Source organism: Hypanus sabinus, chromosome 6 (genome assembly GCF_030144855.1).
Source record: "Hypanus sabinus isolate sHypSab1 chromosome 6, sHypSab1.hap1, whole genome shotgun sequence".
Classification (NCBI taxonomy): domain Eukaryota; kingdom Metazoa; phylum Chordata; class Chondrichthyes; order Myliobatiformes; family Dasyatidae; genus Hypanus; species Hypanus sabinus.
Window position 1 is genome coordinate 14,403,588 of NC_082711.1, and position 1,103,845 is coordinate 15,507,432.

Below are 1,103,845 nucleotides of genomic sequence, written 5' to 3' on the forward strand. Positions count from 1 at the left end.
CCCCCCTCTCCCCCCCTCTCTCTCCTCTCTCCCTCCCCCTCTCCCCCCTCTCTCCCCCCTCTCTCTCCTCTCTCTCTCTCTCCTCTCTCTCTCCTCTCTCCCTCCCCCTCTCCCCCTTCCCACCCCCAATGAGGGAGAAAAAAGAGTCTCTATTTCTCCTGCAACACCTCACTCAGGGGCACCAGTCTAGAATCATCCCATCTCCAGAGCCACAAAAATCCAGCACACTAGATTTCCAAGCTGCATCCTTGGGATATCAAAAAGCAATCCATCGTGAGACCCTGAGAGCAGGTCCCATTCCCACAAAGAACTGAAGTCAAAGTGTAACTCCAGGTCAGGGTCTTCAAAATAACCTTGAAATGGGAAAAAAAGAGGTATCAAAGATGGAAATAGAGCTGTTTCCGAAGATGCAATCAAAGGAGTCACCGTTTAGCGCCATCATCACTTTGCTCTGCCCCTCATTATGTGCCGAGTCATGGGCAATCATGGTCTTCTATCTGTCTTTACTCAGCCCGTGGGAAGACCCCCTGTATGCTACTGTTCTTGTTCTTTTCATTATCCATGACCAGAATTGTTCTGGGCAAATTCTTCTACAGAACTGGTTTGCCATTGCCTTCTTCTGGGCAGTTTCTTTACAAGACATTATCAATACTCTTCAGAGATTGTCTGCCTGGCGTCAGTGGTCTCATAACCTGGACCTGTGATCTGCACTGGCTCCCGTGGCTTCACGTGGCCCTGAACAGGAAGGGTGGGGATAAGCAGGTGCTACACCTCGCCCAAGGGTGACCTGCAGGCTCGCGGAGGGAAGGAGCACCTTACACTTCCTTTGGTAGAGACATGTATCCACCCCGACACCCACTGATCTATCTAGGTCTTTTAATATTCAATAGGTTTTAATGAGATTTCACCCCGCCCAGCCCCACGTTCATGTAAACTCAAGCGACTGCAAGCCCAGATCCATCACACATTCCTCTTACAGTAACCTTTTCAGTCCTGGAAACATTCTCATGAATTTCCTCTTCAATGGGGGGGGGGGGGGGGATGTGTGTACGTACACTTGCAAATAACTATTTAAGTTCCACTGTAACGGCCTCCTACTTGTGCCTCCAGACTGGCTGCAAAGCTGTGATGGTCCTTTCCCACTACTGCATCATGGCAAACTACTTCTGGCTGCTGGTGGAGGGCCTGTACTTGCACACCCTGCTGGTCATTACCTTCTCGGAGAGGAGGTACTTCCGCTGGTACATGCTCCTCGGCTGGGGTAGGTATGGACGTCTGTAGACGCTGTAATCCAGTGTCGCTGGATTACACTGGGTCTCCTTTGCATTTTATTTAAAGGCACAGCTCAGTATCTGGCCCATGCTGGCCAGTTACACCCATGTGATTAAGTACCCTACTAACGTGTACACCTTTGGAATGTTGCAGGAAACCGGAGCACCCGGAGATAACCCACACAGTCATGGGGAGAACATGCCATCGCCTTACAGCAATGCAATTGAACCCAAGTCACTGATGCCGAACTAGTGTTTCGCTGTACGCTACGTTTCTCTGCCGCCTTTGTGGATTGTAATTGTCATCAGGATGGCACAGTAGCATGGCGATCAGTATAACACTGTTACTGTGCCATCGGTCACCGACCCAGGTTCAATCCCCGCCGCTGTCTGTAAGGAATTCGTAATTCTCCCAGTGACCGCGTGGATTTCCTCCGGGTCCTCCAGTTTCCTCCCACAGTCCGAAGGCATATGGGTTACTGTTAGTAAGTTGTGGGCATGCTTGCAGACTGCCCTCAGTATAACACTGTGACTCTGGTTATTGAGGCAAATGGTACATTTCATTGTACGTTTCAATGTACATGTGACAAATAAAGCTCATCTAAATTAATCATAAATCTTAATGGGTTTACTGTTACTTTATGTACGAAGATACAGCACTGTGCAAAAATCTCAGACGCATATATAGAGCTGGGGTGCCTAAGACTTTCACACAGTACTGTAGTAATGTTATGTATTGCACTGTACTGTCTCTACAGAAAGAAACAAATTTCATGACGTACGTGAGTGATGATAAACCTGATTCTGATATGGGTCTCTATTGTGGACTGAGAGTGGGAAGGGAGCAGGGAGAGGGAGATCATGCTTGGGGGAAAGGGGAAGGGAATGGGGTGGGAGTGGGAAGCTCCAGAGAGACATTCTGTAACAATCAATAAACCAATTGTTTGGAATCAAATGACCTTGCCTAATGTCTCAGGGCTGGGTGTGCCTGTACCCACACTACTCCCCTGCCTCTGGCACCTCTGCCACTCCTCCCACGGCACTCCACTCTCACCATTCCCAACATCCTTTGCTGCTGCCAGACTTACGAACTCACTCTCCACTCCACATTGACAAATACAGGACAGACTATATACATCCTAGCTGTATATATGTGCCTCAAACTCTTTCACAGTACCGTACGTACTTTGGAAACTTGTACATGCTTTCCAGACAAATTATTCTGTGCATAGTTACGTTGAGGTAGTACAAAAGGAAAAAAATCTGACAGAGTAGAGTTTGGTGAGTGTGGATGCGGGAAGAGTGTGGGACAGATGCAGGGGAAGAGTGCCAGGGCGGGGTGGGGTGTAGTGTGTTTGCAGACACACCCAATGCCTGATACAGCAGCCAAGGTACGTTTGATTCCAAACAATTGGTTTATTGATCGTTACAGAATGTCTCTCTGGTGCTTCCCACTCCCTCCCCTCTCCCCTTCCCCTTTTCCCAACCATGATTCCCCTCTCCCTGCCCCCTTCCCACTCTCAGTCCACAATAGAGACCCATATCAGAGTCAGGTTTATCGTCACTCACACATCATGAAATTTGTTGTTTTGTTTATTTTGCGGCAGCAATACAGTCCAGTTTTGGCAACACTTGGATACTGCCCTTTTGCTGGGCACGTGAGAAGAGAAGGGGTAAGAGGAGGGTGGGGAGAAATTACCAGTATTAGAAATTACCGGACCACCTTCACCTCTCACCTCCCAGCTTCTCACTTCATCACCCCTCCCCACCCACCTACCTTCCTCCTCACCTGGACTCACCTGCTTGTAGTCCTTCCCCTCCCCTACCTTATTCTGGATTCTATTCCAGTCCTGAAGAGTCTGAGCCCAAAACAGCGACTGTTCCCCTTCATAGACGCTGCCTGATCGGCTGAGTTCCTCCAGCATTTTGTGTGCTTGTCATACATTCAGTGGCCAACTTATTAGATACCTCCTAAATCTGAATTGGTGTACTGTTACATTATGTACCAAGATACAACACTGTGCAAAAGTCTCAATAAGGTGACCACCGAGTCTATGTTTTCGGGCTTTTGCTGCTGTAGCCCATCTGGTTCAAAGTTGTGCGTTCAGCACACCACTGTTTTAACGCGTGGTTATTTGAGTTACCTGTCAGCTTGAACCAGTCTGGCCGTTCTCCCCTGACCTCTCACGTTAACAAGGCATTTTCACCCACAGAACTGCTGCTCACTGGATGATTTTTTTTTACACACCATTCTCTGTAAGCTCTGCACACCATTGTGCATGAAAGTCCTAGGAGTTTCTGAGATACTCAGACCACCCCATCTGGCACCAACAATCATTCCACAGTCAAAATCACTTAGATCACCTTTCTTCCCCGTCCTGATGTCTGAACCTCTTGACCATGTCTACATGCTTTTGACTTGCTGCCACGTGATTGGCTGATCAGATATTTGCATTAATGAGCAGGTGTACCTAGTAAAGTGGCCACTGAGTATTTATTCCTGTGATCTAAGGATTGCCAGCATTTATTACCCATCCTTAATTGTACTAGAGGCTGGTGGTGAGAGGCTTCCCTGAACCGCTGCAGTCCCTCTAATAAAAATGTCCCGGCAGTGTGGTTAGAGAAGGAGAACTGCGTTTGAGAGCTTGCTGTCCAGGAAGTTCAGCCTCTTGGCATTTCAAAACAAAGTAGTAAATTGGATTCAACATCAGCTTTACAGAAGAAGTCAGACAGTGGTGGGAGACAGGTGCCTCTCTGACTGGAGGCCTGTGACAAATGACGCTCTGCAGAGATCATTGCTGGGTCCTTGTTGTTTGTCATCTATTACAATGATCTGGATGATAATGTGGTTATCTAGACCAGTAAATTTTCAGGTAACACCAAGAATGGGGATATAGTGAACAGCGAGGAAGACTATTGAAGCTTGCAAATGGATTTGGATCAGCTGGGAAAATGGCGGATGGAATTTAATGCAGACAAGTGTGATGTGGTGCCCTTTGGGAGGACAAACCAGGATAGGAGCAGTAGGGCACTGAGGAGTTATAGAGCAGAGGGATCTGGTAATGCATTAATTCCTTCAAAGCAGTATCACAGGGAGATAGGGTCATAAAGAGGTCAAAATTGGCCCTCATAAACCAAAATACTGGAGATGGGATGCTATGTAGAAGTTGTATAGGACATTGATGAGATCTAATTTGGAGTTTTATGTGTGGTTTTGGGCACCTACTTACAGGAAACAAATGAATGAGATTGAAAGAGTGCAGACAAAATTTACAATGATGTTGCCAGAACGTGAGGACCTGAGTTGTAGGGAAAGGTTGAACAGATTAGGACTTTATTCCCTAGAGCATAAGAGATTTGATAGAGGTATATAAAATTATGAGGGGTGTAGGTAGGGTAAATGAAGCACACGTTTTCCACTGAGGTTGGGTGTGACTAGAACTGGAGGTCATGGATTAAGGGTGAGAAGTGAAATATTTCAGGGGAACTTGAGGAGGAACATCTTCACTCGGAGGACGGTGAGAGTGTGGAACGAGCTGCCAGTGGAAGCGATGGATATGGGTTCAATTCCAACATTTAAGGAAAGTTTGGATAAGTACATGGATGAGAGTGGTATGAAGGACTATGGTCCAGCTGTGGGTCATTGGGACTATGCAGAATAACAGTTCAGCAGAGACTAGATGGGCCAAAGGTCTGTTTCTGTGCTGTAGTGTCCTGTGACACTCTATACATTTAGGAGATGCTGCTGGAGTAGACTGGGTAACTATGCAGTGTATTTTGTAGATGGGGTGTGTAACAACAGCGTATGCTGTTGTGGGGTGGAGGAAGGGTGGGGGTGCAGTGGAATGTATATTTTGGGTATAGATTGGGAATTGTATATGGTGACTGCTTTATCCTGAGTGATATTTACTGTATTCGTTGGCAGGGTTACCATTGCTGTTTGTCATCGCTTGGTCCCTCAGTAAATACTACCTTGGAGATGATGGGTAAGTTTGCGTTACCCAACAGCCCTGAGTGTGGGTGTAGAATATCTGACTGATAGTGTCACAGCCTGGTACGGAAGCACCAATGCCCAGGAGTGGAAAAGCCTACAGAAAGAGATGGATACAGCCCGGTCCATCAGAGGCAAAGCCCACCCCACCACTGAGCACACTTGCAAGGAGCGCTGCCACTCATCATCAAGGACCCCACCATCTAGGCCAGGCTCTCGTCTCACTGCTGCCATCGGGCAGGAGGTACGGAAGCCTTGGGTCCCACAGCACCAGGTTCAGGAACACTTATTACCCCTCAACCCCCAGGCTCCTAAACTGGTCTACATAACTTCACTTACCCACAACTCTGATCTGATTCCACAACCTACAGACTCACTTTCAAGGACTCTTTACGACTTGCTTTCAGGATTATTGTTATTTTTTTTATTTGCACACAGGTGGTTTGCCAGTCTTTGTATAGTTTTTCGTTAACGAGCATGGTAGTGTAGCGGTTAGCGTGACGCTATTGTAGTTTGTGCGACACTATTGTGGTTAACGTGACACTATTACAGTTCAGGCATCAGATCTCGAAGATCAATTCCTGGCATCATCTGTAAAGAGACTCTGTATGTCCTCCCTGTGGAATGTGTGAGCTTTCTCCGGCTCCTCCGGGTTCCCCCCACAGTCCAAAGACGTACCAGGTCGGTTAATTGGTGATTGTAATTTGGTTATGGTTAAATCAGGGTTATCCAGGAGTGCTGGGCAGTGCGGCTCGAAAAGCTGGAACAGCCCATTGCGCGCTGTATCTCCAAGTAAATCATCTATAAATAAAATTCTACTGCATGTTTTCCTGTAAATGCCTGCAAGAAAATAAATCTTAAGCTAGTGTATGCTAACATATAGAAATGTACAAAAGCCCCAAGGCACATGTAAAAAAAACCTGTAAAGCGAAGGTGCTTTCAAAAGTAATGAAATGTTTCTAAATATCAAAAAGTTAACTATAAGGAGCAGTAAGCAGTAAAAAAGTAAATAAAGTCCGTATTTGGTGAGACCACCCCTTGCCGTTAAAACTGCATCAGTTCTCTTAGGTACATGGTCATGCAGTTTCAAAAGAAAATCGGCTGGTGGATTGTTCCAAGCATTGTGAAGAACTTGCCACAGTTCTTCTGCAGACTCTGGCTGTCTTGCTTGCTTCTGTCTCTCCAGGTAATCCCAGACAGCCTTGATGATACTGAGATCAGGGCTCTATGGCGGCTATCCCATCTGAAACCATATAAAAAATCTAGGGTGCTTAAGACTTATGCACGGTACTTTGATAAGTTTACTTTGAACTCTGAGGGAGGGTGAGGGAATGTGGGACTGCCTCCAGGCTGAACAAGAAGGAATGATGAGTCTGAGAGGAAGTTCTCAAGGATTATGAACACCTGCAAGGACCCCCCCCCCCACACTTCCTTTCCATAAACCTATCCAAGTGCCTTTTAAATGTCTTAACTGTTCCTGCCTCGACCACTTCCTCTGACTGTTCATTCCATGTCCTGACCACTCGGTGTGAAAAAGCAACACCTAAGGTTCTTCCTCAATCTTTCCCCTCTCACCTATCCCCTCTGGTTTCGGCCTCTCCTATCCTGGTAGAGTAGAGCTAATAGGACTTGATGTTTCAGTCCCTATGATAAGTCAGCACTCTCGATGTTGCCAGTGGGCTTGGGGTGGTGACGAGGAGGGTAGTTACCTCATCAGGGTCATCAGGTGGGCACCCTCCTTTGACGTTTTGTTGATAAGCCCACGACGTCTCCAGAGAGCGCAACAGTGCTCTCTGGCGTCCCAGATACACCCCCCTCAGTTCCATATCCTCCTGTCTTTATCTTGCAGTCCAGTTGTTGTCTCTCCTTTTAATCCAAATCCAATTACTGCTTTCTTCTGCTGCATTTGACAAGGACTTGATTGCTTGTTGGAGTAAATAACCCCTCACCCCCACCTTCTTCAATAGACTTGTCGTAGATATAGCCATGAATCCGCTGCATCCCACTGCATCCCACAGGGAAAATCTTGGTCATCCAGCCATTCTGAGCAGCTTCAGTTGCCAGTTCAGAGTACTTGGTCTTTTTCCTCTCATAAGCTTCTTCAACACCATCTTCCCATGGTACTGTCAATTCCACCACATATGCCAGCTTGGCTGTTGTGGACCACAGGACATGTCCGGCTGGAGTGTTGTAGCCGCAATGTCTGGAGGGAAACACAAGCTTTTTTTCCAAGTCCACGTCCAGTTTCCAATCCTGAGCAACCTGCAGAATGCTTACCTCTTTTGATGTTGTATGGTGCTCTGGAGTTTGGCCCGCTGGTACAAATCGTGTAATGTGAGCATTTCTTGTCGATGTTTGTGGGAGAACATTTGTGATGATTCGCCTCTGGTCCAAAATTGATGCCAGCTTCTGAGAACTTGGTTATGATGCCAAGTATACCACCCCGGCTGAGGCTCATGGTGCATCCTGTTAAAATGTGCCTTAATGATCCAGGTGCTTGACAAAGAGAGCAAGTGGTGTCTTCTCTCCACCACTGGTTCAGGTTCTGGGGTGTGGGGGGGAAGGTCATAAGTGGCTCTGATGACAAAACTTAGCCGAGATTCCTCCATCTCCCAGATGTCACGCCAGCTGAGTTTTCTCTTTCCCAGGCTCTTCCAATTAGTCCATTGGCCCTGCTTGTCCATTGAAACAGCTCTGGTGTGTCACTCTGCCTCCTCCTGTCTCCTCATCTCCTCCACCACAAGCTGTCTCTTCTGCACTGATGTTGCCTTGTGCCATTGAGGAGCCTTTGGGATGAGCTCGAGACTGGCTCTCCCATGTTGGACTTGGCCAACCACATCCCTGAAGTGAAGAGCAGACCTAGCACTCTGAATGGCTTCAGATGGGGTCCACTTCTTCCCCATTGTCACATGGGGGGGGCCGCTGTTCAAATAACAGTAACTTCAGATTCAGTGAGGGTAATGACCAACCTTGCTTTGGTGCATTTGTATTCTTCCACAAGGCTTGTAATTGGTAATTCCAATTTGCCGTTCCCGTACAGTCCAACAAGACTTAAGCATCGTAGAAGTCCAAGCCACTGTTTCACATGTGTGCTGATCACTCTTTCCAGCTTTTCCACCTTGTTGATGGGGATTTCATACATTGTTAAAGGCCACACGAGTCTTGGGAGTATGCCGAACTGGAAGCACCACAGCTTGAGTTTTCCTGACAGCAAGGTCTTGTTGATGAGAGCTATGTACGTGATGGTATCCTTTTCGAGTTGTTTAAACTGCTCTGTGTCCTTGAGCTTAGCATCATACCATCGACCCAAGCTCTTCACTGGCGTTTCTGAAACAGCTGGGACAGGTGTTCCATGACCTTTGACAATGGAGATGCTTCTGCACTTGCTGGGCTTGATCTTCATCCTCGCCCATGTGATGTTTTGATGAAGCTTTTTCAGAAGTCTCTTGGTGCAGAGGACAGTTGTCATCAGTATTGTTATATCGTCCATATAGGCTCATATCAGTGGTAACCGCTGACCAAACTGTAGCCGTTTTCCTCCCACAACCCATTTTGAGGCTCTGATAATGAGCTCCATTGCCATAGTGAAGTCCAATGGGGAGATGGTGCACCCCGCCATGATGCCTACTTCCAGTGGTTGCCGAGCTGTGGTGAAGTCTGATGTTGTGAGACAAACTTGCAGATCCTGGAAGTAGTGTTTTACCAGATTTGTTATTGTTGCAGGCACCTGAAAGAATTCAAAAGTAATCCACAGTAGGGAATGAGGAACCGATCCATCGGCGTTGGCCAGGTCGAGGAACAAGACATGCAGATCCTTTCCTTCTTTCTTAGCTGTCTGGATCTGATGCCATATGACACTGATATGGTCTTTTTCAATCTTTTTATTATTGTTATTAATATCAACAAAATACAATTGATACATAGATAATGGGATTACAAACATACACATTTCAACTGCACATGAAAGAATACATAAGCAATGATTACAGTATAAATGAGTATTCCCAAATCATGAGTGATACAATATATAAATAAACAAGGCAAATCTAGGTATATCATAATAAGTAATTTAAAAAAAAACAGAAAAAAGAAAAAAAATATATATGCAAAAAAAACTAATCTAATAATCTAATAGCTAATAAGGAGAAAAAAAAGGAAAAAAGAAAAAAAAGAAAAACTGAAAAAAGAAAAAAAAAGGCTGTTTATAATGTCTCACAAAAATACAGACTCATCAGTGTCGTCAACTCCGATCCTCTCAACATATATAAAATCGAAACTGGAAAATCAAATAGGCTTGAAACAGGGTCATATTACATCATATGAAAATATTGAATAAATGGTCTCCATATCTTTTCAAATTTAATAGAAGTATCAAATACACCACTTCTAATTTTTTCTAAATTTAAACATCACATAGTTTGAGAAAACCAATGAAATACAGTGGGAGGATTAATTTCCTTCCAGTTCAACAAAATAGATCTTCTAGCCATTAGTGTAAGAAACGCAATCATTCGACAGGCGGAAGAAGATAAATGAAGTGAGTCCATCATTGGTAAACCAAAAATTGCAGTATTAGGATGTGGTTGTAAATCAATGTTCAATACCGCAGAAATAATATCAAAAATATCTTTCCAATATTTTTTCAAAAGCGGACACGACCAAAACATATGAGTTAAAGACGCTATTTCAGATTGACATCTATCACAAATAGGATTTATATAGGAATAAAAATGAGGCCATTTATCCTTGGACATATGGGCTCTATGTACGACCTTAAACTGTATTAGTGAATGTTTGGCACATATAGATGATGTATTAACTAATTGAAGAATTCTATCCCAATTCTCAATAGGAATAATAAGGTTAAGCTCTCTTTCCCAATCATTTGTTGTCTTATAAAGGGGCTCTGAACGTATCTTCATAATTATATTATAAAGTTTTGATATAAGCCCTTTTTGAAAGGGGTTTAATTCAAATAAACTCTCCAAAATACCTGAAGACACAAAATTTGGAAAAGTAGGAAGTACAGTATTTAAAAAATTCCTAATCTGTAAGTATCTAAAAAAATAAAATCTTGGCAAATTATATTTGTTAGATAATTGCTCAAAAGACATAAAACAATTATCCAAAAATAAATCAGAAAATCGTAGTAATCCCTTAGTCTTCCAAGCCAAATAAGCTTGGTCTATAATTGAAGGGTGGAAAAAACAATTGGATACAATAGGAATATTTAAAACAAACTGAGTCAACCCAAAAAATTTCCAAAATTGAAACCATATACGTAAAATATGTTTAACTATTGGGTTGACAATTCGTTTTGGCAATTTAGAAAGAGCAAAAGGGAGAGAAGTCCCCAAAGTAAAACCCAGTGTAAAACCTGGTACCGATTTAATTTCCAGGCTCACCCAATGAGGGCTAAAAGATCCATCCCAATCTTTCAACCAACATATCAAATATCTAATATTAACTGCCCAATAATAAAATCTGAAATTAGGCAATGCTAGTCCACCTTCCTTCTTTGCCTTCTGTAAGTATATTTTACCTAACCTGGGATTTTTATTCTGCCATATATATGAGGAAATTTTTGAATCAACATTAGTAAAAAAAGATTTCGGAATAAAAATTGGTACCGCTTGAAATATATATAAAAACTTAGGTAAAATAACCATCTTGATAGCATTAATCCTACCTATCAGAGATAAAGATAATGGTGACCACTTACTAAACAAGCATTTAATCTGATCAATTAAGGGTACAAAATCAACCTTAAATAAGTCTTTATGGTTTTTTGTAATTTTAATCCTTAAGTAAATAAAAGAGTCATTAACTAATTTAAAAGGTAAATTTCCATAGATTGGGACCTGTCTATTTAAAGGAAACAATTCACTCTTATTAAGATTTAATTTATACCCAGAAAAGTCACTAAATTGAGCCAACAATGATAAAACTACAGGAATAGATTTCTCAGGATTAGAAATAAATAATAATAAATCATCTGCATACAAAGATAACTTATGAGTATCTGTCCCACGATTAATACCAAGAATATCCTGTGATTCTCTGATAGCAATTGCCAAGGGTTCTAAAGCAATATCAAATAATAGTGGGCTAAGAGGACAGCCTTGTCTAGTGCCCCGAAATAAATGAAAAAAGGGAGATCTTTGATTATTAGTAAACACCGAGGCTACTGGAGTATGATAAATCAGTTTAATCCAGGAAATAAATGTCGGACTAAAATTAAACTTTTCCAACACATTAAATAAGTAATGCCATTCAACTCTGTCAAATGCTTTCTCCGCATCTAATGAAATAACACATTCTGAAATATTATGTGAAGGAGTATACACAATATTCAATAACCTCCTAACATTAAAAAAAGAATAACGGTTTTTAATAAAACCGGTTTGATCTTCTGAAATAATTTGGGGTAATACCTTCTCCAACCTGGATGCAAGTAACTTGGAAAAAATCTTGGAATCTACATTCAATAAGGTATTGGTCTATAGGATGTGCAATCAGTAGGGTCTTTATCTTTCTTCAATATTAAAGAAATGGAAGCTCTATAAAAAGATTGTGGCAAATTGCCCAATCTAATTGCTTCTTCAAAAACCTTATATAACCAAGGAGAGAGAGTAGCGGAAAAACATTTTAAAAATTCTGCTGTATACCCATCCGGACCAGGTGCTTTCCTTGAATTCATGGAGGAAATAACCCCTTTGATTTCTGCATCAGTCATAGGAGTTTCCAATAATGAAAGATCATCTGGTGATAATTTTGGGACACTGATATGTTCAAGGCATCCCAAGAAGCCTGCTATGCCAGTCTTTTGGATTGATGTGTCAATGAAATGGTTTTGTTTCAGATGCTTTGTAAGTCTTTGCACCAACACACTGAAAAAGATCTTGCCTTCTATGTTCAGAAGGTTTATTTCATGAAACTGTTCGATGGTGGACAAATTCTTTTCTTTTGGGAACAGACTCTTCTCCAGGCTTTGGGGATCACTTGCTTTTCCCACGCAACCCTGGTTTCTCCAGAGAAATTTCGGAACATCCGGGGTGTTCTTATAGACACAATACAGAACACTGATAGGGCCTGGCGCTGATGCCGATCCTGCCTTCTTCACTGCCTCTTTCACCTCACTCAGCTTGGGAGGGCTGATGTTAAATTGATGTTGTGAGGGTGAGATTGGTGGAATGTCAGCTGGGACAAGTATCAGTTCATCTCTTAGCTCATCAGTGTGGATGGTTCTGAGATGTCTTTCAACTTCTTTTGATACTTTCAAGGATCCACTTTTCTCTTTTGTGAAAATGCCTTTCACATATTTAAAGGGGTCTTTGTAGAAGTCTGTTCTTGCTCTTTCCTTTTTGCGATGTTTCCTTAAATTCTCTGATCTGTGCAGCTTCGAGAGCCTCTGCTTTAGGTCCTCTTGAAGGAGGTTGATACCCTCCCTTTCTTCTGCTGTTGCTTTTTTTCCAGGACTTCCTCAGGCCTCTTCTTTCTTTAACAAGTTGTTGGATTTCCTAGAGGCGACGGGATTTGGGGGGAGGAGGCATATCTTCCCTGCTGACTTGTTCCTTCACTCCAAATTTCTCCTTTCCGTAGCTGTAGATCAGGTTGCCCATCTTCTCCAACTTCGTTTCTGCTGATCCCTTGATGCCACTTAAGATCAGGCTCACAACTGCGTTGATGGTTTCCCACCCCTTGCTGTTAGACTTTGGCCATTTCACCAATGACTTATGTCCTTGCATGTTCTCCACTTTACGATGTAGCTGGCTGTGTCTTAGACTGCTGCTTGTGCCTGAAACTTCTTCCACATCCCGTAGAGCTCTGATACCCTGCGGACTATTGGTTTTTTCCTTCCGCTGAATTTCATCCGACTGATTTGACCTTCCTCTTAACAGAATCTGGTCAATGCGGGGCCCTGAGTTGGAGATTTTCAACCATTTCTTCCGTCCTTGATGAACTTTAAGACCACGAATTGATGTTACTTTAGTCCAGCCACACCCACAGGTCTGAAGAACATGTCCAGCTGCTGGTTTCTCAAGAGTATTGCCACTTCCTTGATTCATTGTGTCCATGCCAAGGTTCGTTACCGGGAGGTCAGTCAGAGAGTCTTCTTTCTCCCCCGCTCTCACAGACTCTGGGGGTATACTACTCTTTAAACTTTAAACCAAGTGAGGGTGGCTCTTGTGCCCTGACAAGGTGACAGAGCCTGTTGTTATGGGTAGCTAGCCCATAACAGCCCCATCTCTCCAGCTGTCATACAGTCTTTCCTTTGTTGTCAGCTGCACTTTCACAGCAGTCACTGGTTTTCTCCCAGAAGATCAATAGAGCTAATAGGACTTGATGTTTCAATCCCTGAGACAAGTCAGCACTCTCCATGTTGCCAGTGGGCTTGGGGTGGTGACGAGGAGGGTAGGAGCTTCATTAGGGTCATCAGGTGGGCACCCTCCTTCTTTGATGTTTCATTGATAAGCCTACGACGTCTCCAGAGGGCTCAACATTTCTACCTGGCGTCCCAGATACACCCCCCCCCCCCCAGTTCCATACCCTCCTGTCTTCATCTTGCAGCCCAGTTGTTGTCTTTCCTTTTAATCCAAATTTAATTACTGGATTAAATTTAATCCAGTAAATTACTGCTTCCTTCTGCTTGTTGGAGTAAATAACCCCTCATCCCCATCTTCTTCAATAGACTGGTCAAAGATGTAGCCACGAATCCCCTGCATCCCACTCCTACAGGGAAAATCTTGGTCTTCCAGCCGTTCTGGGCAGCTTCAGTTGCCGGTTCAGAGTATTTGGTCTTTTCCCCATGGTACTTTCCCCATTGACTACTCATCTTATCTACCTTCCTCAATATTTTATGAACCTCTGTAAGTCACACATTGGCCTTCCTCTGCTCCAGGGAGGACAAGCCCCAGCCCATCCAGTCTCTCCTTGTAGCTCGAGCCTCATGACTCCTGTAACATCCCTGTAAATCAAGGCTACAGACCCCGTAAAAGGGGTGATGATAGAAGGGTGGTGAGGAGCCAAAAGGCCTGCTTCTGCGCTGAACTCAGACTCTCTGACTGCGATAGCATTAAAAATCCATGAGACAAGAATGACACAACACTCTCCTATTGGCCTCCGTAGCCGGAGAAGGGGATTCCAGCCTGGGAGTTGCTCCCAATCCTTGGCGGAGGGTGAAAATGGAGAAGGGACTTGGAATCATAGAGCATGGAAGCAGGCCCATCAGCCCACATGCCAACCATGATGTCCCATCTGCCTGTGTTTGGCCAATATCCTTCATTTTTTATGCCAGGGGCCAATACCATTAAATAAGGGGTCTGTGGACCCCAGGTTGGGAACCCCTGTTCTAAGCCTTTCCTATCCATGAAACTGGCCAAGTACCCCTTAAATGCTTGGCCATGAGGTAATGTTGCAGCTCTGTAAAAGCCTGGTGAAATCGTTATCTCGTTTTGGATGCCGTTGAGGGTGCCCTGACGGAGAACAACCATGACGATCAGGTCTCTGGCACTGAGCCTGGTTCCGTGGGGGGTGCAGAAGCGAAAGGGGAAGATGAGGAATGCAGTAGCCATAGGGGATTCCATAGTGAGGGGAACAGACATGAGGTTCTGTCAGCCTGATAGAGATGCCCGCATGGTATGTTGCCTCCCAGGTGCCAGAGTACAGGTTGTCTCGGATCGGGTGCAGAGTACTCTGAAGGGAGAGGATGAACAGCCAGAAGTCCTGGTACACATTGATACCAACAACATAAGTAGAAAAAGGGAGGAGGTCCTTAAGAGAGAATTCAGGGAGCTGGGTAGGAAGCTGAAAAGCAGGACCTCCAGGGTAGTAATCTCAGGATTGCTGCCCGTGCCAAGTGCTAACGAGTGCAAGAATAACATGATCAGGCGTAGTAACACATGGCTGAGAGACTGGTGCAGGAGGCACGGCTTTGGGTCCCTGGATCATTGGGGCTTCTTCCGGGGGAGGTACAATCTCTGCAAAAAAGGACGGGTTACACCTGAACCCAAAGGGGTCCAGTATCCTAGCAGACAGGTTTAATAGAGCCGTTAGGGAGGATTTAAACTAATTTGGCAGGGGGATGGGAACCAGAGTGATAGGGCTGAGGAGGGGGAAACTTGGAAGTCGTTTATTACTTTATTACTTTATTGTCACCAAACAATTGATACTAGAGCCTACAATCATTACAGCGATATTTGATTCTGCGCTTCGTGCTCCCTGGAGTACAAGTTGATAGTAAATATAATAAAAGTTTAAATTATAAATCATAAATAGAAAAGAGAAAGTAAGGTAGTGCAAAAAAACCGAGAGTCAGGTCCGGATATTTGGAAGGTACGGCCCAGATCCCGATCAAGATCTGTTCAGCAGTCTTATCACAGTTGGAAAGAAGCTGTTCCCAAATCTGGCCGTACAAATCTTCAAGCTCCTGAACCTTCTCCTGGAGGGAAGAGGGACAAAAAGTGTGTTGGCTGGGTGGGTCTTCTCCTTGAGTATCCTGGCAGCACTGCTCCGACAGCGTGCGGTGTAAAGTGAGTCTGAGGATGGAAGATTAGTTTGTGTGATGTGCTGGGCTGTGTTCATAATCTTCTGCAGCTTCTTCCGGTCTTGGACAGGACAACTTTCATACCAGGTTGTGATGCACCCTGGAAGAATGCTTTCTACGGTGCACCTATAAAAATTAGTGAGGGTTTCAGAGGACAGGCCAAATTTCTTCAGCTTTCTCAGGAAGTAAAGGCGCTGGTGGGCCTTCTTGGCAGTGGACTCTGCTTGGTTAGACCAAGTCAGGTCATTTGTGATATTCACCCCGAGGAACTTAAAGCTTTTGACCAGTTCCACCTGCGCACCACCGATGTAGATGGGGTTGTGCGGTCCGCTACTCCTTCTGAAGTCAACAACCAGTTCCTTCGTCTTGCTGACGTTGCGGGATAGGTTATTGTCTTCGCACCATGCCACCAGGTTCTTAATTTCCTCTCTGTACTCAGACTCATCATTACCTGAGATACGGCCGACAATTGTGATGTCATCAGCAAACTTATATATAGAGTTCGATGGAAACTTGGCTACACAGTCATGGGTGTACAGTGAGTACAGCAGGGGGCTGAGTACACAGCCTTGTAGGGCACCGGGGCTCAGAGTGATTGTAGAGGAGAGCTTGTCCCCTATTAGTCCTTGTGCAAGATACCCTAAAGGTTAACCTCCAGGTTGAGTCAGTGGTGAAGAAGTTGAATGCAATATTAGCATTCATTTCTAGAGGTATAGAATATAAGACCAGGGATGTGATGTTGAGGCTCTATAAGACACTCGTGTGACCACACTTGGAGTACTGTGTGTAGTTTTGGGCTCCTTATTTTAGAAAGGATATACTGACATTAGAGAGGTTTCAGAGAAGATTCACGAGAATAATTCCAGGAATGAAAGGATTACTATATGAGGAACATCTGGCATCTCTTAGGCTGTATTCCCTGGAGTTCAGGAGAATGAGGGGGGATCTCGTAGAAACATTCCAAATGTTAAAAGGCCCAAACAGATCAGATATGGCAAAGTTATTTTGCATGATAGGAATCTAGGATAAGAGGGCACGACTTCAGGATAGAAGGACATCCATTTAGAACCGAGATGTGGAGAAATTACTTTAGTCAGAGGGTGGTAAATCTGTGGAATTTGTTGCCACGAGCGGCTATGGGGGCCAAGTCATTGGGTGTACTTAAGGCAGAGATAGATAGGTTCGTGATTAGCCAAATCAAAGGGTATGGGGAGAAGACAGGGGAGTGGGGATGACTGGGAGAATTGGATCAGCCCATGATTGAATGACAGGGCAGACTCGATGGGTCAAATGGCCTACTTCTGCTCCTATATGTTATGGTCTATACGTCAAGTGTTGTGCTCATTTCTGGTCACCTCATTTTAGGAAGGGTGGGGAAACTTTAAGAGAGGGTGCAGAGGAGATTTAGCAGGATGCTGTCTGGATTAGAGAATGTGTCTTCTGAGGGTGGATTGTGTGAACTCGGGCCTTTCTCTCGGAGCCAAAGAGGATGAGAGGTGGCTTGAAAGAGGTGTACCAGTTAAGAGGCATAGATCAAGTGGACAGCCACAGACTTTCCCCAGCTCATGAATGGCTAATGTGGTGGGGAGGGGCATAAGTTTGAGGTGATTAGAGGAAAGTATAAAGTTCAAGGTTCGAATTAAATGTAATTATCAAAATAGATAGGTCACCATGAGGTTCATTTTCTTGTGGGCATACTCAATAAATCTATGGAATAATAACGATATCAGAATCAACGAAAGACTACCCAAATAAAGTGTTCAACCAGAGTGCAGAAACAACAAACTGTGCAAATACAAGAAATATTAAAATGAATAAATAGACAATAAATATTGAGAACATTGCTTTTTTTCTTATTACTAAATATAGAGGGGATGTCAAGGTTAAGTTCTTTACACAGCGACTGATGGGTGTGTGGAGCACCCTGCTGGGTTGGTGGTAGAGACAGACACATCAGGGATATTCAAGAAACTCTTGGAGTCATAGAACACTATAGTACAGAAACAGACCCTTCAGCCCATCGAGTGTGTGCCTAACCATTAATCTGCCTAGTCCCAGACCATAGCCCTCTATAACTGCCCCATTCATGTATCTATACAAACTTCTCTTAAAAGTTGAAATCGACTCTGCATCCACCACTTGTGCTGACAGCTCATTCTGCACTCACCTCCCTCTCGGTGAGGAAATACCTAATGGGCACAAGGATGATAGATAAATGGAGGGAAGGGTTAGATTGACTTTAGAGTAAGTTAAAAGGCCCAAGAGCCTGTACCATAGAGACCCATGAGTGTACCCAGTAAATTGGTGCCTGGGGCTCTCTCTGTTCGTGGGCCGTCCTGATTCCAAATGGTCTCTGTTCTCTTTGCTCAGGTGCTGGCAACTCATTGACACATCCCTGTGGTGGATCATACGGGCCCCGGTTCTCGTGATTATCTTGGTAAGGACGCAAGGGTCATTGTGGCTGGGTGGCATGGTGGTGGGGGGTGGGTGGTGAAGGGTATTAAATCCGGGTGTCTGGGGTGGAATCTGCCAATTCTGCACAGCTACAGGGATGGCCTACCGAGCACAAAGTGAACTCCCTGCGATGGGGTGGGCACAGCAAGCGGGCAGGAGGGTGGCACCTCGCGGGTAGTGTGGCGAAACGCAACATTTAAAAGATTAACTTTATTTGTCACACGCACATTGAAACAAACAAAGTCCGACTGTGTGCTGGGGGCAGCCCACAAGTGTCGCCACTCTTTGAACGCCAACGTAGCATGCGCAGACTTACTAACTCTAATCTGAGTACCTTTGGAATGTGGGAGGGAACCGGTGCCCCTGGAGGAAACGCACACTGTCATGGGGGGGAGCATGGAAACCCCTTGCAGGGAGTGGTGGAATTGAACCCAGGTCTCTGGTCTTATGATATCTTTATGTTATATTACCCTGTTGTGGTGGGGTGGAGGTACGTCTCTACCAAAGGAGGTGTAAGGCACTCCTTCCCTCCGCTAGCCTGTAGGTCACCCTTGGGCGAGGTGTAGCACCTGCCTAGACTCAGGTCTATCAGGGTCACATGAAGCCATGGGAGCAGGTTGTATGAGCAACTGGGCAGATCACAAGTCCTGGTTATGCGACCATTGACGCCAGGCAGACAATCTCTGAAGAGTATTGATAACGCATGGGGTCGCCCGTCTGGTAAAGACAGCCCAGAAGAAGACAATGGCAAACCACGTCTGTAGAAAAACTTGCCAAGAACAATGATGATGATGGAAAGACCATATCACCCACATCATAAGACGAGGAACATAATGAACAAGCAACTGAACTGTGCTGTACTGATCACATTGGTAGGAGTCGAAGAACAGAGTGAACAGGGCGAGGTTCTTATTCCTTAGTGATGGGCACCCGGGGTAGCGGGGGAAGCGGGTACAATTGTGCTGTTTACGAACCTTTGAAGAGCGATGCACGACTAGGAAATGAACCCGAGTTTAATTTGGCATCGTTTCCAGCACAGACCTGGCAAACTAATTGTGGTAAATTGTCACAAAGCAAAACATTATAAACAGAGTGGAGAGCTGGAGATGTTTTCCCAGGTGGCAACAGCTAACACAGAGGGCAGCTCTTTAAGCTGAGTTGAGGAAAGTTAAGGGAGTATGTCAGACACAGAGGTTGGTAAGAGCCTGGAATGGTAGCAGACACAGATACATCAGGGACATTTAAGAGATTGTTAGGATGTGAGGAAAATGGAGGGAATATGTGTGATGTAGGAGGGAAATGTAGGGTTGATCTAAAAGTAGGGAACAGATTGGCACGACATTGTGGGCCGAAAGGCCTGTATTGTGCTGTACTGCTCTATATCATGAAAAGGCATACCGCAGATGCTGAAAGTCTGAAATTAAAACAAAATGAGGAGAGTACTTAGCAGGTCGAGCAGCATTGAGAAACTGTGAAAGTTTCAAGTTGATGTTCCATCAGAACTCTGAACTGGCACGTTATTTCCCACCCTCTTTCCCTCTTTCCCCTCCCCTCTTCCCCCACCCTCTCTTCTCCTTCCCTCTCTTCCCCCCTCCCCCCCCCCCCCCCCCCCAGCTAGGGATTATAGTTAAGAGCTCAGCTAATAAGACACCATTCCTGGGTCCCCAGTTTTAACATGCTTTCCCCTCTGTAGATCAACTTTGTTCTCTTCGTGTGCATTATCCGCGTACTGATGCAGAAGTTGTATTCCCCTGACATCGGACTGCGTGAATCCAACCAGCAGTACTGGTGAGTATTCCTCTGGACAGCTTTAAACTACTCGCAGTCCCCTCTACTGAGCTGCCGATATAAAGCTGGGGGCGGGGGTGGGGGGGGGGTGCGAGATGTCAATAACATCTCCTTTGTCCTGTTGACACTGAGGAAGAGGGCATTTGCATGGCACCAGGCCTCGAGCTCTTCCATCTCCCCTCTTGTTGTTGTTGGTGATAAGCCCCACCATTGTCAATGAGTGTAGTCACCAATAGCACGGTCAGTCACTTCAGACCAAGGTTCCTCGTATCATTTAAGCCTTTCCCCGAGATTGATGAGGGACTTTCCCGCGCTCCAATGGCCGCACGTTTATACTGGCACAGACTCGTGACTCGCCTGACCCTGGCTGAAGCCGCTGGCTCACTGTGTGAATTGTCTTTCAACAGGAGGCTGGCAAAGTCGACTCTTCTCCTGATACCCCTGTTCGGAATCAATTATGTCGTGTTTGCATTCTTCCCTGATAGCTTCAGACCAGACTTAAAGGTGATCTTTGATCTTGCCCTCGGATCCTTTCAGGTAAGGCTCACACCGCGTTATCCACTTCCCATTCACACCTGAACGCCAAACAGATCCCACCCACCGTAGATCACCTCCTTCGCTGGAACACTTGTCTTCCTCTGACAACCTATTCAGCCCTGAAAGCCTCTGGGAACTCCATACTGGTCCAACTTTAGCCTCATGTTCATCCCCCTCCCATTTCCTTCTTTGCACTGTTGATGAGGCAGTAGAACTATAAGATACAGGAGAAGAGCTAGGAACAAATAGACCATTCAACCCAACTATTCTCTCCCCGTAATTTTTGACACCATTACTAATCAAGAACCTATCAGCCTGTTTTAAATATACTCAATGACTTGGCCTCCACAGCCATCCGTGGCAATGCTTTCCACAGATTCACCTCCCCCGGCTAAAGAAATTCCTCCTAATCTCTGTTCTAAATGGACATTCTTCTATTGTGAGGCTGAGCGCTCTGGACAAACACTCTCCCACTGTTGGAAACATTTGGGAGGAAACTGGACCACCCAGAATAACCCCACGTGGTCACAGGGAGAACATGCAAATTCCAAACAGACAGCACCCGAGACTCATTTTTAATTGAGAACCCGGGCTTCTGGATGTGTGAGATAGCAGCAGTACCCCCTGTTCCACTGAGCTGTTGTCCATTCATCTAAAGGCAGGTGCACAAACAGTATGAGAAAATGGTGGGAATATCCAGCTGGCCAGGCAGCATCCATGGAGCATAAATGTTTCTGGCTGAATCTGTAAGCTAATCCCATAAATCAGTGTACAATTAACCCAACAGTTGTTTGTGCATCATGTTTTTTTCAGGAGCAACTTCTTGTCTAGGTAGCCTCCAACCCGAGTGCATGAACATCAATTTCTCCATCTTCCAGTGTTTTTCCCCCTTCCCCTTTCCTCTTCTTCAGTTCCCCTCTCTGGTTCTCCTCTTAACTCCTCTCTTCTCACCTATCACCTCCATTACATGCCCCTCCTTCTTCCCTTTTTCCCATGGTCCACTCTCCTCTCCTATCAGATTCATTTTTCTTCAGCTCTTTCACCTATCACCTCCAAGCCTCTTACTTCATTCCCCACCCCCCACCCACCCACCTGGCTTCACCTATCACCTTCTAGCCTGCCCTCCTTCGCCTCACCCTTCCCCCACCTTCTTATTCTGATGTCTTTTCCCTTCCTCTCCAGTCTGGATGAAGGGTCTCGGCCTGAAACTCCTCAACTGTTTACTCATCTCCATAGGTGCTGCCTGGCCTGCTGAGTTCCTCCAGCATTTAGTGTGTATGTGTTACTCTCTGGATTGCAGAATCTCTTGTGTTCTTGAATCTTGTTGACCTGGAATTTGAACTATGGATGTGGAGACACTCTCCTCATTCGTTACTGGGTTCATGTGATTAATTCTTTGCACAGCAATGCTTATTTTGTTCAGACAGTGACAGATTACTCTCATCTTGTTCTCCATAGGGTTTTATTGTGGCTATCCTGTACTGTTTCCTGAATGGTGAGGTAAGATGAGACCGTCCTACATAGGTCAAATGAGCACACAAACTACATCTCATTACCTCTGTGGCGAACTTCTGACATCTATTAAGAGACTGGCACACAGACGAAACAAAAATGGAGAGCTATGTAGGAGAAAATGGTGACAAGGTGGAGATACGTCTCTACCAAAGGTGGTGTAAGGTTCTCCTTCCCTCCGCTAGCCTGCAGGTCGCCCTTGGGCAAGGTGTAGCACCTGCTTCCCGATCAGGGCCGTGTGAATCCATGGGAGAAGGTGGTGGATGGTCGTGTGAGCAGCCAGTGCAAATCACAAGTCCTGGTTATGTGACCACTGACGCCAGGCAGACAATCTCTGAAGAGTATTGATAATGGCTGGGGTCACTCATCTTATAAAGACACTGCCCAAAAGAAGGCAATGGCAAACCACTTCTGTAGAAAACTTTGCCAAGAACAATCATGGTGATAGATAAGACCGTGATCACCCACGTCATACGACGCGGCACATAATGATGATGTCATATGGCACGGCACATATGATGAGGTCATACGACTCGGCTGGTAATGCTGACGATGATGCGGTAGGACAGAAGGCTCAGCATGATCTTGGAGTAGGCTGAAAAGGCCTCTACAACATTGTGGGCCAAAAGGCCTGCACTAGACTGTTCTATTGTCTGTCCCTGAGGTAGGACTCCTGAAACCATGACTTTCCAGCAGTGAAGATGGCAGTGAGTGGAGAGACAGAAGATGAGAGATGGGTGTGTGGTATGCACTCCTAGTGGTGGTGGAGAGGCAGATACATTAGGGATATTTAAAAGACCCTTAGATAGGCATATGGATGAAAGAAAAATGGAGGCTCTGTGGGAGGGAAAGGTTAGATTGATCCTGAGTAGGTTAAAGAGTCAGCACAACAATGTGGGCTGAAGGGCCTGTACTGTGCTATACTGTTCTGTGTTCTCTCTCAGTCTCCTTTTCAAGCCAGGAGGGGCCATAAAAAGTCCTTGTCAAGTAGGATTTGGATTTTCTTGGCAAGAAATTCCCAAAGCGTTCTATATATACGTCAAGAACAAAAAGATAATTAGAGAGAGGGTGGGACTGCTGAGGGATAAAATGGAGAACATTTGCTTGGATGCAGAGGGTATGGGTGAGGTCTTTAATGAGTACTTTACATCAGTATTTACCAAGGAGAAGGATAGGGAGATCAGTGCCGAGCATATTAATATGCTAAAGCATTTCAAGGTAAAGGAGGAGGTAGTGTTGGGTCTCTTAAAGAGCATTAAGGTGGATAAGTCCCCGGGCATTGATGGGATAAACTCCAGGTTATTGAGAGAGGCAAGAGAGGAGATTGCTTATTACTTATCTATTATTATTTTATCAATATTATTTATTTACTTATTTATTTTGTATGTGGACAGTTTGTCATCTTTTGCGCATTAGTTGCTTGTCAGTCTTTGTGTAGTTTCTCATTGTTTCTTCGTTCTACTGTGAATGCCGGCAGGAAAGGAATCTCACGGTGACATGATAATAATTCTACTTTGACCTTTTTCCAGTAGTCTGACTAAAACGGCAGCAGAATGTGATTCAGCAAACTTTTAAGGAGAAAAATTGGAAGTGTTAATGGGAATTCAGCGAGCGAATGGGATTAATCGGATCACACTCTTCAAGAGCTGGGGGAGGAAAAACTCACCAAATGGGCAACACACACACAATGCTGGAGGAACTCAACAGATCCAGCAGCACCTGTGGAAATGAATAAACAGTCAGCATTTTGGGCCAAGATCCTTTTATCAAGACAATCTTATAACACAGGAGGCTCAACAAATGGTCTCCTGTGTTATAAGGTTGATTCAAGGTCAAGTCTATTGTCACCTGCACAAATACACGTATGTGCAGGTTTAAGGAAACCCTTGCAGCAGCATCACAGGCACATAGCATCAGAGATGAAACATTCAGAAGAAAAATAGAATTTGTACAAGATAAAACATGAGAATAAAGCCATAGCCCATTGGTCACAGTGTTGCTACACTGAGTAAGGAGTAGGGTCATGCCAGCTGGTTCAAGAACCCCACCATCCAGGCCATGCTCTCTTCTCACTACTACCATCGGACCGAGAGTACAGGAGCCTCAGGTCCCACACCACCAGCTTCAGCAACAGTTATTACTCCTCAACTATCAGACTCCTGAACCAGAGGGATAACTTCATTCACCTCTGCACTGAACTGATTACACAACTTACAGACTCACTTTCAAGGACTCCACAACTCCTGTTCTCAAATTCATTTATTACTTATTTATTTATTGTTATTAAATGATACTACTGATGATGGGGAGGGAAATGTCAGGATTATACACTGGAGCTGAGTCATATCTGCTTTCTGCAGTCACTGGCCCTCCCCTCTAAGTCCACATCAGCTGCCGCTTAACAGCTGGTCTGGACAACCCTGGGTTATTTGTCTTCAGAGCAAAACTCCCTTGTGCAAATGCCTGTTCCCAGTCTGAAACCTTCACTTCCCTGTGTACAATGTTTGTAGTCAACACTTAAAAGTGGAACTGGTTTTGAGGTGGCTTCCCTCTGTCAACAGTGACTCAGCCTGCCAAAAACCACAGTCACTGGATAAAGCGACAGACACACTAACCCCAGACACTTCAATAGAGCCCCTCATGTATTCCTACTAAAGCAGCGCCCACAGAATGCTGGAGGAGCTCAGCAGGTCAGGCAGCCTCTATGGAAATGAATAAACAGTTGACGTTTCAGGCCATGACCCTTCATCAGGGCTGAAAAGGAAGGGAGAAGATGCCAGGATAAAAGGTGGGGGGAGGGGACGGAGGCTAGCTGGAAGGTGATAGGTGAAGCCAGGTGGGTGGGAAAGGTCAAGGGCTGGAGAGGAAGAAATCGTATAGGAGAGTGGGCCATAGAAGAAAGGGAAGGAGGAGAGGAGCCGGGGGGAGGTGATAGGCTGGGGAATAGAAGAGGGGTGGGGAGGGAATTTTTAAATGGAAGGAGAAATCAATACACTGTATATGAAAATGTCAATAACTCTGCACCCTTGGCACGTGGGGACCAGGCTGACAGATTTTCCAATCTACGGGATGATTATCCCAACACATATAATCCATTTTCTTTTAGATATTCAACAGATCACCAACACCCAACAGTTGTATTATCACTGATTTATACAGTGTGAAATTTGTTGTTTTGCAGCAGCAGAACTGTGCAATGGCATAAAATTACTATAAATTCCAAACCTAATATATAATCCAAAAGAAAGGAATGCCATGGTAGTGTTCATAGATCATTCAGAAAGCTGATGGTGGAGGGGAAGAAGCTATCTGTGAATTGTTGAGAGTGTGTTTTCAGGCTCCAAATCTCCTCCCCAGAGGTAGTAATGAGAAGAGGTGAGGGTCCTCAGTCCCTCTGAGGCACTCCCTCTCGAAGAAGTATTTAAGGGTGAGGAGTCTGGTGGTAGTGATGGAGTTGGCTGCAGCCTCTTGCTTCCCATGCATTGGAGCCTCCATACCCGACAGTGATGTAACCATCAGAATGTTCTCCACTGTACATCTGTGGAAATTTGGTAGAGATATATATATATATAGTTCCTAAGACTTTTGCACAGTACTATTTATGTCAACGTAGAGAAGACAGCAAGTTTGTAAATCTGGCAGGAGCAAAGGATTTTGGGAATGATGAGAGTGGAGTGCCACAGAAGGGGTATGGGACTGGTGGCAGAGAAGGAGTGCTGGGGTGGGGGGAATGGCGTGGGTGCAGACAGACCCAGCCCGGAGACACCAGAAGAGGTCATCTGATTCCAAACAATTGCTTTATTGATCATCACAGAATGTCTCTCTGGCACTTCCCGCTCCCTCTTCCCTTCCCCTTCCCACTCTCAGTCCACAATAGAGACCCACATCAGAATCAGGTTTATCATCACTCACATATGTCATGAAATTTGTTTATTTGTTTACAGTGCAATACATAAAATTACTATAGCACTGCGCAAAAAGCTCTATATGTGTGCGCAGTACTGTATGAACAAGTGCTTTGAGACCAGATGGGGATGGTCATGAAGAAGGGTCTCGGTCCAGAAGATCGCCTGTTTATTACCCTCCATTGATGCTGCCTGACCTGTCAGCTCCTCCGCCATTTTGAGTATATCTGGAGAAATGGTATGCTGGCTACCGCAGGGCTGCAAGCGTCTTCAACTGGAGAGAACGGGGATTTCTGCCACACCCTCAACAACCAGTGATGGGGGGGGGGGGGGGACCCAAGCGGACTCCTTTCCTCACTCACGGGGTCAGTGAGGCGGCTCTTCCCGTGCCTGCTTGCTCTCCCCTCACCACAGCTCCTGTGATCCTCTCCCCACACAATGTTGTTTCATTTCCAACTTGTGGACATCCAGAAACTAGGGTTCAAATCCCAGCATAGCAGTTGTGGAACTTAAATTGTCAGTAGTCTGGATTTATTTTAAATAAGATTAACAATTAGTCAGACTGAGTAATGGTGATAACTACCACACTGAGGACATGGTAAAGGGACAAGCAAGTAAGAAAAGATTGGCCCAAGGACGAATAAAAGATCAGTCAAAGGAGCTGTAGATTAATCATCCAAAATTAACAAAGCGCAAAGCAGAAAATGTGATAACTTGCAGGTAAAAGGAAGTAACTACACTCAGTAGCCACTTTATTGGGTACACCTGCTCCTTAGTGCAAATATGTAATCAGCCAATCATTTTGCAGCAACTCAAAGCATAAAAGCATGCAGGCATGGTCAAGAGGTTCAGTTGTTGTTCAGACCAAACATCAGAATGGGGAAGAAATGTGTTCTAAGTGACTTTAACCATGGAATGATTGTTGGTGTCAGACAGAGTGGTTTAAGTATCTCAGAAACCGCTCGTCTCCTGGGATTTACATGCAAACAGTCTCTAGAATTTACGGAGAATTGCACAAGAAATAAAACACATCCAGTGAGCAGCTGTTCTGCGGGCAAAAATGCCTTGTTAATGAAAGGGGTCAGAGGAGAGAGGCCAATAGACAGTAGGTGCAGGAGTAGGCCATGCAGCCCTTCTAGCCAGCACTGCCATTTACTGTGATCATGGCTGATCGTACATAATCAGTACCCTGTTCCTGCCCTCTCCCCATATCCCTTGACCCCGCTATCTATAAGAGCTCTATCTAACTCTCTCTTGAATGCATCCAGAGACCTGGCCTCCACTGCCTTCTGGGGCAGAGCATTCCACATATCCACCACTCTCTGGGTGAAAAAGTTTTTCTGCATCTCTGTTCTAAATGGCCTACCCCTTATTCTTAAACTGTGGCCTCTAGTTTTGGACTCATCCATCAGCGGGAATATGCCTCCTGCCTCCAGTGTGTCCAATCCCTTAATAATCTTATATGTTTCAATCAGATCCCCTTCATCCTTCTAAATTCCAGTGTATACAAGCCCAGTCGCTCCAATCTTTCAACATATGACAGTCCCGCCATTCCAGGAATTAACCTTGTGAACCTACGCTGCACTTCCTCAATAGCAATAATGTCCTTCCTCAAATTTGGAGACCAAAACTGCACACGTTACTCCAGATGGGGTCTCACCGGAGCCCTGTACAGCTGCAGAAGGACCTCTTTACTCCTATACTCAATTCCTCTTGTTATAAAAGCCAGCATGCCATTAGCTTTCTTCACTGCCTGCTGTACCTGCTTGCTTGCTTTCATTGACTGATGTACAAGAACACCTAGATCTCATTGTACTTCCCCTTTTCCTAACTTGACTCCATTTAGATAATAATCTGCCTTCCTGTTCTTGCCACCAAAGTGGATAACCTCACATTTATCCACATTAAACTGCATCTACCATACATTTGCCCACTCACCCAACCTGTCCAAGTCACCCTGCATTCTCATAACATCCTCCTGACATTTCACACTGCCACCCAGCTTTGTGTCATCAGCAAATTTGCTAATGTTACTTTTAATCCCTTCATCTAAATCATTAATGTATATTGTAAACAGCTGCGGTCCCAGCACTGAACCTTGCGGTACCCCACTGGTCACAGCCTGCCATTCCGAAAGGGACCCGTTAATCACTACTCTTTGTTTCCTGTCAGCCAGCCAATTTTCAATCCATGTCAGTACTCTGCCCCCAATACCATTGTGCCCTAATTTTGCCCACTAATTTCCTATGTGGGACTTGATAAAAAGCTTTCTGCAAGTCCAGGTACACTATATCCACTGGCTTTCCCTTGTCCATTTTCATAGTTACATCCTCAAAAAACTCCAGAAGATTAGTCAAGCATTATTTTCCCTTCATAAATCCATGCTGACTCGGACTGATCCCTTCTACTGCTATCCAAATGTGTCGTAATTTCCTCTTTTATAATTGACTCCAGCATCTTTCCCACCACTGACATCAGGCTAACCAGTCTATAATTCCGTTTTCTCTCTCCCTCCTTTCTTGAAAGTGGGACAACATTAGCCACCCTCCAATCAGCTGGAACTGTTCCTGAATCTATAGAACATTGGAATTCACATACCTAAAGAAGCTTTTACTATCCTCCTTTATATTCTTGGCTAGTTTACCTTCGTACCTCATTTTTTATTGGCGTATTGCCTTTTTTGTTATCTTCTCTTGCTCTTTAAAAGCTTCCCAGTCCTCTGGTTTCCCGCTCATCTTTGCTATGTTATACTTCTCTTTTATTTTTATACTGCCCTTTACTTCCCTCGTCAGCCACGGCCGCCCCTTACTCCCCTTAGGATCTTTCTTCCTCTTTGGAATGAACCGATCCTGCACCTTCTGCATTATTCCCAGAAATACCTGCCATTTTTGTTCCATTGTCTTCCCTGCTAGAGTATTGTTCCATTGAACTTTGGCCAGCTCCTCCCTCATAGCTCCATAGTTCCCTTTGTTCAACTGTAATAATGACACATCTGATTTTCCCTTCTCCTTCTCAAATTGTAGGTTAAAACATATCATATTATGGTCACTACCTCCTAATGGTTCCTTTACCTCGAGGTCCCTGATCAAATCCAGTTCATTGCACAATACTAAATCTAGAATTGCCTTCTCCCTGGTAGGCTCCAGTACAAGCTGTTCTAAGAATCCATCTCGGAGGCACTCCACAAACTCCCTTTCTTGGGGTCCAGTACCATTCTGATACTCCCAGTCTACCTGCAAGTTGAAATCCCCCATGACAACTGTATCATTACCTTTGCGACATGCCAATTTTAACTCTTCATTCAACTTACACCCTACATCCACACTGCTGTTTGGGGGCCTGTAGATAACTCCCATTAGGGTCTTTCTACCCTTAAAATTTCTCAGTTCTATCCATACTGACTCTACATCCCCAGATTCTATGTCCCCCCCTCGCAAGGGACTGAATATCATTCCTCACCAACAGAGCCACCCCACCCCCTCTGCCAGTCAGTCTGTCCTTTCGATAAGATGTATATCCTTGAATATTCATTTCCCAGGCCCTGTCTGCTTGAAGCCATGTCTCAGTTATTCCCACAACATCGTACTTGCCAATTTCCAACTGAGCCTCAAGCTCATCTACTTTATTCCTTATACTTCGTGCATTCATATATAATACTTTTAATTCGTTACTCCCCTCTCCTTTTATATCAATTCCTATTTCACTTGGCCATACTGTATGATCTCTTCTTGAGCTTTCTAAATTGATTCTGTTGTCCTTTTTAACTTTTCTTATTTTCACTTTCCCTTTAACTCCATCCTTGTATTTCCAGTTCATCCCCTCCCCCCCACCACTTAGTTAAAACACATCCGTGTTGCAGTGGCAAACCTGTCTGCCAGAATGCTGGTCCCCCGCCTATTAAGGTGCAACCCATCCCTTTTGTACAATTCATCCCTACCCCAAAACAGATCCCAGTGGTCCAAGAATGTAAATCCTGCTTCCTGCACCAGTTCCTCAGCCACACATTCAGATCCATTATCTCCCTGTTCCTGCCCTCTCTGGAAGCAAACCAGAGATAACCACCCTGGAAGTCCTGCTTTTCAGCCTTCTTCCGAGTTCTCTGAAGTCCTGCTGCAGAATGTCCTTCCTCTTCTTCCCGAAGTCATTTGTGCCAACATGCACTACGACTTCCGGCTGTTCACCTTCACCCTTGAGGATTCCCTGCAATCGATCTGTGATGTCCTGGATCCTAGTACCAGGGAGGCAACACACCATCCTTAAATCTCACCTGTTGCCGCAGAAACCCCTTTCTGTACCTCTTACTATGGAGTCCCCTACTACCTACTCTTCCTGATGTCTGACTCCTCGGCTCTGCTTCTGCACCAATTTTCGGCTCGCAGACCTGTCCGCCTCACAGACTGGCAGTATCTTCTGTTCTGACAGCTTCCAAGAGGGTGAACCTGTTTACGAGAGGTACATCCCCTGGGGTCTCCTGTACTTCAAGCATCCTTTCCTTCCTCATCGTCGCCCCCTTTCTCTCTTCCGGTATCCTCGGTGTAATGACCTCACTGTAGGTCCTGTCCAGAAAACCCTCGTTTTCGTGGATAAACCTGAGGTCATCCAGTTCTTTCCTCAGTGCTGCAACATGCTCCTTCAGAAGCTGAATCTGGACACACTTTCCAGACACACTGAATCAGCTTAGCGGTCATGTCTTCACCCTCTCCAATTGTGCCTGGCGTAGTCTCCTCGCCGAAGACTCTCGAACCAAAGAGTAGCACTTTTCACACCAGGCACTTCCCGACAGGCCACTCTGCTAGAGCTCTCCCTCTTTTTATTTGCTTGAGCTTTGCAAGCTGCAAGGTCACTGTGGTGAACTACATATACCTGTCTGGACAAGCCCCCCCCCCCCCGACTGCTCCTGTGGCTCCTCCCACACTGTCTCCCTGTGGTGAACTACATATACCCGTCTGGACATGCCCCTCCCCCCCGACTGCTCCTGTGGCTCCTCCCACAGACCCCTGTATAAAGGCGATTGGAGGCACTGCTCCTCCCTCAGTCTCCAGGATGTTGTGTGATGGTCTCTTGCTGCTAACAGTGCTCTCTCTTCCAGCTAATAAAAGCCTATCTCTCGCCTCACCTCCAAGAGTTATTGATGGTGCAACAGTCACCTGACCTCGATTGCCCAATCAGCTGTTTTCTGCTGAGTATGAGCTATTCAAGTCTTGATTGCTAATCAATTCTTGACTGCACTATGCAACTGCCAAAACTGACAGAATCTCTCGAGCCAAAGGCTCGCACTTTTCACACCAGGCACTTCCCTCGACCAGGCTACTTCCTGACAGACTGGTTCAAGCTGACAGGAAGGTGACAGTAACTCAGATAACCACACATTACAACAGTGTTGTGCAGAAGAACATCTCTGAATGCACAACGCGTCGAACCTTGAAGTGGATGGGCTACAGCAGCAAAGACCGCAAAAATACGCTCAGTGGCCACTTTATTAGATACAGGAATTACGTAATAAAGCAGCCACTGAGTGTGTAGCCCGTGGTTTGGGAACGGTTGGTAGTGTCTGACATGGGTTGATATTTGTATAGGAATCCGCCCAGACAACCAGAGTAGATATTACCTGCTGAGAAGGTGGGTTCCAAAGGGGATTTTGCCCAAAAAAATGACCATGGACAAGGCAATGTAACTATGGTGCCTGGTCATCAATGGTCTCGCCTGACACAATGACAATGGAGATTAGCCCGTTGGTCAGGGTCGACTGTGCATCGTGGCAGCCAGTTGATACGCAAGACAGGGCAGTACAGTATGGAGACCAAGCTGTTGCCCAAGAACCAGGCTCCCCCTCTTCATATGGCTGATGAATCCAAAGGAACATATATATACTGTATTTAATAGTTAAATAAGTAGTGCAAAGATAGAAATTAAAAAGTAGTGAGGTAGTGTTCAGGGTTCAATGTCCACTCAGAAAGTGGATGGCAGAAGGGAAGAAGCTGTTCCTGAATCGCTGAGTGTGTGCCTTCAGGCTTCTGTACCTCCTCCTGAGGGTAACAATGAGGTCAGCACGCCCTGGGTGGTGGGGGACATTAAACATCCTCTCCATTCTATCGAGGCCTTTCATCATTCGATAGGTTTCAATGAGGTCACCCTTCATTCTTCTGAATTCCAGTGAATACAGGCCCAAAGCCATCAAACACTCTTCATGTGACAAGCTGTTCAATCCTGGAATCATTTTTGTGAACCTCCTTTGAACCCTCTCTAGTGTCAGCACATCCTTTCTAAGATAAGGGGCCCAATCCTGTTCACATTACTCCAAGTGAGGCCTCACCAGTGCTTTATAAAGCCTCAGCATCACATCCTTGCTTTTATATTCTAGTCCTCTTGAAATGAATGTTGACATTGCATTTGCCTTCCTCACCACAGACTCAACCTGCAAATTAATCTTTTTGGAATCTTGCACAAGGACACCCAGGTCTCTTTGCACCTCAGTTTTTTGTATTTTCTCTCCATTTCAAAAATAGTCAACACTTTCATTTCTTCTGCCAAAGTGCATGACCATACACTTCCCAATAATGTAGCCTCTCCACTTATCTTCATATCCTCAGCAAACTTTACAACAAAGCCATTGATTCTATCATCCAGATCACTGACATACAGTATAACACAAAAAGAATCGGCCCCAACGCAGACCCCTGTGGAACACCACTAGTCACCGGCAGCAAGCCAGAAAAGGCCCTCTTTATTCCCACTCCAGAAATTCCAAAAATAGGCATGCCAGAAATACCCCCTCCTGGAATCCAGCACCAACCTGATTTTCCCAACCTATCCCCCCCCCCCCCCGACTATTGTAACATTGCCCGTTTGGCGTGCTTTTTCCATCTCCCGTTGTAACTTGTAAGCCACATCCTTCCTACATCCTTACTGTTTGGGGGTCTGTATACAACTCCCATCAGAGTTTCTTTACCCTTGCAGTTCCTTAGTTCTATCCACAATGATTCAACAGCTTCCAACCCTCTTTCGAATGATTTGATTTCATTTGTTACCAACAGAGCTACACCACCCCATCTGCCTTCCTGCCTATCCATTTGATTCAGTGTGTATCCTTGGACATTAAGTCCCCAGTTATAATCTTGCAGTGATGCCTACAACATCATACCTGCCGATCTGTGACTCTGCTACTTGTTCATCTACCTTATTCCGTATACTATACGCGTTCAAATATAACACCCTCAGTCCTGTATTCACCCTTTTCGAATTTGTCGCACCATGCTCAACCTTTTGATTCCTGACTTTGTCTGAGGTCTCACCAACATCTGTCTCTACAACCTCTCATCTAACTGTTCTGGCACTCTGGTTCCCATCCCCCTGCAATTCTAATTTAAACCCCACCATGCAGCAGACCTTTCCACTAGGGTAGCCCCCCTCCAGTTCAGGTGCAAACTGTCCCTTCTGTACAGGTCCCACCTTCTCTGGAAGAGAGCCCAATGATCCACAAATCTTATTCTCTCCCTCCTACACCAACCCCTTAGCCACACATTAAACTGTATAATCTTCCTAGTTCTGGCCTCACTGGCATGTGGCACAGATAGCCATCCTGAGATCACAGCCCTGGAGGTCCTGCTCTTTAACTTAGCACCTAGCTTCCTGAACTCCCCATGCAGAACCTCATCACTCATCCTCCCCATGTCATTGGTACCTTCATGGACCACAACTTGGAGCTGTTTACCCTTCCATTTAAGAAAGTTGAGTTCTTCATCTGAGGTATCCCAGACCCTGGCACCCAGGATACAACATCCCATCCAGGAATCTCATTCTCACCCATAGAACCTCCTATCCATTCGCCTAACGAATCCCCTAACACCACAACGTGCCACTTCTCCCCCTCCCCTTCTGAGGCACAGAGGTAGACTCAGTGCCAGACAGCCGACCACTGTGACTTTCCTCTGTTAGGTCAACCCCACCCCCCAACAGTATCCAATGTGATACACCTGTTGTTGAGGGGGATGGCCACAGGGATACTCTGCACTGGCTCCTTAACCCCTTTCCCCTTCCCGACAGTCGCCCAGTTGGTCCTGCATCATGGGTGTAACTACCTCTCTATATGTCCTAATTTGTTATTTATTATTTGTTTCTTTTGTATTTGCACAGTTTGCCTTTTCCACACTGGTTGTTTATTGGTTTGTGTGTGCAGTTTTTCATTAATTCCGTTGTAGTTCTTTGTTCTCCTGTGAATGCCTGCAAGAAAATGAATCTCAGAGTTATAAGTGATGATGTGGACACAGTTAGATAATAATTTCACTTTGAACTTTGTGGAATAAGCAGGCAGTGTTGGGGACGAGACCCTTCATTGGCACCTTTCAGTGTCTGCAGAACCTCTCACATCTGAGTGAAGAGGTTTCCAATGTGTTTGTTGCTGCTGCATAAAGATTATTTTCCTGACCTTTTGACTGGATAGAGGCTCTTTGAAGTGACGGAGGATGAGAGGCGACTTGATGGGGATGTATAAGATTCTGAAGGTTTATTACTATGTTTCGTTCATTATGTGCTTTGTTGAGGGACATGGTGGTCATGGTCTTTCCATGACCATGATTGTTCTTGGCAAATTTTTCTACATAAGTGGTTTGCCATTGCCTTATTCTAGGCAGTGTCTTTACAAGACGGGTGACCCCAGCCATTATCAATACTCTTCACAGATTGTCTGCCTGGCGTCAGTGGTCACATAACCAGGACTTGTGATATGCACTGGCTGCTCATACGACCGTCCACCACCTGCTCCCATGGCTTCACGTGACCCTGATCACAGGGCTAAGCAGGGGCTACACCTTGCCAAAGAGTGACTTGCAGGCAAATGGAGGGAACTTAAACTTGATAGGGATAGACAGAGTGGACAGCCTGTACCTTTTGCTCAGAATACCAGGAGCCAACACCACAGGACATCTGTTTAAATGGGGTGGAGTACATTATAGGGACAAAGTCAGTGGTAGTTTTTTAACACAGAGAGTGGTGGGTGGGTGGAATACCCTACCAGGTTAGTGGATGAGGCTGATGCATTAGTGACATTAAGGGACTCTCAGATAGGCACGTGGATGAAAAAATGGAGGGTTGGGTAAAGGGTGAGACTGATCATGAAATAGGTTTATATAAATCAGTACAACATTATGGGCTGACGGGCGGATAATTTTCTATGTTCTAATATAATCAGCTGACTAGCTTTCTGATGTTCCTTGTGGAAGATCTATTGAAAAGATGGCCAGGATGTCAAACACCACTTCTTTGGTCAAGAAAGCATAGCAGTGTCTCCACTTCTGAGGAGATTGAGACAAGAGATGGCCCCCCCACCCCTAAAAACTCACTATGTTTTTGCAGGAGCACCATCGAGAGTATCCTGGCCAGCTGTATCACCGTCTGGTACGGGAATCGCAAGGCGGCTGACCACAAGTCACTACAAAGGATTGCGAGACCTGCTGAGATGACAATCAGGGTCTCTCTTCCGCCCATCTGAGATATTTATCAGGAGTGCCATGCGCACAGAGCCCTTAGCATTGTCAATGATCCCAACCATCTCTTTGACGCCCTACCATCAGGCAGGAACAAGAACTGTTCTTGTTCATTAGAACTATTAGAATGGGAAACAGCTTCTTCCCCCAGGCCGTGAGACTACTGAACTCCCTGCCACCACCCAGCTCTCATCACTGATAAAGCACCAGCAGTGGCACTTCTTAACGACTGTTTACTTTTTTAATTTGTGTCATAAATGCACCTTATTGTTTGTTAATTTACTAGTGGTAATATTACATTGTGTATTGTGTGTGAGTTACACATACTGTGCTGTGCACTTTGATCCAAAGGCACGTTGCTCGGAGCGCGGTTTGTGTACGATTGATTGACAACGAACGTGGGGCGGGGCTACAGTCAGGATTGTTCACTGTCACCTTGTTTTCCTGTACGTGCATAGGTTCAGTCCGAGCTGAAGAGGAGGTGGAGACGATGGCACGTTGATAGGTGTGTGGGTGGAGAATTGACGTACCAGCACCCTTCCACAGGCAGTAATGGGACCAGCTGCACCACCCAGATCTCCACGTTAACCGGGTCCAGCCCCGAGACCCAAGGGTCCACCGTTCATGCTAAGTTTTCCATTTCCTAGACTGAGGCACCTTGAGACCTCATCTAGTCCTCAAACGCCACATGTCCTGAGAAGGAGCAAAACAATACACAAACCATATGCCACTAAATTGCTTTGAACCCAGTTTTCCAGGCAAGATACGGACAATGGGAATCGATCAAAACTGTATTTCTGGCTGCTGCCGTGGTAACCTTCAAAGGGGTCAAGTTCGGGCAAGAAGATCGCGGCCATCTACCACACAGTTAAGCTATTAATGGCTGGACTTGACTCGATCATTGAAACCAGATGCGAAGTCGTGGGCTTGATCTGTAACGTTCTTCGTGTCAATCTGTCTGTTTTTCTGGGTATTGGTAACTGCCCCACTCAAACATTAGATCTGATGTTGGGCTAAGAAATTTTTTTTTAATGCAGACACTGGAAATCAGAACAATGAACAGAAAATGCCAGAATAACTCACTGGTCAAGCGGCATCTGTGAAGAGAGAAAATTAGAGCTGAAAGTTCTTCAAAGAGAAATTCTGTTTCCACAGATGCTGCCTGACCTACCAAGTGATTCCAGTATTTCCTGTTCTTATTTTTGGCCTGATAAAAGGGGCTGAGAGGACAAATGGATCAGTCAGGATGAAACGATGGGCCAAATGGCCCAACTCTTTTCCAATATCTGATGGTCTAATTTATTCTTTTTTCTCCTTAGCACTGCCACTGCTTCACAGCTCTGGAATCCCAGGTTCAATCACGACCTTGGGTGTTGTTGGTGTGGAGTCTGCATGCTCTCCCTGTGACTATATTTGTGTGCTCCCACCCCCTCCCTCACCACCCCAAGGTCTCCTACTATATTCCAAATGCAAGAGATTCTGCAAATGCTGGAAATCTTGAGCAAAACACACAAGATGCTGGAGGAACTCAGCAGGTCAGGCAGCATCTATGGAAAGGAATAAATAGCCAATGTTTTGGGCTGAGACCCTTCATCAGGACTGGAGAGGAAAGGGGAAGAAGCCAGAATAAGAAGGTGGGGAGAGGGGGAAGGAGTACAAGCTGGCAGGTGATCGGTGAGACCAGGTGAGGGGGAAGGTTGGTGGGTAGGGGAAGTGGGAGATTAATAGGTGGAAAAGTGCTGAAGAAGAAGGAATCTGATAGGAGAGGAGAGTGGATCATAGGGACAAGGGGATGCAGATGGTAACCAGAGGGAGGTGATGGGCAGGTGAAGTGAAGAGAAAGTGTTATAGGGGATCCAGAATGGGGAAAGGAAAAAAGAGAGGGTGGGGGTAGAAATTACCGGAAATTTGTGAAAATTATGTTCGTGCTGTCAGGTTGGAGGCTACCAAATAGAATACAAAGTGTTGCTCCTCCAACCTGAGTGTGACCTCATTGTGGCAGCAGAGGAAGCCGTGGACCAACATGTCGGAATGGGGATGGGAAGTAGAATTAAAATGGACGGCCACTAGAAAATCCTGCAGGTCGCAGACAGGGCAAATGAGCTTAAACACAAGTTATGGGATGGTCGGCCTTAGCAGCAGAGAGGAGGAACCTGAGCAGATTAAAAATTCATTGGCAGGCAGGAGCAAGGATAATTGCCGAGCGCACCGGGCAACATAGCGGGAGGGGTGTAGAGGGCTATGGCGCAGGAGGCAGAATAATTGATTGGCACAGACTAGATGGAACGAAGGGCCTGCTTCTGTGACTCTATGATTTTAGTAGCAGGTCAGCAGCACTGAGGGTGGAGGGGTGGTGATGGGAGGCTCGACATTTGGGGGAGTAGACAGGAGGTCCTGATAGGGTAGGATGGTGCCAGAGTCGAGGATATTTCCAAGTAGTTCTCCAGGGGGAGGGCGAGCAGTCAGAGGTCACTGTGCACGTCATAGGTAAAGGTACGAGGTCTTGTGGAGTGAAGATCTCTTTGGACCAAAGGAGGATGAGAGATGACTTGGTAGAGGTGTGCAAGATGATTGAGTGGACAGTCAGAGACTTTTCCTAGGGCTAACACAAGGGGCACAACTTTAAAGTGTAAAGGAGAACACAATGATTGTTACTCCAGATCTGATGCAGATTAAAAAAAACATAAGAATCTTAAAAAACACAATAAAAAGTACAATAAATATAATAAAAGCAGTTCTATAAAACACAATGAACAGATACAAGTGACATAAAGAGATACTGGGTCTTGTGGATGTAGTGGTGGAGGGGAGGGTTAGTGGGTGGAGGTGTTGATCAGCCTTACTGCTGGGGGAAAGTAACCATTTTTCAGTCTGGAGTGGATGCTACGTAGCATCCTCCCTGATGGGAGTGGGACAAACAGTCCACGAGCAGGGTGGGTGGGATCCTTTGTGATACTGCTGGAGCTAACATTTTTACATGAGATTTGAGCTGCCTAGCCTCTTGCTTCTGACAGACTAAATGCTGGTACCAACGACACCATTTGTTTATTCGCTGCCTGCGGCTATCAATCTTTGTGAAACTATTTCCTATAGTGTGTCTACAGATCAATGTAAAAGTTGTTACTGCAAATTGACCTCATTATCATAACCAAATACAGTTGGCATGTTCAGTACTTTACCACAAATGTATTTTTCACATGTTGCCATGGATACAAACTGTAAAGTTTAATGCGCAACCCTTTTTATAAAGTGTGCCCATTCACGTGGCTGGAGTGAGGGGTGAGATGTGAGTTAGTGTAGTGGATACCACCAGTGCGTATCCAGAACTGGGCACAGATTTGCACATTGGCGACAAGGTAGCGTATTCACTTTATACCATTAGCGGTCGCTGTTTGGGGTTCGATTCCCAACGCTGCCTGAATGAGTTTATCCGTTCTGTTCATGAACTGCGTGGATTTCCTCAGGGTTCGCTGGAGATTCGAGTTCATGTTAGTAATTTGTGGGCATACTATGTTGGTAGCAGTTGGGGTCCACCCCAGCACAATCCTCGCTGACTGGATTTGACACAAACGACACATTTCACTGAATGTTTCAATGTACCTGTGACAAATAAAGCCAATCAAATCTCTTTATGATACTGTTGCTATGACACCGATTTAGTTGAAAGCTGAACACTACAGGGTATAGAGTCATAGATCAGTGCAACACTGAAACAGGCCCTTTGGTCCATCTATTCAATGCTGACATCCTGCACCCAACCCTCCCATCCATGTACCTAGGCGCAGGGATGTTACTAGATGCTGTGAGTAAGTGGGCGTGGTGTTGTCCATTTAGTACAGAAAGCAGGGAGGCTGTCCCACAACATTCTTCAAATGGGGTTATATGAGTGGAGCTCAGAAACGAGAAATCGCAAGATAATAGGGACAGGAGAAGGCCACTCAGCCCCTCAGACTCGGCCTGCTATTCAACACGATCATAGCTGATCCACGTTAATCCTTCGATCGTCCAACAACATAGACAAGGCTTTAGAGCACCACATACACAGATCAGGGTTCGATTCTCACCGATGACTGTAAGGCATTTGTACATTCTCTCTGTGACTGTGTGGTTTTCCTCCAGCTGCTCCAGTTTCCTCCCACCGTCCAAAGACGTACTGGTTGGCAGGGTAACTGGCCATTGTTAATTATCCTGTGATGAGGCTAGGATTAAACCGGGGGATTGCTGGGTGACGCGACTCAAAGGGCCAGAAGGACATGTTCGGCACTGCATCTCAAAATTTCTCATGACCACTTGGGTTTCCTCCTGGTGCTCTGGTTGTTACTCACTTTCCAAAGATGTACAGGTTAGGGTAGGTGAGTTGTGAGCACACCCTGTTGGCACCAGAAGCACAGTGACACCTGTGGCCTGCCCCAGCACATCCCCGGCCTGTGTTGGAGATTAACGCATTTCAATGTTTCAATGCACATGTGACAAATAAAACTAATGTTTTATCTTCATAACAATCGAACCACCTCCTCTTTAAACACTTCCAATGATCTAAACCTCATTAGAAGTGTTTGTAGTTATAAATCAGATTCATGAGTTTCCAGAAACAAAATTCTATGCACCTCAGTTTTAAATTATTGAGCCCCTTCTAAGACCATAAGATATAGGAGCAGAAATAGGCCGTTTGGGCAGTGAGTCTGCTCCACCATTTCATTATGGCTGATTGGTTTTCCCTCTTCGCCCTAATCTCCTACCTTCTCCCCATATCCCTTCATGCCCTGACCAATCAAGGATCTATCAACCTCTGCCTTAAGTAGATATAAAAGAGCTTTGACCAGCAACAATCCAGACATTGGAAATTTTGAGTGGAGGGGATTCAATCAGGTCCACTGCCCGAGGATAAAAAGCAGCAGCGGGTCAGTACAGTAAAAAGAGGTTTGACCAGCAACTTCAGCATTTCGGATTGATTAGCAAGAGCAAATTAAAGGAAAGCAAGGGCACGCATATTGGCCATCGTTTGTGTGGACAGAGTCAGGGAGGTGATCTTCAGGCTTTAGCTCTTCGAGGCTTCACAGAGAAGAGAGGCTTCACTCAGAGAAAGCAAAGGAAAGAAAAGCTCAAGTGTTTTCCTTCTCTTCTTTATATCTTCTTCACTAGGTAGAGATGCCAGGCAGGATAGCACAGTGCTCCTCTTGCAGGATGTGGGCAGGCAGGGAGACCCCCAGTGTCTCTGACCACTACAACTGCGAGAAGTGCATCCAGCTGCAGCTTCTATCAAACCGTGTTAAGGAAGGAGTTGGAGCTGGAACTGGATGAACACCGGATCATTCGGGAGGCTGAAGGGGTGATAGATAGGACATATAGAGAGGTAGCTACATCCAAGGTGCAGGACACAGGAGAATGGGTGACAGTCGGGAAGGGGAAAGGGGTTAAGGAGCCAGTGCAGAGTATCCCTGTGGCCATCCCCCTCAACAACAGGTGTATCACTTTGGATACTGTCGTGGGGGGGATGACCTAACAGAGGAGTGTCGCAGTGGTCAGATCTCTGGCATTGAGTCTGCCTCTGTGACTCAGAAAGGAAAAGGGGAGAAGAGGCATGTTATGGTGATAGGGGATTTGTAAGTTAGGGGAACGGACAGGAGTTTTTGTGGGAAAGAATGAGATCCCCGGATGGTATGCTACACGAGTTCCAGGGTTCGGGATACCTCGGATCGAGTCCTCAGCATTCTGAAGTGGGAGGGTGAACAGTCTGAGTCGTGGTCTATGCAGGTACCAATGACATGGGTAGGATGTGTGACGGAAGGTGGGACCTGTACAGACTGGATCTGAACTGGAGGAGGACTAATATCCTAGCAGAGAGGTTCATTATTGCTGCATGGTGGGGTTTAAACTAAAGTTGCAGGGGGATGGGAACCAGAGTGCCAGAACAGTTAGTGGAGAGATTGTGCAGGCAGATAAGACCATAAAACATAGGAAAAGAATTAGGCCATCTTGTCCATTGAGTGCTCTGCCATTCAATCATAGATGTTCCTTTTTTCTGACTCCTCCTCAATCCCAGTTCCCAGCCTTCACCCGTAACATTTGATGCCATGTCCAATCTCTACCTTAAATACACCCAATGACCTGGCCTCCACAGCTGCATGTGGCAACAAATTCCACAAATTCACCACCCTTTGGCTGAAGAAATATATCTGTATCTCTGTTTTGAAAAGACATCCCTCTATCCTGAGGCTGTGCCCTCTTGTCCTAGGCTCTCCCACCGTGGGAAACATCCTTCCCACATCTACTCTATCTAGGCGTTCCAACATTCAAAAGGGTTTCAATGAGATCACCCCTCATCCTTCTGAATTCCAGCGAGTACAGACCCAGAGCCATCATAATCCTTTCATTACTGGAATTATCCTTGTGAACCTCCTCTGGACCCTCTCCAATGCCAGCACATCTTTTCTAAGATGAGGGGCCCAAAACTGTTCACAATACTCAAGGTGAGGCCTCACCAGTGCCTTATAAAGCCTCAACATCACATCCTGCTCTTGTATTCTAGACCTCTTGAAATGAATGCTAACATTGCATTTGCCTTCCTCACCACTGACTCAACCTGCAAGTTGACCTTTAGGGGGTTCTGCACAAGAACTCCCAAGTCACTCTGCATCTCAGATTCCTGGATTTTCTCCCAATTTTGAAAGTAGTCTGCACATTTCTTTCTACTACCAAAGTGCATGACCATGCATTTTCCAACATTGTGTTTCATTTGCCACTTGCTTGCCCATTCTCCTAATCTGTCTAAGTCCTTCTGCATCCTACCCATTTCCTCAACCAATCTTTGTATCATCTGCAAATTTGGCAACAAAGCAATTTATTCGATCATCTAAAACATTTATATACAGCATAAAAAAAGTGATCCCAACACCAGAACACCACTAGTCACTGGCAGCCAACCAGAAAAGGCTCCTTTTATTCCCACATGCTGCCTCCTACCAATCAGCCAATGCTCTAACCATATTAATAACTTTCTTGTCATACCATGGGCTCTTAACTTGGTAAACAGCCTCATGTGTGCCACCTTGTCAAAGGCCTTCTGAAAGCCCAAATATACAACATCCACTGCATCCCCTTTATCTATCCTACTTGTAATCTCCTCAAAGAATTCCAACAGGTTCGTCAGGCAGGATTTTCCCTGAAGGAAACCATGCTGACTTTGTTCTATCTTGTCCTGTGTCACCAAGTACTCCATCACCTCGTCCTTAACAATTGACTCCAATATCTTCCCAACCAATGAGGTTGGGCTAACCGGTCTATAATTTCCTTTCTGCTACCTTCCTCCTTTCTTAAAGAGTGGAGTAATGTTAGCAGTTTTTCAGTCCTCTGGCACATTGCCAGAGTCCAATGATTTTTGAAAGATCATTTCTAATGCCACCACAATCTCTAACTTGACCTCTTTCAGAACCCTAGGGTGCAGTTCATCTGGTCCAGGTGACTTATGTACCTTCAGGTCTTTCAGCTTTTTGAGCACCTTCTCTCATGTAACAGTAACTGCACCCACTTCTCTTCCTTCACACACTACAATATCAGGCATACTGCTAGTGTCTTTCACAGTGAAGACTGACACAAAATACTCATTTAGTTTAGTAGCCATCTCCTTGTCCCCATTATTATTTCTCCTGCCTCATTTTCTAGCAGTCCTATATCCACTTTCATTTCTTTTTTATTTTTAACATACTTAAAAAATCTTTTACTATCCACTTTGATATTATTTGCTAGCTTGCTTTCATTTTTCATCTTTTCCCTTCTAATAATGTTCTAATTGCTCTCTGTAAGTTTTTAAAAACTTCCCAATCCTCTATCTTCCCACTAATTTTTGCTTTGTTGTATGCCCTTTCTTTTGCTTTTACAATAGCTTTGACTTCCCCTGTCAGCCATGGTTGTACTATTTTACCATTTGAGTGTTCCTTTTTGAAATACACGTCCTACACCTTCCTCGTTTTTCCCAGAAACACACACCACTACTGCTCTGCTGTCATCCCTGCCAGCCTCTCCTTTCAATTTACTTTGGCCATCTCCTCTCTCATACCACTGTAATTTCCCTTACTCCACTGAAATACTGCTATATCAGACTTTACTTTCTCCCTATCAAATTTCAAGATGAACAAAATCATATTGTGATCACTGGTTCCTAAGGGTTCTTTTACCTTAAGCTCACTAATCGCCTCTGGATCATTACATAACACCCAATCCAGTATAGTGGATCCCCTAGTGGGCTCAATGACAAACTGCTCTAAAAAGCTATCTCAACTTGCAAATTAACCTTTAGGGAATCCTGCACAAGGACTCCCAAGTCCCTTTGCATTTCAGATTTTTGAATGTTCTCCCCATTTATTAAATAGTCTACCACTTTATTTCTTCTACCAAATTGCATGACTATACACTTCCCGATACAGTATACCAACTGCCCATTCTCCTTTCTGTAGCCTCTCTATTTCATCAAAACTACCTGCCCCTCCAACTGTCTTCATATCATCTACAAACTTTGCAAAAAAGCCATCAATTCTGCCATCCAAGTCATTGACATATAACGTAAAAAGACATCGCAACACAGACCCTTGTGGAATGCCATTAGTCACCAGCAGCCAACCAGAAAAGACTCCCTTTATTCCTACACTTTGCCTCCTGCTAATCAGCCAATGCACTATCCATGCCAGTATCTTTCGTGTAAACCCATGGGCTCTTAGCTTATTAAGCACCTTCATGTTTGGCACCTTGTCAAAGGCCTTCTGAAAATCCAAGTACACAACATCCACCAATTCTCCTTTGTCTGTCCTACTTGTTACTTCTTTAAAGAATTCCAACAGATCTGACAGGCAAGATCTTCCCTTGTGGAAATTATGCTGACTACGGCCTATTTTATCATGTGCCTCCAAGTACCCTGAGACCTCATCCTTAATAATCAACTTCAACATCTTCCCAGCCACTGAGGTCAGGCTAACTGGCCTGTAGTTTTCTTTCTTCTACCTCTCGCTCTTCTTGAAGAGTGGAGTGACAATTGTAAATTTCCAGTCTTCCAGAACCATTCCAGAATCTAGTGATTCTTGAAAGATCATTACTAATGCCTCCACAATCTCTTCAGCCACTTCTTTCAGATTCCTGAGGTGTACACCATCTAGCCCAAGTGACTTCATGCCTCCGAGACCTGGAATTTCCACCATACTGCTAGTGTCTTCCACAGTGAAAGCTGATGCAAAATACTTTTCTAGTTCATCTGCCATTTCGTTGTCCCCCATTACTTTCTCTCAGGCATCATTCTCCAGCAGTCCGATACCCACTCTCATTTCTTTTTTACACGTTATGTATCTGAAGAAACTTTTGGTATCCTCTTTAATATTATTGGTCAGCTTACTTTCGTATTCCATCTTTACATTCTTCATGACTTTCTCAGTTGCCTTCTGTTAGTTTTTTTAGATCTTCCCAATCCCCTAATTTCCCACTAATTTTTACTCTATTATATGCTCTCAATTGGCTTTTATGTTGGCTTTGACTTCTGTTGTTAGCCACAGTTGTGTCATTTTGCCTTTAGAATACTTCTTCCTCTTTGGGATGTATATAACCTGTGCGTTCCGAATTGCTTCCAGAAATTCCAGCCATTGCTGCTCCGACATCATCCCTGCCAGTGTTCTTTTCCAATCAATTCTGGCCAACTCCTCTCTCATGCCTCTGTAATTCCCTCTGATCCACTGTAATACCAAAATACCTGAATTTAGCTTCTCCTGATCATAGTCATACAGTAACACTGCTCAGAAACAGGCCTTTCGGCCCATCTGTTCCATACTAACTAACCTTAGTGCCCACCTAAATAGTTGCATTTGCCCACATTTGGCTTAAATCCCTCTAAACCACCCTATCCACATTCTTATGCAATTCTTTTGAATATTGTTATTGTACCTGCTTCAACCACTTCCTCTGGCAGCTTATTCCATATACACATCTCCATATGAATAAATCCCCCCTCCAGTCTCTTTTACACCTCTCCCCTCTCACCTTAAACCATGCCCTCTAGATTTTAAGCTACCCTTCCCTCAGGAGCTACGTATGATCTCTGGCATTTGTCATGAAATTTGCTGTGTTGTGGCAGCAGTACAGTGCAATACATGAAAATTATTTTAAATAACAATAATATATATTTTTAAATAATTAATTCCAAAAAGGGAGCAGAATAGTGAAGTGATGTTCATGGAATGTTCAGAAATCTGATGGCAAAAGTGAAGAAACTGTTCTTAAAATACTGAATGTTGGCCTTCAGGCTCCTGTGCCACCTCCCTGATGGTAGTAATGAGGATTGTAGAGTCATACAGAACAGAAATGGACCCCTGGGGTCCTTGCCTACCTGATACCCATCTGCACTAATCCCACTTCTGTTCAATAGGACCATTCCTCACTTGGTATTTTCCAATCTCAGATAAATCCAGTGCTTGTATCATTGGGTTGCAAAGTAGCTTTTTAAAGATTTCTAGAGATGAGCTTTATTTGTCACCTGTGAATTGAAAGAATTCAGTGAAACGTGTCCCTTGTGTCATCGGCCAATGCAGTCTGAGGATGTGCTGAGGGCAACCAAACTTCTGGTGCCAACATAGCATGCCCACAACTTACTAACACTAACCCTTACATCTCTGGAGTGTGGAGGGGAACTGGAGCACTCAGAGGAAACCCACGCGGTCACGGGGTGATTCTACAAGCATCAGGAATTGAACCCTGATCATTGGGGGAAGCTATGAGATCAGGGTTCAATTCCCACCACAGTCTGTAAGGAGTTTGTATGTTCTTCCCCTGACCGCGTGGATTTTCTCTGACTGCTTCCACTTCCGAAACAAACGATTATACTTCGAAAGTAATTGTCCTTTACTTGGTGTGCGTTCCTCGAATCGTTATCTCGTCTGTGTAAGCAAAATGGTTCCGTCCACCCTGCTGTGCAAAGGGAAGCTATGTTCTTCAAAGACCTTTCTTGCGTGGTCAAGGTGCAGGGTTTGTGTAAATGTGTGGCTGGTGCTCTGATTCTGATTTCTCACACTCCGCCAGTCCTTCAGAAGAGAATTGAAAAATAAGGAGCCAACTGAAGAGTGAGCTAACTGTCAGTCATTCGTTATTTTGTCCCTGCACAATAGCCATGATAACAATCCACTTACTTTCTACAGCTAGAAATAAGTAACACCGTCCCCTACCATTGTGTCTCATCTGAAAGCCTGACAACTCCTTTCCATGTCTTATTCCTCAGATAAAATCCTTGCCTTGAGAGCTTGCCTATCAGTACATAGAACATTATAGCCACTACAGGCCCTATGATGCATGATTTTGTGCTGACCTCTTAATCTACTCCAACATCAAATGCTATCAACCCCCAGCTTCTCACTTCATGCTCCCCCCACCCACCTTCCCCCTCACCTAGCTTCACCTATCACCTATCAGTTTGTACTCCTTCCCCCCTTCAAGGGGAGTTTAAGACCAGTCAGAGACACTGCCTCAGAATTGAGGGATGTCCATTTAGAATGGAGATGAGGAGCAGTTTCTTTAGCTAGGGAGTGGTGAGTCTGTGGAATTCATTGCCACAGGCCGATGTGGAGACCAAGTTATTGGGTATATTTAAGACAGAAGTTAAAAGATTCTTGTTTTGTCAGGGCATGAAGGGACACAGGGAGAAGGCAGGAGATTGGGGCTGAGGAAGAAACGGATCAGCCATGATGAAACAGCAGAGCAGATTCAATGGGCCAAGTGGCCTGATTCTGCTCCTATACTTAGTGGTCTTATGGTGTCCACCCATCTTCTTATTTCAGCTTCTTTCCACCCCCCCCCCCGCCGCCTCACCTTCCAGTCCTAATGAAGGCTCTCAACCCAAACCATCGAGTGTTCTTCCCTTTCCATAGATATTGCCTGACCTGCTCAGTTTCTCCAGCATTTCCTGCGATTCAGGAACAGTTATTATCCTACAGCCATCGGGCTGCTGAACCAACAAGGATAACTTCACTCACCACAGCTCTGCACTGATTTCACAAACTTTTGTCCAGTTTAAGACCATAAAACATAGAGGCAGAATTAGGCCATTCAGCCCATTCCATCATGGCTGATCCCAGATCCCACACTTGACCCCGTACACCTGCCTTCTCACCATATCCTTTGATACTCTGACCGATCAGGAAACAATCAACTTCCACCTTAAATATATGCCTGGACTTGGCCTCCACCACAGTCTGTGGCAGAACATTCCACAGATTTACTACTCTCTGGCTAAAAAAATTCATCCTTACCCCGTTCTAAAATGTCACCCCTTAACTTTGAGGCTGTGCCCTCTTGTTCTGGATACCCCCACCATAGGAAACATCCTCTCCACACCCAACCTATCTAGACCTTTCAACATTCAGTAGGTTTCAATGAAATCCTCCCACATTCTTCTAAATTCCAGTGAATACAGGCCCCAAACTGCCAAACACTCCTCATATGTTAACCCCTTCATTCTCGGAATTATCTTTGTGAACCTCCTCTGGACTCTCTCTAATGACAGCACATCCTTTCTGAGATATGGGACCCAAAACGTTTGACAATACTCCAAATTCAACCTGACTTGTGTCTTATAAAGGCTCAGCATTATCTCCTTGCTTTTATATTCTATTCCCCTTGAAATAAATGCCAACATTGCATTTACCTTCTTTACCACAGATTCAACCTATAAATTAACCTTCTGGGAGTCTTGTACAAGGACTCCCAAGTCCCTCTGCACCTCTGATGTTTGAACCGTCTCCCCATTTAGATAATAGTCCATACTATTGTTCCTTTTTGAGTCCTCACTGATTGTGTGGAGTTTGTACATTCTCCCTGTGACTTGTGTGCCCCACTTCCTTCCCACATTCCCAAAGCTTTCCTGACTGGTGGGTTGATTGGACACTGAACTGATGTTCGTGCCATTGAGTTGGAGGCTACTCAGACGGAAAATGAGGTGGCGCACCTCCAACCTGAGAGTGGCCTCATCATGGCAGTAGAGGAGCTCATGGGCCAATATGTCGGAACGAGAATGGGAAGTCGAACTAAAAGTGGCCCACTGGGATATCATCCTGCTCAACAAAGCAGTCCCCCAGTTTCACTAATGTGCAGAGCAGGAAGATGGATGGTTCCGTGCTGGTTGTCACAGAGGGCCTAAGGTCTGTTCCCAATTTGTACGTCCCCAGGAATCTCTGAGATTGCTGTAAACACAGGAGATTCCACAGATGCTGGAAATCCAGAATAATAGAGAGGAACTCAGCAGGTCAGGAAGCAGCTATGGAGGGAATAAACGGTCAACATTTCTAGCCGAGACCCTTCATCAGAACACCCTGATGAAAGGTCTTGGCCTGAAAAGTTGACTGTTTATTCAAGATTGTTGGCCTGGTTTCAGGGAATTCAATTGTCTGGGTCAAAAGAATGTTAAAAGAACGTTTCAAGGGAGCGGTAAATTTTAAACTAATGTGCGGAAAGAACGTTTCAGGAGACGACTGGTCAATTCTGTGGTATGGCTCCTTGGGGAGGTGAGAAAATCAGTTAGCATTGATTTATTTATTGTAAATTAGATCATTTCAGAGAATAACATTGTACGGAGTGTATGAGTAACTGAGGCAATGTGGCCGGCTCATCGTGCTCTGGAGGGATTAATGTATTGGGACATGTGGGAGAGGAAAATTGGTTTTTGATCGGTAGCACAAAACAGAACCATGAATGTCAGTAGATAAGACAAAGGTCCTATTGGTAATATTCAGGACAAAAGGTAACCAGGGAGAAGTTAGGTCTCCTTAAGGGTCTGAGGGATCAAAATGTACAATCACAGGTGTACGAATTATGAGTGATTTATTTAAAAAAAACACTGTGCCCCAGGAGCCCAGTCAAAGCTGATCTACTTGAGCATGAATTTGTTACAACTACTGTTTTTCGTCAGCCCTGATGAAGGGCCTTAGCCCAAAATGTCAACTGAACTCTGTTCCAAAGATGCTACCTGGCCTGCTGAGCTCCTCCAGCATTTTTTGTGTGTTGCTTTGGATTTCCAGCATCAGCTAATTTTCTCTTATTTGTGACTGGACAGCTTTTACATCCTCAGTTGATGAGATTACCAATAAAATTACACTTTGATAACATAATGGTGGCTACAGGAAGACTTTATTTGGTAACAGACAAGGTCGTGATTACAAAATAAAATTCACTGGTCCAACAGTAAATCCAGTCTTCTTCTACAACAATGGCTGCATGCTTTAACACAATTACTGAAGTTCCTGACACTTGGCTGCTGCGTTCCGCATCTCTACTTCTAGCACAAACACAAGGAAATCTGCAGATGCTGGAAATCCAAGCAACACACACAAAATGCTGGTGGAACGCAGTTAGTCCTGACGAAGGGTCTCGGCCCGAAACATCAACTGTACTTCTTCGTATAGATGCTGCCTGGCCTGCTGTGTTCCACCAGCATTTTGTGTGTGTTGCTCTCTACTTCTAGGCTTTGTTTGAAGATCCCTATTGCCACACCAGCACAATCCACATCCCTATTAACCAGTTATTAGCCCTCACTGTTCTTTCCTCTACAACAGGTCTCTTCTGTGGAAGGTGTGACCTGTACAGGAGGGATAGGTTACATGTGAACCCAAAGGGGACCAATAGATAATAGGTGCAGCAGTAGGCCATTCGGCCCTTCGAGCCAGCACCGCCATTCAATGTGATCATGGCTGATCATTCACAATCAGTACCCCGTTCCTGCCGTCTCCCCATATCCCTTGACTCCGCTATCTAACTCTTTCTTGAAAGCATCCAGAGAATTGGCCTCCTCTGCCTTCTGAGGCAGAGCATTCCATAGATCCACAACTCTCTGGGTGAAAAAGTTTTTCCTCAACTCCGTTCTAAATAGCCTACCCCTTATTCTTAAACTGTGGCCTCTGGTTCTGGACTCCCCCAACATCGGGAACATGTTTCCTGCCTCTAGCATGTCCAATCCCTTAATAATATTGTATGTTTCAATCAGATCCCCTCTCATCCTTCTAAATTCCAGTGTATACAAGCCCAGTCGCTCCAATCTTTCAACATAATATCCTTGTGGTCAGGTTTGTTAGAGCCATCAAGGAGAGGTTAAACTAATTTGACAGGGGGATGGGAACCAGCGTGAGAGGGCTGAAGATGGGGCTGTTGGTTTTCATACAGAGGCAGTGTGTAGTGAGACTGAGAAAAAGGCCAGGTAGACAATAAGGCAGAATTGCAGCCGGTGGCATGAGCTGCAGTGTAAAAAGTGATCAAAATTAAAAAGGGTGATGGATACAGGACTGTAGGTGTTATATTTGAATGCATGCAGTGTACAGAATCAAGTAGAAAGTCTTGTCTCACAGTTAAGATTGGCAGGTATCACTGAGTTGTGGCTGAAAGAAAATCATAGTTGAGAGCTTAACATCCAAGAATACACATTGTATCAAAAGTTCAGGCAGGCGGGCAGAGGGGGTGGCGTGTCTCTGTTGGTAAATACTGAAATCAAATCCTTAAAAAGTGGTGACATAGGACCAGAAGATATAGAATCCTTGTGGGCAGGGTTTAGAACTGCAAGGGTAAAAAGACCCTGAAGGGAGATACATACAGACCTCTGAACAGTAGCCAGGCTACAAATTACAACAAAAGTTAGAAAAGCTATATCAAAAGGGCAATTTTACAATAGTCAGTGGGATTTCGATATGCAAGTAGACTGGGAAAATTGGGTTGGCGCTGGATCCCAAGAGAGAGAATTTGCTGAATGCCTACAAGATGGCTTTTTAGAGCAGATTGTCGTTGAACCCACTAGGGGATCAACTATTCTGGATTGAGTGTTTTGTAATGAACCAGATTTGATAGGGAGCTTGAGGTAAAGGAACAATTAGGAAATAGTGATCATAATATGATAGAATTCACCCTGCAATTTGAGGGTGAGAAGCTAAAGTAGAGTAAAGGGAATTACAGAGGCAGGAGTGAGAAACTGGTCAAAGTTGATCGGAAGGGAACACTAGCAGGGATGATGGCAGAGCAGCAATGGCTGGAGTTTCTGGGAGCAATTCAAAAGTCTCAGGATAGATACATCTCATAGAAGAAGTAATATTCTAAAGGCAGATTGGTGCAACCGTGGCTGACCAGGAAAATCAAAGGCAACATCAAAGCAAAAGAGAGCATACAATAGAGCAAAAATTAGTGGGAAGTTAGAGGATTAGGAAACTCTTAAAAACCAACAGAAAGCAACTTTAAAAAGGTCATGGGGGGGGGGAGAGATGCTTGCAAACAATATCAAAGAGGATACCAAAAGTTTTTCAGATTTATAAAGAGTAAAAGAGAGGCTGGAAAGTGATGCTTTAGAGGTAGTAAGGGGAGACAAAGAAATGGTGGATGTGGAAGACACAAGAAGTATGCCAGAAGTTCGACAATATTGGAGGACAAAAGTGAAGGCAGTTGCTATTACTAGGGAGAAGATGCTTGGGTCTAAAGGTAGCTGAAGAGATTGTAGAGGCATTAGTCATGATCTTTCAAGAATCATTAGATTCTGGAATGGTTCTGGAGGACGGGCAAATTGCAAATGTCACTCCACCATTATGTCCTGGTTAAGCTTAGAGAAAGTAAGAAGTCAGACAATGGATACATCCTTTAAATTTGAGGAAACTTGGCAACCCTTTATTCATTATTTTCAAAGGCTCTGACTTGTGGCCCTTCCAGTTACCTTTTTGGCAGTTTTGGATTTGATCAGAAAGTTTTTCCTTTTTTCCTGCTTTTACACTCAAGATGAGCTGCCCAGTTTATTTTCTCTTCTTTTTTTTTTGTTTTTTTTTTGTGTTCTGGGGTTTTTTTCTATGTACGTTTCAATTATAAAAAATTCTTTATCTTTTTTCCTTCTTCTTATGGATAAGAGGAGAATTAAATATCAAGGGAGGTAGACAGAAGAAATGAAATTATAGATCAGTTAGCTGGATTTCAGTGGAAAAACACACAAAATGCTGGAGGAATTCAGCAGGTCAGAGAGCATCTATGGAAAAGAGTTAACAGTCAACACTTCAGGCCAAGAGCCTTCATCTGAACTTCCCATGTTTGTGAGCCTGATTTCAATGTTTGGGAAGATGTTGGAGTCGATTGTTAAGGTTATGTTTTCAGGTACTTGGAGGCACGTGATAAAATAGGCCAAAATCAGCATGGTTTCCTTAAGGAAAAGTTTTGCCTGACAAGTCTGTTAGAATTATTTGAGGAACTAACAAGCAGGATAGACAAAGGAGAATCAGTGGATGCTGTGTACTTGGATCTTCAGAAGGTCTTGACAAGATAAGAGCCCATGGTATTACAGGAAAGATACTAGCATGGATAGAGGATTGACTGATTGGTAAGACGCAAAGTGTGGGAATAAAGGGAGTATTTTCTGATTGGCTGCCGGTGACTGGTGGTGTGCCGTAGGGATCGGTGTTGGGATTGGGACCACTTTTTTTATGTTGAATGTGAATGATTTGGATGATGGGATTGGTGGCTCTGTGGCCAGGTTTGCAAACATTATGAAGATAGGTGGAGGGGCAGGTAGTGTTGAGGGAGCAGGAGGTCTGCAGAAGGACTTGGACAGATTAGGAGAATGGGCAAAGAAGTGGCAGATGGAATACAGTGTCGGGAAGTGTATGGTCATGCACTTTGTTAGAAGGAATAAAAGTGTAAACTAATTTTTAAACAGGGAAAAAAGATCAAAAATCTGAGATGGAAAGCAAATTAGGAGTCCTTGTGCAGGATTCCCAGAAGGTTCATTTGCAGGTTGGGTCAGTGGTGAGGAAGGCAAATGTGATGTTAGCATTCATTTCGAGAGGACTAGAACATGAAAGGAAGGATGTAATGCTGAGGCTTTATAAAGCATTGGTGAGGCCTCACTTGGAGTATTGGGAGCAGGTTTGGGGCCCCTTATCTTAGGAAGGATGTGCTGGCACTGGGCAGGATTCAGAAAAGGCTCACAAGAATGATTCCAGGAATGAAAGGCTTATTGTATAAGGAGCAATGATAGCTCTGGGTCTTCACCCATTGGAATTTAGAAGACTGGGGGGATCTCATTGAAATCTTTGTATGTTGAAAGGGCTAAGTAGAGTGGATGTGGAAAGGATGTTTCCTATGGTGGGGGAGACTAGGACCAAAGGGCACAGCCTCAAAATAACAGGATATCTTTTAGAACAGAAATGAGGAGGCATTTCTTTAGCCAGAAGGTGGAATTCGTTGCCACAGGCAGCTGTGGAGGCCACCTCTTTGGGTATATGTATGGCAGAGATTGAAAGGCTCTTGATCAGTCATGGCGGAAAAGGTTACAGGGAGGAGGCAGAAGAATGGGGTTGAGAGGAAAATGGATCCGCCATTTTTTCCCTCTTCCCATAACCTTTGATGCCCTTACTAAGAACCTATTAACCTCTGCTTTAAATATACCCAATGACTTGGCCTCTGCAGCTGTTTGTGACAATGAATTCCACAGTTTCACCACCATCTGGCTAAAGACTAGACTCCTCCACTATAGGAAACATCATCTCAACATCCATTCTATCTCAGCCTTTCAATAGTTTCAATTGGTTTCAATGAAGACCTCATCTTTCTTCTAAACCCAAATCCAATGAGTACAGGCTCAGAGTCATCAAACGCTCCTCTTACCCTCCTGAAAACTTCCCAGAAAAGGAAAAGACATGCTTGAATGTGCCTCTTACAAACCAAACTCTTTATTAAATGTGGATTCTAAAATTCTTTTTAAGATTTTGGCTAATAGGCTTGAAAATATTTTACCTAAGGTTACTTCTAAAGACCAAACTGAATTTATTAAGAATAGATACTCATATTTTAATATTCAGACATTATTGAACATTATTCATTCCTCTCCATCTAAAGAATCTATATGTATTGTTTCTCTTAACGCAGTGAAAGCCTTTGATAGGGTAGAATGGCCCAATTTATTTCAGGTTTTAGAAAGATTTAATTTTGGTCCTGGTTTTATTTCCTGGATTAAGCTGATTTATCAAGCCCCTTTGGCGGTAGTTATAACTAATAATCAAAAATCTTCTTATTTTAGGTTATATAGAGTTACCCAACAGGGTTGCCCTCTTAGTCTGTTGTTATTCAACCTGCCTCTAGAACCTCTTGCAATTGCTCTTCGGGACTCCAATAAGGTTCTTGGTATTAAGAGAGGAGACAAAGAGCACAAGGTTTCATTGTATGCAGATGAATTGTTAGTTTATATTTCAGATCCTAAGAAATCTATTCCTGCTTTGCACAATTTGTACAAAAGTGAGTTATTTCCTATTAACATTGATTTTGATCAATATGACCAAATTCCTTTTAGCACTGCTAAAAATAACTTTACTTATCTTGGTATTAAAATTACTAAAAATGTTAAAGACTTGTATAAATATAACTTCCTTCCATTAATTGAGTACACACAACAAATAATTTTTAAATGGTCTCCTATGACATTATCATTAATTGGCCGTATTAATGTTATTAAAATGATTGTGTAACCGAAGTTTTTTTATGTATTCCAAGCAATCCTTTGTTCCTAAACTGTTTTTTGATAGATTAGACTCTAAAATTTTATCTTTTATTTGGAATAATAAAAATCCTAGAGTGAGTAAATCTTTATTGCAGAAATTAAAAAAAATGGTGGTATGGTCTTGCCAAACTTTAGAATGTATTACTGGGCAATTAATATTCATTATATTTCTTTTTGGATTTATTTTTCGGATATACATGACTGTACTTTATGGGTAGATTTGGAGAAAAACTCGGTGAAGGGGTACTCTTTGGCCTCTTTACTGGAAGTTTCTCTTCCTTTTTTGCTTTCTAAGATTGATAGTCGAGACCTTAATCCTATTATTAAACATACATTAAGAATTTGGTTTCAGTTCCGAAGATCCTTTGATTTTAATAATTTGATTCTTTCTAGTAAAATTCATCTTAACTATTTTTTAAACCTTCAATTTTCAATCAGACCTTTTCAATTTAGAAATCCAAAGGAATAGTAATTTTTTCAGATTTGTTCATGGGCAACTGTTTAATGCCTTTTACTCAGTTAGTGAATAAATACGATTTATCTAATGTATGGTTTTTTAGATATTTACAAGTTAGGAATTTTCTACGTAGTTTGCTTCCAGATTTTCCCTTGGCTTATTCACCTAATATTATTGATACTCTTTTTCAGGTCAAAACATTTCAAAAAGGACTGATAGCTATAATTTATAAATGGCTATTGAATTTCCGTACATTAGCTAATGATAAAATTAAATCTGCATGGGAATTGGAGTTTCATTAGTCTCTTTCAGATAATCAATGGGATAAAAATTTTTATTTGGTAAATACTTCTATTTGTGCCCATCACTTCTTGATACAGTTCAAGGTAGTGCATTGGGCACATATGTCAAAGGACAAATTAGCCTGTATTTTTTCCAATATCAATCCTATTTGTGACAGATGTAATACTGAAGTGGCTACTTTAACACATATGTTTTGGTCTTATATCAAGTTAGATAATTTTTGGAAAGAAGACTTTAAAACTTTATCTAAAGTCTTGAATTTGGCATTACAACCGAATCTATTTACAGCAATTTTTGGGATTATTCCTTCAGAAGCAGGAGTTATTCCTGTTTCTGCTCAACAGATGATAGCTTTTACAACTTTATTGGCTAGAAGAGGCATTTTGCTTAAATGGAAGGACTCTAATCCACCTACTGTTTTTTTTTTGGCTTTCCTCTATCATGTCCTGTTTAAGTTCAGAGAAAATAAAAAGTCGGACATTGGATACATCCTTTAAATTTGAGGAAACTTGGCAACCCTTTATTCATTACTTTCAAAGGCTTATGTTTTTGGAAGTTTTGGATTTGATCAGAAAGTTTTTCCTGTTTTCCTGCTTTTACTCTCAAGATGAGCTGCCCAGTTTTTTTCTCCTCTTTTTTTTTGACTTTTTTTGTGTTTTGGGGGTTTTTTTCGATGTACATTTCAATTATAAAAATTTCTTTATCTTTTTCCTTCTTTTTATGGATAAGAGGAGAATCAATGATCTCTTTTTATTATATACTAGATTAATTCTATGTATGATTGTGATAATTTGTATTTTTCCTTCTATTTGAATTGTTATTGATATAGATTTTTGAGACAATTCTCTTGCTTATATATATATATATGTGTGTGGCTGTGTGTGTGTGTGTATACTTTTTTAAAAATTAACCAATTAAAAAGTTGATAAAGAAATTAAAAAACGCTCCTCTTACATTTACCCTTTCATTCCTGTGATCACTCTCATGAACTTCCTCTGGACCACCTCCAACATCAGCACATCCTTCCTTAGATAAGGGACTGAAGACTGTTCACAGTACTCCATGCAGTCTGGCCAATGCTTTTTAAAGCCTCAGCATTATACCCTTGCTTTTATATTCCAGGTGAATTATTCTCTTGGGCCTGGCCAAGTGTATCCTAAAACATTGTGAGAAGCTCAGGAAGGAAATGTAGGAGTACTGATTGAGATATTTGTATCTTTCTTAGCAAGGTGATGTACCAGAGGACTGGAAGCTGCCTAGTGTGGTGCCTGTATATAAGAAGGGCTGCAAGAACAAGCCGGGGAGCCACTGAACCTAACATCAGTGGTGGGAAACTTACAGGAGAGGATTCTGAGAGCCAGGATTCAGATACACGTATCACATGTACATCAATACATACAGTGAAATGTGACGATTGCGTTAACAAGCAAACACACCCCCTCTAACCCCAGGACAGGCCACTTCCAGCCCTTCAGTCCTTGGCCTTGGATTCTCAGTCTTGCAAACATCAGGTCTTCGACATTGGACTTCATCCCAGGACTTACTATTCATAAGACCATAAGATATAGGAGCAGAATTAGGCCATTTGACCCATCAAGTTTGCTCTGCCGTTTCACCATGGCTGATCCAATTTTACCCTCAGCCCCAATCTCCTGCATTCTCTCTGTATCCCTCCATACTTGGACCAATCAAGAATTTATCAGTCTCTGCCTTAAATATGCATAGCCTCCACAGCTGCCTGTGGCAATGAATTCCAGTTTCACCATTCACTGGCTAAAAAATTTCCTCATCTCTGATCTAAAAGGACACCCCTCTATTCTAAGGCTGTGTCCTCTGGTCTTAGACTCTCCCAACATGGGAAGCATCCTTTCCACATCCACTCTATCAAGGCCTTTCACCATTCGATGAGGTCACCCCTCATTCTTCTGAATTCTACTGAATACAGACCCAGAGCCATCAAACACTCTTCATATGATGAGCCATTTAATCCTGAAATCATTTTCGTGAACTTCCTTTGAACCCTCTCTAGTTTCAGCTCATCCTCTCTAAGACAAGGGGCCCAAAACTGTTCTCAATACTCCAAGTGAGGCCTCACCAAGTCAGACTTTATGAAGTCTCAACATTACATACTTGCTTTTATATTCTAGTCCTCTTGACTTCCTCACCACAGATTCAACCTGCAAATTAACGTTTAAGGAATCCTACATACAAACTCCGAAGTTCCTTTGCACCTCAGTTTTTTTGTGTTTTCTCTCCATTTAGAAAATAGTCAACACTTTCATTTCTGCTACTGAAGTGCGCAACCATACATTTCCCAACACGGATTCCACCTGCCACTTTTTGACCATTCTCCTAATCTAAGTCCTTCTGTAGCCTCTCGACTTCCTCAAAACTATCTTCCCCTTTGCCTATCTTCATGTCGGCTGCAAACTTTGCAACAAAGCCAACAATTCCATCATCCAAATCATTGACATATAACACAAAAAGAATCAGTTCCCAAGAACACCAGAAAAGGCTCCATTTAATCCCACTCTTTGCCTCCTGCCAATAAGCTTTATCAATGCTAGAATCTTTCCTGTAATACCATGGATTTGTAGCTTGTTAAGCAGCCTCATGTGTGCACCTTCTCACCTTCTGAAAATCCAAGAACACATCAACCAACACACTCTTGCCTATCTTGCTTGTTATTTCTTCTAAGGATTCCAACAGCAAGATCTTCCCTTGAGGAAACCATGCTGACTACAGCCTATTTTATCATGTGCCTACAAGTTCCCTGAGACCTCATCCTTAAGAATTGATTTCAACATCTTCCCAGCCACTGAGGACAGGCTAAATGGCCTGTAGTTTCCTTTCTTCTACCTCTCGCTCTTCTTGAAGAGTGGAGTGACAATTGTAATTTTCCAGTCTTCTGGAACCATTCCAGAATCTAGTGATTCTTGAAAGATCATTACTAATGCTTCCACAATCTCTTCAGCCACCTCTTTCAGATCCCTGGGATATCCAGGTAACTTATCTACCTTCAGACCTTTCAGTTTCCCAAAAACCTTCTCTCTAGGTATGGTAACTTCTCACACTTCATGCTCCCAGGGACTTTGAACTTCCACCATACTGCTAGTGTCTTCCACAGTGAAGACTGATGCAAAATACTTATTCAGTTTGCTCACAATTTCATCACCCCCCCCCCATTACTACCTCTCCAGCATCTCTTTCAGGTGATCCACTGTCCACTCACGCCTCTTTTTTACAGTTTATGTACCTGAAGAAACTTCTGGTATCCTCTTTCATTGGATTGACCTTCAGTCCACAACTTCCAGACTCAGCAACTTGGGTTTTTGATCTTCCTATCTCTATCTCCGGGCTCGACGTGCTCGGCAGTTTGACCTTCAGCTTTGCCACTCATCTCGGTATCAACCCCAATCATGAGTTTCATCTTCAGGCCTTGACTTCCAGACTCTGACTACATGGCACCTGCCCTTGTGACTCCCACCCCGTCTACAGTATCTGTATTCGTAAAGGAAAGGACTGAATAGTGATAGCGTGGTTCTACAGGTGGGAAACCAAGCCTCATGAGTTTCATCGTGCTTTTAAAGAAGTGACCAAGAGGATCAATAAAGGCAAGGTGGTAGATGTTGTCTACACAGACCTTAGCAAGGTCTTTGACATGGTGGAATGCTCCATAAGTTTAGACACATGGTATCCTGTGTGAGCTAGCCAACTGGAGACAAAATTGACTTGGTGGAAGGAGGTTGCAGTGAGAAATTACTTTTCAGATTGAGAGATGCTCTCTTCTCACTATTACCATCGGGTAGAAGCTACAAGAGCCTCAGATGCAGGAGCATCATTAGGCTCCTGAACTGGTGTGGATAACTTTACTAACCTCAAATCTGAACTGATTCCACAACCTACAGACTCACTTTCAAAGACTCTGCAACACAAGTGCTCAGTATTTATTTACTATTTATTTATTATTTTCACAATTTGTCCTCTTTTGCACGTTGATTATTTGCCAGTCTTTGTTATGTCTATTATAATTCCTTATTTTCCTGTAAATGCCTGCAAGAAAATGAATCTCAAGGTAGTATTTGGTGACATATACATACTTCGATAATGAATTTACTTTGAACGTTGAACCAGTGGTGTGCCACAGAGGTTGGTACTAGAGGAAATTTTTGACAGCCAATCAACCCACCATCTCCAGTCCTTTGGGATGTTGGGAGGAAACCGGAGAACCTGGACAATCCCAAGAAGTGATGGATGGTAGTGATAACAAACATCACACAAGGTCAGTATGATGCTCTCCTCAGGGGCTGTCTAGATGGATTCCCTTAGTGGAGAACGCTTGGTTTAAAGTGCACGGGCAGCTACCACGGACCTTGAGAGATCGGGGTCAGGCTCCAGTGGCACGGAATGCAAGATCACTGGGGACCCTTCACTGCTGCAGCCTTCCTCTGCCTTCACTGCCATTGTGATGCGTCATCATCTTCCACCAGATCCACTGCTGAGATCTTGGTTGGATTGCTCTTTGTCTGGATCCACTCTGTTGACCTTACTACCAGGACCTAAGGTCCAGACAACATTGCCCTCGAGATCTCAGGCAGCAGTGATAAGGGACTCCATAGTTAAGGAGTCAGACAGGTGATTCTGGGGATGCAGGAAAGAATCACCGATGGTAGTTTGCCTCCCAGATGCCTGGGTCTGGGATGTTTCTGATCGTATCCACTATATCCTGAAGTGGGAAGGATAACAGCCAGAGGTCGTGGTACATATTGGTACCAACGACATAGGCAGGAAAAGGGAAGAGGTCCTGAAAACAGACTACAGGGAGTTAGGAAGGAAGTTGAGAAAACAGGACCTTAAAAGTAGTAATCTTGGGATTACTGCCTGTGCTTCGCGACAGTGAGTATAGGAATAGAATGAGGTGGAGGATAAATGCTTGGCTAAGGGATTGGGGCAGGGGGCAGGGATTCAGATTTCTGGATCATTGGGACCTCTTTTGGGGCAGGTGTGACCTGTACAAAAAGGATGGATTGCACTTGAATCCCAGGGGGACCAATATTCTGGCGGGGAGAGGCTAAGGCTACTGGGGAGAGTTTAAACTAAAAGTGTTGGGTGGGAATGAAACTGAAGAGACTGGGGAAGAAGAGGTTGGCTCACAAACAGGAAAGCTTGGAGACAGTGCAAGAGGGAGGATAAGCAGGTGATAGAGAAGGGATGCATTCAGACTGAAGGCTTGAGATGTATCTATTTTAATGCAAGGAGTATTACGAACGAAGCGGATGAGCTTAGAGTGTGGATCAGTACTTGGAGTTATGATGATGTGGCTATTACAGAGACTTGGATGGCTCAGGGGCAAGAATGGTTACTTGGAGTGTCAGGCTTTAGATGTTTCAGAAAGGACAGGGAGGGAGGCAAAAGAGGTGGGGGCGTGGCACTGTTGATCAGAGATAGTGTCACGGCTGCAGAAAAGGAGGAAGACATGGAGGGATTGTCTACAGAGTCTCTGTGGGTGGAAGTTAGGAACAGGAAAGGGGTCAATAAATCTACTGGGTGTTTTTATAGACTACCCAGTAGTAACAGGGATATTGAGGAGCAGATAGGGAGAAAGATTCTGGAAAGGTGTAATAATAACAGGACTGTTGTGGCGCGAGATTTTAACTTCCCAAATATTGATTGGCATGTCCCTAGAGCGAGGGGTTTAGATGGGGTGGAGTTTGTTAGGTGTGTTCAGGAAGGTTTCTTGACACAATATATAGATAAGCCTGCAAGAGGAGAGGCTGTACTTGATCTGGTATTAGGAAATGAACCTGGTCAGGTGTCAGGTCTCTCAATGCGAGAACATTTTGGAGATAGTGATCACAATTCTACCTCCTTTACCATAGCATTGGAGAGGGAGAGGAACAGACAAGTTAGGAAAGCATTTAATTGGAGTAAGGGGAAATATTAAGTTATCAGACAGGAACTTGGAAGCATTAATGGGGAATAGGTGTTCTCAGGGAAATGTATGGCAGAAATGTGGCAAATGTTCAGGAGATATTTACATGGAGTTCTGCATAGGCATGTTCCAATGAGACAGGGAAAAGGATGGTAGGGTACAGGAACTGTGGTGTACAAAGGCTGTTGTAAATCTAGTCAAGAAGAAAAGAAAAGCTTACGAAAGCTTCAAAAAACTCGGTAAAGACAGAGGCCTTGGTGAACAGGATTAAGGAAAACCCCAAGGCATTCTACAAGTATGTGACGAGCAAGTGGATAAGACGTGAGAGAATAGGACTAGACAGTGGAAAAGTGTACATGGAACCAGAAGAGATAGCAGACGTACTTAATGAATACTTTGCTTCAATATTCACTACGGAAAAGGATCTTGGCGATAGTAGGGATGACTTACAGTGGACTGAAAAGCTTGAGCATGCAGATATTAAGGAAGAGGATGTGTTGGAGCTTTTGGAAAGCATCAATTTGGATAAGTCACCAGAACCAGACGAGATGTACCCCAGGCTACTGTAGGAAGAGAGGGAGGAGATTGCGGAGCCTCTGGCGATGATCTTTGCATCATCAATGGGGACAGGAGAGGTTCTGGAGGATTGGAGGGTTGTGGGTGTTGTTCCTTTATTCAAGAAAGGGAGTGGGGATAGCCCAGGAAATTATAGACCAGTGAGTCTTACTTCAGTGGTTGGTAAGTTAATGGAGAAGATCCTGAGAGGCAAGATTTATGAACACTTGGAAAGGTATAATATGATTGGGAATAGTCAACATGACTTTGTCAAAGGCATGCCGTGCCTTATGAGCCTGAATGAATTTTTTGAGGATGTGACTAAACACATTGATGAAGGTAGAGCAGTAGATGTAGTGTATATGGATTTCAGCAGGGCATTTGATAAGGTACCCCATGCAAGGTTTATTGAGAATATAAGGAGGCATGGGATCCAAGGGGACATTGCTTTGTGGATCCAGAACTGACTTGCCCACAGAAGGCAAAGAGTGGTTGTAGACAGGTCATATTCTGCATGGAGGTTGATGACCAATGATGTGCCTCAGGGATCTGTTCTGGGACCCTTCTCTTCATGATTTTCATAAATGATCTGGATGAGGAAGTGGAGGGATGGGTTAGTAAATTTGCTGATGACACTAACGTTGGAGGTGTTGTCGATAGTGTGGAGGGTTATCAGAGGTTACAGCAGGACATTGACAGGATGCAAAACTGGGCTGAGAAGTGGCAGATGGAGTTCAACCCAGATAAGTGTGAGGTGGTTCATTTTGGTAGGTCAAATATGATGGCAGAATATAGTATTAATGGTAAGACTCTTGGCAGTGTGAAGGATCAGAGGGATCTTGGGGTCTGAGTCCATAGGACACTCAAAGCAGCTGTGCAGGTTGACTCTTTGGTTAAGAAGGCATACGGTGCATTGGCCTTCATCAATTGTGGGACTAAGTTTAAGAGCCAAGAGGTAATGTCACAGCTATAGAGGACCCTGGTCAGACCCCACTTGGAGTACTGTGCTCAGTTCTGGTCGCCTCACTACAGGAAGAATATGGAAACCATAGCAAGGGTGCAAAGATTTACAAGGATGTTGCCTGGATTGGGGAGCTGTGATGGCATCCGTTTGTCTCGCGAGACCATGGATCTGTGCCTGGAAAGTCTTGCTTCAGTCTGTGTTGGTAGAGCAGTGTCTGTTGTGGCTGTAGAGGCCCACACAGGAGTGACAGTCTCAGCTGCAGCGACTGCATTTGAAGGCGCTGTCCTCCGGTGTTGTCTTGCTGCTGCTTTTTCGGCAAGTGCGCTTTTCTTCAGCAGCAAGCCTCAGCCTCTCTTCTCCTCTTTTTAGCCCTCTGCGTAGTTCCAACCTCCAGCGAGAGTGATGTCTTGCAATGTCCTCCCACCTCTCGACGTTCATGTTCAGTGACTTCATGGCTCTCTTGCAGACATCTTTGAAACGAAGACCCTTGTGCTCTCTTGCTGGAGGCCAGTTCCCCGTACAGCAGGTCTTTCAGGATCCTCCTGTCTGACATGCGGTGTACGTGGCCCAGTAGAGCCTCCAGTAGAGCCTCCAGGTCTCGCTGCTGTATAGCAGTGTGCTGAGGACACAGGCCCTGTAGACTACAATCTTGGTGTGCGTCATCAGCTTTGTATTCTCCCAGACCCTCTGTCAGCCTGGCAAATGTTGAGGCTGCTCGTCCAATCTGTCTGTTGATCTCGGGGTCTAGGGAGACTGTCCGTGATGGTGGAGCCAAGGTATGTAAACTCGTGAACTACTTCCAGCTCGTGGTTGTGAGCCGGGGAGCGTGCCTTATGAAAATAGGATGAGTGAACCCGGCCTTTCCTCCTTGGAGCAATGGAGGATGAGAGGTGACCTGACAGAGGTGTACAATTCTCGTCTGAGATCACATTTTCTGGATAGAGTCAGAGTCACAGAGGACAGAGACAGGCCTTTGAGCCCACCACTCCCATGCCAATCTTTTTGACCATCCACTCTGATCCTAAATTTGCCCTCTTTAAGGCCATACGCTTCTATGTCTTGCCTATTATGTGCCATCTAAAATGCCTCATAAATGTACCAATGATATCTTGCTCCACCACCTTTTTTGGCAATGCTTTCCAGATATCAACCACTCCCTATGTAAAGAAACCTCACTCTCTAATCCCCTTTAAAACTCCTTCCTCTCACCTTAAATCTATGCCCTCTTGTTTTTAATATCATTATCAAGGGAAAAAGATTTCACTAAAAAAAAGTACTGAACTACACTTGATACATGGAGCACAGAAAAATAGAGGGCTATGGGTAACCCTAGGTAGGTCTAAGGTAAGGACATGTTCGGCACAGCATTGTGGGTCGAGGGCCTGTATTGTGCTGTAGGTTTTCTATGGTTCAAAGATTGAAGGTACACTTATTATTGAGGTATGTGTACAGAATACAACGCTGAGAATCACCCTCCTTCATTCTAAAGAGAAAAGCCCTAGTTTTGCCTGCTTAACCTATCCACATAAAACATGCTCCCTAGTCCAGGCAGCATCCTGAAAACCTCTTCTGCATCCTCTCTAAACCTTCCACATCCATCCAATAATGAGGTGACCAGAACTGAACACAATAGTCCGAGTATCATCTAGCCAGCGGGAGACAGTGTGGAGATGTATCTCTACCAAAGGAGGTATAAGGTGCTCCTTCCTTTCACTAGCCTGCAGCTCACCCTTGGGTGTAGCACCTGCTTAGACTCCCGCCCGATCAGGGTAACGTGAAGCCATGGGAGATGATCGTATGAGCAGCTGATGCAGATCACAAGTCCTGGTTATACAACCACTGATGCCAGGCAGACAATCTCTGAAGATTATTGATATTGGCTGGGGTCACCCATCTTGTAGAGACACAGGTCAGAAGAAGGCAATGGCAAACCACTTCTGTAGAAAAATTTGCCCAGAGCAATCATGGTCATGGGACTATGATTGCATACATCATATGACATGGCACATAATGACAAGTATGATGATGGTGGTCTAACCAGGATGCTATAGAGCTGCAACATTACCTCATCCTTGCCATCCAAAACCATGCCCTCTTCTCACTACTACCATTAGCAAGGAGGTACAGGAGTCATCACAATTCAGAATGGTCCATGATTCCATGAACCCTACCTCATTATTTTGCTCTCTTTTTTCATTGAAGTACTGCCACAAAACAACAGGTCAGTGGTAATAAACTTGATTTTGGTTCTGAAATAGTAACATTATCTCGATGGTCTCTATATAATTATATATAACCAGCGGGAGACAGTGTGGAGATGCATCTCTACCAAAGGAGGTACAAGTACTGTACAGCATTTGGATTGGAGCACCACCTGGTGGTTGGAACCTGCCAAGACACTTTATGTTCTCAGCCATTGGTTTTACATCCTTTGTTCAGTCGTCAACATCCATCAATAAAACAAGACCCCAAACAAACCCCGACTCTAAATGCCAGCACCTACGTATGTAAAACACTAAGTTAGGGATAACTAATAATCTGCTTCAAAGTAGAACCTATTGTAAAGCTGCCAGGACAGTGAAATGGCACACTGTAATATGATAATTACATAGGCAGGAAAAGAACTTTGCATTATAAGCACGTCACTAACTCTCAACATCACCTCAGCACAGTGCAGTTATTTTCTTTTATAACATATTACACTACTGCACATTGCCTGTGTCGATCTTTAAACCTTCTCCAAGTTCAATCTAATCCATCCTTCCTACATAACCTTCCCTTTTTCACTCATCCATGCGCTTATCGAAGAGTTTTGTAAATGTCCCTAATGTACAGAATTTGCCTCTACCTCCACTCTTGGCAATGCATTCCACACACACTCACCACTCCCTGGGTGAGAAAGCATCCCCCCTAGACTTTCCTACAATCACCTTAAAATTATGCCCCTAACATTTGCCATTTCTACCTTGGCAAAAAAAGTTTCTTGCTGTCCACATCACAGGAACAGAATTAGGCTATTCAGCCCATCAAGTCTGCTCTGCCATACAATTTTGACTGATTTATTGTCCCTCTCAATCCTATTCTCCTGCCTTCTCCCCATAACCCTGGTAGTAGGCAGCCGTCGATCCCAGGGGATCATGAGTTTGTGCCTCTGGTGGACTGCGTCCTCTCCAGGGCACAAGCCTGGGTGGGAAGATTTGAAGAAACTGGCTGCTGTCTATGCAGCGGGTACCCCCTCTCCATGTCACTGACGTAGTCCAGGCGAAGGGCAAGCGCCGATACAGCTTGGCCACCAGTGTCATCGCAGAGGTCGCCAGAGTGAAGTTGTAAACAGCATCAAATTGCCTTTGGGACCCCGGCTCCGGATTTCTTCCTCGGGGTTGACTCCCGAAGCCTTTCCCATGGGTGGGTATGTCCACAAGGCAGTGGAGGTTTAAAATCAGAGTTTTCCTTCTCCTTGGTGGGCTGCTGTCCAAGGCTGGCAAGCCCCACCTGGCCAAAGCAACCGGTTTTGAAGCGTCTTTGCCTCTTTTGTCAGTAGAAACAATTTCACCAGGCCTAGTAGCTAAGCCACACATGAAGGCCAGGAGTTGGACGGTTGTCAGAGGCTGTTAGAATTGCATGCCATTTGGAGCACATTATAAAGCTCCCACTATCACCATGGCTACAACAACCTTAGGAACCCTGTAACTTGAATGCTCTGACTAATTAAGAAGCTATCAACTTCCATTTAAAATATGCCCAATGACTTGACCTCCATAGCCATCTGTGGCGAAGAATTCCACAGATTCACCACCCTCTGGCAAAAGGAATTCCTCCTCATCTCTGTTCTAAATCGATGCCTCTTATCATCTTGTACACCTCGTACAGGTCACCCCTCACCCTCCTTTAAATGCAATCACCGTTGTTCTCAGATATAAATTAGTAACCACTGTTCAAGTTGCAGGGAGCACATTGTAGGAAAGGCACAATAAAACTGTCTACAGTTCTCAGCCGGTGAGGTCCATAGAGAGAGAAACAGAATCAATGACCCTTCATGGAAGCAACTTCCTAATCTGTGTCTTTCCCCACAGCTGCTGCCTGACCTTCTGATCATTTTCTCCAGGCATTCTGGATTCCAAAAGACGCACGGTTAGGCTCAGTAGGTTGTAGGCATGCTACGTTGGTGCCAAAAGCAAGGCAACACTTACGGGCTGCCTCCAGCACATCCTCGGACCGTGTTGGTTGTTGACACAAATAACACATTTCACAGTACGTTTGGATGTTACAATCTGTATGTGACAAATAAAGCTGATTTTTATCTCTCTTTATAATAACACAATGCCCTTGATACATAAGGCAATAACAAAAGTATTACCAATTTACGCTGCTGGGGATTCATGCAGTCAACCTTTGTTCCTATTTCTTGTGTTCTTATCACGTTCGCCCTGTGGTCGCATGGGTTACCTCTGGGTGCTGTTTCCACCCAATTTCCAAAGATGTACAGGTGTCATGAACTCTTCAGACCAGAGTGAGGCGCCAGAGAGCAACAGGCATTTAAACACCATTGATTTATTTTAACTAGAACTTCTTACAGCTTTAGCTAAGTTTCCTTGTGTTTTTTGAGTGCGTGTTCCTTGTTCATCCCGTTTATAGTTTATTGAGATTTGATTTTAATATGCATGAGGTTCCCGTGGTTATCTGCACTACTTAAGTTCATCTCGACTAGCGTTCATCGAGCCTTGAATTTGGTTCCAAGTAAACTAACATTCTGTGTACTTTAGCCCTCTCAAATAAAATGCAATCTAAGTTATTTGTTATTTCTCTGTTATGCTCTTCGAATAAATCCTCATCGTTACTTTTTACCCTCAAGTCTCGAGTTTACTCCATGCCTAAGTCCGTTTGTCTGAAGATCTCATTACAACGGGATAGGGTTAGTAACTTCTGGGCATGTTATGTCGGTGCCAGTAGCATGGCCACACTTGTGGGCAGCCCCCACGGTATCTAGGACTGTGTTGGTCATAGTCACTAATGATGCATTTTACTCTAAGGTCAGTGGCCACTTTATTAGGGACACCAGTACACCTGCTCATCAATGCAAATACCTAATCAGCCAATCATGTGGCAGCAACTCAATGTATAAAAGCATGCAGACATGGTCAAGAGGTTCAGTTGTTGCTCAGACCAAACATCAGAATGGGGTAGAAATGTGATCTGAGTGACTTTGACCATGGAATGATTGCTGGTGCCAGTTTGAGCATCTCGGAAACTGCTGATCTCCTGACATTTTCACGTGCTATAGTCTCCAGAGTTTACAGGGAATGGTGTGAGAAACAAAAATAACATCCAGTGAGCAGCAGTTCTGTGGGTGAAAACACCTTGTTAATGAGAGATATCAGAGGAGAACGGCCAGGCTTGTTCATGCTGACAGGAAGGCGACTAACTCAAGTAAACATGTGTTACAACACTGGGGTGCAGAAGCCCATCTCTGAACACACAACAGATCGAACTTTGAAGTGGATGGGTTGTAACAGCAGAAGACCATATTCAGTGGCCACTGAGTGTATGTTTCGACGTATATGTAATAAACGCTAAAATCTAAAGATCAGTTCAAGCTAATTTTGATCCATCAATCTCTTGGTGACTCGGTCTCACAGCAGAGTGTAATTCCCAATCCAGAGACCCAAGGACAAAATGTAGGCCAGTAATCCGAAGGAGTGTTGAAAGAATGAAGCACAGTCATCTTTCAAATGTGAAGCTGCCTGCTCAGTCATGCTGACATAAAAGGTCTTGAAGCCAGTCTCCTTACACGGTAGGTGAGGATCTCTGACAGTTATATAAGTGATTGGGTCATCCTAGAGTGAGGGTGGTAGTGCAATCTCCAACTTGCTAAGTGCTGGCTGCAGCATGTGTCACTGAACCAGAGGTCCAGATGCTGAGGGCCCTTGGCTGGTGCCGAGTCTGCGAATCGCTTCAGGTCCACTGGGGAGGTCTATGTGCAGCGTTTGCACACCTGAGTCCATGTCAGCTGATGCCCGAGACCTGTCCTAGGGTTAAAGGATTGAGTACGTGTGCAGGTCGGAGCTAGGAACGGAACTCGTTTTTTGCTCTTGCTGTTCTGCCGAGCATTGTGGGTTTGGTAAGTCAGTGCTGGGACGTGTGGCAACACTTGCGGGCTGCCCTCAGCACAGCCTCGGATGTGTTGGCTGTTAATGCAAACAACACATTTCACTGCATGCTTTGATGTACGTGTGATAAATAAACTTGAATCCCGAATCGAAAAAGAGCACATTAAAGCCGAGTGACTTCCTACCATAGCAGGTCAACGTGACTGGAAACCAGCTGCTGCGATAAAAGTAAACAGAGTTTTAAAATTTATTTTATTTTGAGATACAATGCGCTAACAGACCCTTCTGGCCCATCGAGTTCACACCACCCGGTTACACCCATAAGAACATTAACCTACTCACCTGTACATCTTTGGAATTGGGGGAGGAAATCTGGGCACCCGGAGGAAACCCATGAAGACACGGGAGAGCGTACTAACTCTTTACACATAATGGCAGAATTAAACCCAGGTCACTGCCGGCCTGAGAGCTTTGTGCTAACCACAGAACAGAAACCAGCCCCATGACTAACTGCCTGTACCCACCATAAATCAGCCTTTTACACACATCCTACTCTGATCCCATTTATTTTTCCATATTCCTAAACTCTACCACCCACTACATAATAGGGGCAAATTTTCAGTGATCAATTAACGTACCAACCTGGACCTCTTTGGGATGTGGGAGGAAACTAGAGCATCAGGGAGGAACCCACATGTCACAGGGAGAACGTGACAACTCCACACAAACAGCACCAGAGGTCAGGAACTTACTGGTATCATTAGAATTCTACAACAGCTGCCTCACCTTCGAACATAGAGCAGGCCCTCGGGCCAGTGGTATTGTGCCAAATTAATTAAATGCCCCAACTAAACCGACTACAAAAAGCAAGGAAGTGATGTTGAGGCTCTATAAGGCATGGTGAGTCTCGCTTGGAGTATCGTGAGAGTTTTGGACCCTTTATGTAAGCAAGGATTGAAGAGGGTTCAAAGGGTTCACGAAAATGATTCCAGGAATGAAGGGTTTGAAGGCTCTGGGTCTGTACTCACTAGAATTCGGAAAAATGAGGGGGAAATCTTATTAAAACCTATCAAATGTTGAAAGGAAAATGTGGAGAGGACATTTCCTATGGTGTGAGAATCTAAGATCAGAGGACACAGCCTCAGAATAGAGAGACATCCATTTAGAATGGAAATGAAGAGGAAGTTCTTTAGAGTCTTAGAAAAGTACAGCATAGAAACAGGCTCTTTGACCCACCTAGTTCATACTGAAACCATTTAAATTGCTTACTCCCAACAACCATAGCCCTCCATACCCCTATCATCCATATACCTATCCAAACTTCTCTTAAACTTTGAAATTGAGCTAGCACGCGCCACTAATAGCTCATTCCTCACATCCACAGCCCTCTAAGTTGTTATGAATGCACCACAGCTCCGAGGGGCCGAAGGGGCGGGGGAGCCCCCTCCTTTGTGAGAATCGCAAGAGCATTATTGGGTTGGCTCAGAGGACCCAGGAAATGAGAGAGACCTGGCCATTGTCTCCTGGAGACCACGTTTGTGGATTGGGGACTATGCTACGTGCAAGCCCTCGGGCAAAGTGGGCTGGTTGAGAGAGAGATTGCATCATCCCAACCTGATTGACATCTGAGACCCCGTGAGGAAGTATAAAAGAGGGTCTGGGGGAACAACCCCTTCAGATGCACCAGAAGAAACGCTAACGATCCCGTAGTAGCGGGGAGCCATTTGAAGGAAGCCACGTGCGTTCGGTTCCCTCGCCTGGGAGCCGGTGGCGGGTACCACAGAAACGATGTTCTTGAACTAACAATGGGGAACCAACTTTCTCGATTCAATGGTTTTGCTTTCATAAAAGACCCGGGCAAGTTTCTTTTCTCACAAGTCTCTCTCTCTCCAACAAGTGAAAACCCAGCGGTCCCCAAAGGCTGAAGCCTGCAGGAACGGAGTGACTTTTATATTTCCATCGGACAATATATTATCCCCTAGACAAACGATCGAGCTATTTCTTATTGATGATTATTATTATACCCGCACTTTTAGATTGAGTATTGATGACGTATGTTATCTGAACGTCTGTATTAATCTTATTTTTGTGCCCCTTTATAAATAAAGACTTTTAAAAATAGTACCATCAGACTTCAACGGACCTCTCTATCTTTGCTGGTAAGTAATCCAGTTACGGGAGTTCGTAACAAAGTGAAAGGTTTCCTTCCGCTCATGTTCCCCTCAAAAGTCGCAGAGCCATAGACCCGATCACTGTGACTTTCCTCTGTTAGGTCACTCTCCCCTCCCGCCACGCTCCTAACATGATCCAAAGTGATATGTCTGTTGTTGGGGGGGGGGGGGGGGATGGCCATAGGGGTGTTCTCAACTGGCTCCTTAACTCTTTCCCCCTTCCTGTCACCCACTTTCCTGTGTCCTGCATTTTGGATGTAACTACCTCTCTATATGTCCTGTCACTTCCTCAGCCTCCCAAATGATCCGGAGTTCATCCATTTCCAGCTCCAACTCCTTAACATGAATTGTTAGAAGCTGCAGCTGGATGCACTTTTCACAGTTGTAGTGGTTCTTCCTGCCTGCCCACATCCTGCAAGAGGAACGTTCATCTATCGTACCTGGCATCTCCACTGAACTAGCTGAGCAGATATAAAGAAGGGAAGGAAAATTAAAACCTAAACCATATAACCATATAACAATCACAGCATGGAAACAGGCCATCTCGGCCCTCCTAGTCCATGCCGAACTCTTAATCTCACCTAGTCCCAACTACCCGCACTCAGCCCATAACCCTCCACTCCTTTCCTGTCCATATACCTATCCAATTTTACCTTAAATGACACAACTGAACTGGCCTCCACTAGTTCTACAGGAAGCTCATTCCACACAGCTATCACTCTCTGAGTAAAGAAATACCCCCTCGTGTTTCCCTTAAACTTTTGCCCCCTAACTCTCAAATCATGTCCTCTCGTTTGAATCTCCCCTACTCTCAATGGAAACAGCCTATTCACGTCAACTCTATCTATTCCTCTCAAAATTTTAAATACCTCGATCAAATCCCCCCTCAACCTTCTACGCTCCAATGAATAGAGACCTAACTTGTTCAACCTTTCTCTGTAACTTAAGTGCTGAAACCCAGGTAACATCCTAGTAAATCGTCTCTGCACTCTCTCTAATTTATTGATATCTTTCCTATAATTCGGGGATCAGAACTGTACACAATATTCTAAATTTGGCCTTACCAATGCCTTGTACAATTTCAACATTACATCCCAACTTCTGTACTCAATGCTCTGATTTATAAAGGCCAGCGTTCCAAAAGCCTTCTTCACCACCCTATCTACATGAGACTCCACCTTCAGGGAACTATGAACTGTTATTCCTAGATCTCTCTGTTCCACTGCATTCCTCAATGCCCTACCATATACCCTGTATGTTCTATTTGGATTATTCCAGCCAAAATGTAGAACCTCACACTTCTCAGCATTGAACTCCATCTGCCAATGTTCAGCCCATTCTTCTAACCGGCATAAATCTCCCTGCAAGCTTTGAAAACCCACCTCATTATCCACAACACCACCTACCTTAGTATCATCGGCATACTTACTAATCCAATTTACCACCCCATCATCCAGATCATTTATATATATTACAAACAACATTGGGCCCAAAACAGATCCCTGAGGCACCCCGCTAGTCACCGGCCTCCATCCCGATAAACAATTATCCACCACTACTCTCTGGCATCTCCCATCTAGCCACTGTTGAATCCATTTTATTACTCCAGCATTAATACCTAATGACTGAACCTTCTTAACTAACCTTCCATGTGGAACTTTGTCAAAGGCCTTGCTGAAGTCCATATAGACTACATCCACTACCTTACCCTCGTCAACATTCCTCGTAACTTCTTCAAAAAATTCAATAAGGTTTGTCAAACATGACCTTCCATGACCCTTGAGCTTTGCTTTCCTCTGCTTTCACTGACTGAGACCTTGAAGAACTAAAGCCTCAAGATCACCACTCTGACTCTCTCCACGCAGACGATAGCTGCTGCTCTTGTCCCTGCCTTCCTTTAATTTGCTCTTGCTAATCGAACCCCAAATGCCAACTGGTCACTGGTCAAAGGTCTTTTTCGCTGTTATGACCCACTGTGGGCTTTTCTACTTCGGCTGTGGATCTGAAATCCCCTCCTCTCAAAACTTCTGATGTCCGCATTGGTCGCTGGTCAAAGCACCTTTTGTCTTTGTCTTATATAATTTCAACATAACATCCCATCTCCTGAACTCAATGCTTTGATTTTTGAAGGCCAATGTGTCAAAGGATTTTATGACCCTATCCTGTGATGACATTTTCAATGATTTATGGGTCTGTGTTGCTAGATCCCTTTGTTCCGCTGCACTCTGCAGTGCCTCACCGTTCACTGTGTAAGACTTACCCTGGATGGTCGTACTGAAGTGCAGCACCTTGCACTTGTCTCCATTAAATTGCATCTGCCATTCTTCAGCCTACTTTTCCAGCTGATCCAGGTCTTGCTGCAAGCCATGATAGTCTTCCCCACTGTCCACTACACCTTGGTGTCATCTGCAAATTTAGCCAGAGAGTTGAGAATCTGTGGAACTCATCACCACAGGTCATTGGGTATATTTAAAGCAGAGGCTGATAGATTCTTGATTAGTCAGGGCGGGAAGGGATACGGGGAGAAGGCAGGAGATTGTGGCTGAGAGGGAAATGTATCAGCCATAATTAAATGGTGGGGCAGACTCGATGGGCCAAATAGCCTAATTCTTATGGTCGTGTGGTCTAAACGAATCCTTTCTGCCTACACAATGTCCAAATCCCTCAATTTCTCAGCACATTCATGTGCCGATCTAAGGGCCTCTTAAATTGTCTCTATCAAAAAGAGGATTTAGTGCTTTCCTGGCGTATATGACAAATAAATTTTTCTCGGGCTTCCTGTACCTAGCTGGAAGCCCAAGAAGAGTTTAATCGTCCCTATCATATCTGCCTCCACTACCATTCCTAGCAGCACATTCCAGGCACTACCACTCTCTGTGTAAAAAAGCATAGCGCACACATCTCCTTTGCTCACCTCAATTTAAACTCTCTGGTGTTGACTTTTCAATACTGGGGAGAGATAACAGCTGTCTATCTATGACTCTTGTACTGTGAAAAAAACAGTATCAGGACACTTCAATTAATTTATACATATTTATATATTTTTATCTTTTAAAGAACTCAGAATTCTCTTTTAAATAAATCTTAGTCAATTTCATGTATTTGTGAATGTTAGAATCTCCTTCACTCTGAGGGTGGCCTCATCATGGCACCTGAGGAGGCCATAGACCGACATGTCAGAACAGGAATAGGAACTGGAATTAAAGTATTTGGCCACTAGGAAGATGGAATGGAAGTGTTCAAAGCAGTCACCCAATTTATGACAGGTTTCACTAATGTAGAGGTCGCAGTGGGAACGTCAGATACAATAGAGAACTCCAGCAGATTCACCTGAAAGGACTGCTTGGGGCGCTGAATGGAGGAAGGAGATGAATGGGTAGGTGCAGCAATAAGTGTTAAGAGGGAGATTAGTGGGGAGGGATGAATAGACAAGGGAATCACAGAGGGAGCGATCCTGGGGGTAGTGGAGATGGGGAGGGGAGAGTGAAGATGTGTTTGGTGGTAGGATCCCTTTGGAGATGGTGGAAGTTGCAGAGAATGATGTGTTGAGTGTAGAGGCTCATGGATGTAGGTAAGGACAAGAGGAAATCTATCACTATCATGGCAGCGGGAAGATGGGGTGAGCACGATGTCTGGGAAAATTAAATAAATAGTGCAGCAAGAGAGGGAAAAAATATGAAGTAGTGTTTATGGGTTCATTGTCCATTCAGAAATCTGATGGCGGAAAGGAAGCTGTACCTGAAATGCCGAATGAGTCTTCAGGCTCCTGTACCTCCTTGATGCTAGCAATGAGAAGAGGGGTGATTGGGATTCTTAATGATGGATGCCGCCCTTTTTAAGGTATCGCCTTTTGAAGATGCCCTGGATGCTGGGAAGCTGTGATCAGAAAGAACCAACATGCTTGTAGGTAGCTGGTCCATGAACCTCCTCACATCACTTTCTGCTTGTCTACACTTTCCATACATTGTGATTTTCTCTTTAGACTTCAAACGAGATGGTGGCTGACGGTGCAGGTTTTAAAGAAAATAAATTTACACAACAGATTTTTTTATTTCATTAATAATGTATTGAGAAATTTAGTTTGACATGCAAAACGATGAGACGTGAGAAATGGAGCATATAAAACATTGGACTTCTTGGTTATTATATAACAGTGCAAAGAGTATTAAAATGTTTGTTTCTAAATATTTAAATATTTCTAAATATATGGGCTTTCATCAGACCAATCTGGCAAGACATGATGGCCTTGATCTGTGATGTACCTCTAAATGGCATATAAATACATTAACATTTAAAAATACCAAATGTAAAATAGAATCTTCCAAGAACTTCTAGCCAATGTTGGAGGCTTTCAGATATTTCAGACCCCACTCCACCTTGTTATTCAATTGTAAAGCAAACTCATACAACTTTGCCTTATTTTCCTTATGAACACTGTGAGACTACTACTTCAGTGTATTAATGTAGAGTTTTTGTTTCTTTTTCTTTTTTGTTGGGGAGGGATTGATGCCATTTCTTTGAACAACTTCCGTGTTTTTTCTGTATTTGATGGCTATCTGGAGAAGACAAATCTCAGAGTCACATTCTGCATACATACTTTGATAATAAAATGAACGTTTTTTAATTCATCCTTCAGGATCTGGGCAAGTCAAATAACTTATGTTAATTTGTAATAGAGTAATACAGCACGGAAACAGGGCCTTCGGCCCATTTGCTGCATACTGAGATGTCCCATTCAAGCTAGTACCATTTGCCAGCATTTGGCCCATAACCTTCTTATCCACAACTTTTAAAAGTTGTTATTGTGCCTGTGTTGTGCTGCTGTTGCAGAAATCTAACTTTCATGGTCTTTACATCCTGGGTATGTAAAAACCAGCAAATAAGTTTTCCTATGATAATACACTAGATCTTGAATTCTATTTCCCTCTATAGGTGCTGCTTGACCTACCGAGTCTTTTTTTACTACAGATGTGATAAACAGTTGTAATTGTTGACAATATCTGAATGTCCATCCCCAACTGCTCTCGATCTGAATGAGTTGCTAAGCGATTTCAGAGAGCATGTAGAAGTGGATGCGGAGTCATACACAGACCAGTCTGGATAAGGATGGCAAACACGCTTTCATTAAGGACATTATTAAACTTATTTGATAAATAAATTACAGGTTATTAAATTAATTTAAATTCCTCAGCTGCTATGGAGATTTAAGCCCATGCCAATCTTTTTGACCATCCACTCTGATCCTAAATTTGTCCTCTTTAAGGCCATACGCTTCTATGTCTTGCCTATTATGTGCCATCTAAAATGCCTCATAAATGTACCAATGATATCTAATTCCACCACCACTTTTGGCAATGCTTTCCAGATATCAACCACTCCCTATGTAAAGAAACTTCACTCTCCAATCCCCTTTAAAACTCCTTCCTCTCACCTTAAATCTATGCCCTCTTGTTTTTAAATAGCATTATCCGTGTTGTAGGTTTTCTATGCTCTACACTATCGATGCTTCTCATATTCTTAAATACTATATTCTTCTATATTGTTAAATAATGATACAACACAGTATGTCTCAATGGGAAGATAAGTTTCCATAAGACCATAGCATATAGGAGCAGAATTACGCCATTCAGAATCAGAGTCAAAAATCAGGTTTCAAATCACTGACATATCGTCCATCTGCTCTGCAATTCGATAATGGCTGATTTATTTTTTGCCCCCACTCTCCTGCCTTCTCCCTGTAACCTTTGACACCCTGACTAATCAAGAACCGATCAACCTCCACATTAAATATACCCAATAACGTGTCCTCCACAGCCGTCTGTGGCAAAGAATCATAGATTCACTATTTCCTATTATATTGTATTATTTCACCCAAAAAGTTGATTCTCTGCCTACACAGATACTGCCTGAACTGTTGAGCTCCCCCCTCCCCCAGTTTGTTTTATGTTCCAGACATGATAGTTCAATATAAAGCGATAAGCCAAGCCATCTGCAGATTTAATGTGAAAGCCTTTCCAGGGAGCTGGCTCTCCAAATTCAGAATCCAAGTCATGCTCCATAAATTATAGAGCAAGGAACCAGGCCCTTCAGCTTATCTAGTCCATGCCAAACTGTAATTCTGCCAAGTCTCATCGATCCACGCCTGGTCTATATCCCTCCACACCCCAAAAAACCAGGCACTTATTCAAACTTCTCTTAAATATTGCAATCAAACACACATCCATCACTTCCACTGGCATGAGCCTTTGAGTGAAGAAGTTCCCCTCAAGTTCCCCTTCAATTTTGCTCTCTTCGTTCTTAACCTATGATCTCTAGTTTTAGTCTCACCCAACCTCAGAGGAAAAAGCCTGTTTGTAATTACCTTATCTATACCCCTCATGATTTTGTACACCTTTTTGGACCTGCCACAATTCATACATCCTCTCTAAATCCTACCTCAATCATTTATCTTTAATTCAGATCAGCTCTAGTCCTATAAATAGCAACTACAAGTCCACCTGTTCAGCATTTCCTCATAGACAGTCTGCTTAATCCAGATGTCTCAACGTTCTAGTCTGGTTGACAAACCAGCATCAGGAAACTCCTTCCTTGCCAAACCAGTAAAGTGAGAAGAAATTATGCAGAGAGGCTGAGCAAGCTGAGACTTTTTCATGGGAGAATCTTAAAAAGGTGTATAAAATTATCTGTGGCATAGATAGGGTGAATGCCTACAGTCTGATTCCCAGGGTTCAGGAATCAAGAACTAGAGGGCATAAGTTTTAGGTGACAGGGAGCAATTTAAGAGGAACTTGAGGGGCAATGTTTTTTACCCAGAGAATGCCAGAGGAATTAATTGAGACAGGAACATTAACAACATTTAAAAGTAGCTTGGAGAGGAAAGGTTTAGAGCAGGATTTTCCATCCTGGGGTCCACAGACCCCTTTGTTAATGGTAGGAGACAATGGCATAAAAAAGTTTGGGAACCCTGCTTCATAGGGATACAGGCCAAACACAGAACTAACTTAGATGGGAATCTTGGTTGGCAAGGACCAAGTGGAAAGAAAGGCCTGTTTCTCTACTGTATGACTCTATGAATCTAAATGTCAATTGAATGGTTTCATTTTGTCAAGTTCCACCAGGCCCAGTCAGATCTTGTATATGCCACCTTAGAGAAAAGAGCAGATTATGAAGACAGAAGCTGCCCATTGGTACTAGTCTGGGAACACCCGATCCCTCTGAGGCCTGTTTCATAGCTGGATGGAACATCAGGGGGAGTGTGATTTGCCCAGAGAAGAAATGGGTGTCACTCAACCAAAGAATCAAACATAACACGAAGCACCATACAGTCTCTGTGATCACCAGTGGTCACAGCCACCTCAGGAACAACTTTATCACATAGGATTCAAGGCACAAGTACTTTGGAAATCAGCCATGATCAAATGGTGGAGCAAACTTGATGGATCTAACATTCTAATTTTGCTCCAATGCTTTGTGGTCTTATGGAAGATAGTGATAGCCTCATTTTAAGGAGTCGAATGTTTTTGGAGAGGGGAAGCGGGTGGGAGGGGTGCTGGAAGTGTGTGTCAAATTGATGGGAAATATAAAAGCAATTCAGAACAGACAGATCAGTAAGGTAACTCCCTACCTAGCTGAGAAATTCCTAAGATGGGAAGTTGGAACCAACCTCCACTAGTCACACTGAGGTGCACAGTACATACAATACACACTGCAGGATGCCTCCCCAGCTTACGACAAATATTAAGTAAACCTTTCAAATTCTTAGTTTATAATAGATACATGAACCAATCACAAAAACCAGTTTTGCATCAAAATGCATGTACCTACCGCTATCTAAAATTAGCACACATCAGAGACAATAGTGCACTTACACTAATTTGTTAGCTGAGACTTCACATTTGAAATAGAATAAATACAATGAATAAAAGAACTCATTTAAAAACAGTAATAGTGCATGCATAATCTGTAAAAGAACGAACTCAAATGCTCTTTGCATTCAAGTTGGAGGAAGCAAGAAGACTGATCTGACTTCAAAGTGCTCTGGACGTATTCCTTCATTGCCTAGAAGACTCACCCTGGAAAACACCTATATCTACAGCACACAAACAGCCGTTGTCCAGCTTCTCAAGAGCAGCCAGAAAGGGGCAGTAAACCGTGGCCCGGCCAATTATGCCCGGATGAATATAAATATTTTCTATTCCAATGCTATCATTCCTGAACTCTGATTTCCCAATTTATCTCATCATGGCCCCTGTACTTTATCTGTCCAATGCACTTTGTTTTCTCTGGAACAGCAATGTTATATTCTGCATTGTTTGTTTTTTATATATGGTGGGATCTATCTGGATAGCATGCAAACAAAAGCTGTAACACACATAAAATGTTGGAGAAACTCAGCAGGTCAGGCAGCATCTATAGAGAGGAATAAGCAGATGACATTCCAGGCCGAGACCCCTCATCAAGACTGAAAAGGAAGAGGGAAGAATGAGAAGTGGAGGGGAGGGGGGAATAAGTACAAGCTGGTAGATGATAGGTGAGACCAACTGAGGGGGCAGATAGGTGGGTGATGAAGTGAGAAACTGGGGGGTAATAGGTGGACGTGTGCTAATACTACTTTGTGATTGTATGTGCTATCATAACTACATGCATTGTGTGTGACTGTATGTACTGTGTTGTGCATGTTGGCCCCAGAGAAAAGATTAATGGTGCTGTATACATGTGAATGACAACTAAACTTGAAGAGTTAAAAGGGCAGAAGGAGGAATATGATAGGAGAGGAAAGTGGACAATGGAGAAAGGAAAGGAGAAGGGGCACCCAGAGGAAGGTTTCACTGTACCTCAGTACATGTGACAATAATAAACCAATACCAATTCATCATATCTTTTACCTCCCAAGGACTTCCAGCTCCCTTCAGATCACCAAGCTACCTGGTGAATGAAACCAGCTGGGCCACAGTTTCAAGTGTAACGTATGCCATATTGTGTCACATGACCTGCAACCAACTGGATGAAGCAGTGGACAGCACCTTTTTAGGACTCAGTGCCTTCTGGATGCAACCAATTACGAGTCACACTGGAACTCCATCATCCTGGCAGAATGGAAGGGTCTTGGCCTGAAACGTCAGCTCTTTATTCCTCTCCATAGATGCTGCCGGACCAGCAGAGTTCCTCCATCATTCTGTGAGTGTTACTCAGGATTTCCAGCATCTGTGGAATCTCTTGTGTTTCAAAGAAAGAGTTGATTGAGTAATTTTGATATCTTTGTGGAGATTGGGGGGCTTCTGAGCAAACAGTTCGGCTTCAAACCATCCTTAGTATATCAATACGTCACAATTTAACTGAAAGTGAATCCCCTGGACCCTGGGAAATGGCCTCTGCCCCAGAGAATAAAATTACTGCAACATGATTAATGATGCTGAATTCTAAAGACTTATTTCTAATCCATCTGGTTAATCAATCTTATTTTGTTTTAAAATAAAGGATTATTATTCGAAACGTATATATTAAGACATGGGAACCAACTAGTCTCATTCCCTTTTAATCCTTGTGACAATATTTATCATTAATAGAAGTGATGTGTAACCTGAAGACCTCAGGCTAAACATCAGTTAATATTTTAGGAACAGCTCCCTCCCCTCCACTCTCATATTTCTGAATAGACCATGAACCCATGAACACTGCCTCACTTTTTCAGCTACTTTTGTATTTCTTACTGTAACATAGCATTTTTTTATGTATTGTGCTGCACTGCTGCTGTAAAACAATAAATTCCACAACATATGTTAGTGATATCAAACCTGATTCTGAGCTTCCACCTTTGAGCAGAGGGACTATAGGACAATCTAATTAAAGCAACAAATTCCCTCCTTCCAGACTCAACCCACCTTTAACTACAGGAGATTCCTCTCTTTCTCCAGGTGTGTGTGAACATATCACCCTAAAATTTAAATCATCCTTATCAGAGTCCTTTTGCACTTCTGAAATCGAGTGAGTCAAAGACATCCAAGGTATGCACAGATACTGTGGAGTGGATTGAAAGTACCCGGGCTTTTTCTAATCAAAAGCCTTAAAGATCATGAAGGATATGATGGCCATCCCCTCCTGTTACTAGCCAACATTAACACTGGATATCACAGCTTCCTATCCAAAATGTAAACAACACACAAAATGCTTGAAGAACTCAGCAGGTCAGGCAGCATCTATGGGACAGTTGACGTTTCACACCAAGACCTTTTATTCAGACTCCTATTCATAGATGCTGCCTGGCCTGCTGAGTTCGTCCAGCATTTTGTGTGTGTTCCAGCATCTGCAGATTTTCTCGTTTGCCATTTTTTTTTTTACTTTCTCTTGCTTGTCTCTCACTCATTAGTGTCACTATCCCAGTGATCAAACTGTGGAGTTCCTGAAGAGATTTTCAATCAGAAATTGTGCCTCTGCAGGGAAAAGTACCCTTGTTATTTTGCAATTCCACCTGCCCACTGAGTGGCAGCAGTGCAACACAAACTCAGGTACACAACTACAGCTTGCTAAATGAAGCAACACAACTTACAACAGGCAGAATGTACAATTTCAAATAAGAATAGAGTATATAATGTTTCCCTGGTCTAAACATCTCCCGCCAGTTAAACATGAAGACTACACTTGGTCACAGCTCTCCCACTGCAAACCATGAGGTATCGATCCTGTTATTCCCCTGGATTTATCATTGCATACCAAATTTTGGACTTATGAAAATCTTCTTGCAACAAACTTCCATTTGTCTTTCGCTGGACTTGCCATTTTGAGAAGGGGACCAACGTTTCTGGTTCCTTGGGCTTCATTTTGTCCGGGCAGTAACTGTGGCAATGACAATGGCGTCGACATTATCAAACATACTGAAGGCACATTTGAGGGAGCTCGATCACGGAACTTTCCCACCATCGGAGACAATCAACAGGTCAGACTCCACAGTCAGCTAGTCTCTTGGTGAGCTTCCTGGACAAGATCCGATACGTGGATAGACAAGCCACTCCTACGTGGAATAGGATCTGCCACAAGTTCCTCAGCCCAAATAAATAAAAGTTGCATATACAAATAAGAGTCAGTGCTCCAAGTGCCTTGATCATCCTGGCCGACACATAGAACAGGTACAGGTAACACTGAAAAAGGAATAGATTCAACCATTAAAATGTAAGCTTGGCTTACATACACATCCACATTCCGTTCATAAAGCAAAATAAAGCTACATAAAGCAAAAACTTCAAATGATGACTACTATAAACATAACAAAATAAAAACAAAAAAGAAAATACAAGAGATTCTGCAGATGCTGGAAATCCAATGTAACACACACAAAATGCTGTAGGAGGAATAAAGAAGCAATGTTACAGGCCAAGACCCTTGATTGGCACTGGAAAGAAAGGGCAAAATCCCTTTATCTCTCTTTAGTCCTCTCTATTATTCACTCCATATTTGCTGAGCTCTTCCAGCAATGTGTGTGTTAATAACAAAAAGATGCTGAAGAATTTAGTGGGTCTGGCGGGATCTGTGGGAAGTGAGGGAGCTTCTCGCTCCACAGATGCTGCCTGACCTACTGAATGCTTCCAGATTTTTGTGTTTCTATTTCAAGTTGCCAGCATTAGTGGGGTTTTTCCCCCCAAACACAAAATGAAATCCATTTAACACCTATTTCACACTCAGTTTAATCCTGGAAACAAGGCAGTCCAAACAGTTGTGCCATTCAATTCAATTGTACCATTCGAAGGCTGGCACAGTAGTGTAGGGTTTAGCATGACACTTTACAGAGCCAGTGATTGCGATCAGAGTTCAATCAGTATCACTGTCTGCAAGGAGTTTTGACGTCCTCCCCAAGACCATGTGAATTTTCTCTGGGCACTCTGGTTTCCTCCCTCATACTCCTCAGGGTTAGTAAACTGAGAGCATGCTGGGTTGGTGCCAGAAGCATGGTAACACTTGCGGGCTGCCCTCAGCACAATCCTATCTCCCTCAACTGTCCCACAACTTGGTTAGTTTAATCGGGTTTGTTGGGACAGCGTGGCTCAAAGGGCCGGAAGGCTTGCTCCGTGCTGTATCTATCTGTCTATCAACTAACCAAAACATAAATAAAACAGCACAGAAATTCAAATTGGCTCTGACTGTGAGATTGGAGAGATTACACTTATTTTTCACATGCACATCAAAACATACAGTGAAATGCATCATTTGCATCAAATCCAATCAGCAAGGATTATAGTGGCGGCAGCCTGCAATTGTCACCAAGCTTCGGGTATCAACATAGCATTCCCAGAACTTACTAATCCTAACCCATACATCTTTGGAATGTGCGTACAAAACTCCTCAGACAGTGACAGGAAATGAACCCTGATCTTACAGTTAATGCTGTAAAGCATTCTGCTGAACACTCAGACGGTGACAGGAACTGAACCCTGATCTTACAGTTAATGCTGTACAGCATTCTGCTGAACACTCAGACGGTGACAGGAAATGAACCCTGATCTTACAGTTAATGCTGTACAGCATTCTGCTGAACACTCAGACGGTGACAGGAACTGAACCCTGATCTTACAGTTAATGCTGTACAGCATTCTGCTGAACACTCAGACGGTGACAGGAACTGAACCCTGATCTTACAGTTAATGCTGTACAGCATTCTGCTGAACACTATGTCACTGTGCTGTCCTTCCTTCCTCCCCTTAAATTAAAAACTCATATAGATAATAAGGATGAGGCCTTCATTTCTGTGTAAATCATCTCGGGATATTTGGAAAGGTAGATTTATGGAAGAGGATGAGTTTACTAAACATCGATTAAATACTGCTCATCTAATGCAGCAAGAGCTGTATGGTACTCCCAATAAAGTAGTTTTTTGGCACAAATAACTTCTCAAGATCAGTTAAGCTGGATTGCTTTCATCTGTGGCTGTGGGAGATGAGGAACTGCAGCTTGCTGTTTCTTACAAGAATGTGGCCCACGACAGGATCCCCATGCACCAGGCCATGCCACTCGGGGAACTGTGCTAATACTAGCTTGTGACTGTATATATCATAACCATATGTGCTAAATGCTGCGTGTGAAGGGCGGCTAAGTGAAGATACATCTCTACCCAAGAGGTCACCCTTGGGCAAGGTGTAGCACTTGCTTAGCCCCTCCCACCAATCATGGAAGCCATGGAAGCAGTTTGTATGAGCAGCTGGTGCATATCACAAGTCCTGGTTATTCAACCACTGACGCCAGGCAGGCAATCTCTGAAGAGTATTGATAATGGTTGGGGTCACCTGCCTTGTAAAGACACTGCCCAGAAGAAGGCAAAGGGAAACAACTTCTGTAGAAAATTTGCCAAGAGCAATCATGGTCATGGAAAGGCCCTGATCGCTCACATCATATGAACGGCACATAATGATGATGTCATACAACACGGCACAAAATGATGATGATATTGCTGTGTGCGACTGTATGTCTTGTGTTTTGCACCTTGGCCCAGGAGGAACACTGTTTTGTTTAGCTGTGAGCATGTGTATGGTTTCATGACAATTAAACTTGAACCTGAATAATTTCAGATACCTGGTAACTCAAGAAAAATACATTGCCCCCCCTAGGAAAAATGTTCAGTTATGTATTTGCCGTGGTATTATATGGAGCAGCGACACTCAAAGAATGAACAGTTGGGCAGGAGAGTTGCATTACTTGTACTGAGTAAGTTACATTTTTAATCAGAGGAAGGATTAACCGTTCCTCTCTGTGCAGATGCTGCTGATCTGCTGTGTCCTTCGGCATTTCCTGTTTTTATTGCAAGTTTCCAGCATCTGCAGGGTTTAGCTCTCAAATCTGACATGTAAGAGACAAAAGGGAACAGAGATAATTCTGAGGGTTACAAGGAGTGGGAGGCAGCTTCTGTCATATATAACTCCCTATATAGAAAAAATGATCTGTTTCAATGCAATTCTGTGCAAATCAGGAGAGCCTTCAGAGAAAATGAAGCCCAGTCCAGAACCTTGCAGTGGCACAGGTACAGCACAGTAGCTCGGAGGTTAGTTAACGCTATTAAAGTGCCTGCAACCTGGGTTCAATTCCTGCCGCTGTCTGTAAGGAGTTTGTATGTGTTCCTCATGACCACATGGATCTCCTCCACATTCCATAGACATGCAGGTTAGTAGGTTAATTGGCCACATGGGTACAACTGAGCAGCATGGGCTCATTGGACCAATATGTCTTGTTACTGTGCTATATCTTGAAATGAATAAAATTGTGGACAGAATAAAGAGGCTGCTTCTGTGCTGTAATATTTTTCAATTGCAGGGAAAGTCAAAATAAGATGCAGTCAGATAATAATTAGGGCAAATAAGCCAGTTACACTGCAGGTGACATGAATAAACTACAACAATTTTAAAAACTCAGATTTAAATTTTAGAAATAGAGCTGCATCCCAGCTGTGGTCCTGTTCATAAAGTATTGACAGAGCAAAAACTGTCCACACTGATGTCAGCTGCACATGAACCTACTCCAATCTTCTTTCCCCAATCCCTTCTATTCCTTTCCTCCCCACATGAACGTCTCCTTAAATCTACCTCCCGTAGCAGTGAATTCAACATTCTCACCATAAAAGCATTTTCTTTGAATTCCCTGCCGGATGTGCAAGAATTTAGAAAGATGAAGGATATATATGCCTTTTTTTCCAAGAGGAGTATAAAGATAATGATGATCTCCTCTGGTAAGACCACCAGATTAAGAGCACTGTATACAGATCCGATCTCCTAACCAAAGGAAGGATCACCAGATGGATTCCTAGGGCTGGGGGATGGGTGTTGGTGGTTTATTCCACAAAGATATTATGAAGACTGGGTCGATACTCTCTAGAGATTAGAACAATGAGCAGTGATTTCAGTCTTAGAGCTTCATTAGGGTGACATTTCCCCTTGCTCAATGAACTAAAACCACAGGTCACAGTCTTGGTCATTTAGGACAGAGATGAGAAGAAATTTCTTCACCCAGAAAGTAGTGAATCTTCAGAATTTTCTTCCGAAGAGGGCTTGGAAGCTCAGTCACTGATGATTAAAGATTATTTTATGGGTTCAAGTGTTAGTAGGGTAGGGCAGAGGCAAAGGATTAGCCATAACCTTACTAAATGATTAAGCAAGCATGAGACACCAAATACTGCCTCTGCTCCTCATGATCTTACTTTTCATTTATGGTTCAGTTTGTTTTTGCCCACAGATGGAGCTATTTCCTTTCTTCCATCATATTAAACCTTTTCGTACTCATCTGGATCTATGAAGTTACTTTTCAATTATCTCTCTTCAAGAAGTCTTCACAAATCTTTCAATTATTTGTACCAATATCCCAAATCACCTATATCCAACCACGTGGAAGGAGAATTTGGCTGTTTTGCCACTCCAGACTGCGGTGCCGTGCTTTAACATCCATAAGATCATAAGCCATAGGAGCAGAATTTAATGCATTCGGCTCATTGAGTCAGCTCTGCCATTCCATCATGACTGATCTATAACGCCTCTCAACCCCATTCAAATATAACATCTTCAGTCCTGTATTCATCACCCTTTTCCATTTTGTCCTAGTGTTGCACTTCAGCACATTCTACTGACTGCAATTTTACCCTAATATCTACAAACAAGCTGGATGGACTCAGCAGGTCAGGCAGCATCCGTTGAAATGAGCAGTCAACGTTTCGGGCCGAGACCCTTCGTCAGGCATTCCACAGCATCTGTAGTATACTTTGTGTTTACCCTAATATGTGTCTGCCCTTCCTCACTACACACAGAATCCACTTGTATACCAACTGCCCATCCTCGGCATCATCACTCCGGTTCCCATCCCCCTCCCAAATTGCCATTACATGCATCCAATCACTAACCAGTCACAGTACTCCTAATCATATAACTGCAAAGATTCACCACCCTTTAAGTGTGAAGAAATTTCTCCTTATTTCTATCCCTTATTCTGAGACCATGACCCCAAGTTCCAAAGGGAATATCCATCCCATAACTACTCTTCTGAGCTAAGAATTTTGTAGTATATGCTTCAATGAAGCCATTACTCATTTTTCTACATGCTAGACAATCGAGCAAAGAAAAAGAAGCTGGAGGAACTCAGCAAGTCAGACAGCATCCATGGAGGGAAATGGACAACCAGCACTTCACCTGGGCTGAAAGAGATGGGGAATATAACCAGTATAAAAAAAGGTGAAGGGGTGAAGCAAGAGCTACTCCATACACGTCCTCCATTTCCCTATCAACCTTCCTCCTCAGGTGGACCCCAGTGAGAAGGAGTGATGTGCAGATGGGGGTGGAGGGAAGTACAGAAATAGCGACGGAAGCTGGGAGGTGGTGATAAAGAGCTGAAGATGATGGTCTCTGATAAGAAAGGAAAGTGGAGCACAGAATCAAATGAGGGATATGGGGAGGGCAGAACTAATTATTGGGGTCCGGTGGGCATGCTGGGGAGGAACCAGTTGAAGGAGTGTCTAGGTGATGGAGTGGGTGGAGGAGGAAATACGAGCAGGTTGATGCAGGCTAAGGTGAGTGTAAGGAAAACTAAGTGGCCCAAGCCTACTCAATCTCCTCTGCCATCTCAGGAACCAGTCTGTTAACATTTCCCTTCATTCCTTTATTGCACGTAGATGTTTAAGGTACATAACTTAAAGGTGTTTGGAGGAAAGTATGGGGAGCATATCTGAGGTAGATTTTTTTTAAACAGAGTGTGTTGGGTGGTAGAGGCAGGCACATTATGAACTGTTAAGAGACTCTTAGATAGGCACATGGACAAGAAATAAATGGAGGGTCATGTGGAAGGGAAGGGTTAGATTGACCTTAGTGTAGATTAAAGGGTTGGTCATGGGTCAAACGGCCTATACCCTGTTGTACTGTTCTACATCATTTCACTGAGAGACCAGAACTGTACACAATGCAACAGCTTTGGTCCTTTCTCTGTAATTGTTGAAAGACAACTTTACCTTTGCACTCAGTTCCTCTTAACAATAAAGATTAACATACCATTTGTCCTCCTAACTACAGTACCTGCACCTGTATGCAAACTTCCAGTGACTTAATAGCTTAACAGGAATGTAAGGTAAATTAACTTACCTGAAGTACACAGGTAATGAAAGCTACAAAAAATGCAACAACTGATCCCTTTTCTTCATTTCCATCCTAGTGAAAAACAGAGAGATAATAAACAAAAAATTTTTCCACTGAATTACATATCAAGAAATACAGTATTCAACAAATGGATAGCCCTTGCCCTAGACCTTCTCATTTCCATTTTTTGCCATGTACTATTGTGACAAGAATCACCATAAACCAAATAATCCGTTATTATTTTGATACACTCAGATATCTGGGTGGAAGGATGATGAATGAGATTTAACACGGACAAGGGTAATGCACGGTCCCTACAAACCAAATATTAAATGAAGAAGGCAACTCTTAAAGCTTTTAAAATAGCCAACAATGAAATTGAAATGCATTTCAGTCTGATATTAATTGGTAAAACATTCAATGCATGTAGAGCACAATCAAGAAATCAAACTTGAGTGTTGAATTCTATAGGCAGAAATCCATTAGGCCATAAGCCACAAGAGCAGAATTAGGTCATTCGGCCCATTGAGCCTGCTTCACCATTCCATCATAGGTGATTTATTATCCCTCTCAACCCTCTTCTCCTGCTTTCACTCTGTAACCTTTGATGCCCTAATCAGGGACCTATCAAACTCTACTTTCAATATACCCAATGACTTGGCCTCCACAGCCATTTGTGGTAATGAATTCCACAGATTCACCACTCCCTGGCTGAGGAAATTCTTTCTCATCTCTGTTCTAAAGGGACTTCTTTCTATTCTGAGGCTCTGCCCTCTGGCCCTGGAGCCCCCCATAAAAGGCAACTTCCTTCACATGTCCACTCGATCTCAGCTTTTCAATGAAAGGCAAATCAGAAGTTAAATATCAGAATCACAATTGCATTTATTGTCACTGGCATCAGTCATGGAATTTGTTGTTTTGTGGCAGCACTACAGTGCAAGCATAAGCAGTTATTTATTTATTTGTTTGTTTGTTTACTGAGATACAGAGTGGCATAGGCCCTTCCAGCCCTTTGAGGCCTGCTGCCCAGCAATCCCACTGACTTAATCCGCGCCTAATCACAGGACAATTTACAGTGACTGATTAACCTACCAACCAGTACACCCTTGGACTGTGGGAGGAAACCGGAGGCCCCAGCGAAAAACCATATGGCCACAGGGAGAACGTACAAACTCCTGACAGGTATTACAAGTTACAATATAAAGATAAATAAATAGGCTAGAATACTGAGGTGCGAGTCAGCTGGAGACGCTCATGGAGTGAGTACCGTTTTGGATTCGCTCCATAACTTTTACTTTTTTTAACCTTTGATCACCCTTATTCAGCTTATTTTTACCTATACCGAAAGTTTCTTTATTCTTTTTTTTTTGGATTTACTGCCAAGCGTTTGTTGTGAACTTTTGATGATATGCAAACAGAAATGTCTCTCAGGTCTAAGGGACGGGATCCCGGACGTAATCCGAACGGTAACGGAAAAAAGCAGGCTCCGACACAACAAACACCATTAACTTTTGAATTGTTTATGGAGGTTTTGGATCAAAAATTTGCTGAACTACAACAATTTTTTAAAGAAGATATAAAGGCTTTTCAAGAGTACATGGTTAAGACGGATTTAGTAATTAAACAGCAACAAGCTCTTATTGCGTCTCTGCAAGAAGAAGCTCGGAAGCGAGATTTGACTATTGGAAAACTGCAACAGGATTTAATTTCGACCATTAAGCTGATGGAAGCCCTTAAAGCCAAGAGTGACGATTTTGAGAATCGGTCCAGAAGACAGAACGTACGTATACTTGGTCTTCCAGACGGCATAGAAAAAGATGACCCTTCGAAATATTTTGCTCAACTTTTAAAAGAAGCGTTTCCGACAATTTTCCCGAATAACCCCCCTTTATTTGATCGGGCACATAGAATTCGGCGTTGATCACCGAGTTTCCTTCCGCCTGATCGAAGATTTTAGTTCAGATCTTTTAAAAAGAAGGCTTCTTTTTAAACCGTTGATGGCTGAATGTTATGAGAAAAATCTGAAACCTGCGCTTCTATACCCTGCGAAGCTTCGAATTTCTCCGTCGAATGCTCCACGACAAGTTTTCCTTTCAACTTCAGAAGCGAGAAAATATCTGGAGGAGAACTTCCCTACTGCTACAGACACCAGTCTTTAATAAATGAATGATTCTGATCGTATAAGATGGTTCTCGATCTCTTAAACCAGAATTATAATCTGGTTATTGGTGTAGGTTCATCCTACACTTTATACTCAAGTTAAAGTGTGTTTGCGTCATGTTAATTGTTTTGCCTTATACACTTTAATCATTTAACTACATACTTGTCTATTAACTTTGTTCCTTCGAAGTTATATTTTTAATTCTTTGAAGGTAAATTTTTCCTTGATTAAGATGGTGGTTTTTTGGAAAAGATTTTTGGTTTTGCTTAAGATGGCATTATGTTTATATTTTTCGTGTTTCTTCCAGACAATGCATCGCTTATCTCAGTTTAAATATTTTTTGTTTTGTCTGGGCCAGAGCCCGAGTTATAATTGTTTTTTAGTGATTATATTTTTATTCTTTTTACAACTAACTATACTTAGAAATATGGTTTTTATTATAGCGATTTTATTTTTAAAGTTGGGGTGATTCTTTTATATATATCCTTTTTATATGGAGTGTTCTTCAGCTGACATGGGGGTAGGATTAGTCTTACTTTTTCTCTTTTTAAGTCATATTTTGGCTTTTTCTCTTTTTCTCGGGGGGTGGGGGGATGGTCTGTTTTCTAATTCTATTTTTTTTGTACCAGTTTGTGTTAGTTTTTTTATTCGGGCTGTTTTTGAACTTCAAATATGTCTGTGTTGTCGTCACTTCCGGGTCTTCTCACTACTTTTGTTCCTCTTCCAGGTGCATGAGTTTATAAGTTGGTTAACCCTTTCTATACCAAAGGGTTGATTATAGAATTATGGCTCAGACCATTAATTTTGTGTCTTGGAATACTAATGGTTTAAATCATCCAATTAAACGAAAGAAGATTTTCAGTATTCCAAAGACTTAATGCTCATATCATTTTTGTACAAGAAACTCATGTGAGGAGGGAGGACAAATTTTGTTTTTTTAGATTTTGGCGGGGTCAACAGTATCATGCAAATTCGAATGCTAAAGTAAAAGGAGTTTCAGTTTTTATTGACTCCTCTATTTCATTTGTTCAACATGATATTTTTTCGGATCCGAATGGCAGATTTTTGTTAATTACAGGTTTACTTTGTAATAAAAAAGTTGCTTTGGTTAATGTTTATGCTCCAAATGTGGATTGTCCTGACTTTTTTAAGTCTTTATTTACTTCTTTACCCAATCTAAATGAATATAAGTTAATAATGGGTGGTGACTTTAATTGTTGTTTAAATCCTCTGATGGATAAATCTTTATCTATTCAGACTTTACCTAATAAGTCGGCCACTTGTATTAACTCTTTTTTGACTGACAATGGAGTTTTTGATATTTGGAGATTCTGGTATCCTAATGACAAAGAGTTTTCTTTTTTCTCACATGTTTATCACTCTTATTCAAGAATTGATTATTTTTTTGTAGACTCGTTTTATTCCATTGGTAATCGGTTGTAACTATGATATTATAGCTATCTCTGATCATGCTCCGTTATTACTTTCTATGAAATTTACGGATACAGCTTTTAATGCTAGACAATGGCGATTTGACTCTACCTTGTTGCAAGACTCTGACTTTATAAAATTTATGGAGGAGCAGATCGACTTCTTCTTCTCAACTAATTCTACAGATGATATTTCCTGCGGAACACTTTGGGACACTTTTAAAGCTTATATACGTGGACAGATTATTTCTTATTCTGTTGGTTTGAGGAAACGTATCAAGATGGAAACTCTTTTATTGGTTGATAAAATTAAAGAAATTGATAAGAAATATTCGATTGCTCCTAGTAAGGAGCTTTACAAACAAAGGGTTGAACTTCAAATGGAACATAGTTTATTACTTACATCCTCGATTGAAAATCAATTAATGAAAACTAAATCTGATTTTTATATACATAGTGATAAATCTGGTAAACTGTTAGCTAGTCAATTGAAGAATGCTCTGGTTAAACGTCAAATCACTAAGATTGGTCAGCAGAATGGGAATCTGACAGTTAATCATGATGAGATAAATAAGGCATTTCAAGATTTCTATACCTCCCTGTATCAATCTGAATTTCCTCAAGATTATAATACCATGTCTGATTTTCTTGGGAAATTAAATTTTCCAAGGTTATCATCTGATGATCTTTTGATATTGGATACTCCTATTACGGATGTAGAAATTAAAGGGGCTATTTCCTCAATGAATTCTGGGAAAGCACCAGGTCCAGATGGTTATACAGTTGAATTTTTTAAATTTTTTTCCGCTACTCTTTCCCCTTGGTTAGGTAAGGTTTTTGAGGAGGCCATTAGATTAGGGAATTTGCCACAATCTTTTTATAGAGCTTCCATTTCACTAATATTGAAGAAAGATAAAGACCCTACTAATTGTGCTTCTTATAGACCTATATCTTTATTGAATGTAGACTCCAAGATTTTTTCTAAGTTACTGGCATCTAGATTGGAGAAGGTAATACCCAAAATTATTTCAGATGATCAAACTGGCTTTATTAAAAATCGTTATTCTTTTTTTAACATTAGGAGATTGTTGAATATTGTTTATACTCCCTCACATGATACTTCAGAATGCGTGATTTCATTAGATGCGGAGAAAGCATTTGACAGAGTTGAATGGCCTTACTTATTTAATGTGTCGGAGAAGTTTAATTTTAGTCCGATATTTATATCATGGATTAAATTGATTTATCATACTCCAGTAGCCTCAGTGGTTACCAATAATCAAAGATCTCCCTTTTTTCGCCTATTTCGGGGCACTAGACAGGGATGTCCTCTTAGTCCATTACTATTTAACATTGCCTTAGAACCTTTGGCAATTGCCATCAGACAATCACAGGATATTTTGGGTATTAATCGTGGGACAGATATTCATAAGTTATCTTTGTATGCAGATGATTTATTACTATTCATTTCTAACCCGGAGAAATCCATTCCAGCAGTTTTATCATTATTGGCTCAATTTAGTGAGTTTTCTGGGTATAAGTTAAATCTTAATAAAAGTGAATTGTTTCCATTAAATAAACGGGTCCCAATTTATGGAAATTTACCCTTTAAATTAGTTAATGACTCTTTTACTTATTTAGGGATCAAAATCACAAAGAACCATAAAGATTTATTTGGATTTAATTTTTTACCCTTAATTGATCAGATTAAAGGTTTGTTTACTAAGTGGTCACCTTTGTCTCTATCCCTAATAGGTAGGATTAATGCTATTAAGATGGTTATTTTACCTAAGTTTTTATATATTTTTCAAGCGATACCAATTTTTATCCCGAAATCTTTTTTTACTAATGTTGACTCTAAAATTTCTTCATATATATGGCAGAATAAAAATCCCAGGTTAGGTAAAACATATTTACAGAAGACAAAAAAGGAAGGCGGGTTAGCATTACCTAATTTCAGATTTTACTATTGGGCAGTTAATATTAGATATTTGTTATGCTGGTTGAAAGATGGGGGTGGATCTTTTGGCCCTTGTTGGGTGAGTTTAGAAACTAAATCGGTATCAGCTTATGCTTTGGGTTCTATTTTAGGGACTTCTCTCCCTTTTGCTCTTTCTAAATTGCCGAAACGAATTGACAACCCGATAGTTAAACATACATTGCGTATATGGTTTCAATTTCGGAGATTTTTTGGGTTGACTCAATTCGTTTTAAATAGTCCTATTGTATCTAATTGTTTTTTTCACCCTTCCATTATAGATCAAGCTTATTCAGCTTGGAAAACTAAGGGATTACTAAGATTTTCTGATTTATTTTTAGATAATTGTTTCATGTCTTTTGAACAATTATCCAACAAATATAACTTGCCGAGATTTCATTTTTTTAGATATTTACAGATTAGACATTTTTTAAGTTCTGTACTCTCTACGTTTCCAAATTTTGTGCCTTCAGATACTTTGGAGAGTTTATTTGAATTAGACCCTTTTCAAAAAGGGCTTATTTCAAAACTTTATAATATAATTATGAAGATACGTTTAGAGCCTCTTTATAAGACTAAACAGGATTGGGAAAGAGAGCTTAGTTTTAGTATTTCTAGTGAGAATTGGGATAGAATTCTTCAATTAGTTAATACATCATCGTTTTGTGCCAAACATTCACTAATACAATTTAAGGTTGTACATAGGGCCCATACGTCCAAGGATAAATTAGCTCATTTTTACTCTCATATAAGTCCTATTTGTGATAGATGTCATTCTGAAATTGCGTCTTTAACTCACATGTTTTGGTCGTGTTCATTTTTGGAGAAATATTGGAAAGATATTTTTGATATTATTTCTGCGGTTTTGAATATTGATTTACAACCTCATCCTATTACCGCAATTTTTGGTTTACCAATGTTAGATTCACAGCATTTATCTTCTTCAGCCCGTCCAATGATTGCATTTCTAACTCTGATGGCTAGAAGATTTATATTGTTGAATTGGAAAGAAATTGATCCTCCCACTGTATTTAATTGGTTCTCTCAAACTATGTTATGTTTAAATTTAGAAAAAATTAGAAGTGGTACTTTTGAGACTTCTATTAAATTTGAAAAGTTATGGAGACCATTTATTCAACATTTTCATATGATGTAATATGACCCTGTGCCAAGTACATTTGATTTCCCAGCTTTTAGCTTATGTATTTTGAGAGGACCGGAAGTGACGGCATTGATGAATACTTATTTTTGTGAGATATTATAAACAGCCCACTTTTTTTTTCCTTCTCTTTTGTTTTTTTTCTTTTATATTACTTATTAGTTATAGTTATTAGATTAGATTAGTTAGTTTTGCATTATATAAATTTTTTTTTCTTTTTTCTTTTTTTTTATATTATACATTATGAAATATTTAGATTTACTATGTCCATATATATATCTTATGGCTTATGTCTTGGTAAACTCATTTATATTGTAACTATTATGTATGTTTTTTTTCATATGTAATGGAATGTGTATGTTGGTAATTTCTTTATCAATATATCATCTGTATTCTGTCCATATTACTAATATTAATAAAAAGATTTAGAAAGAAAGACAGAATACTGAGGTGCATGGGTTCAGGGACCGTTCAGAAATCTGATGGCAGAGAAGAAGCTATTCCTAAAACTTTTGAGTGTCGGTCTTCAGGCTGCTATACCTCCTAACTGATGGTAGTAACAAGAAGAGGGAATGTCCTAGGTGGTGGAGGGTCCTTAGTGATGGATGTACTTAATATATTGATTGAAGCGGCATGGTAAAATACGAAACCCTATAAAAATGAGCTGGGAAATTGATCCTAATATAACACTTAATATTATAAACTTGTGCTTCCAAAGTGATTGCATAAATATTCATCTCCTTCACGTCAGTATTTATAGATGCACTTTTGGCAGCAATTACAGTCTTGAGTCTGTGTGGATAGGCCTCCATCAGCTTTGCACATCTGGACACCACAATTTTTCCCCATTCTTTACAAAACTGCTCAAGCTCTGTCAGATTGCATGGGGATTATGAGTGAACAGCCCTTTTCAAATCCAGCCACAAATTCTTAATTGGATTGAGGTCTGGACCCTGATTTGGCCACTCCCAGACATTAACTTCGTTGTTTTTAAGCCATTCCTGCATAGCTTTGGCTTCATGCTTGGCATCATTGTCCTGCTAGAAAACAATACTTTTCCCAAGTCACAGTTCTCTTGCAGACTGCATCAGATTTTCCTCCAGGATTTCCCTGTACTCTGCTGCATCCATTTTACCCTCTACCTTCACAAGCCTCCCAAAATCTGCTGCAGTGAAGTATCCCCACAGTATAATGCAGCGACCATCATGCTTCGTGGTAGGAATGGTGTGTTTTTGATTATGTGCGGTGTTTGGCTTACACCAAACATACTGTATAGTCTAAAGGCCAAAAAGCTCAATCTTGGTTTCATCAGACCATAAAAACTTCTTCCAGCTGACTTCAGTCTCTCACATGCCTTCTGGCAAACTTTAGCCAAGATTTCATGTGAGTTTTATTCAACAGCGGCTTTCTCTTTGCCACTCTCTCACAAAGCTGCGACTTGTGAAGCACCTGGGCTTGTTGATAGGTGAGAAGTTGTTGATTGTGCAGTCTCTCCCATCTCAGCCACTGCAGCTTGTAACTTCTCCAGAGTTGTCATAGGTCTCTTGGTGGCTTCCCTCACCATTCCCCTTCTTGCAGTCACTCAGTTTTTAAGGACGGCTGCTCTAGGCTGATCTACAGCTGTGCCATATTCTTTCCATTTCTTGAGTATTTAACTGTACTCCAAGGGATATTTAGTGACTTCGAAATTTTCTTGTATCCATCTCCTGATTTGTGCTTTTCAATAATCTTTTTGTGGAGTTACTTGGAATTTTTTTGTTTTCATGGTGTAGTTTTTGCCAGGATACTGACTCATCAGTGGTTGGACCTTCCAGACACAGGGGTATTTTTACTGCAATCACTTAAAACATCTTGACAGCACACAAGTCTCCAAAAACAGATCTCCATTTAACTAATTATGTGATTTCTCTCACCAATTGGCTGTGCCAGTGATAATTTGGTGTGTCATATTAAGGGGGGGAGGGGTGAATACTTATGCAATCAATTATTTTGTGTTTTTAATTTGTAATAAATTTAGATCACTTAGTAGAGATCTGTTTTCACTTTGACGTGGAAGAGTCTTTTTCTGTTGTGTGTGTCAAAAAGGCCAAATTAAATCTACTGTGATTCAATGTTGTAAAACAATAGAATATTAAATTTTCCAGGGGGGGGGTAACACTTTTTATATGCACTGTATATTAAAATAAACACCAAATTATGTGACCATCACATAATTTCTGGGAGAAAAGGTTGTCACAAATGACCTGAACACAAGAGGTTCTGCAGATGCCAGAAATCACTCTCAGGTTGGAGGAGCAATGCCTCATTATTTCATCTGATTAGACTCTATCCTTAACAGCATGAACAGCAATTTCTCTTAACTTCCTGTAATTTCTACTCCTCCCCTTCTCCATTCCCCATTCTGGCTCCCACTTACCCTTTGTCTTCTCCTCACCTGTTGATCACCTCCCTCTGGTGTTCCCTCCTTCTTCCCTTTCTCCTCTCCTATCAGATTCCTTCTTCTTCAGCCCTTAATCTTTTCCACCAATCACCTCGCAGCTTCTCACTTCATCTCCCTTTCCCCCCTGCCAGCTACCTTCCTGCCTCACCTGGTTTCACCTATCACCTTCCAGCTTACAGCCTTCCCTTCCTCACACTTTATTCCGACTTCTTCACTCTTCTTTTCCAGTTCTGATGAAAGGTCTTCACCTGAAACATCAACTCTTTATTCTTCTCCATACTGTAGATGCTGCCTGACCTGTTGAATTCCTCCAGCATTTTGTTTGTGTAATTCACAAATGACCTGGTGAGCTTTAGTAACTCCTTTAGGCGGTGGGGGAAATGGGATGAAGTAAGCAAAACAGAAAGCAACCAGCTGCTTCAGGTTTTATGTAAGTAGCTACATTGCATTTACCTGGAAGTTGTGTTCGATGAGGTGAACTCCACGGATTAAATTGAGAGCTCCACATACAATATTAAGGAAAACCGACAGGATCCCAACTGCACTCACAGGCTCCAGTCTGTAGCTGGGTGCTGAGGGTAAATAAATCAAGATTTTATCAGAAACAATTTGCTGTAATGAATCAGAATCAGGTTTATTATCACTGACATGTCATGAAATTTGTTGTTTTGCAGAGCAGTAGTGTAATAGGCCAGCTGGTGGCATAGTGGCGTCAACTCTGGACTTTGGGGCGAGAGGTCCCAAGTTCGAATCCAGCCAGCTCCCGTTAAGAAAAAACTCAGCCGGCAGAAGGCAATGGCAAACCACTGCTGTAACTTGCCTAGTACGCAATTTCCCAATACATCAGAGTGGCGTGGAAGGAAATCATCTGCTACCCAAAAATAATTCCAGATGCGACCTACCTTCTACAGTGTAATACATTAAAAATCATTATAAGTTACAATAAGAAATATTAAAAAATACTTAAGAAGTGTAAACAGAGAGAAAAACAGTGAGACTTCATGGTCCATTCAGGTATCTGATGGAGGTGAGGAAGAAGCTGTTCCTAAAACGTCAAGTGTCTCTTTTCAGGCTCTTGTACCTCTTCCCTGATGGCAGTAATGAGAAGAGGGCATATTCTGGGTGGTGAGGTTCCTTCATTATGGATGCCACCTTCTTGATGCATCAACTTTGGAAGATGTTCTCGATAGTAGGGAGGCTGGTTGAGTTTACAATCCTCTGCAGCTTTTTCTGAACCTGTGCGTTGATGCCTCCATACCACAGTGATGCAACCAGTCAGAATGCCCTCCACGGTGCTCGCCACAGAATGCTCTCTGTAAGTGCTGTGCTTACTCAACGATTCAACAGTGTAACTGGCACACTTTAAAGGTAGTTTATATCTGTCCAAGGCAGAAAGCATGTTTATGTGTTGAGGTGCAGATTTATTCCTTGTCAAACCCTTCCAAACCTTCCCAATCATTTAATTTTTCTCTTGTTCTGACAGCTCCACCAACGTTCTGTCAACCAATATATTGTATATGTCAGGCCCCAGTCTAGGGTGCCAGGCATTTTTTTAATGCACCCCAAATCCACTCAGGCAGGGTTTGCATCCATTGATAACGAAGAGAGACAAGTATAATATCAAACAATCCTCATAATTGCCTGCAAAATTATGAGGAACTAGATAGGATAAATGTGAGAATGCTTTTTTCACTGAGGTTGGCTAAGACTACAAACAGGTTAAGGGCGAAAGGAGGAATTTTAAGTGGAACATGAGGGAGAACTTCACTCAGAGAGTGGTGGGAGTGTGGAACGAGCTGCCAGCAGAAGTGGCAGAAATGGGTTCAATTTCAACATGGATGGGAAGGGCATGGAGGGCCAGGGTTCAGGTATGGTTTAGGCAGATTAATAGTTTGACACAGACTAGGTAGGCCAAAGGGCCTGCTTCTGCACTATAGTGTTCTACAACTATAAACTACTGCTCAACCTGCTGAGTTTCTTCAGTAAATTGTTTATTGGTCCTAGGTTCCAGCATCTGCATCTCATTTCGACCATAACTGGCGCAGTTTAATGGTCTGTCCAAGGCAGAAGTTGAGTTTATTTATTCCTTCTCAAGTCCCTCCAACCTGCCCAACCAGTTAACTTTTCTCTTGTTCTGACAGTCCTATTTTTTGTCAACCGATATATATATATATATGCCAAGCCCCGATCGAGTGTGCCACTTATTTTACTATGCAAAACCGAATCCTATCCATTCACATCTGTCGGTAACAGAGACAAGTTATTAGTAGCAAACAATCTACAATCTTCTGGAGATACTCAGCATCTGTGGGGAGAGAGAAAATGTCAACATTTCAGGGCAAAACCCTGCCTCAGGACAATGCTTTTCACCCCATGGAATCTGCCAGCCTGCAGAGTTCCTCCACCTGTTTGGTGCTACAGATTCCAGCATCTGCCACTTCTTTTGACTTCAATAGTGTGCCTAACATAGAAACATTGACACAGAATCACTTGGTTGGGAATTTGCTCTGACTTCTTCCCTGTATTTCCATAGACATCTTGCAACATACATACTCCTGTAGAAAATAACCCACTTTCTTAGTCCTGTGATTTGACAGCACACTAAGGGTAAGCCGAGGGAACACGAAATCAATCCTCAGAGAAGGATCAGAAGCGGAGAGAGTGTGCGCTTTCAAGTTCCTTGGTGTCGAGATCTCTGAGGATCTAATCCCAACATATCAAAGCAGCTATGAAAGGCGGCAAGACAATAAGAGTTTGAGGAGATTTGCTATGTCACCAAAACCACTCACAAATGTCTATAGATGTACCGTGGAGCATATTCTAACAGGCTGCGTCACTGTTTGGTATGGGAGGGGGGGGTGCTACTGCATAGGATCAAAAGAAGTTACGGGAAGTTGTCAAATTAGTCAGCTCCATCTTGGGAACTAGCCTCTGTAGTATAAGAACATAAGAGATAGGAGCAGGAGTCAGCCATCTCGCCCATCGAACCTGCCCCGCCAGTCAATAAGATCATGGCTGATCTGTCCATAAACTCAGTTCCATCTACCTGCCTTTTCTCCATTACCCTTAATTCCTTAACTATGTAAAAATCTATCTAACAATTTCTTAAATATATTTAGTGATGAAGTCTCAACTGCTTCCCTGGGCAGAGAATTCCACAGATTCACCACTCTCTGGAAAAAACAGTTTCCCCTCATCTCCGTCCTAAATCTTCTCCCCTGAATCTTGAGGCAACGTCTGCTAGTTCTAGTCTCACCTACCAATGAAAACAACTTTCCTTCTTCTATCTTAACTATCCCTTTCAAAATTTTGTATGTTTCTATAAGATCCCCTCTCATTCTTCTGAATTCCAGAGAATATAGTCCCAGGCGACTCAATCTCTCCTCATAGGTTAACCCCTTCATCCCCGGAATCAACCTGGTGAACCTCCTCAGCACTGCCTCTAAAGCCAGTATATCCTTCCTCAAGACATCTTCAAGGAGCGGTGCCTTGAAAAGATGATGTCCACTATTAAGGACCTCCATCACCCAGGACATGCCTTCTTCTCATTATTACCGTCAGCAAGGAGGTACAGAATCTTGAAGGCACACACTCAAGTGATTCAGAAACAGCTTCTTCCCCTCTGCCATCCGATTCCTAAATGGTCATTGAACACATGAACACTACCTCAGCTTTAGATTTACACTGCCGGTTTTAATATTATTTCTGTTTTTGTATTATCTTTAACTATTGAATATATATACTTACTGTAATTGATTTACTTAATCATTTCCTCTATATTAACATGTACTGCTGCTGCCAAGTTAACCAATTTCGCAACATATGCTGGCGATATTAATCCTGATTGACTCTGAACTCAGCAGGTCAACAGCATCTGTGGAGGGGCAGCTGACGTTACAGCTTGAAACTCTGCACAAGGTCTGCCAGTATGAAAGATCCTACCCATTGTAAGCTGCTATTTCAATGCACTGACAGAACAAATAAAGTTATCAATACTCTACAGTGTTGTGCACAGGAATTAAAAACAAAGGCTGCTCTACATGCTCAAAGAACTGAGTTGTCCACTGCTACTCCACAATAAGTGGGGGGGAAGGGGGGTGTATATCGGATGCAAATTCTTTACAGAGAGAGTGGTGGTTGTGTGGAATATCCTGCCAGGGGTGTTGGTAAAGGGAGATACATTAGGATAAAGGAACTCTTCTATGTAGGCCAGTCTTTCAAGTTATCCAGGTCTCCTTTCCTTCCCAGGGATGAGGTGTTTGGAGCCTCTGCTAGTGTTTCTGTAGCATTGGATTTTTATAGGATGGGGTTGCTAGCCCCATGCCCAAACCTTCTCTTTTCACACCCGGGCTTGGGACCATCCATGGCAGGATTAACGGAGTCTTGCAATCACTATAAAAACATCCAAGACATTCACTTGCACTGCGCACCTTTTTGGTAGAACAGTACTCAACAAGTCCATGCGACAACACAACAACTGTACTCAATAAGTTTAACTGCATAGTTATCGAGCAACATATTGATGGGATAGTCCTGCAGTAACTGATGTTCTTAGTATCCAGCAGTGACCTGCAATCGTAAGAAAAACAACAGGACAAACAAATACACAAAGTGGCTGCTGTGTCCGAGCCGTTGAGGCATTATCAAACAGAAACACATTCTTGGAACTTGAATGTTCTCCCAACTTGTTTTCAGAATTTTTGCAGAACATTGGTAGAATCCTAATCAAAAGTTTACGTAGGAAGGAAAGGTTAGAGTGATCTTAGAGTAGGTTAAAAGGTCAGCACAACATCATGGGTGAAAGGGCCTGTACTGTACTGTATTGCTCTATGTGTAATAGTTTTAATATATTCTGGAGAAGCAGCAAGAATGGAATCAAAGAATGTGGATGCCTTGGTTTCTAAACAGTACATTCCAAAGCTGAGAAGCAGATGGAGCAGAGGAGTTTCTCTGCAGTACACCCCAAGGAACTGGGAGATGCAAGACTGAGGTGTTATGTCACCACCACTGCTTGGAAGTTTTATCACAGAATGACACAATCACAAAGTGAGAAAAGCAAATGTTCATTGTTGTTCTCATTTCCTTTAAGTACCACACGTGAGGCTGGCTGAAAATGTATCTATGAAAAAAAGACACTGGTAAGGAGTTACATTCCTCAACATACCTCAAAATAGTAACCAACCAAAACATCAAGATGCAAAAGGGCCGCCAAGTGTGGTGGGTACGTGGAACAAGCTGCCACAGCAATTGGTAGAGGCAGATACAATTACAAATTCAAGAGACATTTTAGCAATTTGTCAGCCATAGTCGTAGAGCTGACCTAGGCACATTTGCCTGCATCTGACTGACATCCCTCAAAACCTTTTCTACCCAATCTAAAAATCTTTTGATTGTGCCTCCTTCACTACTTCCTCTGGCAACTCATTCTATAAACCCACCATGCTGTACGAATTTATTTTCTTTTAGATCCTTTCAATCTTATCCCTCTCAACTTAAATCGAAGCCTATTGTTTTATATTCCCATACACTGGAAAAAAATCTATGGCAATTAATCTTATCTATGCTCCTTGTGATTTTATAAACTTTTGTAAGATGACCTCTCTGTGAAAAAGCTCCAATCTATCAAGTCTCTCCATATAATTCATATCCTCCAGTCCAGTTAACATGGATACTTAGAACAGTATAGCACAGTACAGGCCCTTCAGTCCAAGATGCTGATTAAATGTACTCCACGATCAATCTAAACTTTCCCTCAAACACAGCTCTCCATTTTTCTTTCATTCGTTGCCTAAGAGTCTTTTAAATGCCCCAATGCATCTGCCTCCATCACTACTGTTGGCAGTGTGTTCCAGGCATCTATCACTCTCCGTGTAAACAAAAAATTTTACCTCTGATATTCCCTTTAATCTTCCCTCCACTCACTTTAAGAATATGTCCTCCGGCATTGCCACCCTGGGGTAAAAAGCACTGGTTGCCCACACTACCTGTGCTACCCATCTGATAAACTTCTATGAAGAGGCCTCACATCTTCCTTTGCTCCAGAGAGAAAAGCCGTAGCTTGCCCAACCTTATTCTCCTGGTAAATCTCTTCTGCACACTTTCTAAAGCTTCCACATCTTTATAATGAAGTGATAGAAAAGAACACAAAACTCCAAGTGTGGTCCAACCAGAGTTTTATAGAACTGCAGCATTACCTCGTTCTTGAAGTGAATCCCTTGATGAGTGAAGACCAGTACACCATATGTTTTCTTAACCACCCTACCAACTTGTGCCATAACTTTGAAGTATCTATGAAATGAGACCCCAAAGATCCCTCTGTCCCTCTACACTGGTAAGAATCCTGTCATTAACTCTGTATTTTGCCTTCAAGTTCGATCTTCCAAAGCGTATCACTTCAGACTTTTCTGGATTGAACTCCATCTGCCATTCCTCAATCCAGCTCTGCATCCTGTCTTTATGCCATTGTAACATATGATAACCCCCTACTCTACGCACAATTCCACCAAGCATTGAGTCATCTGCAAACTTACTAGCCCACCTTCCTGATTTAAATCATTTATAAAAATCACAGAAGCCCCAGAACAGATCCAGCAAAACATCACTATTAATTCACTGGTCTCCAGGCAGAACATGCTCCATCTACCTCCACCCTCTGCCTCCTGTAGACAAGCCAATTCCACATCTATGAGGGCAAGTTTCCAGGGATCCCATGCCTCCTGACTTTCTGGATGGACTTATCATAGGAAACCTTATTGAATGCCTTACTAAAATCCATATACACCACATCTACTGCTCTACCATCAACATTTGTTTTAGTATCTCCTTGAAAAACTCAATCAGAATTGTGTGGCACAATCAGCACCTCTCAAAGCCATGTTAACTAACCTTAGTAAGACTATGCTTCTCAAAATGCTTGTAAGTCCTAAAAAATACATGGATAGGAAAGGTTTAGACTCTAAGCTTTAGAGGGATATTGACCAAACACAGGCAAACTGGATTAGCATTGATAGGCATCTGGGTGAGTGTGAACAAGTTGGGCCAAAGGTCCTGTTTCTATGCTTCTCACATCATACTCCATCCGCACTGTATGCTGTATGGAGACGTCAACATCTTGGAATGCTGAGTGCGTAATATATTTAATGCTGAACCAATATGCCCCTCACCTAAGACTTCAATACATTCATGGAAAAGTCAAATTAGACTCATGGAATTTTAATCTTGGGAATGGGCCTATATGCAAATTCTGTACTGGGAGTCTGCATGGAACAACTGGATCAAATGGCCTTCATCTGTGTTATAAACACAACAGACTCAGCAGATGCTGGGAATCCAGGGTCACACACACAAAATGCTGGAGGGACTCAGCAGGCCAGGCAGCACCTACAAAGAGGAATAAACAGTAAACTTTTCGGGCCGAGACCCTGCTAGAGCAATCAGCAAGCATTAATGACAAGATCTCAATCATAGCATTTTAATTAAATGAATATCAGACATTTCATACAGCGGTGCCTGATCTCAGCTTACCAGATCCAGAACATAAATGCAGGTTTCCATTAAGAATCCCATTGGTAACCACAATATCATCCAGATTCACCTGTCGGGGTGGCGTCACCTTCAGCTCCCTCTGGATATTTGTCACACTGATCTTTAAAGATGGGCGGTTTGAATAGTTATAATGCCATTTTATCTTCTGTATCACACTGTCTGCAATTGAACAAAATGTACTTAAGTTTAAACCCATCAAATAACATAATAAGGAATAAGAATAAATGGCTAAATAGAATACCTGTCTACATGCATAGTACACTCAGTGGTCACTTTATTAGGTACATCTGTACACCTGTTCATTAACGCAAATATATAATGAGCCAATCATGTGGCAGCCACTTAATGCATAAAAGCATGTGGACATAGTCAAGAGGTCCAATTGTTCAGACCAAACATCAGAATTGGGAAGAAATGTGATCTAAGTGACTTTGACCGTGGAATGATTGCTGGTGCCAGACAGGGTGGTTTGAGTACCTCAGAAACTGCTGCTCTCCTGGGATTTTCACACAGGACAGTCTTTACAGTTTACAGAGAATGGTGCAAAGAAAACCAAAACATATCCAGTGAGCAGCAGTTCTGTGGGGAAAACATCTTGTTAATAAGAGGGAGGAGAATGGCCAGACTGGTTCAAGCTGACAAGAAGGTGACAGTAAATCAAATGACCATGCATCACCAGAATGGCAGTTCAAATAAGGGTAATTTCCCACATTTCTTTGGGAAAGAAGGAGGCTATTCAACTCATCAAATATATGCAGGCTCAAGGAGAAATCCCATCACTGTCATTCTCTTATTTCCTTACAATTATTCTCTCTCAAAAGCCAATTAACTTTCCCCAATTCTCCTACTACCATAGTGGTCAATTATAGTAGCCAATTAACTTAATAACTAGTACACAGGGTCAAAGTGTTACAGTCACTAGCATGGAAACCAACCCTTCGCTCAAACTGGGACACGCAGACCAAGATTACCAATTTAGCTAGTTCAACATACCTGTGTTTGGCCCATATCCCTGTAAACTTTTCCTATCCATTTATTCATCCAGACATCTTTTAAATGCCATTATTGGACTGGCTTTCACAAACAAGGGAAAATCTGCAGATGCTGGAAATCCGAGCAACACACACAAAATGCTGGAGGAACTCAGCAGGCCAGACAGCATATATGTAAAAGAGTACAGTCAACGTTTTGGGCCAAGACCCTTCAGCAGAACTGCAGAAAAAAGGCTTAGGAGTGGATTTAAAAGGTGGGGGGGGGGGAAGGGAGAGAGAAACACAAGGTGATAGGTGAAACCTGAAGGGGGAAAGATGAAGTAAAGAGCTAGAAAGTAAATTGGTGAATGAGATACAGGGCTGGAAAAGGGGGAATCTGATGGAAGAGGACAGAAGGCCATGAAAGAAAGAAAGTGGGGAGGAGCACCAGAGGGAGGCGACTGGTGGGCAAGGAGATAAGGTGAGAGAGGAAAAAGGGGATGGGAAATGGTGAAGAGGAGGGGGGCACTAAATCACTTCCCTCTCACCTTAACCCTATGCTCTCTGCTCCCTGATCTGGAGACTCTTAACAATAAAAGATTACAGTGTCCAACAAAAGGAGCACAGTTGCGTGGCAGTTAGCATAGCGCTACTACAGCACCTGCGACATGGGTTCAATTCTGTCGCTGCCTGTAAGGAGTTTGTATGTTTTCCCCATCCTTCTGTGAATTTCCTCCAGCAGCTCCAGTTTCCTCCCACACTCTAAAAGAGGTATGATTAGAAGGTTAATTGGTTACATGGGTGTAACTGGGTGGCATGGACTTATTTGGCCTTAGTATTGCGTTGGTGCATGGCCTAGTGGATGAGGCATCGGTCTAGTGATCTGAAGGCCACGAGCCTCTGCTGAGGCAGCGTGTTGTGTCCTTGAGCAATGCACTGAACAACACATTGCTCTGCGACGACACCGGTGCCAAGCTGCATGGGTCCTAGTGCCCTTCCCTTGGACAACATCAGTGGTGTGGAGAGGGGAAGGTTTGCAGCTTGGGCAACTGCCGGTCTCCCATACAACCCTGCCCAGGCCTGCGCCCTGGAAACCTTCTGAGGCGCAAATCCATGGTCTCACAAGACTAACGGATGCCTATTATTGTAAGGGAAAGAAAGAAAGTGAAGGAAAAGAACTAAGAATAGACAAAAAAGCAACAGCATTGTGGTTGTTTTATACCAAAACTAGTTCACTAGAGAGATAAAACACCTTCCAGTGATAAGGAGTACTCTATGAAATAGTCAGGCTCAAGTGGCATGACACCTGCTGCAGAAAAACTAAGAAGCTTCTAGAAAATACAGAATCAGCTATACTCCAATTACTAAAACTTCACTGAACAATTACGAAAATACAGGTGACTATATATTAACTTACGGGTGTTTATAATAAATTACAAGCAAGTATTAAAAAAAGTTAAAACTATAGGAAAAATAAAAGTTTTATGCTCTCTCACTCACTCCTCCTGGAGGGAAGGTTCCTGCATTCTAAAGGTCTCTCTCATTGATGATGTCAGAGGATGGTGCCGAACTTCTGGGTCTTGGGCAAAGTTTAATCAATTGGACTCTGTAATTCACAGTATGATGTTTTTCTGGTTTCTGGTCACTCCTTTGTTTGTTGCTATTCAGAGCACTTTTGATCAGGGCAGCCTGCAGATAACGAACTGAGCTGAACTGAACATGCCTAGACTTTCGATTTTGTGATATATGTTCTGTGTTTTACGCTCGTTGCTGTTTGCACGATTTTTTATTTGCGCCTGGGGATGGGGGTTGATGTTTTTCTTTCAACGGGCTCCACGCCCATCTGTGAAAAGACAAATCTCAATGCTGGATACTGCATACCTATTTTGATAATAAATGCACTTTGAATGTTAATCTATCAGCAGAAACACAGACAGCACCAGAGATCAGAACAGAACCCAGGATACAGAGCAATAAAGCAGTGGCACTATTTAGTATGACACTGTGCCATCCATTTTTAATAACTATCTACAACTTCAAATCAGAACAGTTTCAATTGATATGTACACTATCCTAATCAGTGCACTGTTAGGTAAGTCCAGCAAGATTATGTGAAATCAGAGACATACTATGTACTAACTGCATTGAAAATACTACCATTCGTTGGTATTGTGAAAGTCTACTTCAAGCAGTTACAGTATCACAACTTTCAGTCAATAAAAATGGAGAAAGGAAATGAAAAGGAATGAAGAGTCGATGCTTTGGGCCGAGACTGGGTCCTCGGGTGGAGCAAGGCCAGATGGGAAACAGCTTTATCCACCCCCCAGACCGTGAGACTACTGAATCCCCTGCCACCAACCCAGGTCTCACTGTGTACAAAGCACCAGTAACGTTGTACTGTTTACTTTTTAACTTGTGTCGTAAATGCGCCTTTACTATTTGTCAATTTATTTGTGGTAATAATACTTTATGTGTTATACGTACTGTGTTGTGCACCTTGGTCCAGAGGAACTTTGTTTGGATAGCAGTATGTGTGCATATGGTTGAAATGACAATAAACTTGAATTTGAAATGTCAACTCTTTATTCCTTTCCATAGATGCTACCTGATTTGCTGAGTTCTTCCAGCTTTTTCTGTGTTACTCTGGATTTCCAGCATCTGCAGAAACTCTTCTATTTAAAAGGTAACAGCAGTCATTTTAAAGGAGTTTTAATGGAACCAAAATAGGCTGATGGAAGTTAAAGCAGAGACCATTGTCAATAAACTTACCAAATTCAAGAAAAGCGTAGGGCCGTGATACTAGCTGGATTTTAGCAACCTCTACGGAAGAAGTAAACTCCATTCCAAGTTCCTCGAGGAAACAAAATGCCATTGTAGTGGGATAGTAGCTACAGCAGATGGTCATGTAGGCGACACCCTGTGAAGAAGTAAAGCTGGGAGAAAAGCCATTAAATGTAGACTGTATATGGCCAATATCCAGTAGAAACGTGTGAAATGTTGTCATGTAGCAAATAACATACTGTCACGTCTGAAAAACTTACAATTGAATCATCATCTAGTATGGGGGGGATCAGGGGGAGGGAGGGTGCACTGCACAGGATCAAAATAACCTGCAGAAAGTTGTGAACTCAGTCAGTCCCATCATGAGCACTTGCCTCTCGCCTCTCCAGATCCAGGACATCTTCAAGAAACAATACCTCAAAAAGGCGGCATACATCATTAAGGACCCCCATCACCTAAGACATGTCCTCTTCTCATTGCTGCCATCAGGGAGGAGTTACAGGAGCCTGAAGGCGCACACTCAATGATACAGGAGCAGGTTTCTCCCCTCTGACATCATGTTTCTGAATTGACAATGAACCCATGAACACTATCTCACTACTTCTTTTTCCTCCCTCTTTATGCAGTACTTATTTAACTTTTTAAACACACAGTATATATATTTCTTATTGTAATTTATAGTTTTATTACTATGCATTACAATGTACTGTTGCCAAATAGCAACAAATTTCACAACGTATGTTAGTGATATTAAACCTGATTTAGATTCTGATGAATGACCTAATGACTATTCAGATACCACATCCTTTTTATCTTGGTCAAACCAATTCCAAAGAGAGGGGATAAGCTCTCCCATTTCCCCATATACTTATGAACTACAGGGCAGTATATGGTGACATATATGAACTTTGACAATAAATTTACTTTGAACTAGAATTTAATTAGAGATTTTTGCTGCTATGAACCAGGCCGATTGAGAAATATACAAATAGAGTCACCTCCTCAACTCCAGACTCCACATAATTTTGGAATAGCTAACAGTGATTAGCGTAACACTTTCACAGCACCAGCAACTCTGTGTGTAAAGAGTTTTTACATTCTTCCCGTAACTGCATAAGATTCTCCCGGATGCTCTGGTTTTCTCCCACATTCCAAAGGTGCATGGGTTAGTAGGTAAGTTGGTCACATTGGTGTATTTCGGCAGCACGGGCATCTCCAATAATAATTTAAAAATCTCAAAATATAGCCCATGGACTGTTACTCAGTCTGTTAGTTATTTGATTTGTTCGCCTGGATTTCATAGATAATGTAAAACACACCTAGACAGAGTAGTAAAGAAGTGGTATGGCATGCTTGCCTTTATTGGTCAGGACACTGAGTGTAAAAGTCAGCAAGTCCTGGTACAGCTGTGTAGAATCTTGGTTAGGCCACATCTGGAGTATGATGGGCAGTTCTGGTTGCTCTGCTACAAGAAGCAAGTGGAGGCTTTGGAAAGGGTGCAGAAGAGGTTCACCAGGATGCTGCCTGATTTAGAGAGTATAAACTACATGGACAGGTTGGACAAACTTAGAGTGTAAAGGAGAGAGGAGACCTGATACAGGTTATTAAATTATTGAAGTAGATTGGATAGACAGAGTCTTTTCCCAGGGTAGAAAGTCATATACGTATAGTAGCAGAGAAATCTACAAAAACAAGATTGAGGCCCCAAAAGCAGGACCAATGGGTTACTTTAAAAGAGAAGTTAATACTGATCAAAATACATGAAAAAAATGTTTGAGGAAAAGAAAATACAATCCACTTATTGTTACAAAGCTGAAAACCTAACGTTAAAACTAACGTGCATTAATGACCAAACCCAGCTTCCATGCACCCCCCCCCCCCCAACTCACAGAGCCCTCTGGCTCCCACCCGAACCCAACAAAACACACATATTGCTCACCGAATCACACCTTTACACCTCTGGCTCTATGAAACCATGTCACAATGTGGTATGGAGCAGTATCTACAATGACACTCATCTCTGACTGGCTTAGTCCTACTATGTTTGACACTGCAAATCAATACTTGAGATCAAGACCCATGAAATCACAATTGTTGTCTTCAAGATGCTCTGTTTTCACAGAAACTGAAAGCAATTTAGTTTCTGTGTAATTTGTCAGTGATTTTGCAGCTGGACATGAAGGCTGGTGGTGGTGTAGACAGTGCAGAAGGACATTGACAGGATGCAGAGCTGGGCTGAGAAGTGGCAGATGGATTTCAATCTGAAACAGCATAAAGAGATTCACTTTGGAAGGTCAAATTTGAAGGCAGAATACAGGGGTAATGGCAGGATTCTTAACAGTGTGGAGGAACAGAGGAATCTTAAGAGTCCACATCTATTGATCCCTCAAAGTTACAGTGAAATTAGATATGGTGGTTAAGAAGGAGTATGGAATGTTGGCCTTTATTGGTCAGTTAATGGTTAAATCACACTTGAAGTATTGTGTTTAGTTCTGGTTGCTCCATTTAGGAAGGGTGTAGAAGCTTTCAGAGATTTACCAGGATGTTGAGTGGATTAGAGAACATACCTTATGAGGGCAGTTGAGTGAGATAGGGTTTTTCTCTTTGAGCAGAGGAGGAAAAGAGGTCACTTCATAAAAGAACTCCAGATGATGATAAGGGGCATAGATAGAGTTGATAGCCAGAGGGTAGAAATGGGTAATATGAGAGGACATAATTTTAAGGTGATTGAAGGAAAGTGCTGGGGAATGTTAAAGATAGGTTCTTTTATACATAGAGAATGATATGTGTATAGAACATCCTGCTAGGGGTGGAGATAGAGGCAGAGACATTAAGGCAAATGGATGATAGAAAAAAGGAGGGCTATGTGGCAGGGAAGAGTTAGGTTGACCTGAGTAGGTTAAAAAGTTGGCACAACATCATGCACCAAAGGGCCTGTACTGTTCTATGTTCATTTGCCTCCAAGTCTCACTGTAACAAGCACACTGCCTGTTTGCAGTGGCAGACTCACTGTATATGTAGCTGGTTGTTCTTCACAGTTCCACGGCCTGGAAATTGCCCAAGCATTTTGGACACCATCTTCAGATGCGTTTTACATTCTTGCAGATCTCTACTATATTCAAAGTCTGTGGAAGCAGAGAGCGGCAACCCATCCTTCACCCGGACAACATAGGCAAATAGGATCATAGACATTGTGTGACCTGGCATTCATGAAGGCTGCTGCTGAAAACAAAAGCAGAAAGTAACTTCAGTGAATTGCTCCAAAACTGGAAAAGCTCATTGACCAGACAGCATCCACACAGAGTGTTCATAGTTAAGTTCACTGTTCCAAGTAAATTTATAATCAAAGTACATACATGTCATCATTTTCTTGTGGACGTTCAGTAGGTACAAAGAAACACAACAGAACCAATGAAAAACTACAAAGACAAACAAGCGTGCAAAAAGACTTCACAAATACAAAAGTGAAACATAAATAGATAAATAAATAGTATTGAGAACACAAGATGAAGAGTTCTAGAAAGTGAGTCCATAGGTTATGGAATCAGTTCAGTGTTGAGCTGAGTGAAATTATCCACACTGGTTCAGGAGCCTGATGGTTGAAGAGTGATAACGGATTCTGGTGGTGTGGGATCCAAGGCTCCGTACCTCCATCCTGATGGCAGCAGCAAAAAGAGATCAAGGTCTGGATGTTGGGGGTCCTTGATGATGGATGCTGCTTTTATGGGGCAGCACTCCTTGCAGATGTGCTCAGTGGTGTCCTGTGATGGACAGGACTTTATCCACCACTTTGTGTAGGCTTTTCTAGACATGTGCATTGGTGTTTCTATATCAGGCTGTGATGCAACCAGTCAGGATAATTTCCACCATGTGTCCATAGAAGTCTATCGAAGTTTTAGATGACATGCCAATCTGTGCAAACTTCTAAGAAAGTAGAGGCACTACTGTGCCTTCTTTGCAATGGCAATTATGTGCTGGTTCTAGGACAGATCCTCTGAAATGATAACGTCAAGGAATAGCATAGAAAAAGAGAAAGAAGGGAAAGATCAAAGAAGAACAGTGGAATGCTAGAGTAATTAAATGACAAAAGATGATAACGGTGCATTGTAAACAGGGCAAATAAAAAATAATGCATGGATTATAGCAACTGCAAAGTTTGGGGTAGTATAGTAGAGTAGCAGTTAACATAACACTATTACAGTGCCAGCAATCTGGGTTCAATTCCGCCACTGTCTGTAAGGAGTACATACATTCATCCCGTAACCACGTGGGCTTCTGGTGTTCTGGTTCCCTCTCACATTTCAAAGACATGCAGGTTAATTGGTCAAATGAGTGTTATGGGGCAGCACAGGTTGGTCAGGCTAGAAGGCAATAGCAGAATAGTCATTGGATCACAAAGTCCTGCAGCACAAGAGCAGGCTCTTCAGCCAATCCAGTCCATGTCTGGCTGATATTCTGCTTAATCCCATCCCACCCATGCAGAAGCCCAGCAGCTTTTTCACAGGGCAGCAATAGTAGAGGACATCTATTTAAAGTGAGTGCAGGGATATCAGAGGTAGGATTTTTTTGTTTACTAGAGGGTGGTAACTGCCTGGAACACACTACCAGGAGTGTTGGTGGAGGCTGACACCATCAGGACATTTAAGACTCTTAGATACAAGGGTAATAGAAAATGGAGGGTTATAGGTTGTGTAGGAGGGTAGCGTTAAGATTGATCATGGAGTATGTTTCGCACAACGTATTGAGCATATGATGCTGTACTGTGTTCTATGAAATTGTACTGAAACCCATCCATAATCTTCATAGCCAAACATTTGGAGAATTTTCCAGACTGAAACATTACAAATTTTATACCTTTGTTGAAAAAAGGAATAACTAATTTAAACTTACTGATGGGGAAGATGATCAAGAAGTCGTAATCGGAGGAAGAATTAGCAGTGATGGTCAAGTGTAAATTGATTAGAGAAAGCCAGCAGAGTTGTTAAATACAAGGTGATTTTTTTTTAAATGAGGTCCATGATGGAAATGCAACTGACATTATAGATATACTTTCAAAAGGCATTTGTTATGAAGCCACGGAATATAAAGGTCTACAATACCATCACTAGAAATAGATTTCTGGACATTAAGGAGATTAAAATGGACTATGGAAATGGTGCAATAATATAAAGCTGAGTTAGAAGATCAGCCACAATCGTAATGATTGGTCAAGAGGACTCAAAGGACGTTAAGGTAGCCTATTCTCTGTTCTAATTCTATGTCTTAAGACCATAGGGCACAGAAGCAGAATAACACCATTAGGCCAATCAAGTCTATTCCACCACTCAATCATGGCTGATTTATTTTTCCTTTTAAACCAATTCTCTTGCCTTTTTTCTGTAACCTTTGATGCCCTTACTAATTAAGTACCTATCAACCTCCACTTTAAATATACTCAATAACTTAGCCTCCACAGTCATCTGTAGCAAAGAATTCAAAGATTTGCCATCCTCTGGCTAAAGAAATTCCTCCTCATCTCTCTTCTAAAGGAAAGCCTTCCTATTCTAAGGCTGTGCCCTCTGGTCCTAGACCATACTGGAAAAGTTCTCTCAACCTCCACTCTTTGCAGGCCTTACAATATTTGGTAAGTTAACTACTTGTGTGGGAAAAGAGCAAAGGATTCATAGCATGGGTTTTTTTTTTAAAGGATAATGATTTGCCATAACTAGAGTACTGTAACCAGATCTGACGGCTTAGATGTTTTAAACTGGGTGTGGAGTAGTTTTACTAAAATTGTTTCAGAGATAATGTGTTTCGGTTACATGGATGGACTGGAGTTGTATTGTTCTCCTTGAAAAAGGGGTGGCAAGCTTAAAATCACGAGGAGTACAGTCTAAACAGATACATGGAAAATGTAGAAGGTTAAGGGCCAGGAGACACAGAATGAGGTAACTGGCCAAAGAACCGAAGTGGTGCGAGTTAAGTGGGCGGTTTGAGTTGAGAGTGCTCTGCTAAGCACAGGAGCGAGAAAACGTATCAGAAAGGATGATATTTACAGAGCTTTGGTGTTCGAGCCGGGAACTGGAACACACAGCCAGTATGAATTCAGTGAAGTAAATGGTGGGGTTCATCCAACACTTTGAGAGCACATCGATATTCTGTGTCTCTGAGATGGAGTGTGTGCAGTGCCCTAGAACAGAAAACCTGCAGGAGGATAAATTTATCCACTAAGTAGACAGCAATGGCAAAACAAACATATAAATAAATCAAAGTGACACAAAGCAACTGCTTCATCAACTGCAACATAACATGGTAAAATATCCCAAGGTAATTTTTCCAGTTAATTTGCCTTCTGTCAATGCTTATTGTTACACATCCCTGCGGTGACCTACATGTACAAAGAGGAATAAACACTCAACATTTCAGGACGTGACCCTTCATCGGGACTGAAAAGGGAGCGGGAAGAAGCCAGAGTAAATGGTGGCTGTTTATTCTCCTCTATAGATGCTGCCTGACCTGCTGAGTTCCTCCAGCATTTTGTGGCTACATGGCAACACTTCACCCTATCAAATTTAATGACTGGACTCTGTCCATCCAGACAGATTGTGTCTGCGCTTTACCACTGACACTTGGATAAATTAGTTACAATTAGTTAGTAACACACACAAAATGCTGGAGGATCTCAGCAGGTCAGGCAGCATCTACTGAAATGAATAAACAGTCGATGATTTGGGCCAAGCCAGAATAAAAAGGTAGGGGGAGGGGAAGGAGGAAGCCAAGTGAGTAAGAAAGATAAAGGGCTGGAGAGGAAGGAATCTATTATGAGAGTGGACTACAGAAGAAAAAGAGGAGGGGATCTAGGAGGAGGTGAAAAGAGATCAAAGGTCAGAATGGGGAACAGAAGAAGTGGGGAGGGGGAGCGAAAATGTTCATTTTCACTTTTTTTACTGGAAGGGGAAATCAATATTCATGCCATCAGGTTAGAGGCCACCCAGACAGAATATAAGGTGTTGCTCCTCCACCCTTTAGTTAGTTAGTATTAGTTAACAGTTGTTACTGATTTTAACAACCTTAGAAAACAGTTTACCTGATTTTGGGTGCAAGGAAATAATGAATTTTTTTTTTAAACTGCATCTGCTAGAAATCTGAAAGAAAACCAAAAAATGCTGGGAAAAAACTCAGGAAATCAGGCGGCCTCTGTAGAAAGAGAAACTCAACATTTTGCATCTAAGATCTTACACCACAACTGGAAAAAAGAAAACTATTAGTTTTCAGTAGGAAAGAAGTCTAGAACAGAGGAAAAGTCTGTGATAGGATGAGTTGAGATAGATCTATTGAACCATCTCGACTCATCTGATCAGAGACATTCCCTCTAATCTAGACATCCCTGCTCCACCTTCATTCCTACAGCCAGCAACAGTTGGCCTTTTTTTGCCAACCATGGGGACAACCATCAAATTTGTATCTGCCTGGCATCTGAAGAGCCACAGAAGTGAAAAAGCAAATAGACATAACATGATTACAGGTGGTCGCTTCAGCACTGCCTACTACACACTAAGCCAACTAAAATCTGCTTGGGAATCCAATTAACAAAAGACAGAACCATTATGGCATATTAAATACTCGGTGAATTTGGCCATTCACAATTAAAGGCAGTCATCAAGAGTTCAGCTTCAGATAAAAACGTACAGCATTTTTGCCACTTTTGTAACAACAAAAATATAACAAGATCAATATCTGCACCTTTAAGTGGGAAGTACTTAATACAATTGTAAAACCTAATTAAGTCAAGCAAATTGGTCTTTTCCAAGATCACATAGAAACATAGAAAACCTACAGCACAATACAGGCCCTTTGGCCCACAAAGCTGTGCCGAACATGTCCTTACCTTAGAAATTACTAGGGTTACCCATAGCCCTCTATTTTTCTGAGCTCCATGTACCTGTCCAGGAGTTTCTTAAAAGACCCTATTGTATCTACCTCTGTTAACTTAAAGATGTTTTGCAACCAATTTGCTTTCGCTCCTTTTAACAAAATGTTTCCTCCTTAAACAGTGAGAACTGACATCTTTGCCAGAAATAGGTTAGCCACCAATTTCCATTACAATCCTACTGACTCACAGTGTTATGTTGACTAAACTTCCACTCTCCCATGCTTCCAAGGATTCTGTTCTTTGCCATTTGATAAGACCATCACTGATCTTATAACTCAAGTGCCATATTCCTGCACTAATCCTACATCCCTTAATATCCTTCATATACAGTCTTGGAAAGACTACAGAAAGTAGCAGATACAGCCCAGTCCATCACAGGTAGAGCCCTCCCCAATATTGAGCAGTGCTGTCGCAGGAAAGCAGCATCCATTATCAAGAACCCCCACCATCCAGGCCATACTTTCTTCTCCCTGCTGTCACTGGGAAGGTACAGGAGCCTTAGATCCCACACTACCAGGTTCAGGGACAGTTATTACCCTTCAAACATTAGACTCACGAACCAGCATGGATAACTTCACTCACCTCAACTCTGAACTGATTCACACATCAACCGTTTACTCTTTTCCATAGATGCTGCCTGGCCTACTGAATTCCTCCTGCATTTTGTATGTGTTGTCACAACCAATGGACTCACTTTCAAACACTCGACAACTCATATTCATAATATTATTTATTTATTTTTCCTTTTGTATTTGAACAATTTGTTGTCTTTTGCACGTTGGTTGTCCGATTTTGTAGTTTTTCACTGATTCTATTGTGTATCCTTTTATCTACTGTGAATGCCCACATGAAAATGAATCTCAGCATTGTATATGGTGACATATATGTATTTTGATAATACAATTACTTTGATTTTTTTGAGCTTTGAATATACTCAATAATTGAGTCAGAGAAACATAGTTACTCAGCATCGAAACAGATCCTTCTGCCAATGTCATTAATTTCAACCAAGATATTTATCTAATCTCCCATTTTCTAGCACTTTGTCACTAAGTTCCAAAGATTCACTACACTCTTAGTGAAGAAATTTCTTCTCATCTTAGCCCTGAATGACAACCCCCTCATTGAGACTATGAATCCTTGTTCTATTCAATCCAGTGAGGGAAAACATTCTCCCCCATCTACCTTATCAAGCTCCAGAAGAGTTTTAAATCTTTCTAGAACATCACCTCTCGTGTTCCCAGACTTAAGATCAGGGTTCCCAATGTTTTTTATGCCATGAAATAACACCATTAAACAAGGAGTCCAAGGGCCCCAGGTTGGAAACTCCTGCATTTAAAATGGTAAGGAGCTAAGCTGCTTAATTCCTCATAGGTCAGTGTCCTCAAGCACACCCTCTGGAGAACTCTGGACTGCCAGCTCATTCTGAACTGATGAGTGAGTCAGATGTTGGAACATTAGTATTGCCAAACACTCAGATGCTGGGTTATCATTCGTAAGACAGTATGTGCCTCACCCATTCCCTACCAGGCTTTTCAGCATCTACCTGACAGCCAGCAATGCCTCTCAGTTTAGTATTATCACAAAACATGGATATACTGTTTGATAGATGATACCTCAAACTACTAATAATCAAAAGCCTTCTTTATGTCTAAGTAGATATCAACTGCTTTCTATGTTCTAACACCTGCAATGTCAAATTAGTCAGTTATAATCTTTCCTTTCATACTGATTCAGCACAATCCTGCTATCGTTTTTTGAAATGCCCTGCTATCAATTTCTCAGCACTGGACTCAACACTTTCCTACTACAAGTAACAGATTAACTGTCTACAGTACTCCGATTTCTCTTCCACCTCCTTTCTTAAATAACGTCAATTTTCTTCTGATCTGTTGTAGTTCCAGAATCCATGGAATTTTAGAAGATGGCATCTTATGATCTAAAACCCTGAGTGCGCATAATCAAGTCCAAGGAATTAATCAATTTTCAATTACATTAATTTCTCTAATACCCATATTTGTTTCATGAAGCTTATTTTATTCAGCTCCCCATTCATTCAAGACAGGAAATCAAGAACAAGAGGACACAGGTTTTAAGGTGAGAGAAGATTTAATTAAGAGGAGAACTTCACGGGTTTCTTTTCTTTTAAAAGAAATGGTGGTACATATGTGGAATGAGCTTCCACAGGTACAATTACAATTTCTAAAAAACAGTTGGACAGATAGAGAGAGAAAATGTTTAGAAGGTTACTGCCCAAATACAGGCAAATGGGATTAACTCAGATAGGCATCTTGGTCAACAAGAACAGTTAGGCTGAAGGACATTTTTCCATGCTATATGACAGAACAATCTCCAAAAGGTCCTGTGTGCCTTCTCCCATAATGTCAGAAAGAGATTTAATTTCTTCACCATTTTGTTCTGTGGCAATGCATTTTATTCAGTTTTTACTGAGATACAGTGTGGAACAGGCTTTCGAGCCATGCCGCCCAGCAAATCCTAATTTAATCCTAGCCTAATCACTGGACAATTTAAAATGACCAATTAACCTACCCAGAGGAAACCCATGCGTCACGGGTCACTGGTACTGTATAGCATTGTACCATACAACAAGTGTAACTTTCCAGTGCCATCTGCAAAAGACCCATATCGAACTCCAGTAATGTTTTCCTTTGTGCATTGTTCTACTAATGCTTATAGTTTTCTTTATATTTCTTATTAGATTACTCTCATATTTTGTTTCTCTTTTCTTATCAATTTCTTAGACTTCCTTTGCTGAAATCTGCTATTTTTCAACTCAAAATTCAAAGTAAATTTATTATCAAAGTACTTATATGTCACCAAGTGACTACTAAGAAAAGAGGTTAAAGATAGAATAAGACTTTTGTTTTGGAAAGGGAGTAGGTCTGAGGAGACCATTTCAACGAAGGCACAACAGCACCTCTACTTTCTTTGAAGCTTACGCAGAAGTTTATGCATGCCATCTAAAACCTTGTCAAACCTCTATAGAGGCACAGTGAAGAATAGTCTGCCTGGTTGCATCACGGCCTGGTATGGAAACCCCAATGCCCAAGAACGGAAAAGCCTACGAAAAGTGGTGAACACAGCTCAAGTCATCACAGGAAAAGCCTTCCCCACCATTTAGCACATCTACAAGGAGCGCTGTCGCAAGAAAGCAGCACCCACCATCTGGGTTGTGCTGTTCCTCGCTGCTGCCATCAGGAAGTACAGGAGCCTCAGGATACACATCAGAGTGTTGGGTTGTGTGTGGCTCTTGTTCTTTCTAAACAATCAGGTTTTCTAAAACTCAGGCTCCACATACCTTCTCAGGTGGTTCAATGTAAGAATAGCTTCTTCCCCTTTGTTCATCACATTTCTGAATGGGACCATGAACACTAACTCATTATCCCCCTTTTTCACATATTTACTTACATCCTTGAAAGGAAAATCCTACAAAAAGTAGTGGGAATGGCCCAGTCCATCAAGGGTAAAGCCCTTTCCACCATGGAGCAGATCCACATAGAGCTTTTGTGAGAAAAGGTCATCCATCATCATGGACACCCACCACCTAAGCTATACTCTTCTCATTGCTGTCCTATGGAAGGTGGTAAAGGAAACTCGGGACTCACAACACCAGGTCACCAACCTTCAACAATCAGGTTCCTGAACAGAGCAGATAAAAGTCACTTAACTTCATTCACCCCCAACACTGAATTGTTCCCATACCTATGGACTCTTTCAGGGACTCTTGATTCAATGTTCCCAATATTTATTACTATTATTATTTTGTTTCCTTGCACTTACTGTGAATGTCTACAAGAAAATGAATCTCAGGGCTGTATATAGTGACATACGTACTTCGATAATAAATATACTTTGAAGTTTATGCAGCTTTTTATGACTTGCACTGTACAGCTGCCACAAAACAAACTTCATAACCTTTCTCAGTGATAATAAATCTGCGCAGTCATGACTCCTGAATAAAATAGCTCGGAATTTCTGACTTCGCACTGTAACCCTTCTGTCCACTGTAATAAGGACAGTCAACAGACTGCAGTTGCTGGAATCTGGAGCAACATGGGATGAACAGCCTGAAATGTCAGCCTGCCGAACGTGCTTTGAACATTGTTTGCTGCTCCACGGGAAACAAACTTGTCTAACGCTTGTCCTAGGATCAACATCATGCCCACAGGCCACGCTCTCATTCCATGCACGCAGCTCGGCTGTGCAAAGAACTCCGGGACATAACCTCTTCACGTTATTACCATCGGGGAAGAGGTACGGGAGCCAAAAGACTCACACTCAACAAATTAGGAAGTTTCTTTCCCTTTGCCGTCAGATTTCTGAACACTACCTCACTATATTGTGAGTGGAAACTTGACTGAAACTCTCAAGATGTTTAGGCATCTTGGTGAGGTGAAAGAAGAGAGAATGGAATCGTATTTCGTTCAGACTCCCCCTTGAGATTTCTGAACCCACAAACCCGTTCGTTCGCTATTTTGACGCAGAACAACAGATTTCACGACATATGTCAATGACAATAAACCTTGTCTCGACGGGACGGACGGACAGTCGCTGTACCTCGGGATTATCCTCAGGTGGTTCTACGGCCGTGAGGAGACAACAACGTCTGCCCCTTGAAGCCGGTGATTTTCCCAAACGCCAACCCGCCACGTAACGCTATTAAATCACATTCGGCAGGCTGACACGCCGGACCACAACCATTTTCGCTGTTATCCGCTGTGATTTTATTCCCGAGAACTCACCTGTCGCCTCTTATCGACGCTTCATTGTCGCCGCGCATGCGCCCAGGAAGAGGGCGGGCCGGGACTGAAAGCTGCGCATGCGCCAGGGACTGCAGCGCATGCTGGAGTTTGTAGTCCATCAACCAAACCAGTCTCATTCCGGCCGCCGTATCTTGCCTTCCGTCAGCAGCATCAAAAACATCAGTCGAGTCATAATAAAATCCTTCTTTTTATTTCATAACACTGCCGCTGATGGTGCTCCTCTTGACATTATCATTCTTCCACCGATTCCGAGGCTGCTCCGCCCTCAAACTTCTCTCTCGCGAGCTCTCCGGGACGAGTTCTCGAGACAAAGCAGCGCGAGATCTGGGCCGCGTGGGTTTCCGGTGGGTGGCGGAGCGCGGGAAATTCAAATTTGCGGAGCATTAACTGGTGGAGACTTCGAAAAGGGAAGCGGTCCCGCCTAACATCAATGGTCACAAGCAAGAGAAAACCTGCAGATGCTGGAAATCCAAGCAACACACACAAAATGCTGGAGAACACAGCAGACCGGGCAGCATCTGGGGAAAAGAATTCTAATGAAGGCTCTTGGCCAGAATCATTGACTGTTCACTCTTTTCCATTGATGCTACCTGGCCTGCTGAGTTCCTCCAGCGATTTGTGCAATGTCTACAGAGAGGGTGGAGAGTTTCGAGTTCATCACCTGCCTATCCTGGTCCAACCACAGCTAAGAAAGCTCAACAACACTTCTACTTCCTCGGGAGGCTAAAGAAATCCGGCATGTCCCCGTCGACCCTTACCAATGTTTATTGATGAGCATTCTGTCTGGATCAGCGCAGCATGGTGTGGCACAGGACTGCGGGAATCTGCAGAGTTGTGTACACAGCTCAAAATGGTGGATGGAGCTGATATGCCCGACCGCAAAAAAACTACAAGTTCAGAGAGTTGTGGACTTCACAGAAACCAGCTTCCTCTCCATTTTATTAGCTTTATTTATCAGACAAACATCAAAACGTACAGTGAAATGCATCTTTTGCATCAATGACTATTCTGAATATGTGTTGGGTTATGGACTCTGTCCACACTTTCTGCTGCCTCAGTAAACTGCCAACATAGTTTGTTTTGACATTTTTTTAAAAACTAAATTCCTAAACTGTGGAATTCAATACCTAAAACTATAAGGAATGCAGATTTGATTGACAATTTTAAATGCCAGCTCAAAACCTATTTAACCAACATCTTTTTGTCTTTTATTTTTATTTTTATTCTATTTTTATGTTTGCAGTTTTATCCTATTGTAAAGTACCCTGAATTACAGCATCAGTATGAAAAGCACTCCATAAATAGTTATTATCCACGGAGTGAAGTTAAGATGGCGCTAAATGGCGACTCCTTTGCTTGTATCTTCGGAAACATCTCTATTTTCATCTTTAATATCTTTATTTTTCTCTTTCAGGATTCTTCTGGAGTTACACGCCCACTTCAGTTCTTGGCGGGAATGAGACCCGTTCTCAGGGTTTCAGGACTGGCCGATGTTTGGCACGCCAAGGGTTCGGCCTGAGAGCCTGGCTCAGATTTGGAAGCCTAAGAGCTTGGGGCTCTGGAGACGGGCAGATCGAGGGTCAGTGTCATGGCTGGAAACCCATGAGCTGTCAGGGGAGTCTGAAAGATCTATTGCTGTGTGCCCGGGATCTTAGCGATTTTTGAGAATAGAGCTCAGAGGAAGCAATGTAACGGACTTTTAACATCGTAAACCAGTAAGTGTTTGTTATGTCTCCCCACTTGCTGAGAAAAGGGAGAAGGAGCTCCCTTATTGGGAGAGAGAGAGCCTATGTTGAATGCCAGGTGTAACACCAAGTCTTTGGGGTAACTGCAAGTCTGTATATGTGCTTTTGTTTTGCTCACGCTTGAGTGCTCGGTGGGAGTGCCGATGGTTGCTTTTTTTGCTAGTGAGGGGAGGGGGGGGTTTGTTGCTCGCTGCCGCTTCCACACAGGAGGGAGGGGAGCTGCGGGGTTACTTTGGGGTTCTTATGTTTAACTGTCATTCATCCTTTGGGGCACTTCTCTGTTTTTGTAGATGTTTGTGAAGAGAAAGCATTTCAGGTATATTTCAGGTAAAATGTATATTGCATACATTTTTCTGACATTAAATTGGACCTTTGAACCTTATCATTATTATTAGCAATATGAAAGACCGCACCCATCCCTGACAGTCCTGTTTCACCCCTCTACCATCAGGCAGAAGATACCAAAGTCTGAAGGGATGTATCACTGGATTCAAGGACAGCTTCTACTCTGCTGTTATAAGAACTTTGAACAGTTCCCTAGTGCGGTAAGATGGATTCTTGATCTCACAACCCAGCTCTTTATAGCCTTCCACCTTATTGTCTGCCCGCACTGCACCTTCTCTGCACTTTATTCTGCATTCTGTTACTGCTTTTTCCTCGTGCTACTTTGATGTACCGATGTGATGAAATGATCTATATGGATGGTCCATAAAAGATCTTCACTGTCAGTAGGTGTAACAATTTACCAGCCCTCTTCTCCTCTCCCCCTTCTGCAATTGCCTATGAAGAGGCAGAAAATGCTGGAAAATCTTATAATGTTTTATTCCTTATGTTTCATGCCAATGGCCTTTCAGGGGAAATAATTAGTCTTGAAAATAAACTGCATCCAAAACAGAAAACGTTAGAAGTACTCTGCAGGCAGTGGGCGGACACTCCCCATCAATGACCTTTCATAGGCCTGGTGGCATGGTTTCGTAGTGGTTTGTCCAATTGCTCTACAGCGCTGGCAGTCACTGATCAGGACTCAGTTCCCGTGGCTGTCTGTGAGGAGTTCTCCCTGTAACTGCATGGGCTCCTATAGTCCAAAGGCGTGTGGGTTAGGGTTGTAAACTTTAGTCAAGCTATTTGGCGCTGAAGCATGGTGATACTCTTGGGCTGCCCCCAACACAGTCCTCGGACTGTAGTGGTTGTTGTCACAAGCTGTGCATTTCACTGTGCTTCAATGTTTCACTGTACGTGAGACAAATAAAGCTAATCTTTTTTAAAAAACATCACTATTCTCAAATACATTCTAAAATGCTTTCAGGGTAAGTAACCTTGTGTAGTTGCAGATATAGTATGGGCAATGGGTAAATCACTGTGCACTAATCAATGATTCCTCTCATCCTTTTAACGATTTCTGGCCTCCTACCATCAGACAGGATGTACTGCAGCATCATGTATGAAGTGTCAGTAGCGTTAATCTGTTGACTTTTTAACTTGTATTCTATATGCACCTTTTTGCTTGTTGATTTATTGGTGGTAATACTTTATGTGTTCTGTGTGTGAGTTGTATGTACTGTGTTTTGCACCTTGGTCCGGGGAACATTGTTACATCTGGCGGTATACATGACGATAAACTGAGCTTGAACTTGAACACTGTGACTGAAGCATTTTGATATTACTGGCACCTGCTGTCAAATTCCAAAGCTCATACTTTGCCTTTTCAGGAACTAATTCCTCAGTGTCGTGTTACAGTTTCTGTCTCAATAGTGGCGTGTGGTAAAAGAAACCAGGCTGTAACAATGTGAATACTTAATTTAAATCTCAGTTCATGTTTCCTAATTACTAGCCCTAACATGTATACAATACTACTCTTGACTTTAGGACATTCCTAAGGACTTTACCACCAATGGAGAAATTTTCAAGTGTGGTCACATTTGTAATCTAACAATAGAAAACAAAGACATTCTCCGTCTAGTCACTCGCACCTGTTCTGCTATTTGATAAGATCATGGGTGATTTTTATTTCTGCCGAAACCCTGCAGTAACTGAATCATTGGGCGGGTTGCTCATTAATTATGTTATGGTTACTATTCTATAGATTTGTTTAGTATACCCACAAGAAAATCAAACTCAGGGTTGTATAGGGTGACATATATGTACTTAGATAATAAAATTTACTTTGAAGGACTATAGGGAGCTTGATGAAATGGCTGATAGACTATGCTCTAAGAATGAAGAGCTCTTTCACATGGTCCTTAAGCCCGAAGGTGGTTGCTGTCCATGCAGCAATTACTGCTGCCTTAACAAGGCCACCATGGACATTATTTACTTGGATTTCTAGAAGGCGCTCGATAAGGTGCCGCATAAAAGATTTATCCATAAGATAAGGATGAACAGAGTTGGGGGTGATGTATTAGCATGGATAGAGGATTAGTTAACCAATAGAAAGCATGGGAGTTACTCTGGTTGGTAATCAGTGGTGAGCGGGGTTGCTGCTGGGCTTGCAACTGTTCATGATATACATTAACAATTTGGAACAAGATCGAGTGTAGTGTGTCTAATGACAGTAAGTTGGGTGGAAAAGCAAATTGTGCAGAAGGTACAGAGAGTCTGTGGAGAGATAGGTTAAGTGACTGGGCAAGGGTCTAGCAGATGGAATACAATGTTGATAAATGTGAGGTCATCCAATTTGGAAGGAAAAATGGAACAGCAGATTATTTTTTACTGGTAAAAAAATCCCAGCATGCTGCTGTGCAGAGGGACTTGGGAATGCTTGTGCATGAATCACAAAAGGTTGGTTTGCAGGTGCAGCAGGCTATCAAGAAGGCAAAAAAGATTGTTGGTCTTCATTGCTAGAGGGATTGAATTTAAGAGCAGGGAGAAACATCATAGCATTCTTGTTTGGTTGAACCCCAAATCATACCAACCCTAGATGTATATTGCTTGTGAAAGGTGGCCTCCTCACCACTGAGTCACGTGGATGTTAGCAGAGGTGGCTATCGGGCCAAGTTTGCATATGAGCCCAGTGAGGGGGTTACATTTGTGGATGACCATCATCCAGGGAGCTCGGATGCTGTATGACTGCTATTCCAGAGTTGATTAAGCAGTTTGTGTATTTAAGCTTGTGTTTAAACTACTGTTGGGGAAAGTGATTAAGGTACTTCATTATGGACAACACAAGGATTAAGGTTTGGTGTGATTCAAAGAGATTATCCACAAATAATGCTTGTGTTCTGAGCAGGGTAGATATCCAAAGCCCTGATGATCTGCTAATTAGAGTGATGTTCTGTGAAAGTATTGGGGGAACGTTACATTGGTTAAATGACAGTTTGATCAATCAGCAGGTAAGGATACAGTGCTGTAACTGAAGTAGCATTGCCTGGTATGATCAGGGCACCTGGACAGGCAGAGCCATGGGCAGTCTATATTTTTAGAGAAGGTAGGGGCATGTAGCTGAGGGTGAAGACTTTAAAGACAAGTTGTTCTCGTTTCTGCAAAGTGTGGAGAAGGAGTTGTCTGATGTGAAAGGTCCTTCAGCAGGTGATGAAAATTCTGAGCTGGTTTTGGCAATTACCGTATATCACTGGTACATAAATGCCAAAGTGTACAGGCGGAGAGCCAAAGTTATCGTAGGCTGAGAATGTTCTCTGGAGTCGAGCCCACTCCTGATGGGGAGGAAGAATTTGAGACTTGGGAGGAGCAGATATCTCGGTTGCTGAATGAGTGGCAGTGCTCAGATAATATGACAAGACAGCATCTGGTAGAGAGTCTAAGAGGTCTGGCTGCTGAGGTCTCTGAAGACAGAAAACCCCTTGGTCATGTCCATGGGCTGCATACAAGGGTTAGAAAATGTTCTTGGAATGATGGACAGCCCAGCAGAGCATATGATGAGCTTCAGGCACACATTCCAGGAGAAAGTGGAAAAACTTTCTGCTTACATTTTCAGGCTAGAGAGACAGCTGCATTGCTTGTGCCATAAAAGGGCCATTCAACTGGCTGAGATAAATTGATCGAGGATGGAGTAAGTGATGAAGGGCGCGTGGTTATGTGACGTGACTGCTTTAAACATCCGTATACCTCATAAGACACGTCCTCTTCCCTCATTTGTTGAGCTGATCAGACAAGTAAGAAAATACGATGGAGGTGAGGACAAAGTCCTCAATTGTAATCTCTGCTGCTAAAGCAACCCCTGATGCCACATAAGTGGGGGGTTTGCAAGATGTGGTGATAAACCCACAAGCTGAGGTACCTCGGTTGACGTCGGCTACTGCTGCCACCAGGTGTGACCAGGCTGATAGGAAACAAGATGCATACTAAGCAGAGGGCTGCTGCTAACAGGGGTCTCTCGATGAGAGAAACAACCGGTATTTTCTGTTAGAACTACGGTGAGGATGGATATTTCGAATGGAGTGTGAAGGACAGGAAAAGAACTGTCAGAAAGTACCTCAACGGTAATTAAACAGAAAAGGAAGTTGAAAAACTTCGGAGTGACCCAGTCAGGGAACGGTAAGGCATCTTAGAGAGAACAGATTCCAATCAATGTAGCAAGGCTCAAGGAAAATACTAAAGTGAAAATCCCTATTCCTAAAGGCTTAGTGGGGCCAAGCTCAAGTGTATCCATACGGATTGAGAATATTTATGCTAGAGTTCTCAGGTTACTCAACAGATCCTTTTACAACCTGTATTTGACGCACTTACCATTGATGCCATTTAGTGCCCTAGTAATTTGGGTCCTTAGTACTGATGATTACCCATATGATGGTTACCTGTCATTGGGGTTTTTGGAAACAGATGTTGGAGTAGCTGAGACCCTTGATACATTAGTGTTGGTCTGTTCAGATCCGGTTGAAAAAGGTGAATCTACCGTTGTTGTAGAAACAAATACTCCTGTTGTGAAGAGGTTCATGGGAGCATGCAAGGGGAGAGTTTTTTGAAAAGCTTGTCCATTCACTTGGTGTTCAGAGATGTTTTTGAGAAGATACAAGTACCTCCTAAGCATACTGATGACCATAAACAAAGAACTGTGTGGTACACCCAACCCAAACCCATCGTGTTACATCCTGGGGAAGTAGCTAGAGTGGCGGGGATCCCCAAGTTCCCCAGAATGCCTGATGCCATGTCCCTCCTTGTGGAAGCTCCAGAGGATCACCAAGAAGAGTCAGATTTACAGAGGCATGAGGGAGCAGGTGGCCAGAATTGATTAGAAAAGAACACTGGCAGGGATGATGACAGAGCAGCAATGGCTGGAATTTCTGGAAGCAATTCAGAGGGCACGGGATGGATTCATCCCAAAAAGGAAAAAGTATTCTAAAGACAAGATGACACAACCATGGCTAACAAGAGGAGCCAAAGAGAGAGCATAAAATAGAGCAAAAATTAGTGGGATGTTAGAGGATTGGGAAGCTTTTAAATACCAGCAGAAGGCAACTAAAAAGTCATTAAAATGGTAAAGAGGGAATATGAAAGTAAGCTAGCCAATAATATTAAAGAAGATACCAAGAGTTTCTTTAGATGCATAAAGTGGATAATGAACTGCTGAAAAACGATGCTGGAGAGGTAGTAATGGGGGACAATGAAATGGCGAACGAACTGAATAAATATTTTCCATCAGTGTTCACTGTGGAAGACACTAGTAGTATGGTGGAAGTTCCAAGTGTCAGGGATCATGAAGTGTGTGAAGTTACCATTACTAGGGAGAAGGTTCTTGGGAATCCAAAAGGTCTGAAGATAGATAAGTCACCTGGACCAGATGGTGCACACCCCAGAGTTCTGAAAGAGGTGGCTGAAGAGATTGTGGAGGCATTAGTAATGATCTTTCAAGAATCACTACATTCTGGAATGGTTCCAGAAGACTGGAAAATTGCAAATGACACTCCACTTTTCGAGAAGGGAGAGAGGCAGAAGAAAGGAAATTATAGGCCATTTAGTCTGACCTCAGTGGTTGGGAAGATATTGGAGTCGATTACTAAGGATGAGGTCTCAGGGTACTTGGAGGCACATGATAAAATAGGCCGTAGTCAGCATGATTTCCTCAAGGGAAAATCTTGCCTGTCAGATCTGCTGGAATCCTCTGGAAAAAAAAACAAGCAGGATAGACAAAGGAGATTCAGTTGATGTTGAGTACTTGGATTTACTGACATTTGACAAGGTGCCACACATGAGGCTACTTAACAAGCTACAATCCTATGGTATTACAGGAAATATTCTAGAATGGATAAACCAGTGGCTAATTGGCAGGAGGCAAAGAGTGGAAATAAAGGGAGCCTTTTCTGGTTGGCTACTAGTGGTTAGTGGTGTCCATAGGGGTCTGAGTTGGAATTGATTCTTTTTATTTTTATGTCAAAGATTTGGATGATGGAATTGAAAGCTTGGTTGCAACATTTGCGATCATATGAAGATAGATGGAGGTGCAGGTAGTTTTGAGGAAATAGAGAGGCTACAGAAGGACTTAGACAGAATAGGAATATGGGAAAAAAGTGACAGGTGGAATGCAGTGTCAGGAAGTGTATGGTCATGCATTTTGGCAGAAGAAATGAAAGGGCTGACTATTTTCGAAATGGACAGCAAGTACAAAACTGAGGCGCAAAGGGATTTGGGAGTTCTTGTGTAAGATTCCCTAAAGGTTGATTTGAAGGTTGAGTCTGTGTGAGGAAGGCAAATGCAATGATAACATTTCATTTCAAGAGGACTAGAATATGAAAGCAAGGATGTAATCTTGAGACTTTATAAAGCACTCATGAGACCTCACTTGGAGTATTGTATGCAGTTTTGGGCCCCTTATGTTAGAGAGGATGTGCTGAAACTGGAGAGGGTTTGAAAGAGGTTCAGAAAAATTATTCCAGGATTAAATAGTGAAAAGAGTTTGACGGCTCTGGGCCTGTATTCACTGGAATTCAGAAGAATGATCGATGACCTAATTGAAACCTCTCAAATGTTGTAGAGAGGATGTTTCCTATGACTGAGGTGTCTAAGACCAGAGAACACATCCTCAGAATAGAGGGGCCTCCTTTTAGAATGGAAATGAGGAATTTCTTTAGCCACTGTTTGGTGAATCTGTGGAATTCATTGCCACAGGCAGCTGTGGAGGCCGAGGTTTTGTGTATATTTAAGGCAGAGGTTGATAGATTCTTGATTGGTCAGGGCATAAAGGGATATGGGGAGAAGACAGGAGATCGGGAATGAAAGGCAAAATGGATCAGGCGTGATGAAATAGCAGAGCAGACTTGATTGGCCAAATTGCCCAATTCTGCTACGATATCTATGGTCTTAGCTGCTGGGATGCTGATGAGAACTGAACTGCAGAAGCCTTTAGCTATGCATATAAACAGGATGACAATGATTGTCAGGAACACCTCAGAGAGAGAGGTTACCCTCAGATGTTGGATGCCAATGGCATATCTTTTCCCGATGAAGGAAATATCTAGTTTTCCAGTGAGAAAACTGGGAGAGAGACAGTCTCCTGGATTGGGAAATTTAACAGCAAAGTCATTCAACTTTGGTGACTCCCCAGTGCCCGAGGGATGGAAAAAGAGACTAACAGAGAAGATGTTGAAGTTCAAAGATGTCTTTTCTACTGACGGGTTTGATGTGGGTTGCTCCAAGAGTACTCGCCACACTATCCGAATGACAGAGAAAAGTCTCAACAGTGGAGTGTGTGTTAACTACTGGACATTGAACCGATGTACAGTCCCCAACCAGTATACTGTTCCATGGATTAAGGATGCTCTGACCTGCCTGAGTGGAGCAAAATGGTTCAATATGTTGGACCTAAAGAGAAGGTATTATCACATGAGTAAAGCTGACAAAGAGAAGACAGCATTCATATGTTCACTTGGATTCTTTCACTTTGAAAAAATGCCCCAGGGCATATCAGGAGCATGAGCCACTTTTCATCGTGTCATGGAGAAGACTGTTGGGAACAATGAACTTGCTTGAGGTACTGATCTATTCGGATGATCTCACAGTGTTCTGGTCTACACTGAAGGAGCATGAGACAAGACTACCGAAGGTGCTATACTTCCTGAAAGCTGAAGGGTTAAAACTATCACTGGAAAAGTGCCAGTTTGTAAGATATCATTCAACTACATTGGGCACATAGTCTCACAAGATGGAGTAACTACGATCCATCCAAGATAGAGGCAGTGACTACATGGCCAAGGCCCAAGAATGTAAGTGCCCTACACTCATTCCTTGTAATGGGTACTACTGGAGATTTGTGAAGGACTACTCTAAAGTAAACCACCCTTTGAATCAGCTTCAATATGGTTACCCTCCCTTTGAGAAGAAAGGGAGGAGAATGAAAGGAGAAGATGGCAAAGTTTATCTTAGCCCTTCAGAACCTTTTGGGGAAAGATGGGATCCAAAATGTGGGAAGGTCCTTCAGCTACTGAAAGAGTTACTGACAAAAGCACTTGTGTTGGCCTTTGCAAGCCCCAAATTGCTAAATGTACTGCATACCAACACCAGCCATGAAGGTTTAGATGCTTCTATATCAGGACGGGGGCAAAGGGTGGTTGCTTTCGTCAGCCGCAGACTGTCACCCTCTGAATGAAACTACTACCCTATGCACAATTGGAGTTTCTGGCATTGAAATGGACGTGGTGGATAAATTTAGTGACTATGATATGGTGCCAAGTTTGAGGTGAGGACCGACAACAATCCGCTGACTTATATCCTGACCTCAGTGAAGATGGATGCCACAGGTCAACATTAGTTGCCGGCATCATCTGCTTATGATTTCAGCCTGAAATATTGGCCAGAAAGCCAGAACATTGATATAGATGCGGTGTCCCAATGTTCGCATGAGGTGCTGGCAACGGACGGAGAGGGTGAGAGCGTTCCTGCCTCTGGAGCTAAAGCAACTTGCCAGTTTTCTATCACGGGGAAATCAAGGCAATGGCATGTTAGAATGGTGGATCATTTGGGAGTTTGTTGTTGTGCCCTTCCACAAACTCATTGCAAATGCTGGATACGAAGCAGTTTCCTGCCTTCAGTCCTGCAGAATTTGCAGCAGTCCAGCCAGGTGATCCTTGTATAGATTCCATTTGGTCATCTGTACCAAAGGGGATATGTTTGAAAAGACAAAACACCCTATTCAGGGTGTACTCAGAGGAAGATGCTGCCTTCGAGACTTGCTTCATTATCTCATTTACAGCAATGCTGCGATTGTCTTAGTTATCACTGCCCACTACACCAGATATGCTCAAGCTTTCCCCACAAAGGATCAGAGAGCATCCACAGTTCCCAAAGTCTTATGGGAGGAGTATTTTGTTCATTCTGTCTCCCAAGAAGAATACACAGTGATCAGGGAAGGGACTTTGAGAGTCGGCTCATACATGAGTTACTGAACATACTGGGAGTTGAGAAGTCAAGGACCACACCATAACAACCTCAGAGTGTCCCCATCCTGAAAGGGTCAAACAGAAATTTTTAGACATACTTGGAACCCTAAATATCTGCAAAAAGAACAAGTGGAGCCAGCAGATTGGGCATTTGGTACACCTGCTACAGCAGTACACAGAATGAAGCTACCAGATACCATACTATTTGATGTTTGGGTGAGAGGTGCAATTGCCTGTAGATCTCTGTTTTGGAGCTGCCAGTGAAGACTTGCCACAGAAGACATATCTCAAGTATGTGTCTGACATGAGTAAAGAGCTGCAATAGGCTTATGAGCTAATACTGATTTCTGCAACCAAGCAAAAATCAAGGAGATGAGAGGAGATAAGGTCGAAAGGTTAGGTTCTCTCAACTGATGCCTAGAGAAATTTGGGGCTACTAGGGCTGACTGCTGGGTGATTACCTCTTACGTAGTGGAGGGCCAGATGCCAAATGTGCCAGTTTTCTGGGTGAAGCCAGAAGATGGGAATGGCCCTGTCAAAATTCTCCATCGGAATCACCTTTTACCCCTAGGTACGTGTTGACCCAGAGCCTGACGTGGAACCTACACCTAGTGGGAGAATTCTGCGCAGAAGGAGAACAGCAAGGCAGTCAGCGGGAAGACCTGAAAAGGACCCAACCACTGAATGCTGTACGGACTCAGAGGATGAGCAAATAGGGTGTGGTATACATTACCTTATGCAAACTCGCCAAGAATTGATGACAAGGTTCCTGAGTCTCCCAACCCTGACTCAGATGTAGTGGGGAGGACTACCAGTGGTCAGGCAAATGTGATGCCAGACAGTGAGGGCAAACTGGGCTGCAGTGTAATTGGAGATGAAGCTGAGCTCAGTCAGGTGACAGGGGACCTGAGTTGCCGGAAGGCACGTGTGATAGATGGGGAGGCATCCCAGGGTAAACAGGAACAGTCACAAGAATTGCCTGTGGCTGAAGAAGCTGAAGGTGAGATAGGAAGGTCTCAGCAAGTCAGGAAACCCCCAGATAGGCTGGCATATGATGCACCGGGGAAACAGAGTGTTGCATCTATGTGAATAATGAGATATATTACTGTCATTTACAAGTAGATTGGGAGACCTAAAATCATGAAATTCATTTGAATACTGTGTTATAAATAATGGTGGGTAGTATTTACACAGCATTCACTCAAATCAAGGTTTCTTTAATCATAACATCATAATGTTCCTGCTTGGTTGAACCCCAAATCATACTGATCCTAGATGTATATTGTTTGTGAAAGGTGGCCTCTTCACCACTGAGTCACATGGTTGTTAGCAGAGGTAGTTATCAAGCCAAGTTTGCATACAAGTGAGGTGAGGGGGTTGACACAAATAAAGCTAATTTTTATCCTTAGGAGTTTGCAGAGATTCAGCATGACATACTTCCATAGATGTCTAGTGGAGAGTGTATTGATTTGTTGTATCATGGTCTGGTATGGAAACACCAATACCCGTGAATATTAAACCCTATAAAAATAATGGGTACAGACTAGTCCATCGCGGATAAAGCTCTCTGAACCAATGAGCACAGCTACATGAAATGCTGTTGCAGGAAAGAGGTACCCATCATCAGGGCCCCCCACCACTCCAAGACATGCTCTCTTCTCACTGCTGCCATCAGGAATAAAGTACAGGAGCCTCAGGACCCACACCACCAGGTTTCAGGAACAGTGACTACCCGTCAACCATCAGGCTCTTGGACTAAGGGAGATACTGTAGCTTTACTTACCCCATCATTGAAATGTTCCCACAACATATGGACTCTATTTCAAGGACTTTTCATCTCATGCTCTTGATATTTATTGTTTATTCTTATTATTTCTTCTTTTTGTGTTTGCACAGTTTGTTGTTTCTGCTCTCTGGTTGAACACCGAGTTGGGTGTTCTTTCATTGATTCTGTTATGGTTATTATCCTATAGATTTGAGTAAGCCTGCCAGAAAATGAATCTCAGTATTGTATATGGTGACAACAAATAAAATTTACCTGATGATGTAAGAAACTGGAGGATTATAAATGGAAGATCAAGATCCTCCTTTAATGTTTCATAACCTTCTACAGTAGTTTAGTTTAGTGTCATCTGCAAACTTACAACCAATGCCTTGCACATTCACAACCTAATTATTTATACACTGTAAGTTACAAACGACAAAAGTCCCAGCAATGACCACTGTGGCACGCTGGCCTCTTTTCTGAGAAACTGACCACAGCCCACTAACCCTAACCTATCCTTCTCTGGAACGTGGGAGGAAACCCATGCGGTCACAGGGAGAACACAGAAACTCCTTACAGGCAGCGGTAGGAACAAAATTTGATTTTCATTTTATTTTTTTATGGGATGTGGGTGTTGCCAGCTAAGCCAGCATTTATTGCCCATTCCTAGTGTTATTTCTGTGAGTTGCGTGACTGCAATCCTTGGTTCTGTGAACATTTGTAGATATTCCTAATAGAAAGAGGTTCATTTGCTCTATTTCTCAAACATTAAAATCACACATTTAGTTCTTCTTGAGTTGGTGACCATGAAAGTTGCAGAGTTGCTGATGAATTTTGTCTAATTAAAACCAAACAGCTTACCAGAAAGTAACTTCAGGCAATTTCTATGAAGGTTTTTCCTGGGCCCTACATATTGATGCAGTTACAAAGAAGACATGCCAGTGGTTATTCTTCATTAGGAATAATTAATTAGGAGATTTGGTATGTCATCAAAGACTCTAGTAAGTGTCTACAGATATATTGTGGAAAGCATTCTGACTGGCTAGAGGCTCGAATGTGCAGGTTGGAAAGAAGCTGCAGAGTTGTAGACTCAGCCAGCTCCATCTTGGGAATTGGCCTCTCCACTGACAGATTACAATACAGGCAAATAAATAATCAAACTGGCTAATGGAATCATTATTATTATTTATTCAGAGATACAACGCAGTAACAGGTCATTCTGGTCAAACAAATCCACGCTGCCCAATTACATGCATGTGACCACTTGGAAGAAACTCACTTGGTCACAGTGAGAACGTACAAAACGGCGGGAATTGAGCTCCGATCTCACAGCCAGAATTGTAAAGCATTACGCTAACCACTACGTGACTGTACTGCCCCATATTGTTTCAGATCACAATACTTACAGAAAACTGTCTAACTGAACAAACCAACCAAGTGGTCTAACTGATTGAGTCCCATCTGCCTGCATTTGATCTATATCCCTCTAAACCAGGGGTTCCCAACCTGGGGGTCCACGGATCCCTTGGTTAATGCTAGGGGTCTATGGCATTAAAAAAGAAGGTTGGGAACCTCAACTCTAAACCTTTCCTATCTTTTACAAGAAGACCATAGGACATAGGGGTCGAATTTAGCCATTAGGCATAGCTTGTCTGCTTCACCAGTCCACAATGGCTGTTTCATTAACTCTCAGCCTTATTCTCCTGCCTTCTCCCCATAACCTTTGATGCCTAACTAATCAAGAACCTATCAACCTCCACTTTAAATATACCCAATGACTTAGCCTCTACAGCTGTCTGTGGCAATGAATTCCACAGATTCACCACTCTGGTTAAAGAAATTCCTCCTCATCTCTGTTCAAAAGTAACGTCCTGTATTCTAAGTTTGTGCTCTCTCTGGTCCTAGACTCCACTATTGGAAACATCCTCTACATGTCCAGTCTACCTAGGCCTTTCAATATTCAGTAGCTTTTAATGAGATCCCCCATCATTCTTCTAAACTCCAGTGAGTACAGGTCCAGAGCCAACATATGCTTGTTTGATGGAATCGAGAAATTATCTCTTAAATTGAGATATGATCTCTGTAGAGCTGCTAGGGATGCCGTGAGACAGTACCAGTACGAAATCAGGTCCTGGACTAACCATTAGTTGTGGCAGGGCTCACATGATGTAACATCTACAAGGCAAAGTCAAGCACATTGACCACAATGTATCCCTTCCTGATGAGCTTAACTCATTCTATGCACATATTGAACAGAAGAGGATTGTAATGCCACCAACTAACCCCCCCCCCCCCCCCAACCACCTCCAATGCACCTGGAAACACAGTCACCATTACAGGTATAAGATCGGTCTTCCAGAAAGTGAACCTGTGGAAAGCATTGGATGGAGTCCCCGGTCTTGTCCTTAGATCCTGCACTAATCAGCTGTTGGGGGTATTTGCAGACATTTTTAACCTCTTCTTCTGTCTGAGGTTCCTGCCAGCTTTAGAAGGACCACGATCATCCTGTTGCCTAAGAAAATCAAAGTAAACCTGCCTTAATGACTTCTGCCTGGCAGGTCTGACATCCACCATCATGAAGGGCTTTGAGATGCTGGTCTCAATCCCTCTGGTCTGGCCTCCCAGAAAAATTCAACCCACTGCAATTCACTTCCTGCCAAAATAGGTCTACGGCAGATGTCATCTCTCTGGTTCTCCACCCTTCTCTGGATCACCTAAACATTAAAAACACCAATTATAACTTATATAATGACAGCAAATTGTACTTCAATACTATAATTCCAAACAATCTCATTTCCAAGACCTGCAGGTCAGGCAGCATCTATGGAAATGAACAAACGGTCAACATTTTGGGCCGAGACCCTTCCTCAGGACTGGAAAGGAAAGAGGAAGATGCCGGAATAAAAAAGTGGGAAGAGGGGAAGAAGAACAGCTAGATAGGTGAAGCCAGATGGGTAGAAAAAGAAAAGGGATACAGAGGAAGAAACCTTATAAGAGAGAAGCCCTTGAAGACAGGAATGGCTGAATTTATTTTGGGGAACAAGGAAATGGCAGATGAGTTGAACAAGTACTTTAAATTTGTCTTCACTAGGGAAGACACAGACAATCTCCCAGATGTAATAGTGACCAGAGGACCTAGGGAAATGGAGGAACTGAAGGAAATTCACATTAGTTAGAAAATGGTGTTTGCCTTCATAACAAGGGGAGTTGAGTATAGGAGCAAAGAGGTCCTTCTGCGGTTGTACAGGGCCCTGGTAAGACCACACCTAGAGTATTCTGTTCAGTTTTGTTTGAGGAAGGACATTCTTGCTACTGAGAGAGTGCAGCATAGGTTCACGAGGTTAATTCCCGGGATAGCAAGACTGTCATATGTTGAAAGATTGGAGTGACCGGGCTTGTATATACTGGAATTTAGAAGGATAAGAGGGGATCTGATTGAAACATATGTTACGCACCCCATAACTGGGTCACTTACCAGCAAAGATAGAGAGGTCTGTTGAAGTCTGATGGTACTATTTTTAAAAGTATTTATTGATAAAGGGGCACAAAAATAAGATTAATGCAAACATACAGATAATATACGTCATCAATACTAGATCTAAAAGCACGGGTATAATAATAATCAATAAGAAATAGCTCTATCATTGTCTAGGGGATAATGTATTGTCTGATGGAAATATAAAAGTCACTGTTAGTTCGTTCAAGCTGCAGCGTTTTGGGTTTAAGAGAGAGACGGGTTAAACTTGCCCAGGTCTTTTATGATGCCAATCCTTTGAGTCGGGGGGGAGTTGGTTTCCCCGTTGTTAGCTAAAAGCCGTTTTCCGTGGAACAAGCCACCAGTTCCAGGCAACGGAACTGAACGCACGTGGCCTCCTTCCAAGGGCTTCGCTTCCGCTATTACGGGATCACTAGCATTTCTTCTGGTGCATCTGAGGGGCTGTTCCCACAGACCCTCTTTTATCCTGACTCGCAGGGTCGTAGATGTCAATCAGGTTGGGGTGATGCAATCCGTCCCTCAACCAGCCCACTTTGCCTGAGGGCTTCCACGTAGCACAGTATTGCAATACACAAGTTCGTCTTCCAGAGACAATGGCCATGTCCCGTAGCTTTATATCGCCGGGGGAACGAGACATTCCGCATGTCTCTCTCTCATTTCCTGGGTTTCCTGACCCAACTCAATAGTGATCTTGCGATTCTCACAAAGGAGGGGGCTGCAGGCATAACACATATAAGATTATTAAAGGATTGGACGTGCTAGAGGCAGGAAAAATGTTCCCAAAGTTGGGGGAATTCAGAACCAGAGGCCACAGTTTAAGAATAAGGGGTAGGCCATTTAGAACGGAGTTCAGTAAAAACTTTTTCAGCCAGAAAGTTGTGGATCTGTGGAATGCTCTGCCTCAGAAGGCAGTGGAGGCAAATTCTCTGGATGCTTTCAAGAAAGAGTTAGACAGAGCCCTTAAAGATAGCGGAGTCCCTTGACTGGGGAGTGGGCAGGAACAGGGTACTGATTGTGGATGATCAGCCATGATTACAGTGAATGGCGGTGCTGGCCCGAAGGGTCGAATGGCCTACTCCAGGTCATGCTCTTTTCTCCCTGCTGATATCAGGAAGAACATACAGAAGCCTCAGGTCTCACACCATCAGGTTCAGGAACAGTTACTACCCCTCAACCATCAGGCCTTTGAACCCGAGGGGATAACTTCATTCAACTTCACTTGACCCATGATTGAAAGGTTGCCACAACCAATGGATTCACTTTCAAGGACTCTTCATCTCACGTTCTCGATTTTTAGTGCTTATTTATTTATTATTATTGTTTCTACTCTTTATTTTTGCAGTTTGTTGTCTGCACTCTGGTTGAATGCCCTAATTGGGCAGTCTTTCATTGATTCTGTTATAGTTATTATTCTATAGATCTATTGAGTATGACCGCAAGAAAATGAATCTGGTGACATAGATGTTATTTGATAATAAATTTATTTTGAACTTTTGAGCAGCCTTTGAAACTTGTCACGGGCAAAATGGGCATGCAGCTGTTTTCACTCCTGACACCTGGTGGCAGTAGTGAGCACAGCACTGCGGAGCTGCCAGCTGCATCATCTCATTTTGAAATCAGCCTTTAAAAAGTTCAAAGTAAAATTATTATAAAAAGTACATATATACTGTATCACCATATAAATTCATATGAAATTTGTTTTCTTGCAGGCATTCACAGTAGGACAGAAATGCAATAGAATCAATGAAAAACTACACATAAACTCTGACAAACAACCAATGTGCAAAAGGAGGCAAACAGTGCAAATAAAAAAAAAGTAATACTAAGAACATGAGTTCTCATTGTCAGGAGTACAGGGTCAGAGGTGGAGAAACAGTGGGTCCTTGCTGTAATTCTCTGAACAAAATACAGTAACCGGTGAAAATCCTACAAAAACTGATGGATACGGCCCAGCCCATCACAGGTAAAGTCCTCCCCACCGTTGAGCGCATCTACATGGAAGTGTTTCAGGAAAGCAGCATCCATTATCAGGGACCCCTACTACCCAGGCCATGCTGTCTTCTCACTGCTGCCATTTGGCAGGAGGTACAGGAGCCTTAGAGCCCACACCACCAGCTTCAGGAATAGTTATCACTCTTTAAACATCAGACTCCTGAACCAGCGTGGATAACTTCACTCAAACTGAATTGATTCCACAACCTGTGCACTCAGTTTCAAGGACTCCATAGCCCATGTTCTCAATATTATTTATTACTTACTGTTTTTTTTTGTATTTATCCAGTTTGTCTCCTTTAGCACAAAGATATTTTATGTCAACAAACCTCCAGGGCTCTGACACTGGACACCGCCCAATCACTCGTTCCACCTCTTTGCTGTCTGCCTGTAAGCAAGTACCTGCTATTTATTATTTGTGGAGATCTGCCCACTTGCCTGAAGTACATGAGAGTCTTGAATAAACACAAGAAACTCAATCTCTCTTTTAAATTGAATCTGCAATCAGTCATGTTATTGCACATAAATAATGTAAGCTAATTTGCAATGCAAAAGAAAAATTAAGCAGCCCATCTATTGATTAGATGCCAGCGTGTTGTTTTCATTTTGAATAAATGAAGCTGGCAAGATTTGCTTGCGAGATAGGATCTCTGGAGTTGCTTGATCACACAGTCAGTGTTAGTTTAATCTTCTCACAGTGGGAAATGACAAAGTGCCAATTATAAATCTCGCCTGATTGTTGTTTCAATTGAAGACATGGGAAGGGGGTACAGGAAGCCGTGTACAATGGGCAAGTGGGCCATTTCTATCAATTAGTGTTGCCCCACTGGGATTAGAGCTAGGTATCAGTGCTTTCCAGACCAGGCAGTGTCAGGATTTGTGCTGTTAACCCTTTCATAGAGAGCTCCAACACAGAATCAGACTCCTTGGCCTACCTCACCATGCCATCCACCAACCACTCATTTAAACTAATCCTACATCAGACTCATGTTTATGAAAGCCAGCGTCCCCTCATCGACTCTGTCTACCTCGGTAAAACAGCCAGTGTTATCAGACACCCAACCCTTCTCACCCTGGACATTTTCTCTCTTCCCCTACCCATAAGGCCCTCCAAGAGGACCACAACCTTGTCGTTGGGTTTGGAGGCTTGTGTGCCTAAATGACCCACAGAGATCTGTTGGCTGGGGTCAGGGTTTTATGCTTTTTCTCTTGGTAGGGTCACCCATGCCAGATAGGTCAAAGGGTAAAGGCCAGACTAAGAGTGGTCCACTGATCCTCCAGGTTCAGGGGTTCAGCTTGGGGCTGACAACCCTGATGGGTCAAACAAAATTATTACAGAAACAGCAATGAAGAGTTATTCTGCATCTGAGTGTGACAGTATTCCTGAGTCTCCATCCAGGACTTGTGCGACTGACGGTAGTGAAAACTGAGTGGAAGCTACCAACACAATGAAAGAAGCCCAGAACACCACCAGAGATGGAGGACCTCCATTGCTGCCCCAAACGCCAGTGGAATAATGGACATAACAGTAAGGCAAAGGGTAGAAGATATAAAAGCATGAAAGCACATACCACCAGGCTCAAGGACAGCTTGTATCCCAGTGCTATCAGACTCTCTCATGGAGAGTTCCCTTGTATGATAAGATGGATCTCATTATGATCTTGAATCTTATCGTCTCCCTGCCCTGCACATCTCTGTAACACTTCATTCTGCATTCTATTGTTGTTTTTCATTGTTTAGGTAGATGGGATTGTGCAGAAGATTAAGCCAACATGGGCTAGGTGGGTCAAAGGGTATCTTCCATGTTCTAGTATTCTGTGACTCGATGACTCTACAACCCCAATGCACTGATGTGATGGAATGATCTGTAGAAATGGAATATGAAACAAGTTTGACACCTGCAGACCAGTCAGCATCTGTAGAGAGAGAAACATAAGCTGAGCTAATACTACAAGAATGTTTATGGACCCTGCTCTAACCCTGACTACGTGCAAAAGCGGATTACTTCGGGAAAATCCAGAGAAGTAGAGAGTTAATCAGCTTGGATACAGGCCATTCAGCCCTGCTGTTCCATGCTGATCAAGATGCCCTCCTAAGTTAATCTCATTTGCCCATGTTTGGCCCATATCCCTCTAAACCCTCTTTAATACAATGGACCCTGACTACTAACCGAGGGGGCTGTGGTCCCCAGGTTGGGAACCCCTGCTCTAAACATTTCCTGTCCATATAACACAGAAAATGGTGGAGGAACTTAGCAGGTCAGGCAGCATCCATGCAGAGGAAGAAACAGTCGATGTTTTGAGTGGAGACTCTTCCTCAGATGGAGAGTCTCAGCCCAAATCATTGACTACCTAATCCTCTCCATAGATGCTGCCTGACCATTTTCTGTGTGTTACTCTGGATTTCCAGCACCTGCAGAATCTCCGGTGTTCTGTCCTATCCGTATACCTTTAAAATCTTTTATGAGGGGGCACCACTTTAAAGTGGCTGGTGCAAAGTATAGGGGGGAAGCCAGAGGTTTTTTTTCACACATAGAGAGTGGTGAGTGTGTGGAACGCACTGCTGGGGTGGTGCTAGAGGCAGATATATTAGAGACTGTTAGACAGGCACATGTAAGAAAGAAAAACGGAGGGTTAGATTGATCTTGGAGCAGCAAACCATTGCAGACTGAAGAGCCTGTATATACTGAGCTGTAATGTTACATGTTCTATGTCCTTAAACATTGTTATTGTAGCTGCCTCAAACATTTTCTCTGGCAGCTCATTCCACATACCGATCAGCCTCTGTGTGAAGTAGTTGCCCCTCGTGTCCCGCTTAAATCTATCCCCGCTCACCTCAAACCTTGGCCCTCTAACTTTTGTTCCCCTTTTCCTGGGGGCAGCAATCTGTGCACACTCACCCACCTCTACCCCTCATGACTTCATACATCTCTGTAAGGACACAACTCAGTCTCAGTCACGCTTCAGTCGATAAAGTTGTTGTGAATTTAATATTTCAGTAATATTTGAGTGATATTGTAAATGTATTGTTGGATTTAGCATTTTTGTTGTTAATGTACTGTAATTCATTAAGGTTATATGTAATGATATGTGAATTGCATACAGCATGATGCTACCATGTGATGCGTGCGCACCTCACTTTACAGAAAAACTAAGTTAGACTCGCATTTTGTTTTTCCTTTTAATTAATTTTATGTTTTGGAGTTACAAAACATAACAAAAGTCCTCGCCTACCCAACTTCTTCCGGTAACTAGGCCCACCCACCCCCCCGCCCCCACACCCAAGACCCAGAACACTCTCGTAAATCTTCTTTACACTTTTTTCAGAGGGGAAAGGTGCTGTAAGGAAAGAGTTAAGTGTGATTCCTCCTTGGTAAATGCTAAAATAAAAATGAAGTCTGTAAGACAAAATGGTGTGAGTTTGGAGAGGGATTGTTTTGGAAAGTCCTAGAGAATCAGTCCCCAGCAGATTTTTGAGTAAATTAAGGGATTACAAAACTACAGTGGACAAAGGTGAAAAGGTATTTGTCAGGATAATGTGATGATGATGCAGGTCCCAGTACAAAACGCATGGGAAATTACCAGTGTAAGGGATATTGAAGGGTATGAAAATGGGCACCTTCTTGGTGCAAGGGGCAAGTCTTGTCCTAGGTTGTGACTTGAACTAAGACTGAGAACAGAACGTCTAGGAGAGACAGAGTATGTTGAATCAGAGTTAGACTTGGAGAAAGAGAGGGCAGGCTTCATGGAAGCATCCTGCTGATCAGCTCATTCAGAGAATGATAACTATTATTCTGATTTCTGTACTACAACTACTTGCTGCTCTTGAGATTTGTCTTTACTTTTATACTGCACTTGTCCTAGTTTTAATCAAGAGTTTTTGTGGCCTTGAACATGTGTGTTGTCTCCTTTTGCTTATGAATACGTATGCAAATACCCTGAGCTGAACCAGGAAAGAACACATGACAAATTTTAAAATAATTTTTTATTACAGGTGCCAAGAACGAAGTGGGGCCCTGTACTATTGTCACAAGACAATGGGAGGTTATGCATGAGCAGCCAAGTGCAGCACTCACACCTGTTTCCCACAGGTCAGGGTGACACATTATGCCTGACAAAGGCAGTCAACTTTCAGATTTACAATTGTCCAGCAAACTTGGAAACCATTTCATCTGCAACACACACAAAATGCTGGAGACTCGCGGGACTCGTGAAGGGTCTCGGCCCAAAATGTCAACTGTACTCTTTTCCATAGATGCTGCCTGACCTGCTGAGTTCCTCCACCATTTTTGTGAGTCTTGTTTGGATTTCCAGCATCCGCAGATTTTCTCTTGTTTGTGATTGAATTATTTCATCAGATCAGTTACTGCAGGTCAGTAAACAATTAGAATAGACCAGGGGAAAATGTCAATACATCCACCCAGACTATGAGGGTGTATTTTGGATGGGTGGGGAAGATATGGTGCTCATTCAATCCCATTATGGTCATCTCATTATAGGAAGGAAGTGGCCGCTTCAGAGAGAGTGCAGGGATTTACCAGGACATTGCCTGGATTAGAGAACATCTCCAATGAAGATAGGTTGAGTGATCAAAGTCTTTTCCCTGGTACAAAAAGGGATGAGAGGCAACTTGACAGATGTGTATAAGATTATGAGAGGCATAGATAGAATGGACAGTCAGCAATTTTTTCCCCGGGCAGCAATGGCCAATATCAGGGGACAAGACTTTTCTATGCAGAGAGTGGTGGGGAGTGCCTGGAATGTGGTTGTGGAGTCAAGTATGGTGGAGGTGTTTAAGAGGCTCGCAGATAGGTCATGAATGTGCAGGGAATGGGGAAACATGGGCACTGTGCAGGCAACAGGGATTAATTAGGCATTTAATTACTAGCTTACAAACAGGAGAAAATCTGCAGATGCTGGAAATCCTAACACACACACACAATGTTGGAGGAACAGCATCTATGGAAAAGAGTGAACAGTTGACATTTCAGGCTGAGGCCCTTCATCAGGACTGTTGAATGTTTTCCATTGACGTTGCCTGGCCTGCTGACGTTGCGTGTTCCCTGATTGCTAGCTTAGATAGTTTGACACTAAATTGTGGGCCAAAAGGCCTGTTACTGTGCTGTACTGTTCTATGTTCTATGTTATAATTACTCAACATCCTAGCCTGGACATCTGATATGAAGCTGGTCCCACATTGCCACCATATTTCACATTCCCAACACGATGGGTATAAATATATAGATCGCACGTTACAGTTACCTGTCTCACTGTACCTTCCGACAGACGCATCCTGTATTGATTCTGCCCAGCAGCGGTATTTGCTGTAAACAAAGACATACGTTATGAGGAAGATGTGTCAGCTGTATTGGCAGGATGGTGGGATGAATAGCACTGAACGTCAAGTTGTCAAGACTCAGCTCTGCCCTGTAATTTATGCCTGCAGAGATGCCAGCACTCTGCAGAAACGCTGGCGTCAACCTGGCCAAGAACGAGTGATGAATACAGGGCTCCTGCGCCTTAGTTCTCAGCTCATGTTTAAACTAATCATAGATCAGAGTATTGTGTACAGGAGCTGGAATGTTATGTTGACATGACTATTGTTAGCAGAATTTCAAATGGTTTTGAGGGAGCATCCAAGAGTGAAATATATCAGCTGGTTTAGTCGCAACAACAACCTTGCACTCAACATCAGGGTGTCTGAATGGACAAGGAACCCACAAACACTTCCTCAATATTTTCCCTCACATTTTGCACAGCTTATTTAATTTTTTAAACTTGACTCAGATTCTGAAGTTGAATAAAATGTTTGTGAGGGCAAATTTTGCAGTAATTGTGTGCAGCTTTGGTCACCAACCAACAGGAAGGATATCAATAAGATCAATAAGCTTTGGAAGAACAAATTATTCATTAAAGCTGAGAAGTGTGAGTTCCATGTCCCTTCAGTCAGCTTCTTGAGGTACATCATCGAGAAGATCCAGGCAGTGACAGAATGGCCAAGACCCAGGACAAGCAACTCCAGCAATTTCTGGGGTTTGCGAACTTCTATCGCCAGTTCATCAGGGATTATAGTCGGATGGCGACGCCCCTTACCCAACTCACCTCACCTACAACCCCTTTTCATTGGGACCCCAAAGCTGATTCATAATTTTCAGAGCTGAAGAGGCATTTCACCTCCGCTCCCATCCTGGTCCAACCTTTTTTCCCTCTTTTCAATTCATTGTAGAGGTCGACGCTTCTGACTCTGGGGTGGGAGCGGTCCTCTCCCAACATTAAGGCCCTGATCAGAAACTTCATCCCTATGCCTTCTTTTCTCACTGGCTGTCCCCCACCAAACGAAATTACAACGTAGGGAACTGGGAGTTACTGGCGGTCAAATTTGCTTTGGAGGAGTGGAGGCACTGGCTGGAGGGAGTGGAACATCCGTTTATCATCTGGACTGATCACAAGAACCTTGAATATATCCAAACCACCAAATGCCTGAATTTCTGCCAAACCCATTGAGCATTACTTTACTTTATTGTCACCAAACAATTGATACTAGAGCGTACAATCATCACAGCGATATTTGATTCTGCGCTTTGTGCTCCCTGAAGTAAATATAATAAAAAATTTAAATTATAAATCATAATTAGAAAATAGAAAAGGGGAAGTTAGGTAGTTCAATAAAAACACAAAATGCTGGCAGAACTCAGCAGGCCTGACAGCATCTATGTGAAGAGGTAGTGACAGCGTTTCGGGCCGAAACCCTTCATCAGGAGTGAAGTAACGTGGGATGGTCAAGGGGGGATAAGAAGTGAGGGGAGGGATAAAGTAGAGAGCTGGGAAGTGATAGGCTAGAGGGAAATGGGCTGGGGGAAGGTGGAGAATTATGGGAAATAAAAGAGAAAGAAAGGTAGGGCTGGGGGGAGATTATAGTGAGGGGGGAAAAAAGAGAGAGAAAGAGAACCAGACTAAAATAATAGATAGGGATGGGGTAGGCAGGGGTATCAACGGAGGTCTGTGAGTTGGATGTTCATGCTGGCAGGTAGGAGGCTACCTAGGTGGGAGATAAGGTATTGCTCCCAGGATTGATCGGACACTGTCCCTTCTGAAGAGGCACTTCTGGTGGCCCTCCATGGACGCTGATACCTGTTCCTTTGTCTCTGCCTCTTCTGTTTGTGCCCATGGAAAAGCCTCCCACTGACCACCTGCTTGATTGCTTCATCCTCTGCCTGTCCCTAGCCACCCTTGGTCTCACATAGCTCTGGATTTTGTTACGGTAAAACCCCCTTCACATGAGAACACTGGTGTACTCACTGTGGTGGACCGCTTCTCCAAAGCCATGCACTTCGTTGCCCTTCCCAAACACCCTACAGCTCGTGAAACAGCCGACCTCTCATCCATCACGTCTTCTGCCTTCACAGGATTCCTTTGGACATTATTTCTGACCAGGGTCCCCAATTTGTCTCTCAGGTCTGGAGATCTTTTTGTCAAGTTCTTGGTGCCTCAGTAAGTCTGTTGCCTGGCTTTCATACGCAGATGAACGGTCAAACAGAATGGGCTAACTAGAATTTAGAAGCAGCACTGCGCTGCATAACAGCCAACAACCCGTCTGCCTGGAGCACCCATCTCACTTGGGTAAAGTACGCCCACAACTGGTCAGCACCGCCACCAGAATGTCTCCCTTTGAATGCTCCCTCAGTTACCAACCCCCTCTGTTCTCCGCTCACGAAGATGACATTGCTGTGCCTTCTGTTCAGGCCCATCTCCGCTGGTGCCACAAGATCTGGGAAGACATGCGTGGTCCTGATCAGCTCAGCCAACCACAACCGGAGGATTGGCGATCGCCATCAGATTCCTGCACCTGATTATTGACCCGAGCAGAAAGTTTGGCTCTCTTTGAAAGACATTCCCCTCAAGAACAAGCCCAAGAAACTCACCCCTCGCTTTCTGGGATCTTTCACGATTGAGAATATTATCAACCCCACTGCAGTCCGACTCAAACTGCCTAGATCTATGCACATCCATCCTACATTCCACGTTTCCCAATTGAAACTGATATCTGTCAGCCATTTGTGGTCTATTCCCATGTGATAACTTCATTTCCCAAATGCTTAGAACCATTAGTTCTAAGTTCAGCTCCAGTTTTAAGTTATTCCATGAAAACCCCATCTCCGTGTCAAGACTCCATATCAGAGCTCAGTGTCAAGATTCCTCCTGTTTGCTGTTCAATGTTCACATCTACGCCAGCATCCCCAACTCAATCTCCGTGCCTGTGTCCGGCACTTGGGTTCTCCTCAGTCACTCCGTGCAACACTCATTTGCTCAGTATATGTTTGCCAGTTATCCATTGTGGAATCGAACACATCTATCTTTCCAATGTAGACTGCAATTTCTGTTCTTTTTTTAAATTAATCATTATTATCATTCAGTACTGATAGAACCAGGTTCAGGAGGGGAATGAATCTAAGTGATACATGACACCCAGGAGACAGACAGGAGCACAGGGAATGGGAGCTACCTGAAGATGGAGAATTCAATGTTCATGCCGTTAGGTTGTAGACTACACAGGCAGAATATATGGAGCTGTTGTTCTGCAAAAAGCTGGATTTCCTGGTGGTCAACCATTTTAATTCCAATCCCCATTCCAACATGTCAGTCCACGGACTCTTCTTCTGCCATGATGAGGCCACTCTCAGGTTGGAGATGCAACACCTGATATTCCATCTGGGGAGCCTCCAACCTAATGGCATGAACATTAATTTCTCCAACTTACAGTAATTTCCCTTCCCCTTTCATCTTCTTCATTTCCCCACCCTTACCTCCTCTCCGTACCTGTTTTTCACCTCTCCCTAGTGTTCCTCTTTCCTTTTCTCCCTTGGTCCCTTCTCCTCACCTATCAGATTCCTTCTCAGCCCTTTTCCTCATCTACCTACCACCTCCCAGCTTCTTATTTCATCTCCCCTCTCCCACCTACCTGGCTTCACCTATCACCTAGTTTGTCCTCCTTCCCCTCCACCCACCACCTTATTCTGACTTCGTCCCCACTTCCTTTCCAGTCCTAAAGAAGAGCCTCTGCCCAAGGTGTCGACTGTTTTCCATAGATGCTGCCTGACCTGCTGCGTTCTTCCAGCATTTTGTGTGTGTTGCTGTTCTGGTTTGCATTTTTGCCTCATATTGGCAGTGGAGAAGGCTGAGGACAGACAGGTCGGTAAAAGAGTCCTGAATCTCTTAGAGAAGGTATTTCTCCTCACCTCTGTGTAAAATGGGTGATATCTTAGACAGATGGGACTTGTCAGGCGTGGTTGGCAGCTCATCTGGAAAAGGAAATCTCTGATCTCAAACCTCCGCTGCCTTGCGGCTATACCCACTCAGGGGAAGACTTCTGGGGCAAACCCCAAGGGGGAAAATCCTGAGGTGAAGTCCCTAAGGCAATCCTACACTGAATTCAATGCTGACTAGAAGCTCCTGTATTGGTCTCTTCCATTCCTTTGAACTATCAGATATGTGGAGAGCAGAAGTTTGCTACGTGGGCAACAGCTTGTTCTCCATATCGTACTGGCCAGGCTTGCCTAGCTAGACAGCTCAGATGCAACATCCATGACCAACCCTGACCAGCGGAGACCTCACTCAGTCGGGCAGCATGGTGGCACAACTAGCAGGCCCAAGTTTTCATACTGATTTCGGGTGCTGTCAGTTTGCACGTCCTCCCCATGACCACATGAAAGTCATTGGGTGCGTCTGTGCGAGCTTGCGTGTTCCTCCCATAACCACATGAGGCTCTTCGGGTGCAGTCTGTACAGAGTTTGGTTTGTGTGTTCTCCCCATGGCCACGGTCCATCTCCTATCAGATGCCTGCTTTGAAGTTCAGAGTACATTTATGATTAAAGTATGTACACCATATACAACATTGAGATTCATCTTGCAGGCAGCCACAAAACAAAGAAACACAATAGTATTCTGAAAAAAACCCACACACCAAAGACAGTCGTATGTTAAATGTGCAAACAAAAGAGAGCAAATCAGGCAAAATAAAGCAAAAAGACAATCCAGAGTCCCTGCAAGTAAGTTCACAACTTTCACAACTACGTAGCCAGTTCAGTGCTGCAGCCAGTCCAGGAGCCCAATGGTAATTCTTCTCTAAGATTCTGTGAATGCAAAAAGGAAACACGGATGATAGGTGCCAGGGTCCACGATGTTTCTGAACATGCCCACAATACCCTGAAAACAGAGGGTGAGCAGCCAGAAGTCGTGGTAGATATTGGTACCAATGACATAGGCAGAAAAAGAGAGGAGGTCCTGAAATCAGAATACAAGGAGTTATGAAGGAAGCTGAGAACCAGGACCTTAAGCGTGGTAATCTCAGGATTGCTGCCTGTGCCACGTGACAGTAATAGAATGAGGTGGCTGAAGAATTGGAGCAGTGGTCAGGGATTCAGATTTCTGGATCATTGGGACCTCTTGTGAGCCAGGTGTGACCTGTACAAAAGGGACGGGTTGCACTTGAATCCCAGGGGGACCAATATTCTTGCAGGCAGGTTTGCCAGAGCTGTTGAGGATGGTTTAAACTAATATGGTGGAGGATGGGAACCAGGATGATAGAGCTGAGGATGAACCAACAGGTTTACAAGTAGATGATGGGTGTAACATGAAGGTAAGGAAGGATAAGCCATTGATTGGGCACAAATGCAGACAGAGCAAAGAGTTACGTTGTACCACAGAGGCAAAGTTCAAAAGGGCAAAAAAAGCAGGACCGAAGCCGCTGTATTTAAATGCTCAAAGCATTTGGAATAAGGTGGACAAACTCGTGGCCAAATTAGATTGGTCAGGATGAGATTATTGGCATCAGTGAGTCGTGGCTGGAGACACGGCCATAGTTTGGAGCTTAATATCAAATGACATACTTTGTATCGAAAGGGCAGGCAGGAAGGCATAGGCGGTAGTGAGGCTCTGTTGGTAAGAGATGGAATTACGTCTTTAGAAAGAAGTGACAGAGTCAGAGAATGTTGAATCCTTGTGAGTGGAATTAGGAAACTGCAAAAGTAAAAAAAAAACATGGGAATCATACAGAATAAGGCAAACGAACTTGCAACACAGTTGCAGATTGGCAGGTATGATGTTGTAGGCATCTGTGACTCTTGGCTGAAAGAAGATTCTGGCTAGGAGCCTAAGGTCCAATGATACACATTGTGTCAAAAGGTCAGGCAGGAAGGCAGAGGGGTGTCATTGAGCTGTTAGTAAAAGATGAAATCAAAGATTTAGAAAGAGGTGACATAGCGTTGGAAGGTGTTGAATCATTGTGGATAGGACTAAGGAACTGCAAGGTTAAAAAGATCCTGGTGGGTGTTGTACAGACCCCCACACAGTTGTAAGGATGTGGCTTACAAATTACAACGGGAGATAGAAAATGCATGCCAAAAGGGCAATGTTACAATAGTTGTGGGGAACTTCAACATGCATGTAGATTGGGAAAATCAGGTTGGTGCTGGATTCCAGGAGGGGGAGTTTCTGGAGTGCGTGCAAGATGGCTTTATAGAGCAGGTCATCGTTCAGGGGATCAGCGATTCTGGATTGGGTGTTGTGCAATGAACCAGAATTGATTAGAGAGCTTAAGGTAAAAGAACCCTGAGGAGAAAATGATCATAATCTGATTGAATTCAGCCTGAAATTTGGGAAGGAGAAGCTAAGGTCAAATGCATCAATGTTACGATGGAGTAAAGGGAATTATGGACACATGAGAGAGGAGCTGGCTAGAATTGATTGGAAAAGAACACTGGCAAGGATGCTGTCAGAACCATAATGGCTGTAATTTCTGGAAGCAATTTGGAAGGTACAGGATATATACATCCCAAAGAAGTATTCAAATAAAAAATGACTAATGAGATTTCAAAGCCAACATAAAAGCCAAAGAGAGGACGTATAATAGAGAAAAAATTAGTTGGAAGTTAGAGGATTGGGAAGCTTTTAAGAACCAACTGAAGGCAACTAAAAAGCTATTATGAAGGTAAAGATGGAATACAAAAGTAAGCTGGCCAAAAATGTTAAGGAAGATACCAAATGTTTCTTCAGATACATAAAGTGTAAAAGTGTTGGCCAGAAAGAATGACAATCTACAAGTCAGTGAATTGAAATGAATCAAAGACAGTGAAAGCAGACAGACTAATTGTTTTTGCTGCATGCTTGGGGATGGAGGCTGCCATTTTGTGAAGACACTCAATTCTCCATTTTGTGAGCTTGACATGCTGGGCTTGATCAATGTTTTAAAGAAGAGACAATGATAATTCAGGTAATCTGATGGACTGGAGATAATTTCCAAATAAGAAGTTATTTATGAGATGTTCTTTGGTTGGCTATAACATGCAGGTTTGTGAATGTTGGGATTGATGCCTGCCTGAAGTGATTCAAGCTCATTGCTGATTGAGAACAAAGAGCCATAAATTATCAACTGTCCCTTGATGGGAAGAGGGCAATAAATGGATGCTGGCTTGGAGCAGAGCCAATAACAAGGTGTTAAAGGTCAGACACATGGCCTGTGGCCAACGACACTGGAATGCGATATTTGAATTGTTAAGGAATGAACATAAAAGTGGACACTTCATGTGTGCTGCTGTCGGTAACTTCAAAGAATTACCACCATTGATACAAGTGTGAGCAACCCTGTGTGAAACACGTAGCGAGTGAATCAGGAACGCTTGGCCCGCGTAAACTCCTTTGCCAGGGTAATACTTTTGCTATTCTTTGACTATTCAGGAGAGTCAGTGTGGTAAACTATGTATACCTGTCTGGACAAGCCCCTCTGCTGACTGCTCCTGTGGCTCCTCCCACAGACCCCTGTATAAAGGCGATTGGGGCACTGCTCCTCCCTCAGTCTCCGAGATGTCCCTTTTGCTGCTAATAAAAGCCTATCGTTCACTTCCTGTCTCCGAGAGTTATTGATGGTGCATCAGTCAGGGATACTTGGGTGTGTACACAAGGTATTTAGTGTATGAATTCGCATACTTGTTTAAACAATAAAAGTAAATACAGATCTCTCTGTGCCTCACTAATCATCATTATAAGTAGTAGTTTTTTTACAACAAAGAGAGGCAAGAGTGGATAATGGACTACTGGAAAGCAATGCTGGAGAGGTAGTAATGGTGGGTGAACTAAATAAGTATTTTGTGTCAGTCTTCACTGTGGAAGACACTGTCAGTATGGTGGAGGTTCCAGGTGTCTGGAGTCATGAAGTTTGTGAAGTTACCATAGAGAAGGTGCTTGGGAAAATGAAAGGTCTGAAGGTAGATAAGTCACCTGGACCAGACAGTGTACACCTGAGGGCTCTGAAAAAGGTGGATGAAGAGATTGTGAAGGCATTTGTAATGATCTTTCAAAAATCACTAGATTCTGGAATAGATCTGGAAGACTGGAAAATTGCAAATGTCACTCCACTCTTCAAGAAAGGAGAGAGGCAGAAGAAAGGAAACTATAGGCCAGTTAGTCTGACCTCAGTGGTTAAGAAGATGTGGGAGTCGCTTATTAAGGATTACGTCTTGGGGTACTTGGAGGCACATGATAAAATAGGCTATAGTCTGCATGGTTTCCTCAAGGAAAAATCTTGCTTGACAAATCTGTTGGAGTTCTTTGAAGAAAACAACCAGGAGATTTAGATGATGTTGTGTACTTGGATTTTCAGAAGGCCTTTGACAAGGTGCCACTCATGAGGCTGATTAACAAATTACGAGCCCATGGTATTACAGGAAAGATTCTAGTATGGATAAAGCAGTGGCTGATTGGTAGGAGGGAAAGAGTGGGAATAAAGGGAGCCCTTTCAGTTGCCTGCCAGTGACTAATGGTGTTCCATGGGGGTCTGTGCTGGGATCGATTCTTTTTACATTATATGTCAAGGATTTGGATGATAGAATTGATGGTTTTGTTATAAAGTTTGTAGACGATATAAAGATAGGTGCAGGCACAGGTAGTTTTGAAGTAGTTGAAAGGCTACAGAAGGACTTAGACAGATTAGGATAATGGGCAAGGAAATGGTAGATGGAATATAGTGTCATGCACTTCGCAAGAAAAAACAAAAAAACTGACTATTAAGTGCAGAGAAAATACAAAAAAAAAACTGAGGTGCAAAGGGTCTTGGGAGTCCTTGTGTAGGATTCCCTAAAGATTAATTTGCAGGTTGAGTCTGTGGTGAGGAAGGCAAATGCAATGTTAACATTCATTTCAAGAGGGCTAGAATATAAAAGCAAAGATATAATGTTGAGACTTTATAAAGCACTGGTGAGGCCTCACTTGTAAACTGTTTTGGGTCCCTTATCTTCGAAAGGATGCGCTGAAACCGGAGAGGGTTCAAAAGGGGTTCATGAAATACTGGGCCTGTATACACTAGCATTCAGAAGAATGAGGGGTGAAACATCGAAACCTATCGAATGGTGAAAGGTATTGATAGAGTGGATCCTATGGTGGGAGAGTCTATGAATAGAGGAGGAATTTCTTTTTGCCAGAGAGTGGTGAATCTGTAGAATCCTTTGCCACAGGCAGCTGTGGAAGCCAAATCTTTAGGTATATTTAAGGCAGAGATTGATAGATTCTTTTTTTTAATAAATTTTTTTATTGAATTTTCAAATGGTTACAGAAGGAAAAAAATTATCAACCCTTCCCCCCTCCCCCCTAACATATCCCTGTAGAAAGAGAAAAAAAAAGAATGCCTGGATATCGGAAGATCCCCACATGCTCCACGGAGTTCATAATAGCTTTAGTATATATATTTATTTATTTCCCCAAATAACCAATAATTTTATCTTCGGAGCACCTATATATTTAATCCTATCTTTTGTAATAAGGGCGCCAAATTTTCAGAAATATTTCATATTTATCTCTTAAATTATAAGTAATTTTTTCAAATGGAATGCAGCTTAAAGCTATATCTATTTTCATTTTCTTAATGTATGTTAAAATTCTTTTTCTTTTCTCCGGTCCATTAAGCCCATTACATTAAAACTTTAAAAATTCAGTGAATTAGTCATTATTTTTAACAGGGTTAATCCAGTCTATAGTAATACCTAACTTTTCAACTTTCATAGTACCTTGGGGAATCTTTTTAAAATTCTCCGTGTTGCTATGTGTCTCCCCCCCCCCCCCCCCCGATTGTCCAGGCAAAGAAAGAAAGATTACAGAAAAGTAGATTATAAAGAGAAAAAGAAACAAAATACCCCCCGACTAATGTTGTGAATAAAAAAAAACACAACATTACCCCCCTCTGTTGTGCGGGTCATGGCAATCGCCATGATTACACACGTGAATCCCATAGCAATGGATCCGAAGTTCCCCCAGCTCCCCCGTAACATAAAAATGTATAAGAGAAGAAAAAATAATATCATTATTCTCAATTAATATTTCTCAAATTTTTACCTTTCTCCTCCTGTATCATATAATTAAGAATATATTTAAATATTCTTCTGTCCTTAACATCCATCAACTCCATTCACTGTCCCTGTCTTCATCTTTAATCTGTTTCACTTTTAAATCTTTGGCCGTGGTTAGCGAATATTTGGGAGTTCTTGTGCAAATTCTTCCGCATCCCAATAATCAGTAAAAGATCTTCTTTTTCTGTCATCCAAAAAATTTATCAGGGTTGCCGAGTAGCGCAATATAAATTTATAACCCTTTTCCCATAAAACTTTTTTCGCTGGGTTAAATTCCAAAAGGTCATAATTTATATCAGGATAGAAAAGAACTGTTTTCCCTTCTATCATCAATGGCCCGTTTCTCTTTCTGGTACGTTGGGCAGCCGCCTTCAAGATCCTTTCTTTATCTTGATGTCTTAAGCATTTTATCAAGATTGATCGTGGGTTTTGATCAACTTGAGGTCTTGGTCTTAAGGCTTCGTGAGCCCTTTCAATTTCAATTAACTGGGTTCCTTCTTCCACTTCCAAAATTTCCGAAATCCATTTTTGAAAAAAAATTATTGGATCCTCTCCCTCTATACCTTCTTTAAGTCCAACAATCTTAATATTATTTCATCTGCTAAAATTTTCAAGTACATCCACTTTTTCCAACAACCATTTTCTTTCTGATGTCCAGGCAGAAATATTATCTTCCATTTTATTCACTCTATCAATGGTGTCTCCCGTTGTTTCTTCCAAGTTTTTAATTTTCTTGTCCACTTTGTCCTGTCTTTTCATCATTTTATCAAACATAATCTTCATATTTTTAATATCTTTTTATTACTTTTAATGCTTTTAATTCATGCATTATCTGCACCAAAGATTTTTTTTATCTCCAATATCACCTCCAACCTCTTCCTGTTGCTCTTCTTTGTTTGTCTCTTCATCTTCATCTGATTTATCCAGAGAATCTGATTCCACCTCATATTCACATTCACTTTCAGTTCCGATCGTAGCTGGGATTTGTAGTTTGGGTTGCTCATGTTTGCGCGTGCCCCTTCCTTCACGCATACGAAATTCCTGTTGCTCTTTTTTTTGGAAACGGTTGATGTTGCCGCAGTTTCCTGTTCTGTATCGCCGGAGGTAAAATGCACTTGAGCCCGAGGCTTTTTCATGGTGGCCGGCCTTGATTCTTTTCCAACTTGTGTTGTCTTCAAAGTAGTAGTTTTCTTCTGCTTCTGTTTAGGAGATATATCTTAGAACAATACTGAGTAGTTAATAAGTAATTTTTAAGAAGTATTTACTAACTTTTCTTCACTTAAACATTATTTTACTGTTTTTTTACAGGAGAGCTGGATTTCCACATCTCAATCCTATGTCATCACGTGATGTCCCCCCAGATTGATAGATTCTTGATTAGTCAGGGCATGAAGGGATATGGGGAGAAGGCAAAGGATCAGGGCTAAAAAGAAAATTGGATCAGCCATGATGAAATAGCATGATGGACCAAATGGCCTAATTCAGCTCCTATATCTTGTGGTCTTATGGTCACTATGTACCTCATTATGATCTTGCACTTTCTATCATTTACCTACACTGCACTCTCTCTGCAGCTTTATTTTACATTGTTATTGTTTCACCTTGTTCTACCTCAATGCACTGTGTAATTATCTGATCTGTTTAAACAGTATCTCAGTATATTTGACAATAATAAACCAATTCCAGTTTCAATGGACATTCCTTTTGTTCTAATTGTATTTCTTCTAATAAAATTTTGATTTAAGTTTGTTTCTCTTGTTAATATTTAAAATCTGATGCCCTGTGCCTGTGAGGCTGCCGCAAGTAAGTTTTTTCATTGTATCTGTGCAGACATAGACTTGTGTAGGTGACAATAAACTTGACTTTGACTTTCACTATCTACGTACTGTTTGAAAAGTCTCTCTTCGGGGCACTTATAAATTCTGTCCACTTGAAGCCTTTCACTGTAAAGCTATTCCATGAGCTTGTGTGTTCCGGGAGGATGTGTGGCATCCGTTAGTCTCGCAAGACCATGGATCTGCGCCTGGAATGGTATCCAGGGTGCAAGCCTGGGCAAGGTTGTATGGAAGACCGGCAGTTACCCAAGCTGCAAGTCTCCTCTCTGCACACCACCGATGTTGTCCAAGGGAAGGGCAAGGGCCAATACAGCTCGGCACCAGTGTGGTCACAGGAGTTGCCAGAACGAGGTTGAAGGCAACGTCGGACTGCCTTAGGGACTCCAGCTCCAGATTTGTCCTCAGGGTTTACTCCTGAAGCCTTTCCCATGAGTGGGTATGGCCGCAAGGCAGCGGAGGTTTGAAATCAGAGTTTCCCCTCTCTTAGATGGACTGCCTTCCCGGGCTAACGAGCTCCACCTACCCGAAAGCACTGGATGGAGGTTGGCAGGTAGTGATTAGCAGGCGCTTCTCTGGTCCATGTTCAACATAACAACGACAGACGCCAGCGTCTGATGACCGAGGATAAGAATGACCTTATGTAGCATTCTTCGGAGTGGCACAGTTGTCTTAGTCTATTACTGAAAGTGTTCCTCTGTCCAGCCAAGGTGACATGCAGTGGGTGAGAAACATCATCTAGAATTGCCTGGATTTTCCAGAGGGTCATTTGTTCTACCACAGCCTCCAGTGTGCCCAGTTTGATTCCTGCAACAGAGCCAGCCTTTCTAATCAGTTCATTGAGCCTGTGGCCATCACCCGTGTTGATGCCATTGGCCCAGCACACCACCGCATAGAAGATTGTACTGGCAGCAACAGACTGGTGAAACATGTGAAGGAGCAGCCTGCGTACTCTAAAGGACCTCAATTTCAATAGCTTTCAGTAGATACATTTAATGTCAGAGAAATGTGTACAGTATACATTCTGAGATGCTTTTTCTTTGCAAACATCCACGAAAACAGAGGAGTGCCCCAAATATTGAATAACAGTTAAACATTAGAACCCAACGCCCACCCCAGCTCCTCTCCCGTGCACAAGCAGCTGCAAGGCAACGACCCCCCCACCCCCACCAGCACAAAAGCAGCAGCGCCCTCCACCAAGCATTCAAACGTGCAGAAAAGCATCAGTAAAGACACAGACTTGTAGCACCCCCAAAGACTACTCGTTCACCCGGTAATTCGACATACCACAGGCTCTCTCTCTCCCCAATAAGGGGAAAAGGTGTCCCCGTTTCACAGCAAGAAGAGTGATACAACAAACAACTCAATGATTTACAATATTAGAAGTCTGTTGCATTGCTTTTTCCGAGCTCTGCGCCCAGAGAGTTGGCCCCAGAAAGGGGCAGATCTCTGGGCACACAACACCTGGCATCTAACCCGCTGCTCCTGATGTTCGGTGTTCTCCCATGATGCCTCAGTCAGGGGCACCGGTCTAGAATCAGCCGGTCTCCAGAGCCAGGAAAATCTGGAACCCTGAGAGTGCGCTCGCTTTCCAGGCCGCGTCCTTGGGATATCAAAAAGCGGCCGGTCGTGAGGCCTTGAAAGCAGGTACCATTCCTGCAAAGAATCAAAGTCAGCATGTAACTCCAGGTCAGGGTCTTCAAAAGAACGCTGAAAAGGGAAAAAAGAGACATCAAAGATAGAAATAGAGCCGTTTCTGAAGATGCAATCAAAGGAGTCACTGTTTAGTGCCATTGTGACTTTGTTCTGCTATTTCCTCAGGAAGTAGAGACATCTCTGGCCATCTTGTACACAGCCTCTGTGTTGATGCTCCACTCAAGTCTGTTGTCCTGGTGAACCCCCAGGTACCTGTAGGTCATCATCACATCCACGTCCTCACCAGCAATAGTAACAGGGAGCAGTGCAGGCATAATCTTCCTAAAGTCCATCATCATCTCCTTTGTCTTACTGATGTTGAGCTGCAGATGATTCAGCTTGCACCATTTGACAAAGTCCTCCATGAGAGCCCTGTGTTCATCCTCCTGTCCTCCCTTTACACACTCAACTATTGCTGAGTCATCAGAGAATTTCTGCAGATGACATGATGCAATGTTGTATCTAAAGTCCAAGGTATACAGGGTAAACAGAAATGGAGCAATACAGTCCCTTGTGGGGCCCCAGTGTTGCTTATAGCCATGTCTGGCACACAGTTCTGAAGCTGCACCAACTGTGATCTGCCAGTCAAGTATACTATACTTCATTCTGAGTTTGAAGAGATTTGGTATGTCAACAAATGCACTCAAAAACTTCTATAGATGTACCATACAGAGCATTCTGACAGGCTGCATCACTGTCTGGTATGGGGGGGGGGGGTGGGGAGAGGCTACTGCACAGGACCGAAAGAAGCTGCAGAGGGTTGTAAATTTAGTCAGCTCCATCTTGGGTACTTGATGCATCATCAATAACTCACTCTGAGACGTAAAGGTGAGATATCGGCTTTTATTGACTGGAAGAAGGAACAAGCAGTGGTTGACCACCGTACTACATCCTGGAGACAGAGAGGCCGGGCTCAGACCTCAATCACCTTTATACAGGGGTCTGTGGGAGGAGCCACAGGAGCAGTCAGCAGGGGGCGTGTCCAGACAGGTATATGTAGTTCACCACAGTACTAGCCTACAAAGTACCCAGGACATTTTCAAGGAGTGGTGTCTCAGAAAGGCAGCGTCCATTATTAAGGACCTTCAGCACCCAGGGCATTCCCTTTTCTCACTGTTACCATCAAGTAGGAGGTACAGACACCTGAAGACGCACAGTCAGTGATTCAGGAACAGCTTCTTCCCCTGTGCCATCCGATTCCTAAATGGACATTGAACCCTTGAACACAACTTCACTTTTTTAATATATATTATTTCTGTTTTTTGCACTATTTTTAATCTATCCAATAAACGTATACTGTATAAAGTATAGTGAATAAGATTTACTTATTTATTTTTTCTCTCTTCTATATTATGTATTACATTGAACTGCTGCTGCTAAGTTAACAAATTTCACATCACATGCCGATGATAATAAACCTGATTCTGATTGTGATTCTGAAGTAGACCATTATCCGGGATACAATGGAAATGCCATCCTGCATTGAACGAAGCTTTCCCCCAGCAATGAAGGCTGTATGGTATTGAAGGCACTTGAGAAATCAAAAAACATGATCCTCACAGTGCTGTTGAAATCCTCACAATAGCTCTACTTTATTAGGAGTTTGGGGAGATTTGGTATGTCACCAAAGACCCTTGCAAACTTCCACAGATGTACCATGGAGAGCATTCTCATTGGTTGCCTCATCACCTGGTATGGAGGCTCCAATGTGCAGGATCACAGAGGCTTTGTAGATTCAGCCAACTCCCTCATGAGCACAACGCCCCTCCCCCCCACCCACCACCGCTGAGGACATCTTCAAGAGGCAGTACCTGTCAAAAAGACAGGTCAAAAGGCATGGCAGACATGCTCTCTTCTCAATATTATCATCAAGGAGGAGGTACAGGAGCCTGAATATCCACACAATGCTTTAGGAACAGCATATCTCCCTCTGCTGTCAGATTTGTGAACAGTCCATTAACACTACCTCACTTCTTGCACAGCTTATTTTTATATACGTATTGTACCTTATTGCACTGTCCATGAACCCATGAATACTATCTTATTATACCACTTCGCATAATTTATTAACTCTTGTAACATTCTTTTATGTAATGCACTGTACCACTGCTGCTAATCAACACAGATCACATATCTCAGTGATAATAAACCTGACTCTGATTCTAAATCTTATCGTGATACAAACCATTTGTAGTTGAAGTACTTTGACAACCCTACTCCCCACCTAAGCAGCTAACATTAGCATGGACAATCTACTCCACATGTCACAGAAGGTAGGGAAAGCCCGAGGAATAAACCGCACCGGGATATAAGAAGATTAATTCTCTTCAGGAGACTGCAGCCTGTGTCTGAATTAACAAGGTACAAAACAGATGGTTGCTTGAGTTCAGACTTTATTTTTAGATTCTAAGCATTCCGTCATCTTTTCTGTCCCCTTCCAGATTTCACTTTATTTTTCTGTCTTAGTTTCTGCTTGATATTTGGATATCATCTTATTTATCCTCTGTACCGGAAAATCATTTATAACTGGAGTTAATTAGCATCTCTGCCGCAGCTTCTTTTATGTTAGTGCACGAGCTTCCTCATTATCATTGTCAAGGTGAACATAAATTACGAAACTCAGGCACAAGTTTTCATGATTATTTTTGTCAAGCTGGGAATAAAAATAATCAGAACATGAAGGTAGGTTGAGCAAGCTAGAGTTTTTCTCTTTGGAATGAAGGAGGGTGAGGTGTACAGGATGGCAAGAGATATTAGCAGCATGGATAGCCAGAGATATTTTTTTTCCTAAGGCAGAAATGGCTAATAATGATGGATATATTTTAAGGTGATTGGAGCAAAGTACAGGTAGTTTTTCTGAAATAAGTTTGTTACACAGAGAGTGATGGGTGAGTGGAACACCCTGTCAGAGCTCTTGGCAGAGGCAGATACATTAGGGGCAATTAAGAGACTCTTAGATAGGCACATGGATAATGGAAGAATAGAGTGCTATGTGAGAGGGAAGGGTCAGACTGTTCTTAGAGTAGGTTAAAGGTCAGCACAACATCATGGGCTGAAGGGCCTGTACTGAGCTGAAATGTTCTATGATCTAAGTTCTACATCTTATGTACCCACATAGATTAGCCCATAAGACATAGAAGCAGAATTAGGCCATGCAGCCCATCGAGTTTGCTCTGCCGATCCATCATGGCTGATCCCAGATCCCACTCAACCCCGTACACCTGCCTTCCCGCCATATCCTTTGATTGCCTGACCAATCAAGAAACCATGGTAGAGTAAAATCCATGACTAAACTAACTTTGGAGTCCTGATAGAGCTTTTCGTCCTGGAAAGTTGAATGATTAAGGCAGGGGTTCCCTACCTATTTTATGCATGGACTGCTACCATTAATTTAGGGGTCCTTGGAACCCCTGGTTTGAGGTGATAGGTGAAGCCTGGTGGGTGAGGGAGGGGGTGCAGGATGTAAGAAGCTAGGTGGAAAAGGAAGAGAGCTAGAGAAGAAGGAATCTGATAGGAGAGGAGAATGGATCACTGGAGAAGTGGAATGAGGAGGGGCACCAGGGTGAGGTGATAGGCATATGAAGAGAAGGGATAAGGGGCCAGAGTGGGAAACTGAAGAAGAGAGAAAGTGTTGGGGGGGGTGTAAGGATAAATGGCAGATGAGTTTAATCTGGATAAGTCCGATGTGATGCAGTTTGGGAGGTCAAATGCACAAGGGAAGCATATAGTAGAGGGTAGCACTTTTTAGGGGTACCAATGTACAGAAGGATCTTGGGCTGTCCGTAACTCGCTGAAAGTGGGAACACAGTGAAGATGGTGGTGAAGAAAGTATACTGACTGCATGCCCCCTTTCATCAGTCAGGGCACAGAACATGAGAGTTGGCAAATCATGGTGTAACTGTATTAAACCTTGATTAGATCGCATTTGGAGTATTGAATCAGGAGCAGAGTCAGGTTTATTATCATTGACATATGTCATGAAATGTGAACACGAGGAAATCTGCAGATGCTGGAAACTCAAGCAACACACACAAAATGCTGGCGGAACACAGCAGGCTAGGCAGCATCTATAGGAAGAAGTACAGTCGACATTTCAGGGTCTCGGCCGGAAACGTCAACAGTGCTTCCTACAGATGCTGCCTGGCCTGCTGCGTTCCACTAGTACTTTGTGTGTATCATGAAGTGTATTGGTTTGCAGCAGCAGTACAGTGCAATACATAAAAATTACCATAAATTAGGATTCCGTATGCATGGATTCAACCAACTGCGGATCAGGAAAATCTGGAAGTTCTCTCTCCAGCACTCGTTGCTTGAGCATGTACAGACTATTTTTTCGTGTCATTATTCCCTAAACAATACAGTATAACAACTATTTACATTGTATTAGGTATTATAAGTAATCTAGAAATGACTTATAAGTCCCCAGATTATGAATGAGTTCCATTCCTGAGTCCGTCTTTAAGTTGGATTTGAAGTCGGAACAGGTACATCCAGTATTATTTAGTGTCAGTTAGTCAAATGTTTTTCTTAGTACAGTATATCGTACATATATTTTACCTTTCTATGCATATAAAACACTTAAGAAACATACATATTTCAATAATTAAACCACTGCGTTGCTTAGTAATAGTTGTAGCTTTCATCGGGGCAGGACCTTTCATATGCTCCATTAAAATTGTTCTGATCGTTGACCGACTGTAGCCTAACGCTTTTCCAATGACCGATGGCGTTTCACCTCTTTCCGATCGACTTATTACTTCCACCTTCTTTTCGATTGCAATTGTGATTATATTCATGAACAGAAACACGGCGGATTCAGAGCTGCGTTGCCAGGTCCTAATGTCCACCGCATGATGACACATTAAATAAAGTCCGGGGTTCCACTGGGTCCTTAAGACCACCACACTGATACATATTAAATAAAGGACTTAAGCATCCGTGAATTTTGGTATCCACGGGGGTCCCAGAACCAATCCCCCGCGGATAAGGAGGGCCGACTGTAGTGCAAAGTAGAGCACCGAATGAGGTGGGGATTGCATGCCGTTCTGGTCACTGCATTCTAGAGAGGTTGTGAAGTCTTCAGGGAGGGTGCACTCAATGCTGCCTGGATTGAAATGTATTACCACCAGGGGGAGGTTAGAAAAACCTGGCTTGTTTTCTCTAAAGTGTTGGATGCCAAGAGGAAGACGCAGAAAAGGGGGATAAAATTACGAGAGTTGTGTGTGGGGTAGATAGTCAGAGAGTTCTTCAAAGGATAGAAATATCAAACTCTAGTCAGTATTGGTTTAAGGTGGGGGTGGTGGAATTTAAAGGAGATTCGCAGAGCAAGTTATTTTTTACACTGTGAGAGCTGGGTGCCAGAGGAGCTGACAGTGCATTTCAGATATCAACTCCCTCTTCCGTGTTAAGAAAAACCTACCCCTCAGATCTCCCTTAAAACTCTTTTCTCTCAGGCCTCGGCCTTCTTTACTGCTGGGAAAACAAGTACAGCCTATCCAACCTCTCACCATAACAGTTTCAATCATAAACAGCTATTGTCTTTCAAAAACTATTCAAGAATAAACACAGAATATAGAACGCTACAGCGCAGTACAGTGACTTCACCCCACGAGTTTGTGCCGACCTTTTAACGTACTCTAAGATCAATCAAATGCTTCCCTCCAACACAGCCCTCTATTTTACTTTCATCCATGTGACTAAGAGTCTCTTAAATGCCCTGAAAATATCTGCCTTTACCACCACCCTTGGCAGGGTGTTCCACTCACCCACCACTCACTTTATAAAAATCTAACCTTGACCATCCCCCCCTTTACTCTCCTCCAATCACCTTAAAATTGGGCCCCACCCCCACCCCCAGCTATTAGCCATCTCTGCACTGGAAAAAAGTCTTTGGCTATCCACTTTAACTATGCCTCTTATTATGTTATACACCTTTATCAAATCACCTCTTATCTTCCTTCACTCCAAGGAGAAAATCTCTAGCATGTTCAGCCTTTCCTCATGAGACATGCTCTCTAATCCAGCTTGTATCCTAGTAATTCTGCTCTGCACCCTCTCTAAAGCTTCTACAACCCTCCTATAATGAGGTGGCCAGAACTGAACACAAGATCCCAAATGTGGTGTAGCTGAGCTTTATAGAGCTGTAAAGACGGTTATTAAAGTGACTGTTAATTAATTCTGTGCAAAGTCTGCAAAGTGAGTTATATCTGCTCAAGCTTTTTATTGGGTGCATATGTAGAATAAAGATGAAATATGAAAGTAATCTAGCCAATGGTATCAAACAAGATACAAAAGGTTATTTTCCGATGTATAAAGAGTAAAGGAAAGACGAGAGTGGATATTGGAAGACTGGAAAATGACACTGGAGGTGTAGTAATGGGGGAACACAGAAATGGTGGACGAGCTTAATAAGTAATTTGTGTCAGTCTTCACTATGCCAGACTTTCAAGTGTGTCATGTGGGCAGAAGTGAGTGAAGTTGCTATTGCTAAGGAGAAGGTGTTTGGGAAACCAAAAGGTCTGAAGGTAGACAAGTCTCCTGGACCAGATGGTGTACACGCCAGGGTTCTGAAAGAGGAGGCTGAAGAGATTGTGGAGGCATTACTAATGATCTTTCAAGAACTAATAGATTCTGAAATGATTCCGGAGGGCTGGAAAATTGCAAATGTCACCCCACTCTTCAAGAAAGGAGAGAGGCAGAAGAAAGGAAACTATAGGCCGGTTAGTCTGACCTCAGTGTTGGGAAGATGTTGGAGTCCATTACTAAGTGATAAGGTTTTGGGGTACTTGGAGGCACATGATAAAATAGGCCACAGTCAGCATGATTTTCTTAAGGGGAAAATTTGCCTGTACGCAGCATAAGAAATAAAATGGACGATCTTGAAATTCAGCTACAGGTTGGCAAGTATGACGTTGTGGCCATCTCTGAAACTTTGCTAAAGGATGGCTGCCATTGGGAGCTGAACGTCCAAGGATATATGGTGTATCAAAAAGATAGTTAGTAGGCAGAGGGGGTGGTGTGGCTCTGTGTATAAGAAATAATATGAAATCATTAGAAAGGGATGACATAGGTTCGGAAGGTGCAGAGTCTCTATGGGTTGAGTTAAGAAATGGCAAGTGTAAAAGGACCCTAATGGCAGTTGTATACAGGCCTCCAAACAGCAGCCGGGATGTGGATTACAAATTACAGCAGAAGATAGAAAAGGCATGTTAGAAGGGCAATGTCATGATAATCGTTGAGAATTTTAATATGAAAGTGGACTGGGAAAACCAGGTCAAGAGAGAGAACTTGTAGAATGTCTAAGGGATAGCTTTTTAGAACAGCTTGTTGTTGAGTCCACTGTGGGATCACCTGTGCTGGATTGGGTGTTATGCAATGATCCGAAGGTGATAAGAGAGCTTAAGGTTAAGGAACCCTTAGGGAACAATGATCACAATATGATCCAGTTCACTTTGAAACTTGAGAAGGAGAAACTAAATTCCAATGTGTCGGTATTTCAGTGGAATAAAGGAAATTGCAATGGCATGAAAGGGGAACTGGTGAAAGTTGACTGGAAAGAGACACTAGCAGGAAGGACAGTAGAGCAGCAATGGCTAGAGTTTCTGTGAAAAATGAAGGAAGTGCTAGACAGATATGTTCCAAATAAGAAGAAATTTTTGAATGGAAGAAGGACACTACCGTGGCAGACAAGTGAAGTCAGAGCCAAAGTAAAAGCAAAAGAGAGGGCATACAAGGACGCCAAAGCTAGTGGGAAGATAGAGGATTGGGAAGCTTTTAAAAGGGTACAGAGAAGATTCACAAGAATGATTCCAGGAATGAAATGGTTACTATATGAGAAATGTCTGGTAGTTGTATTTGCTGGAGTTCAGGATAATGAGGAAGAATCCCATAGAAACAATCTGAATGTTAAAAGGCCTGAAAAGATGAGATACGGCTCAGTTATTTCCCATGGTAGGGGAGTCTAGGACAAGTGCGCATGACTTCAGGATTGAAGGACATCCATTTAGAATAGAGATATGGAGAAATTACTTTAGTCAGAGGGTGGTAAATCTGTGGAATTTGTTGCCACGAGTTGCTGTGGAGGTCAAGTCATTGGGTGTATTTAAGGCAGAGACAGCTAGGTTCTTGATTAGCCAGGACATCAAAGGATATGGGAGTGGGGATGACTGGAAGAATTGGATCAGCTCATGATTGAATGGCAGAGCAGACTCGATGGGCTGAATGGCCTGCTTCTGCTCCTATATCTTATGCTCTTATGGTCTAAACCTGTTGAAATTCTTTGAGTAAGTAACAAGCAGAATAGATAAAGGACAGTCAGTGGATGTAGTGTACTTGGATTTTCAGAAGCGTTTGACAAGGTGCCACACTTGAGACTGCTTAGCAAGTATGAGCCCATGGTATTAGAGAAAAGATACTAATATGGATTGAAGATTGGATAACTGGCAGGAGGCAAAGAGTGGGAATATAAGGAGCTTTTTCTGGTTGGCTGCTAGTGACCAGTAGTGTTCTGCAGTAGTGTTGGTGTTGGGACCATTTCTCTTCACGTTATATGTCAATGATTTGGTTGAAGCAATTGATGGCTTTGTGGCCAATTTACGGATGATATGAAGATAGGTGGAGGAGCAATAAGTTTTGAGGAAGTAGAGAGGCCACAGCAGAACTTAGATGGGTTGGGAGAAGGGGCAGATGGAATACAGTGTAGGGCAGTGCATGGCCATGCACTTCGGTAGAAGGAATAAAGGTGCAGAATATTTTCTAAATGGGGAGAAATTTCAAAAATCTGAGGTACAAATGAACTTGGGAGCCCTCATGCAGGATTCCCTAATAGTTAACTTGCAGGTTGAGTAAGAAAGGCAAATTCAATGTTAGCATTCACTTCAAGAAGATCAGAGTATAAAAGCATAGATGTAATGTTGTGGTTTAATAAGGCTTTGGTCAGACCATATTTGGAGTATTTTGAGCAGTTTTAAGCCTCTTATCTAAGAAAAGATATGCAGGCATTGGAGAGGGCCCAGAGGAGTTTCACAAGAGCGATCCCAGGAATGAAAGGGTTATCATATGAAGAGTATTTGATGGCTATGTGACTGTACTGACTGGAGTTGAGAAGAATGGGGGTGGTGGGGGGAGGAATCTCATTGAAACCTATCAAATATTGAAAGGACTACATAGAGTGGAAGTTTAGAGGATGTTGCCTATAGTGGGGAGTCTCAGAATTAGGGACATCCATTTAGAACACAGATGAGCAAAAATTTCTTTATCCACAGGGAGTGAATCTGTGGAATTCATTACCACTGATGGCTGAGGAGACCAGCTCATAGGGCATATTTAAGGTGGAGGTTGATAGGTTCTTGATTAATCAGGGTGTCAAAGGTTACGGGGAGAAAGCAGGAGAATGAGGTAGAGAGGGATTTTAAAAAATCAGCCATGATGGACTGGTGGAACTGACCCAATGGGCCAAATGGCCTAATTCTGCTCCTCTGTCTTATGATCTTACATATTACCGTGCAAAGACCTCTTCCCTTCAGTCACCACCTCCTTCACATTCCTTCTCAGTTGCTGATGTCATAGGCGGTTCAACACAAGCATGTTCAGCTGTTGGGTAAAGTATTGCTCATGTATCGCGAGGGATGTATAGCTCGAGGGAATACTGCAGTATTGGGTGAGAAATTAAACTGAAATCCCAAATATCCCAATAGTGGTAAGAGATCCTGACAAAAATACAACCGGCATTAAAGCAACCTACCCCTACTGGTGGTGTTTCTTTTTTGTATTTACCCAGATTATCAACTTTTCACATTGATTGTCTGCCATTCTTTGTTTGTGTGCCGATTTTCATTGATTCTATTGCATTTCTTTGTTCTACTGTGAATGCCTGCAAGAAAATGATATTCAGGCTTGGAAATGGTTACATTGGAAATTGTACACACTTTGATAATAAATTTACTTTGAACTTTTGATCTTTGGTGTTGTGAACAATTCCCATCCCAGAATCAACATCACTAAGATCTGGATGTAATTAAATTTCCCTTGTGATGACTTTGGAAAATGGGTGGTCGTGCACCCTAATTTGCTCTCTACTCTCCAGCTTCCTCTCCCTCATCCCCTCACTTCTTCCTTGTTCCTCCCCTTCCTCCTATGTCCCATCTCATCTATGCCCATTCCTAATCTTCTACCTCTTCTTTTGTCCTTCTCTTTTTCCCACCCCTACCTTCTCACCTGTCCCTTCCCCCTCACTCCTCCCCCAGCTCCCTCTTCTCTTTCCTCATTCCCCCTTGCATTACCCTCTCCATAGTTTCTTCAATCTGTACTCGCTGGAGTTAAGAGGAATTGGGGGTGGGGTGGGGGGGGGGGGAGAGGGGAGGTCTCATTGAAACCAATTGAATATTGAAAAGGCTTAGATAGAGTGGACATACAGAGGGTGTTTCCTATAGTGAGTGCCTAGGACCATTTGAGGCATGGTCATGTGGATGAGGGATTGATCGTGTGGATAGTCAGAGGCTTTTTCCCCATGGCTGAAATGGTTGCATCAAGAGGACACAGGTTTAAGGTGCTGGGGAGTAGGTACAGAGGAGATGTCAGGAGTAAGTTTTTTTACGCAGAGAGTGGTGAGCGCGTGGAATGGGATGCTGGCAATGGTGGTGGAGGCGGATGCGATAAGGTCTTTAAGAGGCTTTTAGATAGATAGATACATGAAGCTTAGTAAAACAGAGGGCTATAGGTAAGCCTAGAAATTTCTGAGGTAGGGACATGTTCAGCACAACTTTGTGGGCCAAAGGGCCTGTATTGTGCTGTAGGTTTTCTATGTTTCTAAGGACCAGAGGGCACGGCATCAGAATAGAGGGGCATCCCTTTAGAACAGAGATGAGGAGGAATTTCTTTAACCAGAGGATAGTGAATCTGTGGAAAGCATTGTCACCAACACCTGTGGAGGCCAAGTTATTGGGTATATTTAAAGCAGAGGTTGATAGGTTCTTGATTAGTAGGGTTGTCAAGGGTTATGGGGAGAAGGCAAGAGAATGGGGATAAGGATTCAGCTGTAATGAAATGGACTAATTCTGCTCCTGTATCTATTAATCATCATCCATATATGCTTTCTCTAACCTCTACTCCTTTTCTCAGAACTAATCCCAATCCTGCCCCTTTTAGTGTAATCTCTCTCTCTCTCTCTCTCTGTCTTGTTTTACGGCAGTTGGCACCCAGTTTAATGGTGTATTACCGCCACCTTCTGCTCCAGATTGTGTGATAGACTCACATTCTAAATCCCTTCACCCAATCGCACACACACACATACCCTAACCTACACTTTATCCTCCCATCTTTGGCCATCCTAGTACCCTATTCCTGTTTATCCATCACATCCTATAAAAAAACCCTGTACCCCTTAAGAAAGCTAAGAATTCCCTAACCTGTGTTCTCTCACCCATGCCAAGCAACCCCTTTAATGTGAATTCCTGCACCCCCAATTCCCTTAGATTAATTCTCATCATCTCACTCTGTACCCCATACTTCCTGCAACTCAGAACTACATGTTCCACTGACTCCTCTTCCTGACATTTCTCACACAATCCTGTCTGGTGTTTCCCTATCAATTTCAATGTTTGGTTTGGTGCACAGTGCCCCAGCCTTAACCTAGTCCACACAATTTCCTCTCTTCTGTATCTACTACCTACCCTAGTACCTGCAACACTTTTTTTGTATTTGATATAAATGTCTCCCTTTCCCCTCCCTGTCCCTTCTTTCTCGCCACATTTGGTTAATTTTTTCCCAGATTACACACTTAACCTCTGCTTTACTGATACTAATGTGCATTTCTATATTTTCTTTCTTTAATGCCCTCTTTGCCAACTCATCCACCCTTTCATTCCCCTTCACCCCTACATGAGCTGGAACCCGTAGAAATTTAACCTGACCTCCCTGATTTGCATCTCTTGTGACTGACTGAAGGACTTCATGAAGTACATCTTGCCGGCTGTTTGAGTGGGAAGACATGAAACTTGCCAGTACTGAAGATCATTCTGAGCATATCAACGCTTTGACTAATCTAGCTTTCTCCACCCAACGCAACGCAACCAACACTGCCATCATCTCCACCGCTAACTTATCAGATGTTCTTCTGCTGATTGCAATTGCTTTTGCTGGTATAGCCACCCCAAACCTTGTCACTCCTGTTTCAGGTTCCTTAGCACCATCTGTATAGACCTGAGTATAATCACTATACTTTTCCATCACATGACAGTTAAATGCACTTACCAAATCAGTTTTATATTTTCCTTTCCTTTTTACCTCTAACAAATGCCAGTCTACGTCAGGCCATACCAGCTTCCATGGAGCTACAACCGGATAAACTACTGAAGGACTTATCCTTAGATCAAACACGCCACATGATCCAGCAATATCATTCCCTACCCGACTAAAGTTTTCCCTCTGAAACCTCCCATTTTCCCAGGACTCCTGCAACACTCCTTTAGTAGGGTGAGAATCATTTTGTCCCTGCAAATTAGCCCAGTAGTTTGCCACCAATTGCATCGTTCGGTGTAATACTGCCCTCCGACGTTTTATGTTGGCTGAGGAGGCGGAGCCGAGCCGGAGGTGCCCTTTAAAGGGAGGGGGGCGGGCTGTCCCAGGATGCTCGGCGCGGTGGAGGGTGACAGCGCCATTTGTGGGGCTCCGAGGTGAGCAGTGTCTCTAACTTTCCCCCCGCATCCTCGCCCCTTCTCCCCGATGGCTCGGCGGCCCCCTACCACAGGGACTCAGTGGCCGACAGCTGTGGGCAATGGCTGGCTGGTCGGTGGCGGGCTGAGCGGGGGGTTTTGCCGCCGCGGTCCCCCCACCCCCCCCCCCCGTGAGGGGAGCGCGGCGCCGAGGCCCCGTCAATCGGCTCCTCCTGCACCTCACACTACCCCCGCCTCCCTCGACCACTCCTCCTTCCCTCCCCATGCTCCCCAGGTCGGTAACCCACCCCAGCCCCTTTTCCTTCCCCCAACCTGGCACCGTCTGCATCCCCAACTGCTCCACTGCCCTCCCCCAACCCAGCCTCCTCTATCATGCACCTCCACTGTTTTCCTGGCCTGAGTAGATTTCCAGGCGTAAGTTTTGAAGTCTGATTGTGTTAATTTGGATTTGTTTATTGTGCTGTCTTCCGTAGAATCGTCCACCTATAAAGTTTATTATATATGAATTAACTTAACTCTAATTTGGTGTGCAGTTTAATTTACACAATATTATACCTTATTCAAGTGCTTCTGGAAAACATCAGCTGAAGTGCTTTTTAATATGGTTGCTTTATCAGGTGTTTTTGACAGGCATTACTTTTAAGTAATTGGTTCAGTTTTTATAGCAGAATTTTACTTGGCTTGGATAAGAATTCACCTGGCCTTTTATGGATCATGGTGTTTATTGCTGAGGCTTCAGTTGCAGGATTCCTGTAATGGATTGGTTGCAACTCAAATCACACTTTATAAGGAATATTTTGAGGCTAGTGGACTTTGGTGTAGGTATAAATCTATTTTTGTATTAAAAAAACCGGTCATATACTGATGGTAATTTTTATGGTCTGCTACATGTTTGTGGCCACCGGATATTTGATAAGAAAAATTGGTACTTCAGAGGCTCTAGTGTGGGGGAAATTAAAGAGTTTTTCCATTAGAATGGAGTTTGAGTATCAGAAAATATGACTCAGGAACCCAATCCTAAAGTCCCAATACTTTGTCCATAGTTCAAGTAATTCTCCTGTCATTGTCACATATACCAATGTTCAGTGGAAGAACTTACTTTTGCATACCATCCATTCAGTTTGTGCTTCCATCTAATAAAAGATGTGCTGGCATTGGAGAGAGTCCAGAGAAAGTTGAGTTATCCCGGGAATGAAATGGTCTGAGATGGCCCTGGGCCTGTATTCAATGGTGTTTAGAAGAATGAGATTTCTTTGAAAGATCAGGGGTTCACAACCTTTTTTTTAATGCCATAGAGCCTTACCCTTAACCTGAGGGTATAGGAAACCAATAGAGTAGACTGAAGAGGATATTTCTGATAGTGGGATAGTCTAGGACCTGGGGGCATGGCCTCAAAATAGTGGGATGTCCCTTTAAAACAGAGGTGACAGGGGATTTCTTTAGCCGGAGGGTGGTGAATCTATGAAATTCATTGCCGCAGATGGCTGTGGGGACCAAGCCATTAGCATTAAAAGCAGATGTTGACAGGTTCTTGATTAGTCAGGGCATCAAAGGTTAGAGGGAGAAGGCAGGAGAATGGGTTTGAGGGATAATAAATCTGCTACGATGGAATGGTGGGGTAGACTTAATGGACAGAATGGCCTGAATCTGCTGCTATGTTTTATGGTCTTATTTCATTGCATTAAGACAAATGGGTGAATCAGTGCTCTGAGATGGTGAGGAGGAAGCATCATTACAGGGTAATGAAACAGACAATATACAAAGACAGCTGGAGCAAGGGGGAAGGTGCAGATTGTAAAAAGAAAATCAAAAGCTGAATGGACATAACTGGAATAAGTTATGGATATTGTGAAGTGATCAAGGGTGAGAATGATGATCTGTCTGTACTGTATGGGGTAAAAGTAGTAGGAGTGGAAAGTATTTTTGCTCAGAAGATCCACATACAGGTATTGTGCTGTTCAACCTTTGCTGTATTCACTGCCTCTTTAGTGTGTGTCCTGTTTACAAATCCACTTTTTACTATAATGGCTAGCGTGTCATATCTCAGTCATGGCAATACCAATATTGTTTCGCCCCATCTATCCAATTTAAAAATAAGTAAATAAATAAATTCTGTTAGTGGAATATTTTTCAGCAATCCAGTTATTTTCCTAAACTGCAAGTGTAGTGGGTTTGGATGGAGCTGAGAAATAGCATATGGGAAAGACCTTAGTCCTGACAAAGAGTCTTGTCCCGAAACGTCGACTGCTTCTTCCTATAGATGCTGCCTGGCCTGCTGCGTTCCACCAGCATTTTGTGTGTGTTAGTGGCTTAAACAGGCATGTTTAGTCTAGTTACAGGTAACAAGAGTATTTGAGTACATACTGGGCAATCCAAATTAGCAATAATATGGAGGATAAATCGTTTTCTAACAGGAGGTTGTTGACCACAAATGAAAGCCGTGACTTCTGTTGTTTGTAATGCATTTCAATAAGTTAAATGAAAATGCACTGTTCTGCTGCTGCCAAACAATAATTTCACGTCAGATGTCAGTGACAGTAAACCTGACTCTGAAGCTGTGGATAGTGAGGAGGTTTGTTAGTCAGCAGAATTTAGACCAGATGAAAATGTGAACAGAGAAATAGCAGACAAGAATCAGTCAGGACCTTTAAGAGACTTGAGGAAGAGGGGAAATCGGGGCTTCCTGAAATCGGCAATACAGTGAATAAGCTGGTGAAGCAGGCATACAACATGCTTGCTTTCATTGATCATGCCATTAAGTGTAAAAGTTGGAAAGTCATGATGGCAGCTACGTAAAACTTTGGTTAGGCCACACTTGGAGTATTGTGTGGTTCTGGTCACCATGCTATAGGACAGATCTGGAGGGAATGATTTGCCTTAATGTTGTACAGATCACTCTGAGGTTAGACTAAAAGCATTTGAATTGTGACTTTATAGAAAAATGGTCTTTCACAGGTGGCAAGTATTGGAGGCCATTGTTTTAAGGTGGGTGGGAGTTTTGTTTTTGGTGATAGTTGCCTGGAATACTAGGGGAGGTGATGGAAGCAAAAATAGGAATGCTTTAAGTGGCATTCGGACAGGCGCATGAGCAAGCAAAGGATGGAGGGTACACGCCACACAGGTGGATGGGATTAGATTAGCATCATGTTCTGTGCGGACTTGGTGGGTCAAAGGGCCTGTTTCAGTGAATTTAGATCAGTGGGATAAGGAAACGGGTTGTATTGTGTAATGCTGAAGGGTCAGTAAACTTCCATATACAGGGCCTTCGGGGAAGGGGGCTTTTATGTAATTTTGTAGAAGGATCAAAAGTGAATTAATTCACTGAAGTCCAACTCTTGAACCTAAACAAAGGAAAATATGAAGGTATCAGGCAGAGCGTCTGTACGTATCAGGTAGAAGTTGCTCTGGTAGAATACATGGTTTACAGCAAACAAACCTGAGGATGCTGGAAATCCTCAGCAGATCGTGCTACATGTTTAAGGAAAGAATAAAAAGGTTAACATCAAGTTCAAGATTTCTAGCATCATTTTTTAAAACTGTCTGGTCCAATCTTTTCCCCACTGACTGTCAAGAAGTCAAAGGCCTTGTACCAATTCAAAAAGTAACTAGGTCTTGGATATCCCAGATGAATTTCTGATACAAGAGGTAGCTTTAGTCACAAATTCAAAGCCTCTTCTCCCACATCTGGAAGAGAACATAACTAGAGGCTGTAGAGATATGGTCATAATGATCATCTTGAGGAAGGAGATATTAAATATAACTGTAGAGAGTTGCTGTTGTTTGTCACAGGGAGAATTGGGGTCCTTCTTAACTGCCTGCTCCCCAAGTTGCAGTGTAGATATCATCCATCTAAGGGCAAATTTAACTTCATGTCAGCTCCAAAAGCAGCACCAACTATGATGTATTTTTCAATCTCTCAATCCTTTTCTGATCATTTGAGGGACATACTTCTCAAACTTCATTTTCTGCAGATAGCTGTCTCTCATTTGCTTCATAAAGCTGTGCTCTGATGAGCAGATCTACAACATCCTATCTCGAGCAACATAAACAAAATGCTCTGGAAGCATGTCATTACAACTAAGCATCTTCAGCCCTTAAATGTTCCCAGTTGGGCTGAGTACTATCATTATTGTCTTGATATCTGGAGAATACAGTAAAATAGGCTTGCATTTAAAATTCATACAAATCAGCAACCCCCCAAAAATATGGGCACTTTCCACCTTTTGAGCTGCCCCAACAATGGCAGATATCTGGTGAAATTCACCTTCACTTTTGATGCATTTGCAAAGGCTTTGGCCATCTGAAATAAAAATCAAGACCACTAACCTCAGAAGTTCATCTTTTTCTGGGCCATGATGATCTCTTGAGTACTTCAAAGATATTGACGATCTGCAGTGAACATGTACTTTGGGGAGTGTTGTGCAGTTTCACCAGACTGATTTGTGGAATTAGGAGGTAGGATATGTGAGAGAAGTGAGTGATTAAATCGTCTAAAGAGGCAGTTGTGTCTTTAGCCTAATCATAATTTTATACACTTCAATGGCTTGAATTTCTCAATGCTTCACTTTACACTTTTCGGAGTTAAATTCTGTCTGCCATTACCTTTTCTCCTTTCTAGTTGATCTGAATTCTGTTGTAGTCATATCCATTGACACCATTCTTAGTGTCATTTGTAAATTTACTGTTTCCCATCTATGATTGGTAGTCTGATGGTCATAGCTGCAGGGGGGTCTGGACCAAGCTCAATCTATACAAAATAAGCAGCACTCTTTTTCCACCTTTGCAGTCTGGCTAAATTGAAAGCTGTGGGATGTAAATTTAATAAAGCAAATCCAACGTTACCTCAAGAGTATGCTAAATTTGAAAAATAATCTGCTAGAGTTGGTGGTGGAGTAGAAACAGCATACCTCCTTCCTCCATCCCTCCAGCTTTGTATCTTTTGTCCAAAGCCATAAATCTATCTCTGTCTCTTGTAACTAATTAATCGAAATAGTTGTTGTTTCTTTCACCTAAACCCTTCTATGATATTGCACACAGCTTTAATATATCAGAACAAGACCGGCTTCCATTACACTGCAGAGCTTGTGTTCTTAGAATCGTTCTGGTAAATTTCTGTACATTCAGAGTTCAAGTTCTTGCCTAAAATATGATGACTGAATTGGATGCAATATTCTGGCCTTGACCTAACCAGAGCAGTTTAAAAAATTTTGTATAAATTTCCCTCCTTTTCAGCTTCTAAATGGAGTATAGAATCCCCTATGTTTTGCTATGAGTTAGTAAGTCCTGCCTCCTTCAAAGATTTGTGTACTGCACACCCTAGGCTCCTTGGCTTCTGCACGTTCATTAAATTTCTGTCATTAACTGTCAAAATACATCAGTTCACACCTCCCTGTGTTTAAATTATTTGCCTATTCAGCTGCTCTATTTGATTGGTTTCAACCACATTGTTTGGCAAATTTCTGAAATTTCATTCTTTATATCCCAATCTTTGAGTCAAAAATAAAGAACTGATATTTGGCATGGAATCTTTAGGAATATCTCCCAAGATGGCGTTCCCAACATTTTATTGCCATGGAACCCCTGCTATTAACCAAGGGGTTCATGGACCCCAGGTTGGGATCCCCCCTCTAGAACAATAGTGTAGTCACAATTATTTGTTACAACTGTTTTCTGTTTTTACGCCTTTTTCAACCAAGCTTAACAACAATCTTTTATGACCATTGTTTTGATGTCTTTTGTGGCACATTGTCAAAAGTTTGTGATAAAATCCATATAGATACCATCCACTTTTTTCCTTTCATTAATCTGTTACTTTACTAGGTCAATTCATTAGGTTGATCAAATGTTATCTGCTCTTTTGCAAATTCTTACTGGCTGTTTTAATTAACCAATTATTTCTAGTGCCTTGCCCTCCACTGATGTAATGCTGGCCAGCCTGTGATTACCTGGAATGTTTGTACCTTGGACAAGGGTGTCCTGTTTAACAACTCCAGCAGTCTTTCTCTCCCTCCTTTCCATACCTAAGAAGATTGAAAGGCACTTGTGCTGTCTTTAGCCAAACTTCCCTTAACCTGAGATGTTGGCCATTCACAACCAGTGACATAACCCCTCTAAACATGCCCACTCTTTCCAATATATCTTGCCTATCAATTTTCACCCTATCTATTACCTCTGTGGTCAATTGGGTTCTGCTGATCTTGTATCAACTTCCTTGTTCTCAGTAAGCATCAATAGATAGTACACCCAAGAATTCTAGACCTACATTTTTGTAAACAGATCACATTGTTAACAAGAGAATCGTGACTGGCACTTCATTGCTAAAAGAGGCTTCCAATGCATTGACTCATTGACTGCTATCTTTGGCAAAATGTTAAGCTAAATATCTAATTCACTGAGCAAGTATAGATGATGCTGCTTAGAGTGCATGTTGTTCTTGGGGGTTGTGGCCAATGTTTATCACTTAATCTGTGTATGTCACCAGGAAAATGATCCAGGCAGATCACATTGATTTTTGCTGCCTGTAGGGAGCTTGACTGTCATGTTGCTCTCATGAGAAAAGTGCATTCTTTCAGAGTAATTGATACTCTTATGAACATAGAACAATACAGCACATTACAGGCCCTTTGGCCCACAGTGTTGTGCTGACCCTAACACCCTGCCTCCCATATACCCCCCCACCTTAAATTCCTCCATATACCTGTCTAGTAGTCTCTTAAACTTCACTAGTGTATCTGCCTCCACCACTGACTCAGGCAGTGCATTCCACGCACCAACCACTCTCTGAGTGAAAAATCTTCCTCTAATATCCCCCTTGAACTTCCCTCCCCTTACCATAAAGCCATGTCCTGTTGTACGGAGCAGTGGTGCCCTGGGGAAGAGGCGCTGGCTGTCCACTCCGTCTGTTCCTCAGTTCTGGGATATTGTGAACCAGGGTGTGCTATATCGATGTGCTCTCCTCACTACTCCTATCAGGCAGGAGGTACTGCGGCCTTGGGAGACACATCAAGTTCAGGAACAGTTATTACCCTACAACCATTAGGCTCCTGAAACAGTATGAATAACTTCTTTCACCACAACTCTGAACTGATTCCACAACCTACAGACACTTTCGAGCACTCTACATCTTGTTCTCAGTATTATGTATTTAGTATGTTGGTCAGTCATTGTGTGTATAGTTTTTCATTAATTCTATTGTAATTTATTTTGTAAATGCCTGCAAGAAAATGAATCCCAGAGTAATATATGGTGATGTATACATTGATAAGTTTACTTTGACTTTTTAATGTAGTATGTGACTAGTAATGTAAAGGAAGCCAGCAGTTTACAGAAGTGGTCTGTTTTGGACTTGATTCTGTGGTCCTAGCCTGCATGTTTTGTATGTTGCATGGTATGTATTTTGTATGTATTTCTCATATGTATGTATTACTTGATAGCTTGTTTAGGCATGGGCACCTAAAGTTAGGCCATATCCTTGCATGTCCTTCTGCTTGAGAATGTTTGGAGGACCTTATAATTTTTTCCTGTCTCAAAGCCTGCTTTGATAAAAATCTCACGCAAATGACAAATGTTTTGGAGCAAAGTTAACCAGAGATGGGGTCATAAAGGCAGTATTCTGTTACTTCCTGTATAGCTATTTTTATTCATATGAGCTGCCGTTATCTCGAAGTACATGGTTTTGCAGAGGATGAAATGCTGATGAAATCAAAGATTTTTTTCATAAATTCCTGCAAGGTGTTTAGCCCATTTATGTCAGTGTTTTACATAGCAAACTGTTCTTATTATGTTTGCTATAATCGCAGCTACCACAGGAAGTAACAGCAAAAGCATACTCAAGATTTGCTGATTTTGTTCTCATATCCATGCTGGCGGCATGTGCCACAGAATCCTAGAAGTCTGCTTTCTTCCCCCCTTTCTCTAGTGAGATTGGCATACAATAGTTTCGGAGGTGTTGACATTGGTTTTGGAACTTGGGCCATTGCCCTGCATATGGGGGAAAAAAGTCACAGACCTTCTTGGGTGGATCCAGGTACTTGCATTTATTGTTGTGCTTTCCTGGGAGAGGCACAATTAAAATTCTTGGCTTATTTGGATTGGAAGAATAATAAATTTCTATTCTGTAAGGTCGTCAGCATTCCAGAAGCTTATCATTGTGAGGAATGCATCCACTACTTTGGAGCAAATTTGCTCTTTCCATACATTGGCATCTTTCAAATCTTCAAAGCACTTCTAATGTAGGCTGTAATTTTATACTCTGGCCTTGATCTCATTACCCTGTGAACCTTATTCTATGATTCATGTGAGAGGACCAGAACTGAACATGGTATCTGGAATGATGTCTAAGACAACAGACATAGGAGCAGACTTAGGACATTAGACTAGGAATAACTGTGCATAGTTCCCTGAAAGTGGAGTCTCATGTAGATAGGGTGGTGAAGAGGGCTTTTGGAACGCTGGCCTTTATAAATCAAAGCATTGAGTACAGAAGTTGGGATGTAATGCTAAAGTTGTACAAGGCATTGGTAAGGCCAAATTTGGAATATTGTGTGCAGTTCTGGTCACCGAATTATAGGAAAGATATCAATAAATTAGAGAGAGTGCAGAGACGATTTACTAGGATGTTACCTGGATTTCAGCAATTAAGTTACAGAGAAAGGTTGAACAAGTTAGGTCTCTATTCATTGGAGCGTAGAAGGTTGAGGGGGGATTTGATCGAGGTATTTAAAATTTTGAGAGGGATAGATAGAGTTGACGTGAACAGGCTGTTTCCATTGAGACTAGGGGAGATTCAAACTAGAGGACATGATTTGAGAGTTAGGGGGCAGAAGTTTAAGGGAAACACGAGGGGGTATTTCTTTACTCAGAGAGTGATAGCTATGTGGAATGAGCTTCCTGTAGAAGTAGTGGAGGCCAGTTCAGTTGTGTCATTTAAGGTAAAATTGGATAGGTATATGGACAGGAAAGGAGTGGAGGGTTATGGGCTGAGTGCGGGTAGGTGGGACTAGGTGAGATTAAGGGTTCGGCACGGACTAGGAGGGCCAAGATGGCCTGTTTCCGTGCTGTGATTGTTATATGGTTATTGTTTAACTACAGTGTTGTGCATGAATATTGTTTTAATTTGCTGACTTGGAATCCATTTGTTCAAGTTTATTATTGTTATGGCAAAATTGTTATTGCAACCTCCTCCAAAGAGGGAATCTGTTGTGGAACCATAGAACACTACATCACAAAGAGGCCCTTCGACCCATCTAGTCCATGCTGAAAACTGTTAGTCTACCTAGCCCTATTTGCCCACACTTGGGCCATAGCCTGCATATCCTTCCCATTTATGTACTTATCCAAACATTTTTTAGATCTTGTAATTGAACCTGTATACACCACTGCTACTAGCGACTCATGCCACACTCGCAGCACTGAATGAAGAAGTTCCTCCTCAGTTTTCCCCTTAAATTTTCATCTTTCACCTTGATCTATGACCTCTAGTTCTAGCCTATCCAGATAACCTAAAGTTCTTTATCCTTGGGCTGAGTCCAGTAAATCTTTTCTGCATTTCTCTAATGTCTTAAACCTTTTAAAAACTTGTAGTCACTTTACCTTCTCTTCGAGTCCATTATCTTCAGCTTTCACATTCTTCTGTTACTTTCAACTAGAGTTCTGAGAATGTTGGGTTAGAAGAGAATGTTGCTTAGAAGTCTGTACTCTATTTTATTGTTTTACCTCCACTGGAATGTAAGGCTTGAAACTTGTTTAACATTGCATCCACCCTTGACATTTTGTTTATTATCCTTTTCAGAGTTCATTTTGCTTCCAAATGTATAATTTGTCAAATTTACTGACAATGCTGCAGAAGTGGGGCTCATGACCAATAACAGCAACCACCCCTCCATACCCCAACTACCATTACTTTATCATTTTCTAGTCAGTTACCTTAAGGTCTGTGCCTGGTATTACTTTATGGACATACAATCAATGTATATAAGCTATCATGTGTATTTGTGTTATGTTTGTTGGTATTATGTGTTAAGACTGTAGGATATAGAAGTAGAATTGGGCCATTTGGGTCTTTGAATTGGGTCTGCCATTTTATCATTGCTGAGCCAGTTTTCCTCTTAGCCCCAGTCTCTTGCCTTCTGCCTGTATCCCTTCATGCCCTGCCCAATCAAGAATCTGTCAATCTCGGCCATAAATATACATAAAGACTTGCCTCCACAGCTGCTTGTGGCAAAGAATCCATAGATTCACTTTTCTCTGGCTAAGGAAATTCCTTCTCCATTCTAAAAGGGCACCCCTCTATTCTGAGGTTATGTTCTCTAATTTTGGATTCTCCCACTCCATCAAGGCCTTTCGCCATTCAATAGGTTTCAATGAGGTCACGCCACGTTTTTCTGAATTCCAGTAAATACAAGCCTGGAGCCACCAAAAGTGCTCTTCATATGATAAGCCATTCAATCCTGGAATCATTTTCATGAATCTCCTTTAACCCTTCTCCAGTTTCAGCTCATCCTTTCTAAGATAAGGGGTCCAGAACTGCTTATGATACTCCAAGTGAGGCCTCACCAGTGCTTTATAAAACCTCAACATTATATCCTTGCTTTTATATTCTAGTCCTCTTGATTCTGCCTTCCTTACCACATACTTGATCTGCAAATTAACCTTTAGGGAATCCTGCACAAGGACTTTTAAGTCCCTTTGTGCCTCAGTTTACTTTTGTATTTTCTCTCTTAGAAAATAGTCAACCCTTTCATTTCTTCTAGAAAAGTGTATGATCATACACTTCCTGACTCTGTATTCCATCTGCCACTTATTTGCCCATTTTCCTAATCTGTTCTTTTCTAACATCTCTACTTCCTCAAAACTACCTGCCCCTCCATCGATATTCATATCAAATGCAAACTTTGCAACAGCCATCAACTTCATCATCCAAATCATTGACATATAGGGTAAAAAGAATTTATCCCAACATGAACCCCTGTCGAATCCACTAGTCACTGGCAGCCAATCAGAAAAGCTCCTGTTATTCCCACCCTGTCTCCAGCCAGTCAGACACTGCTTTATCCATGCCAGAATCTTCCCTGTAATACCATGGGCTTGTAGCTTGTTAAGCATCTGGTTCAGGTGAAGAACCTTCTTCCTAGTAATAGTAACTTGACAAACTTCATGCCCCCTGACACCTGGAACTTCTGCCATACTGCTAGTGTCTTCCACAGTGAAGACTGATGCAAAATTCTTAAATCAGTTTGTGCACCATTTTGTTGTCCCCCATTACTACCTCTCCAGCATAATTTTCCTGCAGTCTGATATCTACTCCCACCTCTTTTACACTTAAGTATCTGAAGAAGCTTTTGGTATTCTCTTTTAGTGGCTAGCTTATTTTCATATTCTATCTTTACCTTTATCTTATTGTGCATTGGATCTGGTGTAACAATTATTTTGTTCTCCTTTTATACTTGTATACTGGAAATGACAAAACAACTGTGAATCTTGGAAATTATCAATGAATTGGACTTTATAATGTTTAAGTGAGGTTTTAACACTGAAGTACCATTACACACTTTCCTGTCCAGTTCAGTGGGGGGGGGGGGCGGAATTTACTTTTCTTTTCATCACCTAACCAACAATTTTAATCCTTGCTGCTGCTGCCAGTTTTGTTCCTTGGGGTTTGATCTTAATTCTAAACTAATTATGTACTACATCAAATATCCCTTTGAAAGCCCCTATAATCTTTATCAAATCTGTTTTTACATTGAGTTAATTGAACAAAATATTTTCCTTTGATAGATACATGCTTGCCTTCTCCACAAATTCAGTTATCTGTCAAATTTTGCCCATTATTGAAATTTTTAAAAGTTTCCAAACAACTGAAGTTAACCATCTTAAAAACCATAAAATGCTGGAAACAGTAGACCATGTTCTGATAAGGGTTTGTGGGAAGCGGTTAGCTGAAGCACTATAATTTCTTTTCAGCAAACTACCTGACTTGAGTGTATCCTGTTAAAGTTTATTGTCATATGCAACCAAGTGGAAGTGTTCCTCTGGACAGACCATGGTGCATTCATATGACTTGTCATGCACAGCACATTAAACAATGGATTACCATTAATAAATTAATAAAATATAATTCAAAATGCATGCACTGTACAATACAAGTGAACAATATGCTATCCTAGTGACAAAATCTCGCTGATGGCAAGGTATTCATTAGTTTCACAGCCTGAGGGAAGAAGCTGTTACCCAGTCTGGCCGTTCTGCTCCTGTACCTCTTTCCTGTGGTAGTGGGCAAGGGATTGTTGTTTGGGTGGTAGGGATCCTCAGTAATGCTTCAGCCACTGCATCTATAATGCTCCCAGTAAATGTCACAATTAGGGGAGAGGGAGACTCCGATCCCTTTGGGGTTTTGCTGTCATTCAATCCAGTATTTTTATCTTATATTCCCAGCATCTACTATTTTTATTAACAAATGTAGATAATCATATTAAAATGGAGATTAAAATGAAGTGTGTGATTTCAGTTTAAACTGGAGTTGTAAACTTTGGCCAAATTCAAATAATTTTTTTCACTCTCTAAACATGGCACCATTGCCTGTGAAATGCTTTGGATAGTCTGAAAGTTGTGAAAGCCTCTTTTCATAAGCGCATTCCTGTTCCACCCAATGTTTTTGACTTGTATGTGTTAATTGAAGCATGCTTTCTTTCCCAAAGGCATTAAAAAAATACCCCATGCCTGCCACACCATGAGCCTCCACATCCAGCACATCATTCTCGACAACTTCTGCAAGCTTCAATGGGATCTTGCCACAAAATGCATTTATGTCTTCTCCCCACCCCACTTTCTGCAGGATCACTCTCTCTGTAATTCTCTTGTTTATTCATCCCTCCAATAATTGTCTCCTTGCACTTGTCCCTGCAAGTAGAACAAGTCCTACACCTGCCCATTCACCTCATTCAGGGCTCCAAGCAGTCTTTCCTGGTGAAGTAACACTTAACATGCAAATCTGTTGAGTTTGTTTACAATATCTGGTGTTGTGATGCAGCCTCCTCTACATCAATGAGACCTGATATAGATTGGAGGACCACTTTGAGTACCTTTGCTCCATCTGCAACATGCAGGATATCCTGGTAGCCATTCCCATTCCAATCCACAACGAGGCCACTCTCTAGAATGGAGGAGCAACACCTCACTGTCAAGGTAGCTTCCAACCTGATGGCATGAACATCAATTTCTGCAATCTCTAGAGATTTTCTTCTTTCTCCCCCCCCCCCACCCCTCCATTCCCCACTCTGGTTCCCCTCTTCTCACCTGCCTATCACCTCTCTCTGGTGCCCTTCCTCCTTTTTTCACTTCTGGTCCACCTGACCCCCCCACCCACCTGCCTTTACTTATTACACTTAGTTGTACCCCCTTCTCCTTCACCTTATTCTGGCTTCCTGTCCAGTCCTGATGAAGAGTCTCTATCCAAAATGTCAACTATTCTTTCCATAGATGCTGCCTGACTTGCTGAGTTCCTCTGTCATTTTATGTTAGTCTAGATTTCCGCTATCTGCAGAGTTTTTTAATTTGGAGACACATTTGAACTGTTGACAGTTGAACTGTTTGTGTTCTTTACTGTAAACTACTTTTTTCAAAGCTTAATTCGTATTGTTAGTCTATCTCGATGCTGGCTGAGCTTGTGTCCCTGGGAATCTGGATTTTGGATCCAAAATTGGCCTTTACATTAACTCCCATAGCAAATATAAAATAAACGGCAATGTCTCGAGTTGCTAATGTTTTAAATATTCAGCTTATTTGGCACCAGCAGCCCAGGTTCATTTCCTGCCACTGTCTGTAGAGTTTGTATGTTGTCTTCTTGACTTTGCCTTTCTACAGTACTACAGTTTCCTCCATGTTCCCAAGTTAGAGGGTTAATTGATCACTTGGGTGTATTTGGATGGTGTGTGCTTGTTGGGCCAAAAGGACTTGTTACTATGTATTTGGATAGCATGGCCTCACTGGGCAGCAAGGCCAGTTACTGTGCTGTATCTCTAAATAAAATGAGCAAACAATGTGTGAAAGAGCTGGAAGGTCCTGAATGGGTCAGGTGCTCATTGGTGTGCATTGCAGACTTGATGATTACAACTTGAGAAGTTGCACAAAGAGGCTAAAATGTTGATTATGCATGAAGGAGTTAGAAGTTTTGCCTATTTGGGAAATGTAGCCAGTTAGTAGGCCAAATGCAAAGAGTTGAACTGCCAGAAGACATCAAGAAGTATCTAAGGTAGGAAGTGTTTACAAAACTGTTTTGTAATCTTCCGAATGCAAGATGCAGTCATGAGGTATGACAGGGCAACTCTTGTTCATTAAACTTTGGAATCCTGAATTTCGTAATTGGCTATAATGACTTTCCCCATCGATTATAGGGGTAAATTTAAGCATTTTGTATTGATCTCATTTAGTACTTTTTTTGGACTGGGATTAGGTAATTCGTAGTTTGTTTTGCTCAAATAGAAATAGTTGGCTGAAAAGGCTGATTTGTTTATGTACTAGGTACTCAACATTGCACGCCTTCATAGTTGTTTTGAGTTCCACCAGCAGTGTTAATTGTCTCTGGATCACCTAGCTTATCTGATCTGAAATGTGGGCTGTTTTCTCTGCACAACTACTATTTGACCTGTATTTCCATGGATTTTATGTTGGCATTTCCTCATGGCTTTAGTTCATGAGGAATAATTGTATTCCCCAACCAACATCTGTACATTAAAACTTTGATAACTGAGACCTTTGACTTTGGTACCAAACTGTAGTTTTTGCAGACTCCTGTACATTGCCCAACACATGTTTAATCAGCGTGTTAGAAGTTGTGCAGCAGTGCGGTAAATTATCTTGTGAACTGGCATGTGGGAAATAGGGTTTAGATCCTGTGGATTGGTATCCAGATCCCTATGAACAGTTTTCATAATGGATTAAATTTTACCATACAGCAAATTGATTTTATGTTAGTGGGAATGTGTTCAGCAATTAATCTGAAAGGGACACCAATAAAATGCTACACTGGTATTGCAGTTGAACATCATCTGTATTAATAGTTGTTTTGAGTTCCCTGTTCACCTACCTAGTTTCCTGCAATGGGATTTGAAATTTTAATCTTAAATGAGGTGTCTAGAGGGCATTTAGAGATGGAAACAGGGAGGAGCTGAGGACAATACAGAGGGACCTGAAAGCCAAGAACAGGGAGGCTGAAGACAGGTATAGGAGGAAGCTTGAGTGGAAGCTCCAGCAGAACAACAAGAGAGAGGTCTGGAGTGGGATGAGGACCATCACTGGGTTCTGGCAAACCAGCAACAGAGGAGCTGAAGGGAGTGTGGACAGGGCCAATGAACTTAACCTGTTCTTCAATAGATTTGACACTGTGGCCCCTGCCCATCACCCACATGATTCATCTGTTGTCGGCCCCCAACCAACACATACTTCATTCTCCCCTCCTACCCCTCCTCACAGCCCCCCACCCTGCTCTCGTGACTACGCCCCTCCTACACCTGAAACCACCACGGTGGGTTTCACAGCTGAACAGGTGAGAAGACAGCTGAAACATCTCCACCCAAGCAAGGCTGCAGGCCTGGATGGTGTCAGCCCCAGGGTGCTCAAAGCCTGTGCCCCTCAGCTATGTGGAGTACTGCACCATGTCTTCAACCTGAGCCTGAGTCTCCAGAAGGTTCCTGTGATGTGGAAGACTTCCTGCCTCGTCCCTGTACTGAAGCCCTAGTGGCTCCAATGACTACGGACCGGTGGCATTGACCTCTCACATCATGAAGACCTTGGAGAGACTTGTTCTAGAGCAGCTCTGGCCTATGGTTAGGCCACACTTAAACCCCCTCCAGTTCACCTACTAGCCCCAACTAGGAGTTGAGGATGCTATCGTCTGCCTGCTGAACCGTGTCTAAGCCCACCCGGACAAGCCGGCGAGCACTGAGAGGGTCATGTTTTTTGACTTCTCCAGTGCGTTCAACACCATCTGCCCTGCTCTGCTGGGTGAGAAGCTGACCGTGTGGTAAGTGGATGCTTCCCTGGTGTCATGGATTATTGATTACCTGACTGGCTGACCTCAGTACGTGTGCTTGCAACACTGTGTGTCAGACAGTGGTCAGCAGCACTGGGGCTCCACAGGGGACTGTCCTGTCTCCCTTTCTTGTCACCATCTACACCTTGGACTTCAACTACAATACAGAGTCTTGCCATCTTCAGAAGTTTTCTGATGACTCTGCCACAGTTGGATGCATCAGCAAGGGAGATGAGGCTGAGCACAGGGCTATGGTAGGAAACTTTGTCACATGGTGTGAGCAGAATCATCTGCAGCTTAATGTGAAAAAGACTAAGGAGCTGGTGGTGGACCTGAGGAGGGCTAAGGCACCGGTGACCCCTGTTTCCATTCAAGGGGTCAGTGTGGACATAAAGGAGAATTACAAATACCTGGGGATATGAATGGACAATAAACTGGACTGGTCAAAGGCTGTCTACGTGAAGCGTCAGAGCCGTCTCTATTTCCTGAGGAGACTGAGGTCGATGCTGAGGATGTTCTACGAGGCTGTGGTGGCCAGTGCTATCATGTTTGCTGTTGTGTGCTGGGGCAGCAGGCTGAGGGTAGCAGACACCAACAGAATCAACAAACTGGTTCGTAAGGCCAGTGATGTTATGGGGGTGGAATTGGACTCTCTGACGGTGGTGTCTGAAAAGAGGATGCTGTCCAAGTTGCGTGCCATCTTGGACAATGACTCCCATCCACTCCATAATGTACTGGTTAGGCACAGGAGTACATTCAGCCAGAGACTCATTCCATCGAGATGTAACACTGAGCGTCATAGGAAGTCATTCTTGCCTGTAGCCATCAAACTTTACAACTCCTCCCTCAGAGTGTCAGCCAATAGGCTGGTCTTAGACTTATTTCCACTTGGCATGATTAACTTATTATTATTTAATTATTTATGGTTTTATATTGCTATATTTCTTCACTATTCTTGGTTGGTGCAGCCGTAACGAAACCCAATTTCCCTCGGGATCAATAAAGTATGTCTGTCTGCCTAACCATAACTGAAGTTCCACAAGAGGAAGGCACTGTGTTGTAGTGATTTGTGTTAGTACAAACAACTGGACCACCTTGAGAAACCCGCGCTACTGCCTGCAAGGAGTTTGTACGCATCCCCTTGACTGTGTTTCCTTTGGGTGTTCGTCTCCTCCACATTCCAAAGATGCACAGGTTACCAGATAAATTGGTCACATGGGTGTAGGGCTTCATGGGTTTATTAGACTGTAAGGGTTTGTTACTGGCTCTACCTCTAAAGTACTTTTGTTGTCCATCAAAAAATTCCCAATTTTTGGTTCTGCTGGTGAGTCTGTATGTGAGAGTGCAGAGTCTGTATGTTCCTGTCAGGGCTAAAGGCAAAATGAATAAGAATAAGGAACCTTAGTTCTCGAGGGATATTGGAACTCTGATAAAGAAGAAGAGAGAGATGTATAACATGTACAGGCAACAGGGAGGAAATAAGATGCTTGAGGAGTATAAAAAGAGTAAGAAAATAATTAAGGAAGAAATCAGGAGGGCTAAAAGAAGACATGAGGTTGCTTTGGCAGTCAGGGTGAAGGATAATCCTAAGAGCTTCTACAGGTATGTTAAGAGCAAAAGGATAGTAAGGGATAAAATTGGTCCTCTTGCAGATCAGCGTGGTCGGCTATTTATGGAACCAAAAGAAATGGGAGAGATATTAAATGGGTTTTTTTGCATCTGTATTTACTAAGGAAACTGGAATGGAGTCTGTGGAAACAAGGCAAACAAGTAGGGAGGTCATGGAACTTATACAGATTAAAGAGGAGGAGGTGTTTGCTATCTTGAGGCAAATCAGAGTAGATAAATCCCCAGGACCTGACAGGGTATTCCCTCAGACCTTAAGTGAGACTAGTGTTGAAATTGTAGGGCCCTGGCAGAAATATTTAAAATGTCGATATTGTTTAAAAAAGGCTCAAAAAGTAAGCTGGGAAATTACAGGTCGGTAAGTTTGACATCGGTAGTAGGTAAATTATTGGAAGAAATACTAAGAGATAGGATCTACAAGTATTTGGATAGACAGGGACTTATTAGGAAAAAGTCAATATGGCTTTGTGCGTTGTAGGTCATGTTTAACCAATCTATTAGAGTTTTTCGAGGAAGTTAACAGGAAAGTGGATGAAGGGAAGGCAGTGGATGTTGTATACAAGGACTTCAGTAAGGCCATTGACAAGGTCCCGCATGGGAGGTTAGTTAGGAAGATTCGGTCGTTAGGTATACATGGAGAGGTAGTAGATTGGATTAGACATTGGCTCAATGGAAGAAACCAGAGAGTGGTAGTGGAGGATTGCTACTCTGAGTGAAGGCCTGTGACTAGTGGTGTGCCACAGGGATCAGTGCTGGGTCCATTGTTATTTGTCATCTATATCAATGATCTGGATGGTAATGTGGCAAATTGGATCAGTAAATTTGCTGATGATACAAAGATTGGAGGTGTAGTGGACAGTGAGGAAGGTTTTCAAAGCTTGCAAAGGGATTTGGACCAGTTGGAGGAATGGGCTGAAAAATGGCAGATGGAATTTAATGCAGACAAGTGTGAGGTATTGCACTTCGGAAGGTCAAACTAAGGTAGAACATACAAGGTAAATGGTAGGACACTGAAGTGCAGTAGGACAGAGGGATCTGGGAGTACAGATACATAATTCCTTAAAAGTGGCATCACAAGAAGATAGGGTTGTAAAGAGAGCTTTTGGTACATTGGTCTTTATAAATCAAAGTATTGAGTATAAGTTGGAATATAATGGTGAGGTTGTATAAGACATTGGTGAGACCGAATTTGGAGTATTGTGTGCAGTTTTGGTCACCTAATTACAGGAAGGATATTAATAAGGTGGAAAGAGTGCAGAGAAGGTTCACAAGGATGTTGCCAGGACTTGAGAAACTGAGTTACAGAGAAAGGTTGAATAGGTTAGGACTTTATTCCCTGGAGCATAGGAGAATGCAGGGTGATTTGATAGAGGTGTATAAAATTATGATGGGTATAGATAGAGTGAATACAAGCAAGCTTTTTCCACTGAGGCCAGGGGAGAAAAAAAAAGTGGTCATGGGTTTAGGGTGAAGGGGGAAAAGTTTAAAGGGAACATTGGGGTGGGGCTTCTTCACGCAGAGTGGTGGGAGTGTGGAATGAGCTGCCAGATGAAGTGGTGAATGCGGGCTCACTTTTGACATATGAAAAACTTGGACATTTATGGATGAGAGGTGTATGGAGGGATATGGCCCAGGTGCAGGTCAGTGGGACTAGGCAGAAAAATGGTTCGGCATAGCCAAGAAGGGCTAAAAGGCCTGTTTCTGTGATGTATGTTCTATGGTGGATTCTGGCTCCATCTACAGTTCTTCAGCCACATGTTTGCGGTTAGGTAGAGCAGTGACAGTTGTGCTCAGGGCCGTATCTATTACCTTTCTTAGGATTTTCCACTCAAAGGCATTGATATTCCCATATCAGGCTGTAATGCAGTCAGTCAACGCACTATCCACCTATCTATAGAAATTTGCCAAGAGTTTTGACTTGCTGAATTGCACTGGACTCTTGAGGAAGTAGAGGTGCTGTTGTGCTTTCTTGATAATATTAATATGATGCATCCAGGACAGGTCCTCTGAGATGGTGATACCCAGGAATTTAAAGTTGCTGACCCTGTCCCCCTCTGATCATCCAATCAGTAATCTGATTGATTACTGGCTCATGGACCTCTGGTTTCCCTCTTCTGAAGTCTACTATCAGTTCCTTGGTCTTATTGATATTAAATGAAAAGTTGTTATTACAGCACATTTCAATCTCCCATTTGTATGTTGGTTTATCACCACCTTTGATACAGTCCACAACTGTGGTATCATCAGCAAACTTATATATGAAAAAGGAATTTGGAGAGGGGAAAAGCATCAACTTTTCAGGTCAATGACTTTTCACCAAAATGAAATGTCAATTATTCCTCTATTGTGCACTCCTTGACCTAATGGAAATTTCTGGTATTTTCTGTTATTACCTCTCTGGTTTGAAGCCAGTAATGATCTGAGAATCACAGGATAAACATCAATGTGATTTGAAGAAACTGACTGTGCAAGCTGAGATGTAACACAATGGAGGGTGGTATTTATTCCCTTCCATAGATGTTGCTTGACTTGCTGTGTTCCTCCATTTTGTGTACAGTATCTGTGTCAAAATTTCCAGCATCTGTAGGATCTTGTTTAAGGTATAACAGTACTTCATTGAGTTTTACTTTTGTTCGAGGTCCTATATACCTGATGTATATTACTGACAATCTTTGTGTGAGAGATTGAACACATGCTTTTTGTATTTGATCTCTTAGCACCACAGCTGTCGTGTGTGTCCTCTACAAAATGCAAAAAGACTTCTATAACTCATCCCAAACCAACATCCAAGAAGACTGATAGTTGAAGTTGCATGGGAACACACCACTGATGGATTCCAAACCCCAGCTCCCTCCTGTTATGCACCACTGCAGTCTGTAAACCACTGTTTCATTGTCAATGTTAGAATTCCTGAATTCGCTCTTCAATGTACTGCATATTTTCAGAAAGACAGCAGTGATTCATTCATAATAGCTGCTGCCTTCACTTTTTCAGTTGTGTAAGGATCAGCAATAAATGCTGTCCTTGTTAGCTGCCCCATCATAGAGACAGTAGGTTGAAGGAACCCATTTCTGTGCTCTAAGTCTGCATCAGCCACCCATTTTTTTTAAACAATAATCCTACGTTCATACCCCAGAAGCTGGTGAGGGAAACTGTCCTCACTCAGTCTCAACACTTCCCTCTGCTGACAGTGGCCTTACTGATAAAATATTTAGTATCCAGTTGCAGTGTCTCTAGTCCCATTGCTCTGAACATTGGTGCTTCCCAAGGTTGTGTGCTCAGCCTGCCTGCTGTTCAAACCATGTCAAGTTTGGGATGGCATAACAGTGGTTGGTCTCAGTAAGAATGATGATGAGATGGAGTACAGAGAGGAAGTTGAGTAGCTGGTGAACTGGTGTGAAAAGAACAACCTCAGCCTGAAAGTAGAGGAGATCAAGGAAGTCATTATGGAGGTCAGGAAGGTGCAGATAAACCACCCCCCTCTGTGAATGCATGGTTCCTCCATAGAGTTAATTGTACAAAGTTCCTGGAAGTTCCCATCATGGGTGACCTCACCTGGTCCTTTTAACACCACTGCTCTCAGCAAGAAGGCACTGCAATGCCTCCACTTCCCAAGAAGATTGAAGCAAGCAAGGCTCAAAGGCCCCCCCCCCCCCCCAAATCTGATCTTAACTGCATTTTCACAGGAGAACCATTGAGAGCATCGTCCAAGGTTGCATCCCCATGTAGTATAGGAGCAGCCGATCATCAGACCCAAAGTATCTACAAAGGATTGAAAATGGTTGAGGGGATCATGGGGGTCTTCCTGACACTCATTGGGGACATTTATCAGGAGCACTGCATACACAGGGCCCTTAGTATTCTGAAGGACACTACTCTTTCATCCAGCATCCTCTTTGACGTTCTACCATCAGGCAAGAAACTGCGATTCTTCCTTCAGGTCTTAGGCTTCTGAACTCCCTACCACATCACAGTCAAAGTGTCACTGTTTAATATGTTTTGTACTTTATAATAATTTGTGCACTTTAGCTTATGCATGCTTCATTTGTAGGTTTTTATTCTTGCCTTCATAAATTATCATGTGTGATATGTTATGGGAACACAGGACACAAGCAGAATCGGGCTGTTGAGCTCCCTGAGTCTGCACTGCCATTCCATGACTGATACCAGATCCTACTCAACCCCATACAACACAAAATCTGGAGGAACTTAGCAGGCCAGGCAACATCAGCAAAGAGTACAGTTGACACTTCAGGCTGAGACCCTTCATTAACCCCATACACCTGCCTTCTTGACCTGTCCTTTGATGCCGTGATCAATCAGAAGCTATCAACTTCTGCCTTAAATATACAAATGGACTTGGCCTCCACCAAAGTCTGTGGTAGAGCATTCTCTAGATTTACTACTCTCTGGCTTAAAAAAAAATTCCTCCTTACCTTGTTCTCAAAGCTCACTCCTCAGTTTTGAGACTGTGCTCTCTAGTTCTGGATACACCCACTATAGGAAACCATCCTCTTCACATCCACCCGATCTAGTCCGTTCATCATTTGGTAGGTTTCAATGAGATACCCCCACCCCTGCATTCTTCTAAATTCCAGTGAGTACAGGTCCAAAACTGCCAAGAGCTCCTGATATGTTAGCCCTTTCATTCTCCAAATCATCCTTGTGAACCTCTTATGGACGCTCTCTCTAATAACAACACATCCCTTCTGAGACATTGGGGCTCAAAACTGTTGATAATACTCCAGGTGGCCCGAATAGTGTTGTAGCGGTGTGCTACAAACAGCGCTAAAATTACGACACGGAGTCGGTAACTGCAGTCGAAGGAAAAACTTTATTCGAAAACTTCAGCCTCACTTTTAAGCCTCTGTCAACCGGCCCCCCATGGCGAAGAGGCTCCAAAGCTCTGTGCTCGCAAACCCCCGTAGGCTATCTAATTGTGAGTCGGTTCGCATACGCTAGGAAATGAGCCGCCACATAACCCCCCCCCAGAACCGGCGATACACCCCCCAATGTCCACAGCCTGGGCCAGAACCTGCTTGGGAGGTCGGCCTCTGCGCCGAGGCGCCGGAAACTCGGCCGGTTGCGCCAGGTCCACATGGGCCGGCTTGAGGCGGTCCACCGTGAAAACCTCCTCCTTCCCCCCAACGTCCAGCACGAACGTGGACCCGTTGTTCCGGAGCACCGTAAACGGCCCCTCGTATGGCCGCTGCAGCGGTGGCCGATGCCCGCCCCTTCGTACAAACACAAACTTACAGTTCCGTAGGTCTTTGGGTACGCAGGTCGGGTGCCGCCCATGCTGTGAAGTGGGTATGGGGGCCAGGTTACCGAGCTTCTTGCGAAGTCTGCCCAGGACTGCAGCGGGTTCTTCCTCTTGCCCTCTCGGGGCTGGTAGGAACTCCCCGGGGACGGCCAGGGGCGCGCCGTATACCAACTCGGCCGACGAGGCGTGCAGGTCGTCCTTGGGCGCTGTGCGGATGCCGAGAAGGACCCAGGGAAGCTCGTCCGCCCAGTTGGCTCCTCGCAGGCGGGCCATGAGGGCCGACTTCAGGTGACGGTGGAAACGCTCCACTAGCCCGTTCGACTGTGGGTGGTAGGCAGTGGTGTGGTGCAGCTGAGTCCCCAAAAGGCTGGCCATAGCTGACCACAGGCTGGAGGTGAACTGGGCGCCTCTGTCGGAGGTAATGTGGGCTGGTACACCAAAGCGGGATATCCAGGTGGCGATCAGGGCTCGGGCGCAAGATTCGGAGGTGGTGTCGGTGAGCGGGACCGCCTCTGGCCATCTTGTGAACCGGTCCACGATAGTCAGGAGGTAACGCGCTCCGCGCGACACTGGCAGGGGGCCCACGATATCCACATGAATGTGGTCGAAACGCCGGTGGGCGGGATGGAACTGCTGCGGTGGGGCTTTGGTGTGCCGCTGAACCTTGGCCGTCTGGCAGTGCATGCACGTCCTGGCCCATTCACTGACCTGTTTGCGGAGTCCGTGCCAAACGAACCTGCTGGAAACCATCCGGACAGTTGTCCGGATGGAGGGATGCGCCAAGTTATGAATGGAGTCGAAAACACGTCGCCGCCAGGCTGCGGGGACGACCGGACGGGGCTGGTTGGTGGCGACGTCACAGAGTAGGGTCCTCTCACCTGGGCCCACGGGGAAGTCCTGGAGCTGCAAACCAGAGACTGCAGTCCTGTAACTCGGAATCTCCTCATCTACCTGCTGTGCCTCTGCCAGTGCCTCAAAGTCTACCCCTTGGGAAAGGGCATGAACGGTAGGGCGAGAGAGCGCATCCGCCACGACATTGTCCTTACCCGAGACGTGCCGGACATCCGTTGTGTATTCAGAGATGTAGGACAGGTGGCGTTGCTGGCGGGATGACCAGGGGTCGGATGCTTTCGTAAACGCAAAGGTAAGCGGTTTGTGGTCCGTGAACGCGGTGAAGGGCCGACCTTCTAGGAAGTACCTGAAATGCCGGATTGCCAGGTAGAGCGCCAACAGTTCCCGGTCAAAAGCACTGTACTTGAGCTCGGGTGGCCGCAGGTGTTTGCTGAAAAACGCCAGGGGTTGCCAGCGACCTGCGATGAGCTGCTCCAGCACCCCACCGACTGCCGTGTTTGATGCGTCCACTGTGAGGGCGGTAGGGGTGTCCATTCTGGGATGTACTAGCATTGCGGCGTCAGCCAAAGCTTCCTTCGTTTGAACGAAAGCGGCGGCGGACTCCTCGTCCCAGGTAATGTCCTTGCTCGGACCCGACATCAGGGCGAACAGGGGGCGCATGATCCGGGCAGCTGAAGGGAGGAAGCGGCGGTAGAAATTGACCATACCTACGAATTCCTGAAGGCCTTTGACCGTGGTGGGTCGGGGGAAGTGGCGGACCGCAGCTACCTTAGCGGGCAGAGGGGTTGCCCCGTCTTTAGTAATCCTGTGGCCCAGGAAGTCAATGGTATCAAGTCCGAACTGGCATTTGGCAGGGTTAATTGTAAGACCGTACTCACTCAGTCGGGCGCAGAGTTGACGGAGGTGGGACAGATGCTCCTGACGACTGCCGCTGGCTATGAGGATGTCATCCAAATAGATGAACGCGAAGTCCAGGTCCCGTCCCACCGCGTCCATTAACCGCTGGAACGTCTGTGCGGCATTCTTCAGGCCGAACGGCATGCGGAGGAACTCGAAGAGGCCAAACGGGGTGATGAGAGCCGTCTTGGGGACGTCGTCAGGATGCATCGGGATTTGATGGTACCCTCGGACAAGGTCGACCTTGGAGAAGATACGGGCGCCGTGCAGGTTTGCCGCAAAGTCCTGAATGTGCGGCACAGGGTAGCGGTCCGGTGTGGTAGCCTCGTTCAGCCTGCGGTAGTCGCCGCACGGTCTCCAGCCCCCCGTCGCTTTGGGCACCATGTGCAGGGGGGAAGCCCAGGGGCTGTCGGACCGCCGGATGATCCCCAATTCCTCCATTCTCTGGAACTCCTCCTTCGCCAGTCGGAGCTTGTCCAGGGGAAGCCGCCGAGCACGGGCATGGAGGGGTGGTCCCTGTGTCGGGATGTGGTGCTGTACGCCGTGCCTGGGCATGGCTGCTGTGAACTGCGGTGCCAGAACCGATGGGAACTCCGCCAGGACCCTGGTGAAGTCGTTGTCGGACAGCGTGATGGAGCCGAGGTGAGGGGCTGGCAACTGGGCCGCGCCCAGGGAGAACGTCTGAAAGGTCTCGGCGTGTACCAGTCTCTTCCTGGGCAGGTCAACCAGCAGGCTGTGAGCTCGCAAAAAATCCGCACCCAGAAGCGGTTGGGCTACGGCGGCCAGTGTGAAGTCCCACGTGAACTGGCTGGGGCCGAACTGTAGCTGCACCTGACGGGTGCCATAGGTCCTTACTGTGCTGCCATTCACGGCCCTCGGGGGGGACCCGGTGCCCTGCTGCGAGTGTCGTAACTTGTCGGAGGTAAAACGCTGACCTCAGCCCCAGTATCGACCAAAAAGCGGCGTCCCGACCTGCTATCCCACACATACAGGAGGCTATCCCGATGGCCAGCCGCCGTAGCCATCAGCGGCGGCTGGCCCTGGCGTTTCCCGGGAACTTGCAGGGCGGGCGGCAACGGCGGGCTTCTGCGCCCCACCGCTGGTGGTAGAAGCACCAGTGGTCATTGGGCCGGGGGTTAGTGGGCTCTGCGGCCGGGCCTGGACTGGATTGCTGCCGGGAGCGTGGCTGGGAGATCTGTGCGATGGACGCCCCGCTCACCTTTTTGGCGTTCCACAGCAAGTCCGCCCGGGCTGCCACCTTCCGGGGGTCACTGAAATCCGCGTCGGACAGCAGCAGGCGTATGTCCTCGGGCAGCTGCTCCAGGAATGCCTGCTCAAACATGAGGCCTGTGTGTCCCTCGGCCAGAGACAACATCTCGTTCATTAAAGCCGATGGAGGTCTGTCGCCCAAGCCATCCAGGTGCAGTAAACGGGCAGCCCGCTCGCGCCGTGAGAGTCCGAAAGTCCTGAGGAGCAGGGCTTTGAATTCCGTGTACTTGCCATCTGCCGGGGGCGACTGTACGAACTCCGCGACCTGGGCAGCTGTGTCCTGGTCGAGGGAGCCCACCACGTAGTAGTAGCGGGTGTCTTCTGAGGTGATCCGGCGAACGTGGAATTGGGCTTCGGCTTGCTGGAACCATAGGTCCGGGCGCTGTGTCCAGAAACCCGGCAGTTTCAACGAAACCGCATGAACAGAGGCGGCGTTGGTCATTTCTGGTCCAAAAATCGTTTGGACCGTCGGGGTCACCAATTGTAGCGGTGTGCTACAAACAGCGCTAAAATTACGACACGGAGTCGGTAACTGCAGTCGAAGGAAAAACTTTATTCGAAAACTTCAGCCTCACTTTTAAGCCTCTGTCAACCGGCCCCCCATGGCGAAGAGGCTCCAAAGCTCTGTGCTCGCAAACCCCCGTAGGCTATCTAATTGTGAGTCGGTTCGCATACGCTAGGAAATGAGCCGCCACAGTGTATTATAAAGCTTCAGCACTACTCCTTGTTTTTATTTCCTATTCCCTTTGAAATAAATGCCAACATTGCCTTTGTCTTCTTTATCACAGACTCAATCTGTAAATTAACCTTCTGGGAGTCTTGTACAAGGGTGTACCCTGTGCACCCCTGTATGAATTTTCTCCCCATTTAGATGATAGTCTGCACTATTGTTCCTTTGCAAAAATGTATTATCATACATTTCCCAACACTGTATCCATCTGCCCCTGTTTTTGCTGGTTCTTCCAATGTGTCCGAAGTCCTGCTGCAATTGCATTGCTTCCTCAGCACTACCTACCCCTCCAACTATCTTCAAATCATCCCCAAACTTTGCCACAAAGCCATCAATTCCATTATCCAAATTGCTGACAAACAATGTGAAAAGTAGCAGTTCCAATACTGACCCCGAGGAACACCACTAGTCACTGGCAGCCAATGAGGAAAGGCCACTTTTATTTCTACCCGCTGCCTCCTACCTGTCAGGCATTCTTCTATCCATGCCAGAACCTTTTCAGTAATGCCACAGGATTTTTATCTTGTTAAACAGCCTCATGTGTGGCACCTTTATTTTAAAAACAAGTATTGCCTTCTGAAAATCCAAGTAAAGGATGTCCACTGGCTGTCCTTTGTCCATCCTTCACCGAAGAACAGTTTTGTCACGCAAGATTTCCCTTTACAGAAACCATGCTGGCTTCGACTTTGACTTTTTTAAAGCTGCCTTTTGTTGGATTTTAAGCTTCCCAATCTAACTTCCCACTCATTTTGCTGCCTTGTATGTATGCCTTTCCTCTGCTTTTATGCAGTCCTTAACTTTCCTTGTCAGCCACAGTTGCCTAGCCCTGATATTTGAGAAAACTTATGTGGGGACATATCTATCCTGTGCCTTGTGAACTATTTCCAAAAACTTCAACCATCTCTGCTCTGACATCATCTCTGCCAGTATCCTCCTCCAGTCCACCTGGGTAAGCTCCTCTTTCATGCCTCTGTAATTCTCTGATACATGTGACTTGTGCTTCTCCCTGTCAAATTGTTGTATGAATTCAGTCATGTTGTGATCACTGCCTCCTAAGATTTCCTTTGCGTTAAGCTTCCTATTAAGATCTGGGTTATTACACAACACCTAATCTAAGAGCTTTTCCTGTCATAGGCTCAAGCACAAGCTGCTCTAAGAAGCTATCACGTAGGCATTCAATAAATCCCCTCTTGTGATCCAACACCAAACTGGATTTTTTTCAGTCCCCTTGCATATTGAAGTCTCCCATTACAATTGTGACATTACCCTTATTGCATGCCTTTTCCAGCTCCCTTTGCAATCTCAACCCCATATCTTGGCTACCCTTTGGAAGCCTATGTGATTCCCATAATGGTTTTTTCACCCTTGCATTTTCATAACTCCACCCACAAAGATTAACATCCACTGAGCCTATATCACCTCTTTCGAAAAATGTAATTCCATCTCTTAAAAAAAGAACCACACCACCACCTATGCCTTCCTGCCTGTCCTGTCCTTTGATGTTAAGCTCCCAGCTAAGGCCTTCTTCCAGCCATGATTCACTGATGCCCACAACGTCATACTGACCAATCTCTAATTGTGCCATGAGTTTGTCCACCTTATTCTGAATATTACATGCATTTAAATACAGCATCTTCAGTCCTGCATTTTTCACCCTTTTGAATTTTGCCTCTGAGGTACAACTTAACTCATTGTTCTGTCTGCGTTTATACTCAGTCACAGGCTTGTCCTTCCTTGCATCTGTATTACATTTATTTGTAAACCTGCTGATTTATCCTCAGTTCTTTCTTATTGGTAGAGGAACTCAGCAGGCCAGGCAGCATCTATGGGGTGGGTAGGGAGTACAGTCGACATTTTGGCCCATAACATTGACTGTACTTTTCCCCATAGATGCTGCCTGATCTGCTGAGTTCCTCCAGCATTTTGTGTGTTGCTTGGATTTCCAGCATCTGCAGATTTTTCTTGTCTATCATATTGGTTCCCATCCTCTTGCTATATTATTTTAAACCACTCTCAATAGCTCTAGTAAACCTGCCCGAAAGGATATTGGTCCCCCTCAGATTCAAGTGCAACCTGTCCCTTTTGTACAGGTCACACCTGCTCCAGAAGAGGTCCCAATTATCCAAAAATATGAATCCCTGCTCCAGTTCTTCAGCTACACATTTATCTGCCACCTTATTCTATTCCTATCCTCACTGTTGCATTGCATAGACCTGAATCCCAAGATTACCTCCCTTGAGGTCCTGCTTCTTGGCTTCCTTTCTAACTCTCTGTATTCTTTTTTCAGGACCTCCTTCCTTTTTCTACCTACGTTGTTGGTACCAATATGTATCACGACTTCTGGTTGCTCACCTTCCCTTTTCAGGATATCGTGGACGCGTTCAGAAACATGGCAGACCGTGGCACCTGGGAGGCAAACTACCATCTGTGTTTCTTTTCGCGTCCACAGAATCGCCTAATTATAGAGTTCCCTATTATGTTTACACCCTGGTTCAGGGAAACATTGTCTTCATTCTATATGCATTATATGGTTAGATAATAGTTAAATGATAATAAACTTGCTCATCCTTCGTCTACATACACAACTTGCAATTAACCTACTAACATGCGCACTTCAATTTAGCATTTGCTCAGCGTTGACTTTATGCAATAACATTTTCATCAAATGGTGTATATTCAATGAACAGTGATCTCGGCTGCTTCTACTATTCAGGAAGTATGGTGACGTGGTGGTTAATGCAGCACCTTACAGCACTGGCTGTAACATTGGGAATCAATTTTATTAGTCAGATACATTTACAGTGTGTTGGTCAGGGTGTGGCATGCAAATGAAAATGGCATTCAATAATTATGAAGTATATAAGTTGGAAGTTGAAGTTCAGGTATGAAATGCTTAATTACATAAATACTAGCATGTATTTGCAATATAAACAGCATTATAAAATGGTGTACAGTGACAGAAGTAATAGATGGGGAGGGTGAGGAGGCTAATGGGAATAGTTGATCAGATTAACTACTGAGGGGGAAAGAAACATTTCAGATAACATGAAGTTTTTGTTTTAATACCCCTATAGCACTTTACAGAAGGAAGTTTTGGATACTCTTTCCAGTCCACTTTGACTTGGACGTAAGTCCTGCAGTATGGTAGACTGCAGCCAATGATAGTTCAGTTTAGATTTTGTAAATTGTAAGAAGATGCTACGCTACACCAGACTATAATGGCCAATGTCATCATGGAGGGCATCCTCACAGTGAAGAATTGCATCAGTATCTTCCAGTGAAGGTAGAATTTTACTAACTGCCACAAGTGCCATCCTATGCCGAACCTAAGCTTGAATCAGATTCCCGATGCTACCTGTAAGAAATTCATGTTCTCCCCGTAACCATATGGATTTCCTCCAGCTGCTCCCAGTTTTCTCCTACATTCCAAAGATTTGGGGTTAGTGAGTTGTGGGCACACTAGTTGGTACTAGAAGCACGGCAACTCTTGCAGGCTGCCCAGCACAATTCTTGCTGATTTAATTTGATTAGAACGACTCAATCTTAATTACTTATTAGGTGAATACAATGGATTTGTTAATTGGGGCATCTCTTAAAGAACAAAATCTAATAATGAAAATAGTCGAGATTCCCTTGGTTTATTTGGGTCATGATGTCACTTAATTGGGGCAGGAAACTGTTGCCAGACAGGTTTTAACTAGCGTTAGCCACTCGCATTTGTATGTCTATTAGACACTACACTATGCTTGGAGCAAACAGTGTGTTTGTGTTCAAAAAGCAGTGATATTTGTCACTGATGGGGTTGGCGCAGAACAAACAGTAAGACAATTCCAAACTCTTTTGCACGCTGCAGTTATAAGCATTCAGGCATGGAGATGCCAGAAATGGCTGGTAGTGAAAGTGAAACCATAAACAGTTTGAAGGTATCAACAATCATCTTGAATGTTACAATAAAAAGATTTGGAAGATGTAATTTCCAAAAGCAACGTATGAAGGTAGTCCATTATCTGGACTAGGTCTACTGATTTGGTTCAGATAGTCAAAAGAACGTGACATGGATGAATTTCTCTGTCCGAGTACTAGAAACCTATTCTGCAGTAGTATTGGTGGTATTCTAATTTCTTTTCATTTAAATACATATTTTGTTCAATGACATTTTTTTATATCTTTTTAACTGTATCCATTAAAATTCAGCTTTTCGGGGTAGCCACTTAACTGGGCCAGAATGTTCCAGATGTGTTCCAATTAACTGGAGTCCATTGCATCCAGGACTGTCGACTGAGGCAATTGAGCGTGCCTCCAGATGGCTATGGATCCAGAGGTGTGACCAGTCTGCTGGAGCACAAGCAGAGTCTGAACAACTCTGGCTGGGTCCCCTGGGTGAGGGTGTCTGGTGTTAAAATACTCAACCCCCAATGAACCCAAGTTGCATAACTGATGTTGTGTCCCAGCACATCCTAGAATGTATCTTAGTATTAATTGTAAAATCTGAAAAATGTCCCCAAATAGATGCCATTGGGCTTAAATGACATGTTTCAAATGTTTATAGCACTGGAATTTCCAAAATTGGAGAAAACATTGGTCGTCTTCAGTTTGTGTACTGATGGAATGCTGGTCTGCTCTGTCCTTTAGATTTGATATTAAACCAAGGTCTCATCAGCTGACTGAATTGGCATCATCTGAAGAGGAAGAAGTTCTAATGTACTGTTCATCAGGCAAGACAAGGTTAATAGTCACATTTAATTTGCTGTGGCAAATGTGTGCATGAAAAATGGTGTATTCAACAACACTGGGGAATATTGAAGTTTCCAGTTTACTCTTTGTAAAAGTACTATTTTGAAGATGAAAACTTGAGACATTTGTTGAAGATGCAATTATAAAATGATTGCCTTTGCCTTGTATAGAAATGAATAATTTTGTGGATTTGCTTTTCTTTTATAAAGAATGAAATTAACTCTTCCTATCCTTATTAAATTAGTATCTGCTCATGGCTAATAAATTTTCTACGTAAGGAAACTTCCAGTAATTCTTTGCCTTGCCTTTCCTGGTCATAAATATTGTTCTGCCCATACGTTAACAAATTCTAGGATAGAAGAATGAGTTTTAAAATGCTGTGATATTGGGAAATGCTTATGTTCAAAGGAACTCTGTTCTTGTCCCATATCACTTAAAACTCATCTACAGATGTATCACAAAGGTGTATCACAAAATTAGAAAGGCAAATTGTAAGCTCAATCACAGGGAATTGTAGTACGAGTCAAAATTCCTTACTAAGTTATAGTATCACATAAGCCCATGTCTTGAATGTGCAATTTTGGTCTTAATGTATTTAATTAAAATTGTGATTGCTGTCCGTGTGCATGGGTGAGTGGGAGGGAGGAACAGCATGTTTTGCTGTGTTATTGGTGTTCTTCTGTCTTGTTCTGTGAACATGGCAGGTAACCTGTCTTGGTGCCAGAATCTGTGGCAACACTTGTGCTGCCCCCATCTCACCTTGGGTGTGTTGGTTGTTAACACAGATGGTGCATTTCACTATGTTTTAATGTACATATGATAGATAAATAAATGAATGAGTAAAATAAATATTCATCAGACTGGTTCCTGGATTGTCTGGATTTGTTTTCCTTGATGTGGATGAGAGGTCTCAGTAAAAAAAAAAATGAGGGGCTTGGGTTGTAGGAAACTTCTTCTAAAGAGGTATCTACAACTAGAAGGCATAGGTTTAGGGTAAGGGAATAGAGGTGTAGGAGTCTGAGGAAAAACTTAGCATCCTAAATGAGGCTGGGATCTGGAACATAATGATGGAGGGGGAGGGGTACGATTTGCTGAAATAATCAACACTGGATTTTGATGAGCCCTTGAATGGCTAAGACCATAGAAGACTACAGCACAGAAAACAGGCCATTTGGCCCTTCTAGTCTGTGCCGAAACTTTATTCCGCTAGTCCCATTGACCTGCACCCAGTCCATAACCCTCCAGACTTCTCCCATCCATATTACTATTCAATTTATTCTTAAAACTTAAGAGTGAGCCCGCATTTACCACATCAGATGGCAGCTCATTCCACACTCCCACCACTCTGAGTGAAGAAGTTCCCCCTAAACCTTTTCCCTTTCACCCTACAGCCATGTCCTCTCATAGTTATCTCTCCTAATCTAAGTGGAAAGAGACTAGTCACATTTACTCTGTCTATACCCCTCATAATTTTGTAAACCTGTCAAATTCCTCCTCATTCTTCTACGCTCCAAGGAATGAAGTCCTAACCTGTTCAATCTTACCCTGTAACTCAACACCTGAAGACCTGGCAACATCCTAGTAAATCTTCTCTGCACTCTTTCAATCTTACTGATATCTTTCCTATAGTTAGGTGACCAGAACTGCACACAATACTCCAAATTTGGCTTCACCAAATTCTTATACAACCTCACCATAACATCCCAATTCCTATACTCAATACTTTGATTTATGAATGCCAGGATGCTAAAAGCCTTCTTTACAACCCTATCTACCTGTGACAACACTTTCAGGGAATTATGTATGTGAACTCTCATCCCTTTGTTCCTCTGCACTCCTCAGTGCCCTACCATTTACTGTGTATGTCCTACCTTGATTTGTCCTTCCAAAATGCAACACCTCACACTTGTCTGCATTAAATTCCATCTGCCATTTTCTGGTCCATTTTTCCAGTTGGTCCAGATCCCTCTGCAAGCTTTGAAGACCTTCCTCGCTGTCCACAACGCCTCCAATCTTCGTATCATCAGCAAACTTGCTGATCCAATTTACCACATTATCATCTAGATCATTGATATAGATAACAAACAACAATGGGTCCCAGCACAGATCCCTGAGGCACACCACTAGTTACACGCCTTAGTTTGAGAAGCAATCATCCACTACCACTCTGTCTTCTCCCCCACAGCCAATTTTGAATCCAGTTTACAACCTCTCCATGGATACCTAGTGTCTGAACCTTCTGAACTAACCTCCAATGTGGGACCTTGTCAAAGGCCTTACTAAAGTCCATGTATACAATATCCACAGCCTTTCCATCTACTTTCTTAGTAACCTCCTCAAAACTACAAGATTTGTTAAACATGATCTACCACGCATAGTCATGCTGACTATCCTTAATCTGCCCTTGCCTGTCCAAATACTTGTATATCTGATCTCTCAGAACACCTTCCATTAATCTACCTACTACTGATGTCAGGCTCACTGGCCTGTAATTATCTGGTTTACTTTTGGAGCCTTTTTTTAAGCAATGGAACAACATGAGCTACCCTCCAATCCTCTGGCACTGCACCTGTGGCTAAGGACATTTTAAATATTTCTGCCAGGGCCCCTGCAATTTTCTACACTAGTCTCTGTCAAGGTCCGAGGAAACATCATGTCAGGCCTGGGGGATTTATCTACCTTTATTTGCTGTAAGGCAGCAAGCACCTCCTCCTCTTTAGTCTCTATGTTCCATGACACTACTGCTTGTTTCCCTTCCTTCCATATACACTATGCCAGTTTCCTGAGTAAATACTGATGCAAAAAAAACTGTTTAAAATCTCCCCCATCTTGTGAGACTTCACACATAGATGATGTCAAAGGATTTGGACCAAGAGCATAGCATTAGCATAACACTATTGTATCGTCAGTGACCCGCATTCAATTCCCTTTGCTCTTTGGAAGGATTTGGTACATGCTCTCTGTGACAACATGGGCTTCTTCTGGTTTTCTCCCACATTCCAAAGACCTGTGAGTTGGGTTAATTGGTCATGTAGGTGTAATTGGTTGGCATGGGCTAATTGTGCTAGAAGGGCCTGATACCATGCTTGTATTAAATAAATGGGATGGACATATGGGCCAAAGAACCTGTTTCTTGTGGGTCTGACTGTATGCTGGTTCTGTCATACAGAGACTTGGGTAAGTCAAGCCTCTATTAAATGGCATTTAAAAGAATGAAAGGCAAACTCATTGAAATGACATTTGTACAAAGCTCAACAGGGTAGATACAAGGAAGATTGTTACCCTGGATTAGGAGGGTACAAGTAAGGGGTAGTTTCAAAATGTTAGGCCACTTAAGATGGAAATGAGGTTCGAAATTTAGAGGCTGATGTCTCTATAGAATTTATTTAAAGATGGTGTTCAAAACAGATCATTAGATGGAAGATGAAAATGGCATTTGAGGTTGAAATAGGCAGTAATCATGTTGACTAGTAAACATGGCTCCAGACTGAATGACGTACTATTTTTTTCCCCATTCACTGTGCTTTTATGAAGCAAATTCCTCTACGCCACCAATGTAGCTAGGAGCTACTGTTGCTTTCGTGAATTTAGTGGTGGGCAGGAGTCTTTCAGAGGTAAATTTGACTTTTCTAGCAGTGTTTACATAGAAGTTTGCTGTAGAATCCGTAATTATTACTGTGAATGTAGCACATTGACTTAATATGGTAATAAAAAATTTGGAGTCTATTTCATTTGCTTCTCAGCATGCACACAAACCAGCAAACTCTCCTGGGTGCCTCTTGCTATCTGCATTCTACCTTGAGACTCATGTTACTTCTACCTCATTTGTACAGTTTTAAAAATGTGTGCTCTGGCTTGATATACCTTTTGCATCATATGCATTAATATTGCCATATTGGTTACTGAGAAGGTAAATACTATTTTGTACTCAAGTAAATGCAGATGTACACGTGTTCACTTCTTTAACCTTTGCACTCAGTGGGCACTTGCACATCTGCATTTACTTGAGTATAAGTTAGTATTTATCTTCTCAGTAACCAATATGGCAATATTAATGCTGTGAGTTGCTGCCACTTGTTTCAGCCAATCATGTGGCAGCAACTCAATGCATAAAAGCATGCACTCGGTTCAGTTGTTCAGACCAAATAACAGAATGGAGAAGAAAAAATTTAAGTGACTTTAACTGTGGAATGATTGTCAGTGCCAGATGGGCTGCTTCGAGTATCTCAACCTCCTGGTTTGAGATTTTCACACACGGCAGTCTCGAGAACAGGGGTTCCCAACCTTTTTTATGCCATAGACCCCTACTATTAACAGAGGTTAGGAACCCCTGCTCTAAAGTTTACGGAGAATGCCTTGATAAACAAAATTCTAATGAGAAGCAGTTCTGTGGGTGAAAACTCCACTTGTTAATGAGAGCAATACTCACAATGCTGGAGCATCTATGGAAAAGATGGTCTCAGCCTGAAATGGCCATTGTTTTCTTTTCCATAGATGCTCCCTGACCTGCTGTGAGGGTGTGGCATTTGCAGATTTGTGTTTCCTAATGAGATCAGAGGAGAATGGTCTGACTGGTTTAAGCTGACAGGTGACAGTGACTCAAGTAACCCTGCTTAAGTTAAATGCAGAGGAGCACCTCTGAATGCAGACCTTGGAAGTTGATTGGCTATAGCAGCAGAAGACTATGTTGGTTTCCACTACACTCCAATACCTACTAAAGTGACCTAATGCATTTTCCCTCTACCCACTCCTTGTGGCTAGGAATACTGTTCTAAAATGCAGTGGAAATGACGGTGACAAATCTAGTGTGGTATTTCGGAGACATGATTTTACACTTGTTTACTAGTATGCTGTTGGCATTGCTGTTACATTCTTTTGGCACTTTGTTACAGTTCATAGATATTTTCCCTATCTGGGTGACAAACATTCACCCATGCAGCGTCATTGCCTCTTTGAATTCATTAACATCTAAAGGAATATTCAGTTTACACTTGAACTTTAAATGTGGGATGCTGTATTTTCAGTTTCTATGTGCATCGTTTCTTCCTTACCCTTGCTCTCACTTTCCCCAGTCTTGTCTGTGCCTTTATCCTTTCAAGAGATTTTGACCACTGCTGAGGACTTTAGCCTTGGTCTTTGGTATTACATCGCATAGTAGTTTTTCTAGTTTTTTTAAATAAGATATTCTGATCAGAGTAGCAGTGTCCTTGGTAGCTTTTTATTTCTGGCCCTCAATTCCCTATCACATAGTGACTGTTACTAAAGAAATCTAGGAACTCAACTTTGCTTCGCCACCCTGTTATCAGGTTATCATTAACATCTATTCAGGATACCAAAAAACCTATGGCAATCTATCCTACCAGTAATTGTCTTGTGTTGTGCGTACTGAGAAGAGCTCTTAAAGAGTCTAGTTCAATTGTCTTGACCTGAAACGTTGACTGTCCATTTCCCGCATTGATGCTGCCAATTTACTGTTTATTCAGCTCCTTGTTGCTCTAGATTTCCAGCAACTGCATTCTTTAGACTCTGGAAATCTTAGTTTGTTTACTTTCATCAATTTGAAATCTTGCTGAACTATCAAAAGTTCTTGGTTGGAACACAACTCTAAACACTATTTTGGGATGCCAAGTATCTTGGGCTAAAAGATTTTGCAAGATGATTTTATACTTCAGTTGTGTTATGCTGATTGGAGGGAGGGTGGGAAAGAAAGTATGTTTAAAATATATATATTATATACAACCTTGAGATTTATTTCCTTACAGGCAGCCACAAAACATGGAAACACAACAGAACCCATTTTAAAAAATGCCTACAAACAACCAATGTACAGAGAAAAAAATGTGCAAACAATAAAACTAAGCAAAGAGTATACAGAACTGAAGTTCACAAAAGTAAGCCAGCAGCCAATTCAGGAGCCTGTTAGTTGCAGGCCACAGCCTCATTTCAGGACAGAGATAAGTAAACCTGATGGCACAGTGAGCTGGACACCAGCCTGCCTCTTGCCCGTAGCAAATAATAAGTATTGAAGATAAGAAAGATTGAAGAATTGTGAAAGAGAAACTAATCTGACCTAACCTGGGTTCATAGCCAGAGGTCACTAGTGTACATCCTGTCTCCTAACCAACTGCAAAACCCATACTGGTTTATAGAAGTGATTGAGTAGGCTGGGTCTCTTCACTGGGTCAACAAAGGCTGAAAAGCATAGGTGTCCAGAGTCTTTCCCATGGTAGGGGGTGTCTTAAGGTAGAGGCCATAGGATTAAGGTGAGATAGAGCAAATAATTTTCGTAGAGTAGTTGGTATTTAAAATAAACTGCCAAAAGAGGTGGGAAGCAAGATCAGTCAATGCTTTCTACAGCTACTTGAATATGCTGGTATATGGGATTGGTATTGAGGGGAATAATGTAAACTTAAACAGTGACCTGAAGGATCTGTAACTGTTCCACATGACTAGGATTCTATAACATTGATCACCACAGGGCATGTGGTATCCCATTGATTACTTCCTGATCTGGTTGTAAGTTCAGAATTGGGTTTATTATCACCAGCATGTGTCACGAAATTTGAAAACTTAATAGCAGCAGTTCAATGCAATACATAATAGAGAAGGAAAAAATAAAATAATAAGTAAATCAATTACAGTATACATTGAAAAGATTAAAAATTGTGCAAAAAACAAATAATTTTAAAGTGAGGTAGTGTCTAGGGTTCAATGTCCATTTAGGAATCGGAAGGCAGAATTTAGCAGTTCAATCAATACATAATATAGAAGAAAAAAATAATAAGTAAATCTTATTCAGTATACTTTTACAGTATGCATATATTGAATAGATTGAAAGTCTTGTAAAAATCAGAAATGTTATACATTTAAAAAAAAAAGTGAGGTAGTGTTCACGGTTTCAACGCCAATTTAGGAATCAGGTGGCAGAGGGGAAGAAGCTGTTCCTAAATTGCTGAGTGCCTTCAGGCTTCTGGACCTCCTTCCTGATAGTAACAGTGAGAAAAGGGCATGTCCTGGGTGCTGGGGGTCCTTAATAATTGACACTACCTTTCTGAGACACCACTCCATGAAGATGTCCTGGGTATTTGTTGGCTCCACCTTGGGTACTAGCCAACTAAATTTTCAACTCTCTGCAGCTTTTGGTCCTGTTCTTCCCCTCTTCTTCCCCCCACCCATACTAGATAGTGATGCAGCTTGTCAGAATGGTCTCCACAGTACATCTCCACAGTACTAGCCAACTAAATTTTCAACTCTCTGCAGCTTTTGGTCCTGTTCTTCCCCTCTTCTTCCCCCCACCCATACTAGATAGTGATGCAGCTTGTCAGAATGGTCTCCACAGTACATCTATAGAACTTTTTGAGTGTATCCATAGAGTCCAGACTCTATGCATACTATGCTTCCTGAGCATGTGGTGGAGATTTACCAGGATGCTCCTTGGAAAGGACGATTTCAGTTAAATCCTGTGATTGGTTAGGTTGGACTTGTCTTTCGTGGAGTGAACAAGGTAGAGAAGGTGGCCTATCCTGGGGCTGTAGTGCTGTGTGTGATGCTGGTGTTCTGCTGAACATTGTGGACTTGCTATGCTTGAATGTGTGGTAGTACTTGTGAGCTGCCCCCCAGCAATTGCTTAAGTTTGTATCTTTATTTATGTAGTGATACAGCATGAATAAGCCCTTTGGGGCCCTTCAAGCCAAGCTGCTCTGCAACCCTGATCCAACCCCAAGGTTGTATTAATGCAAACAACGCATTTTATTTTTGATTGATATGGTAAATAATGAATATGAACCTCAATCAAAAAGTTGCCATGGACTTGATGAGATGACGGATCTATTTTTGTGCTGTACAACTGACACTTTCTTACTGCTCAATGCAAACCAGATTTCTGTGACCTGACAAAATTTCCCTCTTTCTTCATCTAAAGCTGTAATTAACATTCCACAATCCTTTTTATATGATGAGGTTATGGGTGTCAAGCCCAGTACAGCCTGAGGTGATGAGGGAAAAAAACTAATGGAGCTATTTTATTCCCAAAAAAAGCACTGGTCATGTTGCCTAAGCAACATCTGCCAAGCTGTTAGAAGCAGCTGCTGCTGACTAGAGTTGCAGTCCTAGAGAGATGCACTGGGAAACAAGCACTTTTGGCCACTGATTCCAAGCCAACCGACTGCCTATTTACCTTAAACCTATGATTAATCACTTGTTTTTTACCCCCATCTTCTGAACTCCTCCCCCACCTCTCTTCACTGCCCTCAAGATTGGAATTGAATCTGAATCTCTGGTCGCTGTGCTGCCTGTGCCTAAAAGCAAGATACACTTGGTGGAAATCTGAAATAGAATGGAGAGAGGGAGGGGGAGAATATGCTGGAGGAACACAGCCAGTCAGTCAGTATTCATGGAAAGCCTTCTTTATCAGAGGGTAGTGAGAGCTTGGTATAAGCTGCCACAGAAAGTGGTTGGGGTGAGTACAATTCCAACATTTAAGAGACATTTGAGCAGATATGAGGGGAGGGTCTTTGAGGGTTATGGGGCGAACGTGAGCAGTTAGGCTGAGTTCAGCATGGACCAGTTGGGCCAAAGGGCCTGTTACTGCGCTTAGTATGTCTTGGTCCACAGATTCTGCCTTGTCCAGGTTTCAAGGATGTACTAATTTAGTGATTCCTATGTAACATCAGCTTATGGAAGTTTTCAATATTTTGTAGAAAAGAAATGGGGTATTAATTTGGGACCAAGATCTGGTATGCATAACTTTAAGATTGTTCATGCAGATTCTCTGCAAACATTAACAGACCATGTACCTTTTGAGGTCTGATTGGTGAGGTGGAAGTGTAGAAGATAATAAGATTAAATTAGTCAGATGTTGCAAAGAATGTGTTCAGCAAAACAAGCTGAACACATATTTTGGCTTTATCATTTTTTTATGGTCAGTGCCATACCTTAGTGTCCCATTGCACCTGTTTATTTATTACATAGCTGTTAAAATTCATTTGCAATTGTGGCAGGATTTTTTCTGTTTTTTTAATATAGTTCCTTTGTTCATCTTTCTAATCATTCCAGTAGCCTTGGGTAAATATTGGTTTTTACTCTTAAGTGAACTGCTTGACTTGCTCTGGATAAGATAGGACTATAAGTCTGGCATATTGTTTCTGGTGTAGTATATCTTTCAGATAACTCTGTACTGCTCTAATTAAAACCGCAATATATTTAATTTGCTTTTTTATATGGTGTACAGTAGTATCATAAACACTGGTTTCATTTGAAAATTTACAAGAAATGTGAAGAATATAACTCAGTGATTCAAATACTAAGTTGTTGGAATTTCTGAATAATCTGAAACTGGATTATTTGAATGTTTTACTGCTGGAGTTATGTGGGAAGATTTAAATCTAATATTGTCATTGACAGTTTAGAATGTTGAGAAGAGTTTGGCTTAAAACCATGAAAGATTTTGTCAGAAAAAGCAAAGGTTTTGCATTTGAACTTGCCAGCGGGCTAGTAATCAGAGGACATTATATTTAAGTTATTTGAAAGAACCTGAAGAGAATGAGAAGTTAAAGATTAGCTCTAGTCGTCACATCTGCAGTACTGTGATACAGTCTTAGGCACACATAGCTAGGGTGCCTAAGACTGTTGCATAATATTGTAGTAATTTTGTGTATTGCATTGAACTGCTGCAGCACAAAAAATTCATGACATGTGCAGGTGATGAACCTGATTCTGATGTGGGTCTCTATTGTGGACTGAGTGGGAAGGGGGCAAGGCGAGGGGAATTGTGGTTGGGGAAAGGAAGGAGTGGGAAGCACGAGAAAGACATACTCTAATGACCAATATTCCATTTATTTTGGACCAAATGCCGTCTGGTGTCTCACGGCTGGGTGTGTCTGCACTCGCGCCACCCTACCCCCTTGCCCCAGTATTCCTCTGTCCCACACCTCTCCCGTGGCGCTCCACCCTCACCATTCCCAACACTGTTTGCACCCATCAGATTTACAAACTCTCCAGTCCACGTTGACAAATACAGTTATGTGCTTAAGACTTTTGCACGGTAATGTACATCGGAATCTATAATGAAATCCTTCATTTGTGTCAATGAAGTCTGAGGTGTGCAGCCTGCAAGTGCATCAAGTTCCTGATACCAGCATAGCATGCTCACAACTCACATGCAAGTCTTTTGGAATATGGGGAGAAAACTGGAGCACCCAGAGAAATTTTATGCACTCATTGGGGGAGCATTAAAATCTCTGTACCCAGGCAGTGGCGGGAATTGAACCTCTATTGCTGGCGCTGCACAGCGTTGCGCTGACTGCTGCATGTAATGTAATGTAAGAGTCTTGCAGATTCTTAAGGCAATAGGAAGATGCCTGGTATCTGTGACTGGTGAGCTTCATATCAGTGGTAGGGGAGATGCTAGAAAAAGCAGAGGCAGATTAGCGATCAGTGGAAAGACGGGGAATAACTAGACTGGTAACATGGCTTTGTCAAGGGCAGATCTTGTCTGAGTAATTTGGGTTCTTTGCACACCTAACTGTGTTCATGAGGATAGGGTAGTCGATGTAATTTTTTACATGGATTTTAGTGAGGCTTGTTCAAAAGATTGGGGCCCAAGGGATCCAGGGCAACTGGCAAACTGGGTCCAGATTGGCTTGGGGTGGTTTTTGCAGCTGATTGCTTGTTGCTAATAGTAGCCAATAAGGATGAATGCTAAAACCCTTGCTGTTCATGATATGAGAATGTCCTGGGTGTGAGGGGCAACTTTAAGGATTATATGAAGATCGGCAGAGTTGACAGCAAAGAATAAGTAGCAGTAGGCTGCCTAGCAAAATCAGTGTTGGTAAAATGAGCTTAAAAAATGGCAGATAGGGTGTTATCCAGTCAAAAGTGGTGATGCATTTTATGAACATCAATGAGATGAGGGCCTAGGAGTACGAAGGACAGATCAGTCACGTTCATGGATCTACGGAGTACCAGTCCATAGATCTGAGGGCAACAATGCAGCAGACAACATGGCTGAGAAGGGATATTGGTCTTCATTAGTCGGGGCATTTAATATAGAGGTAGAGGCTGTACTCCAACCTTAAAGCTTGAGTGGACCTGAAAATTCACTGTTCCTCTTTCCACAGGTGCTGCCTGAACTGATGTGTTTCTAGCATTTTGTCTTTTATTTTGGACCTGAAGCTTGTGTAGTTTTTTTTTGTCAATGTGGCTGTTCAAGCATGACTTTTAGCAATAACTCAGTCTACTTTAATTTTTGATTCCATTGTTATTGTAAATTGGTATTGAGTACAGGAGTTAGGATGTTATTTGTACAAGATGTTAGTGAGACTTAATTTGGAGTATTGTGTGCAGTAAAGATATCAATAACAGGACAAGAGATTCTGTGACTGAAAGAAGCCAGGATGGTTTGCTTGCCTTTCAGTACTGGGGTCCAGGGTGTCAGGGCTGCAAATGATTCTCAAGAGGGAGTGTGAATGTGATTGGGTAAATGTTAAATAGGTTTGTTGTTGGGTGGTGCTGCTCGTTGGGCTGGAAGAGCCCGTTCTGTGATGCATCTCTAAAATAAATATTGTTATATCAGTCTAAGCATAACTTACCTGTTACTTGGGTAGATTTAATTTAGAAATATTTGTATATGCAGAATATAATTTGGCATTCTGCATATTTATTCCATACAAAGCAGCAGCTTGCAAAAAGGCTTACAAAGCAGGAGAGTGCATTGATTTCCATAAACAACTTTTTTACTTTAGCTGTGCTTCATTCCAAGGCAGTACATTTATCACCAACTTTGGATAAATGCATTTGTCAACTGCGTGCATCTCCATTCCAAAGAAATGCAATTAAGCTATTTGAATATGTGTGTGAAAGCATAGTTCTTTCAAACACAGTATGCATTGTCCCAGGTGCTCTTATCCAAATGATTTAAATCAGTAGTAGAGAAGGGAAATAAAAAGTAAGAGAATTGATCCTTTTTCTGTCCCCACCTAATCACTTGTATGTTTCAAATTGAAACGTGGCTGAGATATTGTTTCAATTACTCCTAAACACGTTTGGAGATTTTTTTCATTCATATCTATACTTTTGTTATCTTGCATTTTGTGATATTTAGACAATTTTGACATTTTCTTTTTGATCACTTTATATTGCTCGGAGCTGACGGCATTGGACTTGATATTTGAATAGGTCATTGCCATAGCAACGAGTGCCATTGCACGGGAATATGCAGCAGGTAGCCTCTGGGAGCTGAAAGTGCTCCTGAAGATAATGAATTATTAAGCTAATGCACTGCTGTACTTGTTGGTCAGTTTGGGATTGGCTCTAGTAGCACTCTTAATAGCAAGATCCTGTGCTTGAAACAATTTTATATTTGTCTATTTGTCTTTTGTGTCAGTTTTTGAAACTTGACAGTAATATGCTTGAAATTGAAGTGACAAATAATTGCAAGAAAATTGTTGTATTTTTAGAAGCACATAGGTGCAATCATCTTTGGCTATGTTTCTAATATTGGGTGACACCTCTTCCATCTTCCTGCTCAGTTTTCTTAGGTTGAGACAGGGTAGAATATACTCAGTAACATGGGAGTTTTTCAAGCACTGTGCCATGTTCATATGCTACTAACTTAAATGTTGGTAATTGGTTTACTATTCAATTTATTTTTTTTTTAAATCAGCCCAGAAATAACTTGGTTTTGAGGTATGGGCAAATAACATACTATACTAAAAATTGTAAACAAGTCTTAAAATTTGCAGTTGCACATACAAGCTGTTTTTTGGCAACATTAGTTTTCAATCGTTCCCTGGTATATATTTTCAATATTTATGTGAGGCGCTCTTGAAACTTGTGTAATTGAGGGGGTGGGGAACCTGCTTCTAAGATTCTGCCAAGGCTTCTGTTAAACTATGATTTGCCACTAGATGAAATTTCCAAGTTTATATTTTCTGGATGTTGCTTTCCTGCTTGGCAAAGTTTTTGTTATAAGTGATTGAAATAGGAATACTGGTGATGAATGTTTCCAGATCCCGGAATCTTATCTGTGGCAACCTGCATCTCTCAAAACGATGAAAATGTGAAATATAAACAAGATGCTAGAGACACTCAGCAAAAACCATGCTCTGTTAAATTGGGCAGAAAACCACTTAAACAAATTGGATCTGAAATTTTTTTCTTTCCTCTTAGTTCCAATAAAGTGTCTTTGATCTTAAACACTCTGTGGTCTGTTTCATGGATGCCGCCTGAACTGCATATTTCCAGCAATTTGTTTTTATTGCCTTTTATTAGATGAATGTGTGCCATGGTCATCCATGTCATTAGATGTGGCATTCATAGCTTCAGTTGCCACATGCAGAAGGTGTTGGCAGCCGGTTTCTCCTGTCACATCTCTGCAGAAAGTGCAGTTTTGTGCTTGTTCGATGGGGAAATGGGCAAAAGGCAAATTAAAAAAAAAACTGGATAAACATTTCAGTTCCTCCAGAAGTTCGTTGCTCTGGATTTCCAGTATCTGCAGAATCTCTTGTGTTTATAGTTTGCTGCTGTACTACAGATCCTCTTCAAGATGTGTGTTGAGTATCTAATATTTCAGTAATGTTTTGAGTAATATTGTAAATATTGCTTGATTAAGCGTTTTGTTAATTTAAATAATTTGTATATAAAAGTACGTGACTGGGATACGTCATCCCACTATGACATAAGTGTGTGCTTCTCTTTAAGTAATGAAGCGAAATGTTTTCAGTCTCCCTGTGTTTCTTTCAATTAGTTTTATATTATATTGGAGTTATAAAACTTAACAGTGGTGACAAAGCTTTAAATGAACTTGATGACCACCTAACTGTTGAAGTGTAGCAAGAGGTTTAAAATAAAACCCAGCAAGTTTTTTTTAAAGGCAGAAAAAGGACAAATTCATGGGTTTATAAACAGTGTGTACTGGGTGACAATAACAAATGTGAAAAAAAATTGTAGACGTGGCTAGGTATATTGGAAAGATGGATGTATTTGATTGCACAAGAGATAACTGGGTGTTGTATACTGAGTGAATTGAGCAGTATTTTAAAGGAAGTAGTCAATGAAATTGTGCTCAGTGCTAGTTTTGCTCAGTGTAATTGGTAGAAGTGTTTTTTAACTGTTTGTTCATAGGACCAGAAGTTTCATATTTCACAAATTTGTGGAGTTTTATGATGGATAAGAGTTAATCAGCTTTGTTGTCATGGATTCAAAGTACATTAATGTCACCATACGCAGCCCTGAGGTTCATTTTCTTGCAGGCCTACTTAATAATCCAATAATCATAATAGAATCAATGAAAGACTACACCAATCGGGCGGACAAAGAGTGTGCAAAAAAACTGCAAATATAAAAAGGTAAAAAGAAATAATAACATGAAACGAAACATCTTTGAGAGTGAAGCATAGGTTGTGGGAACAGTTCAGTGATGGAGCAAGTAAAGTTGATCTTGGGACACAGAAATCTTACTTTTTCCCATAAATTTGTATATCTTCTATGAAAGGAAGAAATGTGTATTGATGTTTCTATTCAACTTATTCCTAAGACTGTACTTTGTACTGAAAAGGAAGTCAATACTTTGGGAAACTCTTGTCATACTGCAGTTGCTGGCAATCCAAAGTAACACAAAATGTTGGAGGAACTCAGCAGCTCATGCAGCATCTATAGAAAGGAATAAAGAGCTGAGATTTTCGCCTGAAAAATTGCTAATCTATTCCTTTCTGTAGAAGTTGCCTGACCTGAGTTCCTCCAGCATTTTGCAATTGCTACTCTACACTTGACCTCTAGTCTCTCCCCACACCAACCTTCTTTGTTACAGTTTTCATCACTGAATTAGAGTTCCCATGGCTTGAAGGAAGCTGTGTTGGCTTTATTTGAATGGAAATTAACAGCTGCCCATGCTGTCCTGGATTAGGCATAGCTCTAGTGTTTTTAATTTTTAATTGACAAAGTGCATCCTGCCAGTACTGCTCATATGTTATTCGTGGAAAAGAGCTGCTGTTTGGCAGATTTTCAGCTGGATGCTCTGTGTAACTATATAACCTAGACACAAATATTAATGCAGCTATACAGAAGGCAAAATAGTGGCTATACTTCATTAGGAGTCTGAGGAGATTTGGTTTGTCAACTAAAACCCTCAAATTTCTACAGATACACCATGGAGAGAATTCCGAGAGGCTGCATCACCATCTGTGTGGTGGGGGGTGGGGGAGGGCTACTGCACAGGATTGAATTAGTTACAGAAACTTGTAAAACTAATCAGCTGCATCGTGCAGACCAGCCTCCTTAGTATCCAAGACACTGTCAAGGAGTGGTGCCTTTTAGAAGGTGACATCCTTCATTGAGGACCTCCACCACCCAGGACATGTCCTGTTATTGTTATTGTGGGATAAGAGATGCAGAAGCCTGAGGCAGTTCAGGAACAGCTTCTTTTCTGCCATCCGATTCCTAAATGGACATTGAGCCCATGATCACTACCTCACTACTATTCTATTTCCTTTTTTTTTGCACTACTTATTTTATCTTAACTATTTAATAGACATTTATACTTTAATTCAGCTTTTTGTCTATATTTATCTTGTACTCCTGATGTAAAGTTAATTTCATGATATATGCCAGTGATATAACACTGATTCTGATTTTGATAACTAAATACAGTCAAAACTTTAAAAATGGCAATATTATTGCAATCAAATATTTAAGAATTATTGCTTTCAATATGGAGAATTTTGAAACACTGCAAAGCCTTCAAATTGAAAACTAGCTATTTTGGAAGTATTCATTAAGAAGATCTTGAATCCTCATTCTAGGTAACCTCCAACCTGATGGCATGGACATCAATTTCTCCGTGTTTTTTCCTCCTCTCTTTCTATTTCCCATTCTGGCCTCTTCTCACCTGCCTTTCACCTCTCCTCCCCTCCCCAGTGCCCCTCCTAGCCATTCTCCTATGGTCTATTCTCAGATTCCTTCTCCAGTCCTTGAACTTTCCCACTCACCTGGCTTCACCTGGCTTGTCCTCCTTCGCCCTCCCTGACCTTTTTCATTTCAGCATCTCCCTCTTTACTTTCAGTCCTAAAGAAGAGTCTCTGCCCAAAACATCGACTGTTTATTCATTTCTATATATACTGCCTGACCTGCCGAATTCCTCCAACAGTTTATGTGTGGTGTTCTGATTTTCCAGCATCTGCAGAAACTCATGTCTATAGAGCTGTCTGTTTGGGGGTTGGGGGGGGGGGGATGGAAAAAGTTATTGAAATTCCAAAGATATTGAAGGAATATGGCAATCATGTTTTATTCATGTTTCTCTTGATAATTCTGCACTGGGCACTTTAAAAGTGCTGATTAAAGGACTGAATTGCTGATGTGCTGTAGAACAGCTTTATATCATTGCTTTGGGACAGGTGAGCAAATGCTTTGCAGCTTTTCAACAGGGAAAATAAAATCCATGGTTGCGATTTGGATGTTTGTTTTGCTTTTGATCTATTTTTCCTATGGGCAATTTTGTAGTGTACAGACACCACAAAAAGTTACCATTTTCATGTTCTTAGACTTTTATTTAGAGCTGACCATGTTATTTAAATGAAACAAGCAAGCAGTTCCATATTATAACACCTGGTTAATGCAGCCAGAATGAAAATCCCACTTGCTCCTTCAGATCCATCTCCCATCTTGTGGCCTCAGATGCAAAAGAAAATTGTAGCTTACTTTCTGCACATTGGAATGATCCCAGTGTAATTTGATATTGTATTTCTAAAATGGCAAGCTTTATAAGCCAATATAGAATGACAAATTGTTACCTGCCCGATTTGCCACTGACACAGCAATCAGTTCTCACTGCCTCATTGTTCTGGAGGAATGGACTTCAGTTTGTAAGACTGAGCTACTTAATCAGGTATAGATTTTTTGTAAGTCAACATTTGTAAATTTGTGGTTTAGTTTGATAAATTTTTTAACTCATTTCTTTGAAGAAAGTTGTTCATGTATCCTGGTTTAATTTTGAGTAGATGACACACACTGAAAATGCATAGAACTAAAATTTGGTAGATATTAAACCTCCACTACAATCAAATCACAGTTCAATCTACATTGGATAATATCTCTTAGTTTTATTCTGTTGTTTCAGGGTATATTGATACCTTAAAGGTGAAAATTAGAACATTTGAGAGGTCACAGTGACCACTATAGACCTGCTCAGTAATTAATGTCTGAAGTATGCTCAACAAATTAGAACAAAGAACAGTACGGCATAGGAACAGGGCCTTCAGCCAACAATGTTGTGCCGAACCAGATAAATTAGTAATCAAGTGGCCAACTAAACTAATCCCTTCAGCCTATACATTGTCCATGTCCTTCCATTTTCCTGGCATTCATGTCCCTTTCGAAACATCTCTTAAAAATCCCAAATGTAGCTGCCTCTATCACCACCCCATGCAGTGTATTCCAGGTAACCATTACTGTTTATTTTTTTAAAAAGCCTCTAAAATCTTTTAAAATTACTCCCTCACCTTAAATTAATTTAACCTTAAATTCAAACCCTGTGGTATTAGACATTTCAACCCTGGGGATGAAAAGATACTGTCCCTCTACACTGAGGTCCTCTGTTGGTTGGGGTTGACCATGGATATTGCATTCTAGCTGTCTGTGATATGTACTATATGGAGATAAAGCTGTTGCCTGTGCAGCAGGCTCCTCCCACCCCATGCAGCTCAGTCCAACTGAAAAGCAGGGACTGTAACAGTTCGCCACTAGTGGTATCGCAGGAGTTGCCGATAAGTGCTGAACTCAACATGGGACTCCAGCTCTGGATTTTTCCTTGGGATTTACTCCTGAAGCCTTTCCCATGAGTGGGTATTAGCCTCAAGGCAGCAGAGGTTTGAGATCAGATTTTCTTTCAGATGAGCTACCAACCACGGCTGATGAGCTCAGCCCTATCTGCCCAAAGTGATTGGTTTTAAGATGCCAATATCCCACCTTTGCCTTTCTGTCAGTAGAAATGGTTCCACCGGGCTTAGTAGCTAAGCCATATACGAAGGGCAGGAGTTGGTCTTGATTGTCAGAGGCTGTTTGAAATGCATTTCATTGGGAGCATTTAATAGCTAATGGGAGCTTATCTTCACTACTTTCCCCAGCTATGACAACTTTAAGGAATCTTTCTCTTCTATACCTCTCATAATCTTATAAGCCTCTGTCAGATCTCTGCTGCTCTGGAGAAAACAACCTAGGTTTGTCCAACCTCTTATTATAGCACATGCCCTCTAATCCTGGTAACATCCCGGTAAACCTCCTATGCACCCTCTCCAAAGCCTCTTCATCCTTCCTATAGTGAGGTGAACAAACTATATTTGCAAATTCCAGTTGCGGCTTAACTGGAGTTTTATAAAACTGTAACATAACTTCCTTATTTTTTAACTCAATGTGTCAATTAAAAGGCAACCAACTTGGGCATTCAACCAGTGTGGAAAACGATGACAAACTGTGAAAATATAAAAAGATAAAAATAAATAAGCAATAAACATTGAAAACATGAGATGAAGCGTCTTTGAAAGTGAGTCCATTGGTTGTGGGAACATTTCAGTGATGGAGTAAGTGAATTTGAGTGAAGTTATCCCCTTTGATTCAAAAGCCTGATGGTTGAGGGGTAATAACTGTTCCTGAACCTGCTGGTGTGTTCAGAGATTCCTTTCTTCCTAATGGCAGCAGTGAGGGTAGAATTTGTCCTGGGTGGTGGGGGTCCATGCTTTCCTGTAGATATGCTTAATGGTGGGGAGAGCCTATGATGAACTGGGCCATATCCCCCTTTTTTTTAAGGATTTTCCATTCAAGGGCATTGGTGTTTCTATACCAGACTGTGAAGCAGTTGGTCAATATACAGTATATTCCTCTACACATCTATGGGAGTTTGTCAAAGTTTTAGTTGTCTTGCTGAACCTTTGCAAACTCCTGAGGAAGATGAGGTACTGCTGTGTTTTCATAATTGCGCAAGCATACTGGACCAAAGACAGATCCTCTGAAATGATAACAGAGAAACTTAAAGTTGCTGACCCTCTCCGCTTCTGATCCTCCAAGGACTGAACCTCTAGTTTCTTTCTCGTCAGTAATCAGCTCCTTGCAGAGAGCAGCAAAGGTCCCAGATCCCTGCGAAACACCACTAATCCTCGACCGCCAGCTACAATAAGCCCCTCAACCATTATCCTCTTTTTTTCTGGGCAAACCAGTTCTGAATCCAAAAGGCCCATTCACCATTGATTCTATCCATCTTCTGGATGTGCTTTCCATGAGGGACCTTGTGAAATACCTTACTAAAATCCATGTAGACCGCATTCACAGCTCTCTTCATCAATCACCCTCGTCACCTTGTCAAAAAACTCAATTGGTCAGTAAGGCATATTGGTACCCTTGCCACTGATCTCCCTATTCTCCATGTACTTCTCCTTGGTAAATATTTATGTGAAGTACTCACTAAGGACCCCAACCGCATCCTCTGCATCCAAACAAATGTTCTCCCTTTTATCCTGGAGTGGTCCCACCCTCTCTTGCTCTTAATTATGTATAGAATGCCTTGGGATTCTGTGCTTGCCAAGGAATTTCTTTGGCCCCTCCTGGCTTTCCTAATTCCCTGTCCTGAAGAAGGGTCCCAGCCCGAAACATTGACTACACTCTTTTCCATAGATGTTGCCTGGCCTACTGAATTCCTCCAACATTTTGTGTGTTGTTTGGTTTTCCAGTATCTGCAGATTTTCTCTTGTTTCTCATTCCCTTTAGTTCCTTTCTGGTTTCTTTTATAATCCTCAAGGGCTCTGTATGATTCTAGCTTCCTAAGGTTTACATACTTTTAATTTCTTCTTGACTGAATTCATTGTCTCTCATGGCATCCAAGGTTCTTGTACTTCACCATCTTTGTTTTCTCTTTCTGATTGGAACATACTTGTCCTGTACTATACAGTTTGTCTTCATACGCCCTCCACTTGCCCACAAACAGCTATTTAACTCTTCCTAGTTCCTGTCTAATGCAATCTGTAATTTCCCCTGCTCCAATTTAATATTCTTCCACAATGTCCATACTAAAACAAAATATTAAGGAGTTGTGGCCACTATTCCCTAACTGTACAACCACTGAAAGGTCAGTCACCTGACTAGGCTCATTACCTAATACCAGATCCACACCAGCTGACCCCCTCCCTCCAGCCTCTTGTTTGACTGTCTGCACAATAGAAACCCTCCTGGATGCACCTAGCAAGCAGATTTAAACTACTTGTGCTAAGGAGATCCCAGTTTATATTAGAGAAGTTGAAGTAGCCCATGACAACAAACTTAGTTTTTACTTGTCTCCTTAATATGCCTGAATATCTGTTCCTTTTGCACTCTAGAAAGTGGCAGTGGGGTTAAGCTTAATTATTTGAACTTGGAAGTTAAAGTTGAGAGGAGAATTGCATAATTTTTATTGGTAAAATATATTCTATCTTAACCAACTTATAATAGCACCTCAGTATCTTTACTGTGTTTGGGTAAAAGTCTGTCATATTACTATAGCAAATAAATGAGTTCCTGGACTCACCCTGTCTCTCCTGACCATCAAAATTAGACCCTTTTTTTTCCAGCACTTTGGCTATGTTGTGACATTTCAGGAACTGATCTAAATGCTACAATATTGTGGGAACGCCTGTCTCTAACACACACTCAGATTGAGTGTTCCAGATTTCAACCCTCTGCATGAAAGCTCCCTTAAATCTCTTGCCCCTTGCCTTTTAAAATCTATGCACCCTGTTTACACACTCCTCTATGAACTATAATTTCTTACTATACTGTGCCCATTTTTACATTGCTGTTGGGTCACCTTCAATTCTCCTCTGCATCAAGCATGACAAAGCCAGTCTCTCCTTGCAGCTGGTTAGTTCCACCCTGGGAAACATCTCATTGAATCTACTTCATTGCAGTTGAATTGTTCCTCTTGTATGACGACCACAGTATTTCAACTGGATAGAGTGAATAATTTGTTTTTTTTTTCTCCCAGGTGTACAATGACAAAGTATTTCTGGTCTCAGTGATAACTCAGATTGTCATAAAAGTAAGTCGGCTTTAGTAGCCATAAAGGAAAGAAAAGTCTTGTATGCTCTGATTTAAAACTCCACATCCAACAATCTGCCCAGTTCAGAAACAAATTAGGGATGGACAATTAGTGGTAGCATTTTCTATTGTGTCTAGTGAATAAAAATACCAAAGTGAGCAAGACCTGAACTGTTTTAATAAATGTGACCAAAACATTAAAATCACATGCTTAAAATCTGAATTGGAAATGCACATCACCCAATTTCCCTCAGGATCAATAAAGTATGTCTGTCTGTCTGTTAGTACTGACAGGCAGTCAGTTCATATTCTTCAAAGCAAGTGGGTTATCTGCTGAAGTTTGACTTGGTACCAAGTCATTATTCTTTTGGATAGTTAATTGCATTGGAAATGCAAGTAGATTATACTCAAACAGGTAGAATTTTTGAAGGAATAGTCTGGTTTGCACAGTAGTGTGCTAGACTAGTTGTCAGTCTTCAGTTGCTGGATAACGCTTTTCACTCAAAGTGTCAAATGAGTCACTGCTAGCAGCTCCACACTTCTCTCAGCATCTAAATCCAACATGTATCGAGTGCTGTGGTTAAAGAATGGTGCAAAGCTCAGCTAAGATCAATACCAGAAAAATGAGGGATAAGGGTGTTAATTGTTGGGGATGTGAAGAGAAACTGTGGGTGTTATGGAACAATGTTACGATAACCAAGAACATTACTTCCTTTCAACTGTTTCTTTCTTGAACTAAACTGCACAACCCTAATCACTACTTCAGTATTGTAATACTGATTTTTAAATAGACTCTTGTATTAATTGTGTTCTTTGTATATTTTGTATAATTTTTCAGTGTTGTCTAATGCTATATACCTGTGATGCTGCTTCAGATTTTCATTGTACCTGTGCATAAATTAACTTATGCATATGGGAATAAATTAACTTTGATTTCTACCCTATTTATGTTAGCTGCTAATCTCACCTTGTCTATTTTTGCCTCTTAATTTCCACATCCCCTCTGAATTTTGTTATCAGATTCTTGCTGGTACTTGCAACCTTGCATAAGCAGCTTTTCTCCTTAATTGCCCCCTTCTATTTTCATTGTCTGGCAAACTCTGGTCTTTTTAGTTCTTTGCCTCTTTCAGCATCTGCTTCAACTTACCTGAGCCATCTTTCTGTAAGAGAGTCCGTTGTCCCCTTTTGTGTTAATTTTCTGTGCCAATAGATTGAGATTGACAGACTGAGTCTTGACTCTTTGAAAAAGAAATGTATCTAACAGTGCCTCCTTCCTCACTGGTTCAAAAATGTACTACTTTAGAAAATTATCTTGGGCACATTTTAGAAACACTTCATCTCTTTGCCCTTAATACAATAACTCTGTTTATATAGGAATAATTAATGTCCCACATTTAACTACCCCATATTTTTGAACTTCATGGTTATTCCTCCCAGTGATGACCAGAACTATAACATTCCCTCTACTGTAGGGAATCACAGCCTTTTTACACTATAGGCCAATACCATTAAGCAAGGGGTCGGCAGCCTCAAGTGAAAGTACTTGTACAAAGATGTGTCACATAGCTCCACTCACCTCAACTGCAGGTCCAAAAATACTGAATAGATGTGAAGAAAGATGGAAGCATAGAAGACGTATTGAAGACCAACAGATTTTTGTAGGGGATTCACACAAAAGCAGTAAGAAAGATTTTTATTGCCCACATTAGGGGTATTTAAAATGTTCTTAAGTAAGCACATGGATGATAGAAAAATGGAGGGCGATGAAGGGTTTGATTGATCTTGGAGTAGGTTAAAAGGTTGGCACAGTATCATGGGCTGAAGGACCTGTACTGTTCCATGTTCTATATTGCATCTAGTTGGTTGTTATACATGTTATTTCCTGACAGCATCACAATAAACAGAATTCATTTGGAAATTTTATACAATACACGGCACTTTTATCTTTATGCTGCAGATTAGGAATGCTGAAATGAATATATTTATCCTTGAGGGGGACGTTGTAAAGGTTCTAACATTACCAATGGCTTGTTTTGGCTAGTGTGTATTTTTCCTCTGAAATTTCCCGAACAGTGATGCCTCTAATTGTGTAATTACTGGAATTTCCACTTTGTCACCAACTGTGTATCATTCAACTGAGTCTTTTAATGTATTACCACATAGGCTATTTGACTATGAAAATCAATCTTGTTGTTTTTGCATACTGATCAGGAAAGAAACTATGCTGTAATTTGCTGAAATGGTATCTAGGCCAGAGTTTACATTCAGCAACAAATGAGTAGCTCAGGATGATTCTTATTCTGAGAAGCTGACAGGGAAACATTAATGGGTGTTAAAATTGAGTTCTGTCTGAGAACTGTGATAAGTGGTTTCAGCAGTATTGTAGCAAGAGAATTGGATAGCTCTACCAAAGAATGAAGCAAATGGAAATCATGTGGGCATTCTGGACTGGTGCACCAACCAACCGTTTACTATTCTTGCAACTGTGCCACTGACATGTCATGCAATAAACAAATGCTTTTCAATTCAGTTAAGTTATTGAAAATAAAATTTTCAAATTTTCTGAAATATTCCATATTTGCATTACTAGTTATTCCAACTGTTTCCATACTGTCTGTGTATTAAGAGGAAAAAGAAAACTTACTCGTTTTGCAACTGATTTGGAATATACAGTGGCATGCAGAAGTTTGGGTACCCCGGTCAAAATTTCTGTTACTGTGAATAGCTAAGCTAGTAAAAGATGACCTGATTTCCAAAAGACATAAAGTTAAAGATGACACACTTTAATATTTTAAACAAGATTACTTTTTTATTTCCATCTTTTACAGTCAAAATAACAAAAAAGGAAAAGGGCTGGAAGCAAAAGTTTGGGCACCTGCATGGTCAGTACTTAGTAACACCCCATTTGGCAAGTATCACAGCTTACTGTAAGTGCCGCCTTTAGCCAGCTGAGAATCTTTCAATTCTTGTTTGGGGGATTTTTACCCATTCTTCCTTGCAAAAGGCTTCTAGTTCCGTGAGATTTTGGGGCCGTCTTGCATACACTGCTCTTTTGAGGTCTATCCACAGATTTTCGATGATGTTTAGGTCGGGGGGGTCTGTGAGGGCCATGGCAAAACCTTCAGCTTGCGCCTCTTGAGGTAGTCCATTGTGGATTTTGAGGTGTGTTTAGGATCATTATTCTGTTGTAGAAGCCATCCTCTTTTCATCTTCAACTTTTTTACAGATGGTGTAATGTTTGCTTCCAGAATTTGCTGGTAATTAATTGAATTCATTCTTCTCTCTACCAGTGAACTGTTCCCCATGCCACTGGCTACAACACAAGACCAAAGCATGATTGATCCACCTCCGTGCTTAACAGTTGGAGAGGTGTTATTTTCATGAAATTCTGCACCCTTTTTTCTCCAAGCATACCTTTGCTCACTGGGGCCTCAAAGTTCTATTTTAACTTCATCAGTCCACAGTACTTGTTTCCAAAATGCATCAGGCTTGTTTAGGTGTTCTTTGCAAACTTCTGACGCTGAATTTTGTGGTGAGGTTGCAGGAAAGGTTTTCTTCTGATGACTGTTCCATGAAGGTCATATTTCTGCAGGTGTCGCTGCACAGTAGAACAGTGCACCACTACTCCAGAGTCTGCTAAATCTTCCTGAAGGTCTTTTGCAGTCAAACTGGGGTTTTGATTTGCCTTTCTAGCAATCCTACAAACAGTTCTCTCAGAAAGTTTTCTTGGTCTTCCAGACCTCAACTTGACCTCCACTGTTCCTGTTAACTGTCATTTCTTAACATTACGAACTGAGGAAACGGCTACCTGAAAATGTTTTGCTATCTTCTAATAGCCTTCTCCTGCTTTGTGGGCATCATTTATTTTAATTTTCAGGATGCTAGGCAACTGTTTAGAGGAGTCCATGGCTGCTGATTGTTGGGACAAGGTTTGAGGAGTAAGGGTATTTATAAAACTTTGAAATTTGCATCAGCTGGCCTTTCCTAATGATGACTGTGAACAAGACATAGCCCTAACAAGCTAATTAAGGTCTGAGACCTTGGTAAAAGTTATCTGAGAGCTCAGATCTCTTGGGGTACCCAAACTTTTGCATGGTGCTTCTTTCCTTTCGCTCTAAAATTGTACAAAACAAAAATAATACACTAATCTTGCTTACAATGTTGAAAAGAATGTTTCACCTTTAACATTATGACTTTTGGAGATCAGTTCATCTTCTACTCACTTAACTACTCACAGAAACAGAAATTTTGACCGGGGGTGCTAAAACTTTTGCATGCCACTGTATGCGTAAGTCATAGGAGCACAATTTAGAATATTTAGTCTGTGCTGCTGTTCAATCATGGCTGATTTATTGCCACTTCTCAATCTGTTCTCTTGCCTTTTCTGTGTAACTTTTCACACCCTGACTAATCAAGAACCAATCAACCTCCTCTTTAAGTATACTTAATGGCTTGGCCTCCATAACCATCTGTGGCAATGTATTTCACAGATTCACCACTATAGTTGAAGTTTTTGATTTCTGGTGATAGAGATGAGTCGAGATTAGTTTAAGAGTTACTTTTAGCCCCTCCTGTATTGCTATCCATCTCTCAGATTAATAAGCACAGTGCTGACCCTGACTTGATTTTTAAAATAGCCCTGATCTGTGCAGCTCAGTTACTTATAAGCCTGACAAATGCTGAGACACATGAAACATATGGCAAACATGAATCCTATAAAGACCTGAGATATGGGAGCAAAATTAGTCCATTCGCCCCATTGAGTCTACTCTGTCATTTCATGGCTGATCCATTTTCCCCCTCAGCCCCAATCTCCGTGTATTTTCAGGTTCTGCAATCAAGAATTCTTTGACCTGTGCCTTAAATATACATAAAGACTTGGCCTCTGGTTAAAAAAAAATACCTCCCAGTCTCCATTCTAAAAGGACTTCCCTCAATTCTGAGTTTGTGTCCTCTGGTCTTAGGCTCTCCCATCTTGGGAAAACATCCTCTCTACATCCACTCTATCAAGGCCTTTCACCATTCAATAGGTTTCAATGAGGTCAACCCTCATTTTTTGAATTCCAGTGAATACAGGCCCAGAGCTATCAGGCATTCTTCATATGACAGGCTAAAAAGTTTTCAGAAATGTGGAAAATCTCTACTTTCCATGCTGTCGTAGCTGTATTTGGTTCAGTGTGAACTCTCATCTGTTCTGAACAGAACTATATTTGCCCAACTCTGATTTAATTTATCATGAAATTGGTATAATAAAAATAACGTCTAACGAAGGCAAGTTAGTGTTGGTGCTTTATATGTAGCATCTCATTCACATGTGCCTTTTATTTTTAGCCTCTTTTCCATCTTGAATTTGTGTCTACAGGTACCTGATCTAAACTTCAAAATATCTGTTTAATGGAGCTAGAAAGAGAATTTTGTACTGATTTTCTCAAAATTACACTGTACTGTGACCACAAAACAGTGATATTGATTGATTACCTAATCCAGAGGTCGGCAACCTTTACCACTGAAAGAGCCATTTGGACCTGTTTCCCACAGAAAAGAAAACACTGGGAGCCACAAAACCAGGTTGACATTTAAAATGAAATAACACTGCATACAACGTTTTTTTTTGCCTTTATGCTATGTATAAACAAACTATAATGTGTTGCATTTATGAAATCGATGAACTCCTGCAAAGAAAACGAAATTACATTTCTACATGCAACAAAAACATTTTGATCTCCGAAAAAAAGACGTTGGGTTGAAGGTTACTTTTAAGTAAAATACTCAATGTCTATTTGAGTCCTTCTTGTATTTATGAAAAATGCCGAACTTAAATTGTCCACCAGCAGCAAACCAAAAATAACGCCAGCCAGCTGTCAACCTGAAAAATAAAAGGACTATTTCACTGAACAATGAAAAACATTAGATATACGTAAAATAATAGGCAATTAAAATATTTATCATACTTGGTTAATGGAATTTCTGCTCCTGGACCTCAGCGCACTGCGTCTGCACATCAGGGCTGTATGACGTCACCTTCATCTTTACACAGGATCGCAAGCTGTCATCTGTGAGGCGTGCTCGATGTTTGTTTTTAATAAAGTTCATGTTGGAGAACACCTGCTCACATACATATGTGGATCCAAAGATCGACAGGACTCCAAGCGCATACTTTTTGATGTTTACATGAATGTCGGGGATTGCATTCCATGTTTCGAACACAAGTTTGTCCGGTTTGGGGAGGTTTTCAATATCACTCCATTTGTGATTCTGAGCAAGAGCGGCCTTCTGACGGGCAACATCTTCAAGGTCTGCTGTCAAGCGTCTAAACTTTGTCGGCTATGTCGGCCAGTTCCATCTCAAGATCAGGTTGACTCGCAACTGCCAATGCAGTCATATTCAGTAGGGATGGATCGAAGCTTAGTGGAGTGACCGGGAAGGATAATGTGTTTTTTTCCTCTCTGAACTCACAGAAGCGTTTCCCAAACGATGTTTTCATTGCGATGATTGCAGAATGTAAATACTCCGAATTTATCATGTCGTGAGCTTGTTGCAACTCTCTCAAATTGGGGAAGTGAGACAATGTGCCTTTCTGTAAATCTCTGGCAAGCACTGTCAACTTGCGCTCGAATGCCAAAACATCCTCCAACATGTGCAGGGCTGTGCGTCCTTTCCCCTGAAGAGCTGTGTTCAGCGTGTTCAGGTGCGCTGTCATGTCTACCATGAAGTGTAGCTTTTACAGGCACTCTGGCTGTTCCAGCTCAGGAAAGTTGAGCCCTTTGCTGCCCAGGAAAGTTTTCACTTCTTCCAGACAGGTGACAAAGCGTTTCAGCACCTCCCCTCTGGACAGCCACCGGACTTTGCTGTGCAGCAGGAGATCAGAATATGCGCTTTCCAGCTTGTCCAGTTACAAACGGAATTGACGGTGATTTAAACTTTTTGCCATTATTTTATTGACAATCTGAATGACAACATCCATTATTTCTGTGCATTCCGGAGGAAATGTTTGGGCGCACAGTGCCTCTTGGTGCAAGATGCAGTGAAAAGTCAGCAGCTTTCTGTCCAGCGACTTCTGCAGTAAAGCCACAAATCCCTTGTGCGCTCCTGTCATACTAGGTGCCCCATCAGTAGCTACTGACACCAGGTGGGTGGCCTTTATTCCTTTGGCTCTTAAACAATGCAAGACAGCCTCACAGATGTCCTCCCCCCGTGTTTGGCCTTTTAGAGGTATCAACTCAATCATTTCTTCCTGTGGCCCGGCAGAGTTTACATACCGGCAGAACAGCGCTATTTGTTCAATATCACCTTTGTCTTTAGGCTCGTCACAGGCACTCGAGTAGGCCACAGCTGAATTGATGTCTTTAATTTGCTGTCTTGTGATGTCTTCTGCCATTTTTATGGTTCTGTCTTTGACAGTCTTTGCAGAGAGGGGAATATCCCTGATGTTCTGCATAATTTCACTCTTGATTTTAAAGTCTGTGAATAGATGTTCTGAAATCTTAATGAAAGATTATTTTATATATTCACCATCTGTAAACTGCTTCCCGTGCCTGACTATTTCCTGAGCGGCAACAAAACTAGTATATGTAGTTGATTTTCCAGACTTCATCCACTTCTTGAAATGATTTTTGCTCAGATCAACCTTACGCATCAGTTCCGAAACGGCTTTTTTTCTCTCATCTCCATCCGGATATTTTTGAGCAAAGGCTGCGTGTTTATTCTGGAAATGTCTTGCGATTTTTGACTATTTGTTGTTTGGTAGTTTCTCATTGCATATTAAACCAGTCTCGTCAGCAGTGAAAGCAAATGAATCTGCACACGTATCATTAAACGTTCTGTTTTCTTCAGTCACTTTTCTTTTTTTTAGAATTCTCCATAGTTAGCCAACCTTGGATCGAAAAGTTAAAGAAATTGCGCACTGGCGGGTGTCAGGTATTGGCAGTGGTGACGTATATTAATAGCAACAAAAAAACACATTTTATTTAGATTGTACAAGATTACCATAATCTTCAGATTTAGAATTACATTTCAAAAATTAACAAACTAACATAAAATACATTTTAATTAAATAATCATCATTTATTTTCCAAAGCCACAGGGAGCCGCAGCACAGAGATGAAAGAGACACATGCGGCTCCAGAGCCGTGGGTTGCCGACCCCTGACCTAATCAGTTGTATTTTCTTTCTGTCATGCCTGGAAAATCTAAACTGTAGAATATTAAAGCTGCCAGTCCAGCTTTTTAGTCAGTCATGTTTCCATGAATGCAATAATATCATAATTCATGTTGAGTAACGCCATCCTGACCTGTTAAGTCTAGCCAGAAAATGTCAAAACAAAGCTAATCTCCTCAGGTTTTCAGCTGCTTGTCTTTACTGTAGTCATGACTCTGAGATTCACAATTAAAACTGCCTTTCCCGAATGTTTTTCCTTTCTCTGAAATGCGCTTATTCTTGTACAAAGCAAAAGTGATTTTATTTTACAGCAACCCCCAGTTTAACCCTAGCCTAATCATGGGAGAGTTCACAATGTCCAATTAACCTATTAACCAGAACACCTTTGGACTGTGGGAGAAACCCAGAGGAAACGCATGCATTCCAAGAGGAGGATGTACAAATTCCTCACAGAGGACATCCCAAGCTGTAATATCAGAGTGCTAACCGCTACACTATTGTGGTACTTTTATGTCTTCCACTATTTGGGTATCTGCATTATGTACTGCTTGTGAAATACTCTGTAATTAATACACTAATTTTCCATATATCTCCTAAACTTTTTTTTGGAGTTGGTGTTCCAGTTTTGCTGCACTGCTTTCTTGTTGCCAGCTTCAGCACTACAGCCTCCCTCAAACACACCCTTCCTCTGACTTTGACTTTGCCTTCTGGCATCTAGTCTCAATTGTACTGTTGACGTGACTCAGGTTTCCCAGGAGTTGTGCCAGAATTTCAACACTTCCCTTTTTGCCATAAAATATAGGAGCAGAATTAGGCCATTTGGTCCATTGAGTCTGCTCCACCATTTCATTTTGGCTGATCCATTTTCCTCTCAGCCCAGTCTCCTGCCTTCTCCCCATATCCCTTCATGCTCTAACCATCCAGAATCTATCAACCTCTGTCTTAGATATACTAGTGCTGCCTGTGGCAATTAATTCCACAGATTCACCACTCTCTGGCTGAAGAGATTCCTTCTCATCTCCATTCTAAAAGAATGCCCCTCAATTCTGAGGCCATGTACTCTGGTCTTAGACTCTTCCATGGGGAAACATTCTCTCCATATCCACTCTAAGGCCTTTCACTATTTGGCTTCAATGAGGTCATCCCTCGTACTCTAGCATTCTAGTGAATGCAGGCCCAGAGCTATCAAGTGCTCTTCATATGACTGAATCCTAGAGTCATTTTCGTGAACCTCCTTTGAACCCTCTCCAGTTTCAGCACATCCTTTCCAGGTTAAGGGGCTCAAAACTGCTCTCAATACTTCAAGAGAGGCCTCACCATGCTTTATAAGGTATTAGCATTACATCATTGCTTTTATTTTCAGTCCTCTTGAAATGATTGCTAAAATCACATTTGCCTTCCTCACTGAAGACTCAATTGACAAATTAACCTTTAGGGAGTCCTGCACAAGAACTCCCCAAGTCCTTTTGTGCCTGACATTATTTTTATATTTTCTCTCCATTTTGAAAATAATCAACTCTTTCATTTCTTTTAGCAAAGTACATGACCATATACTTCCCAACACTGTATTCCATCTTCCATTTATTTGCCCATTCTCCTAATCTGCCCAAGTCTTTCTGTATCGTCTACAAACTTTGCAACAGAGCCATCAACTCTGTCATCCACATCATTGACATATAACATAAAAAGAATCAGTCCCAACACAGACTCCTGTGGAAATATCACTAGTCACTAGCAGCCAACCAGGAAAGGTTCCCTTTATTACTGCTCTTCCAATCAACCACTGCTGTAATCATGCTAGAATCTTTCCTGCAGTGCTGTGGGCTGATAGCTTCTTAGGTAGCCTCATAACAGTCAGGTCACTCGTCTGGCATGTAACCCAGTACTACCTGTCGCATGGTCGACTAAACTGGCTCCCCCACCAGGCTTGCTTGGTGAGGAGGGTGGCTAGGCACCCTACAGGATAAAAAACAAGACCTGTCAAGCATGTGCCGTGAAGGGCGGAAAGGGCATCCCTTGCATCGAAACTTGGTCTGGCCGTTCACTGCAACAGAACTTCCCCCAGTTGTCTTGGACCCCACCATGCTGCTGGATCCGGGAGGGGATATTGAGAGGGTGGGTCTGGACCGGTGCAACCCCCTAACTCACCTAAATCCATTCACGCACACTCTGTTCCTTTCTGAGGAGTGGGGTATCACATATTAAACCCCACTAACTGACTGAAAGAAACCATCATCATCCTATGGGATGGATAGCCAGAAGAAGTAGCCTCATGTAAGGCACCTTGTCAAATGCTTTCTGGAAATCCAAGTACACAGCATCAACTGAATCTCCCTTGTTTATCTTGCTTGTTACTACTTCAAAGAATTCCAACAGATTTGACAGGCAAGGTTTTCCCATGCTGACTACAGCCTATTTTATCATGTGCCTTAAAGTACTCTGAGACCTCATCCTTAATGATTGACTCCAACAACTTTCCAACCATTGAGGTCAGACTAACTGGATCAGAGTTTACTTTCTTCCGTCTCTCTCCTTTCTTGAAGAGTGGAGTATCATTTGCAAATTTCCTGTCGTCTTAAATCATTCCAGAATCTAGTGACTCTTGAAAGATCATTACTAATGCCTCCACAATCTCTTCAGCCACCTCTTACAGTGCCCTGGAGTGTATGCATCTGGTCCAGGTGACTTATCTACCTTCAGATTTTTCAGTTTCCCAAGAACCTTCTCTCTAGTTATGGTAACTTCATACACTTTATGACTCCTGGAACTTCTGCCATACTGCTAATGTCTCCCACAGTGAAGACTGATGCAAAATACTTGTTCAATTCATCTGCCATTTCCTTGTTACCATTGCTACCTCTCCAGCATTGCTTTCCAACGGTCCGATATCCATTCTTGCCTCACTTTTACACTTTATGTATCTGAAGAAGCTTTAGGTATCTTCTTTCATATTACTTGCTAGCTTACCTTTGTATTCTGTCTTTTCCTCCTGTAAGACTCTTGTGGTTGCTTTCTGTTGGTCTTTAAAAGCTTACCAATCCTCTAATTTGCCACTAATTTTTGCTCTTGTATATGCCTTGTCTTTGGCTTTTATGTTGCTTTGACTTCTCTCTTATCCACAGTTGTCATCTTTCCTTTAGAATACTACTTCTCCTTTGGGATGTATATATCTTGTGCCTTCCAAAATATTTACAGAAATTCCAGCCATTGCTCTGCTGTCATCCCTGCCAGTATTCTTTGTATACAATTCTGGCCTTTCTCATGCCTCTGTAATTCCCTTTACTCCCTTGTAGTACTGATACATCTGATTTTTAGCTTCTCAAATTTCAGGGTGAATTTGATCATATTATGATCACTTGCACCTCTGGGTTCTTTTACCTTTAGCCAGGGGTAGGCAACCTTAAGCACAAATTATTTTCTACCATGTGTCATTCATTAATTTGAGGCAATACATAACTAGATGTATTTAAGTGGATAATTTCCATATTTCAAGTTTTTTATGGCATTTATCTGGCCCACCGTCCGCTCATTGATACGCAATATGTCCCACAGAGACAAAAAGGTTGCCGACCCCTGCCTTAAGCATTCTATTTAATTTCAGTTCATTGAACAACACCAAATCTGAAATAGTTCATCCCCTAGTGGGCTCAACCAAATGCTGCTCTAAAAAGCCATCTTGTAGGCATTCCAGAAATTTCCTCTGGGGGGGGGGGGGGAAGGTTGGTGCTGGATTCCAAACATGCCTGCATATTGAAACCCACCATGACTATTGTAACACTGCCCTTTGACATGCATTTACTATCATCCATTTTAGTCTGTAGACTGCATCTTTACTACAGTTTGGGGGTCTCTATATAACTCCCATCAGGGTCCTTTTATCCTTGTAGTTCTTGAGCTATATCCACAATGATTCAACATCTTCTGACTCTGTCACTTCTTTCTAATAATTTGATTAATTTTTTTTACAACAGAGCAGAGCAAACCCACTCCCTTTGCCTTCCTGCCTATCCTTTCAATATAATATGTATCCTTGGACATTAAGCTCCCTGGACATTAATCTTCTTTCAACTATGATTCAGTGGTGCTTACATCATCATGCTAACCTGTAACTGTGCTACAAGTTTATCTACCTTATTCTGTATACTGCACCATTCAAATATAATGCTTTCAGTCCTATACCCTTTTTGATTTTGTCCACCTTGTACTTTGCAGTCAACAGGACAAGTTGCAACTTTGCCCTATCATCAGCGTCTTCTTGCCAGGAGTCTCACTACACATTGCTTCCATTTGTAAACCAACTATCTCATCATTAGTACTATTAACAGATGCAAAATACTGGAGGAACTCAGCATGTCAGGCAGCATCAATGGAAAGAGTAAACTGTTGACGTTTCGGTCTAAGACCCTTCTTCAGGACTGAAGAAAAAAGATGAAAAGTCAGAGTGAGAAGGTGGGGGGAGAGTGGAAGAAGTAGTACAAGGTGGTAGGTGATAGGTGAAGTGAAAGAGCAAGGAAGTTGATTGGTGATGGAGATAAATGGCCAGAGAAGGGGAAATCTGACGGGACAGGACAAAAGGCCATGGAAGAAAGCGAAGGGGTTGAGCACCAGAGGGTGGTGGTGGGCAGGTAAGGAGATAAGGTGAGAGGGGGAAATGGGCATGGGGAATGGTGAAGGGGGGTGCTATCAGAAGTTCAAGAAATCAGTATTCATACTATCAGGTTGGAGGCTTTCCAGATGGCATACAAGGTGTTGCTCCTCCAACCCGAGTGTGGCCTAATCGTGGCAGGAGAATTAAAATGGGTGGCCACTGGGAGATCCTGCTTTTTCTGGCAGATAGAGTGTAGGTGCTTGGTGAAGTGGTCTCCCAATCTGCGTTGTCTCACCAGTATACAGGAGGCCACACTGGGTGCACCAGATACAGTAGATGACCCCGCCTGGAAGGACTATTAGGGGCCTGAATGGTAGTGAGGGAAGAGGTGTACAGGCAGGCATGGGACTTGTTCCATTTCCAAGGGTAAGTACCAGGAGGGAGACCAGTGGGGAGGGACGTGTGGACAATGGAGTTGTGTAGGGAGTGATCCCTGCAGAAAGTGGGGAGTGAGGGAAAATGTGCTCAGTAGTTAGATTTCACTGGAGATAGCAGAAGATGTGGAGAATTATGTGTTGGATGCGGAGGCTGTTTTGAGTGGTAGGTGAGGACATGAGGAACCCTATGGCTGGTGGGGTGGCTGGTGAATCAGCAAAATGGATGCTCAATGTTGATGGTGCAGGAAGGGAAGCTCCTTTCTTTGAAGGAGGAGTTCTGGAATGAAAAGCCTCATCCTGAGAGCAGATGTGGCAGAGGCAGTGGAATTGAGAGAAAGGGACCGTGAAAGTTGAGAGAAAGGGACATTTTTGCACGTAACATGATGGGAAGAGGTATTGTCCAGGTAGCTATGAGGGTCAGTGAGTTTATAAAAGATATCAGTAGAAAGTTGTCTCCAGAGGTGAAGACAGGGATTGAGGGAGGTGTCGGATATGGACCGTGGAAATTGGAGGCAAAGTTGAAGTGGATGAGCTTAGCATGGATCAAGAAATCAGCACCAATGTAGCGTAGGAAAAGTTGGTGAGTATATAGGCTTGGAACGTAAACTGTTCCATGTAGCTGACAAAAAGGTAGGCATAGCTGGGACCCACGTGAGTGCCCACAGCGGCACCTTTTGTTTGAAGCACTATCACTTCAGTCCCCATCCCCATGCCAAATTAGTTTAAACTCTCCCAAACATCTTTAGCCAACCTGCCATGACATCCCAATGATTCATACATCTAAACCCATGTCCCTGTACCAGTTCTTCAGCCACACATTCATCTGCCAAAACATTCTAGTCTTGCCCTCGCGGGCACATGACACAGGCAGTAATCCAGAGAAGCCTTTAGACCTATTTCACAGTTAAAGGCATATTTGAAACTATTATTGTGGTGAAATACATCTGACCGGTGCCTTCCTCTAAAGTTTTAGAATTCTGTTTTTGATTTGTATCTTCCTTAAGAAAATTCCTATAAAACCACTGGCTTCACTTCAATGCTTGGATGATGAGTGATGGTGGAGGGAGTTCTACCATCAGTCTTTGCTGTTATTATTAATTGCCTGTTACACTGGTGTTTAGGGTAGCAGTCAAGGTCCTGCATCTCTCTGTCCTTGGCCATGTGGAAGGAATCTTCATTGCTGTTACCATAAAACTTTTGTTTGACCAGTCAGCATTGTTGGCCCTGAGCTGAACTCCTGAACTTGTAGGACTGGTGGACCACTCTTAGTCTGGCCTCTACCCTTTGACCAGTTTGGCATGGGTGACCCTACCAAGAGCTGAAGCATAAAGCCCTCACTCCAGCCAACATAGCTCTGTGGGTCATTGAGGCAGGCAGGTCTCCAAACCGTATAACAATTACAACACAGAAACAGGCCATCTCAGCTCTTCTAGTCTGTGCTGATGCTTACACTCACCTAGTCCCACTGGCCCGCACTCAGCCCATAACCCTCCATTCCTTTCCTGTCCATATACTTATCCAATTTTACTTTAAATGACAATACTAAACCTGCCTGTACCACTTCTACTGGAGGCTCATTCCACACAGCTACCACTCTCTGAGTAAAGAAATTCCCCCTAGTGTTACCCTTAAACTTTTGCCCCCCCCCAAACTCTCAAATCATGACCCTACGACAAGGTTGTGGTCCTCTTGGAGGATCAGTCTTCACTAGCTGGACCATATTTCTTGTGATCCATTTCATTTTAAAACTGGTTTCAAAACCTGTTTTGTTAGGAATTGGGAGCTGTCTGATTTTTTTTCTTCTTCAAGCAAATTCAGGTATTTTCATTCTTGTGTTTTTAGTGTGACAAAAAGCAAAGGGGCATTGTAACCTCTAGCGCAAGGCCATAAAAGACTTGGTTGCATGCTGAAGTCTAGTTTAAAACTTCAATGGGATGGAATAACATTGGAATTTTCCATAATTTTGTTATATTACAAAGAGAGGCTCAATGGCAGGAGCAATTTACAAGATCCTTATAAGGATAAAAGGCTAATAACAAAACTGAACATACCTTTCCACGTGCAGGTGTGTTTCCTCCAGGTGCTCTGGTTTTTTCCCCCACAGTACAAAGTCTAACCAGGTAGGTTAATTGGTTATTGTAAATTGTCCTGTGATTAGGTTAGGGTTAATTGGAATTGCGGAGTTGCTGGATGGTGTGGCTCGAAGGGCTGGTAGGGCCTACTCTGTGCTGTATTACTAAATAAATAAATAGAAAGCATGTGACATAAAAGCAGGATCTCCCAGTGGCCACACTTTTTAATTCTGCATCCCATTCCCATTCTGATATGTCTATCCATAGCCGCCTCTGCTGTCAAGATGAAGCCACACTCAGGTTGAAGGAACAACACCTTGTATACCGGCTGGGTAGCCTCCAACCTGATGGCATGAACAATGACTTCTCTAACTTCTATTAATACCCCTCCTCCCCTTCTTACCCCATCCCTGATATATTTAGTTCCCCCCCTTTTTTTTCTCTCTCTGCCCATCACTCTGCCTGTTCTCCAGCTCCCTCTGGTGCTCCCCTCCTCCTTTCTCCCTAGGCCTCCTGTCCCATGATCCTTTCCCTTCTCCAGCTCTGTATCCCTTTTGCCAATCACCATTCCAGCTCTTAGCTTCATCCATTCCCCTCCTGTTTTCTCCTATCATTTTGGATTTCCCCCTCCCCCTCCCCCTCCTACTTTCAAATTTCTTACTATCTTTCCTTTCAGTTAGTCCTGACAAAGGGTCTCGGCCCGAAACGTAGACTGTACTTCTCCCTATAGATGCTGCCTGGCCAGCATTTTGTGTGTGTTGTTAAGTGACATGCTTGACATTATTAGTTGACACATTGAGTTCATAAATAAGGAAGTTTTCTCGCAGCTTTATACAGCTCTAATTATGCTGCATCTGAAGTATTGTATACAGTTCTGGTTGTCCCGCTGTTGGAAGGATATTCAGCTTTGGAGAGGGTGCAGAAGAGGTTTACCAGGATGCTGCCTGAATTAAAGAATATGTGCAATAACAAGAGGGTGCACAATGTTGGCTTGTTTTCAATGAAGTGGCAGAGGCTGAGGGGAGATCTGATAGGTTTATAAGATAATGAGTGGCATAGATAGACAGACAAATCTTTTTCCAAAGGTTGAAATTTCTAGTACCAGAAAGCATGCATTTAAGGTGAGAGGAGGTAATTTCAAAGGAAATGAGGGGCAAGATTTTTTTTACATGGTGTGTGTCTGGAATGTGCTGCTTGGAGTGGACTTTAAAACTTTAAAGAGGACTTTAAGCGGTTCAGATGGGCACACGAATGTGAGGAAAATGGAAAGATATGGGCATTGTGTAGACAAAGTAGATTAGTTTATTTGTTAATTGATTACTAATTTAATTGGTTTGGCACAACATTGTGGGCTGTGGGCCTGTTTCTGTATTGTACTGTTCCGTGTTCCCGCTGTTTAATCTCTTATAACATTCCTTTCCCACACTCAGCAAGATGTCTGATTTCCACTTTTCTTTTAAATTGTCATTACAGACAGGGTTTGTAAATCTCTGGAAACTTGACACTGTTGCTCAAAATTAACTATATTTTGAAATAATGCCTGTTCCTATCTTTTCACATCTGCATGTCCCTGGAAACCCTTTTTTTGCCATTATTCTTATCTTGAACTTGGCTGATGAAGTGGCAGTTTTTAAAACTTTGTACCACTTCATCACGAAATGCATGGCATCAGCGTAAAAATTGCCAGATATTGCAACATTTTAATGAAACAGACAACCAGGATGTCATATCTGATGTCATTTCACAGAAATGAGCATTGCTTATCAAGCCTGGATGTAGTTCTGGTGTAACCTTGAGTGGCAGAATTCTGTTCCAGTAATAGCCAAGGTAACATGTAGAAGAGGAGAGAAAGAGGCAGTTGTTATCATCTGTTTAACTGCCCAGTTTTGTATGCCAGTTTAACATACATGTACCTTTTCTAATACTTTCCTAAGAACATCAATAATTTAAAACTTTCTAAGTAAGGGGAACTTTATAGTCAGGGGTAGTAGTGGGGAAAAACTCCCACTATTAAATGTTCCCAATGGTGTGTGCCTCAAATAGCCTCTGACAACTAAGTCTGACTCCTAATTTCACATGTGGCTTAGCCATTAAGCTCGATGGAACAGTTTTTACTGACAGGTGAAGGGGCAAAGGTGGGATACTGTTGCCTTAAAACCAGTTGCTTCAAGCAGATGAGGATCATCATCCATGGTTGGCAGCTCATCTAGGAGAAGGAATACTCTGATCTCAAACCTCTACTGCCTTGTGGCTGTACCCACTCACGGGGAAAGCTTCGCGAGTAAACCCGGGGGTGGAATCTAGACCTGGTGTCCCTGAGGCAGTCCAACGCTGACTGGAAGCTCTTGCAATGCTGCTGGTACCAAGCTGTATCAGTCTCTGCTGTTCCTTTTGGGTTCATCAGATATGTGGAGAGGGGGAGCTTCCTACACAAGCAACAGCTTGCTCTCCATATTGTACTGTCCAGGCTTTGCATATATAGACAGCTACTTCATAGCATCCATGGTCGGCCTTGACCAATGTTGAGCCTCAGAAAAGTAGGGTAGCTGATTTGGGATTTTTAAAAAAAATTTTCATTCTGACATCAAAAACTAGAGGAAATGAGTAAAACAGCTTAATTTAAGAAAAGTTGTTTGATAAAGAAAATTGCTGTTAATTTAATTGAAGATGCACACTTTATAGAACATACAGCATAGTACAGGCTCTTTGGCCAAGGATATGGTGTTGTCCTTTTAACATGCTCTGATAACAATCTAACGCTATTATCCCATGTTTCTGTTTCCTGTAATGACAGCCTTCCATTTTTGTTTTTGCGTACAAAGTTTTTTCAGGCATATTTTTGTCTGTTATCAAACACTGACAGTTTATGTGGTCACAAAAGCAGGGTTAATTTTAAACTGTAAAATATCAGCATTTATGTGTACCTCCATCCTCTCCGATGTTAAATGCTAAGATGGATGTTTCAGAGTATAGTGATGTGACAGTTAATACCAGAAGAAATGGCCTTTAGCCCAACAGGATCTCACTGACCACTTTTGCTAAAACCACATTGATCCCATTTTACTTTACTCATGTTTCTATCACCCTGAGACTTTTACCACTCTCCTACCCACCAGGGTCAATTTACAGCAGCTAATTAACTTGCAGCGTGCACATTTCTGGGATTTGGGAGGTAACTGTGGCATCTGAGGTTAACCCACTTGCCTGTAGTGAGAATATGCAAGTAAGTGCCATAAAGACAGTACTAGAGATCAGAATCAAACCTGGTTCCCTGGAGCTTTAGGCAACAGTTGTACAGAGTCCTAATGCAGGGTCAGGACCCGAAATGCTGACTGTTGGTTCTTTTCCATAGATGCTGCCTGGCCTGCTGAGTTCCTCCCATATTTTGTGTTGCTTTGGATTTCCGTTGCCTGCAGATTTTCTAGTGTTTATATTTGCTGAAAGTGATGTATAGTGCAGAAAAAGCTCTTTAACATGCACGTCAATAATGTGACGACATGCCTTCTCCAAGAGGCTTTGAATAACCTTCCTGATTTAACCTGATTTTGTACTTTTTTAATACTATAAACAGCCCATTATTTAATTTTTTTTCCTTTTCTTTTTTATCTCCTTTTTTTTCTCTTTATTAGTGTTAGGTTGTTAGATTAGTTTTTCTTAGGGTTATATTTTTTTCTTTATGTATGATATATCTAGTTTTGTTCTGTTTATATGATATTTGTATCATTCATGATTTGGGAAGACGTAACTATATTGTAATTATTGCTTGTGTATCCTTTCATGTTCAGTGTAACTTTGTAAGTTTGTAATCCCACTATCTATGTATTAATCTTATCATGTTGATATTAATAATAATAATAATAATAATAATAAAGAGATTGAAAAAGAAAAAGAATAACCTACCAGTCAATTTTCTTAAAATTGCACAACAGTGTATCAAAGAGAATTGATGTAGTTTTAAAGGCAAAGGGTAGTCACGCCAAATATTGATTTGGTTTAGTTTTTTAATTGTTTACTTATTATAGAATTTTTTTGATACTTAGAAGCTTTTCATTATTTTTGATGCATCTTTTTACATGTGCCCATGACTTTTGCACCAGACTGTATAATGGCATTACATCCCTCTTCTTCAGGAATTTTTTATCCAATTGTTTCTGCAAAATGTGATTTCTATCAGTACTCATTAGAATATTTTTTCTATTTGTCAAGCAAATTGAGTTCCTTTTTGGAGTGGAGATCTGTGGCTGCTGAAGATGTAACTGCGACAGTCCTCAGCAGGCCACCTGACTGGGTGTCTGGCAGAGTAATATAATCACGAGTGGTTCAGATTCCTCTGCAGTTGGTTTCAAGTGTCCTGGAGGTACATCTTCTCCAGATCAGAGCAAAGTAAATCTCATTAGTACTTTGTCCTGGTTAGTTCTGTGGAGTTCATTTGAGAAATTCCAGTATTATCATTGTGCACATTAGCAGTTTATCTGGGTTCAGATGTCTTGTTCTGTTTTTCCTTTTATGGGTTAGATCCAGTTAAATGACTCATTAAGCCAATTCAGAGAATCACTTTCATTGCTGTGGGGTCTGAAATCAATGGAAACATGGCAGAGTTGTCAAAGAGCATCCAGGGTTTTGAATATCAAATTAGTTTGTGTTCAATTACCAATGTCAGTTTTTATTCCAGGTTATTTAGTTTGTGATACAATTCACACTTAGGCCAACAATTTAATTTTATTTAGAGATTCAGCATGGTACAGGTCCTTCTAGCTCAATGAGCTGGTGTCACCTATTTACATCCATGTGACAAACTGCTAGCCCGTACATTTTTGGAATGTGGGAGGAAACCAGAGCACCCAGAGGAAACTTGTGCATTCGTGGGAGAATGTGCAAACTGCTCATGTTGGTTTGTGGGAACAGTTTGGTGATGGGCCAAATGAAGTTATCCCCTATTTGTTCAATAGCCTGATGGTTGAGGGGTAATAACTGTTCCAGGACCCAGGCGATGTGAGTCTTGAGGCTTCTATACCTTCCTAACGGCAGCCGCGAGAAAAGAGCATGATCAAGGTGCTGAGGTCCCTGATGATGGGTGCTGCTTTCCTGCAACAGCACTCTGCGCAAACGTGCTCAATGATGGGTAGAGTATTATCCATGATCTGCTACCTTTTTGTATGAGTTTTTCCATTCAAGGGCATTAGTGTCTCCATACCAGGCAGCGATGCAGCCAATCAATATATTCTCCACCACACATCTACAAAAGTTGTCAAAGTTTTAGATGTCATGCTGAATCTTTGCAAACTACTGAGGAAGTAGAGGTGCATCCCTCTATCATGATATTGATCTGGATTTGATATCCTCCTGAACATCATGAATACAAATTTATGATGGCTCTTAACCCTTTAATTTCTAGGTTTTAGAGGAATCTTTACTTGAGAAATCATACATTCAATTGCTAATTAGTGTAAGATTTCCATAATGGCATGTTTGACACTCTAGTGTAGTGTATATTGGGGCTTCCTGTCAGAATTAAAAATTCCGATTTCCCAAACATAGGAGATTCTGCAGATGCTGGAAATCCAGAGCAACACACATAAAATGCTGGAGAAACTCTCCATCTCGGGCAGCATCTAAGAAAATGAACAAATAGTTGATGTTTTGGGCAGAGGCCCTTCTTCAGGACTGATTTCCTTCATCAGTATGCATTTCCCAATGAAATTTAAACAAGATCCAAACCCCTGCTGCTTTATTCTGGAGATGGGTTTTATGAAGTTTTAAAGCTTTCAAAGCCAAAATAGTTCAATAATGAAATGCACTAGCTGCAATGGAACATGGAACTTGAACCAAATTGTGGTATCTGATTAAGGACTGTCTAGTCCTTTTGATCTGTGTAGATTTCAATCTAGCATCACAATTTGGGATTACATTCTTCAGCAGGGTTAAAACCCTTAATATTGCCATGGGTGCCTTTCATAGCATTGTTCTGTTCTGTTCAGATCTCCCTATTGCTAACTTTTGTGTTTATTGAGGTGTTGAGAAAAGCCAGGTTGTTGATGGGTGAACTGTTCCAGCATTTGGACAGGCAGCTATACGCATAAGGAAACATGACTGTATATCCTGTTCTTAACAGGATCTCAATGTTGATATTGTTTGTTTGTACACTCAGGGCATATTTTTAGATTCATTAATCACATGTACCTCAAAATATACAGTGAAATGCTTTGTTTGTGTTAACAACTAACAGAACCCAAGGATGGCAGTTCGCAAGTGTTTTATTTATTTATTGAGAAAAGGCCAGAACAGATCTTTCTGGCTTTTTGAGCCATCCTGTCCAGCAAACCCAATTTAGCCCTGTCCTCATCACTGGACAATTTACAATGACCAATTAGCTTACCAACCAATACATCTTTGGACTGTGGGAGGAACCCAGAACATCCAGAAGACGGTCACAGGGAGAAAATAACATCTTCAGACAGTGGTGGGAATTGAACCCATGTTGCTGGTACTGTAAAGCATTGCACTAACTTCTATGATACCATGCAGCCCCAAACATTCGCACGTTCCAGCAGCGACCTCATACTTAACCCACCCACATGCAGACACACAAGCAGTGCTCTAACTCCAGAACAGACTATCTCCCTCCCTCCTACACAGACAGACAGACACTACCACCCCCTCTAGTCTAGGGTACTTCTGATTACAATTCATTTAATGCTAAAGAAATGTAAGCTGAGTGTACCCACAATTTAACATCAGTTGAGAGCTTCAAGATCTTAATGAGCATCAACAATAGCCTGTCTGGGTTCAACCACGCAGATACCATGGTCAAGAAAGCTTATCAATACCACTACTTCTTCGGGAGGGAGGGGATATGTACACCAGAGGGCATATGTACAAAGTTAAGGGAGGGAAGTTTAGGGGAGACATCAGGGGCAAGTTTTTTTACACAGAGGGTTGCGGGTGCCTGGAATGACTTACCAGGGATGAAGGTGGAGGCTAAAACATTAGGGGTATTTAAGAGCCTCTTGGACAGGCATGTGGATGAAAGGAAAATAGAGGTTACGGGATAGTGTGGGTTCAGTACTTTTTTAAGGAATATACAGGTCGGCATAACATCGAGGGCCGAAGGGCCTGTACTGTGCTGTAGTATTTCATGGCTGTTTGCAAGGATATGAAACTAAAGGTTCTATATAGTATGGATACTTTGATCATAAATGAACTACCTTGACACTCACCAATTTTGGAGAGGCACCATAATGCATCCTGTCCAGATGCATTACAGCGTGGTATGGGAACTGGTATGGCTCAGTGACAGACACTGAACTTGCTGCTGCCTCTGTAAAGCAGCCAGATCTCACCAGCACTGGACATTCTCTCATCTTAGCCCCATCCCCATTGCACAGAAGATACAAAAGCCTGAAAATACAGGCTCACAGAGAGCTTCTATCTATCCTGCTGTTTTAACCTCACAATCTACCTAGTTATGGCCTTGCAGCTACATTTATTGTCTGCCTATATTGCACTTTCTGTAGCTGTAACACTTTATTCTGCATCTGTTATTGTTTTCCCTTGTACTGACTCAGTGCACTGATATGATCTGTGTGGATGGCATGTAAAACAAAGCTTTTTATTGTCTTGATACATGTGACAATTTACTTTCCTTTTAGTAGCAGTGACCCACTTGTCCTGTATAATACCTCTCTTTAATGTAGCTTTGAAGTGTGAGGTCAATAAGGACCAGTCAAATGTCAGGTTGTTTAGAGGCTGCATTCATATCTTCAAGCATTTTACAATTAATAGAGTGCTTTTGATATGTAGATTTGTGATGCAGAGACAGATTAAGGTGTAATTATTAGCTGTGTAATGTTAGATTAAGACTCTATGATGTTATTTAAAGAGCACGCACAAAGTCTGGGAGGAAGTCAGCAGCATTCTCCAGATGGAGGAAAGGATCACATGTGTCTCCCTGCCCCTATTTGTGAGATTTACAGGGAGTGTTATATGCAAATGAGCCCAAATTACCCAAATGAGCCCTACCACCCATTTCACAATTTCACATTGTAAAGGAGCCCTACCACCCATTTCACAATTTCACATTGTAGAGGAGCCCTACCACCCATTTCACAATTTCACATTGTAGAGGAGCCCTACCACCCATTTCACAATTTCACATTGTAGAGGAGCCCTACCACCCATTTCACAATTTCACATTGTAGAGGAGCCCTACCACCCATTGTGGGTCACAATTTCTTTGACCCACTAAGCAACAATAGGACCAGGGCTACCAGACTGGGTAACAACTTCTTCCCGCAGGCTGTGAGACTAATGAAGATTCTACCACCAGCAAAGTCCCGTCACTAGGGCAGTGAGCTGTGTACTGTTTACCTCTGCTGCACATTTCACATGTAATTGGAATTATACTTTATTAATTTATTTGATTTACCTGCTGTGTGTGATATGTATTGCGGGTGCACCAAGATCCGGAGGAACGCTTGGTTTTTTGTGTGTGTGTGTGTCTCTCTCTCTATGGATTTCAGCAAGGCTTTTGATAAGGTACCTAAGCAAGGCTCATTAAGAAGGTAAGGAGGCATGGGGACCTTGCTTTGTGGATCCAGAATTGGCTTGCTCACAGAAAGCAAAGAGTGGTTGTAGACGGGTCATATTCTGCATGGAGGCCGGTGACCAGTAGTGTGCCTCAGGGATCTGTTCTGGGACCCCTTTGTGAATTTTATAAATGACCTGGTTGAGGAAGTGGAGGGATGGGTTAGTAAATTTGCTGATGACACAAAGGTTGGGGGTGTTTGTGGATAGTGGGGAGGACTGTCAGAGGTTACAGCTGAACATTGATAGGATGCAAAACTGGGTTGAGAAGTGGCAGATGGAGTTCAACCCAAGATAAGTATGAGGTGGTTCATTTTTGGTAAGTCAGATATGATGGCGGAAAATAGTATTAATGGTAAGACTTTTGGCAGTGTGGAGTATCAAAGGGATCTTGGGGTCTGAGTCCATTGAACACTCAAGGCTGCTGTGCAGTTTGACATTGTGGTTAAGAAAGCGTACCTGATAGAGCTGTATAAGATGATGAGAGGCATTGATCGTGTGGATAGTCAGAGGCTTTTTCTGAGGGCTGAAATGGCTGACACCAGAGGGCACAGTTTTAAGGTGCTTGGAAGTAGGTACAGAGGAGATGTCAAGGGTCAGTTTTTTTAATGCAGAGTGTATGGAATGGGCTGCTGGCAACGGTGGTGGAGGCAGATATGATAGGGTCTTACGAGACTCCTAGATAGGTACGTAGAGCTGAGAAAATTAGAGGGCTATGGGTAACACTAGGTAATTTCTCAAGTGCGTACATGTTCCGCACAGCTTTGTGGGCTGAAGGGCCTATATTGTGCTATAGGTTTTTCTATGTTTTTATAAGCAATAAACTTAACCATATAACAATTACAACACGGAAACAGGCCATCTTGGCCCTTCTCGTTCGTGCCCACTGACCCACACTCAGCCCATAACCCTCCATTCCTTTCCTGTCCATATACCTATACAATTTTACTTTAAATGACAATACTGAACCTGCCTCTACCACTTCTACTGGAAGCTCCTTCCACACAGCTACCACTCTCTGAGTAAAGAAATCCCCCCTCGTGTTACCCTTAAACTTTTTCCCCTTAACCCTCAACTCATGTCCTCTTGCTTGAATCTCCCCTACTCTCAATGGAAAAAGCCTATCCACGTCAACTCTATCTATCCCCCTCATAATTTTAAATACCTCTATCAAGTCCCCCTCAAACCAATACGCTCCAAAGAATAAAGACCTAACTTGTTCAATCTTACCCTGTAACTTAGGTGCTAAAACCCAGGTAACATTCTAGTAAATCTTCTCTGTACTTTCTCTATTTTGTTGACATCTTTCCTATAATTCAGTGACCAGAACTGTACACAATAGTACAAACTTGAAGGTGATTGTGTATGTGTTGGTCTCAATTTGCAGCATCTTATCTGTTGTTTGAATCCATTAGTGTGCATGTAGTTTAGATGTTTTACTTCATATGGAGAACGGAATGTTTCCTTGCAGTATTTAGCTAGGTTGTGTATATTTGTAAGCACTCTCAGGATGGAAGAGCAACACCTCATATTCTGTCTAAGTAGCCTCCAACCTGAACAGAGATTTTCTCCAAGTTCAGGTAATTATTTTTACTCTCCCCTTTCCCTCTTACTGCTTACTACTCTCACCTCTTACCACTTCTCCTCACCTGCTTATCATCTCCCCTGGAGCCACTCCTTTCTTCCATGGTCCACGGTCCTCTCCAATCAGATTATTTCTTCTCTAGCCCTTTACTGCTTCCATTTATCACCTCCCAGCTTACTTCTCCCACCATCCACCTGGATTCATCTATCACCTTCTAGCTTGTCTTCCTTCCCCTCCCTCACCTTATTCTGGCATCTTTCCCCCTTCCACTCCAGTCCTGATGAAGGGTCAACTGTTCATTCATTTCAAAGGCTGCTGCTTGGCTTGCTGAGTTCCTCTAGCATAATGGTCACCAACCTTTTTAAGTCCAAGATCCCCTACCTCGGCCTTAGTGAAAGGCAAGATTGACCCCAGATCAATTAGTTACACGCATGCACGCCAGGGCAGAAAAGACCGGAAGTAAAACCCCACAACCTGGAAGTAGAACTTTTTTTGCACCGCGCCTGGTTTAATATTGGCAGTGTCCTTGTGGACTGGCCGACGGGGGGGGTGGTAGTGTTAAACACGACGTCAATACAGTGATTCTCAAAGCAGATTCCTTATGTCCAGTCTGTTCCGCAATTTAGTTTTCGCAGCTCACGGCACTTGCTTCTGTCGCGCACTGCTCACATTTTTTCCGCTGAGAAAAACTCAACGGGTTTGTCCTTAAGTGCAGTGTGCTTGGACTCGGCACCGAAACAGTTTTGAGTGCTTCATTGCCTCATTGGACAGCCTCTGGGCCTGAACTCCAATCTCCCGCCCAGCCGCCTTGGCCAGGTGCGGTTGGTCATAGGTCAGGTGAGAGGACAAGGTCAGGACCGGAGGTCCCCGTGCCGGGGCCACGGCAGTCGCAGTCTCGGAGAGAGCGACCGACCGAGCGAGGAGTGCGACAGGACGCCTGCCCACCCCCCTCTTAGGATATATCGGCCAACAAAAGTTTGTTTCAGTAGATGGCAGCAAGGTAGCTGCCCTGATACTTAGGAAACACTAAGCCCGAATTAGGTTGTCTGTGATATTTTAGCGCCGGGTTCCCCACGAACATTCGATGTGGTAAACAGATTTAGAGGCAGTGCTCCAGGCCAGTAGCAACGGCGCTTCCCGCCAGCTGCGCGAGGATGTCACTGCATTTAGGCGACTGATGACCTCGTGTGGGTTCAAGTTCAACAGTGAGCATGACAGGGAATGAGGAAAGGTGCAGCTGATTCATATCGTTTCCTCACAGCCCAGTGGTTGGGGACCACTGAAGTACACTGCGCAGTGCGGGGGAGCTACACGCATGCGCACTATGGAGAAAGAACGGAACTAAAATCCCGCAACCCGGAAACAATCTCTCCACACTATCTGTGTATTTATTTTTCTTTTTTGGGGGAGATCTACTGGGAAAGTCTCAAAGATCGACTAGTCGATCGCGACCGATGGGTTGGCAACCACTCCTCTAACAATTTGTGTGTGTTGTGCATATTTTACTTGAATAGTGAGGGTGAAAGTTGGGGGGGGGGTGCAGGTAGTGAGTCTTGCTGCAAAGGGAACTGAGTAAAGCCAGTAACTAGGTCTTGGGGAGAGAAGTTCCTCTTGGATTGTCTGAAACTATGAAAGGTATTATATTTATGCAAGGTTTTGTTTTTTCTGTGTGCCACAGTTTTCTGTGGGGAAACATAGCTCAACATTGTAGATCCTCTGAACGTGAATTAATGCAACTTGTATTTATTTGTTCTGCAGAGCCGATGTTGTGTTTGAGCCAGTAACGAGCATGTACAAACTGCTACTGGTCATTCTGACCTTGATCAACATGTCATTGCTTCATAGAGCCACAAAGGATTACTTTTTCATGACTTTTTCATAAACAGCCAACATTTTGTTGCAGTCCCGATGATGTGTCTCGGCTCAACATTAACTGTTTATTCTTTTCCATAGATGCTGCCTGGCTTGCTGAGTTCCTCCAGCATTTTGTGTTCTGCCTGGGAACATTCTTTTCCAATGCCCCTGTAAACTATTTTCCTTTAACTGCTGAAAATAACAAACCGACTGTGATGTCCACCACGTTTTATGCATGGTAAATCCAGATCCTGAATACTTCCCTGCATTTTATTAAAGTTTCTTTGTATCCCCCTCGATTCTTTTGGCTGAGATTTTAGATTGTATCCCTTGTTATACGAATCATCTGTTAATGGGGTATATGTTTTCTTTAAGGACATTGCAGTCTTATGCACCTCTTATCAAATCTAATTATTGCTACAAGGAAAACGATATTCCTTTAATCTTGTAGAAGAATTTCCAATTGAAGATCCCCCCTGACCTGCAGCATTTCTGAATTGTGGTGATTGTAGTTGTATGTATTGTAGACTAACCCATGTTTTAATTGGAGTTTTCCCTTGGTTAAATCTTGGCTTTGTAAAACAGTTTGCTTGATTTTATTTTTGACCCCAGGGAACATGGATCATTGTGTAGGAAATAAGAAAGGAAAATTCCTATAGGTGTGAGGCCAGACTGAAGCTGACAAAATATACCACGCAGGAATTGCATCTTAGTTTTTAAATTACAAGCATCTCTTCTCTGGCTGTTGTTCTAGACTTTCTCTGGACTACTGTGCTACTTAAGCTTGCTCTTCACTCTCCACACCTGTGCTGTAAGGGTTTATGCAAAAATATTTAAAGTCAGTATTTACATGGCTTTTTTGAAAGAAGTTGGAGACATATGTTCATGTGGAAATCTACAGCAATCCTGCACAGCGATCAAAGGTTTCAAAGATACATTTAATGTCAGAAATGTAAATTCTTTTTCTTCCCAAACATCCATGAAAACAGAGGAGTGCCCCAAAGAAAGAATGACAGTTAAATGTTAGAACACCAAAGTCCCCCCATCTACCCCTTCCCATGCAGAAGCAGCAGCAAAGCAATGATCCTCTCCACCTCGGGCAGTCAGGATGTAGCTATAAGTCTAATGAACGGTCCCTTAATACCATAAAATGGACTCTTGATGTCAACCTCATGGCTTTGCACCTTATTGTCTGCCTAGTCTGCACTTTCTCTGTAACTAATATTCTGCTTTCTGTTACTGTGTTCCCTTGTACAACCTCAGTGCACTGATCAGTAACCTCACTACTTGTGACAATAGTAAACCAACTTACCAAAGTGGGCAAGTTGACATTTGCATCCAGATCCAGAAATGCCTACGTTCTTGTGCACAGTTGTGGTCTCCATGGGAAAGGATATAATCGGTTTTCTTAATTTGAAGTGGATCTTTGTTTTGAACCTGTTCCACCATTTAATAAGTTTGGTGGATCAAAGGGTGTGGACTTTCATTGATTCTACTGTGCTTCTTGTTTCTACTGTGAATGCCTGCAACAAAATGAATCTTGGGTTGAATATGGTGACGTATGTATTCAATTAATAAATTTACTTTGAACTTTGAAATTGGCCAGAGTATCTTTGAGGACAACTTCCATGTATTGGGAATGGCTTCTGAGACACCAATATGATGAGGAACTCACCAGGGAGCAGGCTATTTTAGATTTGACATGCAAGTACAGGATGCCATTAGGAAGAATAGTGAATTGTTCGACATCTTTGCAAGGGGTATGGAGTACAAATTTTGGAAGTTTTGCAGAGTGCTAGTTTAAGAAGTACTCTGTACAGTTTTGGTCTCTAGCTTTAGAAAGATGAACTTGTATTTACAGTAAAGAGAATGTTTATTCAGATTCAGTTTATTGTCATTTAGAAGCCACAAATGCAATACAGTTAAAAAATGAGACAACGTTCCTCCAGAATGATATCACAAAAGCACATGACAAAACAGACGACACCAGAAAATCCACATAACGTTTGGCAATCCCCAGTCCAGAGTCCGGAGAGGCTGCTGCGTATTAATATCGCGCTGCCGTCTTAGCACATTCCCTGGAAAGCAGCTCCAAATCCACCAGACAAAGAAGACCAAAAACTAAAGCTACAAGACCTGCACAAAACCACATAGTTACAACATATAGTTACAACAGTGCAAACAATAGCATAATTGATTAAAAAAAACAGACCACGGGCACAGTAAAAATAGTCCAAAGATGTTAAAGGAATATAAATTCAAAAGAAATCACCACAGTTTCCACAAGTCCCCAGGGTCCCGACAGACTCCCAATCCCACGCCGACGGCAGAAGGGAATACCCCTGCTATGGACTTCCACGGCCCCACCCGACTCAGCCTCACAGACACAGCAAACAATGAAAGCTCCGTCGAATCCAGCCTCGCAGATGCAGCACACACCAAAAGCGACCTGACCACAGCGGGCTCCGAGTCCGTCGAACCTCCGAGCTGACGACCATCCCCTCCGGCACAGCTTCTCCGAGCACCGTCCTCTGCCAAGTGTATTAAGACGGCCCCACCAACGGCCATTGGCAACGCGACCTCGAGGACTGGGGGCCTGTTCTTCTCAGCAGAGACCTGGACCTCACAGCAGCAGCAGCAACGAAGAAGGTCTTCCTGGAGATGTTCTCAATGTTCCGCCGTGCTCCCACATCCATTTTCAGTCGATTATGATTGCACACGGCACCCCACTTCACAAATAACAGATAATCAGCTACGGAGTTAATTGGGTTAATTCCAGGGATAACAGGGTTGATATAAACCATAATGCATAGAGAATAGGCATTTCAGTCCATCGAGTCTGCTCTGCCATTCCATCATGCCTGATTTGTTATCCTTCTCAACCCCATTCCCCATTCTCCCGACTTCTCCCCATAACCTTTGATGGCCTTACTTTCCAGGAACATATCAACCTCCATTTTAAATACACCCAATGACACAGTAAATTCCACAGATTCACCACTCTGGCTAGAGAAATTTCTCATTTGTTCTAAAGGGACGGCCTTTTATTGAGGCTATACCTGTAGTTCTGGACTCTCCAACTAGCTAGCCCATTCAATATTTGATAGATTTCAATAAATAAGATGACAATAAATCTTAAACTCCTAATGAGTAAAACTGTCAATGTGACTACTTCGTGATTGTATCAGTGTGTTGAGCCCAGGATAGGTTCTCCTCCTCATTCTTTCTACCACTAACCCCTCAATGAAGACTGGTGTGTGTTCTTCCAACCTACCATTCCTGAAGTGCAGAATAAGTTGCTTGGTCTTGTTGTTGATGTTGCGATATCACTCAGCCAGCCAATCTACCTCACTCTTGCACATCACCTCCTTGCCATCTGAGATTTTGCAATGATAGTGGCAAAATAGAGGTGTCCAAGACCAGACGACATGGGTTTAAGGCACTGAGTGGAGTCATAGACCAATACTTGGGCCTTCAGCCCAAAGAATACAAGCCACCCAATTGCCCACCCAGCTAGTCCCAATTTCCAGCATTTGGCCCAAATCCCTCTTAAGTCAGAGATCCCAATCTTCTATGTCATGGATCCTTACCATTAACCGAAAGGTCTGTAGACTTCAGATTGGGACCCCCTGCTCTAATCCTGTCCCTCCTATCTATCAAAGTACTCCTTAAATAATAATATTGTACTTGTCTCAACTTACTCCTTATTCCATATGCTCACCACCCTCTGTGTGATGATTCCCCTCAAGTCCCTTTCAAATCTATCTCCTCTCATCCTTATACCCACTAGTTTTAGTCTCCCCTCCCCCCTGCCTTGAGGAAAAGAATGTTCACATCCACCTTATCTAGGACTCGTAATTTTAAACATTTCTACAAGGTTGTCCCTCATGTTCCAAGAAATCTTATCTGCACTCTTCCCAATTTAACCACATCTTTCCTTTAACAGGGTGACAAACTGTACACAGTACTCCAAGTGCTGACTTACCAAGAACTGCAATACCATGTCCCGATTCATACTGTGCTCCCAGATCCCTCTGTTCCATTAAACTCTCTCATGCCCCTCTCTTCATGGTTTAAGTACTATATGTGGCATGGTAAATTGTAGTGCTAGCAGCCTGGTTTTAATTCTGCTTCTATAAGAAATTTTTATGTTCTCCCCTGACCGTGTGGGTTTCTTCCAGGTGCTCTGGTTTCCTCCCATATTCCATATTCCAAGTTTAGAAGGTTAATTGGTCACATGAGTATGATTAGTGGTGCAAGATTGTTGGGCTTTGAGGGCCTTTTAGCGTGCAAAATCTCTAAGCAAATAAGTAATAGGCTGATTGACACTCCTCAGTCCATTTACCTAATGATTTAAAAAAAAGAGGATTAGAACTAGTGTCTGAGGACTCCTTCATTCTAAATCCTATTAGCTTACTTGTATTTGCACAATTTGTTCCACATTGGGTGTTTGATCTTTTTTCCAATGGGTTCTTTTGGGTTTCTTTGTTTTGTGGCTGCCTATAAGATGTCAAATCTTAAGATTGTATAATGTATGCGTACTTTGAATACATGTAAATTGATCTTGAACTTTGAAGTGACTGAAGTAAGAATTTTGGTTGCAATCTGGAACCCTGTGCTTAAGAAAATGGTGGAAGTAGGTAACTTTCAGGTCACCGAATTATAGGAAAGATATCAATAAATTAGAGAGAGTGCAGAGACGATTTACTAGGATGTTACCTGGGTTTCAGCAATTAAGTTAGAGAAAGGTGGAACAAGTTAGGTCTCTATTCATTGGAGCGTAGAAGGTTGAGGGGGGATTTGATCGAGGTATTTAAAATTTTGAGAGGGATAGATAGAGTTGACGTGAACAGGCTGTTTCCATTGAGTGTAGGGGAATTTCAAACTAGAGGACATGATTTGAGAGTTAGGGGGCAGAAGTTTAAGGGAAACATGAGGGGGTATTTCTTTACTCAAAGAGTGATAGCTGTGTGGAATGAGCTTCCTGTAGAAGTAGTAGAGGCCAGTTCAGTTGTGTCATTTAAGGTAAAATTATGGACAGGAAAGGAGTGGAGGGTTATGGGCTGAGTGCGGGTAGGTGGGACTAGGTGAGATTAAGGGTTCGGCACGGACTAGGAGGGCCAAGATGGCCTGTTTCCGTGCTGTGATTGTTATATGGTTATATGGTTATATTTATGAAATATCTGGATGGCACATTGCTCATGTTGTTCTGTTGTTTAAAAAGGGTTCTAAGAGTAAATCTAGTAATTATAGGCCTGTCAGTTTGACATCTGTGGTGGGTAAATTAATGGAAAGTATTCTTAGAGATGGTATATATAATTATCTGGATAGACAGGGTCTGATTAGGAACAGTCAGCATGGATTTGTGCATGGAAGGTCATGTTTTACAAATCTTATTTAATTTTTTGAAGAGTTTATGAGGAAAGTTGACGAGGGTAAAGCAATGGATGTTGTCTATATGGACAAGGTTCCACACGGAAGGTTAGTTAGGAAGGTTCAATCGTTGAGAATTAATATTGAAGTAGTAAAATGGATTCAACAGTGGCTGGATGGGAGATGCCAGAGAGTAGTGGTGGATAACTGTTTTGTTAGGTTGGAGGCTGGTGACCAGTGGTGTGCCTCAGGGATCTGTACTGGGTCCAATGTAGTTTGTCATTTACATTAATGATCTAGATGATGGGGTGGTAAATTGGATTAGTAAGTATGCAGATGATACTAAGGTAGGTGGTGTTGTGGATAATGAAGTAGGTTTTCAAAGCTTGCAGAGAGATTTAGGCCAGTTAGCAGAGTGGGCTGAATGATGGCAGATGGAGTTTAATGCTGATAAGTGTGAGGTGTTACATTTTGGTAGGAATAATCCAAATAGGACATACATGGTAAATGGTAGGGCATTGAAGAATGCAGTAGAACAGAGTGATCTAGGAATAATGGTGCATAGTTCCCTGAAGGTGGAATCTCATGTGGATAGGGTGGTGAAGAAAGCTTTTGGTATGCTGGCCTTTATAAATCAGAGCATTGAGTATAGGAGTTGGGATGTAATGTTAAAACTTAACAAGGCATTGGTAAGGCTGAATTTGAAGTATTGTGTACAGTTCTGGTCACCGAATTGTAGGAAAGATGTCAACAAAATAGAGAGAGTACAGAGAAGATTTATTAGAATGTTACCTGGGTTTCAGCACCTAAGTTACAGGGAAAGGTTGAACAAGTTAGGTCTTTACTCTTTGGAGCGTGGAAGGTTGAGGGGAGACTTGATAGAGGTATTTAAAATTAAGAGGGGGATAGATAGAGTTGACGTGGATAGGCTTTTTCCATTGAGAGTAGGGGAGATTCAAGCAAGAGGACATGAGTTGAGAGCTGGGGGGCAAAAGTTTACAGGTAACATGAGGGGGAATTCCTTTACTCAGAGAGTGATAGCTGTGTGGAACGAGCTTCCAGTAGAAGTGGTAGAGGCAGGTTCAGTATTGTCATTTAAAGTAAAATTGGATAGGTATATGGACAGGAAAGGAATGGAGGGTTATGTGCTGAGTGCGGGTCAGTGGGACTAGGTGAAGGTAAGCGTCCGGCACAGACTAGAAGGGTCGAGATGGCTTGTTTCTGTGCTGTAATTGTTATATGGGATTTTAATTGTCAAGGTATGAAAGGTTATGAATCAAGTGCTGTTAAATGGGATTTGTACACATTGGGGACTTGATAGCTGGCATGGCAGTGTTGAGCTGAAGATCCTGTTTCTGTGCTGTATGACATGAGGATAATCATTTTGAAAGCACTCCCTGGAGTGGAGAGGACGTCCCTATGGTGGGGAAATCTAGGACCAGAGGACACAGCCTCAGAATGTCCGTTTTACAACAGAGATGAAGTATTTCTTTAGCCCGAGAGTGGTGAATCTGTGGAATTTATTGCCACCAACGACTGTAATTGGGTGTATTAAAGCAGAGGTTCATAGATTCTTGATTAGTAAGGGTGTCAAAGGTTACGGGAAGAAGGTAGGAGAATGGGGTTCAGAGAAATAATTCAGTCATGATGGAATGGCAGAGCAGACGATAGGCTGAATGGCCTAATCTGCTCCTGTGTCTTGTAGTCTAATGGAACTGAGATCTTTTTTAAAAATTGAGTGTGATGTTGCGGGAAGGGGTCTGGATCTTTATACACAGCTCAGGTTTCTTTCCTACTTGATGAATGGTAAAATCAGTTGGAATTTGATTTTTGCCTAGCACTATCAACTCTGGGTGACGTGGCAAGATCCTCCTGTGCTTATCAAATCCCTTGTGGAATATGGAGTTCCATCCAATGCATGAGAAATGAAAGCTGGGATTACTGCAGGTGTTGCAATGTGATTACATTTTGTTTTAATGATATTTGCAGTAGATGATCGCCACTGAGTAAAGCTACTGGTGAACCCCAGCTGCATTTCAGGAGTAAGCTATACTATGTTCAAGGATGTAGCTATTTTGGTGACTTTCATGGGAATAAGAGATGTGCTAAGCATCTCAATTAATTGCATACTGCTGCAGTTTTGGTGGTGTGATTTAATGAAAAAGAAATGTTGAACAACGTCTCATAATTTCCTAAGTTCAAGGTCAAAATGAATTCCTTTCCCTTTCATCAGCTATAGTTTGGTGACCGCTGTTTGAACTGTTTTAACTAGGAAATCACTCACCTTCGGTTCAACTTGGAGCTGCTAAAAGGTTAAGTGCTGTGAAACATCCTTTCGTTCTAAAAGGACTGAGGTTGGATTTCAGATTCTCTACAGGGGTTGAATTACTTTCTTACCTTTTTTCTGTCAACTGAAAGTCATCTTGATGGGTTCAGACTCCCCCACATCCCTCCCCATGTATGAAACAGAGCACAAATGTATTGACTCAGTCTATAATAGTCTTTGTCAATCAGTAATAAAATTTTTAAAATGTATTTTTTTTAATGTTCTATAACCAAATGTAGAATTTGCTACAAAATGTGATTTTTTTAAAGTAGTGAGAGATATAGTTGTAAAGAAACAGGAAAGTTAACGAAGTCAAAATTCAAACTAAGTTTATTATCAAAGTACTATAAGTCACCATATATAACCCCAAGATTCATTTTCTTGCAGGCATTTGCAGGAAAATAAAGAAATACAATACAAACAACAGCTCACACAAAATGCTGGTGGAACACAGCAGGCCAGGCAGCATCAGTCCTGATGAAGGGTCTCGGTCCGAAACGTCAACAGTGCTTCTCCCTATAGATGCTGCCTGGCCTGCAGCATCAAACCTGTTGTTGTTTGAATTTCCAGCATCTGCAGATTTCCTCGTGTTTGCTCTTGAAATACAACACAATTTGAAATCTGAGTAAATATATATATTTACTGACAAACAACCCAATGTGCAAAAGATTTTTTTCCAGCTCCTGGGTCAACACGGAAAGGTAAATATCTGTAGTGTTGTAACTACTTAACTATCTATGGTTAATATACTTTTCTACCAGAGAAGTAATTTAGATGATCTCTTCCTTGTCAATAAGTTGAGTTTGTATAATGTCATTTCCAGTGCATAAGTGTAAAGGTGTATGAAATAATTGTTACTACTCATCCGATGTAACACCAAAACACCACAGTAAGTTAAAGAACACAATAAAACCACAATAAATATTAACATATAAAATAGCTTACACGAGGAAATCTGCAGATGCTGGAATTATAACTTTACTCAACTTCACTTGCCCCATTATTGAACTGCTCCCACTACCTATGGATTCACTTTCAAGGACTCTTCATTTCATGCCATTGATATTTGTTGCTGATTTATTTATTATTATTATTTCTTTTTGTATTTGCACCAGTGGTTGAACACCCAAGTTAGTGCGGTCTTTCATTGATTCTTTTGTGGTTATTATTCTATTATGGTTGAGTATGCCTACAAGAAAATGAATCTGCGGTTTGTATATGGTGACATGTTATCAAAGTCCACATAAATTTATTTGTACTTTGAACTTTAGCTTCGAAGTGCTGTCTGTTCTAATGCCTTTGATAACAAAAGGGGAAATGTTAAATGGAGATGCACGGAATAAGATTTTTTGACACAAAGTGGTTGGTCCATAGAATGGCTGCTGGAGGTTGTGGTGGAAGCCAGTACGATAATGGTGTTGAAGAGATTGCTAGATTATCACATGAATATGGAGGAAGTAGAGGGATATGGCTCTTGTGTAGGCAGAAAGGAATTAGTTAAATCTGGCACGTTTGGTGCAGAGACCAGGGGCTGCAGGGTCTATTCCCATGCTGTATTGTCCTGTGTTCTGTGTTAACCACCAGCCTACACTAGTAGTTATTTACAGTAGTTGATTAACCTTTCTTTAGAATGTGAGGTGAAACTGGAGCACTTGGAGGGCACAAGTTACACAGATAACACCAGAGGTCAAAAGTCAAATTTGGGTTGCCGAAGTCTTGAGGCAACAGCTCTAACTGCCTCACCACTACAAATGAAATTGCTTTAAAACTTGGAGTTTGTGGCACTGTTCACAGCTCAGCACATCAGACACTAGCCCTCCCCTCTATGGACTCTGTCTACACCTTTCACTGCCTCAGTAAAGCAGCCAATATAATCAAAGACCCTGCCAATTCCAGACATTCGCTCTTCTCGCCTCTGCCATTGGGCAAAATATACAAAAGCCTGAAAGCATATTGCACCAGGCTTAAAGATTGCATCTGCCCTGCTACTGAAGACTATTGAATGGCTCCCTAGTATGACAAAAAGGACTCTTGACCTCACACTCTACCTTTTTTATTCTGTCTACGTTATTTTCTTGCACCTGCAGTACACTTTCTTTGTAGTTTTACTCTTTATTCTGCATATTTATTGCTTTACCTCATTCTAGCTCAATGCACTATATAATGATCTGTATGAACAGTGTGCAAGACAAACCTTTCAGTGTATCTTGAAACATAATAAACCAATTTCATTAGGAGCACACAGCAGCAGTTTGAAAGTACATGCTATGCCAGTCCTGAAATACATGGAATTGCAGATGGTAAAATTGAAATGAACTCTCAGTGTGGCTAATCATGTAACATTTTGTTTTAAAAAAACTAAATGCCACTTTTAATCTGCTCCTTTGTAAATGTGCTACTCATTGGTTCCAGCAAATCTTACAAATCAAAGCGATTTTTAATTTGTTGCTGCTTGAGTAGCCAATTGTGTCCGAATTGTTGAATTGGGACACACGCTCAAGGGGAGGATCTTCAACTTGCTATATGACTGGTCACCAGCCCTTAACAATTCCTATAAATATACCAATTGCTCTGAAACCATTCACTTTACAAAGAGTGCAAAAAGGATCAACCCTGGTTCCAGAGTAGGCATTGAAGAAGAGGACAATGATTAAAGTCAGAGACCACCAAGAACTGTGGGGCAGATGAAGACTGACGAAAGCCCGCTGTGATGTCTGAATCAAATGTGTATATTATTGTAAGGCACAATGCTGTTGGACTGATTAAGTGCTACCATCCCAGTCATTGGGGACTTTGCTTATAAAGGGTTCTCTACATTTATTTTAAGCCAAGTAAGTTCTGTTTTTTTTTCTGTTTTGGAGGGGCATGCGATCTCATGGCATGCTCTCTTTAAAATGATACTTCAGCTGGATGTGTAGATTAAAGTTATGTACTAAAGCCAATTTTTTTCCTTTGAGAAAGGCTTTGTCTTTATATTTGCTTTGCCATTATTGACATTGCATTATATGAGCCAAATCATAATAAATCTGCAGAAAACTTCAGTGTTCTGGTGGTATTCTGATCAGAGCCAAGTTGTAAGTGAATTGTACCTGTCTATTGCTCCTAAAATGGATGGTTTACCGGCACAAAATAATGTGGCTCCCTGATAGCAAATCATCTTTAAAATACCTAAATTCATACTTGGAAATCATGCTGTGGGTCCTGTGAATACCTGTGAATACACACTTTGCATTATTAAGATATGCAGGGTTCCAAGGGAAACTAAGCAAGGTAGTTGAATGGGAGTACACATACTGACCTGGTTAACTCTGCACATTACGGTAAGCATTGGAGGCATGTGGTCTTGTTTAATTTATTCCTGTTTTGAGACTCAGCATAGTATTGAAGGGAAGTACATAGTTTAGGAAGCGGCCTTATGCGCTCTGGCACTTTATTAGCTGTATTGTACACTTGCCTGTTAATGCAAGTACCTAATCAGCCAATCATGTGGCAGCAACTCAATGCATAAAAGCATGCAGATATGGTCTTGAAATTCAGTTGTTCAGACAAACATCAGAATGGGGAACAAATATGATCTAAGTGACTTTGACCGTGGAATGATTGCCACTTTGAGTATCTCAAACTATTGATCTCCTGGGATTTTTGTTCATCACGGTCTCTATAGTTTACAAAGTTTGGTATAAAAAACACAAAAATGTTGTCTTAATGAGCGATATCAGAGGAGAATGGCTAAAATGGTACAAGATGACAGGAAGGTGACAGTAACTCAAATAATCACACGTTGCAACGGTGGTGTGCAGAACACCTCTGAATGCACAACGCATTGAATCTTGAAATGAATGGGTGATAGCAGCAGACCACAAACATACTCTGTGGCCATGTTATTAGGACCAAGAGGTGCCTAATAAAGTAGCCTCTGAATGGATTTGAGCTGATTAGGCCATTCAGCCCATCAAATCTGCACCACCATTTGATTGTGGTTGATTTATTATCCTTATCAACCCCATTCTGCAGCCTTCTCCCCATAACCTTTGACATCCTTACTAATCAAGAACCTATTAACCTTTAGATATACTCAATCTCTTCGTCTCCACAGCCACAGATTCACCACCCTCTGACTGAAGTAATTCTTCCTCATCTCTGTTCTAAAGGGATTTGTTTCCCTTCTGAGGCTGTGCTCCTGATCCTCGACTCCCCCAGTATTGAAAAAGATTTTGTTTCATACAGTAAAGTTTAGGAAAGTTTGGGAGTTAATGTGGTTAATATTTTCATTTGCACTAATAGTTTAGCATTGTCATGTTAGTTTTTCTGATTCTTTCTTTCTTGTGTACATGTTTAGTAATAGCAAATGTAATCCAACTATTTTAGAAATGACTGTGAAAGAAAATGGGGAGTTACAGGCCTGTTGGCCTGATTTCAATAGTTTACAAAATGCTGGAATTTATAAAACAGCTAAAGCGACTGAGTGCAGTCAGCGGAAATTTGAAAGGCAAATTATGTTTGTTTAAGCCTTTAGAGTTCTTGCAGGTGACTAGTAGAATACATGAGGAACTAGTCAGTGTGGTGTATTTAATTTTAAGAGGCTTCTAGTAAGGTCCCACGCAGGAGATTGGTCATTGTCATTAGATCACATAAAATTAGACTATTGCAAGTAATGTATTGGAATGAATTGAGAATTGGTTATTGCATAGAAAACAGAGTGGGAATGAACAGGTCTTTTTTTTACCAAATTGACAGGTTGATACTAGTGGGGGTAATGCAGAGGATGGGTGCAAGGACCCCAACTATTCACAAGCTAGATCAGCAATTTGTTTGCGGGGACCAAGGATCCCATTTCCAAGTTTATTAATGATATTAAAATAGGCAGGAATTGTAAGGTAGATGTAAAGAGAGATGGACTATCTGAGCAAGTAGGCAGGATCATTGCAGTTGTTCAATAATGTGGGAAAAAATAGAGCATCGTGGTGGGTATAAATGAAAAGCATAATGATAAGCTGCTGCTGATGTTCTGAGAGATCTCTATACAATATGTATATCTCTAAAAACAACTGCAGATACAGCATGCAGGTATATTGTGAAACAGTTTAATTACAGGAGTAGAAAAATCTTTCAGCATTATATATGATACAGTTGATACAGGTATTATAGTTTTGGTATAATTATTGGCTCGTCCTTCCTCACATTCATGTTACATCCATCATCTGCTTATAAACCTGCTGGCTCATCCTCAGGTCTATCATACTAATTCCCATCCCTCTGCAATTTTAGTTTAAACCACTTCCAACAGCTCTAGTAAATCTACCCCCAAGATTATTGGTCCCCCTCGGATTCAAGTGCAACCTGTCCTTTTTGTAAAGGTCCCACCTGCCCCAGGAGAGGTCCCAATTAAGAGCAAAAGACTGGAGAGGCTGATTTTTGCTGTTTCAGAGAAGTTGAACTGTGAAAATAATTTTTTTTAAATGTAATCAAGTAGGTTGGAACTTCTCCCACAAGAGCATGGTAAGGTCTTGTGGCATTTTTTTTTAAAAAGAGTGGGAACTCCTGAACTAGAGGGTCAAAAATTGAAAGGTACAGAATTTAAATGTTTGGCAAATCCACACCATGTGGTTAGATTTTAAACTAGATTTGCAAGGGGATGGGAACCAGAGTGCCAGAACAGATAGTGGAGTGGTTGTGGAGAAAGATGTTAAGCCTACATACAAAGTAGGAATAGATAGGTGGAACAAACATTGTGAACTGCATATATTTCAATGCAACGAGTATTGTAGCAATGGCTGATGAGCTTAGGGCATGGATCAGCACATGGAATTATGACAGCATTACTATTAGTGACACTTGGTTGCAGGACATGGTTGCTCAGTGTACCAGGTTTCTGTTGTTTTATACATGATAATCGAGTAGGAGGGATGGCATTACTAGTTAGGAAAAATGTCACAGCTGTACTCAGGACAGACTGGAGAGCTTGCTTAGTGAGGCTTTATGTGTAGATCTGTGGAATAAGAGAAGTACGATCACGTTAATAGGATTAAATTATAGACCACTCGACAATCCACAGGACTTAGAAGAGCAAGTCTGTAGAAAGATCAGCCTGTTGCAAGAAACAAGGTTGTGATAGTAGATGATTTTAACTTTCCACAGATTGACTGGGACTCCCATACTGTAAAATGGCTGGATGGGAAAGAGTTTGTTAAATGTTCTGGAAAGTTTTCTTAATCGGTACATAGAAGTTTCAACTGGAGTGATACTAGTTCTTCTATTAGGGCAAGAGGCAGGGCAGGTGATAGAAGTTTGTGTGGGGGAACATTTTGCATCTAGTGATCATAATGTCATTAGTCTCAAGATAATAATAATGGAGCAGGATAGGTATGGTTTTAAACTGGAGAAATACCATCAAAATTGGCCTAAGAAAGAACCTGGCAATTGTGGATTGGGACAGGGTGTCCTCTGGCAAAGGTGGGCAGTAAGTGGGAGGCATTTAAAAGTGAAATTTTTCAAGTACAGAGTTTTTGCACCTTTGGTTACTCAGGAGATGGGCACAGAGTCTAGAGATGTGAGGCAATGCAGCATCGAGGTCATGGACCCTATACAGATTAGAGGAGGAAGTACTTGCTGTTTTGAGGCAAATTGGGTGGATAAGTTTCCAGGACCTGACAGTGTGTTCCCTCAGACCCTGTGGGAGAATAGTGCAGAACTTGTAAAGGCCCTAGCAGAGATATTTAAAACATCCCTAGCCACAGGTGAGGTTCCAGATGAATAGTGGGTAGGTAATGTTGTTCGGTTGTTTAAGAAAGGCTCTAAGAATATAAGTAAGCCAGGAAATTGTAGGCTGGTGTGCCTGACATCAGTTCAGGGAAGTTATTAGAAGGTGTTCTAAGGGATTGAATGCATAAGTATTTTGATAGATGGGGACTGATTAAGGATAGTCAGCATGGCTTTGTGCATGGTAGGTCATGTCTAACCAACCTTAGAGTTTTTGAGGAAGGTACTAGGAAAGTGGATGAAGGCAAGGCATTGGGTTCTACATGGACTTTAGGAAGGTCTTTGACAAGGTTCTGCATAGGAGGCATTCAAGATGAGGTAGTAAATTCGATTAGATTTTGGCTCCATGGAAGGAGTCAGAGTGGTTGCAAATGGTTGCTTTTACTATAGGCCTATAACAGGTGGTGTGCTGCAGGAATCGGTGCTGTGTCCATTGTTTGTCATCTGTATCTACAATCTGAATGATCTGGATCAGCAGATTTACAGATGACACCAAGATTGGAGGTAGTGGACAGCGTGGAAGACTATCAAAGCTTGTAGCAGTAGGCACTGAGGAATTCAGTGAAACAGAACAATTTGGGAATACAAAGTAGTGCCCATCATTTCCTCTTACAATTTAAAGTAGTTCATAGGGCTCACATGTCTAAAGATAAGCTATCTCATTTTTATTCGGATATATCTCCTTGGAGGTATTTACTTTATTTTGGAGACACCTGATTTGCATATTTTGGCTTTTACTTCTCTTATAGCTAGGAGGGTGCTCTTGCTTAAATGGAAGGATGCTGTTCCGCCTACTCATGCTCAATGTTATGTCATGCTTAAGTTTAAAGAAGATCCGATATTCAGTTTTTGAATCGAGCCAAGAATTTTATACATTGTGGGGACCATTTTTGAGTTATTTTCAAAACCTTTGATTTGTTGTAAAAGTACAGATGGTGGATAATAATATATTTTATTATATGGTAAGAGTTTTTTCTCTTTTTTTCTTGCTTTTCCTAACAGCTCTGACTATGGTAGTGGGTTTAGATTTTTTTCTGTGTAACAAAATTATTATATTTCAATATTACAATTTAATTTTTATGAATGCAGGATTTTGTGATTGTAACTGTATTTTTAATACAATGTATTTGGTACCATTTTATTTTTTTCTTTTAATTTATCATAAATATCTTGTACTCAGTATTCCTCTATGCAGAAACTAATAAAAATATTGAAAATATATATTGGGAATACAAAGTAGAATCACTGGTAGATAGGCTTGTAAAGAAAGCTTTCGGTATATTGGCCTTCATAAATCAATGTACTGAGTACAGGAGTTGGGATGATATATTGAAGTTATATGGGAAGCAGGGTTTAAGGATTAACACAACATTGTGGGCCGAAGGGCCTGTACTGTGCTGTATTGTTCTATGTTCTAAGTTGTATAAAATGTTGGAGAGGCCTAATTTGGAGTATTGTGTGCAGTTTTGCTCACTTGCCTTCAGAAAGGAAGTAAATAAGATTGAAAGCGTGCAGAGAAAATTTACAAGGATGTTGTCAGGGGTTGAGGACCTGAGTTGTAGGAAAAGGTTGACTAGGGTAGGGCACTATTCCCTAGGATACAGAAGATTGAGTTGAGATTTGCTAGGAATACAAAATTAAGGGGTATAGATAGGGTAAATATAAACAGGCTTTTCCCTATAGGCATCTATAGGGAGAAGCACTGTTGATGTTTCGGGCGGAGACCCTTCGTCAGGATGCTGCCTGGCCTGTTGTGTTCCACCAGCATTTTGTGTGTGTTGTTTGAATTTCCAGCATCTGCAGATTTCCTCATGTTTGCTTTTTCCACTGAGGCTGGATGAGACTGGAACTAAAGGCCATGGGTTAAGGGTGTTACATTATGACCTAGGAGGCCATTTCAACCCACCATGTCTTTGCTGGCTCTAAGCAATCCCATTCTCTGACTAATCATCCTCTCAAGCTATTTTCACATTTCCACTCAACATGCCCTTTCCAAATGCCTCCATTCACCCAAACACGAGCCAATTTGCAGTGGAAAAGGAACTAATTAACCCACTCATCTGTTGAGAACTGGGAGGAAGCTGACTGGTTCCTGGAGAACAGGCTGATTCACATTGACAGTACTGAAGTTCAGAATTGAGCCTGGGTCACAGCCACTGTGTCAGTTTGTTGCCCAAAACCCCGTTTGGTTTCTTTATTTATTGATTTGATAACTGTAACTGAAATCTGGTGAGAATCTATTTTGGGGCTCTTGATTTGACTGCTCCACCTTGGCAGTTTAGTCTGAAATTGACAGTACTGAGCTTTGCTCCCTAAATCTGCATACTTTATCTCTTTTAATCCTACCACTTTGATAAAACTTTTAGTCATCGCTCTAATAGCTCCTTTTTAGCACCTTAATTGAATAACTCTACAAGCCCAAGAGAATGTGTCCATGTCTATAATATTATCCCATTTTCTGTTACTTGACAGATTAGAAGCACAAGAGATTTGTGGATGTCAGAGCAGAAAATAAATCTCATTGCTTACTATCAGACTTGAATCATAAACTACTACTTGAAAGAGCTGCAGAGAAAATATTTTCTCCTCATTTTCAGATACTGGTCTACTCTTGCATGATGTATGCCTGATAGCTGTTGAATGTAAAACTAGACGACTGGCATCTCTGTATGATCTGTTATATCAATCAGTTTTCATTGAGTGCAGTGCAGCAATGAAGGCGCACACTCAACCAACATGTTAGGAACAGCTTCCCATCCACCATCAGATTCTGAATGGACAATGCATTCTATCTCTATTTTTTTTTGCCCTGTTTTACACTACTACTTTAAAATATGTGTATTTGTGTTTGTTTTTCATTTTGTAATTTTTGTGTATTAAACTTGCTTTTGCAAAGCAAATTTCATGACATATGTCAATGATAATAAACCTGATTCTGAGCATCTTAGTTCAATAGTCCACAGTACTTATGCTTAAAGATTAGCTTTATTTGTCACATGTAAAATACATCATTTGCCTCAAAACGAATTAGCAAGGATTTTGCTGGGTAGCCTGAAAGTGTTCCCATGCTTCTAGTGTTAGCATAACAAGCTCACAGCTCACAGTTTGTCTTTGGAATGTGGGAGGAAAGCAAATTCTGGTGGAAACCCATGCGGCCATGGTGAGAACATACAAACTCCTTGTAGACAGCAGCGGGAACCAAACCCTGATCAATGAGCACGAGTACTGTAAATTGATTGCATTAACTACTATGCTACCGTACTGCCCTTGTTGACGTAAACAATGTATTTCACTATGTTTTGGCGTGCATGTGATAAATCAGGATCTGACTTGGGTAGGTCAGAAGGAGAAAGGATTGGATGAGGTTGCCTGGAATTGTAGAAATCAATACTGATGCTTTGAGTTATATACTACACATGTGGAATAAGAAGTCCTGTTGTACTTTCAGATGAATAAATGGAATCCCAAGGCATTATTTTGAAGTGCAGAGAAATTGTCCCTTGTGATTGGAGCAATATTTAACTACTCTCAGATGATAGTTAAGGATCAGGGATCAATTTTATTTGCCATATGCATTTATATGTATTAGAAATTTGCTTTGCTGTTTGTCAAAGCTGGTGCTCAAATTTGCTGCCAGAGTCCTAGATGAGAAAAGTTGCTACACTTTCAAAGTGCTTTATTTTCTGTAAAAACAGTTTGGGGTGTTTTGAAAGTTATGAAAGACCCAGTTATCAATGTACCTAATAGATGTAGTGTAGAGGTTCTGATGTAATCATATTTCCATTTCTGTCTCATTTAGCCTTTCATCTTGGCTGCATAATTTCACTTTTGTTTATAGGCTTTCCAGCTACATTTAAGATTTTTTTTCATTTATATATAAAGGTATTTTTCTTTTATTATGTTGCATCTTATTTTTTAGTTGTGCTTAAATATTCATTGTATTATTGTGCTTCCTTCTAGATTTAGTTCTTTCATTTAATGTCCCTTAGCTCAGTAGCACAGTCTGCTTTAATACAGAACTGTCATTACTCTGCAGCGTCTGTTTAGTGGGCTGGAGGGGCGCTATTCGAAACAGATGAGTGTGCATATATAAATTTAAATCCTCTTGCACTCTCTTGCAGAGTTGAATCCTTGCCCTCCTTCCTTTGAGTAGTTCATTCACGTGCTGTCAGGCATGAGCATAAGGATGTGCTGCCTTTGCTTGCATCAGAATTGGTGCAGCAAAAAGCCGGGGGTGATGAAGGTGGAGTGTGGGGAAAGGGAAAGAGAGAATACATGATTGTCGGACTTCAGGAGGAAGCCTCTTTCTATAGCAAAGCAGCTTCGAATTTCAGCTGGGATCAATACAGCAATCTTGCCAACAGCATGCTCCTCTTTGTTCTAATCTAGGTGTGCACAGAGTGTATGCTGTGATGGGGGTAAAGAACCGCCCGCAGTGTTACTTCGATGTGGAAATAAACAGGGCTCCAGGTAAGATATTTCCCACTTTCTTCCCAGCAAGCATTTTTATGTTGATAAATTTTGCCATTTTTATAGGTTGTTTATTAAAGTGATCATTGCAGTGCTTCCTGCTGTGATTCAGCTGTGTTTTAAACAGCTTCAAAAATAGGAAACATTGGTCGAGCGAGTACAAACTGAAAACTGCACGTATGCTGCCGGGGGGTGGTCTCAAGCTCCTTAGCCTCAAGGATGAGTGAATAGGTGAAACTCTGTTTAGCTTCTATTAAATGATTCACATTAACATTGACAGCAATGATTTAAATACTCTTATTCTTTTTTACACTTGCTGTGTGGACCCTTAACATTACTAAGCTACAGTGTGGAGCTAGATCCTAGTTTTAACATGTGACAACTCAAGAGTTCAAGTTCAAGTTTAATTGTTATACAGCCATACGCATGAATACACCAAACAAAACAGAATCTGTTTGGGCGAAGGTGCAAAACAGTACTAACAGTCAGGCACACCACAGGGCACATGTCACATTTAATTACAATAACAGAAAAAATATAGCCCACGTTCTTGAAGTGTATGGCTTGTAGATTGATGGTACATGGGATGTTGTTCTGGAGCCAAGTTTCTACAAGAACAAGTGCACAGCAGTTCCTCATTTGCACTAGTGTAGCTGCAGACAAATGCAACCCAACTCATCTTCCTTTGGCTATTGCATCTCACACAAATTTGCAACTTAGAGGAAAGGGTCAAATTAGATTAATATTCACACTAGAGGTTCTGCAGATGCTGGAGGTCCAAAGTAACTCACAAAATGCCGGAGGAACTCAGCATCTATAGGGAGGAATAAAGAGACAAAAGTTCCAGAGTGGGACCTGTCATTAGTCTGACATTACTAACCTTTTACATTTTTAAAGTACAGCTATTTTAGTTTAAGTTAGTTTGGGTGAGTCAGAAGATGTCAGGGTCAATATAAGCAGGCAGGAGCAGAATAATGGATGTGATGTGATGCATAGTTTGAAGTGTGGGTATTTTAATGCTATGAGTATTATGGGTAAAGGTGATTAAATTGGAGCATGGATCAGTACATTAATCTGTGATGTGGTCATTACAGAGACTTGGTTGAGAAAGGGACAGGGTTAGATGCTTAATGTCCCAGGGTTTTGATCTTTTAGAAAAGATAGAGGGGTAAAAGAGTTGGGGGAGATGCACTCAGAGGGAACTTAATGGAATCCACTAAGTCTATGTGGGTACATCTCAAAAATGGAAAGGGTGCAATCAATTTAAGGTTGTACTCCCCAATAGCCACCAGGACATTGAAGAACCAATATGCTGGCAGATTAAGAAAAGGTGTAAAAATAATAGGGTTGTTATCATGGGGGCTTCAGTTTTCTTAACATAGACTGGGACCTTCTGGTTGCAAGAGGTTTAGATTGAGCAGAATTTGCTGGGTGCACCCAGGAGGGTTTCTTAAGTCAATATGTCAATAGTCCAAGAAGAGGTGGGCCTGTAGTGGACCTGGTGTTGGGCAATGAGCCTGGTCAGGTGACTGACCTTTCAGTGGGTGAGCAGTTGGGAACACTGAGCAAAACTCCTTTATTTTTAAAATAGCGATAGATAAGGATAAGTATAGACCTTGTGGAAGAGTATTAAATTGGAGCAGGGCAAATTACAGATTGTATTAGGCTGGAACTAGCTAAAGTTAATTGGGAGCAGCTGTTTATGGACACACGAAGGGTGTTTGAAGACCAACTGCATGGAGTACAGGACAGATATGTTCCAGTCAGAAGGAAAAAACAGAGATGAGAAGGTAAGTGGACCTTGAATGTCGTGAGAGGTGATGAATTTAGTCCAAAAATGGAAAAGTGTATAAAACTTGGGAAGCTAGAATCAAACAGAACCCTTGAGGATTATAAACAAACCAGAAAAGAATTGAAGGAGAGAATTGGGTAAGCCAGGAAGGGCCAGGAAATGTCCTTGGCGAGTAGGATTAAAGAGAATTCCAAGGTATTCTATACATGTATCAAGAGCAAGGGGTTAATTGAGAGAGGATAGGATAGGACCACTTAAGGGTAAAGAAGGAAACACTTGCTTGGATGTAAAGGGTATGGGTGAGGTCTTTAATGAGTACTTACATCAGTATTTACCAAGGAGAAGGATGGTGGAGGATAGGGAGATCAGTGCCGAGTATATTAATATGCTAAAGCATTTCAAGGTAAAGGAGGGGGTAGAGTTGGGTCTCTTAAAGAGCATTAAGGTGGATAAATCGCCAGGCATTGATGGGATAAACCCCAGGTTATTGAGAGAGGCAAGAGAGGAGATTGCTGGGGCCTTGGCCTCATCACAAGGTGGATGGGATTCATGGTAAATTGTCTGTTTTTATTTAGAATTGGCTTGCCCATAGAAACAGGGGGCAGTGGTTGAAGGGACTTACTCTAGTGGGAGGTCTGGTGTTCTGCAGGAATCTGTGCTGGGATCTCTACTGTTTGTGATGTTTATAAATGACCTGGGTGAAAATGTAAATGGTGGGATAGTAAGTTTGATGATATTGTGGGAAGTCTGATGACTGACAAGCAATACAACAAGATAATGGACCAATTGCAGATATGTGTGGGGAATTGACAAATTGAGTTTAACCCATCTAAATGTGAAGTGTTGCATCTCGTAAGTAAAATGTAAAGAGATAGTATGCTGTTAAAGGCAAGGCCCTTAACAGTGTTGATGAGCAGAGGGATCTTAGGGGAGTTCGGATCAGGTTCATAGCTTCCTGAAAGTGGCTACACAGGTTGATAGGATGGGCAGGAAGGTATATGGCATGCTTGCCTTTCTTAGTTGAGGCATTGAGTTCAAAAGTCAGAAAATTATGTTGCAGTTTTATAAAACTCAGGCTGCATCAGGAGTATTGCATACTGTTCTGGTCACCCCATTTATAGGGAGGATGTTGAGGCTTTGGAGAAAAGGATAACCAGTTTATTGCCTGGATGAGGGCATGGGCTATAACAAGAGGTTGGACAAACTTTGGTTGGTTTCTCCAGATCAGCGGAGGCTGAGGGTTGGTCTGATAGAGGTTTATAAGATTATGAGAGGTTTTATATTAATTCTTACTGGCAAATTAAGGTTTTTCATTGATTCTATTTTGTTTGTATTTATTCTGAATGCTCGCAAGAGTATGAATCTCAGTGTAGTATTAAGTGTTGATGAGCAGAGGGATCTTGGAGTTCCAAGTTCATAGCTCCCTGCAAGTGACTTCGTAGGTTGGTGATATGTACTTGATTAATAAATTAACTGAGCTACTTCAATTTTAAGATAAATAATGAAACTCACCAATCGACTTGATTATAAGACATAGGAGCAGAATTATTAGGCCTTTTGAATCTGCTCCACCATTCCATCATGGCTGATTTCAAATCCCACTCAACCCCATATTCCTGCCTTCTCGCCATATCATTTGATACCCTGACTAATCAGGAAACTATCAACTTCCACTTTAAATATACCCGTGGACTTGGCCTCCACCACAGATTCACCACTCTCTGGCTAAAAAAGATACCTCCTTACCTCTGTTCTAAAAGGTCACCCCTCAGCTTTAAGGCTGTGCCCTCTAGTTCTGGATACCCCCACCATAGGAAACATCCTTTCCACGTCCACCTTATCTAGTTCTTTCAATATTCAGAAGGTTTCAGTGAGATCCCTCCTCCTACATTCATCTGAATTCCAGTGAGTACAGGCCCAAAGCTACCAAATGCTCCAACACTTTCCCACCCACTGAGGTTAGGCTAGCTGGCTTATTTCCTATCTTGTGCCTTCCTCTCTTAAAGTGTGGAGTGACATTTGCAATTCTTCAGTCTTCCTGGACCATGCTGGAATCAAGTAATTCTTGAAAGATCATGACCAATGCATTCATTATCTCTTTAGCAACCTCTCTCAGGACTCTGGGATGTTGTCCATCTGATCCAGGTGACTTATTCACTTTATGACCTTTGAGTTTGCCTTGCATATTTTCCTTTGTAATAGCAATGGCACTCACTCCTGCTCCCTGACACTCACAGATCTCTGGCACACTGCTAAAGTGTTCATCTGTCATTTCTTTGTCCCCCATTACTACCTCATCAGCATCATTTTCCAGTGGTCCAATATCAACTCTCACCTCCCTTTTACTCTTTATATAACTGGAAAAAACTTCTAGTATCCATTGGCTAGCTTGCCCCCATATTTCATCTTTTCCCTTGTAGCTTTTTTAGTTGCCTTTTGTTGGATTTTAAACACATCCCAATTATCCAACTTCCCACTCACTTTTTCTACCTTGTATGTCCTTTCCTTGGCTTTAAAGCAGTCCTTAACTTCCCTTGTCAACCATCGTCTCTTACCCTTGCCATTTGAGAACAATTTCTTCAGTGGAGCACATCTATCCTGCACCTTGTGAACTATTCCCAGAAACTTCAACCACCCTCCACCTCTGCTCTGCTGTCATCCTCGCCAGTATCCTCCTCCTGGGCATGCTTCTGTTTCATGCCTCTGTAATTCTTTCTTCCATTGCAATACTGATTCATTCCCTTCCTTCCATTGCAATACTGATTCATTCCCTTTATTCCATTGCAATACTGATTCATTCCCTTTATTCCATTGCAATACTGATTCATTCCCTTCCTTCCATTGCAATACTGATTCATTCCCTTTATTCCATTGCAATACTGATTCATTCCCTTTATTCCATTGCAATACTGATTCATTCCCTTCCTTCCATTGCAATACTGATTCATTCCCTTTATTCCATTGCAATACCGATTCATTCCCTTCATTCCATTGTGAATACTGATTCATTCTCTTTATTCCATTGCAATACTGATTCATTCCCTTTATTCCATTGTGAATACTGGTTCATTCCCTTTATTCCATTGCAATACTGATTCATTCCCTTCCTTCCATTGCAATACTGATTCATTCTCTTTATTCCATTGCAATACTGATTCATTCCCTTCCTTCCATTGCAATACTGATTCATTCCCTTCCTTCCATTGCAATACTGATTCATTCCCTTTCTTCCATTATAAATACTGATTCATTCCCTTTCTTCCATTGCAATACTGATTCATTCCCTTTCTTCCATTGTGAATACTGATTCATTCCCTTTATTCCATTGCAATACTGATTCATTCCCTTTCTTCCATTGCGAATACTGATTCATTCCCTTTATTCCATTGCGAATACTGATTCATTCCCTTTACTCCATTGCAATACTGATTATTTCCCTTTCTTCCATTGCGAATACCTGCCAGATTTTGCACTCTTTTGCCACTTGCTAACTCAACACCCTTTCAACAAAGTTAGAAATATAGCTCATTCTTTCTAAGCGAACTTAAATAGGCTTGGGGCAAGGCAAACCTGTCTCACTGACACATCCCCGTTTTCCAATGAGAGTCATTTTGCAGTCAGCAGAACTTCTCCCCTCACTGCTTGTCTTGCTGCACCACATCCCAAGCCATGCTACTGAGGCTAGGCTATGGAATTATACAGCCCTTCATGTTTGTGCCAGTCTTCAGAGTTAATCAGTTATCCAGTTAGTCTCTTGTTCCCATTAATGTTTTTCTTCTTGCAAGCATAATATTCAGTCAAGAGCTTAAGTTTCAAATGATTTGCTGAATTGTATTCATTGGCTTTATCCTGATGATTAGTTTGTTGATATGAAAGAAGAAATTGTTCACTAGTTCTCTACGGGTTGCTCTCTTAATGTAACAAAACAATAGGCTTGCAGCTCTTTTTAAAATGTTCAGTGAGGAAGAAGAAATATGGATTTATTTAAACAGTGGGCCTCGATGAAATCCTTTATATGGCTCACTAGGGCAACATCACTGAATTACTGCAGGCAAGGCTGTCACTGGGCCAACTCCTAGCAAACACTACACTTTAAACCTCAAGGGGGGGCTATATAGTTCTCAGCCTTTGAACAAGAACCACACCCTAGATTCTTCTTTCAACGACCTATAACTTGCACATCCTTCTGCTGCCTCTTCCTGTTAATCGATTGAATGACCATAAGACATAGGAACAGAATTAGACCACTTGGCCCATTGAGTCTGCTCTGCCACCATTCCATCATGGCTGATTTATTATCCCTCCAACCCATTCTCCTGCCTTCTTTCTGTTTGATGTTGATTCTAATCAAGAACCTATCAGCCACCGCTTTAAAGACACCCAATGACTTGGCTTTCACAGCCATCTGTGGCAATGAATTCCATAGATTCGCCACCCTCTCTGGCTAAAGAAATTCTTTCTCATCACTGTTCTAAAGAAATGTCCTTCTATTCTGAGGTTGTGCCTTCTGGCCCTAGGGTCCCCCACTATAGGAAACATCGCCTCCACATCCACTTTATCTAGGCCTTAAAATATGTAAGAGGTTTAATGAAGTTTCCCCCTCTCCCTTTCTTCTAAACTCAGATGAGTGTAGTTAAACGCTCCCCATATGAACACTTTCATTCCTAGGATTATTCTAATGATCTTCCTCTGGACTCTCTCCAATGCTTACTTTCTTAGATAAGGGGCCCAAAACTGCCCACAATAGTCTCAAGTGCAGTCTGACCAATGTTTTATAAAGCCTGAGCAATATACCCTTGAATGGTTATGGTAGAGATGTGGTCAAGATTGAGTAGTTTCAGGGTAATAAAATTTATAAATTTTATAAAAGCGCTTTAAACTTTACCATAGATTTCTGAGCACCAGATCAATGGCATTCAGGTCTGTTGACCAAGCCATCGACCCTGTGATTTCAGTCTATGGGGCTAACGTGAGAGTATCCTTCAGGAGGGAAAACCCACAGGAAGCATCTGTTCCAGATGAGGTACCTGGCTGAGTACTAAAGATTTGTGCTGATCAACTGGCTGGAGTGTTCACCAATATCTTTAACCTCTTGCTTCAGCGGTGACAAGCAGGCTTCAGTTATACCGGTAATTAAGAAGAACTTGGTAACCTGCCTCAATGATTACTGTAAAGTAGCACCTGCATCCCCTGTGAAGAATTACTTTGAGAGCATTCAGTACTATCATTCCCTCAAAATTAATCAATATGCTTCAAGTCCTAAGCTTCAATACCTCCTTGTGCAGCTGGGGCTTTGATTTCCTTACTTGTAGATCTCAGTCTTGCTGAGTGGTGCCTGAACAACAACCTTCATTCAATTCCTCAGTGTTATCATTTCAGAGAATCTGTTCTGGGTCCTGCAAGTAGGTGCTATAATGAAAAAAACACAATTGCACCTCTATTTTCTTAGAAGTTTAAGTTTAGCATGCCATCTAAAATTTTGGCAAACTTCTATAGATGTGTGATGGGGAGTATATTGGCTGGTTTTTTCAAGGCCTGATATGGAAATACCAATGCCCTTGTACGGAAAAGTCTACAAAAAATTGTGGATATGGACAAGTTCTTCATGGGCAAGACCTTTCCCACTATTGAGCAAATCTACATGGAGCATGGTTACAGGAAAGCTGCATCATCAAGGACCCACGCCATCCAGGCCATGCTCTCTTCTCGCTGCCACCATCAGGAAGCTTCAGGGACCAGACCACCAGATACGGGAACAGTTATTACCCCTTAATCATTAGGCTGTTGAACCAGAGGGGATATCTTCATCACTGAAATGTTCCCAGTGAACTGGATTTGCTTTCAAGGTCTCTTCACCTCAAGTTCTCTACTTATTATTATTCTTTATTATTTCTTTTTTTCCTCTTTTTGTATTTACACAGTTTGTCTTTTTCACATTGGTTGTTGACTGTCCTGTTGGGTGTGGTCTTTCACTGATAGTATTGTTTCTTGTATTTACTGTGAAAGCCCACAAGAAAATGAATCCCGGGGTTGTATCTGGTGACATATATGTACTTTGATAATAACTTTACTTTGAACTTTGAATATATATTACATGAAATAAGAGGCTTTAGTACTTTTGGTTGTAATTCTTAATTTATCGTGCCTTTTTTTTTACTCAGTCGTCTTCCTCAGTATTTCCATGTCATGTATGGAATTACATAATTCAGAGTTCCAAAGAATTAAGTCAACTTTAATCACCTCTATGATCCCTTTGAAAAGATACTTTGACTACTGAGTAAGGGCAAAAATTAAGGAATTAATTTGAGACTGAAATAGTTGATCAATATCATTAGCGGTATTCCAGGCATTAAATCCTGGAGATCTGAAATTGTGTGCATGTTTGGCTCCCTCATGCTGCCAGATTCAATAATTACTTCCCACCGTTTTTCTAACCAACACTTGGAGTTTGGAAAAGAAATGGGAAGTTGTTTATTCTGTTATTTCCTCATAAGGAAAACACTTTGAAATTTGTAATTTAACAGATATCTTTTATCTGTTGGCATGGGCTGTGAATCAAAAACAAATCAAGGTAGATTGATTGGAGGCTTGGAGAAAATTGTCAGTGTTGGGTGAGATTCAATGGACTGTGTGGGTTTTTTCAGTCTCTGTAAACTGTAATGTTGTAAATTGAGTTTTAGTCAGGAAGAGCAATTTACCTTAAATGAAAGTCATTACAGCAATTGGGATTGTACAAGGTTTATAAATTAGAACCGGTTACACAAGTACATATGACATAGGAGCAGAATTAAGCCCATTGAGTGTGTTATGTCATTCAATCATGGCTGGTCTATTTTTAAACCCCACCCCCTTGGTTTCCTTCAATAAACCCTTAACCACCTTACCAATCAAGAACCTGTCAATCTCTGCCTTAGTATGCCAATGACTTGGCTGCACAGCACTCTGGCAGTGAACTCCACAGATTCACTACCCAATGGCTGAAGTAATCTATGTAAATATGGACCCAAGGACATCAAATGCTTGTAAGTTCTTTCATTCCTGTGATCATTCTAGTAAAGCTTCTTCTCTGGACCCTTTGCAGGGTTAACATATCTTTTTTTGGGTACAGAATACAATTGCTCATAATATTCCAAGTGCAGTCTGACATTTACCTTTATAAAGCTTCAGCAGTACATACTTGTTATTATATTATAGTCCTCTTGACCCAAATGCTAAAATTGCATTTTCCACCTTTACTCAGCCCACAAGTTAACCTTTAAAGAATGCTGAACTAAGAACCCCAAGTCCATGCACCTCTGAACTTCTGAATGTTCTCCCCATACATTAAAAAAATAATCCTACCAAAAGTGCAAAACCTGAAACTTCTGTATGTTGTATTTTACCTGCCATTTCTTGGTCCACTCTCCCAGCCTGTTCATATCCTTCTGCAGACTCCCTGCCACTACCTATTCTTCCACTTTTCTTGGAATGTTGATTGGTGTGGACCAGTTGGGCTGATCGACCTGATGAGGATTTCCTTCATTCATTTCAGATTGTGTTATGTTTTGCCTTTAGCTGTAGTGAAATTATTTTGAAGGCCTTAGTCCTCCTATTGATGTTTATAATTTTTGTGTTCCTGATTCTTGTAATGAAGTGAAGCCAAAGTACAAGTTAGTTTTGAGAGATTTTAATTTACAACAATGATGAGATTTATCGGGGAAGATTGAACTGAAGCTAAAAGTGTTGACTGTGATGTGGAGAAGCTCACAGGCTTTGTCACCACCATCTCCATTCATTGTCTTTAAGATGACATGACTCCAAAGTCTGGTCTGGCTGGACCATTTGCTATAGCATCTCGCATAAGCAGAGTGAAATGAACAGAATAATAATGTGATTGGGCAGCTTACAACCTAGCATGCTTACGCATAAATTACTCTGTATAGATTTTGTAATGAATTCTTGATTATGTCCAATGACTAGATGTCATGGTGGTTTAGGGGTTAGCATAACACTGTACAGCATTGAAACCTGCATTCAATTCCTGCTGCTCTCTAAGTAATTTGTACATTTTCCCTATGACCATGTGGGTTTCCTCCCACAACCCAAAGACATATGGGTTAGGTTTAGTTCATTGTGGGCATGCTATGTTGGTGCCGCAGATTTGATGATTCTTGGGGGCTGCCCCATCAGACGATTTTGGTCATTGGCGCAGATGATGTATTTCATTGTATGTTTCAATGTACATGCGACAAAAAAGCTAATCTTTTTCTTTAAATTTTGTAAGGTGTTGGGAAGTTGGGTGGAGTTGCTAGTGTAATTATTTCAATGGCTATGGGGGTCTAAAATTTGGTAAATTGATTTATTATTGTAACATACACAGAGGTAAGGTGAAAAACAATTTCACATACCATCCATACAGATCATTTTATCATATCAGTACATCAAGGTATTACCGGGGAAAAACAGTAATAGAATGTAGAATGTTGTCATATGAGAATACTCACTATATTAACTAAGAGGGCATAATGTCCAATATCAACTAATATCTATAAAAAATTGGTTTGTTTCTTTATAAACTAACACAAGGTGGTGTTTGGAAAAAGCATAGCTATTCTCTTGACAAGTATCTATCAGCCAGCATTTGCTGACATGTTTTCCTACTTAGCAATGCCTATTACATTTTATCAAGAATAATGGTTGCAAAGTGCTCTGGAGATGTTTCTAGGCTGTCAAAGTCTGTAAAAAGAATTTTACTTTAATTTTTTAATGCAACTTGTCTAAATCCTCATTCTCTGAGGATGACTAGAAAACCATGATCTGATTGTGGTTTGTAGAAATCAATAAAATAAATCCTTTATTAAGCAGCTGTGGATTGAAATTATCCTTTGAGATATAGGGACTTACCTTAGACAGTTCAGAAGTTCAAAGTATGTATACAATACACTATTCAACCTTGACTGCTTGCTTCTTCATTGTTTACCATGTTTTATAGAAAGCGTTATTAATAAAGTATTTGTTTCTATTTCTTGCTTTGAAAACTGGCAAAGTTGTCACTCATCTTCATCATGTCCTATTATGTTGTGTGGTGCAACACCCTTGTTGAATGGGACAGATTTAATATAGATAATAGCATCTCAAAACTGGTCAGTGAGGTACACAGGCACCTAAACAACAGCAACAACATACACCAGCACAACTCATAACCTTGTGACATGGCATATCACTTGCTTCACCATTGTCACTAATCATCAGCTGTGGTTCAGTGAGGGGTGTGGTTCAGTCAACTTCAGCTCTGCATTTAACATGATCATCTCTCAGACTGGTGGATAAACTGTCACAACACCCCTTTCTGTAACTGGATCTTGGACCTTTTGATGGAAAGACCCCAATCAGTCCAAGTTGGCAGCAGCATCTCAACCTTCATGAAGTCGAGCACTGGTGCCCCCCAGGCCTGTATGCTCAGTCTGCTGCTGTTCACACTGCTGATTCATGACAGCACTGCCAGATCCAGCTCAAAGCACATCATCAAGTTTGCTGATGATACAACAGTGGCTGGCCTCATTAGCAACCATGATGAGTTGGCATACAGAGAGGAAGGAGAGAGGCTTGTCAAATAGTGACAGAATAACTTGCTTCTCAACATGGACGAGACAAAAGAAATTATTGTAGACTTCGGAGAAGGCACAGATTGACCATTCTCCATTGCGCATCAATGGCTCTGATGTGGAGAGAGCGAAGAGCACAAAGTTTCTAGGTGCATACATAACAAGAGGACAATCTGACCTGGACCTAAAACACCACCTCCTTAGTCAGCGTCTGCAGTTTCTGAGGAGATAGAGGCGTGCAAGGCTCTCTGCCCTTATTCTAACAATTTTCTTCAGGAGCACCATTGAAAGTGCCCTGTCTGCCTGCATCATTGTGTGTACGGAAGCTACAAGACCCTACAGAGAATAGTGTAAAAAAAATGCCAAGAGGATCACCGAATCTCTCCCCTATTTGCAACATTTACTGGTAGAGTTATAGACGAAGGGCCCAAAGCATTGTTGAGGATCCCTACCACTATCCCACAATCTTTTGAACCCTCTACCATCAGGACTAAGGCTGCCAGGTTGGGTAACAGCTTCTTCCAGGCGGTGAGATTAATGAACTTCAACTTGAGTACAGAAGGATATGTTGTGCACAGCACCAAGCATATCTAAATGTGAGCTAACAGTCTACTGAATAGTATCCAGTCAGCAGAAGGTAGCAATCTCACAGTTAATTGATCACATCAAAGTTCTGCAGCCCTACTACCTCTATTGTGAATGGTGGACAATTGAACAGCTAAGGGGATGAGGAGACTCTAAGACCATCCTATCTTCAATGCAACAAAGCCCAGCATATGAGCACTGAAGGCATATGAAAAGTGAAGATTTGCAGCTATATTAAGCTAGAACTGCTGAGGAGATTAGAAATTTCAGCTTACTAAGAAGGTCTCTAATTTTCAGAGAGTTTTATTCACAAAATTCAGACAATGTTTGGAAGCACTGGATATAGCAAAAGGTGTGGGACCAAACGTCATCCTGTCTGTAGAACTTAAGGTCAGCTGTGCCTGTAGCCCATCTGCAATAGTACAATTACAACAATAATTTGTGGGAAATTGCCTTGGGGTTTTCTTCTTCCAGATTCAGCTCAAGTCCAATTGAGTTAATCATGGTTTATATCAGACCTGAAATGTTGACAATTTTTCTTCTTACTGATGTTACTTTACTTGGCTTTACCAGCATTTCTTTTTCTATATTCTGCTCATTTCCACCTGTTGGTCTCCTGCAGTCCTCAAAATTGTGCTGCACAGTTTTGTCAATGGTCACTAATAATCTGCTCATCAGTGCCCAGTCTGTGGGTTTGACAGGATGGCTTGGCTTCAGGTCTCATCCTGGCCTGGTTTAAACACGAGCTGACTTTAGGAAATAAGATGACAGTGAGTGCCCTCAATGTAAACCATAAGATATAGGAGCAGAGTTAAGCTATTTGGTCTATCAAGTCTGCTTTGTCATTTCATCATGGCTGATCCAATTTTCCTCTAAGTCCCAATCTCCTGCCTTCTCCCCATATAACCATATAACAATTACAGCACGGAAACAGGCCATCTCAGCCCTTCTAGTCCGTGCCGAACGTTTACTCTCACCTAGTCCCACCGACCTGCACTCAGCCCATAACCCTCCATTCCTTTCCTGTCCATATACCTATCCAATTTTACTTTAAATGACAATACCAAACCTGCCTCTACCACTTCTACTCGAAGCTCGTTCCACTCTCTGAGTAAAGAAATCCCCCCCTCGTGTTACCCTTAAACTTTTGCCCCCTAACTCTCAACTCATGTCCTCTTGTTAGAATCTCCCCTACTCTCAATGGAAAAAGCCTATCCATGTCAACTCTATCTATCCCCCTCTTAATTTTAAATACCTCTATCAAGTCCCCCCTCAACCTTCTACGCTCCAAAGAATAAAGACCTAACTTGTTCAACCTTTTGCTGTAACTTAGGTGCTGAAACCCAGGTAACATTCTAGTAAATCTCCTCTGTACTCTCTCTATTTTGTTGACATCTTTCCTATAATTCGGCCTTACCAATGCCTTGTACAATTTTAACATTATATCCCAATTCCTATACTCAGTGTTCTGATTTATAAAGGCCAGCATACCAAAAGCTTTCTTCACCACCCTATCCACATGAGATTCCACTTTCGGGGAGCTATGCACCATTATTCCAAGATCACTCTGTTCTACTGCAGTCTTCAATGCCCTACCATTTACCATGTATGTCCTATTTGGATTATTCCTACCAAAATGTAGCACCTCACACTTACCAGCATTAAACTCCATCTGCCATCATTCAGCCCACTCTTCTAACTGGCCTAAATCTCTCTGCAAGCTTTGAAAACCTACTTCATTATCCACTACGCCACCTACCTTAGTATCATCTACATACTTACTAATCCAATTTACCACCCCATCATCCAGAACATTAATATATATGACAAAATACGTCCCTTAGTAACTTGACCAGTCCAGAATCTATCAATCTCTGCCTTAAACATACATAAAGACTTGGCCTCCACAGCTGCCTGTGGCAAAGAGTTCCACAGATTCACCACTATCTCGCTAAAGAAATTCCTCCTCATCTCCATTCTAAAAGGACATCCCTCTATTCTGAGGCTGTGACCTCTGGTCATAGACTCCTCCACTATAGGAAACATCCTGTCCACATTCATACTATCAAGACCTTTCGATATTGGCTAGGTTTCGGTGAGTTCACTCCTGATTGTTCTGAATTCAAGTGAATACAGGCCCAGGGACATCAAATGCTCTTCATCTGATAAGCCATTCAATCCTGGAATATCCTTTGAATATTCTTCATGAATATCCTTTGAACCCTCTCCAGTTTCAGCACATCATTTCTAAGGTAAAGAGCCCAAAACTGCTCAATACAATAGTGAGGCCTCACCAGTGCTTTATAAAGTATCAACATTGTCATGCTTTTATATTCTAGTTCTCTTGAAATGTATGTTAACATCTCATTTACCTTCCTCACCACAGACCTGCAAATTAACTTTTAGGGAATCCAACACAAGTCCCTTTACCCCTCAGTTTTTCGTATTTTCTCTCCATTTTAAAAAAAAGTCAACCCTTTCATTTCTTCTAGCAAAGTGCTTGACCATACACGTCCCAATACTGTATTCCATCTGCCATTTCTTTGCCCATTCTCCTAATCTAAGTTCTTCTGTAGCCTTTATTTTCTCAGAACTACCTGCACCTCCACCTATCCTATCTTCATATCGTCAGCAAACTTTGCAACAAAGCCATCAATTCCATCATCCAAATCACTGACATATAACATAAAAGGAATCAGTCCCAACACAGACCCCTGTGGAACACCACTAGTCACTGGCAGGCAACCCAAAAAGGCTCCCTTTGTTCCCACTCTTTTGCCTCCTGCCAGTCAGCTACTGCTCTATCCATACTAGAAGCTTTCCTGTAATACCATGAGCTCATAACTTGTTAAGCAGCCTCGTGTGTGGCACCTTGTCAAAGGCCTTTTAAAAACACTGGGGTCCAGTCATTGGACTCTGCCATGGTTCGAGAGGACAGGAAAATTGCAAAAGTCACTCCATTCTTTAAGAAAGGAGGGCAGCAGCAGAAAGGAAATTATAGGAAGTTAGCCTGATCTCAGTGGTTGGGAAGATGTTGGAGTCAATTGTTAAGATGAGGTTATGGAGTACTTGATGACACAGGTCAAGATAGGACAAAGTCAGCATGGTTTCCTTAACTTGCCTGACGAACCTGTTGGAATTTGAGTAGATTACAAGAAGGATGGATAAGGGGATGCAGTGGATGTTGTATATTTGGATTTTCAGAAGCCCTTGACAAAGTGTCGCACATGAGGCTGCTTACCAAGTTAAGAACCATGGTATTACAGGAAAGTGTACTGGCATAGTTGGAGTATTGGCTGATTGGTAGGAGGCAATCAGTGGGAATAAAAGCAAACACGAGGAAATCTGCAGATGCTGGAAATTCAAACAACAACACACACAAAATGCTGGTAGAACACAGCAGGCTAGGCAGCATCTATAGGGAGAACGTTTTGGGCCGAGACCCTTCGTCAGGGCTAACCGAAAGGAAAGATAGTAAGAGATTTGAAAGTAGAGGGGGGGAGGGGGAAATGCGAAATGATAGGAGTAGACCGGAGGGGGTGAGATGAAGCCAAGAGCTGGAAAGGTGATTGGCAAAAGTGATACAGAGCTGGAGAAGGGAAAGGATCATGGGACGGGAGGCCTCAGGAGAAAGAAAGGGGTTGAGGAGCACCAGAGGGAGATGGAGAACAGGCAAACAACTAAATATGTCAGGGATGGAGTAAGAAGGGGAGGAGGGGCATTAACGGAAGTTAGAGAAGTCAATGCTCATGCCATCAAGTTGGAGGCTACCCAGCCGGTATATAAGGTGTTGTTCCTCCAACCTGAGCTTGGATTCATTTTGACAGTAGAGGAGGCCAATGGATAGACATATCAGAATGGGACATGGAATTAAAATGTGTGGCCACTCCATGTCCCATTCCCATTCTGATATGTCTATCCATGACCTCCTCTATTGTCAAAATGAATCCAAACTCAGGTTGGAGGAACAACACCTTATATACCGGCTGGGTAGCCTCCAACCTGATGGCATTAATATTGACTTCTCTAACTTCTGTTAATGCCCCTCCTCCCCTTCTTACCCCATCCCTGACATAATTAGTTGTTTGCCTGTTCTCCATCTCCCTCTGGTACTCCCCCCCCCTCCCCCTTTCTTTCTCCTCCCGTCCCATGATCCTTTCCCTTCTCCAGCTCTGTATCACTTTTGCCAATCACCTTTCCAGCTCTTGGCTTCATCCCACCCCCTCCAGTCTACTCCTATCAGTTCACATTTTCCCCCTCACCCCTCTACTTTCAAATCTCTTTCTATCTTTCCTTTTGGTTAGTCCTGAAGAAGGGTCCCAGCCCGAAACATCGACATTGCTTCTCCCTATAGATGCTGCCTAGCCTGCTGTGTTCTACCAGCATTTTGTGTGTGTAGTGGGAATAAAAGTATCCTTTTCTGGTTGGCTGCCAGTGACTAGTGGTGTTCCACAGTGGCTGCTGTTTCGACCACTTCTTTTTACGCTGTATATCAGTTATTTAAATGATGGAATAGATGGCTTTGTTGCCAGATATGCAGATGATACGAATGTTGGTGGAGGGGCAGGTAGTGTTGAGGAAACAGGAAGGCTGCAGAAGGACTTTGACAGATTCAGAAAATGGGCAAGGAAGTGGTAAATGAAATATAATGTTGAAAAATACATGGTCTTACACTTTGATAGAAGAAGTAAATGTGCAGACTATTTTCTAAACAGGGTGAAAATCCAAAAATCTGAGGTGCAAAGGGAGTCCTTGTGCAGAACATCTTAAAGGTTAACTTGCAGGTAGAGTCGGTGATGAGGAAGGCAAATGCGATGTTTGCATTCCTTTCAAGAGGTCTAGAATGTAAGAAAGAGCAGGGATATGATGGTAAGTCATTATAAGGCACTGGTGAAGCCTCACCTTGAGTATTGTGAATAGTTTTGGGCTCCTCATCTCAGAAAAGAAGTCCTGCCATTGGAGAGGGTCCAGAGGAGGTTCACAAGGATGATACGAGGAGCGTTTGATGGCTCTGGGCTTGTACTTGCTGGAATTTAGAAGGATGCTGGAGGGGATCTCATTGAAACCTGTCGTATGTTGAAAAGCCTAGGCAGGGTAAATATGGAAAGAATGTTTCCCATGGTGGAGAATCTAAGACAAGGACACAGCCTCAGGATACGGGCATACACTTAAAACAGAGATGTGGAGAAATTTCTTTAGCCAGAGGGTGGTGAGTTTGTGGAATTTGTTACCACAGGCAGCTGTGGATGCCAGGTCGTTGATTGTTTAAGGCGGAGATTGATAGGTTCCTGATTGGCCACAGCATCAAAGGTTGCGGGGAGAAAGCCAGGGAGTGGGGTAAGGAGGGGAAAGGGAAGATCAGCCACGATTGAATGGCAGGATAGACTCAATGGGCCAAATAGCCTATTTCTGCTCCTATGTCTTATGGTCTTATTATGGTCATTCTACTTTCCTCCCACATTCCACAGAAATACCACTAGGTTAAATGGTTCACTGTTGAGTGGTAGGAAGTAAGAGAGAAGCACGGAAGCACAGGGAAGTAAGGAGATGGATTGTTCTGCTGGGTGCTGCTATGAGCCAAAAAGTTCTCCTATGACAATTTAAGTAAGAAAATAAAGCTACTGTGTAAGCATTGCTTTGCTGCTCTAGCTCTGAACCAGCTTGTAATTCATGGCATTGATCAGTTATATTGATCCAATTCCCCTGGATAAAATGCTGACCATTCCATTCTCGGTTCCTATTCTTTGGACCTGCCATATTGTAAACAGTTTCTTCTCTTGTGGTTTGATCGTGTCATCCATCTCCTGCAAGACAGGTTTTCGTTCTATCTAACCTTACAACTGCCATCACTCGCCACCGCTGTTTTCAAACTCCCTGGTATATTGACTTTGCATAAATCAGTGTCCATCTTTTCTGTAAATCCATCTTTCAGTTCCTCCAATTGACTTTTCATTCCTGTCAGTCCTGAAGTACGTAGTACTGGAGGAAGTAATAGAGGTAGTAATGGAGGAAGTAATATCTGCCAAAGTAAATGATATGGGGAAGTCTCTTGTGAGATCATTGGGTTTCATAAACTCGAGAGATTTTTAAATTTATTTTTAAATTAAAAAAAGATATTTTGAGATACAGTGCAAAAGGTCCTGCCAGCCCAATAAGCCATGCTGGCCAGCAACCTATCTATTTAACCCTAGCCCAAACACAGGACAATTAACCTACTAACTGGTATATCTTTGGACTATGGGACGAAACACACACAGTCATGGGGAGAGCGTACAAACTCCTAAGCTATAATAGTATTGCGCGAACCACTATACTGAGGAACTCAGCAGATCAGGCAGCATCTGTGGAGAGGAGTCCTGATGGAGGGTCCTGGCCCAAAACATAAACTCTTTTATGTCTCTCCATAGATGTTGTCTGACCTGCTGAGATCATCCAGTGTTTTGTGCGGGTTGTATTTCATTCTGGTGGAGAGTGGTGCACTGTATTTCATCAGGAAACAAATTCCTAAGTCAAGAGCTCATGCCCTCAGTTCAGGTACCCTGCCGTTCAGCGTAGGCAATCATGTCTCTTCATCCATCACGGTCCCTGACCCTCCGAATTGTAGTTGTTGCCTCCCCTGTTTCTAACCATGATGTTAATCCATTTATCATTCTCATTCTCTGTCTGCCTCTGCTTTTTTCTTTCCATTTTTCCAGTTGTAACTAAATGTTCTAATGTCTCTCTTTGCATTATGTGTCCAAAGAATTTTCATTGCTGTTTTCTGATTTTTTAAAATAATGTACGTTTTTTGCGTTCTCTGTAGAATTTCTTCATTGGCTATCCTGTCTGTATATGATAGCATAGCATTCTTCTGAGGAACCACATCTCTGCTGCATTGATTCATTTTTCCATTGCATTTGTGATGGTCCTTGACTCGCAGCCACACATCAGTATAGGAAGAAGGTAGCAGCTGAGAGTTCTTAAGGCGGATGTCAATTGCTATTTTCTTGTTTGTTAGAATGTTTCTCATTTCTGTAAATGCTGCTCTTGCCATTGCTATTCTTGCTTTCATGTCTGTTTCGCATTTGCCATCAGATGTTACCCATGATCCAAGGTACTTGAAGTTGTGAACTTGTTTCAGGATTTCATTTCCCAATACGATCCTACAGTTACATATCAGGTTTCTTTAATATTACCATTGCTTCAGTTTTTTTTCATGCCCTCAAGTAAAGCAAAAACTTTAAATGAGGTGTTTGTAAATAGAGGAATACTTACATGGTGTATTCAAAGCCAGTTCAGGTTCAATAAACAGCAAATTGTGTTTGATGAATTTGATCAAGTTCTTTGAAACAGCAAGATTGATGTGGGCAATGAGGGTGATGTGTCTAAAATATATGATGAAATATCACATACTGAACTTGTTAATAAAATCAATGCCAATAAGATTTAGAAGCAATGGTAACATAGCTGTGAAATTTGCTAAGAAGTAGAAGAAAAACCTTGATGGAAAATTTGTTTTCCAAATTGTTTTGACACATTGTAGGGTTCTCTAAGGATCTGTACTGGAGCCATTGTCCCCGTTACACATTAATGACCTGCTGTTGGGGTCTTCGAAGTTTGCCAAAGATTCAAAACTTAGCAATATAGTAAACAACAAAGAGCACTGTCATAGAGGGCTTCCTGGGTGCATCCAATCCCTTCAACCCACTACTGCATAAATTCAGTTATTGAGACCCCTACCATCCAGAGTCATGTTACTGCAAGATACTGTTGTGGGTTGACCTCCCAGGGTTATGCCACGGAGACTGAGTTACTGGCATTGAGCATAGATCTGTGGTGCAGAAGGGGGAGAAGAGGGGAGCAGTGGTAATAAGAGAGTCAATAGTCAGAGGAACAGATAGGAGATTCCGTAGATGGGAACGGGACACCCAAATAGTATGTTACCTCCCAGGTGCCAGTGTCAGGGACGTCTTGGATTGCATCCACAGTAATTTGGTGAGGGAGGGAGCCAGATGTCTTGGTAAATATTGGTACCAATGACTTAGGAAGGAAAAGCAAAGAGGCCCTGAAAAGAGAATTTAGAGAGCTAGCTTCTTGATTGGACACAGTATCAAAGGTTACAGAGTAGAAGGCCAGGGAGTGAAGCTGAGGAGAGGGTGGGGGGAAAGGATCAGCATGATCGAATGGTAGAGCAGACTCGATGGGCCATTTGGCCTAATTCTGCTCCTGTGTCTTATGGTCATGCTCTGCACTTGCTGCTGCAATCAAGAAGGAGGTACAGGAACTTTAGGACCCATACCATCAGGTTCAGGAAGTTTTTACTTCCTCAACCACCAGGTTCTTGAACCAGAGGAGATAACTTCACTCAGCCACTCACTTCAACACTGAACTGTTCCCACAATCTATGGGCTCCCTTTCAAGGACTCGTCATGCCATGTTCATGATATTTATTGCTTATTTATTCTTATTCTTTTTGTATATGCACAGTTTGCCGTCTTTTACACTTTGATTGTTCGGTTGTGGCTTTTCATTGATTCTATTGTGGTTCTGTGTATTTACTGTGAATTGCCCTCAAGAAAATGAACCTCGGGGATGTATATGATGACATATATGTACTTTGATAATAAATTTACTTTGTACTTTGCTTCTTGGGCTACTACTTTGGAATGGTCTTTCTTTCTGGAGAGGGTGAGTGAACTAAATCAAACAGCAAAAGCAGACAGGGCCTGTATAATACAGCAAATCTGAGATGTATTTGTATGAATGCAAAAGAAATGTAATGGGCAAAGCAGATAAATTTAGAACCTAGATCAGTATATGGAGCTACAGTACTGCAGCCATTAGAGAAACTTGGCTGAGAGCAGGGCAGAACTGACAAGTTTTCCTGGACATACATGTTTTCCATACGAAAGTGGGGGATGTCTAAGATGCGGGGTAGTTGTATTACTGGTGAGGGAGAATGTTGCAGCTGCACTAGGAGAGAGCATCTCGGAGGGATCATCCGCCATGGAGATATGGGTAGAATTCCGGAATGTGAATGGTGCAGTCGCTAGAGGAGCAGAGAAGCTGACAGATCGTGGAAGGTTGTCAGAACTTACTGTACTGATAACTTAAACTCCCCAATTTATTTAAACTTATTTTAACCTCCCCAATATTGACTGTGACTCTTCTAGCACCAGAACTGAGAAGGGTCAGAATGTAGGGTCCAGTGAGGGATGGTGTGCAGAAGACCTTGTATTAGGGAATGAAACTGGCTAGATAATCGGGTGGGGGCGGGGGTGGATAAAAGTAATTGCATCGTTATTAGGCAGGAGCTGGAGAAAGTAAATTGGAAATGGTTATTTGGGGATAAATACATAGGAAAGAGAAGGAATGAGGGATAATCCTGGAAACTATAGACCGGAGGGTCTCATCTCAGTGGTAGGGAAGACACTGAAGAGAATTCTTAGGGACTGGATTTATGAGTATTTTTAAAGAGTCAGCATTGCTTTGTGCAGGGCAAAAATTGAGTTTTTTGACAAAGTGAGGAGCATGATTGATGAAGGTAGAACTGTGGATGTCTACATGGATTTTATTTTGACAAGGCCCCTCATGGGATACTCATCCAGGAGATGCACGGGATCAATGGTGATTTCGCTGATTGCCCATGGAAAACAGTAGTGGTCGAAGGGACTTATTCTATGATTAGTGGTGTTCTGCAGGGATCTATACTAGGACTTCTGCTATTTGTGATGTATAAAAATAACTTTGATATAGGTCAGTTGCAGATATGGGTGTGAAATGGCAGATGGCAAATCTCATCTTAGACATTGAGAGCAAAGACTGCCTACTCACAAAAAAATTCAAGAACAATCCCTGGCATATGTGGCTGGGCATCAAGGGCATTACTGACTATGCAAGGAAAAATAATGTTGACTGTACCAGATACCACCTCTCTCCCGATGCTCTAAACAACTTCTATGCACACTTCGAGGCATGAAACACAATGACAGCCATGAAAGCTACCTCCCCATCCCCCCAGGTGAGCAGCCACTGTCTGTAACAGCAGCACAGACACGAGGCCTCTTCAGAGAGTCAACCCCCTTAAGACAGCTGTGCTAAAAAATGTTCCAGGCTGAACACTCAGGCATTGTGCACAACAGCTCACTGACATCTTCACAGACATCTTTAGCACTTCAGTCATCTAGGCTACTGTCCCCTCACACTTCCAGTCAGCCACCATCATTTCTGTTCAAAAGAACTGTACACCTTCAGAACTATAGGACTATGGCCCAACGGCACTGGCGCCAATCATCATGAAGTGCTTTGAATGGCTGAATATGGAACATATCAAAAACGTTTTTCCTGCCACATCGGACACTCTCCAAGATACTTACCTACAGAACTGCTCTATGACTGATGACATAGCATCTGTCATGCACCAGGCCCAGATATACCTAGAAAATAAGGGCAGTTATGTCAGGATGCTGTTTCTGGATTTCAGTTGAGCATTCAACACTATTGCTCCCGAGACCTTGGTGAGCAAGCTCCTATTGCTATTCCTTCGTCTAAATACACCAGTGTGCAACTGGGTGTTGGACTTTCAAAGGAGCAGATGTCCGATAGTCGGGATGCACAACCACTCCTCCCTCTGCATCCTCCTCAACATGAGTGCCCCCTAGGGCTGTGTGCTGAACCCATTGCTGTATACACTGGTCACTGTCCTCCATGTGACTGCATGGTCAGACACCCAAGCAAGCAGTTTGCCAATAACATGACATTGTGGGGCTCATCACTGCCAGTAATGAGATGGCCAACAGAGAGGAGGTGGAAGAGCTCAAGGCCTGGTGTCAGGCAAATAACCGCTTAATGTCAGCAAAATAAAGGAGATAGTTACCGCTTTCACCATTCATATCCCCCTTACACTGGCAACACAGCGCTATAAATTGCAGCCAGTTTGAAACTCCTGGGAGTGCACATCACACACAACATCCTACATAGACAGGAAAGCTCACCAATGCCTCTACTTTCTGAGGAGGCTGAAGAGAGCTGGACTTTACACATCCAGACTTGTGTCATTCTGCAGGTGCGCAGTAGAGAGCATCCTAGTGAGCTGCATCAACTGCTTAGTACTGAAACTGTACTGTGTTGGACAGGGAGGCCTTACAGTGGATAGTCAAACTGCCCAGTGCTTCACCGGTACCAAACTACCTGCCATCAAGGATGTATAAACAGAAAGGTGCTTGAAAAGGGCCAGTATAATTGTAAAGGATCCCACCCACCCTGCTTATGGATTGTTTGCCTCACTGCTATCGGGGAGGAGGTTTCATAGCATCCACATCAGGACTACCAGACTTAAGAGCAGTTACTTTCCCCAACCAGTAAGACTGATCAACACCTCCACCCACCATCTCCACCACTACTTTATTATTTCCAGTCAGTCACTTTATGTACAGACTTGTGTTGTTTTTGGGCATACAATCAATCTATGTATATAAACCAACTTATGTATTTATATTTATTGTGTGGTTTTTAGTATTGTTTTCTTTCTCTTCTGTGTTACTTTTGCGCTGCATCAGATCCAGAGTAACAATTATTTTCTTTTCCTTACACTTGTGTACAGAAAATGACATTAAGCAATTTTGGATTAAATGTTAAGTGTTACACCTTGGTAGGTCGAATGTAAAGACAAGTAACAGTGTTAATGAGCAGTTACAAGATTATGAGAGACATAAAGCAGGCAGACAGTATATTTGGGGTCCAAATTCATAGCTCCCTGAAAGTGGCAACATGGATTGATGCGATAGTTAAGAAGGCATATGACATGCTTGCCTTTAGTAGACAAGGCATTGAGTTCTAAAGTCAGGAAGTTATGTTGCAGCTTTATAAAACTCTAGGCCACATTTGGCATATTGCAAACAGTACTGGTCACTCCATTATAGGAAGGAAGTTGAGGCTTTGGAGAGGGTTTACTTCTCAAGTCTTCCCCATGAGTGGGTATAGCTGCAAGGCAGCGGAGATTTGAGATCAGAGTTTTCCTTCTAGATGAGCTGACAACCATGGCTGACGAGCTCCATCTTCCTGAAGCGACTGGTTTTAAGGAGCCAGTAACCCACCTTTGTTCCTTCTCCTGTCAGTAGAAACAGTTCCGCCGGTTTTAGTACCTAAGCCACACGTGAAGGCCAGGAGCTGGACTTGGTTGTCAGAGACTACTTGAGGTGCACTCCACTGGGAGCATTTAATAGGTAGTGGGAGCTTGTCCCCATTAGCAGCCCACAGCTATAACAACCTTTAGGAACTTTTAATACAGCAGAAGGTATTTGAAGTATGAGAGCTCAAAAGCATTTCTAAAAATAGGTCAAGTTTGACCTTATGTCATATTACAATGATCAATAAAACGCGATCTTCAAGAGGTTGGTGTAAATGAACTGCATCTGTGTGTCTTAAAATTCATTAATAACTTGTGTATCACACTTCACAGCCAGTTATTTTTTATATTGAATTATGTTAAATTTCAAAAGGTGTTTAAACTTTTAAGTGTTTTCTCTCTACCACCCCACTCCCTGCCCCACATTTCTTTAAAGGAAGATGCTGGTACCTAGGAAAGGCAGATAAGTTAGAAGACTGCAGCAGATTATTATGGGTGGTGTATATAGTTGTAGTGCAGAAGGTGAAAACACTCAATGCTAATAATATCCCTGCAGACAGCAGTTTGAAATCCTGTGTTCTTTTGTACACCAGTCCCGTTGTTAGCTTCTAATGGGGAAGCAAGGCACTGAAAATTGTGCTTTGTTGAAGTGGGATGTGATGATTGAATGTAGCTGGAGAGAATAGTACAGTCACCTCTGCCACAGGTAATGGAAGCTCAGACTTTTCCAACTCATTGATGTATTGTTCAGTTGGTTTACAACTGGAGGAGAAGGAGTATTTACTTTTGTCTTCTCTTTTTCCTTTTGGCACATGTCCTTCTCTAGGGCAAGAAAGAAGCCAGAATTCTGCCTGCAGTTCTCCTCTCTATCAATAGCTTGTATAGTGAGGTAGTTTGAACAACTGTCTCTCTTACTCTGCATTGACCTTAAGTAGGATTGGCGAGAGAAAACTCATTTGTGTGAGATGCTGATTCCTGCTGTGTCATTTGCCCTTTGATACCTCACCCAGTGTTCCTGAAGCAGAATATCACCCAAATTTAAAGATGGTGTTTAGTATTTAAATAGAAACATTCCAAATCCTTTGGGTTTTTTTGCAACTTCTACTGACTTGCTTCAGCTTTTCCCTGCCCTTTTGGTATAGCAGTTGCAATCAAGAGTTGGTGAGCCTAGGACCAGAGGGCACAGCATCAGAGTGGAAGGATGTTCATTTAGAACAAAGATGAGGAGGAATTTCTTTAACCAAAGAGTAATGAATTTGTGGAATTCATGCTGCAGACAGCTGTGGAGGCCAAGTTATTGAGTATATGTAAAGCAGAGGTCATTAGATGTATTTAAGACAGAGGTCGATAGGTTCTTAATTAGTCAGGGTGTCAAAAGTTACAAAGAGAAGGCACCAAAATGTGGTTGAAAGGGATAATAAATCAGCCATGATGGAATTGTGAAGCAGACTTGATGGGCCAAATGGTCCAATTTTGCTCCTATGGTCTTACAACAACACCTTGTCAATACTGTTCGATTCTTTAATCCTTATGGTAAAGAAACTTGGTATGGTTCCGATTAGAGGAATGAATTTGGTGCACAAGTGGTCCCTGTGCACTGTTTAATTTTATGTGCAGTTCATGGGAATAGGAAAGAAGAATATAGGCTATACAAATCTGAAGAACTTTGATTTATTTGTTTTCATTAGTTATGGATTGAATTTTTAATGTCAATTACGCTTGAATATTTGACTTTTGATTTAATTTACAGCAACTAAAGGGTGCAGCTAATGTAAAGGAAAAGCTCCCATTAGTTGTGGGTGCCATTGCTTGTGAAGTTTGGTGCCAGATTTAGAAATTACCAGGGCCTGTCAGGACTTTCTGCAGCGCTTGAAATCATTTTTATTAGGCACTGGGCAATGGCCAATGAAAAAGAAGTGAGGAGTAAGCAGAGTGACCATTATTTGAGCGGGCCAGTGTTAGATTGGGCAACTGAGCCTGATGGAATTCTTTCAAGTGATAAAGCAAGTTAAAGGTAGAGCAGTGAATGTGGTTTGTATGAATTTTAGTAAGGCATTGAAAATAGTAGGCTTATTGAGTAAGTTGGGAGGCATGGGATCTAGGGAAACTTGGTTGAATGGATTCAGAATTAGCTTGGCAACTTAAGGCAGAGGGACAGTATTCTGCCTGGAGGTCAGTGACCAATGATATTCTACAAGGATCTGTTTCTGCTCTTTGTGACTTATAAATGACTTCCACTAAGACTTCCATTCTATCTAATCTTTCTTTTTTGGCTGATCAGTAATAGCTGTGAAGCTGGAAGAATTATGACCATCCCATGAATCGCACTGATATTGATAGTGCTTCCCTTTTATTCTACTGTGTAGTTCAAATTTTATTCACTGCGTGTTCTCCTGACTTATCCAAGATGCTCTGAGCAGATGATGCACCATCATCAGAATTCAAAACAATCAAATTATGGTGATCTTTGCAACTTTACTAGAATTTAATTGACAAACAATTGCCAAGAAATGAATGGAATGAAATGTTTACCTTATATATAAGGTGTTTTTTATATAATGTAAAAGCAAGCACCTATGGCACATGTGGAATTACAGATTGCTAGTTACTGCAGGCTTTAATCTCCTGTAATGAATTTCTGTGTCGCAGTGCTGACTAATCACATTGGATATGCAATTAAATATTTTAATGAACAAAATGGTAAAGGATCAATTTATCTTGCCTTGGAAATTGGCTGACTGGACATGTACTCTCTATATGATTTAGCCATTCATGTATAATTTTGCCAATTTAACTGTAGAACAAAAGACTATTTTTAGAGCCGTATGTAGTGCCAGCAACTATTTCATTAGCAGTTTGAGGATATTTAGCGTGTCACTAAAGACTCTACAGATGTAACATGGAGAACATTCAAACTGGTTGCATCACCGTTTGTGAAAGAGGTCCAGTGCACAGGATTGGAAAAAGCTGCAGAGTGTTGTAGACTCAGCCGGCTCCATCATGGACACAACCCTCCCCACCATCGAGGACGTCTTCAAAATGCGATATGTCCAAAAGGCCATATCCATGATTAAAGACCACAGCTACCCAGAACATGCCCTCATCTCAGTACTGCCATCAGGGAATTTAAAACTCTATGTTTTAAAATGGATTTATGGCTAAATTTGCTGATGATACAAAGTTAGGTGGAGGAGCGGGTAGCGTTGAAGAAACAGAGAGCCTGCAGAGAGACTTAGTTTAGGGGAATGGGCAAAGAAGTGGCAAATGAAATAAAATGTTGGAGAAGTATATGTTCATGCACTTTGGTGGAAGAAATAAATGGGCAGACTATTATTTAGATGGGGAGGGAATTCAAAATGCAGAGATGCAGAGAGACTTGGTAGTCCTTGTGCAAGATATCCTAAAGATTAACCTCCAGGTTGATTTGGTTGTGAAGAAGGCAAATGCAATGTTGGCATTCATTTCTAGAGGTATAGAATATCAGAGCAGGGATGTGATGTTGCGGCTCTAAGGCACATGTGAGCCCACACTTGGAGTATTGTGTGCAGCTTTGGGCTCCTTATTTTAGAAAGGATATACTGACATTGGAGAGGGTTCAGCAAAGGTTCGTGAGAATGATTCCAGGAATGAAAGGGTTACCGTATGAGGAGTGTCTGGCAGCTTTGGGTTATATTTCCTGGAGTTCAGAAGAATGATGGGGGATATCATAGAAACATTCTGAATGTTAAAAGGCCTGAACAGATTAGATATGGCAAAGTTATTTCTCATGGTAGGGGATTCTAGGACAAGAGGGCATGACATTAGGATTGAAGAAAGTCCATTTAGAACTGAGATGCAGAGAAATTACTTTAGTCAGAGGGTGATAATCTGTGGAATTTGTTGTCATGAGTGGTTGTGGAGGCCAAGTCATTGGGTGTATTTAAGGCAGAGATAGATAGGTTCTGGATTAGTCAGGGCATCAAAGGGTATGGGGTGAAAGCAGGGGAGTGGGAATGACTGGAAGAATTGGATCAGCCCATGATTGAATGGCGGAGCACACTTGATGGGCCGAATGGCCTACTTCTGCTCCTATATATTATGGTTTTAGGAATAGTTTCTTCCTCTCCACCTGACCGGTCAGTATACCCGTGAACACGACCACCTCACTATTGCTCTCTTTTTGCACTACTTATTTAATTCTTAAATATATATTTCTTATTGTAATTCTTAGTATATTTTATGTGTTGCACTGTACTGCTGCTGCAAAACAACAAATTTCATGACATATGTCAGTGATAATAAACCTGATTCTGGGTGAAAGTGTCTTGTGCATCAACCAGTTTTCACCTCTAACTTGTGCTGCAGCTTCCTGCTTCTCTGTGCACCTATTCCATCCATTGCACATTACTCCTTTTCTGCTGAACAGAGCAGCCCCAGTTCTGAATACTGCAAACACTTCAGATTTATTATCACTAGTATACTGCAGTGTGCAAAAGTCTTAGGCAGATTCACATAGGTAGGGTGCCTAATATTTTGTGCAGCACTCTAGTAATTTTATCTATTGCTCTGTACTGCTGCTTAAAAAAAAAATCATGACATGTGAGTGATGATAAACCTAATTCTGATATGGGTCTCTATTGTAGACTGAGAGTGGGAAGGGGGCAGATATATATATCTGTATGTGTGTGTATATGTATAGAGAGAGAGAGAGAGATACACCTAAGACCTTTGCACAGTACTGTACATGTGAAGTTTGAGGTTTTGCAGCAGTACAATGCAAAGGAATAAAAACCTACCCATGCAAAATTGTATTTTGTGTAGGTTTGTATTGTTTTAAATTGTGCATCTCTGCTGTTACAGTAATTGAGAAGATGCAAAGGAGGTGACAGGTTTTGATTGAGCTAAAGCTATGGAAGTAGTGTCCTCTGGAAGAAATGTTGCCACCATTATGTTAATTTGACAAAACAAGATACCTGAAAGGATTGTTCTCATTTATTGCCCTGTTGTCTATCACCCTGCTAACCACAGATCAGCTTGGGCTACATGGTTTTTTTCCCTCAAAAACCCACGAGTTGGCATTTATAAACACAAGATTTTGCAGATACTGACCTGATGAGTTCCTCCAGCATTTTGTGTGAGTTGACATTTCTTTTTGTCTTGTTTCAGTGGGCCGCATCGTGTTTGAATTATTTTCGGATGTCTGCCCCAAGACCTGTAAGAATTTCCACTTTCTCTGCACAGGTATGTTATGAAGTTACATTTAGACAACAATTGGCGTTTAGAAGCTGTCAGTCCTGAAAGTAAGGTGTTCAGAAAACAATCACACAGGAACTACAAAAACAACAATTTTCAAATAAAATTTTAAAAAAGTCTGCAGACAGTTTTGTTGAAATAATGTTGTGTTTTTTCCCTTTAAAAGTAATATCAACTAATGTATGTTTTCAACTTTTTCTCTTTTTGATTATGAATTTGGTCCACTTTTGTACCATTGGTGAGGCTTGGGGAAGGGAAGGGTTGTTTGTCTGTGGGATTTCAGCTGGGAGCAGGAATCTGTATCCTCTAGTTTAACGAGCTTCGCTAGCCAGCATCATTGATAGTCACTGTGGCTCGATGGGAAGTATGCTTTGCTTACTGGGATTTGGTGTGTCTGCTATCATTTTACTTTGTCTGCCCCTCAGTAATTGCTGCCCTACTATAGATTAGGACTTAGAAAATGGCATCATTAGGTAGAGAGAACTAATGGTTCACTCCTCATCCTCTATGATGCTGTTGGCTTTCTGCTGTAACAGGTGTTTGAAGGAAGTTTTAATTTTTTAAATTAAGTTGTGTACATTGAAGCAATGCATTTTAGCAACATTCTTGCAGTTGTGTGGGAAGTCGCCAATACCCAGATCACAGTGAAGATAACAGTCTTACCTTCTTTCCCTAATTGTTTTGACAATTTTTATATTCATTGTTCCATTTGAGGTTCAAGTTTAATTGTTATGCAAGTGTTTTGCTGGGTACTGTACTGGAAGCATCCCTGTTACTGTAGACTCAGAAGCTATGTTGATTTGTTGGGTTGTCCCTTTACTAACAAGAGGGGGCATAGTTTTAAGGTGGTTGGAGAAATGTAAGGGGGCTATGTCAGAGGTAGGTTTTTTAAGAGTGATGTGCTCATGGAACGTGCTGCCAGGCATGGTGGGAGAGGCAGATAATGGTGGGAGGGACAATTAAGAGACTCTTGGATAGGCACATAGATAAAAGAAAAATGAAGGCTATGTGGGAGGGAAGGGTTATGTTGATTTTGGAATCGGTTAAAAGGTTGGCACAACATCATGGCCATCATGGGTCCGTCCATACTGTGCTATTATGTTCTTCTGCCATTCTCAATTTTGGACAACAAATTTTATCATTGGGTCAGGAAAGCTGCATGTGATTACAATGAGTGGGAACCTCTCTGCAAATGTTTTTCAAAAGATTGAACACATCTTTCTTAACATCAGTGTGTTCCAGCATATTAGCTTGTTCTATGCTGACCTCACATTCATCTAGTTCCCTCTCACTGTTGAATATTGAAGTATTCATTAAGGACTTCCCCTACCACCTCTGACTCTAGGCGCGTTTCCTCTTTTATGTCTGATCAGTCCTACCCTCCCGTTCATGTTTTGTGGAATGACTTGGGATTTTCCTTAATCCTACTTGCCAATGCTTTTTTGGGTACCCTTCTAGCTCTCCTAACTCCTTACTGGTTCATTTTAACATGCATTCTGTGTGAATAGCTTCTTTGGAGTTGAGAATAATGAGGGGATGATCTTATTGAAGACTTTTAGATGTTTGTGGTAGATGTCAGTGTTTCTACAGATGGGCAAATCTCATTCAAGGGGACATGGCTACAAGATTAAGAGATGATCGTTTCCGACTGGTATGAGCTTCTCACAAAGAATGATAGATCTGTATTGTTCTCTACCCCTGAGGATTGTGGGGGCTAGATTATTGGTGGTATTTCAAGAGGAAGTGGATAACGGTTTTTGAAGGATGAGGGAATTGAGAAGAGGAGGTTAGGACTGTGGCAGATAACCTGTGAATCATATCGAGTTATGGGGCAGGTTTAAGGAGCTAGTGATACACTTCTATCTTCTTGTGCTATATTCTTATGCATGGCATCTCCTCCCACCTTAAAGATCATTAGTGAGGACTGCATCTTGAGTCATGGGACGGAATGGAGACAAAACTGAAGGGCAGAAGGGAAGGGATACCATGCAAATTGTCCATCGTGATTGTCACATGGGAGAATGGTGCAGGGCACAAGTGGCCAAAGCTGAAGGGGAGAATAGTTGGCAGTGCTTACAGTGTTAAGAACACTTTGGAAGTAAGGATTTCGAAGAAATCATAAACTCAAGAGATTTTGGACCAACACACACGAAGCAAGTCAGGTGGCATCTGTGGAGGGGAATAAACCATGGATGTCTCAGGCTGGAACCCTTTATCAGGACAGACATGCTGCCATTACTCCTGATAAAGGTCTCGGCCTGAAACATTGATTGTTTATTCCTCTCTGTAGATGCTGCCTGACTTGCTGAGTTACTTCAACATTTAGTGTGTGTTGCTTTTGAAGAAATTGTTTGGCTGTGTGATGGTGGTGGGTGTTAGCAATAGTATGTTTTGATATTGATCATTTCTCTTTGAGTTTTATTATAATTAACTGTTAATGCTTGCATTGAAGAGCAACTATTTTCTTCTTCTCCTTTTCTCAGCCTCTGTAAGTCACTGGTTTTCAAACTGGGATCCCCCGACTCTGGTATGTCTGTTGGATGAGGGCATCAGAATTCTGTCTATCTGGACCCAAGAACTCCATTTTTTAATTTAATAGTATATAATTTCTGCAGTAGTAAACAGTGCTATAACGTATTTTTTTAAAAAAAAATAATTCCTGCAGTCATATTGCACATTCTTCTATTGTGTAGCTAACAGTATCTTCTGGAAGCTGAGAGAAGGGATCCCCTGAGTATGTCAGTACTTGCAGGTAAGTGCCCCCAGAAGTTTGAGAAAACTCTGAGAATATGATCGTACTTGCAAGAGGGTCTCAGGAGACTGGCAATATTTGCAGGAAATCCTGTTTCTTTTTACATTTTCAGGGATTTCACCAGACCACAAAAGCATTTGAAAACTAGTGTGATCAGGTGTCCTTCCCTATAGCATGTTTGTATGTGCTAAGATTATTTTATCTCTTACAGGTGAAAAAGGATTAGGAAAAAAAACTCGAAAGCAACTTTGTTATAAGGGCTCCACTTTCCATCGTATTGTGAAAGAGTTTATGATCCAAGGTGGTGACTTCAGTGAAGGTGGGAAAGATGTATTTGTCTAGTTGATGTAGTGTCGAGATAATTAACTAATGTAGCCTGTTGTTATAATTTCATCCAAGAGGTTTTGCAATTTATTTTAGTTGTTTATGACTGAAATACTTGGTATCTAAAGTTGGTATACTTCTCCCACAGACTTGTTTTTAATTGTCACTTGGCCTTGATCTGGAGTCATAGAACACCACAGCACAGAAACAGTCCCTTTGGGCCATCTGGTTGGTGCTGAATGATTAATCTGCCTAGTCCCTTGACCTGCACACAGACCATAGCCTCCCATACCTTTCCTATACAAATTTCTTGTAAATGTTGAAATCGAACTTGCATTCATTACTTTTGCTAGCAGCTCATTGCACACTCCCACCAGCCTCTGAGTGAAGTCTTCCCTCAGGTGCCCCTTAAACATTTCATCTTTCACCCGTAACCCATGACTTCTACTTCTCGTCTCACCCAACCTCAGTTGAAAAAACCTGTTTGCATTTACCCTATCTATACCCCTCATAATTTTGCATACCTCTATCAAATCTCACATCAATTTTCTACACTGTAGGAAACTAAGCTTCCTAAATATGTAATTGACCTGCTCTGTTCCCATGCAGAAAATTCCTTGAAGGATAAATCCAATTAATCTTGCTTTGCTCAACTTCTGTGACTGTCTTTATTTTTTTTTCAAGCCTTTTGAAAATTATATTAAAGATGTTGGAAGTTGGTTCAAGTGATGGGGTAAAGAACATTTATCTTGCATTCTAAAATAAACTGATGTAGTGGGGTTTTGACCCAAAACATTAAAAATTCCTGACAAAATTAAAAATTAAAAAATAATTAAAATATTTAAAATTCCTTCATCAATCCTGACGAAGGGTCTCGGCCCGAACCGTCAACAGTGTTTCTCCTTATAGATGCTGCCTGGCCTGCTGTGTTCCACCAGCATTTTGTGTGTGTTGTTTGAATTTCCAGCATCTGCAGATTTCCTCGTTTGCTCATTAAAAATTCCTCCCCCCCCTTCCCCACGGATGCTGCCCCTCCCACTAAGTTCCTCCAGCAAATTGTTTATAACTCCAGATTTCAGTGTTTGCAGTCTTGTGCGTCTTTAAAAAAAAAACTGTTCCCTCATTAAACTTCTGCCTCTTTTGCAACTTAAAGAGTATTTTCTGTTCACTGGACCTTTTTTGTTTTTCCTTATACACACCTCTCCTTAACCCAGGCATGGGCAAACTACGGCCCGTGGGCCATATGCGGCCCGTTAAGCTTTTTAATCCGGCCCGCAGAACTTGATGAAATTATATTAATAAACCTTGTTAACGTTTTTTCCCCGCAATTCTGGCGTTTTCCCAATAGATGACGCACTCTATATACATTGACCTTTGTTGAGGTGCAGCGTATTACTCCACATTTGCGCTTTACTTTGTGACCTTGTGGTGACCCATTTCCTGGGTCACAATCCGAAACGGCTCACAATTGGCCAGCGTTCCGGCTAAGGGAGATAGCCTGCAGGGATTTGCGAGCACAGAGCTCCGCATACTGGCGCGCTCTGACTGTTCTGTCATTGTGCGGGTCGTTGTTGAGTTTTGGCACAGGGGACAATTGAATAAGAAGGAGCAGGACAAGTAGACCTGCATCTCCTACCGTTTTTGAAATAAAGACAGTCAGGAGGAGAGTGATGATGATAATATCTTGAAGGATAACAGAATTTTCAGTGCTTTAAAATAATAACTGTTACTATTAAAAAGCTGTATTTTATTCAATTAATTTTCAGTGTTTTAAGTCATTTCAATAAATAGCTAAATACCATGGGACTTCAAAGACAGATATTTTGTTGTAATGCATTTGTTCATTTTCAATTGAAATTAAAGCACATGTTTTCTACATATCCCATGATATTTTATTTTCTCTTATGAGGTGTATTACCAAAACACTCCATCCATCTGCTTCTGGTCCGGCCCCCCTGTCAAATTTTAGAACCCTTTGTGGCCCTCAAGTCAAAAAGTTTGCCTACCCCTGCTTTAACCCTTTGATTTTGAACAATAACATACATTCTCCAGTTAACTTCCGGAGTGCTAGAAGGACAATCTCAACTTCTCCGGTGTCTTCACATAATTGATAACCCTTGGTTATGGTAGCATTTTTTTTAATCTTCATTCATTAAAGATTAGCTTTATTTTGAATGTACATTGAAACATGCAGTGAAATACATGGCTGACACCTCATCTGATTTCTAAAAGTTTAGGATAGCATTGTTCTGTTTTTATTTCCATATCCTTCAACAGAGTTAGAGAAACTATATGCTTTGTTAAAAGACTTTTGGCTTTAATCTTTTATTTTGTTTATGTATATACAACAACAATTCATTGAGGGATATGAATAAAAGCACAGAAGTGCTATCCTTGCTTTACAAATCATTCTATTTTGTGGTCTACTATAGTTTCATTTTGTTCTTGAGTACAAGGCCTTAAATCTTGTCACAGCGAATGGCGATATTTTTGAACAAGGTTTATTTTTCTACTAACCTGGAACATTGACAAGGGGTGGAGGTTTGAAGATGAATGTCTTTTTGTTTCATCTTCTTTTATTTGGCTTTATTTGAATGTTTTCTCTCTGTTGAGATGAAGTGGAAGATATATTTTCTACTGGCAATAAGAATTGAATATTCCTTTAGAAAAGAAACTGGGGTCTAGCACTCCTTGAAAGTATATCTATAGTTTTGTTCATTGGATGTCTCTTCAATTGTCTTCAGTCCTACTGGAGTTGGAAGAAACAACACCTGGACGGTTTCTTATATCTAAATAACAAAATAGTGAAAATATCTAAATAACACGAGGGAGTACTGAAAGTGAAGATCTTTCACTAAACAGCAGTCAAGTGGTGAACATATAAGATACAAAGGGCATTGGCTACAAAATCAACTTCTGCCTGGATATGTCTGTTTTCTTAATAGTATGGAAACATTTGATGTAATGCCTAGTGTTACTTATGTGCCTGTGGTTCTTAGGTAATGGACGAGGAGGAGAATCTATTTATGGCGGATACTTCGAAGGTAGAGACATCTTTTTTTTTTGAATTTCATTACAAAGCCCAAATTAATCTCTCAGTTTACTAAATAAGAGTCCTTCTAGCAATAAGTGATTAGCATTGCTTTTAACTCCCTCATCTGTTGCATGTAGCTAGTGCTTGAAATGTTGCATGCACAAATAGATGCATGAATTTGGGCTAATTGTTTCTTAGCGTGTTCACTATTATCTACAAAAAAAAAAGTGAATTAAAAGGTAAATTTTTTATGCAGTAAGCTCGCAACTTGCAGCATGGAGGTTAGGCAATTTATTCATGAGAAAACCTATCATCCTGCCTAAAACTTTCAACATATTCTTTTATTTATAGAGAATGTGATCTTTTGCAAAATGAAAAGGTAAGAAAAAACAGCTAAGTAACACAATTAAAACACACTTCCTTGCACCCTCCCCAGCAAGTACCATTATTGGCAGTGAGTCGGTGGAATATATGGTCCAGTTTTCTTTATTGCTTGCAAACTTTAAACAAGACACAGACACACCTACCCAGACATGCACAAAGACACCCAGAGCATTTAGTGTTGTAGCTTTAGTACTGGTAATGTAAAATGACTTGAACTTTGTGTTCCTCCTTGACATATTACTTTAGTGTAAAGCTGTGGTAAGGCCTAAAGCTAGGCTGCTACTCTGTTGTTGGTGCAGTTGGCAAATAGACTACAGTTCCTCTGTGGTGTCTGAAAGCTGACCAACTATTCCTTTCTTGAACAGATGAGAATTTTGTGCTCAAACATGACAGGGAGTTCCTGTTGTCAATGGCAAACAGAGGAAGAGATACCAATGGCTCTCAGTTCTTCATGTGAGTATGACTCCTTGTTATCTTACCTGTTTCATATAGTGAAGTGCCATTCATTAGAAAGATGATTATCCACAGACATCAATGCCTGCAGATGTTGAGCGGTTTGCATTTTTATTACATCGAATCCTTTCATTTGGACAGAGTAAAGTTTTCCAGTTTTGCATTCCATTCATTTGCCATAGAGCTATAGAGCATCATAGCACAGAAACTGGCCCTTCAGCCCATCTGGTCCATGCTGAACCATTATTCTGGCTAGTCCCATGGAATATTAGATTCATGGAGCATTAAGAACTTTTCTGCCCTTATCACTCTGCAGTTCTGCAAAACAAGAAGCTAGCAAGTAGTCTCCCTTTCTTTACTCAGCCTAGATCTTTAGGAATTATCCAGTTAACCACATTCTGCCCTCCCGCCCTCCCACCAACTAGGTGTAACCATTTTTGAGTGGTGGAAGGGGAAAATTCATGATGAAGGGATTCCCTATTTAACTACAACTGTGTATTTTTGTCCCATCATAACTTGGAAGAGTAGGATTGTGTTACGTACCCCATAACTGGGTCACTTACCAGCAAAGATAGAGAGGTCCGTTGAAGTCTGATGGTACTATTTTTAACAGTATTTATTGATAAAAATACACAAAAATAATATCAATGCAAACATACACATAATATACATTGTCAATACTAAATCTAAAAGCGCGGGTATAATAATAATCAATAAGAAATAGCTCTATCGTTGTCTAGGGGATAATGTATTGTCCGATGGAAATATAAAAGTCACTTTAGTTCATTCAAGCTGCAGCTTTTGGTTGGAGAGAGACGGATTAAAACTTGCCCATTCCTTTTATGATGTCGATCCTTCGAGTCGTTGGGGCTGATTTCTCCTTTAGCTAAGCCGCCTTCCGTGGTAGGGCCTCAATCCCAGGGCAATGGAAAAGGACACACGTGGGCCCTCCACCGGCTATCGCTATTAAACGCTGTCACGGAACTTCTAGCGTTTCTCCTGGTGCGTGTGTCAAGGGCCATTCCCCAGACCCTCTTTTATCCTGACTCACAGGGTCTCAGATGTCAATCAGGGTGGAATGATGCCATCCCCCAACCAGCCCACATTGCCTGAGGGCTTCCATGAAGTACAGTATTCAATACACAATTCCGTCTCCAAGAGATAATGACCTGTTCCGTGGCTTTGAATCGCTGGGGCCAGGACATTCCAAACGTCTCTCTCTCATTTCCTGGGTCTCCTGCCCTGACTTAATAGCAATCTTGCGATTCTCAAAAAGGAGGGGGGGGGGGCGCAGGCATAACAATTGTAACATTGAATCCTACAAGTTCTGTATACAAGAAAATAGCATTTATGTTGGTATTAAAACAGTGTGCTGCAAAGAATTTTAGGCATTTGTCTGATAAGCAAGCCCAATAGCACAGGAAATTGCTGAAGAGTTACTTACCATTACCCCTATTGGGGTATAGGCCACCAACAATAGCTCATCAAAGTTCTCTGTCCTGGGCCAGTTTCCACATTGTGTCCAGTTGCAGCAGATTTTCTTGGAGTATCCTTCCTCTTCCAGGGATGAGGTCTTCGGAGCTTCTTCTGGCATTTCTGGAGCACTGGATTTTAAAGGATGGGATTGCTAGTCCCATATCATGCCCTCCTCTTCACAGCCAGGCTTGGGATCATCCATGGCAGAGTTGCTGAAGAATTAACTGTAGACTTACCACAGGCAATTCTCAAGGATTAAAAAAAAATACCCAGACCTTTTTCATTATCTTTGTCTCCCTTTAACATTTCATTTCTCTTTATTTACATGATGTGCCTGTGCAGTACCATGTCTCAGCACTTACAACTTCTCTAATGAGCTGTGACAATATGATCACTCCATTGAGTGAATGAGCACATTCAGTGAATGCACTTGAAGCATTCCTTAAAGATGCACTGCCTGCTCTCCCATTGTTCAGAAGTTTAAGCTCCTGAGAGGGGAGCCTGTTTGCTTATCTAATGATCCTCGGAATCAGTTTTACTGTATTATCATGAGGTAGTGTTCATGGGTTCATTGCCCATTCAGAAATTTGAAGGCAGAGGGGAAGGAGCTGTTCTTAAAATGTTGGGTGTATGTCATCAGGCTGATGGTAGTAATGAGAAGAAGGAATGTCCTGGGTGTCAGAAGTCTGTAATGATGGATGGCGCCTTTTTGAGGCACCGTCTTTTGAAGATGTCCTCAGTGGTGGGGAAGTACTGTCCGTGTGATGGAACTTGCTGAGTTTGCAACCCTCTACAGCTTTTTCCAGTCTTGTATAGTGGCCCCTCATACCAGACGGTGATGCAACTAGTTAGGATGCTCTCCGCAGTACAGCTGTAAAAATTTTCCAGAGTCTTTGGTTACGTACCAAATCACCTCAAACTCACAATGAAATGTAGCCGCTGGCAAGCCTTTTTCGTAATTGCATCGTATGTTGGGTCCAGGATGGATTTTCAGAGATGAACAGCCAGGAATTTAAAACAGTTCACCCTTTCCACTGCTGACCCCTCAATGAGGACTAGTGTGTGTTCCCTTGTCTTCCCCTTCCTGGTCAATAATCAGTCCTTTAATAAGTTACAGTTTCAGTCCCAATCCTGTACTTCACTGCATGAGTTTCGGCTACTTGTTTTTTGTTTTTTGCAGTATATTTTTGTCAGTCCTACCTGACTAAGATCAGCAACGTGCAATGATTAAGTGCCCTTAATGTTGTAAAGCATTAATGTTCTTAACAAGATGCCTATCATTAAAAGTCTGACAGTAGATGATAACAAAGTAGAACATAAGGGAGCCTCTTTATAAAAATAAAGAGGCTGGAGAAAATCCTTGAAAGTAAAGTTTTGGTGGTGATATGGGTACCATCGCTATAACAATGGAAAAGGGGGTGAGGAACAATTTCTTAGACACAAGAGATTCTGTAAATATTGGAAATCTTGAGCAATAAGCATACACAAAATATTGGAGGGATTCAGCAAGTCAGATAGCATCTGTAGAAGAGAGTAAACAGTCAAATGTTTGGGTCAAGGCTCTTCATTAGGAGTCATGAAGCTGTGATGAAGGGAGTTGCCCCAAAACGTTGACTGGTTATTCCCCTCCTTAGAGGCTGTCTTCACTTGCTGAGTTCTTAGACAGTGGTACAACTGGGAAAGATTGCACAGGGGAGGGAATAAAAGAACTTGAACAAGGACATAGCATATTAAATGATGCAATTACAGACCAGAACCAAAGGGATCTGTGTACAGCTTTTTGATGCAGATAATTACAAGTTTTTTTCCAGTGGCAAGGCATCGCATGGAATGATACTGGGCTCAATTTTGTGTTGAGTTTTAAGCTTCCTATTCTAAGCTAATAGTTCCATGCCAGAAGTAGCTTGTTAATCTCAGAGGTTCACATTCTGTTTTTGTAAGCCATCCCTTGTTTTTCTTGCAACTTTGTTCATTCATCTAAAAATAACGTGCTTTAATAGGAATTATCGTATATTCCGGAGTATAAGCCAACACCCCCCCCCCCCCCCTTTTCAATGTTAAAAAAGTGACTTTTTCATGTTACCTTTGTATAAACCAACCCCTTTTGTAGAGGTTTTTTGATTTAACCAGAAAAGATCACAAGATCTCACATGCCGGTATTCAGCTTTGCCGGATCCAGACCCTTGAAATTTTGAGAACCAGTACCTGCTAAGAAAACAGGCCTACACATTGCAGAGCATTATAGGGGAATTCTTAATAAATAAATCAGGGAGATAAAGTTTGGATTAGGTTTCCAATGGAAAAGAATCCTCTGATATATAACCCCCGTGAAACCATTTAGAGCCCATTGCAATCTCGTTAAAACATAACACAGGGTGGCGGGATCAGCAAGTGTACTCAGTATTGAGCTTGTGACCACCATGTACAAAAGATTAAAACAAATGCGATGTGATGCTGGCTTCAAGCTGAAGGTTGTTGATTTTGCTAAAGGAACAAATAATTCTGCAGCTGCTAAGAAGTTTAGTGTAAACAAGAGAGAGTGAGAGAGTGGAGAAGGGCAGAGGAGACGCTGGGGGAAATGCCAAAGACAAAATGTGCAAACCGCGGGAAAACATGCCAGTGGCCAGAACTGGAAGAAAAAGTTTTAGAGTGGGTGAATCACCAGCGATCGTCTGGATACATTGTTACCAGAGAAATGATTTGAGTTCAAGCGTTGAAATGGGACGAAAAACACAGTGAGGTCAGCGAAAATTTCAAAGCTACGCGAAGTTGGTGCACCTGATTTATGATTAGACATGGTCTTGTGTTGAGACAAAAAACAAAGATTGCTCAGAGAATTCCGGCAGGGTGTTGTTTACGTTCAAGAATGCTGCTGGATGGACGAAGCAGGTTACTTGAAGTGGGTTAAAGAGGTGTGACGTCGACGTCCCGAAAGTGTCAGGAATGAAAAGTTGCTACTTGTCTGGGACAGGTTCAAAGCGCACTTGTCAGGTGAGACAAAAGCAGCACTGAAAGCTGAAAATATGGACAGTGCAGTCATCCCCGGTGGTTTGACGTCCATGCTCCAGTCACAAGATGTGAGTTTAAACAAACCAAAGAATTCATGCGTCGACAGTGGAACCAATTTGACTCAAAGACAGTCAATAAATACGACCTGTCTTCCATGTATTCATTTTTCCAAAGTTGGCACCCTCTGTATAAGCCGACCCCTAATTTTAGGACCAAAATTTAGAGCCAGATTCTCGGCTCATACACCGGAATTTACGGTAGCTAATTGTGTTTCTTGTGACTTTAGAGATAAATTTCCAGTTTGTAATTTTTTTTAGGAATCCTGAGCATCAGGCATAGTCAATCATTAAATATATTCAAAACTGTGCTGCAAAAGTAGATCTGATAGGAAATCGGGGATGTGAGTGTGCTACAGGGAACTGGAGTTATTTAACCTATTAAATCAAGTTGAGTTTATTGTCATGTTGCACATGTACTATGGAAAGGTGCAAAGAAAGCTCATTTGCAGCAGCATCACAGGGAGATATCATCATGTAAGCAACATTCACAAGATCATAAGCATAGTTTTTTCAAGAGAGCACAATTGGAACAAAAAAAGATATTTTTAGTGCAGTGATAAGTGTTGCTAAACTGTAGTAATTGGGGTTTGGGCCAGTCATCCAACTCAGCTTCTGATGTGTCCTTATAAAGCCAATATCCGTTTAGCAATATGTTTGTTGAATAAGAAACACAGTATTGTGATCACATCCCATCCATTCCTGTAATTCTATACATCCAGTTTTGCTTTGAAAAGAGCCGATGGAGTAGAGCTAATTACAGGTAATTTCAGTTTAACTTCAGCATCCCAGTGTTGTAGGTCATGGGAAACCACTAGCTCAACCTATCCTGCATAGTTTTTATTTGGTGTGGTGATTAGCTGGATGCCTTACCATCATGGTAGGCTCTTGCTAATAATATGCAGATAATAATTAGTTTACTCATACAACAACCTATATGGAGATACTGACTTAATAGGTTTAAACTGTGAATTTTTAATTTCGTTATCCTATGTTCTGTGCTTTTTTATCAACCTCTTAGATTTATATTTGTCACCTTTGTGCAATTGGACCCACCGACTTACTAATATTTCCCTTATTTTCACTGTTTGGAAATCTTGATGTATCTTGGGACTGACTTAATCTCCTCATGGAAATTTAAGATATTTTTCCTAATTTTAGGTCAGTTTTACTGTGTGTGTCAGCTAAATCTAGATGTAATTAAATTTTATCAACCAATGATTTAGAACTTGCAATGCATGTTCTGAAGGTCCTTTCAGGACATTTATATTGATAAATGATATCAATATGATGTCAGCTCCATTTATATTGCTGTCCTAAGCACTGTCCACTTCAATAGTTGCAACAAAGCTATTAATTTTTCAGAATTACTTAATAAATGATGCTGCAGATGTTTCTGCTTCAATTAGAATTACAATGCATTATTTAATTACAGTTCATCAAACCTTAAAGTTTTGAATTGCTCACAAAATGAACAAGAAAATAATTTATGTTCACTCTTTGAAGGGTGATTTTGAACGTTGTAGCAGTGCTGTTCCTCAGAAAACTGGGCCCTCTGAAATTAGCAAGGAAAGAACTTTGGTCTGTCAGGTTAACTATGTGATCATGACTCCAGCCATTCATAAACATCTTGGAAAAGGAAAAGAAGTGAAAAAGCATTGCGGTTATTAAGGGTGTAAATAACATTCTCAGGTGATGATGACATGAACAAAATGTAATATATCCTTCAGTCAGAATCGAGGGATAATCTCATTTGTGGCCAGAACCTTGCACAAAGAAAAATGGTTATTTTGTTGGAAGTGCTTCAGCCTTGGATGTTACTGCAGGACTTGCTCAGGGAAGAGTACTCAGTCTGCCATTTTCATCTGCCACATTAATTCTTTCCTTTCTCTAAGCTCAGAATCTGAGCTTTCCCTTGATTGCTTGTTGTTCAATTCCATTTGCCCCTCCTCAGACAATGCCCGCTTGCAGCATGGCCAAGGGTCATAACACAAATAGTTCCTTTGACTCACCATATCTATAACAGCCATCAAGTATTTTTTTCTATATATCCTATTTACCGGCACTTGGTCTGTAACCTTCCGTGCCTTGACAATTCAACTAGTTGTTTAGATATTTAATATGGCTCACTGTCTGTCTCCAGCAGTCACACACTGTATGTCTGATCATTTTCAGCCCTTGTCAGTGAGGCAAACCTGACTATGATATAAGTCTAAGGGCACTGCATCTACCTGCTGATCCAACTTCTCTATGGCCCTAATTGTATAGGGCCTTGTGAGTTCTGTTGTTTACATTATTTCAATTCTTGTAGGAACATTATTGTTTGGCCCCCACACTTCTAGCACCTGAAAACTCTGCAACTGTAAGATGGTCTGTTGCTCTGTTGAGCAGACTAGGAAGAGGAATTGGTGTGGAGTTAGGTAGAATTTATAAGCTCAAAGTCAATTGTCTTGTCATATGCACAAGTGCCATGAAAAACTTACAGGCACAACACCAAAACTGCTGTCAACTGGTCTATACCAGTGTTTGTGTTCTTTAAACATCCTCCCTCCCTTTAACATAATCCTTTGTATCTGTCTACAATGTGTACTACTTGATATTCTTGTGATTTTCACCTGAAAAGCTTGCTCTGCTTTGCCCCATTTGACACAGATATCCTTAGCAATTTGCAGTTTACCAGTGAAAATAATCATAAAAATGAGAAAAGATATTTTTTCTCCAGTGAGATGAGTTTGATGCATGCCCACCATCTCCATTATCAGTGTTTGGCTCTATCCATTCTTTGTTGGGTTTGAACAATATCACTTTTAACATCTTTCTTGTTCAAATGAGATGAATGGCACCCCACTATACTTTATTTCACGTCTGTTCTGCCAAGGTAGGTTCTTTTGTCATTTGCTTTTGAACTCATTTACATTTTCCTTATTTTACTTGTTATAGAAGTTATATAGGCCCAGGTATTGATTAGTTTTCATTAAGGCAAATAAATTTCATTTTTCAGACTTAAATAAAAACAGAAGCTAATCTCCAAGGGCTCTAAAATTTCCATATCCTGTTGCCTGTAGTCGATGGGATCTGCTTTTGAGTTAATAATGGTAGAGATGTATTACTTTATAATGCCAGAGGCCTCAGTTCTACAAAGAAAAGAAATATTATCAAATTATTAGTGTGCATTATTTAAATCTATTAGTCATATATAATCTTATGTTGCAAGGGGGGAATGAACTGGGTTTTCAAAAAGGTATTGCAAGTAATTTGGTCTCAAGCAAGCGTATTTAGTTGTGAAGTTACATAACTTGTTTAGTTCAAGTTTTATCCCTGAATGAATTAGTATGGATTTATATTCTGGAAGTTGCACACTGTGAGCTGAATACCATTCACAAATACTATCAACATTGACCTATAGTTGATTAACTTAAAAGAGTGAACTATTAAAAGTTGTTTCTCTCTTTCCCCCGCCCCCAATTCACTTACCACAGAACAGAGTACTGTATACTAGATTTAACCTGTCACATTTATTGACGTGCCCAGAGTTGTACAATCAGTGGGGGTTAGTTTATCGAAAAGGTACTGATAAGAATAAAGAATTAGAAGCATGGACTTGGACAGCAGGATTCTCCTGTATCTTACCTGCGAAGGATATCTCCCCTTTGTACCCTCCCAATTCCCTTCCTGAGTGCTATCCTACATCCCTTGTACTCCACAAAGGACTTGCTTGATCCTAACTGCCTATACATGAACGTATCTCCTGTCAGTCAGGGGTCCCTAATCCTTGCTCTTCGCTCTTACAGAAATACGCTACCCTGAAAATTCCTATGTAATTTTTTTTTTAACTCCCACTTGTCACATGTCTCCCTACCTATTAACAGCCTCTCCAGATCAACTTTAGCAAGTTCGTATGCCATCATAATTAGTCCTGCTCCAATTTTGGACTTTATCTTATGGACCACTCCTGTCTTGTTCTATGACCATTTTAAAAGTAGGAGAATCATGGTCACTGTTCCCAAAGTGCTCCTCCATTGACACTTCAGTCACTTGCCCAGCCTCATTTCCTAAATGAAGGTAGAGTGTTGCATGAGAAAGCTTTCTTGGACATAGCTTTCCATCTAGTTCTTTAGTACTACCAGTCTTGCCCCCCTCCTACATTCTTATTCTGGTTTCTTCCTCTTTCCCTTGCAGTCCTGATGAAGGGTCCTCAGCTGCTGCCTGAGTTTCTTTAGTATTGTGTGTGTGTTTCATTCCCAGTCAATGTTAGGGAAGTTGCAGTGCCTATATTTTAAAAGAAAGTATTCAAACCCCATGGAAGTTTTCATGTTTTATTGTTTTACAACATTGAATCACAGTGGATTTAATTTGGCTTTTTTGACACTGATCAACAGAAAAGGACAGCCTGACTTGCTGAGTTCCTCCAGCATTTTGTGTGTTGCTTGACAGCAACATTATAGGCATATTTGAGCCACCTTTCACGAGGCAACTCCCTTTTTTTCATTTAGATTCACGTGACATCAATAAAAGATGCTTAACCCATTTGAATTTCCAAAAGATCATAAAATATATGTGCAGAATTGGGCCATTTAGACCATCAAGTCTGCTCAGCATTCGGTCATGGCTGATTTATTATCCCACTCAATCCCATTCTCCTGTCTTTTCCTCATAACCTTTGATACCCTGACTAATCAAGAACCTATCGATCTCTGATTTAAATATACCAATGACTTGGCCTCCACAGCCAGCTGTAGCAGTGAATTCCACAGACTTGCCACTCTCCAGCCAAAAAAAAATTTCCACCTCATCTCTGGTCTAAATGGACGTACCTATATTCAGAGGCTGTGCCCTCTGGTCATAGACTTCCCTGCTATTGGAAACATCTTCCCCACATCCAGTATTCATTAGGTTTCAATGAGGTCCCATCTCTTCCCCCTCCCTCATTCTTCTAAACTTCAGCGAGTACAGACCCAGAGCCATTAAATGTTCCTCATATGTTAATACTTTAATTTCTGTGATCATTCTCGTGAACCTTCTCTGGACTTCTTCCAAAGCCAGCAAATCCTTTCTTCCATAAGGGACCCAAAACTGTTCACAATACTCCAAGTGAAGTCTGTCCAATGCCTTATAAAGCCTCAGCATTACATCCTTGCTTTTATTTTTCATCCCAGAACATTGAGTTATACCTGCTATTCACAGTAGACAATGAGGTCAAAGCTCAACATTTGTTTCACAGCACATTTCTAAACCAGTTTAAAAGTTTGGATGGGTAAGAATCCTATACAAGACAGTGCAAAAGAATTTGAGAGTTTGTTTACAAGTCTTGAATGAAATACAAGCTTTAATAAAGCTTTTAAAAATAAAACTTTAATAATGTAGAAAGATAATATATTTTTAACATATAGCTGCTTTTCATTACTAGTATACAATGAAATATTTGAATGCTCAGCTTGACTCTTGGATAGTCTAAGTAGATAGGTTGGAAGGATGGGCAAATAACTCAGATAAGTGCAGTCTGAAGCCTATCAGACAGACAGACATATTATTGATCCCGAGGGAAATTGGGTTTCGTTACAGTCTCACCAACCAAGAATAGTGTAGAAATATAGCAATATAAAACCATAAATAATTAAATAATAATAAGTAAATAATGCCAAGTGGAAATTAGTCCAGGACCAGCTTATTGGCTCAGGGTGTCTGACACTCCAAGGGAGGAACATTGAATATCCAAACATTGAGAAGGATTAAAAGAGTGATACAGCAAAAAGTGTTGAAAAAATAATGAATCCTAAACAGATCTGTTAGAATTAGATTACAGTGGAAGTACAGGTTAAGTACCCTTTATCCAAAAACATCCAAAATCCAAAAATATTTTGAGTTGTTGACCTGACGCTACAAATGGAAAATTCCACAAGGCTCTGGGAAGGTTCCCAGGCAATGTGCAGGTCTCTGCAAACCGTAGACAGTTCTGAAAAGTGACCTTTGCATATGTTATGAACAGAAGTTAATTATAACTATAAAAACACTATAAAGTGAAAATGAAGATCTCCATCATGCATTGAAATAATGGATTCATCAGCGCTGGAATGAACATATGCTACTTAATGATATGCTGGTCATGAAACAAGCAAAGATCTATCAGAACGGACTGAAAATTAAAGGAATAGTGAATATTCAGCAGGCTTGTTGCTGAAATTTAAGAAAAGGCTCAGCATTAAATTTTTAAAGTTCTGCTGATCACAAAGTAGAAGAGAAATTCAATAAGTTTGCTAAGGTTGTCGCTGATAAAAATCTAACAGCAGAACAAGTCTACAGTGTTGATTGTTTTATACCTTACCTTAAAAGTAAAACACAAATACTATAATCTTTTAATCAAAACAATGCATCATAGGTGTAGACTGAGAGCCTGCCATTATATTAATGGTATGTAATAATTTTTCCTGCTAAGTACACGTCTGGTGAATAAGTGTAAGACAAAGACTGCTTACCGATAGCACATAAATTCAGAGTTGGAAATGATGGTGATCCCAAGCTATCTCATTAGGTATTCCAAAATCCGAAACATTTCCAGCCTCAAACATTTTGGATAAGGGGTACTCAACCTGTATAAATTTTAAATAAGTGAAGGGAAACCATCATGGAAATGGTTCTAATCTCAGTAGCAGTAAAAGACTTTTCAGCATTACAAGACCTTGGATCAATAACATTTATATAGTTGAGGCAGTGGAGTTATTGGTTAAGATTAGGCAAGTTGTAATGACAGTAGCTGTTTTATGTTGCACTTTTCAATAGTTCTGAAGCTGAATTTATTTAAGAAGCCAGTCACGATAACACTGAATAGCTGATTAATTATAAATAAAATGTTTCTTCAGCAGCAGGAATTGAAAGAATTCATTCACTTGCTCTTAACCTTATCCTCCATGAACATCGAAGCATTGATACTCTCACAGCAGTACCAGGTAGATTTGTCTGCTGAAGAAGACCTATCATTAAGGTCCCCCCCTCCCCCTGTTTTAAACACTAATCACAGAAATTACTGAACTTGAGTATCCATCAGCTTACATCTGGGAGCTATAGTTGAAATATATTACTGAGTCTGAACGACCTGTTTTCTCAATGTGATCATTCAAGTGTCTTTCCTTGTATCCCTGGGAGAAGTCTAGCTTGTCCCTACCATTTCACTTCATCGCTAATTATTTCAAAGTGGTTGAAGATGATAAAAATTGTCTTGTTTCTCTGAGACATTTTGTTAAACCTTTGCATCGCTCTCTTTAATGTAAAGAGTTTGGGTTGCATGCAGTTGAAAGCCCTTTTGTCTTTCTCAGCTGAAATTTCTCCAAGCTTAAATAAGTGGAATTGGAAATGGAGGAAATTGTTCTAAATTAAGACTCAAGTGTATTGCACCCTGAAAAATTACTGAGCTGTGCAGTGTAAATAGACCATAGCTAACTTGTGCTACATGTTTTTTGGTCTTTCTCCCCAGATTGGTCTTTAATCTTCCTTCCATTTTCTAAGTTTTCTTTTGTGATACTCTACGTATTGATGTTATTCTAAGCACCTGTTTCCTTAAGTTTGGCACAAGCCCTAACAATAAACATTGGCTGCCTACTTCAGAATGAAAGTTGTTGCAGCCATCATCTCAGATGTATTAGTAAGAGCTACCAGTTTGTTATTTGCATTAATTTCATTTGGGACTTTCCGTAGTGCTGAATATAGAAGTTAGTAACGTGTCACATGCATCATATATTGTTAGAAACTAGTACAATAAAGAGTAGAATAATCAAACCCAAGTCTAATGTCTTGAGATGCTGTTCGTTTCACCACCCCTATTTCAGCTATCATTTTTACACCATCTCCAAAAAACGATTTCTAGTAATACTCTAGCCAAATATAATTCATCCAACAATAGCAGTTGTGAGCAAAAATCAGACCTAGAATTCCAATCTGTGTAATGCAGGTACTCTGCTGAACTATCTAATGTCAATGGTGGGTACACTTTTATAAGCAAAAATCCAAGTTGAGTTAAACCTGCAGTAATGAAACTGAAGTAGAACATCAAATTCAGAGTGGTTTTTGAAGGAAAGTTAATCAATCTTCAATCTATTGATTAAACTAATGGAGGAAATTAGGAATAGAGCTGTAGTTGTGTTTAGAGCAATGACAAAGTAGCATATAAGTGAACACCAATAATATTTAAAGATCACCAGATTGCCTGGTTTGGAGTGGATAAAGAAATTGTTTACTGTGCTAGATTGTAGGCTGCGGAAAGACCTGATAGGCATATATAATATTAGGAGAAATGTACATAAGATAGATAGTTGGAGTCCTTTTCTCTAGGTGTAAGTCAACAATAGAGTGTATAGGTTTAAGTTTAAAGAAGTAAATTTCAAAGGAGTTTATGAGTTGGTACAGTTGTGTTTGGAATATTGTGTCCATTTTGGTCTCCTTGCTATAGAAATGATGCTATTAAGCTGGAAAGATTCTACACCAAAATTGGGTGTGTAGTAGACAGTGAGGAAGGCTATCATAGCTTGCAGAGGGATCTGCATCAGCTGGAAAAATGGGCTGGAAAATGGCAGATGGAATTTAATGCAGACAACTGCAAGGTTGTGCACTTTGTTAGGACCAACTAAGTTACACAGGTAAGGCACAGAGGAGTGCTGTAGAATAAAGTAATCTAGGAATATAGGTACATAATTTGATGAAAGTGGCGTTATAAGTAGCTTTTGGCACATTAGCCTTCATTAAATCAATGTATTGTGTACAGGAGATGAAATGTTATGTTGAAGTTGCATAAGACATTGGTGAGGCCTAATTTGGAGTATTGTGTGCAGCTTTGGTCACCTACCTACAGGAAAGATGTTAGCAAGATTGAAAGAGCTCAGAGAAAATATACAAGGATATTCCGGGTATGGAGGACCTAAGTTATGAGGAAATATTGAATAGGTTAGGACTGTATTCTATAGAGCATAAAAGATTGAGAGGAGATTTGATAGAGATATACAAAACTGTGGGGTATAGATAGGGCAAATTCAAGGAGGCATTTTCCACTGAGGTTGGATGGGACTACACCTGGGGGTCATGGGTTAAGGGTGAATGGTGAAATGTTTAAGGGAAACTTCTTCACTCACTGTCATGAGAGTGTGGAATGAGCTGCCAGCACAAGTGGTCTGATACAAACTTGATTTCAACGTTCAAGGGAAGTTTGGATAGGTACATGAATAGTAGGGATATGAAGGACTGTGGTCCAGGTGCAGGTCATTGGGACTAGGCAGTTTAAATGGTTCAGCATGCTAGATTGGCCTAAAGACATGTTTCTTTGCTGTACTCTGACTCTAAGGGTGCAGAAATAAAAATTACAAGGATACTGCCAGTACTCAAGAGTATTGAGTTCCAGAAAGTTTTTGACTAGGCTAGGGCTTTGTTCATTGAAGTGCAGGAGAATAAGTAGTGATCATGAGGGACATGGGGTGAATGCACACATCTCTTTCCAAGGGTTGCAGATTCAAGAACTAAAGGGCATGGGTTTAAAGGGGAGAGGTTTATAAAACCTGAGGAGCAACTTTTCCATTCAAAGGGAGGTCCATAAATACAGTGAACTGTCAGAGGATGTGGTTGGGGCAGGTAAATCAACATTTGAAGATATTTGGGCAGGTGCATGGGTAGGAAAGATTTAGAGGAATACGGATGAAATGTAGGCAAATGGGACTAGCTTGACTGGACATTTGGTCAGCACCACCCTTTTCCTCCATCTTTTAATACTGGCTATATCCCCTCTTTTCAGTCCAGAAGAATTCTCTATCTGAAACATCGACTGTCTATTTCCATCCATAGGTAGTTCCTGACCTCCTGAATCCCTCCTAATGCTCCAAATTCCTTCATCAGCAGTCTTGTAGCCTCATCGTTGTATCTTTTTGCCATAAATTTCAAGTTACACTAATATCTACTATACAGCACTCCGACAAATGCTCTATAAACAGCCTCTTTTAAACCCCTTTTAAGCTTCAGTACTTTGTCAAATTATGAGCACCACAATTAGCTAATGATAGAAAGATCTTGGAGTAGATGCAGAAGGCACTTGCAGGAATGGCTGTAGAGTGAGGGAGATCAATTGTGCAGTGAGATTACAGAACCTATGTTTGTAATTCCTATAGTAAAGTTAAGACATTGGATAAAAAGTTTTGACAAAGGAAATGAATAAAGTTTTTTTGTCTATAATGGGGAATGGAGTATTGACCAGTTTTGAGAGAAATCTGAGGAGTGTTATTATGAACAATTATTTTCTGAGTATGCAGATTCAATTGTAAGATTTAAGAGTTAGATATTTACAGGAAAGGAAGACCCATTGCAATGCTGTATTTCCAGAGTGAATGGGTAAATAATTAGATAACAATAATGAAAAGCCACATAGCCACAAAGGGCTGAATGGACTTCATCTGTATGCTTCATCCAATGCTGCTATCTCAGAATCAGATTAAAACACCGGCATATGTCATGAAATTTGTTTTGCAGCAGCAGCACAATGCAATACACAATTTTTAAAAACTCATGTTAAAATAAATATATAAAAAAATAAATAAGCTGTGTAAAAAGAGAGAAAAACAAACAAGGTGTTGTACATGGATTCATTGTCCATTCATATATCCGATGATGGAAGGATGATGGTAGCATTGAGAAGAGGGCATGTTTTGGGTGATGGGGGTCCTTAATGATGGATGCCACCTTTGTTTTTTGAACTGTTGCTTTTTGAAGATGTCCTCCTTGCTGGGGAGGCTAGTGCCTATGATGGAGCTGGCTCGGAAATCTTTAAGTTTTGGCAAATGTACGAGGCCCTGTGATTGTAAGATTACAGTGACTTGCTGGCGGCTTAGAAACCAATTGGACAGATAATTTAAATGCTTTATCGTACAGAACAAATCAACAGGGACATATGTTCTGTGGTGGTCCCCATTGATTTCCCTGCACCAATGAGATATCACAGGCAAAAAATGGAAAAATGTCAGTGTTTAGCTTATCGTAGATCTGAGTATAATTCTAAACTGTTGGGAAACTTATTAACGGCTGCAAATTCATAACTATCATCCTGACAGGTTTGCTAAAGATCACTTGCTATTGTGATTAATGCTTTTTATCTGTCATGGATATGGGGATTCTTATTCCTGCATTGTTATATTCTTCATGCAGTTTTATTTGTTGGATGTCAAAAATCGAAAGTATTTTGGTGAAGGGGTACAATCATTCAATTCATTGTGCCTATGTTTATGTTGCAGGCACAACTGTACTTTGCACCAGGAATCTTAATTTGCCTTCAGCCTCGCAAAAAAACAATAGTTCATAGCTAAAAGGAGTATTGTTAGACAAAGATACTAAACTCTATATAAACTGACACTGACCTCGGAAGTAATGAACTTATTATCCTGTGATTTCTGTGACACACATGTACAATAATATACAATAACATAATATGTCCATCCCCTCATTAATCTTCATTAGAATTCCCTGAGATAGTGACTTGCAGTGGTTAGGTCCCATGCAGCAGCTGAAGTTAATGGAACACTAGAAGTATTGTGATATGCACCAAACTAGACATTACTTAATTCTGGTTTACTGCACTGGTTTTTATACCATTGGGCATGCAGGCTCTCTAAGTGGAGGATCTGATCTACTTAAATTTGTTTATTGTAAGCTTTTGTTCTGAAGCAGCTACAAGTTATTACAGATACATTTTGTAAGATGCTACTGGGTTGTCACAGTATGATATCCATGACAAATCCCATTATTTTCATCTTCCGTAAAGAGCTTGGTTTTCTTTCCTCAAGTTACAGTGACTTTAATAAGATTGTTTCTGGGTTAGTGTATCCTAGTTCTCTCAAAACTTTGTTTTATTCTTGAAAAACAAATCCCCATCCTTGTGAAATAATATGAATTGCTGATTGTAACTCACCGTGACAGAGTTCAAAATACTTATCTTTTTCCATCCTTTCAAAGCTTGATTACTTTTGATTAAATTAACTATAAGGTATGCACACAGTGGCCACTTTGTTAGGTACACTTGTACACCTGCTTGTTAATTCAAATATCTAATCAGCCATCATGTGGCAGCAACTCAATCATAAAAGCACGAAGTCGTATTCAAGAGGTTCCGTTGTTGTTCAGACCAAGCATCAGAATGGGGAAGAAACATGATTTAAGTAACTTCAACCGTGGAATTATTGTTGGTGCCAGATGGGATGGTTTGAGTATCTCAAACTACTGATCTCCTGGGATTTTCACACACAACAGTCCCTGGAGTTTACAGCAGCAGTTCTGTGGGCAAAAATGCCTTGTTAATAAGAGAGGTCAGAGGAGAATAGCCAGACTGGTTCAAGCTGACAGGAAGGCAACAGTAGCTCAAGTAATAACACATTAATTACAGTAGAATGCACAACGCGTCGAACCTTCAAGTGAATGGCTACAGCAGCCCAAGACCATAAACCTTATTAGGAACAGGAAATACCTAATAAAGTGACCACCGAGTACATTTTATGTCATTATTGTATTAAAAGATGTTTATGCTCCTTTCCCACTTTTCCAGAGAGGGACATCATGTATCAATATAGAACTTTAACTTCAGTAGTGAGGGGAAGTTTAAGCATTAGTTTAATCTCCCAAGCCCTACTGTATCAATGTTATTACTTGGAACTACTTTGCCTATGATATTTGCAATTTGAGTTAGAATTGTAGTTGTACCAAGCCACCAATGTAGTCATTTGATAGAGAGTGAAAAGTAGAAGAATAATGCCACTGCTATGGGTATAAACTAGTGAAAGCTTCTTTTGGTTAGATTAATGAGGGCATTTAGAGAGAGAGAGAGAGAGAGAGAGATCCATGGAGAAAGGAACATGAAAGCTATAAAAAGGGAACAATGAATGAGCACACAAGCAAAGGAATGGGTAATCTGCCAAATACAGAACAATAGGGAATGCCCAGCTAGTCAGGCCATGCCAATAGAGAAACTTGCTAATTTAGTGGATAGCTACATTAGAAGGTATGGTACTAAGCCACTCACACAGGAGTGACCTATGGATCAGTATTGACAGCATTAAAGACAAGAAATGGACCGGGGAAAAGGAAATGATCTTGTGTTTACTTCTTATGACATTGTCAATGCATTTACATGACTATCACCAAAAGTTACTGGAAGTTGATCCTGGTCTACTTAACATGGTCAAGGTGCTACCCAGTTGTACATCTGAGGAAATGACCACTTAAGTGACTTGGTGGACTATGTGCATGGAGATGCCTCTTAGCATGAGCCATCATTCAGTCATACATAGAGCAATACAGCATGGATTCAGGCCCCTCAGCCCAACTAGTCCATAATGACCACAGTTTTCAGTCCAAATTTCCTCTGTCCCATATCCTTCCAAGCCCCACCCCTCCATGTACCAATCTTGGTTCTTCTTAAATGATATCATTATACCTACCACAGTCACTTTCTCTTGCAGCTCATTCCATGTATTCATCACCCTCTGGGAAAAAATTGCTTCTTGGGTCACTTTTCCCTCTCGCACTAAATCTTTGCCCCATTAATATGGACTCTCCTACCCTGGCAGGGGAGTCCAAAACTAGGATTTCCCAGAAGAATAAAAGTTAGAAAACTGTGTGCACAGTCACTGACTTAAGGGTTTAAAAATTGTTCCAACATCAATCCATTTAATTTCTTGCTTAATATGCTAATCAGTTGTCGCTGAACAATATAACTTGATCCTAACTTGGAGCTGAAAACCACCCATTACCTAAGGTCCTTTGCAGCTCAATAGTTAAAACTGATGAGTTTCAGCTTCTGCTGAGATGGGGTTAACTGCTCCCCTAACAGTTCATCATTAAGAACATTGATCAAATAGAGAGGAAGAAGTTACCCATGTTGACTTTGTGCCTCTGTGAATTGGCAGTACACTGCCAAGAATGGTTTTTGCAGTTCCCAAGATGCTTCCCATAATGGCCTGCCTTCAGACTGATTGTCTTTGTTGCCACCGCATTCCATCATGCATCTGCATTGAGTATCAGTAAGGAGGATCCTGTAAGTGGATTGAGCGATCATAAAATATTCAATTCCTTCAACTAATGCCAATCTCCAAAGGACCTACCGAGAAGAGATAAAAGAAATATTGTTTGATTGCCCTTTGCAAAGATCTTATTTATTATCTTCAATTCCAATATTATCTAAAGTAACAAGTAGCTACCTTGATTCAAAATATTGCATAACTTTCTAGATTGTATTTTTGAAGATTTTGTCTTGGGACTTGTGCAAATAATTCATTGTACTTGGCCAAAATAGACCCAAAATCTTCTGCTTTAGTTGTGATCCTAACATGTTCAGGATCCAAATCCTCTTAACTGTATTGGGTATAAAAGAACTAGGATAAAGAAAAGCCCAGTTAGTCCATCAATGTTGATTATTCCTTATACACCACAACAATGAGTGCCTTGAATATTTTTGTCATCAGTATTGTTGGCTAATTATTAAAGACTTATTTTAGAGGCTGCATTATTATCTCCATTTATACCTGTGATTCCCCTTGTGCTTGAACTTTTGATCATGGTGATTGTATTTCTGGAAACTAAGTTTGTTATCTGGAAGACCCAAGGACAAACTTCCTATGTCAGTAGCTTACAGTGGATATACAAGAGAAAATCTGCAGACGCTGGAAATTAAGCAACACAAACAAAATGCTGAGGGAACTCGGCAGGCTAGGCAGCATCTGTAGAAAAGAATAGAGTCAAATTTTCATCGGGACTGGAGGGAAAAAAGATGAGTAGGAGTTAGAAGGTGGGGGAGGGAAAGAAGAAACACAAGGTGATGGGTGAAACTGGGGAGGGGGGAGAGTAAAGAGCTGAGAAGTAGATTGGTGAAAGAGATACAGGGTTGGAGAAGGGGGAATCTGATAGGAAAGGAGAGATGGCCATGAAAGAAAGAAAAGGGGTTGAGCACCAGAAGGAGGTGATGGGCAGGTAAGGCGAAGTTGTGAGAGAAGGGAAAGGAGGTGGTATATCGGTGGGACCCAAGGTAGATTGGGAGACTGCTTCGCCAAGCACTTGTGCTCAGTCTGCCAGAAAAAGCAGGTCACCCATTTTTTTTAATCACAAATTTTTATTGTAACACCAACAAATTACATTCAATACAAGCAGTTGCCGATTACATTTTGACTGTTTAACCCAGCTACCCCCCACCCTCATCCCCACCCCCCTCTCCACTACACTCTCTCCCCCCCACCCCTCTCCCCTCCACCAACCAACTGAATAGTAGTGCATACACAGACAGAGCATTCCTATTTTATCAGAAGGTCTTTTAAGTTAGATATCAAATTTGTCCACATTAAGATTGTGTTTGGTCGTGCATCATTTACTCTCGCTGATGATAACTCCAGGTAAGAAATGTCCAAGAAGCCCTGAAGCCAGTGAGTACTTGAAATATCAGGAGGAGGTTTCCAACGCTGGACTACAATCTTCTTAGCTGCAGTCAGGCCTGCCAGCCAAATTTTGTGTGTTTTTTCCATAAGGGAAAGGTGGGAGTCATCATTGAGAAGATGTACAATAGGGTCCATTGGTAATTATACCCCCCTTAGTTCTGTAAGAGTACTGATAACCTTCCCCCACAAACCAAAAACCCCTGGACATTCCCATACAACATGTATAAAAGAGCCAATGGTTCCGTGGAGGCAGAATGAGCAATATGGGTCAGGAACCAGTCCCATTTGATATCTAATTCTCTGTGTTAGATATGCTCTATGACAAAATTTCATGTGTATATACCGATGATTTGTGTTTTTCGAAGCACCGGCAGCATTATCCCAAATCGCATCCCAGTCTAAGTCTTGTCCCAATTCAGATATGTCCCTATCCCTGGCTGTCATTCCTGATGTGGGCATATATTCCAGAGGCCACCCATTTTAATTGCACTTCCCATTCCCATTCTGTCATTTCAGTCCATGGCCACTTCTACTGTTGCAATGAAGGCCGTGTTCAGGTTGGAGAAGCTGGGTAGCCTCCACCCTGATGGCATGAACGTTGATTTCTCGAACTTCTGGTAATGCCCCCCCCACCCCCGCCTTCACCACTCCTCTTTCCCATTTCCCCAACTCTCCTTATCTGACCTGCCCATCACCTCCCTTTGGTGCTCCTCCCCATTTCTTTCTACCATGGCCTTCTGTCCTCTCCTTCTCCCTTCTCCAGCCCTGTGTCTCTTTCACCAATCTACTTCCCAGCTCTTAACTTCACCCCTTCACCCCCTCCCTCACCAGTTTCACCTATCACCTTGTGTTTCTTCCTCTCCTTCCCCTACCTTCTAACTCCTACTCCTCATCTTTTTTCCCTCCAGTCCTGATGAAGGGTCTCGGCCTGAAACATCGTCTGTACTTTTTTCCATAGATGCTGCCTGGCCTGCTGAGTTCCTCCAGCATTTTGAGTTGATAAACTGAACGAGGTTTCTATCTTTATTACTGAAAACTTCTCTCCATTTGATTTTAAGACGAGCCATTAACACGTCTTTTGATGATCAGCCACTATATTAATGAAGCATGGAATCTAATCACATGATTTCTGATCAAGAAGTCTTTTCAGCACATTTTAATTCAGTCATCCAGTAAGATCAATTAATTCTATGCTTTAAATACAAAAAGAATTTCTCCTCAGAACAAACCTGAGACACTAACTTGCAGCCATAGATTAAGGCAATCTTTTACTCTATTGGAGAGTAAATATCTAAAATATCTAAATATATATTTTTAAAAGATTATCTTTATTTGTCACATGCACCACAATGTACAATTAAATGCAACATTTGTGTCAACAGCCAACGTAGTTCAAGGATGTGCTGGGATCAGCCAGCAAGTGCTGCCATGCTACTGGCACCAATATAGCAAGGCCACAATTTACTAACCCTAACCCCTGTGTCTTTGAAATGTGGGAGATCACTGGAGCACCCAGAGGAACCCCATGCAGCTATGAGGGTAACATACAAGCTCCTTACAGTCAGTAGTGAGAACTGAAGCCCATTCACTAGCTATTATTCCTCCCATGTTGTCAGCTGTCTTCATTCTAAGTCAAGGAAGGATATAAGGATTTTGTTACTCTTCTCACCTCAGTCGAAGTTGAACTTTCATATCACTATTGCAGTGCCTTTCTTCATTTGCATCATCTATTGCTGAGCCTCTGAATCTTTTCATAGAGACTAGCTTTATTAAAAATCATGATTTTCACTGTAATTTTGAAGCCAAGTATGGATGATGTTAAATTCTTGCTCTGATAATTTTGTTTAAAACTGAGAACACTATGTATGTCACTTGGATTCTAAGCTCCCTATGGGAATGAACCTTAATTATGGTTATTGTTCGTTTTTGGGCCACATGTCATAATGAATTTGAACAATTACAGTAAGTATACTTTGCTACTTTTGTTCATTGGCTGCAGAAATATCTCAACCCCCAACAATAATCATGTTTTCTTTGGTAAAGTGAATTAAATTAAATGTGAAGATTTAAGTGTGTTAGTAAATTCTGTGTGTAATGTCAAATTAAAAGATGTTGAATTGTAAGGATCAGTTATTTTACTCATTCTGTTGCGTTCAAAAAGATGCTGTGCATCTGGCAATTCCTTTTGGCAATTTAATGTGTTATCAACCTTCATGTGTAATGCAGTTGTAATCAGATGTTTCTGTTGCAAGGAGTGGACAGATTATTCACCAATCTTGCACATGACTGCTTTTTCCTTTTCTGATTGGTGTTTAGTGGGGCATATCTGTAGTTCCATTTTCACCAGTGCCAGCAGCCTTATGTGATGGTCCTGGGTTTGAAACACTTGGAAACATTGGCAGTGGAAGGCTTGAAGAAGGCCCAAACCTGCTTGATAATCAGAATGTGGTGCTTCTGTTGTGTGGGGGGGAAAGAAAAGTGATTGACAGAAAATTAGTTTGTAACAGAAAGAGAGTTAAGTTTATTTAAAAATTGAGTTTTGTGTAGAAGTTGAATAAAGAGAAATTAAGAAAAATTTTAGAGCCCTCTGCCTGCAAGCTTCAAGTACGTTTAATGCAATCTGTTTTTGTGCATCGCATCTGTTTGATTAAGAAAACTATCCTATAGTGTTGTGTTGACTTTTGATGTGATTTTAATAATATATGTGAAAAAAACTTGGATTTTTTTGTCTGGAATGTATTACAATTTTTCTCTTGCCATTTTTGTGTAAAATTTACAGAATCAGTGTTACATCCTGCGCTGCAAAGGTAATGTGCCATTACTATAAGGCTGTCCTTACTTGCTCAATATGTTAATTTCTTTTGAACAAAAAAAATGTCATTATATCATTGTGGAGGGGAGGGGTACTATGTCTCATTTTATAGAAATCAGTTTTCCAGTCATGTTTGGATTTGGGTATATTGTTTTTCTGCTCATGGCCAATTACCATAGAGCTAATTATTTATATATGAAAATCTGATACGAAACAGAAAATGATATAAGCAATTGCAAAGTCTGGACAGGGGTTGGTTGATTTAAGGTTCCAGGTTGGCAAATCTTTATCTGAAATAATAAGATCAGAAGACATGGGAGCAGAATTAGACCATTTGGCGTATCAAGTCTGCTCTGCCTTTCCATCTTGGCTGATGACCATTTATTTATGATGGAATGATGAAGCAGACTCAATGGGCCAAATGGCCTAATTCTACTGGTATTGTCTTATAATCTGTCACCTGAAAAATTAACCCAATCTACCTTTATTCAAAGAAACTGCCTGAACCATTTTCTGTTTTTAAAAGAGCTCCTGCTAACACTGTTTCGTGTGTACAGAGTACAGATACTGTTATCATTAAATTGCCATTGTAGAAGAGGAGAGGCAAGTTTGCTAACTTAAATAAGCTTCTCCTTGTTCATCAACTGAGAAAGCCATTTTAAAAATCTGTGTCCTTGGCTTTAGAAGAGCCCAATCAGTCTGTGCTCTCATTTGGTTGTTGCTGGTGCAAGATTGGCACAGCGTAAAACCGCCCCTTGTCATTGAAATGCTCTATCAAGCCTGCAGTGGCTTTACCAAGTATCTGATCTCTGAAGTCCTATAATGCCAATGTAAAGCTAAAAATTGTCTAATTTTTGTACTTAACTCTAAGCCAGTTGGTTACAGTGTGATTACATCAGTAAAGAGTATATTCTTTTCAGTTTTAAAGATCAATTAAAAAACCTTTTTTATTCCAAAATTAATCCAATTTCTGATCAAGGTGATCAGGTTGATTCAAGGTTTGATAGGATAACTGAAAAGTAGTAGCCTTCAAATTCTACAGGGGCTTTCAGCAGACACTTCTTCACCAAAAGGATAGTGGATATCTAGAATCCATCTCCTGAAAAATTGAGATCCCACAGAACAGATGAAAATTTCAGATCTATAAAAAAAAAATGGATTTTTCATACAAGGCTATTAAATCTTACGGAATTATGGCATTTGGAATGAATTAACCAGCAGGTTAGCCAGTGGATGTACAGGCCAGAAAGGGCTGAATGGCCTCTTCTTGTTCTATTGTTCCTAAATGTTTCTATGATTCCTGTAATCAAGCTTTCAACTTTTCAGATACATGTGACGTCGGTACAGACAATTTAATCCAAGAACATACCAAAACAGCAGTTCTGGGTTTTGTCTTACACTGGAACACAAGTTCACCAAGGTTCACAAGGATTTTCTGAGAATTCTTGATCCCAGGGCTTTGGCCTATACTCTTTTGGCCTATAAGATGGTGGGCAAGTCTTTCTTGAAGAAAAGATGTGTGTGTTGAAATTTGGTCGCACAATTCCAATTCTAAGTCCATGAATTTTTGGCTATAATCTTTGCTGTAACAGTGGCTCTGTTGCAAACTTAATCAAAATTGGTTCATTAGACCAGCTAATCAAAACTTAGCACTGTCCTGTAGATTTTGCCAAATGCCAACCTTAACTATTTGACGTTTTCATGAAGTAATATCTCTAAAAATGAGATGAACCTAGGGAGATGGCACCTTTAAAATCTTCACTTTATACATTCCTTAGGGAAAATTCTTGTGGAAATAATATATTGGGATAGACAAACAATCTCATTGTAAGTTTATGTGAAATATTTTTGGTTGCCTTTGGATTAGAATGTCTGTAACCTGCTTTCTAAAGTGACAAATTATATTTTGGAATTCATTGGGATAACTGGTGACTAGTTAGATAATCTGAAATACGTCTATGCTCGTTAACTGCTAAGACTGTGGAAATAAAATTCTGTTTTTAATCTGGTGGAAATTTTGGGAAAGAAGTTCTGATTTTTGAGGTGAGAAAATAGGTATGAAGGTGCATTTCCAACTGCTCCCCTAATCCTGTACTAAACACAAGCTGTGCTTTCCTTTATAATGTGTTGATGTGCATTACTAAAATCTCCTGAGTCATTGTCGCTTATTGTGAATTAAAAGTTTTTAGAATGCCCTTCATGCAGCTGCAACCTCCTGAAGGTATCTCAGTTTCCAGATTTCTTTCAAATACTGAGTATCTGGATGTTCCTCTGATTGCGGGTCAATCAATGTCACTTATCTGTAGTGTTAACACTACACTCGGAGAAGCTAAGTGCTCTGGTCCTGCAGCTGCTTTCAGCTGTATATCTTTTCAATGCAAACTTTCAGTTGTGCATTCCCCAAAAGTACTTAATTTGGTTTAATTAAGGAATGATGGTGAAATATAAAACAAAAGATAATGACTCTTAATCAAAAAATCCCATCTATTTCAGCATTGTAGCAATTATTACTGAGCTTGGTGATCAACCAAGACTAATGAGAGTTACAGTACTGTCAAAAGGTCCTTTGCATTAACTCTTTGTAAAATGTGGTATATTTTCGTAATCTTGCAGGCAGAGTTAGTCTGTGGGTTGAATTATTAAATTAGTGCAGTCAAGCCTGCATTGGGATGAATGTAGAACATAACACAGAAGGGAAAGTGATCTTTTAAGTATAAGATTTTTAGCAGCACACTTGATTCTGAATTACTGTAAGATATCTGCCTACTATCTAGCTTAGTATTTTTAAAAGTAACTTTTCGTGGAAATAGGTGCAGCAGTTTCACTTCCATTATGGTACTGAGATCAAAATATAAAGTGATAGCTATGGTTCACAGTAAAGGGAAAATCATAGTAAAATCATTTGCAGTTTTGCAATAATAACCTTTTCAAGACTTTAGGTATAATAATAGTGATGGAGGATTTTATTTATATGCCTTGTCATTTGCAGTTAAGTCAGTGCATATTATCTAATGGCGGGACCATTCAAAAGAACAATAGTTTCTATCAAACAAAAGGCAGTTTAAAGTAAACTGTTCAGTCAGAGTTGACATAGTTAAGACCAGCAGTAACATCAACTCAGCTTCACTTACATGGATTTATGCATTCTGCCTTAAAAGTAACAACACTAAATAACTCAGAGATGTGCATAATTGTCCATTTTTCATAAAAATTGACTTTGAAGAGTGCTTCAGAGGCAATTCTGGAGAAATAGTTTGAAGCCTGATGCAAAGATGAAAATTCCACAATTATTTATTATTAGATCATTAATATTTTACCATTAAAAGAGTGGACCATCATGATTCATTGATTTTTCTTTGATCACTGTAGTTTCTGAACCACATGATGTTAAAGGCTTCAAAGAGAGATTCTTGCCCAATTTATGTAGCATACTGGATGGAGATCACGCTTGAATTCTTGGATCAAACACCCTCAAAGTTTAGAGGAACCCTTTAGAAGTGGAGCATGCGGCTTTAATATGCCATTGCCAACACTGGGACCTAGAGCACTGTTTTAATAAACCCAGCAGTCCAGCGTGGGGCTCAATCATAAAGCCAGCGCATGAACAGTGGTTTGATTGTTTATTAATTGAATGACCTTTTAAGGGGCAATTGCTTGTACTAATTATATTTTCTTTTCCTTTCATATTTTAAAATATTCATCAAATCTGACATAAAAATGATCTCTACCTCTGTGCCGAATTCGTGACATCCTTCCTATTCTTTTTCAAATCATCCTTTCAAACTATGGATTCCTTCAAATGGAACAGAACTACAAAGCCAGCACCACATCTGGATGGGTATGTCATAAGATTTTTGAATCATCTGTATCTATTACTCTGAAGCCAGAAGGTTCCCACTTTTAACCCAAAGTTCAAGCTAAACTGTTAAAATTGTTCCAAAGTATTCTTAAATCTTAGGAGGTGATTTGCAATTTCATCCTTTCTTACAACGCACGTTGTGAGTTCATAAAATTATCATGTTGTGGTAGAAACGTGTGTTGCATTATAACTTGAAGTTCTTGTCAGAAATAATGATTATATTGAGTGCTTCATGAGTATTTTTGTATTGGATTGCATTTTGTTTTCAGGAAGGGAGAAATACAAAAAGAATGCCAGTGAAGAAAGAAATTCACGGCAGAGATTCTTGTGCTTTGATTCAGTTTCATCCTTGTGCAGTTCTTTCATAAAATATCAGTCAGTCTGTTCAAATAAGAACCAGTAAATGTACTATGTTTTTTAAATTTCAATAGGTGTTGGGACAAGATGCCACACAAATGATTATTTGTAAGATAAAAGCTCATGGTGAGAGAGGTGATATACTTGTATGGATGGAAGATTAGTTTACCAATGAGAAGCAGCAAATAGAGATAAAGAAGTTTTTTTTTGTTTCGTGACCAGTGGAAAATAACAGGATCAGTGCTGGAGCCACAGATATTTACGTGATTTAGAGGGGCAGCCAAATTTATGGGTGATACAAAAGAGGAAAGGCCAGCTGTGAAGAGTATACTCTTCATGAAGAGAATTTGATAAGTTCAGTCAATGATGGAGGTGAATACAGCACAGAAACTTAAGCCAACTTCATTGGTGCTGATCAAGATACCCATCTGAGCTAATCCTATTTGCCTGAATATGACCCATACCCCTCCAATGTACCTGCCTGAGTATCTTTTAGTATTTTATTTCAAGTATAATGGGAAAACTTACCAGTGCAATAGTTCACTTTAGGAAGAAGAATAATAAAATAAATGTATTATTTAACAGGAGGACTGCAGAAAGCTGCAACACAGAGGTCCTTGCACGTGAAGCACAGGGCACTGCCATACAGGTGCAGCAGCTAATCAGGAAAGCTAATGAAATGCTGGTTTGTGTTTAAAGGGGTTGAAGTATTTGTAAAAAGAAATCTTACCACATCTGCAGAAGACACTAGGAACGCTAGATCTGTGTGCGTTTTTGGTCCCTTTATTTAACGAAGTATATATTACCATTTCAGAGAGGGTTTACTGGAATGGTCTCACTGGATTTTGATGTTCTTGATCCAAGATTCTTTCCATAGACAAGAAAGCGACATAAAACTTGTTGCTTCATGGTCATTTTATTAAGTGCTAGTAGAATAAGGAGAATTGCATAGAAGCATCAAAAAACTCTTCACATTTCAGGCCCTTTGGCCTACAATGCTGTGCCAAACAAGTACTTACTTTAGAAATACCTAGGGTTACCCATAGCCCTCTATTTTGCTAAACTCCATGTACCTATCCAGGAGGCTCTTAAAAGATCCTGTTGTATCTGCCTCCACCACCATTGCCGGCAGCACAATCCACACACTCGCCACTCTCTGTGTAAAGAAAACATGCCCCTGACATCTCCAATGTACATACTTCCAAGCACCTTAAAACTGTGCCCTCTCGTGGCAGCCATTTCAACCCTGGGAAAAAGCATCTGACTATCCACACCATCAATGTCTCATCATCTTATACACCTCTATCAGGTCACCTCTCATCCATCGCTCCAGGGAGAAAAAGCAGAGTTCACTCAACCTGTTTTCATAAGGCATTCTCCCCAATCTAGGCAACATCCTTGTAAATCTCCTCTGCACCCTTTTTATAGTTTCCACATTTCTTTCTGTATGAGGTGACCAGAACTGAGCACAGTACTCCAAGTGGGGCCTAACCAGGGTCCTTTATAGCTGTAACATTACCTCTCTGCTCTTAAACTCAGTCCCAAGATTGATGAAGGCCAATGCACTGTATGCCTTCTTAACGATACAGTTAACCTGCGCAGCAGCTTTGAGTGTCCTGTGGACTCAGACCCCAAGACCCCTCTGATCCTCCACACTGCCAAGAGTCTTACCATTAATACTATATTCTACCATCATATTTGACCTACCAAAATTAACCACCTCACACTTATCTGGGTTGAACTCCATCTGCCAATTCTCAGTCCAGTTCTGCATCCTGTCAATGTCCCGCTGTAACCTCTGACAGCCCTCCACATTATCCACAACACCCCCAACCTTTGTGTCATCAGCAAACTTACTAACCCATCGCTCCACTTCCTCATCCAGGTCATTTATAAAAATCACAAAGAGTAAAGGTCTCAGAGCAGATCCCTGAGGCACACCACTGGTCACCGACCTCCATGCAGAATATGACCCATCTACAACCACTCTTTGCCTTCTGTTGGCAAGCCAGTTCTGGATCCACAAAGCAATGTCCCCTTGGATCCCATACCTCCTTACTTTCTCAATAAGCCTTGCATGGAGTACCTTATCAAATGCCTTGCTGAAATCCACATACACTACATCTACTGCTCTACCTTCAGCAATGTGTTTAGTGACATCCTCAAAAAATTCAATCAGGCTCAGAAGGTACGACCAGCCCTAGACAAAGCCATGCTGACTATTCCTCTCCAACTGTTCATAAATACTGCCTCTCAGCATCTTCTCCATCAACTTACCAACCACTGAAGTAAGACTCACTGGTCTATAATTTACTGGGCTATCTCTACTCCCTTTCTTGAATAAGGGAACATCTGCAACCCTCCAGTCCTCTGGAACCTCTCCCATCCCCATTGATGATGCAAAGATCATTGCCAGAAGCTCAGCGATCTCCTCCCTCACCTCCCACAGTAGCCCGGGGTATATCTCATCTGGTCCCGGAAACTTATCCAACTTGATGCTTCCCAAAAGCTCCAGCACGTCCTCTTTCTTAATGTCTATATACTCAAACTTTTCAAACTGCTGTAAGTCATCCCTGCAATCACCAAGATCCTTTTCTATAGTGAATACTGAAGCAAAGTATTCATTAAGTACCTCTGCTCTCTCCTCCGGTTCCATACACTTTTCCACTGCCACACTTAATTGGTCCTATTCTGTCATGTCTTATCCTCTTGCTCTTCACATACTTGTAGAATGCCTTGAGGTTTTCTTTAATCCTTCTTGCCAAGGCCTTCTCATGGCCCCTTCTGTCTCCTAATTCCAGTCTTAAGCTCCTTTCTGCTAGCATTATCATCTTCTAGATCTCTGTCATTACCTAGTTTTTTGAACCTTTCGTAAGCTTTTCTTTTCTTCTTGACTAGATTTACAATAGCCTTTGTACACCACGGTTCCTGTACCTTACCATCCTTTCCCTGTCTCATTGGAACGTACCTATAAAGAACACCACGCAAATATCCCCTGAACGTTTGGCACATTTCTGACGTATATTTTCTTGAAAACATCTGTTCCCAATTTATGCTTCCAATTTCCTGCCTGATAGCTTCATGTTTCCCCTTACTCCAATCAAACACTTTCCTAACTTGTCTGTTCCTATCCCTCTCCAATGCTGTGGTAAAAGAGATAGAATTGTGATCACTATCTCCAAAATGCTCTCACTCTGAGAGATCTGACACCTGACCAGGTTCATTTCTCAATACCAGATCAAGTACAGCCTCTCCTCTTGTAGGCTTATCTACATACTGTGTCAGGAAACCTTCCTGAACACACCAAACAAACTCCACCCCATCTAAACCCCTCGCTCTAGGGAGATGCCAATCAGTAGTTGGGAAGTTAAAACCTCCCATCACAACAACCCTTTTATTATTACACCTTTCCAGAATCTATCTCCCTGTCTGTTCCTCGATGTCCCTGTTACTGTTGGGTGCTCTATTAAAAAAAAACACCCAGTAAATTTATTGACCCCTTCTTGTTCCTAACTTCTACCCACAGAAATTCAGTAGACAATCCCTCCATGACTTCCTCCTTTTCTGCAGCCGTGACACTATCTCTGATCAGCTGTGCCGCACCCCCACTTCTTTTGCCTCTACTCCTGTCCCTGAGCCATTCAAGTCTCTGTAATGGCCACATCATAGCTCCAAGTACTGATCCATGCTCTAAGCTCATCCACTTTGTTCATGATGCTTCTTGCATTAAAATAGACACATCTCAAACCATCAGTCTGAGTGTATCCCTTCTCTATTACCTGCCTATCCTCCCTATCACAGTGTCTCAAAGCTTTCTCTATATGTGAGCCAATCACCCCTTCCTCTGTCTCTTCAGGTAGGTTCCCACACCCCAGCAATTCTAGTTTAAACTCTCCCCAGTAGCCTTAGCAAACCTCCCTGCCTGGATATTGGTCCCCCTTGGATTCAAGTGCAACCCGTCCTTTTTGCACAGGTCACGCCTGCCCCAAAAGAGGTCCCAGTGATCGAGAAATCTGAATCTTTGTCCCCTGCTCCAATCCATCAGCCACGCATGTATCCTCCACCTCACTCTATTCCTATACCCACTGTTGCGCGGTACAGGCAGTAATCCTGAGATTACTACCTTTATGGTCCTGCTTCTCAACTTCCTTTCTAACTCTCTGTACTCTTCTTTCAGGACCTCCTCCCTTTTCCTACCTATGTCATTGGTACCAATGTGTACCATGACATCTGGCTGTTCACCTTTCCACTTCAGGATATCGTGGTTGCGATCAGAAACATCCTGGACCCTGGCACCTGCGAGGCAAATTACCATCTGTGCTTCTTTCCTGCATCCACAGAATCACCTGTCTGACCCCCTAACTATAGAGTCCCCTATGCTGCCATCCTCTTCTTTTCCCTACCCTTCTGAGTCATAGGGCCAGACTCTTGTGCCAGAGGCACGGCCACTGTTGCTTCCCTCAGGTAGGCCGTCCCCTCCAACAGTACTCAAACAGGAGTACTTATTGTTAAGGGGCAGCCACAGGGGTGCTCTTTCGTATCTGACTCTTCCCCTTCCCTCTCCTGACTGTTACCCTCTTATCTGTCTCCCAAGGCCTCAGTGTGACTACTTGCCTATAGCTCCTCTCTATCACCCCCTCACTTTCCCTGACCAGACGAAGGTCATTGAGCTGCATCTCCAGTTCCCTAACTTGGTCCCTAAGGAGCTGCAGCTCGATGCACCTGGCGCAGATATGGCCATCCGGGAGGCTGGGAGTCTCCCAGACTTCCCACATCTGACAACCAGTACAGGACACCAGCCTTACAGACATATTTCCTGTTTCTATTCCTCACAGGTAACTTACCTCACCTCGACCCATTATCACTGAAGCCCAAATAAGCCAAAGCCTTACCACTCTGCCTCCGATCACTCCTTTGATGACCGCTCCACTAGGCAGTGTCTCCCTTTTATGCCTGAACCTTCCCTGCTATCTATCTCACGATTGGTGCTCCGGTTATAGCTGCTGATAGATCATGTACAATGCAAACAGACAGTAACAGAAGTCTAGTAGGGGACGGGGTAATAAATGAAAACTAAAGAGAATAAAGCTGGCAGACTTATTGTACGATGTAACTCACATTCTGTTGCTCCCTGACTTATGGAAGTGAATGCTGGACCATTTCCCCAGTAATGGAAAAAGAGACTAGAGGCAGCTGAATTATGGTTCTACAGGAGAATGTTAAGAATATCATGGACCACACACACATCAAATGAAGAAGTTCTCAGAAGAGCCTAGGCAGTTAGATCACTCATACCAACAATAAGAGAAAGACAACTCAGATTCCTAGGACATATCATGCTGAAAGATGAACTCATACTCTCTGGAAAGATCGAGGGGAGCAAACCAAGGATGGCTACACATCGAGGAAATGGAAGTCATCCAAAGAACAAAAGATAGGTCTGTATGGAAAACCATGGTCTGCATCGGATATGGTACCTAGACAGACAGATATGTATATAGGTAGCTACATAAAATACGAGCAGGCAATTACTTGTTAAACTGCACAATAAAATAACAAATACAATCTAATTCCACAGTCCTAGGGGAGATTTGGGAGGATATTCCTAGGACTCGAGGGACTGAACTACAGAGAAAGGTTGGGACTTTTTCATAGGAGTTTAGGACACAGAGTTGATCTGATAGAGGTATATAGACTTATTGAGGGTCATAGGGTCAATGTGCACAGTCTTTTTGGTAAGGTTTTGAAATCAGTAACTAGAAGGCATGGTTTTAAGATGAGAGGAGAGATGCATAGGAATCTGAAAGGCAATAAGGGGGCCCCAACTACAACTGAGATGCGGAGTAATTTTTCTTCGCAAATAGTTGTGTCTCTGAAATTCCTTACCTCATAGCACTGGAACACTTAAATCCTTGAATATATTTTTAATCATTAAGGGTGTTATGGACATAAGGGGGTAAAGGATGGAGTCAAGGAAAGATAGATTGGAGGGGCAGAGAGTCGATACTACTGCTGTCAAACAGCTCTAGCAACCCAGATTTAAAGCTAACCTCCAGTGAAGTTGTGTTTTCTCAGGACACTCCAGTTTTAATTATACAGATTGGTAGGTGTAAATTATCCCTTACGGTGGGTGAGTGGCAGAAGAATCAGATTGCAGTTTATCAGCAAATGAGAGCGAATAGGTTACAGGAACTAAGTGAAAGAATGGAATTGTACTGAGAGCCAGCATGGGGCCCTATGACCTCCTCCTTTGTCATCAGAAAACATGAATAATATGCAAATATTATAATGTAATATATGTAATAATTAATGTAAGATAGCTGTGTGGAATGAGCTTCCTGTAGAAGTAGTAGAGGCCAGTTCAGTTGTGTCATTTAAGGTAAAATTGGATAGGTATATGGACAGGAAAGGAGTGGAGGGTTATGGGCTGAGTGCGGGTAGGTGGGACTAGGTGAGATTAAGAGTTCGGCACGGACTAGGAGGGCCGAGATGGCCTGTTTCCGTGCTGTGATTGTTATATGTTATATGGTTACATGGTAAAGTTTTAGTGAATTAGTCATCTCAGCCCTTTCATTTGAATCTGCTTTTCCCAACTCATTCGATGGCATCCTCCATTGCACTGAAGATAAAAACTGAGTCAATGGAACAAGAAAGGAAGATGCTCTCGTGAGTGACAGTGTAGACAGTGTCTCCATGTTGATGGCCACAACACTAAGATGTAGTTTTGCATTTGGTGTGAATTGTATAGACATTGCTTGGAGTATTTGTCATTGCCTGCACCGACGGCTATGAAAACCACAAGACACTGGAGCAGAATTAGCCCATTTGGCCCATTGTGTCTGCCCCACCATTCGATTAAGGCTGATTTATTATCCCTTGCAACCCTATTCTCCTGCCTTCTTCTGTAACCTTTGATGCCCTTATTAATCAAGAACCTATAATTAGGCAAGAAAATAATGTTGAGAGCAAAGGTCACAGTCAACATGGTTTCTTTAAGGGGAAATCTTGCCTGACAAATCTGTTAGAATTATTTGAGGAAATAATTGGGAGGACAAAGAGAACAAGTGGATGTTGTTTACTTGGATTTTCAGAAGCCCTTTGACTCGGTGGTCAGAAGTCATTTGATAAGGTGCTAAACAAGATAAGAGCCCATGGTTATTACAGGAGAGATACAAGATTGACTGACTGGCAGGGGTATAGAAATTGTCTCAGAAAACTGATCGCCTTAATGGCACTGTGCAGCACTTCAAAACACACAGTTAATGAAAACAGAGTCAAACTGATTGGCAGCTTGAATGAATTGCCACCACATAGAGATGTGATGGTTCAGAGCTGCTTGAAAGCCTTTGTCTTCCCTGTCTTTTTGATCTTCATTGAGAGAGCTGCTGTACTTGATCAATAAATTGCACTATCTATGATAAATAGAGGGAGCCGTAAGGCATCATAGATCATCAGTTATATGAATAGCACATGGTTAAGACATGATATCCTTCAAGAAAATAAAAACCCTCCTGTTGGATTGCATGCTCATGATGCTGTCTTGTTTGTACACTCACTTCAGGCTAACTATTTTTCAAAGCAGATCCTGGATGTAATCAACCAGTCAATCAACTACATTTAACAGAGAGACAAAAGAAAAATGGTCCATCCTGCTCAGCTGTATTCTTTAATGCTGCATCTTCTGTAACAGTGAATTCACATTTGAAAACCTACATTGGCCTATTATTTTCTGTGTTCACTCATGCCTTTAACCAACATCTTTCCAAGGGCCACTTTGTGGTGTGTTCGGTTAGAGATTTCAAGGTGTTCATATAATGTAATGACTTATTAGATGGGGATTGTTCAAAAGTAATTCCTTTCAGAGAAGCTGTGTTCCATATCCAGACAGCTGATGAATAAATACCAGAAAGCAATTGACTTTATTTAACACAGACTCTTGAACTTAGTTGTTGGGAAAATGTCTTATCGCTGTGCGGAAATCACAACACACATTCTGTTACTTTGGTTTTTTAGTGTGCATGTTGTTTTCGGCCAAGTGATAACTGGTTTTGATGCCATCAAAGAAATAGAAAACCTGAAGACAGATGCTGCCAGCCGCCCATATGCAGATGTACGGATCATCGACTGTGGAGAGTTCGTCCCAAAGTCTGCAAGTCACGGTGATTTTCTTTTGTTGAGCCCTGTGTGTGTGTGTAATAATATTTACTTTTTTTTAGAGTGCCTTGGTCAAAGTAGCTGTCGATCTTTTTCAAAAGCACAAGTGATTCTGCAGATGCTGGAAATCCAGAGTAACACACACAAAATGCTGGAGGAATGCTGGGTGCCACGGTAGCATGGGGGTTAGTGTGATGCTATTACAGCTTGGGTGTCAGAGTTCAGCACCATCTGTAAGGATGAGCGTTCTCCCTGTGAATATGTGGGTTTCCTCTGAGTGCTCCAGTTCCTTCCCGCACTCCAAAGATATTAGCCAGTAGGTAAATTGGTCATTTTACATTGTCCTGTGAGTAGGCTGGGGTTAAATAGGTGCATTGCTGAACCAGTCCTGTCAAGATCTCTAACTAAATAAAACTAAATAAATTCAGTAGGCAGCATCCACAGAGTGGAATGAAGAGTTGACATTTCGGGCAAAGACAGTCATTCAGTCCAGTTGCAGACTTTCTCCAGCATTTTGTGTGTGTAACCCAGACTTACTCAGTCCATTTTATGTGCTTATAGTTGAAGGTTGTTTGAATAAAGTGTCTTGCTTGGGGGGTTGGAAATTGACTTCTACCACCTGTACAGTATCCTTTCATGTCACGTTTGGTTATAGGCACAGGGGCTTTTCCCTTGACAGTCATTGATCATTATGCTTGTGCTGAATACTGTTGAGGGCAGAGTTGTACAAGATGTACACAGGCCTTTCAGCCCAACTCATCTATGCTACCCAGTGGGTTAGTCCCATCTGCTGTGTTTGCCTCATAGCCCTTAAACCTTTCCTATCCATGTAGTTAACTAGATGGCTTTTAAATGTTGCTGATATGCCCACCTCATCCACTGTTTCATTCTAAATTTCTCATTCTAAATATAAATCACTCTTTGCATGAAGGAACCGTCCATAACTCTTAGATCTTGTGCCTTTGATCTTAAACCTGTGCCCTCTTGTTTTTCACACCCTCTTATTTATTACATGTACATCAAAGCGTACAGTGAAATTAACAACGAATACACCTAATGATATGCTGGGGGCACCTCTCAAATATGGTCACACATTCTGGCGCCAACATAGCATGCCCACAATGTTCAGTAGAACAACTCAAGTAACAGCAGCAAAACAACCCCTTTTCCCACTTACCCACACACACAGACAGGCTCCAACTGCAGGGCAGGCCACCTCCTGGCCTGGTTTCACAGAGTCACAAAGATTGGGCCTCTGACCTCCAGGTAAGCTGACCTAGGGGCTTTGACCATCAGGCCTCTACCTCTGGATTCGCCAACTTTAGTCTTCAACCTTCATGCTTCTCTCTCCAGGTTCACAGACCTCTGGATTTCATCTTTCAGCTTTGCCGTCTAAACATTGCTGACCTCTGGACTATCATCCTGCACATGCCTTACCGAGGAGCAGTCGGCCAATTGTCTTGACCTTCCTCTACTATTCAGTAAAATCATGGCTGATCCATTCTTCTTCTTGGCGTCACTTTCCCAATCTCCCAATCCCCGTGAATTCCTTGCAGTTGAATGTCTGTTCATCTTCACTTCCGAGCTCTCAAGGGTAGAGAATTATGGTCAAAAGCTTCTAAGTAAAGAAACTCCTTTTTGACCAGAAGTTTGTGACCCCTTATTCTGGAATATGTCCTCTAATTCTAGATCATTTTACCAGGGGAAATATTGTCTCAGCATCAACCCTCTCAATCCTCCTCAGAACTTTCATCATTTTTAGCCAAACATTGATGTGGATTGTTAGTGAATGCCACATTTTTCAAGCTGGTTGGTGGGGGTGGGGTCCTTGATGATGAATGCTGCTATCCTATGACAGTATGCCATATAGATGTGCTCAATGATGATGGGGGGGTGGGGGGGAGCTTTCCAGTGATAGATTATCCATCTATTTGTAGCATTTTCCTGTTCAAGGGCATTGGTGTTTCCGTATCAGGCTGTGTATCAGTCAGTATCCTCCCACTACACATCTATAGACATTTGACAAAATTTTAGATATCATTTTCAGTCTTGCAGTAAAGATATAAGGGCTTTTGAGTGCAATTTTGACTTGTGCCTCCAATATTTCATCTGCTGGATTGTGCCACCTGAAAATGGGTGAAGAACCACATGCAACAAATCTAGAGCATTGCACTTGAAAGTTTATTTTCTCTATTCTGTTCTCCCCACATTGCTTTTATTATGGTGTGGACCTTGACAACGTTGGATAGCTTATTTAATATGAGGCAATCCTGTTGCTATTTAACTATTCACCAATCAGCAGACATAATTGGCAAAATTTGAGTACCTGCAGATTGAATCATTGCCATTTTTGTTTGCAAACCTTAATGTTAAGGGCCTAAAGAATTCAGTTCCTTTTGTTGCTAACAGCTAGCTTAATAACCATGCAAGTGGATTTCCAGGTGCATAGAAAATTCCAGATCAAGTTTAGATGAAGTTGATTTGTATGGAGTTTCTTTTTAATGTCAGCATGATCCATGTTTATAGCGGTGTATTTACATGGAACTTTTCACTTTGTCTCGTGTGTCATTCAGTGACTGAACGCAAGAAAAAAGTCGCCATCTCCTACTCCTCACACGAATCCACAAGCAGCTCGGATTCTTCAACGTCTTCCAAGTTCTCGGACTCAGACACAGAAACGGAGGAAGAGCGGGACAGGAAACGGAAACGGAAGAGGAAGATGAAAACCAAGCACTCAAAAAGACGAAGAGAATCCAAAAGCAAAAAGAGAAAACTATCATCCAGCCAGAAGAGGTGCAGTACCTTGTTTTTACTGTGGGGATGATGGAGAGGTATTTTATACTCAATTGTAATGACTCCAAAACCCAGGACATGTCTTCTTCTCGCTGACACCATCAAAGAGGTGACACAGGAGCCTGAAGGTACACACTCAGCAGACCAGCTTCTTCCCTTCTGCCATCAGATTATTGTACCAACAATGAACCAGCCCATGACTGCTACCTGGCTATTCCTGCTCTCTTTTTGTACTTACTTGATTTAATTTATATATACAGTATTGTACAAAAGTCTTAAGCACATATATATAGCTGGGGTGCCTAAGACTTGCACAGTACTGTTTGTAAATCTGGTGGGAGCAAAGGATGGTGTGAATGGTGAGGGTGGAGCACCATGGGATGGGTGTGAGACAGGTGGCAGAGAAGGAATGCCAAGAGTGGGGGGTGGCAGTTGTGTGCAGATGCACACAGCCCTTAGACAGCAGGCAAGGTCATTTGATTTCAAACAATTAATTTATTGATCATTGTCTCTCTGGTGCTTCCCACTCCCTCCCTTCTACCTTCTCCTTTTCCCCAACCATAATTCCCCTTGCCCTACTCCCTTCCCACTCAGTCTACAATAGAGACCCATATCAGAATCAGGTTTATCATCACTCACATGGCATGAAATTTGCTTTCTTTGCTGCAGCAGTACAATGCAATACATAAAATTACTACAGTACTATGCAGCAATTCAGATCGACTGATTTACTATACACCATTGAGATAGATCTATAGAGTCTCTCAAAAGCAGAGGTGTAAGTTTATTACCTCATGATCAGCTCTTCTTGGTGCACAGCTATATCAGTGCTGTCCCAATTCTGCTCACCAGACCTGGAGTATCTAGCAGTAAATGCTACCTACCACAAGAGATTTCCTGGATCATTCTGGTAGCAGTATACATTCCACCTCAGGCCAATGTCAGTCAGGCTTTAGATATCCTGAGCAATGGGATCAACATGCACGAAACAGTGCACCCTAACACCTTCACTATTGTTTCAGGGATCTTAACCAGGCCAATCTGGAAAAAAATCACTTTTTTTGTCTCCATCCTTTTTTGAACAGTGGTGTGACATGCACCATCTTCCAATCTGTTGGGACCTGCCCAGAGTCCAGGGAATTTTGGTAAATTATCACCAAAGCCTGTACAATAACTTCTGCCATTTCTTTCAGTACCCTGGGATGCATTCCATCAGCACCACAAGTTTGCTCAGCACTACCTCTTTAGTGATAGCTATTGTTTCAAGTTCCTCACCTCCCATTGCATCCATAACATCTCTCTTTGGAATGTTAGATATGTCCTTCACCATGGATCGACACAAGATTCGTCATTCAAAGCCTCGGCTATTTCCTCATTACCCAATATCAATTCCCCCTTCTCGACCTCCAAGGGACCTACATTCACTTCAGCAACCCTTTTCTGCTTTATATAATTATTTTAAAAATTATTATCCATTTTTATATTTTGTGCTAGTTTATTTTCATAATCTAGCTTCCCTTTCTTTATTGCTCGCTTAGAGGTACTTTGTTGCTTTTTAAAGTTTTCCCATTCTTCCAGTTTTCCACTACTCTCGGCAACTTTGTATGCACAAGCTTTTAGTTTGATGCCTTCTTTTATTTCCTTAGTTATTCAAGGCTGGCTCTATCCACCCTTACGATCCTTGCTTTTAACTGGAATATACTTTTGTTGAGAGTCTTCCACTATTCCGCAACTGCCCCACCATATATAACCATATAACAATTACAGCATGGAAACAGGCCATCTCGGCCCTTCTAGTCCATGCCAAATGCTTACTCTCACCTAATCCCACTGACCCGCACTCAGCCCATAACCCTCCATTCCTTTCCTGTCCATATACCTATCCAATTTTGCTTTAAATGACAATACTGAACCTGCCTCTACCACTTCTACTGGAAGCTCCTTCCACACAGCTACCACTCTCTGAGTAAAGAAATTCTCCCCTCATGTTACCCTTAAACTTTTGCCCCCTAAGTCTCAACTCATGTCCTCTTATTTGAATCTCCCCTACTCTCAATGGGAAAAGCCTATCCACGTCAACTCTATCTATTCCCCTCTTAATTTTAAATACCTCTATCAAGGCCCCCCCCTCAACCTTTTACGCTTCAAAGAATAAAGACCTAACTTGTTCAGCCTTTCCCTGTAACATAGGTGCTGAAACCCAGGTAACATTCTAGTAAATCGTCTCTGTACTCTCTCTATTTTGTTTACATATTTTCTTTAATTCAGTGACCAGATCTGTACACAATACTCCAAATTCGGCCTTACCAGTGATTTGTACAACTTTAACATTACATCCCAACTCCTATACTCAATGCTCTGATTTATAAAGGCCAACATACCAAAAGCTTTCTTCACCACCCTATCCACATGAGATTACACCTTCAGGGAACTATGCACCTAGATCACTCTATTCTATTACATTATTAGATCACTCTGTTCTATTACATTCTTTAATGCCCTACCATTTACCATGTATGTCCTATTTGGATTATTCCTACCAAAATGTAGCACCTCACACTTATCAGCATTAAACTCCATCTGCCATCTTTCAGCCCACTCTTCTAACTGGCCTAAATCTCTCTGCAAACTTTGAAAACCTAGTTCATTATCCACAATGCCACCTACCTTAGTATCATCTGCATACTTACTAATCCAATTTACCACCCCATCATCCAGATCATTAATGTAAATGACAAACAACTTTGGACCCAGTACAGATCTCTGAGGCACACCACTAGTCACCGGCCTCCAACCTGACAAACAGTTATCCACCACTACTCTCTGGCATCTCCCATCCAGCCACTGTTGAATCCATTTTACTACTTCAATATTAATACCTAATGAATGAACCTTCCTAACTAACCTTCTGTGCGGAACCTTGTCAAAGGCCTTACTGAAGTCCATATAGACAACATTCACTGCTTTACCCTCGTCAACTTTCCTCGTAACCACTTCAAAAAGTTCAATAAGATTTGTCAAACATGACCTTCCACGCACAAATCCATTGTTGACTGTTCCTAATCAGACCCTGTCTATCTAGATAATTATATATACCATCTCTAAGAATACTTTCCATTAATTTACCCACCACTGACGTCAAAACTGACAGGCCTATAATTGATAGGTTTACTCTTAGAACCCTTTTTAAGCAATGGAACCACATGAGCAATACACCAATCCTCCAGCACCATCCCAGTTTCTAATGACATTTGAAATATTTCTGTCAGAGTCCCTGCTATTTCTACATTAACCTTTCTCAAGATCCTAGGGAATATCCTGTCAGGACCCAGAGATATATCTACTTTTATATTCCTTAAAAGAGCCAGTACTTCCTCCTCTTTAATTCTCCTTAGTCCTCCTCTTTAATTCTCCTTAGTGAATACCGAAGAAAAGAAATTGTTCAAAATCTCCCCCATTTCTTTCAGCTCACACATAGCTGTCCACTCTGATTCTCTAAAGGACCAATTTTATCCCTCACTATCCTTTTGCTATTAATATAACTGTAGAAACCCTTCGGATTTATTATCACCTTACTTGCCAAAGCAACCTTGTATCTTCTTTTAGCTTTTCTAATTTCTTTCTTAAGATTCTTCTTACATTCTTTATATTCCTTGTTTACTCCATGCTGCCTATATTTATTGTAGATATTTCTCTTTTTCCTAACCAAGTTTCCAATATCCCTTGAAAACCATGGCTCTTTCAAACTTTTAACCTTTCCTTTCAGCCTAACAGGAACATAAAGATTCTGTACCCTCAAAATTTCACCTTTAAATGACCGCCATTTCTCTATTACATCCTTCCCATAAAACAAATTGTCCCAATCCACTCCTTCTAAATCCTTTCACATCGCCTCAAAGTTAGCCTTTCTCCAATCAAAAATCTCAACCCTGGGTCCAGTCAATAGACAATAGACAGTAGGTGCAGGAGTAGGCCATTTGGCCCCTCTAGCCAGCACCGCTATTTACTGTGATCATGGCTGATCATACACAATCAGTACCCCGTTCTTGCCCTCTCCCCATATCCCTTGACCCCGCTATTTATAAGAGCTCTATCTAACTCTCTCTTGAATGCATCCAGAGACTTGGCCTCCACTGCCTTCTGGGGCAGAGCATTCCACACAGTCTCCCTAATTATTATTGAAACTAATGGCATTGTGATCACTGGACCCAAAGTGCTCCCCAACACATACCTCTGTCACCTGACCTATTTCATTCCCTAACAGAAGATCCAACACTGCCCCTTCTCTAGTTGGTACATCTATGTATTGCTGTAAAAAAAACTATCCCGCACACATTTTACAAACTCCAAACCATCCATCCCTTTTACAGTATGTGCTTCCCAGTCTATGTGTGGAAAATTAAAATCTCCCACAATCACAACCCTGTACTTACTACAAATATCTGTTATCTCCTTGCAAGTTTGCTCTTCCAATTCTCACTCCCCATTAGGTGGTCTATAGTACACCCCTATAAGTGTTACTACACCTTTCTCATTCCTCAATTCCACCCAAAAATATCCCTAGACAAGCCCTGTAATCCATCCTGCCAGAGCACCGCTGTAATATTTTCTCTGGCTAGCAACACAACACCTCCCTCTCTTGTCCCTCCGATTCTATCACACCTGAAGTAACGAAATCCAGGAATATTTAGTTGCCAATCACACCCCTCCTGCAACTATGTCTCACTAATAACTACAACATCATATTTCCAGGTATCAATCCATGCTCTAAGCTCATCCATCTTTCTTGCAATGCTCCTAGCATTAAAATAAATGCATTTAAGAAATTCTCCACCTCTTCCTCTCTGCCTCATATGGCCTGTGTTTTCAGTCTACTCTAACCAAATCCTCCCTCATCCCATTGTAATCTCCATTGTTTAGGCATAATACTCTGGTTTTAGATCAAACTATTGCACCCTCCACTTGTGTGAGAAACTCAGTCACACTGTGATCACTCTTTCAGAGAGGATCCCTAACTATTCCGGGGGGGGGGGGGGGCGGGGGAGAGGAATCCTTGCTTTGCCGCTGCTTACACGTGGGAGGGGGGAGCTGGAGGGGGCTTTGGGGTTCTAACATTTAACAGTCCTTCATTCTTTGGGGCGCTCCTCTGTTTTCGTGTATGGTTGTGAAGTAAAAGAAATTAAGGATTTATATTGTATACATTTCTGACATTCAGTGTACCTTTGAAACTACAATGTCACTAATGTTACCTGCCTCATTGCACTGGACCAGATCTAAGATAGCACGTTCCCTTGTAGGTTCAGTAACATGCTGTTCAAGAAAGCATATATATATTACCATTACAGCCCTGAGATTCATCTTCTTGTGGGCATACTCAGCAAATCTATAAAATAAGAACTATAACAGATCAATGAAAGATCAACCAGAGTGCAGAAAATGACAAACTCTGCAAATATAAATAAATAGGGAGAACATGAGTTCTTGAAATCAAGAGTTCATAAAGTGAAATCATTGGTTATGGGAACATCTCAATGGATGGCAAGTGAGTGTAGTTATCCCCTTTTGTTCAAGAGCCTGATGATTGCGGGGTAGTAACTGTTCTTAAGCCAGTGGTGAAATCCTGAGGCACTTGTAGCTTCTACCTGATGGCAGCAACAAGAAAGGAGCATGGCCTGGGTGGTGAGGATCTCTGATGTTGGTTGCTGCTGTCCTACGACAGTGTTTCATCTAGATGTGCTCAGTGGTTGGGAGGGCTTTACCCAATATGTACTGGACCAAATCCACTACCTTTGGTAGAATTTTTCACTCAAAGGCTTTGGTATTTCCATACTGGGCCATGATGCAGCCAGTCAATACAATCTCCACTACACAACTGTAGAGAAGAGATTGTCAAAGTTCTAGATGTCAAACCAAATTGCGGCAGACTCTTAAGAAAGTAGAGGCGCTACAGTGCTTTCTTCACAATTGCATTTATGTGCTGGGTCCAGGACAGATCCTCTGAAATGGTAACATCTAGTAATTTTGTGCATGAATTTAAAAAAGCTTTTAATTGGCAGAGAAAGAATTAAGAAAATACTTATAGTATTTCTAATCCTATGTCTCCACGTATTCTTATTATTAACTATCTTTGGACTTACAAGTAGCTATTAGGATTGCAGGGCGCCCATTCAGAACAGAGATGCGAAAAAAAATTTTTAGCCAGAGGGTGGTGAATCTGTGGAATTTGTTGCCACGGGTGGCAGTGGAGGCCAAGTCATTGGGTGTATTTAAGGCAGAGATTGATAGGTATCTGAGTAGTCAGGGCATCAAAGGTTACGGTGAGAAGGCGGGGGAATGGGACTAAAGGGGAGATTGGATAAGCTCATGATGAAATGGCAGAGCTTATGGTCTATTCCATCTGTAGAATCTTTCCAGCACCACTTGTGCCTGGCAGGTGACAGGCTGGACATCAAGTGGCATTGTGGTCTGACTGGCAAACAGACTGTCCTCTTTAATTCTTAGTAAAGATTGCAATGTGGTCATTAGGGGCTGCAGCACTGACTGTTATGCCTTTTCAAACCCATTAAGTGGAGCGGCTGCCGTTAGTAACTACAGCTGCTCTGATGAGATCCTCAGTACAGAGATGAGGATTGAGCCTGGGTCTATGTGCTTTGTCTTTGTTTTGCATTTTAAAATAAAGTCAAATTTAATCTTATTTTATGGCTCCCTGTCTTCTTGTATCCCCTCCCATCTTTAATGTTGGTCCCAGTTTTGTTTTCCCTATAATTCTCCAAGTTGCCTGCTATGCAGGCTCGAGGGCTGAAAATGGTCGATCAGAGATGAAACCACAACCCTATGCATTCATGCACATACTTGGAAGTGTTCTTAGTAAAATATAAAAGCTCCCAGTAACATGCTACTTTCAGTAGGAAGATTGGCCATCTAGTCTACTGCTGGTTGTGGGATCTTTGTGATTTCATTGTTAAAGCAATTTCCCTGAAGTGCTTAAGGTGCCCTAAGAGAACCTCTATAAAACACATGTGCTTCCACTTGGTATACTGTGAGAAGCCTGTGTTAATGTTGTAGGATTCTGAGCAGCTTTGTGGAATTATTCTGCTAAGAATTGGAATGATTGGACCTGTTCCACCAAAGAGAATAGCAGCTGAGCGCATGACAGAAGTGGTGAGCTAAAAGGAGAAATTGCAGAAAGTGGAGCTATAATGTTAAACTTAGAAGTATGACATGTTGTTCTAGTGGGAGGAGAACAAAATAAGTTTATTTAAAACTGAGGTGCTTTGAAATTCCTTCTCACAGAAGTTGGTGAATCTTTAGAATTCTCCACTCCTGGAGATGGGTGAATATTTGAAACTTTGAGGGTATTGGGGAATGGAATAGAAGAGGATAGCTAAGAATATAGCTAAATATGTCCTACCATTCAATATAACTCTGTTATGGACAGTCCCAAGCCTGGCTGAGAAAAAGAGGGTTGGTAACCCAGTCCTGTAAAAACCCACTGCTACAGAAATGCCAACAGAAGCTCCAAGGACCTCATCCATGGGAGAGGAGGGATCATCACCTAAGAAGACATATGATAGGCCAAAGCCAGCATTGTTTCCTGAAAGGAAGATCCTGCCTGACAAACCTACTGCAATTCTTTAAGGAGATTACAAGCAGGGAAGACAAAGGAGGTGCAATAGACGTGGTATACTTGGATTTTCAGAAGGCCTTTGACAAGGTGCCACACATGAGGCTGCTTAGCAAGATAAGAGCCCATGGAACTACAGAGAAGTTACTAGCATGGGTGGAGCATTGGCTGGTCAGCAGAAAACAGAGAGTGGGAATAAAGGGATCCTATTCTGGCTGGCTACTGGTTACCAGTGGAATTCCACAGAGGTCGGTGTTGGGACCGCTGCTTTTTACAATGTATGCCAATGATTTGGACTACAGTATTAAGGGATTTATGGCTAAATTTGCTGATGATACAAAGATAGGCGGAGGAGCAGGTAGTGTTGATGAAACAGAGAGCCTGTAGAGAGACTTAGATAGTTTAGGGGAATGGGCAAAGAAGTGGCAAATGAAATAAAATGTTGGAGAAGTATATGTTCATGCACTTTGGTAGAAGAAATAAATGGGCAGACTATTATTTAGATGGGGAGAGAATTCAAAATGCAGAGATGCAAAGAGACTTGGGAGTCCTTTGCAAGATACCCTAAAGATTAACCTCCAGGTTGAGTCGGTTGTGAAGAAGGCAAATGCAATGTTGGAATTCATTTCTAGAGGAATAGAATATAAGAGCAGGGATGTGATGTTGAGGCTCTATAAGACACTCGTGAGACCACGCTTGGAGGATTGTGTGCAGTTTTGGGCTCCTTATTTTAGAAAGGATATACTGACATTGGAGAGGGTTCAGAGAAGATTCACGAGAATAATTCCAGGAATGAGAGGGTTACCGTATGAGGAACATCTGGCAGCTCTTGGGTTGTATTCCCTGGAGTTCAGGAGAATGAAGAGGGATCTCATAGAAACATTCCAAATGTTAAAAGGTCTGAACAGATTAGATATGGCACAGTTATTTGCTATGGTGGGGGTTTCTAGGGCAAGAGGCCATGACTTCAGGATTGAAGGATGTCCTTTTAGAACTGAGATGCAGAGAAATTACTTTAGTCAGAGTGTGGTAAATCTATGGAATTTGTTGCCACAAGTGGCTGTGGAGGCCAAGTCACTGGATGTATTTAGGGCAGAGATAGGTAGGTTCTTGATTAACCAGGGCATCAAAGGGTATGGGGTGAAAGCAGGGGAGTGGGGATGACTGGATGAAGTGGATCAGCCCACGATTGAATGCAGAGCAGACTTGATGGGCCGAATGGCCTACTTCTGCTCCTTTGTCTTATGGTCTAAGTCATGTGATGAAAGCTACTAGTCCGTGAAAGCCACAGGTCCAATCAACCTTCTATCATCCAGCCTGTCAGCCTGGCCCAGAACAGAGGACTCTAGCGATCTGCTGTTAGTGGCCTGTGCCACTGTAGGGGTGACAGACTTAACTAACTAACTAACCATTCAATATGAGCATGAGTTGAGGGGCTCAGTGGTCTGTTTCTTGTGCTCTTGAGAAGGGACTAGGAGTCATCGCTATTGTAATTGATATCTTTCTTCATTCCATTGCTGCATGATCTTAATGGAAAAGTATCTTCCTATCCCCAGTGGATTTTCTATTCACCGTTTTTTTAAAAAAGATGCATTTTGAAATGTATACGTTTGGTGCTTTGGGAAATCGTAACTTGAATGAATGCCCCACTTCGACAACTGCTGATTGCGTTGTCAGTGGTTTCAAGAGATATTTAAGCAAACGTGTACGCACACATTGGTCAATCCACTGCTTGATGAGCTTTACTTTTTGTCCTTCTGCAGCCATAATGGTGTGGGGGAAGAAGATGAGAAAGACAAAGATTTGAATCCAAAGCGACAGAAGCTATCTGTGAGGCCAGAGGAGATTCCCCCAGTACCAGAGAACAGATTTTTGCTCAGGCGGGATGTGCCAAAACCAGATACTGAACCGTGAGTAAGCTGCAGTCATTCTGCTTTTCATTGCTGGTGCTTTTTTTTAATTAATTTTTAACAAGTAAAACAGTCAAAGAGATATTTAAATATATGAAATTCACTTTTGATGTATTAAAGAGAATAAATGTAATATCTAGAATTTTGTTTTTGTGGTATTTTGGTTAATCAGTGTTTATTACATCACATTCAAAATGTCACCAGCTAATATGCTTTGTAACTTATAACATTTAATTTTTGAGCTTTATTTATGAGTAATTTGTCTGCAGATTTTACCCTAACTTTCATAAGTTATTGTGTGTTATATGTGCTTTATGTTCTGGTGCAGAGAAACATCTGATTTGACAGTATACACCTATATACTTAAATGACAATAAATTTGACTTGGCTTTATTTTAATTTTTTTGACTGCTAACCCATGAGTCTGAGGGGGTGGGGGAGAGATCAATAAATAATTAGTCAATCAATTAATAATTAGTCTCAGATTTTGTCTATAAGCTATGTCCAAAAAGAATACCCATTATTCCTTTTTAATTTCATTGTGATTTGTTTTGATTTCCCACTTACTTTTCCTTCCCCCTTCCATAGGCAAAGCTGTTGAGTTCTTTTCCTTGGTTATGTTGATATTTTTCTTTTAAAGTACTTGTGATGAGTGATTTTTTCACCAATTTATTTGACAATTCAAATGGATGCAAAGGTCTTCTGATACTTTTCAAGGAAGAACAATAATTTCTCTAAGTGGCTTAACCAAGATTGCTCATTACAGATTCTTTTCCCTGCCTTCACTAATCCCAAAACAAATCTTTTAGTGTTTCTGGGCAATAGGTCCAATCCCATCAGTTGTCCCTGAACTATAGGTGACTTCCCCCATGTGGTGCTTCACTGGAAACCCTGGATCCAGCAGTTGAGCAGAAGGGCTATGTCACTGAAAATTTTTCAACAGCTGTTAAGGTTCCATCCATGTCATAGCTAACCATGTGAAGGAAGCTGATGAAAGTTGGGAGTTCAGAATCAGGTTTATTATCAGACACTCAATGGTCACTTTATTAGGTACACCTGTACACCTTGTTAATGCAAATATCTAATCAGCCAATCGTGGCAGCGACTCCATGGATAAAAACATGCAGACTTGATCAAGCAGTTCAATTGCCGTTCAGACCAAGCATCCAAATGGGGGTGAAATCTGATCCAAGTGACTTCGACAATGGAACGATTGTTGGTGCAAGACGGGGTGTTTTGAATATCTCAGAAACTACTGATCTCCTGGGATTTTGACACACATCATTCCTTGGAGTTTACAGAGAATGGTGCAAAACAACAAAAAAATCCAGTGAGTGGCAGTTCTGCGACCGAAAATGTCTTGTCACAGAGAGAGGTCAGAGGAGAATGGCCAGATTAGTTCAAGGTGACAGTAACTCAAATAACCATGTGTTATGACAGCAATGTGTAGAAGAGCATCTCTGAATGCACAGCATGTTGAACCTTGAAGTGGATCTGCTCTAGCAACAGAAGACCACATTGGATTCCACTCCTGTAATAAAGTGGCCTCTTTATGTCATGAAATTTGTTTTGCAGTAGCAGTACTATGCAATACATTAAAAGTTACAAAGTATTACAATAAGCAATATATAAAAAATAAATAGTGCAAGAAGAGTTCAAAGTAGTGAGCAAACATGAGGAAATCTGCAGATGCTGGAAATTCAAGCAACACACACAAAATGCTGGTGGAACACAACAGGCCAGGCAGCATCCATAGGGAGAAGCACTGTCAACGTTTCGGGCCGAGACCCTTCGTCAGGACTAACTGAAAAGAAAGATAGTAAGAGCTCTTACTGTCTTTCAGTTAGTCTTGAATCTACTGCTTCATTCATTCTACCAAAGTGCATGACCATACTCTTCCCACACAATATTCGACCTGCCACTTTTTTGCCCTTTCTCCCATTAAGCCCTTCTGCAAGGACCCCCATTACCCAGTTCATGGCTTGTTCTCATTCTACCATCAGGAAGGACGTACAGAAGCGTGAAGGCACACACTCAATGATTCAGGAAGAGCTTCTTCCCCTCTGCCATACAATTTCTGAATGGACATTGAACTCATGGACACTACCTCGCTACTTTATTTCTATTTTTGCACTACTCATTTAACTATTTAATATATATACTTAATGCGATTCACAATTTTTTTTTCTCTCTATCATTATATATTGCATTGTGCTGCTATCACAAAATCAGAAAATTTCACAACATGTCGATGATAGTAAATCTGATTCTGACTCCCTGCTTTGTCAATACTATCTGCCCCTCCACCTATCTCCATATCATCTGTAAACTTGACCACAAAGCCATCAATTCCATCATCCAAGAAAACAGCATTCATTGTCTATTTGTCCTTTGTCTATCCTGCCTGTTATATCCTCAATGAATTTCAACAGATTTATCAGGCAAGATTCCCCTTTATAGGATGCCACAGATAGATGGGTGGGAATGAGATGACCAATTAAAGTGGCAGACTGTGGAATGTACAGGGTCATTCCTGCAAGCTGCAGGTAGCCCTGGATTGCAGTGAAAGGGTAGGTGTTGTATCTTTTGTAATAACCTAAGGAATTTGAGACATGAGGCTTGAGCCTGAGGTGTAGAGTTGTATTTTCTGACTCAGCTAGTTGGGTTTGCTTACAGCTTATCCCCTGGGCAAACCTGGCATCACCCTATCAGAGATTCCTTTGCCCTATTCATCCCACTGCTGGCCTACCTGCTTATTTTGACTTGAAACACTAACTCTGTTTCATGATGGCCGAATGCCGCTTGATGGTCTGAATGCTCCCAGAATTTTTCTTCTAACCCCCATTTATTTCAATGGGACTATTGAACCTGGCCGTTTAACCCAGTGCAGCTCAGCTCAGCTCAGTGAGCAGACATCCCGCCTATAGGCTGGAAAAGCCTGTGGAAGTTCACTCTGCCCCATGAGGAGGCTTCAAATGCTCGCATTCTAGAGCAAAATACAAAATGCTGGAGGAACTCGGCAGGTTAGGCAGCACCTGTGGAGGGGTATAGGCAGATGGTATTTGGGTCCACCCTGCTTCAAGACTGGAAAGAAAGAGGACTGATACCCAGTATAAAAAGGTGGGTGTGGGGAGAGGTGGATCTGGGTCAGAGGGGGGTGACAAAGGTCTGAAGGGGATGGAATCTGATCAAAGAGGAGAGAAAACCATGGAAAAAAGGGAAGGAAGTGAGGAGGGGAATAGGTGGAGAGAAGGTGTGGGTGATGAGAAGATCAAGAGGGCAGGGGAGGGTAAAGTGAAGGGATGATGGGTCTGATGGGATGACGCAGACCATATATGGAGCTTATGTAGGCTGCGAGAACTGTTGCTTGAATTTCCAGCATCTGCAGATTTCTTTGTATTTGCCTCAAATCAAATCTTTTTGTTTTTTGTAAAGACAGGATTAAATATATAGATGCTTTTAAGATGAAACAATTGGTTACTAGGGGAAAGAAATAAATATACATATTAAAATTATTACGAACTCCATGGAGCATGTGGAGATCTTCCAACCACCAGGCATTCTTTCTTTCTTTCTTTCTTTCTTTCTTTCTTTCTTTTTTTTCTAAGGGGTAGTTAGGGGGGAGGGGTTAAGGGGAGGGGGTATGGGTTATATACATTGTTTTTTCATACTTTGTAATCATTTAAAAATGCAATAAAAAATTATTTAAAAAAAAAAAAAAATCTTTTTGTTTTGCCCAAAGCATTTTGCACTGGGGAGCTATGTATTTAAGGTTGAAAAACGACATAGTTAACAGATTTGATATTTGTGAATGGTTTTCCTTTAGTTTGGATTATTTCAGATTTTATTTATGTTTCCTTACAGAAAACTTCAGGAACCACCCTCAACAATTAGTGAACAGAAACCAGTGGTGTCGAAATCAGGCCGTAAAATTAAAGGCAGAGGAACAATGGTATGTATTTACTTTAATCTCTCTATCTTGCTGTTATCAGATTTGTGTGATAAGAACTCTTGCCCACACAGTTTACTTCATTATAAACTTGCACTTTATCATTTATCTGCACCTGCATTGCAATTTCTCTGTAGCTTTCACACTTTATTCTGTATTGTTACTGTTTTATCTTATTTTACCTCATTGCACTGTATAATTTGATCTGTATTAACAGAATACAAGACACGCTTTTCACTGTATCTTGATACTTGACAATAAACCAATTCCAATTCTCACAAACTTTTCCCAGGTTAGGGAATCGAGAATGAGAGGACACAAGTTTAAGGTGAGAGAGAGAGAGAGAGTGGTCATTAGGAAGTGATTGAGACAGGTATGCTAGCATCATTTAAAAGCACTTGGACAGGTACATAGATTGGTTCACAACCTTCTTCGTGCCAGGGATCAATGCCATTAACCAAGGGGTGCGTGGACCCCAGGTTGGAGAGTTAAACGAGTAGATGGAACTAGCTTGGATCAGAATCTTGTTTGGCCAGGACCACCATAGGAAACATCCTCTCCACATCCACCTTATCTAGTCCTTTCAACATTTGGTAGGTTTCCGTGAGATTCCCTTGTACCCGCCCCCCTTGTATTCTTCTAAATTCCAGTGAGTACAGGCCCAAAGCTGCCAAATGCTCTTCATAAGTTAAGCCCTTCATTCCCAGAATCATCCCCATGAACCTCCTCTGGACTCTCCAATGACAACACATCCTTTCTGAGATATGGGGCCCAGAGTTGTTGACAATACTCCAAGTGCAGCCTGACTAGTGTCTGATAAAGCCTCAGCATTATCTCTTTGCTTTTATATTCTATTCTCCTTGAAATAAATGCCAACATTGCATTTGCCGCCTTTATCACAGACTTAACCTGTAAATTAATCTTCTGGGAGTCTTGCACAAGGACTCCTAAGCCTCTCTGCACCTCTGATGTTTGAAACTTCTCCCCATTTAGATAATAGTCCACACTATTGTTCCTTTTACCAAAATGCATTTTCATACATTTCCCAACACTCTATTCCATCTGCCACTTCTTTGCCCATTTTTCCAATTTGTCTAAGCTCTACTGCAATCGTATTGCTTCCTCAGAACTACCTATCTCTCCACCTATCTTCGTATCATCCACAAAGCCATCAATTCCACTATCTAAATCATTGACAAACAATGTGTAAAGTAATAGTCCCAATAATGACCCCTGAGTAACACTACTAGTCATTGGCAGCCAATTGGAAAAAAGCCTCCTTTATTCTCTCACTGATTTCCTTTTACAGAAATCATGCTGACTTTGACTTGTTCTATCATTAGTCTCCACGTACCTCGAAACCTCATCCTTTAATAGACACTTAACACTTTCCCAACCTCTGAGGTTAGGCTAACTAGCCTATAAATTCCTTTCTTTTACCCTCTTTCCTTCTTAAAGAGTGGAGTGACATTTCCCATTTTCCATTCCTCCGGGACTATGCCAGGATCAATTAATTCTTGAAAGATCAGGAACAATGCACCTGTTGTCTCTTCAGCAACCTCTCTCAGGACTCTGGGATGTAGTCCATCTGGTCCAAGTGACTTCTCCACCTTAACACCTTTGATTTTTGCCTAGTGCTTTTTCCTTTGTGATAGCAATGGCACTCACTCCTGCTCCCTGACACTCATTGATCTCTGACAAACTCCTAGTGTCTTCCACAGTGAAGACTGATGCTCAGTATCCATTAAGTTCATCTGCTTTTTATTTGTCCCCCATTACTACCTCACCAGCATCACTTTCCAGTGGTCCTAAATCAACTCTCTACTCTTTATATAACTGAAAAAAAGTTTTTGGTATCCTGCTTTATATTATTGGCTAGTTTGCTCTCATATTTTATCTTTTCTTATAACTATTTTAGTTGCCTTTTGTTGGCTTTTAAAACGTTCCTAACCATCCAACTTTCCACTCACTTTTGCTGCCTTGTATGTGCTTTTCTTGGCTTTTATGCAGTCCTTAACTTCCTTTGTCAGCCACAGTTGCCTACCCTTGCCACTTGAGAACAACTTCTTCTGTCAGACATATCTATCCTGCACCTTGTGAACTATTCCCAGAAATTTCAACCATCTGCCTCTGTTTTGCCATCATCCCTGCCAGTATTCTCCTCTGATCCACCTGGGCAAACTCCTCTCTCATGTCTCTGTAATTCTCTTTATTCCATTGCAATACTGATACATGCGCCTCAACTAGCCTCTGACTGCCAAGTCCAACTCCTGACCTTCTGTGTCTTAGCCTCTAAGCCCGGCAGAACTGTTTCTTCTGACAGAAGAAGGGGCAAAGGCGGGTCCTGGCACCTTAAAACTAGTGCTTCAGGCAGATGGAGTTTGACAGCCTGGGAAGGAAGTCCATCTAAGAGAGGGAAAACTCTGATTTCAAACCTCTGCTGCCTTGCGACCATACTGACTCATGGGAAAGGCTTAGGGAGTAAACCCTGAGGACAAATCTGGAGCTGGAGTCCCTAAGACAGTCCAATGTTGCCTTCAACCTCATTCTGGCAACTCCTGCGACGACACTGGTGCCAAGCTGTATCGGTCCTTGCCCTTCCCTTGGCCAACATAGTGCCGTGGAGAGGGAAGACTCACTGCATGGGCAACTGCCCAGGCCTGCGTCCTGGAGAGGGCACAGATCCATGGTCACACAAGACTAACGGATGCCACACTGATACATTTGAGTTATGTTTCTCCCTCTTAAGCTACAGTGTGAATTCAATCATATTGTGATCACTGCCTCCTGAGCATCCCTTTACATTAAGCTCCCTAATAAGATCTGGGTTAGTACACAACACCCAATCTAAGATGGCCTTTCCCCAAATAGACTCAAGCACTAGCTGCTTGAGCCTGTTATCCTCCATGCACTTCTATCTTCCAAAGAGAAAAGCCCAAATTTTGTTTTCTTAAAAAGGTTGTCCCCTAATTTATTTATTTCAAAAATGTTTTAATATTGAAAAATAATTTAGCAGACTCAAATGTTTATTTTTTGTTTTGATTTTAATACCTGTTGATGGCACTGTGTGACTGTATGAGATGTGTAGCACCTGAACCATCAATGACATGTACTGCAGGTCCTCTAAAGGACAACTGACTGGCCTTGAGAATGAAACAATTAAGACCTTTACCTTGAGTGACAAAACAGAGATCAGCCTTTGCAGAAGACCAAACACGAGGAAATCTGCAGATGCTGGAAATTCAAGCAACACACACAAAATGCTGGTGGAACGCAGCAGGCCAGGCGGCATCTATAGGGAGAAGCACTGTCGACGTTTCGGGCCCAGACCCTTCGTCAGGACTCTGACTCTGTTTCAGAAGACACTGTTTTAGGAAGTTGAAGAGAATGCTTTCAAGCACTGATCTTGACCGACTACCTCTGCAACCCCATGAGGTTGACCCATTATTAAGATTCTTCACCCTCAATAACACTTGATTTTCATGGCTAATATTGTGTAGATTTGTAGCATTTTATTTTGTTTAGCTATGCAGTTTTATTCTGTTCATCTGCAACATTCCTTCCTGGCTTGATTTTATGCAGTATAACTACCTGTAGCATTCTCACTGGTATGGAGGGGCTACTGCACAGAATCCAAAAAAGCTGCAGAGGGTTGCAAACTCAGCCAGCTCCATCATGGGCACTCGCCTGACCACCATCGAGGACATCTTCATAAGGCGATGCCTCAAAAAAGTGGCATCCATCATTAAGGACACTTCCCCCCCCCCAAATCACCCAGGACATGCCCTCTTCTCATACTACCATCAGGGAGGAGGTACAGGAGCCTGAAGATGCACAATCAACATTTTAGGAACAGCTTCTTCCCATCGGCCATCACATTTCTGAATGGTCCGTGAACACTACTCGCCATATTGCACTCTTGCTTTATTTTTACATTTGTTATTGTAATTTTTAGTATTTTTTTTCTTGCACTTGTGCTGCTGTTAGGAAGGAACAAATTTCATAACACGTCAGTGATAATAAACCTGATTTTGATTCTGAATAGTAAGAGAATCTTGCATTGAAGTACCATTATATACATCGTAAGGAGCTTTGATGATCACAATTTAAGTTCAGATGTGAATGACATACATGTGGTTGTGTCACCAAGGGGCTGGTGGAATAATGCACCATTAGCATCCTGGGGACACACTGGTGTTGAGTTGATCTTCCGGCTATACTGGCTATAGCAGGCTTAGCTTTCATACACAAGAACACAAGATATAGGAGCAGGAGTAGGCTATCTGCCCATCGAGCCTGCCCTGCCATTCAATAAGATCATGGCTGATCTGTCCATAAACTCAGCTCCATCTACCTGCCTTTTCCCAATAACCCTTAATTCTCTTCTATGTAAAAACCTATCTAACTGTTTCTTAAATATATTTAGTGAAGAAGCCTCAACTGCTTCTCTGGGCAGAGAATTCCACAGATTTGCCACTCTCTGGGAAAAACAGTTTCTCCTCATCTCCGTCCTAAATCTTCTCCCCTAAATTTTGAGGCAACGTCCCCTAGTTCTAGTCTCACCTACCAATGGAAACAACTTTCCTACTTCTATCTTATCTATCCCTTTCAAAATTTTATATGTTTCTATAAGATCCCCTCTCATTATTCTGAACTCCAGAGAGTTTAGTCCCAGGTGAGTCGATCTCTCCTCATAGGTTAACCCCTTCATCCCTGGAATCAACCCGGTGAACCTCCTCTGCACTGCCTCCAAAGCCAGTATATCCTTCCTCAAGTATGGAGACCAGAACTGGACACAATACTCCAGATGCAGCCTCACCAGTACCCTGTATAGTTGCAGCATGACCTGCTCTCAAATTCAGTCCCCCTAGCAGTGAAGACCAACATTCCATTTGCGGCCTTATTAACCTTTGCACCTACAAGCCAACTTTTTGCAATTCGCGCACAAGCACTCCCAAGTCCCTCTGCACAACAGCATGCTCCAATCTTCCACCATTTAAATAATTATCTGCTCTTATTCCTTCCAAAGTGGATGATCTCACATTTACCAACGTTATATTCCATCTGCTGGACCTTGGCTCACTCACTTAACCTATCTATATCCCTCTGCAGACTCTCCACATCCTCTGTACAATCCAGTCAGTTTAGTGTCAAGAGCAAATTTTGCTATGCTGCACTCAGTCCCCTCTTCCAAATCATCAGTGTAAATGGTAAACAACTGCGGGCCCAGCACGGACCCCTGCTGCACCCCACTTACCACAGACTGCCAACTAGAGACACAACCATTTATACCAACTCTCTGCCTTCTATCAGTTAACCAATCCACTATCCATGCCAATACACTTCCTCTGACTCCATGCATCCGTATCTTATTTAAAGTCTCTTGTACGGCACCTTATCGAACGCCTTCTGGAAACCCAAGTATACAACATTCATGATGGCAGCATGTTATTGGTGAAGAGATCTTGAGATGCAGGGTCTAACAGCAAAGATTTTACAGTCCACCTACATTAATTGTATATTAGTATTTATATTATTGGGCTCTTCGTGTATATTAGACAAAGGTAAAAGCAACAATTTCTCCCACAATTGAGTAAAAGTCTACCAGCACTTAGGTGGGTGCTCATAGATAAATTATATTTATATTTGTATGTCTTGGTACATATTGAGTTCTCTGTAGAAATCAGATTATTAGTTACATAAAATTTCTGTTAAATTAAGTTCATGGTAAAAACGAGAAAATCTGCAGATGCTGGAAATCCAAAGCAACACACACAAAATGCTGGAGGAACTCAGCAGATCAGGCAGTAGCTGTGGAAAAGAGTAAACAGTCAACATTACGAGCTGAGACTGTTCATTAGGGTCTTGGCCTGAAATAATCGACTGTTTACTCCTTTCTGTAGTGGCTGCCTGGCCTGCTGAGTTCCTTTGCAAAGATAAGTTAACATAAATAGTGTTGCTGCAAAAAAAAATTAATTTGCATGACTCTTATACCTTGTGTGTGTCTGCCTATGACTACAAACTTGAAAAGGTTTGGGGAATATGAAGCAAGAGGTTCTGCTCTTCCACAGCACAGACTCAGTTTGTGCTGTGGGATATAGGAAGCATAATGCAAAAAGGAGAAAGCTTCAAAATGTAATGTGTAGAATTGTTCTTCCAGGCTACAAAAGATGGAGAAACTGTATTTCACATTTTTCTTGTATCTTTTGTCCTCTTTCTCGGTCAGCGTTATCATACTCCTTCAAAGTCTAGATCACATTCAGAATCTGAACTGGACGAAGAAACCAGTGAAACGCCACCTCACTGGAAAGAAGAAATGCAGCGCGTTAGAACGTACAGAGCCACCAGCTTAGAGAAGTGGACTAAAGGAGACAAGTATGTGCTCTATAAAATAAAGCAAAAGTGTTTTGTTTAAGCATAATCCAATATGTCAAGTGCACCCAAAGCAGCTATGTCGGAAATACTCAGGTCAGGTACCATCTGTGGTGACAGAAATATTAGAGCTTTTCCCTTCTGCAGATGCTGACTGATCTGAAGTGTATTTTATCATTATCTATTTTTAATTCAGATTTATAACATCTGTATTTTATTTTTGTAAGCTAAGTGCATTTTTCAAGGACTTGTAGCATTAACAAAACAGTGCTAATATTTCAGGCAATCTATCACTTGATTGTTGCATATTTTGTGAATTGGTTAGGACTTTATTCCCTAGAGTGTAAGAGAATGAGGGGAGATTTGATAGAGGTTTTCAAAATTATGAGGGGTATAGATAAAGTAAATGCAAGCAGGCTTTTTTATTGGATGTTGGACAAGACTACAACTAGGGGTCATGAATTAAGAGTGAAAGGGGAAATGTTTGAGGGGAACATGAGGGGGGAATTCACTCAGGGTGGTGAGAGTGTGGAACGAGATGCCGGCACAAGTGTTGGATGCAGATCCGATTGCAATATTTGAGAGATTTGGATTAGATGGCTATGGCTATGGTCCAGGTGCAGATTAAAAGAACCAGGCAGATTAATGGTTCAGCATTGACTAGATGGGCTGAAGGACATGTTTCTGTGCTGTGGTGTTTTGACGGTATTTTAGAGAATGTATTACCTGACTCTTTTATATTTTGTTGATTTTCAGTTTTGCTGCATGTTTTGAATATGTTAAATTTTGTGCATTTACTTTAACTTCATTATATCTATTAACTGAAGAGAAGCCAGGAAATAGGAAGGGAGTAACATAATTTGGAATTGGAAGGGAAAGTGGAGTTAATTTATTGACGATCACACCAGGCTCAAGACCATATGATCTTCCTGTAATTACTAATTGTGTTCCTAAATAGGATTATACTAACTTGCAGAGGTCACAAATTGGTGTTGTGGATAGGGAGAAAGGTTATCTAAAGACACATCGAGATGTACCCATAGAACATATAGCTCAGGATCAGGTTTTTTGGCCAACGATGTTGTGCTGAACAAATTAAACTAGTAATTAAATGCCCAAACTAATCCTTCTGCCTACACAATATTCATATTCCTCTGTCTCTGCATATTCACATGCCTACTTAAGAACCTAATTGCCTGTCGTATTTGCCTCCATTACCACCCCGCCATCGCGTTGCAAGCACCCACCACTCAGTGTGTGTATTTAAAGAAACTTGCCCCGCACATCTCCTTCTAACTTATCCCCTCTCACCTTAAATGTGTGCCCTCTAGTATTAGATATATTGACCTGGGGAATAAAGGTACAGGCTGGCTACTCTTATCACTGCCTCTCATGATCTTATTAACCTCTATCAGATCTCCCCTCAGCCTCTGGCATTGGAAAGTTGGTCTTATAATTGGCAAATAGAGCTTAATCCAGACAATTTAAGTTGATAGGATGGTGAAGAAAACATATGTATGGTGTAAGTTGGGATGTTATGTTGCAACATTATAAAGGAATGATTAGGCTGTATTTGAAGTATTATTTGCAATTCTGATCACCACACTGTAGTAAGGATGTGATTACACAGGAGAGTGTGTGGAGGAGATTCATCAGGATGTTTTCTAGTTTGTAGGACATAAGTTATGAGAGGGAATTGCATGGGCTTGTTTTCTCTAGAGCATGGGTTCTCAACATGGGGTCAGCAGACCCCTTGAAAGGATTGGACCATGGCATAAAAAAGATTGGGAACCCCTGCTCCAGAGTGAAGAGGGCTGAGGGGTGACCTGTTGGAAGTATAGAAGATTATCAGCAGTAAATTCTTTTTTCCCATTACTGGTGTTAAAAACCAAAGGAGATAGTACAGACAGATACAGTCTGGATGCTTAAGAGGCATTTAAATAAGCACTTAAAAAGGCAATGTATAGAAGGATACAGACCTACTACAAGTGGGATTAGTGTAGACAGACATGTTTGGTCAAAGGACCAGCTTTTATACTGTTGACCTCTAAATTTGTGACTGTGTAGCTTTTCCATTTGACTGAATTTATCTTATTTGCAATTTCAAAATAAAATTCCCTTAAAACAAAAATAATGACAGCTACAATTGCAAGACAGAAGTGAAGCAATATTGGAAACACTCAACTCCTTTTGACTATTTATTGTCAAGTAAATACATTCTGTAATAAAGTGAGATGGAATACCATCTTTCTTTAACTTGATGTTCACTTCATATTACCTCTTCAAGCATAAGTTGAGCTTTATCTCTTCTGATCTGTAGATTGAAGTCAGAATCACGGCGGTGGAGTGACAGATCTGCTTCCCCATGGTCTCGATCATGGTCGCATGATGGATATTATTCAGATGACCGCAGGAGGAGGAAGTCTAGCCGCTATAAGAGACCTAAAAAGGAACGGCGGAAAATCAAAGCTAAGAAGAAGTCCAAGAAGCAAAAGCATTCCAGAAAGCAGAAAGGCCACAAGTATAAAGCAAAGGAGACCTCTGTACCTTCAGAATCTGTTCGCTCATCAAGCTTCAAGACGAAGTCTTCACTTGAGCAGGAAAAGAAATCTCCATTAACAGCTTCATCAAGGCACTCTTCAGAAAGAGTATGGTCTGGATCCTCTAGTCACCTATCTTCTTCAGCTAGTACAGCATCTCGGTCCTATTCTAGATCAAAATCAGAGTCTAGGTCCCGGTCTAGATCAAGATCCCATTCCAGGACTGGAACTAGGTCCAGAACCAGATCGAGAACCAGAACGCGGTCAAGATCTAGAACCAGTTCCCTGTCCAGATCCCGGTCGAGAACCAGATCCAGTTCAAGCTCTGCATCGTCCAGAAGTAGATCCACATCCAAGTCAAGTTCCAAATCCAAGCACAAACAGAGGAGTTCCAGAAAGCATTTTGAAAACTTAAACCAGAAGAAACTTGATACGCCAAGGGTAGGTTCAAAGGAAAATGAAAAAATTATAACACATGCTGCTACTGTTGAAGCTGTTCCTGCTGTTCCATTAAGTGAGAGTCCTCCACCTTCAAGGTGGCGACCAGGGCAAAAGCCTTGGAAACCTTCTTATGTTCGGATCCAGGAAGCCCAGGCAAAACTCAGTGAAACCACACCTACATTGAGCAGTAGAGATTCCAAGTGTTCCAGAGAAGATGAGCTCTCTCCATCTCTACGGAAACAGCATCGGAGTTCAGAAACTAGAAGGCATTACAACTCTGACCACGAGAGTGATCGAAGTTCAACCTCAGGCTATCAGAAGAGCTCGAGGAGTAGAGGGTTTAGCTCCAGATCACGAACCCGTTCCTCTGGGTCAAGGAGTCGGTCCAGTTCTAGGTCACGGTCCGTAACCAAATCCCCTTACCGAGAATCCTCATATTCCAAATCATCTAGTCGTTCATATGAGTCTGAAGAAGGTTGTGTGGCTAGCAGTGAAGAGAAATATGGAAAAGTTAAAAAGAAAAATTTGGTTTCTAATAAGCAAGATAAAGAGCAGCAGGCAAGCTGTGCAACCAGCCACATAAGCAGGGAGCGCAGCACTGGGAAGAAATATGAAAGTGTTGAGTGCAGTGTGTCATCTTCACAATCTTCCAGTGAGATTGATTCAGATGAATACGAGAGAGGAAAGGGAAAATCAGAATCTAAAAGACTGGCTGCGTCTAACTCCAAGACAGAACTTCCCAAAAAAAATCGAAGCAGCAAGAAATCAGAGGGAAAAGATGAGCATCCCAGCAAAGGTTCTGCCAAGGACCACTTAAACATGAAGGCGAGCACAGCAAATGATCAGGTACAGAAGCCAAGGAAGAATTCTGAGAGGAGCAAGTCCTCAGAGAGGAAATCTGCCGCTGGCTCTCACAGCAAAGCTGAGAAAAGTACAAAGAAAGTGCACAAGAGAGCAAGATTGAAATCTGAAACGCAGTCTGAAACCGAACAGAGTAGGGGGAGTAAAGTGCAATCTCGGTCAACCTCGGAAGAGGGCGAAGTGGTTGAGAAATCTGACGTCGGGGAGACAGAAGGGAAGACAACCACAGGGGGACTGAACTCGAGGTCTAAGATTTGCAGTGCCAAGTCATCCGCATCGTCAGGCTCCGAGGCAGGTGGCAATCAGCCAGCGGGCAGGAAGGCCTCCGCCTCCAGCAGCTCTTCGGGATCAGCCAGCGAGAGCGAGAAGAGGCGGAAGAAGAAAGTCAAACACAAACTTAAAAATAAGAAAAGGTCTAAATCCAAAAGCGCCAAGTTCAAGAAGAAAAGTGAGAAGAAGAAGATCAAAAAGGTACAGAAGGCAAAAGAAAAATTCCACTGGCAGCCTCCTCTGGAGTTCGGTGAAGAGGAAGAGGAGGAGGCAAAAACGGATGGGCCTGGCGCATTTGATGGGAAACCTAAAGTCAACCCACCCAAACACCAAACACCACCCAAAGTGGGAAGCCATGACACTGAACCCAGTGTCATAAATTGCACTGCCTCAGCGAAAGTCATCCACCCTGTCAAACAGAATGCAGAACCCCAGGAATCCTCCCCTGTAACCTCAAGTCACCAGAAAGAAGTAGAATCGCAGCCAAAGCAGAAGGGTGACCCATTGAAAACCGAAGCTGCAGTAGCAAAAGCACCAAGCGCAGCAGAAAAAGCCAAGGACCCGCTTCAGAGTGTCAGGAGTTCCACACCAGAGAAGTGCATTTCCATCTCCCTGGCACCAAAAGGCGGTGAGGAAGCATCGCTGTCTGGGGCTGGTGATTGCAAAGGAGCAAAGGGATCTGGAGTCAAACCAGAAAGCAGTGTGCCGGCAGAGAAAAGTGAGCTGAATAAGACTGAGAAGAATGATACTGAGCCTGCCCAGCCAGCTGACATCAATGAGAATACAACAGAAAGTAGCACAAGGACTGAGAATGAATTAACTGATAGTAATAAATGGAAGCCCTTAAAAGTATTACCAAATGTACCAGCTGCCTGCTCCGTAGTTAACACAGAGGTTAAAGTAGAAACTACAGAACCCGATAATAAACCTCAAGGACTGAAAATAGAAATCAAAAGTAAAAATAAAGTCAAACCGGGTTCCCTCTTTGATGAAGTTCGGCGGACAGCGCGCTTGAACCAAAGGCAAAGGAATCAAGAAAGCTCAAGTGAGGAGGACTCGCTGTCAAGGGACAGCAACAGCAGATCTCGTAGTCGAAGTACTTCACGTGGTCACTACAGATCCAGCTCAAGGGACAGGACGCATTCCCGCACAAGGTCTCGCTCAAGCAGTAGGTCAAGGAGTCATTCAAGAAGTTACAGTTCTTCTTACAGGTAGGTGTATTCCATATTAACTTTGAATTATGTTCTAATGTAAGATTTATGGTTTCTAACCTACTGTAAACAAAATCAGTTCTTTTTCAATCATAATGTCTTCTGGTCATCTTTAAGTTTCATTAAATATGTAGAATATTTTAGAAACACTTGACAAACAAGTCTATGGAGGAGAATAAATAGTTGAGATTTCACTCCAAGACTCTTCATAGAAATGGGAAATAAAGGTGGAAGAAGCCAGAAGATGGTGGGGAAGGAAGAGTTGGCAAGTGATGTATTCCATCTTCATCCCCCTGCCTTATCTTGGTTTCTATCTCCTTCCTTTCCAGTCCCAGTGAAGGGTCTTTGCTTGAAACATTGACTCTTTATTCCCCTACATTGATGCTGCCTGACTTGCTGAGTACCTCCAGCATTTTGTGTGGGTTGCTCTGGATTTCCAGCATCTGCAGATTCTCTTATGTCTGCAAAGAAGTCTCTTTGTGCTAGCAATCTTCTTTACAATTTGGAAGAAAGTTTCATTAGATAATTTCAGAAGTCTCTTCATTTATTGCAGGGAGGTACAACTGCCTCACTGTTAATGATAACTCCAACTTTTGGTGACCCAGACTACTAGACTTTACTGTCAGGGGGAGCTATTCTTGTGCGACCTGAAATGAGAATTGTTCTGAAATTTTTTCACTTGTTGGTCTCCTCTGTTTTTTCCATACATTTCTAATATAAGAACTGAAAACATTAGAATGTCACCAACATTTCCAAGACACAGAATAATAGTTCACCACAGAATAGATGGGCTGAAGGGCCTGTTTCTGTGCTACAGTGCTCTATGACTCCGTGATTGAATATCTTTAAATCTGTTGTGGGGTGAAAACGTTTCCTGTGTTCCTCCTATCAGTGCAGCTCAGTTGTCACTTGTGACCATTGCAAATTGCACCTAGCATGTAGGGGAGTGGTAGAACCTGGAGAGAGTTGGTGGGGAAAATAGATTAAAGAAAGAATTAAAGGAGTAATGCAATTGCTCTATGAGCCCCCATTGACTTGATGAGCCAAATAGCCATCTCCCATGTCATAAGGAATTATGGAATTACTTGGAAAGCACCTTACTCCATCCTTAGTGCATCATCAGTAAGGACCCCTCTCACCAGGACATGCCCTCTTCTCATTGTTACTATAAGGGAGGAGATACAGAAGCCTGAAGACACACACTCAGCAATTCAGGAATAGCTTCTTCCCCACTGCCATCACATTTCTGAATGGATATTAAACCCACTACTCTTCTTCTCTTTTTGCACTATGTATTTAATTTATCATTTTTAATATATATTTACTGTAATTTACTGTTTTTATTATGTATTACACTGTACTGCTGCTGCATAACAACAAATTTTGTCTCATCGCAAAGCATAGCTATTTTGCTGTCACATGCACTTATAACTGGAATGTTGAAATATCTAAAATGATAACCCATGATCAATTAATCTGTGCACTAAATTTTGCAATTCATTCTAGGTCACGAAGCTACAGCAGAAGTAGAAGCAGACGAAGGCACAGCAGAGATCACTCGAGCCATAGCAGTTCCTACAGAAGCTACCCAAGCCATAGGTAACCTAATTTCAAATGGTATTTATACATGGTCGTATTCTTTAGTGCTCACAGTGGCATTCCTAATCAGTTCAAAACAACATGCTTTTCTGTTAAAGAGTTGTTACAGGTGCAGAAAATAAGTTATTTTAGGACATGCTTATTTTCAATGTACACTCACTCAGTGGTCACTTCATTAGATACAGGAGTGTACCTAATCAAGTAGCCATAAAGTGAAACCCAGTCTGGTCTTCTGTACACCGTGTTTGTAACGCGAGGTTATTTCAGTAACTGTCACTTTCCGGTCAGCTTGAACCAGTCTGGTCATTCTCCTCTGACTGCTCTCATTAACAAGGCGTTTTCACCCACAAAACTACCACACACTGATGTTTGTTTTTATTTTTCGCACCATTCTCTGTAAACTCTAGAGACTGTTGTGCGCAAAGATCCCAAGAGAACAGCAGTTTCCGAGATGCTCTAACCACCCTGTCTGGCACCAACAATCATTCCCTGGTCAAAGTCACTCAGATCACATTTCTTCCCCATTCTGATGTTTGGTCTGAACAACAACTGAACCTCTACCATGTCTGCATGTTTTAATGCGTTGAGTTGCTGCCACATGATTTACTGATTAAATATTTGCATTAGCGAGCAGGTGTACCTAGTAAAGTGGCCATTGAGAGTAAGTTTGTGAAACTTAGTCAGACTGGAATTGGAATACTGGGTCCTTTTTCTGATTAAAGGCATCACCAATGAGAAGAGGCTTTTCTTTGTTGTGCAGAGGACAGATAAGACTTTAAACAGATAAACTGCATTCAGTGTACTTCTATTTATTAGTGGGATGTGGATTTATCCGGGTAGTCAGAATTTATTGACCATCCCCATTTCCAGAGGTTAGTCTGTAAGAGTGCCTTTGCAGCCTTAATGTAATGCCTGAGAAAATTGAGTTCTTAATTGTCCAGAGAAGCACGAAACAGGAAAGCAATTAAGTACTGGTGAACAAGTTGATTACTTTTGTGTGACCACACTCGAGGGGCTGCAGGTACAAGTGAAAGTTTGAGATATAAGGGCTGTTTTTTCCCTTTCACAAAAAAATTACATTAAGGATACAACTTATAACCATATAACAATTACAACATGGAAACAGGCCATCCCGGCCCTTCTAGTCCGTGCCAACGCTTACACACACCTAGTCCCACTGGCCCGCACTCAGCCCATAACTCTTCATTCCTTTCCTATCCATATACCTATCCAATTTTACTTTAAATGACAATACCGAACCTGACTCTACCACTTGATTGAGTCCAGAGCTGTAAAGGATTATGTCAAGGAAAATAAAGGTTGTTTCAGTAGGTGGGAGTATGATAATGAGAGGGTGTGGCAACCCACTTTCTGCACAGGTGAACCGGCTCACAAATAGCCAGCGCGCGGGGGGAGATTTTGGTAATGCACCTCCGACGTCATTTCTGCCCGGAGAGGGTGGGCACTAGGGATTCAAATGCCAGCACTGCAAAGTTTGAATAAACTAGACTTGAAATGACTTACCAACTACGTGTCATTATTTCAGCGCTGTGTGTAGCACATCGCTACATTGGTGACCCCGACGGTCCAAACGGGATTTGGACCAAAGATGACCGACTCTTCATCTGTTCACGCAGTTTTGCTAAAACTGCCGACTTTCTGGACGCTGCGACCACGTGTGTGGTTTAACCAAGCAGAAGCCCAGTTCCAGATTCGGCAGATAGCCTCTGATTCCACGCGTTACTACCACATGGTGGGTGCCCTTGACCAGCAAACGGCCGCCCAGGTTGCAGATTTCATACGGTCGCCCCCGGAAGAAGGCAAATATAAAGCATTCAAAGCGCTGCTCATTGGGACCTTTGGCCTCTCACGGCGTGAGCAGGGTGCCCGCCTGCTTCACCTGGACAGCTTGGGAGACAGGCTGCCATCAGCATTGATGAGCGAGATGCTGACGGACACAAGCCCTGCCTCATGTTCGAGCAAGCATTCCTGGAGCAACTGCCCGAGGACATACATCTGCTGTTGGCCAATGCAGATTTCAGCGACCCCCCCGGAAGGTGGCAGCCCAGGCAGACGTGCTGTGGAAAGCCAAGAGGGAGAGCGTAGCGTCCGTCGATCAGATTGCCAGGCCACGCGCCCAACAGCAGACCAGACCAGGCCCAGCAGGGGGGTGCACACAACACAGAGGCAGGAATGAGGAGGCCAGTTAACAGTGGTGTTTCTACCACCAGTGGTGGGGCACAAAGGCCCGCCGTTGTCGCCCGCCCTGCAAGGGCCAGGGCCAGGGCCAGCTGCCGCTAATGACTATGGTGGCAGGCCACCAGGACAGCCTCTTGTATGTCTGGGACAAACAGTTGGTACGCCGCTTCTTGGTCGACACCAGAACGGAGATCAGCGCCTTGCCCCCGACGGGGTACGACACCCGCAACAGGAAGCCAGGGCCCACCCTGAGGGCCACAAACAGCAGCACGATACGGACCTACGACACCTGCACAGTGCAGCTGCAGTTCGGCACCAGCTGGTTCATGTGGGACTTCACACTGGCCGCCGTGGCCCAACCACTCCTGGGGGTGGACTTCTTGCAAGCTCACAGCCTGCTGGTCGACTGGCAAGGGAAAAGACTGGTACGTGCCAAGACTTTCCAGACATTCTCCCTTGGTGAAGCCAAGTTGCCGGCCCTACATCTGGACTCCATCACGCTGTTGGACAACGAATTCACCAGAATCCTGGCAGACTTCCCATTGATTCTGGCACCGCAGTACACGGCAGCCATGCCCAGACACGGGGTACAGCACCACATTCAGACCCAGGAACCACCTCTCCACGCCCGTGCATGAAGGCTCCCCCCGGAAAAGCTCCGCCTGGCGAAGGAGGAGTTCAAGAGGATGGAGGAATTGGGGATCGTACGGAGGCCTGACAGCCCATGGGCCTCCCCCCTGCACATGGTGCCCAAAGCAGCCAGGGGTTGGAGACCATGCTGCGACTACCACAGACTGAACGAGGCTACCGCTCCAGACCGCTACCCTGTGCCGCACTTACAGGACTTTGCAGCAAACCTGCACGGGGCAAGAATCTTTTCCAAAGTAGACTTCGTCCGGGGATACCATCAAATCCCGGTGCACCCTGAAGACATCCCCAAAACAGCACTCATCACCCCCTTTGGCCTGTTCGAGTTCCTCCGAATGCTGTTCGGCCTGAAGAATGCCGCACAGACGTTCCAGCGGCTAATGGACGTGGTGGGATGCGACCTGGACTTTGCGTCCATCTATTTGGACGACATCCTTATAGCCAGCAGTTGTCGTCAGGAGCATCTGTCCCACCTCCGCCAGCTCTACTCCCGCCAGAGTGATTTCGGCCTCACGATCAACCCGGCCAAATGCCAGTTCGGTCTCGATACCATTGACTTCCTGGACCACAGGATTACCAAAGAAGGGGCAACACCTCTGCCCGCCAAGGTAGACGCGATCCGCCACTTTGCCCGGCCCAACACGGTCAAAGGCCTGCAGGAGTTTGTTGGTATGGTGAGCTTCTACCACTGTTTCCTCTCCTCAGCAGCCCGTATCATGCACCCTTTGTACACCCTGATGTCGGGTAAAGGCAAGGACATTACTTGAGATGAGGAGGCCACGGCCACTTTCGTTAAACCCAAGGAAGCCTTGGCAGATGCCACGATGCTGGTGCACCCCAGAATGGACGTTCCAACCGCCCTCACGGTGGACACATCCAACACAACAGTTGGTGGGGTGCTGGAGCAGCTCATCGAGGGGTGCTGGCAACCCCTGGCGTTCTTCAGCAAGCACCTATGACCACCCGAACTAAAGTACAGTGCTTTCGACTGGGAGCTGTTGGCACTGTATCTGGCAATCCGGCATTCCAGGTACTTCTTAGAAGGCAGGCCGTTCGCCGCGTTCACAGACCACAAACCGTTGACCTTCGCGTTCACGAAGGTGTCCGATCCCTGGTCGGCTCGCCAGCAGCGACATCTGTCCTACATCTCCGAGTACACGACGGACATCCAGCATGTCTTGGGGAAGAACAACGTTGTGGCGGACGCACTCTCCAGACCAGCTGTCCAGGCCCTGTCCCTGGGGGTGGACTGTGCAGCACTGGCGGAGGCACAGCAGGCAGCCCAGCTACAGGACCGCAGTCTCGGGTTTGCAGCTGCAAGACTTTCTCATAGGCCCAGGTGATAGGACCCTCCTGTGCAACGATGCTATCGGCCAACCTCGCCCCATCGTCCCGGCAGCCTGGAAGCGGCGGGTTTTCGACTCCATACATGGTTTGGCGCACCCATCTATCAGGACAACCGTCCGGCTGGTCTCCAGCAAGTTTGCGTGGCACGGACTTCGCAAGCAGGTCAGTGAATAGGCCAGAACATGCACGCAGTGCCAAACAGCCACGGTGCAGCGGCACACTAAAGCCCCACCGCAGCAGTTCGAACCCGCCCACCGGAAGTTCGACCACATTCATGTGGATATCGTGGGCCCCCTACCAGTCCCTAGGAGCGCAGTACCTCCTAACTGGTAGATCGATTCACGAGATGGCCAGAGGCGTTCCCGCTCACCGACACATCTGCTGATTCCTGCACCCAAGCACTGATCGCAACCTTGGTAGCACACTTTGGGGTACCGGCCCACATTACCTCCGACAGAGGCGCCCAGTTCACCTCCAGCCTGTGGTCGGCTGTGGCCAGCCTGTTGGGAATGCAGCTGCACCACACAACTGCCTGCCATCCACAATCGAACGGACTGGTGGAACGCTTCCACCGTCACTTGAAGTTGGCTCTCGTGGCCCGCCTGAGAGGACCTAACTGGGTGGACGAGCTTCCCTGGGTCCTGCTTGGAATTCGTACAGTGCCCAAAGAGAATTTGCACACCTCGTCGGCCGAGTTGGCCATCCCGGGAGAGTTCATACCAACCCCAAGGGGGCGAGAGGAAGAACCCACAGCAGTCCTGGACAGGCTACGCGAAAGGCTCGGCAACCTGGCCCCCATACCAACTTCACAGCACAGACGGACCCCGACCCATGTACCCAAAGACCTGCAAAGCTGTAAGTTTGTGTTTGTACGAAGGGGCGGACACCGGGCACAGCTACAGCGGCCGTACGAGGGGCCGTTCAAGGTGATCATCAACAACGGGTCCACGTACATTCTGGACATTGGGGGGGAAAGAGGAGGTTTACATGGTAGACCGACTCAAACCAGCCAATGTGGACTTGGCGCAGCCAGTCGAGGTTCAGGCACCGCGACGCAGAGGCAGACCTCTCTAACAGAGGCTGATCCAGACTGTGGACATTGGGGGGGTGTATCGCCGATTCTGGGGGGGGGGGGTTATGTGGCGACCCACTTTCTGCGCAGGCGAACCGGCTCACAAATACCCAGCGCGCGGGGGGAGACTTTGGTAATGCACCTCCAACGTCATTTCCGCCCGGAGAGGGCGGGCGCTAGGGATTTAAATGCCTGCACCGCGAAATTTGAATAAACTAGTCTCGAAACAACTTACCGACTGCATGTCATTATTTCAGCGCTGTGTGTAGCACATCGCTACAAGGACATAAATTTCAAATAATCACCAAAAGAGCTGACAGTAATTTTAGGGATACTTCTTCACTCAGAGGGTGACAATATCCATCAATTACTGTGGCTCTCACAGAGCTCTATTGTAGATTCTGTGTGGAGCAAACTCAGTGCTGAGGTTTTCCTGTCATGAATTATGAAGTCCACCAGAAAAGCTGAGTTCTGTAGACGTTTGGCACTTGTTATACCACCTACTCTTGGCCATGCCACATCAGAAATGTGGATCCCGGACCAGCCTCTACAGCCACCGATAGACAAGCCCTTTGGAGAACATACTTTCTTTTTTTCTTTTTCAATTTTTTTATTGATTTTCATATATACATATAAAAAAAATAACATAATAATGAGTAAATTATGAATACAATAGACTTGAAGTCACGTTGATAATAAGATAACAATATCCTATTAAACATCAACAGAAAAAAATACCTTAATCAATCAAGTCCATATGATTATATATGAAAAAAAACAAAAATAACCATTAAAAGAAGAAAAAATTTGAAAATATGTGAAAAAAGTATATATTAAGAAAAATAAAACACTAAACTAAACTAACATGGGCAATAATAATAGCTTACAAGTATATGATAGTGTCAAAAAACTCCAGAACTCCATACCTGAACATGAATAAGCAGAAAGAAGGTCTGGAAAAGGCCAAATTAATTCATATGAAAATGTCGAATAAACGGTCTCCAAGTTTCTTCAAATTTAATTGATGAGTCAAAAATAGTGCTTCTAATTTTTTCCAGGCTCAGATAAGAAATAGTCTGAGAAAACCACTGAAACGTGGTAGGTGGATTTACTTCTTTCCAGTTTTGTAATATAGACCTTCTGGCCATTAATGTTACAAAAGCAATCATTCGTCTGATTGAAGGGGAAAACTGATTACCATCTTCATTTGGTATGCCAAAAATTGCAGTAATAAAATGAGGTTGTAAATCTATATTCCAAATTGAGGAAATGGTAGTAAATATGTCCTTCCAATAGTTATGTAAAGTGGGACATGACCAAAACATATGGGTCAATGAGGCCACTTCTGAAAGACATCTGTCACATTGAGGGTTAATATGAGAATAGAATCGAGCAAGTTTATCTTTAGACATATGAGCTCTATGTACAATTTTAAATTGTATTAAAGCATGTTTAGCACATATAGAAGAGGAATTAACCATTTGCAAAATTTTTTCCCATTTATCTGTTGATATATTATATCGAAGTTCTTTTTCCCATTCTTGTTTAATTCTAACTGATATTTCTGGTTGTATCTTCATAATCATATTATAAATAAAAGCTACTAATCCCTTCTGACAAGGGTTTAAGGTAAACATCAAATCTGTAAAATCCACTAAAGTTGAATTAGGAAAAGATGGTAAAACTTTATGTAAGAAATTTCTAATTTGTAAATATCTGAAAAAATTAGATTTAGGTAATTCAAATTTGTTGGAAAGTTGGTCAAATGACATCAAAGTATCTTCAAAGAAAAGATCACGAAAACATTTTATACCTTTCCTTTTCCATATGTTAAAAGCTTGATCTGTCCAAGAGGATTTGAAAAAGAAATTAAGTAAGATGGGGCTATCAAGAACAAAGTTTTTCAAAGTAAAAAACTTACGAAATTGAAACCAAATTTGTAATGTATGTTTAATAACAGGATTAGATATTTGTTTATTAAATTTAACTAAATCAGCAGGAAGACAAGAACCAAGAACAGAGAATAGAGAATATTCCTTTACCTCATTACATTCCAAATTTACCCACTGTGGGCACAATGGTGAATCCAAATCTAGTTTCCAATACATTAAATTACGAATATTATTTGCCCAATAATAAAATCTAAAGTTAGGTAAAGCTAAACCACCATCTTTTTTAGATTTTTGTAATTGCCTTTTACTTAACCTAGGGTTTTTATTTTGCCACACAAATGAGGAAATTTTTGAATCAATGTTATCAAAAAAAGATTTAGAAATAAAAATTGGTAAGGCTTGAAATAAGTATAAAAATTTCGGTAAAATCATCATTTTAATAGCATTAATCCGACCAATTAATGATAAAAATAATGGAGACCATCTTGTAGTAAGTTGATGAATTTGATGAAGCATAGGTAAAAAATTCAGTCTAAATAAATCTTTATATTTCTTGGTAATTTTTATACCTAAATAGGTAAAGTTATCAGTAACAACTTTAAATGGTATCCTATCACTCAATAAAGTTTGTGCACTTAAAGGAAATAATTCACTCTTATCTAAGTTTAGTTTATAACCAGAAAAAATACCAAATTGAACCAACAAGGATAAAATAGCGGGAATAGACCTATCAGGGTCAGAAATACATAACAGCAAGTCATCAGCTTAAAGTGATAATTTGTATAACTTCTCATTACGGGTAATACCAAAAATATTAGGAGATTCACGAATAGCAATAGCTAAAGGTTCTAATGCAATATTAAATAATAAAGGACTTAAGGGACAGCCTTGTCTCGTACCATGAGATAATTGAAAAAAAGAGGATCTATAGTTATTTGTAAGAACAGAAGCAACAGGTTTATAATATATTAATTTAATCCATGATATAAAGTTAGGACTAAAATTAAAATTTCTCAATGTATTAAATAAATATATCCATTCAACTCTATCAAAAGCTTTTTCAGCATCTAATGAGATAACACATTCTGGGATTATGGGTGGTGAAGTATGAATTATATTAATCAATTTTCTAACATTAAAAAAGGAATACCGATTCACCCTTTGGAGAACATACTGAGCTCGAATGATCACACTACATTGGTATAAGTCCTTGAATTCTGAATTTGTGCACTGTTTATACATCGGCTGAAGACCAGGAACTCTGAAACCCAGACTACACATGTAGACAATAGACAATAGGTGCAGAAGTAGACCATTCGGCCCCTCGAGTCTGCACCACCATTCTGAGATCATGGCTGATCATTCACTATCAATACCCAGTCCCTGCCTTGTCCCCATATCCCTTGATCCCCCTATCCATCAGATATCTATCTAGCTCCTTCTTGAAAGCATCCAGAGAATTGGCCTCCACTGTCTTCCGAGGCAGTGCATTCCACACCTCCACAACTCTCTGGGAGAAGAAGTTTTTCCTCAACTCTGTTTTAAATAACTGACCTCTTATTCTCAATCCATGCCCTCTGGTACTGGACTCTCCCAACATCTGGAACATATTTCCTGCCTCAATCCTATCAAATCCTTTAATTATCTTAAACGTTTCAATCAGATCCCCTCTCAATCTCCTCAATTCCAGTGTGTACAAGCCCAATCTCTCCAATCTCTCTGCGTAAGACAGCCCTGCCATCCCAGGAATCAACCTAGTGAATCTACGCTGCACTTCCTCAATTGCCAGAATGTCCTTCCTTAAACCCGGAGACCAAAACTGTACGCAATATTCCAGGTGTGGTCTCACCAGAGCCCTGTACAAATGCAAAAGGACATCCTTGCTCTTGTACTCAATTCCCCTTGTAATAAAGGCCAACATTCCATTTGCCCTCTTCACTGCCTGTTGCACTTGCTCATTCACCTTCATTGACTGATGAACTAGGACTCCTAGGTCTCTTTGCATTTCTCCCTTACCTAACTCTACACCATTCAGACAATACTCTGCCCTCTTGTTCCTGCTTCCAAAGTGGATAACTTCACATTTAACAAGCAGGACTGCAGATACTGAAATTAAATACCAGTGTTTGTTTATTTTTTATTTTTTTAGAGATACATCACATAATCATATATATCATTCTACAATCATTAAGCCGTTCGATTGTGGTAAAGATCCAGCTACGGTAAAACGCTAATAATCCACTTTCTGGCCATAAATCCAGATAGTTCAGTAGTTAGATGAACAGGCAATATTGTTTCTTACCCACCCAAGCCCTGGTTCACGCACGCCGTATCAGTTTGTCTAGTTCAGTATCGTACTGTGCCTCATCTAACAAAGGTAAAATGAGAGTGTTAAAATTATCTCCCCTCACCTTAAACGCATGCTCTCTGGTGTTAAACATTTAAATCCTGGGACAAAGATACTGTTTGATTACTCAAATCTTCCCTCCAACCTCCGCCGCTCCAGAGAAAACAGTCTCTCCAAAGCATCGACCAGAACTGTATACAATACTCCAGAGTTTTATAAAGCTGCAACATAACTTCCTGACCTTTGATCTCAATGCCTCAACTAATGTAGACAAACATACAATACGTTGTCTTACCCATCCTATCAAGCAGTGTAGCCACCTTTAGGGCGTTACGTACTTGGATCCCAAAGATCACTCTGCTCATCAACACTGTAAAGGGTCTTGTCATTAACAGTGTTCTGTCTCTTTATGTTTGACCTATCAAGGTGTAACACTTCACATTTGGCCGGTTTAAACACCATCTGTTATTTCTCCGCTCATATCTGCAACTTATCTATCCTGTTGTATTCTTTGTCGGTCATCTAATCTATCCACAACATTACCAATCTTTGTGTCATCTACAAACTTACTAACCCACCCATCTACATTTTCATCCAGGTCATTTATATACAGCAGAGATCCCAGTACAGATCCCTGTGGACCACTAATCACCAGCTAGAATAAGTCCCTTTAACCATTTCCTTCTGTCTTCTATAGACAAGCCAGTTCTGAATTACCATTGATCCCATGCATCTTAGTCTACTGAATAAGCCTCCCATGAGGGACCCAGGCTTCTCCACATCATGTTCCTTTGTGCAGCAAAGGTGTTGGCTCTGCTGAGTCTGAGGATTAAATGACAAAATAGTGTCAACACTTTCAGTTTGTTTAGAACAATATGGCTTATCTTCCAGATTTGTAGAAAATTGTTAGTGAGATTGGAGATAGGGGGGTGCAGCATAATGGTAAGTGTGTCGCTGTAAGAACAGGGTTCGATTCCTGTGCAGGTTGACTCTGTGGTTAAGAAGGCATATGATGCATCAGCCTTTCATCAACCATGGGATTGAGTTTAAGAACTGGGAGGTAATGTTACAGTTATTTTGGACCCTGGTCAGGCCCCACTGGGAGTTGTTATGAACCCCGTAACTGGGTCACTTACCAGCAAAGATAAGAGAGGTCCGTTGAAGTCTGATGATACTATTTTTAACAGTATTTATTAGTAAAAATACACAAAAATAATATCAATGCAAATATGCAGATAATATACGTCGTCAATACTAAATCTAAAAGTGCGGGTATAATAATCAATAAGAAATACGCTCTATCGTTGTCTAGGGGATAATGTATTGTCCGATGGAAATATAAAGTTCACTCAGTTCATGCAGGCTGCAGCCTTTGGGGACCGCTGGGTTTGCAATGGTTGGAGAGAGAGAGAGTTTTGGGAGAAAAACTTGCCAGCTTTTCCTTTTATGATTTCGATCCGTTGGAGTCTCGTTGGTGTGGCCGTTCACTTGTGGCCTCTCCTTTAGCTAAAGCCGTTCTTCCGTGATGAGCCCGCCAATCCCAGGCAAGGGAAGGACACACATGAGCCCCCACCGGCTGTCGCTATTAAACGCTGTCACGGGATTTCTAGCGTTTCTCCTGGTGCGTCTAAAGGGGTTGTTCCCCAGACCCTCTTTTATCCTTACTCACGGGGTCTCAGATGTCAATCAGGTTGGGATGATGCAATCCCTCAACCAGCCCACTCTGGTCATCCCCTGAGGGGTTTCAATGAATAGTACAGTACTCAATACACAATTCCGTCTCCAAGAGACAATAGCCGTTATCAATGGTTCTGTTTTCGCTGAGGCCAGGACACATTCCAAACCTTGTGGATTCTGCGTGTCTCTCTCTCTCATTTCCTGGGTCCCAGACCCGAATTAATAGCGATCTTGCGATTCTCAAAAAGGAGGGGGCGACTTTGTACCCTTCGGCCCCTCAGAGTTGCAGCACATTCGTAACAGAGTACTGTGCTTAATTCTGGTCACCTCACTGCAGGAGGGATGTGGAAGCCATAGAAAGGATGCAGAGGAGATTTACAAGGATGTTGCCTGGATTGGGGAGCATGCCTTATGAGAATAGGTTGATTGAACTCGGCCTTTTCTCCTCGGAGCAACAGAGGATGAGAGGTGACCTGATAGAGGTGTATAAGATGATGAGAAGCATTGATCATGTGAATAGTCAGAGACTTTCTCCCAGGGCTGAAATGGCTATCACAAGAGGGCAGTTTTAAGGTGCTTGGAAGTAGGTACAGACGAGATGTCGGGTAAGTTTTTACACGGAGAGTGGTGAGTGCGTGGAATGGGCCACCAGCAATGGTGATGGAGGCAGATTCGATAGGGTCTTTTAAGAGACTCCTGGATAGGTACATGAAGCTTAGAAAAATAGAGGGCTATGGGTAACCCTTGGTCATTTCTAAGTAAGTGCATGTTCGGCACAGCATTGTGGGCCGAAAGACCTGTATTGTGCTGCAGGTTTTCTATGTTATATGACTAAATATCTTTGTATTTTCTGCTGCTGAGAAAAGGAATGAGGGATTGATGTTAAACTGAGCTCTGCTCTGTCTTTATTGCTCCAGTAACCAGAGAGTGACTCACCCAAGTTACTACTGACTGGTTTGCTGCCAAGATCTTCTGCCCAAGGGACAGGCCTCTAGAGCTGCAATAATTGAACTAATTGAATGAATAGCACTTGTAAGAGAGGCATAACAATAATTTGTTTTTACTAATCAGCTAATGTCTACAAAATTCTGTAAAATTATATGTAGAAATTAAACCTTGTAAATACTCAGCAGTTCAAGCAGCATCCATGGAGAGGGAAGCACTTAACACTTCAAGTTGATGGCATTATAGAAGATCATGTTTTGACATTGTATTTTTTGGTCTACATTACATAAAAGCACAACTTAACCTTTTTGCCTCCACTTTTTTATGTCAGTCTTTATCTCCATAATCATTAGGCCTGAGAGTATTAACATCTTCAACACCACTTGCAATCCCAAGGAATCTCAGCCCTCATTCCCATGATTTGATAGAGATATGTAGATCATCAATCAAACCTTGATGGCTTAAAAGGGTCATTGAATGAGCCTTGAATCAGAAACAAGAGAAAATCTGCAGATGCTGAAAATCCAAGCAACACACACAAAATGCTGGAGGAACTCAGCAGGCCAGGCAGCATCTATGAAAAAGAGTATAGTCAGTGTTTCAGGCCAAGCGACTCCTGAATCGTCCTGTTGAATCGGTTTGCTCCAATTATTCAGGCCAGAGTTGCTGTCGTAGAACATGGGATACAGAACATAAAACAGTATGGCATAGTTCTTTAGCCCATGATATTGTAGTGACCTTTTAACCTACTTCAAGATCAGTCTAACTCTTCACTCCCTTAAAGCCCTCCACTCTTTTAGCGTTTATGTGCCGATCTAAGTCTCTTAAATATCCCTAATGCAGGAGTGTTCCATGTAGTTACTACTCTCTGTATTTAAAAAAAACCTCTGCAATCCCCGCCCCCCTGGCCGATACTTTGCTCTAATCACCTTAAAATTATGCCCCTCACATTAGCCATTTCTGCCCTGGAAAACCACTGAATGACCCCTGCATCTTGTGAACAGAATCTGTTGCAACCCTGATGCACTGTGCAATCTAATAATTATTGTTAGTCTCCATGTCCGAACATAGCTAGAACAGGATGAAGTTGGAAATCTTGAGATATTTAATACTTCTGGCAAAGAGTCTGGTACAGACAAACCACAAACATTTGTCTTTGGTAGATAACCTTGTTATGTTCACAGCCCCCTCCTTTGTGAGAATCGCAAGAGCACTAGTTGAGGGGGGTCAGTAGACCCAGGAAATGGGAGAGAGAGACGTGCCGAATACCTCATTACACCGCGATGCAAAATAATGCGACATTGACCATTGTCTCCTGGAGACCACGTTTGTGGATTGGGGACTATGCTACGTGCAAGCCCTCGGGCAAAGTGGGCTGGTTGAGAGAGGGATTGCATCATCCCAACCTGATTGACATCGGAGACCCCGTGAGGAAGTATAAAAGAGGGTCTGGAGGAACAACCCCTTTAGACACACCCAGAAGAAACACTAACCATTCCGTGGTAGCGGGAAGCCATTTGAAGGAAGCCATGTGCGTTCGATTCCGTGGCTGGAACCATGGAAAACCGCTTTTAGCTAACAATGGGGAAGCCCGCACCCCTGATTCAACGGATTTGCTTCATAAAAGACCCAGGCAAGTTTCTTTTCTCACAAATCTCTCTCTCTCTGCAACAAGTGAAAACCCAGCGGTCCCCAAAGGCTGAATCCTGCAGGCTTCTGAGTGACTTTTATATTTCCATCAGACAATATATTATCCCCTAGACCAGGGATGGGCAAACTTTTTGACTTGTGGGCCACAAAGGGTTCTAAAATTTGACAGGGGGGCCGGACCAGGAGCAGATGGACGGAGTGTTTTGGTAATACACCTCATAAGAGAAAATAAAATATCATGGGATATGTAGCAAACATGTGCTTTAATTTCAATTGAAAATGAACAAATGCATTACAACAAAATATCTGTCTTTGAAGTCCCATGGTATTTAGCTATTTATTGAAATGCCTTTTAAAACACTGAAAATTAAATGAATAAAATACAGCTTTTTTTAATGATGATAATATCTTGAAGGATAACAGAATTTTCAGTGCTTTAAAATAATAACTATCATCATCACTCTCCTCCTGACTGTCTTTATTTCAAAAACGGTAGGAGATGCAGGTCTACTTGTCCTGCTACTTCTTATTCAATTGTCCCCTGTGCCAAAACTCAACAACGACCAGCACAAAGACAGAACAGTGAAAGCGCGCCAGTATGCGGAGCGCTTTATTTGATCTGGAGCGCATTTTTTATTTTGAGAACGTACGTGTACCTGGGCACTACTCATGTCCATCACTTAACATAATGACATGTAACATGTAAGGCTTATTGAAAAAAATATTTTCAAATGCATTTTTTACATAACACAACGAAGAAACTTATTTTTAATTTCAGTGGTAACAGTGTTGTTGGTCTCCCTTTTTAGCCAGCGCATCAAACTCTGGATTTAGTTTTGTTGTGGCGATTCTCAGGGTGGATCTGAGGTGTTGGTCAGTTAACTTGGATCTTTGGCTGGCTTTGTTGATGTTCATGACGCTGAACGCCTGTTCACGTAAATAGGTCGAGCTGAACAAAGAGTAAAGCGCAAATGTGGAGTGATACGCTGCACCTCAACAAAGGTCAATGTACATAGAGTGCGTCATCTATTGGGAAAATGCCAGAATTGCGGGGAAAAAACGTTAACAAGGTTTATTAATATAATTTCATCAAGTTCTGCAGGCCGGATTAAAAAGCTTAACGGGCCGCATATGGCCCGCAGGCCGTAGTTTTCCCATGCCTGCCCTAGACAAACGATCGAGCTGTTTCTCATTGATGGTTATTATTAGACCCGCACTTTTAGATTGAGTAGTGACGATGTATATTATCTGAATGTTTGTATTAATCTTATTTTTGTGCCCCTTAATAAATAAAGACTTTTACAAATAGTACCATCAGACTTCAACGGACCTCTCTATCTTTTCTGGTAAGTGATCCAGTTGCGGGATTTCGTAACAACCTAAAGCAAGCAAATATATTTATTTAGCAGAAACATTCATTTCAGCTTGCAAGAACCTGATTTCTCATACAATTGCACCTAAATACCAAGGTGACAACAGCCATGTTCTATACCATGTTTTAGAAGCTGCAGGCTGCTGCCAGTGGTCGCTGGTACAGTCATCGCAGGCAGGCACTGAGAATGCAAGCAGTTGTCCGTGGGTGGAAGGAGTTACCTCGAGCTATTCTCCTTGCCTTCCTACCCACTAAATGTTTCTGTAGAGCAACGTCAGTTACTGTTAATAGCGCCTCCACACCTCCCAGGACGGTGCCTCAGATTATAACCCTGCTCCTTACTGGTTACCAGCTGGCTACTGGAGAAAGGGAGGGGAAGGTATACAAAACATAGCCTTGACCTGGATATAGGTATGTAACAGATGGTGTAGAGTGGAAGCAGGTTTTGGGATTGTGTATTTTGTACCTGCTCACTTGCACTTGTTTCTGTTTCTCCAACAGTAGAACATACAGTCACAGCCGTTCTAGGAGCCTTTCCTCCAGCCGTCACCGGAGATCTCGGTACGTATCCAGCGGAGGCTACTGCTGTAGGCTCAAGTATTGATTGTTGGCATCTTCTCCTCATCTCAGGATGGCTTACAGTCCCAGAACATCCCAGGCCCCACACAGTTAATACTAGCACTGTAGGGCAGCTTTGTGAAAGGGGAATTGGAATTGGTTTATTATTGTCACACGTACCAAGATGCAATGAAAAGCTCGTCTTGCATACTGTTCACACCATTATGATGGTGCTGGAAACATGGTGACACTTGTGGGCTGCCCAGCACAATCCCCACTGATTTGATATGATGCAAACAACACAGTTCACTGAATGTTTAGATGTTTTCGATATACTGTACATGTGGCAAATAAAGCTGATCTTTAGATCTTTACAGAGTGCGTTGAGATAGCACAACATAAAACAATAGCAATGAAGAATAGTGCAGGTAGATAATAAAGTTGCAAGTTCATAACAAGGTAAATTTTGAGGTTGAAATTCTATGCCTTTGACCACTTGCAGGGAAATGGACTTAGGCTTGCCTCCAGTATAAATAGAACATAGAAATCTACAGCACATTACAGGCCTTTCAGCCCACGATGTTGTTCCGACCATATAACCTACTTAGAAACTGCTTAGAATTTCCCTAGTGCATAGCCTTCTATTTTCTAAGCTCCCTGTACCAAATGTTTTGATTTATGAGCTGGGTAATGGTCATCCATGCTCCAGTGTCCTCCCATGCAATAAATAATTTTGTTTTTCAAGTCAATAGGTTCCCAGGAAGTAGTGGAGAAATTTACCTCATGGTGTCAAAGTACCTTGAGTAGTTTTTTCTCATTAGGGTTTGTATAGTTTTAGTGGCAGCTCTCAGAGAAAGCCTCTGGGATGTAATGGACCAGCCAACACACAGTGCTGGAGGAACTCAGCAGATCAGAGAGCAAAATAAACAGTTGGTATGAGAGCCTTCATCAGATATTGGGTCTTGATGTGAGAGTTTTAGCCAAGATGCTGTTTATTTCTTCCATAGATGCTGTGTGGTCTACTGAGTTCTTCCAGCATGTTGTGTGTTATCTCTTGGTCATCAGCCAGAGGATGTGGAGCAGAACATTCTGCTCACAGACCATGATGCCAAGGGAGGATGTCTAAGGCTGCTCACCTACCTACCCCCCACCCCATCATCTCTCTGTTTCCCTTTGCCGGATCTATTGAGTGCTTCTTCCAGATTTGTTGGTGCAAGCAGCCTCTGTGTTCCCTGCAGTGAAACTCACCACAGCTCACTCTGTGTAATTTGATTCACCATGGCTCTCGATGCAGTAGAAATTATTCCATTAGGTTCTTTGATAAGTGCTAGAGTGCATTAACTGGATGCTCGAGTTCCACTGAAGTGCTTGACAGTATCTTCCGAAACTGTCTTCCATGAAGTGCTGTCACAATACACTTACAAAGGAAATGCTTTGTGGTAATTGCTGTGATTTTTTTCCCCCTCTTGATTCCAGGTCAGATTCATATGATAGTTACGATAGTAGGAGCAGGAGTCGGAGTCGAAGCCGCAGTTACCACAAATCTCGAAGGTCCAGGTAAGAGAGTATTCCCACTGTCTGCATTAACCTGCCACCTCTCCCAAAACAACAGCCTTTTCATTCCTTCCTACATCATCATCAACATTATCTGCTGTGTCGTGAGACGTAGGCGATCATGGTCTTCAGACCATGATTGTTCTTGGCAAGTTTTTCTGCAGAAGCAGTTTGCCATCGCCACTTTCTGGGCAATGTCTTTACTCTTGTTGGGTGACCCCCCACCCCCCTCCCCCCCAGCCATTATCAACACTCCTCAGAGATTGCCTGGCAGCAGTGGTCACATAACCAGGATTTGTGATATGAACCAGCTGCTCATACAACCATCGATCACCCTGACCAGGGGCTAAGCAAGTGCTCCACCTTGCCCAAGGGTGACCTACAGGCTCTTGGAGGGAAGGAGTGCCTTACATTTCCCTTGGTAGAGATGTGTCTTCACCCTGGCAGCCCCTCCTCCCTTATAACTCTCCATTTTTCTTTCATTCCTGTATCTTTCTAAGAGTCTCTTAATGTCTCTAATATATCTGTCTCTACCACCATCCTTGACAGAGCATTCCACACACCCACTACTATGTGTGTAAAACAAAAACTGACCTCTGACATCCCCCCCCCCCATACTTTCCTCCACCTCTGCCCATGAACACCTACCTCTCCAAGAGACACTAAGGACCATTGCAGTTTCCAGAGTGCAGTGATTGCAGACCTTCCTCTTATCAAAAGCCTTTAACATAACAATGTGCCCAAAGACCCTCCACAGAGACACAGTTTGATAAGGCTGTAGGGGCAGGTCTTCACACAGGAGAGTGATAGTGAAAGGAATCCTGGCTGCTCAAAGCACAGCCATTGACAATTTTAACCAAATTAACCATGGTAAGTCAGTCAGCACATGAGGGATAAGGAGCTGAGCATGAATAGTCACAGACAGCACTGCTTTGGATAAGTTCAAGCTTACAGTGGATAGAATGAGGGAAGTTGATCAGCAGCAAAGTGCAGTGATTGGGTTTAGAAATAGCAAAAGCACAAATGAAGATTTTAGTAGATAGGTGAAACATGGAATAAGTTGGAAGTGGGTGGTTTCAGTAAAGATTGGGATTTGTTATCCAAAGTTTGTCTCAGGATTCCTTGGACAACCAAGGCTGCAAGCACTCTGGTTCCAGTCAGGCAGATACTGATGAGTGAGGAGAGGGAGTTGTGTACAATGACATTGACTGGGACTTTTCCTAGATATCTTCTGATGTGGATAATTTATAATTAAGCACAAGAAGAGAAGTCAGGGGCTTTGGAAAGAGCAGAGGAACCAGCCATCTCTGGAGCAGCAGTTCTATATTGGACTAATCCAGGCACCATGAGTACTGATCCCACCAGGATAAAATGAAGCTTGACACCTGGTCAAATATCTTTTCAGAATCTAAATATACTACCTCTACAGATATCCTCTCTCCTGTTACATCCTCAAAGAATTTGAGAAAATTTGTTGTGATTTACCTTTACTAAAAACTAGGTTTAATTGCATACAGTCTTCTCTTAATGATTACCTCCTTCCTCTTTGAGGTATGTCTTTCCTCTTTGGTTTATGTCTTATCTCTGTGTTTGCCCAGTCCATGTTCAATAACTCCTCCCACATACTTCTATAAGTGTCTATATTTAATTTGAAGACACTGGTTATGGGCCTATGTTCATCCTCAAACTCCTTTTGGAATTGTGCTTACTTACACCTGAGTTCTTCCAACACAAGATCTCTTATTAATCATTGCTCATTACGTAAAAGCAAATCTCAAATAACCCGTACAGGGGTAGACTCTGCAATGCACTGCTCTGAAATACAAACAACACATTCCATGAATTCTTTTACTGTACCCTTACTAGTCTAATCAAGATGCAGATTAAAATCGCCCATGATACTTGCAGTTCCCGTCAAACAGGCTCTTGTTATAAAGATAAGGAGTAGCTTTATTTGTCGCAGTACATGGAAACTCATTGAAATGTGTCGTTCGAATTAACGGCCAACACAGTCTGTGGATGTGCTGGGGCAGCCCGCAAGTGTTACCATGCTTCTGGTGCCAACATAGAGTGCCCACAAGTTGCTGACTTTAACTTGTATGTCGTTGGACTGTGGGAGAAAACTGGAGCACCTGAGGGAATCCCACGCAGTCATGGGGGAGAACGTACAAACTCCTTATAGACAGCAGTGGGGAAGAGTTACCCTAACTGCTACACATTTATCCCCATTTATGCTCTGATCTACTGAGTTCACATTTTGGTGGTCTACAGTCTACTTCCACACGTCTTCCTTTCCCCTGCTATTCATGATTTCAGCCCAAACCAATTCCACATCACCATCTAATTACGAGCAGAAATTCTGCAGATGCTGGAAATTCAAGTAACACGCACAAAATGCTCAAGAAACTCAGCAGGCCAGGCAGCATCTGTGGAAAAGAGTACAATCGATGTTTTGGGCAGAGACCTTTAAAAAGGTTACTATCCACTGCCTTCATATCCCAACTCTGCTCTGGTATAGTGCATCATTAACACCGCCAGCCCACTTCTTTTTCCCTCAGCCTGTTCGGGAAAGGTGAAATATTGGACACCCAGTCTTGCAGCCATATTTCTGTAGTAGCTGTTGAGTCATACTCAAATGTTGCTTTCCACTCATCTGTCTTGTTGCAAATGCTGTGTGCACACAAATAAAGAATGTTAAGCTTTGATTTTTTTTAATTTGTAGCCCTGGATTTGCTCTGTTATGCATATTATCTTTTACATCCTCTGTCTTGGCCTGTTGCACCGTGACCGTCGGTCTTCTCCTCACTCTGTTGGGCCACTGCTCTTGATTTATTAAAACCTGCTGTTTGCGCAGCCCTCCGCCATCACAGTTAGTTTAAGTTGCCCTCTGCAACCTTAATTGATGATTCACTAGGACACTGGTCCCAGCATGATTCAAATGCTCTCTCCTTCCCTAATATCAGTCCCAGTGTCCTATGAAACAGAATACATTTCTCGGCCTCAGTAGGATTTGAGACGTGCATTTACCTCTCTAATCCTATTTATCCTTTAACAATTTGCACGTGGCTCAAGTAAGAATCTGGAGATTATCACCCTTGTGATTCTACTTTTCACTTTTGGCCAGAGCTCCCCACAATCCGTCAGCAGAACTTCCTTCCTTGTCATAGCTATGTTGTTAGTGCCATGATCACCTTCCCTTTCCAAGTTCCTCTCCAGTCCAGAAGAAATGCCCTTGGCACGTAAGCATGTACCACCAGGCACAAACACGGCTTCCATCTTACTGGTATCAGACTATTGAATGGGTCTCTTGTACGGATAAGATGAATTCTTGACTTCATAATGACTTTGTCATTGTCTTGCATCTTATTGGCTGATAGCACTGCACATTCTCTGTAACTGTCACACTATATTCTGTTACTGGTTTTCCTTTGTATTACGCTAATGCACTGATGGGATGAAATGATGTGTTTGGATGGCATGCAAAACAGATTTTCACTGTACCTCAGTACATGTGACAATAATAAACCAATTAGCTAAAGCACCAAGCAGGCATGTCATTTGGAACTCTGTTTGCTTCAGTCTATTCCCCTAGTGTTGGCGTTCCATCTACATTCCTTCTTCTTTGACTTTAATGTCTGCCTGTGCCGCAAACTGTTTGCAAATCCTCTTTGCAGTCCCCACCCTCATCCAGACGGAGCAAGAACCTGCACCTGTTAGCTGAGGGTAAGGGCTAAGGCTCCTCTGGGCCCCCCTACTTGCCTCTTCTGCCTTCACATCATAATGTCTCTGACCATTCACTGGTTTAAAGGCAGTCAGTATCAGATGCATGAAGGACCATGTGGAGTCTGGATAAGTCTCCGTCTCCCAGACTTGTGATAATGTTTGTAGCTCTACTGCAGCTCATCAGGTCTGAGGCTCAGGTCCCACACCACCGGGTTCAGGAGCAGTTACTATTCTTCACCCATCAGGCTCCTGAACCAGCACAGATAACTTCACTCAACCTCCACACTCCATTAATTCCACACCTATGGAGTCAGTTTCATGGACTCTACAACTCACGTTCTCAACATTGCTTATTTACTTTCTTTGCACTGTTTGTCTTTTGCACATTGGTTGTTTGTCACTCTTAACGTATAGTTTTTCACAAATTCCATTGTACTTTATTTTCCTGTGAATATCTGCATGAAAATAAATCTCAAGGAAGTATATGGTGACAAATATGTACTTTGATATTAAATTTACTGTGACTTGCACTTGAGCTAAAGTTTCTTGGGCATCTTTTCATACATTTTTACTGGAGCACTATGAATGAGTTGGCTGACAAGTACCCATTGGAAAAGGTCTTATAAGACCATCAAGCCTCCCCAGTTCAGGTATTAAACCTTGCTCATCATCAGCTTAAGATAATGCAGTATCATAAGACATAGGAACAGAATTGGGCCATTCAGCCCATTGAGTCTGATCCATCATTCCATCATAGCTGATTTATTATCCCCCTAAACCACATTTTCTTGCCTTGTCCCCGAAATCTTTGACGTCCTGACTAACCAACAACCTGTCAACCTCCATTTTAAATACACCCAATGACTTAACCTCTACAGCCATCTGTAGCAATAAATTCCACAGATCCAATATCTCTGTCTAAAGACATTCCTCCTCATCTCTGTTCCAAAGGGACATCCTTCTGTTCTGAGACTGTGTCCTCTGGTCCGAGACTCCCCCGCTGTAGGAAATATCCTCTCCACATCCACTCTATCTAGACCTTCCATTATTTGATAGGTTTAAATGTGATCTCCCTTTATTCTTCTAAACTCCAGGGAGTACAGGCCCAGAGCTGTCAAACACTTCTCATATGTTAACCCGTAACCTGGGATCATTCTCATGGACCTCCATTCGTCCTTCTCCAAAGTTGGCACATCCTTTCTTCAATAAAGGGGCCCAAGCGTCATCTAACCAACGCCTTAATAAAGTCAAAAGACATGGGAGCGAAATAAGGCTATTTTGGCCGATTCAGTCTGCTCTGGCATTTCATCATGGCTGATCTATTTTCCTTCTCAACCCCATTCTCCTGCCTTCTCCCAGTAACCTTTCACACCTTGACTGCATACATCCAATGACCTGGCCTCCATAGCCATATGTGGCAACAATTTCTAAAGGATTTCAGCATCCTCTGGCTAAAGAAATTCCTCTTCATCTCTGTTCTAAAGGGACATCCCTCTATTGTCAGAAGATGTAAGCCTCAGCATTACATCCTTTTGTATTCTAGTCCTCTCGAAATGAAGGCTAACATTAGTATGGCAGTAACTCATCATGTGAAAGGTTCTCGCTTCCTTGGTCGCACTGAGAAGTTGGTCTGAACAAGGATTAATGATGTCCTTTCTTTCCCCCCACCCAAACGGCAACACTTTCTCTCGGGCAGAAGCCGGGACAGAAGCTACAGATCATACCGCTCGTATAGCAGGAGCGACCGGAGTTACTCCCACCACCGGAGCCACAGCGAGAGCAGCAGGTACAGCTGACGGACAGACCTCCAGCCCTCGTCCTCCTGGAACACTTCCCTCCTTCTCTCCCTGCACAGATCCGGAACTATTTATTGGCGACAGATTCATTCGCTTTTCTTTAAACTTTGGGAGAAACTGCAGTGAATTAGAAATTCATGGTTAATGCTGCAGTGAGTGGGTGGGAGGAAGAGGGGAGGCTCTTTTGATCTTCGGGTTTTTTTTTGCAAATTGTATTGAATTAAACTCTTTGCAGCTCTTGCTGAGAGGAACTGTAATTTGTACCTGCAGTTTTGTATGTAAGCAATAGTATTTACACTTATGTACTGTACTTAACTGCATAATTCTGTCACAGTTTAAAGGGAAAAATAGTAAATTTTCATAATTCTACCTGGTCTCCCTCCATTTTTAAAAAGGTAGATTATCAAAAAAAAAATTAAAAGGTATATTTTGAAATGGTTTAAACAAATTTGTATGGAATTATTATTGTAGGCTGATGAATTATAGAATTGTTTGCAACATACAATGCGAAATCACAAAAACAAGGATCAACAGTGGGCCTCTCTCTTCAAGCCTGCCCTCACATTTGGTATGATTATGGCTGATCTGTGTTGGTTTCAGCTCCTCTTCTGCACCATAACCTTTTCTTTGCAAACACGAGATTTAGCGGAGATGTGTAGAAATTTCTTTCAGTGGGGGAGTGAATCTTTAAATCCACTGTCCTGAAAGTGGTCATTAGAGTTATTGAAGGTGAAGGTAGACAAATATTTGAAAGAACAACAAAGTAAAGGTCAAAGGTGAGGCCACGCTCAGGTTCCAGGAGGAACACCGCATGTTCTGTCTGCTCAGTCTCCAACCTGACAGCATGGTGTTGATCTCTCAAACTCCAGTCATTTCTCCCTGCTCTCCTTTCTTTTTCCACTCCCAATTCTGGTTCCATTCTCACTCCCCCTCACCTGCCCATCACCTCCCTACAATGGCCCTTCTCTTTCTCCGATGGTCCACTCTCCTCTCCAATCAGATTTCTTATTCCGCTCTTTACATCTTCCACCCCTCATCTTCCAGTTTTTCACATTGACTTACCTTCCCCCTCACCCACTTTCACGTATCACCTGCCGGCTTGTGCTCCTTCCATTCCCTCCAACATCTCATACTGGCTTCCACCTCCTTCCTTTACAGTCCTGACGAAGGGTCTCAGTCCGAAATGTCAACTGTGCTTCTTCCTACAGATGCTGCCTGGCCTGCTGCGTTCCACCAGCATTTTGTGTGTGTTGTTTGAATTTCCAGCATCTGCAGATTTCCTCTTGTTTGCATTTTTATAATAAATAAATAATTACAGTTTCAATTACTATAATCACCTACTAAACTTTATCATTTTGAATACAGTGGGGTGCATTTATAGAGTTACATATTTACAATGTTAGCACATCCCAACCAGCAGAACCCCTTTGAATACTCAACACTGATGTCTGTGCCAAATGCCTGAGTAAAGCACAATGTTTTACAGCACCAGCAACCCGGGTTCAGTTCCTGCTGCAGATAGTCAAGGAGTTTGTACATTCTGCCTGTGACCACGTGGATCTCCGAGAAACAGAGATGCAGCTTCAGCAATGTGCTAATAGGAAGATTCATCTATTGTCTTCCCCATATAGTTTCAATGGGATGGAATCAGAATGTCCACACCAATGACCACAAACTATCAGTTGCAGGTTTTATTTCCTGAAAACTGATTATTCCATAAAGTCATAACTGCAGAATGATGTCTAACAAGCTACAAAGAACATGCTGGAGAAACTCAGCAAGTCAAGCAGCATCTGTCAGAACAAAGGAATTAGCAACATTTTGGATCAAAACCCTGCATTGGACTGAGTGGAGAGGGGAGATAGACAATATTGAATGGGCAGGATGTAGGGACAGAGGTGAGATTAGGGCCTGAAGTGTTGGGTACGAGGCAGGGTGAGGGATAATGGGCAGGTGGAACCAGACACAGGAGAGAGAGGCGGGTAGATGAGAGATTAAGGCAGACAAAAAGAAAGCGGATGGAGCCAATGGGGGAGGAACATATCAGTTATCTGGAGAGGCCAGCAGATGGAGAAGATAGGAAGAAATTGAGGTTTCTAAGACCAGAGGTTTAGAGGAGATCTGAGGAAATTCTGTACTGTTTGACTTCGATTCTGTGACTTAGTCCTCAGCATATACGTTTATTATCCATGCTCTCATAACCAGGGATCCAGTGACAGCTCTTACTACACAAATCACCCCATCATACCCGGCATCCCCACAGACAGTCCTGAGCCCACTCCATTTCACTGCTTGTCCATGTTACATTCAAAGGTTCACCCTTTCTCAACATCACTGATGCACGATACTGCTCATCCAGCAGTTGGGTCACCAAAGCATTTTCTAGTGGCTGCCATCTTCAGACTTGGCTGTATCTTCTCCCTGGCACTGTCCATGTCTGAGTCAAACCTAGTGACGAATTTCATCCCAACATGTTGGCTCCATCACCAACATTGGCCCCATATAGATCTGTAAAATTGCTTCCTCTTCTCCTCAGTCACTGAAACTCCTCCCCAAGACTTGCTATCCCCAAAAAGCAAAATGCCACACCTGCCCATTCACCTCTATTCAGGGTCTGAAACAGTCCTTCCAGGTGAGGTAATACTTCGCCTGCAAGTGTGTTGACGTCGGCTACTGTATCCAGTGCTCCTGGTGTGGCTTCCTCTACATTGGTGAGGCTTGAAGTAGATTAGGGGATCAATTCACCGAGTGTTTTTGTTCCATCTGCTGCAACAGGTGAGATTTCCCAATAACTACTCTCCACAATTCTACTTTCCATTCCCATTCTGACATGTCAGTCCACAGCCTTCTCTTCTACCATGATGAAACCACTCTCGGGTTGGAGGAGCAACACCACATATTCCATATAGGTAGCCTCCAATCTGAGGGCATAACTATCGATTTCTCTAATATCCAGTAATTTCTGCCCCCTCCCCTTCTCTCCTTTTCAATTCCCTATTTTGACTCCCCTCTTCTTTTCTTACCTGCCCATCACCTCCCCTGGTGCCCCGCTCCATCCCCTTCTCCAATAATCCACCCTTCTATCAGATTCCTTCTCATTCAACTCTTTACCAATCTCTTACAGTATTGTGCAAAAGTCTCAGGCACATGTATAAAGCCAGGGTACCTTTGTCAACATGGAAGGGAGAGCAAGTTTGCAAATCTGACAGGAACAAAGGGTGTTGGGAACAGTGAGAGTGGATCGCCATGGGAGGGGTGTGGGACAGATGGCAGAGGAGGAGTGCCAGGGGCAGTGGGGCTGGCGGTGCAGGTACACCCAGCCCTGAGACAAGGTCATTTGATTCTAAACAATTGTTTTTTTGATCATTACAGAATGTCTCTTTGGTGCTTCCTGCTCCCTCCCCTCTCCCCCTTTTCCCAACCATAGGGCGGATGGTAGAAAAGCTAAGAAAGCATGTGAGACTGTCAGGAAGGGCAGGCAGATGGCAGGACAAAATTGCAGCCATTAGAGATGCAGGATCAAAAAAGGCAGCAAGTACACTATTCAAAGTGTTGTCTCTCAAAGCATGGGGTGTCAGAAATAAGGTGAACGATCTTGTTGCTCCATTACAGATTGCGTGGTATCACTGAATCGTGGCTGAAGGATGGTTGTAATTCGGAGCTAAATGTCCAATGTTCCACGTTGTATCAGAGGGATAGGAAGACAGGCAGAGGGGGTGGGCTGGCTCTGCTGAAGAATGGCATCAAATCAGTAGAAAGATGTGACATAAGATTGAAAGATGTTGAATCCTTGTGGGTTGAATTAAGAAACTGCAAGGGTAAGAGGACCCTGATGGCAGTTATATTCAGGGCTCCAAACAGTAGCTGGGACTCGGACCACAGATTACAACAGGAAATAGTCATGGGAGATTTCAACATGCAGATTGACTGGGAAAATCAAGTTGGAAATAGATGTCTCTTGAGTGAGTTTGTTGAATGCCTATGAAATGGCTTTTCAGAGCAGTTTGTTGTTGAGCCTATGAGGAGATCAGCTATACTGGATTGGGTGTCATGTTATGAACCAGAGGTGATGAAGGAACTTAAGGTAAAGAAACCCGTAAGATCCAGTGATACAAAATGATTGAGTTCAACTTGAAATTTGATAGGGAGAAAGCAAGTCAGTGGAGTAAAGGAAATTGCAGTGGTATGAGAGGAGTTGGCAGGGATGACAGCAGAGCGGCAATAGCATGAGTTTCTGGGGAAAATGAGGAAGGTGCATGTTTTCCAAAAATGAAAAATAGATGTATTCCAAAAACAAAGAAATACACAAATGGAAAAATAGTACAATTGTTGAAACACCTATGGGTACAAAAATCACCTGGACCAGATGAACTGCACCTAGGGTTCTGAAAGAGGTAGCGGTAGAGATTGTGGAGGCATTAGTAATGACCTTTCAAAAATCATTGGACTCTAGCATAGTGCCAGAGGACTGGAAAACTGCAAATGTCACTCCACTCTTTAAGAAAGGAGGAAGGCAGCAGAAAGGAAATTATAGACCAGTTAGCCTAACCTCAGTGGTTGGGAAAATGTTGGAGTCAGTTGTTAAGGAAGAGATTATGGAGTACTTTGTGATACAGGACAAGATAGGACTTAGTCAGCATGGTTTCCTTAAGGAAAACTCTTGCCTGACAAACCTGTTGGAATTCTTTGAGGAAATTACACATAAGATAGATAAGGGGGGCATAGTGGATGTTGTATATTTGGACTTAAAGAAGGTCTTTGACAAGGTGCCACACATGAAGCTGGTTACCAAGTTAAGAGCCCATGGTATTACAAGAAAGTTACTGTCAGGGTTAGAGCATTGGCTGTTTGGTAGGAGGCAGCAAGTAGGAATAAAAGGATCCTTTTCTGGTTGAATGCCAGTGACTAGTGGTGGTCTGCAGGGGTTGGTGTTGGGACCGCTTTTTATGCTGTATATCAATAATTTAGATGGAATTGATGGCCTCAGAAGGACTGACAGATTAAATTGAATTGAATTGAATTTATTACTTGCATCCTTCATATACAGGAGGATTAAAAATCTTCACATTGCATTTCCATCTAAATGTGCAATAATTTATAATAAATAGTATATACAACAATATAACATAGAAATACAGTTGTATCAGCATAAATTAGTCAGTCTGATGGCCTGGTGGAAGAAGCTGTCCTGGAGCCTGTTGGTCATGGCTTTTATGTTGTGGTACTGCTTCCTGGATGTGGAGCAGTTTGTGGTTGGAGTGACTTGGGTCCCCAGTGATCCTTCGGGCCTTTTTTACTCAGCTGTCTTTGTAAATGTCCTGAATAGTGAGAAGTTCATATTGACAGATGTGCTGGACTGTCCGCACCATTCTCTGCAGAGTCCTGCAATTGAGTGAAGTACAGTTCCCATACCAGCCAGTGATGCAGCCAGTTAAGATGCTCTCAATTGTGCCCCTGTAGAAAGTTCTTAGGATTTAGGAGCCCATACCAAACTTCCTCAACCATTTGAGGTGAAAGAGGCGCTGTTGTGGCTTTTTCACCACACAGCCGGTATGTACAGACCACGTGAGTACCTCAGTGATGTTTATGCCTAGAAACTTAAAAGCTGTTCATCCTCTCAACCCCAGATCCATTGATGTCAATAGGGATAAGCCTGCTTCCATTCCTCCTGTAATCCACAACCAGCTCCTTTGTTTTTGCGACACTGAGGGACTGTTGTTTTCTTGACAGCACTGTGTCAAGGTGATGACTTCTCTGTAGGCTGCCTCATTATTATTTGAGATAAGGCCAATCAGTGGAGTGTCATCAGCAAATTTAATTAGCAGTCTGGAGCTGTGGGTGGCGACACAGTCATGGGTTTACAGAGAATAAAGGAGGGGGCTTAGGACGCAGCCCTGAGGGGCACCTGTGTTGAGGGTCAGAGGGATAGAGGGGAGGGAGCCCACTCTCACCACCTGCCAGCAATCTGACAGGAAGGCCAGGATCCAGCTACGCAAGGCAGGGTGAAGATGAGGAGAACGGGCAAGAGAGTGGCAAATGAAATACAATGTTAGAAAATGCATGGTCATGCACTTTGGGAGAAGAAATAAATGTGCAGACTATTTTCTAAACAGGGATGAAATCAAAAAATCTGAGATGTAAAGTGACTTGGGAGTTCTTGTACAGAACATCCTAAAGGTTAACTTGCAGTTAGAGTCAGTGGTGATGAAGGCAAATGCAATGTTAGCATTCATTTCAGAAGGTCCAGGATACAAGAGCAGGGATATGATGCTGCTGAGGCTTTAATAAGGCAGTGGTGAGGTCTCACCTTGAGTATTGTGAACAGTTTTGTCTCCTCATCTTAGAAAAGATGTGCTGGCTTTGAAGGGGGTTCAGAGGAGGTTCACAAGGATGATACCAGGAATGAAAGGGTTACCGTACGAGGAGCATTTGATTGTTTTGGGTCTGTACTCACTGGAACTTAGAAGGATGAGGGGGGATCTCATTGAAACCTTTCGAATGTTAAAAGGCCTAGACAGAATAGATGTGAAAGGATGTTTCCATAGTGAGGAAGAGGGCACAACCTCACAATAGAGGGTGTCCACTTAAAACAGAAATGCAGAGAAATTTCTTTAGCCAGAGGGTGGTGAATTTGTGGAATTTATTACCACAGGCAGCTGTGGAGGCTGGTTGTTGGGTGTATTTAAGGCAGAGCTTGATAGGTTCTTGATTAGACACAGTGTCAAAGGTTATGGGGAAAAGGCTGGGGAATGGGACTGGAGAGGGGATAAAAGGATCAGCCATGATGGAATAGCAGAGCAGACTCAATGACATATCCCTCTGCTCATTAGACGACCTACCAAGATGCCACTTAAGTGTTGCTACTGTTCCTGCCTCCACCACCTCCTCTGACAGCTCATTGCAGGTCCCAGCTATTCCCTTTGTGGAAAATAAACTCTTGAGTCTATCCTGGTTCAGATCACATATCTTGTATTTCCACTATCCTGCACTCTTAGAAGTGATTCGGCCAGCACAGTCCTAGCTGATTTGATATGACTCAAATGACCCATTTCACTGTATGTTTCAACATACAAGTGACAAATAAAGCTCATTTTTACTCCCATTACAAATGACAAGTGGGTTCCCTGGGACAGTTGGTTGCAATACCAGCTTTGTTGATTTATTTAATTAATTAACTTCTCTCTGTTTTACAAAAGGATTCTAAGTGTATGGGCTTTGGGAGTTAGCAAACAGAAGTCCCTCTGACAGATGTTTCATGCATTAAAAGATTGTTAGAGCTGCCATTGGACACTAATTCAAGCTCCCTCCTGCCTGCAACACTTAACCCTACCTCCAATCACAAACAATGGTGCTCTCTGGGCGAGAGATTGGCATTGGAGAGGGTCCAGTGGAGGTTTACAAAAATAACTTGGGGAATGGAAGTTCAGATTCACTCCCAAGGATGTGCTCTGGGACAGCCTGCAAGCATCACCACTTGTTCTGGTTCCAACACATTCACAAAACAACACAAACAATAACAGGCAGCAAAATAAGCCCCTTTCCTCCTCTCACACATAACTGGACCCCCATGCCCAGGACAGGCTGTCTTTGAGGCCTCCAGTCCTTGTCTCACTCTGGCCTCCATCTTTGGACTTTGCCCTTGGAGTCACTAATCACAGGTTTGACCTTCGGGCCTAGACTTACAGACTTGCAAGGTCCTCCAACCCCCATGACTCCTTCAGGCCTCTACCTTAGGGTTCACTGTGTGTTGGACTTCAACCTTCAACTTTGCCCACCAGGCTTCATGCTAAGAGTTCTTTTTGTAATCAGTAAGTTTGGATACAGTCTTATGGGACTCAAGATCCCAGGAACTGCAAGACATAAATCATCCACGTAAAGAGATTAACAAAAAAGGAGTGTTTAATGGCTCTGGGCATTTACTCACTGGAGTTTAGAGGAATGATGGGGGGAAAATGTCATTAACACCTATTTAATATAAGCAGTGTGGTTAGTGTTATACTTTACAGCGCAAGCAATCGGAGGGTCAGGGCTCAATTCCCGCCACTGTATCGTACTGTGACCGTGTGGGTTTCCACTGGGTGCTCCAGTTTCCTGCCACATTCCAAAGCTGAACAGGTTAGGGTTAGTAAGGTTGTGGGCATGCTATGTTGATGCCGGCAGCACATTGAACACCAAGCACCAACACTCAGAGCTGTAATAGCATCATACTAGCCGTTACACTGCGGCACTGGATCAAGACAATCTTTACGGGCAGCCCGGGGTTACAAACGTCTGAATTATGGATCCCCTACATATAAATAAGTTCCCATAACATTTTTAAATTCTTAAGTCTGACATACATACACGTGTTTGCTCATACAAACAGCAGAACTAGTTTCCTCTCTCTCCACTTTAAGTTGCTCTCTCTTATCAGTCTTGTGTGCTTTTAATCCTATTCACTACAACACTGTGGAGGTATGGCTACCATATTGAGTGATATTTCCGGCTTGTGCATAGAATCAACATACTAAGGCCAAATATAAAAACGGAACCCATTTGTAATCCAGGGACATTGTGTAATACCTATTGAATTGAATTGACTTTATTATTTACATCCTTCATATACATGAGTAAAAATCTTTACATCTCCACCTAAATGTGCAATTTATAGTAATTTGTAATAAATAGTATCTACAACAGGATAGTTAATATAGCATAGAAATACAATTGTGTCGGCGTGGATTAATCAGTCTGATGGCCTGGTGGAAGAAGCTGTCCCGGAGCCTGTTGGTCCTGACTTTTATGCTGCGGTACCGTTTGCCAGATGGTAGCAGCTGGAATAGATTCTGGTTGGGGTGACTCGGGTCCCCAATGATCCTTCAGGCCCTTTTTTACACACCTGTCTCTGTAAATGTCCTGAATAGTGGGAAGTTCACATCTACAGTTGTGCTGGGCTGTCGGCACCATTCTCTGCAGAGTCCTTCGATTGAGGGAAGTACAGTTCCCACACCAGGCGGTGATGCAGACAGTTAGGATGCTCTCAATTGTGCCCCTGTAAAAAAGTTCTTAGGATTTGGGGGCCCATACCAAACTTCCTCAACTGCTTGAGGTGAAAGAGGCGCTGTTGTGCCTTTTTCACCACACAGCTGGTGTGTACAGACCTCGTGAGATCCTCGGTGATGTGGATGATGAGGAACTTAAAGCTGTTTCCCCTCTCAACCCCAGACCCATTGATGTCAATAGGGGTGAGCCCGTCTCCATTCCTCCTGTAATCCACAACCAGCTCCTTTGTTTCTGCGACGTTGAGGGAGAGGTTGTTTTCTTGACACCTCTGTATCAAAATGCTGACTTCTTCTCTGTAGGCTGCCTCATTATTATTTGAGATAAGGCCAATCAATGTACTATCATCAGTAAATTTAGTTTGCAGATTGGAGCTGTGGGTGGCGACACAGTCATGGGTATACAGCGAGTAAAGGAGGGGGCTTAGGACAGAGCCCCGAGGGGCAGAGGTGAGGGAGCCCACTCTTACCACCTGCTGACGATCTGACAGGAAATTCAGGATCGAGCTGCACAAGGCTAAGGCCTCTGAGCTTCTTGTCGAGCCTGGAGGGAATTATGGTGTTGAATGCTGAACTGTCGTCCAAGAACAGCATTTTCTCATAGGTATCCTTCTTCTCCAGATAAGTAAGGACAGTGTGTAGAGCTATGGTTATTATGTCATCTGTGTTGGTAGGCGAATTGTAGGGCATAAGGTGTGGGTGGTAGCAAGCTACAGATGTAGTCCTTGACCAGCCTCTCAAAGCATTTTCCTGCTTAAAAGTTCTTCTGCTATGAAAAAGCAGTGTGCCCTGCTGGTAGAATGTTTTGGTTTCAACTAAGAAGCCCAACTGTTCAGCCAATCGGGATTGTGGGGAAGGGTTTTCTGAAGGACCGTAGTCTGGTTCAGGGATTTTTGGCAGGAGCGGAGGAGTGAGACAAAAGGGAAGATGCCGCAGATTGCTGTTGGAATGAGAGGCTCTGTTGCACAAGGTGCTTTGTGAAGAGGAATGGCTCCAAGGAGGAAGGGCCAATACTCCTGAGGGAGAGGCGGTTTGTTCGAGTTGCACTTCAAGAAAAGTTGGGTATGTGGTGTGTGCTTTCACTCAGTGTGGGTCCAGTGCATGAGTAAGTAATAACTCCTGTATGAGCTCCAATGCCATGTGTACATTGGACTGGTTTACTGTAATGGACCCTTTTCTTTTTCCTATTAACTGTTTGATAAAGCTGAAAATTGTACATATACTTTCTTCATAATTTTTTGTGGAGTACAATGTGTTATTTCTGGCCAACCACCAATTCTGTATTCACTTAAATCGAGGTTTCTTCAATCAGAACATCACGACATTCCTGTTTGATTGAACCCCAAATCGTACCAACCCTAGACTCACATTGTTTATGAAAGATGGCCTTCTCACTGCGGAGACTCATGGCTGTTAGCAGAGCTAGATAACAAGCCAAGTTTGCATAGGAGCCCGGTGAGAGGGTGACATCTAAAAGAGGCAGTGCTGGGAGTTCAAGGTCGATTCCAAAATATTTTCCTGTATCGACCAACAGAGGGCACTCCTAACCTGAATTTGAACATAGGTCCAGCAACCAACCAGTTGTGATTGCAGAGAATGAGAGAAAACCTCAGAGAGAGAGAGGGGTCAGTTGAACGTTTGGTTCTGTTCCCCATTGACGTTGATGCTCATGAGCAGATGGTTGTGTTGGATTTCCTAGACACCTGACTGGGATTTGAGTGCCCACTCTCTGAGTCACCTCTCCACAGCCAACCCACCCCAGTTACAAATGCCTTTTGCTAGCTGGAGCCATAGAGTCACAGAACACTAAACACAGAAGCAGGCTCTTTGGTCCATCTAATCCATGCTGAACTATTATTCTGTCTAGTCCCATCAACCCACACCTGGACCATAGCCCTCCATATCTTTCCCATCTACCACCACTTCCACTGGCAGCTCATTCCACACTCTCTCTGCCCTCTGAATAGAAAAGTGCACCTTCATGCTCCTCTTAAACAGTTCACCTTTCACCCTTAACCCATGACCTATGATTCTAGTCTCACCCAACCTCAGAGGAAAAAGCCCGCTTGTGTTTGCCCTATCTATACCCCTCATCATTCTGCACCCCTCCATCAAATCTCCCCTCATTCTCCTCTGCTCCAGGTGAATAAAGTCCTAACGACTCAATCTTTCCCTGTAACTCAAGTCCCAGGAACATCCGTGTGAATTTCTCTGTGTTACTGCTCTTCCTCTCTGCGCATTACATCTTCTGGGCCACGTGGATCCACCTCCAAACCCTCCACCCTCCAAGATCTCTCCACTTAAATCATTCTATTGTTGCATACAAGAGAGGCTGTCCACCTTTTCTGTCTCTGCTGACTCACAGAGCAATTTGATCCAATGCTAATTTTCCTTGTGACCCATTCTTCCTACGTTCCACCACCACTGCAGCCTATGCAGTTTCAGATTCCTTCATTCCACTGCTGGTGGGTGAGGTAGTAGCCTGCGTCCGAAATTCTGGAATCCCTCTCCGAACCTATCAGAACAGGAGTGATGTTACTGGAGAAGTAGTCCAGAAGCTGTCTAAAACTTCAGAGACTTTAAAAGTCCCAGTGGACTGGAAACGTGCTCAGTTGCATCTCATGGGTGTGGGCTAAGGCCGCTGTTCTACCCTCTCTATACCCATGACTGTGTGGCTAGGCACTGCTCAAATGTTATTTATAAATTCACTGATGACACAGCTCTTGTTGGCAGAATTTCAGGTGGCAGTGAGGAGCCGGTAGAATACAGAGGAGTGAGATAGATCAACTGCTTGAGTGGTGTCACAACCACAACCTTGTACTCTGCGTCAATAAGAACATGACTTAATTGTGGACTTCAGGATGGGAATGATGTGGGAACACACCCCAGTCCTCATCGAGTGGAAAGGGTGAGCAGTTTTGAGTTCCTGGGTGTCAACATCTCAGTGGATCTATCCTGGGCCAATAAATAGATGGAATTACGAAGAGGGCACGACAGTAGCTACATTGCATTACAAGTATGAAGTGACTTAGTATATCACCAGATTTCTACAGATGTATCCTGGAGAGCATTCTAACTGGTTGCATCAACGTCTAGTATGAAGGCACAATGCACAGGATCAGAAAAAGCTGCAGAGCCCAGCCACCCATCATGGGAACCAGCATTGAGGACATCTCCAAAAGGCAATGCTTTAAGAAGACTGCACCCGTTACTAAGGGCTCTCACCACCCAGGACATGCCCTGTTCTTGTTGCTACCATCTTGTAAGATCCTGAAGTCACACGCTCAATGCTTTAGGAACAGCTTCTCTCCTCAGCCATCAGATTTCTGAACAGTGCATGAACCCACAAGCACCACCTCCCTAGTTTGCTCCCTTTTCGCACAATTTATATGTTTTTATACATTCTCATTTTAATTTATTGTACACTTTATGTATTGCATGGTGCTGATACTGCAAAACAACAAATTTCACAATGTCAACACGAGGAAATCTGCAGGTGCTGGAAATTCAAGCAACACACACAAAGTGCTAGTGGAACTCAGCAGGCCAGGCAGCATCTATAGGGAGAAGCACTGTCGACGTTTCAGGCCGAGACCTTTTGTCAGGACCCTTCACAATGTGTCAGTATTAATGGATCTAATTCTACAATACCGATTGATTACTTCTGTCGTATAATCTGTAGGCAAAGTGCTGTTCTTGCTTCTGAAACTAGAGGGCTTACTGTCAAACAACACCTCCTTCATTGATGTCCCAAGGGCAGGAAGATCTGTCATCCTTAGCTCAATCTAAGTGTGAGCCCAGAGCCACGAGTCTCTTCCTGAACAGAGCAGGAAGGCATTCAGTCCATAAACCATAAAATATAGGAGCAGAATTAGGCCTTGGCCCATTGTCCGCTCCACCGTTTCGTCATGGCTGGTCCAATTTTCCTCTCAGCCCCTGCCTTCTGCCTTCTCCCTGTATCCCTTCAATCCCTGACCAAACAAGAATCTATCAACCCCTGCCTTAAATATACATAAAGACCTGGCCTCCACAGCTGTGTGTGGCAAAGAATTCCACAGGTTCACCACTCTCTGGCTAGAGAAATTCCACCTCATCTCCATTCTAAAAGGACACCCCTCTTTTCTGAGGCTGTGTCCTCTGGCCTTAGGCTCTCCCACCATAGGAAACATTCTCTCCATATCCACTCTATCAAGGCCTTTCACCATTCGGTAGGTTTCTAGTGAATACAGGCCCAGAGTGATCAGACGCTCTTCATATGACAAGCCATTCAATCCCGGAATCATTTTCGTGAACCATCTTAGAACCCTCTCCAGTTTCGACACATCCTTTCTGGGATAAGGGGCCCAAACCTGCTCATAATACTCCAAGTGAGGCCTCACCAGTCACAGAACATAGGATAATTCAGAACAGGAACAGGCACTTCAGTTCCCCATTTCTCTGCCAAACACGATACCAGATTAAACTTAATCCTCCTTTCTGCACATGGTCCCTTTCCCTTCATTCCCTGCATACTCATGTGTCTAACTAAGCCTTTTAAACACCACTATAGTATCTTCCTCCATCACCAACCCCCAGCAGTCCATTTCATTGCTTGCTGTATATAAAAGAGTAATTGCCCTGTAAATCTCTTATAAAAGTCCCCCCCTCTCATGTTAAGCATGTGACCTCTAGTATTTGACGTTTCTACTCTGTGAGAAATGCTCTGACTGCGTACTCCATCTACAACTCTCAGGTTTCCTCTCAGTCTCTGCCACTAGAGGTTGCCACTTTGTCCAACCTCTCCTTAAAGCTCATACCGTCTAATCAAGGCAGCATCCTGGCGAACCTACTGTAGATACCAGATACTGGAAATCTCAAGCAACACACAAATTGCTGGAGGAACTCAGGCGGCAAGTCCTGGTGCATGGGTCTTCACCTGAAATGTTGACTTTTCCCCCTCCATGAATGCTGCTTGACTTGCTAAATTCCTTCAGCATTTTGTGCGTGTTATCTTGGTGAACCTCTTCTGCACTCTTCCAAAGCCTCAGCATAGGCACCACAGCAGTGTAGTGGTTAACACCACAGTTTTCAGCACCATCGATCACCAATTGGGGTTCAGTTCCCTCTGCTGTCCATAAAGAGTTAGTACATTTTCCTGTCACAGGGTTGGGTTTCCCACAGGTGCTCTAGTTTCCTCCCACATACCAAAGGCATACAAGTTAGTAAGGGTTAGGAAGTTGTATGCATGCTACATTAGCACCAGAAGCATGGCAGCTCTTGCGGGCTGCCCCCAGCACATCCACAGACTGTGTTAGTTATTGGTATGGATGACATTTCACTGTATGTTTCAATGTACACTTGACAAATTAAGTTTCTCTTTATATTCTTTCTGTAATGGGGCTGACCAGAATTAACACAATACTCCAAGTGTAACTAACTGAAGTTCTGTACAGCTACAACAGGACTTCCTGGTACTCCTGCTCAATGTCCCAACAGCAGCTCTACCCAATGTACCACTGTGCCGACCGTCGTCAGCGTGGGGACTTTATGGAACTGGTTGTGCTTGTGATGTGGTCAAATTCACTGGGAAAGAGCTGGATGATGTCTGGTCACTTTAATCACTGACTTGTGTCATGAAATTTATTGTTTTTGAGCAGCAGTACAGTACATAATAATTGCTATAAGTTACAGTAAAAAATATTAAAAATAAATAGTGGAAAAAGAGTAAACCAGTGAAGTAGTGTTCATCGGTTCATGGACCGTTCAGATATCTGGTGGCAGAGGGGAAGAAGCTGTTCCTAAAATGATGAATGTGTGTCTTCAGGCTCCTGTACTAATGGTAGTCATGAGAAGAGAGCATATCCTGGATGGAGAGCACCCTTAATGATGGATGTCACCTTCTTGAAGGAGGCGTCTCCTTTTGAGGATGTCTTCAATGCTGGGGAGGCTGGAGCCCATGAAGAAGCTGATGAATTTCAGAACCTTTTGGAGCTTTTTCCGATCCTGTGCGTTGGAGCCTCCATACCAGACGGTGATGCAACCCGTCAGAAAACTCTCCACGGTACATCTGTAGGAATTTGCTAGAGTCTTTGGTGACAGACTAAATCTCCTCAACTTCCTAATGAAATATAGCTGGTGTTGGGCCTTCTTCATAATTGCATCAATATGTTGGGCCCAGGATAGATCTTCAGAGATGTTGACAGCCAGGAACTTGAAACTGCTCACCCTTTCCACTGCCAATCCCTCAATGAGGACTGGTGTGCTTTCTCTCCATCTACCCTGCCCGCAGTCCACAAAGGGCACTCAGTCTAACTTACTCATGCTGTCCCATGTGCTTATCTGCACTATTCCCATTTCCCTACTTTTGGCCTATATCCCTCAAAATCTTCCCACATCCCTGTTGAAATGTTTTATAGACTTCTTAATTGAGCCCACATCCACAGCTTCCCCAGCAGCTCATACCATATACTGACTACCCGCTAATGAATGACTTGCCCCTTATATCCCCTTTACATCTTTCCCCCTCCCCCTAAATCGGTGTATTGGAGGGAAATGAGGATTCCTCTGTTGTGTATTTCACAGAGACATGGCTCACTCCAGACGTGGCAGATACATTGGCTAAGATCTGAAGGCTTCTCGGTACACCGGATGTACCAGACTGCTGCTTCGGGCGGGGGGTGGTGTCCGTGTTTCATGATAAACTCTTTGGTGCTCTTGTCGCACTCTTGCTCTCCCGATGCCCATCGGTCATCTTACTAAGAGAGTTCTCCTACGTGATCTTGACCGCAGTTTACATACCACCAAAGGCTGCTGTTTAGCAGGCACGAGGTTGAGTGCAGCAATCAGCAAACAAGAAGCAGTCTACCCCAACATCTTTTAAATCATTGCTGGGGACTTCAATCAGGCTTATTTGACAAAATCTCTGCCCAATTAATCTTCATCATATCACCTGCAGCACCAGGGGTCCCAACACACTCAACCACTGTTGCACTACGATTAGGAATGCCTACTGTTTCATGCCTAGACTGCATTTTTGAAAATCTGATAACTTGGCTGTCCTCCTACCTGCATACAGGCAGAGGCTGCAGAGATAAGGATAACAAAGTGGGTGGTCATGGGAGTTGGAGGAGCTTCACGTCAGTGGACTGGGCCATGTTCAAGGACCCATCAGAGGATCTAATCAAATACACCATGGTTGCCATGCACTCTACAAATATAGTCATAGACCCAAAATCATTCAGTCTTCCCTAACCAGAAACCATGTATGAACCATGAGGTCCAGATCAGTGGTGTTCAACTCTGGCAGCCAAGTTAAATACCAGAGGTCGAGGTACGATCTCCGGAAAGCCACTTCCAGTGTGAGGTGGCAATTCTGGGCCAAACTCAACAGGTGTGGCAGCGATTGAATGCTGTAAACTCCTACACAGTGAAATCAAGTGACAATGCCTCACTCCCAGATGAGTTCAATATCTTTTATGCTCACTTTGACTGTCAAAATATGTATGTTTTTTCACAAATTCCCACAGCCCCCTACGACACTCTCATTCCAGTCCCCAAGGCTAACTTGAGGGCATCCCTCAGGAGGGTGAACTCAAAATAAGCATCCAGACTAGACAGGGGTTACCTGACAGAGTATTAAAGACCTGTGCTGATCAGCTGGCTGGAGTGTTCAGCGATTCACTCTCACCTCTCACTTCAGCAGTCTGAGGTACCCACTGCGATGAAGTGCTTTGAGAGGTTGTTGATGAAACATATCAACTCCCATCTGAAAAGTGATTTGGATCTGCTCCAATTCAATTGTTGTCAGAAAAGGTCAACAGAAGATGCAATTTCATTGGCTCTTCACTCAGTCCTGCAATATCTGGCCAAGGATACTCTTTATTGACTAAAGCCTGACATTCAATACTATCATCCCCTCAAAACTAATCAATAAGCTTCAAAACCTTGGCTTTAAAACCTCCTTGAGCAAACTGCATTCTAAATTTCCTCACTTGCAGACCCCAGTCAGTTCAGATTGGCAAGAATATCTCCTCCACAGTCTTATTTAGCACAGGTGCACCACAAGACTGGGCTTAGCCCCCTGTTCTACTCTCTTTATACTTATGATTGTGAGGCTAAGCACATCTCCAATGCCATATTCATTTGCTGGTATGTGTGTGGGTGTATGAGTGTCACATTTATTGGCTCTAACGTGTTTCTTATATTTACTGTGAATGCCCACAAGTAAATGAATCTCAGGGTTGTATCTGGTAACATATATGTACTTTGATAATAAATTTACTTTGAACTTAGAATTTTTGAAAATTCAAAACATTGAAATGTGTCATTTGTGTCCAGGACCAACACAGTCCAAAAGGATGTGCTGGGGTCAGCCCGGAAATATTGCCATGCTTCCAGCATGCCCACAACTCACTCACCCTTTGCTGGAGGAAACCGGAGCACCTGGATGAAACCCATGTGGTTATGGGGAGAACGTCCAAACTCCTTACAGACAGCAGTGGGAATTGAACCCATTCACTAGCATTGTAAAATGTTATGCTAACTGCTAGGCTACCGAGCAGTCCCCTTTCTCCCTTCCTACAACTGAGCAACCAGAGAGACATGCAGCCTACCCAACGATTTGTGGAGTTGCAGCACGATGTCCCAGCACCTGTACTCAATGCCTGAGTGTTCCACACAGGAGGAGCACCAAATGGGTATGAACTGTACTCATGGTGGGCACTTCAATGTCCACCAACAAGTGAGAACCACCAATGGCCAAGCTAGTCAACGTTTGAAGGATGAAGTGTCCAAACTAGGTCTACTGCAGCCGGTTGGAACACCAGCCTTGTTCACTGCATCCTCACCAACCTCATGCACCTCTCCATGATTGTGTTACTCTCACAATATTCTTTGAACTGTTCAGATCTTAATTGAGGTCCATTATCTGATTTGTGACACAGGCAGCCCATGTCTACGGTAAATGTTCTCCAGACTGTCTCTGTAATTGTAGAGGTCAAAATCAAAATGACAATAAAAGTTGACTTGACTTGACTTCATATTCATAAACTCAACTGTAGTAATCAACTACTTGTAGAATGGAATGATTTGTTGGTAAAGGTCCAAGCAAATCAACAGCTACCTCCTGCTGAGGACCATCTGGTAATGGTGTCAGTTTTGGTGGTTCTGGAGGGTCAGGTCTAGATACAGTTTGGCCTCCATGACAAGTTTGACAGTATTTCTCAGCTGCTTTATCCGTACCCAGCCAGCAAACCTTGGCGTTTTGTACCAAACTAAGTGTCCTTCATGAGCTGGGGTGTGCAAGGCTTTAGGTAACACAATCAGTGTCCCTTTGAGGATAAGACGGCACGCAGCTCATTTGCAATGGGTACATATGTTTTACAGAGAAAAAACAGAGAAATTGAGCCTCTTGGCAGAAGGCTTCTGAGGTACAGAGAATGAAGATTGTTGGGAAAAGAATCGGAAGTGAGAAGATTGAAGGGATGTTGATAGGGAGTGGAACTCACTGAAGTTGGTCCGGTTGCATTAACAACTGGTATGGCGACACCAATGCGCAGGATCGAAAGAGTTACTTATTCGCAGAGCAAGAACGGCGGAGAGGCATGGTTAGACCTGTTGAGTCACGTTAGTAACGGTGCACATCACAACTGGGAGACTCAAAGCGAGCCCGCCCAAATGAAAACATGCGCACTCGCAGGTCCGCGCCCTGGAGGCCCAATCGATTCACCGTGCAATGGGTCGGCCTGCATATGCACTTGCCACATGCTCGCAATTGCTGCAATGCGATTCTGAAGAAGATTGCAAGGAGTGGTGAACTCATCATGGGTACAGATTGTTCCCCACTATGGAGGACACTGGTATCCCAGGCTGGCAAACAAGACCTTCAGTATAAGAGCAGAACCAGACCCTTCTGCCCATCAAGTCTGCTCTGCTATTCCATCAAGGCTGCTTTATTCTCCCTCTCAACATAATTCTCCCCCTCAACATAATTCTCCCCGTAACCTTTGATTCCCTTACTAATCAAGAATCTAGCAACCTCTGCTATAAATACTTCCATTGTGGCAATGAATTCCACAGAATCATCACCCTCTGGCTAAAGAAATTACTCATTTCTGTTCTGAAGAGAGGTCTTTCGATTCTGTAGTGCTAGACTCCCCAACTATACAAAACATCCTCTCTATATCCAATATACCGTAAGCTAGGTTTCAAAAAGATGCCCCCGCCCTCATTCTTAATTAAGACCCCACACCATCTGGGGCTAGTCTTCTACTCGATAGCGCCGTTGGTCAGGAGCCCAAGGACCCGCTGCTCAAGGTCCATTAACACCTTCGTATTCTCTTGAATCAGTCTGTCAAAACCTAATTCTACCTCAGATTATATTTTCTTCAACTTGCACTAATATCATTATCGAAAACAAGAGAAAATCTGCAGATGCTGGAAATCCAGGCAACACACGCAAAGCGCTGGAGGAACTGAGCAGCGTCTGTGGAAAAGAGTACAGTGGATGCTTCAGGCTGAGACCCTTCATCAGGTCCGGAGGAAAAACAGATGACGAGTCAGAATTAGAAGGTGGAGAGAGGGGACAAAGAACCACAAGGTGATAGGTGAAACCGGGAAGGGGTGAAGTAAAGATTTGGGAAGTTGATTGGTGAAAGAGATACAGGTCTGGAGAAGGGGGAATCTGACAGGAGAGGACAGAAGGCCATAGAAGAAAGAAAAGTGAGAGGAGCACCAGCGAGAGGTGATGGGCAGGTAAGGAGATAAGGTGAGAGAGGGAAAGGGGAATAGGAAATGGTGAAAGGGGGCACATTAACAGAAGTTCGAGAAGTTGATGTTCAGGCCATCAAGTTGGAGGCTACCCAGATGGAATATAAGGTACTGCCTCATCATGACAGTAGAGGAGGCCGTGGACTGACATATGGGAATGGGAAGTGGGAGATCCTGCTTGTCCTGGTGGACAGAGTGTAGGTGCTCGGCGAAGCAGTCTCCCAGTTTACGTCAGGTCTCACGGGTATACAGGAGGCACACCGGGAGCACCGGACACAGCATATGACCCCAGCAGACTCACAGGCGAAGTGACTGGAAGGACTGTTTGGGGCCCTGAATGGTAGGGAGGGAGGAGGTGTAGGGGCAGGTGTAGCATTTGTTCTGCTTGTAAGGATGTGTCAGGAGGGAGATCAGTGGGGGAGGGACGAATGGACAGGGGAGTCGCATAGGGAGCGATGGCTGCGGAAAACATAAGGTGGGGGAGGGAAAGGTGTGCTTGGCAGTGGGATCCAGTTGGAGATGATGGAAGTTATAGAGAATTATGTGCTGGATGCAGAGGCTAGTGGTGTGGTAGGTGAGTGGAACCCTATCCCTGGTGGGGTGGCGGGAAGATGGGGTGAGGGCAGACGTGTGCAAAATGGAAAAGACAGGGTTGATGGTGGAGGAAGGGAAGCCCCTTTTATTGAAGAAGGACCTCCTTCATCCTGGAATGAAAAGCCTCATTCTGAGAGCAGATGTGGCAGAAACGGAGGAATTGAGAGAAGGGGATGGCATTTTTACAAGTAACTGGGTGGGAAGAGGTATAGTCTAGGTAGCTGTGAGAGTCAGTCAGTTTGTAATAGACATCAGTAAATAAGCTGTCTCTAGAGATGGAGATTGAGAAAGGGGAGGGAGGTGTCGGAAATCGATCAGGTAAACTTGAGGGCAGGGTGGAAATTGGAGGCAACATTGATGAAGTCGTCAAGTTCTGCACAAATGCAGGAAGCAGCACCAAAGCAGTTGTCAATGTAATGTAGGAAAAGTGCGGGACGGTCACCATTGTAGGCTTGGAACATTAACTGCTCCAGGTAGCTGGCAAAATGGCAGGCATAGCTGGGACCCATCCAAGTGCCCATGGCTACACTGTTTGTTTGAAGGAAGTTGGAGGAGCCAAAGGAGAAATTATTTAGAGTGAGGACAAGTTCCACCAGGCAGAGGAGAGTGGGGCTGGAGGGGAATTGGTTAGGTCTGGTATCCAGAAAGAAATGGAGCTTTGAGTCCTTACTACTGGGAGATGGGGGTGTTTAGGGACGGGACATCCATGGTGAAAATAAGATGCTCACGGCCAGGGAACTTGAAATTATTGAAAAGATCCGGAGAGTGTGATGTGTCATGGATGTAGGTAGGAAGGGACTGAACTGGGGGGATAAAACTGAGTCAAGGTATGCAGATATGAGTTCAGTGGGGCAGGAACAAGTTCTACTCCACGTGATTAGTGGTATATACCTCAACACAATTGAGATATATAACTATTTTACTTTTGAGAATAGAGATAATTTGAATCTAAAAGCAATAATGGACAAATTTGATGCATTTTGCATACTGAAGTGCAATGTGACGTATGAAAGGTAAAAATTCTTTACCTGTCAGCAGAGAGCTGGTCAAACGATTGATCAATTTGTTACCAATTCGAGAAACTGCAGTAAAACATGTGAGTTTGCAGAGCTGACAGATTCTCTGATTAAAGACAGAATTGTTTGCCGCATTCTGGATGACACTCTAAGAGAACGACTCTTAAGAGAACCAGACATAAATGTGGAAAAAGCTTTGATTCTCTGCAAAGCTTCAGAAGCTGTGACGTCGCAGGCTAAAGAGCTTTTTATTGAGAGCTACATAGACACTGTGGAAAAGCGCAAACCTGTTAGAAAAAACAATGAAGCAACAACGAAACCAACAGAGAGCAAGACGACATCTGAAAGAAAAAAAGTTTGTGATCGTTGTGGGTGGGAGCACTGACTTAAAAAGAGTCCGGTGTATGTAAAACTGTGCAATTCCTGTGGTAAGAGTAATCATTTTTCATGCTGTTGCAGAAGTAGAAACACAATAAAATATGTAAATGTAGTGCTTGAAAATGAAGGTGAGGAGTTTTATATAGATGTGCTTTGTGAAAACAAAGGAAGTAAGAATGACTGGACTATGCCATTGCAAGTGAACCAAAACAATATTCTGTTTAAACTGGATACTGGAGCACAAGTATACGTTCTTGCAGAATCTGAGTTTAATGCATTAAAGCCAAGACCAAAGTTACGTCAGACAAATATAAAAGTGACTGGGTATTCAGGTGCAGACATTCCAGTTAAAGGAACATGTGTGGCAAAAGTATCACACAAAACCTATTGAGCACACGCTTTCATTTCTAGTCGTGCCAAAGAATGTACAGTCAATACTGGGTTTATTTGCCTATGAGAGACTGAATTTGGTGAAAAGAGTCTTAGTCCTGGACAGTGACACAGTCAGAATACAGTGACTTGATAAAAGAGAGAGAGAGGACAGAATTTGGTTCCAATGTGGCAAAAGTAAAAAGTCATAAAGAAAAATCCCAGACCCATCCCTTTGTTACCAGCATTTGACAAAGCATTGCCACCAACACCAGACTTGCCGGTACAGTACAATACTGATCTGAAGCCAAAGAGTGACAAGAATCAGGATCCACTTGAAGAAGTGAAAACACAAGTGAAGGAATTGAGAAGTTTATTGAAACGATGAAGTCTCAGCATAAAAAAGAGATTACACAGTTAATGAATGAATTGTGATTTCTTTGCAAAGACCTCAAGAAAGAGCCAACTTCAGAGTTTCAGTTAACTGATGCAGACCAGACAAAACACGAAAATAACAACGAGACACAAGAACTGTGTGAACCACTTAGAAGGTCTGCTCATGTTCATAAACCCCCAGAGAGACGGATAGAGACGTTAAATTATGCACTTTTTTTGATTAATGTTGCTAATTGTTTTTCTTTTTAAGGAAAGGAAGATGTGGTGATATCACGTGTCACGTGTAAGAACGTGATTGGACAGAGTTTGGGGCATGCGCAGAGATGACAGAATGATCGAGAAGCTTGTATGTTAGAAACATGGTTGCTGTTTGCTGTTAAATAAAAGTTCTAGTTATGTTCTTCCAGAATGTGTTTCTTTATGAGTAACCCACCACGGTATGTATAAAGAACACAACACCCATTAATCTCTAGTTTTAGTCTCACTCAACCTCAGTGGAAAAAGTCTTTACATTTACCCTACCATACCCCTCATAATTGTGTATATCTCTAGGAGGCTTGCCCTCATTCTCCTACACTCCAGGGTTATATATAGATAGATACTTTATTGATCCGAAAGGAAATTACAGTGTCACAGTAGCATCACAAGTGCATAGATATACAAATATTAGAAGAGAAGTAAGAAAGAATAAAAAATAAATGATCTCGAACAGTCTGACAGGAGGGGCTCATCACTTCCCTGGCTATAGGTTGTCTCATTATAGAACCTAATGGCCGAGGATAGGAATGACTTTATATAGTGCTCTTTCAAACATCGCATTTGTTAGTCAATTACTAAAAGTGCTCCTCTGTTCGGCCAAGGTGGCATGCAAAGGGTGAGAAACATTGTCCAGAATTGCCAGGATTTTCTGTAGGGTCCTTTGTTCTACCACGGCCTCCAGTGTGTCCAGTTTGACTCCTACAACAGAGCCAGCCTTTCAAAGCAGTTTATTGTGCCTGTTGACATTGCCCGCGTTGATGCCACTGCCCCAGCACACCACCGCATAAAATATTGTATGAGCAACAACAGACTGGTAGAACAGGTGAAGGAGAGGCCTGCGTACTCCAAAGGACCTCAGTCTCCTCAGGAAGTAGAGGCGACTCTGGCCCTTCTTGTACACAGACTCTGAGTCTGTCGTCCAGGTGCACCCCCAGGTACTTGTAGATCCTCACCACATCCACGTCCTCACCATCAATAGTACCAGGGAGCAGTGCAGCCTTAGTCTTCCTAAAGTCCATCACCATCTCTTTTGTCTTACTGATGTTGAGCTGCAGATATTTATCTTGCACCATTTGACAAAGTCCCCCACCAGGGCCCCGTATTCATCCTCCCATCCTCCCTTTACACACCCAACTACTACTGAGTCATCAGAGAATTTCTGCAGATGGCATGACTCATTGTTGTATCTAAACTCCGAGATATACAGGGTAAACAGGCAGGGAGCCAATACAGTCCCCTGTGGGGCCCCAGTGCTGCTTATAGCCATGTGTGACACACAGCTCTGAAGCTGCACAAACTGTGATCTGCCAGTACGGTAGTCCATTATCCAGGATACAATGGACGTGCCAACCTGCACGGAATGGAGCTTTTCCCCCGGCAATGGGTGTTGTATTGAAGGCACTTAAGAAATCAAAAAACATGATCCTTTCCTTTTTCAATATTTTTATTAATTTCTACATAGAAGAATACGGAGTTCAAGAAAATACATATTATAAAACAAAAGAAAGATCTAATACCAAATACATTATATTTGAATCACATTACTGAACCCCTTACCCTATATTCATGTAGATTAGATTAATTTGTATGTTGAGATATGAATAATTTATATATCTATACCCACTACCAAAGCCAAAGCTGTTTGGTAAAGAAAAAAAGGGGGAAAAAAACTATCAGATGGTGAAATATGCTATTAACCAGCATCTGTACTTTAATGGGAAATCAAAGGTTTTGAAAATAATTCAAAAACAGTCCCCACAGATTTTGAAAATCTTGGTTAGATTCAGAAATTGAACAGTGAATCTTCTCTAAATTTAAGCATGCCATAACATCCGGCAACCACTGAGCGTGATGAGGCAGAGCAGCATCCTTCCATTGAAGCAGGAGTGCCCTCCTCGCCATAAGAGAGATTAAAGGCGGAATGTGCAAGTCGGATGTCTTCAGAATGATATCTTCCCCTCCAACAAGCATAATCCTCACTGTGCTGCCTCCTGCTTATCCAAATGGGAGTAGGCTCTGTTCAGCAGGTAGATGACCACATTGTTGGCTCCAATGTGCTCCTGGTAGGCAAACTGCAGGAGATTGAGGGCTGATCTGACCAGGGGTCGGAGGTGAGCCTCTCTAGGGTTTTCATGATGTGTGAGGTCAGGAGTCCTAATCTACTCAACCTTTTCCGATAACTCTGGTCTTCAAGTCCTGGTAACATCCCTGTAATTTTTCTCTTCACTCTTGTGGTGAACTACATCTACCTGTCTGGACACGCCCCCCCCCCCCCCCCCCGCTGACTGCTCCTGTGGCTCCTCCCACAGACCCCGGTATAAAGGCGATTGGAGGCACAGCCCCTCCCTCAGTCTCCAGGATGTTGTGTGATGGTCTCTTGCTGCTTGTTCTTTCTTCCAGCCAATAAAAGCCTATATCTTGCTCTACGTCTCCGAGAGTTATTGATGGTGCATCAACTCTTCAATCTTATCGGTATCTTCTTTAGATAAGTGACTAGAACTGTACATAATACTTCAAATTTAGCTTTACCAAAACTTTATACAATTTTGATACCATGCCCATTGCTCCTGGTGTGGCCTCCTGTATATCAGTGAGACTTGGCGTAGATTGGGAGACTGTTTCGCCCGGCACCTATGCTCCATCGCCAGAAGCAGGATCTCCCAGGAGCCACCCATTTTAATTCCACTTCCCATTCCCATTCCGATATGTCCATCCATTGCATCTTCTGCTATCGTGTTGAGGCCACACGCGGGTTGGAGGAACAACACGTTATATTCTGTCTGGGTAGCCTCCAACCTGATGGCGTGAAAATCGATTCCTCGAACTTCTGGTAAAACCCTCTTCACCAGTCCCCATCCCCTTTTTCCTTCTCTCACCTTATCTCCTCGTCTGCCCATCACCTCTCTCCAATGCTCTTCCCCCCTTTTCTTTCTCCTATGGCCATCTAACCCCACCTATCAGACTCCCCCTTTCCCAGTCCTGTATCTCTTTCACCAATCAACTTCCCGGCTCCTGTGCTTACTTCATCCCTCCCCCTCCCAGTTTCACCTAGCACCTGTGTTGCTCTCTCCCCTTCCCCACTTTTTAAATCCACTCCTCAGCTTTTTTCTCTAGTCCTGATGAAGGGTCTCGGCCCGAAACGTCGACTGTACTCTTTTCCAAAGACGCTGCCTGACCTGCTGAGTTCCTCCGGCATTTTGTGTGTGTCGCTCGGATTTCCAGTATCTACAGATTCTCTCTTGTTTCTACAATTTCAACATAACATCCCAACTCCTGTACTCAACTTCCTGATTTATGAAGGCAGGGTGCTCCAAAAGTTTTCTTTTTGACCCTATCTACCCGGGATTTCACTTTCAAGGAACTCTGGACCCGTTCTCCAGCTCCTCCTGCTCCACCACACTCCTCTGCTGAAGGGACTCGACGGGTCAAGCAGAGTCTGTGGACAGTCAACTTCATCTGGACAAAAGAAAACGCGACTCTTTATAAAAAATAAGGGTCTAACCCTTATTCGACTACCCTTCTGGATGGGGGTCGGCTGACCATTTACACGTGTACACTGATAAATCGAGGTGACTATTATTTTCCATTAGTCTTTTTTATATTATTAAAATCCACGTCAGAAAAGAACGCTGGTGGCCCGTTGTCTCTAAAAGCAATTACAACATAAAACACCGCCCACTTAGGGTTTGACATCTCGCTTTAAGAGCGAGGTCCCGCCCTGGACTCTTCAATTAGCAATGCGGAAGTGCTACGGTTCCAAGCGTAAAAGGCTTTGCTACTTGGGAAAAGTACTTAAACGAAACTGTTTTTTTAAAATAGTTTGACGTTACTTTCACTTCAAAAGTCGACGATATCACTGGTGACTTTGTCACGGGTGGAAAGCGCCCGGCAGTTCAGAACAGCTCGCTTTAACTCCACACCTATATCCATATTTGGTAAGTTTTAATAAGTGTCCCTCCCCAAGCCTCTTTCTCTCTGCAAAAGTTGAAGTTGACCGATTGGTTAACACTTCAAAAACAAAGCAAAAAAAGATAGTTACTGCCAAATAACTGCAGTTATACCCAGAGGAATGGTTCACGAACTCGCTTGTTTAAAAGAAAGATGTTATAAATATATATGGTATTTAGTCATAAAGGTTAGCGGCGCCTGTTATGTCTCCCTCCAGCGCCTCTCGGCTTAATATAGTAGAGTTATTGCGACATGTTTCAGAGCAGATGACTTGGTTTCTCTTTATCGGTGCATTCTCCCCTCGGGCCCTGAAGAGGTCAGGTTGGTTAAAGCGTTTAACTTGTTGCGTTCCACCAGCATTTTGTGCGTGTAATTTGTGGTGGTGTCGGGTTGAAACCTCTCGATCCTAACACGCGCACCGAAGCAGCGCCACTTCCTGAGATAACGGCGTGTCGTTGGGGAAAAGCTGGGAGCGGTTCTGCCCCCCCTGGCTCAGGCGAGAGAGAATCGGGGCAATTGAACCGGATTAGCCTGTTGATAAACTGGCGGCGTGGCGCGGAATGCGAGCGGCACAGGCCGGCCTGACCTGGCTTTCCAGTCGAGCGGGTCGCTTGGCGGCGATTGCAACCTGGCTTTAATTAATAACACTTGGACGTTCCTTAACCGTTCAGGAAGTGAAGCCGCAAAAACTGATTAGGTTATTATAGTCGGACGTACAGTGAAAGACTTCCATGCCACGTGCAATACCCTTTATTTACTCTCTGTTGCATTAATATAACTCAATTGGTATTTTACTGTAATTTATAGTTTTTAGTACGCATTGCAATGTACAGCTGCCGCCAGAACAATATATTTCACCACGTGCCAGTGATATGCACAGGTCACTTAATCATATCGGTAGAGGGGGAAAGCAATATCAGAATGCAGTGTCACAGGCGCAGAGAAGGTGCAGTGCAGGAAAACTAAGGTGCAAGGGCTTGGGCCTCAGGAGCACAAGAGGATTTGCAGCTAACGGAAACCCAGAGAGAGAGAGAGAGACACACACACAGTGCTGGAGTAACTCAGGATGTCAGGCAGCATCTATCATTGCCCTTCATCTACCTGCTGAGCTCCTGCATTGTTTCTGAGGTCAAGAGTCTATTCAATTGTACCAGGGCATGATACAACAGTCACGTAGTGCCAGGATAGAAGATTATTGAGCCTGGTGGTAAGTGCTTTTGGGCTTTATCCTCTACCCGATGAGAGAGGGGAGAAGAGAAAATGTCTGGCGTAGATGGGGTTTTTGATTAAAGCAGAGAATATCGGAAATACTCAGCATCTGTGGAGAGAGAATGTGTTGAGTCTAAGACCCCTAGTCAGAAATAGGGTAGAGAGGTGTCATAAACACAGGAAATCCTGCAGATGCTGGCTGGAAAACTTGGAACAGCACAGTGTTAGGCACTACGTTGTAACGGTTAGGACAACGCTTTACAGAACCAGCGACAGGTTCAATTCCCACCTGCAGCCGTAAGGAATTTGTATGTTCTCCCGTTGAGCGTGTGGGTTTTCTCCCACTGTCCAAACATCTACCAACCTGGTGGGTTATTTGGTGTTGTAAATTGCCCGGTGATTAGGCTGGGGTTAGATCGGGGCTGGTTCCACACTCCTCTCAAAAACACACACGACACGCTGGAGGAATTCAGCAGGTCAGGCAGCGTCTATAGAGATGAATGCAGATGCTTTGGGATGAGGAGAGAGTGGGGGAGGAATACGTAGAACGAAGGAAATTTCTGTGATTTAATCTACACAAACCTCACGTACATTCTATGAATTCACTTCCACTTAAAACAGCGAGTTCGATGTGTTCCACACCTTAGCAGTACATTCCATATTCCACCACCCTCGGTGAAAAACATTCGTCATCTCTCTCACTCCTCCTCTCCTAAACCACTGGGTTACTGTGAAATGAGTTACTCGGCTAGATAGTCACTAATCCCCCATGCTGATGGCAAATCAGCCAACACTAGATGTTGAAGAGGTTTGTAACAAAGAAAGACCAAGTTTACCCTGACAGACCTTCCAGGGTAGAGCAAAGCTTCCATTTTCAAATCCCCCCCCACATACTGGGTGAGCTAGAACTTCTCTTTGGGGCGATGGAGAATGAGGGGTGACTTGATGGAGGTGTACAAGATGATAGGAGGCATTAATTGGGTGGCTAGCTGGAGGTTCCTTCCCAGGGTGGAAATGGGTAATCTGAGGGGATATCATTTTAGGGTGATCGGAGGAAAGTTTAGAGGGGATGTCAGGAGTATTTTTTTAACACAGACAATGGTGGGTGCATGGAATGGCCTGTCGGGTGGTGGCACAGGAAGGGCATTTAAGAGGCTCTTAGATAGGCCCATGAATGAAGGAAGAATGGAGGGCTATGTGGGAGGGAAGGTTGATCTTGGAGTAGGTTACACGGTCGGCACAACATCATGGGCTGAAGGGCCTGTATTGTGCTGTACTGTTCTATGTTTTATAGGAGACCCTCTCGAAGTTACTCTGAATTTAGCTGCTCTGGAGGTTCTGTTTTCTGCTGCCAAGGACCCAGAATTCTGGAATTACCTCTGCCTTGATCTTTTCGTGAGGACCCCTCAACAGTTACCTCTTGAACTGAAGATGTAACCCAGCACAGGACCTCTGTGTGATGATGCTATGGGAGTTCCGAGCTGCTCTTTGCAGGGCAATGTAAACAAAAGGAGGGTCTTTATAAATGAAGATGAGGGCCTTGACCTGAACCATTGACTGTTTATTCTCCCCCACAGATGCCATCTAACCTGTTGAATTCCTTTAGCATTTTGTGTGTGTTCAGCATCTTTCTATCTCTACTGTGTATTGATGCATAGCTGGAAAAGTTAATCTCAATCCCATCACTTTCAACATAGAAGATAGAACAGTACAGCTTAGTGCAGCCTAAAGTTCCTTCGGATTTTTTTTACAGCTGTGTGGACCAACCATTGCTTTAAGTAGGGTTTTTTTATATCACCTGAAAACTATGGCGATTTAATAAAACATTATATAAAAGAAAATTCCAGCTTTGCGGCAACAAAGGTATGTGCATGGGAGCATTTCAGTTATTGTGCGGCTGTGCACTCATGCAGTTTAGAAGGAGCAGTGGTTTGCAGTCTCCTAGAACATGACAACATAGTACAGGCCCTTTGGCCCACAATGGCATGCTGACTCTTTAATCTACTCAATCTAATTCTTCCCTCCCACATAGCCCTCCATTTTTCTTTCTTTTGCTAGCCAACAAATCTCACTGAGAGCAAAATTGAGGAGGCCTATAGAGTGTAAAGTGGCTCAAAGGAAGAGGGGCGAAATTTGACCTTGACCTCGGTTTGCCGTCTGTGTGTAGTTTCCCCATTCGCTCTGTAACTGTGTTGGCCTACACCATATGCTCTGATCTCCCTTCACACTCAATAGGCACGAGGGTTAGCAGGTCAATTGGCTACCGCAAGTTACCCCTAGTTTGTAGATGAGGGGGTAGAATCTGTGGGGGGGGGGTGGTTGATGGGATGTGTGGAAAATAAAATGGGATTAATATTATGATTATCATTGACTCAATGGGATAAAAGGATATTTTTTGTCCTGTGTGACTGAACGCAGGACATTAAAGCACAGTACAGGCCATTTGGTCCACAATTTTATGCCAACCCTTTACACTAGTTCAAGATCAATCTAATCCTTCCCTCCATTTTCCTATAATCTATGTTCTAACCTAAGAGGTTTTGGTATATCCCTAATGTGTCTGCCTCTAACACCCCAGTCTGCTTCCAAATTATTTAATTTCTCCATAACCTTGCTTATCCTTTTTTTTCAAATATTGCACAGAAACAGGCCCTTCAGCCCACTGGACCCATGCCGACCCGAACTAGCCTCAATTACCTGCACTTGGCTCATATCCCTCTAAATCTTTCCCATCGATGTATGAGTCTAAATAATTTTTTAAATCAGAATCAGAATCTGGTTTAATACCACTGGTAAATGTTGTGAAATTTGTGGTGGCAGTGCATTTTGATGCATACAAAAAATATAAATTACAATAGGATGTATGTATACGTGTGTAGAAGAGGGTGGTGGGGCGACCTTAATTGTACCTGCCCCCACCACCTTGGCGGCTTGTTCCATGTACACAGTGTGTTGGTGAGGCAATGCTCCTCGGGTCCCTTTAAATCTTTTCTCCTCTCACTTTCCGCCTCCAGTCGAATCTGCCCCCAGCTTGCCATCTCAGAGCTTAAGCTCTCACAGTGTGCAGAACAGTATTTTTTTTCCCTCTTGCCTCTGGACAAGCACCAGCTTGCCAGCTCTTACTGGACAGAAAGGCAAAGCTCTCAGTGGCGTGCTTGAGAAAATAGAAGGATTGTGGTTTGTGCCGTGCCTTCCCACATCTGCGGATTGCCTGGAGACAGGCTGCTTGGATTTCTGAGTCCCACAAACAGCCAGTTGAGTAAATTAACCAATTTGAGCTTCCTGTGTGGTGGTGCTGTTGTTCATTGGAACAGAACTAGGCCGCTCAGCCCATTGAGTCTGAGGGCTTTGAAGCTTCTGTTGGTGTTTCTGTAGCCCCGCGTTTTTATGAGATGGGGTTTCCAGCAACTAAGTTTAGCCTTCCTCCTTTCACAGCCATGGCAGATTAATTACCCCTCTCAAACCCATTCTCCTGCCTCCTTCCCGTACCCTTTGACACACTTGCTACAATCAAGGACCTTTCACCCTTCACTTTAAATATGATTTGGCCTCCACAGCGTCTGAATTCCACAGACGAAAGAGAACGATCACAGAGCTTGGTTTGCGATGCTGCCGGTCAGCGACTGGGTTATTGTTCTGATGGCCCTCTCTCCCGATGTTGGGGTGAATGAATGCGAGAGGGTTAATCCTCAGTCCTGAAAAGATCTGTAATTTTCCAATTTTAATTTCAAGCAGTCTGAGGGTTAGAAAGTACAAGAGATTCTGCAGATGCTGGAAATCTTAAAGCAACACACAAAATGTTGGAGGAGTTCGTCAAATCAGGCAGCGTCTGTGGAGGGGAATAAAGATTCAGCTTTTCTGGCCTAGGCCCTTCATCAGGACTGGAAAGGAAGGGGGCAGGAGAAAGCCCTGGCTTATAAATCTTCCCAAAATTTCCCAAGAGTCTTTGAAAAAAACTTGTGAATCAAGTTAAGTTTTCCCTAACTTCGTAGCAGTACCTAACAGTTAAATTGATTTATTATTGCCACATGTACAGTAAAAGATTTTGTTTTGCACACCATCCATACAGACCATTTCATCACTTCAGTGCATTGAAGTAGCACATGGAACGACAAGAGAATGCAGAATAAGGTGATACGGGTTACAGAGAAACTACAGAGCAGGCAGACAATAAAGTTCAAAGCCATAACAAGGTAGATTGTGAGGTCATTTTATATTTAAAAGAACATTATTAGTAATTTTTAGAGTCATAGAACTTGGGTTTTAAAAAGTTAGAAAGATTATGTACCACAAGACAGAATAGGTAGGCCTTTCATCACCTTTCATCATGGCTGATTTATCCAGACATCCCACCTCTCCCAAAAGTTCCGGAGTCTCCCGCATATTGATCGCGGCTCTCTGACGCCCGCAAGTTATATATAATATCCTGGAAGTTGATTTTTGTTTTTTAGAGAGAGGGAGAGGGAGCATCCTGATAGGTCTACTTAGCACAAAGAGAGACCAATCAGTTTTCTCTGTGGGCGGGCTTTACAGTCGACCTCAAAAATAATGACACTGTTGCTCGCTGCACTGTTTGCAACGTTGACTTTTCTATTGCCCGTGGTGGGTTAAAATGTAGAAGACATGTTGAGGTGAGTTTAACAGGTGTCATTCATTCATTAGCATAGCTAACGTTATTTACACTGGCTGGCTAGGTGCTAAGGAGCTACTCTATTGATGCCCAACGTGATGAGGCCAAACTCCCCTTAGACTTGCTTAAAGTTGTAATAGAATTTTTAAAAAAACGACTCCATGATAATAAAAGTACATATTTTAATGTCACATTTTCTGCATATACCCAACTTGGTTTACAGATTAGATAAAATCACTATACAAAGTATTTCATACACCCTTGGAGGTCGACCGGGGTGGGGGGGTGGGGATGGTGGGATATGGGGTTGTGGGGGATGGGGGTGCTACCTCCCTGAAATGGGTTTTTGCAGGGTGGGATGTCTGTTTATTTTCCCACTTAACTTCATCCTCCTGTCTTCTCCCCATCACTTTTGACACTATCAACCTCCACTATAAATCTACCCGATGACTTGGCCTCCAGAGTAGTGAATTCCACAGATTCACCACCCTCTGGCTAAGGAAATTCCTCCTCATCTCTCTTCTCAAGGGATGGCCCTCTATTCTGTGCCTTCTGGTCTTAGACTCCCCCACTATAGGAAACATCCTGTCCATGTCCACTCTATCTTGGCCTTTCAATATCTGACAGGTTTCAATGAAATCATTCCCCCCCCCCACTGCCCCCATTCATCTAAACCCTTATGTGTTAACCCTTTCATTCCCCTTTAAATCTCCCTACACCCCACCTCCCTTTAAACCTACAGTTGAATCTGCCTCCAGCTTTCCAGATTGCCCCTTCATCGAAAAGGAAACAGTGCAGCACAGGAATAGGCCCCTCGTCCCATAACGAGCATGCTGCTCGTGCTCTCCCAAAAGATTCCCATAGCTCTTTTATAAAGAACAACAGGCACATCCACCATTATTGATCAGGTAAATGGGTTATCTCATCAGAATTGGGTTTTGCGAGAGCTTGCTGTGAGCAATCAGCTGATCAAAATAATATCGCTAACATATTGGAAGTACTTCACTGCCAGAAAAATCTGAAACACAAGATTCTGCAGTTGCTGGAAATCCAGAGAAACACACCGAAAATGCTGGAGGAACTCAGCAGGTCAGGCAGCATCCGTGGGTAGGAATAAACCGTCCACATTTCAGTCTGAGACCCTTTGACGGGACTGGGAAGGAAGCCAGGGTAAAAAGTTGGGCGGGGGAGTTGCAGGGCCGGTCGGTGAAGGGGAAGATCAGTGGGTGGGGGAGTGAAAATGAAGAAGGAAGCTGGGAAGTGATAGGTTGAAGGAGTAAAGGGCTGAAGAAGCAGCAATCTCATAGGAGAGGAGAGTGGACCATGAGAGAATAGGCAGTACAGCAGTTAGCACAATGCTTTATAGTGCTGGTGATGGCTGATTGGGGTTCAATTTCTGCTACTATCTGTAAGGAGTTTGAACATTCTCCTGTGTCTGTATGGGCTCCTCTCTCACGTTCTAAAGAGTTGAGAGTTAGTAAACTGCAGGCATGCTGTGCTGGTGCCAGACGCATGTTAACACTTGTGGGCTGCCCCCGGCGCCTCTTTGGACTTTGTTGGTTGTTGGCACAAAACGATGCATTTCACTGTACATCCTGATGTTCACGTGACAAAATAAATCTCTATTTAGTCTAACAAATTCTAACTAAGATTGAAAATTAACTAAGATGTAACCTAATCTGCAGCTGATTAACATATCAGAGCAATTATTGTGGCTTTGGCTGACAGCATTTCCTATTTTCAGAAACTTGGGTGTAAGAGCAGTTCTCGGAAACCCTGTCTGACCCAGGAGTGTCTCTATTTATAAACAACAGGTCAACTCTGGGGAGGACGATCAAGGGTAATTTCAGTGTAGGTTTTCTGTGGCCTGGTCCCAAGAGTGCTGGACCATAGACTTTAAACCTGTACTAGATAGTTTTTTTTAAAAAAAACAAAAACAGTCAGTGTACTTCATTTCCTCTATTACATTGTACTCTGCATTCTTCTATTGTGTTTCATTTTGTGCGACCTGAATGGATTGGAATAATCTGTGTGGAATGGTTTACAGACTAAAGCTTTTTGCTGTATTTCAGCACATGTGATGTTTATAAATGAATTATCTGTGGAGAGATTAAAATTGATTTAACGTTAGAGGTTCATCATCATTATGTTCCATGTCATATAACGTGTGCGATTATATGGTCTTTCCATGAACGTGATTGCTCTTACCAAATTTTTCTACAGAAGTGGTTTGTCATTGCCGCCTTTTGGGCCGTGTCTTTACAAGACGGGTGACCCCAGTCATCATCAATACTCTTCAGAGATTGTCTGCCTGGCGTCAGTGGTCACATAACCAGGACTTGTGATATGCACCGGTTGCTCATACGACCATCCACCACCTGCTCCCATGGCTTCACGTGACCCTGACCAGGGGGCTAAATAGGTGCTACACCTCGCCCAAGGGTGACCTGCAGACTAGTGGAGGGACTGAGTACCCCACACCTCCTTTGGTAGGGACATATCTCCACCCCGACATCTGTCCTTTAATCTGAGCACTCAATTTCTGACATAAACTAAAAAGGCTTGTTATCTGAAATTGTTGAACTTGATGAATCCTGAAACGTACTAAGATGGAAGACAAGATGTTGGACTACATTGGACTGGTACAGGTAGACAAGAATAAGTGGTTTAGAATCAGGTTTATTATCACTGAGGTATGTCAGGAGATATGTTTTACGACAGCAATATCATGTGAGACCTAAAAAAATTACTACAAGTTACAATAAATCGTCATTAAGCGCCGTGTCGAATGGCATCATCATTATGTGCTGTGTTGCATGACATGGGCAATCATCTACAGAAGTGGTTTGCCATTGCCTTCTTCTGGGCAGTGTCTTTACGAGACGGGTGACCCCAGCCATTATCAATACTCTTTAGAGATTGTCTGCCTGGTGTCAGTGGAGTTACCATCAGTAGGAGAGTCTGGGATCTGAGGGCACAGTCTCAGTCTCAGATTAAAGGCACATGCTTTTAAAATTGAGATGCTGAGGAACCCTGGGTTCCCAGTTGCCCAAGTCTCCTAATTTTGTGTGTTGCCCAACAGTATAACTTTTTTTTTGGGGACTTTCATTCCCAGGATCATTCACAAGAATTATCCTGGGAATGAAAGGGTTAACACCTGTTGGCTCTGGGCTTGAACTCACTGGAGTTTAGAGGAATAAACAGTTGGGGGGGGGGTGTGTAGGAATCTTGATGAAACCTTTGGAATATTGAACGCCCTAGATAGACTGGATGTGGAGAGGATGTTTCCTGTAGTGGGGAGGTCTAAGACCAGAGAGCACAGCCTTAAAATACAAGGACATTCATTTAGCTCAGATGAGGAAGGATTTCTTTAGCCAGAGGATGGTGAATCTATGAAATTCATTGCTACTGATAGCTGTGGAGGCCAAGTCATTGGGTATGTTTACGGTGGAGTTTGAGTGGATCTTAACTGGTAAGAGGTAGTATGCATGGGGTGGTTTAAAGGTTGGGGGAAGAAGTTGTAAGAATAGGGCTGAAAACTGGAAAAACTTCAGCCATGATTGAATGGTGAAGCAGGCTCAAAGAACCTAATAGCCTGATTCTTCTCCGATATTTTATGATCACGTGAAGCCCTGAAAATTCTTCCAGATAATTATCCATCTCCCTATCTAATGCCACAACTGAATACATCACCATTACCCTTGGTAACATATTCAGTCCTGAACCACTCTGCATTGTAAATAGAGTCATAATTATTGAAAAGTACAGCACTGCAACAGGTCTTTTCCATGCCTTGTCTTGGACAATGTCTCCCATCCACTCCATAATGTACTGGTTAGGCACAGGAGTACATTCAGCCAGAGACTCATTCCACCGAGATGTAACACTGAGCGTCATAGGAAGTCATTGCTGCCTGTGGCCATCAAACTTTACAACTCATCCCTCGGAGTGTCAGACACCCTGAGCCAATAGGCTGGTCCTGGACTTATTTCCACTTGGCATGATTAACTTGTTATTTAATTATTTATGGCTTTATATTGCTATATTTCTACACTATTCTTGGTCGGTGCGACTGTAACAAAACCCAATTTCCCCCGGGATCAATAAAGTATGTCTGTCTGTCACCCATTGACCTGCACCAGGACCATAGCCCTCCATACCCCTACCAACTATGTTCCTATCCAGTTTGCTCTTAAACGTTGAAAATGAGCTTGCACACACCACTGGTGCTGCAGCTTGTTCCATACTCTTACGACCCTCTGAGTGAAGAAGTTTTCCCTTGTGTTCCCCTTAAACTTTCACCTTTCACCCTTTACCCATGATCTGTATTTGTAGTACCAACCAACTTCATTGGAAAAAGCCTGCTTACGTTTACCCGATCATAATTTTGTATACCTCTATCAAATCTCCTCTCAATCTTCTATGTTCTGAAGAATAGTCGTAACTTATTCAATCTTTCCTTATAACTCAGGTCCTCCAGATCCAGCAACAGCTTTGTAAATTTTCTCTGCACTCTTTCAACCTTGTTTACATCTTTCCTGTAGGTAGGTGACCAAAACTGCACACAATATTCCAAATCAGGTCTCGACAATGTCTTGTACAACTTCAACATAACATCCCATTTCCTGTACTCAGTACATTGGTCTATGAAGGCCAATGTGCCAAAAGCTTTCTTTACAACCCTATCTACCTGTGATGCCACTTTCAACAAATTACATACCCATGTTCCCAAATCCCTTTGTTCTACCACACTCCTCGGTGCTGCAGTTCTCTGTGTAAGACCTACCCCGGTTGGTCCTACCGAAGTACAACACCTTGCACTTGTTGCATTAAATTCCATTTGCTATTTTCCAGCTGATGCAGATCCCACTGCAAGCTCTGATAATCTTTTTCACTGTCCACTACACCCCCGATCTTAGTGTCATCTGCAAATTTGCTGATCCGGTTAATCACATTGTCACCTATAATCAATGATCTGGATGATAAACAACAATGGGCCCAGCACTGATCCCTGAGACACTCCACTAGTCACAGGCCTCCAGTCAGAGAGGCAACCATCTACTACCACTCTCCGGCTTCTCCCACAGAGCCAATGTCTAACCCAATTTACTACCTCATCCTGAATGTCAAGTGACTGAACCTTCTTGACCAACATCCCATGATGGACCTTGTTAAATGCCTTACTAAAGTCCACGTAGACAACATCCATTGCCTTGCCTTCATCCACTTCCTGGTAACTTCCTCAAAAAAACTGTAGAAGACTGGTTAGACATGTTCTACCATGTACAAAGCCATGATGACTATCCCTAATCAGGCCATGTCTATCCAAATACTTGTATATCTGATCCCTTCAAATACCTTCCACTAACTTTCCCGTTACTGATGTTAGACTCACCAGCCTATAAATTCCTAGCACCTTAGCCATCCCTGTAATCCGCCAGTACCTCACTCGGCACGATTTATATATCTCTGCTAGGGCCCCTGAAACTTCTGTACTTGCTTCCCACAGGGTTCAAGGGAACACTATATCAAGCCCTGGGGATTTATCCAGCCTACTTGCCTCAGGGTAGCAAGCACCTCCTCCTCTGTAATCTGCACAGGGTCCATGACCTCGCTGCTGCTTTGCCTCACTTCTGTAGACTCTGTGTACGTCTGCTGAGCAAATACAGATGTAAACCCCCCCCCCCCCATCTCTTGGCTCCATGCATAGATTACCATTTAGATCTCCCAGAGGACTAATTTTGTCCCTTGCAATCCTTTTGTTCTTAACATATCTGTAGAATCCCTTCAGAATCTTCTTGACCTTGTTGTAGGGCAACTTCATGCCTTCTCTTAGCCCTCTTGATACCTTTGTAAGTGTTCTCCTGCATCTCTTGTACTCCATAAGCACCCTATTTCCACATGCCTATACCTGCTATGCATGTCTTTTTTTCTTAACCAGGGCCTCAACGTCCAACAACCAAGGTTCTGTACACCTGTTACCTTTACCTTTTATTCTGACAGGCGGATACAAGCTTTATGCTCTCAAAATTTCACTTTTGAAAGCCTCTTACCAAGTTCACTTTGGCCAAAAAACTTCCTGTCCCAAGCCACTCTTATCAGATCCGTTCCGATGCCATCAAAATTGGTCTGTCTCCAGTTTGGAATCTCAACCTGCGGACCAGACCAATCTTTTTGCATATTCACTTTGAAACTGATGGCATTGTGATCACTGGATGTGAAGTGTTCCCCAGCATAAACTTCTGTCATCTGTCCTCTCATTCCCTAACAGCAGATCAAGTATCAACATCCCTTGTTGGGATGTCTATGTATTGATAAATAAAAACACATTTTCTGGACTCTGTCTCTCTATTTTCTTGGCTTCTGCTTGTTAGGCTGAACATCTCATTTCTGGGATCTGAAGTAACTTGTGTTTGCACCAACTGTTCTTGCTATTCTTGATCGTGTCTTTGAATATCATGGTGGTAGGACTCAGTAGGGGTCAGTAGCCTGGTTAGCCACCACTCTGGGCAAATGGAGGAGATGGAGGACTGCTCTGGTTCCTGCTGATAGTAAATGATTCACTGAGTTTCATCCTTGAAACCAGAAAAAAAATCCTTTCAGAAGATGAAGCAGTGAAGCTCCAAATACTGTTGTCAAGTTGAGGTGTTGAAACTGTTTATAAACTTGCAGATTAACGGGGTGGGGGAGCAGGGGTGAGGGGAAGCCGGGCGTTCTATAGGCCAAAGAGTGTGCGCTTTTGTGTTTGTGTGCATATTTGTATCGCATGTTTTTGCGTGTTTGCATTTTAGTGTGTGTATGTACACACTTGCACAAAACAGGAGTTTACTAAAAGCATTCAACTTGCTCAGTAAAAGTTATGCACAAATCTCGTGTCTGAGTGTGTCTCTGTACGTGTCAGATACGCCCACACAAGTTTCAGGCTCCCTTAAATGTTAACCACAGATTTAACTGCAAACCAGACCGTTGCGATGCACAGATTTGCCAGGTCCTTAGCAAAGATCATTGACCCATGTGTATATTTATTGAAGTTTTATTTCCATGAACTGTTCTGCAGCCCTATCAGTGTGTCCTACATCTTGTTAGAACTCTTGCTTGCCCCTTCATGAAAAGCTTGGACTCCCCTTTGGGAACGGTGGGGGGGGGGTGGTGAAGTGGGGTTGGTGCTTAGAAACAAAGAAAATAGGTGCAGGAGTAGGCCATTCAGTCCTTCGAGCCTGCACCGCCATTCAGTATGATCATGGCTGATCATCCAACTCAGAACCCTGTACCTGCTTTCTCTCCATACCCCCTGATCCCTTTAGCCACAAGGGCCATATCTAACTTCCTCTTAAATATAGCCAATGAACCGGCCTCAACTGTTTCCTGTGGCAGAGAATTCCACAGATTCACCACTCTCTGTGTGAGAAGTTTTTCCTCATCTCGGTCCTAAAAGGTTTCCCCTTTATCCTTAAACTGTGACCCCTCGTTCTGGACTTACCCAACATCAGAAACAATCTTCCTGCATTTAGCCTGTCCAATCCCTTTAGAATTTTATACGTTTCAATAAGATCCCCCCTCAGTCTTCTAAATTCCAGTGAGTATAAGCCTAGTTGATCCAATCTTTCTTCATATGAAAGTCCTGCCATCCCAGGAATCAATCTGGTGAACCTTCTTTGTACTCCTTCTATGGCAAGAATGTCTTTCCTCAGATTAGGGGACCAAAACTGCACACAATACTCTAGGTGCGGTCTCATCCAGGCCTTGTACAACTGCAGTAGAATCTCCCTGCTCCTGTACTCAAGTCCTTTTGTTATGAATGCCAACATACCATTTGCCTTCTTCACCGCCTGCTGTACCTGCATGCCCACTTTCAATGACTGGTGTACAATGACACCCAGGTCTCGTTGCACCTCCCCTTTTCCTAATCGGCCACCATTCAGATAATAATCTGTTTTCCTGTTCTTGCAACCAAAGTGGATAACCTCACATTTATCCACATTAAATTGCATCTGCCATGAATTTGCCTACTCACCTAACCTATCCAAGTCACCCTGCATCCTCTTAGCATCCTCCTCACAGCTAACACCGCCGCCCAGCTTCGTGTCATCTGCAAACTTGGAGATGCTGCATTTAATTCCCTCGTCTAAATCATTAATATATATTGTAAACAACTGGGGTCCCAGTACTGAGCCTTGTGGTACCCCACTAGTCACTGCCTGCCATTCTGAAAAGGTCCCGTTTACTCCCACTCTTTGCTTCCTGTCTGCCAACCAATTCTCTATCCACATCAATACCATACCCCCAATACCGTGTGCTTTAAGTTTGCACACTAATCTCCTTTGTGGGATCTTGTCAAAAGCCTTTTGAAAATCTAAATATACCACATCCACTGGCTCTCCCCATCCACTCTACTAGTTACATCTTCAAAAAATTCTATAAGATTCGTCAGACATGATTTTCCTTTCACAAATACATGCTGACTTTGTCTGATGATTTCACCTCTTTCCAAATGTGCTGTTATCACATCTTTGATAACCGACTCTAGCATTTTCCCCATCACCGATGTCAGACTAACCGGTCTATAATTCCCTGGTTTCTCTCTCCCTCCTTTTTTTAAAAAGTGGGGTTACATTAGCCACCCTCCAATCCTCAGGAACTAATCCAGAATCTAAGGAATTTTGAAAAATTATCACTAATGCATCCACTATTTCTTGGGCTACTTCCTTAAGCACTCTGGGATGCAGACCATCTGGCCCTGGGGATTTATCTGCCTTTAATCCCTTCAGTTTACCTAACATCACTTCCCTACTAACATGTATTTCCCTCAGTTCCTCCATCTTACTAGACCCTCGGTCCCTTACTATTTCCGGAAGATTATTTATGTCCTCCTTAGTGAAGACAGAACCAAAGTAGTTATTCAATTGGTCTGCCATGTCTTTGTTCCCTATGATCAATTCACCTGTTTCTGACTGTAAAGGACCTACATTTGTCTTGACCAGTCTTGTTCTTTTCACATATCTATAAAAGCATTTATAGTCAGTTTTTATGTTCCCTGCCAGCTTTCTCTCATAATCTTTTTTCCCTTTCCTAATTAAGCCCTTTGTCCTCCTCTGCTGGTCTCTGAATTTCTCCCAGTCCTCAGGTGTGCCGCTTTTTTTTGCTAATTTATATGTTTCTTCTTTGGACTTGATACTATTCCTAATTTCCCTTGTCAGCCACGGGTGCACTACCTTCCCTGGTTTATTCTTTTGCCAAACTGGGATGAACAATTGTTGTAGTTCATCCATGGCATCTTTAAATGCTCGCCATTGCATATCCACTGTCAACCCTTTAAGTATCACTTGCCAGTCTATCTTAGCTAATTCACGTCTCATACCTTCAAAGTTACCCTTCTTTAAGTTCAGAACCTTTGTTTCTGAATTAACTATGTCACTCTCCATCTTAATGAAGAATTTCACCATATTATGGTCACTCTTACCCAAGGGGCCTCACATAACAAGATTGCTAACTAACCCTTCCTCATTGCTCAGTACCCAGTCTAGAATGGCCTGCTCTCTAGTTGGTTCCTCAACATATTGGTTCAGAAAACCATCCCGCATACATTCCAAGAAATCCTCTTCCTCAGCATCCTTATCAATTTGGTTCACCCAATCTATATGTAGCTTGAAGTCACCTATTATAACTACTGTTCCTTTTTTGCACACATTTCTAATTTCTTGTTTAATGCCATCCCCAACCTCACTACTACTGTTAGGTGGCCTGTACACAACTCCCTCCAGCGTTTTCTGCCCCTTAATGTTATGCAGTTCTACCCATATCGATTCCACATCCTCCAGGCTAATGTCCTTCCTTTCTATTGCGTTAATCTCCTCTCTAACCAGCAAAGCTACCTCACCTCCTTTTCTTTCCTGTCTATCCTCCTGAATATTGAATATCCCTGGATGTTGAGCGCCCATCCTTGGTCACCCTGGAGCCATGTCTCTGTGATCCCAACGATATCATATTCATTAATAACGTATCTGCACATTCAATTCATTCACCTTGTTACGAATGCTCCTCACATTGATACACAAAGCCTTCAGGCTTGTTTTTACAACACTCTTAGCCCTTATACAATTATGTTGAAAAGTGGCTCTTTTTGCTTTTTGCCCTGGATTTCCCTGCCTGCCACTTTTACTTTTCACCTTACTACTTTTTGCTTCTACCCTCATTTTACGCCCCTCTGTCTCTCTGCACTTGTTCCCATCCCCCTGCCACATTAGTTTAAAGCCTCCTTTAAACTGTTTAAGCTTTTCTTCATTGCTGCTGTTTCACCTATTTATATGACTGACTGATTTATTATAATAGAGCCAGTAACATGATACTGTCTTGCATGTCAACCTGTCAATCTTCAGGCCATTCCACCTGGGACTTGTGCTAATATTATATTGAGATTCTATGCTGCGTGTTACGTTGTGCCTTGGCGCCAGAGGAATGATGTCTTGTTTGGCTGTATACAAGTGTGTATGGTTGAACAATACTCCAGAGAGAGTGCTGACTGCTGGAGGACAGTTGCCCAGAGAGCACCAATGTGTCAATTCTGAGATGAGTTTTAAATTCGTGTCCCTGTTTAAAAAAAAATTTTTTAAAAACTTAAAAAATTCTCTGGGAATTCCCTTCTCTTCATTATTTTTAGCCATTAACCATAATGGGTCTGGTTATAGGATGTTGCAGCCACCAATTTAAACATAGAACATAGAATAGTACAGCACATTACAGGCCCTTCGGCCCACAATGTTGTGCCGACCCTCAAACCCTGCCTCCCATATAACCCCCCACCTTAAATTCCTCCATATACCTGTCTAGTAGTCTCTTAAACTTCACAAGTGTATTTGCCTCCACCACTGACTCAGGCAGTGCATTTCATGCACCAACCACTCTCTGAGTGAAAAACCTTCCTCTAATATCCTCCTTGAACTTCCCTCCCCTTACCTTAAAGCCATGTCCTCTTGTACTGAGCAGTGGTGCCCTGGGGAAGAGGCGCTGGCTGTCCACTGTGTCTATTCCTCTTAATATCTTGTACACCTCTATCATGTCTCTTCTCATCCTCCTTCTCTCCAAAGAGTAAAGCCCTAGCTCCCTTAATCTCTGATCATAATCCATACTCTCTAAACCAGGCAGCATCCTGGTAAATCTCCTCTGTACCCTTTCCAATGCTTCCACATCCTTCCTATAGTGAGGCGACCAGAACTGGACACAGTACTCCAAGTGTGGCCTAACTAGAGTTTTATCGAGCTGCATCATTACATCGCATCTCTTAAACTCTATCCCTCGACTTATAAAAGCTAACACCTCATAAGCTTTCTTAACTACCCTATCTACCTGTGAGGCAACTTTCAGGGATCTATGGACATGTACCCCCAGATCCCTCTGCTCCTTCACACTACCAAGTATCCTGCCATTTACTTTGTACTCTGCCTTGGAGTTTGTCCTTCCAAAGTGTACCACCTCACATTTCTCTGGGTTGAACTCCATCTGCCACTTCTCAGCCCACTTCTGCATCCTATCAATGTCTCTCTGCAACCTTCGACAATCCTCTACACTATCCACAACACCACCAACCTTGTGTCGTCTGCAAACTTGCCAACCCACCTTTCTACCCCCACGTCCAGGTTGTTAATAAAAATCACAAAAAGTAAAGGTCCCGGAACACTAGTCACAACCCTCCAATCTGAATGTACTTTACTCCCTCCACCATGACCCTCTGCCTTCTGCAGGCAAGTCAATTCTGAATCCACCTGGCCAAACTTCCCTGGATCCCGTGCCTTCTGACTTTCTGAATAAGCCTATCGTGTGGAACCTTGTCAAACGCCTTACTAAAATCCATGTAGATCACATCCACTGCACTACCCTCATCTATATGCCTGGTCACCACCTCAAAGGCTTGTTAGACACGATCTGCCCTTCACAAAGCCATGCTGACTGTCCCTGATCAGACCATGATTCTCTAAATGCCCATAGATCCAATCTCTAAGAATCTTTTCCAACAGCTTTCCCACCACAGACATAAGGCTCACTGGTCTATAATTACCTTGTATAATTATATATATATGGTCTTTACCTTGTATGGTCTATAATTACATTATATTTAATGTGATGTAAGATCAGTTCTTTGTGTCAACCAGTTGTCAACATAGAATATTACTGCATATGAACAGGCTGTTTTACCAGGATGTCTGCACTGAACATGATGCTGAATGAAACTAAATCTCTTCTATCCACACATGACCCCAATCCCTCCACTCCCTGTATATTCATGTCAAAAAAGCACTTAATTCTCCACCTCCACTAATTATTCCCCTCTTTCTCTTTCCATTTCCCATTCTGGCTCCCCTCTTACCCCTTCTCCTCACCTGCCTATCTCTCCTCCTCCCCTTTCTCCCATGGTCCACCCTCCTCTCCTATCAGATTCCTCCTCCTTCAGTCCTTTAACTTTTCCACCCATCATGTCCCAGCTTCTTACTTCATCCCTCTTGCGCTACCCACCCATCTTCCCCCTCACCCCCTCTATCACCTGCCAGTTATTACTCCTTTCTCCCCCCCCCCCGCACCACCACCTTATTCTGGCTTCTGCCCCGTTCCTTTCCAGATCCGGTCTAAAAGCGTCTCTGTCCAAAACATCAACTGTTTATTCCTCTCCTTGGAAGCAGCCTGACCCATGGAGCTCTGCCAGCATTTTGTGTGTATTACTTTGAAGTACAACTATGTTTAATACTTCCATCACACCCCTGGCAGTCCATTTCCAGACACCCATCACTCACTATATTGGCAAAAAAAAAGACTCCTCTGCATATGCCCTTTAAACTTCCCTCTCTCACTTTACGGCAGGAGACTGGGGCTGAGAGGGAAGTGGATTGGCTGTGATGGGACAGCAGAGCAGACTTGGACCAAGTGGCCTAACGCTGCTCCTATATCGTATGGTGTTAAGTGCATGCCCTCCTACCCTGGGGGGGGGGGGAAGATTCTGACTGTCTCTGTATGCCTCTCCTAATTTTATAAACTTTGATGAGGTGTGCCCTCAGCCTCTGCAACTCCAGGGAAAAACAACCCAGGTTTGTCCAACCTCTCCTTATAGCTTATGCCCTCTGATCCAGGTAAGCCTCTTTTGCAGCCTCCCCAGGGTCTGTGCATCCTTCCTGTGATGGGGTAGGTAGGGAACCACGCAGGTCCAGGACTGCTTCTACTGCTAATGACAACGTCAGGCTCGGGTTGGAGGAGCGTCACCTCCTGTTCTCTCATGGTAGCCTCAAATCTACACAGGCACGAACATCATTTTCCCCCATTTCCCATTCAGTTTCCCCAGTACAAATCCGATGAAATCTTTGGACAGGAAAGGAATGGAGAGTTATGGGCTGAGTGCAGGTCGGTGGGACTAGGTGAGAGTAAGCGTTCGGCACGGACTAGGAGGGCCGTGATGGCCTGTTTCTGTGCTGTAATTGTTATATGGTTGTATGGTTATATGGTTAACCTTATAATCTACCTTACTATGATTGTGCATCTTACCAGCACTGCACTTTCTCTGTGGCTTCATTCTGCATTCTGTTATTGTTTTATCTTGCACTACCTCACTGTACTACATAGAAACATAGAATACCTACGGCACAATACAGGCCCTTCGGCCCACAAGGTTGTGCCGAACATGTCCCTACCTCAGAAATTACTAGGCTTACCTATAGCCCTCTATTTTACTAAGCTCCATGTACCTATCTAAAAGCCTCTTAAAAGACCCTATTGTATCTGCTTCCTTCACTGATGCTGGCAGCCCATTCCACGCACCACCACTCTGAGTTTAAAAAAAACTTACCCCTGACATCTCTGTACCTAATCCCCAGTACTGTGTAAGACCTGTATGAACAACAGTAGGCAAAACCAGCTTTTCACAATATCAACACCAAATATTGGCCCCAACAGATAATGAATTGTTTTAGCATATCTACTAGCCTGAACATTATTTTATTTAAAGAAAAAGAAACGTTGTTTTTGTTCCTTTTTGTCTTTGCCTGTTTTTCTGTTTCCATGTCTCTCACTGTGTACGTGTGTGTGGGTGTCTGACTTTATCCCTTTCCCTCCCTCTGTGTGTGCCGCTTCAGTGTCGTGTGTCATTATCACTTCTTCTCTGCCCTAGTGTTTCTGTTTGAATGACCGTCCCTGAGTGTGTGTGTGTGTGTGCCTCTGACTGTCCATCTCTTTCTGACTACCCTAGTAGACCGACCGCTCTGTCTGATTGCGTCCAACTCCCTCTCTCTGTATGTTTGTGCCACTCGGAGTCTGTGTCTCTCTGTCACTGTGGGTGACTGCGCCAGCCCCCTCCTCTCTCTGACCCTGCCTTCACCCGCGCTGCGTGGAACAACACACCCGCCAGCCAAACTTCCCAAGTTTGGGGGGAGCGAGCAAACTGACCGCATTGAAAATCCTGGCATCCCCCCTCATCTGATCGGGAAGGTCCAATCAGCTACTTAGTGTAGCGGGGCTCCGCCAGTGCGCCTGTGTGTGTGTGTGTGTGTGGCCCCCACCTCCCTCCCCAGCTTCCCCTCCCCCTACCCCTCCCGCATGGTGACGGAGCCGCCGGCCGGGGAGTGGGGACTGGGGGTTGCCGACTGCCCCCGGCACATGGACAGCTCCGGGCGCTGCAGCCGCGGGAGGAGCCTGGCCTCAAGATGGTACGTGTCTCGGTCGGTGGGGCTGCCCCGGGCCGGGGCGGGGGCGGCGGCGGCGGCGGCCCGGCCCGGCCCGGCCCGGCCCGGGGACCTGCCTTTGCATGTGGGCTGGGTGCGGAGGGAATCTGCAGCGCTGCGGTCTGCGAGCTGATGGCTGCAGAGTCGGTGCGGGGGCCGAGTCAGGCAGCTGGCTATTGAGTTGCACCCCCTCCCCTTCCCTCCCTCCGTCCCTCCCCTCAAGAAGGGAGGAGGTGAAGCCTGATCCCACTCCCCTCCCGATATACAGAAAACAATGGGAGGCAGCTGGTAACAAAGAGTTAAATTCCTCAGGATGGGAATGCCGGGGGGGGGGGGTAACTGCGGGGATCGAGGCTGCGCACCAGCACCGCTTTCCCGAGGCTTCCGCACGGCCGGAGAAGCGGGAGGCCACGGGGAACCATCCCGTCCCCTTCCCCAGACCCGGGGCCGCGACCTTTCCCACAGCAGCCCCGGCGGGGATCTTGCTTTCTCTCTCCCTCGCTCTTCCCATTTCTCAGAGTCTTCCCTACTTTTCTCGTAAGTCCCGGCCTTTCTCATCGCCTGCCCCTCTGTCCTACCCCCTCCACTGCCCCTCTGTGGCCATCTCTTCCCCCCCTCGCCTGCCCCTCTGTGGTCATCTCTTCCCCCCCCCTTGCCTGCCCCTCTGTGGCCATCTCTTCCCCCCCCCTCGCCTGCCCCTCTGTGGCCATCTCTTCCCCCCCCCTCGCCTGCCCCTCTGTGGCCATCTCTTCCCCCCCCCCTCGCCTGCCCCTCTGTGGCCATCTCACTTCCCTCACCTGCCCCTCTGTGGCCATCGCCCCCCCCCACTCAGCTGCCCCTCTGTGTGGCTGCTCCCCCCCATGCCTTTCCGCCCCCCCACACCCGCCTCTCTGTGGCCATCTCATTCCCTTCACCTGCCCCTCTGTGGCCATCGCCCCCCCCACTCAGCTGCCCCTCTGTGTGGCTGCTCCCCCCCATGCCTTTCCGCCCCCCCACACCCACCTTTCTGTAGTCATCACACACCCCCACACGCCTGTCCCTCTGTGGCTTTTCCCCCACACGCCCGCACCTCTGTGGCCACCCCCCCCCCAGACGCCCGCCTACCCCTCTATGGCCGGCTCTCCCCTGCCCACCTGTCCCTCTACCCTCCACTCTATCTCTGTCACATCATTCCCTCACATACTGAACATGAAAGTTTTCAAAGGACTCAGACTTTGCGTTGGCTTCTCATTGAACCACTTCCACCTCCCTGCCCCCGCTGTTTGATTTTTATCAGGTGGTGTTCGTTCCCTTACTTGTTTTACTGAAAATGTTATTTTGCAAAAGTGGGGATTGTTGATGAGTGGAGGGGATTACCACCCAGCGTTCTCATTCTTAAACATTTCAGTTTGAAGTTTGCAACTCGTTGTTTGTGGTGACTTTGACTCCTCTGGTGACACGGGATGTGGTCCATTGTGGTGTACATGAAGGTTCTGAAAGGAGCTGAGAAGAGATGTATAGTGACGGGGCGTAAGCCCAGAGCCAGTATCTGGTATCTAATGTATCCCTGAAGTTGTATATGCAGGGGTAAAGAACTTGTCCTTCATTAGCCTTGGAGTGCCCCAGAAAGTCAAATATTTTTAAAGTGGTGCAGTTGATTTTTTGCACAGGAGATCCTGCAGCCAGCAGTGTAATGATGAATAGACGTGGCATTGTTTGTGGGGTGACGGTTTGGGCAGGATGGCAGGAGAAAGTTCCCTGTTCTGTGTACTTCTGCATAATCATATAAGGGCACCGAGTTAGCGTGGAGGCTAGGGCAACGCTGTTTGCAACTTGGGATGTCAAAGGTCACAGTTCAACTCTGTAAAGGAGTTTTGTGTGTCTTTCCCATGAATATGTGGATTTCTGGGTGCTCTGGTCTTCGTTTGGAAGGTTGATTGGTCGTTGTAAATTGTCCTGTCATTAGGCTAGTGTTAAATCAGGGGTTGCTGGGCGATGTGCCTCGGTGGGCCAGAAGTGCCTGTTTCATTCTGTATCATGAAATAAAATAAAAATAAGCCCTGTGCTCCTGGTGGGGGTGTTAATTCACAGACTTCTGATTCTTGGGCAAGGGGCCTACCCGCCAGATCATTGTTATCTGTCTAATAAGAGCTCTTTCCCACTCCCTAAAGTACTCTTTTCTTCGGCTGTCCATTGATTTCGATGTTGACTGGGCTGAGAATTTAGTCTCTGCAGGCACATTTATGGGCCACAAGACCAGCATTGGATTGGCGCTGTCTCCCACATCAGTTGCATTTGTGATTTGACTGGTCTATCACCGAAAGTCTGCGTTCATGACCTGCTTCATATTTCTTCTGCCTTTTCTTCTCGATAGCTGGGATTGACTTCTTGACAATGCAGCGCCAACTTCTGTCCAAAGCATCTTCCTCCCAGGTGTTGACATTCATGACAGTGTTCTTCATATGGAGCTTGAGCACATCTTTGTAGTGCAGCTTCTGACCACTGTGCTTCCTCTTTCCTTTTGGTAGCTCTACCTTTAGCCAAGAGTAGAGCTGTTCTAGCTGCTGGTAATTGTCTGTGAAGAGTATTGATAATGGCTGGGGTCACCTGCCTTGTAAAGACACTGTGCAGAAGGAGTCAATGGCAAACCACTGCCATAGAAATTTTGCAAGAACAATCATTGGCAAAGACCATGTTTGCCCATGTCATGACACGGCACATAATGAACGAGCAGTAAAACTATAAATTACAATGAGAAATATATATATTTTTAAAAATTAAGTAGTGCAAAAAGCAATAAAGGTAGGTAGTGTTCATGGGTTGATGGAATTGATGGCTCTGTGTCAAGTTTGCAGACAACACGAAGATAGATTGAGGAAGCAGAGAGACTGCAGAAGACCTTAGATGGATTAGGAGTACGGGCAAAGAGTTGGTAGATGGAATACGGTGATGGGATGTGTATAGTAGAAGGAATAAAAGCATGGACTACTTCCTAAATGGGGAGAAGATTCAAAAAATCAGAGGTGCAAAGCGAGTCGTCGAGTAGCATTTCTGAAGGGTTAATTTGCCTGTTGACTCAATGGTGAGCTAAGTGAACGCAATGTTAGCATTCATTTCAGAAAGTCTAGAATGTAAAAGCAAGGATGTAAAGCTGAGCCTGTATAAGGCACTGGTGAGGCCTCACTTGGAGTACTGGGAGCAGTTTTGTGCTCTTTATTTAAGAAAGGATGTGCTGACATAGGAGGGGAGGGTTGAGAGAAGGATCACAAGAATGGAAGCCTTGTCTTGTGAGCAGTGTCTGAAGGCACTGGGCCTGTATTCAGTGGAATTTAGAAGGATGATGGGAGATCTCATTGAAACCTTTCAAATGTTGAAAGGTTTAAATAAAGTAGTAGTAGAGTTGAAGAGGATGTTTCCTTTGGCGAGGGAATCTAGGACCAAAGTGCACAGCCTTAAAATAAAGGGATGTCCATTTAGAACAGAGATGAGGAAGGATTTCTTTAGCCAGTGGATTGTTAATCTGGAATTTGTTGCCACGGGCGGTTGTGAAGGCTTGGTCACTGGGTGCATTTAAGGTGGAGGTTGATCAGTTCTTGATTAGTCAGGGCCTGGAAGGTTATGGGGAAAAGGCAGGAGATTGGAGTTGAGAAGGAGATGGATCAGCCAGAAGGCTTCTATGACTCATGGTCTGACTGATTTATTGTCCCTTCAGAAATCTGATTGCGGAAGGGAAGACGTGGGTCTGTGTCTTCAGGCTCCTTTACCACCACCTAGATGGTAGCAATGAGAAGGTGAAGGGGATCCTAAATGATGGATGCTGCCTTTTTGAGGCATCGCCTTCTGAAGGTGTTCTCGATGCCCATGATGGAGCTGGCTGGAGCTTGCAGCCCAGTCCTGTGCAGTGCCCCCTCCACACAAGAACAGGTAGAGAGTAGAGGGATGTTGACCACAGGAAGACAGATGGGATTAGTTAAACTGGGCCTATCGGTCAGTACAAGCGTGATGGGTTGAAGTGCGTACTGTTCCGTGCTCTGAGCTTTTGCGGCTTCCTGGGGCTAGCAGTTAGTGCAGGACTTATGACTTTCTTTCCTGAAACACAAGGATTGGGAGTGGTGTGGATACAGTGACTGCATTTGCTTACCTCTCTGTTTCTGTACACCTGTCACAGTTTCCCACCCGTGTGGGTCTGCTCACAACTGCCAGTGTACATTATGGGCTGAATGGCAGCAAGAAATGGTGTAAATGGCCAGCCTGACTCTTGGATGCCTGACATGAAGACCTTGTTCAGGTTCACCTTTGAGTCCTGGAGAAGTTCTCTGCCTGAAATGTCAGCTGTTCATTCATTTCTTCAGATGCTGTCTGACCTTCTGAATTCCTCCAGCTTTTTATGTGTGTTGCTCTGGATTTCCAGCTTGTGCAGAATATCATATTCACCTTTATATTTTTGTCATTAGCAGGCACAGCCACTTTTTGCATGTGCTATTAAGTGTGTGTGAAATGAGGCCCATTTTGAAGAGACTTGCTCTGTCTGAGAGACGAGGCTCAAGAAACATGTGCATTCATTGGCCACTTGATCAGGTACCTCCTGTAAGTGGTGACTGAGTGTGTGTCTGTGGTCTTCTGCTGCTGTGGCCCATCCAGGGTTTGACACATGCGTTCAGAGGTGCGTTCAATGGTGGTAATGCGTGGTTATTTGAGTTACTGTTGCCTTCCTGTCAGCTTGAACCAGTCTGGCCATTCTCTGACTTCTCATTAGCAAGATGTTTTTGCCCACAGAACTACTGCTTACTGGATGACTTTTTTTTTTACTATTTTCACACCACTCTGTAAGCTCTTAGAGATCTGTTGTACGTGAAAATCCCAGGAGAGCAGCAGTTTCTGAGATACTCAAACCACCCTGTCTGGCACCAACAATGATCCCGCAGTCAAAGATCACATTTCCTCCCCATTCAGACGTTTGGTCTTGAGCATGTCTGCATGACAGTGACTTGCTGCTGCCACATGGCTGGCTGATTAAGGAGCAGGCGTAAAGGTGTGTACCTAATAAAGTGGTCACTGAGTGTATGTGAGGGATACAGCGGTTCTTCCCCTTCCTCACAGTCTCAGTCCCCTGGGTTCAATCCTGCCCTCAGTTGCTACCTGTGTGGAATTTGCGTGTTCTCACTGTGGCTATTGGTAAATTGATTTATTAGTGTCACATGTACAGGAATGCCCTGCGTGCTGTTCATACAGATCAGTTTGTGTTACCTGGAGTGTAGGAGAATGGTGGCGGGGGGGTGGGGGGAGAGAAAGATTTCATAGTGGTACAGTGGTGCTAGAAAGTTTGTGAACCCTGTAGAACTTTCTCTACTTCTGCATAAATATAACCTAAAACATGATCAGATCTTCACGTAAATCCTAAAACAAGATATTGAACCCAATTAAATAAATAACACAAAAACATTATACTTGTTCATTTATTTATTGAGAAAAACAGTCCAATATTACATGTATTTGTTGGAAAAAGGTATGTGAACCTCTGAGGCAATGCCTTCTCCAAAAGCTATATGGAGTCAGGTGTTACAAACAATGAGATGAGATTGGAGGTGCCCTGCCCTATAAAAAAGAGTCAGGTTACTGACAGAGCCTGTTCTCCTCAAGAAAGGTCTGTTTATGTGCACCATGTCTTGATCGAAACAACTTTCAGAGGACGTTAGAAGAAGAATTGTATACATGCATGAAGTTGGAAAAGGCAAAATAAGCGTTTCTAAAGACCTAAGTGTCCACAGTAGAAGAATTGCTTCCCAGTAGAGGAAATTCAGAACTGTTGCTACTCTCCCTGGGAGTGGGCACCCTGCGAAGATCACAGCAAGAGCACAACATGCAATGCTGAGGGGGGGGGGGAAGCACTCAAGGGTAACAGCAAACATCCCAGAGTTGAAGCAGTTTTGTAAAGAACGATGGCTTAAAATTCCTTCAAGCTGATGTGCAGGACTGATCTGCAGTTACCAGAACCGTTTGGCTGTAGTTATTGCTGGACATGGAGGTCTCACTGGTTACTGAAAGCAAAGGTTCACATTTTTCCAACAAATAGATTGTAATATAGGATAATTTTTCTTAACAAAGTAATGAATTAAGTGTAAAGTCTCTTTGTGTTATTTATTTGGGTTCTCTTTATGTAGTTTTAGGACTTGCGTGAAGATCTGATTACATTTTAGGTTACATTTATGCAGAAATAGAGAAATTCTACAGGGTTCACAAACTTTCTAGCACCACTGTATACAAAATTATGAGGGGTACAGAGATAGGATAAATGCAAGCAGGCCTTTTCCATTGAGTTTTGGGGACACTAGAACTAGAGAGGCCATGGGTTAAGGGTGAAGAGTGAAATGTTTGAGCGGATCCTCAGTGGGAACTTCTTTATCAGAGGGTGGTGTGCACGTGGAGTAAGCTGCTAGTGGGAGAGGTAGATGTGGATTTGATTTCGAACTTGGATAAGTACACGGATAGGAGGGGTGTGGAGGTCTGTGGTCCAGATGCACGTTGATGGGACTAGGCAGATTAATAGTTCAGCATGGACTAGATGGATTGAAGGGTCTGTTTTTGTGCTGCAGAATAAGGTGTTACAGTAAAAGAGAGAGTGCAGATGCAAGGTTGTAATGAGATGCATTAGGAGGTTAAGAATCCATTTTTAACAAATTGTGTGGGTTTCCTCAAATGCTCCTCTTCCCTCCCCTTTCGTGCCAAAGATGAGGGTTGATAAGTTAATTGGTGATGGTGTATGAGAGGATCTGGAGCAACCGGAGGAAACTCCACACTGATGGACACTGAATAGCTCCCCTCCCAGTGAAGGTGAGCAGCAGAGCCTTGGGCCGAGGGGAGGGTGTTAGGACCAGAGGGCATAGCCGTAGAATAAAAGGATGTCCCTTTAGAACAGATGAGGATTTTTTTTTTAGCCAAAGAGTGATGAATCTGTGGATTCATAGTGTATATTTAAAGTGGAGGTTAAAGTGAGGGCGTCAAAGGTTGTGGGGAGGAGACAGAATGGGGTTGAGAGACTTGATGATCTGAATGGCCTGATTTTGCTGATGTGTCTTATGGCCGAGTTTGGTAGAGACACATACGATGGTGGTGTTTAAGAGGCTATTAGACGGACGCATGGAATACAGGGAATGGAGGGATGTGGATCACGTGCAGGCAGAAGAGAATTAACTTACTTTGGCATCACTTACAGCACAGACATAGTGACTGAAAGTTCTGTTCCTGTGCTGTACTAGAACATAGGACAGTTCAGTCCACAAACAGGACCTTTTGACCACAGCGTTGTGTTGACCTAATAAATCTAATAATGCCAAATTAAATAAATCCCCTCACCTGCACTTGGTCCATTTCCTTCCATTCTCTTCTTTTTCATCTGCATATCTATCCCTCCATCTCCTTTATCACGTGTGGACCAGTGTTATCAAATGTGGTACAATTTTAGACCATTTCTTTAGAATACCGTTTACATTGTAAATACAAGCTGGTCTTTATACACATTTTATTTTGCATCGGTATTTTGGCCTCTAATTTTATATTCTATATAAAACATATTACAGCACAGGTCAGGCCATTCAACTCACAATGTTCTGCAGAACCAGGTTAAAGCACTCAGCCCTCCTACCTACCTAATCTCCATATCCCTCCATCTTTCTTGCATCCATGTGCCAATCCAAATGTCTCAAAAGTATTTGAATCTACCACCATACCAGACAGCGCATTCCAGATATCCACCACTCTGGGTAAAAAAAAAAAGCACTTGCCCCTCACATCCCCCTTGAACCTAACCTCTCTCAACTTCAATGCATGCCTTCTGGTATTGGAGATTTCTACCCTGGGGGAAACAGAATACTCCCTGTCTACTCTACCTCTGCCTCCAATAGTCTTGTAAACCTGCATCAGATCTCTTTCCCCCAGCCTCCCATTCCAGAGAAAACAAGCCAAGTTTGTCCTCAACCTCTCGTTATAGAACCTGCTTGTAATCCAGGGAGCATCCAGGTAAACCTCTTCTGTAGCCTCTCCACAATTTCCCATTACCGTAGGGGGAAAAAATATCAGCTTGCTGGTTACTTTATCTTAACTTGACTACTTCTAGGTAACTAGGAAGTAGGTGATCTGAAGTGGAAAAAAGGCCTTTGAAATGAGCTATTTATGCTGTTATTTATGTTTAAATCCTGTAGAGATTTGAATTTCTCCTGTGTTTGTTGTGTTTCTGGCAAAAAAAAAGTAGGCCTGCCTTTACTGGGAGCTGGCTTCACAGCTTTCCCCAATGGAGTAGGTGTGAAGGTGGTGCAGACTCCTGGTGGAATCTGATCAGATTTAGCACATGTCTTTGAGCTCTGTCATGACCCTTTTGCCCCCCCCCCCCCACCATATGGCTCCTGCCCCCATCCATCATCGAGCTGCAAGCCCGACTTTCAGATAATGTGGTGGGGATGTGAGGGGGCACTGAGGCATTTGCAGGGTGATCCTCCATTGCCATGGTCATGCAGCAGTTAGCCCAACGCTATTACAGATTGAGGTGTTCAGAGTTCAATCCTGATGTTGTTTGTAAGGCATTTGAATGTTTTCCCCGTGACCGTGTGGGTTTCCTCCCACAGTCCAAAGAGGTACCGATTAGTCGGGTAACTGGTCATTATAAAATTGCCCTGTGATTAAACCGTAAGATATAGGAGCAGAATTAGTCCATTTGGCCCATCGAGTCTGCTCCGCCATTCCATCATGGTGATCCATTTTCCCCCTCGTTTCCTGCCCTCTCCCTGTCAGCATTCACACACTAATGAATCAACAATCTATCAACTTATGCCTTAAATATACCCTGATGATTTGGCCTCCACAGCTACCTGTGGCAGCGAATCCCACAGATTCACCATTCTCTGGCTAAAGAAATTCTTCATCTCCATTCCAAGAGGATGCCCCTCAATTCTGAGGCTGTGTCCTCTGGTCTTAGACACTCCAATCATAGGAAGCATCCTCTCCACATCCACTTTCAATTAGGTCACTCTGCATTCTTCTGAATTTTAGTGAATACAGGCCCAGAGCCATCAAATGTTCTTCATATGGAATAATTTTTGTGAACCTCCTTTGAACCCTCTCCAGTGTTGGCATGTCAGCATTGGGCTAGTTTTACAGTCAATAGGTCAGTCTCTGGATGGTGTGACTCACTGAGCCAGAATCACGTCTTCCATGCTGCATCTCTAAATAAAACAAAGTTTAAAAAAAAAATATATAGTTGCAGAATGTTGGTGCTGAAGTTATCCTCCTTGTGCATTGACCAGCTCCCAGCAGAGAAGACGCCTCCAGTGTAATCGGAAGCTCCACCTCTCCCGGTTGCAGGTTGACAGCTGATGAATGGATAGGCATGGATGCTGGGTTGTCCCAGGTCAATGGGTCCTGGGATCAGATGTCCATACAAGCAGGAGACACCAGGGCCAGTCATTCTATGTGCCCAGTGGTCAAGTCTGAAGCTCCCTGTCATCATCTGGTCAGAGGGTCAAGACTGATCGAAACCCAAAGGCCCACTGGAAGTTCAAGCGCAATGACTAGCTCGGAGTCCGGAGGTCTGACCTAGATGTGTGTGTGGGAGGGAGGAAGGGGGCTTGTTTTGCAGTTGTCGGGTTCTGTGTTGTTCTGCCGATCGTTGTGGGCGTGTTATATTAGCACTGAAATGTGTGGTGACACTAGCGGGCTGCCCCCAGCACATCTTTGGTTGTGATGGTTGTTAATGCAAATGATGCACTTCACTGCATGTTTTCATGAGCGCGTGATAAATCTGAAACTGCTGTTTCTTTATATATGTACCTGTCCAAATGCCTTTGAAATGCTGCCTCCATTTCCTTCCTTAGTTCGTTCTAGATATCCACCTCAGTCTGATGGGTACTTGCTTAGTCAGGGCACCAAAGGTCGAATGAGTAATGATAGGAGAATGGGGTTGAGAGGGAAAATAAATCAGTCATGATTGAATGGTGGAGCAGACTTGATGGGCTGAATGGCCTAATTTCCTGCTATGTCTTGAAGTCTAATGGGACACTGGTGAGAGTGGAGAATCCTTCAGTAAGATTCCTGATTCAGTCTATAGGCTGCAGTTGATGAGTGAGGGTGGTAGTCTGATTGGGGCTGGGGAAGTTGGGGTGACCACTCCTTCCTATAACATAGTGACCAGGTCATAATGTCGCGGGAGAGGCCTCTGTTCCGATTGCAAATGCCTGTGACTTACCGTCAAATACCTTGGAAGATGTGTGTCCATTTCTTGTTGACAACAGAGACTGCAGCCGCAGGAATCTGGAGCAACACACACAAAGTGCTGGGGACCAGGCAGTACCTGTGGAGGAAATGGACAGTGTATATTTTCGGGCGAGACCCTTTGGCTCTTCGTAACTTCCAGCTATCAGCTTCTGATACTGTTCGCACACTCCCTATCAACGACCCATTCAGCCAGACACCCCCGTCACAAGCCAGCTCTTGTTCAACACTCCCCCCCCCGCCCCCTAACCCTTTATTCTTGATTTTATTTAGAGATTCAGCAGATTAACACGAACCCACTCTGCCCAATTAGTACTGCGTGACCAATTAACCTACTAACCCATTCATCTTTGGACGGTGGGAGGAAATTGGAGCAGCCAGAGGAAGCCCACGCAGTCACGGGGAGAATGTGTAAGCTCCTTACGGGCAGTGGTGGGAATGAAACCCGGGTCGCTGATACTGTAAAGTGTTGTGCTAACCACTACACTTCTGTGCCCCCCCCCACCCACCTCGCTATCTCCCTTTTACCAATCAGTCAAATTAAGGGTCTTGATTTATTTCTTCTTGTGTTTTTCTGTTGTCCTCCTCTCCCTTTCTCCCCCTCCGCTGGTACTTTGACCTGGTTCTTCGAGGAGTTTGCCCGTGGCAGCGAAGGCCGATGCACAGATTGCACTGAGCTGCAGCCACAGGCCCAGTTTGCTGCTGCGCTCGCACCAGGTGCAGTCAGCATTTCCTGCGTTTACAATAGTGAATCAGACGTTCGGGGCTGGATTGTGTTATGACGGCTGGTGTTGGGCTCTGGGATTCAGTTGGCTCAGCTCAGCTGCATTGAAACCAAAAAGAGGGACTTTTAAACTCCAAAAATGGAATAGTTCTGACGGGCGGCCAATTTATACAGCCTTCTGAAACCTGGAGAGATCCGGTCTAGACTGTATCTCTCGTTCTCCCTCTGTGCCTCTCCCCTTGAGTAACGTGGATGCGGAGTGTCAGAGCCTCGGAGGAGCCTGTGTCCGCCCCTCGGCCTCTCTCCAAAAAGTTGCAGGTTCCTCATCTCTGGCACTGGCCCAGTGCATTGTTCAGGAGTATTGCAGAGTATTTATAACAGGTTATTCAGAATCTGTTCCCATCTCCTGGAAGCAGAGACGAAAACCCTGGGGAGGAGAAACATCGGGGAGGAGGTGCAGGAGCCTGAAGACGTACACTCAACGATTTAGGAAAGGCTTCTTCCCCTCCGCCATCGGATTTCTGCTCAGCCCACCTTTCTTTATGCACCACTTGAGCATATTTCTTATTGTAACTGGTAGTAACTTTTTGATGTATTGCACTGTTCTGCCACAGAACAACAAACTTTACGATACACGTCGGTGATAATAAACCTGATTCCGAATTCCATTTGATATTGTTTCCTTCTGCTTCTCTCTCTCTCCCTCTCCCTCATTCACCCTGAGTTCCTCCTTCATCTTCCTACCCCCCTGTGCCCTTTGCCTCAATGGAGGAGGCCTGACCCTCGGGAGTCTATGCATCTGTGTCCAGGAGCGTTGAAGTCGTGGGAGATGGCGGGCATTTCCTTTAACTGGCTGACCTGAGCACAGGTTCTACAGCAGGGCCTGTAAAGAGTTTGTATGTATGTTTTTCCTGTGTCTACGTGGGTTTCCTCCGGGTGCTCTAGTTTCCTCTCACAGTCCAGAGACATGGTGGTTAATTGGTTGTTGTGACTGTCCAGTGAATAGACTCGGGTGGGTGGGTTGCTGGGCAGTATGGGTCAAAGGGCCAGCTCCACACTGTTATCTCTAAGTCAAAATTAAAAATAAAGTGGTCACATGAGTGTAATTGGGTGGGGATTCATTGGGCCTGTTAATGTGCTGTATCTCAAAATAAGAATTAAAAATAAAATGACTGCTGGCAAGCACTAACTTCTGGCTGGTTGCTAGCAAAAGCAAGTTGTGGCAGGTGACCATGGTTCCTGAGCTGGGAGAGTGTGAGTGGAGGGAATGTCTGGAGCTTCTCCTGTCCCCTGTGGCACAGCTACTGAAGATGCCGCCTTGAGCCGTCAGAGAGCCAGGCTCGATTCTGACTTTGGCTTCCATCAGGTTTACCTGTTCTACCCGTGACCATGTGCGTTACCCCCCACACTCCTGCATGCTCTGGTTCTCACTGCATCTCAGATCATTCCTTGGTGGTGGGTTATCTGCCCACTGTAAATTCTGCTGCCCCTGGTATGTTGGTGAGTGTTGGAATTGATGGAACTTAATAGGAATCTGAGGAGAATAAATAAAAAAAACCACAAATGGGATGAACTTATTTGTATTTCAAAAGATATGGTTAAGTCAGTCATTTTGCGTTGATAAACAATACAGTTTGAGGATTGCTGGAGAGAGTCTGCAAGTGTCACCGTACTTCTGGCAGCAGTACAGCATGTCCAGAACTTACTAACCCTAATTCGTATGTCTTACAAATGTTGGAGGAAACCAGAGCACCCAGAGGAAACCCGTGCCATCTCTGGGAGAATGTACAAACTCCATACAGACATCAGTGGGAATTCAACCCTAATCTTACAACAGGTGCTATAAAGCATTGTGCTAATTGCCACAGTGCAGTGCTGTCCCTTTGCTATGAACTAGCACTAGAAATGGTTGGTTGACAAGGACTCTGTAGGCTGAATCTCTCTGTGGTTGCCAGCTAGTAGTGTGGTGGCATCCGCAACAGACTTCAAGGCAAGTGGTCTCTGGTTCAAATCTGGCCGGCTCCTTGCACACTTTCCGTCCCTGCTGGGTTGAACATCAAGCTAGCAACTTGGCCTCATTTTTAAAAAAGCGCTAAAGAAATGGCAAAGTTGGCACCTGATGCCCCACAAAACACAGAGGGACAACAATCTTTCTATGATTCCGAAATAGATTGGTTTTATTTGTCAAGTGTACATCAAAACATGCATCATTTGCTTCTGGTGCCAACGTAGCATGCCCACAATTCACTAACCCCTGACCCTGACTGTGTGTTAATAGTAACTGGTGCACCCGGAGGAACCCCACGTGGTCACTGGAAGAATGCAGAAGCTCCTTACAGACAGCAGTGGGAATCGAACCCCCGTCTTACAGCCAGTGCTGTAAAATTTTGTGTTAACCACCACGCTGAGGCTTTTCTTGAGTTAGATTTGCCTGTGAGATTGCTGCGATGTTTTGGTCTTTTTGGTTAAAGATGTTTCTTCATCGTTGTGGCCCTTTCTTCATGGAATACTGTAGTGAGGTAGGAGGACATTCAGCCCCTTTTATCTGCCTCCCCGGATTCTTCTGTGATCTGTGTGGAAGTTCCTTCTCAGGGTGGCAAATCCCTGGAACTGCCTTCCCCATGAAGGTGAGGATCTTTGGGAATATTCAAAGAGCAGGTGGATGCTTTTTTTTTGTGAAACTTTAGGGAGTTGAGGCCAATGAGGAAGAGGTACAGAAGAGGAGATGAGGTCAGGGGCAGTTGACCATGATCTTATTGAATGGTGAGGCAGGCTTGAGGGGCTGAATGGCCTGCTCCTGTTTTGTCTTGATTTTTCTCTCTGCTCCGGTAATTATTCTTCTGAAGCTCTCATTAAGTTGTTGTAATGTGTCCTCTTTACCTGAATCTTTTAAACCCCCTCCTCCCCCACCCCCCCATCCCTTTGAGACCCAGGTTACATCGAGTAAAACAGGGCCTTTGGCCCAGCCCATCCATGCTGATGTAGTTGATCCCATTTTGCCCATTTTCCTCTAAAGCTTTAATGTACCTGTCCAATTGCCTTTTTAAAAACTTATTCTATCTGCCTCTGACACTTCCTTGAGTAGCTCATTCCATAAACTCACTACCCTCTGCTACTGACGTCCCCTTTTCCTCTCAACCCTCTGGGTTTAGATTCCACCCCCCCCCCCCCCAGACACAGTACATCCCTGGTTGGGGGCCATTGGTTCGTTGAGATGGGGATTGTTCGGTTACTTAGGCTGCTCTTATTTATTGCCATTTAATTGTTATTAGAGAAAAAAACCTGATGTTTATTTAAAAAGGAAACTTGCCAAAAGTCTGCTGGTTTGCTTGTGGTATACATTAGATTCTGTTCTGAGGCATCATTGTGTCCCTGTGTCAAGGTGACCTCAATGTAATTAACGTCACTGGATCTTGTCTGACCCTTCTCTGCTGCAGTGGGGACTTGTTCATTAGTCTCCAACCATTCCTCCTTGTGTTTGTACCTCACACTCATAACAAGGAGCTCGGCAATGGGAAAGGTAAGTTGAGCCCTGCAGCGGATTAAGAATTGGTTATCGGTTGACAGGACACGGGAGAGAAAGTGAATAAGCTCTGCGGTTGGCAGACTGACTGGGTGGATGGTGTGTTGGCAGACGTTACTGAATCTTGACGTACAAAAAGGCTGGATGAACTCAGCAGGTCGGGCAGCATCCGTTGAAAGGAGCAGTCAATGTTTCGGGCCGAGACCCTTCGTCAGGACTCAAGAAGGAGGGGGCAGGGGCCCTATAAAGAAGGTTGAGAGAGGGTGGAATGTGCCAGGTGAAAAACCAAATTAGTAGAAAGATCAAGGGGTGGGGGAGGGGAAGCAGGAAGGGGATAGGCAGGAGAGGTGAAGAAGGAATCTAAGGGGAAAGCACTATGGGTAGAAGAAGAAGGCAGAGTCATGAGAGGTGATAGGCAGCTAGAAGAGGAGACAGAGTAGAGGTGGGATGGGGAAAGGAGAGGGAGGGAATTACCGGAAGTTGGAGAATTCAATGTTCATACCAAGGGGCTGGAGACTACCCAGATGGTATATGAGATGTTGTTCCTTCAACCGCAGTTTGGCCTCCTCATGGCAGTAGAGGAGGCCATGTATGGACACATCTGAATGGGAATGTGAAGCAGAGTTGAAGTGGGTGGCAACCGGGAGATCCTGTCTGTTGTGGCGGACGGAGCGGAGGTGCTCGACGAAGCGGTCCCCCAATCTGCATTGGGTCTCACCGACCAGATGCAATAGATGACCCAACAGACTCACAAGTGAAGTGTTGCCTCACCTGGAAGGACTGTTTGGGGCCCTGAATGGTGGTAAGAGGGGAGGTGCAGGGACAGGTATAGCACTTACACTTGCAGGGATAAGTGCCAGGTGGGAGATCTGTGGGGAGAGACGTGTGGACCAGGCAGTCGCGGAGGGAACAATCCCTGCGAAAAGCAGAGAGGGGTAGAGAGGGAAAGATGTCCTCAGTGGTGGGGTCCTGTTGAAGGTGGCGGAAGTTGCAGAGGATAATATGCTGGATCCGGAGGCTGGTGGGGTAGTAGGTGACAGGAAGATGAGGTAAGGGCCAGTGCGGGAAATGGAGGAGATGCGGGTGAGGACATCATTGATGATGGCAGAAGGGAAACCACGATTCTTAAAGAAAGAGGTCATTTGGGATGTCCTGGAACCGAAAGCCTCATCCTTGCAGCAGATGTGGCGGAGACGGAGGAACTGGGAATAGGGAATAGAATTTTTGCATTTGACAGGGTGGTAAGAGGTATAATCAAGGTAGTTATGGGAGTCAGTGGGTTTATAGAAGATGTCAGTGGACAGTCTATCTCCAGAGATGGAGACCGATTGAGTCTTGAGTTGGTGTGTAGTGCAGCATTTCGAGAAGCCATAGAGGGTGCAGTAAGTGGCAGGCACTGAGGAATGTTGATCAGTGACATTGAGTTTCAAGTCAATGGTCTGTGATGGTGGTTAACGTGGTGAGGTAGGCATATAGTGTGCTTGCCTAATAACTTAGGGCATAGAATATAAAGGTTGGGTCCTTATGTTGCAACTTTACAAAAGACTGGATCTCAGAATCAGGTTTCTTGTCACATCATGAAATCTTGTTGTTTTGGGGCAGCTGTATAGTGCAAGACAAGTAGTTCAAATATGATGGCAGAATATAGCATTAATAGTAAGACTTAGCAGTGTGGAGGATCAGAGGGATCTTGGGGTCCGAGTCCATAGGACACTCAAAGCTACTACGCAGGTTGACTCTGTGGTTAAGAAGGCATGCGGTGCATTGGCCTTCGTCAATCGTGGGATTGAGTTCAAGAGCTGAGAGGTAATGTTGCAGCCATATAGGACCCTGGTCAGACTCCACTTGGAGTCCTGTGTTTAGTTCTGGTCACCTCACTACAGGAAGGATGTGGAAACCGTAGAAAGGGTGCAGAGGAGATTTACAAGGATGTTTGGGGAGCATGCCTTATGAGAATAGGTTGAGTGAACTCGGCCTTTTCTCCTTGGAGCGACGGAGGATGAGAGGTGACCTGATAGAGGTGTATAAGATGATGAGAGGCATTGATCATGTCGATAGAGGCTTTTTCTCAGGGCTGAAATGGCTAGCACGAGAGGGCATAGTTTTAAGGTGCTTGGAAGTAAGTACAGAGGAGATGTCAGGGCTAAGATTTTGAGTGTGTGGAATGGGCTACCGGTGGAGGCGGAAACGATAGGGTCTTTTAAAAGACTTTTGGATGGCTACGTGGAGCTCAGAAAAATAGAGGGATATGGGTAGGCCTAGGTAGTTCTAAACTAGGGACATGTTCAGTACAGCTTTGTGGGCCAAAGGGCTTGTATTGTGCTGTGGGTTTTCTATGTTCTAAAACATGAAAATTGCCCCAGTTACAGAAGTATGGCGCAAAAGAGGAGTGGCTGAAGATTGTTCAGAAATCAGGTAGTGGAGGGGAAAGAATTGTTCCTACAGTATTGTGAGCCTTAAAGCTGCTGTAACACCTTACTTGGATGTCAGGTGGAGATAAGTCTCTCCCAAAGGAGGTGCAAGGTGCTCCTTCCTTCCGCTAGCCTGCAGGTCACCCTTGGGCAAAGTGTAGCACCTGCTTCTCCTCTCCCTTCCTGATCAGGGTCACGTGAAGCCACGGGAGCAGGTGGTGGATGGTCGTATGAGTAGCTGGTACAGATCACAAGTCCTGGTTATGTGACCGCTGACGCCAGGCAGACAGTCTCTGAAGAGTATTGATAGTGTCTGGGGTCACCTGTCTTGTAAAGTCACTGCCCAGAAGGCAAAGGCAGACCACTTCTGTAGGAAAATTTGCCAAGGGCAATCATGGTTATAGAAGGACCTTGGCTGCTCACATTGTATGACCCGGCACATGATGAACTACCTCTCCGATGGTTGTAATGTGAAAAGCGCCTTCGTGAAGCATTGCCTTTTGAAGATGGTCACTTGGGTCACCACTCTGGTGGTTTGGAGAGGGTGCAGAGGAGATTCACCAGGAAGTTGCCTGGACTGGAGGACTGTAGTTTAGGGGGAGATGGCAAAACTAGTTACAACCATAACATTTATCGGTAGAAGGATGCGGGCCTAATACAGGCATACAGGAGTATTGGCGTAGACAGGCGTTGACAGAGAAGAGCAAAAAGACTTGTCATGAATGTGATGTGTGGAAGGGACCGTTTCCTTTCTGTGTTACTCTGACTGCACCTTCTCAGTGAAAGTCCTGCGTTTCTGAAGAGGGCTTTAGAAAAGACTTGTACGACTGCTGGAGAGTGTGGAGCAGGATTTTGCATTGCAGTTGAGTTTATTGTCGCTGTATGATGTGAAATTTTGTTGTTTCAGCAGTAAAGTGCTCTCAGATACAGCACTTTAAACTGCTTTTAATGATGCTGTTTACAGGCTGGTTGTTACGCACACTTAATTCATATCCATTCTTCTTGCGTTCCATGTCACTGGACCCTGGCACCCAGTCTGTTAATGACAGAGCGGTGGCTGCCCGTGCATCAGCCTCCCCACATTAAACAAAGTCACACACAGACATTCTCCATTAAGGGAATCCGCAGCCTCTTAAGAGAACATCATATTTGACCTGTGATCTCTCTACTACTGAATTGATAATATTCTTTATAATTATTGAATTGACCTCCTCTTTCCTTTTCTCCCATGGTCCACTCTCCTCTCCTTATCATATTCCTCCTTCTCCAGCCCTTTTCCACCTCCCACCTCCCAGCTGTTAACTTCATCCCCTCCCTCCCTCCCTCACCTCACTTCACCCCTCACCTACCAGCGTGTACTCCTCCTTTCCCCCACCTTATTCTGGCTTCTTCCCCCTTCCTTTCCCGTCCTGATGAAGGGTCTCAGCCTGAGTCGTTGACTCTTTGTTCCTCTCAATGGATGTTGCCTGATCTGTTGAATCTCTGTGTTTACAATTGTTGAATATTGTCTTTATGTTGCAGTTTGGGGCAACACACCACAGCAAATTCCTAATATACGTAAATCTATATTACCAAGCAACCAAGAGAAAGTCTGCAGATGGTGGAAATTCAAGCAGAACACACAAAATGTCGAGGAACCCAGCAGGGGTCAGGCTGTATCTATAGAAAAGAGTACAGTCGACATTTTTGGTAAAGACCCTTCATCGGGACTGGAGGGGAAAACAAGATGAGTCAGAGTAAGAAGGTGGGGGAGGGGAGGAAGAAACACAAGGTGATAGGTGAAACTGGGAGGGGGGAAGTTGACTGGTGAAAGAGATACAGGGATGGAGAAGGGGGGAGCCTGATAGGAGAGGACAGAAGGCCATGGAAGAAAGAGAAGGGGAAGGAACACCAGAGGGAGGTGATGGGTAGGTCAGGAGATGAAGTGAGAGAGCGCAAAGAGAATGATGAGGGTCCTCATGATTAACAGAAGTTTGAGGGATTGATGTTCATGCCACCAGGTTGGCAGCTACCCAGTGGATTATAAGGGTTTGCTCTTCCAAACTGAGTGTGGCCACATCATGAGTAGAGGAGGCCATGGACTCGCATGTCAGAATGGGAAGTGGAATTAAAATGACTGGCATTGGGAGATCCTATTTTCTTCTGGTGGATAGTGTAGGTGCTCGGCAAAGCGGTCTCTCAATCTACATGAGGCCATACCAGGTTCACCCAATACAGGAGATGACCACAACAGACTTGCAAATGAAGTGTTGCTCACCTGGAAGGACTGTTTGGGGCCCTGATTGATAGTGAGGGAGGAAGTGTAGGGGCAGCTGCAGCATTTGTCCTGCTTGCAAGGATAAGTTCCAGGAGGGAGATCAGTGGGGAGGGACAAATGGACAAGGGAGTTGCATGGGGAACTCTGTAGAAAGCAGAAAGTGGGGGGGGAGGGGGGGGTGGCGATCCCATTGGAGATAGCAGAATTTACTGAACGTTATGTGTTGAACACGGAGACTGGTGGGATGGCAGAAGGATGGGATGAGGGCAGACGTGTGAAGTGGAAGAGATGCTGTTGAGGGTTGCGTTGATGGTGGAGGAAGGGAAGCCCCTTGCTTTGAAGAAGGAGAAAATGTCCTTCGTTCTGAAATGAAAAGCTTCATCCTGAGAGCAGATGCAGTGGAGACAAAGGAATTGACAAGTAACTGGGTGGGAGGAGGTATAGTCCAGGTAGCTGTGAGAGTCAGTTGGTTTACTATAGACATCAGTAAATAAGCTGCCTCCAGAGATAGAGACAGAGAGATGGAGAAAAGGGAGGGAGGTGTCGGAAATCGATCAGGTAAATTTGAGGACAGGGTGGAAATTGGAGGCAACATTGATGAAGTCAGCAAGTTCTGCATGGGTGCAGGAAGCAGTGCCAAAGCTGTTGTTAATGTAGTATAGGAAAAGTTGGGGAGTGACACCCATGTAGGCTTGGAACATAGACTGTTCCACATAGTCAACAAAAAGGCAGACATAGCTGGGACCCATGTGAATGCCCATGTTTACACCTTTTGTCTGAAGGAAGTGGGAGGAGCCAAAGGAGAAATTATTGAGAGTGAGGACAAGTTCAGCTAGGTGGAGGAGAGTGGTGGTGGAGGAAACGGATTGGGTCTGGTGTCCAGAAAGAAATGGAGAGCTTTGAGGCTTGCCTGGTGGGGGATGAAGATGTATAAAATTCTAAAGGGATTGGACAGGCTAGATGCAAGAAGATTGATAGATATGGCCCTTGTGGCTAAAGGGATCAGGGGGTATGGAGAGAAAGCAGGTACAGGGTTCTGAGTTGGATGATCAGCCATGATCATACTGAATGGTGGTGCAGGCTTGAAGGGCCGAATGGCCTACTCCTGCACCTATTTTCTATGTTTCTGTGTATAGGGACTGGACATCCATAGTGAAAATATGATGATGGGGGCCAAAATCCAGTAATCATAAGAAAATCATTGTAAGACCCTACCAAGAGGACATTTAACCAGAGTGCAAAAAGAAAACAAATTGTGCAAATACAAACAGAAATAGTAATAATAAATAAATAAACAATAAATATTGAGAACATGAAGTGAAAAGTCCTTGAAAGTGAGCCAGTAGGCTGTGGGAACAGTTCAGTGTTGGGTCAAATGAATTTGAGTGAAATTATCCCCTCTGGTTCAGGAGCCTGATGGTTGAGGGGTAGTAACTGTTCCTGAACCTGGTGGTATGGGTCCTGAGGCTCCCGAATCTTCTTCCCAATGGCAGCAACAAGAAGAGAGCATAAGATGTTTGGGCGAGGGGGGGGGGGGTCCCTGATGATGGATGTTGCTTTCCTGCAACAGTGTAGATGTGTTAAGTGGTGGGGAGAGCTTTACCCATGATGGACCGGGCCGTATCCACTACTTTTTGTAGGATTTTCCTTTCAAGGCCATTGGTGTTTCCATACCAGGCTGTGATGCAGCCAGTCAGTATATTGCCCACTACATACCTATTGAAGTTTGTCAAATATTTAGATTTTATGCTGAATGTTTGCAAATTCCTGAAGAAGTTTTAAAAAAAAGTAATGAGGTGGTGTTCATGGACTGTTCAGACTTCTTGTTTAAGTTGAGCAGATATTCAGTAGGTAGGTTTCAATAGGTACATTTAATGGCAGAGAAATGTATGCAATATACATCCTGAAATTCTTTTCCTTCACAACTATTCAAGAAAACAGAGGAGTGCCCTAAAGAATGAATGACAGTTCAATGTTAGAACCCCAAGGCCCCCTCCAACTCCCCCCACCCAATCACATGCAGCAGCAAAGCACCAATCTACCCTCCCCCCACCAGCAAAAATTAATTGGCTTCCCCACCAAGCACTCAAGCCTGCAGCAAACTATCAATAAAGACCCAGATGTACAGTACCCTAAAGACTACACATTTACCTGGCAATTTGACATCTCTCTCTCTCTCTCTCTCTCTCTCTCTCTCTCTCTCATCGAAAAAAGAGGCTTTCATGCTGACGAGTGGGTGTCTGTCTGAATTAATCTCATCTTCCTCCACTTGGTCTGCAGCCTTTTCTGCCTGTGTGATTCAAGTTCTCACCCAGATCTTTTTGAAATGCTGTCAGTGACTCTGCTTCCGCCGCTTTCTCCGGCGGGGTGTTCTAGGTACTCTCAGCTCTCTGGGTAAAAAATCCACTCCAAATCTCTTGGCCCTTTACCCTGAATCTCTGTCTTCTAGCTTTCTCTATCACAGACAAATATTTCTAGCAGTCTATTTTATTTGTACCCTCATAATTGTATATACCCTGATGTCTCCCGTCTTCACCTGATTTGGATTTAAGTTTTCAGCATTTGTCACACGTACGCCGAGCATACAGTGAAATGGGTCGTATGCGTTAACGCCCCCACACACTCAAGGATGTGCTGGGGCGGTCTGCAAGTGTCGCCCACAGCGCTCAGCAGAGCCACACAGAACGGAACAGACCAAACAACATAGGTGCAACAAAATTGTTCCTGTGTTTGGGGAGGTGGGGGCGTGGGTGGAAGCACCATGTCATGTTTGCACTGGAGTAATTGGTAATAGATTGAAGATTGTTTAATGTCATTTCCAGTACACAAGTGTAAAGGAGAACAAAATAATTGTTACTCCGGATCAGACACAGTGCAAAAAAAAAGCACAAAATTTAAAGAACACAATAATAAAATTAAATTAAAAATATAAATACATAAGGTAGTTCATATACATAAAGTGACTGACAGGAAATAATAAAGTAGTGGTGGGTGGAGGTGTTGATCAGCCTCACTGCTTGGGGAAAGTAACTGTTTTTGAGTCTGATGGTCCTGGTGTGGATGCTGCGTAGCCTCCTCCCTGATGGGAGTGGGACAACAGTCCTTGAGGGTGAGTGGGACCCTTCATGATGTTTTTGGCCCTTCCTACAATAGTTCATTATCATTGCACGTGTGGAGACAGAGTGAAACACCGAAGACTTTCACCACTGTAGCTAGGTTGAGGTTCAGAGGTTTTTTCCTGAGCCCCACTTCAGAGAGAGGGCATTGTATATTCCCCACTAACCAGAAGCTATTTTGTCATATGAACCCACCCTCTTCTCCCCCCACCCCCCCATTTGAGAACCTGAGCGTTAAATTATCCAGAGGGGCGTTGAAGGTAAAAATAAGAATTTGTTTTGTTGTTTATCAAGGTGAACCAGAAGGTTCAAACGAGCAGGGTAACTTTAAAAGATAATTACGTTAATGATGAGAATTTTTGTTTTATAAGTTGGTTGAAGCTAGATTTGAAAAGCAAAAGTAGAGATATAGATTTTAAGACATAGGAACAGAATTCGGCCATTTGGCCCATTGAGTCAGCTCCACCATTCCATCATGGCTGATTTATTGTCCCTCTCAACCTTATTCTCCTGCCTTCTGCCCGTAACCTTTAATGATCTTACGAATCAAGAACCTATCAACCTCCACTTTAACCTATCAACCTCCCAGTGACCTGATCTCCACAGCTGTCCAAGGCAGTGAATTTCACAGATTTACAGCCCTCTGGCTAAAGAAATTCCTCCTAATCTCTGTTCTGAAGGGATGCCTTATTCTGAGGCTGTGTCCTCTGGCTTTACTATAGGAAACATTTTATCCACTCTATCTGGGCCTTTCAATATTCGATAGGTTTCAATGAGATTCCCCTTTCATTCCTAGGGTTATTTTCTTGCATCTCCTCTGGACTCTCTCCAATGCCAGTACATCCCTTCTCAGATAAGGGGCCCAAAACTGCTCTCAATACTCCCAAGTGTGGTCTGACCAATGCCTTGTACAGCCTCAGCATTGCTTTTGAATACTGTTCCTATCGAAATGGATGCTAACATTGCATTTGCCTTCCTTACCACGGACTCTCTAACCTTTAGGGATCCTGCACAAGGACTTCCAAGTCCCTTTGCTCCTCTGATTTCTGTACGTTCTTCCCACTTAAAAAGTAATCTACACTTTTTAATCCTTCTACCAAAGTGCATGACCGTGCTGGATCTTTTATGACATGCACTTACCTACACCATATTCCATCTGCCACAACTTTGCCCATTCTCCTTCCTATTTTATCATGTTTTTTTTTATTATGCTTTTGGGGACAATGAATGAAGTGAACGTGACCAAGCCTGGCATGGCAGGTTTAGTGGTGAACCTGTTGGTTCCACGTCGTGTCCCTTCCCTTCAGTCTTGTTGCAGGGTCTCAGACTGAAGAGTCTTGGGTCTTGGGCAAGGTTTAATTGATGCAGTTTGTGTTCTTTGTTTCTGATTATTCCTGTTTGCTGTTTTGTACAATTTTTGATTGGGGAGCACTGGCTCTGTGGCCTGCGGTAGAAGAATGACGCAGCACTAAACTGAACATTCCTAGACTGTCTCAAGTACTCTGTGGTTGATGTTTTATATTCTGTTTTTGCTCGCTTTTTTGCTGTTTGCTCAATTTGTTCTTTTTTTTTGCATTGGGTCTTTGATGTTTTCTTTGAACTGGCTCCACGGTGTTTCTTTGTTTCGTGGCTGTCTGTGGAAAGATGAATCTCAGGGTTTGCCTACTGCATATGTACTTTGATAATAAATGTACTTTGAATCTTCAGCTGAAAAGTCGACCGTTTATTCCGCTCCATAGGTGATGCCTGACTTGTTGAGTTTCTCCAGCATTTTGTGTGTGTTACTCAAGTTTCACCCCGCCTCGTTGTCTTTATTTTAGTACTGTGCTGGACTTTCCAGCTCTCCTTCCCATCTATAAAGATGTGTGCTCCACACGTGTGTGAGGGTCTCATGGTTTCTAGTCAGCCACCCATGCATTTGACTTCCCTTTGGTTTCCAGCTGAACTGGCAATAGTGCAGGCACCGACTCTGCAGGTTTTGTATTTGTGCAACAAAGGTGTTATTAATGAGGTAGTGAAAAGACATGCCCTTTGGGCTTACTAAAATAGAACAGAAACATTAACCTTTCTTAGCTTGTAAAACACAGGGCCTTGCTTTCCTACATAATCTCCCACAATCTCAGGACATCCTGTTATGCTTTATGGCCACTGATATTTTTTTTCTTCGTTTGAAGTGTGATTTAATTAATCTCTCCAATATCTCCAAAGTCATCCACATGAGCAATGATCTTCTTTAAACCCACTCTCACTACATTGACCACCCCAATTTCTATCCACTGTCTTGCATTACAAGTAGATACCCCTCCTTTCTTTTAGACTTGCCCCTACCCCAGTCACATGAGCTTGTACACTTCCATGTCATCCGTTTCCTCTACCCACATCTGTTTATTCCAATGATCTTCAACCCAGCTTCCTACTATGTTTTCCCCCTTACTCCCTCCTCAAACCGCATCCCGTCCATGTTTTTGCTGAATGTGGCAGACCGCCTTTGACACTACCTGCCGTTCCTGTCTCAGCTGAAACATTCGCTTGTGACCTTGGCTCCCTCCAGACTTAATAATTCCAACAGTCCCACAGTTGAACTCTGAACCGGAACACATCCCCGGAATGCTGCAACTTGTTTGGACGCCATCTCCAAGCTGCCTCACCTGTATGGATGGAATGCAAAACAAAGTTCTTTTGATGTGTCTTACTGCATGTGGTAATGATAAACCGATTCCAGTTCCAGTGTGACATTAAATTCTTTTGCCCTTCTGCAGTTTTCTCTCTCTCTCCCCCTCTATCTTCAGATCATGAAGTTTACCACACTTGGACTATTGTGCTCAGTTCTGGTTCCATCCTCATTGGAAGGCTGTGGAAGCTTTGGAGAGGATATAGAGGAGGTTTATGAGGATGCTGCCTGGATTAGAAAGGATAGATTGACAGAGCTAGGGAGCTTTCTCTTGGAGCTTTTCTCTAAGAGCTTTTCTCTTGGGAGCGAAGGGCAATGAGAGATGATGTAATAGAGCCAAGATAAAAGGTGTAGATGATAAATGCCCTTTCCCAAGGCACCAATGGCTAATATGAGAGGGCATCCTTTCAAGGTTGAAAATGTAGGTGGGGGGAGGGTGGAGTTCAGAGGTTTTTTTTTACAGAGTGAGTGTGTGGATGATGGTAGAAGCAGATGCATTAGGGGCATTTAAGAAACTCAGACAGGGACATGGATGATGGAAAACTGGAGGACTAGTAGGATGGAATGATTGAATTGATCTCGGAATAGGTTAAAAGGTTGGCACAGCGCGATGGGCTGAAGGGCCTGTGCTGTTCTATGTGTATCTTCTGTTTGGTTTCTTGGCATCTGTACTTGATACATGTTTCTTGAAGCCTTGATTACCTGCGGTCCAACATGCAGACAAAGTAGTGTGGTTTTTCTACCTTCCGCTGGCTTCCATTCAGAAAAGTATCGTAGAATACCCTGGAGCTGCTCTCTAGGGAAGGAAGAGAGAAACTTCTGATTTTGCTCTGATGGTAATTGAGCAGATTTATGAATGGACATTGTGGGGCTCAAGTGGTCCCCTCAGTTGACCTTTTCCATGAATCAATGGCTCTGGATTAGTGCACAAGGTATTATTAATGAGGCAGTGAGGCAGAACACCCGTGGGGCTTACTGAAATAGAAGAGACCTTTCCAAGCTTTTTTCAAAAAGAGAGTCCAGGTATAACCTATGGAAGGCCATCTTAAGAGCGGAAAAGCAGTTCGGATTGAAATTAGAGATGGAATCAGATGCACATCAGCTCTGGCAGGGCTTGCAGGCCATTACTTCCAATAAGGCAAAACCTAACATCAGGAATGGCCGTGATGCCTCACTCCCAGATGAGCTCAACACCTTCTATGCACACTTTGAAAAGGAAAATCAAACTACGCCTGTGCAAATTCCTGTACTATTCAGGCAGCCTGTGATATCTGTCTCAGAGGCTGACGACAGAACATCTTTCAAGGGGGTGAAGCTGATCCTGATTCTCCGTTGCTTTCCTACTGAGCCTTTCACAACCTCAGGTCAGCTCTATGATGCTTTACAGCCAGGGCAGAAAATAGTCACCTTGTCTGTCTTCATTGCTGACCACCTTGAAGCCGACCTCTGACCTATCTCTGGTCTGGCTACTCAGTTATCAATTTCATTAAGTGCCTTGATGCGAAATCTTATCTCACAAAGTAGCTCTGGAGATTTAACCGCTTAATTTAATCGCAGCATGTTGAAGCAGCTGCATCTTCACCTACTTCAAGATCAATCTAACCCAGGGATTCCCAACCCGGGGTCCACAGACTCATCAGTGAATGGTTGGGGTCCATGCATAAAAATGTTGGGAACCCCTGACCTAACCCTTTCTTTCCACATAACCCTCCATTTTTCTTTCATCCATGTGTCTACCCAATGTATCTGCCTTTACCAGCACCCCTGGCGCCACCACTGTACTTTCCTCCAGTCAACTTAAAATTATGCTCTCTGCGTTGCCGCCTTGGGAAAAAGATGCTGGCTATTGACTTTCTATGTTTCATCATCTTGTACACTTGTATCAAGTCACCGCTTGCTCAAGCTTTCCTCAAGACGCGCTCTCCAATCTAGGCAGCATCCTGGTAAGTTTCCTCTGCACCCTTTTCTAAAGCTTCCACCCCCTTTTAAAGAGGGGACAAGAAATGAACATCGTACTCCAAGTATGGATTAACCAGAGTTTTATAGAGCTGCAACATTACCGCACTGCTCTGGAACTCAATTCCACCCCCCCCCCCCCCCAATAATGAAGGCCAACTTGCCATGGGCCCTATCAATTTGCACAGCAATTTTGAGAGAACTATGGAAATTCAAAATAAATGTATTATCAAAGTACATGTATGTGATCATGTACTACTCTGAGATTCATTTTCTTGCTGACATTTATGGTAGAACAATCAATGGAAAAACACGAAGTGGACAAACAACCAATATGCAAAAGCAGACAAACTGTGCAAATACAAGAAAACTAATAATAGTAGATAAAAAGTGGACTTAAAGATTCACGTACATTTTTTTAAACTGGCTTCATCTTTTGATCAGATAGTTATTGTTTTGACCATAACCTCAATTCCACTTATCCTGGTTATTCACAGGAACATTTCAACATCTTGCCTGTAAGGAATCTATCTTATTCTGTCATTTGACAAATAAACAATTCAAAGATCCAGCTCTGAAAGTCTAAATCAAAATGCTTCACACGTGGGATATTTGAAATCTGCAGAGTATTTCCATACTGAGCGTATCTGGGCTGTGGATGAACCGCAGCAAAGTGTTTGCTCTGGCCACGCATCAAAGTCCATGTGGCACGGTTGTCCTTTTGGTTCCGACCCGTTCTATTTCCTTCCTTTGCCGCTGCAGATTCAAGTTGAGTTGTGCTAGTCAGACACCAGGAAGCAATTAGCAACTACAAAAGCAAGCAGCTGCAGACTTGCTGAGCCAGGGCGACAGGCACTTATGAGGGCTGCAGCTCAAAGCCTGGGTGAGATATATTTCCCAGCCCAGTTCCCTTACAGTCTCCTGTACGAGTGACGTTCCCCTCTGGGGGTGTTTCACTGAGTGGTTTTACATGGAATGGGGCCTTGCCACAGCTGATAGAGCTCCAGCAACCCGGGATTAATCCTTCTCCCCCCCCCCCCCCCCCCCGAGATGCCTTTGCAAAGTTTGTCTGTGATAATGTAGGTGTCCAGTTTCTTCCCAGCTCCCAACAGTGTGTGGATCGGAAAGTTAATTCGCCACTGCAGATTCAGGTCAAGTTGTGGTCATTAACGATCACAATCAGGTTTAATATCACTGGTGTATGTTGTGAAATTTGTTAACTTTGTGGCAGCAGTACAAAGCTGATAGGAAATCTGTGAGTTATAGTAAATATATAATGCCTATAAAAAGTATTCACCCCTTGGAAGTTTTCATGTTTTATTGTTTTACAACTTTGAACCACAGTGGATGTAATTAGGCTTTTTTGACACTGATCAACAGAAAAAGACTCTTTTGTGTCAAAGTGAAAACAGATCTCTACAATATAGAGAGTAAACACAAAATAACTGATTGCATAAGTATTCACCCCCTTTAATATGACACACCAAATCACCCTGGTGCAGCTAATTGGCTTTGGAAGCCACATAATTAGTTAAGTGGAGATCACCTGTGTGCAGTCAGGTGTTTCAGTTGATTGTGGTAACGATACACCTGTGTCTGGAAGGTCCAACTGCCGGTGAGTCAGTGTCCCGGCAAAAACTACACCATGAAGACAAATCCAAGAACACTCCAAGCAACTCCGCAAAAAGGTTATTGAAAAACACAAGTCAGGAGATGGATACAAGAAAATTTCCAAGTCACTGAATATCCCTTGGAGTATCATTCATCAAGAAATGGAGAGAATGAGGCACAGATGTAAATCTGCCCAGAGCAGCCGTCTACAAAAACTGACTGATCGTGCAAGAAGGGTATAAATGAGGGAGGACACCAAGAGACCTGTGACAACTCCGGATGAGCTACAAGCTTCAGTGGCTGAGATGGGAGAGACTGCACATACAACAACTGTTGCCCGGGTGCTTCACCAGTCGCAGCTTCATGGGAGAGTGGCAAAGAGAAAGCCACAGTTGTTATAAAAAAAACACATGAAATGTTGGGTAGAGTTTGTCAGAAGGCATGTGAAAGACTCTGAAGTCAGCTGGAAGAAGATTCTATTGACTGATGAAACCAAAATTGAGCTTTTTGGCCATTAGATTAAATGCTCTGAAAGCTGATGCAGCCTGCAAGAGAACTATGACTTGAGAGAAGTTTTGTTTTCCAACAAGACCATGACCCTAAGCATAAAGCCAAAGCTACACAGGAATGGCTTAGCAACAACAAAGTTAAAGTCCTGGAGTGGCCCAGAGTCCAGACCTCAATTCAATTGAGAATTTGTGGCTTGACTTGAAAAGGGCTGTTCACTCACGATCCCCATGCAATCTGATAGAGCTTGAGCAGTTTTGTAAAGAAGAGTGGGGAAAAATTGCAGTGTCCAGATGTGCAAAGCTGATTGTTGCCAAATGTGCATCTACTAAATTACTGTCTTGGAGGGGGTGAATACTTATGCAATCAATTATTTTGTGTTCTATATTTGTAATTAATTTACATCACTTTATAGAGATCTGTTTTCACTTTGACACAAGTCTCTTTCTGTTGATCAGTGCCAAAAAAAAAGCTAAATTAAATCCACTGTGATTCACTATTGTAAAACAATAAAACATGAAAACTTCCAGGGGAGTGAATACTTATTCTATGTACTGTACACTTACATTTAGGAATTTGCTGTGATGTGTTGGTGCAACATGCTGTGCGTCACATGCATAAGGACGGTGAGCTACATGAGCAGCAAAAATAATTTATAGGTACAGGCAACGCACAGAACATAAAATGTACACAGCAGTGAAGAGAAAGAGCCATAGAACACAACAGCACAGAAACAGGCTGGAAACTGCAAAGCAACACACATAAACTGCTGGAGGAACTCGGCATCAATGGAAAAGAATAAATAGCTGATGTTTCAGGCCAAGACCCTTCTTCAGGTTCTGACGCTGCCTGACCTGCTAAGTTCCCCTAGTGTTTTGTGTGTGTTGCTGTATATGCTGCCTTGTCCCATCGATCCACACCTGGACCGTTGCCCTCCAGGCCCCTTCCCATCCATGTGCTTATCCAAACTTCTCTTAAATGTTGAAATCAAACCCGAGTCCACCACTTCCACTGGCAGCTGGTATCACATTCTCTCCACCCTGTGGGTGAAGAAATTTCCCCTCATGTTCCCTTTAAACATTTCAGCTTCACTCTTAACCCATCACCTCTCGCTGTAGTCTCACCCAACTTTAGTGGAAAAAGCCTGCTTTGTTATCTATACCCCTCATGATTTTATTTACCTCCATCAAATCTCCCCTCATTCTCCTACACTCCAGGGAATAAAATCCTAACCCATTCAACTTCTCCCTACAACTCAAGCCCTGGGTCTCAGAATCAGGTTTATTATCACTGACATATGTTGTGAACTTTGTTGCAGCAATACAGTGCAACTAATGCCCTTCACCTGGACAACATCGGTGGCGTGAAGAGGGGAGACTTGCAGCGTGGGCAACAGCCGGTCTTCCATATGACCTTGCCCAGGCCTGCGCCCTGGAAACTTTCCAAGGCACAAATCTGTGGTCTATCGAGACTAATGGAGGCCTACGCTACACACACGGTGCAACACAAAAAATTCGCCACAAGTTAGAATAAGAAATATAAAATAAATAGTGCAAAATAGTTTTATTCTCTGAGAGGAGAGTAAAGAATTGATTTGACTTTATTTCTTACATCCTTCATATTAATGAGTAAAAATCTTTACGTTATGTCTTTGTCTAAATGTGCAATTTATATTAATTTGTAATAAGTGATTGATGGATGGGAATTGTAGGGAGCCTTTACCAGTGTGTAAGGTATAGATTGCTGGTGCTTTGGTAATTCTGGTACTTGTCTAGATGCTGCTTAAATACTGTGAGAGTAACTCCTCCCCCCCCCCCCCCCCATTGCAACCACACATTAACCCACAAACAGCCCTAGACCCTGAATCAGGGGGAGGCCTGTTGCTCATGTTAGATTTTGGCTACTTCTGTCCATCCGTAATCCAGGATGCCCACCATCCAGACCTTGCTCTCTTGCTGCTGCCATCGGGAAGGAGGTACAGGAGCTTGGGTCCCACACCACCAGGTTCAGGAATAGTTATTGCCTTTCGACCATCAGGCTTCTGAACCAGCATGGATAACTTCACTCCCCTTGACTCTGAGCGGATTCTAAAACCTATGGACTCACTTTCAAGGACTTAAAAATCATGTCCTTGATACTAATTATTGTCGTCTTCTGCACATTGTCTTTGTGTGTAGCCTCTCATTGATTGTATTGTATTTCTTTGTACCTACTGTGAATGCCTGCAAGGAAATGAATCTCAGGATAGTATGTGGTGAGAGATGTACTTACTTTCAACTTGCCCTCTCTCATGCCTCTCCTCATTACTGCCATCCATCCAACAGGAGATACAGGAACCTGAAGACACGTATTCAGTGTTTTAGGTAAATCTCCACCATCAGATTTCTGAATGGTCCATGAATACTACCTCACTATTTTGCTCTTTTTTTGTACTACTTATCTATTTTTTCTATTTTTATTGTAATTTAATTATTTTTCTGCAAAACCAATTCACAACATTTCCTAAACCAGTGATGTGTATACAGGGCAAACACGAGGAAATCTGCAGATGCTGGAAATTCAAGCATAGCACACAAAAGGCTGGTGGAACACAGCAGGCCAGGCAGCATCTATAGGGAGAGGCACTGTTGACGTTTTAGGACCTGACGAAGGGTCTCGGCCTGGAACGTCAACTGTACTTCCTATAGATGCTGCCTGGCCTGCTGCGTTCCACCAGCATTTTGTGTGTGTTACTTGTATACAGGGCTGTGGTATCTCTAACTATTTGGCAAAAATTGGCTTCAGTTATTTATTATTTCAAAGTTTCGAAGTATATATGCAGTATTTGTCTTCCCACAGGCAGCCACGAAACAACATGGAACAAGTTCAAAGAAATGTCAAGTAACCAACGAACAAAAAAACCCACGCAATTTCCAAAAGACAAAGGAATAACACAGAATATTAAACATCAAACCGCAGAGTCCTTGAAGCAGTCTAGGATATTCATTGCAGTTCATTTCAGTTCAATTTAGCATTGACTACAGGCCATAGAGGCAGTCTGTCAAAGTGCCCTGATCAAAATCTCAAAAAATAGCAATAAAAAAAGTTTGTAATCGGAAACACACATAATATGAATGGACAGAGTCCTCTAAAAATAAGTTCATTCTTCGAACTGCACTGCATAGACCTTGCACAAGACCCAAGATTGCTGCACTTTCCTCTGCTGGCAGTGAGCGAGTGAGAGGCAGACTGGTCAAACGTTGGCAGATGATGCTGAATGCCTGCTCACCTTCCCCTCTTGTCCTCACTGATTTCAACCTTTAACTGGTGAGCTCAGCGATTAATGAAGCCAACCATGGGTTTGGGCTCCACTGTTGGGCCACGTACTCTGTTCTCAACCACACTGAGTTTCCTTGGAGACAGCAAAAGCTCAACTGGCCCAAAAACACATTGCCAAAATGTAGATGACAGCCTCCAGTCACACACAGATCTGTAGGAGAAGTACATTTAAAAGAAGAAGGAAAAGAAGTAGTAATTTTGTGAATTGTCTGCTAGGCATGATATCAGCATAGGTTGCTAGTGTCATCTTATTTTGAATTTATTTATTCATTTAGAGACACAGTGTGGAACAGGCCGCACTGCTCAGCAACCCAGCCTAATCACAGGACAATTTGCGATGAGCAGATAACCTACTAACTGGTAGTTCTTTGGACTGCGGGACGAAACCCAGGTGCTTACGGGGAGAATGTACAAAATTTTTAGATGGTGTTGGGATTGAACTCTGAACTCCGAAACGCCCCAGGCTGTAATAGTGCTGCGTGAACCCGAATGCTACTGTGGCCCTTCTGTGGTAGCATAGTGGACAAGTTATTGGACCAGCAGCCATTTGACGTTAACGTACAAGTTCAAATCCCACCATGCCTTCTGGAGAATTTACATTTTGCTCATCAAATAAATAGATCTTGGAATTTTTTGAATACTATTTTCCATAACAGCATCAATGAAATTACTGAATTGTGATTTAAAAATGCTGTGGCTTTACTAATGCCCGTCAGAAGAGGTAATGGGCCTGTATGTGACTTCAAACCATTTAACGTGGTTAACTCTAAGTTGCTTTCTTTATTCTGAGGCAATTAGGGATGGGAAGTAAATGCTGGCATTGCCAATGACCGTTAGATGTAGGAGCAGATTAGGCCATTCGGTCCATTTGAGACTGCCCCGCCATTCAATCATGGCTGATCTTTTATCCCTCTCTATGTAATCTTTGACACTCTAAGTAATTAAGAACCTATCAACCTCTGCTTTAAGTATACCCAATGACTTGGCAGCTGTCTGTGGCAATGAATTCCACAGATTCAGCACCCTCTGACTAAAGGAGTTCATCCTTATCTCAGTTCTAAAGGGGCATCTTTGTTTTCTGAGACTGTACCCTCTGGTCACGAAACTACTTCTGAACTGGCTCTGTGGCGTGTAGTCAACAGGGGAAGCAGCGCTAAATTGAACCCAACATTCCTCGGCTGTTTCAAGGACTCTGCAGTATGTGCTATTTGCAAATTTTTTCCCCATTTGCGATGTTTGTTCTTTGTTTTGTGTGTTGGATATTTTCTTTGAACGGGTTCCATGGTGTTTCTTTGTGGCTGCCTGCCAGCAGACAAATCAGGATTGTATACATTGATAAAATATGTACTTTTGAATCTTTGGGTCTAGACTTCCCCGTTATAGGAAGCATCCTGTCCACGTCCACTCTATCTTGGTCTTTCAATATTCAATAGGTTTGGATCCCTTGCGCCCCTATTCTTCTGAGCTCTAGTGAGTGAGTACAGGCCCAGAGCTATACAATGCTTATTATATATTAACCCTACTCCACCTCCAGATCTAAACCAAATCATGATTTATTTATTTTTCACTCTCACGGAAATGGGTAATCCACTCTCTCTGTCGACCTTTGATAAAATTCTGGGTAGTGTAAATATTGGTTTCTGTAGTTTTCAAATTTCTCTTAAAAAAATAATTGGTGCCGCACAAATCATGTGCAGTGAAAATCTTGTCTTGTCGTCTATACATTTCGTTCACACAAAATGCTGGAGGAACTCAGCAGGCCAGACAGCATCTACAGAAAGGAGTATGCAGTCAATGTTCTGGGCAGCCCTTCATTGGGACTGGGGAAAGAAGATGAGAGGTTAGAGCAAGAAGGTGGGGGGGGAGAGAGGGAAAGAAGTACAAGGCAGTAGGTGATTGGTGAGTGGGTGGGGTGAAGTACAGATAGAGGGATGGAGAGGAGGAGTCTGAAAGCAGAGGACAGAAGGCTACAGAAGAAAGGGAAGAGCGTTCAACACCAGAGGAAGGTGATGGGTGGGTAAGGAGGTAAGGTGAGAGAAGGAAATGGGAATGGTGAAGGAGAAGTTGGGGGGTGGGTCAATAACCAGAAGTTTGAGAAACCGATGTTCTTGCCGTCAGGTTTGGAGGCTACCCAGATGGAATATAATGTGTTGCTCTTCCAGTCTGAGTTGTGGGCTCATCGCAGCAGTAGAGGAGGCTGTAGGACCATGACCATGTGGGAATGGAAAGTTGAATTAAAATGGGTGGCCACTGGGAGATCCTGCTTTTTCTGGCAGACAGAGTGTAGGTGTTTGGCGAATCAACCTCCTTTCTTTTGCCTGGTCCTTTTGAAGGGCCTTGGCCCGAAATATCGACTGCTTACTCTTTTCCATAGATACTGCCTGACCTGCTGAGTTCCTCTAGCATTTTGTGTGTATTACTTTGATTTTCAGCATCTGCAGATTTTCTCTTGTTATCTGTACATATCAGTTCATTGCAGTGGTGCGTTGAGGTAGTACAAGGTAAAGCTGTGAAAGTGTGCAGAATAAAGTGTTATAGTGCAGGCCAGGCAGTCAAGTAAAATGCAAGGTCACAGCAAGGTAGATTGTGAGGCTAAGAACTCACCTTACTGTACTAGGGAAATGTCCAAATCAGGTTCAGATTTATTTATCACACATACGTGGTAACATACAGTGAAATGCGTCGTTTGCATTAACAATCAGTGTACCTGAGTACGTGATGGCGGCCCGGCAGTGTCGCCCCACATTCCAACGCCAACATAGCATGCCGACAGTGCTTGGCAGAGCGAACACAGAACACAACAAGCAACAATACAACAAAAGCACAGCAAGCCCTCTTCCTCCCTTCTCCCTGCCCACAAATATGGACAGGCCGCCAGTCTCCAGGCTTCGGTCATTGGGCCTCACCTTCCACACTTCCGTTCGATCTTCAGTATCGACCTCCAGATTTGCCGATGCTGGGGCTCTTAACTGTGTTAAATCAATAGTCTTATAGCAGCAGAGTAGAGGCCTAGTCTGTGTGTCCAGACCCTGTAAAAGAATGTTTGTGACAGTTTTTTTTTCGCAGCATGTTTCATCTGCAATCCTTTTACTCATAGACTTTCTTCCATATTGAGAAGAGGTTTATCCTCTGTGCTTGGCCCAAGAGAGATTTTTGCTGTATGGAATTTGGTTTCATGCCTCACTCAGAATTCCCCTTACATGGTCAAAGTTTACTGAGACTTCTGCATGAGCTTTGGGACTGCTCCCTGTTGGAGATGTCCGGATGTGGTTTTTGACTCTGGACGGTATAGTGGTGGATATATTTGTGTGTTGTTTTGGAAGCTCTTTACAGCCATTTATACCTGAGGCGGTGTGGTAGCGTAACGTTTTATAGCACCACTGATAGGAAGATTGGGGTTCAATTCCCGCCACTGTCTAAGGAGCTTTTTATACGTTGTCCCCATACCTGCGTGGGCTTCCTCCAGCTGCTCCGGTTTCCATCCATGTTTCAAAGACCTGCGGAAAGGTTTGTAAGTTGTGGGCATGCTAAGTTAGCGCCGGAAATGCGCCAATACTTGGAGGCTGTCCCCAGTACGTCTGGCTGTGCTGGACGTTGATATGAATAATGCATTTTGCTGTATGTTTTGATGAATGTGTGACCAGTAAAGCTAATCTTTAATCTGTAATTGTCTGCTGAATTAACTGAGGAAATTCTGGTGACTGCAATTGGCCACACGAGTAGATATGGTAGTAAAGAAGACCAGAGTCAGGAAGTCATGTTGCAGTGGTATTAAACTTCGGTTAGGCTGCACTCCTGGTGGCTCCTCTACAGGCTGGAATGATTTAGTATTGGAAAGGATGCAAAAGGGGTTTACAGGATGTTGCCTGCATTAGAGGGTGCAGACTATATATAAGTGAAGTTTGGTCAAACTTGGTTTGGAGCATCGCAGGTTGAAGAAAGACCTGAAAGACACTTGAATATAAAAATAATTTGAGAGGCTTAGGTAGTGTAGGCCAGCAGAGTCTTCCCTCCAGGAAACAAATGTAAAATATTAGACACGCATTTAAGGTGAGGGGGAGAGAATTTAAATATATAGAATACAGCATAGGGATTGTATGGTCAGCATGGACTATTTTCTATATGGGGAGTAGATTCAGAAATTGGAGGTTAAAGGGACTTGGGAGTCCTAGTGCAGGATTCGCTATACAGGTGGTCCCCGAGTTAAGAATGCCCGACTTATGAACAACTCGTACTTATGAACTGAGGATGGAGAACGCCATCTGCCATTTTAAGTCGTTGCTGTTAACACTGTAACTTTGTATTTGGCTTAAATTTTTCTTTGCAAGATTCACCCTGAACCCCCCCCCCCCCCCATTTTTCCGGTCGGCTGGTGGTGCAGTGAGATCAAAGCCGAGCTCAAGAACGGAGGTTTCTGAGTTCGATCCAGTGACAGACCACTTCCGAGCACACTCTCCATCTGTGCCGGGTTGATGTCGAACTAGCAACTCGACCTCATTAAAAAAAACACTGCCACCTCCAGTTTAAATTCCCACACAGAATATTGTGGAGGATCAAGTACCCAAACCTTGCACAGCCCCCACTTGTCCCATTTAACCTGTCTCAGTGTGATGGACTGGGAAACCCAGGGAATTCAGTGCAGCGGTCCTTAGGACCTGGCAGAGCTCGGCAGCCAGCGGACCTCAGGACCTGTCGCCCGCACTGTTTCTGTTCTGTTGACGGGAAGTGATCACGATTGAAAATAAAGTGGAAATAATAAAGCGTTTGGAAAGAGGTGAAACGTCATCGGTCATTGGAAAAGCGTTAGGCTACAGTTGGTCAACGATCGGAACAATTTTAAAGGATAATGCATAAAGTGAGAATAATTGAGCCTGCCCCGATGAAAGCTACAATTATTACTAAGCAACACTGATTTAATCATTAGAATACATATGTTTCTTAAGTGTTTTATATGCATAGAAAGGTAAAATATATATTATATACTAAGACAAACATTTGACTGACGCTAAATAATACCAGATGTACTTGTTCCGATTTATGTACAAATCCGACTTAAAGACTGACTCAGGAATGGAACTCGTTCATTACTTGGGGACTGCCTGTAGATTAATTTATAGGTTGAATTGATAGGAAGGAAGGTAAATGCAATATTAGCATTCATTGTGCAAGGATTAGAATATAAAAGCAAGGATGTCAAGCTGAGGCTTTATAAAGCATTGGTTTGACTGTATTGTGAGCAGTTTTGGGCCTCATATCTAAGGGATGATGTGCTGGCATTGGAGAGGGTCCAGACAAGAATCTTCCTGGGAATGAAGGGGTTAACATACAAGAAATTATGTAGATGCTGGAAATGCAAGCAACACACACAAGATTTTTGGAGGAACTCAGCAGGCCAGGCTGTGGAAAAGAGTGAACAGTTGACGTTGTGGGCCAAGACTCCGATGAAGGATCTCGGCCTGAAACATCAACTGTTAACTCTTTTCCTTAGTGGTTAATATATGAGGGGTGTTTGATGGTCTTGGGTCTGTACTTGCTGGAGTTTAGAAGTATGGGTGGGGGGGGGGAATCTCATTGGATGAATATTGAAAGGCCTAGATAGAGTAGACGTGGAGAGGATGTATCCAGTAGTGGGAGAGTCTAGGATCAGAGGGCACAGCCTCAGAGTAGAAGGACACTCATTTAAAACAGAAATGACGAGGAATTTCTGTAGCCAGGGAGTAGTGAATCTGTGGAATTTATTGAAGAAGGTGTCCGCTTCAAGTCGCTCACCTCTGATAACTCAGTAGCCTCTCTGGGGTTTTAACATCATCCTTCTCTTGGGGGGGGGGGGGAGACTAGGTGCTTTCATCCCGTCCATGCCCCTCATGGTCTTGTATAACTCCGTGTCCCACATTCCAGAGGATCAGCATGACCTTTACTGAGCATCTTAGGGAGAAAATTAGACAATAGAGTTAGCAAGGAGAGGGTAGTATGTTGGTTGTTGTTGAAAGAGGGATTGTAAGAGTCGCACAGAGAGAAATGTGATAAACCTGATTTTGACTTGACCTTGACATTGGTGCTTAGATGTGTACAAGTGTTGAGTGTGGTAAATGTAAATTAGGGACACAGTGAACGAACAAACAGGAAGGAAGACTCCTTATTGGGTAGGCCCTGCCTAACAGTCATTTCTCAAAGGAAATGAGTACACTCCCCACCCCATGTTAGGAGAGCCAGGCTGTTGTGCGCCTCCTGCATCTCCACTTTACGCCTTGCCGTATTTCTTGTACCGTGGTGCGGTGAGCAAGTCACTGGGGTATGATGCCAATGTGTGAATGAAGTGACCTGCGTTAGGTCATTTCTTCAGCTCCCATTTAGGACTGAATCAAAATCGGGTTTGTTATCACTGAACTATACTGGTGGTGTTGTGGCAGTGGTACAGTAAGATACTTAAAAATTACTATCAATTACATTAAGTGTATGTGCAAAAATAGTGTAAAGAGAGAGTAAAATAGTGGGGTGGTGTTTGTGAGCTGCTCAGAAATCTAATGGCAGTGAGAGGAAGAAGCTTTCCCTAGAACACTGTGCACTTCCAGGCTCCTGTACCTCCTCCCTGATGGTAATAATGAGAAGAGGGCATGTCCTTGATGATGAGGGCTATTCATAATGCCTTCATGAGGCATCGCCTTTTGAAGATGTTCGTGATGGTGGGGAGGCTAGTGTCCATGGTGCAGCTGGTTGAGTCTACGACTCTGCAGCTTTTTCTGATCCTGTGCATGGGTGCCTCTGTATCAGGTGATGATACAACCAATTAGAATGCTCCCCATGTTATATTTGTAGAGTCTCCAGTAGCATACCAACTCTCTGGAATCTCCTAATGAAGTATAGCCGCTGCCACGCTTTCTTTGCAATTGTATCATTATGTTGGGCCCAGGATAGATCTTCAGAGATGTTGACACCCAGGAACTTGAAATTGCTCACCCTTTCCACTGCTGATCCCTTGATTAAGACTGGTGTGTGTTCCCTCGACTTCCCTTTCCTGATGTCCAGAATCAGTTCTTTGGTCTTACTGACATTAAGTGTAAGGTTGTTGCTGCGACACCACTTCTCTACCTCATTCCTGTATCCCTCATCATTGCCATCTAAAATTCTGCCAAGAAAATAGTATATAATCGACAAATTTATAGATAGAGGGTGTTTGAGCTGTATCTAGCCGTAGAGTTGTGGGTGTAGAGAGCGAGAGAGAGGAGTAAGCACACATCCTTGAGGTGCGCCAGTGCTGGTTGTCAGCGAGAGGGAAATGTTATAACCAACCCACACTAACTGAGGATTCCCAATAAGGAAGTCGAGGATCCGGTTGCAGAGGGAGGTGCAGAGGCCCAGGTCTTGAAGCTTGCTGATACTTTGGCAATGCAGCATTGATTTCTGGCAGACTTAAGTTCTGAGCTGAATGTGCTGTCTAGCAATTCAATAACCTTCAGGGCAAATCAAATCCTGGTGCTTCATTCCTTCTGGAATGCAACTATTCTACAGTGCCCATGTTAGTGACTGGTGTGTCCTGGAAGAATACTGCACTGTTCCCTTAATAGGCAACATTTTCTTTCTGTTTGAGTTTCTGGTGGAATTTTTCTAGTGATTTCACAAACAGAAACACGATAATGGCTGAATAAGTAACTTTCTGAAATCAGCACACACAAAACGCTGGAGGAACACAGCAGGTCAGGCAGCATCTACGGCAATAAATAAACAGTCGACATTTTGGGCTGAGAACTTTGCTGTTTACATATCTGTTGTGTGGGAGGAGAGAAAATGACAGAATCAACAAGACTCAGCGGGGTTTGGTGGAGTTGTGGAGCAGATTTGTGGGTTAGCTGGCCTAATTCCACTCATCTTATGCTCCAGTTATAAGTCCTCAACAAGTCCTTTAGCCCAACCTGTCCCTGCTGAGCATGGTGCCCACCACAAGTTGGGACATTTTAACCCACCAGACAAAAGCAGAGACATGACTTTAGTATAGTGCTTGTTAAGATGCTGAGAGAGGAAAGGTGTGTGGAGGGGATTCAAGAGCATGGGGCTTGGTAGCAGAAAGCTGAAAGGCACACTTGCAAACATTTGGAGGGGTAATGAGTGTGGAGATTGAGTGATTAAATTGGGGAATGGGGAGGAGATGCAGAAGTGGGGAACGGAAGACTCCAGTGAGGTGTTAGGCTGAAAGAGGTGGCTGAGTTAAAGGGAAGGGTGGGTGGTGGTGGGAGGGTAGGTAGGTGGAGGGCACCATAGAAACAAAGGGGAGAATTTTAAAATGGAGCGACGAGCTAACTCCAAATCAGTGCATGTCCTGGGTCTTGGTGGAAGATGGGAAGTCCCTTTAAAATTTATTTATTTTTATTTATTGAGACACAATGTGGAGTAGGCCCTTACGGCCCTTCAAGCCACACTACCCAGCACTCCCTCCAATTTAAGCCTAACATAATCACAGGACAATTTACAGTGACCAATTAACCTACCAACCGGTATGCCTTTGGAATGTAGGAGGAAACCAGAGCACCTGAGGGAAACTCACGCGGTCACAGTGAGAAACTCCTTACAGACATTGGTGGGAAGTGAACCCCGGTCTCTGAAACTGTAAAGCGTTGTGCTGCTTAATAATCTCTTAGAAGCATAGTCATAGCATTATACAATGTGAACACATTATACAACTTTTTATTCGCTCAGTTTGCCTTCTTTTGCACATTGGTTGTTTGTCAGTCTTTGTGAGTAATTTTGAATTGATTTGATCATATTTCTTTGTTCTACTGTGAATGCTTGCAAGAAAATGACTCTCAAGCTGTGTATGGTGACATACACTCAGTGGCCATTTTGTTAGATACACCTGTCCACCTTGTTAATGCAGGTATCTCATTAGCCAATCATGTGGCAGCAGAATGTAGTCATGGTCAAGAGGTTCAGTTGTTCAGATCAAACATCAGAATGGGGAAGAAATGTGATTTAAGTGACTTTGACTGTGGAATGGTTGTTGGTGCCAGACAGGATGGTTTATCTCAGAAGCTGCTGATCTCTTGGGATTATTGTGTACAACAGGCTCTGGAGTTTACAGAGAATGGTGTGAAAAACAAACCAAAAAAAATCCTGTGCACTGCAGTTCTGTGGGTGAAAACATTTTAATGAGAGAGGTCAGAGGAGAATTGCCAGACTGGTTCAAGCTGACAGGAAGGCGACAGTAACTCTAATAACCACGTGTTACAACAGTGGTGTGCAGAAGAACATGTCTGAATGCACAATATGTCAAATTTTGAAGTGGATGGGTTACAGCAGCAGCAGACCATGAACTCAGTGGCCATTTTATTAGTTACAGGAGGTACTTTGATAATAAGTTTACTTTAAACTTTGAAAATTGTTCAAATTAAATTTATTATCAAAGTACATAGTTGTCAACATAAACAACCCTGAGATTCGTTTTCTTGCGTGCACATTCAGTAAATGCAAGATAGAATCAATGGAAGACCACACCCAACAGAGCAAACTATACAAATACAAAGGAGAAAATATAATAATAGAGAATAAAAATAAATAACCAATGAATATTGTGAACATGAGATGAAGAGTTCTTCAAAGTGAGTCCTTTGATTGTAGGAACATTTCAGTAATGGGGCAAATAAAGTTGAGTGAAGTTATCCCCTCTGGTTCAAGAACCTGATGGTTGAGGGGTAGTAACTGTTCCTGAACCTGGTGGGGTGAGATTCCTGCTCCTCTGTCCTGATGGCAGCAGCAAGAAGAGATCTTGTCCTGGGTGGTGGGGGGTCCCTGATGATGGATGCTGCTTTCGGTCTTTTGGCATGAGCTGTCCTTGCTGACCAAGGTGTGTTCCTGAGCCAGTCCTGTTTGCCTGCCTGCGCTTGCCACATATCCCTCTCTGTATTTTAAATCTTTTATTTCTGGTTGGGCTGAATTGTTCTCGATCTTGGCAATTTACTTGCAAACATTTCGTCACCATACAAGGAGACATGGTCAGTGTGCTGTTGACTATGGTGCGTCCTCCGAAAGCTTGGTATATTTACACTTGTCAGTCAGCTGATTGGACGTCACTACAGAAACTTGTTTGTGATGTGCAGAGGAAATCTTGTCGCTAATTAGTTGTGTGGCATACTTTGTGCGCGATGGGCTAGAATTTTGCACGCATTGCCTTGTAAACAGGATCGAGATCATGGACAGATTGATCCTATTTATGAGACAATGCGGGCAAAATTCCTCCAGACCCCAATGCACGAAGTTCACCACACAGCCAATGAGCGACAAGGTTTCCTCCCCATGTCACAATTGAGTTTCTGAAATGGTGACCGGTCAGCTGATTGATAAGTACATAAAAACTAAGCACTCGGAGGACAGACCACAACCAAGGGCACACTGACGATGTCTCTTCGCGTGGTGATGAAGCATTTGCAAGTCAATTGCCGAGAGAACCTTGGGGTGGCACAGCTTGTAGCTCCAGTGTCGTGGCTTTGATCCTGAACACAGGCACTATCAGTGTGAGGTTAATACTCCCCGTGACCCTGCAGGTTTCCTTGGGATAGTCCTGTTTCTTTCCACCGCCCCTGAGTTGGTCAGGTAATCTCAGGTAATTGGTAAGTGGTGGAAATGCAAAGGAGATAAGTGTGATTTGCGTAACGGGGTGGTTGATAGCTGCTGTGGGTTGACAGGCTTCTTTCCATACTGTGGATCTGTGTGACGTTTACACATTTAAATGGTGTGCTCTCTGCTACCTTCGGTTTAAGCATTTAATCCCAGTATCTGGAAGATGGGGGAGGAGGTATTGGCTCCTACATGTTGCCAGGTAGTTGCTGGATGGTGGCTAAGCTGCTTGTGCCAGCAGTTAGTTGGGTTTGGCACATTATTTGGCTGAAATGGAGTATATTTACTCCAGGGCGTTTAGATTTAGGATCAGTGCTAGGCCATTTGGCCCATTGAGTCTGCACCTCTGTTCAATCATGTAACTTTAAACCCCACTTACCGATCAAGATCCTATCAATCTCTCCCTTTTAGTACACCCAGAGACTTGGTCTTCCCAGTCCTTTTGGCAACACATTCTACAGATTCATCCCCTCCTCTCAGATTTAAGGGGGCATCCCTTTACCAGGCAATGCATTCCATAGGAGCCGGATTAGGCCATTTGGTCCTTTAAGTCTGCACTGCCATTAAATCATGGCTGATTCATTTTCCTTCTCAACCCTGCTCTCCTGCCTTCTTCCCTAAACACTTGTCACTCATACTAGTTCAGAATTCAGTATCTTCTGCTTTAAAATCCAGTGACCTGGCCTCCATAGCTGCCTGTAGCAATGAATTCCACAGATTCACTATCCTTGGTCTAAAGAAATTTCTCTTCATCTCTGTTCTAAGTGGATATTTCCTTACTCTGAGGCTGTGCCCTCTGGTCCTAGACCCCCTACCCCCCCCCCCCCATGGAGAAAAAATCCTCTCCACTTCCACTCTATTTGGGCCTTTCAGCATTTGATAGGTTTCAAAGAGATTACACCCCCCCCCCCCCCCGCCTCATTCTTCAAAACTCCAACGGGTACAGACCCAGAGCCATCAAATGTTCCTCATATGTTAACTCTTTCATTCCTGGGATCATTCTTGTGAACCTCCCGTGGACTGACTCTGGTGCCTGCTCACAATACTCCAATAGTCACCCGGCCAGTGTCTTGTAAAGCTTCAGCATTCCCGGAAAATATTACATGAGAAAACATGTAAAGTGGCTAGCAGCAAGTTCTAACAACTGGGTCTGTGCAACCAGGATACAGTATTCAATGAGCTTTAAAACTTCTATTCACATCAAGTTCACCAAAAATGTCTTTCCAACAGCAGGTTTGTACATTCTCCCCATGACTGTGTTCATAGTACATGCACGTCACGGTATACTACCTTGAGATTCATTTTCTCGAGGGACGTTCACAGAACAAAGAAATACGATAGTATCAATGAAAAACTGCAACTAATGTACAAAAGAAAAAAAACTGTGCAAACAGAACAAAATAATCAATCAATCAATCAATTGTGAGCTGTAGTCCTTGAAAGTGAATCTATAGGTTGTGGGAACAGTACACTGTCGGGGTGAGTGAAGTTGTCTGCACTGGTTCAGAAGGCTGATTGGTGAAGGGTGTTAACTGTTCCCCACCTGGTGCTGTGGAATTTTATGCTCCTGTACCTTCTTCCTGATGTTAGCAGCAAGAAAGCTGCCTGGGTGGTGGGACGCCTTGATGACTGTCATGCCGTCTATATGATGGCATTTATGTGCTGGACTCAGGACAGGTCCTCTGATATAATAACACCAAGGAATTTAAAGTTATTGACCCTCTCCACCTCTGATCTGTTAATAAGGACTGATGTATAGACTAGTGGCTTCTTCTTCAATAAGCTCTGGTTTTGCTGATGTTCAGTGGGAAGTTTTTGTGGTGGCACCATTCAACCAGATTTTCAATCCAACTCCTATATGCTGATTCATCACCACCTTGTGTTCAGCCAATGACAGTGGTGTCAACAGCAAACAAATATGGCTTTGGAGCTGTACTTAACCACAGAGTCTGGTATAAAGCGAGTAGAGCAGGGGGCTAAGTACATAACCATGTGATGCTTCTGTGGGATGGAGATGTTATTGCCAATCCGATCTGACTTGAGTCCACAAGTGAAGAAATCGAGCATCTTGTTGCACATGGTGGTATTGAAGCTTAGGTCTTGGAGCTTAGTGATTAGTTTTCAGAGGATGATAGTGTTGAATACCGAGTTGTGTTGATGTATGCATCTTTGCTGTCCAGATAGAAACATAGAAAACCAACAGTACAATACAGGTCCTTTGGCCCACAAAGTTGTGCCAACAAATTTCCCTACCTTAGAAATTACTAGGCTTACCCAAAGCCCTCTATTTTTCTAAGCTTCATGTACCTATCCAAAAGTCTCTTAAAAGACCCTAAAAAAAATGTTCCAGGGTTGGGTGAATGAGCACCACCTGTGGATGAGAGGGGATCTGATTGAGACATATAAGATTATTAAGGGATTGGACACGCTGGAGGCAGGAAGCATGTTCCCACAGATGGGTGAGTCCAGAACTAGAGGCCACAGTTTAAGAATAAGGGGTAGGCCATTTAGAACAGAGATGCCGAAAAACTTTTTTACTCAGAGAGTGGTGGATATGTGGAATGCTCTGCCCCAGAAGGCAGAGGAGGCCAGGTCTCTGGATGCTTTCAAGAGAGAGTTAGATAGAGCTGTTATAGATAGTGGGGTCAAGGGATATGGGGAGAGGGCAGGAATGGGGTACTGATTGTGTATGATCAGCCATGATCACAGTGAATGGCGGTGCTGGCTAGAAGGGCCGAATGGTCTACTCCTGCACCTATTGTCTACTGTCTATTGTCTATTGGACTTGTTGTCATGGTCGGCAAATTGGAGTACATCCAAATGACTCCTCAGGCAGGAGTTAATGTGTTTCATGCCCAATCTCTCAAAACACTTCATCATAGTGGATTTCCAACAGGTGCTCTGGTTTCCTCTCATATTCCAAAGACGTATGGGTTAGGGTTAGCAAACTGTGGCCCTGCTACGTTGTGGGTGCCAAAATTGTGTCAGTACTTGGGGGCTGCCCCCAGAACATATTTGGATTGTGTTGGTCGTTAACACAAATAACATGTTTCACTGTATGTTTCAATGTACATGTGACAAATACAGCTCACCTTTCAGCAATATTGAGTTGCAGTGACACTCTTGGCTATCCTCCATTCACCACTATGGGATGGGGGTGGGGGAAACCAGTGACCACTGCCTCTGCTCCCCACCCCCCCCCCATCCCTTTCCCAGTGTAATTGGATGGTTGGTTGTCACACACACTGCACCCCTCCTGTTGACTCCCTCCTATTTGATGAAGTGGGTGTCATACCTCTCCTGTTGTAATTGGCTGCAGCGAGGCGGGCGGGGGGGACGTCTCTTCTGTTGTTATTGGATGGGAGATGTCTTTTCTGGCTATCTCCCCCTCCTGTGGCGATTGAGTGGGGGTGTCCCTTCTACTTTTGTGACTGGGTGGGGCTGTTTTCCCACCCCCCCTCACCATAGTGATTGGGTAGGGTTGTTGGAGGTTCCCCCCCCCCCAATTATGAATGGCTTGGGTGGAGGTGTTATTCTATCCTCCCCCCGTTGTTATTGGGTGGGGTGTCGTTCCCCACCTCCCCCCCCCCCCCACAACCCCCCCCCACAACCCCCCCCCACCGTCGGCTCCGCGGTGGACCCGCCCCCTCGGGCACTGATTGACAGCTCCGGGGACTGCTAATGGTTAAACGGGGCTCAGCCGGTCCGAGCGGGCTGGGTGAGCCGAGCCGAGGCCGAGGCCAGGCGCCGCTCCGCTCGCCAGAGCCGAGTGATGTGGGTAAGGCGGCGGCGAAAATGAAAAGAGGGCTGTGTGGCAGCGGGCGCGTTAAGTTAACCCCTTCCCGGGCCCGACGCCCTCCACCACCGGGCCAGCTAGCTGCTAGGCCGCTGGCGGAGGTCTGCGTGGCCCCCGGAGAGTCCGAGAGGCGGTGGCGGCCGCCGCCGGCTTCCTGGCTCGACTGGTGCCGCCCGCCTGCGGGCTGTTCCCGGGAAGGGAGGACGGGGCGGACCGGGCCTAGCCCTGGGATAAGGTGTGTGTGTGTGTCGGGAGATTCCTCCCCACAGTCCCGCTCCCTACAGCTGGGGAGCAGACTTGTTGCAAACCTTTCCTTTTCCTCTCCACTTTCATAAAAAGTACGTTATCCACAAATCCTTTCCATTCTAGCAAGATTTCTGATGTGCAAAAAAAAATCAGTCTCCACGTGTATTCCTATGCAAAATGTTATCAAGACATTATACGCTTATCAATATATTGTTGCAGAAGTAAAAGATCAGTTGCTTATTTGTATTATCTAGAGATATCGTTATGTAATATATACTGTTATTATGTAATCAATTCCTTGGAGGGGGGTGGGGGGTTGGTATTCTTATATAATACATTTCCTAAGGGACTTGCTATTAATTGGCAGATTTGTTAAATTTTGCGTAATGAAGTATTTGTTTCACTTATTTTGAAGACAGTGAAGTTTTAGTATTTTCCACAATGGAGGTTATTTTGCTGATGCAAATCGTGCAATTTTTTTTTGGGGGGGGGATAAAGTTTTCGTCAATTTGTTAGTTTTATACTGTGTTTGCCCTGTAGACCCTTATTAATATTTTTCCCAACCCGAGACTGCTTGAAATTTTGTTTTGGAGGTTATTCTTGCGGTGAACATTAATTTTAAAATTCTGCGTAAATTTATTAAATTTGTCAATACAAACTTCACGGTTGCAAAAGAATTTTGCAGTCATATTAGGTGGTTAGTTTGTATGTATGTTGTTTTTGTGCACTTCAGAATTAGCGTGTCTGGAAATAGGCACTTATCACAGAATCTGGAGTTTTGCAATTTTAATGTGGAAAGTGCGTTGGTATTACATGTCGGTGGGAATCGGTATTAGTAATGTATCAATATTAAAAACAAACCTCAAAATGGTGGAAAAAGTATGTCAGGTTAATAGATACCTTGGGTAGGAGTGGTGCTGTTGCTGAGGTTTGATCAGAATCAGTTTTTTTTTAAAAAGCACACTCCCCAGCTCAATAGGTACATTTAGGGTCAGAAAAATGTATACAGTATACATCCTGAAGTTCTTTTTCTTTACAAACATCCACAGAAACAGAGGAGTTCCCCAAAGAATGAATGACTGATGGTTAAATGTTAGAACCCCAATGCACACTCCCCAGCTCCCCCCTGCCATACACAAGCAGCAAGGCAATGACCCCACCCCCACCAGCAAAAATGAGATGAAATTTGTTGTTAATCAGCAGTGGTACTGTGCAAAGAAAAGAGGTACTATAGATTGCAAAATAAACTAATAGTGCCCAAGAAAGCAACAGTGGAGGAGTTCATGGACCATTCGGAGATCTGAGGACAGAGGCGAAGAAGCTGTTTCAGAATCATTGAGTTGGGGAAAGGTTTCTAGCTCACCCTCTGTCTTGCCCCTTTTTTTGAATATTGTTTCTACAGATAGTTGGTGGTCACCATTCTGGAAAGTGAGAGTTAATTGTTCAATGCTAAAACTTTGCAACATTTTCTGAAAATAGGAGGTCTGCACAGCAGTTGTCTCAGATTGAAGCATTGCCTGTTGATGTATCACTGGTGAGCTTTCATATTGGTGCGTTCATTTCCTTTAATCTGGAATGCAACCTCTGTCTGTCACTCTCCATTTAATTTTATGATCCTTTACTGATCTACTGGGGCGGCATGTGGCTACGTGGGCTTAGTTGCTGTGCTGTTGGAAGGACATGACTGACATCCAGTTGTCCTAACAATTATGGCTGTAAAGAAGGGTGATGTGCAGGGAAGATGGACAAATGAGGAGACCTTTGAATTGAATTAGGTTTATTATCATTGACATGTACAACATTACAACACAGATGCTGTGCCAACCTTTTAACCTATTTTAAGATCAATCTAACCTTTCATCCTACATAACCCGCCCCCACAATTTCTATCATCCATGTGATTGTATGAGTTTCTTGTTGTTTCTTTCCTGTCGCCTTGTGGCACATCGGGTGGCAGCCTTGCCATTTCTTTAGCATTTTATCTGTTCTTATGAGGCCGAGTTGCTAGCTCAACGCTCAACCCAGCATAGATGGAAAGCTTGCAAGGAGCCGGCTGGATTCCAACCTGGGACCGCTCCCCTGAAAGTCCGGTGTGGACGCTATTACACCAACATTCAGCCAGTCTGAGTCTCTTAAATGTGTCTACCGCCACCTCTGACACACTCACCCACCACTCTCTGTGTTTAAAAAAATAACTTAACCTCTGACTCTCTTCCAACCACCTTAAAATTATGTCTCCTCCTATTAGCCATTTCTGGCTGAAAGTCACTGGCTTTAAACTCAATCTTTGCCTCTTATGTGGTCATGAAATTTGTTGTTTTGAGGCAACATTGCAGGGCAATATATAATCTTTAAAAAATTACTATAACAAACAATAAGATTTAAAAAAAATCAGAATCTGGTTTAATATAATTGGCATATGCTGTGAAATTTGTTATAAGAACATAAGAAATAGGAGCAGGAGTAGGCCATCCAGCCCATCGAGCCTGCCCCGCCATTCAATAAGATCATGGCTGATCTGTCTGTAAACTCAGCTCCGTCTACCTGCTTATATGTGGAAGCAGTACAATGCAATACATTATAAAAACTGTAAATTACAGTACAAAGTATATTTTGGAAAGTTAAATAAGTAGTAGAAAAAGAATAAGTCGTACAAAAGAAAGTGTTCATGGGTTCAATGTCTTCAGAAATCAGATGGCTGAGGAGGAACAGGCTGCTCCTGAATTGTTGAGTGTGTGTCTTCAGGATCCTGTACCTCCTTCCTAATGGTACTAATGTGAAGAGGGCATGTATTGCAAAAAGCAAAGCAGTGAGATAGTGTTCATGGAAATCTGATGGTAAAAGGGAAGAAGCTGTTCCTGAAACGTTGAGTGTGTATCAGGCCTCCGTACCTCCTCCCTGATAGTAATGCGATGAGGGCATGTCCTGGGTAGTGAATGTTTTAAATGATGGATATCACCACTTTGAGGCATCACCTCTTGAAGATGTCCTGGACGTTGGGGAGGACAGTGCTCACGACAAAGCTAGCAGAGTTCAGTCCTCACCAACTTTCTCGATCCTGTGCAGTGCCCCTCTATACAAGATGGTGATGCGACCAGTCAGAATGGTCTCCATGGTACATCTGTGGAAATTTGAGTGTGAGTTCTTTGATGTACCAAATCTCCTCAAACTCCTATTGGAAATACAGCTTCTGCCGTGCCTTTTTTGTAATAGCCTCATATTTTGGGCCAGGAAACATCTTTGGTGATTTGATACCCAGGAACTTGAAGCTGCTCACCCTCTAAATCTATTAAACACCAGTCATTTGCCTCATAATGATGTGAGGTTTCATTTGCTTTACTCACACTTTGGATATATTTTGTTCATTTTGCTTACCTTGGACTTGAGTGTTTTAATCGATGCACATTTCCTTTTGCTACCTCTTGTGGATTATTGATTTTGCTCCTGTCCTGAAATTTAAGATCATACTCTTTACTATATTCCCCTGGTGTTGGAATTGGCTTCTCTTTAGCTTTTCTAATCCTTTCACCATTTCATGGGATAATCCAGCCCTTAAAGGGCAGAGAGATGTGCGCAGCCTGCCCTCAAGTTGATCGTTTGTGGTTTGGAACCTGGCAGGTGAATCAGTAAGCCACTCAGCGCCGAATAGGCTCTTTGAGCTGCCCCAGATTTAATCCAAGCATAATTTACAATGCCAAATTAATCCACCAACTGGTACATCGACCGGTCTGGGAGAAGAAACTGGAGGAAACCCTCACAGTCATGGGAAGAGGCATGGGGAAATCCACGTACCCACACAGACAGCAACAGGAGTTAACTTGACTTGCTGGTACTGAGAAGTGTTTTGCTAAGCACTGCAATACAGTGATTTCTGTGACCAGTAAGGATGCAGGCAGTTTTTTTTCTTACTGAGGTTATGTAGACTAGAACTAGACATCACAGGTTAAGACCATAAGACATAGGAGCAGAATTAGGTCATTTGGCCCATCGAGTCTGCTCCACCATTTCACTATGGTTGATCCAATTTTCCTGTCATCCCTAATCTCCGACCTTCTCCCCATATCTCTTCATGCCCTGACCAATCAAGGATCTGTCAACCTCTGCCTTAAATATACATATAGACTTGGCCTCCACAGCTACCTGTGGCAAAGAATTCCAGATTCACCACTCTGGCTGAAGATGAGCCTTTTGGTTAAGGATGAAAAGTGAAATATTTACGGAGAATCTGAGGGGAAACATCATGTTTAGATACGGCCACACTCAAAGCAGTTACTTGTACACTGTATTTTATAGAATTGCTTTTAGAGTTACCTGTGATGGAATAGTGGATCAGATTCGATGGGCCGAATTGCCTAATTCTGCTTGTATATCTTATGGTCTTATTTTGGTTCAGCCTTGATTATTACTGTTAATTTGCTGGATAAAAGTTCCCATCTTGTCACCATTGATTTCATTATTTGCAAACAGCCTGGGCCACTCCTTTTGGCACTGCTCCAGATTTTTTAAAACACACAGTGCTTGCCTGTTACACTTTTATTTTTAGGAATTCAGGCCCCCTGTTAATGGAAAAATAGCATAGGTTTCCAACTATTGAATGCACGCCCTCCCTCTCTCTCATGAGAGAGAAATGATTTTCAACAGCTGAGTTACTTTGAGACTCGATCCTGTTTGTTTTTTCTGCTGTTGCTGTTCTGTAATTGAGTAGTTAAGGTAATGCTTTTTTCCTGAGATTATCATTGCTTATTAACCCAATATACTGAGACAGATGAATACTGTTCCCCACAGAAGCTTGTAAACTTGTTGAGAGATGAGCTCTGACTGTCAGTGAATAAACTGAAGTTGTAAAACTATTAACAAATGCTGGATGTCTCGTAACTGGAGTAGTTACGAGACAGTGTATTACTGTGGTGTGTGTGTGCGTGTGTGCGCAATACATTGCATATTGCTGAAACGTGGCTTAAAGATGAGGTAGACCGTCAGGTCAGTATTAGTTTAAAGGGTTTTGAGACCAGAGGACAGGATGCATTCATATTATTTACAATAACCATTATAGTTTGTAAGGGATGATGTGTGAGAAAGATCAACATTGTCAGGGGGACTGTGTGTGATGGAGCTTATTACATTGTCTGTTGCTTTTTGTAAGAACATGCTAATAGTTTGGAAATAGGGGCTATTAGGGTGTCACGGTATAGTGGCATTCAGTGTAACACTATTGGACCATAAGGCACAGGAGCAGAATTGGCCCATCTGGCCCATTGAATCTGAGACACCATTTGATCACAGCTGATTAATTTTTCCTCTCAGCTCCATTCTCCTCCCTGTAACATTTGACAACGTAATTAATCAAGAATCCATCAACCTTCGCTTTAAATACTACTACTGCGCCAGCGGCCCAAGTTCAAATCTGCTGCTGACTGTAAGAAGTTTGTACATTCCCCCTGTGACAGCATGTTTCCTCCCACATTCCTCCCACATTCCAAAGATGTATGGTTTGCAGATTAATTGGTCACATTTAGTTCAGTGGTGCAGGCTCTTTGGCCCAGAATAACCTGTTACCGTGTCGTATGTCTAAATAAAATACATAAATAAGGTTAGTTGACTGGTGGAAATAATGGTGAAAAGCAATGTGTAGAATGTATAGCACAGGAGCAGGCCTTTCTGCCTATCATGCATGATGTACCATTAAACTAATCCTGCTTGCCTGCACATGAGCCATATCCCTCCACTTCCATGTGTTTCTGTCATGGGGATCTTCAAGTGTGCGTCCAAAGTTCAACGAAGGGAGCTGGACAGGCAGCTAAGGTGGTTAAGATGGTGCATGGGATGCTTGTGTCTGTTCAGCTGTGGTGAAGCGAGGAATCACCCCAGAACTAGGTGGCCAGTGCTCTGTAGTGTGCACAGTTCTGATCATCTTATAATAAACGACTTAATAGCATTCCAGAATTGTCAGGGCTGGTGAATTGTAGCTATGAGAAGGTGGGGACTGCATTGAGGTGGTACTCTTTGGCTCTGAGAAAGGGTTTAATTGAGCCTAGATGGGCAAGATGAATCAATTACACGAGAGGATGTTATGGATGTTGCTGGCAAAGCCAGCATTCTTTTACTTAATTGCCATTGAAATTGGTGATGAGCTGCTGCCTCTGTAGAGAAGTGGTGAAGGTACTCCCACTACAACGTTGGGTAGCTAGTTCTATAATTACACTATGCAGTGCTGATTATATTTACAAATCAGGATGGAGACTTGGAATGGAGCCTGCAGATTATGGAAAGAAAGAAACAGCCAATGTTTCAGGCCAAGACTAAAGAAGGGTCTCAGCCGGAAACATCAACAGTTTATTCATTTCCATAGATGCTGAGTTCCTGCAGCATTTTGAGTGTTGCATGGTGCTATACAGGCCCTTTGGCCCATGATGTTATGTTGACCTATTAACCAACACCAAGATCCTGTGCACGTGCTGTGCTTATCCTTGGTGTTAGAGGTTATATAGACTTGAGGTGCTGTCAGAGTACCTTTAGCAAGTAATTATGGTAGTTTGTAGACAGTACACACTCTAGTTACTGTGAGCCATTGCTTTAGAGAATGAATGCAACGAGTGCTGGATGGGTTGCCAGTATCAGTATCAGCTCTGGTATTACCGGCATTTGTCATGAAATTTGTTACTTTGCGGCAGCAATATATTCCAATACATAACAACTATATATTACAACAAGTATATATACACACATAAAATATATGTATATGTACATATGTGGAATTCTTTACCACAGGCAGCTGTGGAGGCCAGTTCTTTATGTATGTTTAAGGCAGAGGTTGATAGATTCTTGATTGGTCAGGGAATGAAGGAATACAGGGAGAAGGCAGGAGATTGAGGGTGAGAGGAAAATTGGATCAGCCATGATGAAATGGTGGACCAGTTGCGACAGGCCAAATGGCCTAATTCATCTCCTATATCTTATGGTAAATACATAAGAAGTGCAAAAAGAGAGAGGAAATGTTCATGGATTTATTGCCTATTCAGAAATCTGATGACGGAGGGGAAGAAGCAGTTCCTGAAATGTTGAGTGAGAGTCTTTAGGCTCTTGCACATCCATCTTGACGGTAGCAGTGGGAAAAAGGCATTTCCTGGATGATGGGGGTCCTTGGTGACATACCAATTCTCCTCAAACTCCTAATGAAATATCGTTGTTGCCATGCCTTCTTTGTAATTGCATCAGTATGTTGGGCTCAGGATGGATCCTCAGAGATGTTGATACCCAGAAACTTGAAACTGTTCACACTTTCCATTGCTGATCCTTCTATGAGCACTGATGTGCATTCCTTTAACTTCTCCTTTCTGAAGTCCACAATCAGTTCCTTGGTCTTATTGACATTGAGTGCAAGGTTGTTGCTGTGACACCACTCACCCAGCTGACCTATCTTGCTCCTGTATGCCTCCTAATCACCATCATTGCTGTGTTGTCAGCAAATTTATAGATGACATTTAAGCTGTGCCTAGCCACACAGTTGTGGGTGTCGAGAGAGTAAAGCAGTGGGCTTAGCAAATGATTATCAGTGAGGAGGAGATGTATTTTCTGATCTGCACAGACTGTGGTCTCCTGCTGAGGAAGTCAAGGATCCATTTGCAGAAGGAGGTGCAGAGGCCCAGGTTTTAGAGCTTTTTAATTAGAACTGAGAGTAAGATTGTGTTGAACATGGAGCTGTAGTTGGTTAATAGCAGCTTGACAAGGTATTCTATTGAGCAGGTGATCCAAGGCCAGGTGGAGAGCCAGTGAGATTGCATCTGCTTTAGCCCTATTGTGGCAATTGTGGTCCTTTCTTAGGCAGGAGTTGATTCTGGCCATGATCAACCTCTCAAAGCACTTCATCACAGTAGATGTGAGTGCCACTGGGCGATAGTTGTAGAGGCAGCTCACCCTGCTCTTCTTGGGCACCATTGGTATGATTGTTGCCCTTTTGATGCAGGTTGGAATTGCCGAACGCAGCAGTGAGGGATTCAAGTGTCCTTGAACACAACCGCCAGTTGATTGGCACAGATTTTCAGAGCCCCACCAGGTACACCATCAGGGTCTGACAACTTGCGAAGGTTCATCTCTTGAAAGATGTTCTAACCTCAACCTTTGAGACAGAGATCACAGGGTTACTGGATGCTGCAGGGATCTGTGTAGATGTACTTTTATTCTCCCTGCTAAAGTTTGCATAATAGGCATTGAGCTCAACTGGGAGTGAGGCATCACTGCTATTCATGATGTTAGGTTTTGCTTTGTTAGGAGGCAATGGCCTGCAAACCCAACCAGAGCTGATGTGCATTTGATTCTGTCTCTAACCTCAAATGGAATTTTTTTTTGCTTTGTAGAGGACTCTGGCTCCCATCTTAACCCTTCTCTTCTCCCCACTTGCCCATCACCTCCTCCTCGTACCATTCAAGCAGGTTTCTTTGTTTTGGATGGTATCGAGCTTCTAGAGAGTTGTTGGAGCTACACCAGGCAAGTTAGAGTCAATTTCCTTGCACCAAGATGTGTACCTTAGTGGCTTGTGGAGGCTTGAGGTGGATTGTATGAATCATCTTTCAGACAAACTGTTGATCAAATCCTTTTGTTTTTAGGGGCATGGAATAGGAGATTATGGAGACCAATCACTTGTTAAAGAAAACAACCTGGTTTCACTTTTGAGAATCCCTCTCATTCTCTACCCTTTGATTCTTGGAGTCCTGGGGCATTGGAGAGGGGGGCGGGGTGGTATTTTTCCAAAAGTTTGTGGAATTTGGAATAGATAGTTGACATGGAGAGGATGTTTCCAATAGTGGGGGACCAGAGGGCACAGTCTCACAATAGAAGGATGTCCATTTAGAATGGATGGGGAATTTCTTTAACTAAAGTGTGGTGAATGTGTGGAATTCATTGCTACAGACAGCTGTGGAGGCCAAGTCATTGGGTATATTTAAAGCGGAGGTTGATTGGTCCTTGATTAGTCAAAGCTTATAGGGAAAAGACAGGAGAATGCAGTTGAGAGGGATAATAAGTCATCTATAATGGAATGACAGAGCAGAGTCAATGGGCTGAATGGCTTAATTCTAGTCCTTTGTCTGATGGGATCTATATATACAAATTTGGGTGAAGAGGAAAAAATGGGGAAGTAAGTTGTGAAGAAGATGCAGAGTGACAGTAAGAGGATAAGCTGGGTTATCTGTGCAGGCAACAAACTGGCTGAATTGAGAAAATGCAGGTTTTATCCACTTTAGTGAGAGCAATACTAAAACAAATATGCTTAACCAGAGAGAGACCACATTGCAGATGTATCTGGGTGACCTGATAAATGAAATGGAGTTGACATGTGGGCACGGCAATTAGTTAGTCAAATTGAGTGTTGGTCTTTATTCCAAACAGCGTGGAGTTCATAAGTAGGGAAGGGATGTTACAGCTGTATGGATTATTGTCGAGACCACAGTTGAAGTGATGGGTATGTTTTTGATCTCCTTATTTAAATTGGAAATATACTCACAGTTCAAAGTAAGTTCAGTAGATGCTGGTGTGACCTCCTGTACATCGGTGAAACTCAAGATAGATTGGGTGATAGCTTCACTAAGCATCTTTGCTCCATCCACAATAAAGGGCGGGATTTCCCAGTGGCCACCCACTTTAATTCTACTTCTCATTTCTATTCTGACATGTCAGTCCATGGCCGCCTCCAATGTCATGATGAGTCCACTCTCAAGTTGGAGGAGCAACATCTGATATTCTGTCTGGGTAGCCTCCAACCTGAAGCCATAAACAATCAATTCCCCCCCCCCCCCCCCCCGCCCTTATCTCTTTTCCATTACCCATTCTGGCTTTTATACCTTCTCTTCTTTTTATGTGCCCATCATTTTCCTCCTGTGCCCCTCTCCTTCCCATTCTCCCATGGTTCACTCTCCTTTCAGATTGCTTCTTCAGGACTTTACCTCGTCCACCTATCTCCTCTCAGCTTCTCACTTTTCCCCCCTCTCTTCCGCCCCCCCCCCCCCACCTAGTTTCACCTTTACAGCTTGTCCTTTCCTTCCTCCTACATTCATATTCTGGCTTCTTCCCTCTTTCTTTCCAGTCCCGACGAAGGGTCTCAGCCAGAAACATCGACTTTTTGTTCCTCCAGCAATTTATGTGTGGTGCTCTGGACTTCCAGCATCTACAATACCTCATGTATTTAAGTTCAACAGATTTTGTGCAGGAACTCTGGGTCAGGCAGCATTAGGGGGAAATACACATCCAGCATTTCAGGCAAAGACTCTTCATCTGAAGAGGTGAAAGGACAGAAGGAGGTGTCCAAGAGGAGGAAGATTTGATGTGGAACAAGGAATTATTGGTGGGGAATTCTTCCCAATGAAATGGGCATGGAGGCAATGGAAGAAGAGTTCTGTGTAATGACATGCATGGAACTTGTTGAGATGCTGGTGAAGTCCATTCCAGGTGAAGGGTCCTGACCTGTAATGTCAATGGTCTACTTCTTTCCTGACCTGCTGAGTTCCTCCAGCTTTTTGTGTCTTGCTGTAAATTCCAGCATCTGCAGTCTCTTGTATCTTCACAGAATTTCCTTGTGAAGAAATGTTTAACCTGATGGAACTGAAGGAGAAGTGGTATTATTGATGGGTACAGGTTCACACAGAACTTGATAGGATCAGAGTGGAATGAATGTTTCCATTGGTACTGGAAGTCTCCAAGAAGTTGGCAGATTTTCCTAGTAAGTGGTTGTCCATTTGGAAAGTTGAATTTTTTTTTTTATCAAAGTTTTTTTGTTGACAAAGAAAAGCAGAATATATGTTATAATACAACCAACCATTTTATACCAGTTACAAAAAGATCCCCCCCCCCGAGTAAACAAGAACAAATAGAACCAGCCAGACCAGTCAAAAATAGATACAAAGATTGATTGTGCATATAAAGATAGAGCACCTTACACATCCTAATAATTTTTGCAGCATCCACATTTTTGACATAACTTAAAGGTTGCCAAGTGGTGTTAAATCTCGCAGACTGCCCCCTGACCGATTAATGGATCTTCTCAAATTTTATAAAGTACATATGATCGAAAGTCCATATGTTGGAGGGGCCAAGTGGCTAAGGCGTTGGTCTAGTGATCTGAAGGGTCGCTAGTTCGAGCCTCAGCTGAGGCAGCATGTTGTGTCCTTGAGCAAGGCACTTAACCACATATTGCTCTGTGATGACACTGGTGCCAAGCTGTATTGGCCTAGTGCCCTTCCCTTGGACAACATCGGTGGCATGGAGAGGGGAGACTTGTAGCATTGGCAACTACCGGTCTTCCATACAACCTTGTCCAGGCCTCAGTCAACATCGAAATCGATGGACAGCTAAAGAAATTGGAGGGGAGGAGTCTATTCATTTGCACAAGATGAACCCTCTGGCAAGAAGTGAACAAAAAGCAATGAGGTCGGTTTGGAATTTGCTAAAGTTTTGAAGATATTCCAAAAAGCGCTATTGACCAAGATGGTGTAACTAATTGTCCAAAAACTTTTGAAAAAGTTTCAAAAATTAAACCCCAGAAATTTACTAATTTTGGACATGACCAAAACATATGGCAGAGTGTGGCTGGGGATTGTTTACATCTGTCACACATTGGGTCAAGATCTTTATTAACCTTAGTCAATCTAACTTTAGACCAATGACAACAGTGTGCAATTTTAAACTGAACAACAACATGTCTAAGACACACAAAGGATGAATAAATTCTATGAATTTTTTTGCCATATGTCATCTGGAATTTGTTCCTCAATATCCTCTTCCCATTTATGTTTTAATAAATCCAAATTCTCCTGAGCTGATACGTTATTTGTTAAGCAGGGGTACCATGAGCAATCCTAATCTAATGGAAGAACGTACATTGGAGCATGGAGGAACATCTGGAATCTCCAGAAAGGCCCTCTTCATTGCTGCTGTGAGGTCTGGGTCTCTGCTGAGAAGAACAGGCCCCCAGTCCTCGGGGTCGCATTGCTGGTGGCCATTGGCGGGAGCTTCTTAATACGCTTGGCAGAGGATGGTGCTCGGAGAAGCTATGCTGGAGGGGATAGTTGGAGGTTCGACAGATTCGGAGTCCGCTGCGGTCAGGTCGCTTTCAGTGTGTGCTGTGTCTGCGAGGCTGGGTTCGACGGAGCTTTCATTGTGTGCTGCGTCTGCGTGGCTGAGTCGGGCGGTGCAGTGGAAGTCCAGAGCGGGGGTATTCCCTTCTGCCACTGGCGTGAAATGACGAGTCTATCGGGACCCTGAGGACTTGTGGAAACTGTGTGGTGGTTTCTTTCGAACTTACAGTCTTTTAACATCTTTGGACTATTTTTACCGTGCCCATGGTCTGTTTTTTTTAATCAAATTATGGTATTGTTTGCACTGTTGTAACTATATGTTGTAACTATGTGGTTTTGTGCAGGTCTTGTTTTGTCTGGTGGCTTTGGAGCTCCTTTCTGGGGAATGCGCTAAGATGGTAGCACAGTATTAATACACAGCAACCTCTCCAGACTCTGGATTGGGGATTGCAAAACATTAAGTGAATTTTCTCGTGTAGTCTATTTTGTCATGTGCTTTGTTGATATCATTCTGGAGGAACGTTTCATTTTTTAACTGCATTGCATTTGTGGTTTTTAAATGACAATAAACTGAATCTGAATTAAGTTTTGCTTACAGATTGTTTCACATCAATTTTACACTTAGGACTGAATCTAAGAGTGGTGAAAGGGGGCAGTAGGGAAAGCACTCAAGATGAGAGGCCATAAAGCTTCTGAGTTGTAAATATCTATAGATGTATGTCCTAGGGATATCAAATTTTATAACTAGCTGTTCAAAAGAGACAAAATTGCTGTCAATGTAGAGATTATACAATGAAGTGATACCATGTTTAGACCAAATAGCAAACGCTACATCCATTATTTGGGGTGAACATGTAATTTTTTGCTACTTGTGCAATGAGTGAGAGGTTATTAAGTGCAAAATGACGTCTAAATTGGAACCAAATTTTAATGGAGTACATCGTAACTGGATTCAGTTTGAAACTAGATACAGGTTGTGACAGTGATAGTTTAGCATATATTACCGACAAAGAGGTAAATTGTAAGGGTGACTTCTCCATAATCACCCAGCTAGGAGCAGCAATATCTCCTCTTGTCCAATATAAAATTGCTCTTATATTAGCTGACCAGTAGTAATATAGAAAATTTGGAAATGCCAAACCCTCCCCATCTTACGAGACCACTGCAGTGTTTTTTCCTTTATTCCAAATAAAACTTGAAAATTTGACTATTTAGGTTATTGAAGAAAGTCTTTGTTAGAAAAATTGGGAGGCTTTGGAACACGTATAAGAATCTGGGCAGGACAGTCATTTTAATTGTATTAATCCTTCTGCTAAGGGAAAGAAATAAAGAATTCCAACATTGAAATTCCTGTTTAAGATTGGAAGGGAGATGTTGATAGTTGACTTTATAAAGGTCCAGACTTCAAGAGTTTAAATTTCGTATAGCTGATTCTAAAGGAGGTCATGGATAAAGAAATGTCCAGACATGTGGTCCCAATTGGCATTAGTTCACTCTTTTGAAAGTTAACTTTATAACCAGATATTTGACTGAATTTAGTGAGCAAAATTGATAGATTTGGGAGACTTTGAGTTGGATCTGTGATGTACTATAGCATATCATCCACGTACAGTGACACTTTATGTTCAAAAGCTCCCCTGGATGCCTTTGATACTAACTGATGTTCTCAGGGCTTTGGCAGGTGGCTCAGTTGTCACTGCAAAAAGGAGTGGAGATAAAGGGCATCCGTGTCTTAAGCCAGGTTGCAGTTCAAAAAACGGCGATATACAGTTATTAGTACGCACTGCTTGCAGTGGGGACGAGTAAAGAACTTCAATCCATGAGATGAATGTAGAACCAAAACCAAATTTTTGGAGAGTATAGAAAAGAAAGTTCCATTTCACCTGGTCAAATGCCTTTTTGGCATCAAGTTACTAGATGCAGAGGAATCATAATAGTATATTTGGAAGATGTCTTATATTTTAAAAAAGAGTACCGATTTATTATAAAACCTCTTTGATCAGGTGAGATAATTGATGGTAGAATCTTCTGCATTCAGTGTGCCAGGACTTTTGCAAGGATTTTGGTATCCATATTTAAAAGAGAGACTGGTCGGTATGAACTACATTCAAGGGGGTCTTTACCCTTTTCCAAAATTAACGAAATAACTGCTTGACGCATTGTAGGAGGTAGGGAGTGGGATAAAAAAGACTCTTCAAAAACAGATGATAGTAATGGGGAAAGTTGAGGGAAAACTTTCCACTGGGCCTGGGGATTTTCCATTCTGCATACTCCTAATTGCTGAGTCTATCTCCAGAGTCGTGATTGTCTTCTCCAGATCAGCAACTGTATGTGGATCAATATATGGGATGTTTAGCTTTTTAAGGAAATCATCCAGATCCGATGGGGTGGTGGATGAATCTGAGGAGTACAGTGATTGGTAAAAGCTATGGGAGCATGAGTTACTTTCTACATTATCTGCTTGTTTTATACCCTGTGCATCCTGTATCTCAGGTATGCCATGACTAGCCGTCTTCTGACACAGTTGATGGGCTAGCAACCTCCCTACTTTTTCTCCATGTTCCTAAAACTCACATTGCAACTTGGAGATAAGATATTCAGCTTCTTGAGCTGTTAATGGGTTGTATTCGGTCTGAAGTAATAAACGCTGTTTGAGCAAAGCCGATGAGGGCGCTTGGCTATGCAAGAGGTATAATTCCAGTATCTGATCTGTCAGTTGTTTAATACGTTCAGTCTTTATTTTTCCCCGATGCGCGCAGAATGAAATTATTTGGCCTCTTAAATATGCCTTTAGCACTTCCCACACAATTGATGGAGACATTCCTGGTGTTTGATTAATTCTCAGAAAAGATTCTATTTTGGAATAAATATACTTCACAAAACATTCATCTGAAAGGAGAGTAGAATTTGGCCTCCAAGGATGGTAACTTGGTTGTGTAGTAGGGATACTTTAATATTAAAGTCAGTGGAGTATGATCAGATATAACTATGGCTTCATAATCACACTCTGTTACAGAAGAGAGAAGGCTGGTGTCCATAAAAAAAAAATGTATACGCGAATAGGAACCATGTACTGAGGAGAAGAAAGAGTAACTCCGAGAGGTAGGGTTATGAAACCACCATACATCAGCCACTCCGTATGTTTTAAGAAAATATCTGATAGACTGTGCTGACCTAGAGATGGGGACATTCCTCACAGCACTGCGGTCCAAAATTGGAGAGAGGACACAATTAAAATTGCCTCCGAGGATGAGCTTATGTGTGACCATGTTTGGCAACTTGGAGAAGAAATCACTTTTAAAAAAAAAAATATGGTTATCCCAATTCGGTGCATAAACATTGTCAAGAGTAACGGGCAGCCCATATAACTGTCCAGTTACAATTAAAAACTATCCTGCTGGATCAGATTCAACACTCATTGCCACGAACTGTGTATTTTTACTAATTATTATAGCTGCTCCTCTGGCCTTGGAATTAAAATTAGAGTGAAATACTTGACCAACCCGTCCCCCTGTCATTGAGCTTTAACATCTCAACGACAGTGACCACAAAGAAAACATAGTTCCACAACAAAAGACTTAAGATAATCATAATACTTTTCCTGGGCCCTGCAGAAAACTTATCGATTCTGCAACTGTTTAACAATAGCCCACTGGAGTCCCACCTGTGAAAAATTCATTACTGGTCAGTGATCATGTTCTGTGTTTTGCTGCTGTGATGATATGCTCTGTTACGTTGTAGAGTGAGAGTGAACTAGGACTTTTCTCTTTGGAGAAGAGTTGGAGGAGAAATGACTTGATATTAGTGCATTAGAATCAGTATTAATATCACTGGCACATGTCATGAAATTTGTTATTTTGTGGCAGCATTTCATGGCAATGCGTAATAAAGACAATAAATTACATAAGAAATTAATTACTTAAGAAAAAATTAAGTCAACAAAAAAGAGAGGAAAACAACAGCGCTCCATGTTGACGTGCTCAATGGTGGGGAGTGCTTTACCCGTGATGGACTTAACTATTTTTTTTGTAAACTTTTCCATTTAAGGCATTGCTATTTCTATACCAAGCTATGATGCAACTTGTCAATATACTCTCCACAGCACATGCATAGAAGTTTGTCAGAGTTTAAGATGTCATGTTGAATCTTTGCAAACTTCTATGGCAGTAAAGGTGCTGCCATGCTTAACATAATGGAATTTGAAGTTGCTGACTCTCTCCACCTCTGAATCTCCAATGAAGACTGGGTCATGGACTCCTGTTTCCTCCCTCTGAAGTCAGCTTCTTGGCCTTGGTGAGAGGTGGTTGTGGCACCTTAGCCAGATTTTCAGTCGCCTTCCTGTCTGTTGATTTGTCACCACCTTTGATTTGGCCAACAGCAGTGGTACATCTGTAGAAATTTGAGAGTGTCATTATTTACATACCAAGTCATCTGAAATTCCTAATGAAGTATAGCTGCTGTCATGCCTTCTTTGTAATTGCATCAGTATGTTAGGCCAGGATAGATCTTCAGTGATGTTGTAGAAGATGATGTGGGACATAGATTTAGTGGACAGCTAAAGATTTTTTTACCCAGCATGAAAATGACCAATATGAGGGGTCTTAACTTTAAGGTGTTTGTAGGTAATGAGAGGGGTATGGATGTCAGAGATAGAATTTTTACTCAGAGTGGTAGGTCTATAGAATGCCTTGCCAGAGGTACTGGTAGAAGCAAATGCATTATTTACATTTTAGAGAAATAGATGAAAGAATGGAAGACTTTGATGGGAAGGGTTAGATTGATACTGGAGTAAGTTAAAAGGTCGGCATAACATTGTGGGCTGAATGGTCTGCTGAACTGTTATATGTTTCTCTGCTGTAAGTTCAGTTTGGCCCAGTAAGCCAATATCAGTCTTATTCTCCATGTGAATCTCTGCCATCCTACTTCAATATGTTCTTCTGTTGCATTCTTCCTTGTACTTGTCTAGCAGAACTTGCTCTTGCACTTTAGTGTTATGATTGAGTATATATTCTCACATCTCTCTAGTTGCGCTTGAAGCCACAACCTGTGATTCAGAGGTGACAGTTTTGTGACAGAACTACTGCTGAGACTATTTTCTTTCTGCAGACTATTTCACTGTTATATTTTCCTTCTTCTGAACTTTTCCCTTAAGCAATTGTAACCCTTGGTATAAGAAAGTATAATGGATGATTGTAAGTGGGTGGATTCACAGGTAGTAATTGTGCTGTGAAACAACTTGTTCAGTCCTTTATAAATTTATCTTGCTGTATAACATTCATGCAGTCCCTCTCAAAAGATATTTACTAATGGCTGAAAAATACAGTTTATCTCAAGTAGAAAGTAACCTTTAAGGACCTGACATACAAATGGACTTTTGGTTTGTTGCTTTGTTCAGTGGTTTTGGCAAAAGTTTGGAAATGCAAATGCTGTTGGTGTTAGGTAAATTAAGTGTGGAGTAAGAGAGCAAATTATAATTTCCTTTTTCTTTCCACTTTGTCCCTTGCTACCATATGAGCATGTAGTGAGAAAGATCAGCAAGGTGCTGTGGTGCTTTCTAATTTTGCCTCGAAGATACGGGTCAGCTATAATTTACAGCAGTCATTTCTTACTGAATTCACTCTAATGTCTTGTTTTCTCTCTCAGTTCCATCCACCGGACCTTCTCTACCTGAAATCCCTGCAAATAAACTATTACCTGCCCACCAACATTGAAAGTTTTAAAGATTAGCTTTACTTGTCACATGTACATTGAAGCATACAGTGAAATGTAGCATTTGTGTTAGCAACAAACAGAATCTGAAGATTGGGCTGGGGATAGCCCACAAGTATTACTATGCTTATGGGGACAACATAGCACACCCACAACTTTTTTTTTACTTCCTCTCCATGCCTTGTGGCGCATTCAGGGGCAACCTTACTGCTTCTTCAGCATTTTTGACTTTTTGTACTAGGCCGAGTTGTTAGCTCAATGCTCAACCCACTTGAGAGGGAAAACAAGGAGATGGCTGGATTCGAACCTGGGACCACTTGCCTCAAGGTCCAGTGCCGATGCCACCACACCACTGGCCAGCTATACCCAGAACTTACTTACCCCTGATTGTACCTGTATGTCTTTGGAATGTGGGAGGAAACCCAGGTGGTCACAGGGAGAATATGTATCTCCTTCCAGAAGGTGGCAGGAATTGAACCCTCATCGGCGATTGCTCATGCTGCAAAGAGTTGCGCTAACCACTACACAACTGTGCTGCACAAACGGCATTGGGGCCATTTAAGTAGCTATTGTAGAGCAATCCAATAAATTGATTCTTGAATGTTTTAAAGTTCTCTACCTGGGGATCTGTCACATGGAGAAATTGTGGCTGTGGAGCCAGTGGAAAAGCTTGTGGTTTTAAAATGTGATCTGACCTCCTTCAGTTCTGTTGTGAATGGGTTCTGCTGTGCTGGCAATTGACAGCTAGCCAGCAGTAACGCTGTTGAAATTCTGACTTCACTTTCAAAGAACTAATTGATGACCCCAGTTAAACGGTACATCCTCCGAACAAGCTGCATACTGCTGTTGGTTAACATCCAGTTTCATCCTGGTATAATGGATCTCTGGTAGCACATCCAAAAATGCAAATTTAAAGAAAGCTAAGAACATTTCTCTTTATCTAGAGTGTATTCAATTGGTTTAACTTCATATCAGAGAATGTATACAGCATACAACCTGAAACAGAAAAAACCTCAATGACAGAAATGTTAAAACTCTGAAGCCCGCCCACCCTCCCGTCCCAAGCACAAGCAGCAGCAAAAACATCATGAGTTTTTCAGAAATAGGAACTTAAACAAATTCCTGAACACGAGATTCTGTGGGTGCTGGAAATTCAGAGTTAACATATGCAAAATGCTGGAAGAACTCAGCAGGTCAGGTAGCATCTGTGGAAATGAATAAACAGTCGACATTTTGGGTCAAGACCCTTTATCAGGACTGGAAAGGAAGGGGGAAGAATCCAGAATAAAACAATGGTGGGGGAGGAGTGCAAGCTGGTGAAATGTGAGGGGTAAGGTGACATGTATGTGTAATGGGGGGGGGGTGGAGGAATGAAGTAAGATGCTTGGGAGGTGATAGGTGGAAGCGGTGAAGGGGCTCAGCCTGAAGAATTGACTTATTTCCTTTCCAAAGATACTGCCTGACCTGAGTCCCCCAGCATTTCATGTGCATTGACTTAAACAACTTTCTCTTAGAAAGCTTTAACTGATCCCTATCCCTGCGTTGTCCTTGTTTTAATAAATCCCATTTAGTGAGTTCAGTCCTTCCTTTTCTGTGTCAGTTAATAAGGTCTGCAAGTTGGGAAAAAAAATATTTCATGTTGATGGTTTTGTTCTGATAGGTTCACAGGAAACTTGGGTATATTTTGCCAATGGAAGTATCAGAATCTCATGTTCTGATATCTGTGGTAGTATAATAACACTTTAACATGAGGTGTGAAATAGCTATTGGATTCTGTTGTGACTGGCGTGAGGTCACCATGTCAAAAGAAACTACTGCTGCAAATTGAACCCTGCTTTGGTGTATTCATCAGAACTTGTTGGGGTTTGAAATTTATGAGAATCCAAACCATGGATTTTTCTCCTCAAATCCATGGTGAAAAAGTCTTTAATTATAAATTTTTACATTTCTTGGGATAAAGAAATCATTCAAAAAAAAGGTAAAATTTGTTTGTTTCTGTGAAGTGAACTTTGTTCAGAGATGCAGCATGGTAACAATGACCCAGTGCCATCCAAGTAACATACTAACCCATACATCTTTGGCATGTGGGAGGAAACCGGAGCACCCAGAAGAAACCCAAGTGGTCACAGGAAGAAATTGCAAACTCCTCCAATCCACTCAAAGTAACAATAACAGTCCTTCGGGTGAGGCAACTCTTCACCTGTGAGTCTGTTGGGGCCATCTGCTGCTCCGGGTGTGACTTCCCTTATATTGGTGAGACCCCGCATAGATTGGGAGATCTTCGCTGAGTACCTACGCTCTGTCCGCCAGAAAATGTGGAATCTCCCGGTGACCAGCCACTTTCATAGAACATTACAGCACAGAAACAGGCCTTTTGGCCCTTCTTGGCTGTGCCGAACCATTTTTCTGCCTAGTCCCACTGACCTGTACCTGACCCGTATCCCTCCATACACCTCTCATCCATGTACCTGTCCAAGCTTTTCTTAAATGTTAAAAGTGAGCCTGCATTTACCACTTCATCTGGCAGCTCATTTCACACTCCCACCACTCTGTGTGAAGAAGCCCCCCCCCCCCGCCCATGTTCCCTTTAAACTTTTCCCCCTTCACCCTTAACCCATGTCCTCTGGTTTTTTTTTCTCCCCTGGCCTCAGTAGAAAAAGCCTGCTTGCATTCACTCTATCTATACCCATCATAATTTTATATCCCTATATCAAGTCTCCCCTCATTCTTCTACACTCCAGGGAATACAGGCCTAACCTATTCAACCTTTCTCTGTAACTCAGTTCTCAATACCATTTACCTTGTATGTTCTACCTTAATTTTTCCTTCCAAAATGCAATACCTCACTTGTCTGTATTAAACTCCATCTGCCTATTTTTCCAGCTGGTCCAGATCCTTCTGCAAGCTCTGAAAACCTTCCTCACTGTCCACTACACCTCCAATCTTTGTATCATCAGCAAATTTGCTGATCCAGTTTGCCACATTACCATCCAGATCATTGATATAGATGACAAATAACGATGGACCCAGCAGTGATCTCTGTGGCACACCACTAGTCACAGGTATCCACTCAGAGTAGCAATCCTCCACTACCAACCACTCTCTGGCTTCTCCCTTTGATGCAATGTCCAATCCAATTTACTACCTCACCACGTATACCTAGCGACTGAATCTTCTTGACTAACCTCCTATGTGGGATCTTGTCAAAGGCCTTACTGAAGTCGATGTAGACAACATCCTCTGCCTTCCCTTCATTCACTTTCCTTGTAACCTTGAAAAACTAATAGATTTGTTAAATATGACCTCGCACGCACAAAGCCGTGTTGACTCTCCCTAATAAGTCCCTGTCTATCTAAATGCTTGTAGATCCTATCTCTTAGTACTCCTTCCAATAGTTTACCTACAACCAACGTCAAATTTACTGTTCTATAATTTCCTGGATTACTTTTAGAGCCTTTTTTAAACAACAGAACAACATGAACTATCCTGCAATCCTCTGGCACCTCACCCGTAGATACCGACATTTTAAATATATCTGCTAGGGCCCCTGCAATTTCAACACTAGTCTCTTTCAAAGTCCGAGGGAATACCTTGTCAGATCAATAGACAATAGGTGCAGAAGTAGACCATTCGGCCTTTCGAGCCTGCACCGCCATTTTGAGATTATGGCTGATCAATACTATCAATACCCGGTTCCTGTCTTGTCCCCATATCCCTTGATTCCCCTATCCATAAGATACCTATCTAGCTCCTTCTTGAAAGCATCCAGAGAATTGGCCTCCACTACCTTCTGAGGCAGTGCATTCCACACCCCCACAACTCTCTGGGAGAAGAAGTTTTTCCTTAACTCTGTCCTAAATGACCTACCTCTTATTCTCAAACCATGCCCTCTGGTACTGGATTCTCCCAGCATCTGGAACATATTTCCTGCCTCTATCTTGTCCAATCCCTTAAATAATCTTATATGTTTCAATCAGATCCCCTCTCAATCTCCTTAATTCCAGTGTGTACAAGCCCAGTCTCTGTAACCTCTCTGTGTAAGACAGTCCAGACATCCCAGGAATTAACCTCGTGAATCTACGCTGCACTTCCTCTACAGCCAGGATGCCCTTCCTTAACCGTGGAGACCAAAACTGTACACAATACTCCAGGTGTGGTCTCACCAGGGCTCTGTACAAATGCAAGAGGATTTCCTTTGTAATAAAGATCAACATTTCATTAGCCTTCTTCACTGCCTGCTGCACTTGCTCATTCACCTTCAGTGACTGATGAACAAGGACTCCTAGATCTCTTTGTATTTCTCCCTTACCTAACTCTACTCCGTTCAGATAATAATCTGCCTTCCTGTTCTTACTCCCAAAGTGGATAACCTCACACTTATTCACATTAAATGTAATCTGCCAAGTATCTGCCCACTCACCCAACCTATCCAAGTCACCCTGAATTCTCCTAACATCCTCATCACATGTCACACTGCCACCCAGCTTAGAATCATCAGCAAATTTGCTGATGTTATTTTCAGTGCCTTCATCCAAATCGTCGACGTAAATTGTAAACAGCTGTGGTCCCAATACCGAGCCCTGTGGCACCCCACTAGTCACTACCTGCCATTCTGAGAAACACCCATTCACCGCTACCCTTTGCTTTCTATCTGCCAACCAGTTTTCTATCCATGTCAATGTCTTCCCCCCCCCCCCCCCCCCGATGCCCAGAGCTTTGATTTTACCCACCAGTCTCCTATGTGGGACCTTATCAAATGCCTTCTGAAAATCGAGGTCCTGGGGATTTATCTACTCTGACTTGCCTCAAGATACCAAGCACCTCCTCTTCAATCTGTATAGGTTCCATGACTTCACTATTTGTTTGCCTTATTTCCATTGACTCCATGTCAGTTTCCTTAGTAAATACAGACGCAAAAACAACATTTAAGATCTCCCCCATTTCTTTTGGTTCCATACATAGCCGACCACTCTGATCTTCAAGAGGACCAATTTTATCCCTTACTATCCTTTTGCTCTTAATATACCTGTAGAAGCTCTTTGAGTTATCCCTCACCTTGACTTCCAAAGCTACCTCAAGTCTTCTTTTGGCCCTCCTGATTTCTTTCTTAGTTTTTTTTGCACTTTCTATACTCCTCAAGTAACTTTTTTGCTCCCTGTTTTCTATATATGTTATACATCTTCTCGATCAGAGTTCCAATATCCCTCGAGAACTAAGGTTCCTTATTCTTAATTCATTTTGCCTTTAATCCTGACAGGAACATACAAACTCTGCTCTCAAATTTCTCCTTTGAAGGCCTCCCACTTACCAGCGACATCCTACTTCTCATTCCCAGTCCAACATGTCAGTCTAAGGCTTCCTCTACTGCCACAATGATGCCATACTAAGGCTGGAGGAGCAACACCATCTAGGTAACCTTCTGCCAGATTTCTTTAACATCCAGTAATTGCCTCCACCCCCCCCCCCCCCCAACTCATCTGCTTATCTGACCATCACCTCTGTCCCTTTCTCCCATGGTCTTCTGCCCTCTCCTATCAGATTCGCCCTCCTTCTGCCCTTTCTGTCTTTCACTAATTAACTTCCGAGCACTTCACTTCACCACTCCCCCCACCTTGCTCTGACTCCTCACCTGTTTTTCTCCAGTCATGATGAAGGGTGTCTGTCTGAAACATACTGTTTTCTCTTTTCTATAGATACTGCCTGACCCCTGCTGAGTTCATCCAGCATTTTGTGTGTGTTGCTTTGGATTTCCAGTATCTGAAGATTTTCTTGTCTATGTACAAACCCCTTGCACACAGAGGCAGAATTGAACAAAGGTGGCTGGCATTATAATAGCATTACACTAACCACTATGTGACCATGCTGCCCCATGTTAATTCTGAATTTCTTCTAACGTGTCAGCAAGTGAACAGAGTTAACTGAAGTGTTAAGATAATAAAATGGCAATGGCCTCAAAGGAATGCTTGACTGACGGGTCTTTTTTCATGCTGATTCTGTGACTTGAATGGACAGTGCAGTGGAAATATAAATGCATTGTTTACAGTGGTTTACAAATCCAGAGTGTGCGGAGATGGATTTAAATAAGAAATTTAGAGGAGAGAGCTGTAGAAATGGGATTTCAAATGGACAGATATGCAAGTTTCTTCAGAGGCAAAATGGGTGGGTGAATGGTTTTTCTGCATCATTGGGATCTCTTCTGGGGAATGAATGACCTGTGCAAAAAGGGATGGATTCCACCTGAACCCTAGGCCGGTTTGCTAGAGCTGTTGGTGAGCATTTACATTTAGGTTGGCACAGGGATGGGAACCAGAATGATGGGGCAGTTAGTAGAGAAGTAGATGCAGTGTGTAGTGAGACTGAGGAAGGATAGGCAGGTGATAGGGAACAATTATAGTGATTGGAATGAGTTGAAGTGTAACCTGGGGGCAAAATCAAAACAGGTGATGAATACATGGCTGTAGGTGTTACATTTGAACGCGCACTATGTATGGAATAAGGTAGATGATCTTGTAGCACAGTTAGAGATTGGCAAGTATGATGTGGCTGAAAGAAGATCATAGTTGGGAGCTTAACATTAAAGGATGCACCATCTATCAAAAGGATAGGCAGGGGGATGTGGTGGCTTTGTTGGTTTTTTTAAAAAATGGAATCAAATCCTGTAAAAGAGGTCACATAGAATTGGAAGATGTAGAATTCTGCATGTAGAATTAAGAAACTGCTGAGGTAAAAAAGATCCTGATTGGAGTTATATATCGGCTTTCAAGTAGTATCTAGGATGTGGGATGCAAATTATAACAGGAGACAGAAAAAGGATATAAAAGGGCAATGTTAGGATAGTGATGGGGGATTTTGATATGCAGGTAGGCTGGGAAAATCAATTTCGTGCTGAATCCAAAGAGAGGGATTTCTGAGATAGCCTTTCAGATCAGCTTGTGTCTAAGCCCGCTAGGGGAAAGGTAATTCTGGACTGGGTGTTGTGTTATGAACTAGACTTGATTAGGGCGCTTAGGGTAAAGGCACCTTAGGAGACAGTGATCATTATATGATAGAATTCACTCACCAGTTTGAGAAGGAAATGGTAGTGTCAGTTGTATCAGATGTATAGTGCAGTAAAGGGAATTACAGAGGCGTGAGAGAGGAGCTGGCTAGAGTTGATTGGAAGGAGATACAAGCAGGGATGATGGCAGAACAACAACGGCTGGAGTTTCTGGAGACAATTTGGAAGGTGCAGGACAGATACATCTCAAAGAAGTAGTAGTAGTCTAAAGGGAGAATGAGGCTGACAATGGAAGCCAAAGCCAGCATGAAAGGAAAACAGTGTAATATAGCAAAAATTGGTGAGAATTTAGAGCTTTTAAAAACCAACAAAAGATAACTAAAAAAGCCATAAGGAGAGAAGAGATGAAATACGAAGGTAAATAATAGAGGGTGCCAAAGGTTTTTTCAAATATATAATGAGTAAAAGAGGTGAGAGTGGATATCGGACTGCTGGAGAGGTAGTTTACAAGGACGAAGAAATGGTAGATGAACTTAAGCATTTTGCATCAGTTTTCACTGTGGAAGACACTAGAAGAATGCCAGAAATGCAAGGGTGTTGGCAGAAGTGAAGATACAGTGGTGCTAGAAAGTTTGTGAACAAGAACCGGATGACATGTCTCCCAGGCTGCTGTTGCTGATCCTCTGGCAATGATCTTTGCATGCATCAATGTGGACAGGAGAGGTTCCAGCGGATTGGAGGGTTGCAGATGTTGTTCCTTTATTCAAGAAAGGGAGTAAAGATAGCCAGGAAATTATGAACCAGCTACTCTTACTTCAGTGGTTGGTAAGTTGATGGAGAAGATCCTGAGAGGCAGGATCTGTGAACATTTGGAGAGGCTTAATATGATTCAAAATAGTTAGCATGGCTTTGTCAAAGGCAAGTCGTGCCTTACGAGCCTGATTAAATTTTTTGAGGATGTGACTAAACACATTGATGAAGGTAGAGCAGTAGATGCAGTTGATGTAGTGTATATGGATTTTAGCAAGGCATTTGATAAGGTACTCCATGGAAGGCTTATTGAGAAAGTAAGAAAGCATTGGATCCAAGGGAACCTTGCTTTGTGGATCCAGAACTGGCTTGCACACAGAAGGTAAAGAGTGGTTGTGGACAGCTCATGGAGGTCAGTGACCAATGGTGTGCCTCAGGGATCTGTTCTGGGACCCCTTCTCTTCGTGTTTTTATTAATGCTCTGGATGAGGAAGTACAGGGATGGGTTAGTAAATTTGCTGGTGACACAAAGGTTGGGGATGTTGTGGATAGTGTGGAGGGCTGTCAGAGGTTACAACAGGACATTGATAGGATGCGAAACTGGGCTGAGAAGTAGCAGATGGAGTTCAACCTAGATAAGTGTGAGGTGGTTCATTTTGGAAGGTCAAATATGATGGCAGAATGTAGTATTAATGGTAAGACTCTTGGCAGTGTGGAGGATCAGAGTGATCTTGGGGTCGGAGTCTATAGAACATTCAAAGCTGCTGCGCAGGTTGACTCTGTGGTTAAGAAGGCATACAGTGTATTGGCCTTCATCAACCGTGGGATTGAGCTTAAGAGCCGAGAGGTAATGTTGCAGCTTTATAGGATCCTGGTCACACCCCACTTGGAGTACTGCGCTCAGTTCTGGTCGCCTCACTACAGGAAGGATGTGGAAACCATAGAAACAGTGCAGAGATTTACAAGATTTACATTTACCTTGTTTGGGTAGCATGCCTTATGAGAATAGATTGAGTGAACTTGGCCTTTTCTCCTTGGAGCGACAGAGGATGAGAGGTGACCTGATAGAGGTGTATACAATGATGAGAGGCATTGATTGTGTGGATAGTCAGAGACTTTTCCCCAGGGCTGAAATGGCTAACACGAAGGCACAATTTTAAGGTGCATGGAAGTAGGTACAGAGGAGAGGTCAGGGGCAAGTTTTTTACACAGAGGATTGTGAGTGCGTGGAATGGGCTGCCGGTGACAATGGTGGAAGAGGATATGATAAGAGGGTTTTAAGAAACTCTTGGATAGATATATGGAGCTTAGAGAAACAGAGGGCTACAGGTAACCCTGGGTAATTTTTAAAGTAAGTACATATTTGGCACAGCATCATAGGCCAAAGGGCCTGTATTGTGCTGCAGGTTTTCTGTGTTTCTAACCTTGTAGAAGTTTCATTATTTCAGCATAAATATGATCTAAAATGTGATCAGATTTTAATGCAAGTCCTAAAACTAAATAAAGAGAAACCATTTAAATAAATAATGCAAAAAAAAGTACTTCACTTATTTATTGAGAAAAATTATCCAATATTGCAATGTATTTATTGGAAAAATTGTGAACCTTTGCTTTCAGTATACAGCAATAATTTCAACCAAATGTTTCCAATAACTTAATCAGTCCTGCACATTGCTTTGGAGGAATTTTAGGCCATTCCTCCTTACAAAACTGCTTCAGCTCTGGGGTGTTGGTGGGCTTCCTTGCATGAACTGCTTGCTTCAGGTTCTTACACAATATTTCGATAGGATTAAGGTCAGGACCTTGACTTGGCCATTCCAAAACATGAATGTTTTTCTTTTTAAACCATTCTGTTGATTTACTTTTGTCTTTCAAATCATTGTCTTGTTGTATTATCCAACTTCTATTAAGCTTCAGATGACGGACTGCTACCCTGACATTTACCTTTAAAATGTCTTGATACAATTTTGAATTCAGTGTTCCCTCAACGAATGCAAGTTGTCCAGGCCCTGAGACTGCAAAGCAGCACCAAGCCTTGATGCACCTTTCACCATGCTTCACCGTTGGGGTGAGGCTTTTGTACTGGTGTGTGTGCTTTTTCCTGCAAGCATTTCTGCCAAGAAGTTCAACTTTAGTCTCACCTGTCCCAGGAACATCAGCCCAGAAGCATTGTAGAACATCTAGGTGGTCTTTTGCAAACTTGAGACGTACTGCAATGTTTTTTTTTGGAGAGCAGTGGTTACTTCCATGGTGTCCTTCCATGAATACCAACACCATTCTTCGGTGTTTTTCTCATATTGGGCACATGAACAGAGAGCTTAGTAAGTGCTGGAGATTTCTGCAGGCCATTTGCTGTTACTCTTGGGTTCTTTTTCACCTCCCCTCAGCATTGCACATTGTACTCTAGGTGTGATCTTTGCAGGACGTCCACTCCTAGGGAGAGTAGCAACAGTACTGAGTTTCCTCAATTTGCAGACAATTTCTCTTACAATGGACTAATGAACACTCATGTCTTTAAGAATGCTATCATAGCCTTCTCTGGCTTCAAGTATCTCTACAGTCCTCTGAAAGTTGTTATGGTTGAGGAATGGTACATGTATGGTGCTCTAGAGAAGAGCAATCTATGTCAGTAACCTGACTTGGCCTGTCTTTTTTTTTATATAGGGCAGGGCAGCCCACACCTCCAATCTCATCTCATTGATTGGAACACCCAACTCCGAATAGCTTTTGTAGAAGGCATTACCCCAGAGGTTCACATACTTTTTCCAACAAATACATGTAATATTACATCATTTTTCTCAATAGATAAATTAACAAGTATGTTTTTTGTCTTACTTAGTTGGGTTCTCTTTATCTAGTTTTAGGATTTATGTGAAAATCTGATCACATTTTAGGTCATATTTATGCAGAAATAGAGAAAATGCTGCAGGGTTCACAAACTTTCTAGCACCACAACAAGTCACCTGGATCAGATGGACTTCGTTCCAGGGTTCTAGAAGAGGTAGCTGAAGTGATTATGGTGGCATTAGTAATGATCTATCAAGAATCAATAGATTTTGGAATAATTCCGGAGGACTCGAAAGCTCCAAGTCACTTCACTCTTAAAGAAGGGTGGGAGGCGGAAGAAAGGAAATTATAGACCAACTAGCCTGATTCAGTGATTGGGTAGATGTTGGGTCCATTATTAAGGATGAGGTTTTGGGGTTCTTGGAGGCACATGATAAAGTAGGCCATAGTCCATAAGACATAGGAGCAGAATTGCATTTTTCAGCCCATCGAGTCTGCACCACCATTCCCTTGTGGCTGATCCTGGATCCCACTCAGCTCCATATACCTGCCTTCTTGCCATATTCTTTGATGCCCTGACTGATCAGGAAATGATTAGCTTCTGCCTTAAATATACCCACAGACTTGGCCTCCATTGCAGTCTGTGGCAGAGCATTCCACAGGTTCACTGCTCTGGCTTAAAAAAAAATCCTCCTCATCTCTGTTCTAAAAGATTGCTGCTCAATTTTGAGTCTGTGCTCACTAATTCTGGATACCTGCACCACAGGAAACATCCTCTCCACATCCACCCTATCTAGTCCTTTCAACATTCAGTAGGTCTAAATTCCAGTGAGTACAGGCCCTAATGAGAAGATTTTATTTAAGTTTATTTGTTCACATTGTGTGAATATGATGGACAATTATTATGTACATCAAACTGCCACTATGACAGTGCAAGAATGAAACCTAAGCAACGTAAATAAGCTGAACCCCAAAAAATACAGCTGACAATATCCACCTAAACCTTCCTCTAATGGCCTTAAACCGAAAGGGCATAATTTAAAAGTAATTGGAGGAAAGAGGGGGGGGGGGGGAATGACACAGGTAGATGTTTCTCACACACAGTGGTGGGTGCATGGATGCCCTGCCAGATGTATTGGAGATATTTAAGAGACTCTTATATGGGCACATGGATGAAAAAAAAAATGGAGGGTTATTTGAGAGGGAAGGGTTAGATCTTAGAGTAGGTTAAAGGGTCAGCACATCATTGTGGGCCGATAAGCTCGTTCTGTGCTGTATTGTTCTATGAAGATGAAGGTTTGGGTTTAATTAAATATTGATATTGTATTTCTATTGCAGGGGTTCTCCATCTGAGGCCCACGGACTCCTTGCTTAATGGTCCTGGTCCATGGCATAAAGGCTGGGAGCCCCTGTTCTAGTGTCTTCACAGTGACCTGGTTAGGAGTGTGGTCTGTCCATTCCCAGCAGGATTCTGTGTCACTATTTGAAGCTCATATCTGACCAAGCAAAGTTAGACATAGATCGATTTTTATTTTCCCCTTGAGTTGATTAGCCTGAATTTATTAATAATGTCTATTGCATTAAGGCATCTGAGGCTTTCAAGAATATGGAAGCCAAAGTGGATGGGGTTAAAAAAGGAATTAATGTCTCTTTCCATCTATTTTAACCACAATAATAAAGCTATGTTGAAGTAAATCTATTTTACGTACCTTGATATGTCATCATATACTATCTTAAGATTTTATTTCTGCAGGTGTTTACAGGAAAAATAAAGAAATATAATAGAATTTATGAAAAACTACACACTGACAAACAACCAATATGCAAAAGAAGATAGTCATGCAAATAATTAAAAAGCAAATACATAATACTGAGAACATGAACAAGAGAAAATCTGTAGATGCTGGAAATCAAGGTAACACACAAAATGCTAGAGGAACTCAGTGGGCCAGGCAGCATCGATGGAAAACTGTTCACTCTTTTCTGAGAACATGAGTTGTAGACTCATTGAAAATGAGTCACAGGTTGTGGAATCAGGCCATTGTGGAGTGGAGTGGAGTTATCCACACTGGTTCGTGAGCCTGATACTTGAATTGCTCCTGAACCTGGTGGTGTGGGACCTAAGGCTCCTGTACCTCCTGCCGGATGTCTACATTACTGAAAAATATTCCCATTTTGGAATTCACATACAAAATGACGGAGGAAGTCAGCAGGTCGGGCAGAGTCTATGGAAAGGAATAATGAGTCGAGACCCTTCATCAAGGTCTGAAACAATAACTCTTTATTCATTTCCATAGATGCTGCCTGACTTGCTGTGTTTCTCTAGCACCTTGTGTGTGTTACTCCGGGTTTCCAACATCTGCAGAACCTCTCATGTTCCAGTTCGGAATTAAATTGATAGTAATGCTACTTTATCAGATAATGAAATTTTTGCTCACAAAGCTGTTTACCTCCAAGACTGAACAATAATGATCTTGGTCACATTTCCTGCAATGAGACTTGGTAGGGGTGTGGGGTGATGAAGTACTCTGATGCTTATTCAGTTCACGTTATTTCTGGGCGAATGTATAGTAAAACGTTCATTCCTTTGCATGCTCCTTGGAAGGTGAACCTAAGCTAAGGGTTTCAGGTTCTATAATAATGGGCATCTGCCCCTGATTAATAGGCAGTTAGCTGAATCATGTGGTACAGTATAATTTAGCTTAATATCAGATTGTTTGAAAGAATTTTAATTTGTGGATGGTGCCTCTTCATTCGAGTCACATAGTTAATTAGCATTGCAGCTGGCAGAGGAGGATCTGCAACCCTATTCTCACCATTTCATTGCCAAATAATCTGCAGTCGATTGGAGAGGAATTGAAAGATCTCAGTTATAATGGTTTGAGTTCAAGGAGCTTTCCATTATTTCTAGTTGCTACGTACTTCAGTCTGCTCATAATTTAGCATGGAAGCACCGTGGAATGAAAATGATATTTGGAAAGCGCACTCAATTGCAGGTTAACGGTAACTGATTTCAAGGTGACGCATTTTGATCTGTGAAATTTAGTGTGGAGGACTTGGCTTGTGTTACTGGCTCTTGTGACTGTCCATTCAGGGTTGTTTAAAATTTAGTTCTGTACTTATGCAGAATGTTCTATTCATTGGTATTTTATTGATTTTGCAATGTCTCATGCTGCATTAATATATGATGCAGATGTCACAGCATTTTTTAAGTGCATAATCTCAATGAAGGACCCTTTGTGCCAAGTTGGTTCAAATATAGAATCGTAGGTAGCAATGAATTAGAGTTATATGTAATCATTGTCTGTTCTTGTGTCCTCTTTGATCCCTCCTAATGTGAGATTGCATTGTCTTCAAACTGAAACCTTGTCTGAAATGGTGTGTAAGCTGAGTTGGTAGAGGTATCTTCCTCTTGGCTGTTTCCCAGTATTGTAAAGGGCAGAGGTTCTCATTTGTCCATACATCAGCTCTGAATTCCAATCACTTTAAAGAATGGTATCAACTTTTTATTCAGATTGAGAATTTATTTATCACATGTACGTCGAATGAATTGTGTCATTTGCGTCAACAATCAGCACCATTAGGGATATGTTGGGGACAGCCTATAAGTGTCATCACACATTCTGGTGCCAGTGTTAGCATGCCCACAATGTTCAGCAGAACACAATAAACAACAAAACAACCACAGTAAAATAATAGGCCTCTGGGATGTTTATCTTCTTTAAGTTATCTGAACTAGAGCTTGCTGCTTGATTCAAATCTTCAGTAGCCCAGTTGAATTTGGTTTGGATTGGGTGTGTGGGCACGGTGTTGGGGAGAGGGAAGCATGGGAATAAGTGATCTGGTTAAAGCGGGCAGGCTCAGTTTGGTACCATGTCCTGCCACCAATCAGACATGGTGAAGTAATGATAGGTAACTTGTGGCGCAGCTATTTTCAGTCAGGTGCCAGGAGAGATGCTGCTGGGATCTAAAGAAGTGTGGCTCATTAGTCCTGAGGCACAGGCTTCGACTGAAGAAGGAAAAGAGGCACACACATCTACAAAGAGTGTGGCCACAGGAAAGCATCATCCGTCATTAAGGACCCCCACCATTCAGGCCATGCTCTCTTCTTGCTGCTGCCAGCAGGACGGTGGTACAAGAGTCCTCGATCCCACACCACCAAGTTCAAGATCAGTTATTACCCTTCAACCATCGGGTTCCTGAACCAGCGTGGATAACTTCACTCACCTCAACACTGAACTGATCATTGAACACAACCCATGGACTTGCTTTCAAGGACTTTACAACTCATGTTCCTAGTGTTTATTTATTATTATTGTGTGTTTCTTTTTGTATTTGCACAGTTTGTCACTCTTTGTGTGTAGCTTTTCATTGATTCTATGTTACTACTTTGTTTTACTGTGAATGCCTACATGAAAATGATCTCAGTAGTTTATGGTGACTTATATGACATGCTGATAAGAAATTTACTTTGAAGAGAGGATCATCCTTGGACAGAAGAAATTTTAAAACTTGAATGTTTATAGGAGCCACACAGTGCTGAGTCAAATGGGCCCATGCTGTGTTCCAGGGACAGAGTTCTGGATAACAGCATGTGTTGGATTACATTTGCAGTGATGGTCTGCTATGGGGAGAGAATATCCTCAATTCTTGGATTTATGTCAGATTTGGATTGACTGTAAAAATCAAAAAGCTGCAAATGTTGGAAATCTAAAAGAAACAGAAAATGCTGAAGGTGTGGCCTGACCTGCTGAGTATTTCCAGTATGTTTTTATTTTGGATTGATTGTGGTTGGGTTTCAAATTAATTCTCAAGTAGCTCTCGGCTCTGAACTGAATGTAAGAGTGATATGTGTCCTTACTTGCCTTTGGAAAGAAAATAGTGTTATTTTTTAATGTGAGGTGGGGCAATGTAGAGGGTTTCTAAAAGATCTCTAAATTAGAAAATCCACAAATTTTAAAATTCTGGCTTCTTTCCCCTTCCTTTCCAGTCCTGTCCAAAACGTCAATTTATCTATTTCCCTAAATGCTGCCTGACCACCTGATTTCCTCTAGCATTTTGTATTTTTTGCTCTGGATTTCTAGCAAATGCAGAACCTTCTGTGATTAGATTTAAATTCTGTTTTGAATTTTGAAGTGGGGTGGGGGGCAGATGGGAGAAGAGTCAGAATTTTTTTAAAAATGTTTTAGCAAAGATCGAGCATAATGAAATTCAAATCGCAAATGGAATTGGACAGTTTCACTGGTATTTTGTGGAATTACTGGTTTGTAATTGTGCAAAATATTTTTAAGACAAATGTCATGAGTTGAACATTGAAATCAAGGTTAAACCCAGATGAATCCACACCCATGTTAATATACATTACTGTAGATTGGAGAGAAAAATACTGGTTTTGCAGAATGCAGTCTGTGGTTGGAGATGACCTTTACTTTACAAACCACAACCGCCTTCTTAGATTTCTTTTTAAAAAAAGATCAGTTACTGTTTTTTTTTGTCTTCATTTGCAGACTGACCTAGAAAATGTGTCTTAAATGTTTACTCTAGCCACCCACACCTTTTTTAACCCAGAACAGGTTTGCTGCTTGCTTGCAGGAGAATTCCAGAGATGGCAGAACTTAAAAAAAATATATTTTTAAAAAATGCGCCTCTGTGACTGAAGCAATTCTGGGTAGATTTCTTTTGAGAGTCACCTGAAAATACAAATCTTCAAAGATTTTGAAAGATAGCACTAGATTGTGACCTGGTTGATGCTGTGTTTTCTTATTTTTTCAGTCCCGTGATCATTCTAAAACTAATCCCTACAAGTTCTGTTTCAAAACTCCTTGAACAGCATTTTACTGCCTTATTAAAAACCAGTATCTGCATTAGATTTCATAGGTTTTTTTGGAAATGATCTGATTTAATGAAATATATATTTCTTATTATAATTTAGTGTATTTTGTATATTGTACTACTGCTGCCGCAAAACAAGGGCCTTCACGACCTACTGTATGTCAGTAACAATAAACCCAATTCTGACTGGAAAAATTTTGTCAGTCCTATTACAGTTGAAGATTGCAATTCCAAATGTGTGGGGGAGGCTGAACGTTGTGTGGTTTTGTATGTATGTGCATCTGATGGATTAGGTAACGTTCTTAGAAGTATTGTGTGCAGTTTCGGGCTACTTATCAAAGTAAGCATATGATGGGATTGGGGGGAGTCCAGAAGACGTTCACAAAAATGATCCCTGGAATGAAATGGTTAATGTATGAGGAGATTTCGATGCTTCTGGGCAGTACTCACTGGAGTTTAGAAGAATGGGGGGGGATCTCATTGAAATGTACCGAATATTGAAAGGCCTGGAGACTGGACATGGAGACTCTCGTATAACCATATAACAATATAACAATCACAGCACGGAATCAGGCCATCTCGGCCCTCCTAGTCAGTGCCGAACTCTTAATCTCACCTAGTCCCACCTACCTGCACTCAGCCCATAACCCTCCACTCCTTTCCTGTTCATATACCTATCTAATTTTACCTTAAATGACACAACTGAACTGGCCTCTACTACTTCTACAGGAAGCTCATTCCACACAGCTATCACTCTCTGAGTAAAGAAATACTCCCTCGTGTTTCCCTTAAACTTCTGCCCCCTAACTCTCAAATCATGTCCTCTCGTTTGAATCTCCCCTACTCTCAATGGAAACAGCCTATTCACGTCAACTCTATCTATCCCTCTCAAAATTTTAAATAACCTCGATGAAATCCCCCCTCAACCTTCTACACTCCAATGAATAGAGACCTAACTTGTTTAACCTTTCTCTGTAACTTAAGTGCTGAAACCCAGGTAACATCCTAGTAAATCGTCTCTGCACTCTCTCTAATTTATTGATATCTTTCCTATAATTCGGTGACCAGAACTGCACACAATATTCCAAATTTGGCCTTACCAATGCCTTGTACAATTTTAACATTACGTCCCAACTTCTGTACTCAATGCTTTGATTTATAAAGGCCAGCATTCCAAAAGCCGCCTTCACCACCCTATCTACATGAGACTCTACCTTCAGGGAACTATGCACTGTTATTCCTAGATCTCTCTGTTCCTCTGCATTCCTCAATGCCCTACGATTTACCCTGTATGTTCTATTTGGATTATTCCTGCCAAAATGTAGAACCTCACACTTCTCAGCATTAAACTCCATCTGCCAACGTTCAGCCCATTCCTCTAACCGGCATAAATCTCCCTGCAAGCTTTGAAAATCCACCTCATTATCCATATAGTAGGAGAGTCTACAACCAGAGAGCACAGTCTTAGAATAGAAGGACATCCATTTGGAACAGAGATGAGGAAGAATTTCCTTAGCCCAAGGGTGGTGATTCTGTGGAAATCATTGTCACAGATGGCTGTGGTGGCCAAGTCATTCAGTATATTTAAAGCAGAGGTTGATAGTTTCTTGATTAGTCAGGGTGTCAAAGGTTACGGGCAGAGAATAGGGTTGAGGAGGATAATAAATCAGCCATGATGGAATGGTAAAGCAGGTTCGATGGGCTTGGATGGTCTAATTCTGCTCCCATGTCTTATTGAAATACATATATGTTACCATATGCTATCTTGAGATTAATATTCTTGTGCGCACTTATGGAAAAATAAAGGAATGTGTGAGATGTGTTAAAGTTTGCATCCATCCAGTACATTGCAGGTGTAGTGAAGTGGGTGAATGTTTAGTCCTGTGGAAAAATGCTCAGTGCTTAATTAGCTTGTTTATTCTCTTGGATTTGAGTTCAGTCTGCAGAGGACATTTTGAGCTTTATGTATAATTACTATGAGGCAACAGTCTTCATTGGTCTGTCAGGAATAGCAAGAACTTCTAATTTGATAAGGAGCATAGCCAAATATTTGCATGTGCTCTTTGTATTCTGGTACCAGCATATTATTTAAGTCATTTGATCACATTTGAGCAATTCCTGAGTGATAATGTCTGCTTTCTTTTTGGTTACCCAGTGAATGGAATTGGTTCAATAATCTTAACCGGGCCATGATGAGGTTGCATATCTGTGTAGCTGAATGAGCATTCACAGATTTGCAGACAAGATCAAAGAACACAATTTTTGAATTTCATTTTATTGTTTCTGGAACTAGCTAAAATACCTTTATTTAATCACCAAGTTCAAGAATAGTTATTACCCTACATTCATCAAGCTGTGGAACCAGTGTGGATAACTTCACTCACTTTAATGCTGAACTGACTCCACAACCTATAGACTCACTTTCAAAGAGACTTTGCAGCTCCTGTTAGAGTCACCATATGTACAGATATACAGGCACTCTTGTGCCTAGTGAAACTTTATGGGCATACAATCAGTCTGTACGTATGTGTGTGCATTCATATATGTGTGTTTTCTTATGTATTTATATTTATTGTGTTTTTTTTAATCAAAATGTTCTTTATCTTATTTTGCTTTTTTTTGTACTGCATCGGTTCCAGAGTAACAACGATTTTGTTCTGCTTTACATTTATGTAGTGGAAATGACATTAAACAATTTTGAATGTTCTCAGTATTATTTATTTAGTTTTAATTATTTACAAGATTTGTGTTTTGCATATTGGTTGCTTGTCAGTCTTGATATATTTCATAAGTTATTTTTCTCTAAATGCCCACAAGAAAATGAATCTCAGGGTTGTATATGGTGACATATACTTCCTTGACAATAAATTGCTTTGACTTTTGGAACCTATTAAAGTCAACTCACAGGATTGAGGTGAGATTTGGTAGAGGTATACCAAATCATGAGGGGTATAGATAGGGTAAATGCAGGCAGTTGTTTTCTTTCTAACTGGGGTTGGGCGAGACTACAACCAAAGGTCATGGGTTAAGGGGAACACGAGGGGGGAACTTCACTCAGAGGCTAGTGAGAGTGTGGATTGAGCTGCCAACACAAGGGGTTGATTTCAATATTAAGTGAAATTTGGATAGGTACATGGATAGGACGAGGTGCAAATCGATGGGATTAGATGGGCCAAAGGTTCTGTATCTGTGCTGTAGTGTTCTATGACTAAGAGATTCTGCACATGTTGGAAATCCAGAGCAATAAACACACAAAATGTCAGTGGAACTCAGCAGGTCAGGCAGCATCTATGGAGAGGAATAAATTTTGAGCTGAGACTCTTCATCAGTACTGGGAAAGAAGGGTGAATCTTTAATCACATCTTACCAAATAGACAAAAAAAAACATATCACCAAGTCTGGGTTACTTTTTACTGAACTCTTAATAGAGTGTGTGGTGTCACTCGCTAGCACAACATAAATGTTCCCTCTTTTGATAGCTGCATGGACCAGCCGGGGCTGGAAATCTTTACATGGCCTGAAAACTGTGTAATACGCGTACTATGAATATTTAGAATGGAATTGAAAAGCATACTTTTGATTTTACTTAACAATTGAAGGGTATAATGAAATACAATAAACCAAAAAAAACCTTTAATGTTTCTGAAGCTTTTTCTCATCTGACTTTATTCCAGCTGCGTGACTGCAAAGGCTATATACACAGGAGCAAGTTACTGTGCAGCCAGATACCTGCACAGCTGAGAGGGAACAGTGTACCCAATCCTGATTGTTTAAACTGCGCGTTTGCTGGGCATTTACTATTATAAAAGGCCTTGTGAGATTGCAATATTATGTGTAGTTTTGATCTCCTTGCCTAAGGAGCGCTTGCAATTTGAGGGACTGCAGTGATAATTCACTGGACTGATTCAGGGATTGGAAGGACTGTTGCATGGGCAGAGAAAGAGTTGACTAGTCTGTAGTTTAGAAGAATAAGGGGAAATCTCATTGAGATGAACAAAACTGTGATAAAGTAGAACTTACACGTGCAGGGAAGGTGTTTTCCATGGCTGAGGGTTCTATAGTCTGTTACAGTGACCAGTAAAAACACCTATGACTGAAATTAGGAAGTGTTCTAGTAGACTTGTGGAAATTCTGTGCCACAGAAGGAGGTGGAGACCAAATTGATAAATACATTTAAGAGGAAAAGACATTTGAGGTGTTAGTAAAGATTGGGGTTATGGTATTGAAGTATTGAGATGGAAGATCAGTCATGTCTTAAATAATGGAGTAGATTCTAGGGCAGTGGTCTGCTCCAACCAAGTGTGGAAGCTTCTTGAGAATCAACCTCATTGCTTTGGGTGTGGATCTGCATATAACTGTGGATTAAGATGGTGGCTTCCCTTACGTCAAGTTTGAAATTGGTATTTCTGTTGCTGAGAGCCTTTTCAAACTACTGAATTTTAATGAATGAATGAACAAACTAGTGAGCGAGCTAACAATTTAAATTCGCCAGCTGTTATGGCAGGATTAGACTGTGTCTCTCCAGATCAGTAGTTTAAGAGATTGCTGGTCCTGTGACATGATCATCGAACCATACAACCTTAATTCATGGTTCTCAGTTGGAAAGCAACAGGACCCAACTTCTCAAGCATCAATAGTTGATGCAGTACAATCTATCTTTGGATTGAGAAGTAGATGGAACCCCCATCAGACAGTCTGACTATTAAACTGAACAAAAATGTCATAGTATCAGACATTTAATCAGATCAACCATTCTAGTTAGCTACCCCATCCCCCTCAATCTTCTACCTCTGTCACTGCACTGTAAACACATTAAACTACTTTTTATATAATGTTGTTTACAGTGTAAATACATGCTGCTACTTATGCACATTTTATTCCATATCTGTACTTTAACCAGCAACTTTTTTAATATAGTTCTTCATAGTTTAAGGTTGTTTATTTTTCCATGCTGCATCCTGACCAACATACCACAGCAAATTCCTAATATGTGTAAATGTACAATATTTGGTGAATAAAGTTGCTTTGAACCCTTGAATCAAGCCGTTAATAAGTATCTTGTGGTCACTATTGGTAATGAAACACTTTCATCAGTTCTGACCAACATCCTTACCTCAGCTAATACCATCAGGGAAAAGTCTAGTCATTTATCTAGTTTTTTCAAATTTCTATTTAATTAACTGCCCCATTTGATACTTGTAACCATGTCACGTGTAGAGGTATGGGGAGATTACATAGAGGCTAGTATAGATTCACCAATTATCGGACTGGATGGTGAGGCAGACTTGTGGGGCCTGGTGCCCACTACCTGCTCGTAAACACAAGAGATTCTGCAGACATTGGAAGTCTTCAGCAACATACACAAAATGCTGGAGGAACTTAGCAGGCCAGGCAGCATCTTTGGAGGGAAATAAATAATGAAGCGTCAGTCTGAGACCCTTCCCTCCCACCTCATCTCACCTATCAGCTGCTAGGTTGTACTCCTTCCCCTCCTGTCTATCTTATTCTGGCTTTAGCCCCGTTCCTTTCCAGTCCTGATGAAGGGTCTTGGCCTGAAACGTTGACTGTTAGTTTCCCAACATTGATGCCGCCTGACCTGCTGAGCTCCTCCAGCACTTTGTGTGTGTTGTCCTATTCCTGCTGTCTTCTTGTGTTCTAGAGCTGCTGACTTTCAAGTCCAGCCCCGAAGAGCAATCCTGACCTGGGGTATTGTCTGTGTGACGTTTACACTTGTCCCTGTGAACAACGGGTTTCCTCTGGGTGCTTCGGTTTCCTCCAAAAGGTAGGTGTATGTCTGTGATGACCACTGTAAGTTGCTGTCTAGCAAGTAGCTAAGTGTTAGAATCTTGGGTGAATTGATGGGATTGTGGGCAAAATAAAACAGGATCAGTGTAAGTAGATGGTTGATGTAGGTGGAAGGCCTTCCTTGCGTCTGGTCTCTATGACTCTGTTGAAAGGAAGTGATCTGTTCTCATATGCCTCATGTCATGAGATAATGTTCAAATATAAGTTTTCCGTTTATGTGCCTGGAGGGAATCTGCTCTGCATTAGCTAGAACACATTTAGAGCGTTATGACAACACACACAAAATGCTGGTGAAACACAGCAGGCCAGGCAGCATCTATAAGGAGATGCACTGTCAGGACGAAGGGTTTCAGCCCGAAACGTCAACAGTGCTTCTCCTTATAGATGGTGCCTGGCCTGCTGTGTTCGACCAGCATTTTGTGTGTATTGTTTGAATTTCCAGCATCTGCAGATTTCCTCATGTTTGCTCAGAGCATTGTGAGCAGCCTTTGGGCTCCTTGCCTAAGAAAGGATGTGCTGGCATTTGAGAGGGGATTTATGAGAAAGATCCTGCAAATGAAAGGGTTAATGTATGAGGAGCGTTTGATGGCTTTGGGTCTATACTCACTGGAGTTTAGAAAAATGGGAGGGGGGTCTCATTGAAGCCCATTTTTTTTATTGAAGGGCTCGATAGAGTGGATGTGGAGATGGTGTTTCCTGCAGTGAGTGCGTCTAAGACCAGAGGGCAAAGCCTCAGAATAGAAGGATGTCACTTTAGATCAGAAATTATAAGGTATTTCTTTAGGCAGAAGGTGGTGAATCTGCGGAATTTGAGGAGGCCAAGTCATTGGGTAGATGTAAAGAGGAGGTTCATGTATTCTTGATAATTAAGGCCTCAAAGATGAAGGCAAGAGAAAGCTTGTGAGGGATAATAAATCAGTCATGATGGAATGGCGGAGCAGAATCTTTGGGCAGAATGGCCAATTCGGTTCCTATGTCTTATGATTTTATGTTCTAAACAGTTGATAACACAACCGTCAATTTGTGAAGCATGATAGTTTGCTGAATTAATGAGAATAATTTAGATATAATTTTGCATCAAATGCCTTTCAAGTTTACCCTTGACCATTGATAGGCCTGGTTCTGTAAGATAGATAGGGGTAAGAGGAAGAATGTACACAACAAATGGTCTGTTCCTGCACTGTAATCCTTTCATGAGAAGAGTTTCTTTCTCGCGTTGTTGTCAGCTGATGAGATTTGAGGCAAACTAAAACTGGTACTGACAGGGGAGGCAATGGGACTAAATCGCTTCCTGTGCCAGAAACTCAAATTCAAATATTGTTATCCATGCCCCTGGAAAAAGATTTGATCAGTTCCCTGCCGGAAAGGAAAAACAGTCCACCGTCAAATCTAGACCACATATTCAAATTCTGGAAGGAGGCTGAACACTAAACATGTGTTCATGTAAGGGTGTCATCTATACTTTGGTCTTCATTGCTTTAGTTGTTTGGGGAGCTTAGAAATTAACTGCACCATTGATATTTATTTGACAATTTTTGATTTTGGCAGTGAAATTGCTGACTCATTTTTATTCTTTAAAATACCAGGCTTGTTAGCTCGATTCAGCTCAACTACCATTGGGGATTATTCATGTTATCGTTGTAGAGATGACACCTTTACACAAATACCTGTTTAGTGTCCACTCCAGAATTTCCCACTGTTCCCTGAGCAGTGTATTCCTGATCGTAATCACTTCTTTTTAAAGAAAAATGTCAATTTTGAGAATCACTTTAATTCTATGCCTTTTTATTTGATTCATGGAAGTACTGTGGTATGATATTTACACAGATATTTGTTGGGGTTTGGGAGAGATAGTGGACAGGGAGAGGATGTTTCCAAAAGTGGAGAGACTAGTATCAGAGGGAACAACCTCAGAATAGAAGGGCATCCCTTTAGAACAGAGATGAGGAGGAATCTCTTTAGCTAGGGAGTGGTGAATCTGTGGAATTCATTGCCACAGACAGCTGTGGAGTCCAAGTCATGGGTATATTTAAAGTGGAGGTTGTTAGGTTCTTGATTAGTCTGGGCATCAAAAATTGCAAGAAGAAGGCAGGAGAATGGGAATTGAGAGGGAAAATAAATCAGCCATGATCGAATGTGGAGCTGACTGGATAGGCCGAATGTCCTAATTCTGGCCCCTGGGCATCCCACTTGTCACAGACCTCCAGTTGGAAAATCCACTTTCAACCATCACCCTCTGCTTCCTATCATTGAGCCAGTTCTGAATCCACTCCATTAGCTCCGCTGAATCCCATGCAACCAGAACAGCCTGCCATGCAGGACTTTGTAAAAGCCCTTAAAGTCCATATAGGCAATATCCATTGCCCCTTAGTTACCTTTTCAAAAAAAACTCAAAAAGATTTGCAAGACATGACCCCCACCCCACAGTGACTATTTCTGATCATGCCTTCACTATCCAAGTTCCTCTGAATTCCCTCCAGTAATTTTCTTACGAGTGAAGTCAGGTTCACTGGATTGTAGTTCGCTTGCATGCCCTCTCTGCAAAATTAGTCACCTTCTAGTCTTTGGGAACTTTGCCAGTGGCTAACAAAGCAACTAGGCTCTCTACGATTTCTTCATTGACCTCCCATGAGATCCAGAGTTGCACTTCAGAATCAGAATAATATCACCGCCATATGTCGTGAAATTTGTACAATTTTAATACATGATAATAAAGAAAAAACTGAGTTACAGTAGGTGTGAGTGTATATGTATAGTTGAGTAGTTGATTAAATAGTTGAGTAGTGCAGAAACAGAAATTTAAGAAAACGTAGTGAGGCAGTGTTCCTGGGTTCAATGTCCATTCAGAAATCAGATGGCAGAGGGGAAAAAGGTGTTCCTGAATCACTAAGTGTGTGCCTTCAGGCTTCTGTACCTCCTTAATGATAGACACTGCTTTCCTGAGGCACAGCTCCTTTTCCCACCTTAATGCTCTTGAAGATTGCAAATGCTTCCTTCCTTGAAATGTGCAAATGTTCTCAGATCTCTGCTTATCATCATCATTAATTTGGCATCCTTGATTTCCTCAGTATACACAGAGGAGAAACAGATATCAAAAATCTCATCCATCTCCCTTGCCTCCATGCATAGGCAGCCCTGATGGTCTGTAAGAGGAATTTGTCACCCTTTAATGTTAATATAACTGAAGAATCTCTTGGAAATATCTTTAATCCTGCTTGTCAAATCCATCTAATGCCCTCTTTTTGCTCTCCTGATTTCCCTCTTAAGCCTCATCTTAAACTACTTGTATTTGTCAGGAGATTAATCTGTACATGGCTGCCTGAATGTGTTATACGTTTCCTTCCTTTTCTTTACCAGGCCTCAGTATTTCTCATCAGCCAAGTTAACATGTTCTTGCTAAGACCATAAAGTGTGTCTACCCTTTAGTGATAAAGATTAGCTTTATTAGTCACATGTACATCGAAACATAAAGTGTAATACGTTGTTTGCGTCAAATCAAATATGCGAAGGTTGTGTTGGCAGTTTGCAAGTGTTGCCACACTTCCAACACAGCATGCCCACAACTCACTAACCATAATCTAACACGAGAGGGCACAGTTTTAAGGTGCTTGGAAGTAGGTAAAGAGGAGATGTCAGGGATAAGATTTTTACACAGAGTGGTGAGTGCATGGAATGAGCTGCCAGTGATGGTGGTGGAGGCAGGTACAATAGGGTCTTTTAAGAGACTCTGGGGTAGGTGCATGGAGCTTAGAAAAATAGAGGGCTATGGGTAACTCTAGGTAACTTCTAAAGTAAGTACATGTTTAGCATAGCATTGTGGACCAAAAGTATTGTGCTGTAGGTTTTCTGTGTTCTGTGTTTAACTTGTACACCTTAAGAATGTGAGAGGAAACTGGAGCACTCAGAGGAAACCCATGTAGTCATGGGGACAACGTGCAAACTCTTTACTGACAGCAGCAGGAATTGAAGCCCAGTCTTACAGCTGGAGCTTTAATAGCATTAACGCTAATTGTTGTGTGACTATGCTGCCACTCGTCATCCCTAACTTCACCCTAATGTTTTTGTGCTTTGAAACCAGAATCAGGTTTAATATCACTGATGTATGTTCTGAATTTTTTTTGTTTTGTGGCAGCAGTATAGTGCAATACATAAATACTATTAAATACAGTAAGAAGAAATATAAATAAATACAGGTTAACCACAACAAATCCAAAAGATTGGGACCTGTGCAGTGCCAGATTAGTGATATTGCCGAATCACAGGTGGTTAGGTTAGGATCAAATAAACCCTTTTAATCCACTTGATCACTTCACCCTTGTATAATAAAGAAAATAGAAATTATAAATGAAAAGCAATTTTTTCACGATTCCTGTACTGGTCTACAAGAGTCAGCTGCATTCAGTAGCCACTTTAAAAAATGGGGAGCCATAATTAGCCTCAGGAACGTTACATGCCATTGTCCAGGAGTCGAATTAATGTTCATTAGGTGTTAGGTAGATAATGTAAACATTTCTCTTTACCAAGAGTTCTGCTTTTGGATGCACAGAGCAATCCAGCAGTATCTTACAATGTTTGTCCAGACCAACAGAGTCACAGTGAACTCTCGTTTCTGGAACAAACTAATATTCAAACCATTCTAATGTAATGTCAATTGTAATCCATCCTTTCTTTGTTGGCATGGTAAATCACTGAAAACTGCTTTATACCTTTGAAAGCTCTGGGGCATAAACTTTTGCCGATGACTAACGACTGACACCCGTTAGTTACACCTCCAGCGTTAAAGCAGCCCAACACAGTGACGTGATCTTTTGAAATAATTTTGCTTTTTCCTTCAGCGTCTCTTCAGACAGTTCTACACCTTCGCTGATGTGGAGTGTAAACCCCTTTGAGAACTTCATCTTGTTGTGAATATCTTCCACCTTAGTCCTGACGAAGGGTCTTGGCCCGAAACGTCGACAGTGCTTCTCCCTATAGATGCTGCCTGGCCTGCTGCGTTCCACCAGCATTTTGCGTGTGTGTGTTGTTTGAATTTCCAGCATCTGCAGATTTCCTCGTGTTTGATCTTCCACCTTTCATTGTTTTCCTTATGCACATCTGTTCTGTTGATTCACTGTCAGCAAAGAACTAGAGTAAATTTTCTTTTTGTTTCTTAACTAAGGAAGAGCCAATGTTAATCAAGTTGCATATGCTTTTCATAGACACACCACTCAAGTTTTTTCAGAACTTCCACCTTGTATAGATAATATATGGTGTGTGTTGTTTTACACCACGAGAAGCACTTCCTTTATTTCATGAAGATATGACTGGGGCTAGATAAGCACAGATTATAAAAATAAATGCAGAATTTCACAGAGGAACGACTTGCCTCTTTTAAAGACCATGCTAATGGGTGATTCTGCTGATGGTGACAGGTTGGTGTGGCGATTTGGGGAAATTTGAAGTAAGACGAAAATTATTTCCGTATCAGCGGTGGGACAGGATTACTGATTGCCGGTTTCAAGGTGGTCAGTCGGTACTGCAAAAGAGAGGGAAAGTAGTAAGGTATTGCTCATTGTCCATTCAGCAATCTAATGGTGGAAGAGAAGAAGCTGTTCCTAAAACATTGAGTGTGTGTTTACAGGGCCCTGTGCCGCCTCTCTGATGGTAGTAATAGTAAGGGAGTATGTCCTGCGTGATAAGGATCCTCAATGATGGATGCCCGCTTTTTTGAGGTGTCTCCTTTTGAAGATGTCTTCGATGCTCGGGAGACTAGTGCCCATGGTCATAGTATTTCGGTTTATTTCTGAAAAAAACTTTTGTGACCTACGAACAAATCTCCATGTACGGAAGGAGCCAAAAATGCCGAGCTGGTCTCTTTTCAAATAAATGTGTCCTGTGTCCTTTCTTGCTTTGCCTCAGGCTCTCTCCTAGAGATTGACATTTACACTTTTCCAGAGAACAGGATCTTTAAGTGAGAGCAATCTGTGTTTGTACTGAGGGAAGGTAACCTTGCCACCAGTTATTGACAACAAACAGAAAACCACTGCAGCCCTCTGCAGTGGAGAATATGTAGGCAGCAGTCAAGGTTATCCAGTAGATTTGCTGATCATGCAGTTTGAAAAGATGCCAGATAGTAAGTAGTCTTCACCGTACAGCATAAAGTATCACATGCCTCTCTCAGAGAACGTAAGATTAGTGTTAATTAAAAAAACTGTGACCAGAGTTGTTAATTTTAATACTGTAAAGAAAACCCTTTAAAGTATTCTCCGTTTCCAGTGATCACTTTAAACTTTATTTCTCCAGTTAACCTGTGTATTCTTTTTAATACCAATAAAACAGTAATCTCATGAAAATTTAAATGAGCCTCAAAAGAGAATAAAATTACATAAGACACTTCAAAACAAGATATTTTGATCTTAACATTGAACATTGCAGCACAGTGTAGGCCTTTCGGCTCACGATGTTGTCAACCTTTTAACCTTATCTAAGGTCAGTGTAACCCTTCCCTCCTACATAGCCCATGTGCCTGTCCAAGAGCTTCTTACACACACCTAATGTATCTGCCTCCACCACCACCCCTAATGTATCTGCCTCCACCACCACCCCTGGCAGGATGTTCCACACACCCACCACTCTATGTAAAGAACTTATTTATGATATTACCTTCCCCCCCCCCCCCAATACTTTCCTCTAATCATCTTAAAATTGTGCTTCCTCATATTAGATATTGCCACCCTGGGGAGAGAGTCTCTGGCTTTTAACTTGATCTATGCCTCATCAATCTGTACACCTCTATCATGTCACCACTTGTCCTCCTTCGCTCCCAAGAGAAATGCTTCAGCTTGCTCAATCTATCCTCATTAACCATGCACTGTAATCCAAGCAGCATCCTGGTAAATTTCCTCTGCATCCTCCCTAAAGCAAATTTTGAAATTTTAAATCTTTATTTTCCATTTCTCCTGATCATTTTGCCCTGACCTAATTCTGCCCTGAAGTTCCATGGATGTTGAAAGAGTATTCTGTTAAAGGGTGCTTTGAGGGTATTAAAAAACTAGAAAAACCTGTTCATTTAAAAGCATATCATTTTAGTCAGTGTTGTAAAGGATAGAAAAAGCCCTTCAGTCAGGACGTCCATGCTGACCGAGATATACATTCATATTCAAGTTAATTCTATTTCCCAGCACTTGGTGCATATCCCTCTGACCCAGGGATTCGCAGTCTTTTTTATACCATGGACCCCTACCATTAATCGATGGGTCCATGGACCCCAAGTTGGGAACACCTGGTCTAAACTCTTGCCATCCATGCAGTCCACCTACTGTTTAAGGGTCGTTAATGTACGAGGGGTGATTGATAAGTTTGTGGCCTAAGGTAGAAGGAGTCCATTTTATAAAACCTAGCACATTTATTTTTCAACATAGTCCCCACCTACATTTATACACTTAGTCCAGTAGTCGTGGAGCATACAGATCTTGGACCTCCAGAAAGTGTCCACAGCAGGTGTGATTGATGTTCATGGGCTAAGGTAGAAGATGAGTTATACAGCTCTCGTTACATGCACATGCAGTTCAACTCTGTGATTATGCAGAAAGTTGTTAATAACTCATCAGGGTGATTGATAAGTTCATGGCCTAAGGTAGAAGATGTTGTTATCTTCAAACTTTGCATAATCACTCAAAGTTGAACTGAATGTGTATGTACTGAGAGCTGTAACTCATCTTCTACTGTAGGCCATGAACTTATCAATCACCCCTGCTGTGGGCACTCTCTGGAGGTCCAAGATCTGTATGCTCCATGACCGCTGGACTAAGTGTGTAAATGTAGGAGGGGACTATGTTGAAAAATAAATGTGCCGCGGTTTCTGAAATTATCCCCCTTCTACCTTAGGCCATGAACTTATCAATCACCCCTCATATCTGCCTCACCACTTCCTCTGGTAGCTGGTTCCATGCAGTGTCTTGTAAAAGTATTCGGCCCCCAACTCTTTGTACATGTAAATTAGTATTACAACCAGGGGTTTTGATCAACTTAACTGAGAATTTTTGTTTGTGAATCGCACGCTTTTTTCACAGTAAAGCCTAAAAACAGGGAAGATTGTAAAGCATGAAAAACAAAGAAATTCAAGAATTGAAATGTCAGCAGTTTAAAAGTATTCATCACTACTTTGCTCAGATGAACCACCTCTTTTTGCAGCTATTGCTGCCAGTAGTCTTTTTGGATAAATCTCTGAGTGTTACATAACTTGATGGAGCAAGATTGATGGCCACTGAAGGGCATCAATTTTCTTCATTTGAAGCTACTCAGAGGTTGCACTGGCAGTGTGCTTTGATCATTGTCTTGCTGAAAGATGAACTTTCTCCCTAATTTGAGCTTTCTGGGAGGGGCTGGCAGGTTTTTATCCATGATCTCTGTATTTGGCAGCATTCATTTCCCATCAGGCCTGACCAGATTTCCAGTCCCTGCTGCTGAAAGCCATTCCTATTGCATGATCCAGCATACTTTACAGTAGGAATGGTGTCACCTGGCTGATGCACAGTATTAGATTTATGCCGCACATACCAATTAGTGTTGGGGCCAGAAAGTTCCGTTGTAGAGTCATCGTTACCACAAGAACTTCTTCCACATCCTTACAGAATCTTCTAGGTGATGCTGTGCAAAATCTTTATGGGCAAAGGTGTGTTTTTTTAAACCAGAACTGCTCCCTTTGCCATTCTTCCATGAGTGTCTTTATTATGCCAAGGCCTTAGAGATTGTTTAGCCGTGAACTTCATCTCCAGTTGCAGACATTGATTTCTGCAACTTGCTCAGAGTGACTGTTGGCGTCACAGTAGTCTCTCTGACAAGTGCTATTCTTTTCTGGTGACTAAGTTTGGAGGGCTGGCCGACCTAGGCAATGTGGTTGTGGTTCTCGTCTGTTTGCCCTGTGTTGCTTGAATCCAAACTAGTGAACTGGTGTTTGCAGTTGGACTTAACTAACATGATACAGCTTAGCAGGGGTTCCCAACCATTTTTATGTCATGAACCAGTACCATTAAGCAAGGGGTCTGTGGAGCCCAGGTTGGGAACTCCTGCAGCATAGGAACAAAAGTGCAGATTTTTGAGATTGATTTTTAAACTAAGATTTCTAATGGCGAATATAAAAACATCTTTAGCATTCATCCAAATTTTGAGAAGTATAAAAATACTGTCTTCCTTTAAAATGGTTGATACTTTTCTGGAGAAATATAATTAGTTTAATAGCTAGCTTAATGTTAAAAGGAGTGCCTCTGGGAGAAAAATAATAACCGATAGGGTTAAGAGACCAAACTTCCTTCCCATTCTAGTTGGCAGATTTGCTGTCATCTGAAAGTAATTTAATGGCTAGATTAACTTCTTTGCTCACTTGGGTATTTTATGGCTGTTTCAGTATTTTTTTTGTTCTGTATTGCTTTTGCGAAGTTGGAATCCACACCTGGTTTGCACTTGCGATTGTTTTTAAAAAAAAGTCTCGGCAAATAATGTGCCGTAGGAGGTTTGGAAGTGTGGAATGTATGTCATGCTGTATGTGACGTGTCGCTGAACATTCACTGAAGCATCAGCAGTTTCCTATAAGTAATTATTTCAGAGCATTTGCCGAATGCTTCCTTGAAGAATGCCCTTAAAAGCACAAAATCTGAGGTTGAAATTGAAATCTAGCCCTTAACTCATCCTTAATGGTTTTATTTCTCTGTAGCAATCTCCTCCCCCCCCCCAAAAAAAAACAATACACAGTAGCATTCCATAACACTGGCCTGATAAATATTGTTCTTTTTTCTAAGTGTCAGCAAGCTCTCCAACTGAGGAAGACTATTGTAACCAAGTTTGAACTTTTCACCTAGTATCCATAGTACATTCCTGACGGGGTTTGCTGAATTTGAATCAAGAAACAGAAACATTTGCAGTTCCGACCTTTGAGCCAATGAAATGTTTGTGAATTGTAGCCTGAAGAGAGGAAATTGGCTGCCAATAAGGCAATACAATGGTGTGATGATTACCAATTAATATCTGAAGTGATGGACACTGGAATTGTCATTCACCAAGACGGAGTGAGAAAGCTTAGTTTTACAAGCGTTCCCTGCAGTACAGAGGGAAAGCAATAACAATATAGAGCAGGGCAGGCAAGGTAGTGTTCCAGTTAACATAATGCTTTACAGCGATCTCGATCGGGATTCAATTCCTGCCAGAATCTGTAAGGAGTTTGTGTGTTCACCCTGTGACCATGTGGCTTTCCTCTGGTGGCTCCACTTTCCTCCCACATTCCAAAGACGCTCGGGTTAGTATATAAAGCACAGAACATAGAAATCTACAGCACATCTTCAGCCCGCAGTGTTGTGCCGACCATGTAACCTACTCTGGAAACAGCTTAGAATTTCCCTGCCTCATAGCCCTCTATCTTTCTAAACTCCGTGTACCTATCTGAGAGTCTCTTAAAAGACCTATAGTTTCTGCCTCTGCCACTGTTGCTGGCAGTGCATAGTAAAGGTTACTAAGTTGTGGGCTTGCTATATCAACGCCAGATACATAGCAACACTTGCGGGCTGTGTTGGTTGTTGATGCAAACAGTGTATTTCACTGTATGTTTCAACGTATATGTGACAAATAAAGCTAATCTTTATAGTGCTGCAGTTACAGCGAAAATGCTTTGCAGGTAGGCAGTAAAGTGCAAGAGCCACAATATGACTAAGAAGTCTATCTTTGACATATAGAGACATTAGTGGGGGATGATCTTAAAGATGCACCTAAATAGGATATGAAGCTTGAGTTTGGTATTTCTGTCACAGCACTACGCCCACCCGTGCAAAAATACAAATTATAGGCGGGAGCAGGCAAGCAAAACCCTCAGCATGCTGCCATCTGACAAGGTCACGTCTGTGCTGACTGCAAGCCCAGCTTGGCATTCCTAGCCGCCTTTTTTTCCTTCATGTGTGCGTGTGTGTGTCACAGAATGATCCACCGCTGCTTGACAAATGTTCCAAGACTGTTTCATCTCCTTGAAAGAGTTCTGAAGTTTCATGACCCTGGAGAAGAGTCTTCAGTGGGTGACTACTTATTTTTAAACAGAAATGTCTAATTTTAGATTCTCCCACAAGAGAGAACATCCTCTTCACATCCCCTCTGTTTCAAGATCTTGATAGCATGTTTCAGTGTATCTGCCTAGCACATCACCTGCACCAGCTTACCCACCATCAAGGACATGTATACAGGAAGGTGCAGAAAAGGATCTCACCCACCCTGTTCATAGACTGTTCCTCCCACTCCCATCAGAGATGAGGTTGCATAGCATCCACGCCAGGACCACAGACTCAAAAACAGTTAGTTCCAAGCAATAAGGCTGATCAACACCTCCACCCACTAACCCACCCCTCCACACCTCCAACCACCACCACTTCATAATTTCCTGTCAGGCACCTTCTGCACAGACACTCCTGTGCCTAACATCACTTTATGGATGTACAGTCAAACTATATTTATTTATAACAAAACACACAAAATGCTGGAGGAACTCAGCAGATCAGACAGCATCTATGGAAATGAATAAACTGTCAACATTTTGGGCCGAGATCCTTCTTCAGGACTGAGAAAGAAGGGGGAAGATGCCAGAACAAAAATATTAAAACACTATATTTATTGTGGGTTTTTTTGAGCTACATCAGATCCAGAATGACAATTTATTTCATTCTCATTTTCACTTGTGTACTGGAATTGATATTCAACAACCTTGAATCTTAAATAAACCTGAATCTGAACTTGTTAGAACCTTTCCCATTCACTTAACCTGTACTCTTTATCAGTTTGTAGGTACATTATGTCCTCTTCATAGCTGTCTTTCCTGACGTATGTGTCATCGGAATTTCTGATAAAGTTCATTCCCTGAGTACTGCACTGCACAGCACACATCACTGGTCTCCACGTTTCTAGACTGGGACTCGGAATGTCGATCAGTATAGCTATGGGCCCTTTGGCCCAATGTCTGTACCGAGCATGATGCTAATCCTTTCTACTTGCACACGATCCTCCTCCCTATATTTCTTGCATATCATGTGCCAGTTGCCTCAGCTTCCATCACTGTCCTTGGCAACCCATTCCACTCTGTGTAAAATAAAAAAACTTGCTGGTACATCTCTGTTAAACTTCCCCCTTTTTCCTTTTAAATTATGCATTGTAGTATCTTGACATTTCTACTCTGGGGTGGGGGAAGATCCTGACTGTCTATTTAGAGTCATAGAATACTACACCACAATGGTCTGTGCTGAACTGTTACACTGCTTAGACCAATTGACCAGCACCCATACCATAGCAACCCCCATACTCATACCATATATGTACCTATACAGATTTCTCTTAAATGTTGAAATTGAGTTCACATCCACCACTTCTGCTGGCAGTTTGTTGAATACACTCACCGCCCTCTCAGTAAAGAAGTACCCTCTCATATTCTACGTGAGCATTTCTCCTTTCACCCTTAACTATGATCTCTAATTATAATTGCACTCAACTTCAATGGAAAAGCCTATTTGCATGTACCCTATCTGTAGCAATTTGTGCTATCTAAAGTGGATATGGAGAGGGCGGATGTTTCCACTGATGGGGGAGTCTAGGACCAGAGGGCACAACCTCAGAATAGAGGGTTGTTCATTTAGAAGGGAGATGAGGGGGAACTTTTTTATTTTAGCTAGATGGCAGTGAATCTGTGGAATTCATTGCCGCAGAACTGTCGAGGCCAGGTTATTGGGTAAATTTAAGTTTAAGGTTGAAAAGGTTATGGGGAGAAAGCAGGAAAATGGATTTGAGAGGGAAATCAGCCATGATCAAATGGGGGAAGAAGACGTGATGAGGCAAATGACCTATCTCTTATACCTTTCATAATTTTTTATACCTCTTATCAAATTTCCCTCATTCTTCTCTGCTCTAATTCTTATAAACTTCTGTCCAGTCTCCCCTCAGCCTCTAGTGCTCTTGAGAAAACAATCCAAGTTTGTCCATCCTCCATCCTAGTAAATCTTTTCGTCAAAATGTCTCATTTCTATATACATTATATGGTTACATACGAACTATACATGTATGTAGTTAAATGATAATAAACTTGATTTGATTTGACTTCTAAATCCTCTCCAAAGCCCCCACATTCTTCCTGTCATGGTGCAACCAGAACCGCGCACAAAACTCTGCCCATAATTCTTATTGATCCAGTCCTATTAAATCCTTAGACCTTCACTGTCTGTAGCCCACACTTTTTTTCTGACGTGTTCTACAAACTCTGCCAATACTGAACTTGGACAGAAATAAAAGTCAAATTTTATTTTTTCCTCTTGAGAACCATTAATTTAAAGTTGGATTTTACAATCTGGGATCAAGGCAATTTTGTTTTTTTGTTTTTTGAAGCCTTAATTGTAGTTACTTCACTACCATGAGCTATCAGCAAGTTTGTTGTCTGTTTTTCTATCTTCTCCAATCTAACTGGAGGAGATGGAACACTCAACCAAGAACAAATTCTTGGGGTATTTAATTCCACCACTGTCTGTAAGGAGTTTGCATGTTCTTCCCGTGACCATGTGGGTTTTCTCTGGGTGTTCCCATTTCCCAAAGATGTACAGTTAGTAGGTGATTTGGTCACATGGGTGTAATTGGACAGGATAAGCTTGTTGGACCAGAAGGGCCTATTAGTGTGCTTTATCTCTAAACCTGAAAGTACTGTATCTCTGACTGCACACCGCATGCACCCTGAACCCCTGGTTCACTTGAGGGATGAGTGAGCCGGATACCTAGCCATCAGGCCTGCTAGATTACTGGAGTTCAGTTATACACTGGTAATCCAGCAAGCTGTACTGTGGATATGAAGCGTCTACTTTAAATTACCTTGTTGCTGCTGGGCAATTTATATTCATTGAATTAAATAAACCTGGAGTACTTAAACCTCTTCGATACCAGGAAGACTAAGTTGTTACCAATCAGTCATCTGTTTTGTTGTTGTCTTTGGGGGAGTTAAATTTATAGCCCTTATCTGGATTATATTTGACACCCAGCCTACATATGGTTGACTTTCACCTGTTCTCTGAAATAGTTATAAATATCAAGGGAAGTTATCAATAGGCATTAAATGCTACTGCAACCACATGCTGTGAATGAAGAAAGTGACACCTTTACCAAGATTTTAGTGACCTTCCCAGTGTTGAATTGCAGCAGAGACTGCAGGATTAGGGAGCATATGTGATCATCCTAAGTGACTGTCTCTACAGAATGTGACAGTTACATGTTGGGTAATGACAAAAGGAATTATACTGGAGTGTGCCCAGCTATGTTGTCAGTGATAAAGTATACCAAAACACAAAGAAGGCAAAAAAATGAATTAAAAACAATATGTAGAAATATTTCACAACACACACAAAATGCTGGTGGAACACAGCAGGCCAGGCAGCATCTATAAGGAGAAGCACTGTTGATGTTTCGGGCTGAGTCTCTTCGTCAGGACTCAAATTATTTCACAAACTAGGATAGCATCCAGGAAAAAAAGTGGTCTGGATTATTGATCTGATGAGAAGTGGAAGATGTTAGAGATAAAATTGTGCCTTTGAGTAACTGGAAATAGAGTGATGGAGGCATTGAAAAGTACAGCACAAAAACAGGCCCTTCAGCCCATCTAGTCCATGCTGAGCCATTTAATCTCCCTAATTCCAACAGGCCAGTAAATAAGTAGATAGAATTTCATTACTACAACTCTGTGGGATGTCAAAGTTCAAAGTAAGTTTATTATCAAAGTATATATATGTTATTGTATATTACCTTAAGATCATTTTCTTGCAGGCATTCACAGTAGAATAAAGAAATACAATAGAATCAATGAAAAACTACAAAGACTGACAAACAACCTGTATGCAAAAGAAGAAAAACTGCAAATAAAAATAATAATCATAAATAATGCTAAGAACATGAGCTGTTGAGTCCTTGAAAGTGAGTTTGTAGGTTGTGGAGTCATTTCAGTGTTGATGGTGAGTGAAGTTATCCACGCTGGTTCAGGAGCCTGATGGTTGAAGAGTAATAACTGTTCTTGAACCTGGTGGTGTGGGCCCAAGGCTCCTGTGCACCTCTTCAGTGGCAGCAGAGAGGTCTGGATAGAGTCCTTGCTGGTGGTAATGAATTTGTTGTTGCTCATCTTTGATCCTGAGGGATCTGCTAACTTGCTTTGGACTTGCTGACTTTGCCACAGGTGGGGCAGTTGATACTTAAAGGGGAGGGCACATTTCTTAACATTGTCTCCAGTGCAAAAATTGACCTGACCCACTTAACACTCAGCACTACAGTTACCAAACATTCAAATTTTAAAGCAATTTCATCATCATATCATCATCAATTCATATCATGTGACATATATATCCGAGATTCATTTTCTTGCAACAAGACAGACATAGAATAATAACCATAACAGAATCAAAGAAAGACAGCTCCAACTTAGGCGTTCAACCAATGTGCAAAAAAAATCAAACTGTGCAAATACAAAAAGAAAGAAATAATAAGTAAGTAAATAAGTAAGCAATAAACATTGAGAAAATGAGATGAAGGGTCCTTGAAAGTGAGGTAATAGGTTGTGAGAACAGTTCAATGATGGGGCAAGTGAAGTTATCCTCACTGGTTCAAAAGCCTAATGGTTGAGTGGTAGTAACTGTTCCTGAACCTGGTGGTGTGAGTCCTCTGGCTCTTGTACCACCTTCCTGATGGTAGGAGGGAGAAGAGAGCATATCCTGGGTGGTGGGGGGGGGGGTCCCTGATGATGGATACTACTTTCCTGCGATAGCCCTCCATGTAGATGTGCTCAATGGTGGGGAGGGCTTTACCTGAGATGGACTGGGCCAAATCTACTTTTTGTAGCATTTTCCATTCAAGGGCATTGGTGTCTCCATACCAGCTTGTGATGTAGCCAGTCAGTGTACTCTCTACTGTACATCTCTAGAAGTTTATAAAAGTTTTAGACGTCATCCTGAATCTCCGCAAACTCCGAAGGAAGTAGAGGCCCTGTTGTGCTTTTTTCATAATTGCAATTGTGTGCTGGGTTCAGGACTGGTCCTCTGAAATAATAACACCAAGCATTTTGGGCATAATCTGACTTTGCTTGTGGGCTTGAGCTTTTCTTGCTGAAGTAGAAAACCAAAGGATCATTTTCTGTTTATAGACCAGAGCACTACAATAATTATCTTTAGAGGTGGCATGGTGGCATAATGCTTTACAGAGCTAGCAGTTTGGCTTTGATTCTCACTGCTGTCAGTGAGGAATTTGAACATTCTCCCTGTGACTGCGTGGGTTTGCTTTGGGTGCACCAGTTTCTTTCCACATTCTAGATGTACAGGTTAGCATTAGTAATTTGCTGGTATGCTATGTTGTTACCGGAAGCATGGCAACACTTGTGGGCTGCCCCAGTGCATCCTTGGTCATTAACGCAAAGGATACATTGCACTACGTGCTTCAATAAATAAAGCTTATCTATTAACTGGATTTTAGCTCCCAATTCTTGCAAATTGAGTATGTTGTGGTATTGTGATCCTATTTGCCTATCCATCTTCAGATTTATGTATCTTTTTCTCTCTTGTTCTCTTTTCTCTTCCTCTCTTGTTCTTTTTCTTCCCTTTTCTTCTCTCTTTTTCACCAGAATGGATGCCTAGCCCTTATTTCCATCCACAGTTGCCCCAGATCTGAAGAGGCCAGTTAAAAATCTGCAATTGCACCCAAGCCTGGCTGGATAAAATTGACAGGAGCCAGATTAGATTTAATGACGGGTTGGTGTTTTCATGGATACCGTTACTGAGACTAACTTTTTAATTTTAGTTCCAGGTTTATATATTTGCTTGAATTTAAATTGCCAAGCTGGCACTAATTTTATCAAAAGCTCTTGGTAAGGTAAAACACAAGATTAAAAAAATCGTTGGTTATAAATTTTGATTTTGGTTTCGGAAGGATTGTATTTAATTTCTGACTTCACAATAAAATGGCTGTTGATCCATGCTATTGTTATTTTCCTCCTCTGTGTCAGTATAGAGTGTCATACAGCACAGAACCAGTCCTTTTGTTCCACTAAGTCTACGCCAACTCAGATACCCTCAGATTCTGCTACTCGTCTATGCTCTTGGGGCAAAGTATAGAGGCCAGTTAACCTACTCGTACACTCATCTTTTTGGCATGTGGTTGTTAACTGGAACATCCGCAGGAAACTCATGTGGTTGCAGGAAGAATGTGCCAACTCCTCGTAGAAGGCTGAGGTCACAGTTGATGTACAGCTGCACCACTGTGAATTTTTCCATTCCTGTCTTTACTCCTGTCCAGAGAGCAAACGAATGCCATTTAGTAAAGGGTTGTGGCGAGGCACTGCCATCCTTTGTTGCTCAAGGATTAACATTATTAGAAAATTGCTGTGGTGTGTTAGTCAGGGCGCAACATGCAACAAAAAACAGCATTTAACAATTATAAAGAATAAACAATTATGTAAAAAAAAAATGAACAGTGTATTCCATCTGGGTGCCCTCCGACCTGATGGCATGAATATCGATTTCCAGTGAACAAACTTTTCCCCGCTCCCCTTCCTCTATCCCCCACTCTGACCTTTCACTTTTTCTCACCTTCCTGTCACTTTCCCCTGGATCCCCTCCTCCTTCCCTTTCTTCTATGGTCCACTCTTGTCTCCTATCAGATTCTTCCTTCTCCAGCCCTTGACCTTTCCCACCCACCTGGCCTCACCCATCACTTTCCAGCTAGCCTCTTTCCTCAACCCCCAGCACTTTTTTAATCTGGCATCTTCTTTCTCAGTCCTGAAGTTTCTCAGTCTTGGGTCAAAACGTTGACTGTTTACTCTTTTCCATAGATGCTGCCTGACTTGGTGAGTTCCTCCAGGATTTTGTGTGTGTTAATTTAGATTTTAGCATCTGCAGATTTTCTCGTGTTTATAAAAAAGAATTAAGTTAGAGATTAAAGATTGGATTGAAGTAAAATGTGTGTCAATACCATCATGAATTTACAATATAAATCTTGTGATCTTGCCAAACCCACGGGCAGGGAATGTTGGCTGAGCAGCAGTTGGTATTTTTTTTGGTGCGCCGGCAAGGATGAGAGTTACCCAGTGAGTTGAGGAGCTGTGCTGGGTGTCCATTCTGATTAGAGGCAAGGTCAGTTCACAAAAACCAGCCTTCCTTCTATGGACTCTGTCTGCACTTCCTGCTGCCTCTGTAAAGCAGAGTCAAAGTCTCCATCCACGATGGACATTCTCTCTTCTCTGCCCTCCTATCGGGTAGTAGGTAAGATCCTGAAAGCATGTATCGCCAAGCTCAAGGACAACCTCTACCCCTCTGTTATAAGACTATTAAACAGTTTGCTAATACACTAAAATAGACTCTTGACCTCACAAACTACTTTGTGCTGACCTTATTGACTACCTGTGCTGCACTTTCTCTGTTACTGGGACACTTTATTCGGTCTTCTGATATTGTTTTACCTTGTACTCAATGTACTGTTGCAACGACTTGATCTGTATAACAGTATGAGCTTTTTACTTTATCTTGGTACATGTTACAGTAATAAACTCAATTCCAATTTCAAACAGACTTACCATGCACTGAAAGATCTCACAAACAACCTGGCCATGCCCCTGGTACTTTATTTGTCTACCTGCATTCCACTTTCTCTGTAACTGTAGCACATTCTGCTTTCTGTTACTGTTCTACCTTTTACTACCTCTGTGTACTGTTGTAAATTAATTTGCATAAATGGTATGCAAGGCAGATCTGCACTGCACCTTGCTGCAGTAGAATGGGGAAGGCACAGCCTTACTGCAGAGCATGCTTTAAACTGGCTTGTGTATTTAAACATCTGTCACCTATTTGAACAAAACTTTCAAAGAGATGTTCAGAAGGCTTGATTTCTGGCCTGTGACGAATAACCTGTTGAGAATGGGCAGTAATTACAGTGATATAATTGGTGTCCTGGCAGGGAAGGAGTGGAAGCTCACCAAGGTCCCAAATCCATCCTCTGTGAAACACCGAAGTAGAAGTTCAAGTCAAAACTGCTTTCTTTTGGTTGAGATGTTTTGCTGAACCCTTGTCATTGTCATTCAAAATGCTGTAGCCGCGTTCAAAGGGGGAAATGTCTGGCTGCTTCTGTATTGGATAACATTTATCGCTCCTTGCCTGTTCCAAAAATAGATTATCTGGCTCTTTACTGCTTTGCTGTTTGTGATCCCTTGATGTGCACAAATGACCTGGTAAATGTATCTTAGAGAAAGTAATTGTCTCTGAAGTACTTTGGGACATACTGTAAGGTACGAAAGGTGCTATGTAATTTGAGATTCTTTCATGGTTTACTCCATGTGACCGAAAGATACAGCAGCAGAATTTGACCCATCGAGTTTGCTATTCTATCATGACTGATCTATTACTTCTCTCAACCCCATTCTTCTGTTTTCTCCCTGTAACTTTTGACACCTTTACTAATCAAGAACCTATCGATCTCTTTTAAACATACCAGATGATTTGGCCTCCACATCTGTCTCCGGTAATGAGTTCCACAGATTCACTACCCTCGCGTTGGTATCAGTGGTACCATTATTCATTAGTGAGACTGTTGGTGCAAGAGCTAAGTTGTCTGGGTTGCTGCGTGAACCAGGCCCTCATGCTGCGGGGTTGCCTGTTGTAGCTGCCCAGAGGAAGAGGCGCTGGAGGCAGTGTGGGAAAGAGCTGGAGATGTGCTGGGTAGGGGGCTGGCCCCTGAAGTGCTCGCTCGGTGGAAAATGTGCTGGGTTGTATTTGGCTGCAGTAGTTTGTGATGAGGACTGCTGCACACTTGTTCTTGCAGAAATTCCATGACAGCATCCATGGGCCATCAATTTACAGGCCATGACATTCGGGGACTTGGGCTGTATTATTAGTTTGTGGCTAATTGTCTTTCTGCTATATGGGTTGTGACTGTTGGTACTGAGTTTCACACTTTGGCTCCAGTGGAACACTGTTTTGTTTGGCTGTATTCATGTGACTGGTTGAATGACAATTGAACTTGAATTGTAGTCACTGCTAGAAGTCAACTGGTGAGGGTTAGTTGTACAGGTTCTACTTTGTACCTGGTTGCCTAGCTTGAAATAATAAATGTCTATACTCTATGAAGGAGGTGGGGAGGCCTCTTAGGTTAAGGTATTGGTGGCTTTGGACCTGACCAGGAGGAGGAAACAAGTCTATGGGGGAGGTGGTCCATATTCTGGTCCCTCTAACACAAGAATATCAGCAGATGCTGGAAATTGAAAGCAACACACACAAAATGCTGGAGGAACACAGCAGGCCAGGCAGCATCTATGGAAAAGAGCAAGTAGTCAACATTTTGTGCTGAGACTCTTCAACAGGATGAAGGGTTCTGTCCCAAAATAGCGACTGCATACTCTTTTCCATAGATGCTGCCTGGCCTGCTGAGTTCCGTCCAGCATTTTGTGTGTTGTATTCTGGTTCCTCTTGCCTTTTCCGTGACCTGCAAAAACTGCCTTGTGATTTCAGTAAGCTAACTCTTCTTAAAATTTTAAACCATTATTAACAAACTGACTGGCTTTTTTTGGATGTTGCAAATCTTGAAAACATGATGGTAATTGAGTGTGTGTAATTACTGCCCAATGTCTGTAACTATTTCATAAAAATTGAACCATGCTAAGCACGCTTGAACTCTTTCCTGCCGCAATATCTGTACCTACACACTGTTTTAAAAATCAATGAAGATTGTTCTTGTATATCTTCAAAACTGGGTTTGTAAATGATTAAAAATCTTGTCTGACTCTATACTGCCTTCCTGCTTTTGCCACGTGTGTTTATTGTTGGTGACATTCTACCTTACCCATGGCTGAGAAACAATGATGACATTATGCCTATGCATTAAAATGTTGTGTGAACCCATTGCCTCAGATTGCTCCTTTTATTTGCCCTCCTTTCCCCTTTCTTGTCCTATCTGGTCATAGGGGAGTTTATAATTGGAGGTTATAATCATAAGCTCTTTTCGGGGCTTCTAGCCGTGTACAGTTATTGATTTCAACTGGTGTTTCGATGACAAACTCTGCCATCTTCTCGGAATGTCTAGTCCGGTGGTATATATGCCCCCGTCATCTGTCCCTCCTGATTAGTTAGTCTTCATCCAATCAGCTTTCAGCTATCCCACCATGCTTACAATCGAATTGCAGTTTGTACTTGGAGTGAGACTTTGTCTTCGTTAAAATTCTTTTTCTGTAGTTTTAGTTTAATGGCTTCCTTCAACAGGTGGTTCCAATACCCAAAAGGCATAACTGAAGGTTATTCCTTTAATGGGAGGGGGTGTTAAAATTTAAAGGGGATCTGAGGGGCAACTTTTTCCACAGAAGAGGACAGTGGTTTTGTGATGTGAGCTGCCAGAGGAAGTGGTGGAGGCATTTGGATGTGTGCTTGTGTAGGAAGGTAGATTAAAGATTAGTTCTATTTGTCACAATGTACAACAAAACACTGAAACATATAGTGAAAAAAAAGAGATTCTGCAGATGCTGGAAATGCAGAGTAACACACACAAAATGCTGGAGGAACTCAAAAGGTCAGGCAGCATCTATGCAAAGGAATAAAGATGATATTTCAGGCCAAGACATCTTCATTAGGACTGTCTAAAGGTTCTTGGCCTAAAATGTTGACACTTTATTCCTATCCATAGATGCTGACTGACCTGCTGAGTTCCTCCAGCATCTTGTGTGTGCTATTCCAGAACGTATTGAAATGCATTGCTTGTGTTAGGGATGTGCTGGAGACAGCCTGGAAGTGTCTCCAAGATTCCTGTGCTAACAGAGCATGCCTGCGTGCATCTTTGGAGCGTGGGAGGAAACTGGAACACTCGGAGGAAACTCGTGTGGTCATGGGGAGCATGTACAATCTCCTGAGAGACAGTGGTGGGAGTTGTACCCTGATCTTATTGCTGGCGTGCTTTAAAGCATTGCGGTAACTGCTACACTGTCGTGACACATTAGATCCATATTTCGATGTATATGAGCCAAATGTAGACAAATAAAATTAGCAGTAAGGGGTGAACTGTTCAAGTTCAAGTTTGTCATTCAACCACAATGAATTCCCATGAATACAGGCAAATGAAACAGCATTACTCCGGAGTCAAGGTGCAAAACACTTCTAACAGTCATTCATAGCACAAGGCACATATAAGATATCAGTAAAGTACAAAAGTAGTCCAAATCCCGAGTCCATGAATGTAGTAGCAGTCTGCAGGTGAACACAATATGGCTTGTCTTCTCTGAGCGAATGCTGGTGGGCCAGGTGGTAGTTGCAGCACTGACTCAAACATCTCTCTCCTGGGTGCTGTAAGCAGGTGAAACTGTGGCATGGGACTTGGTCCTCCCTACACCCAACCGTCTGCCAATGAATCAGTGAACTGGACTTGCAGCATTCCACATTAACAATGCCCATTGTGGTCTGTGATCACAGGAAAGGTGACTACTTACCTTTGGACTCCACACAGACTCCTCTGATGCCTCTCTGACACAGGCAGCAGTGCGACCTGCAGCAAGTCCAGCTCCTTCAGTTTCTCCGCCAACAAGCAACACGCTGACGGGGTAGGCCTACAGTACTTTAAGTTTCAAATGTCCAGCAGGGTCTTGCAATCATAAAAAATTAATTTGCAAAATACAGTAACACTTTTGAATGGCCCCGTAAAAGCTGCTGTGATTGAGCATGTCAGCATCCTACTAGAAGGACCATAAGTCAGGCAGCAGCTTCTCTATTTGCTGTCTGAGTTGCCCTGCTCTTCCATGGGCTGTATTGTTTCCAGTAAATAATCAAATGACCCAAGGGTTTGAATTTTGTTTGCCCAAGTAGTTCAGGCTGGTCTCAGAATCAGAACTACTATCACTGACTTAGATCATGTGAGATTTCAAACAAGAGAAAATCTGCGGATGCTGAAAATCCAAGCAATACACACAAAATGCTGGAGGAACTTGGCAAGCCAGGCAGCATCTATGGAAAAGGGTACAGTTGATGTTTTGTGCTGAAACCCTTCACCTGTCCTGCTGAAGGGTTTTGCCCGAGATGTCGACTGTACTCTTTTCCTTAGATGCTGCTGAGTTCCTCCAACATTTTGTGTCGTGTGAGACTTGTTTTATGGCAGCAGTACAGTGCAAAGACATAAAATTGCCATACCTAACTAAAGTAAACAATGCTGTCATAAAAAGAAATGATGAGACTTTTCTTGAACCATTCAGAAATCTGATGGTGGATGGGAAGAAGCTATTCTTGAATTGTTGAGTGTGTGTCTCCAGGCTTCTGTTTCACCTATCCGAAGGTGGCAATGAGAAGAGGGCATATCCTGCAAGGTGAGGGTCCTTATTGATGGATGCTGCATTCTTGTGGGTATCCTCTTGTGGGGAGGGTTGTCCTAGTGATGGAGCTGGCTGAGTTCTGCAACCTTCTGCAGCTACAGTACTTGCAACCCTGTGCATTGGACCCTCCACACCAGGCTAGGGTGCTTTTAATTACTGCAAACAATCTTGGTCGTTAAAAAGTTATTCTTCAGTGAAATTCAATTAAGTTTTTTATTCATTTCTCAGCAAGTTTTAAAATGTAAATTTTGATTGTGGTCTCCCTGTACATTGAAACATGATTGAGTGGAGCAAACTCAATGGACTGAATGGCCTAGTTCTGCTCCTATGTCTTGTGCATGTCCTGTTTTGACACTGCTTGAAACATCTTCACAAACACAGTTTACACAGAGCCCAAATTCCATGAGGAGGAAAGTGTGCCATAGCCATCTCCTGACTTCATTAAATCTCCAGGCAGGTACAAGTGTAATGAGCAAACACTATTCATCTCTGGTTCAAAATGTAGGCCATAAGGACTGTGGTTTTGTTTATTGCAACTCTAAATGAGCTCCTAGAAGAGGTCAGGCCAAAGAGGTGGGCTTGGTTAACTTGCTGTAGCTGTTAGTATTTTAATTTATTAGTTTTAGTTTTTAAAACTGGATACACTTCATTAAGCAGCAGAATGCATAAAATAACTGATGCTGTGTTACTGAATTTTGACAAATGTTTGAAGCTCAGTTTACTGCCAGTGACTTCCTAAATCCAGCAAATTGGATTGGCTTCTCTAGATTGTATTGATGATATTTGAAGTGCAAAACCTAAGTGGGGGTGGGGGGAGTGTCTTTAGCTGACTTTCATAAACAGGAGATTCTGCAGATGCTAGAAGTCAAGAGTAAAGCATATAAGATGCTGGAGGAACTCAGCAGGTCAGGCAGCATCTATAGAAGTTAATAAATGGTCCTGAAGAAGGGTCTCAGCCTAAATCATCAGCTATTTATTCTTTTTTATTGATGCTGTCTGACCTGCTGAACTCCTCCAGCATTTTGTACGTGTGAGCTGACTTTCTTCAGTTACAAGGCTGAGGTAAGAGAAATAGGCGATGGGGAAAATATTTGCATATTGTGGTCTAAGTAGTAGCTATCTGTGGTTTGCAAAGTAAATATTAGTAGTGTTCCACTGGGGTTTCAGCTGGCAGTTTCAAAAGATCCCACTTAGTGAAATCTTTCTATTGCCTTCATTTCCCCTTTTACATCTTTTCATGTGCCAGCTTTGAATCGGTTTTTCCGAAAGTACCAAATTTGATAATGATGTTATAATTAAGATTTAAAGTATTGTGTGCAAAAAAACCTAAATTGGATAACAAAACAAGCGATGCTGTATTTCTGACTAGTTATCTTAGCCCTCGCTCCCCATCCAGTACACCATCAAATAAGGCTTTGTGTGTTTTTTTGAAATGAGCGCAGCAGTGTCTTTTGAAATTTGCAGACTGATTAAAATCTGAATGCTTTGGATGATGATTTTCATGCAGTTAGTAGGTTTGAAGATGACACCAAAATTTATGGTGTATTGGGTGGTGAAGGTTATCTAATGGTCACAGAACTCTAGTTGTGGGAAGAATCAGCCCTCTATCATCATCCTCTATCTTCTGTTACCAGGCCAATGTTCTATTTGGTTAGCTTGTGTGTGCTTGATTCTATGTGATCTCACGTCCCGGAACAGCCTACCCTACAGTATCTTGCTAAAGTCCAAATAGACCACTATACCACACTACCTTCTATCTTTTTGGTCCCCAAGTAAAAAAAAAACTATCAAATTTGTAAGCCACGATTTTCCTTCCTCAAAACCATGCTGACTCTTCCCAATCAATCTTTGCTTTTCTAAATGTATGTAGAACCCTATCTCTCAGAATCTCCTTTAATAACCTGCTGGCCACTGGACATTAGGGTGACGAGCCTGTAGTTTCCAGCCTTCCTTAAATGTGTGGGTAGATAAGAGGTGGTCTGTTCCTTTGCTGCTTTGTCTTAAATATACTTGACCTTCACAGTGGCCTGTGGCAACAAATTCCACAGATTCACCATTCTCTGACTAAAGAAACTCCTTGTCTCTGTTCTGAAGTTGTGCCCTTTGGTCTTAAACTCTCCCACCACAGGAGACATCCACTTCACATCCACTCTATCAAGGTTTTTCACCATTTGATAGGTTTCAATGAAGTTTCCCCTCATTGTTCTGAATTCTAATTAATACAACCCCAGATACATCAATTGCACTTCCAGGGCACTAAGAGCTTCAAAAACAAGTAAGACAGCTTTAAAATCAACTCTTTTAAAAAAAATACAGTAAGCCAATGCAGAAAAGTTAGGAGGGGACCGATATGCTCCCTCATCCCGACTTCAGTTAAAAGTCCAGCAATCAGCTTAGATCGGAATGTCTTTTTCAAGGTTCATGTTGGGCAAACAAACAACATTGTTTACCAAGTGTGGCTACTGAGTTGCAACTGGGGCCTTAATGTTGGGGATATTCTCCTGGATGAGAACACATTGTGATTCAGTGACCCTTCAGTGAATGTGAAGGACTTTGCAGAGGCACTTGAGTGGTATTGTCCTAATGCCGTGAAGCCTGCTGTTGATTTTGATCACAAGTGACTGGTCAGTCAGTAGTGAAGGCAGCACAGTAGCCTAGCAGTTACCATAACACTTTACAGCACTGGTGACCAGAAGAGCAGGGTTCAGTTCCTGCTGCTGTCTGTGAGGAGATTTATACATTCTTCCCATGATCCTGTGGGTTTCCTCCGGGTGCCCCAGTTTCCTCCCACATTCCAAAGACATACGGGTAAGTTGTGCGCATGATGTTTCCGTGGCAGAGGCAGCAACACTTATGAGCTTCCCCCAGCACATCCTCGGACTGTGTTGGCCTTTGACGCAAAATAAATCATTTCACTGTATGTGTACATGTGAAAAGTAAAGCTAATCATCTTTAATCTCTCTTTTTGTGTCAAGGTCTGAGGTTTTAACCTTCAAGTTTGCTTTTTCACTATTGATCAAAGGCAGTCCCATCACATGGCAGTGGCAAAATTTATCTTCAGTATCTACTGTCATCAAGAGGTGGCCGCTAACTTATGGGAAGTGGTACAAGTTTTCCAGAGACCTAACGTGAACATTTATTGTTGGATGGTTGCATGGTGTAGTCGGGGTTGATTAATAGAGGACCTTTTTCTGACAAGTCAAGCCCATTTTCTCAAATGCTTTATTGAAAGTGATAACTACAGCTTGTTGCTCAGCCTCTGAGTGGGTTCAATTGCTACTATTGTCTGCAAATCATAAACACGAGATTCTGCAGATGCTGGAAATGTTGTGCAGTGCACAGTTTTGTGTGTATTGTCTGCAAACTGCAGCTTTACAATGAGATTGGGTAATCTTCGTGTAGTTGCTTAAGGTTGATTAGCTTCCCATTAAGACTATAAGTCAGAGGTGCACGATCAAGTCTATCAAGTCTGCTCCACCATTCGATCATGGCTGATTTATTTTCCCTCTCAAACCCATTCTCCCTGTAGCTTTTAATGCCCTTACCAATCAAGAACTTAGCAACTTCAGCTTAAAGTATACCCAATGACTTGGTCTCCACAGCCATCTGTGGCAGTAAGTTTCACAGGTTCACCATCATCTGGCTAAATTCCTCCTCATCTCTATTCTATAGGGAGAGTTCTGAAGGTTAGCTGCACGAGAGCTAAGATGCAAAGAAGTAGCTAGAGAGATGTTGGGGCAACGATGCAAAGTTGCTTGACACCTGCCTTCATTGAGAATGATTCTGTCATCGTTCTGTGAATTAGCATTGGGGCTTGTATGGCCATGTGGAGTTAACAGTCAGATGGAAATGAACTTGGGCAGCCATGTTTGAGGAGAATTTTCGACAGACTGTTCTGATTGAAGGTATTGGTTTTGCTCAAGTAGAAGGTAGATGTGTACCCTAATGGTACTGCTCCCAGTGTGTCTTTTTTGGAGTTGTGTGGTAATGATTATCTTTGTGCCTTGATCATTGCTGCTGCCATTGGGAAGAGGGTGCAGGAGCTTTGGGGGGGGGGAGGGGTCACACCATTAGGTTCAGAAATAGTTATTGCCCCTTAACCATCAGCCTCTTGAACCAAAAGGGAAATTGTCACTCAACTTCACTTCAGCATTGAAATGTTTCCACAACCTATGGACTCACTTTCGGTAACTCATCATCTCATGCTTTTGATGTTTGTTACTTGTTTATTATCATTTCTTCTTTTTGTATTTGCACAGTTTGTTGTCTTTTGTGCAATGGTTGAATGCCCAACTTGGTGTGGTCTTTCATTGTTCTGTTATGGTTATTATTCTATTATGGATTTATTGATTATGCCTGAACATAAATGATACATGGGCTGTATATGGTGATAAACAGTTGCAAGAAAAAGTTTGTGAATCCTTTGCAATTATCCAGTTTTCTGCATTAATTACACATAATGTGGTCTGATCTTCACCTAAATCACAATAGACAAACACAATTTGCCTAAAATAATAACACAAAAAAATTGTACTTCTCATGTCTTTATTGAACTCATTGTTTAATTGTTCACAGTCTAGGCTGGAAAAAGTATGTGAACCCTTGTATTTAAAAACTGGTAGAACTTCCTTTAGCAGCAGTAACCTCCACCAAACGTTTCCTGTAGCTGCTGATCAGACTTGCACAACAGCAAAGATGAATTTTAGACCATTCCTCCATACAAAACTTTCGGTTCATCAATATTTCTGAGATACCTTGCATGAACAGCCCTCTTCAGGTCATACCACAGAATTTCTTCCAGGTTAAGGTCAGGACTTTGATTTGGCCATTCCAAAACATAAATTTTTTTCTGTTTAAACCATCTGTTGTTAATTTACTCTTGTCTTTTAGATCATTGTCTTGTGCATCATCCTACTTCTATTAAGTTTCAGATGATGGACTGCTATCCTGACATTCTCCTGTACAATGTCTTGAAGCAATTTTCAATTCATTGTTCCCCCAACAATTGCAAGCTGTCCAAGCAAAGCAACCACAAACCATGATGTTTCTTAAACTGTGAGGTTTCTTTTACCATGCTTCACAGTTAAGATGAGGTTTTGGTGTTGGTGTGCAGTGCCCTTTTTCCTCTAAACATGGCAATGTGCATTTCTGCCAAAAAGTTCAACTTTTGTCTCATCTGTCCACAGAAAATTGCCCAAGAAGCATTGTGGAACATCCAGATGGTCTTTTGCAAGCTTGAGACTTGCAGCAATGTTTTTCTTTGGAGAGCGGTGGTTTCCTTCATGGTGTCCTTCCATGAATACCATTCTAGTTCAGTGTTTTTCCTAGAGTTGACACATGAACAGAGACCTTCTGCAGGTCTTTTGCTGTTACTCTTGGGTTCTTTTTCACCTCTTTCAGCATTGCACCTTGTGCTCTTGGTGTAATCTCCTAGGGAAAGTAGCAAACAGTACTGAATTTCCTCTGTTTGTAGACAATTTCTCTTCCTGTGGGCTGGTGAATACTCAGGGCTTTAGAAATGCTTTTGTAGCCTTTTCCAACTTCATGCATCTCCACAATTTTTCTTCTAAGGTCCTCAGAAAGTTGTTTTGGTTGCGGCATGGTCTTCATAAACAATCTTTTTTGAGAAGAATAGGCTCTGACTTTGTGTCTTTTTTATTTGGCAGGGCATCTCTACAGCCACACCTCCAATTTCATCTTATTCATTGGAACACCTGACTCCAAATAGCTTTTGTAGAAAGCATTACCACATTACCCCAGAGGTTCATGTATGTTTTTCAACCTGGACTGTGATAGATTAAAAGGTGTACTCAGTATTGACAAGAAGTACAGTTGTTTGTGTGTTATTAGTTTCAGTAGATTATGAGCGAATAATGCAGAAAACCAAGTAATTGCAAACGGCTAACAAAAATATTCAGCTGCTGCTGTAAGGAACCCAAACTTGTGGGCATATTTACAGTGCCTATAAAAAGTATTTGTCCCCCTTGAAGTTTTCATGATTTATTGTTTTACAACATTGAATCACAGTGGATTTAATTTGGCATTTTTTGACACTGATCAACAGAAAAAGACTTTAGTTTCAGTGTTTAATTACATATATAAAGCAGAAAATAATTGATTGCATAACTGTTCACCCCCTTTAATATGAAACACCAAATCATCACTGGTGCTGCCATTTGGTTTTAGAAGTCACATAATTAGCTAAATGGAAATCACTGTGTGCAGTCAAGTGTTTCAATTGATTCTAGTAAAAATACATCTGTATCTGGAAGGTCTAGCTGCTGGTGAGTCAGTATCCCGGCAAAAACTACACCATGAAGACAAAAGAACACTCCAAGCAACTCCACAAAAAGCACAAGACAGGAGATGGATACAAGAAAATTTCCAAGTCACTGAATATCCCTTGGAGTAAAGTTAAGTCAGAAGGAATATAGCACAGCTGTGAATCTGACTAGAGCAGGCCATCCTCAAAAACTGAGTGACCGTGTAAGAAGGGGACAAGTGAGGGAGCCACCAAGAGACCTGTGACAACTCTGGAGGAGTTACAAACTTCAGTGGCTGAGATGGGAGAGACTGCACAATCAACAACTGTTCCCCAGGTTGCTTCATCAGTCACAGCTTTATGGGAGAGTGGCAAAGAGAAAACCACTGTTGGAAAAAACTCACATGAAATTTCAGCTAGAGTTTGCTAGAAGCATGTGGGAAGCCCTGAAGTCAGCTAGAAGAAGGTTGTATGGTCTGATGAAAACAAACTTGAGCTTTTTGGCCATCAGACTAAATGTTATGTTTGGTGTAAGCCGAACTCTGCACATCATCAAAAACATACCATCCCTACTGTGAAGCATGGTGGTGGTTGCATCATGATGTGAAGATGCTTCACTGCCGCAGGCCCTGGAAGGCTTGTGAAGGTAGAGGGTAAAATGAATGCAGCAAAATACAGGAAATCCTGGAGGAAAACTTGATGCAGTCTGCGAGAGAACTGCAACTTGGAAGAAGATTTGTTTCCAGCAAGACAATAACCCCAAGCATAAAGCCAAAGTTATCCAGGAATGGCTTTAAACCAACTAAGTTAATGTCCTGGTGTAGCCAAGGACATTGTCCAGACCTCAATCCAATTGAGAATTTGTAGCTGGACTTGAAAAGGGCTGTTCACTCATGATCCCCATGCAGTCTGACAGAGCTTGAGCAGATTTGTAAAGAAGAATAGGGGGAAAAAAATTGCAATGTCCACATGTGCAAATGTATGTGGCACATGACCAAGTGGTGAAGGCATTGGACTAGCAATCTGAAGGTCGTGAGTTCAAGCCTCAGCTGAGGCAGAGGGTTGTGTCTTTGAGTAAGGCACTTAGCCACACACTGCTCCAATCCACCCAGCTGAAAATGGGTACCATAGAACATAGAACACTACAGCACAGTAAGGCCCTTCAGCCCTCCATGTTGTGCCAACCCATATAATCCTTAAAAAAAAGTACTAAACTCACACTACCCCATAACCCTCCATTTTACTTTCATCCATGTGCCTGTTCAAGAGTCTCTTAACTACCCCTAATGTTTTAGTCACCACCATCCCTGCCAAGTCATTCCAGGCACTCACAACCCTCTGTGTTAAAAAAATTACCCTGATGTCTCCCCTGAACCTCCCTTAATTTTGTACATATGCCCTCTGGTGTTTGCTGTTGGTGCCCTGGGAAACAGGTACTGACTATCCACCCTATCTATGCCTCTCATACTGGCAAAATGCTGGGGGTTAACCTTGCGATAGACTGGCATCCTATCTGGGGGGAATCTTATACTCTCAGTCGCTTCACGCCACAGAAACCAGCATAAGCACCGGCCTGATGAGCCTATAAGGCTTGCTACAGACTTTAACTTAACATGTGCAAAGCTGATAGAGGCCTGTCCACACAAAATTCAAGTCTCTTAATTGCTGCCTAAGGTGCATCTAGTAAATACTGACTTGAAGGGGGGGGGGGGTGTAATTAAGCAACAGTTATTTTGTGTTTAATAATTGTAATAATTTTAGACTAATTTGTAGAAATTTGTTTTCACTTTGACATGAAAGAGTCTTTTCTGTTGATCAGTGTCAAGAAAAAGCCAAATTAAATCCACTGTGATTCAATGTTGTAAAACAATAAAACTTGAGCACTTCCAAGGGGTTAAATACTTTTTATTGGCACTGTAAGTAATGGGAGGCTGTGGTAACAGTGGGAGTAGAATTTTGCCTCGGGTGAAGTAGTTCACTCGTGTAGGAAAAGGGAGGACTACATTCACTTGGATGACCCTGGAAGCCTGTTTGCTGCTAGCTGGTTCCTGTTCTCTTTGCTTACAATGCAGAAATCTGGTAGACACTAAGGAAGCTACAAAAGAAATTTTATCAAAACATCTTAGTGGATAATACAAAACTGTTCCTCCTGAAATGGGCTGAAGTAGAGAGGGAAAACAACAGATGATGCAGAGCAATAGCCACAAAAGCAGAGAAAGATGAGGAGCAGAAATTACCAGAAGTTAGAGTTAGAGGGATTGATGTTCAGGCCGTCGAGTAAAATGCTACTCAGATGGAATGTGAGGTAACACACTCAAAATGCTGGAGGAACTCAGCAGGCCAGGCAGCCTCTGTGGAAAAGAGTAAACTAGTTGACATTTTGGGTCGAAACCTTTCTTCAAGACTATGCGGTGTTGCTTCTCCAACCCAAGAGAGGCCTTTTTTGATGCAAAAGTGTTAATACTCAAACTACAGATTAATTGTAGAACCAGAGTTTAAAATTTTCTATTTTGACAGATTGTGTGTCAATGCATGGTTGTGCATCTAATATTGACTGGGCTTTTTTAATGTGTGGCGATAGACTGATTGCAATGAATTAGTATGCATGTATTCCAGTTCCTGCTGTCAAAGTACACTCTGGTTAAAACAATTTGTGTAAATGGATGTTGAATTGTAATAGCAATGCACCTTTTGTTATGTATATTGGTTAGCTAATTAGCTGCATTTAGAGCAAGTTATACGATGGACTAGTAGTGCTTTTCATTTTGTGTATTGCACTCTGGTGCAGGTCACTTATTTCTGAAATGTGTTGGAGGTTCGTAAGATCATTTTGATAACTAATGGCCATTTGTTGTCATTGACATAACAATACTTTTACCCCCAGCTCCATTAGCTTGTCCCCGGCATTCAATATATCCTAATAATGATGAATACCATTGAGTACAGGTAGCATCACGTTTAGTGTGCTGAAAATAGGTTAGTGGCAATTGGCGGATGTGGGTGGTTGCCACAATTACAGAGTCATAGTTGCAGAAGCTTCTGCAGATGCTGGAAATGCAGAACAACACCCTCAGCAGGTCGGGTAGCATCTATGGAGAGGAATGAACATTCGATGTTTCGGCCCAAGACACTCCTCAAGGCTGAAAGGTTCAAGTTCAAGGCTCAAAGAAACCAGAATAAGATGGGGGGGGGGGAGGGGATGGAGTACCAGCTAGAAGGTGGTAAGTGAAGAGCACGTAGCCAAAGAGTCAGAAAGCAGCAGAGACAACAGAAGGGGGAGCATTGAGAGAGGACCTCGAGTCAGGGAGAAGATTTAAACTTCAGTGTAAGCATACCTGGAAGAGTACAGAGTTATAATGTTAGCACGGAAAGTGGCCCTTTGTCTATGACAACCAAGACAGTTAGTCCCATTTGCCTGTGTTTAGCCCATTTCTGCCTCTACATCTTAGGGATTTTTACAAACCTTTCCTAACCATGTGCCTGTCTAAATATCTTTTTAAACTTTGCAATTGTATCCTTCTCTACAGCTTTCCTTTTGCTTATTGGTATATGTTGACAAACATGGAGAGGTGGAGACTTGATAGAGGTGAATATAATAATAAGATACAACGATAGAGTTCACAGCCAGTGCCTTTTTCTCAAGGCAGAAATAGCTAATACGAGAGATCATAATTTTAAGTGATTGGAAGAATGTATCGGGGGATGTCCAAGGTAAGGTTTATTTTTACACAGAGTGGTGGGTACATGGAATGTGCTGCTGGGTTGGGGGGGAGTGGGAGGTGGTTGCTAGAGACAGATACATCAGGGACATTTAAGAGACAGAGGAAAGAAAAAATGGAGGGCTATGTGGGAGGGAAGGGTTTGATTGATCTCAGAGCAGGTTAAAATGTTGGCATTGTGGGCTGAAGGGTCTGTAGTGTGCCCTAGAATCTGTGTTCTCAGGTTTTGTTTGTGGACCATTCAGAAATCTGATGGTGGAGTGAAAGAAGCTGCTCCTGAAAGTTGGGTGAGGGATGAAGAGGGTGAAGGAAGTTGGATAGTAAAAGGAATTGGAGCCAGCATTGGAATGTATGAGAGGTCGGAGTCAGAGGAGTATTCACTGTGGAGCAGTAGCACAGGGCATGTTGGGGGTTTGGGAACTCAGATGGTTGAGATCTAAATGAGAAATTGAAATTGACGCTGTTTCTGGACCAGGAATTAGTCGGAGAACAAGAGCAATAAATGGCCGAAGTTGACCCAGAGCACAGTTAATGGCATTTTAGATGGACAAATGTTTACAAAATTTGCTGAATGGGTGCTCAAGCTGGCAATACTTGGGAAGTGGTAAGGATGAATGCAAGTTTTGGATCGTGTGACTTGAATGGAAGTTGCACTGTTGAATTTACTGGAGAACCAGTTTCTGTCTGTGGTAAATTCAACAGTGAAATTTCAGTTAAGCTACTGAACAAGTACAAGAGGAGAGAACCAGTTTTTCCCTCTCCCTCCTCTAACTTGTTCAGTTGCTCTTTCATATTTATACAATCCCTTGTATGCTTTAAAGCTAATTACATACATGAGAAACAAGGTCACTTGTAATGTTGTGAGATGTTTCTGCTAATTTGCCCACAAGAAAGTCATGTTGATGGATACAACTGCTGGCAATGTAATTTGACGCTGAGTGATAATGTACAGAATCTCATTTGCTTTCCTCTTTAAAGGGACCGTTGGATTGTTTAGTTGCAAATGAGAAATAAGATGTGCAATAGTATTAAAGTCTTAATCAAAAGACTCCCTTGATAAAGCTACATGCTCTTGCTACCACCTTTGCACTGGTTAGATTGGCACAGTTTGCATTTTTTTGGGGTGAGATTTGAAACCACATTTTTCAGACTGAGCCAAGGTGCTAACTTCGTACTTGATATTTGGTTCTTCCTGTCTGTTATCATTCAGTATTTTCTTAAAAAGCAAACTTCTAAATTCATTCTGTCTTTCTTGAATTGTATAGTCTTTCTGTGGTATGTAACCAACCTCTCAATTTCAAAGGGATATGAATTTATGATATATGTAATGTATAGCTATACATGAAAATTTTTTAAAAGCACAGTGGATTGCAGTTAATTGGGACACATCAGGACCAGTACCTTCATCCAGTATCCACAATGAACAAAATCACTGGACATTTAGTGTAAATAGTGGAGTGCCTTCATACAGTGCTATCCGCGATAGCATTCTTCAAATTCTTCTTTGCTGTTTGTTTCATTTTCTCTCCCAGCTGTTCCTGGCATCTCCAAGCCTGATCGCTCAAAGTCATTATGAGAAAAAGCTTGGAATGGTCTCCTTCACCGTTCCTCCATTCCAGTTTTCCCCCCTCACCATATCTCCTCACCTACATATCACCTCTCCCTAGTGCCTCTCCCTCTTTCCTTTCTTCTATGGTCTTCTATCCTGTCATATCAGATTCCCTTTCCTCCAGCTCTTTATCTCTTTCACCAATCTCTTTGCTTCGTCCCTTTCCCTCTCCCGGTTTCACCTATCATCTGATACCTTGTACTACTTCTCCCACTCCTCCCACCTTGTTACCCTAACTTCTCCCCTTCCTTTCGAGGACTGATGAAGGGTCTTGACTCGAAATGTTGACATTTATCCTTTTCCATAGATGCTGCCTGGTCTGCTGGGTTCCTCCAGGATTTTGTGTGTTGCCTTGGAATGGTTGTACTGCTTATTTTTTACCAACTATCAGTGACAAAAATCACCACTTTCTGAACACAAGCACAAGCAACTGATGCAATTTAAGAACTTCACTTCAAGCCCGTTGTATTGTCTAACAGCCACACAAGTGCATGCATTTGATACTAGTTTGGCACAGTCTGCTCCCCACTTAAAGCAGCATAGTGTTCCACATAAATGAAGGGAATCCCAGCAATGTTCTCAATTAGTTCTTGTTCTTTAAGAGTTGTTCCAAATGAACTGGAATCCACTGTATTTAATATTTCACAAATAATTGTTGTTTTTATTTTAGGAAAGCATTATGCATGTAAGAGGTTTTGGATATTATCATTTTGCATATTTGCGTCAAGTCATAACAGTTTGGTATGGCAACTGCCCTGTTTGAATGCAGAAGCTGTGGTCATTGACAGGATGCAGAGCTGGCCAAAGCCACAGATAATGGTGAATCTTTGGAATTCTCAATCTAAGATGGGACGCCTAGTCTCGCTAATTATCTTTTAAATGGTGATCTCTCCATTTGGACATCGACAGAACTGAAAAGTATGAGCTTAGTGCAGGAAAGTGACAGGTAAAGCATCAGCATTGATCTTCTTGAAAGGAAAAGCACGCAGAGCTACTTTCTTGCTTACAAAAAATGGATGTGCAAAAAATCTGGAGCTCCCTGGAAATGTGATAAATTTACACAACCATTAGGTCAAATATTTTGTCCAGATTTGGCTAGTTACCTTTAGGAAGGGTGTTGAAGAAGCTTGTAATAATGTGTATGATTGACTTTAGTTGATGGGAAGACCATAAGCAGAATTAGACCATTCAGCCCATTTAGTCTGCTTGCCATTTCATCATGGCTTACAGATCCCACTCAGCCCCATATACATGGCTTCTTGCAATATCCTTTGATGCCCTGACCAATCAGGAAATAATCAACTTCTGATTTAAGTATACACACAGACTTAGTTGGCCTCCACCGCAGACTGTGGCAGAGCATTCCATAGATTTACTATTCTTTGGCAAAAAAAATTTCTCCTTGCCTCTATTCTAAAAGTAGGAAACATCCTCTCCACATTCGACATTTGGTATATTTCAATGAGATTCCCCCCCCCCCCCCACATTTTTCTAAATTCCAGTGGGTTTAGGCCCAAAGCTGCCAAATGTTCCTCATATATTAATCCCTTCATTCCCGGAATTATCGTTGTGAACCTCCTATGGACTCTCTCCAATGACAACACATCCTTTCTGAGATATGACAATAGACAATAGGTGCAGAATGCAGAAGTAGACCATTCGGCCCCTCGAGTCTGCACCGCCATTCTGAGATCATGGCTGATCATTCACTATCAATACCCAGTCCCTGCCTTGTCCCCATATCCCTTGATTCCCCTATCCATCAGATAAAAGCTGTTGACAATACTTCAAGTGTGGTCTATAAAGGCTCAGCATTATCTCCTTGCTTTTATATTCTATTCCCCTTGAAATAAATGCTGACATTGCATTTGTCAAATTAACCTCCTGGGAGTCTTGCTCGAAGACTTCCAAGTCCCTCTGCACCTCTGATGTTTGAACCTTCTCCCCATTTAGATAATAGTCCACACTATTGTTCTTTTTGCAAAAATGCATTATCATACATTTCCTAACACTGTATTCCAGCTGCCACTTTTTTGCCCATTCTTTCCATTTGTCTTTAGTCCTGCTTCAATTGCATTGCTTCCTCAGCACTATTTGTCTCTCTACCTATCTTCATAACATCTGCAAGCTTGGTCACAAAGCCATCAATTCCATTATCTAAATCATTGATAAACAACGTGAAAAGCGGTGGTCCCAATACTGACACCTGAGGAATACCACTAGTCACCAGAAAAGGCCCCTTTTATTCCCACTCACTGTCTCCTGCCTGTCAGCCATTCTGTTATCCATGCTAGTATCTTTTCTGTAACACCATAAGATCCTGTGGCACCTTATCAAATGCCTTCTGAAAATCCAAGTAAATGACATCCACTGCCCCTCCTTTGTCCACCCTGCTTGTCACTTCCTCAAAGGACTCTTAACAGGCAAGATTTCCCTCAACAGAAACCGTGCTGACTTCAACTTATTTTATCATTAGTCTCCAAGTACCTCAAAACCTCATCCTTAATGACAGACTCCAACACTTCCCCAACCACTGAGGTTAGGCTAACTGGCCTATAATTTCCTTTCTTTTGTCTTCTTCTCTTGTTAAAGAGTGGAGTGACATTTGCAGTCTTCCAGGTCCTATGGGACCATGCCAGAATCAAGTGATTCTTGAAAGATCATGACCGATGCATCTATTATTTCTTCACGATCTCTTTCAGGACTCTGGGATATAATCCATCTGGCCCAGGTGACTTATCTACCTTAAGACCTTTGAGTTTGCCAAGCACTTTTTCCACTGTGCAATGACACTCACTCCTGCTCCTGACACTTACTGACCTCGGGCACATTGATAGTGTCTTCCACAGTGATGACAGAAGAGCTCAAGGTCATCTGCCATTTCTTTGACTCCATTACTACCTCACCAGCATCATTTTCCAATGGCCCAATATCAACTCTCACCTCTCTTTTATTCTTTATATAACTGAAAAAAACTTTTGGTATCCTGCTTTATATTATTGGCTAGTTTACCCTCATATTTCATCTTTTCCCTTCTCATATCTTTTTTTAGTTGCTTTTTGTTGGATTTTAAAAGCATCCCAATCATCTAACTTCCCACTCAGTTTTGCTACATTATATGCCCTTTCCTTGGCTTTTATGCAGTCCTTAATTTTCTTCTTCAGCCATGGTTGCCTACCCTTGCCATTTGAGAGCTCTGTGAGACATATCTATCCTGTGAACTATTCCCAGAAACTTCAGCCATCTCTCCTCTGCTATCATCCCCGCCAGTATCCTCCTCCAATCCACCTGGGCAAGCTCTTCTCTCATGCTTCTGTAATTCCCTTTGTTCCATTGTGATACTGATACATGTGACTTATGCTTCTCCCTCTCAAATTGCGGAATGAATTTGTTAATATTTTGATCATTGTCTCCTAAGGGTTCCTTTACATTAAGCTCCCTAATAAGATTTGGGTTATTACTCAATACCCAGTCTTAAGAGAGCCTTTCCCCAAGTAGACTCAATCACAAGCTGCTCTAAAATGCCATCTCATAGGCATTCAGCAAATTCTCTCTCTTGCCATCCGCCTCTGCATATTGAAGTCTCCTATTACAATTGTGATGTTACCCTTATTATGTGCTTTTTCCAGCTCCTTTTGCAATTACAATCCCACATCTTGGCTACTATTTGGAGGCCTATATATGATTTCCAGATAAAATGGACCAATTTCCATTTGGAAAAAGATGTGCTTCTCTTCTGCTCAAAATGAGCTGTAAAGTAGTGGGATAAAAGCTACGATTTTTGTGGAATGCAAGTTTTAGCAAGAAAGTTTAGAGGTGTGCGAATAGTTCTGTGAATAGGATTCCTCTTGCAGGATAATTGTCTTAACCAGAGAAGTTAATATTTGCAAAATGAAGTGTTATATGAAGTGTTATGTGGGGATGACAAAGCCATGATCTAAGGGAATAGCTCTTGGGATAACTTCACAGTGGAGAGGTCAGAGTAAACCCCTGTGTATACGGGCGAATGGTAGCATAATGGTTAGCAGAATTGCTTTATAGTGCCAGTGATCATGGTACAATTCCTGCAGCTGTCTATAAGGAATTCGTACAGACAGACAGACAAACAGACATACTTTATTGATCCCGAGGGAAATTGGGTTTTGTTACAGTCACACCAACCAAGAATAGTATAGAAATATAGCAATATAAAGCCATAAATAATTAAATAATAATAGGTAAATTATGCCAAGTGGAAATAAGTCCAGGACCAACCCATTGGCTCAAGGTGTCTGACACTCCGAGGGAGGAGTTGTAAAGTTTGATGGCCACAGGCAGGAATGACTTCCTATGACACTCAGTGTTGCATCTCGGTGGAATGAGTCTCTTGGCTGAATGTACTCCTGTGCTTAACCAGTACATTACGAAGTGGATGGGAGACATTGTCCGAGATGGCATGCAACTTGGACAGCATCCTCTTTTCAGACACCACAGACAGAGAGTCCAGTTCCACCCCCACAACATCACTGGCCTTACAGATGAGTTTGTTGATTCTGTTGGTGTCTGCTACCCTCAGCCTGCTGCCCCAGCACACAACAGCAAACATGATAGCACTGGCCACCACAGACTCGTAGCACATCCTCAGCATCGTCCAGCAGATGTTAAAGGACCTCAGTCTCCTCAGGAAGTAGAGACAGCTCTGACCCTTCTTGTAGACAGTGTCAGTGTTCTTTGACCAGTCCAGTTTATTGTCAGTTCGTATCCCCAGGTATTTGTAATCCTCCACTATGTCCACACTGACCCCTTGGATGGAAACAGGGGTCACCGGTGCCTTAGCCCTCCTCAGGTCCACCACCAGCTTCTTAGTCTTTTTCACATTAAGCTGCAGATGATTCTGCTCGCGCCATGTGACAAAATTTCCCACCGTAGCCCTGTACTCAGCCTCATCTCCCTTGCTGATGCATCCAACTATGGCAGAGTCATCAGAAAACTTCTGAAGATGGCAAGACTCTGTGTTGTAGTTGAAGTCCGAGGTGTAGATGGTGACAAGAAAGGGAGACAGGACAGTCCCCTGTGGAGCCCCAGTGCTGCTGACCACTCTGTCTGACACACAGTGTTGCAAGCGCACGTACTGTGGTCTGCCAGTCAGGTAATCAATAATCCATGACACTAGGGCAGCATCCACCTGCATCACTGTCAGCTTCCCACCCAGCAGAGCAGGGCGGATGGTGTTGAACATGCTGGAGAAGTCAAAAAACATGACCCTCACAGTGCTCGCTGGCTTGTCCAGGTGGGTGTAGACACTGTTCAGCAGGTAGACGATGGCTTCCTCAACTCCTAGTCGGGGCTGATAGACGAACTGGAGGGGGTCTAAGTGTGGCCTAATCGTAGGCCAGAGTTGCTCTAGAACAAGTCTCTCCAGGGTCTTCATGATGTGAGAGGTCAATGCCACTGGTCTGTAGTCATTGGAGCCACTGGGGCGTGGCATCTTCAGTACAGGAACGAGACAGGAAGTCTTCCACAGCACAGGAACCCTCTGGAGACTCAGGCTCAGGTTGAAGACATGGTGAAGTACTCCACATAGCTGGGGGGCACAAGCTTTGAGCACCCTGGGGCTGACACCATCCGAGCCTGCAGCCTTGCTTGGGTGGAGATGTTTCAGCTGTCTTCTCACCTGTTCAGCTGTGAAGCCCACCGTGGTGGTTTCAGGTGTGGGAGGGGAGTAGTCACGAGAGCAGGGTGGGGGGGGCTGTGAGGAGGGGTAGGAGGGGAGAGTGGAGTATGTGTTGGTTGGGGGCCGACAACAGATGAATCATGTGGGGGATGGGCAGGGGCCACAGTGTCGAATCTGCTGAAGAACAGGTTAGGTTCGTTGGCCCTGTCCACACAGGCCTTGTACGTTCTCCGTGTGGCCATGTGGGTTTCCTCCAGGTGCTTCAGTTTCCTCCTGTATTCCAAAGACATACAGGTTAGGGTTAGTAAGCTTTGTTGGTGCCAGAAACATGGCAACACTTGCATCACATCCTCAGACTGTGGTCATTGATGCAAATGACAAATGTTACTGCATGGTCTGATGTACAAGAGACAAATAAAACTAATCTTTGATCTTTTTGCTAAAAAGAGGATGCGATCAAGAAGTTGTATTAATCAGGAAAGAAAGGTTAAAGGGAAAATGTATCTTTTACCAATGTTACATAATTACACATAAATGGCAATTTGAATCTTTGAGCATCATACCAGATGACATGGGTTTAAGTTTAATCCTATTCCATGGTAGAGATTTTAATACCATCTTCCCCCATGTATTCTTTGTAGCTGCATAAAGGAAGATGTTTAGAAAGGACGTTTGCTGAGAGAATGGAGATTATTTGAGATATGTATGGATTCCCTTAGGGTTATAAGTCTTTGGAACTCTTTCTGAATGGCTAGACACATGTTTTTGTTAAGCCAGAGGTAAATGGATATTTAATGCTTAAGGGGTGAAGGATACAGAGTGAGAGTTGAGGTTACTATTGAGTGAGCTGTGATCTTATTAAATATCAGGACAGGAAGAATCTGCCTGATTATCAATGAATGTACCTTTGGAATTTTGTCAGCTTATCTCTGTTAGATCGAAACTATGCACATACCTACTATGTTGAAGGAAAGAACTAAATTAGGTTGAATGAGTTTTATTCCTAATTTAGTTATGCAGAATGGCTTTCTAAAAAGTGTTTGCAATGGCTTGGCTCAAACAACAAACTTGAAATTATTTTCAACCTAGAAAATGGCACATGGCCATGGAGCACAGTAATCAGTTGTAAATGCTGTCAATTGTGTTCTGGATGTAGAATAAAATTAATTTGTTGAGCTGAGAATAAATAGGATCAGAAGACATGAAACCAGAATTCTGCCATTTGGCCCATTGAGAGTGTTCCGTTGTGCCATCTCCCCAGAAGCTATGATACCCTGACTGCTCAAGAACCTGTCAACCTCTGCCCTAGATACATCCCATGACTTGGCCTCCAAAGCCATCTGTGGCTATAAATTCCACAGATTCACCATCCTCTGGCTAAAGAAATTTCTCCTCATCTCTATTCTAAGTGGACTTCTCTCTCCTCTGAGACTTGGATCCTCTGGTCATGCGCTCCACATCATCTCTATCTAGGCCTTTCATTATTTGATAGGTTTAAATGAGATCCCCTCTCTCATTCTTCTGAACTCCAGCGAGTACAGGCCCAGAGCCCTCAAATGCTCCTCAATAATGAAAACTTACATTCTCTGAATCATTCTTGTGAACCTCCTCTGGATCCTCTCCAATGCCAGCATATTTTTTCTTAGATAAGAAGCCCAAAACTGTTCACAGTACTCCAAGTGTAGTACAAAAGCACAATGCACCAGTGCCTTATAAAGCCTCAGTATTACATCCCTGCTTTTATATTGCAGTCCCTTTGAAATGCATGCTAAATTTATGTTTGACTTTTTTTTTAACTATTATCTCAGCTTGCAAGTTAACCTTTAGGGAATTCTGCACGAGATCTCTTTTCACCTCTGAATTTTGAATCTTCTCCCAGTTTAGAAGGATAGTAGTTATTTCCCTAATGCTTGTGGTCAAATATGTTAATTGCTTTTATGGAGGTGTTGAAGCATTCACAGCTCTGAAATGTAGGTTTATTCTGGATTCTCAGACCGAGCCTGTGATGAGATTTCACACCAGAAGCAAAAATGAGAATGTGATGAAATATCTTGGTTCAGCTCTGAGACACATGTTCCAAGGGCTGATTTTTGCCTGCTGTCATCTTCATCTGCTAGACTGGCCAACATACAGTACCAGGGGTAACGTCTTGAGTTTAGTTATTTCTTATTAATTCCCTATTTCATGAAAAATGTTCTTTGCAAGTTGTCAGTTTTTCTATGTCCGTTTCCAGTGTGAATCATAAATTCTGATTGTTGTCTCTCCGTGGTTGTCATTTAATCAGTTATAATCTCTAAGTGAATGGCACCAGATCATTCGTTGCTGCCAGATACTGGCTACAGAAGTTGGTTTATTTCCCCTCACTGTGGAATATCCTGATGCTTGCATTCTGCTTTATTTATCACACTCCTGCATCCCGAAAAGTTTTCCTCGCTTGGATCTTGATAAAGGCTGCATTTCTTCAAGGGCCTGTGACTTCAAGTACCAATTAGCAGTGTTACGTAGCAGTCAGTGTAGCACTTTATACAACCAGCTGTAAGATCGGGGTTCAATACCCGCCACTGTCTATAGGGAGTCTGTATGTTTTCCTTGTGACTACATGGGTTTCCTCCAGGTACTCCCGTTTTGTCCCACATTCCAAAGACATACAAGTTAGGGTTAGTAGTCCAGATGAAGGGTTTCAGCCTGAAACATCGACTGTTTACTCTTTTCCATAGATTCTACCTAGCCTGCTGAGCTCCTCCAGCATTTTCTGTGTGTTGCTGGGATGCAATGTTGGTGCCAGAAATTTGAGGGCTGCCCTCAGCAGATTCTCAACACATATAATGTATTTCACTATTGTTCGACGTACCCCAAAGCTGTGTCCTTAGTGCCCTGCTCTACTCACTTTACACTTAATGACTGTGTAGCTATGCAAGGTTCCAATGCTATATTTAAATTTGCTGACGACACCACTGTTGTAGGCCAAATCAAAGGTGGTAACAATTCAGCGTATAGAAGGGAGATTAAAAATCTGGCTGAGTAGTGCCACACCCACAACAACAACCTCTCACTCAATGTCAGCAAGACCAAGGGGCTGATTATTGACTTTAGGAGAAGGAAACTGGAAGTCCATGAGCCAGTCCTCTTCGGGGATCAGAGGTGGAGAAGGTCAGCAACTTTAAATTCCTTGGTGTTATACTTTCAGAGGATCTGCACTGGGCCCAGCACGAAAGTGCAATTACAAAGAAAGCATGACAATACCTCTACTTCCTTGGGAGTTTGTAAAGATTTGGCATGACGACTGAAACTGTGACTAATTTCTATAGATGTGTGGCAGAGAGGTATTGACTGGTTGCAACACAGCCTGGTATGGAAACAACTATGCCCTTGAATGGAAAACCTACAAAAAGTAATGGATGTGACCTCATCCATCATGGGTAAAGCCCTCTCCACCATTGAGCACATCTACATGGAGCATTGTTGCAGGAAAGCAGTATCCATCATCAGGGCCCTCCACTACCCAGGTTATTCTCTCTTTTTGTTTCTGCTGAAGGGACTGGAGTCTCAGGACCTGCACAGCCAGGTTCAGGAACAGTTATCACCCCTTAATCATCACCCTCCTGAACCAGTGGAGATAACTTCACTTGCCCCATCACCAAAATGTACCCTTAATCTATGGACACTCTTTCAAGGTCTTTATTTCATGTTATAGATATTTATTGTTTATTAATTTTTTATTATTATTTCTTTTAAAAAAAAATTTGTGTTTGCACAATTTGTTGTCTTTTGCACGCTGGTTGTCCACTCTGTTGAGTGCAGTCTTTCATTGATTCTATTATGGTTATTGGATATATTGAGTATGCTGGCAAGAAAATGACTCTTTAGGGCCATATATGTACTGTACTGTACTTAATAAATTTACTTCAAACTTCACATATCACAGATAAAGCTAATCTTCCTTGTGTGTGTGGATAAGTTTTCTTTGTGGCAGCACCGATGGCAATCCTCTGAGAAAAGTCAAGTTTATTTTCTTTGCTCAAGTTATTTCTACATGCAGTCAGGTACAATAAAAAAAAGCTTACTTGCAGCAGATAAATGGCTTGAATTATTCAAGTAGGGACACAGTTGGATCAGAAAGAACAACAAAGTCCATGGTAGTGCAAAGTGGTCATCATATTGCTCTACTGAGATAGCGATCTGGATTGTGCTGGTTGGTTCACGAACTGAGTGTGTGAAGGGAAATAGTGGTTCTTGTACCTGGTGTTGTGGGATTTCATGTTTCTGTACTGCATATGTTGAAGGACTGAATGGTAGTTATTATATGAGTAAAAAAGAACATGAAAAGTAGCTTTCACCATCCTTTTTGATATCTCCCACACCAGAGCACTGAAAATATCTTGGTTCACCCCATAGTTACGCACACAAAATGCTGGAGGAACTCAACATATCGGGCAGCATCTATGGAGAGGAATAAAGAACTGACGTTTTAGCCCAAAAACCCTTCTTCATGAAAAGTCTCGGCCTGAAGATGCTGCCCAACCTGCTGAGTTCCTCCAGCATTTTGTATATGTGTTGTTCTAGATTTCCATCAACTGTGGAATAGCTTATGTTTTTGGTCCTCCCTATTTTTCTTGCTAATTGCCTTAATTCCCTCGTGGTTATCACTACTCTGCCACTGACATGCATTTAATAATTTATAAAAATGATTCATTTGTTCGAAGAGCTCTATTCAGTCTTACTTTTCTCTGTTCCAAACACAGCATCTCTACTGCCTTTGTGATATCCCTCAACTCCCCCCCCCCCCCCAACCTCCATCCCCTCTGTTTCTAATCTGAACACATAACCTTCTCCTTGCATCACTGGTAGATATCCTATACAAATTCTCCTTAGTGGTCTCCGTAAGCATTGATGCCCAAAATACCTTTCACCTTGCTTAGAAACTTGCAACTGATCAGTTCTTTCCATCCCACTTACTAATTTTGAAATGCATATCGAAGTTCAAAGTAAATTCACTTTCTTGCAGGCATTCACAGTAGATAAAACAGAATCAATGAAAAGCTACACACAAAGGCAAAGAACCAATGTGCAAAAGAAGACAAAATGTGCAAATACACCAAAACCAAATAATAATAATAATAATAATAATAATAAATAATATTGAAAATATGAGTTTTAGAGTCATATAGTTTCAATATTTATATTTGAACTGCATTTCACCAAAAGTTGATTATCATTCTAGGTGGTCTTGTTTCTGACAATTTCTTTCCTAAAACTGATTACCTCGTGTGCGGGTAGAAGAATTTGTGTTTCCTACTCTCTCAATTATAGAAGTTCTTGAAACAGTTAATTTTGTCATCAAATGACTTCTGTTATGATATTAGCCTTCAGTCATGCAATGATGAGAAAAGGATCAAAGAATAGTAATCAACCCCTCCCTCTATTTGATTGGTGTCCCATTCTCACTCTCTAGTGTACAGTTGCTGCAATTACAAACTGTGTTGGCACCTCCACCAGAAAAGGTGGTATAGTGGGTGAAAGATTTTTACTCTTCATGTATGTGAAGGATGTAAGAAAGAAAGTCAATTCAATTCAATGCTGCAGCATCCTCTCCAGATGGAGTACTTGTACCAAAAAGACTGTTGTGGTTGAAGAAAGACTTGCCCCATCAATTTCTCAAGGGAATTTGGAGGATAGGCAATAAATGCTGGCCTTTTAGCATTAGCCAGACCTGAAAAGTGAATAAATTATTTTTAAAAAACAATCAAGGCTTGGTCCTAAATAATTACAGGTAAATCTACAAAACAAAATGCAATAAATTCAGAGCCTCTGAAATAGAAGACATCAGAGGTGTGCTTCAAGTCAGGCAGCAACCGTAGAAGCAGATGTTTCAGTTCTGATTTTTAAACAAGTTATTGATCTGGAATATTAACTCCATTTCTCTGTCCACAGATATTGCCTGCCATTTCCTTTTTGTACTGGCAGGTTATATTGCAAAGATTGTTCAATGTATATACACTAATTGGAGTTATAAACACACAACTGCTATTGGATGTTTAGTAATTGAAAACACAAAGATTACTATAGTAGGAGCAAACTTTGAACCAACTGTCTACCTGGCTGCTCTGGCTAAGTTGGAAACTCCAGGTGGACCTGAGAAAAATATCTGACAGGCCAGATGTAGCCCAAGAGCTATTGATCTAATTATGATTTCTGTTAGTAATAATTAGCAAGATTGTCAGTAATCATTCCACACTGGATAAGGTGGTAAAGAAGGGGTATGATAATGCTTGCCTTCATTGGTAGCAATGTTGGCCTTCATTGCTAGAGGGACTGAATTCAAGAGTCAGGAAGGTCATGCTGAAACTATACAGGCTACTGGTGAGGCCAAACCTGGAGTACTGTGTGCAGTTCTGGTCTCCATACTTGAGAAAGGATATATTGGCTTTGGAGGCAGTGCAGAGGAGGTTCACCAGGTTGATTCCAGGGATGAAGGTGTTAACCTATGAGGAGAGATTGACTCACCTGGGACTAAACTGTCTGGAGTTCAGAAGAATGAAAGGGGATTTTATAGAAACATACAAAATTTTGAAAGGGATAGATAAGATAGAAGTAGGAAAGTTGTTTCCATTGGTAGGTAAGACTAGAACTAGCGGACATTGCCTCAAGATTCAGTGGAGAAGATTTAGGACGGAGATGAGGAGAAACTTTTTCCCAGAGAGTGGTGAATCTGTGGAATTCTCTGCCCAGGGAAGCAGTTGAGGCTTCTTCACTAAATATATTTAAGAAACAGATAGGCTTTTACATAGTAAGGGAATTAAGGGTTAAGGGGAAAAGATGGGTAGATGGAGCTGAGTTTATGGACATCAGCCATGATCTTATTGAAGGGCGGGGCAGGCTCAATGGGCCGGATGGCCTACTGCTGCTCCTAATTCTTAAGTTCTTATGTTGAGTATGTAGGCTAAAGCTGTAGCTGTATAAAACTTCAGTCAAACCACACTTGGAATATTGCACACAGCTTTGGTCACCCCATTAAAGGGAGGATGTGAGACTGGAAAGGGTGCGAACTAAGTTTACCAGGCTGCTATCTTGTGTTGGTGCTGTGCTTTGCACCTTGGCCCCAGAGAAACCCTTCTGTTTGGCTGTATTCATGGGTGTTCATGTATAGTTACATGACAATTAAACTTGAACTTAATTTGGAAAGGTTGGATAAACTTGGATTGATTTCCCTAGATTTCTGGAGACTTAGAAGAGTTTTATAAAACTATGAGAGCCATAGATAGGGCAGAGAGTCAGAATCTTTAAGCACAAGATTTGCAGATGCTAGAAATCCTGAGCGCAACACAACGTTTTGGAGGATAATAAACAGTTCACATTTTGGGCCAAGAGCCTTTGTCAGGATTCAGCAATTTTTTTCTCAGGGTACAAATGTCAAACACCAGAGGACACAGTTTTGAAGTTAGGAATGTACGTTTAGAGTTGAAGTGAGGGGCAAGTTTTTCCCCAGAGAGTGGTAGGGGCCTGGAATGAGTTACTGGGGGTACTAGGGAAATAGGCAGTTTAGCACAGTTTGAGGATGTGCTCGATACGTGAATGTAAAGGGAATGGAGAGATGTGTATAATACAGAGGAAGAGCACACTTAGTGTAAATCAGCACAACATTGTGGGCTGGATGGCCTGTGCTGTACTAATGTCCTAATAATTTTCTCATTATACCATCAGTAACAACATGTTTTGATCTCCTGGCACTTGATTGCAGGACGTATAAAAGTTCATTCTGCAGTTTAATATGTCATCTCTGTATCCTAACGCAGTAATAATTTCTTTTTCTGTTAGAGAGAATGCAGGCATAAAATGGGAAAAAGGTGAGATTCTTATATTTGGGTGCTTGTGTGTTATTAGCTCATAGCTTTTATTAATGCAAATACTAACCTGAGACCTGATTTCTAATGAGTTTTGTGATATCAGATATTTTACACAATTCTTAGTATACTTTGCTTGTGAAAGTTGATACCATAAGATCACAAATGTAAAGCTTTGTGTCTTTGCCTTGTTAGTAACGTTTCTCAGTGTTGTACATTCTGGCTAATACTGTGGCATTGTCAGAGCTGACATTTTTCATTTCAGTGTTAAATCCAGGTTTTGTCTGCTCCCTCAGGTGGCCATTCAAAATACTGCTGTGTGATTATTTATTTATTTATTTATGTATGAGAGCTCTGGTTAGTGATTATCTTTTGGCCCACCACAATATATATTAAAAAATAGGGAGGGTGGTCTGGTCACTGTCACATTGTATTTGAAAATTTGCTCTGTTCATATTTGTTATTGTATTCCACAAATTATGGCAGTGCCATCGGGCAGAAGGTACAAGAGTCCTGGGCCCCATGCTGCCAGGTTCAGGAGCAGTTGGTGCCCTGCAGCCATCAGACTCTAGTCATCTCAGCACTGAGTGAGCTCTCCAGCTGTGTATTCACTTTTGGGGACTCCACAGCTCATGGCCTCTGTATTATTTGTATGATTTGTCCTCTTGCACATTCAGTATTTGTCAGTCTTTTGTATGTTTATTTGTGATTTCTGTTGTGTTTTGTTGTCCCGAGGATGTCTGCAAAAGAATTACTCTTGGGGTTGGATATGGATAAACAATAATAAGTAAATTATTCCAACTGGAAATAAGTCCAGGACCAGCCTATTGGCTCAGGGTGTCTGACACTCTGAGGGAGGAGTTGTAAAGTTTGATGGCCACAGGCAGGAATGACTTACTATGACGCTCTGTCTTGCATCTCAGTGGAATGAGTCTCTGGCTGAACGTACTCCTGTGCTTAATCAGTACATTATGAAGTGGATGGGAGACATTGTCCAAGATGGCATGCAACTTGGACAGCATCCTCTTTTCAGACACCACCGTCAGAGAGTCCAGTTCCACCCCCACAACATCACTGACCTTAAGAATGAGTTTGTTGATTCTGTTGGTGTCTGCTTCCCTCATTCTGCTGCCCCAGCGCACAACAGCAAACATGATAGCACTGGCCACCATAGACTCGTAGAACATATCCTCAGCATCGTCCGGCAGATGTTAAAGGACCTCAGTCCCCTCAGGAAGTAGAGACAGCTCTGACCCTTCTTGTAGACAGCGTCAGTGTTCTTTGACCAGTCCAGTTTATTGTCAATTCGTATCCCCAGGTCTTTGAAATCCCCCACCATGACCACACTGACCCCTTGGATGGAAACAGTGGTCACTGGTGCCTCAGCCCTCCTCAGGTCCACCACCAGTTCTTCCAGTGTTACTGAAGCAGGAGTTTTGGACATGTGTTTACTATTGATTTTTTGATTCCTCTTGAAATATTTTGGACACCTTTAAACAAATCAATGGATCGGACAACTTATTTTTCAAGTATTAATTTTGATTGGTTATTCTTGAAATTAGGCTTGTAGATTTTGTACTCTGACCAATACCATGCTTCCAGGTTTCTTCAATATTAACGTCACAGATTTCTAAAAAGAAACAGGATCATGTGATGATTGAGGCAGTCCTCGGTGCAGGGATCAGGTAGTATAGGGCAAATGGCCACATTCAGTAATTGGTTCGTCCTTGTGCTCCTCCAGCCCATTGTCGACTACCGGCAAAATCCAACCTTATCACCCACCATGCTGACCCTGTGCAGTCCTGCAGCATCCATCAAGTTGGCCCCTTCCCTATGTGGCTTCTCCAGTTTGCCAGCAGTTTGAAAAAAAGACAATGTCCTTGCAGGACTGACTCAAAGGGCTGTCCAGTGATCTTTCAGAGCTGATGTCAGTGAGGATACAGATAGGTGTCTGCTCAGTTACTGAACCTTACGAAATACAAGCAGTGTGGTGGAGCCACAGAGGAGACTGTAAGACATAAGAACAGAATTAGCCTATTCAGCCCATCAAGTCAGCTCTGCCATTCCATCATGGTTAATTATCATAAACACAAAGTACACTGCAGATGTTGGGGTCAAAGCAACATGTACAACAAGCTGGAGGAACTCAGCAGGTCGGGCAGCATCCGTGGAAACAAACAGTCATCAGTCCTTGGATGCTGCCCAACCTGCTGAATTCCTCCAGCTTGTTGTACATGATGGTTAATTATTATCCCTCTCAAGCCCATTCTCTTGTCTTCTCCCTGTAACCTTTGATGCCCTTACTAATCACTAAACTTTCAACCTCCCCTTTAAATATACTCAGTGACTTGACCACCACAGCTGTCTGTGGCACTGAATTCCACGGAGTCACCACCCTTTGGTTAAATAAATTCCTCCTCACCTCTGTTCTAAGGGGATGTCTTTGTATTCTGAGGCTATGCTCTTTGTTCCTTTTTCTCGCACTATAGGAAACATCCTCTTCACGTCGACTCTATCTAGACCTTTTAATATTTAGTAGGTTTCAATGAGGTTTCCCCCTCCCCGTTCTTCCAAACTCCAATGGGTACAGATCCCAAGCCAGAGAACTGGACACCAATAAGTGTTGGCAGAATGGATGTGGCAGGGTTTAAGGAGAGGAAAGCAAGAAGAGAAAATCAAGGTCCAGGAGATTTCCCTGAGGACAATGCAGAAATTGCAAAAGATATTTCTTCTGATGATATAGGCGCATTAAGTTTGGCTTTAAAATCAGATGAAAGTGAAGGAATATTCAGATTATTTAAAAATTGATCAACAGAGATATTGTCATTCAAAGATTCAGAGGAATAAAGCCGAGAATAAAAATTTTTAAATGCGTCATTAATTTCTAAATGATCCGATGTAAAGTCTCAGTTCTCCTTCCGGATCTTTGTAATATGTTGTTTGGCTTTGGAACGCCTCAGCTGATTGGCTAGGAATTTACGAGGCTTACCCCCATGAATGTAAAAGCGACTCTTGCTTTCGAGAAGTTGGCGTTCGACAGGTTGAGTAGACAGAAGATTAAATTTAGTTTGGAGTTCTACACGCTTCTTGTATAGTTCAGGGTTCTTAGTTTGAGCATATAGTTGATCCAATTCTTTAATCTGGTTAATGAGGTCTAATCGATCTGCACAGGATCTTCTGTTGAGATTTGTTGTGTAAGAGATTATTTGACTCCTCAGATATGCTTTCATGGCATCCCAGACAATCTGGGATGACACTTCAGGTGATGTATTGGTGTTAAAATAAAAGGTTATCTGATCCTTAATAAATTTTAGAAAATCATCATCTGATAATAAAGTTGAATCAAACTGCCAGTGTTTATTCCTCTGAGGGAGACCAGGAAAATTTAAAGAGAGAGTAATTGGGGCATGGTCAGAAATCAGTATACTCTGATAATCATAAGAGTAGGCAAATGGAATAAGTTGGTTATCGAGTAAGAAATAGTCAATTCTAGTGAAGGTATGGTGAACATGTGAAAAAAAAGAATAATCTCTCTCCGTAGGATGAAGGAAACACCATATATCAGAGATACCAAAATTAGAGAGAAACGATTGGATAGCTAAGGCAAGAAGAGAAAATCAAAGTCTTTACTTTAAACCATCCAGCTGTTAGGCAATATGGATATACACTCAGTGTCCACTTTAGTATTTACTCTAGTACTTAATAAAGTGGACACTGAGTGTATGTTCGTGATCTGCTGCTGCTGTAACCCATCCACTTCAAGGTTCGATGTGCTGTCACGCGTGGTTATTTGAGTTACTGTTGCCTTCCTGTCAGCTGAAATTAGTCTGGCCATTCTCCTCTGACCTCTCTCATTAACAAGGCATTTTCACCCACAAAACTGTCTCTCTCTGGATTTTTTTTTTTGTTCCTCCCCACCATCCTCTGTAAACTCTAGAGACTTGTGCGTGAAACTGGCAGGAGGTCAGTTTCTGAGATGCTCAAACCACCCCTGTCTGGCACCAACAATCATTCCATGGGTGAAAGTCACTTAGATCAGATTTCTTCCCCATTCTGATGTTTGGTCTGAACAACAGCTGAACCTCTTGACCATGTCTGCATGCTTTTATGCACTGAGTTGCTGCCACATGATTGACTGATTAGATATTTGCACTGATGAGTAGATATGCAGGTCGCCACTGAGTGCACATTCAGAATAATTCTGCGTGATATCTAAAATAGTTCTTGGGTTTGGAAAGAAGTGCTCACATTTAATGTTGCTTTTAGCTGCCTGGATTTATGGGTTGAAAAGAAACCCTTTTCCCAGTGCACTTGGTGTTGTCCGTATGCAACGTTTTGACCTGATTTTTGTTTTCCTTTCTCTTCCAGCTGATAGTTGAAAAGACCACTGACTACCCTTCCACTGAGTATTCTCTGGTGGAGGATGTTGCCCTCCACTTCACTTGTTTGATGGACAGATTGAACGAGCAGCGCCTATTTCAGCCGGACCTGTGTGACGTAGACATTGTGTTGGTGCGGCAGAAGAACACATTCCCTGCTCACAAGGGGGTCCTTGCGGCCTACAGCCAGTTCTTTCATTCCCTCTTCACGCAAAATAAGCAGCTGCAACGCGTCGAACTTTCACTGGAGGCACTGACGTCGCAAGGGTTCCAGCAGATCCTTAACTTCATCTACACTTCAAAGCTGCTGGTAAATGCCTGCAATGTGCAGGATGTGCTGAATGCGGCTGCAGTTCTACAGATGAACGATATTGCCACTTCCTGTCAAGAGTTAATAGACAGCCGATCCTTAAATTTGACAACAGTGGTGAGCGACATGTCGAAACAGGAAAGCCACAGCAATCCTCTCGGCTCGCAGTTTTACCGTGAGATCAAACAGGAGGTGGATTCGCATCCCAAGATCTACGCCCGTGAGGGTAACAACCCGTACTCGGTACGTGTGGAGGACAATACAGGGAAGCAGCACTCACCTCTGCAGCAGAAGCAGCAATATTACAAGGAGGAGAATGATAGCCAAGCAGTGTGTAAGATCGAAGGTGACACGGAGATGGACGATGACTCTGATAGCCGGAGCTCCTACAATAGGGAGCAGATCATCGTTGAGGTTAACCTCAACAACCAGACTCTGAATGTTTCTAAAGGTGCCGAAGGAATGTCTTCACCTTCAGAGGCCACTGCTGTTTTAGGAAGGTGTCCCGAAGAGGAGGAGGATGAAGAGGAGGAAGAGGATGATGAAGAGGACGATGATGAAGATGAGGATGACGATGAAGACGATGCGGATGAAGAGGAGGATGAAGAAGAAGTCAGTGAGGAAGATGATGAGGATGTAGAAGAGAGTGAAGAAGATGTAAATGAAGATGATAATTCTGAAACTCCAGAAGTTAAGACTGAAAGTGGCCAAGCTCCGAGAAGAGCAGCAAGAGCTTCGACTGCCTCTAAAGAGGCGACTCCAGCAGCTTCCAGTAGGTCACGGCGACGGGCCAAACCAGAAGCGACCACTCGAGGTAGGAAGCGAAAGAAGGATTCCGATAGCTCAAATCAGAAGGTGAAAATTGAGGAGAAGCAGAACTTCCCCTGCAAAAAGTGCCCCCGGGTCTTCAATAACCGTTGGTATCTAGAAAAACACATGAATGTCACACACAGCCGCATGCAGATCTGTGACAAGTGTGGCAAGAGATTTGTACTGGAGAGTGAGCTATCACTACATCACCAGACTGACTGTGAGAAAAGTATTCAGGTATGTCACTCGTTCTCGTTGTTTGCAATCTAAATAATGCCTCATCATCCAGGTTGAGAGTTAACTCGTCCATTTATTTTCAGTTTAGTCTGAGACCGATATAGTACTAGATTTGGCAATCTGGTCTCTGATGTGCTGTAGGATATTTAGCAATATATCACATTAAGGAATTGGCAGCTAATGAATATGCACTGTTTTTCTTTTTGGCTGCTGTACAGATTCTGTGCTATTGTGTCTTGCCAAAGTGGTAACGCTTCAACTATTTTGTTCAAGTTGTGTTTGCTCGTGGTATCTAAACACTACAACATTTGTCTTTATTTGTATTTATGCACTTTGGTGAAAATCCAGTGACAGCAGTAATCTTTGAATATGATATCACCTGAGATAAGACATTGGTAGATCAACTTGACCATTCAACAATTATTTTGGCGTTAAAGAAAGGACAAGGTGTGGTCCATTTTTGAAGTTTTTACTGCAAGAGTGAGAATTTATAATCATTGGATAAATTTAAAACAGATTGATAGGTTATTGATTAGCAAGGGTGTCAAAGGTCATGGGGAGAAGGCAGGAGAATGGAGTTGAGAGCGGTTATAAATCAGCCATGATTGAATGACAGAGCATACTCAATGGGCTGAACGGCCTGATTCTGCTCCTCTGTCTTGCGGTCTTATGTTGGAGCTTGGTTAACCATTGTACATAGTGGAACGGTAATGATGGCTGGTGTGTGTGAAGGATAGTTTGAGAAATAGACCACTGTCTCACAGTATGTTATATTATTCAAAATAGACATCAGATCTGTATGTGAAATCTTATTTCCTGCCTTAGGTCTATATCCACTGATAAATACAGTGGTGCTAGAAAGTTTGTGAACACTGTACAATTTTCTCTATTTTTGCATTATTTGAGCTAAATTGTGATCAGATCTTCACATAAGTCCTGAAACTAGATAGATAACCCAGTTAAATAAATAACACAAAAAATTATAAGATACAACACTAAAAAGAAGACCGCCATATCCAGCGGGCAGCAGAGTGATAGGGCTTTGGCTCAACAGGCTTAGGTGGAAACAGGATGAGGCAAGGTAGGTTTAACGGTGTTATTTGCGGAAAGGAGGTAGTATATGTGTGAGACCAGATTTCTGTGCTTGGTGTCAGATGTGGGGGGTGGGGGGTCCTGGAGTCTCCCAGCCTCCCGGACGGCCATACCTGCACCCGGTGCGTTGAGCTACAGCTCCTCAGGGACCGAGTTAGTGAACTGAAGATGCAGCTTGATGATCTTTGCCTGATCAGGGAGAGCGAGGAAGTGATAGAAAGGAGTTATAGGCAGGTGGTCACATCAGGGCCACGGGAGACAGACAAATGGGTCACAGTCAGGAGGGGAAATGAGGAAAGTCTACCCCTGTGGCTGTACCCCTTGACAATAAGTGCTCCTGTTTGAGTACTGTTGGGGGAGGGGGGAACAGCCTACCTGGGGGAAGCGGCAGTGGCCGTGCCTCTGGCACAGAGTCTGGCCCTGTGGCTCAGAAGGGTAGGGAAAGGAAGAGGAAGGCAGTAGTGATAGGGGACTCTATGGTTAAGGGGTCAGACAGTGGACTCTGTGGATGCAGGATAGAAACTCAGATGGTAGTTTGCCTCCCAGGTGCCAGGGTTCAGGATGTTTCGGATTGTGTCCAAGATATCCTGCGGTGGGAGGGAGAACAGCCAGAGGTCATGGTACATATTGGTACCAATGACATAGGTAGGAAAAGGGAAGAGGTCCTAAAAAAAAAGCCTACAGTGAGTTAGGAAGGAAGTTGAGAAGCAGGACCACAAAGATAGTAATCTCGGGATTACCGCATGTGCCACGCGACAGTGAGAATAGGAATAGAATGAGGTGGAGGATAAATACATGGCTGAGGGATTGGAGCAGGGGACAGGGATTCAGATTCCTGGATCATTGGGACCTCTTTTGGGGCAGGTGTGACCTGTACAAAAAGGACAGGTTGCACTTGAATCCCAGGGGGACCAATATCCTGGCGGGGAGGTTTGCTGAGAGTTTAAACTAGGGGAGATTGCTGGGGAGAGTTTAAACTAGAATTGTTGGGGGGGTAGGAACAGAACTTAAGAGACTGGGGAATAGGAGGTTGGCTCACAAATAGAGAAAGCTTGTAGACAGAGCAAGAGGGAGTGTTGTGAACAAAGCAGATGAGCTTAGAGCATGGATCAGTACTTGGAGATATGATGTGGTGGCCATTACAGAGATTTGGATGGCTCAGGGACAGGAATGGTTACTTCAAGTACTGGGTTTCAGATGTTTCAGAAAGGACAGGGAGGGAGGCAAAAGAGGTGGGGGCATGGTACTGTTGATTGGAGATAGTGTCACAGTTGCAGAAAAGGTGGACGCCATGGAGGGATTGTCTACGGCATCTCTGTGGGTGGAAAATAGGAACAGGAAGGGGTCAATAACTTTACTGGGTGTTTTTTATAGGCCTCCCAATAGTAACAGGGATATGGAGGAGCAGATAGGGAAACAGAACCTAGAAAGGTGTAATAATAACAGAGTTGTCATAGGAGATTTTAATTTCCCAAATATCGATTGGCATCTCCCTAGAGCAAGGGGTTTAGATGGGATAGAGTTTGTTCAGTGTGTTCAGGAAGGTTTCTTGACACAATATGTAGATAAGCCTACAAGAGGAGAGGCTGTACTTGATTTGGTATTAGGAAATGAACCTGGTCAGGTGTCAGCTATCTCAGTGGGAGAGCTTTTTGGAGATAGTGATCATAAATCTGTCTACAATAGCATTGGAGAGAGAGATAGGAACAGACAAGTTAGAAAAGTGTTTAATTGGAGTAAGGGGAGTTATGAGGCTATCAGGCAGGATATCGGAGGCTTAAATTGGAAACAGATGTTCTCAGGGAAAAGTACGGAAGAAGTATGGCAAATATTCAGGGGTTATTTATGTGGGAGTTCTGTATAGGTACTTTCCAATGAGACGGAAGTTATGTTAGGGTACGGGTATCGTGGTGTACAAAGGCTGTAATAAATCTAGTCAAGAAGAAAAGAAAAGCTTACAAAAAGTTCAGAGAGCTAGGCAATGTTAGAGATCTAGAAGCTTATAAGGTTAATAGAAAGGAGTTTAAGAAGGAAATTAGGATAGCCAGAAGGGGCCATGAGAAGGCCTTGGCGGGCAGGATTAAGGAAAACCCTAAGGCATTCTACAAGTATGTGAAGAGCAAGAGGATAATACCTGAAAGAATAGGACCTATCAAGTGTGACAGTGGGAAAGTGTGTATGGAACCGGAGGAAATAGCAGAGGTACTTAGTGAATACTTTACTTCAGTATTCACTATGGAAAAGGATCTTAGTGATTGTAGTGATGACTTTCAGCAGACTGAAAAGCTTGAACATGTAGATATTAAGGAAGAATGATGTACTGTAGCTTTTGGAAAGCATCAAGTTGGATAAGTTGCCGGGACCAGATGAGATGCACCCCAGGCTACTGCAGGAGGTGAGGGAGGAGATTGCTGACCCCCTGGCAATGATCTTTGCATCATCGGTGGGGATGGGAGAGGTTCTGGAGGATTGAAGGGTTGCGAATGTTGTTCCTTTATTCAAGAAAGGGAGTAGAGATAGCCCAAGAAATTATAGACCAGTGAGTCTTACTTCAGTGGTTGGTAAGTTGATGGAGAAGATCCTGAGAGGCAGGATTTATGAACACTTGGAGAGGTATAATATGATTCAGAATAGTCAGCACGGCTTTGTCAAGGGCAGGTTGTGCCTTACGAGCCTGATTGAATTTTTTGAGGATGCAACTAAACACATTGATGAAGGAAGAGCATATGTATATGGATTTCAGCAAGGTATTTGATAAGGTGCCCTATTCAAGGCTTATTGAGAAAGTAAAGAGGCATTGGATCCAAGGGGGCATTGCGTTGTGGATCCAGAACTGCCTTGTCCACAGAAGGCAAAGGTTGTAGATAGGTCATATTCTGCATGGAGATCGGTCACCAGTGGAGTGCCTCAGAGATCTGTTCTGGGACCCTTATTCTTCGTGATGTTTATAAATGACCTGGATGAGGAAATGGAGGGATAGGTTAGTCAGTTTGCTGATGACACAAAGGTTGGAGGTGTTGTGGATAGTGTGGAGGTCTGTCAGAGGTTACAGCGGGACATTGACAGGATGCAAAACTGGGCTGAGAAGTGGCAGATGGAGTTCAACCTAGATAAGTGTGAAGTGGTTGATTTTGGTAGGTCAAATATGATGGCAGAATATAGTGTTAATGGTAAGACTCTTGGCAGTGTGGAGGATCAGAGGGATCTTGGGGTCCGAGTCCATAGGATGCTCAAAGCAGCTGCGCAGGTTCACTCTGTGGTTAAGAAGGTGTACGGTGTATTGGCCTTCATCAGTCGTGGGATTGAGTTTAAGAGCTGAGATGTAATGTTGCAGCTATATAGGAACCTGGTCAGATCCCACTTGGAGTACTGTGCTCAGTTCTGGTTGCCTCACTACAGGAAGGATGTGGAAACTATAGAAAGGTTACAGAGGAGATTTACAAGGATGTTGTCTGGATTGGGGAGCATGCCTTTTGAGAATAGGTTGAGTGAACTGATTTACAACGATGTGAACTTGGCTTTTTCTCCTTGGAGTGACAGAGGATAGGAGGTGACCTGATAGAGGTGTATAAGATTATGAGAGGCATTGATTGTGTGGATAGTCAGAGGCTTTTCCCAGGGCTGAAATGGCTAACATGAAAGAGCACAGTTTTAAGGTGCTGGGGAGTAGGTACAGAGGAGATGTCAGGGGTAAGTTTTTTATGCAGAGAGTAGTGAGTGCATGGAATGGGCTGCTGGCGACGGTGGTGGAGGCAGAAACGATAGGGTCTTTTAAGAGACTCTTGGATAGGTAATGGAGTTTAGAAAAATAGAGGGCTATGGGTAACCCTAGGTAATTTCTAAAGTAAGTACATGTTTGGCACATCTTTGTGGACTGAAGGGTGTGTATCATGCTGTAGGTTTTCTCTGTTTCTATGATACTGGACCTCAGTGGGTTCATGTGTAACCCGTCCCTTTTCTACAGGTCGTACCTTCCCCAGAAGAGATTGCAATGATCCATAAATCTGAATCGTTGTTCCCTCCACCAGGTCTTCAGCCATGAATTCTCCTGCCAAGTCACACCATTCTTACCCTCACTGCTGTGTGGCACAGGCAGTAATCCCGAGATTACTATCGTGGCGGTCCTGCTTTTCAGCTTTCTACCTAACTCACTAAAATCTCTCTATGTCTACCTGTGCCATTGGTGCCAATATGTACCAAGACTTCTGGCTGCTCACAGACTCCCTTGAGAATGCCACGGTCTTGATCTGAGACATCCCTGATCCTGGCACCTGGGAAGCAACGTAACATCTGGGTGTTTATATTCTTAGCACAGAATCTCATTTCTGTTCCTCTGACTATGCAGTTCTTTTCTCCTCTCTGCTCTTCTCAGCCACAGCACCAGACTCAGTGTCAGAGACCGGCCACTATGCCCCCCCCCCCCCCCCCCCACACCCGGCTCCCAACAGTTTCTGAAGTTGTATACTTATGGAGGGGACAGCTGAATGGCCACAGGTATACTCTGCACTGGCTGTGCATTTCCCCACATTCCCCCAGCAGTCTCCCAGTTACCTGTCTCCTGCAATCTCAAGGTAACTACCTCCCTGTAGCTCCCGTCTATTACCTCCTCATTCTCCCGTATGAGTTGAAGGCCTTCTAGCTGCAGCTCCAGTTCCTTAATACGTAGGTGGAGGGGCAGGTAATGTTGAGGAAGCGGGGAGGCTGTAGAAGGACTTAGATTAGGAAAATGGCAAAGAAGCAGCAGATGGAATACAGTGTTGGAATGTGTATGCTACTGCATTTTGATAGAAGAATAAAAGCATGGGCTACTTTCTAAATGGGAAGAAAATTCAAAAATCCAAGTTGCAAGGGGACTTGGGAAACCTCGTGCAGTTTACAGGTTGGGTTGGTGTGAGGAAGGCAAGTGCAACATTGGCTTTCATTTCAAGGGGACTAGACCATAAAAGCAAGGATGCCATTGCTAAGGCTTTATAAGGTACTGGTGAGGCCTCACTTAGAGTATTATGAGCCATTATTTAAGAAAGAATGAACTAACGTTGGAGAGGTTTCAGAGGAGGTTCTCAAGAATGATTCTGGAAATGAAAGGCTTATCATATGAGGAGCGAACAATGGCTGCGGGTTTTTAATCGCTGGAATTTAGAAGGCCAAGATAGAATGGATGTGCAGACAATATTTCTTGTGGTGGGAGAGTCTAGGGTCGGAGGACACAGCCTCAGAATAGAAGGACGTCCATTGAGAACGGAGATCAGGATAAATTTCCTTAGACAGAGGGTGGTGAATTCATTGCCAGAGGTGGCTGTGGAAGCCAAGTCATTAGATGTACTTGTGGCAGAGGTTAATATGTTCTTGATTAGTCAGGGTGTGAAAGGTTATTGGGAAAAGGCAGGAGGAGAGGGAAATGGATCAGCCCTGATGAAATGGCAGAGCAGACTCTATGAGCTAATTGGCATTATTCTGCTCCTATGTCTGAAGGAAAGGAAGTGGGGCAGAATAAGGTTGTGGGGGAAGCGAAAAGAGTACAAGCTATCGGGTTATAGGTGTGGGGAAGATGAGTCAGGTAAAGGGTATGAAGTGAGAACATGAGCACAGGCTAAACCTGTCATCCTGTGTAGATTCAGCAGAGCCCTCAGTAGAAACCTGCAGATTCTGGAAATCCTGCACCAAAATTAGAATGTTGGAAGTACTCAGAATGTCAGGCAGTGCATTCCACACACCCACCACTCTATGGAAAAACCTACCCTGACATCTGCTCGGTACCTAATTCCAAGCACCTTAAAACTATGCCCCCTTGTGTTAGCTATTTCAGCCCTGGGGAAAATGCCTCTGGCTATCCACACGAAAAATGCTCTTCATCATCTTATACACCTCTCATCAATTCATCTCTCATCCTCCTTTGCTCCAAGGAGAAAAGGCCAAGTTCGCTCAACCTATTCTCATAAAGCATGCTCCCCAATCCAGGCAACATCCTTGTAAATCTCCTCAGCACTCTCTCTGTAGTATCCACATCCTCCCTGTAGTGAGGTGACCAAAACTGAACACAGTACTCCAAGTGGGGTCTGACCAAGGTCTTGTATACTCACGGTTCTTGAATTCTGTCCTACAGTTGATGAATGCCAACCCACCATAAGCCTTCTTAACAACACTGTCAACCTGCACAGCAGCTTTGAGTGTCCTATGGGCACAGACCCAAGTGATTATTGACGAGAAGGAAGCTGGAAGGCCATGAGCCAGTCCCCATCACAGGATTAGAGGTGGAGAGGCTGAGCAACTTTAAATTCATTGGTGTTATCATTTTGGAGGACCTGCCCTAGGCCCAATACGTACTCTTAAGTGCAATTATGAAGAAAGCATGGCAGCGCCTCTACTTCCTTAGAAATTTGCAAAGATTCGGCATGACATCTAAAACTTTGACAAACTTCCATAGATGTGCGGGGGAGACTATATTGACTGGTTGCATCATGGCTTAGTATGGAAACATCAATGCCTTGAACAGAAAATCCTACAAAAAGTTGTGGATACAGCTCAGTCCATTGCAAGTAATGCCCTCCCCACCATTTAACACATCTACATAGTGAGCTGTGGCAGGAAAGTTGAATCCATCATCAAGGCCTCCCGCCATCCAGACCATGCTCTCTTCTCGCTGCCGCCATAAGGAAGAAGATAAAGGAGCCTCAGGACCCACACCACCCAGGTTCAGGAACAGTTATTACCCCTCAATCATCAGGCTCTTGAACCTGTGGGAATAATTTCACTCAACTGTTCCCATAACCTACGGAGTTACTTTCAAGGTCTCTCCGACTCATATAATCAATATTTATTGTTTATTATTATTTTTCTTTTGTGTTTGCAGTTTGTTGTCCTTTGTACATTGGTTGTATGTCCATCTTGTTGGGTGCAATCTTTCATTGATTTTATTGTGTTTCTTGGATTTACTGGGTATGCGTGCAAGAAAATGAGTATCAGTGTTGCATATGGTGGCATATACATATTTTGCTAATAAATTTATTTTGAACTTTGAGACTGTAGGTATTGGATTCTGGAGCACAAGACTAGCTGTTGGAGGAACTCAGTGGGTTAGCAGCATCAGTACAAGCAAAGGGGAAGGTCAGTGTTTAAGGCCATGGTCTTGCATCAGACCTGATGCTAGATTCCTCCAGTTTTTTTTCCAATTCTGACCCTGGTGCTTTCTGTGTGGAGTTTACATGTTCCCCCTGTTGCTGTGTGTTTTAAAGTTTAAGCCTATCACCCCTACTGGGGCATAGGACACTGCCGTTCGCCATACTCTTCTGTCCTGGGCCAGTCTTTCAAGTTGTTCCCAGGTGTAGCCCATCTTCGAAGATCATTCCTCTCCCAGGGATGAGGTCTTTGGAGCTTATGTTGGTCTTTCCATAGCTCAAGGTGTTTACGAGATGTGGTTGCTAATGTCGTGCCCAGCCCTCCCCCTCTAGCAGCCAGGATTGGGACTGCCCGTAGTGGCGTCTGTGACTGTGTGTGTGACTATATTCAAGGTCCTCCAGTTTCTTTTCACATTCCACAGATGGTTGTTGATAGCTTAATTGGTTATTGTAAATGATCCCTGGTATTAATGGGTGGCAAAATGAAGATTGAATTGGTGGATGTGTCATCCAGAACAGGACGCAGAAAAATCAGAGGCATGGTGGGACTGGGAACCACTATAGACTCTGGCCTAAATGGCTGCTTCCTACAACATAAGAAAATGTGGGAAGAAAATGAGATTTATTCCCTGAATATTGTTATTGTTGTCTGTCTCATCAGTGGATCGAGTACAAATGTCGGTCTTTTTAGTTTAATCAGAGGAAATGAGTGTTTCTGCTATCCTTTCTTCCTTCCAGTTAGATTTCTCTCCAGCCAAACCCTCTCACCCATCTTCATCCACCCCACATATCTGACTTTATCAAATGGGAACCCACAAGATGATCATGGGATAAACAGAAAACTCTAAAATATATATTCAACAAAGCTATTGGAAATTATAGAATTATATACATAATGACAGCATCCACTCTGTGTGCACATTTTTAGGTACATCTGTACACCCGTTCATTAATGCAAATATCTAACCAGCCAATCATGTGACAGCAATTCAGTGCATAAAAGCATGCAGATATGGTCAAGAGGTTCAGTTGTTGTTCAGAACAAAGACTAGAATGGGGAAGAAAAGTGATTTAAGTGACTTTGACTGTGGACTGATTGCTGGTGCCAGATGGAGTGGTTTGAGTATCCCAGAAACTACAGATCTCCTGGGATTTTCATGTATGACAGGCGCTAGAGCAGGGTTTCTCAATCCTTTTTTTTATGCCATGGTCTCCTATCCTTAACTGAAGGGTCCGTGAACCCCAGGTTGAGAACCCCTGCTCCAGAGTTTACAGGGAATGTTGCAAAAAAACAAAAGAACATCCAGCGAGTGGCATTTCTGTGGGCAAAAATGCCTTATTAATGAGAGAGATCAGAGAAGAATGGCCAGACTGGTTCAAGCTGATCAGAAGGGGTCAGTAACTCAAATAACCACACATTACAACAGTGCTGTGCAGAAAAGCATCTCTGACTGCACAACACATCGAACCTTAAAGTGGAGGGGCTACAGAAGGAGAAGGCCACTCTGGGTTCCGTTCTTGCACCTAATAAAGTGGCCACTGAATGTATATTTCTGTGGTTCTTTTGTAACAAAGTGAAACATTCTACGATACACAGAACCCTCATGGATATAAAATTTCATGTGAAGCTATCAGATTATATTGGGGCAGATCTCTAAAACCTTGGACAACTAGAGTAATTGCAGGGAATGTATTGAAGGAGGAGAGATTTTATAGTGGTTAGCATAATGCTATTACAGTGCCAGTGACCCTGATTCAATTCTGCCACTGTCTGTAAGGAGATTGTACATTCTCTCCACGACTATGTTGTGTTCTCCCCTTGGTGCTCTCATTTCCTCCAACATTCCAAAGACGTACATATGATTGAATTAATTGATATTGTGGCTGTAATTGGACCAGAAAGGCCCATTAACCATGTTGTATCTCTAAATAAAATAACGATTAAGAACTTGGGCATTTACATGATGCGTAGCTGCCAGTGATGGAAAGATTATAGAGGACAATCAAGTCCAAATTAGCAAAGTCTTGAGAAGTTAGAAGACAAAAGGGGCTTGTGGAGCTGAGGGATTTACAGGTGAGGATAAAAAATTGAAAACTGAGGCTGCAGTTATCTTTGAACCAGCAAGTCATAAACAAAGGAGATTCTGCAGCTGCTGGAAATCCAGAATTCAGCAAGTTAAGTATGAGTCCTGATGAAGGATCTCAGCTCAAAATGTTGACTGTTCCTCTGCATAGATGCTGCCTGACCTGCTGATGTTCCTCTAGCACTTTGTGTGTTGCATCTGGTAAGTTTGTGTTGGTCAATAGATACCAGTATAGTAAGCGGCTGTGAAAATAGTTACAAATTATATCATGGGCCGCATTGTTTATGATTGCGTTTATGGGGTTAGAACCAAGGAGGTAGATCAGAAACAAAAGGCTTTGTTGAGGGTATCCCCAGAATGTGCCGAGGCAGAAGAATATGGAGATAGTAGCAGAATGGTGAGGGTATAAAATCTGAGATGCTAAATCTGTGTTTCCTGCTACTGTTCCTATTCTTATCTTTGCAACCCAAGGGATTTGGTTAGTGCAGGAAAGAAGTGCTGAGACTAAATATCAGTCACTATAGTCTTGAATGGCGGAACAGGCACAAGAAGCCAAAATGGCCTGTTCCTTGTGTTCCCCATGCTTATCTTTAGTCTCAAACCCACGTTGCAGACTCTTTCAGTTTTGCATGTTGCCAAGAGGAGAAGTAGAATCAATGTGCAGGTGGTTAAAGGTGTTTGTACCAGTGTTCAAACAGGAATGGTCTTCTTCCCCTTCCTTGTCACTGCTGAAGAAAGAAGGGTCTCATACCAAAATGTTGATAGTTATTCCACTCCTTAGCAGCTGTCTGACCTGCTGAGTTCCTCCAGCACTTTGTGTGTGTTCCTCAGAAAGGATGTGGAGCTTTTGGAAAGAATAAAGGAAAGGTTCTGTATGATGTTGCCTGGATTAGAGGGATTGGACAAACTTGAGCTGCTTTTACTGGGACATCAGAGCCTGATAGAAACTTGTAAAATGTATAGAAGGCATTGAAAGGGTAGACAGTCAGAATCTTATTTTGCAGATGTTGGAAATACAGAGCAACATGCACAAGATGCTAGAGGATTTCAGCCTGTCAGGCAGCATCCATGGAAATGTCCTGAAGAAAGGTCTTGGCCTAAAACGTCAACTGTTTATTAATTTCCATAGATGCTGCCTAGCTGCTGAGTTCCTTAAGCATTTTTTGTCTGTTGAAATGTCATTTAAAGTGAGAGGGAGAAAGTTTAAAGAGCTGCACAGGACAAGGTTTTTTTTTACTGAGTGTGGCAGGTGTCTGGAACAGGTTGCCAGGGATTGTGGTGAAAGTGAATATGATGATGGTGTTTAAGCGATTGTTGGATAGACACATGAGTATGCAGGGAATGAGGGATCCGGATCATGTACAGGCAGAAGAGACTTAGTTTAATTCTGTATTGTGTTCAATGCTGATATCATGGTCTGGAGAGCCTATTCTTATGCTGTACTGCTCTGTGTTCGAAACATATTGTCTTTTATCTTCTAGAGGAAACTACTTATCCAGTAGATGACATTAGATAGACATTTTAGCAACAGAAAGAGCTGTGCATTGACAGAAATGGTGTCAGGTAGACAGAGTCATAGAGGAAGCTTTTGGCACATTGGCCTTCATAAATCAGAGCACTTGAGTACAAGATTATTGAGATGTTATGTTGAAATTGTACAAGACATTAATGAGGCCAAATTTGGAGTATTGTGTGCAGTTGTGGTCTCTATGACTCAGTGCTAGGTGTCTTCACTGAGCTTCTAAACAACTTTGCCAAGGACGCTGCACATGATTTCAGATTTCAGCAAGGCATTTGATAAGGTACCCCATGCAAGGCTTATTGAGAAAGTAAGGAGGCATGGTGATATTGCTTTGTGAATCCAGAACTGGCTTGCCCACAGAAGGCAAAGAGTGGTTGTCATATTCTGCATGGAGGTCGGTCACCAGTGGGGTGCCTCAGGGATCTGTTCTGGGACTCTTACTCTTCGTGATTTTTATGAATGACCTGGATGATGAAGTGGAGGGATCGGTTAGGAAGTTTGCTGATGACACAAAGGTTGGAGGTGTTGTGGATAGTGTGGAGGGCTGTCAGAGGTTACAGCAGGACATTGATAGGATGCAAAACTGGGCTGAGAAGTGGCAGATGGAGCTCACCCCAGATAGATGTGAAGTGGTTCATTTTGGTCGGTCAAATATGATGGCAGAATATAATATCAATGGTAAGACTCTTGGCAGTGCAGAGGATCAGAGGGATCTTGGAGTCCGAGACCATAGGATGCTTGAAGGTCTATGCGTAGGTTGACTCTGTGGTTAAGAAGGCATACAGTATATTGGCCTTCATTTATCATGGAATTGAATTTAGGAGCTAGGAGGTAATGTTACAGCTATACTGTGCTGAGTACTGGTCGCCTCACTGCAGGAAGGATGTGGAAGCCATAGAAAGGGTGCAGAGATTTACAAGGATGTTGCCTGGATTGGGGAACATGCCTTATGAAAACACGTTGAGTGAACTTGGCCTTTTCTCCTTGGAGTGAAGGAGGATGAGAGGTGACCTGATAGAGATGTATAAGATGATGAGAGGCATTGATCGTGTGGATAGTCAGAGGCTTTTTCCCAGGGCTGAAATGGTTGCACAAGAGGACACAGGTTTAAGGTGTTGGGGAGTAAGTACAGAGGAGATGTCAGGGGTAAGTTTTTTACTCAGAGAATGATGAGTACGTGGAATGGGCTGCTAGCAACAGTGGTGGAGGTGGATACGATAGGGTCTTTTAAGAGACTTTTGGATAGGTACATGGAACTTAGAAAAATAGAGGGCTATGGGTAAGCCTAGTCATTTCTAAGGTAGGAACATATTAGGCACAACTTTGTGGGCCGAAGGGCCTGTATTGTGCTGTAGGTTTTCTATGTTTCTATATGAAATTCATCTGGAAAAAATTACTAACACTGATCAAATTATAAATTTGCACTGAAAAATTTATAATTTGGCTGAGAGAATGTTGAAGTTGGCACTTTTATAATTCACAGAATGGGGTTGGGGAAAAAAATCAGCCTTGATTGAATGGTAGAGCAAACTAGATGGGCCAAAGGGGTGCAGAAGAAGTTTACCAGGATGCTGCCTGCATTAGAGAGCATGTCTTTGGATAGGTTGTATGAACTGGGGCTTTTCATTTTGAAGTGAACAAGGATGGGATATGTATAAGATTATAAGAGACAATGATTGAGAAGACTCTTTCCAAGGGTGGAAATAGTTAATACTAAGTGGATAATTTTAAGGTGATTGTAGGAAAGTGCAGAGATGTCAGAGAGAGGTTTTTGCACGGGCCGAGGTGGGTGAGTGGAATACACTGCTAGAGGTGGTGGTAGAGGCAGATAGACTAAGAATGTTTAATAATTCTTTTAGATAGGCATATAGGTGATAGAAAAATGGGAGGTTCTGTAGGAGGGAAAGGTTAGATTGACCGCGGAGTAGATTAAAAGTTCAGCACAACATCATGGACGGAAGGGCCGATACCGCGTTGTACAGTGGCCTCCTATCTGTTATCTGCTATCTTTGCAATATATCTGATGCATTGTGTGATGGTTAGAAATGAGGAAGATTTTGATGAGTGCTGCTGATGTTTAGACATCGTGGTTTCCCTTTACTCTTTCCCTTCTGTATGATCTGCAGAATTTTGGGGAGAAAACCTGTAATTTGGTCCATGTACCTTCCGGAGGTTCTCAGTGAATGGTCTATCTGCTGGAATACTCTGACACATAGAATAGTACAGGTGCAGGCCCTTCAACCCTCAGTGTTATGTTCCTATCAGTTCAAGGATACATTCTGAATTGTCGGATCTGTGTAATAAACCACCTTTAATCAGCCAGAAATGAAGGTTTATTTCAAAATAAACTTATGGACACATTTTGTTTAGGATTGTTCAAGGTCTCTGCTACACTATGTCCTGGGACCAGTCCAAATTGGCAGCTTGTTGAAGGCTAGAGCTAAGAATATTGCTGTTTATATTATTCATTTTAGAATATAAACATCTTGATGTAGTACATAATTATGTCATCTTGCTGTGCTTTCAAAGAAGCATTAATTTTTCCTTAATTTCATAGGATACTCTTGTTACTCACCATGACATATATACCTTGGTTTACCACACTTAAGAGAAAAAAGGAATTGAAAGTTTTTATGTTCTATGGATTTTGGATGTGGAGATAAGAATTGTACTCATTGTGGTTTCATTGGACATTTGAGGCCTATCTACAGTGAATGATAGACACATGCTCATTTTATGTCCTCACATTATTGACCTTCACTCACTTTCCCCTGGGTTCGGTCTTTTATTTCACTCAGTTGGCAAGAACCTAGGGGGATAAAGTACAGAGGTCAACAAATTAACTATAGCATTTTTGAGCCAATGAGTCATAGAGTATTACAGCACAGAAACAGGCTCTGCAGCCCATCTAGTACATACCAAACTATTAATTTGCCTAGTCCCATCGGACTGTAGCCCCCCAGATTTCTTCCATCCATGTACCTATGCATATTTATCTTAAATGTTGAAAACAAATCCACATTCACCACTTCCGCTGGCAGCTCATTCCACACTCACATTACCCTCTGAGTGAAGAAGTTCCCCCTAAACATTTGTCCTTTCACTCTTTACCCATGACCTCTAATTGTAGTCTCCTCCAACCACAGCGCAAGAAGCTTGCTTGCATTTCGCCTCTCTATGACACTCATCGGGTCCCTGCAATGTTTTTATTATGTACTATTCTAATAGCTTTTCAAACATTGAATAGATTCCTAAGTTTCAGTATTCAGATTGCAGTTTTGTACTGCTTGTCCCCAGAGGTTGTGACATTGAAGTGGGATTGTCAAGCTAGAACATTGAAACCAAGTTGTTATTTGGATTTTTTGCTGAAGTGTAATGAAGGACAGCCCTGTTAAGCACTTAACAAGTTTCTTTGTTCTTTTCCTTCTCACTTTTACTCTATCTTTGTTTTAAGAAAATAACATCATCCTTGTGAAAATCAAAAAAAAAATCTCCAGTGCAGGGAATCTAAACCAAAAGCAGAAAATGATGGAAACACTCAACATGTCAGGCAGCATCGGTGGGGCGAGAAACAGACTCAGGGTTTCTGGTGGGGAGAGGGATTGTCTCTGGTAGGGTAAAACTGGGTTAATCCTGGGGATAAACTGCAAAGAAGGTTAATGTGGTTGGTGTGTGAATGGAAGCAGTTAAGGAGTGAAAATAAAGGCAGAATTACACCCATGGGTGGTGCAAGCTCATTGGGCCAGAAGGCCCTATTACTGTGCTGCATCTCTAAATAAAATAAATTAGTGAAATGAATATGGACATTGCAAACTACAGAGTAGGAGGACAAATCCAACGTGTCAGGGTAAAATGTCCTTCAGTCTCTGTTGGGAGGGGGGGCAGATGGAGAAAGGAAAGTCTGGTGGGGGGAGGGGGAAGCAAGCTGAGCTAATATTACAGATAGGTGACCAGTACTGATCAAAAAATCATGTTAGCTGAAGTTGTAAAATTCACTATTGACTCCAGATAGTAAATGAGTTGATGTGCCTCAAGTTTGAATTGGGCCTCGTTGTGACAGTTCGGAATGGGAATTGGATGGGGAATTAAAGTGGCTCTTTAAGAAGTAACTTTAAGAAGAACTCAGCGGGTCACATAGCTTCTGTGGGAAGAATGGAATTAAACACTCGTACAGGGTTTTGACATGAAAGCTCAACAATTTTTCTCATCCCACAGATGCTGCTTGGTTCATTAAGTTCTCCCAGCAGATTAGTGCTCCAAATTCAAGCATCTCAGATCCAGGTTTATTATCACTGACATGTCATAAAATGTGTTGGCTGCAGTATGTTTAAAAAAAAAGTTACTGAAAGTCACAGTAAGAAATATTTTAAAAGTGTACCCAAAGAAGACAGCAAAAAATGAGGTAGTGTTAACAATTTCACGATCCATTTGGAAATCTGATGACGGAGAGTAAGGAGCTATGCCTAGAACATTGAGTGTGCGTATTCACACTCCTGAACTTCCTCGATGGTAGCAATGAGAAGAGGGTATGTCCCAAATGGTGAAGGTCCTTAATGATGCTTTCTTGAGGCAGTCAGTGCAGATTGGAAATAAGATCTCTGGCAATCACCACAGGATGTGTGCTTAGCCTGCCGTTCAACTCTACACTCATGGCTGTCTGGCTAGGTGCAGCTCATACACCATCTATAAGTTCGCCAAGTGGCAAAACTGATCTGCAGTCTCTTGTGTCTCTTCTGGCTATCAGAGAAGCTTACGCTTCTCTTGTCTCCTCAATTCTGATGAAGGGTTTCCAACCTAAAACTTTGACTCTTTCTCTTCCCACTGATGTGACCTGAATTTCTGAGTACTTGCAGTATTTTCTGCTTTTACTTCACCTTCATCCTTGCAAAATATACAGTGAAAGTCGATAGGGTTATTAAGAAGGCATATGATATGTTGGCCACCTGAGTCAGGGGATCGAAGTCCAGAGCCGTGAGGCAATGCTGCAACTCTATAAAACTAGCTAGACTGTACTTGGAGTATTGTGTTCAGTTTTGGTTGCCTCATTATAAGAAGGATGTTAAAACTTTAGAGAGGGTACAGGGGAGATTAACCAGGAAGTTGCCCAGACTAAAGAGGATGTCTTGTGAGGATAGGTTGAGCAAGCTAAAGCTTTTCTTCTTGGAGTGAATGACAATGAAAGGTGACTTGATAGAGGTAAACAAGATGATAAAAGGCATAGTTTGAATAGACAGCCAAAGACTTTTCCCAGGGTGAAAATGACTAATACAAGGGGTCTTAACTGTAAGGTGAAAGGAGGAAGGTGTAGTGAGGGCTGTCAGAATTGGGTTTATTTACAGAGTGGTGAGTTCATGGAATGCCCTGCTGAGGGTGGTAGTTGAAGCAGATATACAAGAGGCATTTAAGAAGCTTTCTTCATAAACAAGAGAAAATCTGCTGATGCTGGACATCCAAGCAACACACACAAAATGCTGGAGGAACTCAGCAGGCCAGGCAGCGTCTATGGAAAAATGTAGAGTTGATGTTTTGGGTAGAGACCCTTTGTCAGGACTGGAGAAAAGAGGATGAGTCAGAGTAAGAAGGTGAGGGAAGGAAGAGCCATAGGGTGATAGGTGAAACTGGGAGGTGGAGGAGATGAAGTAAATAGCTGGGAAGTTGATTGGTGAAAGAGATACAGGGATGGAGAAGGGGGAATCTAATAGGAGAGGACAGAAGGCCATGGAAGAAAGGGAAGGGGAGGAGCACCAGAGGGAGGCGATGGGCAGGAAAGGAGATAAGGTGAGAGAGGGAATGGAGAATGGTGAAGGAGGTGGGGGCATTACTGGAAGTTCGAGAAATTGATGTTCATGCCATTAGGTTGGAGGTTACCCAGACAGAATATAAGGTGTTGCTCCTTCATGGCCTCTTCTGCTGTTGCAATAGGGTCACACTCAGGTTGGAGGAGTAACAGCTTATATTCCATCTGGGTAGCCTCCAACCTGATGGCATGAACATTGATTTCTCAAACTTCCAGTAATACCCCCACCCCCCCTCCACCAACCCCATTCCCATTTCCCTCTCCCACTTTCTCTCATTACCTTTCATCACCCTAAACCTTGATTGTACTCTTTTTCATAGATTCTGCCTGGCCTGCTGAGTTCCTCCAGCACTCTGTGTGTTGCTTGCAAATTCTTAGATAGGTACATGGATGATAGAAAAATGGAAAGCCATGTATGAGAGTAAATTAAAAGGTCAGCACAACATTATGGGCTGAAGGGCCTGTACAGTGCTCTATGTTCTATATGAATCTTGCTTTTCTCTGCTTTTGTTTGTAGTTCTGTCTTTTTTTTCTACTCTTCAAAAGTTGCCTCATTGACCTATTCAACCACCGGCCAGGGTCCTCTCGTAGACACATTTTGCCAGGGTCCTGGATTCCCTTTGTTCTCAAATCTGGTGCACAGATGGAGGGTGCCATGTTCATTTCTGCGTGGTACTTTTGCTCTTCAGCCAACCAATTTGGTGTCATGTACGATGGCCTCATATTTTAGCAGTTTTGAACTCCTCTACTCTGATTAATTTTGAGCCTGCTTTTTGTAACCAAACAAAGTTCTGGTTGTCTCTGCCAGATTCAAGTTCTGCCTTGCGCTATGAGTATGGCCCGTGGCTCAGTAACTTCAAAACACTTTATTTTTGCAACCCAACTTCCTTAATGACTTCCTCTCTGAAGACGCAGAGTTCCTTTTGAAAGCGGGCCTGCGAGGGGTCATGTGCATGCTGACATCTGAAACAAGAGTAGGGACTTTTAGTCAAAGCACTTGGGAGCTTTCTGAAAATCTTCATAGGCATCTGCTAATGGTTAAGAGGCCGTGCAATCTAACCAATCAATCCTGGTAATTCGCACTGCTTGGAAATTGTGCTTTCGGAGTACTGGCTAATCAGGTGCAGTCTCTAGATGGAATGGAGTAAATTAGGTGAGAAATCTGTGTTTTTGCACTTCTGTAAAGCTCTTTTGTTTGGTGATCAACGATAGATCCGCTTTCTCTCTACCATCTCAGCTGGTGAATCAGCAACAGATTTATTATTACTGACCTGAAACATGTTGCTTTGCAGCAGCAGTACAGTGCAAAAGACATAAAATTGCTATGAATTTCAAAATAAATAGTGCTTAAAGAATAACAAGGGAATGTGCATAGGTTGACGGACCATTCATTAATCTGTTAGCGGAGGGGGGAGGAACTGTTTCTGAATCATTTTGGTTCTGGGTCTCCTAGGGGGTTGTCTATTAGTTGCTCCCCAGGTGGCTGTGGAGGCCGATCCAGGATCCGCTTATTCTGGTGTGGTGCGGACATGATTAAGTGGTGACTGGTTAGTTGTTGCAAACAAGAGAAAATCTGCAGATGCTGCAAATCTGAGCAACACACACAAAATGCTGGAGGAACTCAGCAGGCCAGGCAGCATCTATGGAAAAAAGTAATGGTGGGTATTTGTTTTGGTTGTTCATTCTCCTTTTGCAGCTGTTTCAGGCTCCTGTACTACCTTCCTGATGATAACAACAAGAATCCTGTCATTGTTTGTTGTTCATTCAAGTAAAACAAGTCTTTATTTTAAAATCAGTCATCAGTGTAGGCTTTTCCAGCCATCTTTGCTATAATAAGATTGATCTTGGGCAGAGAAGGTTGAAGGGATTTTGTTTCCACTGAGGGATAGGCTGATGGTGAGTGGCACACATTTAAGATAATTGGCAAAAGAAACAGAAGATTAGAGCCTCCTGTGTGCAATTGGCTATGATTTGAGAAAAACAGATTCAGTAACTTCCAAGTGCGATTTGATTATGTGCCTTTAAAGAAAACCATTAGCAAAAGCAGGAATGAATGGGGAGTGAATGGATCAAATTGGACATTTCTTTCAGTGACACTGGCAAAGGCACAATGTGCTTGATAGTCTCCTGTATTTTAAAATCCTTCATCCAAAAAGGGGGGCCGGGATGGTAGTGTGGGGGGGGGGGTGGTGTGGGAAGTTCAAGCATGAACTCTTATTATCTACGTTGTCTGCCTCAATTGGCAACGCATTATGTTCCTTTTGTGCTCCTCTCTAAAATCTAGGGACAAAGTTAAATTGTTTTACCTTAAATACAGTTTATTTTCTTTACTTTTTTATTTAGGGATGTAGCACAGACCAGGCACTTCTGGCCCAACGAGCCACATGGACCAGCAGCCCACCTAGCCTAATCACAGGACAATTTACGATGTCCAATTATTAATGTTATTACACTTTCTTTCTTCCCACCTACAAGACTGCCTATAGTCTGTCAGCATTGAAGCCTACCAGGTTGTTGTTGGTACATTACTTGTGGGTTTTAAACACTGTTCTGTCAAAGTTTTGGGCAGAGTTTGTGCCTTATGGTTGCTTACAATATGTTGACTAAAATCTTGCCTTATAAGATGGCCCCATCAGCCCTAGAACCAACCTAGAGAACATTCTTAATACTGCCCCCAATGGATACCAAAATTGTACGTAGTGTCCTGATTTGTAAAGGCATTAATAGTTATGGGGACAAGGCAGGAGAATGGGGTTGAGAGGGAAAACAAAAAAGACTCAATAGGCTGAATGGCCTAATTCTGCTCCCATGCTTTATGTTCTTATGAAACCTGCTTGGCACTTGAATGAATTGTAGCCACTGTTAAAAATCACACAAACCAATCTTCCATCCTTGGACTCACTTTACACCACACGCTGTCGGAGCAGTGCTGCCGGGATAATCAAGGACACGACCCACCCAGTCAACACACTTTTTGTCCATCTTCCCTCCGGGAGAAGGTTCAGGAGCTTGAAGATTCGTACGGCCAGATTTGGGAACAGCTTCTTTCCAACTGATAAGACTGCTGAATGGATCCTGACCCAGATCTGGGCCGTACCTTCCAAATATCCAGACCTGACTTGCACTACCTTAACTTTCCCTTTTCTATTTTCTAATTATGATTAATAATTTAAATTTTTATTATATTTACTTAGATTTGTACTTCAGGGAGTGCGAAGCGCAGAATCAAATATCGCTGTGGTGATTGTACGCTCTAGTATCAATTGTTTGGTGACAATAAAGTAAAGAAAAATTTGTGGTAACAATGCCAAAGAGTAAAATAAACTCTGGTGTTGTTGAAAGATTGGGTTGTACTGTATCAGATTGGAGTGCACGTGCCACATCCATACACGATTGATCTTGTAGTGAATCGATTGGGCCTCTTATGTGTGAGAGGCACTCTCTCCTGGGCACAAGCTTTCAAGTGCACACATTTTCACCTTGGCGGGGCAAGTTTATTGCTCTCACTATAAATTGCCCAGCGTTTACTGTTACTAACATGGCTCAGTAAAAGCACTTAATCGTACTACTCCATCGTTGTTCTTGCCACACGGATACATAACAGACCTGGATAAAGTGAATGTGGAGAGTAAGTTTTCTATAGTAAGGGAATCTAGGACCAGAGGGAACAGCCACAGAGTAGAAGGATGCCACTTTAGAACACAGGTGAGGAGGAATTTCTTTAGTCAGAGGGTGGTGAATCTGTGGAATTCATTGCCACGGATGGTTGTGGAGGCCAAGTCATATTTAAAGCGGAGTTTGATAGTCAGAATGTCAAAGATTATGGGGGAAAAGGCCAAAGAATGGGTTTGAGAGGGATAAGAAATCAGCCATGATGGAATGGCAGAACAGACTCAATGGGCCAGATGGCCTAGTTCTGCTCCTATTATGGTCTAACTGTTGACCAGGAACGTGAACCTGGAAATGCTATCTGATTGTTTTTTTTTGCTCTACTTATTTTTGTAATTTACAGTAATCTGTCTTTGCACTGTACTGCTGCCACAAAACAAATAAATTCATGAGAAGTCAACAAATTGGATTCTGATTCTGACACTGAGAAAGCTCCCTTGTTAATTGAAATAATGCCTTGCAATCTTTTGTGCCTAATTTAGATAATGGCTGGCCCTAGTTCGAAGTCTAATCTGTGACATGGCATTGCTAATTCTTGCTAAGGAGTCCCTTGTGATTGAGGATGACATGCTTCTCCTCCAGTTTGGTGGTTTCCCAGGTGCCTGATGAGGCCATTGTAGGGACCACAGGTGAGTTAGGAGATGTCGACTGTCAGATCGATAGATGGTAGTTTGGGAGGGGGTGCTTGCCTCCCACATATAATGCTGCAGCTGTACGCTATCCGTCTTCTTGCTGCCAATCCCAAATGCTTCTCCACTTTGAGAGGTTGGGCAGCAATGGACTCTCCACACCACTGATGTTGTCCAAGGGAAGGGCACTAGGACCCACGCAGCTTGGCTGCCGGTGACGTCGCAGAGCAATGTGTTGTTGAGTGCCTTGCTCAAGGACACAAACACGCTGCCTCAGCTGAGGCTCGAACCAGTGACCTTCAGGTTACTAGTCTGATGCCTTGCCCACTAGGCCACACGCCAACTGAGATATGCAAGACATAGAAACTTAAGATTTTGAGGGATCATAATAGAGTGGTTGGTTTGCAAATGCCTCTGAAGGTTGGGGAGTCAGGAGCTAATGAGCATGTTAATAGGATAAGGAATTAGCCACAAAAATTAGTGGATACATCCCAGACCATCATGGTAAAGCCCTCCCCACCATTGAGCACATCTACATGGAGCATTGTCAAAGGAAAGCAGCATCCATCATCAAGAGCCCCCACCACCCAGGTCATGCTCTTCTTTTCACTGCTGCCATCAGAAAAGAGGTACAGGAGCCTCAGAACCCACACCACCTGGTTCAGGAACAGTTATTACCCCTCAACCATGAGGCCCTTAAACCAAAGAGGATAATATCACTCGACTTCTTGCCCCGTCACTGAACTGTTCCTACAACTAATGATGGACTCACTTTCAAGGACTCCTCATGTTCTCTATTTACTGCTTGCTTGCTTATCTATCTATCTATTTATTTATTATTCTTTTTGTATTTGCAGTTTGTTGTCTTTTGCATGTTGGTTGAACACCCAAGCTGGTGTGGTCTTTCTTTGATTCTGTTATGGATTTATTGAGCATACTCGCAAGAAAATGAATCTCGGGGTTGTATATGGTGACATTTACTTTGAACTTTGAACTCTGCAATTTCTTGCAGTCATGTGCAGCAGAGCAGTTGCTATAACAAGCCATTATGTATGCAAATCGAATGCTTTCTTTGATGCATCAGGGGAAAAAAATTGATAACAAGTTGATGGGGACATGCCAAGTTTCTTTAATCTCCTAAATTGGGTAGGGTGTTGGAGTTGAAATCCAAAATTAGATTGCTCATGATCTTATCAAATGGTAGAAAAACTGTGAGTGAGTATAATGTGCTCTGCATCTTGTGTTCTTGTAATTAACAACCTATGATCTTCAAATGCTCTTTGGAAGAAGCTTTTATTTTGATCTGCTGTTGCTGCCTTTGAACACTGAGTAGAAGATTGTTGGTGGTTGCCACCCTCCTCATTTTTCTCTGTTGCTAGCAGTGACCATCTTGCATAGACTGGTGTGGAAGAAAGCACTATCTGCTTTTGATCTGCAGTCATAATCTCAGCCACCAAACAGCAAAGCTTGCTACTTTAACTGCTATTGTTTGAATGGGTACTCACAAAATGCTGGAAGAACTCAGCAGGTCAGGCAGTATCTATGGTGGGGAATGAACAATCTATGTTTCAGGTCAAGCCCTGTCATTAGGAGAGAGAACATGTCATGTGGCTCCCCCTGTATGTCCAGGTAAACTTTGTAAGAGAAAGGTTGACCTAATAATTTGACTTAAGAAATGTTATCTGTTTATTATTGATTTTGAGATAATAACCCTTCTGGCCCAATAAGCCTGTTCTGCCCAGTTGCATTCATGTGACCAATCAATGTACTTCCTTGGACTGTGGGAGGAAACCAGAGCACCCAGAGGAAACCCATGCTGTCACAAGAAAACATCCAGTGGGGGGAATTTTAGATTAACTTCCTGTTAATATTGAGCAACTTGGTACAAAAAGTCTAAACAGCATGGAAAATTGCATTTTATGTAGGTGTTTTAGATGAACCAGGTTCCAACCCTGTGCCCCACTTTTTCCCCGACTCTTATCATTTGCCAGCCTGTCATTATTGAAAGTTTCAAGGTGGTTAATGTCATTTCCAGTACACTAGTGTAAAGGATAATGAAATAATTGTATCTCTGGATCTAACACAGCATTAAAAACACAATTAATACATAAGATAGCATATATACATTGTTTGTCCATAAAGTGATGCTAGGCACAGGAGTGTCTATACATAAGGTGACTGACAGGAAATGATGAAGTAGTGGGGGTGTGGAGGGGTGAGTTAGTGGTTGGAGGTGTTGATCAGCCTTACTGCTGGGGGAAAGTAACTATTTTTCAGTCTGGTGGTCCTGGTGTGGATGATGCGTAGCCTCCTTTCCGATGGGAGTGGGACAAACAGTCCACTCGCAGGGTGGAGATTCGTCATGATGTTACTGGCCCCTATTCTGCCGATATGTGTTGAGCAGTTTTGATTACCCGTGGTAGAAATTCCTGTCAACTGCAGTGAAGTTTCTGTACCATGAAGTGATGCAGCTTTGCCCCATCCATGCAACATCCAGTGAGTGATCTCTTTCAAAATTTCACGGAAAACCAAATTTAATTCTTCCCTTAGCTTTGTCTGCTCAAAAATTTCATTCTTTTCCATATTTTTAATTGTTGGTACCTTTCTGACAGACGTACCCCAGTACAATCTTTTAGCATCCGTTTTGTAAGCGTGTCTGAAAAAAAAAACACATAAGCTATGCTTAATCTTGCCTCGTGGCTTATTTTGCAGCAGCCTGCATGGTGAAATCTTGTTGAAGAGAAAATAAGTTTTGTTTTAAAAAATATGAGGACATTTATTGTGCAGTTGGAACACAATGCACAGCAAGCATTTAGTAAAACACATGGCTATGAAGTTAATAAAAGTACACTAACAAATGTTGTAGCAGTTACTGAATATGAAACCATCACCCTTCCAAGGCAGTTATTCGTTTTGTGGGGGGGGGTTTGTTAGGAATTGAGAGATCTTGGCATCAAACTGATGTAATTAAGCCAAGGGCTTGCAATCTGGATATAATTGTTCCATAGCTAGGAAAAATTACACACTTGGTATGGTAACGCTTTTTAAGAATGTGTGCTGAATGCTTCGAAGATTTACAAGATGACTAGGGGCACAGAAATTCAATTACTGATTTTAGAATTTTTTTTACTGAATTTTAATTGATTCAGTTAATGTTTTGAAACATAGGTGAGCATCATTGAAACACACTGAGTTGTACTTGAAAGGTAACAAAATTCTGTACTCATTAAAATCCCATTGTCTGTGGTATGCACAAGCTGCCATTTCTCTGCCAAAATACCCAAATTCAGCCTCAATGGTGGATGTGTAAATTTCATTGCTTTAAAGAAAATGACCTTTCTTCATCATTTTGGTACTGTGAGCCTGTTGGTTATGTTGCAAGTAAGGCAATTTTGAGGTGAATTGAGGCAAGGTATAGGATTTGTACCATAGAAATAGAATTAATGATGCCCAATGATTCTGTTCCACCATTCCATCTTTGCTGATTTTTTCTATCCCTCTCAACCCCATTCTCTTGTTTTCTGCCGGTAACCTTGACGCCCTGACTAATCAAGAATCTATTAATCTCTGCTTTAAATATACCCAATGATTTCGCCTCCATGGCTATCTGGAGCAATGAATTGCACAGATTCACCACCCTCTGGCTAAAGAAATTCCTCCTCATCTCTGTCCTAAAGGGATATGAGGCTGTGTTTTCTGGTCCTAGACTTCCCCAGTATAGGAAACATCCTCTTGACATCCACTCTGTGCCTTTCAGTATTCAATAGGTTTCAGTGAGATTCTCCTCATTCTTCTAAGCTTCATCAATTGCAAGCTTAGAACCATCAAATCCTCCTTATATCTTAACTCTTTTATTCCCAGAATCATTCTCATTAGCCTCCTCTGGAGGACCCTCTCCAATGCCAGCACGTCATTTCTTAGATAAGGGGCAGTACTCAAACTAATGGCTCACATCTAAGCATGCAGGAGAATTTCATCTGTTACTGAGATGAATTTTGATCCCAGATTTCAAGACGTGAAATGGCAGTGCCATTTGCTCTTATTTTTGGTTTAATTTGGAGAGGAAAGTGATGCTTTAATGATTTTTACTGATTGGTGAAAGGAGACTGACATAAAAACACAAGCTGCTAGAGGAATGAAGCACGTGTCTGTTTGCCACCCTCGGATACTGCCTGACATGCTGCTCTTTTTGCTCCAGCTTCCGGCATCTGTGCTCTCTGCATGTTTTGTTTTGATTTCAGATTTCCAGCATTTGTTTTTTCCTGTTTTTGGATGTGTATTTGAACTTTGTAAAGCTCTTTCAAAAGGCATAAAGAGCATTTAATTGGATTGTAAAGATAAATCCATTTGGATTAAAGGAACAATGACTATGTAGGTGTCCAGGGTAACACACACACAAAATGCTGGAGGAACTCAGCAGGTCAGGCAGCATCTATGGAATTAATAACCAGTCAATGTTTCGGGCCAAGACACCTTCATCAGGATTGGAAAGGAAGGGGGAAGGGAACCAGAATGAAAAGGTGTGGGGGGTGAACGGGAAGGAGGACAAGCTAGAAGGTGATAGACAAAGCCAGATGGATGGTGGGGGGGGGGGGGGGGATGAAATACAAAGCTGGGAAATGATAGGCAGGAAAGGTAAAGGCTGGAGAAGGATAGGAGAGGAGAGCGGACTATGGCTGAAAGGGACGGAGGGACACCGGGGCAGGTGAGGAGGAGAGGCCAGAGTGGGTAATTGGAAAAGAGGGAAGGGGGAGTGGGGAAAAACATCACTGTAAGTTAGAGAAATTAATGTTCATGCCATCAGGTTGCTTTTGGGGAATGAAGCAGCAGTGCTTGACAAAGCAATCCCCAAATATGGTTGCCCAAAGACTAGGAGGCCTTTACAAGTTGAAGAGAAATGGTTAGCGCTGAGAGTTAAAACCATGGTTTAATTTTGACAAGTCATTACATTCAAAGTCTGAAATTATGTGAAATCTGGATATACGGTACAGTGGCTTCACACTTAGAGGGGGAAACAATGTACTTGAACTGGCGTAGGAACAAGGCATTTAGGAATAATAAACAGAGGCAACAGGAACCAGTAGTAAATTTTAAAGACAGTTAGACAATAGAGATTTAGAAGTATTTTATGCACGTGTAACACATGGGGTAGGAAGCCTTTACCTTTAAAAAAACATGTGATCTTTTTATTTTAAAAGATATACAGAAAGTTCTCCAAAACTCTTTAGAAATTATTTCCTTACCCTTATCCAGAGTGTTGTTTGTTCTGTGTGCCACACTTTAATGAGGCTTTTGGGCACTCAGAATACGTGCAGAAGCAATTTATTCTCAATGGGACTAGTTTTTAAAACATTGCTTAAACAAGAAATGAGAGAGTTAAAGTTGATTTTAAGGAAGAACTTGATCTGGGATTTTGGCAGCTAAAGCCACTACAGCTAATGGAAAAAGTAATTAGTATTTGCTGTAGGTGAGGAAATAGAGTCACAGAGTTGTAAAGCGCAGGAAAAGGCTCATCGGCCCATTCATGTTCATGCAGACCAAGATGTATATTTAAGCCAATCCCATTTCCCAGCACTTGACCCATACCTGTCTAAACTCTTGTCATTCATATAGCTGTCCACGTGCTTACATGTGTCCACATACCTGCCTCAACTATTTCTTCTAGCTGCTGATTTCATACATTTACCACTCGCTGTGTAAGGGGGAGAAAGTTTCCCCTTGTGCTCTTATTAAACCTTTCAGCTCTAACCTTAAACAATGTCCCCATACTCAATCCTGGAAGAAAGGTTTTCAGCCTGTCTATGGCCCTCACGATTTTATATTCCTCAGGGATCACCCCTCAGTCTCTTGTGCTCCAGGAAGGTCCAAACTCTCCCTATAATAGTCTACTGAGTCCTGGTAACATCCGTGCAAAATCTTATTTAAACTCCTTCCAGTTTAATCACATCGTCACTATGACAGGGTGAGCAAAATTGGCCACAATATTCCAAGTGCAGCCTCACCATCGTCTTGTATAATTACAACCTAACTTCCCAACTTCAATATTTAATGCCCTAATTGAAGACCACCTTCCCTTCTCTGTTTACCTGGGAGTCCACGTTAAGGGAACTGTGAACTTGTATTCCAGGGTCCCTCTGACTCACAACAGTGCCCAGAGCTGTTGCATTCAATGTAAAAATCTAGTTGATCTGTCCTTCTCAAATGTAACACTTACTTACTTATCCAAATTAAGTTCCATTTGGCATTCCTCAGCCCACCTACTCAGCTGATCACGATCCTGCTGTAATTCTTGATACCCCTCTTCGCTGTCTACGACACCATCAATTTTAGTGTTATCTGCAAACTTACTAACTATTCCTTTTATGTTCATGTTTATATAGATGGCAAATAATAGTGGGCCCCACTGCCAACCCCTGGGGCACACTAGTCACAGATCACCAATCTGAGAAACTTCCTTCTACTATCACCGTCTGTTTCATACTATGCAGCAGTTTTGTATCCAAATGATTGGAGAAGTACAAAAATCTGAAAGAGTTGTAATCCTGAGAGGACTTGCAGAGTCAAGGGCACCAAGGTTGAAAATTAGGTTGAGAAATGCAGGGAGAAACATCAATGGCCCTTTTTAGATCTCTTAATTTTTTTTTTAAACTTGAGTCTGTGTGTCTGGAAGGGGTATGAAGCATTCTTCACATTTTTGGTTGAAAATCAATCATCTTGCATCTGGCACATGATGACATGATCTTAATCAGTGAGTTTACTACAGAGCCAAGATCAGTGTTGATTTGTGTCATATAGGTAGTGTTATTTTAACAACAGTTTGCAAATCTCCAGAATAAATGGGAAGTGCTTCAATTCCAGACCCAAGGGCACTCCAGCCTTTCAGCAAAGGGTGAAAGGCAACTTGATAGAGGCATAGATAGACTGAACAGTCAGTGCCTTTTCCCCAGGGTGGAAATGGCCAATACGAATGGGTAAACTTTTAAGATGAGAGGAGGAAATTTTAGGAGAGATGTCAGAAGTAGTCTTTATTACACACAGAGCGGTCAGTGCCTGGTATGTGTTGCCAGGGCTGGTGGTAGAGACAGATACATTAGGGACATTTAAGAGACTTAGATAAATACAAAGATGATAGAAAAACAGAGGGCTATGTGGGACGGAAGTGTTAGATTGATTTTGTTGTAGGTTGGAAGGGTATCACAGTATCTTGGGCCGAAGAGCCTGTGCTGTGCAGGATGGAAGGCAGTTGGAGGGTTATGGGCTATGTGGAGGGAAAACTTAGATCAATCATGAGTGTTGTGGGCTGAAGGGACCGTACAGTGCTGTACTGTTCTCCATTCTATGTTCATCATATGGGTAACAGTGGAATGAATACATGTTCACTTTTAGAGGCTGAGTTATAAATGAGTGATGACATATCAACTGAAACATTTAAGAGATAGGCCTTGCATTTTTATAAAACCTATATCAAAAATCAAACTTTTCAACTATGAAAGTCCATTGTAAAATCCTGAAAATTATGGAACCACCTCCCATATCTTTTAGCAAAAGCAAAGATCACTGATGACGTTCACTCCCAGTTTCAGTGTTTCAACATGGCAATTCATTGTCTGAGAAGGGAAGTGTTTGAAGATAAAGATTTCAAACCTGATCAATAGTTATGTCTTTGAGGTCCTGCTAACCTTTATTTGAAGCAGTTGACCAGGTCATGTTGTTTGCGTTCTTTAGATCATGACTCTGCTCTGAGCATTGTCATGCAACTGATTACCAGAAGACAAAGGAAACGATTCAAGGACATTTTCAAATCCTTCTTGAAGAATGGTGACATCCCCGGTGTCTTTTGGGAATCCCTGACCAATAGCTGCTCAATGACAAATGCACCTCCAGGGCAACATTGAGAGCCCTAAATCGATTCATAGGAACTCACGTTAGCCGAGGGTAGATGTCAGAAGGAGCACACATCTGCACCAGATTACCTGTCGTGTTCGCCATCAACCATCTGCCCCACCAGTACCAGAGTCTACAGGTCGCACATTGACCTCAGAAATGTACCGGAAGCAAGGCATCCTGTCCCTAAGAGGCGCTCTAAGTGAATGAAAGAAATGTGGGAATAAACAAAATGCAATAATTGTCCAAACGCAAAAAGATTAGAGTATCTAAGCAGTGAAGGTGAGAATTTTTAAATGCTTCTGTGTCCTTGCTTGGGACCCAGTATGAATCTGTCAGATCAGTAATCTAGCACAAGATCATAATACATATTAGGCCATTCTGCCCATCATATCTGCTCAACCATTCCATCATGGCCGATTTATTTTCCCTCTCAACCCCATTCTCCTGCCTTCTCTCCATAACCTTTGAGACCCTTTTTAATTAAGAATCTATCAACGTCTGCTTTAAATATGCCCAGTAGCATGTCCTCCAAAGGTCCAATTTAATGTCAGAGAAATGTATACAATATACATCCTGAAATGCTTTTTCTTCACAAACTTCTACGAAAACAGAGAAGTGCCCCAAAAAATGAACGACAGTTAAACGTGAAAACCCTAATGTCCCTCCCCAGTCCCCCCTCCCACGTATAAGTTGCAGCAAGCCACAATACCCCCCCCACCAGTAAAAAAAAGTGTATCTGTACCATCACTGAATCCAAGCGTGTGCTAAGCAACAGCAAAGACACAGACCAAAGTTACCCCCATTTCATCTGATATTCGACAAACCACAAGTTCTCTCTCTCCCTACTAAGGGAGAGGGAGTTGTCCCTCTTTTTCACAGCGTGTGGGAGACATAACAACCCATTGGTTTACGATGTTAAAAGTCCATCTCGTTGCTTTTTTCGAGCTCTGTGTCCAAAGATCGCAAAGACCTCGTGTCTTTAGGCCCACAGTGAAAGATTTTCCGGCTTCCCCGACAACACACGAGTCTCCTGCTGTGACACCGACCCTCAATTTGCCCGTCTCCAGAGCCCTGAGATCTTAGGCTTCCAAACACGAGTGAGACTCTCTGGCCAAACCCTTGGCATGTTGAATAATGGCCAGTCATGGAACCCCAAGAATGAGTCCCATTCCCACAAAAAACCGAAGGCAGTATGTAACTACAGGTCAGGGTCTTAAAAAGGGAAAAATGAAGACATTAAAGGTGGAAATAGAGCTATTTCTGAAGATGCAAGCAAAGGAGTCGCCATTATCCTTGCTAAGCTCCACAGGCCAAAGGTACATATCTGGAATGAAAGGTAATACTCTAACTTGCCTGGATCAATGCAGTCCAACAATTCTTGAGGCAGCACCGTAATGTAGTGGTTAGTGTAACACTACTACAGTGCCACTGTAAGATCAGAGTTCAATTCCTACCATTATCTGCAAGGAGCCTGCACATTCCCACCATGGCCGGCAAGATTTAACTTGACACCTCATAATTTGGCCATAATAGTTGCAAAGACCAGTATTACGAACTTTTCATTGTAGCTTTGTAATCCATCCTCAAAAGGAGACATTTAAGTTTCTTTGAATTTCCAGTCCAAGGTTTTTATTAAAGTCAAAAGTTTGTATTTTCTTACTTAAATATTGTATCCATTTTAATTCCAAGGCAGATGATCTCTTCAGTTTCAGAAAGTTAAACTAATTGCCTCTTTTTTCCATTCTTTTGGGAAAAAAAAGAAAAATTGTCTTTTCCATTTTCCATTCTGTTTACCTTCTCACACCTTAACCTCCTCTCTCGCCTTCATAGCCTGTGCATCACTTCCTTCTAGTTCTCTACTTCCTTTCCTTTATTCCATGGTCCACTCTTCTCTCCTATAGATTCCTCCTTCTTCTCCTCTTCCACTTAGCCCTTGCTGCTTTCTTTACCTCCCCCAATAGCACTCACCCTCTTCCCCCCCCCCCCCCACTTTTGATGGAATAGTGTTGGGAATTGTGTAATCATTCACTTTGGTAGAAGAAATAAAAGGGTAGACTATTTTATAAATGTAAAGGAAATTTTAAATATCTGATACGCAAATTGTGCAGGATTCCCTAAAAGTTAACTTGCAGGTTGAGTCTGTAAGGCAAATGCAATATTGGCATTCATTTCAAGAGGACTAGAATATAAAAAGCAAGGATGTAATGTTGAGGCTTCATAAAGTACTGGTGAGGCCTCAGAGTACTGTGAGCAGCTCTAGGCCACTTATAGAAAGGATGTGCTGACTCTGGAGAGGGTTCAAAGGAGTTTCATGACAATTATTCCAGGATTCAATGGCTTGTCATATGAAGAGTGTTCGATGGCTCTGGTCCTGTATTCACTAGAATTCAGAAGAATGAGGGGTGACTTAATTGAAGCCTATTGAATCATGAAAAATCTTGATAGAGTGGTCCTAGAGTCTCCAACCACAGGAGACATCCTCTCCACATCCAGAGAAACATCCTTAGAGTGGTGTCCTTTTAGAATGGAGATGAGGAGGAAATTCTTTAGCCAGAGAGTGGTGAATCTGTTGAATTAGTCATCACAGGCAGCTGTGAAGGCCAAGTCTTTATGTACATTTAAGGCAGAGGTTGATAGTCATGGAATGAAGGGATACAGGGAGAGGGCAGGAGATTGGGGCTGATGGGGGAAATGGATCAGCCATAATGAAATGGCAGAGCAGACACTCGGCCAAATGGATTAATTCTGCTCCCATATCATATGGTCTTAATCTAGTTTCTGCCCCCTTCCTTTCCAGTGCTGATGAAGGGTCTCGGCCCGAAATGTCGACTGTTTATTCCCCTCCAGAGGTGCTGTCTGTTTGCCTTAAAAATTCCAGCATCTGCAGAATCTCTTGTGTATCAAGCTACTTGTCAATTTTTCCTAAAAGCGAAGTATAACAAAAGCTATAAATCTGAAATGCAGTGTGCAATGAATTGGGCAGCATCTGTGCAAAGTTAACATTTATGTAACTGATGTATCTTTGGAACCTCTGTCTTTGTGTCCTTGGCAAACCTGGATATGTGCTTTTTTAAACCATCATCCAAAACATTAGTGAGCACCGTGCAGTAGTTCAGGCCCCAACCTACTTCCTTTTGCGATGGTATGTGTCCTATCTTCCTCATTAAAATACCTCAAATGGCAATGAAGACTGGTTATTGTTAGACCATAAGACATAAGAGGAGCACTTGGCCATTCAGCCTAAATGTCTTTGTTAAAATACTTTGGCATTGCAGACAAGTATCGCCAGTGATGGCTGGTGAAAGGAAGCTATCCAATAAAGAGTTCACTCTTTTACTGGAAGTAAAGGACGACTGTCCAATCTACACTTGATGTGGCAATGGCTAACATGGTACCTTTCTCCACAAGTACTTCTAATGTGCTGTTGGCAGGAAGCAACCACTAACTTTATTGGGATAATTTAGTATATTTTAACACGCGTATAACATACTGTGCAAATTTTCATCTTGTGCAGTTTACATTTGGCTGAATGTTTTATGCTGTTTTGCACTATTCCTGCTGCTTCATTAAATACATTTGCTTCAGAAGGTTAGAAGTTTAAATGGCTTGATCCAGTTTTCTCATTCAGACATGGGCAACCCATGTTTCCCTTGCAACATTCACCTTACAAAGCCAGGTTAGCATCTAGAGTTGGCACGTGAAAGGTGACACTCCTTTGTAGAGAAAATAAACTCTCAACTGGCCTTCAAAAACAGTATTTCAGAGGCTTTGTGGCAGCAGTCCTTCAGAATTGAGTAAGGACGTTTTGGACAATTGTCTGTGGAGGCAGGCTGGTTGTTTGAAACAATTGTAGTTCAATACACTTTTATTTTCCAGAGATTGTTCTGCAGAAATTTGTGAACTGAGACTTGGATTGATAGTCTGAAAGAAACAATACTTCACTCTTTTGTCTCAGTTTCTTAAATTATTCTATGTTGCCTTTATATTTTTATTTCTTCTGTAACAGGAGGCTGCACAGTTTGCTTGAAAGCACCTCTGCTTTCATGTAATCAAAAATATGTAGCAGCATGTCTCAAGACTCCGTTCTTGAATGTGTTTAATTTTAAAACTATGATAGGCTGAGCTTTGCAAGATAACTTTTCGTCCAACTGTGGAGATCAGCATTGACTTGTATGGGCCGAAAGGGCCTTTTTCCATGCTTCACAACTCTGACTGTTCTGTCTTCTGCACTTTTCTTTACAACATATAAAAATAAAGGAGAGGGGGAAATGTGAGCATTTACAACAATGGGATTATAATCACTAATTGCTTTTTTTAAAATTATAGCTTTAAGTGATTGTATGATGAGTGCATTTATATCTTTTAACAGCACACTGACTGGCAACTCATGCAACACTGCTCGTGCCAAGCTGTAGCGGTCTTTGCCATGCTTTTGGATTCATCAGCTGCATGGAAAGGGGGAGCCTACTGTCTTGGCAACAACTTTATCTCCTTATCATGCTGCCCTGGCTTGCATATATGTAGGCAGCTAGGATATACTATTTATGGTTGACCCTGACCAATGGAACCTTCAGAACAGGACATTGTAAGGCCTTTTGATCCAGCTGGTCAGACCTGTATTTATACTCCATATAAGCATCTTTATCTTAACCCATCAGTTTATCTTTGTTTCTGCTGCCCTCTCTTAAATGCAGAGTAAATTCATTTATTGATGTCATGTGTACTCAGGTACAGTGAAAGCTTTTTCTGGCCCACCATCCACTTATATTAACATCTTTTTCCATGTGGTGCCAAGTCCCAAATTCTGCTTATGCTCTTGAGTAGAATTCTTTTTCTGAACTTACAGGATTTATTAATGACAGATTCTCCCTCATTCTAGTGTGGTTATTTAAGACGCCAAATAAGGAAGAACACTCATAGTTGTTTAATTTAGCAATGTTGGCAATCCAGAGATGGTCTCTCTTTTTAAATAAAAACTTGATCCTTATCCATTACCCTGCACTATTACTAACTTCTGTAAATTTTGAGAGTAATGTCTATAGTTGTATTCTTCCAAAATACAAATGATTTTAAAATAATTTTCAAGATGCATTGCTTGTGAGAAAGTCATCCAGTACCAGTGAATTATAAAGTTTGGACCAAATTTATAAAAAGGGCCATCAGGGTAGCTGAGCATGCCCATAGAAAGATTGAGAAGTTGGTGAAGTGATCTGTTAAAACAGTGTTTCTGTTTTAGAGATAGTTCTGTGCAGTCTGGTTCAAAGTTTATATTCAATACAAATGGGTGGATTCCGTGTTCCAGTGGCTTCGTGGCTTCTCTTTGTACTGTTGAACTGAGCCGACAACTCACTTTCAAGGACTGTACAACTCATGTTCTCAGGTTAGGGAAGAAGGCAGGAGAATGGAGTTGAGAGGGATAATAAGTCAACCATAATGAAATGGTGGAACAATATCAGTAGACTGGTCTAATTCAGGGTCTTTTAATTTATTTATAAAGTAGACTCCAGTTAATTAGAAATGTACACAAGTACATTTTGGTCCAGTTAAGTGGCTGACCCAATTAGCTGAAATTTCATGGAAATACTTAAAAAGAGCAAACTACTGTTTAAGCAATAAATTATACATTTAATTGAAATACAGAACAAATTAGAACACTACCAATACTACTACACTACTATAAAACTACTAACTATGTAATGAATACCCTGCCACCACTGAGGTCTTGTCACTAGGATAGCGAGCAGTTTACAGTAATGTTCACCTGTGCTGTGCTTTATCATATGCATTTTCAATTATATTTTACTGATTTTTAATGTACTATTTTTGGTTTTTGTGCTGTGTGCGATGTATGTTGTGTGGATGCACAGTGGTCCAGAAGAACATTGTTTTGTTTGATTTGTATAGATCTACAGTTAGATGTCAATAAACTTGAACTAGAACTATTAGATCCCAATAATTATCAACAGAAGAATTAATCCAGTGTTTGCTGCCATACACTGACTGTAAATGAACAAAATCAGTGCAGACACCTACTGCAGGTAATGGACTGCCTTCATACAGTGCTATCGATGATTGCATTGTCTATATCTTCATTATAACATTCAAAATGATTGTCGATACCTTAATTCTTCATAGTTCCTAACTTGTTCAAGTGACAAAATCATTTCATTTTCACTCCAGGCTATTTCTAGCATCTCCACGTCTGAATGCTTGAAAATGCAGACAGCAAAACAATTCTGGTCTCACTGCTGGTTTCTTGCCAACTAATAATGACAGATATTGTTGCTTTTTTAACACAAGCACACACAACTCATGCTATTTAAAAACAGTTTGCCCTAACAGCCACACAGGTGCATGAATCTAACGCTGATTAGAAACTCTTCAGTAACAGTCTCCTGTCCCAATTAAAAGGCATAGTGACCCAAATAACAAGGACATCATAGATATTTTCTCAATTAGTTTTTGTTCTTTCAAGAGTTTCCTAAATAAGCAACTATCCCAATTAACTGATGACTCAATTAACAGGAATACACTGTATATATTTTTTATTTGCACAATTTGTTTTCTTCTGTACATTGTTTGGCAGCCTCTATTTATAATTTTCACAAGTTCTGTTATATTTATTTATTTTTCTGTAAATGCCTGCAAGAAAATGAATCTGAAGATAGTATATAGTGACATGTATGTACTTTGATTAAAAAAACTTACTTTGGTGTATCTTGGTCTTCATCAGAGTGAGTTACCACACATTTCAATGAGTTGAATATTGATTATTGTCAAGAGTCATTAGGAAAAATAAAGCCACTTGTGAGTAAAAACATAACCATTGCAAGAGGAAAGCTGTGGGGCTATGCGGCAAGATCAGTTTTGGACTGTCCTGGCACAGCTCAAATGGTTACAAGCCCAATAACCAATTTGTACGCCCAGTTGGTGTAGTCTTTCTTTTATTCTATTATGGTTATTAGATTTAGCAAGTATGCCCACAAGAAAATGAACCTTAGGGTTGTATATGGTGATGTATATGTACTTTGAACTTTGAAATTAATAGGGCTGAAATAGTTTTGCCCTGTCTATATGGTATTGCAACCACTCAGTCAGGTATTAAACATTGCCATTTAAATAGGAAATATTACCCTTGCCGAATCTGACACGACTAGGGATTAAACGTTGTTGTTTCCTTTCCACCTGAAAACCTACTGTATATCTCACTGGTGTTCTGTACAGCTCCCTGCTTTGGTTGTTTTGCCCAGAGCTGGTGAGACTAAGGCCCCCTACTGTACTGTGTAAATCTAGATTCAAGATTGTTTATTGTCATTCTTCAGTACACAATTATAAAGGAGTTACTCTGGATCCAATGCAGCTTTAAAAAATATTACTAAATATAAAGAACACAATTTAAAAGAAAAACAAAATAAATATAAATATGAAAGCAATCCTGGAAAACACAATGTACAGGTAACTTGTATACATCGGCTGATTGTGCGTACATGAAGGGGCATTAGGTGATGTGTACAGCACTGTGCAAAAGTCTCAGGCACATATATACAGCTAGGATGCCCAAGAAGTTTGCACAGTACTGTAGTAATCTTAAGTATTGCACCGTACTGCGGCTTCAAAAAGGAAAACAAATTTCATGACATGTGAGTGATGACAAACCTGATTCTGATATGGGTCTCTATTGTGGACAGAGTGGGAAGGGAGCAGGGAGAGAGGTATCATGGTTGGGAAAAGAGGAAGGGAGTGGGGTGGGAGTGGGAAGCACCAGAAAGACATTCTGTAATGATCAATAAATCAATTGTTTGGAATCAAATGACCTTGCCTAGTATCTCAGGGCTGATTGTGTCTACCACCCACATTACTCTCCTTCTCTGCCACCTGTCCCACACCCCTCCCACGGCACTCCACCCTCATCATTCCCAACATCCTTTGCTTCTGCCAGACTTACGAACTTGCTCCCCACTCCATGTTGACCAATAACAGTACTGTGCAAAAGGCTTGGGTACCCTAGCTATACAATACCCAAGACTTCTGCATAGTTGGACTGTGCAATCAAGTCAATCAAGATTTGAATAGCTCAGACTCAGCAGAAAGCAGCTGATTGGGCAATCGAGCAGTTTGAAAAGCTCAAACAAACAAATAGAGGGTTACCTCAAGCGGAGCGGCCTGTGAGTGAGTGGGCCAGTGAAGGAGTGGAGACTTGAGGCTTTGACTTGAGAGATTCTGGCAGTTTTGGCAGTTGGACTGTGCAATCAAGTCAATCAAGATTTGAATAGCTCAGCAGAAAGCCGTTGATTAGACAATCAAGATTTGAATAGCTCAGACTCAGCAGAAAGCAGCTGATTGGGCAATCGAGGTCAGGTGACCAAGCAGTTTGAAAACCTCAAACAAATAAATAGAGGGTTACCTCAAGTGGAGCGGCCTGTGGAAAGCGGCTAGTGAGTGAGTGGGCCAGTGAAGGAGTGGAGATTTGAGGCTTTGACTCGAGAGGCTTCAGCAAGCAGAGGCTGAGGACGAGCTTCACTCCAAGTGAGGTAAAGCCGGGTAAGTTCCTTTCAAAGGAGAAAGTTTCAAAAGTTGAGGCAAGTATCGGGTAGGTCATGGCAGCTGAGATCGGCCCCGTGGTTTGTTCATCCTGCAGCATGTGGGAAATCAGGGATACTTCCAGTGTCCCTGACAACTACGTGTGCAGGAAGTGTGTCCAACTGCAGCTTCTGGCAGACAGCATTGAGTGTCTGGAGCTGCAATTAGATTCAAACTGGAGCATCCGCAATGCTGAGAAAGTCGTGAATAGCACGTTCAGTGAGTCGGCCACACCGCAGATAAAGCCAACACAGGCAGAAAGGGGTGGCCACTAGACAGCGTAGCAGTAGGCAAGTAGTGCAGGAGTCATCCCTGAGGTCATCTCCCTCCTAAACAGATATACTGTTTTGGATACTGTTGGGGGAGATGTCTCATCAGGGGAAGGTAGCAGCAGCCGAGTTCATTGCACCATGGGTGGCTCTGCGGCACAGGAGGGAAGGAAAAGGAGTGGGAGAGCTATAGTGATAGGGGATTCGATTGTAAGGGGAATAGATAGGTGTTTCTGCAGCCGCAAACGAGACTCGAGGATGGTATGTTGCCTGCCAGGTGCAAGGGTCAAGGATGTCTCTGAGCGACTGCAGGACATTCTGGAATGGGAGGGTGAACAGCCAGTGGTCGTGGTGCACATAGGTACCAACGATATAGGTAAAAAACGGGATGAGGTCCTAGAGGGTGAATTTAGGGAGTTAGGAGATAAACTAAAAAATAGGACCACAAAGATAATAATCTCTGGATTAGTACCAGTGCCACGTGCTAGTCAGTAGAAATAGGAGGATATTTCAGATGAATACGTGGCTTGAAAAATGGTGCAAGGGGGAGGGATTCAAATTTCTGGGGCATTGGAACCAGTTCTGGGGGAAGTGGGACTGGTATAAACAGGACGGTCTGCACCCGGGCTGGACTGGAACCAATGTCCTAGGGGAAGCGTTTGCTACTGCTGTTCAGGAGGCTTTAAACTAATGTGGCAGGGGGATGGGAACAAGTGCAGAGAGACAGAGGGGTGTAAAATGAGGGTAGAAGCAAAAAGTAGTAAGGTGAAAAGTAAAAGTGGCAGGCAGGCAAATCCAGGGCAAAAAGCAAAAAGAGCCACTTTTCAACATAATTGTATAAGGGGTAAGAGTGTTGTAAAAACAAGCCTGAAGGCTTCGTGTGTCAATGCGAGGAGCATTCATAACAAGGTGGATGAATTGAATGTGCAGATAGTTATTAATGAATATGATATAGTTGGGATCACAGAGACATGGCTCCAGGGTGACCAAGGATGGGAGCTCAACATCCAGGGATATTCAATATTCAGGAGGGATAGACAGGAAAGAAAAGGTGGGGTAGCATTGCTGGTTAGAGAGGAGATTAACACAATAGAAAGGAAGGACATTAGCCTGGAGGATATGGAATCGATATGGGTAGAGCTGCGTAACACTAAGGAGCAGAAAACGCTGGTGGGAGTTGTGTACAGGCCACCTAACAGTAGTAGTGAGGTTGGGGATGGCATTAAACAAGAAATTAGAAATGTGTGCAATAAAGGAACAGTAGTTATAATGGGTGACTTCAATCTACATATAGATTGGGTGAACCAAATTGGTAAGGTTATATATATATATATATATATATATATATATATATATTGGTAATATATAAATCATATATATTAATGATTTAGACGAGGGAATTAAATGCAGCATCTCCAATTTTGCAGATGACACGAAGCTGGGCGGCGGTGTTAGCTGTGAGGAGGATGCTAAAAGGATGCAGGGTGACTTGGATAGGTTAGGTGAGTGGGCAAATTCACGGCAGATGCAATTTAATGTGGATAAATGTGAGGTGATCCACTTTGGTTGCAAGAACAGGAAAACAGATTATTATCTGAACGGTGGCCGATTAGGAAAAGGGGAGATGCAACGAGACCTGGGTGTCATTGTACACCAGTCATTGAAGGTGGGCATGCAGGTACAGCAGGCAGTGAAAAAGGCAAATGGTATATTGGCAATCGTAGCAAAAGGATTTGAGTACAGGAGCAGGGAGGTTCTACTGCAGTTGTACAAGGCCTTGGTCCCCTAATCTGAGGAAAGACATTCTTGCCATAGAGGGAGGGCAGAGAAGATTCATCAGATTGATTCCTGGGATGGCAGGACTTTCATATGAAGAAAGACTGAATTGGCTAGGCTTATACTCACTGGAATTTAGAAGATTGAGGTGGGATCTTATTGAAACGTATAAAATTCTAAAGGGATTGGACAGGCTAGATGCAGGAAAATTGTTTCTGATGTTGGGGAAGTCCAGAAAGAGGGGTCACAGTTTAAGGATAAAGGGGACGCCTTTTAGGACTGAGATGAGGAAAAACTTCTTCATACAGAGAGTGGTGAATATGTGGAATTCTCTGCCACAGGAAACAGTTGAGGCCGGTTCATTGGCTATATTTAAAAGGAAGTTAGATATGGCCCTTGTAGCTAAAGGGATCGGGGGTATGAAGAGAAAGCAGGTACGGGGTTTTGAGTTGGATGATCAGCTGATCATACTGAATGGCGGTGCAGGCTCGAAGGGCTGAATGGCCTACTCCTGCACCTATTTTCTGTGTTTCTACTGTATGCAGTGGGGGTGGTGTGAGTTAATGCTTGGTGGTGCTGATCAGTTTGATGGCTTGAGGTTAGTAACTCTTTAAGTTGTGGTACATCTAGGGCTTTTTTGTGTTAACGTGCTCTTGTATTTGAATTTTAATAGAGTCATATAGATGTACCATGCAGAAACAGGTCATTTGGCCCTTCTAGTCAATGTCTTAGACAACTTCAACATGACAACCATCTCCTGTATTCAGTACTTTGATTTATGAAGGCCATTGTTCCAAAAGCTTTCTGTGATACCACTTTCAATGAAGCATAGTCCTGTATTCCCAGATACATTTGTTCCATCGCACTCCTCAATGACCTACCATTCACTACCTAAGACCTACCCTGTTTGATTCTACGGAAATACAAAACTTCACACTTGCCAGCATTAAATTCCCATTTTTCCAGCTGATGGCAGATCCCTCTGCAAGCCTCGATAGTCTTCCTGGTCTTCCAAAGGACCGATTTTGTCCCTTGCAATTCTTTTGTTGGTAACATTCCAGTAGAGCCCCTTAGAATTCTCCTTCACCTTGTCTGCTAGAGTAGCCTTATGCCTTCTTTTAGCCCTCCTAATTTCTTAAGTGTTTTCTTGCATTTCTTATGCTCCATAAGGACCCCATGTTCCTACTTGCCTATACCTGCTATGCACCTCTTTTTTCTCTCTCTAAACCAAGGCCTGGTTCCCTACAAAACCAGTGGCCACACATTTTATTTTCACGTCCCATTCCCATTCTGTTATGTCTATCCATGGCCTCCTCTACTGTCAAGATGAAGCCACACTCAGGTTGGAGGAACAACACCTTATATACCGGCTGGGTAGCCTACAACCTGATGGCATGAACATTGACTTCTCTAACTTCCATTAATGCCCCTCCTCCCCTTCTTACCCCATCCCTGATATACTTGGTTCTTTTTTCCTCTCTCTGCCCATCAATCTGCCTGTTCTCCATCTCCTTCTGGTGCTCCCCTCCCTCTTTCTTTCTCCCGAGGCCTCCCGTCCCATGATTCTTTCCCTTCTCTAGCTCTGTATCCCTTTTGCCAATCCCCTGTCTAGCTCTCAGCTTCACCCCACCCCCTCCGGTCTTCTCCTATCATTTCGCATTTTCCCCTTCCTCTCCTACTTTGAAATCTCTTACTATCTTTCCTTTCAGTTAGTCCTGACGAAGGGTCTTGGCCCGAAATGTCGACAGTGCTTCTCCCTATAGGTGCTGCCTGGCCTGCTGCGTTCCACCAGCATTTTTTGTGTGTTGCTTGAATTTCCAGTATCTGCAGATTTCCTCGTGTTCCCTATACTTGTTTATTTTTATCTTTTATTCTGACAGGCTCCTGAAAAGCTCTTGGGTTCTTCCTTAATAGGATGCATTGCGAACTGATCTTATGAAATGAACCTATTTGTGCCTATGCTCTTATGAAATGAACCTATTTGTGCCTAAGTTATGGTTTCTGATCATAAGCATTAGCTAGTGAAGTCAGTAATCCTGTAATCATTTGCATTAATCAGGAAACCTCAGTTAATCAGCAAGTAAATCATGGCACCAACTGGAAACCATACATTTGGGTTATTCTCCAATTCTCTTGCAACCCAGCATTCCTCTCAAAGAGTAGTTCTGTATTCTTAAAACTCTCTCACTAGTTTCTTCGGTCAGAACTAAGGTTTGATGTTTCTACCCATGTGAACACTTGAGAAGCAAAATCACTCCAATGATTACAGATGATGAGGCATAGATTGAGTGGACTGCCAGAGACTTTTTCCCAGGCAGAAATGGCTAATACTAGGAGGCATAATTTTAAGGTGATTGGAGGAAAGTGTTGTGGGGGTGGATGTCAGAAGTAGGTTTTCTTTTACACAGAGGAATGGTGAATGCTCAAATCACCCTGGTGGTAGAGGCAGATACATTTAGGACATCTGAGAAATTCTTAGATAGGCACCATGAACGATAGAAAAATGGGGGAATATATCGGAGGGAAGGGTTATATTGATCTTAGAGTAGATTAAAAGGTTGACACAGCATCATGGGCCAAGGAGCCTGTACTGTAGTGTTCTATGTTCTATTTCAGGGAAAGGAATGCAATGTAAATCTTGAATGGCTGTCAGAGTCCTTGCACAGGGATAAAGGTAAAGAGTAAAGCCAGTTGTAATGGCACTTTAATCAACACAAGTTAATTTTAACTGTGGGATTTTGACTTTGATATATAGATTGTTGACAATGTTTCTGATTGAGAATTAGTGAAATATAACAAAATTATGAGTATTAAAATTTTTTTGTATAACCAAAGACAAAGCAACTACATTTTGTTATCTATTCTTTAATTCTGTTAACTATATAGAGCACTGAAGGACTGCTCACATGATTTACTTGTGGCTAAATGCTACATTAATTGCAAACATTAAATGTGTACGTATATAAACCCAACACTCCACCTAAGGAGCGTATGTGGTACTGCACCTGGAAGACTGGTAGAAACATTGAAAATAGGTGCAGGAGTAGGCCATTCGGCCCTTCGAGCCTGCACCGCCATTCAGTATGATCATGGCTGATCATCCAACTCAGAACCCTGTACCTGCTTTCTCTCCATACAGCCAATCCCTTTAGCCACAAGGGCCATATCTGACTTCCTCTTAAATATAGCCAATGAACCAGCCTCAACTGTTTTCTGTTGCAGAGAATTCCACAGATTCACCACTCTCTGTGTGAAGAAGTTTTTCCTCATCTCAGTCCTAAAAGGCTTCCCCTTTATCCTTAAACTGTGACCCCTCGTTCTGAACTTCCCCAACATCGGAAACAATCTTCCTGCATCTAGCCTGTCCAATCCCTTTAGAATTTTAGAGGGCGAGGTAAGACAAGGTAGTTTTAGGTAAGACGAGGGTTGGTGCGAACACAGCAGTTCAGTGGTCAAGAACAGGGCAAGTGTTACAAGACTTTAATATTTTAATTGCTCTGCAGAAAAAGATGGCTTATGTAATTTCTGATCCTCAGTACTTGGGGTGGAGGAATTTGAATTCTTATCCTGGGTTGTTCCTCTGTTGTTACAGCTCTACCAAACTTCAAAATAAGTTAGTTATCAAAGTACATATATGTCACCGTAAATGTCCCTGAGATATGTTTTCTTGCGCGAATACACAGCAAATCCAAGAAAAAAAATAGAATCAATGAAATACCACACCCAGCAGGACGGACAACTAAGCAGTGTGGAAAAGACAATAAACTCTGCAGAAACAAAATAAAAACATAATAAGCAATAAATATCAAGAATGTGAGATGAAGGATCCTCGACAGTGAGTCCATATGTTGTAGGGTCAGTTCAGCGATGGAACAAGTGAAGTTACCCCCACTGGCTCAAGAGCCTGATGGTTGAGATGCTGCTTTCCTAAAACAGCACTTTGTGTGCTTAGTGGTGGGGAGAGCTTTACCCATCATGGACTGGGCCATATCCTCAAACAAAGAAGGTATTTGGAGTCAGTACATTGAAGGTGCAAGGATTGTTCTCTTGGGTGGGGGAGACATCCTCTGAGAAGACCTTGAGTAGGACATGTATTTAGTGGATTGAGAGGCACATTTATCAATGCCTACAAAGTATTAACCCCCACTTGGAAAAGTAGAGTCAATGTTTCAGGCTGAACCATCAACTGTACTTTTTTCCCCATAGGTGCTGCCTGACCTGCTGAGTTTCTCCAGCATTTTGTGTTTGTTGTTCGGATTTCCAGCATCTGCAGACTTTCTGTTGTTTGTATCGCCCCCTGCCCAGAAGTTTTACAACATTGAATCACAGTGGGTTTAATTTGGCTTTTTTGACACCGATCAACAGAAAAGACTCTTTCGTGTCAAATTGAAAACAGATTTCTGCAAATCAGTCTAAATTTATTTCAGTTATTAAACACAAAATAATTAAATGCATAATTACTCACCCTTTCAAGTCAGTATTTAGTAGGTACAACTTTGGCAGCAGTTACAGCACATCAGGGTACTGCAATTTTTTTTCCCATTCTCCTTTACAAAACTGCTCAAGCTTTGTCAGACTGCATGGGGATCGTGAGTGAGCAGCCCTTTTCAAGTCCAGTCACAAATTCTCAATTGGATTGAGGTCTGGACTCCGACTTGGCCACTCCAGGACATTAAATGTGTTGTTTTTAAGCCAATCCTATATAGCTTTGGGTTTATGCTTGGAGTGATTGTCTTGCTGAAAAATAATTCTTCTCCCAAGTCACAGTTTTCTTGCATCAGGTATTGCTCCAGGATTTCCCTGTATTTTGCTGCATTCATTTCACCCTCTACCTTCACAAGCCTTCCAGGCCCCCACAGCATGATGCAGCCACCACCATGCTTCATGGTAGGGATGGTGTGTTTTTGATATATGGCATTTAGCTTACACCAAACATAGTGTTTAGCCTGATGGCTATCAGACCATAGAAACTTGTTCCAGTTGACTTCAAGTCTCCCACTTGCCTTCTGGCAAACTCTAGCTGAGATTTCATGAGTTTTTTTTTCAACAGTGGTTTTCTCTTTGCCATTCTCCCATGATGCTGTGACTGGTGAAATACCCGGGCAACGGTTGTATGTGCAGTCTCTCCCATCTCAGCCACTGAAGTTTGTAACTCCTCCGCGGTTGTCATAGGTCTCTTGGCTTCCTCACTTGTCCCCTTCTTACACGGTCACTCAGTTTTTGAGGATGGCATGTTCTAGTCAGATTCACAGCTGTGCTATATTCCTTCTGACTTAATTGTACTCCCAAGGGATATTCAGTGACTTGGAAATTTTCTTGAATTCATCTCCTGACGTGATTTTCAATAATCTTTTCACATAGTTGCTTGGAGTGTTCGTTTGTCTTCATGGTGTAGTTTTTGCCGGGATACTGACTCACCAGCAGGTGTACCTTCCAGACACAGGTGTATTTTTACTAGAATCATTTGAAACACTTGATTGCACACAGGTGATCTCCATTTATGTGATTTCTAAAAACCAATTAACTGCACCAGTGATGATTTGGTGTGTCATATTAAAGGGGGTAAATGCTTAAGCAATCGATTATTTTGTGTTTTATATTTGTAATTAATTTGGATCACTTTGTAGAGATCTGCATGCACTTCGACATGAAAGAGTCTTTTTCTGTTGATCAGTATCAAAAAAGCCAAATTAAATCCACTGTGATTCAATGTTGTAAAACAATAAAACATGAAAACTTTCAAGGAGGGCAAATACTTTTTATAGGCACTGTATTTGCGCCAGAATTCTCTGAAAGCTTTTTTAGATACTGAAGTAGAACTTTGTTTGGTTTTCTGCTGCTGAAGCCCATCCACTTCAAGGTTCAATGTGTACTCAGCTATGCTCTTCTACACACCACTGTTGTAATGTGTGATTATTTGAGTTTGGCTGACTGGCAAAAGGCAAAGAGGGGGAATAAAGGTGGCCTTTTCTGGTGAGCTACCAGTGATTTGTGGGGCTCCATAGGACTCGGTGTTGTGTCCACTAATATCAGGATGATGGAATTGATGGCTTTGTGGCCAAGTTTACAGACAACACTAATATAGTTGGCAGAGCAATTGGTATTATAACTGCAGGGAGTCTGCAAAAGGACTTAGATTAGGAGAATGAGCAAAGAAATAGAAGATGGAATACAGTGTAGGGAAGTGTATGGTCATATAAAAGGAATAAAAAAGAATGTTTTCTAAATGAGAAGCAAATTCAGAAATCATATGTGTAAAGGACTTGGGAGTCCTCATGCAGGATTTCCTAGAGGTTACTTTGCAGGTTAGGTCAGGGTGAGGAAGGCAAATGCAATGTTAGTATTTATTTTGAAAGTACTAGAATATAAAAGCAAGGCTGTAATGTTAGGGCTTTATAAGGCATGGGTCAGATCATCTTTGGAGCATTGTGAGCAGTTTTGGTGCCCTTATCTAAGAACAGATGTTCTGTCATTGAAGAGAATCCAGAGGTGGTTTATGAAGTTATCCCGGGAATGAAAGTGTTAATATATCAGGAACATTTGATGGTTCTGGGCCTACTCGCCAGACTTTAGAAGAACGAGTAGGTCTACCGAGTACTGAATGGCTTAGATAGAGTGAAGGTGGAGTGAATGATCCCAATATTGGGAGAATCGTGGACCAGAGGGCACAGCCTCAGAATAAAAGGACATCTTTTTAGAACAGAGTTCAGGAGAGTTTTCTTTAGCCAGAGGGTGGTGAATCTGTGGAATTCATAGCCACAGACAGCGGGCCTAGTCATTGGGTATATTTAAAGTGAAAGTTGATAGATTCTTGATTAACAAAGGCATTAAAGATTACAAGGAGAAGGCAAGAGAGTGAGATTGAGAGGGAAAATAAATCAGCCTTGGTCGAATATCGGAGCAGACTTGATGGCTGAATGGCTTAGTTCTGCTCCCATGTCTTATTGTCTTGTAGATCAGTAGTTGGTGAGCATTCCTTTCTTTGTTTCTTAAAATAGATATAGAAATTGTAGTGGATATGGTTTCTGGTGCTATGATCAAAGAAGTTACTGAGTTGCTGCAGAACACTTTGAGGGAGATGGTTTACACCTGGAAGTCATAGATATATCAGTGCCAGTATCAGAGGAAGAACGTGGGGTGAAGAGATGCAGGCAGAGGTTAAGGAATATGCCTAGTCTCAGAAGATAATCATCAGTCACAAATGGTGTCAGAGCAAGGAAATATGGTCTGAATGATGGCATAGGAAAAGGAGTTATTATTCCTGGGTTGAGGTAATTCAAAGGAAAGATTGGTGTAGGTACATGTCCAGAGGATTGCAGCTCAACAGGGCCAGAACCAGAGATTCACACAGCACAGAAACAGGTCCTTTGGCCCATATCCCTCTAAACCTATCCATGAACCTTTCCAAACATTGTATTTTACCCACTTCAATCACTTCTTTGATCCATTAACCGTGCATTCAGCAACGCTCTTCTACACGCCACTGTTGTAACATGTGGTTATTTGAGTTACTGTCCTTCCTGTCACCTTAAACCAGCTTGGGCATTCTCCTCTGATCTTTCTCATTAACAAGGCATTTTTGCCCACAGAACTACTATTCACTGGAATTCTTAAAATTGTTTTATGCACCATTCTCTGTAAACTCCGGAGACAGTTGTGTGTAAAAATCCTAAACGATCAGCAGTTTCTGAAATACTCAACCCACCCCGTCTGGCACCAGCAATCATTCCACGGTCAAAATCACTTGGATCACATTTCTTCCCCATTCTGCATGTTTGGTCTGAACAACAACTGAACCTCTTGACCATGCCTGCATACTTTTACACATTGAGTCACTGCCACATGATTGGCTGATTCGATGTATGCAGAAATGTACAGGTGTATCTTATGAAATGACCGCAGAGCGTGTATTGAGTTGTAGCGTTTGCATTCAGAAATTGTAGTCGACTTCAGGACTGGGGTAAAGAGAAATTTTCTCTCAAAACATTGTGCATCTTTGGAATTTTACCCTTAGAACCATGCAGATCCTTTAATGCACTTTTGAGTTAAGCAGAACTCACTTGCCATACCACCACAGAGAAGTTACCCAATCATCACTACTTGAGTGAATTTAGTTTATTCATGTGTGTATTCTGGGTAACATTGGGATACTGTTCATTGTCTCGAGAGGATGTTGCTTTGCTGCCTTGTTGGCATATTTTCCTGGACATTTAATGATTTAAAGATTAGTTTTATTTGTCACTTGTTTATCCATTAACTACGCTGTCTTTATGTCAGTGACCAACATGGTCTGGGGATTGTGCTGAGGTTAGCTGTAACTGCAAACAAGTTGCCAACATTACATGCCCACCACTTACTAACCCTAAGCTGTATGTCTTTAGAATGTGAGAGAAGACCAGAGCACTCAGCAAACCCATGCAGACACAGGGAGAACGTAAAAACTCCTCACGCACGGTAGCAGAAATTGAATTCCGACTGGTGATTGCTTCCGCTGTAAATCAATTATGCTGACCGCTACACTGCCATGCCACCCGCAAGTCTGCCTTATTGCCATGAGTTGGAATCAGGTTTGGGCAAGTTAGAGAAAAGGGAACACATTAATTTGTGTTTTTTTTTTAATAGCAATCACAATTGCCATTACTGATGAGCTATATCTCAGAGTTGGCAGCGATTTGTGTTCTCAGTCCCATGTTGTTATCTGGGTATTGAGGTTACTAGTTCAGTAAGATGACCACTACCTCACAGAACCTCTGGTGATTTATCCTTTGTACCACTGTGATGTCCTGTACATCTGCAGCAGGGTCAAGGACTCAAGTCTAATTGGTATTGATTGAAAATTAAAATCATTAACCTCCTCGTTCAATGCTGCATTGTTTGTCTCACTGAAAGTATTAATAAATACTGTGCATTGATTCAGAAAGCCAGCTATGATGAATGGGCGTAAAGTCTGTGCTGTGGGGTATAATAAAGATCTTCACAAATGAGGCAGAACAGAAAACCCACAGGCAAAGAAACCTGTCACTTTTTTTGTTGAAAGATAATTACTTTAGACTTCTACTGATGTACTTGTAAAAAGAAGCTACCAGGTTGTGCACACAAAGTAATGATGTGTTCCTGGTGGGTAGCCATTACTCAACTGATGATCTGGGCTTCAGAAGTAAGACTCACGTTTCATTTGTTGCCGTGGTGATATCTACAATTCACATCAGAAGCATCAGCGGACTCATAATTTTGGATATATTCAGCACAGAAGGTCAGATTGCCCATGGTTCTGTCAAGCAGCTGAACTCCTTTAAGATTATTGGTGTCTGTGTTGATAAGATGGTTATGTGACCTAATGCTTTAGCTCCTGTAGTTTCCTGGTACATTCTGTAAACCATAAGACCAAAAGACATAGGTGCAGAATTGGACCACTCAGCCCATTCAGGCTGCTCCACCATTCCATCATGGCTGATTTATTATGCCTCTCAACTCCATTGTCCTGTTTTCTCCCCATAACGCCATCAAAGGTTATGGGGAGAAGCGGGTGGCACGGTGACGTAGTAGTTAGAATAAAGCTTTACAGCGCCAGCGACCTACATTTAATTCCCGCCACAGTCCGTAGGGAGCTTGTATATTCTCCTCATCACCGCGTGGGTTTCCTCAGGGCACTCTGTTTATTTCCCATATTCCAAAGACAAACCGGGTAAGTTCTGGACATGTTATATTGGTGCTGGAAGCATGACAAACCTGGCAGGCTGCATCCTCAGACCGTGTTGGTTGTTAACATAAACAAAACATTTCATAATGCTTTGATTATACATGTGCCAAATAAAGCTAATCTTTTAACATCTTTAACTTTGTCATCCAGATGGTGGTCAGTATATGAAATGAGCTGCCAGAGGAAATGATTGAAGCAGGTACATTAACAACATTGGACAGGTACATGGTTAGGAATGGTTTAGAGGGAGATGGACAAATACAGATAGTTGACTTAGGTGGAAATTGGTTTGTGTGAACCAGTCTCCGTGTTGTATGACTATAATTAACCAAACGGTTATCAGTTACCGTTTAACCTAATTGAGGATTTCACAGACTGAACAGGGATATAGTGTAAACTTGTAAAGATTAGCATAATTTGTCACATGTACAGCAAAACATACAGTGAAATAGGTCCCACACAATCTGAGGGCAGCCCGTAAGTGTCGCCATGCTTCCGCTGCCAGTGTAGCATGCCCACAGCTCACTAACCCTACCCGTATGTCTTTGGAATGTGGAAGAAGCTCACGTGCTCATGAGGAGAATGTACAAGCTTACAGACAGGGATGGGAATTGAACACCAATCAGTCATTACTATGCTTTGGTGCCATCCCTCAAAGGTTTCTTGATTCATTCAGATTCTCCTTTTAATAAATTCAGTACATCTATCAGGCTTGAATCGGGGCATAATTTAACCTGCTCAAAGACCCCACACATTCCCCCTCTGTGACAGATAAAGACAGAAGAGAAACTGCAGCTGCTGGAAATCTGAAGCAACACACACAAAATGCTGGTGAACTCAGTGTGTCAGGCAGCCTCTGTGGAGGGGAATGGACAGTCACCTTAGGGAAATAATTTTAGTGCGATGCAAGTAAAATATTGGGGGGAATATCAAAGGTAAGCTTTTTACACAAAGAGTGGTGGATGTGTAGAATCCTGTCCAAGGATGGTGGTGGAGGCAGATTCATTAGGGACATTTAACTCTTAGATGGGCATGTGGATGATAGAAAAATGGAGGGCTGTTGGGAGAGAAGGGTTAGATTGATTTTAATGTAGGTTAAAAAGTTAATACATCGTGTGCCAAAGGGAAAGTACTGTGCTGTACTGTTCTATGAATCAAAGAACTTTTTTAGTTCACTGTGAAACTTAAGTAATGTCTTTAGCTCCACTTCAGACTCTGTAATGTGGGTGAAGTGGTTTCCTTGTCTAATGGATGCATATTGTTCAAAGAGATATTTGATATCTAATTTATTTTTCCTTCACATTGGTTAAGCTCGCTCAAGTATTGCAGCTAGTAGGGCAGAAGTGTTCCTTTCTGATCAGTGACAAGGGCTGATGAGTGGGAGACATTGCGGCATTCTGCAATTGGATCAAGGCTATGAACATTCAAATGTATAGAAAAAGCTCTACTTAAATAGTATGGGGAACTGGTTTAAAAAGTTGAGGTTGAGTGGCAAAGAAAAACGATAAAAGCATGGAAAAAGTGATGATAACTGGTTGCAGTACTTTGCAAAGATCAGTTGTAATACACTCAATGGCCACTTTATTAGGTACACCTTACTACTCATTAATCTGCAATATCTAATCAGCTAGTCATGTGGCAACAATTCAAGAGAGCATGGCCTGAGTAGTGGGGGTCCTTCATGATGGATGGTGTTTACTTGTGACAGTGCTCCTTGTAGATGTGTTCAGTGGTGGGAAGGACTTTGCTCATGATGGACTGAGCTGCATCCACTACTTTCTGAAATGATAACACTGAGGAATTTAAAGTTGCTGACCTTCTCCACCTCTGATCCTGCACTGAAGACTGGCTCATGGATTGCTGGTTCCCTCCTCCTGAAGTCAGTAATCAGCTCCTAAAGTGGTCTTGCTGACATTGAGTGAGGGGTTGTTTTTCTGGAACCACTCAGCCAGATTTTCAGTCTTCCACCTTCATGTTGATTCATTGTCACCTTTGATACGGCAAAGACAGTGGTATCATCAGCAATCTTAAATATGGCATCGGAGCTGATCCTTAGCCTCACTGTCATTAGTTGCAAAGCAAGCAGAGTAGGGGGCTAAGCACACAGCCTTGAGGTGCACCTGTGCTGAACCGCATTTGAAGTATTGTCAACAACTTTGGACCCCATATCTCAGAATGGATGTGTTGTCATTGGAGAGAGTCCAGAGGAGGTTCACGAGGATGATTCCAGGAATGACAGGGTTAACATGAGGAGTGTTTGGCAGCTTTGGGCCTGTACTCACTGGAATTTAGAAGAATGCAGGGGGATCCCTTGAAACCTATCTTAATTTTGGAAGGACAAGATAGAGTAAATGTTTCCTATGGCGGGGGGTATCCAGAACTAGAGGGCACAGCCTCAAAACTGAGGGGTGACCTTTTAGAACAGAGGTAAGGAGGAATTTTTTTAGCTAGATAATGGTGAACCTGTGGAATACTCTGCCATAGACTGCAGTGGAGGCCAAGTCCATGGGTATATTTAAGGCGGAAGTTGATTAGTTTCCTGATCGATCAGGGCATCAAAGGGTATGGCGAGAAGGCAGATGTATGGGATTGAGTGGGACCTGGGATCAGCCATGATGGAATAGTGGTGCAGACTGGCTGAATGGCCTAATTCTGCTCCTGTCTTATGATCATGGAGGAGATGTTTTTGCCAATCCGATCTGACTGGGGTCTACAAGTGAGGAATTCGAGGTTCCAATTGCACAGAGGTATTGAGACCAAGGTCTTGAAGCCTATTGATTAGTTTTGAGGGGGTGATGGTATTGAATGCTGAGGCTGCAGTTGATGAAGAGCATCCTGATGTATGTGTAACCCCCCTGGGTCACCTCAGGCTCGCTCAACTCATTCTCATCTGGGGGAGCAGCCTTCGGCCACGCCAAACTGGGTAATCAGCTGGTGTGGATGCTGTGTGATGTCCCCGCCTCGCCCAAAAACAGACAGTACACCATATGCGATTAAATGAGTACAATTTATAAAGGTTACTATAACTAAGTGATTAATAACGATACAGTATACATGAAGAAAAAAATAAAGAAAAGGCGCCAAACCACTTCGTGCACAACCGTTGGAGCTCAATTACTGAAGTCTTCTGGCCACCATTCGATCCCCTCCGAACTCCTCGACTCGCAGCTTAGGACCATCCGAAGTGGTCAACCAAGCACATCCAGCTTCATCTCCTCTCCTCGGAGTACCTCCTGGCCTCGGACCCCCCCTTGGGGTCCGTTCCTCGCCCAGCTTACAGCGTCGTGTCCTCTCTCTCTCACCCCCTCGCGCCGATCTGCCCAAAAGCCCGCCAACAATAGCTTACAGACTCAGAAGAAAGAACAACATTAATCCCAATTGGTTTACAAAGGAATACAATTCTTGTTATCAGTAAATTTTAACCAAACAAGCTTCCAGCACTCTCTCGCAACAAAGAAGCATTCCTGCTTTTAACAAAACAAAGAAGCCATTTTGATTACATACACAGTAACAATGAAAAAAGAAGAAACCCCCTTTACATATGCATCCTCACTGTCCAGATGTTCCAGAGGTTGAGTGAAGAGCCAATGAAATGGCACCTGCTGTGTTGGTAGGCAAATTGGAGCGGATCTAAGATATTTCTCAGGCTGGAGTTGATATGTTTCATCACCAACAACATCAACATCAGGTAGAGCAAAATAATAAAGTGTAACAACTACAGAGAAAGTGCAGTTCAGGTAAACGATAAGTTTCAAGTTCATGATGATGTAAATTGCGAGGTCAAGAGTCCAACTTAATCATACTAAGGAACTATTTAATAGTCTTATAGCAATGGGGTAGAAGTTATCCTTGAGCCTGGTGCTTTCTGGCTTTGTACATTCTGCCTGGTGGAAGAATGGAAGATAGGAGAAGAGGGGATGCCTCAGGTGGGTGGGCTCTTTGATTATGTTGGCTGCTTTATTAAGGCAGTGAGAATTATAGACAGAGGGGAGGCTGGTTTCTGTGACGTGCTGAGCCGTGGCAACAATTCTTTGCAATTTCTTGCAGAGTAGTTGCTGTGCCAAGCTGATATCCATCCAGATAGGATTCTTTCTGTGCTGCATCGATTCGGGTCAACATGGACATTCCAGTTTTCTTAAACCTCCTGAGGAAGTAGAGGCATTGGTGTGCTTTCGTAGTCATGGCTCAGTAATGGTTTCAGTCTCATAGGAAAGATGTGATTAAACTGGAAAAGGATTTACAAAGATGTTGCCAAGACTTGAGAGTCTGAGTTATAAAAGAGAGGTTAGACAGGCTGGGCTTTTATTCCATGGGGAGTAGGTGACTGAGAGATGTGTTAAATCATAAGGGGCACAGATAGGGTATTTTCACCAGGGCTGGGGAATTGTAAACTATAGGAGCAACAGCCCAAAATGTCAACTGTTCTTTTTTCCATACATGCTGCCTGGTCTGCTAAGTTCCTCCAGCATTTTGTGTGTGTTACTCAGATTTCCAGCATCTGCAGATTTATTTGTTTATAAACTATAGGACATAGTTTTAAGGCTAGGGGTAATAAAGACCTGAGGGGCAACTTTTTTCTTGTGAGGTAATGCATGTAAAACTCTGGCTGGAGCACGCTTGAAGTATTGTGTTGAGTTCTGGTCACCTCATAGCCGGAAGTATCTGGAAGCTTTAGAGAGGGTGCAAAGGAGATTTATCAGGATGCTGCCTAGATTAGAGCGCATGTCTTATGAGAATAGATTGAGTGAGTTTAGGCTTTTCTTTTTGGAGTAAAGGAGGATAAGAGGTGACTTAATAGATGTGTATAAGATGATAAGAGGCATAGATAGAGGGCACAACCAGTGCCCTTTTCATAGGTTGGCAGTGGCCAATGCATGAAGGCATGATTTTAGGTGATTGGAGAAAAGGATAATGGGGAGGGACTTTTTTTTACATAATGGTTGTTTGTTACTCAGAATTGTAGGTGTGTGGATCATGCTGACTGGTGGTGGTAGAAGCAGATATGCTAGGAGCACTTAAGAGACTTTTAGATAGGCACCCCATACTGTGCTGTACTCTTCCACGTTCTACAAAATGGTAGATCATGGAACCAGCTGCCAGAAGAAATGATTGAGGCAGATAGTTTGGATATATTTAACAAGTAATTGCACAGATGTATGGTTGATAGGAGTTAGAGCAGGGGTTCCCAAGCTGGGGTCCTTGGACCCCGCGGTTAATGGCAAGACTCCATGGTGTTTAAAAGTTTGGTAAGCCCCCGGTTTAGAGGGATGTGGACCCAGTGCAGGCAAAGGAGATTAGCCTGAATCTATATCTTGGTCAGCATCGACAGGTATGGGCCAAAGGGCTTTTTCCCCATACTGTATGTCTCTTAATTTTGTTTTTGTGGCAGATACACCCTGCGCTGTTCGGTATTTTCAGCATATTATTTTTTTGCAAATTTCCAATTGCTTTTATTAAATGTATTTTTATACACACTCAGTGTATTATTGCACACCATTTACTGTAATCATTGGTAAGATAATTTCTAACTAAATTGCTATAATCTGAATAGTTGCTGATAGAATTGCAATAACATCCCATTAGTTGTGTTTAATTTAATAGCAGCTTTTACATTTATTCTGAAAATTGGAGTATTTGTTTGCCTCTCAGTTGTTTGTTCCTCCATATTGTTAGCGCATAAGGAATGGAGTCAGGATGCTCAAAGCTATACTGCCTCATCCATCCAGTATGATGATGAGTAAACCTAGACTTCAAGGTCACTGTGCCCAGAACTCTAGTTCCCTTGGTCAAAAATCTGCCCACTTCTAGGGTGGCATGGTAGTGCAGTGCTTTACAGCAGCAGCGATGGGGTTCAGTAGTCAGGTGCTCCAGTTTACTCCCACATTCCAAAGACATACCAGTTAGGGTTAATAAATTGTGGGCATGCCATGTTGGTGCCTGAAGCATGGCAACGCTTGTGGGCTGCCCTCCCAGCACTTCCTTGGACTGTGTTGGTGGGGTCAAAAGCAATTCAGAAAAGCATTAGAAGATTGTACAGATTTCACTCACAGGGTGGTAAAGGTATATTAAACAGTGCCTAGGAGGATGATGGAGGCGGAAACTCTTACATTAGAGAGTTGGATGTGCATTTGAAGACGTGATATCAGCAAGGCCCGGAGACCAGCGCTGGAAGTCGAGAGCAGGTTGGGTGGTTGTTTGGAGTTACAGGAGACAACAAGTGCTGGAAACGAGTAATTAAAAAAACTGCTGGAGGAGCTGTTGATCGAGTAGCACGATCCCAACTCTGGATCTGTTGTGGGGAAGAGTGAAATTGTTGCTGTTTCACGTCAAAATCCTCCATCAGGACTGGTGTAGCATCTTCCCTGTCCTCTTGTAAGATGCAGCTTGACCTGCTGAATTCCCCCAGCTGATTGATTGTTAGCTGACAAAGACGTGGGAAAAAATATCCATTTTCACCAAAGTAAAGTCATCCAAAAAATTTCAGTGCATCAGGTCTCAAAAATAAATGGCTGGGCCCTTCATTCCTGTAACTATATATATAGCAATGATGCCTAAGACTTTTGCACGGTATTGTATTTGTCAACATGGAGCTGAGAGCCAGTTTGTAAGTCTGGCGCGAGCCAGGGATGTTGAGAATGGTGAGGGTGGAGTGTGGGACAGGTGGCAGAGAAGGAGAGCTAGGGACGGGGTTTGGCACGGGTGCAGACACACCCAGCTCTGAGACACCGGGCAAGGTCATTTGATCCAAACAGTTGATTTATTAATCGTTACAGAATGTCTCCCTGGTGCTTCCCGCTCCCTCCCCTCTCCCTTCCCCTTTTCCCAACCCTGATTCCCCTCTCCTGCCCCCTTCCTACTCTCAGTCCACAATTAAGACCCACATCAGAATCAGGTTTATTATCATTCACATATGTCATGTTTTTTTTTGTGACAGCAATACATAAAATTACTACAGTACCGAGCAAAGGTCTTAGGTGCCTTAGCTCTATTTATGTGCCCAAGACTTTAACACAGAACTGTACACCTCTTGGTAGACTCCCCAAGTGGAGGAAACATTGGCTATAAAGATGCCCATGCTAATTGGATTCAATATCTACAGAAAGCCAGTTGTAACTTTCAGTGTCCATAATTTGTTGCTACCTTTCTAGCTTTCCATTCCTCTGACTTCGTCTGTTCATGCCTTTCATTCCTAATTTCCCCTCTTGTCCGGAACCCCCCCCCCCTCCCCACCCGCCATTCTCTCTCATAAAGGAGTCCCTCAAATTTCATCACTGGCCAAACTGTAATCACTATATTTGTCTAATTATGCAGCAGGGACACCCATTTACACATTTAAGGCTCCTATATTACTGCACACTAGATTAATTTAGTATCTCTATATTTGGACTATTACATTTTTAAACACAATCACTTTTCTGAAAGTGAAGCTAATCTGCAATTTTGCTTTCTACTGATTTTCCCTGCTTGTATTTGTCAAATCTGAAATCTAGGACAAGAAACTCCCTTTAGCTTGTCACGTTCGAAATATTTCTGTAGGCAATCTATCCCATCAATCACTCTCAAGGTCAGAGTTGTTATTAAGAATCCACATGCATACTTGCATAAATTACTTCGTCCTTGTTAAAATGAGCACTTAGTGTGTTATTTATTGCCTAGACATTTGGCTCCAGGCTTGTATTTTTTTTAAGATGGGTTTATTTATTAAATCTTGTAATGGGTAACAGCAAACTTGGCAAATAGAATCATATATAACACAGAAACAGCCCTTCAGCCCATCTGGCCTGTGCTGATCTGTTATTCTTCCTTTGTCACTGTTAGTTGCTGCCTGTTATACCACCGGCATTTAAGACAGCTTACTGTTTATGTAGCAGTTTTTATTTTTGACCAGTCAGGGTTGTTAGCCCTGAGCTAAAGCCCCAAACCTGGAGGACTGGTGAACCACTTTTAGTCTGACCTCTACCCTTTGACCTGTTTGGCATGGGTGGCTCTACCAGGGTTGAAGCACCAGGCCAATATAGCTCTCCAGCTCATTGAGATATGCAAACCTCCAAACCTTATGACAAGGTTGTGGTCCTCTTGGAGGTTTGTCACTGTGAACCAAAATATTGAACAGAAGGGGCAAGATCTCAATCAGCAAATGGGGTATGGGCAGTAAGTGAAGAATTTTCCCCTCACTAGAGCAGGATTTTATTTGGTGGGTCAGTTTTTTAGTTTAAATCTTAATTGACATCAAAGAAATGTATTTTTTCTATATTTCATTGATAGCTCATGGAAAATAGTAAACTGTATGTAGCAACAAAAAGCTAAGGAGGGTTTGCGGAAGAGTATTGGCAGTGAAACATAGCATATTGGCAATAAGCCCTACTTTAGCTGTGCTGAAATGATCTATTCAGAAATATTTTGCCTCATTTGTTAACAGAGATTTAATTGTTTAATGGAAGAGATGAAGCTTAATGGATGTCAGATTTCACTGATACTCAAATGCAAAAAAAACTAGCAATGTTATCGTCCAGTGTTAGCTCTTGCTTCTAGATCTTGATGAAGGGTCATCCATAGACATAGGAGTAGAATTAGGCCACTGCTCCACCATTCCAGCACAACTGATTGCTATCCCTCTCAACCCTATTCTCCTGCCTTCTCATAACTTTTGATTCCCTTACTGTCAAGAATCTATCAACCTCCACTTTAAATATGCGCAATGTCTTGGCCTCCATAGCTGTCTGATTTGCCGTTCTCTGGCTAAGCAAAAAATCCCTTCAAATCTCATTTCTAAATGAAGTTCTATTCTGAAGCCATGCTGTCTGTTCCTAGACAGCAACCCTCTTCCCCACCTCCCCACACCATAGGAAACATCCTCTCCACATCCACTCGGTATCTAGACCTTTCACTATTCAATGAGATTACCCCTCTGAACTCCAGCGAGTACATGCCCAGAGCGATCAACTGGTACTTGTATGTTAACCCTTTCGTTCCTGGGGTTATTTTCTTGAATCTCCAATGCCAGCACATCAGTTCTTAGATACAAGGCCCAAAACTACTCTCAATAGTCCAAGTGCGGTCTGACCAAAGCCTCAGCACTTCCACTTGATGTGTAGAGTGTTTCTGACATCTTCAGTTTTTATTTTACATTTCCTTAGACACAATGGTAGATGAGGAATATGGTCAGTCCAAAGGGATTGTTCTACTCTTAGACAAGCAGTATGGCAAGTATGGACCAGTTTACAGAGGCAATACTTCAGATGCATGCGGTCCACAAGAACAGTATTTGAGGGATGACCAGCCCACAGAAGCATGTGCTATGTTATTGGAGTTACTTTCTTCCAGGCCATGTTATTTGCAGATTTTATTTTCCCGTCTCAATGGGTGGCAGACTTGCCATTTCTTTAGCTCTGTTTTTATGAGGCCAAGTTGTTAGCTTGATGCTCAACCCAATATGGATAGAGAGTGTGCAAGGAGCTGGCTGGATTCGAACCTGAGACCACTCACCTCGTAGTCCAGTGTGGATGCCACTACACCACCGGCCAGCATTTTGCAATATTGTCTAGTCATAATTGTGGCATAGTGACGAAGTTTAGGACAAGAGGCACAACCTCAGAATAGAAGGATATCCCTTTAGAACAGAGATGAGGAGGAATTTTTTTTTAGAAAGAGGGTGGTGAATCTGTTGAATTATTACAGATGGCTCTGGAGGTCAAGACTGAGTATGTTTAAAGGGGTGGTTGATAATTTCTTGATTAGTAAAGGGGTCACATGTTTTGGGAAGGAGAAAGGGTTTGAGTGAGATAATTAATCAGCCATGGTGGAATGGCAGAGCAGACTTGATGGGCCAAATGACCTATTTCTGCTCCTTTGTCTTACAATCTTATGGTAATTCCAAATCAAACTGCCTTTACTGTATAATTTCTGTTCCTGATTGAAATGAAATAATTTATAATTTAAACTTTTTTGCCCCTGTTGCCAAGGCTGCTTTATTGACTATGCTGTTGCCTTGCAAACCTGTCATGTCAGGTGGGCTTTAATGCCTGGGTGGCTTCTTTGCCACTTCAGAGGGCAATAAGAGTTCACATTCCTTCACGTATGTGTGAAGTGAGTAAGCCAGACCTGGTTAGGGTGGCCAGCTTCTTCCCCTTAAGGACAATAAAGAGCTTCCTCAGAAATTATTCTCGCTATTAAATTTAGCTGACATACTGACTTCAGCAGAATTTTATTGAGCATCATGCGTGCAATGTCTAATTTTTTTGGAAAGCTAAATCTATATTTAAAAATATATTGCACATGCTCCCTGTACCAAACCAAAGTTAAAAGAACGAAGGATTAAGTTTCCTGTTCAGTAATTCCTTTTTCTGGTATGCCCTTTAAACATTAGATGCTTGACAATATAAGAATTAGAATATTCAAGGGAAAAGAAAGATAAAGGTCAGAGAAACAGGAACACGCATGTACTATTTCATAAGGATTACATGGCAATGACTTTTAAGGGCTTGCATTCAATGGACAAAGTAATGAAGAAACCGCTTTGACATTTAAAAGGTACAAAGATGAGACGATGAAGGGCTGCGGACCAAGAGTTGGAATGGGGTCAAACAGCACAGTCATTTTGGTCACATAGAATATAGAATATTACAGCACATTACAGGCCCTTTTAACCTACACCAAGGTCAACCTAACCTTCCCTACATAGCCCTCTGTTTCTCTATCATCCATGTGCCAATCTTCTTGGACATCACGGAATAGCCTTCAATGGTATCGTTTGTATGATCCAATATTTAACAACTCTGAATCCCAACATCCAACACCACTATCATACATTTCAGGTTACGATTGAAGAGGAAGAATGTCACAACAGACATGGACATGCGCACCACAGCTTTCCTGATGGGGTAGAACCTGGCCACATTTACCTCCTGTGCCTAATAAAGTAGTCATGTTCGTAGTCATGTTCGTAGTCCATCCACTTCAAGGTTCAATGTGTTGAACGTTCAGAGATGCTGTTCTGCACACCACCGTTGTAATGCGTGGTTATTCGATTTACTGTCACCTTCCTGTCAGCTTGAACCAGTCTGGCCATTCTGCTCTGACCTCTCTCATTAACAAGGCAGTTTTTCCCACAGAATAGCCGGTCACTGGATACTTTTTTGTTTCTCACACCATTCTCTATAAACTCGAGAGGCTGTTGTGTGTGAAAATCCCAGAAGATCAGCAGTTTATGAGGTACTTGAACCTCCTCGTCTGGTACCGACAGTCATTTCATGGTCAAAGCCACTTAGGTTACATTTCTTCCCCATTCTCTCTGGTCTGAACAATAACTAAACCTCTTGACCATGCCTGTACACTTTCATGCATTGAGTTGTTGCCAGATGATTGGCTGGTTATATATTTACTTTAACGAGTAGGTGACATAATAAAGTGGCCACTGAGTGTAAAATGATAAACTTGGTCACTAGGGCTCTGCTTTATTTTATTGACTTTACATTGATTTAAAAACCATCAGAATTTATATAATAGCGCAACCAAAATTGCATTAGGATCCTAAAAATAACTCTAAAGTATTTACTTTTGCTTTTTCTGACGCTGTTTATATGTTTGAGACATGATCAGGAGCCAAAGCGAGCACAATAATAGCTGATAGTAACTTCCTTTGTACCCAGTACAAACTGTACCTTGCCTCGTTGTTCAGTGAATTTAATTACCAGCCTTCGAGAAAATTATAAGCCCTTAACAGACAGCTGAAATCCAACCCAATTGCATTCATATTGCCAGTTGAACAAAGCAACACACAGGAAATAAAAAAGGCCCAGAGTTCGCTGACGGAATGCTAATTATTTTGCATGTGAAGGAGGAAATTAGTGGCTTGTTGCTCTTTTATTTGGAAGAACTACAATTTTTATTCAACAAAGACTCTGCTATTATTTCTGGTGAAATCTCTTGGTATTGCTACAGGAGAGTGTCTCTGACATGCTCACTCATACATTCTCTTAGACTTGGACATGATAACGGTGCAGGGTGATATATTCGTACCTGCGTACTAGGAATTATCTCATAACTGAGTCAGCAAGTATGGATTACATAATACTGGTTTGCTGAGGAGAAAAATATTCTATTTAATCCCATTTTGAATATCTTCCTTCATTGAAGTTGCCAATTAAAGAACAGTAAATTTCAATGTATATATCACCATATACTACCTCAAGATTTGTTTTCTTGCAGGAATTTACAGGGAAATAAAGAAATGCAATAGAGTTTATGAAAAACTCAGCATAACAAAGACTGATGTGCAAAAGAGGATAAATTGTACTAATAATAAATTTTTAAAAGTAAATAAATAATACTGAGAATATGAGTTGCAAAGTCCAAGAAAGTGAATCTATAGCTTGTGTCCATAGTTAGTCCTGACGAAGGGTCTCAGCCTGAAACGTTGGAAGGGCTTTCTATAGATGCTGCCTGGCCTGCTGTGTTCCACCAGCATTTTGTGTGTGTTGCCATAGGTTGTGGAATCAGTTCAGTGTTGAGGTGAGTGAAATTATCCACACTGATCCAGGAACCTGATGGCTGCAGGGTAATAACTATTACTGAAGCTGGTGCCTGACAGTAGTAGCGAGAAGACAGCATGACCTGGGCGGTGGGGGTCCTTGATGATGGGTGCTGCTTTCCTGTGGCAGGGCTCCTTGTAAATCTGCTCAATGGTGGGGAGGATGTTGCCTATGATGGACTGGCCTGTCTCCAGCACTCTCTGTGGACTTCTCTGTTCCTTGGCATTGGCATTTCCATACCAGGTCGTGGTGCTGCTTTCTTGTGGCAGGATTAAAGAGCAGAGCAATAAAGAACCTGATGATTATTCCCTTTGTCACATGTGTGAGTTATGAGGATATGATGGAGCTAAATGAGCTTTTAAACCCAAAAGTGAAGTGAGTCAGATGATCCTTAACGTGTGAGCATGATTATTTGGGATGTGAAAAGATTAACCAGTCATATAAACAGTGATAAATCCATATAATGCTAGAAGCTAATCCCTCAGTTTAATTAGGGACTGCATTTTACAATGGGATGTGATAAAATCTCATCTGTGATAGGTTCGGTCTGGTTGACTTTATTTTAGCAAAAAGCTAGATGTTCAAAGAGGAAGGAAGACTAATGAAATATCAACATCAATAGAAACAATAGAATGCAAAAAGATTGCTTATAATATTTAACTTTCATTGTACATTGAGTTAAAAACACTTCACTCGCTCAGTTAAATGCATATCCAAATGCCATGGTATTCATACCAATAAAGTTCTTGCTGTTGGAGTGGGGGAATGACTGTAATATACCTTCCCAATTCATGAACAGTGCAGATATTAAAGATGTAGGTAATCTAAGTTCCATTAAATGTTAGATTAAAGTTTTGAAATATTCTGAGCTGTATACTTACAGATTTCAAACATAAGAGATTCTGGAAATCCAGAGCAACACACACACAAGATGCTGAAGGAACTCAGCAAGTCATGCAGCACCTACAGAAATGAATAAACAGTTGATGTTTTGGGCTGAGACTGGCTTAACTTGTTTAATCCATTGGCGGGTATAGATAGGGCAATTATAAGCAGGCTATTCCCACTGAGGCTGAGTGAAACTGGAACTAGAGATTATAGGTTAAGGGGGAAAGGTGAAGTATTTAAGGGGAACTTCATCACTCAGGGGTGGTGTGAGTGTGGAACGAACTGTCAGTGGGAATAGTAGATGCAGATTCGATTTCAACATCTCAGAGAGATTTGGATTAGTACATGGATGGGAGGGGTTTGGAGGGATAAGGTCTAGGGACAGGTTGATGGGACTAGGCGGAATAACAATTCAGCATTGTCGAGATGTAATGAGAGCCTGTTACTGTGCTATGGTACTGTATGACTCCATGACAATACCGAGAGCCATAGGAGCCAATTGAGTCAAGACAGAAGGAATCATTTCTGTGAGTTAAGATGAGGTTGAAACTATGGACTTGTCAAGAATCAAGGTAAAAGTAGGTAGCGCTGGGCTGAAGGTCATTAAAGCTTGAGAGAAGATCCCAGTGAAATGAAATTACTGAGTAAATCGGAATCAGATTTATTATCACTGACATGCGATGCAGCATTGCTTTGAAGCTCTGCCATGTAAAATCAACAGATGCCTCAGAGTAGGTACAGCAGAAAGTGCCTACGAGACAAAGGTTTGATGTTTAATGGTGGGGTTGTAGGTCCAGTTATGAACATGGGAGTTGTGGGTTGGTGTCTCTGAGCTGCCACTTGGTTTCTGCGAGGCAGCTGTCAAATTATCAAAACGCTACGCCCCCCGCCTCGCCAGCAGATTTGATGCAGTCAAGGTGAATCCTTAGCCTAGTGCAGGGCGGAACAAGTCAGAGTGAGCACAGCCAGTGTCACATCAGCAGTTAATGATGAGTATGAGTCTGGGCAGAGGGGTCCAATTGGATGGGGAATTATAGACACAGGAAAAGGTTCACAATGTGGGACAAGGACTCTTGACTAGAGAAATAGGCACAAAGGCATAGACAGCAGAAAACAGCTCAATAACCTTGCAGTCATTGTCAGCAAGACCCAGGAGTTGATTGTAGACTTCAGGAAGGGAATACACACCAGTCCTCATTGAGGGATCAGTAGTGGAAAGGGTGAACAATTTCAAATTCCTGGGTGTCAACATCTCTGAAGATCTATCCTGGGCCCAACATATTGATGCAATTACAAAGAAGGCATGCCAGTGGCTGCATTTTATTCAGAGTTTGAGGAGGTTTGCTATGTCACCAAAGACTAACAGATTTCTAAAGGTGTACCCTGGAGATCAAAGGAATCACAATTGGAGGCCATAATATAAATAACATCAGAATTGACCTCGTACTAATAGCTGACTCGAAACAAAATCGCAAAGGCCTCTCAATCTGCACCAGAAGACAGAAAGCATGTCATCTCCAGAAAGACAAACATCCCACTATGTGTGATCAAGATCGGAAATACAATCATCAAACAAGTCAACAAATTCAGATATCTTAGCAGCCAAATAACAAGTGACGGCAGGTGCGACACAGATATCGAATACAGAATAGCAATGGCGAAAGAAGCTTTCCAGAAAATGAAGACCACATTAACAGACAGATGAGCATGCACTCTAAAAACAGAATACTGCAGTGCTACATTTATTCTATACTGACTTATGGAAGTGAATGCTGGACCATTTCCCCAGTAATGGAAAAAGAGACTAGAGGCAGCTGAATTATGGTTCTACAGGAGAATGTTAAGAATATCATGGACCACACACACATCAAATGAAGAAGTTCTCAGAAGAGCCTAGGCAGTTAGATCACTCATACCAACAATAAGAGAAAGACAACTCAGATTCCTAGGACACACCATGCTGAAAGATGAACTCATACACTCTGGAAAGATCAAGGGGAGCAAACCTAGAGGAAGACCTTGGCTTATGTACATCAAAAGCCTAGCCTGGTGGCTACACATCGAGGAAATGGAAGTCATCCAAAGAACGAGGGATAGATCTGTATAGAAAACCATGGTCACCAACATCCGCATTGGATATTGTACCTAGACAGACAGACAGTACCCTGGAGAGCATTGTAGCTTGATGCATCACCGTTTGGTATGGGGGTAGGGGGCACTGCACAATGGCACTCGCCTCGCCAGCATCGAGATCACGTTCCAAAGACAACACCACAAAAAGGCAGAGTAGATCAGAGTCCTGATGAAGGGTCTCAGCCCAAAGCATTGACTCTTTATCCTCTTCCAGAGAGGCTGCCTGACCTGCTGAGTTCCTCAAGCATTTTGTTTATGTCATAAGACTGAGACTTTGTTCCTCCAACCTTCAGGTTTCTGTACAGCACTAATAGAAAAACTGATAGAATGTACAACAGTACAGCACTGGACACAATGTTGAGTTGATTTTAATGGCAGTTTACACTAACTGCCCTCTGTATATCCTTCCATTCCCTTTCATGTTTCATGTGTCTATGTAAAATCCTTTTAAGCTCCTCCAAACTATCCGCTTGCACTAATACCCAAGTAACCTCTTCCAGGCGCATACAGCACTCTGCAATTTAAAAAAAAAGACAATTTCCCTCATGCCATCTTTAAAATCTACACACACATGCACACACTCACACACTCACCCACCCACCCTCTCACTCACTCACCCCTACCTATAAAGCTATGTCCCCTGGTGTTTGACATTTATTTTATTTAGGAATGCAGTGCGCTAACAGGCCCATCTGGCCCAATGAGCCTGTACTGCCCAATTATACCCATGTGATCAATTAACCTACTAATGCGTACATCTTCGGAATGTGAAAGGAAACTGGAGGAAACCCACATTGTCACAAAGAGAGCATAGATGGTAAAGGAATTAAACCTGGGTTGCCTGTGCTGTAACAGTATTATACTAACCACTATACTATTGTGCCACCAGCTGTGAAAAGGATTCTAACTGTTTACACTATCTGTGCCTCTCATTATTTATTAAAAAACCTCTTATCAGTTCTCCCCTCTGCCCTTCATGCTCCAGGGAAAACAAGTTCTTCCAACCTGCTTGATCTGTTGGTATGAAGTTATTTGAGCAATTTAGTGAATATTCCAAAATATTAAAAGCAAATTTTTTTGGAGTGACGTTTATTTTCCCTTCTCCCAGCAGAATTGGCTGAATGTATATCAAGGAAGCCCAGCTGCTTGTTGTTTTGTGAGTGAGCACCCAAGGGAGCCATCTGTCTGTGAAATACCTATTGTTCAGCTGAGTTTCTGTGCAGTGCCATTTCTAACACATCTTGGTTGTGTGATGCAGTGAGACTGTTAGCTTCTGATGCAGTATCTGCTTATTATCCCCTTTTCTGTTGACTGTTAATAGTCTTGTAATGTATGGTTATGATCCAAAAATCTTAATTTAATAAATACTCTCTGAATCTCTTACCCAAATCAACATGGTGCAAATTCAGTTTAGTTTATCATTATATGCTCCAGGGTGCAATGAAATTCCATGCTTGCAAGCTCACAGAGTTAACAGTGGACACAGTAATAATAAATACAACACACAGTGACCACTGGCCTTTCTGTGCTCACTACTGTCTGATGGACTTGTGGCCAAAGGTATTTACTTGGAAGAACTCTTCTGCAACAGACAGTGAGTGTAGCAGCGTTCAGCTTTCATGGACTATGGGGCCAGGCATTTCTTCGGCAGCACTTAAAGATCAAGTTAGTGCTGTACTAGCCACGCGGTCATGCGTCTACAGGGGGTAGAGAGAGGGACTGAGCACACAACCCAGCGGGGCACCAGTGTCTGGGTCACTGAAATATTATGATGTTATGGCTCGAGTACGTTGCGCTTTGAATTCATTTTGTCAAATATTTTAGTCAAGTGAGATCTTTTTTAACAAATCTGTATGTTGGAAAGTTAGACGTGTGTCATCTACTCTCATTGGCCACTTGATTAGGTACAGGAGATACCTAATAAAGTGACCACGGAGTGTAAGTTTGCAATCTTTGCTCCTATAGCCCATCCACTTCAAGGTGTTATGAGTTCTGAGGTGCTCTCTGCATACCACTATGGTAACGTGTTTGAATTACTGTCGCCTTCCTGTCAGTTTGAACCAGTCTGGCTATTCTCCTCTGACCTCTCTCATTAACAAGGTGTTTTCACCCACAGAACTGCTGCTCACAAATTTTTTTTTCGCACTGTTCTCAGTAAGCTCTAGAGACTGTTATGTGTGAAAATTCCAGATCAGCCATTTCTGAGATACTCAAACCACCCCATCTAGTACCAACAATCACTCCACAATCAAAGTCACTTAGATCACATTTCTTCCCCATTCTGATGTCTGAACAACAATTGGACCTCTTGACCACGTCTGCATGCATACATCAAGTTGCTGCCATGTGATTGGCTGATCAGATATTTGATTAATAAGCAAATATATATATATGTAAAGAAATACAGTAGGTCCCAAGCACCAAACAAAAGCTGGACAAAAGAGAGATTATACCCCAAAGCATTTTTTCCTTGCTCAGAAATTCCTTTCTCTGGTGTGCCATTCAAACATTAGCTGTTTGGCATTCTCTTTCTGACTGTGTGTGACTGAAATCTAAGTGTACTTCAGTACTCTAGAGCCTGTGTCCACAACCAAATGACTTTCAGTTTATCAGCCCTGTCTACAGAGATTGTTGACAAGCCACAGGTGTAGCTCCAGCCAACACTGCTGATCTTAGCCACACAGCCTATTTTTAGTGCAGGTGTCACGTCCAAAAGATGAGCTTCTTCTGTGCAGTTATTTAATAACATCACCATATTTATGGAAACAAAAATAAAATCAGAATGTCTTGGAATTACTCTGCAGGTCAGGCTGCATCTGTGGGTAAGGACATAGTTTCTTTACAGTATCAGTGACCCAGATTCAGTTCCCACCACTGTCTGTATGGAGTTTGTACGTTCACACCATAGCTGTGTGGGTTTCCTCTGGGTGTTCCGGTTTCCTCCCACAGTCCAAAGTAGGTTAATTGATCATTGTAAATTGTCCCATGATTAGGCTAGGATTAAATCATGGGATTTCTGGGCAGCATGGCTTAAAAGGCCAAGAGGGCCTATTCCACACTGTATCTCAATAAATAGTACAGCACAGAAACAGGCCATTCAGCTCATCTAGTTTATGCCAAACTATTCTGCCAAGTCCCATCGACCTACAGCTGGACCATCACCTATACCGCTCCCATCCGTGTACTTATTCTTTGAGACTTCCAGATTTTGTGGACTTTTTCTCAATTTCTCTCTTTGTGCAAACACTACAGTCAGTCTGTTTCACAAAGGATTGCAAGGACTGCTGAGAGGATTATTGGAGTCTCTCTTCCTCTTCCTCCTATCAGAGATATTTATCAGAAGCACTGAATACACAGGGTCCTTAGCATTGTCAGTGATCCCTCCCATCTGTTCAACATGAACATCTAACATCAGACAGGAGGTACTGTAGCATTAGGATAAGAACTTTAAATAGTGGTGGTAGGGGGGGGGTTAAACAGATTGGAGAAGTATGGATGAAGTAAAGAGAAAAGTGTGGATAATGATAAAGAAAAAGCCAAAGATAAAAAAGAGAAAAGATTTAATTGACTTTATTTCTTACATCCTTAATATACATGAGTAAAAATCTTTACGTTATGTCTCTGAATTTATAGTAATTTATAATAAAGTGTGTACAACACGACAGTAACAAGATGGTTAAATATGAACAGTCAATATAACATAGAAATACAGTTGTGTCAGTATGAATTAATCAGTCTGATGGCCTGGTGGAAGAAGCTGTCCCGGAGCCTGTTGGCCCTGGCTTTCCTGGGTGGTAGCAGCTGGAACAGTTTTTGGTGGGGGTGACTCGGGTCCCCAATGATCCTTCAGGCAGAGTGAACTGAAGAAAAGTCAAGTGCAAAAAAAGTAAAAGATTACATGATTTTAAAAGCACAATGAGTGTGAAGTCACTTTATTTGAATGCCTGTGGTATTCAAAACAAGGTCAGTGAACTTGTGGCACAAATCATTGCAAAGGGATATGGTTTAGTGGCCATTACAGAGATGTGGTTGCAGAGTGGGGAGGATTGGGAATTAAATTTCCAAGGATATTACCATACAACAATTACAGCACGGAAACAGGCCATCTCGGCCCTCCTAGTCCATGCCGAACACTTACTCTCACCTAGTCCCACTGGCCCGCATTCAGCCCATAGCACTCCATTCCTTTCCTGTCCATATACCTATCCAATTTTACTTTAAATGACAATACTGAACCTGCCTCTACCACTTCTACTGGAAGCTAGTTCCACACAGCTACCGCTCTCTGAGTAAAGAAATTCCCCCTCGTGCTACCCTTAAATTTTTGCCCCCAACTCTCAAATCATGTCCTCTTGTATGATTTCAGATATCAGGTAATAAAGAAGGATAAGCAGAAGGTAAGGGAGGTGGGGTAGTGCTGTTATTTAAAGATGAGATCAGGGAGGTGAGAGACAGTATAAGATCTAAGGAGAAGAATGTTGAATCCATCTGGGTAGAGATTAGGAATAGTAAAGGGAAAAATTCACTGGGGGAGTTGTCTGTCGGCCATCGACTAATAACATTATAGTGACACAGGCAATAAACAGAGAAATATCCGAGGCATGTAAGAATTGGAACAACAGTTATCATGGGGGACTCTAACGCACATAGGTTGGGTGAATCAAGTTGGTCAAGGCAGTCTTGAGGAGGACTCCATAGAATGCATCCATGATGGCTTTCTTGAGCAGCATGTTACTGAACCTACAGGGGAATGTGCTATCTTAGGTCTGGTCCTGTGCAATGAGACTGGTAAAATTAGTGATCTTGTAGTTAGGGATCCTCTCTGAAAGAGTGATCACAGTGTGAATGAGTTTCTCATACAAATGAAGGGTGCAATAGTTCAATCTAAAACCAGTGAATTCTGCCTAAACAATGGAGATTACAATGGGATAAGGGAGGATTTGGCTAGTGTAGACTGTGAACACAGGCTATATGGTGGGAGGTTGAGGAACAGTGGAAGATTTTCAGAGATTTTTCAGTGCTCAACAAAAATATATTCTGGTTCAGAGCAAGGACAGTAAGGGTGGGGAGAGCCAGCCTTTGATAATTAAGGAAATAAAATAAGGCATCAAACTAAAAGCTCGTGCATCCAAGGTCTCAAGAGTAGTGGGAAGCTGGAAGATTGGGAAAAATTTAAAAAGCAACAAAGAACCACAAAGCAGGCAATAAAGAAAGGGAAGCTAAATTATGAAAATAAGCTAGCACAAAATATAAAAACAGATAGTAAAAGTTTTATATAACGTGGAAAAGGGTGGCTAAAGTAAATGCAGGTCCCTTAGAGGAAAAGAAGGGGGAGTTAATATTGGGTAATGAAAAATGGCAGAGGCTTTGAATAACTATTTTGTGTTGGTCTTCATGGTAGAGGACATGTCTGACGTAGTAAAGAGAGATCTAATGGATATGATGGGAGGTGAGGACCTCGATACTATAGCTATCACTAAAGAGGTAGTGCTGAGAAAACTTGAGGGCCTGAAGATAGAGAAGTCCCCTGGTTCTGATGGAATGCACCCCAGGGTACTGAAAGAAATGGCAGAAGTTATAGTAGAGGCTTTGGCGACAATTTACCAAAATTGTTTGGACTCTGGGCAGGTTGTGGCAGATTGGAAGATGGTGAATGTCACACCACTATTCAAAAAGGGATGTAGGCAAAAGGTGGGTAACTATAGGCCGGTTAGTTCAACATCTGTAGTTGGGAAAATACTTGAAGCTATCATTAAAGAAGAAATGGGGAGACATCTGGAAAGAAATGGATCCATCAGGCAGACACAGCATGGATTCAGCAAAGGCAGGTCCTGTTTGACAAACTTACTGGAGTTCTTTGAGGATATAATGAGCGCAGTGGATAGAGGGGAGCAGATCAACATTATTTACTTGGATTTCCAGAAGGCGTTCGATAAGGTGCTGCATAAAAGATTCATCCGTAAGGTAAGGGTACATAGAGTTGAGGGTGATGTATTAGCATGGGATGCTGGGTGTTTCTCTAGTTGTCAATCAGTGGTGAGTGGTGTGCCACTGGAGTCGGTGCTGGGCCTGCAACTGTTCACGATATACATTAATGATCTGGAAGAGGGGACCGAGTGTAGTGTACTGAAGTTTGCTGATGATACAAAATTGAGTAGAAAAGCAAATTGTGAAGAAAATGCAGAGAGATATAGATAGGTTAAGTGAGTGGACAGGGGTCTGGCAGATGGAATACGATGTTGGTTAATGTGAGTTCATCCACTTTGGAAGGAAAAATGAAAGAGCAGATTATTATTTAAATGGTAAAAAGTTGCAGCATGCTGCTGTGCAGAGGGACTTGGGAAAGCTTGTACATGAATCAAAAAGGTTGGTTTGCAGGTGCAGCAGGCTATCAAGAAGGCAAATGGAATGTTGGCTTTCATTACTAGAGGGATTGAATTTAAGAGCAGGGAGGTTATGCTGCAACTGTACAGGGTGCTGGTGAGGCTGCACTTGGAGTCCTATGTGTAGTTCTGGTCTCCTTACTTGAGGAAGGATACACTGGCTTTGGAGGCGATGCAGAGGAGATTCACCAATTTGATTCCAGAGATGAGGGGGTTAGACTATGAGGAGAGATTGGAAACATATTAAATAATGAAAGGGATAGATAAGATAGAGGCAGGTAAGTTGTCTCCACTGATAGGTGAGACCAAAACTAGGGGACATAACCTCAAGATTCGGGGGAGTAGATTTAGAATGGAGATGAGGAGGAACTGCTTTTCCGAGAGGGAGGTCAATCTGTAGAATTCTCTGCCCAAAGAAGCAGTGGGGGCTACCTCAGTAAATATATTTAAGACAAGGTTGGATAGATACAGAATTAAGGATTATGGGAAAAAAGCAGGTAGGTGGAAATGAGTCCATGGTCAGATCAGCCATGATCTTATTGAACAGCAGAGCAGGCTTAATGGACCAGATGGCCTACTCCTGCTCCTGTTTCTTATATTCTAACTGGATGGGGAAACCCCTTCTTTCTCCAGGCTGAGTGACTACTGAACTCCCTGCCATCACATATCAGGTGACCTGATAGAGGTGTCTAAGATGATGAGAGGCATTGATCGGGTGGATAGTCAGAGGCTTTTTCCCAGGGCTGAATGGTTGCCACAAGAGGACACAGGTTTAAGGTGCTGGGGTGTAAGTACAGAGGAGATGTCAGGGGTATGTTTTTATGTAGACAGTGGTGAGTGCATGGAATGGGCTGCCAGCAACAGTGGTGGAGGCAGATACGATAGGGTCTTGTAAGAGACTTTTGGATAGGTACATGGAGTTTAGAAAAATAGAGGGCTATGGGTAAGCCTAATAATAAGGTTGAATAGGTTAGGACTTTATCCTCTCGAGCATAGAGGAATGAAGGGAGACTTGATATAGGGATATAAAATTATGATGGGTATAGATAGAGTGAATGCAAGCAGGCTTTTTCCACTGAGGCTAGAGGAGAAAAAAAACCAGAGGACATGGGTTAAGGGTGAAGGGGGAAAAGTTTAAAGGTAACATTAGGAGGGGGGGCTTCTCACACAGAGGGTGGTGGGAGTGTGGAATGAGCTGCAAGATGAAGTGGTAAATGCAGGCTCACTTTTAACATTTAAGAAAAATTTGGGCAGGTACATGGATAAGAGATGTATGGAGGGATATGGGCCAGGAGCAGGTCAGTGGGACTAGGCAAAAAAAAAAATGGTTCAGCACAGCCAAGAAGGCCAAAAGACCTGTTTTTGTGCTGTAATGTTCTATGGTTCTAATTTGTAAGGTAGAGACATGATCAGCACAACATTGTGGGCCGAATGGTCTGTGCAGTACTGTTCTATGTTCAGATATTTTCAGGAAGGGAGCTTGTTGAAGTCAATAAGATGCAAGTTTGCAAGTTTCTTTATAATTGTCCTCACTATGTGAAGCTAAGTCAGCACAGATTACTTGCAAACGAATTCAAAACAATGCACTTGTAGCCAGAGATTTAGGTGCTTACCCTCGGATAACTATGTCAAATGGTTTCTAATGGGAAGTGGAATATGCTTCTCGGCACCAAACCCCACAGCTGTGTAATATAGAAATTCAGATTCTAATCTTGGGGTTTGAATGACACATAATGCATATTCTGTTAACTTTCAATATTTGTATCTTTCTCAACTTTTGTATTCAATTGTGGTTTACCAGTTTGCCACAACTGTGAAGCAGTCTTGCAGATTACTGATTGGTAGAGAACTGATTTTGGTTTTGGTGTCTTACTGATGTGATTTAGACCATAAGACATAGCAGAATTTGACCATTCGGTCTATCTGGTATGCTCCACCATTCCATTATGGCTGATTTATTATCTCTCAATGCCTTCTCACTGTAACCTTTGACACCCTTACTAATCAAGAACCTATCAACCCCTGCTTTAAATATACCCATTGACTTGGCTGGGACGAGTCTTTTTTAAATCATTTCTTTTTCATTTGTGGGTGAATTGCAACTAATGAGGGCCTGAAAGGGGGATGTAGAAATGTGAACCTCATCTCCGCATGTTGTAGAGCTTTAGAGCCTGTATAACTGTCAGGGTTATTGCCCAAGGGCCCACAAAGTTCTGGAAAAACTCAGCGGGTCAGGCTGAGTAGCCCACAGTCCTTTCTATTTCATGTTTCTCCCTGCACCTCCCAAAAGATTTAACTGCTCCAAGTATTTATTGAGCTCCAAGATACCACTCATCCAGTAAACCGATTTTTCCACAAGCTCCCTTCTGGAAAGCACTATAGGGATATTAAACAAAATTTTTATGCCATCTTAAAGGTTTCTCCTCCCCCCACCCCCCAGGAGTTAATCAGTTCAACCATTCTAGTTAGCCCCTACCCCCTCTATGTAGTACCTGAGTCACAGCACTTTAAACAGTAAACCACTTTTTACAGTGCTGTTTACATTGTAAATGTATACTGTTATGTATCTATGTACTTCAGCATTTAGCTTTATTTTTATATAATTCTTTTTAATTGTTGAGTGTTTTTTTTGCATGTCACACCAACACCACAGCAAGTTCCTAATACATGCAAGTATACAATCTGTGGTTGCGTTATCAGAGATTTGGTGTGATCTTCTGCTGCTGTAGCCCATCCACTTCAAGGTTCAATGTGTTGTGAGTTCAGAGATGCTCTTCTAAGCACCACAGTTGTATCACATGGTTATTTGAGTTATGGTTGCCTTCCTAGTAGTTTGAATCAGTCTGGTCATTCTCCTCTGATCTTTCTCATTAACAAGACAGTTTTTGTCCACAGAATTGCTGCTCATTTGAATTTTTTTTTATAGTTTTTCGCACTTTTTTTGTAAACTCTGGAGACTTATCATGTGTGAAAATCCCAGGAGATCAGCAGTTTCTAAGATACTCAAACCACCCCATCTGGCACCAACGATCATTCCACAGTCAAAGTCACAGTCACATTTCTTCCCCATCCTGATGTTTGGTCTGAACAACTAAAGCGATTGACCAGGTCTACAAACTTTTATGCATTGAGTTGCTGCTAGATGTTTATATGACTAGATAACTGCATTAACAAGCCGGTTTACTGGTGTCACAAGTGAATCTGTAGATGCTGGAAATAAATAAAAACACAAAATGCTGGCAGAACTCAGCAGGCCAGACAGCATCTATGGGAGGAGGTAGTGACGACGTTTCGGGCCGAAACCCTTCATCAGGTTTACTGGTGTATCTACTAAAGTGGCTCGGAGTGTATATGACAAATCAAGTGTATCGTCAATCCTTGAAGATAATACATTTATTTATTAGCAATAAATACACAGCACTGTCACACTGGAGTCACCAGAGCAGACCATTTTGTTCAATTGGATTGACATGTTTATAGTGTGCAGATAAGGTGGTTATGTTGCAGACCCAGAACTTAACAATCCCACACAATCTACTTTTGCTGGGATCTTGATCCCATGAAATGCATTTCCCAATCTCCAACTGCCCTTTGGGATTTTAAAAAATGGTATTTTAAGTCAATGTCTTATTATTTTTGAGCACTCAGTTTATGGTACATTCAATCATTCTTGTGCTCCCAAAAATAACCCCCGTTATTTTGTCTCAGCATATGTTTTGCACCCTTAAACAACTTGGGAGAAAAGCAAAGGTGTTTGGAGTTTTGAAAATTAAGTCAAATTGTTAGATTGGGATTGCATTTCGTGGGGGCAAGTCTTTAAATGCCTGTTTATTTGGTACTTTCAGCACAGTGCTGACTCACAAATCAGAATCTTAAAAGTACACTTAAAGGTAGCATAGTGCTTAGCATAATGCTTCACAGCATCGTCTGTAGGAGTGGAGCTCAATTCCCACCGCTGACTATAAGGGGTTTGTACGTTCTTCCCATGAGCACGTCTATCTCCTCTGGTTGCTCCGATATTCTCCCACATTCCAAAGATGTACAGTTAGTGTTAGTTGTGGCCGTGATGTATTGGTGCAGGCAGCATAGTGATGCTTGTGTGCTGCCCAGTACAATCCTTGCTCATTTGGCTTGATGCATACAGTGCATCTCACTGTTAATTTCAATGTACGGGCGACAAGTAAAGATAATCTAATCTAAATATACTGCCTTGAAATTCTTTATTTTTCCTCAAATGATCAACCACTTACTAAAAGTTAATACATGATCTTGCACCAGTTCTTTTCTCCCCTCCAAGGTTCTGTTGCTTTGCATGAGTACTCAACCCTCTACTTGTCCATCTCCGCTCTCCTACAGATCTCAACCTCTGTCCTTCTTCAGTTGACCTTGTCACTCTTCCACTTCCTAAACAGAACAGCCATTCTGCTGCAAGGTGATCTAGTACAACCTCTTGAAGACTTATCATCATCTTCTAAAAGAGTCTCTCTTGTTATATTTGGCCAGTACAAATTGAAGTGCCTGACTTTGTCAGTTGACTGACTTCTCTCTCTTTTGTCTGTTACATTTCATTAGCGTTGTATATTTGTGGAGTAAGAAGTTCAAATTAAATTCATGATCAATGTATATTTATGTCATCATATCATATGTCACCTTGAGATTCATTTTCTTGCAGGCATTTATACTTTATACTTTAATTTATACTTTAACAAAGACTGACAAACAACCAAATGTGCAAAAAGACAAACTGTACAAAAAAGTACTGAAAACATGAATTGTAGAGTCCTTGAAAGTGTGTCTACAGGTTGTGGAATCAGTTCATTGTTGAGGTGAGTGATTGATTCACTCTGGTGCAGGAGCCTGATATTTGGTGGTTAATAATTGTTGCTGAATCTAGTGGTGTGGGATAATCTAAGGATCCTATACTTCCTTCCCCATATTAGAAAAGAGAAGTAAGCATGGCCTGGGTGGTGGGGTTTCTTTCTTGTTCCAGCACTCCTTGTAAATCTGCTCATTGAGGAGGGCTTTGCTTGCGATGTACTGGGTTGTATCCGCCACTCAAATTTCTAACAAAGTAGAGGCACTGACTGCTGTGTCTTTGTGATGGCACTTACATGTTGGTTCCAGAACTGATCCTTTGATATTCATAATACCAAGGAAGTTAGAGTTACTGATCCTCCACCTCTGATTTCCTAATGAAGACTAACTCATGCACTTCGAGCTTCTTCCTCGTGTAGACAGTGGAACTTAATATGGAAATATTTAAATATAAATGTAAATAGCAAACTAAAGACTTCACAATGAGACTGGTTTTCCCCCATTCAGAGATATGCGGGAGGAGACATGGTTTGTTGTGCTGGTGCCCCAGCACATTTTACTGCATCCCACTTTGTCAAATTTTAAACCACCATTGCTAAAAAGAATGAGACTCCGAGATCCCTGTGTAGGCATGCTGTTTGTTAAATGGAGGAAGTTTGATATATTTTCCTGTGGTCTTGAGATTATTTTAAATTACCAATGATTATGCTGTTAATCAGACAAGAGTGAGGAGCTTTGATTGTGTGCCTGAGTTACATGGCTGTAGAAAGTGGGCCTTTACTTCTCTATAGACTGACCGTCTGGCTGGAGCAAAGAACCAGGTTGGTCTGAGCATAAGGTGTGGACGTGCTTTGTTGGTGTCAGAATGTGTGGTGATACTTGAGGGCTGCCCCCAGCACTACCTCAGGTGTGATGGTTGTCAAAGCAAGCTGCACGTTTCACTGTATGTTCCAGTGTAGATAGATAAATAAATCTGAATCTTGAATGTGAGTCCGTCAATAATACTCACTGTCTGGGTGCACGAGGAAGGTTAGGGATGTATTTAAAGACCTGGGAATTAAAGGAAAGAAACTTAAGCAGTATTGGAAATAGATTTGTTCTTGTAGGATATCTGAGACTTTCTTCAGAGTGTATGAGTCTGAGAGGTTTTTGGAAAACCATGAAATGTAGATCTCATGAGTGGTCATAGTTTATCTCCCTAAGAGCCTCTGCCTAGAGCAGGGGGTTTCTAACCTTTCTATGCCGTGGATCTCTACCATTAATCGAGGGGTCTGTGGACCCCAGGTTAGGAACTCCTGGACTAGAGGATAAAGGTTTAAAAGTGAGAGGGTGAAAAACTTGGAAAGGATGTCAGGAGCAACTTTTTCCACACAGTGGAGGGTATATGGGACGAGCTGCTAGGAGAAGTGGTAGAGACGGGTACAATTACAACATTTTAAAGGCATCCAGACAGGTTCATGGATAAAAAATGTTAAGGGGGCCAAGGAGTCACACATAATACAGTAAGATGAACTCTTGACCTTGCAATCTGCCTTGTAATGACCTTGCACCTTACATTCTACCTGCCCTACACTTCATTCTGCTTTCAGTGTTGTTCTCTTTGCTACCATCAGGGAAGTGATACAGGAATCAATGATTCTGGACTTCCAGCTGACCCTCTGGGGTTACTAAATAATGAATGAATAAGCCAACGGACAGGTCATCTCCTGCAGTCCCTGTCAAACTTGTATTTCTCATGCCACTCAGCCAGTGCTACTCGAAGACCAGCACTCAATGATTTAAGAATGGCTTCTTCTCCCCTGCTATCGGTCCATGAACTTATCAACACTACCTCACTATTTTGCTCTCTTTTTGCGCTGTTTGTTTATGTATTTCTTACTGTAAGCTATAGCAATTGCTTTATGTATGGCTCGGTCCTGCTGCTGCAAAACAAGTTTGAAGACCTATGTTAGTGATAATAAGCCTGATTCATAATTTACCTTGTACTACCTCAATGCACTGTGCAGTGATTTCATCTGTTTGAACGGTATGCAAGTATTCACTGGACCTCAACAATAATAAACCAATTCCAAGGATAAAGGAACCGACCATCCCATGCAACACTCACAATACTGAGACCCAATTACACCAAGACTGACTGGCAAGCCCTGTAAAGTCTATTCAATGGGAGTACATTGAAACCCAGCACAAGGAACTCCAACCTTCAACTGTCGCTCCTTCCCCATCTGAGAAGCGATCTGTGGTTCCCACAAAGGGCTTATTAGTCATCTCTGAAAATACAGAACTGGAGGGGAAGGAAGTGATTGTTAACCCATAACGCCACCTTAAAAGGGGAAGGTACTTCATGAAGTGAATCTAACTTGTGATTTTTCTTGAGATTCCGTATGTAAGTTTTTTGAAGAAATTACATTTTCTATTTTTAGCATGTTTCAGAGGCTTCATTTGGCAGTATACATCTATTTGGTTAAATGACAATGAACGAACTCTGAAGAGAATCTGTGACTTTGGAGCTGAGAAGGTTTTCTGATCTTCTGTTGACTAGTTGGCTGCAGTGGTTAGTAGAAATTCCATTATCAATGCATTGTGTAGCAGCAACATGAGACCCAGGTATGATCCTGACCTCCAGTGCAGACTTGCGTTGAGTTCCTGCGACCACCTGGGTCTCTCCTGGTGTACGGCTTTGACCCACATCCTCAAGGCGTGCTGGTAGGCTTCTGTGAATTACTCCTGGTGTAGACGGTTGGCAAGCAGATTTGGGAAGAGGACCTGGTTGATGATGGGCATGTAAGGGGAGAAAATAGGTTGCCAAGAAATAAATGGGATAAGACTGAAGGGAATGTTGTTCGAGTAGCACTGGCTTAGTGGCATGAGAAATACAAGTTTGACAGGGACTGCAGGAGATGACCTGTCCATTGGCTTATTCATTCATTATTTAGTAACCCCAGAAGGTCAGCTGGAAGTCCAGAAGTCAAGGCCCAATGTCTGCGAGTCTGAGTTCACTAGAGGTTGAAGATAGCCTGTCCTGGGGTTAGAGGACGGTGTTTCTGCATGGGTGGGAAGGAGGAACGGGGCTTGTTTCGTGGTTGTTGTTGTTGTTGTGTTGTTCTGCTGTGCTTTGTGGGCACACTGAGTTGGCGCTGGCAAGTGTGGCAGCATTTTCAGGCTATCCCCAGCACATGCTTGAGTGTATTAATTGTTAACGCAAAGAACACATTTCACTGTATGTTTGATGTGCATGTGATAAATTAGTGAATCTGAATCATTCCTGAGGATATTGTCCTCTACCAGCTCGTTTCCCAGGATCACTGCTTTTTCACCAAAGTGAACAAATTGAAAACTTTTGAAGTCCACATGTGAAACTCATGATTAGCATCAGATTTGACTGACTTGATTGTGGTACTCTGCAGTCCTAACTACAAATTGACAACATTGAGAAATATCGTCAAACCTACTTCTGTCTGATTCACTTGCCTTATAACTGATTCCTGAGGTCCCACATTTTCAGACCTAGGGCAAAATAGTTATTTCTTAAACTGCCAAAGCTACATCATGGTTCCAAATAGATTCATACCCTTAAAGCTTGCAAACATAGTGGTTATTAAAATGTTTATTTTAGAGGAGAGAGAGGAGTCTTCACAACACTGTAATTATGAGAGAGAGAGAGAGAGAGAGACCGCAATTGAGCAATACAAGGATAGAATTCAATCCGCTTGCTGCTTGTATACACTTTGGTTTCAGGCACATAGATTCATAGAGCACTACAGCTCAGAAGCAGGCTCTTCGGCCCATCTAGCCTGTGCTAATCTATTACTCTGCCTAGTCCCACCGACCAGCACCTGGACCACAGCAAAATAGTGAGGTTGTGTTCACAGGCCATTAGTATAAATGATGGTGGAAGAGAAGAAGGTGTTTGTAAAACATTACATACATGTCTTCAGGCTCTTGTACCTCCTTTCTGATGATGGTTATGAGGAGATTAATTAATGACTGTAATTAATATCTGGAGTGGCAGCTGAGGAGGAGTAGTGGAAATGAAAATTCGATGCAGGGTAAATTCAGGTGAAAGTTGGGTGCGGGTAACAAGGGTTAGTGGGTACTGAAGGGCAATGGAGACCATTGGAAGGATGAATTGCTGTGTAAAATTCAGCTCTTATCTGTATTTTTACTGAAAAATCTTTCAAGATTTCATTTGAGATGCATGAAATTCTTGTCAATATAGCTTTTAATATTGTAGAAATCACAGTACTTTGGGTTGATAACTTAGGAATTTTCCTCAGCTGTACACCAGAATCAGGTTTACTATCACTGACGTACATATGCCATGAAATCTTTTGTTTTGTGGTGGCAGAATTATGCAAGACATAAAACGTTTTTGTAAGTTACAATATAAGAATATAATTAAATAGAGTAAAAGCGGAATAGTGAAGAAGTGTTCATGGGGTACGTGGAACATTTGGAAGTGGGATGGAGGAGGAGAAGAAGGAGCTGTAACAACAATGTTGTGTGTGTATCGATCCTTCCTGATGATAGTAATGGCAAAGGACATGTTCCAACCAGTGAGGGTTCTAAGTGATGGGTGCCACCTTCTTGAGGCAATGCCTTTTGAAGTTGTCCTTGATGCTGGAGCCACTTGTGCTCGTGATGGAGCTGGCTGTGTCTACTGCCCTCTGCCGCCTCTTTCAATCCTGTGCATTGGGGCCTCCACGCCAGACAGTAATGCCACCAGTCAGAATACGCTCCACTGTACATTTGTAGAGATTTGCTAGAAGCTTGGGGAATATACCAAAGCTGGTCAAACTCCTAATGAAGTCTTGCTGCTGGTGTGCTTTCTGCATAATTGCATCCAATTGTTAGGTCAAACCTAAAATATGTACAATGTAGAGAGTTAAGTAATCAGTGTTGTGTCAGGCATTGGGAACTACCTGAGCCAGCATACAAAGTAAAATGTTCTTTATTTCGATTTTTGCCAATCTTGAATAATTTTGGTTATGACTTATTTTAAACAAGTGATTCCTCTGTTCTATATTTCAGTGCGTCACCTGTGGGAAAGCATTTAAGAAGCTTTGGTCCCTTCATGAGCACAATAAAATAGTCCATGGTTATGCTGAGAAAAAGTTCTCGTGTGAAATCTGCGAAAAAAAATTTTACACGATGGCCCACGTCAGAAAACACATGGTTGGTAAGTGCATTAAATCATTGATGAATCAGTTACAAAGGGTGGCATTATAGTGTACTGGTTAGCGTAACACTTTTCCAGCACCAGCAACCCAGGTTCAATTGTGCCACTGTCTTCAAGGATTCGGTACCTTTTCCACGTGCTCTGGTTTTCTCCCACATTCCAAAGCTGTACAGGTTAGGGTTAGTGAGTTGTAGTCGTGTTATGTTGGCACCAGAAACGTGACAACACTTGTGTGCTGTCCCCAGCACATCCTCAGACGGTGTTGACTGTTGATGCAACATACATATGACAAATAAAACCAATCTTTCATTTCTTTAATTTTCAGTGAATGCCAAATGGAATTAAACAAATTGGAAAAGTGTTTGTGAGCACAATTCTTCCGTAATAGTAGTCTCTAATCACATGGTGCATGAAATGTACCTTGCAGATTTCCTTGCAGTAATAACAAACAAATTTTCATTCAAAGCTGCACAAGGAACTATAAAGCAGATATATTATAAAATGTGCAGAAGTCTGCAGTATCTCTTTAGCGAGTGTTCTCTTGCTCCTTTGACAGTACTCTTCAATCCTCAGCAGACTCCATAAACTTTGAATCGAATTGCCTTCTCCACCTCCTTTCCCTAATGAAGACTGGCTTTCTCCTCCTCCGATATATAATCATTTCTTTGGTTTTGCTGACATTGAGTGAGAGGTTCTTGCTGTGGCACCACTCTACCAGATTTTCAATCTTCCTCCTGTATGCTGATTTTTTTTTTACGAGAAAGAATGCAATTAGAAGCAAAAGAGAAAGATCATTTTAGGTTCTGCTGTAAAAGCGGACACTTCAGTAGATGGCATGCAGAGAGGACTGGGACAGAAAGCACCGTGACCAATGTGTGGTTACTGTGGAAATGCTGAAATCTGTAGTTAAAATGAGCATGTGTAGCTGCTGGGCCTGGAGTGTTAGGAGGAGGAAAGGGGAGGTATCTGTGGTGGTACTGTTGTGTTAATGACTCTATGACTCGGGGTGGGGTGAGAAAGTTAGAAAAAGCACATAGGGGATTCATAGGGGATTCATTAGTCCGAGGAACGGACAGGAGGTTCTGTGGGCCAGTACAAGTTTCCCGGATGGTATGTTGCCTCATGGGTGCCAGGGCCTGGAACATCTCTGATCGAGTCCTCAGCATTCTTAAGCAGGAGGCTGAACAGAGAGAGGTAATGGTCCATGTAGGTACCACTGATGTGGGTTGGATAACTGATGAGGTTCTGCATAGGGAGTCAGGTACTAAGTTAAAGGGCAGACCTCCAGGGTTGTGATCTCAGGATTGCTACCTGTGCCACGTACTAGTGAGGCCAGAACTGGGAAGATTATACAGTTTATTATGTGGCTAAGGAATTGGTGTAGGAGGGAGGGCACAAGATTTTTGGATCATTGGAATCTCTTCCAGGGAAGGTGAGACCTGTACAGAAGGGACGGTTTACACCTGAACTGGAGGGGGACTAATATCCTAGCGGGAAGGTTTGTTAATGCTGCATGGTGGGGTTTAAACTAGAGTTGTGGGAAGATGGGAACCAGAGTGCCAGAACAGTTGGTGGAGAGATTGTAGAGGCAGATGTTGGTGAGACCTCAGACAAAGTTAGGAATCAAAAGGTTGAGCATGGTGTGACTAGTGTCCTGAGCTGCCTGTATTTCAATGCAGGAAGTATCATCGGAAAGTTGGGTGATAGTGCTGAAGATGAGGTAGTTGATAAACGGAGGCAATGTGTAGTGAGGAGGGGCTGTTGATAGGGCAAAATTGACAGGATGAGTTGCATCTCTCATACCCTTCCTCAACATTAATCATCTACAAATAAACCCTGTCAATGCAGTATACAGCATAAGGTAAATGAACTTGTAGCACGGTTGCAGATCAGCATGTATGATGTTGTAAGCATCAGTGAATCATGGCTGAAAGAAGATTATAGCTACAAGTTTATGGTCGTGCACTTTGGTGGGAGAAATTAAAAGGGTGGCTCTGGAGAGAAAATACAAAAAAACTGATGCGCAAAGGGATTTGGGAGTCCTTGTGCAGGATTCCCTGAAGGTTAACTTGCAGGTTGAGTCTGTGGTGAGGAAGGCAAATGCAATGTTAGCATTCATTTCAAGAGAACTAGAATATAAAAGCAAAAATGTAATGTGGAGACTTTTTAAAGCACTGGTGAGGCCTCACTTAGAGTATTGTGAGCAGCTTTGGGCCCCGTAACTTAGAAAAGATGCGTAGGGGGTTCAAGGGAGGTTCACGAAAATAGCTTGTCATATGAAGAGCATTTGATGGCTGTGGGCCTGTATTCACTAGAATTCAGAAGAATGCAGAATGACCTAATTGAAACTTATCAAATGGTGAAAGGTCTTGACAGAGTGGATGCGGAGAGGACATTTCCTATGGTGGGAGAGTCTCAAGACCAGAGAACACAGCCTCAGCATAGAGGGGCACACTTTTACAACAGAGATGAGGAGGAATTTCTTTAGCCAGAGAATGGTGAATTTGTGGAATTTGTTGCCAAAGGCAGCTGTGGATGCCATGCCTTTATGTATATTTAAGGACGAGGTGGAGAGATTTTTGATTGATCAGAGCATGGAGGGATACGGGGAGAAGGCAGGATATTGGGGCTGAGAGGAAAATTGGATCAGCTGTGTTGAAATGGTGGGGCAGACTCAATGGGCCAAATGGCTTAATTCTGTTGCTGTATCTTATGGTGTTAATAAACTGTTGAACTTTGTGCCTCCAATTGTACAAGCACTTTGTGAGAGAAAGAGTACCTGGGCCAAACCAAGCACAAAAGTGATAAAGTAAGTGAGGGAAAAGTAGAACTTTTGATGTGGAAACCGGTGGCTAAGTGTGGGAAGTTGTTCTCCACAGCCATCTTCCAGAGGTTGGCATTCATCAGTGTTGTTTATCTTGGGTGGTTGTGCAGCTAGTTTCTGTGTAATCTTGACTTAAACACAAGATATTCTGCAGAAGCTGGAAACTCAGAGCAACACACACAAATTGCTGGAGGAATTCAGCAGGTCAGGCAACATCTATGGAGGGGAGTAATCAGATTCAGGTTTAATAACATTGGCATGTGTCATGGAATTTGTTAACTTCGTGGCAGCAGTACAATGCAATACATGATAAATATATGAAAAACAATTACGGTAAATATATATATATAATATGTAGTACAAAAGCAGAAATAGAAAAAAAGTAGTGAGATAGTGTTCATGGGTTCAATGTCCATTTAGAAATCAGATGGCAGAGGGGAAGAACTGAGTGTGTGCCTTCAGGCTTCTGTTCCTCCTCCTGATGGTAACAATGAGAAGAGAGCATGCCCTGGGTGGTGGGGGTCCTTAATGATGCATGCCATGTTTCTAAGGCACCACTCCTTGAAGATGTCTTTGATACTACAGAGGCAGGTACCCATGATGGAGCTGGCTAATTTTACTGCTCTGCAGTTGATTTCGAACTTGTGCTGTAGCCACCCATTCCCATACCAGACCGTGGTGCAGCCTGTCAGAATGCTCTCCACGGTACATCTGTAGACGTTTTTGATAAAACCAAATCTCCTCAAACTCTTAATGAAATATAATCAGTTGACATTTCAGGCCAAGATCCTTTATCAGCACTGGAAAGGAAGGGGGAAGGAGCCAGAATGAAAAGGTGGGAGGGGAACGAGTACAAGCTAAAAAGTGATAGGTGGGTAGGGGAGGGGATGAAATGGGAAAATGGGAGGTGGAAGAGGCTGAAGAAGAAGCAATCTGACAGGAGAGAACGGTGGGCCATGGAAGAAAGGGAAGAAGGAGGGATGACAGTGGAAGGTGAGAAGGGAAGGAGTAAGGAGAGAGCTGGAAAGGGAAATTAGTTCATGCCATTCCAGATGGAATCTGAGACGATGCTTCTCCAACTCCTGAGTTTGGCATCATTGTGGCAGTAGAGGAGACTATGGGCCGACGTGTCGGAACGGAGATGGGAAATGGAACTGAAATGGGTGGCCACCAGAAAATCCCGCCTTTAGAGGCAGACGGGGCAAAGGTGCTTGATGAAGTTGATCGCCTGATCTATGATAGGTCTCCCCAGCGTAAAGGAGGCTGCACTGGGAGCGCCAGATACAGATGATGTCTGTAACTGCACATTTTCAAAATTTGTCTTTGAACATTTTTGCTAGATCAAAGGTCAACCTATTCTGAAAGAGTGAACTACAAACTTCCTAATTGGAGGATGAGGACAGCACCCTGATGTAGCTAGTCAAGTCTCACAGGTCAATTCACCTGGGTTCAGTCCTCGCCCTCCGGCGCTGCCAGTGTGGAGTTGATGTCTCCTGAGTTTTCTCCGGCAGTTCTCATTCCTCACACATCCCACGGAGGTGTGGTTGGTAATTGGCCACATACAGTTATCCCTGGGTAATTCTGGGGGGAATTGATGGGAATATGGGGGCTGGTACAAATGGATGAAGCAGACAATCTGCTGCAAGAACTCAATGTGTCAAGCAGCATCTGTGGCAGGAAGGGAGCCAACTGTGTTTCAGGTCGAAACCCGGTATCAAGATTGATAGTTGGCACAGACCAAAGGACCAGTTTCTGTGGTGTATATCTGTGATGCCCTATCGAGTTAGAAACTCTGCGTTTGGGGTTGAAGCGTTTATTTTCGTCCGTACAGCAATACATGGAAAAGTGGCTGGAAAGAAAATGTCGAGGTATGGAGTGGAATGAATGAAAGGACATAGGGAGTGGTTAGGGCATCAGCAGTCACTGATCGGAGTTCAATTCCCACCACTGCCTGTAAAGAGTTTGTACGTTCTCCCCGAGGTATTGTGTGTTTTCTCGCACGTTCCAAAGGCGTATGGCTAGGGTTAGTGAGTTATCGGCACGCTATGTTGGCACCGGAAGCACAGCAACACTTGCAGGCTGCCCCAGCGCCATCGTCACTGATTTGATTTGTCACGGATGATACACTTCAAAGTCCAAAGTAAACTTTATTATCAAGATACATAGATGTCACCATATGCAACTCTGAGATTCTTTTTTTTTGCAGGCTTACTCAGTAAATCTGTAGAATGAAACCAGAAGAGAATCAGTGAAAGACTGCACCAACTTGGAAGTTCAACCAGTGTGTAAAAGACAACAAACTGTGCAAATATAAAAAGACAAATAAATAAATAAATAAATAGATAGATAGATAGATAGATAAATAATGAGCTTTGTAAACGTGAGATGAAAAGTCCTTGATAGTGAGTCCAAAGGTTGTGGGAACAGTTCAGTGATGGGGCAAGTGAATTTGAGTAATTGGTTCACGGGCCTGATGATTGATAGGTGATAACTGTTCCTGAACCTGATGGCGAGTCCTGAGGCTTCCATGCCGTCTTCCTGATGGCAGCAGCCAGAAGAGAGCATGTCCTGAGTGCTGGGGGTCCCTAATGATGATGCTGCTTTCCTGTGACAGTGTTTCAAGTAGATGTGTGCAGTGCTGGGGTGTGCTTTACCTGTGATGGACTGGGCCATACCCACTATTTTAGTAGGATTTTCCATTCAAGGGCATTGGTGTTTTCATACAGGCTGTGATGCAGCCCGTCAGTATACTTTTCACCACACATCTATAAAAGTTTGTCAAAATATCAACATATGAGAAATAAAGCTAATCTTATTAATCTGATTAGACTTTCAAAATCCAGTTCATCTTTTTTTGGAATCAGAATGCAGTTTATTAACACTGATAAATGTCATGAAATCTGTTGATTTGCATGCAAGATGTAATAAAAATCACTATATGTTACAATAAGATAGATATATTAAATAAAAGTGCAGAAGGACAGCAAAGTCATGAGATAGTGTTCGTGGACTTTCAGAAGCAGTAATAGCTTCACTTCACAGATCTTCAGTGTCACTCGTGTCTTTGAGCTTCCTGAGGTTATGAAAGCTGCAGTAGAATTTCAAATTCCTGATTACGTCATTCCTGTTACTATTTGTTTTTGTTTCAGCTCACACGAAGGACATGCCATTCACCTGCGAGACATGTGGGAAGTCGTTTAAACGCAGCATGTCACTAAAAGTCCACTCTCTGCAGCATTCAGGGGAGAAACCTTTCAAATGTGAGGTGAGTGTCACCTTAGATTGATAAATCCACTCTGAACCCTCACACTATTCTGCAAAATGTATATGTACTTTTTCAGAATGAGTCTAACTTAAACATTGTTTAATAATCCATTTCAAACGACTTCCTGTGAATCCTGAGTAGCAATTTTCACTGTTATTACTCCTTAAAATACTTTTCATCACGTTTTAATGTTACTTCTGTGGTCCCAATGTCAACGGGAAATATTTATGGAAGTGCTGGGTTATATCATGATACAACTCTGACCAGGTCCATTGGACTGAGATTAAGGAGTCATAGATGCTACACGCAGGAAGAAAAGCAGAGCTGGTGGAAGCCCAACCAGTTACAGCACCTATAAAAAGTATTCACCCCTCCCCCCCACACAGAAATTTTCATGTTTTATTGTTTTACAACATTGAATCACAGTGGATTTATTTTGGCTTTTTGACATCAACAGAAAAAGACTCTTTCGTGTCAAAGTGAAACAGATCTCTACAAAGTGATCTAAGTTAATTACAAATATAAAACACAAAATAATTGATGCAGAAGTATTCATCCCCTTTAATATGACACACTAAATCATCACTGGTGCAGCCAATTGGTTTTAGAAGTCATGTAAATGGGGATCACCATGTGCAGTCAAGGTGTTTCATTTGATTGTGGTAAAGATACACCTGTATCTGGAAGGTCCAACTGCTGTTGAGTCAGTGTCCCGGCAAAAACTACACCATGAAGACAAATCCAAGAACACTCCAAGCAACTCCACAAAAAGGTTATTGAAAAGCACAAGTCAGGTGATGGATACAAGAATATTTCCAAGTCACCGAATATCCCTTGGAGTACAGTTAAGTCAATCATCAAGAAATGGAAAGAATATGGCACAGCTGTAAATCTGCCCTGAGCAGGTCATCCTCAAAAACTGAGTGACTGTGCAAGAAGGGAATTACTGAGAGAGGCCACCAAGAGACTTATGACAACTCTGGAGGAATTACAAGCTTCAATGGCTAAGATAGGAGAGACTGTGTATACAGTATCTGTTGCCCGGGTGCTTCACCAGTCACAGTTTTATGGGGAGGGGCAAAGAGAAAGCCACTGTTGAAAAAAACTCCCATGAAATCTCAGCTAGAGTTTGCCAGAAGGCAGGCGGGAGATTCTGAAGTCAGCTGGAAGAAGGTTCTAAGGTCTGATGAAACCAAAGTTGATTTTTTTGGCCATCAGACTAAACGCTATGTTTGGCATAAGCCAGACACCACACACCACACATCATCAAAAACACACCACCCCTACTGTGAAGCATGGTGGTGTCTGCATCATGCTATGGGGGGTGCTTCATTGCAGCAGGCCTCTGGAGCCTTGTGAAGGCAGCAAAATACAGGGAAATCCTGATGCAGTCTGTAAGAGAATTTCAACTTGGGAGAAGATTTGTTTTCCAGCAAGGCAATGACCTCTAGCATAAAGTCAAAGCTACACAGGAATGGCTTAAAAACAACAAAGTTAATGTCCTGGAGTGGCCAAGTCAGAGTCCAGACCTCAATCCAATTGAGAATTGTGGCTGGACTTGAAAAGGGCTGTTCACTCACAAATCCCATACAATCTGAGCAGTTTTGTAAAGAAGAATGGGGGAAAATTACCGTACTCAGATGTGCAAAGCTGATGGAGACCTATCCACACAGACTCAAGGCTGTAATTGCTGTCAAAGGTGCATCTACTAAATACTGACTTGAAGGGGCTGAGTAATTATGCAATCAATTATTTTGTGTTTAATAATTGTAATAAATTTAGACAAATTTACAGAAATTTATTTTCACTTTGACACAAAGGAGTCTTTTCTGTTGATCAGTGTCAAAAAGCCAAATGAAATCCATTGTGATTACTTCTTATAGGCATTCTCTCTCTCTCTCTCTCTCTCTCTCTCTCTCTCTCTCTCTCTCTCTCTCTCTCTCTCTCTCTCTCTCTCCCTCTCTCCCTCTCTCCCTCTCCCCCTCTCCCCCTCTCCCCCTCTCCCCCTCTCCCCCTCTCCCCCTCTCCCCCTCTCCCCCTCTCCCCCTCTCCCCCTCTCCCCCTCTCCCCCTCTCCTCCACCTCTCTCTCTCTCCCCCCTCCCCCCTCTCTCTGTCCCCCCCTCTCTTCCCCCCCCCCAAAGTGTGAGGAGCATGCCATGTGGAAAGTAAAGCTATTAGAATTAAAGCTGGTTCCAGTCAGCTTTATTGTTCTACTATAATTCCATCCCAACGTGTCTCTTTCATAATTAGAAAGTGTGCCCCTATTAGTTTCAATAATTATGCCCCTTCGTATTAGCTAGTTTCATGCTGGGAGGGGAGCGGGGAGTCCTTCTATGCTTCTTGTCATCTTGTACACCTCTGTCAAATTGCCTCTCACCCTCCGTTGCTCCAAAGATAAAAGTCCTAACTCACGCCCTCTAAATTAGACATGCTCTCTAATTCAGGCAGCATCCTGGTAAATCTCCTCTGCGCTGAGGTGACTGGGGCTGAACACAATATACCAACTGTGGTCTAACCTAGTTTTTACAGAACTGCAAGATTACTTTGTGGCTTTTAAACTGAATCCACCAACTAATGAAGGCCAAAACTGCCTACGCCACCTTAACCACCTGATCAACCTGCTCGCCAACTTTGAGGGATCCACCCCAACATCCCTCTGTTCCTCTACACTGCTAAGAATCCTGTCTTTAAACCCTGTATTCTGCCTTCAAGTTTGCTATGGGGAATAAAGTCCTAACCTACTCAACTTTTCCCTGTTACTCAGGTCTTCAAGTCCTTGTAACATCCTTCTGACTTTCTGTGCATTCTTCCAGTCTTATGAATATCTTTCCTGTAGCAAACTGACCAGAACTGCACACACTACTCCAAATTTGGCCTTGCCCAACATCAACGTATCATCCCAACTCCTGTACTGTTGGAATTTCTGCAGGTTTCCCAAGTTTAATTCCTTCCACCACACTCCACACCCAACCCTCTATCATGGGTTGACCTAAAATTGTGTCTTCCTCTGAGCCAAATGTAGATTTACATTGACCATTGTTGATGAAGAACTCTGACTTATTGGAAATTCTGGTTATCAAGAAGTGTATCAATGTTCAGTCAGATAATCTGCTCCAGGTAGGAGTCCTATTCCTCTTCAGATCCTTCTCTGTGCTGTGATCTAGTAGTTCAAGTGTACCAGTCCGTTGCAGTTGGACTGGGACATTTCACTGGGCAAGAACTCTGAGCCAGTCAAATACTAACAGATTGTTACACTGGGATTTGCATGCTTCATTCCCCACACAGCCAAGGCACTTAAAGTTTTAGTGGAATGAAACTGAAATTCGAGAAATACTCGAGACAAAGCACACAGAGAGACAGATGTTTCCGGTCGATGCTGCCTAGTGCACTGAGTATTTCCAACTTTGTTCTTGATTTCTGAAGCTTGTCAAGATGGAACTAGACTTCTTAACTTTGAATAAAGGGCATTAAGGCTAACATTTGTGAGAGTAAACTGTATTGAAAATAAATCCTGGGAGATATTGATGTTTGTTATTTAAAGAATACTAAGCGTGCATTTGATGACTTGCTTCTCATAAGAACTTCCAGCTGAAGAAGAGAGTGCTGTATCAATCCTTCACTTGCTTTTAATTTGACGCTGCTGTAGAACTTTCAAATTTGCATACCATTTCCTTTGTCTGAAGAATGCTGGTCCCCAGTGTTCCAGTGCAGACTTGTTGCCCTCCTGCTTCCTCTCTGTGTAAACACTCCATGCCACCCCCCGCACTGGGAAAATGTTCATCAATATGCTCAGGCAATGTTCTAAATAGCCCCATCTTCCAATCAGTAGGTAACTAGTTGGTATGTTTTGGCTATCTTTGCTACAAACTTTGATTCATTTTCTGGGGTGATCTCCACTGTAGTACCCTTAGATCATTCAAAATCTTCATTCCTTATGGTGGCAGTCTTGTTCAGGCACCTAGAGGGTTGATGCAAGTAACCTTGGATTATCTTGTCACGTTGCAGCAGCTCCCAGTAATCAGAGTTTGTTGGGATCGCTGTAGTCACAGAGCACTTCAGGTTTCGAAACAGACCCTTCAGCCCTGATCAATGCCGAACAGTTATCTGTCTAATCACATCGACTCATACCTCCATGCCCAACCCCCTCCCCCCCACACTCATGTACTTTTCCAGTGTTGCAATTGTTCCACCCTCTGTGAAAAGATCCCCCTCAGGTTCCCCTTAAATATTTCACCTTTCACCCTTAACCTATGACCTATAGTACTAGTCTCATTGAACATCAGTGGAAAAAGCCTGCTGGCATTTATCCTATACATATGCCACTCATAATTTTGTATATCTCTATCAAATCTCCCCTCATTCTCCTACACTCCTCATTCAACATTTCCCTCGAACTCGTGCCCTCAGATCCTGGCAACACCCTCACACGTTCAGATGGAGTCCCTGGGCACAAACAACAGCACTCTGCCCATACCTCCCCTCCCACACGATCCCCACATCCACCCAGCTCCACTGAACCTAAATTCTTTACTCCCACTGCCCACCAAGGACTGAATCTGGCCACTGTGCAGTGGTAGTTTGGGATTTTGTTTTGAGGAGCTTCAGTAGGGAAAGGGTTTATGGAGAGATGGAGGAAAGGCAAAAATTATCTTTCTTCCAGGGTGCTTATGGCTTTGCTTGTAGACCTCACATCAGTTTACACTGATTTGAGCGTGCACTGGTGCATACTTCATTTGGTTGTTGTGCAGCTGTTAACAGACACACAAAAGCAGATATTCGGGTCTCCCCAAGGCCAGCATCATCTTGTGACATGCAGAAATGAGAGAAGAGTCCTGATTGAAAACCTCTAGAATGTGCACATCTTCTTTAACCCATCATGCCCTACTGGGACATAGGCCTCCATCAACAGCTCACCTGAGTCCTCTGTCCTGGACCAGTCTTTCAAGCTGTCCCCAGGTGTAACCCAGCTTTGAAGACTCTTCCTCTCCCAGGGATGAGGACTTTAGAGCTTCTGTTGGAGTTTCTATAGCATTGAGATTTTATGGGATAGAATTGCCAGCCCAATGCCCAACCCTGTCCTTCTGCAGCCGTGTTTGGGACTATCTACGGCAGTTAGATAGACTCATGGATGATAGAAAAATGGAGAGCTTTGTAAGAGGGAACAGTAGATTGATCTTAGAGTAGGTGAAAAGATCGGCGCAACATTGTGGGCTGAAGGGCCTGTACTGTGCTGTAATGTTCTATGTGCTATGTTTTATCAATCATATACCATTGGTGGATATTAGAAATCATCCAATTTTGTATAAAAGACCTATTGGGAGTTGGGCTGTACATGTCTTTACTCTTTCTGTAAGGAGCTGCACTAATCCTACCTTTCACACTTGTGTCTCAATCATTAGAACTGCAATGAAAGATTCCAGTACAAGTATCAGTTGCGCTCTCATATGAGCATCCACATCGGACACAAGCAGTTCATGTGTCAATGGTGCGGGAAGGATTTTAACATGAAGCAGTATTTCGATGAGCATATGAAGACGCACACTGGTACGGACATTTTTACTTTGTCGATCAAACGCATGTAGAGTTTGGTGTTCAAAGCGCAAACGTGGTCTTTCTGATCTCTGAGGATGGTGATGGTGTATCAGCGCCAGTTTTGTTGTGGGGTGTGGAAGAACACTTTAAACGTTTTTCTCTTTCCTGTCATTCTCAGAGAATAAAGGGCTGATTTGCCGGTTACTTTACTGCTTCACTACAACAGTTTTTTCTGTGTGTGGGTGTGCGTGCATGTGTATGTGTGTGCATGCGCACATGTTCTCCATCTCTCATACCCTTCCTCAACACTAATCATCTACAAATAAACCCTGTCAATGCAGTATCCAACTCAAGTTCCCATTCTTTGCCTTGGAACTATATAGAAACGTCATCTCATCAATAGTTCTTGCTGGTTTTTATTTTTTTCTAAAAATGTTTCGTTGAGATACCACACAGAATAAGCCCTTCTGGATGTTCAAGCTGCACTGCTCAGCAATCGTCTGATTTAATCCTAGTCTAATCACAGGGCAATCTACAGGGACTGTGAGAGGAAACCTTAAAGAAGGCAGATGCAATGTTGGCATTTATTTCAAAGGGAATAGAATATAAAAGCAAGGAGATAATGCTGGGTCTTTATAAGATACTAGTCAGGCCGCACTTGGAGTATTATCAACAATTTTGGGCCCTGTATCTCAGAAAGGATGTGTTGTCATTGAAGAGAGTCCAGAGGAGGTTCATGAGGATTATTCCAGGATTGAAGGGGTTAATGTGAGGAGCATTTGGCAGTTTTGGGCCTGTGCTCACTGGAATTTAGAATAATGTGGGGGAATCTCATTGAAACCTACCAGATGTTGAAAGGACTAGATAGGGTGGATGTGGAGAGGATGTTTTCTGTGGTGAGGATATCCAGAACCAGAGGGCACAGCCTCAAAATTGAGGGGTGACCCTTTAGAACAGAGGTATAGAGAGATTTTTTTTAGCCAGAGAGTGGTGAATCTTCGGAATGCTCTGCCACAGACTGCGATGGAGGCCAAGTCGATGGGTATATTTAAGGCAGAATTTGATCATTTTCTGATCGGTCAGGGCATCAAAGGATATGATGAGAAGGTGGGTGTATGGGGTTGAGTGGGATCCAGGATCAACCATGATGGAATGGCGAAGCAGGCTCGATGGGCTGAGTGGCCTAATTCTGCTCCTATGTCTTGTGGTCTAAACCAGAGCACCTGAAGGAAATCCACGTAGTCATGGGGAGAAGGTACATATTCCTTACAGGCAATGGCAGGAATTGAGCACAAGTCATCAGTACTGTAAAACGCCGTGCTTACCTCTACACTACCCTGGTTCTTGCACATCAGAGGGCAGGTTCCAGGATAGCACGAGGGAACAAGATTCCTGGATGAATTTAGTTCATTTTAGAGTATGGAACCAGACCCCTCAGCCCAACTTGTCCATGGAGACTGTGTAGCCCCGATAGCTAGTTCCTTCTGTCTGTGTTTGGCCCTCTTAACCCCTCCCAAACTACTCGATCTGAGGAGAAGAATTGAGGCAGATTCTTGCAATCTGACTAGATATTCACAAGCTGCTCAGGTAAAACCACAGATTAGGAATCAAACCTGCAATTTCTGGTCTAAACAGTGTACATAGCTCCACGTGAGGCAATACCTGTCTCTGTTTATCTACTGATAGAATCATAGGGCAGTACTGCACAGAACAGGCCCTTCATCTCAGGACAGGTTGAATAGGTGAGGAGAATGTGGAGAGATTTGTTAGAGGTATATAAAATTATGAGGGATATAGATAGGGTAAGTATAAGCAGGTTTTTTCCACTGTGGTTGGGTGAAACTTGAATTAGAGGTCATCAGTTAAGGGTGAATAAGGGGAACTTGAGGGGTATCTATTTCACTTGGAGGGTACTGAGAACGTGGAATGAGCTGCCAGTGGAAGTGGGTTTGATTTCAACACTTAAGAGAAATTTGGATAGGTACATGGATGGGAGGGGTATGGTCCAGGTGCAGGTCGATGAGACTGGACAGAATAATAGCTCAGCCTGACTAGATGGGCCGAATGGCCTGTCTCTGGGCTGTCATGTTCTGTGACTCTAATCACCTATAAAGTTTTCTATCAATCCCTTAATATCCAGGTTAATAAGGGACAGCATGGTAATGTAGCGGTTAGCACAACACTTTACAGTACCAGCAATCCAGATTCAATTCCCGCTGCTGCCTGTAAGGAGTTTGTACATTCTCCCCATGACTGTGTGGGTTTCCTCTAGGTGCTCCGGTTTCCTCCTACAATCCAAAGACAAACTGATTGGTAGGTTAATCAGTCATTGTAAATTGTCGTGTGATTAGGCTAGTCTGTCAATCGGGGGTTGCTGGGCTGCACGATTTGAAGGGCCTACACGGCACTGTATCTCAATAAATACATAAATTTATGTAAACTGTGACTGACATTTCATCAGACATTACCTGGCTACCTGAGAGTATTTATTTTTGCACTTTCAGTTCTTTTTCCCTCTTCCACCTTTTCTAATGAGTTACGATTTAGAAAATTAGAGGGAGGATATTGTGGGGAGGAGAAATTACTGTGACACAAGGGCAGGAGCATACTGATGTAAGCATGCGCCTGCATATGGGATTGAGAAGAAGAGCTTGTAAAAAGATGGAATTGAAAGCTATAATCACAGGGTATTCTGCAGATGCTGGAAATCCAGAGCAAAAACCACACACACAGACATTTAGACATCTGGAAGAATTCAGCAGGACAGGCAGCATCCATGGAAATGAATAAGTACTCAATGTTTTGGGGCAAGACCCTTTATGAGGATTTTTGAAGGGACTCGATGCGAAAAGTCAAGTGTTTATTTATTTCCATAGTTGCTGCCTGACCTGCAGAATTGAAAGCTGTCAACTTAAATTTTAGCAGCATTCTTAACAAGTTAAAGGAATTGAGGGCCTGGATGTATATGATCTGAGAACCATTTCAAGGGCGTGGTTACAAGGTGCTGAAAGGTTAGAACTCCTAATTCCAGGACATTAGATGTTTAGGAAGGACAAGCAGAAAAATAATTAGCAACATTAACGAAGGAGAAGATCAGTGCACAATAGGTCAACAGATCAAGATGTAGAATGGGTTTGAATAGAAGTAAGAAGATGAGAAGGGCAACACACACAAAATGCTGAAGGAACTCAGCAGGTCAGGTAGCGTCTAGAAAAGAGTACAGTTGGCGTTTCAGGCCAATAGGTTTATCAGTGATAATTAAGGTGATTAGGGAAACATTATCTTACCCTTCAGACGTCTAGTACTTCACCTGTGGTTAAAGATGGTGCAAAATCTATCAGTCCCCGCAATCCCTTATTTCCTTGCTGTGTATTTCATTAGACCAGGTGTTCCCCACCTGGAGTCCACACGCCCCTCGGTTAATGATATGGGTCCATGCCAATGAAAAGAGTTGGGAACCCCTGCATTAGACTCTGGAGATTTGTTTGCCTTCATGTACATAATTATCTCTAACACTTCCTCTTTGATGCATACATAATCCAGACCATTGGCGTACAACTATCCTAATTGTCCGTTCTCTCATCCTTCTCCCTGGTGGAGCACTGATGGGAAGGATTCATTCAGGACTCTGCCCATCCCCAAGCTCCACACAAAGAATTCCCTTCTCACCACTGAGGGGGCATACTCCTTTCATTGCTTCCCTCTAATAGATTTCTAAAAGCGTTAGAAATCTGCGTGCAGTTTTGGTCTCCAAATTTGAGGAAGGACATTCTTGCTATTGAGGGAGTGCAGCGTAGATTCACGCATTTGATTCCCGGGATGGCAGGACTGTCATATGCTGAAAGATTGAAGCAACTGGGCCTGTATACACGGGAATTTAGAAAGATGAGAGGGGATCTGATTGAAACATATAAGATTGTTAAGGGATTGGACACACTGGAGGCAGGAAACATGTTCCGGATGTTGGGGGAGTCCAGAACCAGAGGCCACAGTTTAAGAATAAGGGGTAGGCCATTTAGAGCGGAGTTGAGGAAAAACTTTTTCACCCAGAGAGTTGTGGATCTGTGGAATGCCTCAGAACGCAGTGGAGGCCAATTCTCTGGATTCTTTCAAGAAAGAGATAGAGCTCTTCAAGATAGTGGAGTCAAGGGATATGGGGAGAAGGCAGGAACAGGGTACTGATTGTGGATGATCAGCTATTTTCACAGTGAATGGTGGTGCTGGCTCAAAGGGCCAAATGGCCTACTCCTGCACCTATTGTCTATTGTTAGGAAATTCAGCATCTGAATTTGCACATTACAAAAGTAGGTGAGAAAACAAGAAGTCACCTCGCCCAAAAAAGTATGCAAGTTCGTGATACCCAGAGAGTGATGTCACAAGTAGAGTGGTGAAGAAGACTTTTAGCATGCAGGCCTTCGTCAGCCAGGGCATTGTTTTGAAGTTGAGATGGTATGTCTCATTTGTTCAGACTACTGGTTAATTGTGTTGGGTTTTGGTCACCCTGCTCGGGGAAAGACGTCACTAAGCTGAAAAGCGATTTAATAGGATCTTGGACAGGCAACTTTTTCACCCAGAGGGTGATCGATACATGGAATGAGCTGCCAGAGGAAGTGGTTGGGACAGATACATGAACATTTAAAAGACTTGGACGGGGCATGGATAAGAGAAGGTTCAGAGGGACAGGGGGCCATACGCATGCAAGTGGGACTAGCTTAGAAAGGAATTTTAGTTGATGTGGACCAATTAGGGCAAAGGACCCATTTCTGTGCTCAGTGACTCTATGTGAAAGTTCAAAAAGTAATTGGCAAATGGAGGAGAGTGTGGGTGAACATGAGGCCTCCCACTAAAGTCTGAGGTATACAGGGAAAACAGGAAGGGCACCAGTACAGTCCCCTGTGGGGCCCCATTGCTGTTCATAGCCATGTCTGACACACAGCTGTGAAGCCACACAAGAGAGGACGTCCAGGGAAGAAGGAACTCTCCACTTGTGCCGTGCTATCACAGAGCTGGAGGTACAGAAGCCTGAGATGAACACCACCAAGATCAAAAACAGCTACTTCCCTTCAACCTATTCAGTTCTTGAACCCACTGGCAAAAACTTAATACTATAGATTGGTAACACTATCTAACCACTTGGCACATCAGTGGACTTCAGTTTTTTTGGTTGTTATTGTATTTTCTTGCAGAACATCGTATATAATTTGTTTAATTTATATTTTCTCAAGAGTGTTGCTTACCTGATGCTCTGTGCCTGTGAAGTTGCTGCAAGGAAGTTTATCATTGCACCTGTACACACATGGACTTGTGCATTTGGCAATTAACTTCTGAGAACCTTGATTTTACTGGTTGCTTTCCTGAGGCATTGGGAAGTGGCTATTAGCAGCGAGGCTGGTTTTCATATACTTACCCCTGTTTCTACTTATCCTTTTCATACATTTGGTCCTCGCCCTCCCTAGCATATCGGATTGTTGAGCAGCTCTGCTGGTTGTTGAACCATTAGGAGTTCATCATCAGCAACAAAGTCTTTTTCCTTGAAAACTTTCTGGAAACACTTGCACAATTATTAAATGTGGTTTAAAAAAAATACTGGCTGCTTGCCTCCTGTAGCTCTCCTTGGCTTGAACATGCATGCTGAAGGGCCATTTTGGTGGTAATTCAATACACTGATGACGCAAGTTGTACTGAGTGCACAATACCCAAACTAAGGCTACTTAGCTCAGTTGATTGTAACAATCTGCATTCAGTATGTATCAGGAGTTCTGTAAAATGTGTCTATTATTTCTATGTGAAGCTCTTCATTATTTTCCACCATAAAACATAAGAATAGAATTAGGCCATTCGGCCCATTGAGTCTGCTCCACTATTCCATCATGGCTGATTCATTATTCTTTCCAACCCCATTCTCCTGCCTTCTCCCTGTAACCTTTTGACACCCTTGCTAATCAACCTCTGTTTTAAATATACCTAATGACTTGGCCTTCACAGCCTCCGGTAGCATTGAGTTCCACAGATTCACCACCCTCTGGCTAAAGAAATTCCTCATCTCTGTTCTAAATGGACACATCTCTGTGTTCTGATGTTGTCCCCTCTGGCCTTAGGCTCCCATGTCCGCTCTATGTAGGCCTTTCAATATTCAATTGGTTTCAGTGAATTCATAGTGGTTATGTGCTTTGACAGGAAAAGTACGATTATCTCATCGGCCTCCAATTTCTGTATTTGTTACCCTTCCCTGAGCTCTCATCTTTGTCTGAATGGCTGCTGAACAGATTGTCTGAATCACAGGCTATTTAACCAATGAACCCACAGTGAAGAGCAATTTCCAGTAATACAGTGTAGATCAGGGGACCTTCACTCTGTTTGCCACAAAAGGTGGGATTTCCCAGTGGCCACCTATTTCAATTCAACTTCCCATTCCAAATTGGCCTCCTCCTCTGCCATGATGAGGCCACTCTCAGATTGGAGGAGCGACACCTCGTATTCCGTCTAAATAACCTTCAACTTGATGGCACGAACATTGACTTTTCAACTCCCCCTCTTCCCCCCCCCCCCCACCTTCTCTCTTTGTCCATTCCCCAGTCTGGCTTCCTTCTCATCACTTCTCACCTGCCCAACATCTCCCTCTGGTGCTCTTTCTTCCATGGTCCACTGCCCTCTCCTCTTAAAGTCCTTCAGCCCTTTACCTGTTCCACCTATCAACTCCTAGCTTCTTACTTCATTCCTCCCTCCAAGACTGATGAAGGATTTCCACTCTAAACATTGACTATTTATTCCTCTCCATAGGTGCTGCCTGGCTTGCTGAGATCCTCCAGCATTTTGTCAGTGTTAATAAGAATTTAGAAGTTTGTGTGTGTGTGTGAGAGAGAGATGTGGGCATCACTGACATTGTCGGTATTCCACTCTTCTTGCCGGCCCTTGAGAAAGTGATACTCAGCTGCCACCAGGAGCTGTTGGATGAGGGTAGTTGTGTCAGGTAGATTTAGTCTTGATTATGAGGGAATAGGTAAAGTGCTTCCTGGTCAAGATAATTTAGACTTGTAAGGGTATTTTGAGTTCTCACATGTCTGCTGCCCTCGTCCTCCCCTGTGGGAGAAGTTGTGGATATGGCGGGATTTGTTTGAACTGCCGAATGGATTAACTGCCACGTCTTCTGTTGGTGTACACTTCAGCCAGAGTCCATACGATCATAGGGGCCAAATTAGGCCATTCAGCCCGTCAAGTCTGCTCCTCCATTCCATCAGGGTTAATTTATTATCCCTCTCAACCCCATTGTCCTGCCTTCTCCCTGCAACAGTCCTGTTGTGCAGGAGGGAACGGATCAAAGGGAAGCTCCAGATGGAAGAGCAGATTGACATATTTATCTTTTTTATTGAAACATAGATAATGGGGACAAGAGTAGAGAATTTTCTCCCATGCAGTATGATCCTTGGTGATCATCGCAATTCTGTATCCTGTCTCCAACTATCCCCCATCTTCATTGATTGCATCCCCCCCCCCCCCCCCCCCCGTGGCACAGCAGCATAATGGCGCATTGCTTCGCAGCGCCTGCTTTCACTGATCGGGGGTCTGGAAGGAGCTTGTACATTCTTCCCGTGACCGAGTGGGTGCTCCCCTGGCTTCCTCCCACATTCCAAAGACGTACAGTTAGGGTTAGTAAGTTGTGGGCACACTATGTTGGCCCTGGGAGCATGGCAACACTTGCAGCTACACCCAGCACATCCTCACAAGCTTGATTTGATATTTTTCACTCAATGTTTTGATGGACGCATGTCAAGTTACAGCTAAGCTAACTTCTTGAATGTATTTAAGTTCAAGGACAGCTTCTATCCCACTGTTTATGGATTGTTGAATGGATCACTTGGACTCTCAATCTATCTCATAATGATGTTGCACTTTGTCATTTACCTGCCCTGCACTTTTTCAGTAGCTTTTACACTTTATACAGATCAGATCAGTACACAGTGCATTGAGCTAGAATACAGTAAAACAATAACAATGCAGAATAAACAGTGTGCAAGGCAAGTTTTTCACTGTGTCTCGGTACATGTGACAATAATAATTAGCAGCAAAAAGCAAGCTGCTAGAGGAACTCAGCGAGTCAGGCAGCATCCCTGGAGGGAGATGGACAATGTCGCCAGCATCAAGGACCTCTTCAAAAGGCGATGACTCAAAAAGGCAGCATCCGTCATTAAGGTCCCCCATCGCCCAGCAAGGAAGGAGATACATGAGCCTGAAGACACACACTCAACACTTTAGGAACAGCTTCTTCCCCTCTGCCATCAGATTTCCAAATGGGCAATGAATCTATGAACACACCAGCCATAAATGTTTTGCTCTCTTTCTGCACTACTTATTCAATTTAATTTTTAAAAACATATTTCTTATTGTAATTTATTGTTCATTATGTGCTGTGTCATATGATATGGGCATTCATGGCCTTTCCATGATTGTTCTTGGCAAGTTTTTCCACGGAAGCAGTTTGCCATTGCCTTCATCTGGGCAGTGTCTTTACAAGACACTGAAAAGCTGTCTGTTTCCCTCCTCAGATGCTGCCCAACCTGCTGAGTTCCTCCTGTAGCTTAACATCTTTGTTGATCCAGATTCAACCATTTGCACTTTGTGCCTCTACTTAATCATTTTGGCTTGCCGACAAAGCTGCTTGTTGATAATTGGGCTTGTCTGTACTGTTTGACATAGTTCCAACATTCCATTGGGAACCTCATGCTTCCCACTGCTGTTAGCCAAATAAGTCCTCTCACCAGAGGTGGTGCTGCCCGCTGTTGGGCAAACATAGCTCAGGCACTTTTGGGACTTGTTCATAAAGACTGGACTTGAGGGCTTTTTAAAGATATCTGGTGTGATTTTTCAGGAAAACAAAGTTGGAGCCAAGAGGGAATGTTATGTGAGATCAGTTGGATACCTCTTCCAAGAGCTATGATTCAAACAATGTATTCAAAATGCTTGGCTTGGTCAGGCAGCATCTATGGAGGGAAACAAACAGTCAATATTTCGGGCTGAGATCCATCAGCACTGTCCACTTCCATCCATAGATGCTGCCTGACCCACTGAGTGCCTGCAGCATTTTGTGTGTGTTGCTCCAGATTTCCAGCATCTGCAGAATCTCCTGTGGCAGTCGCTAACGGACTGGGCCAAAGGGTCAGCAGTGCATTGTTCTGATGGCGCAGCTTGGTTGGAGATTCCCCATATCACTAATCACTGGGTTTCAGCCCAAGTAAAAGTTAACTAGGTTAGGACTTTATATTCCCTGAATTGTTGGAAAATGTGGGAGGATTTGATAGAGGTATATAAAATCATGAGGGATATAACCCACTGCAGTTGGGTGAGACAAGTATGCAAGGTCAAAGGTTAAGAGTGAAATGTGTAAGGGGAACCTGAAGGGAAATAGTTCACTCAGAGGGTGATGTGAATGTGGAACAATCTGCCCTGCCAGCAGAAGTGGTAGTACGGGTTTATTTGCAAGATTTAAGGGAAGTTTGCATAAGTGCATGGATGGGAGGGGTATGGAGGTCAACAGGACAAGGCAGAATAAATTTTGCACAGGCAAGATGGGATGAAGGGCCTGTTTCTTGACTCTTAAGAAATGAACTTTCTGCTTGCTTGCAGGGGAGAAACCATACATCTGTGAAATCTGCGGCAAGAGCTTCACCAGTCGACCGAACATGAAGCGCCATCGCCGGACGCACACAGGCGAGAAGCCATACCCTTGTGACGTCTGCGGGCAACGGTTCCGCTTTTCCAACATGCTGAAGGCGCACAAGGAGAAGTGTTTCCGAGTAACCAACCCCGTCACAGCAGACAGCAGCCCGCTGAGCCTCACCTCCAGCGTGCCCCCCAATTCTAGCCCCCTCATTTCCCACCCCCACTCCCTCCCGCTGCCCCTCCTGCACTCCCTCCCCCCGACCCTCCCCCCTCCTCCCCACCTGCCGCCCCCTCCACCCCTCTTCCCAGCCGGACGGATAAACGCCAACAACAATTGAGTGGCTGTGAGCTGGTTTCTCTCCAAACAGAAGAGACGAGGGACTGGCCAAGCGGTTGGAGCCATGCCCCAGGTGTGACGCCGAATACACTGTTACCTGGAAGGAATACAACCAAAGGAGGCATATGTACTTAAAGGACGGGGTGTAACAGTCAATGAACCTAGGGGAAAAAAGACGTATGTAACAAAAAAAAACTATTTTGGTGTATTATTTACATTAAAAGATGTAGACAGGATTTTTTTTTAAATACCATATAGGACAGGACTGGTGATAACTAGTCTGAACCACTTTTAAAGACAACCATAGACTCTAACTATTCACTAAAAAATATCTTTTGTTAGAATTTTCAAACACAAATATACCTGCAGCATATAATGCAAGAAGGACATGTACAGATTTAATAGTGTGCATCTTGAGGGCAAAGGGACTGAACAAGTAGCCCTTCATAAATGTGTTCCTAATGTACTTAATTAGCAAGGTAATATGGGATTCTTCCCCTTCCTGCCGTTCTCCTTTTCCCCCCTCACTTCCAATCTGTAACCTGCTGTTTTATTTAACAAAATGAGCTGTGCTTGTGTGTAGCAAGTTTAACCACTTACCCAACAGACTTGACATTTTAGCAGCCAGTGTTGTGTGGCGTAAGTGAACCGGAACCATAAGAGTGTGTGGCCTGCTGTGGAATCGATTGAAGCAACGGTAAGAGTGAAGGAGTTGCAGCTTATGGGAATGTACAAAAAACCAAAGAGGGAAAGACTGTCAGTATGAATATTTAGCAAATAGTTCCACCAGGCTAGGAAGTTACTGGTGCGAATCCTACTTCTCCCAGCCTTCTGAACCCACTCCAGCTCACACCTTTGCTGCGTTTTACCTCCAAAATTTACATACATTTCTGTGGTTAGTTTTCCAGAGCACAGAATTAGCACTTAATTATGGGCACTGCGTCTTTCGACGGGAAGGTGGAACTAATAACTGCAGAAATTGTCATTTTCAAGCCCGTGGAATGCAAGAAAGACGGTTATAGAGCTGGTCTAGGTAGAAAGTCTTTGATAGAAAGTTGGGAGTGGAACAAGTCAGTATAGCCCTGAAGAAATGCAGTGATTCTGCTATGCACCCAGCAGAAGAGGCACATAGGACTGAGTCGAGAAGACACAGTGGCGCTCGGGCAAGGCGCGTGAGGTTATTGGCATCTCACCAACAGCGACTGCTCCAAGCTGCAGTGAGTGAGGGCTTCTCGTCATTAAATCTCTATATACTCAACAGGAAAATAGGACTTCTCTTTCAAATATTGCCTTAAACGATTGGGTACTTTGAGTTGCAAGGGGCGCTTCAATGAAGGACATGTTTCTACCCCTCTTTCCACTACTCCCAGCTCATCTGGCTGCTGGTGGTTAACCTGGAGATGTACTCCAGTCTAAAACATAAAAGTAGCATTGCGTCTTTGTTGTAGAATTGGAGGTTTGTGTTTCAGAGATGAGTGGGTCAGCAGGCAATAAGGCTACTCTGGTGATTTGTACTTGTGTGCAAGTTTCAACTGGTATTTCAGTGAGTGTTCAAGTAGGATCTTGATTGCGTAAATAATCAAACCTCATTAGTTTTCCTTAGCCAAGTATTTTATTTTAGTCAAATATCCTGCATGATTGTGCCCAAAAGACAAAGGAACATTGATTGATGGAATGGTGAATTGAATTTCTCAAGCTGTTATTTTTGGTAGCCCCTCTAGTATGTGGTCAGGTAGTGGTGTGGAAATCCCGAGAGAGATCATTTGCATTGGTTAGCTTTTGCGTCATCCAGTTTGCTCACGATGTCTTCACCTCAAACATGGTGGACTCTGGAAAGAGAACTTTTTGCAAGCAGAATCATGGGACAGTGCGGTCTTCTTTTGCAAGTGCAACAGGCAGGTAGGGAACCAAGTGGTTGGTTGACCATTATTGCAAAGCGATTGGAGTACAAGGGTGCATGTCGTGCTGCAGTTAGTTTGGGTGTTGTTGAGACCACGCCTATTTTCATTGTATTGACTGCTCTGTCTATGGATTGTCACATGTGGAGAGATTTAGTCAACCTGTGTATATTCCCTAGGGTTTCAACAGAAAATGTTATGAGGCCTGATAGGGTGAACACTGAGAATAGATCTCATGGCTGGACAGCTTAGATCGAGCAGATCACTGTCTTGGCCATTTGGGACTGAGCTGAGGAGAAATCTCTTGACTCAAAGGCTTCTGAATGTGTAGAGTTCTCAATCTCAGAAGGCAATGGATGTTTAGTTCTTGAATTTATTCAAGATGAGCTTGAATAGATTTTCAGGATACTACTGTGTAGGTAACCAAATTGTCCTCATCTTGAACAGTGGGGAATGGTAAGCGGCCTCTTCTGGGCCCTGCCTTCTCTCATTCTTGTAGGCCAACTAGACACTGCTGGGCATACCAGGGCATTGCTGGTGCTTTCAAGGTCTTTAATTAGACCATTAGGAAGAGCTGCCAGTGTCGACCACGTTCCCAGATGCTGCCGTTTTAATTTGTTTTGCTCAACTAACGGGTACTAGTAAACTTTTGTTTTAAACTTGAACACTAACCTAGATTTTAAAGGCATTAGTACAATGAGACTGGTGGGCAGTCTTGCTTTTTGAAACTAGAGCTGCTGTGATTGCTCGCTTTGGGCCTTGGTTTCTCAGACAACCTTGTACACTACACTGCATCCACATCAAAGGTGTGCAGTTACTGCATCTCCCACTCCCTCCTCCTGTTGTCCAGTACGGGATGAGGTAGGACTGGAAAAGGTAGACAGACGCTCATGGTTCAGAAATTACATAATCAGCAGCTTTAATCGTAATAAAAATCACTATCTTGTATCGGGAAGGAGTAGAAGTTCCTTGTTTCCATTGTGCAGGTTTATAACATTTAGTGGTAAGAAGCAGGGGAGTAAATCTTTGCAAGTGCACTGTTAAGTCACAAGCTATATTTTATCAGAGAATTTAACGTGCAGTATTTGTCGTTGTACAGAGGAGATAAGGAGTATGTCAGTGAAGCATCACAGTATTTTTAATGTGCTCTTATCGGATACAGAGTTTAAAATATTAAATAAAATAAAAAAGTTGGTTATTGTAAAGACATAGGACTTTTTTTAATATTAAGTGTTTTTGATACTTTTGAATTCTGCCTATTTTGCTCATCGTGAAGAGATGGAAACTTAGGAAAGTCACAATTAAAGCAATAGTAACCAAGGGAATGCACATCCTGACGCTTTCATGCCGCACTTTCTGACTCTTCTAACATAGCCCTCGGATGGTCATTGGCAAGTATAAACCCTTAAAAAAACAATTTGGCCTCCTGTAATAGATCTATCATAGTCACTGCAAACTTATTGTTTGCAATTTGGCCTGATGCTGGAAATAAAGGGTAGTCCCCACATTGTGACATTTGCACAAAAACAGTTCAAGGTGAATAATAAATAATTCATTCCTTTTCCTTAACCCTGTGGTCTACACTGCATATGGTCGCACACCAAACGGCTACAGCCAGGCATTGTGATATGCCCTCTCTGTGGCTGGGATCTCTTTATGTATTATTGAGAGGAGGGAGGGCTGAATTCGCAACCCTATTTTTAAAAAAAAATAAGAAAAAAAAATGTTTTTGACAAAAAATTATCCCAAAGAAAGCAATAAATGGACATTTGTCATTTAAAAGCAGGACAAACTTGCACAGGTTATATTGCACCCATACAGTCTATAGTAATGACATCAAGTCTCAGCCAACAATATTAAGGGGATTTTATTTTGTTTTGGTGGCACTTCCTGTGGTGAGTCTTATTTTTTTAATTTCTAAAATAAATCCTCGTTCCAATTCCGACTTTCATCCCTTTACCAGTTGAATTCACGTTACTGTTCTGTACGGAAGTAGTTCTGTATGGCATGCTGCTGTCTGCCGACTCCTGAGGCTGAATCAGTTCAAGGTTTGGATGAGTTACACTTAAAGGTTTCTTTAAATTCGTAGGCATTTAAATTCGAAGGTCAGAGTTGAAAGGTGAGGATTAATATTGAATTGGAGCATTTAACTGTAGCAGTACTGAACAATATCATGGATAAATTTATTCATGTGCTTCACTTAGGTAAGCTAATTTTACCATGAAATCTTGCACCTTATCCCTATTTAATGGCCCTTTCTACACAGACCAGAGGGGGTTGGTTGGTCCGGGGGAGGGGAGGGGAGGGGTTGGTAGGGAGAAATGATGCTTTGTACTGTAGTGTTCCACTATCTTGCTGAGAGATTTTTTTTTTGAAGTGAGATTGTACCAATGTTGCTCGCTGCATAGTACAGCCTCAATCAGGTAGCAAACAGCTTGTTGAACATAGGGAAATGCTACAGTTAATATTCAGTGGATTTGAGGCCAAAATTTAGCTTGGCCGTTTAGTAAAGCATTAGGTTTAAGAAAAAAATCAAATTTGTGTATCAGTCATAAGTATCTTAATTCTATATTTTACTACATAAACACATCTTAGTTATCTTGTGTATATAGCATTAATATAGAATGTTGTAATCTTGTGGTTTAAAGGAAGATTATGTCAATAGGTGCTACAATTACTGGTCTATATCTGTCATTTATGTATTGCTTAGTGTATAGTGTATTCAGGATTTGCTGTCTAAATTCCTGACAGAAATAAACCCTTTCATTATAATAAATATATGGTTTATGTCTTTTTTTTAACTATACACTCAGTGGCCACTTTATTAGGTACAGGAGGTAAATCAAATTTGTTTATCAGTACAGGAGTTCTTGATAAAGTGGCCACTGAGTGTATGTTCATGATCTTTTGCTTTAGTAGCCTATCCACTTCAAAGTTCAATGTGTTGTGCATTCAGAGATGCTCTACAGCACACCACTGTTGTAACTTGTGGTTATCAGAGTTACTGTTACCTTCCTATCAGCTTGAACCAGTCTAGACATTCTCCTCTGACCTCTCTCATTAACAAGGCGTTTTCGCCCACAGAACTGCCCATTCACGTTTGGTTTTAGCACCATTCTCCATAAACTCCTGAGATTACTCTAGTAATCTTCTGCCACGATGAAGCCACTCTCAGGTTGGAGGGGTGACACCTCATATTCTGTCTCAGTGGCTTCCAATTAGATGTCATGAACATTGATTTCTCCAACTTCTGTTAATTCCCCCCCCCCCTTTCCTCTTCAATTCACACTCTGTCCCCTCCTTAAATTCTTCTCACCTGCCTAAAACCTCCTCCTGGTGGCCCTCTTCCTTCCCTCTCTCCCATGGTCCACTCTCCTTCTTATCAGATTCCTTCTTCTCCAGCTCTTTCCCTTTTCCAACCATCCCCTCCAAAGTGGATGTTAAAACAAAATGATCCTATTAAGCAAAGCTAAAGGTGAGGAGGAGAGAGTTCTTGTAACATTTCCTTCATTCTGGCATCACTTCACTCAGTGTAAATATAATAAATTATCCGTTCATTATCACACTGTTATTTGAGGAAGATTTGGTCCAGCTGCTATTAATTTTGGCTCTAAAGGGTTTTAATTATGAAATGTGCAATATGTAGAGGTTTCCAGTTAATTGGGGCAACTCTTAACAAAAACTAATGAAGAAAATAGGATTTGTTTATTTGGGACATTATGCCAATTAATTGGGGCAGGAGACAATGCCAATTTTTTAATAGCATCAGTTATATGCATTTGTATTCAAAAATCAGTGAGTTTGTCACTGATAAGTTGGTGAGACATGAGCAGAAAGACAATTCCAAACTGTTTTGCTCACTGTGGTTTCAAGCATTCAAACTTGGAGGTGCCAGAAACAGCCAGAAGTGAAAATGAAACGATTTCACTATTTCAAGTTAGGAACAGTGAAGGTATCGTCAAACATCTTGTATGTTACAAAGAAACTGAAGATTTGGAGGATGCAATCGTTGATAGCATTGTATCAAGGCACTCCATTATCCACACTAGGTTTTGCTCATTAGTCAATCAAAAAGTGCAGTAGTGCGCAGGTATTCTGGATGAATTCTTCTATCGATAACAATTAGGAACCAATGCAGAGTTTTGTAGTACCGAGGTAGTATAGATGGTGTTCTAATCTGTACTTCATTTGAATACATAATTTGTTGCTCAGTCAAACAATAGGTTGTCTTTAACTATTCTTATGAAATTTTGGTTAATTGGGGCCACCACTTAATCAGGCCAAAATGTACTGGTTGCGATTAACCGGAATCTATTGTAAATGCAAGAATGTTTCTCTCTCCTTTCCAATCCCTTTCTCTCCTCTCAACTAGCTTGTTGTCTGAGGCAGCGGGATCACAGAGGTGGTGCTGACCTCTGGTGTTCACTCGGTGGAAAAACAAGCTGGACCAGGACAACTTTCCATCAGCCTGCTCATGCCACGTGGGGACTTTCATTCTCTTAGTGACGCCTTTTTCTGAAATCATAACCACATGCAGTGCGCTGTTGGTAATGTGTTTTGCACCTTTGTCCCAGAGGAATGCTGTATCATTTGTCTGTATTCATGTACTGCTGAATGGTAATTTAACTTGAACCTTCCCCTGTCAACAGCCTTACTGAAGTCCACATGGGCAGTCTTCAATCAAAGTTTGGTTACCCCTTCAAAAATTAAACTCTAGCGAGCATTGAGGAGCAGAGGACCTTAGTATGTGTGTCCAAAGGTTTCCTTAAGCCAGCAGCAGAGTAAATTGTTAGATGGAAGGTGAGTGAGATGACACAAAGGTTGGTGGAGTTGTGGACAGCGTAGAAGATTGTCATGGGTTGGACTGAGAAGTAACAGATGGAGTTCAACCTGAGAACTGTTCAGTGATTCACTTTGGAAGGCAGAATACAGCGTTAATGGCTGGATTCTTAGCAGTGTGGAGGAACAGAGGGATCTTGAGGTCCACGTCCATAGATCCCTCAAAGTTGCAGGCAAGCTGATAAAAGTGTTTAAGAAGGTGAATGTGTTGGGGGATTGAGTTCAAGAGCCACAAGGTAATGTTACAGCTCTATTAAACCCTGGTAAGATCAAACTGAAGAGTGTTTTGTTCATTTCTGGTCACCTCATTATAGGAAGGATGTAGAAGCTTTGGAGAGGATGCTGCCTAGATTGGAGAGCATGTCGTATGAGGATAGGTTGAGTGACATAAGGCTTGTCTCTTTGCAGCAAAGTAGGATGAGAGGTGACTTGATAGAGATGTACAAGATGATAAGATCAAGTGGTTGGCCAGAAACTTACTCCCAGGGAAAAAGATGGCTAAAACCAGGAGGCATAATTTAAAGATTTTTGGAAGAAAAATACTTTTTTCCATAGATGCTGCCTGGCCTGCTGAGTTCCACCAGCATTTTGTCTGTGTTGTTGGGAGGATGTCTGGGGCAGTGTTCTTTTTATACACAAAAAGTGGTAGGTATATGGAATAAATACCTTGCAAGGGTTGGTGGTAGAGGCAGATAAGCTAGAGACATTTAAAAAATTCTTAGATGGGCTCAAAGTTGACAGAAAGACACGGGGTTATGTAAGAGGGAGGTGTTAGATAGATCCTAAGAGTAGGGTAAAAGGACTGCACAACATTGGCCTAAGGGCTTGTAGTGTGCTGCAATGTCCAATGTTCTACAGGATGTCATTAGCCAAGAATAGAGTATAAGAACATGGAAGTGACTGTACAATCTTAGGAAACAATGGTTAGACCACACCTGGAATACTTTCTGCAGTGTTGGTCACCACTCTGTAGGAAGGATGTGGCTGTACTACAGAGGGTGCTGAGGAGATTCACTTAGACATCTGCTGGGATGGAGTGCTTTAGTTCAGAGGAAAAACTGAATGAGTTGGCATGTTTTCCTTGGAATGGAGGAGACTGAGGGGGTTGGAGAAACATGAAGGCTTTCAAGATGTACAGGATAGATTGTTGGGGACCTTTTCCCATCATGAAGGTGTCTCAAGTCCATTGTAGATTTGAAGTGAGGAATAAAAGGTTTAGAGGATAGTTACAGCCTGGATTACCCTGTCTGAAAATGGTGCATGTAGAAACTCACAACATTGAATAAAACATGTGAATTTCCAAGGCTACCAACCAATTGTTAGCAAATGGGATTAACAGGGATGAAGTATTCAGTACTTGATGGAAAAGGAGTGTTGAAGAGCCCTGTGGCTCTATATCTGCACAGACTGGGTGTGAGAAAGATAATCCACCTGGCAGAGGTCAGGAGGTTTTCTGGGGACTTGTTTCAGGAACCTGGAGTCTTGAGAGGCAACGATTCAGGACAGATGAGAGATTTCTTCACTTGTTCGGTGATGAACCTGCAGGATTTATATGGAGAGCTCCAGAGGGCAAGAAGATCAATAGGTTTCTGAATGCAAATGGTATCCAAGACACGGAGAGTCCAGGAATGTGATGTTGAGATAAAGGATTGTCCATGAGCAGATTTAATGGCCACTTCTGTGATTTTGTCCATTTAAAATGTTATATAAAAATTCTTTGTGTATTTAAGTTATTATTTTCAATTTATGTTGTGACAAACAGTATCTTTCTCTCATTGCTACAGTCAGAAGTTAACACCTGCTTCAAAATGGCAACAATTAAACGAGTGCCTGCGATGAGTACTGTGAGCTGCCTTAATGACTCGTCCAGTAGCACTCAGATCTGCAGTGATGAAATGCTTTGAGAGGTTGGTTATGGCAATAATCAACTCATGCCTTAGCAAGAGCCTGGACCCACTGCAATTTGCCTATTGTCACAATAGGCCTATGAAAGATGCATTCTCAATGGCTCTTCACACAGCCTTAGATCACCTTGACAATACAAACACCTGTGTCAGGATGCTGTTAACTATAGCTCAGTGTTTAACACCATCATTCCCACAGTCCTGATCAACTGGATCCTCAACTTCCTAACCAGAAGACCACAGTCTCCTCCTCCTCACAATGTCTCCTCACTGAAGATCAACACTGGCGCACCTCAGAGCTGTGTGTTTAGCCCACTGCTCTACTCCCTCTATACCCATGACTAGGCATAGCTCAAAAACCATCTATAAATTTGCTGATGATACAGGATCTCAGATGGAGATGAGAGAGCGTACAGGAGAGAGCTACACCAGCTATTTGAATGGTGTCACAGCAACAACTTTGTACTCAACGTCAGTAAGACTAAAGAGCTGATTGTGGACCAGGAAGGGTAAGATGAAGGAACACACACCAATCCTCGCAGAGGGATCAGAAGTGGACTGAGAGCAATTTTCAAGTTCCTAGGTGTCAAAATCTCTGAGGATCAAACCTGGTTGGAATACACCGATGCAGCTATAAAGAAGGCAAGACAGCCACTATATTTCATTAGAAGTTTTAAGAGATCTTGTTTGTCACCTAAAACATTCAAACCTCTAAAGATGTACTGTAAAGAGCATTCTGACTGTCTGGTATGGGGTGGGGGGAAGCTACTGCACAGGGTCGAAAGAAGCTATAGAAAGGTGTAAAATTAGCTCCATCTTGGGTACTAGCTTTGCAGCATCCAAGATATCTATAAGGAGCAGTGCCTCAGAAAGGCGACATCCATTATAAAGGACCCCCAAGACCCATGCCCTCTTCTCATTGTTACCATCAGGAAGGAGATACAGAAGCCTGAAGGCACACACTCAGCGATTCAGGAACAGCTTCTTCCCCTCTGCCAACCGATTCCTAAATAGGCATTGAACTCATGAACAGTACCTCACTCTTAAAGAAAATATATATATTACTTCTGTTTTTGCACTTACTGTAATTTACTTACTGTTTTATTATTTCTATATTGCCATGTATTGCATTGTACTGCTGCAGCTAAATTAACAAATTTCACGACACATGCCAGTTATGATAAACCTGATTCTGATCTGACTTTAGTAATATTGGTAGTATCCTGGTAGTAACAAAGAATTGTTCCTCTAATAACATTGAACAAAGACGACTGAGAGGGGATCTTTTAAAAACATAAAATTATGAAAGGGATAGATAAAATAGAGACAAAAAAGTTGTTTCCACCAGTAGGTGAGACTAGAATTAGGGGACAGTCTTGGGATTCAGGGGAACAGATTTAGAGGGAGGATGAGGAGAAACTGCTTTTCCCAGAGAGTGGTGAATCTGTAAAAATTCTCAGCCCAGGGAAGCAATACAGGCTACCTCGTTAAGTATATTTAAGATACAGTCTGACAAGAGTTCTACATAGCAGAGGCATTACAGGTTATGGGGAAACGAAAGGGAGGTGGATCTGAGTCCAAGACCAGGTCAGCTATGATCTCATTGAATGGCAGAGAATGCTCGATAGGCCAGATGGTCAACTCCTGATCCTATTTCTTATGTTCATATTTAACAAATCTACTTTATGGATAAACATTAATCTACTTTTAAAAGATCATTTAATTTACATCATCATGAGAACTTCACTGGTGTGAATCACTCAAATTAACAGAACTAAATTTTTTGGAAATGTAGTTACATAATAAATCATTATTAACAATAGTTTGACAAATTATGTTTTATAAAGAATACATAAATTCCCATCTTCCATTGTTTGGTTACAAGTATAATACCTTGTACCCTTTCCACATCCTTCAATGCGAACACCAGTCTTTGCCGTTATAGCTTGTTCAGCCGTAAAATATTTAGTCGAACTGGAAGAAAGGTTGCCGTTGCAGCGTAAGGAATCTCGCGGAGGACACCAAACCATTCTTTCTTGTCATCGTTATACCTGAAATAAAACCAAACTGGTGACCAGAGGAAGTGGTCATGCTGTCCGAGGGTCCAGAAATTGATGTTTGATGGCTGTGAACCTCTGTTAGTCCAGTGGGGAAGTTGGGACCCAATGTCTGCATGGAGGCCGGAGAAGACGGCCTGCCCTAGGAGTAGAGGACATTCTATGTCCGTGTGTGGGTGAGAGAGAGGAATAAGGATTATTTCACTGTTGCTTCATTGGTTAGTATATTTTTTTGTGTGTTCTACGTGGTTCTGCAAAGCATTCTGGGCATGCAATGTTGCCGTTGGAACATGTGGCAACATAGCATCACATCGTTGGGAGTGTTGGTTGTTTATCCAAACAAAGCACTTTACTAAGGAAGTGTCAACTGTTTATTCATTTCCATAGATGCTGCCTGACCTGCTGAGTTCCTCCAGCATTTATCTGTGTTGTGAAGCATTTCACGGTATGTTTCAATGTAGATGTGATACATTAATCTGAATCTGTCACACCCTAGGCAGGAACCCAACTGACCTTCCATCCACCCTATATAATTCTTCTACATAGTCCCACAAGTCACTGCCTTGCCATTTAAAATAGTCCCGTGATCTATAACCATATAACAATCACAGCACGGAAACAGGCCATCTTGGCCCTCCTAGTCCGTGCCGAACCCTTAATCTCACCTAGTCCCACCTACCCGCACTCAGCCCATAACCCTCCACTCCTTTCCTGTCCATATACCTATCCAATTTTACCTTAAATGACACAACTGGACTGGCCTCTACTACTTCTACAGGAAGCTCATTCCATGCAGCTATCACTCTCTGAGTAAAATACCCCCTCGTGTTTCCCTTAAACTTCTGCCCCCTAACTCTCAAATCATGTCCTCTAGTTTGAATCTCCCCTACTCTCAATGGAAACAGCCTGTTCACGTCAACTCTATCTATCCCTCTCAAAATTTTAAATACCTCGATCAAATCCCCCCTCAACCTTCTACGCTCCAATGAATAGAGACCTAACTTGTTCAACCTTTCTCTGTAACTTAATTGCTGAAACCCAGGTAACATCCTAGTAAATCATCTCTGCACTCTCTCTAATTTATTGATATCTTTCCTATAATTCGGTGACCAGAACTGCACACAATATTCCAAATTTGGCCTTACCAATGCCTTGTACAACTTTAGCATTACATCCCAACTTCTGTACTCAATGCTTTGATTTATAAAGGCCAGCGTTCCAAAAGCCCTCTTCACTACCCTATCTACATGAGACTCCACTTTCAGGGAACTATGCACAGTTATTCCTAGATCTCTCTGTTCCTCTGCATTCCTCAATGCCCTACCATTTACTCTGTATGTTCTATTTGGATTATTCCTGCCAAAATGTAGAACCTCACACTTCTCAGCATTAAACTCCATCTGCCAACGTTCAGCCCATTCTTCTAACCGGCATAAATCTCCCTGCAAGCTTTGAAAATCCACCTCATTATCTCTCTTCTACCATTAGGGATATTTAACAGGAGCACCGCATACACATTGTCAATGATCCTCCCATTTGTCCAATCCTCTCTTTGACACCCAACCATTAAGCAGAAGGTCCTGTAGCATTAGGACAAAGACTGTTAGGATAGGAAACAGCTTCCTCCCCCAAGCCGTGAGGATACTGAACTCCCTCCCACCACCCAGGTCTTGTGTAGCACCAGTAGCGTAATACTGTTTACTTTTTTCACGTCATAAATGTACCTTAGGCTAAATGTCAATCTTCTGGAAAATATTTTATTACTTGTTAATTTATTTATGTTAATATTACTTTGTGTTCTATGTGAGTTATATGTACTGTGTTGTGCACCTTGGTCCAGAGGAATATTGTTTCATTTGGCGGTATACATATATAGGGTTGAATAAACTTGAACTTGACATCTCCAAGAGCCATTCATGTCCATTCTGAGCATGCATTCGGTGTTACTGCTGGGCACTAATAAAAGAAAAGCTCAGGCCTGACACTGTGAAAGCACTCACTGTGCAGGATGGTCAGTCTGAGGAATGACCTCTGGACAGGTCAGTATCTGTGGAACGGAGACCTGAGATCAAGATTTCTGCGAGAATGGAAACCACTGGAAAGGGCAAATCTCATCACTTGGGCCTATACAAAGTTGTTAGGTTTAAGCAAAGCAGCCATTGTGGGAGTGGATGGGGTTAGAGTGAGGAATTGAAGTTTTGGCTCAAGAGGTTTCAATAAGTACAGGCAGAGACTCAGGTACCAGTGGCCATTTTGGAGCAGCCATTGTCTGAGTGAGCTAGTGTAGAAGTCTGAGGTTTTAGTTAAAGAGTCTTTGGCAAGGAGACATAGCATGTAAGAACAGTTACGGGTTTTTTAACAGTAATTAACTAAAAATATACCAAATTACAAGTAATTAAATAAAGTGGGTATGCACAATTAGGTGATGTGTTGTTACTGCATGATATGGGAGCTGGTGGACCCTAATGTGAAGTCTGGTGACCACATCTGCAGCAAGTGTTGGCTGCTCAAGGAACTTGTTCAAAGTCGATGATGCGGAATTTGAGCTTTAAACTCCGCTGTACATCAGGGAAGGGTAATTAGCTGGATGCTGTGTTTCAAGAGGCAGTTGTACCTATTAAATTAACTACTTCAAATCTGGTCTGTGGTCAGATAAAAGAGAGTGTGACTGCAAGTGAAGCAGGTAGAGGGATCCAAGAGGTAAATGTCAGAGTAGCTTCAGCCCTTGAGCTTGCCCAACTGGTCTGAGATTGTTACTCCCTATGAGGGGTTGTAGGAAGGATGAACAATCGAACTGTGGTTAGGGAGCCATTTGAGAGGGTGTGGGGGTGGAAGAGAAATGAGAAATGCAGTTGTGATTGGGGTTATTATAGCCAGGGAACAGACACAATTCCCTACCGCAACGACCAAGAATCCCAAAGGCTGTGTTGCCTCCTGGTGCCTGGGTTCAGGACATCCCATCTGATCTGCAGAGAAACTTGGAGTTGGAGGGGAAAGATTATCTAGTTCATGCGGTTACCAACAACATTGGAAGAGGTTCTGCTGAGGAAATTTGAGTAGCTAAGGACTAAATTAATATTCAGAACCAAAAGAGTCATAATCTTTGGATTGGTACAGAGAGCTAAACGTGTGCCTCAAAGACTGGTGTGAGAGAAGTCATTGGTATCCGTATTGGGGAAGGAGGGAGCTGTTCCGAGTGGACGGGCTTCACCTGAACCATGCTGGGACCAGGGTCCTGGTGAATTGCTTAACTAGGACTGTGGATACAGTTTTGAACTAAATGGTTGAGGAAGTGGGTTCAACAGCTTGGAAAAGTATGAAAAAAGACACTAAGAGGGAAGGAAAGTGCAGGAGTCTCCAGAATTCAGAACATGACAAAATGTTTTTAGAAGATTAAGAATTTAACTTCTGGTAACATGGAGACAAAATTATTCAGTAGGACAGTGAATACAGGACAGAAGGTGTTATATTTGAATGCATGAAGTATCTGGAATAAGGGAGATGATCTTATAGCACAGTTAGAAATTGGCAGGTATAATGTTGTGGGCATCATAGAGCTGTGGCTAAAGGATGAGAGCTTAATATCCAAGGATACACCAAGTATTAGTAGGGCAGGCAGGTAGGAAGAGGGGGTATGATGACTCTGTTGGTTAAAAGATTAAATCAAATCCTTAAAAAGAGATGACATACAGCAGGACCAGAAATGCAGAATCCTTGTGGGTTGAGTAACTGAAAGGATAAAAAGATTCTTGACTGACTGGTAGGCAGAGAGCAGGAATAAAGGAGGCCTTTACTGGTTGGTCATCAATGACTAGTGGTGTTAGAAAACATAGCAACATAGAAAACCTACAGCACAACACAGGCCCTTTGGCTCACAATGCTGTGCCGAACATGCCCTTACCTTAGAAGGACATGTTCCACAGGGTCAATGTTGGGACAGGTTCTTTTCACATTATGTCAGTGGCGGCTTTGTGACCAAGTTTGCAGATGATACAAAGATTAGGTGGAGGGACAAGTAGTGTTGAGGAACAACACACACAAAATGCTGGTGGAACACAGTAGGCCAGGAAGCATCTATAAGGAGAAGCACTGTCAATGTTTCGGGCTGAGACCCTTCGTCAGGACCCTTCATTTATAATATAAAAGCAAGAATGTTCTGCATTACTGAGGCTTTATAAGGCATTGGTCAGACTGCACTTGGAGAACTGTTGAGCTGTTAGAGATGGTCGTGGCCTTTTTTATAGTTACAGGAGCCTGACGAGCCACACTCAACATTTTAGGAACAGCTTCTTCCCCTCTGCCATCAGAGTTCTAAGTGGTCTATGAACACCACCTTACTATTTTGCTCTCTTTTTACACCAGTTATTTAGATTTTAAATTTTTATTGTAACTTACTGCGATTTTTATGTTTCACACTGTCCTGCTGACAAAAAACAAGTTTCATGACATAGATAAGTGATGATAAACCTGATGCCAAGTTACTGTTTCCTGCGCATTACAGCAACTTACTTCCATACGTCGTTTATTTCGGTCGGTACGAGGTCTCCGGATTCAGATTCCATCATGGCGAAGCCACCGATGGCGTAGAGACAGTTCGACAGGTGGACCAGGCTGAGAGAGCTCCGCTCCTGGGGAAACGCCACGCCTTCTTCCCACCTGCAAATGTCAGTCCAGTCAGCCAGGAAAAAATGCCAGGCCCAGCAAATGCTTCCTCTTCAGAATTTTGAAAGTAGCCACATCAGGGTTTCTACATCTGCTAAAAACACAGAGTAACACACACACACACGATGCTGGAGGCATCTCGAAGGGTCTCGGGCCAAAATGTCAACTGTACATTTTTCTCCCCCATAGATGCTGCCTGGCCTGCTGAGTGCCTCCAGCATTGTGTTGTGTGTTGCTTGGATTTCCAGCATCTGTAGATTTTCTCTTGTTTTTAATCACAGGACAATTTACAATGGCCAGTTAACCTACTAACTGGTATGTTTTTGGACTGTGGGAGGAAAGCGGGCGAAACATACAAATTTCTTACACAGGACACCAGAATTGAACTCCCAACTCCGGAATGCCCCAAGCTGTAATAGCATCACACTAGCCATTACGCTATCATGTACTGTGCTGCTGTCACAAAACAATAAATTTCATGACGTGTCAGTGATAATAAACCTGTTTCCAAAGCAGCAGCATCCTGAGGATGGTTACATGGTCACAAATAGGGGTTGTGAACTCCAAACAGACAGCACCCAAGGACAGCAGTAGGGAAGTGAGTCAGTGGTGAGGAAGGCAAATGCAATGTTCACATTCGTTTCCAGAGGGCTAGAATATGAAAGCAAGGATGTAATGCTGAGGCTTTATCAGGCATTAGTCAGACTGCATTTGGAGTATCGTGAGCAGTTTTGGCCCGTTATCTAAGAAAGGATATGCTGGCATTGCGGAGGGTCCAAAGAAGGCTCCCAGGATTAAAAGGATGAACGTATGAAGAGTATTTGATAGCTCTGGGCTTGTACTCGCTAGAGTTTTGAAGAATGAAGGGGGATATCATTGAAACCCATTGGAAACACCTAGATAGAGTGGATGTGGAGAGTATGTTTCTTTTTTGTGGGGGGAGTCTAGGACCAGAGGGCACAACCTCAGAATAGAAGGATGTCTCTTTAGAACAGAAATGAAGAGGAATTTCATTCACTGGAGGGTGGTGAATCTGTGGAATTCATTGACACAAATGGCTGTGAAGTCACTGGGTATATTTAAAGCAGAGGTTGATAGGTTCTTGTTTAGTAAGGGCATCAAAGGTTACAGGGGAGGTAATGGATGAGCGGGAAAATTAACCAGCCATGATGAAGCCTCTCGGTTGAATGGCCAAATTTTGCTCCTATATTTTGTAGTCTTTTGCACTATTTATTTATTTTAATCTTTATAGCATTTTAATGTATTGCACTGTGCTGCTGCCACAAAGCAAATTTCATGACAATGAATCAGGAGCATCCAGAGGATGCTCAGGGAGATGCAATCTCCACAGATAGCACCAAAGTTCAGGACTGAACCTAGCTATGAGATAGCAGGTTTACCAGCTGTGCCAATATTGGGATACCTGTGTAGTCCTGGAGAGTTGCTAGCCCTGTGCTGATGTTGGAAGTTGGGTCTAAGACTGGACCTGGCTTGCACAGCCCCTGAGAGGAACATCTGATACTCTCTGGTCTTGGGGGAGCATTCAGTACTCACTTGTCTGTGGCTGAATCGTACACCTCGATGCTCCCGGTGAGCCCACTGTCAGTGACTCCTGCGGCCACCCAGATTTTGTCTTTGTATACCGTCGCTCCAAACAAGGAACGGGCCGTCTTCATGGGGGCCAGCTCCTTCCACTCGAACCTCTCGGGGTTATACACACACATTTTGTTCAAGCACTTCCTGAAATGAACATGTGGACAGTCAGTAAGTACAGTATCTGGCACATTCCTTAAATTAGAACCAATGGTCACTCTCTGTATCTTTTAGTATTCTCTACCCAAGAGCGCAGTGAACACTCAGTCAACAGGTATATTTAACACAGAGTGCAAGAGACTAATGGAATAGGAGGAGAGACCAGGTAAATGGCACTGAGGTGTAGAAGGTCACCCAATTGCAGAGAGATGTTGGATCAGTTTATTATCATAACGTGTACTGAGATACAGTGGGAATACTTGTCTCCTGCCATCCATACATGTTGTTCCATACTTGTGGAGGCTTCTGGTGAAGATGCAGAAGAGGTTCATCAGGATGCTTCCTGGAGCAGAGGGTACTAGCTGTAAGGAGATGTTGGACAAACTTGGGTTGTTTTCTCTGGAGTGTTGGAGGCTAAGGAGAGTTCTGACCGAAGTTTACCGCTGCAACCAAGGAAAACCCCAGGTCGTGCCGCTTGTCCATACCACTGGACCCGGACTTCTGGGAACAAGAGAGTGGTACTGCCCCAGTTCAACGGCATTTACACTTCACCGTCGGACGCAACGGACAACCCAGAAGATGATGATAGACTGGACAGTAGGAGTCTTTGCCCAGCGGAAAAATATCAAACATCAGAGGACGTGCTTTTAAGGTCAGAGGGGAAGGTTTAAAGGCAACACAGGGCAAAACACAGAGTGGTAGCTTTTCTATGGGTTGCAATGTCAAATAGCTTTAAGGCTACAGGAGGGAAGTTTAAAGCAAGTTAAGTTTTTTTTACACAGAATGGTGGGTGCCAGAAAAGGGCTACCAGGAGTTGAAGTAGATACGATAGTGGCATTTATAAGGCATTTAGATAGACATGGAGGGATATGGTTCATGTGCAGGAAGATGGGATTAACTTAATTTGGCATCATGGTCAGTACAGACTTGGTGGGCTGAACAGCCTGTTCCTGTGATTCATCGTTCTGCGTTCTCTAAAAGGCCTGGTAGCACCTTACTGAATGGCAGAGCAGGTAGTGGGAATGGTGTTGGTTTATAATTGTCACGTGTACTGAGATACACTGAAAAGCTGGTCTTGTTAACTGTCTATGCAGATCAAATCAGTACAGACATTGAGGTAGCACGGGGAAACGTATAACAGAACGCAGAATAAAGTGTTAGGGGGTAAGTGCAGTGCAGGCAGACACTCTTTTGTTGCTGTTTGCGTTGTTCTGCTGAACAATGTGGACGTGCTATGTTGACACTGGAATGTGCAGCAACACTTACGGGCTGCCCCCAGCAAATGCTTAGGCTGTGTTTGTTGTTAATGCAAACAACATTCCATTGCTTGTTTAGATGTACACTGCGAAAACAAATGAATCTAAACCTAAAGTATGTTTATACAGAGAGCGATATCTAAAATATGCTACCAGAGGAGGTGATGGAATCCAGTTAAGAGGCATTGAGACCCGGATTTGAATAGACAAGGCACAGAAGGATAAGGACCCAATGTGGGTAAACAGGCTGAATGTAGGTGAGAAAATGGACAGGGGGACTGTGGTGGGCTGAAGGGCTTGTTTCTATAATGAACGACTCCATCGACTTTACGTGGAAGTTATAGGAAGGTGCGGTCAGACTGCGTGGTGAGGCGTATTAGGGTTGTCTCAGTACAATGGCATTACTGGTAATGCCAACAATGACTGGATGGATTTATTATCGTCATACGCAGAGCGTAACTGAAGTGTCGAGCACATAGATATAAGATGCAAGATCATAACGAGACCGGTCATGGGTCCAATTTACTGTCCTAGGGAATGAGTTAATAGTTTTTTAGCAGCAGGGTTGAGAAGGTGTAGTGTAGCATATACAATATATCAGTAACATTGTAAATATATTGTTTGATTAAGCATTCTTTGTTGTTCACATAATGCATAAAGGGTTATATGCAAGAAGTACGTGAATGGCTTACGTCATTATGCCACCACATCATACGTGAATGTCTCACAAAAATAAATCTAAGTAGACCATTATCCTGGCTTCTGTATTTTTCTTTCAATTAGTTCCCCTAGGGAACATAATGATGAGATGCCTTCTTGACCTGCTGTAGTCCTTCCAGTTAAGGTGCTGTTGGGAAAGCAGTTCCACGATTTAGACCCGGGGATGATAAGGACCAGCAATATGTTTCCAAGCCAAGGTGGTCACAATCAAAAGGAGAACAGTCGGCGACAGTCTCCCCATGCATCTCCTGCCGTTGCCTTTGGTGGAAGTGGAGAACAGTTGTGCTTGTGGGTTGGCGATTGTGTTAAGTAGAGTTGCTGCTATTGAATAGTTCAGTTCTTAGTTTAGTTACTGCTGGCCCAGATCTCAGATCGACACAGTTTCTGGATTGTGGATGTTATACGTGTTTCTGGGGACCCCTCTCTGTCGTGGTTCTGTGCAATTTTGATTGGGGCGGACTGGCTCTGTGGCCTGCAGTCAATGAACAACACAGCACTAAACTGAAATGAACTGAACTAAGCTGAACATTCCTAGACTGTTTCAAGGACTATGTTGTTTGATGTTTTATATTCTGCGTGTTTTTCTCACGGTTGTTGTTGTTTGTGCGCATTGGGTGTTTAATGTTTTCTTTGAACGGCTCCATGGTGTTTCTTTGTTTCGTGGCTGTGTGTGGAAGACGAATCTCACTGTTGTATACTGCATACATACTTTGATAATCAGTGCACTTTGATTTTGAAATCGTCTCCAGGTTGGTTTCTGATTTTGAAAGAAATATTTCAATGTTACGGTGAAGTGAGACACTTACTTGTTTTTTCCCTTCCCTCCTATTACGTACACCATTCCGTTGTGGGAAACCACACAGTGACCATACACGTCATACGGAAGTGGGTCTGATTCTCCCCATTTAAATGTGCTGCAAACAGAAAGAGATTTTTAACAACATGCTTTTGGAATGTTTTACATAATCTTCATTGAATACTGGCATAGACAACAGGGTTTAGGGAGAGTGGGAGATTTGCACAGTCTCATCCTTTGCCAATATTTATGGAGAGTGTGGGAGGATTTCAGTTCTTAAGGATTTTTGTATCCAGAACATAGTTCAAGAGCCTAATCCTTGAACTCAAGAACTGTGTTCAAGAGCTGTGAGGTAATGATGCAGCTCTATAAAACTTTGGTTAGACCACACTTGGAGTATTGTGTTCAGTTCTGGTCGCCTCATTAAAGGAAGGATGTGGAAGTTTTAAAGAAGGTGCAGAGGAGATTTACCAGGATGCTGCCTGGATTAGAGAGAATGTCTTATGAGGATAGGTTGAGTGAGTGAGGGCTTTCCCATTTGGAGCAAAGGGGGATGAAAGATAACTTGATAGCGGTGTACAAGATGAAAAGGGGCAAAGACAGAGTGGACAGTCAGATAACTGAGCGGAGTATGGAGTAATATGAAACTAACAGTAGCAGGGAGATGGGGTGGGGGGAAGAAGAAAGGTTGTAAGGTGGGGAGAGGGGCAGGGGAGTGGGGAAGAGGGTGGAACGGAGGGAGGGGGCACAGGGTGGAAGAGTAGAGGGCAGCAGTGGGAGGAAGAAGGTGAGGAGAGAAAGGGAGGAGGAGATGGGGTGGGGATGGAAGGGGGGAATGGGGAAGACGGGGAAAGAGTGGAGAGAGGAAGAGAACTAGTTCTGCCCCTCACTGGGACAAACCCCTGTATATATGTCAGATGTTTGAACTCTGTAATATTATGGGGACTTGTGCATAAGTTGGGTGCTCATACTCTGGGGATGGTCCACAAATAAATTTATGTCAAGGGGTAGATATTGGCCAGGACCCTGGGCGATTAGTCCTCTGCTTGTATCTGAAATGTTGCCACATGACCTTTTATTGGTCTGGTACTGAGGGAAAGAACCAGACTACCGTCTGGTGAATCGTTGTCAAATGGGTGTTGTGCATGGGGCCAGCGAGGGAGCATTGCCTATGCCTTTTAGTTGGAGTTAAATATTGGCAAGGTTTTGACTCCAGCTGAGGCTTATCACCGGAGTTGTCTGTAAAACCTACTGTCGATCGTAGCACATCACAGTGTCCAGCGACCTCTCGCCTTCCGCTACCTCCTTGCCTCCGATGACGTAGATGGCATTTTCTGCCTCCCCCAGGCCGAAAAGGCATCGTGGCGAAGGCAGAGGAGGCATCCCCAGCCAATCAGAGTCCAGAGGATCAAACTGCTCCGGGGGCAAAATACAGGGTTAGAGGGAATTCATACAGTCTTGGGACTCCAAGGTCCTTAAATATGTAAATATGCCAGAACAAGTGGGATCTCCCAGAGGCCACTTCCCATTCCACTGTCGGGATGAGGCCACACTTAGGTTGGAGGAACACCACCTTATATTCCATTTGATCAGCCTCCAACCTGATGGCACGAACATCGATTTCTCAAGCCTCCAGTAATGCCTCCCCTGCCCTAACCTTCACCGTTTCCCATCCCTTTGTTCCTCTCTCATGTTAGCTCTTTGACCACCAATCGCCTCCCTCTGGTGCTCCACCCCCTCCCCCCTTTCATGCATGGCTTTCTGTCTCTTTCACCTATCAATTTCCCAGCTCTTTGCTCCGTCCCTCCCCGTCCAAGTTTCACCTATCGCCTGGCATTTCTCTCTCCCTCACCCCACCTTTCAAATTTACTCCTCAACATGTCTTCCCCAGTCCTGCCGAAGGGTTTCTGCCCGAAATGTCGACTGTACTTTTTTACATAGATTCTGCCTGGCCTTTTGAGCTCCTCCAGCATTTGTGTGTGTTGCTTTGGATTTCCAGCATCTGTAGATTTTCTCATTTGTGTAGAGATACAGCATGATAACATTGGTCCTTCTGGCCCGACGAGCCCACACCACCCAATTACAGTTATGTGACCAAATAGCCTACTTAGCCACACATGCTTGGAATGTGCAAGGAAACTCACAGTGACGGGAGAACGTGCAAACTCTTGACAGAGAGTGGCAGGAACTAGAACTGGGTCACTGGCGCTGTAATAAGTTTATGCTAACCACTACACTCCCTTACTGCCCCTACCTCTGGGCGAGCAAGTATCTTCAGGAACGACCCCAATCTGTTCTGGTCAAACCAGCAGGGAGGCAGAGGGTGAGGAATGAGAGGGGATGTTCCCTCCCCCTAAGTGTGGGGATTGTTGAGCTTCACTACAGCAGCATTTTAATCAGTGGCTTCAGACCACTTGATAGAGACTGAGAGTAACAGGATGGGGGTTTGAGCCACACCTCAACCCAGTGAGCAGAATCCCTCGTGACCTCTTCCCCCAAAACACTTCCACCGACCCTCTCCCCTTATACCCTCGCTATGCTCTTTCCGCACACTGCCCCACATCCATACGAGTTACTTCTTCACACTACTCTCCATACCTTGACCAACATCCTCTTACTCAACGTCAGCAACACCAAAATAGCTGATTATTGACTACAGAAAGAGGAAACGGGGGAGGGGGGGGAGGTCTATGAGCCAGTCCTCATCAGAGGGTCAGCAATTTAAAATTTCTCGATGTTACCATTTCACAGGATCCATCCTGGGTCCAGCGAGTAGCTGCCATTACAAAGAAGGCAAGGGTTCTTTACATTCTTCAAAGTTGTGAAGATTCGTCATGTCATCTAAAACTTTGACCAACTTCTATAGATGAATACTGGAGAGTATACTGACTGCTTGGATCACAGCCTGGTATGGAAACACAAATGCCTTTGAATGGAAAGTCCTACAAAAATAGTATATATGGCCCAGTTCGTCACAGGTTAAACCCCACCCCTCGACGAATGAGCTCATTTACAAGGAGCGATGTTGCAGGAACACAGTATCCATTATCGAACACCCCCATCACCCAGGCCATGCTCTCTTCTCACTGCTGCCATCAGGAAGAAGGTACAGGAGCCTTTGGCCCCCAGCACCAGGTTCAGGAACAGTTATACCCCTCAACCATTAGACTTCTGAAACAAAGGGGTAACTTCACTCGGCCCCAAAACTGAATTAATACCACAATCTTTCCCCCCCCCAACTCACACCCTCACCATTCAACACCACCTCTCCTCTCCTAGACATGCCCCCTTCTGCATAAGATCATAAGCCATAGGAGTGGAATTAGGCCATTTGGCCCATTGTGTCTGATCCACCATTCCATCATGGCTGATTTATTTTCCCCCTCAACCCCATTCCCCTGCGTTCTCTCCGTAACCTTTGACACCCTGACTAATCAAGAACCTGCCAACTTCCGCTTTAAATATACTCAATGACTTAGCCTCCACAGTTGTCTGTGGCAATGAATTCCACAGATTCTCTACCCTCTGACCATCATCTTCCTATGGGATGGATAGCCAGAGAGAGAGACCCTCTGAATAAAGGAATCCCTCCTCATCTCTGTTCGAATCTCTGTATTCTAAGGCTGTGTCCTCCGGTCCTGGACTCTCCCACTATTGGTAACATCCTCTCTTCTCTTGTCTAGCCCTTTCAATAATCAATGGGGTTTCAGTGAGGTCCCCTTAATGTTTCTAAACCCAGTGAGTACAGGCCCAGAACCATCAAATACTCCTACATTAACCCTTTCATTCCCAGGATAATTCTCTGGACCCTCTCCAGAGTAAAATTGACCTTTTCAGAGTTTCTTCTTTATGCGGGCTGATGCATTGGTTGCCATAGGAGTAGCGATCTAAAGGAACATGGAAGAGCCCACGATGTCTGTTCTAAGGTAATACCATCACAAAGTATCTCTTCTGCCTTTTCATGTTCCTCATCCCTCCAGTATGCCCACACACGATCAGATCCCTCCATTGCATACAAGCCGTCTGTTTACAGGAATTGATGTAAACACACAATAGAAAAGTGTTTTTTTTAAAGAGGCTGTGAGTGAAGGTCAATAAATCTAATCACTACTCAACCCTCCCATCCATCAACTCCCCAGATTCCAACTTCTGTTCAAAAATGTAATTATCCTATTGCCATACTGGCCCAGTCTCTCTCCCCCCACCACCTTCCCTCTCCCATTCACTCCCTCTTTCCGACCCTTCTCCCTATTCCTCTCCCCTTCACAACCACTCCTCTCTCACTCCCTCTGCTTTTCCTCCTCCATCCCTCCCTCCCCTCTCTTTACTCCCTCATCACTCCCTCCTCCTCACTCACTCTCTCTTAATGGTTCCATCTTCTCTCTCCCACACACCTTTCCCTCTTCTCTCAGACCCCTTCCATCTCCTCACTCCCTATCCACCTCACACCCCTACTGCTCACTTCCTCTCTCTTCATTGTTCCACCTCCTCACTCCCTCTCACCCATTCCTGCTCTCTGCCTCTCCTCCTCATTCCCAAATTAATTTATTTATCCCATATACAGAAGCACACAGTGAAATGCCGACATAACTCAAGGGCGTGCTGGGGGTCAGTCTGCAAGTGTTGCTACAATTTTCTGCTGCCAATGTAGCATGCCCACAATGTTCAGCAGCCTCACCTATTCTCACCCAGTCTTCCCGACTTCCCACTCTCGCTTAGCAGCCTATTTTGACAACTGCCTAGAGGGTCTGTGGGGGGGGGGGGGGGGGAGAGAGAGAGGCAGGGACAGAGTGAGCAGGAGGGGGTTTGAGGGTGTGTGAAGGTGGAGCTATGAAGAGAGAGTGAGTAACTAGAGGAGGAGGAATTTCTTCAGCCAGAGGGTGGTAAATCTGAAATTCATTGCCACAGATGGCTGTGGAGGCCAAGTATTGGTATATTTAAAGCAGAGGTTGATAGGTGTCAAAGGAGAATGGAGTTAAGAGGAATAATAAATCAGCTATGATTGAACAGTAGACCGGACGCGATGGGCCAAATTCTGCTCCTATGTCTCAGACTCTCTCCAGTTCTTCCCTCCTCCACACCTCTTTCCTGAGCATTGTAACAAAAGGAACATACCTGTGCTGGCTGATAATGGGATTTGATGTGGTCAGTGTGACGGATTCTCCTGCAGAAGGCTCCATTATTTCTGGTTTTGTACAAAGGCGGGGTTCACAAGGTGGGACGGGCTGACTCCTTTCGACAGCACAAGGCAACCTTTGTATCCCAATTCCGAATAGCTGGGATTCCAGCAGCATTGGGTAAGATGAAACACATCAGAAAGGTGTACATCACCCTCCCCTGTGGTTTGACCAAGTGACACAGTTAGCATAATGCTATCACAGCGCCAACGACCCAGGTTCAATTCTCACCACAGCCTGCAAGGAGTTTGTACGTTCTTCCTGTGATTGTGCGAGTTTCCTCTGGGTGCTTTGGTTTCCTCCCCCATTCCAATGACCTACAGGTTAGGGTTAGTAAGTTGTGGGTAGGCCACATTGGTGGAAGCGTGGCATCATTTGCAGGCTGCCCCCAGCACAATCCCCAGACTCTGTTGGTGGTTGATGTAAACAACAGAAGAGAATATTCTGATGCTGGAAATCCAAAGCAACACACAGGAAATGCTGGAGGAACTCAGCATCTATGGAAAAGAGTGAACAGTCGACTTTCAGGAGAGACTAGGTGCACTCAGCACACATTTTGCTGCATACTTCAATGTACCAGTGACAAACGACGCTTAATTTTTAAGAATATCCCACTCACCTGCAGGAAATAGGAGTGCAGCGGGTTCTCCTTGTTGTCCTCGCTGTAAAAGAGGCCGCCCACCACAAAGACCTGGTTCTGGGTGGTGACCAGGCTGGCGTGGTTCTTGGGGACCTTACCGGAGACCGAGGCGAAGTAGCACTCGTTGGTGGCGGGGTCGTAGGCCACTGTGGCCTCCTCGTTGATCATGAAGACCAGGTCCCTCATGAACATGCCAAAGCGCAGGTTATCGTTCAGGACACCCAGCGCCTCCTCTTCCTCCTCCTCCTTCTCCTTCTCACCCTTGGTCTTGCCCCCCTTCTTCTTTGGCGCCCCCTTAGGGCTTTTGCCGTCCTGGGCGTCCTTGGCCAGCTGGATCTTGGCCAGGAGCTCGGGCCTAGTCTTGACCAGCCGGTGCCCCTCCACCTGCTCCTCCAGGTAGTCCCGGGGTATGAGGAGGAGGCGGAGGCAGTCGAAGACCCCGGGCAGGGCCTCGAGGTGGCTCTGCTCCTGTTCGGCCCAGCTCATCACCGCCTGGAAGACCGCCTCCTCCTTCTCCACGTTGAGGGAGTCGTTGGAGACGATGGCGGCCACCTCCTCGGCGCTCAGGCGCAGGAAGTCGTCGTCCTTGCTGACCAGGCCGAAGTGCTGACAGGCGAAGTCGCGGGCCGCCACGGCCAGCCGGGGGCAGTCCAGCATCAGGCCGAGACGGAAGATGGCCAGGCAGTTGCTGAGGCCGAGCCGCTTCTGCAGGTAGGAGATGCAGAGGGTGAAGATGGACGGGATCTGGAACATGTTGGCGGCGGCGAAGATGTCCTGCACGTTGCTCTCGTTCAGCTGCACCTCCGACGTGTAGAGGTAGCGCAGCAGCAGCCCCACCGTCTCCGGCTCCACGGCCTCCAGCGTGATCTCCCGCGTCTTGCTCTCCTCCAGGCTGGACAGGAACATGGCTCGGAAGTAGGGGCTGCAGGCGGCCAGAACCAGCCGGTGGCAGGGGAACTCCTGCTCCTTCACCTTCAGCACGCAGTCCACGAACTTGTGGTTGTCCAGTAGGTCACGAAGCCCGTCCTGGAGAAGCGTCTGCTGGTAGATCCGAGGCTCCTCGGCTGGATCGATGTGGAGCGCCATGGCTGAGCCCGCTCTGGTTTTCCTCCTCCCTCCTACCCACTGCGGGGCACATTCCTGCCTGGTTTATATATAGAAGAGCCGGCACAAAGCTCGGGCGCTCAGCCCGGGGAAGGCTGAGGCTGCGGCTCCCCCGCCCCCACCTCCCCGGCCCCAACACCAGAGGGACGCGTCAATCAGCCGGCCTCAACAACTGCGGGAGCCCCTGACCTGGAGAGAGTGCCCACAGCCGTGAGTCATCCTACAACATAAATGGAATGGGAATTGATTTATTATTTTCACATGCTCGGTCTTACAGGTCCTTTCTTTACATCGGGATAGAGCAAGATAAAACAACAACAATGCGGAATAAAGTATAACAGCTACAAAGAAAGCGCAGTGCAAACGAACAATAAGATGCAAGGCCTTGAGGACATAGATTGTGAGGTCAAGAGTCCTTTTTGTCATAGTAGGGAACCATTCAGTAGTCTTGTAACGGCAGGGAAGAAGCTGTCCTTAAGCCTGGTGGTAATTCTTTCAGGCTTTTTGTATCATCTACCCCATGCCATGCCCAACCTGTGAGATTCCAAAATTCAAAATTTGTATGTGCTATATCAAATCTTCAGCGACCTTTCCTTCAATATCAACTAAACAAATGAGCTGGTGGTTGTCTTCAGGAGGGAGGTGTCCTGCCCACGTCAGTGGTGTTAGGGTACAGCAGGTTGAGTGAACATCATCAATCGCATGTCCTAGACCATCCACATTGATGTCACAGCCAAGAAAGCTCACCTACGCCTTTCCCAGGAGGCTAAAGAAATCTGGCATGTCCTTGTTGGCTGGCGTCAGGGTCTTGTGCTTTGACTCTTCGTAGGGTCACCAATGCCAAACAGATCAAAGGGTAGAGGCCAGACTAAGAGTGGTCCACCGGTCCTGCAGGTTAAGGGGTTCAGCTCAGGGCCAACAACCCTGACTGGCCACAAATATTGTTATGGAAGCAACAATGAAGAATCCTGCCAACTTATCAACTTTTATTGATGCACTGTAGAAAACATTCTGACTGAATGGATAGCGGCAATGTATGGCAACTGCTCTGCACGTGACCACAAGAAACTTAAGAGAGTTGTGGACACAGCACAACTCATGAACCAGCCTCCCCTCTATCGACTCTGTCTATATACCTCGCTACCTCAGTAAAGCAGCCAGCCTAATCAAAGACCCCACCCACCCGGGCATTCTCTTTTCTCCTCTCTCCCATTGAGCAGAAGATACAGAAGCCTAAAAACATGTACCAGCAGGCTCAAGAACAGCTTCTACCCCTTTGTAAGAGTGTTAAATAGCTCCCTAGTATGATAAAATAGAGTCTTTACCTCACAAGCTACCTCATTATGACCTTGCACCTTATTGTCTGTCGGTACTGCACTTTATCTGTAGCTGTTACACTGCATTCTGTTATTGTTTTCCCTTGTACTGCCTCAATGCACTATAATTATTTGATATGTATGAACAGACTGCAAGGCAGGCTTGTCACTGTATCATGGTTCCTGTGACAATAATAAGCTAATACCAATATCCTTTGCCACCTTTCCCTCTCATTCATACTAAGTGTCTTTTAGAAGACTCCTTATTTAATGCTGCTTTCCCCACAAGCATTTGACCTCAATCTACAATCTACTTTTGCCAGGTCTACTTAATGTGCCATAGAAATCATTCCTTCCCCCCCCCTCCCCCCCCATTCAAGGCCATACCTTAAGGACCAACCTCACCCCTTTCCATAACTGTCCTTAAGCTTGCAGTAATATGCTCTCTATCCACCATTCTCCAAGTGTTCACCTGCTAACACCCTGCCAGTTTTACTTCCTGCGATTCCAACTTCTGCACTATTTCTGCCATCAGTTTACATGTTATCTTGAAAATACTTTCTTGGATATAGTTACTAAATTATGTCCCATCTAAGCCGCATGCTAAAGCAATCCTAGTCACTATTGGGTAAGTTAAAAGCTCTTAGCACTCTAACCCTGTTGCTCCTACACCTTTAAACTGCTGTAGGGACACTCAGCAGGTCAGGCAGCGTCGATGGAGAGGAATCAATAATCGATGTCTCAGGCCAACACCCCTTATCAGGACTGAAAAGGAAGGGGGCAGAAGCCAGAATGAGAAGGTGGGTGGATGTGGAGGGGTTCAAACTGACAATAGACTTTAGACCATAGACAGTAGGTGCAGAAGTAGACCATTCGGCCCTTTGAGCCTGCACCGCCATTTTGAGATCATGGCTGATCAACTACTATCAATACCCGGTTCCTGCCTTGTCCCCATATCACTTGATTCCCCTATCCATAAGATACCTATCTAGCTCCTTCTTGAAAGCATCCAGAGAACTGGCCTCCGCTACCTTCCGAGGCAGTGCATTCCAGACCCCCACAACTCTCTGGGAGAAGAAGTTTTTCCTTAACTCTGTCCTAAATGACCTACCCCTTATTCTCAAACCATGCCCTCTGGTACTGGACTCTCCCAGCATCTGGAACATATTTCCTGCCTCTATCTTGTCCAATCCCTTAATAATCTTATATGTTTCAATCAGATCCCCTCTCAATCTCCTTAATTCCAGCGTGCACAAGCCCAATCTCTCTAACCTCTCTGCGTAAGACAGTCCAGACATCCCAGGAATTAACCTTGTGAATCTACGCTGCACTTCCTCTACAGCCAGGATGTCCTTCCTTAACCCTGGAGACGTGTGGATTTTGAGTGCAAGATCATTTGAATTCCACTCCACGTCAACCGATTTCTCCAACTTCCAGTATTTTCCCCACCCCGTTCTCTCTTTTACTGTTCTCCATTCTGACTTTCCCCTTCCCCTTACCCCTTCTCTTCACCTGTCCATCATCTCCATCTCATGCCCTTCGTCCTTCCCTTTCCTCCATGGCCCACTGTCTCCTCCTATCAGGTTCCTTATTCTTCAGTCCTTTACCTCTTCCACCTATCAGTTCCCAGCTTCTCACTCCCCCACCCACCTACCTTTAATCAATCAGTTGCCAGCTTGTACTCCTTCCTCTCTCCCCACCTTCGTATACTTGCTTCTTCCCCACTCCTTTCCAGTTCTGATGAAGGGTCTCGGTTTGAAACATTGACTGTCTATTCCTCTCCAAAGATACTGCTTGGCGTGTTGAGTTCTTCTACCATATTGTGTGTGTGTTGCTCTGGGTTTCCAGCATATGCAGAATCTCTTGCATTTGTGCTCCTGCACCTTTCGTTTACTTAATTGTTCTTCTAGTTTCTGTTGACTGTTGGGAGGACTATTATATTATCCCAGAAAAGTGATCAACCAACCCCCCATTCCCAAATTCTACCCATACAACCTGATTGGACAGAGTGACCCCAATGATCCAAGTACCCAAATCTCTCTTTCCAGCACACCTGTTGTCCTATGTTCCTCTTTCCAAGATAATGACCCTAAAGTTCCTGCGTTTCAAATCTTCTGCTAACCTCCCAAAACTCACGCAGCAGAACCTCATCCCTCTTAATAACAATGTCATTAGTATTGGGCAGTAGAATTTTTGCTTTTCTTGTAGTTTAACTTTCTTATGCTTATCTGTATTTTTATATAATAACCCATATACGTGCAATTGTTCAAAGAGTTTTTCAGTAGTTAGACTTGCCTCTGTATTTTTAAGGAAACTTCTGAGTTTCAGTGGCAATGTCACACTATTTGAATCCAGTTAGTGGTTACCTATTATCAATGGAATTTTCTGTTATCAGGTAGTCTGATAAAAGACCATACCTACCACCTTTGTCTTTCCCTTTTCTTTGTCTCTTTGCCATATCTCTTCTCTCCCTCTCCGCTTTTGTAACACTTAATAAAACAATCATAAGCAATGCGTTGTCATTCTTAACTTTCAAAGAACCTTTGGATCTCAAAACCCTCTGGATCCAACAGTACGTATGTCTGTCTGTTCTCCCCATCTTCAAAATGATATATAGCTGTAATTCTAACTGGATCTGGACCCCTCAATCCAGGTTGAAAGTGTCAACAGCCAAGCCCCAGCTGACTAAATAATTTCTAAGTGAATTTTTAACGTAACTTCCACATAAACCTAGCCATCACGCGTACCCTGATTGGAATTGAATATAGCTAGCAAAGTTAATTCTGCCAGAACCTGATTGGAATGTTCTGGAAAATTAGTCGTTTATTAATTTGGATTGCTGGTCAGTTGGAAAGATTCCTCTGACTAACTGCCTAACCAATTACATTTCACAAGTCTCCGTAACCAGCACCAGTGACTGGTATCTTGAAGCCTCTGGTGACAGTGTATTATTAATCCGTATTTTTAGCATTTGAGCGCATGTAAGGGCACCATGTCACAGATCTATAACAGAACTTCCCTGAACCCATTCACAACACTGCCAAGAATAATTCTAACTTTGCTCTGTGTGGCTGGGCAGTGAGGAGGCTCAAAAGACTTTAACCTTTTACTTTAATCTCACTATATCTCATTGCTGCCATCAGGCAGGAGGTGTACAGGAACCTGAATATCCAACTGTCAAGGTTCAACAGCTTCTTCCCCGCTGCCGTCATGTTCTTGACTTACTGTTCATTACGCCATTGGCACTTAAGGCAGTAATGAAGGCCCTCCCATCTCTCTCTCTGTCCTTGGATATCTTCTCAAGCTGTGGTTCAGGGCCCTCATTTCTGCCTCGGTGGTACAGTGCCAAGTTGTCTTTGGTCTCTTGCGTTTCCTCCGCCCTTCAGGGGTTAAATGAAGTTCTGTCTTGGTGACGGAGTTGGCCTTTCTTCTCACCACATGCCAACTGACATGAAAAGCTCTAACTCTACCCTGCACTAATGTCTTTGTGTTTATTTTTAGAGCTACAGAGCACAGAAACAGGCGCTTTGACCCATCTCGTTCTTGCCGAACTGTTATTCTGCCTGGTCCCATCAACATACTTGCAGCACAGCCCTCCATACTCCTCCTGTTTATATACTTATCCAAACTTCTCTTAAATGTTGTAACTGAACCTGCATCCACCCCATCTGCCGGCAGCCCGTTCCACACTCTCACCACTCTCTGAGTGAAGAAGCTCCCCTTTCTCAGATTTCAATCTTAACCTATGACTTCTAGTTCTAGTCTCACCCAACCTCAATGGAAAAAGCCTGCTTGCATTTACCCTATCTATAGCCTTCATAATTCTGTATACCTCTATCAAATCTCTCATTCTCCTAGGCTTCAGGAAATAAAGTCCTAACCTATTCAATTCTTCTCTATAATTCAGATCCCCAAATTCCATCAAAATCCTTGTAAATTTCCTCCATATTCTTTCAACTATATTGATAACTTTTCCCTAGGTAGATGACCAAAACTGCACACAGTTCTCCAAATTTGGCCTTACCAAAGTCTTATTGCAACCAATTAATCTATTCACCCTTCCCCTGTATTACAGTAACATCCTTGTAAATTTTCTCTTTATCAGTGACTAAGTTACGTAAAATTTCTGGTAATTTAAGTTTCATAATTTATGTTTGTAATGTACTGCATTGTTGCTGCAAAGACACAAATTTTCCTGGCATTTGTACCCTGTGACAATAAACTTGGATTTTAAGTTTTTTGTCACTTCTCTTGAAGATGCTATCTCACACAAGACCATTTTACTAAAGCTCCCCCATCCCCTTTGCAAGCTCATGGACATCATATCCTCCCATCCATGTATTTATCCAAACTTATCTCAAATGTTGAAATCAAACCCACAACCAGCACTTCCTCTGGCAGCTCGTTCCACACTTACACCACTCTCTGATTGAAGAAGTTTCTCCTCAGGTTTCCCTTTAAACAACCCTGCTTACGTTGGCCCTATCTATACTCCTCATAATTTTATCTCTATCAGATTTCCCCTCAGTCTTGTACATTCCAAGAGAGCAGAAATGGAAAAACTACACACAAAGACTGACAAGTAGCCAATGTGCAAAATAAGATTGTGCAAATAAAGATAATAATAATTAATAAACAAATGAATAATACTGAGAACACAAGTGTGGAGTCCTCGAAAGTGAGTCCATAGGTTGTGTTCAGCTTTGAAGTGAGTGAAGTTATCCATGCTGGTTCAGGAGCCTGATGGTTGTTGGGTAGTAACTATTTCCGAAGCCTGTGGTGTGGGACCAAAGTCTCCTGTATCTCCTTCCTGGTGGCAGCAGGCCTGGATGGTGGGGATCCTTTATGATGGATGCTGCTTTCTGGTAAAAGCTTTATACACCACAGCCTCCTATGCGCCAAGGACTGAAGTCCCATCCTGACCAACCATTCTCTATAACACAGACCACCTAGTCCTGCTCCTGTGTATATCCTACTCCCTTTAAACTTGCACATTGCACTGGAAAATTTACTGTTGTGCTTAGAAATGCGTAAAAGAGCAGTGAAATAAATGTGTTCTGATTTTAATAGGAATAAAATCTGATAGTCCATAAAATATCCTCGTCTAGCACCACTAATGCCCCAAGGGTGTCTGATTATCAGCATATTACTGTAAGTGTCTGAATAGATAATGCAATGGCCAGTGCACAAAATCCTATTAGTGGCTGGGATTGGAAATAAAGGTCATTTGCTGAAGCAAGAGAACACGGTTCCCTGTTAATCATTCAGGAACCTTCCTGTCATTTATTATTCTGCAGAATAATTAGTTTACAAACATCAGGAATATTTTATTCTGCATTCAATTCCAGGCTACTGCTGCTGCCAAACTCCTGTTCTCTGCCTGCTTAGCTATGCTAATATATTCATATCTTTCTTTTCCCTTATCACAGAGCGAAAACTTGGACAGAATAAATTTGTATAATTGTCACCTTGTTTTCATTTTCATTTTAATTAACGTCAGGCCTAACAACAACAGAAATCATGATGAACCAACATGGATCAACCAGTCACCATTGACATAAATAGTGATATGCATAGGAATTTATCCTTCAAAAATGATTTGATTCTCTCATTAACCCAGTGAATCTGACTGGTATTTTTAATTAGAAATGTAGGAAGATAATTAGATGTTGTTCAGGAGGAAAGAGCAGAGACACTTTGAAAGGTGAAGAGAGTTTTTTTCTCTCGTTGCTCTTTGGAAGGGTCAAAGATTAATGAAGGAGGATGCCAACCTCTGGGAAGGCTTCTGCTTTTCTGTTTACCTGTAATATTGGATAATCTTTAGCCTGGAGTTGGTAGACTTTAACATTAACAGCAATGGAGAGTACCATTTAGCAGCTCACCCCTGACTAGACAGAAGGGGACTATTTGGCCCATCAAGTGTGCAGATGTGTGCAGTTCTAGTCACGTAATTGCAAGCAAAATATCAGTAAGCTTGAAAGAGTATGGAGAAAATTTACATGGATACTGCTGGGACAACATAGAACATTACAGCACAATACAGGCCTTTCAGCCCACAATGTTGTACCAATCTTTTAACCTACTCTAAGATCAACCTAATCCTTCCCTCCTACATACCCCTCCATTTTTCTATCATCCATGTGCCTATCTAACTGTTTCTTTAACGTCCCTAATGTGTCCACCTAATGTCCCTAAAGCACCACTCCTGGCAGGGCAGTCCTTGCACCTACCCTCCGTGTAAAGAACTTGTACCCTCTGACATCATCCCCCCCCATACACTTTCCTCCAATCACTTTAAACCTTTGTATTAATCATTTCTGCCCCAGGGAAAGAAGTTCTAGCCATCTACTCAATCTATGTTCTTATCATCTTGTACACCTGTAACCTCTATTAAGTCACCTCTCTTCCATCTCCATCTTGAGGCCCTAGCCTAGGTATACAAGATTATGAAGAGAACAGATAGGGTCAATGCATCAGAAACATGAGAAAAATGGAGACACTGGAAATCCGAGCAACACACACAAAATGCTGGAGCAACTCAGCAGGCCAAACAGCATCTATGAGTAAAGAGTCAATATTTTGGGCCAAGACCCTTCATCAGGACTGGAAGGAGGGACTTTTCCTCAATATACCTTGTGAAATTTCTCCTCATTCTCCTGCACTCCAGTGAACAAAGTCCTGACCAATTTAACCTTTCCCTATAACACACAACTTGAGTGAGGGCTCTTTGGAGTGAGCTCACAGTGGAAGAGGATGAAAGGTGACTTGATAGAGGTGTACAAAATGAATGCCTGTAGGCTTCTTCCCCCACAGGATGGTTGACACTAGAACTAAAGGTCATAGGTTTAGGTTAAAGTGAAATCTGAATGGGGAACTTTTTCACTCAGAGGGTGGTGGGAATGAGGAACGAGCTGCCAGTGGAAAGGGTCAATGGGGGTTGAGTCATGACATGTAAGAGAATTTAGGATGAGTACATGAATGAAAGGGGCTTGGAGGGGTTTGGTCTGGATCCAGGTCAACAGGACTAGGCAGAAAACCAGCTCAGCACAGACTAGATGGGCCAAAGGGCCTGTTTCTGTGCTGTGGTACTGTTTGACTCTATGACTTTTAAGTCAATACTAGTTCTAAAAGCAACCCCAGCAATTCTATTTTCCTACTAACCTATTCTCTCAGCAATGCCCAGTGGCAACCCACAAAGTAGCCCAATGTACTGCTGTAACAAAATGTCCGTATGGATGGCATACAAAACAAAGATTTCCACTGTACATTTGCCAATAATAAACTTCCTTACCAATTTAAATTTGTATCTTAATAAGGCAATTTAAAAAGAAAATGATAGGAGACTGGAGACATATTCTCCAAAGAGGAGCATCAGAGAAGAAAATGAAGACATGCATAAAAAATGTAAAGATTAAATTATTATATTTATTACTCATGGATGTGCTTATAATTTATGGTTTACTGTTTACAGTGCATTGGGTTCAGTTCTCAAGATGTTGAACACTGCCAACACCCACACCCACAGATACAGTAAACTTCACTAAGGGGAGATGTGCAATAATTTAGTGCCGACTTTTGCATGGAAAGCTTCATTCATCCTTAGGTAGTTGGTGGATATCAATACTTCTCCACAAATACCCTGTGTGTTCCTGTGACTTGTGCCATTCTGGATGGGACAGTAGCGCAGTGGCCAGCCAGCTGTTGGATCCAGTTCCACCACTGCCTGTAGGAGTTTGTACTTTCTCCCTGCCTCCGGGTGCTCCGGTTTTCTCCCACATTCCATAGTGTGGGTAGAGGCACTGAGTTATGGGCAAGCTATGTTGGTGTTGGAATTGTGGCCACACCTGCAGGCTCCCCCCACTGCTACCTCGCCGATTTGATGCAAATGACACATTTCACTGCATGCTTCGATTTATATGTGACAAATAAAGCTCATCTCTTTAAATCTTCCTCCTTCCCAGTGGTAGTGGATTTTTTGTTCCCCCTCCCCCCCCGCCAAAAGGAGAAATTGGCTGGTAAATGCATTGGTGGGGGCGGGGGCAAGGTGACCCACAACTAGTCCAGGCAACCATGGAAGTGGGCTAATGGTTGAATTACTCTTACCCAGGCAGTTGTGAGTTCAAAGCTTTCAAGAAAGACAGAGAATTCTGCAGATGCTGGAAATCTAGAGTAACATACACAAAATACTGGAAGAACTCAGGAGATCAGGCAGCATCTATGCAGGGGATTAAAAATGTAGGTTTTTATCATGACTCCATGTACATTGAATTATGATGGAATGGCAGAGTAGACTCAATGGGCCAAACAGCCCAATTCTGCTCTTATGTCTTACAGTGTTAAGTATTTGAAACCATTGACATTTTGGGCTGAGACCCTTCAAGGGTGAATGAGTGAAAGGGTCTGAAGAAAAGCAGGGGGCACAGAGGGAGATGGCAAGAGGGTGTGTAAGGGGCAGGAGGTGGGACATATTGGGAACCAGCAAAGGGGGAGTGGACAGAATCTTTCTGTGGTGGTTTCTTGGGGGTAGAGGCTGTCACTAGGGAAGGAAAGGCTTTGTTTAGAATCTCAGACAACCCAGCAGCCCCCTCCCCCCAGCAGACTGGGAACTCAGCCCTGTACTGGAAGCCATATTGCAGGACACTGTAATCCCCACAAAAAAGGGTTAGTGGTACTGAAATACAGATCTGCACAGAACTTGCCCATTCTTGCCTCACATGAGTGTTTTTTTAATGCCAAGTCCAGACCCCTTCACGTTATTTGGCTGCTGAGTGATTGCAACCGGATAAGGCAACCCTGGAACTGGGGGTGCAGAAGCAGGTAGGATGAGGGAGGGGCTACAGCTTTTGTTGCACGTTGGGAGCCCCTGCCCTCAACCCACCTAATTCCAGTGGGAAGAGTCCTCTGGATGATCTGTGGGGAACAGGAGATTCCATTAAAGCCCGTGTCCCACGGAAAAGATCCACTCTCACTGGGACAATGTTTTTGGTAACAACTCATTTGGATAACTGAAAACTTCCTTTGTGTGACTCAAAAATGGCCAGCTGGGTTGCAGATGAGAGGGAAGGACTTCCTGTGGCTCCCTTCTCTCTCTTGGCCAGTCGTCTAGTCGGCCTTCTCTTTCTCTGCTTCCAGTGCCAGCCTGCGTTCATTCTCCTTCACCAGCTGGACTCCACAATAGGTCACGAAGAGGATGGTTATCGGACTCAGTGGAAACCCTGAATTACAATTAAAACACAATTTGTTAACGTCTCGGTTCAAACTATCTCCCTACACCACACTTATTGTGAGAAAAAGACATTTTCAGCTTCCCCTTTATGGTGCTTCTCTTAATACAGCCGTACAGCACAGAAACAGGCCCATTCGCTCAACTTGTCCATGCCGATCAAGGTGTATATCCAAGTCTCTTTTCCCAGTGCAACACACATAGAATTTGGCAGGTTGGGCAGCTTCTATGGAAGGGAATAAATAGTCAACGTTTTGTGTCGAGACCCTTCATCAGGGCTGGAATGGAAGCAGGGAGAAGCCAGAATAAGAAGGTAAGAGGAGGGGAAGGAGGACAACAAGCTGGCAGGTAACAGGTGAGGGGGAAGGTGGGTGGGTCTGGTAGGGGTGATGAAGTAGGAAGCCGGGATAGGTGGAAGAAATAAAGGGCTGAAGAAGGAATTTGATAGGAGAGAACAGTGGACCACAGAAGAAAGGGAAGGAGGATGGGAACCAGAGGATGTGAGGAGAAGGGATGAGAGGGTAACTGGAAAGGGGAATAGAAAAAGAGAAGGAGGGAGATGGGAGAGATTACTGGAAGTTAGAGAAATCAATATTCATGCCATCAGGTTGGAGGCTTTACTACTCAAACCTGAGCTTGGCCCATATCCCTCTAAACATTTCCTACTCACGTCCCTGCCCAACTGTCTTTCAAATGGGTACATTTAAAGCAGAGATTGACAAGTTCTCGATTAGAAAGGACATCAAAGATTATGGGGAGAAGGCAGGAGAATGGGGTTGAGAAGGAAAGTGGATCAGCTATCGTGCAGAAGACTGAAAGCACACACTGACAGGCTCAAGAACCGTTTCTATTCCACCATTGTAAGACTATTTAACAGTCCCTTAGTATGATAAAATAGACTCTTGATCTCACAATTTACCTCATTATGGTCTTCTACCTTATTGCCTGTCTGCACTGTAGTTTCCCTGCAACTGTAACATATTACTCTGTATTCCCTTATTGTTCTGCCCCACACCATGCACCATGGTTATGAAATGATCTGTATGGATGCAAGCAAATCGAAGTTTCTTCTACTGTACCTCATTATACATGTGACAATAATAAACTGATTTACCTCTTTCCCCTCTCCCCTTAAAGCCCCGTCAAAGTAACAGAGTTCTCTAATTGTTTTCCAATATTTCATTTGTAAGCCTTCAATACAATGAAATAATGTGAGATGTTTGGAAGGAGCAATGGAAATCAAAACATTACATAAATCCACTAAACTAAATTGGCATTGAGCAAAATCTGGTTAAGAAAAACAAAATACCAAGCTAAATTTGCTAAAGGCAAATCATGTTGTGACATTCAGGTTCTTAGACATCGTTATTTTATAGGACCTCATGTGGGAGAGCCATGTCTCCTTCAGTAACAAAGGGTGTACCTCTTGCAGCAGCTGGTAAAATTCCACCTTCCCCAGAACAATTCTACACTGCCGTCACAGAGAGCATCCTCACATCAGCCATTACTGCCTGGTTGGTGCAGCATCCTCTCACAATGTACAAAAACTCCAGTGAAATGTCAGGTTGACAGAAAACGTCATTGGATACAGTCTACCATCACTGCAAGGCTTGTATATGTCCAGGATAAAGAAGCAGCAGGAAAAAAATCATTGCAGACACAACCCACCCTGTAAACTGCGTTTTCCAAAGTTTCTTCTCCCCCAGGGAGTTAATCTGATCAACCACTTGAATTAGCCCCACTCATTCCCCTCTATCTATCACTCCCATTACTACACATCACTGTAAACACTTTAAACCATGTTTTATAATGATGTTTACATTGTAAATACACACTGGTATTTGTGTATCTGCACTTCATTTTTATATAATCCGTATTCTTCATAATTGTATTTTTGTTACATGTCGTGCCCTAACCAACACATTCCTGATAAATGTATACAATGAATAAAGTTGACCCTTGATGCTCAAACCAACGTTGGATCTCTGGAAGATGTACTTAGAAACCTATAGGGGAGGATCCACAAGGACTATTAGAGGCATGATAGGGTGAATTCAAGATCCAAGATCGTTTAATGTCATTTCCAGTACCCGGGTGCAAAGGAGAACAAAATGATTGTTAATCTAGTAAAAGCAACAATAAAAAAAAACACAATAAATATTGTTACAAAGGATGAACAACTCTGATGGGCAGAAGGGTACAGAGTTGCCCTTTTTTTTCCCTCCCTGGGAGAATCACAAACTGTTATTGTTACCACGCTGCTCATGAGAGAGACACACAGATAAGAGGAAAACAAGTTGGAACATCTGCTGCTGATAAGAGAGAGGAGAGAAGCCATTGATTTACTGTTAAGCCTTTTGGAGAGGGCTGTTTACTTGGTACCATTCTGTTCATTAAAATTCCTCAGTGGACAGCCGGAGTGGGCTGGTTTGATGGACTAAGCCATTCAAAAGTGATTGACACCTGAGACCCCGTGAGTAGGGATAGAAGTGAGGTCTGGGGAGACACCCCTCAGACACACCAGGAGACGCACCAAGAGACACATTAGTGAGCACTGCTTAAGTATTGGAACCCACGTGAAAGTGTGGGGCATCGGAGACCGAACGAAGGATCGGTCAATTTTAACTCAGTGTTTATAGCGAGGCCGGTGGGGCTTGTGTGTGTGTCCACCCTTGCCTGGGTGACGAGTCCACCATAGAAGAACGGTCTAGCTAAAGGACAGAGGGGTCATACCTGATTGGCCACAACAACACATCGACGGATCAAGAACGTAAAGGAAGGTTTGACTGGCTGTCACTGTTTGCTCGCCCTCTCTCTCTCTCACTCTCTCTCCCTCCAACAGTTACAACAAAAGAACAACTATCTCAGCCTACATGAACTGAACTGAACTTTATACTTTCCCATGATAATTCATTATCCCCTAGACAATGATAGAGCTTGTTTATTATTATACCCACACTTTTAGGTTTAGTATTGCTAACATGTATTATCTGTATATTTGCATTGTTGATATTGATTTGTATATTTTACTAATAAACACTGTTTTGATAATAGTACCAGACGCCAAAGGATACTTCTATCTTTGCTGGTAAGACACCCAGTTTCGGGGTACTTAACAATATAAACACACAAGAGAGCTTGTATATGAACAGCTTCATGTGCTTTCATCACTCCCTTTTCCCACCTCCATCCTTCCCATTGGCTGATGAAAGACCAACAGTTTCTGCTTGTCGTTTTTGAACACATTACAAATGATGTACAAGACATTTCACAGAAACTCACTTGAAACACCTCCAAGTGAATCCACTGGCTCTAGGGGATAACTTCCAAGTCAGATTTGCTCAGAGCTACCCTCCCTTCTGAATTCTCTGATCTAAATTAACTATAGCTTGGAACCCATCCCACTCAACAGCTGCGGTGTTAACTGCAGACAACAGGGAAATAGTGTGACAGACTCCATTAGGAAGCAGGTACCTTGAGAGATAATGCAAGTGGAGGCATACCATATGGCATATGTGGTGATTTTGGAACCAGTGGGATGGTAATTTCCTCCCGTTTATAGGTGCTAAACATGTACCACTGAGAGTTAAACACAACTTGCATAGCTTGTCATTGAGACAAATGGAACCAATTATTATTATTTATTCATTCATGAGAAGTGGATGTCACGGGCAACTTTGATGTACACTTGGTGACCATCTTATTGGGTACTTCCTCTAGCCAATAAAGTGGCCACTGAATGTACATTTGTGGTCCTCTGCACCTGTAGCCCACCCACTTCAAGATTCAATGTGTTGTGCATTCAGAGATGCTCTTCTGCACACCACTGTTGTAACGCATTCTTGGAGTTACTGCATCCTTCCTATTAGCTTGAACAAGCCCAGCCATTTTCCTCTGACCTCTTAATTAACAAGGTGCTCCCACTCTCACAGCTGTCACTCACTGGATTTTTTTGTTTTTCACACCATTCTCTTTAAACTCTAGAGACCGTGGTGTGTGAGAATCGCAAGAGATTAGCAGTTTCTGAGATACTCAAACCATCCTGTCTGGCACCAACAATCATTCCACGATCAAAGTCATTTAGATCACATTTATTCCTCATTGTGATGTTCGGTCTGAACAACAAGTGAACCCCTTGACCATGTCTACATGCTTTTATGCATTGAGTTGCTGTCACATGATTTTCTGATCAGATATTTGCATTAACGAGCAAGTGTGCAGGTGTACCAACATTCTTTAGCAAGAAGGCAGGTGGGAGCCCACCGTGTTGTGGGTCTGCAATCCCACATGGCTTCACCAGACAAGGACAGAAGGCAACCACCACTTCTACAATGACCTGGTGGTTTCAAGCTCATTGTTACTGAGACCACTGCCTTCTTTTAATTCTGGATTTTTAAAAGATATTAAAGACTAGCTTTATTTGTTACATATACAGAGCAACATGCAGTGAAATGCATCATTTGCATCAAATCAGATCAACTAAGATTGTGCTGGGTGCAAGCCCACAAGCATTGCCAAGCTTCCTGTGCCAAAATAGTGTGCCCAGAATTGCCCAACCCTAACCTGAATATCTTTGGAATGTGGGACAAAACCAAAGCACCCGAAGAAACCAACACGTTCGTGGGGAGGATCTACAAACTCCTTACAGACAGCCTTGGGAATTGAACCTAGATCTTACAGCATTGCGCTAACCACTCTTACTGTGCCACCTGAGCGAAGTGGTTGACATGTGCATGGTGGGCTGAATTTAAGAAAAACTTGGACAGGTATATGGATCAGAGGGGTTTGGAGGGATATGGCCCAGGTGCAGGTCAGTGGGACTAGGCAGAAAAATGGTTTGGCACAGCCAAGAAGGGCCAAAAGGCCTGTTTCTGTGCTGTAACGTTCTATGGTTCTAAGGGCAGCTTCTGCTCTGTATGACTACTTGAATTCCCCCATGTCCTACGCCTAGTGCACAGAACAGAGGACAAGTTTCTCTCCATCCCAGGGGAGTCATCAATTCATCCGTCTACCTGCACTGCACTTTCTCTGCAGTTGCCACCCAGTACTTTGCATTCGGTTTCTCTTTATCAATACACTGATGTATTAACATATGGCACGATCTGAGTGGACGGCACGGAAACAGGAGGATCTCACTGTGTCTCAGGATGTGATAGAATAAACTAGTTACTGTGGCGTAGCAGTTAGCACGACACTTTTACAGCCGGAGAGTCAGAGTTCACACTTCAATTCTCATGCTGACTTAAGAAGTTTAAACATCTTCCTCATGAGTACGTGTGCTTCCTCTGGTGCTCTGGTTTCCTCTCACAGTCCAGTTAGCAGGTAAGTTAGTCATTATGAATTGTCCTGTGATTAGGCTAGGATTAAATAGGTAGGTTGCTATTTGATCCTAGGGAAGGGTCTGTTCCATGCTGTATTCCAAAATAAATTTCTAATTGTCAACAGCATTGTCTGGTCTCTTCTGGATCAGTTAATACCCAGCCCATAACCTCAATGTCAACAGGAGAAGCTGGCAGTTACTCTGGTCTTCATTCACTATCTCTGGTGAGTCCTGGGGTCGAAACCGAAGACAGAAGCCCAGCCTTGTAGAGACCTGGGTCTACAATCTCTGAGTCCACTGGGGAATTCGAAGTCCAATATCTGTGAATTCACTAATCCTCTGGAGGTCAAAGACAGCCTGTCCTGGGGTTAGAGGACTGTGTACACGTGTGGATTTAGGGAAGAACAGGATTTATTTTACTGTTGTTTTGTTGCTTGTTGTGTTCTGTGTTGTTCTGCCGAGCATTGTAGGCATGCCACGTTGGAGCTGGAAAGTCTGACAGCACTTGTGGGCTGCCCCCAGCACATTGTTACACAACACATTTCACTGTCCGTTTCAGTGTACATGTGATATAAAAATGAATCTGAAAGGTTAGAGCCCAGGGATATTAGGCAAATTTACTAGGAAATCAGAGGATTGTCTCAGTGAACTAAGTAATCGCAATGGTCTCTCCTTCCACTCCCCACCAATTGAAACTTACCAATAAGGAACAGCCTTCTAGCAACCAATATTGCAAAGTCAACGCTGTTCAGCGAGAGGACGTTGTACAAAATAATGGCCCAGAAATTTGCAGCACCGAAGACACCCCTAATTCTTCGCGACATTGCCTTGGACATCTGCTTTGCCTGGAGGGAAAATAAACATTGTATGGTAACTACTCCCAAAATGGTTCCTCATCAGCTAGTCCTGATATCTCTTCCTATGATTCTCCATTACACTGCTGTAAGTTTTACAACGCTAAAAGTGGTTCAGAATTGCAAGTGGCTGGTTTCATTAGACTAAACCTACACGACCCGTTGTGAACATAATTCAGAAAAGGACTGGGTAATCAGAATCTGAATCAGGTTTATTATCAGTGACATCTGTCATGCAATTTATTGTTTTATGGCAGCAGTACCATGCAACAGATAAATCAAACTAAATTACAATGAGAAATATATATTAAAAAATTAAATAAGTAATGCAAAAAGAGAACAAAAAAAAAGGGTTCATTGGTTCATTGTCTACTCAGAAATCTGATGGTGGAGGAGAAGAAGCTGTTCCTGAAACATTGAGCGTGGGTTGTCAGGCTCCTGTACATCCTCCTTGATGGTAGTAATGAGAAGAGGGCATGTCCTGGGTGGTGGGGGTTTCTTAATGACGGATGCTGCCTTTTTGAGAAACTTTAAGGACTAACAACAGTGACCAAGTATTGTCTATCAGCAAGGAAACCTGCTAGTATCAGGTCTGGCCTATGTACAACCCATGTGAATACTCACCCAGAACTGCCCCATGTTTAAGTCATTCAGCACAGGAGCAGGCCCTAGAACCCAAATTGTCATGCTGACCAAAATTCCCATCCAATCCAGTCCCACTTGCCTGCCTTTGGTCCATATCTGTCTAAATGTTTCCAGTCCATATACCTGCTGTCCATGTACCTACTTCTAACTTTTCGTCCTGTAGCTCATTCCATATACTGAAAGAATTGTCCCTCATATTCCTATTAATTCTCTTCCTTCTCATTTTAACCCTCTAGTTCTTGATTCCTCAACCCTGGTAAAAAGATTGAGCACTTTCACCCTATCAGTATGGTCACCCCCTTCATTCTCCCATGCTCCAAAGGGAAAAGGCCTTGACCTGCTCTGACAGGTTCTATCAAACCAGCACATACGGAGGAAGAGCTACTGCATGTTGGTGCTGGAAGCCTGGTGACACTTGTGGGCTGCCCCAAAACATGGTTGGCCATTGATGCAAAATGACACATTTCACTGTGTTTCAATGTACATGTGACAAAAAATAAAAGCCAAGCTCATGAACACTACTTCAATATTTCCCGTTTGCACTATTTATTTCTTATTGTAACTTATAGTAATTTTTATGTCTTACAGAAAATAACAAATGCTTTAAGACATACAGTGATAATAAACCTGATTCTGATACCTTGGTGTCCTGCACTGCACTGTAGCTTTTGGGGTCAACTTCAAACATGTGGTGGGAATGTGGACCTTATGAACGGAGCAACAAGGCCATTCAATTACTGACTGAAATAGGCAGCTGGTTGGGAGAATAGTCAAGATGATTTTTGCTGGTGGGGGCTGGGGGTCTTTGCTTTGCTGCTACTTATGTGTGGGTGGGGGGCTTTGGGGCTCTAACATTTAACTGTCATTCATTCTTTGGGGCACTCTGTTTTTGTGGATGTTTACAAAGAAGAATTTCAAGATGTATATTGTATACATTTCTCTGACATTAAATGTACCTTTTGAAACCTACAAGAGGCATAGTTCAAGTAGACAATTAGATATGTTTTGCAGGGCAGAAATAGCTAATACAAGGGGGCATAATTTTAAGGTGATTGGAGGAAACTAGAGGTGACGTCAGAGATATGTTCTTTAAACAGAGAGAGCTGGATGTGTGGAACGCCCTGACAGGGATGGTGCTAGAGGCAAATACTTTAAGGACATTTAATAAACCTTAGATTGGCACATGGGTGAAAGAAAGATAGAGGACTATGTGGGAGAGTAGGGTTAAATGGATCTTGGAATAGGTTAAAGGGTCAAAGTCAAACTATATTTATTATCTAAATATATATATATATATATATACTTCGTATGAAACCTACCAAATGGTGAAAGGCCTCAGAAGAGTAGATGTGGAGAGGATATTTCCCATGGTGGGAGAGTCTAAGACCAGAGGACACAGACTCAGAATAGAGGGGTGTCCTTTTAGAACGGAGATGAGGAAGAACTTCTTTAGCCAGAGAGTGGTGTATCTGTGGAATTCATTGTCATGGGCAGCTTTGGAGGCCAATTCATTTGGTATATTTAAGACAGAGGTTGATAGATTCATGATTAGTCAGGGCATGGAGGGATATGGGGAGAAGGCAGGAAATTGGGGCTGAGAGGGAAGTGGAGAAGTCATGAGGAAATGGTGGAGCAGACTCAATAGGCCAAATTGCCTAATTCTGCTCCTATTATCTTAGGGTCTTATATGTCACGACACACTACCTTAAGGGTTACTTTCTCTAGACATTTACAGGAAAATAAAGAATTACAAAATATTTTATGAAAACTACATGTAATCAATGACTGACAAACAACCGATGTCCAAAAGACAAATTGTTCAAAAGTAACTAAATAAATAATACTGAGAACATGGATTGCAAGGTCCTTTTAAGTGAGTCTGTAGGTGGAGGAATCAGTTCAGTGTTGAGATGAGTGAAGTTATCCACGCTGGTTCAGGAGTCTGATGGTTGAGGGCTGATAACTGTTCCTGAACCCAGTGGTGTGGGACCCAAGGCTCCTGTACACCTCTTCAATGATGGTGCTCTGAAGTGCTATGTTCTATGTTCTAACAGCTGCGGAATAGGATACAGGGGACCTTGGCAACGGGGCACTTACCTCAATCGATGCAAAAGGTTCAAGCTCAAAGAATTTCTGGACCCAGAGCTCAAAGTTGAGGCCGAAGCAATTGCACACAGACCAGATGTAGACCACAGGGTCCGGCCCCAGCCACAGGGTAGTGACCAGGAAGGTGCAGACCGTCGCCAGCAACTCCTTAAAAATGTTGTTGTGCTCTTCCCCCAAGTAATCGTAGACATACCTGGAAAATGATATCAAACCATTGCAGGTCAGCTGTGAAGGACTCCTGAGGTGGAATACCAACACACAGATTATAAGAGATTAGATTTATTGCACATTGAATCATACAGTGAAATGAGTCGTCTTGTGTCAAATACTAACACAGTCTGAGGATGTGCTGGGGGCAGCCCACAAGTGTCACCATGCTTCCGACACCAACGTGGCATATCCACAACTCACTGACCGTAACCGAAAGTCTTTGGAATGCGGAAGGAAACCGGAGCTCCTAGAGGAAACCCACGCCGTCATGAGGAGAACAAACTTAGACAACAGCAGGAGTTTACATATTCTCCACTGTGTGCTTCAGTTTCCTCCCATATTCCAGATTGGTAGGTTAATAGGACACTGGAAATTGACCCCAGTGTGTAGGACAGTGGTGGAATCTGAAGGAAGTTGACAGCATTATAAGGCTAATTTCTCTTTTTAAAAATTGAACTAATATATGCTTAGTACTAATGGGTGGTTGTAGTCTTATGGGTGAGGTGGAAAGAGGGAAGGAGTCACCTCATGTTAGGAAATGTTCAGACATAAGAGGTAGAAGTGGAATGAGCTTGTTCTACTTCTGCTCAGGGATCATCTAATCTCTGCCTGAAATCTACTTTCCTGCCACCTGCCCACAACTCTCGACGACCCAAATTAGTGATCTGTCAATCATTAATTTCATTAGCATGGGAGTACAGCTTAGCAAACAGGGGCAATGTAGATTGGCTGGTTGACAGCTGCTGCAACAACCACCTCACACTGAACATTACGATACTATAGGGTCTTTTAAGACTCTTAGATAGGTACATGGAGCCTAGAAAAATAGAGGGCTATGTGGTAGGGAAATTCTAGGCAATTTCAAGAATAGGCTACATGGTCAGTGCAATATTGTGGGCTGAAGGGCCAGTAATGTGCTGTAGATTTTTATGCTTCTATTAATAAGACCAAGAAATTGATTTGTGAACTTCAGGAAGGGGAAGTTGGGAGAACACAAACCAGTCCTCATTGAGACGTCAGCATAGAAAAGGTAAGTAGCTTCAAGTTCCTGGGTGTCAACATCTCTAAAGGTCTTTCCTGGGCCCAACATATTGATGTAATCACTAACCCTAACCCATACATCTGTTCCCTGTATTATAACTGGCGTCTGTTCACACAACACCCTTGTGATTTATTTGGCTCCCAAACCAGCTTTAGGTGTTTTACCATGAGAAAAGGGTTGCGGAGCTGGGAATGATTGGCATTGGTCCGTTAGGAGCCAGCAGACTTGATAGGCTGAATAGCCTCCTACTGCATGCACTACGCTATCGTTCTGTGCCTGAGCCTGACTAAATGCCGTATGGCCGACACCTCCATGGGATACCTTGTGCTCTGTCCAAAACGGGATCTAATCCACCTCTCTTTCAAACGAACTTGACAACAAGGGCCCGCTGGAGGATCCCTGGAATGCACACATCAAAAGTTCCCTCAACACCCTAGCTCTAGCAGATAGCACCATGGTCCTTGAAGGCCTGATGGGTTTCAGCATTTCAAACAGTGTTCAGAGGGTAATTCCAACACACCAATAGCAAGGCCAAGAACACACTTAATGTATCAACAGGTACAAAGCAGCTTGGATCACTTACTTGCACAACCAGTCATTTATTCCTCTGTCAAAGTGCCTGGAATACAAATCACACAGTCAGAAAGATGTTTGACACGAGATTCTGCAGACGTTGGAAATCCGGAGCAACACACACAAAATGCTGAAGGAACTCAGCAGGTCTGGTGGCTGGGGGCTGGGGAACGAATAGTAGATGTTTCAAGCTGAGACTATTCATCGGTGTGGGTAATGGGAACTCTACAACAGAAGTTCGGCGAGACCCTTTCTCACTGCTCCCCCTCTGTGACCTCTGCTGTTCTCTGACCCCTTCAACTGTGTGCTCACCCAGACTCCCTGTAGAGGTGGAGGTCCTGCCTTTGGTGGCAGGAAGTGAGGGAGCAGAGGGTGGCTGACGGAGTCCAGATTTGGGATCGCAGAGACAAGCCAGTAGGTTAAAGACAACAGTTTTGTAAACAAACGAGCAAAAGGAAAGCAGAGGACTTGCTAATCTAGAATACAAAATGGTGTTGTGACTGACTAAATGAAGCCACATGGTAGCCATAATTGGGAGATATTAAAGTCTCTATTCAATCTCACTGACTTTCGTGAGAGAATACGATTCACCTCTCTCTCAGCAGCTAGACCAGTGTGGGGGTGGGTACGGGGGAGGGATTGTTGGGACCTGCATCAGGACTGAAGCACTTATCTCACCTGTCTATTGCTTCCCCCTGGGTCCCCTCCTCCATCCCTTTCTCCTCTTGTCCACTCTCCCCTCCTAACAGATTCTTTCTTCTCCTGCCCGTGACCTTTCCCACCCACCAGGCTCCACCTATCACCTTCCAGGTAGCCCCTTTCCCCTCCCACCAACTTTTTATTCAGGAATCCTCCCCCTTTCTTTCCAGTCTTGAAGAAGGGTCTTGGTCTGAAATGTCAACTGTTTACTCTTTTCCATAGATTCTTCCTGACCTGCTAAGATCCTCCAGCGTTTTGTCTGTGTTGCTCAGGAATGAAGGAGCTTGTCCAACTGGATGAGTTTTCTTAATCGCCTTTCCCTCCCTGGGTAGTAATTGGCTTGATGCCGCAGGTAAGACACACACACAAAAATCAATCCTGGAGGAACTCAGCGGGTCAGGCAGCATCTATGGAGGGGGAATACACTGTCAATGTTTCGGACCAAACCCTTTCTTCAGAGGAACTTTTTGAAAGTGTACCGTATCAGATTGATTGTAAGAATGTGGCAAGTGAGCGCGTGGCCAATTGACTGTATGGTTAATCAATTGTGAGAATGTGGCAAATGTACATACGGTCAATCAATTGGGCCCCCTACATGCGAGAGGACTCTCTACTGGGCACGGGCTTTCGACTGTGCGCATCTTGTCTTGGCAGGCCCAATACATCACTCCTGTACTACATGTTTTCCAGTGTGTACCATAACTGACATGACTCAGAAAAAAAACTTCCAATTATACTACTCCGTTGCAGTTATTGCTCCACACAATGCATAACAAAAAGCACTTACGTCTCAGCGAAAACGTACAGCATGGTGATACATTTTGGTGGCTTGGGCGGATCGAGGTAGTCTAGTCTCGCCACTGTCCCCACCACTCCGAACATCACCGCTGCTTTTATCCAGTCGTACACCAGGTTGAAGTAAGCCAGGCAGGCTGCCAACAGAAACAAGAGTCGCTAGTTAAAAATTCTCCAAGCTTTATAAGCGCCCGCGACTCTGGTGGTGAATGCTTCTATCTGGCCGTGACTCCCGGTGTCAGTGACTGTATGGAAAGCAGCATTAATGCAAATGACCAACTCTAATCTTGCTGCCGTTTGTGGGACCCTGCCATGCACAAATGGGCTGCCATACTTCATATGAAGCACTTTACTGCTTGAGATTAATATTATATTCAATTTGTTTCACGTGGGTGGGTATGTATGTTCAGCTGTGGTGAAGGAAGTACTGCCTTTGGTTGGAGATTGGTAGGGAGAGAGCCTACTTCAGCAGAGGAGTGGTGACAGAGTCCAGATTTGGGATCGGAGAGCCAAGCAACGGGGATCTCCACCAAGAACCCCCACCATCTCGCTACGGTCATCGGGTAGGAGCTAAAGGAGCCTTAGGTCCCACACCGCCAGGTTCAGGAACTGTAATTGCCCCTTAACCATCAGACCAAAGTGGATAACTTCACTCACCCCAACACTGAACTGACTCTACAACCTACAGACACACAATGCAGACTCTTTATAGCTCATGTTCTCTATCTATCTATTCATTTATCCATTTATTTATTTATTTACACAATATGTCTTTTGCAAACTGGTTGTTTGTCAGTCTTTGTGTATATATGTGTTTTTCATAAATTCTATTTTATTTTCCTGCGCACATGCCAGCAAAAAATGAATCTCTTTTGTATATGGTAACATATACTTGCTTCAGGTGTGATAGAGTAGGAGGGGCCAGAGGAGGAGGTGTTGCATTGCTTGTCTGAGAAAATCTTATGGCGGTGCTTTGGAAGGATAGATTAGAGAGCTCCTCTAGGGAGGCTATTTGGGTGGAATTGAGGAATGGGAAAGGTGTAGTAACACTGATAGGAGTGTATTATAGGCCACCTAATGGGGAGCGTGAGTTGGAAGAGCAAATGTGTAAGGAGATAGCAGATATTTGTAGTAAACACAAGGTGGTGATTGTGGGAGATTTTAATTTTCCACACGTAGACTGGGAAGCTCATTCTGTAAAAGGGCTGGATGGTTTAGAGTTTGTGAAATGTGTGCAGGATAGTTTTTTGCAACAATACATAGAAGTACCGACTAGAGATGGGGCAGTGTTGGATCTCCTGTTGGGGAATGCGATAGGTCAGCTGACAGATGTATGTGTTGGGGAGCACTTCAGGTCCAGTGATCACAATAGCATTAGCTTCAATATAATTATGGAGAAGGACAGGACAGGACCTAGAGTTGAGATTTTTGATTGGAGAAAGGCTAACTTTGAGGAGATGCGAAGGGATTTAGAGAGAGTGGATTGGGTCAAGTTGTTTTATGGGAAGGATGTAATAGAGAAATGGAAGTCATTTAAGGGTGAAATTATGAGGGTACAGAATCTTTATGTTCCTGTTAGGTTGAAAGGAAAGGTTAAAGGTTTGAAAGCACCATGGTTTTCAAGGGATATTAGAAATTTGGTTCGGAAAAAGAGGGATGTCTACAATAGATATAGGCAGCATGGAGTAAAGGAATTGCTCGAGGAATATAAAGAATGTAAAAGGAATCTTAAGAAAGAGATTAGAAAAGCTAAAAGAAGATACGAGGTTGGTTTGGCAAATAAGGTGAAAGTAAATCCAAAAGGTTTCTACAGTTATATTAAAAGCAAGAGGATAGTGAGGGATAAAATTGGCCCCTTAGAGAATCAGAATGGTCAGCTATGTGTGGAGCCGAGGGAGATGGGAGAGATTTTGAACGATTTCTTCTCTTCGGTATTCACTAAGGAGAAGGATATTGAATTGTGTAAGGTGTGGGAAACAAGTAAGGAAGTTATGGAACCTATGACAATTAAAGAGGTGGAAGTACCGACGCTTCTAAGAAATTTAAAAGTGGATAAATCTCCGGGTCCTGACAGGATATTCCCCAGGACCTTGAGGGAAGTTTGTGTAGAGATAGCAGGAGCTCTGACGGAGATCTTTAAGATGTCATTAGAAACGGGGATTGTGCCGGAGGATTGGCATATTGCTCATGTGGTTCCACTGTTTAAAAAGGGTTCTAGAAGTAAGCCTAGCAATTATAGACCTGTCAGTTTGACATCAGTGGTGGGTAAATTAATGGAAAGTATTCTTAGAGATAGTATTTATAATTATCTGGATAGACAGGATCTGATTACGAGTAGCCAGCTTGGATTTGTGCATGGAAGGTCATGTTTGACAAACCTTATTGAATTTTTTGAAGAAGTTACGAGGAATGTTGACGAGAGTAAGGCAGTGGATGTAGTCAATATGGACTTCAGCAGAGCCTTTGACAAAGTTCCACATGGAAGGTTAGTTAAGAAGATTCAGTCGTTAGGTATTAATGCTGGAGTAATAAAATGGATTCAACAGTGGCTAGATGGGAGATGCCAGAGAGTAGTGGTGGATAATTGTTTATCGGGATGGAGGCCGGTGACTAGCGGGGTGCCTCAGGGATCTGTTTTGGGCCCAATGTTGTTTGTAATATACATAAATGATCTGGATGATGCGGTGGTAAATTGGATTAATAAGTACGCAGATGATACTAAGGATAATGTTAGTGTTAAGGATAATGATAATTAAGGATAATTAAGGATAATGATAGTATTGTGGATAATGAGGTGGGTTTTCAAAGCTTGCAGGGAGATTTATGCCGGTTAGAAGAATGGGCTGAACGTTGGCAGATGGAGTTTAATGCTGAGAAGTGTGAGGTTCTACATTTTGGCAGAAATAATCCAAATAGAACATACAGGGTAAATGGTAGGGCATTGAGGAATGCAGAGGAACAGAGAGATCTAGGAATAACAGTGCATAGTTCCCTGAAGGTGGAGTCTCATGTAGATAGGGTGGTGAAGGCTTTTGGCCTTTATAAATCAAAGCATTGAGGACAGAAGTTGGGATGTAATGTTAAAATTGTACAAGGCATTGGTAAGGCCAAATTTAGAATATTGTGTGCAGTTCTGGTCACCGAATTATAGGAAAGATATCAATAAATTAGAGAGAGTGCAGAGACGATTTACTAGGATGTTACCTGGGTTTCAGCACTTAAGTTACAGAGAAAGGTTGAACAAGTTAGGTCTCTATTCATTGGAGCGTAGAAGGTTGAGGGGGGATTTGATCGAGGTATTTAAAATTTTGAGAGGGATAGATAGAGTTGACGTGAATAGGCTGTTTCCATTGAGTGTAGGGGAGATTCAAACGAGAGGACATGATTTGAGAGTTAGGGGGCAGAAGTTTAAGGGAAATACGAGGGGGTATTTCTTTACTCAGAGAGTGATAGCTGCGTGGAATGAGCTTCCTGTAGAAGTAGTAGAGGCCAGTCCAGTTGTGTCATTTAAGGTAAAATTGGATAGGTATATGGACAGGAAAGGAGTGGAGGGTTATGGGCTGAGTGTGGGTAGGTGGGACTAGGTGAGATTAAGAGTTCGGCACGGACTAGGAGGGCCGAGATGGCCTGTTTCCGTGCTGTGATTGTTATATGGTTATATATGTACTTTGTTGATAAATTCACTTTGAACATTTGAACTTTGAAATTTGAATTAAACACTGCAGTTTTGTGAATGGGCAAGCAAAAGAAAGGCAGAGGATTTGCTAAACAATGAAACAATTTGAAAAACATACAGTCAATGCTTCGGGCTGAAACCTTTGGTAGGAACAAAATGTTGACTGGACTCTTTTCCATAGATGCTGACTGGCCTGCTGAGTTCCTCCAGCATTTTGTGTGTGTTGCTTGTTTGCTATTGACTGTTTTTGTTGCTTGTGCTGTTCTGCTGAACACTTGCGGGCTGGCCCCAGCACATCCTCATGTTGTGTTGGTTGTTAACACAAACAACATATTTCACTATCTGTTTCAATGTTCATGTAATAAATAATCTGAATCTGAAATAATGGTTTATATTTTGTGGGCATTTTGTGGGAACTTGCTGTGCAAATCTATTATATTTGAGGTGGCATGGTAGCATAGTGATTAGCATACAGGCGACCGGGTTCAATTCCCGCTGCTGCCTGTAAGGAGTTTGTACATTCTCCCCGTAACCGTGTAAGTTTCCTCTGGGTGCTTTGGCTTCCTCCCACAGTCCAAAGACTTACCAGTTGTTAGGTTGATCAGCCATTGTAAATTGTCCGATGATTAGGCTTGGGTTAAACTGGGAGATTGCTGGGTGGTATGACTCACAGAGCTGAAATGTCAGAGCTTAATGTCCCAACAACTCAAACCAATCAATCAATAAGTATATCAACAAATCAATCAATAAATAAAATCCTTTTAAATACAAAGGTTAACAAAAAGCAATTATCTGTAGTTCCAATATCCATAATTACATACTTAACTTCATCTTGTGCTATCTGTAATATCATAACTCAAGAATAATCTCTAATAAACTGCAGTACAGGATAGAGGTTGAGACAGAGATTGGCTTTATTTGTCACATGTACTGCACACCGTTTGTTTGTGCCAACAACCAACACAGTCTGAGGATGTGCTGAGGACAGCCCACAAGTGTCAGTCAGGCCCTTCAACCCGTGATGACTGTGCTAACCATCTGGACGTGGCATGGGGAGGGGAATGAGGCAGAGAAGGAAGAGTCTGTGGGGACCATGCAAGACCTTGAGTGTAGGGAACGAAGAGAGATTGAACACTACCCAGAGTGACGCCTGTGGGGGTTAGTCTAGGCTTTGGTTGACGCCCCGACCAACGACCTACCTAATGCCCAATCAGAAAGCGTTGTTGTCAGCTTGAGGTCGGAAGGTATGGTTAGAATGTAGAGGTAATGGAAGATGATGTCCACCAGGACGATGACAGCAAGGTGCGTCAGGGCGTATTTCCCAATGTTCCGTATCTCGTTCTGCTTCCGCATGAACCTGGACTGATTTATCTGTGGGGACATGAGACTCAGAATCAACTCAGCCTTTGTGTTGGAAGAAATTCTTTTCAGCCCACAGAGAACTAGACTGATAAAAGACCACTGGACATACGAGGAATCAGGCCATTGGGCCCATCGAGTCTGCTCCACCATTTGATCATGGCTGAATAATTATCCCTCTCAACCCCATTCTCCTGCCTTTTCCTCTAGCCTTTGATATCCTTTTAAATCAAGAATCCTATCAATTTCTGCTTTAAATATACCCAATGACATGGCCTCCACAGCCGTCTGTGGCAATGAATTCCGCAGATTCACCACCATCTAACAAAAGAAATTCCCCCTCATCACAAACAAGAGAGAATCTGCAGATGCTGCAACACACACAAAATGCTGGAGGAACTCAGCAGGCCAGGCAGCATCGATGGAAAAGAGTACAGTCGATGTTTCCAGCCGAGACCCTCCAGCAGGACATGAGAAAGACAGATAAGGAGTCAGTTCTGTTTGAAATGGACGTCCTTGTATTCTGAGGCTGCACACTCTGGACCTACATTCCATCACTATAGGAAGTATCCTCTCCATATCCTCGCTATCTAGGCCTTCCAATAATCAAAAGGTTTCAATGAGATCCTCCCTCATTCTTCTAAACTCCAGTGAGTATAGGCCCACACCATCAAATGCTATCTGAAAAGTACTGCCAGAGGTGGTGGAAGTGGAATCAGACATAATTACTACATTTAAGAGACAGACAAGCACTTAACACTGGCAAGACATGGAAAGAGACAGAGATGATACAACAAATGGGATAGCATAGATGGGTCAAAAGGTCAGCATGAACATAATGGCTGAAGAGTTTGTTTCCTTGCCCTCTGTGGTGCAGAAGGGCAAGAAAAGGGTGCTGGGGTAGAAGATGACTCTGACCATAGCTCTCCATATCCACGTACCTATACAAACTTATCTTAAATATCGAAATCTAGCTCACATACATCATTTGTGCTGGCAGTTCGTTCCACACTCTCACAGCCCTCAGAGTGAAGAAGTTTCCCCTCAAGTTCCCTTCAACTTTTCACCTTTCACCCTTACCCCATGACCTCTGACTGTAATCCCACTCATCCTCAGTAGGAAAAGCTTGTTTGCATTTACCCTATCTATACCCTTCACAATTTTGGATACCTCTATCAAATCTCCTCTCAATCTTCTACATGCCAAGGAATAAAGACTGCATTAAATTCCACTTGCCATTTTTCAGCCCGTTTTTCCAGCTGATGCAGACCCCTCTGCAGGCCATGAACAGTCTTCCACTACCACCACTCCCAATCTCGGTGTCATCTGAAATTCACTGATCTAGTTAACCACGTTATCATCCAGATCATTGATATAGATGACACACAACAAAGGACCCAGCACTGATCCTTGCGCCAGAGACCTGACCACTGTGACTTTCCTCTGTTAGGTTATTCCCCTGACAGTATCCAAAGTGACACATCTGTTGTTCAGTGGGATGGCCACAGGGGTACTCTGCACTGGCTTCTAAACTCCTTTCCCGTCCTGACTGTCTCCCAATTTCCCATGTCCTGCACTTTGGGTATAACTACCTCTCTATATGTCCTATCTCTCACCCTTCAGCCTCCCCAATGATCCAAAGTTCATCCAGTTCCAGCTCCAATTCCTTAACGTGGATTGTTAGAAGCTGCAGCTGGATGCACTTCTCGCAACTGTAGTCATCAGGGACCCTGCCTTCCCACATCCTGCAAAAGGAACATTCATCTATCCTGTCTGGCCTCTCCTCTGTCTTAGCTGAGCAGATGTAAATGACGGAAGGGAAAAAACTTTACCTGGGGCTTTTCTGTTTTGCCTTCTCTGACTGAAGCCTCTCTTCGTTCACACCTTGAAGAGCTAAAGCCTCAGCACTCTAATTCTGTCCAAGCAAACAATGGCCGCTCTGCGTGCCTCTACCTTCCTTTAATTTGATCTTGCTAATCAATCCCAAATGCCGATTGGTTGCTGGTCAGAGCTCAAATAAGCTGCCACGATCTGCCACTGCCTTTTTTTACTTGGCCAGTGGGCCTGAGTGAAATCCTCTCCTTGCAAACATCTGATGTCAGGATTGGTAACTGGTCAGAACTCAAGTAAGTTTCCGCAATCGACCACATTAGAGAAAGGGTTACAGAGAAAGGTTGAAAAGGCTGGGACTTTATTCCCTGGAGTGGTAGGAAAGTGAGGGGAGATTTAACAGAGGTATACAAAATTATGAAGGCAATAGATAGGATAAATGCAAGAAGGCCTTTTCCACTGACGTTGGGTGAGGCTAGAACTGGAGGTTATAGATCACAGGTAAAAGGTGAAATATTCAAGGGGATTCAGGGGGGCAGGGAGTTTCTTCATTCAGAGGGTGATGAGGGAGTGGAATGAGCTGCCAGCGGAAGTGGTCGATGTGGTTTGATTGCAGCTTGCAAGAGAAGTTTGGATAGGTACATAGCTGGGAGGGGTACAGAGGGATATGGTCTAAGTATAAGTTGATGGAACTGGGCAGAATAACACTTTGGCATGGATTAGATAGGGTAAAGCAGCTTTTTCAGTGCTGTAATGCTTTATGACTCTAGAACTCTATTCTAATCTCCCCAGGTCCCACTTAAACACATTCTCTACTCTGACTGAAAATGCACTGTCCATGGAAGCTGACTGATGGGTAGCCAGTATGTCTATTAACAATGATGTCCAGTCTGCTCTGACCAGGTAGTGTGTGATGGAAGTCCCATCCGCCCAAAGTTGTCCTATCATAAAGAGATAACAAGCAAGTTATAGGACGGACAGGCAGGTCTTTGAGTTATAACAACCTTGTCCTGGAGGTGCAGTCAGCAGTAATCAGACCTATTTCCACTATTGTCCCAAGGTATTTGTACGGCTTTCACACACTTACATCCATTTCAGAAGAGCAAATCTGTATGATGGAGCCATAGAGTTATTCAATGCAGTACTTTGACCCTTTGTATCCACGTGGATCATCAAACTCCCAATTAGATTCATAGAAACATAGAAAACCTACAGCACAATACAGGCCCTTCGGCCCACAAAGCTGTGCTGAACATGTCCTTACCTTAGAAATTGCTAGGGTTACCCATAGCCCTCTATATTTCTAAGCTCCATGTACCTATGCAGGAGTTTCTTAAAAGACCCTATCGTATCCACCTCCACCACTGTTGCCAACAGCCCATGCCATGCACTCATCTCCTCTGTACCTACCTCCAAGCACCTTAAAACTGTGCCCTCTCATGCTAGCCATTTCAGCCCTGGAGAAAAGCCTCTGACTATCCACATGATCAGTGCCTCTCATTATCTTGTACACCTCTATCAGATCACCTCTCATCCTCTGTCACTCCAAGGAAAGAAGGCTGAGTTCACTCAACCTATTCTCATAAGGCATGTTTTCCAATCCAGGCAACATCCTTGTAAATCTCCTCTGCACCCTTTCTATGGCTTCCACATCCTTCCTATAGTGAGGCAACCAGAACTGAGCACAGCACTCCAACCAGGGTCTGACTAGGGTCCTATACAACTGCAACATTACCTCTCAGCTTTTAAACTCAATTCCACGATTGATGAAGGCCAATACACTGTACGCCTTCTTAACCACAGAGTCAACCTGCGCAGCAGCTTTGAGTGTCCTATGGACTCCGACCCCAAGATCCCTCTGATCCTCCACACTGCCAAGAGTCTTACCATTAATACTATATTCTGACATTATATTTGACCAACCAAAATGAACCACCTCATACTTAACTGCAGTGAACTCTATCTGCCACTTCTCAGCCCAGTTTTGCATCCTATCAATGTCCTGCTGTAACCTCTGACAGCACTCCATACTATCCACAACACCCCCAACCTTTGTGTCATCTGCAAATTTACGAACCCATCCCTCCACTTCCTCACCAGGTCATTTATAAATATCTTGAAGAGTAAGGGTCCCAGAACAGATCCCTGAGGCACTCCACTGGTGACTGATGCAGAATATGACCTGTCTACAACCACTCTTTGCCTTCTGTGGGCAAACTAGTTCTGGATCCACAAAGCAAATGTCCCCTTGGATCCCATATATAACCATATAACAATTACAGCACGGAAACAGGCCATCTCGGCCCATAACCCTCCATTCCTTTCCTGTCCATATACCTATCCAATTTTACTTTAAATGACAATACCAAACCTGCCTCTACCACTTCTATTGGAAGCTCATTCCACACAGCTACCACTGAGTAAAAAAATTCCCCCTCGTGTTACCCCTAAACTTTTGCCCCCTAACTCTCAACTCATGTCCTCTTGTTTGAATCTCCCCTACTCTCAATGGAAAAAGCCCATCCACGTCAAGTCTATCTATCCCCCCTCATAATTTTAAATACCTCTATTAAGTCCCCCCTCAACCTTCTACGCTCCAAAGAATAAAGACCTAACTGTTCAAACATTCCCTGCAACTTAGGTGCTGAAACCCAGGTAACTTTCCAGTAAATCTCCTCTGTACTCTCTCTATTTTGTTGACATCTTTCCTATAATTCAGTGACCAGAACTGTACACTTACTTACCATGCCTCCTTACTTTTTCAATAAGCCTTGCATGGTGTATCTTATCAAATGCCTTGCTGAAATCCATATACACTACATTTACTGCTCTACCTTCATCAATGTGTTTAGTCACATCCTCAAAAATTTGATCAAGCTCGTAAGGCACAACCTGCCTTTGACAAAGCCATGCTGATTATTCCTAATCATATTATGCCACCCTAAATGTTCTTAAATCGTGCCTCTCAGGATCTTCTCCATCAACTTACCAACCACTGAAGTAAGACTCACTGGTCTATAATTTCCTGGGCTATCTCTATTCCCTTTCTTGAATAAGGGAATAGCATCCGGAACCCTCCAATCCTCCGATCCTCTCCCGTCTCCATCGAGGATGCAAAGATCATCACCAGAGACTCAGCAATCTCTTCCCTCGACTCTCACAGTAGCCTGGGGTACATCTCATCCAGTCCTGGTGACTTCTCCAACTTGATCCTTTCCAAAAGCTCCAGCACATCCTCTTATTTAATATCTACATGCTCAAGCTTTTCAGTCCGCTGTAAGTCATCCCTACAATCACTGAGATCCTTTTCGATTAACTTTGTTTCATGTACGTTGAAACAGCGAAGCGTACAGTGAAATGAATTGTTTTGTGTCAACAACCTACACAATCAGAGGATTGTGCTGAGGGGCAGCTCGTAGTTTTGCCACACTCCTAGTGCCAAAATAGCATACTCACAACTCTTGAACCCTAACCTGTACAGCTTTGGAATGTGGGAGGAAACCAGAGCACCCAGAGGAAATCCATGTGGTCATGGGGAGAATGCACAAATTCCTTACAGGCAGTGGCAGGAATGGAAAACTCTAATGTGTTCACTTGATCCTAGAGTGACTGTGCTAACCACTATGCTAACACGTCGTCCTTCTTTATGCCACTAATCCTATATTGTTCTCCCACATCTCCAGAACTGCCCCCAGATCCCACCACACAACTAACAGTGGCCTGTTAATCTACCAGCTTGCCTGATTTGGATGTGGGTGAAAACTGGAGCACTTGAAGGAGACCCAAATGGTCACAGGGGTGAATGTGCAAACTCCACATAGACAGCACCCGAGGTTGGGATTGAACCTGGGTGGGTCAGTGGCTCTGCCTGCTGAGCTACTGTGCCACCCTCATCGCTCAACCAACCCCAATTCTGAAGAAAAGAATCAATTATCTGACTGGTGTTTATACAACTGAACCTGGTAAAATTTTAAACAGAGCAGTAAATTTCCAGAGATAACTCACAGTTGTAAAGCGCTTTGGAGTACCATGCTTGTAAAAGATGTCATACATGTTGTGTCTTGTAGGCAGGGCTACAAAGTTTACCTGTGCGTGGAACTGATCGAACGTCATCACTGGCCCAAAGAAGAAGAAGGGGAGGTAGAAGTTGTAGATGAGAAGGTCCAGGATTGAGTAGTTCCCATCTTTCCTCTCGACATTCTCCAGTGCAAAGCTCATGCATCGCATGATGGTGAAGCCACTTCCTCCATAGAATAGGACATCCTGGAGCTGGAAGGTGCCCGTTACAAACCCTGTCTGGGACAAGATGAAGCAGATGGCAAGAAATGAGATGGAGCAAGTTGAGGCTCTGCTAAAGAAGGATGATTGCACAGTTGGAAACTAATTATCCTACCCTTCCAACTGATGGACTGAATTTGTACAAATTGAGTCTAGCTAACCAGAAGATCGAGTACCCCTGCAACAGGTAGCTAGTTACAAACTGACATCCATATAGGACAATATCATTAGAGTTAAAATTAACTTAATCTCCTTAGGTTTTTTTTTTGAAGAGGGTGAAGTGGAAATCATAGGGACATACATCATGCAGACAGCCCTTTGGCCCATCAATGCCTGCCTTCAACCACCCAGTTACAGATACTAATCTTATATTAATCCCATTTTAAAAAATCATTCAAACTCAGTGATTCCAATGGATCATCCATTTTCAACTCAAGTGACTTGACTTCTGCTCCTGGGCACTTGGAGTTATACCCCATAATCCGAACAAGACACTTTGAATTCAGGTCATTAACAGATGAAACGGACAGCACTTACGTACAGCTAGCCTCATTCCTACTGCTCAGTGCTCTGCTCCTTTCCAGAAAGTTTGTTTTGTATGACATGGGGTCTGTGTCATTTGACATTGCAGTCAGGGTCATAAGGTGGAGTGAGACAGGCAAGAACTGATCAAATGGGGGAAATTTTACTTGAGGCCAATGGCCACATTACTAAACAAATACACCATCCATTCAGGCCATGCACTTTGCTTACTATTATCATTGGATAGGAGGAACAGGAGCCTTAGTCAGCATGGGTTTACGAAGGGGAAATCATGCTTGACTAATCTGGAATTTTTTGAGGATGTAACTATGAAAATGGACAAGGGAGAGCCAGTGGAGGTAGTGTACCTGGACTTTCAGAAAGCCTTTGATAAGGTTCCACATAGAAGATTAGTGGGCAAAATTAGAGCACATGGTATTAGGGGTAGGGTACTAACATGGATAGAAAATTGGTTGGCAGACAGGAGACAAAGAGTAGGGATAAATGGGTCCTTTTCAGAATGGCAGGCAGTGACTGGTGGGGTACCGCCAGGCTCGGTGCTGGGACCGCAGCTATTTACAATATACATTGATGATTTTGATGAAAAGATTAAAAGTAACATTAGCAAATTTGCAGATGACACAAAGCTGGGTGGTAGTGTGAAATATGAGAAGGATGCAGGGTGACTTGGACAGGTTGGGTGAGTGGGCAGATGCATGGCAGATGCAGTTTAATGTGGATAAATGTGAGGTTATCCACTTTGGCGGCAATAACAGGAAGGCAGATTACTATCTGAATGGTGTCAAGTTAGGAAAAGGGGAAGTACAACAAGATCTAGGTGTCCTTCTTCAGTCACTGAAAGTAAGCATGCACGTACAGCAGGCAGTGAAGAAAGCTAATGGCATGTTGACCTTCATAACAAGGGGAGTTCAGTCTAGGAGCAAAGAAGTCCTTCTGCAGTTATACAGGGCCCTGGTGAGACCCCACCTGGAGTATTGTGTTCAGTTTTGCTCTCCAAATTTGAGGAAGGACATTCTTGCTATTGAGGGAGTACAGCGTAGGTTCACGAGGTTGATTCCCAGGATGGTGGGACTATCATATGTTGAAAGATTGGAGCAGCTGGGCTTGTATACCCTGGAATTTAGAAGGATGATAGGGGATCTGATTCAAACATATAAAATTATTAAGGGATTGGATATGCTAGAGGCAGGAAACATGTTCCCGATGTTGGGGGAGTCCAGAATCAGAGGCCACAGTTTAAGAATAAGGGGTAGGCCAGTTAGAACAGAGTTGAGGAAAAACTTTTTCACCCAGAGAGTTGTGGACCTATGGAACGTTCTGCCTCAGAAGGCAGTGGAGGCCAATTCTCTAAATACTTTCAAGAAAGAGTTAGATCGAGCTCTGAAAGATAGCGGAGTCAAGAGATATGGGGAGAAGGCAGGAACGGGTTACAGATTGTGGATGATCAGTCGTGATCACGTTGAATGGCAGTGCTGCCAAATGGCCTACTGCTGCACCTATTGTCTATTAGCTTCCACACCAACAGGTTCAAGAACAGTTATTACCCTGCATCATCAGGCTCCTGAACTAGAGGGGATAATTTCACTCAACTTCACTCTCCCCAGCACTGAACTGTTCCCACAACAAATGTACTCACTTTCAAGGACTCTTCATCTCATGTTCTTGATAGTTACCAGTATTGCTTTTTTCATTTATCCATCTAATATTTAAAAAAATCTTTTTGTATTAGCAGCTTGTTGTCTTTTGCACAATGGTTGTTTTAACGTCTTGTGTGCAGTTTTTCATTGATACTATGGCAAACACTAGAACATCTGCAAATGCTGGAAATCCAAAGCATCTTGCTTCAAGCAAAACTCTGGATAACCTCAGCAGGCCAGGCAATATTTATGGAAATGAGTCAATGTTTCAGGCCGAGACCCTTCATCATGATCCTATGGTGTCTCTTTCTATTTACTGTGAATGCCCGCAAGAAAATGAACCTCTGGGTTATATTTGGTGACGTGTATGTACTTTGATAATAAATTTACTTTGAACTTCACTCACCTCAACTCCAATTCTAAGAGTGCTCTTTCTGTTGAGTATGCCATTAAGAAACGAGGCTCACTGTCTTCGGGTATTGTTTATTCGGAAAGCACTGACTCGCTAGAATTAGCTAGTCCAGATAGCCATGGGATGTCCTGATGAAGGGTCTCGGCCCGAAACGTCGACAGCGCTTCTCCCTATAGATGCTGCCTGGCCTGCTGTGTTCCACCAGCATTTTGTGTGTGTTGCTGTTTGAATTTCCAGCATCTGCAGACTTCCTTGGTCGTTGAGCGTGTTTTAGGTGTTAACGAGACTTCAGCGAAGAGAGCTCGAGGACCTCGCCGCCAACTTGCGCTCTGACTGAATCAGATCTGACGGAATGCCGCAAGTGCGCATGTGCTCGATCGATCACCCGTTGAATCGATTGCGAGAAAGTGGTAAATGCGCATGCGGTCGATCGATCGCGCGGTGACTCGATGGGGCCTCCTACGTACGCAAGGCGTCCTCTAGTTGCGCGGGCTTGTACAGTAAAAACGTTTAATCTGAATCTTACTACTCCGTTACCGTACCTACCTGCCAGGAAGCCACGGGCTCTATTTTAAACGTTGCCAAACTGCACAGCCCGGCAGCAAAACACAACCACTTCTGTTTGGCCAGGCCAATGCCATAGAGAAGGATGCAGTGGGACAGGATTAACATGAGATAGGAGAAGCCCATTGTAGCCAGGACTGCAAGAATACCGTAAACCATAAAGTATATGGACCTGTGCTGTGAAAGAAAGAAGAATGGTGAGAGTAAACATTGACATAAATTGCACATTCTTCAATGTATCAGAGATTCATCTGGGAAAAAAAAGGTGTCAAGGGTTTCGTCATGTTAAACCGAATGTGGCTAGACTGGCGATCATGCCTGCCGTGTGCAGCCTGAGTTTTCCCTTTCCAGCACATGAATGCTGGCCCAGGTGGTCTTTTATGCTGCATAGGCCCTGAGATATGCCATGGCCTTTCATTCCAACACTAGTTTCACCACATTAGCTTCCCCTACTCCCGTCATGGACAAGTACAGTGCGAACCTCATCCTCCCTCACAGCTGCTAAGGAACGGCTTAAGCCTTGAGGCAAAAACATTACCATATTGCACCGTATGAATAAATAATAAAAACAAATCACAGAAATTTAACTCTGAAATCTTATTACTGCCTTTCAGACACGAGTGTCCTAATTACATACAAATTACTGGAGGAACTCAGCAGGTCAGTCAGCTTCTATGGAGGGGAGTAAAACAGTCAAAGTTTCAGTTTGAGACCCTTCATTCCAGTGGATTACCTGTTAATCACCCCAGCAAAATCCTTCATTCCAGTGGTCACCTGTCAATCACCCCAGCAAACCCATTCATTCCAGTAGATCAGCCATCAATCATCATAGTAAATCCATTCATTTCATTGGACTGTAACAATAGTGGGATGAAATACCACAGCAAAAACTTCCTGCTGTTTTTAAGTAGTTAATGGTAAATATGCAGGGTCTCACCAACCACAAGCTCCATAATACAGGCCTTGCCATTTCCACATAGATTACAGCAGCCAGTCCCTCTCAGTCCAGCCTTATGTCAGTTCTAGTTGCACCTAATCCAATAAGTTTCATTTTTTAATCAATTCCTCTTGCATTGATCATCAGCTGGGACGCAGGGTCTGAAATGTCAACTGCTTATAGATAAATTCCAGCATTTTATATGTGTTGTTCAAGATTTGCAGCATCTGCAGAATCTCTTATGTTTATGATCTGGCCCCCTTGCCCCCTGTCACAAATTTGCAGGTTCAAATCGTACTCCAAAGTCACAAGCAGATAAACCAATGTTCAGAATCCAGTTTAGTACAAGTGAACAGCTGCACTGTCTTTCAGATGAGATACTAAACTAGATACTAGATGTTCTTGTACATCAGTCAATGAAAGCAAGCCTGCAGGTACAGCAGGCAGTGAAGAAAGCTGATGGCATGTTGACCTTTATAACAAGAGGAATTGAGTATAGGAGCAAAGAGGTCCTTCTGCAGTTGTACAGGGCCCTGGTGAGACCCCACCTGGAGTATTGTGTGCAGTTTTGGTCTCCAAATCTGAGGAAGGACATTCTTGCTATTGAGGGAGTGCAACGTAGGTTCACAAGGTTAATTCCTGGGATGGCGGGACTGTCATATGTTGAAAGATTGGAGCGACTGGGCTTGTATACATTGAAATTTAGAAGGATGAGAGGGGATCTGATTGAAATGTAAGATTATTAAAGGATTGGACACGCTGGAGGCAGAAAGCATGTTCCCGCTGATGGGTGAGTCCAGAACTAGAGGCCACAGTTTAAGAATAAGGGATAGGCCATTTAGAACTGAGATGTGGAAAAACTTTTTCACCCAGAGAGTGGTGGATATGTGGAATGCTCTGCCGCAGAAGGCAGTGGAGGCCAAGTCTCTGGATGCATTCAAGAGAGAGTTAGAGTTCTTATAGAGAGTGGGGACAAGGGATATGGGGGGAAGGCAGGAATGGGGTACTGATTGTGTATGATCAGCCATGATCACAGTGAATTGCAGTGCTGGCTAGAAGTGCTGAATGGCCTACTCCTACACCTACTGTCTATTGTCTATAAACTGAGGCCCCTGCTATCCTCTCAGGGTGTTAACCTTTTCTCTGGATTATCGGAGTCCGAAGGATGATCTGTTCATGCAATTATGAGGGACATGGGTAGGGTAGATAACAGAGGTTCTTGCAGTGCTTTCTTTTTGGACTCGTTCAATGGACCAATGAAATTAATGGGTTTACTGGGCTTATTCAATGGACCAATTGCATGAATTGGTTTGTTGGAGTTATTTTTCAATTAACCAATGGAATGAATGAATTTCATTGGCTCATTGTTAAATGGAATGAGCAAGTTTGCTGGGCTCATTATTCAGTAGACCAATGGAATGAATGGGTTTGTTGGGCTCAGGGTGAAGATCAATTGCCATGAAAAGTACTTATGTCCAATGCTGTGGAAAGTCAAGTACGCTGGCAGGTTGATTTTACGTTGTCTTTTGACCTCTTCAATGCTACCTGTATTCTAGGAACAAGTAGTAGCTTAATGAAATGAACCCACCTGAGGTAAGGCCATGGAAACTGCTTTCCCAAAGAGTACGTGGCCCGATAAGGCAAAAAGAATGTAGTTTCGGAACTTGGTGAACCACATAACCCACTCGAAGTCAGCCACGTCCTGGAAGAGAAGCAGCAGATGATTAGAACCTGGTACAGTCATCTTTGTATTTACAATGGTACACAGGGAAGCATTCTCACCACATATCTGATCATGAGGGTTCATCAAATCACAACGTGGAAGCCAGTCTTTACAGCCCACCTTGTCCATGCCCAATACCTACAGTATTTATACTAATTCCATTCACCTGAATTAAGTCCATATCCCTCTATGCCTTTTCTATTCAATTACTACTCTTTTAAACATTGTTAGTATATTCGCCTCCACCACCTCTTCTATTAGCTCGTTCCAGATAGTCACCACTCTCTGTGTAAAAAAAAACATACCCCTTGGATATCCTTAAAGCTGCAAGCTCCAGTTATAGACATCCCTGGTCTAAAAAAAATCTGTCATACAAATGCTGGAGGAACTCTGCAGGTTAGACTGCAGGTTAGATCTTGCCCCAAAACATCGACTACTTATTCCTTTCTGTGGATGCTGCCTGACCTGCTGAGTTCCTCCATCATTTTGTAAGCGTTACTGTGGATTTCCAGCATCTTCAGAATTTCTTGTGTTTCTGGCAATCATTCTAATTCCCTCAACATTTTGTAAACTTTAAAGTCAAGGAGCAGCAAGATGGCCCAAGGTCTAAACTGCTGTTTTCACTCCACATCCAAACAATAATCTTTAGAGGAGAATTATTGGGAATGACTTATAAGGATAGGTGGAGTTTCTAGTGCATATCTTATTGGAGTGAAGGAAGATGTGAGATGACTTGATTGTGATTGTATTGATAGACTGGACAGCCAGTGCTTTTCTCGCAGGGCAGCACTGGCTAATATGAGAAGGCACAATTTTAAGCTGATTGGAGAAAAGTCTGGGGGGGGGGGGCATTCAGAGGTAGTTTCTTCCACAGAGATTGGTGGGTACGTGAAACATCCTGCCAAGGATAGTGATGGAGGCGATACATTAGGGACATTTTAAGAAGCTCTTAGGTAGGCACATGATTGATAGAAAAATGGTGGGCTATGTGGGTGAGGGGTTTGGGGAACTGTTAGATTGATCTTGTAGTAGGTTAAAAGATTGGCATAACATGGTGAGCTGGAAGTTCTGTACTGTAGTGTTCAATATTCTGTGTTCTTTGTTCTGTTTATTTGCTGACCACATAGGCCATATCAAAGGTAGTGATGAATCAGCATAGAGGAGGGAGATTGAAAATCTCCTGAGTGGTGCCACAGCAACAACCTCTCACCCAATGTCAGCAAGACCAAGGAGCTGACTATTGACGTCAGGAGGAGGGAACTGGGGGTCCATGAGCCCATCCTCATCAGGGGAATCAGCAGCTTTAAATTCCTTGGTTTTCATCATTTCAGAGAACCTGTGTGCACAGTTTATTGTCTTTTACACACTGGTTCTCTGCCCTGTTCATATCGTCTTTCATTGATTCTATTATAGTTCTATTGGATTTATTGTGTATTCCCACAAGAAAATGAAATGAACATTTCAGTGATGGGGCAAGTGAAGTAATCCCCTTTGGTTCAAGAGGCTGATAGGTAAGGGCTAGGTAAGGTTACTGTTCCTGAGGCTCATGTACTTTCTTCCTGATGGCAGCAGTGAAAAAAGAGCATGTCCTGGGTGGTGGGGATCTAGGATGATGCTGCTTTCCTCCAACAATGCTTCATGTTGATGTGCTCAATGGTGGGGAGGTCTTTACCTGGGCCGTATCCTACAAAAAGTAGTGAATTTTCTGTTCAAGGGCATTGGTGTTTCCATACCAGGCTATGACACAGCCAGTCAATATACTGTCCACTACACATCTACAGAAGTTTGTCTAAGTTTTAGATGTCGTGCAAAATCTTCGTAAACACCCAAGGAAGTAGAGGCACTGTTATGCTTTCTTTGTAATTGCACTTACCTGCTGGGCCCAGGACAGGTCCTCTGAAATGATAACAATGAGGAATTTAAAATTGCTGACCCTCTCCACCTGTGATCCCCGATGAGGACTGGCACATGGAGCTTTGGTTTCCTCCTCCTGACATCAATAACTAGCTCCTTGGTCTTGATGACACTGAGTAAGAGTTTGTTGCTGTGGTACCACTTGATCTCCCTTCTATATGTTGATTTGTCACCACCTTTGATTTGGCCTACAACAGTGGTTGAATAAGGCACTTAAGCTGTGCTTAGCCACACAGTCATAAGCATAAAGCAAGTAGAGCAGGGGGCTAGGCACACACCTTCACTCCATCTACTGTGCCAATTGGGATCTTCAGGTGGTCAGCCATTTTAATTCCAGTTCCCATTCCCACAGCAGTCTCCCAGTTCTCAGTATCTTCCACTGCCAAGTCATGGCTCAGCACAAATAAGAGGAACAGCATTTCATATTCCATCTGGGTTGTCTCCAACCTGACCCCATGTACATTGAATTTTCAGACTTCTAGAAACAGCTCCCTCTTTGGCCCCTTTCCCTTTTTCTCTCTCCTCCTGATCCACCTGGCCCCCTTCACCTTATATCTTTTCCCTTCCACAACCTTACCCTCTCCATCTGCCTATCACACACTCGCCCCACCAATTCCCCTCCTCATCTCCCTCCCTTTATTCCCTACTCCATCTTCCTCTCCTATCAAATTCCATCTTCTTCAGCCCTTTGTCAATTCCCAGCTGGTTCAAAACAAATCATTGTTTGATCCTATTTTCTTTCTAGATGGAAGGCAGACCCCAGCACCTTGTTCAGCTGATGCATCTACTGGCCAGAGGCTGTCCCATTGCCAAACCAAGAGCAGAATTTACAGCAACAACTGACAAGGAGACCCAGGGTTGGCTGTCAATATGATGTTTAAATATACACTTGATGGCCACTTTATTAAGTACACCTGCTCATTAATGCAAATATCTAATCAGGCAATCATATTGTTCAGGCCAACCGTCAGAGTGATCTGGAATTTTCACATACAACAGCCTCTAGAGTTTACGGAGAATGGTGCAAAATAAAAACAAAAAACAGCCAGTGAACAGCAGTTCTGTGGGATGAAATGAAAGAGGTTGGAAGAGATTGATAAAACTGGTTTAAGCTGACAGGGAAGCGACCGTAACTCAAATAACCACGCTTACAACAGTGGTGTGCAGAAGAGAATCACTGAACACACAACACTTCAAACTTTGAAGTGGGTGGACTGTAGCAGCGAAGACCATGAGTGTACACTGAATGGTTTTTTTTAGGTACAGGAGGTACCTAATAAAATGGCCACTGTGTGTATATAAGCTTTCAAGCCAGTGTTAGAGGAAAAAAAATGAAGTTGAACAGGCAGAATTAAGCAGCTGCTTGTGACACCAGGGTAAGGGAAACAATCTCGGCTCTGTTTAAGAAGAGCTCACACTGTTGTCTGGAGTCATCTCTCCTCCCCTAACTAACGCAGTCTGTGTCATTTCATTCTTTTGTTCAGCTTGGGAGTATAAACATTTAACGTTGTGTCTAATTTTAGCTTAAATTCCCCAAAAGTTTTCAGTTGAGAATAAAAAGACGCTGGTGTTGGAGTATTTTTAATAGATATTTATCCCACCTGTTGCTCCAGATTATTGTTACTAGTTTCTGTTCAGACCCCTGTTATTGGGGGTCACCTGTCTTGTAAAGACACTGTCCAGAAGGCAGTGGAAAACCACTTCTGTAGAATGATTACCCCCATCATACATGACATAATGACGATGATGGTGATAAAGTGAGTGACAAGATGTAGACCTCCTACTATCCCCTCAATAACACCCATTTTAAACTCCCACTGTCAGCTTTGTTTCAACTGCCTAGGTCCAAAGCTCTGGAATTCCTTCCTTGAAACTCACGATTTTGCCTCATGTTCATTTAAAACATGAGGTATACAAAATTATGAGGGGTATATAGACAGAGTAATGCAAGCATGCTTTTTCCATTGAGGTTAGGTGAGACTAGAACTATAGGTCATGAGTGAAGGGTGAAAGGTGAAATGTTTAAGAGGGGAAGCTTCTTTACTCAGAGGGTGGTGAGAGTGTGGAACGAGCTGTCAGCGGAATTGGTAGAAGTGGGTTCAATTACAGCATTTAAGAGAAATTTGGATAGGAACATGATTGGGAAGGATATTGAAGGCTGTGGTCTGGATGTGGCTCGATGTGACTAAGTGCAACAATAGTTTGACATGGATTAGATGGACTGAAGGGCCTATTTCTGTGCTGTAATGTTCGACAACTCTATAAAAAAAGTAACTCAGAATTTCTAGTTGCCTGGCCTGTAACTCCTGTTTCAGCCCGTTCTGATAGTCCTCTTGGGACATTCTATTACATTAAATCAGAATCAGGTTTATTGTTACTGACAGTCATGAAAGTTGGTGTTTTGTGGCAGCAATACAGCACATATATTAAAAATTAAATTAAAATTAAAAATGAAAATAAATTTAATGTTAAAATAAGAAATAAAAACATTAAATAAATAGTGCAAAGAAAGAGCTAATTAATGAGGTAGTGTTCATAGACCATTCAGAAATTTGATGGAAGATGTTGTTCCTAAAATGTTGAGTATGTGTCTTCAAGCTCCTGCATCTAAAGGCATGTTCTGGATGGTGAGGCTCCTTAATGATGGATGCTGCCTTCTCGAGGCATCACTTTTTGAAGATGTCCTCGATGGTGGGGAGGATAGTGCCCATGATGTAAAAGGCACCAGACCTATTGCTGGACTCACACAGCAAACAGTGTCACAACATGAAGCGTGTGCTCACAATCAGTGCTGTGATCCTGTCATTTTTCTTTAACAGTCGTCATTATAAGTATTTTGGTCCTTCAGCAATGCTTAACTGTTAAAATATTAACAAGCTTGCTTAACAATTTAGAATATACCAAGAGGATCATCAAAAAAGCTGATGCTGGAGATACAGAGCCAAGCGACTAATAGCTCGGAGGCAGTTTCTTTTAAAATGAACCTGGTGAATTACGATAGGGAAATTCAAGGAGGAAGTTTATGAACTTTGGTCTAAGACAACTGAAACACAGCTGACTATTAAAAGTTCAGGAAACCAGAACAGGAGGAATGTTCTTTCCACTCATTTTCTTTTGTGTCCTGTCAGAGTTTTGAGAAATTCTTAGTTTGTAATGGAGAGTTGCATCACAGATGAGGCTAGAGAGATTGGGAAGGCAAGAAGAAGGGTTTCCACGAAAACTAGCAGACAGGCTAATTAAAAGTGAAACTTTCTAAAGCGTTGGTCAGAGAATTGTGAGCAGTTTTGGCTGACTTTTCCAAGAAAGGATGTGCATGCATTGGAGAGGGTTCAGAGGAGGTTCACGAAAATGATCCTGGGATGAAAGAGTTAATGCAGCATTTGATGTCTCTGGGCCTGTTCTTGCTGGACTTCAGAACAATGAAGGGGAATCTCATTGAAATCTATGGAATATTGAAAGGCCTAGAGAGGATGTTTTCTCAACTGGGTGAGTCTAGGACCAGAGGGCACAGGCTGAGAATACAAGGTCATCCCTTTAGAACAGAGATGAGGAATTTCTTTTGTCAGAGAGTGGTGAATTTGTGGAATTCCTTGCCACAGACAGCTGTGGAGGCCAAGTCATTGGGTATATTTAAAACAAATTCTTGATTAGTAAGGACAACAAAGGTTACAGGAGCCAGGCAGGAGAATGGGGTTGGGAGGAATAATAAATCATCCATGGTGGAATGGCAGAGTAGACTTGATGTGCCAAATGGCCTAATTCTGCTCCTGTCTTATGGTCTTAAAATAAAGCATGCTAAAAATATATCAAAGATCCTCCAGCTCCAGAATCCTTTATTTTATTCTCAATTGAATCTGCAGGGGAATTGCATACCCCTAAAATTAGACACAGTGTTAAATGTTTATACTCTGAGCTGAACAAAGGAATTAAATGACAGACTGTGTCAGGGAAAGAGCATGAAACTTTAACTGAAAAGCATCTGGTGTGTGTGGTGAACTACATATACCTGTCTGGACACGCCCCCCTCCCTGTGAGTCTCTCATTAAGGAACGCTCAATAAGTCAGTGACCTTTTGGGGACTGCACAGCAGTGTAGCGGTTAGCGTATGCTACTATGGCACCAGGAATCCGGGTTCTGTTTCCGCTGCTGTCTGTAAAGAGCTTGCATATCTCCCCCCCCCCCCCCCCCCATGTCCGAGAGTGTTTCCTCTAGGTGCTCTGGTTCTTCCCACACTCCAAAGATGTACAACTTAATAAGTTAATTGGTCACATGGGTGTAATTGGGCTGTGCGGGCTCATGGGTTGTTAGGGCCTGTTACTATGCTGTGTCTCTCAATAAAATATTCCATTACAGACCTGCCTGTGTGTCAAAAAAACTGAAGGAATGTAATGGAAATTTTTCTTTAAATACGTTGATGATCTTAATCTGAAACTGGCTGGCTGAATGAGCAGATGGAATCAGATGATAATTTTTTAAAGAATATTGGAATAATGCTTGGAGTGTAAATAAAATTGTTTTGAGAAACAGCAAAAGGAGGTGCAGGTTGGAGTTTGAAAAACTGACAACCCACCTGAAACAAAGGCCCATATAGTGGCAGATGTGTGTTACCTTCCATTACAGAATAGTTGAGAAAGTATCAATAGGAGCGGACGGTACTGGACAATTTTCAAGTTTTTCGATAGCAGAGGTGCTTAAAGGAACATCAGTAATGCTCCTTTAGCTCAGGTCTGCTGCTGTTAGTGAAGAGCAGATGGACTGTGGAAGCTTCCACAGTTGTGTTGACAGAACAAAGTGAAGGCACTGTACGGTCTCAAGCTGAACTGAGCCTCTGAGAGCTGGACTCCTCTTTGTACAGCTTTTCTGAGTGCGGATGTTCAATAGGGCAAGGATCGAGATGAAACTGATAGAGATTGTAGACATAGTGCAGCCACCCAGGCTGAACACAGCCCTTGAAAGCCCAGTTCTCCTTTGTACAGCCTTTCTGTTGAAGCCTGGGAACCAAAGTCACCAACTATACCAAGGCAATAATGCAAGCGAAGGATTCTAGAACAACACTTACTGTTGGAAATTATCTTTCTCATTCTCAAGTATTATTGGCCTTTAACATGTAGATTTAATTTGTTACTAACTCTTGAAATACAGTACTTATTATGATTGGTGCTTAAATATGTAAACGATGGGGTTCAGAAGAGTACAGAGTTTCTACTGGATCAGTATCTGTATCCAACTAACCAATTTCCGTATAAAAATGGCATTTCTTTGTTTGAACACCAGAACAGCTTGGTGACAGGGGCCAAGCTGTTCTCCTAGTGCACAAGTAAGTAAAATGTATTGACCAACGAACACGAGTTGTCAGAGACCGGTTAATCAGCGAGGACGTAACTGACGGAATCGAGCAAAGTCTGTGAGGTTGATTGGCAGAGCTCACCATCTTTCGACCAATGTATGTCCAGCCACGCTTCACACTTTGCTTAAAGGTCTGCTTGCTCATGTTCTCTGTGAGGGGAGAATAGAAATAATGTTCATTATGGAGACCAACACAAGTTGCTAAACAGATATTTCCTTAAAGGGAAGGTGGTTCCACAAATTCTTTGTTGCGGCCAACACTCCAATTCAGGTCACCCTGACTAATCAAGAGGTTTCAATCTCCTCTTTAAACATATTCAATGACTTGGCCTTCACAGCCATGTGTGGCAATGAATTCCACAGATTCACCACCCTCTCTAGCTAAATAAATCCCTCCTCTGCTCTGTTTTAAATAATTGTCCCTCCAATCTGAGGCTGTACCCTTTAGTCCTAAAGTCACCCATGATAGGAAACATTCTCTCCACATCCACTATATCAAGGCCTTTCAGTATTCAATAAGTTTCAATGAGATCCAGTGAGTACAGAGCCAGAGCGATCATACACTACGGGTGAAAAGTGAAATATTTAAGGGGATCCTGAGGGGGTCTACTTCACTCAGAAGGTTGTTTAAGTGTGGAATGAGCAGAAATGGTGGATTTGAGTTCAAAATAAGAGAAGATTGGATAAGTAAATGGATGAGCAGGGTATAGAGGGCTATCATCTGGATGCAGGTAGATGGGACTAAGCAGAAAACCAGACTGGCACAGACTAGATGGGCCAAAGGGCCTGTTGCTGTGCTGTAATGCTGTATAACTCTGTGACCCCGATCTAGAACTATCGAATCAAATCATTATTGAATCTCATCTGCACTGTACATATTTCACCACCCTGTCTTGGAATGTGCCCTATACAAGGGTTTATGAAGACTTTTCACCTTGGGAAGCTGCATGGCCTTGGTTGTAAGTGGACCAGACTCATGCCATGGAATCACCTGTTGGAGACACCGGAGGCAGTGTGTCACGGCGTCCATGTTGGGTTTCAGGCTGGCCCCTCCTGTTGATGCTGTCCTTCAGTGGAAGACCAGCTATATCGCCTTTGCTTGCTGCTGCACAAGCGTGTGATGATTGGACTGCTTTGGGCTTGTTCTTGCTGAGAACATGCCATGCACCCTTCAATCTATAGGACATAACACTCAGGGATTTGAGCTTTATTAGTAGTTCTTTTGTGTGACTGTACTTTTACTGCTATTGCAGTTTTATGTGCTCTATGTGCCTAGTATTGTATATGTTGGTACCATGTTTTGTACCTTGGCACAGGAGTAATGCTGTTTCATTTGGCTGTACTCATTGGTAATTATGGTGGAATGATAACTAAACTTGAACTTGAATCTGACCTCTACCTCCAAGAGGATCCCAACCTTAACGTAGGGTTTGGAGGCTTGTATTGCCTCAGTGACCTGGAGAGCTATGTTGGCTGCTGTCCGGGCCTTGTGCTTTGGCCCTTGGTAGTGTCACCAATGCCAAACAGGACAAAGGCTAGAGACCAGACTAAGAGTGGTCCACCGGTCTTTCAGGTTTTGGGGATTCATCTCAAGGCTGACAACACTGACTGGTCAAAGAAAATGTTATGGAAACAGCAGTGAAGGATCCTTCTACATCTGAGTGTGACAGCATTCCTGAGTCACCGCCTGGAACTTGCATGGCCGACAGTAGTGAATACCAAGAGGAAGCTAGTGGCACAATGAAAGAGCCCTGAAGAGGCCAAGACCAAGACCAAAACTTGTTTTGGAAATGTGCGATGGATTGGGCACATGATGCCAACCCGATCATCAAGACTGAACTTTATTGAACCCCTGAAGGGAGGAGGAAATGTGGGAGACCAAAGACAACTTGGCGCCATACCGGAGAGGCAGAAATGAGGACCCTGAACCACACCTAGGGCACATCATAGAAGTGGCCAAGGACATACAGAGATGGAGGGCCATCATTGCTACTCTAGACACCAGCGGTGTAATGGGCAGTAAGTAAAGAAAAGCTCTAGTTCTAGTCTCACTCAACCTCTGGGGAAAAAGTCTGCTTGCATTTATCCTGTCTATACCCCTCATAATTTTGTATACTGTACCTCTGTCAAGTCACCCCTCATTCTCCTATACACCAGGAAATAAAGTCCTAACCTATTCAACCCCTCCCTGTAAGTCACATGGCTAGAGTAATACTTGAATGTGTTGAAGATTCCATGTCAGAACACTGCATCAGCACAAGGTCCACGCACCAACTAATTGCACAGTATCAGCTCACGCTGCTCAACGGAATGAGTCAAACACAAACAGCCAGCTACAAGGAAGATAACACAGGGAATCATTGAAAGAACAAGCTTGTTTAGCAGCAGGACATGTGATTAAGCCAGCAGGTAATTCAGCTGCCCAACTCAAGAAAATATATCAAACCACAGTGCATACGTTCACCGTATGGTGATAGGAATAGGTCATTGTGGATACAAAGACACCACACGATTAAATGAAATGCTTTGTAATTTTTTTTTCAAAAGGATGTACATGTGACAAATACAGACACCATGGTCAAGCAGCAGTTTGCTATTCCTCTCCACACTTTGTGACACCAACCTTGCCATTTCTTTAGCATTTTGCCTGTTTTTTTTTTAAATGAGGTTGTTAGCTCAATACTCAACCCAGCATGGATGGAAAGTGTGCAAGCACAGCTAGCTGTATTTGAACCCAGGACCACTTGCTTCAAAGTGTGGTGCTGATACCACTACACCGCTGGCCAAGAGTAGTGGTTAGTGTGATGCTACTACCTGGGATGTCAGAGTTCAATTCCAATGCCACCTGAGAGAAGTTTGTCATTCTTGTGAGTGCACTGGTTTTCTCTGGGTGATCTGGTTTAATTGGTCTTTGTATATTGTCTTGTGATTAGGCTAGGGTTAAATCAGTGGTTTGTTGGGTGGTATGGGCCTGTTTACAATGACCAATGAATCTTGCTTTTTCAGTATAGTGCAAAGACAAAATTACTATAATTTACAAAAATAAATAAGTAATTCAAAGATAGGAATAATGAGGTACTGTTCATGGACTGTTCAGAAATCTGACGGCAAAACGACACATTTTACTGTATGTTTCAATGTACATGTGACAAATAAAGCTAATCTTTAAATCTTTTGCACATCCAAATGAGAGAGACATTCAACATGAAACAGCGTGTGATAGCATGGGAGTGGGGTACAGCAGGGATTCACCGGGATACAGATATTCCCAATGATGGAGTACTTAAGTAATGAAGAGAGACAGTTCCAGCGACCTGGGTTCAATTCCTGCTGCTATTTGTAAGCAGTTTGTATGTTCTTCCTGTGACTGCATGGGTTTCTCCCACAATCCAAAGACATGCTGGTTGGAAGATTCATTGGTCATTGCAATTTGTCCCGTGGTTAGGCTGAGGTTAAGAATCGGGGGTTGCTGGGCGGTGTGGCTGACAGTGCTAGAACAGCCTATTCTGTGCTCTATTTCAATAAATAAATAAATGTTCTTACTAGCAGCAGCAAGTCAATTGACGTTTCAAGATTCAAGATTCAAAATTGTTTATTATCAATCTTTAGTACACAAGTGTAAATGTGAACAAAATGATTTTTCCTCCAGATCTGATGCAGCATAAAAAACACAATAAGCATAAAGAATATAATAAACATAAATACTTAAGATTAGTCTGATTGAGTGTACATAACACGGGGAAAGGTGCAGGAGAATCTGTACATAAGACAACTGCCAAGAAATGATAAAGTAGTGGTGGCTGTGTTAATGGGTGGGAGTGTTGATCAGCCTGATGGCATGGGGGAAGTAACTGTTTTTGAGTCTGGTGGTCTTGATGTGGAATTTTCCACAGCAGCAGAATGGAGGGAATGAGAACAGACTGTTGTATTAGACTGTTTAATCGTCATTATCTTTTGCAGGTTTAACAGTTTCTGTCTGCTAGTATTTTTATAACTATCTATATATATGTAACTGTTTAGTATGTTTCCTAGTGGTCACACTATGTATATGAAATTGTTCAGTGTGTCCCCAGTAGTTACATTGTATGATTCTGAAAGCCTCTTGCATTCTGTTTGAATACTGACTATCTGATTGGTTAACTCTTATCTACAAATTTGATAGGAATTTTTCTTATCTATGGTATTAAAAGAGCTGACACATTGCTCCACTATTCTCTCTTTCCCTTACTAGACCCCTGTTACTATCTCCGGTTCTCTTTGTTCTCTTAGAGCTTAATAAAACAATAGTGAAACAACAAGTTTTATGCCTCTGACTTGACTTCTGAAAGAACCTTGGATTAAAAACATCAGAATCTAACAGGATGTTGACTGAGAAACGTCCTGCATGTTACCTGTCGATGCTTCATAGACCCAGCTGGCCGACCACAGCACCGCCAGGGTCAGCACCAAACTATAAAGGTACAGTTCAACCTTGGGTAAAGCAGTCTTGACACCCATGTCTGCAGTTCACTGATGTTCAAAATTCAAATTTTCAATCCGGTGTTGGGATCAGAAGACCAAAACTAAGAGAAGAAGGGAAAAAGAATAAGAGAAAAAATGTGAGTTAGAACCAGTTAGAAATTGAAGCAATGACCCGGTACCCTGACTAAATAATCTGCAACGCTGATGAACATTTTGCAAGCTGGGTACGAAGATGATCAGCTTCACTTGTCACATGTACAGTGAAATATTTCATTTGTGTCAATGACCAACACAGTTAGAGGATGTGCTGAGAAGCTGCAAGTGTTGCCACGTTTCCGGCACCAACAAAGCATGCCCACAACTTACTAACTGTATGTAACCTGTAATCCCTTTTTTGGAATGTGGTTGTTTATCTGCCCAATTAGCTGCGGTCCTTCAATGATTCTCTTACGGTTCTTGGATTTACTGAGTATTCCTGCAAAAAAACAAAGCTCAGGATTGTATACGGTGACAAATATGTACTTTGTTAGTAAATTAACTGAACTTTGTAACCAGAGGAAACACGCATGGTCATGGGGAGGTCTCCTCACAGACAGTGGCAGCAATTGAAACATTAACCACGATGCTCCTGTGCCACCATTCTGCCTGCCTCTTAAACTGTGCACGTGCCTGCCAATGTTTCGGGAAGGATGCTGATCTCTCCTGCTCCAACCTCTTCTTCCATACTGCACCCTCTGGGGAATGCCCTGAACTGACTTTGATTCTGATAATGCCCACTGGAGAATTGGAAACAGTTAATCATTTGTGGTTTGTTTTATTTAAGGATACAGCATGGTAACAGACCCTTGCAGCCCAACGAGGCTGCGCCACTCAGTTACACTCAGTTAGCCTATTAACCTGTCCATCTTTGGAACGTGAGAGGAAATGAAGCACCCAGAGAAAACCCACACAGTCACAGGGAGAACATACAACTCCTTACGTGCAGCGGCAGGAATTGAACCCGGGTTGATTTAACAACTGGCACTATAAAGCATTGTGGTAACTGCTATTCTACCATGCCACCTATGGTAGGCACAAGAACATGGGAGTGCTCAGTGGCGCCTCTAGAAGAACTGTCACCTCACATGTGAAGCAAATGTTATAACTACTACACCTGACCTCAGGCACTGTCTGAAGTTAGCACATTATCTACAACTTCGTGGGCTCTTCCTAGTTTCTTCCCACGTCTCTCAGAGATGAGTAACACACACAAAGTGCTAGAGTCAGCAGGTCCGGCAGTCAGGAAGCATCGGCAGAGAGGAATAAACATTTCAGGCCGAGATGCTTCACCAGCTCTGGAAAGGGAGACAGCAAAAGCCACAAGTAGAAGGGGTGTGGTGGGGAGGGGGAAGTGAGTACAAACTGGCAGGTAATAGGTGACCAGGTGAAGGGGTATATGGGTTGGGGAGGTGGATGAAGTATGGAGCTGGGAGGGGATAGGTGGAAGAGAGAAAGGGATGAGAAAGAAGGAATCTGATAGGAGAAGGCAGTGGACCTTGGGAGAAAAGGAAGGAGAGGGGCATCGGAGGGAGGAGATGGACAGATGAGAAGGGGGAGGGGGGAAATTACTGGAAATTAGAGAAATGGAGGTTAGAGAAAAGAAGTTAAAGATGCTCATGCCATCAAATTGGAGGCTACCCAGATGGAGTATGAATTGTTGCTGAATGTGGCAAAGGTGCTGGATGAAACGGTCTCCTAATCTTAGACATGAGGGTTGGTAAGTTATTTAGTCATTGTTAATTATCCCTCCCCTCCATGTGACCGTAACCATGTGCTTGACGAGACAGCTCCTGTGATCTGCCATGCTCATTTTGTTCCTTTGGGACTTTTCTCCAGGGGTGAAGCTGAGGATCGAGGCCCGAGGGTCAAATCAGAAATCTGGAAGTCAAGTTCCATTGGCTGGAGACTCAGGTTTGCAAATCTCTGTGGGTAGTTGAACGCCCAATGTCTGCATGTCCAAGTCAGGATCCAAGTGCAATAGAGGCTGGAGGCTGTAGAAGCCAGCCTGCCTTGAAGATAGAGGACTGTGTGTGTATATGAGAGGGAGGGGATTAGTTTTGCTAATGTTTGTTGCTTGTGTGTTCTGCCGAGCATTGTGGACATGATTTGTTGACATTGGCGACACTTGCAGGCTACCTCCAACACACCTTTGGCTGTGTTGGGTTGTTCAAAGTATATTTATTATCAAAGTACATATATGTCACCATATACAGCCTTGTGATTCATTTTCTTCTAGGCATTCACAGTAAATCTGAAAACCATAATAGGATTAATGAAAGACTCACCCAATAGGGCAGTCAAACAACCAATGTACAAAAGACAACAAACTGTGCAAACACAAAGGAAAAGAGAAATTACACACACACACACACACACACACACACACACACACACACACACACACACAAATAAACAAACAAACAAGCAAGCAAGCAATAAGCTTTTCAGTGATGGACACAGTCCAGTCCATCACAGAAAAAACCCTCCCCACCATTGGGCACATCTACAATGAGCTCTGTCACAAGAAAGCAGTGTTCTCACTGATTTGATTTGAGGCAAATGACACATGTCTTTGTAGCTTCCATGTGCGAATGATAGATAAGCTTGAATCTTGAATCATTTTAGAGGTGACGTTGGAGTAAAATAGACTCAGACCCACATTAGCACTGGGCTGTCGACCCGTATTATCTGTGGGCCGTCGGATAACATCTGTGGATGAACATTACAGGGGTTTGTTGCTGTCACAGAAAAATAGACTTGCAGCTTTCATAGCAAAACCTGTGGAAAACTGCCCAACACTGGTCCAAACAACAGCACTCGCTTTTGTACAGGCTCCCAACAGACACTGAGTCCCAGTGCAGAGAAACGTAGAAAACATACGGCACAATACAGACCCTTCGGCCCACAGAACTGTGCAGAGCAATACAAGACTACTGCAGTGAAATCAATACTGCTTCTAAACAGCTTTGTGGGCCAGAAGCCAAGGGCATTTAAAGTTTGGCTAACAAGTGGTGCCTACAATGCATCCTAACCATGCCTCACCCATTCAGAAAATGGGCTAATTAAGTCAGAATCAGGTCCATTTATTACATGTATACCAAAATGTACACTGAAATGAATCATTTGCATTAGCGACCGACACAACCTAAGGAAGTGTAGGGGGTAGCCCAAGGGCCCACAGTGTTCAGCAGAGCAATACAAGCAACTACAAGAAGTCGAGCCCTTTTCCTCCCTGCTACTCACTCACACACAGAGACAGGTCTCCACCTCCAGGCATCCAGCGGACATCCACATCATTGGCCTTCAAACACAGAGCGGAAGCCTAGACTCCAGCCTGACCTCTAATTCCCCCGTATCCTTGTCTCTAAACCCTAACACTCCCCCCTTTGTCCTCAAAACCATCCCCGCAAACCTAAGCTAAGATTAAGTGAACCACAACCTCGACAGAGAACATAGCTCAGAGCCATCTTGACCGCATGTACATAGGAGACCACATATAGAAAGCTGTACGGTGAAAGCCTTTTATAACCAAAACAAATACTTCTACTTTTCAGCATGCCCCACAGTAGCAGTTAATTTCTGGGAGAACTGATTCTGAGAAAGGTTCATAATGCAGGTAGATGCAGATATGTTACTCCCTCTGGTCGAGAACCCAGGAGCAGTCTCAGGCTGAAGGTCAGCCAGAGGCAGGTAATCATGGACACAGCTCAGCACAACATAGAAACCAACCTCCCCTCTGTAGACTCTACACTTCTTACTGCCTTGGTAAAACAGCCAATCAACTGCAATCTGGTCTCTTTTCTTTCTAGCCTGATGAAATGTTGATTATCCATTTCCCTCCGTAGATGCTGCCTGATTCACTTAAGTATGTGCCTGAAAGGTTGTACCACCAAGCTAAAGGGCAGCTTCTATCCTGCAGTTATATGACTATTGAATTGTCCTGACATATGATAAGATTGGCTCTTGACTTCACAATCTATTCATTACGATCTTGCACATTATTGTCTACCTGCGCTGCACCTTCTCTGTAACTATAACACTTTATACTGTATTCTGTTACTGTTCTCCCCTTCTAAGCTTTTGCTTTAGATATACCCAATGATATGGCCTCCACAGCTGTCTGTAGCATTTAATTCCACAGATTTACCACCTTCTGGCTAAAGAAATTCCCCATCATCTCTGTTCTAAAGAGATACCTTCTACATTGAGGTTGTGCCCTGTGGTCCTAGACCCTACCACTATAGGAAAGATCCTCTTCGTATCCACTCTATTTATGCATTTCCATATTCAATAGGTTTCAGTGAGATCCCTCTTCATTCTAAACAACAGTGAGTACAGGTTCAGACCCATCAAATGCTCCTCATATATTAACCCTTTCATTCCTAGAATCGTTCTCATGAACCTCCTCTGGACCCTCTCCAATGCCAGTACATTCTTAGACAAGCGGGCAGAACTGCTTACAATACTCCAAAGTGCTGGCAGACCAATTATAAACCATCAGCCTTGCTTTTATATTCTAGTCCTCTTGAAGTGAAGGCTAACATTGTATTTGCTTTCTTTAACACTGACTCAATCAGCAAGTTAACCTTTAGGGAACCCTGCACAAAGACACCCAAATACCTTTGCACCTATGATTTCTGAATTTTCTCCCTGTTTAGAAGATAGCCAATGACTTTATTCCTCCTATTAAAGTGCATGACCGTACACTTCCTGATACTGTATTCTATCTGCAACTTCTTTGCCCATTCACCTGATCTGTCTTAGTCCTTCTGCGGACTCTCTGCTTCTTCAACACCACCAGCTTCTCCACCTATCTTTGTATTGACAACAAACTTGGCCACAAAGCTATCAAGAAGCAGTCAACACTGATCCCTGCGGAACACCACTGTCACCTGCAGCCATCCAGACAAGGCCCCTTTTATTCCCATTCTTTGCCTCCTGCCAGTCAACCAATCTTCTATCGCTTCTAGTATCTTTCCTGTAATACCACGGGCTCTCATTAAGTAGCCTCATGTGCAGCGCCTTGTCAAAGGTCTTTGAAAAATCAAATACTCAGCACCACTGACTCATTTGTCTATCCTGCCAATTATTTTCTCAAAGAATTCCAACAGATCTGTCAGACAAGATTACCCCTTATAAAACCACACTGAATTTGGCCTATTTTATCATGTGCCTCTGAATACCCTGAAATCTCATCCTTAATAATGAACTCCAACATCTTCCCAAGCATTGAAGTCAGACTAACTGGTCTATAATTTCCTTTGTTTTGTCTATGCAACTCCCTTGTCCATTCATCCCCGCCCCCATCCCTTCCCACCAATCTCCATCCTGGCACTTATCCTTGTATGCGGAACAAGTGCTACACCTGCTCTTACACTTCCTCCCTCACCACCATTCAGGGCCCCAGACAGTCCTTCCAATTGAGGCGACACTTCACCTGTGAGTCGGCTGGTGTGGTATACCGTGTCTGGTGCTCCTGGTGCGGCCTTCTATATATTGGTGAGACCCGACGCAGACTGGGAGACCGTTTTGTTGAACACCCAGAGAAAGCAGGATCTCCCAGTGGCCCCACATTTTAATTCCACATCCCATTCCCATTTTGATACGTCTCTCCATTGCCTCCTCCACTGTCAAGATGAAGCCACACTACAGATTACAGAGGAAGAGGTGTTTGCTGTTTTGAGACAAATTAGGACCGATAAATCCCAAGGGCTTAACACATGTTCCCTTGGATCCAGCTTTTCACTGAGGTTGGGTGAGACTACAACTAGAAGTCGTTGGTTAAGGGTGAAAGTAAAATGTTTACGAGGACCCTGAGGGGGAATATCTTCACTCAGAGGCTGGTGAGTGTGCGGAAGGAGCTGACAGTGCAAGTGGTGAATAGTTACTCTATACTTATGGGTAGTTTTTCCCATGAATTCTATCGTATTTCTTTATTTTCCTGTGAATGGCTGCAAGAAAATGAATCAGAGTTGTATATGGTGATATTTATGTACTTTGATAATAAATTTACCTTGACTTTGATTAGAGATGAGAATGATTTATTTAACATCCACTAACTCCTGGCTTCATGCACAGATTGCTTCTTTGGTCTCCAATGAACCCTACTTTTTCCAATGTTCTTGCCCTTAATATATTTTAAATACTCCAGGATTTTCCTTGACCTTCTTCAACAACTGCATCTCATTACCCCTTTTGTCTTTCTAATTTCCTTTTTAGATACCCTCCTACTTTCAAGTACTCCTGAAAGTTCTCATTTTTCGGTCTTTATCAGATGCCCCCTTTTATCAATCCAACCCGGTTTTTAAAGATAAATATTTGAAGTTTAAAGATTGGTTCTATTTGCCGCATGTACACTGAAACAGAGTCAACAACCAACACAGTCTGAAGACACCAAAACAGCATGTCCACAACTCACTAATCCTAACCCGTACGTTTTGGGAATATGGGAGGGAACCGGAGCACCCGGAGGAAACCCATGTGGTCACAGGGAGAACGTACAAACTCCCTACTGATAGCAGCAGCAATTGAACCCCAATCCTATAGTTCGCCTTGTAAAGGGTAATGTTAGCTGCTTTTTTTCATTTGGTATTAACTCAATGTATGAAATGGATGGCATGCAAACGCAAGTTACTCTGTATGGAGGTAGGAAACAATAATAAATCAAACCAGTTTCTTGGGTTTCTTGTCCTCATCCTTCATTCTTAATGGAACACGTTGATGCTAAACGCCCACAATTTGATTCCTACTTGTCAGATACAGAATTAAGTTTAAAACCAATGAGAGTTTGGTTTCACTCAATACTCAATGAACCTTCAAATTGTAAATACAGAGAACGACCCCTGGGGCTCAGAGATTTGGTTTTAAATCGTTTGCTCCCACGGCCGCAGCGACTGGAGACAATTAGGTGATAGAAAAGGAAGAACCGGCGAGAGCAAACCGGATAATTGCTGTAGTGGAAGCTAAACCGAGCAACCTTGGCTCACACCAGCTCCCGCAGTGATATTCGATACCCCTATGGATGGGCGGTTCGAAACTCACCGCAGAAACTGATTTTATTAACGTACCGTTCCTTTAAACAAAAGGTACAATATTGCGGCGGAGATTGCGCAAATTACGCAGACTCTTCTTTAGAGGCATAGGTAGAAAAACAGCCATTTGGTTATCTTGTCACTCTCGACTAAACGTATAAGGCAGCAGTCTGCAATTATAGTTCAACACACATCATGTTTGTTACCTTGAATCCAGCTGACTGATAGGCGCGCAAAACACACCTTGAAGTAGGAAGGACTCACAGCCTTATTGATAATGAGACCGAAGGGAAAAAAAGAACGCCTTTCTAACTTAGTCCCATTTTTTGCTTATAGGGTGAGCCTCGACTTGTGCAGCGGGATAGCTCAGATGAGTATTTTTAAATTCAGCCGAGCCCGACGCATTTGGCTCGGCCCCGTACAGCTGTCTATCAACCCCGTCCGTGCTCAGCAATTTTGGGAGAGAGGAGGGGTGGGGTCGAGAGAACGAGTGTTTGGTCTATCCCAGAACAGCAAAGTCCACCAGCCGCAGAGGTGCTGGACGATTTGCCCACTCTCCCCTCCTGGCACGCTTCTGCGCCACTTCGAGAAGATGTTATTTAGCTTGTCAGTACAATGTTATCGATTGCACAGTAGTTTCCCGTCAGATTAAACTGCTGTTCGAATTCCTTGCTGCTAAAGGAGAGGATTCTTCGCTGTTAACAATGCACATACTCAACGCAGTGATGTAAATCAGGGCAATAGATTTCAGATGGTCAGGACGGATGACTAAAAAAACCCCGAACCCAAACAAAAGAAGAGTGCAGATATTGGGATTCTGAAATAAAATCAGAAAATAATATCGGGAGATTTTATTCTAAGTGGTTAAGAAGGCGTCTGGTGTGCTGGTTTGAGTTCAAGTTCGTTGACGCGAGCGATCATGGCCTTCCATGACCATGATGTTGGCAAATTGTTCTGCAGAAGTGGTTTGCCATTGCCGCCTTTTTCTGGGCAGTGTCTTTACAAAACGGGTGACCCCAGCCATAATCAATTCTCTTCACAGATTGTCTGCCTGGCGTCAGTGGTCACGTACGACCGCCCTCCACCTGCTCCCATGGGTTCACGTGACCCCAAGCAGGTGCTACACCTCGCCCTAGGGTGACCCGCAGGCTAGCGGAGGGAAGGAGCACCCTGCACCTCCTTTGGTAGAGACGCATCTCCATCCCGTCACCTGGTTCGACCATACGTGGAATATCGGGTCCAGTTCTGGTCGTCTCATTACAGGAAGAGTGTGGAAACTTTAGAGAGGGTGCAGATGAGATTTACCAGGATCTTACCTGGATTAGAGAGCATGTCTTCTGGTCGGGAGAGCCAGAGCTTCTCTCTTTGGGGCAAAGGTGACTTGATAGAGGTGTACAATATGATAAGAGGTGTAGATCCAGTGGACGGTCAGAAACTTTTCCCAGGACTGGATTGGCTAACATCAGGAGGCACAATATTAAGGTGATTGGAGGAAAGTATAGGGGATTGTCAGAGGTAAGTTCTTTACACAGAGTGGGCGGGTGTGATACGCTGCCAGGGGTGGTGGTAGAGACAGATTCAATAGGGACATTTAGGAGACTCTTAGATTGTTACATGGATGGTAGAAAATGAAGGGCCAAGTGGGAGGGAAGGATTAGATTGATTTTAGAGTAGGTTAAAAGGCTGGTAAACATCATGGGCTGAAGGGCCTGTACAGTGCTATAATAATCTACATTTAAATGCTGGAAATACTCAGCAGGTCAGGCAGTATCTGTATAGAGGGAGAAAGTTCAGACTCCAAGTCAACAGCTCTTCATCAAAGTTGGAAAAGATAGCGTTCAAGCAGGTTTTAATTTACAGAGAAGTAGAAGCAAAAAGGACAACACAGGAAAGGTCTATGATTGGGTGTAGATGAAGAAAGATTAGGGTTTGATTCCCACCGCTGTCTGTACATTCTACCCGTGGTGACGTGGGTTTTCTCCAAATGTTCCAATTCCCTCCCACATTCCAAAGATACACGGATTATTGAGTTGTGTGGCAACACTGGAGGGCTGACCAGCACACCCTCCATGTAAATGATGCATTTCACTGCATGTTTCGATGCACATGTGACAAATAAAACTAATTGTTATTTTTGTAGCCTGATGCCAGTTATGGTGCTGCATGTTGGATTACTGGTCTGGAGAGCAATATTGAGGCATATATTTAAAGTGAGATAGGTTAAGTTCAAAGGTGATGTGAGAGGCAAGTTTTTTTAATACAGAGTGGTGGATACCTGGAATGCCAGGGGTGGTAATGGGGGCAAATAGGATGGATGCATTTAAAAGGCTCATTACTGTGTACTGTTTTGGTCATCCTGTTATAGGAAAGATGTTAAACTGGGAAGAGTGTAGAAAAGATTTACATGGATTTAAGAGAGGGCATGAGTTGGCCAGGCTAGATCTTTATTCCTTGGAGCATAGGAGAATGAGGGGTGACCTTATAGAGGTTCATAAAATCATGAACACAAGAGATTGGAGATGCTGTAAGTCCAGAGTAACACACACAAAATGATGAGGAGCTCAGCAGCTCAGGCAGCACCTAGGGAGAGGAATAAACAGTCAATGTTCTGGGCCAAAATCTTTCATCAGGACTGGAAAGGAAGGGGGAAGAAGCCAGAATAAAAAAGGTCGGGAGGATTACAAACTGAACAATGATAGGTAAAGCAGGGTGAGGGGTAAGGTAGGTGGGGGAGAGGGGTGAGGTGAGAAGCTGCAAAGTGATAGGTCAATAAGATAAAGGGCTGGAGAAGAAGGAATCTGATAGGAGAGGGGAGAGGACCATGGGAGAAAGGGAAGGAGGAGGACACCAGAGGGAGATGATGGGCAGGTGTGGAGAAGTGTGAATAAGAGTGGAGCCAGAATGGGGAATGGAAAAGGAAAGAAAGGGGAGTGGGGGAGGAAGTACCAGAGGTTGGAGAAATTGATGTTTATGCTATTGTGTCCTCCAACCTGAGAGTGGCCTCATCATGCCAGTCGAGGAGGCCATGGGAATGAGAATAGGGATTGGAATTAAAATGATTGGTCACCAGGAAATTATCAGTATGGTAGAGAGAAGGTCCCTCAATTTATGTAGGGTCTCACCAAGGTGAAGGAGATCACACTGGGATACAGTACATGACCCCAAGATATTTGGTGAAGTATCACTTCACTTGGAAGGACTACCTGGGGCCCTAAATGATGATGAGGGATTTGGTGAATGGGCAAGTGTGCACCTCTTCTGCTTGTAGGAGAAAGATCAGTGGGGGGGGGGGGAACGAATGGACAAGGAACACAGATAAGATGAATGGTAACAGTCTCTCAGGATAGGGGAGTCAAAAAGTAGGGGACATGGATTTAGAGTGAGGGGGGAAGGTTTTAAAGGGCCCCGAGGGGCAAGTTTTTCCACATTGAGGCTGGTAAGAATATGGAACAAGCCGCCAGAGGAAGTTGGAAGTAGATACAATGGTATCATTTAAGAAGCACTTGGCTTAGAGAGTAGAGGGATACGAGCTGAAGGAAGGAAATTGGGACTAGCTGGGGTGAGCACCATGGTTGGCATGGACTCATTGGGCTGAAGAGCCTGTATACATGCTATATAACTTTAAAGATAGATGCAAGAATGTGTGTGAGTATGGACATTGAGTAGACAGGAGGGATTATTTTAACTAGTTTAATTAATTTGGCCCATCATAGAATGAAGGTCCAGTTCTTGGGGTGAAGTGTTCTATGCTAAATGTGAATAGGAGATTAAAAAAGAATAGGAGAAAAATATATTTAATAAACAATGTTGAAAATGGAAAAAGAAAGGCAGATGCTGGAAATCTGAACTATAAGAAAATGCTGAAGTGCCCAGAAGGTTAGGAAGCACCTCTGGGGAGAGAAACAGAGTTGAAGTTTGATGTCTAAGACCTTTCATGAAATCTGGGAAAAGAGACAAGCAAGATAAATTTCAGTAGGAGAGAAGATGGGGAAGGCATGGGTAGAACAGAGGGAATATCTCTGATAGGGTAAGAACAAGCAGGTTAACAGGTACAGTTACAAGCACATTGTGTCGTTAATGTGGGACCTGTTCAGCAGACTAGACCATACAAATACAAACTGATCCAGAATAAAAAGGTAGAAATAGCCAGTTTTAACAATAAGAAGAGTGAGGTTGCTAAAATTGGAGAACTCTGTATTCCAATGCAAATTAATTAAAAAATGGAAATAAATTTAACATTGAGGGTGAATTCTCCGCTCCTACACTAACCTTTTTGTTTGTGATTCTTCATCTGTTGCAGTGAGGCCAAATGTAGGCTCAAGGAACATCTCATCTTCCATCTGGGCACATTGTATCCTTGATGACTAAAGGGTGGAGAATCTATGGAATTAATTACCCTAGGCGGCTGTAGAGGTCAAGTTCTTGGGTAATTTTAAAGCAGAATTGACGGGTTCTTAATTACTAAGGGCATCCAAAGTTATGGGGAAAAGGCAGAAGAATGAGGTTGAGAGGATAATAAATCAGTCATGATGGAATGGCGGAGCAGACTCAATGGGTCAAATGGCCTAATTCTGTTCCTACGCCTTATGTTCCTGGCTATCTCTACCTATCATCATACTGATTCAATATTTCGTTTCTATTTGTATAGTCTGGTCTGTGGGGGAAGTCCCACTATATATATTATCATTAACAACATTACCCAGACAGAAAAACATAATGTGCTTGTAACTGCTATCCTCACTTGCCCCACCAACTCCTTTGGTCTCTCTCTATCAGAAATATTCTCTATGTTCTTTCCAATCCCCAATAGCTCACTGCAACCCCCCCCCCCCCCCACACACACACACACCCTTTCTACCACTGAAATCAACTTTCTCAGTTCTGAAGGGTTTCAGACTTGAAACATTCGGAATCATTTATTATCAGTGGCATGTCGTGACATTGACACTGGGAATAGCTGTCATGAAGTTTGATGTTTTGTGGCAGCAGTACAGTGCGATTACTATAAGTTGCAATAAGAAACATATAAAATACCAAAATATAAAAATGCAATAAGAAATGTAAAATACAAAAATAAATATATAAAAAACAAATGTGTTGTGCAAAAAGAGAGCAAAATAGTGAGGCAGTGTTCACGGGTTCATTGTCCGTTCAGAATTTTGTTGGCAGAGGGGAAGAACATGTTCCCAAAAATGTTGAGTGTGCATCTTCAGGCTCCCGTGCCTCCTCCCTGATGATAGTAATGAGATGAGGGCATGCCCTGGATGACAATGGTCGTTAATGATGGTTATCACCTTCTTGAGGGTCCGCCTTTTGAAGATGACATTAAATATATTCCTCTAGGTGACTTGCTGAGTATTCTAGCATCTGATACTCAGAAAATTTGAATTTGATGTTAAGTCCTGAGGATTTTAACAGGAATATATGTGAAACAAAATGATGTTACTCATTCTTATGCTAGGCTTTAACTGAAACAGAGTAATTCCAATAAGTTGTTTTATTTTAAGAACAGAGTTGGAAACTGCTTTTATATAGGCACTGAACTGTCACTGGTGCCTGTTCTTATCCTGGTTCTATTTTCAGTCACAGTCCTTATGTAAGTATGTATGTTTCAAACATGAGCTACCTTTATCTCTAATACTGTTAAGTGTTTGTTATCTGATGAATATTTTCCCATGAGAAGCTGACTGTACACTAACTAAAGTCAGGGTACCCAAAGAAAAGAAGCAGCCCTGTTAAACGCCACCACTGTCACCCCACCCCATCGCCCACTAAGCACAGAACAATACAGCGCAAGAAGAGGCCCTTTGATTAGATTAGCTTCATTTGTCACACGTACATTGAAACGTACAGTGAAATATGTCATTTTGCAACGACAACCAACACAGTCTGATGATTGCTGGGGGCATCCTGCAAGTGTTGCCTTGCTTCCAGCACTAGTATTAGCATGTCTATAACATACTAACCCTAACCCTTACACCTTTGGAATGTGGCGGAAACCAGAGTATGGTCACAGACAGAACGTGCATTCCCCTTACAGACATCAGAAGGAATTGATCGCTGGTGCCATAAGGTGATTGCGCTAACCACTATACTACCACGCCGTGCACCCTGTCTACGCCCGTCTAAATAATTTCATCTGCCAGCACACAATCTGTAGCCCTCTACTCCCTGCCTGCATATTTGTCTGTCTAAATGCTTTTTAAATTTTACTATTGTATCTGATACCAACGCTTCCCCAGTTGTGTGTTACACACTCCCGTTTGTAAAACTTCCCTCACACATTTCCTTTAAGCTTTTCTACTTTTGACTTAAACTTAATTGAGGCATGACCTCGGTAAAGCTATCAAGGACGCCAAAAGACAATCGTCATCATCAGGTGCCGTGCCCAGTTTGAGCTTTGACTGCCAAGGCTCACACACTCCTGTTTCAAGTCAAGTGAATCAATTCACTGGTATTCATTTCCAGTTCTCTGGCTGCTCTCTCCATCAACATTTGTCTTTGCCTTCCTCGTGCTTTCTTCCCTTCAATATTTCCCATAATTACCGTGCATTCTAACTCCTCTTTCCCAATCACATGTCCAATGAAGTTATGTTGCCTTTTCATGATCTCATACATTATTTCTCATTTTGTGTGTGCTCTGCTCATGACATCCTCGTTAGATATTCGTTTCATCCATGATATTCTTTGCCTCCTCCTCAAAAACCCCATCTCTACTGCTTCAATTCATTTCCTCATGTTACTAGATATTGTCCAACATTCTGAGCCATATAACATAACTGGATAAACCTAACATTTCAGTACACTGAGGCGGGTTGTCATGCCTAGTTTAGTGTTGGTCAGTATACTCTTCATTCTTGTAAAGGTGACTTTTGCCATCCCTGTTCTTCTTTTGATGCCCATGTCGCACCTGCATCTGATGTCACCCAGCTTCCTAAGTAGCAAAAGTTCTGTACTTGTTTTATGTCTTCCCCATTTATTCTCAGCCTGCAGATAGGATTCTCCTTCTTTTTGGATATCAGCATACATTCTGTCTTTTTGCAATTGATGGATAGACCCATTTCTGTACTTTCTTCAACAACTATATCAATTAAGTTTTGTAGTTCTTCCTCCATATTTGCAATTAACACAGTGTCTGAAATTATTGATGTTTTCACCACCAACTTTGATGTCTCTTATTTTTTGTAATATTGTTTATTTTTGTAATATTGTACACATTAAACAAATCAGGGGAGAGAACACACCCTTGTCTAGCACCTCTCAATTTTCATAAACTGACTCACTTCACCATCTATTCTTACAGTGGCAGTTTGTTCCCAGCACAGATTTCTGATTAGGTGGAGGTCTTGCGAATCTATTGTGCTTCACTTTATCAAATGCTTTTGTGTAATCGATAAAACAAACAAACAAATCTTTTTGCACTTGAATAGCTCATTCTGATAGTATCCTTAACATCAATATTGCGTTTCTTGTACCTTTGTCTTTCACAAAACCACATTGTTCTTTACCTATTTCAGCTTGTACCTTACTGTTAGCTCTTGTCATCAAAATTCTTTGAAGTAACTTGGTGATATGACTCATTAAACTTAAGGTCCTATGATTCTATTGCTCCAGGTTTCTTAGGAAGAGTAATAAATACTGATTTTTTCATCTCTTCTGGTATTCCAGTCTCATAAATGTCATTGATTAAATCAGTAAGTTCAAAAGACAATACCAGTCCAAAATAGAGACCCAGGCCAGCTGTCAGTTGTGCTATAACAGACTTCAGGGAGCATTGACCACAATAGAACATCCCTTCCTGCTGAGCTGAATGCATTCTATGTGAGTTTTGAATAGAAGAGAATTTTGAACAGAATGTAACCCATGTCCTGACCGTCTCCAATGCACCCGAACCCACACTCACCATTGCAGATGTAAGGTTGGTCTTCTTGAGAGTGAATCATGGAAAGCATCTGGCCCAGCTGGTGTCTCTGGGCACAGATCATCTGGTGGGGGTACTGGCAGAGATTGTTAACCTCTCCCTGTATCAATCTGAAGTCCTCACTTGCTTTAACAAGAGCACTCTTATCTCAGTACCTAGAACAATCAAGGTTACATACTGCCCCTTGTCTGTAATATCCACCATAATGAAGTGCTACAAGTCTGGTCATGGCACACATTAACTCTAGACTTCTAGACAACCTCAACCCACTGCAGTTAGCTTAAAACTGAAACAGGTCTACTGTGGATGCCACATCCATAGCCCTACATGCATGTGTGGAGCATCTGGACTGCGATGTTAGATTCAAACAACACCAGTCTTGCTGAAGGGTTTTGGGCTGAATCGTCAACTGTTCTCTCTTACATAGACGCTGCCTGGCCTGCTGAGTTCCTCCAGCATTTTGTGTGTGTTGCTTGGATTTCCAGTATCTGCAGATTTTCTCTTGTTTGCGACCAATGTAGACTATTGTTTATTGATTGCAGCTCCCCTATCCGTACTATAATTCAATAGACAATAGGTGCAGAAGTAGACCATTCGGCCCTTTGAGCCTGCACCGCCATTCTGAGATCATGGCTGATCATCTACTATCAATACCCGGTTCCTGCCTTGTCCCCATATCCCTTGATTCCCCTAGCCATAAGATACCTATCTAGCTCCTTCTTGAAAGCATCCAGAGAATTGGCCTCCACTGCCTTCTGAGGCAGTGCATTCCACACCCCCACAACTCTCTGGGAGAAAAAGTTTTTCCTTAACTCTGTCCTAAATGACCTACCCTTTATTCTTAAACCATGCCCTCTGGTACTGGACTCTCCCAGCATCTGGAACATATTTCCTGCCTCTATCTTGTCCAATCCCTTAATAATCTTATATGTTGCAATCAGATCCCCTCGCAATCTCAAATTCAAAGCAAACTCATCTCTAAATTCCTAAACCTGGGCTCAACACCTAGTTCTGCAACCAGGTCCTTAACTTAACAAACAGACTGCAATCATAGGGGTAGGCAGCCACACCTTTGTCAAGGGTTGGCACAACATTGTGGGCCAAAGGGCCACATGTGCTGTACTATTCTATGTTCTATAATTTCTCTCAACACTGCGCCCCTCACCACTAAGGCAGCGTTCTCAGCACCCTACTCTACTCCCTGTACACTCATGACACTGGTCAGATTCTGCTCTCACTCCATCTACAAGTTTTCAATTGGTACCACCACAGTGGCTGTACAAAAATAATGATGAGGTGCAGTACAGCAAGGAGGTAGAGAGCCTAGTAACATGGTGTCATGAGAAGAATCTTTCTCTCAATGTCATAAAGCAAAAATCATTGACTTTAAGAAGAGGGGTGGTAGGCACGCTCCTATCGACATCAATGGTGTTAAGGTTGAGAACTTGGGAGCGACCATCATCTGTCCTGGTCCAACCATAAGATCCCACGGTCAAGAAAGCTCACAAGTGCCTCTCTTCCTTAGGAGACTAAATAAATTTGACATGTCCCTGCTGATCCTTACCAATTTTTAATCAATACATCACAGAAAATGTTCCAATTGCCATGAGAAACACGGCTCAGCTCATCATGAAAACCAGCCACCCCTCCATGCACTTTATCTATACTTCTTGCTACCTTGGTAAAGCAGCCAGCATAATCAGACCTACCCAGTCTGAACATTCTCTCTTTCTCTCCTCCCATCCTGCAGAAGATGCAAAAGCCTGGGAAGCACATACCAACAGGCTCATGGACAGCTTCTACTCTGCTTTTATAAGTGTTGCACCATCAATAACTCTCAGAGACATGAGGTGAGAGATAGGCTTTTATTAGCTGGAAGAGAGAGCACTATCAGCAGCAAGAGACCATCACACAACATCCTGGAGACTGAGGGAGGAGCAGTGCCTCCAATCGCCTTTATACAGGGGTCTGTGGGAGGAGCCACAGGAGCAGTCAGCGGTGGGGAGGGGTCCAGACAGGTATATATAGTTCACCACATTCACCCCCCCCCTTTGTTTTAAAAGAGAGTCCCCATGGGGCGAAGTTTCTTACAAGTATATTTACAGGTTAAGTCTATCAGGTGGTCGAATCTGACTGAACCTGCTATCATGCACAAAATCCTCCTCTCCAAGGTCAGTCCGAGGGTTTACTCCCTCATCAGAGACCTGCCGACCTACCAAGGGGCACTGGATGCCCTCAAAAGACAGTACCTGCGGCCGGTGAACTCCATCTACGCAAGACATCGCCCAGCAATGCAGCGGCAGCGGGCAGGAGAGTCGAGCGCTGAGTTTGTCCGGGCCCTACAGACACTCGTGCGGGCCTGCAACTGCAGGGGACTGATGACGGAACAGCATGCAGAGCTCCTGGTATGAGACGCCTTCGTTACGGGGATCAGGTCAGTGTACGTGCGCCAGCGGCTGCTGGAAAATGCTGATCTTACCTTATGCTTGGCGATTGAGCTGGCCGACACGCTGGAGGCTGCTCTGCACAATGCTGACGCTGTCCAGCTGTGCGATCTCCCACCGGCCCTGTGGACGCTGCAGACCCCGCCACCCAGCCAATCGACCACAGCTGCTGCCACTCGCAAGCCCGCGCAGTGTTACTTCTGCGGACTCGAAAAGCACCCCCGAAAACGCTGCCCGGCCCGAGAAGCTACCTGCTCTAGCTGCGGAAAGAAGGGCCATTTCGCCAAGGTCTGTAAGTCCAAACCATGAGTGGGGTTGAGCAGCGCCGCGTGCGAGGCATGGGGGTTGCCATCTTGGTCGTCGCCATCTTGCCTGCCTGCCTTGTGCGAGGCATGGGGGCGGCCATCTTTGTCGGCGCCACCGCACCTTGGAGGGCCCAGGTGGTCGTTGTTCAGACCGGGCAGAAAAATAGGATGGTCGTGGACTATGGCCAGACCATCAATAGGTTCACACAGCTTGACGCATACCCCCTACCCCGCATCGCGGATGTGGTCAATCAGATAGCTCAGTACAAGGTGTACTCGACCATAGATCTGAAATCCGCTTACCATCAGCTAATAAAATTGATGCACCATCAATAACTCTCGGAGACGTGAGGCGAGAGATAGGCTTTTATTAGCTGGAAGAGAAGGCACTATCAGTCACAAGAGACCATCACACAACATCCTGGAGACTGAGGGAGGAACAGTGCCTCCAATCGCCTTTATACAGGGGTCTGTGGGAGGAGCCACAGGAGCAGTCAGTGGGGTGGGGGGGGGCATGTCCAGACAGGTATATGTAGTTCACCACAATAGGACTATTGAATGATCCCCTAGCACAAGATGGGCTCTTGACCTCACAAATTCTCATTAGGGCCTTACATTGCACTGTCTGTATGATCTACATTTTCTCTGTAACTGTAACACTTTATTGTACACTCTGTTATTGTTTTACCTTGTACCACTTCAGTGCCCTGTGTAATGAACTGATCTGTATGAATGGGATGCAAAACAAGTTTTTTCACTGTATCTCAGTACCTGTATTAGTAATAAGCTAATTTACCCTCTAACGTTTGACATTTTCACCCTGAGGAAAGAGACTCTTTATGTCACAGAGCACTGTAGCACAAAAGAAGGCCATTAAGCCCATCTAGTTTGTACTGAGCTGTGTATTAGAAAGTATTCTAAGGGACTGAATATATAGTATTTGAATAGACAGGGACTGATTAGGGATAATCATTATGTCTTTGTGTGTGGTAGATCATGTCTAACTAATCTTATAGAGTTTTTTGAGGAACGTACCAGGGAAGTTGATGAAGGAAATGCAGTGGATGTTGTCTACATGGACTTTAGCAAGGCCTTTGATAAAGACCTGCATGTGAGGTTGGTCAAGGAGGTTCTATTGCTTGGCTTTCAAGATGAGGTAATAAACTAGATAAGCTTCATGGGAGAAGCCAGAGAGTGGCTGTAGATGGTTGCCTCTTCCACCTATCACCTCCCTGCCTCTTTCTTCATTCCTCCTCTCTCACCCACCTTTTTTCCTCCTCACATGGCATAACTTACACTGCAGTGCAAGTTCATATAAAGTTCCAATAAGCCCTCTGCCATAAAACAACATATTTCATGTCATATAAGTCAGTGATAATAAATCAGAGCAAAATACACAAAACATTAGGTAGCGTCAATGGGGGGGAATAAACAGTTGAAACTGAGACCCGTCATCAGGTCCAGAAAGGAAGGGGGAAGAAGCCAGAATAAGAAGGTGGGAGGAGGGGAAGAGTATAAGTTGGCAGGTGATAGTGAGACCGGGTGAAGAGGAAGGTGGGTGGGTAGGTGGGGGAAGGAGGAACAAAGTAAGAGGCTGCGAGCTGATAGGTGGAAGAGGAACAAAGTAAGAGGAATCTGATTGGAGAGGAGAGTGGACCATGCAAGAAGGGGAAGGAGGAGGGGCACCAGAGGGAAGTGATGGGTAGTTGAGAAAGGGGAGCCAGAATGGGGAATAGAAAAAGAGACATGGGAAGGAGGAGAAATTACCAGAATTTAGATGTCCTCTGGCATTTTATTTGCCTTGCTGTGGATTTTCAGCTTCTGTGGAGTCTCTTGTGGTTATGATAAATCTGATTCTCCCACCCACCTTACTCTTCACCCGGTCTCACTATCACCTGCCAACTTATACTCTTCCCCTCCTCCCACCTTCTTATTCTGGCTTCTTCCCCCTTCCTTTCTGGACCTGATGACGGGTCTCAGTTTCAACTGTTTATTCCCCTCCATTGACGCTACCTAATGTTTTGTGTATTTTGCTCTGATTTTGTCATGGCAATATTTGAATATCAATAGGTTTACTGAGTGTCATGGTGAATGAATGTTAAGTTCTCTTTAAGTTTTTAAACTTCAGGGGTGAGAGTAAGCTTTGTATCCTTGTAAAAGCTAAAATGTTAAAAACAAAACCTCCCAAATAAAACGCTTTGAGATGCTAGTCACGTGCTTGGAAGAAACCTTCTCATTTACATCTAAATCAGGGATGCCAAGACCCATCATTCCAAGGGGAGATGCAGAAGATTCTGCATTCACTGGAAATCTGGAGCAACACACACAAAATGCTGGAGGAACTCAGCAAGTCAGACAGCATCCATAGATGGGGATAATCAGTTGATGTTTCAGGTATAAAGACCTGCGATATTGATTGTTCATTTCCCTCTGTAAACACTGCCTGACCTGCTGAGTTCCTCCAGCATTTTGTGTGTGTTGCTCCATTGTGCTAACATTTAGTTTGGTCGGTTGTATAGTCCAAGTCCCATCCCTTTCTCTCCCACCTTAGTCACCAGGACAAATAGGATCGGCCCTTCCTGTGCAATTTCACCATTGAGGACACAGTGAGTGGGTTGGGGAGAATGAATGGGTGGGGTTTGGAGAAAAGGTTGTGGTGGGGGAGGGCAGGAGGAAAATTCGAAGAGATTATTGTACTGCAGATATCTGAACCGGATTCTTTACCCTGCCCAAATACTAAAGGCAAGTGATGATGTCTACAACGTGCCATTTATCAGGTGACCAACTTCTCCCATTTCTGATGCAGGGTCAGCCTCCTGTGGCATTGACTCAGTTTTCATCTCTTTCCCTTTCTCCACGGATGCTGCCTGACTGTTTCTGACATTCTCCTTTGTTTCAGATGTTGCCAATTAAATCAGTACACGATAAATCACACCAATCGCTTTGCCCAAAAACCATACCTCTTTGTTTACTGTTTATCTATGCTATGCACTACATAGATTTTGAATTATATTTTATTAACTTATTTATGGTGATGTTTTGGGTATGTGCCATGTGTGATATGTCCTGTGGGTGTATCATGGTCTGGAGGAACATTGTTTCATTTGGTTGTATATATGTACAGTCAGATGATAATAAACTTGAGCTTGTCCATCCCACTGCACCTACTTTCTCTGCCTCTCTCTCTATTAGGATTCTTAATGTAAAATCATGACAACAAAGGCGGGCACTCAGGCCAACATATTTCTAGTTAGTTCCACACCACTTAACTCTGCTCCTTTCCATTGTCCTGCAAGTTTTTTTTTCCCTTTCAGATATTTATTCAACTTCCTTTGGAACAGGGTAATAAAAATTTAATCCGGGGATGTGGGAATAATACCTTTGGGGAAGTGTAACAAGGCAAGGGAATATATCAAGTGAAAGAAATTGGGAAGTATGGGGAAAGAGAAGGACCCTGGTTGTTTGTCCACAGATCTGTGAAGGTAAATGGGGAAGCTAAAATGCACAGAAGCCATTCTCCTTTGTTAGCTGAGGCATAGAATGCAAAAGCATTGAGATTATCCTGTGACTGAACATGCAGTAAGTTGACCACAACTCAAGTACTGTATGAAGTTTACTTTACAGGAAGGATGTATTATATGCTTTCATAGACTTTCCAACTCATGTTCACATTATTTATTTATTATCATAATTTTGTTTTTTCCTTTAGTATTTGCACACTTTTTCTTTTGCACATTAATGTTTTGCTTGTTTTTGTGTAGTTTTCCATTGATTCTATTGTGTTTATATTTACTCTGTATGCATGCAGAAAATGAATTTCAGGTAACATACATGTACATTGATAATACATTCACTTTGAACTTCAAACAGAATTTACAGTACTTAAGTTATAGCCTCAAGGAAAAAATTGGATAGATGGGTTGTTTTACTCAAAATAAAATTTGACGGGAGAACTAATTGAAGTGCATAAAATTATGAGGGGCCTAGATTGAGTAAATAGGAAGGACCTAGAACTTATTTCCAAGGTCAAAACATTAGAGGCAAATGAGAAAATATTTACACAGGGAGTGGTAGCTGTTTGGAATATTCTATATTTTATTTCAAATATTAAAGCTATAGTTGGGTCAGTAAAGTAACCAAATAATGACAGAATAATTGGGACAATAACTAGAGAGAAATTGAGATTCTTTGGAAATATACACACGATTTTCATTACAACGTAGAAGGAGGACATTTTGACCCATCTGTTTTTTGATGGCTCATCCACTATGTTCCTTTCCCCACTAAATTTTCCTGTGGCCTATCACTCCTGGATGAGCTCAAAGGGTTTTATGTATGTTTTAATAGGGAAAACTATAACACACCCACAAGAGCCTCTATATCTCCTGATGAGCCTGTAATTTCAGGGAATTTAGTTTGGATGAGTATGGGATGTTATGTTTTGGGGAGTCAAATTGAGGTAGGATTTTCACCGTGAATAGCAGGGGCCTGGGGAATGTTGTAGAACAGAGGGACATTGGCTCACTGAAAGTTGAATCCAAATAGACAGGGTGGTGAAGAAGGCTTTTAGCATGTTGGTCTTCATGAGTATAACAATTGGGAGGTCATGGTGAGGTTGTACAGGACACTGGTGATTGTGTTCAGCTTTGGTTGCTCTGCAATAGGAAGCTTTATTAAACTGGAAAAAGTGCAGAAAACATTTACAAGGCTGCAGCCAAGACTTGAAGGACTGAGTTATAGGGAGAGATGGGGTAGGCTAGGACTTCATTCCTTTGAGTGTAGGACTCAGAGAGGTGATCTTACAGAGGTATATAAAATCATGTGGGGCATAGATAGGGTGAAACCACTCAATCTTTTTTACCAGACTGGGTATCAAGAACCAGAGGACATAGAACAGTACAGACCCTCTGGCCCATGATGTGCTGACTTTTTAAGCTAATCTAAGAACCATCTAATTCTTCCTATCTACAGAACTGTTCATTTATCTATCATCTATGTGCCTATCTTAGAGCTTCTTACAAATCCTTGATGTATCTTCCTCTATCACCACCCCTGATAAGATGTTTCATGCAACCACCACACTCTGTTTAAAGAAGTTACCTCTGATATCACCCCTGTACTCTCCACCAATCATTTTAAAATTAAGCTGCCTGGTATTAGCCATTCCCATCCTGGGAAAAAGCCTCTGGCCATCCGCTCTGTCATCCTCCATCAAAACACGTCCTTCACTCCAAAGGGAAAGGCTCTGGGTTGCTCTACCTATTCTCATAAAACATACTCTCTAAACGAGCAGAATTTTGGCAAATTTCCTCGGCACAATCTCCAATAAGGCAATCAGAAATGAGCACAATATTCCAAGTGCAATCTAACCAGATTTAAGGTGAAAGGGAGAGAAGGAAAACACTTAAGAGAAACTTGAGGCCTTTTACATCTATGTGTTTCAATCAGCTGTCAGAGGAAGTGGCTGAGGCAAGTACAATAATGACTTCTGAAAGTCAGTTGGGGGGCAGGTTTACAGATTGGAAAGGTTCAGAAAGTTGGACTAGCTTAAATGGAATATCTTGGTCAGCATGGACCAGTTGGGCCAAAGGGATCATTTCCATACTGTGCTGTTTCAATAGTGAAGTGGTGTGATCCAGATCGCCTTGCTTATTGACCAGAGGAATGGAATTGGAAATCGAAGTCAGTCTAGAAAAACATTGATCTTTTGTCCTGCCTTTACCAGATCCTGGTCAAGTCGACATCAAGTTCTGCAGTTCTCAGGCAGGAGCCAGAGTCACCTTTTTCTGTACACTATAATCTGGCTCTAACCCCTCTCAGTGCCCCTCCCAGCTGCTCTGTTTCTATAAATGAGGCTGTTACATTCTTAAGGCAGAGTTGGACATCTGTCTCAAACTTCTTAGAGGGTGATGACGAGGAGAAACTTGACTCCTCGCATAGCTCCATATTCAGCATACAGGAATTTGCAGCTGCTTTTTTAAGCATGGCTTCAGGAGTGTGAATGTTTGCTAATTTGAATCAAAGAACTCAATGTCATAATTAAACTTGCAAAGAGTTACTAAACTCCTTGCCAATTAAGGAGCTGGGCGTATGATACACAGACAGGACCCTTCATTGACTTTTTCTCACTCCCGGACAGTCAACAGCAGAACAACATTGCAAGGATCGTTAGTGCCGCCAATCTTCTTTACAATAATCACACGCTAGGGTGTTCTGCTGCCATCAGGAGTGAGTATCTTGCTAAGGTGTGAGGGGTAAATTCTCAGACACCTACATTGTCCCCAACTGATGCGCCAGCTCGGTACTATGACAGGGTGGCAGAGTGTCGCAGATGTAGGGCTGTTGCCTCACAGTTCAGGAGGCCCAGGTTTGACCCTGACCTCTGTTGCTGTCTGTGTGGCATATAACCATATAACAATTACGGCATGGAAACAGGCCATCTCGGCCCTTCTAGTCTGTGCCAACTACACTCACCTAGTCCCACTGGCCCGCACTCAGCCCATAACCCTCCATTCCTTTCCTGTCCATATACTTATCCAATTTTACTTTAAATGACAATAGTGAACACTTCTACTGGAAGCTCATTCCACACAGCTACCACTCTCTGAGTAAAGAAATCCCCCCTCGTGTTACCCTTAAACTTTTGCCCCCTAACTCTCAAATCATGTCCTCTTGTTTGAATCTCCCCTACTCTCAATGGAAAAAGCCTATCCACGTCAACTCAATCTATCCCCCTCACTATCTTAAATACCTCTATCAAGTCCTCCTTCAACCTTCTACGCTCCAAAGAATAAAGACCTAACTTGTTCAACCTTTCCCTGTAACTTAGAGAGCATCTCTAAGAGCACCTGCCTGCTGTCCCTGCAACCATTGGATTTATATGTTTACTGCGGCCACTTTGCTAACTGTCAGCTAACTATTACTTGGATTGCACTACTTGTATGTATAATCTATATTTTCATTTATATTTATCATTATTATTGTTATGAGCAGAGAGACAACATCTGCCGGAAGTAAATTCCTTGTATGTGCACAGGTACTTGGCGATTAAAGTCTGATTCTGATTCTGATTTTAGAGATACGTCACAATAACAGGTTCTTCTGGCCCAACAAGCCTGTGCAGCTCAATTGTACCCACTGACGCATATGTCTTTGGAATGCGGAAGGAATCTGGAACACAGAGAGTAAACTCATATAGTCACAAGGAGAATATACAAACTGCTTTAGACAGTGGTGAGAATTGAGCCTAGGCTGCTGGCACTGTAATACTACACTACCATTTCCACTAGGAGTCCCAGTTCCCTCCCAGAATGTGAAGATTAGTAGATTAATTGGCTGCTGTGAATTGCCCCTAGTGTACAGGTGAGCAGTAGGATCTTAGGAAAGTTTAAAGACCATCTTGAGTTTGGTCGGCACTGATTGGTTTAGCCAAAGAGCATGATTCTGTGTATAAGTGATTCTATGAAAGGGGATCACTCTTGACTCTTTGTTGTTTAATTCCCCTCAGGTAGATGATTAGTTTTTTTCTGTGAGGGTGGTACAATAGCATAGCGGTTAGTGATAGCATTAGCAATCAGGGATCAAGGTTCAATTCTTGCCACTTTCTGTATGGAGTTTTGTACATTCTCGCCATGACCATGTGGGTTTCAAACTTAAAAGCAAATTTATTATTAAAGTACATATACATCACTAGATACGACCTTGAAATTCATCTTCTTTCGGGTATTCACAGTAGATACAAAGAAACAGAGTTGAATAAAAACTACAAAGTTAGACAACCAATTTGCAAAAGGCAATAAATTCTGCAAATACAAGAAAAACAATAAATACATAGAAAAGTTAATTCATTCATTAATTAATATTGAGAACATGAGCTGTAGAGTGCTTAAAACTGTGTGCCATAGGGGTTGGTGCTGGGGCCACAACTGTTCACGATATACATTAATGATCTGGAAGAGGGGACCGAGTGTAGTGTATCTAAGTTTGCTGATGACACTAAATTGAGTAGAAAAGCAAATTGTGCAGAAGATATGGAGAGTTTGCAGAGAGATATAGATAAGTTAAGTGAGTGGGCAAGGGTCTGGCAGATGGAATACAATGTTGGTAAATGCAAGGTCAGAAGAATGAGAGATCTTATAGAAACATATAAAATTATGAAGGGGATAGATAAGATAGAGGCAGGAAAGTTGTTTCCACTGACAGGTGAGACTAGAACTAGGGGACCTCGCCTCAAGATTCAGGGGAGTAGATTTAGGATGGAGATGAAGAGGAACTACTTTTCCCAGAGCATAGTGAATCTGTAATTCTCTGCCCAATGAGGCACTGGAGGTTACCTCAATAAATATAGTTAAGACAAGGTTGGATAGATTTTTGCATAGTAAGGGTTATGGGGAAAAGGCAAGTAGGTGGAGATGAGTCCATGGCCAGATCAGCCATGACCTTATTGAATGGAGCAGCAGGCTTAACAGGCCAGATGGCCGACTCCTGCTCCTATTTCTTATGTTCTTTCATTTTTATTTCTTGTCTATAATGTATAACCTAGAGCTGTGACAATACAAATGCCTCGATAGACTGTGAGATATTCTGACCACCACAAAGGACATACTAGCCTCTAAGGTCTGAGGTGGGCATTTACCAGCATAATATCTTACATTTCCAAGGGTTAAATTTGGAAGTGAGATTACAAATATGGCATTGCACAATACACACAGAATGCTGGAGAACTCGGAAGGACAGGCAGCATCCATAGAGAGGAATATAAACAGTCTACGTTTCAGGCCAAGGCCCTTGATCCCCTCCATCAATGCTGCCCGACCTATTGAGCTCCCCCAGCAATTTGTTTGCATTGCTTAAAATTGCCAGCACCCGCAGAATTTATTGTGTCCAAGATATAGCATTGCATTCCATGGCTTAGGGAGTGATTTGATAAAAGTTTACAAGAGTAGTTAGAGACTATTAGTGAATCTAGGTCTAGGAGGCATTGCCTAAAAATAAAAGCCAGGACTTTCAGAGAAGACAAGAAACATTTTTACAAAAACAAAGATATATATTTTGAACAAACTCCCATAATGAATATTAGATGTAATTAATAATCTCAAATCTGATATTGAAAAGATTTTTGATTACCAAAAGTATTAAGAAATATGAGGTAAAACTATATGTATGTAGAGAAGCTGCAGAAGGTTGTAAATCTAGCCAGCTCTATCTTGGGTACTAGCCTACAGTACCCAGGACATCTTTAGGGAGCGGTGTCTCAGGAAGGCAGCGTCCATTATTAAGGACCTCCAGCACCCAGGACATGCCTTTTCTCACTGTTTCCATCAGGTAGGAGGTATAGAAGCCTGAAGGCACACACTCAGCAATTCAGGAACAGCTTCTTCCCCTCTCCTCTCTGATTCCTAAATGGACATTGAAGCTTTGGACACTACCTCACTTTTTTTAAAATACAGTTTTTCTGCTTTTGTGCATTAAAAAAAATCTATTCAATATACATAATTGATTTACTTGTTTATTTATTATGTTTTTTTTCTTCTCTCTTTTATTTGAACTGTTGCTGCTAAGTTAACAAATTTTACGTCACATGCCAGTGATAATAAACCTGATTCTGATTGTCATGGATCACCAATAATCTCAATAATTTTTTAGTCATTCTTTAATAATGTAATGGCATTGTAAATTACTGAACTTCTGAAATGAAAGAAACTAATAACTAAAACATAACAATTTTCTTCACCTTAAGATACTGAAGTCTTGTAACATCTCCCCCTTAATTTATTACTCATCAAATGGCATTTTGTATCTCAAAAAAGTTGTATGATAACTTCCTGTTTCATGGTATGAAGGTATATTTATATCTAAATGATGTTTAGCATCACAAGTGAATCTGCAGATGCTGGAAATAAATAAAAACACAAAATACTGGCAGAACTCAGCAGGCCAGACAGCATCTATGGGAGGAGGTAGTGATGATGTTTCGGGCTGAAACCCTTCATCAGGAGTGAAGTAACATGGGATGGTCAAGGGGGGATAAGAAGTGGGGGGAGGGATAAAGTAGAGAGCTAGGAAGTGATAGGTTGGAGGGAAATGGGCTGGGGGAAGGTGGAGAATTGTGGGAAATAAAAGAGAAAGAAAGGTAGGGCTGGGGGGAGATATATTGAGGGGGGAAAAAGAGAGAGAACCAGACTGAAATAATAGATAGGGATGGGGGTAAGGGGGGGTCAGGGGTACCAGCGGAGGTCTGTGAATTGGATGTTCATGCCGGCAGGTAGGAGGCTATCCAGGCAGGAGATAAGGTATTGCTCCATCGACCTGCGTTTTTTTTGAAGAGCACCACATCCTGGCGCACGCAGAACTCACTGAGGTGAGGGCAAAGGGGGACAAAGGTGAGGCCCTTACTAAGGACAGAGCACTCAGCCTCAGAGAGAGGAAGGTCGGAGGGGATGGTGAAGACCCGGCAGGGTTGAGAGCTCTGGTTCAAGGGAGGTGGGAGGCTGGTGGAGTCAGCAGGGAAGGGGTGGGGGGTGAAAGGAAGCTGAAGCCCCCTAGGGCCCGTCCGAGGGGGGTGGGAGGCTGGTGGACTCACCGTCCCTGCCGGGTCTTCACCATCCCCTCCGACCTTCCTCTCTCTGAGGCTGAGCGCTCTGTCCTTAGTAAGGGCCTCACCTTTGTCCCCCTTCGCCCTCACCTCAGTGAGTTCTGCGTGCGCCAGGATGTGGAGCTCTTCAAAAAAAAACACAGGTCGATGGAGCAATACCTCATCTCCTGCCTAGGTAGCCTCCTACCTGCCGGCATGAACATCCAACTCACAGACCTCCGCTGATACCCCTGACCCCCCCTTACCCCCATCCCTATCTATTATTTCAGTCTGGTTCTCTTTCTCTTTTTCCCCCCTCAATATATCTCCCCCCAGCCCTACCTTTCTTTCTCTTTTATTTCCCACAATTCTCCATCTTCCCCCAGCCCATTTCCCTCCAGCCTATCACTTCCTAGCTCTCTACTTTATCCCTCCCCCCACTTCTTATCCCCCCCTTGACCATCCTATGTTACTTCACTCCTGATGAAGGGTTTCGGCCTGAAAAGTCATCTCTACCTCCTCCCATAGATGCTGTCTGGCCTGCTGAGTTCTGCCAGCATTTTGATGTTTAGCATACTTGCTTTGCAAGAAGTTACCTGCATTCCTTCTGAGTGTACGAGTTTTCACTGAGATGAAGGGAAGAAATGCTTGGAACATGACTCTCTCTTGCCATGTATGCCATACACCTTTGCAGCAACACAAAATACACCGTACAGTTTACCAATCAGAGCTTGCCTGGTCAAGATATCTCACTCCAGGTGCAAGGGCAAGTGTCCATGTCCTTTCAGACTAGTTCTTCCCCTTTCAGCTGATAGGAACTATACACAGAGACCGTTATCAATGTTTATCTAAATCTGTTTAACAAGCTCTGAATGTGAAGTGTTGCAAAGAACTCTTTCATGCTTTGGATTTTTAGTCTGAGTGCTAGCATACTCACCCCCTTAAACAAATATGAGAAAATCTGTGACTTTTGTATTTAAAGTCTACTTTCTTCAGAGTACACCGGTAATGTAATGTTGACACACAATGATAAATGGGACATTGAGTTCATTTTAACAATAATTGTGGCATCAATTCAAATATCAGCCTCTCCTCATGTAGGTGTGTGGTTTCTTTTGTCTGCTACATTCTCCATGCCACCGGTTTGATCAATTAACATTTGGAAAAAAGCCTTTTGGCTATCTAACAAAACAAAAACATTGTAAGGCAACCTGGAGAGAGTCAGATGCTGTAACAGGAGAAATGCACAGACGCTTTTAATGGCAGACCGCTTTTGCATGATTTCGACTGCTAATTGATTTGAAATATAAAAGAGAAAAGCAAGCCAAATAGCTGTATATAACACCCATTTAGCCAGTCTAGTCAGCAACAGTCCAAATGAATGTACAAGTAGTCAGGTTGATATCAGATTTCCAGCATCTGCACTTGTTCCTTTTCAGTGACATGTTACTGAATTGGCTTTGGTCTTTCCTCTTTTCACTGCTAGTTCTCAGATTCAAGATATTTTAACCATCTCCAAATCAACATCATGGTTCATTTGAAGTAGTGGAGTTAATTCCTTTTATGCTGTCGAAGAGCTTGTAGGAAGACCTGCTTCACTTGGCTCAACATATCATGATACAATTTCAGATCCTCTTCTTTGGCCTTTGAAGTGCTGTGCAAGCCTGTCTTTAAAGCCTCATTCTCATCTATCTGTATGGCGAGTCTGAAATCAAAAAGGTGCCACAGTTTAGCACTTAGTTTAGGTTGGTGGAATTTTTTTCAAAGCTCGCAGAGAGTATTACAGTATAACAGAGGTTTCTCATAAAGCACAGAAACAGGCCCATCAACCCACTAATTCTGCACCCACCCACTTACACTAATCCCATTTTAATCTCACCATAAAACACAGGAGCGCAATTAGGCCATTCAGCCCATCGAGTCTACTTCTCCATTTCTTCATAGCTGATTTATTATCTCTCAACTCATTTTCCTGCCTTCTCACAGTAACCTTAGATGCCCTTACTAATCAAGAACCTATCAATCACTGCTTTAAATATACTCAATGACTTGGCCTCCACAACTATCTGAGGCAATGAATTCCACAGATTCACTGCTCTCTAGCCAAAAAAATTCCTCCTACCTCTGTTCTAAAAGAACATCCTTCTAATAGGATAGCAGAATATAGTATTAATGGTAAGACTCTTGGCAGTGTGGAGGATCAGAGGGATCTTGGGGTCTGTGGTTGACTTTGTGGTTAAGAAAGCATACAGTGCATTGGCCTTCATCAAACATGGGATTGAGTTCAAGTTCCGAGAGGTAATGTTACAGCTATATAGGACCCTGATCAGACCCCACTTGGAGTACTGTGCTCAGTTCTGGTTACCTCACTACAGGAAGAATGTGGAAACCATAGAAAAGGTGCAGAGGAGATTTACAAGGATGTTGCCTGGATTGGGGAGCATGCCTTACGAGAATAGGTTGAGTGAACTTGGCCTTTTTTCCTTTGAGCGACAGAGGATGAGAGGTGACCTGATAGAGGTGTATAAGATGATGAGAGGCATTGATTGTATGGATAGTTAGAGGTTTTTTTCCCAGGGCCGAAATGGCTAGCATGAGAGGGCACAGTTTTAAGGTGCTTGGAAGTAGGTACAGAGAAGATGTCAGGGATAAGGTTTTTATGCAGAGAGTGGTGAGCACGTGGAATGAGCTACTGGCGGTGGTGGTGGAGGCGGAAATGATAGGGTTTTTAAAAGACTCCTGGATAGGTATATGGAGCTTAGAAAAATAGAGGGCTATGGATAACCCTAGGTAATTTCTAAAGTAAGGACTTCTGGCACAGCATTGTGGGCTGAAGGGCCTGTATTGTGCTGTAGGTTTTCTATGTTTCTAATGTTTCTATGTTTAATCTGAGCTGTGCTCTCTCGTTCTAGATTCCCCCTCTTGGGAAATATCCTTTCCCTATTTACTCTATCTGGGCCTTTCAATATTCACTAGGTTTCAGTGAGATACCCCCTTCATTCTTCTAATCACTAGTAAGTACAGGCCCAGAGCCATCAGACATTCTTCATACGTTAACCTTTTCACTCTCAGGATCATTCTCATGAACTTCCTCTGGGCCCCCTCCAATCACTATGTACTGATCAAGCCTTGGCCAAGATTCTACTATTCAACTGCACACTAAGGGTAATTTATCTAGTTAACCTGATGACCTGCATGTCTTTGGGATACGGGAGGAAAGCAGAGCCACAGAGGCAGAGGGAGAATGTGCACAGTCTGTACAGACAGCAGGATTAAACCCAGGTCACTGGAACGGTCTGGGGGCAGCTCTACCAGCTGTGCTACTGTGTCTTTCATTGTGACATCCTGCCATCCCTCTAGGGAAAGATGAAAGTGGAACTAATTGGATGACTTTATCAAAGAGCTAGCAAAGTTACAATTCACAAATCCCTCACTCTGTGTCATTCTGATATTCCATTTGTTAGAGCCATAGAACAGTACAGCACAGAAACAGGCCTTTTCACCCATCTAGTCCCTGATGAACTATTTAAACTGCCTAGTCCTATTGACCTTTATCTGGATCATAGCCCTCCATACCCCTCCTATCCATGTACTAACCCAAACTTCAGGCATCAAAGGATATGGTGAGAAGGCAGGTGTATGGGGTTGAGTGTGATCTGGGATCAGCCTTGATGGAACGGCAGAGCAGACTCGATAGGCTGAATGGCCTAATTCTGCTCCTGTGTCTCATGGTCTTAAACTTTGAAATCAAGATTGCATCTGCCACTTACGTTGGCAGCTTGTTCCATAATCTCATCATCCTCTGAGTGAAGTTTCCCCTCAAACCAAGAGTTCCCAACCTTTTTAATGCCATGGACCAATACCATTAAACAAGGGGTCCATGGACCCCAAGTTGGAAACCCTTGCCTTAAACATTTCACCTTTCACCCTTAACCCATGACCTCTAATTGTGGTCTCACCCAAGCTCAGTGGAAAAAACCTGCTTGCATTTATCATATCTATACACCTCATACATACATCTGTACCTCCCTCTGCAATTAGATCCTTGATTTCCTAAACTGGAAGATCACAATCTGTGCGGATTGGTGATAACATCTCCTCTATGCTGACAATCAACACTGGTGCATTTCAGGGATGTCTGCTTAGCCCAGTGCTCTATTCTCTCTATACCTAAGACTGTGTGGCTAGGCATAGCTCAAATACCGTCTATAAATTTGCTGATGATACAGTTGGTAGAATCTCAGAAGCAGACAAGAGGGCGTCCAGGAGTGAGATATGCCAACTAGTGGAGTGGTGTCACAGCAACAATCTGGCACTCAATGTCAGTAAAACGAAGAGTTGATTGTGGACTTCAGGAAGGGTAAGACGAAGGAACACATACCAATCCTCAAAGAGAGATCAGAAGTGGAGAGAGTGAGCAATTTCAAGGTCCTGGGTGTCAAGATCTCCGAGGACCTAACTTGGTCCCAACATATCGATGCAGCTATAAAGAAGGCAAGACAGCGACTATACTTCATTAGGAGTTTGAAGAGATTTGGTATGTCAACAAATACACTCAAAAACTTCTATAAATGTACTGTGGAGATCATTCTGACACGCTGCATCAGTATCTGGTATGGGGTGAGGGGGCTACTGCACAGGACCGAAAGAAGCTGCAGAGAGTCGTAAATATAGTCAGCTCCATCTTGGGTACTAGCCTACAAAGCACCCAGGACATCTTCAAGGGGAGAGGTGTCTCAGGAAGGCAGCATCCATTATTAAGAACCTCCAGCACCCAGGGCATGCCCTTTTCTCACTGTTACCATCAGGTAGGAGGCACAGAAGCCTGAAGGCACACACTCAGCGATTCAAGAACAGCTTCTTCCCCTCTGCCATCCAATTCCTAAATGGAAATTGAACCCTTGGACACTACCTGATTTTAAAAAATATATATTATTTATTTTTTATGCACAATTTTAATCTATTCAATAGATGTATACGGTAATTGATTTACTTATTTAATTTTTTTTCATAATCCATAATAATACATTATATTATGTATTACATTGAACTGCTGCTGCTAAGTTAACAAATTTCACGACACATGCCAGTGATAACAAACCTGATTCTGGTTCTGATTCCTTGTAACAGTCTGCGATAAATCTACCAATTTGTTTCTCTAAATCCCATGGACTGTAGGGTGGTCTTTAATATAGCCCTTTAACATGGTTGTACGGTTCTTATTCCTGATTTCCACCTCTAAAGCCTCACAAATCAAGTTCTCCAGTCTGTCCTGACTGGTCATGCCACTCCTCCCCCTTTGTTCCTCCTGCTCTATCACGTGTAAAACAACGGAATCCCAGTCCTGTCCCTCATGCAAGCAAATCTCACTAATGGCTACAAATCATAATTCCACTGGTATTATCCGTGGCTCTGAAGCAGTCTGGATCCCACTGTGATTACTACTTGGTTACATTAAGATAACAGGTAGCCAAACCTTCACTCTGACTTGAGTTGCATCAGTTCAAATGGAGCAAACATTTGAATGGGTAAAATGTTTAACCCAAAACAAAGTACCATCACCAGCAAACTAACAAACAGATAAATCAAGTAATGAGTGAATCAGTCAATCTATCAAGAATTGTGATTGAAAATATCAATCCCAGTCTTCAAATGACACCAAAATTATTTTTATTGAACATTTGCCCTTTTCCAAGTGCCATACTATAGAAAATGAAGAGGCCCTGTAGCTATTCGTTAGTTGTTTTGTGGAAAAATACGTGAATATTTCTACTTTTTTTTCCAGCACATTCTATTTTATAATATATATACCATGTTGGCTCAGTTTTCCTTATCCAACACTTCCATTACTAACACATTACAGAGAGCAAGAAGCTTGACATGCTGGTAGCTGTCATCATTAATGCATTTTGATTCAGGAAGAAGTTAAGCAACTTCTTACCGTGTATTCAGTTCTTCTAGTTGTGCCTCCAAACTTAAAGCTGAAGGTTTCCCTGGAGACGGGTCACCACTGCCACACAGACGGCTGGTAGTGTTGGACAAACCTTTGTTTAGTGAAACAGAAAGCTGAATGAGTTTTATCTTAGAGTCTTAGAAACATTAGAAATGAAACTGGATGTAAGTGTGAATGCAAAACAGCCAGCAGTTCACTGATCACCTGTTAGCACTGTTCATATTTAAAACAAAATCAATATAATTATTAAATTTCTGTTCAATGCTCAAAGCTAGACACTAACTCTGTGATGTAAGGTCTTTCACCTGAAGTGTTAACTGTGTTTCTCCTTCCATAGGTACTACCCGTCCGCCAGCAATTTCAACATTTGCACTTAGATTTAACATTTTCAGTGTAAAATTAAAATCTACATGTAAGGTAAAGGCAAGATTCAATTACAACAGCAAGTGTTGGAAACTCACAGCTGGAATTTCACTTAACCTTTATGATACAGAGTTACAGACTATTACAGCACAGAAACAGGCCCTTCAGCCCATCTAGTCCATGCCAAACTATTAATCTGCCTAGTCCCATCAAACTGCACCAGACCATAGCCCTCCGTACCCCTCCCATGCACGTACCTATTCAAATTGATCTTAAATGTTGAAATTGAACCTTCATCCACCACTTCTGCTGGCAGCTTGTTCCACATTCTCACCACCGTCTGAATAAAGATGTTACCCCTTAGGTTCACCTTTCACCCTTAACCTATGACCTTTCATTCCAGTCTCACCCAACCTCAGTGGAAAAAGTCTGCTTGCATTTACCCTGTCTATACCACTCATTGTTCTGTACACTACTATCAAATCTCTCCCATTCTTCTAAGCTTTAGTCCTAACCTATTCATCCTGTCCCTGGCAACAGCCTTGTCAATTTTCTCTGCACTCTTTCAACATTCTCCATGCCATGTCATTATCAACTATTATTTTAAGGCCCACATTTTCTTTTTCAGGCTGTAGGCTTTGCTGGAAAGACTAACATTTGCCGTGCATCTTTAATTACTCTTAAGAAAGAGTTACTGAGCTGCAGCATCTGTGTTATCATGTTGAGTGCATTGAACTGCCTAGAATATTCACTGAACTCTCCAAGCCCTCTGCTGGCAAAAAGTAATAGGAACTGAAACCATTCAAAGATTACTATTAAATAGAAGCTTAGACCTGTGGAAAGAAGAGTACAGCTGGCAGCACCAAAGTTACTGGCAGCAAGGGGCAGCAGTGTAAGCATTTAAGGAAAATACTTAATGCAAGGTGCTGACTATACAGGCTCCACAACAACCAGCTAGAGTCAGACTCTAATTGACACAGAAGTCAGCCACGATGGAGTAGGAGGATCTTGCCATCGTAGACCTTGATTACAAGATTTTTTTTTAAACTAGTGATGTCAATAATATCTTTCCAACATCTAACACAGGTGTTCTCAATCTGGGGTCCTTGGACCTCTCTGTTAATGGTAGGGCTTCTAGCAATAAGAAAGGTTGGGAACCCCTGTTCTAATCTCTCTGCAAAGGTCAGGTATAACATGCACACAAAGTGCATTACTGCAACTAGCAGTTAAGTTTACATTAAATTACTTTGCTCTCAATGTGTTTAAAGGCATGAACTTATTTTAAAACAATTTTTGATGCATTTCCAGAGATTCTTAACATCAGATTTTAGTCCAGCTTGACTGGTCATTTAATTAGATTGTGATTGATTTTATCAATACAAATTCCTTGCCTCACTTCCAGTCCCCTAAGTTTTTTACCTAACAGAAAAACTATTTTATTTCTGAAATTTAAAAATTAACTCTAGATAGCAACTTTTTGGAGGCAGAGTTCTCAAAACCCATTGATGCACCATCAATAACTCACACTGAGACGTAAGGCGAGATATCGGCTTTTATTGACTGGAAGAAGGAACCAGGAGTGAGTGTCCATCATACTATGTCCTGGAGACTGAGGCCGAGCGTCAGGCCTCAGATCGCCTTTATACAGGGGCCTGTGGGAGGAGCCACAGGAGCAGTCAGCAGGGGGCATGTCCAGACAGGCACATAGTTCACCACACCCATGCCTTGAGATGTGAAGAGGTGCTGCCTGACATCACAACAGAACGGTCTAAGTTCCAATTTTGGAGTGATGTCTATCATTTCAAAGAAATATTTTCTAAATATTTAAACAATTTTATTGGATAGATATGAGAGGCTTTGCAGATGTTGGAAATCAAGTAACACACACAAAATGCTGGAGGAACTCAGCAGGCCAGGCAGCGTCTATGGAGAGGAATAAAGAGTCAATGTTTTGGGCTTGGAACCTTCATCAGCACATTTGTACGTTCTCCCCATGACCATGTGGTTTCCTCCGGGTGCTCCGGTTTCCTCCCACATTCCAAAGGTATATGGGTTAGTATGTTAATTGGTCTCATGGAATGTAATTGTGCAGCATGGGCTCGTTGGGCAAGGAAGGTTTGTCACTGTGCTGTATTTCTAAATAAAACTTTTAAATATCAGTACAAATAACTAGAATTCTTCGACAGTTCAGTGAGACCCTCTCTGTGATCTCTGCTGCTCTCTAACCCTTCAACCATGTGCTCACCAAGAATTGCTACCACAGCATTCTAATTTCTCACTTACTTCTTCTCTTCTTATCTGCCATTCACCTCCCTGTTTCCCCTCCTTCTTCCTTTTCTCCCATGGTCCACTGTCCTCTCCTATCAGATTCCTTCTTCAGCCCTTTACCTCTTCCACCTATTCCCTCCCAGCTTCTTGCTTTCTCCCTCCCCTATCCACCTACCCCTTCACCTATCCCCTCCCAGGTTCTTGCTTTCCCACCTACCCCTTCACCTATCATCTGCCAGCTTCTATTCCTTCCCCTCCCCATCTTCTTATTCTAGCTTCTTTCCCTTCCTTTCCAGTCTTGAGAAGGGTCTCAGCTGAAGCATTGACTGTTTAGGTCCCTTTATAGCCCCTGCCTGTTCCTCTAGCATTCTGTGTGCGTTGCTCAGCTTTTCGGTGTAACTTCACGGTATGCAAGTTTCACCATCGGTATGAAACTCAAGCACAACACAAAAGGGAACAAAAGAAACAATGGTTCCTATTACAAGTGGAATGGAAGGCTGAGACTGAGAAACTTATTTTCCTTCCCAAGCTACTTAATATCAACCAATGCACTTAACTTGTTTTGTTCTTATTAGCGAGCTTGTTGACATCATGATTCCTTCCCATGTCCAGTTTGGCTTTTCCAAGTTGTTGCTCTAAGGTTACAGACCACCGCCGCTGTTCTTGAAGCTTCTGCTCAGCCTCCAATACCTTGTCATTGCTCTCTTTTAACCTGACACATAGTCAGAATCACAATCAGTATCACTGATATATATCATGAAATCCATTGTTTTGAGACTGCAGTAGGAGGAGCATTCCAAGGAAAAATGGTGAGCAGCCAGAAGTCTTGGTAAACATTGGCACCAGTGACATAGGTAGGAATAGCAAAAATCAAGTTGGTGCTGGATCCCAAGAGAGAGAATTTGTAGAATGCCTACTAGATGGCTTTTTAGAGCAGCTTGTGGTTGAGTCCACTAAGGGATCAAATATTCTGGATTAGATCTTGTGTAATGAACCAGATTTCATTAGGGAGCATAAGGTAAAGGAACCCTTAGGAACCAGTGATCATAATATGATAGAATTCATCCTGTAATTTGAGAGGAAAAAGCTACGTCAGGTGTATCAATATTACAGTGGAGTAAAGGGAATTATAGAAGCTTGAGAGAGAAGCTGGCCAAAGTTCATTAGAATGGGCCACTAGCAGGGATGATGTTATGGGTGGAGTTTCTGTGAGCAATTTGTAAGGTGCAGAATAGATACATCCCAAGGAAGTAGTATTCTAAAGGCAGGATGATGCAATCATGGTTGACAAGGGAAGTCAAAGACAGCATCAAAGCAAAAGTGAGGGTATATAATAGAGCAAAAATTAGTGGGAAGTTAGAGGATTGGCAAGCTTTCAAAAAACAACAGAAGTCAACTAAAAAGCCATAAGGGGGAAAAGGATAAAATATGAAGGCAACTAGCCAATAATATCAAAGAGGATACCAAAAGATTTTCATGTATGTAAAGAATAAAAGAGGGGTGAGAGTAGATTTTGGACCACTGGAAAATAATGCTGGGGAGGAAGTGGCAGGAGACAAGGAAATGGCAGACAAGCTGATGAAGTGATTTGCATTTAGCGTTCACTGTGAAAGACACTGGCAGTTTGAGAGTTTCGGGGTAGATGTGAATGCAGTTGCTACTACTAGGGAGAAGGTGCTTGGTAAACTGGAAGGTCTGAACGTAGATAAGTCACCTGGACCAGATGGACTACATCCCAGGGTTCTGAAAGAGGCAGCTGAAGAGAGATCATGGAGGCATTAGTATTGATCTTTCTGGAATCACTAGATTCTGGAATGGTTCCAGAAGACTGGAAAATTGCAAAAGTCACTCCACTCTTTAAGAAGGGAGAGAGGCAGAAGAAAGGAAATTATAGGCTAGTTAGCCTGACCTTAGTGGTTGGGAAGACATTGGAGTCGATTGTTAAGGATGTGGTTTCAGGGTACTTGGAGGCACACGATAAAATAGGCCAAAGTTAGCATGGTTGCCTCAAGGGGAAATCTTGCCTGACAAATCTATTGGAATTATTTGAGAAAATAACAAACAGGATTGACAAAGGATAATCATTGTGGGTGTTGTGTATTTGGATTTTCAGATGGCCTTTGACGAGGTGTCACACATGAGCTTGCTCAACAAGATAAGAGCCCATGGTATTACAGGAAAGATACTGGAATGGTTAGAACATTAGATGATTGCAGGGTGAGAATAAAGGGAGCCTTTTCTGATTGGCTGCCGGTGACTAGTGGTGTTCCACAGGGGTTGGTGTTGGGACCATTTCTTTTTATGTTGTATGTCATGGATTTGAATGATGGAATTGATTGCTTAACGGCCAAGTTTGCGGACAATACGAAGATAGGTGGAGGGATAGGTAGTGTTGAGGAAGCAGACAGGCTGCAGTAGGACTTAAGACAGATTGGGAGAATGGGCAAAGAAGTGGCAGATGGAATAGAGTGTCAGGAAGTGTATGGTCATGCACTTTGGTAGAAGAGACAAAAGCATAGACTTTTTTCTAAACAGGGAGAAAGTTCAAAAAAATCTGAGGGTCAAAGGGACTTGGGTGTCCTCGTGCAGGGATCCCTGAAGATTGATTTGCAGGTTGAGTCCATGGTGAGGAAGGCAAATTCATTTCGAGAGGACAAAAATATAAAAGCAAGGATGTAAGGCTGAGGCTTTATGAAGCATTGGTGAGGCCTCACTTGGAGTATTGTGAGCAGTTTTGAGCTTCTTATTTATGGAAGGATGTGCAGACATTGGAGAGGATTCAGAAGAGGCTCACAAGAATGATTCCAGGAATGAAAGGGTTATGAGCAATTGATGGCTCTGGGCTTGTACTCATTGGAATTTTGAAGAATGACGGGTGATCTCATTGAAACTTATTGAATATTGAAAAGCCTAGAAACAGCGGATATGGAGAGGATGTTTCTTATGGTGGAAGAGTCTAGGACCAGAGGGCACTGCCTTAGAATACAGGACATCCATTTAGAATGGAGATGAAGAGGAATTTCTTTAGCCAGAGTGTGGTGAATCTGTGGACTATGTTGCCACAGACGATGTGGAGACCAGTCATTAGGTCTATTTAAGTCAGAGGTTGATTGGTTCTTGATTAGTCAGGGTGTGAAAGGTCACAGGGAAAGGCAGGAGAATGGGGTTGAAAGGGAAATGGATCAGCCATGATGAAATGAAGTAAAATAAACAATTAGTGCAAAAAGAGAGCAAAATAGTGAGGTAGTATTCATGGACTCAGGGACTGCTCAAAATATGAAGATGGATGGGAAGAAGCTGTTCATAGAATGTTAAGTGTGCATCTTCAGGCTCCTATAACTCCTCCCTAATGGCAGTAATGAGATAAGGGCATGTCCTGGATGGTGAGGGTCCTTCATGATGGATCCCACCTTTCTGAGGTACTGCATTTTGAAGATGTCCTCAGTGGTGGGAAGGCACGTGCCCATGATGGAGCTGGCTCCTACAACCCCCTGCATTTTTTTCTGATCCTATGCATTGGAGCCTTCATACCAGACATTGATGCGACCAGCTAAAATGCTCCACGTACATCTGTGGAAATTTGCTAGAGTGTTTGGTGACATGCTAAGTCTGCTCAAACTCCTAATGAATATTGCTGCTGGCATGCCTTCTTCGTGTTTGCATCAAAATGTTGGGCCCAGGATGGATCTTCTAAGCTGTTGACAACTAGAAACTGCTCACCCTTTTCACAAAGTCAAGGATCCATTTGCAGAGGGAAGCACAGAGACCCAGGTTTTGAAGATTGTTGATTAGTAATGAGGGGATGTTGGTGTTAAGCACTAAGTCGTAATCAGTAAACAGCCACAGGTAGGCTTTGCTGTTGTCTAAGTGGTCCAAGGCCAAGTGGAGTGATGTTGGCATCATCTCTTTAAAGCTAGACAGGATTCTCTAACTAAACATTAAACTACAAAGTGAACACAATACCTGTAATGTTTCAAAACCACAAAATACACTTCACAACATCGTTATCCAACGTAAACCAGAACCAATTCTATTATGGCAGTTAACCAAATTTGGCCAAAATCTTGGTTATGGAAGACCAATTATATAGCACATAGAACAATATATTCAGCCCACAGTGCTGTGTCAGTGTTGATTCCAATTTATACTAAATGTCCTCCTCCTGTGTATCATCCATATTCCTCCATTCTCTTCACATTCATGTGTCTAAAAGCTTCCCAAACTCCATCAAATTGTTTGCTTCTACTTTTACCCTGATTATCCAATCTACTACTACTACTCTCTGCGGTTAAAAAAATTACTTTCCCCTCATATTGCCTTAAACTTCCCCCTTCCCTCTAAACTTAAAAGCCAGTCTTCTGGTGTTTTGACATTTCTATACTGGTCAAAAGATACTGGCTGCCTACTATTCATGTCTCTCATAATCTTATTAACTCTTTCTCAGCCTCTGATGCTCCAGAGAAAACAATCAAAGTTTGTTCAACCTCCCCTTATGGTACATGCGTCCCTAATCCAAGTAGCATCATGGTGAACCTCTTCTGCACTCTCTCCGCAGTCTGTACATCATTCCTATAACGGGGTAACCTGAACTGCGACAGTATTCCAAATGGTGTCTGACTGAAGTTCTATATGCTGAAGCTGGCTTCCTTACTTACACTCAACACTTCTACCATTGAAGGCAAGTATTTCCATGCACCTTCCTTACCACCTTATCCACTTCAGTAGTGGACTATGGACTATGGATTTACGACCTGCTTTTTTATAGCCTACCATTAACTATATACTTACTTGTTTTGTTTGTCCTCCCAAATTGCAACACTTCAGACTTGTTTGGATTAAACACCATCTGCTACTTCTCCAACCACGTCTGTAACTGATCTCTATTCCTCTTTATCCTTTGACATTCCTTTACACAGTCCATAACTCCACCAATCTTGATGTCATCCACAAACTTGTTCCATCTGCAAAAGGGAGGGTTTTCCCTGTGGCCAATCATTTTAATTCCACTCACCATTCCCATTCCGACATGTTGGTCAGTGGCCTCCTCTACTGCTACAATGAAGCCACTCTTAGGTTGGAGGAACAATACCTCATATTCTGATAAGGTAGATCCAACCTGATGGTATGAACATCAATTTCTCCAACTTCAGTTAATTTCTCCCTCCCCCCTCTCTTTTTCCGCTCCCTATTTTGGGTTTCCTCATACCCCTTCTCTTCTCATCATCTGTGTAACATCTGCTACTGTACCTCTCCTCCTTCCCTTTCTCTCATGGTCCACTCTCATCTTCCTTCTTCGTCAGCCCTTTACCCTTTCCACCTATCACCTCCCAGATTCTCATTTCATTCTCCCTCCCCCACCCACTTACCTTCCCCCTCACCTGGCTTCACCTATCACCTGCCAGCTTGTACTCCTTCCCCTTCCTCACCTTCTTATTCTGGCTTCTTCCCACTTCCTTTCCAGTCCTGATGAAGTGTCTCGACTTGAAACACTGCCTCTTTATTCCTTCCTATAGATGCTGCCTGACCTGCTGAGTTCCTCCAGCATTTTGTGTGTATTACAAAGAACCTACCTACATGGTCATCCAAATCATTGATATATATCACAAACAGCAGAAGTCCTAGGACTGATCCCTGGGAAACAGCATTGGTCATGGACCTCCAGCCACAATGACAGCCTTCCACCCTTTTCTCTCTGTCTTCTATGAGCAAGCCTGTTCCAAATCCAAACTTGCCTGAATTCCATTGATCCTTCATCTTGTGAGTCAACCTACCATGAGGGACATTATTAGTAGAAAGAGATCTGGAATGTGAGATGTTGGATGAGAAAATGACTGTAACAGAGGAAGTATTATCTGTTTAGCGTGTTTGAAATTAGGTAAACTGCCAGCTCCAGTCCAAATATATGCCTGATATTTAAAGGAAGTGAGGGAGCATCTTTTAAAGCTGCTTTGACTATAGGACAGATAGGGTAAACAGTGAGAATCTGACATAGCTAGTGTGGACAGAATCTATTTCCTAGGAAAAAAGTATCAAGAGAGAAAGTTTAAAGGAATGTGTCTTTGTTTTCTCCACACGGTGAGCGGTGGGTGCCTGGAACAGGCTGCCAGGGGTACTGATCAAAGCAGAGGCATTTCAGAGGCTGTTAGATTTAGACACATGAACATGCAGGGAATGGAGCAATTTGGATTATGTGGAGACAAAAATAGATCTAGTTTAACTCAGCATTGTGTTTGGTTCTGGCATCAAGGAGCAAAAAACCTGTTCCTATGCTATACTATTCTGTGTTTTATGTTTGACTAGAAGATCAGAGAACCCTTAATGTATCTATTTTTTAAAAAAAGATGGGATAAACCAAGGAATTATAATAAAAAATGAAAATGCTGAGAGAACTTAGTAGGTCATGTCACTGTGGAGAGGGATAATGATTATGTTGATGACCTTTCTTCAATTCCCTGGGGTCAGTACTCAGTGCCTTACTGTTTCTAGTAATATATTAACAAATTCAACTTAATGAAAGGGAAAAAGAAAGTTTGCAGAGCTTCACTCTCTATAGAACCTGCCTGACCTGCAGAGTATTTTCAGCAGTTTCTGTTTTTAATCACGTGAATGTTTTCAGGGTTCTTGTCCCACCTGGAAAATGGGGTTTCATATGCCAGGCTGCAGTTATAGACTTTAGATCGGCATTTAGCACCATGCCCCAGAAGCAAGTGGGGAAACTGTTCTCGCTGGGACTCAACCCTCCCTCTGCAACTGGATCCTGGACTTAATGGAAAGGCCAGTGTCAGTCAGCAACGTCTTTAGTCCCATTACACTGAGCACTGGCACTCCCCATGGCTGTGTGCTCCGCCCACTGCTGTTCGCATGACTATGTCTCAGGATTCAGCTGAAACTGTGCTATCAGGCTTGTGGATGATACAACAGAGGGTGGCCTCATCAACAACAATGATGAGATGGAATACAGAGAGGAAAGTGGACTAGTGTGAGAAGAACAACCCAAGTCCGAACATGGAGAAGAGCAAGGAAATCATTGTGGACTTCAGGAAGGTGCAGATGAATTATCCCCCTCTGAAAATACACGGCCCCTCCATTGCGAGAGTTAAATGCACCAAGTTCCTGTGAGTTCACATCACGGATTACCTCACCTTGTCCCTTAATATCACCTCCCTGAACAAGAAAGCACAGCAGTACCTCCATTTCCTAAGGAGACTGAGGCAAGCAAGCCTCCACGCCCCATTCTTAACTGAATTTTATAGGAGCATCATTGAGACTGCCTGATAAGCTTCATCTCCATCTGGTATGGTATGGGAGGAGCCGAGCATCAGACTGGAAGTCTGTGAAAAACAGCTGAGAGGATCATAGAGTCTCACTACCACCCATCAGGAACATTTATCAGGAGCGCTGCGTACGTAGGGCCTTTAGTATGATCAAGGATCTCACCCATCCATACAGCATTCCGGAGACTCTGATGCATAAAAATACTTAATGAATACTTTGCTTCAGTATTCACTATGGAAAAGGAACTGGCGATTGTAGGGAAGACTTACAGCGGACTGAAAAGCTTGAGCATGTAGATATTAAAGAAGGGGATGTATTGGAGCTTTTGAAAAGGATCAAGTTGGATAAGTCACCGGGACCAGACGAGATGTACCCCAGGTTACTGTGGGAGCCTCTGGCGATGATCTTTGCATCATCAATGGGGATGGGAGAGGTTTCAGAGGATTGGGGGTTTGTGGATGTTGTTCCCTTATTTGAGAAAGGGAGTAGGGATAGCCCAGAAAATTATAGGCCAGTGAGTCTTACTTCAGTGGTTGGCCAGTTGATGGAGAAGATCCTGAGAGGCAGGAATTATGAACATTTGGAGAGGTATAACATGATTCGGAATAGTCAGCATTGCTTTGTCAAAGGTAGGTCGTGCCTTACGAGCCTGATTGAATTTTTGAGGATGTGACTAAACACATCAATGAAGGTACAGCCATAGATGTAGTGTATATTGATTTCAGCAAGGCATTTGATAAGATACCCCATGCAAGGCTTATTGAGAAAGGAAGAAGGCATGGGATCCAAGGGGACATTGCTTTGTGGATCGAAAAGTGGCTTGCCCACAGAAGGCAAAGAGTGGTTGTAGACGGGTCATATTCTGAATGGAGGTCGGTCACCAGTGCCTCAGAGATCTGCTCTGGGACCCCTTTTTCTTCATTATTTTTATAAATGACCTGGATAAGGAAGTGGAGGGATGGGTTAGTAAGTTTGCTGATGACACAAAGGTTGGGGGTGTTGTGGATAGTGTAGAGGGCTGTCAGAGGTTACAGTGGGACATGGATAAGATACAAAACTGGGCTGAGAAGTGGCAGATGGAGCTCAACCCAGATAAGTGTGAAGTGGTTCATTTTGGTAGATCAAATATGATGGTAGAATATAGCATTAATAGTAAGACTCTTGGCAGTGTGGAGGATCAGAGGGATCTTGGGGACTGAGTCCATAGGACACTCAAAGTTGCTGCACAGGTAGACTCTGTGGTTAAGAAGGCATATGGTGCACTGGCCTTCATCAATCATGGGATTGAGTTTAGGAGCCAAGAGGTAATGTTGCAGCTGTATCGGACCCCGGTCAGACTCCACTTGGAGTACTGTGCTCAGTTCTGGTCGCCTTACTACAGGAAGGATGTGGAAGGCATAGAAAGGGTGCAGAGGAGATTTACAAGGATGTTGCCTGGATTGGGGAGCATGCCTTACGAGAATAGGTTGAGTGAACTCGGCCTTTTCTCCTTGGACTGACGGAAGATGAAAGGTGACCTAATAGAATTTTATAAGATGATGAGAGGCATTGACTGTGTGGATAGTCAGAGGCTTTATCCCAGAGCTGAAATGGCTAGCACGAGAGGGCACAGTTTTAAGGTGCTTGGAAGTAGGTACAGAGAAGATGTCAGGGGTAAGTTTTTTTTTACTCAGAGAGTGGTGAGTGTGTCAATGGGCTGCTGGTGACAGCGGTGGAGGTGGAAATGTTAGGGTCTTTTAAGAGACTCCTGGACAGGTACATGAAGCTTAGTAAAATAGAGGGCTATGGGTAATCCTAGGTAATTTCTAAGGTAAGGACATGTTCAGCACAGCTTTGTGGGCCGAAGGGCCTGTATTGTGCTGTTGGTTTTCTGTGTTTCTGTTTCTAAAACAAGAACAGTCAGGATGGGAAACAGTTTCTTGCTTCAGGCCTTAGGCTTCTGAACTCCCTGCTGCATCGCATTTGTAGTGTCACCTTACAATATTTAATCTAAGCACTTAGTTTATTTGAGGATTGTGTTCTATGTTTTATGAGGATAGGTTGAGCAAGCTAGGGCTTTTCTGTTTGAAGTGAAGGAGGATAAGCAGTGTCTTGATAGAGGTGTACAAGGTGATAAGAGACAAAGATACAGTGGACAGTCAGAGACACTTGCTAATACCAGTAGGGATAATTTTTTTTTTTAATTTTTTTTTATTAGTTTTTCAAAACATTTTACAAATTAAAAACCCCAAATCCCAATGAGGAACATTAAAACAGTGCAAAATTAAGCATACAATGACAATATGCTAAGAGAATTTAGCAAAAAAAAAGCACCTAAATTAAAGACAAGTAAGCTTAGTGGGGATAATTTTAAGATGTTTGGAGAAAAGTAGGGGGGGGGGATGTCAGAGGTAAGTTTTTTTACACTGAGAATGGTGGGTGCATGGAGCATGCTGCCAGGGTTAGTGGTAAAGGCATATACACTAGAGGTAGTTAAGAGAATCTTACAAGAGCATACGGATTAAGGAAAAATGGAGGATTATATAGGAGCAAAGGGCTCGATTGATGTTAGGGTAGGTTAAAGGGTTAGGACAACATCATGTGCGAAATGGCCCGTACTGTGCTGTGGTATTCTGTGATCTATGGTAGCATTGCATTCACCCATGAAAATGGAAAATGGAGAACACAGACCAATACAGTACAGGAACAGGCCCTTCAGCCCACAATGTTGTCCCAAACCAATTAATAATCAAATGGCCAACTAATCTAATTCCTCTGCCTACACAATATCCATATCCTTCCATTTTTCTCACATTCACGCACCTATCTAAGCATCTCTTAAAAGTTCCTACTGTATCTACCTATACCCAAGCAGAGCATTCCAGGCACCCACCACTCTGTGTAAAATGCTTGCCCCTTACATCTCCTTTAAAATTACCTTCAGCACCTTAGACGCATGTCCTCTGGTAGTAGACATTTCAATCCTGGGAATCTATTAAGAGTTTTTCGAGGAGGTTACAAGGAATGTGGTTGAAGGGAAGGCAGTGGATGTTGTATACATGGACTTCAGTAAGGCCTTTGACAAGGTCCCATATGGGAGGTTAGTTAGGAAGATTCCGTCCCTAGGTATACATGGAGAGGTAGTAAATTGGATTAGACATTGGCTCAATGGAAGAAGCCAGAGAGTGGTAGTGGAGGATTGCTACTCTGAGTGGAGGCCTGTGACTAGTGGTGTGCCACAGGGATCAGTGCTGGGTCCATTGTTATTTGTCATCTATATCAATGATCTGGATGATAATGTGGCAAATTGGCAAATTTACTGATGATACAAAGATTAGAGGTGTAGTGAACAGTGAGGAAGGTTTTCAAAGCTTGAAGAGGGATTTGGACCAGTTGGAGGAATGGGCTGAAAAATGGCAGACGGAGTTTAATGCGGACAAGTGTGAGGTATTGCACTTCGGAAGGTCAAACCAAGGTAGAACATACAAGGTAACTGGTAGGACACTGAGGAGTGCAGTAGAACAGAGGGATCTGGGAGTACAGATACATAATTCCCTAAAAGTGGCGTCACAAGTAAATAGGGTTTTAAAGAGAGCTTTTGGTACATTGGCCTTTATAAATCAAAGTATTGAGTATAAGAGTTGGAATGTAATGGTGAGGTTGTATAAGACATTGGTAAGACCGAATTTGGAGTATTGAGTGCAGTTTTGGTCACCTAATTACAGGAAGGATATTAATAAGGTTGAAAGAGTGCAGGGAAGGTTTACAAGGATGTTGCCGGGACTTGAGAAACTGAGTTACAGAGAAAGGTTGAATAGGTTAGGACTTTATTCCCTGGAGCGTAGGAGAATGAGGGGTGATTTGATAAGAGGTGTATAAAATTATGATGGGTATAGATAGAGTGAATGCAAGCAAGCTTTTTCCACTGAGGCTAGGGGAGCAAAAAACCAGAGGTCATGGGTTTAGGGTGAAGGGGGAAGGGGGAAAAGTTTAAGGGGAACATTGAGGGGGGCTTCTTCATGCAGAGAGTGGTGTGAGTATAGAATGAGCTGCCAGATGAAGTGGTGAATGCGGGCTCACTTTTGACATTTAAGAAAAACTTGGACAGGTATATGGATGAGAGGGATTTGGAGAGATATGGCCCAGGTGCAGGTCAGTGGGACTAGGCAGAAAAATGGTTCGGCACAGCCAAGAAGGGTCAAAAGACCTGTTTCTGTGCTGTAATGTTCTATGGTTCTAAAAGATACTGTCTGTCTACTCTATCTATGCCTCTCATTATCTTATAAACTTACATCAGATTTACCCTCAGCCTCCACCTCTCCAAGGAACAGAACCCAAGTTTGTCCAGCCTCTTGTTGCACATGACCTCTGATCCAGGTAGCATCATGGTAAACCTCTTCTGCACCCTCACAAAGTCCTTCCTATAATGGGGCGACCAGAACGGTATGCTATACACCAGAGATGGCCTAACTGTTTTAGAGTTTATAAATCTGCAACATATCTTCCTGATTTTTGAACTCAGTGCCTTGACTAATAAAGGCAAGCATGCCATAAGCCTTCTCAACCACCCTATCAAACTGTGTACCACTTTCAAGGAGCAAAGAACTTGGACTCCAATGTCCCTTTACTTATCGACCCATAACAGTGTGTCAATTTATATTTGACCTACCACGGTGCAACACTTCACATTTGTTCAGGTTAAACTGCGTTAGTCGTTTCTCCACCCATATCTGTGACTGATCTATACCATACTGTGTTCTTTGCCGGTCTTCTATTTTATCACAACACCACTAGTCTTTGTATCATCTGCATTTTACTAACCCACACATCTACATTTTCATCCAGGTCATTTATATACATCACAAAAAGCAGAGGTTCCAATACAGATCCCTGCAGAACACAATGAATCATAGACCTTCAGCTAAGTTCCTTCAATCACTACCCTGTCTTCCATGGGCAAGCCAGTTCTGAATCTAAGCAGCCAACTTACCAAGGAATTAATTTTCTGGATGAGCCCCCCCATGTAGTAAGGCATCTTGTCAAACGCCTTACTAAAAATCCCTGTAGACAATATCCACCACTCTACTTTCATCAACCATCCTTGTCACCTCGTCCAGAAGCTCAGTCAAGTAAGACAGATTGCCTTGTACAAAGCCATACTGGCTCTCCTCCCTAATTAGGCTATGGTTTTCCAAATTCTCATAAATCTTATCCCTACAAATTCTCTCCAGTAACTTACTGATGTAAGACTCACCCCACTATAGTTTCCAGGATTATCCCTTGTTCCCTGCTTGATAGTTACATGGAGCTTAGAAAAATAGAGGGCTATGGGTAATCCTGGGTAATTATAAGATAAGGACATGTTTGACACAGCTTTGTGGGCCAAAGGGCCTGTATAGTGCTGTAGATTTTCTATGTTCTATGTCTATATTCTAATAGAACAACATTAGCTAACAATAGCAACTCACCAGTTCAACAGGACTTTGCCCTTGACTAGAGAGGACACAATAATATTGGTCAAGGCTTCAACCATCTCTAGCCTCTCTCAATAACCTGGGCATATCCTATCAGGCTCTGGGGAATTATCCACCTTAATGCTCTTTAAGAGACCCAACACTATCTCTCTCTTTTACCTTGAAATGCCCTAGTATATCAATACATTCAACACTGATCTCTCTATCTTCCACATCCTCTCCTTGGTAAATACTGATGTAAAGTACTCATTAACGACCTCACCCACATCATCCACATCCATACAAATGTTCCCCCTTTTATCCTTAAGTTGTTCTACCCTCTCCCTGGTTATTCTCTTGCTCTCGATGCCTTGGGGTTCTCTTTAATCCTACTTGGCAAGGACTTTTCATGGTCTCTCCTGGCTTTCTGAATTCACTTTGAGTTCTTTTCTGGAAATTTCACCACGGTTCTGACTTGTAGATGATGAAAAGGCTTAGGAGAGCCAGGAAGTAAGTCAATAGTGCAAGTTAACCAAGCCTCTGACCTGCTCTTGCTCCTGCAGTACTTAGGTACTGATTCAGTTAATTTTCTGTTAACTAATATGCTAGGGCATTTCAAGGTATAGGAAGAGGTAAAGAGCATTAAGATGGTTAAGTCCCCAGGGCCTGATGGGATATGCCCAGGTTATTGAGAGAGGCAGGATATTGTTGGGGCCTTGACCAATATTATTGTGTCCTCTCTAGTCAAGGGCGAACTCCCAGAGGACTGGCGAGTACTCTTTTCATTATTCCTCTTGTGGTGGAGTCCAGAACCAGAGGGCCCAGCCTCAGAATACAAGGGTGTTCCTTTAGAACAAAGATGAAGAGGAATTTCTTTAGCCAGAGGGTGGTGAATCTATGGAATTCATTGCTGTGGAGTACAAGTAATAGGGTATATTTAAAGCAAAGGATGATAGATTCTTGATTAGTAAGGGCATCAAAGATTACAGCAAGAAACCAGAAGAGTGGGGTTGAGAGGGATAACAAATCAGCCATGATGGAATGGTGAAGCAGACTCAATGGGCTGAATGGCCTAATTTGCTCTTATGTCATGACCCTCTGGTGATCTCCATCTCCAGGATGTTGATATGATGGACTGGTAAAACTATTGAATTTCAAGGAGATGGCCTTATTCTTACCTCTTCTGCAGGATGGTAACCAGTTCTGCTAGTTTGTCCCTTTCTACCTCTGCAGCTTGGTAAAGAGCCTTGAACTCTGTGCACTGTAACTGTAGAACTTTCACATCAATCCCATTCACACTGCGGAAGAAAAGTAAGATGTTAAAAATCTAGCATTTCATTCCTTTTAAATTCTTTCTGTGTTATTTAAATTTACACATCCTCTTTTTGTTCCTTTCCACCTAATAGTACAGTAAAACAAACTGGAGAATTGAATTGACCTAATAATAGAATTAAATTGGAAACATAGAAGACTTATTAGAACCTCCATTCTTCTATATCTGCAATTTAATTCTGTTATTAATGCAGTACAGATGTCACTGTGAAGACAGTATATAGCAACAAACAATCTGCTGGAGGAACACAGCAGGTCGAGCAGCAGCTGTGGTGGGAAAGGAATTATCAATGTTTCGGTTTTCATGGGATACAAAGACAGTGAAGGGAAGTCCTGAGGAGGAATATGTGGTCGTGATATAGTCTTGGTAAGAATGTGGTCAAAGAGCCAAAGAACAGTAGAAACTCATAAACACAAAAGATTCTGCAGATACTAGAAATCCAAAGCAAGTGCTGGAGGAACTCAGCAGTTCAAGATGTTATGTGGCAGAAGAAATTCATGCGTGGTTTCAGCCTGAAATGTTGACAATTCCTTTCCCCCCCACAGATGCATGGGTAATTCCTTTTCCTTCCCATCATTGAGCACATCTACACAGAGCATTGTCACAGAAAATGAGCATCCACCATCAGGGACCCCCACCACTCAAGCCATGCTCTCTTCTCACTGCTGCCATCAGGAAGGAGGTACAGGAGTCTCTGGACTCACACCAAAGTTCAAAGTGCAAAGTTAGAACAACAGAGAATTTGAAGGTATCGAAGATCATCTTCAATGTTACCTTTGGTCCCCACCAGACACATAGCTTTCACCTGTGGCTCCAAGTAGCTGTTTGCATATGACAGTGGCCACACCCCAGTACACCAGTTCGACAGGCGGGCTAAATCAGGTGAGGGTAACCAGTGGGTCTCATACCCTGGTGAGATAGGGCTTGTCCTATGCAAAGTCTGTTTTGACAGACTGGGTATTTGATATCTACAATGAGATGCAAAGGCAAAGAAGGCAGTTCTGCAATATTTCATAGAGAGCGAGGGGCATGACGAGGCACAGAAGTAGTCATGGGCCATCCACTTCAATAAAGGAACCAAGGAAGACCCCATCTGTGACATCTACTCGTACCACTAGACCAGGCATGGGCAAACTACGGCCCGCGGGCCATAGGCGGCCCGTTAAGCTTTTTAATCCGGCCCGCAGAACTTGATGAAATTATATTAATAAACCTTGTTAACGTTTTTTCCCCGCAATTCTGGCATTTTCCCAATAGATGACGCACTCTATATACGTTGACCTTTGTTGAGGTGCAGCGTATTACTCCACATTTGCGCTTTACTTTGTGACCTTGTGGCGACCCATTTCCTGGCACATCCGAACCGGCTCACAATTAGCCAGCGTTCCAGCTAAGGGAGATAGCCTGCGGGGATTTGCGAGCACAGAGCTCCGCACACTGGCGCGCTCTCACTGTTCTGTCATTGTGCAGGTCGTTGTTGAGTTTTGGCACAGGGGACAATTGAATAAGAAGGAGCAGGACAAGTAGACCTGCATCTCCTACCGTTTTTGAAATAAAGACAGTCAAGAGAAGAGTGATGATGATAATATCTTGAAGGATAACAGAATTTTCAGTGCTTTAAAATAATAACTGTTACTATTTAAAAAAGCTGTATTTTATTCATTTAATTTTCAGTGTTTTAAAAGTCATTTCAATAAATAGCTAAATACCATGGGACTTCAAAGACAGATATTTTATTGTAATGCATTTGTTCATTTTCAATTGAAATGAAAGCACATGTTTTCTACATATCCCATGATATTTTATTTTCTCTTATGAGGTTTATTACCAAAGCACTCCGTCCATCTGCTCCTGGTCCGGCCCCCCTGTCAAATTTTAGAACCCTTTGTGGCCCTCAAGTCAAAAAGTTTGCCCACCCCTGCACTAGACCCAGTCTTCCGAGGTCAAGAGTGGAACTGCCCCAGTCTTTTCCCGCACAGATTTCCTGTTATCGCTGGTAATGATGGTCAACCACTAGTAGTATTAGTAGTGCTCTAATTTGTTCTGTATTTCATTTAAATGCATAATTTATTGCTCGGTTAAACAGTAGTGTGTCTTTTTTATACCTTTTTAACGATTTCCATGAAACTACAGCTAATTGGGACAGTCAGTTAATTGGGTCAAAATGTACTGGTCCCAATGTGTCCAATTAACTGAAATCCACTGTATCAGGATTCAAGATTGTTTATTGTCATCCATTTGTACACAAGTGTAAAGGAGAACAAGTCCAAGTTTAATTGTTATTCAACAATACACATGAATACAAACCAAACTGTTCCTTCGGGGTCAAGGTGCAATACACAGCATCAACAGTCACACAGCACAAGGCATATGTGGCACATATAATTACAATAGAAGAAAAACATAAAGTTACAAAAAAAATACCCCACGTCCCTGAGTGTCATGGCTTATAGATGACAGATCAACACAATCCAACTTGCAAATGATTGTAAAAACTAAGAATTTAAAACTAGCACCATTATTGAGAGCTGAAAAAGTCACTGCGTCTCTGCGCAGTGTCATCTTCAGTACCCTACTATACTTCCTAATTATGCTCTATTTTTTTAATATTGAAGTGGCAGCTGATCCAAAAAAATCTAAGTATTCTGCCGTTTCACTTTTTGCTGGGGCTAACACTTGTACAGTAACAAGCTTGAAATTTCAGACCTACATATTCAAAAAACAAAACACTTTTAAACAAAAGTGAACAAACCTGGCTGTCCTTCCTGTAGCACTTCCAGAGCAAAGTTGTGTGCCAGCTGATTCAATCAAGGTATGACCCATTTTGGACACCGAGCTGTTTCAGATAAGGAAGATAATAAGTTAAGTTCCAGATAAACTGTGAGTCCAAAAATCTGATGTTTGTCAAAAGGATGTGGAAGCACGGGAAAGTTTACAAGGATGATATTAGGAAAGTGAATGGCCAACTGGACTCCTTGCTTCTTGGGAAGGTTTGAGCGAATCTAAAAGAGTTCTGGAAAATAATGGAAGATTTTCATATAAAAGATATAGAGAGAATGTTTGTCATGAAGAAGAATCTCCATGCCATCAGTATAAGGAAATCACCAGGAAATTCACTTGGGAGATCTGATGAAGCATAGAAACACAAACACCAATGTCAGGACTATAGCTCAGCATTTAATACCATTACTCCCATAATCTTAATTGAGAAGTTACAGAACCTGGGCCTCTGTACCTCCCTCTGCAATTGGATCCTCGACTTCCTAACTGGAAGACCACAATCTGTGCGGATTGGTGATAGCATCTCCTCCTCACTAACAATCAACACTGGTGTACCTTGGGGGTGTGTGCTTAGCCCACTGCTCTATTCTCTCTTTTTTTTAATCTTTCTTCTATATTATGTTGCATTGAACTGCAGCTGCTAAGTTAACAAATTTCACGACACATACCGGTGATGATAAACCTGATTTTGTTTCTGAAAAAAACTAGTTATTATTCTGTTGAAGAGATAAATCAAGAGCACAGAAGTTCCTGGACGTGAGATCTTCCACAAGGCAGAATATAACAACCTGTCTTTGATATTCAATTGCATTACCATTTCTGAGTCTTCCCACCATCAATCTTTCAGAAGATAACCATTGATTAGAAATTCAGATAAACTGGCCACATAAATTCTGTGGTTACAAGAGTAGTTCAGAGGCTTAGTAACGTGCAGTAATGATCCTGATCAAAGAGTGGAGAAACTGGAACTCACTGCTATAGGTAATAGTTACAGCAAAGCATTTAGATGCATTTAAGCAGAGGTTGAACAAGAACATCAGAAAGATGAGGATTGAGGAGTATACTGGTAGATTTCAGTGAGGTAAGATGAAAGGAACTAAAAGGGAGCAGAGACATCATGGCCATAAACATTCAGTGGCTGCTTTATTAGGTACACAAGTACATCTGCTCATTAGTTCAACTATCTAATCAGCCAATCATGTTATAGAAACTTAAAGCATAAAAACATGCAGACATGGTCAAGAGGTTCAGTTGTTGTTCAAACCAAACATCAGAATGGGGAAGAAATGTGATTTGAGTGACTGACTGTGGATGTTTGTTGGTGCCAGGTGGGGTGGCTTGAGTATCTCAGAAAAAGCTCCTTGGATTTTCATGCACACAGTCCAGAGTTTACAGAGAATCGTGCGATAAACAAACAAAAAAAGAATCCAGTGAGCAGAAGTTCTGTAGCCATAAACACCTTGTTAATGTTGAATCTCTATAAGGCACTCATGAGACCACACTTGGAGTACTGTGTGCGGTTTTGGGCTCCTTATTTTAGAAAAGATATACTGACATTGGAGAAGGTTCAGAGAAGATTCATGAGAATGATACCAGGAGTGAAACGGTTACTGTATGAGGAATGTCTGGCAGCTCTTGGGCTGTATTCCCTGGAGTTCAGGAGAATGAGGCGGGATCTCATAGAAACATTCCAAATGTTAAAAGGCCTGAACAGATTAGATATGGCAAAGTTATTTCCCATGATAGTGGAGTCTAGGACAAAAGGGCATGACTTCAGGATTGAAGAACATCCATTTAGAACAGAGATGCAGAGAAATTACTTTAGTCAGAGGGTGGTAAATCTGTGGAATTTGTTGCCACAAGCAGCTGTGGAGGCCAAGTCATTGGGTGTATTTAAGGCAGAGATAGATAGGTTCTCAATTAGCCAGGGTATCAAAGGTATGGGGAGAAGGCAGGGGTGTGGGGATGACTGGGAGAATTGGATCAGACCATGATTGAATGACAGAGCAGACTCGAAGGGCCAAATGGCCTACTTCTGCTCCTATATCTTATGGTCTTAATGAGAGAGGCCAGAGGAGAATGGCCAGACTGGTTCAAGCCTACACAAAAACGACAGCAACTTAAATAACCACATGTTACAACAGATGAGCACCTCCAAACGCACATGTCAAACTTGAAGTAGATTGGTTTCAGCAGCAGGATGCAGGAACATACAGGAGATACCTAATAAGGTGGCCACTGAGTGTATACTAGATGGTTCTACAAGAAAATTTTGTTAATTGCTGGGTTTTCAGTTTTGTTAATATTTAGGCTTCAGCTTAACTTTACTCTGATTCAGATGTGTTAATTTTGCTACAATCAAGACAAGTCAAGTCACATCACTTTTATTGTCATTTCGACCATAACTGCTGGTACAGTACATAGTAAAAATGCCTCACTTAATGCAGATAAAACAAGTGGAAACACGAATTTCACTACAGATGTCAATAAATATTGCTCCTATAATAGCCAACATGTGCTCTTAGTAGGTTAGGACTGGCCTCCTTACTTTTTTTCACATTTATTACTAGTACATGATGTGAAAAATGTTTTCAGTACATCACAGATACATAAAAATATTATAAACTATGAGCGGAAGAAGTTGCTTCTGAATTATTGAGTTTGGGTCTCAAGGCTCCTGTACCTCCTCCCTGAAGGTAATAACAACTGCATTCTTTCTCCTTTCCAATTGATGTTTTTTTCTGCTGTGAGACATATGATATATGTGTGCCGATGATACTAAGGTAGGAGGTGTTGTGGATAATGAGGTGGATTTTCAAAGCTTGCAGGGAGATTTATGCCAGTTAGAAGAATGGGCTGAACGTTGGCAGATGGAGTTTAATGCTGAGAAATGTGAGGTTCTACATTTTGGCAGGAATAATCCAAATAGAACATACAGAGTAAATGGTAGGGCATTGAGGAATGCAGAGGAACAGAGAGATCTAGGAATAACTGTGCATAGTTCCCTGAAAGTGGAGTCTCATGTAGATAGGATGGTGAAGAGGGCTTTTGGAATGCTGGCCTTTATAAATCAAAGCATTGAGTACAGAAGTTGGGATGTAATGCTAAAGTTGTACAAGGCATTGGTAAGGCCAAATTTGGAATATTGTGTGCAGTTCTGGTCACCGAGTTATAGGAAAGATATCAATAAATTAGAGAGAGTGCAGAGACGATTTATTAGGATGTTACCTGGGTTTCAGCAATTAAGTTACAGAGAAAGGTTGAACAAGTTAGGTCTCTATTCATTGGAGCGTAGAAGGTTGAGGGGGGATTTGATCGAGGTATTTAAAATTTTGAGAGGGATAGATAGAGTTGACGTGAACAGGCTGTTTCCATTGAGAGTAGGGGAGATTCAAATGAGAGGACATGATTTGAGAGTTAGGGGGCAGAAGTTTAAGGGAAACACGAGGGGGTATTTCTTTACTCAAAGAGTGATAGCTGTGTGGAATGAGCTTCCTGTAGAAGTAGTAGAGGCCAGTTCAGTTGTGTCATTTAAGGTAAAATTGGATAGGTATATGGACAGGAAAGGAGTGGAGGGTTATGGGCTGAGTGCGGGTAGGTGGGACTAGGTGAGATTAAGGGTTCAGCACGGACTAGGAGGGCCAAGATGGCCTGTTTCCGTGCTGTGATTGTTATATGGTTATATGGTTATATGAGCTGGCCACCTAGAAAAAAGTGGTTGTTGAATTTAAAAATCAGCCAAGGCTACTATTTCAGCCTCAGCTTCTGAATCAAATGCCACTCCATTTTGCCTGACAAGCTCTTCAGGACAGATTCAGCTGGAAGCCACTCAGACAGATGATAGTGGTCTGTTATTTAAGCTGATTGACCTAGGCACTCACCTGGAAGCACTCTAGTTAGTCTCTACCATTTGATGATAGTGATGATGTTACCCACAAAATAAACACAGGTCAACTCCTTGAGCATACACATAATGGCCACTTCATTACATACCTCCTGAACCTAATAAAGTGGACACTGAGTGTATGTTCATGGTCGTCAGCTGCTGTAGCCCATCTACTTCAAGGTTCGACGTGTTGTGCATTCAGAGATGCTCTCCCGCACACCACTGTCATAACACATGTTTATTTGAGCTACTATTGCCTTCCTGTCAGCTTGAACCAGTCTGGCCATTCTCCTCTGACCTCTCTCATTAACAAGGCATTTTAACCCACAGAACTACCACTCACTGAATGTTTTTTTTTTGTTTTCGCACCATGTTGCACCATCTTTATACATTGATTACTCCTTCATGATTGGCTGATTAGATATTTGCACGAATGAGCAACTGTACAGGTGTACCTAATAAAAAGGCCACTGAGTGTATGTTTAAAACTAGGGTGTACCAGGATCTGGAGTATGGGGTTGCATTCAACTGTAGACTACACCAAGCTCCCAGCATTAGGCAGGCAATGTAACATAGGAAGGGAAAGTGAGAGAAACAGTCACACTGATTTACTGTTAAACCACAAGATATAGGAGTGGAGTTAAGCCATTCAACCAACCGAGTCTTCTCCTCTATTAACTGAAATTTTAAATCCTCTCCATTGTCTTCCCTTCTCACCATAACCAATCTTACCAATCAAGAACCTACAGACTGTGCAAAAGTCTTAGGCACATATATAGCTTAGGTTGCTTAAGACTTTTGCACAGTACTGTAGTAATTATATGTACTGCTGCTGCAGAAAAATACAAATTTCATGACATACAGTATGTGACGATAAACCTGATTCTGATATGGGTCTCTATTGTGGACTGGGAGTGGGAAAGGGGCAGGAAGAGGGGAAATCATGATTGGGGAATGGAGAGGGGAGGAAGTGGGAAGCACCAGAGAGACATTTTGTAATGATCCATAAACCAATTGTTTGGAATCAAATGACCTTGCCTGGTGTCTCAGGGTTGGGTGTGTCAGCACCCATGCATCCCCCCACCCCGGCACTCCTTCTCTGCCATCTGTCTCAGACCCGTCCTGTACCGCTCCACCCTTGCCATTCCCAACATCCTTTGGTTCTTTCAGATTTACAAACTTTCTTCCCGCTTCATGTTGACAAATACAGTACTGTAAAAAGTGTCCTTTATATAACTAGGGTACTTAAGTATGTGCCTAAGAATTTTGCACAGTACTGTAGGTAATAAATAAATCTTTATCTTTAAGCTATCACTTCCTACTTTAAATACACCAATGATTTGGCCTCCACAGCCCTAAGTGGCAATGAATTCTAAATTCACTATCCGCTGGCTAAAGAATTTCCTCCCCATCTCAGTTTCAAAGAGCTACTCCTTAATTCTGAGGCTGTATCTTTGTATCCTAGACTCTCCAACTGATGAGAACACCCTCTTTATCCAGGCCTTTCAGTATCCCATAGGTTTCAATGAGATCTTCTGAACTCCATTGAGTACAAGCCAAGAGGTACTAAAAATGCTCCTCATGTGTTAAACCTTTCATTACTGGGGATCATTCATGTGACCATCTCCAGGGCCAGCACACCCATCCTCAGATATGGACCCCAAAATTAATTGTAATATTCTGGCCAGTGCTATCATGTTTGCTGTTGTGTGCTGGGGCAGCAGGCTGAGGGTAGCAGACACCAACAGAATCAACAAACTCATTCGTAAGGCCAGTGATGTTGTTGGGGTAGAACTGGACTCTCTGACGGTGGTGTCTGAAAAGAGGATGCTGTCCAAGTTGCATGCCATCTTGGACAATGTCTCCCATCCACTCCATAATGTACTTGTTAGGCACAGGAGTACATTCAGCCAGAGATTCATTCCACCGAGATGTAACACTGAGTGTCATAGGAAGTCATTACTGCCTGTGGCCATCAAACTTTACAACTCCTCCCTCGGAGTGTCAGACACCCTGAGCTAATAGGCTGGTCCTGGACTTATTTCCACTTGGCATGATTAACTTATTATTATTTAATTATTTATGGTTTTATATTGCTATATTTCTTCACTATTCTTGGTTGGTGTGGCTGTAATGAAACCCAATTTCCCTCGGGATCAATAAAGTATGTCCGTCTGTCAATGTATGCCTCATCAAAACATCCATGCTTTTATAGCTAATCCTCTTGAAATGAATGCTAACATTACATTTGTTGCCCTTACTACCAACTCAACCTGCTGTTAACCTTTAATTTAATCCTAATCCAAGACTCCCAAATCCCTTTGCACCTCTGGCATCTGAATTACCTCCTCATTTAAACAAAGTAAGTTCAAATTTATTGTCATCCAACCAAATGAAATAACATTCCTCTGGACCAAGGTGCACCCACACAACATACAACACATAAACCCAAATATTACCATAAATTGGTTAACAAAATTTAATTCAAAATGCATGCAACACAGGGAAACAGCAAACAGTACAGAATACAATAAACAGTGTGCTGACCTTGTGATGAGACCTCGGTGGTAGCAGGGTATTCAGTAGCCAAAAAAAAAATCATCAGTGTCTTTTTGGTCATAAAAAAGATGAACAGGACAAGAAATTTCATCACTGGTTGGAGCTGGAGTTACTGCTACGTCCATGCATACTGCCATTTTATGATGAAAAAGGTAAGACCACATGAATGGGAGTACAGTATATGACAGACCACCCAGAGGCCTGTGAGATTTAGAGGAGAAAATTTGTGGGGACATCACAGACTGTTGCAAGAAACATAAGATTGTGATAGTCGGTGATTTCAATTTTCCACATATTGGCTGCGACTCCCATTCTGTAAAAGGGCTGGATGTGAAAGAGTTTGTCAAATGTGTTCAGGAATGTTTCCTTAATCAGTATGTAGAACTAAAGAGAGTGTGATACTCCACCTCCTATTAAGGAATGAGATATGACAAGTGACTGAAGTTTGTATAGTAGAACACTTTGCATCTAGTGATTGTAATGCCATTAGTTTCAAGGTAACTATGGAAAATGATAAATCTGGTCCTTGAGTTAAGATTCTAAACTGGAGGATGGGTTGTTTTCTGGCAAAGGTGTACTTGGTAAGTGGGAGGCCTTTAAAAGTGAAATTTTGAGAGTACAGAGTTTGTACTGAATAAAAGATAAGGATAACAGACTGACTGAACCTTGGTTTTTGAGAGATATTGAGACCCTGCAAGGCAGGTTTAGGCAGGTAGGAACAAATGAGGTACTTGATGCGTATAAGAAATGCAAGAGAACGCTTAAAGAAATCAGGAGACCTAAAAGAAGACATAAGGTTGCTCTAGCAGACAAGTGACAGAAAATCGCAAGGGCTTCTACAGATATATTAAGAGCAAAGGACAAAATTGGTCCTCTGGTAGATCAGAGTGGTAATCTATGCATGGAGTTGAAAGGGATGGGGGAGATCTTAAATGGATTTATTGCATCTGTATTTACTAGGCAGGTGGACACAGAGTCTGTAGATGCGAGGCAAAGCAGCAGCGAGGTCATGAACCTTATACAGATTACAGAGGAGGATGTGTTTGCTGTCTTGATGCAAATAAGGGTGGATAAATCTCCAGGGCTGACAATGTGTCCACTTGTATCCTGTAGGAGTCAAGTGCAGAAATTACAGGAGCTTTAGCAGAGATATCTAAAACATCCTTAGTGACGGGAGAGGATTGGAGGATAACTGATGTTCCACTCTTTAAGAAAAGCTCTAAGAATAAATTATTCACCAGGAAATTATACACCAGTGAGCTTGACATTAGTTGTGGGAAAGTTATTGGAAGGTATTCTAAGGGACCAGATATAGAAGTATTTGGATAGACGGGGACTGATTGGGACAAACATCATGGCTTTGTACATGGCAAGCAGTGTCTAACCAATCTTATAGAGTTTTTTGTGGAAATTTCCAGGAAAATTGATAAAGGAAAGGCAGTGAATGTTGCCTACTTGGACTTTAGCAAGGCATTTGACAAGGTCCTGCATGGGAGGTTGATTGAAAAGGTTCAGTCACTTGGCTTCAAGATGAGGTAGTAGACTGGATTAGTCACTGGCTTCGCAGAAAAAGCCAGAGAGTGATTGTAGATGGTTGCCCCTCTGACTGGAGGACTGTGATCAGTGGTGTGCTGCAGGGATCAGTGCTGGGTCCATGGTTGTTTGTCATCTACATCAATGATCTGGATGATAATGTGCTAAACTGAATTGGCAAATTTGCAGATGACACCAGGATTGGGGGTGTACAGCACAGCAAGGAAAACAATTAAAGCTTGCAGTGGGATCTGAACTAGCTGGAAAAACAAGCAGAAAAATGGCAAATGGAATTTAATGCAGGTAAGTATGAGGTGTTGCTCTTTGGTAAGACCACTCAGGGTAGGTCTTACACGGTGAGTGATAGAGCACTCTTTGTGTAGCAGAACAGAGAGATCTGGGAATACAGGTCCATAATTCCTTGAAAATGGTGTCACAGGTAGATAGGGTAATAAAGAAAGCTTTTGCCACATTGGCCTTCACAAATCAATGTATTAATTACAGGATGTTATGTTGAAATTGTACCAGATGTTACTGAGGCCTAATTTGGAGTATTGTGTCCAGCTTTGATCACCTACTTACAGGAAAGATGTAAATAAGATTGAAAAATTGCAGAAAAAATTGATAAGGGTGTTGCCAGGAATTATAGGGAAAGGTTGAATAGGTTAGGACTTTATTCCCTAGAACATAGAAGACTGAGGAGAGATTTGATAGAGGTAAACAAAATTGAGGGGTATAGATAGGGTAAATGCAAGCAAGCTTTTTCCATTGAGGTTGGGTGAGACTAAAAGTAGAGGTAATGGGTTAAGGATGAAAGATGAAATGTTTAAGGGGAACATGAAGGGAAACTTCTTCACTCAGAGAGTGGTGAGAGTGTGGAACAAGCTTCCAGTGCAAGTGCAGGATGTAATTTCAATTTCAACATTTAAGTGAAATTTGGATTGGTACATGGATGGGAGGAATGTGCAGGGCTGTGGTCTGGGTGCAGGTGGAAGGGACCAGGAAGATTAATAGTTCAGCACAGACTAGATGGGCTGAAGGGTTTACTTCTGTGCTGTAATGTTCTGTGGCTCTAGTTAGAAAACAGTCCATATCTTTATTCTTAAAAGAAATTGCCTCACTTTATTATAAACCCCTGCTTTACTCCTACACCAATACAGAACATAAATTTCAATTGGTGGAGGATAAATTTTCAAATTTCACAAGGAGAAAGGGAAAAATGGGGCTCACAGAGTGTATAGAAAAACAATTGTAGAAACATCATAAAAAAAGATCGAAAGTTACAAGAGTAACAATGTGTTACCAACACAGCAGCAAGCAGTGAATCAGAGAAAAAATAAAAAGCTTAAAGATACAAAATACGTGCAAATCCAAAAAACAAGTACAATATGGTAAATGTTCTAAATGACCACTCCTCCATGTATTTATTGGGGAGGCATGAGCATTCAGAACTCTCTTGAAAAGCAATCATTGGCCTATTATATGGTGGGGCTTTAAGAAGAACTCAACATCTGCAAACCAGGGAATTGATTATGGACTTCAGGAAGGGAAAAGCAGGACGACACACACCAGTCCCCATTGAGAGGTCAGCGGTGGAAACTGTGAGCAGCTTCAGGTTCACTGGGTCATTATTTTGGAGGATCTAACCTGGGTCAAAACATTCTAAAAGTTCACAATATGGAAATTGGCGGAGGTTCCTATATTTTGTGTAATCTACCAAATTTTGCACAGTCTGAACTTGGTGAGGAGGGGGCTGTTTTTTCAATGCAAATTCATTGTCTTACCAAGCAGAAAATGGTCTTCCTGTGAGCTCAGCATTGGCTGTCGGAGAATCCGGAATTGCCTGTGCATTGTTCAGGTCCTGTGGTGCTGAGGAAGGATGGCATTGTGTGGGAGTTACTGCTGTCTGATCAGCTGACACTTTCATCTCCTGCTGTTGCTGTGTAATAATTTAATCTGATTATGAGCATCATGTGACAACAAGCAAGACACATAAACCATCATCTCAAAAGGTTAATCTAAACTATCCCTGCTACATAACCATCCATTTTTCTTTCATCCATGCTTTTATCTACGAGTTTCTTAAATAACCCTACCACCACTCTTGCCACACTATTCCACACATCCACCTTTCTCTGTGTAAAGAACTTAACTCTGACGTCTCCTCTGTACTTTCCGCCAATCACCTTAAAATAATGCCCCCTTATGTTAGCAATTTCCTCCTTGGGGAAAAAAGTCTCTAGCTATCCACTTACGTCTCTTATCATCTTGTACACTGCTATCACCACCTCTCATTCTGAACAAGCTATTTGCCTGAGATGAACATGCTATGGACTGATTAGTTCATCTACCACTCCAGACAAGGTTGAAACCACCAGAATGGTCAAACCTTTTGAGCTACTCTTGACTGGATAGTGAGCTATATTTGATTGCTTGAATATTTGAGAATATGTAGTTGCATAATTGACAACTAGAAGAGACTATTATTAGAGATAATGTACGAGACATCACCAGGGCAGAGGCTATGGACCTAATACAGTTAAACAGGGTTAATGTAAATAGGTACCACAGGTGGCAAGGACATGGACCAAATGGTTTGTTTCTACGACTCTATAACTCTATGCTGGTGAAAAGCTATCAAGTGCCTTGGAGTTGATGGACTGCATCCCATGGCTTTAAAATCACTTAGATTCTGGAGAGGGCATACAGAACTGGAAAATCACAAATGTAATAACACAATTCAAGAATGGAAAGAGAGAAGCACCAAATTATAAGATAGTTAGGTGAATAATTTTCACAGGGAAAATAATGGAATCTATTACTGAGGAGCTAATACAAATATATTTTGAAAATCAAGTATTTTGTATGAAAGTGAAGTTGGGTTTGACAAACTCACTGGAGTTAATTGGGAATGTGCAAAACAAGGTGAATAAAGGACATGTAAAGATGTACTGTATCTAGACTTCCAGAAAGCATTCAATACACAATTGGAAAGATGACTTTGACTGTCTGGGATATGAATTATACAAGTAGGGAAGTCCAGCATCTTTACTGAATGTACAGTTTGATTTGGCCCACTGGGTCCATGTTGGCTCCAAACAGAGCAATCCCATCCTGTCTCTCCTCCTACTTCCCTGTATCCTTGCAAATCATTCTTTTCTACTTGCCCATGCACACCAAACCCCCACATCCCCCCACTCTGACCTACACTAACTGATCAACATGACTTTGGGATGCCGGAAGAAAGCAGGACGTCCAAGGGATACTCATTCAGTCATGGAGAGATTGTGCACACTAGAGTCAGCGTCAGGACTGAATACAGATTCCAGGAGCTGTGAGGCTGCAGCACTGACCGCTGCATCACCACAATACCCTGAACTGCAAGGATATACTTGTATTGGAGAAAATACACCAGATTGATTTCAGGAATGAAGGGGTAAACATTGAAGAGGAAGTTGCGCAGATTGGGCCATTAGTCATTGGAGTTTAGAAGAATAAAAGACAATCTTAAGAAACACATAACACTTCTGACAGAGAAGATGCTGAGGTAGATAGTTCCCCAAATGGGGTATCTAGAACTAGACTACACAGTATCAAAATATAGCTTTATCCATTTAAGATGGCGATAATGAGAGTTTTTTTCTCTGGAAGGGTTATGTTGCTTGGGAACTGACAATGCTATGGAAGTGGAGTCACAAATCATTGAATATACTCAAGGCAGACTGAGATATCTGAACCAGGAGGGAATGTCAGGTATGGGAAGAGAGCAGGAAAGTGGTGCTAAAGCCAAGACTGGAGCAGCCATGATCTTATAAGATGATTGGAGTAGTCTTCAAAAGCCAATTAGTTTACTCCTGCTCCACTTTTTGATGGGCAAACAATGGGCACATCCTATTCAACCTGTAACCAACAATAAGAGTGATGCATCTTTGGAATCCCATCCACCAATACTTGTCTCTGTCCGTGGTTTCCTCACACAATATTTCTCTGATCGACAGCAGGTCTCAGAAGTAAGGTATACATAGTGGAAAGCACAACTACAAAGATATGGTGATAGGTTTGAATGAGAAAAGGTAGGGAGATACTTGTATGAAGCGACACTTCTGACAGACAGCTTGGGTCTGTTTCTGCTATGGATTCTTTTCTTGAGCTCAACATAACCCAACAGAATTTTATGCGATGGAGGCACATTTGATATGCATGCTGGGTTTTGATGAGCTTCAGGTCATAAATAGGGAACCATTTTCAGAATGAGATGTCCCAGCTGAACTGATAAATGATAAAACAGTCTCAGCTCTCTATAGCTCATTGGGCTGCTACAAGGCTTGTTCCATAAACTGGAAGGAATGAGAAGTTGGAGAAGTTGCATATAATCTGAAGTTTACCAAAACTTTGTCTTGTCTCCTGCCCTCCATTGGTCATCATCTAGCCCCTGACTTTGCTACTTGCTTGAAGCAACCCAGTGAAGAGTTAATGTAGGTTTGATAATGGAACCTAATACATGTTTTATTATCAAGTGGCAGTGTAACAGTTAGTACAATCACTTTACAGCACCAGTGATCAACAATTGAGGTTCGATTCCTTCCGCTGTCTGCAAGGGGTTTGTATGTTCTCCCCATGACTGTGTGGATTTCTTTCATGAGTTGTGGTTTCCTCCCATATTCCAAAGACGATTAGGGTTAGGGTTATTGAGTTGTGGGGATGCTATGTTGGCACCGGAGGCGTGGCAACACTTGTGGGCTGCCAGCACAATCCTCACTGATTGGATTTGACACAAATGATGCATTTCACTGTATGTTTCGATGTACATGTGCTAATCTTTTAAATCTTCACCTTTAGGAATCTGGACATTAAACGTTTCTTTTACCTAAATCTCTTCACATACTCATACCTACCTGTTCTAATCAGACACTAAACGTAATCTATGGAAGACTATAATGGAAGATTATGTTCTGCTATGCTGGAAGACTACAATCTTATTTCAGATCACTGAAGGGTTGTATACAGGATTTTGAAGCATAGTGATATATCAAGTCTTGGGATGAGTAAGAATGTTTTGGATACCTTTAGTATTAGCTGTCTGATCTCTTCCTCAAGGTCCTTCACCTTGGCTTCCCGCTCACTAACCATCTGTTTCAGCTCTCCAACCAGCAAGTCTTGCTTCTGGACTTCACTGTTCAGTGGCTGGCTCACGTTTTGCTTGCTCATTGATTGCTGTTCACTCACATGAGCAAGAATTTCCTGCATTTGCTTCTGCTGTTTCTGTAAGAAATGTGATACAAGAGCAAGTCTGAATGCCTACTAGTAAACACATAATTCTTCGCATTGATTGTTTGAGGAGCTAGTTTTAACCCCACTCTTGCCATTGAGTACAATACACATGGAGAAGAGAATATCAAACCTTGTCCTAGCACCCACCATTTATATTTATGTCTGTGGGTGAGAGGTTGTCACCTGTTCTGAAGTAGCAGAGTTCTAACCTAAAAGGAAGTGTATAATGGTGATAGAGTTGGGAAATCAACAGAAATTTACTGCACACTTAACTTTCATCCTCATAATTTCAGCATCATTGTAAAGACCACCATTGTTAATTTATATAGTAGGCAATCTGCCTACCTACTGTATATCCCAGTATAGCAAAGAAATGAATTATGTTCATCTGTTTTGATGGGCTAGGTTAAGCTGCAGATGAACAGCAGTAGTTGTGTAGTAGAATTTTCACAAGCCATAGGCCTGGCTTAGATTCATTCCTCAATAATGCATAGCTTTGTTTTGTATGGAGAATAAACTGAACTGAATGGCCAGCTGCTCACTTGATGTGACAGTAACCAGGATGCAAAGGTTAACAAGACACTCCCACTCCTTCGACAAGGTAGCCAACATAACCATGTATCCCTCTTACTCTGGACATTCTCCCTTCTGCACTACCCCATCAGGCAGAAGATACAAAAGCTTAACAGCATTAAATACCAGACTCAAGGACAGCCTCAAGTTCAAATTTGTAGGGCCCTTAGCAATGATCCATCCCACAATCTCTTTGAACGCCTTCCATCAGGCAGGAAGTACCACAGCATTACATTAGCTCAATGTTCCCCAGTACCAAGGTACACAACACAGTACATATAACTCACACGCATCACATGAAGTAACATTACCACAAGTAAATTAACAAATAATAAAACATATTCCAAAAGACTGATATTTAGAATTAAGTCCATTTATAGCACAAATTAAAATGTAAACAATATATTGCTATTGGCACTTCATATGTGATGAGACCTGGATGGTAGCAGGGAGTTCAGAGGTCCCACAGCTTGGGAGAAGAAGCTGTTTTCCTTTTCCTATTAATAATTATTCTGATTATTATGATCAAATACCTTTTAATATTGCTAAAAATTATTCTACCTATCTTGGTATTAAAATTACTAAAAATTTTAAAGATTTATATAAGTATAATTTTCTTCCTATAATTGAATATACACAACAAATGCTTTTCAAAAGGTCGCCTATGATGATGTCATTAATTGGTCAAATAATCTCTATAAAAATGGCAATTTTACTGAAATTTCTATATATGTTTCAAGCTGTTCCATCCTTTGTCCCGAAAATATTCTTTGATAGAATAGGTTCTATGATTCTGTCATATATCTGGAAGAATAATAGTTCTAGATTGAGTAAACCTTTACTGCAAAAATTAAAAAAAGATGGATGATTGGCATTACCAAACTTTAGATTTTATTATTGGGCAATTAATATTTGTTATATCACTTTTTGGATTTACGATATAGATAATCAGGACTGTCCTTCATGGTTGGGCTTGGAGGAGAGCTCGGTGAGGGGGCTTTCTTTAGCTTCCTTACTGGGAGCTCCTCCTCCTTTTTTGTTTTCTAGGATGGGCAGACAAGATCTTAGCCCCATTTTTAGACATACATTTAGAATTTGGTTTGAGTTTCGCGGATTTTTTGACTTAAATAACTTTGTTCTCTCTAGTAATATCCATCTTAACTATTTTTTTTCAACCATCAATTCTGGATAAGGCCTTTTTAACATGGAAAACTAAGAGAATAAAAACTTTAAATAATTTGTTTTTAGAAAATTGTTTAATGTCTTTTTTGCAGCTAGTGGATAAACACGATATATCTAGCACTCAAATTTTTAGATATTTACAAGTTAGGAATTTTCCACACGATTTGTTACCAAATTATCCATTTGCTCATTTACCAAATATGATAGATGCTATTTTTCAGCTTATACCATTTTAAAAAGGATTGATAGTCATTATATATAAACAGCTCATGAATTTACGTATGATGTCTAATGATAAGGTTAAACATGCTTGGGAATTGAACCTTCAAGAGTCACTTTCAAATGATCAATGGAATAAAATTTACCATTTAGTTAACAATTCATCTATCTGCACCTGTCACTCCTTGATTCAGTTCAAGGTAGTGCACAGGGCACATATGTCAAAAGATAAACTAGTGCATATTTTTTCTAATATAAATCCCACCTGTGATAGATGTAACACTGAGGTGGCAACCTTAATTCATATGTTTTGGTGGGGTTTTTTTCTTCTCAGTAATAGAAATTTTGAGTCTTTTTTTATGAATTGTAAAGAGGAGTTGTGGTTCCTTTTTATATTAGCTCAATATTATACTATACATGATTTTGACAGTGTATATTCCTTTCTTTCTGTGTACTTTTATTTAAATATGTATTTGATATAACTTCTCTGATTTGTATATATCCTTATTTTTTAAATCAATTAAAAAAGATTGAAATGGAAGCTGTTTCCCATCATAACATCCCTTGTCCTAATGCTACAGTATGTTCTGTCTGATGGAAGGGGGTCAAGGAGATTATAGGAGGGATCATTGCTAACGGCTCTACATTCGCAGTGCTCCTGATAAATATCTTAGCTGAGTGGAGGAGACACACCAATGATCCTCTCAGCAGCCCTTGCAATTCTTTCTAGGGTCTTGTGGTCAAATGCCTTGCAATTCCTGTACCAGATGAGATGCAACTGGTCTGGACACTCTCAATGGTGGTCCTGTAAAAAATGGTTAGAATGGGTGGGGGGGGGGTGGAGAGCCTCGCTTGCCTCATTCTCTTCAGGAAGTGAAGATATTCTTGTGCTTTTTTGACTAAAGAGTTGGTGTTCAGGCACCGGGTGAGACAGTCTGTAATGTACACTCCCAGGAACTTGGTGCTCCTAACTTTTTCCATGGAGGAACCATTTATCCCAGTGTTAGCTGACTCTTGAATGCACCTCTCATACACGAAGGGTGAACTCTTGATCTCCAGTCAACCTTACCATGACCCTTACACTCTATTTATCAGCCTGCACTGCACTTTGTCTGTAACTGCAATTTTCCCCAACCTTCTTATTCTGGCATCTTCCCCTCCCCCTTCTTTTCTAGTCCTGATGAAGGGTCTCGGCCAAAAACTTCAACTGTTTATTCATTTCCAAAGATGCTGCCTGATCTGCTGAGTTCCTCCAGCATTTTGTGTGTGTTGCACTCTATTCTGTTTTCTTTTTACTATCTCAGTGCAATTGTGTAGGGCATGATCTGTCTAGATGGCACACAAATCAGTCTAGTCAAACATCAATCAGTTTCTCTCTTGTCACGGATGTTGTTTGTCTTCCTGAGTATCTTAATTATTTTTATTTTGCACCAAACCAGACCAGCGTACATGAGACCTTTTTGAAACACACTTCCCCCATCTTTGTTTTCATCTTAAGTCGATATGATTTCTCACCAGCAATATGTCAACAAATTCATCATCGTGCTTCCCCTTTTTGAGAAGTGTTACCACTTGACTCTTTAAAGTTTTCAGCTCAGTGGACAGAACCTTGTTTCTTGCTTTGGATCCATCGAATTTACTCCTGAGATCCTCATGATCTTTCTTCAGCTTCTCATAGTCACTAGTCATTTTCTGAGCAAATACACAAGCAAGCACATATATAAAATAATGTAAATTCATATACAGGTCCTCCTTGGATAACAAACCTGACTTATGGACAACATGTTCTTACCAATGAGCATTTGGGAAACTGATGGGATGGACTTGCTGGCTGCTCTGGGACTGCAGGCTTATTCCATTGGGTGGTAATAGGGCATTTCCCTGTACCTTCTCTCCTCACCATCCCTCTCCCCTACCTCAAAACCCTATCCTCCCCACACAAACCCTCCCCACCACCACCTCCCTGAGCTGCAATACATGAGGCCGGGTTGAGCTGAGAACACCGAGCAGAGTTGTTCACTCGTTCATTGTTAGTGAGACCACTAGCAGCCATTCTTCCTGCAGCTGCTCTCTGCGGTTTCTGTGATAGTCTCTCACAAAACGTTTTTGTTCATCTACGGACCGAAACCTGTTGCAACCTGTAGACTTCCAGTAACAGGCTTTGCTACCAGCCAGTACTGAATTGACTTTATTTCTTACATCCTTCACATAAATGAGGAGTAAAAATCTTTATGTTATGGTCTCTGGTTAAATGCGCAATGTGCAAGCATATTAATTTATATTATATAGAACAGTCAATATAGCATAGAAATACAATTTTATCAGTGTGAACTAATCAGTCTGATGGCCTGGTGGAAGAAACTGTTCTGGAGCCTGTTGGTCCTGGCTTTTATGCTGCAGTACCATTTTCCAGATGGTAGCAGTTGGAATAGATTATGGTTGGGGTGACTTGGGTCCCCAATGATCCTTCTGGCCCTTTTTTCAAACCTGTCTTTGCAAATGTCCTGGATCACGGGAGGTTCACAACTAACAGTAGTTCTGTTAGTGCTGATTGACATGGGTTTGATGCTACCCTTCAGAAATGATGGTTTTCCTATAAGGGTGTGCCAGTGTCTTGATATACTATTTACTTTTTACTGTCTCTTTCATGACCCCCTCCCCCTTATTTTATTCATCTACCATGGATGTCAAAAGCAAGGCCAGCATTCAATTCCCATCCCTGTCCTTGAAAGTGAAGAAAATCTGTTGGGGTGCTAATGGATGAGGAGTTCCAGAATTTAAACCCCATGATAGCAATACACAGTCACAATTACGCATGACTTAACGAACTATCTACCCCTTTCTTGAACCTCTTTTGTTCTTTATCTCTCTATCTAATTTCTCCCTTTTGTCTTGTCTTACTGTTGATAACACTGATCTCATCTTTTCCCTCTTTGTCTTTAGTTTGTCTTACGACTTTATCAGAGAGACAGTTCCTTCAGTTTGGATAACTGACAAAGCTAACAAAAGTTATTAAGTGTGAAAGTGTAGAACATCAAACAGCTCTGTGTATAGTACAAATACTCTTTGTCTCTCATTTGCAATATTTGATCAGTGGAGGGGCCTGTTGTCTGTGACTTGGATGAAAATGTAGATGGGTTGATATGTAAGTTTGTAAGTTTGTGGATGACACAAAAATTTCTGGATTTGTGGTTGACAGTGAAAGGTGAGACGTTTAAGGGGAACATGAGGGGGGACTTCCCACTCAGAGGGCAGCGAAAGTGCTAAATGAGCTGCCGGCACAAGTGGTAGATGCAGGTTCAATTTCAACATTTAAGAGAGATTTGAAAAGGTACATGGATGGGAGGGGTATGGAGGTCTACGATGTGCATGCAGGTCGATGGGACGGAGATTAATAGTTCAGCATGGACTAGATAGGCCAAGTGGCCTGTTTCTGGGCTATACTGTTTTATGACTCTAAGGAAGTTGTCTAAGGATGTAGATCAGTTGCAGGTATGGGGAGAAAGGAGAAATGACAGATGGAATTTAAACTGGGTGAATATGAGGTGTTACAGTTTGGGAGGTCAAATGCAAAGGGAAAGTAAATAGTAAATCGCAGGATTATTAGAAGCATTGACATACAGTAGGATGGTGGGGTCCAAGTCCATTGCTCCGTGGAAGAGGCAGAACAGAATGGATGGTAAAGAAAGTTTAATGGCATATTTACCTATATTAGTCAGGGCATTCAGTATGAGTCAGGAAGGCATGTTGCAGCCATACTAAGCTGCATTTGGAGTATTGTATGCCATTCAGATCACCCCTTTGTAGGAAGAATGTGGAGGCTTCGGAGAGGGCAAAGGAAAGAGGTTAATTAGGATGCTACCTGGACTGGAAAATATTAGCTATAAGGTGGGGTTGAATTCAGATTGTTTTCTCTGAAGCGTATGAGGGTGAGGAGAGATCTAACGGAAGTTTATACAATTACAAGGAATGGTAATTGCCTGGAATGGGGAAGAGGTAGAAGCAGATAAAATAGAGGCATTTAGACAAGCACATGCATAGTACTATAGAAATTTTGCACAATATTGCCGTTGTCAAAAAGAAAACAAATTTCATGGCATATGTGTGGCCATTTAATCATGGGCTGATCCAATTCTTCCAGTCATCCCAATACCCCTGCCTTCTCCCCATACCTTTTGATGCCCTGGCTAATCAAGAACTTATCTATCTCTGCCTTAACTGCACCCAATGACTTGGCCTCCATAGCAGCTTGTGGTAACAAATTCCACAGATTTACCATCATCTGACTAAAGTAATTTTTCTGCATCTCTGTTCTAAATGGATCCCCTTCAATCCTAAGTCATGCCCTCTTGTCCTAGACTCCCCTATCATGGGAAATAACCTTGCCATATCTAATCTGTTCAGGCCTTTTAACATTCAGAATGTTTTTATGGGACTCCCCCTCATTCTCCTGACCTCCAGGGAATACAGCCCCAGAGCTGCATGATGTTCCTCATATGGTAAACCTTTCATAAACCTGACTCTGATATGGGTCTCTACTGTGGACTGAGAGTAAGAATAGGGCATGCAGAGGGGAATCATGGTTGAGAAAAGGGGAAGGGAGAGGGGAGGAAGTGGGAAGCTCCAAAGAGACATACTGTAATGATCAATAAACCAGTTGTCTGGAATCAAATGACCTGACCTGGTGTCTCGGGGATAAGTGTGTCTGTACATGTGTGTGTCTAAGACTTTTGCCCAGTACTGTACATGCAGGGAATCGTGGCATATGGATTATGCACAGGAAGATGGGTTTAGTTTAATTTGGCATCATGGTTGGCGGAGATATTTCACACAGAAGTGTTAGACTGTTCTTTATTCTATGTTCTCTTCAGTCTTTCTCTGATACTAATGACTTAGCCACGTGAGAAATTTCCTGTCAACGATGTTGATATTCAGAAGTACTTACTTCTAAAGCCTCTTTTCTTTCTTTCTCCAATGCTCGAATGTACGCAATGTTTTTTTCCTGGTTTGAAGGACGCCGGAAGCCTGAGACACCAAGCATTTCCTCTTCAACACTGTGTTCAGACGATTGCTCCTTATGGGTATTTGACCCTATTTGACTTTCCAAATCTCTAATCTATTTAAAAAGAGTAACTATTAAACAGCTATGATGAGTTTAAGGTGGCACAGTAGTGCAACGCTTTACACCACTGGCTGTAAGGCAATGTTCCCTCTAATCTGAAATGATCAGTGTGCGCAAAAATCTTGTGCTGTGCAATTTTTTGCCCGGTGACAACATGTGTGCACTGAATAACTTCTTCAATAAAAACAGTATAAATAAGCCAGTTCTAAATTCTACAGACAAATCATTGCAAACTCTATGTTGCCAACACCGTCTGCATCTGAAACTGGAAAAGGAAATGTGATTGTGTACAACTGTGAGATATACTTAAAATACCAACGGGGTAGAGGGTGACAGACTTTTGTGCGCAGTTTAAATTCCTTTGTGCGCCAGCAACAAAAGATGTGTGTGCACGTACACGCTCACAGCTTAGAGGGAACATTGCTGTAGGGTTGGGGTTCAATTTCCACTGTAGCTTGTAAGGAGCTTATAAGTCCTTCTACATTCCAAAGATGTAAAGGTTAGGGCTAGCGAGTTGCAGGCATGCTACGTTGGCCCCAGAATCATGACGATAATTGTGGGCTACCCATCCTAATCTTTGCTGATTTGATTTTATATAAACGATGCATCTCACTGCATGTTTCGAAGTACAGGTCAAAAATAAAGCTAATCTTATTTTAAAAGTCTACGTCACCTTTACTTTTGAGGAAAAAAGCATGGTGCTCACATTACTAAACTAGCAATTAAGAGGTTTGGACTAAAGATCAAAAGAAATAAATTCTAGTCCCAGCAACTAGGGAAGCTGGAACAATTAATCTAACAGCCCAGCCCGACAAAATGCAAATGTGGTGAGAGACAGTCACTAAAGATGGAACTACGCAAATTCAGCATTCATGGTATGGTTAACAAGACTGACAGAGATATAAAGAAAGTTCATGAACACCTGATAAATACAAGCTTTCTATATAGCTCCTCCGAAGTCATTCTAACACAACACATTGGGAATGTGGAGGCAATAAAGATTAAATGCATTAGCACAGACAAGCAAGTGGAGGACATGAGCACTGTAAGATGATAAACCTAAAACGGACAAAACCAGAAAAGTCTATAGGGTTGAATAATATGAAAATTAGGTCTTTCTTTAAATCAGCAAATTGGTAGAATCTGGCAAAGGATGATATTTATTGTCCATTCTTGTGGCTGTCAGTGAGACAATGATGGGACATCATCCAAAAAGTAGTGTTGCAATATCTCAGTTTGCTATAATTGCCTCTAATTTGGAAATTAAAACTAAAGAATTAGTATGGCATACTTGCCTTCATTGATGGGGTGTTAAGTATAAAAACTGGGGCGTTATCTTACAGTAGTACAAAACTTTGATTGGAGTACTGTTTGCAGTTCTAGTTGCTACATTACAGGAAGGATGTGGAAACTTTGGAAAGGGTGTGAGAGAGATTTCTCAGGATGTTGCCAGGAGTTAATAGTGTCACTTATAAGGAGAGGCTGATGAGATTCTGGAGCCTCAGGCTATGTCTACACTGCACCAGATAAATCCGTAACCGAAGCTTTCTCTCTTCGTTTTTACCCTTCGTCCACACTATAACGGCGTTTTCGTCCCTCAAAACCGGAGATTTTCAGAAATGCTCTCCAGGGTGTGTAATTTTGAAAACGCTGCTTGGGCACATCAGTGTGGACGGGGTAACCGGAGAAATCTGAAAACGTTGTCATGATTCGCCAGAACAGATGGTGACGGCAGCACGCGATTTCATTGTTTTCTTGAACGCAACCTAACAATTTCAGAACAGATAGCAACGAGACTGAAGCCAGAAGAGTTAGAAATGTACTCACCAAATACTTTGACCCATAACTTACTGAATAAATAAGTATACTCACTTTGCCCTGTTTTCTGTCCTTGCTCGTATGAAGGTGGTTTACCTATTTATGCAAGAACTTCTCTGACAATAGATGTGTAACAGCCTAATGTAACATTGTATGGAAATACAAGATAACACTGATGCAGACATGTTTTATACATTTAACAAGGGGCTTTATTAATGTAACAGAGTTCGTCAGTTTTTCAATGTTCGTCGTCAGCCAGGTCATACTGTCTGTGAACTCCCTGTCGGTTGCCTCCGTACGCTCCAGTATTTGTTTTTTTTTTACTTTTAAGTCCTCCTGTGCGAGAGCCAACAGCTGTCCGTTTTTTAAGTTTTTCTAGTCTATAACTGAACAAACACGCACCGTCTTTCACAGCGAGACTCGACACCAAACACGTCGCTTGTTTTTGGTAGATGTGTCCTGCACATACGCAGTAGGAGGAAATAAGCTGAAATATCCACCTCTATGTAGACAGAAATATTTTTAAAAATGCGTAGTGCGGACGCCTATCGTTTTTACGCAAAACCAGCGTTTTCAAAATTATCCAGTCTCGTGTGGACATAGCTTCAGAAGTTTAGGGGCAACCTGAAACAGGTACATAAAATGGGTGCAAATGTCAGCTATTACAGGGCATAGCTTAAAGTGTAAGAGAGTAAAGTTTATAGGTGTGTTTTTGTTTTGTACAGAGAGTAATAGGAGGCTGGAATGCACTGCCTGGGAAAGTGGTGGAAACAGACATAGTAACAACATTTAAAAAGCATTTAGACAGATACATGAAAAGACAGGGAATAGAGTGTTGCAGACCATGTACCGACAGTCAGGATTAGTTTGGATTGGCACAAACACCATGGGTCAAAGGTCCAGTTCCTGTGCTCTATTGTTCCATGTTCTATATAATGAATCATAAAGTAAACCGTTAAATGCAAAACAGAACGGCATTAGCAAGAGAATAATCTGCACTGAATCCTGGACTCCCTACCTTTTTCTGCAAGGTGAGGATCTGCTGGGCACGGCCACGCCAAGAGCCCTTGTTATTCAGCAAATGTTGGATGTTCACTTCATCACCCACTTCATTAGCCAAAACCTGGAATAAGTGCCAAAATATCACCAGTTCTTAAAGTGATCATCAAATTATTTTAAATGTCTTACATCAAAGAAATTTCATTTAATACAAAACAGCAACATATTTCCTTACGTTGCCATGTTTTCTGAAAACTTTATGATAGTTACATTCTTGAACGCAACTTTGCAAAGCTCTCTATTAGCTACCAACTGTGACAAAGCAATGACCCGATCAACACTGTACTGACGTATTCCAAGATAATAGAGGTAACTTAAGTTTAAACACCAATTCCACCCCCAACAACCTGACAGGCAGACGAAGGGGTTATGTGTTATACCCACCTAATTTTACTCTTACTTGTGGACAGTGAATTAAGTGTGAATGCAATAGTCCAAGTCTACCATGAGGCAGGACATTAGATTAAACTTTCCTTCCCACCAACCCACTTTAAGTTCAGTTTTGCTGGTTCACTTGCGGGAAGAGGGTAAAAAGGTGCATCCAGATGTTATTGCAATAGATTTTAATTAAATTTTACTAGCTTTAGACTAGATAGTGAGTACCTTGTGTGCTATTTTTAACTCTTGTTTAACACTCAGTACTTGGTTCCGCAATTCAACTAGTTTCAGGTTGGCTGCTGAAAGTTTCTCCTGAAGAGTTTTCACATCAAGGCTGTCGGACTGTTGACAATAATGACAATAATTAAGAAACATTATTAAATATAAGAATATAAAATATCTTATTTTAAAAGACTATGTCATCTTTATTTTTGAGGAACAAAGTATGGTGCTCACATTACTGAACTAGCAATTAAGAGGTACCTACTTCCAAGCACATTAAATCTATGTCCCCTCATGTCAGCCATTTCAGCCCTGACTATCTACACAATCAATGCCTCTCATTTTTATACACCTCTATCAAGTCATCTCTCATCCTCCGTTGCTCCAAGGAGAAAAGGCCATTCACTCAACCTATTCTCATAAGACATGCTCTCCAATCCAAGCAACATCCTTGTAAATCTCCTCTGCACTTTATAGTAACCACATTCATCCTATAGAGAGGTGACCAGAACTGAACACAGTTCTCCAAGTGGGGTCTAACTAAGGTCTTCTATAGCTTTAATATTACTTCAAGGCTTTTGAACTCAGTCCCATGGTTGATGGCCATCATATCATACGCCTTCTTAACAACACTGCTCACCTGCACAACAGCTTTCAGTGTCCTATGGACACAGACCCCAAGATCCCTCTGATCCTCCACACTGCCAAGAGTCTTACCATTGATATTATATTCTGTCTTCAAATTTGACCTACCAAAATGAACCACTTCACACTTATCTGGGTTGAGCTCCATCTACCACTTCTCAGCCCAGTTCTGCATCCTATCGATATCCCACTGCAACCTCTGACAGCCCTCCACCCTATCCACAACAGAACGGACTATTCTGCACTGTATGTCAATAAAATAAAAAAAGATGCCATATAGGAAAAACTGAGGGAAACACCTTTATAATAGGATATTAACAAATAACTTAGCAAAAGCCCTCCAGAAATAAAAGAGGCATAATAAGAGAGAAAAACAGTGTGCTAGATAACTGAAGAGATAGTCATATGAAAGAAACAGAAACGTACTGTGTGCTGCTGCAATAAGCTCACTTTCATGATTTTCATATCTTTTGTATGTCTAAAGTTCTATGTAAATTTATTATCGAAGTACATATATATCACAATATCGTACCTTGAGTACCTTGAGACCTTGCAGTCACTCATAGTAGAACAAAGAAATACATTAGAATCAACAAAAAAAGACTGACCAACAACCAATTTGCTAAAGACAAATGGTGCAAATACAATCAATAATAAACAAACAAATAAACAGATGATACTGAGAACGTGAGATGTAGAGTCCCTGAAAGGGAGTGCATAGGTATGTATCCTATAATAATAACCTGAACTTCAACTTGAGAAAGCACGCAGGCAATGTTACAAATGGTAGAAAAGGAAGAGAAGTAAAGAGTCTCTTTCCACTGACCAGTGATTCATTCTGTACCCTGGGAGATGACTTTTTGTTGTTGTGTCCAGTCCCTTCATTGATGCCGAACATCTGGCTTCCTCTCAGAGCATCCTGAAGCTATAAAAACAAACATTATATTATGGAGGTATCAGAAGGATGAAGTTATCAACCTAAAGTGAACAGTAGGCCACAATGCTCCGTCCTTTGTTCATGTCATGTAATCATTCACCTATTGGCAACATCAGCAGCAGTTTACTTTGAGGATAGTGAGAATCTAGGACCAGAGGGCACGGCCTCTGAATGCAAGGATATCGCTAACAGATATGAGGAGGAATTTTTTTTAGCCAGCAGGTGGTGAAACTGTGGAATTCATTGCCATAGATGGCCATGGGGGCCAAGTCATTGGGTATATTTAAAGCTGAGGTTGATAGGTTCTTCACAAACAAGAGAACGCAGATTAGGAGACCGCTTTGCCGAGCACCATCCGCCAGAAAAAGCACGATATCCCATTTCAATTCTACTTTGCATTCACATTCCGACATGTCAGTCCAAGGCTTCCTTTACTGCCGTGATGAGGCCACACTCAGGTTGGAGGAGCAACACCTTATATTTGTTTGGGTAGCCTCCAACCTGAAAGCATCAGCATCGATTTCTTGAACTTCTGGTAATTGCACCCCTCCCCCATTCCTGTTTCCCTCTCTCCCCTTATCTCCTTACCTGCCCATCATCTCCCTCTGGTACTCCCCACTTCCATGGCCTTCTACCCTCTCCTATCAGATTCCACCTTCTTCAGCCCTTTATCTCTTTCACCAATTTATTTCCCAGCTCTTTATTTCACTCCTCCCCCTCTCTTGGTTTCACCTATCACCTATTACCTTGTATTTTATTCCTCCCCCCCCCTTCTTAGTCTGAATTCTCATCGATTTTTCCAGTTCTGATGAAGGGTTTCAGCTTGAAACATCGACTCTTTTCCACAGATGCTGCCTGCCCCTCTGAGTTCCTCCAGCATTTTATGTGTATTACATTGACAGGTTCTTGATTAGAAAGGGTATCAAAGGTTATGAGGGAAAGGCAGGAGAGTGGGGTTGAGAGGGAAAATAAACCAGCCTTGCTGGAGCAGATTCAATGGGCTGAATGAGCTCATTTTGCTCCCCTGCCTTACAGTCTTATGATCCCAATTCCAGTGATACTTCTGTCTGATACCTGATGAACTGGTAATACCAGAACAGGTACTGAAAAGACTGTCTCTGTTGTTTTTAAAAGTCTATGTAGTCTTCTTGTATAATTAACTCAAAGGTATGGGTACTATGTTTCAGGAAAGTAGGAGCTACCACGTTCCAGCAATTACTCAAGTTGAAGCCACTTCAGGGGCAGCTTTCTGGTTCAGTGATGAAGCTCTATAATATAACTGGGGAATAGCAAGTGCCCCGGAAATAGCAAAATGCTGTAGTGCACTCCACTCTCAACAGTGCTGGAAAACTTACTCTCATAAAATTCAAAACTGAGCTGAGCTCAGTGTGCTGATCCAGGAAGTTACATTTATTAACATACAAGACTCTGCAGATGCTGGAAGTACAGATCAACACATACAAAATGCTGGAGGACCTCGGCCTGAAAGATCGACAGCTTATTCCCCTTCATAGATGCTGCCTGACCTGCTGAAATCCTTCAGAATTTAGTATAGTTATTATTTTTCTATGCTCTGAATAACATGTTATAATTAATTCACTCCTGATGCCAACAGAGCTATCAGTAGATGTTTTCTACTTATCGTTGTCTGGACATCTACAAGAATGAAAATCTATCAAACCATGTTTAAGTCTCCAATATAAGGTACTAGTAATCTATATGGTACTTGGAGAATTTTTATTTGCTTAACAGGAACAAAGTCTTGCATTGTGAAGATCACTTTACTAGCTCAAGCCCAATAGTTTGTTAATTTGATGATAGACAATAGACAATAGGTGCAGAAGTAGACCATTCGGCCCTTTGAGCCTGCACCGCCATTTTGAGATCATGGCTGATCAATTACTATCAATACCCGGTTCCTGCTTTGTCCCCATATCCTTTGATTCCCCTATCCATAAGATACCTATCTAGCTCCTTCTTGAAAGCATCCAGAGAATTGGCCTCCACTACCTTCCGAGGCAGTGCATTCCAGACCCCCACAACTCTCTGGGAGAAGAAGATTTTCCTTAACTCTGTCCTAAATGACCTACCCCTTATTCTCAAAACATGCCCTCTGGTACTTGACTCTCCCAGCATCTGGAACAGATTTCCTGCCTCTATCTTGTCCAATCCCTTAATAATCTTATATGCTTCAATCAGATCCCCTCTCAATCTCCTTAATTCCAACGTGTACAAGCCCAGTCTCTCTAACCTCTCTGCATAAAACAGTCCAGACATCCCAGGAATTAACCTGCACCTACGCCGCACTTCCTCTACAGCCAGGATGTCCTTCCTTAACCCTGGAGACCAAAACTGTACACAATACTCCAGGTGTGGTCTCACCAGGGCTCTGTACAAATGCAGGAGGATTTCCTTGCTCTTGTACTCAATTCCCTTTGTAATAAAGGCCAACATTCCATTAGCCTTCTTCACTGCCTGCTGCATTTGCTCATTCACCTTCAGTGACTGATGAACAAGGACTCCGAGATCTCTTTGTATTTCTCCCTTACCCAACTCTACACCATTCAGATAATAATCCGCCTTCCTGTTCTTACTGCCAAAATGGATAACCTCACACTTAATCACATTATACGCCATCTGCCAAGTATCTGCCCACTCACCCAGCCTATCCAAGTCACCCTGAATTCTCCTTATATCCTCATCACATGTCACACTGCCACCCAGCTTAGTATCATCAGCAAATTTGCTGATGTTATTTTTTATGCCTTCATCCAAATCGTTAACGTAAATGGTAAACAGCTGTGGTCCCAATACCGAGCCCTGTGGCACCCCACTAGTCACCACCTGCCATTCCGAGAAACACCCATTCACCAGTACCCTTCGCTTTCTATCTGCCAACCAGTTTTCTATCCATGTCAATGCCTTCCCCCCGATGCCCTGAGCTGTGATTTTACCCACCAATCTTCTATGTGGGACCTTATCAAATGCCTTCTGAAAATCGAGGTACACTACATCCACTGGATCTCCCCCGTCTAACTTCCTGGTTACATCCTCGAAAAACTCCAACAGATTAGTCAAGCATGATTTAGCCTTGGTAAATCCATGCTGGCTCGGCCCAATCCTATCACTGCTGTCTAAATATGCCACTATTTCATCCTTAATAATGGACTCTAGCATCTTTCCCACCACCGATGTCAGACTGACAGGTCGATAGTTCTCTGTTTTCTCCCTCCCTCCTTTTTTAAAAAGTGGGATAACATTAGCCATTCTCCAATCCTCAGGAACAGATCCTGAATCTAAGGAACATTGGAAAATGATTACCAATGCATCCGCAATTTCCAGGGCCACCTCCTTTAGTACCCTAGGGTGCAGACCATCTGGACCTGGGGATTTGTTAGCCTTCAGTCCCATCAGTCTTCTCATCACCGTTTCCTTCCGAATGTCAATCTGTTTCATTTCCTCTGTTACCCTATGTCCTTGGCCCATCCATACATCTGGGAGATTGCTTGTGTCTTCCTTAGTGAAAACAGATCTAAAGTACTCATTAAATTCTTCTGCCATTTCTTTGTTTCCCATAATAATTTCACCCAATTCATTCTTCAAGGGCCCAACATTGTTCTAAACTATCTTCTTTCTCTTTACATACCTAAAAAAGCTTTTGCTATCTTCCTTTATATTCCTGGCTAGCTTGCGTTCGTACCTCATTTTTTCTCCCCGTATTGCTTTTTAGTTAAGTTCTGTTGTTCCTTAAAAACCTCCCAATCATCTGTCCTCCCACTCACCTTAGCTCTGTCATACTTCCTTTTTTTTTAATGCTATGCAATCTCTGACTTCCTTTGCCAACCACTGTGGCCCCTTCCCCCCTTTGAATCCTTCCTTCTCCGGGGGATGAACTGATTTTGCACCTTGTGCATTATTCCCAAGAATACCTGCCATTGCTGTTCCACTGTCTTTTCTGCTAGGATATCCATCCAGATAACTTTGGCCAGCTCCTCCCTCATGGCTCCATAGTTTCCCCTGTTCATCTGCAACACTGACACCTCCGAGCTGCCCTTATCCTTCTCAAATTGCAGATAAAAGCTTATCATATTGTGATCACTACCTCCTAATGGCTCCTTTACTGCGAGACCGCTTATCAAATCCTGTTCATTACATAACACTAAATCCAGAATAGTCTTGTCCTTGGTCGGCTCTCATACAAGCTATTCCAAGAATGCATCCCGTAGGCACTCTACAAACTCCCTATCCTGTGGTCCAGCACCAACCTGATTCTCCCAGTTCACCTGCATGTTGAAATCCCCCATAACTACTGCGACATTACCTTTGCCACATGCCAATGTTAACTCCCTATTCAACTTGCACCCAATATCCATGCTACTGTTTGGTGGCCTGTAGACAACACCCATTTGGGTCCTTTTGCCCTTACTGTTCCTCAGTTCTATCCACACAGACTCTACTTCTGCTGATCCTATGTCCCCCCTCCCCCCTTGCAAAGGACTGAATCTCATTCCTCACCACCAGGGCCACCCCACCCCCTCCGCCCACATTTCTGTCCCTACGATAGCACGTTTACCCTTGTACATTCATTTCCCAGGTCTGATCTCCCTGCAGCCATGTCTCCGTTATCCCAACAACATCATAGTTACCCATTCGCACCTGGGCTTCAAGCTCATCCGCCTTATTTCTGACACTTTGTGCATTTAGATATAGAATTTTTAACCCATTTCTCCTCTCTCTGTTTGAATTGCTGCCTATTGTGCTTAACCCAGCTCCCCGAACTCCCATCGGGCTATACACCCCTAGAATTTTGTTGTCCTTCCTAAATTTACTTATTCTTTCAACACATTTAACTCCATGTTCCGTCAGACCATCCCTCTGTACATGAGTCCTCCTTATCACTTGTTCCGCCCCACCTTCCTCTACTACACACTTAATATTCCGGAACCGTGTAGTCCCCACCTGTCCTTTATTCTTCCTCTCGCTATCCTCCCTCACGTTCTGGATCCCTGCCCCCTGCAAATTTAGTTTAAACCCCTCCCCCCCAAGAAGCACTAGCAAATTTCCCTGCAAGAATGTTAGTACCGCTCCAGTTCAGGTGTAAACCGTCCCTTCGGAACAGATCCCACCTTCCCTGGAACAAAGCCCAATTATCTACAAACCAGAAGCCCTCCCTCCTGCAGAATCCTCTCAGCCACGTATTAATCTTTATAATCCTTCTGTTCCTTGCCTCACTCACATGTGGCATAGGTAGCAATCCTGAGATTGTTACCCTGGAGGTCCTGCTCTTCAGCTTCGCACCTAACTCCCTGAACTCCCTACGCAGGACCCCCTCACTCATCCTACCCACGTCATTGGTCCCTACATGGACCACAACATCTGGATTCTTGCCCTCCCTCTCGAAAATAACCTGCACCCGATCTGAGATGTCTCGGACCCCGGCACCAGGGAAGCAACATACCATCCGAGACTCCCGATCTTCCCCACAAAATCTCCTATCCGCCCCCCTGACTATAGAATCCCCTATCAATACCGCTCTCTTCCCTTCCCTCCTCCCCTTCCTAGTCAAGGGTCCAACCTCAGGGCCAGAGACAGGACCACTGCAGCTTGTTCCTGGTAGGTCATCCCCACCAACAGTATCCAAAACAGTATACTTATTGTTGATAGGAATGGCCACAGGGGTGCTCTTCTCTCTCTGTCTGCTCCCCCTGCCTCTCTTGACTGTCACCCATTTGCCTACCTCCTGTCTTTTCGGTGTGACTACCTCCTGATAACTCTTATCGGGAGGTAACTCTTAACTCTGCCTCCCGAATGATCCATAGTTCATCCAGCTCCTGCTCCAATTCCCTAACTCGGTCTGATAGGAGCTGCAGCTGGATGCACCTTTTGCAGGTGTGGTCATCAGGAACAACTGTGTTGACCCTGACCTCCCACATACTGCATACGGAGCACACCACTGCTCTAACTGTCTCCCCCATTACCTGATCCTAGATTAGTCAGACTAAATGAAAAACAGGCTTCTTGTCGAAGTCCTCTTGCTATGATATGGTTACTACTGCTAATGCTGATAGTTAAACTGGAATTATGCCCTGTAGGATTATCTGGAGATCAAATAATGGCTCTCTCCTCATTTGGACATGGCTGTCCCACTAACTTCTAGATTCCCTTAGAGCCAAAGTTAACCACCTAAACTGCTCTGCAGCAGTGCAGTCTTGACCTAACATCAAAATCTCCCTAGGCATGCATAACAAATGGCCTGCCCAGAGCCCAGCACATAGATGCAATCACAAAGAGGGCATACTAGCGTCTTTTCTTTCTCAGTAGGTTAAGCAGGTTCAGCATGTCATCGAGTACTCGAACAAACATCTACAGATATACTGTGAAAGTATCCTGGCAGTTGGCATCATGATCAGGTATGGGAATCCAAATGCTCAAAAACATAGTGGTTAGTGGTAGTACAATACATTGCTGCCACGTCCATCCCCACCATTGGAAGCACCTAGATGAGGTGCTGCCCCAAGAAGGCATTGTCAATCAACAAAGACCCTACAGAAACCCGAAGTCCCACACCACCAGGTTCAAGATGGCTACTTCCCTTCAACTATTTGTTCTCGATCCAAACTGCACAACCCTAATAACTAACTCAATGGAACAATGCTTCGACCATTTTGCATTACAATAGATTTTGTTGCTTTTTGTTCTAATTGCATTGTTTCTTGTATATTTTTATAATTTATGTTTACATTATGGTTTTCTCGTAAATGTTGTGTATTTCTGGTGCTATGTGCCTATGATGCTGCTGCAAATAGATTTCACACTGTACCTTGCAGACATGAACTTTTGCATACAATAAACTCAGCTTCTTATGAATCATGGTTACAAAGATAAAACCTAAACACAAAACTCTCAGAGGTGCTTTTGCTGAAAAAATAACATTCCTGTAAGTTGCTATCAGAGGGTGAACGATGGAACACAGTTATTTTAACATTTGAAAACTCCCAGATGATACCCCAGATATCCAAATGTGGACAGCGACAGCACCTCCTTTTCCACCTCTTGTAGTTTGTTGTTCAGTTGCTTGATCTTTGATTTCTGGCTCTCATTCTCAACGGTCAGCTCACGGTTCCTCTTTGACAGCTCAACAATTTTTGTTGCAGCTACGTCACTTGACATGCCAGCAGTCCCTGCAATGTAACACAGAGTTATAACAATATGGATGGACTTAAAATACAGATTAGCCATTATCTCTGTATACAGCAGGGCAGCCTCAACTGGCAGAATAACTTATTTTATACATGCAATACAGAAATAATCCCACAGCAAAAAAAAACCTTATGCCTTGATGCCCATGGTGTCCCACAATGCTTTAGAGCCAAAGAATTTTTTTTAAAGTATAACCAGTATTACAGCAGCTAATTTATATATAGCTTATCCCTCAGACATTGTAGTTCAATACATTTGCCTTTATGGGATAAAAATATTTTAATGTTTATTTTATTATTTAATGATCCATCACGGGTCCAGCCCAATTGCCCATGCCACCTCATTACATCCTTGTGACCAATTAACTTACTGACCCACAAGTTTTTGTGGGAGGAAACTGGACACCCGGAGGAAACCCATGCAGTCACAAAAAGAGAAGTACAACCTCCTTGTAGACAACAGCAAAATTGAACCCAGTTGCTGGCACTGTAATAGTGTTATGCTATCCACTATGCTACCGTGTCACCCCTAAATATTTAGCTAGACTAAATATTTAACCATGCTTCTCAAATACAAACATTCCACTTGTCCACATGTACAATGCTTGGTGCCTTTAATTGCCAGAATAATACCATGGATCTCAAAAGGGCACATAGGTAAGTGGCAAGTTGAGTGAAGGAATCAAAAATTTTAGCTCTGATGTGGAAGACATAGAACGTTTAGAAGAGTATACAACAGGAGGTCTCTTGGGCCCACAATGTTGTGCTAAACCAATTAAACTAGTAATCAAATAGCCAACTAATCTGATCCTCTCTGCCTACACAGTGTCCGGATCCTTCCATTTCTCTCACATTCATGTGCCTTTCCAAACATCTCTTAAAAGTCTCTCAAGCATTTGTCTCTACCACCACCCTTAGCAGCGCATTCCAGGAACCCACCATTCCCTGTGTAAAATATTTGCCACTCACGTCTCATTTGAAATTACCCCTTCTCATCTTAAGTGCATGCTCTCTGGTAATAGACGCTTCAAACCTGGGAAAATGATACTGTCTGTCTGTTCTATCTATGCCTCTCGTAATCTTATAAACCTCTATCAGCTCTCCCTTCAGCTCCACCACTAGAGAGAAAACAACCCAAGTTTGTCCAACCTCTCCTTGTAGCACATGACCTCTAATCCAGTCACATCCTGTTAAACCTCTTTGGCACCCTCTCCAAAACCTTGACATCCTTCCTATAATGGAGCAACCAGAACTGTACGCAATACTCCAGATGTAGCCTAACTAGAGTTTTATAAAGCTGCAACATAACTTCCTGACCGTTGAACTGAATGCCTTGACTAATAAAGGCAAGCATGCAGTATGACTTCTTAACCATCCTCTCAACCTGTGTAGCCTATTTCAGGGAGCTACGAACCTGGGCCCCTCTGCTCATCAACACTGTTATGGTCTTGCCCTTAACATTGTACTGTTGCTTCACAATTGGCCTACCAAGGTGCAACACTTCACATATAGCCAGGTTAAATTCCATCTGCCACATCTCCAACTGATCTATATCCCATTGTATTCTTTGCCAGTCATCTACACTATCCACAACACCACCAATCTTCATATCATCTGCAAACTTGTTAACTCATCCATCTACATTTTAATTCAGGTCATTTATATACATCACAAACAGCAGAGGTGTCAGTACAAATCTCTGAAAATCACGGATCACAGATCTCGAGCTGGAATAAATCCCTTTAAATCCCATCAGCAAAGCAATGGAAGGGATCATCAACAGTGCTATCATGCAGCACCTACTCGGCAAAAACCCAGATATGAGGAAATCTGCTGGAAATTCAAGCAACACACACAAACTGCTGGTGGAATGCAGTGGGCCAGGCAGCATCTAACTTGGCCCGTAACGTCGACTATACTTCTTCCTATAGATGCTGCCTGGCCTGCTACGTTCCACCAGCATTTTGTGTGTGTTGTTATGGATACCCAGTTTGGGTTCCATCAAGGCCACTCAGCTCCTGACCTCATCATCTCCTTGGTCCAAACATGGACTAAAGAGCTAAATACCAGAGGTGAGGTGAGAGTGATAGCCCTTAACATCAAGGCAGCATTTAATAATGGCATGAAGGCGGTCCAGCTAAAATGGAGTCTGTGGGAATTAGGGGGAAACCCTCTGCTGGTTGGAATCATACCTGACACAAAGGAAGATGGTTGTGGTGGTTGGAGGTCAATCATCTCATCCTCAGGACATCACTGCAGGAGTTCCTCAGGGAAGTGTCCTAGGGACAACCATCTTCAGCTGCTTCATCAATGATCTCCCTCCCATCACAAGATCAGAAGTGGGGATGTTCACAGATGACTGCACAATGTTCTGCACCATTCGTGACTCCTCAGATAGTGAAGCAGTTCAGACCCAAAATGCATCATGACCTGAACAATATTCAAGCTTGGGCTGACAAGTGGCAAGTAACATTCAAGCTATGCAGGTGCCAGACAATGACCATCTCCAGCAAGACAGGCTCTATCCATCGTCCCTTAACATTCAACGGCATCACCATCACTAAATTTCCTACTATCAACATCCCGGGGGAACACCAATGACAGGAAAGTGAACTGGTCTAGCCATATAAACATCATGGCTACCAGTGCAGATCAAAGGCTAGGAATCCGGAAGCCTGTAACTTACCTCTTGACTCGTGAAAGCCTGTCCACCATCTACAAGGCTCAGGTCAGGAGTGTGATGGAATATTCACCACTCGCCTGCATGAGTGCAGCTCCATCAACACTCAAGAAGCTTGACACCATCCAGTACGAGGCAGCCCACCCCTTCCAGGAGCATCCAATCCCTTCACCATCGACAAACAGTTGCAGCTGTGTGTACTATCTACAAGATGCACTGCAACAACACACCGAAGGCAGCACCTTCCAGACCCATGATCACTGCCATCTAGAGGGACGAGTACAGCAGATACCTGGGAACCACACCACTTGGAAATCTCCCTCCAAGTCACTCTCCAATCTGACTTGGAAACATATCACCATTCCTTCACTATCATCGAATTCCCTCCCTATCAGCCCTGTGGGTGTACCTGCACCTCAGGGACTGCAGCAGTTCAAGAAGGCAGCTCATCACCACCTTCTCAAGGGCAACTAGGGATGGGCAATAAATGCTGGTTTAGTTGGCGACGCCCACATCCCATGAAAGAATGATCCAAGATTTTTTAGTTGTTACCCACTTGTACACAAGTGTAATAGGCTGAAAGAACTAGAAAAAAAAACACAAATTGAATTTGGCACAGGATACATTACAGGAAATTTTAAAAATTAGGAATGAAATTAATAGTTTGGCTACACAAGAAATCAGGAAAAATTTATTGTTTCTGAAACAAAGACATTACGAAAGTGGATCTAAGTCTATGGTGTGGAAACTGAAAAAAAAAGATAGCAGAAAATACAATTCATAGAATTAGGGATCCAAGAACAAAAACGATAAATAATAAGCTAAGTGAAATTCAAGAAGCTTTTGAAGTGTTTTACAAAAGTCTATATTCCAAAGTTCCAGGGGGAAGCATAACCCAAATTGACATCTTCCTGAATTCTCTAGAGTTACCCACTTTAAGCGAAGAACAAAATAGAACAATGACTGCTGACATAACTGAAGTTGAACTAAAAGCTGCAATTAGTAGGCTTAAATTAAGCAAGTCACCAGCATTAGATGGGTATACGGCAGAGTGGTATAAAGAATTTAAAAATGAGTTAATTCCTGTCTTACTCCCCACACTGAACTGGGCTCTAAAAAAGGCACAAATGCCACCCAGCTGGAAGGAAGCGATAATCTCAGATATACAGAAAGAAGGCAAGGATAAAAGGGAATGCAGGTCATTTAGACCAATTCTTAATGTAGATTATAGATTATTTACCTCCATCATGGCCAAACGATTAGAGGAGTTTCTACCCATACTGATACATAACAATCAGACAGGTTTTATACAACAATGCCAAACACAAGACAATATACGAAGGACACTTCACATTATGGATCATATACAAAAAGATAAAGAAAATCGAAGCAATAGTGATAAGTGTGGATGCTGAAAAGGCATTTGATACGATTAATTGGGATTTTCTTTACTGAGTTTTACATAGATTTGGTTTCCACGACACAATTATTAAAACTATACAGACACTATATGGCAACCCTACTGCTAGGATTAAAATCAATGGATATTTATCAAATAGTCTTACCCTAGAACGGGGCACGAGACAGGGTTGTGCATGGTCACCGCTACTCTTTGCATTATATCTGGAACCACTAGCTCAATACATCAGACAAAATGAAGATATTAGGGGAATTACTATTAAAGGGCCAGAGCATAAATTGGCTTGTTATGCGGATGTCATTTTGATCTATCTAGGGCAACCAACATACTCTTTACCTAAATTGATGCAATCCTTTGAACAATATGGTCAATTATCAGGATACAAGATCAACATAGATAAAACCCAATTACTTTCATCTAACTATAGCCCACCAAGAGAAATTTAAAGTAGATATCCCTGGGCATGGCACACAGAGTCTTTCAAATATTTGGGCATCATTATGCCAAAAGATTTGGCAAAATTATTAGAATGCAATTATCAGCCTAAATATAATAAAAATTAAGGAAGATATAAGATGGAACCTAATTCCTTTTTTTAGTCTCAGTTCAAGGATTGAGTCTATTAAAATGAATATACTGCCCAGACTACTATATCTCTTTCAGATCCTACCAATAGAGATGAATCAAAATCAATTCAATGAATGGAACAAGATGTTATCAAGATATATTTGGCAGGGTAAAAGGCCAAGAGTTTGTCTCAAAACAATGCAATTAGCCAAGGAAAAGGGGGGATGGGGCCTACCTTCTCTTAGAGATTATTATTTTGCAGCACAGTTGAGAGCTGTGATATGTTGGTGCAACCCATCATATGACACTCAATGGAATGGAGGGGATACTTCCCATCCCCATACAGGCAATTTTAGCTGATAACAACTTACAAAGGTACATAAATACCATTGATAACCCATGGGTGAAATTGACTCTTAGAATATGGAAAACTATTATAAAAGAATATAAACTAGAGGGAGATACTGCAATTCTTAAATGGTGTGCAAGTGACTCAGATTTTACGCCAAATAAACTGGATGCTAGATTTAAGGACTGGACAGCTAAAGGAGTAACATTTCTTTGCAATATAATGAAAGAAGGAACACTATTCAGTTTTGAAATGCTTAAAGAGAAACACATTAGAAAAACAAGACTTTTATCGGTATTTATAGATGTGACAATATGTTAATAGGATGGTTAAAAATGTAACCAAGGCAAGAACATGTTTGATACAGCTATTTAGAAAAGCATATAATTCAGATAACAGTAGTAGAATCATTTCAAGCGTGTATAAGGTTTTGTCAAATCTTAAAACACATTTGACTTCATACATTAAAACAAATATGGGAGAAAGAAGGAGGGATAATTATAGCTGAGGAAGAAAGGAAAATAATATGGAGGTATCAATGGAAGTGTACCAGTTCACAAAAATGGAGGGAGTTCACATGAAAAAACTTGATACGATTGTAAAGGGGGTTTCTTCTTTTTCTTTGTTACTGCATATGTTAATCAAAATGGCTTCTTTGTTTTGTTAAAAGTAGGAATACTTCTTTCTTGCGAGAGAGTGCTGGAAGCTTGTTTGGGTTAAAATTTACTGATAACGAGAATTGTATTCCTTTGTAAACCAATTGGGATTAATGTTGTTCTTTCTTCTGAGTCTGTAAGCTTTTGGGGAGATCAGCGCGAGGGGGTCGAGAGAGAGGATGCGATGCTGTAAACTGGGTGAGGAACGGACTCCAAGCGGGGGTCCGAGGCCAGGAGGTACTCCGAGGAGAGGAGATGAAGATAGATGTGCTTAGTTGACCACTTTGGATGGTCCTAAGCTGCGAGTCGAGGAGTTCGGAGGGGATCGAATGGTGGCCAGAAGACTTCAGTAATTGAGCTCCAAATGCAAGAAGTGGTTTGGACTTTGATAAGTTTGGCGCCTTTTCTTTATTTTCTTTTCCTTCATATATACTGTATCATTATTAATCACTTAGTTATAGTAATCTTTATAAATTGCAATCATTTAATCGCATATGGTGTCCTGTCTGTTTTTGGGCGAGGCGGGGACATCACACAGCATCCACACCAGCTGATTACCCAGTCTGGCGGGGCCAAAGGCTGCTCCCCCAGACGGAAACAAGCTGAGCGAGCCTGAGGCGACCCGGGGGGGGGGGGGGGGTGCACGATATTTTATTACACCCTCTCAAAAATCCCATTATGATAGTAACCTCCCTGTATGCTGGAGAAATTGTGGAAATCAAAATGCAACTCATTATCATATTTTCTGGGAATGCCCTATTATCAAAGACTATTGGAGTGGGATACACAATGCCCGACAAGACATCTTTAAATGTGAAGTACCCTTAGAAAGTAAGACCATATATTTTGGGTATATACCTCAAGAATGGTTGAAGAGAGATAAATATTTAATGAATATACTGTTGGTGGCTGGTAAAAAGACTCTTACTAGGAAATGGTTATCACAGGAGAGCCCAACTTTAAATACGTGTATGGAAATTACAATGGACATTTACAAAATGGTGAAGATAACAGCATCTGTTAATCATAAGCTGGAACAATTTGATTCATACTGGGAAAAATGGTTTAACTACTTAACACCTCATAGGCCTGATTTTATCCTCACAAATCAATCAATATGTTGTAAAAAAAAAGATCACTCCCTACTTGTACATAGTTTTCTCCTTTCACTTGTTCTTTCTTTCCTCTCTTTTCTATAAATGTATACCTCAGATAAATATTATGTGGAGACTTGTGGTACCTATGACTATATGATATATATGTATAATATCTGAAATATAGCTTATGGAAATGTTTGTTTGATGATGAACTTCAATAAAAAATAAGTTACAAAAAAAGATAGGCAGAGGGGAAGGTTGTTTTAAGGAAATAGAGAGACTAAATAGGGACTTAGAAAAAAAACATAGAAAACCTACAGCACAATACAGGCCATTCAGCTCACAAAGTTGTGCTGAACACGTTCCTACTTTAGAAATTACTAGGCTCCATGTATCTATCTAAAAGCCTCTTAAAAGACCCTATCGTATCTGCCTCCACCACTGTTGCCGACAGCCCATTCCATGCACTCACCACTCTGAGTAAAAAACTTACCCCTGACATCTCCTCTGTACCTACTCTCCAGCACCTTAAAGCTGTGTCCTCTTGTGGCAACCATTTCAGCCCTGGGAAAAAGCCTCCGACTATCCACACGATCAATGCCTCTTATCACCTTATACACTTCTATCAGGTCACCTCTCATCCTCCATCGCTCCAAGGAGAAAAGGCCGTGTTCACTCAACCTATTCTCATAAGCCATGCTCCCCAATCCAGGAAACATCCTTGTAAATTTCCTCTGCACCCTTTTTATGGCTTCCACGTCCTTCCTGTAATGAGGCAACCAGAACAGAGCACAATACACCAAGTGGGGTGTGACCAGGGTCCTATATATCTGCAACATTATCTCTTGGCTCCTAAATTCAAATCCATGATTGATGAAGGCCAATACACCATATGCCTTCTTAACCACAGAGTGAACCTGCACAGCTGCTTTGAGTATCCTATGGACTCAGACCACAAGATCCCTCTAATCCTCCACACTGCCGAGTCTTACCATTAATACTATATTCTGCCATCATATTTGACCTACCAAAATGAACCACTTCACACTTACCTGTGGTGAACTCCATCTGCCACTTCTCAGCCCAGTTTTGCATCCTATCTATGTCCTGCTGTAACCTCTGACAACCCTCCACACTATCCACAACACCTCCAACATTTGTGTCATCAGAAAACTTACTAACCCGCCCCTCCACTTCCTCATCCAGCTCATTTATAAAAATCACGAAAAGAACTGATCCCTGAGGCACTCTATTGGTGACCGACCTCCATGCAGAATATGACCCCTCTACAACCACTCTGCTTTTTGTGGGCAAGTCAGTTCTGGATCCACAAAGCAATGTCCCCTTGGATCCCATGCGTCCTTACTTTCTCAATAAGCCTTGCATGGGGTACCTTATCAAATGCCTTGCTGAAATCCATATACACTACATCTACTGTTCTTCCTTCATCAATGTGTTTAGTCACATCCTCAAAAAATTCAATCAGGCTCGTAAGACACGACCTGCCCTTTACAAAGCCATGCTCTCTACTCCTAATCATATTATACCTCTCCAAATGTTCATAAATCCTGCCTCAGGATCTTCTCCATCAATTTACCAACCACTGAGGTAAGACTCACTGGTCTATAATTTGCTGGGCTGTCTCTACTCCCTTTCTTGAATAAAGGAACAACATCCACAACCCTCCAATCCTCAGGAACCTCTCCCGCACCCATTAATGATGCAAAGATCATCACCAGAGGCTCAGCAATCTCCTCCCTCGCCTCCCACAGTAGCCTGGGGTATACTTCGTCCGGTCCCAGCGAGTTATCCAACTTCATACTTTCCAAAAGCTCCAGCACATCCTTTCTTAATATCTACATGCTGAAGCTTTTCAATCTGCTGCAAGTCATCACTACAATCACTAAGATCCTTTTCCATAGTGAATACTGAAGTAGAGTATTCATTAAGTACCTCTGCTATCTTCTCCAGTTCCATACACACTTTCCCACTGTCACATTTGATAGGTTCTATTCTTTGACATCTTATCCTCTTGCTCTTCATGCTTGTAGAATGCCTTTAGGTTTTCCTTAATTTTGCCCGCCAAGGCCTTCTCATGGCCCCTTCTGGCTCTCCTAATTTCCTTCTTTAGCTCCTTCCTAGTAGGCTTATAATCTTCTAGATCTCTAACATTACCTAGTTCTCTGAACCTTTTGTAAGCTTTTATTTTCTTCTTGACTAGATTTATTACAGCCTTTGTACACCACAGTTCCTGTACCCTACCATAACTTCCCTGTCTCATTGGAACATACCTATACAGAACTCTACACAAATATCCCCTGAATATTTGCCACATTTCTTCCATACTTTTCCTGAGAACATCTGTTTCCAATTTCCTGCCTGATAGCCTCATAATTCCCCTTTCTCCAATTAAACACTTTTCTAACTTGTCTGTTCCTATTTCTCTCCAATGCTATTGTAAAGGAGATAGAATTATAATCACTATCTCCAAAATGCTCTCCCATTGAGATCTGACACCCGACCAGGTTCATTTCCCAATACCAAATTGAGTACAGCCTCCCCTCTTGTAGGCTTATCTACATACTGTGTCAAGAAACCTTCCTGAACACAATTACCAAACTCAACCCCATCTAAACCCCTCGCTCTAAGAAGATGCTAATCGATATTTGGTAAATTAAAATCTCCCATCACAACAACTGTTATTAATACACCTTTCCAGGATCTGTTTCCCTATCTGCTCCTCAATATCCCTGTTACTATTAGGCGACCTACAAAAACACCCAGTAAAGTTATTGACCCCTTCCTGTTCCTAACCTCCACCCACAGAGACTCCATAGACAATCCTTCCATGGCATCTGCCTTTTCTACAGCTGTGACACCATCTCTGATCAACAGTGCCACGCCCCCACCTCTTTTGCCTCCCTCTCTGTCCTTTCTGAAACCTCTAAAACCTGGCACTGGAAGTAACCATTCCTGTCCTTGAGCCATTCAATTCTCTGTAATGGCCACAACATCATATCTCCCAGTACTGATCCACGCTCTAAGCTCATCTGCTTTGTTCACAACACTCCTTGCATTAAAATAGACACAATCTCAAGCCTTCGGTCTGAGCGCATCCCTTCTCTATCACCTGCCCATCTTCCCTCTCGCACTGTCTACAAGCTTCCTCTAATTGTGAGCTAACCTCCTCTTTCCCAGTCTCTTCAGTTCAGTTCCCACCCCCCCCCGCCAACAATTCTAGTTTGAACTCTCCCCAGTAGCCTTAGCAAACCTCCCCGCCAGATAAATTAGGAGAATGGGCAAAGAAGTGGCAGATGGAGTACAGTGTCAGGAAGTGTTTGGTCATGTACTTTTGTAGAAGAAATAAAAGCATAGACTATTTACTTAATGGAGAGAAAATTTAAAAATCTGCAGTGTAAAGGGACTTATGAGTCCTCGTGCAAGATTTCCTAAAAGTTAATTTGCAGGTGATTCTGGGGTCAGGAAGGCAAATGTAATGTTACCATTCATTTCAAGAGACCAAGAATATAAAAGCAAGGATGTAATGCTGAGGCTTAATAAGGTACTGGTGAGGCCTCACTTGAGTATTGTGAGCAGTTTTGGGCTTCTTATCTAAGAAAGGATGTGCAGAAGTTGAAGAGAGTTCAAAGAAGGTTCAGAAAAATGATTCTGGGAATGACTGATGGTTCTGGGCATGCAGACAATGGAATTCAGATAATTTAGGGGGAATTTCATTGAAATCTATCAAATGTTGAAAGGCCTCGATAGAATGAATATGGAGAGGATGTTTTCTATGGTGGGGGAGTCTAAGACTAGAGGACACAGCCTCAAAAAAGAGGGTCTTCCATTTCGAAGATGAAGAGGAATTTCTTTAGCCACAGAGTGGTGAATCTGTGGAATTCATAGCGTAATGCCCTGGTTCACATGGTTCATATCTTTTCCCCTGTTATGCTTCTCAGTTCTCTGTGTAAGCTGCTTGTTTGGGTTACTGTTTAAGATAAGAGATAGGAGAAATGTCTGCCATCCAATTGGGATGAATGGACATCCCAATTGGGGAGGTTTTCTCTGGTGAGGGACATTTAAGGTTGGGCTTGGGACTTTTGAGAATGGAGAAGAGGGAAGACACCAGAGAGAAGAGGTTGGAGGAGTCAACCTGGAGTGGGACCGTGATTCGATGAAGCCCGGGGAGATCAAAGGAGAATCGGCCAAAGGGAAACCATGAGCTCCAGCTTGTGCACATTAGACTGTTCCATTTAAATTAGGGCCCTGTCCTTGTTTTTGCTTTTCCTTTCCTTTCCTTTAATCAAATTAAGAATTATACAGTTAAATCTTTTAATTGTATGGGGTGTGCTATCTGTTATTTTGTGGGATATTTGTAACAGGGTAATGAATCACACAGCATCCACACAAACAGGGGGATTTGGGGGCTTGTACCTCAATCTCCATGTTTGGAGGGGCCGGGGGTGTCTTCCCTAGACTTATGCAGTTAATGGAACCAGAGTATCACAATTGCCACAGGCTGCTGTGGAGGCCAAATCATCGGATATTTTTAAGTCAAAGGTTGATGTATTCTTGATTGGGCATTAAAGGATATGGGGAGAAGGCAGGAGACTGCGGTTGAGAGAGAAATGGATCTGCCATGATAAAATGGCAGGGAAGACTCGATGTCTTATACCTTTGGACCTAGCACATTTGTTTTTCAACATAGTCCCCTCCTACATTTACACACTTAGTCCGGTGGTCGTGGAGCATACAGATCTTGGATATCCAGAAAGTCTCCACAGCAGCGGTGATTGATAAGTTTGTGGCCTAAGATAGAAGGCAACAAGTTATACAGCTCTCGTTTCAGGCACATGCAGTTCAACTATTTGAGTGATTATGCAGAAAGTTTGAAGTTAATAACTCATCTCATTCTACCTTAGGCCACAAACTTATCAATCACCCCTGCTGTGGAGACTTTCTGGAAGTCCAAGATCTGTATGCTCCACGACCGCTGGATTATGTGTGTAAATGTAGGAGGGGACTATGTTGAAAAACAAATGTGCTAGGTTTTCTAAAATCGACGCCGTCTAACTTAGGCCACAAACTTATCAATCACCCCTTGTATTAACTAATTGTGCTCATTCTTGTAGTAGCTGACATGTTTAGTTTATGTTTTGCTTGTGAATGCTGCTTATGTGAAGCACTGTGCCTGTGATGCTGCTGCAAATAAGATTTCCACTGCACCTACGTGTACATGTACTTATGCACGAGACAATCTACTTAACTGGCACCCTATTTACCTGCCAGGGCAAGCCGATCTTCCTCCCTTTTTCTCTTCAGGTATTTGATTTCGAAATCCCTCTCACTGAGCAGTTTGTAGAGCCGGCCGTTCTCATTCCGCAGTTCCAGGATCTGTTCCTGCAGCTGTTCATTCTCATTTTCCAACAAGCTAAAAAAAATTCAGTGATTCACACCATGTTTACCACAAAACACAGAAAACAACGATTGTACAGGAAACGACCCTCTGTCATCTCAAAACCACACTGACAGCCATAATCAAACAACAACCTTGTTCATTTCCACAGATTCAATTCAAAATTATTCAAGACTGTTTATTGTCATTCGTGTACACAACTGTAATGAAGAACAAATTATTGTTACTCTGATCCAATGCAGCATAGAAAACACACGAAGCATAAAGAACACAGAAATATAAATACAAGATTAGCTCATATGTATAGACTGATTGTATGTACATAAAGTAGGGCTAGGTACAGGAGTGTCTGTACATAAGGTGACTCTAACAGGAAATGATAAAGTAGTGGTGGGGGAGTAGATTAATGGTGGAGGCGTTGATCAGCCTTACGGCTTGGGGAATTGTTTTCAGGAAAGCAACTGGTAATCCTGACGTGGACGTTGCTTACTCTCTTTCCTGATGAGAGTGGCACAAACAGTCCATTAACAGAGTGGATTATATTACTTCATTATATTGCTGGCTTTCTTCTGGCACCTTTCTGTTGATGCCAACTCAGCTACTGGGTGCTGGCAGCATTGTGCATTGTTACACCCTGTCTATATTTCTCTGTGGAGCTTTGGCTTATTTAGGAATTCACCCTATGGTTCTTCCCCACATCTGCGAAAAGGACAAAATGAAAACTGTAATTTTAAATTACTGATCCCTTATCTGTAATTATCATGTCCAGCAACTTCTCACATCCTCCCATTCATGGACACAAGATTGACTGACTGGCAGAAGGCGAAGAGCAGGAATAAAGGGGGTCTTTTCTGGTTGACTGCAGGTGACTGGTGGTGTTCCACAGGGGTACTTTTCACCTTATATGTTAATGAGCTGGAGGATGGAATTCACACTGTGGCCAGATCTGCGAATGACACGGACAGGTGGAGGGCGATGGAATGTTGAGGAAGCAAGAGAGTCTGCAGAAGGACTTGGACAGATTAGGAGAATGGGCAAAGAAGTAAACATATCTTTACCTCCCACCCCAACAGGAATCGCTCCCTCAGTGGTTCCCTTGTCCAGTCATCCCTCCTCACTAATCTCCCTCTAGACACATCCCTATAAGCAGCCTAGGGGCGACAACAGCTCACACATCTCCTCCCTCACCTCCATTCAGGGCCCCAAACAGTCCTTTCTGCTGAGGTAACACTTCACCTGTGAACCTGCTGGGGTCGTTTACTGTGTTCGGTGCTGCTGATGTGGCCTCCTTCTACACTGGTGAGACCAATTGTAAATTGGTGGACTGCTTCGTTGAGCACCTCCGCACCATCTGCCACAAGTGGGACTTATTGGTGGCCAATCATGTTAACTCCCATTCCCATTCCCACTCTGACGCGTCAATCCACGGCCTCCTCTTGTGCCAAGATGAGGCCATCCTCAGGGTGGATGAGCAACACCTTATAATCCTGATGAAGGTTCTTGGCTCAAAACATCAACTTTTACTCTTTTGCACAGATGCTGCCTGGCCTGCTGTGTTTCTCCAGCATTTGTGTGTGTTGCTTTAGATTTCCAGCATCTGCAGATTTTCCCATCTTTGTGATTTATCCCTCTACACCTTGCCTATCCATGTACCTGCCAAAATATCTTTGAAACGTTGCAATTTTCTCTGCTTCAAACACTTCCTCTGACAGCTTATTCCATACACCCACCACCCTCCCCAACCTCCGTGTGAAAAACATAGTCCTCAATTTCCCCTTTAAATCCTTCCCCTCCTTCTTCAAGTCTACACACTCTGGTTTTAGACACCCCTACCCTGTGAAAAAGACCACTTTTTTATGAAGATGGGTAAAAGAATATAAAATGTTGAATGGTGTGATTTGGTAACTTCCTTTGCCTCCTTGTATTCTTGATCTGGGGCAAAACTTGCAGGTGGAAGGAAGGGATGGAAGAAATGGAGAACAGAGATCAAAGGGTGAAGAAAGCAGATATTGAGAAGATGGAGACAAAGGGAGGGGGATCAGGTGGAAGGAGCGGTCAGGGGTCAGAAGGAAAGAGAGAGGGAAATGTGGGAATTCTGGAAGACCTCCAGTTTCCCAGATAAAACACATTGGCACCAGGTGCACTGAGCTGCAGTTCCTCACAGAAAGTATTAAGAAAATGGAGCTGCAGCTCGATGATCTTCAGCATATGGGAGACTGAGGAAGTGAAAGATAGGAGCTACAAGAAGGTAGTCACCCTTAGGTTACACAAAGTACACTGTAGTTGGTTTTTCACCTGGCATCTTCCACCCTTCCCCCACCTTCTTTATAGGGCCTCTGTCCCCTCCTTCTTCGGTCCTGACAAAGGGTCTCGGCCCGAAACGTTGACTGCTCGTTTCAATGGATGCTGCCCGACCTGCTGAGTTCATCCAGCTTGTTTGTCAGCCTTGGGTTGCTGGACACAGGTAACTGGGTGACTGTCAGGAGAAGGAAGGGAAATGCACGGCCAGTGCAGTGTACACCTGTGGCTGTTGCCCTCAATAATAAATGTACTACAGCTTTAGATACTGTTAAGGGGGTTGACCTACCAGGGGGATCCACAGTGACCGGGTCTGGTGCTGTGGCTCAGAAAAGAAAGAGAGGTGAGGAGGACTGCAGTGGTGATGGGAGATTCCAGAGTCAGAGGAACAGAAATGAGATACTGTGGGTGCAATAGAAACACCTTGAAGGTACGTTGCCTCCCAGGTGCCAGGGGCAGGATGTCTCAGATCAGGACCATGGCATTCTAAAGGGGGAGGGTGAGCAACCAGAAGTCTTGGTACATGTTGGCACCAACGACATAGGTAGAAAAGGTAAGGAGGTCCTGCAGGGAGCTAGGTAGAAAGCTGAAAAACAGGAACTCCTGGGGTAGTAATCTCTGGCCTGCTGCCTGTGCCAGTGAAGGAAAGAATAGGATGATTTGGCAGGTGGATGTGTGGCAGAGGAACTGGTGCAGGGGGAAGGGGTTTCAGATTTATGGATCATTAAATCTCCTTGGGCAAAGTACAACCTGTACCAAAGAGTTAGGTTACACCTGAACCCGAGGGGTCCAATATAACTATGCGCAGGTTGACTACAGCTGTTTGGGAGAGTTTAAACTAATTTTACAGGGGGATGGTAACTGTAGCGATAATGCTGAGGATTAGGTAGTTGGTTACAAATAGAGGCAGTGTGTAGTGAGCCTCCTAACAAGGAGATGATGAAAACAGGGCAAAATTGCAGGCAACAGGATGAATTGCAAAGGAAAAGGTGGACAAAATTAACAAAGGTGTTGTATTTGAATGTGTGCAGTATACGGAGTAAGGGAGATGAGCTTGCAGCACATTTACAGATTGGCATATATTTGACGTTGTGGGCATCACTGAATTGTGGCTGAAAGATTACTACCTGGGAGTTTAATGTCCAAGGATGCACATTGTACCGAAAGGACAGGCAGGTAGGCAGAGGAGGTGGTGTGGCTCTATTGATAAAAAATGGAATCAAATTATTAGAAAGAAGTGGCATAGGGTTGGAAGGTATTGGGTAGAGCTAAGGAACTGCAAGGGCAAAAAGCCTCTGATGGGAGCTATATACAGATTCCCCAAATGGTGGTAAGGATGTGGTCTACAAATTACAATAGGAGATAGAAAATGCATGCCAAAAGAGCAAATTCACAATAGTCATGGGGGATTGGGAAAATCAGGTTGGTGCTGGACTCGGGAGCGAGCATTTCTAGAATGCCTATGAGACGGATTTGTAGAGCAGCTCACAGTTGAGCCCACTAGGCAACAAACCGGAATTGATTAGAGGAGCTAATGTAAAGGAAGCCTTAGGGGAAAGTGATCATAACATGGACCAATTCACCTTGAAACTCGAGGAGAAGCTAAAGTCAGAAGTATCAGCATTCCAGTGATGTGAAGGGGACTGCAGAAGCTTAAGAAAGGAGTTACCCAAAATAGATGGGTAAAGAACACTGGCAGAAATTTCTGGAAGCAATTCGGAAGGCACAGGATATACGCACCCCAAAGAGGAAGTGGTAGTCAAAAGGAAAAATGACATATCCATGGCTAACAAGAGAAGTCAAAGTAAACATAAAAGCCAAAAAGAGGCCATATAATAGAGCTAACATTAGTGGGAAGCTTTTAAAAACTAACAGAAGGCAACTAAAAAGTAATTAAGAAGGAAAAGATGGAATACAAAAGCAATCTAGCTTATGATACTAAAGAGGATACCAAAAGTTTTTCCAGATACATGAAGTATAAAAGAGAGATGAGAGTGGATATCAGACTGCTGGAAAATGGTGCTGGAGAGGTAGTAATGGGAGACAAGGAAATGACAGATGAACTGAATAAATATTTTGCATCAGTCTTCACTGTGGAAGATACTAGCTGTATGCCAGAAGTTTGAGAGTGTCAGGGGACAGAACTGTGTGAAGTTGCCACTACCAGAGAGAACGTTCTTGGGAAACTGAAAGGTCTGAAAGTAGGTAAGTCACCTGGACCAGATGGTGTACAGCCTAAGCTTTTGAAAGAGGAGGCTGAAGAGACTGTGGCAGCATTAGTAATGATCTTTCAAGAATCAATCGATTCTGGCAATATTCCAGAGGAATGGAAAATTGCAAATGTCACTCCACTCTTCAAGAAGGGAAAGAGGCAGAAGAAAGAAAATTATAGGCCAGCTAGCCTGACCTCAGTGGTTGAGAAGACGTTGAGAATTGTTAAGGATGTGGTTTCGGGGTGCTTGGAGGTAAATGATAAAATACGTTATAGTCAGCATAGCTTCAGTAGGGCCAGTAATTTTAAACTATCTCAGTGGGGATCTATCCTGGACCCATCATAGGAATGTGTTTTTTGCCTAATGTTAAAAACAGAATATGACGCTATTGCTGTATCTGATTACGCACCTTTGAGTTTGTCCTTTGAATTTGATGATGTCATTTTTGGCCGTCCACCATGGCGCATGTCTCAGATTTTATTGCAAAACTCTGACTTTATCAGTTTTACCAAAAGAAAGAAAATAATTTTTTCTTTTTAATGATATAGGAGGTATGTCTAAATTAATTATATGGGATACATTCAAAGCATTTTTATGTGGTCAGATTATTTCTTATTCAGCTAAACTTAAAAAACAGACTAAAGCAGAATTAGATAAAATTTCAAAACAAATTAAAGATTTCTATGCGACTTCCCCTAATCTTGACTTGTTTAAAAAAGGGTGGAACTTCAATCACAATATAACCTATTATTAACTCATCCAATTGAAGGTTATCTACTTAAGTTAAAGAGCCAATTTTATACGTTTGGAGATAAAAATAATAAACTACTTGCATCTCAATTAAAATCGGCTGGAGCCAAAGGACAGATTTTGAAAATTCATAGAACAGATGGTACCCTGGCTCGGGAATATGAAGGAATTAATAAGATTTTTCAAGATTTTTATACTGAACTTTATAAATCTCAATGTCCAGTAGACTCTTCCGAAATGAATGCTTTTTTATGAAAGATTGCTTTTCCTAAAATTTCTGCTGAGGATCAAAAAACTCTTGATACCCAAATTAGCAAATCCAAAATTCATAAAGCTATTTTTTCAATGCAATCTGGTAAGGCCCCAGGACTTGATGGTCATCCAGTAGAATTTTATAAAAAATTGGAAAATTGCTTTCTCCATATATGTTGGAGATGTTTAAAGATTCTTTTGTGAAAAGTGATTTACCCTCTACTTTTTATGAAGCTTCTATTTCTTTAATTCTCAAAAAGGATAAAGATCCTACTGATTGTGCTCATACAGACCTCCTACTTCATTATTGAATGTTGATGCTAAGATTCTCTCAAAGATAATGGCCAATCAGTTGGAGAGTATTTTGGGTAAAATTATTTTTAAAGACCAAACAGACTTGATAAAGGGTCGTTATTCTTTTTCAAATGTTTGGAGATTACTTAACATTATATATTCACTTTCCTCTAAAACTCAACAATGCGTTATATCTTTGGATGCTGAAAAAGCATTTGATCGAGTCGAATGGAAATATTTATTTAATGTTTTAGAAAAATTTGGTTTTGGTATTAATTTCAATAATTGGATTAAAATGATATATAAAGCTCCTATTGCTACTGTTGTCACTAATAACTGTAGGTCTCCTTTTTTTCAGCTATCACGGGGGACAAGATAAGGTTGCCCATTAAGTCCTTTGTTATTTAACTTAATATTAGAATCCCTTGCTATTGCTCTTCGTGAAGCCAAAAATATTCATGGGATTTTTGTGAATGAGACCATGCACAAGATCTCTCTTTACGCTGATGATTTATTGGTATTTATCTAAGCTTGAAAAATCTATTCCTGCTTTGCTAAAATTATTTGACAAATTTGGAGACTTTTCAGGATATAAAATAAATTTTAGTAAAAGTGAATTACTTCCTTTAAATGAATCTGTTCCTATATATGATAATATTCCTTTTAAAGTTACAGATTCTTTTAGATATTTAGGTGTTACAATTACTAAAAAACATAAGGATCTTTATAAAGCCAATTTTCCTCCTTCAGTGGACTTGATGAAGTGTTCATTTAGTAGATGGAGCCCACTTATATTGTCACTTGTTGGTCGTATTCATGTAGTTAAAATGATGATTTTACCAAAATTTTTATATCTATTTCAGAATATTCCTGTTTTTTTGACTAAGAAGTTTTTTGATCGGATTGATTCTATTATTCTATCTTTTATTTGGAATAATAAAAGACCAAGAATTGGTAAATGTCATTTGCAAAAGTTGAAAAAGGACAGAGGTCTCACATTGCCTAATCTAAGTATGTATTATTGGGCTGTTAATTTGCGGTATATGTCCTTTTGGTTATATTGGGGTGATAGGAATGATTGGCCAATTTGGGTAGACCTGGAACTGAGAGCTGTGAAACAGTTTTATTTAACTTCGTAATTAGGAGTTGCTAATACAATTAGCTGAAGTTGCTAATATATATCCTGCGGTTAAGCACTCTTTACAAATCTGGCTCCAGTTCTGCAGTTTTTTTTAATCTTAAAAAATTTAAACTTTGTAGTATAATTTCTTGTAATTACTTTTTTAAACCTTCTTGGAGTGATCCAATTATTTTACTTTGGAAAAATAAAGGTATTAATTCTTTTTTGGATTTATTTAAAGAAGGCAGATTGATGTAAGTATTCTCTCATTTTCACACTATTTACAATATCTTCAAGTTAGACATTTTTTTACAAAAATATTTAAGTAATTTTCCTTACATATTGGAGGCTGACTTATTAGATACTATTATGAATATGAACCCCTCGTTGAAAGGTTCTATTGGAAGAATTTATAACTTATTATTACAATGGGACAAGCATCCTTTACTTAAGATTAAACAGGATTGGGAGAAGGAACTCAATTTGACTTTTACATGGGAGGATTGGACACGGATTCTGAAGCTGGTTAACTCTTCTTCGATCTGCGCTAGTCATTCACTGATTCAATTTTAAATTGTACATCGTTACCATTTGACGAAGGAGAGACTTTCTAAAATAATTCCTAATGTTGACAAGTATTGTGATAGACGTAAAACCGAGATAGCTACACTGACACATATGTTTTGGTCATGTTCTATATTAAAACAGTTTTGGAAGTCAGTCTTTTTGACAATTTCTAAAGCATTCAGAATCAATTTACAACCTAATAAATTGACTGTGCTTTTTGGAATAATTCCTCAAAATATCCATGGTATTTCTGTGTCTGACCAACGTGTTTGTTACATTGATAGCTAGGAGGGCCATCTTGTTGAAATGGAAGGATATATCAGCTCCTACTTTGTCATGATGGTTCTCTCAAGTGATGCTGTGTCTTAGCTTGGAGAAAATTAGAAGTCGAACCTTTGAATCTTTATTTGATTTTGAGAAGAGATGGGGCTCATTTGCTCGTTATTATCATTTCAGTTAACTGATAGATTTCCTCTATGATCTAAACGTAAATCTTTTTTTTGATATATCTTTTTTTCTTGTTGGTGGTTTGATGTTTATTTTTAGAAGCTTTTTGTATGACATGTGGCTCCGGGGTTGTACCCCCAATGGGTTTATTTTTTTTCCCTCACTTTTCTTACTTAGTAGGGTTTTTTTTAATTCACAAAAATTTTCAATTTTTAAGATAATTTCTTCTTTTTTGAGGCATTGTAAGTGTTATTACTTCGATGTACTTGTGCTGTTTTTGAATAATAATAATAAAAAGATTTGAAAAGATAAAATATGCTATAGTCAGCATAGTTTCCTCAAGGGAAAATCGAGCCTGACAGATCTATTAAAGTTCTTTGCTGAAATAACAAGCAGGATAGACAAAGGAGATTCAGTTGATGTTGTGTACTTGGATTTTCAGAAGGCGTCAAGGTGCCACACATGAGGCTGCTTTTCAAGTTAAGAGCCCATGGTATTAAAGGAAGTATACTAGCAAGGATAAAACAGTGGGAGGCAAAGAGTGGGAATAAAGGAAGCCTTTTCTGGTTGGCTGCCAGTAAGTAGTTGTGTTCCACAGGGGTCTGTGTTAGGATCACTTCTTTTTACATTATATATCAATGACTTGGGTGACAGAATTGATGGCTTTGTGGCAAAGTTTGCAGAGGAGACAAAGAGGAAGTAACGAGGCTACAGAAGCACTTAGATTAGGAGATTGGGCAAAGGAGTGGCAGATGAAATACAGTGTCAGGAAGTGTATGGTCATTCACTTTAGTAGAAGATATAAAAGGGTAGACTATTTTCTAAATGGAGAGAGAATTCAAAACTCTGAGGTGCAAAGGGACTTGGGAGTCCTTGTTCAGGATTCCCTAAAGGTTGTTTGTAGGTTGAATCAATGGTGAGGAAGCCAAATACAATGTTAGCATTTATTTCAACAGGACTAGAATATAAAAGCAAAGATGTAATGTTGAAACTTTATAAAGCACTGGTGAGGCATTACTTGGAGTATTATGAGCAGATTTGTGCACTTATCTAAGAAAGGATGCGCTGACGTTGGAGAGAGTTCAAAGGAGGTTCACAAAAATGATTCTGAAATTGAAAGGCTTATCATATAAAGAGCGTTTGATGGCTCTAGGCCTGTACTCACTGGAATCCAGAAGAATGAGGGGTGACCTCATTGAAACCTATTAAATGTTGAAAGGCCTTGATAGAGTGGACATGGAAAGGATGTTTCCTAAGGTAGGGGAGTCTAAGACCAGAAGACAGCCTCTGAATAGAGTGGCATCCTCTTTGAACTGAGATGAGGAGGAATTTCTTTAGCCAGAAAGTGTGAATCTGTGGTATTCATTGACACAGGCAGCTGTGGAGGCCAAGTCATTGGGTATACCTGTATTTAAGGCAGAGGTTGATAGATTCTTAATTAGTCAGGGCATGAAAGGACACAGGGAGAAGGCAAGAATCAGAATCAGGTTTATTATCACCAGTATGTATTGTGAAATTTGTTAACTCAGCAGCATCAGCAGTTGTTCAATGCAATACATAATATAGAAAAATAATAATAAATAAGCAAATCAATTACAGTATATGTATATTGAATAGATTAAAAATTGTGTAAAAACATTAATAATAAATATTTAAAAAGTGAGGTAGTGTCCATGAATTCAATGTCCATTTAAGAATTGGATGGCAGAGGGGAAGAAGCTGTTCCTGACTCACTGAGTGTGTGCCTTCAGGCTTCTGTACCTCCTGTACCTGATGGCAACAGCGAGGAAAGGGCATGCCCTGGGTGCTGGAGGTCCTTAAAAATAGATACTGCCTTTCTGAGACATCGCTCTCTAAAGATGACCTGGGTACTTTGTAGATTAGTACCCAAGGTGGAGCTGACCAAATTTACAACCCCCTGCAGCTTCTTTTGGTCCTCTGCAGTAGTCCCCCCCATAAGAGAATGGGGCTGATAGGGAAAATGGATCAGCCATGATGAATGGCAGAGCGGACTCGATAGACTAAATGGCCAAAGTCTGCTGTTTTATCTTCTGGCACAGCAGCACGGCAGGGATGAGTACTTAGCCCCCTGCTCTACTCGCTTTACACCCAGATAAGTACAGCTCCAACACCACATAAGGGTTGTTGATGACACCACTGCTGTTGGTTGTATCAAAGGTGGCGATGACTCAGCATTTAGCAAGGAGATTGAAAATTTGGCTGAATGGTGTAATAAAAACAACCTCTCACTCAATGTCAATAAGACCAAGGAACTGATAGTAGACTTCAGGAGAGGGAAACCAGAGGTCCATGAGCCAGTAATCATCAGACGATCAGGGGTGGAGAGGGCCAGTAATTTCAAACTTCTGGGTGTCCCTATCTCAGTGGGGATCTATCCTGGACCCATCATAAGAATATAATTGCGAACAAAGCACAACAGTGCCTCTACTTTCTCAGGAGTCCATAAAGACCATAAGACACAGGAGCAGAATTAGGACATTTGGCCCATCAAGTCTGCTCTGCCTTACAATTATGGCTGATCCTTTTTCTCCCTCTTCTCAGCTGCACTCTCCAGCCTTTTCCCCGTAATCTTTGATGCTGTGGCCAATCAAGAACCTATCAAACTCTGCCTTAGATACACCTAATGACCTAATGACAGCTAGCTGCCTGTGGCAATAAATTCCACAAGTTTACCACCTTCTGGCAAAAGAAATTTCTCCGCACCTGTTTTAAATGGTTACCCCTCTATCCTGAGGATATGCCCTCTTGTCCTAGACTCCCCAAGCATGGGAAACATCCTTTCCACATCCATGCCTTTCAACATTCAAAAGATTTCAATGAGATTCCCCCCTCTCAACCTTCTAAATTACAGCGGGTACAGACCCAGAGAGCTATCAAAAGCTCCTAGTATGATAACCCTTTCGTTCCCGGAATCATCCTTGCAAACCTCCTCTGGACTCTCTCCAATGCCATCACATCTTAGATGAGAAGCCAAAACTGTTCACAATACTCAAGGTGAGGCCTCACCAGTGCTTTATAAAGACATCACATCTCAGAGTTTGTTTTCAAGACCTCTTGAAATGAATGCTAACATTGCATTTGCTTTCCTCACCACCGACTCCACCTGTAAGTAAACCTTTAGGTTATTCTACACAAGGTCTCCCAAGTCCCTTTGTATCTCGTATTTTTGGATTTTCTCCCCATTTGAAAAATAATTGCACATTTATTTCCTCCACCAAAGTGCATGATCATGCGTTTTCCAGCACTGTATTTCATTTGGCACTTTCTTGCCCATTCTCCTAATCTGTCTATTAGAGGATGGCGCTGGGGAGCAGGGAGTGCGGAAAGTGGTTACCTGCTGGCGATGTCGGTGCCGGCCGGCTGGGCAGCCACCAGTTGCAGGTTCAGATCATCCTGCTGGTCCGGCGCGGCCTGCCTGGCGACCTGCTGCTTCTTGCCGGCCTGCAGTATCTTCTCCAGCCTTTTCTGCTGCTGCTCCTGCAGGGTCTGGAACTGCTGCCTCAGGCCCCGGGTCACCTGCTCGTCCGCGTCCCCCTCCATCCTCAGCTCAACCCAGCAACCAACCCCCGCCCACGGCACCCCGGCCGGTAATTCCCTCGACCGGCCTCCGGGCCCGGTTTGAAGCCGGTATCCGCTTGCCTGGCCGTATCGTAGCAACGGTAGCCGGGGAGACGCGGAGCCGGACACGCGGGCTGCGCCGGCTCCTGCTTTAACATTCTCCTCGACTCTCCGGGATTCCCAGTCAGAACAAACACAGGATGCCCACAACAAAAAATGGAAAATTAAAACAAACAAAAAAAAAGTTTTCAGCTCCTGTCAGAGAGAATTTTCAACTCTTTTATTGGCGCATTTCCTTTGCAATTCAGCCCGGTATAAATTTGCAGAAGCTACAAAATGCCATCTACTGGAAACTTACTGCTCGAACATGTTAGGCGTTTAGAAGCAAATCAATACCTATACATTTTCTTCTCTACTTCAAAATTCAGAGTAAACTTATAATCAAAGTTCGTATGTTACCATATACTACCCTGATTCATTTTTGCATGCATTCACAGTGGAACAAAGAAACACAAAAACGTCAATGAAACACAAGACAGAAAGACTGACAACCAAAATGCAAAAGAAGACAATATGAAAATAAATAGTTTATACTGAGAATATGAGCTGTTGAGACATTGAAAGTGAGTCCATGGGTTGTGGAATCAGTTCAGTGTGTTGAGGTAAGTGAAGTTATTCAGGCTGGTTCAGGAGCCTGATGATTCTTTTCTCTGCAGCCAGACTATATATAAATCCCCACCAGCTTCTCCCAGGCTTTCTGGCTCAGTCACAGCAAAGACCACCTTCCCCATTTGTCTTCCAGTACATACAAATCCTCTCTCACTGATGTAGAAGGGTGGACATTCATTGCTCCCTGAAAGTGGCAACACAAATGGAAAGGATGGCAAAGACATACTGCATGCTTTGTCATCATCATACAGTGTTGAATCTAAAAGTTGGCAATTGCTGCAGGATATGGAACATTTGGAGATGAAGAGTGGCAAGGACAGGCCTGATTTCCTTTGTAGGGATGTTAATGGAAGGAATTCTGAGGGATAAGATCCTATCATCACTTGGATAGTCAAGGTCTGATCAAGAATCATCAACATGGCTTTAGTTGTGGAGGATTCTGCCTTTTGGAGTTTTTTGAAGAGGTTACTGAGGGATAGATGAAGGTAGGGCAGTGGATGTTGTCTATATGGATTTTAGTAAGGCCACTGTCAAGGTTCCATTTGGTGGGGCTGATCTGGAAGGTTAGGTTGCATGGGATTCGGGGGGAGTTAGCAAGATAGATTCAGAATTGGTTCAATGATACAGAGTCATTCACAATTGGTTCAACGATTCAATGATAAGATTACTGGTTGAACGTCAATTCTCAGACTGGAGGCCTGTGACTAGTGGTGTGCTCTAGGAGTCAGTTTGGGGCCTCTATTATTAATTATGTAATGGGGGCCTGAATTAGAGGAACAAGTTGGCCAGACTGGATCTTTACTCCTTGGAGTGTAGGACAATGAGGGGTGACTTTGTAGAAGTTTAAAAGATGAGGGATATTGAATAATGTGGGCAGTCTTAGTCTTTTCCACAAGGTTTGGGAGTGCAAAAGTAGAGGGTACAGATACAAGGTAAGTGGGGAGAGATTTAAGAGACTTTGGAAGCAATTCCTGTACACAGTAGTGAGTAGCTGGAATGAGTTGCAAGAGGAAGTGGATAAAGTGGATCTGAGAGGCATTTTGATAGTTACTTGGAGGGTTATGGGCCAAATGTGAGCAACTAGGATGAGCAGGGGTAACGCTGTGGTTGGTGTGGACCAGTTGGGCCCAAGGGTCTGTCTCTGTACTTTATTAACTCTATGACTTCAAGGTTTAGAAGAGGCTATCGAGGATGTTGCCTATATTAACAACAAGGATAGTTAGACAACCAGAGTTGTAGGGGAAGGTTAAATAGGTTAGGACTTTAGTCGCTGGAGTATAGGAGATTGAAGGAAAATTTGATAATGATGTACATTATGAGGGGTAAATGCAAGCAGGCTTTTCCCACTAAAGTGAGGTGAGACAAAAAGTGGAGATCATAAATCAAAGATGAAAGATGAAATGGTTAAGGGAACTTGAATTGAATGATCTTTATTATCATTATACATAGGTACAATGAAACTCTGTTTGGCTTCCTCTCAGGCAATCAAAGAAAGTGGTAGATAAAAACAAGACAGTAATAGAAAAACAGTATTAAATAGATAAGCAGCAGAAAACAAGTTGTAGCAGCACCAGAATATCACAGTAATGCACGAAGTGCCATTAGTGCAGATATTTGAGTCCTTGTGTGTGCTCAGTTTCAGTCATTGTTCTGTGGGAGTGGTGTGATGGAGGCCACAGCTCTGGGGTAGAAGCTGTTCTTCAGTCTATTTGTTATGGCTTTTAGTGTCCTGAACTTTTTGCTGGATGGCAGTGGGTCAGACAGGGAGTGGCCGGGGTGTCTCTGGTTATGCTGATTGCTTTCCTCCTGAGACTGCTGGAGTAGATGGTGTCCAGTCCTGGGAGCTCCATCCTGACAACTCGCTGGGCTGCCTTCACCACGCGATGCAGGTCTTGTCGCTCAGCGGCTGTGCAGCTGGTATACCACACTGTGGCGCTGTTGGTCAGGGTGGTTTCAATTGAGCTTCTGTAGAAGTTAAGCAACAGCTTTTCTGGGAGTTTGACCTGTTTAAGCTTTCTGAGGAAGAAGAGTCTTTGTTCTGCCTTTTTTACAAACAGCGAGGTGTTGGTGGTCCATGTCAGCTGCTTTGGCAACATAACTCCAAGGAACTTTAGGTTTTCCACACTTTCCACTACATCTTCATGAAAATGGAGGGTTGGGGGGGGGGTGTACTCTGTTCTTTGACTTGATTGGGGGTGCTATGGAATAAGATGCCATATGGTGGATATGGGTTCAATTTCAACATTGATGAGAAATTTGGATAAATACGTAGACTGGAGGGGTATGGAGGTTCACGGAACTAGGCACAATAACGTTTTAGCATGGATTAGATAGGCCAAAGAGTCTGTTACTATGCTGCAGGGCACCATGACTCTGAACTTGGATCCTTTACTCCGCAGCATCTGAGCTAAAGAGTGACCCAGTAGAAGCATACAAATTTGAGGTATGAACAGGGTAGATAGTTAAAAAGTATATTCCACCCCAAGAGTAAAAATGTCAAATTCTAGAGGGGGGAAATTTTAAAGGAAAACTTACTTTGCAGCTTTTTCTTATAAATACACACAAGGGTAGCTGACAGTGTTGTGGTTTCTTGTGCCCCACAACCAACCAGGAGACGCAGAAGATTCTTCAAGAAGTGTTAAACTTTAATTTGCAAATCAAAGCTGAGACAGTCAGTTAGCTAGTCGCTGATTGCCCACCGGTCCTTGTGCATAGCATTTTTTATAGCAATCTCCTGGTTTAGTTGCATTAGCATATCACCAGTACATCAGCTCCTGACTTCCCACTATTGTTTCTACCCATTTACTTAATCATGTTCTAATCTACTTTTTGGGCCTCTACCTCATCCCTGGCCACAGTTACCTCTTAGCCAGCCTCTCATTTACACACCATTATCTTATTTGGCTACATTCTTAAGTCACTTATGTGTTCAATAGTACAGAGACAATACAGAGATTTCATTCTCCTACTAAATTGGATACATACATAGCAAATAGCAAACACACAGCTGATTACATAGTGTTGGTTACACCTCTCATTAACACACCATTATCTTCTTATTTGGCTACATTCTCAAGTCACTGATGTGTTCAATAGTACAGGGACAAAACAGAGATTTCATTTTCCTACTAAATTGGATACATACATAGCAAATAGCAAACAAAGCTGACTACATAGTTTTGGTTACACAGCAAACAATGCAACTTTATACTCCAATAGCAGGAACATGCTGCTGGGGAAGTGGTGGAAGCAGATACTATAGCAAGGGAGTTAGACAGACACATGAATAGGTAGGAATTGACAGATAATGCTGTTGTGCAGGCAGATGCCCAATTTAAATGTTCATCTTGTCACTACTACCATTGGGGAGGAGGCACAGGAGTTTGAAGATCTACACTCAATTTAGAAATACTTCCTTCTCCTCCACCATCAGATTTCTGAGCAGTCTACAAATGCAACCTAGCTATTCCTTTTTTTTTTGTGGTACTTACTTTTCCACCCTGAATGGAAAGAACTTGTACTTCTACCACAAACCAAAAGATTTCACACCTATGTCAATGGAAGTAAATCTGACGCTGACTGATGGCCGAGATATCCTAAATCAAAGGGCATGTTCCAGTGCTACATGTTGTTATTCACTATTTTTATTGTCATTGGAGAGAGTCCAGAGGAGGTTCACGAGAATGATTCCCAAAATGAAAGGGTTAACGTATGAGGAGCATTTGACCTGTACTCACTGGAATTTAGAAAAATGGTGAGGAGCTGGGGGAGGGGGGGGTGTGATATCTTATTGAAACCTACCAAATGCTGAAAGGACTAGATAAGGTGGACGTGGAGATGTTTCCTCTCGTGCGGGGTTAACTAGAAATAGAGGGCACAGACTCAAAATTGAGAGGTGAACTTTTAGAACAAAGATAAGGAGTAATTTTTTTTAGCCAGAGAGTAGTAAACCTATGGAATGCTCTGCCATAGACTGCAGAGGTCAAGTCCATGCATGTATTTAAGGCAGAAGTTGACAGTTTCCTGATCAGTCAGGACATCAAAGGATATGGTGAGAAGGCAAGGTATATTGAGTTGAGTAGGATCGGAGATCAGCCATGATGAAATGGTGGAGCAGACTCAATGGGCTGAATGGCCTAATTCTGCCCCTATGTCATATGGTCTATTTTACCACCTTTCTCAATGTTACTCTCCTCCAGACAAATTTGTTACGAGACAACATCTTATTAGAAAATGCTAATCTTTAATGTTAATTTTTCCACAATAATTATTGTTTAACCAGTCCAAATTCATAGTGCATGAGGGTAGACGAGAAATTACTAGTAGTTTAACAATGAATGTTGTCTAGTTTCCTAGTATTTATTCTCCCCCCCCCCCCCCCTTAGCCTTAATGTTCTCAGTTTTCTTTGTATTTGTAGATTGCCTTTTTTTTTGCATGTTGGTTGTTTCAGGTTTGGTGTGCAGTTTCTTATTGATTCAATTGAATTACTTTGTTCTACTGTGAATGCCTGCAAGAAAATTAATCTCAAGGTGGTATATAGTGACATAGTTACTTTGAACTTTTGAACCTCTGTTTGCCTGGCTGTTCTATACTCTAATACTAAACTCACAGTTTGTTTAACCTTTAGTTTTAATTTTGAGATACATCAAGGTAACAGGCTCTACTGGCCCAATGAGCCCAATCACATCCATGTGGCCAATTAACCTACTAACTCATACATCTTTGGAATGTATGGGTAAACCGGAGCATTTAGAGGAAACCCACAAGGGCACAGGGAGAATATACAAACTCCTTATGGACAGTTAGGAAAATAAAAGAACAAAGAATATTCACTAAACATATTGTGTGAAGGAACAGCAAGACATAACAGATAAAAATGTGCTGGGGCAAATGGCAGAAGATGAATCTAGAACCTTAGGATGGGGCACAACTGACATATACAAGATAGCACTGGACTTCCAGGTTGAAACTTAAAACCAAGGGGCATACACAAAAAAGCTGCTGTGAGAAGTCAGCAGTCAAGTGGCATCTGTGAAGGCAAAGGAATAGTTGCTATTTTGGTTTAGGGCCCGAACCGTTAAACTATCCCTTTGCCTCCACAAATGCTGTCTGATCTGCTGAGTTTCTCCAGTAGGTTAGTCATTTTGCCAGCTGCCTTTAACATCTGGATAACAGCATAGCACCACCTGTAATCTGCTCTCATGACAGAGGGAGAGCAGTAGTACTGAAATACCTACAAATTCTCCAACTGTATTGAGGTCATCTTTAGTTAAGATGTTCACTTCACAGGTGGCTGTAAGATTCTGCATCACCAAGCCAGACTGTTCCATATTTATACACTTGCTATACAAGTACACAGTCTCACGGCAGAAACCCAGTTTTCCTAGTGACTGCATAAAACCACAAGTTACATCTTCAATTTATTTTCTTTATTTAATATATAAAAAGATTGCAAAGACAGTAAGAGGCACTTTAGTTCCTTTATATTTGTTTCAACTATTTTCACAAGTGATTTTATAATGAATAAATAAAGCATTGAGGTTATTTTAACAAGATTTCTGCAGCAATAAATCTACAAATCATTTTTAATTTACAATGAGATAACCAAGTCACACTCAAACTTATAATGTGAATGTAGTACCACCACAACCGTGTGTTCATATTTTAGACAGAAGCTTTTTAATTCTGAGGTAACCACTGCTTTAATACTCTTTACACTAAAGCCAATCTCTTGTACTTTTATGATATTCAAGTACTTAGTACACAAGTTTAATCTAGGCACAACAGATTTCCCCCACAGTTGATGGTGCAATGTTACAATGTTTCTCAGATCAAAGTAGTGCTTCCATGCAGAAGTGAAAGGACAGTTCTGGTACTGTTTCCCATTCAAGACTTGTACAATTCAAAGTGTCATTGGCCTTCATGGAAAATCAGTAGAACCACAGAATTTAGAGTACCCTGGAGATTAGAATTTTCCAAAAAGAGATGTGTAAATAAAAACAAATCATGGAGATAACACTCAACAAGAATTTAAGCGTAACAGTCAAATGCAGAAATACATGATTGAAATTAATGTAAAAAGTTTCATGTAATTTCCTTCATCATTAACCCAACTTGCCTTTATAATTACTGACACAAACAACTAGTAATTTTCAGCAATTTTGCAAATGCTGAGATATGAAATCTGTTATTTCAATGTAAAATATGTGGATAATGTAGTGCCTGTTCTTAAACGGCACAAGATCACCAGCCCTCTAACTAGTGTACTAGAATGCAATATGATAGTTATGTATGAGGAGAGCAGAAGCCCAACCAGCAACATGAATAAGCAGGATGCTCTGAAGTTAAAACACCAGAATTAGAAAGGGGCATCTTCAAGTTATGTTGGAGGAACAGCAGCTTATAATAAAACCAAATCTAACTGTTGTTACAATCTCAGCTCACAATACCAGAGCTTTGCAGCAAGTTTTTCTCATAATCTTAATGTTGCAAGGGAAGTAATTGAAAAAAAATAATACTGAAGTTCAAAGGTGGCTCTGGTTATATTCTCCTACCTCCTTAATATTCAACAATCTCATTCCACAACAAGCAAACATCTTCAACAGAATCCAAATAGGAAACAAGTAATGTGATCTGAAGTGCAGATCATTATAATCAGTTAAAAATAGGGTTAGCTGCCCAGATAGCAACTTCGAGCCAAGATGGAAGCCCAGCCTGTAGCCATAAACTTTAAGGTCCAATCATATCTTGCCAACCAACAAATTAATCAGTTCCTTTAACAAAAGCATCTCAAGTCTAAGTGTTGTAGGGGACATATTAAAAAACTTTAGTTTGATTGTAAATCTCAATGTTTGGTGAAATTATGATTTTTACTACATGTGGCAATAATCACCTCAAGGAAAATTACCTAACATTTGTAGGTAGCAAGATCAGTATACTTTCAGAACAAATCAAGTATTCTTCAGATATTTCAAACGAGAAAAATTCTAACCTCCTCAGTTTGAGGTATACTTAAAAGCCTTAAATTTTTTTTAGAGGTACTGATTCATTTGTGAAGGAAAGCATTCTTCTCTTCTCTGGGTTTCGCAAAATGTTCTTTGAACATCGAGTAAAGAACTCCTGCAAAAGAGAAACATTTGGGAAAATATTACTTTTCAATCTCAGCAAGATTTCCTTAAGCAGTCACAACCAAAACATATATGCATTACGAATATGTGGACGACACTGAAATTGGTGGTGGAGAGTGCTGATTGTCTAAGGAATGGCAGATCAAATTTAACTCAGACAAATCTGACGGGAAGCCTTTTAGGAACTTAAACCAGTAGATGACGGAGTGCTTGAGGGGGCCTGAAGAGTGCTGTAGAACAAAGAGGCCTAGAGGCACAAGTTCATAACTTGCTGAAAGTGGCAATGCAGACAGACAGGAGAAGGCAGCAAATGGCGCACTTGCCTTTATCAGACTGTGCATTGAGAAGATGTTGCTGAGAGTGCATTGTGTGCTGTTCTGGTCACCATATTACAAGACAGATATGATTAAAGAGCAGAAAAGATTCATGAGGTGGTTGCCAGGAATACATGGCTCAACTCACAAGGAGAGACAGTATGGACTGGCACTGCTTTCCTTGAGTGAAAGAGGCTAAGGGATGACATTAGAAGTTCATAGATTAGAGAGAGATAAGGTGTATGGTCACAGTTCTTTTCCCATGGTAGGGGAGTCTAAAACAAGAGGGCATGGGTTTCAAGTGAGAAGGGGAAGTATTTAAGGGACACCTGAGGCAAATATTTCCACACAGTACAGTGGGTCTATGGAAGAGTAATAGAGTAAGACAAGTACAATTTACAATATTTGCATAGGTCCACAGATAAGAAAGATTTGGCAGGATATGGATGAACTGGAGACACAAGAGACTGCAGATACTGAGATTTAGAATAAAAAGAAACAGTTCTAGCAGCTTGTTTTCTGTTGTTTGCGGGAATAACACCAGAAGGTACAGAAAGTATTGGGCTGAAGGGCCTGTTGATGTTCTGTATAACTATGACACTGGAAGGAATGCGGTGCTGTGTAAACAAACAAAAAAATTGGTCTGGGCTGACTAACTTGAGAATATGCAATTCCAGGTCTTCCAGGTCAAGCTTTCCTTTTCCTACTTCAAATAACTCCACATCAACTGCAAAACTCAAGATCCTATCAAAGACCTGCTCCTACTTATAGCGAAGTGTTGGGAAAAAATGAATGTTGCATTTAAACCTCCCCAAAATATCCCATCAGTATCCAAAGATTAAACCATGGCTGTGTAAAATTGTTGTTAAAAATATTGCCATTAACACTGGAAAATTGCTGCTTCATTAGAGAACAACCCAAACTGGAAAACAGAAACCGGTGGTCCAGCATGATTGCTAACTGTCAAATTTGATGGGCAATGATTTTAGGAGATTCAATTAAAAAGTTCTGCTTATTGAGCACTATCCTCAAACAGATGCAACTTGCAAAGATTTTTCTGATTCATGCCTGAACATTATCCGCCCAAAGCTTTTGTTTAGATCAAGACCATTACCCAAAGTCATTGCTCCCACCACACATCCTTGGGCTGCCACACGCATGTGGATTAGATGCACCGACATTTTTTTGTTCCCCCGAGCCTTCAGTTTGAAGAGTCCATAGGCCACCACTGATGCAAAACCAGCAATACCTAAAACACAAGAGAAATGTTTTTCTAAAGGCTGGAAATTATTCAGAATATTGTCCGTAGCATGTTTTTACACAGGAAATTCTGTAGGTCAATTCTATAATACTTCTAAATACTGTTCATGCAGTAAGGAGTCAAATTAAATTCTATTGTTATCTGATGTGCCACAATGAGGTAACAAAATGCCACCTTAAAAGGAAATTCATTCCACACAAACTCAAGATTTTCCTCACACACTTGCTATTCCTAGCACGTTCTGCTTCTTTTTCAGACTCTACAATACCTTCCTTTGTGATACTGTTTCCTCTATTCATAATATTTAATGAACTCTTAAATACAGGATAAAGTCAACAGTGGCTTTCTGGTAACTCGTGCTTCAACTCTGATTGAATGGCCTGGAAGTTGAGAGCTGACACAAGCTACACCCACCAGGGAGCAATGATACAATATACAACCATTGAGTTCCTGGGTTTCCGAATGCAGCATTTCAGTGAATGAGATTTCAATGGGCAAGATGCAGTGGCTTCTATAGGGTCAACCAAAGGTGTTCATGTATTTTGTTAGAACACTTTATGATTGCAATACCCCACTGGACATTAATAACTTAAAGTACCACAGGTCTAACCTGTCAGCAAGTTGCTCGTTGGCAGAGAAACTGAAGGATCTGGACGTGATGCTGACTGCGATGTTGCCTGCGACAAAGACACATCGACATGCGAAGGTGACGTGCAGGCTATCACTGAGTGATCATCTTAGTCGCCTTTCTTGTGATCGCAAGGCCCTGTTGGACACTGGTGGCATGGAATGCTGCAGAACATTGGTTGGCAGGGGCAGAGCTCCTCCGTAGTGAGGAATATGTCTCAAGGCGCAGTGGTGCAGCTGCCATGGGGAAGGCACCGGAGTCGCAGGCTCCACTGAAGTGCCGGAAGTGGTGTAATTCCATGCTGGAGTCAGTGCTGCCACCTTACCCCTCACTCCCCCAGTGTTCAATCGGCAGAAGACAAGCTGTATTGTGTTCAACTGCAGACTACTGCAACGTTCATGGACTCAGGGACTTAAGACTATAATTTTTGTGTGCCTGTGTTTTACTGCTCTTTTATAATGTGCTTGCTATCTTATATGTGCTATATTTATCTTCTCCTATGTTTGCCTGTCAGTACTACGTTTTGTACTATGGCCCTGAGGGAACACCGTTTCATTTGGCTGTATTCATTAGTTGAAAGACAATTAAACTTTAATCACAGATTATGTTCACAATTATTCAGTAAACAGTACAAAGAATCACTGAACTACAAAGTCAGCAAAACGTAGTCAATGAGCCGCACTGCAAACTCAGGCCTAGAATGAGAGAGAACGATGCTGAACACAGCTCTAATGTCAAAGGGGTTCAATACACAATTAACATGGGCTCTAAATATAAACATAATTTAAATTTAATCCAATGAATTGGATAAAAGTGATTATATAACGATACTGTTAACTTACCAATAGGAACAAAAGGGGACTCTTTGGATTTTCGAATAAGTTTAGAGGTTTGGTCATCCTCTTGGCCAAGTGTTGGCAGCAAACTCACATCACTTGAAGACATGATGGCTGCAGAAATAAAAGCGTGAAAGCTGTATTGCCAGTTAAGTAGTGGGAATTGTTACAACGTGAATGTGTGACAGCTGTCCTTAAGTTAACAGAAGAACCTTTCCATGAATAAAGTGGAAATTATTACATTTTCAATCATACCAGCCCATGTACATGGCAAGAGTTTTTCCGAACAGCATCCTGAGCACAACCACCTTCAGCTGTTTCAGTGTCTTCCCTTTCATTTAAATCAGAAGCGGGAATGGTTGCTGATGACTCCAGTGTTCAATTCCACTCAGCTCCTGATCATCAAATGAAGAGGTCTATCTCTGCGTTTAGCAAGAACTACATAATAAATATACGTTGAACAATACTGGGACGTGGGCTGCATAGTTCCAAGATACAGTTACAACACAAACCCAACAACAACAATCCTTAAGGATTTAAAATCCTTTCCTGGCTAGTTAAATTACCATCACTGGGGTGGCAAGGGATTGAACCACTGACAAATACTATTGCTACATGATCAAAGCTAGGTATCAACTCCAAGATGTTCACAATGAAATATTATAACATAGAAAGTACACAGGAATGACCCATGTCCATGCCATGATCTCAATTTAAACTGCACATTGACTATATTCCTCCATGCGCCTGTTTAAATACCTTTAAATGTTGCTACTGTGTGTTTCCATCATCTCCCTGGCAGAGTGTTCCAGAAACCTGCAGCTTTTTATGCAAAACGAAAACTGCCCCATCCCTCACTTTAAACCCAAGCCCTTTAAGTGTTTGATATTTCCACCCTGGGAAGAAAAAACTCCAGCCCTAAGCTGCTGTTTTATTAACTTCTATCCTCTTAACACACAGAGAATGCACACCAAATTTGTTCAGTACCAAATCTCTCCAATCCAGGCCACATCCAGATGGATCTCAGTTGTAACCTGTGGAATTCTTTGAGGAAATAACAGGCAAGACAAACAAAGTCAGTGGATATTGCTTACCTGGATTTTTGAAAGACCTTTGACAAGGTGGCACCCTGAGGCTGCTTAACAAGAGCCCATGGTATTACAATAAAGATAGTAGCATGGGTAGAAGATTGGTTAATTGACAGGAGGCAGACTGGGAATAAAGGGGCCCTTATCTGGTAGGCTGCCAGTGACTACAGATGCTGTGCAGGTGTCGGTTGGGACTGCTTCTTTTCACAGTACACATCAACAATTTGGATGATGGAATACATGGCTTTGTGGCCAAAATTGTAGACAATACAAAGATAGGTGGGGGGGGGGGGGGGGAGGGGTTGGTGGTATTGAGGAAGAAGGGAGTATGTGGAAGGACTCAGACAGATTGGGAGAATGGGCAAAGTAGTAAAAGATGGAATATAGTGTATGGTGATGCACTTGGTAGAAGGAATAAAGATGAGCAGAAAATTCAAAATTCAAAAGGTGCAAAGGGACTTGGGACAGGATTCCCTAAAGGCTAACTTGCAGGTTCAGCTGGTGGAAAGGAAGTCAAAAGCAACATTAGCATTCATTTCGAGAAGACTAGAAAATAAAAGCAGGGATGTAATGCTGAGGCTTTATAAGGCATTGGTCAGACCACACTTGGAATATTCTGAACAACTTTGGACCCTTATTAAGAAAAGATGTACTGGCATTGGAGAGAATCCAGGGAAGGTTCACAAGAATAATTGTGGGAATGAAAGGGTTAACATACACAGAGCTTTTGATGCTCTGGGCCTGAACTTGCCGGAGTTTAGAAGAATGAGGGCTGGGGGGGCGGGTGGAACTCAATGAAACCTATTGAATATTGAAAGGCCTAGATACAGTGGATGTGGAGAGGATGTTTCAAAAAGGGGATGAGTCTAGAAACATAGAAAATAGGTGCATGAGGAGGCCATTTGGCCCTTCGAGCCTGCACCACCATTCAGTATGATCATGGCTGATCATCCAACCCAGAACCCTGTATAGGACCAAAGAACACAGCCTCTGAAAATAAAGGGTTGTCCATTTAGAACAGAGATGAGAAGGAAGGAGATATCAATATTCATGCCATCAGGTTGGTACCCAGCCTCAGGGTAGAGGACCAACCAGCTCTGCACCATCTGCCACAAGTGGGACTTCCCTGTGGCCAAACATTTTAATTCTGATTCCCATTCTTGTTCTGACGTGTCGATGTATGGCCTCTTGCACCAAGATGAGGCCACCCTCATACTCTGTATGGGTAACCTCCAACCTGATGGCACAAGTATTGATTTCACCTTCCAGGGTGAACAAATCCTCCCTCCACCCCCCCCCCCCACACACTGTATTCCCCACTCCGACCTTTCACCTTTTCTCACCTGCCTATTACTTCCCCCGGGGTACCACCCCTGTTTCCTTTTCTCCTATTGTCCACTCTCCTCTCCCGTCAGATTCTTTCTTCCCCAGCCCTTGAGCTTTCCCACCCACCTGGCTTCACCTATCACCATCTAGCTAGCCTCCTCCCCCCTCCCACCACACTTTTTATTCTGGCATCTTCCCCTTTCCTTCAACAGTCTTGAAGGGTCTCTACCTGAAACATTGACTGTTTACTCTTTTCCATAAATGCTGCCTGACCTGCTGAGTTCCTCCACCGTTTTGTGTATGTAAGTTGCTATAGATTTTATCTACCAAATCTTCCTGAAGGAAATAAACCCAGTTTTAACTTCATGACCCAAAATGATTTGCATGGATAGGTAATCCAAACTTACAAAAATTGCACACGCTTTCTCATTTCCCATAAACCATAAGCTTGACTGTGTTTCTTCGTGCAGCTGAGGCAATCTGCTGGGTTTGATTTACAGGAAAGCCTAATCACTTACACAAAGCAATGAGCAAATCATGAATTACTCATTCACAATGACATTGCAGATTTGCTTGGTGATTTATTAGAGAACAGAGTAAATTGTAAAACAGAAACCAGACCATCAGCTTATTAGCCGGCAAGCAAAAATACAAATTGATGGAGTATGAATTGCAGCTGGTGTTCTGATTAGTGTCAAAAAGGGCCTGTTTCTATGCCACATGACTATCAAAACATCTGTTTTCAGGTGGATATTAAAATAAATCTTTTAAAAAGGTATTCCAACAGAAAGAGAAAATACTTGAATATACTCTAGCATCTCTTCACAGCAATACAGACCATTTGGCCCAACCAGTCCATGTCAACTATGGTATCTATCCAGCTAGTCTCAATTTCCTGCATTTGAAACATATCCCTCCAAAGCCCAACCCTCCATGTAATTATCCAAATGATTCTGAACTGACATGATTCTCACCAGCCTTAACCAGTTCCTCTGGCAGCTTATTCCATGTTATTCATCATCCCCTGTGTGAAAAAAGTTGTCCCTCTGGTTCCTTTTAAATCTTTCCCCCTCAACCTAAACCCTCTAGTTTTCAACTCTGCTACTCTGGCTACAAAGACTTATTCTCCACCTCTCATAGAAAGGTTTAAAATTATGAAGGTCCTTCTCCTTCTCCCCCCCCCCCCCCATGTATTTTCCTTCATTCTGAGAAATAAAGACCAACCTCAACTCAGGGCCTCTAGACCTGGCAGCATGCTCGCAAATCTTTTCAACACTCTTCCCATTTTAACGACGCCCTTCCTATAGGGCGACCAAAGCTTTGCACAATTCTCCAAGTGCAGCCTCAATAATAACTTACACTACTGCAACATAATAACCCAACTTCAAAACCAATACCCTGACTGATGAAAGAGAAATGGGAAAATCCATAATTCAAGTTAATAAATTTCCATAATGTTTTTAAGGATTACCAGTATTCCCAATATTGTGCTTATATTTAAGGAAGATAAACGCTTGAAACCCTAAGTTTATGAGATGCCTCTAAACAAGCTTCTCCACTCCTCCCTTTAACTCCCACAGTTGTTTTAGTGCCAGGAAATGAAAAGTTACATCAGAACTGAAAGTTTTATTCTAATTCCATTAATCCCAAGCTTTGATAAAACTAATTTGTTAACCACCTATCATAAAACAAGTGACTGTCTTTACTGACTGGAAAAAGTGTACTACACACAAGTTACACTGCAAACAATTCAACATGGCCTCTTCATCTCTCTCCAACTCACATCCCAGCAAATCTCAGTGATTTACTGTTACGTGTACCAAGGCATGCAGTCCACACAGATCACTTCATCACATTAATTCAATGAGGTAGTACATTGGAAAAGCAATAAACCCTCATCAGAGGACTCAGATAAACAAATCCCACAGAGGCAGTGCCGCACCCATCACTAAGGACCCTCACCATTCAGGATGGCTTCTTCTCGTTACTATCACGAGAGAGGAACTTCAGGAGCTTGAAGACGGAGAGTCTAAATGACTTTGAACCAACTTGCTCCATAAGTAACATATTTCTGAACTGCACATGAACATTACCTAATTTTTCCCCCCCACTATTTTGCAATTTACAGTAATTTCACGCCCTTCTATCGCAGGCCATTAAACAATTTCACAGCATATAAAAGAGTGATAAAAACACTCGAATTCCAGAGTTTAGTGTAATAAAGGAGGACTATAAAGTGTAAGGCCAAATACAGGATATATTGCGAGGTCAACAGTCCATCTTATCGACTGAAGGACCGCTGTCTTACAACGGCGGGACAGAAACAGTCCTGGACGTGTTTTCAGGTTTTTTGTAATTTTTATACGGTACAGAAGCTGAAGGTCAAAAAGACCCCGCGCCAACGCAGCCCTTACTTGCACAGTAGTGGAGTCAAGAATACAAAGGCAGCATCTCCTGCGGTGACGCTGTCTCTCATTCGCCGGAGGCCGGCCGATGCTCAAACCTGAGGCTGAGAGCCGGCCCGGGCGGGCTGCCCCCGACGGAATACCGGAGGAAGGGTGATGGGCCTCACCTGATCGATCTATCGTCCCTCCGAAATCCCGATACGTCCCCACTCCGAAGTCGCCGAGCCGGTAATTGTCACCCGGTTCACACAGGAACTGACGCACAGGCAATAAACGGAAATGACGAAACACCGCCTACCTGCCGCCGACTTGAGTTAAATTTTGCAGAATTTACACAGAAAACGTAATAGGTATTATATTATCTAGTATACGTATCGAGCCTGTAGTTATTTTCAGTAACTTTACTGATTTGATGTGTTCATATCCATGCGAACTATGTTAATTTTAGAGGCAGGGAGAGTGGCTGTGAGTTCCTATGGTAACGTAATCACGCCCAGCTTTTCGTCAATGCCCTTGGCCGCGTACGTCATGGAAAGTCTTGTGATTGACGTGCGAACAACCTATTCAACAGGTGGATTGAGTACTGATGATGAAAGGGGCGTTTCCCTCCTTGGGGGCGGTGGCACTGGTTCATGGTTTATGCAAATTCGGGGGGAAATATTACTATTTCTCAATAGGATGTCTGTGGGGTGTTTTTCGGGAAAGAAGTTACACACATTTCTCTTATTCCTGGCAGCCACACCTCGCAACCCAGTATTTAAATTCTAATCATAAACAAGAGGAAATCTGCAGATGCTGAAAATCCAGCAACACACAGAAAATGCTGGAGAAAGCAGGTCAGGCAGCATCTATGGAAAAGAGTTAAACAGTCGACGTTTCGGCCCGAGACCCTTCATCAGGACTGGAGAAAAAAAGTTGTGTATCTGTAGTTCTGAGAGGTGGTCCTTACAAGTACACAAATGAAGTTCTTCCAAGCAACACACACAAAATGCAGGCCAGGCAGCATCTATAGGGAGAAGCACTGTCAACGTTTCGGGCCGAGACCCTTCGTCAGGACTAACTGAAAGGAAAGATAGTAAGAGATTTGAAAATGGGGGGGTGGGGGGAATGTGAAATGATAGGAGAAGACTGGAGGGGGTGGGGTGAAGCTGAGAGCCAGACAAGTGATTGGCAAAAGGGATACAGAGCTAGAGAAGGGAAAGGATCATGGGACAGGGGGCCTAGGGAGAAAGAAAGGGGGAGGGGAGCACCAGAGGGTGATGGAGAACAGGCAGAGAGAGAAAAAAAACTAAATATATCTAGGATTGGGTAAGAAGGTGTTCAGCGAAATGGTCTCCCAGTCTGTGTCGGGTCTCACCAATACATAAAGGGCCACACCAGGAGCACTGGACGCAGTATACCACACCAGCTGACTCACAGGTGAAGTGTTACCTCACCTGGAAGGACTGTCTGGGGCCCTGAATGGTGTTGAGGGAGGAAGTGTAAGGGCAGGTGTAGCACTTGTTCTGCTTGCAAGGATAAGTGTCGGGAGGGAGATCGGTGGGAAGGGATAGGGGGGATGAATGGACAAGGGAGTCGTGTAGAGACATTCCTACGCTCTGTCCATCAGAGAAAGCAGGATCTCCCAGTGGCCACACATTTTAATTCTGCGTCCCATTCCCATTCTGATATGTCTATCCATGGCCTCCTCTACTGTCAAGATGAAACCACATTCAGGTTGGAGGAACAACACCTTATATACCGGCTGGGTAGCCTCCAACCTGATGGCATGAACATTGACTTCTCTAACTTACGTTAACGCCCCTCCCCTTCTTACCCCATCCCTGATATATTTAGTTTTTTTTTCTCTCTCTGCCCATCACTCTGCCCGTTCTCCATCACCCTCTGGTGCTCCCCTCCCCCTTTCTTTCTCCCTAGGCCTCCCGTCCCATGATCCTTTCCCTTCTCTAGCTCTGCATCCCTTTTGCCAATCACCCGTCTGGCTCTCAGCTTCACCCCACCCCCTCCGGTCTTCTCCTATCATTTCGCATTTTCCCCTCCCCCTCCTACTTTCAAATCTCTTACTATCTTTCCTTTCAGTTAGTCCTGACGAAGGGACTCAGCACAAAACATTGACAGTGCTTCTCCCTATAGATACTGCCTGGCCTGCTGCGTTCCACCAGCATTTTGTGTGTGTTGCTTGAATTTCCAGCATCTGCAGATTTCCTCGTGTTTGCCTTTGAAGTTCTTCCAAGCAGGTTGTGTGTGTTATTTAAATCCTAATATCAGCAATGAAATCACAAGGCTGTAATAAAGCAAAAGAACACGACATTCATGGAGAGCTCAACTGTGTTCCTTTATTTCTGATGTCTGGACAATCAGAAATAAAGTGATGCAGCCTTTACATATTAGGGGACAGGAGACATCTGTCATACGTAGATGTTTATGTCATGATGCTCTTTAACGACTGCAGCTCAGCATTCAAAGTTCAAAGTATATTTATTGTCAAAGTATACTATATACAACCTTGAGATTCATCTTCTTACAGGCAGCCCCAAAACAAAGAAACCCAATAGAACCCATTAAAAGAAACTGTCAAACACTCAGAGAATAAAAACAAATCATGCAAACAATAGAATAAACAAATAGAATTCGGAACTGAAGTTAACTACAGTGAGTCCACAGTCAGCCAATTTAGGAGCCACAGCCTCACTTCATCACAGAGGCAAGTAAACCTTGTGAAACAGCGAGCTGAACTAGCCTGTCTCTCTCCTCTGGCCCTGACCTTTTCAAATTGGCCTGATGCTTAAATCATCCAAACCTCGGGTCGTTCCTTGCTCTCGGACCCTGGCCCTGCTGCTTCAATACACTCTCTGGCCTGGCCCCCAGTGCCTCGATCTGGCCCATCACCCAACCTTTCCAATTCGGCCCAGTGCTTAAATCAATCAAACCCCAGGTCTTTCCTTGCTCTCAGGCCCCCTCCCTCCCAAGCTTTCCCTCGACTCTGGTTTGCCTCGATTCTGCCACATCAAATCACCCCCACATCCGCTCCAGCAATGGCCAAACATTGCTTCATTCCCCGCTCCAGTGCCCAGGCCAAGCTGCCTCGATTTGGCCTGTACACGCCACACTGCAGCCGTCCGGCACCCGCAAGACATTAGTTTACACTGCAATAGTAATACCAAATTGTATAGGTGGCTCACCTTCAAAAGGGAAGTTGCAGGCTATTAACTGTAGCGATCATTTACCATAATGAGTGTGGTTAATAAAGTGTTTAACAGTAGTGCCATCTTAACCAAAAGATTCCATCAACCCCTCAAATCTAATCAATATGCTCCTGGTTCTTGGGCTCAAAAGCTCCTTGTGCAACTGGATCCTTGACTTCCTCACTTGCAGACCCCGGTCAATTTGACTGGCAACAACATCTCCTCAACTATCTCCATCAGCACAGGTACACCACAAGGCCGTGTGCTTAGCCCATGCTCTGCTCACTTTACACACATGACTGCGGCCCTGAGGCTGAGGCTGTGAGATAGCTCTGGTTGCGAGTTCCGCGACAATTTGCCCCACTGTGTGATGAACTGAGGCCGAGGCTGAGGCCCTGCTCCAGGCTTCATGTCTATCGAGTCACTTTCATTCTCAATGCTGTTGCTTGCATAATGTGTCTGTTTTTTTCCCTCTTTGAGCATTTGGTGTTTGTTGGTCTTTTTTTAATGGGTTCTTTTGGGTGTCTTGTTTTGTGGCTGCCTGTAGGCTATATAATTTAAACATACTTTCATCATCAATGTACTTTGTACTTTAACTAACTGTATGGCTAAGCACACTCCAATGCCATATTCAAGTTTGCTGACAACTCCATTGTTGTGGGCTAAATCAAAGGTTGTGATGCATCAGCATATATGTAGGAGGGAGATTGAAATTCTGGCTGAGTCGTGCCATAACAACAGTCTCTTACTCAATGTCAGCAAGACCAAGGAGTTGATTATTGACTGTAGGAGAAAGAAACCAGAGGTCTATGAGCCAGTTCTTGTCAGGATCAGAGGTGGAGAGAGTCAACAACTTTAAATTCCTTGGTGTTATTATTTTGGATGACCTGTTCTGGGCCCAACATGTAAGTTCAATAATGAAGAAAGCGCAGCACCGTCTCTACTTTTTTAGGAGTTTGTAGAGATTCAGCAGAATATTAATGGTAAGACACTTGGCAATGTGGAGGATCAGTGAGATCTAAGGGTCCATGTCCATAGGCCACTCAAAGCTGCTGCGCTATGATTCTACATCTAAAACTTTGACAAACTTCTATAGACATGTAGTGGAGAGCCTATTCAGTGCCTGCACCACAGCCTAGTATGGAAACGCTAGTGCCCTTGAAAAGAAAACCTTACAAAATTAGTGAATATAGCTGAGTCTATCACAGGTAGAGATTTCCCCACCATTGAGCATATCTACATGAAACGATGGCGCAGGAAAGCAGCATCCATCATCAAGGAACTCCACACTCAGAATATGCTCTCTTGTCACTGCTGCTTTCAGGGACTTAGGACTCACACCACCCGGCCAAATATAATGACATATACAGTATGTACTTAGACAATTAATTTACTTTGAACTTTGACTATCTGGTCCAATGCATCTATGTCAATTCCTAGCACAGTAATCACCTAAGTCCAATACCTTCTCCTTATCTGGAGACACAAGAGAGTGGAATCTTGAATAACAAGCAACCTAATAGAGGAACTTAGAAGATTGAGCATCATCTGCTGGTGGGGGGCGTGGGGGGAAGGGGGAGGAGGGGAAAAGAATTGTTGATATTTTGGATCAAAATCCTGAAAGAGTCTTGATGCAAGGATTTGTATCAAAATGTCGACAATTCATCTATTCCCAACAGACACTGCTCTAACCCACTGATTCCTCCAGGAGATTGTTCGTTCCTCTTCCTGATTTCACTTAGATTCCTGTCAACTCCCATGTGATTCTTTTGTAATTGGCCTCTGGTAATTAACCTTTGAAATGAGGTAGCAAATTTAAAATTTAGAATAGAATGAGGAGATTTTATTTTATTGCTATATGGTTCTTGGTGAATCAGTGCATGAGAAATAGAAGTGGGTGTGGATCATTTGATGTCTTATGGTTTGCTTAGTAAAGTCAATGATGAACTTTTACCTCAGTACTTCTTTCCTGTACTATCCCTATTTCCCTAAATTCTTTCAGTATCTGAAAATCTATTCATCTCTGTCTCAAGAACTCTGTCTCAGCAACTGGGCATTCACCATTTTAACTGGGTCAGCATGTTGGTTCTGGTGCAGGCTAAATGAAGTAGGCACAAGAATTTTTAGAAGCGTGGTTCTCTTCTGATAACTCTCTAAACAAATATATTGAAATAGGCGCCATCAATGGACCCCTAAGGGTCAAAGATATATGAGTCAATGGAATTCAAGGCCAATCAGGACCAAGAAAAGCGAATGGGGGCCTATATAAACACGAGCGCTCCCAGAGAGAAACACCAACAACTGCGACCTGAGATTGCCACCTCAACTGGTGATGAAAAGTTTGCAAGCTAATTGCCAGGCTTGGCAAACACCATAACTTTGTTCACCACCCTACTGGGGAGAGATTTCCAAAGATTCACAATCAGCCAGTGTCGTGGTTACTTGAAATGACCAGGAGACGCAGACAATTCTTCGAGAAGTTTAAACCTTTATTTGCAAACAAAGGCTGAGGCAATCAATCAACTTGTCACCGAAAGCCCACCGAGCTCCGGTGTACAGCATTCTTTATAGTAATTTCTTATCTCAGTTACATTTCGGTTTCATCGGCATACCCAATCAAGTTTTTTTGTTTTTTTTAAATTTTTTTTTATTAGTTTTTCAAAACATTTTACAAATTAAAAACCCCAAATCCCAAGGAGGAACATTAAAACAGTGCAAAATTAAGCATACAATAACAATATGCTACAAAGGAAGAGAATTTAGCAAAAAAAAAGCACCTAAATTAAAGACAAGTAAGCTTAGTGTCCTCCCCAAGCCCCACAACACAAGAAAAAACAACAGCAACTCCAGGCCAACCACAACACAATATAGAGATTATAAGTCAGGACAGCCAAACTCCCAGACTGTGAATACACTCAGCAACAGAGGGTAATAATGCCTTCTACCAGAAAAAAAGGGAGCTGAAAGCAAGAGACCGAAAAGAAAAAAAAAACCCTAGTCAAGAGGAAGGTTATGAAAGTACTCGATAAAAGGTCCCCAGACCTTATGGAACTTTAGATCCGAATTGAGAACTGAATAATGAATTTTTTCGAGGTCCAAACAGGCCATGATGTCGTTAAGCCATTGAGCATGAGTGGGCGGGGCAACATCTCTCCATCTGAGGAGGATCAAGCGTCTAGCCAGGAGAGAGGCAAAGGATAATATTCGGCATTTGGTCGGACTCAGACGTAAGTCTGTCTCGCCCCAAAAACCGAACAGAGCAATTAAGGGGCTTGGTTCTAGGTGCTGATTCAGAATAACGATAACGTAGTGAAGACATCTTTCCAGAATTTCTCCAAGCTAGGACAGAACCAGTACATATGGATGAGAGAGGCCTCGCCCCTCTTGCATTTATCACAGAGCGGACTAACACTAGGGTAGAATCGAGATAGTTTAGATTTAGACATATGAGCTCTATGAACAATCTTAAACTGTAAAAGGCAGTGGTGAGCACAAAGAGAGGTTGAGTTAACCGATTTGAGAACTGAATCCCAGCTCTCCTCAGATAAGGAGATATTTAAATCCTGCTCCCAGGCCATTTTGATTTTATCCATGGGGGCCCGTCGTAAGGCTGCTAGTTTATCTCGGATGATTGATATTAAGCCTTTACCTAGTGGATTCATGGAAAGAAATAGGTCCATAGCATTTTTCGCAGGCATTTCAGGAAAGTTAGGAATTAAAGGAGCAATAAAGTGTCGGATTTGGAGATATCTTAAAAAATGAGCATTGGGCAGATTGAACTTAACAGAGAGCTGCTGAAAAGAAGCGAAGCGATTATCAATGAAAAGATCTTCAAAATGTCTAATGCCCTTCCTATACCAAACCTGGAATGCTGAATTGTATGTAGTAGGTAAAAAAAGGTGATTATGAGCAATAGGGCTGGAAACGGAAAACCCCTGGAAACCATAGCATTTCCTGATCTGAGCCCATATACGCAAAGTGTGTCTAACAAGAGGATTAGCTATTGATCTGGGCAGACTACTAGGGAGTGCAGAGCCAAGAAGTGCAGAGATAGATAATTCTTTAGTGGAGCTCAGCTCCATCACCACCCAGTTAGGGCACTCGGGTTGGCCGTGGAAGGAAAACCAGAAGGTAGCACAACGTATATTAGCTGCCCAATAATATAAACGAAAGTTAGGTAAAGCCATGCCACCCTCTTTTTTAGGTTTTTGGAGATGGATTTTATTAATTCTAGAGCGCTTATTCTGCCACAGATATGACAAAATAATAGAGTCTAAGGAATCAAAAAAAGATTTAGGAATAAAAATTGGGATAGATTGAAATAGGTATAAAAATTTGGGGAGAACATACATTTTAACAACATTAATACGACCTACCAAAGACATAGATAGAGGTGACCATTGTACCAGACTCTGTTTTATAGCATATGAAAGATTGGCAAAGTTTTCACGAAAGAGATCTTTAAACTTCCTTGTGACTGTAATTCCAAGATAAGTAAATTGATTATGGACTACTTTAAAAGGGAGATCATGAAATGTTAGTTCTTGTGCTTCTTTATCAATCGGGAGAAGTTCACTCTTAAGTAAATTAAGTTTATAGCCAGAGATCTGGCTAAACTGGTCAAGAAGTGAAAACATTAGAGGTAAGGATGTATACCCAATCAAGTTTTAATTGCATATCATTTATATATGAATTAATTAATCATTCTTGCCTAGCCCACGGTTCGCATTGGGACCTTATTCGTGGCCAAGATTATGTTTTCCAGACAACCTCCCTCACATTACATTCCTGCTCGCACCATCCTGTCCGCCATCGTTATCTCATACTAAACAAAGGCTGAGTGTGAGACATGGGATACATCTCAGCTGATAGTGCTGCTAAACAAACAGGTGTTCTGTAAGTGCCATAATATGCAGCTAAGAGAGTACAAAGTATCTAGTGAAAACAACACATAACAAAATGTGTCTAGTAAAATAATACATACTAATATTCAGTACCTAGAAGTGATTACATAGTATAGTAAATAGCTAATACATATTGATTATATTTCAGGTGTATATAATGATTATGTCAGGTACATTTCTCAATACCAGGTGAAGACATTTATGTTGAGACTGTGATCCCAAGAAGGGATGCTTAGACATCTTCTCATCACCCTAGCAAATCTACATAATGTTTCATTGAGATCAGAGTACAGTACACCGCCCATATTGGAAGCAGATTGCATTACTAGGCAAAATGTCCGTATTGCTATTTTCAATCATGCAGCCCCTTGAAAAGATTGACAATTTGTTGATTTTTTTGCTTTTTCTGTTTGTTTCTTTTTTCTTATATATATTTCATAAGAGTAAATTTGTATTCTGCATCTCAAAATTTTTTGGTAGTCATTTGTGAACTCCATGAGAGAAAAATTCCCTACCTGAACTACCACAACGTGGTACAGTCTGCTCACATGACCATACCCACCACCGTATCCTTTAGCAAAAAGTCAAAATATGGATGTGGAGAGGATGGTGGGAGAGTCTAAGACCAGAGGGGCAGCCTCAGAATAGAGGGGCATCCTGTTAGAACAGAGATGAGGAGGAATTTCATTAGCCAGAGATTGGTGAATCTGTGGGTTCATTGCCACAGGCAGCTGTGGAGACCAAGTCATTGGGTGTATTTAAGGCAGAGGTTGATAGGTTCTTGATTGGTCAGGACATGAAGGGATATGGGGAGAAGGCAAGAGATTGAGACTAAGCGAGAAAATAGATCAGCCATGATGAAATGGTAGAGCAGACTCGATATGCCAAATGGCTTAATTTTGTTCCTATATCTTATGGTCTAAAACTTGGATGCAGTAAGTAAAATTAAGGAAGAGATGTAATGAAATGATCTATAGGCATAACATTTGAAACAAAGTTTTTCACTATACCTCAGTACATGCTCCAATAATTTACCAATTTACCAACTGAAGAATGAAGCCCAAAGTTCGATCAGAAGTCTGGAAGTCGAGGACCGAAGTCTGTGAGTCCACTGGGAAAGTCAAAGCCTGATGTCTGTGAATCCTCGAGTCCACTGGAGGCTGGAGGCCAGACACAGCCTACCCTGGGGTTGGAGGACTGTGTATGTACGTAGATAGAAGAGAAGAATGGGGCTTTTTTGATGTGTTCTCTTGTTGCTTGTTGTCTTCTGTTTAGTTACCAAGCATTGTGGGCATGCAATATCGGCACTGGAATGAGTGGTGACACTTGTGGCTGTCACCAACAGATGCTTTGGTTGTGCTGGTTGTTAACGCAAGCAGTGTATGAAACACTGTATGTTTCAATGTACATGTTATAAATAAAATGAATCCAAATCTGAATTAATGCAGGATAAAGAATCACTCAGAGCACGGCCGGATTCTGGATTAAAAGGATGGTAAAGGCAGAAACCCTTGGATGTGTAATTGAAGAGCCCTCACCCACACGGCAATAGATTTGGTATTGGAAGGAGGGAATACTACAGTTACATTTTTTAAAAATCAATAGGGCAATAGGGCATCTTTCCATGTTGTGTGACACAATGGTGCAGCTGCCTGCTTGGAGTTTACATTTTCTCCTCTTGTTATCAAAGATGGATTCTTGGCCTCACAATCTACCTTGTTATGATCTTACGCTTCATCGTTGACCCGCACTGCGCATTTTTCATTGGCTTTTACTCTTTATTCTGCATTGTTATTGTTCCAGCTCATTGATCTGTATAAAGACAATGCAAGACAAACTTTTCCTGCATCTTACTACACGTGACAATAAAAAAAATACCAATAATGGACATCAGTTTATCAGTCATTGTCACTGTACCTTTAAAAATACAGTACAGCTGGCCCTCCTTATCCTCAGGGGATTGGTGGTCGAATCTGTTGCTGTGATCTACGTAGCACTGGCTGTAATTGCACAGGTGCCGGTGGTGATTGCACTGGAGACGGTGGTTGTGCTGGTTCTGGCCTGACTTGAGGTGTCAGCCCACTAGGTGTCAGTGATCCCTCATGCGTGTGAGAGGCGCCCGGTATGGGAGTGTCGTGAGAAGTCAGTGTAGGGCTCGGTGTGCGCGCTGTCACCTCGGGTACAGGGTTCATAGTTACAGTGGAGTGTTCGGGGTAGTGGTCTGCTGCTCCTGCGGGTGCCAGGTCGCGGACGGAGACCGTGTCCTTCCCCCCCACCCCCATCAGGTAAGATCACATAGGCATACTGGGGGTTCGCATGAAGTAGGTGAACGCATGAAGTAGGTGAACAGCGGGGAGTATTTATTGCTCCTTGCATGTTTCCGGAGCAGCTCTGGCCCTGGGGACGTCAGCCAAGCTGGTAGGGTGGTCCCAGTGGCAGACTTCCTGGGAAAAGAAAAGAGGCGCTCATGAGGGGTGGCATTGATGGACGTACATAACAGGGAGCGGATAGAGTGGAGTGCCTCGGGGAGGACCTCCTGCCAGTGAGAGACCGGCAACCTCTTTGACAAGGGCTAAAAGTGTGGCCTTCCACACTGGCATTCTCCCTCTCCACCTGTCCATTTCCCCGGGGATTATAGCTCATGGTCCTACCAGTAGCAATGCCCCGAGCCAGCAGGTACCGGCGCAGCTCGTCACTCATAAAGGAGGACCCTCTATCACTGTGGATATAGCAGGGATATCCGAACAGAGTGAAGAGCTGGCGCAGGGCTTTTATGACGGACATGGCAGTGGTGTCGGGGCAGGGGATGGCAAAGGGGAACCGCGAGTACTCGTCGATAATGTTGAGAAAGTAGACATTGCAGTCGGTGGAGGGAAGGGGGCCTTTAAAGTCGACACTCAGTCAAAGGGGCGGGTGGCCTTGATAAGTTGCACCTTGTCAGGACGGTAGAAGTGCGGTTTGCACTCAGCGCAGACTTGGCAGTCCCTGGTCATCGTCCTGATTTCCTCAAGGGAGTAAGGCAGGTTCCGGGCTTTCACGAAATGGTAAAGTCGGGTGACCCCCGGGTGGCAAAGATCTGCATGGAGGGCCTATAGCCGGTCGAGCTGCACGCTGGCACACGCTCCCCGTGATAGGGCATCAGGGGGCTCATTGAGCCTTCCAGGCCGGTACAGGATGTCATAATTGTAGGTGGAGAGTTCTATACTCCACCACAAAATTTTATCATTTTTGATTTTGCCCCGCTGTTGGTTGCTGAACATGAACGCAACTGAGCGCTGGTTGCTGCCCAGCCCGAGAAGCTACCTGCTCCAGCTGCAGAAAGAAGGGCCATTTCGCCAGGGTCTGTAAGTCTGAACCACGAGCAGGGTCGAGCAGCACCTCGTGTGAGGCATGGGGGCGACCATCTTGGTCGCCGCCATCTTGCCTGCCCGCCTCGTGCGAGACATGGAGGCGGCCATCTTTGTCAGCGCCACCTCGCCCCACCTCCAACCCACAGGTGTTTACCGGGCACCAAGACGGCAGTTCAACTCTGGCCTCCATAACCCTTGACCAAAGCACCCCACACCAGCTTGCAAGGTCAATGATGGACATCCTGGTGGAGGGGTACAGGACTAGCTGTCTGTTTGATACAGGCAGCACTGAGAATTTTATTCACCCGGACACGGTGCAACGCTGCGGACTCGTGACACGGCCGGTAAGCCAAAGGGTCACCATGGCTTCTGGGTCGCATTCCACAGACATCCGGGGGGGTTGTGTAGCGACATTGGGGGTGCAGGGCACAGAATATCAGGACTTTGCGCTACTGGTCATGCCTCAACTGTGCGCGCCTGTGCTATTGGGGCTGGACTTCCAGAGCCACCTAAAAAGTGTGACTATGGCATATGACCGGCTCCTCCCACCACTCGCTGTCAGGAATCCTCAGTTTTGTGGGACTTCGTCATATACCCCGCTACTGACCACACACTCACACACCGACCCACACACCCCACCCAGCACCATGCCGACAGCTGCGCTACTGACACCACTTGCAGCCTCTCCACCCTCAAGATCCCTCCCCCACCACTGTTCGCCAACCTGACCCCCGACTGTAAACCTGTGGCAACTGAAAGCAGGAGGTACAGCGCAGGGGACAGGGCCTTCATTCAGTCGGAGGTGCAGCAGCTGCTCAGGGAGGGGATCATTGAGCCAAGCACAAGTCCTTGGAGGGCCCAGGTGATTGTTGTTCAGACCAGGCAGAAAAATAGGATGGTCATGGACTATAGCCAGACCATCAATAGGTTCACGCAGCTTGACCCCCTACCCCGCATCGTGGATATGGTCAACCAGATAGCTCAGTACAAGGTGTACTCGACCATAGACCTGAAATCCGCTTACCATCAGCTCCCCATCCACCCGGAGGACCACCCCTACACCACCTTCGAGGCGGGCGGCAGGCTCTATCACTTCCTGCGCGTCCCCTTCGGTGTCACAAATGGTGTCTCTGTCTTCCAGAGGGAAATGGACCGGATGGTGGACCAGTGCCAACTGAAGGCCACATTTCCCTATCTGGATAACATCACCATCTGTGGTCACGACTGGTCGGATCACAACACCAACCTCCAACGATTTCTCTAAGTGGCCAAAGCCCTGAACCTTACTTATAACAGGGACACGTGTGTGTTCGGAACCACCTGACTTGCTATCCTTGGGTATGTCGTGGAGAACGGGGTCACTGGCCCTGATCCCAACCGTATGTGCCCCCTGTTAGAACTCCCTCTTCTTACCGACCACAGGTACTGTCTTTTGAGGGCATCCAGTGCCCCTTGGTAGGTCGGCAGGTCCCTGATAAAGGAGTAAACTTTCGGGGTGACCCTCGAAAGGAGGATTCTGTGCATAACAGTGGGCTCAGTCACACGAACCTCCTCCAAGTATGATTGGAAGCATGCAAGCCAGAGTTCAAAGGCAAGAGCTGCTTCTGAGTCTTGAGGATCAATGTCCAATTTTTCCGGACGTAAAATGCTTTCCATGTTTTAAAACTTTCAGCCAATAAAATTGATGCACCATCAATAACTCTGAGACGTGGGTTATAGTAGGCTTTTATTGGCTGGAAGAAAGCACAAGCAGCAAGTGACCATCACATGACATCCTGGAGACTGAGGAAGGGTCTGTGGCTTCAATCGCCTTTATACCGGGGTCTGTGGGAGGAGCCACAGGAGCAGTCAGCAGGGGGCTTGTCCAGACAGGTATATGTAGTTCACCACAGTTACACTGTATTGTTTAGGGAATAAGGACACTTTGGAGGAGCTCAATAATACTAAAGTCGGGATCTGTGGAGGGTGAGGGCTGAGGACAACTTCAGCAAGCGACATGCCACTTTTCAAAAGATCAAAGATCTCTACTTTCTTGGCGAGGGATGGCACTTTATGCTCCCTCTTAGCCTTTGAGGAATTGCTTTGACCACTTAATTGCTTTTTAGGAGCCATTTCTTCACAGAAACAGTAGCGACCGAACGAGATGCGAAGCAAACAATGCTGAAACAACAAGTGCTGGAGAGAGAACTTCCGGGTTTTCCCGATCCGCGGTTAGTTGAATCAATGCATGCAGAATCTGCGGATAAGGAGGGTTGACTATATTTCCTAAGTAATTGCCTAAACAAAATGTCTGCCTCAGTTAAAGTCTCTGATGTGGGACATTAAACAATCTTGTGGCTAAAAGGCGCAAAAGCATTATATATCAAAATGCCCCAACAAGGCAAGATCCATCATTAAAGACCCCCATCACCCAGGACATGCCCTCTTCTCATTGCTACCATCAACGAGGAGGTACAGGAGCATGAAGACACACACTCAGCTTTTAGGACGAATTCTTCCCCTCTGCCTTCAGATCATTTAAACCTGTGTGGATGAGTGTATGCCAACAAAGAATTACTATGCATTCCCAAGCCAAAAGCCATGGATGAACCAGGAAGTACATTGTCTGCTGAAGGCTTGATCTGCGGCATTCAAGTCTGGCAGCCCAGGTCTGTACCAGAAACCAGGTATGATTTGCAGAGGACTATTTCAAGGGCGAAGAGACAATTCTGAAAGGGGTTGGAGGTGACATCGGATGTGCGGCAACTCTGGCAGGGTTTTGGGTTTGCAGACATTACTTCTTATAAAGTGAAACCCAATAGCATGAATGGCAGAGACGCTTCACTAGCAGATGAACTCAACGCCTTCTATGCCCACTTTGAAAGGGAGAATATAAAGCTGTGAAGATCCCTGCTGCACCTGTTGACCCTGTGATCTCTGTCTCAGAGGCCGATGTTAGGCCGTCTTTAAGGAGAGTGAACCCTCACATGGCGGAAAGTCCCGAGGGAATACCTAGTAAGACTCTGAAAATCTGTGCCAACCAACTAGCGGGAGTATTCAAGGACATTTTCAACCTCTCACTGCTATGGGTGGAAGTTCCTACTTGCTTCAAAAAGGCAACAATTATACCAGTACATAAGAAGAATAATATGGGCTGTCATAATGACTATTGCCTGGCAGCACTCACATCAGCAGTAATGAAATGCTTTCAGAGGTTGGTCTTGACTAGACTGAACTCTTCCCTCACCAAGGACCTGGACTCATTCCAATTTGCCTATCGCTACAACAGGTAATTTAATTTTTCAATCTTTTTATTGATTTTCAAATAAAGAATATACAAATCAGAGGAGGAGCTTAGCAAATAGATAATATAAAAGACATATAAACAGCAATAAAAAACCAGAAAATATATAATGTCAAAATCAGATAGGTAAAATGTTACGCTGTTATATATACAATGAGCAGAAAAAAACTACAAGTCCTCATAGCAATCATAAAAAAAAGACTGGAAATTTTATTTAATAAAGGGAAAAAAACCCACTAACTAACTAAAATGAAAGAAAAGAGAAAGGAAAAGAAAGATTGGGCAGTCCAATTGAGGATAAAATTTAAAGAAGAGAGAGGAAAAAAAAACATCCTTCCAGTCATCTCTGAACCTTCACGGATAAGGATTTTCCGAAAAGAGTAAAGAAAAATAAATAAATAAAAATTAAATTAAATCATGTGAAAATATTGAAGAAAGGGTCGCCAGACTTGTTCAAAATTAAAGGATGTATCAAATGTCCGGCTTCTAATTTTCTCCAAGCTTAGACATGACATAATGGAGGAGAGCCAATAAAAATCAGTAGGTGGGTTAGATTCTTTCCATCGTAGCAAAACAGCTCTCCTAGCCAATAAAGTTGAAAAGGCTATTATCATATGTTGAGTGGAAGCAGACACTTTGCTTGCTTCCTCTGGAATAATCCCAAAAATTGCTGTAAGTGAATTAGGTTGAACATATACATCTATAACTTTAGATAATATTCCAAACACATCCCTCCAAAAATTGTTTAAGCTTACACATGACCAAAACATATGAGTTAGAGTAGCCACTTCTGCATTACATCTGTCACAAATAGGGCTTATATTAGAAAAAATATGCACCAATTTATCTTGAGACATATAGGCCCTGTGTACTATCTTAAACTGAATTAAGATATGGCGTGAGCAGACAGATGAACTATTGACTAGATAATAAATTTTACTCCATTGATTATCTGAAAGTGAGTGTTGAAGTTCTACTTCCCAGATGCGTTGAACCCTATCATTAGGCGACATGTGAGCATTCATTAACTGTTTATAAATGATAGCTATTAATTGTTTTTGAAAAGCTACAACAGGTCAACAGCAGATGCAATCTCAATGGCTCTCCACACGGCTTTAGACCACCTGGACAACACAAACACCTATGTCAGAATGCTGTTCATCGGCTACAGCTCAGTGTTTAATATCATCATTCCCACAAGCCTGATTGAGAAGTTACAGAACCTGGGCCTCTATACCTCCCTCTGCAATTGGATCATCTACTTCCTAACCAGAATCTGTGTGGATTGGTGATAATATCTCCTTCTCGGTGACGATCAACACTGGTGCACCTCAGGGGTCTGTGCTTAACCCACTGCTCTACTCTCTCTATAACCATGACTGTGTGGCTAGGCATAACTCAAATACCATCTATAAATTTGGTGATGATACAACCATTGTTGGTAGAATCTCAGTTGGTGATGAGTGGGCATACAGGAGTGAGATATGCCAACTAGTAGAGTGGTGTCGCAGCAACAACCTGGCACTCAACATCAGTAAGACGAAAGAGCTGATTGTGGACGTCAGGAAGGGTAAGATGAAGGAACACATACCAATCCTCATAGAGGGATCAGAAGTGGAGAGAGTTTCAGGTTCCTGGGTGTCAAGATCTCTGAGCATCTAACCTGGTCCCAACATATTGAACCAGTTATAAAGAAGGCAAGGCAGTGGCTATACTTCATTAGGAGTTTGAAGAGATTTGGAATGTCAACAAATACACTCAATAACTTCTATAGATGTACTGTGGAGAGCATTCTGACAGGCTGCATTTTGACTGTCTGGTATGGAGGAGAGGGTTCTGCTCAGGACTGAAAGAAGCTGTAGAGGGGTGTAAATTTTGTTGGCTCCATCTTGGGTATTAGTCTACAAAATACACAGAACATCTTCAAGGAGCGGTGTGTCAGAAAGGCAGCGTCCATTATTAAGGACCTCCAGCACCCAGGGCATGCCCTTTTCTCACTGTTACCATCAGGTAGGAGGTACAGAAGCCTGAAGGCACACACTCAGCGATTCAGGAACAGCTTCTTCCCCTTTGCCATCTGATTCCTAAATGGACATTGAACCCTTGGACACTACCTCACTTTTTAAAATATATATTACTTCTGTTTTTTGCACAATATTTTGCATGATTTTTAATCTATTCAATATATGTATACTGTAATCGATTTATTTATTTTTAAAAAAAATTATTATTATTTTATTTTGTTTTTTTCCCCTATATTATGTATTGCATTGAACTGCTGCTGCTAAGTTAACAAATTTCACGTCACATGCTGGTAATAATAAACCTGATTCTGAATGGACAATGATCCCAAGTACATTGCCTCATTATTTCTATCCCTCTCTTTTTGAAGTACTTATTTAATTTAAGTTTTATATATGTATATACAGTATATTTCTTATTGTAATTTATGGAGTTTTAAAATTATTACACTCTCCTGCGGCAAAACAACAAATTTTATGACAAATGCCAGTGATTGTGGAATACAGCTGGCCATTTAAAGAAGGGTTAAATAGGTTACAGACTACTACTGTAAGAGTTGCTAAATGGGATTAGTACACATAGATACTTGATGATCAGTGTAGATGTGGTGGGCTGTAAGGCCTCATTTTGCCACTGTATGATTCTGTAATTGATAGTGCCAATAAGAACGATAGATTTGCAGTTGTTGCCTGTTTGTTGAAACTGGGTTTTTAGCAAGAACTCACTCAAATTGTTGCATTGCCTCTAATTGTAGTTTCCAAACATGTTTCACTCCTTATTTGCATAACCACAATAAAAAAGCTTTCAATTAAATTGAGAAGCATTCACACTCTTGTCAGTAGTGCTCAAGACATGTCATGATGGGTCACACAGTTTGCTCTAGGCAATGAATCGTGGACTGGAACTCACAAATTTTAATGTGTGCAAGACAAAAACACACACACAAAAGCACCTAAGAGAAACAATTTCCTAAACAGGGTTATAGGAAGTTTATTAGGAAACTGAAGGTGGATTTAAAGCTCTTTTATTTCATGAATTGTCCCAGCAGATTAGAAAATCATAAATGGTTCTTTATTTTCTGAGTTACAGAAGGTTACAGCAAAGAAGGAAACAATTGGGCCCCGTGGGTCAGTGCTGGTCTTGTGCCAGGCGAAACCAGCCGGTCTCACAACACTCTTATCTATCTGCGTTCCCAGCCCCCTCACCCCACCATTCCCTGTCCCAACCTCCCCACAGCCTTACAAATATTTTCCTTTCAAGAACTTATAGTACAAGGAAATTGTTAAGTGAGTTCCTCCTTGGTATATGCAAAAATAAAATGGAAGTCTATAAGACAAAATGGTGTTAGCTTGGAAATGGATTGTTTCGGAAAGTCCAAGAGAACCAGTCCCCAGCAATGTTGTGAGAGAGTTAAGGGATTACAATTCTACAGCCATTATAGTGGATAATGGTGAGAAACATGTCTGTCTGGATAAGATGATGATGGGGCAGGTGCCAGTACAAAGTGCATGGGAATTTCACGGGAAAGTACTAGTATATGTTTGACAAACCTTATTGAATATTTTGAAGAAGTTACGAGGAATGTTGACGACGGTAAGACAGTGGATGTAGTCTATATGGACTTCAGCAAAGCCTTTGACAAAGTTCCACATGGAAGGTTAGTTAAGAAGGTTCAGTCATTAGGTATTAATGCTGGAGTAATAAAATGGATTCAACAGTGGCTAGATGGGAGATGCCAGAGAGTAGTGGTGGATAATTGTTTATTGGGATGGAGGCCGGTGACTAGCGGGGTGCCTCAGGGATCTGTTTTGGGCCCAATGTTGTTTGTAATATACATAAATGATCTGGATGATGGGGTGGTAAATTGGATTAGTAAGTATGCCGATGATACTAAGGTAGGAGGTGTTGTGGATAATGAGGTGGGTTTTCAAAGCTTGCAGGGAGATTTATGCCGGTTAGAGGAATGGGCTGAACGTTGGCAGATGGAGTTTAATGCTGAGAAGTGTGAGGGTCTACATTTTGGCAGGAATAATCCAAATAGAACATACAGGGTAAATGGTAGGGCATTGAGGAATGCAGTGGAACAGAGAGATCTAGGAATAACAGTTCATAGTTCCCTGAAGGTGGTCTCACATAGATAGGGTGGTGAAGAAGGCTTTTGGAACGCTGGCCTTTATAAATCAAAGCATTGAGTACAGAAGTTGGGATGTAATGCTAAAGTTGTACAAGGCATTGGTAAGGCCAAATTTGGAATATTGTGTGCAGTTCTGGTCACCGAGTTATAGGAAAGATATCAATAAATTAGAGAGAGTGCAGAGACGATTTACTAGGATGTTACCTGGGTTTCAGCACTTAAGTTACAGAGAAAGGTTGAACAAGTTAGGTCTCTATTCATTGGAGCATAGAAGGTTGAGGGGGGATTTGATCGAGGTATTTAAAATTTTGAGAGGGATAGATAGAGTTGACATGAATAGGCTGTTTCCATTGAGAGTAGGGGAGATTCAAACAAGAGGACATGATTTGAGAGTTAGGGGGCAGAAGTTTAAGGGAAACACGAGGGGGTATTTCTTTACTCAGAGAGTGATAGCTGTGTGGAATGAGCTTCCTGTAGAAGTAGTAGAGGCCAGTTCATTTGTGTAATTTAAGGTAAAATTGGATAGGTATATGGACAGGAAAGGAGTGGAGGGTTATGGGCTGAGTGCGGGTAGGTGGGACTAGGTGAGATTAAGAGTTTGGCACGGACTAGGAGGGCTGAGATGGCCTGTTTCCGTGCTGTGATTGTTATATGGTTATATGGTTATAAGTGGTTATGAAAAGAGGCAATTCCTTTGTGAGAGAAGGAGAGCGAGAGAGACAGGTGGAAAATTCTCTTAGGACTAGTGTTAGTGATGGAGTTGGAGAACATAGGGATGTACACGTTGAGAGAGTAAGAGTATGCAGAGATGGCAAGAGTATACTGTGTGAGAGAGAGAGAGAGTGAGGAAGAGGAAGAGTGAGAGATGCATGAACATTTGTCAGCATTCTGCAGATCAGCTCGTTTAGTGGATGATAAATATTAGTTTGTTTTCTGTACTGCTACTTCATTAACTATTTGTTTTCCTTTTTGCATTGCATGTTTTATATATAATTCTAATAAAGTTATTTCTTGTGGCTTAACACATGCACAGAGCCCTGTTTAATTGTGAATACATAGGTAAATGTTATTGCTAAATCAGGAAAGAATAAAGGACGAATCTTAAAATAATTTTTATTACATCCAGTTTCCTCTTGAATGCTTCAGCTATTTTCCCAGCATTGTGTTCCAGGTTCTTTTGCCGATCACTTTCATTTTACATCCACTGGCTGTTGACCCTCTTACTAATTGATCGATTGCACAGTTTACAGGAAAAGCATGTTCCTGTTAGAAGGAAGGATGGGAATGAAAAGATAAGAGAACCTTGGATGTCCAGGGAGGTGATGAATTTAGTCAAGAGGAAAAAGGAAAAGTATGTAAAGCTTTGGAGGTTAGGATCAAACAAAGTACATGAGGAATGTAAAGAAGTCAGAAAAGAACTAAAGAAAGCCAGGAGGGGCCATGAAAAGTGCTTGGCAAATAGTATTAAGGTGAATCACAAGGCACTCTCTACATTATGGTACTGCTAGACACTGCGATTTACAGTTTGGGATCATCTGAATGACCCAGCACTTTGCTGACTCTGAGAAGATTGATTGAGTTTTTTGGCAAGCTGACAAGAGAGCTTGATGAGGATGTTGTCCACATGGATTTTAGTAAGGCATTTGACAAAGTCCCTCATGAGAGGCTCATCCAGAAGAAAGCATAGAAGAAAGAGGGTAGTGGTTGAAGAGACTTATTCGAGCTATAAGTCTATAGTTAGTGGTGTTGCACAGGGATCTGTGCTGGGACCTCCGCTGTTTATGATGTATGCAAATGACCTGGTGAGTTAGTAAGTTTGCAGATGATACCAAGATTAGTTGGGTTGTGGATAGTGTAGAGGATCGGCAAAGAATACAGCACAATATAGATCAGTTGCAGATATGGGCAGAGAAATTGAAGTTGGACTTTAATCCAGAGAGATGTGAGGTGTTGCACCTTGAGTACGCAGTACACTGTCTCCTTGACAGTGTTGCTGAGCAAAGAGATCTTGGGATACAAGTTCATAGCTCTCTGGAAGTGGCTAACCATGTGCTTAAAAAGGCTTATGAAGTACTTACTTTTATTAATCAAGGCATCGAGTTCAAAAGTCAAGAGGTTATGTTGCAACTTTATAAAACTCTGGTTAGGCCATATTTGGAATATTGCATACAATTCTAGTTGTCCGACGATAGGAAGGATGTTGAGGTTTGAGAGAGGGTGCAGAAGAGGGTTACCAGGATGCTGCCTGGTTTAGAGATCATATGCTATCCTGAGAGGATGGATGAACTTGGGCTGTTTTCTTTGAAGTGCCAGAGGGTAAGGGAAATCTGACAGGTTTATAAGATTATGAGAGGCATAGATTGGAGAAAGAGAATATCTGTTTCCCTGGTTTGAAATGTCTAATACCAGGGGGTATGCATTGAAGGTGAGAGCAGGTAGGTTCAAGGGAGATATGAGGGGTATGTCCTCAGAGGGTTGTGGATGCCTATAACCATATAACAATTGGAGCATGGAAACAGGCCATCTCTGCCCTCCTAGTCCGTGCCGAACGTTTACTCTCACCTAGTCCCACTGACCTGCACTCAGCCCATAACCCTCCATTCCTTTCCTGTCCATATACCTTTCCAATTTTACTTTAAATGACAATACCGAACCTGCCTCTACCACTTCTACTGGAAGCTCGTTCTACACAGCTACCACTCTCTGAGTAAAGAAATTCCCCTCGTGTTACCCCTAAACTTTTGCCCCCTATCTCTCAACTCATGTCCTCTTGATTGAATCTGCCCTACTCTCAATGGAAAAAGCCTATCCACGTCAACTCTATCTATCCCCCTCATAATTTTAAATACCTCTATCAAGTCCCCCCTCAACCTTCTACACTCCAAAGAATAAAGGCCTAACTTGTTCAACCTCACCCTGTAACTTAGGTGCTGAAACCCAGGTAACATTCTAGTAAATCTTCTCTGTACTCTCTCTATTTTGTTGACATCTTTCCTATAATTCGGTGACCAGAACTGTACACAATACTCCAAATTCAGCCTTACCAATGCCTTGTACAATTTTAACATTACATCCCAACTCCTATACTCAATGCTCTGATTTATAAAGGTTAGCATACTAAAAGCTTTCTTCACCACCCTATCCACATGAGATTCCACTTTCAGGGAACTAAGCACCATTATTCCTAGATCACTCTGTTCTACTGCATTCTTCAATGCCCTATGATTTACCATGTATATCCTATTTGGATTATTCCTACCAAAATGTAGCACCTTACACTTATCAGCATTAAACTCCATCTGCCATTATTCAGCCCACTCTTCTAAATCTCTCTGCAAGCTTTGAAAACCTACTTCATCATCCACAATGCCACTTACCTTAGTATCCTCTGCATACTTACTAATCCAATTTACCACCCCATCATCCAGATCATTAATGTATATGACAAACATCATTGGACCCAGTACAGATCCCTGAGGCACACCACTAGTCACCGGCTTCCAACCTGACAACCAGTTATCCACCACTACTCTCTGGCATCTCTCATCCAGCCACTGTTGAATCCATTTTACTACTTCAATATTAATTCCTAACGATTGAACCTTCCTAACTAACCTTTCATGTGGAACCTTGTCAAAGGCCTTACTGAAGTCCATATAGACAACATTTACTGCTTTACCCTCATCAACTTTCCTCATAACCTCTTCAAAAAATTCAATAAGACTTGTCAAACATGACCTTCCACACACAAATCCATGTTGACTGTTTCTAATCAGACCCTGTCTATCCAGATAATTATATGCCTAGAATACACTGCCTGGTATGGTGGTAGAGTCAAGTACATTAGCGTCTTTTAGGAGATGTTTGGATAGGCACAAGGAAGATGGAGGGATATGGACATGGTGTAGGTAGGAGGGATTAGAGTTTGGGTGTTTTTGATTTGCTTTTTAGCAGATTCAGCACAACACTGTGGGCTGAATGGTCTGTTCCTGTACTGTATTGTTCTATGTAATAGGAATAATATATCTCTATCAACTCAATCTAGATCCTTTGAAACTATAAATAGCTCTGCCAGTTTCTCTCTCAGCTTCCTCTATTCCAAGGTGAACACAGGTTCTTCATCCCAGGGACAATTTCAATAAATCTTTTCTGCATCCTCCTCATAGCCATCATATCACAAAATACTGGCCAAAATGATACTTTATAAAATCATAGAATTATACTGCACAGAAACACCTTTAGCCCATCAAGTCCCTGCCAACAACAAGCAACTAACTACAGTAATTTTCCACTAACCCCATTTTATACACTCAATATTTCCCTCCTCTTGCTCTACACCAAATATCATTACTACCACCAGGGACAATTTACAGTGGCCAATTAACCTACCAATTCCTACAACTTCAGACTGTGGAGAAAACTGAAGCACCTGCAAGTCTGTCAGGATCATCTATTGTGTTCAGTGCTCCTGGTGTGACCTCCCCTACATCAGAGACCTGACGTAGATTGGGCGACCACTTTGTTAAGCACCTTTGCTCCATCTGCCACAAAAGGCAAGAATTCCCAGTGGCCACCCATCTCAATTCAACTTCCTATTCCCATTCTCAGATGTCGGTCCATGGCCTCCTCTCCTGCCAGGGTGAGGCCACACTCAGGTTGGAGGAGCAACACTTCACATTCTGAGTAGCTTCTAACCTGATGACACGACCATTGATTTCTCTAACTTCCGGTAATATTTTCCCCCTCCCCCTTCTCTCTTTTTCCATTCCCCATTCTGGTTCCCCTCTTACCCCTTCTATTTGCCTCAAATGCCTATCTCCTCTGGTTCCCTTTCTCCCATAGTCCACTCTTCTCTTCTATCAGACTCCATCTTCAGCCCTTTACCTCTTCCATCTATACCCTCCCAGCTTCTTATTTCATCTCTCTCTCCCCCACCCACCACCTTCCCCCTCACCTGATCTCACCTAACACCTGGCAGATTGGTTACACTTTCTCTCCCCCACCCCCCAACCTTCTTTAACTGACTTCTTCCCTCTGAAATGGACCACCTGCAAAAGAGACCTCAAGGTAGTGGAAGGACACGACCAATGCTGTTTCTATAACATCTTACAAATCCACAGGAAAAGTGGATTCAGATTTAGTTTTATTTGTAACATGGACATCAAAATACACAGTTAAGTGAGCTGTTTGCATTGATAACCAACACGCCCAAGGGAGTGCTAAGGGCAACCCCTGGTGTCACCACACATTCTGGTGCCAACATACCATGTCCACATTGTTGAGCAGAATTACACAAGCAGCAACAACAACAGGAGAAAACAAGCCCCTTTTCCACCCACCACCTCACACACTCAAATAAGCTTCCAACTCCAGGACGGAACCTTTGGGCAGACTGTCCCTGGCCCCAGACTCTCAGAGTCAGAGTTATCAGGCCAGTAATCTCCAGTCCCTGACCTGGACTCGCAGACTTGAATTTCATGCACTTCTTCCAGACCACAGCCCTACACCGAAGCCGTAATTCAACTTGTCACTTGCACGCCAGCATCAGTTCCAAAACTGCAGAGCTCTGTTACAGGAAGAGATTACCAGTGGACAAATGGAGAGATTTAAGGGGGTTATTAAAGGTTGCTTGCAAAAAAAATAACATATGCACTGACCACACACGTTTCCATGTGCCTGGAGCATAGAGAAGCCAAGGATACTTAAAGGAGCTGTGCACCACCTCCTAAATCACTCATTCACCCTATTCCACCTGCATCTCAGCCCAACAGTGACATTCTCTGATCCACCATGTGCTCAAAAGCCACAGAAATAGAGCGGAAGCATTACAAGGGGTGATTGATAAGTTTGTGGCCTAAGGTAAAAGGAGTCAATTTTAGAAAACCTAGCACATTTATTTTTCAACATAGTCCCCTCCTACATTTACACACTTAGTCCAGCGGTCGTGGAGCATACAGATCTTGGACCTCCAGAGAGTGTCCACAGCAAGGGTGATTGATAAGTTCGTGACCTAAGGTAGAAGGAGATGAGTTATACAACTCGCTTTACATGCACGTGCAGGTCAACTCTTTGAGTGATTATGCAGAAAGTTTAAGTTAATAACTCATCGGGGTGATGATAAGTTTGTGGCCCAAGGTGTAAGACATGCTCTCTAATCAAGGCAGTTTCCTGGTAAATCTCCTCTGCACCCTCTCTAAAGCTTCCACATCCTTCCTCTGGTGAGGCAATCAGAACCGAACACAATACTCCAAGTGTGGTCTAACCAGGATTTATAGAGCTGCAACATCACTTTACAGCACTCAAATTCATTTCCCTAACAAGTGAAGGCCAAAACACCATGCACCTTCCTAATAACTGTATCAACTTACATGCAACACAATACACCAAGAAAGCAACTTTTCAGTTACCATGATTCTGAGCTTCAGAATTTTCCTCATGAAGTATCTCCACCTCCACTTCCTCTAAGATACTTCTTAAAGCGTAACTTTGTGATAAAGATTTTACCCTGCTATCTCCTTAGTTGACTTGGGGACTTTTGTTTCATTTGATAATGCTCCTGGGTTATGTTTGGGATTATTTTGCTGTTGATGCTTTAATAAATAGTGTTTTGTTGAATGGATTTCTTATGTAATCATTTAGAGGCTAAAGTCATAAACAAAAGTTAATCTGTCAATGCTGGAAATCTAAGAAACACATACAAAATGCTGGAGGCTAAAGTGTTTTGTCATTGGGTGTATTTAAGGCAGAGATGATTAAATTCTTGATTGGTAAAGGGTTACAGAGAGAAGGTGGGAGTATGGGGTTGATGAATCAGCCTTGGTTAAATGACAGAGCAGACTTGAGGGGCAAAATGACCTAATTCTGTTCCTATATCTGAGGGTCTGAATATCCCAACATTTAATAACTTGGTTCAATATCTATCTCACCAAGGGCCCATTACTTCTCACACAAAGGGGTCCCGGTCCTATAACCTTGTCATAGTATTTGGAAACTTGGGTGCATCAATGACCCGGAGAGCTTTGTTGGTGGGAGACAGTGCTTTGTGCTTTAGCTCTTGGTAAGGTCACCCATGCCAAACAGTTTAAAGGTTAGAGGCCAGACTAATGTGATCCACTGGACCTCCAGGTTCAGGGGTTCAGCTCAGGGCTATCAACCTGGACCGATAAAAAAAATGTTACGGAAACAACAATGAAGATTCCTTCTATGTGGCCAAGAGATGCAGGACCTTCATTGCTGCCCTAAACACAGTGGCATTACTGTCATTTAATTAATTAAAGGGGTCCTGGCAAGCTAGATTTTACCTGGAGCTGTGCGTGTGTGTGTGGGTTAGGGTTCCTTTAACAACTAGGGCCCAAACTCCCTTTAATAAGTTAGATGCCATTTCTACACACTCCTTTCAATGCACTTGGGTTCAGTGGAAAAATTATTAAACTTCTGTGAAACATCCAAATGTGCATTGATTAGACTAACAGACCACAAATCTGTCAGTCTTGCACAATCAAAGTGCCAAGCATTCCAGATTTTAGTGTTTAAACTTCTTTAATCAAAGGGAACTAAATTCTACAGGACCTCTATTATTCATTAACCAGTCCCTGCCTGAACTTTTTTCAGAGTTATCTCTAAATAAAAAAAATAAACATCTACCTTCACCTGAACCAAAGAGCATTGATCTACAGAGAGATGGCGTAATGTAAGTCCATTGCTCCCTGAAAGTAACAACGTAAGTAGATAGAGCAACTATCTACAAAAAACTAAGAACTCAGCCAGACAGGCATCATCTATGGGAATTTAATAAATAGTCAATGTTTCAGGCCAAGTCCCTTCTTCAGGACTGAAAATTAAGGGAGAAGACATCAGAATAAAATGGTGGGGGGAGGGTAAGAAGGACAAGCTAGAAGGTGATGGGTGAAGCCAGGTGGGTTGGAAAGATAAAGTGCAGGAGAGGAAAGAATCTGATAGGAGAGGAGAGTAGATCACAGGAGGAAGGGATCCAGGAGAAGATGATAAGCAGGTGAGAAGAGAAAAGAGGCCAGCGTGCGGAATAGAAAAAGAGGGGAGGGGAAAGGAATCGATATTTCTGCCATCAGGTTGGAGGTACATAGATGAAATATAAGGTGTTGCTTGTCCACTCTAAGGGTGGTCTCATCATGGCAAAAGAGGAGGCTATGGACTGACTTGTCAGAATGGGAACGGGAATGGGAATAGGAATTAAAATGTTTGGCCACTGGGAAGTTTTGCTTTGGGTCCCCCAGTTTACAACGTGTCTCGTCTATGTAGAGGAGGCAGCAATGGGAGCACCAAACACAACAGACAACTCCAGCAGATTCACAGGTGAAGTTTTACCTTCCCTGGAAGAAATGTTTGGGGCCCTGAATAGAAGCGAGGGAGGAAGTGAATAGGCAGGTGTATCACTTTGGCTGCTTGCCAAGAGGGAGATTAGTGTGGGGGGGCGGGGTGAATGGACAAGGGAGTGGACAAGTAGATAGAGTGGTAAAAGGCATAGAGCATACTTGCCTTCATCAATTGGGGTGTTGAGTAGAAGAGCTGGAAATCGTTTTGCACCTTTGGTGAGGCTGCATTTGTAATACTGTCTGCAGTTCTGGTTGCCACATTATAATAAGGGTGTGTAGACTTTAAAGAAGTTGCAGAAGAGATTCACCAGCATGTTATCTGGTTTGGTGAATATTAGCTGGAAGGAGAGATTGGACAAACTTGGATTGATATTTCTGGAGCATTGGAGTCTGAGGGCTGACCTGATAGAAGTATATAAAATATTGTGAGGCAGAGATAAAGTAGGTAGTCAGAGACTTTTCCTCAGGGTGGAAATGTCAAAAGCCCTTCCAGCTATTGAGCACATCTACATGAAATACTATCATAAGAAAACAGCACCCGATTTCAGAGATACTCAGGCCATGCTCTTTTCTAGCTGCTGCCATCAGGTAGAAGGTACAAGAACCTCAGGATTCACACCACCAGGTTTTAAGAACAGTTACTACCCCACAACCAAGAGGCTCTTGAACGAAAGGGGTTAACTACATTCAATTGCCCATCCATTGAGATGTTCCCACAACCAATTATCTCATTTTAAGGACTCTTTATCTTTTTGTCTCATGCTCTTGTTATCTATTACTATCTACTTATATTTGCATTTGCACAGATTGTTGTTGTAACCCCCTGGGTCACCTCAGGCTCGCTCAGCTCATTCTCGTCTAGGGGGAGCATCCTTCGGCCCCACCTAACTGGGTAATCAGCTGGTGTGGATGCTGTGTGATGTCCCCGCCTCGCCCAAAAACAGACAGTACACCATATGTGATTAAATGAGTACAATTTATAAAGGTTACTATAACTAAGTGATTAATAATGATACAGTATATATGAAGGAAAAAAAATAAAGAAAAGGCGCCAAACTTATCAAAGTCCAAACCACTTTGTGCACAACCGTTGGAGCTCAATTACTGAAGTCTTCTGGCCACCATTCGATCCCCTCCGAACTCCTCGACTCGCAGCTCAGGACCCTCCGAGTGGTCAACCAAGCACATCTAGCTTCATCTCCTCTCCTCGGAGTACCTCCTGGCCTCGAACTCCCGCTTGGGGTCCGTTCCTCGCCCAGCTTACAGCATCGCGTCCTCTCTCTCTCACCCCCTTGCGCCGATCTGCCCAAAAGCCCGCCAACAATAGCTTACAGACTCAGAAGAAAGAACAACATTAATCCCAATTGGTTTACAAAGGAATACAATTCTCGTTATCAGTAAATTTTAACCCAAACAAGCTTCCAGCATTCTCTCGCAACAAAGAAGCAGTCCTACTTTTAACAAAACAAAGAAGCCATTTTGATTACATACACAGTAACAAAGAAAAAGAAGAAACCCCCTTTACATTGTCTTCTGCACTCTGGTTGATCTTTCATTGATCTGTTATAGTTACTATTCTGTAGATTTGCTGAGTATGCCCCCAGGAAAATGCAGTTCAGGGTTGTGTTTGGTGACCTACATGGGTCTTCATGGGTTTAAGATGCATTTCAACAGACACATAAACAGGCAGGGAAGGACATGGACAACCTGTAGGCAGATGGAGTTAGTTATATGGGCATCATGATTGTTGTGAACATGGTGTATCCAAAGGACCTGTTCTTGTGCTGTACTGGTCTGTGTTCTAATGCTATATTGATTTCTTCAATGCTCTGTAAAGTTGTAACAAGATTTTCCTATTTTTAGACTCCAGTCCCTTTGCAGTAAAAGTTAGCATTCCGACCACAAGACATAGAAACAGAATTAGACCATTGAATCTGTTCCACTATTCTATTATGTCTGATTTAATATCACTCTCAGCTGCTTTCTCTTGCCTTCTCTCTGTAACCTTTGATGCTCTAACTAATTAAGAACCTACTAATCTCCACTCTAAATATACCCAGTGACTTGATCTCCAGAGCTGTCTATGGCAATGAATTCTACAGATACACCATTCTCTGGCAAAATAAATTTCTTTTCATCTCTCAAAAGGGTCATCCTTCTATTCTGAGGCTCTGCCCTCTGATCCTAGACTCTCCAACTATAGGAAACATCCTCTCCATGTCCACTTTATCTAGGCCTTTCAATATTCGATCAGTTTTAATGAGATTCTGCCCCCCCCCCACTCTTCTGAACGTCAATGAGTACAGGCCCAGAACCATCAAATGTTCGCCATATGTTAACCCTTTCATTCCCAGGATCAATCTTGTGAACATCCTCAAGACCATCTCCAGAGAGGCATACTGTAACTCCCAACAGCAAATTCTCCAATTGCAGAATACCACTAGTCACCAGCAGTCAATCAGAAAAGGCCCCTTTATCCTTAGTCTTTGCCTCCTGTCAGTCAACCAATCTTTCATCCAAGCTCGTATCATTCCTGTCGTACCATTGGGATCTTCTCTTGTTTAGTTAAGACAAGTTTATCTTCCTTACTTATTTGGAACAAGAAGGGAGGAATAAGCAATGGAAAAATTACACAGTTTAAAAGTATAAAATGGAGTGTTGCAGTGCAAATTACCTACCAGAAGATGGCGCACCCTTCCAGCTGATACGAAAGCTAAACACAATAGACTCTATGGATGCTGAAAATCTTGAGCAACACACACAAAATGCTGGAGGAACTCAGAAGGCCAGGCAGCATCTATGGAAGGAAATAAGCAGTTGATGTTTCAGGCTAAGACCCTTCATCAGACTGGAAAGTGAAAGGGAAGAAACCAGAATACAAAGATGAGGGGAGGGGAAGGAGTACGAACTGGCAGGTGATCGGTGAGACCAAGTGAGGGGTTAGTTGGTTGGGGAGAAAGTATGATGTAAAAGGCTGGGAGGGAATAGGTGGAAGAGGTAAAGGTATGAATAAAAAGAAGTTTAATAGGAAAGGACAGTGTACCATTGTCGAAAGGGAAGGAGGAGGAGAACTAGGAGGAGGTGAAGGGCAGGTGAGGAGAAGAAAAGGTAATCAGAATGAGGAATGGAAGAAGAGGGGGTAGAAAATACCAGAAGTAGAGAAATCAATGTTTATGCCATCAGTTGGAGGCTAACCAGCCGGAACACAAGGTGTTACTCCTCATTATGACTGTAGAAGAGACCGTGGACGGACATTTCATAATGGGAATGAGAAGTTGAATTGAAATGGGAGACCATCAGGGGTTACTGCCTTTTGCAGTGGACAGAGTGAAGGTGCTCGACAAAACGGTCCCTCAATCTGTGTCAGGTCTCACTGATGTAGAGAAGGTCTCACTGATGTAGAGAAGGTCTCACTAATGTAGAGAAGGTCTCACTGATGTAGAGAAGGTCTCACTGATGTAGAGAAGGCTGCACCAAGAGAACTGGGTACAATAGACTCATGACAGGCTCATAGGTGAAGTGTTGCCTCATATGGAAGGACCCTGAATGGTGGTGACAGAGGAGGTGTAAGGGCAGGTGTAGTGCTTGTCAAGCTTTCAGGAGAGTTCAATGGTCAGGGATGAGTGGACAAGGGAGTTGCATAGAGGATGATCCCTATGGAAAGCAAAGGGGGGGGGGGTGATGCGTGAAGGAAAGATGTGCTTAGTGCGGGAATTAACTAACACTTCTCCCTGTTCCTCACATACTGCTGCAGAACTAAATTTTATCACAGAGTGAAAGTGGAAAGTCCTAAAAGTTCACATAATTCTTTCAGTGCTGATGAAAGGCCACTGCTTTTCTCCCTCCACAGACATCGCCTAACCAGCTGAGGACTTTAAGTATTTAATACTTAAAAGACACAAGAAATAGAAGAACACAGAGATAAGAAACTAGAAACCAAGCCTCTCCGTTCAATGTGATCATGGCTGATCAATTTTGCCCTCAACTCTTCTTCTATGTCAACTCCTCTCAACATTCAGCTCTTTGAAATTTCAAACATTTACCTATCTCCACCATAAATATCTCAAATGATTTTGCAGGTTGCCTCTCAAAGTCCAACTCTACATTCCTGTTGTGAGAGGTGGAAATGGTAGGGCCGACCAACAGGGTTCTGGTGAAGCTGTATCAGCCATTCCTCTGTACAGTGGATACAATGGATTACAGAAACATTGATGAACTCCAACCACACCATTGACTTTGAATGATGGAGACAGGAGGTCAGCGATGGCCTGTGCTCCACTGGGAGCTAAGGGCCCAAGAAAAAGAAGACGTTGCAGGCTGTCCCAGCACATCCTTAGGTTGCGTTGGTTGTTAACACAATTGACTCAGTTGCGCAATTACAGATTGGTTGGTATGACGTGGGCATCGGTGGGTCATGTCTGAAAGAAGGCCAAAGTTGGGAGCTTAACATCAAATGATATACTTTGTATTGAAAGGACGGGCAGGAAGGCATAGGCAGTGTTGTTGCCCTGTTGGTAAGATATGAAATTACATCTTTAGAAAGAGGTGACATCCACCTACTGTTCTTTTGGCTCTCCTCCATTATGTCGTGTTTAAGCTTGGAGAAAATTAGAAGTCGGACATCTTTTGAATTTGAGCAAACTGGGCGACCTTTCGTTCAATATTTTCATATGATTTAAATTTTCTTTTTTTTAACTTTTTTCACTTTTTTAGGTAATCTTTTTTCTTCTTCTCCATGACTTTTCAGGTTTGACCAGAAGGATTTTCCCCCATCTTTTTTGTAGTTATATCCTCAAATGGAATGCCCAGTCTTCTTTTTTTTGGTTTTAGGTTAGTTTAGTGGGGAGGGGGGGGTTTCTTAATAATGGCAATTTTTGATCTTTTTTTTGAATTGTTAAGAGGAGTTGTGGCTCCTTTTATATATTAGCTCAATATTATATTATATATGATTTTGACAGTGTACACTCCTTTTTTGTTGTTTGTACTTCTACTGGAATATGTATTTGATATAACATCTCCTCTGATTTGTATTTGTCTTTATATATTTTTAAATCAATAAAAAAAGATTAAAGATAAAAAGAAAGAGTCAGAGAATAGGGTCAGAGAATGTTGAATCTTTGTGGGTGGAGTTAAGAAACTGTAAGTGTAAGAAAACCATTATGGGAATCATACATAGGCCTCCAAATATTAGCTAAGACGTAGGTTGAGATTGCAAAGGGAGTTGGAAAAGGCATGGAATAAGGATAATGTCACAATTGTAATGGAGTGTTGGATTGCAAGAGAGGGAATTTTTTGAACATCTACAAGATGGCTTTTTAAACCAGCTTGTGCTTGAGCCTACTCGGGGAAAGACTATCTTAGGTTGGGTGTTGTGCAATAACCCTGATCTTATTAGAGAGCTTAATGTAAAGGAACCATTAGGGGACAGTGATCATAATATGATTGAATTCATACTGCAGTTTGAGAGGGAGAAGCACAAGTCAGATGTATCAGTATCGCAATGGAATAAAGGGAATTACAGAGGCAAGAGAGAGGGGCTTGCCCAAGTGGATTGGAGAAGGATACTGATGGGGATGATGGCAGAGCAGAGATGGCTGAAGTTTTTGGGAATAGTTCACAAGGCGCAGGATAGATATGTCCCACAGAGGAAGAAGTTTTCAAATGTCAGGGATAGGAAACTGTGGCTGACAAACTGCACAGAATAACAACAAAACAACATACATATTTAAGTCACTCAGTTATTTTTTCTCTCTCCTGTCTTTGGCATTTACCCATTCTTTGTAAACTCTCTCTAGACTAATAGAACTTCCATCCAATTGATAGCTTTTGATTCTCATTAACATATCCAAATGACATTCACCTAAATGGTTTCTCAGCTTGTTTTTGAGTTGATTTATTAGACTAAAACCTCGCTCACAGTCCACACTAGATGCAAGAAAGGTTCCACCAATGTCCATCAACTATGCAAAGTCGCAAAGCTGTTCATTTTGAAGTACAAATGCCACCATTTGAGCAAAGTTTGAAATCAGTTTGGATTTAATTTTTTCTTGCATGGAAAATTTGAAATCATTAAACTGTCTAACCATTACAGTATTTTCAGCTAGAAAATCATGATATTTTAGACATAAGGCATTAACTTGTTCATCACCAAATCTGAAGTCACAATCTGCAATTGCAGAGAAATCAAAATCTGACCATTCTTGTACTTCATCTTCAGGAAACCTTTCTTCTAAATGAACACAGACTATTTATAAAAGTCAACAGCGAACTTGTATCTACTGTAACATTTTCTTCACATTGTTGGCTTCGTAAAACTAACTTTGTCTCTCCACGAAACATTGTCTCCCAGATACTGCTTTCTTATCTTGTTAATTTTGCCTTGCGCAAAATGAAGTGAATCAATCGGTGTCAGGCCACTTTTTTTGCAGAATCTTGCACAGTGCAGCCAGTTCATCAAAGACATCACTTAAAAGCTGGAAAGCTAATTCGTATGTGATGTTTATCAATTTCTTGTGACAGTATTTAGCCACAGGGTCATTTGATTGATCTTCTTCAAAGTATGTGATCAGTGCCTCATAATTTTTTATTATTGCCTGTAATGCAAAGTGTCCAGATAACCATCTGACTTCATTAAGTGGTCTGAAAGCAACAGCTTCATTTTCAGAGGCCTCTGCAATTACTTTAAATTTGTATCTTTTAACTGTAGATGGAGAAAACATTGTATAGATTAGTCTCATCAAAGGTTCAATGTTTTATAAACAGTACAATCTTTAGATCTGAATTTGAAGTACAGAATAAACATTTGTTGTCAGATATGCCTGTGGTTTCATCAACTGTTAACATGTGAAAACCAGCTGATGCTATTTCTTCAAACATGTCTTTCCGAACAATATAGTTGATAGCCTCCAGAAATTCAAAAGCATAATTTTTGCTTTGCCAGCTGTCTGGGATTTGAACGTACTTTTTCATATGTTCATTAATGTGTTGAACTGAATGTAAAGAGTTATTCATTTTAACAGGAAAGGTGAGGATTAGTGACATGCATTGTGGTATTTGAAAAACCGACTAACTAGTTAACAGAAACATTAGGCTGAAAAATTATTTTCAATAAGTATAATTATTAAATACTACATTAGTTTAGGTAACTAACCTTTTGTGCACACATTAATTTCCTTTGTGTGCTAGTTGAAAAACGTATGTGTGCACACACATGCACAACTTAGAGGGAACATAGCTGACAAGGGAAGTTGAGGACTGCATAAAAGCCAAGGAAAGGGCATATAGGTAGCAAAGGTGAGTGGGAAGTTGGATGATTGGGAAGCTTTTAAAATCCAACTAAGAAAGTTTTTTCAGTTATATAAGGAGTAAAAGGGAGGTGAGAGTTGATATTGAAGCACTGGAAAATGACGCTGGTGAGGTAGTAAGGGGGAATTAAGAAATGGCAGATGAACTTACTATCAGTGCTTTGCATCAGTCTTCACTGGGGAAGATACTAGCAATGTGCCAGAGATCTGACAGGGATTAGAAGTGAGTGCCGTTGCTACTACAAAGGAAAAAAATGCCAGGCAAACTGAAAGGTCTTAAGGTGGACAAATCATCTAGACCCAATGGATTACTTCCCGAGTCCAGAGAGAGGTTGCTGAAGAGATAACGGATGCATCGGTCATGATCTTTCAAGAATCACTTGATTCTGGCATGGTCCCAGAGGACTGGAAGATTGCAAATGTCACTCCACTCTTTAACAAGAGAAGAAGACAAAAGAAAGGAAATTATAGGCCAGTTAGCCTAACCTCAGTGGTTGGGAAAGTGTTGGAGTCTATTATTAAGGATGAGGTTTCGGGGTACTTGGAGACTAATGATAAAGTAAGTGAAAAGTCAGCATGGTTTCTATAAAGAGGAATCTTGCCTGATAAATCTGTTTAGAGTTCTTTGAGGAAGTAACAAGCAGGGTGGACGAAGGAGAGGTAGTGGATGCCATTTACTTGGACTTTCAAAAGGCATTTGATAAAGTGCCACACATGAGACTGCTTAACAAGATAAAACCCTCTAGCATTACATGAAAGATACTGGCACAGACAGAGGAATGGCTGACAGGTAGGAGGCAGTGAATGGGCCTTTTCTGGTTGGCTGTCAGTGACCAGTGGTATTCTTCAGGAGTCAGTATTGGTATCACTACTTTGCACATTGTTTGTCAATGATTTGGATAATGGAATTGATGGCTTTGTGGCAAAGTTTGCGGATGATATGAAGATAGGTGGAGGGGTTGGTAGTGCTGAGGAAGCAATGCAATTGCACTAGGACTTAGACAGATTGGAAGAATTGGCAAAAAAGTGGCAGATGGAATAGTGTTGGGAAACGTACAATAATGCATTTTGGTAAAAGGAACAATAGAGCAGATGATTATCTAAATGGGGGGAAGGTTCAAACATCAGTGGTACACAGGTTAAGTCTGTGGTAAAGAACGCAAATGTAATGTTGGCACTTGTTTCAAGGGGAATAGAAAATAAAAGCAAGGAGATAATGCTGAGCCTTTATAAGATGGAGTATTGTCAACAGTTTTGGACCCCACATTTCAGAAAGTATGTGTTGTTATTGGAGACAGTCCAGAGGAGGTTCACAAGGATGATTCTGGGAATGAGGGGTTAACATATGAGATATGTTTGGCACCTTTGGGCCAGTATTCACTGAATTTAGAAGTATGCAGGAAGAATGGGCTGCCGGCATCAGTGGCGGAGGCGGAAACGATAGGGTCTTTTAAGAGACTTCTGGATGGATACATGGAGCTTCAGAAAATAGAGGGCTATGGGTAAGCCTAGGTAGTTCTAAGGTAAGGACATGTTTGGCACAACTTTGTGGGCCAAAGGGCCTGTATTGTGCTGTAGGTTTTCTATGTATCTAATCTCATTGAATGTTGAAAGGACTAGATAGGGTAGATGTGGAGAGGATGTTTCCTATGGTGGGGATATCCAGAACTAGAGAGCGCAACCTCAAAATTGAAAGCCAAGCTTTTAGAACAGAGGTAAGGAGGATTTTCATTAGCCAGACAGTAATGAATCTTTGCCACAGACTGCAGTGGAGGCCAAGTCCGTGGGTATATTTAAGGCGGAAGTTGATAGTTTCCTGATTGGTCAGGGCATCAAGGGATATGACGATAAGGCAGGTGTATGGAGTTGAGTGGGATCTGGGATTAGCCATGATGGAATGGTGGAGCAGACTCAATGGGCTGAATGGCCTGGTTCTGCTTTTATGCCTTATGATCTTGTGGACTCATTTCACTGTATGTTTTTATGGATGTGTGATAAATAAACTAATCAGAATCTGATCTGGCCTCCATCACTCACAGGAGCAGAGGATTCCAGAGATTCACTACCCGCTGAGTGAATAAATTTCCATGCACCTCCGAGTTAAGTGACCATTGCTTTATTTTATAGCTGCAACCCCTTGTTCATGACTCTCCCTCCAGTATTTCCTTATTTTTTTGTGAACGTCTGCAAGAAAATGAATCTCAAGGCAGTTTATGATATCATGTATGTAATTGTACTTTGATTTTGACCTAAACATTGAATAATGGTGAACAGACGTAGAAATTAATTTTACCAAATTATAGCATTTTAAAGCTTAAAGAACTTAATTAAAATTTAAAAGGGCTGTTCTCCTCTCAGATAATACATAATGGGAATTTGCCTGACTTCACTACCTAAACGTGAGAACTGCAGTGTAAGGCATTACTGAGCCTACCACATGGTACAACTGACTTTGCTGAGGATGTTATCAGTAAAAATATTCCATTATTTGCTTTAAAAGCAAAAATATTAAAGTGCCCATTTGTGCATTTCTGTACAAGATTAAGAGTGAAATTCTTTCACTCTCTGGATAAACATGACTTGGAATTAATGTAGTGTGACTCACTTGACTGCTTCTCAGAATGAGCGTGCTGACTTTTGAGGAAAGATTGAGTAATATTGGCCTATTTTTACTGGAGTTTTACAGGAGGTGAGATCATGGGGAATTTCAAGATTGTGAGAATGAGCAGAACACCAAGGAGTATTGGCTGAGGATAAATCTCAGCCATTTGGTACTGAGTCAAGGAGGAAGTTCTTGAAATTAACTCCCCAAGAGGATTGTGGGTGCCCAGATTCTCAGATTCAAATTGTAACACTTACCCAACAGGCTGGTATATGTCTAGGGGAAAAGGAGATCCAGCAACTCACCAACCCCACCTCCCGTACACGCAGGTGCTGTGAGTATTGAGTTTATGCCTCGTGCCCGCCAACAGTATCAAATCCACAACAAATACCATTATGAAATACACTTTAAAGAGTTTACTAAAATTAAAAGAGTATTAGGCAATACAATGTATATATATATACAAAGAAAAAGACAAAAGGCGCCAACTTATCAAAGTATCAGTCTGTTTAGTGCACTCGTTGGAGCTCAACCATCGAACCAATCGACCCCTCGTCGCTTGCCTCCGACTTCCACGTCTTCCACCTCGGACTCCCCAGTGGTCGTCCGAGCGCACGTCCACCTTCCTCGGCGTCTTCCTCCCGACTCTCTTCACACCACCAGCCCGCGCAACCCCTCCCCCAAGTCCCCAGCCTCACAAAACACAATAACATTCCCCATTGATTAACAAATGAATACAATTACCATATAATTCTAAAGCGAAACAACGGCGAGAGAAACACTTATCAGACAGACAAAGAAGCATTCCTACTCGTAACAAACCAAAGAAGCCATTCTGAGTAACATACACAGGACATTGTACAAAATAAATAAGGATGTACCAATTAGTCCCATTTCCCTGATTTTCCTCTAATACCTCAAGGAGGTTTCTGGAAACAGAAGAGAATCAGGAGGATATAGGGAGTAGGCAGATTATTACATGGAGCAGCACACATAAAATGCTAGAGGAAATCAGCAGGTCAGGCAGCAAATATGGAAAAGAGTAAACAGTCGATTTTTCTGGCCCAGACCCTTCAGGATTGACTTATTACACCAAGCCCTGTTCACCTGCTACTTGTACCCAGAGGAGGATAAACTTAACAGGGAGCTTATCCTTCTCTGGGATAGAGCATAAACCAGTGAGGAGTGGAGTGCTACTCTTAACTTGCTGCCTTTCCCACAGACCTTTGGCAGCAACTGCACCAACATTTGGGTGTCCCTCGGCACCTGAACCATAGATTATACCAGTCCGTAGCATTGCTGAAAGAATAGGGCTTGGTCAGCACTGACCTGGCAGGCTGAAGGGACGGTTTCCATTTGTATCTCCCTGTGACTTTAAAAGTCAGAGACTTCTGTGTGCAGAATTGGCTTACACTGGTTAGAGATTAGAGTGGCCTCCCTACCTTTTGGCCTATTAGAAAACCAGTGTGGCTATGTTTACTTATTGGGAAAGACTGCATTATCTGACATTTGCTGTGGGTCATTGAGCTAAAGTGCAGCTTATTCTAGCAAATTCTGCATAAAAACCCTTTGGAATTATTTTTGAGAAGCTGTTTTTCTCTCTGGTGGATGGAACCACTCATTCTTCCTCTGACGCAGTCTCCTACTTGATAAGTTCTTTGAGTATCAATTCATACCAAATTGAAGTATCTGTATTTTTTGGCTCCACAGCCAATGTGCTGTGGGTATGAGCTTAAATTTCATTTACAGAACTCGAAAATGGAAGATCACTTTACTCTTTAAATTTAGCTAGAAGTTTAGCTAGAACAAAGATGCGGAGAATTTACTTTAGTCAGAGGGTGGTAAATCTGTGGAATTTGTTGCCACGAGTGGCTATGGAGGCCAAGTTATTGGATGTATTTAAGGCAGAGATAGATAGGTTCTTGATTAGCCAGGGTATCAAAGGATATGGGGAGAAGGCAGGGGAGTGGGGATAACTGGAAGAATTGGATCAGCCCATGATTGAATGGTAGAGCAGACTTGATGGGCCAAATGGCCCACTTCTGCTCTTATATCTTATGATCTTATGGTCTTAACAATGTTTTAGGAAATTTACCTCATTATTTTATACCTCCTACAGTCCAAAGATCTACAGGTTAGTAGGTTAATCGGTCATTGTGTTAAATTGGTGGGATGCTAGGCAGCACAGCTCGTTGGGCCAGAAGGGTCTGTTCTGAGCTGTATCTCCAAGTAAATAGATAATAAAATAACAAAGTTTCCAGTGAAATTTGTGTTCTCCCAATCATTATTCTTCAGGAGTAAACTCCCCAATGAATGTCAACAGTGATGCAACATTCAACAATCAGCTGAACTGAGATTCAGACAGTGTACTGTGAAGAATGAGATCAAGTATAAGGAGAGAGTACATGGTTAGTGGCAGGACACAGGGATGATTCCAGGAATGAAAGAGTTATGAGGAACGTTTGATGGTTCTGGGTCTGTACTCGCTGGAATTCAGAAGGATGAAAGGGGATCTCATTGAAACCTTTCGAATGTTGAAAGGCCTAGACAGAGTAGATGTGGAAAGGATGACTCCCATGGTGGGGGAAGTCTAGGACAAGAGGGCACAGCCTCAGGATAGAGGGGTGTCCATTTAAAGCAACAGAGATGCAGAGAAATTCTTTAGCCAGAGGGTGGCGAATTTGTTTCCATGGTCAGCTGTGTTTAAGGCGGAGATTGATAGGTTCTTGATTGGACACAGCATCAAAGGTTACAGGGAGAAGGCTGGAGCATGGGGCTGAGGAGGGGAAAAAAGGATGAGCCATGATTAAATGGCAGAATAGACTCAATGACTTAATTCTGCTCCTATGTCTTATGGTCACCCTGTCTATTTCTGTATCCACCTTCACGTGACATAGTTTTAAAGTGAAGCACTTGGTCACTCTGTGGATTGAATGCGAATGCTCCACTAAACTATGAATCCAAATAAACCAGAATCAAGTTTAATATCACTGACAAATGCTGTGAAATTTGTTGTTATGTGGCTGCTGTACATTGTATTACACAATAATAAAAACTATGGATTACAGTAAGTGTGTGTGTATGTGTGTGCACATATATATGTTAAATTAAATAAATAGTGGAAAAAGAGAAAAAAAAATTAGTGAGGTAGTGTTGATGGGTTCAATGTCCACTTTGAAATCTGATGGAGAGGAGAAGAAGATTGATATACTCATGTATTATTGAGTGTGTGCCTTCAGGCTCCTGTACCTCCTCTCTGATAGTAGCAATGAGAAGAGGTCATGTCCTGGGTAATGATGAAACATAGAAACATAGAAAACCTACAGTGTGGGGGTCAGTACACGCAGAACTCAAACTGCCATCGGGAGCCGCGGGCAGACATGCGGTAGCATGTTTGGAACTACCCACTCGGGGCGGACCTTCCGGGGACATTCTGACGTCACGCCCTCCCTGCGGGGCCCATGGAGGGGAGATTTAAGTGCGCGATCTTGAATCAGTAAAGGCATTCTGAGTTCAGCTCTCTCTGCCTCCTTGTGTTTCCTCAGTAGCGCGTTGTGCGCGACTACAACAGCACAATACAGGCCCTTTGGCCCACAAAGTTGTGCCGAACATGTCCCTACCTTAGAACTACCTAGGCTTCCCCATAGCCCTCTATTTTTTTAAACTCCATGTATCTATCTAAAAGTCTCTTAAAAGACCCTATCGTATCCACCTCCACCACAGTTGCTGGCAGCCCATTCCATGCACTCACCACTCTCTGAGTAAAAAACTTAGTCCTGACCTCTCCTCTGTACCTACTCTCCAGCACTTTAAACCTGTGTCCTCTTGTGACAGCCATTTCAGCCCTGGGAAAAAGCCTCTGACTATCCACACGATCAATGCCTCTCATCATCTTATACATGTCTATCAGGTGTTATGTACCCCTAGGTTTCATAGTTTCTGTGGACAATCACTTTAAAATGTTGGGAGAATGAGACTGGCTTTTGGACACTGTTTGAGCTGTTACAAAGAGAGAGAGAGAGGGAGGCATCCAACACCGTGAGAGAGAGAGAGAGAGAGAGAGAGAGAGACAGACAGAAACTGTTTGAAAGATTGGTGTTATGGTTTCTCTGAAAGTTGTTTAGCTTTCTGCAAGGACACTTGCTGGCTTGTTAAAGTTCCTGCAGAGAGAGGAGGACAGAGCAGGTTGATGGACAGCTGGTGTCCAACATGTGGAGATAAAAACCAGGTCTGCTGTCACCCACACACACACAGTTTCAGACACTGAACAAGCTTTGTTGCACCTACGAGAAGGTGGGGTTTTGGAGGATTGATTCGGGGATCGATCCATGGCTCACAGAGTGAAAAGGTGCGACCGGTGGGGAATTATTCGTGTGTCCATCCTTGCCTGGGTGATAATTCCACCACTGAAGAACGGTCGTACATATCATGTTCATAGTCAGTGACCACAACAGGACTTCGGAAGACAACGGGAAGATCAATGGCATCACCTCTCACCCCTCTCTCTCTCTACCTCGAACTGAACTAACTCTTTTCATCATCGTAAGACTGTAACCATTTACCCTTAGGTTTGAAAGAGCCTAGTTGTATTCCTATTTCCACACACACACACACACACACACACACACCATTGCTAATCTGTTTAATATATTTGCATTTATATTACTGTATTGCTTAGTTACTAATAACCACTATTAGTTTATAGCAATACCAGACTCCAGTGCATTCTCCATTTCTGCTGGTTCTTTAACCCAGTCACAGGGTATGCGACACAGGTCACCTCTCATCTTCCTTCGCTCCAAGGAGAAAAGACCGAGTTCAGTCAACCTATTCTCATAGGCCATGCTCCCCAATCCAGGCAACATCCTTGCAAATCTCCTCTGCACTGTTTCTATGGTTTCCACATCCTTCCTGCAGTGAGGCGACCAGAACTGAGCACAGTACTCCAAGTGGGGTCTGACCAGGGTCCTCTATTGCTGTGACATTACCTCTCGGCTCCAAAATTCAGTTCCACGATTGATGAAGGCCAATACACCATACCCCTTCTTAACTACGGAGTCAACCTGTGCAGCTGCTTTGAGAGTCCTGTGGACTCGGACCCCAAGATCCCTCTGATCCTCCGCACTGCCAAGAGTCTTACCATTAATATTATATTCTGCCATCATATTTGACCTACCAAAATGAACCACTTCACACTTATCAGGAGTGAACTCCACCTGCCACTTCTCAGCCCAGTTTTGCATCCTATCAATGTCCCACTATAACCTCTGACAGCCCTCCACACTATCCACAACACCTCCAACCTTTGTGTCATCAGCAAACTTACTAACCCATCCCTCCACTTCCTCATCCTGGATGCTGCCTTTTTGATGTCTTGGATGCTGGGGGAGGTGGGAGTGGGTGCTAGTACCCATGATAGAGCTGACTGAGTTTACAATGTTCTGCAGTTTATTTCGATCCTGTGCAGTGCCCCTCCCCTTCCCATATCAGATAGTGATACAGCCAGTTAGAATTCTCTCCACTTCCCTAATGAAACAAATCAACATAGAACACAGAACATTACAGCACAGTACAGAGTCTTTGGCCCACAATGTTGTGCTGAGCTTTTAACTGATTCTAAAAACAATCTAAACTTCCCTCCCACATAGTCCTCCACTTTCTTTCATCAATGTGACTGTTAAATGTCCCAAAGTGTAGACTGTTTTTCTGCTTCGGTAGTGTTCACCACAGGAAACCTTTCCTGTCATCATTGGCAGTTCTTGTGGCAGAGCCACAGAAACCCCACCCTTATCTCTCAGCCTCATTTAATTCCTGTACACCACACCAGTCTGCTGAACCTATTATGCACTGTCAGTGTTTCCTGCCAGCAGCTCTGTCCCATACACTGTAAGCTCCAGGGTCCTGAGGAGCTTTTGCAGATTGGATGCAATGAGGCTTTCCCCCCCTCCAAAGTGTTAACTCAGAATCGGAGGCATAATCTCATTTAAGAAGGAATTCCTTCTGTCAGAGGGTTGTGTACCTTTGGAATTCTCTACCCCCGCTCTGAATATTGAACCAAAGACAGATTAGGACTGCAGGGAAGTAGGGGGGTTTACGTGTTTTTGGCAGGAGATTGGAGATGATGCCAAAGGTCAGATCAGAGATTGAACGTGGGCTCTAGGGGCTATGTTCCAAACCTTTCCTGCTTATATAAGAGTGGCTGGTGGAGCTGCTGCCTCACAGCTTCAGGAACATGGGTTCAATTCTATCCTCAGTGTGGAACTTGTCTCTTTTCCGTGACTGCACAGGTCTTCTCTGGATGCCCTGGTCTCCTTTCACGTTCCAAAGGCGTGCGGGTTGGTAGGTTGGCACAGTAGCATGGCTCCAGTAATGCGACAACTGTGGGCTGCCCCAGCACCTTCTCGGACTGTGTTGGTTGTCGACACAAATGGCACATTTCACTGTATGTTTCGATGTACATGTGACAAATAATGTTTACGACCACTATAAATGTCAATGAGTGGTGGAAGTGGTGAGGGGGGAGGTTGATGGGAATGAGGGGTGAATAAAATAGGGTTTGTGGAGATTGTGTTTGATGTTGCAGACACAGTTAGCCAAAAATGCCTGTTTCTGTGCTACGTGTCTAAGTGAGAGGATTGCTGAAGGCAATTTATGACTTACTGTAGAGAGAATCTTTGTTTCGATGTTCTGTCTCTCTTCCCAGTTAAATTCACCCTAGTTCCATCTTTTATCCCATTTCAGAATGCACCATCATCCCTTTGATATTCAATCCATCCTGCCCTCCCAATCTACGGCAGCCCTCTCTTTTCTCCCTGCACCTTACTATTTTGCTTTTAACTTTTCTTAATCTGATACAAGGCCATTAATCTGAACCAGTAACTGTTTCTCTGTCCACAGTTACTGTCTGACCTTTAACCTGTTTCATACATCTGTTGCCCTTCTCCATCTTTAAAGGATGAACCATCAATTTGAACTTCCTCTGACCTGGCGAAGAGACGCCTCGGGGTTGTAATGCAGAGGGTCATGGATCTGAAAGCCACAGGAAGGGTCATGCCTGAAACATCGACTTTTATTTCCCTCCATAGATGCTGCCTGACTTGCTAAGTTCCTCCAGCATTTTGTTTACTGATTGAGATACAGCATGGAGTAGGCCCTTCTGGCCCCTTGAGCCGTGCTGCCCAGCAACCCCCTCAGCCTAATCGTGAGGCAATTTACAATGACCAATGAACCTACCAACTGGTACATTGTTAGAGTGAGGGAGGACACCGAAGCACCTGGGGGAAACCCTCGCAGTCATGGGGAGAACGTACAAACTCCTTACAGTGGGATTTCCAGCATCTGCAGAATCTCTCCTCTGTTTTTGGATCTGAAAGCTGCTATCTAGCCGAAGCCTTGACAAGTATCTCCAATGCACTTTGTCAATGGTACACGCGGTAGCCAGAGTGCACCAACGATACACTTTCTGATTGATCAGGGTGGTGGATGGGGGCTCAATCAAACAGGCTACTATCATCTCAATCTTGTCAAGCTTCCTGTGTGTCACTGAGTTGGAGTCAGCCAGACAGGTGTGGTGTTCCTGATCAGATAATGCTCAGAGATAAGGGGGAGGGAGTTCAATCTCAGTCGCCACAACATGAACTGCCATTTGTGACTGGGGAAGGTGTTCAGTAATGAACACTGCTGAGTGAGAAAAGGAAGCTGTGTTGTCATTTTGTGAAGGAAATGAAATAACAGAATTTGTACCGCAGAATCAAACTACAAGTCTGTTTGGGTTCAGATGCTATTTTTTTAATCGATTTGCACATCTGCTCAACTAACAGTCAGTTTCTCCAACTCAAATACTTCTTTAAAGTTGTTTTAAATGTGATTTGCCTCGAGGACTTCAATGCCAATGGCATGTCTGGTTGCTTGATCATTCTGACATGTGTCATGTAGCTGGTGGAGAGGCAATGGATGAAGTGATTCTCTGGAATTCACTGCCACAGACAGCGGTGGAGGTCAAGTCATCAGGTATATTTAATGTGGGGGTTGTTAGTTTCTTGATTAGAAAGGGCATCAAAGGAATCAAGGGAGAAGGCAGAAGAATGGGGTTGAGAGGGATAATAAATCAGCCATGATGGAATGATAGAGAAAATTTGATGGGTTGAATGGCCCAATTCTGCTCCTATTTCTTATGGTCTTATGATACACAGGATACATAACCTTGTAGCCACCATATTTATGTAGCTGGTCCAAAGCTGATCACAGGATACTGATAGCAATCTTCAATGATCGTCCCCATTTCTGATCTTTTTAATGGAAGGTCATTGTGACCCAGATTTGTAGGGATGGTGTTGGGGACAGAACAGGGAGTTAGGGGTCAGGTTTGGATTTAGGGACAGGGAGGTGGGGAAGTTAAAGGTCAGCCCCGAGATCCAGATTAGAGCGTTCCGTGCGTCGAAGGCCATTGTTCACCCATGAACGGATGTTGGACCAGCAAGAGCTATGAATGAAGACTGGCAAAGATGAGATGACCCTCCCCCCCATCCCAGGTCAGTGAACCCCGCCCCACCCCCCCAGGTTGGCATCTCCTGGGATCGGAGGTCCATGTGGCCAGGAGGCACAAGGGCCAGTGACTCCCTAGGTTGGTGAATTGGTTAGTCCCTAATCACTATAGGGGGCCAACTGTGGCTTAACAAATGATTTGTATAACAATTTCCTTACAGTCCACCAGACAAGATTCCAATCTGCCCACCCAACTGATATTTTCCTATTTTGCATTCAGTTTTATAAGCTCTCCTTAAGGTTTAAGTTGTGTTGGCTTGCAGTTCTAGTGCAGCTTCTGAGGGTTTAAAGGGCCTCATGAATGCCCAGTTACTCATATATTGCTACAATAAAATACTGTGGATGGCCATTTAGCCCATTGAGTTTATGCCGACTCTCAAGACAATTGCATCATTCCTGTTCCCCCCATTTATTTTCCTGTAACCTATTATTTCTCACATATCTAACAACTCCTCCAAATCTCCTGCGATCTACCTAATGGGTAGATGGGTCCCTACCCGCCTGTGCAATGTGGGGAAAAAAAGAGCATCAAGGAGTCACAGGGACAAGGTGCAAACTCCACGGAGGCAGCACCAGATGCTGGGTCACTAAAACAACTGCACTACTTGCAACACCTCATTCTAAGTTCAAAGTTCAAAGTGCATGTCCTGCAGTCTTGCAACATGTAACTCAAACAAAGAAGCACCATAGAGTCAAAGTAAGGTAAGTCAAGTTAAAAAATTCATGATCAAAGTACATACATTGTCAGTGGCCACTGTATTAGGTACGCTTGTAACCTGCTCGTTAATGCAAATACCTGATCAGCCAATCATGTGGTAGCAACTCAATGCATAAAAATCATGCGGACATGGTCAAGAGATTCAGTTGTTGTTCAGACCAAATAACAGAATGGGGAAGGAATATGTTTGGAGTGACTTTGACCGTGGAATGGTTATTGGTGCCAGATGGGGTGGTTCAAGTTTTTCAGAAACTGCTGAGTTTCCCTGGGTTTTTCTCACACAAAAGTCTCTAAAGTTTACAGATAATGCGCAAAACACAAAAAAAACACCCAGTGAGCTGCAGTTCTGTAGACGAAAACGCTTTGTTAGTATGAGAGGTCAGAGGAGAATGACCAGACTGTTTCAGGCTAACAGGAAGGTGACAGCAACTCAGATAACCACACATTACTACAGTTATGTGCAGAAGAGCATCTCTGAACACACATGTCCAACCTTGATGTGGATGGGCTCCAGCAGGAGTAGACAACATCTATGTACTCAGTGGCTGGTTTAAGGGGTACCTAATAAAGTGGCCACAAAGTATATGTTATCATATACCAGCTTGAGATTCATTTGTTTTCAGGCATTTACAGGGAAAAAAGAAATACAATAGTATACATAAACAAGACTTACAAACACCGCAAATAAAATAAAAAGAATACTGAGAACACAAATTGGTCAATCTATTGTGAACCAAACGTTTAGCAGGGTGCTAGCATTACACCACACAATGGTTAATGTTATTCCATAAATAACTGAACAATGGAATCTGAAGAAGGAAGGCCATTATTTCCCAAAACATTGCTCTCTTGGTCTGTTAAAGATATCAAGCACACTTTAATTCAGAAATTGCAGCTGGGACTGGGTTCGGAAATTGCAGCTGCGGAAATTGCTTCCTTGTTCTCTCCAGTTACTGTACTTAGCTCAACACCTTCCTCAAAATGCAGGAAACTCTGCAGGAATTTGCAGAGTTATATCTCATAGAAACATGCCCTTCAGCATAACTTGTAGACCTACTTGCTTTACACTTATGACTGTGAGGATACACACAGCTCCAACGCCATATTTATGTTTGCCAATTACACCACTGTTATTGGCTGAATCAAAGGTGGTGATGCATCAGCATATGGAAGGGAGATTGAAAGTCTAGCTGAGTGATGATGAGTGGATAAGCAAACCAGTGGACCATGAGCCAGTCCTCAATTACAGATCAGAGGTGGAATGTCAATGTTTTAAATTCCTCAGTGTTATCATTTCAGATGACCTGTCCTGAGCTCAGCATGTAAGTTCAATTACAAAGAAAACACAACAGTGCCCCTACTTCCTTAGAAGTTTATGAAGATTTGGCATGACATCTAAAACTTCGACAAACTTCTATAGATGTGCGGTGGAGAGTACATTGACTGGTTGCATCATGGCCTGGTATAGATAAACGGTCCTTGTGTGGAAAAGCCTGAAAAAGGTAGTGGATATGGCCCAGTCCGTCGTGGGCTATGCCCTCACCACCATTGAACACATCAGGAGAGCAGCAACCATCAAAAAGGGCCACCCCACCCCCACATCCAGGCCATGCACTCAGGAAGAGGGTACAGGAGCCTCGGGATCCATACCACCATGTTTAGGAACAGTTATTGTCCCTCAATCATCAGGCTATTGAACCAAAGGGGATAACTTACATAGAAACACAGAAAACCTACAGCACAATACAGGCTCTTCAGCCCACAATGCTGTGCTGAACATGTCCTTACCTTAGAAATTACCTAGGGTTACCCATAGCCCTCTATTTTTCTGAGCTCCATGTACCTGTCTAGGATGCTATTAAAAGACCCTACCTATTCCGCCTCCACCACCATCACCGGGAGCCCATTCCACGCACTCACCACTCTCTGCGTAAAACACTTACCCTAATATCTCCTCTGTACCTACTTCCAAGTTCCTTAAAAGTGTTCCATCTCGTGCTAGCCATTTCAGCCCTGGGAAAAAGCCTCTGACCATCTACGCGATTAATCATCTTGTACACCTCTATCAGGTCACCTCTCATCCTCCATCGCTCCAAGGAAAAAATACCAAATTCACCCAACCTATTCTCATAAGGCATGCTCCTCAATCCAAGCAACATCCTTTCAAATCTCCTTTGCACTAAATCTAATTTGCAAGGGGTATGGGACCTGGAGTGATAGAGCAATGAAAGAAGTGCATGGAGTAAAGCCAGATCTAGCATACAAAGAGGCTTTGAGGAAAGAGAAGCAGAATAAAGGGTATAAAGGTAGTAAGGTAGAAGGGCTAAAGTGTGTGTACTTCAATGCAAGAAGCATCAGGAACAAAGGTGATGAACTGAGAGCTTGGATACATACATGGAATTATGATGTAGTGGCCATTACAGAGACTTGCCTGGCACCAGGGCAGGAATAGATTCTCCATATTCCTGGATTTCAGTGCTTTAAAAGGAATAGAGAGGGTGGAAAAAGGGGAGGAGGGGTGGCATTACTGGTCAGGGATACTATTACAGCTACAGAAAGGGTGGGTAATGTAGCAGGATCCTCTTATGAGTCAGTATGGGTGGAAGTCAGGAACAGGAAGGGAGCAGTTACTTTACTGGGGGTATTCTATAGGCCCCCTGGTAGCAGCAGAGATACCAAGGAGCAGATTGGAAGGCAGATTTTGGAAAGGTGCAAAAATAACAGGGTTGTTATCATGGGTGACTTTAACTTCCCTAATATTGATTGACACTTGATCAGTTCCAAGGGTTCAGATGGGGCAGAGTTTGTTAAGTGTGTCCAGGATGGATTCCTGTCACAGTATGTTGACAGGCCGACTAGGGGGAATGCCATACTAGATCTGGTATTAGGTAACGAACCGGGTCAGGTCACAGATCTCTCAGTGGGTGAGCATCTGGGGGACAGAGATCACTGCTCACTGGCCTTTAGCATTATCATGGAAAAGGATAGAATCAGAGAGGTCAGGAAAATTTTTAATTGGGGAAGGGCAAATTATGAGGTTATAAGGCTAGAACTTGCAGGTGTGAATTGGGATGACGTTTTTGCAGGGAAATGTACTATGGACATGTGGTCGATGTTTAAGGATCTCTTGCAGGATGTTAGGGATAAATTTGTCCCGGTGAGGAAGATAAAGAATGGTAGGGTGAAGGAACCATGGATGACAAGTGAGGTGGAGAATCTAGTCAGGTGGAAGAAGGCAGCATACGTGAGGTTTAGGAAGCAAGGATCAGATGGGTCTATTGAGGAATACAGGGTAGCAAGAAAGGAGCTTAAGGAGGTGCTGAGAAGAGCAAGAAGGGGGCATGAGAAGGCCTTGGCGAGTAGGGTAAAGGAAAACCCCAAGGCATTCTTCAATTATGTGAAGAACAAAAGGATGACAGGAGTGAAGGTAGGACCGATTAGAGATAAAGGTGGGAAGATGTGCCCGGAGGCTGTGGAAGTGAGCGAGGTCCTCAATGAATACTTCTATTCGGTATTCACCACTGAGGGGGAACTTGATGATGGTGAGGACAATATGAGTGAGGTTGTTGTTCTGGAGCATGTTGATATTAAGGGAGAGGAAGTGTTGGAGTTGTTGAAATACATTAGGACGGATAAGTCCCGGGGGCCTGACGGAATATTCTCCAGGCTGCTCCACGAGGCAAGGGAAGGTTGCTGAGCCTTTGGCTAGTATCTATATGTCCTCGTTGTCCACGGGAATGGTACCGGATGATTGGATGGAGGCGAATGTTGTCCCCTTGTTCAAAAAAGGTAGTAGGGATAGCCTGGGTAATTATAGACCACTGAGCCTTATGTCTGTGGTGGGAAAGCTGTTGGAAAAGATTCTTAGAGATTGGATCTATGGGCATTTAGAGAATCATGGTCTGATCAGGGACAGTCAGCATGGCTTTGTGAAGGGCAGATCGTGTCTAACAAGCCTTTGAGGAGGTGACCAGGCATATAGATGAGGGTAGTGCAGTGGATGTGACCTACATGGATTTTAGTAAGGCACTTGACAAGGTTCCACACAGTAGGCTTTTTCAGAAAGTCAGAAGGCATGGGATCCAGGGAAGTTTGGCCAGGTGGATTCAGAATTGGCTTGTCTGCAGAAGGCAGAGGGTCATGGTGGAGGGAGTACATTCAGATTGGAGGGTTGTGACTAGTGGTGTCCCACAAGGATCTGTTCTGGGACCTCTACTTTTCGTGATTTTTATTAACAACCTGGATGTGGGGTTAGAAGGGTGGGTTGGCAAGTTTGCAGATGACACAAAGGTTGGTGGTGTTGTAGACAGTGTAGAGGAATGTCGAAGATTGCAGAGAGACACTGATAGGATGCAGAAGTGGGCTGAGAAGTGGCAGATGGAGTTCAACCCAGAGAAGTGTGAGGTGGTACACTTTGGAAGGACAAACTCCAAGGCAGAGTACAAAGTAAATGGGAGGATACTTGGTAGTGTGGAGGAGCAGAGGGATCTGGGGGTACATGTCCACAGATCCCTGAAAGTTGTCTCACAGGTGGATAGGGTAGTTAAGAAAGCTTATGGGGTGTTAGCTTTCATAAGTTGAGGGACAGAGTTTAAGAGTTGCGATGTAATGATGCAGCTCTATAAAACTCTGGTTAGGCCACATTTGGAGTACTGTGTCCAGTTCTGGTCGCCTCACTATAAGAAGGATGTGGAAACAGAGGAGATTTACCAGGATGCTGCCTGGTTTAGAGAGTATGGATTATGATCATAGATTAAGGGAGCTAGGGCTTTACTCTTTGGAGAGAAGGAGGATGAGAGGAGACATGATAGAGGTGTACAAGATATTAAGAGGAATAGACAGAGTGGACAGCCAGCGCCTCTTTGCCAGGGCACCACTGCTCAGTACAAGAGGACATGGCTTTAAGGTAAGGGGTGGAAAGTTCAAGGGGGATATTAGAGGAAGATTTTTTACTCAGAGAGTGGTTGGTGCGCGAAATGCACTGCCTGAGTCAGTGGTGGAGGCAGCTACTGTAGTGAAATTTAAGAGACTACTTGACAGGTATATGGAGGAATTTAAGGTGGGGGTGGGTTATATGGGAGGCAGGGTTTACGGGTTGGCAAAACATTATGGACCAAAGGGCCTGTACTGTGTGCTGTACTATCCCATGTTCTATGTACCTTATTTACATCTTTCCTGTAAGTAGATAAACAAAGCTGCAAACAATACTCCAAATTAGGCATCACCAACATCTTATAAACTTCAGCATAGCATCCCATCAATATTTTGATTCATGAAGGCCAATGTGCCAAAAGCTTTCTTTATTATTCTATCTACTTGTGATACCACTTCAACCGAACTATGAATCTGTATTTCCAGATTCCTTTGTTCTACAGCACTCCTCTGTGTTTAAACCTACCCTGGTTAGCCCTACCAAAGTGCAACACCTTGCAGTTGTCTGCATTAAATTCCATCTGCCATTTTTCAGCCCATTTTTCCAGCTGATGCAGATCCCTCTGCAGGCCATGATAGTCTATCTTGCTGTGCACTACATCCCCAGTCTTGGTGTCATCTGCAATTTGCTGATCTAGTTAACCACATCATCATACAGATCATTGATATAGACGACAAACAACAACGGACCCAGCACCGATCCCTGCAGCACTCCACTAGTCACAGGTCTCCAGTCTGAGAGGCAACCATCTACTACCACTCACTGGCTTCTCCCACTGAGCTAATGTCTAATCCAATTTACTACCTCATCTTGAATGCCGAGCAACTGGACAATCTTGACCAACCTCCCATACAGGACCTTGTCAAATGCCTTGCTAAAGTCCACGGAGACAACATCCACTGTCTTGCCTTCATCAACTTTACTGGTAACTTCTTCAAAAAACACTTTAAGATTAATTAAGCATGATCTAAAACACATAAATCATGCTGACTATCCCTAATCAGTCCATGTCTATCCAAATAAGAACATAAGAACATAAGAAGTAGGAGCAGGAGTCGGCCATCTGGCCCATTGAGCCTGCTTTGCCATTCAATAAGATCATGGCTGATCTGGCTGTGGACTCATCTCCACCCACCTGCCTTTCCCCCACAACCCTTAATTCCCCTAAAATGCATAAATCTATCCAACCTTATACCTACTGAGGTAGCCTCCTGTGTGCAGAGAATTCCAGATTCACCACCCTCTGGGAAAAGCAGTTCCTCCTCATCTCCATCCTAAGTCTACATCCCTGAATCTTGGGGCTATATCCCCTAGTTCTAGTCTCACCTACCAGTGGAAATAACTTTCCTGCCTCTATCTTACCTATCTCTTTCATAATTTTATATGTTTCTATAAGATCACCTCTCCTTCTTCTGAATTCCAGCGAGTACAGTCCCAGGTGATTCAATCTCTCCTCATAGTTTAACCCCCTCATCTCTGGAATCAATCTGGTGAACCTCCTCTGCACTGCCTCCAAAGCCAGTATTTCCTTCTTCAAGGAAGGAGACCAGAACTGCACATAGGACTCCAGTATCCTGTGCAGTTACAGCATAACCTCATATATCCAATCCTTTAGCATTTCCTGTACTCTATAAGCATACCATTTGTCTATACCTGATATGCACCTGCTTTTTCTCTTAACCCGGGCCTCAATATCTCTTGAAAACCAAGGTTCCCTACACTTGCTATCTTTACCTTTTATTCAGACAGGCACATGTTCTGGCACTCTGTATCCCATCACCCTGCTTAAACCACATCCCCAACCCTCACCCCCATGCAGTGTTAGCAAACCTTCCTGTTGGGATATAAGACCCCTTCCAGTTCAGATGCAAACCATCCCTCCTGTACAGGTCCCACCTTCCCTGAAAGACAGCCAAATGACTCAAAGGCCTGATTCCCTCCCTTCTACACCAACTCCTTAGGGTCATGTTAAAATGCATAGAAACAGACAACCTACAGCACAATACAGGCCCTTCAACCCACAAAGTTGTGCTGAACACATCCCTACCTTAGAAATTACTAGGCTTACCTATAGCCCTCTATCTTACTAAGCTCCATGTACCTATCTAAAAGTCTTTTAAAAGACCCTATCATATCTGCCTCCACCACCATTGCCGGCAGCCCATTCCATGCACTCATCACTCTCTGAGTAAAAAACCTACCCCTGACATCTCCTCTGTACCTATTCTCCAGCACAAACCTGTGTCTTCTTGTGGCAACCATTTCAGCCCTGGAAAAAAGCTCCTGACTATCCACATGATCAATGCCTCTAATCATCTTGTACACCTCTATCAGGTCACCTCTCATTGTCCTTTGCTTCAAGGAGAAAAGGCCGAGTTCACTCAACCTATTCTCATAAGGCATGCTCCCCAATCCAGGCAACATCCTTGTAAATCTCCTCTGCACCCTTTTTATGGTCTCCACATCCTTCCTGTAGTGAGGCAACCAGAACTGAGCACAGTACTCCAAGTGGGGTCTGACCAGGGTCCTATATAGCTGCAACATTACCTCTCAGCTCCTAAACTCAATCCCATGATTGAAGAAGATCCAACACACAGTTTGCCTTCTTAACCACAGAGTCAACCTGCGCAGCAGCTTTGAGTGTCCTATGGACTCGGACCCCAAGATCCCTCTGATCCTCCACACTGCCAAGAGTCTTACCATTAATACTATATTCTGCCATCATATTTGACCTACCAAAATGAACCACCTCACACTTATCTGGGTTGAACTCCATCTGCCACTTCTCAGCCCAGTTTTGCATCCTATCAGTGTTCCACTGTAACTTCTGACAGCCCTCCACACTATCCACAACACCCCCAACCTTTGTGTCATCAGCAAATTTACTAACCCATCTCTCTACTTTATCATCCAGTTCATTTATAAAAATCACGAAGAGAAAGGGTTCCAGAACAGATCCCTGAGGCACACTACTGGTCACCAACCTCCATGCAGAATATGACCCGTCTACAACCTTCTGTTGGCAAGCCAATTCTGGATCCACAAAGCAATGCCTCCTTGGATCCCATGCCTCCTTACTTTCTCAATAAGCCTTGCATGGGGTACTTTATCAAATGCCTTGCTGAAATCCATATACACTACATCTACAGCTCTTCCTTCATCAATGTGTTTAGTCACATCCTCAAAAAATTCAATCAGGCTCGTAAGGCACGACCTGTCCTTTACAAAGCCATGCTGACTACCCCTAATCATATTATACCTCACCAAATATTCATAAATCCTGCGTCTCAGGATCTTCTCCATCAACTTACCAACCACTGAGGTAAGACTCACTGGTCCTTGGCGCTGGTCCTTCTTCTTCACCTGCAAGGGGTGAAAGCCCACGCGGGAAGAGACTTTTGTAATGCACCTCTGATGTAATTTCTGCCCGGAGAGGGCGGGAAGGGAACTGCGTAAAAGCCAGTGCCACGAAGTTTGAATAAACTAGTCTCGAGTGCAACTTACTGACTGCGTGTCGTTAATTCTAGCTTTGTGTGTAGCACATCGCTACATTGATGACCCCGACAGTCCAAATGGGATTTGGACCAAAAATGATCTGTTCATGCAGTTTCGCTAAAACTGCCAAATTTCTGGATGCTGCGACCACGCGTGTGGTTTGACTAAGCAGAAGCCCAGTTCCAGATTTGGCAGATATCCTCTGAATCCACGATTACTATTACGTAGTGAGCTCCCTTGACCAGGAGACAGCTGCCCAGGTTGAGGATTTCATACAGTCACCCCCCGGAAGAAGGCAAATATGCAGCATTCAAAGCGCTGCTCATAGGGACCTTTGGCCTCTCACGGCATGAGCGAGGTGCCCGCTTGCTGCACCTGGACGGTTTGGGAGACAGGCTGCTGTCAGCATTAATGAACAAGATGCTGGCCCTGGTTGAAGGACACAAGCCCTGCCTCATGTTTGAGCAGGCGTTCCTAGAGCAACTGCCCAAGGACATACATCTGCTGCTGGCCAATGCAGATTTCAGTGACCCCCGGAAGGTGGCGGCCTGGGCAGACATGCTGTTGAAAGCCAAGAGGGCGAGCAGGGCATCCGTCGGACAGATTACCAAGCCACGTACCCAACAGCAGGCTAAACCAGGCCCGGCAATGGAGCGCACACAACCCAGAGGCAGGAGTGAGGAGGCCAATGAACAGTGGTGTTTCTACCACCAGCGGTGGGGGCACAGAAGCCCACTGTTGTCACCCGCCCTGCAAGTTCCCGGAAAATGGCAGGGCCAGCTGCTGCTAATGGCTACACTGGCTGACCACCAGGACAGCCTCTTGTACATCTGGGACAAACGGTCAGGACGCCACTTCTTGGTCGACACCGGAGCAGAAATCAGCGTCTTACCCCCGACGGGGTACGACACCCACAACAGGAAACCAGGACCCACCCTGAGGGCCGCAAACAGCAGCACGATATGGACCTACAGCACCCGCACAGTGCAGCTGCAGTTCGGCGCCAGCAGGTTCACATGGGACTTCACACTGGCCGCCGTGGCCCAACTACTCCTGGGGGCAGACTTCTTGTGAGCTCTCAGCCTGCTGGTCGACTTGCAAGGGAAAAGACTGGTCCAAGCCAAGACTTTCCAGACATTCTCCTTGGGTGAAGCCAAGTTGCCAGCCCTACACCTGGACTCCATCACGCTGTGTAAATAAACAATAAATATCAATAACATGAGATGAAAAGTCCTTGAAAGTGAGCCCATAGGTTGTAGGAAGAGTTCAGTGGTGGGGCAAGTGAAGTTGAATGAAGTTATCCCCTCTGGTTGAGAGGTTCCTGAACTTTTTTCCTGATGGCAGCAGTGAGAAGAGAGAACGACCTGAGTGCTGGGGATCCCTGATGATGGATAATGCTTTCCTGTGACAATCCTCCCATGTACATGTGCTCAGTGGTTGGGGGGAGGGGAAGCACCTTACTTGTGATGGACTAGGACAAGTCTACCACTTTTTGAGGATCTTCCATTCAAGGGCATTGGTGTTTCCATACCAGACTGTGATGTAGCCAGTCAATATACTCAACACCGCACATCTATATAAGTTTGTCAAAGTTTTAGATGTCATGCTGAATTTTCGCAAACTTCTAAGAAGTAGAGACACTTCCATACTTACTTCATTATTGCACTTACATGCTGGACCCAGGGCAGGTCCTCTGAAATGATAACACCAAAGAACTTAAAGTTGTTGTTCCTCTCCGCTTCTGTTTCCTGATGGGGACTGGCTCATGGACCGCCAGTTTCCTCTTCCTGAGGTCAATAATCAGCTTCTTGGTCTTGCTGATGTTGAATAAGAGGTTGTTGTTGTGACACCACTCAGCCAGACTTTCAATCACCCTTCTACATGCTGATTTGTCACCACCTTTAATTTAGCCTGATGTGGTGTAATCAGCAAACTTAGATATGGCATTGGAGCTGTGCTTAGCCACACAGTCTTAAGAGTAAAGCAAGAGAGATGGAGAAATTTGCAAAGAGAATGGAAAACTTTGATTTAGCCACAGTTAGAATATTGTAAGAATGATTTGAGAAAAAAAGTATTCTCAGATCCCCTCTAACTTTTTTACTTCTCACCATAAAACTACCCATTTAAGATTTCACTTATGTGGAGCAAATTTTCTTACGAATTGACCTACAAATATTGTACCTCCTGTGCCTAATAAAGTGGCCACTGAGTGTATGTTCGTGGTCTTCCGCTGCTGTAGCCCGTCCACTTCAAGGTTTGACGTGTTGTGTGTTCGGAGATGCTCTTCTGCACACCACTGTTGTAATTTGTGGTTATTTGAGTTTCTGTTGCCTTCCCATCAGCTTGATCCAGTCCGGCCATTCTCCTCTGACATCTCTCATTAAAATGTTTTCGTCCACTGAACTGCCCTCGCAGGATGTTATTTTAGGTTTTTTTTTGCACCATTCTGTAAGCTCTTGAGATTGCTGTGTGTGAAAATCCCACGAGGTCAGCAGTTTCTGTGATACTCAAACCACCCCATCTGGCATCAGCAATCATTCCATGGTCAAAGTCACTTAGATCACCATTTCTTCCTCATTTTGGGGTTTGGTCTGAACAACTGAACCTCTTGACTGTGTATGTATGTTTGTATACATTGATTTACTGTGATTGGCTGATTAGATATTTGCATTAATGAGCAGGTGTACATGTATACAGGTATTCCTAATAAGTTGGGATTACAAATTGGGATTATGGTATGCATAAATTGAACTATTTTAGATGGGCATCTTTCTCAGCACAGACCCATTTGAGAATAGCCTAGAGAGGCTGCATTTGTTCATTTGAAGCAGAGGAGATCAAGGAAGACCTGATAGAGGCATACAAGATTACTTCTGGGATGGGTGGGGTCTTTGATTATGTTTCAAAGGTACATTTAAAGTCAGATAAATATACATCCTGAAATGCTTTTTCTTCACAACCATCCACTAAAACAAAGGAGTGCCCCAAAGAATGAATGACATTTAAATGTTCGAACCCCAAAGTCCCCCTCAGCTCCCCTCCCTCCAAGCAAAGATACCCCCTGCCCCACCGGCAAAAAAAAAAGCATTGGCACCCGCCACCGAGCAAACACTCAAGTGTGCAGCAAAAGCAACAATGAAGACACAGCGTTGAAGTACTCCAAAGACTACGTGTTCACCCGGTATTCGACATACTGCAGGTTCTCTCTCTCCCTAATAAGGGAGAAAGAGATGTCCCCATTTCACAGCAAGAGGGGAGACATAACAAACAACTCACTGGTTTATAATGTTAAAAGTTTGTTGCGTCACTTTTTTCTGAGCTCTGTGCCCAAAGATCTCAGGTCTCATAGCCACATAGCCGAAGATCTTCCAGCTCCCAGGACACACCAATCCAGGACACTGACCTTTGATCCACTCATCTCCAGAGCCCCGAGACCCTAGGCCTCCAAAGGCGAGCTGAACTCTTAGGCCACACCCTTGGCATGTCGGATAATGGCCAGTCTGAACGCCCCAAGAGCAGGTCTCATTCTTGCAGAGAACCGAAGTCAGCATGTAACTCCAGGTCAGGGTCTTCAAAAGAATTCTGAAAGGGAAAACTAGAGATATTAAAGATGGAAATAGAGCTGTTTCCAAAGATGCAAGCAAGGGAGTCACTGTTTAGTGCCATCTTAACTAAGCTCTGCCCTCTAATCTTTACTGAGGCAGTGAGAAGTATTGACAGAGTCCATAGAGGGGAGGGTGGTTTCTGTGACATGCTGAGCTGTGTCCATAACTCTGGATGGTTTCTTACAGTCATAGGCAGAACAGTTGTTGTACCAAGCTATGATGCATCCAGATTGGATGCTTTCTATGGTGAATCGAATGGCCTTCTTCTATGTCATAACAGTTTTATGCTGCTGTTATATATGACAATCAACAGATAATATCAAAGTTGAAAGTTTAAAGTAAATTTATTATCAAAGTACATATATGTCATCATATACAACCCTGAGATTTTTTCAGTCATATTCAATAAATCCATAATAAAATAATAACCATAATAGAATTAATGAAAGGCGACATCAGCTTGGGTATTCAACCAGTGTGAAAAAGACAACAAACTATGCAAATACAAAAAGAAAGAAATAATTATAATATATAAATAAGCAATAAATATCGAGAACATGAGATGACAAGTCTTTGAAAATTAGTCTAGAGGTTTTGGGAATAATTCAGTGGTGGGGCAAGTGATGTTGAGTGAAATTATCCCCTTTGGTTCAAAAGCCTGATGGATGAGGGGTAATAACTGTTCCTGAACCTGGTGGCATAAGTCCTGAGGCTCCTGTAGCCTCTTCCTGATCATTTCTAAGTAACAATATTCTGAAAGTCCTCTTGGTTCTGTGTGTGAACTGGCTGGCAGGGTTTTCTACCAGCAGTGAACCCACCCCCCCCCCCCCCCAACCTTCAAGAAGCACTTTGTTGAGTCCGGAGTGTTCTGCAACACCATGAAAATTGCATGAGAGTCACTTCTTTCTCTGAGCCAACATCACACAGTGCTATGTCCATCCGACTCATGAGGCTTGCAACATCCAATAGACGGAAAAGCCAATTTTTAAATAATTGCTTGACGCAGGTGTCACTGGGCAGTCAGCAGTCCTAATGCTGTTGAAGACATTTCCCAGCTTTCTTCTGCAGCAGGATGTTCCTGTCTGCTCTGGTTCAAATTTCCTGCACCTGCCACAATCAATTCTCAACACAAAGAGCTTTGCTGCATCCTCTGCAGCTGAATAACAACCCTACAGATTGTTAACAGATATTCTCTCCCACACTTTGCTTGGGAACAGGTGAGAGAAGTTATGAATATTTGGATGAAAGGCATTAAACATTAAAGGCTATCAGATTTCTCAATGGTCCATGAAACCAATCTCTATATTTTTCCCTTTTTTTTAACTACTTAATATATACGTGCACACATACATACACATAGCAGATACCTATAAATAAATTAATTAATAGATAAATACACTTATTGTAATTTAGTTTTTTATTATGTATTGCAATGCACTGCTGATGCAAAACAATAAATTTCACTACATATGCCAGTGATATTGAACCTAATCCTGATCCTGACTCTCTCCTTTATAAAATAAATTTATTATTTTTTTAATGTTTCTCATTGTAACTTACAGTATTGTAATTTTTAAAGTATTGCTCTATACTGCTGCCTCAAAATAACAAATGTCACAATCTATATCAGTGATAATAAACATATTTCTGATTCTATAATAGGTTCAATCTGAGTTTAGTCTGTCTGTACGCATACAGTAAGTGTATATACGTGAGTGTATACCGTGAAGTTGCACCCTATCCTTGTTATATATATACAGGGGATATGTTCCTCACAGTCAACGCATAATGTGCATAATTATTTAAATGGAGAAAACAGGGATGTGTTCTGGAGGGCTTCCTAAATATGTTTTATCTGTAATTTATTCACATTTTTATACCAATATGACACAAAAGCAGTACCACAAGGCAACATTTGTATTATATTTCATCAATTTAAGGTAATATTCAACATAATAAATCATAGAAAGTTAACGTACTAGGGTGTATAGTACTCAAACCCTTAAGAGCATGGGGGTTTAGTGAATGGTAAACCAACAGAGACTTCATCTTACAGTCTCCTTCGGTATTGGAACACGTAAGCAAAGTCAATCTATTCTTTGCTGCCTTGAAACCCGATGCAGTTTTTTCATCCTTACTTATGTAAGTGTGCTTCGGCATACGCTTCCAAAGAAGCCCAGTCTCGTCTGCATTAAACACCTGCTTTGGTGTGATGCCTACCTCAGCTATCATAGCCCACAACTGCGCAGAGTAGCGTTCAGCAGCTTCGTGGTCAGCATTAGCTTGCTCACCATGCACAGCTAAGTTGTGAAGCCTGTGACGATTAACAAACTTAGAAAACCATCCCTTACTTGCATTAAAGCTAACAATATCACCTGACACTTCCTCATTCGCCTCTGAACAAAGGTGACCATAAATTTCCAAGCTTTCACAAGAAGATGATCGGAACTAAATGATGTTTTTTCCTTTGCTTCATGCTCAATGTACAAACTCAACATTTTCTCCATTTTTGTCATAATCGGGTTATGCACTTTGGTAACAATATTTAAAGACACTTATGGTGAATCAATGACTGCACTTTTTATTTTCTCAGCATTTTTCTTTGTTTCTGATTGTGGACTCACCCAGGCCGAAGTAACATTCCAGAGCTGTGTTACCTTCACCTGACACCGCCCTGTTTATAATTTCTAACTCTTTTTCAAGTGTTAAAGCGGTTTTCTACTGCTTGGCTGATGGCCCAGGGCTTGACATCGGACGCTTAGGAGGCATAGTTAAATATTTCAAGCACAAAATCACTACACCGTAGGTAAAAACAACAAAAGTTTAAGAGCACAAGACCGCACATCCACATGTTGCCAAAAACAATGCGAGACTGGTGGGAGTGAGACTGTGAGGTGTGCGGAAGTGACTTGTATTGGCTGGAAAGCAGCGCTCCTCGTGTAACTGTGAGTTTTGGATGTGTAAATGGAGAAGTTAGTAGAAATAGGTTCCTTGCATAACTGTGAATTCTGTGAAAACTGTGATTTCAGACCTGTGGTGAACTATGTGCCTGTTGGGACATGCCCCCTGCTGACTGCTCCTGTGGCTCCTCCCACAGGCCCCTGTATAAAGGAGATCTGAGGCCTGACGCTTGGCCTCAGTCTCCAGGACATTGTATGATAGACACTCACTCCTGGTTCCTTCTTCCAGTCAATAAAAGCCGATATCTCGCCTTACGTCTCAGTGTGAGTTATTGATGGTGCATCAAGACCTGCATTGTCTGAAGATGCATATAACGAGGATAGGGTGTATTTATATTTATTTAGAGATACAGCATGGGTAACAGGCTCTTCCAGTCCAATAAGCTGTGCCACCCAATTACACCCTTGTGACAAATTAACCTTCTAACCCGTACCTCTTTGGAATATTGGAGGAAATTGGAGGAAACCCAAGTGGTCACGGGGAGAATGTACAAATTCCTTACAGAAAGTAGCAGAACAGGCCCTAAACAATCTTTCCAGGTGAGGCGACACTTTACTTGTGAGTCTGTTGGGGTCATTTACTATGCTCAGTGCTCCCAGTGTGGCCTCCTGTACATCAGTGAGATCCGACATGATTGGGAGACTGCTTCAATGAGCATCTACGCTCTGTCCGCCAGAACAAGCAAGATCTCCCAGTGGCCACACATTTTAATTCCACTTCCCATTCCCATTCTGATATGTCCATCCATGGCCTCCTCCACTGCCATGATGAGGCCACACTTAGGTTGAAAGAACAACACCCCCAGGTAACCTCCAACCTGATGGCATGAACATCAATTTCTCAAATTTTGGGCAATGCCCCCCAATTCCCCCTTCTTCATTTCCCATCCCCCTTTCCCTCTCTCACCTCATCTCCTTGCCCACCCATCAACTCCCTCTGGTGCTCCTTCCCACTTTTTCTTTCTTCCATGACCTCTGTCTTTTTCACCAATCAACTTCCCAGCTCTTTACTTCATTCCACCCCCTTCCAGGTTTGTGGGTTGCCCCAGTGCATCCACAGACTGTGTTGACTGTTGAAGCAAACAATGCACTTTGCTGTGTATTTCCATGTGTACATGACAAATAAAGCTAATGTCACTTAAACACAAGGGATTCTGCAGATGCTGGAACTTGAGCAACACACACAAAATACTGGTGCAACTCAGCAGGTCAAGCAGTATCTATGAAGGGGAACAAATAGTCAATGTTTTGGGCCGAGACCCATCTTGGTGATTTGCTTCCCTATCCTTTGTATTGTTGCTGACAAAATGCAGTGAATTGACATTAACGGCAATCACCAGAGATGAAACATCCCCCTGGTGCTACATCAAAGAAAAGAAGATTTTTCCCTGTTGGGAGTCAAAGTTAATCTGTTAGTCAATGTTGTTAATCCAGGCTATGATGAATTGCCATCATCTACTACACCTCTGTCAACATTTTGAAGGCTCGTGCAGACCTATACCTTCGATGAACCTAGTAGGAAAGATTTGACAGCAGATCAAATACACACCCTGTGGTGATTGCCTCACTTCCTGGCACTTCATGGCCTTTTCACCATCTGCAGTGTGCAAATTAGGTGTGTGATGGAATATTCTGAAGTGTAGCTCCTATAGTATGCAAGAAGCTTGACGTCATCAAGGAGAAAGCAGCCTGCTCGATTGGCATGCCATCAGTGGAGAGTCACAACAATGCGCCCTTTGGAAGCCAGAGGAAGTTGAAGATGGCAGAGGTGACTACTGCCTAGTCCATGGCACCAAGTTGAAGAAGGTGGAGGCTAGATCTGTTGAACCAAGGAGTTGAGAGCGTTCTCTTAATTAATTTAAATTATTTCAGTGGTTTATCTTGTGAATTAATTAACTTTTAATTTTTTCAGATTTGTTTCAATACTTTTAAAATATTTTTAGAAGAAATTGAATCCTGTTGAACCACTTTTAAATATCATCTTTGAACTCTAGGGAATACAGATCCAATCTCAACCAGTCCTCACACAGCAAGCCATCATCCTGGGAAACAGACGAGTCATAGTGCTCAGTATAGCAACACAAAGACCAATTTGCATGACAGTGGGCTTTGTTTCTTTTCCTTTCTAATTTTCCTTCTTTTTTATGCTGTATACTTTAGGTGCTGTATGCTTTAGATGATGGGATGGATGGCTTTGTTGCCAAGATTGCAGATGATACAAACATTGGTAGAGAGGCTGGTAGTGTTAAGCAAATAGGTAGGCTGCAGAAGGACTTAGAGTATGAGAATGGGAAGAAAATGGAAAATGAAATTCAATGTTGGAAAATGCATGGTCATGCACTTAGGTAGTAGAAGTAAATGTGCAGACTATTTTCTAAATGGGGAGAAAATCCAAAAACCTGAGATGCAAAGGGACTTGGGACTCCTTGTGCAGAACACCCTAAAGCAGACTTCCTCAACCTTTATGCCCTGGAGGATCCCTTGAAATAATTTTCAGGTCTCAGAGAACCCCTGCTTAAAATTGTTATATCAGGAGCTCATGGTACATTGGCATGATCAGTCATAGACCAAAAATAATTGTAAATACTCTTTTGAATAGAGAGCGAATTTTTAGCTAATCTTTCTTGAAAAAAAGATAGTTAACCTTAGTTTACCTTTCTTGAAATTAATCTCCTTCTTTCCCTTTCAGAAATTTTAAAACTCAGAAGGCAAACACAATAAATTTCTCGATTCCGAGCATAGGCCTCAGATTGCCTTTATACAGGGGCCTGTGGGAGGAGCCACAGGAGCAGTCAGCGGTGGGGGTGGGGGGGTGTTCGGACAGGTATATGTAGTTCACCACAAGGGCACAGCCTCAGGATAGAGGAGCATCCATTTAAAACAGAGATGCAGAGAAATTTCTTAAGCCAGAGGGTGGTTAATTTGTGGAATTTTTTACCACAAGCAGTTGTGGAGGCCCATTTGTTGGGTGTATTTAAGAGATTGATAAGGTCTTGATTGGACATGGCATCAAAGGTTGCAGGGAGAAGGCTGGGGATGGGGCTGAGGAAGGGAAAAAGGATCAGCCATGATTGAATGGTGGAACAGTCTCAATGGGCCAAATGGCCTAATTCAGTTCCTATGTCTTATGGACTTATTGTTTTCTTCCTTGTATAAATTGTATAAATTATGCTTAATATATTTTTGTCTTGTGAATGTTGCATCAGAGCCTGGTATGGATCTGGTATCAATACCCAGGAATGCAAGAGGTTATAGACGGCTGTAGACTCAGACAGCTTCATCATGGGCACATCCCTCCACACAAAAGAGAACATCTTCAAGAGGCAATGCCTCAGGAAGAATGCATCTATCACTAGATGCCTCACCTTCCAGGACATGTCCTCTTCTCACTATTCCATCGGGGAGGAGGTATAGAAGTCTGAAGACTTACACTCAACAATTGATGAACAGCTTCTTCCCCTCCGCCATCAGATTTCTGAGCAGTCTGTTGGCTAGAAAGAATGAAAATCAGTGAACAGGAATGGAGGGGGGCATTTTGTGAGACTGTCAGCCACTATTTTGTGAACTGCTTGAACTGAGTCTTGTTCTGGGATAATGTAATCACAACAATTGGATGTGGGCAAAAGCAGTTTCAGTTAGTGACTTGCTAAACCTGAGACCATTCTTAGATGAGTGGCTATTATGTAAAGCAGCAGGCTTGCTATTTGTAATCTTGATAGATACAGAGTCTGTGTCACCTGGTTTAACTGGTTGAACCAGTCAGAGTAGAACATAGAAAACATACAGCACAATACAGGCCCTTTGACCCACAAAGCTGTGCCGAATACGTCCCTACCTTAGAACTACTTAGGTTTTATCCATAGCCATCTATTTTTTTAAGCTCCAAGTAGCCATCCAGGAGTCTCTTAAAAGGCCTCCACCACCACCGCCGGCAGCCCATTACATGCACTCACCACTCTCTGCGTACAAAAACTTACCTCTGACATCTCCTCTGTACCTACTTCCAAGGACCTTAAAATTATGCCCTCTCATGCTAGCCCTGGGGAAAAGCCTCTGACTATCCACATGATCAATGCCTCTCATTATCTTGTATACCTCTATCAAGTCACCTCTCATTCTCTGTTCCTCCAAGGAGAAACAGCTGAGTTCAATCAACCTATTCTCATAAGGGATGCTCCCCAATCCAGGCAACATCCTTGTAAATCTCTGCGCCCTTTCTATGGTTTCTGTGTCCTTGCTCTAGAAAGGCGACCAGTATTGAGCACAGTACTCCAAGTGGGGTCTGACCAAGGTCCTATATAGCTGCAGCATTATCACTTGGCTCTTAAACTCAATCCCACAATTGATGAAGGCTAATGCACAGTATGCCTTCTTAGCCACAAAATCAACCTGTGCAGCAGCTTTGAGTGTCCTATGGACTCGGACCCCAAGATCCCTCTGATCCTCCACACTGCCAAGAGTTTTACCATTAATACTATATTCTGCCATCATATTTGACCTACCAAAATGAACCACCTCACACTTACCTGTGTTGAACTCCATCTGCAACTTCTCAGCCCAGTTTTGCATCCTATCAATGTCCTGTTGTAACCTCTGACAGCCCCCCACACTTGGAGTACTGTGCTCAATTCTGCTCACCTCACTATAGAAAGAACATGGAAACCATAGAAAGGGTGCAGAGGAGATTAAAAGGATGTTGCCTGGATTGGGGAACATGCCTTATGAGAATAGGTTGACTGAACTTGGCCTTTTCTCCTTGGAGCAATGGAAGATGAGAGGTGACCTGATAGAGGTGTACAAGATAATGAGAGGCACTGATTGTGTGGATAGTCAGAGGTTTTTTCCCAGGGCTGAAATGGCTAGCACAAGAGGGCGTAGTTTTAAGGAGCTGGGAAGTAGGTACAGAGGAGACGTCGGGGTTAAGTTTCTTTACGCAGAGTGGTGAGTGCGAGGAATGAGCTGTCGGTGGTAGTGGAAACAATAGGGTCTTTTAAGAAACTCCTGGATGGATACATGGAGCTTATAAAACTAGAGGACTATGGGTAAGTCTAGGCAGTTCTAAGCTAAGTATATGTTCAGTACAGCTTTGTGGGTCGAAAGGCCTGTATTGCACTGTCGGTTTTCTATGTTTCTATGTTCAATGTTTCTATCTAACAAAAATAAACCAATTCTAATTCACTTTGACTTTGCACCTTATTGTATACCTGCAATGCACACTCTCTGTAACCAAAACACTTCATTCTACATTCCTTCATTACTTTCCTCCATACAACTTTAATGTACTATTGTCACAAAATGATCTGTATGAATATTTTTCACTGTACCTCAGTAGATGTGACAATAATAAATCATTTACCAATCCCCCCTAATTTTGTAATCACAGCAAGTTTAAAATCAGGGTATTTCATTCCATCTGTCAAATTGTTGATGTAGATTGTGAGCAGCTGAGCTCAAACACTATTCCCTGCTGTAATCTAGTAAATTTTGCCTATCAACATGCATAAAGATGTACTTAAACACACTCTTTGCTTTCTGTCTATAAATCAATCCATACTGATATTCTATCTCCAATTCTATTTGCTCTAGCCTTGTTGACTATCTTCCCATTGTAAGCAATATTAAGGACTCACAATATCTGGGGCACAACCTCTTCTGATTACTTCTATCAGAGAGGAGGTAGAGGACCCTGAAGGCACACACTCAGCATTTTAGGAACAACTTCTTCCCCTGTCATCAGATTTCTGTAAATGACCTGTGAAGACTACCTTGCTATTCCTCTTTCACACTACTTACTTATATATCTTTATTGTAATTTTTTTATGTCTTGCACTGTACTGCTGCCACAAAACAACAAATTTCACAACATAAATCAGGGATAATAATCTTCATTCTTCGTCTCCCCAATATCTACTTACTCGCACACCCCAAGGACCTCTTTTTCCTTTTCATTTATCTTACCTTGCTTCTTCCATATCTCATTGCACACATAACTGTGTTATCTACTCTGTGCAATAAGGAATTCAGAGGTTAGGGCCCTGGGACTGGCTGAAGCAGAGCCTAGGGGCTCAGGAAGAGGGAGAAGTTGCATCCTGATATGACAACGCTTACAATTTCCACCACTATGCAAATTGTGATGCTTATCCCCTCCTTGATAAAGGTGCTACTCACACGGAGTCCTCAATGGTTTGTATTTCAAAAGATTTGAGTCTTCTAACTGGTGGTAGGCAAAGCAAATGGTGGAACAGTGTAAAGATCCTTGTGAACAAGACCAATAAACACAGGAGTATAATTACACCATTCAGCCCAACAAGCCTGCTCCACCATTCCATCGCAGCTAATTTAATATCCCTCTCAACCACATTCTCCTATCTTCTCCCCATTACCTTTGAAGCCCTTACCTATCAACCTCCGCTTTAAATATACCCAATGATGTCCTCCACAGCCTTCTGGAGTAATGAATTCCACAGATACACCCACCCTCTGGCTAAAGAAATTCCTTCTCATCTCTAATCTAAGGGATGACCTTCTATTCAGAGGTTGTGTTCTCCAATCCTAAATTCTCTCACTACTGGAAACATCCTCTCCATATAAGACATAGGAGCAGAATTAGGCTATTTTGCCCATTGAATCTGCTCCGCCATTTCATCATGGCTGATCCAATTTTCCTCTTAGCCCCAATCTCCACCCTTCTCCCTGTATCCCTTCATGCTCTGATCAATCAAGAATCTATCAGCCTCTGCCTTAAATATACATAAAGACTTGGCTGCCTGTGGGAAAGACTTCACCACACTCTGGCTAAAGAAATTCTTCCTCATCTCTGTTTTTAAAAGGATGCCCCTCTATTTTGAGGCTACGTCCTCTGGTCTTACTCTCCCACTTTAAAGAGAGTGAGCCTTCGCAAGGCAGAAGGTCCCAATGGAGTACCTGGTAAGGCTCTGAAAACCTGTGCCAACCAACTAGTGGGAGTTTTCAAGGACATTTTCAACCTCTCACTGCAATGGGAGACTTGCTTCAACTTGCAACTTGCTTCAAAAACGCAAAAATTATATCAGTGCCTACAAAGAATAATGTGGGCTGCCTTAATGACTATCGCACAGTAGCACTCATATCGACAGTGATGAAATGCTTTGAGAGGTTGGTCATGACTAGACTGAACTCCTGCCTCAGCAAAGACCTGGACACTTAGCAATTTGCCTGTCGCCACAGTATGTCATTGGCAGATGCAATCTCAATGGCTCTCCACATGGCTTTAGACCACCTGGACATCACAAACACCTATCTCAGGACACAGTTCATCGACTATAGCTCAGCATTTAATACTATCATTCCCACAATCCTGAGTGAGAAGTTGCAGAACCTGGGCCTCTGTACCTCCCTCTGCAATTGGATCCTCAACTTCCTAACCAGAAGACCACAGTCTGTGTGGATTGGTGATAACATATCCTCCTCGTTAACAATCAACACTGGCGCAACTCAGGGGTGTGTGCTTAACCCACTGCTCTACTCTCTATATTCCCATGACTGTGTGGCTAGGCATAGCTCAAATACCATCTATAAATCTGCAGACAATACAAGTATTGTTGGTAGAATCTCAGGTGGTGACAAGAGGATGTACAGAAGTGAGATATGCCAACTAGTGGAATGGTGCCACAGCAACAACCTGGCACTCAATGTCAGTAAAACGAAAGAGCTGATTGTGGACTTCAGGAAGGGTAAGACGAAGGAGCTTATATTGATACTCATAGAGAGATCAGAAATGGAGAGTGAGCAGCTTCAAGTTCCCCCGGTGTCATGATCTCTGAGGATCTAACGTGGTCCCAACATATCGATGTAGTCATAAAGAAGGCAAGGCAGTGGCTATACTTCATTAGCAGTTTGAAGAGATTTAGCATGTCAACTAATACACTCAAAAACTTCTATAGTTATACCATGGGGAGCATTCTGACAGGCTGCATCACTGTCTGGTATGGAGGGGCTGCTGCAGAAGGTTGCAAGTCTAGCAGGCTCCATCTTGGGTACTAGCCTACAAAGTACTCAGAACATCTTTAGAGAGCGGTGGCTCAGAAAGGCAGCATCCATTATTAAGGACCTTTTCTCACTGTTACCATCAGGTAGGAGGTACAGAAGCCTGAAGGCACACATTCAGGAACAGCTTCTTCCCCAATGCCATCTGATTCCTAAATGGATATTGGAGCTTTGGACACTACCTCACTTTTTTTAATATACAGTATTTCTGTTTTTGCACATTTAAAAAAATCTATTCCATATACGTAATTTACTTGTTTATTGATTATTATGTTTTATTTTATTTATTATTTTTTTCTCTTTCTCTGCTAGATTATGTATTCCATTGAACTGTCGCTGTTAACAAATTTCACATCACATGCCAGAGGTAATAAATCTGATTCTGATTCTGAGGAAATATCCTCTCCACATTCAATCTATCAAGGCCTTTCACCATTTAATAGGTTTCAAAGAGGTCATCCCTCATTCTTCTGAATTTTAGTAATTACAGGCCCAGAACTATCAAATGCTCTTCATATGACAAGCAATTCAGTCCTGGAATAATTTTTGTGAACCTTCTTTGAACCCTCTCCAGTTTCAGCACATCCTTTCTAAGATAAGGGGCCCAAACTTGCTCACAATACACCAAGTGAGGCCTCACCAGTGCTTTATAAAGCTTCAACATTCCATCCTTGCGTTTATATTCTAGTCCTTTTGAAATGAATGTTAACATTGCACTTGCCTTCCTCACCACAGACTCAAACTGCAAATTGTGCAGGGAATCCTGCACAAAGACTCCCAAGACCCTTTGCATCTCAGTTTTTTGTATTTTCTCTCCATTTAGAAAATAGTCGACTCTTTCGTTTCTTCTTCACATTATCTGGGTCTTTCAGTGTTTGGGTGGTTTCAATGAGATACCATCTCATTCTTCTAAACTCCATTGCGTACAGGTCAGAGGCAACAAACGCTCCTCATATGTTAACCCTTTCATTCCCGGGATTATCATAAATCTCTGGACCCTGTCCAAAGCAGGCAAATACTTTCTTAGATATGGGGCCCAAACCTGCTCTCAATACTCCAAAATGTTTAATGTTTTCTTTCTACAAACTCATCCTGTAGGTTAATCTTTAGGGTATCCTGCACTAAGACTCCGAAGACCCTTTGCACCTCTGACTTCTGAATTCACTCCCTGTTTAGAAAATAGTCTATGCATTTATTTCTTCTACTGAAATACATGATCATACATTTCCCTATATTGTACTCCATTTTGCCACTCCTTTGTTTATTCTTCTAACCTGTCCAAGCCTCTCTGCAGACTCCCTTCTTCTCCAACACTACCTGCCCCTCCACTTTCTGTGAGATTCAGATTTGCTTATCACATGTACATCAAAACATAGAGGGAGATGTATTCTTTGTGTTAACAACCGATACACCTAAAGATATGCTGGGGCCAGGCCACAAGTGTCGCTACACATTCTACTGCCAACATAGGATGCCTACAATGTTCAGAAGAACAACACAAGCAGCAGCAACAACAACAAAACAAGACAACAACAGCAAAACAAGCCCCTTTCCTCTCTCCCATCGACCCTCCTATCCACCCATCCACAGACAGGTTTCCAACCCCAGGACTAGCTGCCTCTGGGTCTCCAATCTTAGCTCCTCAAATCCAGACTCACAGACATCATGCCTCCAATTATAGGTTTAACCTTCTCGTCTCCAAGTCCTGAGAAGCAGCTTGGATCCACTCCAGTTTGCCTACCGGCACTACAGGTCCACAACAGATGCCATTTCATTGGCTCTTTACTCAACCCTGGAACATCTGGATGCTCTTTATCAACTACAGCTCGGCACTCAATACTATCAATCCCTCAAAACTAATCATTAAGCTTCAAGACCTTGGCCTCAATACTTCCCTGTGCTATTGGATCATTCATTTCTACACTTGAAGACTCCAGTCATTTTGGATTGGCAAAATCATTTCCTCCACAATCTTCATCAGCACACATGCATCACAAAGCTGTGCTCTTAGCCCCCTCCTCTACTTGCTTTACACTTATGACTGTGTGGCTAAGCACAGCTCCAATGCCATATTTAAGTTTGCTGACAACACCACTTTTGCTGTCTGATGAGTCAGCATATAGGAGGGAGATTGAAAATCTAGCAAAGTGGTGCCACAACAACAACCTCTTACTCAATATTAGCATGACCAAGGAGGTGATTATTGACTTCAAGAGGAGGAAACAGGAGGTCTATGAGCCAGTCTTCATCAGGGGATCAGAGGTGGAGGGGTCAGCAACTTTAAAATCTTCGGTGTTATCGTTTTAGAGGACCTGTCCTGGGCCCGGCACATAAGTGCAATTACGAAGAAAGCATGACAGTTGCTCTACTCCCTTAGAGGTTTACAAAGATTCAGCATGACATCTAAAAGTTTGACAAACTTCTACAGATGTGTGGTGGAGAGTATATTGACTGGCTGTGTCATAGCCTGGTATGGAAGCACCAATGCTTTTGAATGGAAAATCCTACAAAAAGATACGACGAAGTCCATCATTGATAAAGCTGTCCCCATCATTGAGCATATCCACATGGAGTGTATTCACAGGAAAACAGCATCCATCATCAGACATCACCACCATATAGGCCATGATCTCTTCTCAGTGCTGCTATAGGGAAGAGGGTACATGAGCCTCAGGACTCTCATCACCAGATTCAGAAACAATTATTACCCCTCAACCACCAGGAGCTTGATCCAAAGGGGATAACTTCACTCACCCCAGCACTGAATTTTTCCCACAACCTATGGACTTTCTTTTAAGGACTCTTTGTCTCATGTTCCTGATATTTATTGCTTATTTATTTAGTATTATCATTTCTTATTACTTCTGTATTTGCAGTTTGTTGTATTTTGAACATTGTTTGTTCACTGATTCTATTATGGTTCTTGTATTTCTTGAGTATGCCCACAAGGAAACAAATCTCAGGATTATATATGGTGACATATATGTATGCAACGCTCACGTGATCAGCTGGTGTATGTCTAGGGGAAAATCCGTCCACCTGCCAAACCGTGTCTCCCATATACTTGGATGCTGTGAAATGCACACTGATACAAACTGGCACACACAATATCAAACTGCACACCATGTACGTTTACAGAATACACTTTATAAACCTTACTAGAACTAAGTGATTAATAGTGATACAATATATATGAAAGAAAAGAAAGGAAAGAAAAGGCGCCAAAACTTATCAGGGTTCAGTCAATTTGTGCACAATCGTTGCAGCTCAACCATCGAAGTCTTTGGTCCACTATTCGATCTTCTCCGACCTCCACGACCCGATGCCTAGGACCAACCTCGGTGTTCGACCAGAGCGCATCCAGCACCGTCCGCCTTCCTCACGATCTCCCCTCCAACTCTCCAAAAGCCTGTGCAACACCAGATTACAGACCCACAAGAAAGAATAACATCTATCCTAATTGGTTAACAAATGAATACAATTCTTTTTATCAATAATTATAACCCAAACAAGCTGTGAGAGAAAGCAGTCTCTCACCAGTTACCATAATAAGGAAGCCATTTTGATTTACATAAGCAGTAACATAAAGAAGACACCCCTACCATGTACTTTGATAATAAATTTACTTTGAACTTTGAACTTTAGCCTCAAGGATTTGTAGATCATGGGTTTGACCTTTGGTCCTTGACTTCTGGACTTGTATGGGCCTCTGACCATGGTGACTTGGGGGTGGGGGGTAACTGGCTCTCATTACTCCTATTGAGCATCTATCCTCAGACTCGTCAACTTCCGTCATCAACATTCAGGGTTCTACCTCTGAAACTGCCTAGCTCTGGTCCAGACTTGCATGGACCCGCACGGATCTGAAAACCTGATCACAAAGCCATCAATTCCATCATCCAGATCATTAGCATATAACGTGAAAAGTAACGGACCCAACCCAACCCCTGCAGAACTGCACCAGTCACTGGCTTAGAAACCTGCTACAGGAAGCAACCCAGCAAAGCAAGCTTGTTGTTAAGACCAGATGTTTAGTAAAGGAAACACATTTAGAATATAAATAGTGCAAACTGTGGTTAGGCACAGAAAGCAACATAGCAAAGAACAAGGCTGAACTTAGAAGGTAAAGTAAAAGAGATGAAGTATTGTTAAGTTGAGTTACATTAATAATCTAATAATTACACAGCTTTTGGGTAATTTGTGAGATCAGGGTTTGTGCTGTAGGACACAGCTCTTAGCCTGAATTTCAGTTATCACTGAGTGTGACAGTTCTGAGATTGGATTTTATTGATTGTTGTTGATTGTGGTTTGTACAAGTACATGATTAATATGGTGAGTTAATTCTCTGAGGCTCTAGAGTCTTTCTAACAGGCTTTAAGCTCTGAATGATCTCCAGACCAGTTTCTTGCTGGAAGGAGCCCCAAATTCATTCGTCTCCGTAATTATTGTAAGGCTTGGTAGGGCAGGTACTGTAATGCCATAGAAGGTGGGGGTGGGCTGAAGATGGTGGGCAGTGATTGCAAAGGTTGTAACCCACAACAAGTGGTAGTTGGGGCTGTGTGTGATGGGGTAAGGGATGCGGTCTAACTTCACTATTAGTTGTGTATTGGTATTGGAATTGGTTTATTACTGTCACATGTACCAAGATACAATGAAAAGCTGGTTTTGCATACTGTCTATACAGATCAAATCATTACATAGTGCATTGAGCTAGAATAAAGTAAAACAATTCAGAATAAAGTATAAAAGCTACCAAAAGGAGCAGTGCAGATAAATGATAAAATGCAGGAACATAATGAGGTATGCAATATCATACAGGGGGATGGGGGAGACTGGGTGGGTGGTTGTGCAGAATAAACTAGGATCTTGTTTGATGCTGGAGGGGGAGGGCAGAGGGTGAGACAAGGAATCGGTGCAGGAAGGCTTGTGGATTGCAGAGGTTGTGGGATATAGTGGAAGTGCTAAATATGCTCTTCACAACAGAGTAGTATTTTGCTTACAGTCATCCTACCAGGGCAAGTTCCCATACCAACTTCCACAACTCCTCATGAAGCAGTGACGTGCCAGGCATCCCGAGAGATGGCACTGTTTCTACACTTGCCCTATGCCATCTGTGATCTATACAGTCAAGACTGAATATGACAGTGTGGGCTTTTCACTTGATTACAACACCAAATGTTTCAGCATTTCTCCTGATTCAGCAGTGCCTACCACTTCTTGAAGGTTGATTTCAGATATGAATCAAAGATATAAGCTCATTGCCTGCAACTCTCAGAGGCTTTTTATTGTATTTTCAATTGATGTAACCATTATCTGCTCATTTGGATACATTCATATTCTGGTTTGAAGTAGCCCATCAACAATTAGATCACAAGTTGAGTACCAAACTCAATTATTATGTGAGCTCTTATGAAGATGTGGAGCAACACACAAAAATCTGGAGGAACTCACCAGGTCAGGTAACATCCATGAAATGGATGGTCAACATTTCAAATTGATACCCTTCATTTGGTAGAAGTCGCTGAGTTTTTCCAGTGTTTTGTGTCTTGCTCTAGGTTCTAGTACTTGTGGTCTCTTGAGTCCCCTGTAAAATGTAGTCACTGAAATACTTAATTTCTCGCTTCAGCAGTCTGAGGTACCCACCTGCTTCAAGCAGGATTCAATCATACCAATGCCTAAGAAGAATGTGGTAACCTGCCTCAATCACTATCATCCAGTTTCTCTTACATCCACTGTGATGAATTTCTTTGCAAGGTTGGTGTGGAAAACTTATCAACTGCCTGAGAAGTGAATTAGATCAATTCCTATTTGCCTACTGGCATAACAGGTCCACAGCAGATGCCAGTTCATTGCCTCTTCACTCACCTCTGGATCATCTTGACAGCAAAGGTATACACCAGGACTATAGCTCAGCAGTCAATACTATAATTCCCTCAAAACTAATCAATAAGCTTTGAGACCTTAGCCTCGATACTTCCTTGTGCAATTGGGTCCTCCATTTCTTCACTTGCAGACTCTAGTCAGGTTGCATTGGCAACAACATCTCCTCCACAATCTCCATTAACACAGCTGCACCATTAGTCTGTGTGCTTAGCCTCCTGCCCTAATCGTTTTTACTTACTACTGTGAGGCTAAGCACAGCTCCGATACCATAACACCACTGTCGTTGGCTGAATTAAAGATGTTACCGTTTCAGAGATCAGCATGTAAATGCCTTTTTGAAGAAAGCATGGCAGTACCTGTGCTTCCTTAGAAGTTTGCAAAGATTCAGCATGACATCTAAAACTTTGACAGTATATTGACTGGATGCATCAAAGCCTGTTATAGCAACACCAATGCTGCTCAATGGAAAATCTTGTTGTGGATACGGCCCAGTACGTCATGGGTATAGCCCTCCTCAGCACTGAGCACATCTACATGGAACATTGTCACAGGAAAGTCTCATCATCATCAAGAACTTCCACCTTTCAGGCCATGCTCTCTTCTCATTGCTGCTATCAGAAGGAAGGTATAGGATCCTCAGGACCCATACCACCAGGTTCAGGAACAGTTATTACCCATCCACTATCAGGCTCTTGAACCAGAATGATAACTTTCCTCAACTTCTCTTGCCCTGTCACTGAACTGTTCCCACAACCTATGGAATCACTTTCAAGGACTCTTCATTTTAATGCTCTTGATCCTTATTCCTTATTTATTTATTATTATTATTCTTTGTATTTGCATGGTTTGTTGTCATCTACACACTGGTTGTTTGCCCATCCTGTTGGGTGTGGTCTTTCAGTGATTCTATTCTGTTTCCTGGATTTCTTGGGAATGCCCAAAAGAAAATGAATCTCAGGCTTGTATTTGGTGACATATACAGTATGTTCTTTGATCATAAATTTATTTTGAACTTTGAGAGTTCAGCTCAAAGATTTAGCAGTGAACAGCTAAGTCATAAAGAGTTATTCTGGAGTCAGTTTGGCTTTAATAGAAATTGTGAACAACTCCAGCCCTTTATATGGGTTTCACTGTAAAGGAACATAATTGGAAAAGTAGTATGATGACCATAGACCATAAGACCAAAATAAAGAGGCGCTTCATTATGTGGGCAGGTAAGACTTGTTAGCTGGGCAAAGTTGTTGACATAGACATGCTGAGTAGAAGGGCTGTTTCCATGAAGTAAGCCTATATAATTCTATGAAAATTGTTTTGGTTCTTGATTTTGGAGGTTGATGGGTGGTGACGGTCAGATCATATGCCTGTTCTTGAAAATTTATTGAAAGTTGAGTCAGCTTCCTGGAAACTCAAAATCAAAGAGAAGACACATACAGAGTTTGCGGTTTTGGAGGAACAAAATTTCACTTCAGCTGTATCCTGGTGTCAAGTAGTTTACATAATTTGATCAGCCACACACACTGCTTCAGCTGCACATAATACTTATTTATACTCATTCACAGGAGGTGGATACTTATCAACCATAATTGTCTTTGAACTTTAGTTAACAGGCAACTGGAGTCACATAGTGGGTAAGGACAGCAGATTTCCTTCCCTGAAGGACATTAGTAAACCAAATGCTTCCTTTGGAATTCCAAGGGTTTCACGTTTACTGTGACAAGATTTATTTATCTACTCACCTGAATTTAAATTCCACATCTTTCAGGGTGATATTCTTCAGATACATAAAGTATAAAAAGAGGCAAGAGTGGATATAGGACCATGGGAAAACAATGCTGGAGAGGTAGTAATGCGTGGGGGGTGTGGGGGGGGAGAGAAAATGGTAGATGAGCTGAATAGTTATTTTGCATCAGTCTTCACTGTGGAAGGCACTAGCAGTGTGCTGGAAGTCTAAGAGTGTTAGCGGTCAGAAGTGAGTGAAGTATGTTCTTGGGAAACTGAAAAGTCTGAATGTAGATAAGTCACTTGGACCAGATGCACTACATCCCAGGGTTCCAAAAGAGGTGGCTGAAGAGATTGTGGAGGCATTCATAATGATCTTTCAAGAATCACTAGATTCTGGATTAGCTCCAGAAGACTCGCAAATTACAAATGTCACTCCAATTTTCAAGAAGGGAGAGAGGCTGAAGAAAGGAGGCCAGTTAGTCAGTGATTGGGAAGATGTTGTAGTAGATTATTAAGGATGTGGTTTCAGGGTACTTGGAGGCACATGATAAAATAAGTCATATTCAGCATGGTTTCCTCAAGGGAAAATCTTGCCTGACAGATCTGTTTGAATTCTTTGAAGAAATAACAAGCAGTATAGACAAAGGAGAAATGGTTGATGTTATGTACTTGGATTTTCAGAAGACCTTTGACAAGGTGCCACAAAAGAGGCTGCTTAACAAGTTAAGAGCCCATGGTACTACAAGAAAGATACTAGCATGGATAGAGCAGTGGCAGATCAGCAGGAGGCAGAGAGTGGAAAAAAAGGGAGCTATTTCTGGTTGGCTGCTGGTGACTAGTGATATTCCACAGGGGACTGTGTTAGGATCGCTTCTTTTTACATTATATGTCAATGACTTGGATGACAGAATTAATGTCTTTATTGCAAAGATTATGGAAAATATGAAGCTAGGGGGAGATGCAGGTAGTTTTGAGGAAGTAGAGAGGCCACAGAAGGACTTAGATTAGAAGAATGGGCAAAGAAGTGGCAGATGGAATACAGTGTCGGGAAGTGTATGGTCATGCACTTTGGTAGAAGAAATAAAAGTGTAGACTGTTTTCTAAATGCAAATTACAGGGGCCCTGACAGATATATTTAAAATGTCGGTATCTACGGGTGAGGTGCCAGAGGATTGAAGGATAGCTCATGTAGTTCCGTTGTTTAAAAAAGGCTCTAAAAGTAATCCGGGAAATTATAGGCAGGTAAGTTTGACGTCGGTAGTAGGTAAATTATTGGAAGGAGTACTAACAGATTAGAGCTATAAGTACTTAGATAGACAGGGAGTTATTAGGGAGAGTGAACATGGCTTTGTGCATGGTGAATCATGTTTAACAAATCTATTAGAGTTTTTCGAGGAGGTTACAAGGGAAGTGGATGAAGGGAAGGCAGTGGATGTTGTATACATGGACTTCAGTAAGGCCTTTGACAAGGTCCCACATGGGAGGTTAGTTAGGAAGATTCAGTCGCTAGGTATACATGGTGAAGTAGTAAATTGGATTAGACATTGGCTCAATGGAAGAAGCCAGAGAGTGGTAGTGGAGGATTGCTACTCCGAGTGGAGGCCTGTGACTAGTGGTGTGCCACAGGGATCAGTGCTGGGTCCATTGTTATTTGTCATCTATATCAATGATCTGGATGGTAATGTGGCAAATTGGATCAGTAAATTTGCTGATGATACGAAGATTGGAGGTGTAGTGGACAGTGAGGAAGGTTTTCAAAGTTTGTCTAATGGAGTGACATACAGATCTGTGTGGCTGCAATTAATTCTTCCTTTTCCCCAGTTTAAACTTTGAATTTTTAACTTTTATTTGTCGGATCTTAGAGGGGAATAGTTGTTACTATGTCACAATCTTTAAGAAGTGGAAAGTAGCTTCCTGAATCCAGCAATGGGAAGGGGAAAAAGTCTGAGGAAACACCAGCTTGGGTCAAACATTTAGAAAATTTGCTGATGGGTCTTAATAAGATAGACAACAACACGGTAAAACTTGATTCTACCTCTTCTGAGGTGAAATTGTTATGAGAAAGTTTTCAATTTGCGCAGGAAAACATTATTTCTCTGAATTCTGAACTTAAAGAGGTGAAGCGGCAAATTGCAGAAATATCAGCGCATTTGGAGAAGTCACAACAGAAGATTATTGATTTGGAAGCAAGATCTTGTCAGAATAATATTCCAATTGTTGGATTGAAGGAAGGATCTGAGACTGGAGATTTATTAGACTATTTTGCTAACCTGTTTCAATCTCTGTTTTCGGATATTTTATCTCAACCTCCCGACATTGAAAGGGGATTTAGAATTTTTACTGCGATATCTCTCCAAGATAGACCAATGTCAGTTTTGGTCTCCTTTCTTCATTTTAAAGTTAAAGACCGAGCCATAAAATATGCAAGGAAACAAAAAGATTTTAAATTTAAAGGTTCTGAGCTTTGTTTTTATGAAGATTCTCCACGGGAGGTTATGGCTCTACGGTCTAAATTCGTTCCAACTATGAAGATAGGCCATGATAAGGGATTATTCCCATCACTTCAATATCCAGCTCAATTAAAGTTATTTCCCAAAGGTTCGACCCCACGTGTTTTTCTGGACCCCAAAGAGGCATTGGACTATGTTAACTCTATTCCGGTTGTAGCTGAAGTTTGAATGGTTTTAGGTCTGCTGAATAATCGTTCTTTCAGAAAGAAGATAAGCTTTGAATATTATTGATTTGCTTAAGATGTCCTTTGACTGATCGACCATTTAAAGAAGACGTGAACCTTTCGATGTGAATGATGAATGACTTTTCGAAATCTGTTTGGTCTACTGAGTGAATTAAGACAGCAGATAGACTGTTTGATTATCTGTTTTATTACTTGTTTTATTATCCTTTTTTCTCATTATTTAAGTGATAGTTTCCAAGTTCATAAGTTTTTTTCCCTTATATTTATATAGTTGGGAGTGCTTAGTCGATAGATAATTAGCTTTTTCTAAAAAAAGTTTGTCATTGGGCGTGTCAGTTAAATGGAAAATGGTGCTTATTTTTCTTCACTAAAGATTAAATAGGTATTTCTATCTTTGTTTAATTTTATAGTTTTGTGGTAAACTATGTATACCTGTCTGGACACGCCTCCCCCCCCCCCCCCCCACCGCCGCTGACTGCTCCTGTGGCTTCTCCCACAGACCACTGTATAAAGGCGATTAGGGGCACTGCTCCTCCCTCAGTCCTCAACATGGTCACGGTCCCTCTTTTGCTGTTGATAAAAGCCTATCATTCACTTCCAGTCTCCTAGAGTTATTGATGGTGCATCAAGTTTTGGTGTCCTTGGAGATTGTTTTGCATTCCCCAGTGTGTTTTTTAACGATTAAATATAAATATTTTTTCTCTGAATTTTTATGCTGGATATGGGGAGGTAGATGTTGTAGAGAAAAATGGAACAGTGCTGGTTTTGACCTATATTGTTCTACTTACCTTTCAATTTATTTCTTAAACTAATTTAATGCTTCTGTCCTGTAGAGAATTCTATTTGTCTTTCACTATGAGCCTACTTAAGAGTTTTTTGAATGTCCTTGTTGTGTTTATGACTACCCATGGTAGAACTTTCCATGTACCTACTAGTCTAGGGGGAAAAAAAACATCTCTGAGATTCCTATACTTTCTTCTGATCACCATAAAATTGTGTGCTCTTGTATTAACCATTTCAGCTGGGAATCTGTTCCATGTTTTAATGATTACCTAGCCTTACCAGTGTCCATTGTTTCAGTACAATAATACTCTGTAAGGTAATGGAAGGCATTAAAGTAAATTGATATTTAAATTGCATATATATCAGTTAGAAATAAGGCTTGTAAGTGGGCAGAAGAACCAGTTAACATGACTTGATATGGTGATGTGTTGCTTTGTAGTGTTACGCTTTTTTATTTAGCAAAATATTTTTTCCCTTTGCAGGGTTTTTCTATTTTAGGGCAGTATCTTGTTTTTTTTGTAACTGGGGGGAGGAATTAAAGGAAGCTTTTTAAAATCACTATTATAAAATGGGCAGCTTGCGGAGTCTCTTTTTTTCTCTATGGGGCGGCATTTTGGCTTTTTTTTGCCGAACTTCAGGCTTTCTGGGGTGGTGGGAGGATTGGGGTTAGTTCTGATTTGCAGGATTAATTGTAAAATTAATTTTAGTTTTCTTTTTGGTATTTTTTCCCATTACGGAGTTCCGGAGCATGCATATTTTGTGTATGGTTGTATTTATCACCACCAGTTTTGATTAGCCTGCACTGGTATGCATCTATTGATGTGTTAAATAAAATAATTTTTTTATGCCAATTAAACAGGTAAATGTTATAAGTTGGAATGTACGTGGTTAGAATCATCCTATTAAGCAAAATAGGACTTTTAAAGTCATTAATCGATTCCAACCCGATATAATTTTTGTTCAAGAAACGCAAATCAAAACGGGCGATCAAAATAGATTTTTTAAAATGTAGAAGGGCCTTCAATTTCATGCTACATGTCAAAATAAAACAAAGGGAGTATCTATTTTTATTAAATATAGTATTGTAGCGGTGTGCTACACACAGCACTGAAATAACGACACGGAGTCAGTGAGCTGCAGTTGCAAAAAAGAGATTTATTTAAACTTCGCGGCCTCGCTTTAAAGCCTTCCTGATCCCATCCTTCCCGGGCGGGAATGCTATAGGGGGCACGTATTCACAGTCCCATCCTGCGCGCGGGCCTTTCCCCTTGCTGGTGAAGCAGACTTGGTGCCCTTTTTGGGACCGGCCTCTATGCCGGCGCGCGCCGATTTGTGAGCCGGTTCGAGTGTGCTAGGAAAGTGGGTCGCCACATAACCCACACCCAGAACCGGCGATACACCCCCCAATGTCCACAGTCTGGGTCGGACTCTGTTTGGGAGGTCTGCCTCTGCGCCGCGGTGCCGGAATCTCGACCAGCTGTGCCAAGTCCACATGGGCCGGTTTGAGTCGGTCCACTGTGAAAACCTCCTCTTTCCCCCCAATGTTCAGCACGAATGTGGACCCCTTGTTTCTGACCACCGTAAACGGCCCCTTGTAGGGCCGCTGTAGCGGTGTCCGATGTCCGCCTCGTTGTACAAAAACGAACTTACAGTTTTGCAGGTCTTTGGGTATGCAGGTCAGGTTCTGCCCATGCTGTGAAGTGGGTATGGGGGCCAGGTTACCGAGCCTCTCGCGTAGTCTGCCCAGGACTGCTGCAGGTTCTTCCTCTTGCCCCCTTGGGGCTGGTATGAACTCTCCTGGGACGACCAGGGGTGTGCCGGACATCAACCCGGCCAACGAGGTGTGCAGATCTTCTTTGGGCGCCGCGTGGATTCCGAGCAGGACCCAGGGAAGCTCGTCCACTCAGTTAGGCCCTTTGAGGTGGGCCATGAGAGCAGACTTCAGGTGACGGTCCAGTCCGTTCGACTGTGGGTGGTAGGCAGTTGTGTGGTGCAGCTGTCCCCCCAAAAGGCTGGCCATAGCTGACCACAGGCTGGAGGTGAACTGGGCGCCTCTGTCGGAGGTAATGTGGGCCGGTACACCAAAGCGAGATACCCAGGTGGCAATCAGTGCCCAGGCGCAAGATTCGGAGGTGGTGTCGGTGAGTGGGACCGCCTCTGGCCATCTTGTGAACCGGTCTATGATAGTCAGGAGGTACCGCACTCCTCGCGACACTGGCAGGGGGCCCACGATATCCACATGAATGTGGTCGAAACGCCGGTGGGTGGGGTGGAACTGCTGTGGCAGGGCTTTGGTGTGCCGCAGCACCTTGGCTGTTTGGCAGTGCATGCACGTATTGGCCCATTCACTGACCTGCTTGCGGAGTCCGTGCCAAACAAACCTATTGGAGACCATCTGGACGGTTGTCCTGATGGAGGGGTGCGCTAATTTGTGAATGGAGTTGAAAAAGTGCTGCTGCCAGGCTGCCGGGACGACGGGGCGGGGTTGGTTGGTGGTGATGTCACAGAGTAGGGTCCTCTCACCTGGGCCTACGGGGAGGTCCTGGAGCTGCAAACCGGAGACTGTGGTGCTGTAACTAGGGATCTCCTCGTCTGCCTGCTGCACCTCTGCCAGTGCTTCATTGTCTACCCCCCGGGACAGGGCTTGGACATTAGGGCGGGAGAGAGCGTCCGCCATGACATTGTCCTTTCCTGAGACATGCTGGACATCCGTCATGTATTCGAAGATGTAGGACAGATGTCGCTGCTGGCGGGACGACCAGGGGTCGGATGCTTTCGTGAACGCAAAGGTAAGAGATTTGTGGTCTGTGAACGCGGTGAAGGGCCTACCTTCCAAGAAGTACCTGAAATGCCGGATTGCCAGGTATAGCGCCAACAGCTCCCGGTTGAAAGCACTGTATTTGAGCTTGGGTGGTCTTAGGTGTTTGCTGAAAAACGCCAGGGGTTGCCAGCGACCCTCGATGAGTTGTTCCAGCACCCCACCGACTGCCGTGTTGAATGTCTACACTGTGAGGGCAGTAGGGACATCTGTTCTGGGGTGCACTAGCATCACGGCATTTGCCAAGGCTTCTTTGGTTTCAATAAAAGCGGCGGCGGACTCCTCGTCCCAGGTAATGTCCTTGCCCTTACCCAACATCAGGGCGAACAGGGATGATTGCATGATTCGGGCAGCTGAAGGGAGGAAGCGGTGGTAGAAATTCACCATACCCACGGATTCCTGAAGGCCTTTGATTGTGTTGGGTCGGGGGAAATGGTGGACCGTGTCTACCTTAGTGGACAGAGGGGTTGCCCCGTCTTTAGTAATCCTGTGGCCCAGGAAGTCAATGGTGTAGAGCCCGAACTGGCATTTGGCTGGGTTGATTGTCAGGCTGTATTCACTCAGTTGGGAGTAGAGTTGACGGAGGTGGGACAGATGCTCCTGACGACTGCTGCTGGCTATGAGGATGTCGTCCAAATAGGTGAAAGCAAAGTCCAGGTCGCGTCCCACCACGTCCATTAACCGCTGGAACGTCTGTGCGGCATTCTTTAGGCCGAACAGCATGCGAAGGAACTCAAAAAGGCCGAACGGGGTGATGAGTGCCGTTTTGGGGACGTCATCCGGATGTATCGGGATTTGATAGTATCCCTGGACGAGGTCTACCTTGGAGGAGATCCATGCGCCGTGCAGGTTTGCTGCAAAGTCCTGAATATGCGGCACAGGGTAGTGGTCCAGTGTTGTAGCCTCGTTCAGCCTGCGGTAGTCACCGCATGGTCTCCAGCCCCCTGTTGCTTTGGGCACCATGTGCAGGGACGAGGCCCATGGGCTGTCGGACCGCTGGATGATCCCCAATTCCTCCATCCTCTGGAGCTCCTCCTTCACCAGTCAGAGCTTGTCCGGGGGAAGCCTTCGAGCACGGGCATGGAGGGGTGGTCCTTGAGTCGGGATGTGGTGCTGTACGCCGTGTCTGGGCATGGCTGCCATGAACTGCGGTGCCAGAACCGATGGGAAATCCGCCAGCACTCTGGTGAAGTCATTGTTGGACAGGGTGATGGAGCCGAGGTGAGGGGCCGGCAACTGGGCTGCACCCAGGGAGAACGTCTGAAAGGTCTCGGCGTGTACCAGTCTCTTCCTTGGCAGGTCGACCAGTAGGCTGTGAGCCCGCAAAAAATCCGCTCCCAGGAGCAGTTGGGCTACGGTGGCCAGTGTGAAGTCCCACGTGAACCAGCTGGAGCCGAACTGTAGCTACACCGTACGGGTGCCGTAGGTCCTTACTGTGCTGCCATTCGCGGCCCTCAGGGTGGGACCCGGAGCTCTGTTGTGGGTGTCATAACTCGTTGGAGGTAAGACGCTGATCTCGGCTCCAGTGTCAACCAAAAAGCGGTGTCCCGACCACTTGTCCCAGACATACAGGAGGCTATCCCAATGGCCAGCCACCATAGCCATCAGCGGCGGCTGGCCCTGCCGTTTCCTGGGAACTTGCAGGGCGGGCTACAGTGGCGGGCTTCTGCGCCCCACCGCTGGTGGTAGAAGCACCAATGTTCGTTGGCCTCCTCACCCCTGCCTCTGGGGTTAGCGGGCTCTGCGGCTGGGCCTGGTCTGGTTATCTGTGCGATGGACACCCCACTCTCCTTCTTAGCTTTCCACAGCACGTCTGCCCGGGCTGTCACCTTCCGGGGGTCGCTGAAATCCACGTCAGACAGCAGCAGGCATATGTCCTTGGGCAGCTGCTCCAGGAATGCCTGCTCAAACATGAGGCAGGGCTTGTGACCTCCGGCCAGGGACAGCATCTCGTTCATCAAAGCTGATGGTGGCCTGTCCCCCAAACCATCCAGGTGCAGTAAGCGGGCAGCTCACTCATGCCGTGAGAGTCCGAAAGTCCTTATGAACAAGGCTTTCAATTCTGTGTATTTGCCGTCCACTGGGGGCGATTGTATGAATTCCTCAACCTGGGCGGCTGTCTCCTGGTCGAGCGAGCTCACCACGTAGTAGTAATGTGTGGCATCTGAGGTTATCTGCTGAATGTGGAATTGGGCTTCTGCTTGCTGGAACCATTGGTGAGGTCACAGTGTCCAGAAGCTTGGCAGTTTTAATGAAACTGCATGAACAGATGTGGCGTCGTTCATCTCCGGTCCAAATATTGTTTGGGCCGTCAGGGTCACCAATTGTAGCGGTGTGCTACACGCAGCGCTGAAATAACGACATGGAGTTGGTGAGCTGCAGTTGCAAAAAAGAGATTTATTTAAACTTCATGGTCTCACTTTAAAGCCTTCCTGATCCTGCCCTCCCCGGGTGGGAATGCTGTAGGGGGCACGTATTCACAGTCCTGTCCCGCGTGTGGGCTTTTCCCCTTGCTGGTGAAGCAGACTTGGCGCCCTTTTTGGGACCATCCTCTATGCCGGTGCGCGCTGCTTTGTGAGCCAGTTCAAGTGCGCTGGGAAGTGGGTCGCCACAGTATTTTATTTATCCAAGAAGATATTGTATCAGATATTAATGGCAGATTTTTAATTGTTAAAGGAACAATTTGTAATAGAAAAATTGTTCTGGTTAACCTATATAGACCTAATGTAGATGGTCCTTTTATTAAAAATGTATTTGCTGCATTGCTGGACTTAAATGAATATATGTTGTTAATGGGTGGTGATTTTAATTGTTGTTTAAACCCTTTGATTAACAAGAGTTCAACTAATCAGTGGCTTCCGAGCTGTTCTGCATCATTTATTAACTCTTTTCTAATTGATTTTGGCCTGGTTGAAGTTTGGAGACATTTATATCCTGATAGAGATTATTCTTTTTTTTCACACATTCACAAAAAAATTTGAGAATCGACTACTTTATAGTTGATCCCCGATTTTTGTCCAAAGTCCAGAAGTGTGAATATGATGCTATAGTTCTTTCAGATCATGTGCCTTTAAGTTTAGTTTTTGAATTGAATGATGTTGCTATTGCAAATTTGCCTTGGCATATTCCAGAAAATTTGTTACAAAGTCCGGATTTTGTCAGATTTATTGAGACTCAGATGAAAGATTTCTTTCTTTTTAACAATAAGGGAGATGTATCAAAATTGATTATATGGAATACATTTAAAGCAGATTTGCGTGGTCAGATAATTTCCTATTCAGCTAAGCTTAAGAAACAGACAAAAACAGAGTTAGATAAAATTTCCAAATAAATTAAAGACTTGGATAATATTTATGCAGTCTCTCCTAACATTGATTTATTTAAACAAAAGAGTTGAAATTCAATCACAATATCATTTATTATTAACTTATCCTATTGAAAGAAACTTAGTTAAATTGAAAAGTCAATTTTATGTGTTTGGAGATAAAAATAATAAGCTATTAGCATCTCAATTAAAAGCAGCTAGAGCTAAAAGACAAATTTTAAAAATTCATAAGGGAGATGGTCATTTAGCATGCAACTATGAATATATTAATAAAAATTTTCATTATTTTTATATTGAACTTTATAAATCTCAGTTTCCAGTTGATTCTTCTAAAATGAATGCCTTTTTACAAAAGATTGATTTTCCTCAAATTTCTGCTGAAGATCAACAAACTCTTGATGCTCCTATTACTGAAAGCGAAATTCAGAAAGCTATTTTTTCAATGCAATCTGGTATGGTTATACCAGACTGGATGGTTATTCTGTAGGATTTTATAAAAAATTTGAAAAATTGCTCTATTCATATATGTTGGAAACGCTTGAAGATTCTTTTTTGATAGGAGAGTTACCTCCTACATTTTATGAAGCTTCTATTTCTTTAATTCTTAATAAAGATAAAGATTCTACTGACTGTGCTTCATATAGACCTATTTCATCATTAAATGTGGATGTTAAAATTCTCTCAAAAATAATGGCTAATTGGCTAGAAAATATTTTAGCTAAAATTATTTCTCAAGATCAAACAGGTTTTGTAACGGGCCATTATTACTTTCTAATGTTCAGAAATTGTTAAATGTTATATATTCATCCTTCTCTAAGGCTCCCCAATGTGTCGTTTCTCTTGATGCTGAAAAGGCATCTGATAGAGTTGAATGGAAATACTTATTTAATGTTTTAGAGAAATTCGGCTTTGGTATTAATTTTAATAAGTGGATTAGAATGATATATAAAAGCCCTTTTGCTACTGTTATTACTAACAATTGTAGATCTCCTTTTTCTCGGCTTTCACAGGGTACAAGACAAGGATGTCCATTAAGTCCGTTGTTATTTAATTTGGTGCTGGAACCCTTGGCTATTGCACTTCGTGAGACTAAAGATATTCATGGAATATTTATAAATGGGACTGTTCATAAGATCTCTCTTTATGCTGACAATCTTTTAGTTTATATTTCGAATCCTAAGAATCCATTCCTAGCTTATTGAAATTATTAAATGATTTTGGAAAGATTTTGGGATATAAACTAAACCTTCATAAAAGTGAATTATTACCCCCAAATGATTCTGCTTCTATATATGATGATATTCCTTTTAGAGTTATGGACTCATTTAAATATTTAGGAATCATTATCACTAAAAATCATAAAGATCTTTATAAAGCTAATTTGGTTCCTTTAGTGGATTTTATGAAGCAATTATTTTGTAGATGGAATCCACTTGCACTTTTGTTAGTTGGTCGAATTCACACAGTTAAAATGATGATTTTACCAAAATTTTTATATGTATTTCAAAATATCCCTATTTTTTAAACTAAGAAGTTCTTCGATCGGGTTGACTCCATTATTTCATCTTATGTTTGGAATAATAAAAGACCAAAAATTGCTAAATATCATTTACAAAAATTTAAAAAACATGGAGGTCTTGCTTTGCCTAATTTAAGAATGTATTATTAGGCTGTTAATATATGTTATATGTGTTTTTGGTTATATTGGGCTGATAGAGATGAACGGCCATCTTGGAATTGATTTGGAATTGAATGCTGTGAAACAGTTTCATTTAACCTCATTAATAGGAGCTTCTCTGCCTGTACAACTGGCCAAATTTACTAATTTAAATTTATATCCTGTGATTAAGCAGTCATTACAAATTTGGTTCCAGTTTTGTAATTTTTTTAATCTTAAAAAATTTAAACTTTTTAGTTTAATTTATCAAAATTATTTATTTAAACCTTCATTAAGTGATCCTACTTTTCTTTTTTGGAGGAATAAAAGGGTTCATTCCTTCACGGATTTGTTCCAAGATGGCCAACTGATGTCTTTTGAGAAATTAGTAATTAAATAATCTCTCTCATATTCACATTTTCTGCAATATCTTCAGGTCAGACACTTCTTACAAAAATACCAAAGTAATTTTCCATATATACAAGATTCTGACCTATTAGAAATTATTTTAAAAATGAATCCTTTAGTGAAGGGTTTAATTGGGAAAATTTATAATTTATTGTTACAGCAATATGATTACCCTTCACTTAAGATTAAGGAAGATTGGGAGAGAGAGCTTAACATGACTTTGATAGCAGAAGATTGGTTGTGGATTTTGTAGTTGGTCAATTCTTCTTTGATTTGTGCCAATCACTCTTTAATTCAATTTCAAATTGTACGTTGTTACTATTTGACAAAGGAGAGACTGTCTAAAATGTTTCCTAATGTTGATAGTCAGTGTGACAGATGTAAAACTAAGACAGCCACATTGACACATATGTTTTGGTCGTGTTCTGTATTGAAACATTTTTGGAAGTCTATTTTCTCTACAATTTCTAAAGCTTTAAAAATTAATTTACAACCTAATAAATTGACAGTTTTATTTGGTATAATCCCTCAATATATTCACGGTATTTCTTCTTCAGACCAACATGTAATTGCATTCATTACATTATTGGCCAGAAGGGCTATTTTGTTGAAATGGAAAGATACCTCTGCTCCTAATTTGATACAATGGTTTTCCCAAGTGATGTTATGACTTAGTTTGGAGAAAATTAGAAGTTGAACTTTTGATCCTCGATTCGATTTTGAGAAAAGGTGGGGTTAATTCACTCGCTACTATCATCTGATCTGAGTTAATTAATATGGTTTCCTTCCGATTTTTCTTCAAGTGGATTTGAGCTGGCGGATTGTTTTTTTTTATGGAAGCTTGTATGATGTATAGCTCCGGGATTGTGCTCCCAATGGGTTGGGTTTTTTTTGTTTTTTTTTAGTTAGTAGGGGTTCTTTTTTCCCCTTTTTCTTTCAAAAAATATTCTTAACACTTTATTTTTTTATTATTATTGATATATTGCTTAGCTTTGTTAATCAGTTATTTGCTAATTTAATTCCTTATTGCACATAATGACATACTTAATGTATCTTTTTTTGTCAATCCTCAATAATAATTGATAAAAAGATTTTAAAACGAAAAAAAAAGCTTGCAGTAGGATCTGGACCAGCTGGAAAAATGGGCTGAAAAATGGCAGATGGAGTTTAATACAGACAAGTGTGAGGTATTGCACTTTGGAAGGAAAAACCAAGATAGAACATACAAAGTAAATGGTAGGGCACTGAAGAGTGCTGTGGAACAGAGGGATCTAGGAATACAGATACAAAATTCCCTAAAAGTGGCATCACAGATAGATAGGGTAGTAAAGAGAGCTTTTGGTCCATTAGCCTTTATAAATCAAACTATTGAGTATAAGAGTTGGAATGTTATGGTGAGGTTGTATAAGGCATTGGTGAGGCCGAATTTGGAGTATTGTGTGCAGTTTTGGTCACCGAATTATAGAAAGGATATTAATAAGGTTGAAAGAGTGCAGAGAAGGTTTACAAGGATGTTGCCGGGACTTGAGAAACTGAGTTACAGAGAAAGGTTGAATAGGTTAGGACTTTATTCCCTGGGGTGTAGAAGAATGAGGGGAGACTTGATAGAGGTATATAAAATTATGATGGGTATAGATAGTGACTGTAAGCAGGCTTTTTCCACTGAGGCTGGGGGAGAAAAAACCAGAGGACGTGGGTTAAGGGTAAAGGGGGGAAAGTTTAAAGGGAACATTGTGGGGGGGCTTCTTCACACAGAGAGTGGTAGGAGTGTGGAATGAGCTACCAGATAAAGTGGTAAATGCGGGCTCACTTTTAACATTTAAGAAAAACTTGGACAGGTACATGGACGAGAGGTGTATGGAGGGATATGGTCCAGGTGCAGGTCAGTGGGACTAGGCAGAAAAATGGTTTGGCACAGCCAAGAAGGGCCAGAAGGCCTGTTTCTGTGCTGTAATGTTCTATGGTTCTATGGAGAGAAAATTCAAAAAATCTGAGGTGCAAAGGGACTTGGGAATTTCTTGTGCAGGATTCCCTAAAGGTTACTTTGCATGTTGAGTCTGTGGTGAGGAAGGCAAATGTGATGTTAGCATTCATTTTGAGAGGACTAGAATATAAAACCAATTATGTAATGTTCAATATCTGGGCCTCAAAACCTCCTTGTGCAACTGAATCCTCGATTTCCTCACTTGCAGACCCCAGTCAGTTTGGATCAGCAACAACATCTCCTCCACAATCACCATCAGCACAGGTGAACCACAAGATTGTGTGCTTAGTTCCCTACTCTACTTGCTTTATACTTATGACTGAGAGGCTAAGCATAGCTCCAATGCTGTATTTAAGTTTCCTGACAACACCTCTGTCATTGGACAAATCAAAGATGGTGATGAATCTGCATATAGGAGGGAGCCTGAAAATCTGGCTGAGTGGTGCCACAACAACCTCCCACTCAATGTCAGCAAGTCCAAGGAACTTATTATTGACTTCAGGAGGAGAAACTGAATGTCCACGAGCTGGTCCTCATTGGGAGGTTAGAGGTGGAGAGGGCCTGCAAATTTAAATTCTTTGGTGTTAACATTTCAGAGGTTCTGTCCTGGATTCAGCACGTAAGTTGTATTATGAAGAAAGCAAGGTAATGCCTCTACTTCCTTAGAGGCTAAAACTTTTACAAACATCTATTGATGTGCAGTGGAGAGTATATTAACTAGATGCATCACAGCCTGGTATGAAAGCACCAATGTCTTTGAATGGAAAAGCTTACAAAAAGTAGTGGGATAGCCCAGTCCATTCCAAGTAAAACCCTCTCCACCATTGAGTACGTCTACATGGAGCACGGTCAGCTGAAAGCTGCATCCACCATTAAGGATCCTTACCATTCAGGACTTGTGCCCTTCTTGCTGCTGCCATCAGGAAGAAGGTACAGGAGCCTCTGGACCCACACCACTAGGCTTAGGTACAATTATTACCCCTCAACCATCAGGTTCTTGAACCAGAAGGGTTAACTTTCCTCAACTTCACTCGCCTCATCACTGAACTGTTCTGATAACTTATAAAATCATTTTCAAGGATTCTTCATCTTATGTTCTCAATAGTAATCATTTGTTCATTCATTCATTCATTCATTCATTCATTCAGTCATTCATCCATTTACTTATTTGCTTTTTTTGTTTTATTTTGTGCTCTTGCTACATCTTGGTAGGAAAATTGAGCCTGAAAATTCTTTGGATTGGTGATATTCAGTGGAATAGAGGAGCAAGACAGGTTCTCGAACCACTGACAGCAGGGATGTAGATTAATGAACCCTTAAATATCACAATGCATTGGGGTTCTGAGGCAGAGCAGGGGAATTATTTTAAATATTCTAACAAACAGTTATTCCACAGTCAGCATGATGTGTAGGAAACAGAACAATTCAGTTTGGCATGAACACCAGAGGCAATGACCGGGTTATCTGTTCTAGTGAACTTGAATGAAGGCCAAGTACTGGACTGGGCTCTTTTGCTCTTCACTATTCTGCTATGATGTTGATTAAGCTTATCTAATAGAGCAAACAGGACTTTATCCTTTATACTGAAAGTATCTCTGATAATACTTTGTACAGCACAATTTTGCTCTAATCAATGATTGAAACTACTTGGAGGATAAAAACATGACTGCCTATTCTGAAAGACTTTCATACATTTAAATACTATGAAAACAAGTGTGAGTGCAAATGACACATCAGTTTAACAAAATAAATAGCCTTTTGCAAATGGGAAATATGAGCACCGAAGCTGAATGCACTTTATCACAAAGACATTTCCTCACTGATTTCCTTTATACTTCTGGCAATTGAGTGCATTTTTATTCTTTCCCTTTACATATTTATTATAATACTGTAAGTCAAAAACATATACAATAAAAGAATCCTACCAGCCAGCTGCTCAGGGACCTTAAAATAGCAGCTGGATGTTATTTCCTGAGACATGGTTACAAATAAAAGCATTTGTGTTTCTAAAGGGAAGGAAAGAAAGAAAACAATTGATAGAGAACAGAAGCATGAGAGAGAACACAACACCGTAGTGGCAATTGGGTTGACTGAGTTCAGGATATAGATATAAGAACACCAATATTTCCAACTCATAACACATCCTGACTTGGAAGTATATTGGCTATTCCTTCATTGTCACAGGCTTTGGAACCCGGATGTCCTTGTTGGAGTACCTTCACTACGCAGGCTACATTGGGGAAAGAGAACTAGGTCTTTTGGTGCCATTTCCCCTGTGGTTTGGAAGACTGAGACTCAGACCACAGAGAATCCTTTCACTGAAACCAGGAGGATCATAAGAGCATTGGCACAGGAGCAAAGTAAGCCATTTGGCCCACTGAGTCTGTTCTGCCATTCCATCACGGTTGATTTATTAACACTCCCAATCTCATTCAGCTGCCTTCTTCCTATAACCTTTGATGCCTCACTAACCAACCTCTACTTTAAATATACCTAGTGACTTGGCTTTCACAGCCACCTATGGCAATGACTTCCACAGATTCACTACCCTCTGGCTAAAGACATTCTTCCTCTTCTCTGTTCTAAAGGGACATCTGTCTATCCTGAGGCTGTGCTGTCTGAGTGAAAAGGAGTGAAGTAGAACAGTCTCTTTTCCAAACAGGCGAAAGTGTCACCATTTTCTCTAATGCAAAGATATGTCATCTATGTATGCATCAAGAAATACAAGTTGAAAAGAGAAATAAACTTTGAGTTTATATACATTTTTCCGCATACAGTATATTCTGTGAGAGTGATTTTATTCTGCACCTCAAAGTTTTGGATAGTGATTGATGTTAGGGTAGGTTATATAGCTCTGGGAACCAAGCCAATTTGGAGAGGTCAAGAATGGTTTCTTCAGCAGCGGTCTAGGCCTGGAGCAGTTAGCCGTGGCAGGACCCAGGTCCTAGTGTGAGGTACGATCTGCTGTTTGGACAATTTAAGTGCTGGCCCAACTAGACTGGGGTTCCTCTCTCTCTGACACTAAGGCTGTGAGATTGCCCCCAGTTGCTGTGCTTTCTGTCTGCAAACCTTGTGGTGATTTGCTCTGCTAATAAGATGAACTGAATACTGAGGCTTTGGGCCTAGCCCAAGCTGTTCCGGGGATTTGGATCTAAGGACTCAATTTGGTCAGAATGCTGTTGTTGTTACTCACTTCTATTGATGACATGATCTGTGTTTTTTTTTCGCTTTCTCTGTGTGCATTGGGGATTTTTTTTAACATTGGGTTCTTTTGGGTTTCTTGCTTTGTGGCTGCCTGTAAGCAAACAAATCACAAGGTTGTATAATTTATATATACTTTGATAATAACAAAATGTACTTTGAATAAGGTTGGCACAACATTATTGTGTTGTAATGCTTATTTTATGTTTTATGTTCTGTGTAATTCACTAAACGCAAATTCCTGCGAATTCAATGGCCATTATATGGGGTCATCTGCATCTTCTGACAGTTCTCCTGTTTTGGATCTCTCTATCTCCATCTCAGGGGACAAACTATCCACTGACTTCCACTATAAACCCACAGTAGCCTATTTACATGAATCTCTTGTTTCTCTTTAAGCCACAGGCACTAAACCTAATCTTTCCTCCCAACTTTAATTCTGCAAAGAACCTTCTTGCTGAGTCAGAAGATTGTAATTTCAAAAACAATCCAGAAACTTAAACCAAATTCTAATCTAATCCTTCCATATGGTACTGTGCTGTTGGAGATCCTGCTTGGTAATTGATAACGGTTTATTACTGTCAAATCTACCAAGATCCAGTGAAAAATATTTTTTGCTTGATATCCAGACATATTATTCCATCACATCAGGACAGAAGTTCCAGTACTGTGCAAAAGTCTTAGGCACCTGAGCTATACATCTATATAGTAGGTGCTGAAGAGTTTTGCACAGTACTCTAGTAGAAAAGGAAAAACAAGATGCAGAATATAGTGTCATACTTATCATTACAAAGAAAGTTCTTTGCTGGTAAACAAATAAGGTGCAAGGGCCACAATCAGGTGGATTGAGAAAACACAAGTTCACCTTTATCATACAATAAATCTTTTCACGAGTCTTACAACAGCAGGGTAGAAGCTGTCCAAAAGCCTGGAGGTGCATGCTTTCAAGCATCAGTGGGGCACAGGAAAGTATGAGCAGAGTGGGAGTGGTCTTCAATTATGTTAGTTGCTTTCCCAAGGCAAGTGTAGGCAGTCAATAAAAGCAAAAAATAAAACTAAGCCTCATTTATCCTCTCTGAAAAGAGTAAAAAGAAGGGAATTATTCAGTCTTTGTTCCATCAATCAACAACATTTTGCAGCTATATAAAATCTGGTTAGGCTGTATCGAGTATATGTGTAATTCTGACTGCCAAATTACATGAAAGATATATTAAGGTTTTGGATAGGGTACAGAAGAGGTTTATCGGGTTATTTGGATTAGAGGATATGAACTATAAGGAGAGGTTAGACAAACCTGGATTGTTTTCTTTGGAGTTTCAGAGACTGAGAGGAAGCCTGATAGAAGCTTATAAAATTATGAGAGGCATTGAGAGGGTAGACAGTCAGAATCTTTATCCACAGAGTAAAAATGCTAAATGCTGGACAATATGCATTCTAGGTGAGAGGGGGAAAGTTTAAAGATGAGTGAGGACAGTTTTTGTTACACAGAGTGTTAGGTGCTAGGGATAATGGTGAAGCAGTTATGATTGTTGCATTTAGGAGGTTTTTAGATAGACACATGAATATGAATGGAGGGATATGGATCATGTACAGACATTAGATATTTAGTTTAATTCACCATTAGTGTTCAGCACAGACATTGTATACCAAAGTGTCTGTCCTGTGCTGTACTATTTTGTTTTTAATCATTAAACAGACTATATTGTGTTTATCACTTTGTTATTTGGCAGAGTGTGCTGTGTGTAAATTGACACGGGCATACAATACGCTACTAAATTGACTACGTACATTCCTAAAGTACTTCATTGGTTTTAATATGCTATGAATCCTGAGATCAAGAATAGTGTTAGATAAATACAATATGGGACTTTTCAGCTATATTTAATTCAGCGCAGACTTGAGTGAAAACTTTTGTCTTTTGTATCTTATCAGGGAGGGTTTATTGCATATGACAAAACTAAAGCATTATTTTGATTCCTTCTGATTCTAAGAAGAAAATAATTTTTTATAACTCATATATGTTTGCTCAAGAGTGAATCATTGAATTTTCTGTTGAAATATCCCTAACAATTTTGTTACTTTTTTCTTTCAGTGAGGAACCAAGTTTCTTCTGTTACTTTCATGAAGATGAGTTCGATTAGTTTGGTGGACCCTTCCCCCAACACAATCTACTACAATGAGGATTATAACTACAGCGATATTGACATCACTCCCTACCTTTTCTGTGGAAAGGAAGAAGTCAAAGCATTTGGGAAGATTTTCCTCCCTGTGCTGTACATTACAGTGTTTGTTTTTGGAATGTTAGGCAATAGCTTCCTCGTCCTCATGATTGTCAGGTATCTTAAATTGAAAACGATGACTGACATCTACCTACTGAATTTGGCCATTTCTGACCTTTTATTTGTTGTATCCCTTCCCTTTTGGGCCACTTATGTGATCTCAGAGTGGATCTTTGGAAATGCCATGTGTAAAATAATAAGTGCAGTCTACACCATTAATTTCTACAGTGGTATCTTCTTCATTGCTTGCATGAGTATGGACATGTATCTGCAAATTGTCCACACAGTCTCTATGAAGAACTATAGGACAATCTTCAAAAGCATCATCATCAGTGCCGCTGTCTGGACCCTAGCGATGTTGGTTACAATCCCTGAATTCATCTTCAGCCAGTCCAGGAAAGTTGGTGATAGATACACCTGCCTCAGTAACTATGGTAGTGATCAACTAGTGTTCTGGAAGACTACAATCCAACTCCAGATCAACATCATTGCATTTATCATTCCATTTTTTGCCATGATTTTCTTTTATACCCGGATTGCATCTGTCCTCCTCAAATCCAGATCCTTTGGCAAGGACAAAGCCTTAAAACTGGTCATAATGTTAGTTGCTGTTTTCTTTGTTTTGTGGTTCCCTTACAACATTGTCCTTTTCTTGCATTCCCTGGAGGATCTGGGTGTGATTGGCGGCTGTGAGATGAGCAAAAGGCTGGATTATGCGTTGCAAGTGACAGAGTCCATTGCTTTCACCCACTGCTGCTTCAATCCACTTCTCTATGCTTTTGTGAATGAGAGATTTAGAAGACACCTGAAGAATATTCTAATGAAGATAGTCAAGAAGACTGGCTGTTACAAGGATCTGGGGATCATTGTCGCCACTGCACCAGAGCAAAGTGAACTCAGCAAGCAGCAAAACTGTGTGTGTTCTGATGTGGAAATGACTATGGTATAGGAATGATGTGGAGACACAATGCTGAGAAGTCAATTTTCCTATTCTACAAATATTATTGAATTGAATCTTCACCATCCAAAGATACTTTAACATGCCATTGTGTACAGGGCGCTTGTGAACTAACCACCCCAAACACCTTCTGAAGCATAATATCTTGCAGCAAATCAAAGGACATCTTCCAGAGGTTTTGCCAAACATCCATCTCTGAAACAACAACATCATTCAGGATGATGTTGCACACATATTTGATACGTGTCCTCCACTCTCCTCACTTTATTCTTTCCCACTCTGGTTTTTCTCACATGACCCCTATTGAACCATTAGAGAAGGTTACTGGAGAAAGCAGGAGAATGGAGATAAAAGGGATAATAAGTAAGCATGATGAAATGATAACACAGACTCAATTGGCCGAATGGCCTAATTCTGCTCCAATAATTTAAAGTCTTATGAACCATTGAATCATTAAATTCTTATGGCACAGAAGGAGATCAATCAGCCCAGTGGGTCTACATTGACACCTAGTAGACTGATCCCAGCATTTTATTCATGCCTATTTTCCCCATAGTCCAGCAAACTGCTCTTCCTCACATGCCTATTTGATTTTCTCTTGATTGTTTGGATTGACTGTTTACACCACTCCTGGGGCAGAGAGTTCCAGATCATGACTACTTGCATACTGAAGAAGCCTTGTCTCCTGATCCTGAGTTAACTTTTGTTTCATCCCATTTTCCCTCTTTCAATTGGATTTGATGGACAGACTGCAAGAATAGGGAAGAGGATCATAGGAAAAAATAACAAGAGGACTGGTCAGATATAATGGGAAATCATGTTTGATAAATCTGTGGGGAGTTTTGAGTGGTAATTAGCAGAATAGATAAAGGGGAACCAACGTATGTGGTGTATTATGACTTTACAGAAGATCCTCAATATGTCACATGATATTATTAAACAGAGTACATGACACTGGCAGTAATATACTCACGTGGCCTGAGGATTAAATTACAAAAGTAAAACAGAGTTGAAACAAGTCAGTCATTTTCAACTCAAGATGATATGATCAATAGGGTGCTACAAGGATCAGAGCAGGGATTGATTTATATCAATGATTTGGAAACAGAGGACCAAGTGTAATATATCCAATTTCTAAGATGATACAAGACTATAGGGCAATGCAGAAATATGAGAAGTATGCAAGGAGCCTTCAAGGGGAAATAGACAGGTTAACAGAATGGGCAAAAGATGGCAGATGGAATGAAATGTAGAAAAAGATATGAGGCTAACCACTTTGATAGAGAAAGACTCAAAGGTGAAGTTTCTGGAGGGATATCTGGTATTGAAGAAGCAGGGAGTTTGCAGGAATTCTTGGCCAGACTGGGAGAATGGGCAAAGTGGCAGATGGAATATAATGCAGAGAAGTGTATGGTCATGCACTTTGGTATAAAGGCATAAATTGTTTTCTAAACAGAGAAAATTCAAAGATCAGAGGTGCAAAGGAATTTGGGAGTCCTTGTGCAGGACTCCCTAAAGTTAACTTACAGGGTGACTTGGTCATAAGGATGACAAATGTGATGCTAGCATTCATTTTGAGAGGACTAGAATATTAGAGCAAGAATGTTTGAGCTGAGGCTTTATAAGACATTGGTCAGAATGCGCTCTGAGTACTGTTAGCAGTTTTGGGCCCCTTATCTAAGAAAAGATATTGGAGAGGGTCTAGAGGAGGTTCACGAAAATGATTCAGTGAATGAAAAGGTTAATGTATGAAGTGCATTTGATGGCTCTGGGCCTGTACTTGCTGGAGTTTAGAAGAATAAGGTGGGGAGATATCATTGGAATCTATCAAATATTTAAAGGCCTAGATAGAGTGGATGTAGCAAGGATGTTTCCTATAGTGGGTGAGTCTAGGATCAGAGGCCGCAGCCTCAGAATAGAGGGACACCCTTTTAAAATAGAAATGAGGAGGAATTTCTTTAGCCAGAAGGTGGTGAATCTGGAATTCATTGCCACAAACAGCTGTCAGGTCAAGTCATTGGCTATATTTAAACCAGAGATTGATAGGTTCTTGGTTAGTCAGGGGAGGTCAAAGGTTACAGGGAGAAGGCAGGAGAATGGGGTTGAGGGGGATGGAATGGTGGAGAAAACAATGGGCCAAATGGCCTGAATCTGTTCTTATGTCTTATGGTCTAAAAGTTTCTGGCGACAGAAATCCTGGGTACCCAAATTTAATGCTGTGAGTGCTGACTCTCAATTAAACAAATATCCCAGCTATTGATTGATCAACTGTGACTATGCCTGATATGCTAAGTGACAAAATCACTCTAGTTTGCAAGCTTTCTTGAACTCAGTCACAATGGTGCATAAAGCTTAGTAACCTCAGGAAAATCAGATTACAGACACAGAAAATGAAATAATTTTGTACCTTTCAGAAAGAATCCTTCTTCAATGCTATATGGTTTTTGTCCTTCCTAGACTGTTCAGTTGATATCATTAGTTTTATAAACAATAGACAATAGGTGCAGAAGTAGACCATTCAGCCTTTCGAGCCTGCACTGCCATTCTGAGATCATGGCTGATCATCTACTATCAATACCCGGTTCTTGCCTTGTCCCCATTTCCCTTGATTCCCCTATCCAGAAGATACCTATCTAGCTCCTTCTTGAAAGCATCCAGAGAATTGGCCTCCACTGCCTTCCGAGGCAGTGCATTCCACACCTCCACAACTCTCTGGGAGAAGAAGTTTTTCCTTCACTCTGTCCTAAATGACCTACCCCTTATTCTCAAACCATGCCCTCTGGTACTGGACGCTCCCAGCATCTGGAACATATTTCCTGCCTCTATCTTGTCCAATCCCTTAATAATCTTATATGTTGCAATCAGATCCCCTCTCAATCTCCTTAATTCCAGCGTGTACAAGCCCAGTCTCTCTAACCTCTCTGCATAAGACAGTCCTGACATCCCAGGAATTAACCTTGTGAATCTACGCTGCACTTCCTCTACAGCCAGGATGTCCTTCCTTAACCCTGGAGACCAAAACTAAACACAATACTCCAGCTGTGATCTCACCAGGGCCCTGTACAAATGCAAGAGGATTTCCTTGCTCTTTTACTCAATTCCCTTTGTAATAAAGGCCAACATTTCATTAGCCTTCTTCACTGCCTGCTGCACTTGCTCATTCACCTTCAGTGACTGATGAACAAGGACTCCTAGATCTCTTTGTATTTCTCCCTTTCCTAACTCTACACCATTCAGATAATAATCTGCCTTCCTGTTCTTACTCCCAAAGTGGATAACCTCACACTTATTCACATTAAACATCATCTGCCAAGTATCTGCCCACTCACCCAGCCTATCCAAGTCACCCTGAATTCTCCTAACATCCTCATCACGTCACAATGCCTCCCAGCTTAGTATCATCGGCAAACTTGCTGATGTTATTCTCAATGCCTTCATCTAAATCGTTGACGTAAATCGTAAACAGCTGTGGTCCCAATACCGAGCCCTGTGGCACCCCACTAGTCACCACCTGCCATTCCAAGAAACACCCATTCACCACTACCCTTTGCTTTCTATCTGCCAACCAGTTTTCTATCCATGTCAATGTCTTCCCCCCAATGCCATGAGCTTTGATTTTATCCACCAATCTCCTATGTGGGACCTTATCAAATGAGTTTTAATACTCATTTTCCATAGCTGCAGAAATGCAGTGAACAATTATTAGCAACAAGAAAATATCCAAAAGCTGACAAATGGTTTTATTTAGAATGGGCAGCATCTATTGTTGAATCCTAATTTTTCTTAATGTCTTGGTGCACCTCCTTTACCATCTACTGGTTTCCTTGCCTGTCATGACTGCGCAGCTTGATCAGAAGGTAATTAAGAGTCAACCAAATACCATGCAGATCTTTCCCCAGAGGAAAGTAGTTGTATTTTCTTTTGCAGCAATCCACTAGCTTCATTGTCACCATTGCTGATACCAGTTCTCTAACAAATTCAATTTTTATTTAGCCTTGAATTTAAATTAGATCAAACTGGGGCTAGAACTTGACCCTTCGGAGCAATAGTTCAGACTTTTAGATAAACAGCTGTACATCATAAGTACTATGCTATACACAGCACCTACGTTTTCTTGAACTCTGTGTGTCAGGTGCATTTTAAATATATAGCATGAAATATCTATGCAGGCATGGGTGAATATGCTTTTATATAGTCTATAAGTATACTTCTCTCAGATCTCAATAAATATTTGAATATATACATCCAGTAAGATTGTTAGTTTTCTTTTGTTTCTTGTTTTAAACTACATTTTGTATCTGCTACTGTTCATTGGGTGCTATTGAGTATTTCTCTGTCTATGTTTATTAAGCAAGGTTACAGATTGCTACTATTGTCTGACATCTACGAAGGCATGAGTTGTCTTGACTTCGGACAGGGGAGATTTACAAAAAGGTTGTCTGGATTTGTCTGTTCTGTTTTCTACGTATGAATCAACCACATTACACTGTTATTTTGAGTCCCACCCATCTGCCTCATGAGTGTAAACCCTCCTGAATGGCAGTGGCTAACAAACATCCTTACAAGGATAGTAGACTTTCTTTAGTACGGATGCAACCCATCCTTCTTGCACAGGTCAGCACTGCCCCAGTAGAGCCTCCAATGATCCTCCCACCTGCAGCATCTCTTCAGCCATGCATTCATCTGGTCTATCTTCCACATGGAATATTCCCAAGATCAGAACCATAGAGGTCACAGAGCATTACAGCAGAGAAATAGGCCTTTGGCCCATATAATCCTGGTGTTCTGCCTAGTCCCATCTACCTGCAACTAATCTATATTTCACTAAACCTCTGGTATCCATATCATCTATCCAACCTTCTCTTAGATGTTGCAATTGAACCTACACCCACCATTTCTGCTGGCAGCTTGTTCCATGCTTATACTATCCTCTGAATGAAGAAGTTCCCCTTTAAATATTTCATCTTTGACCATAAACCTATGACCTCTAAGTCTAATGTCATCCAGCCTGAGAAGAAAACCAAACAATGCATACATTTCTGCTTTTCAATTTTCTACGTAACTCCCTAAATTTCCTTTGCAAGACCATAAATCTTTTCTTACCTATGGTGTGACCCATGTTGAAAGTACCAACATGGTTCACAACCTCAGTGTCTCATATGCTCACCCTCCTCTTTCAGAGGCTCTTACACAGATATTTAATGTTCAGTAAGTTTGTTCATAGAATACACACATGTTAAACTTATTTCTGTAAATATTCAGCATCAGTGACCTATGAGGTCAAATTCACTGGCTTGTGGCCAAGTTGGTGACCCAGTGAATTGTCCTTATTTCTTTTCCAATGGAGTGCTGCAGCTTGTTAAAAAATTGTTCCATTTTCACCTCAGCTGGTAGATCTGTGTACATTTCTTGGAAATTTCCTCTTGAAAGACACAATGGAACCTGTATTCACCATACCTGCAGGAAGTGTGTTCAAACTGCAAACATGCACTGCGTCAAAAAGGTTTTCTTCAAGTTCTTTCCCCTTGCATTATACCTGTGTCCTTTGTTGTGTGACCACTCCATCAGTGACAGCAGCCTGCTGCAATGCACTCTATCCAGATCCTTCATCATTTTATATATTTCCAATGCACCTGAACCCATCGTCACTGCTACAGATGCAAGATCATTTATCTGGATAATGAACCCACAGAATGCATCTGGCCCTGATGGTGACTGCGACTGTGTCCTTGGATCCTGTGCTGATGGGGATACTTCCAGATATTTTTAACCTCTCCCTGCTTCATTCCACTTGCTTTAAGAAGACCACTATCATTCTGGTACCTAAATCAGAAGTTTGAAAGGAGGTGATTTCACTCAGGTCCATTGCCTGAGGAGGAAAAGGGAGCAGCAGGTTATGCAGCATAATAGACTTTGACCAGTGACTAATCACGTTTGAGATTGATTAGCAAGAGCAAAGTAAAGGAAGGCAGGGGCAAGAGCAGTGGCCATCATCGCAGCAGCTGTCATCTGAGTGGACAAAGTCAGAGTGGTGATCTTGAGACTTACTGTAAGCTCTTCAAGCTCTTGAAGAGAGGCTTCAATCAGAGAAAGCAAAGAAAAGCTGTAGGTTAAGATATTTTTTCTTTCCTTCTTTATATAGAACATAGAATAGTACAGCACATTACAGGCCTTTCGGCCCACAATGTTGTGCCGACCCTCAAACCCTGCCTCCCATATAACCCGCCACCTTAAATTCCTCCATACACCTGTCTAGTAGTCTATCAAACTTCACTAGTGTATCTGCCTCCACCACTGACTCAGGCAGTGCATTCCACGCACCAATCACTCTCTGAGTGAAAAACCTTCCTCTAATATCCCCCTTGAACTTCCCTCCCCTTACCTTAAAGCCATGTCCTCTTGTACTGAGCAGTGGTGTCCTGGGGTAGAGGCTGGCTGTCCACTCTGTCTATTCCTCGTAATATATTGTACACCTCTATCATGTCTCCTCTCATCCTCCTTCTCTCCAAAGAGTAAAGCCCTAGCTCCCTTAATCTCTGATCATAATCCATACTCTCTAAACCAGGTAGCATCCTGGTAAATCTCCTCTGTACCCTTTCCAATGCTTCCACATCCTTCCTATAGTGAGGCCACCAGAACTGGACACAGTACTCTAAGTGTGGCCTAACTAGAGTTTTATAGAGCTGCATTATTACCTCGCGACTCTTAAACTCTATCCCTTGACTTATGAAAGCTAACACCCCATAAGCTTTCTTAACTACCCTATCTACCTGTGAGGCAACTTTCAAGGATCTGTGGACATGTATCCCCAGATCCCTCTGCTCCTCCACTCTACCAAGTATCCTGCCATTTACTTTTTACTCTGCCTTGGAGTTTGTCCTTCCAAAATGTACCACCTCACACTTCTCTGGGTTGAACTCCATCTGCCACTTCTCAGCCCACTTCTGCATCCTATCAATGTCTCTCTGCAATCTTCAACAATCCTCTACACTATCTACACCACCACCAACCTTTGTGTCGTCTGCAAACTTGCCAACCCACCCTTCTACCCCCACATCCAGGTCGTTAATAAAAATCACAAAAAGTAGAGGTCCCAGAACAGATCCTTGTGGGACACCACTAGTCACAACCCTCCAATCTGAATGTACTCCCTCCACCACGACCCTCTGCCTTCTGCAGGCAAGCCAATTCTGAATCCACCTGGCCAAACTTCCCTGGATCTCATGCCTTCTGACTTTCTGAATAAGCCTACCATGTGGAACCTTGTCAAATGCCTTACTAAAATCCATGTAGCTCACATCCACTCCACTACTTTCATCTATATGCCTGGTCACCTCCTCAAAGAACTCTATCAGGTTTGTTAGGCATGATCTGCCCTTCACAAAACCATGCTGACTGTCCCTGATCAGACCATGATTCTCTAAATGCCCATAGATCCTATCTCTAAGAATCTTTTCCAACAGCTTTCCCACAACAGACGTAGGGCTCACTGGTCTGTAATTACCTGGACTATCCCAACTACCTTTTTTGAACAAGGGGACAACATTCACCTCCCTCCAATCTTTCGGTACCATTCCTGTGGACAACGAGGACATAAAGATCCTAGCCAGAAATTCAGCAATCTCTTCCCTTGCCTCGTAGAGCAGCCTGGGGAATATTCTGTCAGGCCCTGGGGACTTATCCTTCCTAATGTATCTTAAGAACTCCAACACCTCTTCTCCCTTAATATCAACATGCTCCAGAATATCAACCTCACTCATATTGTCATCAAGTTCCCTCTCAGTGGTGAATACCGAAGAGAAGTATTCATTGAGGACCTCGCTCATTTCCACAGCCTGCAGGCACACCTTCCCACTTTTATCTTAATCGGTCCTACCTTCACTCCTGTCATCCTTTTGTTCTTCACATAATTGAAGAATGCCTTGGGGTTTTCCTTTACTCTACTCACCAAAGCCTTCTCATGTCCCCTTCTTGCTTTTCTCAGCCCCTTCTTACACTCCTTTCTTGCTACCCTATATTCCTCAATAGACCCATCTGATCCTTGCTTCCTAAACCTCATGTATGCTGCCTTCTTCCACCTGACTAGATTTTCCACTTCACTTGTCACCCATGGTTCCTTCACCCTACCATTCTTTATCTTCCTCACCGGGACAAATTTATCCCTAACATCCTGCAAGAGATCCTTAAACATCGACCACATGTCCATAGTATATTTCCCTGAAAAAACATCATCCCAGCTCACATCCACAAGTTCTAGCCTTATAGCCTCATAATTTGCCCTTCCCCAATTAAAAATTTTCCTGTCCTCTTTGATTCTATACTTTTCCATGATAATGCTAAAGGTCAGGGAGCGGTGATCACTGTCCCCCAGATGCTCACCCACTGAGAGATCTGTGACCTGACCTGGTTCGTTACCTAATGCTAGATCTAGTATGGCATTCCCCCTAGTCGGCCTGTCAACATACTGTGACAGGAATCCATCCTGGACACACTTAACAAACTCTGCCCCATCTGAACCCTTGGAACTGATCAAGTGTCAATCAATATTAGGGAAGTTAAAGTCATCCATGATAACAACCCTGTTATTTTTGCACCTTTCCAAAATCTGCCTCCCAATCTGCTCCTCGGTATCTCTGCTGCTACCAGGGGGCCTATAAAATACCCCCAATAGAGTAACTGCTCCCTTCCTGTTCCTGACTTCCACCCATACTGACTCAAAAGAGGATCCTGCTACATTACCCACCCTTTCTGCAGCTGTAATAGTATCCCTGACCAGTAATGCCACCCCTCCTCCCCTTTCCCCCCTGAAATCCACTGAAATCCAGGAAGATTGAGAATCCATTCCTGCCCTGGTGCCAGGCAAGTCTCCGTAATGGCCACTACATCATAATTCCATGTATGTATCCAAGCTCTCAGTTCATCACCTTTGTTCCTGATGCTTCTTGCATTGAAGTACACACACTTTAGCCCTTCTACCTTACTAGCTTTATACCCTTTATTCTGCTTCTCTTTCCTCAAAGCCTCTCTATATATTAGAAGTGGCTTTACTCCATGCACTTCTTTCACTGCTCTATCGCTCCGCGTCCCATCCCCTTTGCAAATTAGTTTAAACCCTCCCGAACCATGCTAGCAAACCTACCAGAATGGATATTGCTCCCCCTCGAGTTCAGATGCAACCCATCCAATCTGTACAGGTCCCACCTTTCCAGAAGAGATCCCAATGATCCAAAAATCTAAAACCCTGCCCCCTGCACCAACTCCTCAGCCACACATTCAACTGCCATCTCCTCCAATTCTTACCATCACTGTCACATAGCACTGGCAGCAATCCTGAGAACGCCACCCTTGAGGTCTTGTTCTTTAGCCTTCTGCCTAGTTCCCAAAACTCACACTTCAGGACCTCATCCTTCTTGCTGCTTATGTTGTTGGTCCTAACATATATCACGACTTCTGGTTGCTTTCCCTCTCATACCAGGATGTCATGCACCCGGTCAGAGACGTTCCGGACCCTGGCACCTGGGAGGCAACAAACCATGCGGGTGTCCTTCTCACGTCCACAAAATCTCCTGTCTGCTCCCCTGACTATAGAGTCTCCAATGACAACAGCTCTCCTCTTCTCCATCCCATCCTTCTGCACCACAGGGTCAGACTCAGTGCCAGAGGCCCTGCCACCGTGGCTCATACCTGGTCGGTCGGCCTCACCAACAGCATCCAGGACGGCAAACTTATTATTCAGGGGAATGGCTACAGGGGTGCTCTGCACTACCTGTCTACTCTCCTTCAGATCCCCCCCCTCGGACTGTCACCCAACGACCTGCTCAGCTAGGTCAGTAGAAATGCTAAAAAGGATCACTGAATTTTCCTCTTGTAGGATGTGGGAAGGCAGGGAGTCCTCTAGTGTCCCGGACAACTACAACTGTGAGAAGTGCATCCAGTTGCAGCTTCTAATAATCCACATTAAAGAGTTGAAGCCGGAGTGGGATGATCTCCACATCATTCAAGAGGCTGAAGGGGTGAGAGATAGGACATACAGGGAGGTGGTTACACCAAAGGTGCAGGACACAGAAAATTGAGTGACAGTCAGGAAGGGGAAAGGGGTTAAGGAGCTAATACAGAGTACCCCCGTGGCCATCCACCTCAACAACAGGTATATCACTTTGGATACTGTGGGTGGGTGGTTGGGGGGGCTGATCTAACAGAGGAAGTCACAGTGGTCAGGTCTGTGGCACCGAGTTTGCCTCTGTGATTCAGAGGGGAATCTGTGTAGATAGCTGATTAATTAGTTGGGGAACGGACAGGAGGTTCTGTGGGCAAGAACGATTTTCCCAGATGGTATGTTGCCTCCCGGGTGCCAGGGCCCAGGCCATCTTGGATTGAATTCTCAGGATTCTGAAGTAGAAGGGTGAACAACCTGAGTCGTGGTCCATGTAGGTACTAATGACATGGGTAGGACAAGTAATGAGACTCTGAATGGGGAGTTCAGGGAGTTAGATGCTAAGTTAAAGGGCAGGATCTCCAGAGTCGTGATCTTCCAGATTGAACTCCATCTGTCACTTCTCAGTTCAACTCTGCTCTACTCTGCATCTGTATCCCTTTTTTCTACACTATCCACACCACCACCAATCTTCATGCAATCTGCAAACTTCCACTTCCTTATCCAAGTCATTTATAAAAATCATAAAGAGCAGGGGTCCAGAACAGATCGCTGAGGAACACCATTGATCACTGACCTCCAAGTAGAATATGTTCCATCTACAACCACCCTCTGTCTTCTGTGGGCAAACCAATTCCAAATCCATGTTAGCTCTTATTCCACTCATTCCATCCATCTTTTTATACTGGCTATCTCACCTCTACCTTTCACCCAGATGAAATGTCTTGACATGTGCTGTCAACTGCCCATTTCCCTCCATAGATGTTGCCTGACCTGCTGAGTCCCTCCAGCTTTTTGTGTGTTGCTCCACATTCTGAGATATGAAGTTGCTTGTGTCTGCAAACATGAATCACTATGTCTGAATGAATGGTGGAGACAGAGACTCTCACAACGAGCACTTGAGTCGTCAAACAGTAGAAGGTTACAGTCCAAGGACTGGTAAATGGGATTTGTATGGATTGATACTCCATATGAGCATGGTGGGCCAAAAGACCTCTCTGTTTTGTATGACTATAATTTCTGCTCTCATTTAACTTTGGTCTCTTCTTAACAAATCTAGCAGTGCAAACTTATGCTCTTAAAAATCAAAATAACTGCAGATACTAGAAACCTGAATTTGATGCAAAGTTCTTCTATAAGTAAAACTGTTTCTTTGAACTTCTATGGTTTTAAGGCAGTCTTAGAATGAGAACACCATTTCTTGTAAGTGACCTTAAAAGTGTGCGAGGAATGTCCTGCTTGTGTTTAAGGAATTTGGATTCAATATGTGGCAATTTTGTTATTCTAGAATTCTCATGTAAAGTCATTAAAAGAAATTGAAAAGATGGACTATTGAGGCTAGAATATAAAGAAAATATCAACAGTTCATTTTAATTGTTTATTTTTGCTGGTTAAGTACAATTATTAGTTAGTCAGACATCTTATCATCAATCACATTTTCCTCACTTCAACACTACCTTGCTTTCTGCAGGGATGAATCTCTCTAAGTTTTTTGTCTGTTCTCATCCATTCAACTACTCTTCCCAGTCTCCAGCAACTTTCCCCTGTAACCATATGTGGTATCTCTTCAGCTCCTTAGTCACCACCACCTGAGGACCTAAACTGGCCATCTAAATAAGCCAGAGATTCATCTGCACCTGCCCCAAACTCATCTGCACTTGGTGCTCCAGATCTGGCCTTCTCTACACTGGTGAGTCAAAGTACTGACAAAGTGACTATTTTGCATAGAATCTGTACTCTGACTGCAACAGCTCTTTCCAACTTCTGGGTGCATGTTATTGCAATTCCCCTGCCTATTCTATTACCAACCTGTCTGATCTCGACCTTCTCTACTGCAACAATGAGGTCTAACACAAATTATATGGCACTCCATATTCCCTTCGGCCCATGATGTTATGCCATATATGTCAAACTCAAGGCCTGCGGGCCAAATCCGGCCCGCGGTGGAATTATCTTTGGCCCGTGAGATAATATCTAATTACTATTAAAGCTGACCCCAGTAATCGAAGCGCCTATGGCGTATGATATGGCTAATGCTGAGTTTATTCAGGTACCAGGTTTTCAGGGTTTTTAGTGTTTATTCGGCAGTCTTGCTCGGCAGTCTTCTTCATAAGAAACGGAATTTGTAAAGTGAAACACTTTGTTCTTATAGCAGAGACTGAGACACATGAGAGCAGGCTGAAAAAACGGAGGCAATGAAAGCTGCGTTCGCACGCGCCCGACTGATCCGGCCCGCATGAAGCTGCATTTTTGCTCAATCCGGCCCGTGACCTAAAATGAGTTTGACACCCCTGTGTTATGCCAACCATTTACCCTACTGTAAGATCAATCTAACCCTTCCCTCCCACATAACCCTCCATTTTTCTTTCATCATGTGTCTATCTGATAGTCTCTTAAATGTCTCTAATGTATCTATCTCTATCACCACCCTGGCAAAGTGTTTCACACATCCTGTATAAAATCTACCTCAGACACCCCCTCTCCAATCATCTTAAAATTAGGCCCCCTTGTATTAGTCATTTCCACCCTTGAAAAAATCTCTAGTTGTCCATTCAATCTATACCTCTTATCATTTTATACACTTCTATCAAGTCACCTCTCATCCTGCTTCCCTTCAAAGAGAAAAGCTACTATACATTACCTTGCTCTTGAACTCAATCTCCCGCTAATGAAGGCTAACTATAAACCTTAACAATTCTATCATCTTGTGTGGAAAATTTGAGGCTAAGAATCCCGCTATTAGCCCCGTACTCTGCCTTCAATTTCAACCCTCAAGCTTTTCTGGAACGAACTCCATCTGCCACTTCTCAGCCAAGGTCTGCATCCTATCGAAGTCCTGTTGAAGTCTACAATGGCCTTCTACACTCTCCACAATGCCAGCAACCTTCGTGGCATCTGCAAACTTACTAACCCACTGTTCCACTTCCTCAACCAAGCCATTCATAAATGTATCAAAGAGCATAGGTTCCAGAGAAAAATCCCTGAGAACACCACTGGTCACCAATCTCCAGGCAGAATATGTTTCATCTGCTATCATCTGTGGGCATGCAAATTCTTAATCCAAGCAGCTGAGTTTCCCTGGATTTCACACCTCCTGATTCTCTGAATGAGCCTACCATGAGGAACTTCGTCAAATGCCTAAAATCCATATACACCACATCCCCTCCACTTCCTTCATCAGCTTGTTTTGTCATTTCCCCAAGGAAATCAATCAGGTTGGTGAAGCATGACCTGCCCCTCACAAAGCAACGCTATCTGTAATCAGACCATGCTTCTCCAAATGCTCATAAATCTTGCCTCTAATAATCCTCTCCAACAGTTTGCCCATCACTGATGTAATATTCACTGATAATAATTTCTAGGATTATCCCTACCTCCTTATTAACATTCTCCATCATCCAGTCTTGTGGTACTACTCCTGTGGTTAGTGAGGACATATAAGATTATTAAAGGATTGGACACACTGGAGGCAGGAAGCGTTCCCACTGATGGGTGAGTCCAGAACTAGAGGCCACAGTTTAAGATTAAGGGGTAGGCCATTTAGAACAGAGATGCAGAAAAACTTTTTCCCCCAGAGAGTGGTGGATATGTGGAATGCTCTGCCCCAGAAGGCAGTGGAGGCCAAGTCTCTGGATGCTTTCAAGAGAGAGTTAGTTCTTATAGAGAGCGGGGACAAGGGATATGGGGAGAGGGCAGGAACAGGGTACTGGTTGTGTATGATCAGCCATGATCACAGTGAATAGCTAGAAGGGCTGAATGGTCTACTCCTGCACCTACTGTCTATTGTCTATTGACACAATGATCATCACCAAAGATGTGGGAATCTCTTCTCTCACCTCCCATTCAGCCCTGAGGACTTATCTATCCTAATATTTCTCAAAGCTGCCAGCACATTCTCTTTCTTAACATCAACATATTCTAGCGTATCAGCTTGTTTTACACTGACCTTATAAACATCAAGGTCTCTCTCACTGGTGGTTACTGAAACAAAGTATTCATTAAGAAATATCTACCTCCTCCAGCTCCAGGTATGTATCCTCTTTTATCCCTGATCAGTCCTACCCTCACTCTAGTCATCCTCCTGTCCATTGTGTATGTGTAGTATGCCTTGGGGTTTTCCTTAATCCTACTCACCAAAGTCTTCTGAAGCCCCACTCTAGTTCTCCCATTCTTCAGCACCTCCTCGGCTACCTTGTAATTTCCTAGAGCTCTGCCTCATAAACCTTAAGTAAGCTTCTTTCTTCCTCCTGATGACTAGATGTTTCACATTTCTTATCAACCATGGTTCCTTTGCCGTAGGGTCCTTTCCTTGCCTTAATGGGACAAACCTATTCAGAACCCAATGCAAGTACTCCTTAAATAACCTCCATATATCTGTTGTGCATTTCCCTGAGTACATCTGTTCCCAACTTATGATCCTAAGTTCTTGCCTAATAGCATCATAATTTCCCTCCCCTAATTAAATACTTTCCTATACCAGTTGCTTCTATCCATCTCCAAGGCTATCATTAGGCCAGGAAGTAGTGGTCTCTATTTCCAAAATTCTCACCTACAGAGAAATCTGACACCAAACCAATTTATTGCCTCGTGCCAGATCCAGTAGGGCATCTCCTCTAGTGGCTTGACTATACGCCTGACGAATTCTGTCCTATTTACAACTTTTGCATTAAGGAGGGGTGCCAATCAATATTAGGGAAGTTGTAGTCACCCATGATAACAACCTTATTATGTATGTGCCCCTTTCAAAAATCGGCCTCCCAATCTGCCTATCAGCGTCTCTGTTGCTGTTAGTTTATAGAATACTCTTAATAGAGTGCTCCCTCCCCGTTTCTGACTTCCACCCACACAGATTTAGTAGACAATTCCTCCAGAACTCACACCTCTCTGCAGCTGTAATATTATCCCTGATTAGTAATGCCGCTTTTACCTCCCTCCCTTGCCCATTTTGAAACATCGAAACCCCGGAACATCCAGCAGCCAATATGTATATCTCTCTTAATTCCCTACTCATTGATTCCCTTCATATTCAGAAGTTTATCAATCTTTCTTTTTATTAAAATACCAGTGGTTAGTGGTTTTGAGTTTTATGTGTTAACTTGAGTAAACAGAAGGGGTGTATGCGTTTAGGGAAAAAAATAACAAACTGCTAAAACCTGAAGCGGTATCTAAACTGGACGTCGTAAGTCGGCTGCATCACGCCAAACCCCCAGCGGCTTTTGTCAATGGGCGGTACATCCTCCTCGGGGTTCACCAGCTCGAAGTCGTAGTAGCAGAGCATGAGGAAAACAAACTGTTTTAGTTCGTTGGTGGCGAAGAAGCGACCGGGACACATACTGACGCCAGCTCCCCATGGCATGTTGTAATATTTCAGCTTCTGGCCCCTCTTGTAGAAGTCAGTCTTCTTTGTCCCGTCCGCGTTGAGGAAACGGTCGAACTGGAAGGTGTGCGGCCGCGGATGCACTTCCTGGTCCATATGTGGCGAGATGTGAGGGAAAACAGCCACCCGGTCCCCTTTCCGCAGCATGTAGCGCCGGCCGTCAGCCATCGGCAGCTCAAAGTTCTCCGTCACGGCCCTGCACAATAGCGGAGCGGCGTACATACGCAGGCTCTCCTCCACGGCACTGTCCAGCACTGGAGTCTTCTGCAGCATATCCCGGGTCAGGTTGATCGGTGGCCCGTCCGCCGTCGCTCGCTGGCCGGTCTGCGCCAGCAGCTCGTCCACTTCGGCTCGCACCGCGTTCAAAGCTTCGGGACTACGGCAAAGGCTTAAGAGGAGCCAGAAAGCCGAAGGACCGGTGTTTCCCTGAGACGCCCAGAGCATCAGCAACATGTAGCGGTTCTGCATATACTCCATTGTTCCTTGTTCATCCATCTGGCGCAGGCGCTCTGTCACCCAGCTGCTGATCTGTTCCCGGTTTCTCACTTTCTGCACAGAGAGAAGGCTCCAGAACATCCTCTTGAGTCTCTCGGCTTCCAGCTTCTGCCTGGGCGTGAGCACAGCGTAAGCGAGCCTGGGAAACAGTCGGTCGTATTTCCTGAACTCATAGTAGAGTTGGTCCGAGTTTTCTCGGTCCAGTTTATTAGCATGGTCCAGATCTCCCTTGGTTGGTTCGTTACCGAACAGAGAGAGGTAGCCCGCCCTGAATACTATATTGTAGCAGTATTTGAACAGTCCATCTTGCTTCCATTCTATGGAACTGTCCGCAATCCTGTGAAGCATCAGTTTCTGCAGATTCATCATCATGGCTTGGGTCAGATCAACCAAACCGTCCGCCATAAGGTATCTGTTACTTACTGCCTCCAGCAGTTTGTGGTCATTTTGTTGGGCGCGATAACCGAATACCCTTTCAACCAATTCAACTGCAAACTTTTCAAAGTCTATTTTCGATCTCGACGCCTTCATCACAGCTCCGTAGGATAGCGGGTCCATCAGGAATGTAATGTAATAGCCGGCTATCTGGATTGTGAAGATATCCCCGTACTTTTTCTGCATCTGCTGCAATAACTGCTTTGTGTTCCTTCGGAAAGACAGGACGTGGCCCAACCATGGCAGGTAGCCGGTGTCCAGAGGCGGCTCGTTCGGTCCCCTCCTTCTAAAAGCGCCCAGGAAGTAAAGGAGAACGACAAGGATGATTACCAGGCTCAAAGGAATAAGCAGCACGTAAGACATGGTTTGGAAGAATCTGACTCCGCAAAGTGCCAAACCACCGTTCTCAAATTCGTGGTGGGGTGAGGAGTTGTTAAGTGTCAGATAACTGCGTCACTTCTGGTCAATTATTAACTCAAGAGATACCGCATTGGGTAACAGTTGGGAATGAACATGGAACAGATCAAACTAATCCCATCTGGTCTCTATTGGTCCATTCATATTACATTAGATTATTAGATTAAACTTTATTGTCATTGTGCCACGTGCAGATACAAAGTCAATGAATTGCAATTAGCATCTATCCAGAAGTGCAAAAGAATAGTGCTATTTACAAAATAACACTTTTTTTCATTATCATATATTATTCTTTTTTGATAAGTTTTATCTTCAGCTTTATTAATTGTATATATATCAACTTGTCGAAGTGTGGTATCATTTTATAGCTGTAGAAGATTATGTATCAATAAAAAGATTCTAAAAATGGAAAAAATAATTGTGAATAAAAAGTAAGTGCTACAGCACACAAATATAAAAGTACTGAGACAGTACAATATGGATGCAATACTGCTTAGCGCTGTGATATGAGGTTCAGCAGGGTCACAGCCTCAGGGAAGAAGCTCTTCCTGTGCCTGCTGGTGCGGGAGCAGAGGGAGAAGAGTAAAAAAAACATGGTTAGGGTGAGATGCATCCTTGATAATGCTTTTTGCCCTGCCCAGGCATCGTTTATGGTGGATGTTCTCAATGGTGGGCAATTGCGAGCCAATAATCCGCTGGGCAGTTTTCAGCACCCGATGGAGTACTTTGCGGTCCGATACGGGACAATTGTCATACCACACTGAGATGCAGTTGGTGAGTATGCTCTCAATGGTACAGCAGTAAAAGTCCGTCAATATCCTGGGACAGAGGTGAGCTTTCTTTCTTTATCAATCTTTTTATTAATTAAAAAAGTATATATATACAAACAAGAGAAGAATTATCTCAAATATCTATATCGATAACAATTCATAAACATTATTAAGATCATACATAGTATTAATCTAATAGTATATAATAAAAATAAGATAATCAATTTTCCTCTTATTATTCCATGAAAAGAAGAAAAAAGATAAGGAAACTTTTATAATCTTTATATACATGAAAAAACACTATTCTCTATAAACAAAAAAAAACAAAAAAAAAGAAAGAGAAAAAAAGGGACTGAGAGTAGAAAGCCCATACTGAGAGTAAAAACAAGAAAAAAGAGAAACTTTCTGATTAAATCCAAAATTTCGAGAAAATAACTGGAAGAGCAATAAATCAAACCATATGAAAATATTGAATAAACGGTCACCAGGTTTCTTCAAATTTAAAGGATGTATCAAATGTCCGACTTCTTATTTTCTCTGAACTTAGACAAGACATAATGGAGGCAAGCCAATAAAAAAAAACAGTAGGTGGATCAGAGTCCTTCCATTTATGCAAAATGGCTCTCCTAGCCAATAAAGTTGTAAAAGCTGTCATTGAGGTAAGCTGTCATCGAGGTGAGCTTTCTTGATGCTGCTCATGAGTTGTGCCCCTAAGTGCTTCTATCCAATTTGGTTACACCACCTCTGGGGCAGCAAGTTCCAGGCACCTCCCTTCGTATAAATAAGGCTTTCCAACATTAAAGGCATTAAATAAAAGCATGTTATCCTTGCACACTGCACAAATAAAAATGGCTTTTCAGAGTGGCAACGTAGATTGATGAAACCATCATTATTAACATTGCCTGCATGGATCTCATGAAGGCCTTTAAAAGGTCCCATATTAGACAAACAATTGAGAGACCGTAACATCGAGATTAGAGGGAGTTAGGGAGACTCTTAGTGGCGCTAAATGGAGTAGGTCGCATTTTTGGCTCTGCTCCAATCCTTTTTCAATGTCCTAATCTCCACTTTATTATATGTATCAAAGTGTCTTTAACATCTTTATATGTTTGAAATTTGCAGTTTAATTGATGGAAATGACTTCCAGAACAAGAAAGGCATTAGCTGAAGGCAAAGAAACCGGCAATGGAAATGGGAAGAAAGAAGACCAACCAACACAGCCTCCTAGACTATTCCTCCTCCCACCCTGTCTTCTGCAAAAATGCTATCCCTTTCTCTCAATTTCTCCGCCTCCGCTGCATCTGCTGTCAGGATGAGGCCTTTCATTCTAGGACAAAGGAGATGTCTTCCTCTTATAAAGAAAGGAGCTTCTCTTCATCCACTATCAACTCTGCCTTCCATCGTGTCTCCCGTATTTCACGCACCTCTGCCCTCACCCCATCCCCTGCCAGCCCACCAGGGATAGAGTCCCCCTGGTCCTCACCTATCACCCTACCAGCCTACAGATCCAACATATAATCCTCCGTAACTTCCACCACCTCCTACGTGATCCCACCACCAGCCACATCTTCCCCTACCCCCACTCTCAGCTTTCCACAGGGATCGCTCCCTACGCAACTCCCTTATCCATTCATCCCCCCCATCCCTCCCCACCGACCTCCCTCCGGGCACTCATCCCTGCAAACGAAAGAAGTGTTACACCTGCCCCCACACTTCTTCCCTCACCACCGTCCCAGGCCCCAGACAGTCCTTTCAGGTGAGGCACCACTTCACCTGCGAGTCAACTGGGGTGATATACTGTATCCGGTGCTCCCAATGTGGCCATTTATACATTGGGGAGACCCACCACAGACTGGGAAACCATTTCGCTGAACACCGGCGCTCAGTCCTCCAGCAGTGCTGGGATCTCCCTGTGGCCACACACTTAAATTCCACAGACCACTCCCACTCCAACATGTCTGTCCATGGCCTCCTCTACCGTCAAGATGAGGCCACACACAGGTCGATGAAGCAATACCTTATCTCCCGCCTAGGTAGCCTCCTTCCTGCCGGCATGAACATCCAACTCACTGACCTCCGTTGATACCCCTGCCCCCCCACCCCCATCCCTATCTATTATTTCAGTCTGGTTCTCTTTCTCTCTCTTTTTTCCCCCCTCACTATAATCTCCCCCCAGCCCTACCTGTCTTTCTCTTTTATTTCCCATAATTCTCCACCTTCCCCCGAGCCCATTTCCCTCCAACCTATCACTTCCTAGCTCTCTACTTTATCTCTCCCCCCACTTAGTATCCCTCCTTGACCATCCCGTTACTTCACTCCTAATGAAGGGTTTCAGCCCGAAACGTCGTCACTACCTCCTCCCATAGATGCTGTCTGGCCTGCTGAGTTCTGCCAGCACTTTGTGTTTTTAACACAGCCTCAACTTACTTTACAAGCTATTTCAAACTTATTGGATAAAAGATTCGCTGTATTGGATGAAAAACTGGATGAAAAACTTGATAAAAGATTTGCTGCATTGAAAATAATGCTGAAGGAGGAGTGTAAGTTGAAAGCACTCGAAGAAGAGAACACAATTAATAATGAGATACGTGTATTGGCTGATAAGGTTAAAGATATTGATAAAAAATATTCCATTGCTCGTAATTTGGAGCTTTATAAAGAGAGAGTTGAATTTCAGATGCAACATAGTTTGTTATTAACATTGCCAATTGAAAACCAATTACTTAAATCTAGGAGTCAATTCTATATACATGATGATAAATCAAATAAATTGTTGGCTAATCAATTGAAAGCAGCTTTGGCAAAATGTCAGATTAATAAAGTTCGTAGATGGGATGGTGTCTTGACGGTTAGTCATGATGAAATTAGCAAATCTTTTTAAGAATTTTATACTAATTTGTATCAATCAGAATTTCCTGATGAGACTACTATAATGAATGAATTTTTAAGGAAACTAAATTTTCCGGAATTACCAGTTGATGAACGTTTAGTATTAGATGCACCCATTACTTTAGAGGAAATAAAGAAGGCAATTTTTTTCAATAAACTCAGGTATAGCACCCGGTCCAAATGGTTATATAGTTGAATTTTTAAAGATCTTTTCAGATTTACTCTCTCCCTAGTTATGTAAAGTTTTAAAAGATGCTTTATTAGTAGGTAAATTACCACAATCCTTTTACGAAGCATCAATTTCCTTAATTCCTAAAAAAGATAAAAATCCCACTGAATGTACATCATATAGGCCTATATCTTAGTTGAATGTGGATTCTAAAATCTTTTCCAAAATATTAGCAATTAGATTAGAGAAGGTATGGCCTCAGATTATTTCTGAGGATCAAACAGGATTTATTAAAAATCAATATTCACATTTTAATGTTAGGAGGTTAATGAACATTGTATACACTACTTCATCCAATACTTCAGAACGTGTTATTTCGCTTGATGCCGAGAAGGCATTTGATAGACTTGAATGGGAATATTTATTTAATATACTTGAGAAATTAAATCAGTTCAATATTTATATCTTGGATTAAACTATTATATCATTCACCCTTGGCTGCCATATTTACCAATAATCAGAGATCCCCTTTTTTAAGGCTTTTTTGAGGTACTAGACAGGGCTATCCTTTAAGTCCTTTATTATTTGATATTGCCCTGGAGCCCTTGGCAATTGCTATTCGTGATTCACGAACATATTCGGCATTATTCGTGGGAATGAGATGCATAAAATATCATTATATGCAGATGACCTGTTATTATATATTTCTAACACAGAGAAATCCATTTCTGCAGTAATAACTCTACTTGCCCAATTTAGTAGTTTTTCTGGGTATAAATTGAATCTTGATAAGAGTGTGCTTTTCCCATTAAATATGCAAATCCCTATTTATAGAAAATTACCATTTAGATTGGCTACTGATTATTTTACTTATTTGGGGGTTAAAATTACTAAGAAGTATAAGGACATATTTAAAGTTAATTTTTTACCTTTAATTGATCATGTTAAACAACCGTTACTAAATGGTCCCCACTGTCTTTATCTTTTATCGGTAGAATAAATGCTATTAAGATGTTTATTTTACCTAAGTTTCTGTATCTATTTCAGACAGTATCAATTTTTATTCCTAAATCTTTTTTTGATACTATCGATTCTAAAATTTCTTCATATATATGGCAATATAGAAATCCCAGGTTAAGTAAGAAATATTTACAGAAATCAAAAAGGAAGGCAGTTTGGCTCTGCTGAATCTTAGATTATATTTCTGGGCAATTAATATTTGATATTTAACATTTTGGACACAAGAGTTGGATGAAACTCAATCTCTGCGATGGATGAATCTCAAGCAGGGGTCTGTACAGGGGTTTTCATTGGCTTCTATTTTAGGACCTGGGCTTCCCTTTGTATTTACTAAACATAATAAACAAATGATAAATCCAATAGTCAAACATACAATACAAATATGGTTTCAATTTCATAAATTTTTTGGATTGAATAAATTTATCCTGTCAAGCTCTATCATATAACACACACACAAAATGCTGGTGGAACACAGCAGGCCAGGCAGCATCTATAGGAGAAGCACTGTCGACGTTTCGGGCCGAGACCCTTTGTCAGGCTGAAACGTCAACAGAGCTTCTCCTATAGATGCTGCCTGGCCTGCTGTGTTCCACCTGCATTTTGTGTGTGTTGTTTGAATTTCCAGCATCTGCAGATTTCCTCGTGTAAGCTCTATCATATCTAACTTTTTTTTCCAACCATCTAGAATTGATCAAGCCTTTTTGTTATGGAAAACAAAAGGAATAACATGTTTTTGTGATTTATTTATGGATGATTGTTTCACGTCTTTTGAACAGTTGGCTAATAAATATAATTTGCCTAGATCACACCTTTTCAGATATCTACAGATTAGAAACTTCCTGAATGCTGCTTTACCTACCTTTCTGATATCACATCCAATCGAAGTTACAGAAAATTTTTTGGGTTTAAACCCCTTTCAGAAGAGTTTAATAGCAATTATTTATGATTTGATTACGAAAATATGTCTAGGTACTTCTGATAAAATTAAGAATGAGTGGGAAAGAGAACTTCAAATACCTTTATCTACAGAGGAATCTACAGAGTCTTAAACTAGTTAATACTTCATCAAAGTGTGCCAGACATACTTTGATACAATTTAAGGTGGTTCATAGGGCTCATATGTCCAAAGATAACTTAGCACGTTTTTACCATCATATAAACCCTGTTTGTGATAGATGTAATCCTGAAGTAGCTTCTTTGACACATATGTTCTGGTCATGCCCTTTGTTAAGAAAATATTGGAAAGATATTTTTGATATTATTTCAGCAGTTCTGTGTGTTGATTAAAACCTCATCCTATTACTGCAATCTTTGGACTACCAGTGATAGACTCTAGTCATTGAACCTCATCAGCTTCTCATTTAGAACATAGAACATAGCATAGTACAGCACATTACTGGCCCTTCGGCCCACAATGTTGTGCCAACCCTCAAACCCTCCCTCCAATATAACTTCCCACCTTAAATTCCTCCATATACCTGTCGTAGTCTCTCAAACTTCACTAGTGTATCTGCCTCCACCACTGACTCAGGCAGTGCATTCCACGCACCAACCACTCTCTGAGTGAAAAACCTTCCTCTAATATCCCCCTTGAACTTCCCTCCCCTTACCTTAAAGCCATGTCCTCTTGTACTGAGCAGTGGTGCCCTGGGGAAGAGGCGCTGGCTGTCCACTCTGTCTATTCCTCTTAATATCTTGTACACCTCTATCAGGTCTCCTCTCATCCTCCTCCTCTCCAAAGAGTAAAGCCCTAGCTCCCTTAATCTCTGATTATGATCCATACTCTCTAAACCAGGCAGCATCCTGGTAAATCTCCTCTGTACCCCCTCCAATGCTTCCACATCCTTCCTATAGTGAGGCCACCATAACTGGACACAGTACTCTAAGTGTGGCCTAACTAGAGTTTTATAGAGCTGCATCATTACCTCGCGACTCTTAAACTCTATCCTTCGACTTATGAAAGCTAACACCCCATAAGCTTTCTTAACTACCCTATCTAACTGTGAGTCAACTTTCAGGGATCTGTGGACATGTATCCCCAGATCCCTCTGCTCCTCCACACTACCAAGTATCCTGCCATTTACTTTGTACACTGCCTTGGAGTTTGTCCTTCCAAAGTGTACCACCTCACACTTCTCCGGGTTGAACTCCATCTGCCACTTCTCAGCCCACTTCTGCATCCTATCAATGTCTCTCTGCAATCTTCGACAATCCTCTACACTATCTACACCACCACCAACCTTTGTGTCGTCTGCAAACTTGCCAACCCACCCTTCTACCCCCACATCCAGGTCGTTAATAAAAATCACAAAAAGTAGAGGTCCCAGAACAGATCCTTGTGGGACACCACTAGTCACAACCCTCCAATCTGAATGTACTCCCTCCACCACGACTCTCTGCCTTCTGCAGGCAAGCCAATTCTGAATCCACCTGGCCAAACTTCCCTGGATCCCATGCCTTCTGACTTTCTGAATAAGCCTACTGTGTGGAACCTTGTCAAATGCCTTACTGAACTCCATGTAGGTCACATCCACTGCACTACCCTCATCTATATGCATGGTCACATCCTCAAAGAACTCTATCAGGTTTGTTAGGCACAATCTGCCCTTCACAAAGCCATGCTGACTGTCCCTGATCAGATCATGAATCTCTAAATGCCCATAGATCCTATCTCTAAGTATCTTTTCCAACAGCTTTCCCACAACAGATGTAAGGCTCACTGGTCTATAATTACCTGGACTATCCCTACTACCTTTTTTGAACAAGGGGACAACGTTCGCCTCCCTCCAATCCTCTGGTACCATTCCCGTGGACAACGAGGACATAAAGATCCTAGCCAGAGGCTCAGCAATCTCTTCCCTTGCCTCGTGGAGCAGCCTGAGGAATATTCCATCAGGCCCCGGGGACTTATCCATCCTAATGTATTTTAACAACTCCAACACCTCCTCTCCCTTAATATCAACATGCTCCAGAACAACAACCTCATTCATATTGTCCTCACCGTCATCAAGTTCCCTTTCAGTGGTGAATACCAAAGAGAAGTATTCATTGAGGACCTCGCTCACTTCCACAGCCTCCAGGCACATCTTCCCACTTTTATCTCTAATTGGTCCTACCTTCTCTCCTGTCATCCTTTTGTTCTTCACATAATTTAAGATAGCCTTGCGGTTTTCCTTTACCCTACTCGCCAAGGCCTTTTCATGCCCCCTTCTTGCTCTTCTTAGCCCCTTCTTAAGCTCCTTTCTTGCTACCCTATATTCCTCAATAGACCCAACTGATCCTTGCTTCCTAAACCTTACGTATGCTGCCTTCTTCCACCTGACTAGATTCTCCACCTCACTTGTCACCCATGGTTCCTTCACCCTACCATTCTTTATCTTCCTCACCAGGACAAATTTATCCCTAACATCCTGCAAGAGATCCTTAAACATCGACCACATGTCCATAGTACATTTCCCTGCAAAAACGTCATCCCAATTCACACCTGCAAGTTCTAGCCTTATAGCCTCATAATTTGCCCTTCCCCAATTAAAAATTTTCCTGACCTCTCTGATTCTATCCTTTTCCATGATAATGCTAAAGGCCAGGGAGCGGTGATCACTGTCCCCCAGATGCTCACCCACTGAGAGATCTGTGACCTGACCTGGTTCGTTACCTAATACTAGATCTAGTATGGCATTCCCCCTAGTCGGCCTGTCAACATACTGTGACAGGAATTCATCCTGGACACACTTAACAAACTCTGCCCCATCTAAACCCTTGGAACTAATCAAGTGCCAATCAATATTAGGGAAGTTAAAGTCACCCATGATAACAACCCTGTTATGTTTGCACCTTTCCAAAATCTGCCTCCCAATCTGCTCCTCGGTATCTCTGCTGCTACCAGGGGGCCTATAAAATACCCCCAATAGAGTAACTGCTCCCTTCCTGTTCCTGACTTCCACCCATACTGACTCAAAAGAGGATCCTGCTACATTACCCTCCCTTTCTGCAGCTGTAATAGTATCCCTGACCAGTAATGCCACCCCTCCTCCCCTTTCCCCCCTGAAATCCACTGAAATCCAGGAAGATTGAGAATCCATTCCTGCCCTGGTGCCAGGCAAGTCTCCGTAATGGCCACTACATCATAATTCCATGTATGTATCCAAGCTCTCAGTTCATCACCTTTGTTCTTGATGCTTCTTGCATTGAAGTACACACACTTTAGCCCTTCTACCTTACTACCTTTATACCCTTTATTCTGCTGCCCTTTCCTCAAAGCCTCTCTATGTTAGATGTGGCTTTACTCCATGCACTTCTTTCACTGCTCTATCGCTCCAGATCCCATCCCCCTTGCAAATTAGTTTAAACCCTCCCGAACCATGCTAGCAAACCTACCAGCATGGATATTGCTCCCCCTCGAGTTCAGGTGCAACCCATCCAATCTGTACAGGTCCCACCTTCCCCAGAATAGATCCCAATGGTCCAAAAATCTAAAACCCTGCCCCCTGCACCAACTCCTCAGCCACGCATTCAACTGCCATCTCCTCCTATTCTTACCATCACTATCACGTAGTACTGGCAGCAATCCTGAGAACGCCACCCTTGAGGCCCTGTTCTTCAGCATTCTGCCTAGTTCCCGAAACTCACACTTCAGGACCTCAGCCCTCTTCCTGCCTATGTTGTTGGTCCCAACATGTATCATGATTTCTGGTTGCTTTCCCTCTCGTACCAGGATGTCATGCACCCGGTCAGAGACATCCCGGACCCTGGCACCCAGGAGGCAACAAACCATGCAGGTTTCCTTCTCACGTCCACAAAATCTCCTGTCTGCTCCCCTGACTATAGAGTCTCCAATGACAGCAGCTCTCCTCTTCTCCATCCCATCCTTCTGCACTACATTTAATTGCTTTTGTGACATTAATAACTAGAAGATCGATTTTATTTAAATGGGAAGATTCCAATCCACCTACCACATTTCAATGGTTTTCCCATCGCATGTTTAAATTTAGAAAAGATTAGGAGCAGTACTATGGACCCCTTGGTTAAATTTGAAGAAACTTGGAAGCCATTTATTCAATATTTCCATATGATGTAAGTTGACCCTTTCTGAATCCTTTTTTCAGTAAATTTTTTTATGGATAGTGGAGCAGAGTTAAATGACAAAGTATTATTTTAACTGATGAATTATGGCAGTCCAATCTTTTTTTTAAGGTTAGTTTGTTTTAGTTGGGGTTTTTCCCTCTTTTTCTCTTTTTTTATAATTATAATTATCTTTTTCATGGTTAATTACTAAGAGATTGAGAGGTTAGACTCCATTTGTTACTTGAAATATGTTTCTACATATTAACCATTATTAATGTATTCCTGATCTCTATATATGTATTAATATTGTTTATTGGAAACTTAATAAAAAGATTGAAAAAGAAAGAGAATAGTGGGAGTTAGAACATAGAATAGTACAACACTATACAGGCCCTTCAATTCATATTATTTGCTGACCTTTTAACTACTCCAAGATCAATCTAACCCTTCCCTTCCGCACAGCTCTAAATTTTCTTTCATCCATGTGCCTATCTGAAAGTCTCTTAAATGTCTGTAATTTACCTGCTTCTATCACTACCTTGGCAGCAAATTTATGTACCCATCACTCTGGGTAAAAATTAACCTCCTGGCATCTGCCATATAGTTTTCCACAAACCCCTAAAATTATACTCTCTCTTATTTGCTATTTCTACTGTTACATACCCCGTAACTGGGTGTCTAACCAGCAGAGAAAGAAGAATCCATTGGAGTCTGGTGGTACCAAACTAAAGGTGTTTATTAATAAAAATAAGCAAAACCATATCAATAATGCAAATATACATATAAAACAAGTTAGCAGTAATAAACCTAAAAGTGTAGGAATAATAATAATAATAAACAAGCTCTATCGATGTCTAGGGGTAAATAAATTGTCATAGAAAAGTATAAAGTTCAGTTCAGTTCATAAGTGCTGACGTAGTTATGGTTGTTGTATTGTAATCGTTGGAGAGAGAGAGAGAGAGAGAGAGTGCGAGCGAGATGTAACAGCTACAGTCAGGCAAACCTTCCTTTGCTTTCTTAATCCGTTGTATTGGTGTGGTCATTCAGTTATGACCTCTCCGTCCTTCTGTTAGACCGTTCTTCTGTGGTGGACTCATCACTCTGGCATGAGTGGACACACACACAAGTCGCCACCTGCCCTGCTTTAACACTGTGAGCTTTACTGACCAATCTCCCGGTTCAGTCTCTGAAGCCCCCACCTTTCTTGTGGGTTCCAACACTCAATCAGTGTCCACTGGCTTGTCTGAAGGGTGTCTCTCCAGACCTGTCTTTTATCCCTACTAACGGGGACTCAGCTATCCATCACTCCTGAATGACTGTGTCCTTCAAATAAGGCCACTCCTTCAGTCCACTGAGGAATCTTTATGAGCAAACTCTTGTCCTTGCAGTGAAACAGCAAATAATTCAAAAAGGAGTCTCAATACGGTTTACCAGCAATCTCCCCCTCTCTCTTATCTGTCGCTGATGTTCTTGCTTGTTTTTCCATCTCGCTTTCTCATGGTCAGCATAGCAACAGTAATAGTTTGTGGTTCTCAGGAGGGGAATGGTTAACTCTGTACCCCATTGTCCATCAGGTCTGTTCATCACTCATAACACTACCCTGGGACAAAGGGACCAAAAACTACTCACAATTCTCCAAGTAAGACATCACCAGTACTTTATAAAGCCTCAATGTTACATCCTTGCTTTTATATTCTAGTCCTCTCAAAATGAATGGCTTCCTCACCATGGACTCAACTTGCAAATTAAGCTTTAGGAACTCCTGCATAAGGACCCCCCCAAGTTCCTTGGCGCTTAAGATTTTTGAATTTTCTCTCCATTTAGAAAGTAGCCTGTGCTTTTATTTCTTCTACCAAAGTACAGGACCATACACTTCCCAACACTGTATTCCATTTGCCATTTCTTTACCCATTCTCCTAATCTGTCTAAGTCCTTCTGCAGCCTCTCTACTTCCTCAAAACTACCTACCCTCTACCTATCTTCGTATCATCTGCAAATCTGGGCAGAAAACCATCAATTCCAAATCATTGATATATTATGTAAAAAGAAGCAGTCACAACACAAACCCCTGTGGAACACCACTAGTCACCTTCAGCCGAGCAGAGAAGACTCCCTTTATTTCCAGTCTTTGCCACCTGCCAATCAACCAATGCTCTATCCATGCTAGTATCTTTCCTGTAATACCATGGGCTCTTAACTTGTTAAGCAGCCTCACGTATGGCACCTTGTCATAGGCCTTCTGAAAATCCAAGTACATAACATCCACTGATTCTCATTTGTCTATCCTGTTTTTATTCCTTCAAAGAATTCCAGCCAATTTTCCCTTAAGAAGACCATGTTGACTATGGCCTATTCTATCATGTGCCTCCAAGTACCCCGAAACCACATCCTTAACAACTGACTCCAACATCTTTGCAACCAGACTAAATGGCCTATAATTTCCTTTCTTCAGCCTCTCTCCCTTTTTGAAGAGTGGAGTGACATTTGTAATATTCCATTCCTCCTCAAACATGCCAGAATGAATTGATTCATGAAAGATCATTACTAATGCCTTTGCAATCTCTTCAGCCACCTCTTTAGGTGTAGACCATCTAGTCCAGGTGACTCATCGCCTTTAGACCTTTCAGTTTCCCAAGAACCGTCTCCTTGGTAATGACAATTTCACACACTGCTGTCCCCTGACACCCTCAAACTTCCAGCATACTGCTAGCGTCTTTCACAGTGAAGACTGTTGCAAAATAACTATTCAGTTCATCTGCCATTTCTTTGACCCCATTACTACCTCTCCAGCATAATTTTCCAGCAGTACGATATTTACTTTTGCCTTTCTTTTCCATAGAGATCTAAACACAGCCCTGATCACAATTATACCTAAGCCCAATAAGGACCCCTTGGAGTGTGCCAGTCATTGTCCAATCTTCTTGATAAATGCTGACCTCAAGATATTTTCCAAAGTCTTAGCCAGTAGACTCGAGACAGTAGTTGGGAAAATAATTAGCCCAGATCAAACAGGCTTTATCAGGGGACATCTCGCATCTGATAATATTCGCCAGCTCTCACGCATACTGAGTGCAACACTTAAAATCCCGCCTGCCTGTGGCCTGCTATTTCTAGATGCTGAAAAAGCGTTCGATCACCTTGAAAGGCCATATCTTTGGAGAATTCTAAAAGAATTTAAGTTCAGCGATAAATTTATTAATATGATTCAAACACTGTATGCTAATCCCTCAGCCCAGGTATGTGTGGGAGGAGGTTTCTCAGAGTTATTTGACAAAGGATGGGACACATGACAAGGCGACCCTTTGTCTCCTTTCATTTTTACTATATCTATTGACTGCTTGCACAGTTAATTAGAAACTCTCCTCAGATCTCCCCTATTACAATAGGTACAACATCGCACTCGATATCACTTTCTTCAGATGACACACTAGTTTATATGGCAAATGTTCAACAAACTCTCCCCTATGTTTTAAAAACACGAGCAATTTGGATTTCTTTCAGGGTACAAAGTTAATTTGTCAAAATCAGCACTGATCTTGATTAATACAGATAAGAGTAAGGTGTCTCTCCCTCCCCAAATTAATGTTACAAATGAGGTCCTCTACTTGGGTATTAAAGTTAATACTTCTCGATCGTCTATGGCTCAAACAAATTACTCTTTAATTTTGAAAAAAATAGAATAAGATATTAATAGATGGGGACACCTGCCAGCATCAGCCCTAGCCCGTATATCAGTAATTAAAATGAACATCTGACCCCGCATTAATTTTATCACTCAAGAATCCCACTTGCACCGCCAGCAGGATATTGACAAAAACTGGACTCCTTACTACGATGCTATGTTTGGAATGGTAAACGACCCAATATAAAGTGGTCAGCTCTACAATTCAAAAAGTTGGATGGGGGATTGGCATGTCCAAATTTTAAATTGTATCACTGGGCATTTGAATTAAAATGTTTTAGCTATTGGATGGAGGAGGATAAAGTTTCCTCATGGAAAAATATAGAACAAGAGCTAATAGCACCAATAAGATTGAAGGACTTTCTCCTTATAAGTATGTCTACCAAAAAATGTGATTTGTATCAATTTTAACCCATATGCTACAAGTGTTTAGAGCAGCAGAAAAATTAAAAGTGTATGGTGCAAATCATCTCCATTATGGAACAATAATTATCTTCTATCTGGGGGGGGAACCATTCACTAACAGAACTTGGGAAGATAAAGGTATTACAACTCTTCAAGATATTAATGGGGCAAGTACTATCCTTAGCTTTCAAGAATTGGTATCTCAATATAATATTGATAAACTCTTTTATTCTACTTTAGAGTAAGATCAGCTTGTAAAGCCTACAGGGTTCCTTGGGGGTTAGATTTAAAGGACCATCCCATTTTAAATTGGATACAGAGTGCTCCAGGAGAGATGGTGTCATATATCTATGATAAATTAAACTCGCAGAATTATATGCCCACTTCAGGAATTTAAAGCCTGGGATAGGAACATATCTGAATTGGGACAAGACATAGACTGGGATGCAATTTGGGATAATGCTGCCAGTGCTTCAGAAAATCCAAATCATCAGTCAAATTTTGTCATAGAGCATATCTAACACCAAGAATTAGACATCAAATGGGACTGGTTCCTGACTCATATTGCTCATTTTGCCCCCATGGAGCCGTTGGCTCTTTCATAGAAACATAGAAAATAGGTGCAGGAGTAGGCCATTCGGCCCTCCGAGCCTGCTCTGCCATTCAGTATGATCATGGCTGATCATCCAACTCAGAACCCTGTACCTGCCTTCTCTCCATACCCCCGATCCCTTTAGCCACAAGGGCCATATCTAACTCCCTCTTAAGTATAGCCAATGAACTGGCCTCAACTGCTTCCTGTGGCAGAGAATTCCACAGATTCACCACTCTCTGTGTGAAGAAGTTTCTCCTCATCTCGGTCCTAAAAGGCTTCCCCTTTATCCTTAAACTGTGACCCCTCGTTCTGGACTTCCCCAACATCGGAAACAATCTTCCTGCATCTAGCCTGTCCAATCCCTTTAGAATTTTATACGTTTCAATAAGATCCCCCCTCAATCTTCTAAGTTCCAGTGAGTATAAGCCTAGTTGATACAGTCTTTCTTCATATGAAAGTCCTGCCATCCCAGAAATCAATCTGGTGAAGCTTCTCTGTACTCTCTCTATGGGAAGAATGTCTTTCCTCAGATTAGGGGACCAAAACTGCACACAATATTCTAGGTGCGGTCTCACCAAGGCCTTGTACAACTGCAGTAGAACCTCCCTGCTCCTGTACTCAAATCCTTTTGCTATGAATGCCAACATACCATTTGCCTTTTTCACTGCCTGCTGAACCTGCATGCCCACCTTCAATGACTGGTGTACAATGACACCCAGGTCTCGTTGCATCTCCCCTTTTCCTAATCGGCCACCATTCAGATAATAATCTGTTTTCCTGTTCTTGCAACCAAAGTGGATAACCTCACATTTATCCACATTAAATTTCATCTGCCATGAATTTGCCCACTCACCTAACCTACCCAAGTCACCCTGCATCCTCTTAGCATCCTCCTCACAGCTAACACCGCCGCCCAGCTTCGTGTCATCCGCAAACTTGGAGATGCTGCAATTAATTCCCTCATCTAAATCATTAATATATATTGTAAACAACTGGGGTCCCAGCACTGAGCCTTGCGGTACCCCACTAGTCACTGCCTGCCATTCTGAAAAGGTCCCGTTTACTCCCACTCTTTGCTTCCTGTCTGCCAACCAATTCTCTATCCACATCAATACCATATCCCCAATACTGTGTGCTTTAAGTTTGCACACTAATCTCCTGTGTGGGACCTTGTCAAAAGCCTTTTGAAAATCTAAATATACCACATCCACTGGCTCTCCCCTATCCACTCTACTAGTTACATCTTCAAAAAATTCTATAAGATTGGTCAGACATGATTTTCCTTTCACAAATCCATGCTGACTTTGTCCGATGATTTCACCTCTTTCCAAATGTGCTATTATTACATCCTTGATAACCGACTCTAGCATTTTCCCCATCACCGATGTCAGACTAACCAGTCTATAATTCCCCGGTTTCTCTCTCCCTCCTTTTTTAAAAAGTGGGGTTACATTAGCCACCCTCCAATCCTCAGGAACTAATCCAGAATCTAAGGAGTTTTGAAAAATTATCACTAAAGCATCCACTATTTCTTGGGCGACTTCCTTAAGCATTCTGGGATGCAGATCATCTGGCCCTGGGGATTTATCTGCCTTTAATCCCTTCAATTTACCTAACACCACTTCCCTACTAACATGTATTTCTCTCAGTTCCTCCATCTCACTAGACCCTCGATCCCTTACTATTTCCGGAAGATTATTTATGTCCTCCTTAGTGAAGACAGAACCAAAGTAGTTATTCAATTGGACTTCCATGTCTTTGTTCCCTATGATCAATTCACCTGTTTCTGACCGTAAAGGACCTACATTTGTCGTGACCAATCTTTTTCTTTTCACGTATCTATAAATAAGGGGTAGTTTAAGAATAAGGGGTAAGCCATTTAGAACAGAGATGCGGAAAAACTTTTTCACCCAGAGAGTGGTGGATATGTGGAATGCTCTGCCCCAGAAGGCAGTGGAGGCCAAGTCTCTGGATGCATTCAAGAGAGAGTTAGATAGAGCTCTTATAGATAGCGAGGTCAAGGGATATGGGGAGAGGGCAGGAACAGGGTACTGATTGTGTATGATCAGCCATGATCACAGCGAATGGCAGTGCTGGCTAGAAGGGCTGAATGGCCTACTCCTGCACCTACTGTCTATTGTCTATAAAAGCTTTTACAGTCAGTTTTTATGTTCCCTGCCAGTTTTCTCTCATAATTTTTTTTCCCTTTCCTAATTAAGCCCTTTGTCCTCTTCTGCTGGTCTCTGAATTTCGCCCGGTCCTCAGGTGTGCCGTTTTTTTTTGCAAATTTATATGTTTCTTCTTTGGACTTGATACTATCCCTAATTTCCCTTGTCAGCCATGGGTGCACTACCTTCCCTGGTTTATTCTTTTGCCAAACTGGGATGAACAATTGTTGTAGTTCATCCATGCAATCTTTAAATGCTTGCCATTGCATATCCACCGTCAACCCTTTAAATATCATTTGCCAGTCTATCTTAGCTAATTCACGTCTCTTACCTTCAAAGTTACCCTTCTTTAAGTTCAGAACCTTTGTTTCTGAATTAACTATGTCACTCTCCATCTTAATGAAGAATTCCACCATATTATGGTCACTTTTACCCAAGGGGCCTCGCATGACAAGATTGCTAACTAACCCTTCCTCATTACTCAATACCCAATCTAAAATGGCCTGCTCTCTAGTTGGTTCCTCAACATGTTGGTTCAGAAAACCATCCCGCATACATTCCAAGAAATCCTCTTCCTCAGCACCCTTACCAATTTGGTTCACCAATCTATATGTAGGTTGAAGTCACCCATTATAACTACTGTTCCTTTATTGCATGCATTTCTAATTTCCTGTTTAATGCCATCCCCAACCTCACTACTACTGTTAGGTGGCCTGTACACAACTCCCACCAGCGTTTTCTGCCCCTTAGTGTTATGTAGCTCTACCCATATCGATTCCACATCCTCCAGGCTAATGTCCTTCTTTTCTATTGCGTTAATCTCCTCTCTAACCAGCAAAGCTACCCCACCTCCTTTTCTTTCCTGTCTATCCCTCCTGAATTTTGAATATCCCTGGATGTTGAGCTCCCATACTTGGTCACTCTGGAGCAATGTCTCTGTGATCCCAACTATATCATATTCATTAATAACTATCTGCACATTCAATTCATCCACCTTGTTACGAATGCTCCTCACATTGACACATAAACTCTTCAGGCTTGTTTTTACAACACTCTTAGCCCTTATACAATTATGTTGAAAAGTGGCCCTTTTTGATTTTTGCCCTGGATTTGCCTGCCTGCCACTTTTACTTTTCACCTTACTACTTTTTGCTTCTACCCTCATTTTACACCCCTCTGTCTCTCTGCACTTGTTCCCATCCCCCTGCCACATTAGTTTAAAGCCTCCTGAACAGCAGTAGCAAACGCTCCCCCTAGGACATTGGTTCCAGTCCAGCCCAGGTGCTGTTTATACCGGTCCCACCTCCTCCAGAACTGGTTCCAATGCCCCAGAAATTTGAATCCCTCCCCCTTGCACCATTTTTCAAGCCACGTATTCATCTGAAATATCCTCCTATTTCTACTCCGACTAGCACATGGCACTGGTAGTAATCCAGAGATTATTACCTTTGTGGTCCTACTTTTTAGTTTATCTCCTAACTCCCTAAATTCACCCTCTAGGACCTCATCCCGTTTTTTACCTATGTCGTTGGTACCTATGTGCACCACGACCACTGGCCGTTCACCCTCCCATTCCAGAATGTCTTGCAGCCACTCAGAGACATCCTTGACCCTTGCACCAGGGAGGCAACATACCATCCTGGAGACTCATTTGTGGCTGCAGAAAGACCTATCTATTCCCTTTACAATCGAATCCCCTATCACTATAACTCTCCCACTCCTTTTCCTTCCCTCCTGTGCTGCAGAGCCACCCATGGTGCAATGAACTCGGCTGCTGCTGCCTTCCCCTGATGAGACATCTCCCCCAACTGTATCCAAAACAGTATATCTATTTAGGAGGGAGATGACCTCAGGGGACTCCTGCACTACCTGCCTACTGCTACGCTGTCTAGTGGCCACCCCTTCCCTTTCTGCCTGTGTTGGCTTTATCTGCGGTGTGGCCGACTCACTGAACATGCTATTCACGACTTTCTCAGCATCGTGGATGCTCCAGTATGAATCCAAACGCAGCTCCAGATGCTCAATGCTGTCTGCCAGAAGCTGCAGTTAGACACACTTCCTGCACACGTAGTCGTCAGGGATACTGGAAGTATCCCTGATTTCCCACATGCTGCAGAATGAATAAACCACGGGGCCAATCTCAGCTGCCAAGACCTACCCATACTTGCCTCAACTTTTGAATCTTTCTCTTTGAAAGGAACTTGGAGTTCTCACTTGGAGTGAAGCTCGTCCGCTGCCTCTTCTTGTCGAAGCCTCTCGAGTCAAAGCCTCAAATCTCCACTCCTTCACTGGCCCACTCACTCACTAGCTGCTTTCCACAGGCCGCTCCGCTTGGCGTAACCCTCTATTTATTTGTTTGATCTTTTCAAACTGCTTGGCCACCTGACCTCGATTGCCCTATCAGCTGCTTTCTGCTGAGTCTGAGCTATTCAAATCTTGATTGTCTAATCAACGGCTTTCTGCTGAGCTGTTCAAATCTTGATTGACTTGATTGCACAGTCCAACTGCCGAAACTGCCAGAATCTCTCGAGTCAAAGCCTCAAATCTCTACTCCTTCACTGGCTCACTCACTGGACGCTTTATACATGTTGTACTGGAATGTCCAGGGGACTTTAGTTTGTGGGGGAAGGTTAACAGTACTCTTACAGAACTAAGGGGAGTACAATTACCAATGCTGTACATCTTCTAAATGTTGACTCCCACCTTTCCCTTATGGAAAAAACATGCAAAGTCTGGCTGGCAGGCCTGATTGCAGCTAAGAAGATTGTAGTCCAGTGTTGGAAACCTCCTCGTGATATTTCAAATACTCACTGGCTTCAGAGCTTTTTGGACATTTCTTACCTGGAACTATTATCAGCAAAAGTAAGTGATGCATGACCATACACAAACTAAATGTGGACAAATTTGGTATCGAACTTAAAAGGACTTTTGTTAGAATAGGAATGCTCTGTCTGTGTATGCACTACTATTCAGTTGGTTGCTGGAGGGGAGAGGGATGGGGGTGGAGAGGGAGGGGCGGGGATGAGGAGTGGAGGGGGGATGGTGATGAGGGTTGGGGGGTGGGTGGTTAAACAGTCAAAATGTAATTGGCAACTGGTTGTATTGAATGTAATTTGTTGGAGTTGCAATAAAAAATTAGTGATTTAAAAATGTAGCTTATTTCCCTGTCTAATATCTGCAGTGAGGTCCAGCTGTCAATACCCACTATTTGAGTACTGATTTCCCCCTCCCTACCAAGGAGAAGATACTAGGTAACTAGGTAGTTTAAATACAATTTATTTTATTTTTAATGATACTCATTTACGTTTAGACAAATAGTTCCTAACACACATTTAAAATTTAGAGGATTTCTGATTTATAATTACAGAAAAACTTATAAACTATGAAGGATTTCCAAACACTGGTTCAATGCTTTTGAACTAAAAGAACAAACCAATGAGTTTTAGACAAACGAGTTGTCCATCGCAGAACTGAAGGTTGATGAATGAATCCTAGTTCTTCTTTCTGTCACCCCATCTTCCTGTCATTCTCGTCATTCCTAAAAATCCACAATGCTTTTTAACATTTATAGATTTTGCTACTGGTTGACATTATCTGCATATGATGTTTTTTAGAGACCTTTGCTGTGATGAAGTAATTTGCACAGATGGTCTTTTTTTCCAAATACATCAAAGTATTAAAGAATAAAAGAGAGAAGAGAGTGGATATTGAAGTAGTAAAGGGGCACAAAGAAACAAAAGATAAATTGAATAGGTATTTTACCATAATCTGCTTTTTGGAAGGTACTAGCAGTATGCCAGAAACTCAAGACTGTCAGGAGCAGAAGTGAGTGCAGTTGCTATTAATAAGGAGAAGATGCTTGGGAAGCTGAAAATTCTGAGAAGACATTGGTGAGGCCTAATTTAGAGCTTTGTGGATAAGTCATCTGGACCAGATGGACTGCACTGAGGATTCTGAAAGAGGTAGCTGAGGAGATTGTGTCGGCATTAGTAATGACCTTTCAAGAATAACTAGATTCTGGCATGGTTCCAGAGGACTGAAAAATTGCAAATGTCACTCCACTCTTCAAAAAGAGAGGGAGGCAGAAGAAAGAAAATCATAGGACAATTAGCCTGATGTCAGTGGTTGAGAAAATATTAGAGTCAGTTGTTAAGGGTGAGGTTTTGGGATGCTTGGATGCAAATGATAAAATAGGACAGAGTCAGCATGATTTCCTTCAGGTGAAATCTTGCCTTACAAATCTGTCATTATTCTTCGAGGAAATAACAGGCAAAATAGACAAAGGAGAGTCAGTGGATGTTGTTAACTTGGATGTTCAGAAGGCCTTTAACAAGATGTCGCACATTTAGCTGCTTAACAAGAGGCTGTGGTATGACAGGAAAGATACTATCATGGATTGAGCATTGGCTGACTGGCAGAAGGAAAAGAGTGGGAACCTTTACTGGTTGGCTGCTGGTGACTAGTGGTGTTCTGTAGGGGTTGGTGTTGGGGCCACTTCTTTTCATGTTATATGTGCAACACCCTGGTTAAGTTTTTACTGCTAATGCTGTAGGATATTTCATGTAGTAGCTTTCTGTAAAAGCAGTGTGTAAAAGCAGAGCTTCTTCTCCCAGAGAGTTGTGGAGGTGTGGAATGCACTGCCTTGGAAGACGGTGGAGGCCAATTCTCTGGATGCTTTCAAGAAGGAGCTAGATAGATATCTGATGGATAGGGGAATCAAGGGATATGGGGACAAGGCAGGGACTGGGTATTGATAGTGAATGATCAGCCATGATCTCAGAATGACGGTGCAGACTCGAGGGGCCGAATGGTCTACTTCTGCACCTATTGTCTATTGACTATTGTCAGTGTGTCTTGCTAATAGCATGTTTGGGTTTCAGGTAAAGATAGGGGGCTGTGATGTTCAACGTAGGAACGTTGTGTCAGCCAATCAGGATAGTGGAATTGGGAGAGGGTTCTATAGAAAGAAGGGTAGAGAGAGATTTGTGACAGACACTGGTGGGGTTTGTGGTCTTTTTGGCACAGAAGACTGGAGGGAAGATGGCTGAGGATGCTGTGGGAAGGAGTGTTCCCATTGCACATGGTGCTTTGTGCAGATGAATGACTCCAAGGAGGAAGGGCCAATACTTTAGAGAGAGCATCCTTTTGTTCAAGGTGGATTTTGAGTGATGTTCAGGATATGGTGTGTGCTTTCACGCAGCCTATGGTTCCAGAGCGTGAGTAAAAGACAACTTCAAGGTGAGCTCCACCAATGTACTAATTTCGACTGGTAAATTGTAATGGGCCCTTTTATTTGTTTTCCCTTTTCTTTATGTTTCCTACTAACTGTTTGATAAAGCTGAAGTTTGTAAATATACTTCCTTTATAATTTTATGCAGTGTACGATTTGTTATTTCTTGCCGACCTACAACTATGTATGGGCAGTAGTTATGCAGCATTTGCTCAAATCAAGGTTTCTTTAATCAGAATGTCACAATGTTCCTGTATGGTTGAACCCCAAACCATACCGACCCTAGACACCTACTATTTATGAAAGGTGGCTATCTCACCACTGAATCCTGTGGTTGTTAGCAGAAATGGCAATGCACCACATTTCCATATGAATTGACGGCTTTATGGCCAAGTTTTTGGGTGATATGAAGATAGGTGGAGGGGTAAATTGGGCTTTTTGGCACATCGTGTCTGTTCTGCCATTCCATCATGGCATATTTATTATCCCTCTCAATCCCATTCTCCTGACTTCTCCCCATAACCTTTGATGGCCTGACTTATAAAGAACCTGTCAACCTCTGCTTTAAGTATGCTCAATGACTTGGCTTCCATAGTTGCTGTGGTAATGAATTCCACAGATTTACTACCCACTAGCTGAAGAAATTTCTTATCTCTGTTCTAAATGGACATCCCTCTATTCTGAGCTTGTGCCCTTTGGTTCTAGACTCACCCACTACAGGAAAATCCTCCCAACTTCCACTGTGTCCAGACCTTTCAATATTTAATAGATTTCAGTGAGATCCCCTATCATTCTTTTAAACTCCAGCAAGTACAGGCCCAGAGCCATTAAACACTCGTCAGATGTTAACTTTGTTCTGGGAATCATTCGTACGCCAAATCATGTGCCAAATAGCTCAATAGCCCTATGTCTTATCTTCTAAAAGCCTCTGAGGACATAAATCCCAGACAACCAAAATTAATGCCGTGTGGGCTGACTCTTGACTACACAAATATCCCAACTATTGATCGATCAGCTATGCCTGCGAATATGTTTGATGTGCTAAGTGACAAAATCAGTTTGCTCTGCAAGCTTCCTTGAACTCAGTCATAATGGTGCAAGTAACTTAGCCAGTATTGTCTGGTTTGATGCAGGCCAATTAACATAACCCCATTGTTTTACATTGACTAAACCTGGGCCAAAGAGAAGCCAAGCAAGGACTATTGATTAGAAGTTTAACTTTGTTTGAAAACAACTCTAACCCTCTGGAAATATCACGCTGCTGTGCAGTTCTAAAAAGCTGAAATCAGCAGTAAGCATCTCGGGCCCTAGAAAGTTAATATCCATCACACTTGGAGTCTAGGAGCTAGAGGAGGTCCTTATTGTCTACTTTGCTTCAAGAGGGGATCTTGACAAACATGCTAATATGCTGGAACATGTTGATGTTAAGAAAGAGGATGTGCTGGAACATTTTTAAAAATATTAGGATAGATAAAAGTCCAGGGCTAGATGGGATATACCCATGTTACTATGTGAAATTAGAGAAGAGATTGCTGTGCCTTTGTCAATGTTTTTTTTTGTGTCCTCACTGGCCACTGATGTAGTATTAGAAGTCCTTTGTTCAAGAAAGGTAATAGGGATAATCCTGGGAATTATAGACCAGTGAGTCTTGAATCAGTGTGCCCAAACAATTGGAAAGGATTTTATGGACAGGATTTATGAGCATTTGGAGAAGCATAGTTGGACTAGGGATAGTCAGCATGTGAGGGAAAGATCGTGCCTCATGAGCCTGACTGAATTCTTTGAGGAGCTGACAAAACAATTTGATGAAGGTAGTGCAGTAAATGTGGTGTTTATGGATTTTAGTAAGGTGCTTGACAAGGTTCCCCATGGTAAGCTCACTGAGAAAGTCGGGAGGCATGGGATCCAGGTAAACTAGGCTGCTTAGATTCAGAACTAGCATGCCTACAGAAGGCAGAGGGTGATAGTAGATGGAGCATATTCTGCCTGGATGTTGATGACCAGTGGTATTCCATGGGGATCTTTCCTGGAACCCCTTTTCTTTGTAATTTTTATGAATGGCTTAGATGAGGAAGTGGAAGGGTGGATTAGTAAATTTCCAGATAACATGACGGTTGGTGGTATTGTGGATAGTGTAGAGTTAGCTTGCCCACAGAAGGCTAAGAGTGATAGCAGGTGGAGCATATTCTGCTTGGAAGTCATTGACTTGTGGCTGAGTTTACAACCCTCTGTAGCCTTTTACAAACTTGTGCACTGGTTCCTCCATTAGATTGGCACATGAGTATGTAAATAATGTTGAGATATAGACCATGTTCAGACAGATAAGATTTGGTGTCATTATCTTAATTAGTTCAGCACGACATCTGAGGGTGAGATGTCAGCTCTTATACTGTGTGTCTATGTTCTAATGAAGTCCAGCATCCAATATGCTTTCTTAATCAAATTACCTAACTGCCCTGTCTTATGGGGACGTGGCATGTTCTGCCAGCCTTAAGGAACTTGAGCTTTAGTAGCCTTGGTGGAGTAAGTACTTTAAGGGGTGTTATTTCCCTACAACCATTGATTGAGTTCAAGTACTAGGTGCAAGGTGAATGGCAACTGAGAACAGGAAGAGTATCTAGGATGGCTGTCTCTATGCCAGATGGTGTTGTGAAGGTGGGCACTTGCTGGACATTGAATGGGATTTACTTGATATGCAGTTCCTGAGCCTACACATGGTTCTTATAGGGTGGTACAGTTGATATGGGGTGCTGTACGTATACCACCCCAATGCCCTGGAGGAGCACCTTGCCCGTGCTGGTCTGTAAGAAGGCTATTACAAAGGTACCTTTTGAATGATAGCCTTTCTCAGCATGGAGTGGTCAGACTGTCCCAGGAACCAATTTTGATGACCATAGATTACCAGCTCACAAAGGAAGGTGGCACTTTACTATTAGTGGTTAGGAATGCTGCACCTATCTTTCTGATGGGTTGGTGAACATCACTCACCTGGTTGATTGTATCTGAGAGTCAGTGTATAAGATCAAGATCAAGCAGGGGACCAGCTCATTAGCTGTTAAACACTGGAGTGGGACTGGTGACCTTTTGGGTGCAGGGAGGCCAGTGGACTATTGTAATACACTGGGAGTTGACTAGTGGGTTTACAGTACTGGGTACTGTGTTTTATATGTAGTTTAGTTAGGAGTTTGTGGGAGTCATACTAGTCACAGAGTTCAATCATGACTTTTGCAACTTTTGAAGGGAGGAGTGTCCTGTGGGGGCATGGCTTATTCTTCCTGTTGAAAGTCGCTTCCATCGTGATTGGTTAGCTTAAAAACTGCTCCGCTTTTCCCATTGGTTAGCTGCCTGGTGTCCAGTTTCAAATATCCTGGGTATTTAGAGAGCACGTGTTGGAGCTTCTTTCTCTCTTTGCCTTTGTGTAAGGCAAACAGTGCACATAGACGTTGGGAAGGTTTGCTCTGCATGGGCTTTTAACTAAGTATGTTTATTGAATGTATGTTTGATGAATATTCAGCATTGTAGTTTCTGTAACTTGGGGAACATGAATGCTTGGTTGAATTTTTACTGTTTGTAAATAAATGATTAATATACTTATTTGTAGTCAGTGTTCTGTCTTACTTGCCAGAGCCGCGAACCTGATTCAACATTATATGCTGTCCTTCCTCTAAGAATATTGGACTTGATCAATAAATCCCTTCTATATATTGTATTCCTGGCAGTCTCTTGCATCTCCTGTAAGGTAATGTGACTGGGAGAAATGTTCATAATTTACAACTGCTGACATTGAGCTAGGGTTTTGCTTTAAGAGGCAAGAAAATGTGTTACGGGTTTCATTAGACATAAAATGCCTCGTTTTGTTTTATTTGCAAAAACCTACATTCATGACTCCAATGTTCGAGGACAATTCTGGAATGATTGAATATGTTGGCCAACACAGTCACTTTGAAACTGCTGGAGTTTTGTGAGCAAAGTGATATCGCTTGTTTTGTATACGCTGCGGCCCAGTTTGCTCTGTGAGAAATCTCTGTGGATGATACAGAATTCTGCTATGGACTATAGGGAGCTTGGTAAAATGGTTGATAGTCTTCACTCAGCTGGACTGCAGTGCATTATTCCCTCTCCTTTCTCTACCTCAATAAGCCCAGTCAGCAAGGCCCTCAACAGAAGGATGCCCACAGCTGCAAAAGAGACATTGCCAGGCCTGTGTTTTTACCATGCTCACTTTGGTAGGAATGCTAGGAAGTGCTGACCACCTTGCAGCTTCAACAATGCCATGCATCAGGACATCAGAGGTCTGTGAACACTGTGGGTTCCTGCTGCCAGGGTCATCTACCGTACATTACAGACATCCTTTCAGGGTGACACTTCTTATGTGACATGGATGCTCAAGTACAATGTTGCCAACATCACCTATTGGTGAGAAAGCAAAGCAATGAAACCTCACTGGCACCAATGGCAGCAAGATCCTGACTTATGGGACATGATGGGTGATGCTTTGCTTCAGTGGGCAATGTTAACCAAAGTGGCTAGACCTCTGTTCAGTGCAGATTTTCTGTGTGCCCTAGGACTGTTGGTCGATCTTAAGAACTACTGGCTTGTGGATGTCAAGGACTTTGGGTCGATATCCTGCTCCCCAGTAACTTCTTCACAGCAACTCTGTCAAGCGCATGCACCACTGCATGTGAGTTTACTCGACTGTTGGATCAATTCCCAAATCTCACCAAACCCACATTCTCTGCCATGACCACTTGGTCAGCTTCTCAACAATGTTCCACCTTAGTAAATTCAATTCCTTTTCACCTATTCCTACCTCCTATCATGGCATACAGCACCCTTGGGTTCCTGTTGACCTACATTACACCTCATTTGTTATTGTCCACCATGATACACACCACCATCCCTTTAGGCCCCCTTATGATGGCCCATTCCTTGTTTTGGAACAGGAAAAAAAGACATATCATACATAAGAGAGGTAAACCTGAAAGGATTCCGGTAGATAATGTTAAACCAGCCCCCAAGATTTGAAGTATCCTACTACCATTACAACATAACCGTGAGTATGTCAACACATCTGTGGACAAACCAGAGGGACCTGCAGTTCCTTCACCCATGGAACATACAACCCTAGCCAGGCAGCTCATCCGAGGTCCAGACAGGCTCATAATGCTGGTTTTAGTGCATTCTGAGGGTAACATAATTGGGAGAAATATACATAATTCACAACCACAACTAAGCTGGGATTCACTTTAAGAAGGTGGTCTGTCGTGATGACGTTGTTACATTAAGATTTTTAGCGCATTTTTGTGTTTAGGTTTTGGAGTTCAAGAAAATACATGTATGGGTGTAACTCTTTCACCAGGGCTTGTATACAAACTCAGCTTGTTAGCTAACAGCCACATGACTCAGCGGTGAGAAAGTCACCTTTCATAAACAATATATGTCTAGTGTTGATATGATTTGGGGCTTGAACCAAACAGGAACATTGGGAATTCCGATTAAAGGAACCTTGATTTGAGCAAATGCTGTGTTAAGTACATCCATACACAATTATTGATCAGCAAGAAATAACAGATCATACCATATAATCATATAACAATTACAGCACGGAAACAGGCCATCTTGGCCCTTCTAGTCCATGCTGATGCTTAAACTCACCTAGTCCTACTGACCCGCACTCAGCCCATAACCCTCCATTCCTTTCCTGTCCATATACCTATCCAATTTTACTTTAAATGACAATACTGAAAACAAAAGAAGATGGATAATAAAGTTAAAGAGTTGGAAGTAAAAGTCGAAGAAAACACTTAAAGAATAGATAAGATAGAAGACAATAATTTTGCCTGGACAACAAAAAGAAAACAGATGTTGGAAAAAATAGATGCACTTGAAAACTGTAGTAGATGAAATAATATCAAAATTGATGGTCTTATGGAAGGTACAGAGGTAGAAAATACAATAAAATTCTTTCAAGAATGGATTCCAAAAATTTTGGAAGTGCAAGAAGGAAGTCAAGTAATTGAAATTGAAAGAGCACACAGAGCTTTAAGACCAAGACCTCAACTAGATCAAAATTCAAGATCAATTTTGATAAAATGCTTAAGGTACCAAGATAAAGAAATGATCTTGAAGACAGCTACTCAAGGTGCTAAAAAGAGAAATGGGCCATTGATAATAGAAGGGAAAAGAGTTTTTTTTTAATCCAGACATAAGTTACGATCTTCTGAAGAGGCAGAAGGAATTTAATCCAGTGAAAAAAATCTTTATGGGAAAAGGGCTATAAATTTTTATTGAGTTACCCAGCAAAATTGATAATTTTCCTGGATAACAAAGAAAGAAGATTTTTCATTGACTACCGGAAAGTGGAGAAATTTGTACAAGAATTACCTGATGTCCACGAAGAGGAGTAAAGAATTATAGAAATGAAATGGACTAATGATGAAGACTAAAACAAGGTTGGACTTGATGGACATTTATAAGAAAAAAAAATAGTCCAGGAGTATTAATTGGGAGTAGAAACATTAATTATTTTCTTTTTTTTTCTCCTCTAATATATTTTCTTTTTTTTTCTTTTGTGGGGGAGCTGGAGGAGCTCCTGATCGATGGTTGCGAGTTTAATGTGCACAATCATGGCGATTGCCATGACCCGTAAAATGGGGGAGGGTAATGTTCTGTTCTTTTTATTCACAACATTAGTGGGGGGTATTTTGTTTTATTTTCTTATATATTAGTTATCTTTCTTCTATTTTTCTTCTTTTTTGCCTGGATGGTTGGGAAGAGACTCATAGCAACATGGATAATTTTAAAGAGTTCCCAAGGTATTATGAATGATTAATTTACTTAATTTTTTAAGCTTTAATGTTAATGGAATTAATAGACCTGTGAAAAGAAAAAGAGTTTTAACATATATTAAGAAAATGAAAGGAGATATAGCTTTTTTACAAGAAACACATTTAACAGAAACAGAACATAAGAAATTAAAGAGAGATTGGGTTGGAAATGTCATTGCAGCTTCACTTAATTCAAAATCGAGAGGAGTTGCAATTTTGGTTAATAAATCTTTACCAATTAAAATACAAAATGTAATAATTGATTCTGTGGGGAGATATGTGATTATACATTGTCAAATTTTTTCAGAATTATGGACTTTTATGAACATTTATGCACCAAATGAAAATGATGCAAAATTCATACAAGAAGTTTTTTTGAACTTGGCTGATGCTCATGATAAAATATTAATAGGTGGAGATTTTAATTTTTGTTTAGATCCAGTTTTGGATAGATGAACTAAAGTTGCTACAAAATCAAAAGTAATAAAACTAACTTTATCGTTAATGAAAGATTTAAATCTGATTGATATATGGAGAAAAATTAATCCAAGAGAAAGAGATTATTCATTTTATTCAAATAGACATAAAACTTATTCAAGGATTGATTTTTTTTATTATCAAAAATATTCAAGATAGAGTGAAAAATGTGGAATATAAAGCAAGAATATTGTCAGATCATTCCCAAGAATATTGTCAGATCATTCCCCCCTGATAAAGACAATGATAATGATGGATAAGGAGGAATCGATCTATAGATGGAGATTTAATTCAATTTTATTAAAACGTCAAGATTTTTGTGATTTTATGAAAAAACAAATTCAATTTTTTTTGGATACAAATTTACATTCAGTTGAGGATAAAATTGTATTATGGGAAGCGATGAAAGCATATTTAAGGGGTCAGATTATAAGTTATACATCTAAAATTAAGAAGGAATACACAGCAGAAATAGGTCAGTTGGAAAAAGATATAAAGTTAGAAAAAGAATCTCAAAGATATATGACAGAAGAAAAACAAAGACAACTTGTTAATAAAAAATTACAATATAATACACTCCAGACATATCATACAGAAAAAGTAATTATGAGAACTAAACAGAAATATTACGAATTAGGTGAAAGATCACATAAAATTCTTGCTTGGTAGTTGAAAACAGAACAGGCTTCTAAAACAATAAATGCAATTAGAACAAGTGTAAATAAGGTTACATATAAACCTTTAGAAATTAATGAAACTTTTAAAAAAATTTTATACTGAACTATATCAATCAGAATCACAAAATAAGATTGCTGAGATAGATAAATTTTTATCACAAATAACCCTTCCAAAATTAAATTTGGAAGAACAGAAAGGATTAGATATGCCCTTTACATTAAAAGAGGTTGAAGAAACTTTCGGATTACTTCAGAGTAATAAATCCCCAGGAGAAGATGGTTTTCCTCCTGAATTTTATAAAAAATTTAAAGATTTATTAATTCCTACTTTTAAGGAATTAATATACCAAGTGGAAAGAATGCATAAACTCCCACAATCTTTTTTAACAGCGATCATAACTGTATTGCCAAAAAAAGGTAGAGATCCTTTAAAACCAACATCATATAGGCCTATTTCTTTGTTGAATACAGATTATAAAATACTAGCAAAAATTTTATCTGATAGAATATCTAAATATTTACCAAAATTAATACATATGGATCAAACAGGTTTTATTAATAACAGACAATCAATGGATAATATAACCCGGTTACTTAGTATAATTCATTTGGCACAAAAAAGAGAGGAAATGAGTGTGGCAGTTGCTTTGGATGTAGAAAAAGCATTTGATAGATTGTAAAGGGATTTTTTATTTAAGGTATTGGAAAAATATGAGTTAGGAAAATCTTTCATACAATGGATTAAAACTTTAAATACTAATCCTCAAGCTAAAGTAGTTACAAATGGTCAGATTTCAACACCATTTTGCTTAATGAGGTCAACTAGACAAGGCTGCCCATTATCACCTGCTTTATTTGTATTGGCAATAGAACTATTAGCTGAATTAATTAGAACAGATTCAGATATTGGGGGCTTTAGAGTTAATCAAGAAGAATATAAGATTAATTTATTTGCTGATGATGTTTTGATTTATTTAACAAACCCATTGCAATCTTTGCAAAGATTATCTTTTAGATTGGAAGAATATGGGAAAGTATCAGGGTATAAAGTAAATTGGGATAAAAGTGAAATTTTACCCCTTACCAAAGGAAATTATAATCAATGTTGATTAGTAACTCAATTTTGATGGTCAATAAATGGGATAAAATATTTAGGTATTAGAGTTGATAATTATGTAAAAAATTTATATAAACAAAATTATTTGCCACTATTAAAAAAAAGAGGATCTTGATAAATGGATGATGTTACCAATAACATTAATAGCTAGAGTTAATGCTGTAAAATGAATATATTTCCTAGATTGCAATATTTATTTCAAACTTTACCAATATAATTACCTCAGAAGTTTTTTCAAGAACTGAATAAATATATAAGGAAATTTCTTTGGAAAGGAAAGATGTCAAGAATATCATTGGAAAAATTGACATGTAAATTTGATTTAGGAGGGTTACAACTTCCAAATTTTAAGAATTATTATAAAGCAAATCAACTTAGATTTATTGCGTCTTTTTTTTGATGAAGAAAAACCGGCATGGATTAGAATAGAATTAGATAAGATAGGAGAAAACATACCAGAAGATTTTATATATAAATGGGAATCCAAATGGATACGGGAAAAAAAGAATCTCCTATATTAAGACGCTTGATTGATTTATGGAATAAGGTAAATATGGATGATGAGATAAAGAAATCTTTACTAGCAAAAAGAACTTTAATTCAAAATAGGCTTATTCCTTTTACAATGGATAATAAACTTTTATATAATTGGTTCCAAAAGGGGATTAAATATATAGGTGATTGTTTTGAAGGAGGTATATTGATGTCGTTTGGTCAATTAAAAAATAAATATAAAATATCAAATAATACTTTTTTGTTATTTTCAATTAAAAGCTTATTTACGAGAAAAGCTGGGTCAAACAATGTTGATGCCAAAACCTAGTAAAATAGAAATATTAATTCAGAAAGGAAAAATTTAAAAATTTACATCTTGTATGTATAATTTGATTCAAAAACAGACAATTAAATTAGGAATTCATAAATCAAGACAAAAATGGGAATCTGATTTGAATGTTAAAATTTATGGAAAAAATTGGTCAAGATTATGTTCTGATAGTATGAGAAATACAATAAATGTTCGACTTAGATTAATACAATATAATTTTTAACATCAATTATATATAACACCACAGAAAATAAATAGATTAAATTCAAATATGTCTGACCAATGTTTTCGATGTAATCAAGAAATTGGTACTTTTTTACATTCTACTTGGTCTTGTTTTAAAATTCAACCATTTTGGATAAATCTAAGACTTTTATTGGAACAAATTACTGGAGTACAACTCCCACATAGTCCAGTATTATTTTTATTAGGAGACATTGAAAGGACAATACAGAAACTTAAATTGAATAAGTATCAGAAAAAATTTATAAAAATAGCATTGGCAGTAGCCAAAAAAGTTATAGCAGTTACTTGGAAATCTGATTTATATTTAACTATGGATCATTGGAATAATGAAATACATAGTTGTATTCCACTTAAAAAAATTACATACAATCTAAGAAATGAATATGATATATTTTTGAAAATTTGTTTCCCATACTTACAAAAGATAGGATTAAATACATAGGTCCTTTGAAGATAAAATTATAAAGTAATTGGGGAAAGAAAAAATAAATATTAAAATTATTTTGAACTCCATGGAGCATGTGGGGATCCTCCGATATCCAGGCAATCTTTCTCTTCTTTCTCTTTTTTTTTCTTTCTTTAGACAAGGATTAAGGGGGGGGGAGGGTTAATATTATTTTTCTTACTATTTTATTATCACATTTATTCTTACAATTTTCTAAAATTTAATAAATAAATAATTTTTGAAAATGACAATACTGAACCTGCCTCTACCACTTCTACTGGAAGCTCATTCCACACAGCTACCACTCTCTGAGTAAAGAAATTCCCCCTCGTGTTACCCTTAAACTTTTGCCCCCTAACTCTCAAATCATGTCCTCTTGTTTGAATCTCCCCTTGTCATGGTCCTGGAAACCAAGTCTCCCAGGTCCTGATTCTACACTCACTATGGAGATTCTGCCTCCTGATCCTGCCTCTGCATCAGAGTCCTGCACTTGGGTACATTTTCCTGCCACGTCTGTGTCACCGAACAATCGGGCCCGCCATGAACCCAGCGGACTCGGATCCCGTGCAACAGGTCCTTGCCAGCCAGGGCCAGTTACTGGGCGCCCATGACCGATTGCTCCGGGAAATTATGGAACACCTCCATACGCTGGCCACAAGTGTGGGGAAGGTCAGTGAGCGGATGGACCGGATGTCCATCTTCCTTAGTCCGTCACACCCCCCAAGAACTCCGGCCGACCCATCTGGGCAACCTGGACTATCTATGCCCCTGGAACCAGCAACAAGATCCCCTCAAGAGCCGTATGTTCCAGAGCCAGAACCCTATGCGGGGGACCTAGGGAGGTGTAGGGCATTCCTCCTACAATGCTCCCTGGTTTTCGAGCAACAGCCACAAACATATGCATCAGATAAGTCGAAGATCGCGTACATCATGGGGCTGCTGTGAGGGGATGCCTTGGCATAGGCTACGGCTATTTGGGACAACCAACCCGAGGTTTGTGCCTCCTTCCCACCTTCGTCTCGGAACTGCGGAAGGTTTTCGAATAGCCCCTTCACGGAAAGGACGCCACCAGACGCTTGCTGACCCTGTGTCAGGGTCCACGGAGTGTGGCTAAATACTGCATCGAATTCTGCACCCAAGCAGCCGACTCAGGATGGAACGACAAGGCCCTACGGGAGGTGTTCTGACAGGGTCTCACAGAAAGGATTAAGGACGAACTGGCAGCGAAAGATGACACGGACAGCCTGGATGTGTTAATCTCTTTAACGACCAGGCTGGACAACCGGTTGCAGGAGCATCGGAGGGAAAGGACTAGTCACCCAGCTCTTCGGGTAAATCCACGCTCCATTTCCCCACCTTCCGCCAATTCACCTTCCTTGATTCCCCTCAAGTTTCCTTCCTGCTCCATCTGTCCACATCGTTCTGGAAGAAGAACCAATGCAGCTGGGTTGGACAATACTCCCTTCAGCCCCCCAAACCTGGATGCAGAACCCAGCCACTGTGATCTTCCAGTAACAGTCCTTGCCCCTATCGGCCCTAGTTGATTCCGCCGCTAAGGGCAATCTGTTGGATGAGGACGTAGCCGCCCGGGCTGGAATACCTCGGGAACCACTCACTACCCCCTTGGAAGCCTGGGGCCTGGACGGTAGGCTGCTGGCTCAGGTATCCCACTGCACTCCGCCCTTAACACTAGTCCTGTCCGGTAACCACCAAGAGAAGGTTAGATTCGATCTAATCCACTCACCTCAAGCCCCAGTGGTACTAGGATACCCATGGCTGGTCCACCACAATCCCCAGATCAACTGGACTGCCGGGTGGATGGCCAGATGGAGTCCGGCATGCCACGCCCACGGTCTACAGTCAACCCCACTTCCCAGGGAAGCTCTGGCGACCCGCCAGTCTCTGAAGACCTTGACCTCTTCAGGGGACCTGCTGGATACCACCACCTGAGACAGGTGTTCAGCAAACAACGAGCACTTGCCCTGCCTCCAGACTGCCCTTATGACTGTGCCATCGACCTTCTCCCTGGGGCCCCGCTACCCACCAGTTGCCTCTATAATTTATCGCGACCAGAAAGGGAGGCCATGGAGAAATACCTGGGCGAGTCCACAGCGGGTCTCATCAGGCCCTCTTCCTCCCTGTGGGTGCCGGGTTCTTCTTTGTGGAAAAGAAAGATGGATCGCTTCGCCACTGCATCGATTATCAAGGCTTGAACAATGTAACCATTAAGAACAAATACCCACTACCTCTCATTGGTTCAGCCTTCGACCCGCTACACGGAATGACCATTTTTCCAAGCTTGACCTATGGAATACCTACCACCCCGTTAGGATACGGGAAGAGGATGAGTGGAAGACAGCCCTTAACACCCCTCTGGGCCATTTTGAATATCTTGTAATGCCATTTGGCCTTACTAATGCTCCTGCCGTTTTCCAGGCCTTCATCAACAATGTGTTAAGGGACTTCATTAACCATCTCATGTTCGTCTATCTAGACGACATCCTGATCTTTTCCCGCAGCCTGCAAGAACATGTTCGCCACGTCCGTAGAGTCCTTCAGAGGCTGTGGGAAAACCAACTGTTTGTAAAGGCGGAGAAATGTGAATTTCATGTCCCTTCAGTCAGCTTCCTAGGATACATCATCGAAGACGGGAGGTGAGAGCGGACCCAGAGAAGATCCGTATGGTGGAGGAATGGCCTAGGCCCACCACCCGTAAGCAACTCCAGTGGTTCCTGGGGTTCGTGAACTTCTACCGCAGTTTTATCAGGGACTATGGTCGGGTGGCAACCCCCTCACCTGGCTTACCTTGCCCTCCACACCCTTTTCTTGGGACACCAAAGCGGAAGCAGCATTCACTAACTTAAAGAGACGCTTCACCACCGCCCCCATCCTGATCCATCTGGACCCGTCCTGACGATTCATCGTGGAGGTGTACGCTTCAGATTCCAGGGTAGGAGCAGTCCTGTCCCAACGGTCTGGTATGGATGAAAAGGTTCACCCCTCTGCCGCCTTTTCCTGCCAATTGTCCCCCATGGAACAGAATTATGATGTGGGAAATCGAGAGTTACTGGTGGTCAAACTGGCGTTGGAAGAGTGGAGGCACTGGCTGGAGGGGGCAGAGCATCCATTCGTTGTCTGGACAGATCACAAAAACCTGGGGTATATTCAGACTGCCAAGTACCTGAACTCCCGCCAGGCCTGTTGGGCATTATTCATTGGGCGATTCAAGTTTACCATCACTTACCGCCCAGGGTCCAAGAACAGAAAGCCAGACGCGCTCTCCCGCCAATATGACTCCAGGGAGGACACCTCTGGTCCAGAAACTATCATCCCCCACCCCCCCGTCCTGCGTGGTGGCCTCCCTCACCTGGGAAATCGAGTCCGTGGTAAAAGAAGCCCAATGGGATGACCCAGACCCACGTATGGGACCCAGCGATCGCCTCTGTATGCCTGAACGCGTCCAATCTCAGGTACTCCAGTGGGGGCATGTGTCTCGGTTTGCCTGCCACCCCAGAAGTAATCGAACCCTGGCACTCCTGAGAAGACATTTTTGGTGGCCCTCCATGGAGGCAGACACCCGCTCCTACATCGTGGCATGTCCCACTTGTGCCAGGGGGAAGGCCTCTCATCGGCCGCCTGCAGGATTGCTTCGCCCCCCCTGCCTGTTCCTGGCTGCCCATGGTCACACATCGCCCTGGACTTCGTTACAGGTCTGCCCATTTCCCCCGGAAATAAGACCATTTTCACCATGGTAGACAGATTTTCAAAGGTTGTGCATTTTGTGGGCCTACCTAAACTCCCCTCGGCCCAAGAGACCATTGACCTCCTTGTCCGTCACGTTTTCTGCCCCCATGGAATCCCCGCCGACATCGTCTCGGACCAAGGTCCCCAGTTCATCTCCAAGGTGTGGCGAGCATTCTGCCGAGCCTTGGGTGCATTAATCAGCCTATTATTCGGCGTCCACCCCCAGACAAATAGACAGACGGAGCGGATTAACCAGGACCTGGAAGCAACATTGCGTTGCATGACCGAAAACAACCCAGCCACCTGGAGTGACCAACTCGTGGGTCGAGTATGTCCACAACTCCCTCGTGAGTTCAGCCATAGGAAAGTCCATGTTCGAGTGCTCGCTGGGGTACCAGCCCCTGTTGTTTCCCGCACAGGAAGCAGAGATTGCAGTACCATCCGTCAGCAATCATATCGACCGATGCTGCAGGATTTGGGAGGAGACACATGTGGCCCTAGCCTGTTCGGCAGATCGTTACAAGGAGACAGCCAACTGACACCGGAGTACCAACCTGGGCAGTTGGTATGGCTGTCCTCCAGAGACATTCTGCTCAAGAATGAGCATAGAAAATTCACTCCTCGCTTCCTAGGGCCATTCAGGATCGAACAGGTTATCAATCCTATGGTGGTCTGACTGAAGATACCAAGTTCCCTATGCATCGACCTTACCTTCCATGTTTCCCAAGTTAAACCAGTCTCGGTCAGCCCCTTGTGTCCACCGCCCGAATCATTGACAACCATCCAGCTTACACCATCTGACGACTACTGGATGTGTGCCGAAGGGGCAGAGGGTTCCAGTACTTGGCGAATTGGGAAGGGTATGGTCCAGAGGAGCATTCCTGGGTTCCCCGCTCCTTTATCCTGGACCATTCCCTCATCCAGGACTTTTATCAAGACCATCTCGACAAGCTGGGAAAGTTGCCAGGAGGCTCCCTTTGAGGAGGGGGTACTGTCATGGTCCTGGTTGGCACTTCCCACCTTTTCCCTTTCCTCCCTAATTGGTTCTTAATCCCCACACTTGATTCCCAATCTTTCCCAATTCCTCTCAATCACCAGCACCTGGTTTCCATTAGCCACCAGAGGATAAGACTCCGACAGCTCCAGTCAGCCCTTGCCAGATTGTTGGTTAACTCTCAGAGAGAAAGAGAGGAACCTTGCTCCAAGTCTTCAACCCTGTATCTCTCCATAAACCAAGTCTCCCAGGTCCTGACTCAGCCTGGTCCCAATTCTACATCCGCTACGGAGATTCTGCCTCCTGATCCTGCCTCCGCATTGGAGTCCTGCACTTGGATTCATTTTCCTGCCACGTCCGTGTCACACCCCTACTCTCAATGGAAAAAGCCTATCAACGTTAACTCTATCTATCACCCACATTATTTTAAATACCTCCATCAAATCCCTCCTCAACCTTCTACGCTCCAAAGAATAAAGACCTAACTTGTTCAGCCTTTCCCTGTAACTTGGGTGCTGAAATCCAGGTAACGTTCTAATAAATCTTCTCTGTACTCTCTATTTTGTTGATATCTTTCCTATAATTCGGTGACCAGAACTGTACACAATACTCCACATTTGGCCTTAACAATGCCTTGTACAATTTTAACATTACATCCCAACTCCTATACTCAATGCTCTGATTTATAAAGGCCAGCATATCAAAAGCTTTCTTCACCACCCTATCCACATGAGATTCCACCTTCAGGGAATCCATTATTCCTAGATCACTCTGTTCTACTGCATTCTTCAATGCCCTACCACTTATTATGTATGTCCTAGTTGGATTATTCCTACCAAAATGTAGCACCTCACACTTATCAGCATTAAATTTCATCTGCCATTGTTCAGCCCACTCTTCTAACTAGCCTAAATCTCTCCGCATGCTTTGAAAACCTACTTCATTATCCACAGCGCCACCTACCTTAGTATCATCTGCATACTTACTAATCCAATTTACCACCCCATCATCCTGATCATTAATGTAAATGACAAACAACATTGGACCCAATACAGATCCCTGAGGCACACCACTAGTAACCGGCCTCCAACCTGTCAAACAGTTATCCACCATTACTCTCTGGCATCTCCCATCTAGCCACTGTTGAATCCATTTTACTACTTCAATATTAATACCTAACAATTGAACCTTCCTAACTAACCTTCCATGCAGAACCTTGTCAAAGGCCTTACTGAAGTCCATATAGACAACATAAACTGCTCTACCCTCATCAACTTTCCTCATAACCTCTTCAAAAAATTCAATAAGATTTGTCAAACATGACCTTCAATGCACAAATCCATGTTGACTGTTCCTAATCAGACCCTGTCTATCCAGATAATTATATATACCATCTCTAAGAATACTTTCCATTAATTTACCCACCACTGACGTCAAACTGACAGGCCTACAATTGCTAGGTTTACTCTTAGAACCCTTTTTAAACAATGGAACCACATGAGCAATACACCAATCCTCCGGCACCATCCCCATTTCTAATGACATTTGAAATATTTCTGTCAGAGCCCCTGCTATTTCTACACCAACTTCTCTCAAGGTCCTAGGGAATATTCTGTCAGGACCCAGAGATTTATCCACTTTTATATTCCTTAAAAGTGCCAGTACTTCCTCCTCTTTAATTGTCATAGTTTCCATAACTTCCTTACTTGTTTCCCTTACCTTACACAATTCAATATCCTTCTCCTTAGTGAATACCGAAGAAAAGAAATTGTTCAAAATCTCCCCCATCGCTTTTGGCTCCACACATAGCTGTCCACTCTGACTCTCTAAGGGACCAATTTTATCCCTCACTATCCTTTTGCTATTAATATAACTGTAGAAACCCTTAGGATTTATTTTCACCTTAATTGCCAAAGCAACTTTGTATCTTCTTTTAGCTTTTCTAATTTCTTTCTTAAGATTCTTTTTACATTCTTTATATTCCTTGAGCACCTAATTTACTCCATGCTGCCTATATTTATTATAGATATCTCTCTTTTTCCGAACCGTTTCCAATATCCCTTGAAAACCATGGTGCTCTCAAACTTTTAACCTTTCCTTTCGACCTAACAGGAACATAAGGATTCTGTACCCTCAAAATTTCACCTTTAAATGACCTTCGTTTCTCTCTTACATCCTCCCCATAAAATAAATTGTCCCAATCCACTCCTTCTAAATCCTCTCACATCTCCTCAAAGTTAGCCTTTCTCCAATCAAAAATCTCAACCTTGGATCCAGACCTATCCTTCTCCATAATTATATTGAAACTAATGGCATTGTGATCACTGGATCCAAAGTGCTCCCCAACACATACCTCCGTCACCTGACCTATCTCATTCCCGAACAGAAAATCCAACACTGCCCCTTCTCTAGTCAGTACGTCTATGTATTGCTGCAAAAAACTATCCTGCACACATTTTACAAACTCCTTTTACAGAATGGGCTTCCCAGTCTATGTGTGGAAAATTAATATCTCCTACAATCACAACCTTGTGCTTACTACAAATATCTGCTATCTTCTTACAAATTTGCTCCTCCAATTCTCTCTCACCATTAGGTGGTTTATAATACACCCCTATAAGTGTTACTACACCTTTCCCATTCCTCAATTCCACCTGTTATGAAGGATGAACAGCTTTGATGGGCAGAAGGGTGCAAGGTTGCCCATGTCCCCCTCCCCTGGGAGAATTACAAACCATTACTGTTGCCAGGCTGTTAATGAGAGAGAAAGAGATGGAACAAAACATACTGGGACTGGAACATTTGCTTCAGACAAGGGAGAGATAACACCGGGGGAGAGAGACCATATTAGGACTCCTGTAAGACTTACGGCTCCGGAGAGGGCTGTTTACTTGGTACTACTCTGTTCATTAAAATTCCTCAGTGGATAGCTGGAGTGGGCTGGTTTGATGGGCTAAGCCATTCAAAACTGATTGACACCTGAGACCCCATGAGTAGGGATAAAAGTGAGGTCTGGGGAGACACCCCTCAGACGCACCAAAAGACACACTAGTGAGCACTGTTTATGTGTTGGAACCCACGAGAAAAGTGTGGGGCATCGGAGACCGAATGAAGGATCAGTCAATTTTAACTCAGTGTTTATAGCGAGGCCGGTGGGGCTTGTGTGTGTGTCCACCCTTGCCTGGGTGACGAGTCCACCATAGAAGAACGGTCTAGCTAAAGGACAGAGGGGTCATACCTGATTGGCCACAACAACACATCGACGGATCAAGAACGTAAAGGAAGGTTTGACTGGCTGTCACTGTTTGCTCGCCCTCTCTCTCTCTCCAACAATTACAACACATCGACCAACAACTACCTCAGCCTGTATGAACTGAACTGAACTTTATATTCACATATGACAATTCATTATCCCCTCAACGATAGAGCTTGTTTATTATTGATTATTATTATAGCCACACTTGTAGGTTTAGTATTGCTAAAGTGTATTATCTACATATTTGCATTGTTGATATTGATTTGTATATTTTTTACTAATAAACACTGTTTTGAAAATAGTACCAGACTCCAACGGGCACTTCTATCTTTGCTGGTAAGGGGCACGTAACACACCCAAATAGTCTCCCTAGATGAGCCTTCTAATTTATCCTGCCAAAGCACCACTGTAATATTTTCTCAGAAAAACAATGCAACACCTCCTCCTCTTGCCCCTCCGATTCTATCACACCTGAAGCAATGAAATCCAGGAATATTTAGTTGCTAATCACACCCCTCCTGCAACCATGATTCACTAATAGCTACAACATCATAATTCCAGGTATCAATCCACGCTTTAAGCTCATCCACCTTTTTTACAATGCTCCTAGCATTAAAATAGATGCATTTAAGAAACTCTCCACCTCTTCCTCTCTGTTTATCCCTTACTTTATTATCTTTTTCTTCCTTCTCCCCTACATCTTCAGTCTGAGCACTCCCCTTCTCTATCACCTGCCTATCCTCCTTCACACACTGTCTTCTAGCTTTCTCTATTTGTGAAGTAACCTCCTTTCCCCTAGTCTCTTCAAATTGATTCCCACCCCACAACCATTCTAGTTTAAAGTCTCCCCAGTAGCCTTAGCAAATCTCCCTGCCAGGATATTAGTCCCCCTAGGATTCAAGTGTAACCTGTCCTTTTTGTACAGGTCACATCTGCCCCAACAGAGGTCCCAACGATCCAGAAAGTTGAATCCCTGCTCCAATCCCTCAGCCACGCATTTTTCCTCCACCTCATTCCATTCCTACTCTCACTGTCGCGTGGCACACGCAGTAATCCCGAGATTACTACCCTTGTGGTCCTTCTTCTCAACTGCCTTCCTAACTCCCTATATTCTCCTTTCAGGACCTCTTCCCTTTTCCTACCTATGTCATTGGTACCTATATGTACCACAACCTCTGGCTCCTCACCCTCCCAATTCAGGATATCTTGGACGCAATCAGAAACATCCCAAACCCTGGCACCAGGGAGGCAAACTACCATCCGGGTCTCCTGATCATGTCCACAGAATCGCCTATCTAACTATTGAGTCCCCTATTACTACTGCCTTCCTCTTCCTTTCCCTACCTTTCTGAGCTACAGGGCCGGACTCTGTGCTGAAGGCATGGCCACTGTTACTTGCCCCAGGTAGGCTGTCCACCCCCCCCACCCCAAAAGTACTCAAACTTATTGTCAAGGGGTACAGCCACTGGGGTACTCTCTAGTACCTGACTCTTCCCCTTCCTAACCGTGACCCACCTGTCTGCCTCCCATGGTCCTGGTGTGACCACCTGCCTGTAACTCCTCTCTATCAACTCCTCACTCTCCCTGACCAGATAAAGGTCATTGAGCTGCAGCTCCAGTTCCCTAACACGGTCCCTTAGGAGCTGCAGCTCGGCGCACCTGGTGCAGATGTGGACTTCCGGGAGGCTAGGAGACTCCAGGACCTTCCACATCCGACACCAAGAACAATAAGCTGCCCTCACACTCAAACTTCCCCTTTCCTCAAATAACAGGAAAAACTGAAACCTAAACCTACCTTGCCTTGCCCATTTCTACCTAAGCTCATTGAGCCAAAGCCCTTAAGCCTTCACTCTGCTTCCGGCTCACTCCGCTGCCTGCTGTATAAGGCTGTGTCCTTTTTAAATCTCCCCTGCTTCACTGCCCGCTGTCACATGCCTGTGCTGTCCTGCCTCTCTTAACTCCGATGAGAATAAGAAAAATTTAAGATGGCTCCCGCTGCACTCCTGTTCTTATCCTCCAACTTCTTTCTCCAAACAAAAACCGATTCAGGATTTCTGCCCTTCTTAAATCTCCCCCGCTTCACTGCCCGCCGTCACATGTCTGCGCAGTCCTGCCTCTCTTAACTCTGATGAGAATAAGAAAAACTTAATTTTAATCATACACTGTATAAAATTATAAAGAAAGTGTATTTACCAATTTCAGCTTTATCGAACAGTTAATTGAGAAAAAGAAATAAATAAAAGGGCCCATTACAATTAAACCATTCTAAATGTGCACACAATGTTGGAGCTGCTGTCAAGTCTGTAATGGTTGGGTGTATTGCTTTAGTCATGGCACTGAATTCTCATCACCAGGTAGAACTTAACTTTGTGGACTCCTTTGTCTCATGAAGCACTACTTACAGTAGGGTCTCCCCTTTGGATCGGATCTTCCAGGCATCCTCCCAGATCCTCTCCTCTCTGCATCTCCCACAAACCCAACCACTGTCCACTACTAATCTCTCTCTGCCCAGCTCTCTCTGGAACCTTCTCCTGATCCCACCATCCTGATTGGCTGACACAACACAGCTAAGTTGAAAGACGTGGTTCCTTATATTTAGCCGAAACTAAAACATTCTATCAGTAGGACATACCTCTTTTACAGAAAACTGCTGAAATGAAATACCTCACAGCATAGAGTAGAAATCTTAACCATGGCATTACACGGGTTTCATTAAAAGTCTCACTTAGTTTTATTTGCAAAACCCTACACTCCCTCTGTTCCTTCCTTCATCCTATATTTTTACCATTCATGGTCAACGTCCTATATTTATTAGAACTCCCAAAATGCATTACCTCACATCTATCTGGATTAAATTTCTGGCGAATCTCTTCTGGCGCATGCCTTCTTCACATTATTACCATTGGGGAAGAGGTACAGAAGCCTGATGACTTACACTTGAGGTTTTAAGAACAGCCTTTACCCCTCCACCATCAGATTTCTGAAGTCCATGAACTCATGAATTCTAACTCATTATTCACCCCTTGAATAAAATTCATCCAAATTTATTGTGTAAATTATAGTAATTTTTATGTCCACAACTCTGATCTATCCCTTTAGTTACCTCTTTGCAAACCTCCACACAATTCATTAGACATGGCATCCCACACACAGAGCTATAATACTATTCCTGGTCAGGTCTTCCAATAACTAAGATTCTCTATTTCAGGCAACATCCTGGTGAATCTCCTCTGTACACGCTTAAGTGCAATCACACATACAGAGAGGTGACTAGAACTGCACACAACACTCTATATACATATGACTGTGTGGCTAGGCATAGCTCAAATACCATCTTTTAATTTGCTGACGATACAACCATTGTTGGTAGAATCTCAGGTAGTGATGAAAGGGTGTACAGGAGTGAGTTATGCCAACTAGGGGAGTGGTGCCGCAGCGACAACCTGGCACTCAACATCTGTGGTATGTTTGTCCTTTTAATGATAGTCCTTTGCGTTTCACTTGCAGTGTTTGCTCTGTAATATTGTCAAGTGAAAGTTGCTTCTGCATGGTTTATTTTAACGCAGGATAGCCATTATTCACAGACCCAGGTCCCAACCTAGCAGTAAGGGAATAAATTACTCTTTAAAGCAATTTGCTACTGAAAAACTCATAAGGGTGCATCTTGAACTGAAGAATTCACACAATTGTTTCTGCCACTAGAAAATCTCTACCTGTCCTTGCATCACTCATACATGGTAGTTTGGATGTGTTTGCCAATCCCATTTATCTTCAATTGCTTCTAACATGATTGACACATCTGCTTTTAGGAAGTGAAGTAAATTTTCTCTGCACTATTTCAACCTTGTTTATATCTTTCATGTAGGTAGGTGACCAAAAAATGCAAACAGTACTGTACTCCAAATTTGGCCTTACCGACTTCTTATACAACTTCAACATAACATCCCATCTTCTGTACTCAAAACTTTTGATTTATGAAGACCAATGTGCCAAAAGCTTTATGACCCTCTCTACCTGTGATGCCATTTTCAACTAATTATATACTTGTATTCCCAGGTCTCTTGGTTCTACCATACTCCTCAGTGCATAGCAGTTAGCTGACACTATTAAAACACCAACAACACACACCTGGAGAAGAGGGATGTTTATGTGAGAATGCTGTTCTTGGACTACAGTTCAGCATTCAACACCGTAATTCCCTCCAGGCTTGACAAGAAGCTCAGAGACCTCGGCCTTCACCCTGCCTTGTGTAGCTTTATCCTGGACTTCCTGTCAGATCGCTGGCAGGTGGTAAGAGTTGGCTCCTTCACCTCCTCCCCTCTGACCATCAACACAGGAACCCCTCAGGGCTGTGTACTAAGCTGCCTCCTTTACTCTCTGTATACCCATGGCTGTATTGCCACCCACAGCTCCAATCTGCTAATTAAATTTGCTGATGACAGTACACTGATTGGCCTAATCTCAAATAATAATGAAGCAGCCTACAGAGAGGATGTCATCACCCTGACTTCTCCCTCAATGTTGCAAAAACAAAGGAGCTGGTTGTGGACTACAGGAGGAATGGAGACAGGCAACAATTGACAACAATGGATCTGAGGTTGAGAGGGTGAACAATTTTAAGTTCCTCAGCATAAATATCACTGAGGATCTCACGTTGTCTGTATATACTGGCTGTGTAGTAAAAAAGGCACAATAGTGCTTCTTTCACCTCACATGGTTGAGGAAGTTTGGTATGGTCCCCCAAATTCTAAGAACTTTCTATAGGGGCATGATTGAGAGCATCCTGACTGCCTGCATCACTGCCTGGTATGGAAACTGTATGTCCCTCAATCGCAGGACTCTTCAGAGAGTGGTGCAGACAGCCCAGCGCATCTGTAGATATGAACTTCCCACTATTCAAGACATTTACAAAGACAAGTGTGTAAAAAGGGCCTGAAGGATTATTGGAGGACCTGAGTCACCCCAACCACAAACTGTTTCAGCTGCTACCATCTGGGAAATGGTACCACAGCATAAAAGCCAGGACCAACAGGCTCCAGGACAGCTACTACCACCAGGTCATCAGACTGCTTAATTTATGCTGACGCTACTGTATTTCTATGATATATTGACCTTTCTCTTGTACATAATATTTATTATAAATTACTATAATCGCACATTGCACATTTGAACAGAGACGTAACGTAAAGATTTTTACTCCTCATGTATTTGAAGGATGTAAGAAATGAAGTCAATTCAACTCACATTCAATTCTGTAAGGAGTTAGTATGTTTTCCCCATGACTTCGTGGATTTCCTCCGGGTTCTCCTATTTCCTTCCACATTCCAAAGACGTATTGGGTTTGTAGGTTGATTGGTCACGAGTGTTATTGGGTGACATGAGATCATTGGGCTGGAAGGGCCTGTCACCATGCTGTATTTCTAAATAAAATGAAGTAAAATCCTGTCAAATAACCACCTAACCAAGATAGCTAATGGGATAATTTGATTTCTGCTTATTTCAATCCCATTGAAAACAGCTTGCTGTTTCTTTAGGCTATAAGACATAAAAGCAGAATGAGGCTATTCAGCCCATCAAGTCTGCTCTGCCATTTCTTCATGGCTAATCCCAGATCCCATTCAAACCTAAACACCTGCTCTCTCACCATATCCCTTGATGCTCCAAGCAACCTGGAAGCTATCAACTTCTGCCCTGAATATACCTGTGGACTTGGCCTCCATTGCATTCTGAGGCAGCACATTCCATAGATTCACCACTCTTTGGTTAAAAAAATTCTCTTTACCTCTGTTCTAAAAGATCACCCCTCAATTTTGAGACTGTGCCCTCCAGTTCTGGATACTCCCACCATAGGAAACATCCTCTCCTCATTGCGTCCTTTTAACATTCGGTAGGTTTCAATGAGATCCCCACGAACTCTTCTAACTTCTAGTGAGTACAGCCCCAAAGCTGCCAAACACTCCTCATATGTTAACCCCTTCATTCCTGGAATCATCCTCATGAACCTCCTCTGGCCTCTCTCCAATGACAATACATACTTTCTGAGAAAAGGGGCCCAAAACTGTTGACAATACTCCAAGTGTGGCCTGATTAATGTCTTATACAGCTTCAACATTACCTGCTTGTTTTATATTATATACCACTTCAAATAAATGCCAGCTTTGCATTTGCCTTCTTTATCAAAGACTCAACCTGTAAATTAACTTTCTGGGAATCTTGCACAAGGACTCTTAAATCCCTTTGCACCTGTGATGTTTAAATTTTCTCCCCATTTAGATAATAGTTCGGACTATTGTGCCTTTTACCAAAATGCATTATCATACATTTCCCAATACTATTCTATCTGCCACTTTTTGCCCATTCTTCTGTTATGAGTGCTGAACAGACCTGATGGAAATGGGGTGCAGAGTTAACCATTCCCCCCCTTTGAGAACTATGAACTATTGCTATAGCTATGCTGCTAATGAGAGAAAGAGATGAAGAACAGAGGTAGAGACATCTGCTACAGATAAGAAAGAGAGAGACACACATTTGATTTATGTATTATGGCTTCTTCACTGATTGTTTATCTTTCACTACAAGGAAGTTATTTTGCTCATTAACATTCCTGAGGAGACAGCAGGAGTGGCCTTGTTTGATGGACATAGTCATTTTGAGTTGATGGATGGCTGATACCCCGTCAGTGGGGATAAAAGACAGGTGTGGGGAGACACCCTCAGGCACACCAGTGGACACTGACCAAGTGTTGTGCACCCACAGGAAGGTGGGGGCTTTGAGGACCGAATCAGGAGATTGGTCAACAAAGTTCACAGTGCGACGGCAGGGCCAGTGGGGACTTGTGTGAGTGTCCACTCATGCCAGAGTGACGAGTCCACCACAGAAGAACGGTCTAGCCGAGAATGGAGGGGTCATAACCGAATGACCACAATGGCACAACGGAATCAGAATACAACAGAAGGTTTGCTGACTGCAGCTGTTCAATCTCTTGCTCGCTTTCTCTCTCTTTCTCTCCAACAAATTACAATACAACAACCACAACTACCTCAGCATACATGAACTGAACTGACTTTATACTCTTCTATGACAAATCATTTACCCCTAGGCATTGATAGAGCTTGTTTCTTATTATTGATTATTATTCTTACACTTCTAGGTTTATTGTTGCTAACCTGTTTTATTTGTATTATTGATACTGTTTTTGCTTACTTTACTAATAAACACCTTTAGTTTTCAGTACCACCAGACTCTAATGGATTCTCCTATTTCTGCTGGTCTATAAACCCAGTTATGGGGTACGTAACAAAATGGGGGCTCGCCCGGGATTGGATTACAAAATGGGGGGGGGGGCGGTGAATTGGGATAGAAGTCCCTTATCTAATCTGGTTGTGTGGATAACCAGATGGGAAACTAGCGGAGATGGAGATTGACAATTTTTTAAAGGAACCAACTACGGGGGCACTAGAGGATGCCAGAAAGGTGGAATTGCTTAGTATTGCAAAACAATTGAATCTCTCGGTGGTGAAACCCGTGAAGAGAAAGTTGGAAATACAGAGAGCAATAACTGTGTATTATGTATCCCGAGATGTGTTCCCGTCGGATGTATTGAAGCTGTTTCCTGAGAGGAAACCAACCGAGAGTGAGCTTCAGTTACAGTTAGAAATATTAAGGTTGGCTGAGGAGAAGGAGAAAAGGGAGCATGAACTCTAGTTAAGGCAGCTGGAGACAGAGAGAGAAAGGGAGAAGGAAGAAGCTGAAAGGCAGAGAGAAGAAGCTGATAAACAGAGGGAGGAAAGAGAGAAAGAGAAGCAGTTTGAGCTGGAAAAAGAAAGGTTAAAGGTATCGCAGGGAAGGGACCAGGCAGCAGACCCAAACAGGGGGTTCAAGATTGGTCAGGAGATTAAGTTGGTACCCCCATTCGAGGAGATGGATGTCGATAGGTATTTCCTCCATTTTAAGAAAGTTGCTTTGAATCAGAACTGGCCTAAGGAGAAGTGGGCTGTTCTGTTACAGAGTGTACTAAGGGGGAAGGCTCAGCAAGCATATTCGGCATTGGCTATGGATGAGTCTAAAGATTATGATGAAGTAAAAAGGGCTATACTGAGGAGTTATGAGTTGGTTCCAGAGGTGTACCGGCATAAGTTCCGGAATTTGAGGAGGCTGTGGGACCACACGTATTTAGAGTTTGCCCGTGAGATGAAATGTATTGGGATCGGTGGTGCACCTCAAAAGGGGTCAATGGAAATTTTGATAGGCTGCAACAGCTGATGATCATCGAGCAATTTAAAAGTTGCATCCCTGAAGGTATGAGGACGTACTTGGATGAGAAGGAGACAGAGACTCTGTCTGCGACTGCCAAGTTACCAGACGAGTATGCCTTAACCCACAAGGTAAAATTTTCCCCAAATAAGAGCTACCAGAGAGGCAGTAGGGACGGTAGAGAAAGTCCACTGGCTAAGGCAGAGAATAAGCCAGGAGATACCGGAAAAGGCAAGGAGGAGGAAAAGCAGGCTGGCAAGAAGGTTCCCAACTTTATGTGTTACTATTGTGGGAAAGCGGGCCACATAGCATCTAAGTGCTTTGCTCCGAAGAAGGAGATAGGAAAGGGAAAGACAACAACTCCAACTGGTTACATTGAGCTGGTCAGCAGACTAATGGGGAAGGCGAGGTTAGATAGAGCCCAAGAGGGGCATGGGAGGTTTATTTCAGAGGGGATGGTATCTGTGAAGGAAGGAGAAACCCCAGTTCCAGTGCGGATCTGGAGAGATACTGGGGCTGGTCAGAAATTGATTCTAAGAAAAGTGTTAGACTTTGGTGCTGAGACCGAGACTGGGGAGGTAAATGTGTTAAAAGGTATTGGAAAAGGAACTGAGGCCATACCTTTGCACAGGATATTTCTGAAATGTGACCTGGTATCTGGACCAGTCGAAATAGGGGTGCGGTCAGAACTACCGATGGACGGTTTGGACTTCCTACTTGGTAATGATCTTGCAGGTGGTGATGTGTATTCAGCAGTGAAGCTGACAAGCAAGCCTGTAAGTGCTGAGGACCCGCCCACAGATTCCAAGATTTATCCCGCCTGCACTATAACTCGCAGCATGTCTAGAAAGGCGGCTGAGACAGGATCCAGTTTAAATGAGTCCTGTGTTGATCCAGCAGAGACGTTTTAACTGATCTTGTTTCAGAAGGGGTTACTGGATGAGGAGGAAAAGGATAGTGGGGTTAAGGAGAGTAAAGGAGAGGATGGTAAAGCGGACAATAGTGGAGCTAAGGAAAATAAGGGAGACAAAGCAGATTTAGTGTTGTCAAGGAATGGAATTTTGAACCTTGCCCATAAGATACCCCTAGGTGGATACTTTGGAGTGAGGAAGGAGGTTATGGAGGCATAGAGCCAAGATGAGAAACAGATGTGGCAGTTAGAAGGTCCAGGGTTGGAAACTGGTGATTTATGTAGCTTGAAAGAGATGGATGTATTTGAAGAATTTAAGTGTGTTCTCGATGATATAAGGGCAGTCCTAGATAAAAAGGATGCTGCTACCTTGAGGGAGTCTGCTGGGTTAGCAGACAAGGTTGTTTTAATCTGCAAGGTTGAGTTTACTCCAGATAGGATTTGCTCAGAGAGTAACAGGGAGGATCAGGGGAACTTGGAATTTGAAAAGGGGACGGGTATTGAAAGCCTAGAAGAGGCAGATGTCCCGTTGGCCTGTGTGCAGGTTGTGAAGGTACCTGTGGATTCACAGGGTACTGAATCTAGTGTTGAAGCTCAGGAAAAGTCTGAGGGGTCTGATTGGTTAAAAAGGAATACAATCCTTTTGGGTCAGATGGAATTGGTTCAGTGAAGAAAGTGAGGATTCTCAGTTATTTGTGTTAACAGTTAGCGATGAGATGAAAGCTGGTGTGATGGATATTATTGAAGATATTGAAGGGAAAAGAGTTACTAAACTTTTGAATAAGGAAAATTTAAAGTTGGGTTTGGTTTCAGAACTGTTGATCAAAGTGAAGGGACCGTTAACTAAACAATGGCTTGTTAACAAGATGCCTACGAATCAATTACAGTTTGTTTTGGAATTTAAGGATAAACAACTTGGTGATGTTGTTCAAGTATGTGATTTGGAGAGGCAGAACTTGAAGTGTTGTTTTGACCAAGAGGGATCACCTGCAGTTGTTAAACTGGAAAGTAATAGAATTAAAGATCCTGACGATAAAATTAATGACCTGCTTAAGATTAATGAGTGGTGTGGAAGTTCAGCAAATGGGCTTAGTTTGGAAAACATTAGTGATAAGATATCCCCTGTGCAGGGAGTCTGTGAAGGCCTATTCCAAGCTGGTGAGTTTGCTAACCACGTGAGAGTTGAGTGGAAAAGAGGCAAGGGTTGACCAAATGCCACTTTGAATAACAGGATCTGGTTTTGCGAGAACTTGACTTTTTTTTTGATGAAGCTTGTGAACGATAAAGACAATATCATAGTTGATTGACTGAATGTTAAGTTTAAAAGTAAAATAGAGATTAGTATCTGCACAAACTTCTGTAATGTACTACATTATAATCAGACATGTATTGGTTCACACTTTGTAATATACACCTAAGCTAAGAACATAATCCCTTGGTATTTTTGGCTAACATGAAGAATAAAAATAGACCGTTATTAAATTGGAGTCTGTTGTTACAAGCATTCGATATTAAAGTACAACATGTCAAGGGGAGTGACAATGTAATTGCTGATTGTTTATCCAGGTGTTAATTTGGAAGTATATCTGTAGTATTCTTGTAGTTAATGACCACTTCTGTATTATATTAGACTCTGTAGTGTGCTTTACTAGTTAGTTTTCATCCTGATGAAAATTCCTTGATGGATGGGGGTGTTATGAGTGCTGAACAGACCTGATGGAAATGGGGTGCAGAGTTAACAATTCCTCCCTCTTTTGAGAACTATGAACTATTGCTATAGCTATGCTGCTAATGAGAGAGAAAGATGAAGAACAGAGGTAGAGACATCTGCTACAGATAAGAAAGAGAGAGACACACATTTGATTTATGTATTATGGCTTCTTCACTGATTGTTTACCTTTCGCTACAAGGAAGTTATTTTGCTCGTTAACATTCCTGAGGAGACAGCAGGAGTGGCCTTGTTTGATGGACATAGTCATTTTGAGTTGATGGATGGCTGATACCCTGTCAGTGGGGATAAAATACAGGTGTGGGGAGACACCCTCAGGCACACCAGTGGACACTGACCAAGTGTTGTGCACCCACAGGAAGGTGGGGGCTTCGAGGACTGAATCAGGACATCAGTCAATAAAGCTCACAATGTGACGTCAGGGCCGGTGGGGACTTGTGTGTGTGTCCACTCATGCCAGAGTGAAGAGTCCACCACAGAAGAATGGTCTAGCCGAGAACGGAGGGGTCATAACCGAATGACCACAACGGTACAACGGAATCAGAATACAACAGAAGGTTTGCTGGCTGCGGCTGTTCAATCTCGTGCTCACTCTCTCTCTCTCACTCTCCAACAAATTACAATACAACAACCACAACTACCTCAGCACACATGAACTGAACTGACTTTATACTCTTCTATGACAAATCATTTACCCCTAGGCATTGATAGAGCTTGTTTCTTATTATTGATTATTATTCCTACACTTCTAGGTTTATTGTTACTAACCTGTTTTATACGTATATTTGTATTACTGATACTGTTTTTGCTTATTTAACTAATAAACACCTTTAGTTTTCAGTACCACCAGACTCCGAAGGATTCTTCTATTTCTGCTGGTCAGTAAACCCAGTTACGGGGAACGTAACACTTCCAATTTGTCTGAATCCTGCTTCAATCGCATTGCTTCCTCAGCACTACCTACCTCTCCACCTATCTTCGTATCATCTGCAATTTTTGCCACAAAGCCATCGATTCTATTATCCAAATCATTGACAAACAATGTGAAAAGTAGAGATCCCAATACTGACTCCTGAGAAACACTACTAGTCACTGGCAGCTAATCAGGAAAGGCCTTCCTTCTTCACACTTGCTGCTTCCTGCCTGTCAGCGATTCCTCTATCTATGCCAGTATATTTTCTGGAACACCATAGGATTTTATCTTGTTAAGCAGCCTCACTTGTGCAGCAACAGTTGTGGTTCTCACTACAGACCAGCGGAAGTTCCTCTGGATTCTTCTAAAGACTATGGAATAACTCATTTCCAATCACTCCAAACTGCAGTGTGAAGATGACTTCCTACTTGCCACTCCTTTTGTTAATTTTCTTCACACTTTTCTTTTGAAGACAAACTACGTATCTGCTAATAGATAGGTTTTTTTTTGAGGAGCTAAGAAGAAAACATATCTTAGAAAGGTGCTGATGATGAAGTGCAAAAATGCTATCAGAAATGAATGATTCTACCTGCAAGAAACACTGAAATAACTGGGGTCTTTTTTTTCCTCTTAAAGAAATAGTTGTGGGATGACCAAATAGATAAAATAATAAGTGACTGGACAATAAAAAAAACTATTTTCACTTTTTTGAAATCCAAAATCTGGAATCATAATTCTAAGTGTCGTTCATAAATCCAATGAAAAAGTCAGAAGTAAAAGCCCTGAGATGTGGTTAGAAAGTGGAAGTTTCTTCTTTGGTATAGTTGAGTTTAAAAGCATTGGTACATTTAAGAAAAAATGGATATGGAGATTGGAACACAGGGATATTGATGAGGCAAGTTTATATAAATGCCATGAACTATAGGCAAAGAATTGATGAGATGAATGGTCTATTCCTGTGCTTTAGATTTTAGATAATTCTATAACATGTAGGTAAGTCTTATTTTGGCGAGGCCATTATCTTTTTCTTTGCACATGTGCATGGTCCTATGATAATAATAAATATTCATGTACTGTGATGCCTCATGGTATGCCATTGGTTGGTATGGCTCTGTTCTCACTGCTACCAAAGGAAGGATGCTCCTCTCTGTTTCAGAATTGTTACACCACAGTTGCCTCTGCAAAGCCCAAGTTATTTCGTGCTGACATCCTTCCACCATTCCTCAAAAATGAACCCTCCCCTTTAAGCCACTGTGCACCTCCTTTTCCTATCCTGATTGATGAACTGCCCACAAAATAAAAGTGCTAACATAAGCCACTGGCCTCACTCATGCTGGGTAGTAGATCATTTATTAAACTGGGTTTAAGATCCCTAAAGACAGCCGTTGAATTAAAATTTTGCAACGCGTGCAGTGGCAGTAGAGTACCACTGGGTGGTAGATAATCACCATTTTTAACATCAAAGCCAGAATAATCTTTATCTTTCAAAATTAAAAGACTATCTCTTCTAACTGAAAAGCTGAGAACATATTGAAAAATTTTCTTCCTTTAACAAGATCACTTCGTGGTCCAGACTAAACTCTGCTGTCAAGCAAAACCAAGCAGTAAAATTCTCACTCTGGGTCAGAAGGTTGCAGGTCCAATTGTCACGCCAATGATTTGAATAGATACTTGCTGGCATTGCTCGAGGTTCAAGACAAATTAGGTGCTGCACAGTCAGAGATTATCCAGTACATAAATTGGTAAACTGTAACCCTGTATGCCTACTCAAACCTTGGTCCCTTGGCACCATTTCAGAGGGTTTCAGTCATCAATCTGAAATACTTAGTTAAAGTTGGCAGCTCTAAGCTGAACAAGTTACAGTAATTCACACAAGTGTCAGGAAGTTCATGGCTCTTAAGTGGTTCAAAATGGTTCAAAAGATCTCACATCTTTGTAGAACAATGGAAAAATCTTGGTCTAAACATATCAAACATAGAATAGTATAGCACATTACAGGCTCTTCAGTGCACAATGTTGTGCCAACCTGTATAAACTTACTCCATGCAACACACACAAAATTCTGGAGGAACTCAGCAGGCCAGGCAGCATCCATGGAAAAGAGTACAGTCAATGTTTGAGCCATGACCCTTCAACATGGCCTGCTGAGTTCCTCCAGCATTTTGTGTGTGTTGCTTGGATTTCCAGCATCTGCAGATTTTCTTGTTTGTGGTTAAACCTTCTCCATGATCACTCAAACTCTTCCTTCCCACACAGCCCTCCATTTTTCTTTCAACCACAAACACAAGGGTACAGAGGAGATTTACCAGGATGCTGCCTGGTTTGGACAGTATGCATTATGACCAGAAATTAAGGGAGTTAGGGCTTTTCTCTTTAGAAAGAAGGAGGATGAGAGGAGACATGATAGAGGTATACAAGACATTAATAGATAGAGTAGACAGCTAGCCTCTTCCCCAAGGTACCACTGCTCAAAACAAGAGGACATGGCTTTAAGATAAGGGGTGGGAAGTTCAAGGGGGATATTAGAGGAAGTTTTTTTTTACTCAGAGAGTGGTTGTTGCGTGGAATACAATGCCTGACTCAGTCGTGGAGACAAATACACTAGTGAAATTTAGGAGACTACTAGACAGATATATGGAGGAATTTAAGGTGGGGTGGTTATATGGGAGGTAGGGTTTAAGGGTCAACACAACATTGTGGGCTGAAAGGCCTGTACTGTGCTGTACAATTCTATGTTCTAAAATCTGCAGATGCTAGAAATCAAAAGCAACACACACAAACTGCTGGAGAAACTCAGTAGATCAGGCTGCCTCTATGGAAAAGAGGAAACAGTTAATGTGTTGGGCTGAGACCTTTCTTCAGGGCCCTCAGGACATGGTTTCTTTCAACCATGTGCCTTTGGAAGAGTATCTTAAATATCCATAATATATATCAATCTCAATGGCGAGACCAGCAGTGCATTTCAAGGCACTTTCCCTCTCTATGTAAAAACCTACCTTTGACATCTCCTCAAACATTCCATATTAAAAGGATATGCTCTGGCATTAGCTATTGTCACCCTGGGGAAAGGATGTTGGCTGTCCATTTGATCTGTGGTCCAACCAGAGTTATACAGAGCTGCCACATTACTTCATGGCTCTTGAACTCAATTCCATACTAATTAAGGCCATAGTAAAACCCTATTTGGGATATTATGTACAGGTTTATTTTCCATACTTTGCCAGAGAAACCATGCTCACCAGATTCATTATATAGACAGTATGTTTGTTATATAAGTGGAGATTAAATTTGTTAAGCCTATGCTCTTGTGTAATTAGAACAATGAAAGGTGATCTCATTTCATACCAGTGGCACAGCTAGTAAAGTTGTTACCTCACAGCTCCAATTACCTGAGTCCTGATTTTTTGTGCTGTCTCTATTGAGTTTGAATGTTTTGCCCATGTCCGTGTGAGTTTCCTTCAGATGTTCCAGTTCCCTCTAATGTTTCACAGGATTGGTAGGCTAATTGGCTCCTGGTGTAGGTGTAAAATTGATCACATTTTGGAAAAATCAGCTACAGGAAGAAAGTTGTGGGCGAAGTGGGATTACTCTGTGAATTGGTATAGACCAGGGGTCGGCAACCTGCGGCTCCAGAGCCGCATGCGCCTCTTTCATCTCTGTGCTGCGGCTCCCTGTGGCTTTGGAAAATAAATGATGAGTATTTAATTAAAATGTATTTTATGTTAGTTTGTTAGTTTTTGAAATGTAATTCTAAATTTGCAGATTATGGTGATCTTGTATAATCTAAATAAAATGTGTTATTTGTCGCTATTAATATACGTCACCACTGCCAAAGCCTGACACCCGCCAGTGCGCGATTTCTTTAATTTTTCGATCCAAGGTAGGCTGAACACAACTCTTCAGGGGAAAGGACGCACAGCCCTGCACATGTTGGAGGATGTTTTGGCATTCAAGCGCAAGTTGACAGTGCTTGCCGGAGATTTACAGAAAGGCACATTGTCTCACTTCCCCAATTTGAGAGAGTTCAAACAAGCTCACAACATGATAAATTCGGAGTATTTACATTCTGCAATCATCTCAATGTAAACATCGTTTGGGAAACACTTCTGTGAGTTCAGAGAGGAAAAAAATGCATTATCCTTCCCGGTCACTCCCCTAAGCATCGATCCATCCCTGCTGAATACGACTGCATTGGCAGGTGTGAGTCAACCTGATCTTAAGATGGAACTGGCCGACATAGCCGACAAAGACATATGGGTGTCCAAGTTTAGACGCTTGACAGCAGACCTTGAAGATGTTGCCCGTCAGAAGGCTGTTCTTGCTCAGAATCACAAATGGAGTGATATTGAAAACCTCCCCAAACCGGACAAACGTGTTCGAAACATGGAATGCTATCCCCGACATTTATGTAAACATTAAAAGTATGCACTTGGAGTCCTGTCGAACTTTGGATCCACATATGTATGTGAGCATGTGTTCTCCAACATGAACTTTATTAAAAACAAACATCGCACACGCCTCACAGATGACAGCTTGCAATCCTGTGTAAAGATGAAGGTGACGTCATACAGCCCTGATGTGCAGACGCTGTGTGCTGAGGTCCAGGAGTGGAAATCCCATTAACCAAGTATGATAAATATTTTAATTGCCTATTATTTTATGTATATTCATATTTTTTTCATTGTTCAGTGAAATAGTACTTTTATTTTTCAGGTTGACAGCTGGCTGACGTTATCTTTGGTTTGGTGCTGGCGGACAAATTAAGTTCGGCATTTTTCATAAATACAAGAAGGACTCAAATAGACATTGAGTATTTTACTTAAAAGTAACCTTCAACCCAACGTCTTTTTTTCGGAGTTCAAAATGTTTTTGTTGCATGCAGAAATGTAATTTCGTTTTCTCTGCAGGTGTTCATCGATTTCATAAATGCAACACATTATAGTTTGTTTATACAGAGCATGAAGGCAAAAAAACATTGTATGCAGTGTTATTTCATTTTAAATATCAAACGGGTTTTGTGGCTCCCAGTGTTTTCTTTTCTGTGGGAAACGGGTCCAAATGGCTCTTTCAGTGCTAATGGTTGCCAACCCCTGGTATAGACTCAATGAGCTGAATGGTTTCTTTCATGAAGTAAATATGCAAATTGACTTAACACACTAGGTACCAAGGTAATGTCTTCCCTGGATAACCAGAGAAAATTGTGTTCAATTAAGGTGTGTCCTTTAAGGTCCATTCCCCAAGTTCATAGCCTTTTTAGTTATTTTCTTTCAGCTTACCTCTCCAATTCCTTTTTGAAAGTCCCCTGTCTCCCTGTTTATCCCCTTTCCTTGTAAAAAAGTGCTTCCTCTCTTATTCCTCATCTCATTTCCAGAATTGAGCAGAAATTGTAAATAAAGGAGGGTATAGTTGGTGAAAAGGATGGGGGGGGGGTTAATTCTTCCTTTGCTCATTAAATCACTGGTGTTTAGGGCAGCAATGAAGGTCCTCCATCTCTGGCAGCGTTCATAACTTCTTTCTTCAAGTCAATAGCTTCCTCTCGGTTTACTGTCAGTCATGCAAATCCCAGGTGGAGACTCAGGAATACCATTGCATACAGATGCAGAAGGGTTCATCATTGCTGTTTCAGTAACAGTTTTGTTTAACTAGTCATGGTTGTTAGCCCTGAGCTGAACTCCTGAACCTGAAGGATCGGTGGACCACTATTCAACTGGCCTCTGTTCAGCATGGGTGAGCCTATCAAGAGCCAAAGCATAGCATACCTCTCTGGGTCATTGAGGCAATCAAGCTGCTAAACAATGACAAAGTTGCTGTCCTCTTGAAGGATGGGGGGGACGTCAGAGGTAAATTCTTTACACAGAGAATAGTGAGTGCATAGAATGCCCTGTCAGGGGTGGTGGTAGCAGACATATTAGGGGCATTTAAGAAACTCTTAAAATGGCACATAATAGAAAAAAATGAAGAGCTATGTAGGAAGGAAGGGTTAAAGTAATCTTAGATTAGGTTAACAGATTGGCACAACATTGTGGGCTGAAGGTCCTGTACTGAGCTATAGTGTTACATGTTTTGTCTCTCACTTTGATTTTGTGTCCTTGCATCCTTGAATCATCCATTGACGGGAACAGTATTTTCCCCATTTCAAATTAAGTCACACAGCATAGATGTTTTAACCTCTCCCTCCTTCAATCTGGGCTCCCACCGGCTTCTTCCACCATCATCCACTAACCATTCATCACTTTGTGGCTAAATTCTGCGGTAACTCCATCTTCAGGTTTGTGGATGACACTACAGTGGTGGGCCAAGTCTCAAATAACACTGAGCTGGCAAACAGGAAGGGGACAGAGAACCTAGTGGTATGACAACAATATTTCCCTTAATGTCAGTAAAACAGAAAAGTTGGTCTTTGACTTCGGGGGGGTGGGGGTGCATACACCAATTTACATCAACACTGCCGTGGTTGAAAGGGTTGAGAACTTCCAAGTTTCTAAAAGTGAACCTTCCAGTGGCCCAATCAGTGGATGATCATGCAGCAAGGAGGTTTCTCACAGGTCAGCGGCACTCATTTAAAAGGAGAACTTCACAGGTGTTTGGTGTCATTCCAGCAGTCCAATCAGCAATGGGAGCAGCGCAGAGAGGAGTAAATAGAAGTACAGAAGGGCCAAGCAGAGTGGCCATTATTGGGAGTGGACCAGTGGTCAGCCGTTGGCTCTGGGTAAGTTGTCCAGATAGGTTTCTGTCAAGTTTCCATCTTTTATTAATGCTTCCGGGTACCTATTGTAGTTTAAATGGCCATTGTGTGTTCTGCATGCTGGATAGTGGAATCCTGGGAGACCCAGAGTCTCCCAGGGAACTACATCTATGTGAAGTGCATCCAGCTCCAGTTCCTTGAAGACCGTGTTAGGGATCTGGAGCAGCAGCTGGATGACCTTTGGTTTCTATGGAAGAGTGATGAGATCATTGATCAGAGTTACAGGGCAATAGTCACTCCTAAGTTGCAGGAGGCAGGTAGCTGGGTGGCTGTCAGGAGAAGGAATGGGATGGTGAAAGCAGTAAACACAGAGCACCCTTGTAGTCATTCACCTCAATAAAAATACCATTTTGGATATTGTTGTGGGGGATGACCTCCCAGGGGAATGCCATGGTGACCAGGTTACTGGCATTGCATATGGGTCTGTGGTGCAGAAGGAAAAGAGGGAGAAGAGGGGAGCAGTACTGATAGGGGACTCAATAGTCAGAGGAACAGACAGGAGATTCTGTAGACATGAACAGGACACCCAGATGGTATGTTGCTTCCCAGGTGCCAGAATCAGGGACATCTTGGATCACCTCCACAGCATTTTGGAGGGGAGGGAGAGTAGCCAGATGTCTTGGTACATACTGGTACCAAGGAAAAGCAAAGAGGTCCTAAAGAGAGAATTTAGAGAGCTAGGCAGAAAGCCATGAACCAGTGAGGGTAGAAACAGGATGATCTGGCAGATAAATGTGTTGCTGAGAAGCCAGTATAGGGGGCAAAGCTTCAGGTTCTTGGATCAATGGGATCTCTTTTTCTGTACAAAAGGGATGGGTTGCAACTGAACCCAAGAAGGCAAATATTCTTGTGGGCAGGTTTGTTGGAACTGTTGGGGAGGGTTTAAACTAATTTGGTGGGGTGGGGGCAGACCAGAGTGAAAGGACTCAGGATAGGATGGATGGTAAAAAAGCAAAGATAGTGTGCAGTCAGGCTGTCAAGAAGGGAAGGCAGATGATAGGATATAATTACAGCCAGGAGGATGAGTATCAGTGCATTAGGGATGCACTATTACAGATTGTCAAGAATGATGTTGTGGCCTCACAGAATCGTGGCTGAAGGATAGTTGTAGTTGGGAGCTGAATGTCCAAGGTCACACATTGCATTGGAGGGAAAGGAAAGTAGGCAGAGAGGGTGGTTTTGCTGGTAAAGAGGCATCAAATCATGAGAATGATGTGGCATAGGATTGGACCATATTGAATCCTTGTGGGTTGAGTTAAGAAACTGCAAGGATAAAAGGACCCGGAAGTCAGTTATACAAACCTCCCAACAGTAGCTGGGATGCAGACTGCAGATTACAACAGAAAATAGAAAAGGCATGTAAAAAAGATAATGTTATGATAGTCATAGAAGATTTTTAACACACAGGTAGATTAGGAAAATCAGGTTGGTGATGGATCTCAAGAGTGAAATTGTTGAATGCCGATGAGATGGCTTTTTAGAGCAGTTTATCACTGAGCCTTCTAGGGGATCAGCTATACTGGTCTGGGTGTTATGTAATGAACCAAAGGTGATTAGGGAGCTTAAGGTAAAGGAACCCTTAGGAGACAGTGATCATAATATGATGAGTTCACAACATGATGAGTTGAAATTTGACAGGGAGAAAGTAAAGTCTGATGTAGCAGTATTTCAGTGGAGTACAGAAAATTACAGTGGCATAAGAGGAATTAGCCAAAGTGAATTGGAAGGAGATGCTGTCAGGAAAGACAGAGGATTGGGAAGAGTTTAAAAAACCTACAGAAAGCAACAAAAAGAATCATTTGGAGGGAAAAGCTGAAATATGAAAGTAAGCTAGCAAACAACATCAAGGGTGACAGAAAAAGCTTTATCAAGTATATAAAAAAATAAAAGCGAGATGAGAGTGGATATAGGACTGCTAGAAAATGAGGCCATAGAAATAATAACAGGGGACAAGGAAGTACCAGATAAAAGAGTAATTTGTATCAGTCTTCACTGTGGAAGACACTAGCAGTGTGCCAGATGTTAAAGGATATGAGGGAAGAGAAGTGAGTGCAGTTACTAATACAAGGGAGAAGGTGCTCAAAAAGCTGAAAGACCGAAAGGAACAAAAATCATTCTGGCCAGATGAACTGCACCCTAGGGTTCTGAAAGAAGTAGCAGTAGGAATTGTGGAGGCATTAGTAATGATCTTTCAGAAATCACTGGACTCTGTCAATGTGCCAGAGAACTGGATAATTGCAAATGTTAGTCCACTCTTTAAGAGAAGAGGAAGGTAGTAGAAAGGAAATTATAGACCAGTTAGCCTGACCTCAGTGGTTGTGAAGATGCTGGAGTCAATTGTTAAAGATGAGATTATGGAGTGCCTGGCAACACAGGACAAAACAGGACAAAGTCAGAATTCTTTCTTTAAGGGAAAATCTTGCCTGACAAACCTGTTGGAATTCTTTGAGGAGATTACAAGTAGAATAAAGGGGATGCAGTGGATGTGGAATATTTATTTGGATTTTCAGAAGGCCTTCCACAAGGTGCCATACATGAGGCTGCTTACCAAGTTAAGAGTCCTTGGTATTACAGTAAAGTTAATAGCATGGTTCGAGCATTGGCTGAGGAACATTTAATGGCTCTGGGCCTGTACTCACTGCAATTTAGAAGGATAAGGCAATCTCACTGAAACCTTTTGAATGTTGAAAGGCCTAGACAGAGTAGATGTGGAAAGCATGTTTTCTGTGGTGAGGGAGTCTAGGACAAGAGGGCACAGCCTCAGTATTGAGAGGCGTCCATTTAAAACAGAGATCCAGAGAAATTTAGTTAGCCAGAGGGTGGTGAGTTTGTTCCCACAAGCAGCCATGAAGGCTAGGTGATTGGGTGTATTTAAGGCAGAGATTGATTGATTGATCCTTGATTGGTCATGTGATCAAAGGTTACGTGGAGAAGGCCAGAGAGTGGGGTTGAGGATGGGGAAAAATGGTCAGATATGATTGAATTGATGGGCTAAATGGCCTAATTCTACTCATATGTTTTATGGTCTAACATCACCAAAAGCCTGGCCTGGTCTAACCACAAAGATGCCAAAGCTGAGAAAGTACATTAGCATCTCTATCTCCCCAGGAAGCTAAAGAAATCTGGCATGTCCCTTTGAAACTCACCAACTTTTATAGATCAGTCATAGAAAGCTTCCTATCCAGATGCATGACAGCATGGCATGGCATATACATAAGACATTGGTGCAGGATTAAGACATTCAGTCCATCAAGTTTGCTCCATCATTTCATCATGGCTGATCCATTTCCCTCTCAAACACATTCTCCTGCCTTTTCCCCATAACCTTTCATGCCCTGACTAGTCAAGAATCTATCAACCTCCACCTTAAATGCACCCAGTGACCTGGCCTCCACAGTTACCTGTGGCAATAAATTCCATAGATTTGCTACCCTCTGGCCAAAGGAATTCCTCATCTCTGTTCTAAATGGATGTCCCTTTATTTTGAGACTGTGCCATTTGGTCCTTGACTCCCCCACCAAAGGAAACATCCTCTTCACATCCACTCTATCTTTTCCTTTCAACATTCAGTAGGTTTCAATGAGATCTGCCCTCATTCTTCTAAATTCCAATGAGTACAGGCCCAGAATCTTCAATTGCTGCTCATCTGAAAACCTTTTCACTCCCTAGAATCATTCTCATGAACCTCCTCTAAACTCTCTCCAATATCAGCACATTCAAATAAGGGATCCAAAACTACTCACATTAGTCCAAGTGAAGCCTCACCAGTGCCTTATATGGCCTCAGTATTAGATCCTAACTTTTATACTCCAGTCCTCTTGACATAAATGCAAACATTGCATTTACCTTTCTCACCACCAATTCAACCTTCAAATTAACCTTTAGGGAATCCTGCATGAGGATTCCCATACCCTTTGTGCCTCAGATTTTGGAACTTTCTCCACATTTAGAAAATAGTCTATTTTTTTTATTCCTTCTATCAAAGTGCATAAGCATACATTCCCTGAAACTGGATTCCATTTGCCACCTCTTTCCCATTTTCCTAACCTGTCTCAGTCCTTCAGCTGTCTTTCTGCTTACTCAACATTACTTGCTCCTCCACTTATCTTTGTACTGTCTGCAAGCTTGGCTACAAAGCCATCAATTTCATCATCCAAGTTGTTCACTTACAACTTAAGAAGTAGTCCCAACACAGACCCCTGTGGACACCACTAGTCACTGGCAGCCAATGCAAAAAGACTCCCTTTATTCCCACTCTTTGATTCCTGCCAATTAGCCAATGCTCTATCCATGCTGGTGTCTTTCCTGTAATACCATGGGCTCTTATCTTGCTTAGCATTCTCATATGCAGCATCTTGTCAAAAGTCTTCTGAAAATCCAAGTACACAACATCCACCAATTCCCCTTTGTCTAACCTACTTGTTATTTCTTCAAAGAATTTCAACAGATTTGTCAGTCAATATTTTCCCTTAAGGAAACCATTTGCCTATTTTGCCACGTGCCTCCAAGTAATCCAAAACCATATCCTTAACAATCAACTCCAACATCTTCCCAACCACTGAGGTCAAGCTATCTAGCCTATAATTCTTTTTCTTCTGCCTTCCTCCTTTCTTAAAGAATAGTGTGATATTTTCAATTTTCCAATCCTAGCATCATGCCAGAATCTAGTGATTATTGAAGAGATTGCCTCCACAATCTCTTCATCCACCTCTTTTGGAACCCTGGGATGAAGTCCATCCAGTTCAGGTGATGGATCCACCTTCATTTTCTGAAGAACCTTCTCTCTAGTAATAGCAACTGTACTCACTTCTGCTCTGTGACACTCTTGAACTTCTGGCATACTGTTGGTGTCTTCCACAGTAATGACTGATGCAAAATACTTATACAGTCCTGTATCTGTCAACCTTCTCAGCTTTGTCCACCTGTTACACTGCAACCCATCCCACTGACTGCAATTTTGTTCTATCATCTGCCTCTCCTTCCAACATCCTTTTATGCAGCTCTATCACTCCAGCCAAATTAGTTTCATCCCTCCCAACAGCTCTAGCAAACATGCCTAACAGGGATGATTGGTCCCCCTCAGGTTCAGGTATAGTCTGTCCCTTTTGTACAAATCATACCTTCCCCAGAAGAGATCCCAATGAACCATAAATGTGAAACTCTGTCCCCTGCACCAGTTCCTCAGCCACACATTCATCTGCCATATCATCCTATTCTTCCCTTCACTGGCTTATGGCACAGGCAGCGATCTAGAGATTGTTACCCTGGAGGTCCTGTTTTTCAGCTTTCTACCTAGCTCGCTAAATTCTCTCTTTAGGACCTCCTTTCTTTTCCTTCCTATGTCATTTGTACCAATATGTACCAAGACATCTGGCTGTTCACTCTTCCCCTTTAAAATGTTGTGGACATGATCCATGACATTCCTGACCCTGGTAAATGGGAGGCAACATAACATCTGGGTCTCTCAATTGCATACACAGTCTCTCCTATCTACACTTCTTAGTATGGAATCTCCTGTCACCACAGCATACTTCCTCTGCTTCCTTTCCTTCTGAGCCACAGCACCAGATTCAGCCCTGAGACCCGGTCACTATGGCTCCCACTCAACAGTTTCCAAAACTATATATTTGTTATTGAGGTGAATAGCCACAGGGGTACTCTGCCTGTCTGCCTATTTGCCTTCCCTTTCCTGACAGTCAACCATTCACCTGCCTTCTGCAACCTAGTGGTGTCTACCTCCTTGTAGCTCCAATCTGTCATCTTCTTAGTTTTCCTTATGAGCCAAAGGTCATTGAGTTGCAGCTCCATTTCTTTAACATGTTCTCTAAGGAGCTGCATCTCGGTGCACCTGCTGCAGATGTGATTATCCAGGAGGCTGGAGGTCTCCCGTAATTCTCACACCTCACACAAAGAACAAACCACAGCCCCTGGAACTATTCTTACTATACTAACTATAAGATAAAGAATGAGCAAGGAAAAGCTTACCAGATACTTGCATTGCCCATGCCTGTTATTACTCAAGCCTCTTGAGCCAAAGCCTAAAGTCTCCCCACTCTATCACTGATCCAATCCAACAATGGCCAATCTGCTTGTCCCTGCATTATTTTTATTTGACCTTGCTAACGAATCCCAAACTCCAATCGGCTGCTGTTCAAGCTCCAAAAAAAAAGAAACAGCTATGAAGTGCTAATTTTTAAATCTCTCTCCTGGACCTGTGTGAAGATACCTTTACTTTTTGTCACCAGACTCCAATTGGCCACTATTCAAGCAGACACTCTGCCCAGTGATATAAGAAACTGCTGAGAGTTGTGGATACAGTACATCGCATCATGAAATCCATTGACTTTGTCTATACTTCTCGCTGCCTCAGTAAAGCAGACAACATAATCAAAGATCTATCCATCTAAGAAAGGACGTGCTTATATTGGAGAGGGTCCAGAGGAGGTTCACAAGGATGATCCCGGGAATTAATGTGTTAATGTATGAGGACCACTTGATCTCTCCAAGTCTGTACTTTCTGGAGTTAAGAAGAATGAGGGTTGCAACTTACTGAATATTGAAAGACCTGGAAAGAGTGGATGTGGAGACGATGTTTCCTTGAGTGGATGTAGGGAGTCTAGGACTTGAGGGCACAGCTTCAAAATAGAAATACGTTCCTTTATAAAAGAGATGAATAGGATTTTCTTTAACCCAGGGATTTCCAATCTGGGGTCCACAGACCCCTTGGATAATGATAGGGGTCAATGACATAGATAAGGTTAGAAACCCCTACTTTAGCCAGAGAGTGGTAAACCTGTGGAATTCATTGCCACAAATGGCTGTGGAGGGAAAGCTATTGGGTTCTTGATTAGTAAGGGTGTCAAAGGTTACAGGGAAAAGGTGGGAGTATGATGTTGAGAAATGGAGCAGACTTGATGGACCTAATGGCCAAATTCTGTTCCTATATCTTATAGTCCATGATCCTACCAATGGCAGACATTCTCTCTCATCTCCCCTCCCATCAGGCAGAAACCTGAAAGTAAGTACAATCAAGCTCAAGGATAGCCTCTATCCTGCTGTTATAAGACTATTGAATGACTCCCAAGTACAATAAAATAGACTCTTTATAATATACTTTGTAATGGCCTTGCACTTATTGTCTGCTTGCATTGCATTTTTTCTGTAACACATTATACTCTAATCAAAAGGTTCAAATGTTCATTTTATTGTCAAAGTATGCATATATAACACAATTTTGATATTTATCTACTCCAGATAGCTATTAAATACAGAAAGACCATGGGTGTTGATAATTATGTCAATGACTTGGACTATGGGATTAATGGATTTGTGGCTAAATTTGCCAATGATGCAAAGATAGGTGGAGGAGTGGGTAGTGTTGAGGAAACAGAGAGCCTGCAGAGAGACTTAGATAGTTTAGAGGAATGGGCAAAGAAGTGGCAAATGAAATACAGTGTTGGAAAGTGTATGGTCATGCACTTTGGTGGAAGAAATAAACAGGCAGACTATTATTTAGATGGGGAGAGAATTCAAGATGCAGAGATGCAAAGCGACTTGGGAGTCCTTGTGCAGGATACCCTAAGAGTTAACTTCCAGGTTGTGATGATGATGAAGGCTGCAAATACAATGTTGGCATTCATTTCTAGAGGTACAGAATATAAGAGCAGGGATGTGATGTTGTGTGACCACATTTGGTGCATTGTGTGCAGTTTTGGGCTCCTTATTTTAGAAAGGATATGCTGACATAGGAGAAGGTTCAGAGAAGATTCACAAGAATGATTCCAAGAATGAAAGGATTACTGTATGAGGAATGTCTGGCAGCTCTTGGGCTGTATTTCCTGGAAATCAGGAGAATGACGGGGGGATCTCATAGAAAGATTCCAAATGTTAAAAGGCCTGAACAGATTAGATATGGCAAAGTTATTTCCCATGGCAGGGGTGTCTAGGACAAGAGGGGACAACTTGAGGATTGAAGGTCGTCCACTTAGAACAGAGATGCAGAGAAATTACTTTAGTCAGAGGGTGGTAAATCTGTGGAATTTGTTGCCACGAGCGGCTGTGGAGGCTAAGTCATTAGATGTATTTAAGGCAGAGATAGATAGGTTCTTTATTACCAGGGCATCAAAGGGTGTGGGGAGAAGGCAGGGGAATGGGGATGACTGGAAGAATTGGATCAGCCTATGATTGAATGGCAGAGCAGACTTGATGGGCTGAATGGCCTTCTTCTGCTCCTATATCTTATGGTCTAAACCTGCTTCTGATACTGATATAAATGTTGGAACATCATATTATAGTGTATTGAACATGGTAAGACTACACTTTGACTATATTGTACATTTCTGGTCAGCACATTGCAGGAAGGATGTGGAAGCATAAGGGAAACTCCCGACGATTCATAAGATTTAGCCTGGAAGAGAGGACTGTAGATATAAGGGGAGATTGCATAGGCTGGGTTTAAACTCACTAGAATACAAAGGTTCATAAAATTATCAGGGGCAATGACAGGGGGATAGTAAGAGTCTTTTCCCCAAAGCAGCAGAATCTTTAATTAAGGGAACATGTTTAAGGTGAACGGGAAGAAATTTAAAGAAGATTTGAGGGTTACATTTTTCACATAGAGGGTGATGATTATCTGGAATAAGCTAACAAAGGAGATGGTGGAGGGAAATAAAATAACCGTGTTTAATAGATACTTAGATAAGTAAAGCATGGAGAGAGAATAGCCAAATGGAATTAACATAGTTAGACATCATGAACAGCATAGTTGTAAGGAACTGTGCCCATGCCATATTACTCTATGACTGTATGACCATACATGTTCAACAAGAATTGTGATATTAGACTCACCAATAATGTCCTGCAAATGTCAATGAATTGATTTTTAAAAATATTTAATACTTCACATGTCAACAAACCTGAAATGCAGTTCAAAAACAGTGCAAAATCAACTTACATTCGTACAACATAGGTAAGGTATCTTAAACTAATTAAGGATTTCAGAGAGGTAAATTTGAATTTGAGCTATAGGTGAACAAAATAGTTCAGCAAGGATGAAGTGCTGGACGCATGCAAGTTCGGATGCTCGGTTGGGTGCAGCTGTATGGGTTGTTCAAAGTTCACAGTAAATTTATTATCAAAGTACATAAACTGTATGTCACTATATATACAACATTGACAACATCCTAGCCAGTCTTTTCTGAACTCTTTCTAGTTTAATAACTATAACAAGGTGACCAAAACTGTACACAATATTCCCAAGTGTAGCCTCAACAATTTCTCTTGTAACTTTCTAACTCCTATACTCAGTGCCCTGAAAGCTGAAGACCAGCATGCTTAAAGCATTCTTCTCCCGACCTATTCACTTTACCTCTAACACGCAGGGGGCTAAGCACACAACCTTGAGGTGCACCTATGCTGATGGAGATTGTGGAGGAAATGTTGTTGCCAACCCAGACTGACTGGGGTCTGCAAGTGAGGAAATTGAAGACCTAATTGCACAAGTAGATATTGAAGCTTATTGATTAGTTTTGAGGGTATGATAGTACTGAATGCCATGATGCAGTCAATAAAGAAGATCCTGATGTATGTATCTTTGCTAATCAGATGTTCTGGGGTTGAATGGAGCCAATGAAATGGCATCTCCTGTTGACCTGTTGTGTTGGTAGGCAAATTGGAGGGGATCCATGTTGCTTCTTAGTCAGGAGTCGATAACCTCTTGAAACAGTTTGTTACTGTGGACGTAAGTGCTACTGGATACTAGTCATTGAGACAGGTTACCATGTTCTTCTTAGGCATTAGTATAATTGGAACCTGCTTGAGGCAGGCAAGTACCTCAGACTGCTAAAGCGAGAGGTTAAAGATCTCAGTGAATACTTCAGCCTGTTGGTCAGCAGAGGTCTTTAGTACTAGGCCAGATACTCCATCTAGGCTGGATTGCTTCAATGGGTTCACTCTCCTGAAGGGTTCTCTCATGTCAGCCCCAGAGTCTGAAAGCACAGGGTCATCCAGGGCTGTAGGAGTTTGTGAAGGTGCCTCCATATTTTGAAGGTCAAAGCGAGCATGAAAGCCATGGAGCTCATCTGGAAGTAAAGCCCTGTATTCGTGAATCTATGATTCTACTAATGTCACTTGTATGTTTATTTACAATCACTCTTTTCTGGTATTCTTTTAAAATGATACCATGTAGTTTATATTTGTTTCTCCTCATTCCCACACTACACACAGTTCGGAATCACACTTCATATTTCTCTAAGTGAAATTTCATATCTGTCCATTTCACCAGTTTAGGTCTTCCATACAGCCTGTTATTATTATTATCATCATCACTGCTTACATACTGTTCAGTTTTATGTTGTAAGACTACCTGCCCAAAGCAGTCATAAATATTGCCAATAGATTTCAGCACTTTAAGGAAATGAGGAAAGAAATTTCCATGAAGCAGAGGAGAAAGTGATATGAGATGTGAGAGGTGGGAGGGGAAGAAAGTTATCAGTGAGAGGATGAAGTTCCAGGGCTAGTTAAATATTTAGTTTTCCCAGCATTATCCTGCTAATAATAGGCCTCAATCCAACCAAAACAAAGGTGAAGTTTGGGAATGGAACAAAGTTTGGAACTTACAACACCCATCACACTGAGGTCAATTCCCACAGCACAAAATCAGAGATACCAAATGCACACAGATATTTTCATTTATAATTGAAATGTTTGATGTTTGATCCTAAGGGATATCGAAACAGGAAGAAGTCATTCATCCTTTCTAACATTCATGTCTGACCTCTAACTCAACATGGCCTGTGACTTTTGTCCATGACAACTGCCATAGGAAAATGATTGGTGTTAGGACAATTTCATTTTATCCAGAATCAAGAGTAGGGTGTGGATAAATCTTAAAGGTCAGTAGGTCCATATTTGGAAATGAATGAACTTCCCTCACTTGGATTATAAATTATCATGATTCACCTTCTGATCCACAAGTCAAGTCACTTTTTATTGTCACTTCGACCATAACTGATGGTACAGTACGTAGTAAAAATGAGACAATGTTTTTCAGGAGCATGGTGCCACATGAAACAGTACAAAAACTACACTGAACTATGTAAAAACAACACAGAAATAAACTACACTAGACTACAGACCTACCCAGGACTACATAAAGTGCACAAAACAGTGCAGGTATTATAATAAATAATAAACAAGATAATAGGCACAGTAGAGGGCAGTAAATTGGTGTCAGTCCAGGCTCTGGGTACTGAGGAGTCTAATACCTTGGGGGAAGAAACTGTTACATAGCCTAGTTGTAAGAGTCTGAATGCTTTGATGCCTTTTCCCAGATGGCAGGAGGGAGAAGAGTTTGTATGAGGGGTGTGTGGGGTCCTTCATAATGATGTTTGCTTTATGGATGCAGTGTGTAGTGTAAATGTCTGTAATGGCGGTAAGAGAGACCCCGATGATCTTCTCAGCTGACCTCACTATCTGCTACAGGGTCTTGCAATCTGAGATGGTGCAATTTCTGAACCAGGCAGTGATGCAGCTGCTCAGGATGCTCTCTATACAACCCCTGTATAATGTGATGAGGTTGGGGGATGGGAGGTAGACTTTCCTCAGCCTTCGCAGAAAGTAGAGATGCTGCTGGGCTTTCTTTGCTATGGATCTGGTGTTGAGGAACCAAGTGAGATTCTCCGCTTGCATTTATACAGCACCTTTAATGTAGTAAAATGTCTCAAGATGCTTCACAGGAGCAAGGTGTTAATCACTGACACCAAGACTAATGGGTTATTACAATATAGTCAAAAATATGAGCAGATTTGTCCAAAAGGACCGACAAAATACTGGAGGAACTCACTAGATCAGGCAGCATCAATGGAAATGAATAGATAGTAGACATTTTGGGCTGAGACACTTCTTCAGAACCAAGATGGAAGGGGGAAGATACCAGAATAAAAAGGTTGTGGGAGGGGAAGGAGGCCAGTTAGAATGTGATAGGTGAAGCCAAGCCAATGGAAAAGGTCAAGGGCTGGAGAAGGAAGAATCTGATAGAAGAGGAGAGTGGACCATAGGAGAAAGAGAAGGAGGGGATCCAGGGGAAGTAATAGGAAGGTGTGAAGAAGATAAAAGATCAGAGTAGGAAATGGGACGAGGGAATTTGTTTACGGAAGGAGAAATCAATACTCATGCCATCAGTTTGGAGGTTACCCAGATGGAATATGGGGTGTCTTAAATGTGGAAATTTGAAGAGATGGGGAGGTTTTGGGAAGAAATTTGAGGACCGAGTCTTAAAAACTGAAGGGATAGCTGACAAAGATTAAAATTATGGGTCACAAGAGTAATATAGAAGCTGTGAATTTGTGTATGAGTTACCCAGAATTCACAAAGGACCCCTTTGATAAATTTTTAATTTTTTTTTGTTTTAGATATTGAATGCCCTCCAAGTTCCCTTTCTCACAATTCACCATCATGCCTACCTCTCCCCCACTTAGGCTTGAAGGGAGCAGCACTTCCTCCTGAGTGTAACAACTGGGCAATGGTTTCCTTTCTTTGTTATTTGAATATGTGAAAAGCAATTAAAATGCAAAGATATTCAATTATTCTAGCTTTAGCATAGTTGATGTAAAAGATCCAGGTTTTATTCCAGACATTAAGTATATTGGCTGATGCTGTCCAAGTGATTTATGATACACTTGGCAACAGAGCCAAACTGCATTTTGTGACAGATGTGATTTAATGGGATATGTTAGAAAGGAGGTCTTTAAACACTCTTCCTGAGGTCAGCAAATCTACATACTGTATATTCTTCATAATTTATAACAACCATTGGCACGCAGCTCTATTGTGTTCTTTATTGACCAATGCCACCAGTATATTATACAAAAAGGTTGAGATATAAAGGCCAACAGATTTCTGACAGTGAGGTCTGATCAACGACTTTTAACTTTAATCAGATTCATCCTGTGATGTATACTTATAAAAAAAATAAATGATTCTATTCACTATTCCATAAAATGTAAAACAATGTTTCTTCTCGAGTATTTGATATATTGGAGATGATTTTTAAAGAGATCACCTTTTCCTTTTTAATTGTGTTGAAGGCGTTTATTTGTAACATTAACTTGCCTTTCCTTTTTGCTACAAGGGGTGATTGTTAAGTTTGTGGCCTAAGGTAGAAGGAGTCAATTTTAGAAAAACTAGCATATTTATTTTTCAACATAGTCCCCTCCTACATTTACACACTTAGTCCAGCGGTCGTGGAGCATACAGATCTTGGACCTCCAGAAAGTGTCCACAGCAGGGGTGATTGATAAGTTCATGGCCTAAGGTAGAAGGAGATAGCTCTCATTACATGCACATGCAGTTCAACTGAGTGATTATGAGAAAGTTTGAAGTTAATAACTCATCAGGGGATGATTGATAAGTTCATGGCCTAAGGTAGAAGGTGATGAGTTATACAGCTCTTGTTACATGCACATGCAGGTCAACTCTTTGAATGAATATGCAGAACGTTTGAAGTTAGTAACTCATCTCCTTCTACCTTAGGCCATGAACTTATCAATCACCCCTGCTGTGGACACTTTCTGGAGGTCCAAGATCTGTATGCTCCATGACTGCTGGACTAAGTGTGTAAATGTAAGAGGGGACTATGTTGAAAAATAAATGTGCTAGTTTTTCTAAAATTGACTCCTTCTACCTTAGGCCACAAACTTATCCCTTCGTATTCTTCAAAAACAACAGCTTTACTTAAAATTTCCAGCTTTAGCTGTTCCTTTTCCTTTGGTTTGGATATTTTATATTTTCTAACTATAGGGAAAATGGAGTGGTCCAGGTCACAATTTCAAAACAGGTCCAGAATACAGAGATGGAAGCCTCTTTTAAGAGGCTTTTAGATAGGTACATGGAGCTTAGTAAATTAGAGGGCTATAGGTAAGCCTAGTAATTTCTGAGGGAGGGACATGTTCGGCACAACTTTGTGGGCTGAAGGGCCTGTATTGTGCTGTAGGTATTCTATGTTTCTATGGAAGGGTGGGATGGGGCAGAGTTGGTGTGTGAATAGAATAGATTATGCCATGAAATACATATATATCCAGGATTACTTAACAATGAAAAGTTTGTTATTAACATCCCCGATTGAAAATCAATTACTTAAAACTAAGAGTCAATTTTATGTACATGGTGATAAATTGGGTAACTTATTGGTCAACCAATTGAAAATTGCTTCCGCTAAACATCAGGTTATTAAAGTTCATAAATGGGATGGTAGTTTGACATTTGACCATGATGAAATTAATAAATTTTTTCAAGAATTCTATACCTCTTTATACCAATCTGAATTTCCTGATGATTCTACCGTAATGCATGAATTTTTAAGGAAATTGAATATTCCAAAATTATCACTTAATGAATGTTTAGTGTTAGATGCACCCATCACAGAAGAAGAAATAAAGAAAGCAATTTCTTTGATGAATTCTGGTAAAGCACCTGGCTTGGATGGGTATACAGTAAAATTTTAAAATCCTTTTCAAATCTATTTTCTCCTTGGTTATGTAGAACCTTTAAAGATGCCTTATTTGTAGGTAAATTACTACAATCCTTTTATGAAGCATCTATTTCTTTAAAAAAAGATAAAGACCCCACTGAATGTGCATCAGATAGACCTATATCCTTGTTGAATGTGGACTCCAAAATCTTTTCCAAAATATTGGCAACTAGATTGGAAAATGTATGACCAGATAGAATTTATTAAAATTCATTACTTGTATTTTAATGTTAGGAGGTTAATGAATATTGTATATACTTCTTCATCTAAAACTCCAGAATGTGTTATTTTGCTTGACGCCGAAAAGGCATTTGATAGAGTTGAATGGGAATTATTTATTTAACATGCTTGAGAAATTTAATTTTATCCCAAAGTTTATATCTTGGATTAAATTGATATATCATATACATTTGGCTTCTGTACTTACCAATAATCAGAGATCCCCCTTTTTCAGGCTTTTTTGAAGTACTAGACAGGGCTGTCCTTTAAGTCCCTTACTATTTGATATTGCCTTGGAGCCCTTGGCAATCGTTCTTCGTGATTCACCCAATATATTTGGCATCATTTGTGGGAATGGGATGCGTAAGGTATCACTAAATGCAGATGACCTGTTACTATATACCTCTAACCCAGAGAAATCCATCACTATTTGCCTAGTTTAGTAGTTTTTAGTAGTTTTTCTGGTTATAAATTGAATCTTAATAAGAGTGAGCTTTTCCTATTAAATATGCAAGCTCCAATCTATAGACAATCACCATTCAGACTGGTTATTGATTACTTTACTTATTTGGGTGTTAACATTACTAAGAAGCATAAGGATCTATTTAAAGTTAACTTTTTACCCTTAATTGATCATGTTAACCAACTGCTTGCTAAATGGTCCCCATTGTCCCTATCGTTGATTGGTAGATTTAATACTATTAAGATAATTATTTTACCTAAATTTCTGTATCTATTTCAGGCAGTACCAATTTTCATTTCTAAATCCTTTTTTTGATATTATTGATTCTAAAATTTCTTCATATACATGGCAGAATAAAAACATAGGATAAGTAAGAAATATTTACAGAAATCAATAAAGGATGGTGGTTTGGCAATGCCGAACTTAAGTTTCTATTATTGGGCAATTAATAATTGATATTTAATTTCTGGTCACAAGATCTGGATGAAATTCAATGTCCACGATGGGCATTGACTCCAGCATGAGTCAGTACAGGGGTTCTCATTGGCTTCTATCTTAGGGGCCTTGCTTCCCTTTGCACTTACTAAACTGAATAAACAAATGACTAATCCAATAACTAAATGTACAATATGAATATGGTTTCAATTTCATAAATTTTTTGGATTGAATAAATTTATCCTATCAAGTCCTATTATATCTAATTTTTTCTTCCAACCTTCCAGAATTGATCAAGCTTTTCTTTTATGGAAAATGAAGGGAATAACACATTTTCGTAATTTATTCATGTTTGAACAGTTGTCTAATAAACATAATTTGCCTATATCATATTTTGTCAGACAGTTACAGATTAGAAACTTGTTGAATATTATTTTACCTACTTTTACGGTATTGCATAAAACTAAAATTACGGAAAAAATTTTAGGTTTAAACCCCTATCAGAAGAGCTCAATAGCAATTATTTATGATCTGATTACAAAAATATGTATGGGTACATCCGATAAAATTAAGAATGAATGGGAAGGAGAACTTCAGGTATTTCTACCTATTGAGAAGTGGGAGAAAATTCTCCAACTAGTTAACACTTCTTCAATGTGTTCTAGACATGCTTTGATACAATTTAAGGTGGTTCATAGGACTCAAATGTCCAAGGATAAGTTAGCTTGTTTTTATTGACATATAAATCCTGTCTGTGACAGATTTGTAGTCTGAGGTAGCTTCCTTGACACATATGTTCTGGTCTTGCCCTCTTTTGGAAAAATATTGGAAAGATATTTTTGATATTATTTCAGCAGTTTTGCATATTGATGTACAACCTCATCCTATTACTGCAATTTTTGGATTACCAGTGATGAACTCTAGTCAATTATCCCCTTCAGCTTGCTGTTTGATTGCATTTATTACATTAATAGCCAGAAGATCCATCTTATTTAAATGGAAAGATTCTAATCCCCCTACTACATTTCAATGATTTTCCCAAACTATAACATGTTTAAACTTTGAAAAAATTAGGAGTGGCACTATCGACCCTTTGGTTAAATTTGAAGAAACTTGGAGGCCATTCATTCAACATTTTCATATGATGTAAGCTGAACTTTCCCGAATCCTTCTCAATAACTTTTTGTTCTTGTATAGAGGAGTGGAGTTAATGACAAATAACGATTTTAACCAATGAAACATGGCAGCCCAGCTTTTGTTTTTTTTTTAGTTTAGGGGGACTTTTTCTTTTTTTCTCTTTGTAAAAAAACTTCTTTCTTTGAATCTTTTTCATGTTTAGTTACTAAGAGATTGGGAGGCTTAGATTACACATGTTACTTGGAGTCTGTTTCTATATACATTAACCGTTATTAATTTAATCCTGATCTCTTTGTATTATTATCATTGTTATGTTTATCTACTTGAAACTCACTAAAAAAGATTGATAAAGAAAGAAAGTTAACAATGAAAGTGTCAAACATTTTTTAAAGCCTCAGGATATTCAGATATAATTATTAATAAATTCAACATTTTTAAACTGTTTAAAAATTATCAAGATAGAAAAATTAAGTAGTTTTAAACCAATCTTTAATAAATAACAATTGAAGCAAATCTAATTAATGCAAAATATTAAAGGTAAATTGATGAATCAGATTGTTATTGTCATGTGGACCAAGGTACAGTGAAAAATGTTGTTTTGCATGCCATCCATACAGATTATTTCATTAAAACAACATTATTAAATTAATACAAGGGAAAACAATTATGGAATTATTGAATTGTACTTTATATTGACTTCCTTCAGTTTTTCAGCGTTTTCTTTCTTGTGGTCAATTGGCAGATGGGTGATCTGTTAATTTCTTTTGTGTGTGAGGGGGTTGGAGATTTGGTGCTACAGTTGCTGTTCTTTTCTGCAAGTGAGGGTGTCAGAGAATGTTATGTGTAGGGGATCATTGAATGTTTTTGTGGCTGTTTTTTGCTGTGGGCAGGTGGGTGGATTTTGGGGTCTGCAAGTCTTATTTCTTTAGTTTTTCATGCCCATTGGAGGGGGAGTTGTGTCTTTTCTTAAGACCATAAGATACACGAGCAGAAGTAGGCCATTTGGCCCATCAAATCTGCTCTGCCATTTAATCATGGGCTGATCCAATTCTTCCAGTCATCCCCACTCACCTGCATTCTCCCCATACCCTTTGATGCCCTGGCTAATCAAGAATCTATCTATCTCTGCCTTAAAAGCACCCAATGACTTGGCCTCCACAGCCACTCGTGGCAACAAATTCCACAGATTTACCACCCTCTGACTAAAGTAATTTCTCCACATCTCTGTTCTAAATGGGCATCCTTCAATCCTCAAATTGTGCCCTCTTGTCCTCGACTCCCCTACCATGGGAAATAACTTTGCCATATCTAATCTGTTCAGGCCTTTTAACATTTGGAATCTTTCTATGAGATCCACCCTCAACATCATATCCCTGCTCTTACCGGTTACCGGCAGCTAGCCAGAATAGGATCCCTTTATTCCCACTCTTTGTTTTCTGCCAATCAGCCAATGCTCCACCCATGCTAGTAACTCTCCTGTAATCCCATAGGCTCTTGTCTTGTGAAGCAGCTTCATATGTGGAACCTTGTCAAAGGCCGTTTGAAAATCCAAGTACACCACATCTACTGCATCTCTTTTGTCTACCCTGCTTGTAATTTCCTCAAAAAATTGCAGTAGGTTAGTCAGGTAGGATTTTCCTTTCAGGAAAACACGCTGGCTTTGGCCTATCTTGACATTTGCCTCCAGGTATTCCATAATCGCATCCCTAACAATCGATTCCAACAACTTTCCAACCACTGATTTCAGGCTAACAGATATATAGTTTCCTTTCTGCTGCTTCCCATGCTTCTTAAATAGCGGAGTAACATTTGTAATTTTTAATCTGGTACAATGCCAGAATCTATCGATTCTTGAAAGATCATTGTTAATGCCTCCACAATCTCCCCAGCTACTTCCTTCAGAACCCGAGGGTGCATTCCATCAGGTCCAGATTTATCCACCTCAGGCCATTAAGCTTACTGAGCACCTTCTCAGTCATAATTTTCACTGCACAAACTTCACTTTGCTGACACTCTTGAATGTTCATTATACTGCAGATGTCTTCCACTGTAAAGACTGATGCAAAATACCCATTCAGTTCCTCTGCCATCCCTGCATCTCTCATTACAATATTTCCAGTGTCATTTTCTATTGGTCCCATATCTACCCTCAACTCTCTTGATATCACTGGTTTAATATCACTAGCATATATTGTGAAATTTGTCTTTGTGGCAGCAGTACAATGTAATACATAAAAATAGAGAAAAATATGAATTACTTAAATATATAAATACACACAGATAAATATATTATGTGTTTTTTTGCTTCAAATGTTTCAGTGTAGAACTGGGGAAAACAAGTCTGCCTACTCAGTAGTAAGCATACAGATATTTGCTCACGTTGGCTACTCTTTTCTCACGGATGCTGCCTGACCTGCTGAGTTCTTCCAGCGTTGTGTACATATTCTTTGATCCACAGCATCTGCAGATATTTGCTCAGCTCTTTGTTAGTCTTTTGTGTAATAAAACATTTTTATTACTTTAAATGATTTTCTATTTTCCATTGTCTTCTGAGTGAATGAGATTCATGGGAAGTTCATATTGCTTTGAAGGAATAAGAATAAGCTTTGAAGATTTGGAAAAAAAGATATATGCTCCTTGGCTTTGTATACTGAAGAACAGATATAAATGCAAATACACAAAATTTTATGCAAAAAAACTCTTGGAAGAACTCAAAGGTTCACTGAGGATATCTACAAGGAGTGTTGCCACAAGACAGCTGTATCCATCATCAAGGACCCCCACTGTCCAGGCCATGTTCTCCTTGTTACTGCTACCAGGAAGGAAGTACAGGAGGATTAAGTCTCACAACACAAGGATCAATAACAGTTGTTACCCTTCCACCAGCAGGCTCCTGAACCAGTGTGGATAACTTCACTCCAACACTGAACTGATTCACAATCTGTGGACCCACTTTCAAGGACTCTACAACTCACGTTCTCAGTCTTATTTATTAATTTATCAAAGCAACTTTCCATTTCCTTACCTATTTACTTTTAAAATTAATTTACCTAATCTTCGCATTTACACAGTTCATCTATTTTCTGCACATTTGCTGTTTGTCATTCTTTGTCTGTGTGTAGTTTTTCATTGTCCCTAGTGTATTTCTTTATTCTACTGTGACTGCCTGCAACAGAATGAATTTCAGGTAGTATATGGTAATACATACAGTAAGTACTTCGATAATAAATTTACGTTGAACTTTGTGAAGGCAAACGGATGGTCAACATTTCAGGTCATGATTAATGCTCCTTGATTGTCTAAGTTCTAACAGCAGTTTGTTTTTTTTTGCTCCAGATTCAAGAGCAACAGTTTCTTGAGTCTCCATACAAGATGTTATAAACATTGGATAAGCCTTGGCTGATGTACTGTAACCAATTGTACATTCCATGTTATCAGAAGAATAGCAAGGTTTTGCAGGTGATTGCTAAGGGAATATTAATTTTACCTTTTTGTGAGTGAATTCAGCATGAGGAGAAGCTGGTGTTGTTCAGCAGAAGAATAAGATGGAAACCACTGGCCATCAGCAGGTAAGCTGGACAATTTAAAAACAAAGCATTCCAAATGAAAAATAATAAAATCTCACAGCAGTGTTTAAATCCATTTAACCTATTTGCACTTGTGCAGATAATTAGGATCTATGCAGCCAATTTATCTACATACTTTCACAAACCAGAGAAAATCTGCAGATGCCAGAAATCCAAACAACACACACAAAATCACAAAATGCTGGAGGAACTCAGCAGGTCAGTCTGCCTGGCCTGCTGAGTTACTCCAGCATTGTGTGTGTGTGTGTGTGTGTGTGTGTGTGTGTGTGTGTATCATTTTTTTTTATTTTTCATGTACTTAGCTTGATTTTGTTCAGTAATTTTCGGGTATTGTATAGTGTCAGATCAGTTCTGTGCATTAAAAAGCCTTTCCTAGACTCCCTTGAAATATTTTCCCAATTTATTATGAGCCTCAAATTTATCCTTTTCATAAGCGTGGCAGAACAATTCTAATATTAAAAATCAAGTGAGACAACACAGATAAGACATTCAGCATTGGATGCTCCCAGTTTCAATGACTCATATCCAGACTGATAATGTGCTTCCTCTCACAGTCATGTCAAAATTGAGACCTTCTTATCCAAGAATTCATGTACTGGAAGAGGTTTTTAAAGATTGATGTTAGAGAATTCAGAGACAACCCAAGGCTTTTGTTTACTCAGCATTGAACATCCAACCATTCACAAAAGTAACTCAGTATTAGGCCTGAAGCAAACACACAGTCACGAGTCATATTTAATGAGTACAATGGACACCACTGACTCCTGAGTGCACAATATGGAACTCTGTACTGGTAGCTAAGCTTTGCATACAAACAAAATCAGACAAAGCTGGATTGAACCCAATATACAGCTGAAAGGAATGAATAGTTTATAGTGGGTGTATGTTGAGTCTCCAGTCAGTCAGTTTGATGTCTTATGATCTTTATTGTGCTAGCATGAATCATATTTGTGCCTCCAAGTAACTGGAACCACCAAAGCTACCTCTTTCGATCTTTATGCTGTACGTGACTTGCTACTGTCTCAGCTCATTAGTTGCTGATTCCATACCTTTGTTTATTTTACACAATGAACTCTAGCTGCTTTCCAATCTTCTGTAACTTAAGGTTTTCCATCTGTGTCCTGACAGCAGCACCCCATTCTCCCATCACCCCTTTATTTGCTAACTTAAGTAGCGCCAGAGATATTCAATGCCAGTACAATGCAGGCATAACAAATTGCTATAAGTTACAACAAAAAAAAGTGTAAAAGAGGTACAGTGGTGTTCTTGAGTTCATGGACTGGTCAGAAATCTGACGGCAGAGAGGAAGAAGCTGTTGCTACCTAAAACATCGAGTGTAGGTCTTTAGACTCCTATACCTCCTCCCTCATGGCAGCAATAAGAAGGCATGTCCCAGATTAGGAGTGTCCTTCATGATGGATGCCGCCTTATTGAGGCACTACTTTTTGAAGATGCCTTCAATAATGTGGAACCTTGTTCACATGATGTAGCTGGCTGAGTCTACAATCCTCTGAAGACTCTGACAATCCTGTGCTATGGCACCTCCATAGCAGATGGTGATACAACCAGTCAGTATGCTCTCCATGGTACATCTGTAAAAATTTCCTAGAGTCTTTGGCGATAAACCAAACTTCTCCAAACTCCTAATTAAGTATAGCCCCTGGCATGTCTTCATTTGTGGTTGCATTAATGCGTTGGGCCCAAGACTGATCCTCTGATAGGTTGATGCCCAGCAACTTCAAAATGCTAAGCCTTTCCATCGTTGAATTCTCAATGAGTTCTTCTGGCTTTTATAGGGCATGGGCAAATGGTACTAAATTAATGGACATTGTGGCCAGCATGCACATGTTGGGCTGAAAGGCTGTTTCCATGCTGTATTACTTTATGACTCCATGACTCTCCATATTATTCTCAGGGCTGAAGGGATCAGGGTACTGAATTTTGTTGATTGGCCATGATCATATTCAATAATGAAGCAGGCTCATAGGGCTAAATGGTCTACTTCCACTCCTATTTTTCATACTCCTATGTTTTTATTAAAATATCCAAACTTGTTTTCGACCTCTCCCTGGCCTCACCCCCTCCCCTATGTCTATAAGTCCCTCCAGTCCTACAAGCCTCCAAGATGCAAATAGTTCTATCATTCTGGCATTTTTGCTCATTTCCAAAGTTAATCATTTACATTCTAGCATCATTGCCATCAAGGCCCTATGCTCTGGAACTCCAGCACTTAACTTCCCTTTTTATACCTCTCTCTCCGTGGAACATATTCTATCTACCTCTTTCACTGAACCTAAGAACACTACAGTAATTTTTCCTTATATGGCTTGGCTTCAATATTTTGCTTGACAATGTTCGTACAAAATTCTGAGACTGTTTTTGCAGTATTAAGGTGGCCATATAAGTGGAATGTTTTCTAAATCATAGGATATCATGTGTCAGGCTGTCAAATTTTCCCTGTGCTCTCTTTGGATAGCAAGGTGCAATTTGTGCAAATGCCGATATGCCATCATAAAAGCAGCAAATCTCAGCTGTTCATTAGCCAGCAGTGTTTACCACCCAAAATCTTTCATCACATTTTGATATCACAAGTGTTGTATGTTTTGTTTCTAAATGTAGCTCAGTTGGTAGCTGTCATGTCTTTGACTCCAAAAACTGTGGTTTTGGGTCCAATGCTAGAGATTTGAGTCCAAAAATGTTAAAGGCACCCCAGAATTGCACTATCGCCGATAGAGCCATTCAGGTGAAATGTTAACTAAAGTCCTGTTTGGCCTGTTACACAAATAGAAAAATCCCATGGCAATATTTTGAAGAAACAGAGAAAGTATCCCTGGTGTCTCAGTCAAAATCTATTCCTGAATCAACACTGCAAATATATCTGTATATAGAATTTCATTATTAGTTAGTAACTTAAACGTGACCTACAATCACATCAACACTGGTTCTGAAATTCATTCTTTTAATGTCAAGGAACTTAATTTTTCAGGCAGAGAACAAGGTGCACAGTGCTGCCAAATGGGGGCAGATGCCAGGTCATTATAACTCTTATGGATGCTTGCTCTGCATAGATATGAAGATTGTATACAATTATTATATTTTAAGTGATCATTGGACCTGGTACACAGTGCAAATAGTAGGGATGCTGCTTTGCAACTCCAGTGACCTGGGTTCAGTTTTGACCACTAGCACTGCCCAGCTGGAATTTGTACATTTTCATTGTGAACATGCAGGTTTTTCTCTGGGTGCTCCAGTTTCCTTTCACATAACAAAGTTGTGTGAATTGGTAGGTCAATTAACCACTGTATATTACCTGTAGTGTGAGGACCAGTGGTAGAATCAGGAGGAAGCTGATGAGAATGTAGGGAGAATAAGATGGGATTAGTACACAACTATAAATGTATAACTGAAGGTCGGCACGAACATCTTAGGCTGAAGGCCTGTTTCTATGATTTCTGTTTATAGATGACCCTAAACTTTGCAAAAGAGACTTCAAATTTTCAGTTGGCAGTAAAGACCATAAGACATAGGAGCAGAATTAGACCACTTGGCTATTGAATATGCTCCACCATTCCATCGTGGCGGATTTATTATCCCAGCCCCATTCTCCTGCTCTCTCCTTTGATGCTCTGACTAACCAATAATCTATCAACCTTTACTTTAAATATACTCAATCACTTGGCCTCCACAGCCGTCCACGGCAATGAATTCCACAGATCCATCACTCTCTGGCTAAAGAAATTCCTCATCTCCATTCTAAGTGGACATCCATCTACCCGGTTCTGTGCTTTAGTCCTAGATTCCCCACTATAGGAAACATACTCTCCACATCCACTCTATCTAGGCCTTTCAACAATCAATAGGTTTTAATGAGATCTTCAAAATTCCAGTCAGTACAGACCCAAAGCCATCAAACAATTTTCATACGATAAGCCTTTCATTCCCGGAATTATTTTCGTGAACCTCCTTTGATCATCTCCATTGTTAGCACATCTTTTCTTAGATAATGGGCCCAAAACTGCTCACAATGCTCTAAGTGAGAACTCACCACTGCCTTATAAAACTTCAACATAACATCTTTGCTTTCATACTCTAGACCTCTTGAAATGAATGTTAGAATTGCATTTGCTTTCCTCACCACCAACTCAACCGACACATTAACCTTTAGGGAATCCTGTACGAGAACTCCCAAGTCCCTTTACACCTCAGATTTTTGGATTTTCTCTTTGTTTAGAAAATAATCTAGGCTTTTATTTCTTCTACCAAAGTGCATGAACATACAGAACACTTCCTGACACTATATTTCATCTGCATCTTCTTCGTCCATTCTCCCAACCTGTCCAAGTCCTTCTTCAACACTATCTGCCCCTCCACCTATCTTGGTTCTATCCGTAAACTTGGCCACAAAGCCAAATATTCCAACATTCAAATCATTGACATACAGTGAAAAAAAGAATTGGTCCCAATATCAACACTTGTGGAACACCGCTAGTCACTTGCATCCATTCAGAAAAGTCCCTTCATTTCCACTCTTTGCCACCTGTCAAACAGCCAATTCTCTATACATGGTATTATCATGCATTCCCAAGTACCCTGAAATCTCATACTTAATTAACTGGCCTATAATTTCCTTTCTTTTGTTTCCATCCCTTCTTAAAAAAGTGGAGTGACATTTGTGACTTTCCAGTCAACCAGAACCATTCCATAATCCAGTGCTTTTTTAAAGATGCCTCCATAATCTGTTCAGCTACCTCTTTCAGAACCCTGGGGCGTAGTCCATCTGGTCCAGGTGACTTATCTACCTTTAGACCTTTCAGTCTCCCAAGCACCTTCTTAGTAATAGCACATGGTAGTGGGAGTAATCTAGAGATTACTACCTTGGAGATCCTGTCCCTTTCCCTAATTCTCTATGCTCACTGTTTAGGACCTTTTCCCCCTTTCTTCCAAAGTTATTGGTGCCAACGTGCCCCACAATCTCTGGCTGCACAAAGAACTCTTTGGTGAGGAGGCTATGCCACAGTTGGAGAGGGTGAGAGGTGGTGAAGAGATGACAGGTAAACGGATTCAGTGTGATGCTTGCCTGATGCGGGAGGTCGGGGACACTGACGGTTCCTCTGGCTGCTACAGCTGTGAAAATTGTGTCCAGGTTCAGCTCCTGAAGGACCGTGTTGGGCCACTGGAGAGGCAACTGGATGACCTCAGGTTCATCTGGGAAAATGAGAGTTTTATGGACAGGACCTACAGCGAGATCGTTACACCGAAGATACCGGAAGGAGAAGGGAGGCAACGATGAGGAAGGGATGGATGCTTGAAGTACAGGAGACTCTGGGGGTTGTGCCTCTTGAAATTAATTTTAATAATTGGATTAAAATGATATATAAAGCTCCTATTGCTACTGTGATAGCTGAAAAAAAGGAGACATACAGTTATTAGTGACTAATAACTGTATGTCTCCTTTTTTTCAGCTATCACGGGGGACAGGACAAGGTTGTCCATTAAGTCCTTTGTTATTTAATTTAATATTAGAACCCCTTGCTATTGCTCTTCGTGAAGCCAAAAATATTCATGGGAGTTTTGTGAATGAGACCATGCACAAGATCTCTCTTTACGTTGATGATTTATTGGTATATATCTAAGCCTGAAGAATCTATTCCTGCTTTGCTAAAATTATTTGACAAATTTGGAGATGTTTCAGGATATAAAATAAATTCTAGTAAAAGTGAAATACTTCCCTTAAATGAATCTGTCTCTATATATGATAATATTCCTTTTAAAGTTACAGATTCTTTTAGATATTTAGGTGTCACAATTACTAAAAAATATAAGGATCTTTATAAAGTCAATTTTCCTCCTTTAGTGGATTCTATGAAGTACTCATTTAGTAGATGGAGCCCACTTACATTTTCACATGTTGGTCGATTTCATGTAGTTAAAATGATGATCTTACCAAAATTTTTATATTTATTTCAGAATATTCCTGTTTTTTTTTGATGAAGTTTTTGGATTGGATTGATTCTATTATTCTATCTTTTATTTGGGATAATAAAAGACCACGAATTAGTAAATGTCATTTACAAAAATTGAAAAAGGATGGAGGTCTCGCTTTGCCTAATCTAAGAATGTATTATTGGGCTGCTAATTTGCGATATATGTCCTTTTGGTTATATTGGGGAATGATTGGCCAATTTGGGTAGACCTGGAACTGAGAGCTGTGAAACAGTTTTATTTAACTACGTAATTAGGAGTTGCTCTACCTATACAATTAGCTAAAGTTGCTAATTTAAACCTATATCCTGTGGTTAAGCACTCTTTACAAATTTGGCTCCAGTTCCGCAATTTTTTTAATCTTAAAAAATTTAAACTTTGTAGTATAATTTCTTGTAATTACTTTTTTAAACCTTCCTGGAGTGATCCAATTTTTTTACTTTGAAAAAATAAAGGTATTAATTCTTTTTTGGATTTATTTAAAGAAGGCAGATTGATGTCTTTTGAATAATTAGTTGATCAATATTCTCTCTCATATTCACACTTTTTACAATACCTTCGTTAGACATTTTTTACAAAAATATTTGTAATTATCCTTACATATTGGAGGCTGACTTGTTAGATACTATTATGAATATGAACCCTTCGATGAAAGGTTCTATTGGAAGAATTTATAATTTATTATTACAATGGGATAAGCATCCTTTACTTAAGATTAAACAGGATTGGGAGAAGGAACTCAATTTGACTTTTATATGGGAGGACTGGACGTGGATTCTGAAGCTGGTTAACTCCTCTTTGATCTGTGCTAGTTATTCACTGATTCAATTTAAAATTGGACATTGTTACCATTTAACGAAGGAGAGACTTTCTAAAATATTTCCCAATGTTGACAAATATTGTGATAGATGTAAAACTGAGATAGTTCTGGTCATGTTCTATATTAAAACAGTTTTGGAAGTCAGTCTTTTCGACAATTTCTTAAGTACTCAGAATCAACTTACAACCTAATAAATTGACTATGCTTTTTGGAATAATACCTCAAAATATCTATGGTATTTCTGTGTCTGACCAACGTATTTGTTACATTGATAGCTAGGAGGGCCATCTTGTTGAAATGGCAGGATATATCAGCTCCTACTTTGTCACGATGGTTCTCACAAATGATGCTGTGTCTTAGCTTGGAGAAAATTAGAAGTCGAACCTTTGAACCTTTATTTGATTTTGAGAAGAGATGGGGCTCATTTGCTTGTTATTATCATTTCAGTTAACTGATAGATTTCCTCCATGATTTAAGTGTAAATTTTTTCTTTTTTGATATATCTTTCTTTCTTGTTGGCAGTTTGATGTTTATTTTTAGAAGCTTTCTGTATGACACATGGCTCCAGGGTTGTACCCCCAATGGGTTTCTTTTTTTTCCCTCACTTTTCTTGCTTAGTAGGGTTTCTTTTTTATTCACAAAAATTTTCAATCTTTAAGATAATTTCTTTTTTTTTGAGGCATTGTAAGTGTTGTTACTTCGATGTACCTGTGTTATCTTTGAATAATAATAATAATAATAATAATAATAATAACAATAATAAAAAGATTTGGAAAAAAAAGAGGAAGGGATGGATGCTTGAAGTACAGGAGACTCTGGGGGATGTGCCTCTTGAAAACAGGTTCACCCTCTTGGAAGTTGTCGGGACAGAAGACACTGCCAGTCTGAGAGTCAGACAGGTCTGCGAGTCAAAAATTGGCACTGAAGTAAAGCCGAAGAGACAGACATCAGGCAGAGCTGTGGTAGTAGGGGACTCCATAGTGAGAGGTACAGGAAGGGGTCTCTGCAGCAACAGGCGGGATTTAAGGATGGTGTGTTGCCTCCCTGGAGCCAGTATCCAGGACGTCATGGACCGACTGCAGGGCATCCTCAAGGGTGAGGGTGAACAGCTGTAAGTGGTAGTGCACGTCGGCACAAATGACGTCAGGAAGAAGAGGAAAGAAATTCTGCAGTGTGACATCAGAGAACTCGGAAGAAAGCTGAAAAGCAGGACCTCCAGGGTGGTTATCTCCTGGTTGCTTCCAGTTCCTCATGCTGGTGAGGGCAGGAACAGGGAGATATGGGATCTCAATGTGTGGCTGAGGAGCAGGTGCGGGAAGTAGGGTTTTAGATTCTTAGACCACTGGGATCTGTTTTGGGGTAAGGATGAATTGTACAAAAGGGATGGGTTGCACCTAAACAGGCGGGGGACCAGCATTCTGGCAGGCAGGTTTGCCACTGCTGCACGGGTGTGTTTAAACTAATAAGTGGGAGGGGAGGAAACGAACTGGAAATATAAGGATGGAGTTAAAGGGAAAGAGAGAATAAGAAAAGTTAAGAAAGACAACAGAATTGACGGGGCAGAAAGCTCAGGAAGGGATCGGAGAGTGTGGCCAAGTGCAATAGGGATCGATGTGAGAAGCGAGGGGAGAAATGGATTAAAAGTATTATATATGAATGCATGAAGTATAAGGAATAAAGTGGATGAGCTTGAGGCTCAGCTGGAAATTGGCAAGTATGATGCTGTAGGAATAACAGAGACATGGCTGCAAGAGGACCAGGGCTGGGAAATGAATATTCAAGGACATATGTCCTATCGAAAGGACAGACAGGTGGGCAGAGTGGGTGGGGTGGCTCTGCTGGAGAGGAATGAAATTCAGTCCCTTGCGAGGGGTGACATAGAATCAGGAGATGTAGAGTGGGTATGGATAAAACTGAGAAATTGTAAGGGCAAAAAGACCCTAATGGGAGTTATCTACAGGCCCCCAAATAGTAGCCTGGATATAGGGTGCAAGTTGAATCAAGAGCTAAAATTAGCATGTCGCAAAGGTAATGCTATGGTTGTAATGGGGGATTTCAACATGCAGGCAGACTGGGAAAATCAGGTTGGTAATGGACCCCAAGAAATGGGGTCTATGGAGTGCTTCCAAAATGGATTCTTAGAGCAGCTTGTACTGGAGCCTACCAGGGAGAAGGCAATTCTGTATCTAGTATTGTGTAATGAACCAGATTTGATAAGGGAACTCGAGGTAAAGGAGCCATTAGGAGCTAGTGAACATAATATGATAAGTTTTAATCTACAATTTGAGAGGGAGAAGGTAAAATCGAAAGTGTCAGTATTACAGTTGAACAAAGGGAACTATGGAGCCATGAAAGAAGATCTAGCCAAAGTTGACTATAAGGATACCCTTGCAGGGATGACAGTGGAACAACAATGGCAGGTATTTCTGAGAATAGTACAGAAGGTGCAGGATCAGTTCATTCCAAAGAGGAAGAAAGATTCTAAGGGGAATAGCGGGCAACCATGGCTAACAAGGAAAATCAGGGACAGTATAAAAATAAAAGAGAAGAAGTATAACATAGCAAAGATGAGCCAGAAGCCAGAGGATTGGGAAACTTTTAAAGAGCAACATAAGATTATCAAAAAGGCAATACAGGGAGAAAAGATGAGGTACGAAGGTAAGCTAGCCAAGAATATAAAGGAGGATAGTAAAAGATTCTTTTGGTATGTGAAGAGGAAAAGTTTAGCTAGGACCAAAGTTGGGAACTTGAAGGCAGAAATGGGTGAATTTATTCTGGGGAACAAGGAAATGGCAGACGAGTTGAACAGGTACTTTGGATCTGTCTTCACTAGGGAAGACACAGACAATATCCCAGATGTAATAGTGGCCAGAGGACCTAGGGTAACGGAGGAACTGAAGGAAATTCACATTCGGCAGAAAATGGTGTTGGGTAAACTGATGGGACTGAAGGCTGATAAATCCCCAGGGCCTGATGGTTTGCATCCCAGGGTACTTAAGGAGGTGGCTCTAGAAATCATGGATGCATTGTTAATCATTTTCCAATGTTCTATACATTCAGGATCAGTTCCTGAGGATTGGAGGATAGCTAATGTTATCCCACTTTTTAAGAAAGGAGGGAGAGAGAAAACAGGGAATTATAGACCAGTTAGCCTGACATCAGTGGTGAGGAAGATGCTGGAGTCAATTATAAAAGACGAAATTACGACACATTTGGATAGCAGTAACAGGATCAGTCCGAGTCAGCATGGAATTACGAAGGGGAAATCATGCTTAAATAATCTTCTGGAATTCTTTGAAGGTGTAACTGTGAAAATGGACAAGGGAGAGCCAGTGGATGTAGCGTACCTGGACTTTCATAAAACCTTTGATAAAGTCCCACATAGGAGATTAGTGGGCAAAATTAGAGCACATGGTATTGGGGGTAGGGTACTGACATGGATAGAAAATTGGTTGGTAGACAGGAAACAAAGTGTAGGGATTAACGGGTCCTTTTCAGAATGGCAGGCAGTGACTAGTGGGGTACCACAAGGCTTGGTGCTGAGACCACAGCTATTTACAACATACATTAATGATTTAGATGAAGGGATTAGAAGTAACATTAGCCGATGACACAAAGCTGGGTGACAGTGTGAAATATGAAGAGGATGTTAGGAGAATGCAGGGTGACATGGACAGGTTGGGTTAGTGGGCGGATGCATGGCAGATGCAGTTTAATGTGGATAAATGTGAGGTTATCCACTTTGGTGGCAAGAACAGAAAGGCAGATTACTATCTGAATGGCGTCAAGTTAGGAAAAGGGGAAGTACAATGAGATCTAGGTGTCCTTCTTCATCAGTCACTGAAAGTAAGCATGCAGGTACAGCAGGCAGTGAAGAAAGCTAATGGCATGTTGGCCTTCATAACAAGGGGAGTTGAGTATAGGAGCAAAGAGGTTCTTTTGTAGTTGTACAGGGCCCTGGTGAGACCACACCTGGAGTACTGTGTTCAGTTTTGGTCTCCAAATTTGAGGAAGGACATTCTTGCTATTGAGTGAGTGCAGCATAGGTTCACCAGGTTGATTCCCGGGATGGCGGGAACTGTCATATGTTGAAAGATTGGAGTGACTGGGCTTGTATACACTGGAATTTAGGATGAGAGGGGATCTGATTGAGACATATAAGATTACTAAGGGATTGGACATGTTAGAGGCAGGAAACATGTACCCGATGTAGGAGGAGTCCAGAACCAGAGGCCATAGTTTAAGAATAAGGGGTAGGCCATTTAGAACAGAGTTGAGGAAAAACTTTTTCACCCAGAAAGTTGTGGATCTGTGGAATGCTCTCTCTCAGAAGGCAGTGGAGGCCAATTCTCTGGATGCTTTCAAGAAAGAGTTAGATAGAGCTCTGAAAGATAGCCGAGTCAAGGGATATGGGAAGAAGGCAGGAACGGGTTACTGATTGTGGATGATCAGCCATGATCACATTGAATGGCGGTGCTGGCTTGAAGGGCCAAATGGCCTACTCTTGCACCTATTGTCTATTGTCACACCCTCACCCTTCAGAATCTTCTGTAGCCGCTCTGAGACATCCTGGACCATTGCATTTGGGGATGGGGGGGCAACACACAATGCTGGCTGGTTTCTCTTTTATGGCCACAGAATCTGCTGTTCATCCCTTTAACTATCGTGCTCCTATCATTACTGCTCTGCCTAACTTTACCCTTTCCTGCTCAGCCTCTGAGTTGACCACAGTGCACTGGCTTGGCTCTGAAGCCAGTGAAGTATAGCAACCAAGAAAGTTACAAGAGAGCCAGGTACAATCTCTGGAAAGCCATCTCATAGGCAAAGTAGTTCTTCCAGACCAAACTTGAATCAATGGAGGATGCTCGACAGTTGTGGCAGGGCTTGAATTGTATCACCTCTTACAAAGTGAAATCAAGCAATGTAGACTTGACTTCCAGATGAGCTCAATGCCTTCTATGCTCACTTTGGTCATCAAAACATGGAGGAACCATCAAGAACTGCCACAGCTTCTGATGACCCTATGATTTCAGTCTCTGAGGCCTACGTGAGTGCATCCTTCAGGAAGGTGAACCCACAGAAAGCAGCCACCCCAAATGGGGTACCTGGTGAAGTACTAAAGACCTGTGCTGATCAACTGGCTGGAGTGTTCACTGAGATCTTCAACTTCTTGCTTCGGCTGTCTGAGGTACTCAGCTGTTTCAAGCAGGCTTCAGTTATACCGGTGCCTAAGATGAATGTGGTAACCTGTCTCAATGACTATTGTCCAGTAGTACTTACATCCACAATGATGAAGTGTTTTGAGAGGTTGATGATGAAACGTATCAACTCTTGCCTGAGAAGTGACTTGGATTTGCTCCAATTTGCCTCTTGGGACAACAGATCCACAGCAGGTGCCATTTCATTGGCTCTTCACTCAACCTAGGAACATCTGGACAGCAAAGTTGCAAAAGTCAGGATGTTCTTTATTGACTACAGCTCAGCATTCAACACTATCATCCCCTCAAAACTAATCAATAACCTTCAAGATCTTGGCCGCTATACCTCCTTGTGCAATTGGATCCTCAACTTCCTTACTTGCAGACCTCAGTCATTGGATTAGCAACATAATCTCCTCCACAATCTCCATCAGCACAGGTGAACCAGAGGGCTGTGTGCTTAGCTCCCTGCTCAACTCGCTTTACACCTATGACAGTGGTTAAGCACAGCTCCAATGCCATATTTAAGTTTTCCAATGACACCACTGTCATAGACCAAAGCAAAGGTGGTGATGAATGAGCATAGGAGGGAGTTTTAAACTCTGGCTGAGTAGTGCCACAACAATAATCTCTTACTCAATGTCAGCAAGACCAAGGAATTGATTATTGACTTCATAAGGAGGAAACTCATTGGGGATCAGAGATGGAGAGGGTCAGCAACTTTAAATTTCTTGGTGTTATCATTTCAGAGGACCTGTCCTGGGCCCAGCACACAAGTGCAATTACAAAGAAAGCATGGCAGCGCCTCTACTTCCTTAAAAGTTTGCAAAGATTTGACACGACATCTAAAACTTTGACAAACATCTGTAGGTGTGTGGAGAGTAAATTGACTGGTTGCATGACAGCCTGGTATGGAAACACCAATCTTGAATGGAAAATCCTACAAATAGGAGATTGTGGCGACCAACTTCCCAACGCACTCGAACCGCCTCACAAAGCAGCGCGCGCCAGCATTGAGGCAGGTCCCAAAGAGGGCGCCAAGCCTGTCTCACCAGCAAAAGCCTAAGCGCGGGACAGGACTGTGAATATGCGCCCCCAACAGCATTACCGCCTGGGGAGGGCGGGATCAGGAAGGCTTTAAAGCGAGGCCGCGAAGTTTGAATAAACCTCTTTTGTAACTGCAGCTCACCGACTCCGTGTCATTATTGCAGCGCTGCGTGTAGCACACTGCTACAGGATACGGACCAGTCCATCACAGGTAAAGGCCTCCTACCATTGAGTACATCTACACAGAATGATTCAGGCACAGTTATTACATCAAGCTCCAGAAACAGAGGGGATAACTTGACTCAACTTTACTTTCCCCATCACTGAACTGTTCCTACAACCTATCGACTCACTTTCAAGGACTCTTCAAATCATGTTCTCAATATTTATTGTTTATTTATTTATAATTTTTATTTCTTTTTTCTCTTTATTTTTGTATTTGCGCAGTGTGTTGTCTTTTGCACACTGGTTGTCCACCCTGTTGGTGAGGTATTGTATATATTCTTTTGAATAATTCTGATCAGAATCAGGTTTATTATCATCAGCATGTGACGTGAAATTTGTTAACGTAGCAGCAGCAGTTCAATGCAATACATAATCTAGCAAACAGTAATAAATAAAATAAAAATAATAATAAACAAGTAAATCAATTACATATATTGAATAGATTAAAATGAAAAAATGTGCAAAAATGGATTACTGTATATTTTTTTAAAAAGTGAGGTAGTATCCAAAGATCCAAAGTCCATTTAGGAATTGAATGGTGAAGGGAAGAAGCTGTTCCTAAATCACTGAGTATGTGCCTTCAGGCTTCTGTGCCTCCTGCCTGGTGGTAACAGTGAGAAAAGGGCATGCCCTGGGTGCTGGAGGTCCTTAATAATGGACGCTGCCTTTCTGAGACACTGCTCCCTAAAGCTGTCCTGGGTGCTTTGTAGGCTAGTACCCAAGATGGAGCTGACTAGATTTACAACCTTCTGCAGCTTCTTTCAGTCCTGTGCAGTAGCCCCTTCATACCAGACAGTGATGCAGCCTGTCAGAATGCTCTCTGTGGTACAACTGTAGAAGGTTTTGAGTGTATTTGTTGACATATCAAATCTCTTCAAACTCTTAATTAAGTATAGATGCTGACTTGCCTTTTTTATAACTGCATCGATATGTTGGGACCAGGTTAGATCCTCAGAGATCTTGACACATAGGAACTTGAAGCTGCTCACTCTCTCCACTTCTGATCCCTCTATTAGGACTGGTATGTGTTCCTTCGTCTTACCCTTCCTGAGGTACACAATCAGCCCTTTCATCTTACTGACGTTGAGTGCCAGGTTGTTGCTGTGGCACCATTCCATTAGTTGGCATATCTCACTCCTGTACGCCCTCTCGTCACCACCTGAGATTCTACCAACAATGGTTATACCATCAGCAAATTTATAGATGGTATTTGAGCTATGCCTAGCCACACAGTCATGGGTATATAGAGAGTAGAGCAGTAGGCTAAGCACACACCCCTGAGATGCGCCAGTGTTGATCGTCAACAAGGAGGATATGTTATCACCAATTCACAGAGATTCTGGTCTTCCGGTTAGGAAGTCAAGGATCCAATTGCAGAGGGAGGTACAGAGGCCTAGGTTCTGCAACTTCTCAATCAGGATTATGGGAATGATGGTATTAAATGCAGAGCTGTAGTCGATGAACAGTGTCCTGATGTAGGTATTTGTGTTGTCCAGGTGGTCTAAAGCCATGTGGCGAGCCATTGAGTTTGCATCTACCGTTGACCTATTGTGGCAATAGGCAAATTGCAATGGGTCCAGGTCCTTGCTGAGGCAGGAGTTAGTCTAGTCATGACCAACCTCTCAAAGCATTTCATCATTGTAGATGTGAGTGCTACCGGGCGATAGTCATTAGGGCAGCCCACATTATTCTTCTTAGGCACTGGTATAATTGTTGCCTTTTTGAAGCAAGTGGGAACTTCCGCCTGTTGCAGTGAAAGGTTGAAAATGTCCTTGAGTAGTTGGTTGGTACAGGTTTTCAAAGCCTTATCCGGTACTCCATCAGGACCTAGCACCTTGTGAGGGTTCCTCTCTTTAATGACAGCCTAACATCAACCTCTGAGTTGGAGATCACAGGGTCATCAGGTGCAGCAGGGAGCTTCACAGCTGTAATTGTGTTCTCCCTTTCAACTTGTGCATAGAAGGCATTGAGTTTATCTAGTAGTGAAGTATTACTGCCATTCATGTTTTGGGTTTCACTTTGTAGGATGTAATGTCTTGCAGACCCTGCCAGAGCTGCCATGCATCTGATGTTGGCTCCAACCTCGTTCGAAATTGTCTCTTCACCCTTGAAATAGCCCTCCGCAAATCATACCTGGTTTTCTGGTACTGGCCTAGGTTGCCAGCCTTGAAAGCCACAGATCTAGCCTTCAGCAGACGACGTACCTCCTGGTTCATCCACGGCTTCTGGTTTGGGAGTGTACAATAAATCTTTGTGGGCACACGCTCATCCACATAGGTTTTAATTAAGTTGGTAAGAACTGCAGCATCTCATCCAGGTTCGAAGATGAATCCCTGAATACAGTTCAGTCCACCAATTCAAAGCAGTCCTGTCAGTGCTCCTGAGCTTCCCTTGTCCATACCTTCTTAGTCCTCACTGCTGGTGCTGCAGTCTTCAGTCTCTGCATATACTGAGGGAGCAGAAGTACAGCTAGGTGATCAGACTTCCTGAAGTGAGGGCATGGAATAGCATGGTAGGCACTCTTGATGGTGGTGTGGAAATGGTCCAGTGTGTTGTTTCCTCTGATATTGCAAGTGATCTGTTGATGGTAATTGCTTAGTGATTTTTTTCAGACTGGCCTGGTTAAAAGCTCCCAAGATTATGGTGAAGGTGTTAGGGTGTGTGCATGTTGATCCCATTACTCAGATCATCTAAAGCCTGCTTGACATTGGCCTGAGGTGGAATGTAAACTGCAACTAAAGTGGCCTCAGAGAACTCCCATTGTAGGTAAAAAGGATGGCACTTTATTGCTAGGTATTCCAGGTCTGGTGAGCAGAATTGGAACAGCACTGATATATTTGTGCACCAAGAAGAGTTGATCATGAGGCATACTCCTCCATCTCTACTTTTGAGAGACTCTATAGATCTATCCTGGCGGTCTGGTAAACCTGTCAATCTAAATCACTGCATCCGATATTGGATTTATTGAGTATGCCCACAAGAAAATGAATCTCAGATTTGTATATGGTGACATATATATACTTTATTAAATTTACTTTGAACTTTGTTGCTGCTGTGTTCTGATAAATCAATTCCCTACCCCGCCCCCTGAGCAGTATCCGAAGGGGTATACTTGTTGCTGAGGGGATGGCCACAAAGGAAACCTGCACTGACTGCTTAATCCCCTTACTTCTCCTGGTGGCCACCTATTTACTATCTGAAGCCTGTACTTTGGATATGACCACATCAGTAAAAGACTCATCTATGGATTTTGGATATGACCACATCAATAAAAGACTCTCAGGTGGTCCTGAATGCATCCAGCTCCAATTCTTTGACTTTGTCAGCCAAGATCTGAAGTTGGATGCACTTCCTGCAGTTGTAGTTATCAGGGAGACCGTTAGGTACCCTGAAACTCCACACCTCACAGAAGACTGCCTAAACTACCACCATGCCTACACTTGTTAAACTTCTAACTTTTCAAGCTTAAATTCTAGCCTGCACTAGTTCTTACCCAAATCTGCTGAGCCAAAGCCTGACCACTCTAGTATTATCCTCTCAAACAAAGGCCACTTCACTTAAATCTTGCTTCTTTTCTATTGGCCCTCGGTAATTAATCATAGTTATTATTAACCAAAGCAATCTCCAGCCAAATTAAATGATACCAAACTAAAGAACTTTGGCATAATGTACTTGTGCCTTCTGAAACAGCCACAAGTGCATTTGGGTAGTGTGGTGCATGGCACTTGGATTAGCCCAGGGGTCGGCAACATTTACCACTGAAAGAGCCAATATGGACCCATTTCCCACAGAAAAGTGCCACAAAACCCATTCGACATTTAAAATGAAATAACACTGCATACAACAGTTTTTTTTGCCTTTATGCTATGTATAAACAAACTATAATGTGTTGCATTTATGAAATTGGTGAACTCCTGCAGAGAAAACAAAATTACATTTCTGCATGCAACAAAAACATTTTGAACTCCGAAAAAAAGATGTTGGGTTGAAGGTTACTCTATAGGTAGCCTACCTTGGATCGAAGAATTAAAAGAAAGCGCGCACTGGCGGGTGTCAGGCATTGGCAGTGGTGATGTATATTAATAGCGATAAAAAACACGTTGTAGCGGTGTGCTACACGCAACGCTAAAATAAAGACACTGCAGTCAAAGGTAACTTTATTTGAACTAAACAGCCTTGCTTTAAAGCCTCCCTCAACCCGTCCCCGTGGGCGCGGATGCTCCAAAAGACACGTACTCACAAACCCCCGTAGGCTATCTCCCTTAGCCGGAACGGTGGCTAATTGTGAGCTGGTTCGGATGTGCCAGGAAATGGGGTCTCCACAACGTTTTTAGATTGTACAAGATCACCATAATCTTCAAATTTCAAATTACATTTCAAAAACTAACAAACCACGGAGAGCCGCAGCACAGAGATGAAAGAGCTGCGGGTTGCCGACCCCTGGGTTAGCCAATCAATTCTCCTTAGCTCTGCTGTGGTGGAGGTAAGGTGAATTGGTAAGGGGAGAAAGGTGTTTGGCATGGTGGTCTTCATCTTTTGGAGCACTGAGTATAGAAACTGTGAAGGTATGAGAGACATTGATAAATACTGTATAGTTATTTAACTAGAAAGAGAGTAGAAAAGACTTACCAAGGTGTTGCCTGGACATGTGGGCCTGAGTTACAAGGAGAGTTATGCACTCTAGGACTTTATCTGCTGAACAGAGCCGACTCCCATTTGGATAAGCAGGGCAGCACTGTGAGGATCATGCTTTTTGATTTCTCAAGTGCCTTCAATACCATACAGCCTTCATTGCTGTGGGAAAGCTTCATTCAGTGCAAGTTGGCACTTCCATTGTCTCCTGGATAATCAACTATCTGACTGGCAGACCACAGATTGTGTAGTTTCAAAGCTGTGTGTCAGACATGGCTGCAAGCAGCACTCAAACCCCATAGAGGACAATATTGGTTCCCTTCCTGTTTACCCTGTATACCTTGGACTTTAGATACAACACTGAGTCATACCATCTGGAGAAATTCTCTTATGACTCAGTAAGAGTTGGATTTATAAAGGGAGGATGGGAGAATGAACAGGGCCCTGGTGGAAAATTTTGTCAAATAGTGCAAGCTGAATCAACTGTAGCTCAACATCAGTAAGACAAAGGAGTTGGTGATGGACTTTCTGAAGACAAAGCCTGTACTGCTTCCAGTTACTATTGATGGTGAGGATGTAGATGTGGCCTACAAGACCTACAAGTTCCTGGAGTGCATCTGGATGACAGACCTCAGTGGAGCACCAACAAAGATGCTGTGTACAAGAAGGGCCAGAGTTGTCTATACTTCCTGAGGAGACTGAGGTTCTTTGGTATATGCAGGCCTCTCCTTCACATATTCTATCAGTCTGTTGTTGCCAATACAATCTTGTATGCAGTGGTATGCTGAGGCAATGGCATCAACATGGGTGATGCCAACAGACTCAATAAACTGATTAGGAAGTTTGGCTCTGTCATAGGAATCAAACCGGATTCACTGGAAACTGGTAGAACAAAGGACCCTACGCGAAATCCTAGCACATCTGGACAATGTTTCTCACCCTCTGCATGCCACCTTGGCTGAGCAGAGGAGCACTTTGCAAAATAGACTAACACATCTGTGCTGCTCCAAAGAGCACTATATTATGTCATTCTTACTTTCAGCCAGTAAGCTCTATAATGAGTCAATCTATAGCTGGGTAAGTGATGACCCCCTCCTGTTTGAGGTAACTTTTCTTATTGTTTCTTACTTCTCTTGTAATATTTGTATATCTGTGCACTTGTAATACTACTGTGGCACTGTCAGTTCCTTTGGATCAATAAAGCATCTATCTGTATATCTTTATTTCCTGGCATGCTGGAGATTGAGGAGTGACCTGATAGACACAAACCAAGAGGAGCATAGACAGGGTGAAAGTACATGGTCTTTTTTCTGCTGAAAACAAGAGGGCATAAGTTTTAAGATGAGAGGCAGAAGATTTAAATGGGACATTAGAACATAGAACAGCACAGTACAGGCCCTTCAGCCCACAATGTTGTGCTGACTCTTTAACCTACTACAAGATTAATCTAACCCTTCCTTCCCATATAGCCCTCCATTGCCTATCTAAGAATCTTTTAAACGTATCTGCCTCTACCACCACCCGACAGCACGTTCCACACACCCACCATTCCATTTAAAAAACCTGCCTCTGATGTCCGCGCTATATTTTCCTCCCAAGACCTTAGCTCCCTTATATTAGTTACTTCTGCCCTGAGGAAAAAGTCTCTGGCTGTCCACTCCATCTATGTTTCTTATCATTGCGTACACCTCTATGAAGTCACCTCTCATCGTCTTTGTCTCCAAAATGAAAAGCCCCAGCTCATCCAATCTATCCTCATTACAAATGCTCTGTAATCTCAGTATCACCATGGTAGAAATTAGGGACAGCTTCTTCATACAAACGGTTTGGAATGAGCTTCCAGAAATAGTGGTTGAGATAAATTGGGTAAGTACATGGATAGGATAATTTAGAGGGCTGTGCACCAAACAGGCAGATGGAACCAGCTCACTGGGTAACTCAGTCTGCATGGCTCAAAGGGCCTGTTTCAATGCTGATTGACTTTATGGCTCTACTGCAACTGTTGTTAGCATGATATATTTGTTCTCCTAAAGAGCTGTCCACAGATTTCATGCCATATCTAAGTTGCTCAATACATCTTTTGATGAAGTTGGAAATAATTGAGCATCTGATGCTCTGACTAAATCTAGATATTGTGTGCCTCCTGTAAGGCTTTTGAGTAACCAATAACCTATGGTAATATACGTACTTTGATAATAAATTTACTTTGAATGATCTCTTTTCAGAGATTAAATTATTATTATAGTAATTATTACAATGGTACATGGAAGGGTGCTGTCCCCTGATTCCAATTAATTTATATATTGGTGGTCACTAATGTGATTTTTGGCAGAATCCAATCTATTATCATAGTGATTAAATTTA

The 1,103,845-nt window shown here is 42.4% G+C and overlaps 10 protein-coding genes and 3 long non-coding RNA genes across 35 annotated transcripts in view; 5 read left to right on the top strand and 8 right to left on the bottom strand.

The window, feature by feature from the left end:
- The window catches only part of LOC132394989 (vasoactive intestinal polypeptide receptor-like), a 95,666-nt gene extending 58,696 nt beyond the window's left edge, over nucleotides 1-36,970 (top strand). Inside the window, exons 10-16 of the mRNA XM_059971322.1 lie at nucleotides 1,111-1,261; nucleotides 5,197-5,257; nucleotides 18,179-18,245; nucleotides 19,956-20,050; nucleotides 20,458-20,587; nucleotides 22,046-22,087; nucleotides 35,945-36,970. Of these exons, the coding sequence (XP_059827305.1) occupies nucleotides 1,111-1,261; nucleotides 5,197-5,257; nucleotides 18,179-18,245; nucleotides 19,956-20,050; nucleotides 20,458-20,587; nucleotides 22,046-22,087; nucleotides 35,945-36,133 (735 nt within the window). The 3' untranslated portion in view covers nucleotides 36,134-36,970. The remainder of the gene's footprint in view (nucleotides 1-1,110; nucleotides 1,262-5,196; nucleotides 5,258-18,178; nucleotides 18,246-19,955; nucleotides 20,051-20,457; nucleotides 20,588-22,045; nucleotides 22,088-35,944) is intronic.
- Nucleotides 36,971-75,556: 38,586 nt separating this feature from the next.
- Nucleotides 75,557-122,002, bottom strand: sec22c (SEC22 homolog C, vesicle trafficking protein). Of its 8 annotated transcripts, none has more exons than XR_009512565.1 (8): nucleotides 121,731-122,002; nucleotides 112,066-112,277; nucleotides 109,044-109,207; nucleotides 105,283-105,462; nucleotides 98,212-98,330; nucleotides 88,597-88,662; nucleotides 82,214-82,638; nucleotides 75,557-76,599 (listed from the first exon to the last, which is right to left on the bottom strand). XR_009512565.1 is itself a non-coding variant. In XM_059971733.1 (7 exons), the coding sequence occupies exons 2-7, from the start codon at nucleotides 112,260-112,262 to the stop codon at nucleotides 82,438-82,440; spliced, it is 927 nt and encodes a 308-aa protein (XP_059827716.1). In that variant the 5' UTR covers nucleotides 112,263-112,274; nucleotides 121,731-122,002; the 3' UTR covers nucleotides 75,557-82,437. The 8 variants fall into 8 exon arrangements, 4 of the variants coding, with proteins under 4 accessions (XP_059827716.1, XP_059827719.1, XP_059827717.1 ...); XR_009512564.1 differs by having other exon boundaries at nucleotides 80,527-82,638; XR_009512567.1 differs by having other exon boundaries at nucleotides 75,927-76,059.
- Nucleotides 122,003-123,060: 1,058 nt separating this feature from the next.
- Nucleotides 123,061-124,038, top strand: LOC132394963 (uncharacterized). The gene is made up of 3 exons (XR_009512462.1): nucleotides 123,061-123,466; nucleotides 123,787-123,823; nucleotides 123,948-124,038. It is a non-coding gene; the product is annotated as an uncharacterized LOC132394963 (long non-coding RNA).
- A 47,577-nt stretch (nucleotides 124,039-171,615) lies between these two features.
- nktr (natural killer cell triggering receptor) lies at nucleotides 171,616-417,013 on the top strand. 6 transcript variants are annotated; one of them, XM_059971740.1, is made up of 18 exons: nucleotides 171,616-171,664; nucleotides 202,961-203,053; nucleotides 270,237-270,317; nucleotides 299,530-299,604; nucleotides 302,580-302,687; nucleotides 305,692-305,736; nucleotides 306,476-306,563; nucleotides 333,162-333,191; nucleotides 341,583-341,728; nucleotides 344,297-344,516; nucleotides 353,904-354,050; nucleotides 357,915-358,002; nucleotides 364,226-364,374; nucleotides 366,692-369,694; nucleotides 371,201-371,293; nucleotides 386,944-387,003; nucleotides 388,477-388,557; nucleotides 416,861-417,013. In XM_059971740.1, exons 3-18 carry the CDS (start codon nucleotides 270,260-270,262, stop codon nucleotides 416,895-416,897), a joined length of 4,428 nt encoding a protein of 1,475 aa, XP_059827723.1. In that variant the 5' UTR covers nucleotides 171,616-171,664; nucleotides 202,961-203,053; nucleotides 270,237-270,259; the 3' UTR covers nucleotides 416,898-417,013. The 6 variants fall into 6 exon arrangements, with proteins under 6 accessions (XP_059827723.1, XP_059827721.1, XP_059827722.1 ...); XM_059971738.1 differs by lacking the exon at nucleotides 416,861-417,013 and adding an exon at nucleotides 393,977-394,442; XM_059971739.1 differs by lacking the exon at nucleotides 416,861-417,013 and adding an exon at nucleotides 393,974-394,442 and having other exon boundaries at nucleotides 386,947-387,003.
- Nucleotides 417,014-420,599: 3,586 nt separating this feature from the next.
- On the top strand, nucleotides 420,600-690,778 carry zbtb47b (zinc finger and BTB domain containing 47b). Of its 8 annotated transcripts, none has more exons than XM_059971748.1 (7): nucleotides 420,600-420,803; nucleotides 528,131-528,253; nucleotides 581,073-582,440; nucleotides 664,341-664,488; nucleotides 670,462-670,577; nucleotides 675,978-676,122; nucleotides 685,732-690,778. In XM_059971748.1, exons 3-7 carry the CDS (start codon nucleotides 581,154-581,156, stop codon nucleotides 686,103-686,105), a joined length of 2,070 nt encoding a protein of 689 aa, XP_059827731.1. In that variant the 5' UTR covers nucleotides 420,600-420,803; nucleotides 528,131-528,253; nucleotides 581,073-581,153; the 3' UTR covers nucleotides 686,106-690,778. The 8 variants fall into 8 exon arrangements, with proteins under 8 accessions (XP_059827731.1, XP_059827729.1, XP_059827730.1 ...); XM_059971747.1 differs by lacking the exon at nucleotides 420,600-420,803 and adding an exon at nucleotides 441,156-441,336; XM_059971749.1 differs by lacking the exon at nucleotides 420,600-420,803 and adding an exon at nucleotides 488,003-488,067.
- klhl40b (kelch-like family member 40b) lies at nucleotides 690,013-713,029 on the bottom strand. The gene is made up of 6 exons (XM_059971753.1): nucleotides 711,785-713,029; nucleotides 707,241-707,401; nucleotides 705,999-706,106; nucleotides 703,019-703,204; nucleotides 701,312-701,458; nucleotides 690,013-696,796 (listed from the first exon to the last, which is right to left on the bottom strand). Exons 1-6 carry the CDS (start codon nucleotides 712,889-712,891, stop codon nucleotides 696,685-696,687), a joined length of 1,821 nt encoding a protein of 606 aa, XP_059827736.1. The 5' UTR covers nucleotides 712,892-713,029; the 3' UTR covers nucleotides 690,013-696,684.
- Nucleotides 713,030-723,303: 10,274 nt separating this feature from the next.
- hhatlb (hedgehog acyltransferase like, b) lies at nucleotides 723,304-771,742 on the bottom strand. 2 transcript variants are annotated; one of them, XM_059971754.1, is made up of 12 exons: nucleotides 771,649-771,742; nucleotides 764,303-764,473; nucleotides 759,994-760,061; nucleotides 752,517-752,630; nucleotides 749,974-750,168; nucleotides 746,644-746,853; nucleotides 740,568-740,739; nucleotides 735,685-735,829; nucleotides 734,209-734,244; nucleotides 732,365-732,566; nucleotides 729,469-729,613; nucleotides 723,304-723,440 (listed from the first exon to the last, which is right to left on the bottom strand). In XM_059971754.1, the coding sequence occupies exons 2-12, from the start codon at nucleotides 764,406-764,408 to the stop codon at nucleotides 723,328-723,330; spliced, it is 1,506 nt and encodes a 501-aa protein (XP_059827737.1). In that variant the 5' UTR covers nucleotides 764,409-764,473; nucleotides 771,649-771,742; the 3' UTR covers nucleotides 723,304-723,327. The 2 variants fall into 2 exon arrangements, with proteins under 2 accessions (XP_059827737.1, XP_059827738.1); XM_059971755.1 differs by lacking the exon at nucleotides 771,649-771,742 and having other exon boundaries at nucleotides 764,303-764,660.
- Nucleotides 771,743-793,217: 21,475 nt separating this feature from the next.
- On the bottom strand, nucleotides 793,218-874,480 carry ccdc13 (coiled-coil domain containing 13). Its single transcript, XM_059971756.1, has 15 exons — nucleotides 874,175-874,480; nucleotides 862,745-862,893; nucleotides 850,533-850,675; nucleotides 843,384-843,482; nucleotides 841,916-842,032; nucleotides 841,272-841,376; nucleotides 838,259-838,429; nucleotides 834,829-835,005; nucleotides 831,133-831,330; nucleotides 827,853-828,007; nucleotides 818,062-818,145; nucleotides 815,155-815,274; nucleotides 801,827-801,981; nucleotides 798,627-798,729; nucleotides 793,218-794,390 (listed from the first exon to the last, which is right to left on the bottom strand). Exons 1-15 carry the CDS (start codon nucleotides 874,378-874,380, stop codon nucleotides 794,237-794,239), a joined length of 2,136 nt encoding a protein of 711 aa, XP_059827739.1. The 5' UTR covers nucleotides 874,381-874,480; the 3' UTR covers nucleotides 793,218-794,236.
- A 6,002-nt stretch (nucleotides 874,481-880,482) lies between these two features.
- Nucleotides 880,483-890,400, bottom strand: higd1a (HIG1 hypoxia inducible domain family, member 1A). Of its 3 annotated transcripts, XR_009512568.1 has the most exons (5): nucleotides 890,221-890,400; nucleotides 885,241-885,348; nucleotides 883,624-883,758; nucleotides 882,060-882,187; nucleotides 880,483-881,026 (listed from the first exon to the last, which is right to left on the bottom strand). XR_009512568.1 is itself a non-coding variant. In XM_059971757.1 (4 exons), the coding sequence occupies exons 2-4, from the start codon at nucleotides 885,341-885,343 to the stop codon at nucleotides 882,114-882,116; spliced, it is 312 nt and encodes a 103-aa protein (XP_059827740.1). In that variant the 5' UTR covers nucleotides 885,344-885,348; nucleotides 890,221-890,400; the 3' UTR covers nucleotides 880,483-882,113. The 3 variants fall into 3 exon arrangements, 2 of the variants coding, with proteins under 2 accessions (XP_059827740.1, XP_059827741.1); XM_059971757.1 differs by having other exon boundaries at nucleotides 880,483-882,187; XM_059971758.1 differs by lacking the exon at nucleotides 890,221-890,400 and adding an exon at nucleotides 890,063-890,214 and having other exon boundaries at nucleotides 880,483-882,187.
- A 27,846-nt stretch (nucleotides 890,401-918,246) lies between these two features.
- On the bottom strand, nucleotides 918,247-951,332 carry LOC132394965 (uncharacterized). The gene is made up of 3 exons (XR_009512463.1): nucleotides 951,108-951,332; nucleotides 948,282-948,460; nucleotides 918,247-920,079 (listed from the first exon to the last, which is right to left on the bottom strand). It is a non-coding gene; the product is annotated as an uncharacterized LOC132394965 (long non-coding RNA).
- Nucleotides 951,333-963,551: 12,219 nt separating this feature from the next.
- LOC132395326 (atypical chemokine receptor 2-like) lies at nucleotides 963,552-991,443 on the top strand. The gene is made up of 2 exons (XM_059971759.1): nucleotides 963,552-963,591; nucleotides 986,037-991,443. The coding sequence occupies exon 2, from the start codon at nucleotides 986,066-986,068 to the stop codon at nucleotides 987,170-987,172; it is 1,107 nt and encodes a 368-aa protein (XP_059827742.1). The 5' UTR covers nucleotides 963,552-963,591; nucleotides 986,037-986,065; the 3' UTR covers nucleotides 987,173-991,443.
- Nucleotides 991,444-998,678: 7,235 nt separating this feature from the next.
- Nucleotides 998,679-1,004,432, bottom strand: LOC132395327 (5-beta-cholestane-3-alpha,7-alpha-diol 12-alpha-hydroxylase-like). Its single transcript, XM_059971760.1, has one exon. The coding sequence runs from the start codon at nucleotides 1,004,002-1,004,004 to the stop codon at nucleotides 1,002,481-1,002,483; it is 1,524 nt and encodes a 507-aa protein (XP_059827743.1). The 5' UTR covers nucleotides 1,004,005-1,004,432; the 3' UTR covers nucleotides 998,679-1,002,480.
- Nucleotides 1,004,433-1,036,665: 32,233 nt separating this feature from the next.
- Nucleotides 1,036,666-1,101,515, bottom strand: LOC132394966 (uncharacterized). Its single transcript, XR_009512464.1, has 4 exons — nucleotides 1,101,479-1,101,515; nucleotides 1,083,478-1,083,564; nucleotides 1,049,904-1,050,079; nucleotides 1,036,666-1,036,797 (listed from the first exon to the last, which is right to left on the bottom strand). It is a non-coding gene; the product is annotated as an uncharacterized LOC132394966 (long non-coding RNA).
- Between the last annotated feature and the right edge of the window lie 2,330 nt (nucleotides 1,101,516-1,103,845).

Coding starts and splice junctions, on each gene's coding strand:
- sec22c (XM_059971733.1), bottom strand. CDS start 112,262: ATGCCAGGTCACACAATGTCTATGATCCTATTTGCCTATGTTGTCCGG. Junction 88,663..98,211: donor TCATCGAACACAACTTCCAG/GTAAATGCAATG, acceptor GTTTTTCACTAG/GATGGAAATGAAGAAAAGGG. Junction 82,639..88,596: donor TCATTACCTGTGTACTTCAG/GTAAGTTAATTT, acceptor TTCCTTTTTCAG/TGTTACCTGTACCTGTTCTA.
- ccdc13 (XM_059971756.1), bottom strand. CDS start 874,380: ATGGAGGGGGACGCGGACGAGCAGGTGACCCGGGGCCTGAGGCAGCAG. Junction 862,894..874,174: donor GGCACCGACATCGCCAGCAG/GTAACCACTTTC, acceptor AATTTTTTTTAG/CTTGTTGGAAAATGAGAATG. Junction 798,730..801,826: donor CGCTAATAAGAACAAAACAA/GTTAAGTGCATT, acceptor CACTAAACAAAG/GTTTGTCCAACACTACCAGC.
- hhatlb (XM_059971754.1), bottom strand. CDS start 764,408: ATGGGTGTCAAGACTGCTTTACCCAAGGTTGAACTGTACCTTTATAGT. Junction 735,830..740,567: donor GCTTTCTGATTGGGCATTAG/GTAGGTCGTTGG, acceptor TTCTGTTGGCAG/CCTGCCTGGCTTACTTCAAC. Junction 729,614..732,364: donor AACCTTTTGCATCGATTGAG/GTAAGTGCCCCG, acceptor TTTTCCCTCCAG/GCAAAGCAGATGTCCAAGGC.
- LOC132395327 (XM_059971760.1), bottom strand. CDS start 1,004,004: ATGTCTTACGTGCTGCTTATTCCTTTGAGCCTGGTAATCATCCTTGTC.
- LOC132395326 (XM_059971759.1), top strand. CDS start 986,066: ATGAAGATGAGTTCGATTAGTTTGGTGGACCCTTCCCCCAACACAATC.
- nktr (XM_059971737.1), top strand. CDS start 270,260: ATGGGGGTAAAGAACCGCCCGCAGTGTTACTTCGATGTGGAAATAAAC. Junction 341,729..344,296: donor CCCAAAGTCTGCAAGTCACG/GTGATTTTCTTT, acceptor TGTGTCATTCAG/TGACTGAACGCAAGAAAAAA. Junction 371,294..386,943: donor AGAAGCTACCCAAGCCATAG/GTAACCTAATTT, acceptor TTTCTCCAACAG/TAGAACATACAGTCACAGCC.
- higd1a (XM_059971757.1), bottom strand. CDS start 885,343: ATGTCTTCAAGTGATGTGAGTTTGCTGCCAACACTTGGCCAAGAGGAT. Junction 883,759..885,240: donor GTCCCCTTTTGTTCCTATTG/GTAAGTTAACAG, acceptor CTTGTGTTTTAG/GTATTGCTGGTTTTGCATCA. Junction 882,188..883,623: donor GGTGGGAGCAATGACTTTGG/GTAATGGTCTTG, acceptor TCTCTTTTGCAG/GAGTTCTTTACTCGATGTTC.
- zbtb47b (XM_059971744.1), top strand. Junction 670,578..675,977: donor AGAAACCTTTCAAATGTGAG/GTGAGTGTCACC, acceptor CTCAATCATTAG/AACTGCAATGAAAGATTCCA. Junction 676,123..685,731: donor GCATATGAAGACGCACACTG/GTACGGACATTT, acceptor GCTTGCTTGCAG/GGGAGAAACCATACATCTGT.
- klhl40b (XM_059971753.1), bottom strand. CDS start 712,891: ATGGCGCTCCACATCGATCCAGCCGAGGAGCCTCGGATCTACCAGCAG. Junction 707,402..711,784: donor TGCACTCCTATTTCCTGCAG/GTGAGTGGGATA, acceptor CCCCCGGAGCAG/TTTGATCCTCTGGACTCTGA. Junction 701,459..703,018: donor TACGATTCAGCCACAGACAA/GTGAGTACTGAA, acceptor TGACATTTGCAG/GTGGGAAGAAGGCGTGGCGT.